The 1,090,688-nt window shown below is 35.6% G+C and overlaps 2 protein-coding genes, 5 long non-coding RNA genes and 4 pseudogenes across 21 annotated transcripts; 5 read left to right on the plus strand and 6 right to left on the minus strand.

Annotated features, from left to right (window-relative positions):
• Nucleotides 1-111,332: 111,332 nt before the first annotated feature.
• On the plus strand, nucleotides 111,333-913,431 carry DGKB (diacylglycerol kinase beta). 11 transcript variants are annotated; one of them, XM_077122452.1, is made up of 26 exons: nucleotides 111,333-111,387; nucleotides 184,577-184,655; nucleotides 239,914-240,153; nucleotides 357,111-357,187; nucleotides 376,885-377,038; nucleotides 389,559-389,699; nucleotides 408,159-408,208; nucleotides 411,377-411,451; nucleotides 415,964-416,083; nucleotides 424,666-424,783; nucleotides 427,164-427,252; nucleotides 427,334-427,450; nucleotides 436,396-436,494; nucleotides 459,373-459,408; nucleotides 464,178-464,297; nucleotides 473,495-473,568; nucleotides 478,098-478,172; nucleotides 498,384-498,469; nucleotides 500,436-500,525; nucleotides 514,533-514,693; nucleotides 605,302-605,366; nucleotides 732,523-732,613; nucleotides 739,856-740,051; nucleotides 885,825-885,945; nucleotides 886,861-886,921; nucleotides 909,491-913,427. In XM_077122452.1, exons 3-26 carry the CDS (start codon nucleotides 240,084-240,086, stop codon nucleotides 909,596-909,598), a joined length of 2,394 nt encoding a protein of 797 aa, XP_076978567.1. In that variant the 5' UTR covers nucleotides 111,333-111,387; nucleotides 184,577-184,655; nucleotides 239,914-240,083; the 3' UTR covers nucleotides 909,599-913,427. The 11 variants fall into 11 exon arrangements, with proteins under 11 accessions (XP_076978567.1, XP_076978630.1, XP_076978589.1 ...); XM_077122515.1 differs by having other exon boundaries at nucleotides 357,111-357,152; XM_077122474.1 differs by having other exon boundaries at nucleotides 459,376-459,408; nucleotides 909,491-913,425.
• On the minus strand, nucleotides 147,504-152,605 carry LOC143685944 (uncharacterized). The gene is made up of 2 exons (XR_013176812.1): nucleotides 152,484-152,605; nucleotides 147,504-147,702 (listed from the first exon to the last, which is right to left on the minus strand). It is a non-coding gene; the product is annotated as an uncharacterized LOC143685944 (long non-coding RNA).
• Nucleotides 191,923-199,586, minus strand: LOC143685949 (uncharacterized). Its single transcript, XR_013176820.1, has 4 exons — nucleotides 199,539-199,586; nucleotides 197,200-197,260; nucleotides 193,834-193,928; nucleotides 191,923-192,141 (listed from the first exon to the last, which is right to left on the minus strand). It is a non-coding gene; the product is annotated as an uncharacterized LOC143685949 (long non-coding RNA).
• LOC143685957 (small ribosomal subunit protein eS24 pseudogene) lies at nucleotides 217,510-217,965 on the minus strand (annotated as a pseudogene).
• On the plus strand, nucleotides 295,213-296,957 carry LOC143685967 (vimentin pseudogene; annotated as a pseudogene).
• LOC143651720 (phosphorylase b kinase regulatory subunit beta-like) lies at nucleotides 328,315-333,500 on the plus strand (annotated as a pseudogene).
• On the minus strand, nucleotides 538,183-593,834 carry LOC143651785 (uncharacterized). Its single transcript, XR_013160223.1, has 4 exons — nucleotides 593,593-593,834; nucleotides 547,230-547,284; nucleotides 542,531-542,618; nucleotides 538,183-539,545 (listed from the first exon to the last, which is right to left on the minus strand). It is a non-coding gene; the product is annotated as an uncharacterized LOC143651785 (long non-coding RNA).
• Nucleotides 791,820-799,912, minus strand: LOC143651782 (uncharacterized). The gene is made up of 2 exons (XR_013160215.1): nucleotides 799,749-799,912; nucleotides 791,820-792,767 (listed from the first exon to the last, which is right to left on the minus strand). It is a non-coding gene; the product is annotated as an uncharacterized LOC143651782 (long non-coding RNA).
• LOC143651769 (uncharacterized) lies at nucleotides 886,581-929,445 on the minus strand. Of its 5 annotated transcripts, XR_013160209.1 has the most exons (8): nucleotides 929,334-929,445; nucleotides 912,161-912,224; nucleotides 906,634-906,772; nucleotides 905,963-906,123; nucleotides 905,780-905,873; nucleotides 897,081-897,170; nucleotides 893,201-893,474; nucleotides 886,581-886,990 (listed from the first exon to the last, which is right to left on the minus strand). It is a non-coding gene; the product is annotated as an uncharacterized LOC143651769 (long non-coding RNA). The 5 variants fall into 5 exon arrangements; XR_013160213.1 differs by lacking the exons at nucleotides 905,780-905,873; nucleotides 905,963-906,123 and adding an exon at nucleotides 898,527-898,602; XR_013160205.1 differs by lacking the exon at nucleotides 905,780-905,873.
• On the plus strand, nucleotides 899,724-900,293 carry LOC143685978 (large ribosomal subunit protein eL21). The gene has a single exon (XM_077163078.1). It carries the CDS (start codon nucleotides 899,768-899,770, stop codon nucleotides 900,248-900,250), a length of 483 nt encoding a protein of 160 aa, XP_077019193.1. The 5' UTR covers nucleotides 899,724-899,767; the 3' UTR covers nucleotides 900,251-900,293.
• LOC143678977 (large ribosomal subunit protein eL6 pseudogene) lies at nucleotides 921,451-922,961 on the plus strand (annotated as a pseudogene).
• Nucleotides 929,446-1,090,688: the final 161,243 nt, after the last annotated feature.

A 1,090,688-nucleotide genomic window follows, 5' to 3' on the forward strand; every position in this document is an offset into this window, starting at 1 on the left:
TAAAATTCAATGCACTAACCTTTGAAATTGTGTTTTGTAATCTCTCTGTATCCACAATTGATACAGTGCAGAAAACTCAGTCAATCTGTAAAACTGGGTAAGTGGGGATACTTATTTTCAGCAACATATCATTTGAACTTTAGTTATAAGCACTGCACTAAAAACATTATTCATTAATTTCAATTTATTTAATAGTGATGCATACAACTGACAAAACTCTAAGTTAGAAAAGCTATGGATAATGAGGAAGAGTCTTTCTATTAAGATAAGGTTAATTTCCTCATATCCTAAATGTTATGGCATCGCAAAGAAGTTGCACATGCCTGTTAAGTGTCAATTTACATAGAGGGGAAAATGAAGAAGTAGATGAGTCCTTCAATTCTCTGTAAGTTAGATAACAGAGATCTGACAACTATTTTTCATTTTTCTTGTTGAAAGAACCCTGGTTCTGCTCAGGCATTGGACAGCCATATACTAGTGCCACATACCAGTGGCATCATTTTGCTAAGCTAAGCTTCTGATGGCAATTTAATCTTGCCAAGGACTGAAATAGATTCAGACACTTGACGGATTTCTTGAGACATGAGGACAAATTTACAAGGGAGATTCTGGAGAAAATTGAAGAGTTGAGACAAAATAAAAGTTTTCTATATGTTGAATTCTTTTGTGACATCTGAAATTTTGGCAGGCATCTTGGGAACATGAGTAGAACCAGTTTAAGAAAATTAGTCAACATTTGAGTAGGCAGAGAAAAATCATAGAGAGAAAATTAGTCAATATGATGCAGTTTATCCTAAATTAACCAATCATTCTGATTTTGAACTGCTTTTTATGTGTAATATTAAATTTCTGCATTGCTAAGCTGTTTTTGTTGGATTCATCTCTTACTTGTAGCTGAAAGCATTTCAATTGATACTTGGTATTCAATATATTGAAGCACCCCTTCATAGGAGACATACTCTCTATCTGAAATGAACTTGAAAATATTGAAAGTTTCTCAGTGGCATAGATATAGAAACTAGAGTTGCATCCATTTAGATTTATAAGGCAAATTGTAGACTATTATTCAAATTTACAGCAAGAGAAGATCTTAAGGTAACAACCTACATTTTCCCGTAACCTCACTACTTTATAAATAATTCATTGAACTCCAGAAATTTTCTTGGCTTACCAAAGGTTGCCTGGCTATCCATATTTAGAAGAGCTATATTTTAGAACACTGGTCTTTATTTCTTGTCCAATCTTCTTTGCATTACACCATGCTTTCCTAGAAATAAGTCAAGTATCATATTTTAATTATCACCTCACAAATATTTTTATGTAGTTGACTCTTCATATAAAATTTGTGGTATTTATGAAATGCCTGGATTAGCCGACAGATTGGGCTGGATTTTTAGTGTTGGTGAGTCACTGTCCATGGTGCTACGGTATTGGAAAGAAGAAAATGACTGTCCAATTAAAATATGAAACCTGTGTTATAATAATAGACAATCGTATTTCTATTATATCATAGAAATATGAAACTTACATAATTATTATTTCTAATTATATAAATAGCATAGTCACTATATTTGCCTTAAAGTTAAAATTTGAAAATTTCCTTATTTTCTCATTATTTTGGTGACAGTTTAGGTAAGTAATTTCTTAATACATTAGATTCTATATGATCAACAAAAGAATAGTTTGAAAATATAACAATATAGTATAATGATGATATTTTTGACATCTCTTAAAAGGTTTCAGCACTGCTGGTTTATTAGTATTTCTTTGTTTTCCTTTTTTTTTTTCAGATATATATTGGGATTTCAAAATACCATAGGTCACCATTACCCAGGACAGAGTACAATGAAGAGAGATAATTTCTCCAAAGCATGTGAAATGTCAGTACATCCCAGCTGGCTGATGAGATGGTTATTAATGGGAAGAAGAAATTCCATTCAGGTGTTTTCTCTGGAGGGTGTGCAAACAGAAGACATGTAGACTTCACTTGTGTAACTAATGTTGCTTGATTTGTACCTCTGCCTGCTTCCATCAGGTTTGGTCAGGTGGAAACCACACTAACTTGAGTAAATAAAATCTGTTGTAGGCCTCTAGGTGTCCTTGGAAATAAGTCAAGATAGTTTGGGCATTCAGAATAAAACCACCTGTCTGCTGCCCTCACACCTCAATGAGCTGGAATCAAACAGTATCCAAAAGCTCTGTGTATTCAGAGTAACACTACCTCTCTTTTGACTTTCTCAAAAGAAAAAAAAAAAGGACAAGTGGTCACATCATGACTTCTTATGTCCTTTAAAATTGTTTTTCCTTTTTATTCTCCCTTCCTTCAATACTTCCGACCCATCACACTGACTTGCTTTGGGCCCATGATTTCTAATTTCATTATGTTATTTGTTCTTGTTTATGTTAATCTCAAAAGTCTAGTCTCCCAGCTTATCTCCTTGCTCCTAATCAGGGATCTGCACATCCCCTTATCTCTCACCCATCCTCAAATCCTGAAAACCCTGGTCAGGTAACAGCAAAATATCCCTACTCATAAAAACTTTAGATTGAGTCTTCTTTTCACTTTTTTGAGTTAACTGATAGCTGACTCCCTTCCACCATTTCCCTTGCAGCTTCCTACCCCTTCTTCCCCTCATAATAGAATAACTTTCTCATATCCCCGTCATAAACCTGAGCATGAAAGCAAGGTTCTTTAATCCTCTTTGTCACATCCAAAAAAGTCTTCCCAAATCTGGATCTCATGTATTCAGACCACAATAACTATTACTGCTCCTTGTGTTATCATATACTTACCTCTCTGTCATTAACCCTCATTCCTTGAATATTTTGACTCCTGGCTTAATGTTGTCCTTTCCCAATTCTCCTCTCGGATTTGTTGCCTCAGATCTTTGTTCTTCTCTGTTCCAATGATATTTTCCTCTACCCTCCCACAGCCTAATGGTTATTTCCAAGACTCTGTCATTAGCACTAACTCCATGGCAGCATGCAACCCAGAATCAAAATGCCACATCCTATATTTGTAGCACATGCTCTCAGTTTATTGTATCTTGCACCTAATAATCCTTTAATTCAGTGAAGCCTATGATTTATTTATTCAATAACTTTTAACTGTTCCCATTTTTCAGGTTCCCTTAACCAGTCATCAGATGACCCTCCTGCATACACCCTCAATTCATTTGGCTTACTTACACTTTGGCCCATTTGCTTGACAAAATTACAACTCTGGCTGTAACGAACTTTTTTAGTATACTACACTAATGCAGTGAAAATTGGGCATTGAATGCTGTTAAGTAATAGATATTATTGAGCTATTTCCATCTTATCTTCTATAGCAGGGGTTAGTAAACTAATGGTCATGGCCAAATTCATTCTGTTGCCTGCTGTAAATACAGTTTTATCAGAACATAGGCATATTCAATTATCCGTATATTCTTTACTGTTGCTTTCATGCTACAATGACAGAGTTGAGGAGCTGCTCAGAGACCATATATCCCACAAAGCATAAAACATTTACTCTCTTGTCCTTTAAGGAAGAATTTCTCTGACTCTTGTTCTAGATCACTACCACATGGATTTTTCATCTATCCTTTGACCACTAACATTTTTTTCTCACTTCTCATGCAAGAGATGACTTTGCTGCTTTCCATTTCACAAAAATCAAAGCAATCAGAAGAGAAATTCTATAAGCTTATGTCACCATATCTACCCAATTAAACAATTGCACTTGTGCCCATATGGTCTGCCTTCTTTCCTGTTACTGTAAGCATGCCTGTAGATATGAATTCCCTGCAGGTTCATTAGATTCCACTCTTTCTCTTCTACTAAAGTCCATCACTCTGTAATTCACTTTTCTCTCCTGAATCATCAATTTCTTGCTTTTCACTTTATGTCATTCTTATCAGCATACAAACATGTGTTACTTTCCCATTTTTCAAATAAAATCTTATCTTGACACATCTCCTTCTTCAGTTTCTTCCCTTTATAAAAAAACTCAAAAGAAATAACAATACTATCAATGCCTCTTTTCCTACTGTTCATTTTTTTAAATTCACTCACACCAGGCTTTCTCCCCAACCAGTCCACCAAAGACCTCTGCATTACTAAATCCAATAGCCAATTCTCTCTATATACACGGTTTTGTTTTGCCTATAGACATCATTTATATTCAACACATCTTTATTAGATACATATATAGGCATTGATCAGAGAAGAGAAAAAAACAGATAAAATTATCTGTTCTCATACGTTTATTTTCTAGTCAAAATGATCTATAGATTCAATGCAATACCAATCAAAATTTTCACAGACTATTTTGCAGAAATGGAGAAGCTAATTATCAATTTTAGTTGGATGCGCAAAGGACCTCAAAGCCAAAAGCTGTCTTGAAAAAGAAGAATGAGGCGGGAGGTATTATGCTTCCTAACGTTAAAGCATATTTTAAAGCCACAGTGTTTAAAACAGCATGGTACTGGCATAAAGATAGACATATTGATCAATGGAATCAAGCTGAGAGCTCAGAAATTGACCCTTAGCTCTATGATCAATTGATTTTTTATAATCTCCTAAGCTGACTCAACTAGGTCTAAAGAATCTCTTCAATAAATAATGTTGGGAGAACTGGATATCCATAACCAAAAGAGTGAAAGAAAACCCGTATCTCATACCCTATTTAAAAATTAACTCAAAATGGAATAAATTCTTAAATTTGAGAACCAGTAAAATAAAAATCCTAGAAGTAAATGCAGGGAAAATCTAAGATATCTCATGATGAAGAGTGGGGGGGGGGGTAGATTCTTAGACTTTACACCTAAAGCATAAGCGATGAAAGAAAAAATAGATAATTGGAACTCCTCATAATTGACTATTTTAGTGTTTCAAAGGACTTTATCAAAAGGGGGGAAAGGCAACTGACTCAACAGGAGCAAATATTTGGAAGCCACATATCTGATAAGGGTTTGTATCCAGTACATATAAAGAAATCCTACAACTCAACATCAAAAATATAAACAACCCCAATTTAAAAATGGGCAAATGACACGAGTAGACATTTCTCCAAAGAAGAAATACAGATGGCTGAAAAGCACATGAATATTTGCTCAGCTTCACTAAACATTAGGAAAATGCAAGTCAAACCATAATGAGGTATCATCTCACACCTACGAGAATGGCCGCTATTAAACAAACAGAAAACTATAAGTGTTGAAGAGGATGTGGAGAAATTGGAACACATTCACTGCTGACGGGAATGTAAAATGGTACAGCCACTGTGTAGAACAATTGGGCAGTCCCTCGGGAAGCCAAGTACAGAGCTGTCTTATGACCTGGCAATCCAGCTACTCAGGATATGCCCCGAAGATCTGAAAGCAGTGATGTGAACAGACACCTATACACTGATATTCATTGAGACTTTATTCACAGTTGCCAAAAGATGGAAACAACCCAAGAGTTCATCAACAGATGAATAGGTAAACAATGTGGTACACATACTATGGAATATTATTTAATGGTAAGAAGGAATGAAGTCCTGAAGCACGCAAGGACATGGCCGAAACTTGAGGACATTATATTAAGTGGAATATCAGACACAAAAGGTCAAATATTACAGGAACTCACCGATATGAATCAATTACAATATGTAAGTTCATAGACATAAATATGGAATACAGTTTACCAGGAGATAGAATGAAGCTAAAAAAAATAGGGTCCAGTTACTTCACATGCACAGAAAGTTTAACTAGGGTGAAGTTAACCATTGGAAATGGACAGAGGAGACAGTAGCACACGATTGTTAGAATAAATGGTGTATGATTATGATGGGAAGGGGGAAGTTTATGTCTGTCACCAGAAGGTTTAGAGTTAAAACATGGGAATATATAACACAGTGAAACTTGTGGTGGATAATGCCTATGATTAACTGTACAAATACAAAAAAAAAGGTGTTTCATGAAATGGAACAAATGTTTGACACTATTAGAAGGAGTTAATAGAGGCATTTAGGGAAAAATGGACCTACTGTAAACTGCGGACTATTAATGTTTCAATATTCTTTCATCAATAGTAACAAATGTACTACACCAATACTATGGGTCAATGATAAGGGAGATAAAGGGTATGGGAGGATTTGGGTTTTCTTTTTTATTTTTATTTCTTTTCTAGAGTAATGAATATGCTCTAAAATTGATCATGGGGTTGTATGTACAACTATGTGATGCTACTGTGACCCAGTATTTGTACACTTCAGATGGTTTGTATGTGTGTGAATATATCTCAATAAAACTCCATTTAAAAAAGGAATCAAGTAGTGATACATGCAATGACATGGATAAACCTTGAAGACACCATGTTAAATGAAATAAGTCAGACACAAAAGCACAAATATTGTATGATCTCACTGATATGAAATAATTAGAATAATAAAACTAATATGTCAGAATCTAAGATATAGGTTACTGGAGGATGGGGTGGGGACAGGGAATTGGAAATTAAGTGTTCTTCTTTTGAATATGTTTAAAAGGGGAAAGTTAGGTTGTATATGTATATATATATACATATATATACGGTAACAGAATAAACTTTTTAAAAAATCCTTGGACTACACTACACAAACAATGATGCCTAAATTAAACCGTGGACTTTAGTTAATAGTATAATTATAAAAATGCACTTTCATCAATTGTGACAAATGTACCACACCAATGTATGGTGTTAATGATAAGGTGAAATACGGGAGTCTTGTGTTTTATGCATGACTTTTCTGTAAACCCACTTCATTAATAATAATCAAAAGTAAAAAAAAAACAAAAACAAAAACACATAGTTTCCATGGTTTGTTTCCCAATGTGCAGAAGTGAGTTCCTTCTCTTCCAGGGGGTTCAGATGAAGCTAGATGATTCTCAGCAGCAGCCCACATCGTTAAGTGCTCCCTCATTTCAGAATACCTGCTCTCCACTTCACAAGGTACCACCCTTTCCGGGTTGTGTGTGCCTTCATAATTTCTTGTGTGGATTGCACTTGGCTATGCTCTGGATCTTTCTCTTGTCTACATGCATACATTATCTACATACATGATTATATGTGTTCTCTCTATAAAAAGTATTTTCTCTCTATATATAATGTATCTCTATATACTTAATACATCTTCTCTATAGACATGAACATGTATCAGCCATTAATATACTGTTGAAAAGAGAAATATTTAATTACATCCAAACAGTTTCATTAAATTCATTTTAAAAAGTTGGAAAACAGTGTGAGATCAATTATTATGTTATAAAATGGAGACTATGCTTTTTGATATTAAAATTGTTTACATCTGACAAGGACAGTTAAAGGCATTTTTTCTTAAACATATTTTATGCTACTTTCCTAATTCGCTATATATAGGAGTATAATGTCTATAGCATCGTATTTATTACGTATATAAGAATTCCGATATATAGGCATGTTATTTTTAAAATATAATAGCATCAATGAATGAAATAATTCATAAAGTTTGCAAACATCTTTTTTACCCCTAATGGTTATTTTGCTTGCTTTTAATACAGATATTATTAGATTAAGTGCATATAACATGACATTTATGGTTGAAGGATCAGGAACTGAAATTTTTACCAGATGTATAATGTATTAAACATATTTGATAGTTCAAATGACCAAAATTACCAAATTGGCAATAATATTTATTTCTCAATAAATGTGTTCATCCATTTAACTATATTTTCCTTATCCCTGTTATATGTCTACATTTTTTCAAAGAATCACAATATAAACCATTAATTGGAATCAGGCCCAAATAATTTATTGCTTTTAATGGAGGATCAATTTTCTTTTCTCAAGCTAATGTTGCATACCCAAGCGCTGAAACCAGTGGCTTGAATAAAACAAGCATTTCTTAGACCATGAGCTTGAGGTGCAGTGATTTACACAGCGCTTTGCTAAATGGTTCTACGCATTCTGTTTGGGCTCACTGCCGCAGGGCCAGGAGGAGGCTGGGGCAGCTGGCTCTGTCCCACAAGTCTTTAACTGTTGGGCATGAGCATATTCTTAAGGTGATGCCAGGGATACAAGGACACAAACGAAAGCATACAATCACTCGTTCAAGCTCTGCTTTTTATATACTTCCAAACCCCCAATGGCCAGAGTAAGTCATATGACCAGATGCAGAGTAAGAGTGCAAGGGCAGCACAAGATTATAGGTCAAATGTCAAGGGCACAAGGAAGGGTGTAAATCAAGTGTCATTAATCAAATAAATCTACTATACAGGGGATGAAGACAATGAACATTGCTTTTAAAGGGTCATAATCATATATGGAGCACTTTTACCCATATAAACGTCTCCCTCAGAAATTCCCATTCAGGGGTCTATTTGTTCAAAAATCTATACAGCTGATTGCAATTTGTAACAATTATGCAATTATACAATTTAAGAATTGCCAGCCTAATATAATTAATGCCAAAAAATATGGCATGGCAGTTTGATTAGTCTAAACAGAATATGCTTTTATTTTAGGAATTGTCAAGACAATTTACAAGGTTCAGGCCATCAACAGAAGTTTTGGGTGAAGCAAGTCTTGAACGTATGCTTTCGGTACCTCGCTCTCTTCAAAGGGAAATCTTTTTTCTGAGGTCTTCTCCTTTACCCTCTCCTGTTTGCTTACCCCCAGAAAATAAAAATGAAGCACATAATTCTATTTTCAGTAATATATTCTTCCTTGATTCCCTGTTTCATGTTTTTTACTAGCTGTTTCTATTTCCTTTTTTTAATTTCCTGTTATAATCTAATTTTCCTCTTTATCTACTTTTCATTAGGGTCTATCATCATTCTGTTAATTGCCCTGATCTGATGGAAAATTGTAGTACTATCTAAGGAATAAACTCCAACTAAGGTACGATTCAAAAAAAGCATCGCTGCCTTCAGACTTACAGGATCATTCCAATTAATAATCTGGGAGCATTATTTTCCAATTCCTTCATGAAAACATGTTGTTTTAGTATAAACATCTTTATACTGTATAAATCACATTAAATGCAGAACTATATTGTACTTAGGGAAATCAATTCATGACCCGACAAAAATACGCACTAAGATTTTGCTAAGATTTGACACATCAGAAGAATACGTAGACTATCTTTTTCTTTTCTTTCTTTCATTTTTTAATGTCCTTTTCCTGCCAACTTTCAAAACAATACCTTATCAATGAACTTTGATTCTTATGAATAAAAAAGGTTATTTTTTGGTGGTTAAGATTATAACTGGTTTGTAATAAATGTACTACACCAAAGCAAGGTTTAATCATAGGATGGTATATGGGAACTCTGTATTTTACACCTGATTTTTCTGTAAACCCACAACTTATCAATTATATATAATAAATATGGTATATAATTAAGCACCTTATTTAAGGAAACTATTCAAATGCACAGCCTACATACTCAAGGTTGGAGGCCTGGTTTCAGAAAGTTGAGCCAGAGAAACTCTGAAATGTCAGCGGCGTATTTCCTAGCACTGTCTTGTGCCACCTTTTTTGAGTCTGTAGCTAAGACTCATAGTTTAAAGAGTTGGATCTTGATTGCCAATGTGTTACTAATAAAAACTTAAGCCCTCGGATTTCTGAACCAGACCGTATTTGCAAAACTCATTGCAGTTTCTTGTTTTTCTTCCTTTACCAGCTATTCTTCTCACACTCCCGAGCATCAACGCATAACTTCATTCATTATCATCTATGCTCTGGTCTGAACAGTTCAGGAATATTCATCAAGATTTATATTAATCAGTTAAAGATGTTCACAAACAAAGCTGATGAATAATTCATAGAAAATTGAGGATATGTGCTCTACTGTTGAATAACCATGAACTGAGCTGGAATTCTGGAATTTGTTAATGACTTATGAATATTTATTTCTAGATGGTACTCCTATGCAATTGATGATTCCCTGAAAATGGTTTCCTATTGCTTTCTATCCTGCACTTTTGCTGAAGATGCCATTGGGACCATTAAGTATGTTTCCTAGAGGGTTTGGCTATAATAAAAATTGTGAGTATAATGTCATCTGCAGATCTTACTGATCACACACAAAAATCATACTTATTTCCATAGTCTCATCTAGCAGATTTTTAAGGTATATTATCTCGTTACATATGACAGAAAGATTACTATGTGAGCCCATTTCACTAGACAGATGTGAAAACATAAAACAAACTGAAAATCAAACGCCGGAAATAACATTTCCCTTAAGCAGCTACTAATCTTATGCCAGGTGCAGAATTTGCTGCTCTTCAGTGAATGATTTTTTAGTGTGCCCTATGGCCACTTGCAAATTGGAAATTTCACAACAACTTTGGGTTGAGTATTTATATGAGATGAGACATGTCAGCCCTAGGATTGTCATCAGCTGGCCCCTTTCAGGACGAGAATTAGCAAGCAACATTTTTGGAACTCTTCAACTGTTCCAAGTGCCTGGCAATCATTTACCACTTTTTCCTTCTTTGAGGGAGGTCAGCCCACTGCTTGAATTTTCACATGAAGTATTTCACACAGATGTGAAATAATCTCTAGAAGGCTAGAGTGCAGCAAATCTGGGGTAATAAAAATAATCAGAGACAGACCTGGGCAATATTGGGGAGCAAGAAATTTATATCTTTGGTTGTCCACCTGCATGCTCTTTCAAAGTGCTTGTCATCAGAGAAACATAGCTGCTGCTTGATATATATCAGGAATTATTCCCAACCTTAGATACAAGAATCAATCAATCTTCACTACAATCCTAAGAAGTAGGTATTCTCATTATCTCTAACACATAAGTAAACTGAGGCACACACTGACTAAATCAATTGTCCAGTTGCACCGCTAGCAAGCGACAGAGCTGGGGTTCAAATGCATGCAGCAGGGCTCTGGACTGGGCTCCTAGCCATGGCGGAATGCTGTCCCTGCTGCCCCACTTTACACTGTCCATCAGTTATCTGTGTTGTACGTTATGTCCAGTTACTCGGTATCTATTCTCTGCTAAGGATCCCTAAACTGCCTTCGAAACTGAAAAAAAAAAAAACTCTGTCTTTTAAAGTTTTTCTCAAGTACATATAAGTAAACTCTTACTCTGCATCTTTTAAGGTAACACTCCCGCAGAAAAGAGTGGTAACATTTTGTATCACGGTTTTCTCCAGAACATCTCTTAAAAGTTATCATGTCCCTTAGAGAAGTGGAGAGATTGTGCAGTGCTGCCAAGGGATTCATAACCAACTGCCATGCACAGTAGTGATTAGGGCGAGACCGAACCAGCGAAGATCACACATTCTTTCAAACTTTTTCTCCAGTCTGCTATAGGACCTTTTCATAGGTGCAAATGTTTTCAGGTGTGTTCAGCCAAATTACTGTGAGACTGTAAATCCCATTGATGTCACATATTGTTTGCTTAAGGGCCTCAATTTATATGGAAAGTTAGTGGTTGCTATGAAGTCAGCCCCTATTCACAATAATCGTTCTATTTGGGAGAGGAAGAGGAGGCTTGTGAACTATGTTACTTTCCTTAACTGTTCAGAATTATTTTCATACTCTTCCAAGCGTTTATGACCGCACCAAGCTCTTAGCTGTAGGTGTACATTTCAAAGCACTCTTCCATGCCACCCCCACTCTGGACCTGCCCAATTGCAAAAAAAAAAAAAAGGATATTGGCATTTGAAGGACCAGCAACAGTCCGTAAATATTCATGATGTTGTAGGAATTATATCTGACAGCATCTCAAGGGCTATAAATAGTCATGGTAAACATAATGATACAATAAAAAAATATGAAGCCCATTTGAGAGGATGATTCAGAAAAACTTTTTTTTATATTTTAAGAAAATGCTTAAAAATTACCAAAATTCTTGATGTTCACTAGTACCTTTTTATATATACATAGGTTGAAACTTTTCTCCCTGCTCTTTGAGGACCAGTTGGTATTTTAAATGTCTATAACATTTTATGAAAATTATTTCAATTCCCTTTAAAAATCACTTGAAAATTGTTTTCATCACTTATCATCTAATTAAATAGTCTGATTCAGCAGCATGAAAACATATCTTTCATTAGTAGAATTAATAACAATTTTAAATGGACTTATTTCATACTCAAGATTTTCTAAATCTAGGGCCACGGTGGCTCAGCAGGCAAGAATGCTCGCCTGCCATACCTGGGGACCCAGGTTCGTTTCCCGGTTCTTGCCCATGTTAAAAAAAAAAAAAAAAAAAAAAAAGATTTTCTAAATCTTTTGATTAGGTCTTATACACTACTAATACAAATTATTCCTTCATTGTTTTATTTTTATTATGAAGACACTTTTCTCATTTTATATTGCTTTAACAAATAACAGTTGCTATTTTATAAAAGTGATATATGCATTTTAAATAAATGCCTTACATGCATGTTCGTGCAATCTCTTTCATGCCTCCACTGGGTACTGACTCCTCATAACCCAATGTTAAGAAGGAAAGAATTGGCAGCACATAAAGATTTATTTATTTCCCCAGAATTCACAGTTAGTAAATGGCCAAGTTGGGGCCAAACATAGGCCATTAGAATACAGAGCCTACATTCTTAAGCAATTCTCTATTTTGCTTTTTAATATCTAATAGCACCATAAATCTGCCAATTTCTCTCTCTTTGCCAGCGTATTACTTCCCTTACCATCCCCCTTTCCTCCAAATTTCTAAATAATATCATTATAGGGCTGTATCTTTCATTTTTCAATGTTAGATATTTATTACTTACAGGTTTACATTAGAGAAAATGAAGCTTAACCTCATAGAGTGCTCCTCCCCCTTTGTGACTCCACTTCTAGATCCCTTCTCCTGAAACACTAATATCCAAGTTCCTGGTTAAATCAAATTTCAGTGTTTGCATTTTTATGGTTTGACAAATATTTCTCTCAGTTGAGCCATTGACAGAACTCTTCTACTTCACTCTTGTACTGAGGACACTTACACTTCATTTCTCTGATGAAGGTTTTTGTTTTGTTTTATCCTGAAGTCACCTCACCTCCTTCAATCACTTTCTATATGCCTGTATGCCTATCGCTAACACAGCAGCAAAACCCTGTACAGAACTGTAAAATTGTTCTCAGTATGGTCAAATCCTCATGTAGATCTATTGGTTCCAGTTTGGTTTTTTTATTTATTGATATTTCTATCCATCCTGGGTCTCTCTGTCCCCCTACCCCTCTTTGATCTGTTTATTTTCAAAGACTATTGGACATCTGGCTTTGGAGAATAACCATTTTTTCATTATCCTGGGAATTCTCTTCCTTTCTCTCCACTGTGGATCCCCTTTATCAAGAGCCAATATCTTCCTTGTTGGAGTTTGCTCCCTAATTTTAATGAGGCACATACCCTAAGTGATCAGGAGTTACCAGTGTAAAGACCTGATGTGTTTAAGTATGACTTTATTTTACTTGACCTTAAAATTATAGGCTAGAATTGTTTCATCAGCTTTTATCTTCCTACACCGAAATTAAGAAATCTGATGCAAATTTTATATGTGAATGTTTTTCCTTCTCTAGAGACTTTTAGGATGTGGATAAAGGCCTTGGAATTTTACAACAGTGCCTTACTGGTGTGGTTTTTCTTCCTGTGTGCTGCTGAGTAGTTGGTGCGCCTGTACTCTGAACACCATGTCTTTAGGTATGAGAAAGGAAACCCAGAGAGAAAAAGGGTTTCCTTTATTCTCTGTTTCTGGAACTACTAACTGTTGGCTTAAAATGTGATTATTGGATATTTAACTTGATCAGAGGTTAGCAAACTGTAGTGGGCCAGATGTTAAGCATCTCAGACTTTGGTGGCTCATAAAGGCTATGTCACACTAGTCAATTCCATTTACAAAAGCCACCATGGAAAATACCACAAAGATGGACGTGGCTGTGTGCCAATAAAATTGTATTTACAAATGCTGGCAGGGGAACAAATTTGGTATGCAGGCAGTCTTTTGCCAACCCTGCTCTTGTTCTGCATCCACTTTATTGAACTCACTAATTTTCCAGATCATTGCTTTGGATTTTCTATGAAAAATAATGCATATATTGCTTGGACAAAAAAACGAAACAAAAATTTAGATTATTTCTCTTCATTGGTTTAACACTCTTCTTCTTTGGTGAGACTCTCTGAATAAAGGATTAAGTAATAATATGGACAACAAACTCCTAATTTTAATGTAAATGAAAATAATATCACATTAGCTCTTTGAGAATTAATTTTTTATTTTCCAATTTTAATTTTAATTAATAACATTTATTGTATTTAATCGAGTTCCCTATTGAGGCTTATTAATAAAATGGTGGACATTTTTGCCTAGTGGTCTGGAATGTGATGCAGTGATTCTATATAATAAATTATTGTTTAATTGATAGGCTAGATCTAGGTGGATCATAGTGTTTAATTTCAGTTATCTAGGCATTTATTTAAGATTTTCACATCTATGTTTATCTTTTATTTCCTCAAGTATCCTTCTCTGGCTTTGATATGTACATGACTAAATTTTAAATATTGAGCAATTAAATCTATTCTCTGTGCACCTGTGGCCTATGTGGAAAAAAAAACACATTAATTCTACTCAATTTAGGTGACAAATAATGGATGATGACTTTCCAAATCAGTCTTGTTTGACACCCCACTCACATCCCACGAGGTGCTTGAATTCAAAGCATCTAAAGCAAGAGATGTCAGTCACAAAAATAGATAAAAGGGTGAGGGCGTTTGAGTCCCCATAAAGAAGAGGCACTAGATCAGGTAACAAGAGACTGTCACTGAGAGATCAGATAGGATCAATCTGCCAATGCTGAAGGTTTTCTAGTTCCTGTGCGTTTGTGAGGTTTTACTATTTGGCTCTTTCCATTTTTTAAAAAATCTCATATGCTCGTATAATAAATGCTCATCTCACGAATTCAGTTTTATGTACCTTTGCACCCTAAAGAAAGCTTTGTGATGAATTCAAGATTATAATTAAAACCATCTGTTCTTTGAAATCTCCAAAGAACTCACTGCTAACTTTATACTTTTCTAGAACTTTATTTTGGATATAATTCTTCACTCTTTTCAACATTTTCCTCAGTTATTAGTTTGTTCATATTTTCTCTGAGTCAATTTTGTCTTTATGTGTCTAGAAAAATCATAACTTATCAAGATTTCAAATTGACTGTTGAGGCTATATGTGGACATAATATGCTCTTAAAATACTCCGAGGCCCCTTTACACACCTTGGAGGTTTTCAAAACTTGAGAAGTGCTGTTGAAGGTGGGAATTAAGAATGACAATGTTTTTTCTTTTCTCTGAGAGTTGACATTTTCAGTCATCTGTAAATGACACAAAAACTTTGTTGAAGTTTAGCTGCTCAAATTATCTTAAACTTGAAAGTGATGTCTTGATCATTTCTTTGCAGGTGTAATAGCACAAATCTTTGCAAATATTATCCAATGGACATACATACAAAGATAATTATATGCAGCATAAATTCACCTTTGAGATTATCAGAAAATCCTGGTGTTACTTAACACAGTTTAAAAGTGTTTGGCAAAGTGAGCTAAGAGAGCATTTATTTTATTTATTACCACATATAATTGTAAGTTTGAATTTTCAGCATATTCAGTTATAATATCCCACAAACTCTTCCACTATCACAAATATTTATTTAGACTTCTTTTTGAAAATCTTTTGAGCATAATTACAATTTACTTTTGCATTATAGCACAACTTGTATGGTTTGAAATGATGTATGTACCCTAGAAAAGCCATGTTTTAATCTTAATCCCATTTTGTAAAGGCAGACATTTCTTCTAATCCCTATTCAGCATTGTATACTTGAAACTGTAATTAGATCATCACCCTGGAGATAAGATTTAATCAAGAGTGGTTGTTAAAATGGATTAGGGGAGACGTGTCTCCACCCATTCTAAGTCGGTATTGATTAGTTTCTGAAGTCCTATAAAAAGGAAACATTTTGGAGATTGAGGTCTCTGAGAGAGCAAAGAATGACATAGCCATGAGAAGTAGAGTCTACAAACCAGTGACCTTTGGAGATGAAGAAGAAAAATGTCTCCTGGGTAGCTTCATGAAACACGAAGCCAGGAGAGAAAGCTAACAACTGACACCATGTTTGCCACATGCCCTTCCAACCAAGAGAGAAATTCTGACCCTGTTTGCCATGTGCCTTCTCACTTTAGAGAGAAACCCTGAATGTCATTGGCCTTCTTGAACCAAGGTGTCTTTCCCTGGATGCCTTTAGATTGGACATTTCTATAGACTTGATTTAATTGGTACATTTTCTCAGCCTTAGAACTATAAAGTTGCAACTTATTAAATTCCTCTTTTTAGAAGCCTTTCCCTTTCTGGTATATTGCTTTCTGGTGCTAGCAAACTAGAACACGTGGTAATCTATCTTTTTTTTGCACGGGCAGGCACCGGGAATGTAATCTACTTTTTAATTAAAGAAAAGTATATGAGAAATATGTCTTTGTAAATATTATTTCTATACTATACTACAAGTAAATACTAAGTTAATTTCAAAAGGATAAAATATATTTTATGTAACAGTTTATGAGTTTGAAAATTTGTGACTTTTTAATAGAGGAAAATAATGATTTTTATGACATTCCCAATGTCATAAAATCTGACAAACTGATAGATTTTTATTCTGGGACTTTTGATAATTTTCTACATTGGTTAAAATATTTTAGCTCTGATTTTGTTTTCTACTCTACATTTGCTAATGCTTTCAGGTAAATAGAAGTACTCTTAGCAGTGATTATTATATATTTTTTAATTAATAGAAATGTCTGGGTTTTTTTCATCATATTGTATGACTTTGTCATCTGATGACTGATCACATTACATTATATATAATAAATAGTCTTCTACTGATACTTTACTTAGAGATTTTTTTTTACAGGAAAGGATGTTGAATTCTACTATAAAAATTTGGCATATATTGAAATCATGATTTTTTCCTAATTTGTACTATGTAGAGAATAAATCATATCCATAGATTTTTATAAAAGATGTTCTTTAATTTCCAAAATAATTAAGCATAAAAAATCATCATAAAGCAAGCACAAACATTTTTCATTCACTGCAGATATATGATGTCACAAATGGATTAGTGTGCAACCGTGTTTGTACCACTCAGAGTACAAAATAAAACCTCCACTAGCAAATTGATCAAGAGCAAACAGAAGGCACAAATGTTCAAAATAAGAAATGTCAAGGAGGAAATGATCATTGAAACATAAGTAATCTAAAAAGACTACTTTGCAGATGTCTGCTGTGCAGATAAATTTGAAAACCTAGACGAAATTGAGAATTTCCTAGGGAAATACAGATTACCAAAATTAAACCCAACAGAGTTAGTTTCAAAAAGCAATTTCCGTATTTAAAAAATAGAGGAATTATTAAGGAATTGCCCCAGAAAAAAAGCACCAAGCTCAAAAGGTTTCGCAGAGGAATTCTAATAACGCTTTAAAGGCCAGATAGTCTCACTGGCTTATAAACTATTCCGGTGCCATGAAAATGAAGGACCACTTCCAAATTTCTTTTAGAAAGCAAGCATCTTATTTTTCCTTGTCATGGGCTACCATATGATCCTGTTATATTTTTCCTTCTAGCTACTCCAGAGTATAGGAGGTTAGAGGGTTTAAGTACTTTTTTAGCATCACAATTGACTTTTTTCCCTTTCTTTTCTTATGAACAATAACATATTTAAAAAAGCTATAAATTTCAAAACACAGAACAACAATTAGTTGTAGAACATATTTCAGATTTTGACATGGGTTACAATTTTAGAATTTTAGTTCTTGCTGCTCTAAAATACTGGAGACTAAAAGAGATATCAATTTAATGATTCAGCATTCGTATTCATTTGTTAAGTCCTATCTTTTATGAATAATTCCACCATCAACTTTGATCTTTCCATACCTCTCTTTGGAGTTGTTTGGTCTATGGCAATCGTAAATTTTTAATATTGGAAGGGTCTGTACTAATAAGGGGTAGGAAGATGGAACTATCTGATATTTTGGAGAGGCTGGGATAGGTTTCAGGACTTATCTGGACCAGGGACCCATCTGGAGGTTGTAGGTTTCTGGAAAGTTACTGTAGTGTCTGCAACCCTTGTGGAATCTTAAATATTGCCCTAGGTGTTCTTTAGGATTGACTGGAATGTTCCTGGTTGGGGGTTGGCAGGTTATGACAGGTAGCAAGGTCTACCTGAAGCTTACATAAGAGCAACCTCCAGAATAGCCTCTCAGCTCTATTTGAACTCTCTCTGCCACTGATACTTTATTAATTACACTTCTTTTCCCCTTTTTGGTCAGGATGGAATTGTTGATCCCATGGCATGGTGCCAGGTCTGGATTCAGCCCCGGGAGTCATCTCCCATGTTGCCAGGGCCTCCTCATTAACTTTTATGGGGATTATGAGTTAAAATATTTATTTATATTTAGAAAAGTACCTGACACATAATAAATAAATATTATTTATTAACAATATACACTTAACACATAAATATATATACTTAGATTTTTAGAATTCAATGTGAGACTATTGATTTTTGTTAAGGATGTAAGCTGGTAACATCTCATGCATGGGCTCAGATCCATCAACCTGACCTTGTCTTTTAGGTGCTTATGTACACCAGCTGCTGCCGTGGTGACCAATTCTATGTGTCATGTGTTTTGCCCACCAGAGGATGACACAAGAGTCTCATGATCCTGCGATCACTTCCAGCTGAAGTAGCACCCAATGTTGAGGGATTGACTTCCTCAATGCCTGCCATGAGGCCAAATTATGCAACCTGAAAGTATAGGGTAGTAACTCCCCATGGGGTGAGATTTGACCGGTGGAGGACAGGAAAGGCAAAAAAGATAGATTTCCCTCTCCATGCTTCCAAATACACTTTTCCAAAACACAGTATTTGAATAGCTTGTTTAGAATTCTTCAATTTTACTGAGTTAATGAATGTGCTTCTTTGTATAAAGGAGATTATTCATGTAATTTACTCATCCCCTTTGAACCCTCTTGAGTCCTGTCTTGATTGCATAATCTCCATGTCTTGATGAATCTCTGCAAATCCCCATGACTTCATGACTTAGTAACATGCAGCTCATGAATTACCGTTCAGACTCATGGTAACTTGTTGCCTCTTGGTCAATTTGTCTCTCTCTCTAGTAAAGTCCAGTAGCATGCCAAGAGAGGTTTTCAGAGATTTTTTTCTTTGCCATAGTAGACATGATTTTGCTCCAGAATCCTGGGGCTCTGCATTGCTTCTTCCCTATGGAAGTGTGCCCGTGACTCCAGTTAGCATCCTTATATCCCTGTTCACCAAGGAAAATCAGCCCTGTCAAAAGTTCTGGATAACACCACTCAATTGGCAAGGCAACTTACCCCACAGTTTGGATGTGTTTAAGAGCCCTCTTTTTTTAATTCACTGTGGCATAATAAAAACTAATAGCCTTCCACAAGTGGTGATAAATGAGGCAGAACAGTATTCTGAAGTGTATATGTTGCCTTCAAAATTCCAGATGATCTAACAATGTTGTGCTTGTTTCTTAGTGGCAGGAAGTATGAGGAAATGAAATTTACTTTTATTCTTAGAAGGAATATTCAGAACACCCCACATCACTGAACCATCTAAACCCTAAATTCCATCAGTGTGGTAAGCCCTTCAATATCTATGGAGTTTCTCCAGTTTAACAGCCCACTCTCCAGGAAAAGCAGAAAGTATTAATTTTTAACTTTATCAATTTCATTTATTTGGTATAAAAACAAATTGTGGTTGATTTCAAGTTATGAGTGCAGTATTACTGAGCACATACTAGGGAAGACAAGTGTATATTTGGTGCAAATCAGCTCTAACACTTATCTTTCACTTCCTGGCACATGTGCACTCCTAAGGCATCCCGGGTACTTGCAGCTTTCTGTGCATCAGGATCAATTGGATGTTATTGATAGTAGGCCATGTGTGATATTTTGCAGACCATGTGTAGTAGATCATGTGTGATGTTTTATGGAATATGAAGGAAAACCAAGGGCCCTGAAGATATATTATGACAGAGAGGGGATAAATTAACCTAGACTTTGGTTCAAATCTAAAGCTGTACTGCTGGCCTTCCAATATAAGGATAAACTGTTTCTGATACCCTTACCTAAGGGTCTCAAGAAGAAAATGTCGCCAAATAAATTGCTGCATGCTAAGTCACAGAATCTGTGCAAATTTGATTCATTCACATCACACACAGCAGTTTCATTGAGATTCCTCCTTAAGTTTACAGGAGTCCACCATCATCCATCATCATCCCTACCATTTTTAGCAAGGCCATACAAGTGACTGAAGGGGAAGTAGTGGAGCTGTCCAACCTTGAATCCTTCCAGATTTTTTTGATGGAGGTACACTGCTAATTACTGTAGTATAAATTTGGTATAATATCTAAATAAAACAATTCAGGCACAATAAAGATCTGATTTTTATTTTAATTATGAATGGTAATAATTTGGAAAGAACCCTATAGTTCAAATAAGTTTCTTCTAGAGATATAGTTGAAGTATTGACATTCATATATAATTTTTTCATAAATATAGCACTTTCCAAATATTTCATCTTTCCCCTTTTTCTAGGAAATGTTCAAAAGGTAAGCTAAACCTTTGTCAAGTACAAGCAAAGTGCACATGGCTCAGGTTTCAAACTCAATGAGTAGTCACAAAATTGAATACAACCGTGTAATTAAGTCAAGAGATAGAAAATTATCGGAATCCCAGAAAGCTCCCTTTTGTAACCCATTACACTTAGTAACCATATAAAAGTAGTTGCTAATCTAATTTCTAAGACCATAGATTAGTTCTGCCATTTTTTTCTTTACATAAATGCAATCACACATTATTTCTTTTGTATCTGGCTTCTTTGCCTGCTTATTTTATTTGTGAACTTCATCCATGCTGTTGCATCTAGTTGCAGATCATTCATTCCTATTCTTTGTAATATCCCATGGTGATAACATTCTACAATTTATTTATTTACTTATTTATTTATTGAATTTAAAATGAGTTTATTGGTGCTGTCTGGAGAGTAAGCACTCAAACTATATTTCCATAAAGATTAGAGATCTCATGCCAGATCCCAATTAAACCAAATGCAATAACTATTGTAAAGAGACTTAGAGGGAAATCAACTCCTACAATGTGCCAGACACCTGCTAAGTGCTTTTCCAGATAATGTCTCATCACCTCTATGGGGTAAGTATTCTTCCTTCCACCTCATGGTGAAAACACTAAGGTCCAGTGAAGTTAAATATAGAGCCAGGACTTGAGATGGTGTCTATCTGAAAAAAACAAAAACAAAACACACTCTTTATTGACTCTGAATCTGAGTAGAAAAGGTGGATGAAAACATAGGGCTATGGAGATGATATTATCAATTACATTCCAATGGAAGGATTCAGAGCATTGGTTCTCAAATCTCCGCTGCCTGTTAGAATTCCCCCATTCCAGAGCTTACACTCATTGCTTGTAAGAACTCTCCTAAAGTCAGATTTCTTAGCCTTTTGTGAGTTTCAGAATCACCTGGAGGCTTGTTAAAAGGATGGTGGTGCCCTGTCCTCAGAGTCTGATTCCCTAAATCTGGGGTGGGCCTGAGGTCTGCATTTCTAATGTGCTCCCTGGTGCTGCTGCGGCTGCTGGCTGGGAACCACGTTTTAGAAACTACTGTCTCAGGGCATTATTTCCCAAAGCGCTGTACCTACCAGGAGGCCCAGGTCAGAGCCCTGGGTGCTGGGCAGACGAACAGGATCAGAGTCCCACGGGGGAGGGACCAGGGCTCTGCCTTTTCTTGGAGAAATTGTGGATTCAAAGAACAGCTGTGCCTAAAATATAGGATTCCCATAAACCATCCTACTGTTAACACATTGCATGGCTGTGGTACATTTCTTACAACTGATAGAAGCATTTTTTTATAATACAGTTAATATTTATTTTATTTTTGATAGATATTGTGTTTTTCCAATTATCCCCAGTTTCAAATAGTGCTGCTATGAGCTCTCTTGTACATGTCTTTTGGTGACTGTGTATAAATACATACATACATATATATATATATATATATGCATATGATTGAATTATGTACCCCAATTTAGACATATTCTTAATCTTAATCCATATTCCTGTGGGTATGAATCCATTGTAAATAGTATCTCTTGAGGATGCTTCTTTAAATTAAGGTGTTGGCCCACCTGAATGAGGTTGGGTCTTAAGGAGATTGCTGGAGAGTTTATAAAGAGAAAGAAACTGGAACCCAGAGGGAAGGAAAGCCTTGGGGAGGAGCTGGAAACCTGAAGTCAACGGAACCCTAAAGAGAAAGGAGAGGTAGCGTTGTGTGACACAAGGCTGGGGTTGAGCTAAGGAACCTCAAGTATCTCCAACAGCCAGCATCAGAATGTTACTTACCTGGGGGAGAAAGCATTGCCTTGCTCCCGCCTGGGCTTTGACCTCTCCTAGCCTCAAAACTGTGAGCCAATAAACTCCTATTTTTAAATCAACCCATTACATGGTAATTGCTATAGCAGATGGCAAACTAAGTAGATATACACACCCGTTTAAGTGTATATAGTTGTGTATATATGTGTGTATGTGTGCCTATATGCAAGCACACTTTAATTAAGAGATTTTTATTTGGTCTAAAATTTAAATTTTCTGTAGCACAACTATCTAAAAAAAAGTAAGAATTTTTATTTCTAGTTTAGATTTGAAGCTATTTAATGCCTACAGGGCAGTAAATCAAAACCTTTAGATATGTCTTTTCTATCAGGCAGAAATCTATAAGTTACCATGTCACTTCATAGCTTTGAGCTTTCATCAAATAGCAAATAACAAAGTCAAGCACAGGTACATTGTCTTAAAGAAATAAATACTCCTTAAATAGGCCTGTTAAACAATGCTCTAGTAAGACATTGAAAGGATATCAGATATCTTATTTGTCTTTCTCCCAGTTGTGGATCGTTTTTCTTTAAAAAAAAAAAAGACCATTTCTATAAATAGTCTCCGAAGATTTTTCTTGATCACATTATGTTTGGTCTGTTCATTTTTATATTTATAGTAAGAGACTTTGATTTACTATATAAATCCCCTTGAACATATAGAAGTCAAAGAAGTTACTGAGAATCTACCAGAAAATTAACTCTGTCTGGAAATGTTCACATGGAATCTCAGTCTGAATTTTTACTACCATATATTTATTCTTTCCTCCCAAGGTCAGGAAACCAAGTCTAAGAAACTCTCTCCTATGAGTTTGGTGGGATTCTACTTTCTTTAAGGGTGTAAAATATGATAAGGCCCCTGGTCTTTCTGGAAAGGACTTCCTTACTAATGAGGCTAGAAATGTGCCATAGGTAACTGGGCCAGTTGACATGGAAGACTCATTAAGCATAGGCTCAACATACATATTTGTTCCTTAAATGTAGGCTTGTCATATGTGAGTAAACAAGAATTCTCAAATATTAGACTAGGTATGATGTAGGTTTCATGACTGGTTTTACTAATTATATCTTAGTAAAAGGAGAATAGATTCTTATTCAACCAATGCAAATAACTAAAGTCACAGAAAGTAAAGAAACTAAGTGTATTTGCTTCTGAATTATAAAGAAAAAACCTTACTTAATGCCTACTGGAAAATAGAAGAATAAAATTCCAACCAAAATTTCAAAAAACTATCACTCAAGCAAAGAAAGACTGTCTGGACTTTTCCAGTCTTTGGGTGCACTTCTAGGGCAGTGACTTCACTGAAGCCATCAGCTCTCTGTGGAAATTCCTTAACTGTCAAAGTTATGTTTTTCAAAAAGTTAAAATAATAGTATTCATGCAAATATTAAAAGAATACACATCAAAAATTTGGAACTTGCTAATGGGGAAATAACTCAGAATGGTAAAGTTAATTCCAAGACTGTTTGAGGATTTGGGCATTTATAGGCATAGAAGCAGGAGGACGGTGGTGGCTTAGCAGGAGAACGAGGTGAGGATAAGATTGGTCATCACATACAATAAGGGCTGATGTCCAACATGGTGATAAACTCTAACATTCAGGCTTATTTTATACACCAGACACAAATCTATAAATTAATATGTAACATCACAGTTCTGGACCTCAATGAAATAATAAGTAGAAAATCAAAACCAGGTATACTCTCCCAGGAACCAGGAAATCTAATAATCTTTATTTTAAAAGACACAGAATGGTTTTGAAAGGATATATTGCATTCTTTTTGTTTGCTTGTTTCATTTTGTTTTGCCTTTTTTGCAAGTTTGAGGTTTTATGGTTAATTCTCTGTCATTTCAGTACTTATAGGTACCTTTGTCAACTGTTTGATGTACCTCTCTCTAGATTTTTTTCTGTGTGTACATTTACTTTTTGGAATGTACTTTATTTAGAGTATTACGATGTGCAGCTTAATAGCTTCACATTTTTCCATGGTGGAATATAAGCTACCTGTTTCATTTCAGATAGCCAAATTCATTAAAATAGCCAAATGCTGTTATATACTTTCCAGTTTCTCCTAATATATGTCTTCAATATAGTCAATTATTACATCAAATATATATAGTACAATTATAATTTTTTTATACTTTTAATCTTAGAGAAAAAACATTACAGTCTAAATTATTCTAAAATTGTATTAGTAGTATAGTTTTTGGAAGGTGTTTTGCCCAACTTATTTTGCTCAATATTTAGTTTAGACATGTCTCTTTCATGCATGTGTAACTGCTCTGCTAAATATTCACTCTATCATTTTGTATTAAAATGAGAAATATTTTTGTTCAACTGGTTTCTCAATAATCATATATATTTACTCACTCTTTATTTAGGTAGCTTCCTCCACCAAGTAACAGAAGCGATGTATAGTGAGATTTTATTAGTCTCTACACTGATTTTGTGCATTCTCTCCACTTTCCCTTGGGGAAATCATAAAGGCAAGCAATAATGTTATGATTTAAATAGAAATTCTTGAGATGAGTGAAGTTTTGAATTTTAGTAAATTATATGGGATATAGATATTGGAGGAGAATGGAAAGAAGCAAGAGGAAAAAGGAAAAAAAATATTTCAGAATGTAAAACCTCAGGAAGAAGCAAAACCTTTTAATATAATCCATCCTGACCTCAATATATACATTAGAGGTTAATTGAAGAGTTCTCCAATAAGGTTTTCTCTTGTTTTGTGTACTTCACAAGAAATTTCAATATTTAGGAAAACATGTATATTGAAAATAATAGTTATGTGTTATGTTTCCTGTTAATCTATAAGACATTTTTTACAAGTAAAATCATATTTACATTTCCAAATATTGTCTAAAGATTTTAAATTGCCAAAATTAATTTAAATTCATGTTTAAAAAGTTTCTCTATTTTCTTCTCACTTTCTTCACCTCTGACTTTGCAAGAGTGCCTGCATGTCCTCTTAAATGTATTCTCAATAAATTTTTTGCCTGCTTACTCAAAAAAAAGTTTTTCTCTTAATATTCTTAAAATATAGCAGCGTCTGTATCACTTTGAGATTTCTATAGTTCCTCAACCTAACATATGCACACATTTTTTTTTTATATTACAGCATTTAACAGAAGCATTCTTTCAATTGGAATTCATTGCCCGTTTCTTCCCAGATACATTTGTACATTTATATCAACCAAGTTGCTGGGTTGAGCTGATTCTGATTCTCAAAGCCACCAATTCCCCATCTGTTGACCTAGGCTAAGGTGGGCTTCCTATGCCAATCTATCCATTATGATGAAATTTATCATACACCTCATTGTTTTCTTACAATTTGGATTCTACTAGTACTTCCAACCCTTAATATATATGTATAATTGAGGGTGCATGGATGGTTTAGTGGTAGAATGCTTGACTTCCATGCAGGAGACCCAAGTTCGATTCCCAGACCATGCACACCTCCCTCCACCAACAAAAAAAGGAAAGTACATGTGTAATTGCACCAATGTCAAATATGGATTTGGTTTTAAACAATTTCCCCAAGTGACTCCTCAGAAGTTGTTCCTATAGAGTAGTGGGTGTCGTTCAATATCGGAAATTTTCCTGTCATGTGTGTTTCCTCTTAGCTCTCATTTAGCACAGGCACATTGCTATATGTAAATAAAGACAGGCATATAATTCGATCTTTTTTTAAAATTTAATCATTTAAAGATTTTAATATTTTAACTTTACATGATATATTTTGGGATATTGTTTTTTTTTTCATTTAAAAAAACAAGCAGTACACTTAGAACCAACAAAAATAGATAGCTTAACCATAGGCATATTTAAATAAAGTAGTCATATAATCATTGTAAAGCCTGTGTTTGTGCAGTAAGTTTCATAAATCAATTTAAAATTAAGGCAACAAGGAAAAAAATCTACATATTCAGATAGCAAAGTTCTTAAATTTAAAGTATTAAAAACTAACTTAGATACCATTTGATCAGCTGTCAGAACTGAATGTTCTCAAAATATCAAGTAGGAAGTTCTTATAAATATCTGCATTGCTACAGTAATGACCTATGTGACTAAATATTTTCCTTATTTCAGGAGCATATGAAGATATAAATATTTTTTAAATTAACATATGGAAATCTTAGTCACCTACAATGGATATCTTAGTTAGCTTATCCATAGCCATGTTAAAAAAAAAAATCTAAGTAATTGTTGTAAAGCCTGTTTGTACAATATGTATCATAAACCAATTTAAAATTAAAGCAAGGAAGAAAAAATCTATAAATGCTGATATCAGTTACTTGAATTCGAAATGTTAATAGTATCTTAAATGTCATTTGATTAACTATCAAAACAGTGTGCATTCTCAAAATATCCAGTAAAAAGTTATTACAAATATCAACTTTGCTATACTAGTGAGCTATATTACTAAATATTTTCAAACTTTTTATTTCAGGAATTTATTTTATCTAATATTAATATAACCGCCTACAGTTTTTTTAAAATCATTTTTATTTGTAAAATATAGCATATACATATACAAAGAAAAGAAAAAAAGAATTGATTTTCAAAGCACACCTCAACAAGCAGCTACAGAACAGTTCCCAGAGTTTGTCATGGGCTACCATGTCCTCATCCCAGATTTTTCCTTCTAGCTACCCCAAAATACTGGCAGCTTCATCAGATTCATAATAGTGGAATCATACAGTATCTGCCCTTTTGTGTCTGGCTTATTTCACTCAGCCTTGTATCCTCATGGTTCAGCCACATAGTCGTATGTTTCAGGACATCATTTTGTCTAATTCCTGCATAAGATTCCATCGTATGTATATACCACATTTTGTTTATCCACTCGTCTGTTGTTGGGCATCTGGATTGTTTCCATCTCTTGGCGATTGTAAATAGCACTGCTACGAACGTTCATGTGCATAGGTCTGTTTGTGTCACTGCCCTCAACTCTTCTGGGTATATACCGAGTATTGATATCGCTGGGTCATAAGACAACTCAATATTTAGCTTTCTGAGGAATCGCCAAACTGATTTCCACAGTGGCTGAACCATTTTACATTCCCACCAACAGTAAATGCGTTCCAATTTCTCTGTATCTTGTCCAACATTTATAGTTTCCTTTTTGTTTAATAGCAGCCATTCTTACAGGTGTGAGGTGATATCTCACTGTCTTCTTAATTTACATGTCCCTTATAGCTAATGAAGATGAGCAGCTCTTCATGTGCTTTTTAGCCATCTGTATTTGCTCTTCAGAAAAAATTGCCTACATATCTTTAGCCCATTTCATAATTGGTTGTTTGTTCTTTTGTTGGTGAGCTGTATAATTTCTTTATGTACTCAGGATATCAAGCTTTTATCCAATATGTGGTTTCCAAATATTTTCTTCCATTGAGTTGGCTTCCTCTTCACCTTTTTAACAAAGTCCTTTGAGGCTCAGAAGCTCTTGAACTTAAGGAGTTCCCAATTTGTCTATTTTTTCTTTCACAGCTTGTGCTTTAGGTGTAGTTTAAAATGCTACCTCCTATTATTAGATCTTGAAGTACTTCCCTACATTTGTTTCAAAAAGTTTTATGGTACTGGCTCTTACATTTAGGCCTTTGATCCACTTTGAATTAATTTTTGTATAGGGTGTAAGGTAGGGGTCCTCTTTCATTCTTTTGGCTATTGAAATCCAGTTCTCCCCTGTCGATTCTGTCCCAATTCAGTGGATTTGGGGCCCTTGTCAAAGATCAAATATCTGTAAATTTAGTGGTTAATCTCTGCACCCTTGATTTATTCCACTGGTCAAACCTTCTGCCTTTGTGCCAGCACCATGCTGTTTTGACCACTGTGGCTTTGTAGTAAGCTTTAAAGCCAGGAGGTGATAGAACTCCCAGTTCACTCTTCTTTTTAAGGATATCTTTAGCTATTTGAGGTCTCTCTCCCTTCCATATGAATTTGATAGCCAGTTTTTCCAAGTCTTCACAGTAGGTTGTTGGGATTTTTATTGGTATTGCATTGAATCTGCAGATCAGTTTGGGTAGAACTGACATCTTAACAATATTCAATGAGCATGGGGTATCTTCCCATCTATTTAGGTCATTTTTAATTTTTTAAAACAATTTTTTGTAATCTTACATGTATAAATCCTTGACACCCTTGGTTAGGCTTATTTCTAGATACCTAATTTTTCTAGTTGCTCTTCTGAATGGAATTTTTTCCTTAATTGTCACCTCAGGTCATTCCTTGTGTATAGAAACATTGCTGATTTTTGTGCATTAATCTTGTATCCTGCCACTTTGCTGAATTTTTTTATTAGCTCATGCAGTTTTACTATAGATTTCTCAGGCTTTTCTAAGTATAGGATCATGTCATTTGCAAATAATAACAGCTGTACTTCTTCCCTTTCTATTTGGATGCCTTTTATTTTTTCCTCCTGTTTGATTGCTCCAGCTAGTACTTTTAATACAATGTTAAATAATAGTAGTGACAATGGGGATCCTTGTCTTGCCCCTGATCTTAAAAGGAATGCTCTCGGTTTCTCACTATTAAGTATCATGTTGGCTATGGGTTTTTCATATATGCCTTTTATGATATTGAGAAAGTTTCCTTTAATGCCTAACTTTTGAAGTGTTTTTATCAGGAAAGGATGTTGGATTTTGTTGAATGGTTTCCCAGCATCATTCGATATGATCATATGATTTTTCCCTTTCAATTTGTTATATGCTGTATTACATAATGTGCTGTAATACATTGATTGATTTTCTTATGTTGAACCACCCTTGCATCCCTAGTATTAATCCCACTTGACCATGATGTACAATTCTTTTAATGTGGTGTTGGATATGATTTGCTAGTATTTTGTTAAGAATTTTCATATCTATGTTCATTAGAGAGATTGGTCTGTTTTTTGTATCATCTTTATCCGATTTTTGTATTAGAGTGATGTTAGCTTCATAAAATGAGTTAGGTAGTGTTCCTTTTTCTTCCATTTTTTTTGGAAGAGTTTGAGTAGGATTGGTGTCAGTTCTTTTTGAAAAGTTTGATAAAATTCTCCTGTGAAGCAATCAGGTGAGGGGGGGGGAGATTTTTGATGATAGAGTCAATCTCTTTACTTGTGATTTTTTTGTTGAGATCTTTTATTTCTCCTCAAGCCAGTATAGGTAATTCATGTGTTTCTATGAATTTGTTCATTTCATCTAAGTTATCTATTTTGTTTGCATATAGTTGTTCATAATATTCTCATCTGATTTTTAAAATTTCTTCATGATCTGTGGTAACAACCCCTCCTCTCATTTCTGATTTTATTTATTTGTGTCCTCTCTCTTTTTTGTTAATCTAGCTAGGTGACCATCAATTTTATTAATTTTCTCAAAGAACCAGCTTTTAGTTTTGTTGATTCTTTCTATTGTTTTATTGTTCTCCAGTTTGTTTATTTCTGCCTTAATTTTTATTATTTCTCTTCTTTTATTTGTTTTGGGGTTGGTTTGCTGTTCTTTCTCTAAATTCTCTGGGGAGGCAGGTTAAATCCTCAAGTTTTGTTTGTTCTTATTTTTTAATATAGGCAATTAGAGAAATAAATTTCCCTCTCAGCACTGCCTTTGCCACATCCCATAAGTTTTGATACATTGTATTCTCACTGTCATTCATCTCCAAATATTTACTGATTTCTTTAGCAATTTCTTCCTTGACCCACTGATTAGCTAAGAGTGTGTTGTTTAATCTCCGTATGTTTATGAAAGCTCTGGTTCTTTGGTGATTATTAATTGCCAACTTTATTCCATTGTGATCAGAGAAAGTGCTTTGGATAATTTCAATTTTATTAAATTTACAGAGACTCAGTTTACGTCCCAGTATATGATCTATCCTGGAGAAAGTCCCATGTGCACTAGAGGAGAATGTGTATCCTGGCGTTTGGAGATGTAATGATCTATATATGTCTATTTAGGTCTAATTCATTTACCTTATTGTTTAGGTTCCCTATTTGCTTGCTAATCCTGCGTGTGGTTGTTTTATCTATAGCGGAGAGTGCTGTATTGAAGTCTCCTGCTATTACTGTTGATATGTCTATAGCTCTCTTCAGTTTTTCTAATATGTGTCTCATGTACTTTGGAGCTTCTTGATCAGAACATACACATTTATGATTGCTATTTCTTCCTGGTGAATTGTTCCTTTTATTAATATGTAGCGTCCTTCTTCTTCTCTTATGACATCTTTACATTTAATCTATTTTGTCTGATATTAGTATAGCTACTCCTGCTTCCTTTTAGTTACAGCTTGCATAGAAGATCTTTCCCATCCTTTCACTTTCAGTCTAACTGTGTCCTTAAGTCTAAGATGTGACTGTTGTAAACAGCATATAGATGGACTATGTTTTTTGATCCATTCAGTCAATCTGTGCCTTTTAATTGGTGAGTTTAGTCCATTAACATTCAAAGTAATTACTGTAAGAGCAGTTCTTCATTCTACCATCTTGTCCTTTAGTTTTTAGTAGTCAGATCTGTACATTATTTTCCTTCTCTCTCTCTTTTCCTTTAAATTACCTTTACTCATGTTCTTCAGTTCTGTGCCCTCCTCCAGACCTCCCCCTCCTGTCTTTTTTTATCAGTTGACAGGAGTCCCTTTACTATTTCTTGTAGAACTGGGCTCTTGTTGACTAGTGCTCTCAACCTTTCTTTATCTTTGAAGATTTTAGTCTCTCCCTCGATTTTGAAGGATACTTGGCTGGATAAAGAATTCTCATTCAGGATCTTAAAAATATCATACCACTGCCTTCTTGCTTCCATGCTGCCATTTGAGTAGTCTGAAGTCAGTCTTATATGTTTTCCCTTGTATGCAATAGATTGCCTTTCTTTTGCTGCTTTCAGGACTTTCTGTTTCTCTTCAACACTTGGCAGTCTGATTAGTATGTGTCTTGGAGTGGGCTTGTTCAGATTTATTCTATTTAGAACTCACTGGGCCTCTTTGATGTGCATATTCATGCCTTTTATAAGGATTGGGAAGTTTTCTCCAGTTATATTTTCAACTAACTTTCCCAACCCTTTGCTCTTCTCTTTCCTTCTGGGTCACCAATAATTCTTATATTTTTGTGCCTCTTTTTGTCCATCATTTCCCTAGGACCCAGTTGCATTTTTCCATCTTACTTGCAATTTGTTCTTTTGTATGCTCTAGTTCTGTTGTTCTATCTTCTAGCTCACTTTTTCTTCCTTCTGCTTCTTTGAATCTGCTATCATGTGTCTCCAGTATACTTTTTATTTGGTCTACTGTATCTTTCATTTCTGTGAGATCTGCCATTTTTCTATTTAACCTCCTGAATTTTTCTTTATGCTCTTCTAGTGTCTTTCTGATATCCTTTATTTCCTTATAAATATCTTTGAGTAGTGCTTTCATATTTTGTGTCCCATCTGGACTTTTGATTTGGTCATTTGACTGGGCCATTTCTGCTTGGATCTTTGTGTGTTTTGTGATTTTCTGTTGTGTTCTGGGCATTTGTTTATCTTGATATGGTTATTATGCAAGTTGATTTCTTTCACTCTTCTAAAATTTTGTATTTTCTTAGTTTTTGCTGAATTTTTCCTTTTACACTTTGTCAGTTATTCTCTGCCAAATCAAAGTCCAAATCTCATGTAGGGGATACAATTTAACTTAAGGGTTTATTACAAGGCAAGCCAGGGTACATGAGTACTCCAGTGGCAGAATGTCTGACTACCATGCAAGAGACCCAACCTGAACTCCTAGCCTCAGTGCAGATGGGTCACATTTTGAGAGCTCAGTGGGAAACATGACTCTGTGTGGGAGAGAGAAGCTCTGTAGGACTTCTCAGACAGAGCAGGGTTTTCTTTCCTCCATTGCTTCAGCAACAACTGGCTAAATTCCTTTCTTGGTTCTCTTTGCAGGGAGGTAAGCAGTATGGAGTTTTAGTTTTTACCCAGCTTATAGTTGGGATTTTTTTTTTCAATATTTGGTTAGTAAGACTAGCAATGCATAAAGGTTTCCATATTTTTTTCTGGGTAGCATATAAAAAATCATCTTGCTCCCAATCTATTCTATGAAGTATAACAGATTAACAACTTGACACATTTCACAGAAAGGCAACCCAAATTCTGGATGTCATGGAGGTTAGAACTTATTGCTAAATATTTGATGTATAAATATGCTTATTGACTCCAAAAGCAAAGTAAATGAACAATTTACTGCTGTCAAATCATTAAAATTGCGTATTTTTCTAATTGAGCAATATATTTTGACAGCTTCAAACCATTTTTTGAACATTATTAAAACTACTGTCCATGTTCTCTGTTATAATCTTAAAATTTTTAACATATTATTATTTTATATGTATAAACTCCAAAGATGTCTTATTTTTAAAAGACTTAAAAATAACTCTTAATATAGAGGTACATTAGGTTTCAATGGCTTTATAGTATCTAAAGATAAATAAATATAGCTATGCTATTTTTGATATCTGTATGATGCCTGTAGTTTTTCCCTCTGGGGGTCTAAAAGAAGCTTTTCAGTATTTAATTTACATCCTCGTGCTATATAGCTGCTTCATTTTTCTTTCTAAGACTGATTGTATATAATAAATCTAAACCAAAGTTTTAACATTATGTTACCGAATATAAAAATGTCAAGAGAGAATGCAAATTTTTAAAAATATATGAAATGAAATATCAATATAATTTTAACACACATACACACTATGTATAATAACAAATTAGGAAATTGAGGTAAATTGCTAGACTAACTTATCAGAAGCAGGACCTGCTTCCTGGGTCAACATTTGTCAAATCACTCATTCTACCCAATTTGGTTTGGCCATGCCAAATACCTTTGATGCTTTACCCCTTTAGGTACTCTACATATTTTAAGGAACTATCAAATACATTATTTCATTTAGTTCTTACTACCTTATGAAGGAAGATAGGCAGAAAGAGAAACAGATTTTGGGTGGTAACATGGCTTATTTGGAGTCACAGGTTGAGTAGCAGCTTCATGTGAACATGCTTTTCATGTTTTTGACTACAAATTTAGATCTCTTCTCATTTAAACTTTGGCTGCTATTTCAGGATATATTGTTTATATTGAAAATGAGACTTTTGACTGATTGCCTTGGCCAAATTCTCTTCTTGCTACCCTTGGCATTATTGTTTATGGATAGAGAGGGCATCAATCTGATTAGGGGCCTGTGCTGTATACAGTATATAAGAACTATGGAAATCCAAAATCAGATTAGATGTATTTTCACACTAATGTTGAAATTTGAATGAATGTCAATTTCTCTGATGCCTATTCTATGAAATGAAAAATTATTAAATTCAATGTTTGCTCCAGTCCATTCCAACCAGATTATTCTATTCTACATGCTGGTTTTTACTCTACCATATAACTGAACATGGCAGCAAAAAATGTGTATTTTAACTGTCAACAAGAAGTTTTGTGGTTACAGCCCAATTTACTTTATTCGTATATATCTCACTATGCAATTATGTTACCAATATCTGCTTAATAAAATTATAAACCTTCAGCTGAGAGGGAAGACCATGTTTGGAGAAAAACCTTCAGTAGTATAATTGCAAATATAATAAATTAAACTATTATAAGTAATATGATAATGAATTATGTTTACATATGCTGGAGAGTATCTTGAAACACATGAATAATTAGTCTAAAAATCAATGTTGTTCTTTTCTAAAAATATCTCCCACCAATAATAAGTGTAAATAATTTGTTTTATTTATAAATAATTAATATACCAAAATACTGACTTTAATCATTTTTGTTACAAATTTGAAGTCCCCCAAATTTGGTGGAGCTTATTTTTTCAAATTCTTGATTTGCCAGCCTTTTGAACCCAAAGGTCTCTTTTCAAAATACTCTCAGCTCAACAACATACTGCTAGTGTGGCAAGGCAAATTGTATTAAATCATATAATAAAGCATACTTACAAAGATACACAATTTTAAAGTAGTAATTTCTGAATAAATTATCTTATATGAAAGTTACAGTGCATACGTAAAATTTTCCCCACATACATTTTTCATCAAAGAAAAAATATATATCTACCATAATTACATAAGCAAATCAATGTAAATTGAGGAATAATGATAACATACCTTTACCAGGCTTTTTACAAATTATTGACTGAGAAGTTGTTTTTATGGAATATTTTTCTTGGAAAATACAAGATTTTGGTAAGGAATATTGGAAGATTGGTGTTTAAAAGAAAATATCATCAGCTTCATTCACAACAGATACACAGTGTCAGCAAGAAGTTCATATTTCTTTGACAGGAAGTTAATTCTATTTTCTTATCTTCCTCTTTCGTGCAGAGTAGCTCCATATGAAGCTAATGAAGAAATATGCAAACTTGCATTCACTAAAGATTTAAACATAAGTACAATTCATTTACTCAAATTTCTATTTTGTCCCACCAAGAAACAATATTGTGAACATGATAACACTGAATTATATGTTTGAAGGTAGTTACAAGGGGATATTTTAGGTTGAATATATGTTAATAGAATAAACTTAGAAAACAAACAGAGGAATGTTAAGATTATATGATGAAATGAACCCTTAGGGAAACCATGCACTATAGCTAATATTAAAATTGTAATAATATTTTTTCATGATTGTAATAAATGTACCACACAAAGGCAAAAAGTTAATAATGGGGGGTACATGAGAACAAAGGTTCAACTGCACAGAAAAGGAGGCTGCAATAAAGAAAAAGAGAGACAAAGAAAGATATGACATAAAATCCGCAGCAAAAAGTAAGTACTGAAGTAAGTGCTACCTTTCCAATAACACTTAATATTAATGCATTAAACTCCCCAACTAACCAACACAGATTGGTACAATGGATAAGCAAGCAGGATCCAACTGTATTTTACAAAAATAAATTTGGGTCACCTTAGACCTAAACACACAAATAAGTTGAAAGTGAAAAAAATGGAAAAAAATAATCCATGCAAATAGGAAACCAAAAGAGAGCTTGATTAGCTACACTATTCATCCTGCTTATAAAGGACTCCTATAAGAGGATTAAGACCCACCCTGGACCATCCTTAACTGAGAGTACTGAAGTACTCTCATCCGAAGTTTTTACTTACAATAGGTTTACACCCACAGGAATGGATGAATTTTAAGAACATGATTTTCAGGGGTACATACAGTTCCAAGTCTCCACATACTCCAAAACAGCAGGATATACAGTTTTCACAAGTATATATGGATTTTTGTTCAGGATAGAACACATATTTGGTCAAAAACAATTAAAAAAATTTTAAAACATTGAAATTATACAAAGCATCTTCTTTGACCACAATTGAATGAAGGTGAAAATCAAATACAGGCAGAGAACTGGAAAATCCAAAAATGTATGAAAATTAAATAATGTACTCTTAATCAATTGGTGAAAGAAAAAAACACAAGGGAAATCAGTAAATATCTTCAGATAAATGAAAATGAGATCACAGCATATAAAAACTAATGGGATGCAATGAAGACAGTGCTGAAGTAAATCATAGCCTTTCATGATTACATTAAAAAGGAAAAAGAACTAAACTCAAAAACCAAACTGTGTCCTTGGAGGAACTAGAAAAAGAACAGCAAATTATACCCAAAGCACACAGAAGGAATGAAATAACAAAAATTTAAAGAGGAAATAAATGAAGTAGTGAATTAAAAAAATAGATAAACAACAACAACAAAAATGATCTTTTCAAAGAAACAGCAAAACTTTTGCTAGATTTACAAAGAAAAAGATAGAAGATGTAAATAAATAAAATCAGAAATGAGAAGGAGGAGCATTACTATTGATCCCACAGATATAAAAGGATCATACAAGGATATTATCAAAAACTATTTGCCAACAAATTAGACGACCTAGATGAAATGGACAAATTCCTAGAGACACATGAATAATTTACACTGAACTTAGAAGAAAAAGAAAATCTCAGCAGACCAATTACAAGTAAAGAGATTGCATCAGTCATCAAACACTTCCCAAAAGAGAGAAGCACAGACTTGACAGTTTTAGAGAATTATTGCTAATCCTGCTTAAAATCTTCAAAAAGATTGAAGAGAAGGGAGCACTACTAAACTCATTCTAGGAGACCAACATCACCCTAATACCAAAGCCAGTGAAAGATACTACAAGAAAAGAAAATTACAGACCAATTTCTCTTATGAACACATATGCAAAAATCTTCAAAAATACTAGCAAATTGAATACAACAGCATATTAAAGGAATTATACACCATGATCAAGTTAGATTTAGTCCAGGTATGCAAGGATGACTCAACACTAGAAAATCAAAATTAATGTAATACACCACATTAATAAAATGAAAGGAAAAATACATGATCATCTCAGTTGATACAGAAAAGGTATTTGACCACATCCAGTCTCCTATCTTGATAAAGATACCTAAGAAAATAAGAATTGAAGAAACTTCCTCAATATGATAAAGCGCATATTTGAAAAACTTACTGCTAACATCATATTAAATGTTGAAAGACTGAAATCTTTCCCTCTGTAATCTGCAGCTAGACATGAATACTCACTGTCACCACTGTTATTCAACACTGTACTGGAAATTCTAGCCAGAGCAATTAGACAAAGAAATGAAAGTCATGCAAATTGGAAAGGGAGAAGTAAAATTTTCACTATTTGCAGTTGATAGGATAATATATTTGGAAACAAATTAAAAATCAACAAAGTTAGATGAGCTAATAAACAGAGTAAGCAAAGTGGCAGGTTACAAGATCAACGTATAACATCCAGTAGTGTATCTATACACTTACATGAGCAGCCAGAAGAGGAAATCAAGAAAAAAAATCTATTTACAATAGCAATGAAAAGAATCAAACATCTAGGAAGAATTTATTTGTGCTTTTTTTGTGTGGTCAGGCACCAGGAATCGAACCCAGGTCTCTGGTATGGCAGGCAAGAACTCTGCCTGCTGAGCTGTGGCCTGCCCGAGGTTTTGTTTGTTTGTTTGTTTGTTTGTTTGCTTGTTTTTCCCCCTAGGAAGAATTTAAATCAAGAATGTAAAGGACTTATATGCAGAAAGCTACAAAACTTTGTTAAAAGAAATCAGAGCAGACTTAAATATCCATGCTCATGGATTGGAAGGCTAAATATCATTAAGATGTCAATTCAACCCAAAATGATTTCTATACTTAATGTAATCCCAATAAAAATTCAATGCCAACTCAATCAAAATTCTACTTTGCAGAAATGGAAAAACCAACCATCAAATTTATTTGGAAGGGTAAGTTTCCTCCAAATAGCCAAAACCATCTTGAAAAAGAAGAATAAAGTTGGAAGACTCATACTTTTTGACTTTAAAACTTACTATAAATCAAAAGTGATAAAAAGAGCATGGCTCTGACACAAGGATAGATACATAAACCAATGGAATCATATTGAAAGTTCAGAAATAGACCATCACATCTGTGGCCAATTGATTTTTCAATAAGGTGCCAAGTCTACACATTTGGGAAAGAATAGTCTAACAAATGGTTGAAAAAACTGGATAACCTTATGCAAAAGAATTTTGAAAGGGAACCTCTACTTCATATCATTTGCAAAAGTTAACTCAAAATGGATCAAAGACCTAAGATAATCACCAGGATTATAAAACTCTTAAAAGAAAACAGAGGGATGCATCTTCAGGATTTTGTGTTAGGCAATGCTTTCATAGATTTTACACCCAAAGCATAAGAACAAAAGAAAAATTAGATAAAATGGGACCTCATCAAAACTGAAAATTTTTGCACACCAAAAGGCTTTATCATGAAAGTGAAAAGACAACCTACCCATTGGGAGAAAAAAGTGTGAAACAATTTATCTGATAAGGGTTTAATATCCAGAATATAAAGTAATCCTAAAACACAAAAATAAAAAAGACAACTAATTAAACATGTTTTTTAACTAGTTAAAAATTAATTGACACATTAATGCAAAGTGTTTATAATACGGTGGTATACGGGAACTCTGTCTTTTGCATATTTTATGCATGATATTTCTGTAAACCTACAACTTCTCTTACAAAAATAATATATAAGAATGCAAACATAAACAGAGATTGTGAGACTATAAAAAACAAGATCTAAATTTATTCTGTCTATAGACACTTTAGATTTAAAGATGCAAATAGTTGGAGTAAAGGAATGTATCATGAAATCAGCAAATACAAAAAGCTGGAGTTGTTATGCTAACAGCAAACAGCAAAAGTTTTCATCAGGTTCATAGAGAAAAACAGCAACAGTGTATAATGATAAAAAAATAAGAAAGTAATATAACTGGAATATATAGCAATTATAAACATGTATGCACCTAGCAACATACACCTCAAATACATGAAAAAAAGTACTGAAGGAAGAAATAAACAAATAGATCGATCCTCACATAGTATAATTTTGATACTGTATCCACAAATATACTGAAGATCAACAAGGAATAGAAGACAAACTATGTTATAAATCAACTATACCTAATAGACATCTACAGAGCATTTCTGCTGAAGAGTAGCAGAATACATATTCTTCTTAAATGTACAAGGAACATTCTCCAGGAGAGACCATATGATGTCATAAAACAAACCTCAATATATTTATAAAAGTTTGAAATCATACAAGGTATGTTCTCCTACCACAATGGAATGAAATTAGAAATCAATAATAGAAAGTTATTTTGGAATTCACAAATATGTTGAAATTAATCAACACTTGCCTAAATAATCAATGTATCAAAGAACGCATCACAAGGGAAATTAAAAATATAGTTGAGGATAAATTAAATAAAAGATAAAAATACAAAATTGTATGGTTACAGTGAAAGCAGCCTTAGAGGGGAATTTATAGTTTAACTGCCTCTACTAAAGAAAAGAGACTTGAAGATCAATAACCTCATTTCCCACCTTCAGAGTCTAGACAAAGAAAAGCAAACAAAACTTAAAAGGTAGCAGGAAGGAAATAAATAGAGTTTAGAATGGAAATTAATGAAATAAAAAGTAGAAAGATAATAGAGAAAATCAAAGAAATTAAAAATCGGTTCTTGAAAATCTCAACAATATTGACAAATATTTAGTTACCCTGGCCAAATGAAAAGGAAGAAGTTTTAAATTACTAAAATCAGGAATGAAAGTGGAAACATCACGAACACCTTACAAATAAAAAGCGTTGATAAAGGTATACTATGAACAGCTGTATGACAAAATATTAAATGACTTAGATGAAATGGAAAAATTCCTACAAAGACAAAAACTACTGAAACAGAATCAAGAATAATTTTAAAAATCATAATGGACCTATCCAAATAAATATATTGATTTATTAACTAAAAAATATTGATCAACTTTAATATTGAATTCCGTCAAACATTTAAATTCATACCAATTCTTCACAAACTCTTCCAAAAAACAAAAGGGGTACGAAGTCTTCCCAATTCATTCTATGAGGTCAATTTTACCTTAATACCAAACTAAACAAAGCCATTTTGAGGAAAGGAAACTCTCTTCTGAGTGTATATGCAAAAATCCTCAACAAAATCCTAACATAACAAGGCGGTAAGATGGTGGCTCAGTGGCAGTACCCCATGACGGAGACCTGGGTTCGATTCTTGATGCCTGCCCATGCAAAAAAAAAAAAAATTCTAACATAACAAATCCGGTAACATATAAAAATTTTTACCCTATGGCCAAGTGGAATTTATCCCAGGAATGCAAAAGTAATTTAACATCTGATTATCAATTAATGCAACAAAATGTATCAATAGAACAAAACTGATTTTTGTAGATACCCTTTATTAGGTTAAGGAAGTTCTAATCTATTCCTAGTATGTGTGGTGTTTTCATCATAACCTGATTAAATTTTGTCAAGTGCTTTTTTGAACCTATTGAGGTGATCATGTGGCTTTGCTCTTTATTTTGTTATATTATTATATTATTCTCTTAATAGATACAGAACAAGCACTTGATAATATTTGACACCAAAATATGATGAAAACACTTAAGCAAACTAGGAATAAAAATTAATTTCTCAATTTGATGCAGTCTATCTACAGTTCCTACTACCAATATTATACTTAGTGGTGAAATTTAAAAAAATTTCTCCCTCTCCTCAGGAAATAGACAAAGATGCCCATTCTCACCCATTATATTCAACATTGTACCAAAGGTCCTAATTGGTTGAAGGCTAGAAAATAAAATAAAAATTCTAAGAATAGAAAGAAAAGGGGAAAAAGCTAGCACATGGAAAATTTATGTAGAGAACTCAAAAGAATCTGTAAGCAAAATAGTCTGTGAATATACTATGATCACTAGAAAAAAGTTCAGTATTCAGAATCCTATTGCATTTCTAAATAATAGCAACTAGCAGAAAATATTTTGATGATACTGTTTAAGTAAACCTAAAAAAAATACACAATCCTTGATGTGATAGTTAAATTTCATGTATCAACTTAGCTGCGTTACCATGTCCAGTTGTTTGGTCAAGCTAGGACTGGCTGGATTGTTACTGTGAGGATATTTCAGGATTTAAATAATTTGTCAGTTGATTTCATTTATGGCTGATTATATCTATAATCAACAGAGATTGCCTTCAGCAATGAGAGGGCTCTCATCCAATCAGTTGAGGTATTATGATTTTGACAGTGAGAAGAATTTTGACCTCTACTTCAGCCTGACAGCTTTTCTGGGGAATTCACTGGAACCTTCAATGGAGTTATCAACTTGTGGTCTGTGCCACAGAATCTTCTCTCACCAATCCTAGCAATTATGTAAGCCAATTCTTATAATAAACCTCATAACTTATTTGCATGTATATTTGTTATCCTGTTGGTTCTGTTTTCTCTGCAATACTGACTAATGCACTTGTGTGTCTTAGTTTGGTATGGCTGCTATGACAAATACCACATACTCATTGACTTAAATAGAAATTTATTGCCTCACAGTTTTGGAGGCTGGAAGTCCAATATCATAGTATTGTCAGAGCTTGCTTTCTTGCAGTCTGTAATGCCTGGTAATCCTCTAGCACCTGATGAGCTCTCTTTTTGTTTCTGCTCTTTTGATTTCTGCTGACTTTTATATCTGTACCTAATTTCTTCCAAACTTATGGATGAAGGTCTACCCTGATTCAATTTGTCCTCATATAAATAGAACCTTTGAATATCCTACTCACAGTTGAGACCATATCTGAACTAATAAGACCTGCAGTGGTCCAATTTACAAATTGGTTGGCATCCACAGAACTGGGTGTTAGGACTAGAATATGTCTTTATGGAGGGCATGATTCAATCCCCAGCAAATGTGCAAGAAACCTACAATGGAAAGTGTACAACTTTATAGACGTTAAAGAGAGCAGAAAAGAAAGAGGAAGAGGGAAAGATATGCCACTATCATTGCTCGTAGTTGAATATTTGATATTATAAAGATGCTATTTTCCCCAATTTATCTATATATTCAATACAATCTATACAAAATCACACTGTTGTTTTTGTGGAAATTAATAAGCCTATTCTAAAATACATATGGAAATGTAAAGGTAGACTGTTAGGGCCCTACCAGGTTAGCTTTAATAGTCTCTCTCATTTTGGGATATCCCTTTCTCTTAGGGCAGTGCCCCACTCTTGTAACCCAGTGCTCTTGTAGACAGTTTCCCACAATAGAATAATCACTTCCTTTGGATAGTTATAATCGAACCCTGTGATCATGGCAAACACTAGAGTCAACTGCTCTTAAAGAAAGAAATTAAGAATAGCTGTTTTGCCACTCTTTGGCAGACTATCCAAGGCAAATTGCCTGTCAGTCTGCCTCTGATGTTGATTCCAGTGTTCTGTTTTGAGAACTCACCCTAGGTATTTGTTCATAGCTTTGAGTGATATGGGGTTTTCAATTTTTTATTTTTCTTAAGTTTCACAATTAAAGTCACACTATTCAGTTCACATCTTCCATTTACCCCACAGTCTCTTTTTTGTTAAGTGTGTGAAATCTTTTAAAGTCACTTGCACAGCTTTTATTTTATTGGTATTTATTTTTGACATTTAGTCAGTTTTTGGAGAGGAATAGAGAAGTATCTGTGCATTCAATCATCCATCTTGGCCTAGATATTTCACTACTATGCAGGTATTTTCTATCAGTGTTTTCAACTATTGTTAGAATAAGAAGCAAATTCCTGACATTCAATTGTTGACTAAAATAAGAATGAGAAAAGAAAAGGAAATTAGTTTACGTCTTTCAAAAACTTTACTAATGTTTTCCAGTTATAGAGAGATTTTGTAATCTTCACATTAAAAAATCCATGTCTAATGGATTTATGCATCTCATATTTTACGAAAAAGAAAGGAAGACTTGCAGTAAGGTATCTCTAACTTGTGTACATACTGATTTATGTTCTGGAGTTTATTAGTACAATAAAATATAAGTGAACATTACCTGATCATTATGAAGCACATTTGTACACTTTTATGAATTGGTTTCTTTCTTAGCTGGTTGCAGAGCCTCCATAAAATTGAATGCCTGAAGGATTTTAATAGCAAATTGTAGACTTTCCATTCTTTATTACCATTGCTCCTTATTTCTATTTTCTTGGCACTGAGCAGACTTTACCTCAGAAGCATATTATTGAATAGTTTTTTATGGAAATGGAAAATCAACATTATTTGCTAAAAGAGAGCAGCTTGTTATAATTAAAATATTGGAATGCATTATTTCTTCAATATAAACTATTATATGTCCTCATTTAAATACCCTTCTACATTCTTGGTCACTACCCTGGTTTAACCACCTCTTGTCTCCTTGTTAGGTTCTTAGAAGGCCTCCCATCTCATCTGCCCAATCCCCCTTCTGCTATTGTCCAATCATTTTCCACACAGGGGTCAAAGACATCCTGCTAATGCGCAAAGTAAAACATGCTATTGTCCTGCTTAAAACTCTTCAGTATGTGTCCATTTCTCTTAGGAAAATTTCTTAACATGAACTATCAAAATCTGCACAAATTCTCACCCATTCTTTCCATCCTCCTCAGTCTGCTTGCACTACCCGTTGTGTTTTTCTTTTTAAAAATTCCTCCATTGAGAAATGCACATACCCTATTCAGAGTTTTTGAAAATGCTGTTACCTTTTCTTAGAAAACTCTTAGTATTTTGCATTTATAGCCAAGTTAGCCTCAAGAAACTTCTCACAATGTGTCAGAAACAGTGACCATATTGCATATATTTACTATTGCACAAAAAACAGACATAATCATTGTCCCCAAAGTTTAGAATAGTCCAAGGACAAAAGCAGACATTGAACAAATACTTGCACAAATTAACTGATAATTGTGAAAGTGCTAGAAAGGAAAATCATATGGCAGTAGGAGAGGGCATGATAAAAGCATAGCAAAGTAATTTCATCTAGTCATAGAGGTCAGCAAAAGTTTCCATGAAAAAATGCTGATTAGGCCAGCTCTGAATGAGTAGCAGTTAGCTTAGTCGAGTGGAGGGAAAGCAGCATAAGGCACTGGTGTCAGAGAGAACAAGACAAGAATGGATTTCACATACTGAAAAAAGGACTTCCTGACAACCCAGACTGCATTAATGTGTCCCATTAAAATGTAGACTGTTCTCATTGTAACCTACCCTTCTCTCTCTCTTTTTTTTTTCACATGGGCAGGCACTGGGAACATCCTTTTTTTTTTATTAAAAAGGTTGTGGATTTACAGAACAATCATGCATAAAATGTAATATTCACATATGCCACCCTACAATTAACACCATATATTGGTTTGGTGCAGTTGCTACATTGATTAAAGAACATATTTATAATTGAACTATTAACTATAGTTCATGGTTTAACTTAGCCTTCATGGTTTGTGTTGTACAGTTTCATATTTGATTTTTTTCTACTGAGATATATACAACATAAATTTTCCTCTTTAACCACATTCAAACATATAATTCAGTGCTGCTACTTCTGTTCACAATGTTGTGCTGCCAACCTCACTGTCATGGTTAAGGACACGTGTCAACTTGGCCAAGTTATGGTACCTGTTTATCTGATTGGGCAAGCGCTGGCCTGTCTGTTGCAATGAGGACACTTCATAGGATTACGTCATGATCACGTCAGCTACATCCACAGCTGATTCCATTTGTAATCAGCCAAAGGGGAGTGTCTTCTGCAATTAGTGATGCTAAATCTAATCATGGGAAGCCTTTTAAGGAGGACTCAGAGGAGACAGGTCCCATTCCTGCTTTGGCTGGTGAGCCTCTCCTGTGGAGTTCATCCAGGCCATCCATCGGAGTCATCGGCTTCGCAGCCTGCCCTGTGGATTTTGGGCTCTGCATTCCTGTGGTCACATGAGACACTTTTATAAATTTTATATTTGCAAGTGTTCCCTGTTGATTCTGTTTCTCTAGAGAATCCTAACTAATACATCTTGGTACAAGGAGTGGTTCTTAAGAAACAGAATCTTAAAAATGGGTTTTTAGGAATGGTCTTCTACTCTGACTGGACTCAGAGACACGAAGGACTCTGATTCCCATAATCAGAATGACATTCCCAATCCATGGACTGAGTTGGCAAAAGAGATAGTAAAAATATCATCACTTGATTCTTCTAATGCTCCACTTGTATGAAGCCAGGCTCTGGTGGATAATGTTTTTGACACCTTTACAGAGTTTTGTAGAAATGAGAGGTATAGAGATGTTGGTTGGTTGTTGTTAGATACACTGTCTACATTAAGGGGTGAAAGAGATGGGCTTAAAGCTTCAAACGAGAAGCTTAAGGGCCATCTGAAAGATGTAGACATTTCTATGAGCATCCTGAAGGAAAATCTTATTTCCTGTAGCCGTGACTTGAGATCTCTGAAAATCAGACTCAGAATCTTATTGTTAGAGTAGCAACTTTACAACGTAAACTGAAATCTCAGTCTTGCATGGTGTCTGCCATTAAAGTGAGGGCATTGATTGGAAAGGAATGGGACCCTGAAAAAAGGGATGGTGACATATGGATTGATAATGATGTTGGGGGTGAGGTTGAAACCCTAGACCATGCTGAGCCTTCTCTAGATAACCCTGCAATAGTCTGCCCTGAGGACATAGCCACCCCACCTCCAGCCTGCCTTGAGGAATTGGCCACCCAACCTCCTCCTGAAGGGATTAGCCATAGAGTGATTAATTCTGTTTCACCAGATGAAACTGCAAGTGAAGGCCCTGAAACAAATGGCTTGGAAGATATTTATAATTCTTTTCATGACCCACCCCCACCACCCCTCATTTCTTCCAGATGTATAACTACACTAAAGTCCCAACAGGCCCCTAATGGTGAGGTACAAAGTATCACACATGAGGAGGTACGTTATACTCCAAAAGAACTATGTGAGTCTTCCAATTTATATAGACAGAAATCAGGGGAATATGTGTGGCAATGGATTTTAAGAGTGTGGGATAATGGTGGGAGGAATATAAGGCTGGATCAGGCTGAATTTATTGATATGGGCCCACTAAGCAGAGATTCTGTATTCAATGTTATAGCTCGAGCGGTTAGAAAAGGTGTTAACAGCTTGTTTGGGTAGTTGGTTGAAACATGGATCAAAAGGTGGCCAACATTACTTGAGGTTGAAATGCCAGAACTGCCCTGGTATAATGTAGATGAGGGGATCCAGAGGCTTAGAGAGATTGGAATGTTAGAGTGGATTTATCATGCAAAGCGTGCTCTTATACCCCAGGAATGTCCAGAGGATGCACCTTTTACCAGAACAGTGAGAAATAAATTTGTGAGACTAGCACCATCATCCCTAAAGAGCTCTGTGGTTGCACTTCTCTGTAGGTCAGATATTACTGTAGGAACTGCTGTCACTGAGCTGGAATCCTTAAACACAATGGGGATGACAGGATCTCGAGTTGGCAGAAGCCAGGTGGCAGCACTTAATCACCAAAGACAGGGTAGACGCGGCTATTATAATAAACAGCAAACTCAAAGGAGGCATCAGAATTATATGACATGCAGAGATTTGTGGCATTGGCTAGTAAATCATGGAGTGCCTAGAAATACAATAGAAGGGCAGTCTACTAAATTCTTGTTGGAGCTGTATAAACAAAAGAGTTCTAGGTCAAGGGAACAGAAGTCTAACCTAAATTACAAAAACACAGAGTCACGGCCCATTAATCAATTTCCAGACTTGAAACAGTTTACAGACCCTGAGCCCCTTGAATGAAGGGGAGGCCAGGTCCCTATGGGGGAGAAACCTGTTACACTGCCACAAATTTATACTGTTAATCTTCCTCTAAGTCTTCCCCAAGGAGACCGATGGCCTTTCACCAGGGTAACTGTGCATTGGGGAAAAGGAAATGATCAGATATTTTGGGGATTATTAGACACTGGTTCAGAAGTGACATTAATTCCAGGGGACCCAAAACATCACTCTGGACCACCAATCAGAGTGGGGGCTTATGGAGGCCAGGTGATCAATGGAGTTTTAGCTCAGGTCCGTCTCACAGTGGGTCCAGTGGGCCCCCGGACCCATCCTGTAATTATTTCCCCAGTTCCGGAGTGTATAATTGGCATAGACATACTGAGCAACTGGCAGAATCCCCACGTTGGTTCTCTAACTCGTGCAGTGAGGGCTGTTATGGTGGGAAAGGCCAAGTGGAAGCCACTAGAACTGCCCTTACCAAGCAAAATAGTAAATCAGAAGCAATACCATATTCCTGGAGGAATTGCAGAAATTACTGCTACTCTTAAGGACTTGAAAGATGCAGGGGTGGTGATTCCCACCATATCCCCATTCAACTGTCCTATTTGGCCTGTGCAAAAAACAGATGGGTCTTGGAGAATGACAATGGATTATCATAAACTCAACCAGGTGGTAACTCCAATTGCATCTGCTTTTCCAGATGTAGTATCATTGCTTGAGCAAATCAACACATCCCCTGGTACCTGGTATGCAGCTATTGATCTGGCAAATGCTTTTTTCTCAATAGCTATTAGTAAGGACCACCAGAAATAGTTTGCTTTCAGCTGGCAAGGTCAGCAATATACTTTCACTGTCCTACTTCAGGGGTATACCAACTCTCCAGCCCTATGTCATAATCTTGTTCGCAGAGAACTTGATCGTTTCTGCCTCCCACAAGACATCACACTCATCCATTATATTGATGATATCATGTTGATTGGACCTAGCGAGCAAGAAGTAGCAACTACTCTAGATTTACTGGTAAGGCATTTGTGTGTCAGAGGATGGGATATAAATCCAACAAAAATATAGGGGCCTTCCACCTCAGTAAAATTTCTAGGTGTCCAGTGGCCAGTGGTGTGGGGCATGTTGAGATATCCCTTCTAAGGTGAAGGATAAATTGCTGCATCTGGCCCCTCCCACAACCAAAAAAGAGGCACAACACCTAGTTGGTCTTTTTGGATTTTGGCAACAACATATTCCTCATTTGGGTGTGCTACTTCGGCCCATTTATCAAGTGACCAGAAAAGCTGCTAATTTTGAGTGGGGACCTGAACAAGAGGAGGCTCTGCGACAGGTCCAGGCTGCTGTGCAAGCTGCTCTGCCACTTGGGCCGTATGATCCAGCAGATCCAATGGTGCTGGAAGTGTCAGTGGCAAATAGAGATGCTGTCTGGAGCCTTTGGCAGGCCCCTTTAGGAGAATCACAACGCAAACCCTTAGGATTTTGGAGCAAAGCCTTACCATCTGCTGCAGATAACTACTCTCCTTTTGAGAAACAGCTTTTGGCCTGCTACTGGGCCTTAGTAGAGGCTGAACGCTTAACCATGGGCCACCAAGTTACCACGAGACCTGAGTTGCCTATCATGAGTTGGGTGTTGTCTGACCTACCAAGCCATTAAGTTGGGTGTGCGCAGCAGCACTCTATTGTAAAATGGAAATGGTATATATGAGACAGAGCCAGAGCAGGTCCTGAAGGCACAAGTAAGTTACACGAAGAAGTGGCACAAATGCCCATGGTTTCCACTCCTGCTGCCACATTACCTTCTCTTTCCCAGACCAGAGCTATGGCCTCTTGGGGAGTTCCTTACAGTGAACTGACTGAGGAAGAGAAAACTCGGGCCTGGTTTACAGATGGTTCAGCATGATATGCAGGTACCACCCGAAAGTGGACAGCTGCAGCATTACAACCCCTCTCTGGGGTGTCCTTGAAGGACAGTGGTGAGGGGAAATCCTCCCAGTGGACAGAACTTTGAGCAGTGCACCTGGTTGTTCATTTTGCTTGGAAGGAAAACTGGCCAGAGGTGCATTTGTATACTGACTCATGGGCTGTTGCTAATGGTTTGGCTGGATGGTTAGGGACTTGGAAAGACCATAATTGGAAAATTGGTGACAAAGAGGTCTGGGGAAGAAGTATGTGGATAGACCTTTCTGAGTGGGCTAAAAACATGAAGATATTTGTGCCCCATGTGAATGCACATCAGAGGGTGACTTCAGCAGAGGAAGAATTTAATAATCAAGTGGATAAGATGACCCGTTCTGTGGACACCAGTCAGCCTCTTTCCCCAGCAATTCCTGCTATTGCCCAATGGGCTCATGAACAAAATGGTCATGGTGGTAGGGATGGAGGTTATGCATGGGCTCAGCAACACGGACTTCCACTCACCAAGGTTGACCTGGCTACAGCCACTGCTGAGTGCCCAATCTGCCAGCAGCAGAGGCCCACACTCAGTCCCCGATATGGCACCATTCCCCGAGGTGACCAGCCAGCTACATGGTGGCAGGTTCATTACATCGGACCACTCCCTTCATGGAAGGGGCAGCGATTTGTTCTAACTGGAATAGACACATACTTGGATATGGGTTTGCTTTCCCTGCACGCAATGCTTCTGCCAAAACTACCATCCGTGGACTTACAGAATGCCTTATCCATCGTCATGGTATTCCACATAGCATTGCTTCGGATCAAGGAACACACTTCACAGCAAATGAAGTGCGGGAATGGGCACATGCTCATGGAATTCTCTGGTCTTACCATGTTCCCCATCATCCAGAAGCAGCTGGATTGATAGAATGGTGGAATGGCCTTTTGAAAATGCAATTACAGTGCCAACTAGGTGGTAAAAACTTGAAAGGCTGGGGTAATGTTCTCCAGGAAGCTGTGTATGCTCTGAATCAGCGTCCACTGTATGGTGCTGTTTCTCCCATAGCCAGGATCCATGGGTCCAGGAACCAAGGGATGGAAATGTGTGTGGTGCCACTCACTATTACCCCTAGTGATCCACTAGGAAAATTTTTGCTTCCTGTCCCTGCTACCCTGAGTTCTGCTGATCTACAGGTTTTAGTTCCAAAATGGGGTGTGCTTCCTCCGGGAGAAACAACAGTGATAGCACTGAACTGGAAGTTAAGATTGCCACCTGGTCACTTTGAGCTACTTATGCCTCTGGATCAACACACCAAGAAGGGGATTACATCATTGTCTGGGGTAATTGACCCTGACTATCAGAAGGAAGTAGGACTGCAATTACATAATGGAGGTAAAGAAGAGTTTTCTTGGAATATAGGAGATCCCCTGGGGTATCTATTAGTACTACTATGCCCTGTGATTAAAATCAATGGAAAACTGCAACAACACAATCCAGGCAGGACTACTAATGGCTCTGAAACTGCAGGAATGAATGTTTGGGTCACCCCACCAGGCAAAGAACCACGACCAGCTGAAGTGCTTGCTGAGTGTAAAGGGAACATTGAAAGGGTAGTGGAAGAAGGAAGTGATAAATAAGAACTTCAACCACGTGATCAGTTACAGAAATGAGGACTATAATTCTGTTTTGTTCATGTTTTACTATTTAAGTTGTAAGATACCAAGTTTAAGAATGAATGTTGCCCAAGGATTTGCACCCTATTCTGGAGAGATGTAATGTTTTTCCAGTTATATGCAGGACAGCTGAGTATTGTCAGGTAAAAGAAAAAATGTGTGCTTATTTGTGTTCATTTGGAAATTAAGTATGGTTTAAGGCAATATATATATAGGTGCCAAGTTGACAAGGGGTGGACTGTCATGGTTAGGGACACGTGTCAACTTGGCCAAGTTGTGGTACCTATTTATCTGATTGGGCAAATGCTGGCCTGTCTGTTGCAATGAGGACACTTCATAGGACTGGGTCATGATCACATCAGCTGCATCCACAGCTGATTCCATTTGTAATCAGACAAAGGGGAGTGTCTTCTGCAATTAGTGATGCTAAATCTCATTATGGGAAGCCTTTAAAGGAGGACTCAGAAGAGACAGGTTCCATTCCTGCTTTGGCTGGTGAGCCTCTCCTGCGGAGTTCATCCAGGCCATCCATCGGAGTCATCGGCTTCGCAGCCTGCCCTGTGGATTTTGGACTCTGCATTCCTTCGGTCACATGAGACACTTTTATAAATTTTATATTTGCAAGTGTTCCCTGTTGATTCTGTTTCTGTAGAGAACCCTAACTAATACACCCACCATCCATTATCAAAACATTTCATCACCCCAAACAGAAACTCTGTATGTCTTAGCTCCCTACATGCTACCCTCACCAGTGCCCCTGGAAAACTATATTTTAAATCCTGAATTTATTAGTATGTTCAGTCTAATTATTTCATTTCAGTGAGATCATACAATACTTGTCCTTTTGTGTCTGGCACATTGCATGCAGCATGATGTCTTCAAGATTCAGCCATATTATTGCATGTATCAGAATTTCATTCTTTTTTACAACTGAAAAATATTCCATTAGGTGTATATACCCCATATTGTTTATCTATTCATCATCTGATGGATAATTGGATTGTATTGATCTTTTGGCAAATGGGAATAATACCACTATGAGCACTGTTGTGTAAATATCTGCTCAAGTTACTGCTTTTAATTCTTTTGGGTATAAACCTACAAGTAGGACTCTTGGACCTTTTGGTAGTTCTATACTTAACTTTCGGAGGAACCATGAGACTTTCTTCCACAGAGACTGCACCATTTTACATTTCCACTAGCAATGCACACACTCTTATTTCTCCATGCACTCTCCAACACTTGTAATTTTCTGTTTTTGTTTTCTTAATAGTAGCTGTTCTAGAGGGTGGAAAATTACATCCCATTATGGTTTTGATTTGCTTTTCCCTAATAGCTAATAATGTTGAACATCTTTTTCTGTACTTCTTGGCCTTTATATGTCTTCTATAGAGAAATATTTATTCAGGTTTTTAGTTCATTTTTGTAATTGGGATTTTAAATTTTTGTTGTTGAATTGAAAGATGTCTTTATATGTTCTGGATAGTAAACCATTATCAGTATGTGGTTTTCAAATATTTACTCCCACTGTATAGGTTGTCACTTAACTTTTATGATAAAGTGCTTGGAGGCATACAAATTTTAAAATTTTAAGAGTTCCCATTTATCTGCTTTTCTTATTTGCTTGTGCTTTGAGTGCACTTGCAGATACCAAACATGGTGGAATGGCTTTTTAAATGGAAGAATTGTGGGGGGGCTTGATAAAGAAAGCCTAGATTGCTTTAAAGAGACTGTGGGTAGAAATATGGACTCTAAAGTTACTTTCATTGAAGTCTTAGAGGAATTTATTGTTGCAATTTGGAAGGAAGGTGACCCTTGCTTTAAGGTGGAAGAGATTTGGCAAAATTGAATCCTGGTGTTGGATGGAAGGGAAAATTTGAATGTAATGATCTGGGATACATAACTGAGGAAATTTCCAGGCTAAATGTGGAGGATGGTTTCTCCTTGATGTTTATAGTAAAATGCAACAAGAAAGGGATTGGCTGATGTGCTGGTTTGAAAGGAAGTATGCCCTGTAGAAAAGCCATGTTTTAATCAAAATCCCATTTCATAGAGGTAGAATAATACCTATTCAATACTTTATGTTTGAAACTGTAATCAGATCATCTCCCTGGATGATGTCATTTACTCAAGAGTGGTTGTTAAGCTGGATTAGGTGATGACATGTCTCCACTCATTTGGGAGACAATAAACTGAAGATAAGTTTCTTGAGTCCTATACAAGAAGAAGGAACATGCCTCCTAGGGAGCTTCATGAAACAGGAAGCCAGGAGAAGAAGCTAGCAGATGACACCATGCTCACCATGTGCCCTGCCAGATGACAGAGGAACCCTGACTGTGTTCAATATGTGCCTTTCCAGATGAGAAAGAAACTCTGGCTGTGTTCACCATGTGCCCTTCCACCCTGAACTTCATTGGCCTTCTTGAATCAAGGTATCTTTCCCTGGATGCCTTAGATAGGACATTTCTATTGACTTTCTTTAACTGGGACATTTTCTCAGTCTTAGAACTCTAAAGTAGCAACTTATTAAATTCCTCCTTTTAAAAGTCGTTGTTTCTGGTATATTGCATTCCAGCAGCTAGCAAACTACAACAACTGAGGACTGAGCTTTTGGGGGCAAAGAAACCAGAAATTGATGGTCTGGAAAATTCTGGACTTCCAGAATGTGAGACACCAAAGACTAGTGACTCAGGTGGTGATTTACCAAGCATGGAACCAGTCATCGATTACAAGACAAGCCAGAATTGGAGATGGAGTTCTCCAAAAAGGTTTTGTGGAATGTCCTATTGTCTGATGACTTTGATTCTTGCATGCTACATGCCAAGTTAACAATTCTTTTGCAAAACCTATGTAAAATGGAATCACTTCCAGTCTGGGCTGGAATGGACAGGAAATAGACAGATAGAAGGATGAATAACCTCAAAGGTAGAACCATGGAAGCTAAGGTCTGAAGCCAAGAAACCTCAGGCTGGGAGAGTGGATCTGCCTGTGCATGTGGAGAGTGTGAGTTTGCCCTGGAGGAGGAGAGTGGCCTTCCACCTTGATGTTCAGGAAGAGTTCCGGTGCCCCAGGCCCCAAGATGGTGGAGCACATTCCCTGGGGACTGGTGGGGAGCCTGGCTGCCATGCCATTCTTTTGAAGGAGTTGAGCATGTGTCCCAGAAATGACAGAGAATCCAGGTGCCGATTAGAAGCCTGAGGAGGGTGGGGCCAAAAAAGGTGATTTCCCCACTGTTGCCCAATGTGGGAACCCTCATTCCAGGGTTTGGAGAGAACAGGGCTGCTGCATAGGCTCTTGGAAAGGATGGGGCTGCCGCTTTCTAAATCCCTAGGGATAAATGACTCTCAGACTTTGAAATCTAATGGAGTTTGCCCTGCAGGTTTTCAGAATTATGTAGGTACAGTGATCCCCATTTTCCTTCCACTTTTTCCGTATGGTAATGTGATTGTTTATCCTATGACTGTTCCTTCTTTGTATATTGAAAGCAGATTACTTGCCTTAAATCCATAGACCCACAGCCAGAGGAAAATTTTACCTTAGGACAGACCATGCCTGTAGCTGACTTGATGAGATTTTGTACTGTTTTTAAATTGTTATTGTATTTGTATTGTTACTAAAATGATTTAATTTTTTATGATATTGTGATGAAATGAATGTATTTTGCATATGGAAAGATTTAGTGCATTGTATGTAGGACAGATGAGCATTGTTAGACAAAAGCATGTCTGTTATTGTTTTCTATTTGGAACTTAAATATGGTTTAAATGATGTATAGTTGACAAGGGGTGAATACTATACAGGGTAGGTTCAGGTGTCAACTTGGCCAGTTGAAGGTGCCCATATTCATATTTATGTGAGCATTTCAAAGGTATGTCACAATGTTTAAGGAGATGGTATGCACATCAGACAGGCCCCTACAGATTGACACTTACCTTAGAGTAACCAGTTCATTTCATATTCTGACCTTCTGCCAAATTGGTACAGAAACTGATATTGAATACATCAAAATGTGCTTCAACTCTCACATGTGGAATACAACTAACAAAGTTCACAGAGCCCAGTGTATAAAACAGAAATCCCAGTGCATGTAACAAAAAGGGATTTATTTGACAAGAATGGCTGCTTTGCAAGGACTGAGCAGTGTGTGCAGTCTTCCTCTGTTAAGGAGATCTGAGGGGAGCCAACTCTAATCATAGTGTCACTCATGAAATGTGAAATCACAACATGGGCATCAATGGCAGGTTTTGAATGTCTGCAATCTTAAGTTGAAAAAATTCTGCTAACAACTGCCTTCTATGAAGTGCCTAGCTCTAATCTTTTTGCAAATCATTTTGCTTTCTCTGATCTCAATCTAAAATGCGCAAACATATACTTAAACACATATATATTTCACTGTTTCTGGGTTCTAAAAATAACACTCTGTCTTACTGGGAACACAGCAACTGCCTTCTAACTGCCCTTGCTTCAGATCAACCTACCTGGGAAAAGAAAAGGACAAGCATGTAAACAACTTGCCAATCTCTGTTTTCAATAACTGTATGATCTTCAGTACCTACCAGGTGACCCTGACTTAGTGAATGTAACCCAGAATTTCAATTCAGAACTTCTCTTCTTTCTCTAAATATCTAATCAATATCCAAATAATATTCTCTAGTATCCAATTAATACTTTTTCTAAATGGCAAGTTCCTAATCTGTGACACTTTCTGTATTTCTGGGTTTACTTTCAGAATCTGGGTTTTGTACCTTCTTAGTGATATATCTCATTCTTTCTCTACCTGCCCAAAGTTTATTATTTTATACAACTTTTGATAATCTGTTCATTATCAAACCTACTTTAAAATTTCTCTACCTTACATAGTCCTGCTGCATCATCTATAAATGAGCTTATTATCCTCTTATCCTCTTACTCATCTCCCAATCACTGACCTTACAACTTCTTAAGGAAGTTTAGTGAATCTGGCTTATATACAGATGTTCTAGTTTGCTAGCTGCTGGAATGCAATATACCAGAAATGGAATGGCTTTTAAAAAGGGGAATTTAATAAGTTGGCAAGCTTATAGTTCTAAGGCCGAGATAATGTCCCAATTTCAACAAGTCTATAGAAATGTCCAATCAAAGGTATCCAGGGAAAGGTACCTTGGTTCAAGAAGGCCGATGAAGTTCAGGGTCTCTCTATCATCATGGTGAACACAGTCACGGTTTCTCTCTCAGCTGGAAGGGCACATGGTGAGCAAGGCATCATCTGATAGCTTTCTCTCCTGGCTTCCTATTTCATGAAGCTCCCCAGGAGGGTTTTCCTTCTTCATCTCCAAAGGCCACTGGCTTGTGGGCTCTTGTGGCTATGCGGTTCTTCCCTGGCTTTCTCTTAATCACTCTCATTCTCCAAAATGTTTCCTCTTTCATAGGGCTCCCGAAACTTCTCAAGACCCACCCAAATGGGTGGAGACATGTTGTCATCTAATCCAGTTTAACAACCACTCTTGATTAAATCACATCTCCAGGAAGATAATCTGATTACAGTTTCAATCATACAGTATTGAATAGGGATTTATTCTACCTTTATGAAATGGGATTTTGATTAAAATATGGCTTTTCTAGGGTCCATACATCCTTTCAAACCAGCACAATATAATATAATAAATGTCTCACAAAAATGGCAATGGCATTTATGCAGAATGGAGTGTTTTCAAAAATAGCCTGCAACATTGAAAACTACATTTGTGGTATTGAATTACATATGGATAATTCATATGCAATGAGATCAATGGAGCACTTGTCCTTAATGGATCATTCTGAAAGTGGTTTCTGATTCACAATGTAACACAGGCTTCTCAAATCAACAACACAAGATGCTACTCCTCAATACATAAGATCTATAAGAATTATCTTACAACTAATGGCAGGACCTGGGGGAGTACAAGAGGGCTGGATTTGGAGGGTGTTTGATCATGTGCATAATGTAAGAGTTTACTGATTTGGAAAAAAAACCCAGCAAACCCTTTGGCTCTGATTGTTCTAGAAGCTTGGGAAAAGTGATGGTTTTGCTAAACCAAGTTGAAATGTCAGAAATGTTTGTCAGACAGTTGGTAAACATATGCAAGAATGGATATTTTATATAAAGCCAGAAGATTCACAAAAAGATTATGTTTCTGGGGGGACTCAAAGAGATTCATAATTCTCCAAGACCATTAGAAACTTGTAGAGATGAATAAGGGTGTAATCTCTAGGGGTAAGAGATATAGGCAATCAACAAGGTACTGCTTAATATATATCTTTTGTTGCTCAGATGCAGCTTCTCTCCCTAGGACACTTTTTAGCTAAACTCACTGCCCCGTGCCCCCCACCATACGATATGCCTCCCAGGGGTGCAAATCTCCCTGGCGATGTGGGACACGACTCCTGGGATGAGCCTAGACTTGGCATCATGGTAGTGAGAAAGTCTTCTTGATCAAAAGGGGAAAGAGAAATGAAACAAAATAAAGTTTAGAGGCTGAGAGATTTCCAATAGAGTTGAGAGGTCATTCTGGAGGTTATTCTTATGCATTATATAGATATCCCTTTTACACATTTAGTGTATTAAAATACCTAGAAGAATCACAAGTGATGGTGGCGCTATATAGAGAAGATAGGATTTAACAAATGAATATGAATGTTGAATCATTAAATTGATATCTCTATTAGTCTCCAGTATTTTAGAGCAGCTAAAAGTAAAAATCTAAAATTGGGAAATTGTAACCCATGTCAAACTCCAAAATATGTTCTACAACTAACTGTGGTGCTGTGCTTTGAAATTAATAGCTTTATTTTGTATATATGTTATTTTTTCACAAAAAAAGAAGAAAAAATCTATTGTGATGATAAAAAAATATTTAAGCCCTTTAGCTTCTTATATTCTGGAGCAACTAGGAGGAAAAATATGAGAGGATTATATGGTAGCCCATGACCAACTCTGGGATCTGTCTTGTAACTACTTATAGAAGAGTGCTTTGAAAACTATTGCTTTTTTATTTCTTTGCTTTGTATATGTGTTATACCATACAATAAAAAAAGTTGCAAATCAAATAAAAAATATATACATATATATGTAAATAACTAGAAGGAAATACCTGGAACTGTTGAACTGTAATCCAGTAACCTTGATTCTTGAAGATGATTGTATTCCTATGTAGCTTTTATGGTGCGACCATGTGATTATGAAAACCTTGTGTTTGACATTTCCTTTATCCGGTGTATGGACAAATGAGTAAGAAAATAAAGACAAAAAATTCAATAAATAACAGGGGTGAATATGGAATGTGGAATGTTCTAGGTGTCTTATATTTTTATTATTTTTTTTTGAGTCATGAAAATGTTCAAAAATTAATTGTGGTTGTGAATGCACAATTATACAATGATGCTGTGAACCATTGATTATACCCTTTGGATAATTGTATGGTATGTGAATATCATCTCAATAAAATTGCATTAGAAATATATACATTCTTGGGCGGGCCATAGTGACTCAGAAGGCAGAGTTCTCGCCTGCCATGACAGAGACCCGGGTTCGATTCCTGGTGCCTGCCCATGCAAAAAATATGTGTGTATATATATATACATTCTCTATATAAAGCAAGAATGATAAGTAAGATATTGTCACAATAAAAAGTCATAATTCTTCATCAAGCTCTTGGATTTAGGCAAGTTTTCAGAATTAAAGCTTGTTAACTGGAGAAATGACTAGGTTTCCAGGCAACAGCACCCTGCAATACCATAAAATCTAATGATTTCCCCAGATTTTCCCCAATGGTACCTAGGGACATTTATTTGAAACTCTACAAACACAGAAGAATAACTGATATCGGTGCTTTGATCTGAAATGCTATTAATATGGGGCCATATAGGGGTCAGAATAGGACCTCAGTAATGTATATTTTGCAAATATGTTATCTCCTATGAGTTGCATAGTTTTGTGGTTTATATTTAGATCTATATTCCATTTTGAGTTCTTTTTTGTGAAAGGTGTAAGATCAGGGTCTAAATTAATGTTTGTTTGTTTTTTGTGTGTAAGTGTCTATTTTTTCCACCACCATTTGTTCAAAGGACTGTTCTTTTTTCTTTGTTTTTTTTACATGGGCAGGCACCCGGAAATGAACCCAGGTCCTCTGGCATGCAAGCGAGAACTCTACCTGCTGAGCCACCATGGCCCGCGACTGTTCTTTTTTCAATGACTTGTCCTTGTTCTCTTGTCAAAAATCAATTGATTATATTCATGTAGGTCTATCTCTGTTTCACTGATCTATTTGTCTGTTCTTTCAACAACAACACTTTGTTGTCTTTTTTATCATTCCTCTGTAGGAAGTCACAAAGTGTGGGAGTGCCACTCTTATGACTTTGTTCTTCTATACACAGTATAGAAGAAGTATACACAGTTTGCCTTCCTGTATAAACTTTAAAATCAGTTTGTGAATATCCACAGAATAACTTGCTTGGGATTGCATTGAATCTATAGATCAAGTTGGGAAGAACTGATATTTTAAAAATATTGAGTTTTCCTATCCATGAACATTGGCTATATCTCCATTTAGTTAGTTCTTTGATTTCATTCATCAGAGTTTTGTTTACATATTATGTTAGACCCATTCCTAAATAATTCATTTTTTGGTGCTAATGCGAATTGCATTGTGTTTTTAAATTCTAATTCTAATTGTTCATTGCAGGTGCATAGGAAAACAACTGATTTTTGTATGTTAACCTTGTATCCTAAAACCTCATTATAATCACTTCTAGTTCCAGGAGTTTTTATTTGTTAATTTGGGGGTTTTTCTACATTAACAAACATGTTATCTGGGGACAAAAGGCAGTTTTATTTCTTCATTCTCAATTTGTATATCTTGTTTCCTTCTCTTGTCTTATTGCTTTAGCTAGGAATTCCAGCACAATGTTGAGTGGGATTGGTCAGATGGGACACCCTTGCCTCATTCCTGATCTTAGGGGTGTAAGAACCTAATTTCTCACAATTAGGATGATTCCAGTTGTGGGGTTTTTGTAGATGTTCTTTATCAAGTTGAGAAAGTTCCCGTATATATTCTTAGGGGAGAAAATATTTACTGTACATATATTTGACAAAAGGTTTATATACAGCATATACAAACAGTTTTTATGCTATAATAATTTTAAAAGATAAACTCAATTGAAAAAATTTAATGGATCCTTTGTGAACAAAATATATGAATGGCCAATAAGCAGTTGAAAATATGTACAATATTGAAGAGAAATCACAATAAGTTATCTCTGCATAGCCAGTAGAAGAGCTAAAAGGAAAGAATGACAGCACCAAATATTGGGGAGAGTGTAGAGTAACAGACTCTCTTACATAGTTGGTGCTATTATAAAATGAAACAACTGCTTTTTAGAAGTCCTTGACTATTTTTCATAAAGTTAAGCCCATGTCTATTCTAGAACCCTGGACTTAATTGTGTAGGTATTTACCCAAGAAAATGGAAAATATTGTACAGGAAAAGAACTGTGCAAAATACTCACAGAGATATTATTCATATCCATGCCAAGTAACTGGAAACAATTCAATTGTCTATTGACAGAATAATGGATAGATTATCTAGTTAAAAGAATTCTACTCAGCAATAAATTAATTATTACAGGCAACAACATAAATGTACCACAAAAACACTATGCTGAATAAATGAAGCAGATAATAAAACAGACCATGTTATATGATTCCATTTAGAACTGGAAAAAATAGAATAGTGGTTGCATTGGGAAAAAGTGGGGAGTACAGATTATCCGAGAAAAAAACATGTGGGATCCTTCTAGGGCCATACAATGTTTCTATATCTTGAGAAGTGGGTAGGTTACACTAATGTGCATTCATTAAACCTCGTAAAACTCTGCCCTTAGGATCTGTCCTTGTCACTCTTTGTAAATTATATCTCATTTAAAATGTTGTAATGTCTTATTCAGTGAATACTTGGAAAATACACAAGTCATTTATCATATTTTTCTTCAGCTATGTGTTTTTCAAAGAGCCTTCATCAAATTTATTTCAAAGTATGTAGACTATAGGTGTTACACATGTATACGTGCCTTTTGTATTCTATCACTGTTAATGCTGTAATAGCATTTATACGGTAACTGTTAAATATTAAAACAAAGAACCTGTTACAAACATTTTACATAAATATAATTGTCTTCTCTTAGCAACTTATTCACCAGCAAGTATTAGTTAAGTACATTTTATAAATGTATTCTGCTACGTCCTGTAGGGAGGAGAAAAAGTAAACAGAAAGCATAACCAATATCAAACAAATGACTTGAATCATATAATGTGGATAATATTGGTAGGGCCTGGTACTCTAGCATGCATTTAGAAACTAAATGACAATGAAGAGTTACATTATATAATTTCAACTACCGTACAACAGTTTTAGAGACAGAAGCTGAACTAGTGGAAAGTGGTTTTCCAGAGAAAATGAGATTTGTATAAGTCCTGAAAGATCAATAGCACTTAAGTTTATTCACCCAAATCTGACTTTTATGGGCTGGTGTAATGTCTGATATTTTTATCTAAATGCATTCTGAAAAAAAAAAGAAACCCATTCACAGGGACTATTTACAACACAATTTCCTCAAAGTTGAAGAGTTTCGTTAAAATTTGTGATATTTTCAGACACTTACAGGCCTACACAGAAAAAAAAAAGCATGTTGAAGACAGAAAATGCATGAGGTGTACAAACTGAAAAGGGATGAGATAAGAGAAAGAAGGGGAATAAAACTTTTTCAGAATGGAATGATAGGGATACCTAGATATTTTGAGGATGGAAATTATTAAAATTTGCACTGTTTGGTATTGATCATCTTAAATGAAGTCAAAATTCAGAAGAAAATATGAGGTATATTGTGATTTCTGCATATATTTCTCTATCAGTTTTACCTACGATTCCTAACATATTGCAATGTAATTTCATTTTCTATCTTGAAACTTTCTGTATCCTTGTGTTTAACTAAATCTGCCTACACTTCAGTTTCGGTCTCTAAATACTTGGAGCAATGGAACATGAGGGACACCCTAACTGCTAAATCTAATGTTTGCTTTTTAGTCTTTATTCTATTTGTTCTCCTTCAAGCATTATATTGCACTGGACATGAAATACTGGTAGGTACTGTAGTCTATATTTAATTCCAGATGACTACTCTCTTGGATTTGTTCTTTTTTCCTAACTATTTGGCCTTAATTTATTATGCTGTCAGATCCTCCACTTACATGCCCCCCCTTAAGCATTTGTTCTGCTGTGGAAGCTATCTTTGGGGTATTTCTCATTCTAATTCAGGGATTCTTAACTTGAAATTCCCTGGCCTCAAGAGAATTCTTGGAGAGAATTCAGGAGATCACTGAACTTAGATGAGAAAAAAATTACAGTTTGTTGAAGGCATTGCAGGACAGGTATGCAGAGAGCCTTTCTGAGTAGACAAAATAAACATGCAGACGTTGATCATGTTTGATCATCAGAGGGTGACTTTAGCAGATGAAGATTTTAATAACCAAGTGGGTAGGATGACCCATTCTGTGGATAGCAGTCAGCTTTTTATTCCCAGCTAATTCCTGTCATTGCCCAATGGGCTCATGGACAATGCGGGCATGGTGGAGGACTGGAGGTTATGCATGGGCTCAGCAGCATGCCCTGCTGCTCACCAAGGCCAGCCTGGCTACAGCCACTGCTGAGTGCTCAATCTGCCAGCAGCAGAGACCCACATTCATTAGTCCTGACTCCCAGTTAGTAAATGAACTTTGCCATTGAAGGATTTGAAAATAGTCTTATAAAATTTTTTAATGTAGGCAAATCATTTTAATGGTACCCCAATCTCCCTTTGTTTTGGTTTGCTTGCCCACCACTTTATGAATTCTAAGATTTCTATGTTCATGGTTCAGCTGCCCTTCAAAATCCATTAAGGCCAAGCTATTATCCTCAAATGTGATGATGATTTATCTGAAAATAGGATCTGCTGATTGACAGAATTTACTTTCCTCCTGAGCTCTATTAATTGTGATTGCAGTGTTCAATATATGAGGTTAGAGTTTTCCTCGTGGCTGCTTAACCTCTGGCAGCTCCATTTCTGACAGCTGAAATCTAGACTTTGATTTTGGAGCTTAACAGGCTCAAAAGGATTGAACTTGCACCATGGTTTCAGTCCAGTTTTATAATTCTTAAAGAACTACAGTTCCTTCACTATAGCAGCTGAGGATCAATACACTGGGTTCATACATTGAACTGAATCACAACAGGATTAGACTGTTAAAAACAAAATGAGAATGCTCCAGCAAGTTTAGTCCTGATTCATCTGAGAATCTTTTCACATCAGAGCCCAGGTACCATGATCAGAGATTCTGATTTCACTGTTGAGTGTGGACCCAGGCATTGGTATAAGATCATCCTCAAGTAACTCATTTCCTGCCAAAGTTGAGTCCCAATAAGGTAGCTCCAGTGATCACAGGTTTCCATCAGCCAAGTAGTAGACAGGATGCCAAGTAATGACTTAATGTAGGAACCACTTGCCTTTTCTTCAAACAAGATCATGGCTAAGTGCAACAATGACAATTTAGAGCTCATTGGCCCTATAAATACTTGAAAAATAATTGGCACCAGTTATTTGACTCAGGATTACTTCTTTCTTTCTTAAATGTGTAACCCAATATGGGAAAATGTTTTATGCTCCATTGACATAACCAGGATTTGGCTTGTTTTTTATTTCCTTTTTGTTGTTTTTCTATAGATAAGTCAGCAAGTTGGCTTTGGTGAGTTTATTCAGGACTCTACTACACTGAAGACAGGAATACAAATACAATAATTTAAACTATCCATGCCTGAATTTGTTTGAAAGGTACCCTACCACCAACTAATGTGAATTTGCGTGCTTTGGGCATAATTTCTCAGCTGTGTTTGGTTACTGTGGTTGTAAGGCAGTTGGGAAGATGTGGTTTGGATGCTAAGATATTGGAATCATTAGCTATTGTCAAAAGTTTTGGGAATTTGCAATTTGTACCCATCTGAAGTGTAAAATTGTTAGTGTGATTATATTCATTTATATTGCATAATACATGAGAACAAAAAATGCCTTCATTTAGGTTATCAAAAGCACCTTTACTTATGTTGGAGTTCCATAAAGAATGAGTCCACAAACTGAGCAAACAAAGCTGAGTTTCTGAGGTTTAAAAAATATTAGTAACTGTAAAAATGAAAAAGACACTAAAGAATGGAAAGAATAGTAGCTTATATTAGTTGGAAAGCCAAATTGTGCTAAAATATCTTGTTTCCTGTGTGTGTGTGTGTGTGTGTGTGTGTGTGTGTGTGTATGCGCATTTGCTTGTGGTGGAAATGGGGGAGGAATGGATCAAGAAGCCTCTTCCAGAGAACACGAATATTCTGTTGAAAACATAATATATTTTTAATAAGTATGAGTGAAATACAATCAATTGGACAGCATATGAGTTGTATTTGCCTTATCTAAAACTGAAGAGTTAAAATATATAATTTTGGTTAATTAAATGCAGTTGTCAATTAAATGTAAGTGCCGTGTCCTTAGAAAGAGTGTTGCAATCTTTTAAAGGTGAAATTAATTTTTAGAGGCTCTATGAAAGCTAGATCTCCATTTCTTCCACCACCATTCCCTAATTGCACAGTACTTCATGCCAAGTAGAGACGGGGTTCCCTTTTGGTACCAGAAAGGAATAATATCTATTGCATTCAGTAATAAAAGTTACCTTAAAAAAATCCACAAACAAACAAAACCTCCTGTGATGATTTGCAATATCTTTCTCTCCTTGGAAAATATTCTTAGAGAAGTTCAACTAGAAGGTGTACCGTTTTCACGAACTAGAAAGCGTCAACTGTATTTCTCATATTTATATATACATCCCTATGAATACGTGTGTATGTGTATGTGTTTCTGCATGTATTCTTGCTTTGTTTCTCCACTAGAAATAAGAGTGGGTTTGGGAGTCCTGGCGCTCATGGTGTGAACCCAGAGGAAAGCTGAAACATGGTTGTTATTCAGTAATAACAGTATCACAAAATTGCCTTTACAGTAAACACTAACAGATGCCACTGATGACTGAATTAGATATGGGGGGAAGGGTCTAGTGGGAAATGTGCCCACCTCCACATTATCTGAATACCAAATACCTGCTAGGCTCAGTTTTTGGAAGAAATTTTAGTGTCAAAATAAATGCTGATATTTAATAAATGCACAATGAGAAAGTGTAATTTCCTCTTGAAAAACATAAATGAGTGTACATGTACATGTTTATAAAGCCATTTAATCTTATTATATTTTTGGCATGATTTGGTCCCAATTAGAAGCTAGACTCAGTTTTAAATCATGTTTCTTGTTCTCCAAGTCCTTTACTCTAAAGAGGGAATTGCTCTTGATTTTCTCTCTGCTTGTTATGGAAATAGAAGATAGCTCATGGGCATCAAGAATGGCTATGGGGATGCTCCTTAGAAATCCTTGCTCTGCAAGGGAAAATCAGACACTGAGCAAAAGGAAAGGGTATCTATTTTCCTCCTGGTGTGGATAATTCCATAGCCTAATCCATGCTGAGAAAAGAAAATTATTTCCTTTCTCGGACATTTCTGGTTTAAGGATGAGAAGTCCATGTGCTGTTTCTAACACTGCCATGTAGTATCTTGGGCCCATGATTTAGTCTTCTCTGACCCACTATACTTTAATTTGTAAAGCAGAGGTGCTCGTTTGCCTCATAGAGGAATTTTGAGGATCATGTCTTTAAAAATATTTTGTAAACTGTAATGGGCTATGCAAATAATTTTACTACTATTTTCATTACAATTTCTTAAGGGTAAGTATTAAATATGCAGTGCTTCACCCATTTTGTTTTCTTTTCCAACCAGTTCTGTTGGATATGGTGTGGTTATCAGTCGCTGTATAACAAACAACCCTAAACCAGTGGTTTAAACCTTTGTTCACAACTTTGTGCTTTAAGAATTTGGGAGAGCTCATCTGGGAGGTGTGTGATTCACCTGTGGTGCCCTCTGGAGCTAGAGCTAGAGGATCCTTTGCCAGGATGGCCTCCTCACCTGCATGCCTGGCATCTTGGGGTTCCATGGCTTCTCTCTCTCTTCACATGATATCATAGCCTTAGAGGAGCCTCGTGTTGCTTTGACTTCTCCCAGCATCATGGTGTCAGGAGCATCACTCTTCTCATATCGCTGGCTGGCTTTTAGAAAGAAGAACTGTCAAGCCCCATTAAGGACTATTCCTGTGTGCAGGTTGGAAGCTATTGTGTACCCCAGAAAAACCATGTCCTTTAATCTTCATTCAATATTGCTGGGTGGTATCTTTTTTTATTGTTTCCATGGAGATGTAACCCACCCAACTGTGGGTGGTAACTTTTGATTAGGTGGCTTCCATGGAGATGTGTCTCCACCCATTCAAGGTGGCATTGCTTATTGGAGCCTTTTAAGAGGGAACCATTTTGGAAAAAGCTTCAGAGCCAACAAAGCCCACACTATGAGAGACATTTGGAGATGTATGAGGAAAATGCCCCTGGGGAAGCCACTGAAGAAGTTTGGAGAGAAAGCTAGCAGATGTCGCCCCCATTGCTTTCCAGTTGAGAGAGAAACCCGAAATGTTATCAGCCTTCTTGAGCCAAGGCATCTTTTCCTGGATGCCTCATTTTGGACATTTTTATAGGCTTGCCTTAATTTGGACATTTTCACAGCCTTAGAACTGTAAATTTGCAACTGAATAAATTCCCCTTTTAAAAGACATTGCTTCTAGTATATTGCATTCTGGAAGCTTTAGCAAACTAAAACAGCCTGCAACTGGCATGGCATCATCTCTGCAGTATTGTATTGGTCTAAGGAGTCATAGTAAGTTCCCAGGTTTAGTGGGGAGGAAACAAAGATCCTACATTTTAATAAGGGAATCCCAGATCCTGCTGTGGAAGACCATGTAGTATAGAAATTATGGTGCAGCCATTTTAAACCACAATTCACCCCAGATACTCATTATTACTGAATAATAACAACTAGGAGGAAAACAGCTAGGTTTTGAATATTTCTGACACACTACCTTCTAATTCTTATTTTCTTTTTTTATATACATCCACTTAAAAATGAGCACTTCCAGCTTCTTTGATGATATACAAACATATATATAAACTCAAAGCATTATATCCCAAAAGATAATTATTATCTCCTACTTAGTCTCCTGGAAATATCCATTTGCATGATACTTGCAGTTACTTTGTTACATTGATAATCGATGGTTACATAATCACCTGAAAATATGTGGCATGCCAAGATAAAATATTTACACTTTATTTTCACAGTGCTATTCTAAGTTCAAAGAATAAGAGAAATCTGATGCCTAATGCAGGCTGATGATGGAAATATTTTAAGACACAGGTGCTGTGGAGGCAGCTACCTCCTTTGTTTCTGCATGGGACGAGTCATATTTTCATAAGTTTGAAGTCTGGAAGTACATTTGTGGCATAAACAATATCCTTGTGGGGATGGTATGGTCACTTTATTCTTTAGAATAGTAGAATAGCCAGAATACCACATTCCTTCATGCTAGAAAACATTTTCTCTAAACTCTCATGAGTTTTCTTATTAGTGCTCACAACTGTAATAAAATGAGTTCAACAAGGAGATTAGTAACCATGACAAATCTTAAACAATATCTGAAGTTGATGTTGAAGAACCAGTTGCTTTGCTTTGAATGTTTTTTAACCTCATCTTTTTCTACACATTCTGGAGAAATTCCAACATCAGTTTTCATCTGCCATCCTTTGTCTTGTCTTTTTGGTGTCTATTTCTCTGACTTTTTCTTCTCAGCCCATGCTTGCCCCCTTCCTGAAAGGATCTGATGATTCAGCACAATTAAATATGCCTCAGGAAGAGACATACTTAGAAGTGTCAAGATCTCAAATTCTCTTCTCACCTCTGTGTGTGCTCCAATTCAGTTCTATGCTTTGAAATTGCATTCATATGAGTGGTTCACAACCTTAAGTGCCACGAATGCCTCTCAGGAAACCTATATGAATATAGCAAACTGAGTCTAATAAAATCAGGCCTTCGTAATTTACGTATTTTTCCCTATTTGATGCCAATATGAGTAAACAGAATTCTCCTGTAAGAAAAAAATTCATCAGTGGCAACTGGCACTCAGATTCACTGTGGAGAAGACAACAGAGAGTGAGGGAGAATATGGGAAATAGAGACACATGAGCTCTACAGACATGCTGCAGGTACCACTCAGCTCCAGGTGAACTGAGTCATGTGAGAATGCAGAGCAACATTACCATATTGCATTTTTATATGAATTCATCCCAGTTTTTAAACGTTGATGGCTATTTTAAAAATAAAAACAAAATGAAATTCCGTGATGTCTAACCAAAATATCTTTTGGCCAAATTTTGCCCATGGGTCACTAATTTATAAATCTATCCTTGTTACTTGACTCTTATCTTTATCTTGAGCTCTCTATTCATATCAAATGCTCATATGACATCTTCATTGAATATATAAAATTCATCATATTTACATGTTCAAATGGGAACTCATTATTTTCCCTCAGATTTCCTTCCTTGGTCTTCCCTATCCCAGGAAATGGCACCATTATCAATGTAGGGATAAATCTTGATCACTTTTTTATCCTTACCCAAATCCAATGCATCAACAAATTACATAATTTCTAATATCTAAAATGTAGCTAAATCCCATTTACTCCTCCTTATCTTCATGACCACTATCTTAATTTTAACTCCAATCTCACTTTCCTAGATTAATGAAATAGTTTTCAGACTGGTCTCTCTGCTTCTATTCTTTACACTTTTGAATTGATACTCTATCAGCACTGGGAAAATATTAGAAACAACAATTCAAATAATATCAACATTATTCCTCTGTATAAAGTATTTCCATGGCTTCCCACTACAAATGGAAGAAGAGTCATAATCTTTTCTGTGACCTATCTCTTTATAACACTGCCCTCTCGCAAACTGTTTTTTTAGACCCTTCATATTCTCCTGAATTACACCTTGTGACAATGATGGCAACCTGTATTCTTACGGTAGATTGAATTATGTTCTCCAATTTAGACATATTATTAATATTAATCTTCTTTCCTATGGGTGTGAACTCACTGTAAATAGGATCTCTTGAAGATGCTATTTTAAATTAAAGTGTGGCTGAAATGAAGGTGATTGGGTCTTAATCTGGATTATTGGAGGCTGTATAAAAAGATACTATAAGGAAGCCTTGTAATTTACTCCACATGAGATTTTTCTAGGTGAAGGGCATTTGCATCATTAAGACCCTCCTTGCAGAGATTGGGCAATTGATGATTAAGGAGCATAGAATGTTCAATTATGCTCATTGTAAAGGTTCCTAGACTGTACGCTCTTACGTCAGGCACATCTATTACTGGGTTTTAACTATTATTCCTAAATTCTGAGATGCTGTGTTCTCTGGGTATAATCTGGGAGTTCTGGAATTTTGGGTATCTGTGTGATATGTGAAACTCCGAGCTAGAGTCTGCAGCTCTGAAGTCAGCATTACTCCATGCAGCAACTGTTAGAGAGGCTGAAAAGGCAATCACACTTCAATTAGAGATATGAATGAAATGGGCCTGGTTAGGTACAGCTGGTAGTCTGTATTTTTAAAACCTCAACTTTTATGTGAGACCAAAGGAAAACATTTGGTCCAAAATTTAAATTTTCTGTAGTACATTAGTTCATTTAACCTGTCTGGTCAGTTTACTTAAACAACATAATTGCATGGAACCTAGAATAAGGGATAATTTCGAGTTATTATGTACACGTACAGGTACAGAAAATATTTCTGATAAATTTCAAAGTATTTGGAGCAGAAAATAAATAAGCATTTGTAAAGTCCCCTTGAGGGACTGGAGAAAAGTGAAATTATTAAACTTCCCCATCTGCAGAATTTCTGATAGTCTCTAAATCATTAGGGACTATCAATTTAATAAACCAAGCCCTCAATCTGCAATGGCAAATTAAGCCTACTTATAATCACGTCTAAGAGTCACCTCCAGAGAACCTCTTTTGTTGCTCATATATGGCCTCTATCTAAGCCAACTCTTCAAATAAGTTAGGTGGGACATGACTTCCAGAGGGATAAGTCTCCCTGGCATTTGGGGCATGACTCCCAGCGATGAGTCTGGCCCTGGCACATGGAATTGAGAATGCCTTCTTGACAAATGAGGGGAAGAGAAATGAAACAAAATTAAGTTTCCCTGGCTAAGAGATTTCAAATAGAGTTGAGAGGAAGTGAAAAGCTGTATGGAGAGAAGGCCAACAGAGACCATCCTGTGCCTTCTCATGTAAGAAAGAACCTCAGTTGAAAGTTAGCTGCCTTTCCACTGAAGAACTAGCAAAATAAATCCCCTTTAATTAAAAGCCAATCTGTCTCTGGTGTGTTGCATTCTGGGCGACTAGCAAACTATTACATAGATTTGGTACCAGAGAGTGGGGTGCTGCTGTGGTTTGCAAATACCAGATATGTTGGAACGGTTTTTTTCGATGACTAAGGGGAAGATTTTGGAGTAACTGTGAAGAGAATGATGGAGAAGTCATGGAGTGCTTGAAGAGACTGTTGGTGTAAATGGAACCACTGCCAATCTTGACAAAGGAGGACACAAAAGGGAGAAATTGGAGTTTGCAGAGTGAGAGTCATGGAAGCTCGGGTCTGAAGCCAAGAAACCTTGACCAGGAGAGTGGACCCACCCATACACATGGGGAGGGTAAGTTTACCCTGAAGGGTGAGTATGAGTCTCCCACCTTATTGCAGTGGAAGAGTCATGCAGCCTCAGGCCTTGGAGAAGGTAGAGCACGCTCCTTGGGGGACTGGGAGAGCCTGGCTGCCACCACATGGAGAGGTTGAGCATGTGCTCAGAAATGGCAGAGAGCCCAGGGGTGGCCCTGATGCCTAGAGAGAGTGGAGCCGAGAAAAAGGTGGTCTCCTCAGTGTTCCCCGAGTTTGATTTGAAAAGAGGCAGGCCACTGCATAGGCCCTTGGAAAGGGTGGGACTGCCACTTTCTAAAGCCGAAAGATGAATGACTTTCAGACTTTGAAATTCCATGGTGCTTGCCCTGCAGCTTTTACATCTGTGTTTCTTTTAATTTCTCCCTATGGAAATGAAAATCTGTATCCTGTGAATATCCTCCTTTGCATATTGGCACCGGACAACTTGCTTTGAGATTCACAGGTGCACAGCCAGAAGAGAATTTTTTGCACCTTAATATTGTTTAAGATGATGCGTGTAGTTGCCAAGTTGACAAGGGGTGGACATGTGGTAGTTAGATTCAGTTGTCAACTTGGCCAGGTGAAGGCACCTACTTCTGTTGCTGTGGACATGAGCCAATGGTACGTGAACCTCATCTGTTGCTCATTACATCCGCAGTCGGCTAGGAGGCATACCTGCTGCAATGAATGATGTTTGACTTAATTGACTGGTGCTTAAATGAGAGCTCAGCATAGCACAGCCCAAGCATCTCAGCATACCTCATCTTGGCACTCACAGCTCAGCCCAGGCCTTTGGAGATGAAGAAAGAAATCACCCCAAGGAAAGTTGTTGGAACCCAGAAGCCTGGAGAGAAGGCCAGCAGAGACCATCCTGTGCCTTCCTGCATAAGAAAGAACCTCAGTTGAAAGTTAGCTGCCCTTCCTCTGAAGAACTAACAAAATAAATCTCCTTTTATTATAAGCCAATCTGTCTCTGGTGTGTTGCATTCTGGCAGCTAGCAAACTACAACAGTGGGACATGACTTCCAGGAGGATAAGTCTCCCTGGCAATTGGGGCATGACTCCCAGGGATGAGTCTGGCCCTGGCATCATGGGATTGAGAATGTCATCTTGACAAATAGGGGTAAGAGAAATGAAACAGAAGTTTCCCCGGCTAAGAGATTTCAAATAGAGTTGAGAGGCTATTCTGTAGGTTACTCTTATGCAACCTTATTGAACCTTAGCTGAAACCTTAATGCAACCTTAGCTGAAAACCCTAAAGATACTGGGCTCTATCTAAGACTCTAATAAAGTTTTTCTTAGTAAGTTTATTTTTGCAGTAACTTTGTTTCTATGCCACATAAGCCCCGAAACCTAGACATACCAGTCTCTAAGAATATCAACCAGTTTCATTCCTTTACCCCATAAGGTCAACATCCCTTTCCAACACAAAGAAATTGGAAGGGTTATTGCCCATGTTTTCCTGAAGGTTGAGGGAATGATCAAATGAGAGGGAGGAGGTGTAACTGAGAAACTAGGACTTAACAAATGATTACGACTCCTGACATTATATAGATTTCTTTTTAGTTCCTACTGTATTAGAATAGCTAGAAGGAAATACCTGAAACATTAAACTTTAATACAGTACCTTGATCTTTGATAATGATTGTATAACTATATTGCTTTTATTGATATTGTAAAAACATTGTGACAGACACTCTATCTAGTGTATGGGTAGATGAATAATAAAATAAAGACAAAAATAATAGTGGGGTATAAGAGGTATGAAATGTATTGGGTTTTTTATCTTTATTTCTTCTTTTGGAGTAACGAAAATGTTCTAAAATTTATTGTGGTGATGAATGCACAGCTATATGATGATACTATGAGCCATTGCTTGTATATTTGGATGAATTTTGGTGTGGTAGTTAGATTCAGGTGTCAACTTGGCCAGGTGAAGGTGCCTAGTTCTATTGCTATGGACATGAGCCAGTGGCATGTGAAGCTCATCTGTTGCTGATTACATCTGCAGTCGGCTAGGAGGGATGCCTGCTGCAATGAATGATGTTTAATTTAATTGGCTGTTGCTTAAATGAGAGAACTCAATGTAGCACAGCCCAAGCAGCTCAGTATACCTCATCTCAGCACTCACAGCTCAGCCCGGGCCTTTGGAGATGCAGGAAGGAATCACCCCGGGGAAAGTCGTTGGAATCCAAAGGCCTGGAGAGAAGGCCAGCAGAGATCACCCTGGGCCTTCCCACATAAGAAAGAACCTCAGATGAAAGTTAGCTGCCTTTCCTCTGAAGAACTATACATCAACTAAATAAATCCCCCTTTATTGAAAGCCAATCCAACTTTGATGTGTTACATTCTGGCAACTAGCAAACTAGAACATATGGTGTGTAAATATATCTTGATAAAATTGCATTTTAAAAATCCCTCCATGCAGTTAAATAAGGTGTTTGTCCAATATTTATAATATTTAATTTTCAAAACTTCAACACCTTTTCAGAACCCACTGTCCTGTCTCTGAAGGTACCCAAAATAAAATGCTTCAGATTTCATTTGCACCAAGGGGTAAAAAAAAAATAAGTCAATATGAGAGAAAACCACAGGGAGAAAACAGAAATTGGAAGTCAGTGGGAACTGGAAGCGAAAGGAGAGGATATCTCTGTGTGCATGAGGCACAGATGCGAGCCAAGGAATTCCAAGGATTGCAGCACAGATCCCAGGAGGAAGCACACCTTCTACTCTCTGAAACAGTGAGGCAAAAAGGTATCACTGTTTAAACCAACCCGTTGTGTGGCGTTTGTGAAAGCATCCTTGCGAACCAAGGCAGACAACTCAGATACAAAAGAGTTCAGTGACTGCCCCCTGATCTCCTCTCAATCTCTTTTCCTTTTTGATAATTCAGGCTTTGATATGGTTGAAACACTTCTCTGTCTCCAGGAGGATCTTCTTACCACTCACACACATAGATACCTGGAGAAGTTGTTTCATTTCCAGATATGGAATGCAGTTGAGGCTCCCCATTCCACCTCCAAATTTTGTTCCCATAAGGAAAACAAAACAAAGCAAAGCATGGCAGCCTCACAGATCTGGACCTGCATTGAAGCCTGTGTGCTTTGTGACCCACCCGCTATTGCTGTGTGTTGTGACAGTATACGCAAACAAAATAATGAATGTGGCCTCAGTATCACAGAGCCTGCAATGGACCTGGTGTGCAGATATGTTTATAGCTAGCAGATCCATTGTAATCATCAGGGATCCCATACAAAGCCATCTGTTTTATCCTTTCTTCCCAAACCATAACTGACGACCGCAAGGAAATTCATATGTATATAAAGAAGAAAACAACACTTGATGTGAGACCAAGGACTCGCAATGGTGAGAATGTGCTCTTAAAAGTATATTTTTTCAATGTGTGTGGTGACTAAACTTTTTCAGGGAAAGATTTTTCTATTCAGACAAATCTGCCATATTTTATGACCAAATGCAAATCAACATGATAGACCCTGAGCAGCCCAGAGATAGCCTGACCTGCCTTTAACTGCCTTCAAGGAGCCAATTTGAGCTCTGAGTTAGTGTAATGCATCTGTGCTTGAGGAATGAGAAACACCAGGTAAAGATTCTGAATAATTCTGTTGTTAAAACAGGAGAATTCGAACAGAATAGAAATCTCGCTCTTAGGAAAATTAGTAGACAGAACAGCCAGTGAGAGCAATTTAAATCAAGGGAAATAAAAACTATTAAGGAAAACAAAATTGGATTGAAGACTTTACTGTTTCTTAGACCCTATTAGTAAAGGAGGCAAAAGGGACAGAATGTATATGACTAGAAAGAAAAAAATTACTGTGAGCCACCTACATTAGCAGAAATCATAGACACGTTTTGTCATGTTTGAATATTCTTGCATAATTTAAAAATGTGTCCACATAGCAATTAAAATTGCATGCTTTGAAACGTCTTTGCTGACCACATTCAGGTAGTGATGTAAGCTAACATTTGTCTGTAGGCAACAAGGGGCAGTAATGAGTTATTCACAGTAGGTATCAGCTGTTCAGATGCAGACTCCTGCTGTAATTAAATCAAGCCCCCACCAGGGGGAGCAAGGGAATACATCTCAAAGCCCTATGTCCAGGCGCCTTTCCAACTGAGATACACTAATTTCCAGACTGAACAGTTCAGTGTTTTCTTTTTCCTGGTGAATCACTTGTAGCCTGCATTTCACTGTGGGAAGTTTCTTTCAGATTTATTTTTTCTGTTTTTTTTTTTTTTAGCTGCTTTCTTTGGTTGTAAATCCATGCTGTGGTTGAGCAGCAAAGCTCTATTCCAACAAATTCCAGCAGGAATCTATTTTCCTGCAGGATTGCTAAACCCTTGCACAGTTAGAACAGCAGAACCATCCTCAATCCCTGAGCCACGGCAGTGCTCAGGTAACTGCACGTGGGGCCAGGGAGAGGGGATAAAATTAGATGTGTCGGGATCATGCTTCGTAAAGAAGCTACTGGAAAGGCTTAGTTGACTCAGAATGATGAACTGAGGAAGCAGGCAGGTCAGCACAATAGAATGTAATTATCAAATGTAATTAGCATCAGCATATAAATCCCTCCGCTTGACGTTCTCCCTTGTATTGCCAAGGCAACCCAGGCAGCCCCCTCCTTCCCACCTCCTCGTCTCCCTCTCACTCACAGACTCTGACCTTGGAGTTGATTTTGAACAGGTTGCACCTGGATTAGCATGTGTGTGGGGAGAACGAGGAAAGGCGCTGCAGAACGAGGGGAGAGAGAGTGAGGAGCTGAGATTTGCAGTTTGTTTTTTTTTTTACTGGCCCACGTTCTCTTGGGGGTATAACCCATCCTTGTTCAGAAATATTTCACTCCTATTTGTACTCATCGACTGGCATAGAAAATGCCTCTCTTTTCATGTCAACCTGAAAAATTTCAGATTGATAGATAGGGAACAGGCGCTTTACTCTATGGTCTAAGTGAATTTATACATTTAAATATGTCATTAGTGCTAGTTGTAAAAGAAGCAATATTTCAAGTCTGTTTTCAAATCTCAGAGTCACTGGTAGCCGGAAATTGTGACAAACATAACAACAATGCAAATAAAGAAATGGGACGACAGAAAGAAAAAAATATATATATGCATATATAACATCTGAGTGAGAAGTGGTAATGAAAGGACAAAAACTTTCTGACTAATACAGTTTTTCTTCATTGTATCGAGCAAATATATAGTACTTTTTAAAATTACAAAACTAACATGAAAATTAAAATAAGATATATTTTAAATGAAATGATCAGATGGGAAGACTAAGATATAGAATCTAACCGAAGCAAGTAACTCTTGTACTAGCAAAATGTTTATTGTGTATTCTCTGCATGCCAGGCAGTATCCTAAGGACTCATTCTAATTTCACAAAATGTCTATGATACATTATTTTTTTCTTTCAAATGAGGGAACTGGAGAATAGAGGTAACTTCTTCAAGATTACATAGCTCTATTAACCCACATTGTACTGCCTCTCATTTTAAAAAATACCTGTTACAATCTATCTATGGCATTCTATTTGGCTTTTATGCCTTTAAGAGAAGGACAGCAAAGAAAAAGTAAGCAGCCTGATAACATTGACCGTAATTAAGCCTCATGTCAGTTTGACTTTGGTCTGGTAATCAGCTCAAGGATTTTGGAGTCAGTCAGGCAGACATGAATTTACATCTAAAATTCACCATTTAGTAACCTCACAGACTAACCTCTCAGCCTCAGTTTCCGTATTTGTAATTAGGCATGATAATAGCCAACTCTTTTCCAAACTGCCCTGCCTCCCTTTAGATTCTTGCTTTTCCATGAGATGTGGAAGACGGCTTCCTTCTTTCTTGATACCTAAGGAACTGATACACTCATTCTAATGAGATTTTAGTTTTACAATGTTCTTCTCATAGTGGTATTAGTACCGCAAAAAAAAAAAAAAAAAAAAAACGATTCAAATAGAAAGGGAAATGCTTACAGCAAAGGCATAGCTTAATTATAAAACGCTGGGGGATGAGATCCTTCGGACGATGCCCCTGAACTGCATTTGCACTCTATACATAAGCCATGTGGTTTTCTCCACAGTAGTCAAAAAGGGTACTTAAGGAGATATAGACTGACAGACTTTGTAGAACACTGCACAGATCAGCATGGCCTCTGTGTTAGGACAGTTCTCTGCAAACACAGGTGACGCAGCTCCAAATCTGACATCTCAAATTCTTCAACTAATTTTCCTTCCAGAGGTTGTTAATTTGGGGATTGGATACTGTCCAAATCATTTTATATAATGTTCTTGAGTGAGATGTCAAAATGGTTTATCTTGAAGAAAAAAATGAATTTGCTCCTTGTTACAGACTCAACTAACTTGAGAGGTAAACAAGCGTAACTTCAGAATAGGCCCATATTGGGTTACGTGCTAGGGTACCTCCTTCCAGACTCCATGGATCTGAAACTTGTCTTGAGCTATCTTCAGGCTAGAAATTGTTAAACATAAGGAAAAAAAAAAAAACCACTCTGTTGCCTTTTATGTAGATAGTGTATTTGGTTAACCCCAGCTCCTCTGTTGGAGCCCTAGGGTTTGGATTCTCCCTGAGAAGAATCACATTTTAATAGAGCAAAGTTTGTAGTTGGAAGAGACCCCTTCCCTCTCTGCCCCCATCTGAGACTCCTTCTCTTTGGTTTTAATCCTTAAGGATTAGCATGCCTCAGGTAAGAGTATCGGTTTCTTTACCTGCTTCTATATGGTACCTTGTGGGAATACAGGTTCCAGCACAAAGAAACTTTCAGGAAATGACTGCTTTATTACTAACACATTCCAGAGGGTCTAAAAGAGCAGGGGAGGAGGTTCCATCACGGCCATTCTCCTGGGGGGCTAATGCTCAGGGCAGGGTGGGTGCACGGCAGGTCCATACTCCCCACTTCAGGTCCGAGAGGAGGCGCATATTTGTGAGGCCGTAGAGCAGGCTATTCATACACCCCGTGGCGGAAGGAGCCTGCCACGAAGAGTTCCCACCTGGATAGGCAGCTGGGTCAGTGGGTTTTGGCTTCTTGTTTAAGGTATAGTTAGGACTCCCCAGTGGGCCTAACACCTCCCTCGAGGGCTATAGAATGGAGCTATATTGAAACCATCTGCACTCAATAGAAAAGGAGAGTTTGGGTAGAGGCAAAACCTGGGAGATGGCACTTTTCAGTGACTTCCCCAGCACTGTCAGTAGGAAAAAATCAGGGAAATGGGCGGATGGGAGGGACCCTGGAGGATTTCCAGTCAATGAGGATGGTTTTGGCTTCTCTCAAAAGAAAATATAACTTAAGATGGGTTAAATGTTAAGAACGCTTGTTATCTCACATTATGAGGAGTCTGGTGATAACTTGATTCCAGTGTGGGATATATCAGTAGACTAAACAGTGTGGTTAATGTCAGAGTTTCTCACTGCCATTTCCTTCCACCACCACAACATTGTGGGCTTAGATCTTTGGGCAAGTTCCTTCACAATACGATCCTCTACTTCCAAGATCACACCCTTAAATGACAACATTCCAAGTCCTAAAGGAGGGTCAGGGATTGTATGTGAGGAAGAGCATGCAACATTGCCTCATGTGCTAGCTGAAGAGCCAGGGAATTTTCCTAGGGGTTCCTCGGCAGACTTGCCACTCACTCCCACTGACAAGCATCATATTCTATTTCTAAGTCAGTCACAGGCAAAGATAATGTCAGTACCTTGATTTGGTTAGAGAATAATCAAGATCCACCCCTGGGTTATTCTGAGAAAATACCCACACCTTTGGAACCAAAAGGATTTGATTCCATTAGCAAGGAAGAAGCGTGAGTGTTACTGAAGCTCTGCTGTCACTAGAGCTTCACTCCAGCTCGGAGTCTCATCACAAGGAGTTCAGGATTGAGACAAACAGTTATAGGCAAGTATTAAGTTTATTGAAAAACGAGAAAACCCTTAAGGTGTGTGTGCAGGCATTCTCAGGGGAGAGAGGTGCTCCAGGTTGTTTGGCTTGGGGGGTTATTAAACATAAGGAGGTGGGGTTAGAGATGTTGGCACATTGGGATTGGTTAGTTGGTTTACTAAGCCCCTGAGCTTTTAGGATGTGGGTGATGAGGTTCGGAGGACTGGAATTTTTCATTCTCTTACTCTTGCTTTCCGTCAATGATGTTTCCTTATCTGAAGCAACTGACCGTTTTCTGAGCTGTGACTTGTGGTTGAGTCACACAAGTCCTGCTCTGCTCAGCTGCTCTGGGTCTCAGGGACTTACTGTCACCTCCAGATGCCCTCCCCTGGCACTGGATCCTGAAGGTGGCTTAGGGTGCGCACGCTTCGCAGGCTCATTTTCCTGTGTCTCACCTACCTCAATTCCCCCTGAAAGAGTTGTACACCCTTGTTCCTATGGGGTGGTCGAGGGGTGATAGTCTTTCTTCTATAGCCTATTTCTGTTGATCAGGGTTGTAGCTCCTGTCTCATAGTGTATAGAACTCTCTAGACCTAGACAGGCTCAGAAAGCAGCCCTTGTCCACTGTCAGGAAGGTGCCACGAGTCACATGAATGTACTGTGAAAGGCTTGCAACCTGATGGAGACAAATTTGACAGAAAGATTTAAAATGCATGGTTCAAATAAGAGAAGGGTGAGCAGAGGAATTAAAGGCCCCAGAAAGGGATGAATTCAAGGTCACAGACTGGAGAGGGAAGAGAACTGTTCCCAAACTTTTCCTGCATTTTCATGGAGATATTTCGATTGATCTGTAGGTCTCTGATATTTTGTTGGAGCTGTCCTGGTTGTTTTACATACAAACAACACTCCTCCTTTAAGAAGAGAGAGGTTCCTTCTTGGGCTGCTGTGACGGGTCCAAGGCATGCCTATTTGGAAGGACCATTGCAGCCAGGGACTCTACCTGGGTCCTGAGCTTGTGCTGTGGTTGCTAGACTGAGAAATAATTCAAGGGAAAGACCATGATGAAATGACTGGCTGCTGACTAAGCCACTATGCCTAAACCTGCCCCAGTGCTGAAACAAAAAAGGGTATTAGAATGGGGCCCTCCTGGGGCATGAGAAACAGTGAAAAACAGGAAGAGATGCTTGGATGGAGCCATCCAGATAATAGGGCTGGGGGCTTATATAGGCTAGAGAGCACAGTCCAGTCCAGTGAGCTGGAAGGGCTAAATACATATAAAGAATATTCTCTCTTTTGGGTCAAGAGAGACACTAAAGTTTATAGAGCCATAAATCCCATTTCTTCATGCCGAAGCAAAGGTACTAGGGAAAGTAACCCAAAGTTCAAATTGGAGAGAGCCAGGTGAGCTGCAGTAACCAGCAATAAGCAAGGACTATAGCTTGTTGGATTATCATGGAGAAGGACACCTTTAGGGTTCCAAGCCTTACTGGCTTTTAGTCCAGTTATATTTGGATATAATTTGCAGCACTGTGGCCTATTTTCAGTGGTTAGGAGTAGGAGTGGACAACCAGAGGGACAGCTAATGCAAAACTGGGTCCCTTCTGTGCAATTAACAGCCATACTGGGTGTTATCAGGGAGGCTAGCCCTCCTTGCTGCAGCACTTACATATGATATTGTTTCTCTTGGTAGCTAAGCCACCTTTTCAGCCCACTGTTCCCAAGGTATTTGTCATTCCCTAAAGAGTGTCCTGGGAAATATGGTTGGGCCTGAGTGAAAAGGTCCTTTAATTTTTAGGAGGTGGTTTTTTGATAGAGAGGCTTGTAGAGTGATGATAGAAGAGCAAAAAGAAAAATTGAGGCACTTTAAAACCTCCCCATTTGCGTGGTTTGAAAGAAGGCAGAGAGGAAAGGTGGTGTTTTTTGGTAGACCTGCTTTTGAAAATATGGTGCCTAAAATGAGGGTCTTATGGGGACCATGTGAACATAGAAAGTGAAGTGAGGCTTTAACTATCTTTAGAAAATCTTTGAGAGGGTCACTGCACCTTGTCCCAGTGAGAGTCAGGCATTCTTTGAGGTGTACTTCCGGACTGGTGAAAAGCTTGGCAGTCCCCCAGGAAGTGACAGTGGTGGGTCAGTTCATATTATCAGTTGTTGACTGGTGAATATCCAGCAATTGGTGAAATCTAGTTGTTGGGCAGCATATTAGATAAGCCCTTTAAGGGATGTTCAGAGACAACTAAACATAGGCTATTCAGGAGAATGAAAAGGAAACTAGAGGGTATGATACAAAGAGGTATTCTCAGCTTTGTTTTCTAAACAAAAGCTTTAGTCTTCTAATGGCTGGCACTCGAAGGATTTTTCCTGCACTGGAGGGTGGACAGGACCCTTTGACAAATGCACTCACCAGAGATCCCCTGACCTTAACAGCTTGCTGTAGGAGTGACAAGAATGTCCCTTCCATTTGGGTTCGAGCTGGAAGCCTGGTCTGCTCTCATACAACGTCTTATTTCATGTAGAAATATATTAGGGCCTGGAGCTAGTAGGAATTGAGCTTCAGGTTCTGAATAAGTTTCTGTGTGATTCTTAATGAGATAAATTATTCAGTTAGATATTGGGTTACTGGGTCTAATGCTAGGTCATGAGTTAATAATGGCCTCCATTATGTTTCGAAGGGGCTAAGATGTAGAGGATTCCAGGGTGCTAAATGTATTCTAAGGAAGGCCATAGAGAGAGTAGGAACCCAGGATGTATTGTTCTCCTGACATAGTTTGGTCAGAGTCTGTTTTAAAGAATGGGTGAATCTTTCAACCTTTCTGTGTGTCAAGAGTCTCCATGTGCAGTGAAGGTGATATTTTATTCCAAGATTGGTGGCCACCCCTTGAATTATTTTACTAAGAAAGGTCAATCTGTTGTTATGTTAAATAGATACAGGCAGCCTGAATCTAGGGATGATTTCTTTTGGAAGGAATTTGGAAACCTCCTTAGCTGTTTCTGTCTAGGTAAGGAAGGCTTCTATCCACCTGGTAAGTGCCACAAAGACTAGGAGATATGGGAACCCTTGTCAAGGTGACAAGTGGGTGAAACTAACCTGCCAGACCCCCCAGGGTATGCCCCATGCCTTTGGACTGGAGGTGTTAAGGTGGAGGCTGGATAAGATTTCCTCAATTTGGGTTATTAATGGTGCAAAGTGCACAGCTTTGAGTAATCCTTTTAATGGTTTCAATTAGATTTTGCCCTCCAAAATCCTCTGTGCTAGGGTGGTATCTCTGCCCAGGTGGACTGTGAAGACCCTGGAGGAGCTTCCACTGAATCTCATTAGGCAGGAACATTTTCCTTCTTTGGTAAGCCTTCCACCTGCCACGTGTGCATATCCACATTTCCTTGCTGGTTCTCCTTCTCCTGTGTAAGCAGGGGGTGCAGATGGGAGAGGAATACTAGGGATTCATGCCACCATGGGAGTCAGGCCTTGAGTTGCCATTTCAGCAGCCCTGTTGCCCTGGTATTTCTTTGGCACCAATGAAGTCAGACTTCTGATGCCCCTGACAGTGGGTCTCTGCAGCCTCTTTTCTATGCTTGATAGGAGGCTTGTCATTAGCGAGCAGCCCCCTTTATTTCCAGATGGTGGAGTGGACATTGACACTAGGAAGGTATAGTTAGAGCCAGTGTAGAGGTTAACTCTCTCCAGCTGCCAATGCTAGACTACAGGTAAGGGCTACAAGTTCAGTCTTTTGTGCCAAGGTCCAGTGGGTAAAGGCTTCGCTTCAATCATTTCCTGCTAGGATACATAGCATATCCTGCCTTTTAAGTCCCATCTCTTACGAATCTGCATCCGACTGTAAACCATTCCCACTCTGGGTTAAGCAGGGGCTGATCCTGTTGGTCTGGCTGCCTGGAATAATTCTGAGCTGTGGTTTCTTTATATGAATGCTTGAGAGGTGATTTTTCTTCGTTTTGGTTTATAAGCAACAGGGTGGCCAGATTAGGGTAGAACAGACATGATCCTGGACTACCAGCGTGAGTAATAATTGGGCCTGCTAGTTTAGGAGCCCCTTACTTGAAAGCCACGGATGTCCTCTCACCCCCAGAATGTCTCTGCCTTGGTGGGGTGTGCAGTACTAGAGCCTGTCCCCACATTAGCCTGGGCTTGTTCTGTAAGTAAAGCAATGGCTGCTGCTGCTCAGAGGCAAGGTGGGACTGAAAATTATGCCACAGGTCAGGGAATGTTCCCTAGAGTCTGTACTAAGGCTCCTAATGCTACTCCTTTTTTTCTCAGTAATATGCCGGCAAAAGGGGCTCTCTAAGTTTGGCAGGCCCAAGGAAGGCAGGCACGCACATAAAGGGTGGTGAAGGCAACAGCTTGCTCTGCTCCCCAATCCAAGGGCACTATCTAGCTCCCAGGTGCTTGTAAAGAGGATATTACAAGGAGATTAACAAGGAACCAGGAGGCCAAATTTCAGGAAATTCTGGATAAGGGGTTAGATACTTATTATACCTTCAGCTTTAAGAGGGTACTGCCTCCTCCTGGGAATGGCTTGGTCTTGTGTATAAGTTATGATCAGGGAGGCATGAATGGCCTTCCCAGATATTTCCATTTCCCATACTTCAGGTTGACTTGATTAACTGATTCAAGAGGGATGGGCCTATCTGGGTTTACTTATCCCAAAGGAAGATTGTCCTTTTGGTCTTCGTAGCCTAATTGTGAACCATCAAGAAGAAATGTCAATTAAAAAGCAACAGGTTTTCCTCATTAGGTCTGAGTAAGCGTTTCAAAAAAATCACATCAAATAATTAGATAATTGGCAGATTCCCTACCATTTAGTCTGTTTAGTTTTATGATATTCATCTTATAATATCAACCAAAGATTTAAATTTGCCAAACACAAAGAACTTATTCTATGACTAAATAACCCCCCATTGAGTCATTTCCAAATAGCAGACTTTTTTATCCCCAATGGATCTAGTTACAAATTTTCTGTGAAACTAAGATTTTATATGTCATTCTTATAGTTTGGCTATTTAAATGCCAATAATTCTTTTATTTTACTATATGCATAACAGCTGCATTATGTGTGCCAGGTCTGTTCTATGTGTTGGGGACAAAGCTGTAAACAAAGTCCTTAAGCCCATGGAGCATTTTTTTAATGTAATTCTATGCTCACCTTCCAGGTGGAAAACCAACTCACATAGAAGAAAACTAGACTCTGACGTCTATGGTTGTTTACAGATGTAATTCTCAAATGTGAGTGCCCCAAAGGTTTAAGCCCAAGTACTGCTCACCATTTTTCATTCTTCCTGAGTAGGCTTTGCCTATCACTGCTAAGCCAGCTGGAATATTTAAGTAGTTTTTCATAAACAAAGGAATTTCAACTAGACCAATGGGCCTTATTTGTTCATTTCAATAAAGAAAGGTAACATGGTGTGGAGTACAGAGATTGGATTTGAAATCAGAAGCTTAAGATCTAGCCTTGTAATGTACTTGCCTTGTCAAGCAGGTTGTGTTGTTGAACTTGTCTGAGCGAGGGCTTCTACTGTAAGATGGAGCCCTTCAGTGGGGGCCTCTCCAGGTTATCTGCAGGCTCTGGCGGAATGGTGCATCCCGTCACGATAAACTCTATGACACTAACCATATTTTATTATGCTAAACTCTAAAACACAAATATTCTATTTTAAAACTAAATTTGTTGTGGACCTATAACATATGAAATGTGCACATTAAAGGGAATATAATGATAAATAGTTTGTGATGAACTTGAAAATGTCTTCATCACATCCCCTCATTCACCAAGTAGAGCAAGTAAGAAAAGTCCTGGAAATGTATTAATTCATTTCTTTTTTCTTAACTTGGTACTGCAGACTGCAGTAAGACACTCAAAACAAAGTGTGACAGAAAAGAAAATGTATTTATCTCTGATGTATCTAAAAAAGGATGAGCAGGAATAATTTATTTACAAATGCTAGTTTCATGTAGCCCAAGTATCATAAATGACCTATGAGTACATTTTTCTCATTTGTAGCATTATATCACCCGTCAGAGAGTCTAAAGTGGCAAAGTTGTTTTGGATATTGCTTAATGTGTCAAGATTTGTTAAGCCCAATCAGGCAATAAAATAAGATACCCGCTGAGATATTTCAGATTCTCAGTACAGAATGGAAAATGCACAGCTGTAACCAAAAGTCTATTCTTCTAGATAAATTAAAATGGTCCTTTTAACTTTCCATAATCAATTCAAAGGCACCACAAAACAGAATATAAATACTGGCAACGCCCAGGGGCATGCTAATTTCCCACTTCTAGTGCCTTGCTAAAAAAGGTGTTTTATTTTGAAACATTTGCAGGGTGGCATTTTTATCCTTACGACTTAACATTCATCATAAATGGTGCAAGCAGTTTCCAACATCTTGGAAACTGATGCCTGAAACAAGAGGAAATTTATAAATATGCTGGAGAACGTTATTAACTAACATTTCTAATTATAAAATAATTTGATACCCAGTCATATGATCAACAATAAAAAAGTCTTTTATCAAATTCCAGTGTTTGCTTGATGAAGTACTAAACACAGCCTTTATGGATATGGGAACTGCAGCATTCAGGAGACATTCTGAAACTGAATGAAGGAAACACAAAAACAGTTGAAAATACGATGAATGTGGGCTTTTTTTACAATATGTTGATACCACTATTTAAATAAATGAATCGAATGGTATAACATTTCCACATGTACGTGAAATGCATTTGGGGAAAGTTTCAGTTCATACATTGGTGCATATGTATGTCCTATGTAAACATCTCTAAGGCTGTTCTTTTCTTCATGCAATAACAACTGAATATTCCATTTTAATTGAATATTCAATCGAGATCATTTAAAAGCAATGCTGCACTGGCATAGCACTTGCCTCATGTAGCCTCCCACTAATTTTGAGTAAGAAAAAGGGCAAAATTAGAACTAAACTGTTATGCCACTGACAAAATAATAAGTAGGAATCCGATAAAATATGGTGAAAGAACAGCGGCATTAGCAACCCTGTACTAAAGACACGCATCTCCGCCATTCCTAAACCTAGGTTAATATTTCAGAAAGTAAACATGTGGGGCTTAGACAGGAGAAGTGAGGTGAACACAGCTGTCGCACTGCAGCTCAACAGGCTATAAGCACAAATCAGGGATTAAATGTTTTAAGAAAGTCTTAATGTTGATTTTTATAAGGCAGACTCAATTCTTTGACTCATTAGATTTCTTTAATAAGTAAAATTTAAATTAACATTCACTTTGCTCATTCCCTCAAAGGTGGAATAAATAATCAGATAACATCCGAAAACACAAAAGTAGATAAATTTATAAAATTATTGTAGCAGAGATTAAGATAGATGGTTTCTAACTCCTTTTAGGACTAAAGCACTGATCCCCAGCCACTGGGAGTGTTTTCCCTCTCAGAACACTGCTTTCTTCTAATGGCAGCTACCTCTCCAATGACTCATCAAGGGGTAGAAGCGATGAAAGGACAAGATCCCTTGCTTTAATTTGGGAAGACATTTTTAGAGCTCCTACTCATGTCAGCTGCCCAACTGATCAGTGAGACCTTTGCTTCAGCTCTATACGAAGTTCCTCTCCATCTGCTCAATCCTGCTTTCCTTGTCTGGTGTCGTTTCCAAGCCCTCTCCCCAGTAAACTACCTGCACACACTTATCAGTATCTCAGAGACTTGGATCCTAGGGAACCTGGCCTTGACATTAACCTCTTCTCTAATTAATTATATTCTGAAATTTCACAAGCTATCTCAGAAAGTTGGAATAGCTATGCATTTTCTCATCATTGCCTTCATTTTATAGAAATATTTTGTTTATTTGCCTCAAAAATTCCTATACTTCCCTCTTCGTCCTCTCTATCACATTGCTGATCAAATTCTGATCACATCAAGAATCAAGGACACTGACATTTTTCCTTTCTAGAGGATAAAAATTATGATTTAATAAGGATAGATAAATTTGAAAGGTCATCGGATCCAGTTTTAGTTACAGTTTTCAAAAGCCAATGGACTATGAAAATTCAATGCAATTCTTCAAATTACCCTCAGTCATCCTTATTCACAGTCAGGCCTGTCTGACTGTCCATTCTGATTTATCTACCCAGACATGGACTACTCTGAAAATTAAGTTTAAAAGTAATAGACCAAGGTGGGCGACGGTGGTGCAGTGGCAGAGTTCTCGCCTGCCATGCCGGAGACCTGGATTCATTTCCTGGTGCCTGCCCGTGCCAAAAAAAAAGGTAATAGACTAAAAGTTATATTCAGATCGTTGTCAAATTCCAATTAGGAACAATATTTAAATATCCTTAAATTTACTAATAAAAATTTTACCTTGTATTTATTTGTGGTTACCATGTAATTGATATCACACTGGGTAATTTTTACTAAGCCTCAGAATATTCTACACATTGAACATTCACAGTTTCACACAAGGCAAGACAAATGAGATTCACAATTATTAAGTAACTAGCCCAAGTCTACACATTTGGGTAGCAATAATTTCGAAGTTCCATGGCAGGAGGCTCCCAGGGGCATGCCTGTGGACATACAATATCAAGTTTGTTTATTTATAGAAATTTCTCAATCTGAGAAACACATGCTGACTGTGATAGGGCATTTGAGCTTGGTTTGACTGGTTTTAAGATGGGTTGTAAAAACCAAGAATTGTTTAAGATTGGTAGGTTGGGGGAAGCAGGGCTCATTTGCTGATTGTTGGCTCTCAGTTGAGAAACTTTGTCATTTTCCTTAGTCCATGAATCTATTATTGTGGTTTAATAAATATATCATGACAATAAATTTAAAGGGGCATATCAGCCCATCCCTTACTAAGCTTAAATTCCATTGTCATCATACCAAAGCCCCCAAGTATGTGGATATGGGCTCATTTTATCTATTCGACTCAATCATGCTACCTTCAATCTGGGAAATACATCTAAAACATAGCTGGATTAAAATGTTTTGCTTTTGCTTTACTACTTCATTTAAGGTTACTTATAGTATCTGTGATGTGAGTCTCACTACCGCCATCCTCTTTGCCCATATAAGACTGTATTTCTTTTTCTTTTTTTTTTGTACTTTTCAGGATTGATTATTATTATTGATCAGAGTTAGAGCTACTGACCAACATTTTTGTGACTCCTCATTCATATAGAAAAGGGCTTATTACTTGGCACTTTAAAAAGTGGCAGATATTATAGAGTTCAGATATTAATTTTACTTGTGCAATTGTTAAAGATGTTCCTGGCATCTTGACCATGACTGATTGAGAGGTGATGTTAACTCTTTCCTAAACAGGGATATTAGGTTGGTATGGCTTAGGACTAACTGCTTTTGAAGTCCTATACACTTAACAGATTTTCCCTTCTCACTTTCTCCCAGAGCTCATAAAGCAGAATATGAATTATTTTGCATGCTAATTACAACATTGTATAGTTATGATTAATATGCAAGTGTGAGGCCTGGTCATCATACCACTGCAGAAGAATGTAGAAAAAGAAGCTGCATCCAGGTCTGGAATTGAATTTAGTGGCATGGCTTGCCAAAGACTGTTTGAAACCATATTAAATAATTAGACTGAAGCATCAGGATGACTTATTTAGTGTTTATTCTGGTTTCCTATTGCTGCCTAAGAAACTCCTCCAAGAACTCTGTGTTTTGCAACAACAACCATTTTAATATATTTTGTGATTCTGTAGGTCAGGAATTCAGCAGGGCACAGTTGCATGATTCTTCTGCACTACATGGAAATGGTTGGAATCATTTGTGCCATTTGACTGGGAGATGATCTTATCTGTTTAAGGTGGCTTCTCTCATATGTCTTTTGCTTTGGTGGGGAAGGCTGGAAGGTGGGGTTCAGCTGGGTCCTTACGACTTAGGACTTCACCATAGCATATCACTAGCAAGGTGGCTGGATTCCTTACATGGCAGCTCAGATCTCCCAGACTCCAAACTGAAAGCTCCCCCTACTCTTCAAAATTAAGCTGGAATATTTTCACTTGTGCCAAATCATATTGGTCAGAGTTATCACAGGCCAGCTCCAGTTAAAAGGGAGGGACAAAAGACCCCTCCTCTCAATGGGAACAGTGTCTAATCATTCGTGGTCATATATAATTTGTTACAGGAAGGTGAGAAGCTGGGTGAGCCCTCCATTCACTACTGCACACAACTAGGCAGGACTTCAATTTGCATGAAGAGAATACATTTACCATCTTTTGAGTGAATCAGCCCTAAAGAAACCTAGGATACTTGAAAGTAGTACCCACTGAGCACCAACAACCCTAGAGCGCCCTCATATCTTTTGATGAAAATATATTATTTGACCTTATCATAGAAAAATGCAACTTGTAAACAATCTAGATTACTTCTTTTCCCAATCCTCAGATCAGCCAAGTGAAGCTATAAGGTAAACAATTGAAACTAGCAGAGACTTCTGGGCTAGAGATATATGTTAAGATAGTACATGTACGCTGCTTTCAATTTTTGTAGATCAAATAACCAATATATTTCTGAGGAATACTCTATTAAAACTTTATTTAGATAGCTTATACAAATCTCAATTTTGAAAATAAATTGGATTTTTTTGTTGAATCTATGTTATTAAAAGATTTTTCAAGTTTAGAACTGTTATTGATCAATGTACCTGTTTAAATAAAATAATATGTCTAATATAGTTAATTGAATGAACAGATAAATACCATGAGTCCTATTTTTCAATCGATTTGCAATCTGTTAACATAGATGCCAATTTAAATGACCACGGTCCTGGAAAACATAAATTAAGAGTTGCTGGTTTGTAAACACGTTACTAAGTTAAATTATCAATTATTACTGTATAATTGGAATTGAATTTCAACTGGACTACATTTTTAACTTAAAGGCTCTCATTTAAAGGAATGTATTTTTATGAATAATCCTTATTAATTTAACATAAAAATGTTGCAGATTAAAATATTCAGTCTTAATAGAATTGAAATACTTTATTTTGAAAATTATAGACCTATAGTATATAGCATATGTTTGTTTCCTACTGCATTTATGGCAAAATACCCCCTTTCCCACACATACACCATTATTACTAATTTGCCAGGAAAAGATTTCGAGAGAAACATTATCAGTGACTTTTTTCATGTATAGATAAGTTATGTATATGAGATCATTAAAATAAATTATGTGTGCAGATTATCTTCTTACATCTTATTTATGGATTGGAGTCTCATTTCAAGTTCATTTATCCTCTGGCACAGATATTGGAAAGAAAACTAAAACTTTCTGATTAACAGTCATAAATTTACCTTTCAGTTTTACTGCAGTCTTTGGGTAGATAACACATGATCTCAATAATATATTTACATATCTTGTACCAAAAATTAGGTATGAAACAAACGGTGTATCTATCACTGTTCCTTAAAAGAAATGCATAGAATTTTAGTATTGAGAGAGATTTAAATTCTCCTTAAGCCACTCAATAAAAATGTATTGAGTAAACTGAATTTACTCATGTCTGACTTTTCTAGGAGTATAATTATGAACAACTCTGATTTAACCCATATTGTCTTGAAGCTCACATTCCACTGGAAGGATCAGACAATAGAACAGTAAACAAATGAATAAATGTAATATGAGATAATAATTAGTGCCATAAGATAGTTAAATCAGGGAAAAAGAGGGAACAATGAGAGTGGGCAGGCAGGGACGCCATTTAGATCAGGTGGTCAGTCAAGTTCTTTCTGCGGTGGTAACATCTGAGAGAGGCTAAATAAACAGAGTGGGCCATGTGTGCCCCTTACTTCCCCTGTCACTCCATCTCTTCTTCCCTGGCTTAATTGTCTTATGGCATTAATTACTCTTTTATATTGTGTATATTTATTTAATGATTCTATTATCTGCTTCATCCACTAGACATCAGAAGCTAAGTTTATCTTATTAATCATCCTATCTCTGGGGTGTTATAAATACATCTAGTTTTACAGGTGAAGCAGCCACGGCCCATAGTAAATGGTCAGGTGGCCTAAGGAAAATCATTTTCCTGGTAAATAGGAAGTGTGGATAGGAGGAAGAAACTGAAGTACGTTGAATGTTAATATACGTCAGACATCGTGGTAGGTGCTCGATGCCTGTCATCTATGTAATCCTCAAGGCAACTGTGATAGATAGTGGCTCCCCAAAATGTTCACATCCTAATCCCCAAAACCTGTGAGTGTCACCTAAGAGGCAGAAGCTAGTTTTCTCATGTGATGAAGTTAAGGATGTTGAGATGGGGAAGGTAACCTGGATTGTACAACTGGCCTGAGGAAATCCTAGGGGTTATAAGAGGGAGCCCAGAGAAGGAGAGGAAGTGGCTGGTGACTTCAGAAACAAGAAGCTGGAATGCTGTGGGAAAGGGATCCTGAGCCCAAGAACGCAGGTGGCTTCCAGAAGCTACAAATGACAAGGAAACAGATTTTCCACTACAACCTCCAGAAGGAGCAAGTCCTGTATACCTTGATTTTAACCCATTGAAACTGATTTCAGACTTCTGGCCTCTAGAACTGTCAGAGAATAAATCTGTGTCTCTTAAGCCATCAAATTTATGGTAATTTGTTACAACCCAGCAATAGGAAATTAATATCGCAGCCTGCTTGGGAACTCAGGTAAAAGTTAGGTAACTTGGCCAGTGTCAAAATGTCTCTGTAATGCAAAGTTAAATGTTCTGTTACCAAACTATTAAGCCCCAAAGTTGAAAACAAGAGGCAAAAATTGTCCCCATATTCTCAATAGAGTGTCAAGAGGCATAAGTACCTCATCGTACTTAATATTTAATAAAAGGTGGCCGGGCCAAGTCTTTTAACCCTCATACCCACAACTCATCCAGCTATAAGAGCAGTTTCCAAAGGAGTGTGTGGAAATAGAAGATTCACCTGGGTTGTTGAATTGTCAGTTCAGAGAAAAGCACTGGGGCCTGGAGGTCCCTTCTCTCCCAAGGCAGGGTTCTCTAAGAAAAGCCTACAGAGAGACTTGCCATGCCCATAAGAGAAATGAAGTGGCATCTCACTCCATAGCTGAACGCTTGTGAGCCACAGGACCTGAGTCTCATATTGAGGGGTAGAGCACTGGATCATGCTCAACCGCATCCTCTGCAAGGCAGAGGCATCCATACACATGAAAACTTGGCTGGTTTATTGCCTGGAGTTTCCTGTCAGTGGCAAGCTGGCTTGAACAGCCCACAAATGCAGGGAGAATCAAAGGACAGCATGAAGAAGCTTGCATTCATACCTGTGGAAGTGGCAAAGGCTGCTTGGACAAATAAATGCAGAGTAGAGGTAGCCCGGCTTAGGCATTCTTGAATGTACTCCAAGACAGAAGGGAGCATGTCAAGAGGAGAGGACCCAGAGCCTAACACTCACATTACAATTCTGTGCATTATGGAAGTCCCTACTCAAACGGGAAAAAACAAAAACCACATCAATGCCCTAAGAAAGAAATCATATATGAAAGCTGGCATGCAAAGAATGCAAAGGCCTAACTGCAACAATTTGAGGGAAAAAAGAATTTTGTACCTTTGCCAACAATTTCCCTTTTCTCTCCTCAGTTGAGGAGGAGCCAGGAAAAGAAGGAGAAGGTGGAGAGAAAGTGAAAGAAAATTCAAACATCCTTTCTCACTGGAAGTCACTGAACAGTGAAGCCATCTTGAGTTTTAGAGGAAGTAGAAGCTTTTGAATTAAATTAGAGAGTGGAGCTCTGACTTACACTGGATTGGTCCTCTTAGTAGCTGAGAGTCTTAACGATTGAAAGAAAATGGACATGATATGCTCTCTGGAAGCAGGGAAGGTTTATCCAAAAGGAATGTTTAAAAAGGTGGTTCATGAAAAATAAAGGGACTTCCTGAAAACATCTCTATCAACTCAATAAATGGGTGGTACAGCTGGGCTTGAAAACAGAGCTCCCAACTTCCTGCCATGGTTTCTACGCTCGACACTGCACTGCCTTTGATCCAGGTCTCATCTTCCCTGAAATCACCCTCATATTAGAATTCAGCCCCTCAAGCATTTTATTTCCCGTGAATGCACCTTTTTAGTAAATTATAAAATGCATTGATTTTAGAAGTCACCTATCAAATCTCTTCTTGCCTGTAAAAGTTGGATTCATTTTAGACTTCTTGGTGGTTTTTTTTTTTCCTTTTCTTATAACTCGCCACACTTTGTTCTTGCTTGGACATTTTCTGTTTTTTTTGGTTTGTTGTTGTTTTCATATAATGGCTAAGTAGGAGAGAGAAAGGTAAGAAAAGAAGTTAAAAAGGACATTTCTGGGGCAAATTTAGGACATCTTTGAAAACATGGGGACAAATCTTTGTGTTGTTTCTAGGGCTTGTGATTAGAATCTTAGAAAAGAAGGAAAGAAGCTGGGAATCATTATTCTGCTAAATGCTTCGTTTGAATGGTTCAATATATCTTGAATGTGACCAACAAAGAGACTGTATAATTTGAATAACCCAATCCTATTTATAGTAAATAGATGAGGAATAATTATGGGAAGGGAGAAAACTATGCTCAATCACTAAATGGTCTGATAACAACTGAAAAACAATTAAATAAGCACGTCTCCTAAACCCGTGACAAATTGAAACACTAAATATTAGTAAAGCTGTTATACGAAACCATCTTTCGTAAAAGCTCTCTTGTCTTGCATGACTTGTAAATTGCTAAGAACTAGGATTTCTCAATTATCCATTTCATATCTTAAATCTGATATTCAAGGGCAAAGAAAAACTTCTGAGGAATTTGAACTGAAGTATGTCAAGCTTAACCTTAATATGTCAAGACCTATGCAGAAAATCTCTTTCTATTGTATTTAAACATCATAAAAATAGAAGTCCCCAACAAAAATGTTTTGGGCCTCCTTTATGTGTGTTATCCCAGCTGGTAAGTCTCACACCCTTTGCCCTTTTCTATAGCAACTCCATTACGGAGGCATAGATTGTCGATTCTGGTCGGGTCTTCCGGCTCATCTAGGTCACACCCCTCATTTTGCAAATGAGGAAACTGAGACCGAGAAGGCTGCAGTCAGATGTCCATGGTTCCTTACTGAACTCCATTACAGAAGCTGCATCTGTGAAGAGCTCTGGACTGGACACTGGTCTGGGAGGCATTGGTCAGTTTTAGGAGAAACAGGATAATCAGTAGGAAGATTCAAAACCGGAGAATATAGGCATTTTGACCCACTTCCATGTCATTCAACGTGCTCAATCAAGTTTTGCTGTATTATGCCAAATTGGGTGTTTGTACTAGCATGAAACCAGATAAGTTTTGTCATTTCCCTCATCATTTCTGAAACGGATGGAGTAGGCTAGGTGCTGTAACAATATACCCGACATGTAATGGCTCAAAACCGAAACAGAGATTTGTTGCTTTCTATGTAATAGTCTAGGGCAGGCCTTCCCAGAGCCTGGTCCCTGGAGCAGAGCATTATCATAACCTGGAAACTGTTACAAATGAAATTCTTGAGCTCTAACTAAGATATATTGCCAAATCAGAAAACTTGATAGTGGGGGCCAGCAATCTGTATTTAATCAAACTCTCCAGGTAATTCTGATGCACACGAGCACCTGAGAACCATGAAGCAATCTTCCGTTCCAGGGAGAAATATGTATAGGCGGGTGAGGCAGGATTCTCTGCTCTTCTCAGTCATTCAAAGACCCAAGCTGACTTTATCTCTGCTGTCTTCAACTTTCCCACATGAAAGGGAAAAAAGCAAAGAGTAATATTTATGGAAAACGTCATAGAAAAGTATTAGTACCTCTCACACTCGTTGGAGAGAATTTTGACACACAGTTACAGCCAACTGCAAGGGAGGCTGAAAAATGTAATACAGCTGAACAATAATATGTCCAGTTGCTACAAAAGATAAGAGAAAGTATTTTGGTGGATAACTGATAGTCTCTACCAGTGTCATATAATTATCTTTGTTCAATCAGGTCTACTGTTGGTCTGTTTCATCTGTTATTTTTCTTTAGATTCTCATTCTTATGGTTCTAATTCAGGCACTTACACTAATTATGGCATTGTACAAGAGAATTATATCATGGGAGTTGAAGTTAGTAATTGAAGAAAGAGGAAATAGCTTACAGTATCAGATGCTATTGCAAAATCAATTAAATGACACCTAAAAATAGCCCCTAGGTCTGGCAAAATGAAGGCCACTGGTGACTTAGGGTTGCTGTAAACCATGATACAGAAACTGTGTTTGCATGGAGCTTGTTGTTGAGCAGAAGGTAAGAAAACAAAGACAGTGAAATATTAATAATAATTAAAAGACTGACTATGGTTTGGATGAGAGGTGGGGCTGTAAAGGAAGGAGATACGTGAGACAGAGGCCTGGGTACAATTGCATGCTTGGGGTAAGTTCTAGTTGAAAAATAAAGTTGGGTAATGTTCCTGCAAAGATAGAATGGGATCCAAATGACTAGATGGGGGGAATGACCCTAGACAGGAAAAAAAAAAATTTGTCTTTGATGTAGCCAGAGAGGTGGGCAAGTTTGGAGAATGAGAAGAAGAATTGAAATAATCACTGGGTCAACTGGCTAAGGAAATTTCTAGAGTAATACAGATAGGTTGCTGAGCAGTACCGAAGACCCTGGCGACCCACTTGAACTTACTTTACACAAATCCGTATAAAGTCACTGTAATAAATTGCGTGATATTATTACACTGGTTTGCTGTATTAATTTGGATCCTAACAAGCCCTAAAAACTACATTAGCATTTTACCTTTTTTAAAAAAGCATTTCTTTTTTTTTTTTCCTGGTTGTGAGTAGGAAAGCTATACTTTATTTTACCTACTCTTGATTAATTAATTCATGTTAGGAATTCCCTAGTTCATAAGTTTATAGTTCAGTAACTCTTCCACAACTTCAAAATGAACATTCACATGTGAGATTTTAAAAAGTTGACGTCATTTCTCTATATTTTAATGGATATTTAGAAAATTCTAAAATGAAGCTGTGATCAAATGAACCAATGCTTTCATGTTTTTCAAAAAAAAATCAATAAAAGTAAGGACATGCCCTAACTTTCAGTTTCTGTCCCAAAGAATAAAATAAATATTTGAATTTCTCTACATTTAAATATACAGTATTTTAAAAAACAAATTTTTAGTTGTTTACAAATTTAAATGTGACCTGGAAGTTGCTAAGGAGAAAAATAAAGCAAAGGAAGGGAACTAAAAAGGGCTGAATTTACTTAATAAATCTTTGCTCCTTGGTCAAGGAAGTTCTCTGAGATAAGATGACTTTTGAGCAAAGACCTATGCAGGTGGCTGAATGGAGATATATGAGGGAAGAGCATTCTAGGGGAGGGAATTCTTAGATTGGAGTGGGTTCACAGAAATTCATAAATGCCTATGGAGTTGGAGAAGAGTGAGTAAGGGAGAGGCTGGTAGCAGAGTCAGCAGCAGCTTATTGCAGGGAGCAGTTCATGGAGGGGCTCTAAGCCATGTTCAGAACTTTGACTTTTATTCTGATAAGAGGGGAGCATACTACAAGGGTTGAATAGAGGAAAGACATGTTCTGACTTAGTTGTAAAATAATTATTTTGGTTGTTATGTGGACTATAGCCTTTTAGGAGGTGAGGAAGAAAGCAAAAATCATCTAGGAGTGTATCTCGATAATCCAGGTGCGAGATTTTAGTGGCTTGGACAAGAAGGTAGAGGTGGAGTAGTTATAAGCAATGTGGATATAGTTTGGAAGTAGGGCCAATAGAATTTGTTGATGGTTTCATGTAGGTATAAGGGAAATATGAATCAAAATGACTCTTCCCCCAGACCCCTTCCGCTACCAACTCCTCCATCCCCTACACCTGCCATAGCAACTGGATGGCACTTCCATTTATATCCACAAATAAACATGCAAAGGAATAAGCGTAGAATTGTGGCTGGGCAGGGTTGCTGTTAGACATGTTTAATTTAACTAATATAGTTTGACATTATTTGCAATTGAAGGTTTTAGGCAATTGAATGTATGACTAGAGTTTATTTTGAGAGGTACAGGCCGAGATATAAATGCCACTGTCATTAGTGTACAGATGTTTGTTTAGATCCATTTGGTTAGATGAGATCATCAAATGAATTGATGGAAATTTAAAAAAAAAAAGGTTAATAGTTTCACGTACAGATATTTGAGGTATAGAGGCATACCAAGATTTTATTGTTGAGGTAATGAGGAATAGACATCAAAAGAGGCTGAAAAAGAAAAACAGTGATGTCGGAAGAGACCTAGAAGGGAGGGGTACCTTAAAAGTCAGAGGAGGGCGTCATCATCCAGGTCTAATGCTATTGAGATACCCAGTAAGGGCGACACTGAGACTGGACCACTAAAGGTGGGAATGTGGAAGTCAATGTCTCCTTTGAAAAAAAATCATAAATGAAACTATACTATTTTATTTTTATCATCACTAAACAAGCATTTCTTACTGCATTTCCCTTTAAATTTTCTTATTAATTAAATGTTCTTCTATGTTGTTGTTAAATCCTTTTCTAATAAAAATGTGAACAAAAGACTTATTATTCCCTTTCTTATAGCAACACCCAGTTCTATTGCATTGTATTGAATTTGCTTTGAAATATAAAATCTAAAGCATCATGTTAAACATTTCATGCTTCAAACACCACATTTAAAGAAATTGGTATTGCAAGAAAAACACCACTTATTGAAGTCTTACCTGAAGTCAGATTGTCATGTCAAAGAGCTACAAGCACTGATCCATGGAGTCGAAGTTTTCTTCATACATTTATGGAATTATATTTTATATTGGAATATTCTTACCCTAACAAAACTGTGAATACTCTAGAACATGACATCGTAACACAGTATTGTTGAAGTTAAAACCCTAAACCCTTTATATAGATAAAAATGATTTTAATTTACCCAATATTTATTTTGATTCCTTCTTTAAATAATAAATACAAGTGCCATTTATTTTGTATTTATTTATAAAATTAATAATAATCCCATAGCTTTGTAGAGCTTTTACTAGAGAACAATGTGTTTTACAGATCACATACATCATAATACTTTTTTTTCATTTGCAGCACTTATTAAAATTATGATAAAAGAAATATTTGTGTATTTATGTAAATCACTGACTAGGTCATATACTGACGCAATTGAAAATACATATTAATACCATTTTAAATCTCCCACCTACCCTGCATACCATCCAACATGTCCCTTTCACCTCAATTCCTGACCTACATCATCATAGTTTATTATTGGTGAAACTTTTTACTTACACACACATGTACACACACACTTTGTCAACCAAATACGAGTGCATATTCTTATTTCCCTCCTTCTTTTTATACAGAAAGTAGTTCCTCTGTATATTATTCTACTTTTAGCTCTTTTTCACTTAGCAGTATAGTCATTCATTATGCATCAATTATTTTGAACACCTACCATTTTCTGGGTGCTGTTCAAGAGGTTGGGGATATAGCAAAACAAAACAGATAGAAATACCTGTCTTTGTGGCATTGATAATCAAATATGATATCGCTTGGGGGGTTTGTTGTCATTTTGTTTGTTTTGGTGCATAACATTTCATGGAAAAGCTGGGGCTTAATTTATTCAACTCTTTCATTGCTAATAGTACAATTAAATTTGCATATTTTGGCATAGATATAAGGATAGTTGTAGAACAAATGTACGAAAGTAGGATGGCTGAATTAGAGGTATTTGCATTTGTAACTGTGGTACAATTTGTCAAATTACTTCCCATAGGATATCTAAAGATGTGTCCCTTTATCTTTAATTTATTGAACATTTTTTTCAGAATGGTTGCATACATTTCTTGATGTAGAATTAATTCTGCATGTGATCATTTATGTGGAAAATTGTATAGAATCTACACAAAATCTACTAGAACTAATATGTGAGGTTAGTAATGTAGTAGAATCATGTCATCTGTGAATAAAGACAATTTTATTTCTTACCAAATAAGTTTTATGTCTTGCCAATCTAGATACCATTTCCTTATTGCCATTAGCACTGGCAAGAATCTCCTGTGCTATATAGAGACAAATTTAACCAGGACAAAAACACTGAAAGAAGAGAAAACTACAGCCCAATATCCCTCATGAGTATAGTGTAGGTATTCTAAATAGAACCTTAGCAAATCAAGTCCAGTGATATGAATGGAAGATACTGCTTGATTAAATGGGGTTTGTTTCAGGAATGCAAGTTTGGTTTAATATTCGAAAATAAATCAGTGTAATTCACCATATTAATGGAAAACCATGCAATCACCTCGATTAGAAGAGAAAAAACAAGAACATTGTGTAAAAATCCAGCATCCATGACTGATTTTAAAAATCTTTTTAGGCTAGATACATAAGAGAAATTCCACAACCTGATAAATGACATTTTGAGAAACCTATAGCTAACACTTTAACTATCGTAAAGCAAGACTGAGTATTTCCACTAAAAGATAAAAAGTAAACAAAGGTGCCTGCTACATGAGTAGAAGGAATGTTTTTTTTTCCCCAGATTGTCATAATTTTTGATGCAGCTAAAAATTTCAGTTTTCAATTTATTGTTAGTTATGGAAATACAATGTATTTTTTGGATGTTGATGTTGTTTCCTGCATTCTAAGTGGTTCAAGACTTGGGCACAAAGGTTTATAATATTCCTTTATGTTTTCTTATTAAGGAAGTTGTCGGTTTACAGAAAAAAATCATGCATATAATAACGTAAAATATGTTCCCATATACACTCTACCATTAACATTTGCATTACTGTGTACATTTATTATAATTCCTGAAAGAAATTTTTTATCATTATACTGTTAAACATGGTCCGTCATTTACAATAGGGCTCAATGTTTGTGTCATACAGTCCTATCTTTGCTTTTTAATGTTTATTCTTGTACCATTTATTCAACCTAATATTTCCCCCTTTAACCACATTCATTTACATAAATCAGTGCTGCTAATTACTTTCACAACATTGTACTACCAACACCACTATTACACAATTTTACATCAACCCAAGTAGAAACGCTGTACAATTTAAAAATTAAGTTTCCATTGCCTACCCCCAACCCAAACCCTGGTAACCCATATTCTACATTCTCACCTATGTGTGTGCTTAGTCTAACTAGTTCATTTCAGTGGTATCACACAGTATTGGTCCTTTTGTGTCTGACATTTCACTTAAGATGATGATATCTTTAAGGTGCATCTTTGTTGTCACAGGTGTCAGAACTTCGTTCATTTTTTAGTGGAATAATATTCTGATTGTAAGTATAAAGCCAACTTTATTAACCCATTCACCACTTGGGCTGCTTCCATCTTTCAGCAACTTTGAATAAGGCCTCTATGAACATTGGTATGCAAATGTATGTTCAAATCCCTGCTTTCAATTCTTTTAGGTATCTACCTAGAAGTGGGATTATGGGTCATATGATAATTCTAGCTTTCTAGCTTTCTGAGAAGTGCCAAATTGTCTTCCACAAGGACGTACCATTTTACATTCCCACCAACAACGAATGAGTGTTCCTACTTCTCCATATCCTCTCAAACACCTGTGATTTTCTTTTTTCTTTTTCCATAGTAGCCATTCTCGTGGGTGTGAAATGGTATCTAATCATGGTTTTGGTTTGCATTTCCCTAATAGCTAATGATGTTGAGCATGTTTTCATGTTCTTCTCGGCTATTTGTACGTCCTCTTTGAAGAAATGTCTATTGAAGTCTTTGCCCAGCTTTTAAACGGGTTGTCTGTCCTTTTACTGTTGAGTTGTAGTATTTCTTTATATATTCTAGACATTAAACCCTTATCAGATATGTGGTTTCTGATCCCATTAAGTAGCTTGGATTTTCACTTCCATGATGAAGTCCTTTGAAGAGCAAAAGTTTTTTTTTATTTGGTGAGGCCTCATTTATCTATTTTTTTCTTTTTGCTGCTTTTGCTTTGGGTATAAAGCCTAAGAAACCATTGCCTAACACAAGATCCTGAAGTTACTTCCCTACATTTTCTTCTAGGAGTTTTATGGTCCTGGTTCTTATGTTTAGGTCTTTGAATCATTTTAAATTAAACTTCGTATATGGTATGAGATAAGAGTCATCATTCATTCTTTTTATGTGGCTATCCAGTACTCTCAGCACCATTTGTTGAAGACATTCTTCTTTCCTAATTGAGTGGGCTTGGCAACCTTGACAAAAATTAATTAGCTATAGATGTTAGGGTCTGTTTCTGAACTCTCAATTCTATTCCATGATCTGTGTATCTATCCTTGTGCCAGTACCACGCTATTTTGACCACTATAGCTTTGTAGTAAGCTTTAAAGTCAGGAAATCCGAGTCTTCCAACTTCATTCTTCTTTTTCAAAAGTGCTTTGGTGCTCCTTATCCTTCCAAATACATTTGACAATTGGCATTTCCATTTCTACAAAGTCGGCTGTTGGAATTTTGATTGGGATTGTGTTGCATCTCTAAATCAATTTGAGTAGAATTGACCTCTTAACAATATTTAGTATTCCAATCCATGAGCATGGAATTTCCATCTATTTATTTAGATTTTCTGTGATTTCTTTTAGCAATGTTTTGTAGTTTTCTGAAGAACAGATCCTTTACATCCTTGGTTAAGTTTATTTCTAATTGTTTCATTCTTGGTTAAATTTATTCCTGGTTGTAAATTGATTTTTTCTTGTTTTCTTCCTCAAATTGCTCATTAATTCTAGTGCCTAGAAACACTACTGATTTTTTGTGACACTAGTAATCTGTCACTTTTCTGAATTTATTTATTAGCTCTACTCACTTTGCTGTCAATTTTTCAGGGCTTTTATACATGGGATCATGTCATCTGAAAAGAGTGAAAGCTTTCCTACTTTCTTTCCAATTTGGATGCCTGGTATTTATTTTTCTTGCTCTGACTAACACTTCCAGTACAATATCGAATAACAATGGCAATAGTGAGTATCGCTGATTGGTCCAGATTTTAAAGGGAAAGCTTTCAGTCTTTGCCATTGAACATGATGTAAGCAGTGGGTTTTTCATATATGCCCTTTATCATGTTGAAGAAGTTTGCTATTTTTCTAAGTGTTTTGGTCAAGAAAAGATGCTGGATTTTGTTAAATGTCTTTTCTGCATCACTTGAGATAGTCATGTGGTTTTTGCCCATTATTTTGTTAATGTGGTATATTATATTGATTAATCTTAGGTACCCTTGCCTAACTGTGATAAATCCCACTTGATCATGCTGTGTAAATATTTTATGTGCTGTTAGATTAAATTTGTTGAGAATTTTTGCATCTATATTTGAAGAGAAACTGGTTTGTAATTTTCTTCTCCTTTAGTATCTTTATCTGGTTTTGGTATTTTGGTAACATTGGTCTCATAAAATGAGTTAGGTAGTATGATGGTTGGGTCCAGGTGTCAACTTGGCCAGGTGATCATGCCCAGTTTTCTGGATATTTCATGGCTGTTTGATAAATCATAAGTCAACTGATTGCAACTGCAATATATGTTTCTTAAGTAGTCCATTGATCAGATTATCCAAGTCCTATGTTTCTCTATTAATCTTAAGTTTAGATGTTCTATCTATGATGAGATTGGTGTAAGGAATCTCCATATATGACTGTAAAGGTGTCTATTTCTCCCTTCAGTTTTGCCAGTGTTAACCTCTTGATTTTGGGTCACTGTGGATAGATGCATACATATTTATGATTATCATTTCTTCTGGGTAAATTGAACATTTCATTAATATGTAGTTTCCTTCTTTGTGTCTTGTAACAACAACTTTAGACTTAAAGTTTATTTTGTCCAATGTTAGTATAGCTACACAGCTCTTTCTTGATTACAATTTGCATGAATTATCTTTTTCTATCCTTTCACTTTCAAGCTATCTGTGTCTAAACAATATATTTTTGGATCATGCTTTTTTTTATCCATTCTGTTCATCTGTGTCATTTGGCTGTGGAGTTTAATCCATGAACATTCAGTGTTATTTCTCTAAAGGCTGTATTTACGTCAGTCATTTTGTCCTTTTGTTTTTAATATCACATCTTTTTTGTCTCTCTTTTCCCTTATAGCTGCTTCCTTTGCTGTATAGGTGATTTTTGTGAAGTATCTGACTGATCCTTCTCATTTCTATTTCTGCGTATTTTTAAATACTTTGTTTGTGATTACTGTGGGGTTTGTATGACACATTTCAAGTCTATAGCCTACTAATTTGATAAGATATCAACTTAATTTCAATAGAATACACATTCTCTGCTTCCAAGTCCCTCCATTTTCCCTCTTTTTTGTGTTTTAGTCCCATATTACATCTTTATATTTTGCATGTCTATTATCAGAGAATATGACTTTTTCTTTTTCAATTGTATTCTGATTCTTATGGCAAAGAGTTATATATTGATGATCAGTATTGTTGGAGTTTACATTTACTCATTTAGTTACTTTTACTGAAGACCTTTACTTCTTCACAATGCTCCAGGATACTCCCTTTTGTCTTTTCTTTTAAACCTGAAGAACTCCTTTTAGCAATTTTTGTAGGGCAGGTCTTTTGTTGATGAAATTTTAAACTCTTCCTCATTTTTGAAAGACAGTTTTTCTGGATAAAGAATTTTTGGCTGGCAATTTTTCTCTATCAGTAAATTAAATATATCATAACATCACTTTTCATCCCCGTGATTTCTGGTGAGAAATCAGAACATGGTCTTATTAAGGAAGCCTTGTATGTGATGAATTGCTTTTCTCTTGCTGTTCTCAGAATTCTCTCTCTGTGTTTGGCCCTTGACATTCTGATTAGAATGTTTCTTGGAGTTGGTCTATTAGGATTTATTGTTTATGGAATGTATTGCACTTCTTGGACATGTATATTTATGTATTTCATGACAGTTGAAAATTTTCAGCCATTTAACATTCTTTCTTCCCTTTTTCCCTTCTCTTCTCCTTCTGGGACTCCCACAATATGTATGTTTATATGTTTAATGCTGTCACACAAGTCCCTGAGAAACTCTCAATTTTTTTCTATTATTTTCTATATCTGTCTTCTAACTGTATAATTTAAATTGCTCTGTCTTCTAGCTCATTTATTCTTTCTTCTGCCTGCTCAAGCCTGCTATTGTATGCCTCTAGAGTAGTTTTAATCCCCATTATTGTGCCTTTCCTCCCTATAGTTTTTCTTTTTAAACTTTTTAATTCTTCTTTTTCCTCACACATTATCTTCTTAATATTTTTTTAGCACTATATCAGTATTTTCCTTCATTTCCTTGAATTGATTTTGATTTGTTTAAACTTCTTTGATTAGGGGTTCCAAATTTTGTGTCTCCTCTGAAGTTTTACTTTTTCCCTTGACTGAGCCATAGCTTCCTGTTTCTCAGTATGGCTTGTCATTTTTTGCTGATATCTGGGAATCACATTATTTTGATGTGTTGACTCTGAATGTCAGTTTCTCCTTTTTGCTTATGACTTTGTTGCAGATTGGTTATGTGAAAAGGCTCTTTGATGCTTGTTCCAACTTATTCTGGGTATTTAGGTTAACCTATGTTTAAGTATTCAGATTTTCTCAGCTCTTCTGCATCTGATTCTTGCTCTGTTCATAGGGTACAATTTTTAAGGTTGCCCTTTTATGTGCAATTGTTCAAATTCCAGGACTAAGCTTTCTTTTCACTTTCTTTTCTCCAGTAATAATGATCTGTTCTGTTTATTTTTATGAAGAATTTTCTTAACAACTCATATGATTTGCTTAAATTTTCTCCTTCACTAAGTATTCCCTTTTCATTATACTTTTCAGTTCTGGGACCTATTCTGTTTTATAGCAGTTCAGATCTTTCTTCCCTTTTTTTCCTGTGAGTCATTTCTCATTAGGCCAGATAGGTCAATCCTGAAAGGGCTGGTTTTCATTTAGGTGATCCAGCAACCAGAGACTGGCTGACTACATTCCCCTTTGTCAACAGTTCTGCTGTTGTGTTTTTCTTTTCCTCCTGGAGACACATTTGAATGTGGCTCTCCTCAGCATGTGTTTCGCCCTGGGTGTTGGTGGAGTTGGGTCCCTTTGTGTGGGGAAGATAAGCTGTGCTTTTATCTTCATTTAACTGAAAATACTTAATAATTTCCCTTATGATTTCTACTTTACTAATGGGTTTTAGAAGTTTATGGTAGTTTCCAAATATGTTTGTATTGTCCAGAGGTCATTCTGTTATTGATTTCAAGCTTAATGCAACTGTGGTCAGAGAACCTACTATGTATGACATGAATTCTTTTTTTAAAATATTTTTTACTGTGAAATATTATATATATATATATATAGAAAAAAGAAAGAAAAAGCAATACTTTTCAAAGTACATTTTAACAAGTAGTTATAGAACAGATTTCAGAATTTGTTATGGGTTACCATTCCAGGGTTTCTGATTTTTCTTTCTAGCTGCTCGAAAACCCTGGAGACTAAAAGAAGTACCAATATAGTGATTCAGCAGTCACATATATTTGTTAAATCCTATTTTCTCTGTTACAACTCCTCCTTTTCCTTTGATCCTTCTCCAATTTACGGGGATCTTTAGGAAATGCACATTCTAACTTTTTGACATGAATTCTTTTAACTTTAGTGAGACTAATTTCATGGGCCAGATTATGGTCTGTCTTAATGTAGTGCATGCATGTGAAGTTGAAAGTAAGTTCTGTTTTTGTTGGATAGTGTTCTATAAATATTAATTAATTCAGTTTCGTCGATCCTCTTGTCCAAATCTTCATATCAGTATAGATTTTCAGCCGTGTTTTTCTATCAATTAAGAGAAGGGTATTGAAATCTCTGATTATAATTTTGGATTTGTTATTTATCCTTCAATTTCTTTCAGTTTCTCTTGATATATTTTGATGTTCGAAGTGCATAAATACTTATGATTCTTATGTTCTCTTGATAAAATGACCCACTTTTCATTATGTAAAGCCCTCATTTCACTTTTGTCATAGTCTTGGCTCTGAAATGTACTTTCATCTATATTAATATATTAACTCCAGTTCTCTTTAGATGAGAGTTAGTGTATAATATTCTCAGTTATTTGCCTTTAATACATGTGTGTCTTTATATTTATGCTTAAAGTGTGTTTCTCATAAGCAGGGCGTAATTGGATCTCATTTTTTTCTTAATAATCTGACAATATCGCCTTTATTTAGGGTTTTCAGAACGTTAATATTTAATATGGTTACTGACATGGTTATGTCTGTATCTATCATATTTCTATTTGTTTTCTGTTTCTCCCATCAATTTTTTTGTCCCTTTTTCCTCCTTTCTCTTTTTTGTCCCTTTTCTCTCTTTTCCTATCTTCTTTGGGGTTAGTTTAATATTTTATTATAAATTTATTTTAGAATTGTGCTGGAACAACCACATATTTACTGATCCACCCAATAAAAACAAAAACTTTGATCTATAACTTGCACAACATAAAAAATTAACATAAATTATATTGTAGACAAATTCTGTGACCTTGGGTTAGACAAAGGTTTCTTAGATATGAAAGCCAAAATAAAATCCAAAATTTATCTAAAAGCAAATATATACATTGAATTTCATGGTAATTAAAATCTTCTTCTCTTTGAAAGTCACTGTTAAGGAATGAAAAAATAAAGCACAAAGTGGGAATATTGGTAACACATCTATCTGAAAAAGTGCTTGTATCCTAAGCTTATAAATAACTTTCTAAAATTCAACAAGAAAAAAAACAAATAAAAACATGGGCAAAACAGTTGAAAGTACATTTCACCAAAGAATATAGCAGAATGAAAATTCATGCACATAAAAATGCTCAACATTATTAGTCATTAAGGAAATGCGAATTAAAACCATAATGAGGAAGTCTGACCATACCAATTGTTGACAAAGATGTGGAGGAACTGAAACCCAAATATTTCTGATGGAAATGTAAAATGTTATAACCATTTTTGAAAATAATGTGGTGGTTTCTTAAAAGTTGAAATGCAGCTTCTCTATAATCCAGCCATTTTGCTCCTAGGTTTTTACCTAGGGGAAATGGAAACATATGTCCATACAGAAATTTATAAATTAATGTACAAAGGGACTTTATTCATGATGCCAACACTAGATTCAATCATCAAGTACATTTGTCAAGAACAGACAGACAGACAAAATACTCAACAATAAAAAATAATGGACAATTGATACACATTATAATATGCATGAATCTCAAAATAATTGTGCTGAGTAGAAAAAGTCAGGCCAAAAACAAGAGTACATACTGTACTATCCAATTTTTATGAAATTCTAGAAAACATTAACCAGTGTATAGTTATAGAAAGAAGATTTGTGGTTGCCTCAGAATGGTAGGGGCAGGGAGATGGAGGAAGGGTTCCCTAGAGGCATGGGGTAATTTTGGGGGTGATAGTATAGTTATTATCTTGTTTCTGGTGCTGCTTCAAGTCTATATCCATATATATGCATATCTGTATATAAGTATACACACAGAGAAAGACATATGTCTATATATGTTTAAAGTTTCAAATTGCTAAATATATACAATTCACTGTATGTTAATTATGCCTCAGTAAATCTTTTTAATGAGTACATTGTACCTATGAAAAGATCTAGAGTGTATAGTGACTGTCACTATTATATAGTTAATGTTAGAAACTTTAGAAAAAGAATACTTGCATTAATTTAGTATACTATCATATTAGAGTTACAAATATAACTTTTTAAAAACTCATCAATGAAACAGGAGCACATACATACCTGCTCTTTTATCTGACATGCTTTTTGTTTGGAAGGTGTTGATCTTGCTAGTAATTAAAATTACTTATATCTATAGCTAACTGGGAATTAGGAAATAAAACACCAACATTTTATTTTTCCTAGATGTGTCAGATAGGAAGGGAGACTAGACGTCTTCCAGGTGTGATGTTTTCCTTAATACATGTTTAGTAATATAAAAACAAAAACAAAGCAAGCATGTGCTTTTCGAAACTCAAGAAGACTTCTCTGGATGGATCTGAAAATACATTGTTCACAACGTGCACAGTCTATTTTGCGTTCTTCAGGATTCGACTCTAATCCAGTTGAACTTTCTAACACAGCTTAATAAATTGAAATGTGGTTACTTTCCTAAATATATATTCATTGCAGCAAGAGATTTCTGCTTTAGTTCAACAAATGATGTGCTTATTTTCAGCATCGGAGAAACTGTATTCAACACTGACGCTAGCTTTGAGGTAGCCTGGGAATGTGTGTGAAAACGTGGATGAGACACCATGCCGGATGCTGCCTGAACGGAAGCCTTGTTAAATTAGCATCCTGATAACCTGCAGGTGATCTGTTTTTCTCCTTAAAGCGGCAGAATTTGACCATAGTTTTCCATTGGTTTTATATCTAGTGTGTATACATGTATCAGAGTGTCTTAACTTCGGGTTATTGTCATTTGGGGCCATATTATTTCTTTATTTTGGGGGGCTATACTGTACATTGTAGGATGTTTAGCAGCAGCTCTATCCTCTACCCACTAGGTGCCAGGAGCAGCCTCCATCCAGTTGTGTAATCAAAAATATCTCCAGACATTGCAAAGTGTGCCCTGTGGGGAATAGCAGCCTGCATTTGGGAAGCACTGGTCTATGGTACTGTCTGGATAAGAACCACAAAATGACTGATGATCATGACTAAACCAATACTATGCCATAAAATAAGCACATTCTACTAAACATGTATTATGATTATGCTCATATATGTGTGAGTATATATATGAATTTTACTAAAAATTTACTTAAGCAGGAGTATGGCTGTGTATATGTTTACATGCATGTAAATTGTAACACATAAAATGCTGCTGCCAGCACACATTCAGTGTTACTGTCCTTCACTGACAGTGTGGTGAAGCTGTTGGTCAAAAGGGCTGAAACGTTTTGTAGCTTTTCTTGACAAGAATTCAGTCTCTTGTCCTTTCATGACAATTTTTTAGTTTCTTAATAATTAAAATCCTATATATATATTATATAATTGTCTTTACTACATGAGAAATTTCCTGTATAATAGAACTTTGAGTATCAACTGAAAATACTTTCAGTCTCACTTTCAACAGATTTTCAGAAACTACTACCAAATTTTTCTCTGCTCTCAGTTACCCAGAGCAGCATTGACTCAGGACAAAAAAAATTCTAGCTGTTGCCTACTGCTGCTGCTCTGACTCTGTACTGCCCCCCCCACTAGACTCATGCAGAATGGTGTGTTCTAGAACTTTGGATTTGGTGGAAGAAAATCAGCCTTTGTGTTGAGAATTCTTTGCAAGCTTTCTTCTTTACCTCTGTGCAGAAATCATTAATTCCTTCATGCTTCCTGTATTGTAGTAACAATTGTCCTTCTTGAATAAAGCTGACCAAATTTCTACTGTTTAAACTAGGCATGTCCTGGTGCATGTACAAGACTGTACATTCTAGTGAAAAGCAGAGTTGTTTATGAACTCAGAGCTTCACTCAGCAGCTTTTTTCTCTTTTCAGTCAGGATCATGTATTAACTCAGATGGATTAAGTCAACTCATCGTAACCCTCTATGTGATGTTAGGCAAAGTTTGAATTGTGGTTCCCTTAGCCATAAAATAAAAATAAAAGTACCTGTATCTGAAATTGTTAGGATTTGGAGAGCTAACATATAAAAAGCCTCTGGCACTAGGGTAACTTTCCAGAAACCTACAACCTCCAGATGGTCCCTGGTCCAGATAAGTCCTGAAACCTAGAGGCTAGCAGATAATTCCATCTCCCTACCCCATATTAGTACAGACCCTTTTAAGATGAAAAGTTAGAATGGCCATAGCCCAAACACCCCTAAAGAGAGGGATAGAAAGATCAAAGGTGATAGTGGAGTTATACAATGAAAATAGGACTTAACATTCATTAACAAATGAATATGAGTGCTGAATCATTAAATTGATAACTCCTTTAGTCTCCAGTATCTTAGAGCAGCTAGAAGTAAAAACCTAAAATTGTAGAATTGTAATCCATGCCAAACTCTGAAATATATTCTACAACTAAATGTTGTGCTGTGCTTTGAAATTTATTTTGTATATATGTTATTTTTCACAAAAAAAGAAAAAAAGTTGATAGTGATGATAAAAGAAAATATGTATTCCTTCTAGCCTCCTGTATTCTGGAGTAGCTAGAAGGAAAAATCTGAGAGAATGGTATGGTAGCCCATGACAAACTCTGGGATCTGTCCTGTAACTACTTGTGGAATAGTGCTTTGAAAAGTATTGTCTTTCTCCTTTTTTCTTTGTATATATGTTATATTATACAAAAAGTTAAAAAAAAAAAGTCTCTGGCACAGTGGCACTCAGAAAATTTGGATTCTTTTTTCTTAATAAAGGGCAGTGAGAGAAAGTAGCTCTAATGTGCTGCATTCTTGAAGTCCCTTCTCAGAAGGATATAAATCAACACTTCCCATGGGCTAACACTGGTCCCAGCTCAGAGCTCATAGCAGGAGGTAATAAGAACAGGATGGGAGTGGCTACATGGCTTCATCCAGAGCTCACCAAGCCTTACTTGGATAGGACAGTTGCCACATCTGTATCAGTGACCAACCTGATAAAGATGAAGGCAGAAGAGCCAGACCCTAGGAGGAGCGAGAGGTGGCAGAGACGGCAGCTGAGGAATTCTGGGGAGCAATTAGGATAGAGGCAATGCTTACAGACTGTGAAAACCACAGCGTCTTCCACCTCATTTGCCCCAACTGGCTTGAGCTGAACCAATTTGAGATGGTATGGCATAAAGTAAAGCCAAAACTTTAAATGTCAAGCCTGTGCCTTATGAAAATTTCCTGTATGGAAGGAAAATCTTTTATAATGTTACCGAATCAAAATCATCTTTATGAAAGTTGTCTTTCTTAATAAAGCTGAGTAAAAACATCAATTCTTTAATTGACTCCAAGGTAGTCTTTTCCATGCAAACAGACTATTATGTATGATCACATCTAAGTGAGTGTTTTTGAACTGAAATTACAAGGCTAGCAAAGGAGCACTGCCACTTTTCACAATCTAATCAATGTGAATGATAAATCAAACTAATAGTTAATTGAAAGTAATCCAGCTATGGTTCATGGTTTATCCTCTATGAACTGATAGCTTTAACACATCAGAAAAACAGGTGAAAAAACGTAACCTTTACTACTCTGGAATTTAAGTCTGCTAATATGGACTTGCAAGAATAGCACCTTAGATTAGTAATATCAAAGGGACAGTATGTTGGACAGAGAGGCTTTGGGGCAGTATTGATGAGAGTTGTAATGTAAACTCAAAGTTTCTGATATCCTTTATTTTAGTTAGAATTCCTTATTCCTGGCAGATAAGGAATTCATGATTGACCAAATTCTCACATTCATAAAAGACCACTCATGGTCTTCTCCATATGAGTGTGCACAGAGACATGCCTGCAGGATCAGAAGAAGATATTCTTCCAAATTTCAGGGAAATGGGATTCCTTACAGGTTGACATCTGTGGTTTGTTATGAATTAGTGTTTTTTTAAATGTCTTCAATTTTGTGTGAAAATTTCAATTATATTCTACCAAGTTTGTCATTAAAAGCATTAATTTATAAAAACTAAGCATTTTGAACAGGACACATTGTTACCCCCCTTTTTTTTCATTTTTAATATGTTGGCCCCTAAAACTGGGGATGGGGTGGTGACTCTCCATGTCCTGAGTGGCTCTGCCAATACTGTTCACGTTGTTTATTGTGATGATAACCTGTGCAGCAATTGAGTAAGAGTTAATTGAACCACTGAAGAACTTAACATCTGAAGTTTCAGACACAGCCTTCTGGCATGCAAGGTGACGACTGCAAGTGTTTTGCCAAGATTGTAAAGGACAGTATCCAGAATTCACGGCTGTCTCCATGCTATCACTCATGGAGTCCAAAAGAATTAAAAAGGATTTAACAAAATAATTAAACTGGCCTCATGACTTGCAGAGCCTTTGTATTTGGCAAAAGCATTTGAGGGCAAAATCGTCCTTAGCAACCGGTTTATCAGGATTGTTTGGCTACATGTACCAATATCTATTTAGACATGTACCAATATCTATTTAGAAACTTGTGTTTTTATCTGCATTTCAGAGCTACGTACATCCCCCAATTAGTCTAAACTTCTGACTGCTTTACTTTGGTAAAGCCCATTTAGCTGTACTATATTAAATAGTATATTTCAAAGCCTTTTGAAATGTGAATTACACCCAGTGTTCCGTGCTGATATTTTTCTCGGATAAATTGCTGCAGTGATTGCCACAAAGTATATTGATGTCACTATCACTATGACAACATTATGACAAGAACTAGTCACTCTCAGCTACCTAGTAAAAGGAAACTGTTACAATATCTCTGATAAAAAGTAACACATTTTAGGACACTAATACAAATTAGTTGCTTCATGGTAAAGGAATGAGGAAACACAATTGGATGAAGAAACAACCCAAGTCAATGTTTCTCTGAAGGTAAGATTTCAAGACCTTAACTTTTGATCGGTTAGAAGGGAAACACTTGTTTTGTCATTATAATATAAGGAACTATGATTCAATAAATGTGCTACTCTTTCCCTTTGTTTATATTTTGCATTTAAGAAGGTGCAATGCATTGACATGAACAAATAGTCTGACTAAATAGGTCAGCTTTGGGATCTATTTGAAGGTTTTTATGTGAAGCAAATCTGAATCAGTCTTTATGATTTTAGGATGTTGCATAATTTTTTAATTTTCCGCTTTTTAATGATAGAAATGAGGCACCCACTTGTGCTGTTCCATTTTTAATTAAGCAAGAGTTCAAAATTATTTTTCCTTTGTGAACTTTAAAAAGAACTTGACTCTTATTTGTTCTCTGTCCCCCTCCTTCTTTTGGGTGCCGATAGAAAATAAAGGAGAGCTAGAAGCTTAGAAAGAAAATAGTAGTCATCACTGACACCAGTGATTTAAATATACACTGCTGCAAATATTTTTGGCTCATTTATGCTTTAAATTTGTACTTGTTTTAGTTTGTACAGTAAAGTGTCAGCTTTCTGACATTTGCTGTTTAGAGAACTGTATCACCACATGATATGACATGGAACAGTTGACAAATGGCAATTTTCCCAGTAATGTTTGCCTTTTTATTTGATTTGAGGCAAATCTGAAACTCTTTAGAGGATTTCCTTCCTTATAAGGCTTCCTTGATTTATTAAAGGAAAGGAAGAATATAGCCTGTCTTGATTTTAAAATTCCTCTTTTCATTTTGAGCAATTAAGAAACTGTGACTGTTACACCTCTCAGATAACTAAAAGCTGCAGGTGGTCGGTTGTTCACTCACAACTCCATCATGTCGCAATGGGCTTGAATGACTATTTCTTTTTTCTGTAATGCATCATTTAGTGCCAGAGACACTGAAAGAAAAACAGAAGCATCACCTGAAGTGTATCTTAATCCAAGTGTGTTAGTCAGGACTCAAGAATGCTTTTAGTATTTTTCAAAAAAATGTTTAGAATAATAAAGAAAAATACACAATTCCAAAAAGTTGGCAATGAAGTACATTTATCTCCAAGTAGCTCAAGGTTTCTCTGAGAAATGATATGATCAAGTTACTTAATATTTTGTATTTTACTGATCCACCCCTGAACAAGAACAAAGTTATATATATTGTATTATTCTCTACTAAACAATTCTTATTTTCTAAACTTTACTATTCCTCTACTGAATGACATAAAAAAGAAGAAAATGTTTTGTTATAATAAAAGACATTACTAATATGCCTCAATAGCATTTCAAATAAAAAATAAACATAGATAAGCATAGAAATAAATACAGAAATATGTAATCACAAGTCTATTGGATATGTAGAAATATCAAAGGGTAGAGAGACTCAGATTTGTGTTTTTTGATTTAAATAACTTCAAAAATGATTGCATTAAGAGATTTGTTTTCATGAGATGTACCTCCTTTCAAATTAAAAAATATGTTCCACACCAGACAATTAACCTACTTCTACCATACAACAATGCAAGCATTAATTATATGTCCTAAATCCTGTATAAATCTAGTCTACTTTTTATACCCCACCACCCACACAAACAGGCACAAGCATATATTTACTTGCTATTGTGTTCAGGCTACAGAGATATGGAATTCAGTAGATGTCTATTTTCTCTGAAACTAGTGAATCATAATTTATTTTTTTATTACCCCTCCTTAAAAATTCTTGCAAAAGTAAACAAACTTAAAGCCTGATTCCCTAGAGCCAATGTTTTTTTATTTGAAGAGTTAAGCAATTGTGGTTTTTTGTCACTGTTATCTGAGAGGACTAGGACATCAACAAAAAAATCACATTCTTACAGAAGGAGTCCACATCCTAAGAACTCTAGTTCCAATCTAATAGCATAATAGTCACATGTTAGATTCATCCCTGTAAGTTGTGATTGCTCCCTCACCTACTGCATCCAATGGGTTTAAGTTCAGTGATTTTATAGCAAGTCAGAAATAGAAGATAGCAAGGGGGTCTTTTCTCTTTCTCTCTTTGAATTTAAAAAGCAAATGTTTTAGTTAACTGCTCTGGAAATGAATAAAAATTACTAGTTATAAATTTAAGACAAAGGGAGAAAGGAAATCTCTGTGTTATTCATGGATGCTGATTTTTATTCCAGTTTGCCGGGTTAAGTTACATCAAATAGTCTTTTTAGTACATAGGAGCCTTAATAGTCAGAAAGATATTAAACCTAAAATGGAGACTTTTTTCCTAGTACGTGTGTCATAGTCATTGTATACGTCAAGCCTTAACTTATTTGCAACGCGTGGTGAAAATGACATTGTGATTAGAATGACAGGATTCCAGACACTGCTTTTTGTCACACTCAGAGCTCTGAGGTGAAGGAGGCTGTCCTCATTCCACTGAAGAAATAATGTCTTAATTTGCCTTAAAATTAAATTCAGCATTCTTTTATCAACAAGTGTAGTATTGCTGTGACTCTTTTTTTTTAATAAAAGACTTTCATCCAGAAAGTTTTCCACAAACAGCATTGTACTTGACAAGCTTAATATTTACTCGTTTTCTTTCTGAAGAAAAAAATGAATTGGTTTCACAAATATTTATGTTAAATTCAGTTGATGCTGTCAGGAAGTTAGGATATGGAAAGTTGGCTGGAATTTTTACTCACCTACAAATCTTGAGCCACATAGCCATTTAATAGGCATTATATTTAGTGTCCACGAAGAGTTAGATATCTTGTGGCTTGAGTTCACTGCCAAGAATATATCATAAGCCTTCTGTTAATGTTATTTAGAAGTTGGAAATGAGGTAGGAAACTGTATTTGCTGCAAGATAAACAAGGATTTTCCTGTAATATCTCAGAGTTCGGTAAACATAGGGACAACGTAAAGTACATTTGTTTATTGTTATTCTTTTCACATGCCCAATCATTTCCAGCCTCTAAAATATACAGGTCTTATTTACTTACTGTCACCATCTGTCAGAAAATATTTTGAATTGAACAGAATCAGCAAAAGAATAATCCTACCTGCAGATGCTGTTCATCTCTGAAATTAATCCCGACAATGGAAATCATCACTTAGTGAGCACTGGCTAATTTTTCTTTTCATTATGACACAATAGTTTACCTTATCTGACTCCTTGAGATAAGGAAAGAAAATACTAATTATTTTTCATTTACATTTGTGTTAGGAACTTCATTTTAACTAAAGCTTCAAGCCAAACTGGCTCCAGAGCCTTGTAACACCCTTACTCCCCTGTCCTGTAATCTGTGCCAGCCTGGTGTGAGCTTTTGATCTTGACTCTAGAAGGCAGCTTGTCGATGGTTTACATGGTGGGATAGACTCCAGGGCTATCTTAGAATGGGTGAGTCTAAGGAAGACCAAATCATGTGTTTTTTATTCCAATATTTTATCCCTGTTAAAACAAGAAAAAAAAAGAAGTGTAGTCTTTTGGGGGAAAGAAAAACACAAAAAGGCAATCATGTAACTTGAGGAATGGACGTGGACATGAAATTGTGAGAGGGAATTTACCTGCTTTCTCTTTAGGATTGATAAAAGGATAGGTATTTGAGAATGAATTATACCCCATTTGTCTTTATCTCCTCTATGTCATTCATCCATCCATTTCCATTTTCCCTGAATCATTCATTCTTTCATTGATTCATTCAACTAACTTTCACTGAACATTTTAGTATTATGTGCCATATTATTTATACTTTGCCAAACTTGTTCCCATTTAAAGCTTTATATTTTTTTCCATAACCCTGTTTTATTTCTTCATAGCATTTGTCATGACTTGATACCATCTTCTCTGTTTTTTTAATACGTAACCTGCTTCTCTCAACTCAAATGCAAGCCTCATGGAAGTGACAGCTGTGTTGTTCAGTGCTGAATTTTCCAAACCTAGGAGGAAAATAGGCCTGGCATATACTAATAGTAGCGATAACAACAATAATTGACAGCATCTAACATTAACAGAAATCTCAAAATAAGTATTTGTTCATTTAATGAAATGACAATTTATATTATACCACAGTATTAATTAGACCCAGATCTTGTTACTGCACTTAATGATATCTTGAGCTGATAAATAAATCTCCTCATGTTTCGGACTGTCTGCAATCATTTCTCTTCCTTATCACCTCGGCATGATTTTGTTGGACAGGAATTAGAGGAATTCATTTATGTGAGATTCTACAGTTGAGTATTAAATGGACATGCACTTGACGCCAGGCCCTTAAATGTGCTTATAGCAAAAGAATCCTTTAAGAGAAGTGATGGTTACATCAAAATTCTGTCCTCAGTTTGTCCGATACCATCAGCTGCTGCTGTTGGTATTTGTGTTAGTTCTTTGGCAGGCGGCGTGGTTGGACAGGATAGTGAATACTTTGGGTAAGAACAGAATAATCAAATATTTTTTATGACAAACTGGAAAGCAGGTAAAAAGAAATGGGCAAGATTTTCACAAAAATTAATGGAAACTCTTGTAATTAAATTGAAAAGTAGCTGACAATCCAAGGTAAGAAAATCTCTGGATTAACATATTCATGTAAAAAAAAAAAGCACATCCTATTCTTTGCATGATGCAAATAGATGGTGAATATGCAAAAAAACATAAAACTTTTATGTTCACTACATTCACTGTACCTTAAGATAGATGCTGAAAATTTACTTCTGTTTTAGATAGGGATAATTTCACTTATTGCATGCTTTTTCAGAGCAAGAGATCTGAAACTTAGCAGAGGAAGTGTTTGGGTGAAGAATGAATATTTCTCTCATTAAGGTGGTAGTGAGAATCCATATAATGCATGGTAGAAAGGGTTGGATGATACCCAAGTTGCTTTCAAGTTTGAAATTTGATTATTGGATAATACACTCAAAGCCCCCTGACACCAGCTCCCCTGACCCCCTGACCTGCCTGCTGTGCCCCACCCCCTGCACCCCAAACCCCACACACCCACACACACCCACAATCAGCCTCTAACCATGCCCTGCCCCTATGCCCACCATACTACATCCTGCCTCTGTGCACGAGGCCTGCCCAGGCCCCCCCACTGCCCCGATGCCCCCCACACCACCCCACATGACCCTGTGCCCTGCACTCCACACCCCAGGACCAGAGTAGTGCCCCCACCCTGCACTGCACCTTGCCACCATGCTGCCATGCCTAGCCCCATGTCTTGTGCTCCACCCCATTGCCTGTCCTTTAATATGAAACCTTCGACGACTGAGGGAAATCAACTTCCAAGGTACTCTATCAAGATAATTAAATGCCTCAGAGTCAACAGAAAATCACAAAACTTATGAAGATGCAGACAATTATAGCCCAGCTTCATTACCCAATTACCATATTGGAGGAGACACGGACTTGGAAACAACTAATCAAAGATATTCAAGCAACTGTACTACATAAATTCAATGGGTTGGCTAATAACATAAAGGAGATCAAGAAGACACTAGAAGAGCATAAAGAAGAATTTGGAAGAATAAGTAGAAAAATAGCAGATATCACAGAGACAAAAGATTTGAGGGCCAAATCAAAACTATACTAGATTCACACAACAGAAAATTTGAAGAGGCAGAAGAAAAAATAAGTGAACTAATGAAAAGGACAATTGAATTCGAATGCACAAAAAACAAATGGAAAAGTGATGGAAAAATTTGAATTGGACCTCAGAGAAATGATGGACAATATGAAGCATGCAAATATAAGAATCATTGGTGTCCCAGAAGGAGAAGAGAAGAGTAAAGGGCTAGAAATATTAGTTGAAGGGATAATGGGGGATAACTTATGAACCCTTATAAAAGACATAAATATGCAAATCAAAGAAGCCCAATGAACCCCAAATAGAATAAATCCAAATAGATCTACTCAAAGACACATACAAATCAGTCTGTGAAATATTGAAGAGAAGCAGAAAATCCTGAAAGCAGCAAGATAAAAGCAACTTACCACATAGAAGGGAAATCACTAAGACTCAGTTCAAGCTACTCAACAGGCACCATAGAAGTGAGAAGGCAGTGGTATGATATATTTAAGATACTGAAAGAGAAAGACTTCTAGTCAAGGAGCTTGTATCCAGCCAAATTGTCCTAAATCGAAGGAGAGATTAAAATTTTTGTAGACAAACAAAGGCTGAGAGAATTTATTAAAAAGAGACAAGCCCTATAAGAAATACTAAAGGGAGTTCTGGAGGAGGGTGCATAATTGAAAAATACCATTAAGGGTAACTTAAAGGATAGAAAGGAAAAGAGGGAAAAGAATATATAGATGTGACAAATGAAAACCAAAGGATGAGATGGTAGATTCAAGAACTGCTTTTACCGTAATAACTTTGGATGTTAACAGACTAAACTCACCAATTACAAGATACAGATTGGCAGAATGGATTAAGGAATATGATCCATATATGCTGCTTACAAGAGACTCATCTTATACCCAAGGATACAAATAGATAGAAAGTGAAAGGATAGAAAAAGATGTTCCATATGAGTGTAACCAAAAGAAAGCAGGAGTAGCTATACTAATATCAGAAAAATAGATTTTAAATGTAAATATGTCATAAGAGACAAAGAAGAGGACTGCATACTAATAAAACGGACAATTAACCAAGAAGAATTAATAATCATAAATGGTTATCCTCACTATCGAGGAGCTCCAAAGCACATGAGACAGACGCAAAACTGAAGGGAGTAACTGACGTCTCCACAATAAAAGTGGGAGACTTCAATACACCACTCTCCTCTATAGACAGAACAAGCAGACAGAGGATTAAAAAGGAAACAGAGAATTTAAATAATTTTATGACTAAATTAGACCTAACAGATATATTTAAATTGTTATACCCTAAAACATCAGGATATGCATTTTTCTCAAGTGCTTATGAACAATTCTCCAGGATAGATTATATGCTGAGGTACAAAAAATGTCTTTACAAATTTAAAAATACTGAAATTATTCAAAGCACTTTCTCTGTCTCAATGAAATGAAGCTTGAAATCAATAAGCACCAAAGAACCCAAACTTTCACCAACATATGTAGATTTATAATGTACTCTGAAACAGCCAGTGGGTTAAAGAAGAAATTGCTACAGGAGTCAGTAAATATTTGGGGAAGAATGAAAATGAGAATACAATATATCAGAACTTATGGGATACAGGGAAGGCGGCGCTAAGAGGGAAATTTATTGCCCTAAATGCCTATAGTAAAGAGGAAGAAAGAGCAAAAAGCTGTAATTTAGCTACTCACCTGGAAGAACTAGAGAAAGAACAGCAAATTAACACCAAAGCAAATAGAAGAAGACAAATAACAAAGATTAAATCAGAATTAAATGGATTGGAGAACAAAAAGCGATAGAAAGAATCAATGAAACCAAAAGCTGTATTTATTTATTTATTTATTTATTTTTTGAGAAAATCAATGGACCCCTAGCAAGACTGACAAAGAAAGAAAGATTCATATAAAATCAGAAATGGGGGGGATGGGTCATTACTACAAACACTGAAGAAATAAAAACAATCATAAGAGGATACGATGAACAAATATATGTCAACAAAGTAGACAACTTAGAAGAAATGGACAAATTCCTGAAAACACACAAACAAGCTACACTGACTCAAGAAAAAATAAAAGATCTCAACAAACCAATCAAATTAAAAAGATATAATCAGTCATCAAAAATCTTCCTGCAAAAAAAGCTCAGGTACAGAGAGCTTCACAGGGGAATTTTTTTCCCCCACAGGGGAATTTTATCAAACATTCCAAAAAGAACTAACACCAATCCTGCTCAAGGAAGAAAGTGAATGCTACCTAACTCATTTTATGAAGCTATCACTTTAATACCAAACCCAGGTAAAGGTGCTTTAAGATTATAAAGGAAAGCTACAGACCATCTCCCTAATGAATATAAGTGCAAAAATTCTCAACAAAATGCCAGCAAATTGAATCCAACGACAACTTAAAAGAATCATACAACACAGTCAAGTGGGTTTATACCAGAAATGCAAGAGTTGTTCAACTCAAGAAAATCAATCAGTGTAACACAGCACATAAACAAATTGAAAGGGAAAAAAATCATATGATCACCTCAATGGAAGCTGAAAAACCATTCGACAAAATTCAGCATCCTTTTCTGATAAAAACACTTCAAAAGGTAAAAATCAAAGGTAACTTCCTGAATATCATAAAGAGCATATAAGAAAAATCCATAGTCTGCCTCATTCTCAATGGACAGAGACTGAAAACCTTCTCCCTAAGATCGGAAATGAGACGAGGATTCCATCTGTCACCACTATTCTTCAACGTTGTACTTGAAGTTCTAGCTAGAGCAACCAGGCAGGAAAAAGAAATAAAAGGCATCAGATCAGAAAGGAAGAAGTAAAACTTTCATTACTTTCAGATGGCATGATGCTATACTTGGAAAATCCTGAGAAATCTATGACAAAATTTCTTGAACTAACAAATTCAGCAAAGTGGTGGGATATAAGATTATTGTGCAAAAATAAGCAATGTTTCTATACAGAAGCAATGACCTAACTCAGGAGTCAATTAAGGAAAAAATTCCATTCCTAATAGCAAGTAAAAGAATCAAGTATCTAGGAATAAACTTAACCAAGATGTAAAGGACTTTCTGAGTTTTCCTCAGAAAATGATATAGCATGGATAAAAGAAATTAAAAAAAATCTAAATAGGTGGAAAGACATTCCCTGTCCATGGATAGGAAGGATAAATGCAGTTAAGATATCAATTCTGCCCAAATTGACCTGCAGATTCAATGCAATACCAATTAAAATTCCAACAATATACTTTGAAGACTTGGAAAAGCTAGTTATCAAATTCGTTTGAAAGGGAAAGACATCTCAAATAGCTAAAAATAGCCTTAAAAAGAAGAATGAAGTGGAAAGAATAACAGGTCTCAATCTTACAGCTTATTATAAAGCCACAGTGGTCAAAACAGCACGGTACTGGCACAAAGATAGAAGGATTGACAAATGCAATAGAATTGAGAGTGCAGAAATAGATCCAATCTATATGCTCAACTGATCTTTGACAAGACTCCCAAATCCACAGCACTGGGACAAAAGAGTCTTTTCAATCAACGGGCATGGGAGAATTGGCTATCAATAGAATGAAAGAGGACCCTTACCTTATACTCTATACAAAAACGAACTCAAAGTGTTTCAAAGACCTAAATATAAGAGCCAGTACCACAAAATTCCTAGAAGAAATTCTAGGGAAACCTCTTCAAGACCTAGTAACAGGAGGTAGCTTCTTAAACTTTACACCTAAAGCACAAGCAACTAAAGGAAAAAAAATAAATGGGAACTCCTCAAAATCAAATGCTTCCATGCCTCAAAAAACTTTGTCAGAAAGGTGAAGAGAAAGCCAATCCAATGAGAGAAAATATTTGGATATCACGTGTCAGGTAAAGGTTTGGTACACTGTATACATACAGAAATAATACAACTGAACAACAAAAGACAAACAACTCAATTATAAAATGGGCTGAAAATATGAATAAACATTTCCAAAGAGCATATACAGAAGGCTTAAAAAACATAAAGAGGGCCTCACTTTCATTAGCTGCAAGGCAAATGTAGATAAGGACTACAATGAGATACCACCTCACACCTATAAGAATGGCTACTGGTAAACAAACAGGAAATACAAATGTTGGAGAGGATGTGGAGAAACTGGAACACTTATGCACTGCTGGTGGGAATGTATAATGGTGCAGACGCTCTGGAAGACAGTGTGGCGGTTCCTAGGAAACTAAATATCAGGTTGCCCTATGACCCAGCAATAGCACTACTTGGTATATACCCAGAAGAGCTGAAAGCAGGACAGAGACATTTTCACAATGATGTTCATAGCAGTATTTTTTCACAATTGCCAAAAGATGGATACAATCCAATTGACCATCAACAGATGAGTAGATAAAATGTGATATATACATTTGATGGACTTACATGCAGTAGTAAGATGAAATGAGGTTCTGAAGCATATGCCCTGCCATTGGGCATTTTAATACATTGGGTCATTTCAAATAATTGCCTCTTGGCAAAGGTTTGCTTTACAACATAGAAAGAATAAAACTTGTCAAGATCTATTGTAAAATATATTTTATGCATAATGTTATCTCCATAAAATGGAATTTTAAAGGGTATAATATTAAAAATAGTTTATTATCTTATTTTTAATTAGATTTTGATAGTAATTCCTTTCTCTAATCATCAGAACACCCTAGACAGTTATTTTCTTTACATGTCTGTTCCTGAATTGACTAAAAATAAAGTTAAAAATTAGTTATCATGGAATGTGACCAAGGAAAAATATCTGAAGAGATCTCTTATCTGCTCAGTCTGTTTTAATGGATGCAGCACAAAAGAGTCAGCAAACAGCAATGATTGAATAGCTCCTAAAAACTACCATCATCTCTATCTAACTAGGATTTTTTTCTTGCATAAGGGAAATTATGTCAGTCTGTTCTCATATTACCAGCATCAATCACTAAAAAAAACTTAGAAGCTTTACTATGTCTTCAATGCTGTGCTATGTGAGGTATAAAAAAGCCTCTTAAGACTGAGTCCCATCACTAGGACCCTTTTTTTGTGTAATTTGGGAGATGAATGTAAGGGTAAATTGTATCTTTCTCCTTCACTTGAAGGAAATAAGAGAAGGAAATGATTAGCATGGGCCATAAGAGTAAAGTCATCTTGGAAGAAGAGACTCTAACCACACCCTAAGAAGTGGGAGGAAATGATTTTGTTGACAGAAAAAGTAAAGGCATATCATGAAATGAGAAAATACAATCAAAAGCATGGAGTCACAAACAAAATAGAAAACTCAAGAGGGAGAAGGGACTGGTCATATTGTGATGTGCCTGACATGTGTGAGTTGAAATGGTTTTCAATATTCAGGAATGCTGCCAAATAATGGAGAGCACTGAAGAGTCAAACATGGGATTTTAAAAGGGAAGTTTTTACAAGGTTTTATATTCTTTTGGTGTTGCACCTACGTAAATTTAACAGGACGTTGAATCATGATGGTGTTAAAATATTATCAATCTGTTCTATTTCTTTGCTCTATGCATTAAACCAAATAGCAATCCTATTTATTAGTTATGTGGGTTTGGTAATTTTGAGTTGATAACAAAGTGGTGTGTACATACGACGAATATAAATTCCCACTTATCCACATTTAAGAGATAAGTGGTTTTCATTTTGCTTTGTTAACTTTGTTTCATTTAATCTTGATCTTAAACTCTTCACATATTTTTCTCAGAAACCAGGCTGTAAATGGTGCTTGGGTTTCTATTAGCAATCTTCACAAGAATTTTTAAATAAATTCCATCCACTCAAAATAAGCTCTTTATAAAAATTATATATGCTCAAAGCTCTAATTTGGGATGCTAGAAAAAATCTTCTGTGCATAATTAAATACATTTTTCCCAATTTTCTTCACATTGTTAACAGTAAATTGTATGTATTATCAGAGTATAAACTACTGTCCACAAAAATCCATATCTTTAAAACTATTTTACTACATTCAGCTCTAAGCCAACACAACTACTGCATTAACATTATCTCATGTGTTGAGAATATCAGAAATTCCACATATCTAAAACCAAATTTATTTTCTTCCCATCATCCTCTCACCTTGTATTCTTCCTTTTCTCCACAAATGAAGTTTGTGTTTACATCATAAAATCAGTCATCAAGAAAAAACAGTGTAGAGTCATCCTCTTTACCCCCTGTTTATTTTACCTCCACGAAACCATACAAATGGCATCTATAGTTTGGTTACATAAGCCAATATCATCTGTTGCCTAAATTAAATTTAGTTGGGCTTCAGTTACTTGCAACTAGCTTAACCCTGAATACCATAATAACCTGTAATTTCAATTTTGTCTTTTACTGATTTGGTTGAAGTGATTTTACCTCTTGCTTCCTAACTCAATTAATGGCAAACAGACAGTCCCTCTTCAATATTTCCTTCATACTGTTGCCAGAAAGATCTCTTGAAAATGAAAATTTGACCTTGTCACTTACCCCGACACCCATTAATTCTTGCTTAAATGTTTTTGATTATGTTAGTGTAAATTCCAACATCCTTTGCTTAACCTGCAAGATTTTTCTTTACTGGTCTTTACTACCCATCTAAACTCATTGCCTGAAAAACTTACTTACATGATTTATTTTCTTTTTCTACTAAACACTCATAATTCTTCAAGATACCATGTGGTTTATGACTCTATGACATTGTACATTATATTCTTATTCATAATTCAACTGGTAAACACATGTACCCTTCAAAACGTTCATCAGGCATCACCTCCATTGTAAATCTTCCTCTCCCCACAATTTCTACCTTTTCCTAAAGACAATCTTTTCTTACTAATGCAAAGTTTTGTATATAATTTTATTATAAAACCTTTCTGTCTTCATTATTGTATTGTGTTCTGCTGCAGGGAAGGGTCTGTGTTGTATTTATCCATCGGCAGTATTGCCAATGCTTGACAGCAGTGCCTGGAACATGTTAGAATTTCATTACTATTGATCAAATTCAAATGAATCTCCCACCTATGGGTTAGGAGAACAGACCAAAAAATCTCAACTGGAGAATAGCTATGGAATGGGAATATAATATGTAATTAAATGAAGAGCTCTGCAACAAGCCCATCTGGTAATCAAATTTTGCCCCATTACTCCCCAGCATTTCAAACAGCTGTCAAACAATTGTCTTTGAACATTAGCAAGGGAATTGATTCTCAAGAGGTAGACATAACACCACCACCTTCCCCCACCCTATATAAATTTGATTTCAATTTGCAGGAAATCCAAACTAATTCAGAATTAATAAAAGTTAAGCATTGTTTGAATTCTGAGGTATTCATTTATTTATCTTGCTATTTACACATTACCTAGACTAAATTCCCAATTTTTCCTCTGAATATTTATTGTGGCTAATTTGATTACTTCAGTCAATACGTGGTAGGAACTTCCACTGAGTTAGATTGAAGGAAACAAACGAGACATCAATCAAATTTTCCTGCCTACCGTAGTTCCCAATTCTGTTTGGAAATGAAGTGAACATTTTGTATATTTGTGTATTTACTTAGTCTTCCTAAAGCTCATTCTCTAGAGAAAGCCTGTGGTTCTATATGTGGTTCTCCTTTTAGTTAACTTCTCCACAGCCACAGAAGTAGGTATTGACCAATTAAAATAACTTCCTCATGAATTTTTAAAGTTAGACTTATAGAAAAAGGATCCTTTTACCTCAGCTTGTGAACCTCAGGGTGGGGATCCTGGGGATTTCTTGGGGTAACAGCTTTATATATAAGGTTTATTTGAGTGAATGAAACAAGCATGCCAAGAGGAGCAAATATGAGCAATAGAGAGAGAGCCCAATTGGCTCAAAAATTCTTGATTCTGGTTGTACTGAGACTTATAGCTTGACTGGTGAGCAAATATTGTACACATCTTGCCTGAGATCATTTTAGTTGAGTTTCTGTTAATTGCAACCAATAGAATCCTCCTCAACATATAAACTTATAAATTAGCCACTGTAAGATTTATGCTTGATGAAAATAAATAATGGAAAGTTAAAAATTAAATATCAATTTAATAACAATAAAAAAATTAATTAGCCTTGCCAGTGCTATCTTGTTATCCACTTATTTTTCCTGCCATTCTATAATATGAAAATATATAAAAACAGATAATCAATATAATATAATGATATATTATCATGTATCTACTTACAAAGAATTCCATAAACATTAATGTGTTCTGTGGAAGCAGGAGAGATGTTTTGTTTTCTCTCCTTAAAATAGATCCAGTCTCTCAACGTATGTGTAATGCTTGCAGAAATTCTCACAAGAAAAGTCTTGAAGCCAGTAGTGGAGTTGCTGAGTGATCTTGATTACATTAGCCAAATGCTACCCGCCCAGTTCAAACATAAAGAACAGACGGATGAGCATCACAAGAAAGCTTACCCCTGTGCTCCTTCTAATGAGAAGCTCATTGAGCTTACTCACAGCAGCTCTGATGCTGAGTTCCTGAAGCACTAAAATCTGAAGGAAATGGATTTTCACCTCTGTATTAATTTGCTAATGCTGTTGGAAAGCAACATACCAAAAACGGAATGACTTCAAAAAGGGAATTTAATAAATTGCAAGTCAGGACAATACTAAGGCCATGAAAATGTACAATTAAAACACGAACAAGAGGTTACCGTTGTTTAAGAAAGGCTGATGCTGTCCAGAACACCTCTGTCAGTTAGGAAGGCAGGTGGCTGGCATCTGCTCGCCCCTTGGTCCAATGTTCTGTAGCTTTCGCCCTCTGTTTTCTGTGGTTTCCTCTCTAAGCATCTGTGGGCCTTCACATAGCTCCTCTGGAACACAACTCTGCCTTCTGGCTTGCTTAGCATCCCATGGGAAGGTGCATTGCAAAGTCCGCTGGACTTTGCCCATGTCTGGGCATCTGCTCTCTCTGTCAGCCCTCCAAGCATCTGCAGACATCCTTGTTTCTGTGAGCTCTGAAGCAACTGTTCTCCAGTGTCTGCATTTGAGCTGCCAAACATCTGGGTCTGCATCTGCATCCAATGTTTCATCAAAATATTTCCCTTTTTAAAGGACCCCAGTAAACTAATCAAGACCCTCCTTGAATGGTGTAATCACATCTTCATCTGGCCAAAAGGCCATACTGCCACATCTTTGAGGAGATAATCTCAACAAAAACCACATTCACAGCTGGGAGCACTACATCTCTGTGGAGATAATCTAATCAAAAGGGTTTCCAATCTACAATATTGAATCAGGATTAAAGGACATGACTTTTCCAGGGTACACAATACTTATAAACTGGCACAGCCTCTGATATGGTTGAGGTATATTTGCACATGAAGATGATATATTCAAAATACTAAAATTCAAAAAATATATATATATATATGTTTTTCATGAGTGAAGAAAAGAAATAGAGAAAAAAACACCTTGATTTTCCAGGATAATTTTGAGAAGCTTGTGTTTTTAAACATAAAAGAGTACTCTCTATCTTGGAATAAACCACTTCATTCAAAGTATAAAATGTCAATGTGACTTTGATCTTTGAAAAATCAATGCTATTATTATAGTTGTTATTGTTATTATTATCCCTGGCATTTTAATCACTACACCTTCAGAGATATGATGTCCTCTGAAATTCTGTTCCTGAAGTAAAGAATTCCAATGAAAACCACTATTCCCAAATCAAAAAGTGCCTTATTTATTTCTGAAATTGGAGAAATAGAAATCAGAATATGGATATATAATTTGTCAAGGTTGCAAGTATGCAAGTGTCTCATAAAAATTCAGAAGCCATAACACGCACAATGATGAATTAAACTCATGACAAATGAGGACTGTACATTTGTGTCCTATACTGTCCTGATCTACTTTTTTTTTTCTCAGCTCCATATAATCATGTTGCCAGTGAGATTATGATTATAAAACTCATAGATGTTCCATCCCACATGATATCAAGGATAAGTATTCTAGCCCAGTGGCTTAGTATCATAAATAATCCATCTGTAAATATTTGGTGATTAAAAAATTATTTGATAATTTCTGTATTATGGGAAAATTGGAGCTTCTGGGAAGCAACAGGTGAAGCTGAAGTTAGAGTGCAAAAGGTTTACTGGGTAGTAAATGGGAAGGAGAAGAATTGTGCACAAGTAGCTGTCAGACATGTTTTAGATTTGGCACAATCTGCCTCCCCTCTGGGAGTTCTGGGAGAAAGAGTCCCAGATCGGATAGAAATGGCCAAACTCTTGTAGTACATTGCTCAGTCATTGGCTGTGGCCATATCGACAAGCATTATCGTGGCTGAACCTGAAGGAGAAAATAGCTGGAGGCTATCAACTGCCCACACCCCTCCCCACTGGGCAGGGGGATTCTTCCTCGGGGATCTGCATCCACGTGGGAACCCCAGGACTGCCACCTTTGGGATGTGTAAAGCTAATATAAAGGAGCCCACTTTGATTAACTCAGTATACAATTCATTGAGCAAGACATTGAATCAGACCCAATTTGTCTGTGTAGAAAAGTTTTGCTTCCTAAACAGTCTTGGAATTACAGCCAAGAGATGCCTAGAGGTGGTGATGAAAGTGGCAGCAGGGAGATAGAAATGAGGTTCATGCTGTCTTCAACAAATCTGCATTATGTAAAGATCTCCCAAACAATGCAGACAAAACACAAGACCATTTTCAAAACATGCTAGAACTTCCATAATAAAGGAGAAGAGAAAATTCATGCAAGCAATAAAACTAGGCGAAGGCCAAAGAAGGTTGGAATTTTAAAAAGTCCAGAAAAAACCTGCAGCACATTAAAACAAGCGGCACAACATTTTGGGAGCTCCATTTTTCATTTCCCTTGGCTATTGGCCACACCTAGTCCCAACCCCTACAACCACCACCACCTCAGAGAGGGAGGGGGCCAGGGTGAGAGTTTAGGGGTGTCGGGCACTGGGGTGTTTGTCCTGAGCTTTGAGCCTTTCTGCCTGCAATCTTGGGTGAAAATAACCAAAAACAAACATTTGCCAATATCTTACATTTGGCTTAATCTGACAGCAAGATAAATATCTGTTGAGATAATTTTTTTAAAACTGGGAGAAGGGCAAGATAAAAGAATTTCTGTCAACTTCAGACTGAGTAAAAAGCTCATGTGCTCTGTGGGGTTAACTACAGTGCCACAGAGCAATGCTGGTTGGTACCCAGTGGAGCTTGCTGGACGGTCTCTGTCCTCTTTGTCATCGTCGCGTCTCAGTTGAATTTGTTCTGACTCCATTATACAAAATGATAACTGTAGAATCAATTTTCTCAAATTATAATATAAGCAACTGTGTGTGTATCTGTGTGTGTATATATATATATATGCTTTATTTACCTTTTTATATTCACCTATAGTACAGCTCTATTTCTTTATTGATCATGCTTTTGAAATAGCTTTTTAATATAAAAATTTTTAGTCTACAAAACACCTTTCTTAGGTTCAGCTTGGAAAATAAAGGAGTCAGGAGTGTGGTAGGTTGGATTCTGTGCCCCAATTTAAACATGCTCTTAATCCACGTTCTTGTGGATATGGACACATTGTACATTGGATCTGTTGAAGACATTATTTTTAGGTAAGGTGTGGCCAACTGGAGCAACAGATCTAAATCCAGATTACCAGAGTGCTTTGTGAGAAGAAATGATTCAGATATAGTCAGAGGATCCGTGGGGAACAGCCAGAAGCAGGAAGTCAGCAGACCAGGAAGAGAGAAAGGAGAGGGATGTCCCCCCGTGACAGGAAAGGCCAGGAATCTTTGGAGAGCCCAAGAATCTAAAGATTCTCAGCCAGCCACAAGGATAACTGACCTGGAGGAAGCAAGTAATAAACACCTGTTGTTTTAGCCAAGTCCTTGTGCAGTGTTTGTCCTGACAGCCTAGCAAACAAAGACAATGGATTCCCTGTAATCTTCATAAAGTTCTGCTAATATTTTTGGTTTATTTTAAATTTCTTTTAAGGCAAATGTTCTTTTTTTGTAATCAAATAGATTAATAAAAATTTAGGCTTTGCTCATTTTTCATTTAATATATCATGACGTTTGGAGCTATATAATTTTAAAACCTGTTTAGAGTGGCAGCTTAGTATTCCATCAGCTGAGTGTAATGCACCATCCACATCTCAGAACCTGAATATTATTCTTTCAAAAACTGATCTTCAACATTTCTAAGAATTACAGATCAGAGCTGAACCATGAAGGACAGTGTTATACTTTCACTCAGGATTAGGTCTCTGAATCAGATAAAAAGCATGGATATTTCTTAGGTGTATAACAAATGTGTACATATAGTATTTGGATATCACCATGCATATAGTTATTTTCATATGAAGTGGGAGAAAATCTTTTGGATAAATTGATTTACTGTGAAGGAGAACAACTAGAGAAACCTACTTCATTTCTCTTTTTACTTTCACTGATTCTATCTCCTATGATAAGGTTTTTCTACTTCATCCTACTGCATGATTGTGGACGAATTACAATCAACTCTTCAGACCCAAAATGTTTAAATTACAGAGATTTCTACTGACCTCTTTCAGTTTGACATACTGGAGCAGTCACTTAGTCAGCTAGCATGGCAACATGTAATTTAGTGACACATGTGGTTACTAGGTTACAAATGAGTTCTGTTTTCCTTGGTGAACTCTATGCCTGTGAATACCCAAATTAGTTTCCTCCCCCAAGTTTAAAAAAAATTGAATTCAAGAAACTGGATTATAATAAGAGATTGAGTGAATAACGGCATTTACACTCCCACCTAAAATGCCCTAAAAGGATGAAAAATACATTTAAAAAAATCTCTCTTCTGTACTGGTAAACAACTCATGAGACTGATATAAAATCAGTATGTCAGAATCAATAGTTTTTATAGAAACCAGCTATAAGCAATTAAAAATATAACAGAAAAAAATTATAAATTACCTAGAAAAAAACCTAATAAATGTGTATGAATTCTACAAAGAAATTTATAACATTTTACCAGAGGATATAAAAGATCTGAGCAAATGGAAAAATACTCAATATTCCTAAATGAGAAGGCACATTTTAAAAGAAATGTCAGGTTTCATCTAATTCCCCAGTCTATTGATCTAAAAATTTAATACAATCCCAAGCAAAATACCACATCATCATCAGTGATTTTTCAACACAATGACAGAGAGGAATTCGAGAAACAATATCCAGAACAAAACTTTAGAAATATGTGGGTAAGTTATTTTTTGTCTTCTCACATAAGGATAGAGATTATTTATTCAGATATGAGCTCAAACATTTCTTTACACATAGAATTTTAACCCATTTCGAGTTCTACTCAAGAAAGGCTCTTGGAAGGAGAGGCTGTAGCAAAATACGTGTGAAACCACATTTAGCTGTGTGCCCAGCAGGTGGAAGACACTTTCTTCAGGAAAGCGCTTTTATTTACATGCGGGGGGTGACAACATTATGGCAAGAATGTACATAACGCGCCTGTGGTAATAATATGCAAAGCAGCTGGAGGTGAAAAACTTGAAGCAACGAAAATATTGATTACTTTAAGAAAAATGGTATCTTTGGAACATTTGGTCATAAAACCAATAATTGAAGAAAGACAACCGGGCCTTTTTTTTTTTTTTTTTTTTTTTTTTAAAGGAAAGACAGAGAGAAGGAAGGAAGGATAGAAGGAAGGAAGGAAGGAAGAAAGGGAAACATTTTTAAACATTTTCTTGTTTTATTGTATTCTGTTTCTCCGTTTTTGTTACATGGGCTGGGGCCGGGAATCGAACCGAGGTCCTCCGGCATAGCAGGCAAGCACTTTGCCCGCTGAGCCACCGCGGCCCGCCCAACCGGGCCTTTTTGGCTTAAAATACTGAGAGGGAAATTTTCTGAAGCTTGGACTTCTGATTTTTTTAAACATCTCCCAAAGCATGTGTGTGCGTGTGTGCGTGTGTGTGCGTGTGTGTGTGAGCATGCCAGTGTCTCAGGGTAAGTATGGGGGAGAACACTTAACAATTTAGGAAACCTCCTGATTCAGTGTTGTGTGTTCACTATCTGCCAACTATTCCATTCATCTGTCTAAAATCAAACTACTGCTTACATGACTGATGGTGCCAAAATTATTTGAAACATTCTAAGAAAAATTCAGAATTTGTATAAGGGTTTCACATTATAATATTAAAATTACACGTGTAATCCCATACTCAAACCTTCCCATCTCCCTAACAGATGCCCATCATGCATTAATTCCCCATTCCCGCTCTCCTCTGCCCCCAACAATGTACACTCTTACTTCTATCTCTATCAGCATGCATATTCTCTGAAATTTTCTCCGTGATTACCAGGGGGCTTAAATTTAACATCCTAAATCTAAAACAATCTTGGTTGTTTTGACACCATCTTAACTTCAATAGTGCATAAAAATTATGTTCTTATATTCTCATGCCCCTTACCTTTATGTAATTTGTGTCACATATTGCATTTTTATACATTAGGAGTCCAAAATCATGGGCTCAACATTACATTTTATTCATTCGCCTTTTAGATCCTGTGTGAAGTAAAAAGTGGAGTTACAAAAGAAAATTATTTTAGTATTGGCATTTATATTCTTACCCATGCTTTCACCCTCACTTGTAGATCTTTATTTCCCCAAGTGGTTCCAATCAATTGGATATTGTCCTTTCATTTCAACATTTAAAACTTACTTTGGTATCTACCTGTAGGGCTGTTCTTGTGGTTACAAACTCTCTCAGGTTGTGTTTATCTGTGAATGTCCCAATCTCTTCCTTGTTTTTGAAAGACAGTTTTGCCAGATATAGAATTCTTGGTTGGCAGTTTTTCCTTTCAGCACTTTATATTCGTCATCTCACTGTTTTCTTGTCTCCAAGGTTTCAGTGAGAAATCCACACTCAGTCTTATAGAGGTTCCCTGTACATGACATGGTGCTTCTCTCTTGCAGCTTTTAGAATTCCCTATCTTAGGTATTTGACAGTTTTGCTATAATATACCATGGTTTGGATCTTTCTTTGGATTTATTCTATTTGGAGTTCGTTGAGCGTTTGGGCTGTGTCTTTTGTTAAATTGGGGAGGTTTTCAGCCATTATTTCTTAGAATTTCTTGTCTTCTTTCTCCTTTTCTACTTCTTCTGGGATTTCCATATGTGTACATTGGTATGCTTGGTACATCCCATAGCTCCTTCAGGCTCTGTTCACTTTTCCTAATTCTTCTCTCTGCATCCCAAACTGAATGATTTCATTGTCCTATCTTCAAGTTTACTGATTCTTTCTTGGCCAGCTCCATTTTATTCTTGAGCACTTCTAGTGAATTTTCAATTTCTGTAACCTTTTGATCTGTTGGGCACTTCTTCATAAGTTCCATCTATTGATATTGTCTTTGTGTTCATCTATCATTTTTCTGATTAGATCTTGGATGCCCCAGGTCTGGAACTCCTCACTGATGGTTTCCAATGTTTTAATCTTCTCCTTTTCTTGGGCCATTGTTTCCTGTTTCTTGTATGTTTTGTAATCTTTTGTTGAAACCTGAACATTTTGATATTGCAATGTACTATTGCTGAAATTTAGACTCTTGAGCTTTTGTTCCTTAAACCTGTATCCACTAGCTTATGACAGAGCTTACTTTGAATACCAAGGGCTAACAAAAAGAAGGAGGAGGAAGAGAAGGAGGTCAGTCTTTGCAGATTGACCTGGGCTAATGCACTCCTTCAGGGTTTCCCTACGCATACCTTGAGCTTCGAGAATAGCTCCAGGTCAAAGTTTAGGAGCCTCCCTCACCCTTTCTGCAGATGTGTCTTGCATTGAGCATGTGCACATGCCCCAGGAATCCCCCATTTACTCATGCAAATGACCCCTCTTCCATAGGAAACAGATTCCCCATGGTCCCAGTAGTACACTTTGTATGTCTATGGCCAGTAACCCTTGGCCCTGGCAGCACGACCTGACTGCTCTCACACAGTCTGCTATAAGAGAACTCTGTGAGCCACTTTCTACATGCATAGCAAGTTCTGTGATGGCATTTCCCTCTGGCATTTGTTCCTTAAACCTGTATTTGTGCCAAACATATAAGCTCCTAGTATGTATGCAAGGGTTACTCTCCTCCATCTGATATTAGAACCAGTGGTCTGCACTGGGAGTGAGAGCCCATTCAGTGCTAGCCAGTGAGGGGCAGGGGAAGGGCCAGCCAGGGCACCATGACAGCCTATCACGTTTAAGTTGCCTTTTCTTGATTTGGTTCTCTTCCTATTACTGTTGTCCTTTATTTCCGCGATTTGGTTCTCTCTCTATTACTGCAGCTCCTTTGTTTTCTAGAGCTTTGAGGAAGATGTTTCTACCAATTTTTTGCTGGTTGTTCAAAGTTTCTGGGGGAAGATGGAGCTCAGAAGCATCTCACTCTGCCATCTTGATTACAGCCAATTTCAGTCATTTTATATCTAATATTTTAGGGCACAGATGGAAAAAATCCTGTGATATGTAAAAATGCATGTGGTAACACTGTTGTGTCAGTCTCATGTAAAAAATCTATTTAAAAACATGATATATATCAATATGTAATATACAGAAAAGAGTTTCAAGCTGATTGTTAGGTGAATAAAAGTTAGTCTCAGAAAATACATATGTAATCCCTATCATTTTAGGTGGTTTTCTATGAAGTATTTTTCAGACATTCTCCATTAGAATTAATATCACTATTTCTTGCCTTCTCAGGCTCTTTTTCACCCTAATCATTACTTTTAACGAATTCTCTTTTATACTGTAGTTGCTTTTATAAGAAACTATTTCCAATACTAGGTTGTATACATTTATAGTCTCTTTTGGTACAAATTAAATGTGAATTAATTGTTGTGTGAATGGAATTAAACAAGTAGCAATAACTTTCCCATTCTCTAAAAGATGAGCCCTCCTGGCTCATGCATGTCCACCCCCCCCAAAAAATTCAACAAATGGTGCTGTAATAATGGCAATATGGGATAGTCACATGGAAAAAGATGAAATGTGACCCCCATCATACAGCATACAAAAAAACAATGGGTCCTTGCCATGTTACTATTCTGCGGCAGCTTCCTAAATTTTAACAAAGGCTTCCTAAAACATTTATAAAATATTGAGCAAAACTTTATCTAACTAATCAAATCCCTGCACACAGATGTGCTGGGATTTGTCTTTACTGAGTGATAGCACTCAGTCTTTCAACGCATTTAGTGAATCCCTTATTATGTGGATATCAGAATCCATTGTTGGGGACAAAGCCTTCTGGTTTTGAGAAATCCAATTTCCAAAAGCATAGTATTTGAAGTTCTTTGAAATGTGACTTGGACCTACCCATGAAAGGAAAGAGCTTCTTAAATGTAATTTCTCAGTTCCTTGTTTAGTTTTGTACCTCTCTCATGGTATCACCTTTCTTAAAGCTATCTGAGATGAGATTTTGAGAAAATGGATGTTCTTACATCTTGATACATCCTATTATTACTGTGCTTTCCATCCCTAGCTTTGTGATCTCAGAATAATCACTTTCTCTTGATTTCAGACATTGCTCCTCTCCAGATTTGGCACACTCTACAATGTAATTTCTAGTATTTCTAAGTAGCTAAACTCTAATGGCCTAAAATGAAATTAGGTTATACCTGTACTTTAGATATGCCATCTGCTTAGGTTATTTCTAAAAAAAATACTTCTATGATAATTACCTATGTACTTGGGATTGTGTGTGTGTGTGTGTGTGTATAATACTTACATAATACTTAAGTATTATGTATACGCCAGCATATCATACCTAAAATACTTATATGGTGGTTGTTAAATGTCACAATTATAAAAACTCTACATATGTTATTACATATATATTGCATATATAGTACATATATTTTACATATGTTCTTAATTATGTTAATCCTGTGAGATATGCTTAAAACTCCCATTTTAAAAATTGTAATATTGAGGATTAGAGAGTCAAGGTCACTGCTTAGCTCATAAGGAGCAGATTCACCAGGCTACAGAGATTACATTCTTAACCATTATACTAAACTTTGCTATATTTTTCTATAATATATAATCATTTTATAAAATGAATGGGTGGCCTGACATAAGTAGTCCTTTTGAGCATGAAAGTGTTAATAAAATGCTACCTAACTATTCTCAATTGATGGTTATAAGATTCAATGTTCTGTGGATGTATTTTTTAGAGAAAAGAATATTGGTTAGATAAACTGTATGGTAGAGAGAGGGAAAGAAGAAATCAAAGGGATTCCAGGAATTGAATACACATGGATACGTGCTCTAAACAATCTTACCTTTTCATACCACCTGGAGTGAGAAACTGGTCATTCACATTGTTTTAAAATAATAAAGAACAGCCTAAAAATAACAGCCTAAAGTTCTAGATGCAAACCAATTGGGGAGGGTCACAGTGACGGAACTTTCTGGTCATTTCAGATAACTACGAAGTACCCTTCCTCTCAGCTCCTGTCCGGCATGGCACCCGGCACTAGGCCAGGCATGATGACCATTCGAAGGAGGTGACACCACTGCATTTATGGGCTCTGAACTCAGAGGGATCTTACCTCCTCCTTAACATTCAAGAGAGGGCTCATTACCTACGTTACCTAGCCCTCATTTAAGAGAGGGCTAATTTCCTATGTTAGGAACATAGGAAACATAAGAAATATACCATTTTTAAAAAATTTTATCTTCAAATATTGATAAAATCTAGCTAAGAAGTGTGCTTAATTGGATTCCACCCTTTAAATTAGGGAGGAAATTGAAAATCAGAAATTGTATTGAGTTTGAAAAACTGTACAAGCACAACGGAGCCCTCAGAAATATCTTAAAATTACTCCCAACTTCCCAATTGGTTTTAAAGAATGTTTGACCATTTACCATTTTTCAAATGGTCCAACTTTTTAACTCTCTGTTCCAACTAATTTTCATCCTCCCAAACAGGAGTGCCATGCTGTAGCAACCAGAATCCTCACTTCCCCAAAATATACCTTTTAAATAAATTATCTGATGCTGCCTTACACTGTGCCACTAAAAAAAAGTGGCCTTTTCTTCCTTTTCTTCCAAATGATAGCTATCCTCAAATACCCACTCCATTTTTTTTGTATCCATATGTGAATACTCTTGTTAACTACTATATTACATAATGATAAAGGGATCAGTTCTCCAAGAAGAGACAACAGACACAAATGTTTATATTCTTAACAACTAAGATAAAAATGCATTAAGCAAATACTGACAGAACCCAAAGAAGAAATATTTAAATCCACAATTATAGTTGAAGACTTCTATATTTCTATCTCAGTAATTGATAGAATAAGTAGACAGAAAACCATCCTTTCAATGTGCATGGAAACTCACATCGATAGATTATATTCTGGGTTATAAACTAAACCTTCTAAGATTTCTCAGATACAATAACAAAGCTCAAACAACATATATGAAAAGATGGTACATTGGACCTCATCAAAATTCAAAACTTTTGCTCTATGAAAGTCATTCTTAAGAGACTGAAATTTCAAGCCATAGAGTAGGAGATAATACTTGCAAATTACATGTCTGATAAAGGATTTATTCTCTTGTCACATCCTTTCCTAAGGCATTATAATCAGTGAGGTAAAGAAAGGGGAAAGTAAAGGATAAAGAAAGAAAAGATTAATATCTCAAAATATTAAATACTTATACTTAGCAAGTTTCAAGGCCTGCCAACACACCTAAAAATAAATGTGCAGCATATGGATGGAGAAAACTAATGTATGAATGTGAAGTAAGTAAATGTAAAAGTATACTTTTCTTTATATATGAAAACATTAGGAAAATGTCAGCTTTCATAAGTTAACCCATAATTTTCTGTTCTTGGAGGTGTGGGGAGAATTGAACCAAATGCTATTAGATTCTTTGGAAAGATTAAACACTGCAGGAAAATTAGGAAAGGGAAATATTTACATGAATGAGGATTTTATGATCCCTATGAGTTTAAAAAAATCTCTATTGTCACTGTTATAAAGCAGAGGAAACAGCTGAAAATGTATGCAAATTTTATAACTGATTAAAATGACATTGAAAATATTTTGAAAGCATGAATTTTCTCATAAATCATGTTGGGAAAACTGGCTGAAGATTTATTTGTTATGCAAAACAGAGGGCAGAAATCGAACTTTTAAATGTAAAAATTTATAGTCATAAAAATATAGAGAACAGAAAATTGAAAAAGTAAATCTTGGAGGATATTGTTTCCAATTCAAAAATCATAACTCAGAAGCCGAAAAAAAGATATTTTTTGACTGCATAAAATGTAGAAACATTAGTAACAACATAACAGAAGTTACAAAGAATAAACAATATAAAAAACAAATGGTTGAACAAATGGTTGTACTCCCTGAAATTAATAAGTGAATTTAAGGCTAAACTAACAAAAATATCCATTTACGTTCAGCCGGGTATGTGCCTGTGTTTGCTTTTGTTCTTCGTTTTTTTGTTGTTGTTGTTAGTTATACAATCAACATTACTGAAATAATTATGAAATCACATTTGCAGATTCTTATTGAACCTCATAACAAATGGAAATGATCTTTAATGTTTCAAGTGGTCCATGAGGTCTGGTCAAACTAGTAATGGTTTAAGTAATCGTAGAGGGATTAAATAAATTAAAAGTGTAAACAATCTAATTCTAGACAGTCTAAAAAAATGGAAATAGCATATTCTTAGGAATTATATGTTAAAGCCATCTTTTTCTCTGGAAGCACTACTTTAGGAATTTTAATCCCATAAAACCTCAATAAGAGCAAATGCAGCATCGATTAAGTGACATTAAAAGACATTAACCAGAATTGTTTTAAAGGGAGAAAACACATCAGCTGCTCTGCTGTGCTCGCAGGTGATCCGGGCTGGCTGCTATAAATCTGAAACACACCTGCAGGCAATGCTGGGTCCCTGCACCCTCACAGCTTGTCTGGGGACCCCAGGGCCCTGGGATGCCCTGACCCCTTGGCTGCTGTGTTTTATGAGAAATAGCAGGTGCAAAGGGGCCACTTGGAAAAACACTGAATTTCAGGCTCTAATTCCTCCAAATTTTGCCTACTGTGACCATTTTCTTTTCTTAGATGATTGAGATTTCTCTCAGTCAACAGCAATGCCGAGGGATTTTTTTGAGCTATTTTCTCATGAGAGCAAATCCATCTTTGATTGAAGGAAATGGTGCTTTTCAATGATTTCTCCAGGTCTTTTGGCCATCTTCCTATAGAAATAAAGGTACTGGTGTATAAGGTTGATACTTTCATACACTTTGTGAAAATTCTTCTCTATTTAAACAGTAAATTCCCTCTTCCCTTGATTTTCTGCATAGTTACATTTTGTGTTCTTTTTTTTTGGGGGGGGGACAACCAAATTCATCTCTTTCTGGCACCTGAGCCCCAGTCTCATACTGTAGCAAGATTCTTATAGGGGAATAAGAGCAATTCTACATTAAACTGATGTAACATTATTTTTAAAATTCACATCTCTTCTTGTCACTTTTAATCACCTATTATCTTCTCAAATGATTCATCAAATATCAGATTTAGAAGGGACTTCGGAGATCATTTAGGGCCCTTGCTACTCAGAAATAGGTCCTTGGGTCCGAAAGAGGTCCTCAGAGCCACATGGGAGTTCATCAGAATTAAGAACCCGCAGGCCCCACCCCAGCTATACTGAATCTGAACCTGCATTTTAACAAGATCCCCAGGTGGTCTCTCTGCTCCTCAGAGTTTGGGCAAATTGCCCTGGTGGTGGTCCATGTTCCAGGATTGATCTTGGCCGGCTGCCTAAGCAATCACTTGAGTCTCAGACCTCAAGAAGTGTCCGGTCTAGCAATACTGGGGGCAAGGAGGAAGCCTGAGAGTCTATTTTTCAAAAATATGTTTATTGATAAAACTACATACATGCATACAAACATTCTTAATATACAAACATTCCATACATGGTGTACATTCAATGGCTCACAATATCATCACATAGTTGCGTGAAGTTCAAGCAGTATTTGGAGTTGCAGTTGGAAATTTTCAACCTCAACTTCTAACTTTGTGCTTTATTACACTGTGAAGATGCCTGCTGTTGTCTAAGGCTTTTGACTTTAGCTATAAGCTCTTGGTTCATTTGACTTACTTCACAAACTTTTAAAATCTTGTTTTTCTTCTTTCAGTTTTTGCTTTTTTTCGAGAAAACATTTCGATTAATAACACCAAGTCATTTCAAATTGACTTCTGACTGACAATTTTGGTTTGAACTTTCTGATTCACTCCTTTTGTGTAATTTCTTATTGCTATCATTCATGTCATCTTCTCCAAAAGAGACAGAAATGTATCATCATCTCAGCACGGTTTCAGTCAGAGATTTTTAACCAGCTCTCTTATTGAAGTGTTCAAACTTTTTCTTTTCTTCTATTCCTTCAGCTCCCACGCTCTTCAATTTGGCTTCCTTTTGGGCAAGCAGTTTAGGTTTTCCTTAAGCTGAGTGTTTTAATCAAAATCATGAATTATTTTCCTCTTATGGTTGTTCTATGTTCTTCTGAGCTGTCATTAGATGATTTGGGTCTAAGTCATTGGGGAATGGAGCAATTTTTATGCGTTTTGAGTGACATTGTCCCTCAAGACAAGCAATTATCACTCCACTAATTGAAAGCTTTGGGGACTCACCTTTCTCTTCTTCATGGACAGGGCCTACTGCAACCTCCTGTGAAAAAGTGGACACCTTTGCATATTTATTAGGTGCTGCCAAGCACTGTTTTTAAGTTGAAAGGACCGGTCTCTCTACTTGAGGCAACTTGAATTCTTCGAAGTTTTCTGTCCATCCAGTAATCTTACTGGTTTAATGACATTTTCCAATTTGGGAAGAAAATCACTTAGCTAGCACTTTTTATCTTAGAACTAAACATAAAGCAAAATGAAAATGTATATCTTCAGCACAGTTTCAGTCAGAGATTTTAACTGGCTCTCTTTATCATTTGCAGCCTGTTCCCTTTGTGTGTTGTCAACTTTTTAGTGTAACAACAATTATAGCAAATCATAATTCATATAAAAATGAATTATAGAAGTCCAAAAAGTTTTGACAGGACACCTAGCATGTACGGGGTAGGGATGGAGAGAGGCTGAAAGTTCGGTAACATGACAAATTAATCCTACACTGAGGTGGGTTTTTTTTTTCTGCTTTAATTGATATTCAATTTTTTTAGTTTACAGATTTATCCTCCTTATCCTAGCTTTAGGTTTAATTTATAAATCTTACTCTTCTATTTATAAACCTAATGCATTTTAAAAATTGTGATAAAATAGACACAACATAAAATTTTCCATTTTAATCATTTAAAGTGTACAATTCTGTAGCATTAATTACAGTTGAAATATTGTGCAGCCATCATTACTATCTGTTTCCAAAATTTTTCATCACTCACATTTATACTCTGTATTAGGTTCTCCAGAGAAACAGAACTGATTGGATATGTGTGTGTGTGTGTGTGTGTGTGTGTGTGTTTTAAAATATATATATATATATATGTAAAAATTAAGTGATTCATTGCAGGAATTGGCTCACATGACTGTGGGGAGGAGCAAATTCAAACTCTGTAGGGCAGGCTGGGGACCCCAATGGAGGTGAACTCGAATTCACCAGGAGCTGGCTCTCTGAAGTAGAGAAAGAAATCCTCTCTTTTGACATGAGAAATCCTCAGTCCTAGACAGAACTGGTTATAAGACTTCCAGCATGCTGAAGGTTATGTCTTTTGCTGATTGTAGACACAATCAGCCATAGACACAATCAAATGGCTGTCGTTGTAAATCATCTATGAAATCCTCTTACTTGTAGCAACTGACTCAATAATCCCACCAAGTCTTTTATCATTAATTTACTGATCTCATTGTCCAAATTATTCTCAAATTATTTCTCTCTCTACTTTATATATTTTAATGGAAGCCCCTTACCAGATCTATAATTTGCAAATATTTTCTCCTAGCCAGTGTGTTTGTTGTCTTTTCACTATCTTAACAGTATCTTTCGAGGCACCAAAGTTTTTAATTTTGATAGTGTCCAATTTATCTATCTTTTTCTTTTGTTGCTTATGCTTTTGGTATGAAGTCCAAGAAACCATTGCCAAATTCAGAGTCACAAGCTTGATCCTGATGGAAGCCCTCCCCAGTATATATAATAGTGTAACTGAGTATATACTATTGCAGCTAATAGAATTCTGTCAACATTAGCCTTGATCCAAGTTCCCCTTCTAGCATGTGTGCTAAGATATGTGGGATATAAGGTAAGATGCACACACACACACACACACACACACACATCTTCACATACCTAAAACTTAAAGAGAACTTTTCTTCTATGGCTATTATGCATACCCATTATTGTCTGATCATTTGATTACATTAAATTAACTCTGGCATGCTCAAGATAATCTCATTAATAAGAATTCCAATTAAACATATGCATGATTTCAATACATGTTTCAAAAAACTAAGAATGTAAAACTAAATGTTATTAAGTAAATCTTTATAAACAACAATTCAACAAGGAACAAGTGGAATGCCTGAAACATAAATTTTTAAAAATCATAAGAGAACAGTTCTGTTTTTCCATTTCTATATAAAGGACTTTGTTTTACCAGCAAAGTAACAAATGGCCTCAAACAATCTTCCTGTTGCTAGGCAATTAGATACCTAAACAGAACTTATGCTTTTTAGGTTTAAACATAACAGGCTGAATTATTATGAAGATACTTAATAAAATGAGAAAGTGACACTAACAAAAATCAGAATTTCTATTTCCTTGTAGAAATCCCTGCTATTGTGCACAGCCAACATTAACTTATTCTTAGATTTCTACCCCTCTCCCATTTTTATTATGCCTTATCTTACGTAACAATTTAGCTATGCTAAATAATCTCTTTTTAAAAGTATAATAAAAGTATAATATACTTGAAAAATCTTTTCTTAAATAATAACTTTATTTCCAGGATATTATAAACTTTTATTTTGAGACACTGTAAAATTATATCTGATAAATAATATAATATGGATGATTTTTTAAAAATATACAACCAAATATAATTTTTAAAATAGGTTAGTTTTAAGGAACTTGGTTGAAATGTTAGAAGAACTTTACCGAGTAATGTGGATAGAGAGGTAAACAGTATTGAGGAAAGAGCTTAGTAGAACTGAATTTACAAAAGATTTGAGTGATAGTCCCATTTCCGTCATTCAAGGGCTGTGTGATTGAGGGCACAGCATGACCGCTTCTTAGATATTCAGTTCACACTTCAAATTCTCAGGGATTCTTCTCTCATGAAGGATGTTCAGCAAGGATATTGTCATTGAAATACAATATTTTTAAAGATTCAGGATTGAATGACTTATTACAAAATGTAGCTTTTATTTTATAGACAGTGTGTGTGGCTGTGGGGGGTGGGGGCGGGAGAGATATGTCTCAGTCTGAGCCGAAGATGACCTTGATTAGGATGCAAAGAATATTATGAGGTCAGAGGAATAATGAGTGGCAGTTGGGATTAGCCAGGAATGAAGATGGTAGTTAAGGAAGTAGAGGGCCCTGGATTTTCTCTGAAAGCTTTGGTCCATGATTTTTCATTTTTTTAAAAAAATTTTTTCATGATTTTTCTTTTTACTTCAGCTGTATGTCAGAAGTCAATCTTATATGCTGCTGGAGGTGTTAAGCAGATTATGAAGACTCAAATGCACAAAAGTTATATGGAATAAAATTACAAAACTAAGTTGGTAAAAATATGCAAAGCATAGAGTATTAGTTCGCTAAGGCTGCGGAAATGCAATACACCTTGAGATGGATTGGCTTTTATAAAGGGTATTTCCTTACTTACAAATTTACAGATTTGGGAAGGCACAAGGCAACATCTGCTGTGCTTCTCTCCTGGCTTTGGGGTTCAAACAGCTTTCCCTAGGGCATGTCCTTTCTGTGTCACTGAACTTCTCCATGTGAGCTGGCTCTGAGCCCTTTGGAGCTGTGCTGAGCTTCTCAGTTCTCCTCTGACATCTCCCTGTTAAGCCTCCAGCTAATGAAATTAAACGTCATTGTTGTGGGTGAGCACTCGCCTTCGCTGGCCACAGATGTGATCAGCCGCAGAGGAATTTCACATGCTGATGATTTAAGTCCTTGGCAATGGAACAATTGGCACCATCACCTGACCAAATTGAAACCTGAACCTAACAATCACATGTATCAAGGAACACTTAATGCTACACAGTATTTACAGTCCCAACAAATCAAAATTAGAAGAGAGATTTTGACAATTCCCCATTTATTAGTATTTTATGCATTAATAGCACACTCATATGTTAGATTTTAAACATCTTCATTCTGATATATCTAAAAGAAAAATATTTACTTCCACAGTGCAGTGCTACGGTAATATTAACACTATAATATTTTCCCTTGAAATTCAAGATTTTTGTTTTAGATAGTTATAGGTATAGAAGACCACTAGGAAATTATAATTTTGGCTACTATAATTTGAACATTTACCTGATATGAATATAGTCTCATTATATAGATAAACCAATAAGACCTTTGTTAATTCTTTTTTTTTTTTTTAATACATGGACAGGCACTGGGAATTGAACCCAGGTCTCCAACATGGCAGGCAAGAATTCTGTCACTGAGCCACCATGGCACTGCCCTTGTTAATTCTTAATGATGACAAAGCACAATAAAGGAACAAAGTTACACTAATTGGAATCTTGATGCCTGACATTCCCTTGCTCTTTTGTTGTCTTCAACTATGTCTAGAAGAGTATTTGTAGTATCATCCATCACATGCCTTTGAGAATTAGGGAAATGTGTTCAGATACAATTGTTTAAGCTTGGGTGTGTGCGTGTATGTTTAAAAGAAGAGGCACTATAATGATCAATTATGGTTTTTGAAGGTATTTATAAAAGATATGATTTGGATATATTTATTTGTAACCAAACCTGTTTTTAATTTTCAAAGTAAATGCACAGTTGACAATATACTAAGAAAAAAGAATAGACAAACAGTAAGTCCATAGATTGAAAAGTGTTGTAAATTTAAGATATCAAAGTAACCATAACCAAGATAAGAATTGTCATGTTACCGTAAGCCAGATTTTCTCATGGGCTCCCTTCCTGCTTGTACTCCTCTCCAAGGGAACCCACATTCCTGACTTCTAACTCTATAGATAAGTTCTACCTGCTTTTGAATTTTACATAAATGGAATTATGATTTTTGCATTTTTTTGTCTGTTTCAACATTATGTTTGCAAAAATTTGTTCCTGTTGCTGTATGTGGCTATAGTTCATTGCCTTTCATTGCTGTGGAGTTATACCACAATTGATTCTTCCATTCTCCTGTTGTCAGCATTTAAGGTTTTTTTTTCTGTATTGTGCTATTATGAATAAGCTGTTATAAACATATGTGTGCATGTATTTTATTGATCATATGTAGTCGTATCTGTTGTGTATACACCTAGTCTTAGAACTGTGGTATTATAGAGTATGTGTATTTCAAATGACAAACAGGAATGGAGTTGCAGTTTACAGCATTTCATTCAGGATACAAAGATAACTACAGCTAGGAAGCAGTTCACTTAACAAAAGGGAAAGCAGCTTCCAGGCAGAGGGGGTTGTGGACAGCTTTATAGATAGAAAGAAAGAAGTCAGCTAGATTATGTGTATTGGAACCAGGGACTTGTTAGTCTTACAGTGGTGAGTTAAGCGTAAGCAGGGCTTTATTTGGGCCAGATACACTTAACGAGATACACAATAGACTTTTCAGGGTCGTGCCTCTTGGTAGGGACTTTTGGAGGAGGGTGTTTGTCATTTAATGCTATGCTAGTCCAGGGAATTTAACTTTTGTGCTGCATCTGAGAAAAATTCAGGGGCTTATTTTTAAAATTGTATTTTTTATACATGATCAGCTTTAGTAGATACTGCCAAATAATTTTCCAAAGTGATTGGATCAGTTTATACTCCTACCAACAGCATATGTGAGTTCTAATTGAGCAACATCCTTGCCAACACTTGTTTTTGTTCTTATTAGATTTATTCCCAGATGATAACCATATACTCTGATAAAGGATAAATTAACCTCCCATTTCTATACTTTCTAATATTTTCTTCTGAAGAATTCACTGTGTCAACAAATAAAGAAAAGGGCCGATTTAATTCAGGTTTTCTCATTTTAGTATTATTGACAGTTTTGGGGGGTGGGAAGTGTATTGGCTGTGGGGTCTGTTGCGTACATTGTGTGATATTTAAGAGCATCCCTGCCTCTCCTTTCTAGATGTCAGAAGCATGTCTACCTCCCCTCCATCCACATGTGCAGTCATGACAGTAAGAAATGTCTCCAGATAGTTGTCCAATGGCCCCTGGCCAAGTGGGGGTTATCATTCTTGGTTGAAATCACTTGGTTGGAATTTTCAAAAATTAATAAATAATGATTTTGTGTAGTGCAGAAAATAAATTTTTCTATTTCTACCTTATAAAGATAATTTCATTAGTAAATAGTTTTAAAATGTCATTCTAAAGAAATTTTCATTTGTGTACCTCCCCTCTTCAAAATATTCATTTCCAAAAGAATAATTTTAAACTATTTGGCCTGGATTTCAAAATCTTTACCATGTATTTTCATGATTAGTACTAATCAATGGTTTGCTGGAAGCAGTTTGTATCAGCTCATGTGAGGCAACTGTTAGAATTGTAGGAGTTTTGTGAACCAGTTGTTAAACACAGAGTGTTTTCAACAAGTGTCTGGTCAAAAGTATTTCTGTTTTATCAAAATATCTGTTAATCTGAATCTAAGATTCATTTTTATCATTCCAAGACAATAAAAATAATGTGGATTGTCCTTTGACATGCACATCTATGAAATAACCATCTAGATTTAGTCATTTTTTTCTATTGTAGGTTACATTTGACTCGATTTATTATGCCAATCCAACTTCTTAGATTGTGAATTTTTTTCTTATGATGTATTATATATAAGATTATAATCATATCCAAATTCAGTAAAGAAACCAATTGATACATTTGGATATGATTTTCTACTAGAAATCACTCCTTATAAAAGTGGGCCTTCATTAATATTGAATGTTTTCATATATCAAAGAACAATGTTACAATTCAACGTAAAATCAACTTTCATCACATCTCAAGTGAAGGAATGTGAACATGGTATTATTTTTTATTATTATTTTTGGGGGGGAATGTATGGTCTGGAAATCAAAGCCAGGTCTCCCATATGGACATGAACATGGTATTTTTAAAGAGATTTTCTATATTAAATATAAAGCTAACATAAATCTAAATATTTATCCATCATTTTACCAATATTGGGTAAGCAATTATGATGTGTTCAATGAATTACTGAAGGTACTCTGAAATACTAGTGAATAAAATAGACCATAACCCTGCACTCATTAAGCTTTACTACAGGAGTAAGGATAGACAATAAATGCAAAAAGCAAATATAATGCTAGATCAGCTTTGGAACAAGTTAGGTAAGTACTGTGGAGATAAAAATAATACATGGTAAGTGGATTACAAATAAAATAGAGGAGCTATTTTAGATTGAGTAGTCAATGAAAGACTTTTGAAAAGGTGACGTTTGAACTGAGGCCTAAAGAAGATAAGGAACCGAGCCAGGAAATATCTGGGGGGGGGGAAGTATTCCAGGCAGAGGAAATGAAGAGTGCAACAGTCCTAAGGCAGAAGCATGTTTAAAAACTTCAAGGAACAGAAAGAAGCTACTATACTTGGAGCAAATTAAGCTAGGAGAAGAGTAAGTAGGAAATGAGATCAAAGAGGTAGCCAGGAGCAAAATCATAGACCAAAGCTGTGATTATTGAAACCCCATTAGTTAGGATCTATCCCAATTTTTAACTAAGGAAAGGGAACTTGTGACTCCCAGTAATCCCTTTGGAAGAAATATAAAGTTGGAAGTACTTTAAAACAATGATTGTATTAATATTAACATAAAGAGAACATTAATGGGAATAGCATTGGTGATGTTGAATCTCAACTTTCTATGCATCTTTAGCACATAAAAACTTTTCTTTGGAGTTTACTTCATCATTTATTAATTCATTCACTTACTGAGTTAGTTATGTGCTTCTGTAGGAGTAAACAATATGAAGTTGAATAAAAATATTTTCTGCAGTTTTCCATAGTGCTGTGAATTCGATTTTATATTTCAAAATGTTTTATGAACAAATTTTCATATTCTCTTGATATTCTAGCTCTTTAGCACACTTTTATATCCATCTTTTAACATGAAATTCTTTAAAAATATTGCATATGTGTTTTCAGAACTTGTATGTTTATAGTAGATGCTTTGATATCTATTGCCCACCAACAGTACAGACTATTATTGAAATGCCCTCGCCATGTTAGAAATAGTGTGATGGTTAAGACTTGCAGTTGGGTTTTGTGCATGTTTGCACATAAGACAACCTGAAGACCATTTGTCATAGCAATTATTTGAGATATTTTAGATGCAAATAATAGAAACCCGAGATAAAGGTGTTTAAATAATAAGAATATTTGTTCATTAGTTGTTTCCCATACAAGAAGCCTGGGGGTAGGTAATTTCAGGACTGGCTCATAAGCTTGGGACATGGACATGGGAGAACGCCACTGCATCAGTTTTCACACAGTTTTCCATTCTTCATTCTGATGGCTCTAGAATCATTTCTAATGCTCCCTGCATCACATCTTTAGTCTAAAGACAATAAGGAAGAAAAAGCAATAATCAATATATGCCTCAATGCATGCTTCCCCTGATTTTTCTCTTTTGAATGGAATGAACAATTCTACTCAGACCCAGTGGTAAATCCAGCACTAGTCAAAGGAGAATAGGATTTCCCATTTAAGCAGCTATGTTCCAGGAACTGAGTGAGCAAAATGACCCATATTCCCTAAATAAATTGCTATGCCTATTCATAGATAAATAGATAGACAGACAGACAGAGAGGTGGGAGGGAGGGAGGAAGGAAAGTAGGAAGGAAAGAAAGAAGGAAGGAAGAGAGGAAGGGAGGGAGGAATGAATCTGAGGTTTTCTTGGGAAGAAAGCGTCAGGAAGAATTACTGTTGAATAAGGCAAGCAATAATATCTGCCACTTTGTATTCCTCAATTCATTTGAATCGATGTCTTTCATTTAATTGCAAACGTAAGTCTATTAATCAAATAAGCGCAAATGAGCACAGCTCCAAAGAAATTTTGCTTATTAGATTCTAAGATTGATTGTCAACTAAAGTTTAAGCTGTAAATAATGATATAATAAATTATAAGATTATATCTTGCCATATTCATACTGCTTCCAAACATCATTTTATAAATCTGTATCTGAACTATTTAGCACAACCTTTCTGTGTCATTCCATTATATGCAAACATGACACCTAGCATGATTTTTTATTTTTGTGTGATCTCCTTATGTGATAATAGTTGACTTTTGCTAATCACTGACAGAGGGACTTCTCAGAATTAGTAACAAAATGCCTAAATTTGGCATTAGGTATTATTTACCAATATTTAAATTAATATTGTTAATCAATTGAATTAAATTATATTGTTAATCATTCAAAAATCTGATGAAAAGTATAAACCATCTACATAGGTAATTGTATATGCTTATAAATTATGCATAAGATTTCTTGGTTTAACATTCTCCACAAAGTCCATTTATGTATACAATAAGTCCTGGAACTCAGGTTAGGAGTTCAGATTTAAATTGACATTTTAAAAAAATCATCTACTTCATTCCACTAATTTCAGCAGCTGGACCCTATAGTGATATAATTCTACCAATAATCATATAGGAGGCCTAGTTAATACTTTGTGGATGAGGCATTCTCTTGATAAAATACCCTAATACATTTCAGGCAAAGATTATTTTTTCATTCATGTTTCAATAATTTTTCAAGTACTTGAAAAGATGCAATTTTTATGAGATGATATCAGTTCTCCATAATTTTTCCTGCTGTCCATGCCTGATGGAAGTTAATTGGCCTTTACTTTGGGCAAGAATAAGTAATTAATCTCAAACATTTTCATGAAAAAAATCTGCCTTCCTCATATCTAGTTTTTAAATTATGGTACTTAATTTATCAAAAAAGGATGAACTGTAATAGTTTGAAAATTTAATAATAAATTTATATTCTCTCCTATGAAAGTCTTAAAATTTTCATAGATAACTGAGAGAGGCAAAATAAGGAGTTGTTAAAAGATCATCTAATATCATGCTGTATCATCAGAAAATTAATTAAAAACCTGGATTCTCATCTTACTGTCCAAAGATATAGACCAAAGTGAAATAAGATTTATTACTATCCTTAGATTTTATTGAATAATAGCATAAGAAATGTTAGATTTGGAATGGTGACTTTGGGTTCATGGCAAAATGCAGTCCCAGACAAATGTGCCTTATGAGGGAATATTTGTATAGTCCAGGAAAATATCCATCTTTTAAAGAAAAACAATACTTATCAGACAACACCCAATGTCTGATGTCAACATGCAATCCTATACTCCTAAACTATGATCTTTTCTTTTTTCAGTTCCCTCTCCTACCTTTCTGCCACTCCCCTCATCCCTACTTGCCTCACCCTTTAGAAGCTTCCAAAGATGCCTTTCTCCTTTTCATTCTTCTCCTGAGAGAAGAGTTCCTCTTTATTCAAGTTTCATACTTCCACTTGTGGTTTTCATCCAATTTAGCCAATTTTCATAGGACCTCTCTCCATCAATTTTCTCCATACCTTTTGAACTATCCCCATCTCCAGTGACCTCACATGCCTCCAAAAATACTTTCAAGCTTGCCTATTGCAGAATAAATGAAATGATTTTTTCCTTTACTCCCATTATCTTCTAATCAATCTATCATAGCTTGTTATTAAAAATCACTCTATACCTGCTACATTAATTTACTCTTTCCTGTTTTTAACCTACACCTTGGTGACTGATCCTGAACATTCCATACATTGCTTTTAATGATGCTTAACAAAGAAATAAAATCAATTTATATATTTATATGCATTCTGGGTCCTTACACTCTAGATTCTACATAGTTTCTGATATCACCTGCATCAAAACATCTTTCTCCCTCAGTGTCCAGGAAACTTAGTATCTGGTTATGCTCCTACTTCTGATAGTTCCTTCTCTGTTCTTCTATGGTGTTACTTTCATTGTGAACATCCAAATATGGGTGTTCTCTCAGCTTCCTTCTTCAACCATCTTAATTTCATGCCACTGTTTAGACACCAAATACATTTATAAGTATGCATCTAACACTTCTCCACTCCAGAACTGCATTTCTAAACATTGGTTACATATCTTGATCTTTTGTATGGTGGTGCCTCAGACATGCCAAAGTGGAACCCCTTTGACATGCCAAATCCAGTGGTAATACTGACAACTCTCTCTGATACTGCTATCACCTTACTTCTTGTTTACTACGTTAATTGCTTGGAGATGCTCCTCATCACCCAAACCCATGGCCCCTCCTAATCATGCAGCTTGGTTCTCTTGCAGCCTGAGTCAGCATCTTCTGATTGGATGGATATGACCTACTGCCTAGATTAGCATTTCCCAGACTGTGTCCTATAGTCTTGCTACTCAAAGAGGGATCAACAGACCAATGGCACGGCCATTACCAGACACATTTTAGAGATGCAGAGTCCTGGGACCCTGGTGAATCCCAATCTACATTCCAACAAGAGGGTCCAGTGACTGGCTTTGAGAAGCACTTTTCTATGGAAAAGAAAGACAAGTCTCATGAGATGAGGGAGGGGGGAAGAGAGCAGAGGACAGAAAAGGAAGAGAACATGTCCTTTCTCTCTTGGATGGCCACAGTGTAACTAGCCTGTTTAAAACTAATATAAATCTTTCAGTAAAGACACAATATTCTACAGGTAATATACATTGGAGAGCTCACAAAGAGTAGTATATATGTAACAGGTCTGGTGAACTAATTTATTCATTTTCTATTTTTATGTTGATTTACTGCTGTTATTCTTATTTACCATAACCCCACAGCAACCAACCAATGGAAATATTTATTTGAATGTTTTTAGTCAAAAATGCATGGAAGAGTTTGACTGGATTACTTTTATACAAACATCTCTGTCAGAAATTATCTGTCAGGAATTCTTTAGAAAAATATATTCCTTGAAAGACATTCTGATAATTAAGACCGGTTTCTGATTTTTGGTGAGAATCTTTCGCAGTCCACTCAAAAGCTACAGTCTGTCCTGCCGCTGCTGCAAGAGGAATTTTGTCTTTCTCTGATTAAAAAAAATCTCAGTGTGAAACACCCACCTCTTTTACACATTTTCACAATAAATGTTGTCTTTCCTGTTAGTAATCCCTTTAAAAACATCCCGAGTTCTCAGATCGATAGCACTGTTGATGCTGCTTTAAATTTGGATAGCATTTCCAGGCTCATTAGTGTACCAAAGAGACAGAGCCTTGCCACTACTGATTTGTCAACTGATATTTTCAGAAAGAAGCAGACATTTGAGTGCTTTCCTGTCCAATAATGCACAAATTGCCTTGGAAGCTTATCTCAGTGTCAGGAATGTCCTTATGCAGTCACAGGCCTCCAAATGCAACATTAGAGCTCTTGCTAAAATCATGACTGCAAGGAAATTCAGTTTTGTGGGTTTTTTCTCTTTCAGACACTGACAAAAATGCACTGAATTAAAAATTTCAGCATAAGTCAATTACAGATCAATATACCACAAACAGTTTTAAATCAAATTAATGGCGTTAATTGAAGCAGACATTCTTTAATGCAATTGCTTGGCTTTGTCTGTTTTTCATCTGCTTAAGTAGGTATTAATTCCAAAATATAGCCCTCTCTGCATATTATATTTACATGAGAAAAATGTAGCATATTAGACAAAATATATGCTAGAGATGTAACCATGAGCCAATTATGGTGGATAGAGATGTAAACATGAACAAATTGTGATGGAATGTATAAAAAGATTCACCCTTGTTTAGTTTTAAAGATAGCATTTAATTATTTCATACTGCTTATCTTTTCTACTTTGACATCCTCAATAAGCACATTTATAAAGCAATAATTTAACCTCACAATGATGACTGAAAAATAAATAAATGACAACTAATTTTTTATTCCATAAAATCATGGATTTATGGCTTATAGCATGCAATATACTCCTACCTTAAAGGATTGAAAATACACCTAATTATCAGAAAATAACTTGCTCTTATATAGGGAGTACTTTTATTTATATTACAAATGTTTATTTAGAATATTTACACTCAAATAAATGCCTTGTCATTGAAATAAGAAAATGATTTTTCCTTCCTAAAAACAATTTATTAAATTATTTAGTTTGTAATGTCAGTGATGTCAGAAAGAAAAACTATTTTTTTTAATTTTCCTGCTGATAAAATGGAAATGAAATTATTCACAACATTAAAGCACTAAAAACTTGTTTATCAAATCCAGAGATGACAATTCATTCAAATGCTTACTTTGCCTTCAGGACACTAATCATCTACAGATACAAAACAATGAAAGCATTTTTAGATCCATAGATTTTGCCAATTCTATGAAAAAAAAAAAAAGAACATGCAATTATTACTGACAGAGCATTCTCGTTCTACAGAGCTAGGAGTTAGATTCCAGAGCGGAATTTGTTGATGTCACATAGTTAGTAGATAACCTTTCATGCTCTTGGTTTGTGTGCCATAGTTAATACAAGAAAATAAGTGATAAGGTAATGCCTTGTCATTTTGAGACATCAACCTAATAGAGAACTTTCTAGAGCTGTTGAAAATTGTATGTTTGATCTTTTAAATATTAATTATAAACGAAGAGCAGAAGAACATAAAGTAGAAAACCTAAAGAAATTCAGGTTCTGAAAAAGCTAAACTTTTTCCCTTTCTAAAATAAAAGTTCATGTATTCATGAAACCTCAGTTGTTTTTTGAATGTTTTGTACATCAGTTATCAAAATTTTATTGATTAATCAGCATTTAATATAGGAGGGCTGTAGATATTAGTAAGATATCATTTTTTGCCCTGAAGGAACTTGTTGGATGATATGATTCACATAGCAATAATTAGTTAAGGAAACAGGCAGACTATGGTAATCTGAGAAAGATACTTATGTAGATGGGAAAGGCACTTCATTCATTTAACATGTAGAGTTCCCAAAGACTATATAACAAACACTATACCAAGAATAGAGTTTTAATGGGGCAAAATGAACACCTTTATATGTAAATCAAGTTTAGGTAAGTTACCGAAAGATTAGTAAATAGAATTTCCACTGCTGGAGGATGAATGGAAAGCATATACCAGAATGGAAAGCATATACCAGAGATACAAAGCTATCGTCACATACTGAGCATAATGGGAAAGCATAAGTGTGTTTAGGCAATAGAGAACAATTTGATAGAGAACAAGCAGCGAGGCTTTAATATTAGATTAATCTGAAACAAAGGTTCAGGTAATAACTGAGGTCAACTTGGTGCGTATCTCTCAGTGTCAGGCTCACTCTTTTATAGTATGCTCTGTGATATTGGAGATGAGAGTCTACAGATTCCATTTGTAAGATTGTATTACCATCAGGGAGGCAATGGAAAGAGATTAAAAGCTCACAGGAGAGAAGAAACTCTTCTGGTCCTCAGCTTCTGTCAGCATCTCTTTAGCATGTCCAGACAGTAGCAGCACCGGTGCCAGTTGGTACTTTTAGAAGCAGACCCTTAGCACTTTCCAAGATGGCCCAGCAATCAGTTGCAAGGTTGCAATCCCCAGCCACACCCGTTATCCCCTCCTCCATTCCCAGTTAAGTCTTAACACCTGCCATGCCACTGCCCATTGGAGGGATTGAACTCCTAGTTCCTGGTGTCATGTCTGTCCTTTAGTTTGTCCAGGCTGAAGAGCCAGAGCTGCTTCATGTGGTCCTATGTCTTGTGACCCGAGCATTCCTTTTTTGTTTCAACCTTCCAAGACCTTCCAATCATCTATATTAAATTATGTCTGTTTGGAATGTCTAGCTTGGTTTCTGGTTTTTGTATAGATCTTGACTAATATGGAAGACTCTGAGAGAGAGTTTGCCCATGGGGGTGGCATAAGCTGTGCTGTTCTTTAAAGTTTAATTTTTGCAGTTGGTAGTATTAATAGAATGGGTGATACTCAGGATGAATGATTCATTGGGGAAGAATATTACTAATTCAAAGGAAGAGAAAGATTGTGACTTGGTTTGACAATAGAGTTGTCACTGATGCCACTGTTAAGAACAGTTTCATTAACATATTGGACACAAGTACAGGTGACCTGAAGCACTGAGGAAGTCAGTCAGCACATTTATATCACAATATAGAAAAAAAATCCCTATGGAAGAATAGAGAAATTGCAAAACATTTGAAGAAATATGGGTAATCAAATGGATTTTTTTAATTTAATGGGAAAAGAACAAAAAAGGATTTTGACTTGCTTATGGTTTAAGTGTATTCTGAAGAAAATTTTGATATGATTAGACTATTAGTCGGGTGAATGAACATTTAGATGATTAGAATTTTGTGTATTTAATAATTCCTTATTTTGCTACAATTACTACTAAGTACATTTCTATAAACTTACCTATTAGGATGCAAAGCTCATGAGGAAAGGAATTTTCATTCACTTCTGAATCACCTGTGCCTGACACATAAGAGTTGATCATTACATATTTGTTAAAAGTATGTTTTGATCACAATTTTTATTAACTTACATATAAATGCATCTTTAAATAGATTTGTTTTCCTAAGCTGAAAGGAATTCTGCAAGAAAATCTTATTTAATTAGATATCGCAAATTCCCAGGACCTTCTATTATTTACTTCAGCACTTGTCATATCATCACCTAGGTATATAGCTGTAAGGAATATATTTGCGGTGGCAATCCTTCCTTTTAATGCACTGGTTCAGAATCTGTACATTGTCTCCTAACCAGACTAAAAGGCAAAAGAATTTTTGTAAATTTAATCAGTACTAACACCTCAAAATTGGAGATTTTAAAGCAGATTTTCACATAAATATAGAGAAAGGAGGAAGATGCAAAATGGTAATCTGCTGCTACTTAATAGACCTGGTCAATTTTTTTTTTTTTTAAGTCTTGATTGTTCTGTTTTCTTTGCTGTCTAACATATCTTTGTGAACATAGAGAATAGTTTGAGGAGAAATGGAGAAATTATAATTGAAAGAAAAAGTCCTGTTTCTCTTCAATAAAGCAAGAATCAGAGACTTTTTGCAAAGTAGATGTGATGCTGTTGTTAAATCTTTTACTTTGATATTTCTTGACCTTGATATTTCTTTTGTATTTCATATTGCAGGATTTGTGTAGGAGTTTGCATTTTATGATTTATGCTTTCACGACTTTTCAACTAGAGAGCTAATATAATACAAACAAACAAACCCTAACACACATTCTCCTAGGTAGACATGATTTTTAAAAAAGATAAGATAAATCAGATTAGGATGGTGTGTGGAGAAGCAGATGTCCTGGCAGACCCACATTCTGTAAACAACATAAAGAGTTAGATAAAATGTTTTACATTTCCTTAAATCTATCAATGAGCTGCAAATAAAATGAATACATAGAGGGCCAAACCAAGGAAGGAAGGAAGCAGTAGAGGAGAGGAGAGCACTGAAACTCTGTTGAGGGCATTTGCCAAAAAAGCTGAACACGATCTTCGGATTCCCAGAGCCCATCTGTGGTCTCAGGAGACCACCGTCCTGAACATCCTTGCGTAAAGTCAGATACATAAAAATACCCATCTCTCCTCCATCCTAACAGTAGGAATTTAAAGATAAATTGCTTATCTTGAAACTTAAGGCTTAGGGTGAAGTAAAAGGAATCTCTCTACTTACTTTGTAATGACAATCTCTTCCATGTATTTGCAGCCTCAGATTCTTACTAATTGGGTGGTTTTAGAAACCTAAGCTCAGAATTATCTTCACGTGGTCCCAGGTCAGAAGGACTACAAGGAGACCGTTCAACCTGACGGAAGCAAATGCGAATCTTCTGAGGAGGACCACATTCAGCCAAGTGTCTAAGAATTCCCACCGTAAAGTTAAAAAGAAAATGAACAGACTGTTTAAAATCACAAAGCAAAAAAAAAAAAAAAAATCCAGTACTACAGCAAGAGCCAGATAAAATAACAGACACTAGATTCAGATGCAGAGATATTAAACATTAGATATAGCAGATACAAAATTTTAAATATGTTAAATATGTTTATAGAAATAAAATTAAGGATTGAACATATAAGAAAGAAGCCTTGGCTTAGAAAAGAAAACCAAAAAGATTGTTAAAAAGAAAAATAATCTAGAAATAATGGACTTATGATTCTGGGAAGATAGGCTAGCCTCCTTTTCAGAGGTCCTCCCTCTTAAAAAATGGAAAAGATTCTGAAAGGTGGAAAAGAGAAAAGTGAAAATATCCACTAGGGATAAAGGAGAAATGGATATGTTGCCTGACAAAGGAACCCAGAGAATGGTTTGCTGGCAAACCTACCCTTAAAGAATGGTTAAAAGAAGTTCTCTTTATGGAAATATGAATCTTTGGTAAAGTGAGAAAAGCATTGGAACAGGTAAAGATGGAGACCAATATAAAAGCTATTTTCTTTCTCACAAAACTCTGAAATCACGGTGTATGAATTAAGCAAAACTTGTAATACTATCTGATGTGGTGTTCAATGTATGTACGAGAAACACTTAATAAAATTACATGTAAAAATCAGTTAAATAAATTTTCCACACTTTGTCTGAAGAGGTAATTCAAGCATCAGACTGTGATAAGTCACGTGCATGTATTCTAAGACCTAGAACAGAAACTAGGTTCCTTTACAAAACAATCTACCCAAAATAAAAAAAATAAATAAATCAAGATGGGCTCATAAAAATATTCAAGTCACCTACAGAAATGTAATAAAAGAGAATAAGTGGAAACAGAAAACAAATAAAATATCACACTTATACTCTAACATATCATTAATTACCTTAAATGTAAAAAAATCCAAATATATCAATTAAGAAGAGTTTAGAAGGGTAGATGAAAGAACAGCATAGTCCACTGTACAGTCTCTAAAAGAAACTTACTTCCAGTATAAAAACATAGATAGATGAAAGTAAAAGGATGGAAAAATATACACAAGCAAATATACTTGTTAAAACAGGGGTGCAAGGGTAGTTCAGTGGTAGAATTCTTGCCAGCCATGCGGGAGACCCGGGTTCATTTCCCGGTCTACACACTTCCCCCAAAACAAAACAAATAAGCAAGACAAACAAACAAAAAACAAAAATTCAACAAATGGTGCTGCAATAACATGATACTCACCTGGAAAAATACTGAAATGTGACCCAGTCATACACGATACAAAAAATTTTTTAAAAAAACCAGGAGTGACTATATTAGCATCAGGAAATGTAGGCTTCAGACCAAAGAAAATTACTAGTGAAAAAGGTCATTACATATGAGTAAAGTACCAATTCCCTAAGAAACCATAACTATTCTAACTGTATATGCACTTGTATGCACAAGAAAGCTTCAAAATACTTGAAGCAAAAAGATGTTAGAGCTGAAAGATGAAATAGAGAAACCCCAATTATATTTGAGGTCTTCAGCTCTCCCCTTAAGCAACTGCTAGCACTGCAAGGCAGAAAATCAGCAAGAATTTGAAATAACTGAACAGAATCTAATATACATATTGAGCACACACGTGCTCAATATATCAGCAGCAACAGCAACAGAAAACACATATCTTTTCATGAACTCAGGGAATATCTGCTCAGACCATCTCTAGGGCCATAAAACAGACCTCAACAGATTTGAAAAAATTTAAACAATACAGATTTTGTTCTCTGATCATAGTGGATTCAGATTACAAATCAATACTGTAACAACATAAAAATCTCCAAATATCTGGAAGTTAAGCAATATGCTTTAAATAATCCATGGATTAAGAAAGAAGTTTCAAAAGAAGTTTTAAAAATGCATAGAAGTAAATGAAGATGAGCATTCTACATATCAAAATATGTAGGAAGCAGCTAAAGTAGGGCTGAGCAGTAAATTTTGCCACTCTAAATACATTAGAAAACAAGAAATATTTCAAATTAATAATCTAAATTGTACTTCAATAAACTAGATAAAAAAGGAAAATAAGTCCATATAAGATCAGAAATCAAAGGGATTGAAGATAGAAAAACAATAAAGTAAATGCAACATAAAGCTTGTTCTATTATTAAAATAAGTAAAATTTGTTAAACTTTTAGCAAAACTTTTGGAGAAGAAAAAGAAGACACCAGTCACCAATATCGGGATTGAAACAGGGTACCTAGAATATCGATACAAAATAATCAACTGCATTTCTGTCTAGTTACAATGAACATGTGGAAACTGAAATTAAAAACATTTTACCATTTTCAATTGTCCCAAACAAATGAAATACTTAGGTATAAATCTACTAAAACATGTACAGGCTAAGTTTGCTGAAAATTGCCAAATACTCAAGAAAGAACTCAAAGAAGGCCTGTAGATGCTGCAGCCATTAAAATGATAATAAGGGAATAATATGAAAACATTAAGGTTACTGTGGTAGTTAGAGTCAGGTGTCAACTTGGCCAGATGAAGGTACCTCGTTCTATTGCTGTGGACATGAGCCAATGGCATATGAACCTCATCTGCTACTGATTACATCTGCAGTGGGCTAAGAGGTGTGCCTGCTGCAATGAATGTTGTTTGATTTCATTGGCTGGTGCTTAAATGAGAGAACTCCATGTAGCATAGCCCAAGCAGCTCAGCATACCTCATCTCAGCACTCGTATCTCAGCCCAGGCCTTTGGAGATGCAGAAAGGAATCACCTTGGGGAAAGTTGTTGGAACCCAGAGGCCTGGAGAGAAGGCCAGCAGAGATCATCACCCTGTGCCTTCCCGCATAAGAAAAAACCTCAGTTGAAAGTTAGCTGCCTTTCCTCTGAAGAACTAATGAAATAAATCTCCTTTTATTAAAAGCCTAGCCATCTCTGGTGTGTTGCATTCTGGCAGCTAGCAAACTAGAACAGTTACATATTTGACAACATAGACTGAATGAGCTACTTTCTAGAACACTATAAACTACTAAATTTCTACCAATAGAAAATAAAAAATCCGCACATGCCATAGAGAAAATTTAATTTGTAATTTAAAAGCTCTGAAAAATCTCCAGACCTAGATGGTTTCATGGGACAATTCTATCAAGCATTTAAAAAGAAGTAACATAAAATCTATACAATCTCTTCTAGAAAATAGAAGAGGAGGGAACATTTCCTAACTTATTTTAGGAGGCCGGTATTGTACCAAATTAAACAAAGACAGTGCAAAAAATAACACTACAGATGAATATCCCTTATGAATTTGGAATCAATAAATATTTTCAATACAATATTATCAACTAGAATTCAGCAATGTATGTGCAAATTTACCCATCATTATTAAGTGGGATTTATTTCAGTGATTCAAGGCTGGTTCAACATTCAAAAATCAATGTAATCCCATCATTTTAACAGGCTAATGATGGAGCATATCACTATATTTATAGATGCAGAAAAATAATTTTTCAACCTCTAAGACCCACTCATGATAAAATACCTAAGTTTCTAGGAATAAAGGGGAATTTCCTCAACTTAATAAAGAGCATCTACAAAAAACACGACACTGCAGCTAGTGTCATATATAATGGTGAAATAGTGAATGTTCAGGAATAGGCAGAGAGGTCATCTCTCACCAGGCTTATTAAAAAATAATATGGTGTTCTAGCCACTGCATTAAGACAATAAAAATAAAGACATAAATATTGGAAAGGTAAAAATATAACTGTCCTTATTTGTAAGTGGTGTAATTACTTAAAGTATCTGTCAAATAAAGCACACCAAAAAACAAAAGCAAACATACAAAGAATAAGAAAAAAATAATTTAGTGTAGCAAGTTGTAGGACAGAATATCGATACAAAATAATCAACTGCATTTCTGTCTAGTTACAATGAACATATGGAAACTGAAATTAAGAACATATTACCATTTTCAATTATCCCAAACAAATGAACTATTTAGGTATAAATCTACTGAAACATCTATAGGCTAAGTTTGCTGAAAATTGTCAAATACTGAAGAAAGAACTCAAAGAAGGCCTAAATAAATCTAGAGGCATACCATGTGCATGGACTGAACAACTCAACACAATAAAGATAGCAAATGATTCTCACCAAATTGGTACAGGATTTATGCAAACCTAATCAATATTAAAGAAAAGCCTTGTATCTAGAATATATAAAAAAGTCTCAAAACTCAACAGTAGAATATGAACACTCCAATTTCAAAATGCTATAGGATATGACCAAGCATTGCACAGATGCATACAGATGGCAATTACAGTATGAGCAAGCAATTGCAGTGTTGGACATTTATCCCATTGAAATGAAAACTTGCACTCATACAAAAACCTGTACAAGAATGTCTGTTGTAGCTTTGCTTGCAATAGCTGAAAATTGGAAATAATCCAGATGTACTTCAGTAGATGAATAATTAAACAAACGGGGCTACCTGAATGCTGGCAAAAACTAACTGGCAATAAAAAAGGGATGGACTATTGATATGCACAAAAACTTGACAATCTCCTGGTGTATTAGTAAGGGTTCTCTAGAGAAATAGAACCAATGTGTAATACATATTATGTATATAGTAGGAATTGGGTTACTTAACCATAGGTTTGGCAAGTCCAAATTCCATACAGCAGGCTACAGTTTGGGGCTCTGATGTTTTCAATGAATGCCCCCGAAGACGCTGGCTGACTGAACTAGAGAGAAAAATTCTTTGTTGCTTGAAATCATCAGTTTTCCATTAAGGCCTTCAACTGATTGAGACTTCTCTCATTTTTTCAGGTAATATCCTTTGCTGATTGTAGGTGTAATCAACTGTGGATGAAATCAATTGTCTAATTATTTAAATCTACGAAGTATCTTCACAAGACACTTCAGTCTGGTGCTTGGACACCAAGTTGACACATATACTTAACCTCACATAAAGGAATTAGGCTGAATGAATAAGAAACCTAAAATGTTACATACTGTATGAGTCCATGTATATAAAATTTTTAAAAGACAAAATGTTATCATTGGAGAGCAGATTTTTGGCTGTCAGGTTAAGAATGGGAGGGAGAGGCAAACAGGGAAGGAGAATGATGTGATTATCAAAGAACAAGAGGATCCGTGTGCAGTGGAACTGTTGTAGATCTTGATTGTGGTGGATACACAAAAATGTCATAAAATTAAATGACTTGAACATGCATACACACACATAAACACAAATAAAACCAGGGAGATCTGAAAAGTTTGGTGGATTATATCAATATTAAAAGCCTGGTTGCATTCTATTCCACATCATTTGTTAGGAATACTTCAAGGGTCATATCACTTGGGATGGACATACTTTGTCTCCATTTTAACATCTCTTCGCAAAGGCACGGTGTGGAGCAAGTGAATGAGTGACACTGTGACAGACAATTTGAATGCACTTTGATGTGTTTTTCTTCTTAGTAAAGATTTTAGCAGATCTGGTTTTTGATTATTAGTAACAAATGGTTTGCAGCCACCTCTTAATCAATCAGAACACACTGGTATGTCAAGACACTTGAAGACCTATTTTATACTGCTACCAGAGTGATATTTTTAAAATGCAAATTAATCAGATCAAACCTTGCTAAAATTAATTTCAGAGATCCCTACAGCATTTAAGGTAAATGTCAAATTCCTTAGCATAATTCCCCAAATTGTCTATTGCACGGATATTATTTCCCACCCCCACTTCCCCTTACCCACCCCCAAAACACATCATTCTAACCAAAGTTTCTCAACCTTTGCACTATTGATGTTTTTGGCAAGTTAATCCTTTGTGGGGAACAGCTGTCCAATGTTCATAGGAAGTTTAACAGTATCCATGGCCTCTACCCATTGAATAACAGTAACACCAGCTCTGTTGCAGTTGTTGCAAGCAAAATTGTTTCCATTATTATAAATGTTCCCTGGATATAAAATCACCCTTGGTGGAGAACCAGTGCTTATAGAAACAACTTAAATTTCTCAACTAGATCATGTTATTTCCTAATTCTGTTCTCAGTTTCATATAAACATCACCTTTTAAAATTAGCAGACTTTATTTCTTAGAACAAGATTTTAATTTTAGTTTTTACAGAAAAATGAGCAGCTAGTAAAAGTTCGTATGCTTCTCCTCTGACACAGTTTCCCAGGACACAACTTGCATTAGTAGGGTACATCTGCTACCATTAATGAACCAATATTGAAACATTATTATTTAAAGTCCATAGTACATGTTAAGGTTCACTATTTGTGTTGTATAGTTCTACGGGGTTTGATAAATGTATAATGCCATATCCACCATTACAGTATCACATAAAATAGTTTCACCGTCCTAAACAGTCCCTGTACTTCCCCTATTTCCCCTCCCTTTTTCCTGCCCAGGAATCCCTGGCAACCTCTGATCTCTTTACTTTATCTACAGTTTCACCTTTTCCAGAATATCATATAATTGGAGTCACAGAATATGCAGCCTTTTCTGTTCTCTTTCACTTAGTAAAATGCATTTAAGATTTCTTCATGTCTATTCATGGCCTGATAGTTAAATTCCTTTATTGCTGTGCTGAATAATATTCCATTATATGGATGGACCACGGTTTGTTTATCCATTCACCTATTTAAGGATATATTGGTTGCTTCCAATTTGGGGCAATTATGTATAAAGCTTTTATAAACATTTGTATGCAGGTTTTTTTTGTAGACATATATGCAGGGTTTTTTGTAGACATGTTTTCAGCTCAATTGATAAATACTTAGACCTATGATTGCTGGTCATATAATAAAGCTATGTTTAGTTTCGTAAGGAACCGTCCAACTGTCTTCCAGGAGGGCTGTACTCTCCAGCAATAAATAAAGTTCTTGTTCCTCCACATTTTCATCAGCAGTTGCTACTGTCAATTTTTCACATATTATTAATTCTAATATGCATGTAGTGGTACGTTGTTTTAATTTGAAATTCCGTAATGACATATTTTGTTAAAATGTTTTTTTATATGCTTTTTTGTCATCAGTTTATCTCCTGTGGTGAAGTGTCTATTCAGTTCTTTGTCCTTTTAAAAATCAGGTTGTTTGATTTCTTACTATTGAATTTAAGAATTTCTTTGTATATTTTGGTACCAGGTCTTCCATTAGATATGTGTTTCCAAATGTTTTCTCCAAGTCTGTGGCTGGTCTTTTAATTCTATTTCACAGATAAGAAATCTTTAATTTTAATAAAATTCAACTTATTTTTTTTCTTTCATGCATCATACTTTTGATATTGTACCTAAAAACTCATTGTAGAATATAAGGTCATAGATTTACCCCTATATTATTTTATAGACATTTTATAGTTTTATATTTTATATTTGTGCCTGTGATCCATTTTGAATTAGCTTTCATGAAAGGTATAAGGTCATTATTTATATTTAAATTTTTGCTCATACATGTCCAATTGTTCAAATAGAATTTGTAGAAAAGGTTATCCCTTCTCTATTGAATTGCCTTTACTCCTAAGTCAAAGATCAATTGATTATATTTGCTTGAGTCTATTTTGGGACTCTATTCTGTTCCATTGATTTGTCTGTTCTTTCACTAATACCACATTGTCTTGATTACTATAGTTTTACAATATGTTTTGAAGTTCATTTGTGCCAGTCATCTGACTTTGTTTTTCTTCAATATTGTGCTGCCTATTCTGTGTCTTTTGCTTTATCATATACATTTTAGAATAATTTTGTTGATATCCACAGAATAATTTGCTATAACTTTGGTATTGCATTGAATCTATAGATCCAATTGAGAAAAGCTGACACTGTAACAATATTGTGTCTAGCCAAGAACTTGGACTATCTCTCTGTTTATTTAGATGCTTTTTGATTACATTCATCAGAGTTTGTAGTTTTCCTCATATGCATGTTGTATGTATTTTTGTTACATTTATCCTTAAGTATTTCATTTTGGAGTAAATGTGTTTTAAATTCCAAATTTTGATGTTCATTGCTGGTATACAGGAAGCGATTGACTTTTGTAGACATTATTGTTGTGTCCTGTAAACTTTAATATAGTTGCTTATAAATTGCAGAGGATTTTTGTTGTTGATTCTTTGGGATTTTCCTCATAGATGGTCATGTCACTTGTGAACAAAGATGGTTTTATTTCTTTCTTCCCAGGGCGTACATACAATTCCTTTCTGCTTATAATTAACTTGACCTTCCAATACAAGTTTGAATAGGAGTGGCAAGAATGACATCTTTGATTGCTCCCAATCTTAGAGGGAAAGCATCTAGTTTCTCAAAGTTAAATATATTGTTAGATATAAGTTTTGTTCAGATGTTCTTTGTTAAGTTGAGGAAGTTCTATATTCCTAGTTGCTGAGAGTTTTTATCATGAAATGGATGTTGGATTATACTTAATGCTTTTTTCTATCTATTGATATGATCATATGAGTGTTCTTTGGCCTTTTGATGTGATGTATTACACTAACTGATCCTGTAATGATGACTTATCCCCTGTATACTTGGAACGAATCCCACTTGCATGTGGTGTATAATTTTTTGTGTGTTTTTGATCTGTGAATAATTATTGAAGATTTACGCATCATGAGAGAGAATGGTCTGGGGTTTCCCTTTCCTGTCACGTCTTTATCTGATTTTTGTATAAGGATAATGTTGACCTTATAGCATAGTTAGGAACAGTTCTCTCTGCTTATATTTTCTGGATGAGAGTGTGGAAACTTGGTATTAATTCTTCATTAAACATTGGGTGGAATTCTCCATTGAAACCATTGGGCCTGGTGCATTAAATTTTGAATAATATTTATTATTAATTCAATATCTTTAATAGATGTAGGCATATTCAGATTATCTATTTCTCCTTGAGTGAGTCATCGTAGTTTGTTTAAAAAAATTGGTCCATTTCATTTATGTTAACAAATTTATGGGTATATAGTTGTTCAAAATGTTTTTTTATCTTACAAATGCACATAATAATCTGTGTCATCTCTCTTTCTCTCTTGGTTAGCCCATGTTAAAGGTTTATCAATTTTATTGTTGTTTCCAAAGAATCAGGTTTTAGTTTCATTGATTTTCTCTACTAATATCCTGTTTTCTTTTTCATTAACTTTTGATCTAATTGTTTTTATTTCCTTTTTCTTCTGCTTGCTCTGGGTTTATATTATTCTTCTTTCTCTAGTTTTCTGAAGTGGAAACTTAGTTATTGATTTTGATCATTCTTTTCAAATACATTCATTTAATGCTATGAATTCAACTCCTTTTACTGCATCACACATATTTTGGTATTGTATTTTCATTATGATTTAGTTCCAATTTTTAAAAATTTTTTCTAGAGATTTCTTTGATCCATGTATTATTTAGAAATGCATTACTTAATCTCTCTATATTTGGGAATTTCCAGCTATCTTCTGTTATTGATTGCTAGTTTAATTCCATTAAAGTTTGAGAACTTACTTTGATTTCTATTCTTTTAAATTTATTAAGGTGTGTTAATAACCCAGAATCTGGTCTATTTTGGTGAATGTCACAGTGGGCTTGAGGAGAATGTGTATTCTGCTATTTTTGGATGAAATATTCTATAAATGTCAATTGCATCCTGTTGATTGGTGGTGCTGCTCAGGTTAACTGTATCCTTTCTGATTTTCTTCCTGTTGGATCTATCAATTATTGTTAGGGTGTCATTGAAGTTTCATGCTAGATTAGTGGAATTGTCTATTTAGCTTATGCATTTGAACATTCATTAATGCATACATGCTAAGGATTGTCATATCTTGGATAATTCATTTTGGTATAATTATATAATGTTCTTTTTTCCCCTGATAGTGTCCTTGCTAGCAAGCCTGCTTTGTCTGACATTAATATATCTTCTCCAGGTTTCCTTTTTTTTTTTTTTTTTGGCATTGGCAGGCACTGGGAAATGAACCCCAGCTCCAAGTTGACTAGTGTTAGTCTGGTATTTTGTTCTCCGTCCCTTTACTTTAATCTGAGTCTTTGTATGCCATACTATTTTTTAATAGACATGTATTTTTGCTTTAATGTTTTTGTCCACTCTGATAAAAACTCTGTCTTTTCATTGTTTTATTTAGACTATCCACATTTAAAGTGATTATTGATTTAATGTTATTACTCTCTACAATGTTCGTGAATGTTTTCTATTTGCTGCAGTTTTTCTTTATTTCTTTTTTTATCTGCTCCAGTTTTCTGCCTTTTCTGGCTTTAATTGATCATTATATATAATTCACTTTCTCTTCTCTTTTAGCATATCAATAAGGCTTCTTTCAAAAAAAATTTTTAGTGGCTGCCTTAAAGTTTGCAACATACATTTATAACTCATTGAAATCCACCCTATACCACTACATAGGTAGTGCAGTTACTTTATAACAGAATATCCCCAATTTTCTTTTCTTCATTTCACTTATACATAAAATATATTCACTGAATACATTGTTGCTATTGTTACTCAAAATAACTGTTCTCTCTTAAATCTATTATGAATTGGAAAAATAAAATATTTTACTTTACCCTCTTTTATTTCTTTTTTGAAATTCTTTCCCTATTTAGACATGAGTTTCTAATCTATATGTTTCCTTCTCTCTAAAAAACCTTCTTTTAACATTTCTTGCAAGGCAGATTCACTGGTGAAAATCTTTCTGTTTTTCATTGTTAAGAAAGTTTATCTGTTTCCTTCTCTTTAGAAGGTTGCTGCCACTGGATACAGAATTTTATTTGTGGGGTTTTTCCTTCAACACTTTAAATATTTCACTCTACTCTCTCTCTTTGCTTGCTTGAATTATGAAAAGAAGTGTGATGTAATTCTCATCTTTGTACCTCTGTAGTTAAGGTGTTTCTTTTCTCTGTGTCTTTCAAGAACTTATCTTTGTCTTTTTTTTCTCCAGTTTGAATATGATATGCCGGGTATAGATGTTTTCTGAGCTTCTAGAAACCAGGATTTGGTGTCAATCACTAATTTTGGAGATTTTTCTGTTTTTTATTACTTCAAATATTTCTTCTATTCCTTTTTTTAGTCTCTAGTCTTCTGGTGTTCCAGTGGCATATATGTTACACAATTTGTAATTTTTGTACAATTCCTGTGTATTCTGTCTCCTTTTTTACATTGTTTCTTCACATTGAGTTTCAGTGTAGGAATTTCTAACTGAATTTAGGTATTTCCATTGAAATTCCTTCAGGCTCACTGATTCTTTCCTCAGCTGAGTTCAGTACATTGATAAGCTCATCAAAGCCATTTGTCATTTCTATTAGGTTATTTTTATATCTAGTATTTCCTTTTTTATTCTATCTTAGAGTTTACATATCTTGGCTTACATTATCCATCTGTTCTTACATGTTGTCTGCTTGTTTTTATTAGAGCCTTAGGCATATTGATCATAGTTTAAATTTTCTATCTGATAATTCTAAATTTGGTGTCATAAATGAGTATGACATAAGAAACATAAATGGTTCTTATGTTTGCTTTGTCTCTTCAGACTGTGTTTTTTCTTGCCTTTATGATGTCTTGTAATTTTTTGTTGAAAGCCAGATCTACTGTATCTGATAAGGGTTTTAGTGTGACGTTTTAAGTTAATATAGCTATGAGCTGAGTTTTGTTTAATGCTTTTTAGACTCAAGGTATTAGAGTTTCAGTTTCCTCTAGTTTCTTTGTTTTTGTTCTTTCTATTATTCTTCCCTCTTGTCTTTGGGTTTCCTCAAGTTCCCTTTCATAAGTAGAATCTGTGACTAGAGCTCTCTGTTGCACTCTATTGTTACACTGGAACCCTGTTAGTTAAGTCACATGGTGATGGTGAAAGGAAGTAGTTTATAATGTATGATTAAATCTTAGTTTTTAATGGGTCTATGTCCCTTGGATGAAACCTTCAGAAGAGTTACTTGGATTCTGCACTTTCCTTTATGTTACACAAGAAGACTGGAGGGAACTGTAGTTCTCTAATTGCTGTTTTCCAAGGTCAGAGAAGGGTCTGACAAAGTGTTTCCTTTAAGAGAAGGCTTTTGTTAAAGAAAATACTCAGCGGTTATTTCAAAATGATTGCTTTCAAAAGAAAAAAGATTACTTTCCCCCTCTGTTTACTCAAAGGATGAAGGGATTTTTCTATGATCTTCACCATGAGAACCCGGTGGGAATATATTCTAGGATTGCTACCAATTTCTGGCTCCGATGGCTTCTGCTCCTGATAAGCTGATCCCAACTGTGGTTACCTGTATTAACCTCTCTCCCCAGTTTTGCAGGTGGCTGTTTTCCATGTGACTCTAATTCTCTAATAGATCTAAGAAAAATCCATTGCTTTTCAGTTTGTTCAGTTTTTATTTTCCTTGATGGAGTATGGGACTGATAACTTACACACTCTTTACATGTCTGAGCTAAAAAACAAAGATTGAGAGACCTTATTTTCATTACTTTTTCATCTACCAAGTTATCTTGAAAATTTTCCTCAAGTGTTGTCAACTGCCCCAGGAAAAATGTCCATATCATTTCCTTCCTACTTTAATTTAATTCTCCATCTTCTTTATTCTCTTAGTATTCTTTTCTTATCACACTAATTTAACATCTTTGCATTGCTTGTTGAGCTCCTCCTCTAGAATTCTTGGTGTCAGAAAAATATGTATCGTTTATCTTTGTATTTACAGAGCCTTGTGATGAATATGATGCCTAGTCTCAGGAAGTTACTTGTTTTATTGGGTGTAATTGTAATATTATAGGAATTTTACATACAATGTGAAAAGTACATTAATTTCTGAGTGTATAGGTGCCATGATAGTAGATATAAGGATGACTGTATGCTGTCCAGGGGAAAAGAAACCTGAAGAGAGAGTTGAAGTAAAGAATTGCTCTGAGCCAGACAAAGCAAAAAAGGTAACAATCTTTGAGGGCAGAGAAGTCACCTTGAGCAAGGGTGTGGAGTTGAGTGAAAATGCAGAAGGGAGAAGAATCACTCATCTGTAGTACCAGAAAATTATCTGTAAGGCCTGCAGAGATTGAAAGAGTATGCTGGATAGGCTCCGTTTGTTGGTGAGGTGGAAAGTAAGGTCACCTGCTGTGAGTAAGAGGGCGGAGTGGGAGTCTTGAGGTGAACCACAAAGTCAGAAATAGTGCATTAAGGAAATGAGAGTAATGACCTTTGACAAGTGAAATAAAAGACAGTGCTTTAAAGCAAAGAGGTACAACTCTCAGGAAGACTAGTTGAAGGGAACAGAGAAGACCTTCCTGTAAAAGGTAACCTTAGAGGAAGGTAAGTTAGAAAAGAATATGTGTGGGACATTCATATGTGTGGCACCCTCAAGGACTCTAAAGAAAATAGAGCCTAAAATCACCCTTTAAATCATGAGAATGGCAAGGGTTGTGAAACAGACAACTTGACAGATTTCCACTAAAATATGTAGCTTGACACTGGAGTCCATTTAGTCCTATTCAGCTGCAGTGAGGGAAGGAAATAATGATGAATTTTTGGTTGAATCCATATAACATTGAAGCCTTTTCATTCTAACTCCATTAAAATGGTTCTGGTTTCTCAAGTAAACTATTCAACAGCCTCCAGCATGATCCCCTTGGTGCTTGTCTTTTTTTTAATCTAATACATTCTCTTCATTGCCTCCAGATGAAGCATTCCAGCCACTCCTCCACTGGACCCTTCTTGTAATGAGAACTCTAAATGTTTCATCATTGCTGGATCTACCCATTAATAATCTTGTTGTAAGCAAGACTATCAGATTATAGCTACTTGGTTCAAAATTATTTCATTCAACAAATATGGAGTGGCTGGAGAACCAAAGAAACTCACAAAGGACCAGGCTTTGAAAGCTTAAGAAACAGGCTTATTTGGAGATTGGAATATAAACATATGAAGTGTTTCTCATAGAATTTATCAGCAACAGCAGCTTTGCATGTTTGGGAAGCTCGGTTCTCTAGGGAGGTGGCCTAACTTAGGTCCCCTTGACCTTGGGAACGAGGTTGCCTTTGTTTACCTTTCGAAAGGATTTTATCCAAATAAAAAGCAGAGTTTGTTACCAGAAATAATGGACTGGACACTAAGTAGAACAAAATAGAAACCAAAACTAGTACAAAACAAACAAAACTCAGATGAATTTTAAACATAGTCCAAAATCTTAGCTTGATAGTCAGTAACTTCTCTTCTGGCCTCTATGTGATATTTTAATCTCATAAAATAGTCCAACATGTTGGTGCATAAACAAAGTCAGGGAATTCATAACAGAAAGTGGACCATTAATTTCATTTATACCCTTATTTTTTTCATGCCTTTGGCTTCCCGTATGAGATCAGATGAAACACAGTTTTGCTGAAATTTGGCTATCCTGGACCACAAACCCAGAATCTTTTCTAGCAGCTTCAGGCAGTCATGAGAGCCCCTAGTGTATATATACGTGTTCTCTTGGTTGACAGAAAAATGACCTGTTTTTATGAAGAGAGGAAAAGCAAAGGAAGAGATGCACTAATTCTTCCTGAATTGATTAATTCATCTAGACTTAGATAATAGATCTTTAAACATTGAGTAGCCATGTGCCAGGCACTGTGCTAAATATTGGACCTATTTTGGTGAAAAAAATCTCTGAGAACCTTGCTCTCATGGAGCTTACAGTTAGTGAGGTTCACAAACGTTAACCAAATAAGCCACAGATATACTGTAAAATTAATAATTACAAGCTATATGAGAGAAAATATAAATATTCATACAAGAAAGTTAGACTATACAATTTACATAATGATAAGATCCACTCTTTAGGGTATTTTTCAGCATTTGGACAGATCCTCATGCAGTCACATTTATTGTTGCTGCGATAATTTTGGCAATGATGCTTTTTCAAAGAACCCAAGAGACCAGGACAAATAAGATACGGTCCTTCATCAAGGAGTATAAGATATGAGGAGTGCTAGATGTAAACTAATAACAATAATATAATATGTTTCACTATATGTATACATTGTAAAGTTAACATAGATTTTAAGATGTGTAAATCAATGGTTCTATACGGGTATTCTTTACGATGGCATGAAGTGCACCAGATACAAATTTTAAGTTGCAATGTATATATACAATGCTGAAAATAGATGAATAGATGCAGAATTTTGAAGAATATTGAATTTTGACTTAAGAATTTGATGAAGATATTAAATGGTCAAGAATTCTATCTCCAAGTGATCTTAACTTCACATGAATTATTGGCATTTCAAGTGTTAGTTTATCTCCTGTACTGATTGAAGCCGAACACACCCAGGAGTTCTCAGAGAAATCAAGACTTCAACCAAGGCACCATGAGGGTTCTTGACTCAGTCTCAGGAAGGAATTCAAAGACTAGTCAGTGTGCACAACCAAATGATTTAATAAGCTCAATGCCGGACATCCCTGGGGGTTCTTGACCTGATGCCAAAGAGCTTCAGGAATTCTCTGCTGGATGCTGGAGCCCCAGGATTTCTCGGAGAAGTCGAGACCCTGAGCAGGGGCTGACGCTGTAATGGTTCTTGACTCAGACACAGGAAACTCAGCCATAGGAAAGAACTTAAGGACTAGCCAGTGTAGACAGCAAAAGACTCCAAAGACTAGCCAGTACGGACAGCCCAAAATTTTAATGCATAACAAAGGTGTGCTCTCAAAGATGGGCACAGGCTTTCTCCAAAAGAGAAGCAGTCTGAGTTAGGACTGTTCCATTTTTGGATTTGGAGGGGCCCTTCATCCTCTGGCTATTCTAATAAGGGACTGATGAGCTGCAGTTTTCAGTGTTTCTTTTCAGGTGTTGACCTAACTGAAGGCTAAATTCATGGGAACTAGGTGTGTGGGGGCTGTGTGTGTGCCAAAAGGAATCTTTTTATGGAGTTTGGGGTCACTTCCCCAATGCCCCTTCCCTATCTAACCGACCTCACTGCTTGTATCTTAATCAACTACCTCTCATATTGCCTTAAGCATTCTAATCAGAAATCAAATTGCAATAGATGAATTTTACATGATATGTTATTTGTCTGTTAGAAGTTTTGGTAGATTGAACTACGAACCCAGATAAAACAAGTTCTTAATCTTAAATTGCATTCCTGTGTATTTGAACCCATTGGAAATAGGACCTTTTGAAGATGTTATTTTTTACTTTATGTGTGGCCCAACTAAACAAGGTTGGGCTTTAACGCAGATTCCTGGAGTTCTTCATAACCAAGAGAAATTCGGGCATAGTCGGGGGAAGCCACCTGGAGGGGTCTGGAGTGGAAGTCAGCAGGAACCAGAAGAGAAGAGGGAGAGCCATGGAATCCAGAACCACCAATCAGCTGGAAGGCTGCAGACCCCTGCAGGAAGCAAGTCTCCTAGCTAATTCTTTGATTTCAACTTATGGCTTCTGAAATGGCAAGCCAATAACTCCATTATTTAAGGCAACTGATTGTGTGGTATTTGTTATAGCCGCCTGGCAAAGAAAGACAGAAATGGAGATGTAATGGAGCAGAGCTGCCAAGGGTATGACTTCTGGAGCTAGGTTAGGGGGAATCCAGTCCCTTCAGCACCCCTCACAAGTTGAGTGTCCCTGGATAAATTACTTAAGTTCCCTGTACTTTTGTTTCTTCATCTGAAAATTGGAATAGCAATAGTACCTTCTCCATAAGATTGTTGTGATAATTGAATGTGATGCCATTTATCTATTATGTAGCTCTTAGGTTAGTGCCTAGCAAAGCAAGTATTTGTTCTTACTAAAAGTGAATGTTTTGGTGGCAAAACAGGAAACTTAAATAAGTTAATACAGATATGTATGTTCTTCAAAGCTGTGCTCATATTTTGAAAGAAACTTTTCCAAGAAAGAAATCACTTGCTATAGATGTTATTTTTTAATAATGCTAAATAATTTTAATAATAATAAATATTTTTAACAATGTTAAATATTTTTGCTAATATAAGATCTCATAATGTCAGAACTTAGCATTATCACATTCAGTGGTGATTTTTCCTTCATGATTTTTTGACGTCTATTTCTACTGATGTAAAAGAGCTTATGAGCTGGAGTTGAGTGGAACTATTCAACCTCAAAATCCATTTTTAAATAAATCACCCAGGGTATATATGGTCTCTAAATTCAGGTCATACCAATTGAGGAAGGAAGTAAATGAATTTTTAAAAATATGTATAATCACTATCTGTTTAAATTGCGCAATTTATTCTTAATTTGCAAACTAACCTGTAATGAATCCCATTTGAAGATTTTATTTTTCATAATGGTCAAAATTTTTTAGTTTTAAACATTGGACTAGATGTAGTTGTAACTATTTTAAAAATATTAAATGAAAAATATTTTTATCTCTAGCTCTACAAAGTAAGTTCTTTTTCATAGTACTCTAAGAACAACCACAAAATTCAATCCCAATAATTACTGTATGCATGATACTGCTATTGAGAAGAAGAATGAGGGAGCTGTACAAAGCATATGAGAATGATTAGAAAATTACAATATTGAAAAAAATAGTCCTTCTTTAAGGAAATCTTTATGCTGAGTTTTCAACAATGTGGCATTTGAAAATATGGTTACAATAAGAAGACAAGAACTTAGTCACTGTAAGATGCCATGAATTGGCTTTAACAGCTAATAGTTGTTTGTGTATTGTGCACGCCACATATATGATTGAGCTTTTTCCTTCTCCAAACTGTTCATGCTGGATGCAGAGAAATCAGACAGTAGAAAGCCATCACAAAGAGCATGAGCTAAATTTTAAAGCATATTTAATTGAGGCTTATAATGGCCTTCATTAATCTACAAATGCTTTATTTTTTTAATATTCATATTTATCTTTTGTTCTAGTTTGCTAGCTGCCAGAATGCGATATACCAGAAATGGAATGGCTTTTAAAAAGGGGAATTTAATACGTTGCTAGTTTACAGTTCTAAGGCCAAGAAAATGTCCCAATTACAGCAAGTCTATAGAAATGTCCAATGAAAAACATCCAGGGAAAGATACCTTGGTTCAAGAAGGCCGATGAAGTTCAGGGTTTCTCTCTCAGCTGAGAAGGCACATGGCAAACACAGTCAGAGTTTCTATCTCATCTGGAAAGGCACATGGTGAACACGGTCAGGATTCCTCTCACATCTGGAAGGGCACATGGGGAACACGGTATCATCTGCTAGCTTCTCCTGGCTTCCTGTTTCATGAAGCTCCCTGGGAGGCATTTTCCTTCTTCATCTCCAAAGGTTGCTGGCAGGTGGACTCTCTGTCTCATGGTGCTGCAACGTTCTCTGCTCTCTCTGAATGTCTTTCATTCTCCAAAATGTTTCCTCTTTTATAGGACTCCAGAAACTTATCAAGACCCACCCAAATGGGTGGAGACATGTTGTCACCTAATCCAGCTTAACAACCACTCTTGATTAAATCACATCTCCAGGAAGATGATCTGATTAGAATTTCAAACATACGGTATTGAATAGGGATTATTCTGCCTTTATGAAATAGGATTTAGATTAAAATATGGCTTTTCTAGGGGACACACATCCTTTCAAACCAGCACAATCTTGTATCCAGTATAGTCCAAAAAAGTTCATTGAAGCATGCATCTTTAGTTTCTCACAAAATTTAACTTCATGGACAAATAAAATCAGTTGGCTAATTTTACAACAGTGAAGATAATGATAATGATTTCTGTTATTAAATTCCACAAACATAAGGCATCTGTCTTTTCAACAAAGAGCTCTGTTCAATCTACCCACAGCCAATTGTAGGTGGATATCATTATTGTTACAAATATTCATACAAACTCTTCCTTCCATATCACTTGCCATTTGATAACTTACAGAAATCTAAATTTCAGTTTAGTAAAAATTTACTGTAAGTTTTAACTACATATGAGAATCTATAGAAAGATATCTAATTCCCCAAATAAAAAAAAATCTGCGCTACTGGGCAGGATAAGAAAAACAGAACCCAGAGATTTCACAAAAAAATATTACAACCTTGCTGGGTCCAACACCAAGAGAAATCTGAATAAATGCCCAGACGCCAGCAGCAGAAGATAACTGTCCACGCTCAAAAGATTGAGAATATGGCTCAGTCAAAGGAACAAACCAATAGCTCAAATGAGACACAAGAGCTGAGACAACTAATGCTGAATATACGAACAGAAATGGAAAACCTCTTCAAAAATGAAATCGATAAATTGAGGGAGGACATGAAGAGGACATGGGCTGAACATAAAGAAGAAATAGAAAAACTGAAAAAACAAATCGCAGAACTTATGGAAGTGAAGGATAAAGTAGCAAACATAGAAAAAATAATGGATAGCTACAATGATAGATTTAAAGAGACAGAAGATAGAATTAGTGATTTGGAGGATGGAACATCTGAATTCCAAAAAGAAACAGAAACTATAGGGAAAAGAATGGAAAAATTTGAACAGGGTATCAGGGAACTCAAGGACAATATGAACCGCACAAATATACGTGTTGTGGGTGTCCCAGAAGGAGAAGAGAAGGGAAAAGGAGGAGAAAAACTAATGGAAGAAATTATCACTGAAAATTTCCCAACTCTTATGAAAGACCTAAAATTACAGATCCAAGAAGTGCAGCGCACCCCAAAGAGATTAGACCCAAATAGGCGTTCTCCAAGACACTTACTAGTTAGAATGTCAGAGGTCAAAGAGAAAGAGAAGATCTTGAAAGCAGCAAGAGAAAAACAATCCATTACATACAAGGGAAACCCAATAAGATTTTGTGTAGATTTCTCAGCAGAAACCATGGAAGCTAGAAGACAGTGGGATGATATATTTAAAATACTAAAAGAGAAAAACTGCCAACCAAGACTCCTATATCCAGCAAAATTATCCTTCAAAAATGAGGGAGAAATTAAAACATTCTCAGACAAAAAGTCACTGAAAGAATTTGTGACGAAGAGACCAGCTCTGCAAGAAATACTAAAGGGAGCACTAGAGTCAGATACAAAAAGACAGAAGAGAGAGATATGGAAAAGAGTGTAGAAAGAAGGAAAATCAGATATGATATATATAATACAAAAGGCAAAATGTTAGAGGAAAATATTATCCAAACAGTAATAACACTAAATGTCAATGGACTGAATTCCCCAATCAAAAGACATAGATTGGCAGAATGGATTAAAAAACAGGATCCTTCTATATGCTGTCTACAGGAAACACATCTTAGACCCAAAGATAAACATAGGTTGAAAGTGAAAGGTTGGGAAAAGATATTTCATGCAAATAACAACCAGAAAAGAGCAGGAGTGGCTATACTAATATCCAACAAATTAGACTTCAAATGTAAAACAGTTAAAAGAGACAAAGAAGGACACTATATACTAATAAAAGGAACAATTAAACAAGAAGACATAACAATCATAAATATTTACGCACCGAATCAGAATGCCCCAAAATACGTGAGGAATATACTGCAAACACTGGAAAGGGAAATAGACTCATATACCATAATAGTTGGAGACTTCAACTCACCACTCTCATCAAGGGACAGAACATCTAGACAGAGGATCAACAAAGAAATAGAGAATCTGAATATTACTATAAATGAACTAGACTTAATAGACATTTATAGGACATTACATCCCAAAACAGCAGGATACACCTTTTTCTCAAGTGCTCATGGATCATTCTCAAAGATAGACCATATGCTGGGTCACAAAGCAAGTCTTAACAAATTTAAAAAGATTGAAATCTTACACAACACTTTCTCGGACCATAAAGGAATGATGTTGGAAATCAATAATAGGCAGAGTGCCAGAAAATTCACAAATACGTGGAGGCTCAACAACACACTCCTAAACAACGACTGGGTCAAAGAAGAAATTGCAAGAGAAATTAGCAAATACCTCGAGGCAAATGAAAATGAAAACACAACATATCAAAACTTATGGGACGCAGCAAAGGCAGTGCTAAGAGGGAAATTTATTGCTCTAAATGCCTATATCAGAAAAGAAGAAAAGGCAAAAATTCAGGAATTAACTATCCATTTGGAAGAACTGGAGAAAGAACAGCAAGCTAACCCCAAAGCAAGCAAAAGGAAAGAAATAACAAAGATTAGAGCACAAATAAATGAAATTGAAAACATGAAAACAATAGAGAATATCAATAAGGCCAGAAGTTGGTTCTATGAGAAAATCAATAAGATTGATGGGCCCTTAGCAAGATTGACAAAAAGAAGAAGAGAGAGGATGCAAATAAATAAGATCAGAATTGGAAGAGGAGACATAACTACTGACCTCACAGAAATAAAGGAGGTAATAACAGGATACTATGAACAACTTTACGCTAATAAATACAACAATTTAGAGGAAATGGACGGGTTCGTGGAAAGACATGAACAACCAACTTTGACTCAAGAAGACATAGATGACCTCAACAAACCAATCACAAGTAAAGAAATTGAATTAGTCATTCAAAAGCTTCCTAAAAAGAAAAGTCCAGGACCAGATGGCTTCACATGTGAATTCTACCAAACGTTCCAGAAAGAATTAGTACCAATTCTCTTCAAACTCTTCAAAAAAATCGAAGTGGAGGGAAAACTACCTAATTCATTCTATGAAGCCAACATCACCCTCATACCAAAACCAGGCAAAGATATTACAAAAAAAGAAAACTACAGACCAATCTCTCTAATGAATACAGATGCAAAAATCCTCAATAAAATTCTAGCAAATCGTATCCAACAACACATTAAAAGAATTATACATCATGACCAAGTAGGATTCATCCCAGGTATGCAAGGATGGTTCAACATAAGAAAATCAATTAATGTAATACACCATATCAACAAATCAAAGCAGAAAAATCACATGATCATCTCAATTGATGCAGAGAAGGCATTTGACAAGATTCAACATCCTTTCCTGTTGAAAACACTTCAAAAGATAGGAATACAAGGGAACTTCCTTAAAATGATAGAGGGAATATATGAAAAACCCACAGCTAATATCATCCTCAATGGGGAAAAATTGAAAACTTTCCCCCTAAGATCAGGAACAAGACAAGGATGTCCACTATCACCACTATTATTCAACATTGTGTTGGAGGTTCTAGCCAGAGCAATTAGACAAGAAAAAGAAATACAAGGCATCAAAATTGGAAAGGAAGAAGTAAAACTATCACTGTTTGCAGACGATATGATACTATACGTCGAAAACCCGGAAAAATCCACAACAAAACTACTAGAGCTAATAAATGAGTACAGCAAAGTAGCAGGTTACAAGATCAACATTCAAAAATCTGTAGCATTTCTATACACTAGTAATGAACAAGCTGAGGGGGAAATCAAGAAACGAATCCCATTTACAATTGCAACTAAAAGAATAAAATACCTAGGAATAAATTTACCTAAAGAGACAAAAAACCTATATAAAGAAAACTACAAAAAACTGCTAAAAGAAATCACAGAAGACCTAAATAGATGGAAGGGCATACAGTGTTCATGGATTGGAAGACTAAATATAGTTAAGATGTCAATCCTACCTAAATTGATTTACAGATTCAATGCAATACCAATCAAAATCCCAACAACTTATTTTTCAGAAATAGAAAAACCAATAAGCAAATTTATCTGGAAGGGCAGGGTGCCCCGAATTGCTAAAAACATCTTGAGGAAAAAAAAACGAAGCTGGAGGTCTCGCGCTGCCTGACTTTAAGGCATATTATGAAGCCACAGTGGTCAAAACAGCATGGTATTGGCATAAAGATAGATATATCGACCAATGGAATCGAATAGAGTGCTCAGATATAGACCCTCTCATCTATGGACATTTGATCTTTGATAAGGCAGTCAAGCCAACTCACCTGGGACAGAGCAGTCTCTTCAATAAATGGTGCCTAGAGAACTGGATATCCATATGCAAAAGAATGAAAGAAGACCCATCTCTCACACCCTATACAAAAGTTAACTCAAAATGGATCAAAGATCTAAACATTAGGTCTAAGACCATAAAACAGTTAGAGGAAAATGTTGGGAGATATCTTATGGATCTTACAACTGGAGGCGGTTTTATGGACCTTAAACCTAAAGCAAGAGCACTGAAGAAGGAAATAAATAAATGGGAACTCCTCAAAATTAAACACTTTTGTGCATCAAAGAACTTCATCAAGAAAGTAGAAAGACAGCCTTCACAATGGGAGACAATATTTGGAAATGATATATCAGATAAAGGTCTAGTATCCAGAATTTATAAAGAGATTGTTCATCTCAACAACAAAAAGACAGCCAACCCAATTACAAAATGGGAAAAAGACTTGAACAGACACCTCTCAGAAGAGGAAATACGGATGGCCAAGAGGCACATGAAGAGATGCTCAATGTCCCTGGCCATTAGAGAAATGCAAATCAAAACCACAATGAGATATCATCTCACACCCACCAGAATGGCCATTATCAACAAAACAGAAAATGACAAGTGCTGGAGAGGATGCGGAGAAAGAGGCACACTTATCCACTGTTGGTGGGAATGTCAAAGGGTGCAACCACTGTGGAAGACAGTTTGGCGGTTCCTCAAAAAGCTGAATATAGAATTGCCATACGACCCAGCAATACCATTGCTAGGTATCTACTCAAAGGACTTAAGGGCAAAGACACAAACGGACATTTGCACACCAATGTTTATAGCAGCATTATTTACAATTGCAAAGAGATGGAAACAGCCAAAATCTCCATCAACAGAAGAGTGGCTAAACAAACTGTGGTATATACATACGATGGAATATTATGCAGCTTTAAGACAAGATAAACTTATGAACCATGTAATAACATGGATGGACCTAGAGAATATTATGCTGAGTGAATCCAGCCAAAAACTAAAGGACAAATACTGTATGGTCCCACTGATGTGAACGGACATTCGAGAATAAACTTGAAATATGTCATTGGTAACAGAGTTCAGCAGGAGTTAGAAACAGGGTAAGACAATGGGTAATTGAAGCTGAAGGGATACAGACTGTGCAACAGGACTATATACAAAAACTCAAAAATGGACAGCACAATAATACCTAATTGTAAAGTAATCATGTTAAAACACTGAATGAAGCTGCATCTGAGCTATAGGTTTTTGTTTTGTTTTGTTTTGTTTTGTTTTGATTTTACTATTATTACTTTTATTTTTTTCTCTATATTAACATTCTATATCTTTTTCGGTTATGTTGCTAGTTCTTCTAAACCAATGCAAATGTACTAAGAAATGATGATCATGCATCTATGTGATGATGTTAAGAATTAATGATTGCATGTGTAGAATGGTATGATCTCTAAATGTTGGGTTAATTTCTTTTTTTCCGTTAATTAAAAAAAAAAAAAAAAAGAGAAGGGATAATTGGAGATGAAGGGATACAGACTGTACAACGGGACTGGATATAAAAACTCAGAAATGGACAGCACAATACTACCCAATTTTAATGCAATTATGTTAAAACACTGAATGAAGCTGCATGTGAGGTATAGGTTTTTTGTTTTTGTTTTTTTTGTTTTTTTTTTCTTTCTATTATTGTTTTAATTCTTATTCTGTTGTCTTTTTATTTCTTTTTCTAAATCGATGCAAATGTACTAAGAAATGATGAATATGCAACTATGTGATGTTATTAAGAATTACTGATTGTACATGTAGATTGCAATGATTTCTAATTGTTTTGTTAATTCTTTTTTAATTAATAAAAAAAAAAGTGAAAAAAAAAAAAGTCTGCGTTTTATCTTAAGGCATTCTTTTCTAAAGTATAGACAATATAAACAGAATTTAGCCATTTAAGTAGCTTAAAGCTAGAGTTTCTATTTTGCTTGAAATTTATGGTACCATGTTTCCCATCTTTAGCAATTTAATGGAGGTGGTCTGTTCTCTATAAAAGGTGACACTAAAATGAGTATTAGTTAGAAATCCATATCAACGAATTCAAAATCTTCAGAGTTCCTTCTCTTTGTAGAGCTGTGTACAAATATGACTATAATATAATCTTTAGCCTGTGAGTCTATTTTAGAGATAAACAATAAATGCCCTCCAGAGAGCTGGGATAGTAGTGTGATAGTGTTCAAGAAAGGGCACAGAAGAAGGACAAATTCAATATGTCTATCAGGTTCTTTAAAAATTAATAATACAAAAGTCACAAAAATTATGTATGATCTGTCCCTTTTTAAACCATTGGTCCATAGAATAAAGTAAAGCCACAGAATATAAAATATGGCCATTTTCAGGAACACTGTATAGATAACACTGCTAAATCATTTATCTCATAATCTACATCCATCACTGAGGCAGCCAAATAAATGGCTAAGCCATATTACAGTCTGCTAATTTCCCACATAAGATTTCAATTTCAAAACTAAATTTATCTGTCATAGGTTTTTTATTTTGTGCCTCAAGTTGTGTTTTGCTGCATTTTCCATGGTTTATTTACGTTTGTCTAGCTTAGGACTTCATATATTATGGGTGTTTAAGAAAGTTTGACTGAATGACTTCTTCAGTAATTCATGCTATTTATCATTGTTCTTTCAAGCCCTTTTATAATACCAGTTTCTTTCTTTATAGTCAAAGGAGAGTTCTCTCTGATTTAAAAAATTGTCTCATAGGTCAGCAATATGCTTGCTGCCCCTAAGTGAATTATTCAGATTTTGCCATCACTATTCATTGTTTAAATATATATATATATATAAAGGAAAATTCATGTACATAACCTCAGAAAGTATGGTTGCAATGAAGACTAGAGTTGAGTCCTGAAAACTGCTACTCAGTGTGCATGTGTGTATGCATTTGGGGTGTGTGTGTGCAGATCTCTGCCAGACACTGTATTGTATACTTTACATATGACAGCTTCTTTGATTCTAATAACCATTCCATGGGGAGAGTGAAATAATTATCCTCACTTAATTTATTTGTTTTTTTTTTTTTGCATGGGCAGGTACGGGGAATCAAACCCGGGTCTTTGCCATGGCAAGTGAGAACTTTGCTTGTTGAGCCACCGTGGCCTGCCCTGTCCTCACTTTCTAGGTGAAAAAACAAGGCATAGAGAGGTTAAGTAATTTTTCCAAGGTCAAAAATCAAGTCATTTACATAGCCAGAAATTGAATTCAAAGTGCTCTATTTTGTAGCAAAGCTTGTACACGTAGCACAGTGCTGTCCTAGCCCAAAAGTCCTATTGGACAACCAGAAATGGCCTTTTGAGCAAGAAGCCCCAGTGACTTCCTTTGCTATTTTCTTCTGTAAAATAGGAGAATAGACCAAGATGAGGTCTAAAGACCCATCAAAATCCAGTATTTTATGGTGATTATTCTTCCTAAAAGTACCACAGTAAAATTGCCTTATTGAGGATCTTTTCTAAGCCCCCAGCCTTCACATACTAATTCATGTTTTGAAAATCAGTAGAAAAGTTCACATGTCAAAGTCTGCTCAGTTTAGGAAGTAGCTCTCCTTTCTTCACATATGCCAGTGTCGGCAAGGATTTAAGTCAAGCCTAGTATGAATATGAGCTATTACTGCTTAAATGAAAACATTAAAATGATAAAGCAGGAATATATTTATAAAATGGATTATATTTCTCTAAACAGTACTTTGCAGATAATAAATGTTTTGAATAAAATTAACATCACAAGGTGTTTTAAGCACTGTTTACATGAAAGGCTGTGATTAAATATGGGCTTTTATCTATGTAAGTAACCTGTATTTCACTAATTAAGCTCTGTTGTTATTAACTTTTGTCTTTAAGAATTGCTTATTGAGTGATAAAAGGTCAATGAAAGTTGTTTTGATTGTGATCCCTGATATAAGATGAATATCTTTGTAATACACCACTCGCAAATGTGTGGTAAGTTCTTTTCTTTAGGCATGGAGTCCAGTATCCACTATACTAGGTGCAGATTTGGAAGTCAAAAAGCCATGCGTTTCTCCAGAATTAAAAGGATTCTGGCTATTACTGCTTCGAAAAATGATCAGGAAATGAGACTTGGTGGAACTTTATAGATTGGATTTGTGTAGTTGAAAAGCCATTTTGGAGTGTATTGGGGACAGAACATTTATTGTACGGTTTTGTCAAGCCTGTGAATGATAGGTTTGAAAGTATATTAAGTGACCGTGAGAAATGAGGCACTTTCCCAAAGGCTACCGCTATTTAGCAGCAGCTTAAAGAGGGAAGAATTCAAACACCCGTATTTCAAGTTTGCTCATCACCCCAGTGCCCTGATACTCAGGATTAATTCATTCATCATACATTCCCTTATTCAGTAACTTTTTATTATGCATGTAACACCTTGTAAGCACTTTGATAAGTGCTCAATATACATGAGTGAACAAAACAGACATGGCTTTTCTCCAGTGAGTGAGTGTCATAAAATTACAGGATTTAGTTTGGGAATACATGCTTTAATGTAAGAACAATTTAGATGAAAATTAAGATGTTACTTAGAATACTTTCAAATTAGTTGATTTTGTTGACTAATGTATCATTATAGAGCAAGGTCATTTTTCTACCACAATTTTTTTTTGATTGATTCATTATACAAAGAGTCCTATAAAGTTTCTGAAATACAGGCTGAGGGGCAGAGAGGCATCTTAGAAAGATGGTGTTTAGTTGTAAGGCAGTGATTTGTAAAGGTTCGAACAAAATGGAAAATCATGAGTTGTTAACAGTCAGGGATTAAGGTCCAGCCATTAATCCTCCCTGGAGATCTTCTTACTCCATAATCAAACATTGGGAATTTTGTTGCAGTTTAGTTATGAGAGTTGTTTCTTCTTTAAATATCAGTAATGCCATAAACAACATTTAAAAACCAAATCAGATTGGTGTAAATTCTCATTAGCAATTATTTCAGATCTTGTGGTTCTTTTATCTCTAATGCAGACAGGGTATTTAGCCTACTGTTTGTAGAGAAGATATTTAATGAAGTATGTCTCTCGAAAATGCTTAAATTGTAGATAGTTCTAAATATGTTTGAATTTCAAAATTAGAGGAAAGGTAAAACCAAACAAACAAAAGTGCTAACAAGTAGAATTCAGATTCTGGCAGTTTTAATAAGGGATGAATTTGAGAAGTAAGATAAGTTTCAAATCACATTACCTATGGGTAAAGATTGCCTTCTGTATCAAAATGTATTTCTAGGTGATGTAGGAGCAAGTAATGCCTACTTGCTGACATTGCATTTTATACCAGTAAGAAAATTATAGTTACTATTCAGATTTCAAATTGTATCAATAATGTTTTATGCAACACTGTCGTAACATAGCTGTTTTAGTTTTCTAGGCTGCTCAAGCATATACCATGGAATGGTTCTAGTTAAGCAATGAGTGTTTATCTGCTCATGGTTTGAGGCTTGGAGAAAGTCCAAGTCAAGGCATCATCAAGGTGATGCCTTCTTCTGAAAAGCCAGGCTTTCTAGGGGATGGTTGTGGGGGGCAGTCTTTGGTCTTTAGCTTACCCAAAGCAAGGCAGATGATGGGGCCTGCTGCTCTCATCTACTGATGTAGGTCCCACTGATGCTCAGCTTCTTGCTTCCTACAGCTCTTTGTCTCTGTGTGCCTGGATTTCGTTCTGCGAATAAAGGGCTCCAGTGATATGATGAAGACGCATCCTGCTTGAGGTGGGCCACACCTGAACTGAAGTAACCTCATCAGAAGGTCCTACTTATACTGGGTTCATCCCCACAGGGATAGAACAATTTTAAGCACACGTTTATTTCTGAAGTACATAAAGCATCACACTACCACAATAGCCAAGCCAAAATAATAGGGAAGGGCCACTGTGTGGCTGGGTGACATGTTTTAGCAGAATATTGACATTTAAAAATTCTGAATACTCTTTGCCTTAAGGTATTGTATGATTTTTATACAAACTATTAAAACTTTGGTATTTTATGTTATAATTATAATCAAGTTTGTTTTTTTATAAATGCATATGTATTGGATAATTGATGAATGCTCACGTTAATCGGCCTTTGTTTAGCTAAAGGCCGTGGTTTCTAATATTAATAGATCAGAATAGATACATTATTTAATCCTTTTGTATTCCTATCCTCCTTCTGAGCCCTTTGTTAATTTCTAGGTGCTTCTTTCTGCTTTCTGAACTGTCCAATTCAACCCTTATTGTACAAGCCCTAACAGTTGGAAAATTTATGGCAAGTATGTAAAGGGCTTAGGGCAAGGCAGAAATAATTAAAGGTGCGTATTACAAATAAAATTAAAAGGATTAAGTTTATTTGGGCTCGGATAACTGAAAGCTGGATGTGAATTAATACTATTACTCAGTTAAATGATAAATGTGTTAGGATGGGTTGCTCATGATCACCCAATCTATTTCAGAAAAAGAGCATGGAGACAAACTATTGGTAGAGAAATTTAAGTTAATCGTTAAGTAGAAGTATCACTCTAGTCTTTCCCAGCTTTGAGAACATCTTTAACTTCAGTATTCTGCTCAAAATCTCTTTATGGGAGAATGTGTTGGTTGAAAATGAGTCAGAGAATGAATCAACCAACCAATAAGAAAGAGTAAAAGAATCCACAGACAGCAGTGACTGGTCAGTTCCACCGGAGTTTGTAGTGGGCACAGATGTTAGTGCATCGAAATCACAGTGGATTTCAATTATGGGGGAGCAGCTGAGAGTCACTGAGGGCTGTGTCCATGAAGATACCCCACATTTAAACTGGTAAACACAATCCCTAAAAACTATCTGTTTTTGAACACATTCTATAAATGAAACATGAATTATTGACTTGCTTACATTTTTAATTACACAATGCATTATTTTACGCATATGGCTGAAAGATATTTTCATCTATGCCCTTGTTCATATTATAGATTACACATACACACAGTTTCCCTCCTCATATTCAGCTGCTCTTCTCCTTCCCTTCCTACTTTGTGTCCTCCATCCTCCAGTGACCGCGATCCTAGGTTATCAGGCTGGAGTGTAGCAAGAGTGAGCAGCTGCTGTAACTGCTAGAAACGGGCCAGGACGGTGTTTGTGAGCAGTGACCCAAAGAGGATCACAGTTAGTAGAAGGAAGAGGGGAGGCAAGGTGCCAGGATTCCCTGGTGAGGGGAAAGTGTGTCCTGAATGGCAGCAATCTTAATGACTCAAGCTGACTGTCTCAAGAGCAGCCTCCCCCGTCTTGTGGCTGGACCAGCAGGTGAAGAGCTGGAACGCCCTGTGTCCCTTCCTCATTTGTCCCTGAGCTCCGGCAGCAGCAGCACAACCGCAGCAAGGCCAGGCGGGGTGTACAGTCGCACACATCGCCGCCCCTCGCCTCGCGCGCACACACACACAGCGCGCACACAACACACGCCCACACGCGCGCACACGCACACACGCGCGCGCATACACGCGCACTCACACTCGCGCACCCACGCTCGCGCACACCCGGACGCGCGCACACACACACACTTCTCATATCCACGCATCTTGATACAAATCAAGGACTAAGAGAAATGAGAGAAGAGCGTTAGTTGTGGACAAAAGGTAATGCATCTCCGACACATTCCGTTTCCTTGTGATGTTTACTGGTGTGGAGAACCAAACAACCGTCCAGGGTTCCAGCCTGAGTGGGAGACTGGAGGCCTCCGGGGGGGCGGGGTGCGCGCGAGGAGGAAGGCTGGAGAAGGAGTGGGTGCCTCAACCTCACTTGCAGGTCTGGAGCCCCACATCCATCAGCCTCCGCTGCTTTTCGTTTGCAGTTGATCTGGGACCGTGGGCTGAAGGAGCCCCGGCTGGCTGGAAGTAGATTTCCATCTTCCTGACACTCTTCAGGAGGGGGTGGAGGGAGGAGGAGACGCCGCGAGCTGAGTCGCAGCAGCTCCGCTGTCCTGGGGGAGCGGGGCCGTGAGGCGGCCTGGCTGGGAGCTGTACAGGGGAAGGACCCCGGAGGCCAGTCCCGGGTCCCCCGAGAAGCCGTGCTCGCGCCCCGAGACGCACCCGCCCTCGCCCGCAGCGCACTGCAGTAAGTTCAATCCACCCGGACCGTAACTGGACCGACTTCTGGGCATGTCGCGCGGGGGAAGGAAAGCTGAGAAAAGAAATGGTGAGGAAAGTTAGGAAGCTGAGGCTTGGAGGAGTTAATCTGAATCCTCGGTAAAATGTTAAATCGGTCTGTCTGCCCGAATCCTGCCCAGACGTGCTGGAGTCGGGTTGCTCTCAGCTATTTGCAGATGGATACCGCTTGTTAGTTAAGCATGCAGGAAGCGCTTTGTCCATTGTGATGTTTATGAAAAAAACTAGTCAATGTGTTCTAGATTTAATGACACGTGTAGTCTCCTGAAAGTTACTGGTCAGGTGGCAGCTTATTTTAAATTGCCTTTTCCAACAGAAAATTCATACACGGGCTGGTTCAGACATTCAGATGCCCCAGTTAATTGTTTTATGTTTCATTACAGACTTATTCCTAATCTGTAAAGCAAACAAGCTTGGAAACAAACAAAAAGTATTTTATTTACCTTATTATATAAAAACAAAATTTGAAGTAGTTTCCTAGATAACTGCTAGTCAACAGTTTAGTCCACACTGACGATATGATAAACATTCAAATACTTTAGTGGGTGGGACTTGGAGGGTTCCACAGTTTCTTACTACTGCAATTATTTCCTCCACTTGCTAAGCATTCTTTGCCTTGTAATTTCAAAGTGGTGGTTTTTACAAAGGTGACTTTATACTTAAAAACCAAGCAGCATTGTATTTACTGGCAGAAAATGAAGGCTTAAAAACTTAAAAAAAAAAAAAAAAAATTCAACCGGTTGCTCAAATTACAGATAACCGATTCCTTAAAAGGAGGTGAAAAAAAAAAAAAAAAAAGGTCAGCAAGGGCCAGTCCATTGTAAAGCAAATCACCAAATAAATGGGAATGCAGACAATACTGAAGGTCTTTTCTAGAAGAGAAACCAGAAGACATTAATCTAAAATCTTGCTTCGTTCACACTGGTCAGATTTCTATAATGGGAAAAAAAAAAAAAAAAAAAGGAAAATAAAACCAGTCCCTCAAGCAGAAAGTATATATAGGTGACACAAAATGTTAGTCTGAATTGCAGGATCATTGAAGAAATTTTTGAATCTATATTTTTCTCTAAGGAAGTTTAATGTAAAAATATTGGTTTCCTAAAACAGAATCCAGAGTTTTAGACTGGAAACTTTCATAACTTGCTAACAAACGCTCCTCACCAATTATTTCACTTTGAAATTGTATTACTATTTTTTCTAATCAACCTAATTTATATTTTTATTAAACATAAAACATGGCCAGAATGCAGTTTAGATTAATTTGCCTAATTTGCTGTTGTTTTCAGAGATCTCTAGATAAAAAGGCTTAGTTAATATTTTTGACATCATCCAAGTACTCAAGTTGTTATAGATAACCCATTCTACACGCGCATACATTTCTCCTTGCTTAACCTCTACATGTGAGTTTGTGAATTCCTGAATAAAATATATAATCCAGGGGATATATTTGTTATGGTAGTACATGCATGATGTGGTTAAAAATTCTAAAAAAATTTAGACAGCTATAAAGAAAAGGAAACCTCTACAAGAGGACTGAAAGAATATGGCTGGAGTGAATTCACATGCAGTGCTCTGAGACTCTGAATAGAGCATTACCTGAACTTTGGATATTTCACTAAAGAGAAAGAAAATCACACTCAGAGCACTGATAAGGAGAGAGCAAAATTTCTTTCAAGATAGAAACTTAGGTAGGTGAAGTTGAGTTGTAGGACGCATGTTTTCATACTCTGGCTGTCCCACAGGTAACAAACCTCCTGTCATGTCTGTGAATATGATTGTCAAAATCAGTTTTGAAATAAAAACAATTACTTAAAGGTTTAAGCCATTGGTAAGCGATGGTGGGACAGTGTGTGTTAGCTGAGTGTCCTATGACTCATGTTTTCTTTGCACACTATTGAAAGAAGGAAGAGTTGTGCCCAGATAAGCCAGGCAAAGAGATTTCTTATTTCCAATCTAATTCTACCCACTAACAATGCCCATGATGTGACAGATAGGCTTGACAATACATTTTAAGAATATCCTTTCCTGGTTGCTTCTCCTCTTGACTGACTTCGGGAGCAGAGCTGTACTTTTATGTGCATGGTACTCTAGCAGTATTCATTAAATATTATTACCCCTAGCCTCAGCGCCTCTGCCCAGAGCAAGCCTCAGGCAAAATTGTGAAGAAGTCTCTTCCTGTTGCCCTCTCCCAGTCTGTGGTGTTTCGTCTTTCTTGTAAAGCATCAGCACAAAATTTGACCTCAGCGCACTTTTTCAAGGGCCCCCCCACACACACACCTGTTCACCCTTTGGTAGTGACTGTGAAGTAGATTAAACTCTTTGATAACTCCACTGATTATTTGAGTATATAATGTGCTTATCACACAATGAATGAGTAGTTGCCAGTTTGCAGTGCCCTAATGGAGTCACTGAGTCATACACTTAGCAAATGTCTTCTTATTTAGGATATAACAGCTGCAGAAGGGAAATGGGCATTATATGCAATGTAGAAGGAACTCAGTCCCAGATGGAATAAGAAAATTACCTAAAGCAACACATTTAGGAAGTGATGAGTTAGAATGAGTTCCCAGGTGTGACTAGTTCTCAATCACTTGACGACTTTGTTCTAATAAAATAGTGTTTTACTGTGGTCCTTGTGGAGTGAGCGTGGTGTTTAGTGGTTGGAGTGGATGGCAAGTGCTCCTGGAATTGTGAACCTCCTTGCTTTGATACTACCTAAGATTTGGGCTACGCGAGGAACCTAACTTGGCCTACTCGCCATTCCAGTTTCATGGTTCTTCCCTGGCTTCACAAATGGGGGAAAATGGAACTGGGAATGTCTCTTCCAGGACAGAAAATGAGGGAATTAATAAGGGAGGAGAGAAAATGGAAAATCCAAACACCAAGAGGGATAAAAAGAAAATTCAGGGACAGTAGTGGGAGGTTGGTATAAGAAATCCAGATTCTGTGTCCTGAGAAACTCCCAACAACTCTTCGCGTTGTGTGTAGGGTGGAGAATGTTAAAGTCATAGATGAAGGACAGACTCAAAGCGTCTCTCTAAATAGTGGTAAGTTCTGATTATAAAAAATAGATTAAGCTTGTCTTCAGATATACTCCTATGCATATGTTTTTTTTTTTTAAAAAAAAGGAAAAAATGATAATTGAAAGGAAGGCGTGGGGAGAAAGACCAGATGATGTCTGAAGAGATAAAACAGTGCCTGGAAATATCACTGGTTTTTGTATAATCATTTTCTGAGAATTTGCCAGGAAGCTAAAGGCCAGCTTAAACTGGTGAGGATAAAAGTAAAATGGTTCATTTAGATAAAATTTGAATCGTCACGGATGCTAACATGCTTACCGTCACTTGTCTTCTTATTCACAGAAGACAAACACTAACAGGGAATAAAATGAATATGTTATGGGCATAGAGCCAAACAATATTTTAGGATTGGTCTTTCTCAGCATGCTAAATTTAAAGAGCTGAAGTTCTTTTTTAAGTATTATCTGAGTCAACAATTTAAAATGAAGAATTTGCCTTTTAAGAGGAATCTGAATTGTATTGTAAATTCGAAACACAAAATATCCTTGAATTGGTTGCTTTTGATTGGCAATACAGCAATCACTACAGATCCAAGGATCATAAATGCTGTTACCTCCAGAACCAGAGAATAGATGCATATGTTCCATAAGCAAAGCTGATGTTACTAAGTTATTGTGAGATACATGGTGGAGCTTTGAAATTCCAGTCACATTGCCAGCCCTGATTTTTTTCTGTTGCATTTGTGACACTGCAGGGTGGGTCTGAGTTACTTTAGGGGGTTGATTGCTGAATGAGATGCTAAGATAAAAAATAAAAAAGTAGCTCTCCTGCCGATTGGCTGTCTTGTCATTTAAAAGTAAAAATAGGAACTCTTGCTGAGAGCTTACTATGTGCCATGTGCTGTTCTAAGCATTTTGCTTATGTTAGTGCACTTCATCTTTAGAATACCCTTATGGGATATTCCTGTTATTATCCTCATCCACATTTTATAAAAGAGGAAATTGAGGCCCAATGGAATTAAGTGGCTCTCCCACAGTTACAGACTGGAAGGAGTAGTGCTGGAGTTTGAACCCAGACAGTTTGTTCCAGAACCCAGAGTTTTAAACAAAAGCTCTAAGTTTGCTGTTGGCTATCACTGACGTATTAATACTGCTCTATATTTCATGTTATTTCACACCTGCTTTGTCTCTGTTTGCATCTGACTCTCAGTAATTTATTTATTTTTTTTTACCCAGCATCCAAACCCATCTGCCCTCACTCCATCCTCAGTTTTTTCACTTGATTCTGCATCCTTATCCGTCATGTCCTTTCAGGGATCTTATTCGACTCTCACTACTGTCCTCTGTGGTTTCACTGAAACTTGTGCTTACTTTTATTGTTGAATAAGTCACAGAAAATTGATATTATTTATTCCCTATGTTGAGGACAGAAATCCAGCCTTCCTTATTCATCTTCTGACCTTTAGTGCTTAACACAGCATCTAATATAATTATTGGGGCTCAATAAACACTTGTTTTAATAAACTGAGTTCAAGGCTCCAATTCAGTTCCCTGAAGGGTTAGGTAGCCCTACATCCGTAACATTTAGCATCTAAGCTTTCATCAGAGAATGGTCTTTCATATGTAAATTACAAGGACTGAGCCAGCGAGTGTATTTTAACAAGTAGCACTCATGATTAGAACAAAATTGCTCAAAACTTGTTTACTACCCTCTGCAGTACTGCATTTTTAGCATATAAGGGACTATAGCTTGAAAAATGAGGTATGTCATATTTATTCCCAGATCATAAAATAAAATTTGTAATAATACTGCTTTCTAGTTTTACATTACTAATTCATCTTCAGGGAGACAACAACAACAAAAAAGCAAATTTTAGGAAAGTGGTTAACCAAAGATTTTTTGGTTCCTGTGGGATAATAGAGTTAAGTTGTGAAATGATGTTCTTTAATTGTTTCTTGAACTCTTAATTCCTTTGGAGGAAAAATACTCAGAAGATTCTGATTCTGTCATAGCTGACAAATAGTGAGGCATGTCTGTTAGCAGGCATTTAATTCTTGATTATTGCTAGAAGAAAATAAAGAAGTGAATTACGGTGGGAAAATCAGTTCCCAATACCTGCTCCTCCAAAGAAACATTTTCAGTTTATATGATAATTTAGATTCTACTTATGAATGATTTCAAAAACTTATGTCATAAGTACTTAAATATTATAATACAAACTAGACACCAGATAGGGCTTTCCAAATACCATATTTTTTTTTAAGTACCATCTTAGGTCACATCATTTGTATTTGCTGTTATTTTACTCGAATTGGTTTCCTAGGCTGCTTAAAAGCAGAGAACATGAAGTGAGTTGGCTTAAACAATGGGAGTTAATTAGTTTACAGGTTGATGCAGAGTAAATGTCCCAATTAAACCATCATCAAGGTGATGCTGTCTTCCCGAAGACTGGGAGCTAGTGAGGCTTGGCAACTCTGCCGGTAGCCAAGGCACCTGGAGGCATCTGCTAGTCTCTCCCTCCTATGGCTTCATTGCTTCCAGTGACTTTCTCTCTCTGAATTTCGTTCTCTTTTAAATGACTCCAGTAACAGGATTAAGACACATCCCGAAAGAGTTGAGTCACACTTTAGCTGAACTAACCTCATGTTTACAATGGGTTCACACTCACAGGATGGATTAATTTTAAAAGCATGTTTTTCTGGGGTACCTAAAATTCCGAACCACCACATGAATCCATGCGAGTCAGCTCTTAGATAAATTGCTGCAAGCAAGGGGAGGGACAATTGGCATAAGTATGGTGGCCCCATCAACTGAATAATCTCGGGATGTGGTTGCCCCAGTGAGGGACCAGTCCTGCCTTTATGATATACTTTTTTTTTTTTACCCCTTAAAGAAACCCAAGTTATATCATGTTTTGATTATTAATAATAAGATAGATTTTGTGAAGGTATAGAGAAATGGGCTCAATATTTACATATTATTATTTTAATTTCATCATTCCTGGTTTAGGCGCTAAGTTATAGAGATTAAAACTTCATCACTGCATTCAAACTGCCTTACTAAATGTTTAAATCCTTACTAAATGACTAACCTTGAGTAAGTAACAAATTCTATGCTTTAGCTTTCTTCTTGTGAAGCAGGGATAATGAAAATTGAATCTACTTTGTAAAACAGAATGCACATAATAAACACTCAAAAATATTAGCTATTTATTATGTCCTGTTTTCTAGGAATGTTCTTGCAGTAAAAGATTAGAGGATCCAAGAAAATATCCCAAATAAAATCTAAATCCAAGATGCAGTCCTTATTTTAGTTTTATATTAATAAAAACATTTAATGAGATTCATGAAATCTGTTAAGTATATTATGAACATGCCCCTTATAGAATCTTCTTTGCTTATTATTTTGCTTGAAAAGTTTTTATCGAATTACAAAAAGAGGCAACTATTAAAAGATAACTTAGACAACACTTATGAAGCACCCATGAGAGTGACTGGCACAGTAAATTTCAATTTCCTTTTCTTACCTAAATCTATGATGAGAAGTCTTATTTGTGCTCTTTCATTTTTAGTCTTCTGACATTCTTAAAACATACTTGTGGTTATTATTAACATCCCAAAATACATGTCATTATCACATATACATGCTATATACATTATTAATATACAAAATGATATTCTGTTTTACTCTCCATGGCTTCTCTGCTATTTCCACTTAGCATGCCAAGGTCTCTTACATGAGGAAACCCATTCCTACCTGCTTCGACTCCCTTTGATCATATGAACTGGAAAGTTAGAAGAAGTAAAAGCCCTCTGGTAAAGCATTATAGGATCCTTGACCTAAAAACAGAACTTCAAGCAGAAAAGATGGAGTTTGTAGTTTATTCAGTAACTTGTTTTGCTGAGACAGAGAATGTAAGGGAATGTTTCTTCTTGGGCTTTTGCCCAGGGAATCACTTTGCTGATTCCTTAATGAAAAGGAATAAGGACCAGGGAGTTCTTTCTTGTCATGCCATTCCTAGGGTGTATTTTAAAGATTGTAGGTTACACTCAGCAACTTCTGGATAAAGTTCATAAAAATAGACCTACTTATTAAAACTACCACTTTAAGAAACAAAACTACTAACACCATGACCCTGTTTTCTATTTGCGCTTTCAATCACTGATGAGCTGCTCTGTACCAGGCACTGTGCCAGGCGTGGGGGAAGAAAAAGAAACAGACAAGTTCCTACATTAGTAAGGGTTATATTTCAGTGAAAGGTAGATACAGAAGCAAACACCTAAACAAGGGGACAAGCACATGATTTATTGTTGTCTTATTAATAAGTGTTATGAAAGAACTAAAGAGCTGAGATAGAGAAAACAAAAGATCCTATTTACAGGGGGCCCCTTGAGAACAAGCTGGTTTCAAGACTCATGAGGTGTCCCCTTTCCTCTGTTATATGTTTTATGTGACCTTGGTGGAATTTTTTCATGCTTGTTTCATTATAGAATAGGTCTCTGGTATTGACAAGTACGACGTGATTACAAAGCTGAAGCAATCCTTAAGACCAAGACAGATGAACCCACGGTGAATCAGAATTTTAGAATTATTGAGCAAAACATTTTCATTCAGTCAAAAACATGACGCCCACATTGCTTTTCCCTTTACCTTTATATTATAGGATTATTCAGCTGGTGGCAGCTTTTAAAGATAAGAAAAATGCAAGTACTTAATGTTGCTTAGTAACTTCTCTTGCCTGTCATTTTGGGCTGCACGTAAACAACTTGTAACTTCCCCCCTCTTGTCCTAAATTACTAGAATCGAGAAAGAGCACACAAGCTGATGAGTCACTTTGTCATGGTGCTGCTCTTAATAAGAATTCTGATTACTTGGATGGGTGCTCTATCGTTACATAATGTTGTTTGCCATCGTGTATGACAGAATTTTCTTTTTGGCCAAAAGGGTTTTTTTTTTTTACTGTCTTACCTCAAAGAAAGCATAGCATGAAAGCCATGCAGGGGAGGGCTATTGTTTTGGGTCCCTGGATTTGAATTTTCTCTATCCAAATTCCTCTAGACAACATTTTCCAGAAGTGAAGAGGTAAGATTTTTTTGAGCTTCAAGTGGAAATTTTTGGGGGGAGCCATTAATACTCATATCACCTAAACTACATACTTGGTGGCACATTAGGTACCTAAATAGCAATAACGTGTTCGTGGGAGGGCTTTGAAAAACAAAACAAAACAATATCTTGAGTGTGGCTATCAGAATATTGCTATTGTTTATAATTAGACAATATCCTTTAATTACTGAAATGGGATAATTTGTAAGAAAAAGAAAAGATTAAGAATTGGTTACATTTGATTTATCTGGCAATTGTATGGCAGTGCTATACTGATCAGAATTTCCTCTCACTCAGAAGCATTAAAGATACATGGAAAGGGGAACATCTGGACAAAGCCATGCCCTCTGGTTCTCTAACATCTGTTTTGCTGATACTGATGAGTTAAAATCCAATCCAAGTTAAGAGAAGCAAAAACAGTTTGAGGAATGCTCATAGGTATGTTCAAAGAGGACAAGAAAAGATCACTTTCCTTCTTCAAATTTAAACAAAGTTAAATAGTTGTCTTTTTCACTCCAGACTTTTTATAGCCCTTCAGATGTAAATGTGTGTTGGAATCTTCTGGAGTGTGATTTATTACAAACTTCTTGGACTTTATTTAACCACATACACCCTCCTTTTGGATGCGTCTATTCATCTCTCTTTGAAAATCCCAGGACACATTTTAGGAAGAGCTGGTCTATTGGCATTTAGTTATTTACTAAAACCTTTTGATCACCTGCCCTCCATCAGACTTTCCAGTAGATGCTGGAAGAAAATTACAAATAGAACATGGCCCTTACATTGAAGAATTTTCCCTAACTTTGGGGTTGGAGGAAGACAGATGAAAGCAGTATTTTAATACCATGGGCTATGTACAGCAATAGAGGTAAGCACCTGTTGCTATAGGAGAAGAGGGGAGCAAGAGAATTAGGAATTCATCACAGGTAATTAGGATTTCCATTGATTCTTGAGTGGAAAGTTGGGATTTATTCAATAAAGGACAGTAAAAGCCACTGAAAGACTGCATCTAGAGATCATTATTTTATCCTCATGTGAAAAACAGTAGTCCTTTCATTCATCCAAGCATTGCATGAAAAGTTTGATACATGAATTAAAAGGTCACTGAAAAAAATCTGGCAGAGTCAAATGTGGTGATATAGGTAGTAGTTAAAACTGTGGGATAGATAAGAATCCTTGGGAAAGAATTTAGAGTGAGAAACAAGATAATTTAGGAACAGATCTTTGTGATCCTAATATTTTTAGAGTATATCAGATAGACAAGATTGCAAATGATGAATTACAATAATCACATTTCTCTCTTTCTCAGAAATCTTTGGTACCTAACACACTTCATTTTCAACCAGTGAATCTTTGCCCATTTTCTCTCCCCTTCTTGTCCAGGCCAAACCCGGTATTCAAATTAAATAACTCTCTTGCCTATATTTTCATTTCCCTGTACACTTTTTTCTTTCGTTTTACATCAGGCAAAATCCTCATCCTTTCTCAATTGAGCAACCTGGCTTTGCCTTTTCTTAGATTACTGAGTACTACTGAAAATCAAAATTACAAAGGCATGAAAATGAGTGTCAAAATAGATTTGTGATCTCCCATCTCAGTCTGATTGTGGTAATCCTTCTAAGTGTCCCAGCAGTTTGTCTTTCCAGTCTCCACAGCAGCTTTCTCATTAAGCCCTGCCACATATTCACTTTCTATTTTCTTAAAAAAAGAAAGGTTTGAGTATCTTTAACCTGTCCCTCTCTGTTTCATTTATTTTTATTTTTGATATTGGCACTTGAACATTGGAATTAAATTTGGATTTTTTTTTTAAATTATTAACATCCACAATTACTTCAATGCTCCTCTCCACCACCAGCCCCAATGTATCTGTAGCCCTTGCTTTTAGACAATGTTTCATAACATGGGCCCTCTTTATTTCTTCAAGAATGTCTTTTAGTAATTTATTCCCTTCCAATCCAATGTTCCTTTGACACTATATGCTTAAAGCTCCCTTTCTGTCTATGCTATTTCCTTACCCACCTGGCACTCCCATGGTTTCTCTGTTTGCCCCAGTGTTTGGTATCTGGTACAAAGCATGTACCTAAAAAGTGATGAAAAAATAAGTGAACTTTGATAATGCCCCTCTCTTGATTGGGAATGATGGGTTGTCTCATAAAATCATTGCTGAATCAACAATGTTTTTATCCTACAGTCTACTCTATTAGATAAATAAGTGACATCTCTTTCATTCTTTGTAATTGCTATTTCTGACCTCCTCTTTGTCCTTCTCTTTTTTTGTATAACTTGTATCAATTCTGAGCAGGTGCCTGTCTTTTGGTATATTTTCTCCCTTGGAGCTTTCCAGTAGTGAATATATTTGCATATTCTGGAGATAATACCCAATCATATTTTTCTGTTTTTAAAGAATGAGATTATTTGTCCTAAATTGACCAATGGTAGTGATTGGAGCTTTATTTCTCCAATTTTAGCAGCTTAGGTTGGATTTAGGCATTTGTTTTATTTGTGAAACAAATTGTGAATTGATTGTTGGTATTGAGATTATGAAGCTGGATATGAAGAAATGGAAAGACTAGGGTTATTTTCAGTATTCTAACAAGAAGAAACAGAAAATTTGAGGACTCATAGAAAGTAAACAAAGCTAAGAGGTCACATATGTGGACAAAATAGAAGATACTTGGGCTGCTAGTACTGTTATCATTTGTGTCATAATTGATCATGTGCCAATAGAGAGAGAAAGAAAATATTTTTCTCAGCTACATCAAATATTTGCTACCAGATACATTAAAAATGTTTATTAAAAGTTTTTTTAAATCATTTTTCCAGGTTTGATTCAGGGGTACGTGATCACTTGTTTGCATTCTTGTTTTCCTATAGCCCTATCCTCCATTTATTCCCTCTATTCTGTCTACTTAAACAAACATCACCAAATGTGAGAAGTGAAGGCATTTTAAGGATAAAGCATGATTTATATAAAATCTTATCCTTATGTGGATTCATTTATAACATATACCAATCTACTTTGTGAGCGTGTATTTTCATCTTTCTGTAGTTTCAGAAGTCATAGAATGAGGTAGTCCCTAGAAGAGCCTTTGCATTTCTAATGTTTCTTTTCTATATACTTTTATCTAAGCAAAATAATAAAGTTAACTGTGACCTAAAAAGTATATACTCATTTTGCCTGGTACATAATATAGCATATGCCCTCAGCAGTTTTGTTTGTGGGATTTTAGACTAAAGTAAAACTTCATAAGGAAATGAAAACTGTGAAATGTGAAGATTTTCAGGCTAGGAATCTCCATGAAATTTTATAATTAGGTAAATTTTGGTAAGCTGATACATTTGTAACGTATTTATGTCTAATTTCCTCCCTTATTATTAGTTCCAGACATCACTGAAAGAGATCAGTGTATTTTTGAATAATACTTATCCCAGTTCAAACAGGAAAAAATTAACAACTAATTTTAAACTTGGACAAATAACCTTGGTAGGTCTTGAGTTGAATATTGTGCCTACTCTGTTCTGGTCAAGCTTCCCTCCATCTTATGTTCTAGATTCAAATAATTTCAGTTTTTGGTTTTTGATGATTTAGAGTAGGGTTTCATTTCCTCATTTTAGGGCTCTTTTATTTTCATGATCTACTTTAGATCACCAAAAATCTAAAGTACAAACCATTAATTGATTTCTGTGGGGACTTGTTCTTTCTGATATGATCAGCAAAATATTGGTGGCCTGTTATTACTCAAGGAATTTTATTACTCTCTGTTAGCTGGGTATGCAGCTCTGTTTCCTAAAGTGGGCATGGGTTTGGGAAAAGACCTTCTCCTCTATCTCCTTTGGGAGTAGGAGTGATTTTCAAAGGAATGCTTGTGGTATGCCATGGTTTGGCCTACTACACTGAAAGTTTGGCCTGATGAAGCACTAAGAAATATAACACAGAAGTCTATACCTGTTATGTAGCAAGAATTTCAGTAAAGCAGAGTTGCCAGCCCTCAAGTGCTGACATCACCCTCCTCTCTGCTCTCCAGTATTATAAAAGGCCAAACCCTATGTCTGTACTTTAATACCTACAGGATTCTTCCCTCTCTAATAGGACTGAACTGTGAACAAGCCTCAGTGAGGAATGAAACAAAGCTAAGGGAACATCTACTCCCTGTATTCTTAATCCTGTGTTTATTCTTTGCTGGGATTGTATTTAGAGTAGGGTTTCATGTCCTCATTTTAGGGCTCTTTTATTTTCATTATTTACTTTAGTAGTATAATGAAATAATATAGTAATAGTTTATATTATTATTATTATTTATAATAATAGTAAATTGAAGCAAAGACCAGATGTCTTGGCTGAGTCATGCTCCACATACTTGCCAATGCTGCAACCTAAGCCAGCTTTTTTGTTCTGACCAGCTCGGAGTCAACGATAAAAAGCTTTTTACTTGACTGGCTCATGGATTAATTGCTGCTTCCTGTGTGACATCATAAACACCCCTTGACTACTGCAATTCCCAGAGCTCCTCTTTAGCTATGTTGTAACCACCACTTGCAAGAAATAGAGTCTTCTAAAGGTTTTCAAAAGCTTAGAAAAATCTTGAGGCCAGGAAGCATTGCACTGAGCTTTTCCTTATTATTTATACCCCCAAATTTCAATGTTTAAATAAAAGGGTTGAAACACTCCCCATATATATCCATCTCTGAAACTAAATTCCGAGTAGCTTTCTGCCCTCACAGCTTGCAGATATATGCTGTGTTCTTCACACAACAGTGAAAATGAAGGGAACCAATAGATGGAAACTTGAGGAATCAGCTAAGTTCTTTTAGATTGCTAATCTTTTATTTGTATTCTAGTTTCACCTTGAGTTTATTATTTTCTTATGTACTGTGTTCCAACAGATAAGAAAAGTAATAATTTTTATTTAGATCATAATTCTTAAGGAGCAGCATGTAAATGTCTTTGTGCTACATATTCTAAACAATGTTCTGTCTTCATGGCTTTCAAATGTATGACTACTTCTTCACACAAAGATGAAAATGAAGAATGCCAATCTTTTAAGATTGAAGATACCCAGTTGGAAGAAGGATCCTTTCTTTGCAGGTCAGAGGGGTATTGGTGCAAAATGGTATAATGGTGCAAGGAATTCCTGGCATATGGGGTGAAATAACCCAGATGTTAGGAATAAATAAATACTACAGCATGCCTGCCTTTGGGACCTCTGCCTCTGCAACCCAGCCAATGATAATTTGATACTGATATGCACCTCTATTTAAATTGGCTTCAAAGTCCATAAAATATTGCCTAAATATCAAATGCATTTTCCTTTTATCAATTCTTGCCACCATCAGCCTCTTTTTTTTTTGGCATGAGCAGGCACTGGGAATAGACCCCGGGTCCCTGGCATGGCAGGCAAGAACTCTGCCACTGAGCCACCCACCCCATCAGCTTCTTTTTAACATTTGCCATTTTGGATCATTTTATTTCTCTTACAATTTTACCATCCTTTTGTAATTTGTAAGACTTCGCTGTCCTAATATTATTTTTATTTATTCAAGTGGTCAAAAAATTTACTGATTGCTGTTTGCTAGCGCTGGGAATACAATGTTCATCAAACATGGAAACAGTTTCTGCTCCCCAAAGTCCACAGTTTAGTAAAGGTGATTGATATTAATTATCAATTACTTTATTTAAGAAATATATTTGAATAGCTACCTGGTACCAGGTTCTGGTTCAGGCATTGGAAATCCAGTGGTGAAAATGATACATTCAGAAACTTAAATTTTCATGGGGAGATAGTGAGTAACAATTAAGTAAATAATATACTTGTAGATATAAGTGCCATGAAGACTAATAAGACTGGCAAGAGGAAAGGAAGTGATGAGGAGCAGGCACTACTTTAAATAATGTGATATTTTAGATTGAATATTTTTAATAAGCTCAGCCTTCTATGGGCATACTACACTTGAAATTCCTCTAAACTATCAAAGGGCTGATGTTAAATAAGTAGTTGGATATTTGAGGTTGTGTTATGAGGTGAATTGTGTCCTCCAAAAAGATATATTCAAACCCCCAGTCCCAAGAGGGTGACCTGATTTGGAAACAACATTTTGAAGATGGAATTAATTAAAATGAGGCCAAACTAGATGAGGTTGGACCCTGATCCAATATGACTGCTGTGCTAATAAGAAGGGAAGAATTGGACACCAAAAGACATGGGTAAAATGTCAAATGGCAGCTGAGGCAGAGGCTGAAGCCCAAGGATTGCCAACAAGCCACAGAACCTAGGAAGAGGCAAGGACTGATTCTTTTCTATAGATTTTGGACTTCTAGCCTCCAGAACTGTGAGACAATAAATTTCTCCTGTTTGTGGTACATTGTTACAGTAGCCCCATGAAATTAACCATGCTAAAACTAAGGGGAGTAGTTAAAGATAAAATATCAGGTTTGTCAGCAAATACAAGATACAGGTTTCAAGTTACAGACTTGAAACCAAGAGAGATCATCTAGGAATTGAGTGCAAATAGAGATGAGGTTCCAGTGCTGAACACTGGGGTAAAATATCAACTTTCCAAGGCATAGAGAAGAGGTGGAGGAACTTGCAAATGCAACTGAGAAGCAGCAGCTGGAGAAAACTAGGAGAATGTATTTCCCTGGAAGTCAAGTAATGAAGAGTTTCAAGAAGAAAGTTCTGTTGAAATATGTCAATTGCTAATGAGAGGACAAGTAACATGATTATGGGTTGACCACAGGTTTGGGAAAGATAAGTTTTCGCTGACCTAGAAAATGGTGGTTTCAGTTGAGTGGTGGATCAAAAGTCTGATTAAAGTATGAGTTGTTAGTGTTGAAGTAGAGATAAAACAAATAAAATAAATATGCAATTACATCTAAAATGAATGCTCAAAATCCAGCAGTATTTTTTTTACCTAATCAGGAGTGTTTGGTAGGCTTTTAGAAGCAGTTCTTCCAAACAGATCTGAAGGATAAGTCATTGTTTAGATAATAAAAGAAGGATAGAAGATCATATAAAACCACTTTATTGCAAGGCCAACTTGAGGATTGAAAGGAGGCCGTATCAGCTGGAGTAGGTAGGAAATGAGATGAAATGAGAGTCAGGTGGTACAGGGCCTTGTAAGTGAGACTGTTTATATTTTAACCTTAGAGGAATAGAAATAATTGTGGATTTAAGGGAGGTGGTGGTATCTGGACAACATAATCTAGATCTTGATGAGATTACTTTAGCTGCAGTGTACAGGATGAATTACTGATTAGTCACATGGAAGTTGGATTGCCAATTATGAGACCATTGTCAAAATAAAGGTATTTATTTTGGTTTATAGTGGTAGCAGTGCAAGTGGAGATCGATATATAAATTCGAATGATATTTATGAAGTGAAACTTACAGGGCTTGAGATGAGGCTATGTGTTGATGATGAAGAGTCATCAAGAATGACCTCTAGTCTGTGGAATTGGCAGTAGAAGATGGCAACGCCATGAGCCAAGTGAAGGAGAATTCTAGAGTAGGATCACTTTGGCTTGCTGCTATTTTTGTGGACCTTAATGATTTCAGTTTAGACATGTTGATTTGAGGGACTCCGGAGAAATACTCATCTTCTTACTAAACTTTTCAGGCAATATATCCCACTGACACCTCAAGAATATTATAAAAGATGAGTTTATCTTTATCCCTTCAAGCTTTCTTCTTGCCATGTTCAAGTATCTAGGATACTCCTTCCTAGTATCAGACCCAGCTTCCATATTAGTGGACTCCAGTTCCCTCTTCTGAATCTTTCCATTTCTGTTCTTTCTCATTTCCATTTCTGTTCTCACCAGGCAATTTTTAATTCTTAATTTTCATTCAGCTACACTCATAAAATAACCTGCTACATGGCTCTTCACTTTCAAACCATTCCTTGCTTGATTAATTTTTGTAACCTCAATATCAACTATCCTAAATAAAATTCTGATTTTCTCATTTCCTTGCTCAAAATAAATCACCTTTTCCCATAGATTGTGCTTGTTCTGGTATTCAGGCTAAAATCTGTAGACTCCCCATAGCCTGCCACTGTTGTATTGCCCATTTATTAAAAACTTCCTTGTTTAAATCCTGGCTTTAGCACTTAGTAGCTGTGTGATCTTGGTTAAATTATTCAATCTCATTATATTTCAATTTTCTATTTTTCAAATAGAATAATAATAGTAACTCCTTTACATAATTGTTTTGAGGTCTAAATCCATGGAAATCTCTTGGTACAACCCCTGGCACATTGTTAGCACTCAACTAATGTAGATTCTATTATCATTATATTAGCCTCTCACTATGCCCCCTCCATGCACACAAGCATATTTAACCATTTAATGAAGATACCTTTTATTTTCTCTCTCTCTTTTACTTTATACTCCTTACATTCTTCTACCTAGACTGCTTTCTCCTTGTTCTTTGGGCAGACCCTCCACTCAATACCATTTCTTCCTGTCCAAATTCTCTAATCTCTTCCAGAACCAGATTTGACCTTCCTCTTTCCAGTAAATATTCCTACCCCAATCAACACTGCCCTCTCTCCAGTCTCAGTCTGGATTGAACACTGCTCAAGAAGCAGTTCTATCATCACACATTTTTATGTATTTCAGAAGTGTTTCTTATTCCTCTCTTGTATATACTTTTATATTTAAAATATTTGTAAGTAAAATAAATATAGGGAATGTATTTGGGTGGCATCCATAGTTTTCATGTTATTTGTGAACACAAGCTTGCAAAGATAAGTTGGCAACTCCTTCAGTCACCTGTAGATAGTCTTTATTTTCTTTTCATACACAAATTGGTTTTGGCTGAGCTCCCCATCATGGAACATTAAGTTACCTGGCCCACATCTTCTTCCGTAAGGACAGGAGTTTTCAAGTCAGCTCTCTTCTAAACCAATTGGGGCTAATGTGTTTTCCTGTGCCTCCGGAACTCTCTAAGTACATTTTTACTAGCCCTTCTGGCAGCAATGGCCTTGCTTTTGTGTTCCAGATAGTTAGGATTTAAATTTTTTCCTCAGTTATCATAATTTGAAGGAAGTAGTCTTAGGAGAGGTGACAAAGTACCAGTTTTGTACTGCTCAGAGATCTACAATAATTGGCTTTAAAAAGTGGCATGAAGGAGAATATTTAATATCTTTTGTGTTTCCTGCCTAATTTCCTTTGCTCTAAGTTCTGCTGAACGCCTTTGGTGCATGAGCTGCCTTTTTATAGGATGTTCCAAAAGCATGAATCAGGATCAATTCTTATTTTATTCATGACTATACATGGTGGTAATATACAGAGCCTGAGATGAGGGTTTATTTTTCCCCTCTGAAGATTTCAGGGATGTTTTTGTCCGGATTTGGAAAATATGCTCTAGGAGTGATAAATTGAGTGCTGCCTCAGAAAAAGTCTGGCTGTCAGGGAACATATTTATCTCCATGCTTGAGAGGCAGAAATGGTGCAGATCTTTTTAAAAAGCTGCATGAAAACCTTCTAAGGTAAGGAAGGAGGTCATTCTGACATGACTATATATGCATTTTATTTGTAATTTATGGGCTGTCTAGGCAGAAAGAGTAATCTGAAATCCCTGATCATTCAGAGACAAACATTTTTTTTTCCTGTTAGTAATTTTGAACTTATGAAAACTTGATAATGTATTCTGGTTCATGAATAGATATCATAGTATAAGAGAATTACAGTAATATATATATATATTAAAAATTCTCTAAGGTTTGCTTAGCTCAGGAATCTGCCTGCCTTTCTAAGTCAAGTTTTATTGGAACACATCTTCACTCATTTATTTTTGTATCGTCTGTAGCTGCTTTAGCACTGTGAGTAGCAGAGCAGAGTAGTTGGACAAAGACTCTGATCCTCAAAGCTTAAAATAGTTACTATCTGGCCCTTTTAAGGGGAATTTTGTTGACTACTTCTGTAAAGGGAAAAACTGATACATAACAGAAACATGACGGAAGTGTCTATTGATTGGTAATCATTTTCCACTGTTTCATTTCTTTTTGGGGTATATTGGATTTAGAATAGGGTTAAAAGTCAAAAGAAAATAAATGTATAAAACTGGAAATGAGATCAAATAACCATCAGTAGGCAAATGCTTGAGTAAAGTATCACACTTCTATTCTCAGGCATGCTCTTTGACTACCATAAAGAACGAGTTACAATTGTATAAACGTTCATTGTATCTTTTTAACAAAAATACTGAGTTATAGAATCTGTAGCATATGGTCATATTTAAAACATGTAACTCATAGCAAAACATTATTTCCTATATATGATGTGGTTGTAGAAGCAAAGCAAAGACACACACTGAGTTCTAACAGTGGTTAAATTAGGGTGTGTGATTGGTATGAGGTTCCTGGAAATAGCTTTACTTTTTATTTTAGCCTTACTTTTGATACTTCACATCTTTACTGTTGATCCTTAAGCATTTTGTTAAAAATAGCATATATTAATTTTATAATTGATTTTTACATGTGCACCTAATATCAATTATTTTATCATATTACCTTTTTGGTCCCATATTCATAATCTTTCAAGGGGCTTCCTACAGCATGAGGATACAGTTCAAATCTCTTACACTATCTGTGAGCCGCTCATAACTCAGTCCAGATTATTGCTCCAATGTATCCTTGAGTCGCTTTATCACTCTCTAAGTGTTCTAGCAAGAAGGCCATGTGATGATTGGAAGCTCTATGAACCCAGAAAAGATCATGTTCTTTAAATCCATTCCTGTGGGTGTAGACCTATTGTGGGTGGGAACCTTTGATTAGGTTATTTCAGTTGAGGCGTGGGTTTCACTTAGTCCTCTTACTGGAGTTCTTTATATGGGAATAAAAGACACACAGAAAAAAAGCCCCCCCAAATCTGAAAGACAAGGATACAGAAGCTCAGAGAAGAAGCCTCTGAAGCCAGAAGCTGGAAGCAAGGCAGCCCAGGTGAGTGGGGAGGGACCAGCAGGCAGTGCTGTATGCCTGGCCATGTGACAGGGGTGCTGAGGATCACTGGCAGCCAGTCTGTGAGGAGAAGGTATCAATCTGTTGATGCCTTAATTTGAACATTTTTCACAGCCTCAGAACTGTAAATTTGCAAGTTAATAAATCCCCACTGCAATAGCCAACTTCTTTCTGAAACATTGCACTTGATCAGCTTTAGCAAACCAGAACAGTCTATCTTTTAGTTTATTTTGTAAAGGCAAAATTCCTTCTTACTTAGAGCCTTCCAACTCACTGCTATCCACTCTGAGTGGAGCTACCTCTCCCATATTCTGTCTGGCAAATTCAGTTTAAATGTCACTTTCTCAAAATTACCATTTTGATCCTTCAATAGAAATTATGTCCCCCCAGTTATGCACTCCTGTAAGTATTGTGAGAAATGTAGCTTTATTATGGAAACCAAATTGATATCTTATGAAGCTCAGAATTGCTAAAGTAATATGAAGATTTTTGAATATGCTTTACATGGTGAACTATATAAAATATGCATTAAAGGTAATTTCTTGAAAATAGAATCCTATCATGAGAAGAAACAATAATCAGATGTACAATTGCCTTTATTAGTTACTTTGAACAGTTTCTGGATTATTTAATTTTAAAAGACTTTCACTGTCATACAAAAATCTTATGGAGCAGAATTATTGTACCGTAGGATAAATATATGATGGAGAAGAATGAGCAGTCTATTTGATTTTTCTTTCCAGCTGTACGGACTGTTATTGTACAGGTAATTGTCTGATAAAATATTGACTTTTGTAATTTTATAAACATGAACATTTAGGAACCTGGGGACATTCTTTAGACTTTATAGCCTTAAGTCATCTTGGATACTAAAAAAAATGGCCTGCTAAAGACATATTCAGATAGAATGCAAGTATTAATTTAAAAGATGTTGACAGAATAAAGCCTGAAATAGTAAATAACTTGAAAGAAAGAAAATGTTTCGTATTTAGGGAGGAAACTCCCATCTAAAGTGGAAGGATTTGATCTTTTCCAAGTATCTATCTGACAACATCTATGTCCTGAATGTGACACGTGAGAGCTTACCCTATTATGCTGTTTCTTTAGCTCATCTTGGCCAGCTAATACAGACAAACTGGGTGTCTACATAGGATCTCCTTTACCTCGGAACATAAATATTTTGAAGTAAACTTATAGAGATTATTTTTATTTGTCATTATTTGGGAAGAGTCAGACCTTGAGCATCTCACTATTCGTTTTTTCTTTACTTAAACAAACATATCAGAAATCCATATGACATTTTGCTCTATCTGACAGCATTTAGCCACAGGGATCTCATTTATTACAACTATATAAAAGCATAGAGTTTTGAGCACTAAAATATAGTGATCTATAGAACTGTGGCACTTATTTTTGTTGTGTTTAAATGGTCTTGATGGATTTTGATGTGAAGTAATTGTCCTGAGTCTCCTATGACTTACAGACCATAAGCTAAAATTTATGCAGGGCTCACAATGAATTCAACAGAAGGATGGCGAAATTAGTTTGAAAGATATTTTAATAGATCGCATAATATAAATAATAAATATCTAGCCCTTTCCATTTTTATATTCAATAAAAGTTTAGTTTATAAGGACAGTTCACCAATTTATGGAATATACAATAAGATGTGTAGTTAAATAACTACTCTAATCATTTTAAAGCTTTAATTACGAATCATAACAGCAATTGCAAAAGATAAAGATAGCACAGTTCATAAAACTTTTACTCTATATTGCCATTTATGAATGCAGATGAAATAAAGGAAAAGGAGAAAGTGAAAAGAATTGTAGATGATGTTAACCTCTGAATTATTATGGGCTTGATATTTTTTTTCCTTGTCAACTTGATTTATGAAGATAATGTGCAAGGGTCATACATAAAGAATTTTTGTTGACAGACTGCTTGTGTGTGTGCATATTTTACCAATAAAATATTACTGGCTTTTTTTTTTTTAAACTGGGAAACCCCAAATCACCATATGAGATGATTTCATCTCACCACATGAGATGAAAAATGTACTTTTGTCCTGGAAGAAGTGTCAAAAATGCAAACCTTTTTTTTTTTAATTACCCATATAAGTTAGGCACTAGAGATACAAAAAGTCATTATAGCATCAATTGCAAGTCACCAAATGGGGGGAGAAGTGTAATTTAATTCTCCTATCATTGTTTTCCCCACAACAAATCAGCCTATTTTCAATGGCTTCAAGTTTCTATTGCATGTAGAATTCTCACTTTGAAGAGTTATCTAACATTTCTCTCTCGGGAAATGTTTAAAATTTGAAGCTAACTTAGTAAACAAATATTTATTAAACATCTATCACAAACTTGATTTTCTGGCGAACATTTCAAACCAAAAGAAGTAGTTATAAGTTACAAACCACTGACATATGCAAACCAGTACAAACTGTGCACTGGAGCAGTGAAAATGCAACTCCAGGGTTGCTGGCCATAAGGGGAATTCATAAAAGGATATTTGAGACGGAAGGAGGCCAAAAATTTCACCAAATTTCAGCAATAATATTGTAGGAGGAAAATCATATGTGCAAATTATGAGGTTAGAAACTGTAACAAAATATAGTACATAGTTCTGAAACTTCTCTGACACCCCAGCATCTTTATGTGAGAAAAAAAGCTCTTGATTAACTATGGTCATAGAAATCCTTTAAGTTTTTCACATGCAAATCCCAAACCACTAATCTCTTTATAATTATTTTCCCAGCCCTAAGCCCGGTTCTTAGCACATAAAGAAAAAACAACTGAGATATTGAAATCAAGGACAATAACTGATTTTCCTCTTCTGAAATCAGAATATAATGGATGTTACTAATCTTGGTTAAATAGCAGAGACTATTTAAGAAAAGTAATTTGAAATATGGGTTAAATTCTCATTTATGATTGGATTCATTTGAATGCAAATATTTTAACTAAATGGACCACAGCTGTTGTAGGCACAGTGGTTTTAAAAGAAGTACAAACCATGTGACCCAGCTAGTTGAGGAGATGGCTGGAATTTATACTCTGTGGTTGAGTGACAGTATGGAGCATTGTTGGATTAAGTTTCTCTGTGAGTGGCACAAATTATCAAGTCCAGAAAGGCTTGTTGAGTTGAATTTGATGCAATTTATAATAGAACAAAACTAAACAAAAAAATGCCCTGATGTTAAATAAGAATTGAAACCTAAGCATTAAATAAAAGAAGAGACACAGATTAGGAAAATTGTTGAATTCTAGCTTGACTATTCTTCAAAGTCAAGGCAAAGAGGTGGACATAGAGCTAGTTATAAAGATGTTGTCAGGGTCAAATGATGCTTAACAGTGTGTAGGAGAGAGACTTTTTTTTTTAACCTTAAAACTAATCAGTGAGATAAGGATGTTACAAGAAAAAATAAAGAAAGGAAAAAACCTAACATATTTAGCACATATGCAAATATTATTTTACATAAATTTCATATGATCTTTACTGATAGTTATTGAGCAACAAGATCAAGGGTGGTCTTGATAGTTGTGCATTATTTATTTTTACTAAACAAATGTATGTAAAAACGTAATAAAGTCTGCAAAAGCTTTTGTATTTACCCAGTAGATGCAAAATGGTATATTTCTGATTTATAGTCTTCAATTACCTATGTAGTTTAATAAAAAAAAGCATAGTGGCTCCTAAAAAATAAACTATTCCTAGATTTTAAGCTATCGACATTTGCATGAATTTACATAAGAACACCTTCTGAAATAAGGGAAATAGCATTTGGCATTTAATAAGGATGTTCGAAAAAATTTAAAAGTCCTAGGTGGTGAATAACTATAGAGGAATGAAATCTTTTTCATATATAGCTTGTAGAGACAGCTTCATTTCTTCATAATCACATCTTTTAATATTATGTTTTTCAAACCGTGCTAAAAAATCTTATCCTTTGTTTTCCTGCTTTCAGGGAGATTCATCTTTACTGCATCACATTTAGTTATCTTCTTAATAACTCACCAAATTCCTCCCTAAAAGAAATGGCTATTATTTTCTAACATGGGTAAAAAAAAAAAAAAATCCCTTGCTGCCCAAAGATACTTATGGAATTATATCTAAAAGTTAGTTTTTTTTCTCCTGTTTTTTACTTAAGCTAGTGAAATCAAAGAAGAGTTTGAGAAAGAAAGATATTGCAAAGCTATTTTTTACTACGACTTATTTTGGGAATGCACTTGGAAAGCTACATGCAGGGGACTGTGTGATCTAAGACTTTATATTGTGTCTAATAATAAATCTATGTGGGGGGATTGATTTGAATAAAGTCTTGAAGCTCAGGGTACAATGAATTTTGTTGTAGTTTTTGCTTTTTTTTTTCAGTTGTTACTGAAAAAATGCAGTATTTCAGATGACTTCAATTTTTGGATCAACATTCTCCCATTTCTTTTACCATTGTTTTTCCTTATATAGAAAACATTAATTACCCCATCGTATTATATATATATTTTATATATATACATATATATATATATGAATGGAAACAATATGTTTCTGTTATTTATTCTGGTGGATTTTAGTGGGAATGTGGAAAATATGTGCTGTTTCCAGTGTTAATGTATCAACCAACTTGTCTCCACAAATATTGCATTATAGTAAATGTATTTCTCCTAAGATGGTTCAAAGTGTTATGTGACCCCTGATTCAAAAGAAAGAGCCTGAGATAAAACAGAGAATCTTGGACCCTGATTTTCCCTGCTTTGCCAATACAGAATTTCCTTGGGGGTAATTTTTTATGTGCTTAGAGATGATATTGCAGGATAACCGAGTATTTCTCCTCTTCTTCAAATTCTACCCTTGTATGTATTAAGCAGCTCATAGAATTTCATTAAAAAAAGTTGCTATTAACTGTTCAAAAGGCACTATTACATATCATTTGCTTCATTCTTAATAATTCAGCAATCTGTTTTCTCCATATCTTAACATCACAACATATTTTTGTACCAAATACATATATAATATTTGAAAAAGAAGTTATTAATAATACACATAGCACCATTAATGAATTCTGTAGATCAGATTTCTTTAAATTTAATGAAGATGAATATCTTCTAATTTTCTCATTTCAGAGATCATCAGTAAGAGTGAAGCTATACTTTTGATCTGCAGTCGTCACTTTACTTAGAAATAGTGGAGTGCAAACTTAACAATAAACAGTTGTAGATGTGCATGTCATTGAAACATGCATAAATGTGCTTATGTATAAAGAATTTATACGTCTATGACAAGATTTAATTAGGCCAGTTAATATTAGGTTGACAAGAGCTGTCTTTTTTTCCATTTGAAACTTTCCCCGCTAAAATCATCAGTACATTGTTCAAAATCAAAAAAAAAAAAAAATCACCTAATGTCTTTGAACTTTCTATTGGTTTGTTTACTTGAATAATTTTCTAAATTTATAGAATCCTTATTATCTTCATGTCTTAACTATTTACTTTATCAGAGTAAATATAATTAGAGTAAATGTGATCCAAGTATGGGGAGATTCATATGTTAGATATTTTTAAGACATTATCAGTCATGGTCTTATCAAGCAGGCTATTCTTGGGATTAAAGAATAAAGAGCGAAAATGCCTGTTTGCCCTTTGCACTTGAACAAGTAAAGACAGGCTAAATTGAGTGAGCACTTGAATGAAAGACTGCAGATTTGTAATAGAAATGGTGCTGGTGAGTGATTTGAAGATGTTTTGAAAGACCCTGTTGACCTCATCTACTGGAAAGTTGTTACCAACTCAGAACTTCCTGAAGATAATGAATTATTCCTAAGAAGCTTAATGGATATTTTGGAGAATTCTATTTCTGAGCCAGGATACTTTCCTTATTTTTCAGGGTACTTGAATTTCCTATTACATGAGTCAGTTCCTGTAGATTATTCTGCTTTTTGATTATTTTTTTTTACTTTTAGTATGGCAGCAGAGACAAATAATTACGTTTTCATGTAGAATGACTATCACTTAAATGGTTGCATCCCTACTCTATTGATTGTCAAATAAAATGCTGAATACTTAAATCCTTTCATATTGGCTCTCATTTTTAAAGTTATGTTTCTCAGAGCAATCCATACATAAAGGGTGATTTTTGTTTGTTTTGTTTTGGGGGGGTGATTATTTTAGAAAGCAGATTTCCTTCTTTTCTGGATTAGAATTTGTAAAAATATTTTTTTTTAACAAAAAAAAATTTTAACAAAAAATATTTACAAATTCTGGCTGTAGGAAGCTAAAAGAGGCAAGAGTAGTCTCTTAGAGAAAAGGAACTTGAAAGACACAATTCTGAAAGCATTTGTTGATGGCAAAATGAGCAAAATTATTTTCAGAATTTTTGTAGCCACTTGGATTTCTTAAAAGGTGGTAATAATGTAATGATGTAATTCCCCAAGGCATTACATTATTCATTCACCTAACATTGATTTAGTATTTCCCCTAAAGCAGGCCCTGTGCCAGGCATTGAGAGGGCAGTACAATGTCAGACCAACACTTTGGCGGTGGAGCTTCTCCTGTAAATTCCTTTATTCTAGACCAGGTGTTGGCAAATCCGCCACCCCACTCAACTCCTTGAATCTGCCTGTAGGACTGTTAAAGAGGGATTGTGAGGCTGCCTCTGACTCAGCAGTAAAATATTTTAGCTATTAATCTCTGACTGACTGAGTGTTGGGAAGGTGGCACCTCGTGGTAGCAGATATATCCTATGTTTATTATCCTTGCTAACACATCCTAATTTAGAAGGAGCATTACACAGATAGGATAGAGGTCTGTTTTATAGTAGAATGTTTACATTAAAAGAATATGAGTGGATTAAGATCTGACAGATTCTTATTATAATAAGTGGCAGAAATGACTTATGATGCATGATTTTTCATCCTTTAGGAACCACTGTTTATATTTAGATTGGGTGACTCACCATTTTGCCCTTTGTGTCACAAAGAATTTAGGGAAGTTAATGGTCTTGAGAATCCAAGTTCTGTCTCAGCAATACCTTTATTTTGGGCAAGAACACACATCAATTTCAGAAGTTTTAACCGAAGACTTCAGAGACTACATAGATTTCAAACTTTAAGATAAAAGTAGGAAAAATAAAGGAGTAAATATTAAAATTCATTTTGATAATGATCTAGTATTTTCACCATACCCTTCCTCTTTTTATCTTCCCATACATGGTAAAATATGTACTCAAAAAAGATTGTTAAATAAATTGCATGAATAAGTAATTAACATAACACATTTGTTAATATTTTTACAAATTCTAAGCAATGCAGAACATTTAGAGAGCCTTCTTTCATTTCACTCATTTATCCAATATCTGTTATCCAAACACCTACAGTATAGGTTTCAGAAAGCCACATGGCGACATAAACAGGAGTATAGAAAAAGGACGGCATTTGAGGCATCTGTAGGATACATAGATACAGGTTCCCATTTAATTGTCTCTGTGGTCTGGGAAGTCAAATGAGAATTATGGGCTGGAGCTGGCGTAGAAGACGTTTCCATCTAGGTGGCAGTGGTGTCTATTAGGGAAAAGCACATACAGCCAAAAGGCACTGGAGATACAACTCTGGGTCCTAACATTTAAGGTGTTTATAAAGGAAGAAAATTTGATAAGGGCAATTAAAACATATAATAAAAAGTGGGAGAAGAGTCAGGAAAAAGTGTGATCAAAAAAGAACTCTGTGTAACGAAACATTATTTAATAATGTCTCCCAAATCGTATACTCAATCTTCTGATTGATACCATAACAATCAATGTTTGTTCATTACTGTGTCATAACAGTGGTACTGACAAAATATGAATAAATGTATGTAACTGCAAGGTAGAATTAACTTTAAAAATATGGATATATATTGTTTATATAATTGTTTCTACAGATAAGCAAGCTAGGTGTAGAACAGAGAAATTCACGAGCATAATAAATGTGTGTAATATATTATTTCCTACTTATGATCTATTTTTTATGTATTTCAGTGAGTATAAACATTCATAAAAAGCTTTTGTTGATGTAAGATTGATTTTACTCCTTTTTAGACTGAAAACACTTCATGGTTTAATATGAATTATTTAATGTATTTAAGGATATACATTAGCAGCATGATATATCATGGCAGTTTAATCATTTTCCTAACAAGAAAGAAAATTCCATTTGGGGGGCACATATGCTTAATTATAAAAATGTATGTAAAATATATTATTAAATGACAAGAAAATCTTTAAGCTTTAAATATATATAAGAAATCATTTACACAGTTAAAACTTCAGCATTTCATCCTCTCAAATCATGACAAAGTCTCAAAATCTCCCAGCTGGGCCCCAGTGTGAAGTAAAAACTGTGCCAAATTGTTAACTGAGTTTCATTTTCTGAGAATTGCATAGTTTTTTGTTTTTCATTACTCATTTGGATGAATAACATATTTTTGTCTTTGTATATTATATTCCCTTTGGCAAGATGCCATTGTCCATCTCTATGAGTTTGGTTATTTTAGTAATTGCCATCCCAAGGCAGAATTAGGAATATTTAGTTACAAGGAATTCTGACAATGTTTCAGACATCAAGAGGGTCTGCCCTGGCAATTTAAGAAAAATGCTCGATCTTTACCTCTAAGACAGATAACGGTGAAGATATTGTTCCAAATGTCTTCATGGAACTTTTTATGTCTTCATCTTCCCTGAGAAATTTGGAATTTGCTCCCATACAGGAGCCAGGAACTAACAATTTACTACCACTGAATGAGAGTTTACATTTGCAGATGCTGGATTCCTTAATTTCATGATTAAACTGCAGTAGGTACTGTTTTCCTCACATTATATTTAACCAGGAAAATGCACCGTCTTTTTTCACTTCTGCAGAGGGAAAAGGAACAGTCAGTGAAGTTGAAAGGTTGTGAAATCGCTCCTTGAAGGTCCAACAATGGGGAGAGTTAAATGGAAGAGGGTGAGAGAGTTGGAAGGCAGAGTTGGGCTACACGGAGAGAAGGGACTGTGAAGTGAGACTCTACAGGAGAGAGGAGAGAGGCCAGCCTGTGGGGAAGGCAGGGAAGGAGGAAAAGAGTAAGGGGGTTTTTAAGGAGATGTTTTGCTTTGGAAAATTCTTCTATATTTCCACCCAACTTTCCATAAAATCGACATTGGTTTCCATCTAACCATGACCTCAGGAGGCTACCAGGTGGGATGAAGGCCAGAAGGAGAAGGTCTATTTAAGTTACTTGGTACAAATTGACGATGAAACAGACAGCAGAGAAGCTAACTCAGATTAAGGATGGGATTGACATTCAGCTCTGCCAGGCTACCAACCTTGTGTTTCTTTTACTACATCACTTTGCATACAATTTGAAATCAGCTATAAATCTCAGAGAAAATGCCTCAAGAACCCTGTTGTATCTTTTGTTGAAGATGCCTTAGTACACTGTTAGTTTATGTCTGACTCGACAGCTGCTTTGATTGTTTCAACGTTCATATATTAGAATTAGAAATTAGTCAAAGAATCAATGCTACTTGTTCTTCCACACATATTTTAAGGAACGGTATTCCTTCATCTGCTGGTATTACTTATGAAGATGATTCTCAAAGGAATAAAGAGAAGAAAATATACACTAGGGATATTTTTATGGTTTACATATATTTGTTTTAAAAAATTTATAGTTCTTAGAGCTTTATTTTTTCACATTCTGTTCAGAGAATGAGTTTTAGAAATTAATGCTCCATTTTCAGATAACAGTCTGTTTTTAAATTTAAAGTGTAATTTAATAGGCACCATCTCAGTGAAAGGAAGCACAAATTTCAATAATTTATTATTATTAAAACATGTAAACAAAAGTGTTGGCCTTAATATATTTTGCGTGTCACTGGAAATGTTAAACAATAGAAACACAAAAATAATGGCATTTCAGAAAAATGGGTGTTTCTGAAACAGCATTTAATAAGTATGTGTGGATGTATTAAGAAACAGAATTACTGTCTCCAGAGATTTAAATGATGTATTACATAGTCACAAGCATCATCAAAATACAATCTGCCTAAGCTTGTGCTTTTTGTAAAACACTAGTTTGCAATGCCATGCTTTATAGTGGAGTTTCTCAACCTTGGCACTATTAACATTTTGGGCCAGATAAGTCTCTGTTGTCATTATATTATTCATAATTATTACAAAATAATTTGGACATCTTCTTTATGCTGACTTTCCAGAAGCTTTGTATAATAGTGTAGCTCAAAATATTGGTACGTATATATGGCACGCCACGTCTCTGTAATTCTAAAATATTCACTACTAATGAATAAATGAATGAAATTAGTTTTATTTGAGGAAACTCTTCAGAAGATTTCAAATATTGAGAAGCCAAGCTATCCAATTTGGCACAAAACATACCTATTTAACACTAATTACCATCCTTTTGGCAGACTTGATACAGGGACCACGTTTTTCTAAGTAATGTAAAGAAAATGAACCTACCCTTGGAGTCTAATATAGGAGTTCTGTATGAGTTTTGTGTGCTGTATGCGTAGAATATCCCGTTTGCGAATTGATTTATTGTGCTGATGATGCTCACACTCATCAATGACTACTCCCTGTACTTTTCTTTCATTGTTTGTTTCTTTTTGGGGGGGTGGTGGTGCATGGTCCGGGAATTGAACCCGCCTCTCCCGCACAGAAAGCGAGCATTCTACCACTGGGCCCCGTGCACCCTTCCCCTTGGTTTTTTTTTTTTTTTTTTTTTGGCATGGGTAGGCTCTGGGAATCAAACCGGGTCTCCGACATGGCAGGCGAGAATTGCGCCACTCAGCCACGGTTGCACTGCCCTAATAAGCAGGCTCCTTTACATTTTAGAAAGAGAGGTATGCAGTATCAATTTTGTTTTTCTACATCGCAGTATCTGATAATCACCGATTATCTAAGGGAGATCCCAATAAATTCAAATATAACCGAAAAAAGAGGTACCATCTGCATTCCAAACTTAGTTGAAACTACTTCAGAAAATACAAAACCAGATTAGTTTCTGACTTTCTTGTATCATCTAGTTTTTGTTTGGAAATTCAAAGGTTGACAATAGAATGCCAAAAATTAGCTGCTAAATATTGTTCCACATAAATTTTTTTTTCCCCTAAGCCTATGTCTCTTTAAATAAAGACTCTCCTTTCTGAGAAGTCTCCTTTTTCCTTCCGAATCTCCCAATCCTCTTCTATATATTTTTTAATTTAATCTGTTTTTGCTTATACAGTTTGTATTACCTAGAATGCCTTCATTTTTCTCCTTAACTCATGAAAAGTACAGTCATTTTTTTTTTTAAAGTTTTTAGTTTTATTAATCCTCTGGTGAAATATCTGCACTATCACGGATCAAGTCACTGAAGAATCTTTACTCTTTCTGTTATCCAATCTCCAGCTCACTTTTTGCCAGCACCAACATTGGCCTTTGCAGTACCCCTGACCTTCTTCATTCTATTCTTTTGTTCCTTTTGCTGTTTTCTTGAGGTCTTTTTCTTCTCATATAGGCCATGTCTTGCAAGTCTGTGTTTGGGTTCATTTTTCTTTGCATAATCCAAGGAATCATAAATCATGCCAAAGCCAGTCGTCTTGCCACCACCAAAATGGGTTCTGAATCCAAATACAAAGATGACATCTGGTGTAGTCTTGTACATTTTGGCTAGTTTTTCCCGAATTTCTGTCTTAGGTACCGTTGCCTTTCCAGGATGAAGGACATCAATGACCATTTGTTTCCTCTGAAGTAGTCGGTTGGTCATGAACTTCCTGGTCCGGATAGTTACCGTGTCATTCATGATGGCGGGTAATCCTCCGAAAAGTATAGTCATTTTTAAAGCCTTCTTTAAATTTCAATTTTTCATGCATTCATTTCCAATTATTCTGAGCTTCTGTCCCTCAGACTTTTCTCCCATATTCCATCTTAGCTCAGCCTTTGACCCTCTTCCCACTTCTCACTCAGAGAGAGTTACCCCTTATCTATACATAATGACCCCAAAATCTTGATGTTCAACCTAGAACTCTGTCATGGATCTCTGCCCTGTGTTTATTCCTCCTCACTTTATATGATAGCTTGAATATTCTAAATTTCAGCCAGGAAACAGGGACCATGTCAGCTATCTGGCTATATGGGTAATGGAAGAGAGAGAAGAGAGAGAATAGCAAGCGCAGGAAGCCACTGCTACCCTAAGACTGGAGAAACTCAGAAACAGAAGGTATACCAAGAATAAAAACTCAGAGCTGTCCTAGGGAACACCGACTACAGAGCTGTGGAGTGTAAGACGAGGAGCTGGAACCACGGATAAGATGGTAGATGTGGACACTGCCATGTACGGGAAGGGGGAATACCCTGGTTCCTTCCCTCTTCCTCCCCTCCATCGCTATGTCACCATTGGCTGAAGCCATGTGGCAAGAGAGCAGGGAAATGTAGTAGGAGAAACAGGGAATGATGTAAATAGTCAAGGGCTGAAAACAGGGGGTATCGAAAATGCAACATATTCTTCATTAAAACTCATTTTTCCCTAACCCTAACACAAACCCTTTTCTCCCCCAGAGTCCCATTCATTTACATGGGTTGGTTTTGATCACCCCTTAGTTCGTAAAAAGGTCATCAGCTCTTCATAATTTCAAATCTAGAATATCTTTAGAATCTGCCATTTCTTCTTCATCCCCACTGCTATGGCTTTCTACATGAACCATGGCAAAACCTGCTAAGGTTTGCCTCCAATCTCTCCTTAGATGCCAGCAGAATTCTTTCTGAGATATGAATGAAAATGTAAGGTTCTCCTACTTTTATTTTTTTTTAATAATTACCCATCATTTAAAGAATGAAGTCTTAAGTCCTCAGCATGGCAAGATATTACTTCCTCAGGCTCTTTTTTTTCCCCTTCTCATCTCTCATCCCATTAACCATAGTTTTTGCTCAGTTCTATCAAATGGTTTATAACACCTCTGGCTATCATACATCTATCTGTCTTTAGCATATATCTTCCCTCTACTTGGCTAATTCCTAGTGCTTGAATAAGATTCTGTTCAAATATCACATTCTCTGTAAAGCCTTTTATCTAATACTCAGGTTCAGTTGTTTCCCTATCACTATGCTTTACTTAATTCTATTTATATTTATCTCCCTGTATTTTAAGAGTTATATGTATATGAATTCCCCATTCTCAGCTAGACTGCATTCCTCAAGGTTGGGGAATGTGTTCTGTTTACCTTTCTACTCCCAGAGCTGATCACAAGCTAAGATGATTGATGGATGGTGACTTTTAATGCCATATGGGTCATTGTATGAGTGCATTGTGTAAAAGCATGTGTATGTGAACATTTCTCTGATTAGGATAAATATTTGACAAATGGACTTTGTCATCTAATTGATCTTAGAACAAGTAGAAAACACCTGTTTTCACCCCCATGCTTTATAGTGGAGTTTCTCAACCTTGACATTATGTTTATTATAACATTTTTCTAATATCTTATGTATACATTTATAAATATGTACAGGTCCATTTTTCATTAGTTTGAAGTGATTTTTCATTTCCTAATATAAAGTAATATTTTGGGAAATTTCAGTTTTATACATAACTTTAACATAGATAATATTACTTTTTTCTTTTGTATCATAGTTCAAACTATGCCTGATGCCTGTTAAAATTTAAGTGAGAGAAAATATTTACAACATATCTGAAATGCAAATGTTTAAAAACATTCTAAAAATTATATAAAGATCATTAGTAAGAAAAATGCAGAAACCCATTAGAAAAATGAACTAATTGGTTTGAAGAGGCGAGTCTCTTTCTCTCTCACACACACACACTACAAGGGCCCAAACATTTCTCAACTCCTCTAAAAATCAAGGAGGTGACATTTAAAGTGGTGTGCTGTTTTTGAACCATCAAATAAAAATAAATTGAAATGATATCAAGCATTTCCTTTGGGCTCTGCTGTGAACACGTCTACATTTTCTGACATCCCATACGAGTGCTCTTGTCTTCACCTCATAGGGTGTCTAATGTCAAATGAATCCTGTTGAAAATCACTTAAAAGAACTATTTCTAAGGGATAGCAAAGAAATAAAGCAAAAGTTAATTTAATGATTTGGGGGACATGTATAATGTATTTGATGTAATAGAGTTAGAGTTGTTGAGATAAAAGTGTACAAAAAGCAATGGTGAATGTGGAGATAAAGCAATTTGTAAAGAGAAATTATAGGATTATTTTTCTGTTGTCTCTATTCTCATTGGCACTACAACTTTTTAATATAAATATAAAATATTTAGTCTATCATTGAGAGAGTCACTGAATATAGTAATTAAAATTGGCTACGAGTGGAAGTTCCGTCGCTAGACTCCCTCCATTTCACTTCTGGCTCCATCACTTACTCATTGTGTGATGCTAGGCAAGTAACTTAATATACCTGTCTCAGTTTTTTCAACTGTAATGAGGAGATCATATTATTACATCACTCAGAAAATTATGATGGGTGAATAAATCTAAAATGTTCAAAAAGTACCTGATCCATAGAGATCATCCAATAATTGTTAGCTATCATGATTATATATTTAAATTTATTGCTAGAAATTTATTTTCTTTATTTCTAAACTACATCAGAAATTACTTAAACATGGCTTATCTTTGAAAGTCAAAACTTTTAATATATTGTCATATTAGAAAATATATTTAGTACATATATTACTTTTGAAAATACAACTGAGCACAAATAACATTTTGTATTTTATTGAATGACTCAAGATCTTAAAAATTAAAATATAAAAAATGTAAATAATAAAAAAATTTATATGATTCATAACCTAAATGCGTTGTTCAAATATCATCAGTGGTCTAGAATTTATTATACACATATTCCAGTTACCTTGAAATAAAATGGGACTGTAAAGAAATCAGCTTAAATTTGAATTTCAAGTATGAATCCCCTTACTTTGGCATCTTATACCATTGTTAAGAGAAGGATTATTATTGGCAGCTAATGGCCAAAAGTATAATATGTCATTTATTTTTATGAAGGAGGAAGCACATGGCATCTTTTAAATTCCTGGAAATCTATGATCTCAGCATTTAGAAGCATAGAAAATTTAGAGACTCTCATCAAATCCATGAATGTTTTATATAATATCAGGTCGTTAAATGATCCCCTGAAACTGTACATGAACAATTTAGCATTGGTTAGGAAAAGGCTCAAGGAAGAATGAAATACTTTTTTGCATTCCTCTAAACATCAATAATGTATATAACATGACTCTTTCAAATAACAAAACTGAAAAAATAATAGAAACATTTAATTAAAAGTCTGTCACTGGAGTACTCATTTCTTAGGATTTTCATATCAACTCATTTTAAAAAGTGATTAAAAGAGAATGGAGTGTCTCATTGGGAAATGACACTAAAATATAATTTTTAAAACCATTTCCTCCCACTTTCTAACTTTTTGTCTGTCCTTAACAAAATAATTTCCCGGGTACCAAGTTATTAGTCATTATACACACATATAAAAGAAATAATCAATGGAAGACAAATATAGATGCATAAAATTCTCGTCAGGGTTCAAATTGGATCCAGGAAGTACTCTGATTACAAAAGAGGTGATTGGTTATCAAGAATGAATGAAATTTATCTTTTGTTAAAAAAAATGCTTACTGCTTTATTCATTGAAATCCAAAGCATTTTCAAAAAGTACACTGTTATAATATTTCACAATTTCTAAAATGAAATGATAGATTATATTTTACAGAGCTATTAAGCTGTCTTTTTCTGTCAAAGAAAGAATTTAATATGGCAAATTTTTGTTAAAATATATCATTTAGCATGAAAGTATAAAGCTGATTTTTTTCATTACTCCAATGGTTAATGAAATTGTTTTCTCATTGTCTTCTTGCTTGTAACAGCAAAAATAAGTTACTAGGTGCCATCAACTAGGTTTCATCAACTTTCTTATTTCTTAGTACAACTTTCTCATCATATGACCGTTCATTATAGTCACCCCAAATTTTGCTACTGTGCTTTGCTTACGACTTTGGCCGTATGCTGGTCTAATCAGGGGCCCTGAGTGTGTACTGTAAAGGACATTGTAATGTGGATGGGATCCTTGCTTACAGTAGAACTGTTGTGAAATGTGCATGCATTTAATCCAGGTGTTTGCATTTAGTCAAGAAAGGAGATATGGGGACAAAGGAAAGCATTTATTAAGTGACATGAAAAGTCCATAAAGACAGGTCTAAAATGGCAGTAAAGAAAATAGTGCAGTTGTCTTCAGTGATTTAATAGGAGAATGGAGAAGGAAATTTGTGAACTCCAATAATAACAATAAATTTATTTAAAAAATGGAAAATGGACCTTCGGTCTTTCTTTCATACAAATGTTTCTACTTCTGCTATACCCCACCAGTGATCTTTTCCACTCTCAGGCATGTGGAGGGTAGAAACCATGGTCTCCTGCACTTCTGCACTATTACCTTTTGAGGTCATTCTCTTATCTTTACCAGTGGTTTCTATTCATTTATAATATAGTCCGTTTCTGACACCGAACAAATTTATATCAAATAAAGTAATAATAATATGCTGTGGCTATTTTCACATGGAAATAATGACATATCATTACTGAGATGAAGGAGAAGCTCCGAATTCTGCCTCTGCCTCCTTTTTGGTTTCCTCTTTCCTTGACATTCAGAGCTCTTATCCAGCTAGCAGCTTCTTTTTTTCCAGTCTTTGGTTTCAGTTCCTGATATCCACTCCCAACCCCTCCTCTCTGTTTCTTTCATTTCATAACTTCTGATCACAATGTTTTGGCCACTTAGAACACCCTCTCTCATGCATTTTCTCTCTCTCCTTGAGATCACATAGGGGCCCAGTGTTTATTATGCTTCTTCCAGTCAAAATCATACTTCCTTCTTGGTTTTCCAAAGCACGCGGTTATTCATCAAGTTACCTCATATCAAGATGAATGAGTTTTGAGTCTGTTTTCCCAAATAAATTATGGGATCATTGAGATCTAGACCACTGTGTAACCGTACTTATTCCCCAGAACCTATGGCAGTAGGGTACACATCCCATCCAGTGAAGGTTTGATCTGAGTACCTGTGTCTGTCTGTCCTGGCTGGTTTGAGTCCACTGCATTACTGCTTCACTAGTCTCCATCTCTTGGGTCATTTACCCAAAGTCCCTCTTCGTATCTCCTGGCTTTCTGCTGATGTGTGGGCCTCTTCTTTCCTCTATATCCTTTTTCTTTTCCCATCCAACACCATGGCAATTGAATAATCCTCATGGTGTTCCCTGGTCTAATGACAGCATACTTGTGGTGCAGGTCCCAGTTCTACTCTGAGCCCGCCCCTCCTTAACAAAACTCACTCTTACTCCTAAGGCAGGATTTTAATCTAGCATAGGGTTTGTTTTCCCCTTTTACCTCTGGCTTCCACTGATTCCACATCCTTGTATATACATCCTATTTAGTATTTTTCTCACAGGAAATACATTTGTATCTAAAAACACAAATGAGATAAGTAAATCAGGCCTGTTCTTTCATGCACATTATTATTAGTTCTCAAAGTAATTTTAACTGACATAGTTACTACTATGTTCATCTTTTTAACAGAAAAATAAAGATCTACTGTGGTTGTGGCAGTTAGATACAAGAATATAAACACTTTGAAATACTGAACATTTTGTCGGCTGTTTCCATCAAACCATCATCAAACTGAGGCAATTGAATACAAAAGACAATCTCTAATGCACTTCCCAAAAAAACAACAAACAAAGAAGAACAATCAAACAAATAAAAACAATCAAACAAAAATTCAACAAAACAGTGCTGCAATAACAGGATACTCATATGGAAAAATAATGAAGTGTGACCCTGCCATACAGCATACAAAAAAAAAAAAAAGTCCTAAAAACATCATATTAGTCGTGGTGCTCCAGAGAAACAGAACAGAGATTTATCAGGAATTGGCAAATATCACCTTGGAGATTGGCAAGTTAGAATTCCCTGGGCAGGCTGCAAACTGGGAACTCTGATGAAGTTTTCAATGAATTCCCAAGGAGAAGCTGGTTGATTAAAGTAAGGATGGAAAGTCTTTCTGATTGCTGAAATCATAAGTTCTTTCTTTAAGGCCTACAACTGATTGGATGAGGCTTCTCTCATTGTTGAAGGCAATCTCCTTTGTTGGTTGCAGTTGCAATCAGTCATAGTTTCAATAAACTGTCTAATGGTTTAAAGCCATGTAATACACTGACAGCAACAATCAGTCTAGTGCTTGCCTGACCAAACAACTGGACACCATAACCCAGCCAAGTTGACAGAAACTTAACCATCCCAAGCATCCATTTAGTTTCCTGGAAAGGTTTTTAATGTGTATTTTTTTTTTTACACCTTAAACTAAAAAAGGGGACATCTATATAATGTGTAAGAATCACCTCCAGGATAACCTCTCGACTCTGTTTGAAATCTCTCAGCAGCTCAGACTTTATTCATACTTATGTTGTAACTAATAATGACTATTAATTCGAACTTAAAATGATGGTTAGAATCAAATGTTTATTTTAGTCCTCCTTGAATTAAAGTAAGATTCATCCACATTGGCCATTTATATTTTCTAGGCTATATGCCTCAATTCACATAGTAGAACTGGATGTTGAATTAAAAAATTAACATACATATATATTAAAATAACTTATTACATAAAAATTGATATAGATAAAATATAAATTGAAACAACAAAGATACCATTAAAAACTGAAAACCACTTAAAGAGGAGAAATTTTCTATGAAGAGCTCATATATAAATAAGAAAACAGAAACAACCCAATAGAAATGCAGACAAAGGATATTAATGGGAAGTATATAAAAGAGCGAAATGAATGTTCAAGAGAAAAATTGTTCGATTCCTAGAATCCAAAATAAGCAAATTAAACACATTTATTCATCTCATATGAGTTGTATTAGTTTTCTATAATTGTATAATAGACCACCTCAAATTTAACAGCTTAACACAATACCCATCAATTATTACAAGGTATCTGCAGTGGGCTGCATTCTCATCTGGATGCTTGATTGGGAAAGGATTCACTTCTGAGCCTCCTCAGGCTATTAGCAAATTTTTTTTCCTCAAGGCTGTAGAATTCATGATGTTTTCTTCTTCAAAGCTGGGGGGAGTAAGAGAGAGAGAGAGAGAGGAGAATTTGAGTTTCTCCTAGTCCAAGTCTCTGACTTTTTAAAAGGCTCATCTGATTAGGTCTAGCCCACCCAGGATCATCTCATTTAATAATGCCTCCATACCCTTTAAGTTTTGCCATATAATGTAACCTAATTAAAAGTGTGACATCTCATTATTGTTGCCATATTTGTATTTGTTAGGAAACAAGTCACAGGTCTTATCCATTCTGGAGGAATGGGGTAACTCTGGGATGTGTTTCCCCATATTTATCTTATGGACAAAATCTTAAGCAACTGACTAAAATAAGTCCATTTTGGAGAGCAATTTCACAGTTCATAATAAAGCATGCCCTCAAATCCAGCAATTCCATGCAGAAGTATGCACCCAAGAAACATGTGGGAGATGTTTATTGTTTATTATCATTTTTAATAATTTGAAAATTAAATTAGAGCTAATCTAAATACTCATGAGTAGAAAGCTGTGTATAAATATGGGATATTAATACAAATTAAGATTATTCTACACGTACATGAAAATGAGTGAGCCAGAGTTACATCTGTGAACAAAGATATATATAAAAATATTGAATGAATAATGCAATTTTGAGAGATATCTCCAGTATGTTCTCATTTTAAAGTTTCAAAATATATAAAATGGTACTATACATATTATTCTCCCTTCCTTCCTCCTCTCTTCCTCTCCACATATATATATATTTGTATATATAAAATAAAGAAATCATAGAAATGATAAACACAGAATTCAGGAGAATGATTATCACAGAGGAAGGAAGAAGTGAAATAATTTTGGTGATTTACAAAGGTTCAAATATTATTATTTTTTCACTTTTCTTTCTGGCATGGGCAGGCTCCAGGAAACAAGCCTGGGTCTCCGGCATGGCAGGTGAGAATTCTGCCCTACTGTGCCACTGTTACACCACCCCAAATATTATTTTAAATATTCAGTTCTTAGACTATCAGAACAAATTAAAGCAAAGTATTAAGATTTGACAAAAATAGGTTTGAGGTTCCTGTTGTTTATAATAATAGGTTGTTGGTTTTTCTTTTTGTTTTTACTTTTTAGTTCTTTTTTTTTTTTACTTTTTTACCTATATAGAACATTTCACAATGAAAAGCATAGGTTAATATTGAAATGGAGGAAAACATCAGGGATGCCTGGTGCTTGTAATATTAGATTGTTGGTTTACTGGTTTTGGTTTTTGCTTTTACTTTTTAATTCTAATTTTTTTACTTTTATGCATATGTAAAATACTTCATAATGAAAATGAGCAATGCTGAAATTGAGCAATTGTTTGAGAAATATATCCCAAATGGCATCAACTCAATAACCAGATGTATATTCTTCATTCAAATGTATTTAAGTTCTAACAAGACAGATTCTGTTGTATTAACATCTGGATTTTAAAAAGAGTGAATGAGTTTGGGTGATTGTGAGAAAAATGTATGTTTACCAATTGGAAAAATCTAAATCATAACTGTATACTTTTATGTTTGCATTTCAATGAAATTGTTTTTAAATGATAGTTTAGTATCTTCATGTTTTCTGTTCTACTGAAACAGTTTTCAAATTTTCATCTAGGCTTTCTCAACTGTTAGAAATAAGCCACAGGACCCTAATAAGAAAAAGTTCATAAATTAAAGGTGGTTCACTTATGAGTTCCCTTCAAAAAATATCTTGGAGGTGATCGGAAAAGCATTATTTTTGTCATGTCTATTGCTAACGGTATTTGCCTTAGGGTTTCAGGTACACTAGAAGGGTTTAGGAAATAATTATTGGCTTTAAAATATATCATCTAAATTAACATATTGGTACTGTCATTAGAACTGCTATAATGGTGATGGTATTTTAATATATTGTCTTCTGCATAAAAAATTCTTTTTTAAATGTACATGTGAACCACCCTTCAAAAGAACAGAAAGGAAGCTATATCTAGTCAATATCAAATAAGATGGTAATATTTAGGAACTAAATAAGAAGAAAAATTATGTTTGGAAAGAATCCATGCTTTCCACAAACATTATATTACAAAAATCATTTGGTAAATGAAGTAATATCTGAGACTTTACTTATCTAATGAGCATAAATGCTTACAATCTAGTAAGGCAAAATGTGAGTCACTCTGATAAAATGTGTACTTATATGTGCGCATGTGTGTGTGTGTGTGTTTGCGTTGGGGGGTGGTGGTGATGTCTGTTATCCTATGGAAATAAAGTTTTAAGTAATCAAATTGTTAGCTCTTTTATTTTTCCAGCATGCCCTATATAAGCATTTGCAGCAAATACCTCAAAATTACATTATATACCTAAGTAGAAGGGATATAGAGCCTCTCTGAAATAGCCTTGAAGAAGCAATGTGTTAGTTGAAAGTACATCACATGGCATTATTTCTCCATGGATTTCCAAGTGTTGCTAAATTTAGACCATTTTAACCAGGTGAGGCTGAGGCGAGCTGTTTCTCAGCTGATCTCTGAACAGCTGCTCACCAATTTTTTTTAGATAGACCTGATTTAAGACATTTCAACCTCATTTCACACCTTGAATTATTCTTAAGTAGAGTAATGTATTTCCAGTATCCTTTTTTAGAAACCTATATTAGAAACTTTGCACTATGGTTCAGTTTGTCAGAGTTGGTGAATTTAAAGTTGTCCCACAGGCTTTACAAATGTATCACACGCATCGTCTACTACGGAGCAATCATTCCGGTTCAGAATTGGATTCATTGTTTTACCTTCCTTTGGTTATAAAAACACTTAAATGTCCTTTTCATTAAGCTGATTAACATACGAAGTAGCATCATTTCATTAGTCAGTTTGTACTTGTAATTCTGTAAATAAACATCTGCAGCAAAGAAAAATAAAATCATAACTTAAGAAATACTTCTTATATTCCAGTCATTTACTATAGTAAATATGGATTACACAGAGGTGTTACATGCTTTAAAGAACACAGTCCTCCTCCATCCTAAGTGAGATCATTTGTACTATTTTTCTGAAGATTATAATAGGATACAAAGAAGTTAACTATTGCGCCAAGTGACAGTTTTGGGCCAGTCTGAGCTTAAAAGTTACCTTACTAAAATGCCATGCTCTTAATCAGCTCAGAGTTTATAGTTGCATTGTATTTTTTTAAACTATGCAAATTGGACATTATTCACTATGTAGGTAGCAAAGAAACATTAAAGAATGTCAGATGTGAGAGTCCTTTATGCAGTACTTTGATTGCAGTATGGATCGTGAAATAAAAGGGGCTTTACTAGCAGGTGAGGCGAGATATGATAAAGGGGTGAAGGAAAGCAGTGACCAGCAACGTGGAGACAAATTATATTTTTCTTATAGAATATCACATAAAATTTTAAATAATTACTATTTTTCAGAAAAATTTTAAAGAAAATGTTATATTCTAAAAGTTTTTCAACTTTACTTCTTAATGGCTCAGTAATTAAGGTTAACACATCACCAATTCTATTCCCTTGGATCATTAAAAAAAATAAGTTTAACATTTTATCCAATAGGGATAGACAGCATTTTATATTTCAGTACTAGCCACAACAGAGGAAAAGAAATGAGAATATAAAATCATAAATATTTTTCGATGGTGTTTTTGATGAGCCATAATGCACATGAAAAGTTTAAGGTAGTGATTTTTCTGGAAGCAAATAAAACTATAGCTAGCCAAAATATAATTTTTTCTATTGCATCTGAAAATTGAGTACAACTCTCTATTTTTACAATGTGGATTCACTATCAGCAATATTATTGTCCAGAGCAGACATCAAATAACATTTGGTAAAAAAATCTCCCCAGAGTACCTCAGTAATGATTTTCCTTAGGCAGTTATGTACTCTAGTTTGAAGCTGTATAACAGAATTCAAGTAGATTATTTTCAAGGGATTAAAGGTTTGAAAGAATATTGGTTCCCTTCTAGGAATTTCCTGACACTGAATGAATTATTTCTTAATTAATAGGAAAAACTGTACAGTCGATAAATACAGGAATTCTTAATTCATTACAAGCCTTGAATATATGTCACATCGTAGGTTCTTGGGAAAGTGGCTAAAAGTTGGAGAATTGTTTTCCTGAGTTTTTGCTCCCTTGAATTACACATAAAAATAGTAAAGATGAATATATCAACTTAACAATAATCAACAATCCAGGAAAATATGCTTCTGTTGAAAAACCTCAAGGGTAGACAGATGGAGAAAGTCATTCAATTGCATTCTTACTTAATGAATATTCCACTGTGGAAATGAAGGAAAGGGTTATTCTTTACCATTTTTTTTATATTCTCCTGTTCATTTGGTCCTATATTTGCATGTAGAAAATATTAATAGCAGAGACAAACAGGTTTTATTCCCCCCTCCAAATATAAACAGAAACTAATAGACAAAATAAACCTTTTCTCTCCCTAGATTCAAGATCTGTGGCTATAGTTGGCAGGCCAGAAAATTAAGATACTACTGCCCTACCTTTTGCCAGTATATTGTAGAAGATTTCTATTTTTTTTTTAATTCCATGATCCTTATTCTTTCAGCTATTCAAGGCTTCAGAATCCAAGTCTGGAAGAAACCCCAAAGTAAATATTCACACTAAATTCACTTCCAAAGACCTTATTCCTCATTTCATGGATAGATGAAAAATTGATAAACAATTGAATTTGCTTGTACAATTTAAGAATGGTAAATTCATAACTAAGCATGTATACATACACATGTATACACACATAACACACTCAAATTTCAACATTTGCTAAAATTTAATAAGAACTATTATTGTTGTCATTATTCAGTGCTGAGTACATGTGCTAAACGTCATGCCAAGCTCTTGTTTGGGTCACTATTGCATGACAAACCCCTGAAACTCAGTGCTATACAACAACCATTTTATTGAGCACATGGATTTGGTGATTCAATACTTTAGAATGGAAATAGGGGTTGGCTTGTTTGGGTTCCTCAGTACTTTGTGCCTTAACTTGGAGACTTGAAGCCTAGGGAAGGAGAGGACTTACAGCTCAGGCTACAGGAATCTGGAGGCACATCTACTCACATATCTGTCCATCAATGTCGTTTGTTGACTGGGACTTTGGCTCTTGGCTGTTACACTTACATTCCACCTTTCCATGTGCTCTCTTTACATGGTCTGGTTTTGGCTTTCATAGGGTATTTGGGCCAATTTCCAAAAGCACGGGTCCCAAGAGAGCAAGGCTGACGTGTGTGACATTTTTAGGATCTAGCCACCCAAATCATATAGCATCGTTATAATCTGTTGGTCAAGGTAGTCACAGAGTATTCAGAAGTGTAAGGTGTAGGTGCCATCTCTTACAGAGATAATAACATGATTCCCGAAGAGCTTGGTTTGGGAGCTATAGTGGTCCTTATAGGAAAATAGAAACTGCCATAGTACTTTACATTCGGTATTTCATATTGAAAAGGTTATGTTCCTGCACAAGATACTCATTTTCACCTAACCTGCCCGTCTGTATTATAAAAGTTCTCCTTAAAATCATATGTGAAAAGAAAGGGAATTGCAAATTCACTCAAGTTTAACTTGAAAAGAATAAAAAAATTAAAATCCAGGTTCAAATTCATGACTTCAAAAACGTAGACAGTATGAAGCTGAATATATTTTCTGGTTTTGCACCACCAAAGATTTCCCTTTAATTTTCTCTTTTAGATTTTTTATGTGTCAGTAGAGGCCAAAAATAACACAATTATGAAACTTTAAACCACCCACATAAATTTCTGAAAGGTTTATAAATTTCTAATTTATTTCCCCAGTGTATGTAGTGTATATATGCCCAAATTCATTACCACACACAAAAAATCTTAAATCCTTATTCATAAAAGCAAGGGAGAAAATGACATTTGTTCAGAATCTTTTATTTTGTTTTATGCACGTTATTTCATTAAATGCTAATACCTCTGTGAGGTGGGTGGTTTTATCCACTTTTCATGAAAAAGAAATTTGAGGCTCAAATGGGTTCAGTGATTTGCTTTATACAGGAAGACACAGCTCAGAACTTGAGTGGGAATGCAGGTCTATCTGATTCAAAATTTGTAGATTACGAATATGATTATTTGTCCTTTAAATGCCTTAGTCTATAAATAAATAATTTTCAATCAGGCTGATTATTATTCCAAAGTAAAGATTAATAATTTTCAATTGTTTTTTATCACTGTCTACTCTTCTTACTACATGCCTTTGTTGAGCCCACTTTATCACATTTGTATCACATATTTTCTCATAACTTCCCTCCTTACCTCCCTTCCCCACAACTGTCTAACTTAACTCTCAGCTGAAAACAAAGATTTAAACATCATTGTTTTTTATTTCATTGAGAAAACAGAAGTGATCAGCCAGATATCTTTCATTTCCCAGTTACTCTTTCTCCAATATGACTTGTGTCCATACCCAACCTTAGGGTTAATTTTGACCCCCATGTGTTTTCTATCTTCTGCCCTTTAAACTTTGAAACACTGATCAGCCACTTTCTTTCCTGGAATATGTACCATTTTCACTAATAAGTGTTGTCATCAATTTTAAAATAGTTCCAATAATTTCCACTAAATAAATAAAACAACTTCCTTGATAGCTACTTATATTGCCCTACCCTCTTCACAATCCAGCTTCTCAAAGAGTTGAATACATTCACACTCTTCACTTCCATAAACTCAGTTTTATTATGCAACCCATTCCAATTGAGCTTGTCCAAATTCAGAGAAACTGCTATTGCTAAGGACACAGTGTCGCCACCAATGTTGCCATTGGATGTTTCAATCCTGATATTACTTATCTGCTCAGCAACTTTTGAAAAGTGCCCTCTATCCTCTCCTTGCACGAATTTTGCCTTTCTCTACTGTTGTCTTCTTTGACACCATATTCTTCTATTTTTGGCGTGTGGTGGGGGATGGGTGGATGGAGGGCAAGGGTGTGATGAGGAGGGTGTGGAGGAGTGTTTTCTTCCCCTTAAATTCTCTATATGGCAGTGTGTCAGAGCTTTGCTTTGGACCCTCTTTTTTTTTTTTTTTTTTTGTCACACTCTTTCCCTAGCTGTCCTGGATAGTTTATATATGCCTCTTCAGATTCCTCCTTTACACTTTTCTTATTTTTCTCTGTGTCTCAGGAGATTGTTCAACTACTGTTCTAATGGGGATTTTTGCCTTCTGGCTTTGGGTGGGATTGGCCAATGTGAGGCATTGGAGGAGATTGGAAACTTGGAGGGGGCTAAGATCAGGGCATTTGTTTCCCCAGCTCCTGTCCAGCCAGATCACCTGATGAGGAGGGATGTGTCCTACCACCTAAAGCCGAGATTCTTAGAAGACTCAATATGGCTGCTTGCTCAGGGTCTGTTATCTGCCATGTCCCCACTCCCTCAGGTCTACGTTCAATAAATTCCCACTATTGCTAGTCCAGGGTGCTACACTGGCCTTTGTTGCTTACCTAATCCTTGTCCACACTTTCTAAATAATCCTTTCCCTAGACTCTTAATTACCCATGTTAAGTAGGCCATTTGTTTCCCACTGGGATCCTCACACATGGGGTCCTTTATCAGGAAGTGAACACTGAGATATATTTAGCAAAATAAAGTCTTAAGAGGAAATTATTTCTGTGAGAGTTTAAGAGGAGGGAAAGCAGAATTAGGCTGGGGAAGCCTCTAGACACTGACCTAGCTCTGATGCCAGTGTAGGGAAAGGGCCTAAAAATTCAGGGTTTGTCATCTCTCTTACTTTCCTCGGGCTGTTGTAACAAAATATCACAAACTCGGTGGCTTTACATACCTGAAATATACTGTTTCACAGTGTAGAATCAAGAAATCCAGAGTCTGGTGTCACCAGGGCCGTGCACTCTGTGAAGCATGTAGAGGAAAATCTGTCATTGTCTCTTATAGCTTCTAATGCTTACTGGAGATCCTTGGCCCCTAGGAAAAGTATCCAGTCCATTAGTGACTTCTGTTCCTGGCCCCTTCTTTATGCATTGTTTTCTCTTCCTCAACTTCAGGGCTTCCTTTAACTCTGCCACCAAAATTAGTCTTTATTAAAACAGAAAGAAAGTTGTGGTACTCCAAAAGATGCCCCCAAAATATATCCATGTAACATCTCTGGAACCTGTGACTGTTACCTTATATAGCAAAAGATGTGATTGATCTAAGTATCTTGAGAGGAGGAACTTGTTCTGGATTGTCCTGGTGGGCCGGAAATGCGATCACATCTATCCTTCTGAGAGGCAGTGGAAGTTTTGAGAGAGACACCCAGAGGGGAAGACATGGCGAGGAGAAGGTAATGTGATATGGAGACTGAGGTTGGAGTGATACAGTGTTAAGGCAAGAACTGTTGAACAAGCCCGTGTCAGACACTGGACAGGATGAGGAATAGATTATCCTCTAGAACCTCTGGAGGGAGTAAGGCTTTGCCAACACTTTGATTTTGCATTTCTGGCCTCCAGAACTGTGAAAGAATAAATTCATAGTATGTTAAGCTGCCATGTTTGTGGCAAGAAATTCATACATAAGTGGAGTCATTCAGAAGATAATCAAATAGCTAAAACATGATCCATAAAACTACCAAATCAATAACTTGGGCTTAATTAAAATTAAAAATCTACTTTATATAAGACACTGTTAAGAAAATGGAAAGACATGACACAGACTTGGAAGAAAGTTTTGCAAATACATATTTGATTAAGGACGTGTAGTTAAAATTCACAAAGAACTCTTAAAACTCAACAAGAAAACAAACAGCTCAATTTTAAAAATGGGCCAAAGACCTGAATAGATACCTCATCAAAAAAGATATACAGATCGCAAATACGTATATGAAATGATTGCCTAAAATCTCATCACCAAACATAAGGTAACTTTAATTTTCTCCTATGTTTTCTTCTGTAAGTTTTATAGTTTTACGTTTTACATCATGATCTATGATTTATTTTGAGCTAACATTTGCAAAAGGTTTAGGGGTTGTGTTGAAGTTCATATTTTTGTACATAGTTGTCCATCTGTTCCAGTGCATCCTGTTGAAAAGACTCTCTCTTCTCTATTGAATTGCCTTTGCTCCTGCTTCTTTGTCCAAGGCCAGTTGAAGGTATTTGCATAGGTCTATTTCTGGCCTTTCTATTCTCTTCCACTGATGTGTATGCCTATTCTTTTGTCGTTACCATGCTGTTTTAATTACTGTCCCTTTATTTGATGTCTCTGAGTGTGGTACTGTGTTTCCTCCAATGCTGATCCTCAGTTTTGTGTTGACTGTTCTAGGCCTTTTGCCTTTCCATGTAAACTTTAGAATCAGTTTTTTGAGATATAAAAACTGCTTAATGGAATTTCTACTGGATTTGCATTGACTTTATAAATCCAGTTAGGAAAATTTGACATAATATTGATTCTTCCCATCCATGACTATAGATATCTATTTATTTAGATCTTTGATTTATTATTTCAACATTTGCAACTCTCTACATAGAGATCCTGTATATATTTTATTAAATTTATGCCTAAGTGTGCTGGTTTGAAAGGATGTATTTCCCCTAGAAAAGCCATGTTTTAATCCTAATTCCATTTTGTAAAGGCAGCTGTTTCTTCTAATCCTTATTCAGCAATGTATGTTTAAAACTGTAATTAGATCATCTCCCTGGAGATGTGATGTAATCATGAGTGGTTGTTAAACTGGATTAGGTGACAACCATTTGGGTGGGTCTCGATAAGTTTCTGGAGTCCTATAAGAGAGGAAACATTCTGGAGAATGAAGGAGATTTGGAGAGAGCAGAGAATGCTGCAGTACCACAAAGCAGAAAGTCCATCAGCCAGTGACCTTTGGAAATGAAGAAGGAAAACACTTCCCAGGGAGCTTCATGAAACAAGAAGCCAGGAGAAAAAGCTAGCAGATGACACAGTGTTTACCATGTGCCCTTCCAGCTGAGAGAGAAACTGTGTCTGTTTGCCATGCGCCTTCTCACTTGAGAAAGAAACCCTAAATTTCATCAGCCTTCTTGAACCAAGATATCTTTCCCTGGATGCCTTTGATTGGACATTTCTATAGACCTGTTTTAATTGAGACATTTTCTTGGCCTTAGAACTGTAAACTAGCAACTTATTAAATTCCCCTTTTTAAAAGCCATTCCATTTCTGGTATATTGTGTTCCGGCAGCTAGCAAGCTAGAACACTAAGTATTTCATATTTTGTGTGCTCTTGTAATTAGTATTTTTATTTCAAATCACAGTTGTGCATTGCTTGTATATAGGAAAGCAACTGACTTTTGCTATAGCTTTGTATCCTGTGACCTTAATGAGATCCAGAGTTGTTATTGTTTTTTTATGTGTGTGTCTATTCTTTGGGATTTTCCACATAGACAATCATAGCATCTGCTAATAAAAATAGTTTTATTTTTTCCTATCCAATCTGCATTGCCACTTACTTCCTTTTTCTGTCTTATTGTGCTAGTTAGGACTTCTAGTATGATGTTGAATGGGAGTGTTGAAAGAGCATACCCTTGTCTTGTCCCAGATCTTAGGGGAAAAGCGCCTAGTTTCCCACTATTAAGTATCATTTTAGCTATAGGTTTTTAATATATATATATAATAATACAAATAACCACATCTTAGAGGTCCAGATGAAAATTTAGGGCAAATCCAGTAAGTACTTTTTAGCTGCATTGTCCTTTTTGTGGAATACCGTCAGGGCTATGTCCTAATTTTAGTGCGGAATGGCAAGTATTAAAAATGTAAAGGAGGTAAATATTTGATGATATTATGTTGTTTACAAACAAATCCAATAGACATAGCAGGATGGTGTGTGTGTGCATGTGTGAACGTATGTGTGTATGTGCAATTTTTATTGAATGACCAGATGAGGCTTCCCTGAGAAGACAGCATTCATGTCAAGGTCTGTTAACCAGGATGTCAGTTAGCCAGTAATTTTAAATTTGATTCCTCATACTTAATTGTGAAATTTTAATGATTTTCAGAGCAGATAGCTAGGTGGAGAACTATAATCTAGAATTTTTTGTTAGTAAATGTATTATTACTGTTAGAATGTATTAATGAACTAGTTAATTTGTCAGAGGCACCTCTGGAATTACCTTACTTCATGACTATAAGTGAGGACCAAAACGGGCTTGAGAGTAGGCAATGTTAAAAAAAGGAGAGAAAGCTCAAGGGCTGGTTAAGAAGCTGTGGCAACCACACAAGTGAGAGAGAAAGGAATTAAAGGAAGACTGTTTTCCAAAAGGCAAGACTGATCCTGTTTTTGCCTTTCTGTAATCTTTTTATTGTTCCTTACTGTCTTCAGGATATTGGCCAAACCTCCTTATTTAGCATTAAAATCCTTTCCAACACTGGCTTCTTGCTGATTTCTCCAGCCCCAAGTCACAATTGCAGCACAAAACTGAATCTGTTTTTGTCTAAGTATAGTCGGCTGTCTCCTCTTCCTCCTCTCAGCCATTATGCACAGTTTCCTCTCTTTTAAATAGCCTTGTCCTCCCTCATCCTTTTTACTTATTCTGGCAAACTCCCATCATCTACCACAGAGTTCCAGAAATCACCATTGCCTACCTTCGCCCATGTGTTGTAGGTGCACTTATCATGGTATATTGCAATCATCTGTTTACTTGTTGGTTTGCTTGAATGAATGAATGAGCAAATGAATGAATTATCATACAGAGAGTCAGTGTAATCTCTGGAAGGCAGATCCTCTGTCTTGCATCTTTATTTTTTATCATAGCCTCGTACTTAAGAATAGAAATCAGCGATTATTGAATAAAGTTATAAATGGAGTGAATGAATAGCTTTAAATGAAATGAATGAATGAATAAATAATGCAATGTTCAACTAGCTCCAGTGACAAAATCTGATCACAATATATATGGTTATTCAACTGGCAGGCTCTTTTTGTGAATAAAAGAATTGTTATGCTAGCTAATTAGTTGATAATATTAGTAAGTGTATGAGTACAAGTTAGCTATTTTATTACACACACATTATGGAATGAATGTTTTGTACTTTTATGGGTAATTTATTTCTACTATTTGTCTTATCAAAAGTAGGAATATAATCAGATAGAAAATTTCCATCCCAATTTTATCATTAAAGAACTTCATTTAGCTGCAAGAAACAAAGATCAGAAAAATAATAGTCTGAATGAAATGAAAGTTCAGTTTTTTTAATGCAAAAAGCTTAGTGTCAGGACATCTAGGGTAAAGGTGTCCAAGCTTTCTCTGCAGAGAACCAGCTAGTAAACATTTTAGGCCTTGAAGGCTACTTAACTACTCATCTCTGCCATTGTAGCACAAAAGCAGCCATATGCAAACAATGAGTGTGCCACTGTTCCAATAAAATTTTATTTATCAAACAGGTGTTACACCTGATTTTACTGTGGCTGTACTTTGCTGATCCTTGGTCTAGTTTATGAGTATCTACCATGTGTAGCACATTGCTTCCATTCTAAAATTTATTTCAGTAGCACATGAAAACCGCTTGCCATCCGTCTCCTATGAGACAGATAGGCCAGACCTCATTCAAAGTCTACTTTGCCACTTCTGTTTGCAGAGGAGTGGGGAATGTAGCCATCAGGATACTGTTTCTAAGGAAGCAAGGGAGAATAGATATTGGGGGGGATCTAGAAGTCTTTGCTCCACTTTAACCATATTCCAGTGACTCGGTTATCAGTTTCCTCATCTGTTGAAAGGGCAGAGTATGAATGCCTAACTCACAGAGTTATTGTGAGGATAGAATGCTCTAACACACAAAGGCTGGTAGAGTTCCATGCACATCAAAGCGCTCAATGAAGTTAATGCATTGTTGAAATGGTCGCTTTCTGTTTTGATCTTTGGTGCATCCTCAGTGCCTACAATGATATCTGGCATTTAAGAGAGTTCAGTAAATATTTTTTTGAATGAGTAAATGAGCTACCATCATCCTCAGTTAAAATTCTGTGGTTCTAGACAACAGAAGCTGATTCCTTTATTAAAAACATAACCAGATTCCAGAATTAATAAGATTAGTGGAGAGCAAGGCTCAGATTGGGACAGGTATCAGAAAAAATACTAGAAATGCATAGGGTAGGAACTAATTAATCCAATTATTGTTATTAAAAATTAAGTGCAACTATTTTCACCCTGTTTTTGAATCATCCACTCCATGTTTATGGCCCCCAAACAGTGAGAGAGAGAAAGAAAGAAAGAGAGAGAGAGAGATGAGTCTAACATGCAAGTCATGAATCATCAGTTTCCCTGAGACAGAATAGGACACCTTGTTTTATAGTCCCGCCAAGACTGCACATAACTGGAGAGAAGCAACGAATTAGAATTAAATCTGTGTGAAGGATGAAATCAGCAGGAAGAATGTGGGTGGAAAACACAGAAGTGTCCACATGTTCCCTTCTTTTTTCTTTACTTCTGCAGTGCTGCCCCCAAATCATGCTTCAATGTAAAATATCCCCTAGTAAAGAAAAGAAATTGGGTCTCATTCAGCACCTTGGTATCTTATTTTTTCAAATTAAATAGCAAACTATCACCTTGTAAAGCTGAGTGCAGGAACTCTGAGCAGATGAGACCAACAGAGGAGAAAAGCGTTATAAAACCAGGAACACAGGATGTGACTGATGCCTTGAGCTGAAGCTGGAGAATAATAAACAAATAGATGCTGAAGAGGGGAGGCACTGAGGCCAGTGCCCCTCATCCATAGAGGTCTGTGACAGCAGATGACGCTGGCTGCCCAGTAACCCGACTGATGACAAAGTTCAGAAAAACTGTACTTTCTGTAAAGGCCACAGTAACAGTCTGGCTGATTATTGAGCAATTTATCATAGTCTCTGATAAAATGTTGAATTCACCTGTTTCTTCTTACTTTGTTTGCCTTTATAGATGTAGCCAGTGAATGTAGGGCCATGACAACCAAGAATATTATTTTAAAGCATAATTAACAAAAGTGTCAACTGCTACCATTATGCAAATGTGTTTACCCAAACATCTATTAAACATTTGCAGTTGCTTTAATTTGGTAGATTTTAATGGATTTTTTTGAAATTGTAAATTAAAATTATTCTTTCATATGAATGCTAGAAAAAATAAATTTATAAAAACCCCCAAAATTGACTTCCATGATTACAAAAATCTGTATTGTTCACTGAAGACCATTCCAATCAATTGCTAGAATTATAGTAAATTAGCAGATTATATGTGCAGGGAGTTAGCAAGCCCACTTTGTCTCCTTACAAGTGGGCTTTAGATTTTTATATGTAATTTTTACACATTGAAGAATTGATTGGGCCAGATTAACAAAAATTGGCTGTTCTTGGAATGTGGAACTTAAAACTGAATGAAGATTCTACTTATAAAATTAGGTTTTGTAGAATCTTCTTTATATTTTATACTCTTAAACACATCTGTTTCTCTGATTTGCATGAGTACAGCTATATAAAAGTAGCCATTAAAACAGTGAACGAGCAATTAAACATTGATTATTACAAAAAGTAGAATAACTTTGAAATACATTATTTAGGAATTTAAAATCCCTGACATTTTATAATTCGTTGTTTTATTTTTATGCACTAAGGCTAATCTTTTGATCTTTATGTTTTTCTTTCTGCAGTGCTTTGATGAATTATTGAAACTGAAAACCTACATCCGCAGCAGTTCGATGTTGACAGATGTATATTTTATCACAAAACATGCCATGTGGAAACTTTGAAGCATAGCATTCTACCAAGCACCTGAGTAAAGATTCGCTCATCTGGAATGTAAGAGGCCCCTCCCACCACCATGACCAACCAGGAGAAGTGGGCCCATCTGAGCCCCTCTGAATTTTCACAACTTCAGAAATATGCTGAGTGTAAGTTTTACATTGATAATGTCATTTTATTTGGTACTGTGCCAAACAAAGCATCCTTTATTTCCAAGAAGAGATCACAGGTTGTGTTCATCATGGAAAGAGATGCGGGAGTGTCTTTTGTGTTCACAAGTTAGGTCAAGCTGAGACTGCCTTTCTAGCATGAGAGAAAGAAAAAGATACACTTAAATTTAACGTTAAGTTTAAGAAAAAAAGGAACTGGCATGTTAGAGGCAAAACTAAACTTGGAAGTGCCCCGGCTATATTAGAAATAAATCAAAGGAAAAAAAATGAAATGGTATAATAGAGCCTAGTGATATTGGAAAAGAGAAAGAGAAGGACAAGCATGAGTAGGAGGCATTAATTAGGAAATGAAAGGAGCGGGGAAAGTAGCACTGTACTTTCATCCGTAAGGTATGACTCATACTTATCAGGAGGAAGGTAAAAATGTAAGTTCTTTGTGTGTGTGGGGGAGGGGAGGTGGTGCAGTGTTAGGAACGCTAATATTAAAAAAAAAAAAAAGCCTCAAGTAGGGAGTCATAGAAACATTGTGAAATTGGAATTAGATATCATAACAAGAAGATGAGGTATAGGAACCTTAAGCCAACTTGTTTAGTGTGTGTGTTTATACCAAAGATAGACCATGGTAAGTCATTTATAATAAGCTATTTTTTAAATATTAAGTTTCTGTTAATATGCACAATAATATTTGGCATACAAGAAATTTGTTTTTATCCATGATTTTCAGGCTATTTCTTCCTCACAAAATGAGCATCAATCATAAATGTGAATTACAGCTGGGTTGAATTACACTGAACAGAGAAGCAGATAATAAATAGTCACCAAATGATTTGGAAGATGATGAGTAGAGAAAAATAATGCATAGAGAATGCAGTAAGAATGGTGAGAGTGTAGGAAATAGCAAGTGAGAGAATAAAATGCAAGAAGTGGAAAACAGAAAAAAAAATGAATAGCACACAAGGCAAAACTTGGAGAAACCAGTGATGTTTCTGCAGAGAGACATGGCGTCTAGGAGACATTTCAGGAATGAGTTGATTAATATTGTGAAGGACAAGGAAGAGAAAAGAGTTGAACCCAGAAGGAGAATTTGGAATAGTAAGAGACAAGTGAGACAGTAACAGTGATCAGTAGCACTGGCTTTATAGAGTCCATATTATGAGTTAACATTAAAAACACTTGATGATCTGACAGAGACAGTTTCCTGTATATTCTAGGACATTCTCAACCAGGGGGATGAGGAAATCAGGATGGGTGTGTGAGGGCTGCTGATTATACAAGGGAGCTGCAATCCATAGGGGCATGTGCATTTTCTCAGTCAATGATAATAAAAGTACAACTACAATCCTATGTGGAGGCAAACATTTTTTGCATCAAAATGTGGTCTCCACATTCAAAACTGAGGGTCACTCAAAATATGATTCATCTATTTTCCATATACAGAAAATTCAGCTTAGAATGGAAGAATTCTTGTTTCTTGTCTGCATTATGCTCAATCATTTTTAAACTGACTAAAAAATCTTCTAACTATGGTTTCCAATTTCCATGCAATCTTCACTGTGTGGTCAGAAGTAAATATTTCTGAGCATCTTCTGTAGAGAGGTAAACCTGCTCGTGCTACAGGAGACGCAAATATGAACAGATATGGACCCTTACTTCAAGACTAGAAATTAATATATAAATAACTCTATATCTAGGCAGAATTTTCTAAAAATGATGAACAAAGTTTACTGTCGATAGGGTTTTAGAATTCAGTTGGAGATAAGGAAATAAGGGGAAGTCTTCATGGAAGAAACTGGGTTTAAAATTAATCTTGAAAAATAGATTTAAGGTAAATGGGGAAGAAATAATATGATTTAAAAGGAAAATTCATTGTATATTTGAGAAAGGGAGAGCAGCTTCATTTAGCCACATCACAGGTTAGGAGTGTAAGTGGATTTAAAGCTGTAAAAAAGAGATGGAATCAAAATGAGGGGTAGTAAGATTACATGTTTGAGGTAGGCTGTGTGGAGTCCTTATAGGGTTTTAAGTAGTTGTGTGATGTGAACACTGCTATGCTTCATAGTTTAACTTGGCAACTGTGAGAGTGTTAAATGGAAATGGGAAGAGACTGGAGGCAGGACAGTTCACAGCCATTAGACCACTGTTCTAGTTTGCTAGCTGCCAGAATGCAACACACCAAGAGATAGATTGGCCTTTAAAAAAAGGGGATTTATTTTGTTAGTTCTTCAAAGGAAAGGCAGCTAAATTTCATCTGAGATTCTTTCTTATATGGGAAGACTCAGGGTAATCTCTGCTGGCCTTTTCTCCAAGCCTCTGGGTTCCAACAACTTTCCCCAGGGTGATTCTTTCTGCATCTCCAAAGGCCTGGGCTGAGCTGCGAGTGCTGAGATGAGCTATGCCAAGCTGCTTGGGCTGTGCTAAGTTGCACTGTCTCATTTAAGCACCAGCCAATTAAGTCAAACCTCATTCATTGCAGCAGGCATGCCTCCTAGCTGACTGCAGATGTAAACCAGCAACAGATGAGGTTCATGTACCATTGGCTCATGTCCACAGCAACAGAACTAGGTGCCTTCACCTGGCCAAGTTGACAACTGAATCTACCACAACCACATAACATGGGGGGTGAACGGTGACTAGAAAGGTGGAGGTTCAGATATTATAGCAATAGAACTAACAGAAGAGAGCTTGGTAAATAATACAATAATGAGAAGTGATGAGAGAGAGAGAGAGAGCTCAAATTTAGTTCTGGAAATATGACTTGGAGTAATATGGTGACAATAATAAATGGGGAGAAATCAAGAAAAGTAGTTATACAAGTAGAGAAAATACTGAGTGTGGTTCAAGTTATGTTGAACTTGTTTTGATTATTAAAATAAAATTTCCAGTGTTTTGGTAATTTATAGAAAAAGTGTCTATGGACACATTAAAATAAAATAGACAAATTATTGCCATGATAACTAAAATATCATTTAGAATGATGGTGCATCAAATATTCAAATTCCATTTGTATTTGTAAGCAGTTATTTCTACTCAAACAATATATGTGTGTCTACTCAAGCTGTATATATATAGCAGGCTATTACTTTTATTCGCTAAGGATTATGGGAATATGACTTAATTACATCATAAGAATGCTTGATCTAGAAATCAAGTAATCAATTTGTGGAAATACCTAAAACAAGTAGTAATAGAAATGATCATAAATGTTAAAATTGCAGCATGTTGAGGCAGATTAATTGCAAATTCAATTAATTGGCAGTATAAAGTGACATGGTGAGCGTAACAATTTTAAATGGATTTTATGAGAAGACAAACTAACAGATTAAATAAAACAGATTGAATAAAACAAGTGTCTAATCCATGATCATTATTCTTGCAGCTCTTTTTTTAAATAACCAAGACTACACGAAAAAATGTTAAATATTTCCTCCAGAAATTTTCCTATATAATACAGAGGCAAAAAGTATTGTGAATGTATCTTTGTGTAACGAATTGCTATTGTCAAAAAAGAACTGGAAACACACATGTCATACTCAAGGTTATAAAGATAGTTCATTTCCCCTGCTATTCACTACATGTGATCAAGTTTACCAGAGGCATTTCAGAATCATCTGTCATGTTGCAATTCATCCATACTCTATGGGAAAAGTGGTATATTGGATTCTCTTTAATTTAGCTATTTTGTATCATTCAATAAGAAGTTATTTATATGCATTAAATGAGTATTAATTTTTCAAAAAAACATTGATTTAAGGTTAAATTTGCAACATGCTAAGACTATATATGGTATATAGGAAATAAATTTTTATGCTATTTTGGGGGTGTGGGAGTGGGACTGTGGAAACTTGGGTAAGATGAATGAGTTTATGGAATCCAGACCCCAGCTAAAGCCAAATTATTCAGTGTTGAATACCTAGAGAAAAGTGCTTACAGACAAACTACAGATTTACTGTGAATTAGTGCCAGTGTGCCTAAAAGTATAAAGGATCCTCTCCTTGGATCATCTTACCGACTTATCTTACTTAGGGTTCTTTCTGCAATGGCCATAATATACTCAACCACAATGAGTGTTCTCTTGCCTTCTCAGCCTTTTTTCATGATTAATTGAGGTAAATAGAGTGATATTAGCACACCATTCTTGCAGAGGTAGCTGGCACATCAAACAACTGGTATTTATATCTTGATGCTGGCATTATTTGGACTTCTGACTCTGGGAAAGTTAACATCTCTGTCTCATTTTTCTGCACTTATAACACTGGGAAAATAATAAATATGCCAAGTGTTGTAAGTAGTAAGTATTAAATTGAATGAGTTTATATATACATTAGCTCATATATATATGAGAGAGTGACTGTATGTGACGTAAGTAGAAGAGGCTTGACAAAGTAGTGACAAAACTGTTTACAATTATTTGATAAAAACGGAGTGAGTGTGTTACATTGACTGTTTGAGTATATTGTTGATGATCAAATAGAAAAGTGTCAGTTTTCTGAGCATGAAGAATCAGTGTCTTTTTGTTTTCCTGCTGGATTCTTCTCACCAGGTAGAAGCTTCTGGTGCTATTGGCAGCCTCAGTTCTGTGCTGTCCTAACAAATGCTGAAGGCAGCTAATGTGGAACCTACTGTGGCTGCTACAACATGCTGGGACCTTGCTCCTGTTTAGGGTTTCAGGTTGAGTCACTCCATGGGGAACATTTCCATTGACATGTGGGAGGGATATATAATTTTCTTCCCCACTCTTTATATAAAGTCATCCAAACTGTTGTTATAAGAGAAAGCACTCTCACTCCTGCTGTGTAGAGAATTGAGCTTATCGCATTATTCGTCTGCCAGCACTTCCTGTTGTGGTTCCAAAGCACAGCAAAGGGTTAAGAAATGCCAAGTCTTTTCATGCATAGTAATATTTTTCTATGTAAAATCTACATGATGCTTCCAAGTGATTCATTATCTACCCACATATTGTTATTTAGGATTAGCTTTTTATTTGCTATATATAAGGTTTGTTACAAAGCATGTAAATTATTTTTGAAAAATACCATGTTGTTATGGTGGGAACTCTTCCAAACTTTTATACATTTCTTACTTTTTATAGCAGCTGGCATTGTAGATAGTTGCAAAATTATGGTGACCCTGTTATTTTCAATAAGGATCAATGTGCTTAATGTTTTGGCCTCGTGTACAGTTCCTCCTGCTGGAGAAAGGTGTGCAATGTGGCTTAGTGGAAAAACATAGGTTTACAGGTGAAGTGGTATTTATCAGTGTTGGATCTCAGCTCCATCTTATCCTTCCAGTTTTGTGTCCTTGGAAATGTTACCTAAGCTACCTGGGCCTCACCTGAAAACTAGAATGCAACTTCAAAATGTTGTAGGGTTAGATGGGACAATAGTTATCATAAAATAAATACTAGATTTTTATTGCCCTATTCTAAACTATTTATAAATTTTAACTCACTTAATACTCACAATAAGCTCAAGATAGGCACATTATCTCCATTTCTGGCAGAATACCTGGTACATAGCTATGGCTATGGCTCGATAAGTGATAACAAGGGTCAAACAGTAGAATTTCATTTATGTATTATTAATGAAGGTCAGTATGTTAAGAAATAAGTTATTAATCATTGTGGTTTGAAGCTGTAGGTACTCCAGAAAAACATGTTCTTAAATCTAATCCATTCCTGGTGGGGTGTGAACCTATTAAAGGGAGGATCTTTTGATGAGACTATTTCAATTAAGGGGTGATCTATCTCATTCAGGATGGATGGACTTTTACTAGAGTCCTTTATAAATGGGGTGGATACAAAGGGAGAGGAACAAAGCCAAGGAAGCAAGAAGTTCAAATCAAAGTAACTTGGAAAAGATGGGAACCACCAGCAGACACCGCCATGCACCTTGCTATATGGCAGAGGAGCTAAGGCTCACCAGCAGCTAATTTTCTAGAAGTAGGCAGCACCTTGATGATGTCTTGGTTTGGAAATTTTCTTGTTCTCACAATTGTAAGCTAATACATTTCCATTGTTCAAGCTAAACCATTTCATGGTGTTTACTTTAAGCAGCCTAAGAAGCTAAAATAATCACATTTCCAAAATAAGGAAAAGCTAAAATCCAGGAGGGAGATGCTCAAATTTTCATCAGCCGTAGCCATCTCCCAAAGCATTTTGCTTACAAGACAAGGCAAAGAAGCACTGCTGCTAACTATGGCTTTGCCCCCAAAATATCTTTCTGGACGCTTATACTAGTGGATTGGACCAGACCATGTGTGAACCTCAGTGACCCTCTGACTAAAGCAGAGGTAGGTTTAATTCTACCCACACTGATTCTTGCTTTCTCTGGAAACTTCCTCACTTACCCTTTACTAAAAACTTTGGAGTGGGGAAGGTGTTGAGGAGAAAATCATGCAACAATTTTAGTAAAAATATGTCCAATTCCTTTTTTTCTTTTCAGTATCTCTATTTCTCTCCTCAGAAATTCCATCTTTTAGCATGATATTCTAATTATGTCTTAGAAATATGATTTGTTCTTGGTCTGTACAAGATCAGATAAGGAGAATGTGAAGAGAGACTTGATTTAAGCAAATTTAAATCACAGCCTAGACTTCTTTCCTATTTACCATGTTGGGATAAAGCGTTTATTTCTGGTTCTGTGTTAAATTGGCTCTATTTTGGGAGTGGTTCAAATTAGTTAAATTGGTTTTTAAATTTGGGTGGAGGTACAGTGTGACACAATGGGAAACTGAAACAATAATACATGAGAAAAAGTAGTTTATTACCACAGGCCCCAGAGAGAGTGGGGCGTCATGAAGGGACATGGGAAGCATAAATGCCTTGGGTGGGGGAGGCTCAGCCAGCAGGTGGGAGGCACTCGCAGCAGGGATAAATGGCACAGGGACATTTAGTATAGTGGTTGAGAGCATGTAATGTAGTGTCAGATAAAGCTGGGTTGGAGTGCTGGCAGGGTGATGCATGCCTCTCTTTCCTCACCTGCTGACATCATTGAACTGGGTTGATGATTACCTTTGAAAACGAACGTCACTGCTCAGGACTAATACATTATTGTTCTGATGAAGAGCATGACGGTGCTGGCTGAGGTTGGGATAGTTTTCTTTTACTTGGTTTGATTTAAGCCAACTGATTTATACTGCGTACCTAGAATGTCTTGACTTACCTGAAATGCCTTTTCTTTGTCCCTGACATGTTACCTGACATTTGAATTTGGGACTCTGTTTTAGATAATGGATGTTTCCCATGTATGACCCTGTTTCTTCTTTTTTTGCATTGATTATAAGCACTTCCTGGCTCTACCCAAGATTGCTTTTCTGAAATGTATATTGGCTGCATAATCTCTTTGTCTTACCCTTATCCTACTGCCTCAGACTTAATTTTCTTCTGCTGGCTTCCCCGGATCCATATTCCTTACTCTTTGCAAGAGCAAAATAAACTAATAACTATGAATGCCTAAATGTCCTGAAGACACATAATTTTCAATGATTTTTAAACATCTATTTATATTTTTAACTTTTCAGACTTGCCACAGGAAGAATTTTATTTAGATTTACAGTCAAACAAACTTACAACTTTGAGGTCATGACTTCTGTGGCGTATTGGTCAATGTGTACTAGATTATGTTAGGATTTTTTAAAAATCACAAAACTTCAATGGCTTAAATCAAAGCAGAAGTTGATTTCTTGCTCATACTCCCTTTCCAATGTGAGTCAGCAGGAGATGCAGTTTCACGTCGTCTTCTATCAAGCTTCCCCTCAGATGGAGCAGTTACCATGGCAGAAAGAGACCTGGTGAATTGGGTGCTGGCTCTAAAACATCTCCCTGGTAATGGCATGCCTACATTTATTTGGTCTAAGCAATTCATATGTCCACACCTGACACCAAGGGAGTAGAGAAGTGCATTTCTTATTCTGCCAAGTCTCAAGGGAGAATTGAAATATTGATGAAATTCTAACACGGCCAGTTTCACATGAGTAAAACATGGTCCCTATCATAATTCTGGGGCATTAGGCAAGCCATCACAACCTCTTTAAGCTTCAGTTTCTTTACCTATAAGATGAAGCTAATAATACCAACCTATGAATAATAACTGTTATTTTAATTATTAAGAAAAATTATTATTAAAATAAATTACAGCAGATGTTATCACAGAGGCTAATATATCTTGAATTATATAATTCGTCCTTAAGTCAGTTATTGCTTAAAAGTTGTTATTCACAAGAACTCTCTTCAGTTACTATATTCAGTTGCTTTTGCAGAAAATGCTCCAATAGCAATAAGAATGCAAGTTAGAGGAACATAATTTTACTCATTGGTTATTTAGTCAGCCAACAATATTGAATACCTTTTACTCTTAGGCACTGTGTTTGGCTCTGTGATATAAAAATGAATATTGTGGTTCTTTCAATTAAAGAGCTTACCATGTATTAGGGGAGACAAATATGGTGACAATTAATGACAAAACGTTGACATATATTCTAGGAATGTCATATGTGCAAGACTCTTGGAGAGCTTTTAACTCTGCTTTATGGTACATGAGTGAAGAGGGGAATGGGACATTAATTTTAATTGGATGTATTGAATAGAAGTAATAGAAGCAGAGAAACTCTAAGCTGTAGTCAGAGCATGTGCAAAGGCATGAAAGAATGTGAGCCAGTGCAGAATTGGAAGTGTGTAGGTAGGTATACATGATTGTGCATAAGCATGTTTATGTGGGCCCATGCATGTGGGTTACACTGGAGATAAGGCTGAACAATTCAACAACATTCATATTAGGTGGAGCCCTAGTAACATCAATAAAAGATTGTCTATCAACATATAGCCATGGAGAGACATTGAAGATATTAATTGGGGAGATAATTACAAGGTAAGATTTGAATTTTGGAAAGTAGTAAGTATAGAATATCTTTCATGAAAAAGAGACTAGAAACCAAATAGGAGGGTATTTTAGAAGTACATTCTCTTGTAAATGAGGGTTCACATTAGAGTCCATGTATTGTTTAGAAACAGCTAAGCACCTATTAGAGTATCTGAAGGTAGAATGAAATGAATGTAATCACTATTTGGGTATGGAGGCTAAGGAAGTAGGTAGGTGTGTTTTGTGATTGGGAAACTACATTTGTATTGTACATACAAATAGGGAAAGGAATACAAGAAGAACAGGTGTCGAGACAAAGCTCAGTCATTTGATTGTAGGCAGAGTGAACCCCAAGGTCTCATTGGCTATGAGGTTGAGTCACTGAGGTATCCAGGTCAGAAGAATCAAAGAATTGTAGGTATAGAATGGGTTATTGTGGGTAATTGTAGTGCCATACTCAGGTTCATGTGTCAACTTGGCCAGGTGGTGGTACCTGTTTGTCGGGTTGGGCGAGTGCTGGCCTGTCTGTTGCTATGAGGACATTTCATAGAAGTAAACCATGATCACGTCAGCCGCATCCACAGCTGATTCCATTTGTAATCAGCCAAGAGGCATGTCTTCTGCAATGAGTGATGCCTTAATCTAATCACTGGAAGCCTTTTAAGGAGGATTCAGAAGAGATAGGCTCTCTTCCTGCTTTGGTTGGCAAGCTTCTCCTGTGGAGTTTGTCCAGACCCTCCATCGGAATCATCAGCTTCACGGTGTGCCCTACAGATTTTGGACTCTGCATTCCCACGGTTATGTGAGACACTTTTATAAATTTTATATTTACGAATATTTCCTGTTGATTCTGTTGCTATAGAGAACCCTACCTAATACACGTGGGTAATAATCAAATCATGGATGTAGATGAGATGGCCCCATGGAAGCAGATTGAGTGAAGCAGATTGAGGATGGAGATGGAATGTTAAAGAACAATATACTTAAGAGGCAATTAGAAAATGAGATATCCCTGTAAACAACTGAGAAATTGTAACTAGAGAGGAAGGAGAAATAAAGAGTGAAGAAACAGTATTTTAGAATCTGAAGAGGGCAAGTTTTGCCAGCAGGTCAGATAAAGCTTAAGAAAACCAAAATTCTTCCAGTGTCCTCATTAATATAAATGTGAATTTTTATATTTATATTTAGAATAGCAGGTGAGTGGGATGAGTAGAAAAGAACCAAATCATGGAGAATATATGTAAGCTCTCTTTATAGAATCTTAACCATGGAAAAAAGAAGAATTTTTGGTTCTTCCACATAGGAGGGAAAAACCTGTTTATAAACTTAGAACATATGTGGAAGAGTCACAATATAAAGGCAATACTTTGGATAGAAAGATTTTGATCCTATGATCAAATCTCAATTTTATTTTGGTTTTATTCTACTTTCTTTATTTCATCCCTCCTGTTTAATTACTTAACATATTAATAGCCTTTTTCAAGTTACATAACCTTTCTAAACTTTAATTTTCTCAGCTGTGTAATTAAGAAAATAATAAAGTCTGTCTCACAAGATGGTTCTGAAAATCAAATAAATAATATGTGTGGAAATGCAAAGCCCCTGTGTAAGTTAATTCTTGGTTTTATTGTAATGATCATTAAAATGTTCTGAGTTATTTTTCTACTTTTTGTTTTCTTTGTAGTTCAATTTATTTGCTCTCTGAAACACATATTTATAATCTCATTATTTATTGAATTTTAAGATTTGCTTTTTGCTTCAGATAGGCTCACAGTCTTATGTTTCAAGGTTTTCACTACAAAAACATTCTTTGAAACAGAGTCTGGAATAAAGAAAGTCAGTGCCTCTGCTTGCAGGACCTGAAAAAAACATGACAAAACATTGAGAATTGTTGCTCCATAAATGTAAATATAATAGCAGTGCGGCAGTCAATGAAAACCTATTTTCCCCGCAGGCTGCATTTTGTTCTTTATAAAGGTAGCCTCAGATGGGTGCTCAGAAGTCTGTCTTGGTTTCTGACCCCTTATTTTTCTCTTTGCCCTTCCTTTAGGCTTTCAGGTCCATTCTATATGCACCTTCATTTCAGGGTAGAAGGAGACTTGTCCGCTTTCCTATATTTATCCTGTCACATGAAACAGAATTCATCTATTTGGTGTTTTTCCAGAGCTTCCCATGAAAATAACCTTAGTTCTATTTTATTAAAGAAGTACATCTCTTAAAACATTTTTTCTTGGATCAATCACTACTCTTAGTTTATTTTTCAATGATTTATTGTAGAATGAGGAGGGGACAAACAATCACAGTCTGGGAACAGTCTCCTTTTTTGCAGAATGCTTTGAGAACTTTGCAAGTGAATGAATGTACAGGTTGCTATTCTTACATCCTACCCGCTGCCTTTTTTTATTTTCATGTTTTTTTTCTTTGCTTTGTTTATTTTTTTTGCATGGGCAGGCACTGGGAATCGAATCCACATCTCCAGCATGGCAGGCGAGAACTCTGCCTGCTAAGCCACCATGGCTTGCCCCCTACCCTCTGCCTTTTGAGCAGAGCTATGGCTGTCAAATGTTGAATGACATCTAGACTGTTTCTCAGTTTAGCTTTTTACTGGATTAGAATACTCCACTGTCTCTTGACGCCTACTGCAAATGAAATTGAGGTTAGTGGGAAAACAAAGTTCTCACTTGGAACATTAAGAAATTAGTAAAATGCTGGTAGTTACAGTTTTTATCTGGATAGGGGAGTCCCCCATATGTTTACAAAGTCCTGCTAAATATTTCTGATTTATGGTTTCCCTATGGATATTAGAGAGTAGTTATGGAATTTAAAGTAAAATTCTGTCAAATGAAATTCTTTCTTTAGAAACCGACTCTTGAAAGCTCTGTCTTGATCAGAAAGGATTCAAAGAGGTATCTGTAATGAAAGGAATCCTACAGCAGCCATGGCACAGAGATCCAGTCTGGCTATCTGAGGGATGTATAACTAATGAAATGGACTCTTACTGCCAATATCATGGTCATGATGGAAAAAATGAATGCACACTATTATCTATCATTTACTTGCCAGAATCCTTTCTAAATAAATTTTCTGGAGGGGCATATTTTCTTTCCCACTCTATTTCTCACACTTGACTCACAGGTGCCAGAAAAAAATTAAACATCTTGAGTTTTCTTTGGCCCCAAAACTACACCTGAATGATTTCCAGTGTCTTCTCTTTTTCTGGGTGTCAAAGATATCCAGCATTGCTCTTAGCATCTCTAGGAATTATTTCAGAAATGACAGTAAATACTTGCTTCCATAAGGCATTGATGAGGCAATAGTATATGTAACCCCCCTTCAATTAATGATAATTCCTGCCATTTCCAAAGCTGCTTTCTGATGGGGACACTGAAAGACTCTTTCTTCTTCTTCCACTATTGATTAGGATAATCTTTACATTGAATTCCTTTTATTCTCTTATCTACCAGTATGATGAAAAAGCTTATAGTGGACAGAAGCAAAAACTAATAGTTTTAACTTAAGAGTTCCTTAATGCAACCCCTTAAAGAGTCCTTGAAGAAACAGGCCTTTCTAAGATGTTCACTGGTAAAGTTCTCTGTGTTCAGTAACTGTTTATATTGCTCCACTGCGTCAACATTGCATGTACACTAGGAGACACTTCCAGCCAGCTTGTTGTTTCCATTTCTATTTTTTCATGTCCTTAGATGTCTGGCAACATCCAGTATCATAAACTGTATACATTGCATATGGTCCTTATCACCACAGCTTGTAGGCTGAGGCATCTGGGAATGTCTTATGATACTTTCTGGCTTCTATTTGACCATACAAGTAGGCACAAGGAATTTAAGAGGACTACAACAAGATACCCGTCTCTTTACTTTAGATAATAAGCAATAATGGCTTCATATCTAGAAGAAGATATAAACTGACCCCAGTTAGCAACCTAAGTCTAAGTACAAGTGATGGATCAATGCACACTTCTCTTATCTCTGCATTTTCCTCTGGCAACTTCAGGATTCCTCAGTTTACCCAACTCAAGTGCAGGTAGTTTTATACATTTAGACTATAGAGAGTTATGGCAAAAGCTTCTGTAGGGAAATGTGGACAGTGCTGTCTAGAGTTGGGCTAAATAATAATAGTCCTTTGAGACCCTCTATCCAGAATTATTCTTCCTTGGTCTATGCTAACACCTCAGACTGCTTACATTTTTGTCAGGGTGTTATAGAGAAGGGACTATATTGTATGGAGAACAGTGTTTTAGTTTGTCAAAGCTGCTGGAATGCAACATACTAGAAATGGATTGGCTTTTATTTATTTATTTATTTATTTATTTATTCTTATTTTTAACATGGGCAGGCACCAAGAATTGAACCTGGGTCTCCGGCATGGCTGGTGAGAACTCTGCCTGCTGTGCCAATGTGGCTCACCCTGGATTGGCTTTTATAAAGGGGATTTATTAAGTTACGAGTTTATGATTCTAAGGCCTTAGAAATGTCAGAACTAAGGCATCCAGATAAAGAGACCTTGATTCCAAAGAAAGGGCTGGATGGCTTCTGGGTTTCCTCTGTCACATGGGAAGGCATGTGGCTGGCATCTGCCGGTCCTTATTCCTGGTTCTGTTGCTTCCAGCTTCTGATTCCAGTGGTTTCCTTGCTAAGCATTTGTGGATCTTCATTTAATTTCTCTGGGGAAAAGCTCTGGGTTCTGGCTTGCTTAGCATCTCATGGGAAGGCACACGATGATGCCTGCTGGGCTCTGCATCTGCAAATGTTCGTGTCTAGGCATCTGCTCTTTGTTAGCAGTTCAAGTATTTCCAGTTGCCTGCATCTAAGCAACATCAAAGTGTTTCCCTTTTTAAAGGACTCCAGTAAACTAACCAAGACCCACCTCGAAGGGACAGATCACTTCTCCATCTGATCAAAAGGTCACACCCACAATTGGGTCCATCAGTCTCCACAGAAACATGGCAATCAAAGGTTCTACTCAAAACAGTAAGTCTGGCCTCACAAGACTAGATCAGGATTGAAAGAAAATAGCTTTCCTAGGGTACATAACAGTTTCAAACTATCACAACCAGCAAAGCCCATTACCATGGCTTTTTATCCATATCTAGGATGGAATCCCCTGGAGATGGAATTTACCAGCTTGTACTGCCTGCTGCCCCAGAAAGCACTGGTAGCAAAAGGGTTTCTGATGGGATCCTGCAAGCTTGCCTATGACATCATACTTGCCCCAAGAAAGTGAGGGCTAGAATTCTAATTCCAACCATCTAAAGTGTCTTCCAAAATCACAGCATTCAATCAGTAGTTTTTCTGGAATGATAATATCACCCTTGCCTCTTGAACTATTTCTATTTACTTTTTCCTGGCTTTCCATACCTTCTGGTTTCCTTTGATCCTGTTTGAGTTGGGATTAAAACTACAGGGATAATCAGCCTCTTGGGTAGCTTGATATTAGCTGGCAGAGTTTGGCACAGGGCTATATAATGCTTTTTTCAGGTTGTGCAGGAATCTCATAGGCTGTCTTTTTCTAAGCCCTTCTTCTTAGCATCCTTTGTAAAAAGGAAGTGTGTCATAAAAAAATTGCATGTATATTACCTTCTCATGGCCAGTTGCTCAAAAATTAGCATCTGCATCCTGGCATTTTTTAACCTACTAAAAATTTGCTGTCTAACTTAACCTAAAACACTGAACTTAATGAAACAGGTATAGACATTCCCTCCAGATTTCTCCAGGTTCTCCACCATAAAAAACCCTAAAGCTGGTGTTCTAATTCTTCGCGTTTCACTTGTGTTTCAGAGTTCTGTTTCTGTTTTAGGTCTTTGCCTCATTCAATAAATAGTACAAATTCTCCAGGGAAGGAGAATTAATAATAGTCTTACAAATATTTACAGCTTTCAGTGCCTAGGGCTGTTTAGCAGAAGCTGTGCTACTTATCTATTATTGTCTCCAGAGAGTCTCTATAGAGGTGGTTCAGATGCGATGTAGGTTTCCCCAGCTACACCACATCCCTCATGGGCCTTTCTCCTCTATAATCCTCAACTCCCTTAGCAGCATTCTTTAATAAATAGGGTAAAAACCATTCTGTAATAGGGTAAAATCATTCTATACTGGCTCCTTTACCCACTATATCCTGCAGGAGCTTTCTTTCAGGGACCTTCCTCACAAAAACACATACAATGGCTGGGCCTGGCTTTAGAAAGCAACATTCTCCTTCAGCACAGCACCACTAGAGTCTGAAACATCTCTCTGGTGTTGATGGCCCTTTCATAGAATGAAGGTCATTCCAGAATCATGTCTCTTGATGCTTTAAGTATCCAAACACTCTACACCTTCTGCTTTCAGTTTGAATTCCACAATGGAGGCATCTAGAATTTTCTGTGGTTGAAAATTTTCTGTTGGTTGAAGTCACATATAGCCACTCCATGTATCAAAAACCTGGGCAGTGCCCTCTCCAGAAGTCTCCATGCTCTTATACCATACAATATCTCTTACAACGCAAAGAATGCAATAGTATTTGTAGCTGATCAAAAACACTACAGAATGAGAAATGAGGCAAAATATTTGTTCATTTGCAATCAGTTGCAAATGTATGCCTCGCTTTCTTCTGTTTCCGTTCCTCTTTCTTTTTGTATCACAGTATGGTGTTTTATCCAACCTGCCTGAGTTCCATGAGGTCAAAACCAGCATGACCAGCCATTATTTGGGTGCCTGTGTAGTCAGGGCCAGCCATCGTTTATGGCTTCATTCATGAAAGCAAAAGAAAATGGACTTTTGCTCTTTCCAGACCTAGAGTATTCAAAATGGTACACCTTTAAGGCAAGCCAAAGGTTCACATGTAGATATTTATTAAGTACCACTCAGATGGTATTTTGGATGACAGTTATGAGGAGCTTGTTATAGGTTACTTTATTCTGGATGCCTATGTTTTCCCTAAATTAACATAGCAAACGTATGAAGCAAGTAGTTATTATTCACGTCATTTTAAAATTAAAGCTGAAATAATTCAATAACTTGCCCAAGGTCATAGAGTTATTAACTTTTGGAACCAGAGTTCAAACCTGGTGGACTGGTTCCAGATTAAGCGTGCACTCAGTCACTATGCTCTACAGACTCTTGTGTAAAGGTCATGTCTTGGATGATCATTAGCTGAGAAAGGATGCTTGGGATGAAATGGAGCCCTGACCACTATTATTTCACCAACATAAACTGGTAATTTATAGATATTCCTGCTTAGAAGCTTCCACTTTCTCAGGACAGTAAGGGTATGAGTTATTCACTGAAAATGAGTGAGGATGGAGAGAGGTAGTGAGATGAAGAAGGTAAAGAAATAGCAGAGATCGGGCACGACTCCTTTGAGAATGGGAAAGCATTTGACTAAGGATGAGTAGTGGGATCAAGAGAAATTGAGGTTCCAGCTGATCTAGAAGACATAAACACGTAAGAGAGAGTACCCCTGGGCATGAAAATGTTTGGGCGGTGCAATGGTCAGAATTCTCTCCTACTATGCCAGAGACTGAGTTCGATTCCCAGTACCTGTCTATGCAAAAAAAAAAAAAAAAAAAAAAATAAGAAGAAGCAAACGTTTGATGTGACTAACACAAAACATGAAGAAAGATATTTCCTGGAAGCTGTTAGATTGAGAAACATAATTCTAAGTGTTTTCAGTTCCTCCTTTAAAGCAACCTTGAAACAAATCTGATAGGGAGTTTGGAGTCACTTTGAAAGCACCAAATGACTCATGAAAAAAATGAGACCTTATGGGAAGAAGCTTCCACAAAGAGATACATTTCCCCGAGTTGGAATCCATCCCCATGCTCTCTGTAGGAAGAGGGCTGATGAGGTCAGCCAGGTTTTCGGAGTAAGCAATTAATGGCTTGTCTCATTTTTATTGCAAATTTAACACTGCTACTATGTACATGCCTTGAGCAGTGCAGGCAAAATCAAACAGGCGTCTCAGGCAGCAGCTGTAATGAGAAATGCTGAAGATATAATCCAGTAAGTGGGCAAAGAGAAGCTTGCAATTTGAAAGTTAATGCAAATGACAAAAATGAAATGAATTAGATAGAAAGCTAAGATACTCCTGACCTTGTGTTCCTTCAATCCCTACACCTCACAGTATATTCTTTGTTGGTAAAATGTAGATATAAGTGATCAGTTATCCCTTTGTTTTGAGCAGGGAGTTATTTTAAGGGAAAGAGTAATTGCCTGTATCATTGGTTTAAACTCTGAACCTTCTAAAATGCATTTTGGAGAGTGGCAGCATTGCCTTGCTAGCCAGTAGTCAGCTGAACACAGGCTGTCTGAAGTGCATAGCTGCTCTGGAGAGGAGCATCTGAGTTTGAGCCTGTGAAGTGCCATGCATTCCACACCACCAGTTACTCAGGCACACATACAGAACAACACTACTATGAATGAATGCTGTATAGTATCTGGGCTTATCTGTACATGTTTAAATTTGATTTCAATTTATATCACTATTAAATCAAGTGTTTATATTGGAACTAATCAACATGGAACAGACCACATTAATATATGAATGAAAAAAATCTAAAATTATATGAATTTTGTTATCAATGAAAATAGACCATAAACAACATTTTATGTAACTGCATATAAGAGGATCTTGAAAGTTGAAGACCAGGTTAACTTAATAATTAAAAATAGATGTGTAAATTAAAAATACATTTCTAATCACTGATACAGCCCACCTTAGTTGTGACAGGGTAACCATGTACAAAAAATTATGCCAGCTTAGACTAATGAAGACATTTTTGAGGCTTTTAATTTATTTCTTCTTCTTTCAATTTCTCTTGTATTTCCTCCTTTACACCCTATATTTTCTTCCTCTGTCATAATCCCAAAGAGGGAAAAAACGATCAGTATCCCAAGGGTAAAACCAAAATTATTACTTTCTTTGACATGGAAACTTACTTTACTTATAAATTGCTGTTTCTTTAGGGAGAAATATTAAGAGGATAAAAAGCTCATGGAGTTAAAAGAAATGTCAGTGTGCAGTATGTTAATATAGATGGAAGAGCAAGGGCAACTGAAGAAATTAAATTTTATTTTAAGACACCATATATATCAATTACAGGTAATCTGCAAAATATGGAGACACAGAAGGAATTAAATATGCTCAGTCTCACTTCCTAGATTATTTTTGAATCATAGTTTCATTGCTTTTCTTAATCTTCTTATTATTATTGTTTATTGTATGTTGTATGGTGAGGGTCACATTTCATTCTGTTTCCATGTGACTATCCCATTATTGTAACACTATTTGTTGAATTTTTGTTTGTTTTTCTTTCTTTTGTTTGCTGGTTTGTTTTTGGGAAGTGCATGGATCAGGAATCATTTAATCTTATTTTATTTTATTCTATTTTTTTTTACTCTTAAGTGTGTCTTGTATTCTCACGTTTTATCCTAAGCATTTCAAGCATGCAGAAAAATTGAAAAATTTTATAGTGAACACCCATATATCCTTTGCCCAGGTGCTACATTTAACATCTTCTGTAAATAAGCTTTAACTTATTTCTACCCATCTACCCATCCTCTGCCCTCATTTCACTGACTTAATTTTTAAAGCATTTCAATAGGAAGTTGCAGATGACAGTGCAGCCCCTAAATCCTCAAGATATCAATATTTGTTTACTGTTCCTTATTTCCAATTAAAAAAAATTTAAACATAACAATGTACAAACATGAACATTCTTACCATATGATCATTCCATTCTTGATATATAATCAATAACTCACAATATTATCACATAGTTGTATATTCAACACCATGATCATTTCTTAGGACATTTGCATTAATTCAGAAAAAGAAATAAAAAGGAGAAAAAAATGCATACATACTATACCTCTTACCCCTCCCTCTCATTGATTGCCAGTATTTCCATCTACGCAATATAATTTAACCTTTGTTTCCCCTATTTTTTTCTATATCCCTTATCACTCCCTTTCATCAATCACTAGCATTTCAAGCTACTAAATTTATTTTAACATTTGTTCCCCCATTATTTGTTTATTTTTAATCCATATGTTTTACTCATCTGTCCATACCATAGATAAAAGGATTATCAGACACAAGGTTTTCACAATCACACAGTCACATTGCGAAAGCTATATCATTATACAATCATTTTCAAGAAACATGGCTACTGGAACACAGCTCTACATTTTCAAGCACTTCCCTCCAGCCTCTCCAATATACCTTAACTAAAAAGGTGAGATTTATATAATGTGTAAGAATAACCTCCAGGATAACCTCTCAACTCTGTTTGAAATCTCTCAGCCATTAATACTTTATTTTGTCTCATTTCTCTGTTCCCCCTTTTGGTCTAGAAGGTTTCTCAATTCCTTGATGCTGAGTCCAGCTCATTTCTAGGATTTCTGTCCCATGTTGTAGGAAGGTTTACATCCCTTGGAGTCATGTCCCATGTAGAGAGGGGTAAGGCAGTGAGTTTACTTGCCATGTTGGCTAAGAGATAGGCCATATCTGCACAACAAAAGAGGTTCTCTAGGGGTGACTCTTAGGTTTAATTTTAAGTAAGCTAAGCCTATTCTTTGTGGGGATGAGTTTTATATGAACAAACCCCAAGATTGAGGGCTCCGTCTATTGCTTTGGTTGTCCCCACTGCTTATGAGAATATCAGGAATTCTCCACATAGGGAAGTTGAATTTTCTCCGTTTCTCATCATTCCCCCAAGGAGACTTTGCAAATACTTTTTTATTCACTGTTCAAATCACTCTGGGATTTATTGGGGGTATCACTCTGGACAAACCTACAAACTCTCATGCTCTACTCAAGGTTCCATGTACTTATGGTGTTCAATTAAACTGTTCACATAAGTTATATTAGGAAATGCTAATGTCAAATGATAAATTTTGTACCAAATGAACATTTTTTGCTTTAGTCTTACACATAAGTTAAAGTTTTAAAATATGCATTACCATCTATTTTCAACACCCTGCAATATTTACATTCCTTTGCTCTTCCTCATGCAAAAACATTTTTTAAATTTGTATATTTAGTCACTGTCATCGTATACTCTAGGCACTTCTAGATTATACCATCTCAGTCTTTATCATCCATCTTTCCTTCTGATTTCATTTGTGCCCCCAGATCTCTTCCCTCTATCATTCTCACATTCAGCTTCACTCAGTGAATACTAACATTATTGTATTACAGTTAGGTAGTATTGTGGTATCCATTTCTGAATTTTTACAATCAGTCCTGTTGTACAATTTGTATCACTTCAGCTTCAATTACCCAATATCTACCCTATTTCTATCTCCTGATGGTCTCTGTTCTTAGCTGAAATTCTCTAAGTTAATTCGCTAATGTTAGTTCATATCAGTGAGACCATACAGTATTTGTCCTTTTGTATAATGTCCTCAAGGTCCATCCATGTTGTTACATACTTCATAACTTTATTCTTACAGCTGCATATATTCCATTGTATGTATAAACCACAGCTTGTTTAGCCACTCTGTTGATGGACATTTGGGCTGTTTCCATCTCTTGGCAATTGTAAGTAATGCTGCTGCAAGCGTTGGTGTGCAAATGTCTGTTTGTGTCCTTGCTCTCATGTCCTCTGAGTAGATACCTAGCAATGGCATTGCTGGATCATATGGCAATTCTATACTTAGCTTTCTGAGGAACTGCCAAACTGCCTTCCACAGTGGTTGTACCATTTTACATTCCCACCAACAGTGGGTAAGTGTGCCTCTTTCTACACATCCTCTCCAGCACTTGTCGTTTTCTGTTTTACTGATAATGGCCATTCTGATGGGTGTGAGATGATATCTCATTTTGGTTTTGATGCATATTTCCCTAATAGCCACAGAAGTTGAGCATCTTTTCATGTTCCTTTGGCCATTTGTATTTCCTCTTCTGAGAAGTGTCTATTCATGTCTTTTGCCCATTTTGTAATTGGGTTGTTTGTCTTTTTGTCATTGAGTTGAACAATCTCTTTATATATTCTGGATATTAGACCTTTATCTGATATATCATCTCCAAATATTGTCTCCCATTGTCTAGGCTGTCTTTTTATTTTCTTCATGAAGTTCTTTGATGCACGAAACTTTTTAATTTTGAGGGGTTCCCAATCCTTTCTTTCTTTCTTCAATGCTTGTACTTTGGGTGTAAGATCTAGAAAACTGCCTCCTATTATAAGATTTATAAAATATTTTCCTACAATTTTCTTCCTAAAGTTTTATGGTCTTAGATCTAATGTTTAGGTCTTTGATCCATTTTGAGTTAATTTTTGTATAGGGTGTGAGATATGGATCCTCTTTCATTCTTTTGCATGTGGATGTCCAGTTCTCTAGGTACCATTTATTGAAGAGACTGTTCTATCTCAGGTGTGTTGGCTTGACTGCCTTATCAAAGACCAATTGTCCATAGATGAGAGGGTCTACATCTGAACAATCTATTCAACTCCATTGGTCAGTATATCTATCTTTATACTAGAACCATGCTGTTTTGACCACTGTAACCTTGTAATATGACTTAAAGTCAGGTAGTATGAGACCTCTGACTTCATTTTTCTTTCTCAGGATATTTTTAGCTATTAGGGGCAACTTGCCATTTCAGATAAATTTGGTTATTAGTTTTTCTATTTCTGAGAAGTAAATTTTGAGGATTTTAATTGGTATTGCATTGAATCTGTAAACTAATTTAGGTAGAATTGACATCTTAACTATATTTAGTCTTCCAATCCATAAACACAATATGCCCTTCCATTTATTTAGGTCTTCTGTGATTTTTTTTTAAGCAATTTCTTATAGTTTTCTTTGAGTAGGTTTTTTTGAATCCTTAGTTAAATTTATTGCTAAGTATTTTATTCTTTTGGTTGCAATTGTAAATGGAGTTTTTTCCTTGATTTCCCCCTATATTCATTACTAGTGTACAGAAACACTACAGATTTTTGAGTGTTGATCTCATAAATTGTCAGTTTGCTCTAATTATTTATTAGCTCTAGTAGTTTTGCTGTGGATTTTTCAAAGTTTTTGACATATAGTATCATATCATCTGCAAACATGAGAGTTTTACTTCTTCCTTTCCAATTTTGATGCCTTATATTTCTTTTTCTTTTCTAGTTGCTCTGGCTAGTACTTCCAACACAATGTTGAATAGCAATGGTGATAGTGGACATCCTTGTCTTGTTCTTGATCTTAGGGGGGAAGTTTTCAGTTTTTCCCCATTGAAGATGATGTTAGCTGTGGGTTTTTCATATATTCCCTTTATCATATTGAGGAATTTCCTTTCTATTAGTATCCTTTGAAGTGTTTTCAACAAGAAAGGATGTTGAATTTTGTCAAATGCCTGTTTTGCATCATTTGAGATGTTCATGCGGTCTTTTTGCTTTGATTTGTTAATATGGTGTATTACATTAATTGATTTTCTTTTGTTGAACCATTTTTGCATACCTGGGATGAATCCTACCTGGTATAATTCTTTTAATGTGGTGCTGGATTCAATTTGCAAGAATTTTGTTTAGGATTTTTGCACCTATGTTCATTAGAGAGATTTGTCTGTAATTTTCTTTTCTTGTAGTATCTTTGTCTGGCTTTGGTATGAGGATGATGTTGGCTTCATAGAATGAGTTAGGCAGCTTTCCCTCCTCTTCAATTTTTATGAAGAGTTTAAGCAGGATTGGTACTAATTTTTTCTTGAATATTTGATAGAATTCCTATGTGAAGCCATCTGGTCCTGGACTTTTCTTTTTTGGGAGCTTCTAAATGACTAATTCAATTTATTCACTTGTGATTGGTTTGTTGAGGTCATCTCTTTCTTCTTGAGTCACTATTGGTTGTTCATGCCTTTCTAGGAAGTTGTCCATTTATCTACATTGTCTAGTTTATTAGCATAAAGTTGTTCATAGTATCCTCTCATTAGTTCCTTTATTTCTATGGGGTAAGTGGTTATGTCTCCTCTTCCTTTTCTGATTTTATTTATTTGCATCCTCTCTCTTCTTTTTGTCAACCTTGCTAAGGGTCCATCAATCTTATCGATTTTCTCACAGAACCAACTTCTGGTTTTGTTGATTTTCTTGATTGTTTTCATGTTCTCAATTTCATTTATTTCTGCTCTAATCTTTGTTATTTCTTTCCTTTTGTTTGCTTTAGGGTTAATTTGATGTTCTTTCTCTAGTTCTTTCAAATGTACACTTAATTCCTCCATTTTTGCTCTTTCTTCTATTTTGATATAGGCATATAGGGCAATAAGTTTCCCTCTTAGTGCTGCCTATGCTGCATCCCATACATTTTGATGTGTGTTTTCATTTTCATTTGTCTTGAAATATTTACTGATTTCTCTTGTAATTTCTTCCTTGACCCACTGTTTTTTTAAACATGTGTTGTGGAGCCTCCATATATTTGTGAATTTTCTGGCACTCTGCCTGTTATTAATTTCCATCTTCATTCCTTTATGATCTGAGAAAGTGTTTTGTATGGTTTCAATCTTTTTAAATTTATTGAGACTTGCTTTGTGACCCAGCATGTGGTCTATCTTTGAGAATGATCCATGAGCTGTTGAGAAAAGGTGTATTCTGCTGCTGTGGGGTGTAATGTTCTATAAATGTCTGTTAAGTCTAGCTCATTTATTGTATTATTCAAATTCTCTGTTTCTTTATTGATCCTCTGTCTAGATGTTCTGTCCATTGTTGAGAATGTGGAATTGAAGTCTCCAACTATTATGGTAGATGTGTCTATTTCTCTTTTCAATGCTTGCCTCATGTATTTTGGAGTAGTCTGGCTCAGTGCATAAATATTTATGATTGTTATGTCTTCTTGTTGAATTGTTCCTTTTCTTAATGCATATTGTCCTTCTTTGTCTCTTTTAATTGTTTTACATTTGAAGTCTAATTTGTTGGATATTAGTAATGCTACTGTTGCTCTTTTCTGATTGTTGTTTGCATGCAATACTTTTTCCCAACCTTTCACTTTCAACCTGAATTTATCCTTGGGTCTAAGATGCATCTCCTGTAGACAGCATATAGATGGGTCCTGTTTTTTAATCCATTGTGCCAGTCTATGTCTTTTGATTGGGGAGTTTAATCCATTAACATTTAGTGTTATTACTGTAAGGACAGTAATTTCTTCTACCATTTTGCCTTTTAGATTTTATATGTCATATCTAATTTTCTTCTTTTTACCTTTACTGGTAGTCTTCTTTTTTACACTCTTCTCCACAACTCCTTTTCCTGTCTTTTCCTATGTATCTCTAGTGTTCCCTTTTGTATTTATCTCCAATAAATACTCTTTTCTTAACTATCTCTAATGCTCCCTTTAGACCAGCAGAACTGGTCTCTTGTTCACAAATTCTCTCAGGGATTTTTTTTGTCTGAAAATGCTTTAATTTCTCCTTCATTTTTGAAGGACAATTTTGCCTGATATAGAATTCTGAATTGGCAGTTTTTCTCTTTTAGTACCCTAAATATATCATCCCTCTGTCTTCTCACCTCCATGGTTTCTGCTGAGAAGTCTATGCATAGTCTTATTGGGCTTCCTTTGTATGTGATGGATTGCTTTTCTCTTGTTGCTTTCAAGATTCTCTCTCTTTTTTTTAAGATCTGACATTCTGATTAGCAAGTGTTTGGAGCACATCTGTTTGGACCTATTCTGTTTGAAGTATGATGCACTTCTTGAATCTGTAATTGTATGTTTTTCATAAGAGTTGGGAAATTTTCAGTGATAATTCCCTCCATTAGTTTTTTCCCTACTTTTCCCTTCTCTTCTTCTTCTGGGACACCCACAACATGTACATTCGTGCACTTCATGTCATTCAGTTCCCCAAGTCCCTGCTCATATTTTTCCATTCTTTTCCTTATATTATCTTTTGCTTGTCGGATTTCAGATGTCCCATCCTCCAGTTCACTAATCCTATCTTCTGCCTGTTGGAATCTAACATTGTAGGCTTCCGTTGTTTTTTCATATCTTCTACTGTGCCTTTCATTCCCGTAAGTTCTGTGATTTGTTTTTTCAGACTTTTGATTTCTTCTTTTTGTTCATTCCTTACCTTCTTTATATCCTCCCTCAATTCATTGATTTGATTTTGACGAGGTTTTCTATGTCTGTTCAAACATTCTGAATTGTTTCAACTCCTGTGTCTCATTTGAATTGCTGATTTTTTCCTTTGATTGGGCCATATCTTCAATTTTCCTAGTATGATTCATTATTTTTTGCTGGTGTCTAGGCATTTAATTTCCTTAATTTATTTATTCTGCAGATTGTTTTCATTTTTTTTTACCTAGGACTTTCTTGCTGGATGACTTTGTTGTCTGTCTGTGTTTGACATTCAGTTCAATTTATTCTAGACCTCTAGCTTAGATTTTGTTTAACAGATCAGTTTTCTTGTTTCTTGCCCTGCCTGTATGTTGCCTTTTTTTCCTTAGCAGGGTCTACTTAGGTATTATAGACTCCAGTCACATTTTCCCAGACCAAACTGACCTCCTCCCAGGAGGAAACAGTCACCTCCATCAGTTTTCCCTGAGGATGAGACCCAGCAGGTTGAAAGGCTTTTCTATGAAGCCTCTGGATTCTGTGTTTTTTCTATCCTGCCCGGTATGTGGTGCTTGTCTGCCTGTGAGTCCCACCAGCATAAGGTGATGTGGTACCTTTATCTTCAGCATACTCTCCCTTGTCAGGGCATGGTTAAGTGAGAGGAGAGGTTGGAGGCTGGCTTTAATCACTTCAGTTTTCCAGAGTCTGAGTTCTGAATTTCTTGAGGGAGTTATTCCACTTAGTCTGGGCCCCGCTTCTCTCCTGGGGAAGACAAAGCCTCCAGAAAAACTCTCAAACAAGCTTAATTCTGCCCATGCCTGGGGCATTTGGAGCCTGAGAAGACCTGCAGCTATATCCCAAGAGCAGCCAAGCAGTAGAAACGCAGCCACAAAACAGAAAAGAAAAAAACATCCTTTTCAGAGGAGGACCCCCATTTCTCAGGTTTGCTAATGAAAAGCTTAAGTTGGTACATTGCTCTGTGTATCTCCAGGTCCTATGTGGCCCCTCCTTTTGTTCAGGGCCCAGACTCTTTCAAGTATTTTCTGCTGTCCAATCAAAAAAATCTTTGGGTTTTTTTGTTTTTGCTTTTTTTTATTTTTCCCATCAGCCCTGACACCTCTGCACCAGGGCAAAAACCAGCAACCTCAGCTTTTACTCAAGGTCCAGCTGAGCTGGGGGCCTGTTTTTAGTAGTCAGAATTTGTTAATTAATTCTTCAGTTGGAGCTTGGTTGCACTCAGCCCCTATTGCTAGTAAAGTCTTTTTCCTGCCCCCTCTGTGAAGCAGCCTGTGGGGGAGGGGTGCTGGCTACTGTGGCTTGGGAAACTTGTGGCTCACACCTGGTCCAGCTTGTCCAGACTGGAGTATACTGTGTGTCCAGTCACTAACGTGGCCCCAGCAGTTGTTCTGTACTGTTCCTGGCTATTTACTAGCTGCTCTGGAAGAGGGACTAAATCCCACTCCTCACTAAGTGAGCATCTTGTCTCCTTCTCCTCATTAATCTTATTTTGATGAGAGTTATTTGGGGGGAATCAGTTGAATTTGAACATTGCTTTCTTTTCTCAGTGAGGAAAGTATCTTATCTTTAGTGAATGCTGAATTTTTAAGTCTAACGTGGTAAAGAGTGAATAGTCAACTTTGAGTTCATTCATTTGAAATTAAATAAAGAGGTAAGATATTCTATGTCCTTGTGATTTTTACAGGTTTTAAAACTGAAATTTGTTTCTTCCTGAAATTGATGTCTGAAACTGTGAAAATATCCTTTAATATACTACCAAGATTAATTTTTAAAATTGAAAAAACATTTTTAAGATCTGATGAATTGGGCGGGCCACGGTGGCTCAGCAGGTAAGAATGCTTGCCTGCCATGCCCGAGGACCCAGGTTCGATTCCTGGTGCCTGCCCATGTAAAGAAAAAAAAAGATCTGATGACTTAAGGAATAAGAAATAGTCATTGGTGAGACAAGGAATAGGATTTAGGAGAATCACTTAAAAATGATATGATGCAGCCTTATCTATATATTTCAATATTCTATTACATTTTAATACAAGTAATTTTGTTTCTTATCTGATTTAATTTTAGTTATACTTAAATCTCATTGCTTCCTTAATTATAGTTTTGAGTTACTTTATCTTTCACTTTTTTTAAATTTGCAAAGATCTCTTGGATTCTTTATAATTGTATGAAATGAGATAATTAGACAGAAATTTATTTCTCAAATTATAAAATATATTGATATAATAAAGATACATAAATTGGCTTAAATTCTTAGTGGATTCAGCTGAAAACTGATTACAGTGTCATTTTTTTCTTAAGATATTGAGTAGAAAAATATCATATTTGAACAACTAATCTCTAAATGCTTATTCCTGAGTTATTTTCTCTTTTAAAACTCAACCTTCATTTTCTATGCAATTATTTGTTGCAGTGGCCCAGAAATATATATTTCTAACCCAATCCTCTCCTCTAAACTTTATCTATAAATGTGCAGCTGTTTTGTGGACCTCTTCAATTGTATGTCCCGATGGCATTTTACATTTAGCAGGTCAAAATAAAATAAAACCACATAAAGCAAAAATCTTGTTCTTCCCTTGGTCTTCTGCATTTTGATGCGTGTTGTTCCCTCACTGTCAACTTATGAAGGGTCAGGAAGTCAAATCTCTCCAACAATTTCCTCATTTTTCTTAGTTCTGCTGTTTCCACTACAAAATTGCTTTCTTTCTCTCTTGGATACCACAATATCCTCCCGCTTGGTCTTCCTTTTTCATAGCATGTCTTTCTCCAACAAATTCTCCATGGAGAAGCCAAAGAAATCTTTGGAAAATGTAAGTCCAACTATGCCATTCCCCTGCCTAAAACCTTGGAATAATGCCCCACTGTACATGAAGTGAAATCCAGATGTTTACCATGACCTGTAGTGTGTCAATGGGCAGTCTTGGGCCCACCTTATACAGCTCCTTTGCCCACCATGCTTAGCCTCACTGTGATTGGTGTATTCCATTACTTTTCCTGGATATATTTTCCTTTTGATCTTTTTCAAAGTCTGTTTCCTTTTCATCTTTCTGGTCTCATCTTAAATGCCAGGTTCTCTAGGATTCCTCTCCTGACACTCAAAATTCTTCCTTTCTGTATTATCTGTTTCTATACTCTCTTCATTTCCTTCATTACACTTAATGTGATTTGGATTTAGGCATTTATGGTTTTATTTATTTGTTTTTATTGTCTTTGGTTACTGAAGATAGGAATCTAGATCTCTTTAGATCTGTTTCATCTGTATCTTTTTCACAGTACAGGAGGTAGGAGAAGAGACCTTTGGGAAATCTGGTTAAACACATCCACAGAGAGGATGGAAGGCTTGCTAACATAGTACAAGTGCCTGAGATATTCTTAAAAGCCTAGTCTGAGATAGTAACTATGGATGTTGGTCCCACTGCAGTTCTCCAGGTCTAGCTTTGTAGGAACCACATTGTGCTCCAGAGTTTTCAAAGTTATAGCTCTGAGATAAATCCCTATCTATAATGATTGTGATTTAATTTTATTCTAGTTATTTCCTTAAACCCTAACTGAAAGTTCATATCAAGGAAGAAGGATTATTCTTTGTAGCATATTATTCACAGTCCACTCACATTAATTATTCTCCAACTACCTATCCAACGATCAACTCTAAATTCATAAAAAAGTATTTGTTGCTTTCTTGTACTTTTCTTGCCTCGATTTTAAATTCTTTGAATTTTTCAACAAACTTAGTTCATATAAGACTTTAGTAAATTGGAAACCATGAATGGTAAAACATCATTTCCTGATTATATGTGTGTTTTAAAGCAATTATAAATGCTTTAAAGTGTCCAATCCAAGGACATTTTTTCCATATATCACAACATCAAAGACTGTAGATCATCACAAGATTTTTCTGGGATTTTAGTATTTGATAAACTAGACTGTAGAGGGAGTCAGTTCTATGTTGAAATAAATTATGGTGTAAGCAATTTGGAAAACAATGAAAGGACTGCTACTATATCTCAGTGTTATATAAGATTTTCTTGAGAAAAAAAGCTAAATTAAATTGGATTTAGAAGGCTTTCACCTGATCTACAATGAGTCTTGTTTATATAAAAGGTGGCCAAGCATACCCTAAAGTTATAGAGGATCGTCAGGTGATGCAAAGCATTAGGTAGTTCCTACCTTGAGTCGGCAGCAGGCAATGTATTCAAAGAGAAAAAAAGTGATAATTTCTATGTCTCTTCCTCCTATCTTGTCTTTCTTTATGCATCTCCTTTTCCCACAGTATCTGAAAACTTCATATTAGAGGTTATAAAGAACTTTTTAAATATTTCAGCCTTTCTAATATCTATTTCTCTTGAATTTCTTTACTTTATTGGTTATACTGTTCATTTACCCTGTCATTGGTCTTTAAACTTACCTAATATGTTTACTTCATATATTTTTTCAACTCTTAAAGGCATATGGCACAGAGGTTAGGAACAAGGATTTAGAATCAAACTACCTACGTCTGAATTTTCACTCTATCAGCTACGGAATATTCATCTCTGAGTTTCAGTTTACTCATCTATGAAATGTGTATAATTATAGTATATATATATCATGGGGCACAGTGCAATTATTATTATTTTTTATCATTATTATTATTCCTATGGGCCTTAAGCTAATAAATTTACCCAAGCAGAATGGAAATAACTCAAGGGCAAGGCCTTTGTGCCCCTCCATGTCATAAATATTAAGTACTCTTTATGGATCTGGCATCTGCAGACAACAGGTGTATGATGAGGAAAACCAGTAGGAAAGGAAAGAGTAGCATCAAACCAAGTACAAAAAGCCATCAGATTAGATGTCGTCAGGTCTTCTAATAAATGTTTAAATAGTTGCCACCTTATGTTTGTTATTAAATTGCAGAACTATGACCATCTTGGTAGTAGACAATTTTGACATCTGGTTTCTGCTTTTCATAATAATATCATACTTTCTAGTCGTTTTCTCTTGACTTCAAATAGTACTCTCACCAGTATATAGATTTAGAGCATAAAATAGTCCAAAATAGTTTCAACTCCAATTAATATGTCATTGTCTTTATCATCTTCCCCCTTTCCTCACTCCCAAGGTAGAAATTTCCACATCACAACTGAACATTGGATTTAAAAAACTTTTTGGTACTATAATCTCACTGGAGGCAACTGCACCCTTTAGTTCTCTTTATTATGCACAGTGCCATCACCCCTGCTTCTGTTTCCATATGTTGCAACTATTTTATAGCTCTTTCGTTTGTGCCCTCTACATGGTGCCTTATTCAGAAGGGTTTAATACTATGGTAAGATAGCAGGAGGCAGAAAGGAAGGCTTCCTAATGGGCTACATTTCTCCATGCTATTGGGCAGCATAATAAGGTACCCAGCTTGGCTGTTTATTGTTTTCCATTTAGGAGAGTGGGTTGGCATTGGCATCATAGCCTGCTGGTTCAAGATGCTAGAACTGCATGCATGAGAGTGGGCAGAGCTAAGAGTTTGAATTACTAAAGAATAGAAATTAGACCTCCCCTGATTTAGACATTTTATTTATATATCTGAAAAATACCTTTAAAATACTTTCAATAGTCACTTGTAGGAGGATTGTGTGACAATAGCCCAATTTCCCTTGATATCTTTGAAACAAATGTGCTTAGTTAAAGGGCCTCCTTCAATGAGCCCCTGAAGTCTTAAGGCTCTTAAGAATTCATGTTCTAATCATCTGGAACACTGATATTGTCACAGTTTTCGAGCAGAAGTCATGAGCTGTGTACCCAAAAGGAAATCTGGAGATATTTCCACTTGGTATCAGGGTTGCTCTCTCTTATATTATTATATATTACATACATCTACTGATTTCTTTTCATTATTGGAATTGATACTCGCTATCAGCTTCACACCATAATTTATGTACTTCTGCATGCACATGTACAGTTTTGTTATTAAGTCTCTTGGGAAGTGATAACATTAGAATTTACTTTATACTATAACATTATTGTCACTACCTGCGGCAGGAATATGGGGATAGACACTAAGTAGACAACTGGTTTTGTGTCATTTGTACTTACTTTAGATGAAAATAGGTATTTCCCTGGTAAGGAGGAAAAATGTATTTTAATTAAAATATCTAACTCTGATTTAAAAATTCTAAAAAGGAATAAATTTCTGCAGAAACATATATATTAAACAACAAAAAGAAAAAAAAAACTTACAAATAGAAACCTGATGTTTACTTTCGGATTGTTTTTATCATAGTTAATCTCTTAGAAGTTCCTTGGTTGTTTTTTAATATAGCAACGTCTAGTTAGATTTGATCCTTTTCTTTTCAAACCAAAGCCAAATTTTGACTTTTTTGGTTGTTTATTTTTTTAATTATGGTAATACATATAAAACACAAAATTTCCCATTTTAACCATTTTTACATGTAACCTCAGTGGTTTAATTACATTCGCAATGTTACGCTAACATCATCACCATCCATTTCCAAGACTTTCATGACCCTAAACAGAAACTCTATAGCCAGTAAGCAACAACTTCTCCTAACACCTTCTCCTCCTAGATTCTCATAACCTGTAATCTACTTTCTGCCTCCATGAATTTGCTTATTCTAGATTTTTTATGTAAGTGGAATCTTTCGTTATTTGCTGTTTGTGTCTTGAACCAGGACTTTCTCTAGTTTATTACACTGGTATAAACAGGCACGTATTAAGATTAATAAATTAATATTTTCCAATTTGCCAGACTCTGAGATACACTCTTTCTAAATGTTTTTTTCTTTATTAGAGCAGTTGTGGATTTATAGAACAGTCATGCATAAAATAAAGGATTCCTGTATACCATCCTATTATTAGCATCTTGCATTGGTGTGCAACATTTGTTATAATTGATGATAGCCCATTTTTATTCTTTTACCCCATGAACAATCTAATATTTCCCCTTTCAGTCACACTCAGATATATATTTTAGTGCTGTTAATTACATTCACAATATTATCTACCATCACTACCATCCATTTCCAAAACATTTTCATCATTCAGAATAGGATCCCTGTACATCTTAAGCCTTAACTTCCCATTCTTTAACCCCATTCATCCCCCGGTAACCTATATTCTTGGTTCTGACTCTATGAGTTTGCCTATTCTAATTATTTCATATCAGTGAGATCTTTCAATATCTGTCCATTTGTGGTTGGTTTATGTCACTCAATATTATGTCTTCAACATTTATCCATGTTGTCACATGTATCCAGACTACCTTCCTTTATATGGCAGAATAATATTCCATTGTATGTATATATCACATTTTATTTATCCATTCATTGGTTGATGGACGCTTGGATTGCTTCCATCTTTAGGCAATTGCGAATAAAAGATGTACTCTTAATGGGACAAATAGCTTAAAATATCCCAGTGACATTTAGCCATAGAAGTGTGTGGTATGCTAGCTGTGGCTATGAAACATTATCATAAGAAGCTGAGCTTAGTATCCCTGAGCAAGTTTATGATCAAATTAAATAACCAGCAGATACACCTCTGATTGTTTTTAGCCCTTAATTATTTCTCAAATTCTCAAAAAGTGGAAGTGGATCTGCACTTTTATCAGGGACTTGAAGTCCGAAAAATAAAAAAAAAAATTGATGCATATTCCATCTTGTAGGTAGAAAACTGTGTTAATCATATGTAAAATTTTTGTGCTGTTTACCAACAACAGAATAGAACATAAGATAAATTTCTTTACCTGTTTATCCCTGATGACATTTGCATAAATATTTTCCATACCTAGAAGGCTTTGTTATCATCAGCAGATATGTTGGTTCAAAATTTGTTTTGTTTTATTTTTTCTATTAAAATTGAAGTGTTCACAGACTAAAAATATCATTCTATAATAATAACTACCCTTATGTAAGGTCATTTTCTTGCACTGTATCACTTATCTTTGCATCACACTTTTTAGATAATAGTATTTTTACTATTTTTCAGGCAAAGAAAAGTTTAGAGCTGTAGGGCACCTGTAACATACAGTCAGAAATGGGAGACTGGTCTGATTCCATCAGTCATACATTTTATTAACTTGCTTCCCTGACAAGTGGTCAGAAATCCTCTGCCTAACAATAGTAAGAGACTAAAACAATGATCAGTAGTTGTTTCAGTTACTTCCAACGATCAGAATAGATAAGAGTTCAGAAAATTATCAGGCAAAATGGCAATCTAGATGGAGAATGGAAAGAAGAATAAAAACAATTTTGAATAAATATACAAAGGGACTTAGCTGCTACTCCTTAAAGATACACCATACAAACATGTTTAATATTATAGATTTAAGCCTTTTACATTCACAATCTGCATTATCTTCCTTCAGTCTAATCTGAGATTGTATTTTATTCATACCCTAGGTATCACCAGCCCAATCTGTCTAACACACAGATTGTCTCTCACAGTGTCTTCCCAACAGCTCCTTTCTTTTCACATGGTCTGTGATCCCCTCTCATGCTGCTGATGATATAAGGAAATAACAGAGGGGAGAAAGAGGAATTGCTATATCTGCCCGGTGGGTAGTTCTGCGATTTAATACCTTAGTCCCCACTAAAGCAAGGGGATTTGGGTTCAAGAGACCCTCTCCTAGTGATGTCGTGTGAAATAAGTGGCTAGGAAATGAGTGGTAGAAATGGGGCAACCTATGCCTCTTTTTTTGGCTTAGCAAGGATTTATGAGTTTTCTATTGGTTTTGAGATGCCCTGGCTATTTTCCTAGAGCCATGATCCCAAAGAAGGACTCATGGCAGGGAGAACACCAAGGCAGATACTTTCTAGGAGAGCTCCACCAACTCAGGGTGGCTAAGAGATGATGACCTGGGGGACTTCCTCATGTCAAGAAACTGTGCGATGGGAGCCCTTGAAGAAGTCATATTTTAGACAGTTGGCATTTTGGTGTCTGCCACGCAGAGGATACTGAAGCAGCAGTCGTAGCCAGAGAGACAGCCACAATCAGGATGAAAACAAGCAAGCAACAAAGACAAAACTTTTACCTCCCCCATTCCTTAGTCTCTCCATCTTCTATTTGTACCTCTCTTTATTCATTTGAGATTTATAACATGTTAAATTTATAGTGTTGCTCTATAATTTATGATAATATAGAACAATATAAAAAGAATTGAATATAAAAGAAAATATAGTAAATATGTGTTAGAGAAACTTCGTAGATTACAGTAATTTAATGTCAGGATAACAGAGTGAAAATACATCATAAACACTAATTAATCATATTAGAATAAAACTTTTCGAAGCTAAAGAGGAACATGCCTGCTGACCAACAGGGTTAATTGAACAAAATTAATCAAAAGAAACATGAAGAATAACCTCATAAGATTTTTATATTTGAATGATAAAGAAAACATTTATAAGCACTAATAGGGAAAAAATCAACAGGTAATCTCTAAAGTAAAGAAACTTGGTCTAGTTTCAGACCTTACCTCCTTAGAACCCAATGTCAGAAGAAAATTAAGTCAGGTCAGTTAAATATTGTTTTAATGTGCTAGATTGCTGAAAGCAGGTGTCATGAAATGGGTTGGCTTAACATTGGAAATTTATTAGCATACCATTTTGAGACAGGGAAAAATGACCAAATTAAGGCACCATTAAGGTGATGCTTTCTTCCTGAAGACTGGCTTCTGTGACTGTGGGCTCCTCTGCCATACAGTAAGGCAGACACCAGCATCTGCTGGCCTCTCCCTTCTCTTCCAGGTTTCCTTGCTTTCACTTCTTGATTCCATAGCTTTCTTTCTTTTCCTTTATATTCATTCCAACTACAAAGGATATCTGTAAAAGGATTAGAACCCATGCTGAAAGAGTTAGGTCACACTTCAATTGAAGTAGCCTCAACAGATCCTATTTAAAATAGGTTCACACCCACAGAAATAGATTAGATTTAAGAACCTGCTTTTCTGGGGTACATACAGCTTCAAACCACCACAACTCTTCAAGGGATATAGATAATGCAAGGTGGAGCAAAAAGACTCAGTGAGATAGAAAAAAGATAAATGTGGTTAGGAGAAAGTCATCCTTTCTGATGGCATATCAGGCACATCCAGCTTGGTCCAGTTATGCTGTAGCATGTTGGGAATCTATGTCATCTCTTTGTCAATGCAGTTCATGCAAGTGGTAGCTTAATGTTCCCCAAAGCAATCCTGGGAAGGAAATTTGCCTGGTGCATATATTAAATTTATGGGTAATTCTTTTATTGCAATTGGAGCAAAAATTAAATGTTGCATTATTTATAACTTCTTATCTATATATCTCATGTTTACTGCTAAGAACTTGTTAAAAATATAACTGGAAGTAATGAATGCTGAAAGTATTAAAAATTCAGACAATGAAGATCCCTGAAGTTGTTCTGGTTGTTAAAAATTATCATGTTCTTAGAATTCTCTGAACACTAAATACAGCATTGAAAAAGTTAGAGAACAGTCTACTTTTGCTATAAACATCAGTTCTAGGGATTTCATGGGTTCTGTTTACCTGTTTTTTAGATCATGTTTGGTATATCACTATATTTATTTTTCTTCTTGGTTCAGATCATGTGTTCTACAAGTCATATTTACTAGAAGGGAAGAAATCACAGTTGAATTCAAGCTGTGGATTGGGGATGCAAAGATAAGGAAAGTACTTACTGAGGCTCTGAAATTGCTAAGGTGCAGTTTCACAGGGCTAAATTTAATCTAAGCGCAATCACACATGGTATTTTAGTTGTTGAAGTCATATTGTCTTAAAAATGAGTTTTTAACACCAAGAATAGTTCACATGTGGGAGCTGAGAGAAGAACTAATGAAATGAAGATGGTTGAAAGATTGAAATCTAGAGTATGTGATGAGATAAATTATTCCAGTTCCACATTTTCTGTTGAAATTTATCTTGGTATCCAGAGAGAACCATAGCTTGGAATATTCTACAGACATTTTTAATTTCTAGAATTCAGTATGCTAATATTTTTACATGTGAAATGATTTAATTTTTCAAAATCCTATCTTCTCTGTTATACTCCTCCTTCTCTTTAGATAACATATATACACCAAAGCAATAAATTTCAAAATACATCACAACAATTAGTTGTAGAACAGATTTCAGAGTTGGTATAGGTTACAATTCCACAGTTTTAGGTTTTTATTTCTAGCTGCTCTAAGGTACTGGAGGCTAAAAGAAACGTCAGTATAATGATTCAACCCAGTCATTTGTTAAACCCGACCTTCTCTGTATAACTCCACCATCACCTTTGATCTTCCTCCCATTCTTTAGGGGCATTTGGGCTGTTCCATCCTACCTTTTTCATGCTGGAAGGGGCTGTTGATAATATGGGATGGGAGATGGAAATAGTTGATGTTCTGGAAAGGCTGGCCCCTCTGCATTTCAGGACTTCTCTGGTTGAGGGATCAATCTGGAGGTTGTAGGTTTTGGAGAGTTACTCTAGTGCACGGAACCTTTTTAGAATCTTATATAGCATCCTAGATGCTCTTTAGGATTAACAAGAAGGGTTTTGGTTGCAGTTTGGCAAATTATGATAGGTAGCAATGTCTAACTGAGGCATATGTAAGAGTGACCTCCAGTGTAATCTCTTCAACTCTCTTTGAACTCTCTCAGCCACTGTCCCCTTATTTGTTATACTTCTTTTCCCCCTTTTGGTCAGGATGGCACTGTGGATCCCATGGTGCCAGGGCCAGATTCATCCCTGGCAGTCATCTCCCACACTGCCAGGGAGACTTTCATCCCTGGATGTCATGTCCCACATAGCGGGGAGGGCAAAGGTTTCAGTTGCAGAGTTAGACTTAGGGAGAAAATGGTTACATCTGAGCAACAAGAGATCCTCTGGAGGTGATTCTTAAGCATACCTATAGATAGGCTAAGCTTCTCCACTACATACATAAGCTTCACAAGAGTAAGCCTCAAGATCAAGGGCTTGGCTTATTGATTTGGGTGTTTGTAATGTTTGGCAAAGTAACTGAGGGTTTCCCCAGTAGTAAAGTTTAATAGTTCCATAATTTTTCTCCTATCCCTCAAGGACTTTGCCAATACTTTAAAATTATCTGCTTAATATACTCTGGGATGTATCCTGGCATTGCACTAAGCAATAAAGGATTAAAGTATCTCGTTCTTATTCTGGGCTCCCTGTGTTTGGATTGTTTAAATGATCTATCCAGACAAACTGAGTTAGATGAAGTGCTACAGAAAACTAGAATCTAGGTTTTCTGTAGCACTTCTGGTAATAAAACTTTTTCCTTTGGTCTCAACAAATAGGTGAAGTTCTAAAATACAGGCAATGTCTTTCTTACCCCTATAATCTGAAATGCCTTAATCCTGACCCTATTAGCTTCACTCTTCTTTCTAAATATCAGGTTATACATATATAAACCAGACTCTCAAAACCCAGAAATATCAATTGCCAGACTAAATGTGATTTCTATATGAGTTTACAATCTAGGCCCCACTTTTCTTTAAAAGTATTTTCTAAATGAGATCATACAGTATTTGGTCTTTTGTTTCTAGCCTATTTTGCCTTATCAAATGTCCCACAGGTTCATTCACATTGTTGCATGCCTCACAACTTCATTGCTTTTTGTAGCAGCACCATGTTCAATCATATGTTTACATCATTGTTCACCAATCTACTTCTCAGTCAATACATCTTTCAGCCACCTCTATCTACTGGGCCTCAATTATAATACCTAAAGTCAACAGTCCATCAACACTCTCAATTTTAGATATTTTCATTGCTCGCAAAAGAATGATAGCCAATAAACACTCTCACTAAATAGAAAATCCAAACCTCCCCCTAACTCTTGCTCCTCCCCATGTTATGTACCCCTGGTATTGCTGCAATACTGTTGAGGTTTTCTTCTTAAACTGAGCCCATAACATGCAATTGTAGTTCTCCCTTTATGCCCTGAAAATATACACTCTTTGTACAAGATACACACTTTGGCAGTAGTTCATGCAAAAACTTATGTTTGTAGTTGTGGTAGTTAGAGTCAGTTGTTCAACTTGGCCAGGTGAAGGCACCAAGTTCTGTTACTGTGGACATGAGCCAATGGTACATGAACCTCATCTGTTGCTGATTACATCTGCAGTAGGCTAGGAGGCATGCCTGCAGTAATGAATGATGTTTAATTTAATTGGCTGGTTCTTAAATGAGAGACTCAACATAGCACAGCCTAAGCAGCTCAGCATTCGCAGCTCAGCCCAGGCTTTGGAGGTGCAGAAAGAAATCACCCCGGGGAAAGTTGTTGGAACCAGAGGCCTGGAGAGAAGGCCAGCAGAGACCACCATGTGCCTTCCCACGTATGAAAGAAACTCAGTTGAAAGTTAGCTGCCTTTCCTCTGAAGAACTAATGAAATAAATCCCCTTTTATTAAAAGCCGATCTGTCTCTGGTGTGTTGCATTCCGGCAGCTAGCAAACTAGAACAGTAGTGTTAATTGGTGGAACATGGGAGTCTATACAACCTCTTTCAACCATGTTCACCTTCAATATGGTAATATCACTTAAAGGCCCATTAGTGAACCACCTTCACTTATGTTTATTCCCTTACAATTAAGTTCAACCTCATTAGCAAACTATTCCTCTATCTCAAGCTTCCATGTATCTCTAGGTCCCCTATATTCTGTATTATAAGTCTCTAATTTTACCTTTACTGTGGTCATAAAAGTGGAATCATACAGTACCTATTCTTTTGTGTCTGGCTCATCCATCTTGTCATGTGCTTCAGGATGTTATTTCGTCATACTGCTGCATAATATTCCATCGTATGTATATACCACATTTTGTTAATCCACTCATCTGTTGATGGGCATTTGAATTGTTTCCATCTTTTAGCAATTGTAAATAGTGCTTCTGTGAGCACTGGTGTGCAAATCTCTGTTTGCGTCACTGCCTTCAGCTCTTCTGGGTATATACTGAATAGTGCTATTGCTGGGTCATAGGGTAACTCGATATTTAGTTTCCTAAGAAACCACCAGACTGTCTTCCATAGTGGCTGTACCATTATACATTCCCACCAGCAGTGCATAAGTGTCGCAGTTCCTCCACATCCTCTCCAACATTTGTAGTTTCCTGTTTGTTTAATAGCAGCCATTCTTATAGGTGTGAGGTGGTATCTCACGCTAGTCTTGATATGCATTTCCTTCATAGCTAATGAGAATAAAAATCTCTCCATGTGCTTTTTAGCCACAGTATTTGCTCTTCAGAAAAATGTCTATTCATATCTTTAGACTACTTTATAATTGGGTTGCTTGTTCTTTTGTTGTTGAGTTGTATGATTTCTTTATGTATACAGGATATCAATCCTTTATCCGATGTGTGGGTTCCAAATATTTTCTTGCATGTAGTTGGCTGCCTCTTCAGCTCTTTAACAGTCTTTTTAGGCACAAACATTTGGTTTTGAGGAGTTCCCATGTATCTATTTTTAGCTGTTGTTGCTTATGCTTTGAATGTAAAGTTTAGGAAGCTACTTCCTATTACTAGGTCTTTAAGATATTTCCTCTACATTTTCTTGTAGGAGATTTATGGTTCTGGCTCATGTTACAGTATTTGATCCAATTTGAGTTCATTTTTGTTTAGGGTGTATAGTAGGGATCCTCTTTCCTTTTGGCTTTTTTTTTTTTTTTGCATGGGCAGCACTGGGAATTGAACTCAGGTCTCCAGAATGGGAGACGAGAATTCTATTGGCTATTGATATCCAGTTCTTCCATTCTCATTTATTGAAAAGACTGTTTTATCTCAATTAAGTGGACTTGGGAGCCTTGTTGAAGATCAGTTTACCATAAATTTGATTGTCTTATTTCTGCATTCTTAATTCAATTCCATTGGTCAATACCCTTGTGCCAGTATCATGCTGTTTTGAAAACTGTGGCTTTATAATAGGTTTTTAATTTGGGGAATGTTAATCCTCTCACTTCTTTCTTCTTTTCTAGATGCTTCTACTATTCAGGGTCTCTTTCTCTTCCAGATGAATTTGCTAACTAGCTTTTCCATCTCTTCAAAGTAGGTTGATGGAATTTTTATTGGTACTGCTTTGAATCTGCAGATCAATTGGGGTAGAATTGATTTCTTAACTAAATTTAACCTTCCTATCCATGAGCAGCGAATGTCTTTCCACTTATTTAGATCTTTGATTTCTTTTAACAATCTTATGTAGTTTTCCACGTACAAGCCCTTTACATCCCTAGTTAAGTTCATTCCTAGATACTTGATTCTTTTAGTTGCTGTGTTTAATGGATTTTTTTCCCTTAATTGGCTCCTTGGTTAGGTCATTGCTTGTGTAAGAAACATTACTGATTTTTGCACATTAATTTTATAACCTGCCACCTTGCTGAATTGTTTATTAGCTCAAGTAACTTTGGTGTAGATTTCTCAGGATTTTCCAAGTATAGTATCATGTCATCTGCAATTAATAAAAGTTTTACTTCTTCCTTTCCAGTTTTGATGTCTTTTATTTATTTTTCCTGCCTGATTGCTCTTGCTAGAACTTCTGGTATGATGTTGAATAGTAGTGGTGACAGAGAGCATCCTTATCATTTTTCCTGATCTTAGGGGGAAAACTTTCATCTCTCATCATTGAGTATAATGCTGGCTATGGGTTTTTCATATATGCCTTTTATCATGTCGAGGAAGTTATCTTACATTCCTACCTTTTGAAGTGTTTTATCAGAGAAGGATGAATTTTGTCAAATGATTTTGAGGCATCAGTCAAGATGATCATATGATTTTTCTCTTTCAATTTGCTAATGTGCTTTGTATTACATTAACTGATTTTCTTATGTGGAACCATCCTTGCATTCCTGGTACAAACCTCACTTGGTCATGGTGTATAATTCTTTTAATATACTGTTGGAGTCAATTTACTAACATTTTGTTGAGAATTTTTGCATCTAAATTCATTAGGGAGATTGACCTGTAGTTTTCCTTTCTCATAGTATCTTTACTTGGTTTTGGTATTAAAGTAATGTTAGCTTCATAAAATGAGCTACACAGTACCCCTTTTTTCTCAGTTTTTAGGAAATGTTTGAGCAGTATTGGTGTTAGTTCTTTTTGGAATGTTTGATAAAATTCCACCTGGCCCTGGGCTTTTCTTTGTAGGAAGAATTTTGATGACTGAATCTCTTTTCTTATGATGGTTTGTTGAGATCTTCTATTTCCTCTTGAGTCAGTGTAGCTTGTTTGTGTGTTTCCAGGAATTTGTCCATTTCATTTAAGTTGTCTAGTTTCTTGGCATATGGTTGTTTATAGTATTCTTTTATTTTTTTTTTTATTTCATCAGGGTCTGTGGTAATGACTTCCCTCTAATTTCTGATTTTGTTTATTTGCATCCTCTCTCTTTTTTTCTTTGTCAGCCTTGCTAGTGGCCCATGGATTTTATTGATTTTCCCAAAGAACCAACTTTTGGTTTTATTGATTCTTTCTATTGTTCTTTTGTTCTCCCATTCATTTAGCTGTGCATTAATCTTTGTCATTTTTCTTCTTATATTTGCTTTGGGGTTAGTTTTCTGTTCTTTCTCAAGTTCCTCCAGATGAGCAATTGAGGACTTAATTAAGCCCTCAATTTTTCCTCTTTCTTCTTTTTTATTATAGGCATTTAGGGCAACAAATTTCCTTCTCAGCCCAGTCTTTGCTGTATCCCATAAGTTCTGATATGTTGTATTCTTATTTTCATTTGTCTCCATATAGCTACTGATTTCTCTAGCACTTTCTTCTTTGACCCATTCATTGTTTAAGAGTGTGTTATTTAATCTCCGTGTATTTGTGAAACTTCTTATTCTTGGGTAGTTCTTGGATTTCCAGCTTCACTCCATTGTGATTAGAGAAAGTGCTTTAAATAATTTCAATGTTTTCAAATTTACAAAGATCTGTTTTGTGCCCCAGCATATGATCTATCCTGGAGAATGTTCCATGAGCACTAGACAAGAATGTATACTCTGGTGTTTGGGGTATAATGACCTATATATGTCTGTTAAGTCTAATTAATTTATCAAATTGTTTTAGTTCTCTATTTTTTTGTTGGCCCTCATCTGGTTGTTCATTCTATGGAAGAGAGTGGCATATTGAAGTCTCTATTATTGTTGAAATGTCTATTGCTCCCTTCAGTTTTGCCAATGTCTGCCTCATGTACTTTGGAGCTCCTTGATTGGGAGCATAGACATTTATGTTTGTTATTTCTTCTTGGTTAACTATCTCTTTTACTAATATATAGTGTCCTTCTTTGTATCATATGATGTCTTTATATTTAAAGTCTATTTTGTCTGATATTTGTATGGATACTCCTGCTTTCTTTTGGTTACATATTTCATGGAATATCTTTTTCCATCATTTCACTTTCAATCTATTTGTACCCTTGAATCTAAGATGAGTCTCTTGTAAGCAGCATATAGCTGGATTATATTTCTTAATCTATTCTGCCAATCTGTATCTTTTAATTGCTGGGTTTAGTCCATTAACATTCAAAGTTATTACTGCAAAGGCAATTCTTGAATCTACCATCTTATCCTTTGGATTTTATTTGTCAAATCCATATATTCTTTTCCCTCTTTCTCTTTTTATCATTTAGCTTACCCTTAGTGGTACTCTTCAATTCTGAGCCTCCTCCATACCTCCCTCTCCTGTCTTTTTTTTTTTTCAGGTGGCAGAACTCCCTTTAGTATTTCTTGTAGAGATAGTCTCCTGTGACATATTCTCTCAGCCTTTTGTTTGTCTGTGAAAGTTTTGATCTCTTCCTCAGTTTTGAAGGACAAGTTGGCTGAGTACAGAGTTGGTGGCGAGAATCTTTGTCTTTCAGGATCTTAAATATATCATAACACTGCCTTCTCACTTCCATGGTGCAAGTTGTGTAGTCTGAGCTCAGTCTTATGTGGTTTCCCTTGTATGTAGTAGATTGTTTTTCTCTTGCCGATTTCAGGATTTTCTGCTTTTCTTTGATATTTGACAGACTGATTAATATGTGTCTTGGGGTAGGCCTATTGGGATTTGTTCTTTTTGTAGTTCATTGGGTTTTTTTGTTTTGTATACATGTATCTTTTATAAAGGTTAGGAAGTTTCCCCCATTATATCCTCCACTAGTCTTCCTAGCCCTTTACTGTTCTCTTCTCCTTCTGGTACAGCATGATTCTAATATTCATGTGCTTTGTTTTATTCATCATTTCCCTGTGATCCAATTCAAATTTTTCCATCTTTTTTTGCCATTTGCTTTTTTGAATGTTCAAAGACAATTGCCCTGTCCTCTAATTATTTTATTCTTTCTTCTGCCTCTCCAAATCTACTGTTGTGTGTCTCTAATATATTTTTATTTAGTCTACAGCATCTTTAATCTCTGTGTATCTGCTATTTTTCTATTTATTCTGTCAAAGTCCTCTTTATGTTCTTCTAGCGTCCTCTTGATCTCCTTGTGTTATTAACTACCCCACTGATTTTATTTAGTAAACTTGTATGAACATCTTTGATTAGTTGTTCCAAAGTCTGTGTGTCATCCATTATTTTAATCTGGTCATTAGTCTGGACTATATCTGACTGCATCTTCATATAGTTAGTGATCTTCTGTTGTCTTCACGTCATGTAAGTATCTTGTAGAGTTACTTTGGATGTTGATTTCTTCTGTAGTCTAAAGCTCTGGATTTGTGGGGCAGGTATGGGCTGGATGTGGTGCATGGGGACGGGCACAACAGTGTGGTGATCAGTTGCAGAGAACAGGATAAGGGTGGGGACACCTGGAACACGGTAGGGGGGCAGGTGACAGGGTTCAAGGGTGTTGGATGTAGGGTGGGTTGCGGGAAGAAGGCCTGCACTGGTGTAGGTAGCATGCTGTGGACACACAGCTTGGCTCACTTCCTGGTCCCGTCTCCCTGTCCATGCACTCCCGAGGGCTTTGGGCCTCTTTCTGGAAATGGGTGTGTTAGGCTGTTTGCACCAGCTGGCCAGTCTCCGGTTCTCCGCATCTCAATTCTTCTGTTTTTTCAACAAGGCCCTGCCTCCCTGTGTGGTGCAGAAGACCCTCCCAGGACACTTACTCCCTGGAATTGCTCTCCTGGTCTTTTTTCTGTCCCTTCTCTAGCTGTCCTTGGAGATGGGGTGAACTTGGCCTCTTCTTTTCTGCCATCTTCCTGGAAATCTTGAAATGCTTTAATGTCAGAGCAGAATGACTATAGAAGAATGAAGTGGAATCAGAGCCAGCAATTAAGCAATAGAAAAAGTTAAAATGTCCATGGATGCAAATTTTTCTGTTCTTTCAGGAGGAAAGATTGTATATAATTCCAGCACAGAGAGGAGAAATTTATTTTTACATATTTATTCTAGAGTGAAAGAAAGATCTGCACCATTTCAACGAAAGAAAAAGCAGGAAAGATAATGAATCTTCAAACCAGAGACTGGTAATAGAAGAGAAGGCCTGATTTTAGAAATTCTAGTGACAGGATAAAAAATGATCAGTTCAGGGAATTCTGATTTTAGTTGTATTTTAATCAAGTATATAAATAATTTGATTATTGCTCTTATCTTAATAATTGATAATATTTATTAACTCCCTATTTTCACCATTATGACTTTGGAATAAATAAGGAAAAACAATTAAAGGAATTCATGTTTTTAAAAACAATTTTATGAGAAGCACAGACTTTGATCTAGAAAAACCAAAATTTAAAAGTATGCAGTCATCCTTATTTTATAATTCTTAGTAAAAAATTTAAAAACTAATAATGATTTAAATATTATTAAAATTCCCTTACTATTTTAATTAAATTCAAAAGGATTATACTAAAGGAGATTGAGAAATATCACATATTTTATTTATATCTGTTCTGAGCATTCAGTTATACCTATCAAAATCAAAGACTGCTTTAATAAGCTTAATACACCACTGAATCATTGGAACTGCATTTTATATACAGTTGGTTTGAGTTCTTATGCTAGTCACGGTTTCACCTAGATTTTGCAAGCGATATTGGCTTAAAACCTAGGAATAAAATTCTTCTTGACCAAAAGTGTCGTAGTATCATAAATTCTTCCCTAATGAACAGTCACATTTTAGGTAACCTCAAATTTGTTGAAATCCTTGAGACAAACCATGCATTTGTTACTTGGGTGGAAATTAAGGTATGACCTCCGCATTTTGGGGAGACAGAGAAGCAGCGTCACACAAGGCATACACTTCTTGGCACTACCACTAACTTCAGTTGAACTCTTAACTAGCTTCACTCATGTTCATATGACCTTAAGAGCATGGCCTCTACTAGTATTTAATCTGAAGTGCAAATGATTGAGAACACCTAGGACTATATCAGGCTTACTCACCTGGAAACCAAGTGCTTACAGGTGAGTTAGTAATTCTATTGTAAACTTCATCACAATTAAAACTGTACATGTGAAAAAAATTAAATGCCTATTGTAAACAATATACAAGAATTCTTAAATTTCCAGACAGACCTTCTTATGTGATATTTTGATAGTATGTTTGCCTTTTAAAGTAGTTTTATTCCACCTTTGCACAGTACCTATAAAAATAATGCTAGAATAAAACTTACCCTATGTAAAAGTTACCACTTTCTTAAGTTTTGATTCCAATGTTTTTTTTCTTAACCTCAGCTAAAAATAAATGCTTTTCTCTCCACATTGTTCACAAACTGCAAAGCAACTTCAAGTATAAACAGAGGATGGCTGGTGTTGCAGATGCATCTATTTGATCCCCTCTGTTTTTGAAGATTTGAGGGTCAGCCATGTTATCTGACTTTTACAAGGGCACAGCTGATTAGTGACAGATCTGGGATAGAACTGGATTATTTCCAATCCTGGTATGATTATTTCCACTATTCCATGAAGAGCCTCTTGGCCTTTTGTGGCAAAATGAAACCTATGAATTAAAAGCAAGCATTATTCTCATCGGTTTTCACCTGGATTATTGCAATAGTCTATGTCCAGGTTTTACTTCCTTTTTGTAATTTCCTGTCCTACCTAGATTTTTCCCAATTATTATTTTCTAAAAGTCCTTGTTCTATGAAAATAAAAATTCCCTGGCTACTGATTAAACTCAATGTTTAATGTCTTATCCTGCCCTTGAAGTCCTTTAAAGTGCAATCTCTCTCTAATTTTTTCAGTCTTATTATGTTGCATTTCTTTTGCATCTTTCACTTATCAAAGGTACTTGAATATTTAGGAGATATTAATGCATAGTTTCTTGAACAATATTGAATCTTTTCTGCAACCCCCCTAATTTGTTAATCAATTATGCCTTTTCAAAATGATAATTATGTATTAATTTTGTATAGGACTTCTTAAGAACTTATTTTCTATATAATGTTATTTTCTGTGTATCAAATATTACCCTTTTTGGCCCTAGTATTTTGGGGAACATTTGGGGCATAATCTACTTGTTCATATAGAGATCGCTCACATAGAAATGAGCGATGTTCATATGAGAAGATGTTCATATAGAAATCTTATTAGTCTAGACTAAAGAGAGCAACCATCTGCAATGCATGAACCTAGGATAAAAAGGAACACTCTAAAAGACACTCTTATGGTATTGGGAATATTAGAATATGATAGGTCTATTAGATTATGCTATGGAACTGTTGTTAATTCTTTTAGGTGTTATAATGATATTGAGGCTTTAAAGGAGATTATCTGTATTCCTAGGAGTTGCATGTTGGAGAATGTATGGGTGAGCTGTCATAATGTCTACAGCAAACTTTCAAGGGACAGCAAAATAAGTATAAATATATGAAAGATAAATAAATATGATAAAATACAACAATTGTTGAAGCTACCTTGAGGAGGCAAGGTTTCTTGAAATTTTTCATAAGCAAGGGGCATAAGACCAAAACATAAAGGTCTGTTCCAAGAACATGAGCTAAAGCAATAATACTAAACTTTTCCTACTGTAACCTATATGGTTGATGACATTAACATGGAAAGCATGAGCTTCTGTGGCTGAGATGAGAGGATTTGTGTTATGAGATATTCCCAGGACTTTAGCTTCAACTCACTTCCCTTCTATGTCATTCATATCATTTCCATTACACGTCCACACTGACCTGATTTCAGCAAAGTGATTTAACACCATGATATATAACTACATTTCTAAGTTGATATTCCATTTCTTTATAATGTGCTCACTTAGAATAGATTCGATGGAAAGTAACATTTATTATGTACCAACTCATAATGTTTAACTGAAAATTATAGCCTAAAATGTCCATAAATTATTTTAGTTAATATTTATAGTAATACATCTTTAAAAGTTAACATTCATCTACTCATTCCTTCTTTATTATTAAATATTTGAATTGGGCATCATGGTAGGAACTAGACATAAAATTATTAATAACACTTGATTTCTTGTCTCAAGAAACATACCAGGTATTGATGACTTAGAGGAGTGAAAAAGCAATTATAATATATGATCTGTGAAGTAAGGACTCCTGAGCTTAGGCAGAAACCCAGCTCTGATTGACGACTACAAACATGAGAACCTACTGACTTACCTGAACACTTCCAGGACTATTTTACTTTTAAGCATAGATAAGCTTCATCCTGTCATGGAGTTTTCTCTTCTCTCAGCTTTGATTTACAATCTAAGAGCTTTATCCCCTTCTCTTCTGATGGCAGGCAGACTCAAGCAGTATTACTTCGCAACCCCAGCAGACAAAGAAGCCATGGTTTCTAATTGCTCAGGGTAAGCCCTAGAGCAACTGTTGTCTCAACTCATTCGCTCATCCTGGCAACGAAGGCTACAGATCTGTCTATGCCCAGGTTATACGCCCATCCCTGCAACCATGGAATAGGGTGGTTCTCGTGAACAACATGATCTGAGATTGGGGGAAAAGTGGATCCTCGAAGGAATTGGTGTGCTCCTATTAGAAGGGGTAGGAGCTTATGAATGCCACCTGGTAAACATAACACGTATCTACTACATAGAATAAGAAGATGCAATTATGCAAGGTACTATGATAAAACACAGGAGGAACACTCAACATCCACAAAGAAGGTGTCATGTCAGCTAAGAACAAGGTTGTACTACCAGACTTTAGAATTTTTAATTTACAAACTAGTGCAGTATAGGTGCTTTTCACCTGGCTTTGACAAAGCAGAGAACAATTACTAATTATCCATTTATATTTACTTTTCCCTTGTTTGGAATCACGTGTTTACATTCCAGTAATAAAAACTAGGTACTGTGTCATGGATTTAACTAAATTTTAGTTTATACACATACCAGATCCAGATTATTTTCAGGAACTTTAGGGTGTATAGCTATATATTCAATGTATACAGTAATAATCTTTCATATATATTTATATAATTTATATAATATTTATTAATATTATATATTATGTATAAGAATATGTTGTTAAAATTAACCCAATGTTAACTTTTTATCTTTCTGACCCTTGCCATATAGGACTTTGAGTTAAAATCAGATATTCAGGAGTGCAAATTAAGTCAGAGTCATGCAAGAGTGGGATCTATGCTGCTTTTAAAAACTAGTATGGGGTAGCAGAGGATACATATTTTGTATTCTAAATTTTCTTTAAAAATAGTTTCAATTCTATTTTAAGTAAAATATGAGGGGAATGTACTGTTATTCTTAACACCCTAGACTGTAATAAAAAATTGTGAAATCATTCCATTAAAAATAAGGCATGATAGATAGAATGGCCTGGAATGATTTGAACTGGTATTAGAATAATTTTCTAAAACATCCTTGAAATATAGACCATATTCTAATTGAAAACATAAATATATTTCAGATTTTAATTCTACAAATCTAAAATGACTTTAGAATGAATTTTAGTAAAATTACTTTATATTCCCCCAAATTTAGTAAAATTGCTTTGGAAGACAGAATTATAGGCTTAGAAAATTTAAGAACCAAAAAGATGTACAAAGATTACCTTCTTGGGATGCTTGTCAAGATGGAAATATAAGTTCACACGCTTCTGTTATTTAAAATACTATTTTATTTTGATAAAATAGTATTGATAAAGTAAAATCTTAAACATTAAAAAAAAGAAGTTTCTCCAAACAGTAAGACATACATCTCCGTGAAATTAAAGCAGGACAGAACCACAAAATAGTATATGAAGCTAAAATGCAAGCATACTGGACTTTGCTCTGGACTCAAACAAAAGAGATAGGGACTTCAGTTACTGTGTATCAATTTTGTGCCAAACTAAAAGAATCCCACAAAATATGAGGCACCAAAAGTAGGTCCATTGGAAGAAACCCAGTGCCGCAGCAAGGCTTGCTAGTTATTGAAAAGAAACTTAAAAAGGAAGTGCTTGCTGCCTGGATGCCTACGCTGAAGGAGAAAGGAGAAGCGCCCCTGGCACTGGCTCGTTATTGCTCTGTGGAACCCCATTCCCACTACTGGGTGGGGCTTCACTGCGAAGCAGTGCTCCAGTCTCTGCGACCTCACTCGCCTTGCAGTCACTTGGAGTTGGGCACGGTGGCTGCCATTCTGCAGACGTGGAAATGAGGATTCATCAACGTGAATTTTGTTTCTGGCAGCTGGACTGGATGGGGACAAATCTAAAACTTCTGAAAAGGAAGGAAGAATAAAGGAAAAGACAAATGGAGAATAAAAACTTTGACTTAAAACGTGCTTAATAATCAAAGGATGATAACCAATGAGGAAAACCAATCAAAAGGAAAAGAGTCAATCACCAGTTCTAAAAAAAGGGGGTAATTTTATACTGACTGAAAATATTCAGAGGTAAAGAAAGAAACAGAATTTAAAAATAGAGAACAGCAGCGAGACAATACTGTATTAAAGTAAACAGCCATGAATAGAGGATTAGTCTGCAAATGCAGCACAGATAGAGTTAAAATAAAAAGGGAGAGCTAAAAGACAGCAAGAATAGATTAAGAACATGCAATATATGCTTATTAGGAATGCTGGAAAAGGACAATGGAGGTTGAGAGATAATGTTTGAAAACATAATTTCCAGAATTGAAGATGGATGGATACGTGGAAAAATAGATATATACATAGATCGAAAGGAGACACACATCAACATATCACAACAACTGGTATATTGCAATGGCAGAGTACCCGTAATAAGGAGGAAAATCTTAAAATAATGAGAGAAAACATGTTACATAGATAAAATAAAATTAAATAATATAATTTATTTATAAAACAAAATGTAAAAAGAATGGTGGCAGACTTATCCTCTGCAATAAGAGCTGCAGGTAATGAAGAAATAATCTGAAGTGTTCAAGGAAATTAACTGTGAAATTAGAACACTATCAATTCAAAACTGCTCATTCGAGAGTGTAGGCAAATTAGACATGCAGTCTTGGAATTCAGCACCACTAGACCTTGAATGAAATAACTAATACAAAGCTATGAAAAGAAAGTAAAAGTAATAGAAAGAAACAATACAAATAACTGATAAATGCAACTAGTTATTGAGTGAAATTAATATTAATAATGAAATATATATATATATATTTTAAAGGAAAGCAAAAAAAAAAACAAACGTCAAAAGGAAAATGAAAGAAATGTTCATGTTGTGACTAAAACATGTTGAGAGTCTTTGGGGACAACATTAAGGATATTAAATTATTTTAGTGATTTTAGAAAAAGGTTGTTTGTGTATTAAAAATATAAAGAAATAAATGTCTAAACAGTTGTCTATAGTTTTCAAAGAGTGTAAGATGTTTTTTTTAAAAAAAGAAGAAAATTTATCTATCCTCTTAAGTCAGAAATGAAAAGGAATTAACCAAAGAAAAATCTTAGTAGAGAAAACACACACATGCACTCACACACACACACCCCAAGGGAGTAAAAATATATCCAATTAAAATGTAATAACAATCAACTCAAACGAGTTAATATAGAAATGAAAGGAAAATGTGCAACAGATTTGAAAAATAAAGAAAAACTTTTTCTGCTTTAATATCGATGCAAAACAAACAAATGAAAAACAAATAGTAAAAAAAGTAGGTTAAAATAAAATAACAGCTGGAGATATTTAAATAAATTGTAAACACTTGTGTTGCACAAAATTTATACACACACTGTCACGTATACACACATGCATGCACAATTAGTTGGTGTATTAATTTTTATGTTGGATAAAAGGATTTAAAATAAAAAGCATTAATGAGGATAAAGAGGGCTTTGTACTAGATAAAAACCGATGTAATAATAGATCAGGAAAATAATTTGCTTTCTCACCTCCTTCCAGTATTTGCTCAAATGTCACTTTCTCAAAGAGGCCTGTATCACTCTATTTAAATGACAGCCTACCCTCAGCTCCCAACCTCCTTATTTGCTTTTTATTTTATAACATCATCACTTTCTAATATCCTTATTTATCATGTTGATAGTTTCCTGTGTATGTTTATTGAGTAGACAAATTGATGAATATTACTTATCAAGAAATTTTATGTAAATATTGGAACATAAGCATTCTCTGTATATGCTTATGATTGCATAAACATTTAGCAAAAGTATGAAAACCTTGCATGGGTAGGCTCCACTTTGGGTTTAGGGCTGTGGTTATTTCTGAGGGGGATGGGCAGAATGTGTGCACAGATTCCTGTATCTGTAATCTTTACATTGATTTGTATAAATAACTGAACTAAAAGTACAACGTTGTAACAGTTCTTAAGTCTATGTGGTGTGGATGCACATTAGATCATAAGAAAAATTTAAAATGTTTCTAATCGAATAATAATCTCATCCATCACCACTTGGTAATGCTACAATTAAACATGATTTTATAAATTGAATTATATGAAAAATGTTAAAAAGTAAAGATTTTAAAGTTGCCCAGAGAAATTCACAGAAATAAAAAAATACTTTGCAAAAACTTCATAAAATATACTGAGAGAAGCCAAATGCATTCTATTGACTTTTATTAAGACTGATTAGATTTTTAGTGGGTCTACCAATTTAAATGCTATACCATCCACATCCCTACTGATTGCAGAGGACATTTGCTTAATAAATGTTTAACTTGTGAAACTGATAAAAGAGAAAATGAGAAGGATCAACAGAAACTAGAAAAACAATTATTGCTTTAAAACCAGATTGCAGAATTAATGGTGGCAGCGATTCTGTAAACTGGAAATGAAATCAAGTTTAGAAGCATTTAAATCATCATAATGGTCTTTAATTTATAATAAAATAGCAAGTTCTTGATTTAAAAGGACCTCCAACGAGTAGAAAAATTATAATTCAAGGTAATAAAATAATTTCTCACAGAGATAGTTAATCTTACCATAAATGTTCTTCAAGTTTTACATATACTCTGTAAAAACAGAGTTGTGTATATCACACTATGCTTCTGACAAGTAATATCAATCATCTTCATATAAAGCTAATATGCACCTAATTACACAAAATATTTGAGTAATGTTTTAAAAAATATATAGCTTTCTGTGATTTCTAGAATCTTAACACCATAATGAGACCCAGGAACTCAGGAAGGGCGCAGAGTCTATGCATTCAGGAAACAGAAAGGGGCTGCATGGTATTTGAGTATTGAAAGTGAGATCTGTATGGAGAGAGCACAGGAAGGTATTCTTGAAGAAGTAGTGGTAGAAATGCTATGTCCCAACTGGATAGAATGAGGGAAGCAACCCCACTCCTGAAGTCTGCCTTTTCTGAATCCAAGCAGTTCCATGTGGCATCACAACCTTAGAGAATGCATTTCCAGTAGACTTCTGCCAGAATGGGCATTATTATTTCTCTTAAATCTCACCATATAATTTATGCAGAATGGCCAATGTGTCTTTTGGTTTTTTTCAGGTGTTCTAGAAAGCTGCTTTGGCCTCAGTCTCCTGAATTTTCACCTTTTTCCTTTCTATAAAATGAATATTTTGTATAAACATGGCTGGTACATGCAGTTTTTTTTCCCAATGATCTCAATTTGTGATTTTTATATCAAATGACTTTTTTGCATCTGTGTATGTTTTTATAAACCTGTGTTTTCCTTTTCTCCTTAATTAGAATGTTAAGGTTTCTTGTTAAATAATTATTTCTTTATAGATATAATTTGTATGTTCTTAGCTGATGAATTAAAGAAATTAAGTTTGTGGTGAAGTTAATTTCCTATAGGATTTATTTTTATAAGAACAATGTTAGAGGGGGCCAAGATGGCGGCTTAGTAATGTGCACGCGTTTTAGTTCGTCCTCCAGAGCAACTACTAAATAACCAGAAATAGTACAGAACAGCTCCCAGAGCCACAACAGTGACCAAACACACAGCATACCCCAGTCTGGACCAGTTGGACAGGCTGCGAGTCTCCGGAACAGTGAGTTCCCCAAGCCGCGCGCAGTTCCCCAAGCCGTGGCGGCCGGCACCCAGCGCCCCTCCCCCACAGGCGGCCTCCTGGAGGGAAAGGAAAGAAACTCTAATAGTAGCAGAGACTGAGTCCAACAAAACACCAGTAGTGGCATTAATAAACAAATTCTGACTACTAAAATTAGGCCCCCAGCTGAAGCGAAACTGGTCAAGGTGGAGGTCGCCTATTGGGCTAACCGAAAAAGAGGAAGGAGGACGAAATGGAGCATTCTGTGGCTGTTTCTATGGAGGCTTGGCTGCCTCTGGATTCAGTGGCAGGATTACACATGCTGCAACTGCCCCAAGCATACGCAGAAACAGGCTGTTTTCAGGGCTGTCTCCTACCTGAACCCTCCCCACGGGAGGGGTGAAATGCAACTCAGGTGGAATTCCTCTCTCAAGGAATTCAGACCCCAGGGCTTCGCAATTTGAAGCCATTAAAACCAGCCTACAACCTTTCCTCTGTCTCCACCACGCCCCCAGCAGGGAGAGCCTTCCAAAGTTAAAGGAGCCACAACACCTTTTGCTGGTGGGACCTGCAGACAGACAAGCACCACATACTGGGCAGGATAAGAAAAACAGAGCCCAGAGACTTCACAGGAAAGTCTTTCAAACTGCTGAGTCTCACACTCAGGGAAAACTGATGCAGGTGATTCCTTCCCCATGAAAGGAGGCCAGCTTAGTCCAGGAAAACCTGGCTGGAGTCTGTAATACCTATGTAGACCCTCCTAAGGGTGGGGAGGGAAAAGGCACCTTACAAGCAGGACAAGAAACAAGAAAACAAGAACTGAAAAATTACCCTCGGTTAAACAAAACTTAAGCTAGATGCCCAGAAAAAGCTGAACTGAAGGTCAATGAACAGATAGACAACAAACTCATCTATCAAGAAAACTCTAGGTAAGATAAGTGAAAGCAATCTCCAGAATAAACTAATTAAGGTAATTAAATGTCCACATGCCAGTAAAAAATAACAAATCACACCAGGAAAATTGAAGACATGGCCCAGCCAAAGGAACAAACCAATAGTTCAAATGAGATACAGGAGCTGAGACAACTAATTCTGAATATACAAACAGAAATGGAAAACCTCATCAAAAACTAAATCAATGAATTGAGGGAGGACATGAAGAAGGCAAGGAATGAACAAAAAGAAGAAATGGAAAGTCTGAAAAAACAAATCACAGAACTTATGGGAATGAAAGATACAGTAGAAGAGATGAAAAAAAACAATGGAAACCTACAATGGTAGATTTCAAGAGACAGAGGTTAGAATTAGTGAACTGGAGGATGGAACATCTTAAATCCAAAAAGAAACAGAAACTATAGGGAAAAGAATGGAAAAATATGAGCAGGGGCTCAGGGAATTGAATGATAACATGAAGCGCACAAATATACGTGTTGTGGGTATCTGGGAGGAGAAGAGAAGGGAAAAGGAGGAGAAAAACTGATGGAATAAATTATCACTGAAAATTACCCAACTCTTATGAAAGACCTAAAACTACAGATCCAAGAAGTGCAGCACACCCCAAAGAGAATAGATCCAAATAGACGTTCTCCAAGACACTTACTAGTTAGAATGTCAGAGGTCAAAGAGAAAGAGAGGATCTTGAAAGCAGCAAGAGAAAAGGAATCCATCACATACAAGGGAAACCCAATAAGACTGTGTAGATTTCTCAGCAGAAATGATGGAGGCAAGAAGACAGTGGGATGATATATTTAAATTACTAAAAGAGAAAAACTGCCAACCAAGACTTCTATATCCAGCAAAATTGTCCTTCAAAAATGAGGGAGAGCTCTGCCGTTCCCGCTCCGGTCCTGCGCTCGCGCCCCACCGTCCGCCACCCGCCGCAGCCATGTCCACCCACTCCGTGTCCTCCTCGTCCTACTGCAGGATGTTTGGCGGCCCCAGAACCGCGAGCTGCCCCAGCTCAAGTCGCAGCTACATGACCACGTCCACGTGCAGCTACAGCCTGGGCAGCGCCTTGCGCCCCAGCACCAGCCGCAGCCTCTATGGCGCGTCCCCCGGCGCCTACACAATGCACACCTCCGCCGTGCGCATGCAGAGTGCCGGGCCGGGCCCACGGCTCCTGCACGACGCCATGGACTTCTCACTGGCCAACGCCATCAACACCGAGTTCAGGAACACGCGCACCAACGAGAAGGTGGAGCTGCAGGAGCTCAACGACCACTTCGCCAATTACATCGACAAGGTGTGCTTCCTGGAGCAGCAGAACAAGATTCTGTTGGCCGAGCTCGAGCAGCTCAAGGGCCAGGGCAAGTTGCGCGTGGGCGACCTCTATGAGGAGGAGATGCACGAGCTGCACCGCCAGCTGGACCAGGTCACCAATGACAAGGCGCGCGTCGAGGTGGAGCGCGACAACCTGGCTGAGGACATCCAGCGACTGTGGGAGAAGTTGCAGGACGAGATGATTCAGAGGGAGGAAGCTGAGAGCACCCTGCAGTCGTTCCGACAGGACGTTGACAATGCTTCCTTGGTGCGCCTTGACCTCCAGTGCAAAGTGGAGACCTTGCAGGAAGAGATTGTCTTCTTGAAGAAGATTCATGACGAGGAGATCCAGGAGCTGCAGGCTCAGATCCAGGAGCAGCACGTCCAGATCGACATGGACGTGTCCAAGCCAGACCTGATGGCCGCACTGTGTGATGTGCGCCAGCAGTATGAGAGTGTGGCCGCCAAGAACCTGCAGGAGGCCGAGGAATGGTACAAGTCCAAGTTCGCTGATCTGCCCGAGGCTGCCAACAGGAACAATGATGCCCTGCGCCAGGCAAAGCAGGAGTTGAACGAGTACCGGAGGCAGGTGCAGTCCCTCACCTGCGAGGTGGATGCACTCAAAGGCACCAACGAGTCTCTGGAGTGCCAGATATGCGAGATGGAAGAGAACTTCGCGGTGGAAGCTGGCAACTACCAGGACACCATCGGGTGCCTGCAGGATGAGATCCAGAACATGAAGGAGGAGGTGGCGCGCCACCTCCACAAGTACCAGGGCCTGCTCAACGTCAAGATGGCTCTGGACATCAAGATCGCCACCTACCAGAAGCTGCTGGAGGGCGAGGAGAGCAGGATTTCTCTGCCTCTTCCAAACTTCGCTTCTCTGAACCTGAGGGAAACCAACCTGGAGTCACTCCCTCTGGTCAATACCCACTCCAAGAGGACGCTCCTGATTAAGACAGTTGAAACTAGAGATGGGCAGGTTATCAATGAAACTTCTCAACATCATGATGATCTTGAGTGAAAATTGCCCACACTCAGTGCAGCAATATATTACCAGCAAGAATTAAAACGAAATTCCTACCTTAAAGAAACAGCTTTCAAGTGCCTTTCTGCAGTTTTTCAGGAGTGCAAGATAGATTCAGAATAGGAATGAGCTTTAGTTCTTAAGAAACTACACTCCTAAAAGGTTTAGAAAAGAGTTTACAACATAATCTAGTTTACCAAGAAGTCTTGTGCTAGAAAACTTTTTCACCAGTATTTTGAATACCATTAAAACAGCTTTTTTTCCCAGCAATTATCTGACCAACTTTTCTGCTTCAATAAATCTTTGGAAAGAGTCAAAAAAAAAAAAAATGAGGGAGAAATTAAAACATTTTCAGACAAAAAGTCACTGAGAGAATTTGTGACCAAGAGACCAGCTCTGCAAGAAATACTAAAGGGAGCACTAGAGACAGATACAAAAAGGCAGAAGAGAGAGGTGTGGAGAAGAGTGTAGAAAGAAGGAAATTAGATATGGTATATAAAATATAAAAGGCAAAATGGTAGAGGAAAGTACTACCCAAACAGTAATAACACTAAATGTTAATGGACTGAACTCCCCAATCAAAAGACATAGACTGGCAGAATGGATTAAAAAACAGGATCCTTCTATATGCTGTCTACAGGGAACACATCTTAGACCCAAGATAAACATAGGTTGAAAGTGAAAGGTTGGGAAAAGATATTTCATGCAAATAACAACCAGAAAAGAGCAGGAGTAGCTATACTAATATCCAACAAATTAGACTTCAAATGTAAAACAGTTAAAAGAGACAAAGAAGGATACTATCTACTAATAAAAGGAACAATTCAACAAGAAGACATAACAATCATAAATATTTATGCACCGAACCAGAATGCCCCCAAATATATGAGGCATACACTGTAAATACTGAAAAGGGAAATAGACACATCTACCATAATAGTTGGAGACTTCAATTCCCCACTCTCATCAATGGACAGAACATCTAGACAGAGGATCAATAAAGAAACAGAGAATTTGAATATTACAATAAATGAGCTAGACTTAACAGACATTTATAGGACATTACACCCCACAACAGCAGGATACAGCTTTTTCTCAAGTGCTCATGGATCATTCTCAAAGATAGACGATACGCTGGGTCACAAAGCAAGTCTCAACAAATTTTAAAAGATTGAAATCATACACAACACTTTCTCAGATCATAAAGGAATGAAGTTGGAAATCAATAATAGGCAGAGTGCCAGAAAATTCACAAATACATAGAGGCTCAACAACACACTCTTAAACAACCAGTGGGTCAAGGAAGAAATTACAAGAGAAATTAGTAAATATCTCGAGGTGAATGAAAATGAAAACACAACATATTAAAACCTATGGGACGCAGAAAAGGCAGTGCTAAGAGGGACATTTATTGCCCTAAATGTCTATATCAAAAAAGAAGAAAGGGCAAAAATTTGGGAATTAACTGTCCACTTGGAAGAACTAGAGAAAGAACAGCAAAGTAACCCCAACGCAAGCAAAAGGAAAAAAATAACAAAGATTAGAGCAGAAATAAATGAAATTGAGAACATGAAAACAATAGAAAAAATCAATAAGACCAGAAGTTGGTTCTATGAGAAAATCAATAAGATTGATGGGCCCCTAGCAAGATTGACAAAAAGAAGAAGAGAGAGGACACAAATAAATAAGATCAGAAATGGAAGAGGAGACATAATCACTGACCTCACAGAAATAAAGGAGGTAATAACAGGAAACTATGAACAACTTTATGCTAATAAATACAACAATGTAGATTAAATGGACAAATTCCTAGGATGGCATGAACAACCAACTTTGACTCAAGAAGAAATAGATGACCTCAACAAACCAATCACAAGTAAAGAAATTGAATCAGTCATTTAAAAGCTTCCCAAAAAGAAAAGTCCAGGACCAGACGGCTTCACATGTGAATTCTACCAAACTTTTCAGAAAGAATTAGTACCAACCCTGCTCAAACTCTTCAAAAAAATTGAAGTGGAGGGAAAGCTACCTAATTCATTCTATGAAGCCAACATCACCCTGATACCAAAACCAGGCAAAGATATTACAAAAAAAGAAAACTACAGACCAATCTCTCTAATGAATACAGATGCAAAAATCCTCAACAAAATTCTAGCAAATCGAATCCAGCAACACATTAAAAGAATTATACATCATGACCAGGTAGGTTTCATCCCAGGTATGCAAGGATGGTTCAACATAAGAAAATCAATTAATGTAATAGGCCATATCAACAAATCAAGGCAGAAAGATCACATGATCATCTCAATTGATGCAGAGAAGGCATTTGACAAGATTCAACATCCTTTCCTGTTGAAAACTCTTCAAAGGATAGGAATACAAGGGAATGTCCTTAAAATGATAGAGGGAATATATGAAAAACCCACAGCTAATATCATCCTCAATGGGGAAAAATTGAAAACTTTCCTCCTAGGATCAGGAACAAGACAAGGATGTCCACTATCACCACTGTTATTCAGCATCGTGTTGGAAGTTCTAGCCAGAGCAATTAGACAAGAAAAAGAAATACAAGGCATCAAAATTGGAAAGGAAGAAGTAAAACTATCACTGTTTGCAGATGATATGATACTATACATCGAAAACCCTGAAAAATCCACAGCAAAACTACTAGAGCTAATAAACGAGTACAGCAAAGTGGCAGGTTACAAGATCAACATTCAAAAATCTGTAGTGTTTCTATACACTAACAATGATCAAGCTGAGGGGGAAATCAAGAAACAAATTCCATTTACAATTGCAACTAAAAGAATAAAATACTTAGGAATAAATTTAACTAAAGAGATAAAAGACCTATACAAATAAACCTACAAGAAACTGTTAAAAGAAATCACAGAAGACCTAAGTAGATGGAAGGGTATACTATGTTCATGGATTGGAAGACTAAATACAGTTAAGATGTCAATTCTACCTAAATTGATTTACAGATTCAATGCAATACCAATTAAAATCCCAACTTATTTTTCAGAAAGAGAAAAACCAATAAGCACATTTATCTGGAAGGGCAGGGTGCCCCGAATTGCTAAAAGTATCTTGAGGGAAAAAAACGAAGCTGGAGGTCTCACACTGCCAGACTTTAAGGCATATTATGAAGCCACAGTGGTCAAAACAGCATGGTACTGGCATAAAGATAGATATATTGACCAATGGAATCGAATAGAGTGCTCAGATATAGACCCTCTCATCTATGGACATTTGATCTTTGATAAGGCAGTCAAGCCAACTCACCTGGGACAGAACAGTCTCTTCAATAAATGGTGCCTAGAGAACTGGATATCCATATGCAAAAGAATGAAAGAGGACCCGTATCTCACACCCTATACAAAAGTTAACTCAAAATGGATCAAAGATCTAAACATTAGGTCTAAGACCATAAAACAGTTAGAGGAAAATGTAGGGAGATTTCTTATGAATCTTATAATTGGAGGCGGGTTTATTGACCTTACACCTAAAGCAAGAGCACTGAAGAAAAACAGAAATAAATAAGTGGGAGCTCCTCAAAATTAAACACTTTTGTGCATCAAAGAACTTCATCAAGAAAATAAAAAGACAGCCTACACAATGGGAGACAATATTTGGAAATGACATATCAGATAAAGGTCTAGTATCCAGAATTTATAAAGAGATTGTTCAACTCAACAACAAAAAGACAGCCAAGCCAATTACAAAATGGGAAAAAGACTTGAACAGACACCTCTCAGAAGAGGAAATACAAATGGCCAAAAGGCACATAAAGAGATGCTCAATGTCCCTGGCCATTAGAGAAATGCAAATCAAAACCACAATGAGATATCATCTCACACCCACCAGAATGGCCATTATCAACAAAACAGAAAATGACAAGTGCTGGAGAGGATGTGGAGAAAGAGGCACACTTATCCACTGTTGGTGGGAATGTCAAATGGTGCAACCACTGTGGAAGGCAGTTTGGTGGTTCCTCAAAAAGCTGAATATAGAATTGCCATATGACCCAGCAATACCATTGCTAGGTATCTACTCAGAGGACTTAAGGGCAAAGACACAAATGGACATTTGCACACCAATGTTTATAGCAGCATTATTTACCATTGCAAAGAGATGGAAACAGCCAAAATGTCCATCAACAGATGTGTGGCTAAACAAACTGGTATATACATACGATGGAATATTATGCAGCTCTAAGACAGAATTAACTTATGAGGTATGTAACAACATGGATGAACCTAGAGAACATTATGCTGAGTGAGAATAGCCAAAAACTAACGGACAAATACTGTATGGTCTCACTGATATGAACCGACATTAGTGAATAAACTTGGAATATGTCATTGGTAACAGAGACCATCAGGAGATAGAAGTAGGGTAAGATAATGGGTAATTGGAGCTGAAGGGATACGGACTGTGCAACAGGATGGATACAAAACCTCAGAAATGGACAGCACAATACTACCTAACTGCAATGTAATTATGTTAAAACACTGAATGAAGCTGCATGTGAGAATGATAGAGGGAGGAGGGCTGGGGACATAGATGAAATCAGAAAGAAAGATAGATGTTAAAGATGGAGATGGTATAATCTAGGAATTCCTAGAGTGTATAATAATAGTGAAATGTACAATGTACAAATTTTAAAAATATTTTGGCATGAGGAAGAACAAAGGATTGTCATTATTGCAGGTTGCTGAAAATAGATGATAACTAATACTTCAAAATGTCACATTATGTGTGAGACTAAAGCAAAAAATGTTTATTTGTTACAAAATTTAGATTTTGACTAGAGCATTTCCTAATATAATTCATGTAGATAGTTTGATTGAATGTCATAAGTACTTGGAATCTCAGGTAGCACATGAGATTTTGTTGGTTTGTCCAGAGTGATCCCCCGAGGAACCCCAGAATGATTTGATCAGTGATTGGAAAAGTATCTGCAAGCCCCCTTCGGGGAATGGTGAGAGTGGGGAGAAATTCAACTTCCCCAAGTTGAATTCTTGGTATTCTCACAAGCAGTGTGGACAACCAAAGCTATAGGCTGAGCCCCCAGTCTTGGGGTTTGTTCACATGAAACTTAACCCCACAAAAGATAGTTCAAGTCTACTTAAAATTTAGGCCAAGAGTCACCTCCAAGAGAGCCTCTTTTGTTGCTCAGATGTGGCCTCTCTCCCCAGCCAATATGATGAGCAATCTCACCACCCTCCCTTCTCTGCGTGGGACATGACTCCCATAGGTGTGGACCTTCCTGGCAATGTGGGACAAAGACCCTGGAATGAGCTGAGACCCAGCATCAAAGGACTGAGAAAAACCCTAGAATGAGCTGAGAATTAACATCAACAGACTGAGAGAACCTTCTTGACCAAAAGGGGGTAGAGTAAAATGAGGCAAAGTGTCAATGGCTGAGAGATTCCAAACAGAGTCGAGAGGTTATCCTGGAGGTTATTCTTATGCATTAAGTAGTTATCACCTTGTTGTTCAAGATGTAGTGGAGAGGCTGGAGGGAATTGCCTGAAAATGTAGTGCTGTGTTCCAGTAGCCATGTTTCCTGATGATGATTGAACAATGATATAGCTTTCACAATGAGACTCTGTGAATGTGAAAACCTTATGTCTAATGCTCCTTTTAGCTACTATATCAACAGAAGAGTAGAACATATGGAATAAAAATAAATAATAGGGGGAACAAATGTTAAAATAAATTCAGTTTGAAATAGTGGTAAATGAAAGCGAGGGGTAAGGGGTATGGTACATATAGTTTTTTTTTCTCTATTATCATCTTATTTCTTTTTCTGTTGTCTTTTTATTTCTTTTTCTAAATCGATGCAAATGTACTAAGAAATGATGAATATGCAACTATGTGATGATATTAAGAATTACTGATTATATATGATATAATATATATGAATGGAATGATTTCTAAATGTTTTGCTTATTAATTTTTTTAATTAATAAAAAAAGTTTTATAAAAAAGAACATTGTTATATCTCCATTGGTAAGTTTCGCTAGTAGATGGATTTAAAGTATTTGAATAGAAAAAGCATGAAGGGATAATCATAATACTGTAGTTATGGCACCTTTACCTTAATGCATTTAACAATACAATGAGGTATAAAAATATATTAAACAAACTGAAATATTCTCACTTTACATTTCCACAGTAACTCTCACAGTTTGCTTAACTGATATTTGACATGTTCCTATTTTGCTTTGAGTCTATCAGCCTATTTTTAATGCAGTTTTATTGAGATAGATTCACACACTGTGTAATCCATCCAAAGTATACAGTCACTGGCTCACACTATCATCATATAGTTGTGCGCTCATCCCCACAATCAATTTTAGAACATTTTCATTACTCCAAAAACAGAAATAAAAATAGAAAAGAAAACTCAAAATATCCCATACCCATTATCACTCCATTATTATTATTTTTTGTCTTTAGTTTATACTTACCTACCCATACACTGGATAAAGGGAGTGTCAGTCACGAGATTTTTACAATCATACATAAAAGTTATATAGTTTCACAATCATTATCAAATATTAAGGCTACTGGATTGCAGTTCAACAGTTTCAGGTATTTCCATCTAGCTGTTCTGATAGACTAGAAACTAAAAAGAAATATCTATGTAATAAGTCAATAATCACAATCATTTGTTAAAGAAAATTTCTCCATTACACCTCCTCCCTCTCATTTGATCATTCCCTCAATCTTCAGGGATATCTGTGTAATGACCATTTTAACTTCTTTGTGCTGGAAAGGGGGGTCAACCTTGTAGGCTAGAAAAATGGAACCAGTTGATGCTCTTGGAGAGACTGGCACCTTTGGGTTTCAGGGCTTATCTGGCACTGGAATAATCTGAAAGCTTTAATATTCTGATGAAATAAACTTACAAAGAAAAACTTTTATAAAGTCTTAGAGCCCAGGGTATTCTTTAGGGTTTTCAAGAATGCTGTTGGTTGGGGCTTGGCATACTGTGGCAATTTTCAGTATCTGGCTGAAGCTGGCACAAGACTAACCTCCGGAATGACCTTTTAACTCTATTCGAAATCTCTTAACCATAGAAACTTTCATTTGTTTCATTTTCCCCCCTTTTAGTCAAGAATGCATTCTCAATCCCACAATACCAGAGCCAGGCTCATCCCTGGGAGTCATGTTCCACTGCTGGGAAAAGTTACACCCCTGGGAGTGAAGCCCTATGTAGTAGGGAGAATAGTGAGTTTATTTGTAGAGTTGGCTTGGAGAAGGAGAGAGGCCACATCTGAGCAACAAAAGAGATTCTCTGGGGTTAAATCTTAGGCATAATTATAAGTAGGTTTAGCTTGCCATTGCAGAAATAAGTTTGTTGAGAGAAAGCCTCATGATGAAGGACTTGGCTTACTAAATTGGGAGTCCCTAATGCTTGAGAGAATATCAGGAATTCCCCAGGTGGGGAAGTTTATAGTTCCACATTTTCCCCCAATGCCTCAAGGGGACTTTGCAAATATTTTTATTTTCTGCCCAAAATAATATGGAATGTATTGGGATATTACATTAACCTGCATGGAATAACAAGCTCACATTCCCTATTCTAAGTTCTGTGTAATCATGTTGTTTAAATATAATTTAACATGTTAAATTAGATAGTGTGTGCCTCTGGTCTCACATATAAGTTAAGGTTTTAAAATACAACCAATATCATCTTTTACCCTGAATTCTGATTTATCGTAGTCCTAACCAGGTCTGTTTCATTCATATTTCCAATTGAAGTTATCAGCCTATTTTTATTGTAAGTTTGATGATATCTCATCTATAAGCTTGGCATCTATAGAAACAGTAGAAAAATAGTTTAGTTCCCTTCAAAATATTGAAAATCTTCTATCTGTGTCTGACTAGTTGAGTTGAGACTCTCAGTCCCAGTTCTTCTCTGAGTGGCTTCCAAGAGGTAGTGTATATTTTCTTTTCTTTCTTTTTCTTGTATTGATCTATTTTTTAAAACTTTTTAAATTACCTAATATAACATATCTAGAAAGCAAAGAAAGAAAAAAGTGATAGTTTTCAAAGCACTCTTCAACAAGTAGTTGCAGGACAGATCTCAGAGTTTGCTATGGGCTACCATATGATCCTCTCAGATTTTTTCTTCTAGCTGCTCCAGAATATAGGAGGCCAGAAGGCATAAGCATTTTTTTAACATCACAATCAACTTTTTTTTCTTTTTTTTGTGAAACAATAACATATATACAAAAAAGCAGTAAATTTCAAAGCACAGCACCACAATTAGTTGTAGAACATAATTCAGAGTTTTCATGGGGTACAATTCCACAAGTTTAGGTTTTTCCTTCTAGCTGCTCTAAGGTATTGGAGACTAAAAAAAAAATCAATTTAATAATTCAGCAATCATATTCATATGTTAAATCCTATCTTCTCTATATAACTCCAACATCATCTTTGATCTTTCTATCCCTCTCTTTATGAATATTTGGGCTATGGCCATTTTAACTTTTTCATGTTGGAAAAGTCTGTCAATAATATGGGGTAAGGAGATGGAACTATCTAGGAGATGGGCCCTATAGGTTTCAGGTTTCAGGACTTTATCTGGTCCAGGGACCCTGGAGGTTGTAGGTTTCTGGAAAGTTACTTTAGTGCATGGAACCCTTATGGAATCATATATTGCTCTAGGTGTTCTTTATGATTGACTGGAATGGTCCTGGTTGGGGTTTGGCAAGTTATGATAGGTAGCAAGGTCTAACTGAAGCTTGTGTAAGAGCAACCTCCAGGGTAGCCTCACAACCCTATTTTAACCATCTCTGCCACTGATACTTTATTAGTTACACTTCTTTTCCCCCTTTTGGTCAGGATGGAATTGTTGATCCCATGGACCCAGGGTTGGACTCATCCCTGGGGGTCATCTCCCATGCCACCAGGGAGACTTTCACCCCTGGATGTCATGTCCCACGTAGAGGGTAGGGCAATGATTTCACATTCCAAGTTGGGCTTGGAGAGAGTGAGGCCACATCTGAGCAACAAAAGAGGTCCTCCAGAAATAACTCTTCCAGCGTTACTCTTTTTGACAGCAGCTCAGGAAAATTAACACAGGATTCTAAACATTTTTCTCTTGGGCATACCTGTAGTTATGCTAAGCTTCTCTGGTACCTATGTAAGCTTCACAAGAGTAAACCTCTCAAAGGCTTGGCTTATTTGATTTGGGTATCCCTTAAATTTGACACAATATCAGGGGATTTCCTGATGGTAAAGTTTAGTAGTTCCATATTTATTCTCTCCTCTCTCAAGGGACCTTGCCAATGCTTTTTAATTATCTGCTAAATATACTCTAGGATGTATCCAGGCATACATTAAGCTGTACAAGATTAAGGGACCTCTTTCTTATTCTGGGCTCCCTGTGTTTCAATTGTTCAAATGAGCTATACAGATAGGTTGAGTTAGATTATGTGCTACAGAAAATTTAGGTTCCAGAATGTCTATTTTCTTTCTACTTCTACCCATCACTCCAGGAATAAAAGATGAGAGTGATGGCAATGTTAATGGCAACTTTTAACTCTAATTGAGTGTTTACTATGTCCTAAGTACCTTATATTCATCATTTTATTAATTTTCATTATTTTGTTTTGAAGTGAGTGTCATTATTATCTGCAATAGAAAATGAGAGGTTCTCAGTAACCTGCAGAAAAATAATCACGTATCTTGGAAGTGAGAGAGCTAGAACTTAAACTCAGGATTGTTTGACACACTCTTCAAGCTTGTATGAACTGAGATCTCTTCTAAACCTCCAAACCATTTACTTGAAAGGACCAGGAAATAACTGAAACCCTGTCCTAGATATCCTCCCTGCAGGCTAGACTACTGACCTAGCTCTTCAGACTATCAAAAGTGGATATTGGATTTGTGGGATGGGCCAGGGTGGCTCAGCAGGTAGAGTTCTTGCCTGCCATGCCAGAGACATGGGTTTGATTCCTGGTGCCTGCCCATGAAAAAAAAAAAAAAAAAAAAAAAGTGGATCTGTGGTAGAATGAATTATGTATTCTGAATAGCAAATGTTCTTAAGAGTAATAGTAATTTGCATTCCTATGGAAGTGAACCTAATGTAAATAGGTACTCTTGTAGCTGTTATTTTTAGTTACAGTGTTGCCCAACTAAATGAAGTTGGTTCTTAATTTGGATTAATGGAGTCCTTTAAAAACAGAAGAGATTTGGACATATTAAGACAAATACAGAGGGAGCTAGAAGCTAGAAGTCAATGGAACCCAGAAGAAAAAGGAAAGGCCAACACCATGTGGTGTGAGGCAGGGATACAAGCCAAGGAACCCCATGGATCACAGGCAGCCAGCACCAGATACTACAGTCTTTTGGGAGAAGGCATTGTTTTACTGAAACCCCAGTTTTGGACTTCTAACATCAAAACCATGAATCAACTAATTCCTGTAGCTTAGGCTCACCATTGTGTACTATTTTTGACAGCAGCACAGGAAGACTAAGACAGGGTTCTAAACATTTTTCTTTTTTGGATTATTTTTCAGAAAAGGTTAAATATGTCTATGGTTTGATAAATCAAAATCATATAAAAATAAATAATCTGAGAAATCTTTTTCCAGTCACTGCATGCATTGTTCCCATTAATCCCTTCCCTTGTCTCCTGTTCTCTTTTAGCACATTTCTTTTTAGTTTCTATTTACCTCTCCTGCATTTCTTTGTGTGAACATAAGCAAAGTCTAATATATATCCTTACCCCCCCCCATACTTAAATGTTTCTCTGAAATAAACATTCTCTTACAGGTTGCTTTTTTATATATAAAACCTAAAGATGTTTCCATAGTAGTATAGGGAACTTCTTCATGCTTTTTTCATATCTACATGGTATTCTCATTTACCTAATGAAATTTTCTCACTAACTGTCCTTTCTCTGCCATCACCAAGGCTTTGTTTTATTAATTGAGACAGGACTTTTATTCTCTTATAGCATTTGTCAAACTCATCTCATATTTATACGTAGAGATAAAGTCATTTTAAAATATATATTTCAAAGACCTAACAAGGGAATTAAAAGTGGAATTATTGAGAAATTTGCCTGTCCCTGGTAAATTAGAAAAGGCAATTTTATAATTGTAGGAGTGGGAGATACAACAAAACTTGGCTATTAGAATCAGAGAGACTTGTATATGAAATCTTCTCTGGTATTTAATAGAGCCATGAACAAGAATAAGTTATTTAGCCTTTCTGATATTGTTTCCTCCTCTGTAAAATGTGAAAAGTTATATGAACCTTAGCATATCATTATGAAGATGAATGAGACAATTAATACAAATCCTATGAAAGTACGTGCCATGCAGTAGACACAATACTCATGTCTTCTTTCTTCTCTATAATGTATTATTCAATTTACAATTGCATATTCTGGTTTTCCATCTTTTTATTCTATTCTTATCAATTCATCATTTAAGATGAAACCATCTTTTTTTTTCATTTATCAATGTAGTTTTCTTTTTTATCATTATGCAGACTCTATCTTTCTGTTGGGCCTCATTCATTTTCTCTGCTAGTCTTGCAATGATTGCATAAGAACATCTTAAGTGATCAAGGCCACCAACTGTTTTTAATCAGCGCTCCAGAACTACATGTAGCAGGAAAAGCATTAAAAGGATAGCTACATGACAAGGCTGAATGCTAATTGGCTTTGGGATAAGAGTGGCATGAATAGGCTACAACACTTTGTCATTCTCATATTTGGTGTTGACTAGAGCATTTTCTTTGAGAAAGCAAAGCAACTGATAGGTCTTAATCAAGGTAAATGACTGTACAACTTTCAATCAGAATTGTCAGGTTTCCCTGCCAGTTACAAACAAATTTATTCTAGGAACTGTAATAACAACCCCACCCACTTAGTTAGCTAGTTTAAGAAGTACAGTACTAAAAACTCTGCCAGAGTATTCTTTAGACAATGTCAACCGTCAAGATGCCCTTTGATCTGTGATTCATCTTTATGTCCATTTTAATACAAGAATAGAACCCTTTGGAACATCTGAGAAAGGAAAGCCAGTAAGAAGAATGATATATGCTCTTTTTACAGTTCTAATGGGAATCATTAGATACCACTCTCTGTTAAAGTAGAAAACAACTCCTGTGAACTTTCAGGAAAGCAGATTAAAGAGTTAATTATAAGAGATCACAAATATTTTTTTTCTATTTGTTTAAAATATATTTATGCATAGCAGCAAAATGAAGCTGATCATCATGACTTTACTGTTTTTCTGCAATCTCCCTTCAAGTACTCTTTTGCACCTCAGCTTTAGTCCTTCAAACTCTTGCTCCCATAACCATGCTTCAAAAGACACTGTTAGATTTATTGGCTTATGTGAAACACACTTTACTTGAGGCATGAAGTTTTACAAACTATATATTAACAATTATATCAGAAGCATAGTAGCCTCACCCTTATTAAGTTTAAATAATTAAAGGATAGCATGGCCTACAAAGAAGTGATCACATGAGTATTCAATGAGATAATGTATAAAAATATTTTCTAAGTACATAAGACTGACTTATAGTAATTAAACTGCTTTAAAAGGTTTGATTTGTAATTTCTACCACACCAGAGTCCTGCAGCCCATTTTCAGTCAATCTACAACTACTACCACCAGTCCCTGGTAATCACCAATTTGATTTTTGACATTACAGTTTTGTCTTTTCAAGGATGTCATAAAAATGGAGACGTATAATATGTGCTTTTTATTTTTGGCCCCTTAGTATAGTGATTTTGAGTACATTTGGGTTGTTACATGGATCAATATTAGTTCCTCCTTATTTCTGCATCATATTCCACTGTATGAATGTACCACAAATTATATAAAAATACACCTGTTAATAGACGTTTTGGATGTTATCAGTTTTCAGCTATTAGCAATGGAACTGATTTTAACATTTCAGTACAAGTTTTATATCTGCAAATAATTTCATATATCTTAGCAAATAATTAAATATATATAGTAGAAATATCTAAAACATTTATATTTATCAATAGGAGAGAGTAAAGGGAGGTAATGGGAAGCATGTTTTCTACATTTCACTTGAACTGGTACAAGTTGGCTGATAATTTATGTATATGTAACGTAATATCTAGGGCAACCATTATAAAACTATACAAAAAAATACTCTAAAACACAACAGGTAAATCGAATCGGAATTCTAATAATTTTTCAAGTTATCTACATAAAGTTATATAAAAGAAAAAAGAGAGAAAAAACAGAGAAAACAAACACAAAACAAAATAGAAAACTTAGGCCCTAACATAGCAATAATTTCACTAAATGTAAATAGTGTATTTACAACAATAAATGATAGATATTAGAAGATTGGATTATACATGACCCAATTTTATGCTATCCACAAGAAACCTAATGAAATAGAAGAATATAGGCAAGTTAAAGATAAACCATGCAAATCTGAATCAAAAGAAGTAGGAATGAGGCAGTGCAACAGTGGATCAGTGGCAGAACTCTCGCCTGCCATGCTGGAGACCTAGGTTTGATTCCTGGAGCCTTCCTATGTCAAAAAAATAAAAATGAAATAGACAAAGTAGGAATGGCAAAATTAATATCAGATAATATAGACGTTATGGCTAAGAATGTTATGAAAAACATTATATGATAAAAGGGCCTCTCCACTGAGACATAGCAATCTTTAGGTGTACAGACCAAACAACAGAGCTACAAAATATTTAAAGCAAGAAATGAGGGAAGTGAAAAGAGAACTGCACAAATATACATTAAGAGTTGGAGACTTCAAGGCCTCTGTCTCAACCATTGATAGAACGAATACCCAGAACAGAAGCAAGGATATAAAATAATTTAATAACACCATCAACTATTGGACTCTGATCATTATTTATTGAACACTCCATTCAACGACAGCAGAATAGACATTTGTTTCAACATATACCAAGGCAAACTATATCCTAGACTATAAAATAAACTGTAACAAACTTAGAAGATTTGAAAGTGTTTTCTCTGACCACATTGGAACCAGGCTAGAAATCAATAACAGAAAGATAATATGAGATCTCTAAACACTTCGAAACTGCACAACACACATCTAAAGAAACTATGAGTCAAAGAGGAAGTCTCAAGGGAAGTAAGAAATTATACTGAAATGAATAAAAATGAAAATACGATACATCAAAATATGTGGGACACAGCTAGACAAATGCTGAAAGAGAAGTTTATAGCACTAAGTGCATATATTAGAAAAGAGGCAATTCCTCAATCAATACTTTAACTGCCCACATCAAGAACCTGGAAAAACAAGACGAATCTAAACTCAAAGAAATGTGCAGGTATGAAATAATAAAGATGATGCAGAAATTAGTGAAGCTGAAAACAGAAATACAATTGAGAATTTTTCATCTTTTAACTTTCAACCTGCTTAATCTATTTTAATTAGGTTTCTTATGGATAGCATAAAATTGGGTAATGTATAATCCACTCTTCTAATATCTATCATTTATTGGTTAATTAAACTAATAGCTGGTTCTTTAAAAACATCAATAAAATTCACAAAACTCTAGGAAAATTGACAAATTAAAGAGAGACAGGATGTAAATCAACAATATCAGTAATAAGACAGGAATATTACTGCAGAACTGTGGGCATCAAGAGAATAGTAAGGGAATATTATGAATATACACACATAAATTTGACCACTTAGATCAAATAAACCAATTCTTCATAAAACAGAAACCATAATAATTTACCCATAATGAGACAGATAACTTAAATATCCCTATAATTATTAATAAATCTGAATTCATAATTTAAAAACTTCCAAAAAAGAAATCTATAGGCCAAATGCTTTCATTGGAGGATTCTACCAAATATTTAAAGAAGAATTAACCTGGTTCTACACATTTTCTTTCAGAAAAATAGAAGAAAAGGGAACATATCTCAGTTTGCTTTGTGTAGCAAATATTACTCTGATACCAGAATGAGACAGAGATAGTACAAAACAGGAAACTACAGACCAATATCTCCCATGAATACAGATGCAAAAGTCCTTAACAAAATATTAGCAAATAGACCTATTCAACAAATAGCTTTGGATAACTGGAGATCTACTTGTAAAATAATGAAGCTGGACCCCTAACTCACAAAATGTATAAAAATTAAGTCTAAATGGATCAAAGACCTAATCATAAGAGCTAAAACAATTAAACCACCAGAAACAAAAATGGAGGTAACTTTCATAACCTCAGATTTGGTAGTGATTTCTTAGAAATGACGCCAAAGTCACAAGCAACAAAATAAAAAATTAGATAAAATGGACTTCACAAAATTAATTTTTTAATGTCAAAGGACATTATCAAGAAAGTGAAAAGACAACCTAGAGATTGGGAGAAAATAGTTGTGAACTGTATATCTGATAAGGATTTAATATCCAGAATATATAAATTGCTACAACTCAATAGCAAAAAAGGCATCCCAATTAAGAAATAAACAAAACCATGAATAGCTATTTCTCTAAAGAAGATAAATAAGTGGCCAATAGGCACATGAAAAGAAATGAAGTCAACATCATTTTTCATCAGTGAAATGCAAATCAAAACCACAATGAGATATCATTTCACATCCACTAGGATGGCTATTATTGAAAAGAAAAACCAAACTAATAAGTGGTGGTAAGAATATGAAGAAATAGAAACCCTTATACATTGCTGTTGACACTGAAGAATGGTGCAGCCACTATGGATATCAGTTTGGTGATTACTAAGAAAGTTGAAAATAAAATTGCCATATGATCCAGAAATCGCACTTCTTGGTATATATCCCAAAGAATTGAAAGCAAGGACTCAAAAATACATCAAAAGTGCACCAGTATTTATGGCAGCATTATTCACAATAGTCAAATCAGGGAAGCAGCAAAAGTGTCTATCAACAGATGAATGAATTTTAAAAATGTGGTATATACACATAAGGGAATATTATTCAATCATAAAAATGAATGAAGTTCATTCAATTTGTACATGTGACAAATTGAATGAACCTTGAAAACATCATGTTGAATGAAATAAGCCAGGCAGAAAAAGACAAATATATTTTCTCACGTAAATGAAATGCTTAGAAGAAGCAAATTATATAGAGATAGATGGTGGTTTGTAGGTTACCAGGGGTCAAAGTTGTTGGGGGTGGGTAGGATGGTAAGGAGGAGAAATAGCTTACAGGGTGAAGAGTTTTTGTTTGAGATTACAAAACAGTAGGGGTAATGGGTATGGTGATGGTAGCTCAATATTGCAAATAAAATTTTAATATATTGAATTGTATACGTGAATGTGAATAACCAAGTATGGTTTATTCTATGGATATAAAGTTTTGATATTTGAAAATCAATAATCAAAATCCACCATATTAACAAGCTGAATAAGAAATATCATGTAATTTCATCAATAAATGGAGAAAAAGCATTTGACAAATTTTATCACTGTCATAGTCAGTTTCATGTGTCAACTTGGCCAGGTGGAAGTAACCTGTTTGTCTGGTTGGGCAAGTGCTGGCCTGTCTTTTGCTATGAGGACATTTCATAGAAGTAAATCATGATCACATTGGCTACATCCACAGCTGATTCCATCTGTAATCAGTGAAGGGGAGTGTCCTCTTTAATGAGTAATGCTTAATCTAATCACTGGAAGCCTTTTAAGGAGGATTCAAAAGAGACAGTTTCTCTTCCTGCTTCAGCCAGCGAGCCTCTATGAGGAGTTCATCCAGACCCTCCATCGGAATCATCAGCTTCACAGCCTGCCCTGTGGATTTTGGACTCTATGTTCCCATGGTTATGTGAGACACTTTAATAAATTTTATATATATGAATATTTCCTGTTGATTCTGTTACTCTAGAGAACCCTAACTAATACAATCACCCATTCATGATAAAAATTCTCTTTAGAATATTTATCAAGAACTGACAAATAAACAAAAACCAAAACAACAACTATCATTACACTTAATGGTGAAAGACTGAATGCTCTTCTCCTAACACTGGGAACAAGGCAAGGAAGTCCACTTTCACCATGCTTATATAACACAGCACCTGACTTTCTAGCCAGTACAGGAAGGGAAGAGGGAGGTGTGACGGTGGCTTAGCAGGCAGAATTCTCACCTGCCATGCCGGAGACCTGGGTTCGATTCCTGGTGCCTGCCAATGTACAAGATAAAAAAAAAAAAGGGAAGAAAAATAAATAAATTTCATGTAGATTTAAAAAGAAGAAGGAAAACTGACAATATTGCAGATAAAATAAATACCTATAGTGAAAATATCAATTTCCCAAACCAAACCTCCTAGCATTAATGAGTTCAGAAAATTCAGAGGTTATAACTTAAATATCCAATTATCAGTTGTATTTCTACATATTAGCAATGAACACGTGGACAATGAACTTTGACTACAAGATCATTTGCAATCACTCAAAAATGAAAATCTTGTAAAAATGCATAGGACTTATATGCTAAACATGAAGAAATGCTGATGAAGGAGATAAAAATAAAATCTATATATATGTTCATGATTTGGAAGTTTAAGCATATAAGAGACAGCACTTTTACCTAAAAAATATGCAGCCTTCAATGCAATTTCTATCAAAATCCTAGCAAGAGTTTTTGGTAAATACGGATAAAATTCCTCTAAAATTTCTGAGTCAAAGGGATTAGAAGAGCTAAAACAGTTTTGATAAAGAAGAATAAAGTGGGAGGAATCCATCTACCCAGTCTCAAAACTTATTATATTAAAAACCTATTATATAGTTATGGTAATCAGGACTGTACAGTATTTACAGAAGCATAGAGATGTAAATCAGTGAAATAAAATAGAGAGCCCTGAAATAGGCCCAGAAAAATTTGTCCAATTGTTCAGCAAGGTGCAAAAGAATTCAAGGATAGAAAGATAGCCCTTTAAACAAATGGTGCATTGGCAATTGGACATCTACACACCAAAAGAGAAAAAATAAAAATAAAAAAGAACTCTTAATATATAGACTTTAATATAAGTCTTACACCTTTAACAAGAATTACATGGTATGTGATTTCTCAATAAGGAGTGCCCTGTTTTTTTGTTTGTTTGTTTGTTTTTGTTTTGTTTTGCATGGGCAGTCACTGGGAATTGAACCCAGGTTTCTAGCATGACAGGTGACAATTCTGCCTCTGAGCCCCCATTGCACCATAAAAGTGATTTTTTTTTTTTTTTTTGCATGGGCAGTGTGTTAGTTAGATTCAGTTGTCAACTTGGCCAAGTGAGCATACCTAGTTTTGTTGCTGCGGACATAAACCAATGGTATGTGAACCTCATCTGTTGCTAATTAATCTGCAGTCAGCTAGGAGGCGTGGTCTGCTGCAATGAGTGACGTTTGACTTAATTGGCTGGTGCTTAAATGAGAGAAAGCAATGTAGCACAGCCTAAGCAGCTCGGCATTCCTCATCTCAGCACTTGCAGCTCAGCCCTGGCCTTTGGAGATGCAGAAAGAAGTCACACGGGGAAAGTTGTTGGAACCCAGGGGCCTGGAGAGAAGACCAGCAGAGACCATCCTGTGCCTTTCATGTAAGAAAGAACCTCAGTGGAAAGTTAGCTGCCTTTCCTCTGAAGAACTAACAAAATAAATCCCCTTTTATTAAAAGCCAATCCATCTCTGGTGTGTTGCATTCCGGCAGCTAGCAAACCAGAACAGGCAGGCACTTAAACAAGAATTAATTCAAAATGGATTATGGACTTAAATATTTAAAAGGATAAAATATAAAACTTTTAGGAAAAAAGCAACATAGAAGAAAATCTTTCAGATGTAGGGAGGTAAAGAATTCTCAGATTTGACACCAAAAGCATGATCCATGAGAGGAAAAGTGGGTTAAACAAGACTTCATCAAAAAAGAAGATGACTAACTACCCACTGGTAGAAAATATTTACAAACCTCATATCCAACAACCCAACTATTATTTAGAATATATAAAGAACTCTTGAAACTCAGCAGTAAGAAAACAAAACAAACAGTTGAATTAGAAAATGGGCAAAAGACATGAATACATACTTACCTCAAAAGGATATATCGATGACAAATAAGCACATGAAAAACATGCAACATCATTAGCCATTAAGGAAATGCTAATCAAAATCATAATGAGATATCACTGCTCACCTAGCGGAATGGCTAGAATTGAAACTAGTGATAAACCAAATGCTGGTGAGGATGTGAAGAAACTGTATCAATTGTCCTTTGCTAGTGGGAATGTAAAATTATGTAGCCTCTTGGGAAAACAGTTTGTCAGTTTCTCAATAAACTGAGCATTCAATTACCATATGATCCAGCAACTTCCCTCCTGGGCATTTATCCCAGAGGAATGAAAACTTGCATTCACCTAAAAACCTGTATACATATTTTTACAACAGCTTTATTTGTAATAGCCCAAAACTGGAAAAAACCCAGCTGTCCTACAACTGTTGAATGGTTAAACAAGCTGGTACTTCCATACCATGGACTGCTGCTCAGCAATAAAAATGTATGGACGATTGAGACAAGCTACAACCTGGAAACATCTTCAGGTAATTGTGGGAGTGAAGAAAGTCAATCTGAAAATGTTACAGGTGGTGTGATTCCATTTTTATAACTTTTTTGAAATGATAAAATTAGAAATGGAGAACAGATTATTTGTTTGCAGGCTTAAAGTGGAAGGAGAGGAGGAGATGGAGTATAATGGGTACAGTTAAAAAAGCAATATAATGTATCTTCTAGGGATAAAATTTACTTTGACTGTATCAATGTCAATATTGCTGTTATGATACTGTCCTGTATTTGTGAAACTAGGTGAGTTCTCCATATAAATTTTTATAACCACATCTGTATCTCTACAACTCGAATTAAAACATTTATTTGAAAGACAAAAATCCTCTAGTGGCCAGTGGCAGCTTTACATGAGCCCTGGAGCACTGCAGGGTTTTTTTCTTAGTATTCCTGTTCATCCTTCAGCAGGCCCTGCCTGTGCCCTCCCTCCTTCCGCAGCAGACCATGACCACAGCGGTATGGTACTTGGTTGCATGCTCCAAGAGGATGGCTCTTGTTCCAGCCACAAACTTTGAAAGTCTCGGTGTTCTGACCCTTCTCCAGATTCAACAAACCACTGTGTTGTATAAGGGCAGAGTCCTGGGCATTAGAGCATTTCCTTTCCCTCTTCCAGTGGCAGTAAAATTTTTCCTGGGATCAGTGGCAGCCAAATTCTGCTTGTGAGTTTCCAGCGAGTGTGTTTCCTCCCTTCCTACAGCGGTACCAAGGTTCTGCTTTCTATCAGCGCAGGAGCCTACCCTTTCTCAGGGCAGCTATCGGTCTGCATGGAAGAAGTATGTGGGATTTGTGCTTGCTCCCTCCACCACCACCTCCCACCAAAGCCAGTCATTACTTATGTGCCTACACCACCTGGGGCATGAGGATTTCACAGATCTCATGCCTTGCCCACAATAATTCTTGTGAGCATCTGTCTAGGTATGTGGAAAAGATTTGGTGAGTCTTAGCATTCAAGACTAAACTGTTGCACTTGATCACATTTGGCCTTACAGAATTTGTTATAATTTCTGTTGCTTTCTGTTTTCTTTTTACCCAACTCTTTGGCTCTGACCGCTTCCTTCTGGGCTTTTCCAATGGTGAAATAACTCATGTATCCTATCTTTCATTCAAGGGGCTTGCCACACTTTGGAATTGTTTTCATAAAGGTGCTTTGAGATCTGAGCTCACTGATGGAATAGAAAGTAAGATATGATTTTTAGAGCAAATGGTTTTTTATATTTTTTTGGTGGCAGTGATGTAGTTTACCAGCTTTGTGGCATACATGTTTTCTGTTCTGTGTTCTCTCATACATGTTTTTGATGCAGGTGGCCTTGGGTCCTAATTCTTTTCTAAGGAGAACTCTGTCATCCTTCTGTTCTGTTGACAAAAGTAAAAAAAAAAAAAAAGAATGGATTTAATTAAATTTAATTGTGAATTTCAATAAGGTTTATACAACACGTACACACATACTAGCAATGATATATGATTTTAATGACTTAGATGAAAGGAATAGATATTTAGAACCAAAATGTTTTATTTGAAAGTAAATTGAGTGAGAAGGAAAGAAGGTTAGAAAATGAAAGCATGAAATCATTTTATCAAATTAGTGGTGAGTTTGCTAGTGATTTTCTATACTTTTCTCTAGACACTTCTTATTACTTACCTAGAAATAATTAAAAATGCTAATTTGGTGTTTCTAAATTTTCAGGTGCGTTTTTATATCTATTACTTGTTTATTTTTTTTTTCTGAGACATTGTACAGCGTAGGGCAATAAAATCAGTGTGAAATGCCAAGGGAAAATGGTACATCTAGATAAAATATTCCTCATAATACTTTCTTGCTCTTTTCCCAAAGAAAGTATATTGCTGCTCCCATCTTCCAGTCCCTAGGGTTGCCAGACTTGATAGCAGTATGCACATAGGAGCTTAAGCTATGATAGCTGGGGTTGTAGTAAAAAGAGTTCCTTTGTCTTCCAGCAATGTGTTGGATAGACATACTGAAAAGTCTTTCAATAACAAACATAAATTGAAATATATTATTGAGCTTGTAAGAAATATGGGAATTTCCCAAAGACCAAAAGGGGAAAAAAAAAAAAAAAAACAGTTGCTGACACAGGAGGAGTAAGAAATCAAATAATCCAGGTTGCGCTGGACCAATACCAGAAATTTAATATTATACAGATATTAAATATATAAATAATCATAATCATATCTTGTGATTAGTGAAAAAATGGAGACCTAAAACCCTTTGCAAAAATAGATATGCTTTGAAAGGAAGGGAGACATAATTAAAATGTTCAATGTTTATTTAGATTTGAATAAAATTAGATTTTGCTAATTTATGTATTTTCTTATTTCTATTGTAACTATTCAAGAATATTGAAAGATAACAGCGTACAAACCAGTAGAGTAAAAAATAAGAACAATCAAAAGATTGTGAGATATAAAATATGCACTCTCTATCATAACCTAGTGACATTTATCACAGGATTGCAAGGGTGTTTTAACTCTTAAAATGTACTTAGTGCAATTTATATAACAGAATCATGTGGCAAAAAGCATTAAAAGCATTCAGGAAAACTCAGTATACTTTCATGAATAAAAATTCTTTGTAAACCAGCTAAATAATTAACTGTCGTCATCCAGAATAAAAGTATTTAATACAATAGTATAACAATCATCATTTTCAGCGACAAAAAGTGCAGTCTTTCCCTGAAAAATATGGAAAACAACAAGGATGTTCACTGTTGCTTTTTTATTGAACACAGTAGTGGAGGTCTTAGTTAAAAAAAAAAATATCAGGATTGGAATGGAAAGAGCAAAGTTAGCATAGTTTATGGATGCTAATTATTTATTTATGAAGCAGAAGACATTATAGACAAATTAGAGATTTAATAATTGAAGTAATCAGATTGCTATATCTAAGGCACTACAGAAAAAATGTAACAATTCTGCATACCAAAACTAACTAGAAAATGTAATTAAAAAGAAAAGCAACATCCCTACAAAATACAACAAAAATATACTATAACTAAAAATCAATCTAACAAAATACATGTGAAATCATAATTGAGAAAATTATAAAACTGTGGAAAATGTTAAATCTGAGATGAATAAATGGAGCTATATTTCATGTTTATGTCTAGGAAGAGCTAATATTAAAAAAAATCAATTTTCAAAAAATATTTTATGGATTCAATTATATTCTTATAAAAATTTCAGTTCAAGGAAATGACAAACTGCTTCTAAAAATTTCACAAAAATTGAAAATGTCAAGAATGGCAAATTCTCTGATGAAAGAGAACAATTTGTGAAGAATGTCCTGCTGAGATATTAATGCTGTTTTAAATATAAAGTTTAAACAATTGAGGTGATTAATTGAAATTAGCAGAGGAATAGATAATTAAAATAATGAAATTGATAACCAAGAAACAGACTCATGCACCTATGGGAACAGACTATATTATAGAGGTGTGATAAGGTAGCAGTAGGGACAGAAAGAAAAATAAATAAATTGTCCTGGCCAATTGGGTCTCTACAGAAAAATAAAACATTGGATTCTGATTACACAGACACAAATAAAACCCATTTCAGTGCATAAAAGATACAAAAGAGGAGGGAAAAATCTAAAATTTCCATTAAATAATAGAATAGAATATATTTGTGACCTTAGGCTAGGAGAGAATTTCTTAAGTAAGAAAGAAAATAATGTATGCCATAAAGGGAAAAAGTACATATTTCATTATATTAGATAAAGAGCTTTTATTAACATTAAGGCATCATACAGAAAATGAAAAGCAAAACATATAATGGAAGGAGGTATTGGTAAGAAACTATAACTGGCAAATGATCAGTGTCCTGGATATACAAAAAACTCCTATATATGAATAAGAAAATAATAAACAATGTAATAGAAAACAGAGCAAAAATTATAAACCAGCATTTCTCAGAATAGGCAATGTGCATTGTCAATAAACATGTGCAAATGTGCTCAGCTTTATTTGTACTGTGTTAAGCCAATTAAAGGTACATTGGATAAGGGTGTATATACATCAGATCACTAAACCATAATAATAACTAATTGATAATAGCTAATGTTAATAATTGGTCTGAAGAATTATATGTATTGTTGAATGTAAGTGGGTACAACTATATTTTGGGAGGGGAAATTTATGACAGTCGGTGTTTCTTGTAAAATAAAATGTACCTACACTGGATTTTAACAATTCTACCTAGGTAGTTTTCCAGACAAACTCTTGCACATCTGAACCGGGAAAACATACACAAATGTGTTTCTAAGAGCATTGCTTTTAAGAGTTCAGTGTTGAAATTGCCTTAGTTTTTCAATAAAATACCACAAAATTATTGACTTTAATGAGGAATTTATTGGCCCACAGTTTAGGGCTAGAAGGCTAAATCAAGGTAGGGTCAGGCCATGCTTTCTCTGAAGCTTGTAGTGTTCTGGTGGTGGCTGGTTGGCAATCAGTCTCTGACTCTGTCATGTGGCAATATGACTCTATCTTCTCTTGGGGCTTCTACTTCCATGTCAAATTTCCTGTGGCTTATAATAACTTGAGGTGTATAGGATTAAGGCCCACCCTGATTCAATTTGGCTTTATCCCAAAAGGATCTTCAAAAAGATTCCATTTATAAATGAATCCACATTGACAGGACCAGGAATAAGGACTAGATGTCTTTTTGGGGGACATGTTTCAACCTCCATGATAATCCAAATATCTATATCCAACAGATTAGCAAGTAACGGTTAAAATTATACACCATTGAAAGTGAATGGATTAAAACTACATTGGTGCTAAAAAACAATTTGCAGGATCATAAATCAAAATACAACATCATTTAAAGAAATTCAAAACCATACAAAAGTAAAAAATATATACTGTTTAGGAACTGCTGGGATTGAATTGTATACCCCAGTTTTGACATGTTCTTGTTTGGTCTGCATTCTGGTGTATATGGCCCAGTTATAAATAATTTCTTCAAGGTGTTGGTTCAGTTAAGGTGTGGCCCAACTGAATCAGTTTGGACTTTAATCCAGATTACTGGGGTCCTCTATAAATTAAGTGAAAATCAGATAGAGAGAGAAAAGCCATGGGGAGCAGCCAGACGCCAAAAGTCAATGGAACCCAGAAAAGAAAGGAAAGACCCTGCTATGGGCATTGCCATATGACAGAAAAGCCAAGGAACCCCAAAGTTTGCTGGCCAGCCAGAAAGGGAAGCATTTCTAGCCTCTCAAACTGTGAGCCAATAAGTTCTGTTGTTAAGGCAACCACTTGTATGGTATTAGTTTTAGCAGCTGGGAAACTAAAAAAAGAGCACATCCTTGGGAGATAAGACAGTGATGCGATATACAAGATCCTGCAGTAGGGGACAGGATATTACAGTTTTGAGGTGAGTGGTGGGAGCAAAAGTGTTCATATATGTTTATTCCTTTGTGTTTTTCATGCTTTACCTATTCTTTTGTATGTTGTGAAATGCTTTAAATAAAAGTGATCACTATGTGAGAGATTGTTCGTTTTCATTCCCTGATTTGAAGGTCGTGATCAAATCACTGAATACATAATAACCTCAGTTTTTTATCTGAAAAAAAAAATGTTTTCACTAAAGGTTCCTGGTATATACTTTCCCCACTTTCTGTTGAGATAGGTGTTTGTCAAATAAGGACGGCAAAAATATTTGCACATCCCCAATTTCATTAACAAATTCATGTATTTGGGTTCTGCAATGAGCAAAATTTGTTGCAACTGAAATTCCAAACATAAGCACTCAAATAATTCCCAAATGTCAAACAGTAAATCAAGCAGTGAAAACAGGAAGAAATAGCATCAGCAAGTGAGAGGGAATTTCAGTGTAAGGATGAGTCACACTGGGAAGGTGATTTAACGCTTTTCTCACTCATGCTTGCAAGTGTTTCAAATACTTCAAACATCTTTCAATATTCTTATCAGTAATTTGGAGTGCATATCTTTTCCTCCTCCAGTTACATGGTATGACAAATGAATCACAGTTTTGGAATCCTTGCCAAATGCATTTTTCTTGGTATAAAAATGATCTATATTTTGGATAACCCAGACTGTTGATGTGACTACAATTTACTTAATTTTAGTCAGGTGATCAATTAGCACTTTTATTTATTATTTCAAACAATATTTGGCACCACCAGTGTATGTTTCATACTGTACTACTTACGAACAAAAAGGATTGCACAAGATACAAGTTCTCAAAAAGTTTAAAGTAGGCTTACATAAAACCCAAGTGAAAACTTAAAAAGGAAGGTAAACCGACAAATTCTTAAAAACAATGGTAAAAAAGAATATTATCATAGAAGCAAACTGTGCACATTCACACTGGCCTGCTTTCTTACTCATTCCTATCAGGTACTGTTGTACCTTTATTCCAGCTTGGAGTGGATGATCTAAGACTTCCATGGGGTTCTTTCATCTTTGCTCAAATGTTACTTCTTTGGACAGGCATTTCCTGATTACTATTTAATTCACTTTCCACCACATACTCCCTCTGACCCTCATCATTTCTCACCCTTTAAAATGTAATTTTCTTATTTACTTGTCCAATATTTGTCTTCCCTTGTTCCATCCCCAATGAAGTTGCTTCAAGATGGTAATGATTCCCGTTCTGTTTCTTATAATTTTTCATCCCCAGGGCACATAACAAAGGACAGATTAGTCACTGAATAAATACTGTTGAATAAATGAAACTCATATATGGTCTGGGAGATAAGCCTCCCTGTGGGATAAAGTGGGATAAAGGTTAGATTTGTGGAGATTTTTCTAAGGCAGAGAAAACAACATTTGACTGTTTAGGCATAGTAAGATTTTAGTATTAATTTTTTAATCCATTAATTAATTCAGTTAGTCAATCACATATTTTTAAATGCCTTCTAATTTGTGCCAGGTATTGTGCTAAGCATTAAGGATTACAAATAACTCAAACTCTGTATCTTCCCTTAAAGAACAAGGAAAAGGAAAGAATCACCAAGTATTTAAGCAAAGTAAGCAGACTGAAAGAGATGGATCAAGATAATAAATTAAACACCTGAAACTAGAACAAACAGATAATAGACATGACTGTTGGGGAGGGAGTACAAATACTTCTAATTATTATTATGGGTGAGATTTAAGAGAATAAAACAAGACAAGTCTATGATGAAACAGGAACAATCAGATGTTAATACTTCTCAGAAATTAAAATTATGATACCAACATAAAAGAAAATTTTAAGAAAATATATATGGCTGTAAAAGAGCTCAATAATCTGGAATATAAACAAGGGATTTATTTAAAACAGAACAAAATAATGTAGTGACAGAGGGTCCAAAATTCATTTATTAAACATCCCAGATGCAGAGAAAAAAAGAAGAGAAAAAGTAGAGGACAAAAAAAAAAAGATCAAACCCAGAACAAAACAACAAAAAATGATAAATAATAGAGGGTTATTCTCTTGTTAAGAAAAGTTATTTTTTTAGCTTAGAAAGTAGATAGCTTGTGTCAAGTGGAGTGAAGAAATAAAACAAATATCTCAACATTTTAAAATGTATTTGATTGTTAAGTTCAGACAGGGAGACTGATTATAGAGTGTTCCAATAGCGAAGGACAGCTAATAATGAAGTGTCTTAAACTGTTCTCTATGAGAAAGGTGTTGTTCTGAATAGCTTACATTTCATTCTTTCAACAACTCTATGAAATAGATGCTCAGGAGGAAAATGAGACATAAAGAGTTTAAAATATTTGCTAAAAATCATTGCGCTTGTAAATGGCAATCATGGGATTTGAATCCAAGAAGTTAGGTGCTGGTAGTGTCCATTTATTTAATCATTACTTGATACAGCCAAGGCCCACAGCTAAAAATGTCCAAGTTAATATCAGAATTGTGTAGATAAACTGAAAAACTTCTACAGAAGGAAAAGATGAAAAACTAACCAAACAAAACAACCAATTGAAAAAGTGACTCCTGCAAAAGACTGAGACTTAAATATGCCTCAGCAAGAAACAAAAGTCAGAAGACATGGATTAATGTTAAAAGGTCCTGGGGAAAATTGATTTTTAAATTACAATGAATTATATATCCAGGCGAGCCGTCAGCAAAATAAAGATATTTTTGTACCTGTGAAGATTCAGTGAGTTCACATCTCAAGTATCTGATCTCAAAGTTTACTTTCATATGAACTTGAGGAAAACAAATAAGGATTGTTTTAAAAGAATCAATCAGAGGATCCAAGAAACATAAAAGAAATCCTAGAATAGTAAATATGCTGTAGACCTAATAAATAAAAAGTTCAAACTACAATAGGAATCTAGATGATCTAGGAGATGTATTGTTAAAAAGAAATGGCATTTGTGGCTGAAGGATGCACTGACGGAGAAGTAGATTGGTGAACGATGGTGTATAGTTATGAACGAGAGTTGTGCTGCTACCAAAAGGAACAAAGTCATGAGGCATGCAACGATGTGAATGAACCTGTGGGACATTTGGTGAGACAAAATAAGCCAGAAACAAAAGAACAAGAATGGCATGGTCATCTTTAGAAAATGCTTATAAGAAAACAGGGAACTAGATTGTAAGCTTTTAGAGCAGACACATTAAGTCCGGAGTGGTGATTACTATTTCTGGATTTTGAGAAGCTGTTTTATATATATAACCTGATACTTAGAGGTAAGAATGAAGCCAAATAGGATGGGGTTAAAGTAATTCAGAGCACAGGGATAAGGAAGACTGTGTGTATATTTTAGAACCACACATACTCTTTAAGACCAATGGAAGAAAGGTTTATTTGGGCTGGAACTGAAATTTTCTGTAGCGCATAATCTAATTCAGCCTATCTGTATCGCTCATTTGAACAACTGAACACTCTATAATCAGTCTCCCTGTCTGAACTTAACAAGGGAGCACAGAATAAGAAAGAGGTCCTTTAATCCTGTATGGATTATTGTAATGCCTGGAAACATCTTAGAGTATATTAAACACATAATCAAAAAGTATTGACAAAGTCCCTTGAGAAATGGATGAATGACTATGGAACTCTTAAACCTTACCATCAGGGAATACCCTGATACTGTGTGAAACTTTAGGGATACCCAAATCAATAGGCCATGCCCTCAATCATGAGGCTTACTCTTGTGAAGCATATGTAGGTAGCGGAGAAGCTTAGACTACCTATAGGGATGCCTAAGAGTTACTTCTGGAGGACCTCTTTTGTTGCTCAGATGTGGCCTCAGTCTCTCTAAGCCCAACTCTGCAAGTGAAATCATTGACCTTCCCCTTATGTGGGACATGACATCGAGGGGTGAAAGTCTCCCTGGCGACGTGGTAAAGGACTCCTAGGGATGAATCCAGACCTGGCACTGTGGGATCAAGAATTCCATCCTGACCAAAAGGGGGAAAAGAAATGTAATTTAAAAAGTATCAGGGGCAGAGAGAGTTCAAATAGAGTTGGGAGGCCACTCTGGAGGTTGTTCTTACACAAGCTTCAGTTAGACCTTGCTACCTATCATAACCTGCAACCCCCAACCAGGACCATTCCAGCCTATCCTAAAGAACACCTAGGGCAATATATAAGATTCCACAAGGGTTCCAGGCACTAGAGTAACTTTGCAGAAACCTACAACCTCCAGATGGGTCCCTGGTCCAGATAAGTCCTGAAACTTAGCCCAGCCTCTCCAGAACATCAGAGAGTTCCATCCCCATATCCCATATTAGTGACAGACCCTTCCAATATTAAAAATTTAGAATTTCCATAGCCCAGGGCGGGCCACAGTGGCTCAGCCGGCAGAGTTCTCGTCTGCCATGCCAGAGGACCTGGGTTCGATTCCCAGTGCCTGCCCAGGTTAAAAAGAAAAAAAAAAAAAGAATTTCCATAGCCCAAACATCCCCAATGAGAGGTATGGAAAGATCAAAGGTGATGGTGGAATTATACATAGAAGATAGGACTTAACATGAATGTGAGTGCTGAATCATTAAGTTGATATCTCTTTTAGTGTCCAGTATTTTAGAGCAGAAGTAAAAACCTAAAATTGTGAAATTGTAACCCAAGTCAAACTCTGAAATATGTTCTACAACTAATTGTGATGCTGTGCTTTGAAATTTATAGCTTTTTTGCATATATGTTATTGTTCACAAAAAAAGAAGGAAAAAATGTCAATTGTGATGCTAAAAAAGTACTTAAGCCCTCTAGTTGCCTATATTCTGGAGCACTAGAGGAAAAATATGAGAGGATTGTATGGTAGCCCACGACAAACTCTGGGATCTGTCCTGTAACCACTTTTTGAAGTGTGCTTTGAAAACTAGTGCTTTTTTATTTCTTTGCTTTGTATATATGTTATACTATACAATAAAAAAAGTTAAAAATAAAAAGAAGAAATGGCATTTGATCACAAAACCTTTGATACAGATCCTATAGGTTCTTATAGATATGATAACGACTGACTCTTCTGTTAGCAGGAATGAAGACATGCAGTGAGGGAATTCTGAAAAGAGAAGAAATCTGTGTAAGAATATCATGGTCAGCATACTATGCCAACTAAAATATGGTGTGGCTTGATGCGCTAATTGCATATAAAATGGAATCTATTTGATTCTTAGACTATTCTCCTTTAATGCGCACAAGATTAACCAACATTATAATTCCTCCCCCGAGATACAAATCAAACTATTTTGTTAGGAAATAAATTATAATACCATATGCCTTTAAAGATATTGCAAAGTGGTTTTGCACTTTTAGAATCAACTAATAGGTAAAATACTGAAGTTTGTTAGAATAGGGTAAGATGTTTTAAGATTTAAAGAACAAAGACGTTTATATCCTCTGTGCACAAAATAGTTGACTGGGAAAAGTTCCAGATTTCTGCTTAGCTCTATATCACAGGATAATTTAGACTCAGATGTCTTTTATTTTGTGGATCTGACATTCCATGTATGTTCTAGTCATGTTCATTTTCCAGCTAACAGAAAGGGGTATAGAGAGTGCATAAAAATGTTACATGGCTATTTAAGTGCCCCACCATCGAATCAGACCTCACCATTTCCCTGCATTCCATATGCCATGTTTCCATTTAACTCCATGTGCAGTCATAGGGTGTGCATTGGGTACAGTAGAAGATGTGGGCTTATCGGTGTGGCCATATGTCCTAGTGCAAGTCTTTCTATGGAAGAAGGATAATCTTGATGGCAGAATAAAATTGGAAAGGTAAAATTAAACAAAATTGGAAAGCAGGATAGTGAGGTAAAAAGAAACGTAAATGAGTTTCTAACACTCTCCAGAAGATAGTAAATAGATACTTTAAATTCATGAAATGTTTATTTTGATAAAATGCCAAAAGAACAACTAAAACCAGTGATATAACCAGTAATAATTTGAATAGCTGTGTGTGTTGGGGAAAGGTGTAAATGTACCATGTGTCTCATCTTTTATATCAGGGAATTAATAGATAATGTGACAAGAAATGGAGTTGGCTAAACAAAATAGAAATGGCTAAAATAGTTACTTTTGATGTTTGTGAGAGCCCTTCATATTCATTTGTTATCCTGTAGAATGGTCTGAACATTTTAATCATGTTATTTTAACCACATTATTTTTAATTGGATTATAGTCGTGGTAATCATTTTAAAACAGGGCAGCCATGCCTCTTAATTATAGATGGCAAATCTTCACAAACTTCCTTTTGTTGAGCCCTGCAGGCCCCTACTGGCCCCTACTGGTCCTCTTCTTCCTCTCCCCCTACGCTGTGCCTCTGAAGCTCAGGGCCACGGAGCCAGGTGGACGATCCTTGGGCGTTCACTTCCGGTGGCGGCGGCCTTCACTTCCGGTGGCATGCCTCCCGGATGTGCGTCCCCATCGTGGCGTGCACCCCGACGTGCCCCCCCCTCCCACGGCAGCGCCTGCGGGCCGGGGCTCACAGGCGGCCACAGGGCGGAGGATGTGGTGATTGCAGTGGTTGGGGTGCCAAGTCTCTCCCACCGAAGTGAGCCGGAAGGTCCTGGAAGGAAGAGCCCGGCCCAAGCGCTTGTTTGGCTGACTCTGGATGGTACTTCTCTTCCATCGCCTGGGGCACGAGGCAGGTAAGGGTGCTGATAGTGAGCCTGTACCTTGCCCTGCCCAGTGTTTCCTTCAGAAAACAGGCGATGGCACCGTGCTTGCTTCTAATGTCTTCCTTCCACCTTTAGAATGTAGGTGGCGGAGTCAACTCTACCCTCTCTGTGCTCCCTCCTCAGAGCCGATGGTTATCCAAACTTCGCCCTGATTTTTCCCATAGAATTCAGGCAGCAGCCACCTACCTGGAGAAGAAAATGTGACCTCTTTATGTGTGTTCCGCTGCAAAAATCAGATATTTTCATTCTTAGTTTAGCCTGGAACGCTTATGATTGTAGTGAACAATATGAAATGGCCAGCTCAAGTATGCAGTCATCTGCGCTCCACCCACTTTCTTATGGTCTGACTCAGTTTATGAGCTTCTTAAACATTGATTTTCAAAGAACTAATAATGGAACTCTGGGGGATAAATTGGATCATTATTACAGAATTGTCAAGTCAACATTGTTGCTGTATCACAGTCCAACCCCAGGTCTCTTTTCCAGTAATATATGTGGTGATGATCAGAATACCAAGATCCAGGACAGTCTTTGCCATGATGCTGGAGTATGGGATTTGGCTCTTGCATACATGTGCATTGATGAAGACAAGGAAAGGACCCATGAGCTAGAGCACTGGGCTATAAATTGTATGAGAGAAATTTTCTACTGCTGGTATCAGGCTGGTTGAGCAATTTAAGCACAATCTATGTCCAACAACATGTCCTCACTTTATATTCAATGTGCACACGGGAGATGAAGTCCTCTCCAATGAGGAATTTTGTCATTTTCAGATAAACACAGTATCATTCCATCTCCTTTATCTTGTGAAAATGATTTCCTCAGAACTTCACATTATTAACAGCGCTGAGGAGGTCTCTTCGTTCAAAGGCTTGTATTTGGTGTAGAAAGGGTTTACCGTATGCCTGACTTTGGTGTCTGGGAACGAGGAAGGAGATATAATAATGGTAGCACGGAAGTACATTCAAACTCAGTTGGCTTAGCAAAAGCAGCTCTAGAAGAAATTAATGGATTCAATGTCTTTGGCAACCAGAGCTGTTGTCAGTTACATTTGTGGATATAGATGCTCACAATCACAATAGGCAAACGTTGTGCTCACTGCTATGTAGAGAATGAAGATATCACAACACAGATGCTGTCCTGCTCCCCTGCATCAGTTATCCTGCATTTGCAGTAGATGATGTTTAGCAAGACACTTGATAAAGTATTTAGAAAATTAAAAGGAAGATATGGATTTAAGCGTTTCTTGAGAGATGGATATAGAACATCATTGGAAGATCCCAATAGATGCTGCTACAAACCAGGTTAAATTAAGTTGCTTGATGGGTTTGAACGTGAATTTCCTGTATTTTGCCTTTACATAGTGATTGATGGTATTTTTAGAGGTAATCCCAAACAAGTAAAGGAATAGCAGGATCTTCTGACTTCATTACTTCATCACACTACAGAAGGATGTCCTATTATACCAAAGCATTACTATGTGCCAACTGACTTTGTAGAATATGAAAAAGAAACCTTGGTAGTCAAAAGAAATTTCCTAATAATTATGGCCATGACAGAAAATTATTTCTTTGGGGACAAGCTCTTTATGTCATTGTAAAATTCCTGGCCGATGAATTAATCAGTTCTAAAGGCATGGATCCTCTCCAGCGCTATGTCTAGCTACAGAATCAGTGTAATATTAACATCAAGGCCCACCGAGGAAATAATTTGGTGGTTCATGTAGTACTTACAGCAGAAAGCCAACACCTTCAAGTTTTTCTCAACACATATGGTATTCAAACTCAAACTCCCAAACAGGTGCAACCTATTCAGATGTGTCCTCAGCAAGAACTTGTGAAAGTTTATTTCCATTGGAGTATCAATGAAAAGTTAGGATTCTGTGGAAGACCAGATAGGCCCATTGGCTGCCTAGATACATCAAAGATTTATTGCATTTTAGGAAAGACTGGTTTATCATCCTATCATATTCTACCTAAGTGATTGTGCTGGTTTGAAAATATCATGTACCCCAGAGAAGCCATGTTTTAATCCTGACTTAATCTTGTGAGGGCAGCTGTTTCTTTTAATCTTGACTCAATACTGTAAGTTGGAATCTTTTGATTATTTTATCTCCATAGAGATGTGACACACCCAATTGTGGGAATGATCTTTTGATTAGATGGTGGGTCCCGATTAGTTTATTGGAATTCTTTAAAAGAGGAAACATTTTTTAGAGAGCCAGAAATGACAGAAACCACAGAGCCGATATAGAGAGAAATGTCAGTCAGAGCTGACAGAACTTCATAGCAGAGTTGACACAGATGCCAACACTTGGAGAACAGAGACACAGATGTTTGGAGATGCTTGGAGCCCAGCAGCATCACCATGTGACGTTAAGCAAGCCATAATCTGGAAAGAGCCAAAGGAAGCCGCAAGATACAAGCCAGCCCTGGAGAAGCAAAGTGAGGAATTCCCACAGAAACAGAGGCTGAAAGCAACAGATCACAGGAGCCAGGAACCAGCAGATGCCAGCCACATAACTACCCAGTGGACAGAAGGTTTCCTGACCCTCTGGCCCTCCTTAAATTGAGGTTTATTTTCCTTGGCCTTCATTTGGACAATTTTATAGGCTTAGAACTATAAACTTGTAACTTATTAAATTCTCCTCTTTAAAAGCTGTTCCAGTTCCAGCAGCTTGCAAACTAACGCAGTGATTTCTACATGTTTCAAGGTATTTTACTGCTGATAAATGACATAAAGAATGAGCTGTAACTCATTAAGTAATACTGAAAAATGCATGGACATCCACTTTTCCTTGTTCTCATACAGAAAAACAATATAAGAGGTAGCCGATTCAGCCCCATATTAGATATGCTGGCAGCCTTTGAAAAGGAATGTTTGGAGGAGTCAAAGTTCATGTTGCTTGCCTTCAGACACTAAGGAGCCATAGTATAACGTGATTTCCTAAGAATCAGTGATACAGAAGAACTCCAGAATTTAAGAGTTTTGAGGAACTAGAACTTCCCAAACATTCAGAAGTCCAAAGACAAAGCAGCAACCCCAATGCTCCTGAACTGGAACAGCAACCAGATATTGCCATTACTGACTGGAAAAACAAAGTCATGAAATTCTTCAAAAACTGAATGCGGTTGTGTAGCTAGCGAAGCCATCCTGCTGGGTATATTGCTCAAGGCCCCAGTTTCATCACAAAGGAAGCTGCCATTTCTTACCACACTGAGAAAGGTTATAGAAAAGCTGACAGCAAAAAGCTTTGGTCAGTTGTGCACCATGCAGCATGTCTTTTAAATAAAATAGTTGTTCTAGTTTGCAAGCTGCCGGAATGTGATGCACCTTTTAAAAAGGGAAATTTATTAAGTTGCAAGTTTACATGTTCTAAGGCCATGAAAGTGTCCAAATTAAAGCAAGGCTATAGAATGTCCAATATAAGGCATCCAGAAAAAAAATACCTTGGTTCAAGAAGGCTGATGATATTCAGGGTTTCTTTTTCAACTGCAAAGGCACATGGTGAATGTGGTGACATCTGCTAGTTTTCTCTCTAGTCTTCTTGTTTCATGAATCTCTCCCAGGGATGTTTTCCTTCTTCTTCTCCAAAGGTCACTGGCTGTGTGGGCTATTGTAGCTTGAAAGCTTTTTCCAAAATGGTTCCCTCTTAAAGGTCTCCAGTCAGCAACCCCAACTTGAATCTAATCAAAAGTTACTACCCATACTTGGGTGGGTTGCATTTCCGTGGATAATCAAAAGCTCCCACCCAGCAGTACTGAATGAGGGTTAAAGGACATGGCTTTTCTGGGGTACACCGCTGATTCAAACCAGCACAATAGTGGACAACTTGGCTCCATCCATTACTGATGTATTAGTGCAGGGCAAACAGGTAACTTTGAATGCCTTTGGGCATAAAGAAGAAGTTATCACTAATCCTTTATCTCCAAGAGTGATTAAGAACATCATCTAAAGTGTGATATCTATGATGAGAGGGAAGCAGTCATCCAGCAAGAACTGGTCATCCATATTGGCTGGATCCTCTCTAATAATCCTGAGTTATTCAGGGCATGCCAAAAATATGAATTGGGCGATCATCTGTGCCATGGACTATGCGCTACAGATCCACAGTGGAGACAAGCCAGCCATACTTATATCAGCTGTCACCTACTCAAGTTAAAAACTTTTGTTGGATATTCTCCAGCCTCAACAGAATGGAAGAAGTTGGATGATCAGGAGTTAGATTGATGGGTCTTTGGATTGAACTCCCCCTGGGTTCTGTGTGGCAGATCCTGGAGCACATGCTCAATGGTTATCATTGTAGCTATAAAGCAGTTTGCCACAGCAACCAGCCCTGTCATATATGACAATGTATACAATAAATTCTCTCTCCTTTTTGAAGATATGTTGGGAAATATTGACCATCCAAAGTATAGATAGATCACTGTGGAGCAATAAATGGTTGTATCCATTGTACTAGAAAGAAACCATGAGTTAGAATTTCAGGACAAAGTAGATCTAGACAAATTTGGTGAAAGAAGTGTTTCATGAATTTCAAAAAGATGGGAATGGGCCAAACGAAATGGAAAAACAAGATGCCATGGCTTCCTTTTACAACACTCCACCCCTGGGGAAAAAAGGAACATGCAGCTATGTCACAAAGGTTGTGATAAATTTGCTTCTAGAAAGAGATAACAAGCCCAGCAGTGATGATCTGTGTCTAGTCAGGTAATGAGGGTGTAGAAAAACTCTTTTGATATACTGTCTAGAAGTGCATTAAATTTCGTGTTGAAGTGTAATCAAGGCTTCCTTTGTTCTATGGACTGATCGTGCTAGTGAAGTTTTTGCCATGTCATTGGCAGAGTTATTGAACCTCTTGCACTCCATAGCCAATCTAATGGTAAGAAATGCTTTACTCAAGCAAAAAAAAGTTCTAGTGATTTGTCAACAACAATAATCTTCACTGAATGATTGAAACAGTTTATGGATTGAAAATTCACCTCTGCATGTCTCATAAAAATGAATCTTTGCTCTTTGGATTAAATTTCCAGCTCAGTGCATATTGGTGGACTTTCTTCAGTGACATAGTCATGTTATAAGAACATCTTAATATGCATTATGAAAGCAGAGTCAGCCATCTGATATTTTAATTCTTAGAAACTGCATTATTAATAGTATTTTAGTATATAGAGCTGTTATACAATTTTGCCTTATAAGCATGGATGTTGTTTTTTGTCTGTGCTAACAATAGGGGTTGGACTAAAATACAATGCAGTAAATTTATGTCTTAACAAAGATTTCCTTTGAGCTCTTAATAAAAAACCTTTATAGGATTGTTCAGAAGTTTGTTAAATTATAGGATTGCTAACCTAGTTTGTTCTAGTCAAAACCGTATTAAAAATCATTAAATTTAGGAATTAATTTTAAAAGTTCATTTTGTTTATTTGAATAATTGGCATTAAAAGTAAGAACGAATGATTTCGCCTTTCTACTAAGTAATTCACGTTTTATTAAAAGTCATAAAATAAACTAAAATGGAAAGCTGTCTATATGAGTGAGAGTTAAAAGTCAGCTCCCTCTTCAACTCGCTCTTTTAGTTGAATGCAAGAAATAGAAAATCAATGTTTTCTTGGCTGACTGAATATATCCCTAATAGTAAACTTTGTATGAAACCTCAAGTAATTTTTTTTTCTCCTCACTTTCAAAAAATATCAAGGAGCTGAAAGATTAATAAGCAACCAAGCATATCATTGAAAAATAGATTTAATATTATCCATGTAGCATATAATAATGAGTATTTTATACAAGAAAATGAGTCGTGGTCACTAGCCCATGGAGCTTGCAGTCTAGCATGTATGGAGTATTTTAAAACTGGAAAAGGCCTCAATATATTTTATTTTTATTTACATATGAAAAAATAAGATTCAAGGAATATGCATATTTGCCTGTTCAATACAGATTTTCTAACTCCAAATACTGTGTTCTTTCTGCTTCACAGTGCTTTACTTCTTCAGTCTCCTTATTGTGATCATCTTTAAGAAAATGATATTAAATAATTACTGTGCTACAATACAAGTAAAACAGAGAATTTACTACTAATACTTTTATCTACTTAATTTATTTAAAACTATATGAAATCTGAATTGAGTTTTTTATTTCAGCAAGTAATATTCTAACTTGAATGCAAATAGATTTGCCTCACATTTGAAATATTTCCAGATCTTATACATAATAACCAATCTTTCCCTCTTAAACATTGCTGTGACAAATTAAAATGATCCAAAGTTGTTGACGAGCAATTTAGCATGATGCAAAGAAGCCTTACATTGTGTGAAACCGTTGATGCATCCATTGCGCTTTTAGGGGTTTATCCTAGTATTAGACTTAAATATGTTCCAAAGGTATATGTATATCATGTTCATTATACTTTTTATTTTTATTTTTGGCATGGGCAGGCTCCAGAGATCGAACCTGGGTCTCTGGCATGGCAGGCGAGAATTCTGCCACTGAGCCACCATTGCACTTTTAATACTAATAAAAATCAATGATATTAAACATAATAGACTAGTAGATGGAATTATAGCACAGCCATACAAGAAACACTAGTCAGCCGATGATATTGATAGGAGATATTTAAATTAGATTAAGTGGAAAAGCTGCTTATAAATATGTATTTTTATGTGCACATATACTGAAAATATTCTAGTGGTATATCAATACAAGGACAATAACAGTAATTTCCAGGTAGAAAAATTAGGGATGGTTATATCTTTTGTTTTAGATTTTAAGTGCCTTCTGGCTTGGAAGAAAGTGGCATGTATTAATTATATAATCATAGAAAAATTATATGGATCTTGACTTTAATCATTAAATTCACTTTCATATTGACAACAAAGGAACACTTGCCATTTAGTACATGTAGTACATGTGGATGAGGAGAGCCAAAGCATATAAAGCAATGCATAATGGAAAGAATTAGGATAGGAAGGAAAGAAACTGGAGAATTCTAAGACAATAACAAATTGTTTTTAAAATCTCTCAAATTTAGATAAATTTGCTGCCAATTTCACTTAGTTGGCCATCTGTCTTTATTAACTTAGACTTTCTTAGAAAATCTAATGATTTGTGGGTAACTATATAGATTCATAGATTGAAAAAAAATGGATAGCTTTCTACTTGGAGTGGAATTAATATTTAAATAACACTTTCAAAGAGCAGGTTATTACAAAGTCATAATTATGTAACCTCATTCTGAGCAATATTGAAGCAAAACCAGTATGCTATCACAAAATAATAATGTAATATATAAATAAGAAGAAACTCAAGATCTTTACCCTTTTCCTTTTACACTACCTCTTCTCAGTGCTTTTTCTGTAATTTTAGATCTCAAGCAGAACTAATATCAAATCATTGTGGAATCTTCTTTATAGTCTTATGTATAGTTGGACAATGGGCCTTATGTAAAGCACTTGCCAGATAACACACTGGAGTATAGTTTAATTTCTTGGAATTCTCTTCTTTAAGTGGATTTTCTCAAGACCAACTCTATCTTTGGAGGAGATACTTTCCTAGTCCTTTCCAGGCATTTCCTATCATGGAAACAATGTCAAGATGATTTCTCCACAGCTCTTAAAATTTTTTCTGCCCCATAATTCAGACTGTTAACTCCTCCTTTTATCTTTCCCTATCCTGTAAGTGAGATCAAATAACACTGATGTGAGTTATGGCCAAAACCCAGCACAATAGCTGTCATATATTCTAGTAACTCAAGCCAATTTGAAAAGTGTTTTCTCCTTTTATAGTGAGCCCACCAAAAACTTGTAAAGCAATATGGATTTATGAAAGCATAATTATCCAGTACTAACAAGGCTTTATCATGATATATGACAGGTTGCAATATCAAGGAATTTTCCATAGGTATAGCCAGTATAATCATTTTTATTTATGGCCCATTACATCTGGTGATGTCATCTTTTGTCCACTGCAAAAGTCCAACCCTACTCCTTTCCAGAGGTTTTTCTAAGGCAGAGGTAGTTTGTTCATGGTTTTACTGCCTTTCTTTATTGATTACTTCACATATTTCATTATAAAACTGTTGACATGAAGATAGGATTTATTTAGGGCAGCTGATATTGGGGATTACACCATTTAAGCATATGCATATGCCTGTGTCTTGACCACATGTTCTTGAAAAATTGTTTTTATCTAAAATTTATTTTAAAGTTTTGCATCAAGGATGTATGCTTTCATTTCACATTGATAATAAAGTTTAATAAATTACTTGGAGTAATTTTTCACTGTTTGAAAGGAACTAGTCTTCAACTTTTCACTGTCCACTGTTATAAATACAGCCTCTATACTAAATCCAAAATGTCCCTCTTCATAACAAGTTTAGAAGTTTAACAACAAAATATGAAACCATTTTTTTTCATACCTCATTTATTGATGAGCGCGGTATTTATTTTGTAGTACAGCTGGTCAATCCAAGTACTTTTATGCTATTAAGGTCTTTTAATTAATCTTCACTGGAGCATGATCATTTCCCTTCAGTACTCTCAGACACTGCATCATCAACATCATATAATAGTCCTTCAAGGTTGTCAGTACCCTTGGCTGTAATAATTATAGTGGCATTCAGAGATATAGAGGTCACTTGGATTTTTCCCACATAATCAACAATACTAGAATGATGTCCTAGAGGTATCAAAATACCTTAGTTTGCAAAATTTATTTTCATTTTGAATTCTTCTTGAATATTTTTATTAATGGTAACAAAAAGCTTCTCACCTGAGTCTTGACCACCTCCTCATTACACTAGATATGCTATGGTATATAGGCTGAAACCATGTTCTTCCTAGACTGCTCCCAGGCAGTGATCTAGCACAGTGTTGGAGTAATAGAAACAGGTCATTTCTTTCCAACTCTTCCAGTGGGCAAAATTTGCTCAGCAGCTGTGCATTGGCCTGCCTCAGACATCTCAGAGCTTCACTGCAGTTCTGTGGCATAACTAAAATACCCCTTTCTTGGTTTCTCTCACAGGTATCTGCATCATGGTCTGAGGACTCTCCCTGCCTTTTTCTACTCCTGCTCATCTTTTTCTTTCTCAAGTGTCTTCCCAGTGTCTTGCATGTGTTTCTCAAAGAACCCAAACTAACACACCATCTAACAGGCAATAAACTTTACAAAATTCTATTAAAGTCCCTGGTGGTGGTGTTTTCTTTTTTTCCGGAGTAATGCATCAGTAAATCTTTTAATTCAGTCGAACTTTTAGTTTCTATCCAAAATCATTGTTTAGTTTATCTTTGGTGGGTTTGATGTCCTAGTAGTTTTGCTGTATTTTGTTTTGTTTTTCATTGCTAAGTAATTAAAGGATGTGGTGTTTGTTTTAAAAAAAATTTCTCTGTCACCGTGATTGAGAATTTTCTCAGCAGTAGAAACACATTGATCAATGGAAACTTGCAGTACCCTGGAGAGACAGTTGCATCCTTGCAATCATTGGAAACTTTTCATAGCTAATCTTCGAATTGTGCAATACTGCATGGTCCTTACATCTCTTCGTCCATTTCAGACTTGTTTTGTAACTCATGTACTTCAAAAAATAATTTCCCTTCTTCATCTTTGAATCTTCAAAAATGTTTAAATATTGTGATATTTGCCTTGATCCTATTACATGAATGCTGAAATACAGCTATGGTATATCATAAATTTTCTCATTAGAATAGTGTACACCAATAGTTTTGTTACCAGGATTTTTATTTGATAGAAAATTGTGGCAAAGTTCTTTGCAAGCTGTTATAGCAAATATTTCAGTGTAAGACTATATAGCATGACAGATACCATGTATAATTAAAACACATCTTTGATTTCCCTTCTGAGCAACATTTTGGGACAGGGATTTTCAGGAGGAATAGGGAGCAATATTCATATGCTTAGTGTTTCATCTCTATAAAACTCTCTTCCCCAAGAGTTTAACAAATATAAAGATTTATTGTCATATTTTAGGATAATTTCTCAATTTAAAATTACCAACTTAAGCTTTAAGAGGACTTGGTCAAACCTGATCACTTTTTAAAAAAACTTTTTTATGTTTAATATAACATATACAAAGCACAGAAATAAAACAAGCATTAGTTTTCAAAGCACTTTTCAACAAGTAGTTAACAGGACAGATCCGAGAGTTGATCATGGGTTACCATCCCGTCCTTTCAGATTTTTCTCTCTAGCTGCTCCAGAATATAGGAGGCTTGAAGGCATATATATTTTTTTATCATTGCAATTGACTTTTTTTGTGTGAAAAATAACATATATGCAAAAAACAATAAATTTCAAAGTACAGCATCACAGTTTGTTGTAGAACATATTTCAGAGTTTGACATATGTTATAATTCCACAATTTTAAGTTTTTACTTATAGATGCTCTAAGATACTGGAAGCTAAAGGAGATAATCAGTTTAATGGTTCAGCAATCATATTCACTTGTTAAATTCTGTCTTCTCTGTATAACTCCACCGTCATCTTTGATCATTCTATCCCTCTCTTTATGGGTGTTTGGACTATGACCATTCTAATGTTTTCATGTTGGAAGGGTCTGCCTATAATATGGGGTAAGGAGATGGAACTATCTGATGTTCTGGAGAGGCTGGGCCCTCTAGGTTTCAGGACTCATCTGGTCTAGGGGGATCTGGAGGTTGTAGGTTTCTGGAAAGTTACTCTAGTGTGTGGAATCCTTGTAGAATCTTATATATTGCCCTAGGTGTTCTTTAGAATTGGCTGGAATGGTTTTGGTTGGGGTTTGGCAGGTTATGATGGGTAGCAATGTCTAACTGAAGCTTGCGTAAAAGCAACCTCCTGAGTAGCCTCTCGACTCTATTTGAACTCTCTCAGCCACTGATAATTTATTGGTTATACTTCTTTTCCCCTTTTTGGTCAGGATGAAATTGTTGATCCCATGGGACCAGGGTTGGACTTATCCCTGGGAGTCATCTCCCATGCCGCCAAGGAGACTTTTACCCCTGGTTGTCATATCCCATATAAGGGGGAGGGCAAAGATTTCACTTTCAGAGTTGGGCTTAGAGAGTGTCAGGCCACATCTGAGCAACAAAAGAGGTCCTCCAGAAGTAACTTTTAGGCATACTTATAGATATGCTGAGTTTCTCTACTACCTACATTAGCTTCACAAGAGTAAACTTCAAGCTCAAATGCTCGGCCTATTGTGCTGGTTTGAAAGGATGTATGTACCCTAGAGAAGCCATGTTTCAGTCAAAATCCCACTTTGTAAAGGCAGAATAATCCCTATTCAATACTGTATGTTTGAAACTGTAATCAGATCATCTCCCTGGAAATGTGATTTAATCATGAATGGTTGTTAAGCTGGATTAGGTGATGACATATCTCCACCCATTTGGGTGGGTCTTGATTAGTTTCTGAAGTGCTATAAAAGAGGAAACATTTTGGAGAATGAGAGAGATTCTGAGAGAGCAGAACAACACAGCCACGGGAAGCAGAGTCCACCAGCCAGAGACCTTTGGAGATGAAGAAAGAAATTGCCTCCCAGGGAGCTTCATGAAACAGGAAGCCAGGAGAAGAAGCTAGCCAATGACACCATGTTCGCCATGTGCCCTTCCAGATCAGAGAGGAACTCTGACCGTGTTCACCATGTGCCTTTCCAGATGAGAGAGAAACACTGACTGTGTTTGCCATGTGCCTTCACACTTGAGAAAGAAACCCTGAACTTCATCGGCCTTCTTGAACCAAGGTATCTTTCCCTGGATGGATGCCTTTGATTGGACATTTCTATAGACTTACTTTAATGGGGACATTTTCTCAGTCTTAGAACTGTAAACTAGTAACTTGTTAAACTTCCCTTTTTAAAAGTCATTGCATTTCTGGTATATTGCATTCCAGCAGCTAACAAACTAGAACAGATTTTGGTACCTGAGGTGTGGGGTGCTGATATGGTTTGCAAATAGCATACACGTTGGAACAGCTTTTTAATTGTTAAGGGGAAGATTCTGGAGGAGTTGTGAGAAGCTTGATAGAGAAGGCTTAGAATGCTTTGAAGAGACTCTTGGTAGAAGTGTGAACTCTAAAGATGCCTCTGACCAGGGTCTAGACAGAAACGAGGCATGTGTCATTACAGACTGGAAGGAAGGCGAGCCTTGTTTTAAAATAGAAGATAATCTGGCAAAATTGACTAGTAGCTTTGGCTGGAAGGCAGATTTTAAAAGCCATGAACCTGGATATTTAGCAGAAGAGATCTCCAAATTAAATGTCGAAAGTGCAGCCTGGTTACTCCTCACAGATTATAGTGAAATGCGACAGGAAAGAGATAAGCTGAGAAATAAACTCTTAGATACAAAGAAACCAGAAATTGAAGTTCTGGAAAATTTTGGGCCTCCAGGAAGGGAGACCGCAGAAAATAGTGCTCCATGTGAGGATTTGACCAGATGTGGAACCAGTCAGCCATCTCAAAGAAAGCCAGGATAAGACATGGAGTTATCCAGGAAGGATTTGTGGAAACTCCTTATGTCTGATGGGCGTGATCCAAGGCTACTGCATATAAAGCCAACGAGAGTGCTGTGAGACCTGTATAAACAGAGCCACTGCCAATCTGGACTGGGGGGTTCAGAGAAGGGACACATTGGAGGAAAAATAACCTCAGAGGCAAAACCATGGAGCCTGAGGTCTGAAGTCAAGAAGCCTCAGGCCAGGGGAGCAGACCCACTCAAGCCCGTGGAGAGGGTGAGTCTGCCCCAAAGGCAGAAGATGGGCTTCCGACTTATTGCAGTGGAAGACTCATGCCGCCTCAGGCCTTGGAGAGGGTGAAGCACATCCCTTGGGGTTTGGGGAGAGCCTGGCTGCCATCACATGGAGAGGATGAGTGTGTGCCCTGGAGATGGCACAGAACCAGGGTGCAGCCCTGATGCTTGGAGAGGGTGGAGCCAAGAGAAAAGTGGTCTCCCCAGTGTCCCCCAAGGTTGCGTTTGGAGCGAGGCAGGCCTCTGCATAGGCATTCGGAAGGGGTGGGGCTGCCACTTTCAGAAGCCCCGGAAGATAAATGACTCTCAGACTTTGAAATCTAATGGACTTTGCCCTGCGGGTTTTCAAAACTACATAGATCTGGTGACCCCTTTGTTCCTTCCTCCCTATGGAAATGGGTATATGTATCCTATAACTGTTCCTCCTTTGTAGGTTGGCAGCAAATAACTTGTTATGAGTTTTTATACATCCAGAAACAGAGGATAATTTTGCCTTAGAACAGACCATGCCTGTAACTAACTTTGATAGGAGTTTGTACTGTTTCTAACTTTGTATTTCATTTGTATTGCTACTGAAATGGTTTAAGGATTTCTGATATTGTTATGAAATTAATGCATTTCGTATATGGGAAAAATATGTCTTTTTTAGGGTCCAGAGGGTGAAATGTGCTGGTTTGAAAGGATGTGTGTACCCTAGAAAAGCCATGTTTTAATCAAAACCTCACTTTGTAAAGGCAGAATAATCCTTATTCAGTACTGTATGTTTGAAATTGTAATCAGATCATCTCCCTGGAGATGTGATTTTATCAAGAGTGGTTGTTAAATTGGATTAGGTGATGACATGTCTCCACCCATTTGGGTGGGTCTTGATTAGTTTCTGGAGTCCTATAAAAGAGGAAACATTTTGGAGAATAAGGGAGATTTTGAGAGAGCAGAACAACACAGCCATGGGAAGCAGAGTCCACCAGCCAGAGACATTTGGAGATGAAAAAAGAAATTGCCTCCCAGGGTGCTTCATGAAACAGGAAGTCAGGAGAAGAAGCTAGCCAATGACGCCATGTTCGCCATGTGCCCTTCCAGATGAGAGAGGAACCCTGTGTTCACCATGTGCCTTTCCAGCTGAGAGGGAAACACTGACTGTGTTTGCCATGTGCCTTCTCACATGAGAGAGAAACCCTGAACTTCATCGGCCTTCTTGAACCAAGATATCTTTCTCTGGATGCCTTAGATTGGACATTTCTATAGACTTGCTTTAATGGGGACATTTTCTTGGCCTCAGAACTGCAAACTGTCAACTTATTAAACTTCCCTTTTTAAAAGTCATTACATTTCTGGTATATTGTATTCTGGCAGCTAGTAAGTTAGAATGCCTATTGATTTGGGTCTCCCTACAGTATGACGCGGTATTAAGGAATTCCCTGATGGTGAAGTTTAAAAGTTCCATATTTTTTCCCTCATCCTTCAAGGGACTTTGCCAATGCTTTTTGATTATCTGCTTAATATACTCTAGGATGTATCCAGGCATACATTGAGCTATACAGGATTAAAGGTCGTGTTTCTTATTCTGGGCTCCTTGTGTTTCAGTTGTTCAAATGAGCTATACAGACAGGATTTTAACCCCAACCTGACCAGCTTCATTCTAATCTCTAAATATTAGGTTATCTATATTTGTATGTTTATATCTATGAATATTTATATCTATATCTATCTATCTATCTATCTGTCTATCATCTATCTATAAAACAGCCTCTCAAAATCCAGAAATAATAATTATCACTCTGGACTAAATGTGTCTACTTGTAAGAGCCTACAATCTAGGCCCCTGTGTTTTCTTATAAGCATTTTCTAAAGGAAACCATACCATAATGGTTCTTTCTTTTCTGGATTATTTTGCCTCACCAAACATCCCACATGTTCATTCACATCATTGCATGCCTCACAACTTCGTTCCTTTTTGTAGTGGCACAACATTCATTCATAAGTATATACCATTGCTCGCCAGTCTACTTCTCAGTCGATGTATCCTTCAGCCACCTACATTCATCAGGCATCATGTATAATGCCCAAAGTGCTGACTACAATTTAATTTCCTTTCTGTCACCTGGAGAATTGTATTGATACTGGTATCAAGTTTTGCATCTTCTGGATTTCCAAAATGCTATTATTATTTTTTTTGCATGGACAGGCATGGGAAATCAAACCCAGGTCTCTGGCATGGCAGCAAGAACTCTGCCTGCTAAGCTACCATGACCCACCTAATACTAATATTTTTTAAGGTTCTAATTTTGTTTTTCCTAAGAGAAGCTCCCTGAGCAAAATATATATTCATATGGAAGAAAATGTAGCAGGAAAAACCTGCTGATGAACTCTCATTGGGTAGCACACTTTTTTTTTGTGCATCTCTTTAAGGATCAAAGGATTTATAAGAATCATATGAAGAGTTTCTTAAATATCCCCATGTTGGGCTCCACCCCAGCCAATTCAATCCATATCACACTGTGTTTTGGGCCCAGGTACCAATACACTTTTTTTTTTTTTTTTTTTTTTTTGGCATGGTCAGGCTCTGGGTATCTAACCTGGGTCTCTGGCATGGCAGGTGAGATTTCTGCCACTGAGCCACTGTTGCCCACCCTCAATATATTTTAAAAGCTATCCATACCCTTGTATGGATCCAGATTTAAGTACCACTGGCCTAGACACGAAAATGTTTGGGTTAGACAGTTAAAGCTATTTCAGTAATTTGAAATACTGCAGCTAAGGGAAATTTTACTTATCAAACTGAATGTTGTCTTCATTGCTTATATATTGTATTTGCATTAAAGATATCTCAGTGTTTAAATTGGAAGTTTCTTCTTTTTATCGACTGAAGTCACAATTCTATCTACTGCAAAGTTTAAATTGCTACTACAAAGATAGTGGCAAGAAATATCCTTTGTGATAAACAGAAAAGGCTGTGTGAGGAAGTATAGATTTTGAATGGAACACTTGAAAAAACTGAGATGACAGAACCAAATAATGGCTTTTCTGTAATTCCATTTAATTAAGTTCGAGAGCACCATCAGCCTCTCTCAACATTTTATGAGCTGCTTTTTTTTTCTACTGGAAAACTGAGGTCCTCACTGAAACACAGAACCCATACACTATCTACTTTGGAAAATAAGGGGGGAGTTTATGAACACACACTCAGTCTTTTAAAAAACTGTTGTTTATCAAAAATAACAAATGCATTTTATAAGGAGCGTGGTCTTTGTGGCAATAGTGGAATATGTAATAGTCTTCTCGCAGTGGCTCTGACTACCATTTAGTTGGTAAAGCAGTTGGTCTTGACCTTTAAAATACATTTAGGTTGGAACAAACAAAAAAAGTTTTAACATGATGCATAATGGGAATTTGAAAAGGACTGTAAAGTGCTATTTGCAGAACTTTTAAATTTCTGCCTCTGTTTCATAATTCAATTTTTTCCCTATACTTTGCCTATAAAATGTACATAAACAATTGTATGTTTATTCTTTAAAACACATGTCTGTGGTTAAATGATCAATATATTCAAATTTGCATATAATCTGAAGTTCTAGAAAAAACAACACACACACATGCATATATATACACATAAATATATTTATTCTAATCCCATTTTAAAATGGTAACATAATGCAGAACAAAAAAGATGAAATACAATAAAACACTTTAAATTAGAAAATATCAATATAACCATTTTTAGTTTTAAAGAAATAATGCAGATTTTCTGTGATTTTTATTTTGTTCTCCCTCATAATTCCATGGAATATAGGATTTAGATTAAATAATCATGAAGGTTAACTTTTCTTAGAAAAGATGAAAAAATACAATAAACTATATTTCTCATATATGGAAGATAAGATCTTTTTCTTTTAATTCATGTATAAGGTATAAGGATGTCAGATATTTCTGTGTACTAGAGAAATAGTTAGGAAAGTTCCCTGTTCTAAATAAGTAAAGGTTGGGTAGACTACAAACTGTGTACCTTGGCTGAAATGGAAAACTACATCAGCTTTTTCCAACAGTAGAGAAACCAGATTTGGGTCATATCGAAAAGTTTCAGTCACTGTTTCACCACTTTTTAGCTGTGTGATTTTTAATAGGTGACAGTTGTCTTAAACTTAGTTAATTTCATTCCACATTGTTAACTTCATGTGTTAAGTGGAGAGGAAGTTTGATAAAGTTGTAAGGTTATTGTGAGTTTCAAATGAAATAAAATATTTTGCAAAACTCTCTACATATGCAAGCTATAATTAATAGTGTTAATTTTATCCAGTGTATAAATTGGGCATAAATTGTAAGATAGTTATTATAGGGGCATTCCAAGGAGAGTAATTTGCTGCTTGCTGTTGATAAACAGGTCCTGAGAGGTTTTGTGAACAAGGTGGCAGATAAAATGTGACCTACATTATGGCTGAACTTTACTGATGTGAATTCTGGGCAAAAAAGAATGCCATAAATAAAGGGAAGGATCTAAAAAAGGACTGATTGTATTTTGAATTACGAATAATGGAAAGCATAGAAAATAACTATGCTTTGGTAACTTTGGGTCATTTCTTAACCCATCTATGCTACCAAGATGAGGAATTTCTATTTCAACCAGAAGATATAGGAAACTGTTAAAGGATGATGATATGTTTAAAGTCACGTTCAGTATGGAACAAAGGAACAGAAATTTATTTTTTCCATACAGTATGCTATGTATAATATTACAAGATCCATATCATTAATCCTATCTTAAATATTAGAAAATTGAGCTTCAGAGAGGTTAAAAATGGGCCCTGGGGCATTCAGCCAAGAATAGTATAGCCAAAATTCAAATCCAGATCTATCCAACTCTAAGTCTTTTCATTACTCCATGGAGCCTCCAAGATTAATTTGTCAAGTGTGTATTGAGTTTAGAGTGAAGAGGCAAAAAGGGAGTGAAATCACAAAGAAAGCTCATTCGAGATGTAATAGACACCTTCTGGCTTGATAACTGCCAAATGCAATATACCAGAAACAGAATGGCTTTTTAAAAACGGGAATTTAATAAGTTGCTGGTTTACAGTTCTAAGGCCGAGAAAATGTCCCAATTAAAGCAAGTCTATAAAATTGTCCAATCTAAGGCATCAGGGAAAGATACCTTGGTTCCAGAAGCTGATGAGGGGACTTCCAGGAAGCTGACTGAATAGAGTAGCTCAAGATTAGCCCTGCTCCATGGAAAAGTTAGAAAAAGGACAGGGGGGCAACTGAGCAGTGGTTCGGGAGTGTGGCTGACCTGGGAGAGCCTTCTGCACCACATGAGGCAGCCCTGGTTGCAGAGGCCAAGGAACTGAGAGGCAGAAGGAAGGCTGCATCCTGGTGTGGAGGTGCAGAGCCTGCAGAAGTGCACGGACAGAGCAGGGGACTAGGAATTAAGCCAGGCTGTGTTCCTTGAGCACACTTCCCTCACCAGCACAGCCCCATTACCTACGACTCACCCCACACCCTATGCATCTGAACCCTATCATCCACTCCCATTCCCCACACTCCAGGCACTGCCACCCCACAAGCCCCCAGTGCATGTAACTTCCTCACACACCCCAAATGCAGCCCAACCCACCTCTCTTGCACCCTTCCTGAGCGCTGTCTCCCTCTCCCTGTTCCCTGCAGGCTGTTGACAGCACATAAAGGCTGCGGGCACTAACTCCCACCCAGGCCTCCCCTGCCTCCCTGCCCATAGTATCTCACAGCCTTACCCTGCTCCCCCCCCCCCCCAGCTCTGTGTATCAGTTTATGGCACTCTAGATGCACGCATGCACTCAGGCCCCCAGTCACATCATTCAGCTCTGGGAGCCTCAGTATACAGCAGTTCTAGAACTGCACATGCACATGGCCCACAGCCACATTTCCCAGCACTGAGAAAGTGCTGACCTGCAGAGCTGAGTCACATCTGCCCCCAATCCACAAAGGCATAATGCTGACCTGCTGCCACTGCTCTATGCATGCGCACAAAGGGTCCAGTGCCTTAGACCAGCACACACCAGGGTTATGCCCCCCAGATTGGTGCACCCACACAGATATATCCTCCCTGGCTGCTGGGTGCCCATTTTCACAAGTGTTCTAGTTTGCTAGCTGCCAGAATGCAACACACTGGAGACGGATTGGCTTTTAATAAAAGGGGATTTATTTCATTAGTTCTTCAGAGGAAAAGCAGCTAACTTCCAACTGAAGTTCTTTCTTACGTGGGGAGGCACCGGGTGATCTCTGCGGGCCTTCTCTCCAGGTCTCTGGGTTCCAACAACTTTCCCCAGGGTGATTTCTTTCTGCATCTCCAAAGGCCTGAGCTGAGCTGCAAGTGCTGAGATGAGGTAATCTGAGCTGCTTGGGCTGTGCTACATTGAGTTCTCTCATTTAAGCACCAGCCAATTAAGTCAAACATCATTCATTGCAGCAGGCACACCTCCTAACCAACTGCAGATGTAATCAGCAATAAATGAGGATCATGTACCATTGGCTCATGGACACAGCAATAGAACTAGGTGCCTTCACCTGGCCGAGTTGGCAACTGAATCTAACTACCACAACAATCATCAGTATAACATCCCCAACCTGCACTTATACCTGCTGTGAGTGCCCCACCTCGTACCTGCTTCTTGCTGTACAACTATCCTGCAAACACGAGGCTTTAGACTACTGAAAGAAATCACCCCCCAATGTGAATCAATCAAGTTATGTACATGCCATGAAGACAGCAGATCACTAAGTTTATCACAATGCAGAAAGATATAGCCCTGCCTAACAACCAAATTAAAACACTAGAAGAGACACAGACATTGGAACAACTAATCAAAGATGCTCATACAACTCTACTTAATAAAATAAGAGGGATAACAAGTAACATGAAGGAGATCAAGAAGACAGTAGAAGAGCATAAAGAGGAATTTGAAAGAATAAATAGCTATTTTTCTATATAGAGGACAGGATAACTGACTTTGAAAGTGCAAAACAGCAAATGGCAACAAGGATGAAAAAACTTGAATTGGATCTCAGGGAAATGATAGACCAAACAAAGCATACAAATATAAGAACCATTGGTGTCCCAGAAAGAGAAGAGAGGAGTAATGGGCTAGGAAGAGTAGTTGAGGATATAATGGGGGAAAACTTCCCAACCCTCAAAAAGGACATAAATATACAAGTCAAAGAAGCCCAACAAACTCCAAACAGAATAAATCCAAGTAGGCCTTCCCCAAGACACATATTAATCAGTCAGTGACATATATAGGTCGTTACACCTGAATTCACAAGGATATGCATTCTTCTCTAGTGCTCATGGAATATTCCCAGGATAGATCATACGCTGGGGCACAAAACAGGTCTTTATAAATTTAAAAACACTGAAATTATTCAAAACACTTTCTCTCATCACATTGGAATGAATCTGGATCTCAATAACCACCAAAGAAAGAGAACATTCACAAATATATGGATATTAAATAACATACTCTTAAACAACCAGTGGGTCAAAGAAGAAATTGCTAGAGAAATCAGTAGCTATCTGGAGATGACTGAGGATGAGAATACAATTTATCAGAACTTATGGGATGTGACAGAGGCTCTGCTAAGATGGAAATTTATTGCCCTAGATGCTTATATTAAAAAACAATAAAGAGCAAAAATTGAGGACTTAACAGCACACCTGGAGAAACTTGAGAAAGAACAGCAAAGTAACCCCAAAGCAAATAGAAGAAGAAAAATAAAGGTTAAAGCAGAGATAAATGAATGGGGGAACAAAAGAACAATAGAAAAAATCAACCAAAAAGTTGGTTCTTCAAGAAAATCAGTAAAATAGATGGGCCACTAGCAGGATAAAAGATAAAAAGAGAGAGGGTGCAAATAAACAAGATCAGAAAAGAAAAGGGGTGATTTACCACAAAGCCTGAAGAAATAAAAGAAATCATAAGAGGATACTATGGACAACTATATTCCAACAAACTAGACAACCTAGATAAAATGGACAAATTCCTGGAGACACACAAAGAAGCTACAGTGACTCAGGAAGAAATAGATGATCTCAACAAACTAATCACAAGTAAAGAGATTCAATTAATCATCAAAAATCTTCCCTCAAAGAAAAGTCCAGAGCCAAATGGATTCACATGGGAATTTTATCAAACATTCCAAAAAGAACTAACACCAATCCTGCTCATTTTTTTCCAAATGGAAAAATGACCTCATTTTATGCAGCTAAAAAAATCATTTTAATACCAAAACTGAGTAAAGATGCCATAAAAAAGGAAAGCTACAGTCCAAGCTCTCCAATGGACATAGATGCAGAAATTCTCAATAAAATATTAGCAAATTGAATCCAACAACACATTAAAAGAATTGTATACCATGACCAAAATGGGTTTATACCAGGAATGCAAGGATGGTTCAACACAAGAAAATCAATTAATGCAATACAGCACATTAACAAATGAAAAGGGAAAAATCACACAATCATCTTGATTGATGCTGAAAAAGCATTCAACAAAATTCAGCATCCTTTTCTGATTAAAAAAAAAAAAAACTCCAAAAGATAGGGATAAAAGGTAACTACCTCAATATGATAAAGGGAATATATGAAAATCCGATAGCCAGCATCATACTCAATGGAGAGAGATGGAAAGTCTTCCCCCTAAGATCAGGAACAAGACAAGGATGCCCACTGTCACCACTATTATTCAACATTGTGCTAGAAGTTCTAGCTAGAGTAATCAGGCAGGACAAAACAATAAAAGGCATCCAAATTGGAAAGGATGAAGTAAAATTCTCATTATTTGTAGATGATTTGATACTATACTTGGAAGATCCTGAGAAATCTACAGCAAAGTTACTTGAGCTAATAAATACATTCAGCAGTGATGCAAGATATAAAATTAATGTGTATAAATCAGTAGCATTTCTATACACAAACAATGACTAAGCTGAGGGGTCATTTAAGGAAAAAAAATTGCATTCAAAATAGCAACTAAAAGAATCAGATAGTTAGGAATGAACTTAACTAGGGATATAAAGGACTTGCCCACAGAAAACTACATAATATTGCTAAAAGAAATCAAAAGAGATCTAAATAGATGGAAAGATATTCCCTGCTTATGGATGTGAAGGCTAAATATAGTTAAGATGTCAGTTCTCCCCAAATTGATCTACACATTCAACACAGTACCAATCAATATTCCAACAGCTTACTTTGAAGATTTGGAAATGCTAATTACCAAATTCATCTGGAAGAGAGACCCCGAATAGCTAAAAGCGTCCTAAAAAAAGAAGAGCAAAGTGGGAAGATTAATACTTCCTGACTTTAAAACCTATTATAAAGCCTCAGTGGTCAAAGCAGCATGGTACTGGCACAAAGACAGAAGTATTGACCAATGGGATCGAATAGAGAATGCAGAAATAGACCACCAAAACTATACTTAACTGATTTTTGCCAAGGCCCCCAAATCCTCTGAACTGGAACAAAATAGTCTTTTCAATATTTGGGCATGGAAGAACTGGATATCAATAGCCAAAAGAATGAAAGAGGACCCCCATCTTACACCCTACACAAAAATTACTCAAAGTGGATCAAACACCTAAATATAAGAACTAGCACCATAAAGCTTCTAGAAGAAAATGTAGGGAGCCATGTTCATTTTCATACCTAGTAATAGGAGGTAGCTTCCTAAACTTTACACCCAAAGCACAAACAACAAAGAAAAAAGATAGATAAATGGGAACTCCTCAAAATCAAATGCTTCTGCCCCTCGAAAGACTTTGTCAAAAAGTTGAAGAGGCAGCCAACTCAGTGGGAGAAAATATTGGAAATCACATATTGGACAAAGGTTTGATTTCCTATATATACAAAGAAATTGTACAACTCAACAACAAAAGAACAACCCAATTATAAAATGGGCTAAAGATATGAATAGGCATTTTTCTGAGGCACAAATACAGATGGCTCAAAAGCATATAAAGAGATGTTCATTTTCACTGGCTATAAGGGAAATGCAGATCAAAACTGCAATGAGATACCAACTCACACCTATAAAAATGGCTACTCTTAAACAAACAGGAAACTATAAATGTTTAGAGGATGTGGAGAAACTGGATCTTATACACTGCTGATGGGAAGATATAATGGTATAGCCACTATGGAAGACTGTTTGGTGGTTCCTTAGGAAACTAAATATTGACTAGCCCTATGACCCAGCAATAGCACCACTTGGTATATACCCAGAAGAGCTGAAAGCAATGACACAAACAGACATTTGCACACCATAGTTCATAAGCAGCATTATTCACATTTGCCACAATATGAAAACAAATCAAATGCCCATCAACAGATGAGTGGATCAACAAAATGTGGTATATACATACAATGGAATATTATGCAGCAGTAAGACAAAATGACATCCTGAAGCACATGACAAGATGGATGAGGCTTGAGGACATTATGCTAAGTGAAATTAGCCAGACCCAAAAGGATAGATACTGTGTATGATTCTACTTTTATGACCAGCATAAATGTATAACCAGAGGCTTATATTGCAAAATATAGGGGACTTAGAGCTACATGGAATTACAGATGGGTGAACCATTAGCTAATGAGGTTGAACCCCAATGTAAGGGAATAAATAGTGAAGGTGGTTCTCTAGTGGGTATATAAGTAATATTACCATATTGAAGATGAACAAGTTTGAAAGGGGTTGTATAGATCTACATGTCCCACTGATTGCCACTGGAAATATGAATTAGTTCTTGCAAGAATTACTTCAAAGATATGATTCTTGTACCAAGAGCATTTAAGTCCAGGGTATGGGGGAAAACTGCTCTCACATGCTATGAGCTACATTCTAAAGCAAACCATCAGCACTACCGCAACAACAGCAGAAGTAAATAATGGGGTGAGGGACAAGAGTTAAGAGGAGGTTTAGATTTCCTATTTGGCAAGGGTATGTTTATTGGTTTTCTTTCTACTGGGGAACAGTAAAATTATCTAAAATTGAGAATGTTGATGGACTTTGGACTTTGGGTCCTATACATGATGCCCAATGAATGCAGGTGGCTGAAGGATGCACTGATGGAGAAGTAGATTGGCAAATGATGGTATATACTTATGAAGGAAGGTTGTGCTGCTGCAAAGGAACAAAATCATGAGGCATACAACAATGTGAATGAAACTGTGGGACATTTGGTGAGACAAAATAAACCAGAAGCAAAAGAAGAAGAATGGTATGGTTCATCTTTAGAAAATGCTTATAAGAAAACAGGGGCCTAGACCGTAAGCTTTTAGAGCAGACTCATTAAGTCCAGAGTGGTTTTTATTATGTCTGGATTTTGAAAGGTTGTTTTATATATATAACCTGATACTTAAAGATAAGAATGAAGCGAAACAGGTTGGGGTTAAAGTAGTTCAGAAATAGGAGTAAGGAAGACAGTGTTTAAATTTTAGAACCACATGTACTCTTTGAGACCAATGGAAGAAAGTTTTGTTTGGTCTGGAACTGAAATTTTCTGTAGTGCATAATCTAATTCAACCTATTTGTATAGCTCATTTGAACAATTGAAACACAGGGAGCACAGAATAAGAAAGAGGTCCATTAATCCTGTATAGATTATTGTAATGCCTGGATACATCCTAGAGTATATTACGCAGATAATCAAAAAGTATTGGCAAGGTCCCTTGAGGGATGGATGAAAGACTATGGAACTATTAAATCTTACCATAAGGGAATCCCCTGATACTGTGTCAAACTTTACAGACACCCAAATCAATAGGCCATGTCCTCAATCATGAGGCTTACTCTTATGATGTGTATGTAGGTAGTGGAGAAGCTTAGGCTAACTATAGGCATGCCTTAGAGTTACTTTTGGAGGACGTCTTTTGTTGCTCAGATGTGGCCTCACTCTCTCTAAGCCCAGCTCTGAAAGTGAAATCATTGTCCTCCCCTGCTACATGGGACATGACATCCAGGGGTGAAAGCCTCCCTGGCAGCATGGGAGATGACTCCCAGGGATGAATCCAGATCTGGTACCGTGTGTTGTAGTTTGCTAGCTGCCAGAATGGAATATACCAGAAATGGAATGGCTTTTAAAATCTAATAAGTTGCTAGTTTACAGTTCTAAGGCCGAGAAAATGTCCCCATTAAAGCAAGTCTATAGAAATGTCCAATCTAAGGCATCCAGGGAAAGATACCTTGGTTCAAGAAGGCTGATGAAGTTCAGGGTTTCTCTCTCAAGTGAGAAGGCACATGGTGAACACAGTCAGAGTTTCTCTCTCATCTGGAAGGGCACATGGCAAACACAGCATCATCTGCTAGCTTCTTCTCCTGGCATCCTGTTTCATGAAGCTCCCTGGGAGACATTTTCCTTCTTCATCTCCAAAAGTCACTGGTTGGTGGATTCTGCTTCTCGTGGCTATGTCATATTGCTCTGCTGCCTCTGAATCACTTTTGTTTTTCAAAATGCTTCCTCTTTTATAGGACTCCAGAAACTTTTCAAGACCACCCAAATGGGTGGAGACATGTCGTCACCTAATCCAGCTTAACAACCACTATTGATTAAATCACATCTCCAGGGAGGTGATCTGATTACAGTTTCAAATATACAGTATTGAATAGGGATTATTCTGTCTTTATGAAATGGGATTTAGATTAAAACATGGCTTTTCTAGGGGACATACATCCTTTTAAACCAGCACAACATGGGATCAGTAATCCATCCTGACCAAAATAGGGATAAGAATTGTAACTAATAAAGTATCAGTGGCAAAGAGAGTTCAAATAGAGTTGAGAGGCTACTCTAGAGGTTGCTCTTACACAAGCTGGTTACCTATGTAACCGGTTACATATCATAACCTGCCAACCTCCCACCAAACAATTCCAGCTAACCCTAAAGAGCACCTAGGGCAATATGTAAGATTCCACAAGGGTTCCATGCTAGAATAACTAGAATAACTTTCCAAAAACCTACAACCTCTAGATGGGTCCCTGGTCCCTAACCCAGCCTCTCCAGAACATCAGATAGTTCCATCCTCCTACCCCATATTTGTGACAGGCCTTTCCAATGTGAAAAATTTAGAACTGCCATAGCCTAACACCCCTAAAGAGAGCTATGGAAAAATCAAGGTGATGGTGGAGTTATACAGAGAAGATAGGATTTAACAAATGAATATGAATACTGAATCATTAAATTTATATATCTTTCAGTCTCCAGTATTTCAGAACAGCTAGAAGTAAAACCTAAAATTGTGGATTTATAACCCATGACAAACTCTGAAATATGTTCTAGAACTAATTGTGGTGCTGTGCTTTGAAATTCATAACTTTTTTATATATATGTTATTTTTCACAAAAAAAGGAAAAAAAAGGCAATTGTGATGATAAAAAATATTTAAACCCTCTTGCCTCCTATATTGTGGAGCAGCTAAAAGGAAAAATATGGGACGATTGCTTGCTTACCCATGACAAACTCTAGGATCTGTCCTGTAACTACTTGTTGAAGAGTGCTTTGAAAACTATTGCTTTTTTATTTCTTTGCTTTGTATCTATGTTATGCTAGACAATAAAAGAGGGTCAATGAGGTTCAGGGTTTCTCTCTCAACTGGTAAAGCACGTGGCAAACATGGTGACATCTGCTAGCTTTCTCTCCAAGTTTATTGTTTTGTGAAGCTCTCCCAGGGGCGTTTTCCTTCATTATCTCCAAAGGTTTCTGGTTGCATGGGCTCTGGCCCTCATCATTCTTGCCACCCTGTCATGGCTCTGCTCTCTTGAAATCTCATCCTTCTGAAGCTTTCTCCAAAATGCTTCCTCTTTTAAAGGATTCCAGTAAAGCAGTCAAGACCCGTGTGGAATGGGCAGAGTCAAAACCTGTGGAGATAATCTAATCAAGTTTCCAACATAAAATGCTGTACAGTACATCCACAGATGAATTAGCATTAAAACATGGCTTTTCTAGGGCACATAATCCTTTCAAACCAGCAGAACACCTGAAGAAATGTGTAGTAAACTAATAGTGTTTCCTTTTTCATGTAGCATTTCATGTCCTTTTCAAGCACATTAGTTTGACTCTTCAATTTTCTAAACATTGCCAAATGCACCTATTAATTTAATTTTTATTTCAGAACATTGTAAATGTAATCTAATTTTCCTAGAAAATTATGTAAAAATATATTGCATATGCAATCTGATATATCAGAAACAGACACATAGTCAGTATGTGCATTTAGTAAATATTTATTGAGCATCTAAAATATAAAGCTGCTAGGAACTGTAAGGGGGGCAAAGATGATGCATTCCTGGAGTGTATTGATTAATAGTGGGCAGAAAAAGGTGCATATCAATGATTTTAAAGAAAAAAAACATCATAAAATGTGAATAGATTATTCTATTTGAGCCAATGACTGAAAAATCATTTGTTGTTAGGGCAAGGACAGAAATTAAAATTGGCGTAAGACTTTACTTATTTATTAAGGAGTACACCATATTTATTCCAAATATATAATGATTTTTGATTAGGCAATTCATAGAATACAAATAACCAATACACTCACTGAAAGAAATTCAGTATCATTAAAGTAAAAATGCTAATGAAAACAAGTTTAAAAGGTAATTTCAAGAATAGCCACTTGAAGTAAGCTTGATATGCTGGCAAAGATTTGATTAGGAGAATTGGGATTCAATTCACATTTCTTTTCAGGTCATGGATTTTCTAGGGAAATGCACAGAACATTTGGGAACTTGTAGAGACTTAAGTACTATATAGCTAACCTGTTCATTGTAATGGATTTGAAAAACAAAGACTAAAGATTTTTAAGTGACTTATCACAAGTGACACAGAGACAAAGCCAGAATGAACCCTGCTCTTCCCTATGATTACCAAGGATACTATGCTGTTTTTCATGTAATTGTCACAAAGATGAAAGAAAATACACTTTAATTCATTTAACATTTACTGAAAATTCCTATATTCCAGGTTCATGGAGATAAAAATTTGTTAGCAAAGTTAGGGTGGGACAGAAATACAAATGAAATATAATATTACTGAGTTTTGGAGGAAGTCAGAATGGAGTAGATTCAAATGTTTGGAAGCCATTGCCTTCTGCTTGCTTCTTATATTTTATTTAAAGCTTGTTTGGTCATTGTTATTCAAACATAGTTGAATATTTAATTTATATCAATATCTGCTAGCTTTGATTTCCTCTTACTTAAATCTGTTATAATTGTGGGAGTACTTAGTCAAATTATATTTTGATTACTAAGGCAGCACATGCATATATATTAAATTATTTTAAATATAATATTTACAGTAGTTATTTCTTGACATTTTTCATTATTTCCCTTATTTAACTGAGGATAATATTAAGAAGGAACTATAAATTGTAGTGCTTTTGAAAAATTAATTTAAAATAATTTTGATAACATCCTGAAAGTTTTATTGTTTATTAATTAAAATAAGATTTGCTATTGAGCTTTTTTTAGATTTAAAATTCCTCCCTAAAAATATTTGTAAGATACTAAAATTTACATTTCTACTTTGAATGAACCCACTATTTAGTTTTAGCTATAATTTTATATTTTCTTATTTATCTGGCAAGGTTTTATTAGTTAATGCAGTTATATATAAAACATGCATTTTCTGTGAATTATAAAGTTCAGTAAAGAATCACTGCAGTCTTATTTACCATGTAAACTAGACTTACTTCATTTATGTACATGTCATAGTGCAAAAATAAGGTAATAAATCACATAATGTATTAATTAATTCACTCATTAATTTATACAATGTATAGTTGGTGGCTCCATCTTTGGTCAATGTCCTTGTGCCAAGCATAAATTTTTTTCTTTTTTTATCCTCTGTGATTGCCATCTACAATTACATAGCCTTTGAAAAATGGTGAAATAATTTATATAGGCAGATTTTAAAATTGGGCTTCTGTTGGTGATTATATTTTAAGAGTTCTTTGTTTCTGGATAGTACTACATAGCCACAATATGTATAAATAAACAATTTCTGTGTTTTTTATTTCCCATAGATTCTACGAAGAAATTAAAGGATGTTCTTGAAGAATTCCATGGTAATGGTGTACTTGCAAAGTATAATCCTGAAGGGGTAAACTCCTTTTTTCTTTATATCAGTTTCATATATATTTGCATGGGATAAATTTATATGCTTTATATATGGGCTATATATATATTGGATGGATAGACGGGTAGATGGATGAGTGGATGGGTGGATAGATAGACAGACAGACAGATAGATAAATCGACTTGGACACACAAACATCTACCATAACATAAACAAAATGAAGTTCTTAAAGAACTGGTATTCTGGAAGATATCTTTAGTACATTTTTCAACCAAAAATATTTTGGTAACGAAAATAACGTGTCTATGTTGTATGCTTGAAATAGAAAAGGCCACTACAGAATAGTGGTAGTTCTTTTCCTAGAAGAGAGGAAATGAAATTGGAGAGGGAGGCAGAAGGGGTCCTGAGTCTCACTCTATGACCTACAAAGTTTAACCCAAAATAGGTAAGAGTTTGGGATAGAGAGTTGCTCCTTTGAGGGAATTATTTCCATGACCAATGGTAGATTCTGTGATGAGATGTAACTGCTCTATCAAATTAAAGAGCCAATTTGGGGAAAAAGAGAGGATTTTCTTCCCTCAAATTTGTGCTTAACATATTAATTAACAGAATACATATTAAGATTTTGAATCCCTGAAGTTCTTTCCTTATAAAAACTTCACATGACCTGCTGTTTGCTTTTGGACAGCATGCTTCATGAATGAATGCCTTTCCCTTCCTAAATATTTGCTAAGTAACCTCTCATTTGATCTTGACTGAGATATGTTACATTTTAAGTGTATGATCACCATTACTTCCAGTTCATTTGCAGCTTTACCCAGATGATATTTAGAGTAATAGGAGTTAAAACAAATCGACCTTTACAAAGACCTTTTTGCCTAATTTATTTACCCACCTACAGTAGATACTTTTCCTGACTGAATGTGATTTGGTGTTTATCGTTGTTGTTTTGCATTTGCATGTTTCCAAGAACTGTTCTTGGTTATTCTTTAATAATGTACCCCTTTGAGATTTATTGAACCTATATTTTGTTTATCATACTCCAGTCTCTAAATTCTAATATCATAAATTTCATATTGTTCTATACTTTCTTTCAGTATTTCTCATAGCCAGCTATTTTTCTTATATTTTATCTTTCACTTTGATTCCTAATATATTTACTATTCTTTTAAAAACTTTTTAACCTTACTAATATTTATTTTCCTTTCTAAAAATGAAATTAATATTTAGTGCCTATACAGTATAGGGGGAGACTAAGGCAATTGGAAGTCATCTCCATTTTTTTGTATGAGGAAAAAAAACTATATATATGGTCTACTTTTTTTCTCATAGTTTATTTTCCCAAATGCTTTAGAATGAGAGGAAAAAATGTTGGCAGAAAAACGTGTAGAACCTACCATATCAAAGTTCAAGAAATCAGAGGCAAAAGTGAAAATTATGCCTTTATTGAATTGCTTTAAAGTCCAAAACCTTCATCAATATTAACCTTGCAACCATATTTGAAAATGTGCATGCTATTGAACGTGTACATAGAGATAAAACTTGTTTTTCTTCTCCCTAAAGCTAGCTACTGGCTACAAATACATTTGAAACATGAACTTGTTTGCAAAGTAACCTTTTTGCTTTAGTGATTTCTCATTTAATCTATTCTTAAGACTCATTCCTACTGATATTATACATTTCATGAAGGCAATCAGACACTGTATGTTGAATTTATTGAGGTAATTTACTAGATTCATTGTTAGACACATATGATGTCAGTCTTTTCAATAAAGTAATACCTCCTCATAAATGCACAGATTTTCAGTTGAAATGCATTACTAAAATAATGAGCAGTTGGAAAACAAAAAACTACATCCCAAAGGAATACTTATTTGAGAATGAAACCACACTCTTATCTTAAAACTGCTAGCAATTTCATCTTGGGAAGAAAATTTCAGTTTATATTACTGTTTTAAAACTTACATGCATTTTATAAAAGTTAACAGGATATAAGAATTTCTGATGTTGAAAATGAAATCTTTAAGGCCATGAAGTTCTTGTCAATATATGACATCCATTTTACCCAAGGTTGTTCTGACATTGTGAAATAATTCATATGAAGTCATTTGAAGTTATCACGCCTTTTGACTGGTCAAGTTGAGCCTAAAGTTTCTTTGAGTAGATAACTGTTTATTGATGTTTAATGATACAAGGAAGATTAGAAAAGTGTCTAGCATGCCTTTAAAATGAATAATTAATTCCTTATTTTCTGAGATAAACACAGCTTGCACTAATCATGTAATAAGTATTTGCAAAGAGAGAACAATCTAAATATCTCTTAAATTGCTTCTCTTTCAACAAAGTATAGCTGCTTAAATGGCAGATGCCTTAATTTTTTGCTTATAATGCACTTGAATTACTGAATTTTTAAAGGGCTACGTATAAAAATCTGAGTCCAGTGCAGATGTGACGTGGTTAGGGCTATTTTAAAAAGTAATGTGTGGATGAATCTTTTAGTTTTCATTCTTTTCTTTTAAAGTTAATTTGTTAAGCATTCTTTGATGAAATTAGTAACAGATTCATAAAATACAAATGTTTGTAAAAAAGGCCTTAAAGATTCTCTAAGAATAAAAATCTTTAAAAAGCCTTGTAATTCCTGAAACTAATAACATTACAAAGTTTTAGATGAAGAAACTCATCTGCAGAAAAGTAAAATGAGTTTCCCAAGATTAACCAGTTAAATTTTTGACAATAACAACAATTAAGTCTGTTTGTCTTAAATCACACTTTAAGGTCAGTACTTTTTCCTCTCCACTTCATTGACTAAGCTCTAGATTGAGAGGGAAAGCCTTGGGAGAAAAGAAGAATAAGGGGAGGGAGAAAATAGTTTAAATACACTGGATGGCATTGGTTGTGTAACAAGTGTTTCATATCCCGCTACACAAAATTATTACTGATCCATGCCTAACAAGGTACAGGATTTCTATTAGTTTCCATCTAATCCATGAACGTGATAACAGCTCTTTTACAGTAGGGATCCAGTCTTAGTGAGACGTTTCACAATAAAACACAGCCAGATATAAATGTTCTAATCAAAATTATAGCATTTGATGATATAGGAAAAAAATCACTTTGACTTTACATACATATAATTTTATCCTGGGTTTTCATCTTGAATCTAAATAGATCCAATGACATCTTAAGAGACAGAAGAAATTAAGTAATGACAGATGTATAGAAATATAGTGATGGACAGATATTACACCAAATAGGAAGAAGAATCATCAGGAGTAGGGAATAAATTTTCATAACCTAATTATAACTTTACATATGCCATTATATTTTCCTAATTACCTATGGAATGTTTCAAGCATACTGTGTATGTTATTCGTTATATTTATCATGTGTCACTTAGAACTATTTGCTTATTATAGTCAAAGGTTGATAGGCTGATCTAGGCAGTAGGTCTCAAATTTTAGTATGCATCAGAATCACCTGGAGGACTTGATATAACACAAATTGCTGCCAGCACCGCCCCCCCCCCCAACCTATACACCTGTCAGTGTCTGATTCAGAGGTACTGAGGTTAATCTAAAAAATTTGCATTTCTATTGATTTTCTAGTTAATACTCTGGATTCACATTTTGAGAAGCATTAATCTAGTGCATGTTTTAAAATCAATTTGTAAATGTGAACTTTTAATTAAATTATCAGAGGTATGAGATAATGACTATAAATTATCTTACATTAACACATGTTCTTTCTTTCCCTGCGTGCACAGAAACAAGACATTCTTAACCAAGTAAGACATTTTCTTTTCTATTGATATCTGTTTTTTCTTCCTTTTTCTGATATGGGGTTTGAATTTTTCATCCATATCACTGAGTTGTACGTTTGTTATCAATTAGATTCATGTATTATGCCAGGTTGCCTGTAATACTCATAAGTGAGGTCAAATGAAACTGAAAATTTGTTTAAAAAAAAAGAGAAAATGCTGCCAGCTTAGCTAACATCTAAAATTGAGGCAATGGTACATTAGTATAATAATAAATGTACTGGAGTGTGGATTTCAGAATTGTAGACTATGGAATTTACTTTTCTAATTTCATTAACTCATAAATTGCATTTAAATGCAATTAATAAAGCCATTTTTTGGCCTGAAGCACTTTATTATTAGATTGAGAGAATAATTGAAAATTCATGGGTTTTATGAAGGGGAGGAGAGTAACACATCTGTTGCTTCAGCTGCTCTCTCTCAGTAAATACCATTTTCTAAACTAAGATTTAAGTCAGTAGTTCATTTGTTTATGCAGAATTACAATACATTTTTTACTCTGAATGGTATTTCCTGTCATGCTGGATTAGCTATGTTCATTGTCCTTACCACTGTTGGAAGTTTTCTTATTAAAAAGTACAAGTTGATTAGAACCATTCCTTGGGCAATGGTGGATACTTACTAGCTATTTCCAATTCTTAAGTTTAAATTCATGTCCAGTATGGCACAGTACAAATGATCATGTAAAAATTATCTTGTTTGTCTCAGAGAAAGATCCTACCAGTAATATGTTACTGTCTCTTAGGATGGGGCAATGTTGAAATTGCAACTCACTGACTATGATGACTTTTAATAGCTTCCATTTCAGAGGATGATCTTTTTGCAATCTCATTTCTGAATTTGTGGTAACCTATTAACGTCCCAAAGCCTGAGTATGTGGGCTTTATGGTCCTTATGAGATTACCGATCAGAGTAAATAATTGCTGTTAGTGTCTACAGTTTCAGCCCATAACAATTAAAGAATACTATGTCAAGCAGCTTCTTGGTCAACAAACACACCCTTCTGCACACCCTGCATCTCCCACAAGAGACTGAAAGCTGGAGTCTAAGATATCTCTGGCTTTTCTTGGGATCATCAGAACGAATGCCTTCCTTTCTTTTGTTTGCCCAGTCTTTATTCTATATGCAGTTTTTAGTGTTCAAGCAATTTAAGTTGCAGAATAGCAAGAACAGGGAAAGCTGAGGGTAGCCAGAGAGAGAGAAAGGATGAGAACTTAAACATTGTTGCTGTATGTCTGTTTCTTTGTGTCTCTGTGTTCTGAGAGTAGGACTTTCTCTGTATATGTTTCCTCTCAAGCATTCTTGGCTCAAGGCTGAATTATGCTTTCATAGCTCCCTGTGCTTCTCTTATCTCTGTGCTTGGTATTTAGTACTGTACTTTCTGTTAATGTGTATACACTTTAACTTCATACAAGTGAGATGCTTCAAGTCTCTCAATAAGAAACCTGGGAATTCAGAACCTGCTTAAATTAGTGATGCTACCTAATGTACTATTTCCAATGTTTGAAGAAGGATTATTGACACAGATTTAATTATTAGCAATGACATAAGCATCCTTTTACTGTAAACTGTAATTATCCTTCCAGAAACAAATTAAAACTTTCCATTAAAGAAAGTGTCTGGAAAGTATGACAGTGAATACCTTAGGCGTGTGACTGAACTGAGTACAAATTCTACATCTGCTGTATATTAGTACATATTAGTTTCTGGGCTCATTAATCTCTCCTAGCTTCAGTTTGCTCATCTGTAAAAAGAGGAGAGTATCAACCTTGTTGGGTTGCTAAGAGTGTTGTGCTGGTTTGAAAGGATGTATGTTCCATAGAAAAGCCATGCTTTAATCTAAATCCCATTTCATAAAGGCAAAATAATCCCTATTCAATATTGTGTGTTTAAAACTGTAATCAGATCATCTCCCTGGAGGTGTGATTTAATCATGAGTGGTTGTTAAGCTGGATTAGGTGGCGACATGTCTCTACCCAGTTGGGCAGATCTTGTTAAGTTTCTGGAGTCCTATAAAAGAGGAAACATTTTGGAGAATGAAGGGGATTCAGAGAGAGCAGAGAATGCTGCAGCACCATGAAGCAAAGAGTCCGCAAACAAGTGACCTTTGGAGATGAAGAAGGAAAATGCCTCCTGGGGAGCTTCATGAAACTGGAACCCAGGAGAGAAGCTAGCAGATGACGCTGCATTGGCCATGTGCCCTTCTAGATGAAAGAGGAACCCTGACGGTGTTCACCATGTGCCTTTTCAGATGAGAGAGAAACTCTGACTGTGTTTGCCATGTGCCTTCTCACTTAAGAGAAACCCTGAATTTCATTGGCCTTCTTGAACTAAGGTATCTTTCCCTGGAAGCCTTTGATTGGACATTTCTATAGATTTGTTTTAACTGGGACGTTTTCTCGGCCTTAGAACTGTAAACTAGCAATTTACTAAATTCCCCTTTTTAAAAGCCATTCTGTTTCTGGTATATTCCATTCTGGCAGCTAGCAAATTAAAACAGATTTTGGTCCCAGGAGTGGGGTGCTGCTGTGGTTTGCCAATACCAAACATGTTGGAATGGCTTTTTAAATGGATAAGGGGAAGATTCTGGAAGAGTTGTGAGAAGCTTGATGAGAATGCCTAGAATGTTTTGAAGAGACTTTTGATAGAAGTGTAGACTCTGAAGATACCTCTGATGAGGGCTTAGACAGGAATGAAGCATGTGTTATTGCAACTGGAAGGAAGGCAATCTTTTAAAATGGCAGATAATCTGGTAAAATTGACTAGTGGCTTTGGCTGGAAGGCAGATTTTAAAAGCCACGAACTTGGATAGTTAGCAGAAGAGATCTCCAAATTAAGTGTCAAAAGTTAGCCTGGTTACTCCTCACAGCTTATAATGAAATGCAATAAGAGAGCAATAAGCTGAAAACTGAACTCTTGGGTACAAAGAAACTAGAAATTGATGTCCTGGAAAATTCTGGGCCTTCAGAAATGGAGAACCCAGAGAATAGTGCTCCATGTGAAGATTTGGCCAGATCTGGAACCAGTCAGCCATCTCAGAGAAAGCCAGGATTGGACATGGAGTTATCCAGGAAGGATTTGTGGAAACTCTTTATGTCTGATGGGCATGATCTGAGGCTACTGCATAGAAAGTCAACGAGAGTGTTATGGGACCTATATAAACAGAGCCACTGCCAGTCTGGACTGGGAGTTTTCAGAGAAGGGACACATTGGAGGAAAAATAACTTCAGAGGCAAAACCATGGAGGCTGAATTCTGAAGTCAAGAAGCCTTGGGCCAGGAGAGGGGACCCACCCAAGCCTGTGGAGAGGGTGAGTTTGCCCCAAAGGCAGAGAATGGGCCTTCCACCCGGTTGCAGTGGAAGAGTCATGCCACCTCAGGCCTTGGCAGCTAGCAAACTAAAACAAGGGTTAAATTTGAATGTGTATGTATAATAATTAGCTGCTGTCTGGCATATAGTAGGCATTTCATTAATGTTTAGAGGAAGTGGCTATAGTTACACTTTAGTGACCAATGTGATTTATACAAATAGAGAAAGTAGGGAAGCAGTATTTGGAATGGGGGAAATACCTTCTGGAATAGTTGCCAGGGTATCTGAAATTTGCCCCTCACCAGTCCGTTAATCTGGTTTTCTAAGGCCCTTGCTTTTCTCATCTCTAGAAACGAGGAAAATAATTCTGATCTCTTTCACAACTCAAAGATAATTTCCTTTCACCATGTGGTGTGAGTGGGGACATGATGTGATTTGCTTCCCATGCCAAGCCTGGCCACAACCAGGGTGTTGTCTTGTAGTGAGTTACAATATGCTTCTATTTGCTTCACTTCCCCCAACTGTATGGTACCAGTAAAATTAGCAGGGAACAGAAGTAACATTAACCGACATTTTGACATTTCTTCTCTATTATGATCAATATAATTTCAGTGATCTTCCTCTTCTGATCAAACTCACAATCAGAACACAGTTTCAAAACATACCATCAGACTGAATAATGCAGTGCCTAGTATAATTCTATTTTATTGGCCTGATAAACTATGAATTAATTATTCTTGTAATATCTAATGTATTTCATTTCAATATGTGACCTCAGGTTTTATGCCTTGAGACTAAGAAAATTGCTCTAGCATAGAGTGGAAGCATGTCCAACACTATGAGAAAGCATTTAAATAAAAACCTACAAGAATAATTATTTAGTCACATTATAAAATATTTTTAAAAAATCAAGTTTTCTTTCAGATTTCTAATAATTATGCAGAGGATCAATCACACCTCAGCATTTACAAAAATGCGGTATCATATCCATGAAAATATTTGGAATTTGAGAGCCAACCATTCACTTTTATCCTATATTAAGAGCTTAGATTCATGATTTGTCTACTACAACTGCTTTTACATATGTTACCGCTTTCCTATTTCTTCCCTAATCTGCTGGAATAAACCTACAGAAATTTTAAAAGTACCTAAACATTTAGAGTCTATGAAATACAAGCGTGTCAATTGTTTTAATTGCTTTCTCTAGAAATTAGTTTTAAAAACAAATTTAAATACATTGGGAAATAAAAACACTAGTATCTTTCCTTAGTTAAGTAGTACAGCCAACTTTGAAATTTGGCATTTAGACACTCTATATAGCTTGGTTATTCTTTTATTTATTTAATAGCATTTATTAAAAATTTTATATGACCACTTTTTGGCCTTTTGGCTAAGATCAAGTGTAAAGATTTATATCAGTCACAACTCAGGTTAGAGAAAGTGATGCTGGGGTATGCAGGAAGTCTTTTTCTACTTTTCCAAGCTCAGGCAGAATAAACACGTAAGATATATTTTTAGGGTTTGTCTTTTGTTTTCATTTGAGGGTTTATATCATTAGGAATTCCTCTTTGAATGGAAGAACACTGAAGGATACCAGAGAAAAATAAATCTGGAGATTTGGGTGGAAAGGCTAGAATATCTAAGATTTTAAATTCATTCATAGACAAAAGGAAATAATAGATAATATTTTTAAGATGCAAAAATTAAATTTCCCATAGAAAACAACTGTAAAGGCAATGTGGAAATAGACAAGATGATCTGTGCTATCAAAAAGTATAAAACTAGTAAATATTTTATTATAAATTGCTAGATATATGCCTTACCTCAAGGAAATTCTTATGCGCTAAAAATAATTAGTGGATTCCCTGACTCAGTTGTAAAATCTTATTCCTTCACTCTCATTTGTTGGCTCTTTAAGTATGATCTGTCCTATCTCTCTTCTTACCTTGATGTTTCTCCCTGAACAGATAGATTTAGACTTTAACAGCTTAAAAAGAGCAGAATGTATATGATAGTATAGATTTAACATCCTTGAGACACTTGGTCATTTTGTTATTGGATTTGTGATTTGGTTTAGTTTTTAAAAAAAATATTTTTATTGACAAATCTTCACACATCTAGTCCATGCGTGGTGTATAATCAGTGGCTCACAGTATCATCACATAGTTATGTATTCATTACCATGATAATTTTAAAATCATTTGCATCACTCCAGAAAAAGAAATAAAAAGAAAAAACTCATACATCCCATGCACCATACCATATTCCTCAAGTTGACCACTAGTATTTCAATCTACCCAATTTATTTTACCTCCTATCCCCCCATTATTTGTTTATTTATTATCCATATTCTTTTGCTCATCTGCACATACCTGGATAAAAGGAGCATCAGACAAAAGATTTTCATGATCACACAATCACATTATACATGTTATGTCATTATACAATCACCTTCAAGAGTCAAGGCTACTGGAACACAGCTCAGCAGTTTTAAGTACTTCCCTTAGGCCACTTCAGTACACCATAAGCAAAAAAGGAATATCTATATAATGCATAAAAATGACCTCCAGGATAATCTCTTGACTCTGTTTGAGATCTCTCAGCCACTGAAACTTTATTTTGTCTCATTCTCTCTCCCCCTTTTGGTCAAGAAGGCTTTCTCAATCCCATGATGCTAGGTCCTGACTCATCCCAGGAGTTCTGTCCCACATTGCCAGGGAGATATACACCCCTGGGAGTCATGTCCTTTGTAGCAGGGTGAGGACAGTGAGTTCATCTGCCAAGTTGGCTTAGAGAGAGGCCATATCTAAGCAACAAAAGAGGTTCTTTGGGGGTGATTCTTAGGCATAATTTTAAGTAGGCTTATCCTATCCTTTGCAGAAATAAGTTTCATAGGGGCAAATCCAATATCGAGGGTTTGGCCTATTGATTTGGTTGTCCCCACTGCTTGTGAGAATATAAAAGATTCTCCAAATGGGGAAGTTGAATATTTCCTCCTTTCTCCCCAGTCCCCCGAGGGGACTTTGCAAATACTTCTTTATTCACTGCCTAAATTACTCTGGTATACATTGGGGCATCACACTAACCTGGACAAACCAACAAGATCTCATGCCCTATTCAAGATTCCATGTACTTATGGTGTTCAAATAAACTGACCATACAAGTTAAATTAGGTAATGTACCACCCAAAATACAAATTTTGTACCCAGTAAACATCTCTCCCTTTAGTCTCACACAGAAGTTGAAGTTTTAAAATATGGACAATATCATCCTTTACCCTGTGTTCTAATCTACCCAAATTCTATCCAGATCAGCTTCATTCATATCTTTAGTTGAAGTCTGATCCATTTTTCAACTTTTTAAACAGTTCATGTATGAGGTACTGCTGACTTTCATAGCTTCAGAGCTCTAACTCTGAGTCTCAGGTGTCATATAGATACCCGAAAATTTTGGAAACGACCAGGTTATATACTATCAGCTCAGTATCTCAGGATTTAGAAATAGCAGTTACAACTCTTGAATAGATGTGACTGCTGTGAAAGCTCACAATCTAGACCCTTTACAATAGGCCCCAACCTGATAACCCATGCTCTTGACTTCAATTCACTCTGTTTTTACATTATAGTTAGTCCATATGAGTGAGTCATAGTGGTATTTGTCTTTCGATTTCTGACATTTCATTCAAAATACAGTTCTTATGGTTCATTCACCTAGTTGCATGCCTCACTTCATTCCTTCTGGTGGCCTCTCAGTAGTCCATTGTACACCACAGTTCCCCCTTCCATTCTTCAGTTGTTGTATAGAATTGTTGGTTGGCAGTTTCTCTCTTTTAGAACCTTAAATATATACCACTACCTTCTTGCCTCCATGGTTTCTGCTGAGAAATCCATACATAGTCTTAATTGAGTTTCCCTTATTTGTGATGGATTTTTCTATTGCTGCTTTCAAAATTCTTTCTTTGTCTTTGGCATTTGATATTTGTATTCATTCTTAGTTCCTTTAGTTCTTGATAATTCGTTACTTTAGTTACTTTAGTTCTTGATGTTCATATTCTTTCTTAGTTCCTTTGGAGCTTATCCTAGGTTTATCTGTGCTGGGGGCCTGCTTTTAGTTGTCAGAATTTGTTAATTACTTCAGCAGTTGTAGCTTGGTTGAGCTAAACCCTTGCTGAAGTAAAGTCTGTTTCCTTGCCCCACTTTGGGACCCAGTCTTTATTGGAGAGGGGCACCAGCCTCTGCCACTTGGGAGACTTGCAGTTCTGTGTGGAGTCTCAGCCATTTCACCTGGTCCAGACTGTACTGTGTGTCCAGTCATTGATGTGCCCCCAGCACTTGTTCTGTACCATTCCTGACTACATACTAGCTGCTCTGGAGGATCAACAAATTCTTGTTTAGTTTTAATTTGTTGCAATATTAAATAGATGGCCACAACCTAGTAATACTTTAAAATAATCTCACTTGGTATTTATAATGTGAAAGAACTTATTCCTACTTAGAAGCTTTTTGTATTTGCTCTATTTTATAAAATCTTATCATCCCATCTGAATTAAAGTCCTTTATTTTTAGATGGTTTACAAAAAGTTGGTTGAGTGAAATTTTGCTATTTTTTACCATTGTCCATTTCTCCAATATGTAATGAGCAACTACAATGTAAAAGACACTATGCTAAACACTATCTGATACAAATTCATGTTGGATGTTAAATCTGCTTGTACACATATATGCATTAAAAAAAAAAAACACCTTTGGTAAGTTTCTTCAAAGATGAACATAGCTGTAAGGAATAATTAAAATCTGGCATTAATTCAAATGATACACACATAGTTGTTCAAGACTTCTTTATCATGATGTATTTTTCCAGGAAAAATACCTTTAAAGCTGTTATGTGTGAATTTCAGTAATAGCTCATACCTGTTCTAATGATAACACTGAAAAATACACAAGACAAAGTCATTTTAAATTAAAATGGATTCAGCATGAACTACAAGCTTTTGTTGAAAAACAAACCCTTGATTATAAGACATACTGAAAATTCATGATCAAAAATCCTTCTACTTAAAATTCTTTCTATTCATTAGTTTTTATTTTATAATAACCAGAAAGAATTTGGGATAGGGTTGTTTGTTATTTGTCATCTTTTACCCAAAACATTCTAATTTTCTCTCTACTAATTCTTGGTAAATGTTAGTCTTTGATAAGGCTTAGGTAAGGTTAATGATTATGTGCCTCTGCCAGGGTAAAATATTTTCCAATTGCTAAAAGTAATTTACATATTAAAATTCCAAGTTTTGAAACTTTTCACATTTTCTCTTTTAAAGGAACTTGCTACACAGAAGTTTCAGGGGACCATGCAGTACTCCAAAATTCGAAGTAGTGAATGAAATTACAGTGTAAGATAAGCACAAGAATTGAGACATTAAATAAATAGAAGGTTTCCTCAAAGCATTTTTGTAGCCAAAATGTTTACTTAAAATCTCAGGAAAATTGGCCTTGTTACTTATTAGTTAATGTAGCTAATTAGTTAATGGTAGAACTTAGAAAATGAAATGGAAAAGGAAATGAAAGAAAACCTCAGGCTAATTTATTGCCAACCTCTTTGTTCAGTTTTTTTTTTGCTCAATAGCACTTAACATATTTTACAAATAATAGTCATTCAATCACCTTATGTTGAGAAATAAAATAATTTCTTTGTTCACTATTTTAGCTTTATACTTAATCTATAATAGTTTGTTCTTTAAAAATCATTTATTAATTAGCTGCATATGCAAAATCTGTTGGAAAATAGGAAAATCAAACATAGACTATCTTTTGTCTTGTATAAAAGGGTGCTATCACGGTTACATGATCCTGTTAGGATCTGAGTCAAATGATGTAGTTTCCTGCTGAAAACCTTCCTATTACCACTATTCATCTCACTGCACCTGAAGGCCATAGCTGTCTTTCGATGGTCTACTATCTGACATGATCTGCCCCATGCCACATAACACCCCAAACCCTTGGCTTTAGCTCTATCTTCTTTATCTTTATCTTCTATGCCATTACACACTCACTCTGCTCAATTACATGGTTTCTTTATAAATTTCTCTTTGGCGCTCGCTATTTTTTCTTTCTTTTTTCCTGGCTGAAATGTTCTTTCTCTAAATATTTTCAAGACTGTCTCTTTCATTTCATTTGTCTTTACTCAAACAACAGCTTCTCATTTCTTGGTTGTCAGATATAAAATTGCAAGCAACATCCTCCCAGATATATAAACCTTTCTCCTTTTTATTTTTTTCTATAACATGTTACATGATCAAACATTGCACATCAACCTACTTATTTTTTCTTTCCTTATTCCCTTTATTACAAGATAAGATCCTTGTGGCAGGGCTTTTGTGAGATCTGGTAATGTTATTACCTGAGCAGAGTTTACCCACCAGGGCTCTAGAACAGAACTTGGTACAGAGTTCAATGAACATTTGTTGAATATGAGAAAAACCCCACCCTAAAACTGAAAGAAATTAATGATAGCATGGTAACCTTTATTTTAAATTATTTTGAATTTACTTGGGTGAATACTAGATTAATTCTTTAGTATTAACAGGGACTTAAAAACACACAATCCAGATTATCAAATATAATAATGAAAGGCATATGAATGCGCTTTGAATTTGTGCTCGTTTGGCAATATCTGAGCGGCTCTCAGTCTGTATTCTGTTTGTTATCTCCCCAAGTAGTCTGAGACTGCTCCTTAAGGAAAATGAAAATGCAGTTTTTAAAATGTTAAACATTGTTTTGTGTATGTGGCTGTGTTTGAGTTTTCAGCCCATTAAATTTTTGAAAACTCATTCAAGTCAGACCCCACTTTTTTTCAATAATGATTCCATTGATATGCATATAAATGATGTCATTCTAGTTAAAGGTCACAATTTTCAAAAAGGAATTGTAATTTTGCAATATAACAGCAGTAGAAAATGCATACTCTGATAAGTAAACTGGGAAATTTTCTGCTAAATCCTAAGGAAAATCTGTAGATTGGGAACATCATCCATTTGCCAGAAAAGTTTGATATTTTGGAGAACAAAAGATTTTAGGAGAGTTTTGAAAATTCTTTACTAACAAAAAAAAAAAAAAAAAGAGAGGAATGAGTTCACCAGGAGAAACAATAAAGGACAATTGCTAAATGAATTGGAATAATGAAGTAGCTTCTAGTTGGGTTTCTGCAATGTGCTTGGGTTTGGTGTTTATCATATTGTAATGAATAGTGACAAATAAAGTAGGTAAAAAAAGTCAGTTCCAAAGAGCATGGTGAAGAAGGTGGGGAAAGTTTACGTAGTCAGTAAAACTTCAGTAATAAATAGTATGGCATCTGCTCATGGAAATTACCTAAAAACTGAGGTGGTTTTAATCATATTCTTATGCTGTAATAGGTTTTTGTTTTTATGTAAGGTATCTGTTCTTGAATGTTTGATTTCTGAGAGTAATAATTTGTCAATGCTACCTTGTGCAGAGCAGTTATAGCAATGTATCTAGAAAAACAAAATTAAAGGTTTAAATTTGAGGAAATGCAGTAAACTTTCCACTTTTCTGAACAAATTAAAAGGAGGACAAATTAAGATACTAAAATAATCCATCTGCTGTTAAATCAATACTTCTTTTAGTTAGGCACCTAACATTGCTATGTTAAGTGTTTTACCTCAATTTACCTTTACATTTAGACAACCATCCTGAATTGTTGATATCATACATCACTATATATTGAGGGTTAGAGTTCTCAGATAATAAAACTAAGCTGGTTTTTTTTCTTTTTTCTTCTTTTTTTTTTTTTTTGCTTGCTGAACAAAAGAAAAGTGTAACACTCAAAAAAGCTCAGAAAGTTTCCCTGAGAGCTGTAAAAAGAAGGGCCCAAGGAGGAATGTGTTCCTTATTAGGAGAGATACTAAATTTTTAAGTTCATTTCTTCCCTTTGGTTGGACATTTTTCTTGTCATTAGTAGCACATCAACAATTTCAAGTAGGTCCTTGGTGGGTTATATAAGGTTTTGTAAGATTCGGGGTCATGAAAAGAACAAATACTTGGGACTGGTCAGATTTTTTTTTTCTTTAGAATGGGATTTTATCCCAAGTCATTCAAGTGGGAAGTTGAGGTACTGGAATTCAAAACAAAATCATTTTATTACCATGTCCTTGTTGTTTTTATTTATTGTCTTCCTGTCCCACATCAGGTTAAACTCTTGGTTTGACATGGCTCTGCTTTAACATGCAATCATATTCCAAAAGAAGAACCAAAGTAAAACTCAGCAATTCAAGTCCTTTGTTTCTTCTAGAAGTTCAAAATTTATTACTAACTTTCCAAGAACTAAATAAAAAACAAAAGTAATTTTTAATAGCTTGTTATATTCACATGAAAATATTTAAAGTAATGTGGCTTTGAGGCTTATTCTTAAAATATTATGTGGGATTCTTAACATTTAAAATGTTGATTCTTCACACCGATATGATATTGTGTGCATTTATTTAATAATTACATAATGCTTACTATATGAGTCATCCTGTTGTTTAAAAACACTAAATAATTTAATTCTCCATACAACCCAAGTGGTAGAAACTATTATTATTCTCATTTTCTAAATGAGGAAATTGTGGCACAGAGTTTAAGTAAATTGCCCACATCACACAGCTAGAAAGTGTTGGATCCAAGACTTCATCTGTGTAGTCTGGACTTCAGAGACTATGCCCTTTATTATCTGTGATGTTGTCAATAGGTATCTTACTAAAAACATCTTAGGGACCAGGAGCTAATGCTATCATCAACAACCTTTCTTCTATTATATCTGTGATGATATTCTTTATCTAAACTTCCTATCATTTTGCAATAAAAATCAACTCCTGGCTCCTTGTGGGGCTTCTTACAGTAGAGAATTGTCTATCAAAGTTGATAGCTCAGCCAGCTGATTGAGGAATACTTCTCTTCCAATGGATCTCCTCTAAATAAAGCCTATTAGCAAGAGTAGATGCCACCTCTCTGAAAAAAACAAAACAAAACTCTATTTTAGATTCAGTTGCCTGGCTGTTTATCTCATTTACATGTTTTGAACAATTGGCTTCATTTGTTTTGCCAAATTTCTGTTTAGAAGGACGTCTACTGCCTGAAGCTATTCTTCATATTTTTACATTATCCATAGTTTTTGGTTATGTGTGGTTCACACTATAATTAGTTGAATTTACAACATTTGGTGGTTTTGGTGGTGATTTATTAAATATAGAAGAAAATGAAGTCCTTTAACTGGCACCAACAGAAATTACTAATGTGCCCTTCTGAGAATGAATAAATAAAAAAAGATCTAAAACTGAGAATAAAGGGTTAGGTTGTAGGCAGTTTTGGAACCACTAATAAACAAAGTTAAAGTTTTCAGTTTAGTTTTTTTGTTGACTTGAGATTTTGTTAGGTACAAATACATACACAGTAAATATATTTAATTGGCACATGATCTATCTAAGCTACAGAAAATTTTTTCTCTAAAGCTGTCTCTGTCATATTTCATTTTAGGTTTAGCCACAAATAATACAATAATAAAATTGCTCATTCCCTACCACTTCCCCCTAATAATATTACATAGGAAGAAGAGATTTTTCTATTCGAAGATAACAGTTTATGGAATTAATTTAATTCTCAACTGCCAGAAGTTTGAGCAAAATTAAGAGCTTCAGCCTGCCAAATTTCATTTTTGCCCTATTTATAGTTTCATCTCAGTCACGTTAAACTGAGTAGGAAATTTTGCTCAGTGGTTGCCAGACTCCATACAGTTGTGGGTGTAGATATGGGGTCTGGTTATCATTGGGCAGATTTTATATCTAAGGGATATACATATACATATATATATATAAAATATCATACAATTTTATTAACAGACATATACATTAAATATTTTAATATATATGCACCAGCAAGAATATCTCTCCCTTTATATAATACTAAGCTAATTACCCTGTATTTATTTTTTTATTTAGTTCATTTATATACTATTTCATTACTAGAAAAATATTTGAAGTGACTAATATTGTTTTTTTTTAAATATTTATTGCATAGATTAGCAACTGATGAGAGGTTACTATATAACAAAGACAGCACAAAGTAGTTATATCTATGACCTCATTTATTCTATCATTATTATTCTATCCCCATTATTACTGTCATTTTACGTTACAGATTAACTGAGGCTTATTGAGGTTAAAGCACCTACCACAAATCACATAGCAAATTAGATGCTGGAGGCAAAAACCCACATTTAAAGCAATATAATTCCAAAGCACATATTTGAGTTCATATTGCCTTTAACCCTGTGTACTATGCAAAAATATATGTATATAAATATTAGACAACCTGACTTTATTATAGTTGTTTGTGTGTGTATATATATATATGGTATATGAATATGGGTATATATGTAATATAAGTATTGATATATGTGTTAAAATTACATCATTGCCACTGTTTTGAAAAAAAGTTGGAGTATCTTCCCTTATAGGAGATAATATTACATGAAGTGATATGCAGTTTTATTCATTGGAAACAATTGAAGTCAGGGCTTTTAAGTAGCAGTATAGTCTCTATCTCAGAATTATTTTGAGTATATTTTAAATGCCCATCAATCAAAAGCTAGAAGGTTTTTGAATGAATCATCCTTCAGTTTAGAAATTTACAAATTTCATTTGAAACTCCATGAAAGGAAGTTAACTGGAAGAGCCATGACATAACTGGATCAGAGAGGCTTTTGCAGACTGTTAGGGGCTAGACTGGACTAGACAAACTGAGACTCATCAAGAATAATTGCAAATTATATGAATCACAGCCAGTAGATGGAAGGTCATGACTGCAAGCTAAAACTTCTTGTTGAGTGTTTCCTAAAGTGTTATGTTTTAACAGCTGAAGGATACCATTATTTGGTGACATTAAGTAAGTAATATGCAGAAATTTTTTACTTCTCACCTGTTTTGGAATGTTCAATGTCTTGGGGATTATAAAGTAATTTGTTAGGTGACTCTTTGAGTGCTTTTCTTATTTCTTTCCTATCTTACCCTGAATAGTTCAAACCCATTCATGCATGCCCTGAGTGGAGCAGTATTCCTTCATCTAGGTACCATGAGCATAACTATGGTTGTCTCCTATAGATCATTTATATTTTTTTCGGGGGACAATCTCTCATCCTTGGATGAAAGTTATAACAGGCTCATGAATTTTCTACTCAATTTTCAGGAATATAGTCCATGCATCACTTCAAGGAGCAGACTCTCAATTCAGTAATTAGGATGCTTAGTTTAGGATATTAATACAAATTCTGAAGTTGAATCTGCACAACCCCAATTTAGGCTGAAATATTCTTCCCACTCTCTAGCCTACAATTCCTTGCTGGGTGCTGTATGATACCTCACAAGGCCTGAAGGAGGTTATGCATGTGTAGGAGAGAATGGTAAAGAATGACCCTCTAGTGAGATGCCTTCATACCCTCTGACCCTAGCACATGAGTTGCCTCAGTTGTCTCTTCAAGGACTCTCTGTGAGACCCCTCTTGCCTTGTGCTCCCTTGATCTGGACAGAGATATGGCTTTATTCCATCAAAAATCTCATGATTTTTGTTCCTTCAGATAGTCTGTTGGGACTGTGACAATAAAACTGGTCTTCCCTCCAAAACAATGCAACTGGCCTTCCCTCCATATTATCTACATCTGTTCCCCAGTAAACACTCATAAGACTTTGATACTGCAGTTTCTGGGAGTGCTGGCCAAATCCCATGCAACATTCACTGGACTTTGCCTCCAAAGCACCCACACGCTGAATAATTTCCCAGGTAGGAGTCAAACCTGAATTACTGTACTCATCTGCTGGGAGAGACCTAGTTCTCTGATGGCTCTTCCAAACCCCTCTTATTCAGGTTAAAATGAGAAGTTATCATTCACCATGATTCTCTCAAGTGGGGATGGCAATCCTTAATGTAGCAATAGTAATCTCCAAATAAATGCCTACTCTTTTATAATCTTAAATGATTGAGAGTATGCAAAGATCTTGAAGTAGGCTTCTTTGAAAATCTGCACATAAAGTTTTGGAAATTCACTTTAGAATTTTATATCAACTGGATCATGGTGTTTATTAGTTGAAACTTTAATTTTAACAACTTTTATAATTTTCAAAAGCTATAGTCCTTGGTAGTGATAAGGAAAGGAGATGGGAAATTCCTTTCTTTCTGAGTACCTGCTGTATTCCTCAGTCTCTTGGCATGTTCACATTAATTACTTGATTCAATCATCACAACAAATCTGTGGGACTGGAAATATTGGTCTCTGTTTAAAGAGGAGGAAACTAATTCAAAGAGCAGAAATTTTAAGGTCATGCAGATTCTGTGACAATAGACATATCTAACTTGGAAGGTTCCTGTTCTACCTGCTACACCAAAGGTAAGACATACTCAATCACCAATGTTAACCTAAGACTGCTCATTTACCTTCCTTTGTGGACATGGTTATAAAATTGGTTGAGAATGTTTCTACTACTAATGACTTTGAAAATAGGACAAAATATTAATATTTATCACATCTTAAAATATGTTTTACTTTTTTCCAGACAATAGACTTTGAAGGTTTCAAGTTATTCATGAAGACATTCCTGGAAGCCGAGCTTCCTGATGATTTCATTGCACATCTTTTCATGTCATTTAGCAACAAGTTTTCTCATTCTAGTCCAATGGCAAAAAGTAAGCCTGCTCTTCTTTCAGGTGGTAAGTTAATTGTTTACTCTAAAATTTATATACAGTAAAAATTTCAAATGGAAAATCAACATCACACTCTCTATTTATAAGACAAAAGATTATTTGCTTAAAATTTGCCTTTGTTGCAGAAAGTATACTTCCATACTAAGATTGTGTGAATCATTTAAAATACTTCTGACACAATAATAGCTAAACATTTCAGAATATAGTATCCACACCATTGTTATCCATCATATGGCATCCAGTGTCTTAGCACCTATGCTTAGGTAATTATTTTAAGAGGTACTTCCATCATATAATATCAAAGTACCATTTTTAAATGACCGGATAAATAAAGAAACAGTACTATGAAGATGAGGTCATACAGCAGTTATGTTTAAACAACTTTAAAAATAATATCAATTGTGATAGTAGCCAATATACATTTATATTTTTAGTTTTGTAAGCTTAAAAAAAACTTTCAATCTTTTTCTTTTAAATACATTAAATTTTTGTCACCATAGAGATAGTTGATTCTCATTATGGGTAACTTTTAGAAATGACTAATAAATTAATACCTTTGCTAATTCTATCAATATGCATCCAGACACACCATATTACCCTAGAGAATGTAAAATAGGAAATTGGAAGCATTGGAAGATTTAAAAAGCAAGGAGAAAACACTGAAATAATGCAGAGAAAGAACCATAGGAGGCATGGCTCAGCCCTCATTTGGAGCAGTTAAAACCCAGAAGCTTGTAGGAGGGGCCTCTTGGAGGCAGGACACTATTTCTGAGTAGAGGTAGCTGTGTGGTTGATCCAGCTCTTAAATTTCTGTGAAAGGGGCAACATTGTGAAAATTATTTTGACCTTGCAGATCCCCTGAAAGTCTTAGGGACCCCAGGGGATCCACTGATGGACAGAGTTCCAGCCTCAGCAACACAAAGTACAATAAAAAAGTGTCTGGATAAGGAGATGAGAGACACATTTAATAACTGGAATGCTAAGGAAATAAAAATTCAAAAACTTATACTTAATTAAGAAATAGGTAGTTGAGTCACAAAAAACATCTGGGCAGGAAGAGTCCACATTATTAAGCTTTATGTTATGCTGCTTCCGTTCTGTGCATGATGCAACATATTTTTCCTAGAGTAACCACATGTTGGTAAAGATTTTTTAAAACAAGTGTACACTTTCCATATCACTCTTCAAATATGTAATGATATCTAATATGTTTTGTCATGATTTATCTCCTCCTATAGAATATTTTAAGTTCCTTAAAGTCTCCTCCTTATTACCATAGATTGAACCCCTACCAGATTTCTTTTTTTTAATTTTTTTCTGATTGAGGTCCAATTGACCTCTTTTACTGGAAGTCTGATATCAGAAATTAATAGTATTTCAGCCTGAACATTTTAAAATGGGACAATTTTTTACTATGATATAGTAAAGTAAAACTACCTTTTCCTTCACCTCATACTATAAATGAACCAAACATAGCTTAGATTGAATAAAATAACAGCTGTCCTTTATTTAATTTTACATGAAGCAAGCTGTCCTTGGGTTCTGAGAAAGAGGAAGAAGGAAAATTTTTGGTATGTTGCCTGTTTGAGTAATTGTACTAGATTTGGAAGAAAGAGAATAATTCTTGCTAATTAGGTGGTTTTGTAAGGAAGTCAAATCTTAAACTGCCTTTTCTTCTAATAGCAGATAGTAAGTGCTGAATAGAAGATGCCAGATTTATTAGGAATAGACAAATTAGATTTCAAAATGGGAAAGCATAACAAATAATGAAGAACAGATTGTTTTTCATTTGGGATGATCACGTATTCTGTACAAACATACTTGAAAGGTATTGCAAGACAGGCTGTGTCAACCTCATACAGCAATAATAATTAAATTCTGTTTCCTTTTCAAAATTTGGACTCCACAATTAAAAACATAAGTACATAGTCCTTTCCAGGATTATTTCAAACATTATATTCTTTTCAGCCCTACATTTAATAGCTTTTTTTTCTGTGGAATAAGGAACATAGACAACAATACAGTTTTCAAGAGCTGAAGTAGCCTTGACACTGAAACTGAAAATCAAATGTCTTTCTATTCCTAGAACCTTGCTTTGTAACCATTTAAACTACCTACAGAGGGTATATTTATAGTTGAAAAATCACAAATTACTTCCAAAAAAAGAGGTGTTATGATCTAATTTATCCCCTGTAGGAATTCACTATATTTTATTACCAAAATAACAGAAGGAATGTCAAAGTTATCCTTAGCTCTGTATAAAAACAGAACAATAAATCTTCTCAATAAAATGTAAAAACTAGATAGGAAAAATGTTATTATTGATAAACAATAATCAAATACAGGAGATACAGAAATAGTAAAACATTGCATTTCATTAGACTAAAAATGAAAAAAAAAGTAATGGCTATGAAGTTTTTGCATGCATGTTGTGTGTGTATATGTGTGTGTAGCTATATTTTGTATGGTTTGCTAATGATCCATCTGGTATTTCATGAAGTGGATGATATGTTTTTCTGAAACATTTTGTTGCAGTATAAGTGGCTCTCTTCACCTATTTAAATATAAGTTGATTATCTCTGCTTGTCTCCATATGGGACTTTTGATTTCTAGTGTTATCCCTAATGCCTTGTCCTTCCAGCATTCTCATGTTCTCTTCTGCATCGTGGTGAATTCTAGTTCCCTGACCTCTCATTTCTCTGCCAGTCCACAGACCAACTCTTGATCTCATCTTCATCTCTAGATTCTGTCACTTGAACTACTATCTTTACAGATTTTTTTTAGTCATTTAGACTTTTATTTTCTTCTAGTGACCCACAAACCCTCAACCCTGCAACCACATTGCAGTCCCTACAACTGAACCCAGAACATAGCCAGAGAGAAATTTTATAAATATGCAGATTGTTGCCACTAGACATTCCTAAAACCCAGTATTAGCAAGCCTTTAGCACCTCTATGGCTTCTTATTTTTTGGCGTGAGCAGGCTCCGGGAATCGAACCCGGATTTCCCACACAGCCCGTGAGAGTTCTGCCACTGAGCCAGCAGTATACTGCCCTCTTGGGTCTTTTAAAAAAGCTTTGTAAAAATATTTATTCTTGATACTGTTCCCTGTATTGCCTAGATTAAAATTATCAGCCTCCTTAAGTTTGCTCAAATCTTTCCTCTTGTTCTCAATAGGAGACATTTTTGCTTCATAAAACAAAAAATAGTCACTGACAAATATTACATTCTTCAAACACTCCCTTTAGAGCCCAAAAACTGTTTCTTTAGCTCAAGAAGACTATATTTCACCAGCACCTGGGATGGATCACTTGTATATCCCATAAGTATCAAATGAAATCTATTTGAAAATCAACTAATGCTATTTTACTCCAAACCTGCTCCCATTACAGTTTTTCCTGTTGGTGAATGGAACCCAACCCTAAAATCTTGGACTTATCCTAACCGCTCCTACTTCACCACTCATATAACATGTTTTTGATTATTCATTCTCACCCCTTCTTTCCAACACTCTGCCAGTGTCATAGTTTTGTCCATTATTTTACATGCTGTTAATTAACAATTAAGAAGATAAAATCTTAATTCCATAGAGTACAAGACCATGAATGTTATAGTGTTGATCTACAGCCTCAGTTCTGTTTCCTTGTCCCATGCACCCCTGATACTTTTCATAGCCAACTGCCTGCTGTGACTTAAACTTGCTCTGCCTAGTCAGGACTCCGCTTTGCTACATGATCTACCTGAGTTTCCTCTGTGCTATCTCCACAGCAAAACACTCCTCCTCTTTTAAGCTTAGCTTAAGTATCATTCTAATTAAATAGATCAACTGTGTCCCATGCTAGGATCCATAAGATGGGTTGCCTAGAAAGAGCAACTGGGAGACAACTCTGACACTCTTGTAAAAGTCATGCCATTTCCCTGCTGTTGAATATGTGGTGCATCCTTACCCTTTCCCCAGTTCCACTAATGCCAAATCCTCACAGACACTCCTGGAGTAAACTACCTTAAAGCTAAATTATCTTTATTTTCTAATACGATAGCAATTAATAGCAGTTATTAGTAACTGTTACTTTCTTTCCAAGTAAGTGAATAGTAACTGAAAGAGAATGTAATATGGTGTATTAACTTGGTAAGATACTCATAATGTACATTTCTATTGAGACTCTTCAATGCCCCAAATTTTGAATCTATAATATAATATGTCAGTATTAGCCAAAGGTTAGTGGAGGATTTTTGTTGTTGTTTCTTCTTAATTGTTTAACAGGGCTGAGAGAGAAGATTTTTCCAACACTCTTTAAATCAGATCATATGATTAATTGACCTGATGACTTTTCATCATTCATTTTATTCATTCATTAATTCATGCATACTTTATGTGCTAGGAATTCCTCAAAAAAGCTGAAGTCGTTTGGAATGAAACAGGAAGATGGACAGTTAGGTCATTGATCATATTACAGTAAAATGAATGCGTGATCCAGCTATGAACCGAATGTGAAGGGAGCACAATGAAAGAGGTGCCCAGATAAGACAAGGAAGATCAGAGGACTGTCCTATTGCAGGAGTCTAACTGCAGTGAGATTTTAAAAAGAAGGTAGAGATGTCCAGGTGAAGGGGAAGGCAGGTGTGGATGGAAAAAAATGGGAAAGAATTTCCAGGATGAGGAAGCAACATGTACATCTCTATGCAAATATATTGATACATACACTGAAAGGGCAATGCTTGAACTGTAGAACAGTCATGGTTTAGTCATTAAAAAATATTTTTTGATCACTTAAAATGTCCTAATCATTATTCAGGTTGGTGAGGATACATTAGAGAACAAAAATAGACAACCCTCTTCATAGTTGAATTCACCCTTACATGACAGTGGGTGAGACAAACAAATAAAAAGTAACTATGTATAACAAGACAGATGACAATAGGGGTTGTAAGGGGAACTGTATTAAGAAAGTGGATAGAAAATATGGGGCAAGGATGAGGGCACGTAGGAGTCCTGGGCTTCTCATCACTGATAGAAACTGGGATTAATGGTATGTTTTAGTTTTCTAGTACAAAAATTTCTACCAAACAATGCTTGACAACAGGAATTTATTGGCTCCTGGTTTCAGAGGCTAGAAGGTTTGTTTCCTCCCAGGGTAGTTCTCTTCTGGATGGCTGGTGACCTTCAAGGTTTTTTGGCTTTTTCTTCATGTGATAATGCCCTTGGTAATGTCTTCTCCTTTCTTCTCTGGGTTCCACTGACTTCCAGCTTCTGGTTGCTCCACATGGCTTCTCCTTCAACTCAATTTCACTCTATAAAAGATCCAAGTATCCCATATTAATTCCAACCTGTTTCAGTAGGGCCACACCCTAACTGAAGTAACATCTTGAAGAGAACTTATTTACAGTGGATCAGCACCTACCAGAAATGTGGACCAAGATCAAGAATATGTCAAAACTGGGGTGCACAATTCAATCCAACACAAGTCACAAGGAAATGATTCCTGATGGTCCCAGGGCAGATGGTGGTCATGACCTTGTAAGTCATTGCCTAAGGTAGGGCTGGGGTGGGAGTCCTGGCAGGATCAGACAGTGTCCTGAGTGCCTTAGAGGACTAGAGGTAAGGCTAAGGGTGGGAGTTCTGGCAGGGTCAGGTGTTTTCTTGAGTTCTGTAGAGGACCAGAGGAAGACAGACATATTGGGTTCACCAAAAGGTCTGAATCCACGCCATAACTCCACTTGGGCTGGGAAAGATAAAGTGACTAGAAGAGAATGGCTGGAGATGTGCTTAGAGAGGTAAGCAAGACCACTTGGTGAAGAGTTACCTGTCATGTTAAGTTTTGCTTTTAATCTGGAAAAGGGTGGAGAGTCATTACAAGATTTTAAGCTGGAAAATAATCATACTGCCAGTGATGTGGAAGCTATCATGAAAGAGAATGAAGCTAAAGGTATAAAAGGGTCCCAAGAATACTTAAAATTGGGAAAGTTAAGGTACCTTATATTGGGTCCCTTTCCCACCCATTGTCCATCTTACATGGCAATGGCTAATTTATTTGGCCGGTTAAATTGCAGATGTCTCTACCCCACATCTACATAGTGAAATTGAGCTCATTTAACATTTTCTATGTAACCAAACAGTCATGCCAGAAATACTTATATGTGAGCCGGAAAAGGAGAGAGAGTTTCTTATTGTCTATAAGGAAATTAATCAAATTAAAAATAGAAAGCTGTAAAATGCAAACATGTTACTTGAAACTTTGGGAAAATATTCTGCCAAATGACCTTTTGCTGAATGTTTTTGCCAAAAGATGTACTTCATTAATTGTTTTGAGAAGAAACTATTGCTCTTATTAGGATTGTCTTGAGGATATTAAATGACATATATATATATTTTATAATGTGAAGTAGGTTACTGGGTCTTTTGATGCTGCTAAGCTAACTTCAGTTTCCAGGATGCAATCAAGGGCAGAAGATCCAGAAAAACAGTAACTGAACAGAGTATGGGACTTATATGATTGTGATATAGGAAAATTCTTGGCACAGTAGGCATTTAAAATATGTAGAGGCAGTTATTAATGTTGCTATACTTATAACTGTTACAATAATTATGATTATAATCTGTGCAGCTCACCTACCTATGGGCAAGTGTTCCAGAAGCGATAAAATAATTTTTACCCATGGGTCAATTAACAGTTATTTATTTCAACCATTATAATTTTGGTACCTTTATGGTACCAACTTCAAACTTCTAATTATTACTATGAGTAGTAGTAATCCACAAGATATTCTATACCACTAAGAAATTCATTCTCCCCCAATTAAAGATAAACCCACAACTTTTAATCCATTAATAGGTAAAATTAAGGGAAAGAAAATGAAGGGTTCTCCTCACATTTACCCTTTAATTATTGAATGATTTTGAATATATTAGACTTTGTTGTAAAGGGCTTTATTCTTCCACCTGAATATCCTAAGTTTATCTTTGGTTTTCAAATTTTCTACCTTTAATTTATTCTCATATTTCTCATCCAAGAAAAAGATTTTTAATGTCTTTTTTCAGTTGTGTAATAATTGCATTTTAAATGTTGGCATTATCTTCTTAAGTTTATTAAGCTGACATTTTCAAGAATATTTATTTTTACATTTTGAGATTGTAATAAAGGCAAATAACATCTTCAGTAGTGTGCAGAGGCCTAAATCAATTGTAACCTTTAATTTATGATAGGCTATAAAAATTGCTATTACTAGCTAGGAAAGAAACACACAATGATCCTGGGTATCTGCTTTGATCCACTATAATGAAAGACCTATTGAAATGGGAATTTCCATCTGCTTTGTTCAGTGCTTTATCTTTGTGTCTAGACAAATACTTATATGACTAATATTAAAGGCCCTAAATATTTATTTGCATTTATGTTTATAAAGTTTATATTGTCTAAAAAAAGTTTATATAGTCTATAAATATACCTCTCTCTATATATTTATATCTAATTGTGTATATATATATATTAGATTTAAAGGTATATCCCCAAAAGAATGCATGATGCAATAGTTGGTAGAACCAAACTTTAAAATTACCTATACCAACTGGAATGATATAATGACAATAAAATAGAATTATTAATATCTTAATATCAATATTAAATTTAAGTACTAATAGAAAGTCTAAGAAATAGGTTAAAAAACTGATTGCCAATTGTCCAAATTTAGAATGAGAGAAACAAAGCTGGCCAGCAGTTGTTGTGTGTGTATATGTGTGTGTGTGTGTGTATATATACACATACATACACATAATGTTAGTTAACTGAGAGGTTTGTAAGATAAAAGAGAAGGTTACATTTAGAGAATAGAAATCCAATTACTTTATATTAAAATATAATATATCTCTCTGAAATTTCAATTCACTTTATAATAGTTTGAGAAAAACAGTTATTGGCTTTAAGTACAGTAATGTTTGCTCATTGTGTAGCCATTAGAAACACAGATAAGCTAAAAGAAAAATAATTCATAATTTACTTTGCTATAAGCTTCTGCTTATAAAGATTTGATAAGTATGTATATTATGTATACATATGGGTGCACATAAGAACACATATGCACCAAGGTAGAGCACTCACTCACATGGATTATAATGGATGATCCGAAGTATGGTCCAAACAGATGATGAAAATTTAGAGCTCTCAGCCATGGTTAAGATTTCTCATTTCCCGCCAAAGGTTTATAATTAATCGATGTATGTATTAAGAGTCTTAAAAACCAGACTCTTGAAACAAAAGCTCATTTATTGAGAGGAAGGAGACAGATTCATCTTTCTATTTTGCTATCCATAGTCCCACATAATCATGCTTAAGTCTAAGATTCTAGTTCAGGTTGCCGCTTATATTTTGGCTGCTCTATTTGCCCTTGTTTCAATGTTCTCAAATGTAAGATCAGAGATAATGAATCTGTTTTACCTGGTATTTTGGGACTCAAAAAATGTAATGCGTGTACATCTTTTAAAATAGTATGGGGATCCACTAAAAGTGCTCAATAAATGCCAGCCATTACCATTATTCCTTGAATAGATTATTTTCCAGTGTTTTAGATTGCATATGTAATCATTTATATGACTAATATTAAAGGCCCTAAATATTTATTTGCATTTATGTGTATAAAATAAATTACTTCATAAGCCTGATAAATTTCTGCAAATTGAACCATGGAAAAAGTGGGAAAGCCACACTGCCAGTGTTTTTCATTGTCTTACATATTTGAAATGCAATTCATGTTATTAGTTTTAAATATTTCATTTAAATATGTGAAAGAAAACAGCTGGAAATAATTCTTTAGTTTTTATTATCTGAAATCCAAGTGTTTGGAAAAAATGCACTTATTTAGCATATACCCAAAACTGATTTGCAGTTACTTAAACCTTGAGATTGGAATTTAAAGATATCTAACGCAATACTTTTGAAATTATTATTTCATGAAGTGGAAGGTTGGTATTGGAATACAATTAAAGTCATGTGTTTGGGAAATATGATGATATGGGTTAATTTTCAATTTGACTAATGCCGATTATTTATTTTTTAAATTCAAAGAGAAGAATGTTCATATGCATACACATGTACATATATGTATATATATATATTTATTTATAAAATTGGTATCACCATAAAACTTTAAAAATGCTCTTGAACTAAAAAATAATTACTCAATAAAAGAAATATATCTTAATTTCAGTGCTTATTTTTTCATTTATTTTTATTTTGTACTTTTTTACATTGTAATATATATGTATAGATATTTATTGGTTCATGAGTATATATATATATATATATATATATGTGTATTTTGCACACATATAGTGTATACACATCCACATATGTGTTTGCTTCACTTCTGTGACAAAATATTTAAAGAAAGATAATCTTGGGCAAGTTAGACAATCTAGAAATTAGGTGACACAAAATTACAAGATCTTCAGAGATAAATATTGCCAATTGTGTCAAAAGAAACACTTTTGTTTTTCCTAGATTCTTGTTGTTCAGGTCCAATTCTAAGGAGAGACTGACATAAATAACCTGGTGGGTCAACATGGGCTTTGTAAACAGGAAGCAGATTTTTGAGCCCCTTCATCAGAGGCAATTGTTGCTAAAGAATAATAGAGAGTTGTGTTTACCATCTCACTGAGGAGCTGTAACTTCTGGATTGCCATTTGTACGGTGTTCTGTGTTTCTGTGTAACAATTTGCAAGAATTGCTTAAAAAGGAATATGACTTTTTCTCAGGACAGTGAACTGGGAGAAAAATAGGTGACGGAAGCTTGGAGCCAGAGTTTGGAAAAGGGAGAAAAAAACAACCACCACCTCATAAAGGCATAATTGTGTGTAAAAATAACCCCTTGAAGACAGATTTGCACCACCCCCTTGTCCTGTTTTTAGAAAACTAAACATTTTCGAAAGAAGCATTTTGGTTGCATAACAAAAGTGGGCTAATAAGGGAAAAAAAGGGACAGGAGCTAGCCTGTGAGATTTTTCATCAGTAAGTCCAGTTCTACACAATTTTTGTTATGACAAATCATGAAAATGGTTTTTGACTTTTTATCTGTTTCTTTGGTGCACCCTATAAATCATTGCAGAAACTATGTACTTTACTTCTCAAATTTGCTATAATTGAATCTGAAGAATTCTTGAGGATGAATTGATTAGTTCTTTACTGAACTATATATATGCCCATAATTTCATTTTTTATAAACTTTAAACTCCTTTAAATGAAAAACTAAGACATAATTAAATGCGTGATAGAGTGTATGTCATGAACAGAAAGTGGAAAATATTTACTTATTTTGTCAAGCAAACCATTTTAGTACAGTAATAGCTTGCTTTAAAAAAGTAGAGTTAAATGTATAAAGGTTTATTATATACATTGCATACAGGAAAGACAAAAGAGAAATTTCTGTGGTCTTCTTATTCTCTAATTACCCATATTCTGTTTTATGAAAACATAATTTTATATCAAACGCCTTGGTTTTGTAAATGAAAATTATCAAAAAATATTCTAAATAAATGAAAATGTGTAATATGTTTGCATTCCTTCAAACATCATTTTCTTTCTTCTATTTTTTCTTGCTGTGTTTTTGTATAAAGGAGTTAAATCAAGTTGATTAATTTCAGCAACAAAGGAAGGAAATCTTCAAAAAAAGGATTAGCTCAGCAGGCAAGATGAATTAGGTCATAGTTTATCCAAACCGTAACTCAAGTACTATGTTCTTCAAGTCTGGGATTTATGGTTATGTTAAGGGTCAGCACCAAAAAGACTTTTGTTTTTTAATTTTTAAATTTTTTGTATGGGTAGGTACCAGGAATCGAACCCAGGTGTCTAGCATGGTAGGTGAGAACTGCCTGCTGAGCCACCGTGGCCTGCCCCAAAATGATTTTTTCCTGAGTTGGAAGAGTTTATTTCTGCAGCTGGCTAAACTTTAGTTGGAAAGTTGGAATTACTTAGAGCTTTTTTTGACGCTCAAGATTATCTTCAATTCTCTTCCTTCTTTGGCTTACAAAAATAACTATTAGTTTGTGTTAGATGTACAGTGATATTTCTGTGAAGAGGAAAGATTATTTATATCATGTCTTTATCAGTCACTTTATAAAAAGGAGAATTAATGTGATACATAGAGATATATCCAAAATAAGTAAAACTTCATTAAAGAAAATGAAGAAAGAGTGTAAGAAAGATGACCCATTAGTGGATAGTGAATTCAGTTTAAATATCTGTAACAGCATTTTAAGAATGAAATAGAACAGAATAGGCAAAATAGAAAAAGAATACTTCTGCCAGTTGTGAAACCTACTACTTGTGTGCACACGAGTGTGTGTGTATGTGATGATTTAAGATACAATTTTTTTTTTCTAACTTAGTGTAGAGTAAAGAGGATAGGCTGGTTTTGCTGAGCAGGAAACTCTGGAAAAGTAAACTCTATAAGCTTGTTTCTCAACAGTTAAGTTGGGGATAATAAAATCGACCTCATATGGTTAATTTGAGAATTCAATGAGATAGTATATGTTAAAGCACATATTAGACACTCAACAAATAGCACCTTTATGACCAGTAAAGATAGCCAATGATAAAACTACCCTATGACATTTTATAAAGTATTAATTTATACCTGATAATCTTGAGACTGTCAGAGGTGATGACAGGTATTTGAACAATGCAGTCAAGTAGAGCTGTTAGGGAATGTCAGACCTTAGGGGTTAATTTTTAGAGGCTTCTCTATAAAATGAAAAATTATGTCAAATCGAAATAATCATTTATTTTGAATAAGTTTCAACTAAATTATTATCAGGCAGATAACCAGCAATAATCAACCTTTGGAAATCCTTGATATTCAAATCCTCTACCCTTATCTTGGAACATGCAAAGTAATGGGCTTTAAAGAAAAAGTGAGGCCCAACTTAAACTACAGTCACACGTTTTCACCTCTCTAATTAAAAGTCCCTCATATTTATCCAGATTTTTGTTTATGTTCTCTTCTCTCCTATTCATGGGCAAATTCCTTGATGGCAGAAAAGATGTCTTATTCATGGTGCTGGGAACTATTTGATATAAATACTTATTTTTGTGAATGGACCCTGATTATCAATATATAAATCATATCATGACAGACTCACTTTTCTTTTTCAATTTGTCATGAAAGGCCATTCTATTATCTTCCCAGCTGATTTATAGCTGTCACTATCTTGAGTAGAGAAAAGTGAGGTAGAAAAGTGTTTCCCTATGTGTTCAGATCTGTCTACAACCACCCTTTGTAATAGAATCCTTACACTGACACCCTAACACCCTTTGGTGGGCAGGCAGGACAATCCTGTGTCCTTGGATTCCAAAAAGTGACCATCGAATAACACCTAGCTCTGCTATACTGGAGTTCCAGAGAACTTTGTTATTCTCTTCTCAGGAAATGTATAGTTCTCTACATAGCCTATGCCTGATCTGTTTTCTTTGTTGGTTTTTGTTTGAGAGGACTCTGAATACTTTTTAACAACATGGAAATATGTTTTTTTTTCAGGTCTGAGAATGAGCAAAGGTGCCATCACTCCCCCCCGTACTTCTCCTGCAAATACTTGTTCCCCAGAAGTAATCCATTTGAAGGACATCGTCTGCTACCTGTCTCTCCTTGAAAGAGGAAGGCCAGAGGATAAACTTGAGTGTATGTGTTCCTTTAATTCAGTATATTTACCACAGTTGGGTGCAGGGGTGGAGACTATTGATGAACTTTTAATTTTATATAGTACTATTGTCCAGTTTTTTTTTAAGAAAAGTGGCCTTACCAAACAAGAAAGAATTCTTCCTATCAAGAATCAGACAATTCATGTATAATCATAATCTATCAACTTCAGGTTCTTTTTTATCAAGTTCCATTTATTATCAGATTTTTCTTAAACATGTTTGTCCACCACATAATTCTTATCTTTAAATTCTCTCACCTCACTTCTTCTGAGGTAACGGAAAATATGCAATGAGTTATATTGAAACAGCATTTATTTCTCATATGTGAAGAGGCTTTCCCATTAGCCTCACAGGAGGCTTTTCTCTGAGATAGTCTGTGAACATGAAACCTTGAGCCTTTTCTCGTGAAACCTTCAGCAGTAAAACTTTCTTTGCCAGGGACAAATGATTTCTTAAAGGCCAAACATGAGAGCTTAATTTATAAGACTTGACACTGGAAATTATAAGTGCTTAAACAAAAGTTTTGTTTCTTCTACAGTATGTCAGGTATTATAGAGGATTTCTGTCTGTTCAAAGTAAACAATTCTCTTTAATAACAAATAGTGACTGAGCTCTCTCTTGTGGCAAGCTGTATTCATTGCACTGGAAGAAAATATTTTCCAAACATTTACTCTAAGCCTGATCATTTGATAATCTATTAGATATCCAAAAGCCTTTTAAATTTCAGGGCTAGTGGTTTATTCAATAATATGCTTAACTTGATTATACCAGATATCATTAAGATGAATTAAAAATTTTGCTGCTGAAATGTTAATGAAAATATGAACCTAAGTTTAATGTTTCTAAACCAAGTAGAGAACTTTGTGATGTCTCAGAATTATGATTAGAAAACACATTCAGTTAAATTTAATACTAACTTGTGTTGATAATATTTATTCACTACTAAAGAATTACCAAAATATGAGTGAGCCACAGTTGCTTAAATTATGAATAAACCATGTTAACATCATTCTTTAAATACATGTTTATTATTATACATAAATGTTGAATATTTGCATTTAAGGATTTATTTTTCCTAAGAAAAAATTTATTAAAAAAATATAAATTTTTTAATAAAAAATTTATTATTCCTAAGAACCTACAGAATTTCTGTCATTCCAAGATAAATATTAACATTCAGTGAATTCCTTTTGAAGTGATAGCCAGAGAGAAGGTTTGCTCAGGTGTTGTCAATTCCATGTTCGGGATGATTGTATTACACCAAAATCGTCTTTGGTGTTGCAGTTTAATTATTTTTAGGTCAACGGGAAGTATATTGTTTTTAAGGTTGAGTTCCTAAGAAGCGTGCTTTTGAGTTCTCAATGTGAGACCATGACTCAATGTAGGCTTTGTCCACAATTGCAGGCAGAATGTTAACCTACGTATCCTTCAAAGACACTTGTAGAATCATGTCAAAACTGACCTGCTGTTCACCTTCCTTCAGGGCTACAACCCACTTCCCTCTGTTTGTTCTTTGAGATTTCCAGCTTTTTTCCAAGTATACACCAGATTGAGTTGCATTTTCCTCTTTCCTTAACCATTTCTTTGCACTCGTATCAGCAGACATTACAGCTTGGCCTCACTGATTTTCACCCGATACTTCAGAGCACCTGAATTTCTGTCTTAGAAGCACATTAAGTCATTCCTACATCCCAAACATGTTCTAGTTCTCTCCATTCCTCTTCTCTAACTCAGCAGTTCTCAAAGCAGATCGCACAATTGGAACTTTTTTTAAAGTCCCAAATCCCACACAGTTAATTATATCATAAACCATCTCCTTCAGCTGATTTCCTGGCAATTTATCATATATTTTTTCCATTAAAAATATTTTAATGTTTCTTTAAACATTTTTGTTGTGAAATATAACATATATACAAACAAGCAATAAATTTCAAAGTACATTTTAACAAGTAGTTATAGGACAGATTTCAAATTTTGTTACGAGTTACAGTTCCACAATTTCAGGTTCTTCCTTTTAGATGCTCCAAGACTCTGGAGACAAAAAAGAAATATGAATATAATGATTGAGTATTCATACTCCTTCGTTAAATCCTAACTTCTCTGTTATAACTGCTGCTTCTCCTTCAATCCTTCTCCACATTCTTAGAGATATTTGGGTTATGCCCATTCTAACTTTTTCATGTTGAAAAGGGATGTAAACAATATGGGATGGGGAATGGAACTGGTTGATGTTCTTGGAGAGACATCTGGGTTTCAGGAATATCTGTTTCCTATCCTTCAGGAATTATCTGAAGGTTTTAGGTTTCTGAAAAGTAAATTTAGTGGGTGTAACTTTTGTAGCGTCTCAGAGCCCTGGGTGTTCTTCAGGGTTAACAGGAATTGTGTTGTTTGGGGTTTGGTAAGCCATGGCAATTAGCAACATCTAAAGATGAAGCTTGCATAAGAATAGCTTCCAGAATAGCCTCTTGACTCAATTTGAAAGTTCTTAGCCACTGATACCTTATTTTGTTGTATTTCTTTTCCCCCTTTTGGTTCTGAAGGTATTGTCGATCCCACAGTGGTAGGGTCAGGTCGTGTCTGGGAGTCATGTCCCATGTAGGGGAAAGTTACCACACATTTTTATCTTCTATAATTGCATATTTACCTATTCCTAATAGTCATATATTCTTTTACAGATTATAAATCTTTTTATTTCACATAAAGACTTCAGAGAACATTTAATGGTGGTTAATTTAATATGTACTTACTTCCAAAAGGAATATAATTTCTTAAATGCTATATAAACCTGAAGAAAGAAAAGCAGGAAAAAAAAACATTAAAATTAGCAAAACAAACAAATAAAAAAACCCAGTAATATAATGAATATAAGCAGAAAGGAATAGGCCAGAAGTTCTCAATCTTTAGCACACATGGAGGGCTTGTGAAACACAAATTGCCTGGCCCCATCTCCAGTGTTTCTGATTCAGTAAATCTGGCCTAGAACCCCAGAGTGCCTATTTCTAAGGAGTTTTCACATGATGTAGATGTTGCTGGTGCTGGGACCACATTTTAAAAAAACATTGGTTTATTCAGTGGCTTCTGTCTGATGAAACACACAAATGTGCACATGCACACTTCTGAAATGAGAAGTACTTTTCTTGGAACTGATGAATGGTGGCAATATTTTGTAAGTTCTTATACCATGGATATTAGAAAAAATAATCACATTATTTTAAATGTTTGTAAAAGGAATTTTTTTTTTTAATAATGTTTTCTAAATCTCTTCAGTACTTCCTCCCATTTCCCATCTTCCCTCCTATCTTTTCTGCCAGGTCTTCCCACAAAGTTTAATATAAAGAGTATTCCATTGATAAGATGCTAACACACAAAAGCCCTTAAATTTTCCACACTGATTCAAGGCCATTCCTTTAACTTGTTTTCCTTAACCCAAATTTAATTCCTCTCTAAGGACTTTGCCTGCCCTGAGGTCTTTCAGGTAGGAAGTGTTTATTCTCTTGCTCCCATACACCCTTGGAAATTACATGTGTGTCTGTGTTTGTGTGTGTGTGCATGCTGGAGGTATGGGGGAAATTCCATTTTTATTTTCCTTGTTACTGTTGGCTCTCAACCCTCCTGGATATGCATAGATTTGGATAGACATGGTATCAGGATTGATTTTTCTTCTCCACCTTAAGCCTGCCATTACCTTTGAGCCACCACAATACTTTCTGGGGAGCCATTCAACACACTCCACTTTTAGTCTCCCTGTCTTTCTAAAATCCTTGGGCCTCTCCTCCATTTCATTTCAGCTACCTACTTCTGTTGCAATACCCAAAGCCTTGCTACTTCCTAGAACTGCTCTTATTTTAAAATTTAAAACTCTAATATTTCACTTTGATCACTGTCTATGCTCATTTAACTTCATACTCTCATACTTTTAATTTAAATATAGCATAGCACAATACTTAAGGCCCTGGACTCTTGATAAACACTGATTGAAGGCAAATCCTAGCTTCGATTATGCTACCTGAGTGAGCTTGTGTATATTTTAAAAACCTCTATAGTCCTCATTTCCTTCAACTCTAAGTTGGAATAATGCTAATGACCATCTCACAAAAATACTATGACTTAATTAATATTAATTAACTAATATTTACTCATAAATTTGTTCACATTTATTAGTTCTCATAAGCGTTTATTAAATGAAATAAATAAGATATGTTAGGAATTCTTGTTCCTTTACCATTTCACTACCTCCTGAATTTGCCCAGTCTTTTAGCCTCTTGCCTTTCAAATATAGACTAAGCCCATAATCCATGAGGTCAATTATTCTTTCGTACTTAGTTTCACAATTTTTGTTCCAATATCATTCTCTTGCAGCCTACCTAAAAATAAATCTTAATCTGAGTAGTTTGTGGTACTCAATCAATTGCTCTTCAACTAAGATCTCAGAGCTTTAGTGAACAGAAGTACAATTCTGTAGATTATAGCTCTACACAAGACATCATCAGCTAGCGTTCAGTGCCTGCAATGCTTTTCTGGTCATCACCATTAGTCGTGGCCAGAAATTAATCCAAGTGCTTTGCTTCTCCAAATATTGACCTATTTAATCATCTGACTCACTAGCTGGGAATTCTCATAAATTCCCCTCATGTTATCTAAAACCTTCTCAATTTCTACACTAATTCCTTCTAAAGAGTCTCCTGACTCAAAGGGAAAAGTGTCCCTTTGATAGTTTCCTATTGAATAATGCATAGACTTTCAATCCCTTAATTTAGCATCCATAAACTTAACTGGGTCCACATTTGGTCCTAACCTACCTTGCCAACTTGCCAATTTGGCTTTGACTTCTGTGCATATGCACAAGTCCCTGTCATATTGGCCTACTTTTTAACAACCAAACTGAAATTTTCCAACTTCTTGCCTTTGCTATTGTTGTACATTTTCTGGGAGTATTATTTCCCCGATATTTATCTGTATATCTGGTCCAGTCCAGTTTACCTTTGCGACTGAGCTCATGTCATGAGTTCTCCATTGGTCTCCTAATCAAATTTACTTTGCTTGCCATAGTCCTACCCTAGACCTCCATATAACCACCTACCCCAGCATCTATCATATGTGTGCCTGTGTGTCTGTGTGGTGTTTATGTGTGTATTTCAACAAGTAAATGCTCAATGAATAAAAGTTGACTTGAACTGCATTGTAGTCAATGGCTGTTTGAGAAAAATAATGTGAATCATTTAAGAAACTAAATAATACCAAATTCATTAGTACTTTGACTTTCACATGCATTCTAGATGCATATGTATTCAGGTTTATCAACTCATTTATGGTTTAAGTGGAATAATTTTTAAATTAACTCACATTTACTGAAATGTACTTCTGAATAGAAATGAATAGGAAAATATCCAGAAAGTAAACAATTGACAGGGAGATAATGAAGACTTACCTGTATGTGAAAAGTACTGTATTATATGGCTATAATCTTAGAACCTCTGAAATTTAACATTTAGGTAGACACTAAAGATCATCTTTCAACTTTCCTATATTTAAAAAATGAGAAAAATAAAGTTGTGAGGCTGATTAATGAATATACCACCAATTTATGTAGTTGAAATTAAAATCCAGGATTTCTTACATACTGGATAATGTTCTTTTTTATTTTAGAAAGCTGCTATTTTTTTTTTCATTTTTGCCTGTAAGTTTATTTGGTAGATTTTGAAATACATAAAATAATAAATATTTTGAATTGAAGACATTTCAGTTTATCACCCATTAAAATATGTACTTTCTAATGTTTAATAAAAATCTGTTGACATATGAATAACATATGGAAAATGCAAAAACACCAGGGTTTCCATGTGCTCTTAAAGGATACAGAAGGATATTCAGTGATAAAATAGATAAGTAGACACTTGAAAGTCTTTTTTTGGAAAATCTTTTGAAAGTGTAAAAATTAGTGACATAAGAATTAACCTCATATTGCATAAATGCCTTTTCTCTGATCTTTTAAATAAATGCATGTGTGGGCACATAATAGTTTCTATATAAAATGAAATTACAAGAGCATAAAAATAGAAAAAAAAAACTAGGCTAAATTCACCTGAAACTTTCTAACTCATACCCACCTTGGAAGTTATCATGTTGACAGAATGATTTTAATATTGGGTTTTTATTTTTGCACCTAAAAATCTACATGCTTATGTTAGATTTAAAAATAAGGTTGATTCATTCAGTGATTCACTTGACCTTGGAACCTGACTTTATTTTTAAATTTATTCAACAGATTTTTAAGGAGAAATATTCTCATTACAGTCTTTTAAAATTAAATATTAATTTTATAAATATTATCCATATACATAATTTCAAAAATGAAAGATTTTATGGTCTTAACAAGCCAAATAAATTTCATTATACCTTGGGTTAATAATTGCCTTTTCTGGGTGGGCCACGGTGCCTCAGCAGGCAGGAATGCTTGCCTGCAATGCCAGAGGACCCGGGTTCGATTCCTGGTGCCTGCCCATGTAAAACATAATAATAATTGCCTTTTCTCTTTTATTTGCTTAGTTTTCTTTGTTCCTATGATTAATCAATCTGCCAATTCTCCACCTTAATATAATCTCACATTCACCAAACTGTCAGGGTAACTAGAATTTGCTTAGTACTACTTCTCTTCATGCCCTTGCCCTGTCCTTTTTTCCTTACCTCTCCTCTGTTTTCTTTGATTTCATCTCCTCCTTAGCCTACTTTGTACTCTTCACTGTCTCTTCCTCCTACTCTTCCTTTTGTTCCTCCTACTCTTCATCCCCAGGATTCTCTTTATGTTTTTCTCTGTGTCATTTGTTTCTTGTATCTGTTACCTTCCTCCTTCTTGGCTCGCTCTTGTTTAGGTAGATTATACTTTTCTGTAGCTTCATGAGCAGGGACAGATGGGAGATAAATTTGGAGACCATGTAGAAATGAAAGTGACTTTATTCTACTCTTGTTCATAGTATGGCTTATAAAATTCTATTTGGATATCATATGCTCTGAGAATTTTGAAGGCCTTTTACAATTTTTTTTAACTCCAATGTGGTGAAATATTTGATGACATACTAATTTTCTATCTTTTGTATAAGATCTATAGTTTTGCTTCTTTCCCCTTTGCAAGCTCTTTGCATCTTTTTGTTCCTCCTTGTTTTGAAATTTTACAATGATGTGTCTCAGTGTGGAACTGTTTTCCATCCACAATTCTATTTTGGAAACTAATGTTCTTTATTTATTCTTTTACTCTTTCCTCTGATAACTTCTCTTTCCCTTTATATTCTTTCTGGAAGCACTATTATTTGGATGTTCAACCTCCTGAACAGTTGTATCTCTTGTTTGTTTTTTTAATCTTTCTTTCTTTTCCTATATTCCATCTTCTTTTCAACTTTTATGCCTTTCATTTCACATCTGGGGCATCTTTCAATTTTTTTGTTGATATTGTTATTACTTTTCCTATCATGCTCTTAATTTAAAGGATAATACATCTTGTTCTCTGCGTGATCCTTGTATGTTCTTGTTCTTATTTCATGATTGAAACTTTCCTCTTATTCATAGGTTTTTTCCCTCCCTGCTTGCCTTATTTACTTCTTCCAAATTATTTTTCAAGGAATTACTCAGAGTTCTGAATAGGATGATCGTGGTGGTATTGGTAGGTGATATTTAAGTCTATCTCATTGAAGATAAAAAATGGATTTTGTTCTCTCAATATTCAGTATATAGACTTTGACATATTTAGCATGTCTTTGATACAGTAACTCTACCCTCAGAATTCCTAAGTACCCTAAACCTAGATATTTTGAGGTTTGACTGCTGAAGAGCTCAAAACTCTAGTCTTCCACTGGAACAGAGTCTGCATACCCTGTAGCATGGAGTAAATGGTACTATTGAAGGTCTGACTTTTTCCCATGAAGATTATCAATTAATTTTCCAATTTACCACCCTTTCTGTACAAATCTCTCCCTCTTCTCCACAACCAGACTTCTCAGGTTTCTGAGTCAGCCACCATTTGTACATTTGTTTTCCAGCTTCTAAAATTTGGTTACTGTTTTCTCCTCTTACGTTTTAGTTATTCTTCTATCTTATACCTATTTCATCCCATTTGTACTATTTGCACTTCAGTGGAAAGTTAAACTATATATGTACTTAATCTATTGTGCTTTGCATAGTCCCATGGCAGCTTCAATTTAGGAAACTCTGAAAATTAAAATCTTAAAATTTCTATCTTTCCTCCATGGCCCAGGCATAGGAAAGTTTTTCTTCTTGACTTTACTTGGTAAGATTTAGGCTATATGATAATTATTGCTAAATATATGCAAGATATTATTATTTCTATTACTATTAACTAGAGTTTAGAGTTCTCTGACTTTCTTTTGTCAATTAGGCAGACATTAACTAGTGTTAACATATTTAGAAAATAAATTATTCAAAATATATTGTGGGATTCTACTTTAAGCAATAGTAGACCTGGTGTTTTGAGAAGAATCCTTCTACTGGAAACAACTAGAAAATTGGGACACAAAGTTATTTCAAAACCCATTTAAGTTTTGGGAATTATGAAAGCACTTAGGATCTTTAGGTCAAATTCTGTAAGAAAAAGGAAATTCATAGAAATGAGCCTGACTTTTGCCACAGTTTTTAAATGGTAAATTCTTAAACAACAAATAGAAAGTTTGAAACTCAAAGAAATTCTTCTGGAGTACAGGAAGAGTGGGAGCAAGATACTATTAGATCAAGTACAGTAATATATAAAATGGCTACAATATAATGTCTAGGTTGTACAATAAGGCAAGAAAAATACATGAAGGAGAGTCTATGGAAACAGGTTTAATGTTCGATGTAAAAAACACTGGTATTTCTATTTGGTACCAACGAATAATAAGAAAGTGAAGTTTAAAATTTTTGCCGTTTATGACAAGACTGTTAAAAACTAGGAGTAAACCTACTGAGAAAACTACAAAACATTATTGAGAGAAATTAGAGATCTAAATAATGTGAAGGATATAACAGTTTAGATTTGAGGACTCAACATTTTAAAGATTCTTCTCAAATAAATCTGTAGATTCAGTATAATCTCATTAGAAATTCAGCAATTGGGGGAAGAAGTGGTTGACAAACTTTATCTAAATGTGATATATAAATGCAAAGGGCAGGGCGGGCAATGGTGGCTCAGTGGCAGAGTTCTTGCCTGACATACTAGAGACCTGGGTTTGATTCCCTGTACCTGCCCATGCAAAACAAACAAACAAACAAAAAGCTAAGGGCAATGTGATACATAAATGCAAAGAAAAGCATCTTAAAGAACAAAGTTAGAGGATTTGATTGTATTTCAGGACGTATTACAAAGTTTAGTAGTTAAGACCGTGTGGTCCTTTGCACTAATAGACAAATAGGCCAAACTGAATAGAGAATCCAGAAGCTACCCCATACTGATATGGATACTTGATTATAATACAGTTGGCACTGCAGGGCAAGTACCACCTTTCAGTAATGGTACTTGGTGAAATGAATATCCATGTTATTCCATTTTCTCTTTTAACAATTCACCTTCAAACTTAGTGGGTTAAAACAACAATCATTTTATTTTCCTCATTGTTTTTGTGGATCAAAATTTGACTCAGGGTCTCATGCCATTGCATACAGGCTAGAACTGGAACATTGGGTTCCTGGAATATCTGGTGACTGTCTGGCTACCCTTCTCCCTTCCCTTTGCCTCTACCCGCCTCTCTGTGCAGAGATTTTCCGTCTTGTCTTTCTGTGCTGGACAGTTGGTGATTTCACTCAGCAGGGCAGTGGCAGCATAGGACAGTCACCTCCAAAAGCAAGTGCTCCACCAAGCAAGGGGGAGGGGGCTTCATAGAGACTTCTCTTATCCTTCCTGTTGACTGTCCTTGGGCCCTGGGAGATTTTTCAAATAGGGAATGGCCCAAGTAAACAGGGGCCTGCTTGCTGCAACAGAAAGTGGCTTTAACAAACAGAGGCTGCCTGCATCGTTCCCCCCTTTGATGCTTGCCCACGCCAGTGAGCAATAGCATCACCTATATCTTGTCCTCTTCTTGTTATGGTGTCGGTATGTCCCAATCTAAACAGGGCATGGGAAACAAGGTAGCCATGCAGGATTTAGGCCCTGCAAAGTTGAGGGGGTGGTGAGGTTTGTGCCCCACCTCTATGGGCCCTAAGCTTTTGCCTGATGGCCCCTTTGCGACTGTGCCTGTCTTAGATTGTTCCTTCCCTGAGGAATCTTACCTGTCTTTGGCTAACCAGCCATCCTTCAGGGCCAAGCAGGGTGATGTGAGGTGTGCAAGTGAGGGAGGGGCAATGCCCCCCCAAGATGGTCCGATCTGTCTCCTTGACAGCCTATCGCCCCTGGCATCCACACCTAGCACCTGCCTTGGGATTTCCTCGACTGCTGGCGGGGCCCCACCTCTGGTTGCATGTTTTGGGGAACCCAGGATTTTTCTCCTGTGAGGGCCCAGCTCATAGCTTTGGGCAAGGGACAAATTGCATGGCACCAGCTCCCAGGAGGCCTCCACCTCAGCACAGCCAAGAGCTGCCCACTGATCTCGTATGCATTGCATTATGAAGACGACTGCACCGGGTAAGGTGTCGGATTTGGTGGGGGGTAAAACTGTACATGTGCTAAAGGTCAGTTGGACTTGGAAACTGCTTCCCTTTCTCGGGGTTATGGCGATAGCCTTGCCACCCTAGAGTAGCAAAAACAGCAGCACTACTGAGCCTGGCAAGATGGGATTATAGCATACTATAAGACCTTCCTTTAGGTTGCATACCGAATAATGCAGGTCTGAGAACTGCCCTGGCATGAATACTGGTTATAGTTTTCACCTTTTTCCCAGCATAGGTGGTCTTGAGGCAAGCCTGGCATGCATTATTCCCCTTGGAAGGGCTTATGGCCATGCTGAGCAGACATAAAGAAGTGGCTATGAGGAGTGCCACCACATGGACGTACAGTTAGCCTCAGGGAAGAAATGGAGACACACACTCTGGGCAGTGGCTAGGAAGGGGGAAGTTACCTGGGTAAGAGGGATCCCACCAAATTAGAGTAAAGTTGGTTTTTGGGAAGAACTCCAGGCGACCTATTTCCAGGAGAACTAAAACTGATAAACGAAAGACAAACACAAAGAGCAAGAAAAGACAATTAGTCCACAGATCTGGCAGGCTGGGATGTCCATGCATAGATTCCTTAATCTTAAGCTGTGCATAGATCAGTCAGCTTCCAGGGTGACTGAGGCAGGGCTCAGAGGTCTCCTCAGGCTTCGGCCGTGCATTGACTGGCTGCTTCCGGTGAGCTAGAGCAGGGCAATGATGGTCCTTCAGGCCTCAGTCGCAGGCTGGTCAGCTGATCTCGGCTGCGATGGAGCAGGGCTCAGTGGCTCCTAGAGGATGATGCACGTCAGGTGTTCAGGATCAGGGGTGCATCCCAGGGTCATCTGCAGTGGCCCTCTTGACCCAAGAGTGGTGGATTCACGATGATCTCCGCGGCTCTGACAGCTGTTGGGGTCACTAAAACAACATGGTAAGGACCGCTCCATTGAGGCTGGAGGGAGTCTTTATTTCCAGTCTTTTACCCACATCACATTCCCTGACTCAACCCCATGTAAGGGAGGGTAGATGCTAAAGGGTTCAGGTACTAGTTCCAACACCGTCCCTTTTAGTTCACCTAAAACTTTTCCTAACTTTGACCATAATTTCCTTTTCCACAAACCTTCAGCAACTTACTATATTTGTTCAGGCTTTGTCCTACATTTTCCTTATTCTGTAACAGTCATTTATTTAATTTTAGGACAAACCTACTCTCTTTTTCCTTTTAGTAAAAACACATCCTTTATATCCTTCATACTTAAGTCATTACTTCAAGCAAACATTTCACCACATATAATTACTATAAAAATCAAATGTGTCATAATAATGTTGAATACTTAACATGCTTTAGGTAATGCATATTTGAAAGATCAATATACAATTTTTTTAATAAGAATTAATGGCACATATCAAGACTTTTTAAAAAAACTGTAAGGATAAAAACTTGCAAGTGAGGAGTTTCTCGATATTAAACAGCTTCCCCAATTTAAAAATATGAAATATAAAACCAAAGGAGAGCCACAAATTTGGAGTCAAAGATAATGGGGTTTGGCCTAATCCCTTTGGAAGAAAGGGATTAAGTGAGGGTGCAGAGATGCCAAGGAGCTGGACACGGGTCTTCTGCCTTACCAGGAGTAGGAGCACTATTCACTTTATGATTATAACTTGGCTTACATTTTTCTTCATACATTCTCTTTATTTCATTATTTGACAAAATGTTAATACTTTTTTGGTTGACCCAGCTTCCAGCAGGGCTTGAAACATGTCTCTGTGGGAAATCCTGTTACTAGTATTGGGGAACCATTTCCCATTATATCTTTTGGCCTTTCCTTCCCCTGTATTTCAGTTTCCATGTCTCCCAGCTCTGCCATTTTATTTAAGAAACTGTTAAGTGAATTGCCTGTTTCTCCTAATAATAAAGACATTATCTAGTGTTTATATGGTGGAGGTGCTGCCTAAATGATAGCATTTCTCTGTGAAGCATTGAGAGGGAGGAGGTGGTATGTGTCGGCCTCTCCCAATACAATTGCTGATTTCATAACTTCCTTTTTAAATTTCTGCATAGCATTTCACAAAGTATACCAGCATCTATTATTTCATGGCCACACAGTTTCAGCAGGGCATTGCTTATTACACCTTTATGCAGCCAATGTCAACAAGTTAGAACTTCTTCTAGTCCTGAAAAGCAGTCTATATAGGGGGATTGGTGTTAATTCCTATAAGTTTTATGCAATCAGCATAGTCCAGCACCACTGCTCCAGCCCCTGCATCAGCAATTCTGACCATCCAGGTAATTAATGGCTCACCAGTTTTCTGAGTAAAATGCCTAAGAGTGTCAGTTATTTTTTGTTCTTTTAAAGTTGTTTTGAAAGTAACCTGATTGCCCTGTTTCTCTTCATTTTGCCTTTGTGTTGTATGAGCTTCTATTTCTAGAGGATATTTACTCTTTTCTTTCTGAAAAACTTTGTCATTTAAAATATTTTCATCTTTTTTCATCATCTTCCTCATCCCACACATCACCATCCACTTATCAGGGTCCCAATTAGCGGTGGCAATGGCTAGTACTATATGTACTTTCTCTTTGTTCACTTTACCTCATCCCTTTTTATATTTATGTTGGGTCACAGGGACTGCAGCCCTCTCAGCTACTGACTGATAATTACAAATTCGACTTTCCAAAACAAAATTTTGATTCTGAAGCATGGATAGTTTTTCCTATAATTCTGGCAATTCCCTTTCATAATTCATTTTTTTCAGAGATTGCTTGATCTTTCTATTCACACATTTTCTCAATATTCTGTTAACAATGCCCATCCTCTCCTAAACACTCTAATAATTTCTTTCCCTTTTACTAATGGAATGTTTTCTAGACACAGAGCAACCTGAATAGGCTTTCCCTGTTTAATTTTATTCCCTCGATCTTCACAGGGTCCTGTGCATTTTGCCCATTCCTTTGCAAGTGAGGAGTAAGGTAAATCATCCCATCTTGGGATTTTTTGGCTGTTTACTTTGAGCTGAGAGGACTTTTTCAAAAATGGCATTGTTTCCTAATCTATGTCCAAAGCTTATGGCCCACTATTAGTCTATCTCAAGTAAATCTTGAAGAGGGGTTACTGACTTAAAAATTCCCAAATGTCTTATAGCATTAGAAAGTACAAACCAGGGAGACAAAACATTTAAATCTAAAACATTCTGCATACAAAAAAGGACAAGAAACTGACAACTTCAAATTTACCAAGAATGTTCCTAGTAATGCATTACAATATTCAGAAGAACACAATCCATATTTTCTGCACAAATTTTCTAAAACTTGCCTTACTGACCTTTACCATTGTGAAGCCATGCTGAAATGTGAATTCTGCTCCAGCACCAATTTTGTCACACAAAAGGCAATGTGATATTTGTGGCCATTTGATTTATTGGTTCAGATTTTTGGACAACACAGACTTCAGTGATATAAAAACAGATTTTATTAGGAAAGTAATTAAAGAAAATAATTAAAAGATAGTAATTAAAAGAGTTTAAAAAATAAAGCATAGTTACATCACCAGATAAGATGGCACCAACACCTGAAGAGAAGTGCTGGGGAGTTTCAGAAGCAGCATTTTAACTCTCATTAGCAAAAATTCACAGCAATCTTGGGGACAGCATTCAGAGTCTCCTTAGTTAAGATCCCTAGCAGAGCATAAGATTCTGATGAGGTGCTCTCCCTCTCTCATAAGATTTTTCTCTCTCTTCTTCTTCTTTTCCTGAGTTTCTCCTTTTTCTTTCTCTAACTGCTTGCATGTAGTTTTTTTTTTTTTTTTTTTCCTTTCCTTTTCTTATGATATCTTCACATAATACTGGCCAAATTCCAATTAGCTTACATGACCGGGCCCAGTTTGGTCCTCTGGGAATTGGCTAGGGACCAAGAGGAGCTTCCTGGGACCTAGATATCTTTATGAAAGTACACCTCCTTCCGGGAGGATAGCCAATCCTCCCAGCTAGAGTGCATATTTTAGCTGTTTCTTACCAAGGCCACGCAATGGCAACATGAGTTGTACAGAACAGACTCTCTTAAAGAAAAAACTTTTAAAACCCCTACACAGAGGTTCTCCTCTTATTCTGAAATGTGAAAATTTTAATTTATAAGACAAAGCAATGATAAGCCATAATACAAGAGAATTTCTTTTTTATCCTCCCCAGAAGTGGTCCACTTTAGTTCACACAGCTTCCTAAGTCAGCCAGGGGTCAGCTTGACTCCCCAGTCATCAGTAAAAGTTTTTGTAAAGTTATACATCATGCACCACAACATTGTCTTACTGACTTCCCCTCCCAAATTGGTGGCATCAAAGATTAGTGAGAGGGCTCACAGACAAACAACAAAGGGTTTTGAACAAACTGTCACTTCATTCAGTCTGGCTGCTTCCCTAGCAGGGACGCTGGATGCCTCTTGGTTTTGTTGGTCCAGTATAAACCTCCAGCTGCCCCCCGTTTCAGGGTTGCTCACCCTGAGCTATTTGAGGATCACCACCAACTCACAGAATCCAAACTCACTCACGGCCTGGTGCACAGCTCCTGTGGCCCAGGACTTCCTTTTATTCACACAATCACACTCACACTCACACACTGTAACACCCCTCCTGTATCGCCCTTCCCAGAACCGAACCTGAAGACTTTCATTTCCCCTCGTCCTCCAACTGGAGACCAGTATTCAGAGAATCTCTGGGAGGTAATTAGGCTTCCCTTCTACTCAGGCTCCCCTAGCCTTTTACGAGTGGGCTGAAACTGACACACCCTTGCATTTATCCGTCAGGTGGGCGGTGCTCCCAGAAACCTGGTTCCAGAAACTGTCCTGGATCCATCGCGGCTCTGACAGCGATGAGTGCCCGGGTCAGGGAGGTTAGCGATCCGAGAGACGGGAAAAGCCCTGTTGTCAGCACTAGAGTCTGTTGGGTCTCCCGTTAGGGCGCCGCCGCCACTGCGGGTGAGGGAGATGAAAATGTCACTGGCCTCTCGATCCTGGACAAACCCCAAGAAATGCTGCGCAAAACCAGAGACAAGGCTGCAAGCCTCCAAGGATGTTACACAAAAACAGAACAAACTGGGGCTGAGGCTCCGAAGTTTCAGGAAGTAGGTTTTTATTCATCCAAGGTCATAGGGCTCAGCCAAATAGCCTCTGAAAGTCTGAGTCCCAAACCAAAGGTTAACATCAGTTTTTATAGACAGGATGTTAAAGACAAGGTAAACGATTGGCTGGTTTAAATCGGGAAGGGCATGAAGCTGGGTTTACAGAAGCAGATGAGCGGCTAGAGGAGGGGGCCTCACAGGAACTTCTCTTATCCTGCTCATTGACCGTCCTTGGGGCCTGGGAGATTTTTCAAACAGGGGATGGCCGGAGTAAACAGAGCCTGCTGCTGCCACGGAAAGTGTCCGTAAGGAACAGAGGCTGCCTGCAACAAAGTAACTTGAAAACATCTGCAACAAAGTAACTTGAAAACATCCCTGTAGCCCTTTTTTTTTTTCTTGCTTAGCTAACATATGACTGATAGTTTGGGGGCTGTGTTTTTAATTGATGGAGCTGAGTCATGTGCCAAGTCCAGTTTTAAGTGAGCCTTATAAAGAAGAATGTAGCTTATATTTTCATCTTCTGTTGTGCTTCATAAAGTGGTGGTTTTCAAAACATAAGAATATGATTCTGATGCAGCTCAGTAATGAGAGATACAACTCCACTCATGTATATATTTTTGAGCTCATGCTGCCAAAAACTTGTACCAGTAGGCACAAGATATCCCCAGATAGGAGCTATATGAAGTGATTTAGCAGTCATTACTTTAATAAGGGTTCACATAATCACTACTATCTTGCATTTTAAAACTACAGTTGGATTTCTTTAAGTCCTGTGGTTTTCCTGTAGTTAACCCCTTCTCTGAGTGGCCTGTGAATTCTTGCCCTTACAAACATATTTTTTACCATTTGCTGATGCATTAAAGAATCTCGAATGCTTAGGATTCACACTGTGGTGATTTTCCTTGATGCATTTTATTGTCATTCACTGAAGATATGAGAGAGAATCATCATTGTTTGCAAATAAAAATACTTAAGACTTTTAGTTGACCTAGTATTGTTTACCTAATTCTTAGATACACTCTTTTTCCCCTCACAATGTAAAATCTTTGAAGTATGTTTACATCTTACAAGGAATTGAATGTCATAAGTGGCAACATATTTCCTTTTAGTGATAGTGAGACTAATTTTTTTAACATCTTATAACTAATCAAAAGTTATAACTAGTGAAACAAAAGATTTTTTGTTTACAGATAGCCATTCATGGTTATTGTACAATTGTGTCCTAGAAATGAATGCCTTTATTAGTATTAAACATACAACACCGAGTTTCTTCAGGAATTATACATACCTAACACAAACATTGACTTTTCTATTTTTACAGCTGTGCTGTTCTCCTTTATCTCAAAATGGCACCTGCAGCCTCTTGCCAAGTCTCCTAGTGATGTGTGAATTATACAGGGAGCCATTAGGCGGTCCTCGAGTTCTGTCATCTTGCTTTTCTGAACTCAGTAGCAACAGAGCCAATGCTTTCGTTTTCCTTACTTTATTAGTTACCCTATGGAGCTCCAGCTGAGATTCAAGCACATAAACCATTAAAGCTGCAATGATAATGCATTTTATGCCTTGGCATCTTCCTTCAGAAAGAATCCCTTAGCTTGCATGTCTCTTTCCTCTCCCATACTGCTTGGGGATCAGTTATGACAATTATTTCCAATTATAGTTAAGTTAGATTTTAAATTTGGGACCCAGTGGAACTCAGATGCACCACAGTGGGAAACTAAGGTTCATAATGCATGAGAAAAGAGAGTCCCAGAGGGAGAGGGCAGTGAGCGGTAGATGGGGAGCACAGTCCCCTGGGGAGGTCAGCAGCAGTCTGGGAGGGCCCATGGGCTACCCCTTTGCTGTGCCCAGGGCTGGAGGCTAGGAGTTTTCCCACGGGAGGTGGGGACTGGTGAGTTTAAAGCAGATGCTCACCTACAGGGAAAGGCACTGGGATTTCCAGGGTGCTGAGTTTATCATGTGGGACCAGTGTGGGTTTTCGGTGGGGCTTGTGGGAGGTGTGGGTGGGGGCTGCAGAGGCAGCTTTGGGCTCTAAGGAAGTCTAAGCCCAGAGCTAGAGATGTGCTTATTAACTAGGCAGAGGTCCTTGTGAGGCCAGTGGGCTAGCCAAAGTGACATGGATGTCCATACAGCATGCAAAACTTGTGATAGTTGCAATGACAGTGGCTCCTCTTCCTAAAGTGATATAAGGCTTTTGATCCACATTTGTATGTACCACCTGATTAAACTTTCATAACAAATATGTGTCTTACGCCAGAGGTGATTATTCTCATTTGACAAATAAGGAAGCAGTGGTTGACTAAGAACCTAACAGTGTGTGAAAGATTCCAAATTATAATTTATATCTGTAATTCCTAAATGGTTGTGTTTTCTCCTTAATATTCAAACTTGGATTGTCTAAACTCCTGAAATCTTCTGTTCTATTTGAGTTTCCACTTAATGATCTTATAATAAAGAGTTTGAATAAACAGTAGTACTTTTCAGTATCTTTGAAATATAATGCAAAATTTGATAAACTTTAATTAAATCTGCTAGCCTGTATTTTTACTTACTAATTTATTCATTTTTGATTGATCTTGGGAAATGACCCTGCAAATTAATTGCTTTGAATAGGAGAGGGATTGAGTAGCTATTTTCGAATAGAAAATGAATTTTAAAGAATGTGCTTCAAACTAACATTGCTTGTATTCATCCATAATCTTTTTTTCAACACCTCTTTTATTTCTAGTTATGTTTCGCCTTTATGACACGGATGGGAACGGCTTCCTGGACAGCTCGGTAATTTTTTCTTCAAATTTTCTGTGAAAATTTCAAAGTAGTTTCTTCTGAAAAACTGCAATGAATAAATTTATACCTATTACCACAGAAGGCATACTTAACATACTTTCCATGTGCTCATACAGCATTTTTATCATCTGACTTTTGAAAGACAGCGACCTGAAGAAGCCGTTAGGATTATGGTTGTACTGGTGGATAGCTGTGCTACAAAAACATGACTTTTTTGTGTACTGAACTTAGCTAAAAAGGAAAGACCCCAACCTCATCTGAATAAAACATGAGATAAAGTTGAGACCATTTTCTAGAAAGAACAACTATCAGTGAGATTCAACACTAAGGAAAATTTTGAGAATAAAGTAGAATTTAGGGAAATTATAAAGTCAATTTACTTATTATATTATCATCCCTCTTTTTAAAAGTATCCTTAGCCATTTATGATGTTGAAATTCATATATAGGTTTACAGATTGCTTTGATAAAATTAAAATATCTCATCCAATTTTATATGTGACTTGTACCCTCTAGCTATAACTATACAACAGTAGTGGAAGGGAAAATATCATTTCTGTATGGTATAACATAAAGGAATATATTTTCAAAATATCCTCATATGATTCAACTAAAAGGATAATTAAACGTTTATTTGTAATAGGCACAAACCATTGATAGTTTCCAAAGGAGTAGAAATTAGATGCTCGTTTTACTACCTCATAAGTATGCTCATCTTGGGTTCCATCCAACAGTGAATTTTAGATTTGCTGATGACATTTTATATATCATATTATATGTCTATTGCAGGAAAGATAACAAGCATAGAGTTACAAAAATGATAGAAGAACAAATATAGGGTTATGGAAGTGTTGCAGTGAACAGGTATATTTAAAAAGTATGGTATGATGCCTCAATTATGGATTAAAATAAATATGATCTCTGATAATGAGCGAGTTTCCCTTGGCATTTGATGGACCTCTCTATGGCAGACTCAAATAGACTTTTACAAGCAAAGCAATGAAGTGGGAGATACTTTTATGTAATACTGAATAGGATAATGGTACATTAACTTCTTCAGAGAGAGATAAAAATATATAATTCTGACTCTGGGAAATGACCACCACTTTGAATTAATTCTGTGATTGTGGGATTTTTTTATGATTAATCCTGTAATTTTTCAAGTGCTTTTTTTTTTAATGTGTCTGGTAGTCTTTAGTTTTCTATTTAATAACATTAAACTACATGATAAATTTGCTCATTTTCTGGTGGCATTTCACAGCTAACAATTTAGATTTCATTTAGACATCCTAACCATTTAGATTTCATTTAGACATTCAATAAGTTTATCATTGCACTTTTGATTATACTAATGCAAATTATATTTTAATGCAGATTTATTTATTTAATTTTCATTTTAATTAAATTAAAAGCCTGTTTCTTTACTAGGCTCTTAGCCGTGAGTTGGCAGCTGATTTGAGAATTCAGTCGAAGAGTTTTTTCAAACTCTGGTCATTTTTTGAACATATAGTAGATTGCTAGCAATATTTATAACTATAACCCAAATATTCAACGAGTTGGTAATAAATAAATTCATATATGGTTGAACTAGTCTTTTTATAATTAAAGAGTTGGATTTAATTTCTAGAATTTTTGCCATACAACCTCCTTCTCCAATAAATTTCCTTCAATAGCAGATTCAAATTATCATTTGAACCAAGTCATTTGTCTCACAACTTAAAAGATATAGCAGTCCATCTACTGGAGGCAAAGCAGAGAAGATACTGATAATTTGAAAAATGGCTACTAATAACTAGTTAATATTTATTAATCACTTTTAATGTGCCAGACACTGAGATAAATTTATTTCATATAATTACATGCTGAGTCCTCAATTCTATGAATTTTATACGGTTAAAATATACATTGTACTGATGTGAAAACTGAGTCTTAGGGTGTTTAAATGACTTACCCAATGTCCTATTCCTAAATAATTGTTTGTCCAAGATAGATTCTGTTCTAACAAGTTTATTTCAGGATTTTAAAACCTCCAATCCACTAAGGAGTATGTAAGCAAAGATAGAGTAGGTGAGAGATTTGTAACAAACACACACAGACATTCAGCCTATAATTTCTGACGATCTGTGGTTTTATTTCTGTTTATCTATAATAAATAAATAAATATATATTTATAGTGTTTCTGGAGCAACCTGCCTTACATGTATAATATATTCACATTTGCATTTTTTTCAGGAGAGAGGTAGTGTAGCTTTCGTCAGTTTTTCAAAGGGATTCAGGACACCCAAAATAAAACTTTTTAAAAAAAATTGTATCTCCTTCTCATTCTGTGAGTAGTAACCACATATATCACATAGGAAATTTAAGTAGAATATAGTTTCAAATTTTGTTCCCTACTAGTTAAATACCACTCTTAATTATGCCATTGACTTAATTTAAAACTACAAACATTTTGCAAAGGTATGCTCAGTCTTCTCTGGAAATAGATGGTGAAAAATTAAAAACATTAAATAAACTAATAAAGTGTTTTAATGTATTTATAGGGCCATAAGTATCAACCAGCAGTTCTTCAAAGAGTTGATATTTGGGCAGAATAATATGAAAATTCAAATAAAAATTCTATACCCTCACAAAATAAACTCTACATATACTTAGCCTTCAGACTTTGCCCCTGAACACACCTCTAGCAGAGCAAGTTATGCCAGTAAATGGATAGAATAATCAATATATATGGTCTCAGTGTATCAAAATAAAAATAAACTTCTCAGTTGCCCTCAAATACTTCCTTCCATTCTTCCACACCTGGTTTCAAGCCGAAGGGTCAGGATATTCAGTGACTTAAAATCCCGTCTTGTGGAATATGTAGACCTCTGCTGTCAACAGGCCTTCCTGCCAATAGAAGAAAATCTTTTATTGTACATTTGTGCCCTCTCCTGGTGAAGATTTATAAGCAGAGCACAAGTTAAATCTCTAGTCAGACTCCAGTTTTCTGTGTCAGAAATTTTTTTGTCTTATATCTATATGATACAAAATTGATCTTTATTTTTTGAACTACATGTTAACAGAACAATTTCTATAAGTAAAGTTTGAGAACTTACTAAGAACTAGTATTCTCTCTTTCTCCCTCCCTCCCTCCCTCCCTCTTTCTTTCTTTCCTCTCCAGGAGCTAGAAAATATCATCAGTCAAATGATGCACGTTGCAGAGTACCTTGAATGGGATGTCACTGAACTTAATCCAGTAGGTATATTGACGTTTTAACTGTTGACTAAATTCCAGAAAGCCCCTTCCTCTTTTGCATTTTCTGGGACCCTAATAGTTTTCTGTGATCTGATTTTCTACTGATCATTCTAAGTAACTTTCTAATCACTAGCCAAAGTGGTTTCTGAACAACACTCTAAGGGTGTTCTTAAGATCTTAATAGTGACTTTTGCTCTTCTGCTTCATGTAAATAAATTTTAATAGTGCCCTTATGTACTTGTGGATAAGTGAAAGCTGCTGAGGCTGCTGCCGATGCCAGGACATGCCATAAGAAGTTAGAATTGATACATGACCTTCATGATCTCTATGGTTATCTTCAAGTAGAAACAGCTAATATATTAATCTTAAAAAAGAATAAAAGCAATTAAGAAGATGATGGTGTACTGTGCAAAGTGCATTGCTACCACATGTGTATGTGTTTAATGCTTGCATATCTCTGAGATAGATACTTCTCTGTTCTTCATTAACAGAGGAGGAAATTGAGACCCAAAGATGTTAAAGTTACTTCCCAAAGCTCTTCAGCTACTTAATGATGGGGCTGAGAATAAAACAAGTTGATTGAAGAAACAGTTTCTAAGTACTTAATAGAACAGAAAGACCTCTTATTTTGAATAGGGTTATATTAAAGTTACAATATTTAGAAAATTTGAATTAAACAATTTTTTAATTGTTTAATATTGTTTAGAGAATTTGACTTTGACCACAAATTCCATTTTGGAGGAAAGTGATAAGTGCTATTGACTTTGATTTATTTTTTAAACCAACTAAGTTTAGAAAATTGTGCATGAATAAAGCAAATAAAAACCAATATTTAAAAAATGATCTTCGTTTTATGTGAAGATCAAAAGGGCTATTCTTTAACTGCTGTTCACATCTAAAGCAGATTATGTTGTATGAGAGCTGATAATGTTCCTTTTCTTTGCAAACTGTTGTGTACAAAGGCCCATGTAATGTCACATACAAAAGGGGGCACTGTACTTACTGGGCTCAGGACTTTCCCAGTTTTAACCTAACTTGTCTTTTTGGGTCTTTGGATGTGGAAATGCATATGGTGTGCTCATGGTATGTGGCAGATATCATTCACAGCTTGCAGTTTATTTATGGGTTAATAAATTAGATGATAACTTTCATTTAATTCTAAGAATATTGCTTCATTCATCTTACTAATATTTTAATGAAATCAAGGGACTTCCCATATGTTTTGTTGACTTTTCTGTTTATCTTTCTCTAAAATTGCTTTCTCCCATTCAAGTCACTTTTCTACATATGAAAACTACAAATTTACCAATGATGGATTGGTAGAATTATAAAACTGGAGTGGAATGCAGAGCTTTTTTTTATTTTTCCATTTAAACAGGGAAATCAGGGTCTACGTATGCCATTCCTTCACCTTATAAATTCAATGGATAGTTTTGTTATTATGTTTCTGTCAAATAAGATGAAATTTAAGAACATAAACATAAAGTTCTTAATAAATTATTTATCAACTTGGGTATTGTGACTTAATTCTTTGCACATTTAAACACAATTTAAATGTTTTTTGTTGGCTGTAAGTCAGCAAAAAATCAATGAGTCATGTTCTTACCAAAAACTCTCACTATCTTGGGGTGTATTTATACAGATACAGTTTATCCTGTGAGAATACAAATATATGATAATAATGCCATATTGGAAAAGTATGTTCAGTTTTGTGTATTGCACGTTAAGAATAACATATACTAACTAACTTTAATTAGTTTGGATAAAGTGAATACTAAGTGTCAAGGGATGTCAGTATCATGTTCTATAGGTATTATTTGATGCAGAGATAAATATTGACTGAGAAAAGAAAATGCATAAGAAGACATGGCAGCCTTATATAATTATATCAGCAAGCATGCCATGAAAATGTATTTAGGCTTTTCTATGTTGTATCAGAGGGTACAGTCCAAGTAAATGAATGGAATGCAAAGACGTACATTTTGTATCATTCTAAGAAAGATCTTCTGGGACATTAGAGCTGTGCAAAATGAAATGGAATTCCTTGGACAGTTGCAAATCTCTTTTTTCCTTAAATATTCATTCACAGAATAAAAAATAGTGAGAAATTTAGAAGGAGATTCAAGTCTTTATGTGTAGTAATAGCTGGGGATTTGGGCTAAAAAGATCTCTCAGGTGATTTTCAACTTTACTTTTCTTGATAGTGATAATCATGAGAAAGGGGTTGCAGTGCATCTCCCCACCTGGAGGTTAATTCCACTGGAGGTGTCTCTCCAAATGCCTGCAAGGACCCAAGGGGAACATCTGAAAGTCTGAACTTGTCTGACTTCACTGGGGTTGTGGGATCAGGTGGTCATCTTTCCCCATTGGCTTTCGAAGAAGTGGACACAACCATTTCTCAACCACATTGTTTTGTTTTGGAGGGCAGTGGCTTTGAGGAAAAAAGATCTGAGTGCTATTAGGAAGTAAGCATTAGTGGCTGAACAGTCTAACTCTGACAATGCCTACTGCAGAATACAGCATTATTTGTTATGCGTGTCACTGCTACATCTGCCACTGCAGTGGGTAGTTTACAAAAGTAGGAAGGAAGGATAAAGCCTTACCTTGTGCAATGGGCTTGTTTTCATAGAATAGCACCTGTAGTCCTGCCTGCTGCTTTGACAAATGCACAGGTTGCCATACTGCTGATACATTTATATTTATAAATAAAGATAAGTGAACATTTGAGGTTGATGCCAGTGAGTAGTAAAAACTGAGATGTCCTCGGAAGGAGTTTTTATCACACTAATGCAGGCTCTAACATTAGATTTACTAGATACAAAATGAAAGCATCAGCCATCTGAAACAAATGTTCTGTATTTAGTTCTCTTCTCATTTATTCATTTCTACCAATTCAACAGTGTGCCTTCAAAGTGTGAAATATTTGATTCAATTTTACATCATTTTGGAAACCTCACATTCTAATAATTTCTCTTGTCATTTGTTTTGAGAGTAATGAAATAATTATTTCACCGCCTATGGTAGTTAGGTTCAGGTGTCAACTTGGCCAGGTGAAGGTGCGTAGTTTTGTTGCTGTGGGTATGAGGCAATGGCATGTGAAGCTCATCTGTTGCTGATTACATCTGCAGTTGGCTGGGAGGCGTGCCTGCTGCAGTGAATGATGTTTGATTTAATTGGCTGGAAGCTTATATGAGAGAGCTCAACATAGCACAGCCCAAGCAGCTCAGTGTATCTCATCTCAGCACTCCCAGCTCAGCCCAGGCCTTTGGAGATGCAGAAAGGAATCACCCCAGGGACAACTGTTGGAACTCAGAGGCTGGAGAGAAGGCCAGCAGAGATCACCCTGTGCTTTCCTGTGTAAGAAAGATCCTCAGTTGAAAGTTAGCTGCCCTTCCTCTGAAGAACTACATGTTTTTAACTAAATAAATCTCCTTTTATTAAAAGCCAATCCATCTCTGGTATGTTTTGGCAGAATAAAACACCTCCATTAAAAATCTCTTTTACAATACTGTAGGTAAAATTTTTGTAATGAAGGGCAATCCTCTGGTTTCCAAATACTTCCTGAGGAAAGTTTGTTTTGTATGCTATTTTCATTTCTTTATTTTTTCTTAATTGGTTAAAATCTCCATAACACATTAAAGGAAGAAAGTTACTTTCTCCGTGGGCGTTTTTTACCATGTTTGCCATCTGGGTTCCACTTGGAAGAGCTTTGCCTTCCCTGCAGCCAAGGGCAATATATTTGGAACTCATGTATCATTTATCTTAAAAAACAACAACAGCAACGACAACAACATTATCAACCTTATATGGCACCTCATACACATGCCAGGGGATCTTCTACGATACTCATAACAGTTTAATACATTTAACTCTCACAACAACTCTTTGAAGGAAATACCAATTTTAGCACTACACAGTGTAAGGAAAGAGAGAAGCAGAGAGGAAAATGGGTTACAAGCAAAAACTGTGGAGAACATTTTTTGGGGGGACACTGTGTGCAAGTCAAGTTTAGAAAAGAAGTCTGAAAAAAAATGCTTTGATCATTTCACTTCTTGACTCGATTCAGTTCTGATAGGCAATTAAAAGCAACTTAACCTCTGTCCTGCCCCCTTTGCCACTTAGAAAAGGAATATTTCAGCTCTTTGCCATGAAGTTAATTTGTTCAGACATTTTCCAGCATATATTTGAATTAAAAAAATAGTCTGGAGAAAGTGATTAAAGGCCACTTATACTCTTAAATTAAAGATATCTTCTTGCTTCAGCTTTGTCATTCATTGGAAAAATATTAAAAAGTTAAGCAATTATTTCTAAGAGTTGATTAGTATAGGTAGTCAGGTTCTAGAAATCATAGCAAAGCCACTCTATCCTTAGTAACAGGGTCAGTGTTGAATTGAGTTAGCTGTATATTTATCCCAAATCTCCACTGAGCTATTCAAACCAATTAAAAGTAATGCTTTGTTGTAAAAGTCATTTTTATTCATTGCAAGTTTTCCCTTGTCTTCTCTGCTCCAGATCCTCCATGAAATGATGGAAGAGATTGATTACGATCATGATGGAACTGTCTCTTTAGAGGAATGGATTCAAGGGGGGATGACAACAATTCCACTTCTTGTACTCCTGGGCTTGGAAAATGTAAGCATTAACAGAAAGGAGGGCAGACTTGAGGTAAATCAGTAGTGTTCTCTATTACACATTTTAATTATAAATTGATCTGACCATTCTCTACCAGTGAGAATGTAGCAAGGTCTGGGACCTTCTGAAAAGTATAGGACAGTGCAATTTTACCATAACGCCTTATATAATAATATTTGCCACAAGCATTGAATCATTTTAGATATTACCTTAGGATTTAATATGCAATCGCCATCTTTTCCTTTCCGGTACTTAAAATACAATTTAGTTGTTTTTTAAAAAATAGAAAATTCTACATTACCTAATGCAATAAACTTTCCTTTCCAATCTTATTTTATTCTGTGGTTCTGAGGCTTTTCATCCCATTCCATATACCTCATCCTCATGAAGACAGTCAATTTTATTGATAACCAATACTTGGGTTGGGAGAGGCAGTTATATATCTGAGATACTTGAGATGATACATATATATATATATATATATATTTCATGTATATGTAAGTTTTTCTTGCAAATCAGCAGATCAACTAGACTCTCAATCCCCAGTCTGTCAAAAGTGTTCTCGAATCATTGCCTCCAGTAGCAACTAAATATTGGTTTGGGGGAATAAAATAGATCAATCTGAGAACAGAATGTGATAAAATAGTGATCCTAAAACCAAATCTTGCTGATACAGCTTTGCTGTGAATTTTAGTAACTATTTATTTAAAATTCCAATGAGATTAATAATCAGATACTAGATTTTTATATTTAGCATTAATTGCTGAACAAAAATTAACTATGAACTATATATTAAAATGTATTCTTTGTTTCAGGGAACGATAGTGATGGAAACCACCAAGACACATATAATAGTCATAATTTTGAGATGCAAAAGACAGTGTTCACCATTTTTCTGCTGGTCCCCAAATTTTCCAAACTTTAGCTATAGCAATGGCAATTTTGCAGATACAAGACTATACAACACTTAAACAAGATACCAAATTATCAGACGTTAGTTCTCAAAATATCTTACAGTCTATGTTTGTGAAACGTGAATGTATATAAAAATGTGTGTCTACATTTAGATTTTGGAATCTATAAATGTGCTTCAGTATTTGTCACCTCTTTCCCTAGATCTTCAAATTCCTTACGTTCAGTTTAAATAAAAATAAAAAGTACTGATAGTTGATATATAGGAAATTATTCTTAAATAAATAATTCATAAAAACAAAAGATAATATAGATCATATTGTTCATAAGGTTGTATATCCATATTTTGAAAACTAACCAAACAATATTTCCTAGTTTCCTAGTACCTTCTCTTATACTACACATACTAGGTTATGTGTAATAATGTATATGTCTCTATATTATAAACATTTAAAATTAATGTGTCCCCGACAAAAGTATGTAAAATGAACTATTCTGAGAAAGCAAAAAGAAAATTGACAAAATGTTGACATTTAATGTTTACTGTGTATATTACTCTGAAACATATTAAATGACTCTAGTTGGGAAACACCAAAGATAATGTTTTCACAGGAGGGAAATGCCTTTATATTTTTAAGGGCAAATTTTTTTATTATTCTAAATATTTATAAAAATTTGAGAGTGAGAGAATGAAGAAGGGTAAGGAATATATAAATCCCCTGGCATTTGGTGAGGGGCAAGGAAGGGGTGGGGATAGGAGACAATCATCTATGTTTTAAATATTACATAAAATTTTGTGAAATGGTTTCCCCTTTGGAATTTAGTGTTTAGAAATTCTTTAAAAATTAGCTGAAAATAAGGTATATTGGAAAGGCTGGAGGGAAGTGCCTGAAAATGTAGAGCTGTGTTTCAGTAGCCCCATGGATGATTGTATAATGATACAGCTTTCACAATGTGACTGTGTGATTGTGAAAACCTGTGTCTGATGCTCCTTTTATCTACGGTTTGGACAGATGAGTAAAATATAGGGATTACAAATAAATAAATAATAGGGGGAACAAATGTTAAAATAAATTTAGTAAATTGAAATGCTAGTGATCAATGAAAGGAAGTGATAAGGGGGTATAGAAAAAAATAGGGGAAACAACGGCTAAAATATATCGCGTAGATGGAAATCAATGAGAGGAAGCGGTAAGGAGTATGGTATGTATGAGGTATTTTTCTTTTTATTTCTTTTTCTGAATTGATGCAGATGTTCTAAAAAATGATCATGGTGATGATATACAGCTATGTGATGATATTGTGAGTTATTGATTATATACCAAGAATGGAATTATCATATGGTAAGAATGTTAGTTTTTATATGTTATGTAAACATATAAAAAATTTATGTTTTAAATTTAAAAAAAATTAACTGAAAAAATAAAAATTTCTAAAGTTACAAATGTGGTTAATAAAACATGCCCCACAAATCTATATGGATTTAACTCAAACTGTTTTATACAAATATTATTTTATCAATTTCTAGTGTAGTCGTGACTTGATTTCAATCGCATGACAATCCTTTACCTTTAATGTCTATTAAAGTAATTATACATAATTTTATTTATAAACATGCCAATACATTTATGTTTTAAATTTTAGTAAAACGCGATGTTTTCGTAGCTAAGTAAGAGAAATCGATTTTAGGGTCACAGTAGTAATCGGAGCTGTGTTTTAGAAGTGTGTTCCCAGGACTAGCCACTAGGTGGCAGGGATACATTATTTAACGTTTATAGGGCACCTTAACTATTTAAGGGATTGAATTTTTTCCTCCGTAAAGAACAATTCTGAAGAAAGAAAATTCCTTTTTACTTCACTTTTTTATACATGTATAATCTTTTGCGATTGTCTTTTAATGAAACTTATGTTTTGCAATTGTCATCACAACAAAGAGCATCTATTTGTTAGAAACAGCATTTTATGTCTAGGGCAAGGTGTTTTTTGCAAAGCAGGATGGCACAATGGCAACTGAGTAATGAGAACATCTTTTAGTAATTGAGATTTATGTCATTTTCTGCAGGCACTTAATGTGTTATTTTATTACCTGTAGAGACTTTGTTCCATGAATGCTACCTGCCTTTGCTTATAAAATTGGAAATTTAGATGCTTTAGCTTGATTTGGTCATTTATTGTGAAGTCTTGTCTTATTATGTCACTGTATGCATTCTTGTCTATTGTCAATTATGCACTCAGGGAGTAGATTCTAATTGAACGTGTATGTTAAACACTGGAGTTGAAAGTGCCTGCCGAGTATAAGCCAAATTACCCAGATAATGTTGCCCTTGGAGAGAGAGCCTCACTTCTAATGGAAGACAGAGCAGCTGTGATTTCATTGCAGTTTATTTTTCGCCATTACCAGATTTTAAAAACCTACACTTGTAAATTTCTGTTTTGGTGCCAAAATCAAAAATGCAATTTATCAGAACCTGACCATATACTAGAAAGTAAGAATCATTCCCTTTCTCTTCCAAGAGGTTCTACAATCCTCAAGAAAGCCAAGATAAGCCGATGAGAACTGGTACAGAGTCTTGGTGTCTCTTCTGTCAGAAGTGGAACTGAGAGTTTGGGTGGACTTTGTGATTTTGATTACCACGATAAAAAATGTATACCTAAGACTTAGTCTCACTTCCTTCAGCATTCATCTCAATGAAGATTGGTTTTTAAAAGCACCTCAATTCTTAATGAAAATGCCTTTCTGTTTAAAATAATTGTATCTAGCAATAGACTTTACTCCAGGGATTAGCAAACTTTATCTGTGAAGTGCCAAATAGTAAATAGTTTAGACTTTGGGCATCATAAAATCTCTGTCACAACTATTCAACTTTGTCATTGTAGTGCGAGAATCACCATAGCCAGCAAGTAAACAAATGAATATGGCTATGTTCCCACAAAACTTTATAAAAATAAATAAAGGTGGCTGGCTTATTTGACATGAGATCCATAGTTTACAGACCCCTGCTCTATTCCATCACTAATTTATCATATCACCAACACTGTTAACTAATTTTTGGTCTTTCAGGGAGAGGAATCTAATTCCTTTTATTTAGCATAACCAGACAACCCCTTCAGGAAATGAGGGCTGGTGGAGAGAGAGAGCACTGTAACAGTGAACTCTGCATAGAATTGGTCTTTCCTCTGGCTTTCTTCTCTCATTAACTAACTAGGTCATTTTGTGCAAGCTGGTGTCCCTCTCTGGATGGATGAAAAAAGTTAGTCAAGAACATGTCTGTTTCTTTCCTTTTCTAATATTCTTGCAGTTCAGATATTCCTTTTCCTAGATAAACATGATGGTTAATATTTCTAAATTTCTAAAATTTCCAGTTTCTAAAATCTGTAACCTGGTTCATCACTAGATTTTACAAGGAAAATAACTGAATTCATATTATTTTAGAAAGCAAAATACCCATTTAAGCAGTAGTCTGGTTTAAAATAAGAGCCCCTTGTCTTATAGGGTTTGACTTGCTGTGCCCTCTTTCAACCTGTATGATTTTTGAAAGGATGCATGCTTTGACATCAGTGTATGTGCTCCAACAGTCCTGGTCTTTGATTCTTGTATGTATTTTAAACTTTGCCTTTGATCAAGATGTTTTAGGACATCTTTTTTTCCTGACTCAGAAAAGTAAAATAACCATTTGATTTGCTTCCTGATTTCTGATGAAATGCACTCCTTGAGGAAGTTACTGAGTATGACGGAGAGTGGAAGATGATGCATTCTTAAAAGACTGAGTTATATATTCCGAAAACTGATATTTAACATTCTAATTTCTTTCATTTTAAATTGGATAAGAGTTCTTGTTCTGCTGTCTCTATATTGCTCAATCTAGAAAGGAGTGACAAAGCTGGATAGATGCAGCAGTTCTTAAGATTCTAGCTCTACTCACTCAAGGAAAATGTTGATGTGGTATTGTACAGCATGGAATTTGCATTTGAGCTTTAGGGAGTGCATAGTCTGAGTCTGGCATCAGAAAGTATGGTTGGAAGATAAGCAGATGATTGTGATACCATTCATAATTTCAGAACTTCTTTCTGCATTCTATTTTCCAGTATCAAATACAGCTCCCCTTTTTGTCTAAAAGAGCAATTTCTTTCATATTGTTATGATTTATTTGAAAACCTTGAACAGAAAAGTAAAGTAATATAATGGTGTTTCTTAGTTAATGAATTGGAATTAATTTGCAACATTAGATTTTATATGTTATATTGGTTGAAGTCTGGGTATGGAGATTTTGGCAGGGACATCAGTGAAACTTCTCTTTGAGGTCTTTTTTTAAAAAGTGGTATTATTTGTGGCAGCCCTAGTTCACTTCTATGTGATATTGGATGTATTTAGGGGAAAACAAAGCTTTAAGAATCACTAGGATAATGGAATAGGTTCCAAAGTCCCAAAGGGCATACTTGAACAATCTTGAAACAATCTTTTGACTTCTATGGGGGCTGAATCTCGAGTTCCTTCTCAGTGTGGACCTGCCTAGGTTTTATTAACAACTTTTAAAATACTCACTGATAATGAAAAAGAAATATGAGAATAAAATTTATATGAGATAAAATATAATGGAGATACAAACATCCTTCTCAATTATTTGGCTGTAACGTGGGATGTTACACAACTCAACCAAATGATGGGTAATAATATTTGCTGTTTACATAACACCATTCTCCTGAGGAGCTAAATTAACTTCACAGGTACTGTATAATGAAACCTCAGGACACTGCCAGGGTAAGGAATGTGGGTCCCTTCATGTTATTAGAAAGGAAAATAAGAAGAAAGTGAAATGGCTTATCCTTATTTTCATAGTAGCCCAGAAATCAAGCCTTCCAGATTCCTTGTTCATTTCTTTTAAAAAAAAATAATTTTTTTTCCGTGACAAAACATATTAATTTGTATAGAAGTACTAAGAAGAGCATTCTCTACTGGCTGATAGAATATAGTAAGGGACAAAACTCCCCCCCACCCCCACCCCCCAACTAGGTTTAGAATCTAAATAAGACAAACAAGACAAGACATGAAAACACAGAGTTGGAGTATAATTTGCACTGCTGAGAAGCAGTTGGCTCTTGGTTTCAATTTCTTCTCTTAAAGAAGTCACATACATATTTCATCCCTTGCATATTTTGGCAATATATCCGGCTAAAAGCTATAAAGCTATTTAATTTGTTTTTTTGGTAAAGCTTTTTATGTCTGGGTAATGGATTCGTACATCAGTTGCAGCCTGTAACATGGCTAAGTGTTCTGATTGACAGAACACCCACGTTCAGACTTGTTTATTTTTTGATAAGGAAAATGCCAGCTAACTTAGTCCATATGTGCTCTTCAGCAGGATGAGGTTTATTCACATGTAATGGACAATCACTTAAAAATAAGATGACAAGGACTATAAGAACATTATTACATATGAAAATTAGAATTTTCATCCCTGCTTTTCATGAAAAAAGGTTTTAAACCTTTATTTCCTAATTTGAAAATTCACTCATCAATTTATTTTTTTTAAATTAACTATTATATGAACTTTTTATAGCAGAATGCTTTATTCTAATTTAAAGAAGAGAAATTTAAAAATATAGATAGGAAAATATAGCAAAGCTAAACAAATACCTAAAGTTTCATTCTCATATTATAAAGGCACTAGCACTCTCAGGAATCATTCAAATCAGAACTAGATTCAGAAATTAATGCAAGACCTATTTCTGAAAATTCAGAAGAAAATCAAACACCTATGTTTTCTGAAGAGTTCTGCATGGCAGCTTTTGTTGAGAGCTTTTTAGTCCATTGTGAAAAAGGCGAATCTGAGCATTGTGAATTATGAAGGGTTAGAAATTTAACTCACAAAGTAAAGAGTTAGTTTGTTATAGTTTCCTGGATGCTGCTGAAGACATAAAACACCTGGACCAGAGACAAATGCATTTATTACTCACAGCACAGCAAGTGACATTAGCTTTGTGTTTGTATCAGTTCTGATTTTCTCCCACGTGCCACGGGGACGGTGGCGAGGAGCCCATGGAAATGCTACACCCAGCCTCACAGCTGCAGAACCCCAATCTCAGGAAAGCTAAATCTTCTGATGGGAGGAAACAAGCCTACTTAACCTTTGCTTTGAAGGGAAAGATTATCTTTATTATACTGGACAGTAGGGAGACCTTACCTCTATTCTTGAGGGAAATTTATCTCTATTCCAAAGCTGTTAATCTTCCAACATCTTTAAAAAGATAGTCCAGGAAAAAAGGCAGTTAGTGCTTCTGCTTATAAAACATGTAGAAATTCAACAGACCTGTGGAGAATCATCTCCCAGGAAGCATTGTCATTAATGTTTCATATTATTATGCAAATTTGACATTTCTGCTTCTAGTGTAAGAATTAATTACTAAAGATGTTCTCTGGTTTTACAAAGTTGGTGGTTTATCTCTTGACTGGAATAGGAAAAAGTGGCTTGGAAGTATTATTATTAATACTTTATTATCAACAGAAACAAGATGATCAGGACCTGTTTGCATTAACCAACTACAGAATTAGTGTCAGTACCCCAGCATAAAATAAGTGCTCAAAAAATTATTAGGTGAATGAATTCCCAAAAAAATTACAACTTGGCTAATTTAAAAATTATCACCTATAGTGATTTTGCTAATAAATGATGCCTGAAATTAATCTGAAATTAATACAATTTAATAAATGGCATATAAGGACTGCATGATAATGGAGAAGATTATGATAATAGAAGCTATGATATATAATAACTTAATCTAGTATGTCTGCTCTAGTAAGGAATTCATAAGCATTATATTATTTCTTTTTGTAAAATCTTGAACGAAGTAGGTGTGATTAAACAACCATTATAGAGTTAACTATTATGTATTGTATAGAACTTAGAAGAATAAATATTAATTTTAATTGTTTTGCTAAAATGTGAAACAGTGTAACACATTTGTATTGTCATAAATAAGACGATGATTATAAATAAATAGGAAAATAGTTGTAACATTTTACCATTTATGAGAGTGGAATCATTCATATTTTACAAAAGAGAAATAAACAAAATAGTAATATAACTGGGTTCTTAAAAAAGTTTGCCTTTTAAAATTCACTACTTGTCTCATACAAAAATAAGGAATATCCTACTGAACCCCTAGAATATTATCAGTAAGTTAGCTTTAGTGTTTATTTTTCCTTTCCAATCCTTTGTTCTTTTCCCACACCTAACTACCATCCTGAATTTTGTATGTTTAGTACGATATAAGGGTCAACATAACACTTTCCAAATTTTCATTTTTCAGGCTCTTACCTTCGAGGGTGTTATTCATATTCTTGTTCAGAGAATTGTACTGAAGGATAAGGAATTCAAAGGCGAGAGACTTGGTCCCTGTTTCCAGGGAGTGCTCCGTTTGGCAGGTCATCATGATGGTTTGGGGTGTGCAGTTGAACTGTTGACATTAGGCCACGATCTGTGCGTTGTTATTGCATCCAAGATACGCTGGGGTACCTCTTTCCACTGGAGCAAGTGGGTTTTCTGTGGTGCTCTTACAGAAAGAGGTGCAATAACGGATTGTCTTCAGGTGCTTCAGCCCAGCTCTGAGTTACACTGGCGCCCACATATGCACTGCTGACTTCTTCCGTGAACTATTTCTCTGTCCTGCAGAACGTGAAGGATGACGGGCAGCACGTGTGGCGCCTCAAGCACTTCAGCAAGCCGGCGTACTGCAACCTCTGCCTGAACATGCTCATTGGCGTGGGCAAGCAGGGCCTCTGCTGCTCCTGTGAGTACTGAGCTCAGCCCTTTGGTGTCCTGGGGCTGAGCAGGCAGGGAGTCCATGGATGGGTCCTACCTGGAGGTGGCCATCAGAGAGATGATCCTGAGCATCCTGGCCCTGTGTCCCAGGCTTCCTGTAATATGTTTCTGAGTGGTTGGGTCAGTCTAGTTTCAACTCACTTCAGTTTTGGGAACACCCCCCAGCCCCCGGGAGATAGCTAACAATATTTCCTTATTCTTTAGCCATTTTCTTTTCGCTATTGCCGAGTTTACTCAGGATTCCCATTTCTTCTGGGATTATCCTAACATTTTCCACTATTTTTTTTATTTGTATTATATTCAAATTTGTCCCCCCCACCCTTTTTTTTATAAGTTTAGCTTTTTTATTCATATTGAGTTCTTATAGAGAGGCAATTCTTCCAGGTCTTTTAAAAACATCTAAATTATGTGATAAAAAAATAGATTTGCTTTCAAATAAAGAAATCACAAGGAATACCAGCATATTTTGCATCTCAGGCATATTTTAAAAAATTCTTTTGTACAGAGAATCTTTGTATATGGCTAATGGATATCAGAATCCAAAGCATTGCCCGTTTATATGTACAGGACATTATGGTAATTTCACTATATTCAAAATTGTAATGGTCATTTTATTCTATTAAACTACTGCCAATTAGAATTTCTAACAGTGTATGTAGCAATTAATTAATGAAAGCCACCTATTTTAATATTATGATGTTTATGTCTGAGAAATGTTTGCATCCTTGCTAAAACAGGGGATGTTATGTGTTTTTCTCCTAAATCTTAAGTTCTCCATTAAATCAAGTAATTTATCCATCCTTACCCTTTTTCATTATGTTACAGATTATGGGAACTGCAAAATTTATTAGACAGTTCCCATTTTGTACATTTGTATTAAATACAGTTTCTTAGCTAGCTTCCATACCATACGTTGTTTTCAGATCATTTACTTTTTTATTTATTGGCTAGCAGTTTCTTTGTTAATGTATTTTTGAATTTTGTTTTACTTAGATATAAAATTTGACATAAAAGCTATTTTAATACTTACATGTGCATATAATTTCTTAAGTGTTCAAAGACATGAATAAAGTGACATGGAATTTGCCATGCATCACTCTACAGGGCATTTCTGATGGCCATGTCTGAAAGACTAGACTATGACATTCTCTGTGTAGATGTAAAAAAGAAATGCTTAGTTTTTAAAGTTTTTTTTCTTTAAGGAAAGGAATTATTCATGGTAGATTTTATTTATAGACGCTTATAAAATGAAATGATAACTCTCAAATGTGGCAATCAGTGTGATGTGGAGAATGAGAATTTTACTTATAAATTTTAGCTAGTTAGGGTGGTCAATGTGATATTCAACTTTATTGCCAATATGGAAGCGATAAGAAAGTATATTTTCTTCCTCTGTGTTGTTAAATGAATTTACAGATGTGGTATTTTAGAAGCATTTTAACATGTAGCTATTTTTGAGATTTAAATATCCTCATCCTAATTTCATAGATTGGTTAGTTTTTTCTTGTTTTATTGACAGAGTTACCTGGTATTTATTGATTTAATTTTTATGTTATATATTTATGCATTTAGGTCTCTTAATTTAGAACCAATGTTCTATTAAAGGAACATCTGTATATGATCTTAAACTACATTCAAAATAAAACCATGAAAACATTTAAGGATGCCAAAAATATATATCTTGGTTTCTGTGACACAATACACACACACATTTACATGTTTGCATACATATAAAGATGCATATTTGCATGTAAATACAATTTTTTTTGGATGTCTATACCATATGTTGCCTTGCAAAGTCTGTTCCTTTCAGAGAAACGATGTCATAATGGCAAGAGAGGGCTGAATTTTACTGACAAAATCTATTCCCTGGAAATGGACTAATCAGCCATTTAAATTTAGATAAATCAATAGAAAATAGCATGTACCCATGGGTTTTTAATCCCATGCCTGCCAGCTGCACTCATGCCTATACTTTGTAAAATATAGATCTCTTCCTTCTAACAAATGATACCAAGCCATTTGGCAGTCATCAATTTGTCTTTAATATTTTTGTCATCTGGGAATTATTGTGAATAATTTGAGAGAGGGCTGATTTAATTAAGCATTTCCTGCTATGCCATGATAGAGGAGTCTTGGTTTTTCACATGCATAATATTTCCTGTACTAATTGGCCTTTTGTATTCCATGGTAAAAACAGTCGACTTGGACTTTTCTTTGATGTGGCTGATTGGATTGATTAGAGAACAGTGGATACAAAATGAGGTTCTGCTAATGCCATTTGTTCCCTATAAAATTGCAATCAGGGCCAGGATGAACTCTCAATTTGTGTACTTGTTTCCTTCTAGTCTGCAAGTATACGGTCCACGAACGCTGTGTGGCTAGAGCACCTCCCTCTTGCATCAAGACCTATGTGAAGTCCAGGAAGAATGCTGACGTAAGTTTGTGGCTCTGCTTGCTTTCCCAGGGCAGCTTTCATGACTGCCTCCCCTTACCACATGCTGTCGTTTTCTTCTAGGTTATGCACCATTACTGGGTTGAAGGCAACTGCCCAACCAAGTGTGACAAGTGCCACAAAACGGTTAAGTGTTACCAGGGCCTGACAGGACTGCATTGTGTTTGGTGTCAGATCACAGTGAGTAAGATTGGGGGGAAAATCTGCAGCATCCTCTCACATTGAAGACTGGGTATCCCTTACTTCTCTCAGGGTCTAACAGTGGAAGGGCTTCCTGAATTTTAAGACAGTATAAAAACATGGAGGCTTCTGATTTCATCTGGCTTTCAAAAGGATAGGAACAAAGTCAGATTTGGCTTCACAGAATCCAGAAGTGCAAGAGGATATATATTTTCTTTCTCTGTATTTGTAAAGGAAATCACAGATATGAATATGTTGGCAGAGTTTTACTATATAGATATGTGGGTTAACATTTTCTCATCCTAATTTCATGGGGTGGTTAGTTTTTGGTTCTTTTATTGAGAGGTCTACGTAGTCTTTCTAAATTTAACTTTTATTTTGTATATTTTTGCACTTGGGACACTTAATTTGGAACCCAGTTTTGTTAAAAGGAAAAAGAACACTGCATATGATCATAACTGATTATCTCATCATACTGTTTTCAAACTGTGGTCTTTGGAGTCCTCGCTGTTGCCAGGAAGATATTCAGAGGCTGAAGCTAGGGGCCGGTGCTGGGAGTGGGAAGTTAAGTGGGTAAACTCCCTCCCCTCAATCCCACAACCCTGTTTGGGTGAGGTTTTCTCCTTTACATATTGTAAATTTTCTCTGAACACAGGATCTAAGGATTAAAGAGGTTAGAAAATGGAACCTAAAGAGGTTAGGTAGTGCTAAGGTTTAATTATATACTTAAGACCACTAAAACCAAGAGAAGCTAGGCAAATTGTCCTTGGTCATATAGGTAGGTAGAGAGAGAAATGGGTCCATGCTTTAGGTCTTGGTGTGTCTCAGAACTCATCCTGTCCTCCTTTCCAAAGTGTTGTTGCTTTGCTCCTTCAGTTAAATCATTAACTGTGGATAAGAGACAATAGATATAAATGCTAGTCATTAATGGCGTCAACAATTAAAAAGATGAACTGAGATAAACTGGTCACACCTGGGAAACTTTAGAACTGCCTGGTTTGAATAATTGTCAAATTCTGCTTCAAAGACTGGAGTAAATACAGTCATTAGGTGGTCCCTCTGATGTTTCATATTTAATTCCTGGAAATTAATTTGAATGCACATTTTCAAGAATAGCCCATCTTAATTGTATACTACGAAAAAGTATTTTTTTTCCACTAGCTTTTGATTGTTCTTCTTATAGATGGAATGGTTCTTGTTTATGACAAAATTAAACATTAGAGGACACTGAATCAGTTAATCAAATTCAGAAGTTCTCTTTAGTGCCTTTCAACCCTATTCCTATAATTTAAGCATTTTTCCTAAACCCTCCCCCCACACACACATTGACAAATACACAGGTTAATTAAAAAACAAACTGCAATTCAAAGTTATAACGATGACTTTTTTAATTGAACATATTTTCTTTACTCATGCACAGCTACTACTTGGTTAAATTGTATCTATTTTGGAAATTTTCAAATTTATAAAAAAATGGTCTTTTTTTGAAATGCTTGGTAATTATAAAATATCTAACAATGATTTAAAGTGCATAAATGAATTGCTGAAACATATTGAGTTCTTAGCTTTTAAGAAGACTACAGATAAGTCATTTTTTGAAAATTTGGGCATGTTAAAAAATACTACATTGGTTTTGATAAATATCTACAAAAATACCTAGTTTTTGTTTCAGAACTTGTAGGAGTCTGTTCCTCTTATTTTTCCCATATGGTACATTTTCTACCTGTTATCCCCTAATTTTAGCATAGAGATTAGAGAACATCACAATTCATTTCCTCCTTCCATTCACTTTATTTTCTTATTCTTTATAAATTTCAGCTGTAATGTCTTGTTTTTTTTATTTCTTGAAAAAATAAAAATTTCAAGAAATTTCTTGAAAAAATAAAAATTTCAAGAATTTTAATTTCTTGAAAAAATGTCAATACAAACTTAGCTTGGACACGTTAAAAATATGGCATTGTTGAATTGCCAGATACAAAGGCCTTCTAGATCTGTTAAAATTTTCTTCTAATAAACTCCTCCCCTCCTGTCCCATTGCATCTCCATGAAACCTTTCTTCCCTTCCCACTTTGCGGGAGTCATTCCTCTGTGTGTAGCCACTGGCAGTGTCTTCTGACTGGTTAAGGTGTCTTGGCATTCTTTCCTGCCTTATATATTACATTTCATTTTCCTGATTCTCTTTCTTTTGTTTCGAGAGTTCCACTCTTCCTTGAATGGCCCCTTATCTGTAACTCTAAAATCTACATTTCTAGCCCAACCCCTCACCAATCATGTATTTATCTTTACCTTGATTCTGGGCCCCAGTTTTGTGAGAAATCAGGTCTTCCTTTTTAAAGTTGGAAAGAGGCTGCTATATCTGAATAAATTATGTTGCTCAAAATCTAAGGATTTCGTGTCCCAAATCAGACAATAAGATCCTAATATTTTATCCTTACAGTAAAGATTCATGAGTACATTTGTTGCGATGGCAAGACACAATATAAACAGTAAATGCCTTCAAATGACAGAATTCCTTTCAGAAATCAAGGCTAAATGAGAAGCATTCAGGGCTTAAGGCAGAGTCAGAAACAAAAATGACTGCCCTCTTAAAAATCTCTTCCAAGTCCTAAGGCCATTCTCTGCCTTATTTGCTATAAACCATGAGCTCCAGGGATCCCATGAGTATTTGGTTTATGAAACAAGACCTATATAATTAAACAAAAAGAAAAATTTCTAATGTGTCTGGAAGGACTCAAACTTTTATAGGAACTTCTTCCTTTGTTAACTATTGGATTATTAATTTTAAGTAATTATAGGGGCAAATTTACAAATGTGTCCATTTTGTGCCTAAGTTAAATAATGTATTTACCTGAGAATATTTATATGTAATATGTATTTAGATATAATTATATCATATTACAGAAAATGTATAGGTTCTTCTTGAGCCATTGTGTGAAAATTTTAATGTGAAGTTGAACTGCTCTTGATTAATGAACACCTGTTAGTACTGACTGCCTTTAAGCAAACCGAATCTACTCTATTTTGTCCTTATGGCTCTCAGAAATTGCTCATGAATATGAAAAAGAACGAGCAGAAACTTTGAAAGTGTGGGATATGGTACCCTCAATGTTGTACTCTAGGAAGGCCTTTCTGAATGGATTCCAGGAGGAATCGATTGCAGAGAGAAAGAGGAAAGAAGTTTGGCTTCATTTCAGGGTTTTTGCAAAAACCATAATTTCTTTCTATATCTTACTTTTGTAAGTGTCTTGAGTCCTTCTTGACTCTAGTTTTGGTTAGGGTATAGTCAAAATGACCTACATATGCTAATTAGGGCCAGTTGTATAACCAGTTTGGGCCTAGTTCCTAATTTGTAAAGTAGAATTAATGATACCCATCTTGTGGGGTTGTTATGGGGATAAAATGTGTTTAAAGGTGTTTAGGGCAGGAAATCACACAGCGTAAGTGCTCAGTATACAGTAAATGACAAAGCAAAAAAACAAAATAGCCCCCAGCACACAGAGGGCACTCCAGGAATATTACTCATACCATTTCCCTCTCACCTCTGGAAGGATCTCCGGTTGCCTAGGCTAAGTCAGAGCAGCATCTGCATGTTGATCCTGATTTTCTAAAAGCTTCCAGAATGAAATGGTCCTGTATCTCACCAAGTCTAGACTTAACTGATGCAGCCACACTCACTAAGTGTAACTGTTCCAACCCTCTCATTTCTATCAAGTCTGGTATCTTCATGCTTCCAGTCACTGAAAACAGAGTTAGAAGGTAATTTATTTTTCTCTTACCTTTCACCTTTATCCCATGTATTTAATCTTGCCATTTTCTCCTTAAAATATCTCTCTCAGACTTTTTGCCTCCATATTCACAGCCCCAGTGCAAGCTCTTAGCACCTCTTGACTAGATTAGAGTCAAAATCTCTGGGCTTATTTCCCTAACAGAAGGTACTTTTCCTATAATGCAAGCTGTATATCGCTCCAGAATGATCTTCTGAAAATATGAGTTTATTATCTTATGCCTCATTCAGTAACCTATGACAGATCTGTGATGATTCATGACCCCACCCCCCATACTTGGTTTTCTGTTCCTCAAAAATTAGACCCAAACCCATGCACATGATTTTATATAATACCCCCCATCATTACCCCATACCACACGCATGCTCTGATGTAGCACCACATATTTGTCGGCCATTCCTGGGGAAGGCCATGTTCTCCTACCTGTTATCTTACTCACATTCTTCACTTGAATGCACCCAGCCTCCTCCTTGAAATTTACCTTGATCCAATAATTCCTTTCTCTGAATAATTTCTGTTCCTTTATTCTACACCAAATGGAAAGGTTTAAAACTCTCCACTGGTTTCCTGTCTGCATGCTAATGTTGTCTGTGCAGCTAGATTCTAGTCTCCTCCAGATCCAAACCCATGACAGACATTTTTTTTTTCCTCATCAACCAATGTTCTTGACAGAGTTCAAAGTTTAGAGGACATATTCAATAAGTATACTTTAATGACTGATGTACTATCCTTATTTACCTTTAAAATCCATTTCCTTTTAAAATTTTGTTTTATTAAATTAAAATATAATACTCAAAGGTGGGCCACGGTGGTTCAGCAGGCGGAGTTCTCACCTGCCATGTTGGAGGCCAGGTTTGATTCCTGGTGCCAGCCCATGCCAAAATATATATATATATATATATATATATATGTGTGTGTGTGTGTGTGTGTGTGTGTGTGTGTGTGTGTGTGTGTGTGTATAAAATACTCAAATTTGTATCAGCTGTATCAGTAAGCTTAAGCAAATACTTTTATTAACAATAAAAATCAAGTTCATACCCTTATTTAGTTTGTACTTGCGACTTCTTGATATTATGCTAGTTTGCTGTGTTGTAGATATGAAGTGAGGCTCTTAGAGCTGGGTTTTATCTCCTTTTGTAAATCTAACCGCTTAAAAAATAAGAACAGAAAAGTCTAATTAGGAACAGTTTAAAACCATCTTCTAACATTTAGACAGGAACCAGTTCCCTGTGTTTTATATTTCAATACTCTGAGCCACACTGCCTATTCTCTTTAGTTCTTTTTCCTCTTTTGCTAACTCCTTCTATTGTTAAAATCCCACAACATGTACCTGTTTATTTCTTCTGTAAGTTTGCTTCTTTGTCTTTCCACTTAGAATACATTGTAAATTACTCGTGGTTATGGTAAAATGTTCCAGGTCAACAGGACTGGACCAGGATAGGAGGTTGATACATTTTATTTGGCCTTATCAAAATGAAGCCTTTCTCATGGCTATTAATCAAAAACTTTTATATTATAGAGTGCTATTCCTTTTCTTAAAACATTTCTTAAACCCCCTAACAGTGATATTTAAAGGCTTCCAATGCTATAGAAAATTTTATGCTTTAAAAAATACCAGCATTTAGGTACCATCCTGAAAGTTGCAAAATTTTAGAAAAAAAAGGAAATGTATAAATCAACTGATGTGCTCTTCCATGTCAGGTTACCTAATATTTCCTTAGAAGAGTGATCTTTCTTTTTCTCTAAATTCCTATGAAAATTTATTTTATTTTTTTACTCCTTTTGACTTCATAGATTTCACTGTTTTCTTCTCTATACACTACACCTACTCTTTTCTCAACTTCACCCCCAAAACACACACATGCATGCACACTCTCACACTCACACTTTCTTTTTCTAGCCAACTTGATACAATTTTACCAAGAAACATAGATCTGGCTGTAAATTAGGTGCTACTAGAATTTGTAATAAACTCTGAAATTATCTTCAAGTATTCAATTAACTTCCAGGAAAAGCTGGTTCATATTTTATGAATGTCCTAGCTATGGAAATGAATCCCTTAATATGAATGGGAATTCTAGAAATATAATAAAGTAGTGATCAGATGATTTCTCGGCCTTCTCTTTAAAAAAAAAAGGAAAGATATAAGAGTATAAGAGTATAAGTATAAGAGTGAAAAAAACAAGAACAAAACAAAACTGGTAACAATTCATTTGTCTGATGCATCACCGATTATTTTACTGAAGAGGCAAGATTCATCAATGCTGTAGTTCATTTCTATACTTAGTGTTTAGGCTTTTGCTGATTTTTGCATCTGAGTTATATTTAAAAAAATGTCCATCTTCAGCATTGTATTGTCAATGAGAGTAACTCAGCTGTCTTTTTCTTGGATGCTTGTCAATAAAATTTCAGGGTGATGAGTTTAAGCTATTTGTTATCGTTTATAATGTTCACTTTTGACCTCGATAAATAGTATGGGGAAATATAAATATTCTGTCAGTGGCTTTCACATGTTAGTATTTTTTCCTCAAGCATGTCTCTGAGAAATATGGTGAATAGACTAGACATTACAAAAACTTGACTCTCATATTGTAAAATAATCATGGTACCTCTGTGTATGTGTCCTCAGCTTTGACACTTCTGGCTACAAACAATGCCATGATGTTGATAGCCACCCAGATATATTTAGAAGCTGTCAGAGATGTCTTATAAAGTAATAAGACATTCCTGGATATAATTAGTTAATGTACGTATCTTGGCTAGAAGGCTCTCCTCGCATTCTGTTTCCCTGTTAAACTGGTAGTTATATGGTTACCAACATCAAATACATGGGCTGTGGTGGCTGTCAAATAGCAAAGTCTCATGCTAGCTTTATTTAGTTCTGCAGAGGCCAATATTTCAGGGGACCAATTGCCAGTACTCGTAGTCTGAAGCTCTCAAGCCCCAATAGAAAGAGTTAATTCCCTGTTAGCTCATCATTTGTGTGATTCTACCTGAGTTCTTAGTCCTTTTCTTCTGAGAGAGGATCCGTCTTGAATGCAAAATAGCTGTCATTAAATTCATTTTATTTTTGTCATCTCTTCTTACATCTAGTATCCCTCAAACAGCTATAATAAGGTTAGTTATCTCTTGCCAGGGACATTTTACTATGACCAAGAGAAACTTTCAGTGGGTTCTAAATAGAAAGTCAAGGAAGTGAACTGGCAGCAGAAATTTTAAGGTGTAAACAGTGTGAGAGCATTGGGAACACATGGGGTGCAGGCATGGAAGAGGTTGAGTCCCTCGACCTGTACATCTGTGCTCAGTGAGATCGTGAGACTCAGAGGGCCCTGCCCCTCTCTCCTTTAGAGTCTCTTCAATAAAATAATCGGTGGCGCATCAGACAAATTAATTGTTACCAGTTTTGTTTTGTTGTTTTTTCACTCTTGTACAAGGATATCTTTCCTTTTTTTTTAACAAGCCACATCTCATGTGTGGCTTTACACTGTAGCCAAGAGTACAAACTTAGTACTTTCTCATTTTGTACACAAAAGAATCTTACCTCAGAACTTGCTGTTCGTAGAGGTTTCTGAGACTGAACCCCCTACAAGTTTGTTCATGGTCAAAGAGCAAGTGCTTTTTTTCTTGGTGACAGCCATGGTACAGAAAAGTCTTAAGATATATAGTCTGTTTTTTGTTTTGGTTCAATTTTCATAGGACTTGATAATTCATAACTTCTAAATCCAAATATCCAGTGCTGTGATCTGTTTTAGGAAAACTGATTAAGCCAAATAAACTAATAATGCATTTTAAACCAATTGCTAATTTTATTTTGAGGAACCTATGTATTTTAATTTGCCAGATTATAGTGACAGTTTATTTAGTTCTATTGTGCATCTGACTTCAGCCACTTCTTTCATCTTCAACACCTCTTGCCTCTTGCCAAAGATGATCAGTCTCTAATAAGAAAATTAAACCATTTTTAATAGAGAAGTTGACATGCCACTGAGAATCAGAGTTGCTAATTATGGATGAATGTGTGAAGGTACTTTTTCTTTCACATAATGTGGACAAGCATGCATTAATTATAATACAAGTAGCCTTAACTCCCAGAAAGAGTTAGTGCAACAAATGTTTTAGATTCTAAGACCTCACAAATACCCTTCAATACAGTTCTATCACCAGCAGTAAATCAATACTCATTAGATTCCTACTTTTGATTGTGAATTAACTGCTTAGGAAGGTAAGGTTGTTGTGGAAATTAATGTAGTCATAACTTGAATGGGGTGGTTCAAAAGTGAGAAATAATATGGAATTTTTTTTGTTTTGAATGTGTTGGTTTTTTGAAATACCAATGTTTCTCACTGAAACTAATATTGAGTAGCAGGAAGGAAGGACTCCAAAAGGGCTTTATACAAAGATATTGTTTTATAAAATCTCTGATTCAAATAAAAGCTACCACCTTAACTTAAAAACAGCACTATTTAAAAGACTATATATCTTTTTAATAACTTAAACTTGTGGCCTAGCATGATGTAATATCAGTTTGGATTCATACAATTTAAAAAAATAACTAGCACATTAAATGATTATACACTAACAATGTTGAACTGATAAATACAATATAAAGATACATTTTTATAAGCATAATCATCTTATATTTATATCCTGCTCCTGCTGAGCTGAATCTCTGGTTACATTTACATATTGAATTACAAAGTTAAAACTAATGATGGGATCAATTATGCCCCATACTGAGCTGTGCACTTTGGAATGACTTTGAGAAAACAGGAGGGTCAAAAAAAAAAATAAAAGACATCCACAGTTCATGGTGGCTTCAAGATTATGTTAACAGCAGATAAACAAAGAAAGAACTGTAATGGAAAATAATTTATGTTTGTAAAATAAATCAGACTTCTTGGGTGTAGAACCTAAAATATATTTTAAATAAAAACATTAGAAAATATATAGGCTGGATCAAGGAAGTTATAAATGGCTTATTTAAAGTAGATATATGAGGACAAATGTTATGTGAATATATTCACAATCTTATTTGTTTGTTCTTATAATTATTTTAATGCACTTTTAATGTATTTGCTTTATCTCAGTTGAAATACAATCCACACTATGTTTGCTGTTGTCATATAGAATTTGGTAATGTCTCCCTTTATTCTTTTCTAGCTGCATAATAAATGTGCTTCTCATCTAAAACCTGAATGTGACTGTGGACCATTGAAGGACCATATTTTACCACCCACCACAATCTGTCCAGTGGTACTGGTGAGTTTTTCCTTTTCATAATTATGCTATAACCTGGGCTTACTATGACTATCTGGCACATGATACCACTAAATGTTTTCAAGGAGCTATTTTTTTTTTTTCATTATTCCAAGTAGAATTATATAGACCTAAATTGCCTGTTACTTAGAGGAAGATGCACCTTTTCCCACTACATTTACTTTTGCCTTCATGTCTTAATAAACTCTTTAGTAAAGCACACTCCAAGTTAAGCTGACTCAGGTTTTATCACTTAGTCATGCTGTACTTACCAGAAATTGTATAGGCAGAACACTTCTACATTTTGCATATTTTATAGATCTACTTCCCAGCATAATGAAGTTATTCTTATGGGCAATTTTGCTGGAGATGCATATTATATATCTGCAATGTTGAGGTCTCTCATTTAGGTCAGAGGCTACCTAGAATGATGACACAAACCTAGAAGAAAGCTGTGCATTGCCATTAGGTATATTTTATTTTTAATGAGTGAACAATAAATTTAACTACCTGCAAATAATTACTTAATTTAATAAATACAGAAGTGAAAAATGCATAAGTAAGTAAGGTAACCCTGAAAAGCAGAAATCCTGGTAGAAAGGAAGATTTTTAAAGACAACATTCATGTTGCATTTCAAAATCCAAATTGTGAAGCAGTTCCTTTAAAAAAGAAACTATTCTATATCATTAATGCACTTCTCATTTTTAAGCACAACATGGAAATCAAATAGTTGGACCTTCATTTTGGTGTAATAAAAATACAACTACTAAGGAATATTAGACAAATACTTTTGTAAAGGTCAACCTAGAAATTAATCAAATTACTCAATTTGCACCCACTTATGATTCATTTTGTAATTATCTCTAAAATACTGGTTGTAATTTAAATGCCTTTATTTAACAAAATTAATGAAAACTCTACATTTTCTCAAACTACAAATAAAGAACAAAAGAAAATACCTCCATATTGCTGAGGAGAACAATAACTAACTCTAAATTTCCCTTTTTCACATAAGCTTTATTGAACCCTTGCAGGAAATAAGATTAATTAAAAATAATGAGACCATATATAATACTTTACATTTTAGATTAGGTTGGTATCTACTTTTTTATATAATGTCTTAAAATAAAGCACTTCTAGAATATTTGTGATATTTTATTTCTTTTATAAAATGCATAGCAGTTTTACTGCTAAAGATGCTTCCTTTATCTTAGACTGTAACTCTAAGAAGAAATCTAATGCATCTTTCTACTATCCAACTGCTTGTCCAAGACCCTTCTCCATTCAGTGGGCCGGGGACTTCTTCCTTCATTCACAGTGTCAGCCTTGGCTCACATAAAGAAGAAAAGGAGATGGATTATTTTTCTTATTTTAGTTTTTCATTCTTGCAGATTATCAAAGGTAAAGAGCATATGTTGTATGAATATTTTCTCTTCTAAGTCTTTCTTGCAACCCCTTTCAAAGCAATCTTTAGACAATTTTGATTCTGAGGATTTATTTTCAATTGGTGAATCTTCTTACAGCCTTTATTGTGATGTGTGCCTCAGTATTTGCTCTTTTACCATTTCCTTGATACTGTACACTCAAAAATACTTTTACTTCTGACCACGTCACTCTTTACCAATGTCTACTCTTCATTGACTTCATTATAGTGTGCTTTCCTGGACCTCTGAACACTTCCTTTTAGTATTTTCTCAGGCTTCACTACTTCCCCTTAACCCGTGTTGGTGCATCATTGTGTTTCCATTCCTGACATTCTTCCCTGCGTAATCTTATTTATTTAAATGATTTCATTTTGGTATCAATATATAATTAGCTCATTCTCCCATTCTGAATCCTGGACATATAGAGCTGTAACCTGGAGATCTCATGTTGATTTAAATACAGCTTGCATAGTATATTACTATTAATCAGCTCAATCCTCACCATGGTCCTATAAGGTAAATACTAGTATTATCCTCATTTTACATATGAGGAAACTGAGGAACAGAAAGGTTACGTAAGCTTCCCAGTGCCAAATAGCTACTAATTGGCAATCCAGGATATGAACCCTAGAGGAATCATTGCAGAACCTGTGCACTGAGCTCATCATTCCCACATATTCTCCAAATCCCAGTTGGGCCCTTCTCTAATATATTTTGTCTCAGTGACTAGAACCTTTATTAACCAAATTTACCAAGCCAGGAACTTGAGAATTATCTTTGATTCCTCATGTTTTCATGTCAAATTAATCTTTAAACAGTCTATTCTAATGTTGTTAATCCTTACTTGTTACTCAACCCAACCAGGATTATCCCAATGGGCATTCTTAGAGAACTAGCTCCTTTCCGTAGATCCTCCAATGTACTTCCAAAATCACCTTCCAAAAATGAAAATATGTTTATGGCTTCCTCACACCTGCAACATTTTTTTCAGTGGTTCTCTATTTGATTCCCAAACTCTCTAGCATTGTAAAATAAGGCTCTTTACCTGGCTCAGCCTACCTTATCTCTCCCATATCACCTTATACCCTACAAAAATTTGAAACTACTTGTATAATTCTTTAAGTACACAATTCTCTCCAGCTCTTGGGTTTGGCATATGCTAACAAGTCGATCTCAATCACCTCTCTTTAACATGCACCCTGCCTTGCTAAGAAGAAATTGAAGGTTAATTTGTTATGCAATATATATTTATTGATTCTGACACTCATTATATAGTTAAATACTTATACTTTAGACAAATTAATAAAGTTTTTCTACTGACAAAATTGCTCCCACTATGGGCTCTGAAACTTTACAATCTGTGAACTATCATTAATTTCTCTGTAATAATCCCACTTACATGACTCTTTTTAAAAGAAAGCCATTATTCCTTGCAGGTAATTATAATCCTATTTTGTTTTTATTCTTTAATACCAGTTTTCTTCTAAAAAATTGTAAGTCCTGAATTCTCATGCTAAGATTCTTTAAGAGGAGTAAGAGAAGTTCAGACTCAGTTATTACGAAAAGGCCATTAATATCTATCATATACTAGAAAATATAAAAGGAAAAACTTAATATAAATAGTCTTTATTGAGTTTTTTCCATGGTTTTGACTCTGTGATCAGACATTGGCCATTGAATGGGATGCATAATTTAAAAAGGAACACTAATTCCTGATTGAAACGCTTGTAACCCTGCATCTTAATGACGTACCACAAAATCAGACTATAAAAGCATTCTTCTGATATTTCAGAAAATCTTTTCAGAAAATAGTAATTTTTTTTCAGTTTCTGTATCCCCGATATCAGCCTTCCAATCCCTCCCCAACATTTGTTTTTAACCTCAGTTTACTGAGTCAATAGATACATGCTTACCTGATAGGGAGATTAGTACGGTAACTATCCTTTCTGCACCAATGACAGGTTTTTATAAGGTAGTACTGTTGATGACTTCTACAGATAATTGGTCTTGATAGCAGTTATTGCCATAAAAATGAATTAAAGTCAACTATTCTGAAAGTAAAATTGTCATTTTACCAGATGATTTTTTTTCCCATTCAAATAGGACCAAATGTAACCTTTATTTCTGTATATCAGTTATAATCACTGTTTTCTGGGATTACAGTTGAAAACTAGCATATTTTGAGAAAACTATCAAAAAACTACATTGCTTAAAATTTTATAATGTGGGGCTTTTATCAAGACTTTTCTATGTGTTTAGGTATTTGTAATGATTTAAATTAAATTTTTGAACAACAATGATCACAATCACAATCCATTTAGTGTCTCATTGGCACAAATCAAGAACTATTTAGAAAGGTAGATTTTTTGCAGAACTTTCCTCAGCCCGCCTCCAAGCAGATACAGAGTGAAACTCACCTATTCAGTCAGGACTGTTGCTAAGCAACTGTATTTTCATAATTGGTCATTAACCCTTCCCAATTAATTGTCAAAGTAGGTGCTTTGTCTTTAAACTTTATTTAAAAGTGCATTCTTGGTTTTTGCTACAGATCACACACTGAAAACTCAACTAACAAATTCCAATGGAAGTGACTGCAAGAAGTTGTAATAATTTTATGTGGAACAGGGTCTGATGAGTATGCAATCTACTCATTCTTCTGTGTTCCACATTTTGCCTGTAATTCAAGCCAAACCTAGTCTCTGTTGTTTCAGTCCCTCGCAAATTTACTTTTATTACATTGGCCCTCACCATTATGCCATTAGCCTTCATTGAAAGGTATTTTAGAAACATTCTATTATAATGATTATCTATATCTTATTAGAGATACCATTTGTTTTCTGACAGAAATCTCCTCAGCTCTGTTTATCATGGTATGTTACCTTTTGAAACTTACGAGTTTTGTTATGTCATGTCATTTCTGTTCTTAGCAAGTTTAGTTAAATCTATACCCACATTTGTCTTATGTTGCTGGGAATTTATGGTATTTACTTCTGCGTGCTAATCTGTAACTTTATTACTGTCTTGTCTATATATTTCTTTTTACTAAAATAACCTCATTTAGCAATTTTTAAATTATTTTTGTAGGACATAAATTTGTTAGGTCATAGAAATCAATGGAAAGGCAACACAGGAGCCTTTGATTCTTAGAGTAATCTCAGAGAGGGAGCTATAAATTTGATTAACTTCTATTGAACTAAGGTATACTCATATATTCACTATAAGCTTTATACTATTTTTTATGATTAAGCAAATTAGGTCTATTGAATTGGACATGTTTTTGTAAGGATTCTTCAGTGGGGCATACATTTTTATTTAATTAATTCTGCCACCATCAACAGAAGACAACTTGAGATGTACCATGTGGATATAGCATTTTGGACTTTATGTATAATGATAGGAAGCAGATTATCATAAAAATCATTTGTATTATATTTAGCTCCATGATTTAATTTTGTTTCCCCTATGTATAAAATGATTTTATGCTACTGTTTAAGAACAAGCCTCTTATTTCTAAATAAGGAGTTAAATGTCTAGTCAACTTTTTCATTTCAATGTGTATTTGTAAACTTGATAAATTATAATATACACATATAATGTTATACTTAAAATATTTTCATTATTTTAAATTTGGGTTTATATTTCAGATAAGTATCACTTTTTTATACTATTATGATTAATGTCTTTGAAATGTGACACTTTTGTATCATTAGTGATATTCAATGTACATTATTTTATGTACAATAACCACAAGTGCTAGGTTCTTTCAGTTTTTCCTTCTTTCTCTCTCTCCATTCTTTTTTCTTCTTTCTGTGGACTTTTATTAAAGTCACAAGAGTTGAAAATTTGGATAAGAGCAGCTCTCTCCTTCCCTGCAATTTAGAATCTACTGGGCAAGGCAGGAAAATAGATTAAAATATGATAAATAAATATCATTTATTGATAATAGCTTTAAAAAAGGGATTGGAACCTATCCTGAGAGTGAGCAAACTATAAGTTCTTAAAGAAATAATGCCTGAGGAGCTGAACCTTAAAGAAAATGTAGGAATTGAACAGGCAAATTGATAGTGAGCTCTAAAGAGAGTAGATAGTATGATCATGAAACTGCAGAAAGTTTAGTAGGAATTATATGGAAAGGTGAGGCTAAAGAAATGGACAAGACAAGATCTAAGACAGTAAAAACTTGCCCTGTCTTCTCAAGGAGCTTGGGTTTATCCGATAAAAATGCATGACTACATGATCAGGTTTGTATTGTAGAAAGATGAGCTCTAACGTCAGTATGAATTAAAATGAATTTAAAATAGTAAGGCAATATGAGGGAGTGTCATTAAGGTAAGTGATGGGAAGACATCAATAGAATAAGGAAATCAGGAGAGAAGACTATATTAGAGAGTGGACTATCAGGATTTGATTTTACTTCAGAGGATATCAGTCCAGTTGATGGTATGGTCTGATAGGCAACTGTGGATCTGTGCTGCTCGATGAGTATGCAGGGGAGATTCAGTAGATGTTAGGAGGGTAAAGAAATCTAAGAAAATGGATTATTAGGGGGGCTCATCTACATTTAGCTTACAGCTCCTCAGTGAAATCAGGGGCTGAAGGAAATGGTTGCAAAATGACAATAATGAATTAGGTGGAAGGGAGATTTAGATTCCATGAGACTCAAATGATAAGAGATTCTACTTTAGGCCTTAAGAAGTGATGATTTTGATGGAAATTCTAAGAGATCTCCTTGCAAACTGTAGAACGAGCAATGAGTGAGAAAATGAACAGCCTCTCTTCAGGAGTGTTTTAGGTAAAGTAGCAATGACATATAAGAGATGGTAATTTGTTTATTTTGAACAAAGCTTCCAGAAAGCCCAGGAAATAGTTTTAAAAATGTGTTGAGAGGTAGAAGGTTGATTGAGGGCAAGAGATCATGAATGCATGGGATATAATAGCCAGGACAGATAGAAGACTAGTGCCTTGAGTTCTGACATGAACTCTGGATTTGTGGGCAAGTAGTTGCCTTCTAAGGTTTCCAGAATGGTGGCAAATGACTTGTGTCCAGAATATAAAAATAACTCATATAAATCAATAACAACCAAATAATCCCATTCAATAGGGCAAAAGACTTCAGCAGAAATTTGAACAAAATATATATGCAAAAAAGTCAGGAAACATGAATATGTGGTCAACATCATTGCTTATCAGACGTATGTATATTATAATATCAGAAGATAGCACCATACATTCAACCAAAATTGTTTAAAAAATTTTAAGTACTGTTTTGGAAAGCATATGGAATAACTGGATCATTCATAAATTGCAGGTGGGAGAGTAAGTTCGTACAATTACTATAGAACATTGTTTGGCAGTATACTGCCTATATTTGAATCCTGGCTTTTCTCACAAGTTTTGTGGCATAAGGCAAGTTATTAACAGTTTGTGCCTCTGCATTCCATTTATTAAGTGAAGTAATTAATGTTAAGCTACTTAGAATCGGGCATAGTACATAATAAGTGCTCAGCCAATATAATCTATTATTACTGTTATTATTAATATTGTGTTGGAATCAAAAAGGTGAGTTTTAACATTCCATTAAAATAGAAGTATATACTTATTAGAGAAAATTTGTAAAACAATACAAAAAAACAAAAATAAGAAAGAAATTAAATTGTATGTTGTCCAATTATACTAAAATGGCCATTATTCGTAAATAAATAGAATCACTATTAAAATTTCCTCCCAGATTTTTAAGTTTATATATGTGTGTTTTTTACATTTTTATAACTAAACTGAATATACACCTGGCACCCTATTTTAAAACTTAAACTGATATCATTATATGTTTTTATTTCCATATATAATGGACATCATCATCAGTGGCTACATCATTTGTCATTAAGTGAAGCTATTATCATTTAATTGAAGATATAAGAACTGGCAGACCCTATGTCTGACATGTTTCCAATTGCTTAGTTTGTTGTTGTAAATAACACTTTAGTGAACATCTTTGTGAAGAGCCAGTTCTCCTGGCAACTCTCTAGTCAATATTGCAAAGTGTATTTTTTCTGAAATTGTATCATCATGTTCTACAGATAAATCAGTTTCACACTTATTTAGTCCTTTATGTGCTATTACCACATTTCCAAATCAGGAAAATAGTTATTAGAATGTTTTCTAAATATAAAAACTAGTTTTAGAGTAAACTATTAATTATTTAAGCATTTTTTTTATTTTTAGGCAATTATTTTATCTTATTTCTGAACTTAGATATAATTTCATTAGAATATGTAGTAAAAATAGTATTCACTGGCAGGAAGTGGTATGTGTATAACAAAGAGAATATTCAGCATTGTGTCCTTCTTGGGCCAATTGCTCTATGTTCTTCCTGTAATACCTTTCTTTGTTATAATAGCCTATGTTGCCTTAAGTTAACCTTTAAGAATAAGTTAAAAAAAATCCCAACAAAATAAATAATGAAGTTTATAAGCTCAGAGAGAGGAAATGAAAACTACTTGGAAAATATAAATTCTAAAAATATTCTGTATATTTGATTCAAACGGTCTCAGTTCTACCTCTCTTCTTCACTATGAGTCTGAAAACTTGGCTGAGTTGTGGTATGTGATCTAGATGTTTCTACATATAGCAGCCTCAGAGAACCATATGTTTATATGTCTTCTTCTCTTCCGATCTTCCTTACTCTTCCACAATTAGAAGAATTCAACTAAATTATGCATTGTAAATATGATGATTAAGTCTTAAATAGCAAAGAATATGTTAAATCTTTCCCTAGACCATGTGTTTTTACTAGGCATGAATGTCAGAAGGTCTGTGTGTAAGTGAAAGTATAGTGTAAGTCTCTTCTTCACAGTCCAGGTATTGTGGGATCATTTAGTCTTTATCTAACACTTAACTCTAACCAACAACAGTTAATAATGACAACCCAATCCTAAACTTCAACCAGTTAAAGGAGAGTGAGCGGTATCTGAATTCTCTGTGATTTTGAAATTTACATTTTAAAATCTCTGCGACTCAATTGCCAAGGCTTAATTTGGAGAGTTTTTAAGGGCTCCTCCCAGAAGGGTGTGAACAGTTGGCTAAGGATGTGTTGTTGCACTCAGATTCAGTTTTTCTTTAACATTATTTTGGCTGCTTCACCATTCTTTTTCATTAACCTCTTTAACCTTTAACCACAGTCACTGATGTTATCTATTTTCTTGAAATTCTTTATATAATCTACCAATGGTTTGTGCCTTTGTAATTTTTTTTGTCTGAGGTATGGGGACAAAGCACATTGTCAGTGCTCAACAAATGTTTCATCAATGTCACTATTTAATATTCATTCAATTAATATTCATTATAGATCAATTCATAATTGTCATCATAGTAATGATAGCCAAAAAGGAATCTCATTTTTTCCATATTTTGAAAACCTAACTCACAGACTTGGTTTCATGACATGATTCATAGAGGATAACTGCTCTTTATTTATTTATTTTTAATATACAGAATTAAATTCTGAATATCCCTTTGCTTTTTACCAGTGTTTTTCTGCTTGAAATTCCAATTAGAAACACATTAAGTTCTCTGTTGTGTTATAAAATATGTCTACGTCAGTTTTGGTTTGGCAAATTGTTCACATATATAAACTTTAAAGGAACATTGAATACAAAAGGGAAAAGACCTGGCAACAATAAGTGGTGATTACCTTACCTACACTTGTGAATGAACCATTTAGTCAGATTAGTTTTGTTGATTTCAAAGAACCATCTTTATACTGACCTAGACTATATTATGTAGAAAATGTATATTTATAAACAGGGCCTTTTATAGAAGAAAAACCTCATGAATTGTGACTAGTTATGCTTCAATCTACATAAATTAATATAGTAAAATTCTATTTTTTGGATATTTAGTTTCAATAGGGCTAAAAAATATTCCTGAAAGTTTCTGTGATATTTTCAACCTAAACTACAGCTGCACCCAGAGCAAGTTATAACAATTTAAGGAAACAAATCTGTGCATCTTAGGTTTGTCATGATTTATAGAAAAGAAAAAACAAAAAGCTAGTAAGGCATAACTTAGAAGTTTGTGTAGGAGTAAGTATGATGGAAATACCAACAATGTAGCCATAAATGAGCATGTATCTTAAGTAGGATGAAAAAAATGTTCAAAAGCTAAAATTTATAAAAGAGACTCAAACGCTACAAAGAATCTCAGCAGTGTCTCTGATGCAAAAAAATGAGGTGTGAGATTATATATTAAGTTATTCTGTAACTTATTCCCATCGATATTTGAGCAGCTTATATGTATAAACAATAAGCAAAATAAGATATAAAATTGTGTTAAAGTTAAGTTGAATTTATAAATTGATGTCACATTATCCTAAAAAGTTGTAGAGATAGTTTACAAATTTGTTCCTGAGCCTTCCTAGTAGCCTTAACATAGATTGACAGTGTTTATAATTAAAATAAAAGCATTCACTTGAAGGAAATTCTTGTTACTGAGACCCGAGATGAATTTATTCCATGTGAAATTGTGTTGGCAGAGGGCTATTTCTCCATAATATTGCTGTAATCAGTGGAGTAGTGTTTTGTTTTGTTTTCTTATAACAATTGTCCAGGCAGACTGATGACGTATATTAAAATGCATTTAGTATAAATAAGCCTACTCAGAGCCAAAATGAAAAAAATGATTTTATTATCACAAGGAAATAAGGGATAAGCATGGTAGATAAAATATAGATGCCATGTGTGAATATTTATTGCACAAGAGAGAAGAAAATGTTATTAGCAATTGTCTGAGAGGATCAATAATAGTAAAGCAGAAATCTACTTAAGAACTCACTGACTTGAAAGAGAAAGAGATACCTGGAGAGTTAAGAAAGAATGTGGAGAAAAAATGAATGCTAAAATACATTCATATCAGAATAGAGCAAAATCTACATTGAAAACAATTGTCTCATTCATTTGGAAGTCAGTCTCTCAGAGTGCAAAGAAGAAAATGTAGTGAGGTGAAAAGTGATCAGAAGAAAATTGTATTGAATAGCGATATCCCTAAAGGAAAAAGAAAGTTTCAACTAAGTATACTCTTAAGTATAAGAAAATTATCCTGAACTAAAAAGCCTACATCTCTTCAAATTTACCCATATATTTAAAGTAATTTCCATTCAATATTTTTACGTAACAAATAGCTCTGAAGTTTATCTGGAAGAATAAATGTGTGAGAATACATTATAGCACCTTGAAAAAGAAGAATTCTAAGGAGAAAACTGTTTTAGTAGAGCTTAAAAATATTTTTGTTACGGTTATGCTGGTTAGAATAATGTAATAGTGGCTCCAGAAGATATAAAAAACTGGCTGAAAGTCTGAAGACATATTCAACTACATGCAATAATATAGTATATGACTAAGGTCACATATTAAATCTGGAGGGGGCTTATAGGGCTCAACAGTATTGAGCTTAAGGAAAATGAAAAAGTAAACTAAATACTACTTTACAGCTCATTTCCCAATAAATGAAATATGGATTAAAGGCATAATTTTTGCCTAGAAAATGGCTTTTTTTACCTTTTTCCTTTAAAAAAGTTTGTATAAACCAAAACTTGCAAATCAAAGTAAACATCATAACAAAAAATGTTCTGTTTTTGTAAAATTAATAAAAACAGTTGAATATAATGGAAAAAGTTAAACCTCAATAGTAAGCACAAAATGCAAATTAAAATGAGATATACTGTTTCTTTCCATTTTGGAAAATATGCTTGAAATGTTAATTCCTTTTGTTGGCATGGATGTATAAATTGGCTATTCTCATTAAATTGCCAAGAACTGTGGCATAAAAGATCCAAATGGGCTGTCCCCTGCCTTAATAATTCTGCCTGCGTCCTTAAAACGAAGATTGGAGTTGAGATAGGAGTAGGGCAAATATCCAGATTTTTATTCTATCTAGCATTACAGTAGAAGCAAACAGTTTATATTATTCCCATTTCCTAATTTTAAAATTTTGAGTGCAGTCAAAATCATGCTCCTTTAGCCACCACTAGACATTTAAGAATAAATTCCACTTTGCAAAGTTAACCTGTGGTTTTAATGATTCCTGCTGGAAATGATGGTGATCATAAAGCATTTATGTACAAGCTTTCCTTGTCTATTCTCAACTTTCACATGAAACCCAAGTAAGAATGATTCATATATAACTTTTGGTCTATGCATCAGTTCGTGCAGAGTTCAGCGATCTTTGTCCAACTCCTATCTCTGTTGCCTAATTCTACCCTGTGTTTCACCTTTATGAGTAATATGGATAGTTCTGTTAAGGTCTCACTTCCTAGTCCTTGCTAGAACTAGAAGTTTAGAAGATCCATTCTAAAAGTCTAAAATTTAGAAGACAAAGTCTACCATTTGATAATCCCATTGCTAATTATATCAAAGCTTTTGACCTATAATGCTTCATTTGCCCAAGGAAATCCATATGGTGGAGAAATACAGCTCTGCACCAAGTTTCTGTTCCTTATTACACTTTTTTTTTATATTTCATCCTGACCATATATATTTCTGAATTCCTTCACTTGCTTACCATTTCTTCAACAATTTAAAATTTCCAATGTCTATAGCTCCCTCCCCCAATTTTTTCATCTTCAGCATTTTTTTCTGTTCTCTCTCCCTGTTTCAATCTTTTCATGGCATTTGATGCAATCTGTAATAATATTTTGATTCATATTTTATTTACTTACTAATCTCCCCTGTTATTATGAGCTCCATGAAGACAAGAAATATGACTGCATTATTCATTTTTGAATATTCAGCTCCTGGTCCACAGACTGGTACATAGTAGGCAAGAAATAATTTCTGAATGAATGATTAAGTGAATAATTGAATGAATGTCTTCTTTTTCTAACAAGATGTTGTTTTATGTCCTGTCATTGCTATCTTTCATTTATCTAACTCCTTTATTGTTTCTGCTTATCCATCTTGAAAAACTCTAACCCTAAACCAATCTAAGATTTAGCCTTTACATTCCTGCACCATTTCTGATATTTCTGACCATTTAAAAGCATCTCTTAAACCCAGAAATAACTACCACTACCAATTCTTGGAATACAAATGCACCTGACATCAGTCTTGGCCCATAAACTGCAACATTCTTAGTCACCCTTCTCTAAAACAACTATACCAAACACTCACCAATATCTAGTATCCTCACTCTATAGCCACTGAATAGTTATTTAGTCTCTGTGTCATGGTAAGAAATTAGGCAGCTTCCTGTTCACTGCTTATACAGATGTAATTACTAAAATTGATTCATCACTTTCCATATGCCCGTCATTGTGCTAAGCACTTTGCATGTACTGTCTCATTGAATCCTTCCAATAGCCCTAAGAGAAATAAACTATTATGGTCCTTAATTTACTGATGAAGAAACTGAAGAAGTATGTAAGCCTATAGCCTTAAAATAAGTAGCCCCAGAATTTCAGTGCAGCAGGTTAACTTCTCCGTTCTTCCTGTTAACTGAGTGTCCGGTGAAGAATCCACACCAGAAAAGGAGCCATTCTTCCTCCTGCTCAATGCTATTTCCTGTATTTGCATATGGACCCAACCCTGGTCTGCCTCTTCAAGAGGCCTTAAGTATATGCAAATTTGAGGATGCATTCACTGTGTCAATTTCCTCTCCCCATTCTTCCTCAAAATACATTAATATACATTGTGTAAAATGGGATTAAAATGTCTCTTGCCATTGTTGCTAAATCCAATGGGCCATTTTTTAGTTGGTATCCTGAGAAGCAGAGCATGAGATGGAGATTTAGGTGCATGTTACTAATGGAGGAAGAGAAGGTTCTTTAGGAGAAATCTTTAAAGAAATGAGGGAAGCAGGAGAGGGAAGGAGAAAGCACTGAGCAAAGAAGTGATCATAGGTAAAGTTCAGCCTTTTTTATAAATCTTGGGGGTCTGGGGCATAAATCATACCACAGAAGTGTGCCTACTTTAAGGCAAGGAAACTGGCTTTTTCAAAGCCACATCAGTCAATCATTACTTTGGTCACTTGCAGGATAGGAGGTCCTCTGTCAAGAGGCCACTCCTGCACCCCTGTGAAGAAGGAATAATTCTCAGAGAAGGGGCAACTAACACCATAGCAGCTATGGGATGAATGCTCTGCCCAGGTTAAAAAAAAGAGTCCATTTGGGGCTTCCAACAGCATCTCTCTTCTCCAACACAGACTCAGTCCAAGTGTTATCTTTTTTGAGTCCCTTGCAGTATTTGACATTCATTAAAATGCTCTCTCCTCATCTTTCTGTAACACTTAACGTCATTCATTTATACTCTTTTTTCATCCACCTCTCTGGCCATATCTTATCAATATTCCCAAGTTTCTAGTCCTCCTTCCATCCTTAAATATGTGTTAAATTTCTGCTTTCAATTTTATTCTCATCTCATTATGCCCTTTTAACTCATTTAATTCCTTGGCTGCAAATAGAAATTTTGAATACATCTATATAAGCTTGATCCAAATACTTAGCTTCATCTGTATATTTCCTCTTGGATGCCCCACCGGGTCCTCAAAGTCAATGTTCCTTAAACTGTTCTCTATGCTCATTGAATAGCATCACAACTATTATATCTATCACACATACCTAAAGGGTTTATCTTTTTAAATCTCATGCCTAATTCAATTTTGACACATAGTTGAGGCTTAACAAGTATTTACTAAGTGAACGAATCACACCAAGCCAGCATTTTTAATCCCATCAGCTACCACTCTTTTTCCTCAGTCAAGAAAAAACATACCAGACAGTGATATAAATATCATATAAAAATTAAAATGAATATGTGCCAGTGAGGGTTCTTTTAAAATATTAACTAATGAATAATTGAATTGAATTGTTGCAAGCTAATAAAATTGAGTTTAAAGTATGTGATAATATTGGTGGATGTCAAATTAGCATCCTGTGTTTGGTTCTGAAGCGGCACTTGAAGCATTTCATAGCTATTTCTAAATTTTGAAAAGCTTATGATGGTTTTGTTGTTGTAATTTTTAAAAATATCCAATAGATGGTACTGTGAAATGTCTAACCTTTCAATATTATTATGTATTTCCTTAGAATTTTTTTTGCCTATACAAATATATCGCATAACTTAGGCTTAGTAATCAAAATTGGGTGTTCATTCCTGCAAATGGACACGTACCATTTTAGAGTGGAAATTCTGTTTGCGGACTAAGATAAATGAGGCCATATACAAATTACTGTTTTTCAGATATGCATTAGAAGCACACTCTAACCATTTAAAAATCATTACTGTTTGTTATCTTCAATAAATTTTAATCCCATATACATACATACATACATACATATATATATAAATACACATATGTATATATATAATTTTCTGTGTGCATATTACACGTCCAATCTGGTATAATGGTTCACTCAGATATTAAACTGCTTTTGGTGACAACCCAGAAATAATGGGACGACTCTTAGAAAGCAAGTGGAGAGGTTGTCTAACACAGGAGTGCTTTATTTTATGTTAGTGTTTATGACATTGTTCTTGCATAGTACTGACTATTTGCATATTGGCTGTTTATTCATTAAAATGTTATTAAATATGACTACTTTCTAGATACTAGAGATACTAAGATAAATAGGTCTTATATAGAATGTTTTTTAAAAATGCATCAGCAGTTCCTTGTGGAGTATGCATCATAAATCACTCAAATTCATTATGCATTTACTATTTTTACCATGTCTTATATAATCTGAATGTATGGTATGCTATATTATGAATCTTTCTAAAAAGAATATAGGTGCATATGAATATATTATTGAAGGAGAAATCTGCTTTTGATATAACTTGAGGTTGTTTAAATGATTGTGGCTATTTGCTTTAACTAAAATCCCCAAACAATTAGTGCTTTGGCAGATTCCTAGGTTTTTCCTCTTAAGCCATGTCAGAACTAACATGTCAGATTTGCAAATAAAGCTGAGGGATGTTCAACTAATTGCCTAGATACTTCAAGTTAAAAATATCTTTTTCTATTAAATATATTCTATCTGATAATAACATCTTTATGGAATCACCAGAGGATTATACATCCTTTAGTGTCCTGCCCAGATTCTTTTAAGATTTTGTACCAATCAGGTTCTATGGCCTTTTCAAAAACACTGACACACACTGATTTATTTGCTCAGAGTTCCTAGTTCACTGGATTTATATAGCATTTCATGGCAGAGTTCCTACTTGAGCTAAATAGGTTTAAATATAAACTGTGCATGCAGATCTCAAGTGATAGTCTCTTAATAGATGTCAGATACTCTTTATTGCTACTCTCTTTTATTTCAGTAACATTTTAATTAATTCACACTGATTGAATAAATGTACATTGAGACTTGTTTCCTAATGAGGGCACATTTAGAGGAAAGGTTTTGCATCATTCTGATATCCTGTGGGTAATTATATTCTAATTATATGGTCTGGGGAAAAGAGTCTATAAGTCAGTACTGATATTGTTCGTTGGACCCAATTAATTACATCACATAATGAAAGTTCATGATAAGGTTGACTGGCAGTCAGTGTAAAATTTTAACTCAATTGAATCTTAACCTAACATGACTACAGAATTGGACTTTAACCTGGTTAGAAAATGCAGTGGCATGAGATCATTGGATATTTAAAGGAGTGAGTGATGAGAAAAATTCCATTATGAATCTTTGGTTTTTGTTTTTTACTTCAAAGTCTTTCCCAAGTATGTTGAAAGGAAAACTAAGCAATCAAATGCTTTAATTCTAAATGTTACTGCTAGTAACACTACTAGTGATTTTTCTGTGTTCTCAAAAACAGTAGTATGCCAACTACAGAATAAAAATTCTAGAATTGATATGTGTTTGTTGAGAGAGAGACTAGGCATAAGAGGAATTAAAATAGATTTATTTTATCAAAGGAAGATTTAATAGGTATTAATCTATTATATTAGTTTTTGGGGGGAGTGTATACTTTTTTTTAAAGCAGCATCTTGATACAGACCCCTGCCCCAAACATACACAAACATAATCACTCTTACATGTACATACATAAATTTTAAATTAATTATCTATATGTAAAACAGGTGTTCTGAAGAATGACCTGAAATAATAAACAATAAAACACGTTTAATTTTTGTGTTTTGGAGATGGTTGAGTTCAGTTTCAAGAATTTTGCAACACTTCAAACAAACAAAAAAAAACAAAACTGAAACAATGGTCTGAATATCAGCTTCCTTCTTTCCCCTGCTCAATTTCATTGTATTCTTTGTTCAGTCAGAAAAAGGAGAATATCTACGATTGAGGCAAAACAGTGAGGAATTTTTTGTTCTTCCTCTCCTCTGAGCCCCTCCTCTCTCCCTCTCTCTTTCTCTCCATTTCTTTCACTGTTGGATCTCTTCGTTCTCCCCTTGCATCTTTCCTTCATTCTCTCTATTCTAGTAACCGAGACACAGATGGTTTTCATTAAATAAAAAAATTGGTTGGTTCCCATCGACTTATTAGCAGCAAAAAATGTATCAGCTGAAAAAGTGCAACCAGTCCTTTCTTCCTGAGTTCCATGCAGGGAGTGGAAACCAAAGGAATTGTTTTGGTGTTTACGGTTAAAGTTATAGTTAACATTTATTGAAAATTTAAATGTACCAGGCATTATCCTTTTAATCATAAGGGTAGGTACATTTATGATGCCCATTATACATTTGAGGGAAATGAAATTTCGAGGTTGAGAAACTAACATTACAGAAGTACAACATGCCTTACTCCAAATTCCATATTCTAAACATATTTTTCATGTTCAAACTGTGGCTGCTACCAATTGGTGAGTCATGAAATAAATTTAGTGGATCCAGAACAGTATTTCACAAATGGAATGGAAGGGAAAAGAAAGAAAAAGAATAGAACAGAGGAGAATATACATGAATAAAGAATAATAGACTATATTAGAGAGCAGGACAAACTGGATAAGTGTTCTTTTTGAAATTATTTTACAAATATGTGCAGGTACAAATATTTCTTACTGTGGGTCACAGCTAGAAGAAAATCGAAGCACATTTTTTTAACTATACTGGCTTCTAAAATCATAGAAGGCTTCTAAAAATCATAGATTTAGGAATCATAACCAAGTAGAGATTGCAACACATTTCTAATGTTTTCTTCACTAACTAATTAGATATGACAATAACTAACTTTAGAAAGACTTTTAGTTCTTTTTGCCTTTGTTTAGGAAACTGTTTGAAATATTTGGGATAACCCTTTAAAGGTACATTCTTGACATTTTCATTGAGACCATTTGGTGCCCTTTGAGTTTCCAATCATCCCTTGTCCTAGGTGTATCTTTGCTGAAGACTCAATCACGTTTCCTTTCCTAACACACATACGCATACTTATTGAGACAGTTATGACAATGGGAACCTCTTCTCTTCAGTATCTTCTGGGCAAAATGATGCAAATATGCATAAAAGATTATATTAATGTGTAAGAATAGAATATTTTCATGAGTGATTATAATTAAGGGTAGTGAAATAAGCAGTTAAAACATGCTTTAAAATTATGCTGATGGAAGTTTAACATTTGACAGATGAGAAAGAATTAGGCAATGGATAAGATTACAATATGTATACTTTCAAAAACATTTTATTTTGCATAGCTACATTTTAATTACATATGTCAGCATGCCACTGGAAAAGGAAAAAAGTGTAATTCCTCCGATGGACATACTTATACATTGGCCTTATCTTCATTAAAGGTGTTAGTAAAGATGACATTAGGATAAAAATCATTTCTATCACTTCCTCTTTTAAAATTTACATTGTGTTCATATGTGTGGGTTTCCACACTGAGGGGCCGATAAAACCATAAAAGTTTAAACAAATTATGAAGTTGAAATGTGAAAATTAAATTCACAGAAACCGAACAAGTATTTAGTTTCTATATCCTAGAGACATTCTCAGTACATTTTATTATCCTATAAAATAACTCCATATAAAAGAATAACTCCACATCAGGCTCAGGCAGTATACTCTTTTAGAAAGGTAGTTCCCCCCCAGCCTGTTTGTTTTTTCCCCCCTCCGGCTTTTCTTTTTTGATGCCAGAGATACCCAATTATATCTATAGGAAAAGAAACTATTTAAAATAGTTTCTATTGACTTGGTAGTTATTATGTTAAATTAATCCATATTAATATTCAAACCAGTTCTTTCAGGCCGACCAAAAATATATGATGCTTTTTAATACTTCAATATTCAGTAGCATTCTTAAATGATCAGATTTCCAAATCACTTGAAAATTAAGACATTACTAAAGTTACATCTTCCCCCCCCCCCCCCCCAGTTCTTATTACATCTATTGTTGTTTGAATAAATGGAGCCTGGTTCAGGAACCAATATATTTAGATATTGCTAACTTTATTTTCTTGAGCAAATCATGTCACCTTTCCAATTTTCAGTTTCCCAAACTGGAAAATGGGGCATCCTGGCTTGGTGGGAGGGTAGAATGAGACAATAAACTTGAAAGCAATTTTTCAAAGACTTGAACATGCATATATAGATGTAAACTATAATTTTGTTAATGGTACTTTATCTTGATGTAACTCATGATACTATTAATGTGAGCTCTGTGCTCTTATAATTTTTAACTGAATCAAACCTCCAATAATCTCTTCCAAAGATTTTCTTTGTCCAGTAACAATTTGGATTAAATTGTCAATTTAAAATGATTACATGTAGAAAATATGAAGATAAAAGATACTCTAATACTTAAGAATAATAGGATCTTTAAAAATTGTTTGATATTAGGTTGAATTTAATAAATGCCTTGAAGGCAAAGGCATCTTTTAAGCTAATTATCTGTACTGTGTATTCTATTTAATATTTAAAAATATACTGATTAAATAAAATCAATGACATTCCTTTATAATCATGCCTCATATTTGATTAAATAAAAATATACAGTTCCTGTATTAATTCTGATTAAAATATATTACATTTAGAATCTTGCTTTGGTGATAATTAAAAAAAGAAACAGTCTGCTCATCCTTGATGTTTAAAAATTTTGTGCATAAAACTAAAAAATGAATAATACTAAACCTAAATTTATTTTCTTAATTGCTAATTTTTCATTGAACTAGGTATCATGGTTTTCTTTGTTGTATCTTAGGGATATGCTACTGATAGACATATTGATTTAACATAGACTCTTTGCCTATACTTCTGAATTGTTTATGAACTCATGCATATATATTGTGTTAATCACCCTTTTCTTGGAGTGAATTTGTAGTGTTGCTCTGGTTGAATGTTCCTGGAGGAAATTTTCATGCCCAGGGGTACTCTCTCTTACATGTTTATGTCTTCTAGATCAGCTGGAACCTCAATTTCTCTTGATCCCACTACTCATCCTTAGTCAAATGCTTGCCCATTCTCAAAGGAGTCGTGCCCGATCTCTGCTATTTCTTTACCTTCTTCATCTCACTACCTCTCTCCATCCTCACTCATTTTCAGTGAATAACTCATACCCTTACTGTCCTGAGAAAGTGGAAGCCTCTAAGCAGGAATATCTATAAATTACCAGTTTATGTTGGTGAAATAATAGTGGTCAGGGCTCCATTTCATCCCAAGCATCCTTTATCTGCATACCTTAAAATGATTTATGTTCTTCAACTTACCATTGTCATTGTCATTTGCATCATTGGGCCTGCTTCAGCCATGTGTATTAACTTTATGGACTCTCAGTGATTTTGCATTTGAGAACCCTATGAGTACCAACCCAAACCTCTTTGCTTCACAAGAACAGCTTTGGAAAAGCCCACACTTGCCTATACAGGCTTCTGACCCATCTGAAAATATCACTTTATAAAGAACCCCTTATTTATTGTTTATCTTTAAATGCTCTCTCTCTTATGCTCTCAATTCCTTCCCAGCAACCTATTTCCTTACCTTTAAAAAGAACAACTCAAAGTCTCTACGAACATCGTACTTACTATTTCTCTCAAATCTACCTCCATACCTTATCCCCCAAACTTTAAGAAAATTATTTATTTTCACTGGGAAAAATATATATGTATTTTCATTGAAGAAACAGTTTTACACAATTCTGTAGGCGTTAAAAGAAGCAAGTGTTAGAAAGTGAGAGCAGTTTTTCTCCAAAAATTTATTACAAAAATTCCCCAGCAGAGCACAGTGAATCTAGTATATTCTCACCCTAACACAACCTAGATTCAGCAATTAATATTTTGCCATATATGGTATGTACATATGACTATGTACATGCATATGTACATGTGTATATAACATTTACATAATATATATTTTATTAAGTTCAATTATTGGACAGTAAACAGCAGGTAGTGTGACCCTATATCCTTAAAGACTTCAGTAGGCAAATTCAAGATTAAGGAAACTTTTCTACATAATGGCAATGCTATTTTCAAACCTAAGAAAATTAGCAATAATTTCATTATATCAATTATCCTGTCCATAGTAAGCTGTGCCCAATTATCCCAAAATATCTTTTGTAGCTTTTATTATTTTTGGTGGGGATGGCATGGTAGACCAAAATCTATTTGAAAATGCTGCATTGAATTTGGCTGTTATTCTGAAACATTTTGATAACTATAATCCTCTCATGTGCATTTCTAAAATATTGTGGTATAGAGACTTATGCACAGTAAATATAGACTCATTCCAAGGAATAAAGCATCTGTGATACATTCTCTAGAGGTATACTTTTTGTGTATCTTGATTTGGTTGCTTAAGGTACTGAGAATTTCTTGGGTCCATGGCAGTGTAGTATAAGGCACCTAATATAGAGTTGAAGGGGGGCAAACATTGACATATTGGAAATAAAACTACATTCATGTCTTTTGATGTTTCCTTGAGCTCTACCTGGAGCAGAGCAAGAAAGGTCATAAGGGTGACAAACAGCTTCGAGCTGGCACAGATTGATGCTAATACGAATATTTTCCCCTCACCCACTGTTTCACATGGCCAATAGGCTGACTTGGACTCAGAAGTCAAGATTACTGAAACTTCCAATCAAAACTCTAGCAAATATGTTATCAATGCATTCTATAAACAAGGGAAATTATTTCTATAGGACTACCCTGTCAATGGTACAGTTATACTGGAATTCATTTTCCCAGGCTTCATAATTTCTTGTGTCTAGGAATCTGTAGTTGCAGTAATATTATGGAAATAAAATTATTTCCTGAGTACCTTCATTTTTCTTCCAGGACTGCCCTTGAGTCCTTCTCCTTATGAGCCATTTTGGGTGCTTTGGATTTTTCTAGTCCAATGGCTGACTGAGGGCTCACCTACCTCAGATGTAACCATTTATTTTTTTGGATTTTGCTGTCTTCCTGGAATCTACGCAGAAAAGAGATAAACTCTGTGCTTTCAGATTTTGCAGACTCTGTTGTGAATGTGGCATCCAGCCAAGTCCTCTCTCACATAGCTTGGGATACATAATTTCTAAGAAATACTAACTTCCCATTCAACTTTCCTACTCTCCCACCATAGGAAATATTTACCTACTGTTTTGTGCATGATTTCTCAAGTGTTCTTCCAGATTTATGTTATGTCCTAAGTCCCATGGGACCCAGGTGTTAGCCTTTCCTCTGTTACCTGCCATGAAAAATAACTTAATTAAAAAAAAAAAAAAAAAAAAAAAAAAAACCTTCCCAATGTCAATGGATGGCTTAGATAGAAAGGTGTAGTGGGTAACAGGAGATATCTGAGGAAAAGTATTGCTCATTGTTTCAAAACAATATTGCCCTACCACACAAGTTTTCAATATTTAAAGCATTTGAATAATGAGTTAGGAAGAACTGTTAGGGAACTATCTTCAGTGTATTTAAAATCGTTTTTAAAAATTACTCTCATGTCAAACCTTGATGCTTATTTAATTGTATTTTTATTTTTACTTATATTAATCATAAGTGTATTAATGGAATTATTGTTCTGATTTCCAAAATATGACCAAATGCATCCAATGCCATATTAAGTCTACATCATTAAAACACTGAATATTTTAGAAAAAAATGGAAATTGAACTGGAAAGAGAAATAGTATGCTGGCATAAACAGCAAATTAACAAAATCAATAGGAATAAATTACAAAGGATAAGGGAACTTGGAAATGAGTTCACGTTGCAAAATACTAATGTAATTCATCAATGCTGTAGAGAATTATTTGAAAATAACCAAGTATGTTGATCAGTGTACTTTGAGTAGATGAAACTCTATTTTGGAAAAGCAATTCTACCACTAACCTACTCTGCATTTTGCACTAAATTGCTATTTTGTGAAAAGATATTCTGTTATTTAATGCAAGTAAGTAGAAAAATTATACCAAGAAATGTATTTGTAATTTGTTAATTTCTTTTATAGGAGTATAGTAATATAAAACCTTCATTGTTGATTTCTTTTTCAGCTTGATTTCTTTACAGTTTTAATATGAACTTTTCTTTTTCAGCAGACTCTGCCCACTTCAGGAGTTTCAGTTCCTGAGGTGCGTAAGCCAAAAAAGATTTTCACACTTTCAGTTACAGGCCATTATACATCTCATTTTGTTATAAATGATGTTTGGGACTGGGTCAGTGACCAACTAATGTTTACTTGTATATTTAAATTTTTCCAATATTATATATATATTCTGAGATGTGGATTTTCATATTTTCAGTGATAGAATAGACTTGAAAAATTTTTCCAATATTATATATATATTCTGAGATGTGGATTTTCATATTTTCAGTGATAGAATAGACTTGAAACAGTGATAGAATAGACTTGAAACATATATATGTGACAGGCACTAGGGAAACCACACATCATGTGAGGCAAAGTATAGATGAAAATGAAAAGTTACTTTCCAAAGAGTACACTAGTGTACAAAAATCATGTGGTTTCAGTTCCTGGCATTAATATGTAAATATATTGCAAAAATAACAATAAAAAAAAATCAATTATTTGAGCTATCCAAATGTGGCTTGCAATGATAGTATGTTGAGAGTCCTATGCACTGTAAAGTTCCCATCACTTTAAAAAGAGTATATTCACATCAAGCATTTAACACAGGGCTCTTCATAGAAAATCATTGGAATAAAATATAGTCACAGGATAAATGAAGTTTATTTTGCAAATAAATGTAGACATTGCCACAGCATTTTTTTCAATAAAGTGTTAGCGTTACCTTTGCATTAATAAAGAAAAGCATTTTCATTGTTCTGTGACTGTATCCTATTCAATTGTTATTATCTGTAAGGAAATTCCCAGGTGGTATTCTCTTAACATTTTAATTTGAATCTGCTTGTTTGTGAAAAGCATTATTTGTAAAATGAAGTGTATATTAGAGTATGAATTTATTTAGAGAATTTGTTTGCAGAAAAGTGTAACTCCCTCATCCATGTAAAGGAAGAGTTTTCTAATCATTTGTAGACTAGTTCATTGAATTAAAAAAAAAAATCACTTCATAACCCAGAGATTTACTTGAAAATATATTGAAACTATGCTTGAAATATAATTTGATTAGTGTATGATTTTATGTATTTTGTCAGTTGATACCACAACTATCATAATTATTATAAATTAGAGACATTAAGTTACACATTCGTGAAACAAATGTAGTAGGGTGGTACACCATTTAATCTAATTACTTTAGTGTAAGATAATTAATTTTATATCTTTATATCCTCATGTGTTTTATTTTCTTCTATCATAACATATCAGGTGAATATAGGTACTGCATTTGAGATTTAAACTTCTCTCTTTAGATCTCAAATGTCTCCCATATTTAGCTATATAATTTATTATATATTTATTAAAAAAGGATTGGGGGCGATACGATGGTGGCTCGGTGGCAGAATTCTCACCTGCCATGCGGAAGACCTGGATTGATTTCCAGTGCCTGCCCATGCAAAAAAAAAAAAAAAGTTTTTTGAAAAGGTTTGACTTTTCTGATTACAAAGACTTGTTTATAGTCTTCATGAATAGTGATTTTTTTTTTCTGGCACAATATATTGGTTTATATTAGCTTAAAGTTTCCACCATACTCCTGAATACATTATTAAATCATTTTTTTCAGCTGTGTTAAAAGTTTCCTTAAACTCATGTATAGAAGGTGTGATCACACATATACATATATGTGGTCAAGGAGCCCATTTTCCGTTATCAGAATCCATTTTGGTTAGTTATTTTAAATATAAAATGTGCGTGTGGTGTGAGGGTCATGTAGAAAGGTTAAGGTATATACCTTAGATGTTTTACTTAAAATGTGTAAATATACATCAGTTGGCTACACTTGAGATAACAAGACAAGGGCTTTTCTTTGTGGACAGGTCTAACAATTAGAAATGGCATATAGTCTTTCTTGCATAAATCATACTAATATCTCCATGATATTCAGTTTTAATTGTTCAAAAGCTGAAGAACTGACTTGTCGCCTTCAGCTTACTGTGACCATTAGCTAGTATTTTCTGAAAAGAGAATGGAGAGTGAGTTAAGGTAAAGTTGATGAATATTTATTTTACAATGGCACTACCATATGCTAGTGGAAAGCCCCAGATAAATTTTTTTTGGCATGGACCTTCTTATTCCAAACTTTCATTCCCTTCCATAAGGTTATTTTGAGCAAAAATCTTGTAAGTGGTTTATACCCAGTATAACGTATCCAAGGAAAAAAATATGCACATCATGTGGATATGTGAAAACCTGGACTTGTGGATCAAATAACAAGTTATGCCTTCAAGTTTAGGGGATAAGTAGCACTTCAAGTACTCCAATAATAAGGTTTCATTTTGTCTAGTCAGTACCTTTCCCATTTCCCCTCAAAACACTCCACCGAAATCATCACAATAATATCCTTTAGCTGTGCTGACCTAATGAACACAGGTAGTGAAAAACCCAATAAAAAATAATATTCTTGTTTTCATACTTTAAAAATTACTACCATTCTTTGATTGCTTTTTTTATACCAGTGTTTTGTTTACATTTTCTCAACCAATTGTTACTTGAAACTAGTCAGTAGTAAGAAGCTCTGCTGCAACTTCCAAGGATTCCTCCAAGAGTTAGTGCCTTTGCCATGTTTGAAAGGAAGTTGTTTCTCTGTCAGTAAAAACATTCGAATCCCGCTAAGTCCACGAAGGTGCAGCTTTGTAGCTTTCAGCAAGTAGGCTTCTCTGAGCTTTTAGCCTTTGCAAGCGGAGATAAGTATGGGACATTCTGCTTCAGGAAGCCCTTAGATATATGCTGCCTTGAGTTAGAATTCTGAAGTTTCTGGGAACTTCTTGCAGCTGAGCTCCAAAGGCAGAAGGGGCTGAGTCCCGGTTCAGGCAAGGGGCCCAGTAGTGGAGAAAGCTAGCTCCATGATGCAAGCTGCCGTCTTTGTGCTTCTGTACCAGTCGAGGTGCTTTGCTGCTGCTTGTCTCCCGTGCTGAGAATAGACAAAAAGACCTGTGCTTGAGGTAATCATCACTTGCTGCGCGTGTTCTGCGAGTGGTCGATAGCAGCAGGAGCGGGTATTGTGGTAAACAGCCCTTTTGTGAAGGCGGTTTTCAGCAGTGTACAAATACTGTACCTCTGAGAGTCAGCATGAGGTGGAAAAAGAACTTTTTAGAGCACACATTTAAAGTGAGGTCTTTTATTTCATTTATTTCATCTTTCTGTTTTCTGTAGATGGTCTTTTTGGCTTTTCTTCTCCATTTATTATAATGATTATTCTTTTGGAATTCTAATACAATATATTCCCCAGCTAAGCTCTGTTATGCTACTTGTAGAGTTTAAGGATAACAAAACACTGAATTCTATATTTAAAATGTCTGCATAGCAAACACAAATGGTTGATATTTGAAAATTCTGAAATATCAATAACTCTATTTTATATTTTATAGCTGCATGTTCTATAATCTTTCATGCTTTTTTGTGTGTTGTTAGGATCATTCTTTTCAGTCTTTAAATAGTTTCTATTGATTAAAATGATGATTTTCCCAGTCTTTTTTTTCCAATCTTTTTATATTTAGGATAATTTATCTGGCAGAAGAAAATGTGCCTTAATTATTATGAAGTCATTCATTTTGTGGTTAAGAATCCAAAAACGTAAAAATGAAATTTCAGTTATCCTGTGTATTTTCATTGAAAAAAAAAATCAACATTTTAACTATCTGTGGACAAAGCTACAATTGCAAGCTTAGGAAAGGAGATTTTTTTAAATTACCAATATTTTTGTCAGAAATTGTGCTTATATGAAAGCAGATCATTTTTCAGAATACTTGAATTTTAGAAATCCTATTATGCCATCCATTTTCAGTCACACACAAATCAAAGGCAGTGTTTTGCACCATGAAATTACAAGGTAAATGTACTGTACTGACTAGCATTTATTTTACTCAGGCAAGCTTTCCACATGGCTCTAGTATATTTGAAAAGAGGTTTATTGTTAAGGCTAATTAAAAGTATCTTCACTGTCTACATAAAGGACCAAGGAAGAGGCCAAGGTTTATAGATTGCAAAACTGAAGGAGAAAGTACCAAAAGAGACTATAAGGGGGCAGTCAGTCAGGTAAGAAGAGAGCTGAGAGGAAGAAATTCCCTGGAAGCCAAGTGAGGCAAGTTTTCAGGAGAGAAAAGGACAGTTCTGCTAAATGCTGCTGAAAGTTTGAAAATAAGGACACTGACCATTAGATATGGCAGTGGGAAGCCGATTTCTTGGAAAACAGTGATAGAAGTTGACTGGGTTGGGTTGAAGAGAGGGTAAGAGGAGCAAGGAGCAGACAACTCTTACAAGGAATTTTTCCATTATGGGGAGCAGAGAAATCCACTGGGAAGTAATGTGAGTTTTAAGCTAAATGCTATCTCTGATATAAATAGTAGCTTAAATGTCCATCATGCAATTAGAATTCATTTTTTATATTGCATGTATTTATAAGCACTCTTAAGTACTCAGTTAATTCTTTAAATTATAATCTAATACTATTCATCTGTACCATTATTTATAAAAATATTCAATTTTAGGTGGCTTTTGAAAACTTCTGATAGAGTCATAATTGAGCACACAGGGATAATGCTATTTTATTTTCTTTCACATAATTTTTGTAACTATGGCTAGATCATGCAACTAAATATGGACCCAAGTTACTTAGTTGAAAGCAGCAACAATCATATTAGTCATAGGATCGCTAAATTAGGAAGTTGGGCCAAAGAATGTAGTCATAAAACGTTCTTAGATAGTTGCCCCTTTTATTAAAACAACTCAGCATTTTTAGAAAATAATTTTTGTTCCTTGTAGGAAAGACAAACAACAGTGAGAAAGGAAAAGTGTGGTTCTCAGCAGCCAAACAAAGTAACCACTGACAAGAGCAAAATGCATAGAGCCAACTCCGTTACTGTGGATGGGCAAGGCCTGCAGGTATGATTTCTTAAATCTAAAGGTAGTAGTTTTCTTATTTTGTTACTCTTATACTCTTAAAGGCACATATGTCCAGCTATCAACACATCCATTTAATGTGAATATTAGCTTAGTAGACTGATCAGAAATATATTTATTAATTTAAAGATGTCAGTTTTATAGTTGATTTGCAGAGTCTTATCATTGATTGTCAGTGGCTAAATTAATCATATATAATGCTGTCTCCATTTGAACACAAATGGTAGGAAATCTTTTGTCAATCAGAAAGTTTTTGCAAATTATCACTAAATATACACATTTATTATATACTAGAAGTGTATTTGTGTGTGTGTGTATATATATTTGTATGAATAGAGAATCATTTGTCAGCCAAAAAAAGTCTTTAATTTGTTCCTACCTTCCAAAGTTTTACGTCAAAATTCAAAACCCATGTATTTCAAAACCTATATATTTTAGAACAGAGATATTGCAAAATCATTTTTAACACTTTAAAAAGATTTGTAAATTATTCCTATGTTTTCTCACATCAAGAATATTTCACTATGCATTTTAAGACATTTTATAATGTGAATTGATTTTATTTATTGGCCCCAATTTCTCACTCTAACATGGGAACAGTCCATGAAATTGGCTTAATCCATGAAACTGTGGAGTTAATTTTCTGACTTTCTACCTGAGGTCTCTGTTTCAATTGCCTATTCTATCCTTAAGAATATGCTTCAAGATTCATGACCTTCAGGAAAACATATCAACCACTTACCACACATACCAACCACTTACCCCCAACACGTGATTTTATTCAATAAACATAATTTGGTCTCTTCTTTTTATTAATTTATCTACAATGATATGGATTCTATCTTTTATATTCTTCAATTTGCAAACAGTGCAGCACACACTGTAGATATTTAAATGCTTTTCTTCTTCACTGTTTAGAATATCATGCAGAAAATGTAATAATAATAGTATAAATATGCTTAAGTGATTTGCTACTTTGTTTTGATCTAGTCAAACTAATTGTGAACAGGAAATTTTTAATAAATTATTAAACTTAAATACCAAAAGAGGAAATTCTGAATGACAAAATTAATAAGTTGGTTAAAGAGCATAGAAGTTAATTATCAAATGAGTAAATCAGTATCTATGCTTAATGAAAGTCGTAGCTTTTTGCTCAGCCGTCCCATTGAAAGTATCATGTGTGAAAGCTGTCCATGATTTTGATGGTGAAAAATTCAGTTATCCTGTATATTTTCATTGAAAAAAAATCAACATTTATAAATATAGTGATCATATTGATTAGTTTAAATCTTTAGTCACTCTAGATTCACTCTAGATTCATGCAATGAAATTAATGAAAGGGAAAACTAATTTTGAAATCCAAAGTATATTTCACACATGGCTAGGTACATACTTATCATGGAAAGCTAACATATCATTTATGAAAATAGTACTAGGTATTATAATAATGTTTTATACATATTATAATTTTATACATATCTCTCAATTAACTTATAAGCTAAATATCATTATTTTTTTTTTGAACTGGTTTATTGATACTCAAAAGTAAGGTAACTTTCTCACAGCACGTAGTCAGTTGTAAAGCCAAGGTTTGAATGTTAGCTGACTGACTCAGCCCATGTATTTTTTTCCTAAGTCTCCCTGCCTCCTTGGTTAACAAATTTTATTAGGTAAATAACTGGTAAATTTTAAGCCACCTTGTTCTTCCATGTATTTTTTATTGTTTATATTGTTTGAGATAAAAATCATACATGTAGTAGAATTACATCTTCTCAACTCTCAGTTCCCTAAGACTTAGTTAATCATACCTTACTTTACCCATACTTCAAAACTGAAAGGGGTGGTGCAATGGTGGCTCAGTGACAGAATTCTCACTTGCCATGCCACAGACCCGGGTTTGTTTCCCAGAGTCTGCCCTTGCCAAAAAGAAACAAACAAAAAAAAACCCCTGAAAGGCCTGAAACTGACATAGAAATACAAATCCTATTTGCTTTTTTATTCAAAATGAATCTGAAATCTTTAATCATTAGAACTTTAATCACTATTTTTTTGGTAACAAAAAAATAAGAGATGGTTAACATTATTTGTGTTTGTATTTCATCTCTTAAAAGAGTAAATAAGTTTTCATAACTTTCTTTAGAATATAAAAGTATCAGCTAAGTTGACAGTAAGTATCTTAGCCCTAACAAAATAGCAATAAATAAGTAATACTGAAATCATCAATATATTTTTGAATTTTAAAAAGCAATGTAAAGGCAGTGCAATGGTGACTTAATGACAGAATTCTTGCCTGCCATGCAGGAGACCTGGGTTCAATTCCTGGAGCCTGCCCATGCCAAAAAAATAAATAAATAAAAAGCAATATAGTCTGTTTCACCTCAGCAGAATGCACTAAAATGTTGATACACGTAGGTGTTGACCTAGTTTGGTGAAATTGTAAAAAAGTAGAAGAATAAATTCCTGGATAGCTAGCTAATTCATGCAAAATGGATAAAATAATGTTTTGTTGTGATGATCAATTTTTTTAAAAAAATATATGGTGCTGTTTTCAGAAAAGGTAAAAAGATCTTCCATAAAATGAATTTTATCTATTAGCTTTAAAAATATATATATCATGAAATAGCATGGAGTTGCAGCCCAGTTTGCATATAACTCAGTGACAGAAGAGATCTACACTGCTTAAAGAAGTCTATTAATCATAGTTAAGCACATTCATCTTACTTCTTCCCAGCTAACCAGCATAATGATCAGGATTATTATTTCTAATTAGAGGAAGTAATAGATCATGTATAACCTTAGGATGAGTCTCATTAATTAACCCAAGTCCTAGGGGACTTCAGATAGAGGTGGTTAGGCACTCTGTCTTTGTCATCACCCACACCGGAGGATTACGCTTAATAAATATGACTAAATGTAATAGAAAACTACAATTTCTTAACATGCGAGAGGTGTAAAAATATATATGACTATCCCTGTTAGGAACAAATATATTAAAAATAGAATGATTAAATTGTATTGTGCTGACATTTCATTGTCTCTATTCTTTGAGGAAAAACTTCTAAAGAAGAATGTTATTTAAGAATGGAAGATTCTAGTTCATGATACTTTTAATGCAAAAAAACAAATGGAACATTTGCACATATATATCAAAACCAAACTACTGTCTTCCCCCAATACAGCTGTTTCTCTCTATCATCTTTCTCATTTGTGACATCCATTCTTGTAATCACTAAGATTATTATAAACTACACATGTACAAATGCATATATATAGCTATGCAAATGTGTATAAAATTCCTTTTCTTTTAATAAGTGTGTGTGTGTTTATCTCTTGCCCACTCTTATAATCAGTGTTTTGTTACCATTCCAACTGCTTTCTCTGAGTCCAGATTTCTTACTCTATAGTTGAATATTACCTGAGTTCCTATTTCCATACACATAAAATATTGAATGATAAATGAAATGGAAAAAAATAGAGTAGGGTAAGAGTCAGGGCTAGGGAGTAATTTATAATTTTTAATAAGATGTCCAGGTTAAGCCTCATTAAGAAGATGATATTTGAGTGAAGTCTTAAAAGAAATAGGGGATTTGGCCATTTGGATATCTGGGAAGAAGGAGTGCATAGTTGCAGTGGGATGAACAGGGTAGAGGGGCTTTTGGGCTTGAAAGAGATAACATGGGTTAGATGATATAAAGCCCTCAAGGCCTCTATAAGGAACTTGACTTTTGATCTGAAAGAAATAAGAAGATAGTGGGTGACTTTAAGCAAAGGAGTGACATGATTTGACATAATCTAAGAGGCTTATATTGGTTGAAATTAGATTGTTAGGGAGCAGAGAGTCCAGTTTGGAGTTACGACAGTTATCCAGAGGTCATAGGATGGAGGGTTGCCCAAGGGGGAGCCATGCAGGTGAAGAGAAGTGATGAGATTCTTCATATATTTTGAGAACAGAGCCAACAGAATATGCAGATAAATTGAATATAGGGTTTCTAAGAAAGAGAGGAGTCGATGAGTCTCCATGGTATTTGGGCCATTCAACTGAAATGATAAAAGTTGCCATTCGACTGATGGAGAAGACTCTGGGTGAACATGGCTATGGAGAGAAATTTATGATAATTATGGGATACTATAAGACATCCACATGGATATATCAAGTAGGCAGATGCATATATGAACTAGAGATCAGATTTGATTTTGAGGGTGAAAGGCATAATGATGGCACTTAAAATTATAAGATGAGGTAAGGTCACTGAGAGGAGTGATTGACCTGGGATCGCAAACCAGTTTAACTTCAAAGTCATGATCTCTAATAATGACTATATTAAATGGCCTCTTTGTGACTAAATAAGACTCTCACAGAGCTATCTCAATTTATATGTAGGAGAATCCAGTATAAACTTTCTCTTTCTGGAATGCCCTTCACATGAAATTTATAACCATTTGCAAGATTTCAAGTAAAATCTTCCGTAACCACTATTTTCCTTCATCAGTTTACTCTATTATATTATATTATCCTTTCCCAGTGTTTTTTTTTTTTTTTTAAACTGTTTGAAAAGACTTAGCTTTCTGGAGAGAATCCTCAATGGTAGAATGATAGGGGGCTGAGAATAGGTTTGGGGTTCATTCATGCTTCAGACAGAGCAGCCTGCCTTTCATCTGTTTTATATACTGTTCCACTTAAGATTACGTCAGATGCTTTATGAATATGTGCTTCCAAGAATGAGTAGTTTTAGGCTAGCAGATAGCCTAAAACTATTTTTTTATTTTTTTGTTTTTGTTTTTTCCCTCCCATTTTACCACAAGCTGTAACAAAAATGGTACAATAGTTTAGGATGGCATTAAATTAGTTTTCAAAAAATAATTGTATTTTAAGTATTATTTCTAAGTTTTTGTAGAGTACTTGCATAAAACTTTATTCACCTTAATCATATTTGCTGAGTTTTAGATACTAGGAAAATGGTTTGCATTGTTTTAATCAGTACATATGATCTATGGTACAATACAAAGTAGCTCCCCAAGGCTGAATTCTGTAAAGGAGAGGGAAGGTAGTTCTTCCCTGATTTTAACCCTTCTAGACACTAGGAGCTGGAATCAAATAGTCGATTGTATTAACAATTGAAATACTACATCTAATAATTATTTTTTTATCTCAGACCATTTAAGTTACAAAAGGATTGACTGAAAATAATTATTTCCATATTCAATAATGAGAATTGGGTGATGTAAGATAGTATAAAAAATGGAAGGTATGCAAGTATTTTGATGTCAAGGTTCTGTTCTTCACTCAGGGAATGGAGAAATTAAGTTTAATGAAGAATACCCTGTCTGTGTCTGATTTTCTATCTAATTCTGTGTCCCTTGTGAATCTTTTGCATCAATTATTATTAGATTCTGAAATATAAAACAAGAAAATAACAAAACAAGAAACAAAACATAACTGCAGTTTGAACATAAACATTTATTTTTCTTTTATGAAATTGAAGTCTAGAAGTAGGGGCTCAGAAGAGAAAACCACGTTTTCCCCAGGGCTTGGATGCCTATCTTTCTGTTTCCCATCTGTTGGGAAATTCACCACATGATCCAAGACAGCTGTTGGCCTCATTGTCTTCAAATCCCGTGGCAGCAGGAGGAAGTAGGGTCAGAGCTCTCACCTTCCATTTTAGCAAAATACCTTGAATTCCCCTACAATGCTTATATCTCATCAGGCAAACCATGGGCATGCATGTTTTATTTTTTCTATTTAGAATGTTTATTTATCCACTGACATGACAAGACTCAAAAAATTATAACTTCTTAAAACTCTTCAAAAGAAGTATCTGTTTATGTATGTATGTATCTATCTATCTATCTATCTATTTATCTATCACCAATCTATATCATTTTGTATGCAGCAGCAACTACCAAGATACAGGCATGATGGGAGGGGGTAGTCTTTCGAAGTGTCTCTTTATCCAGAGTTCTTTTAGTAAGGATGGAAGAGAATATGGCTATTAAGATGCTGCGTATTATTTCAGGACTGGGACGGAACACAGGAGTTGTTCATTTTAACTTGTTAAACTTGAAAGTGGCTATTCAGGGCAGCAAGTTTTTTGGCTTGCAAATGTGAGCTCTTTCTTTGGTCTCCTAGCACCTAAAATTTTTCTGCTGGACTGGGCTTTCTTTTTACAATAGCAAAAGTTAGCAGGGTTTTAAAGCCCTTTGAAGTGAAACAAGTGCCAGATGTTCCTGGAACCTTGACATTTTTGGTATAACACCACTAAATATTCCCTTAACACTAAAGCTGCAGGGTGCGGATAGTTCATTACATATCAGCCCCTCAAAATGTGGGTTACAGTAGGTCAGGGATTTTGTTATCATCATCATGAAACATGTGCTATTCCACAGTCCCTGATAACTTACAATATATAACCAAAGTTTTAATTGTCTTATTTTATGTAATCTCACTTCATAAGCTCTGTGAGGAAAAGATTGCTAGTTGATTTTATTATTGCTGTATTTCCATACCAAATATTTTACTTCTGTTAGTTTGGAGTATTATCTAAATTCTTTGTTTATCTGATTTTTTTTTATCATTCAAATCCATTTAATATATTTTTCCATTTATCCAGCCCTCAAAACAACATCTAGATTTTATATGTAATTTTGGGATGCTCTACAGATATCATCTATTCTAGTGGGATATTTATGTATTTGTATTAATATGTAGCTTAAAACATAATTGTTCTGCAACATAGTACTGACATGTATTTGATAACTTATAATGATGCTTTTAATTATCCCAATAAATAATTATTTCTGAAAGACATTCCAGAATATCACAATAAATACTTTCAAATGAATTCCAAATACTGGACACAATGCAAGTTTATATATAGTCTCATACAGTGCTAAATTGAATGCTTACTTTTGGAAGAAAGGGAAGATCATCTTATTAAGTATTTGAGTTCAGACTCATGCTTTGCTCAAAAACCTTTATTTACCTTGTGATTCTCACCTCTATTTAAAATGAGGAATAGCAATTCAAATTAACAGCAAAAAACCAACTGAAATCTATATCTGTTAGCACTACTTTATTTGAGTGAAAACTTTAGGAGTTCTGTCTGACTTTGTAATAGGATGAAAACAGAAATCTAAAAATTTAAAAAACACTTTTTAATGTTTCTTCATTTTTGTTTTAATGGGAAAAGGGGTGTCACAAGCTATTAACAAAATGGCTTTAACACAGTAGGTGCTTTATGTATATTAATTGATTACATTTACTGGAGATTCAGCTCATCCATCTTATCTTCCAACTGAATCAGAGACAAATTAGGAACTGAGAGTCCTTGTCCTCTTTACAAAGGAAAGTAAAACACAGACACATGATAGATTGTAGTAAGAACTACTTGGATAAGAGCACAGAAATTAAGAGTAGCTTACTCAACCTTCTCATTTGGGAAATGTGAAGATTTTAACCTTTCCTCAGTGTCTATATTCATTAGAAAATTATCCCATTCCATTTAGGAGTTGGAGAAAAATATGTTGGTAGAATGTTTTTCCTTATATTATTTAGACAAATAGTAAAGTTGGAAACAATATGGTGATATGATTGTTCTTAATTGATTAAATGCTCAAGGGGACTTTCAAGAGTGAGAAGTAACACTGTAGTTAAGATATGTTGAGTCCACTTTTTCCAAATAGATTCATCTAAAAGTTTTCAATATAACCTTTAAAGGGCTCCATTTGCTGCATATTTTGGTGCTAAAATATTTTTAAATTTTTATCACACTGTATTTAGATAGATATTATATAGACAGACAATGAAAAGGAATACTTATATTTTAAATAGCCTATGTCTTAACATTGAATTCAGATAAAAAATACAAGCATTCTCCTTTGCCGCTGTATCCAAAACAACTCCACCCCCAACCAATACAATGCCGTCACCTTACCCGCATTATTTTTTTTAATGGCACAATTCATTACCAAACACATATTTAATTATTTGTTTATTTGTATGTTGTCTATTCTTCCACTAGAGTATAAGCTCCATTAGGACGGGCACTTTGTGTTATTTAACAGAACAGTGAGTAGTGACAAAAGTCACACTTGGTCTATTGGACAAATAGAGTTAATTATTGTTAAATGAGACCAGTATTCAATGGACTGTTGTTAGCAAATAGACTTGATTAACTGGCTCTCTGCTCCCCAAGCATGGAAAGAAAACATCGAGGCAAGATTGTGTAGAGAGAGATTGCCAGGCAGAAAGGGACCTAACATACCCAAAAGGTCTATGTAAGAGTCTTCTACAAAAGTAGGCCTCTATATTTTGATCTCTTTCTTTGCTTGTGATCTTTTTCCGTTTATATTTTTCTTTGTTCTGGCTGGTTCTCAGTATCCTAAAAATTTATCATATATTTTAATCTCATTAGTAGGATAAATGATATTCCCTCTTCTACACCTTCAGCTCTGCTCTTTACCAAGCCAAGCCTACCTCTCTTTACAAAGAATTACTCATATTGGTAGAGGTAATCAGACAAGTATAGTCAAAACACAAGGTTTGAGTTATTAAATGTATGTATATGTATGTATGCATGTACAGGTAAACACAGACACACACAAACACATGCACGCATTTATTTTATACGCAGATCTTGAATTTGCTAATTAGTATTTAGTAAAGTGGAAATAACAAGGGGCCTGTGTATTTGTAAGGATTCTCCAGAGAAAAAGTACCAATAGGATATATATGTAAACATTAAGTGATTTATACTAGGAATTGGCTCACCCAGTGTTGGAAGCTGGCAAGTCCTTATTCCATAGAGCAGGGTGCAAGCTGGAAACTCTAGTAAAAGTGAAGTTAATTTTTCCAAAGGAAATTGTCTAACTGAGGTAGATCAAATTTTTTTTCTGACTGCTGAAATCCATAGTTCTGGCTTTTAGAACTTTCAACTGATTGTATGAGAAGACTTCTCACATTGTTGATGGCAGTCTCTTTTGTTGATTGTAAATTCAACCAGCTGATTATAGATGCAAATCCATCTACTGAAATACCCTCACAGAATCCATCAGGCCAGTGCTTGCTTGGCCAAAAACTAGACACCGTAACTTAGCCAAGTTCACGCATGAAACTTACTGTCAAGCCTGCTTTATATATAATGTACATAATAATTTGTTCATATATCCAACTTTTCTTCTAGATCACTCCTGTTCCTGGTACTCATCCACTTTTAGTTTTTGTGAACCCCAAAAGTGGTGGGAAGCAAGGAGAACGGTATGTTTTTAAAATCATATTTATTTTCTATACAATGCACATATAAAAAGATAAACTGGACTTATGGTATACAATTACTTGGAAACACTCGTGCACACTGCTATTTTTTATGTGAAACAAATGATGCTAAAATCTCTAGAATGTGTTTATATGATTTCTTCTTTTCTAATAGTTGAAAATTTTAATATAATGATAATAAATATCTTAGTTTTTATAGCTCAAATACCTGAATTCTCTCCACCCAACAATCACACACAGTCCTTAACAAAGATTTTTTGCATACAACATGGCTCCCTAAATACCATTGAATGAAAATTGGTTTTCTAAATGGTCAACAAGTTGACAGCAGGAAAATCATAACCTAGTTGCAAGGAGCAGAATTTATATCCAGCTTCTAGGCAAAATATATTATAATGATTTCTGCATGTGTGTTTTGGAGAATATGATGCTGTATCTGCTGAAGTAGTACAGTATATCTAATTTGAATAATAATGAACTACATTACTAAGTGTTTCAATATTCAGGCTTACAGTATAAAATGTCACTTTTGCCTTGAGTTAATGGTTAAATCAAAATACTTAATAAATGTCTGAAAATCACTCCATAAAAACTAAATCTTATGTCCTGCTATAGAAGAAACTTACAAACAAATGTGTTTATACCTGCCTTAATGCTTTCTAGAAGTTGGCTAATTCCAATTGAGAAATAAGCTAACAGTTTTGGGGTTAGCAGACAATAGGATGAAAGCAATCACACATAGAACATGAGAGTAAAACAGAAATTTTCTTTGTGGCTCATCAAATAATGAAGTTAACATTTTTCTATGAATAATGGAAATTTTAAAAAGTAATTCCTTATCCTACCTTTTAACTTTCTTATTTTATTGCAATGAAATAAAGGATTTTCTTCATTTTTTCAATTAACACAATATTTCTGCAGAAAGAATTTGTTTTTTCACTTTTCATCAACATCTAATTTTATTGTTACTATGCTAAATATTATAGAAATATTTAAATAAATAGTGGCATAATAATTTAAATATTCAAAGTATTTTATTATGAGTTGTCTCACTCATAGAGATATAAAATAGTAATTTAATAACAAAGGTAATATTTTTTCTCCTTCATTATTCATAGTCTCCTGGCCATACATATTATGGGTATTTTGGAGAAAAGAAAACTTTTTACAAAGAATCAGATAAGACTTAAATTTATGTTGGAAATTAGAAACAAATGAAATTTAAAGAGAAAAAATATTTTTATCAGAAAAAAAATCCTCTCAAATTAAGATAACATTAATCATGCAGAATGACTCTTAAATGAATGTCTGCCTTCTCATTCTCCCTATTACATATAAATACTTTTCTGTAACTTTTTGAACTATGTATATGGATACACTAAAGTCACATGAAAATTATACTTAATGGGAAGAAGGGAACATAGTTTAAAGCTTCTATATATGCACAACCATTTTTATTTTGTCCTTTATAAATTGGCAGAGACCATTTGAAGTCTAACAAAATGTAAATTTGTTTTGAAAAAGATCTATAAGCCTAGATTTCTTTGAAAAAATGGAGAAATATGGATACTAAAACTACTTCTGATGAGACCTTAGGAGAAAATGATGAATGTGTTATTGGAAACTGGAGAAAAAGTGATCCTTGTTTTAAAGCAGCAGGTAACATGGCAAAATTGAGATCTTACATCAGATGGAAGGTAGTACTTGAAAGTGATGAACTTGGATATTTAGCTGAGGAGATTTCCAAGCAAAGTATGAAAAGTACAACCTGATTTTTCCTTGTAGCTTACAGTAAAATGTTAGAGGAAAGCTGAAAACTGAACTCATTGGCAGAAAGAAAGTACAAATTGATGGTTTGGAAAATTCTGAGTTTCTGGAAAGTGAATCCTTAGAGAATCATGCTCCATCTGAGGGCTTAACTGAATATGGAACCAGTCAACTATTTATTTCAGCAGAAGTCAGGATTGGAAATGCAGTTAAGTTCAATGGAAGACCCTTTTGTTGGATGGTTTATATCCCGTGAACTAAATACAAGGCTGGCAAATTTTGTTGCGTAATTTGTATAAGCAGAACCACTGCCACCCTGGACTAAAAACAACAGAGCAGTGATAAATTGAAGGAAAAAAGCACTTCAAGGACAGAACCATCAGGTCTGGATGGAAGATATCTCCTTAAGCCAAGAGAACAGGCCCGGCCATGTGTGTAGAAGGGGGTGAGGCTGCCACAGCGCTTGGAGAGGATGAACCTTCCTCCTTGTTCAGGATGAGTGCTGCCACCCCGTGCTCTAAAGGGTTACAGCCTCTGTCTTGAGGATTGCAGAGTCTGGCTGCCACCACAATGCCTAGAGGGTGTGGAACACATGCCCCTGGGGATTGTGGAGATCTGTCTGCCACCCCAGGGCTCTGAGAGGATGGAGCCTGTGCTCCGGCATTTGCAGAGAGCCTGGCCACCATCCCCATGCTTGGAGATGGTATAGCTTTCACCCCAGTGATGACGTAGAGTATGGCCACTGAGGAGGCAGTTGGAAGGGAGGGGCTGCCACTCCCTCAGGCCTGGGGTACAAAACTTTGTTCTATAGATGAATCTCAGATCTTGAAATGTAATGAAGTATGCTCTGCTGAGTTTCTGATTTGTTTTGGACCCATGATCCCTGTTTTCCTTACAGTTCTCCCTATGGGAATAAGAATGTTTATCCTATGCCTGCCCCCCCATTATCTATGGGAAGCAGATAGCTTGTTCTTTCGGTTCCATATGTCCACAGATGGAGGAGAGTTGACTACCAGGGCAGCCTTAACCCATAACCACTTTGATTAGACTCTATACTAAGCATTGTTTCTGAAATGACTTTAGGCTTTTGGAATATTATGATGGAATGAATGTATTTTGCATGTAGTTTTGGGGACCCAGAGGGTAGAGTGTGGTAGTTTGAAGTTGTATGTAACCCAGAAAAACATGTTCTTAAATTTAATCTATTATTTTGATTATGAACTCACAATTGTAAGTAGGACCATTTGACGAGGTTACTTCATTTAAGGTATAGTTCAGCCCAATCAGGATGAGTCTTGACCTTATTACTGGAGTCCTTTATAGGTAGAATAAAATTCAGATAGAGGGAAAGAAAGCCACAAGAAGTAAAAAGCTGAAAAGAAACCTGGAACACAAGGAAGAGACTAGGAGCTACCTCCATGTACCTTGCCATGTGCCATAGGAATGAATGTTTACCAGCAGCCAGCCCCAAAACACCACAGTCCTTGGGGGAGAAGGCATAGCCTTGATGATAACTTGATTTGGACATTTTCCCAGCCTCAAAACCATGAGCAGATTAATTCCCTTTGTTTAAGCTGAACCACTTCGTGGTACTTGCCTGAGCAGCCTAGGAAACTAGAATAGTAGTTAAGCAGCAGTATAGAAGGAAGCTGGATAAGCAATAATTTTCCAGGGCAGGTAGAGAGCTTGAATGCCTAAACAAAGGCAATGAGAATGGGATGACCAAGTCTGACAGCCATGCCTCAGAAGGCACAGGATTGTTCACTGATCAGATTCAGGTGTTGAGAATGACTCCAGGATCTTTCCTGAGATGCTACATTATGTAATTAATCAAGATCTAGAATGTGATGAGCACTGTAAGTTTGGGAGTGGAGTGATATAAGCAGTTATTAAAGAGTGGAATTTTGTAGATTTTGTCAGTAAATATAACAAGAATGTGTAAAATATATAGTAATATTCTCACATGTATAACATATGAATTTATTTTAAAAACTAAATATATTCCTTGACTTTTAATATTTTGTATGAGCATTCCAACCCTGTGTGAATATGTGTGTACTTGGAAACATTTGTGTTGCATTTGTTATACAAACCCTGATATCTTTCAGGAAAAAAATGAATGAATTATTAAATATACTGCTGTTGAGTCATTTTAGTAAACTTATGAGCTGACTGATAGAGATTATTGACATGTAATAATTAGGCCTGATAAGGCCATATACTTTATTCAAATACACACATAAAAATTGCACAATCCCATAGGAAATAGATAGTTTTCATCTCTATTTAACTCAGCCCAATAACCTATAACTTCACAAGGATCTATTGAGAGGAGATATTTAAACAATTTAATACTGCTAAATTTTAAAAATCTTTATTTGAAATCTAGTTAGCTAAATAATGCTCAAAAGGGAAACAAAGACTCTTTTAAAAACATATGCATATTTAGAATACAGACCTCCTTATTTCTAATTTATAAGCTATACACTCTTTATAATGGTTAGTTAAGCCCTGTTTTCTAAAACCATAAGCTTTTATTAGGCTTTATTTATATTAATAATATTTTATTATTTATATATAATACTATTTTATTATTATGATTCTACTACTAATATGTAAAATGTATCAAATTCATTCAGTTCTAAGCATCTATATTTTTACAAATTTAAGGTGTGTTACTTATTTAAAAATTATTGGGTACCGCTACATTTTAGTTTCCTTTCTTCCTATTCTCATCTTTATAGAATTTACAGAAAATTTCAGTATCTGCTAAATCCTCGTCAAGTTTACAGTCTTGTTGGAAATGGACCAATGCCAGGGTAAGTCCAAATATAATATCATTACAATTAACTCATTTAATACTGCCTAATTAAATAAACAGCCTGATATATCTATAACTATCTATAACTGGTAGGATTTGAATACAGCAGTTAGGATGGTATATCTAAAAAATGTGAAAATCAACTACATAAGCAAAATCAACACAGATACTATTGTTTGAAATAGTTAATAATCTGTTTTAAGCATATTTTCCTCCCTTATAAACATTGTAATTAATACTATTACCACATACACACACAATAGCCCAGTGATTAAACTTCTAACCCATATGCTTGATGAGCTACATTCTTTTCTTTTGCTTGCTAAATAATAGAATATAACATTGTAAAAGCGTAAAGAGAAAGCTAGTTAACAGAGATTAGAAATCATAAGATCATATTTTAATTTACTATTTATTCAATGAAATGATATCACTCTTATACTTAAAGGCTAATAGGCAGGATGTAGTGAAATTAATTTTTTTTTAACATGGGCTATATCCTGTTAAAGTCACAAATAGTCACTGAAATAAACTGTCATTAATTTGGCCTAGTTAACTATTCCACTAATGTCTTTTCTTTCTACCAACGTGAGAATAAATATTAGGCCAGGTGAGGTAAAGAGAAGCTTTTTAAGTCTTTTGCAAGCTTCTTAAAATCAGTGTGATTTTAAAAAGTGTTCTAGGTACTACTTTTAAACTTCGTAGAAACCAAGGATTAAAATTGTCCATATGTTTAAAACCCAATAAGATTTACATCACTGTGTCCTACGTTAAATAAATTTAAATAAAATATAATGAAATATTACCACTTCTCATGTATACTATATAAATACAAATATAAATACATATTTATCTCTTCTGTTTCTGCCTTGCTGCTTTCCAGGCTAGTTTCTCAATGCTGAGTAGTGATCTAGGGATCACACATAGAGTAGGTTATTTTCATGCCTTTATTGTAGAAAGCAGATTCACCACAGAAATTTAGTTCAGGGCACTTAGTCAAACTCCAGACTCCAGATTAGTGTCCCAACGAGGTTAGTGGCTAGGTGAGCCACTTGCCGAGAATTCTAATCTAGATGAAGCCACACAAAAGTAGAGTCTTGCAGTTCACTTTGAAGCATAGTCAGGATAGATAGTCAGAGAACTGTGATGTTCTCTGGCCCCTTCAAGAGAAAGTAGCTCTTATTGTATGGGATGAAGAACTCAGGCTTTAAAGAAGTTAGCCATTCCGAGATCTCTGGAGGCCCTCTCCGAACTGTGTAAATCTAAGATATGTCTTTATTTGATGGTTAAATGTAGTGCTTATTGGCTTTGCTAATTACATGTTGTAAAACTTAACCTCTGTTTACCTTCATTTTCTTAGTTGTAATGTTAGGAAAATAGTACTTGTCCTATAGGGTGGTTGTGAAGTTAAATGAGATGTCCCTGTGAGGCCTATCAGAAGGTACTTACCATATAGCATGTGCTCAATAAAAGTTATTAGCAATACTATTTGTAGAAATATATAATAAATAATGTGACCATTCATTTTAGTTTCTAGTCTTTAAGAAGGGCTACATTTTACTTCTCTACATATTTTCTTTCCACTGTAGGCATCCTTATCTTCTACTTTATTTTAATATTTTAGAAAATTGAAAGTAATATGTGAATTTGTAAAAATTCCACACTACACTAAATAATTTTTAGAAAAAAATACTTTCCACATGTATTAACACTAGTGCTCCACAGGGGTTCCCACTGGGAATCGTTTGTGTATATCCTGATGGAAATTATTTTCTACAAATATATAATCTAATGTATTCTGATGCACACATACATATATGTTGATAGATAGATAGGTTTTTGTTTGTTTTAAAATGGGCAGGCGCTGGGAAACAAACCCGGGTCTCAGGCATGGCAGGCAAGACCTCTGCCTGCTGAGCCACCGTGGCCCATCCTAGACAGATAGTTTTTAAACATAATTTGAAGTACAATTTTATATTACTCTACAACATGCTTTTTATATTAAAAGCATACATTGAGGGACATATTTAAATTTCAGCATATTTCAATCATCATTATTTTAAGAGCTGAAGAGTATTCCATAGTTCAATTAGGCCATTATTTATGAACGCTTAGGTTATTTGTGTATCTTTCAAAAATGATAGATAAATATCCATTTACTGATTTATCCATGTATTTCTAAAGCATGTTCAAATAATTTCATAAAATTTGTTGCCATAAGTAGAAATGCTTGAATGAGGACATTTTTATTTTTAGTATTGTCAGATTCTGCCAAATTGCTCTCCAAAAAGTTTGTATTGAATTATGTACCAAACTGAATGTAAGTGCTCATAGCACTACAATGTCCTTGAAAATGATCTTCAGTAATGTTTGTTTTTGATCCATATGATAGATGAACATACATTCTTGTCATTTTAATTTGCTTGTCATTGATCAATTATGAAGTTAAACATGGCATCAACTGGATGTTTCAGCTGTAAGAATTAGAATTGGACTCCGGCTAATTATACAAAATGCACTTCATTGGAAAAATATGTGGTTGCTCATGGAATCAAATAAAAAAATAAAGAATTATATTTCAGGGAAATAATAAAAACAGGAGTTATGACAGTTTGAGGGAGCAGAGTAGCAGGAATTAAAGAATGAAGCCCCTAGAACAATTGTTGAAAGGAGCTAATTCCAGTTGCTTTTAGTGTTCTTATTTCTCTGCCAAAAATTCATATGCCAGAGCGAAGCCTGGTATCAGCCCATCTTGCTTCCCATGCCATGCTGTCACTTGTTCTTGAGGGGCTTTCTTGACTGACAGTCCTATCAACCCTGTATTCAAGTGCTTTGTTTCCTCAAAGCCAATTAAGACATAACCCAAGGAAGAAAGAATGAATTTTTGGTAGAAAAAGCACAACAGGTGTCAAACACCATCCATTCGTTGAGCTATCAATATCCCTTCTTTTCAGAAAATAAAATATAAAAAAAATATGCCACTCAACATATTGCTACTATTAAACACACAACTGAAAACATACTCTACCTCTTATAAAAAGTAGACAACCCAAAGTCTCATGTAGTTACTATATCCAGCTTCAAATCCTGTTTCTCTGGACACATCTCAGAGGATGAATATATTTAATGTTTCTCTTTTTGGTTTCAATTTGCAGAAATGTAAGGAGAAAAATACAAATATAGCTGTAAATATGAATATAACTAAATGGTATTTTTAACAATTTGTAGAATGAAATGCAAGCAAAGTCAAATCTTGGTTTTGCAGTTGGTTGAAAATAATAGCTGGAACTTAAAACAGTTCTCCTGCCCAAATTAAGTCATTTGCTGATGCCTCAGCCTGTATCTCATCTGTTATGGAATTTTGACCCTAAGAGTGACCTAAATCTTTATATCTGATGGGTCTGAAACATCAGTTTTTTTTTGTTTGTTTTTTTTTTTTGGCAAATGGCTATATTGAAAGTTTTGATGTTACATGACAATTTTAGTTCTGTTTTATCAAGTTTTTCCAGGTTTCTTCACAGACATTTGATTTTATTACATGTCCTTTCACTCTAGGTAGTGAGTATCCATATTAATTTCTCTTATAGTGATTGTGGGCAGAAGGAGGTTTGCTGCATTCCCTTTTCCTTTCCCACAGTAACTGGCAATAATCCAGGTATTGGTTAATTCATTGGCTTGGATCATAGAATACAGATAGGGAGAAGAGAGCCCTGCTGTGCAATGGTCTCCACAGAATATATAAATAATCATCTGTAACATTGTGCTATTGAGATTTGGGTTATTATTACTATATGTAACTTAGCCCATAGAGACTAAATCACTGATATGAGTAGAAATCCTATCAGCACTCCCTATTCCCATTGTACACACAAACCTCTTTCCTCTTGGTAATCAGAGTCAATTACATGAATCAGCATCATATCTTTTTGCTTGTTTGTCTAGTCATGTAAGGAGCCTCAAAATGTCCAGGTGGCAGTTTTAGTTTCTACTTCAAGTAAACTTTATTATCTCATTTGGCAATGTTCCTCTGCTTAGTGTTAAAATCTCTAAACCAGAAGAGCTCAAAATTAAGGGAATGGGAAGAAAAATTATTGAAAATGAGCATTAAATGCAGCTGTAAGTTTCATTACCTAACTTTACCCTTTGGTCACAGAACTATGTATTCTGAGATGGGTAAAACAGCACAATGAGGTTCAAAGTACAACTTTTGGATGGTATACCACTTACGTGTCCCCTCTGGTTGGGTGACTGAGTCCTGAGAAGGCCGCTTCAGAGTTCTGTTTGATCAACTCCTTCTCCCTGATAAGACATATAGAAAAGCTTTTAAATCCCAAGAAGATCATAACCCTGTGACTTTCTTTTCCACAAAGAAGGAATTCCTGGAAATAAGACAGCAATAAGTCAGGTGCTATGATAATGTATATATCAGCCAAGTTTCTCTAGAGAGACAGAGCCAACAGGATCCATACATATGTGTGTATAGATATACTACCATGAAGTATGAACTTCCAAGGGCAGATCACAGGCTGGAAATTCTAAGAAAAGTGATATTGGTGTTGAATTCAACTGAATTCTGCTAGGGAACCAGACTGGAAATTCCTGAAAAGGTCAATATTGAAGTCTTGATACAGAAAGCTCACCCACATTATGGAGGATGATCTCCTTTACTTAACTGATTGTACATGCTAAACCCACCTACAGAATACCACCATAGTAACAACTAGGCCAGTACTTGACTGATAAAATGGACCCCTTAACCTAACCAAGTTGACACATGAAATTAACCATCACAGTGTATAAGGCGTTCAATAAGTACATTGTTATGCCCATTGGCAAAGACATAATGAGAAGGGAAAGCAAATTCAAATACTAGAACAAGTGTGTAGTTCAGTGAGGGTAAATGGAAGTTTATGGAAAAGTCAAATGAATTTAGGCTGTCCCTTGTTGGCTGGCTGGACCTCTCAAAATATAGCATATAGTCAATGGCTAATTGGTTCCTTGGATCAACTGAGCACTCCAGAGTTAGCCACCATTCTTGTTGAATTCAAATTCATGTTCTTCATCTCTTTCATAACCTCCACTCCTGTCAACATGGATATACGTCTTTCAAACACTCATTGAGAATGATTAAAACAGAATGTTACTGACATTCATTTGGGGCATTTATAGTCCCCACTATGGGTCCTTTCTAAGAAATTCACTTAAATACTTTTTCTTTTTTCTAAAGTTTTCCAGTCTTGTCCCTCCCAAGTCCTTGATGTTTTTAAACATGATTAGCCACTACTGTTGAATTGGTGTCTTTCCTAAACTTGGGACATCTCTCTATTCAGAACAGGTAGACAACAAACTGCATTAATTGAAATAGTACCCACTGATAAAATGACATTCTCTTCTGAGAATTACTTCCAAGTCTTGTTGTACTGCCTCAATAGTACATACACTTCCAGCTGGTCCTGGTATATCATGGAGATGCACTGGTAAACTAGCCTTCAGTTTTTTCATCCTTACAAATTTTGTATGAAGAAATCCTTATGAAGATTAGTATGGGTTGAAAGGAGGAGTCTGTAACCAGAATCAGAATAGCTGAGGATTGGACCCAGACATTTGAGTTTCTTAAGAGCTTCCCGGATGATTATGTGCAGGTAGCATTGAGAACCATGGATTTAGTAGGTCAGTTGTTGTATAACAGCTGCTATAATCTGTACTATTATGCTGATTTGGAAAACAGCTACAATGGCAGTAACTTTCCTATTGAATTTGCAATAATCACTCATCAATTCTTGGACAGCTATCAGTGTTCTGCACTACTGTCTTTGCAAGTTGCCACATATGTTTGCAGCAATAACCTATTTTGATTTTGTGTCACCTGCCAATGATTAAGTCTCCAAGGAGAATATCTCAATTGGCCTAGATTTCATCACCTTCCTACCCAATTGTTTGGATCAGTATAGGGTTATCTTATTTGATAGGCCTCTTAAAACTGTGTTCAGTGGCATGTCTTGCCATCAAATAAGGAAAAGCAACAGATGTTCCAGACAGGCATCTTTTCTCATGTAGACTAAACTGTATTTCTGTAAATTGTGTGTTCTCTTGTTTGCCCATTTTCTTATTTGATTTGTCTTCCTTATGTTATTTTAAGATCCTTTGTATAAACATTAACCTCATCATTTTGTTTGTTCTTTTCTGTGCTTTCCATTTATATATTTAAATTTTTCATATGGCCCCATCTATCAATTCTATGCTGAATCATTTCTAAATTTTATATAAACTCTTAGATTTTATATGAAGTCTTTCCCTAAGACAATATTATAGAAATATTCATGTCTGTCTTATTTTCATATTTGTTTTAATTTTTGGCCTTTAATACTTGAAGACTGTATTTTTCTTAAAGATTTGTTGACATATATTGGATGAGGTAGACTTGAACACCTTTTCCCTTAGATTGATAGCTAGTTGTGCCAACATGAGCTCTTCATTAGTCACATCACTGATGTGAAGTACTTCATCATGTGATAAACTGATATATGCAAAAAAAATGTACATAGGGTATCTTTGTCGTTTACTTTACTTCTTTGATCTTTTTGTTGATTCTTATGGTAGATCCACTGTTTTACATGCCATAATTCCCTAAGTATTCTCTCAAAATTTAGTGAGATTTACTCTCTCCAATGTGTTCGTCAACTTAAAAAATGAGTTTGAATGACATCACTTTAAGTTTCCACTTAATATTTATATCACTATGAAAACATTCTTTTTCTCTCTAATCCCAGGACCGTCACTGAGTCCCAGTGGCAGGTCTGCATTTATTTAGACAGCTGTTCTTCTGTCCCTATCCTGGAGGCAAATGCCCCGGGCAGATGCCCTGAGCGGGGACTCTAGCCAGGCTGTGTGTACTGAAAATTCCTCTTAATCCCATGGCCAACTTGCAAACCTATTCTAACTCCTTCTGTCCCTGTTTCTAGCTGTACTGCCCCTGGTTGCAGGTCTGTTGCGAGAATGTCCTTTCTCGCTGGTGCCCTTTCCGTGTTTTACTTTGTAAATTACTCTATTCCTTAGGGTCTCTCTATTGTCTAATACCCCATGTGATTTATACAGTTTTAGTTTCTGGTTTGTTTCCTGGTTTTCTAATGCTACATAGATTTTCTTTTATCATTTTGTATTTTGTCTGCCACCTTGAACTTGCAGTTAGTCATTCTTTTATTTTCTTTTACTCCATTTTTCCTTATTACCACGCTATATTATCTTCTACTTTTCACATGTATCCTTTCTCTCCTTATTTTTTTCCTTTACTAACACGTGATTTATAAGAGCAGAAGCTCTTCTTGTGTATTGAGGCTATGCTAATCCCTAGTGTGACTTCTCAATTAAAATATCAAAAATCTGGACATTTCCCTTTTTATAGTTGAATGAGTACCTGTTTGTTTCAATTATATATTCTAATAAAAATTCTCTCACTCTGATCCTGACTATTCTGTTTAAACATGTCTGAAACTAGAGTCTGAGTTATAAAAGTTGATTTCTTCATGATGGCACAAATTGTAATATAATTGAATGAATTATTTGGAGATATAATTTACACATAAATATATAATAATTAGTCGAAAAATGAAATATATAATATACATTGCTCTTTGGTTTCCACAGAATGATAAGCTCTTTCAAAATTAAGTTAGCTGTTTACATTTCTAGCTGTTGTACAAAGTACAAATGTTAATGTGACTTATGAAAAGTTAATATTAAGTTTTCTGTATACTAGTGGCATTGTTCACTTCTGACTCTAAGCTTTATGAACATACAAATCATTTAATCTCTTACCTTCTCTAGAAAATTTAGGAAAGAAAAACAAGCATTTATTGAATTGAAATAAAGCATAAGTAAAAGTTTTAATTTATATAAATCATTTTCTAGATTGTTCACCATAATTAGGTATACTGAATATTTGTGAGAAAGGTACTATATAGATATTTGTTTTCAGCTACCTAAACTGAATGCAAAAATATCACATAATTTTTCTGGAGACCCGGGTTCAATTCCCGGTGCCTACCTATGCAAAAAATAAAAAATAAATATATAAAAATTGAAATTAAAAAAAAAATTACATAATTTTTAAAACAAAATTTAAGTGAACCTATGATTAAAATAGTCCAAGTACTTTATGTATTTGCATAGTGAAGCCTTGGAATACATGCTCCCATTAATATAAATGCGTAACTTAGAATAAATAATGATTCAATAAATTTCATTACTTTCTTGATCTAAAATATCATTTATAAAAAAAAATTTCCAGCATATTTATTTAAATAAAATCTCTCTTGAGTCAGGGTTTATAGCATGTTACATATATCTCTTTTTATGTCAGAGTACTGAACAGAATCATCAGAGGGATAAGAAAATGTGCATCAAAATTCAACCCAGCGCTTTCTGGAATTTTTCAATGGGGGTCATGGATTCATTCCTGCTATTGTAGTATCATTTAGCATTTATTCTGGAATTTTAGTGTTTTAAATGTAAGTATTATTAATGGGTACAATATAAAAACTAATGTTTGGTAGAAGTTGTACTCCCACTTTTGTACCATGTTGTCTTCTCTGCTAGTAGGATACATGTCCAATGAGCAGAATTCTCACATCAACATATAATTAATATATCTGAAAGATAACCAGAAAAAAATCCCTCATTACTTGATCCTTTCCATACAGGAGACAAGTAACACCTTCTTTTCAAGAACAGTTTGAAGAGAGTTCAAAGAAAAAATTCAATGGGCATTGAAAAGAATTGCTAAGGATAGTTAACTCCTTCACATCTCACGGAGTATTGGAGAAGTTTTTGATGCTGCCTCTGTTGGCCAGCTGATACACCCATTGTGCCATTCTATTTTGTTGTAGCCTATGCATCACATCTCTCTGTAAGATGCATGGTGTCACAAATGCACAAATCAACAATATTGATAGAGAAAACCTAGGTTTCTCTATTGATTATGAGAAAACCTAGGTTAAGTATATGTGAAATATATCTGAGAAATAGAAAATGAACAGTCCTACTGAGAGCTTGTGGTGAGTAGTTTAAATATTGTACTCCAATGGTTTTCTTTTTTGTTTCATTAAGCATATAGTTTTATATCTATAAACATTTATGATAGTTTGTAAAACATGCATATCAGCTTTTATTTTATAATAAATCTTCTCAGCAGAAATTAATACAAATAATGAAAGTGTATGTTAAATGAAAAAGTAGGTACTGGATTTTTGTCTCTTAAAAAGTGGTGATGATGAATATGTAACTTGTGTCAAGTATTTTTCAAATTTTCCTACTCTAGAAATATTACTGACCTCATGGAAACCAATAAACATAAATATGCTGAAAAAATAACAGTAATTGCTTCAACGTTAATAATAATTACTGCTCTCCTGGAAGCAATGATTTAAACTGCAGAAAGTGTCTTTGCACATCATGTTTTGAAGCATGCTTTTTCATTTAGATCAAATAACTTCTAAATTAAAATTCATTTTCATTTCCAATATTTCCTGCATATGTAAAAAGAAAAAGTGATTATTAATTGTTTAGATCTGTTAGGAGGAGAGCATTTAAAAGATCAAGTAATGCCAGTTTTATATCAGAGTGACCCAAATGTTTTAAATAGAAAATGAGTTTTTTACAATAATGATTTGAGTTATTCAGCTCATGGAATCTGAGCAAAGATTTAGAAGTTCATTTTGAGGCATAAAGAATGGGCATTATTGATAATGCTATCATACACTCAATTAAATAGTTCATTGCTAATGATAAAATTACTTATTTCTGTGTTGATAATGTGAATGCACATTTTAGTGGAGCACATCATTATGGCAAAAATAATTAAAAAAAAAGATCTATAGATCAAATATGTGCTTTGAATTGGCTGTGATATACACAGAAATCATAAATTACATCCAAAGACATGCTAATATTTTGCTAATTAAAATAAAAGCCATAATTGTTAAGTTGTATGCACACACACACACAATACACACACATACTCACAGGAATTATTCTGCTTATTCTATAGTGACCAAAGACCCTTCTGGGAAAAAAAGGAAGGCTCAAGTCTTTGGTTGCCAAAGTAATAAATCTTACAAAATCTTTCTGGACACACCACTCTAGCTGTTCTTTTCTGTAATATGTTCTGCTCTTCCATTTTAAAACTCTACAGCTCAGGAAACCTGACAATTTAAAAGTATAGAAATCCACAACCTGAATTACATCATTGTATAAAAGCTGATATACATATTCAAGAAAGGTTTAACCTTATCAGTATACTCTGAAAATACGGATAATTGAACTAGGAATAGAATACAGTTGAGGAAAATCACATCTAAAACTTTTTAAATAAAATAATTTGGTGTCTCAGAGATTGAGTTTTAATTATGTACATCATTTCCAAAAACATGCCACATATATGTTGATTTAATATCACCTTCCCAAATCTAAATATTTTCATTTATCTCATATTGATGAATCTTCATTTTCTACCATTAGTGGCCTTTATGTCTGTATGCAAGATTTTTGTAATTAATATACCACAGTTTCATTATGGTTCGCGCCCAGCATTGGATCATAGTAAGGAAGTGTACTCAGAAGGAGATGTACCTGAAGCTGATGAAACATAGAATTCAGTGTTGTTCACTACAAGGAACCCCAAGGTCCCAGGATGGATCATAGCAAAATGTTCATATGGCCTTATATTCTTTAGATTTCTAAAAATGAGATATTTTAACTGCAATTAGTTAAGACTCCTGTCTCCTGTCCAACTTGTCATCTATTGCATTTTTCCTCCTGGCTGGTGATATTGGATTGGCCATGACCATTTTGGAGAGATAAGTGGGCATTACATGTTATTGAACTTCATGGGATATATTTATGTGATCAATAGACATTTTTGTATATGGTTGCTATTTCCAAATGTCCTAGTATAGAAACAGCTTGCAGGAATACTTCTGTCAACCACTCACTGTCACTTCATATTAGTATTGTGACCCAAAAGTGCAGGGCCAGGGGTTGAGTAATGATACAAGAGTGAGATACTTGAGGGCAAAGACACTATCTTGCTTTTGAATCTGTGGAATCCAGCTCAGTTCCTAGTACACAGTTAACAAATATCTGAGATAAGTGAATGGACGCAGATGCTATATCATTTATAAAGTCGCTTTTCTAGCTAAATGAATTTTCCATTAGATGTAGCTCTCTTTCTTAGGCATTTATAGCTTTCTTTTGTACTTGATCCTTAGTAAAGAAATTTTTCTTCTCTATAGTAGTCTGTTTTTATTTCTCTTTTTAAAATACCACTCTTTTCATAGTCTAAAATGAATTCACTTTAATGGTATGCTGACTATTATTCATAATAAACATCATTAGGATAACAGTATGTATTTGAATAGATCTACCAAGCAAACCTAAGTACCTAAATCACTTTTGTCACCTTATTTTAGGCATTAATTTCAGACCTAGACCATTAGAGGATCAATGATACCTTCCCACTGACAGCAGTAAGAATGAGTTCGTCCAATTTAACTTCTTTGAAATATATTTGTGTGTGTGTGTGAGAGAGAGAGAGAGAGAAAGAGAGAGAGATTTCTGGTTGAATTAAAATTCTTTATCTTAATTTTTAATTCAGCCTCAATCTTTACTTTAGGATTGTCAGTCTTACTTTTGTACTAGTCATGTACCTTACAAACTTAAATGAAATATTTTAAATGCAATTCAAATATATATATATATATTAGTACACACAATATATACTTATATATTAATCACTTTCAGGAATAGAGAAACATGTAGCATGACCATTAACTTGGGAGCACATCTATAGCAGTAACTATAGTGTGAAAATTAACTTCTTTAAAATGTAGAAAACACATTGAAAATTATAAATATGGTAAAAAAAGTGAAATTACTGCTTTATACTCTTCAGTTACTTGCCCTCAAATACTAAATTATTGGTTCATCTTTTGAAAGACATCCTAAGGGGAGATTATTTTCCATATACTGGAATAAATTTGTATTTTAACAGGAGAGCTATACAAAAATTTTACTATACTTATTGAATCATGAATGGTTTCTATTCAAGGTCAAGATAATTTTATATAGCTGATTATAACTTTGTTTTGTTCGTTCAAAAATGCCATTAGAGAATATTATTATTCTTGTTCACATTCAATTTCACAGAATTATAAGAGCTAGTCAAAAAAGAAAGAAGTACTTAGACCACATTATAGAGCACATTGGTTGCCAACTTCCCCTTTTCTAAATCATTTTACATTAGGAAGAGTAATAAAGATATTTAATGAAGTAACACCAGAGTTTCCCTGGTAGTAAATATTCTTTCATTTCCTGTTTTTCATTCTCTCTTCCTCATTCTCTGTCTCTCTCCATCTCTCTATTTCTCTCTCATTCTCTTTTGAAATACAGACATGAATAAAAGATGTTTATCAGGTTTTCAGAGATAATAGAATTAATATTTAAATGATTGATGACTTGCTGGAAATTGTATTTTTTCTCAAATACTCTGAAAATGCTTCTTATAACAATCCTACTTGTTCATATGGAATATTCCCCTAAAACTGTTTAAATTCATTTCCATTACAGTATCTTCAAAATACTAACCAAATTTATTGAAACAGTCTGCATTCCCAAGTTTACCTATACTTAATAATATATTGGCAAAATAAATAATGTGAGATATGAAATGGGAGAACATTGTTCTTTAAGATGAAATGATGAGGGAAGCACATTATAGTTGATGAGAAATCACTTTGAAGTTGACAGTATCAAGAGCCATGGAAAAAAAACACAAATAAGAAACTATTTTATATTATAGATTAGATAGAGATGGAAACTTTTAGGGAGATAAACACTTTCATACATGGATTTTTCAAAGTGGCTGCAGCAGTAATAATAAGACAATGATACTAAGGTATCCATAGATATAGTCAGAAATTTTAAAATCAGGTGATAGTTATTAAAGATGGGCATTCTCAATTATAATTATGGTTTCAATAACAAGACCTGAAAATATAGAAAGGCAATTATGATAATATTTAAACTTATTACTTGAAGAATAATATATAACTGTGTCCGTGCCATTATGAATATGAATTGAGTTGCCTAATGAGATATAATTATGCTTATGTCTCACTTGTAATGCTTAAATCAGAATGCAGACCTTTCCTAAGGCAAACTCTTAACATAAACTATTTTCCAGACAAGGAGAAGGAAAAGGAAAAGGAGGAATATTGATTGCATATGATTAAGTTATATTTGATCCTTCAACCTTGTGTTTCTTCAATACAAAGGGGTATGAATATGCATAAACGAAATAAATATTCACATGCATTGATAGCCAACAATATTTATGAATCTCACTGTCTTCCTCTAAATATCAAAGGATAATATTTTATAACTTGCAATGTATAATATAATACACTTTTTAATAGCCATACATTTATCTACTTTTAAATGTTCTGACTTCTAAGACAGTACATACAAATTATCTACAAATGGCAGGTGCACTTCTTTCTTTTGGAAGAATAAATATGAGACTGTAATCAAAAGAGTTATCTGTAAATTTAAGAAATCTGGTTGTAAGATTCTTTTCCAGATTAGAAATCAATAGAGTGGTTTTCCATTCTTTCTTAAAAGTTTTCCTAGTGTACTTTTTATTTTTTGTATGCTGCATCGTGGGGGTCACATTTCATTCTTTTTCTCTGTGGTTCTCCTGTTATTGCAGCACTATTTGTTGAATTTATTTTGTGGGGGGAGGTGTATGGGCCTAGAATCAAACCCATGTCTCCCACATGGCAGGCGAGAATTCTACCACTGAACTACCTTTGCCCCTGCCCCCCAGGATACTTATAAAATGTTGTTGCCAGCCACAGATGAAAACTTTCTACTTGTTCTATATGAATTTGACCAGTTTCATTTATTGAAAATGAAAACTGCACTTCTGAAATGTTAGATTAAATTATTTCAATTTTAGTAGTTTTAAGAATCACAGAATTATCACCCATTCTTTGCAAAGGAGTGCTATTATGGCTGTTGAGCAATATGTGATAAGAGGGCATCTTTCACATAGCTACTAAATACATACATTTGAAATAGGATCTCTTCAAATTCATGTATCATGGATAAATAGTAAAATCTCTAGGAGAACCTTTTTTTTTTAGGAGAACCTATATTTATAATGATCACATTGAAAACTCAAGATTAAACCGTTTCATAAATCATTTTGTTTTAATTTCAATGCATTTCTATAACTACAGCATAAATAGAGGATTCATGCATGGTTATTGCATTGCAAAATGTTTATACTTCAAATTCAAGTAAACATTTTGAGGTTGATAGGTAAAAAAGTATAGTACACAGTACTAACATTTCTATACAAGGTCATGTTTCCAGACACCCCATTCTCTCACTCCTCCCTATTGGAGGCATGACGAGATCTTAGGGCCACATGCCTGCTGGTCCTTGAGACTTAATTGACACAAGTCAATGCCCGTATATAGCCTTGTATTTTATTTCCTGCCCAATCTCTTGGACCAACTTGTCCATGATGACAGCTGTGTTTTCCTCTGCACTATCTCCAATAAGGCTCCATATTGTCCACCACCTACATTTCTGATGAACAGTAGGAGAATATCCCTCTCTGTCCAATCCAGATTTACATGCTATAAACGTTCTCTTTCTGACTATTCTTCCAGATCACTGGGATTGGAGGAGATGGTAAGAGGCTAGGGAAATAACACTCCAACACACAACACACATGTACTACGTTTAATGAAAGGAAAAAATAATTAAATTAGTCGTATCCTAAGGATAGTAAAATGTAATTTATATACATTATTTTGTTTATTTCTGGAGGTAGTCTATTGAAGTAGGTGGTGCTAATTCCACTTAAAGACAAGGAAACGGAAACAGAGTGATTAATTTTCCAAGACTACTCTAATATTTGATGAATGAATGAGTGGAGGAAGGAATGACTGAATCCCTAGGGAAAGCTGCATGAACTGAATGGATTAAAAGGTTGAAATAAAGACAGGTCAATTTTTCAATCCATTTAGCAATAAATTTATAGAGAGTAAGCTGATCTGATAGTCACGTGGGGTTTATGTTTAGGGGTAGGAAGCTGCTGAAGAACCAATGCTGACAATTTTTAAAGAAAACAAGAATGAATAACAGATGAAACATCATCATGGAGTAGAAGAACAATGGTGAGTGAAATGGATGGTTAGGCATTCACGAGAAGCAATTAGCTCTTGTGGTAAACTTTACAGCCAAGGGTGGCATGTTTTGAAAAGCTTTCTTAGGTCCCAATGACAATATGTTTGAAAATTTGGAAGAAACAGACAAATTTCTAGAGAAGTATAACTGACAAAACCTGATTTAGGAAAAATTAGCATGAATTTTTCAATTATTATTGAAAGAATTGAAGCAATTACTTGGAACCTTTACACATACTCCTACACAAAACAATTGTCATAAACCAGATAGTTTTATGGGCAAGTGCTATCAGTCTTCATACAATCTCCAAAATTAATTAAATTTTTTTTCAAAACTAATCTGCAGCCTATTTTATGAGCCAGTATAATTTTGATAAAAAATAGACAAAGGTAGTACAAGAAAAATAATAGGCTTATTTTGCTGGTGACTACAGATGCAAAACTTCTAAACAACATATTAACAGATCAAATCCGATTATCTGTATCTATGTTCATAAATAATGGCCAATCTGAGTGTCTGAAAGGATTGTAAAACTAGTTTGATAATGCAGAAATATATAAATGTTTATTCTTGTATAATCAATTAAATGAGAAAAAACATATAACCATCTGAGAAGATACAGAAAAATATTTGACAACGTTCATGATAAAAATTCTTACCATAAAATGAAGTGTTTAATATTTAGAATTTAAGAACGTTCCTATCTGAATTTACAGATTTTTTCCTTGTTGCCTTAATTTTAAATTGGTTCATGAAGTTTACTGTGCAAACACAGGTTTTACAATAATTATATGGATACTTTATTTAAATATGCCTATGGTTAAGCTAACTAAGATATCCACTTTTGGTGGTTCTAAGTGTATTGTCTGTTTACTTAAAATAAAAATATTTAAAAAAAATTGAAAAAAACCCGAATTGTTGGGAACTTTATGAACATAATGAAGGGTGTCAACCAAAGACAAATGAAGAGAGAAAGAAACAGGATAAACACTGTAACAAACATCATCCTAAATGGAGAAATGTGGGAAGTATCCCCTTTAAGTCCAGGATGAAGATATGGGTGGTCTCTATGTGTGTACTTCTATTCAACAATTCATTGGAGTGCCTGCACAGCACAAAAAAGACACGGGAGAGAAGAACCATAAATATAAGTGATAATACTATTGTTATAACTACTAGAGTATGGTGTTTTTAAACAGTTATATCATAGGTTTAAGTAAAATTTAAGCATAGAAACCCAAACAAATACACAAAATATAGAAGGTTGAAATAACAGGAAGTGTATCAGTGCTCATAGGATCGATACTTCAAGTCAAATACAATTATATATACCAACAGCAAACATTGTCATTTTAAAACACATTTAAATAGCAAAACAAAACTATAAAAAACAAAAATAATTCTAACAAAATATGTGAAAGACATGTAAGTAGGAAAAAAAAACTTTATTGAAGGAAACTGAAGGATATGTAAATAAATTGAGTATCCTATATTAACGTAAAATAATATTTATTTAACATCACACAAATACTGTTTCTCAAAAAATTGATCAACAGGTTTAATGTAACTCCAACCAAAATTATGATGACTTTTAGTTTGCTTTTGTTTTTGTTTTGTAGAGTAGATAATTTTAAAATGTATACGGTAAAGGAAATATGGAGTAATAGCTAAGATTTTTCTTCAGAATAAAGAAAAGGAGTGAAGCAAGTTGTATGAGATATAAAGACTTACTCTAAAGATATAGCAGAGCATGGTACTGGTGCAGGTATATATAAATTCATGAATAGAACAGGACACAGAGTCCCAAAGGAAATATACCTATATGTAAATTCTATTTATGATGGAGATTTCATGGTAAAAATATAAATTGTTGAATAAATGGAAAGATGAAAAAAATAGAAAAATGGTACATAACAGATGAAAGAAAGGCAAAACTGGAAGGAAGGAAAGAACAGAGGAAGGAGGGAAGGAGAGAGGAAGGGAGAAAGGGAAAAAGAGAAAAAAATAAATCCTTAGCTCACACCATCACAACTAGAGAAAAAATTGTATGTCAGTAATAAAACTGAAAATTTTGAAGGAGAATTTATGTGAATCCTCTCTTGACTTGTATGAGATGCTTTCCTTACTCAAGACAGGCTATAGTGTGAGCCATTTATGAAAAAATTGATAAATTTGAATACATTAGAATGAAAATATTGTTCATAAAAGATATTAATAAAAGAAAAAAACCTTTCAACATGTAGAATATATTTGCAAAGGATTAAAATCAGGAACCTGTAAAGAATTCTTAATCAAGAAAACAACAGTAACAAAATTAGAAGGTATATGTATGCATTTCACAGAAGAGGAAACATATGAAATCAAATGGTGACAATGCCAAGTGTTAGAGAGAATGGAATAAGTAGAATTTTCCAAACATTGCTAGTGTATGAATGGGTACAACTTCTTTGGGAAGAAATTGGCATTGTCTTGGAAAGTTACGTATTAGAATACCCTATTCAAAAGTAGCCAATGCCCATGAGTACTAGGAAATGTGTTAAAAAATGTAGCACTTTTTGTAAGAGCAAAAACTAACCAATATAAATACCCATTGATAAGGATTAAAAGAAGCATATTCACTTAAAAGAATATTTAAACCAGCAGTAGAAATAAAAGAATTTCACCTAAACATGAAAAGAACTTCAACTATTACACAATGAATCTTAGTAGCAATATAGGGTAGGCAAACAAACAAACAAAAAAGCAGTATGTTGTTTATGGCATGCACATAATAACCCAAAATTCAAGATAATTCTTAACTTTATGAATGATCAAGGGGAATGCTACAGGAGTACATGGAGGTTTATGTAAGTCGCTCGAAATGTTTTAACTCCTCGGGGGGTAATTGGTATACAGTTTTAGATCTCCTTGGTGGGCAACTGGTATACAGTTGTTATACATAACATAAGCAAGCAAGCTGGTAATAGATTGGAGTTAATATTTGAAATATATGAAATATAATAGTTGTATATATATATATATACAACAATTCATGAAATATATGATTTATACAACATAATTCATAAGCAAATTCATGAAAGTTTCATCTTCTAAATATTCATGGATATCATTATCAGATGATGGGATTTCCATTGATTTTTTTATACCTCCTTTTATTTTTATGCATTGTTTGGATTACCTTGACAAAATATATTTTTAAAATAAACCTAATTTAGATGCAAAATATGTAAGGTATTTATAAAATAATAATAATAATAAACAACCCAAAAGTAAAGAGAGGCAAGGCTTGCAAAGATGCAATTAACAGAAAAGATCTCATGTTTTCAAGAACCTATGAAAATATGCTCACTAGTAAAGAGGAATGCGTGATTACAAAAATACACGATGCTGATTTTTTTCCTCATTGATTGAAAAAATAGCATAAAATTGTTTAGATGTAGTATTTTGGGGGATACAAGAAAATAGACAATACATGTTCTACAGCGGGAGCCATTCAAAGGGTAATATGATGGTATAGAACATTTTCCTTCTAGAAAATTAGCCTTAAAAAAGACATAAACATGGTGGGTGCAAGGGCAGTTCAGTGGTAGAAATCCTTGTTCAAGTCCCGGTCTATGTACTTCCCAAAAAACAAACAAACAAGCAAAACGCACAAACAAAAAACAAACAAAAATTCAACAAGTGGTGCTGCAATAATAGGATACTCACATGGAAAAATAATGAAATATGACCCCACCATAGAGCATGCAAAAAAAAAAAAAAAGCAATGCACGTCTGCATTAATGTATTGCATTAATATACATGTTAAGTGCAATGCATTTTTTATAATAGTGAAACACTAGAAATAGGTTAAAATGTCATAAATAGAAATGATTTATCTAGTAATGGAGTTTATCACCTACATAATATGTTCACATATTTTAAATCATGATGTGATATGTGTTGACACAGAAAGATGTTTTAGACATAATTTTAGATAAACTCACAACACAAGTAAATGAACAATATTTAGAACACAGTCCTATTCATGTTAAAAATGCGTTAATAATAATAGTAATAATAATAATATGTGTAAATGTATAGAAAAATGACCTGGATGATTACATTTTATACTATTACCAGTGGTTTTATCAAGGTTAGGGAGAGGTGTGGAGGTATGTTCCAAATATTCCTGTCACATTTGAATTCTTTTATTGCAAGAAAATAGGCATGTATGATTGTATAACTGTCTGCATTACTTGCCTTTTGGATTTTCCCAAGGTAGGTTGCATTCATAACCAGGCTGAGTGCAGTGGCAATTGATGCAGTGGACATTTATTACACCTGACCCAGAAGTCAGGCTTGAGTGATCCTGCGTAGGAAACACTGTTGGCTAGGTCAAGAGACAAGGCGAAGCTTGGCTCCAATTTATAGCTTCTAAATTGGAAAGAAACATGGAAACAGTTGTCTAAATCCCGAGCTACAGCCAGATCAATATTTCCAAGTAAAGAAGAAAGCAGAAAATTTTTAAAGACTTAATATATTAACTGACATAATAGTAACATTTTTATAATTATTTGAAAGAAAAATTTTGGTTGGTAAACTATTCAATGAAAAAATGTGATATCTGCCATTCTGGATTATGCGAAATGTAACTCACATCTGGGAGAAGGTTTTATTGAAAATTATTTTAATGTATTATTATATTTTACCTTAGATTTATAGAAGAATAAAAATTAGTATTTCATTGTAGAATCTAGAATTATAATTACAAAATATGTTCAAATTAAGACTGTAAATTGTTTACTGTCTTATGGAAGTATATCTACCTAAAATGTAATTTTTCAATAAAATCATTGAGCTATTTTATAGTTTTCTTATTTAATTTATTTCATTAGATGGAATGTGTTAAGACTACATAACTGAGAGTCCTAATTTTAAAACATAGATCATAAGCCATAACAAATTTATTTTTTAGGTTAAACTTTTTCCGTGATGTTTCTGACTTCAGAGTATTGGCCTGTGGTGGAGACGGAACTGTGGGTTGGATTTTGGACTGCATAGGTAATAAAGGCTCATAAATAATGTGGGTGGGGTAAAAGTGGTAGCTGCAAATTCTGTGTACTTTCTTTATTTTATTAATAAAATAAAGTGATGTTAAAGTGATATAATTAGACATTTGGCACCTTATGTTCTATTTGCCAGTTTTCTTTATTCTGCCATGTTTCACATTTTTAATTGGCAAATATCCTTACATCATTCATTCCTAATTCATCCTTATAGCACCATCACCATCACCAGAACTCATTTTAATTTATCATGTATTATCTGACAGGCCTTGAGCAGAGACTTTTACCTGAATCATCTTACTTAATCCTTACAACTCTATAACATAGATAAAATTAATGTTCTTATTTTAGAGATAGGGAATCTCAGGCTTGGAGATGTTAAGTAACTAAATCCAAAGTCTTACAGCTGTTAGCTGACAGAACAGTGAATAGAATCCCACTTTTAACCTTATTTTATGTTGTCTCTTTAGTTAAATTTAAATGACTTCATTTAATAAGCAAACAAAACAGATTCAAGACTGGAATAAAAAGGTAGACATGTATAATAAGAATAGCTTCATAAATTCAGAAAAAAAATATTTGGCTTTTCAGAGGTAGCTGGTGGTCAGGACTTCTTACTAGTAAAAGCAGATCATAAATTGTCCTTTATGTGGAGATAAATAAAAAATAAATACTTACATTTGTAGATATCTTTTCTGTTATTGCATTGACCAATTCTTTATTAAGAACAGTCCCCTTCACAAAGTAAAGAATCGATTCAAAAAGTAGTTTATATATAGAGAGAAAATACGAAAACATATATGAATATGTTCCATATATATATATATATATAGAGAGAGAGAGAGAGAGAGAGAGAGAGAGAGAGAGAGAAACAGTCTTTTATTTAGTCACAGCAGATCAGAATGATCTATCTTTTCATATACTCAGATAAATCCAAATTAAAATATGAATACATGTCAGAAAGCTTTAGGTAAGCATCTAGCAACTTTCACCTACTAACATTATTCTTTGAAAAAAAAAAAACTGTAACTTGTTTCTTTGGGCTTCCAATAAAAAATGCGGACAGTATTTACATGCTACATTTAAGGGGAAAACTTGAAGCCAAGATTTTCAAAAAGTAGAAGAATTGGTTGAGTAGTGTCTTAGGATTTGTGATCAAATCAAAATCTTGACTATTATATTTTGCCACATCTCTGAATAATGTATTCCCTCCCCTTGCTAACTTTGAAAGACTAATGAAGTAGGAAAAAAAAATAACAAAAAGAAGGGAAAGAGTAATACATGTTTGTGAAATTCATTCAACATGTACGATGATTCAAAGAAAAGCATATGGAATTTGGGTGGCATAGATTGTGACTGCTATGAACGAACCCAAGAGACTGTGTTATATAAAGTTTGATCTCAGAAAATTTGCTACTGTGAATGTTCCCCAGCTTTTAGGTGGTGATCAGTTTACTCTGGCTCCAAGCATTGCCACAGGTGGAAATGACACAGGGAATTGTTAGCACTTTCTCACATTCAAAATTCAACTGTTCTGGGGGTAGTATGCAGGAGGGTGACTGACTGGCAGAATTCTCGCCTGTCATGCCAGAGACCTGGGTACGATTCCCGGTGCCTTCCAGGGACATCTTTCTAAGTATAGTCCTAGGTTGTATCCCTAAGGATTTTAATGGAGTTGAAGAAAATGGACCACATTGAGGTTGAGTTAAAATATTTTGAAGGCTTTCCTTACTCATAAGTTTTGAAAATTCCTGTTACTTTGTGAATAATAGTATTGGTTTGTGATTTATAAATTGTTACAAATGCATACGAATTGATTATACTTCATTATTATATATATGTAATGCAGTTTTCTGTTTATAAGTATCTAATGGAATTCCTTTATTTAATGCAAGCTTGTTTTTTGCTACTGTTTTTATTTGTGTTCAATTTTTTTTAACTTTAATTCTTTGATTCCACAGAAAAGGCCAATTTAATGAAGCATCCTCCAGTTGCTATTCTGCCTCTTGGGACTGGCAATGATCTAGCAAGATGCCTGCGATGGGGAGGAGGTAAAACAGCTACCACTACTACAAAAACAGTACACTCATACCCCAGAAATGACATTTCTATTCTGCATGATAACTGTCATATCATTTTAGCAAACAATTGCTGTCAGATACATAGTGTGTGATTATGAAAAATAGTCTAGGGTAGAGGTAAAAAAGAGGACAAAAAATTTGATTGTGGATTTTGGATTTTAATCTGATGCTAAGTATAGGCTTCGCCCCAGTTGGAAAAATCTCCCAAATTCCTTTCTTCCAATTTAGAAAATATAAATATGGATTAACTCTAAAATAACATTCAGATTTTTAATTTGAGTTGTGTGGTAAAATCACAAAGAGTAAAAAAAGAAATTTTAATGACTAATTAGCCAGGAATAAATTCAATATAGAACACATTTTTTGAGACCCACTTTATGATTAGCAATGTAATACACTTAGAATACAGATGTGAGTAAGACAAGGTCTGCCCTCAAAACAGCCTTAAATTCTAGTGGAGCATAAAGTCACATGTAAATTGTCATATTTTCGACTAACAGCTGCCTAAACAGATGACCAATGGGGTGAAAACTGATTGCTGGATAATGAGACAGCCATATAGAATTGAGAATGTACTTTATAGGCAGAGAGAACAAATTCAAAGACTCAAAGGTGGTAAGGCACTTGACATGTTCAAGGAACTGAAAGTAGAAGAGTATTGGTGGAGTAGGGTAAGTAACGGGAGAATTTATCAAGATGAGGTCTTAAAAGTATTTTGAAGCCACTAATAGGCTGTAATTACCTGAAAATTACCAAAGAAAACAAAATTTTGCTTAAGAAGTAGAAATTGAATGCTAAATATTTTTAGCATCTAAACTCACTTTGTAAAGTTTGAAAACTGACTACTGAGACAGTGTGAATCAGAAGTCCTTGGGGAGCTTGTTAAAAATATAGTGGCCTGACACCACCCCAAATATGCTGAATAGAAATCTCTGGAGAAGTGACCTAGGCAGGTGATTTTCTTTTTAAATGAACTCCCTAAGTAGCTCTGATTTAACAAAGTCTGAGAACAATTTGTTCCATGATTATCTGGCCAACTGGTGAACTCTAAGCTGCATGTCTATTAGTCAGACTTAACTGGAAACTAAGATTAAACCTTGGTGTATAATCTATTTGTGATTGTTAATAAAGATATAATTTAATAAAATATTGAATTAAAACTCTTGGAGTCTAAAGAGAGAGACAAATAGATAAACATATAACCATTTCTTATGTTTACTTATGAAACTTGTATTTCCCTGTGTTCATACATGTGTATTAAGTATAAGGAAGAGAAACATATGTATGACTTCTTGTTATATTACTTTGGAACACATTTTTGAAATTTGAGAACTATTACACTTTTGGTAACAAATTAACAGTGGTTTAAATCTCAAATTTGATGTGGCAGTTCTATCATTGGCATACTCTAATGATTTTCTTGTAAAACTATTTTAAAGACATCATTGGTGGCCAAAAGCCAGAATTATAGTATATGGCAAAGGATATATTAATATTTAATTCTCCATGAGTGCCTGCTATGTGTTGACACTGTTCTAGGTTCTGGATAAAGAGTAAGGAAATAAATAAATGTCCCTGTACTCTTGGAGATTAAATTGTCATGAAATATATAATTACAAAATGAGAGTGGTGCATGAAAGTATCACAGTACTGTAATAGAGAATAAAGGAGGAAAATTACTCAGCTAGAATGGACAGGAAGGCATTTATGAGGAGGCAACTTTAAGCTGGACTTAAAGTGTGAGGAAGAGAAGTAGCTTCGTGGATTGAAAGGGTAGAAAGAAGCTGCTGTGGCAGGTAAGGATGGGGGTTGAGTAATATGAGATTGGAGAGATAATCAGGAGCCAGATAATGCAGGGAATTGTGGGCCATTCTAAGAAATTGATTTGATTAAATTAATCTGTGCAAAGTAAAGCTTTCAAAGAGTTTGAGAAATAGAGTGATGCAATAGCATTTGTATTTCAAAAATAGATTAATTGTTAAATGGAAAATAAACTGGTGAGAAAATGTGAAATCATAGAAAACCATAGCTTTCCAAAGAGAACTTCTTTTATAGTCATACTAATTGGAGACTAAAAGTACGAGGGTGATGGTAATGCAGATTAGGCCATAGACAAATAAGAGGTACCCTTGAGGGGCTAGAACTAATAGTATTTGTCAGTGGATTGCATCGGGGTTTGGTGGAAAGCAAAGGTTATCAAGGATAACTGCAGATGCCCAAGTTAAGCAATTAGGTAATGGAGATGTCATTTATTAAATTTATGGTGGAAAAACATGTTCTGGAATGGGATTATTCCTTGCCAGGTATGTAACTTTTTACTTAACCTCTGTGGGTTTTGGATTTTTCATCAGAATTTGAAGAAAATAGTAGTGTCTGCCTCATAGGTTATTGTGCTGAACTATTAAATTTCTTTGCATAGTGCTGTGCTGAGTACTTGATGTAGTCGCAGTAATTATTATTGTGCTTAGCATTGATGAAAGAAAGTAATTTATTCAACCAATAATCATTCTGTTCACTTAAGGTCAATGGGATGCCTTGATTTTAAAGTTCTTTTTAACAAGAATATATTTCCATATTTTGGGAGATGTAGCATTATAAGAATGTAGGACGTCCTGGGGCATTTGAAAAGTACTTAATTTGCCTTCTTTGCAATTTTTCTGGCAGTAATCAATCTCGCTAACAAAAATTTCGTGATTATTGCAAGTAAAATCTTGTTTATATAGAGTAAGAGAGTTTTAAATGGAACACACTCTAACAATATGTTCCTGCTTTACTTTTATGTGATTTTCATTTGATAAACATTTCCGAGATTTTAGGTAGTTTTGGTCATTATGATCATATTATACCATTAAAGAGAAAATAAATATTAATTAGATTTTTATTTTATTTCTTAGCAAATAGTGATTATAGGCTCTAAATTAAAATAATAAAAGCAAAACAGTTTCATTCTCTTCTGTAAGTAAGATTTTGTATGTTTAGTGAGTGTTGATTTTTCCTTTTTTAAAAAAATATATTCTACTGAGTTCATGCATCCTGTTAATAAATATATATAATTACTTAACCAACTTAGATATAGATAAATACAAAGAATTAGGGCATAGGTACTCCTAAAATGAGGGACTACATTTTGAACTTCTTCATTTTTTGTGAATTAGTTTTGATCTGGAGATGTAATTCTCAAATGGAATTACTCTTTGTTTGTTTTTCCATTTTTATTTGGCTAGAAGGGCAATTTATAATAGTCTTTTTATAATTCTCAGTAAAAATCTTTAAAAAACATATCTGGTGATAATATCATAAGCTGAGTGATTCTATTACAATCTAGCTCTGATAATTTTCACTAAATGCATTTATTACCATGTTCTTTTTTGGACAGTTACTGTTCCTACATTGTTCAAGAATTGCATTGAATAATTGTTATCATTAACCTCAGGAGTAGCTGAGGATGAACTCTAATTTGATTTAAAGCATTGTTATTTACTCATACATCTGCTGAATGTGTGTATGTATGTAAACATATGATAGTTCCATCTTATATTATACAATACTATACTACTTTCTATTATGGGAGTACATATAAATTCATTTATGTCTGAAAACCACCATTCATATTTTGAAACAAATTGAAAATTTGGAAAATGGGATATATTAAACTGTTACTGAATTAATTCAGTGGTCAAAAAATTATAAACTTTAAAAATTATAAAATTCTCAAAATAAAAATAAGAATTAAAGTTGAGATTAAGGGTAGCACTATTAAGGAATGTCTAAATACCTAAAATATAATGATCGCTTTAGTCTTGCAGTACTCAGTAGCAGAACCATTCAGTGTTCTGCTACTGAGTACAAGTCGTATGTATTTTAATACTTATAGCCCTGTTTTATCAATTCTACTTTATGGCCTGATGTGATATATCTATTAAAATAATACTTGATATGTTTAGTATTTTTAATCTTCAGTAATCATTGATTACTGTACTCTTCACTGCATATATTAAATAATGCATAACTGTTTTTTAAAACTGTGTAAGATAACTGATAAAGGATTCCAACAAAAGTGTTCCTATTTTCTGCATGCCATAACTCTCTAAAAGTTAATTGAACAAATATACCTTTTATGCAATTTATTCTCCTGTAGGGAATGCTGGCATATTAGAGTGCCTATTCACTTTTCTTTTTACCCAATTAGCTTCTTTTCAGTGATATGCATGCTAGCACTTTTAAGAACTCAGAGCCTCTAAGATTTAATTGTTCAATGGTTAAATTATTAAATTGAGACCAAAGTTGGATAAAGAAAAAAAAACAAAGTGAAAATATTTTTGCAACTCAAAATATTGGTTCAAGGATGTGCATATGTATATGTGTATTCTTTTACTTAGTATAGCATTTCAAGTTCTGAAGTATGATCATAGTTATTATTATATTATTGAGAACTTTCTAGTTTCTCTATATTATGAGTCTTTTAGTAAGAATTTTTATGTATTATCTCATTTAATCTTCACAACAAACATAAGGTTTTACAGAACAGGAAACTACCATTTCAGGAAGTTAAGTTACAAAGTAACACAGCCAGGTATTGACTACAGTCTAAACTACAATGTCATGTACTTATATTCAAAAGAATATGTAATCTGGAAAAAGAAAGCAATAGCTTTCTTTTCAGGCCATAATAACCAACTATAGAATATTATTTTAAAAATTAATTTGTTGAGCATTTACTCTAGGGGATCCCGGAACTAGGACCTGGGAAATAGCTGTAATGAGAAAGATGCAGCCTACTATAATACTAGCCCTAAGATAGTACTAGTTCTGAGAACTGGGTGCTGTGAGGTTACATAGGACAGTACCTGACCCATTATTTTTAGGGGGTGGCTTCAGGAAAAAAGTACAGTTAAAACCTGCAAAGAGGGTAGAAACAGGCCAACTAAAGAGAAAAGGCAAACCTGGGTACATAAAATAACAGATGAAATAACAGAGTTAAAAGAGTAGAAACTTTTACTTAAATTGAACGTGATTGCATATCTTTAGAGAGAAGACTATTAGGAAGCCAAAAGTAAAGCTAAAAGTTCCAGATAAGAGGATGTTGCAATAGTTAGGTAAAGAAATAATGGTCTCTACAATGGACTGTAGGAAGATGGCAGAGTAGGAAGCTCCAGGATTCAGTCCTTCCACCAAAACAAACAACAAATAAATAGGAAGGAACTGTCTGAAGCAACTATTTTGAAACTCTGGAGGCCAGAAGAACACCATACGGCATCTAAAGAAGTGCAGGAGGAAGTGGCTGGTAAAATATGGTAAAGAATAATAAACTTCTTTCTCCTTGTGGTGGCTACTGATGCCAATCCTCCACTTTCATAGCAGGTTACTGTGGGGGTCCAGTCCCAGGCTAGCTTGCTGGTGAAAGAAAAGACATGAAAATTATTTTCCCCAAGAACAGGGGTGAACACAGCTGATCATTGATGACAGCTTTTGATAGCAACAGTCCTTGCTTCAACGCTTCCTAGACAGGGTCAGAGTCAGTGGAGACTTAAAGACAAGGTGTTTCCTCAGGACTGCAGGGGACAGTTAATTGGAGGGTTACATTTGCTAGGCAGGCCACGGAATCTCAGCTTTGCAGAGCCATTGGAGAAACTCTTGACCCCTTCCTTCCCATTCTCCTTCCCAGGGCACTTTTTAACTAATTTGCCCCCCTTTCGTGGGACCCCAGCCCTGTTTTGATTGTCCAAGACTGACTTGGGAAAGTTCTCTCCAGTGTGCTACTACTCCCACAATTTTGCCATCTGGGCAAAAACAGCTTGAGAAATTTAAAGGACTATAAAAATATAGAGGCAGACAGTCTGGGACGAAGGCCTGTTAGCTTCAAACACCTGGGGGAGAGAGTTATGCGTTCTGGTAAACAGAGAGGATAAACAAAGTCCTGTAAAAGGGAAAACTCCAAAACAACCAACAAGCAAAATCCAGGATTGTACTGAGTCCCAGAAAGACAGGGAAAACACTGCATACTGCATTAACCTTGGGCAGACCTTTCTGATTGGAGGGCTGAAGCTCAAGAGAATCTCTAACTTATCACTAGCTGTTTACAAAAACAAGAAGCAGACATCTCAGGGAATAAATCCCAGAGTTAACATTTTAAAATATTATAATGTGCAGTGTACAACAAGAGTACAAGACAAAGAAACAAAATTAAGGCCCATCCAAAGGAAAAGAATTAGAATACAAAAAATACCAACAAAGAAGACAAAATTGTGGACATATATGCTGAACAAAGCCTTTAAAAAAGTGATCTAAAGATGCTCAAGGAGATTAAAGAAACTACAAAGTAGTAAAGAATATAAGAAAAACAATGATTGAGCAATATGAGAATCTTAGTAAAGAAAGAAATTTTAAAAAGGGAGCAAACAGAACTACTGGAGTTGAAGACTATAATAATTGAAATGACAAATGCCCAATAGGCTTTCAAGGGCAGATTTGAGCTGGTAGAAGAAAAAATAGTGAACTTGAAGACAGGACATTTGAAATGAGACCGGCTGAAATAAAAAGAAATGTTAAAAGCAAAAATAGCCTAAGACAAAAAAAAAAAAAAAAAAAAAAAAAAAAAAAAAAAAGCTCAGACAGTTCCTTCCTATTTATTAGTTGATTAGTTGTTTTATTTTGGTGGAAGGACTGAGTCCTGGAGCTTCCTACTCTGCCATCTTCCTATAGTCCTCTGTAGAGCACCATTATTTCTTTACTTAACCTATTGCAGCATCCCCCTACATGGAACTTTTAGCTTCACTTTTGGTTTCCTAATAGTCTTCTCTCTAATGATATGCAATCACATTCAATTTAAGTAACTGTGTCTTTGGATGGGCCATGGTAGCTCAGCAGACAGAGTTCCTTCCTGACATGTGGGAGACCTGAGTTTGATTCCTGGTGCCTACCTATGCAAAAAAAAAGCCTACGACACCTCTGGGACATATCAAGCACACCAATACATACATTTTGGGAGTCTCAGAGGAGAAGAAAGAGAGAAAGGGACAGAAGGAACAGTCAGAGAAAGAACAAATATTCATAGAAATGAATATGCATATCCAAAAATCTCAGAGAATACTTAACAAGATAAACTTGAAGACACATATACCCCATCATATGTTCTGCACTATCAGATGCAAAGGACAAGGAGAGAATTCTGAAAGCTGCAAGATAAAAGCAACCATGGAGCCAAGAAGGCAGTGGGCTAAAATTCTTAAAGTGCTGAAAGAATACTCCTGTCAACCAGAATTTTATATCTGGTTAGACTTTCTTTCAGAAATGAGGGTGAGATTAAAACATCCTCAGATAAACAAAAGCTGAGGGTGTTCATCACCATTAGATCTGCAGTGTTCAAGGGAGTTCTTCATACTGAAAATAAAGAACACTAGACAGTGGCTCAAAGTGGCATAAAGAAATAAAAACTTGTGCTAAAGGTACTCCATTTGGGTAATTATAAATGACAGTGTTTTTGTAGGGCACAGTTTGGTTTGTAATGACTTCTTATTACTTCCTAAAGTAATTAGTGTGCTAAATGAAAGTGCAAGAAAATTAATGATAATTCTACATTTTTGATCATGTGGTTTATAAAGATATAAGTGGTAACAAGTCCAAAAAAAAATGGTGGAGGGACAGAAAGTTATGGAAAGGTATGTGTGCATGCTATTAAAGTTAATTTGATATTGAGCCAAATATGAGTGCTGTATATTTAGGAAGTTAAATTTTAACCCATTATAACCACAAGGAAATTAGATGAAAAATATATCCAGATAGAAGTGAGAAAAATCACTTAATATGGTAAAACACAAGAAAACAAATAAATATAAAAGTATACTTCAATGGAAGTGAGGGACAAAAAGGTATGAGACTGACAAAGGTTAAATAGCAAAATAGTGGGAGAAAGTCCTGTATTATCAGTAGTGATTTTAAATATAAATGGATTAAACTCTCCAATCAAAAGGCAGAAATTGTCAGACTGGATTAAGTAAAAACATTACCAACTGTATGCAGTCCACAAGAGACACCTTAAATTCAAGGATACATGTATGTTAATGGTGAAAGGATAAAAATATATATATATACCATGCAAGTAGTAAGCAAAAGATAGCTGAGGAGGCTATACTAAAATTGGATAAAACATACTTTAGATCAGAAACAATTATGAGGACAAAGATGGTCATTATATACTGGTAAAGTGGACAATTCAACAGTAAGATTGAACAATTATTAATATATATGCACCAAATAGCAGAACTCCAAAATATATGAAGCAAACACTGATGGATGAGAAGGGAGAAATTGATGGCTCTCTAGTAATAGTAAGAGACATTAATATATCACTCTCAAGAATCGATAGAACATCTAGTCAGAAGACCAACAAAGAAGTACAAGATTTGAATGACACTCTAAACCAAGTACACCTAACAGATATTTACAGAACATTTCACCCAACAAAAACAGAATACCCATTCTTCTCAAGTACACATGATCATTCTCCAGATAGACTGTACGTTGGGTCACAAAACAAGTTTCAATAAAAAAAAATTGAAGTCATATTTTTTATGTTCTACAACCACAATGGAATGAAGCTATAAATAAAAAACTGAGGGAGAAATGGAAAATTCACAAATATGTGGAAATTAAATAATGTATTCTTTAATAACCAGCGGGTTAAAGAAAAAAGCATAAGCAAAATTTGTCTTAAGGCAAATGAAAATGAAATGTATGGGATGCTGCAAAGGCCATACTGAGAAGGAAATTTATAGCTCTAAATGCTTACATTAAATAAAAAGAAAGATGTCAAATCAGAGGCCTAACCTCAAAACTGGAAGAACTAGAAAGAGAAGAGCAAAGAAGGTTGGAAATAACAAACATTAGAATGGAGACAAATGAAACAGAACACAAAAAATACCAGAGATAATCAACAAAACCAAAAATTGATTCTTTGTAAAAATCAATAAAATTGACAAACCTTTAGCTAGATGATAAAGCAAAAAGGATAGAGGATACAAAAAACTAAAATCACAAATGAAAAGGGGACATTATTACCGACCACACAGAAATAAAAATATTACAAGAGGATACTATGAACAACTATATGCCAATAAGATAATCCAGATGAAATGGACAAATCCATAAGAACACATAAACTACCCAAAAGAAATAGAAGAATCTCAATAAACCATTCACTAGGAAAGAGTTTGAATCACTGATCAAAAACCTCTCAATAAAGAAAAGCCCGGGACCAAATGGTTCCAAAGAGGAATTACCCCAAACATTATAAGAAGACAACTTCAATTATGCTCAAACTCTAACAAAAAAGTGGAGAGACAGGAATACTCCCTCATTCATTTTACAAGGCCAACGTCACCCTCATACCAAAGCTGAATAAAAATACTAGAAGAAAAGAGAACTGTAGACCAATATAGTTTATGAATGTATATATAAAAATCTTCAACAAAATACTAGCAAACTGAATCCAGCAGCATATTTTAAAAATATATACAACATAATCAAGTGGCATTTATCCCTACTATGCAAGGGTGTTTCAACATAAGAAAATTAATTAATATAATACATGACATTAACAGGATGAAGGGGAAAACCACATGCCATCTTAAACCACATAGCCATACAGAAAAGGCCTTTGGCAAGAAGCAGCACCACATCATGATAAAAGCATATAGATCATGATAAAGCATATAGAACACTATGAATTGAAGGAAATTTCCTCAACATGATAAAGGGTATATATGAAAAGCCCACAGCCAACATCTTACTTAATGGTGAAAGACTGAAAGCTTTTCCTCTAAAATCAGGAACAATGCAAGGATCCTTCTTTCACCACTGTATTTCACACTGAAGAGGAAGTTCTTGTCAGAGCTGTTAGGCAAGAAAAAAGAAATAAAAGCCATCAATGTTGGAAAGGAAAAAAAATAAAACTTACCCTATTTGCAGAGATGATATGATTCTATACACAGAAAATCCAGAAATATCCATAACAAATCTTATAGAGCTAATAACTGATTTCAGCAAAGTGGTGGGGTACAAGGTCAACACCCAAAAATCAGTAGTGTCTCTGTATGCTAGCAATAAACAATCAGAAGAAGAAATCAAGAAAAAAAATTCCATTCATGTTAAGAAACCATTATCTGGAAATACATATAACCAAGAATGTAAGGGACTTGTACACAGAAAACTTACAAAGCATTGCTAAAAGAAATCAAGGAAGATCTGAATAAATGGAAGGGTGGTCTGTGTTCATGGATTAGAAGACTAAATGATATTAAGATATAAATACTACCCAAAGCAATTTAAACATTCCATACAGTCTCAAGCACAATTCCAACAACGATCTTTGCAGAAATGAAAATGCCAACCATAATAGTTGTATGGAAGAGTAAACTATTACTGAATAGCTAAAGCCATCTTGAAAAAGAAGACTGAGATTGGAGGACTTACACTTTCCACTATTAAAATTTATTACAAAGCCACAATAATCAAAACTTCACGGTACTGGCACAAGGACAGACATGTAGACAAATGAAACATAATTGAGAGCTCAGAAATCACCCTTACATTTATGGTTAACTGATTTTTGACAAAGTTGCAAAGATCACTAATTTGGGAGAAAATAGTCTCTTCAACAAATCATTCATGGAAAACTGGATCTCCACTTTATTGAAAAAAAATAAATAACCTCACATCCTGAGGTTAAATAAATACCTCAAGATGGATCAAAAACACAAATATAAGAAGTAGAAATGGCAAACTCCTGGAAGAAAACATAGGGAAACATCTTAGGACCTTGTGTTAAACAATGATTTCTTAGACGTTACATCCAAAGTACAAGCAAAAAAATAAATAAATAAAAATAATTAAATGAGACCTCATCAAAATTAAAAGCATTTGCACCTCAGAGGATATCATCATTAAAGTAAAATGACTATCTACATATTTAAAGAAAATGCTTGGAAACCACATATACAATAAAGGTTTAAATATCTAGAATATATAAGATATCCTATATAACTTAACAACAAAAAGACAACCCAATTAAAAAATGGACAAAAACCTTGAAGAGATTTTCCCCAGAAAATATAGAAATGGATAGGAAGCACATGAGAAAATATTCAATACCATTAGAAATCAAGGAAATGCAAATCAAAACCACTATGAGATACCATTTCACACACATGGGAATGGTTGCTATTTACAAAATGGAAAATAACAAGTATTGGAGAGGATATGGAGAAATAAAACCCTCATTCATTGCTGGTAGCAATTATGCAGCCACTGTGGAATTCAGTTTGGTGGTTTCTCAGAAAGCTACAAGTATAGCACTATCATATGACCCAGATCCTGCTGCTAGATATAAACCCTGTGCCAGTTTGACACTGTTGTCCACCCTAGAAAAGCCATGTTCTTTAACCTTGATTCAATATTGGTGGGACCTTTTTGATTAAATTGTTTCCATGGGGATGTGGCCCACCCATTCAAGGTGGGGTTGCTTACTAGAGTCCTTTAAAAGGGAACCATTTTGGAAAAGCTTCGGAGTTGACACAGACAAGAGACCTTTGGAGATGCAAAAGGAAAATACCCCTGGGGAAACATTAAATGAGAAGCCAGAAGGGAAAGCTAGCAGATGTTGCCATGTGCCTTCCCAGCTGACAGAGAAACCCTGAAAGTCATCAGCCCTTTCTTGAGTCAAGATATCTTTCTCTGAATGCCTTCACTTGGGCGTTTTTTTATGGACTTAGAACTGCAAACTAGTACTTTAATAAATTCTTTTTATAAAAGCTAACCCATTTCTGTTATACAGCATTCTAGCAGTCTTAACAAACTAAAACATACCCCAAAGAATTGAAAACAGGAACTTGAAAAGATATTCAGACACTGTTGTTCATAGTGGCACTATTCAAAATTTTCAAAGAATGGAAGCAACCCAGTGCCATCAACAGATGAATGAATAAATAAAATGTGGGATATACATAACAATGGAATATTATTCAACCTTAGAAAGTTCTGATAAATATGACAACGTGTATTAACATTGAAGACATCATGTTCAGTGAGATAAGCCAAACATAAAAGGGCAGCTATTGTATGATCTCACTGCTTTGAAACAATTAGAATAAGCAAACTCAAAAAGTCAGAATTTAGAATATAGCTTACCAGGGATGGGATGGGGACAGGGAAAGGGAAGTTAAGGCTTAAAATATGCAAGGTTCCTATTTGGAATGACAGAAATGTTTTGTTAATGGATGGTGGTGATGGTAGCACAACATTGTAAATGCAATTAATAGTACTGAAATATATATCTGAGTATAATTAAAAGGGAGAATGTAAGATTTTATATATGGTAATAGGTATATATCTGAATATGATTAAATCGGGGAATGCAAAATTTTATATATGGTAACAGGATAAATTTTTTTTAAAAATCCATGGAGCTAAACTATAGAAACAGTGAACCCTAAGTTGTACCATGGATTTAAATTGATCATACAATTATAAAAATGTATTATCATCAACTGTAAGAAATTTCCCACACCAATGCAAGGTACTGGTGGTGTGGTCACGTAATGGAATCCTGCATTTTATGCACAACTTCTCTAAAAGAAAAAAATAGTGGTGAACTGTACTAAGATGGGGAAAGTGAATACACACATACATTCACAGATTGTCTGTTTCCTAGGACTGCCCTAACAAAGTACCACTAAATCAACAGGAATTTATTGTCTCTCAGTCACCAAGGTGTCAACAGAACTCGGCCCTCTTTGAAGTCTGTAGGGTTGTGGTGTTATCTTTCTGACAGTCCTTGGTGCTCTTTGGTTTAGGGCATAACTACAGCTCAGCCTCTGACACATGCCCATCTTCTGTCACTGTCTGTGTCTAGATCCCCTCTTCTTATAAGAAAACCAGTAATATTGGATTAAAGGTCCACCCTAATCTAGTTTGGCTTCATCTTAACCAATAACATTCCTCAATGATTTTATTTCCAAATAGAGCCACGTTCATGAGACCAGAGATTAGGACTTGAATATATCTTCTGGAGGTGGGAGGTTGGGGGGGCACGATTAAGTGCATTATAAGGAAAGGGAGAAGTCTATAATATCATCCAAGTTTTTGACTTTCAGTAACTGGTTAGAATGTGTTGCCCTTTTGAGATCAGGTACCCAGGAGGGAGATGTGAAAACATCATGAATTTCATTTTGAATATGTTGATAAAGAGTTGCATGGAATATGCAGTGAAGATATTCACTTGGCGGTTGTATATACTAGAGAATTTGTACTACAGGAGAGAAATATTGTTCTAGTTTGCCAGCTGCCAGAATGCAACACATTGAGATGGATTGGCTTTTAATAAATGGGGGTTTATTTCATTAGTTCTTCAGAGGAAAGACAGCTAACTTTCAACTGAGGTTCTTTCTTATGTGGGAAGGCACAGGGTGGTCTCTGCTGGCCTTCTCTCCAGGCCTCTGGGTTCCAGCAACTTTCCCTGCGGTGATTTTCATTCTGCATCTCCAAAAGCCTGGGCTGAGCTGTGAGTGCTGAGATGAGGTATGCTGAGCTGCTTGGGCTGTGCTACGTTGTGCTCTCTCATTTAAGCACCAGCCAATTAAGTTAAACATCATTCACTGCAGCAGGCACGCCTCCTAGCCAACTGCAGATGTAATCAGCAACAGATGAGGTTCACGTACCATTGGCAACAGAACTAGGCACCTTCACCTGGCCAAGTTGACAACTGAATCTAACTACCACAAATATGAACTGTAAAGTAAAGCTAAACATAAAATCCTGGTATAAGTATAAGAAGATTATAGTTAATTCTTTATCTTGTATTAGAATTTGCTTAAGAAATGCATTCTTTAGCTTTAGATAATTATACAGATAACATGTTCAAACTTATGTAAACATATTTCTGTTATTTGCTTATATTTTTCTCAAGATAATTTTTTTCATTAGGTTATGAAGGTGAGAATCTGATGAAAATCCTAAAAGACATCGAAAACAGCACAGAAACCATGTTGGACAGGTGGAAATTTGAAGTCATACCTAATGACAAAGATGAAAAGGGAGACCCAGTGCCTTACAGTATCATCAATAATTATTTTTCCATTGGCGTGGTAAGATTTTCCACTAAATGTTCTTTTTAATAAGTCCTGGATAATCATTGTATATAAATTCTTATACTATTAGGATGTACTAAATATAAATAATTTATTTTATCTTTGTGTCAGCAAAATACCTCTTCTCATGGGTGTTAATGAAGCTTAGAATTTATTTGAAGGCAAAGTATCAGCAATGGATACATTTTTCATGTGTTATTGAAGGATTATTTTGACCATTTTTGTTATGAAATGAGGATTAAATGGTTTATAGGTGACTAAAAGTTTTTTAAATATAAAATAAAACCACATTAGTGAAAATGTGAAACATTGCATCAAATTTTAATTTACTTTGGGATACATATTATAATATCATCATAACTTACTGGATTTTACATAAAGACACTATTTTTAAATTTATGGTTAGTTCAAAAATCAAATGCTACCACTACTCTCAAATGGCTAATAAGTCAAAAGGCTGACTTTGCACCCAATTTTTTAAAATCTTAGACTGGAGATAAAATATCATTTGGCAGGTGAAAGAATTATTGAAATTTTAATCCCTATGGAATTAATAATTTTAAAAACGATTGCATATGCATTTAAGCAGTAATTACGATGTCTAAAAATGTTATCTATAGCATTACATTTAACTTAATATATGTCACTCATTTACTAATCTTATGTCATGTCACCACTCTTATTCAGACGTGCACGTGTACACCAACACACACACACACACACACACACACACACATCTCTGTCTTGTAGGCTGCAAAAGGCATTGGTTAAATCCATGAATTTAGGAAGCATGTTCTGTGGATAAAAATAATTGATCTGAGTCCTTCAGAAAATGTAATATACTTCTATTGATTTATCTGTACCATGATAATTATTATTTCTCTCTTAAGTGTTATAAATAATAAGATAATACATTAAAAATGTCTCAAAGAATGGTGCATAATGAAGGTTAAACAAACAATATGTATTAAAAGTATATGGATGACGATGATGATTTGCAAGAAAATTTGATGCATCTTGATCCATAGAATCCCCTCATTTATATTGATATGAATAACAAGAAACAGCTTTATTGGTGTATAACTTACACACATTATAATTCACACATGTTAAGTATATTTTTGAATGATTTTAATAAGTGTATCCAATTTTAGACCATTTTAATCACCACAAAAAAAACCTGTCCTGCCCATGGTCAAATCCAGCTCCTTTCTCCAGTTTCAGGCAACAAGTAATCTGCTTTCTACCTCTAAGATATGCCTTTTCTGGCTATTTTATATAAAAGAAACCATACAATATGTGATCTTTTGCATCTGGCTTCTTTCACTTAGTTTACTTTTGAGGTTCACCCACGTGAACTGTCGTTAGTTATCCCTTTCAATGCTGAAAAACAGTTTATTGTATGGAAATATCACATATTATCTACTCATACACTAGTGGATATATATTAGGATCATTTCCAGTCTTTGACTATTGTGAATAATGTCATACTCTTGAGTTACTCTAGTAAATTTTTCATTTTAGTTACTGTAATGTTCAGCTCCAGAATTCCTTTTGTTTCTTTTTAATAATGTCTGTATATTTATTGGCATTTTTTATTTGATGAGTCATTGTCATCATACTTTCCTTATTCTGTAAACATGGCTTCCTTTAGTTTTTTTGGCATGTTTATAATAGCTGCTCTGAAATCTGTCTGCTTAGTCCACTAACAAAGACCTGAATTGTTTGACTAGCTTTTTCTTGAGGATGCACCATACTTTCTCATTTCTTTTTATGCCTCATAATTTTTTGTTGAAAACTGGAAATTGTATGTAAGAGATTGTAACAACTCTGGATTTGAGTCTTCCCAAATTAAGAAGGTTAATGTTTTTCCTTTGTTTAGTAATTCACAGGCACTAATTCTGTGGAGTTTCTTTCTCTTTCAGTGTATGTATATTGATGCCTTGCCTTTGTTTATATTTTACTAATTCATGTTTTTATTTTAATCCTGGGTCCTAGGAGTTGCTCCTCTGTCAGCCCAATTAACCAAAGGTTTTGCTCAAACACCTTGAGCTAGTGAGATTTCCTTCCTTTGCCATTGGATCTGTGTGTTGATTAGGGAATTCAGACAATCTATAAGTATGCTGTAACATTTACTATCTTCCAGCTCCTTTCAAGTTCCATCTGCTCATTCACAAGGCCTTACCTTTAGTCAAGGATGTATACTAGGGCCCACTTTGGTATCTCTTAAGTATGTGTGCAGCCTTGCACATGTATACAGTCTTTCATACAGCCAGGGATATCTAGGAGCTTATCAAAACCCATTATGACTATCTCATTCCCTAGATCTCTGTGTTATATTTCTGGCTACTCAGCTGACTGGACACTTTCCTTAGTCAGTTTTGCAAATTCAAGATGGCTACAACATTAGCCTTCCTTGTCCATGTGTCCCTAAGTTTACCACTGTTTTAGAAAAGTATCAGGGATGTGGAGGTTTCCCAGCTTCCATATATAAGCAAGTCAGCCCCCCACTTTCAGTGAATCTGCTTGGTAGAGCTATAGCACTAATGACCCTGAAGAGTAAAAGAGCAGCTTAAGGCTGAAACACCACACATTGCCACTGTTCTTACCTGAGGTTCAGTAGGATTTTTTTTTTTCTGAATAAACACATTCCAATTTTTGTTGTATGCCTTTGAATAGTTTCCAGTGGTATTGAAGAGGGCAATTTGTCCCCCAAAGCAGATATTTAACAATATCTGGGGCATGTTGGGTTATCATGACAGTGGGTGTGGGATGCTACTGGCATCTAGTGGGTAGAGGATAGGGAAGCTGTTCAACAGTAGGCATTGCATGGGACAATCTTCCAAACACACAACATAGAATTGTAAACCCCAAATGCCAGGAGTGCTGAGATTGATATCAGAGTGCCCAGTATCAGGGTTTTTAAACAAAAAAATTATATCCAGTAAGCTCAAGATATTGGAAAAGGAGATACAGCAACAACCCAAAGAATGAGAAGGAAGGGTATAATAAAATAAGAAAGAAAATAAGACAGAATCACAACCACCACAAAATAGAGAATGCTAGGAAAACCTAATGCTGGACTATGGAAGAAAAGGTAATAGGATATATTGCAAAATTGATTTTACTAAAAGAGGAACATAATTGCAAGTAAATTCGATAAACAGTGAAAAAGAGAGAAAAAAAGTCCAAAATGTAATGAAAAAAATGAGAGAATATTTTGAATAACCATACCATAATGAACTTTGAAGTCTCAAAAATTTCTGGAAAAATATAAACTTGGCACAAGCTGAATAGAAAATATAAATGGAGGAAACCCAACAAACTTTTAAATAGTTACCAACACCTCTTTCTACCACTGTACTAAAGCTCCTAAGACAGATTATTTTGGATGTCAAGTCTACTAAACTTTCAAGAGTTAGTTTATCTTACACAATTTCAAGAAAATAATTATTTTACACAGATGTGACAAAAACAGAAAATGAGTAAAATATTAAAAGTAAGCAAATTAAGAACCATTCTTCACTTATGACTATAGCTATAAGAATTCTGGAAAAAAAGCTAATGATTACAAGAGGGTATTAAAAATTGTGATAAAATACAAAGATGTTTCAATATTTTAAAAATCTATAAATTATTACCCAAAACACTAATAGAAAAAGGGAAATACATCAAAAGGCAGTCTCAGATGATATAAAGATCAATATAAATTTAATGTAAATATTTCTAGCAATTTCTAGAATTCCTAGAGTTCACAAAAACTCTGTTCTAGAAATCCATAGCAACATTATACTGAAGGAAGACATCTTAAACAAATTCCTGTTTGGTTGAAAAAAAAAATGTAGAAATACTCACTGTTAAGCTAGTATTCCATAATAAAAGCAAGAGCCAACTAATATAGCAAGAACAAACAATAGCAACAAAAACTTTAAAAGTATCTAGTAATTAATAAATAATAATCAAGATGAATATATGGAAAATGTTAAAACTCTATACAAAGACATTAAAGGATATCTGTATAATGGAGATGTTTTCTATTCTTAGATGGCATAGATTAATATAATATGAAAATTAATCTATACATTTATTTATAACCAATCAAAAGAAGAGATCTCTTTAAGATAAATGAGAAATGTGTTCCAAAAATATATATCACAAAGTAAAAGTCCATGAGTAGCTGGGTCAATTTTAATAAATAGAAAAGCAAGAGAGCTGTCTTGCCAAATTAGGCATGCAAAAAGTCATTGGAGATGGTGGTTATCATAGCAAAACATTGTGAACGTAATTAATAGCACTGAGTTGTATACTTGAAAGTAGTTAAAATGGGAAATTTTGAGTTGTATATCTTTTAGTACAATAAAAATGTTTTAAATATATTAAAAAGTCATTGGAGAAATAACAAATTGCTTACTTGATAGTATTCAAAAACTAGCTCCGTATGTGGAGAAAATCATATTACACTCAACCTCACACTACCTAAATGCATATCAAATATTTTAAAGAACTAAATTTGAAGGAAATTTTAGAACCCAATAAAAGAAAATGTATTAGAATATATATGTGACTTTGAGGTAGAACAGAACTAAATAAAAGGTGGATTTTATTGAGTTTTATTTTGAAAGGTCTTTTTCTGTTTGACTTGGAGTGTCTTTCACTGACAATAACCTGGTGTTGGGAGCATGAAGGGAGGAGAACACCCTCCCTTAAAGATTTACTCCTCCCTGTTAACACAGATGGTTAGTCTTCGTGATCACAATCAGACATTACAGAGAGTTCAAACTTTGTAAATCTCTCAACAAGGTCATGTTCTCAGAGTTTGTATTCCTCTTCCCCAGTCAGTGAACCCAGAAAACAATGAGATGAACTGAATCAATAATATCCAGCTGTTCCTGAATATGTTAAGAAGTAATTAGGTTGGAAAGGAGTTGGGGTGCATCTATGTTTTACTATCAGTAGTATGAGAAGGCTTAAACATCAGTTTTGTGGGAGTATGATGGGCACATAATTTTACCTGAAGTTCTTTCCAGGAATCTTACCACTTCCTAGTTACAATATGGTATCAACAGTTGGCACTAATGTCAGTAGAGTTTTCTTTGTTTTCACTATTGCCCTTTATTTGTTGACTGCAAGACTACAATATAAAAAAGACCTTTGTGCCAAACTTATAGGAAAGCCCAAGAAGGTCAGAAATATATTGATTAATCTAATCTTTGTATAAATCATCATACCCTTGTATCAGAGTGAGCTAACTGCTAGAACAAGCAAACCCAAAATGTCAGTAATTTCACAACTAAATTTCCTTTAGGACCCAGGCTCATTACATCTTATGACTCCATCCTCTTCTAGGTCTTCAGAGCCCTCTCTATTCAACAATTGAGTGGCAAAAGAAAGTAGTTTATTGTCCAGGATTTTTTTTTTTAATGGGCCAGGTCTGGAAAACACAGCTTTGCTTCCACCCAGAACCTGTTGGCCAGATATCAGTCACTGAGTTGTACCTAATTTTAGGGAAGTTGGGAAATGAGTTTTGTCTACCTAGGAAGAAGAGGTAAATTGATGAACAAGTCACCAGTTTCTGCCAATTATTTCTTTGCTATATTTTTCAAATTTGGCCAGAATCATTGGAAACAATGTTGAAATCATAATTAACTCTGAAAAAAAATTTCTTTCAGAGTGGTAAGCTATCAGCAGGAAAAATATTTATTCAGCAGATACTATTCAAGGTTGGGCAATGGCCAAGGCAGAAGTCTATATACTCATTAAGATTACATTAAAGTGAGGTGAAAGAGAAAGATCACAAGAGTCTGAACAATTGGATGTTAAAAGCAAGGGATTATAGCAATTAACAAAACTGCCACCTTTCATTCCAATTTTGCGCTTTGTCAATTATAGATACAAAGATCCCAGGAAGAAAACTGCCCCACCCACTACATTTCCATCAAATATACTATGCCATTTTCATCATCATAATTGATTCTTCCTTCATTTGTTTAATAAACAAAAAAATTAAGCACCTAGTTTTTATTGCCAGGCCCTAGGGTTATAGGAATGAATTAAGGAGATGGGTTATCTCATTATTAGAACTTGGTGTTTTGTGATAAAGAGGGACATTAAATAATAAATGCAAAAATGACATTTATTGAAATTTGTGGCCCCAACCTAAGGGCATTCATTCTAAAGAAGTTCTCTGAGGTTGGGACCAGCCACCTCTCTAGGGTGCTCATGGAGAGATTTCAGTTTGGAATGAACACAACTACCTGTTACCACCCAATGCTCCCTTTCTCCAAATCAGTTCAGCAAAATGGACCAAGACTTTAGAGAAAAAAAACAGGTAAAATGCATAGAGAAATCTCCTTCAATAAACATGATATATGTACTTGGTCAAGAAAGTTACAGAGAAGACATTGTCACTTACATTTCCACAAATACGTATGGCCATACTCAAAGGAAAATTTAGAGGATTCTGATAAGATGGATCATGAATATTATAGGCTTGACTCAATCACTCTGCCTTTCCGGAGTCAGATGAATGTTAGAGACCAGTAAAGCTGAGAACTAGTTAGGACTTTGGCTCTGCTGAGGACTTAATTAAGGGATTTCTTCCCACATGGGATGAGGGAGCACCTGGAACCCAACATGTAAGGATTGGAAAGCAGTAGACTTAAGGAATACAAGTGCTGGGATATCTGTGGAATTCCATGAAGGATACACTGAATCTGCACAAGTATATCTAAGCTGTCTGGACCACATAGGGCCATGAAGTTCCTGGACATGGAGGTTGAGTTTCTTATATAGATACTTGCTTCCTGGTTTTCCTTTAAAGGCATTGTGGTAGTTAGAGTCAAGTGTCAACTTGGCTAGGTGAAGGTGCCTAGTTCTGTTACTATGAACATGAGCCAATGGCACTTGAAACTCATCTGTTCCTGATTACATCTGCAGTCGGCTAGGAGGCATGCCTGCTGCAGTGAATGATGTTTGATTTAATTGGCTGGTGCTTAAATGAGAAAGCTCAATGTAGCACAGCCAAAGTAGCTCAGCATACCTCATCTCAGTACTCACAGCTCAGCCCAGATCTTTGGAGATGTAGAAAGGAATCACCCCGGAGAAAGTTGTTGGAACCCAGAGGCCTGCAGAGAAGGCTAGCAGAGATCGCCCTGTGCTTTCCCACATAAGAAAGAACCTCAGTTGAAAGTTATCTGCCTTTCCTCTGAAGAGCTATATGTTAACTAAATAAATCCCCTTTTATTGAAAGCCTATCCATCTCTGGTGTGTTGCATTCTAGTAGCTAGCAAACTAGAACAGGCAGGATGAATTTTAAAAGATGTCAAGAAATATACATCCTTCTGGATTAATATATGGGGCTTTGAGAATATCCATGAAAGGTCCATTAAAATAAATTTCAGACATGATCTCAGAGAAAACTGCTAAAATTTTTTAAAAGCAGAAATCTCAAAGGCAAAGGAATCCAGTACAATCCAGTTAGAAGTGTATAATAAAAAGCTAATCTAAAAAAATCATAACATCAAAAAATTTTAAAAGATCCCTGGATAATTCTTGCAGCAAAGATGAAATCCAAAGGAAAGTTGCAAATTATGTAGGGAAAACACACATGTAATTTTCTTAAAACACCTGAAAAACATACTCCAGGCGAAATTTATAGCCTTTCATTTTTATAAAGGATTAAAAAATAAAGGTATATAATACTTATTCTAAGAAGTTAAAAAGTAATATAAGCAAGAAAGAAAATTCATGAAAATAAAGTTGGTCACTATGATATAGTAATCCTCTAAATTTCTGCATATATATAATTGAAAGTATAAATATATTTTATATAGTGTCCTATATAATATATAAATTATTTATATATGCTATATGATATAGATTTATATATAAATATATATGAATGGTAAAGATATATAGGATAACCATATAGATGTAGATATAAAGACATAGATAACAGAAATAACCAGTACATCTTGAAGCTATTTCTTGGGAAAGACCAATAAAAGAGAAAACATCTTGGAAGTTTGATTAAGATGAAGATTGAAAGAACAAAATATAAAACCTTAATGTTGCATTCTTAATAATGGTAAATTTGATAACCAAATGTTAAACTGAAATTTTAGGAAATTGAAAATATTCTGCATACCATAATAAATAATAAATATGTAGGGAACTTAAATACTAATTTATCTAACCACAATTCAATAAATCTAGAAATAAAAGTGATCAGAATGATACACAAAATATCAAAATATTGTATTTCAATAAAGCATTATTCTAGATAACTTTTCAGTTAAGTTTGAATTAAAAACCAAAACAACGTTATTTAGAAATTAACAAATATATGTAGAGTTTATTTCAAAAGCCAATAGGGTGGGTGGTGCAATGGTGGCTTAGTGGCAGAATTCTCCTCTGTCATGCCAGAGACCCGGGTTCAATTCCCGGAGTCTGCCCATGCCAAAACTTAAAAAAAAGCTAATAGGGTGTGGTAAAAATTGTAAGAGAAAAAAATTATAACCATAAATGGTTTTATTATTTTAAAAGGTGAAAAATAACAAAATATTCAAGTAAAGAAAGAGCTAGGGAAAATCCAGGAAACAAATTTAAGACATAGTTAACAAAAATTAGATTGAAATTAATAAACTAGGGAAAACCAACAAAATTATAAAGATAAATAAAACCCAAAGCATTTTTTCCCACAAAAAATAAGTACATAGAATACAGTAAAACATTTAAAGAATTTCTTAATGTAATGGAATAAATGCACAGCATAATAAATTTGGAGATACAATCAGAGCTATGAAAATATTTAATTACTAAAGTACATACATCTTTATACCAAAAAACTTGTAGAAGTTTTCTTCTTTGTAGAAGAAATGGAATATTTGCAGCCAATCATAAATAGCTGAAAATTGCTCAAGAAGGAAAAAGTACCAAAGCTAAGCTAGTGGTTTTCAAACTTGAATATATATCGAAATAACCTGAAAGCCTTCTTAAAATGCAGATTGCTGGTCCCCATTCCCAGGTTTTCTTTTTCAAAAGGTCTGATAATTTGCATTTCTAACAACTTCTAGAAGCCACTGTTACTTTTCTAGGATCATACCTTGAGAATCACCACTCTAAGAATATAGAACAAGAGGAAAAGTTAAAATGTAGTAAAAGAACTACTAAACTAGTATTAATTCAGTTTATCCTTTAGAACATGAAAATTCTTATATTCAAAAAAATAAATTCTATAATAGCTTAAGGTGGAAAGTTTCTTATATTAGAAGATTTAATATTGTTGTCATCATTTCTCCCAAAATTAATATATACATTTAGTCTAATACTACTGAGACACCAAATAGGGTTACTGGTGGTTGATTTGTAATTAATCGGAATTTGCAGTTGTACAAAATGCTTTATTATTTTATGAAATAATTAATGTTCTGCCATGAACAATTTCCTGCCATGCCCTAAATGTTATCAAGTTACTATAGCTAAAATGTGGTGACACAAAAATAAATAGAAAGAACAGAATACAAAGTTAGAACAACAAAAAACAGATATTCTGCAATGTATGTTAAATATTAAAATTTCAGGTCATTGGGTAAAAAGTGTTCAAAACAAATTAGGTGGTTCAATTTGTTATCCATTTGAATAAAAATAACTTCAGATTTCTTCTTCAAACCCATCTGAAATATACTTCAAATAAATTAAAAATATAATGGAAGCAGGGTGGTGCAATGGTGGCTCAGGCAGGATTCTCGCCTGCTGTGCTGGAGACCCAGGTTCGATGATTTCCATTGCCTGCCCATGCAAAAAAAAAAGGGTAAAAATATAATGGAAACAGGATGCTTGTAAGATACTAGAAGAAAATACAGAAGTATATTACATTGGGTAGCAGAAGCCTTTCTGAGGTGAATAGGAAACATAGAACCTGTACAGGGAAAATAAATGACAGTTATGTTTCCACGACTTAAAAAAAATATATATGTTGAAATGCTCATTAAGTGTTAAAAGACAGAGTATTTCAAACACAAATAATGAATATGGGTTTAAAGTATGGAATTTCTAATTAAAAAAATAAGCTTCTAATGGAAAAGTAGACTGACAATAATAATGCATAGCAGATTAAAACATTCTAATGTTATTAAAGTAAAATGCAAAGTTATGCTAAGAGTTACCATATTTTCCATTCAGAATACTAAAAATTAGTAATTTTGCTGATAATATCTAATGTCAAAAAGTACGTAGAAATTGCCATTTTTATATTAGGTAATAGACCTATAAATAAGAAAAATATTTTGGAAAATAACCGTGATGTCTTCGAAAATTTAATATGTAAGAACAACTTGATCCATCAATCCCATTTCTAAGATCTTTTCCACAAAATAAAACAAAACCTAGGCAGTACTAATTACATTTAATGGCATACAATTCGGAACAACTTAAATGTTTATCAATTTGAAAGTAACATAAAACTGGAAAAGAGGTCCCTAAAATATATTATATACAAGAAACAAATTGCACTGTTTCTCCAATTCTTCTTTTGTGAAGTGATAGTACAGAAACTACCTTAGATGGTTATGGGAATTAAATGAGTTAAGGACTTCTAAAGCTTGTACATCGAAACCTAGTATTAGTAGGGGTGATAATGGTGATCAAATATGAGTGTTTGTTGTATAGCTCTGTCTTTTAGAACATACAAAAGTGTCAGCAAACATATATACAAAATATTAACAATTAGGGAATAGGGAGAGCAAATGAAACTTTCATTTCTCTATATAATTCCAAAACATGGTGGGACCATATGTAACCTTTAAACACTTACATCACTATTCAAACGTATTTAAATGTTTCCAAACCCATTACTGTGACATTTAAATTCTCTTTCAAATATTTACTTTTACCCTGATTTAAATTCCTGTCTTTTATTGAGCTGTTTTACTAGTGATCTGAAATTTGCCTTGATTTTATTAGGTACATCCGATTTTGAATGGATACAAACTTTAAGTACAGTTGGTATTCTACTGATCCTTTTTTCTTTCAACATTCTTGTGGCTTTCTCTTTTATTCATTTGTGCAATTTTATTTTATTTTTAAATTTTATTTGCTTATTTATTTGAGCAGCCACTGTGTGCTAGACACTCTTCTAAACATTTGAATGTATAGTAGGTATCAATCCTGGAGGATACATGAGGCAGAATTTCAATTCCCATGAGCTTACATTCAGATGGGGTGGCACATAAAGAAAACATGAACACAAGAAAAATGATAACCTCAAATAGTGATGTGTTATAGAGGAAAATAAATAGGGTACTATGATAGAAAATTATTAAGTCTGTGTATACTGCAGTCTTCTTTCTCTGCTGGATAGAAAATTTTGCTTTTGTCTTGTACTACATTATTTGGTTTATTTTGCACAATGTATTCTTCTGTGCTCTTCTGAGTTGTCTTGTTCTACATTAACTATACTAGGCCATTGCACATTCTTCTATTATACGTGTTGCATTTGCTTCTAAAATTTAATTTTTTCCTTTACCTTTCTTCCCTCTGGGGATTAGACTTTGTTTATCCCAAAATTCTGATGACCTTCATCCTTAGCCTTAAGACCATTGAGTCATTCATTTTATACTCTTAACTTTCTTGTCCTCTTAATAGCTGTAGCTATCCAGGAAGTCCATACTTGTAAGGAATTGTAGAATCCGTGCTCCCCATCAACTCCCTGTTAAAAATCATTCACATTTTCCCATATTGCATGGAAATGAGATTCCATACTTATATACAAAGGATGTAGTTCGAATTTAACATGGCATCTGCCACACACACAAAAATCAGTTTCAGTGCTTTTAAACATTAACTTTTTCCTGCCCTATTACATATCACTTATCTAATTAAAGTGAACATATTACCCATGAGGAGAGCAATACTGGCAATGTCAGGGACACAGGAATGTTAGCACACAAAACTATCCCGTGGAGGATCCAGTTACCCAGATCAGCAAAATGCTTTTCTTTGAGTCATTCACTGGTATTTATAAATCATTGAAAACTTTTCTTAACTTTTCTGATGGTGTGTGCAGTATTTACATTAATTAGCTTTATGAAGAATCTAAAACATTGAGTTAGCATGGACATTTAGTTTCCCAGTGCTGATTAGTATTTTAGTCATGGAGTTCATCCATTAGTTTATTCCATAAATATCATTGAGTGCCTGCTCTAATTCCTGAGTTAGGCATTATAATAGATACAAGGATGCACATGGTGCCACAAAGAAATGGGAAAGCCAATGTATTAGGGGTAAAATGATGAACACATATACGCTCCCATGCATCTGGCTAGAAGAGATACAAATTAGTAGGGGTTCAAGGAATTAATTTATTTCACCTTAAACTGTTGGCAAATTTAGTTTGTTATATTAAGTTATTATGAAGTGTATTTATCCTACAATAGATGTGAAAACATTTTTAGAGCATATGTTAGCAATGGACTTACTCCTCTGAAATTAGAGCTCTTGAATATAATAAACCAAATCTACAAACACCTGTATTATCTTTCAATTTAATTTGTAGAGAAAAATTTTAAGAATCACTTTGAGACAGATTGCAGTAACTGCAGTAGTACGACAATGTGTTTTGCCCATAATAAATTGTTGAAATAATGAAAGATTTACGCAAATCCATTTCTTACTAAGTGTAACAGTGATCATCTTTGTGACTGAGACTGCATAATTATACATAATTAAGGCCTATGAATTATCTTCCCCACTCCCTAGGTCTTTGAAGCTGAATCTGAAAAGCCCATGGATTATACTCATGGAAATGCTTCCACCAACATAAATTATATTTGGCTTGCTGATATCAATAGATATTTGTCACAAAATAGTGCTCATGTAAGACCATCTCAGCCCAATTCTGTTTTTCCTACATAGATTATTGATTTTGTAGCAGCTGTTAATCATCTCGGTATGTTCCAGTTTGGCCACTCTTCAACATAGAAGTCAGCTCTGTGTGCAGAAATGAGAAGGCAATAAGAATTTCAAAGGCTTCTGGAAAGGTCCTCCAGCTTTTGTAGAACATTCCAGAAACAAATTACTACCACACACTGTGTAAAGAGTGAAAGCCACCATTAAAATGAAAATCTTATTCATATTAATTCTTCTGAAATCTGAAATGTTTCTCTGCTCACTGTGGCATTATTCCTTCCCTGAATCTGTAAGAAATCTGACAAAGTGGACTTTTACTGCACCATATATATTACCATCTAAATGTCCTATCAAACAGATATTTGCATGGTTATGATTTAATATCCTTCAGCCTTAGTGTGTCACTAAGAGCCTCTAATCTGTCAGCATAGGAAAAAATTACTGAATACTCATAGCCATAAATTTTGTTAGTGGGATAGTACTTACCAATCCAAATAACTTCAGTCATTTGCCTATTCTTACATTATATTTTTCCTATGCCTTCACTGACAAATATAAAGGAAATGTCTTAAACATATCAATGCTTATAGATTGGTTAAGAAGGTAAATATTTTGTGTAGTCCTGAAGTCACTAATATTGGATTCTGGAAATGATAAAATTTCCTTTTTCTTTTTTTTTTTTTTTTTTTTACCATTTCATCTACTTATTTATTATACATATATAATTTTTTAAGTCATCAGCTTTTTATTACTTAGATTTAAATTTGTTTGGCCAATTTTATTGGTCTAACAATAATTCTGTCATTATGCTGACTACAATAATTGTCATGTGGTGGAATACCTAAGAGTATTGTATTTTAATAAGAAATCTAATACCTAAATGAATATTTGGATTCACACATATAAGAAATTGAAAATTTATGGATCATCATAATAATCAAATAACACTATAATTATTCATTAAATAAGGAAAAATATCTGAATTGCATTTTTCCCATTTTGTGATAGGAAAACATTTTTAATAAGATTAATTATACACTGGTAAAATGCTGTCCCTGGGAAGTCAACTATTGTATCTTTGTCAGAAGGTGCTCTCTAGTAGTAGATTTGTTTCTGAAGTCGGTTTATTTGTATTAATAATTATAAGTAGGTTAATTATAGTAAGGAAAATTTACATGTATTCACATAAACTATCAATGAGAAAAAAGATCAATTATCTCAAATACTTGATAATTTTACCTCAAAGCAATATATTTTACTTTCAAAACTTCATTGTAAATTTAATTCCAACTATTTTCTTAAAAGTACATGTCCCTTTTTTATTGACTAGGCCACATTAAACTCTCTAGTAAATTAACTATTTCTATTTTTTTAAACATTTGGACTTCGTTGTCATTTATCAACCATGAAAGTTTACAATGGGTGTTGATTTTTTACCAGAATTTCTGATCTCTGAAGTAGATAAAATGCATTATTTGATTAAAAATATTTGAGTAAAATACACACTGTTTATCAGATATCTAAAAATAATTATATAAACTTTTTGGGGAAAGAAGAAAATGGTTAAACATATGCCAATTTAAAAAAGAACTGATCTTTATTCTTGGGTAATTTCTGAGCTCTAGAACAATTAATTATAGTGTCACCATTTTATTAACACCTATTGCTAAACTAATAAAACAGGCTTTTGCTATTCCTCTGCTTATTCTCTTCCTTACTACACTGTCCTCAAACTTCTCAAGCTGTTGTCACCACTGACCTCCAAATTACCAATCCAATAGCACTGTATTTTCTGGAATATTTTGCTGCATTTAACTTTGACTCACATTCTGTTTCCTGGAATTATTTTCTTACTTCCTTGGGCTTCTTCAATTCCATACTCTCTTGAATCTTATCATTTTTTTTTTTTTTGAGCATTTTGTTGATCTCACCTTCATGGGAGTACTATATTCACATATATTGGCAATTAACAGTTCTCAATTGATATTAAATGACCATTTAGCTATGAAAGAATAAAAATTCTACCATATTCCAAGACCCAGTCATTTAGCTTTATCTTTCTCTTATTCACAATTGACTCAGAATACTCTCATTGTTAGAAAAAAAGCAAATAGTATAAAAGTCACATTAAAATTTAAATAAAACTTGTAAAAGTAATCATGCTATCCTTTTGAATATTTCCAACGATTTTAGACAATGGAAGTATTTTTTAAATGCCTAATGTGCAGTTGGGAATTAATAATGTATAATACATTTTCCATGCATATATTTCAAATATGGGGTCTCCTCAAAAATGTTTTATAATATAGTTGAGGCAAATGTCTAATTCAATGGTTTTAACATAATGATTTTCCTAGTCTTTTAATTTCTGGGACATGATCTTTCCTATTGTTCCATAGCTAATTTAATTTTACCTGGAATGAGCTGTCATGTGTTTTCAATGACTAAACTTATAAAATGTATCACAGCTAAGGAATTTTTTAACATTAAAAAAACAACTACACTCTAGCTAGAAGCTATAATGCTGCAAGTGACAATGATAAATGAGCGTGCGTTCCTGAAGATGTAATTAATCTGCAACAGGGTCAGAACAGCTCCTTAGGTAAATGAAACTAAATCAGCTGTGTAGTCTATAATTAACTTACAATCATATTAGTCCACATGTGATATTATTCATTATATATGTAAGGTATTATTTTCTCCATATGAAAGTTGTAATTTGCTAAGTAATGATTAACAATTCATCTTAATACTTAGTCATATTATTATAATATAATCATCATGCATTTTCATTTTTTTGATTTGCCATTTCTATTTGAAAGGCAGAAGTAAATGCATATAGTCTACATTGAATATACAGAAATGAGTAATTTAGGGATAGTACATGAATTCTTGTGATTAGATTAGTTCCCAGACTGGCTCATGTTACAAGTTCATTTTAGACTCATTGAAGACATGGAGGTATGTATAAGAAAGATTAAGTCAAAAGCAGAGTGATAGCACTTGTCCTCATTGAGTGCATATTAGTATCGTATTAAATCCTACAGAAAAATTCAAAAGAAATAGAGAAGGGAATTTTTTGACTCTTCAAAACCATATAAATACTTTTATTCCATACTAATCATTCCATATTAAGCACTGAATTCATAGACAGTTCTGACACTCAGTGAATTTCATGGATGTTAACCAGGAAAGAGCTTATTTGTGCAAAGTAAGATATTTTTTAGACCTACTATAGAATATTTTAGGGAAGCAGAAAAAAATTAGACACAGAAATAACATGCCTTGATCAGGACTGCTTAGGAGACACTCATGCTAGTTTAAGCTATAATGAGGAATATATTGAATTACATAACTGGGAAATCCAGTAGTACTTCTAACTTCACTCTAGATTTTGGCTTGCCATAATATCATCAGTTCTGTATTACTTGTTCTATCTCTTGGTTTCATTAATTGTTGTCTTCGTTTCTATCTGAGTCCAAACAATATTATCTGGACTCAATTTCTCTCTCTCCATTTTTGATGCTGTGAATCTCTGCTTGGCTTCATTTTACATTCAGGTCCTCTCCACCTGAATAAAAACAATAGGTACCTAAAATTCAAGATCCACAGAGGAAAGACATACTCTTACCTCTCAATTCCAGCAGAAAACCCTAGGGAGATATTTGGTTGAAATATTTTTGGACATGCACTCATGATGGCTACATAATTTGTAGTGCCCAGTACAAAAAGAAAATAAAGAGCCCCTCATTTAAAAAAAATCATTATGACTTTCTAAAATGTGGCAGAAGAGCACTGAACCCAGCACTGGCGCATTGAGGGTGGGGCTCTATAACTGCCAAGCCCCATGGCCATGGAGCCAGCCCTATATGAACTCATTCCCGAAACAATCACTGCAGTCCGGGTCATGAACACACTGGGGAAAGATGGCAGTGATGGTGGCAAATAAGTTCCCCATACTAAAAAGAGATTCTACTATGACAAGAAGGGGGAGAAAAGTACTTGACAGTCAAAACCACAAAAAGATCCTGTAGAAGTCATTAAAATCTTAAGAATTCACTTAAGAAATGAGAGAAGACTAATTCAAATAAAACTTATATTCAGATTTTATTAGGTTCCATGTACATGGAAGCAACTTCCTTGTATTACTAATACTAATTACTAATACTAATATTAATAATATTAGTATTATTAAATACCATAATAAATGATATTTTCTCTAAAGGAATTTGCAACCTAACTAAGCAGATTTGACAAACTATAATAAAGATCAATATGAGGACTATTGTGTTATTTAATAAAATTGAGTTTCTATTTTTGACTTATAATTTTACAGAAGAAAAAAAATAGTTGCTAGATAAAGAGCAGTGTAAAAAAAGGGGAGCAAATATAATAGTGCATTTGTTGCAGTAGGATTTGTTTTGCCGAGGTAACAACCGCCAAAATCATAGGACTTCACAAAAATTAAAGATTAGTTTCTAAATGATGTTATGCATAATTGATGATACATGATGCGTACCATACAGAACAAGCATTCTGGTTGTGCTAATTCTGGGAACCAAGCTGATAGAGCCTATTCTATCTGGAATATCATTCTTCACTGTTGCAAGGAGATAGGAGAGTAGTGAGTTCAACTCTGGCTTTTAAAGGCTTTTAACCAAAGTTACTACAAATCATTTTCACTTACATTTCATTAAAGGAAGTCCAAAAACCTTCAGGGAAGCAGGAAAGTTTATTTTTACTGTGAACCTATTAGAAGAAAAACCAGAATATTGAGGAATATATCTTAATCAGCCTTTTTTGGTTACCAAATTTATTCAGTTTAATTTCTGACCCACACCCAGTATGCACATGCTCTTACCAAAGGAGTTAACCCTAAAGCCCCATCTAGTCACACCTGAATAGTCAATGTCCAGTCACTGGCTTATTCAGAGTGGTTTCATCAGAAGGTGTTAAAAGTTCTTCATGTGTTCTCTACGGATCTAGAGATCTAGAACTAAGAATACAAGTTTTCTGCCCTCTTTCGTGCACAATATTATATGATGGTGGTTCAGGAGTAGGATAAGCATAATAAATGTTCCCGTTCAGAAGGAAAGATATGGGAGTTTCCCAGAAGACCCTAGTTTGTAGCAATTCTTATATACTGTAAGCAGATATTGTAAGTGTTCTAACCATGGGGACGTGTGCTGGGAACTATTTAAGCCTTTATTTGGCTCTCCAGAAACTTCATTGCTCATTATTCTCCATACTCCCTTTTCTCTTTTTTTTTTTCCCCATTATCCCCTTTGACCTCAATTTACACAGGTATTAGGTATTATTTCCTTCTGGAGGGGATGTGAGGAGTTCTCAGTGCACAATCTTCTTATAGACTTGGGGCCCCATGAGTGATCTTGGGTCTTGTAGAGCCACACTACCTTTTCGTCCATGCTTTTGTCAGCATAGTTCTCTCAGAAACACTTGGCTTCTTATCTGTTCGATTCCAGTCAGCAACATGATCAAATAACTACAGCCACAGTGTCTTTTAATTAAATTTTTTAATTGAGGAAACACTATAGCTTCAAACAGAGACCATACCGTTAACCGTTAATTTTTCTTCCAAGTGCCCTTTTCAATGAAAGAATTTACTATAATCGACACTCTTAGCCTAACTTTTCTCTAATGCATGCTAATCTTTCAGAGAGTCTAACAAAGGATATGAAAGCCACAGTTCTTATTTCATTCATGTCCTGAGACAATTTAATAAATTGAAAGTTTTAACAGTGTGTATGTATCCATACGTTTATATTTTTTTCCTTTGCAAAGCTGAGTTTTAATCAAGGGTTTTTTTTCTCTAAAACTATCTCAACTTTAAATTTTACTGTATGGGGTTGAAGAGAAGTTTCCTTTTCTAGCCCTAAAAATCTCAAGTGTATGAAATCTTTATATATATGTTTTAATTCCTGCTTGTAAACTCTAATTCTTTCCTTTGCTTATTTATTTCTTGGAATGCCTTGCCAAGATCACTAGCTTCAACCCCTATACGTCCTACTTACGTTTTTTAACCTCTTCTCCTAGGGCTTACGATATTTAGGTACATATCTACTTCTGCTTTAAAGGGCATAATATGGATCACCTTCTTTCTTACTTCTGTGCTAGTTTTCTCACTGCCTACCAACCTAGTTCTAAGTGCTAAGCCAATGCCTCATATTTTCATTTTTGTATAATGGCAGCATTTCCTAGTAAGGTACTATTCTCTTTCATTATGCGGTAACAGAAACACCCAAAATTGCAGTGTGTTAAAAACAAAACTAGTTTATTTTTTGTTCAAGCTATGCATCCAGCATGATTGGCAGGATTCTATGGGCCACATCATCCTAACTCAGGGATGTTGTCTCTGCAGTTTGGAAAGTGATGGTTGCTTTGGAAGCAGGGAAGGAATATGGTGAATCAGAAACTGGCATTTAAAGGCCTCTGACTGGCAGTAACATGCATCGCTTCAGTTTGTGTTTTGTTTCTTTCTGCCTTTCTTTCTCTCCCACTTGCTTTCTTTCTTTTTCTTTCTTTCTTGCCTAAAGCAAGTCACGTGGCCACTCCCAAATTCTGAAGGTCCCAGAGAGAGGAGCACAAAAATATGAGCAAATCCTAATGCCTGGCATAGCATGGAAACATAGAAAAAGAAACTGAAATGATAGAAAAATCTGACACAGATAAAACATTTAGTAATGAAGGGAAGTTAGAGATGATGGAGATAAAAAGGATGAAGTAGTAGCAGGTATAAAGGAAAATAAACATGGTTAAAAATTAATTTTTAAAAAAGACATTTTGGCATTGACATGAAGAAGCATCTGACAGTAGAAATACAAGTAGGAGGGAATGAGATGGAAAATTGACATTTGGGAGAGAGCCTAGAAAGCAGAGAAAGAGAAATAACTGACTTATAGGGAAAAACAGTTTGATGGGTCTGGAAAGCAAAGATGGATTTTTGTAAGAGAAAACAACACTACTAAGGAATTTAACATTGTGCCCTAGTAAAATTTTCCAGTCAAAAAACAGCATGCAAAGTTTCATTATTAATAGTATTATTCAGGCCCCAGTTTTTATTCTATTCACATAAATATGTGTGCCTGATTTAATTTAAATATTGTTCTTTGAAAAATAATAGCCTGCACTGTTTTTCATTGGATTGAATTTTGACTTGCATATCAGCAATGCTAGAGACCCATGGCACCTTTTAAAAGGAGATATTATTAACATTTTTTATACACAAAAAGGAATTATCTCTAAATATGTGTTAAAGATTTTTAAATTTCTGTAATAAAGATTTTCCATTATTTCAATATAACTATATGTTAGATTTATTAACTTTGTTCCATGACCAGTATATCCCTGGATAAATGCCTTCACAGCTGATGTAAACCACTGCTGTTCTATTAAGTGTTTGAAAAAGCAAAATCATGGAAATTTATACTGCATAGTTTATATTAGAAATTATAATTTCCATCTCATCCCCTCCTACTTAGAACTAACTTAGTTCATATTCTCAGTGACAGTACCTAGTCCTGTTATGGAACTTAACTAGAAAGATTTTTCTTCCATTATCTTATAACCAGCACCATCTCAAAAGCTCTCCTCTGAGGTTCTTCTGAAATTTCCTGAATATATGTGATTTTTGCATATCTAATTGTTTTCTAATAGCTGTAATTCAAGGAATTTTTTAATTACCTCAAGAACATGTGAAATCTCAGAATTAATCACTGGATTCTAGAAAAATAAAAATTATATACCAAAAGCAACCCCCTTCTTTTAATAATACAGAAAAATATAATGTAACGTAACATATTCATTTGGCATTATCATGAAATTATTTTTAAAATGTGCATGATATACTCCACACTTAAAACTTACCATCAAAACTTTGTTTTATTGAATTATAAAACTTTTGCTAAATTTCTGAGGTGTACACAGATTTTTGGAAAGGATTTGTTGAGCTTCTTCTATAAAGGTAACTTTTGACTAGCCAGCTCTTGATTTTTCATCTGTGGCTGTGATAATGACCTATTATTTATTGAGCTTCTACCATGTGCGAGAGTTACTTTGCATTGGACGCTATATAAATAGTATTTCATTTAATTTTCTCCACTTCACTGTGAGGTAGTCACTATTATTCTTAGCATAGGAGGAAACAGATTCAGCAAGGTTAATTTCCCCAAGTTCAGACAGCTGGTAAGAGAGAAGCTGATATAAAAATTCAAAGCCTATGGCTTTTGTTTTTGTTTTTCACTCTTTTAGTTGAGTCTTCTAACTTTAACATAGTTTGTTCTTTCTTTATAAGTATAGTCTTTTTACATGCTGTAACTCTGTTGATTAAATTACTTTATTTTTAACATTTATGAGATGTCTGTTTTCCCAGAATCGCAATGACCAATGCCACATACTGATCAGCTTAAGTAACAGGGATCTATTGGTTTACAGTCTTGGAAGCTCGAAGTCCAATATTAAGGTATTGGCAGGACTTGTTTTTCTCTGAGTTTGTAACATTCTGTCAGTACTGCCACATGGTGATCTCTCTGTCTTTGGGCCACTCCTCTGGCTCCTGTTGACTACAGCTACTTCTGATTTCTGGCTTCTTCTGTGTCCAATTCACTTAGCTTATTAGGACTCTAGTCATATGGATTAAAGACTACCTTAACTTAATTTGGCCTTAACTACATAGGATCTTCCAAAATCCTATTCCCAAATGGGCTCACAACTTAACTAATAATAGCACCTTCAAAGGTTCTGTGTACAAATGGGTTCACAGCCACAGGACTGGTGTTAGGACTTGAGCATATCTTTTTGTGGGGACATGTTTCAATTCTAACATAAGACAATAAAAAGTGACATGGACCAATAATGTTTTATAGCCATAGTGTGAAATGTGGTCACACATAAGTGCATATATATGTATCTTTATTTCAAAATCCTTAAATACCCTCAGGACTCTCCACTGTTTGTCCAAAGACATTTCATTGAAGTTTGCTGAAACAAAACCTTCAAGATTCTCTGTAAACACAAATCTGGTTTCGGCATGACTCTAGTTATAAGGTATTTTCTTTGTGTAGCAATGTCTGGAATCCTCTATCCACAGTGGTACCTACTGGGAAAGGGAGTCATGCTTGATGTTCCAGGCACGTGTTCCCATGGAACCATCCCCAGTGGAAAGCCTCTGAGTTGTATGCTTGGACCACTGGCAAGCAGAATCCTTATATCCATGTCTGAATGTCTGAATTTTTTACCTCTGCAGAGGAGAGGCAGACTACAGGTTGGTTCAGATGACCAGGCAAAGTAGTAAAATGCAAAAATGGAAGTTATACAGATCTCCTTATCTGGGATCATTTAAAGATGTGTAGGAATTAAATAGGAAAATAATGCATGCAAGGGGTTTCCAGATGAGGAAAATGATGTGAATGAAGCTCTGAAGTAGAGAATACAGAAAACATGAGTCATGTTGGACAAGTGACACCATGGCTTGACAGACATTCTTTCAGGGGAACAGCAGATGATCCTGAGGGAGTTAAATAAAAAAAGAGAAAGCACAGCACAGAGTACTTGAATAAAATAATGAGTCTGGAGATTAAAAATTTAGCCATGAGGAACCATTGGACAATTTTTAAAAGCAACTGATTATTTGAAAGGAAAGCATTTTAAAAAGAATAATAGGAGTGCAACCAATCAAATTTATTTAAATTGGGTAATAGTGGAAGCCAACAACAAGTTCAGAGACTAGTAATTTCCTTAGTGTGATATGAGGAACTTTTGAAACAGAAAGTTTCCAGTGAGGATGGGAATATTAGAAATCCAAATATGTCAAGGACAAAGGGAACAATTTGTGGAATTTGGTAATAGATGTGGCATTGAGATTGACAGGTCTATGAGAAATGTCATCATTTTAAAAAAACATTCTCTGATGTTAAGTTGACTATGCAAATCAGCAATGCAGAAAAGAGGGTGTGGTAATATAAATTTGAGAGAAGATTGCTGTGGATGTGATTGCTTGGGAAAATCCTAGAGAATATAAGAAAAAAATAGTCTAGGACTGAATCTTGGGGAATGAGCCATTTACATGCTTTTTAGAGTTTGAAAATTTCTTGGATGATGTTGCTTTTGTATAGTGCTCTACAAATCCCTATCAGTCTAATGTGTCTTAATAAGCCCTCTAGAACACAAATAGTTACTGTTAAAATGCTGTTCTGTCCCTGTATTTGTGGGGACACCTCAGTGGCATTTCATCCGCTTATTATTTTCTTTTCTCCAATAGACTTTTTCATCCCTGTTCCCTTGTCATGTTCAACAAGTAGCAGGATGTTTTCCCCACAATGCTCTTTTCCATTTGGCTTGTAGGCATCAGCACATCTTTTAATCCATTTGAGAAGCACTTCAATGTGCCTCACAAGTGAAGTGGGATTAATAAATAACTGAAGTTTATGACTGATTTAGATGTTAGTTTTTATTAGCATAGATTCATCGCTATAACAACACCACTCAGCGGCCATTCCCCTGAGTTCTCTGTTTCCATGAACGATGGAATCTCACAAATATTTGCACAAGGTCTCATTGTCATGTGAGTTGTATGTGGAAAAACAAAAATGAAAACAGACAATATTTTTAGTGCAATATATCTCAAATTGTAATCCATGAACCACTGTTGACATTTATAGATATTTATAGTTTATATAATGTCATGAAGCCATCTGGTGGCTTTACATGAAACCACAATGAAATAGTTTTGTTCACACATCTTTCACAAATTTGAAGTGCTAAATTACCATTTTTATGGATATTATATTGCATTATTAATAATCTTTGCATTCAAAAGGTTGTATCATTGCTTAAAAGACAGTTTTAATCACCTTGCCCCACAAAGGTCCAGATAAGGTAAATTTCCTCTTAGCTAACATTGTCGCATTATTTGCGTGTTATTATTTTTATGTCTTAAATATTCATTTTTCATTGTTAATTATTATGTTGAGTTTTATCCACAATCATAAAGAGCAAATCAAAGGCTCAGAATGAACTGTTGAGATATAAATGTAATAATAACATCAGTTATGAAATTTTAAATCAGAGTGAACAAAGACTATGTTACAAATATAAAAGGTAAATCTGTATATTCTCAGAATAGCAAATTATCAAGTGTAATGAATTCACGCAAGCAGCCAAAAAAGAAAAGTATGATAGGAATTATGAAGGTAAAAATCTTTTAAAATTGGATTTTATTGGATTGATGATTCTTTTACCTTATATCAGAGCTTTTTTGTTAGGAATCCCTGCCAATTTTGGACATAAGCTTTTGCTTAATTTCCAAAGAAAGCATGATAATCTTTCTGGTAAACCAATTGAGTTATTTTGGAGCAATAATAAAATAATGTTTTCCAAATTGATTACTATTTTATTTTGTCAAAGGCAAGGAAAAGACCATCACTTCTAAGGCATCATTAAAATCAAATCTTCTAAGTAAATATGTCAAATGGTTGCAGAGAGTCTTATAGCAACTGCAAGATTAATAATTAATACTATGCCCCCAAAACTGATGCTAGGAAAATTCCTGTGTCCAATGATGCTGTTGTTTCTCACCTAATATCATTTACCTATATCTTGGAACAGCAGGTACAGGATCTGTGTATGCTAACTAATATTTCACTTAAAGAAACCACTCGTGATTAGTCAGCAAGGTGGTGATACATGTTTGGGGGAAATGCCATCAGTGACTTTTGTTCTACTTATTACATGAAAATACATGATACAGGATCATTTTTTTCAGGTTAGTCAAAATATTTTGCAAATTATCATGGCGAATGAAAAAGATGTATTTTGATCAGTAATGAAAATCTGAGTTATTACAACCTGGAAGTGGCAAATTTCATGCACTGCGAGCAGTTAGTTAGTGGTCACACACTTTGGATCTTGACTATTGAAGCAAAAAACCTGTGGAAGTAAACAAAGCATATGTAGTAAGGGTAAAACTTTTTGGTGTGTTATTTGAGGAATTGATAACTGTAGGATTTGCTTTTCATTACTAAATTAGTGTAGCCATCAAGAAGAATGTCTATTCAATGAGTTTTTGGAAATACAGTGAGATTTTTAGAAATTCTTACAGAGAATAGCTACAAATATCCTGCTCAAGTTTTACATCTCAACAATATTTTAAAAATATCCTTAGGAAAATAATTTATGTACCATAGAATTGCTCTAAGTGTGAAGTTCAGTGATATTTAGTAAATATTTAAAATTGTGCAGCCATCTTCAAGTTTAGAATATTTCTCTCATCCCAAAAAGTTCCCTCATGCTCTTGTAAAGTCATCCCCTGTCCCCATCCCTAATACCAGGCAACCATTGATCTGCTTTCTGCCTCTGTAGATTTGTCTTTTCTAGAAATGTCATATAAATGGAATAATATATTGTGAGGTTGTTTGTATCTTGCTTCTTTCACCTTAGCACACTGTTTTTTAGGTTCATCCCTGGTGAAGCATGCATCATAATTTCTTTTTCCCATTGCTGAAAAATATCTCATTTTATGGATAAGTCACACATAGTTTATCCATTCACCTGTTGATAGACATTTGGCTTGTTTCCAGTTTTTGGATATTTAAAATAATGCTGATATAAACATTCACATTTAATCCTTTGAGTAATGTTTTCAGTTCTTTGGAGTAGATACTTAGGAGTGGAATTGCTGGGTTATATGATAGATGTATGTTTAACTTTAAAAAAAAAAAGGAAGCCAAAATTTTCAAAGTTGTGACGCTATTTTACCTTCCTACCAGAAATGTATAAATGTTTCAGTTTATTCACACCCTCACTAACACTTTCTTTTGTCTACTATTTTCATGACACTCTAGTGTGTCTATAGGTATATCTTATTGTGGTTTAATGTGGATTTTCCTAGTAGGAAATGTTGAGCATTTTTCATGTGCTTATTAGTCATTTATTTATCTTCTTTGGCAAAATGTTTTTTGCTCATAACATGGTATAGCATATAATTTCTTTTTCAGATGTTAAACAAATCCTGCATTCCTGGTTACTCAAAAATTCCACTTGCTTTTGGAGTGTAATCCTATTTATATGATGAATTCAATTGGCTAATATTTTGCTAACGATTTTTCTTGTGAAATCTTTTTCTAGTTTTGGTATTAAGGTAATGATGGCTTCATAAAATGAAATAGGTAATGATTTTCCTCCTTTATTTTCATAAAGGTTTTATGCAGGATTGTTGTTACTTTTTCCAAAAATCTTTAATGAAATTAACAGTGAAGCTCTCTGGGCTTGTCTTACACCATTCATGGTGAGATTTTAAGTTAATGGTTCAACTTCTTTATTCATTGCAGGCCTATTCAGATTTTCTATTTCTTCCTGAGCCGATTTTGCTCATCTCTATCCTTCTAGTAATTTGTCCATTTCATCTAAGCTATCCTCAATTTCAAAGTTCAAAAGCAGTGCTCCATGGAGCAAATCCAGTCTGCTGTCTTTTTGTAAATAAACTTTTATTGAGATCCAGTCATGCTGACTTATTTATAAATTGGGTATTCTTGTTTTGTTATTGCAGTGGCAGAGTTGAGTTGTGGCAACAAGGTCCGCAAACTAAAATTTTACTATCTGCCTCTTTACAGAACAAGTGTGCTGACCCCTTTACTATTTCATTGTTTTCCACAGAAATTTTTACTATTTCCTTTCTTCTATTTACTTTTGGGTTTGATTTGTTCTTCTTTTTATAGCCTCTTGAGGTAGAAGCTTTCAATTCATTTCATTGTGTTTGAAGCATATTTTTTGAAGGATTATTCTACATTTAGAATTATTAAGACTTATTTCACGGTCTAGCATATGGTGTATACTGCATAATATTCCATGTGTTCTTAAAATAATGTATAGCTCTTATTGTTGGTTGGAGTTCTTTAAATATCAGTTATATACATTTGGCTGATAGAGCTGTTTAAGTCTTCTATATCTTTACTGATTTTCTGGTCTAATTGTTTTATCAAATACCAAGAGTGGATATTTAAATTTTCTAAATACAATACTTACATTGTCTATTTTTCCTTTCAATTTTGCCTCATTTACTTCATATATTTGGGGGATTTGTTTTTTACATTTACGAGTGCTACATTTCGTTCATATATTGACCCTTTTACCAATTTGTAAAGTCCTTATTTATTTCTAGCAATAGTTCTTGCCTTAATTTTTTTTGTCACATAGTAATATATCTACTCAAACTCACTTTACTATTTATATGCTATAGCTTTATTTCTATCTGTTTACTTTCAACTTATTTGTATCTTTAAAACTAAAGCATACTTCTTATAGACAAGCTATATTTGAATCATGTCTTATATCCAGGCTGAAGTTCTCGACCATTTGATGTGAATGATAATACATTCATAAATGATGAAATTATTGATGTGGATGTATTTGCCCCTTCCATTTTTCTTTTTTTTTTTCCACGTGTCTCATGATCTTTTTGTTCCTATGTTGCTCTTTTGCTGCCTATTTTGATGTATTCTGGATCATTCTAATTTCTCTGTGATGTTTTTGTGATAGAAATATTGGGGTATAATTTATATAGCTTAAAATTCCCTAATTGTTAGTGTACAATTCAATGATGTTAATTCTTAAAGAGATGTTAATTCTTAAAGAGGTGCAACTATTACTACAACCACATATTAGAAGATTTCATCATCCCCCCAAATTTCTTAGCTCTCTTTTGCAATGAAAAAAACAATTCCTCCTCCAATCTTAGGCAAGCACTTATGTATGTTTTGCTTCTATTAGTTTGCCTTTTATAGATATTTCATAAAAATTGAATGATAAAATATGAAGTCTGTATATGAAAGAAGCACTTTGCGTCTTTCACTTAGCAAAATATTTTTTAAGATTCATTAATATTATAGCACAGATCAGTAATTCATAAATTCATACCTTTCCATTGTTGAATAGTGTGGTGGCTTGGAACTATTTACGTAGAAAAACATGGTCTTAAACAGAATCCATTCCTGTGGCTGTGAACCTATTGTAAATAAGACCTTTGATGAGGTTAGTTCAGTTAGGTCAAGTCCACCTGAATCAGGAGATTCTTAATCCTATTACTTAAGGCCTTAAGGAAGAGACAGTAGAGAGAGAAAGCAAGAGGTTTCATCCAGAAGCTGAAAGTCAATGAATCTGAAGGAGAAAGGAGAAACCAGAAGACACCACCATGTACATTGCCATGTGACGGAAAAGCCAAGGACCAAGGATCACAGCCAGCCAGCCTAAGAATGCCATAGACTTTTTGGAGAAAGAATTGCCTTGATCTTGGACTTCTCTAAGCCTCAAAACCGTGAGCCAATAAACTCTCATTGTTTAAGCCAACCCTTTGCATGGCATTTGTTTTGGCAGCTAGAAAACCAAAACAAATAGTATTCCATTCCACTGTATGGATATATCAGATATTGCATATCCACTTATCAGTTGACATATATTTGGATTATTTCTATTTTGGCTATTATAGATAACTCTGTTATCACATTCAAGAACATTTCTTGCATGGATAATATCTTCATTTCTCTTGGACAGATTCTGAAGTGTAGAATTGCTAAGTTGTATGCCAAGTATATTTTTGATTTTAAGAAACTGCCATATCATTTTGCCAATAGGCTATAACGTTTCACGTTCTTACCAGCAGTGCATGAATGTTCCAGTTCCATCACATATTCAGCAACATGTAACATTGTTCACATTTTTGTTATAGCTGTTATAGTGGGTGTGTAGTAACATCTCATTATGACTTTAGGTTGTATATCCATAATGACTAGTGATATTAAGTATCTAAATTCATATGCCTATTAACCATTCATGTATCTTCTTGGTGAAATGCCTATTCAAATCTTAAGCCCATTTTTAAATCGAATCTTTTGTCTTCTAATTGTTGATTATAAAAGTTTTGATGTATTGTGGATACAATTCCTTTGTCAGATAAGTGATTTGCAAATATTCTCCTCTAGTTTGTGCCTTGTCTTTTCCATTTCTTAATGATTCTTTTGATGTACAATCGTTTATCACTTTATCTGGGCCAAATTTATCAGTATTTTAGAAACCATTCTTTTGGTGACATATCTGAGAACACTACCCATCCCAAGGTCATGAAGACTTTGTTCTATACTTTCTTCTGGAAGTTCTTATTGTTTTAGTCCATATATTAAGGTGTGTGATCCATTTTGAGTTAATTTTTGTTTATAGTTTGAAGGAACGATCTAAGTTCATTTTCATGCTTATTGATATCCAGTTATCCCACTACCATTTGCTGAAAAGTCTATCCTTTTCCCCATAAAATTGTCAAGATTATTTTATGAAAAAATCAATTGACCATAAATGTAAGTGTTTATTTTTGTACTGTTAACTTTATTCCTCATATCTGTGTGCCTAGCCTTAAGCCAATACCATACTCATGTTTAATCTACCTTTATAGTAAGTTTTGAAATCAAGTAGCATAAGTCTTCCAATTTTGTTTTCCTCTTTCAAAATAGTTTTGCTTATTCCATGTACTTCTCATTTCCATATATATTATGGGATTAGCTTGTCAATTTCTAGGGAAAAACTTCCACTGGCATTTTGATAGGGATTTCATTACCTTTACAGGTCATTTTTGAAGAATTTCTATCTTGACAATATCACGTCTCCCACTTGTTTTGATAAATGTATTCCTATGTATTTTAGTCTTAGGAACTATTGTAAATGGAATTATTTTCTTGATTTCATTTTTAGATTGCTGATAGCTAAATTATAGCAATAAAACAATTCTAATATTGACTTTGTATGCTATGGCCTTACTAAACTCATCTATTAGTTCTAGTTTTTTTTGTTGTTGTTGTCTGTTTTTTTTTTTTTTTTTATGTATGCAGGCTCTTTGGTATTCTGAAAGACAGTTTTCCTTCCTCCATTCCAATGTGGATACTTTAAATTACTTTTATTTTTTATTTTTATTTTGCTTATTGCATTATCTAGGACCATCAGTGAAATATTGAACAGAGGTGGTGAAAGTGAATATTCCCTTTGGTAGAGTAGTTACTCATGGATAGTTTCAAGTATATTAGGGAACAAAATCTGCCATTTCTTTGTGCTTGGCAGTGTAGAAATACTTCTTACAATATATTTGTGACAATGTTAAATAATGTTAATACAAAACAGACTAAAATCACTTTTTTCTTATATTATTTACCAGGTTTTTGCACATTTTATATTGTTTGATTTAAATTTAAATGATTTGTTAATATTGCATAATTTTAAAATTGCTGCACAGAAGTAACAGCCTAGATAAAATAATCAGAGAAAATTACTTTATATACATTCCTGACATTTTCTGCTAGCTCCTTTACTATATAAGAAATGGCATCATATCCAAAAGTTATGAACTACTAGAGAAAAAGGAAGAGAAAAGGGAGATTTAGTCTAGTAAGAGATTACATAATGATTTATGGTATGATTGTCAGTTTGAGCTACTTGATATATCTTATATGATGCCACATTTCTCAAATGCTTGTTGTGACTGTTAGCTTGTTGTCCTCCATGTTCTCCAGCGAACCCCAATATCATGTGGTAAACTCAATCAAAGCATCTTTTCACGTTGTCTATATGCCATCCAATTTCAACACTCGCCTCTTGATCTCTCTTTATAGAAGCCAAAAATTTTAAATTGTAGGCAATATCTGTTTGAGAATTAAAGAATGGACCAGGCACTTGAGTTGCATTTTTTTTATATACAAAAATGGCAAGGCAGGTTAATTATTTACTAACTCTTTCCTTTGGATGTCCAAAGGAATAACTGAAAAAATCATCTTTATTCATTATCTTCCAATTTTTCCTGCTTTATAAAGCAGCAGTAGTAATTTCTTTAAGAAAATAGGAGTGTAAATATTCACTTTTGGAAGAGTAATTGTAATAATTTTCTAGTTACCATTAGAAAACATAGCCTTCATGAAATAGTACTTCTATCTTAGAAGGATTATTTACATCTTGTTAGAAGGCAGAAACCTTTAATGATATCTTAATCAAAGGAAATACTTCAGTAATGATACATTTATTAATCAATGCTAAGCAAATAAATCTGCAGTTCACTTTGGATTTCACTTTATGCATATATGTTCAGGTTAAAAAAATAACAAGTTCATGAGTGACTACTAATAGCATTTCACTTGATTATGTTTTTGTATCTAGTTAACTGTAGAAGGCAATATTTGAAGGTACTTCACATTACAATTTATTATTGTGTAGGAGAACATGGATAAGGGATATACCAGCCAAGACAACCTGATAAATAAAGGGTTAATCTAAAATAAACTATGTAGTGTGTCTGATGAAGCTGTTGGAGAAAATAGACAAGCTAAAATAAAAACATTATTGCAACTATTATTTAAATATATAATAACGAATGTGAAGGTAACTGAGTTCTTGTTTGATAGCATTATTCTTCTTCTGAATGTTGTCAAATAACTAATTGTTAAGGATAAGGGATTTCTATCGATTGTTCAAAAACATTTTTACTGAGTGGTAATATTAACACATTCCAGAGAACCCTGCCAATTACATACACAAATATCATCATAGCTTACTTTGTGTTGAAATCAACATGATCTTTGTTTCAGAGTTCATATTATTAGTGTTTTCAGTCCCTCTACCCAATAAGAAGTAATCACTTAAATGGAATTTACAGATTATTTGACACCATTTCTGAACAAATAAAGTTGATCTTCACCTTTTAAAACAAATAAATGTCAATGACATTTTCCCCAAATTTTCCTGGTGCCTACACCAACAATTCCACAATTTCTATATCTGTTTAGGAGGTTTGTGTATTCAGGCTATATAATAACAATTTTAAGGAGAAAATCCTTTGTTATTCTCTTTTCAAACTTAAAGTAAAAGCTTTGAAAATAATTTTAAGTAAGTTTCTTTAGTGTCTCAGCATTATCATAAATAGTTATCCAGTTTTCATCTTGCTTAATAATTTCAGGTAGAAGACAGTGAGAGTGTGTAAGAGATGCCAACTTGGAACCCTCCAATTTGTAATGAAGCTAAGCAACATTAGTTTTAGTTTCGATTCAGCCGTTAAACTCTAATGCAATTAGCCAACTTCCACCATCTCTGTTACACCACCAGTTTTATGATCTGTCACAGCTTCTTTATTTCTTAAAGAATATGCACGGAATTATCATAAGACTAGTAAAATCTACAATAGTATGTCTGTATTTTACATGCAAACAATGGTAATCCTTACTTAACTGCTGGATTTCTATGTTGTAATATCTATGTGTGTGTGTTGTGTGTGTGTATCCCACTTACATGCTTATTTAAATAACTTTTTGGTTAATGTATTTATATTCTATTAGCGTAATGTATGGTTTTTTCTGTTTTCACTTGTCAGAATATGTATTACAATGTAGCTGCTCTATTCACATGCTTATTTAACTAATTTTTTGGTTAATGCATTTATATTCTATTAGCATAATGTATTGATGTTTTTTTTTTTCTATTATCACTTCTCAGAATATGTATTGCAATGTCACCAATCTGTAATGACTGTTCAGGAGAACCACAATACAAATAAATTTTCTATGAATTACTTCATAATTATACTTCAAGTTACCATGTAGTTCAATGACTAATCACCATGTTACTTGCAATTTTTATATCTTGTAAGCCTGCAGTTTAAAAGACAGAAATAATCAGATAATTAGTCTTTGATTACATAGTACTCACCCTGTTCTTAAATGTACTTAAATGGCCAATAATTACCGTGTAATTACAGAGCAATTATTGTAGTGCATTCACACGACCATATGTAAGGCACTGTCAGTGATTTCATCCCCTATGTTTAGGGATTTATGACTCAGTCATAGAAAGGTCATTGAAGGCTGCACTGGGTCAAAAACTGCCTGAGAGAGTGGGCCAATTTATAAAGGTGACTGAGTAGATGCTAGTGCAATGGGAAAGAACTATTAAGGGAAAGTAGTTGTGACCATTTTTAAGATTTTTTAAGATGTCTAAATTTTTTTTTGAGATAGCTAAAATATGCAAAGAAAGAGAGTATCTAGAGCTCATTCTGATTGCTAAAATTTTTCGAAGTCCATCAACTTGTCCTTTTAAGCAAGTCATTTTCTTTTAAGGTGTCTCTTTTCACTTTACCCAGAAATGCTTCTTTGGATACTAATAGACCATTTAAAATTACATAGTACAAGGTTCACACGCTAAAAATTTCCCTCTCACTTCCATATAGCAAGAAGTTTTAAGTGCCAGCACTTGGCACCTCAGCAAAAGATCATAGTTATCACATTTTCTTTTTATTGAGTTGTTGCATGGCAAGAATTGATAATTTTCCACTCACAGAGCTAAATAAAAGTTGCTGCTTTAGGAATAGTTTTACATGGTTGTATTTTGCTACTGAACTATGCAATTCATTAAATTCCATACTGTTTTATTTTAGTATAAGTTTCTCTTCATTACAATTACATTTCAACAAAGGAAATTTGAATTATTCTTGATAATAGGGGAAAATATAATTTAAACCCCACCAAATTTGGAGCACTTTGTAGTGACATTGTACTATGCTTTCTTGAATCTCCCCAAATGATTTATATAGATTTATACAAGCACATATAACAATCCCAGGAGTAATTTGAGTTGGAATTCATGCTAAAGCTAACCTTCCTAATGCATTGCGAGGTACTAACATTTGCAAAGTTGCTAATTAACCAACAATTTGGATAATTACTATCACTATTGTTTCTCCTTTTTTTGCTTCTGCTTCAGTGAAAATGCTAAAAACAACGATGACCACTAAACATATCAAAGTCGTTAAATATTTATTTAAATTTCTGATTCTGTTCTGTGTACAGGGAAAATTATGAAAAATAAGCTTCCTATGTAGTTGTGTAGACAAAATAAAGCAACCAGAGATCAATACTAACATATGCAAGCACATTTAAGTTAATGTTAGACTATCTTTAAGCAAAAATGCTGAGGAAATTTAGAATTAGATTAAGATCCTTGAAAGCCAAACAAATGAATTAGATATATCATTAGTAGTAAGTTTTATAAGCCCTTAGGAGTAAGCCTAAGTATGTTTTAAACAACCAGATTTAACATAGCACTTGAATTAAAAAAAGCAAAAAAGAAGCTGGGATAGGGTTGGCAGTGGCCAGAAAAAAATAGGTGAACTCTGAAGTAAAGAGTAGTGTTTATTCACATTAAAGTATATATATTTTATTCCTGATCAATTGTGATTTACATGTATGGAGGTTTTAGATACATTTTTTCCCATGATGAAATATTCTCGATGAAGAAATTATGAAAATCAATGTGATGAAAAAATGAATTGCTCTCCATCCAACCACTTTCTCTCAGGCTTTACAAGCAGTCTGGGTTTTCAACACCAGCTCATTGTGGTGCTCTTTCAAAAATCCTCATATTCAACATATACTATTTGAAATTACTTAGTTTAAAAATTGTTTTTAATTGAAGAGTTATATTTTATTACAGTATCTTTCTCAAAACCCACCATTCCTTTTCTTGCTTGACTAATTCTACTCTTTGAGTTGCAATCATTTCAGAAGTCTTTCCATTCTTTCAGTTGTGATCCTTTGGGAGGTTATTGGAATTTAGGCCCATGCAAAACATAATTCACTTTAGGGCAGTGATTCTCAATGGTGGTGAGCTTTGACCCCTAAGAACATCTGACAATGTTTGGAGACAGTTTTGGTCGTCACAGCTGGTGGGGATGCACCTGACATAGACTGGGTAGAAACTACGGATGGTGCTAAGCATCCTGCAATGAGCAGGGCAGCCATACACAACAAAATCCCCATTGATCTGAGGTTGAAAATCTCCACTTTAGAGAAATGAGCAGACTTTGTCCTGGACAGTTTCTAAGAAATTATATAAAATTTCAGCACATTCTTAACTTATTCTCAAAATTATTTAAAACACACAAAAATGAAAAAAAATATATTCTGAAGAAACATTTACATATAATTGAATTTTTAAAAAGTTATATGAAATATAAAGTAAAAGTTAGTTTACTAGCTTTGGGGGAGTATAGCCATACTTTTCAGCATATGTAAGAAGCCATACTAAATCATTGTTCTTAATGACTTACAATTTCCAAAAATTTCCCTTTTTAAGCTATTTTTCTTCAAATATTGTTCCTTTACTTCACAATTGACTTTGTGGACCTAACTGTTGTGATTATTAAAATAATCAACTAATACATGCTAGAAAAATATGTTGAGAGAGGTATTCAACTAAATAAATAATAAAGAGAACAAAGTAGAAGTTTTCTATAGCACAAATAGAAATATATCATTTTGCCTATTGATTTTTTTTTTTGAACTGTTGGCATTTCTATATCCATTGTAATAATTGGATCATCATGTCTTGCCTACTATCAATAGCATTATGCCTCTAACTTAAAGGTCATTAGACTAAGTCACTTAAGTGACCTGCCAAGGACATGTAACCAATCATTAGTTGAATGAGCGAGAAGCCCTTATTGGGCAGAAAGCTTTTTCTTCTCTGCTGCTTAATGGAGACAACTTGATAACACTCTTTTCAAGACATAGTACAAATGTAGTAAAAGAGTATAATTTCCAGAATAGTCATTCTTGTTTCCTGAAGAGTCTAACTTGAACCACACAGAATGTCTTTTTTCATCTGAGGCTAAGCCCCCAGATACACCTTATGGCTGTCCTGAAACAAATGAAATTACTGTTCGGGGTTATGCACATAGAAGGTTTTAATTGGAGTGGGGAGAGTGTTACTGTGTCAGGGCTGTCAAAATGGATAAAAGAGGAAATAGTGACCAGCTTGTCTTAGCCATGGATGCACTACACAGCCTCAATAGTTATCAACTTTATATCAATCTTGTTTCATCAACTCCCCCTTTATTTTGCTGGAATATATAAAGCAAATTTCAGGAACATTCATTTTATGTACAAATACTTTAGTATATAGCTCTAACTAAAGGGACTTTATTTATACTTTTATCACATATGGCAAAATTAACAGGAATTCCTTAATATTCTTATGATCTCCTCAGGATACAGAAGGCAGGCATATTCAGAATGAGAAGTGGATTATTTTTAAAGATGTGGGTAGACTTCGGGGATACCACAAGGGACAAGGAATCATGCAGTACCCTGGCTAGTAACCAGAGAGAGAGGAGATTGCTTCTACTACTCCCTTGGCCTGAAGCAAGGAGTGGGAGCATATTGAAAATTTGAGGATTTCAGGGCTGATCAAGAAAAAGACTTGACCACAAATGGGCAGTAGCACACACCAACCTTCATTTAGGTATGACATTGGCAGATTTGCTGGGGAGAAGCAGTCTTCATTAGAAGACCTTCCAGAGGTTGCAATACAAGGGACCACTCAGAAGGGGAAACAGCACAAGGGAACTTAGGGGGTAGGAGACTCAGAGAGGGGACTTGTGTGTCTAGGGGATGTTCCTCAGCGAGGGGTGAGGAGCTTGGGCCTGAGAGCTCTGCAGGACAGAAGGTGCAGGGCACAAAGTGCTTGAGGTCGTTTTAGCTCCAGGGTTTTTCTTATCTGTGACTAGCAGATGTTGGGTGTAATTTTGTGGGATATGCAAAACAGGCAGAATCTAAATGGCTAAAAATATTCTTATTTGGGTTATATTTAAAACATTTGGATATGTAAGAATTTGAGTCTGCTGTCAGCCGGCTTGGGCCCAGTGGTCTCAGCCTGCTATGAAGAAGTCAACACACACAGGGCCTACACACAGGGACCTTTTTTGGCTGATTTATATAGCAGAGCAATTATCTAAACCCATAGAGAGAAAGGAACTGCAACTAATTTGCCAGGAATGCCCTCTTCCAGGAACAGCACACTTTTTTCAAGTTTAAATTTAAAGTGTTTATTGTGTTTCCTAAGAAATTGTTTTGTAACATGAAGTATATCCTATATTTTGAATCTAACACAATAAAGATAACATTTTAATAGAGTTTCTTAATTCCCACTAAATAAACATTAAGCAGCTTTAAAGTGGCAGTTTGAGCTGTTAAAATTTATTGTTTTCTTCTTATGACTACATACCTCCATCCAGGTATGAAAAATGCAGAAAGATGGGCAGTTATTAGTTCTAGTCTATATGTCAGATACTGTAATAAATATTCTCTAGCAGTATATTATTCAGTTATCACAGCAACACAGTTTAGGAGATATTGTAATTTACATTATTAAGATAAGGAATCTGAAACACAGAGGATCTAACTAAATTGCCCTAAATCCCAGTTAGTGAATAGTGGAGTTGGGATTCAAATACTGATGTATCTGACTCAAAAACTTATTCTCTATTACAATATGCAGTGGTCCATATGCAATATATTAAGCAACAGTTTGATATAAAGAAATCATTTGTACATAATAATTATTTCCAAGCAAGATAGCATATGATGATTAGAAGAGAAAAGGCCCAAACCACCCACACACCCCTGGCCTATAGAGCCTGTGTGTGTGAAAAGAAATGTGTGCCTGTGAGAGCCAGGTGGAAAGTAAAATCCTTAGAAATCTGGAAACAGTCAGAAACTGAAACATGTCTCTGACCCACACATAGATTCATCAGCAAAATGAAACACTTATTTGCTGAGATGGTATGACCACAAACTCTGACCAATCTTGAGTAAACATTAAGCTATGTGTCCACAGTGTGTCTCTTAAAATGCAAGGCTTAAAAATAAAACCAAAAACCAAAAAAAAGAAAATAAATAAATAAACACAAACTGAGCAAAGTCATCAGTAATTGTACACTGCGGAAGAGAGAGACTTTAGGGATTCAGCCCAGACAAGTTACTAAAGAAGGAAACTAGCAAAGCTACACCAACAACCTTAAGTGGGAAAGACAGAATCCAGAGTTGCTACAATATATTTTCTAAAATATATAGTAACAAATGAAAACTTGGGACAAACAAAGAAATAATGAACTATGACCTATACTTATAGAAAACAGCAGTTGATAGAAACTGACTGAGTGCCCCTAAATATCAGAAGTAGAAGTCAGCATTATCACTGGAGTTATTATGAATATGTGAAAAAATTGAAAAGCAAGTGAACAAAAATCATGTTTAAAGAGTTAAAGGAATATAGAAACAATGATTCAGTGAAAAGCTACACTCAAAAAAACAGAAATTTTTTTTTAAAGAACATTCCTGAGATGAAAAGTTCAATAACTAAAATTAAAAGTATCACTAGAAATTTGTGATATCACAAGTAAGAAACAGTTATCCTGAATTTAGAATAGTAGAACTTTTCTAATCTGAAGAAAAAACATGAAAAAAAATCTTAAAGATAAATGAAGATTGTAAGCTATTAACAAGTATACCAAAAAAAGGATGTAATTGGAGTCCCAGGAGGAGAGGAGGAAGATAAAGAGAGAAAACTTTAAGATGTAACTATTGAAAACTCCTCAAATTTGATCAAAATCAGTAATGATCTCAGAAGATCCACAAACTTCAAAGAGGATAAATATTAAGATATGTACACCTGGACACTGCATAGTCATACAGTTGAAAGGCAAAGACAAAGTGGAAATCTTGAAAGCAGCAAGAGAGAAGCAACACTTCACCTATGGGGGTTATTATACAGAAGATGGCTAACATCTAACCAGAATCAATGAAGACCAGAAGATAAGGTACTGTGAGGAAAAACAACCTATAAAATGAGAATCAATTATCTATCCATATTTTCCTTTAATAATGAAAGTGAATCAAGACATTTCCAGATAAACAAACACTGGGGTATTCCATTGTTTTTCAGGTTGAAAGTGACACCAGAGAATATCTCGAGTTCACAGGGAGATATGAAGCCTGCTGGAAATGGAACTATTTAGATAAATATAAAATATTCTATAATATATTCTCAGTTCTTTTCTTAATTTCTTTAAAATACATAAGGATGGTTTAACACAATATTGATAACTTGCTATTGTTGGGATTAGAATACATAGAAATATGTGACAGTTATAGCAATAAATGGAAGAGGAGATAATATACTAGAACAAAACTTCTATATTTTAACAGAATTTAGTTGAAGTAGGTTGTGATAATTATATATATAATTATCCCTAGAAAAACCATTTAAAAAAACAGTAACAATCCAATCATACATATACATAAATTTGAGAGATTGACAGATTAGATAAAATAATATGCAATATGTGCTTAATATTAAAAGACACACATTAGATTCAAAGACATAAATAGAATAGTAATAGGAAAGTATTCAAAGACATAAAAAAGATAAAATAGGAAAGTAAAAGGCTGGTAGAAGAAATACAAGACAAACAGTAACCATAAAGAGATAGAGTACTTTAAGGTAAGAAATAACATAAAGAGGGATATTTCATGATGACAAGGATCAGTAATCAGAAAGATAGATAACAGTTATAAATCTATATGCAACTAAGAAGAGAGCTCCTACATATATGAAGCAAAAACTGACAGAATTAAAAGGAGACATAGAAAATTGAACAATATAAGCTGTATTTTTTAATACTCATTCTTAATAACAGAACACCAGACTGAAAATCAGAAAGGATTAAGAGACTTGAACAGGGGGGCCAAGATGGAGGCTTAGTAATGTGCACACGTTTTTAGTTCATCCTCCAGAGCAACTACTAAACAACCAGAAACAGTACAGAACAGCTCCTGGAGCCACGACAGTGACTGTACACACAGCGTACCCCAGTCTGGACCAGCTGAACCGGCTGCAAGTCTTCGGAACAGTGAATTCCCCAAGCTGCGCGCAGTTCCCCAAGCCGCAGTGGCCGGCGCCTGGGGCCCCTCCCCCACAGGCGGCTTCCTGGAGGGAAAGGAAAGAGTCTCTAACAGTAGCAGAGACTGAGTCCAAGCAAACACCAATAGTGGCATTAATAAACAAATTATGACTACCAAAAATAGGCCCCCAGCTCAGGCGAAACTGGTCAAGGCGGAGGTCGCCTATTGGGCTAACCAAAAAAGAGGAAAGGGGATGAAACGGAGCCTTCTGAGGCTGTTTTTACGGAGGCTTGGCTGCCTCTGGATTCAGTGGCGAGATTACACATGCTGCAACTGCCCCAAACGCAGAAACAGGCTGCTTTCAGGGCTGTCTCCCACCTGAACCTTCCCCACGGAAGGGGTGAAACACAACTCAGGTGGAATCCCTCTCTCAAGGAATTCAGAACCCAGGGCTTCGCAATTTGAAGCCATTAAACCAGCCTACAACCTTTCCTCTGTCTCCACCATGCCCCCAGCAGGAAGAGCCTTACAAAGTTAAAAGAGCCACAACATCTTTTGCTGGTGGGACCTGCAGACAGACAAGCGCCACATACTGGACAAGATAAGAAAAACAGAGCCCAGAGATTTCACAGGAAAATCTTTCAAACTGCTGGGTGTCACACTCAGGGAAAACTGATGCAGGTGATTCCTTCCCCCCGAAAGGAGGCCAGCTTCGTCTGGGAAAACCTGGCTGGAGTGTGTAATACCTATGTAGACCCTCCTAAGGGTGGGGAGGGAAAAAGGCACATTACAAGCAGGACAAGAAACAAGAAAACAAGAACTGAAAAATTACCCTCTGTTAAATAAAACTTAAGCTAGAGGCCCAGAAAAAGCTGAACTGAAGGTCAATGAACAGATAGACAACAAACTCATCTAGCAAGAAAACCCTAGGTAAGATAAGTGAAAGCAATCTCCAGAATAAACTAATTAAGGTAATTAAATGTCCAGACACCAGCAAAAAATAACAGATCACACCAGGAAAATTGAAGATATGGCCCAGTCAAAGGAACAAACTAATAGTTCAAATGAGATACAGGAGCTGAGACAACTAATTCTGAATATACAAACAGAAATGGAAAACCTCTTCAAAAACCAAATCAATCAATTGAGGGAGGACATGAAGAAGGCAAGGAATGAACAAAAAGAAGAAATGGAAAGTCTGAAAAAACAAATCACAGAACTTATGGGAATGAAAGATACAGGAGAAGAGATGAAAAAAACAATGGAAACCTACAATGGTAGATTTCAAGAGACAGAACTTAGAATTAGTGAACTGGAGGATGGAACATCTGAAATCCAAAAAGAAACAGAAACTATAGGGAAAAGAATGGAAAAATGTGAGCAGGGGCTCAGGAAATTGAATGATAATATGAAGCACACAAATATACGTGTTGTGGGTGTCCCAGAAGGAAAAGAGAAGGGAAAAGGAGGAGAAAAACTAATGGAAGAAATTATCACTGAAAATTTCCCAACTCTTATGAAAGACCTAAAATTACAGATCCAAGAAGTGCAGCACACCCCAGAGAGAATAGATCCAAACAGGCGTTCTCCAAGACACTTACTTGTTAGAATGTTAGAGGTCAAAGAGAAAGAGAGGATCTTGAAAGCAGCAAGAGAAAAACAATCTGTCACATACAAGGGAAACTCAATAAGACTATGTGTAGATTTCTCAGCAGAAACCATGGAGGCAAGAAGACAGTGGGATGATATATTTAAATTACTAAAAGAGAAAAACTGCCAACCAGGAATTCTATATCCAGCAAAACTGTCCTTCAAAAATGAGGGAGAAATTAAAACATTTTCAGACAAAAAGTCACTGAGAGAATTTGTGACCAAGAGACCAGCTCTGCAAGAAATACTAAAGGGAGCACTAGAGACAGATACGAAAAGACGGAAGAGAGAGGTGTGGAGAAGAGTGTAGAAAGAAGGAAAATTAGATATGATATATAAAATACAAAAGGCAAAATGGTAGAGGAAAGTACTACCCAAACAGTAATAACACTAAATGTTAATGGACTGAACTCCCCAATCAAAAGACATATACTGGTAGAATGGATTAAAAAACAGGATCCTTCTAATTGCTGTCTACAGGAAACACATCTTAGACCCAAAGATAAATATAGGTTGAAAGTGAAAGGTTGGGAAAAGATATTTCATGCAAATAACAACCAGAAAAGAGCAGGAGTAGCTATACTAATATCCAACAAATTAGACTTCAAATGTAAAACAGTTAAAAGAGACAAAGAAGGATACTATCTACTAATAAAAGGAACAATTCAACAAGAAGACATAACAATCATAAATATTTACGCACCGAATCAGAATGCCCCAAAATACGTGAGGAATATACTGCAATTACTGAAAAGGGAAATAGACACATCTACCATAATAGTTGGAGACTTCAATTCCCAACTCTCATCAATGGACAGAACATCTAGACAAAGGATCAATAAAGACACAGAGAATTTGAATATTACAATAAATGAGCTAGACTTAACAGACATTTATAGGACATTACACCCACAACAGCAGGATACAGCTTTTTCTCAAGTGCTCATGGATCATTCTCAAAGATAGACCATACGCTGGGTCACAAAGCAAGTCTCAACAAATTGAAAAAGATTGAAATCATACACAACACCTTCTCGGATCATAAAGGAATGAAATTGGAAATCAATAATAGGCAGAGTGCCAGAAAATTCACAAATACGTGGAAGCTCAACAACACACTCTTAAACAACCAGTGGGAAAAGGAAGAAATTACAAGAGAAATTAGTAAATATCTTGAGGTGAATGAAAATGAAAACACAACATATCAAAACCTATGGGACGCAGCAAAGGCAGTGCTAAGAGGGAAATTGATTGCCCTAAATGCCTATATCAAAAAAGAAGAAAGGGCAAAAATTCGGGAATTAACTGTCCACTTGGAAGAACTGGAGAAAGAACAGCAAACTAACCCCAAAGCAAGGAAAAGGAAAGAAATAACAAAGATTAGAGCAGAAATACATGAAATTGAGAATATGAAAACAATAGAGAAAATCAGTAAGACCAGAAGTTGGTTCTATGAGAAAATCAATAAGATTGATGGGCCCTTAGCAAGATTGACAAAAGGAAGAAGAGAGAGGACACAAATAAATAAGATCAGAAATGGAAGAGGAGACATAACCACTGACCTCACAGAAATAAAGGAGGTAATAACAGGATACTATAAACAACTTTATGCTAATAAATACAACAATGTAGAGGAAATGGACATGTTCCTAGAAAGGCATGAACAACCCACTTTGACTCAAGAAGAAATAGATGACCTCAACAAACCAATCACAAGTAAAGAAATTGAATCAGTCATTCAAAAGCTTCCCAAAAAGAAAAGTCCAGGACCAGACTTCTTCACATGTGAATTCTACCAAACATTCCAGAAAGAATGAGTACCAACCCTGCTCAAACTCTTCAAAAAAATTGAAGTGGAGGTAAAGCTACCTAATTCATTCTATGAAGCCAACATCACCCTCATACCAAAACCAGGCAAAGATATTACAAAAAATAGAAAACTACAGACCAATCTCTCTAATGAATACAGATGCAAAAATCCTCAACAAAATTCTAGCAAATCGAATCCAGCAACACATTAAAAGAATTATACATCATGACCAAGTAGGATTCATCCCAGGTATGCAAGGATGGTTCAACATAAGAAAATCAATTAATGTAATACACCATATCAACAAATCAAAGCAGAAAAATCACATGATCATCTCAATTGATGCAGAGAAGGGATTTGACAAGATTCAACATCCTTTCCTGTTGAAAACACTTCAAAGGATAGGAATACAAGGGAACCTCCTTAAAATGATAGAGGGAATATATGAAAAACCCACAGCTAATATCATCCTCAATGGGGAAAAATTGAAAACATTCCCCCTAAGATCAGGAACAAGACAAGGATGTCCACTATTACCACTGTTATTCAACATCGTGTTGGAAGTTTTAGCCAGAGAAATTAGACAAGAAAAAGAAATACAGGCATCAAAATTGGAAAGGAAGAAGTAAAACTATCACTGTTTTCAGATGATATGATACTATACATCAAAAACCCTGAAAAATCCACAACAAAACTACTAGAGCTAATAAATGAGTACAGCAAAGTAGCAGGTTACAAGATCAACATTCAAAAATCTGTAGTGTTTCTATACACTAGCAATGAACAAGCTGATAGGGAAATCAAGAAACAAATTCCATTTACAATTGCAACTAAAAGAATAAAATACTTAGGAATAAATTTAACTGAAGAGACAAAAGACCTATACAAAGAAAACTACAAGAAACTGTTAAAAGAAATCACAGAAGACCTAAATAGATGGAAGGGCATGCCATGTTCATGGATTGGAAGACTAAATATAGTTAAGATGTCAATTCTACCTAAATTGATTTACAGATTCAACACAATACCAATCAAAATCCCAGCAACTTACTTTTCAGAAATAGAAAAGTCAATAAGCAAATTTATCTGGAAGGGCAGGGTGCCCCGAATTGCTAAAAGTATCTTGAGGAAATAAACAAAGCTGGAGGTCTCACGCTGCCTGACTTTAAGGCATATTATGAAGCCACAGTGGTCAAAACAACATGGTACTGGCATAAAGATAGATATATTGACCAATGGAATCGAATAGAGTGCTCAGATATAGACCCTCTCATCTATGAACATTTGATCTTTGATAAGGCAGTCAAGCCAACTCACCTGGGACAGAACAGTCTCTTCAATAAATGGTGTCTAGAGAACTGGATATCCATATGCAAAAGAATGAAAGAGGACCCGTATCTCACACCCTATACAAAAGTTAACTCAAAATGGATCAAAGATCTAAACATTAGGTCTAAGACCATAAAACAGTTAGAGGAAAATGTAGGAGATATCTTATGAATCTTATAATTGGAGGTGGATTTATGAACCTTACACCTAAAGCAAGAGCACTGAAGAAAGAAAGAAATAAATGGGAGCTCCTCAAAATTAAACACTTTTGTGCATCAAAGAACTTCATCAAGAAAGACAATATTTGAAAACGACATATCATATAAAGGTCTAGTATCCAGAATTTATAAAGAGACTGTTCAACTCAACAACAAAAAGACAGCCAGCCCAATTACAAAATGGGAAAAAAACTTGAACAGACACCTCTCAGAAGAGGAAATACAAATGGCCAAAAGGCACATGAAGAGATGCTCAATGTCCCTGGCCATTAGAGAAATGCAAATCAAAACCACAATGAGATATCATCTCACACCCACCAGAATGACCATTATCAACAAAACAGAAAATGACAAGTGCTGGAGAGGATGTGGAGAAAGAGGCACACTTATCCACTGCTGGTGGGAATGTCAAGTGGTGCAACCACTGTGGAAGGCAGTTTGGCGGTTCCTCAAAAAGCTGAATATAGAATTGCCATATGACCCAGCAATACCATTGCTAGGTATCTACTCAGAGGACTTAAGGGCAAAGACACAAATGGACATTTGTACACCAATGTTTATAGCAGCATTATTTACAATTGCAAAGAGATGGAAACAGCCAAAATGTCCATCAATAGATGAGTGGCTAAACAAACTGTGGTATACACATACGATGGAATATTATGCAGCTCTAAGACAGAATAAACTTATGAAGTATGTAACAACATGGATGGACCTGGAGAACATTATGTTGAGTGAGACTAGCCAAAAACTAAAGGACAAATACTGTATGGTCTCACTGATATGAACTGACATTAGTGAATAAACTTGGAATATGTCATTGATAACAGAGACCATCAGGAGATAGAAACAGGGTAAGATAGTGGGTAATTGGAGCTAAAGGGATATGGACTGTGCAACAGGACTGGATACAAAAACTCAGAAATGGACAGCACAATAGTACCTAACTGTAATGTAATTATGTTAAAACACTGAATGAAGGTGCATGTGAGAATGATAGAGGGAGGAGGGCTGGGTACATAAATGAAATCAGAAAGAAAGATAGATGTTAAAGATCGAGATGGTATAATCTAGGAATGCCTAGAGTGTGTAATAATAGTGAAAGGTACAATGTACAAATTTTAAAAATGTTTTGGCATGAGGAAGAACAAAGGATTGTCATTATTGCAGGTTGCTGAAAATAGATGATAACTAATACTTCAAAATGTCACATTATGTGTAAGACTAAAGCAAAAAAATGTTTATTTGTTACAAAATTTAGATTTTGACTAGAGCATTTCCTAATATAATTCATGTAGATAGTTTGATTGAATGTCATAAGTACTTGGAATCTCAGGTAGCACATGAGATTTTGTTGGTTTGTCCATAGTGATCCCCCAGTGAATCCCAGAATGATTTGATTAGTGACTGCAAAAGTATTTGCAAGCCCCCTTTGGGGAATGGTGAGAATGGGGAGAAATTCAACTTCCCCAAGTTGAATTCTTGATATTCTCACAAGCAGTGTGGAAACCAAAGCTATAGGCTGAGCCCCCAGTCTTGGGGTTTGTTCACATGAAACTTAACCCCACAAAAGATATGTCAAGTCTTCTTAAAATTTAGGCCTAAGAGTCACCCCCAAGAGAGCCTCTTTTTTTGCTCAGATGTGGCCTCTCTCTCCAACCAATATGATGAGCAGTCTCACCACCCTCCCCCTCTCTGCGTGGGACATGGCTCCCAGGGGTGTGGACCTTCCTGGCAATGTGGGACAAAGATCCTGGAATGAGCTGAGAGTCAGCATCAAAGGACTGAGAAAAACCCTAGAATGAGCTGAGAATTAACATCAAGAGACTGAGAGAACCTTCTCGACCAAAAGGGGGAAGAGTAAAATGAGGCAAAGTGTTAATGGCTGAGAGATTCCAAACAGGGTCGAGAGGTTATCCTGGAGGTTATTCTTATGCATTAAGTAGATATCACCTTGTTGTTCAAGATGTAGTGGAGAGGCTGGAGGGAATTGCCTGAAAATGCAGTGCCTGTTCCAGTAGCCATGTTTCTTGATGATGATTGAACAATGATATAGCTTTCACAGTGAGACTCTGTGAATGTGAAAACCTTATGTCTGATGCTCCTTTTAGCTACTATATCAACAGAAGAGTAGAACATATGGAATAAAAATAAATAATAGGGGGAACAAATGTTAAAATAAATTCAGTTTGAAATAGTGGTAAATGAAAGCGAGGGGTAAGGGGCATGGTACGTATAGTTTTTTTCTCCTCTATTATCATTTTATTTCTTTTTCTGTTGTCTTTTTATTTCTTTTTCTAAATCGATGCAAATGTACTAAGAAATGATGAATATGCAACTATGTGATGATATTAAGAATTACTGATTATATATTTAGAATGGCATGATTTCTAAATGTTTTGTTTGTTAATTTTTTTTAATTAATAAAAAAAAACTAAAAAAAAAAAAAAAAAAGAGACTTGAACAGCACTGTCAGCCAGCTTGACCTAATTGGCTTATATAGAACAAGCCACCAACTAACTGCAGAATACAAAGTCTGTTCAAGTACTCAAGGGACATTCTCCTCAGAGACCACTGACTATGTACAAAAACAAGTCTCAATGGATATAAGAATGAAATCATACAATGCGTTTCTCTGACCACAACAAAATGAACTTAAAATCCCCACCAAAATTTCTGGGAAAGTCTCAAATATGTAGAAATTAAACAGACTCTTCTAAATTCTGCATGAATTATGGGGAAAAATCAAGAATATTAAACATAATTTGAACTAAATGAAAGTGAAACTTCAATATATTAAAAGTATGGGATGTACTAAAACAGCGTTTAGAAGGAAATTCATAGATTTAAATTCTTATAACGGAAGAGAAAAAATGTTCTTTTTCCAAGGTATCAATCAATTTCTAAGGTGTCACCTTGAGAAACTAGAAGAAGAAAAGCAAACTAAATCCAAATCAAACAGGAGAAAATGATATAATTGGAACAGAAATTAATGGAATAGAAAATTAATGGAGAAAAATCAAATGAGACCAAAAGTTCATTTTTTATAAGATTAGCAAAATTTACAAAAGTTCTATACTGACAAAGAAAATATGGGGAAAACATAAGTTACTAAGGGCCGAAATAATTATAAAATCTAAAACTATAAAACTTCAAGAAGAACACATAAGTTAAACCTTTTTGTGACTTTGGGTTATGTGAAGAGTTCTTAGAAAACTGAAAGCATGGTCCATAATAAATGATTGATAAATTGGAATTCCATAAAGTAAAATGGTTTGCCCTTTAAGAGATACCATTAAGAAAATGGAAAGACAAGCCACAAACTGAGAAAATCATTTGCCAATCAGATAAAGGACTGTGTCCAACATATATAAATAATACTTATTATTCATTAGTAAGAAAATAAACTACCAATTCATTAATGGACAAATCATTGACTAGACATTTCACCAATGAAGATATTTTTAAATGCTGATAAGTGCATGAAGAGATGCTCACAATTATTAGTCATTAGGGAAATGCAAATGTAAAACCTGAGATATCAATACATACACACTATAAAGGATATAATAAAAAATAATCAAACAATAAAAAGTGTTGCTGAGAGGGTGCACAAACTGGAACCCTCATGGTTTGCTGGTAGGTAAAATGGTGCAGTCAATTTGGATAACAGTTTGGCAGTTTCTTAAAAAGTTAAACACAGTTTTAAAATATGTTTCAACAAGTCCACACCTAGGAATATACCAAATAGAAATGAAAATTTATTTTTATACAAAGTCTTGTATGCAAATATTCATAGCAGCATCATTCATGATAACTAAAATCAAGAAAGAATTCTATTGTTGGTCAACTAGTAACTAAATTAAAAAAATACATGCTCTATCCATATGTTTTATTTAGCAATGAAATGGAATGAAATACTGATACATGCTATAAAATGAATGAACTTTAGAAGATGCATCATGGAGGGTGAATGAAGTCAGATACTAAGATAGTATATTTGTATTTTCCATTTATATGAAATGTCAAAAAAAAAAAAAAAGCCCACTTATACAGATGGGAGTTCCATCAGTGATTATCTTGGGCTGGTAGTCAGAGTAGGAATTGATTATAAATAGTTTGAAGGAATTTGGGGGAGCAATGCAAATGTTCTAAAACTGATTTGGGTGATAACTGCACAACTTTATAAATTTACTAAGAAATCATTGAACTGTATACATAAAATGGATGAATTTTATGCTATGTATATTATACCTCAATAAAGCTGTTTTAAAAGTTAACGGAGGGGGGCAGTGCGACAGTGGCTCAATGGCAGAATTCTTACTTGCCATGCCAGAAACCCAGATTTGAATCCTGGTCCCTACCCATGCAAAAAAAAATAAATAAAACAAATAAAAAAAATAATTACTGAAGAAGGTGAGACAAGATGGCAGTAGAGGGAGGTGTGGAATTTAGTTAGTCCTCTAGGGCAGCTAAAAAATAGTCAGGAACTGTCAGAAACAACTGTTTGGGGACTTCCGACTGGACACACTTTGGGCATCAATCTGGAATGGGTGAAAGAACAAATATCGCAGTGCAGAACTGTAAGTAAGTCTCCCAAACTGTGGAGGCTGGTGCCCCTCCACCACTGGCATGACAACTGTTTTGGAGGTACTTTCCCATGAGGAATAAGAAGCAGTCTCTACTAAAAGCAAGGCTAGGAGAGCTCAAGCAAGTTTAACTTGCAGATTTAAATAACAAATTTGAACCGCTGAATACAAGCTTTCAGCACAGATAAACCCAGAACAAGCATAAAAGGAAGCCTGAAGTCTCTCCCAGCAGAAATGAGGCATAGCTGATGGGGGGAAAACAAAACAAAACAAAAGAAATAAACAAGCAAACAAAAAAAACAGGGTCACATAGAGTCAGGTGCCAACTCATTCTGGGGGTGGGGGGTTAGGACCAGCTCTGAATAGGATCTTTTTATGTTTTAATTTTGGCATCCATTCAAGAGAACCTCAGCCATTTTCAATTGGCAGCACTGACCCAGGCAAGGACAGAGTTAAGCTATGGTAGAGAAATAAAGTAACTAGTCAGGTGAAGGAGATAATTCACTACAGCGTGTATCTTACCCAACGAAAGGGAGGACAGTGCCCAGCACAAATGCTGGCTTCTATTTCAGATAATTCAAACTTCAGGGACTGGAAAACAAAAACATGTAAGCCTGACTTCTACCTAAGCCTATATCTCGACCATGCTCATAGCAAGGACAGGATCTGCTGAGATTTAAAGGCACTACACCACTTTACACAGATGGAGAGCTACAGGTTGATAAGTGCCACTTGCTGGACCAGATAGGAAAAACAGTTGAGTCTTCACAGGAAAAACTGCAACTCCTTGGGTTTCATCCTCACGGAAACGTGATGCTGACTAGACCCTCTTCATGAGTACTGGGCCTGTCTTCTCTTGGAAAATCTGATTAAATTTGATCAGATCTGGGAAGACCCCCCTCAAAAAAAGTTCCATATACCATATAGGCAGGGCAGGAACACGAAAAATAAGTGCTGAAAAATTCTGATCCATTAAACAGAAGCTATGTTAGAGGTCTTGAATAAGTTGAACTGAATGTTAAAGAACAGATCAAGAACAAAGCTAACCAAAAAAGAAAGCCCTCAGTAAAAAAGAAAATGACCTCCATAATAAACTAATCAAAGAAATCAGATGCCTAGACACCTGCAAAAGAACACAAGCAATACTAGGAAGCTGGAATATGGCCCAGTCAAAGGAACAAACTAACACTTCAAATGAGATACAGGGGTTGAAACAACTAATTAAAGATGTTTAAACAAATATTCTAGATCAAATAAATGAGTTAAAGAAGATACGGCAAAACAGATGAAGAAACAAAGAAGCTATTGGACAACCATAAGGAAGAACCTGAAAGCTTAAAAAAACAAATTGCAGAACTTATGGGAATGAAAGGCACAACAGAAGAGATAAAAAAATACAATGAAGACATAAAATAGCAGATTTGAAGAGGCAGAAGAAAAGATCAGTGAACTAGAGACAGGACACCTGAAATCTGACACCCAAAAGAGCAGATAGGGAAAAGAGTGGAAAAATATGAGCAAGGTCTTAGGGAATTGAATGACAACATGAAGTGCACAAATTTATGTGTTATGGGTGTTCCAGGAGGAGAAGAGAAGGAAAAATGGGTAGAAAAACAATAGAAGAAATAACCACTGAAAATGTCTAACACTTATGAAAGACAAAAAATTACAAATCTAAGAAGCACAGTGTATCCCAATCAAAATAGATCTGAATAGACCTTTTCCAGACACTTACTAATCAGATTGTCAAATATCAAAGACAGAGAGAATTCTGAAAACAGCAAGAGAAAAGCTATGCATCATGTACAAGGGAAGCTCAATAAAACTACGTGCAGATTTCTCAGCAGGAACCATGAAGGTGAGAAGGCAGTGTATGCTATATTTAAGATACTGGAAAAGACAAACTACCAACCAAGAATTTTATATCTGGCCAAACTGTCCTTAAAAAAATGAGGGGGAGTTTAAAATATTTTCAGACAAACATACACTGAGAGTTTGTGAGCAAGAGACCACTCTACAAGAAATGCTAAAGGAAGCACTACAGACAGGAAAAGATGAGAGAGAGGTTTAGAGAGAAGTATAGAAATGAAGGTTATCAGTAAGGATAACTTTATCAGTAAGAGAGAAAGAGAAAATAAGATATGACATATAAAATCCAAAAGACAAAATGGTAAAAGAAAGTTATTACTGCCCTTGCAGTAAAAACGTTAAATGTTAATGGATTAAACTCCCTAATCAAATGACATAGGCTGCAGAGCAGATTAAAAAATGGCCCATCTATATGCTCTCTACAAGAGACTCACTTTAGACCCAAGGACAAAAATAAGTTGAACATTGCAAGGTGTTGAAAATGGGGCCGAATATGGAAAAAGCACAGTGAATGCAAACTAAGGTATATAGCTAAATAGTAACATTGTAATATACTGTACTATGTAAACTGTGGTGTATACATACAATGGAATATTGAGCAGCTGCAAGAAGGAATGAAGTTGTGAAGTATGCAACTAGGTGAATGATCCTTGAGGACATTATATTTAGGGAAATCAGCCAGAAATGAAAAGACAAATATTGTAACGTCACCCTAATATTCAACTTCTGTGTGGGAACAAAGGAAGAGATGTTTATTTGGTACAAAATTTATCTTCTTTAGCACACTACTAATTTAACCAGTGTGGTCAGTTGACTCAAAACAATATAATTACATGCAACTCTGAATCTTGTTATTTTGTGCAGATTAATATAATACTCTGATAAATCCCAAAGTAAATTGGGCAGAATTTTTTTAAAAATTTGCAAATTCCCCTTGAGGGACTGGGGAAAAAATGTGGAACCTTAAATTTCCCCACCTGGGGAATTCCTGATATCCTCACGAGCATTAGAGTCTCCCTATTTAATAAATCAAGCCCTACATCTTGGGTCTTGTCCTCATGAAACTTATTCCTGCAAAGGAGAAGCTAAGCTCATTTAAAATTATACCTAAGAGTCACCCCCAGAGAACCTCTTTTGTTGCTTGGATATGGCCTCTCTCCAAGTCAACTCTGCAAAACAACCCACTGCCCTCCCCACTAGGTGGGGCGTGACTCTCAGGAGTATAAATAAAATTAAAAAGTTAAATAAGTAAATAATAGGGAGGATAAAGGGTGTGTGATATTTTGGGTGATCATTTTTATTTTTATTTTGGAATATTGAAAATGTCTAAAATTGATAAATTTCAGATGTGATTTTAAGGTGATGCATGTGCAGCTATGTGATACTGTGAGCCATTGATTGTATACTTTTGAAAATTATATGATATGTAAATAAATCTCCAAATTTTATTTTAAAAAGCACAGTGGGGCTCGGCCCTGTGCCTGCATGGACCCTACTCTCCTCAGCACCACTGACACTCCATTCCACTGTGTGAACTCAGTATAAGAACCCAGCTGAGTAATGGAGGGAAAGATCGTGACTCCAGGTGACTGTACCACAAGTGAGTCTCAGGAGCAAGAAGAACCAGTCGAGCACAATGAGGAAGAAAGCTTCCAGGAGGAGGCAGAGCCAGAAAAGTTTGTGGCCATTATAGATTATTCTGCTAGTAATGAAACACAGCTCAGTTTTTTGAGAGGAGTGAATATTCTTATCCCAAGGCAAAACATGGTTGCTTGATGCTGGAATGAATGTGCAAGCTGCTGCCGGTACACACCAGTCAACCACCTTAAGAGAAACCTGCAGGAATCGGATCCTGAAGACACATGGCAGAATGAAGAGTACTTTGGCAGCCACAGAACTCTGGCTTTGCTTTTAAAACTCCCTGATAAGTTGGCAAGGGAGTGGTTTCTCTGACTTGGGCTTCCTCTACTCACTGTTGAGAGCAGGGGTACAAACATTTTCCTTTTGCTTAGTGGGCCTTACGGCTTTGTCTCCACCACTCACCTCTGCCATTAAAGTGCAAAAGTGGTCGTGGAGACATATGTAAACAGGTAAGAACGGCTGTGTTCCAATAAAATCTGATTTATGGACCCCCAAAAAAAGTTAATGGAGGGTCATCATTTGTTCCATTTCATTAAAAGGCCCAACATATAGGTCAGTGGTTCTCAAAATAGGGTCCCTGAAGCAGCAGCAGCAGCAGCAGCATCATTCGGGAACTTGTTAGAAATGCAAATACTCAGACCTCCACTCCAGACCTACTAAATAAAAGCTCTGGGACTGGGGGTCGACACTCTGTACTTGAATGTGACCTCTGAGTGTTTCTGTTGCATGCTAAAATTTGAGAGCCACTTACCTACACATTCCTATAGTATTATGGTTTCTTCTTTTTGAGAAAAAGACTTGTAGCTTCTGGGTAATTAGAGTAATTCTGTTGTTTTTCTCTAAGTCATAGAGTTCAAAAGTGTTCACAGGCCAAATTCATTTATTTTTAAAGTTTGTATTGGAAAATCTTTTTTTATATGGAAGTATTACATGTAAAATTCTAAATTTGAAAAATTACATGATGTGGCAATCCTTCTCTTGTCTTCCCTACATGGCAGTATCCAGTTGGAGCCAGGTACTTTATACCCCTTAAGAAAGTATGGGTTCTTTGTGAACCTCTTTCTCTTGACAGCTTTCTTTGCTCATTTGCACTATTAGTATGGTCCTTTTAGAATCTGAGTTCTTTATGCCTAATCTTCAATGTAATCCCAAACTACTGAGTAAAAAAATATGGATTTTGTAAAGTGCATTGACTCCTTCAAGTAGGAAAAATTATTAATATTTAGTTGCTATGAATGGTACTAAGAGGGAGTGAATAGAATTTGATTTTATAGTTAGGTCTTTAATTGGTTAAATGACTGTTCAAATCATTGTTCTTTTTGTGATTTACTTTTTTGTTTGTGTGCTGGGAATTTCAACAATATTTGGTTCATTCCTGGTCTAATATATGGTTTTGTTCTCCTAAATTGTGAAACAGATATTTTCTTCTGAAAAGAAATCTAACTCTTCTAAGTTAGCAATTTGGTGTGAGAAGCCATTCCTACATTCCTGTACTAACCATATCATTTATATATGTATAATCCAAGTAGTTTTTCATTTGGTCTCAATAAAGAAAAAAATTAAGAAAAGTGATTATTCACATTTGGGAGCTCATATTTCTAGATAGAAAGACAGATGGTTGAGTGCATTGGGCACCACCATGGTGCTTGTGTGAATACTCTGCTACTGGACACTTGGAATGTGAAAATTATTGATTCTCCTTTTTTTTTTTTTTAATCCATACATTTTTGGATGAGTTTCCTAAATTCTCCTCGAAATGAACTCATATGTAAGTTAATAGATGAATGAAATGTTTTAATAGCTTAATAGCTCTGAATTATTTCTCGTATTAGATTGTTTAGTTCAGACTCTAAATTATTTTCTAAGGAGCTATCAACCCAGTGAGAAAAAAAATGTTGGGTTTGCCTTTTAGGAAAATCTGAGATATAATCCAGCTGAAAGCAAACAATTTTTTTCCTTATTAGGGGACCTTGAACACAGTTATTACTGATTTCATTATTTTCCTGGCAAATAATCACAGAATGTGTCATAATCAATTTGCTCAATGATGCTGAGCAATTTTCTCAGAATTGCTAATAGAATAAAGTCATGAGATTTTATTTTTATGTCATAAAATGGTGCCCATTTTTATTTTTGTAGTTTGGTTTTAATATTTGTTGACTTTTATCCTAATTCTCTAAGTTCCCGAAATGTCACTTAAGAAACTTCTGTTGATGCGGCATTGTCCGAGCTTTGATGCGTATGAGTAATGGACTCTTGGATCTTCGTCTCCTTACCCGTAAAATGGGGAATTAATAGTACATTCCTTGTAGGATGGTTGCAAAATTTAACAGAAAACATTTACTATGTACTCGATACAGTGGAAGATTAAAAATATGCTCATTTGATACAGAATAATATCTCAATATATATTTAAAAATATATGTGATTCTTATAAGCATCTCCTCAGGATCATATATATTTAACCCTTTGCTTGTTTTATAATTAGACTACTAAAATCTGTAATAAATGCTGTATTCAAATCTGCCAACAAAAGATTATTTGCATTATGATCAACTTCTGTGGAGCCCAAATAATAGTTGGAAATATCTACGTATTGTCCAGATAAAACCAGCTGGCCCCCAGAATCCTACCTGTGGGTTGATCTTAAGGAAGTCAATCAAATATCCTGTTATTTAAAAATATATATATTTTGAGGGGGGAAAATAATCTTTATGTATATATTGTTTCACTCATTGATTCTGAACTAACATAAATTTATAATACCATCTTTCTGAATATTTGGGAGAAAAAAGTACCTGTGTGATTCAATAAGAAAATCAAAGATTTTTGTTTTTGTTTTTTACACCACAATTTAGAAAGAGATTATAGAAATTATTTCATTGGCCTAGAACTATATTATCCTTGTCATCTAAATAGTACTCAAAATATGATCAGTTCTCAAGTTAATTAGTAGTGCTCTTTGACATTTTGTAGAAGTTTGAATTAAGACAGATATAGTGTATTGAGCTTCTGACTAAACATCTAAATTAAATCTGACTTCATGTATGTCAGTTTTTCCAGTGTCCAAAATCAAAGTAATGGAATTTATCATTTAGTTCAGGGATTTTAAGATTTTAATTTGGATCTTTAAAAAAACAGAACGTTAAACAAGAGAATCAGATTGTATTTACGTTAATTAACTGCCTAGAAATATTGGTAGACCAAAAGAAATACCAACATTTTAGGTAGTAGTTGCCAGTAGACCATAGTAACTAGATAGAACACTGTGTATCCACAAAACCATCCATGTATTTATAATTCTAATCTTATTCTAATTCTCTTTTATTAACCAAAACACTATGCAAGCTTCTAGGGAGTATACTGAAATGAAAGCACAAGGATCTAACTTTTAAAAACATTTACAAATTAGTGAAATATTATATTTCATTTATATTTCAATATAAAATACTGATAATTCGCTATGATAAAGAAACTGGGTTTAAACTAAAGTACTTAAAATATACTAGATGTAATGGATAAAAATCTTGCTTTAATAAAATGATTTGTTATAGTATGAAAATGTAAATAATAATTGTGTTTTGTTAATTGCTCCCAGAATTAGATTAAGTTTGGCTCTGTGTTTAAGCAGAGTGAATTAATTGTCACCAATCCCCTTCTAATCAAGAACAGACACCGAGTTCATTTTAATTTATTATTTGTTGGTGAGAAAATGGAAATGCACAATAAATATGCATTCAATAAAAGCAGAATTAACAATTGACATAATTGATTACATTAATTTTTCTAGTAAATAGTCACGACCATCTTCTATGTCCCATATGGAACAACGAGAAAACTTTTTAGTTTTATTTATAATCATATACATTAGCCCCAATCTTGGTCAAACCTACTTAATACACTTAAAAGTAGAAGATAGAATAATAAAGTATAGGTTCTGTTTTAATCACTCTGCACTATTTAATATTAAAAAGCTGTTATTAATAGTGCTTTTCTAATGGATGTCATTTTGTATCTTGAGTGAAAACCTCATCTCCTTGCATTGCAGAACTTAGTATTTTCAATTTTGAATCACATACCAGAGGTGTTTTCTTTTGGCTACATGACATATCTTCTTTGTACTTGCCCCAGTTCTGGGCACATAGTACATGCTTGACAATTAAATGATAAATACATAAATGACCATATGGTTGAATGAAAGAAGGGATTTTAAAAAAAGGAAAATGTATGTTCATATAAACAGTCTAAATAAACCTCTTAATTTAGTTCAAATAAGCAAGGTTTTATGTGTGAACTTTAGCTGTAGTGCAAATTGTATCCTTTATGGTATTCCAAAACCTGTGTTATACTGAGCTTTGTAATATTGAGTTCAACAATATTTAAGGGACTAAATCCTCTTGTTGTAATTACATTTAGTAGAAAAACCAATTTTTTTTACAATTAGTATAGCTTAATTATAAGAAAATATACAGTACTATGCTAGTTCTTTGTGTAGGGAGTGCCTGGAAGCCATATCTAAAACCTGTGATATCTAGAGGAAGTTTTAAAGAAAAAGCAAAAGAGCTGAATTTTCGGGATATGATTTTATCAAAAGGGTTCAGGCAAGCTAAGAGCTTCCTAATCCTATCTCATTTCTAAGTTAAAAGTCACCTGTAAGCGTATCTCTTAACATTTTAGAATATTTCAAGAAAAGCAGTTATGGGAGAAAAACTTTGCTCTCTGGGTAGGCATTGAATATATAGCATGTATTTCAACTCTCTTTGGTAAACAACTAAAGCCAAAAAACTATAACACCTAGAGAAAGTAAGGATGGCACATATTTCTCAAACATATGTTTCTGTGATTATGTTTGATGTTCTGCAAACTTGAATGTGTTAGTGTTGTTTTGAAAGTGTGTGTTCAGCATTTGGTAAACAAGTAGGCAATGGACATAAACTGACCAGGAAATAAGACATAAGTAGAGGGGAGATCTCCGATCATAGAAGAGACTAAATATCTGTGTGTGCTAAATGCTATGGAATTTAAGTAAATTACAGAAATGTGGTGGGGTTTAACCAGACACTTAGGAAGGGCAAAATGTTTTCTCCATGCTTGACTGAAATCCATAGCTTAAAGAAAGCCAGTGGTCACATACTAGATGCTTATTTGAAAACTGAATGTAGTTTTCCTTACATCTTAAACTGTAAATATTGCATAAATTAAATACTTCAAGACATGGGTTGACTGTAGGTCACACTGAGTTACTCTGAACACATTAAATAGAGTATCTAGGCCTCAAGTTAATTTTCTAAGTACTTTGAATCTAGGAGCTCAGCATCAACTTCTCTAACAGATACTGGCCCTAGAAGAAATTTTATTGTAATTGTCCTTAGTAAAGTTGTTAAGTAGAATGAAGATATTCTAGGGGTCTTTTACAGTAAGTTCAAAAAGCCTTCGCTATAATAATTCCACCTCATCCTTTCAAAATCTCCAAATCCTATTTGTTATTTTTTCCCAAATGAAATATTTTCCTTCCAACAGGAACCTACAGGTGATATAATAGCTTAACCTAACTAAGTGGCAATAACTTAAGAAATTTCAGGCAAAACAGCAGGGAAAAAGAATCTCTAAGTGGGAGACCCATTGAATGACCTTCAAATCATGTTCTATTTTATGAATTCACTGGCTCAGTCTTGATAGTAAAGTTTACTAGTTTGTAAAACGCAATAATGTTTTATCAAAGGTGAACAGGTCAAGGATGAGTATTTCATAGTACTACAATTTGAAGCCCACTGTGCAAACAGTATTTAGTCTCAGCAAATAGCTCATTGCCTTTTTTCTTCTTTTTCTGTTGCATAGTTTATATGACTAAAACTAAGATACTCTTTCTCTCTTTATTTAAAACTGATTTAGGCAGAAATCATTTATCTTAAATTTGCTTCCTGATTGTCTTTTGAAGAGTCACTTGGGTAAAGATGAAAGGTTGTGAACACCAGTCTTTGTAGAACTATTACTGGATCACTAACCTCAGCAGCAAAAAATGGCTTTAAAAATTATTTTAAAAAACTAATCCAGCTCAGAGTTAGATTATTGTTGACAAATCTGTGTATCTGTAAGCATCTACTATAAGCTCAGGATGGACAAGTGTTTGGACCTCCATGTCTGGGAATTATGCCATCAATACCCACAGTTGATTCACATGTTTTTTTTGGCTCTTTCCCCTGATGCCATCTGCTTCGTTGGCATTGTGCCTACTTGTAAGTTGGCCAGACTTGTGCCAACATAATGGAAAATCAATGGATGGTATGTAGAATGCTGCAAGATGAAGCATTTTAAAGAGGAAAACCTTCTTTAGTGGGCATCACGTTGGTTCAACATATGGCCTTCCATGGATACCTGAGAAGAGAGAGAGTGAAAGAAGACATGGGATCCACAAATAACTCCCAAATGGCAATAAAAATAATGTTACTTGGAAATATCTTTGCAAAGTAAAAAAAAAAAAAAGAAACCATTTTCACACACTTGACATATTTAAATATTAAGTTGTGTGTGGATTCCTCATGAAATTGTTGAATAGGCATAGACCATTGAGATTTTTACATGGCACACTTAATACTTCAGGAGTATTCTTCACAGTCTGCTCAGAGGGTTAAGTATTTCATTTAAAATGGCAATATTCCTTGGAGAAAATATCAGAGCCTATATCCTACTCTTAATTTTGAGGGTCAGAGAATGAGATGCTAGTTTTTTAAATTTTCATGAAAAGCTCTGAAAAAATATACTGCTTTCTTGCAACAACAAATGAGCCCTTAAATTTCTAAGGTGCAGCACAATAGAATTATATATTGTTCATGATATAGCCAGCTCTCCTTTAAATGACAGCTCCAATACCAAGACTGCATTTAGCTAGTGCCTCTGCCATATTGTGACTACACTATCTCTTGCTATCATCCAGCCTGCAGATGAAATGGCAAAGAGGGCAAAAAGAAAGTACCATAGGTACTTAGCTACTCGAACTCAGAAGTAGTGCATATTACCTCTACTTAAATCCACTGACTGGAGCTAGTTAATCTTCAATCTGCTGGGAAGTATACCAGAGCCCAGGGTATTGGATAGTACCAACAGTCTCTGCCATAACAGATTATTTTAGCAGTAAATCCTTTTTTTTTTTTTTTTTTTAACATGGGCAGGCACCAGGAACTGAACCTGGGTCTCCAGCATGACAGGCGAGAACTCTGCCACTGAGCCACCATTGCCCAACCAAAAATATTCTTTTTTATGTGGCAAAATCTAAAGCAGTTAAGATGGCCCTCTTCATCTACTTACAGAATCTGAGGCCCTAAAGATCCTAAGCATGAACTATTCAGAGACATGGACGTGGCTATCCAATTCTGTGTTCCCAATGCCTGGCACATGTTTATTTCTGTGAATGAATAAATGAATGAATAAAATCTAAACTACTAACTTAGAGAGTTTAAGTAACTTGCATACTTTCCCAGAGTTATGTAGATCTTCTGACTCATAATGCAGCCCTCTGCCAATCTAGGGAAACTTTATTTACCAAATGTCTACCTTTTCTTCCTAAAAGTTTTGACAAACTACCTAATATTTCTCCTTTAAGAAGTTTTAAAAATATATATTAAAAATTTATTTGCATAGGAGTTTTGCCATTTTATCTTCAAAATATTTTCTTCATATCAGTGTCCCCTTACTCTGAGCAGACTCTGGAACCATACTTCATGTGGGTGAGCCTTGACCTCTATGGGTTTGTGGGAGGCCTGGTATTTTGTTCTTGTCTAATCAGAGGGTTCTGCCAGACTCTTAATTCTGAATTCCCAGGAAGTGTGGTTAGTCATACTGTGTTGCATTCTTGCAGTACACACTGTGAACTAGAGAATATACACTTAATAATACAACAGGGGTTTCTTTGTAGTATTTACACTTCAAACTATTAAACTAGCTTGCATAAATATCTAGACATAGCTAAAAATGAGGGCCTTGTAATTTATACTACTGGCAGTAAGAAAATATTGCGCTGTCTTTAGAATCAGCAGTGAAGAGACCTATAAAGTAAACAAGTATATCAACAAATATACCATAGATAAGAGAAGGAATGGAGAATTTGCATGAGGGACATGATAGAAAAGCACACATCAAGTTATTTGGACATCATTAATATTTTGTTCTCCTCCTATAACTTCTGCTTCCTTATCTTCTGGAGGAAGGCCTGCTAAAGTTTGTTTGCTGTTTCAAGAAGAGGAAGAGTCTAAAGAATGTTTCATCAGACTCTAAGGCAAATAATTAAATGCAATTTTAAATTGATTTCTGGAGGCAAAATATGGATGATATGAACTGGAAAATTTCAGAATTTTTACAACAAAGTAAAATTGATAGGTAGTCTGCAAGATAAATCTGTAAGATAAATATGCAAGATAAGGGACAGGGAAGAGAGAGTGGGGGAAAGAAAGCTGAGCAATCATGAAACAAAGCAAAACAAAGCAAATGCCCGAAATGAGCAGGATATGAAGGCATGTAAAGCATTGGTATTCCTGAGATATATGCCTTGAATGGAGCATTGGAAAAAGGAAGAGCACTCAAGAGCTAGAGTACAACATCTACTTCCACTTTCTGTTTCTGACCTTTAGGGTAACAGGTATTGAATTCTAGTCATTGTTAATGTGAGGATTCCAAAAAGTTTTAACATGTTCAAAAGATGATTATAGGACAACTTAAGTTACCATTAACTACATTTATCTATTTTTTTGTCGTTGTTGAGAGAAATCCTTTAGTTTTTAGAGATGTACTGGCTAAAAAACATACTGGATAGAGTCATCTTGGAAATTATTCATTAAAATACCTATAAATAAGAATCTTTAAAATAAAAATCAGTTTCAAATCAACTGTATTTTTTGTCAGAATCATGCCTTTTTCTATTTCAAAGAAAAGCCAGCACTCTTTGACACAAAAAGTCTTTTTGTTTTCAAATACTGATAACTTATTGTTGATGCATGTGACACTTACTTCAGAACATTTGTTCACTTTTAAAACCATCAGTGGAAGAGTGCTTAAAATTTTACAGTACATTAACAATCACATAGCTCAAATAAATTAATGATGTTCTGTGAATCACAAGGAGAAAGCTATGGGAACAACAACCAAAAAAAGCCTCAACAAGTTCATTTCTAGATGCCTCTTAGCTGTAAACCTTTAGCCACTCTTCATTTTGTCAATACTGAGCATTAATGAGTCCGGATAAGAAGCTAGTCAATGGATATCCATTTAGCTAGTGATAATCTGAACTCCAGCTGATTGTCCTAGCAGCTGTGTGACTTCATTAACATTAGAAAGGCAGACAGCCAAGCCAGCTGGTATCCAAACCGGCTACTCAATACACAGAGCATATCTATTTGTTGGTTTACACATCAGAATTACACAAGACTCCATGAAAAGTTTGGAGTATAAAATAGAATCTGCATAAAGATTTAATTTAAAGGGCTTATCATTACTGTGCCAAGAACAGCTAGTTTGTTTTGTTTCTACTATGATATAGTACATTGTGGTTGTTTTCAGTTGTTCCATAAATGCAGCCTACATGCAAAATTTGCATTTAGATACCAAACATAACTGCACATCATAATTTCCCAGTTAAGAAAACATCTTTTTGGTTGTGTTTGTTTTAGTGCTTACAACAGTGCATTTTCATTTTGTAAGGCAGATTTAATAGAAAACAGTTTCAGGAACTTGTTAATAGCCAGTTTAGCTTCCATCTGTCCCCTCCTTTTCTCCCCACCACCACTGCTGGATCAGGCCCCTGTTAGCACTCCTTTGCATGTTCGTGAAGCTTTCCTAACTGGACTCATGCCTCTAGTCTCTCACCACCTCACATTACTGTTTGGGGATTGTTTTGAATCCCATCCACATTGCCTATAGTGTTTTCTAGTATAGTGGCTGGCCATCTGCACCAGAATCAACAGAAAACCAGAAACAACTGGAATTCAGAGTCCTGGTCCCACCCCAGACCTTCTGAATAAATGAGCCTGTCAGCTGATGCTACTCATACTAATCTTTGAAAATAATTCCATAGCAAAGATATCACAGATAATGTCCAAATCCTGCCTTGAGGGCAGTCTCAATGTAATTAAATGATTAACAGTTTGGCAAATAAAAATGATTCAAAGTATAGAGCATGCCATAAATTCAAAATAGTTGAAAAATTAAGTTGAAAAAATAAATTAATAAGTAATGCATTCAGGGTTATAGGCAAGAGAAAGCAGTATGTTAAAATCATGATCTCCTCTTCAGTATAATTCAGTAGGCAGGATTTGATCAAAACCTGGGGAAAATAAATATGCATATAAGGAATTAGTGTCTTCAAAGAATTTTAATAAGCATATCTTAGCAAAATGTCTCCTTATAAGAACAATAAATATCTGAATAGGTTCAGCAGTGGATCTTATTTAAATGACCAAGTAGATAAGAAATATATATGTGAGGACTTGAGCAGCACAAAATGGAAGAGGTACAGGCATCATACAGATGTTTCTAAGACAAGGACTCAGAATAACATGGCCCTAACATAAACTAGTTATTGGAGGGGCATATAATCACAAATGCCAAGATCTTAATTACTAAAGTGAAGGCAAAAGTCAGAGGACAGAATAAAGCCTTTCAAATATTAAGCTACCTAGTGGTGCTTTCATTGTTTCCCAGTTTTCTATAAGTAAACTGATGTTTGAGGAGAAGATTGGAAAGAATTCAAGTTTGAGGGTACCAGAATATTTTTAGATGAAGCAAAAAAAAAAAAAGAAACCTGAGAGCCAGCATATTGGATAAGCTTTTGCAGATAACTTGGGAATTTTTCTGGGCTTTGGATTATTAGTGCAAGTAGCAAGAGGAGTTTTGCAGTTGGGTTGCACTGTGAAAGAAGCCATATTATAGACTAGAACATATTTTCAAAGACAATGAATAGGCATTATAACTGAAATTATAAAACCCAAGACAATCTTAAGCAAATTTAAATTAAGTTGTCAGTCTAACACTAATATTTGTGATCTTGTGTCTATCTAATATATTTAAGGCTCAAAATTTTATAGATAACATTTTAGCATGAGACCAAAAACATTTCAGAATCATAAGTGAATATGAAATTGACAGTATGGTTATATATAGCATATTGCTTTGATGTACTTAAGAGTTATCTATTGCTGCATAACAAAAAAAATGCTAAAACTTGGTTTAAAACAGCCATTTTGTTTTTATCACAATATTATAAGATTAAAATTTGGAAGTACTTAGCGGAGTGTTTTATCTTTGATTCACAGGCATTAGCTGTAGCATCCGGGGCTAAATGATCCAATTACAAGGTAGTCTTTTCAACTATATCTTGGTGCTGCTTGTTCTATCTATTTGTTTGTACCATGGTAAAAAGGCCTCAGTCCATTTCATAGCATGCAGTTCTCAGGGGAGTTGGATTTCTTAAATGTTTTTTTTTCCAAAAGTAAGCTTTCTGAGAGACTCAAGTGGAGGTTGCAAGGCCTGGAATGTCTCTTCCATTTTGAATTCTATTAGTCAAGCAGTCCATTAAGTCCATCCAAGATTTAAGGGTAAGACAGAAATAGACTCCACCTTTCACCTGGTTATGACATTTTGAAAGGTAAGGAAAGAATGGTGGCAATCATTGAGCAAAACAACAACATATATCCACATGCAAAATATAATTTCCATTTCTCAAGATTTCAGAGTTTCATCTCATTTTGACATTAGCTCAAAGTCCGTGATTTCATTTTTTATAAGACAGAGCTCCTTGTGTATGATTCCTCTTGCAATGAAGAGATAAGTTGTCTGCCTAAAATGGTTAGCCGTGTAGGAGAACAGCAGTCGACACACTACTTTAAAGAGTGAGTGAATGGAAATTGCAAAGTTATGAACCCAGACATGGGTTCATAGCAATTCTGAATTCCAACAGGGCACATAGTGCCATTTCCTTGTTTAGAACCTTGTTGTGTTAAATGGAAATTATTCTCTGGGCTCTTGGTTCTATCCTTGGAGGCATTATTTCTTTTCCAGAATAGTTGTCCATATTTGCTGCTAAGCAGTTATCAGCCTGCTTCCTTCCAATAGTAAATCAGGGATTGAATGGTCTATTTTAATTTTATACTATTTCTGTTCCTTTCAGGCCAAACTGGGAGAGTTTCTTTAAACACTTTGTAGAGTTCCTATGTCTACGATTATAAATCCACCCCATTAAATCCACCTATCTCTGCTGAACAGACTTCTCCCTACCTTGCATTGCTTATGAAGCTGCTATGGAGTAATGGCCTTAAGATTATTAAAAGTCCTATTAATGAAAGAGTCTGTAAAATTCTTCTGATTCTCAGAAGCCCAACTAGGGAGACCCTTAAATATTTCTGAGATTTTAACAAGCAATCTTACAGTTACAACCTTGAGATCTTAACCCCAATTTCATTGGTAGTACCCTGGATTTAATCTGTTCCCTAAAGCCAATTCTTATTTTAAGAATATTTTATTGGGATAGACTGAGATGATAAACAGTTTTGTTTTTAAGCCCATCAAGTACGAGATTATTTATAGTTTCTCTATTTTTTTCCTAAAACTTAAAAGTTCCTTTTTTTATTTCATCTAGGTCTCCTCATTTTTTTTTTTTTTAATACATAGCTGGAAGATGTCGGTTGGCATGTTTCACATAGAAATTTCCACAACCTAGTTTATGAATTCCTTATATACTTTTTCTATTTTTTATGTAACAACAGGAAATAATGTTGCTAAACTTTTCTAATTTTTATGTAACAACAGGAAATAATCTTGTTAAACTTTTCACTACTATACAGTAGTAAAAGCTCCACTTTACTCCAGCCTCCAGTAATATTTTCCTCACTTTCCTTCAATCCTGACAAGTAAAATCCTTGCAGTCCTTCCATATTCTGCTCATTAACTTGTCCCAAAGGCAATGCTACACTTCAGCTTCAGGCACCATGCTTATACAACCTGAGATTGCTTATCTCATAGTGATGTAGATACCATTTACTTTTTATTTTCTTATTGTTAACAACAATAAGGGTTGAGGTAAGGGGTTTTCCAATGTGTATAGAAATGCTATTAATAATACTACTTGTAGTATTGATTATTATATCTTTCCTAAAATATATAATAATCAACAGGAGGGAAGGGAACTTGTCAGTCTTGTCTTAATTTAAGTACTTACCCCAGTGTCAAACCTATAGTAAGGGCTCAATGAGTAAATGAATGAATTAATAATAAAAAATAGCAATTTTAAATGCAGAGAAAGATAAAATTATTGTCTTTGGAAGACTGATCAATAAAAATAATTAGAAATCTTAAGCAACCTTTTTCATACAAAAGATGAGCCTTGAAATAACATAAAGTATGGCATAATACAGTCATAAAGGGCAAAGATGTTAATCAAAATTCAAAATATAAGAAAAAAACACCATTCTTTGATTCTTTAAAGTTAGCAATGATTTACAACAAATAAAAAACCCAGTCAGGACTTTTTTATGTGTAACATATAAATTTAAGGAACCAAAAAAATATATATAAAGAGTGAAAAAATCCTTGACAAATTTATGAATAATAGTACCATAAGGGAAAATAGCTGCTTAGGTCATAGCCTTAGTTTAGCTTATTTAAATTTTTAACTTTTGAGATTGACATATTGCAGAAGAAATGTGTCCACTTAGTGCTATTACCAAAGAGAAAACATCAGAATGAACCATGGATCTGATCCATTGGGACACTTTTCATGTTTTCGGTTTTTCAGCATGTAGAAAAAAAATAATTGATCATTTTTATCTTACTATACTGTTTTGACCCATGCTTGAAAAACTTCTGCCATTCATTTTCCAGAAGATGTTTAATTTGTTTGCTACTTGGCATAAAAGTTAGGTTATATAGTATAAAGGTCATGTATTAGGAATCAGGAGAAACAGGTTGTAGTAAGCATTCTGTCATAAGCCTTTCCACATTTGCAAATCATTCCATTACTGATATTTCCCTCAGTTCTCTTCCTTATAAAAGAATATTCAAACAAGATGATCTGTCAGACTCCAAATTTATGATCTTATGTTAAATCTGTCTATGATCTGGAATATTCTCATTTTCATTTTTTGTGTGCAAGAAGACATGGCAAAGAGGAGATAGGAGTCAAATCAAAATGAGTCTTCGTGAGTGGTACTGACAGTCTGTAATAATAATGTCTTTGTAGATTATCAGTAGCCCCCAAATCACCTATCTTTCTTTTGAAGAGTTATTCCAAATGGGCAAAACATATTGCATCATGGAGCTATATATATTTTGTAATCAAATGAAGCCTTTTTTTCCCACCCAAAGCAGACAATTCTATGCCACAAACAATAACATATGTTAGCAACTTCTAGATGCCAATCCGGACTGAACTTAGTTATTTTTCTGGGACAAAAATTAGTGAAAAGGACAGAACATAATTTTGAGCATAAATAAGTTTGAATATTATTTTCTATATTTTAGTTCTTAGTAGTTAGGTTCCGCTGTCAGTTTGGCCAGGTGATGGTGCCCAATTGTTCAATTGATGTGCACTTAAAAGTTCAGCATGTGAAATTCATCTACAGATGATTCCATCTGCAGTTGACTAAGGGGCATGCCTTCCACAATGACTGGCATTTAATTGAATTAACTGGAGGCTTATAAGGAGAGTACAAAAGAAAGAGAAACAGTTCAGTACAGCAAAATGCAGCTCAGGGCTCAGAGAAGATCAGACCCAGATGCTTGGAGATGCAGAAAGGTATCATTCTAGGGAAAGCTGTTTGAACCCAGAAGCTGGGAGGAAACGACAGCAGACCTCACCATGTGCCCTCTTACGTGGCAGAGAAACTCAGATGAAAGCTACTTGCCTTTCCTCCAGAGAACTGTAAATTTGGAACTAAGTCCCCTATATAAAGGCCAATCCTTTTCTGGTGTAGCAAGCTAAAACAGATTTTAGTAGCAGAGAAATGGGGTGCTGCTGCATTTGCAATTACTAAACATGTTGAATGGCTTTCTAAATGGATAAGGAGAGGATTGAGGTAGAATTGTGAGGAACTTGATAGAGAAAGCCTAGATTGCTTTGAAGAGACTGTTGGTACTTTAAAGATAACTTCTGTTCCTGATTTGAAAGAGGGCAACCCTTGTTTTGAAGTGGCAGAGAATTTGGCAAAATTAAATCCTCGTGCAGAATGGAAGGGAGAATTTGAATGTGATGATCTGGGATACTTGACTGAGAAAATTTCCAAGCTAAATGTGGAGGATGAAGCTTGGTTTCCCCTTGCAACAAATGCAACAAGAAGAAATTCTAGAATGAGCTGGGACTCAGCATTGGGGGATTGAGAAAATCTTCTTGACTGAAGGGGGAAGGAGAGAATGAGACAAAATAAAGTGTCAGTGGCTGAGAGATTTCAAATAGAGTTGAGAGGCTATCCTGGAGGTTATTCTTACGTATTACATAGATATCCCTTTTTAGTTTAAAGTGTATTAGAGAGGCTAGACGGAAGTGCCTAAAACTGAAGAGCTGTGTTCCAGTAGCTATGTTTCTTTAAGATTATTGTATAATGATATACCTTTCGCAAAGTGACTATGTGATTGTAAAAACCTTGTTCTGATGCTCTTTATCTATGGTATGGACAGATGAGTAAAAATAGGGATTAAAAATAAATAAGTAATAGTGGGAACAAATGTTGAAATAGATTGGGTAGAAGGAAATGCTGGTGGTCGATGGGAGAGAGGGGTGAAGGGTACGGTATGTATGAGTTTTTTCTTTTTATTTATTTTTCTGGAGTGATGTAAATGTTCTGAGAGGTGATCATGGTGATGAATGTACAGCTGTGTGATGATGTTGTGAGCCACTGATTGCACACCAGATATAGAATGTTCATATGTTGAGAATGTTTGTGTTTGTATGTTGATTGGTTTTATTAATATATATAATTTTTAATGCAACAAGAAAGGTATAGGCTGAGAACTTAACTTTTGGGTGCAAAGAAACCAGAAATTGATGATCTGGAAAATTCTGGGCTGCTAGAAAGTGAGACCTCAGAGAATGGTGTCCCATGTGAGGGTTTAATCAAACATGGAACAAGTCAGTCATTACAGAATAAGCAAGGATTAGAGATGGAGTTATCCAAAAAAGGATTTGTGGAAGATTCTATTTTCTGATGACTTCCATCCCTATATACTACATGCCAAGTCAACAAATTTTTTTTGTGAATCCTGTATAAATGAAACCACTTCCAGTCTGGACTAAAAGGGACAGATTGAAGGAAGAATGGCCTCAGAGGCAGAACCATGGAAGCTAAGGTCTGAAGCCAAGAAATATTGTGCTGTGAGAGTGGATCTACCTGTGCGTATGGAGGGGCTGAGTTTGCCTCTGGGGCAGAGGGTGGGCCTTCCACCTCAATATTCAGGAAGAGTTTTGGTGCTCGAGGCTTCAGAGAAGGTACAGCACATTCCCCGGAGACTTGGGGGAGCCTGGCTGCACCCCATTGTTCTGAAGGTGTTGTGTTTGTGCCTGGAGATGGCAGAGAACCTGGGTGCTACCTAGATACTTGAGGCAGGTGAGGCTGAAAAAAAAATCTGATCTCCTCAATGTTCCACAATGTTGCAACCCTCATCCCAGTGTTTAGAGAAAATGGGGCCACCAAGGGTGGGACTGCCACTTTTTAAAGCTCTGAAGGTGAATGACTTGCAGACTTTGAAATCTAATGGAGTTTGTCATGCAGGTTTTCAGAATTGTTAATGTCTGCTGACCCATTTCCTTCTAATTTCTCCCTATGGCAATGGGATAGTTTATCCTCTGACTGTTACTTTTTTTTATATATTGGAAGCAGATTATTTGTTCTGACTTAACATGTCCACAGCCAGAGGAGAATTTTGCCTTAAGAAAAATCACACCTGTAACTGATTTTGATGAAATGTATACTATTCTTGAGCTGGTATCGTATTTGTGTTGCTACTGAAATGGTTTAAGGCTGTTGTGATATTGTGATGAAATGAATGTATTTTGCATATAGAAAGATTTAGTGCATTATATGCAGGACTGAAGAGCATTTGTAGGTGAAAAAAAAAGTGTTATTGTTTCCTATTTAGAGGTTAAATATGGTTTAAGGTGATTTGTATAGTTGCTAATTTGACAAGGGTGGACACTGTGGAAGTTAGGTTCCGGTGTCAGCATGGCCAGGTGATGGTGCCCAGTTGCTCTGTTGCTGTGGACTTAAACATCAGCATGTGAAATTCATCTGTGGCTGATTACATCTGCGGTGGATTAAGGGAAGTGCCTTCTGCAATGAAGTGTAGCTTAATTTAATTATATGGAGGTTTAAAAGGAGTGGTCAGGAGAAAAAGAAACAGGTTAGTACAGCCCAGTGAAGCTCAGCACAGCCCAGCAGAATGCAGCTCGGAGCAGCTCAGACCCAGATGTTTAGAGATGCAGAAAGGAACTGCTCCAGGGAAAGCCATCTGAACCCAGAAGCTAGAAGCGAAACCAGCAGATGTGGCTGTGTGTCCACCCATGCGACAGAGAAACTCAGATGGAAGCCCCCTGCTTTTCCTCTGGAGAACTGTAAATTTATAACTAAATAAGTCCCCTTTATAGAGGCCAATCCTTTTCTGGTATATTGTATTCCATCAGCATTAGCAAACTAAAACACTATGTAAGAAAATTTTCATGTATGTAGAAAAACATGGGCCCTCTAAAACCAACGACAGACATCTTTTTAGAATAAGGAAGTATGAAACACACTTCCACTCTGTTCAAGAACCTCGGTTGATGAATGAAATGTTAAATCATTGAAATAAAAATTCTTTACCTTAGCATTTTGAAAGCCCTTCAAGGTATACCAATGTCTTTTCCTCTGCCTTATTACCCAGTTTTCTTCCAACTCCATCTCTAATGAATTCCTTACTTGTAGAACTTCCCTACTATCACTTATAATCTATTCCACACATGTAAGCAATCAGTAAACTTAAAGCAAGAAATAAGACATATTGCTACATAATTGGATCATTTCTGTCATACTTATTCTATTGGAATTAATATTTCTTTAGGGAAATATTGAAATTAGTTTGGCCCTTTTGTCCTAGTAAATTCTAATATTTGACAAAATGGTGGAGTTTGAGTGAAAAAGCAACTAAATTGGCATTTCCCTGAAGTTAATTTCAAGAAACCATAATTTTGATGATTTATAGAAAATTAAAAAAGTCCCTGAATTTTAATTTAGAGGATTTTGGTTCTACTTCTGGTTCAGCCATTAACACTTAAGCAGGTTATCTTATCCTTTGAATCTCTCTGAGCATTGAATCTTAAAAAATCTATTGAGTTTTTTAATTCAATGGCTTAATATCTTTTTTCTTTTAAATTTGCATTGCTCTGATTGTAAAATACTGTGTTAATTAGGTTAGCTGTATTAATGTATCCTTAGCAGAGCAATTTTAAAAATAGAGCACTTAAGTTTGTGATATATTTTAATGAGATTTAAAGACATTTAAGCAAGGTAAGCATCTTTAACAAATGCTATTAAGACGAATGTATAAGGTGGCAAATTTGTTTCACTAAAACCATGTTTGTTGGCTTTAATAGTTACTATTGGCAAACTAAGGAGGAATAGATATAGATTGCATACGTTTCCTTGATGGACTTAATTTCCTTGGCTAGAACAAAGCACAGTTTTTTTCCCTATGTTTTTAAAAACTATTAAAATATCACTCAATTAAAATGGAAAATAAAAATCTACAAATAATTAAGGACATATTAAGTGTATATCTATATTAGTAAGGTTAAATTCTCATCACAACTTATACTTTGAATTCTGAAAGTGCTGCGATATCAGCTTTCCTTCCATGAATGGCATTTGGTGATATATAGTTATTTCACCAATTTAGTTATCTTTGTTTCTTCCCTCAAATAATGCCCTGTTCTATCAATGAGTACTAGGATTTATTCATAAGCACTTGTAAGGATCAAATTAATTTTGATTTTCCAGTGAAGAACTACTAATTCCGATAAACTAAAAATGACTGCCATAAGTGGTATTGTGTAATAAGATATCTGCCCATCGAAAGGGTAGTGGGAGGCAGGGCGTCTCTGATGAACTGGCTTCGAATATCAATTTAAATCACCTATTGGCTTTGCAATATTGCACAATTTACCTAACAGTGATGATCCCCAATATGTTCAACTCTACATGTAAGAATATCCTATTCTCAATAAATCCAATAAGTTGTTATTATTTCAGATGATCCAGGAAAGTTCAGATTCTTGCCTGCTCGCTCTGTACATTTGATGTTCTCATAAGTATTCTTAGTTATTGCAAAAATATTGCTTCTACTATTTTCAAGAACTTCTGAATAATATTCTTGACTCTTAGTTCCTGATATATTCATAGTAAGGTTTAAAGAAAAATAGAAAAGGCAGTAAAGGGAAATAGTGATTTATGCATATTATAATTTCCCTAAGTACAGGGTCTATGTTTCATTTAATTTTGTCACCTTGGAATCTAGCACAGTGTTGTTTTGCCTGTAGTAGGTGCTCAGTAAATATTTGTTTATTAAAAGACTTGGCCAATTAGTGTGATGCAAATGGACATTTGGATCAAAACATCTATTGTATTGCACCACTCTTAATTTGCTTGAATGATTTAGGAATGAGTAAAAGAACCTCAAAGGTATTATTTTTGTAAAGAAGTATCATCTATTTGTAACTGACAAGCAAATACTCATCCATTTTACTATCTTATAACCTTTCATATTTTAAAGATACCACTGAGATTTATATTGAAGAATCCAAGAACAAATTGCTTCAGGCAGAAATTACAAGTTTGACCATATGGACATTACTTCTGTAAACTACAATTGAAATTGAAAAACAGATCTTAGGCACATATTTGATAAAACATGGACTATTTGCTTGTTAAAGGTGAGGCAAGAAAATGCTGCTTCAATAAATGAAAAAAAATGCAAGTCAGTATGTTAAATATTAATTTTAATGTCTACAATAATGGGTACCTCTGCTATTTAAGGAAGTCATTATTCCACTGTGCAGTGAACAAGCATATTGATTAGAATTAATTCACTACAAAGTGTCCAATAATTTTAAACATAAGTTTCTCCTCTTTAACAGTAGCCTGAAACTGATCTGTGTGTGTGTGTATGTGTATGTGTATGTGTGTGGTCAGCATAGCAACAAATTTGCAATTAATCATTTGCTGATTGCAATGAATGGTCTGTCAATAATATGCAACTCACATTGCTAAAAGGGTTATACTGAGCTTTATTGTTTTCTTTTGCCTTGGGAATGCTTTGTCTAGCCTTGTTTCCTAGAATGGATTTTGAATAGCTGTTATGAAGTAATTCATGCCAGTTTTCAAGAGGCACTACAGGCTGCTGGAAGGGTATTAATCAAGATATGCCCTAGCTTTCTTTTGGCATTACAATATTTGGACATCTGTTCTGACTCCTTATATGTGAAATAAAACTCATACCAGATAGTAGAATAAATGAAGGGTTTCATTATCTTAAATGTCATAACATTTGTTTGAATTATCATGTGTAGATTTTAAATGCTGAAATTGTCATCTTAGTTTTGTTTCATCTATTTTGTTGTCCTTTCAAAAGACTATGAGTCTGAAAAAATTTCTCTTTTTCATTTGCATTAATAATTTAAAAGAAATAATTTACAATTTTATGCAATAACAGTGAAATTGTTGTGGATGAGTTATATTGTCTGGTAATCTCTAAAAGCATAAATATTTTACTGAGAGAAACATACCCTTTAAAGCACAAAAGGGTTCTTATTATAATGGCAGTGTATTAAGTGACAAATAATGCATTTAACAAAAGCTTTTCATTGACCATTATTATAGTACTCTTTGTGTAAGGGAGCATAGATTCTTAGGTGTTCACTTGTTAAAGTCTTCTCCATTGTGTGTATCAGGAAGAATTTGGCTCTGACTTCCAAGGTGCCACTGATTAGTGGTGACCACATCTAGGGACAAAAGGGTCAGCTAGAAATACAATTGATACTTATTTGGGCTTTGTATTTAAACTGCATAAAATAAATCATTTGATTGTGTTACATATCAATAATACTATAGTATTTTATTTGAAACACTTCTTAAAAACCTTTTTCCATTCTGAAGAACATGTCTTTAAAACAGCATGATAATCATGAGACCATAACTGTTTATCGTGCCACATTACATATATATCCACAAGGATTTCAAAACACTAGTGATACTAGATACTAGGGTAGGGTTTGTATTTTTTTCATTTCATGTTAGAGCAAAGGAACAGCATATTACTTTAAATACATGAAATGATTTAACTAAATCGCAGAAGCAAAGTAGTGTTTTACAAATGTGTATTTTTGCATATCTTTAAAAAGTCATAGGAGCTTTCATCCTTCTATTCATTTTACATATTTGATGCCAGAGAATTGGTGATGATTTGCCTGGCAAAACATTTTAATCCAGGGTGTTGTATATAGTTTGTTTGCAAGAGTAATTTTAAGTGATTGTAATTCTTCTGAACAATGAAAGACATTTTTATAAATGTTGCTTCTTTGAAAAGAGAGAAAGTTATTTCCTGATAGTATATATACACTTAAATGCCAATGTGGGTGACCATTACAATTATTCAGAATAATGGGAGAAGTGATACATGAAATTTCATTTAATGCTACCTTGTTAATTTTATTTATAACTGAAACTTTGCTGATTAGAGATACCTAAGTGTCATTCTTAGCTTCTGGTTCTTGGTAAATTTAGACTTTAGATTAAATATATATTCTTATCTTTGTAAAAACTGATTAATATGAACCCACTTTGGGGTAGTGGGAGCTGAAAAAAAAATCACCCCGTTTGGAAGTGTTAATAGATTATGCAAGCTGTTCATATATTTTGTGTTAAAGAATCTAAAATCTTATCAAATTTTCAAAATAATGAATAAACTAAAATATTACATTACATGAATATACATGTTAAAATGATAAATACTTTATGGCCTTAAACATCAAATTAGTATAATAGAAATATACTCTTCTATTCACAATTTAATACATTTTTATTATCGGTCTGCTATAAACAAAGTACTCTTTTTTACGTAAGTTTATGTGAAAACAAATTTATAAATTCTGAGTCTTACAGTTTGAAGCTATATGTTGATGCCAAAATAATATGGAATTTTTGAGCCATATGTGTATTTATAGAATTTATATTGGATTATAGCATATGATTAAGATCACATTTCTGTTTAATTGCCCTTGTGTGTACATAGCCATAATGATATCCTTTTTATTTGGGTAGAATGTAGTAGTTTTATATGTGAAAAGCTTTCAGGGTAGATAAATACAGAGTAGTTGATGGCTTTATTTATTTGCATCCATTGATTTATTGAGTGCTACTATCACTTCCTTCTAGACATTAAATGGCAATGTGGAACGTGAAGCTCCATTTTCTAATCCATAATTTATTCAAACATATAAGATACTAATGCCTAATCATAGAACCATTTTGCTAAAAACATTAATATAAACTTATTTTAACAGAAATAACAACAGTAGGCAAATACATATCTCAAAGAGTTTGCATTGAAGTATTCAAAGTAGATGTGTTGAAAGATGGCTATGTCTCCATAAGTATACATGAATAGTTTTATTTTTTGCTAAATTTGACTGTCCTATTACTATACATCACAACATAGAAAAGAGTATAATTAAAATATTGCATTTTGCAACTCTGTACAAGTGTAATGCTCTTCTTTGCACACACTTCAAATATGTAAGCTTGTTATGATTTTCATTACTAGTGAATATGAAAAGTCAAAATGATCTAATTTTCTTGGCACCTATTACTTTTTGGGCTTTGGTGACATATCTGTTTTTTTGAAGTTCAATAATTACATTCAAAGCTGTTTTGTGTTAGTGAGCTGAATTTATAATGGCATAGTAGATAGTAAGTGTTCATTGAAAGTAGATTAATTGTGGAAGCAGACATATATAGACTATAGGTCAATAATTGTAAATAATTTGAGTAGGGTCCTGGAGGCAGATAAGTTTGGAATGGCAGAGTGGCCAGAGAGTAGCAGGTCTAGTTGTAAAAGCTAAGCCTCAGATTTAGAACTTTGTTGGCACACAATATACTATAATATTAAACAAGTCATGTTGCTTAGGATAGGTTATAGCAGTGTAGGATTTATAGCCGAAAGAACCATCTGGGGACTTTATGATAGTTTAGGCACAATGTGGTAAGGCCTGGACCAAGGCAAGGACAATGGAAATGAAAAGCTGTGAGGTGGGTCAGGAGCTCGTAATTGATTAGCTGTGAGAGAATAGGGATCCTTCAAGAATAACTCTAACTTTAAGCCTAGGTTGCTAGGAGTAAAACCATGACATCGCTGATGGAAATAACGATTTTGAGAAGAGAATATGCTTTTGGGAGAAGGATGATGGCTTCAGTTTAATACATGTTGAGTTGGAATTTTTAGTGTGGCTTCTACATGGCATATTAGATGTGGATTTGGAAACACAAATCTGAAAATCAGTAGAGAAGTCAGGGCTGCAAATATTGAACTAGATTTTATCAGAATTCTCATCAATTCTTTTAAAAAGTTTAGGCAAAAGAGAGGAAAGTGCCCATATTTTGCAGGTGTCGGGATTTTTATTTGGATTATTGACACATAAGAATATTTACCATTAAGCAAAAAGAGTCCATAGAAGCAGATAAGATGAAAATACCGGAGAGAAAAAAATATATATATTCTTAATTATATTGGATCTGAGAAGTGGAAAAGGGGCAGGATCCAACCACAGGTGGAGGAATAGGGAAACCTCCATTTTAACAGAAGGGAAGAAAAAGGGGTATGTTTGAAAAGAGGAATGTATTAGGTTTTGTGGCAGGATATTGGAAAGTTCCTTTGGTTATCTTCAAGTGTGTGTGTGTGTAGGGTAATAGGTTACTGGCACAGAGGACTGAGAGAAGAGTGGAGGATCTCTAAAATATGTACACAAATACACAAGCTAGATATGAATGAAGAAGGCTTAAGTAATTCCAAACCCAAAATCAGGACAGAATAAGAAGTCATCAGTCAAAAACCAGCTGCAGAAAGAGATTGGAGCTAGAACAATTGTTGAAAACTGTACTTTCAGCTCTGACAGTTGGTGACAGAGCCCACATATTTGTCAAGAGAAGGTTTGATTAGCACCTCCAAAGCCATAAAGTTATAAATACTCAATGCTATTATAAGGAGAATATTTTTATATTCTTTTCCTTCTAGGAAACTTCATCCGGAAAAACAAATGTTCACAGAAAGAAGATTTTACAGAACAACAGTTTTAGAAACTGTAAAAAAAAAAAAAAAGTTTTTAAAGCCTAACCTGCATATAAAGACATAACCTCTGATGTCTTATTTTGGAACAAAGTTGAGTTTAAAGGATGACCCAAAGATAACCTTTAATCTGTGTATTAGTTAGGGTTCTCTAGAGAAACAGAATCAACAGGGAACACTTGCAAATATAAAATTTATGAAAGTGTCTCACGTGACTGTAGGAATGCAGAGTCCAAAATCCACAGGGCAGGCTGCGAAGCCGATGACTCCAATGGATGGCCTGGATGAACTCCACAGGAGAGGCTCACCAGCCAAAGCAGGAATGCAACCTGTCTCCTCTGAGTCCTCCTTAAAAGGCTTCCCATGATTGCATTTAGCATCACTAATTGCAGAAGACACTCCCCTTTGACTGATTACAAATGGAATCAGCTGTGGATGTAGCTGACGTGATCATGACCTAATCCTATGAAATGTCCTCATTGCAACAGACAGGCCAGCGCTTGCCCAATCAGATGAACAGGTACCACAACTTGGCCAAGTTGACACCTGTCCCTAACCATGACAATCTGTATTTTTATTTTACCTCCAAATCTCTGTACCTCTAATCTCTCTGACTTCAGCAGAGCTCACTTGTCCCTTCCATCAGATCACCATTTTGTTCTTTTCTCTTTTCTCCACAACATGGTTCCAGAAGAGGTGCTCCGGATAAATTATATTTCCTCTTACTAGACCTCTGAGGACTATCATTTATTCTCTGTAGTGCTTTTCTCCAGAGAATCAGCCTGAAAGGCATCTGAACTTCTTTTCACATTAGGCAGGGCAAAAGAAAGAAGTTAATGGGCCAAAGCAAAGAGGAGGAAATTGTGTACCTTGTTTGGTAACAATTTATGTCCTATCATAAATAAATTGCATATGTTATTACATTTAAGGGTTATATCGTTTAACAATTTGCCACTACTATAAATTCATTTTAGAACTGTCAGAACTGAATCATCCATAGGTAACTGCTCTAGAGAAAGCATTTGGATTCTACTTAGAAGGCTATGATATTATTACCACTCCTATTGTAGACCTCCCAGGTAGACTTCATAAGAATTTCATGATTTATACAAGGCAGAGATTAAAGTAATTCTTTTTATTAAAGAAGTTGTAGATTACAGAAAAATCATGGATAAAATATAGAGTTCTTATATACCACCCTATATTAATACCTTGCAATAGTGTGAAATGTTTCTAATATTTATTATTTATATACATATCCATGATCTTTATTACACTAATAAATGTGACACTGTATTTACTTATCTCTAAACAAGCCAAAATGTAGGGTTCTGAAAAACATAGTTAAATATTTTAACTGTTATTAAAATAGTGTTTGATATATGTTATTTCTGGGCTTCCCTTGGGACTTTTAGCTCCAGCTCTCACCTCTGCTCCAGGATATATTTCTCCTGCTCCTTCCCCCCCACAACAGGACTTCCCCTTCCTTCAGGGACTAAAATTATTGTTCCTTTCCCTGATACCCATAAGTCTTCAACAGATTAGAAATGTCCACTTTTGGGATGATAAAAGTAAAGACTAACAGAAGCACTTTTCCTTATAATTTTACTTTTGTTCCAGTCATCATCAAATGTATGATATGGAATAGATTTTGATTTTTTTATTACATTAGAAGAAAAATGATTTTATCACCTGTATTAGTTAGGGTTCTCTAGAGAAACAGAATCAACAGGGAACACCCGCAAATATAAAATTTATAAAAGTGTCTCGTTACCGCGGGAATGCAGAGTCCAAAATCCGCAGGGCAGGCTGTGAAGCCGACGACTCCAATGGAGGGTCTGGATGAACTCCACGGGAGAGGCTTGCCAGCCAAAGCAGAAATAGAGTATCTCTCTCTTCTGAATCCTCCTTAAAAGGCTTCCTGTGATTAGATTAAGCATCACTCATTGCAGAAGACACTCCCCTTTGGCTGATTACAAATGGAATCAGCGGTGGATGCAGCTGACGTGCTCGTGATCTAACTCTATGAAATGTCTTCATTGCAACAGACAGGCCAGCACTTGCCCAACCAGACAAACAGGTACCACAACTTGGCCAAATTGACACATGAACCGGACCATGACATCACTAAAGACTTTGGTAAATTCATTTACCAATATTAACCTTTTATGGGGATGGTATCATAGGCCTTTATTCTCTTTTGAATACCAATTTACTATTAGGAGTTCTGTAGTAACTTTGTATATCTTTTAGTATCTGGGCATAAGATATTTGGGGGGATTTTGGGCACATGTTTTTTCTAGGCAATACAAGATGCTAAACATATTAACAAATTGAAGCTGAATAGTTTAGGGATAAGAACTGGATTGGGCAACATGAAAAGTAACATCGCGAACCATCCATATTTCTGAGATAGACATGGAAGGAGCAGTGAGTCAGGTTTAGGAGTCAAAAGTCTAGTTAACTCTGCCTCACCTCTAACAAGCGGTATGATTTTGGAAAATCTCTTTAGCCCAGATATTTAGTTTCATTCTTAGATAAAGACATTAAAATTTGCAGTTTCTGTCAAAAAAAAGAACAAATACCTAATTTATCAAATTAATTATGTCAAAATATATATTTTATCAGAAAATATAAATCACATAGCACTGTACAAATATGAGCTTTGTAATTTTAGGCATAGAGCAAAATAGCTGAGTAAAATATTTCACAAAAATCATCCTTATCAGAATTTGCAGACCTTCTTTGCTTATGTTTTCAGAGGAATAAGAATGCTGGAAAGGTGATTATTTATGTTTCAGTTAGGATTATGTTTGCCTGCATGGGACAATAACTGAGCAAAAGTCAGGGGATTCTTTTCTTAGGTAACAAGACCTCTGGAGGAAGCCAGTTCAGAGATACCATGGTAGCTACAAAATGTTTTAGAAGACCAGAATCTTCTTATCCTGCTGTTCTCAGCAAGACTTTATCCTTATATTTTCAATATAGATGCTATGCCTCTTAGCAAGCACATCCATATTCCTACAAGAAAGTGGTAGGGGAGAAGTTGGAAGGAAGTATATCTATATGACCATTCCTAGCTACAAAGGAACCTTGAGGATTTAAAATTTGTTTATTTATTAGGTGGGCACATGACTGCCCAGATAAATGAGAATTCTTCTGGTTAAAAAGAGGAGGAAACAGTATATATCTGGAGTAACTGAGAGTGGGGACAGGAATGGGCATTTGCACACTGGGGTTTGTTGTGGCAGTGTTCCTGATCCACAGTGCGTGGAGGTGAACTAAGGGTACAAGGACTGAGGAATGGAAGGAGGAACTGTGGTGTATGCATACAATGGACTGCTGAGTGGGTGCAAGAAGAAATGAAGTTGTGAGGCATGCAACTAGGTGAATGAACTTTAAGAGCTGTATGTTGAATGAAATGTCAGGAACAAAAAAACAAATATTATACCTCAATTATATGGTCTAACTATAATGTAAAATTTTGGTGAACAAAAGTTGAGAGCATAGGTTATCAGGTTGGGGCTTATTGTAAAGGGTCCTAGATTGTAAGCCCTTATAACATTCACATATATTCAGGAGGTATAATTATTAATTCTAAATTCTGAGACACTGAGTTGATTGTATATAACATGGTCTTTCCAAGAAACTTTGGGTATTATTGTGACACCTGAGACTCGGTGTCAAAGTTGTGAAGCTATGAAAGCCAGGAGCACCCCATACAGGAACTGTTTAAAAAGTTGAAAAAGTGATCAGATATCAAGTAGAGATATGAATGAAGCTGATCTGGATAGGATTAAATTGTATCAGAAGACTGAGTAAAGGCTGATATCATCCATATCTTAAAACTTCAACTTCTATGTTAGACTAAAGGGAGAGATATTTATTTGGTGTAAAATTTATGTTTTGCGTTGTGCATTTCCTAGTTTAACTTGTATGGTCAGTTCAGTTGAGCAGCATAACTACATGGAACCTTGAATAGGGTATGAGATTTTGTAGGTTTATCCAGGTTAGTGTGATGCCCCAATAAAATTCCAGAATGATTTGGACAGTGAATAAAGAAGTATTTGCAATATCCCCTTAAGAGAATGGGGAGAAAAAGGGAAATATTCAACTTCCCCATTTGGAGAATTTCTGATACTCTCACAAGCAGTGGGGACAACCAAATGAATAGGCTGAGCCCCTGACCTTGGGGTTCACCCCTATGAAATCTATTCCTACAAATGATAGGCTAAGCCTACTTAAAATTGAGGTCTAAGAGTTGGCCTAAGAGTCACCCCCTCCCCCTCCAGTGAACCTCTTCTGTTGCTCAGATGTGGCCTCTCTAAGCCGACACAGAAAGTGAACCCAGTGTCCTCCCCCTCTACATGGAACATGACTCCCAGGGGTGTAAATCTTCCTGGTAATGTAGGAAAGAAGTCCCAGGATGAGCTGGGACCCGGCATCAAAGGATTGAGGAAACCTTCTTGAGCAAAAGGGGGAAGAGAAAAACGAGAAAGAATAAAGTGTCAGTGCCTGAGAGATCTCAGAGTCGAAAGATTGTCCTGGAGGTTATTCTTATGCATTATGTAGATATCCCTTTTCAGTTTATAGTGTATTTGAGTGGCTAAAGAGAAGTATCTGAAACTGTAGAGCTGTGTTCCAGTAGCCTTGTTTCTTGGAGAAGATGGTAGGAAGATGTAACATTTACAGTGCAACTGTGTGATTGTAAAAACTTTGTGTCTGATGCTCCTTTTACCTAGGATATGGATAGATTAGTAAAAAATATGGAAAATAAACAATAGCAGGAACAAAGGTTAAAGTAAATTGGGTAGATTGAAATAATAGTGGTCAGTAAGAGGACAGGGTAAGAGGTATAGGATGTATGAGTTTTTTCTTTTTTTATTTCTTTTGCTGGAGTGATGCAAATGTTAAAAAAAAATGATCATGGTGATGAATACATAACTATGTGATGATATTGTGAGCCATTGTTTGTAACCAGTATGGAATGTTTGTATGTCAAGAATGTTTGCATGGTTATATGTTAAATTTTTACAATAAAAAAATATTAAAATTTAAAAAAAGAAGAGGGAAATATATATTGGAAAGGGACTAGCAGGATTTGGTACAGCCCAATTTTACCCTAGTTGGAACCAAAATTATCTGGCAGATAGAAGTTCTAGGAAGGGAATCCTTTGTAAAAAAAGCCTAAAGATTCCCGAGGGAAATTTCATATGCATATTTAAAGAGAGGGGGAGAAAGGATGTAGACAAATAAGGAGAAAGATAAGGGGCAGGACTGGGAAAGAAGGTAAGAGGAGTGAAGGATAGTGCAGTAGTGCAAGGAAGAGATGTAATCTAGTTGAATCTATTTGTCATTTTATAATATTTTTCAGGCATTTTCCTAAGCACCAGGGATCAGTGGTGAACAAAGCAGACTTGACTCTTGTCCTCATAGAGCTGGTGATCTACTGAGCGATATAATTGTTTATAAACAAAATGATACACAGATAATTAATTATAAATTAAGCAATTAGTGCTCTAATGGAGAATCACGTATGTTACAACGGCTGTGCAATGGCAGGATGTGTCACACAGGGTTAGGGAATATCTTCAGCTTGAACCTACTCTTCACAAATGGCCCTACCAGTGGCCTGATAACATGGAAATAGAAAACACCAAAGTGACATGGGCATCTAGAAGCCTGAAAGATGAGTAAAGTTAGGCATGAGAAGATTGAGGAAACATATCCCAGGTAGAAAATGTGACTTTCTTGAATTTCCTGAATTTAAAATACCAGGCAGGTTAATGATAATAATAAGTACTTTAGCTGTTTAAGTGATAAAATTGTTATTATTATTATTTTTTAATGAGAGAGAAGAATATAAACCACAAGATTAAGGATTATCCTACAAGGAGATAAAAATTTGAGACTACCCATTGGAACCCTACGATATCCATAGGATCCCATCAGAACTTATGAAATATTCTAGGTCTGTGACCATCTTCACAAAACTTTGTTATAAGTATTTTCTAGTCAGGTGACAAAGAACTAGAGGAGCTCTGTATTAAGACATCATTGATTTGTTTATTCTATGACTTTTTATTCTTAGACTAGCAATTGAATATTTATTTAATGCCTTAGCAATACAATGGCTTTGTGATGATGGCATTACAAGAATGATCTCATTTAATTTTAGTAAAACCTGATGAGGTAGATATAAGTTTTTTTTTCCATTTTTCAAGGGGGAATTAGTAACAGACAGGGCATGCATGTAGCAGGAGTGGAACTGTCTGTATTACTGCAAAGCCAGTGCTTTCACTACCACCCTACCCAATGATGATCAAGCCTCTACCTTCCTTGTTTCAGTAAATTGGTTCCTGTATTGTGTTCTTAAAACTTAACATCATATGTTGAATTTCAGTTCCTCATGGCCTGGATTCCTGCCTGTTCAGATCCTCTCCTAAACCTTAAACCTGAGAAGACTGTTGACTTCTTGCTTGCCAGTCATGGGGAGTCATGTACATCACCATAACTGTAGGTGGCCTCCTTCTGCAACCCCAAAGCAGGACCTTCTCAAAGGAGGTCTGACTTCACCTGTACCCTCTCAAGGAGAATGTCCAGGGTTTCCCTTTCCAGGCCTGCTCTGTAACTTCACTTCTAGAGTTTATGTTCACGTTAGGGATTAAACAAAATGAGCTTCACTACTAGACTAATTTACTTACTGCTTCACCAAAGCTATGAAAATATGGGACTTTAAATCTTAAACTACTGTTTAAATAAATTATTATTTTTCAGTAATAATTCTGACTTAAATGTTCCTTTGCTACTTAGACACCTTCCTCAGTGCCTATATTACAAAAATTCCACTCCCCTTTCTTTAGTTCTGACATCTAGCGCTATAGTAAGGAGGCTCCTGATCTAATGATTAAAGTGTTGCTATAGCTGCTCTGTGTTGAGCTTCCATGGATTTTCATGTAATTATGATATCTGTAGATCATTCCCCATTAGGAATTAACCAAATTATAAAAGCAATCATTTGGATTACATTTTTAATTCAGTTGCAAATTGTGTCACCCATACAATTTGCTTCATTTCAGATTTCTAGTCCTCTAAATCTAGGAAGTTTTAATTAATGGAACACTTTGAGGGAAATTTAGTTTTTCTCACTCAATAAAAAAGATCAAGAATTTGCCAGATAGAACAAAATTATTATTTAAAAGAACATTTTGATCATAGAAATCATAGAGTTGTGAGAATAATAAGTACTATTAAGTTCATACTTTCTGTATATATTCATAAAGCTTAAGGTTAACTATGTACAAAGACTATTCAAGAATTTTTTTGGCACTGCTAATACCACTAGAATATGTATGTGCATTGTGTGTGAGAGAGAAGAAGGAGACTTGAGATTTAGGTCTTCTCCTCTTCACAGGTCTTTCTGGATTCCCTGAAGTTAAATTTTTTTACATATCATGAACTAGTCTGTTTGGTGTCATGAGTTCTTCCATATGAAATATATGTCAGCATGAGGAATATTCAATAAGATTGTTAAAGATAAAATCTTTCCATCTTTCTATATGACTAAGTTTGTTGTTTTTTTTTTTTTCTGTTTTGAAATTGAAACTCAGACTTATCATCTGTCCTTTTACTTTCACTCCTGCCATACTTTCTTACAAGTTTGTATTTATAGGAGATGAAAAATATAATTTATTCCCAGTCATCACAGGTAGTTTTCTTTATGGACTCAGCTTTTTGGAGTAAAATGGAGAACTAGGAAGTAAGCATAATAAAAAGTTTCTGAGAAGTTGTTATGATTAACTCAAAGCTTATGCTCAAAATTCATAAAGTTCACTTGAAGGAAAACCCCATGGACTTGTTTCTTAGCTCCTTTTATGTTAATTGGCTATGTTCCAGAAGTTTTGTTGCAGTCACTTTACCAGTCTAGGCTCTGAGCAGAATTTAAGGGTCATTCTAGGTTTAAAATTCTAAGATCCTATTTCTATTCAAACTAAACTGTGAGAATTAAAATCAACCAAACAGGAGGAAACTGTTAGGGAGAGTCAGGTTTTAGCATAAAGGAGTGAATGTTAGGTATCTGGCAACATGGAAGAGAAAAGAAAGAAAAAAAATTCCTAAGAAAAGCAAAACATAAGCACCTAGCAGTCTGGGGGCATTTGGGGTAAAGCGGACTCTGCTGTTTCCTCCCCGCTCTTAGCGCTGAAGCATGTCATTGTCCAGGTCTGTGTATATCACAGGACAGCTCAGCCATCAAGAGAAGCTTAAATGTGATGCTGTACGCTCAATTTTAATAAGACAAGAGATTATGCAGATTGAACGAAATACTTTTTATCCCTAATTAGTGAAATTTAATTTTAAAAAGTTTAGTTTATAACGTATAGTAAAAACGTATTTATGTGGCACACATCCTTCTTTGACAAAGCCAGAAAATTGTCTGTGAGTACATTGTACTGTCAACATATAAATCTAAGTTTGTAGGATGAGTTTAAATAATAATGACAAATTTTCTGAAATAATAGCTCAATTTATTTCAGCTGTTTTGCTTTTATAAATGAGAATTTTATTTCCAGGCACACTGTAATAGCTACTTAATTAGCTTAAAATTATGCACATACATTTATTATATATGCATAAATTTATTATAGTTGCATTGTTATTCCAAACAGCTACCTTTAATTAGTTTGAATTCCTACCTACACCCTTGGGACTGATGCTCCTTCAAGTGTTTCCTCATGAATAGCCCTCTACTCTACCATAGCATGAGCCTCAGTAACTATAATCCCTCTGTACTAGACTGCTTCTGTCTGTCCCTCTCGATCTTCTGTCTGCCTTTCTCCATCCTATGCCAGCCTTTGTGATGTCCTGTGTAGGCCACACCAGAGTCGCCATGACCTCTTGCTTCCGGTTGACGTGGCCGTTTGCAAGCTCCAGCAGGGGATGAGAGAGGAAAGTGAGGTCAGGGCGTCTATATCCCTGAGCTGCCTCTATATAAAGTCCCCTGCAGCTGGACATCTTTTCCCCTCAAGTCAACATTCGCTGTGTAACGACCTCCTTCTTGGTTTTGGTAACTACCCCTGATACCAACTCTTTGGAGTTAAGGGTGGGAACAATTGCAGTTTCCTTGCCCTAGTGTTCTTTGGTTTCCCAGCAATGTTTTGGTAATCCTTTAAAAAGAATAAAATTTCCTCAAATCAGGATAATGGACCATCCCAGGTTAGAGTGCGCCGCTATTTGGGTGAGTGCTGATGAAGGACCTTGTCTCAGTGCAAAGCTTTTTAATCCCCAGAGTCTCTGAATGAGAGGAGAGGCGGGATGCTAAGGCAGTTAGGCCTCACCTCAAAGTCTGCCCAAGGCTGGGCTCCCTCTCAGCATGGTCACACCAGCAGTAGAGCTGCTGCCAACCCTAGTGATTAATCAGGGAAACCTATAGGGGACTCACAAAGCTGAGAGTAATGACGTAAATGACGTAAATGCTAATGATAAGTTTGACCATTGTCTGAGGGAAACCACCTGGAAATTAAATAGTTCCCACGGAGCTATAAAATAGTTCCACGGAGCCTGCACGTGGACGAAGGCTCTCTGCGTAAGTCTCTCTGCAGCAAATAGCTGAATCTCAAAAGAATAATAATAAGTGAAAGAAGCTAGTCATAAAAATGTACTTTTTAATTCCATTGATAAGAAATTTTAGAAAAGGCAAAACTACAGTGGCAGAAAGCTGATGAAGTATTTCTAAGAATGAGGGGAGGAAATATATATAAGAAGAGATGAATATAAGTGCAAAGAGCATCAGGAAACTTTTGGGGCTAGTGGAAGTGGTCTACCTGGTGATTGTGCTGGTGGTTATTGTATGTCTTTTCAAAGTACATTGAATTATACTGTTAAAACTGGTAAATTTCATTGTATGCAGAAATACCTCAAAGAAAGAGAAAATAAACTGGAAATCTTTAATAAAATATTCGACAAATGGAGCATATAAAGCTGTATCTTAGGATGCTTTTTAGAAATTGCAATTACTGGAAAAAATAAAGGCTCACAGGTAGAGATTGGGGTTTATGTCTCTGAAAGCAAGGGGGAACTAAACATTTCGACAATGAAAACTCAGATATCATGCAAGATTTAATTTTGAAATTCTATAATTGCGTTTTAGGGTACTTTTTTAAATGACACACATTTTTAATTAGCTAAATTTATATTCTAACCTGAAATGGAATAAAATTAAGGAGGCATTTGTATTTGGAGAATTTAACATATAATCAAGAATAAAAACAATTTCTTTGACAAGATTTATAAAAATAAAGTTTCTCTGAATGGAAGCAAGAAGATAGGACTTGTGACAATATTTAGGCTTTCATATTTTACATTTTAATAATAAGTTAAGTATCAAAAATATCTTCTATTTATCAGAATTTGCTGTAGGCTTTTAGAACATTTTCTCAATTTAAAATATTATGGCCTATAGACAATAATCAGGTTTTTCAAATTAATAACCTAAAATGCAACTTTGAAGTTTTAGGGCAAATGTTTTTAAATCTTAAAATAGCAAACCCATGCGGAAAAATTTAAAAAAAGGATATTCTTCACAAAAGTGCAGGTATAGATACAGATATATTAAAAGACGTATTGAAGGAAAAATTACTCTGCTTACTTTTTTATTGTTTGGTCATGATAATGAAACTTATTTTTTGTTTTAATAAAATTTATATATTGTATTTATATGTATTTTATTTTTAAAATAAAACCAGAGGTTCAAGAAATAATAAAACCTATTTGACAGTAAATACATATTTCAAAATTATATAATTTAACCATCTTTCAACAGCTCTTTTCACTTTAGAAAGCAAATTCTGATGTACACACAAAATATATGATCAACTCAGCTATGTAGAACACTGTTCCAATTGCTATACAGAATGATCTCATTAAATCTCCTCCACGATCCTATAAAGGGGTATTACTATGCTCTTTTAATGATAAGGGGGCTGTGACTCACAGAGAATAATTTGCTCAAAGTCACAAGGCTTGAAAGTGGAAAGTCTGTCTGAATTCAGAGTTTCTCTCTTCAGGGAGTGGAAGTGATGCCAATTTAATTTCTACTCTCTAGAAACTGCAATACATAGAGACAGAAAGGTAAAATTTGTTTTAAAAATGCCACATTTAGTTATTTCCTTATTTGGTCTCTCTTTAGAGAATCTTAAGTGTCCCTGATCTATGACTTTGCAGTGCTTAGCAGTTCTCTTTCAAGCCCTTGGGGTTATGCCAAAGGGACAGGGTCTCATGGGAATTTGGTCTGAATTCTCATCCAAATGAACACCTGCTGTCATTGTTTCTTATCAATCCTGCAGTCAGCCATGCCAGCTCTCTTTGTAGTTGAGCCTATTCAACCCATGGAAAAGGCATGCCAGTTCCTCAGTAGTTTTCATTTTCCCCTTTCTTTATCACATGACCATTGCTCAAGTGTCTTTTAAGATTATCTTTGGCTATGTTGTGTTCTATGTTTCCGGGAGATTACTCAATTGTATTCCAATTTACTTAAATTTGTCTTTTTAATATCTGTCTCTTCTCTTCTTTCCTCTCCCCCCTCTCTCTTCCCTGTTTATGCTGTTTTGGAAAAGAAGAGATTTGTTGTTGAAAAAATACACCCTTGTAAAGCAAATTATATTGCATAAACTATGTTTTGTATCATTTCTCTAAATTAGCAGAAACAAATTATCCAGGCAGAAATAAATTAGGTGTTTCTCTCTTTGGATAGCCCATATTGATCATTTATTCCTGATATTGGATTCATGTTCCTTTGTTTTAATTTAACTAATTTGCTCAGTGTGTTCATTTAATTATAAGCTCTTTCAAATTGTTTTTGAACAAGATTAAGGACAAAGCTGAAATACGTGGTTTTTAAAAATTAGTTAATTAATGGCCATACCACATACTATACCAGAAATAGCTCAGTTCAGATTTTTTCCTGAATTTTATAATACACTAATAGAAGTTCATGTTCTAACATCTGTGACTAGGTGGAAAGTTTTTAAAAAAGAAACTTTGTATCTATATTTGACAGTTATTGAGCAAGAGAAAAACAAAAACAAAACAAGCCACTTTGATTTTCCTATTCTCTACCAAACATGGAAGTTGACCATGTGTATATAGCAAAGGCATATCTTAGACTATCATACCATAGAGGTTTTTTTTTTTTGTATGTATTGGTATAAGGGTTGTAGTGTACAAGTTGTATAAGTGTACATGGTTATTTATATCTTTGTGTCCCTTTCGCTGCTAGATTAATTAAATTACTTCCTCAGTTTTTAGGGTATAAAATGTTTGTGCAGAAAAGAATTACATATAGCTCTATCTTGCAGGGAAAGATGACTCTCTTTCTGCCATGTGCAGTGGGCATGGGTCCCTCGCTGGTTGTGCCTTATGCTTTGTTATGCACGAGTAAGCACATTAGCCTTTTCATTTCATTCATTAGACTTTTAGTCCTAGATTAGTGTTTTAGAGATCCTCTCAAACACAAAACTTCATTTCTTGTGGTTTTTCTTTTGCTTTTGTCTCCACTATGAAATACAATTAACAGTTAATTGCAGCAATACTTCCTTTTCTATTGAAATAACTGGTAAATATGTTAGTTTCCCATAGGAGTGATTAATCACATGTGGATGAAGAATGGGGAAATATCTTCTTGCTTTGAAGAACAGGGAAAACTATTAGTCAGCTAGAACACTCTATGCTTGAGAAGCTTAGATACGCAAAATTCCACTAATCACACATCCAGTGTAATTTCAGTCATGTGGAAACTGTGAAATGATTTCCTAAAAGTAACAATCTTCTATTAAGGACTGGATCTGATGCATTTGGGGGTGTCAGAAGTCTGCTATGAATCTCCCAGAATAGTAGTTTCTGTGTTGCTTTTCCCATTAAGTAAACTAAGATATTTAAGACACTTGCCTTTGGTATGAACAATTATTGATTACACATCCAAGATTCATTTAACAAACTCCAAAGTCATGTGTTATACTTACCTTTATGAGATATGCATGCTCACACTGTGCTTTTAGCCATAATTAATCTCAAAGGGCTGAGAGCTTTTCTATCTCATCTTTTCTTCAGTTTCTTGTTTAATAATGTTTTCAACTACTTTTTCATTTGCATTCATATGCACTATCTTAAACATAATTTGAGCACGATGCCAGAGCCAGTTATTAAAGGGGATATATGAATTAAATAAAAATCAATTCCTTGTTGGAAATATGGCAAGTAACTGATGAAATGATTTGCGTAAATCACTAACTGTATGGACAGAATCTACCTGGATTGCATATTCTTGCCTAATTTCAGAACATCTTCTATGCATGACATTGTTAAGAAAAAGCTAATTTAAAAATATTATTCATTAACTTTTTCTGCTCTTTTAATTTTAACCTATAATTTCTACAAGATAGTAGGATCATTAACTTTTTCTGTTTGTGTGTTCTGTTTCTCCCCGTAGGATGCTTCCATTGCACACAGGTTCCACATCATGAGAGAAAAACACCCAGAGAAGTTCAACAGCAGGTAAGGTAGAAAGATGACCAAAGTATAATTGTGGTTGTAATTATGGTTGCTGATAATGACTTATGTCATAGAAAGAACCACTAGGTGCTATGAAACGTTTTATATATTAGCGGCTGAGTGAGTCTCTCTGGATGTGTGTGAGTTTGTATACCACGAACGTTTGAATGAATGTAGTTTTTCCTCTTCAATTGCAATTGGAGTGCAATTGGAAATGCCGTATGGTCAGTTCTATTCTGTTCTCATGCACTGAGAAGAAAGATTTCAAGGATAATCTGAAAATAATAGTTTATTAAGACATACTTCAAAAGCTTTACATGGCATAGTATGTGACAGGTGATCCTCGCCAACCCCAAACTAAACTGCCATGTTCTAATGGAACAATGTAGGGCTATTCTATAACACACACATCATAAAAGGCCTCACGTGGATGCCAAATAAACCAGAGAAGCATTAACACCAACGTGGACTTTTTTAATAAAGACATTTTCTTCAAGAAGAAAAGCTTTTACAACCAAAATTAGTTTTTCCATTTAATTTATCTCTTTGGTTATTCAGGCAATCAAAGAATTGGAGGAAATTGGGAAAGTTTTGGCTCTGTATCTTCCTTATCACTAGATGGAAATATAGTTAGCCCCCCTTATTTCCTGTGATCTGTGTGTTTGGCTAGGTTGACACCTTGCCATGAAGGCTACAGAACAATCACCAAATAACTGTCCCCTGGAAATTCTTAGGTTTATTTCAATTTGTCACACACTAATGCATTGGTATAATTTTATTGCATGTTCCTTCTTAATACATATATGCTGTTAAAATGTATTTTTAAAATTGCTGTAGAGTTTTTTAAACTATAGACTTTAGTGAAATAATTTATATGAGAATCATCACAATAACTAATTTCATTAGTGAGGTCCTATCTGATTTTAAACTAAGTTTACTTATTTAAATGTTTTACTAAAATAAATGAAAATTTATTTCACTATCTTTAGAAATATCCACGAAAGTCTTGTACCTGATTGCCTCTGGAGAGGGGAACTAAGGGGCTGGGGGGAAGACTGAATTTTTATTTTATGCTTTTCTGTGCTGTCTTAATTTTGTGCCTTGCACATTGAAAATAAAATTGACTGATCTAATTAAAATTTTGCACTAAGTTTTCTTTGCATCTGGAATAGAAACTTGTTTTCATCTTATAACATTTAGTTCAAATTAATAAAATATATCAAAATAAATTGATTTCACAATGAAATTATGTTCACATTATAGTAGATTGCAGCACTTGCTTATATACCTTGCACCTTCTGGAAATGAATAAAGTTATTAATGCATATGAAACCATATTATAGAATAGAGTAAACTATGCTTTCCCAAACATCAGTCTATGAAGCATTCTGTGTTTATATTCATATATTAAAGGAGGTTTCAAGGAAAAAATTTTATTTGGAAAATGCAGTATGCAGTGTATCTCTCCAGTATATTCACAATGTACAAAAGGATTTAAGAAATACACAGGGGACAAGCAACATAACAGCAAAAATATTTTTAAAATCTTTATCCCAAATGTATTCAGCCATAAAAGCCTTCCTTTTCCTTCCCAAACTCTCACCATAGTACACGTATTAAATATCATAGAACATTAACGTTCTGTGGAATATAATTTAGAAAATACCTACCTTTCAATTCATTTCGCTGCATGGATCCCAAGGACAACAAGACTGTGTATGTGTGTGTGTGTGTGTATATACATGTGAGAAAGAGAAAGAAAAGTATAGAGAAGTATATCAATAAATATATAGAGTAATCAAACTTGACTACCTCTATGTAAAAATGCCAGTATTTATGATCCTCTCTCTCTCAAGTGTCAAAGGCTCATGAAGTCCATTCCCCAGAATAATTTTAGTTCCTCTTAATGGTGAAGCTTCCATTTTTCACATATGTTCATTTAATTTTTTATTACTAATACCACCATTAATCTATCACATTCCTCACTGTGCCAATATGTGGTTAGATGCCATTAACGACAATATATCTGTATACCTCAATGTGTTTATAAAACATACAAATACATCGGATTTAAACTTCTTTGTAAATTTGAAGCATGAGTAAATGGGGCCTATAAATAGGTAAAGGGAATATTTCACTTGGAACAGTAGAAACAGAAAATAACTTCTAGATTGAGAAAAGGTCATAAATTTACATTATAAGTTCAAAAAGTACAAGCTGTACAGTACATGCCCAATGTTTTATCTGCCAACATTTTTTAAAGACAACAATCAGCATTAAAAATCCATATATTGCCAAATCATAGGCGTGTACATTTCAATCTACACTCTGTCAGATTAAAGTCTTCTCCTAAGATTGCTGCTATTTTTCTAATTCCCTAAACACAAATGCAATATATTCAGTATTTGATAATTTTCTACCAAACATCTGTATGAAAGATATGTCAAATATGTGGACAAGCATTTTTATACCTACAAAGGCAGATTTTCACATTTCAGCATTGAGGCAGTTATCCGTGTTTTCCTTTCATATTTTCAGGAATTTGCCCATGGATTTTTTTTAAGTACTGCTAATAACCATGTTTTAGATCAGACCTCTTGTCATAATAAATCACATGCCATTAATATCACCCTCTAGCATGCTCACCTTGAAATTCATCTATATTTTAAAGAATATGATATTTCTAACATTATCTTAAGGAACTAATTATCAAAATATATAGTTCTGTTCTTATGCTTAAGATAGAAATTGAAAGAACTGACAAAAGTAATGATTTCCCCGGTGATTAAGAAAGGGATGGTGCAGAGGTTTATATAGTATTCTTTCCCAAATTGCTATGTAAATTTAACTTAACTGTAAAAGGAAGATTCTATTCAACTTTTTAGACATTAAGATATTTCTCCACCAAACTTATTTTAAATAAAAAATTTAGTTATTTTATACTCAAGACAAAATAATCTTTATTTAAAGAAACCTTTAAAAGTTGTGATTTGAAACCTTTACTGCATACTACTGGTATTTTAAATATTTCTATAATTTGACTTTTATTCATTTCAATCATACTTATATTGTAAGTCACATACATTTCACCTTCTGATTGGATTTAGATAGAGCATTATAAGTTCTTGCTTTTTTTAAAAAACTGTGTATCAGTTATATATTGATATATAGCTAATTAAAATGAGAATGTTATGCAGTTATTAAAATGGCATAAAGGTATTAAAATGAGAATTAGGGGGGTCTATTGTAATTTTGGAAAAATACTAAACTATTGAATTATTTGAGGGCATCTGTGCAACATTGAAAAGGACTTACAGGTAATATATAGAATGAAACAAGCTATAGTAAAGGTATAGGTAGTCTCACAAAGATTCCTTAATATTGTAGTTGTAACCTGGCTTCAGATAATCAATACAAATTCTGACTATACAGCGCCTACACTTTGTCCTGGAGTAAATAAGAAGGAATTAGCCAGCAAGCACTGATGATCAGTGATCCCACATAATGGTGCTATTTAACTAATCTACCTGGCTTATTTAAGTGTATCTGGTGTTTAATATCCTGAATAAGACGAAGGCAGTTTTCTCAGCTTCTTCTTCAGAGATTTATGGCTCACTTCTGTACTACTTTCTGCTTTTCTTTGAAGAAATCTCTAACTAGAAAACTGAAATTGATATGTGAATTTAAACAAGGCAATTTAAACTCTATCTATGGAGTGAAATTAGATATGTCAGAAGGTCTTATTCTCAACATGTTTGAAGAAAAGAAACAACTACTGTGGATTAGTAATTTGGCATTATTATGTCAATATAGCCTACTTTAAAGAGAAGGGCTGCCATCTAAATTACTCCAATATTAATATTGTACTTTAATTTATAAATTTTGCCTATGGCTTTAAAATCACACTCATTATTCTGTACAGTGATCCTTGATTTACCTTTTCTTTTTCTGACAATAGACTGTATCATGGAATGGGTCTCTTTTGTTCTCTGAAACTTTAGAATCCACATAGTGTATGGAACATGATAAGCACTCAGTAGATAATTGCTGCATTTACTTATTAACATATTTGTTGTTTCACAGTATAGTTCTCTTAGAATACCTTATTATTTTTATTTTTATGATTTTGATAGTGCAAAAAATACACAAAAAATAGATTTTCAGTATGCCAAGAATGAATCTTGAGCCTACATAACTATTCTATCAGGTATTAATAATGCATTTAATTTTCTCAATTTTCATAATACGTGGCTTCCAAAACTCCAGTAATGTAAAAAGAAAAAAAATTACACAATATAAATCCCTGGCACTGTGTTTTGCTAAGTAATACAAGTTTACTTAAAGATTAGTTTAGAGTCTACTTTTATCAATAATATATCATTATTAACCAATTATTAATATTTACCTGATGTTGCTGTTGAACTGATACTTAAAGATCACTCTCCACATATATACTACTATTTTGTGAGTTGCATATCATGGGACATTAAGCTGTATGCACACAGTAAATAAAATTCAATTTTACATGTTCTGTCAATCTGAAGGGATATTTTATTGAGGAGAATACTTTATTCGTCAAAATGCACCATAAAACATTCTTATTGATTTTGAAATGTCAGTTTTATGCCATATATTTTTTTGTTTTGTTTTAGACTATATGTGTTTGTAGTGTGTCTGTGTGTGGTAAAGGAAAAATTATAATTTCAAATCAAGAATCAAACCTGTGAATCTTTTTTAAATGTACGATTTATTGTTACTGAAACAATAATAAGCAGACAGATAAGAGAGAGAGAGAGAGAGAAATAAGAAATCTGGAGTTAAAGAAGAAAAGAGAGAGGCAAAGAAGCACAGAAGGTGGGGAAGTTAATGAATCTCTTCCTTACTTATTCTACAGTCTTTGCACACTCTATTATTCCAAACAACTGTCTTACAAACATGCTTTTTGAAGAGCCCGAATAGTAAGCGTTGTGGTTTAATGACATGATACAGTGAGGTGCTGAGGAAAGGTTGCAGGAAGATTCAGGCAACCTGAAGCACCTTTTATCAGTTGCATACCTCAGTTACCACTCATTTATATGATGGCTATAGTGGACACTAGATCATTAGAATCTCAAAGCCAAATAAGGAAATTAAATTTGACATTACAGAGAGATCTTAGTGCCAGGTTCTTCAGAAAAATATAAACTAGAAGAAAATTCTATACTGTAACAAAATGTAGAGAAAGACATTTCCTGTAGCTTTCAGGTTAGGGTGAGCATTGAGCTCTAATGAATTTTTTGTTGAAGTAGGGAATTACTTATTTATTCTAATATTAAGATTATGAAGAAACTCTTATTTCTAGTTTCTATTTACAATACGCTTACATTTTATTAGCATTATTTCATGCAAATATACTAAATATTTTCCTTTGTGATTTTGCCTTCATGATCCTAGGTTTTGTACTATTGCTTTACATGAATTTGCATGTGATTTATGTAAAAAAGTGTGCACACACATGCACACACATGCATACACTCACTTCCTAGGATACCTAATAAAGATTTGTGATGTAACAATAGTTAATTGATGTCCATAAAATCATATTGTGACTAATCCAAGACAAAGTAACTACTTATGTTAAAGAGTACTAAACAGAGAAAGATATTTAAGGAAAAATTTACTCCACAATAAGTGGATTCTATGCCTGCATGGCACATAGCAACTAACTATAGAGAAAAATTTGTTAAAGTAAAATCCTTAATTAAATTTTGTGTTATTTCTTTACATGTTGACAGAAAAAATATGTGCATAAATATATATGCACATGTGCATAGATGCATGTGTATAAATATGCTATGTGTATATAAGTATATGCATGTATGTGCATATGCATATACATATAATTTCACTTAGTACATAATATATAAATTCCCAAATTTAAGACAACAGAAAAATAAGTAAGTCTAGATGGCAGTGAATGCTGTTGTTCTAAGAAACCTACCCTCAGTCTGTTGGGGTTCAGGCTTACCCCCTGTTATCGTTAGTCTCTCTAACTGCAATAAGGACCCTTGGTATTCAGTGGGGGGGGTGGGGGGGTGGCGGGAGGCCTTAGGGGAGCCTCCAGTGCCACAGTAGGCAACCTACCTGGGAGAGTGATCCTGTGCCATTCTTCAATGCAAACAGATTTTTTTTTTTCCACTGAAGTTCATGGATAATCTATAGGCCAACATTTAGAATTCATTCAATTACATTTTTTATTTTGTCATTATGGATGTGAGCACTATAATAGTTAACCTGATGAGTTTACATACCTGCTTTCTAATATCTAAACAACTATTATTCACTCTTTAAATAATATGATAAATGTGTTTTGGGTTGTTTTGGGGGGCCTTACAGAATAAGATTAAGCAATTCTTAGTAGAAATTATCCTAGGGAACAATTTTGGAGACCCTTGTTATAACGCTTCTTGAGAGGACATACTAAGTAAAAAATAAGTCTATCTTGAACTCTTTCCAAGAAGGTTAATTACCTCATTATATGGTAATCTTACCTAGAGTATAATCCCCTGGCATGGCTAATTGGAACTAATTAGATGCTCCAGTGTTTCTCTCTCAGCTAAGCAATAGTTACTAATGCTTTTCTTTTTGAAATACATGTTGTTCTATCGATATGCTCAGTATTTCTTTTTCTGATTGAACAAAATTAGTTCTAAATTATTAACCTTGAATGACTGATTTACTTTAAAAAAAAAACTGTTTCCCTGACTTATTTGCTCTTTGAAGAGAATAATATTTCACTTTACAGCATTTTGAAGTTAGTATTTTCTGCTTTGTATTGCTAGATGAACAATATTTTTCACAAATTAGGAGAACTTACTCATATTCCTATATATTGATATGTACTGTATGAAAAAATATTTCCTTAATGGGTAAAATTTTTGAAGAAAAGTCAGTAAATAGAAGTTCAAAGCCTTGATTTACTATGAAATTTTAATTCTGATTTCTCATGAGACTACCTCAGTGCATCTCAGATTCTACTAAGAAAATATCATGAACACTATAAATTTATTTCATTTTTTATATTTTGTTTGCTAAACACTTATCAGGGTCCCCAAATATGCATAGAATTGAAAAAGTACCTAGTTACTATTTCTCTATAACAAACTTCTCACCCATATATTAACAAGGTCCGATGCCCTCCCATTTCCAATGACTTTCTCTTACTGTCCTTAAGTAACTCCTCCTAAGGTTTGTCCTTGTCCTTCAGTCCCTTCCAGCCTCTGCCCACCTCTCAGTTCCAAAGCAAATGTCACGTTTCCTCTCTATGTTATGGCTGTACCCCATTGTGCTTACAAAAGTCTATTCCAAACTACTGCACATCTCGGCAGCGTGAAACCATTTTATTAGGTGTATGGCTTTTGTGAGTTCAAAAGTCAAACAGGGCACAGCAAGCATGGATTTTCTTTTCTCCATGATATCTGGGAATACTTCATGGTTGGAAATGCTTTGATAGTTAGGATTAGAATCATCTGGAACATGTTTACTCTCATGTCTTGTTGTTAATGCTGATTGTTGATTGGGGTGTTATCTGGAGTATCTTCTTACACACAGCCTCTCCATGTGGCCTGGCCTCCTGGGCAGGATGGTGGGTTAGGGGGACCCTGTTTCTAACATGGTGACTTAGGGATCCAAAAATAAGTGGCCCAAAAGAATAGGCAGTGCACTCTTTGCAAATCTTCATTTTGTCAAGGAGCTCCAGAAATTCTGGTGGAAGTAGTCGAAAACTAGGCATTAAGATCTAGAGATGCAAGAAAATCTCTACTGAAATTCCAGCAGTGATTTTTGCTGACACGGGAAATCCTATTTTCAAATTCACGTGTGTTCTAGTTTGCTAGCTGCTGGTACATATACGATATATCTGGTATATTTGCAATATACCAGAAATGGGATAGCTTTTATAAAGGGGAATTTAATAATTTGCTAGTTTACAGTTCTAAGATCATGAGAATGTCCCAATTAAAGTAAGTCTGTAAAATTAACCAATTTAAGGCACCAACAAGAGGTTACCTTCACTCAAGAAAGGCCGATGAAGTTCAGGGTTTCTCTCTCAACTGGAAAGGTACATGGTGCACATGGCAACATCTACTAGCTTTCTCTCCAGGCTTCTTGTTTCATGGAGCTCCCCCAGGGATGTTTTCCTTCTTCATCTCCAATGGTCTCTAGCTGCCTGGGCTCAGCAATTCTCATGGCTCTCTCTGAATCTCAAGGCTTTTCCAAAATACTTTCTCTTTTAAAGGATTCCAGTAACTTAATCAAGAGCCACCTGGAATGGGCGGAGCCACATCTCCATGAAGATGATCTAATCAGGTTTCCAGACTACAGTGCTGAATAGGGTTTAAAAGAGACTACTGCCCTCACAAAACTGGATTACGATTAAGCCATGGCTTTTCTAGGGTACATAAATCCTTTCAAACTGGCACAGCATGGAATCACAAGGTACCCTAAATAGCCAAATCAATCTTTAAAAAGAAGAACAAATTGGAGGTCTCACATTTCCCAATTTCAAAACAGTGTGGTACTGACATAATGTTAGACATACAAGCCAGTGGAATAGTACTGAGACCTGAGAAATGAACCCACACATCTACAGCCAATTGATTTTCACAAAATTGCCAAATATCTTCAGTTAGGAAAGAATAGTCTCTTCAACAAATGGTGCTGGGAAAGCTGGATACACATGTGCAAAAGAATAAAGTGGATGTCCTACTTCACACCATACACAAAAATTACTCAAAATGGATCAAAGACCTAAACATAAAAGCTAAAACCATAAAACGTTTAGAAAAAAAAGTTAAAGAATACCTTTATCACCTTGGATTTGGTGATAATTCCTTAATTATGACACCAAAACCAGAGTAATGAGAAAAAATAGGTAAAATGGAATCAAAATTAAAAACTTTTATGCATCAAAGGAAATTATGAAAGAAAGTGAAAATCTAACCTATAAAATGGAAGAAAATAGTTATAAATCACACATCTTATAAGGATTAATTTCTAGAATATATAAAGAATTGCTTCAACTTAACAAAAAGAACAACCCAATTAAAAGGTGGGTAAAAGACTTTTAAATAGAATTTTCTCCACAGATATGTAAATGGCTAGTAAGCACATGAAAAGGTGCTCAACATCATTACCCATAAAGAGATGCAAATCAAAACCACAATGAGATACCTCTTCACACTATTATTAAAAAAAGAGAGAAGACAAAAGAGAAGAGTTGCAAGGATGTAGAGAAACTGGAAACTTGTACATTGTTGGTGGGATTGTAAAATGGTGTAGCCAGTGTGAAAAAATATTTTAGCAGTTCCTCAGAGTTAGGCATGTAATTACCATATGACACAGCACCTCCACTATTCGATATGTAACAGAAGCAATTGAAAGCAGACACTTGTACACTAATGTTCATAGCAGCATTATTCACAATAGTCAAGTGTGGGAAACAACTCGTGTCCATTGTCAGATTAATGGTTAAACAAAGTGTGGTATATGTACACAATGGAATATTCAGCTGTAAAAAGAAGTGAAGTTCTGATACATGCTTCAGCATGAATGAACCTTGATATCATTATGTTGAGCAAAATTAGCCAGACTCTAAAGGACAATGTTGTTTGATTCAATTTATGTAAAATATTTAAAATAAGCAGGTAATAGAGGCAGCAAGTAGATTAGCCAGAGGGTAGGGAGAATGGGGTAATATTGCTCAACAGATGCAGAGTTTCTGTTTGAGTCATGAAAAATTCTTGAATGATGGCAATGGTAGCACGACATTGTGAATGTAAATAATATGCCACTGAAGTGTGTACTTAAAAACAAATAATCAGTTAATTATCATATATATGTAACCAAAATAAAAATTATTAAATCAAAAATATAAAAGGACAGTACATTTGATATAGTACAGATATATATATGTGAATTGCTTATATAAACTATATTAGTTTTGTGATTAGGTCACTCTCTGCGAAGAAGCTTCCATAACTTAACTGGTGAGAATAAGAGAAAGCAACCACAACAACTGGGTATCAAGCAGAATTAATCAAGCCTATGTGTATAAACATCATACTATTCATTAATGTTCTTTGGAAACACGTACCTAATCTGTTTTCTACCATAAACACAGAGTAGGCCCCAAGTCAGGCCTTGCTAGTATTTTTTGACTGACTTACTGACAGACCAAAACCATGTGATTTCCTCATTCCTCTTCTAGTTAGTAGCCACTTTACTCTGACAGGCCCTTTGTGGTCTAACCTTCTGTGGTGTCTTGGTGGGTGTGGACCCATTATTAATATAAATACTATGAATATGATATTTTCAAGATGTTCCTTCAGATAAGGTGTGGCCAAATGAAGGAGGCCCAAATCAACCCAAATTCCTGGGGTTCTGTATAAGCAGAGTGTAAGTCAGACAGAGAGAAAGCCATGAAAGGAGCTGGGGCTCAGCCAAAACCAGAGAAGCCAGGAGAGGCTCATGTGCATGGTCAAGGCTGACGGGCAGCCAGCCCCAGAACACCTTTCTCTTGGGGAGAAAGCATCACCTTGATGACATTTTGATTTTAGACTTCTCCTCACCTCAAAACCATGAGCTAATAAATTCCTATTGTTTAAACAAACCCATTACATGGATTTGATTTAGCAGAGGGCAAACTAAAACACCTTTGGATAAAAAAAAAAAAAACACCTTTGGATCATTTCCGTCTTATACTAGCTTGTATATACATATAAACATCAGCTTCTTGCTCCTGCAAATCTCATGGATTATGTTTCACAGAAAGCCCCTATTTTAAAGGTGTACACCAATTGCTAGAAGGGATTCTCTAGCCATATTTTATACATGGGGAGGTGTGGTCTATGGGCCATATTTCACCATGAACAATAACTTAAGGACGTTATTATTAAGAAGGGAATTTTAATGTAAGCTCATTTTGGGTCTCCTCAATTCACCTCTTATCTCCCCTGACCTTTATAATGTACTAGTTAAGACACTAGAGCCTGACTCCCAGGCTTCAAATCTTGGAGCTTTGCCACTTTGGAAAATTTCCTTTAAAATTTGCCTTACGTGCTACAGTTTTCTCATCAGTGTAATGAGAATTGATAGTAATACTACCAACCACATGGGATTCTTGCCAGTATAAAATAACCATGGAAGAGGAACAATTTGACAGTGACTGGAAAATATTATTGAATATAAGAAGGTGTGATTCATGAATTTGTCTCCATACAACTCCCAGCATCTGGTTTTTCTGATTCATTCTCTACCTATTCCAAAGACACTCCAACATTCTACCAAGCTTTTCTCACCCTGTCTTTTTTATTGTTCTGTGAGAGTCTTAATTTACCACCAAGGCCTTACTTGCAGACCTTTTCCTGGCCGTAAGGACTCTAAGAAGAAACTTGGGTATCCCACAAAATTCTCATATAGGAAAGAGTGGTTAAAGAGAAGGCAACAAAGGTTATTCCTTTATATATCACAAACTGAATTCCTAATGGAGGTATGGTTTTGAAAAGAAAAGCCCTTGTTGAGAAAAGCCAATTAATTATTTAAAATATTTTCAGGCACAAGTAACAAAAACAAATCTCAACCTGGCTTAATAAATGAAGGTAAGTTTGAGTTCTGGAAAAAATTAACATATTAACATATGTTGATGTTTCAGGTTTATCATATTAACAAAATGTTGATGTTTCAGGTTTATAATGTCAATTTTTACTAAAATTACTTAGAAAAGTATTGAATTACAGGAAATTAATCATTTCCCATTTTACGGCCTAATGTTCTAATATTTTCAGAATATCCATTGACGTGAAGTTTATTCAATGAAGGTTTAAATATTTACACTTTTTTTGAGCCATGCAAGTGTTTTTATTTTTATTTTTAATGTCCTTTGAATTTGAGACAACCATATAAAATTCCTGGATGAGATATTTGTGGTGTTGGCTGGTCCAATATTTAGAAAACACTCTGTCCCTATAGAATAGAATTTGGGAGGTTTAGCCTTTTTCCTCTTTATTTAGGTAAAAAAAAAAAAAAAAATATATATATATATATATATATATATATATATATATATATGATAAAATGTACATATGTTAAGTGTACAGTTTTATGAGTTTTGACAAATGTATGCATCTTAATAAACACTCCAGAGAGTTCCCCCATGGAAGGTTCCAGTCTATAGCACCCCTCCCCGTATACACACACATAAGAAAACACTGTTTTGATTTTTATCAACACAGTTCTGTAAGTTTTATAAGATATAAATGGAATCATGCAATATAGTTTTTTTTTGTATGTCTGGCTTCTTTAACTCCATATAGTGTTTTTTGTGTTTGTTTTAATTAGATAACTGTAGGTTTACAGAACAATCACATGTAAAACATAGAGCCCCCATATATCACCCTATTGCTTACATCTGTATCTGTGTGACACTTTTGCTACAATTCATGAACGAATGAATTATACTATTAACTATAGACCATTATTTAGAATAGGGTTCACTGTTTATATTTTGCAGTCCTGAATTTCTTTGTTTTTAATTTTTATTGTAGGTACATATATACAACCTAAATTTTTCCCCTTTCAACCACATTCAAATATATAATTCACTGCTAATAATTACATTCAAAATGTGGTGCTACAATCACTACTATCCATTACCAAACTTCACAGTCAACCCAAATTCTACTCTGTACAAATGGAGCATTTACACCTCATTCCCTGAAAGATAAACACATTTATTTTTATATGTGTTCTTTTCATTATGAAACAAAATGATCATTACTAAATTTGAAAAACAGAAACAAACCCCACAACTTTAACACAGGCATCAGTAACCATATTTCATTTTTTTTCTCTCCAATATTTTTAACCTTTATATAGTGATATATTACTGGCCGAGGATATGCTATGTAAGTTCTTGGAAAGTTAAATAATGTTAAGAATTAAATATTCTCAGAATAAAGAATTAAATGTGTCCTTGAAAAGCCTGCAGGCCAGTGAAGACAGAAATCAAACATAAAATTGAAATAAAATGTGGAAAATATCATCACTTAAGTGCAAAATTGACTATAGATTGTGGCCTGGAGGAAGTGCCTATTTCTGTCTGAGGTAATGGAGAAGGCATGCCAGAAGAAGGTATTGTCTCATGCCCTAGACAATTAGAACAGCCTCTTCAGGTTCCTTGACCAATTTCCTTTTGAAGGTAAAGAAGTCACACATATCACTTCCATTTAAATTAAGATTTAGTGATACAGGTACCCTTAAATGCAAAGCCTAGGAACTGTGATCTCCAGCTGTCAGGTCGTGTGCCAACCTAAAGTCTGGGAAGTTCTAATACTCACAGAAAGAAAGGAGAATGTCTATTAGTGGTACATAAGCATTCTCTGCCACAAATACTCATATATTTTTAAAATAAGTTGGGTTTTTCATAAATTTTAGATTTCTATATTTTCACAGCTTAAAGGAAGTCATTTAAATCTAAATTTCTATGGTCCTTATCTTTTAGTGAATCTGTTTAATGATATATTCTGAGAGATCCTTATGTAATAAAATCCATTTATAGTATAAGCAATCAGCCCCACATTTGTGTGCTTTATAAGTCTTTATGCCCATTTATTTCTAACTGGGGACATGCCATTTGTGCCACCCTTCTTATTTGCTGATGAATTTATTATTCACTGTGATGGCAAAATTGTTGTATATTTTAGTTTTTAGCAAATAGACCTAGTAAATTATTTTCCATATTTTTTCATTTATTTCTTTTTAGCTTTTTGTCATTAACTTTTTTCTTATTAAATTAATTCTGTTTTAACTTTTAAGACATATTCAAATTATGAAAATCATATATAATTTTTATAATAACCTCTAAGTACCAGAAATATTCATGAACCCTGTAAATTTTGGGGTGTGAAACCCATGGGTATTCTCACTCAATCTCCCTAATTTTATTGTTTTTTTGATTTAACATTTTAAAGCTAGATGTTAGCCTGTTCTGTAATCACCTAATGATCTAAATCATATTCAAACATATCTAAAGTATTTCAAACTATTGCATGGCATAAAAGAAAGAATGCAAAGTTTAATAAAAGCAGATCAGATTTTTCTATTGCTTTTTCTAGATCTATTAATCATGTTGCTCCTTATTTAAAAACAATACTTCGCAAAGGAAGAAATATACTTGGTCTACCATGAAAGCTTAAAAATAATGCCACAATATTTAGTATCCAACTTATTTTCATTATGAGTTCATGTAGCCTAGCGGACAACATTGTAGACCTAATAGCTGTCTGTAGTAGCAATGTTCTATAATTAAAAACCATCGCTAAGGGCGGGCCGCGGTGGCTCAGCGGGCAAAGTGCTTGCCTGCTATGCCGGAGGACCTCGGTTCAATTCCCGGCCCCAGCCCATGTAACAAAAAACGGAAAAACAAAATACAATAAAACAAGAAAATGTTTAAAGATGTTTCCCTTTCTTCCTTCCTTCCTTCCTTCTATCCTTCCTTCCTTCTCTCTGTCTTTCCTTTAAAAAAAAACAAAAAAAAAAAAACAAACAAAAAAAAAAAACCATCGCTAATATTTCTTGAAGGCTGGACTATGTTCAGATACTCTATCAAATATTTTTCCTGGATTATTTTATTTAATCCACACACAACCCAATGAGGTGGCTACTATTATTATTCCCAGTTTACTTATATGAAAACAGAGTTAGAAGTATACATTACATAAGTAACTTGCCCTCCTTTACATATGTAACAAACTGCCAACTATTCTGCTTAAACAGTCGTATAATGCATGGTTACTAAATTCCGAGAGACTTTAATTGCTCAGAGTAAAAGATGGTTTGGCACTATCCAAGACTCTTGGAGTTTTAGTAGAGGAAAGATACATGTAAACAAATAAAAATAATACTGTGAGATAATGCAGTATTTGAAGTACCATATAGTAGCTACAAATAAGAAAATAATTCACAGGTTTTGGTGGGTGATGGTGGCTAGGAAGACGTTATAGAAATCATGATACCTTCCCAGAATGTTGGGCAAATAATTAAAAAGTAGAGGCAAAGTCCTTTGAGGGACTGGAGTAGAAAGGAACTATTAAACTCTTGCACCTGGAAAACCCCTGATACTTTCTCAAGCACTAAGGACTCTCAAGTTAATAGGCCAAGCCCACATCTTGAGGTTTGCTCTTATGAAACTTATTTCTGAAGTGGAGAAGCTAAGCCTACCTATAATTATGCCTAGGAGTAACTTCCAGAGAACCTCTTTGTTGCTCAGATGTGGCCTCACTCTCTCTTAGCCAACTCTGCACATAAAATCATTACCCTCCACCTACATGGAAAATGACGTCCAGGAATGTGAGTCTTCACGGCAATGTGGGACATGATTCCCAGGAAGGAGCCCGGCCCTGACATTGTGGGATCAACAATGCCTTCCTAACATAAAAGGGGGAAAGAAGTGTAACAAAATAAGGTATCATTGGCTAAGAGAGTTCAAGCAGGTTGAGAGGCTATTCTGGAGGCTATTCTTATGCAAGCTTTAGCTAGATGGTGCTAATTGCTATGGGTTGCCAAACTCCAACCAACATCCTTCCTGTTAACCCTAAAGAACACTCAAGCCTCTGTCTGAGATCATATAGAAGATTCACACACGAAGTTCACTTTTAAGAAACCTAAAACCAGGTAAATCCTGAAACCCAGAAGTGCCAGTTTCTTCAAGAACATCAACCACTTCCATTGTCGATATCCCTGTTCAATATGAAAAAAGTTAGAATGGGCATAACCCACATATCCCTAAAGATTGGGAGAAGGATCAGAGGATAAGGAGTTATAACAGAGAAGTTGGAATTCGACAAATGAGTGTGACTCGACTCATTCTATTGATATTTCTTTTTTAGTCTTTGGTGTCTTGGAGCAGCTAGAAGGAAAAACCTGAACTTGGAGAACTTTAACCCATACCAAACTTTGAAATCTGTTCTAAAACTACTTGTTAAATTGTACTTTGAAATTTATTGTGTTTTTTTGTATATATTTCATATTTCAAAATGAAAAAGAAATCATGATACCTGATCATGGTTTTAAAGGATGAATAGAAGCTTTACCAGTGTCTGTCGAGCTAGTAGAAGGAATACAATGTGTTACAGTGGCAAAAAACATCACAGAATGTGATGGATATGATAAGTATTTCCATGTAACAAAAAATAACAAGTAAAATATGAAATATGAGAAATTGAAAATTAAAGGAGATTTGTAGATGTACTCAGATCTCAGTAAAATTGGGTAGTCCTGTTTGAAACTTAGATTTTTCTTTGGGGTAGTAAGTAGTAAACGAGTACAAACTTTTATAATGGAGGCCTGATAAGACCAAGGAAATGAATTTGTGCGAGAGAAATACGGTTATTGTTACTATAGGTTGACAATACCAACAAAGAGGTGACTATAGAAAGAAAAGGTGGTTCTGGGAGGGTGATTATGGGTTTGGTTCTGAACCTGGTGAGACTGAAGTATCTGTGGAGTATCAAGGTCAACTGTGTAGGCTATTGTTCGTTTTACTTGACTGAGATTTAGTTGAGATGTCGGTGATGGGATTGTAGAGCTACTAGAATAAAGGATTCATTATAGATCCAACAGTTTCCAAACTTGAGCACTGGTAAAGTGCAGAGTAGTGATAACTCACTGATATTTGATAAGGTTTGTTACATAGTGATCTTTGTTTTAATAAAGTCGTTACAATAAATAGTAACCATGATTTTTAAAAAAATTTACTTAAATTCATTGGCAAATTATTTCATCATGCATTATGAGCAGAAATCACTAGGCATGACATTATTATTGTTGTTCTTTTTTATTAACCATGGGCATTTCCAAAAAAATTATAAAATTTCCTTTAATTTTTAAAATAAGCAATTTAGCATTCTAATTTTATTGTGATTCCCACAGAAATATTCATGTTGGTAGAATTCCTGGCATTCAGTTTAAATTCCAAATTCTTACATTGTTTTCACCAGAATCTTAATTCCAGAAAGAAAGAAAGAAGCTTTAGGGCATCCTTTCTATACGATTTTGAAAGTTACGGAAGTCGATGAATGTAGCCAGCAGAGGGCGCCGCCCCCGTGCACCGAGGCCTTGCAGCCGTTCTTGTAGTCCGCGGATGCGCCTTTCTTACAAGCATGCTGGCAGTGTAATTCTTTTGGTGAGTGTCGCTTTAATGCTGGGCTTCGGGATCTATACAGTGGTCCTTCTCATATTGAACTATGCACCTCTTTTAGCAAAGTATACTTTGAGTTGTACTTGAATGCCAGGCAGCACATTTGAGTGTGTTCAAAAAAAACAAAAGCCAGCAATCTTCAGTAGAAGGTCAAAGGCCATCTGTGTACCTTACTTCTGCTGATTAATTAGGGAGCTTTTTTGTCACAGCTGATGAACAAGACCTGTTTTAGTCTGATGTGGAGGAGACTTTACATAAGCCCAACTAAAGTCAAAGTGTTGATAATCTTTCTTAGCTATATCATTGCTAGTTAAATAAATGCCAACATGTCGACAATTTTCTAAATCGAACTAAGAGCAACTTCAGAAAAGTTTCTTTTTTGTTATTATTAGGTGTGAAATTTGGAAATAATAGCATTATTTTTGTATAATACAAAGATTATTTTATTTATAAGAGTTTTCTACATATATCTTTGGATTTAGAAGTATGTAATAATCTTGCAAAATATTTTTATATAAAAATTTCAAAAATGCAAGCAGCATTGTAGTTCCCTTAGAAGCATTTAAAATTTCACACAATTTACATACATATATTATAGTTTTTCTTGCTTTCTCAATTAGCAAAGCAAACAGATAAAATTTTTTAAACACATAAAAGGTTTTTAATGTATAGAAATTATTGGCAACTGTTCATTTTAGGTAATTACTTAATAATACCGATTAGTATTTAATGACACAGGCCCTTATGCATCCTGTCTACTGGTGCACATGGTTACTTACTTTGATAGCATGCAACATATTTTATTTTAACTTGAGAAGAATTAAGTATTTGATGTATCTGTGGAGTATGTGAAATCCGTTTATTTTTAAAAGCTGTTGTGAAGCATATTTTCTTCTTATATTTTAAAAGCAGTTCATTCTGTCATTTCTACTTTATGATCCAGCACAGTGAAAGTGTAGTAAACTGTTTAAGAACCTGTGGGAAGTTAATTTTAATGTGCAATAGTGTGAGGGGGTCCCAACTCTTTTCTTCATTCAGTGAAGCTTATAACAATTTATTTGCAAGGATGACGATTATTTAATAAAGTGACAAACTGTCCCACTGCTAGGATACATTAATTTGCCTCTAAAGCTGTTCCTTGTCCTCCATAAGAAGGTGATAATTAGGTTTTCAGAGTAGAATAAAATAATCATGTCACTTATGAAGATGCTTATTAAAATCTATTTAAAGCTTTATATAAACCTGAAACAATCAAAAGCTGTAAAAATATTTTTCAATGTGAACTTTTAGGTGAATACAGCTAATATAGCAAGTTAATTTTAAGCGAGCACGATTCTTTAGAAGGTTAACAATTGGAAAAATAATGTTAGAAGTGATTAACTTTTCAGGTAAAGCATTGGCATTAGGTTTTGCTAGAACATCTATTTAATGAAACAGCACTCATTCATATTCTGATTTAATTTCTTCCTTTGTCCATACTGAGCGTGCAATTGAAACTTCGAAGTCAAACAGAATTATTTTGTTCATCTATAACATCCACAATTTCTAATGTCATTGAAAGCTTGAACTATTGTCAGATACTGCAAATAATTGTATTTTAATTTTAGACAAATTCATATAATTGACTAGATCCTACATCTGAGTGCCTGAAAGAGTACTGTATAGTTTTTAAATTTCCAACAGTGTAAACTCAATTTATAAAAACATTAAGTGAATTTTTAAAGATGATTCTCATTGACTTTGGGTTTAAGGCATTGTTTTGACATTCTAAAGCCCAATCTTCTCTAACTTTAAATAACCCAAGGTTATATCCTCTTCTAAAAGTTTACAAAGTATTGAAAAAGTCCCTAAATCTATTTCCTGAACCAAGTTGGGGAATGTTCAGTGCACATTCATTTAAAATACCTTAAAATATTCTGACTCAATTACTTTTAATAGAGTGGAGAATGTTTGGTGTAGTTTTGAGTGCACAGCATGAAAGGTTGGTTTCTTTAGTTAGAAAACATACAAAATTAATTCCCTTGCAAAGGAAATCTCTAGAGAAATATAAGTAACCAAAAAACCTTATTGAAGCCTATTACAGGTACTACAAATGACATGTACTTCCTTTGCACTTGTTATGTACAGAATTATGACATAAATGAAGTTATGGTAAGACATTGGCATGAAAAAATAAAAACAGATTTTTGTTGATAATATGCAAAAATGCCACATCTGTTTTTATTCATTCTGCTCTTGTTTCTTTGAGGGAGCTTATATACAGCTGTGAAAACTTAGGGAGTTTTGTAGAAAACAATTTTGACAAATGTTCATAATTCCACACCAATGAAATGCATTTTAATTTCATTCAGAATGTTCCAAGATCTCTAGCACATAAACAGCAATAAAACTCATATTGAAATTACTTCTGTGTTTTTTTTTTTTTCACTCCACTGTACAAATGATCCAAGCAAGTTTTCCAGGTCCTCATTTTAAAATGTAGTGAATTCTAAGCAGAGTTTGCAGAAGAGAAAGTGCATTGGTTTAGGAGTTTGTGTTCTCTAGATAACTCAGCCATAAGGTTATACATGGACCTTCAAATCTGTGTATGTCTGAATGCTGATTCTGCTTCTTACCAGCTCTGAAATCTTGAGTAAATTATTTAGAAATTAGGAACCTCCATTTTGTTATCTGTAACAATGGAATAGTAATACCTAGTTCACTTGGTTGTTGTAAGATTAAATTAAATTAAATTAAATAATGCATGACATATTTCTAATGCAGTGCCACTTTCTTTCCCTTTCATCCTCATCACAATTTACAATCAAAATTATCATCTGACTCAAGTGTATGAGATATTGATGTGGCATTATTGCAGGGGTCCAAAAATTTTCTGGAATTTCAGGAGATGGGTCAGAAATACTAAATGATTCTAAGAAACTGTAAAACAAAGTTGGAAGCTTTTGGAAAATTTGCCTTTTAAGAGTTATTCCTTTTACAGAAAAAAATAGGAAAGAGTTATTTGTTTGGTAATAATCACATATGATGTTTCTATCATGCAAAGACTGTTATGTGGCAAGAAATGCACAAAATTCAGATTATGAAGCCATATTGTTATTTCTGGTTGTAGAATTTACCTTCTCTATAAAGTGGAATGAGTTCGATAAGAATTAACTCACAGATTGTTGTTACTTTCAAATGTCATGGTGTTTGTGACAATACAACCTAATCAAGAATTGGGTTCAAATTGTTAAAATTTTGGTCAAGAAGAAAATAAAAGTTTGATAGAACTACACATAGAATGTCATAGTACCAAGTGGCTTCTCTGAAATGGGAGAGCATTGTCAAATTATATTCCCCTCCCAAAAACCAGAGTGCTTCTCACTGTTGATAAAATAGATCAGGAATTGACAGATATGGCCTGGAGGCCAATTGTGGCCCTCTACCTGTTTTTGTAAAAACACTTTTGTTGGAACACAATCATGCTCATTCCTCTAGGTGTGTGAATGATGGCATTCAAACCACGAGGGACAGAGTGGAGTTGTGACTGAAACCATATGAGCCCCACACCCTAAATATTTACTGTTTGGCTTTTGATGGAAAATGTTTGCCATCTTTGCTATAGCCATAAAGCTGAAGCTCTAAGAGAAAGGGTTCAGAAAAATGTGGACAGATTGCAGAGTATGAGAGGAATGGAAACCTTCATTCTGTCCTCTAGTGATCTATACAATTGATACAGTTGAGAAATATAGTGACTAAGGAATTTAAGTAACCTCCTGAGTCTTAGTGTGTGAATTTTGAGCAATTGTGGAAAAATGGAGATTCTCTAAAAAATGCAATACATTCAGGTTCAGGCCCCTGTGAACTATAGGAGATAGTGGACTAAGGCAATATGTGGAATGGAGACTCTGGGGGAAACTGGGTGTGAGGTGAGCCGTTAGTCTGGCCAGCTTTGCATATTTGTTAAGAACGGCAGTATGCACCAGGACCGCACACTTTGATGTCTGAAATGGCTGTGGTGGTGATGCATACAGATTCTTAAATCTGGCAGCCAGGTTCCAAATTCAGGCTCTGCTGCTTACTGCCCCGGGGACCCTGTGCAAGGGCTTAAACCTTCCCATGCCTCAGTTTCCTCCTCTGAAAAGAGGCACAGAAAGACTTCCTACCCCCATGGAATAACGAGTTAAATGCAGGTAGTGTCATGCTGGTTACCACCAAATTTCTGAAAGCTTGTGATTCCCCAGTTTATGTGTCAACAACATGTGTATCTTCATGGGAATGACATCATACAGGTAATAAGGTAAGAGGTACAGTTTGGCGTTTGCAAAAGCCAGGCTGTGTTGTAAGAGAAAGGGCTTTTCCTTGTATTTCCATAGAACAGCTTTACAAAAGACCAAGAGCCAGCCAGGTGCCAGAGGCCTGAGGACAGAGGGTTTACACCCTGAACTGGGAAATGAGGACAGGGTGGGCGGGGCGGCGGCGGGGGTGGCCCGTGGATGGGCTGCCAAACTAGACAGACTGAAGCACAAGGCCTCTGGACTGGAGGGTGTCATTTACAGTCCGAGGGCTACAGGTTTGTCCTCCATTTTCAAATAAATAAATTCATCTGAGAATAAAGTTGTTAACAAGTCCTAAGTAATTACCTGGAAGTTTTTGCATTCTAAAGAGATTTTTTTACCCTATCATTATTGTTTACATCATAAAATAACAAACACATATTGATTTCCAGTTATAAATGTACTTTAAATGCATTATTCCATGTGATCTTGAGTCGTTGAAGCACAGAGATGTATGCCATGCATGCTCTTTTCCATTTGGCAGGAAATATTGCAAGCATATTGATGGTGATAATTAATATTTTCTAAACAGTCAAAAAACAGGTGTACCTTTCCAAATAAAATTCAAAACAAACTTGTTGAATGACTTCAAAATAGAGTAGAAGAAGGAAAGTAGAAATTCTCCTTAAAAGGCTTCAAATTAGGGCAGGCAACGATGGCTCAGTGGCAGAGTTCTCACCTGCCATACCAGAGACCAGGGTTCGTTTCCTGGTGTCTGTCCATGTGAAAAAAAAAAAAAAAACAAAAAGGCTTCAAATTAGAATTTTGTTAGAAATAGTTATCGTGTTAAGTTTTTCAACATAAGAATCATATTCCATTCGTCCTTGTATCTTCATTGTTATCACGTGTTTAACACGTGAAAGGCCTTCAATAGGCATTGGATGATGTAAATTTTAAACTTTTTTTTGTTATTTTTTAATGGAAGCCTTAACAATCTCTCCATTTCTATCTAAGTGTATGTGGTATAGAATTAATATGAACCATCGAGTTAATTTTACACTGCTGTATAAAATTACTTGCCTTAGCAATAACCACACTAATATGACCAGTAAATATGAAATAATCACAACTTAAATTGAAAAAAAAATGATTTTCTTTAATTTCTATAATTTATCTCATCTTGTTCTTTACTTGAAATTCCCACTGATGGGGTTAAAAAAAATTGCCTTTTCCAGTTCAAAGTACTTTTCTAGTTTTTCAGTCTTTTCTAGTTTAAAACTTTTTCTGTTTCATTTAAGCACCCAATCTTCCGGGTGTCTTTCTCTAATTACTGGTTTTTTCCTTTATCTCCTCCTTCCAAGAACAATGTCTAGGTTCAAAGGGTCTTTCACATTTCCTCTTAGCATAGGGGACAGTTCTGTCCTTCAGATGGCCACTGTCTCTGCTGAAGGGTAACACACACTCCATGGTCACAGGCATCTTACTCTGGCATCTTCTGCGGACACCCAGCAGATTCTTTTGGGCATCTGACTGATACCTTTTCCTAATGATTGTGTACCCTGTAACTGCCTTCATTCTTGAGGTTCTACACTCACCATCTACTTGTTCTGAGCCTTTGTCTGCTCCTATTTCATTTTCTTAACACTTTGTGTTCGTTTTGTGAAAGGGCCTTGTAATTCTAAGCTTTTTTTTTCTCCCCGAGAATACAGTCTATGTGCCTTCGCAAGGACTTTCCCCAGATGATGCACTTCCCTGAAACCCCTCACTGCTCCTCTACTCCCTTACCATGCAGGGCACAGAATTATGAACACAGCATTATTCTTTTCAGTTAGAGATAGGATCTCCCTAGGTTCATCCTAAGATTCTTTAATTGTGTCACCTTACAGGTGTATTTTTCTCTTCCACTCTGAGGATTGACCTGAAAAAATGAGGGGACCAGCACTCAACACCAAATCCTGTGCCTTTCCCCTCCTAGCGCTTTGGCTTCCTTCTTGCCTCCCACCACCTCCACCCAGCACAGCAGGGCTTTGCCTCTCAGTTTGGCAGCAACCCCTCCACATCCCACCATGCCTCCTTGTTCTCCAGAGTCAGTGTGTAAATTCTGCTATCTTCAGTCCTCTGGTGCCTGGCTGGCTCTTGATCTGTAAAGTCGTGCTTTGGAAATACAAAGAAAAGCCTCTTCTCTTTCAACGCAGACTGACTTTTGCAAAAGCCAGAATTGTATCTCTTTTTGTTATTACCTGGTTAACTCCATCCCTATGAACATATGCATGTCGTTGACATAAATTAGGAAATCACAGCTTTCAGGAATTTGGTGTTAACCAGCGTGACACTATATGGATTTAACATCTCAAAAAAAAAAAAAAAATCTGTTACATCTATTTTGAATTGATAAAATATGTCTTGTCATATTTTATTTCTTTTATTCCATGGAACAATTTATCAGGAGTATCAGATGATCAAATGTAGTTATGTTGTCTGTCACCTAGAAAGTAATGTATAATGGACTTTGAAAATCATGGTGCACTAATTTATATCAATTTACTATATTGTTTAGTTTCTACATATGGTGTGTTCAAAAAAACTGTGGTTAGATAGTTTCATGAACATTCTCCATGAAAGCTTGGCACAAAACTCTGACCAGAGCACCTAACTGGGCTAGCTAAACATTTGATCCATGAGTCACACACGAATTAGATGTCAATTCTCTTACTCTTTTAAGTGGATATTTCTTTATCTATTGTGGAAGAAAAGCTTGCAAGAATATTCTGTTCCTCTAGGGGTATATAGACATTTAAAAGAGCTTAAATACCACTATAAGCTATTTAGAAAATATCTTGTCTTACAGGTTTTGTAATGGTAAAATATGTAAGCAGTGCTCAACAAAGCGGATGCAGAAATTATAGGCAGTTGAAAGTAGTAGGTGGTTATTGTAGCTGGAATGCCTCCCAGAGCAGATGGTTTTTTAGGAGTTTTTGAAGGAGAACAGCAAGGTGGCCTGCCTGGCGTATATTAATTGGGTGGCTGTTCCAAGTGTGGGGGGTGGTTGGAAGAACGTGTGATATCTTGAGTGGGCGAATGATACAAACAGGCATAACTTCAAAATAACCTGGAATTTACATCTCAGAAAGCTTATGGACAATTCACAAAGATGGTTTCATCCGTAAGGAGTCAATAAACATGAAGCAGTACAAACAGAAAGTGACGTCATGTAAGATAGAACAAAGCCAGTCAGAACAAAGTCACTATTTTCACACTTAACACTTGGCTAATACTCACTAACAAATGATTATTTCTTCATTAGGAAAATCCTTACTAAAACTGCTTATTGATTTTGCTTTTAATAAGAACAGATCCTATCGAACAATTAAATAATAATATTACTAATGTCTAATATTCTATTTTTTTCCATGTATAGTTGGTATGCATAAATTCCTTGAGAAGTGACATAGCTTAACTAGTAATGTGGAGTCATTATATTCAGTTTTGAGTTCATAAGGACTTGTGCATCTATTCCATACACCCACATCTTACTGCCACCATTCGTGTTTCAATAACATTATCTCATGCTCATGCTCTTGAACATTCTTCTAATTGAGTTCCCCATTCCCAGACTTTCCTGTTTCTTATGTTGCTCTCAGATTAATCTTCCTAAAAATTGACTTTGCTTATTCCCTTTGATAACGTAATGTGTATGAGCACAGGGTCTGAACACAGACTGCATAGGTTTGAATCCAAGCTCAACCACTTCCTAGTCATGACCGTGGGCAACATAACTGAACCTTCCTGTTTCTTAGTTTTTCAAGTATAAAACTGGGATAAAATTATCTACCTTTAAGGCTGAAGAATAAATGAGTTATTATTTGCAAAGTATTGGAAACAGTTCAGACACATCACCAATACACTGTAAGTGTTGGCTAAACATTGTGGCCATGCTGAGAAGCCTGTAGGCCTCCTTGCATCATAACAGAAATCTCAAACTTCCAGCTAGCGTTCAAGTCCTTTCCCACTGTCACCCACTTTGCAGTCTTAATCCTTCTGTTTCCAGAAGCAGCAGAATATAGACCAGGTAAATGGTCAGTTTGTTTTGTGCTTTTTTACTTGCATCTTTTAACTTGTAGTATTCCTCAAACCAGGATGGCTCATTGGCATCCCACCATCACACCCCCCTCTACCTACCATGATGTAGTAAATCATGCATAACTTTTAATCTCCCCCTGGAATCACACCTCTTCCATGTTTTCCTTCTTCATCTCTTCCTAAGACCTTTCTCTTCCATGTCCCCCGAGCACTAATATTCTAAACCACCTGTGTAAAAATATCACATTGTTATATAGTGACAAAAACAGTTGTTTCTGTTTTTGGAATTTCATGTCACTCTGTGAGGTTGTAGGTACTTCTACTTTAACCAAGAATTCTCTAAAAATCAGATAAATATTCTAGAATTCCTAACAAAGGGTCAGAAACTAGTGTATCCCAAGATCCCCAAGGTCAGGGAAATATTCTGATATACACAGCAGCTTCCGACCAGCTGATGAGTTTTAACTGCACGCGCTGTGGTCGTGGTGCCTGTGGCAGCCACTGCATAGGTGAATAGTCGACCTCTTCCGGTCTGAGATCTGAACATATTGGTAGTTGTACTTTTAGTACCAGTGACAGAAAGCATAAAAAGACACAAAGTAAACATGAATACAACATGCCTTTAAATAAATGCACATTTCCCGATCAGAGAACAAAGATCTTTGAAAACTATCAGTGTGTATAAATATGAATCATTCTTTCTACAGATAAAGTCTTTCTGCATATGTGAATTTGCAGATCTCTTAAAATAAATCAATGTACCTCATCCATGACCCACGCATTGGAAAACTATTAGATTAGAGCATGGTATTGATGAGGCCAAATGTATGAGCTAATTTTCATATATGCTGCTCTGTGTTCCTGGACAAAGCTCTCTTACCCAGAGACCCTATAAGCCCTGGGCCAGCTATGTCAGAGATGTCTTTAGACACAAATGGAGCAAATATTTAGTTGGGTGAAAGGGAAATTCGGAGAGCTTTCTAAAAACTTGGCATATAAGTTGTGTTTTATCTTATTTGAGGAAAATGTTAATATTTCAAAGATTTGTTCATTTGTCAGTGTTTTGTGGAACATTTTTTTAATTGCCGTTCATGATAACACTCATTTTCTGTGTGTATGGCCATGTGTTAAAGCGAAATATGGAGTGCATAAAAGCTAACAAGAGGCATTTCTATTGAAGGAAATTTTATTTCTTTACCCTAAGAGTTAATTGGGCAATAAATAAAGGACTGCATAAACCAATTTACGTAAGTTCTCAGGAAGGTTTGATAAGGATCCTAAAAGGTTTGAATGATTTGCAAATAACTACCTTAGAAAAGAAGACATTCTGTTTAAATGGAGGATTACTTAAGTGGCTACTTTTCAAAACACAAAAATTTTGTATGGCTCTTGAGTGTACTTGTTAACAGGATTTTCTCCACGCCTTGAGTGCACAAATTGACTTCAAAGGGAATTCTGTTCCTTAAGTATGGAGAGACCCCGTGCACTGACTAAACAGGAGATTGTGAGATGTATTTGGAAAAAACGTTGGTTGTGATGTATATGAAGTCAAGGAAATGAACCTTTCCTCATTTTACAAATGGTAGTGATTGAAATTTAGTTTTCAAGTATAAAAGTCCTTCTAACAATTCAGTATAGACATTCTCTTCTTGTAGGATCTTAAGTTCTTGGAAAACCCTGCACTTAAAAAACAAAAAGTTAGTTTTATTTTTCCTTTAGTAAAAGAGTACTTTCACTTTGGTAAATCATTAATACTAGAAAAAAATTACATTTTGATATGATGCTCTTAGCTCACTAGAAACAGCTTTATGTAACTTGTCACTGTGTCTAATGTATATCGCTAAGAACACTACCTCCTAATATGCAGGGCTCTCTTTGTGCTCCTTGGGAACAATTTCTACTTGTTAAGATCAGAACAAGTATTTACTATTGAGAAATTGCTTCAATTTATCTTAGAATCACCATGAATCAAAGACAAAAGTGTGAGCAAAGACTAAAATGTTTCATGTTAAAGCATTTAAGCTTCATTTTTGGCTCCCTTTGTATTACCCTCTCTTCATTATCTCCTTTCCTCTGATTCTTCCCATATAAGTACAGATCTGAATTTTATATATCAGTAAATATTTTTAAATAAATTGAATAAAAAGATAGTTTATAGTTGACAATTGAAGATGAAAGTCTTTAGGGATATTTCTATTTGAATCATTTTACCATCTCAATCTACCTCTGCTTGATTATGATAATTAATTTCATCTTATGCCCAATGATGCAAACTAAACTATTCAGTCGATATATGGAAGAAAAAGAGAGTAGAGGCCTTTTATCCCTCTACTCCTTCAATGTTTCTAGAAGCCATGCAAGTTCTTGCTTATTCCATCATTGCAAAAAGCCACGAAGAAAAAAAAAAAAAGAGAGAAGAATAAAGAGAAAGATAGGAAAGAATTTAGTTCAAACCTTTTGCAACCAATTCCCCTGAAATATATAAAGTTACTTAAATAATTGATTTGACTTTAACCACAATTTGGCTTACAATTGAGGCATTAGCACTTTTTCCCAAATGTCTTTTTTATTTCATATCTCTATAGAAGAGTAATTTGCTAAAAACTGTCAAATAGCCCTTCCGAATTTTTCTTGGAAGTTTTAAATCCATTTTAATACCTTGGTGATAAGAACCTTTAGATGTTCATCTAACTTTGACCAATTGCTTCCAAATATTCCACTTGGGAAAGAGCCAATGTAGTTTGTATGATTGTATGGATATAAAAGAAGGAAATGCCATTCAGGGACATCTCTTGATACTAGGCTTTTTTCCTGTTATTTAAATTTTTAGTATTTAAATTCACTAGATGTATACAGCTTATATATTGCTCCTTCAAATTAAAGTTTACTTTTCTTTTCTCTTCATGTATTACTATTTTGTGACTCGATTTTAAAGCCAATTTTGTATGTGTTTTGATCTAGTTTATAATATTTAAATTCAGCCATTCAGTAAAGGAAGAAAAAGAAGTGCAGTCCTTCTCCATTTATATCATAGATATTATGGGCAGAGATCTTTCATAAAAAGCATGATTATTTATGGAAACTGTAATTTAGAAACAGAAATATTAGCATCTCTCTTTGATTTTTTATTGTTTGACCTTATAAAAATTCTCCCATATGTAATTTGTAATAGAATGTTAAAAATCAGAATTTGATATCAGGTAACCGTAAGGACCAGAAAATATACATCCTAGGATCTTACTGGCAAATAGAGGAAGCTTTTTTCCTGGTGGCTACCTAAGGAAGACTTTGAGTATGTAAATGACAGAAGTGGGGAAAGCAGTGGTACTAGTGGGCAAGCTGGAATATATTATGAATTAATTCCATGCTTCCTTTACTCATTAATTTGAAAAGAAGACTTTTTAAATTAAATAGATAATATTTAATTACAATTATTTCTCAGAAAAGCTTCTTATAGGGAATGAACTGATGTATTCATTTAGAGATCTAGGGCATTTCAGCTATGATGGTATATTGTCTTTTATTGTTATTTTTTATGATAACCAAAAGTATGAAATATTCATAATTTCATCTTGAAATAGCAGGGTTTTAAGCATAATAATAATAGCTATTATTTCTGGGACTTTTTATAATGTAATAAGCACTATGATAAGAGTTTTCCATGTACTACTTATGCTTGTAAAATGAAGATACCAATAGGAAGTCTTTCATAGTCCCCTATGGATTAAAATAGCTGATCAATAAAAAAAAGTACAGGGTTCAATAAGTCAGCTCTTAACTGTTGTGTTATTGTTGTTGTTGCTTTATTATATTAGTATTATTTTAGTACTCAATCATAAAGTATTTAGTATCCAAAATTTCTGGATTAGGAAACTGAAAAATATAGAGGTTAAAAATTTACAAAATCTTTAACTTTTGTAGACTGAATTTGAATCCTGTATAGTACACTTTCAGAGCCCATGCATTGGCAACAATGGTATGATGTTGTTAAGACCTGATGAGCTTATCATTTTGTCACAGATGATATTGCTATAACATGAAATAAAATTATACTAAGAAACATGACACACAATTACCACTATTAAAATAATGCATATACATGTATACAAAATAATACAAAAATAATATATCACATACACACTACTGGAATTTGATTGAAAAATTTTAGACCTTTAACCAGCTTCTAGTCAACCAAGTGGCAGCAGAACATGCTCCAGTGTGCCATTCCTCCACAGATTCTTTGAACAACTAGCAGAAACTAGCAAAACCAACTTCCTCAGAACTTTGGAAAACAGTTAAAGAGTTGCAGTAGCTGGGTTAGTGCCAAATCAATAAACTACAGCTTTAAAAATGGCAGGAGAAGCTCAGGGTGACCTTATTAGTCTCTCCCTCTCCCCTTCCCCAGAGTGAGTGGAGTCAGCCTTCAATCCCCTTGTGGGTTCCCAGCCTTGTTCCAGTGGAGCAAGGTAATCCCTATGTGCATACGGGGGTACCTGCATGTTGGTACCAGCCAATCAGATGGCAGTCTGAAACACTCAGCTGGGAAACTCATCCTGAGTCTGTACTCTTAGAACATGACCTGCTGACAGAATAACTTGTAGACAGCTAAAGCAGTTGAAGAAACAATTAAGTCAAAGTGGACTGGCATAAAGGATTTTTAAGTCATAAAACAAAGTACATAGGAGGGAAAGAGAGAGCCTCTTTCGTAGCAACTGCAGTGAGCATTCAAATTCCTGTAAATAGGGGAATTCTTAAGGCCACAAACAAGCATAAGCCCAGGACAAGACACAGACTCAAAAAAGATAGAGAGGACCCTGTGCTTCACACAGGTCCAAGCTGATTTCCTTGATAAAAGGGAAATTAATAGGAGGTCCAAACTCTGCAGGAGAGCATCAGCCAATTCAAAGACAAATTCCAAAGACTGTGAAAGATGTTTTTTTGCGCTGTTTTTTCTGTTTTTGTTAGCTCCTAGAACTCCAGAAAATCTGTTACATCACTAGCTGGACACAAAATTAAGAACAGTTCAGGGAATAAATCCCAGATTAAAATGTACAATGTGCAGTAAAAGATTATGAGACAAAGAAACAGAAAATGATGGTCCATAAAAGGAACAAGATAAAAATCCAGAAACTATCAATGAGGAAGAACAGATTTTGGACATAACAGACAAAGATATATATTTTTTTTAATTATTGATATGCTCAAAGATATTTTTTTTAATGCAGAGAAAGAACTAAAGGGTACCAGGAACACAGTGAATGAAAAATATAAGAATTTCAGTAAACAAATTGGAGCTGATGAAAGAATCAATGTATTTGAGGGCAAGACCATTGAAATGATTCAGCCTTAGGAGCAGAAAGAAAAAGTCAGTGAAAAAAGTGAACAAAGCTAAAAGACCAGTCAGACACCATCAAGTGTACCAATATAAACCTTGTGGGAATCCCAGAAGGAGGAGAAGAGAGACAGAGATGGAAGGAATATACAAAGAAATAATGGAAGAAACATGCCAAATCTAAAAAAAGGCATGAAAATGCACATTCAATAAGCCAGTGAATCCCAAATGGGATAACCATGCTCAGACACACCACAGTAAGACTTTCAAATTCCAAAGACAAGGAGAGAGTTCTGAAAGCTGCAAGAGAAAAGCAATGTGTTATATACTGTTTTAGTTTGCAAGCTGCTGGAAAACAATATACTAGAATAGAACAGCTTTTAGAAAAGCTAATTTAATAAGTTACAAGTTTACAGTTGTAAGCCTATAAAAACGCCCTAACTAAGGCACCCAGGGACAAATATGTTAATTCAAGGAAGGCCAATGCATCTGGAACACCTCTGTCAGCTGGGAAGTCACAAGGCTGGCATCTGCTGGTCCCTTGCTCCTGGGCTTCATTGCTTCCAGCCTCTCTGTTCCTGTGGGTATTCCTCACTTTACTACTCCAGGGCTGGCTTTATCTCTTGGCTTCCTTTGGCTCTCTCCAGGTTCTGACTTGCTTAATAATTCATGATGATGTCTGCTGGGCTCCAGGCATCTCCAAACATCCTCTGAAGCAACCGTTCTCCAAGTGTAGAACAACAAGCTCACTCCATTCCTCTCCTCAGCTCTGCTCTGAAGTTTCTTTTGGCTCTGTCGTTGCTGCCTCTCTCCCAAATGTTTCTTCTTTTAAAGGATTCCAGTAAACTAATTAAGACCCTCCTGGAATGGATGGAGTGAGATCTGCATCTAATCAAAAGATCACACCCAAAGTTGGGTGTGTCACATCTCATCTAATCAAAGGTTTCCAACCTACAGTACTGAATCAGGATTAAAAAAACCACTGTCTTCACAAGATTGAATCAGGGTTAAAACATGGCTTTTCTGGAGTACATAATATTTTCAAATTGGCACATATTCAAAGGAGTCCTAGTACATTTAAGGGGTGATTTCCCATCAGAAACCATGGAATCAAAAAGGCAGTGGACTGAAATATTTAAGATGTTGAAATAAAAGAATAACAGCCAAGAGTTTTATATTCAGTGAGACTGTCTTTCAAAACTGAGGGAAAGATTAAGACATTTCCAGGTAAACAAGAACTGAGAGAGTTTGTCACAACTGGATCTGCTCTACAAGCAAAGGGAGTCCTTCAGACTGAAAGGAAAGGACACTGAACAGTGGACTGAAGTAGCATAAAGAAATGAGACCTCTGGTAAAGGCAGCTGTATGGGTAATTATAATTGACAATTCTGTTATATTAGTTTTTAAAGTATTACCTCTACTTTTACTTCTTATAGGTTCTAAATGCCAATGTATAAAAAGTTATAATTTATTATTTTGTACTACTGTGTATAAAGATATAATTTTTAAAAAGTCCAACAAAAAGATGGGAGGGGATGGAAAGATATAAGAATATATGTGCTATTGAAGTTGTTAGTATCAAGCTAAATGTGATGGTTATAGATTTAGAATGTTAAATTTAAATTGCCATGAACAAGAAGCAACAAAAACAAAGCAGATTTATACAAAATAAGATTACAAATGTTGAAATTAGAAGAGATATAAAATAATCAATTTTTAAAGGTTAACAATAAAAAATTTCAAAACATAAGAAATAAACAACTATTATTCTTAAAATGATCAATTTGTTAGGAAAACAAACTGTATTAGTTTGTTAATGCTACTGGAATGCAATATACTAGAAATAGAATGGCTTTTAAAAAGGTAATTTGTTAAGTTATAAATTTATAGCTCTAAGGCCATAAAAATACCCAAACTAAGGCATCCAGAGAAATATACCTTGATTCAGGAAAGGCCAGTGGGTCCAGAACACTTCTGTCAGCTGAGAAGACATATGACTGAAGGCCACTGGTCCTTTGGCTTCTGGTTTCAAACAACTTCCCTGGATGCATTTTCTTTCTGCATCTCCAAACGTCTGGGTCTCATGTTGGCTCTGAACTTTCTCTGAAATGTTTCCCCTTTTAAAGGACTCTTATAAATTAATCAAGACCCACTTTGAATTGATTGAGTCATATCTCCAGCTAATCAGAAGAGCACACCCACAATTGGGTGAGTCACATCTTCACAGATGCAATCTAACCAAAAAGTCAAACCCACAATTGAATGCCATCAGCAGTATGCTACCAACTCTGGGAGAAAGCATGGGCTTCTCAATATTTTGATTTTGGAATCATAGCCTTCAAATCCATGAGGCAATAACTATTTGTTAAATGAGCCCATTGTTCAGTACTGGTAATAGCATCTGTGTCAAACAAAGACATTTATCAAAGAACAATATGCTAAAAAATAATTTATTAAATGTCTCATTTAAAATAATAATGTCAATATATAAAATCCAATATGCAGTCCTGATTGAAATTCATAGCATGTTGGGAATAAAAGGTGTTCTAGTTTGCTAGCTGCTGGAATGTAATATACCAGAAACAGGCTTTTAAAAAGAGGGGAATTATTAAGTTGCAAGTTTATAGTTCTAAGGCCATGAAAATGTCCCAATTAAAATAAGTCTATAAAAATGTCCAAATTAAGGCACCAACAAGAGGTTACCTTCACTCAAGAAAGGCTGATGAAGTTCAGGGTTTCTCTCTTAACTGGAAAGGCACATAACAAACATGGTGACATCTGCTAGCTTTCTCTGCAGGCTTCTTGTTTCATGACACTCCCCCGGGGATGTTTTTCTTCTTCATCTCCAAAGGTCCCTGGCTGTGTGGGCTCTCATGGTTCTCTAAGCTCTGAAGTTTATTTCCAAAATGGTTCCCTCTTTTAAAGGATTCCAGTAAACTAATCAAAACCCTCCTGGAATGGGTGGAGTCACATCTTCCATTAATCAAAGGTTAATATCCACAATTGGGCGTGTCACATCTTGGGGAGATAATTTAATCAGGTTTCCAATGTACAGTGATGAATAGGGATTAAAAGAAACTGCTGTCTTCACTAGATGGATCAAGATTAAAGCATGTCTTTTCTAGGATAAATAATCCTTTCAAACTGACACAGAAGTGAACTTACCCAATAAAGAATAACTACAAGAAATCTTTACAAGATGTATACATAATGGTGAAAATTTTGAAACATCAAAATTCCCTTTTGATTCAAGAATGACACAAGGATAACCAAAGTCATTATTTCCATAGAAATTTATGCTGAAGTTATCACCAGAGCAGTAAGACTGGAAAAAAAAAGGACAAAAAAGAAAAGAAAAGTAAAATGAAATAAATTATATAATGATTGGGAAGGAAAAAACCAAATAGTCCTTATTTGTCATTTCCATGATTGTACAGAAAACACTAAATATTCTGCATTCAAATTATAAGAAACCATTTGAGCTATCTGATATTTTAGTGTGTAGTTGTAAAATATTTTGGAAAGTAAAATAAACAAGAGTACTTTAATGAATATATCAGAAAATAAAAGCTACCTTTGAATAAATCTAGCAAAGACATGTAAGACTGGAAAGGCATTAAAATAGAATGGAGAACAATGTAAATATACATTTGTGTTCATTTTAAAGAATGTATGTCCCCTAGAAAAGCCATGTTTTAATCTAAATCCCATTTCATAAAGGCAGAACATCCCTATTCAATACTGTATATTTAAAACTGTGATCAGATCATCCTCCTGGAGATGTGATTTAATCAAGAGTGGTTGTTAAACTGGATTAGGTGATGACATGTCTCCACCCATTTGGGTGGGTCTTGATAAGTTTCTAGAGTTTTATAAAAGAGGAAACATTTTGGAGAATGAAAGAGATTCAGAGAGAGCAGTGAATGCTGCAGCACCATGAAGCAGAGAGTTCATCAGCCAGAGCTTTGGAGATGAAGGAAAATGCCTCCCAGGGAGCTTCATGAACAGGAAGCCAGGAGAGAAAGCTAGTAGATGATGCCATGCCATGTTCCCTTTCAGCTGAGAGAGAAACCATCACAGCATTTGCTGTACGCCTTCTCAATTGAGAGAGAAACCCTGAACTTCATCGACCTTCTTGAACCAAGGTATCTTTCTCTGGATGCCTTTGATTGGACATTTCTATAGACTTGTTTTAATTGGGACATTTTCTTGGCCTTAGAACTGTAAACTAGCAACTTATTAAATTCGCTTTTTAAAAAGCCTTTCTGTTTCTGTCATATTGCATTCTGGCAGCTAGCAAACTAGAACAACATTAGTAAGAATAAATGACATGACATTACTGATTTCATTCAGTAACTAATTTCATTCACAACTTCAAAAGAATTACTTTTCAATGAGCCTTGACAAGCTAATTTAAAATGTATATGTAGGACAAATATTCAATAACAATCATGACATTCTACCAAGTATCAAGATTTATTATAAAGCTATGGTAGTTAAGACAGTGTGCAATGTGAAATTGGTTTGAGTACAGAAAAATACCATTAGTTCATAGCTCCTGGAACCGTGCCCATGCACACAGGAAACTGTGATATATAGCAGAGGTAGCATTGCAAATCAAAGAGGAAATTATTCAAATGGTAGTGGGAAATTAGTTACTCATTCAGAAAAAAAAAATGGTTCTCTATTTCATAGCACACACATCCACACAAAAAAATCTGTTCTGAAGACTTAAATTTGATAAACAAAACTTTAGCTTTTTTTTAGAGAAAACATACGGGAATGATTGATCCAGAGTGGGAAAAAAATTCTTATACACAAACCATATAAAGTTTTAAAACTTTAAAATGGAAAACTTCTGTGTTTTAAACAACAGCAAAAAGAAAGAGAAAAATATAAGTTACACTCAGGGCAAAGATACAGGGAACGTTTATAACAGACAAGGACTACTATTTGGTATTTAATATGTAAAGGACTTCTATGATTATAAAGAGAAAGGTCAGCCATTCTGTAGAAAAATGGGCTAAAGATATGAAAAAGCAACTCCAAAGAAGAAAACTGAATTACCAGCAAACAATTAGAAAAAAACGATGAAAAAACAAGTTAGCATTTCACAACTATCAGGATATTAAAAATCAAGTCTTAACAATGCAAAGCTTTGGCAAGGATGGGGAGCAGAGGCAGATCTTACACAGTGCTGGCCATGTACATCTCAATATAAACACTTTTAAGAGCAACTTGTCAATTGATATAAATTTAGAGATATGCATATGATAAGACCCAGCAATCCCATTCCTAGGTATGTAGTGAGAGAACTCTTACATATGTGTACAATTAGACTTGTTTAAGAATGGTAATAGCAAATTTGTTTGTAATTGGAATGATCCTACCTGCCATCTGAAGTGAACCAATAAATAAACTATGGTAGCAAACTCAAAAAAATAGAATATCATTTAGCAATGAGTTATATTGATCAATCTGAATATATTGCAAGGCTCAAATGTTACATATTTAAGGAGCAAAGTTCAGAAAACATCTATCTCACTTCACATTTTTGCTATTTCTTGCAAAAATTGTTAAATCTATGTTGGAGAGTCACATGCACATAGAGAAAGCACAAATTCATGAGGATGAAAAATGCTGATTGTACAAAGTTCTCCTGTGTGGGAAAGACAGGGAGAAGGGCTGAAGGGGAAGCCAAGAGGGCTTTACTTGTATTTGTAACATGGCGTTTCTTAAACGGTTGACGAGAACATAGTTCTTTTTAATATTATTTGTATACATCATTGTATATCTGGAAACTTTAAAAATAATATTTCATTTTAATAGAAATAAGAATATTTTATTCCCATTATGTTGAAATTTTGCTTAAACTTTCACAGATGCTATGAGAAGCTTCATTTTTTTCTCTTCTAAAACAGAATTAATATTGTCAGTACATCAGTTTATATCAGGAATCAGTGTGATGAAGAAAAAATGTAAAGTGACTAGTTTGGAGAATGGTATGTGTAATGAAAGCAAGCCTCTGTTAGAAAATGACTGTCCAATTCCCCTGGATCTTTGTGGATTTTTCTCCCCTCAAACACCCTCTAGTGGGAGAAACCCTCACCTAGCTCCGCTGTTTCCAGTAAACCACAAGACACTCTTGCCTAGGAAAGATCTTGAGCTAAAAGATAGTACAGCATCCCCATTATTATTTAATTTTCACATTATTATGGGATTTAAAATGTTAAAAACAATCTTAGAAACTGTTAAAGGTTAGAGAGTATATTCAGGTCACTACTTTTTTTTTTCTTATTACTTAAATTTTAAAACAAGGAAGTGTTAACCTTTCAAAAGTTATAGAGAAGATAATTGGGTTATACTTGATTATCTGTTTCTTTAAGGAATATATGGCTGAACCTAAACCTATTCCTGCTGACAACACTTGCTAAGAGTGCTAGAAGAATATTTTGCTTTATAATGTCTGACTCTAATTTGAGATAAAATAATGCTTCTAACTATGCTGTCATTTATAATTCATGGTCGCTTATAAGTGTACTTCATTGAAATCTTGCCTATACTCTACTTTCTATCACTCCAGGAAGCAAAATTCTTGCACTTTTCTGTCTGGTTTTGTTCAAATTCTTTATGTCATTCCTAGAATGGGCTTGGCCAGTAAATTGTTCTCAATAGACAAATAATATAAGTTGGGCTTAACAATGTCCCCTCGATAAGAGGGCCTGCATTCTATTTTTTTTTCCTTTTTAGAATATGACTAAAATAATAATAGCATTTTTATGTGTGATTTCTCTATTGTTGCTCAGTTAATCTCCGAATGTCGTGTGTTCATTGGGACTATTAAAAATAAATGACTGAGTGGGCCACAGTGGCTCAGCAGGCAGAGCTCTCGTCTGCCATGCCGGAGACCTGGGTTCTATTCCCAGTGCCTGCCCATGCAAAAAAAATAAAAAATAAAAATAAAGACTAGCATTGCTCTCGACCTTTGATACTAGTCCATCAACTTTACTAAGAAGCAGTGGCAATGTGCAAGCAGATAACCAGGCAGATCTTGAAATTCTTTTCTTAATCTTACCTGTTCTAGTGTTCCACTGACAAGTTGAATCGGCAGCCTGTCAAGTTTCAATTAATTTGTTCTCATATCCCTGAGTTTTTATTTGATTGAAATATATTTATGGGGGAAAAATCTTGTTTGGAAACTTCAAAATTTCCTAAACTTGGAAATTTTGACAAATTTGGTAGGCTTTGTCATTTTGATACGAAATGACATTTAATAGCATACTAACGGTTTTGTCATTCTGTAATCCTGTCTTTTGGTTTGTTTACATTTCATCTCTCCTATGCTGAGGGAGAAAATATTAAATTCTTAGTTTCTATTTCTTTCTCTTAATTTACAGTTTCTTAAAGATAAAAAGTACTGCTTTTATAAACTTTCCTTGGACTTCTCAGAGGTACAATCTTAGAGTTATTTCCTAAAATGAACTTAAATGAGAGCCTTAGGTTCATCAGTCAATGTACATTTTGGACGATTAGATGGTATATGAATACATCTGAATAAAATTATGTTAAAAAAGAGAACTATGGGAAGACTTAGGGTTAGAGTGAAAGATGGGAATTTACTTTTGAAAATCTCATAATAAATCACTGAAAATGTATTTATCTATGTTTTTAACTTTTTTTATTGTATAGTATAACATATGTACAAAGCAAATAAAAAAGCAATAGTTTTCAAAGCACTCTTCAACAAGTGGTTACAGGACAGATCCCAGAATTTGTCATAGGCTACCATACAATCCTCTCATATTTTTCCTTCTAGCTGTTTCAGAATATAGGAGGCTAGAGTGCTTAAATACTTTTTTTATTATCACAATCAATTTTTTCCTTCTTTTTTTGTGAACAATAATATCTATACAAAAAAATATATAAATTTCAAAGCACGGCACCACAATTAGTTGTAGAACATATTTCAGACTTTGACATGGGTTACAATTTCACAATTTTAGGTTTTTACTTCTAGCTGCTCTAATATACTGGAGACTAAAAGAGATATCAATTTAATGATTCAGCATTCAAAAATATTCATTTGTTAAGTCCTATCTTCTATGTATAATTGCACCATCAGCTTTAATCTTTCCATACCTCTTGATGGGGTTGTTTGGGCTATGACAATTCTGAATTTTTGCTATTGGAAGGGTCTGTCATTAATATGGGGTAGGGAAATGGAACTATCTGATGTTCTGGATAGGCTGGACTAAGTTTCAGGACTTATCTGGACCAGGGACCCATCTGGAGGGTGTAGGTTTCTGGAAAGTTACTCTAGTGCCTGGAACCCTTGTGGAATCTTATATATTGCCCTTGGTGTTCTTTAGGGTTGGCTGGAATAGTCCTGGTTAGGGGTTGGCAGGTTATGACAGGTAGCAAGGTCTACCAAAAGCTTGCATAAGAGCAACCTCCAGAGTAGCCTCTCAACTCTATATGAACTCTCTCTGCCACTGATACTTTATTAATTGCACTTCTTTTCCCCCTTCTGGACAGAATGTAATTGTTGATCCCACAGTGCCAGGTCTGGATTTATCCCTGGGAGTCCTCTCCCATGTTACCAGGGAGACTTTCACCCCTGGATGCCATGTCCCATGGAGGAGAGAGGGCAAAGTTTTCACTTGCAGAACTCATAGCATGCCATAGCAGTTTCCCCCCCTATGTCCTGGACTTAAACACTCTTTATACAAGAATCTTATCTTTTAAGTAAGTCTTATGAGAACTCATTCATATTTCTAGTGTGAGTCAGTAGGACACATAGGTCTATACAACCCCTTTCAATCTTGTTCATCTTCAATATGGCAATATTATTTCCAGATCCACTAGAGAATCACCTTCGCTCCTGTCGATTCCCTTATATTGGAGTTCAACCTCTAGCTAACGGTTCACCCATCTCTAGCTTCTATGTATCTCTAAGTCCTCTATGTTCTATATTATAATCCTCTGAATCTACCTTTATGCTGATTATAAAAGTGGAATCATACAATATCTGTCCTTTTGTGTCTGGCTAATTTCACTCAGCATTATGTCCTCAAGGTTCATCCATCTTGTCATGTGCTTCAGAATGTCATTTTGTCTTACTGTTGCATAATATTCCATCATATGTATATAACACATTTTGTTGATCCACTGTTCTGTTGATGGCCATTTGGTCTGTTTCCATCTTTTGGTGATTGTGAATAATGCTGCTATGAACATCGGTGTGCAAATGTCTGTTTATGTCGTTGCTTTCAGCTCTTCTGTGTATATACCAAATAGTGCTATTGCTGGGTCAGAGGGCAACTTGGTATTTAGTTTCCTAAAGCACCGCCAAACAGTCTTCCATAGTGGCTGCACCATTATACATCCCCACCAGCAGTGCATAAGTGTCCCAGTTTCTCCTCATCTTCTCCAACATTTATAGTTTCTTGTTTGTTTAATAGCATGAAATGTATTTATTTTTAGGCCACCAGAGATTACCTCAAAGACAATTCTGTCTTGAAAGGTTTCCTTACAAGATGCAAATTAACACAATTATCTTAGTTGAAAACATATTTAGGAGGTATGCAATCAAAATAATAAAGCAGTTAAATAAAGCCAGCACATGCAGTCACATTTGGTGAGTAAATAATTTCTCATGAGAAACTTTAAAGAATATGTTCAGCGTACTTTTAAGAATGGAGCATATTTTCTGTAGAGTCAATACTGTTCCTTACTTTAAACTTAATTTTATTTTTCTAATCCAATGACCCATAAGATAAAAAATGTATAGGATCTTCATATTGAACATTGAGGCACAATCATTTTAAAATTGTCAAAGTCATTTTATCTTAATTCTTCATTATTGAATAAAGAAAAAATTAAATCTCAGTACTGTCATATGCTTGGTTACTGCCTGGGAACTTTAATCAACTACTGCTTAATTTTTGATTATTACTATTTTTTCTGTGTTTGATAAAAGGCCTTTTTCCTGTTGTCTTGTAGTTATAGCTCTTTTACAGGTTTAAAAATGAAATGTGTCTCCATAAATCATTAAGTCTTGGTTCCCAGAAAAATATTATGCCTATGAAAAGTGAAATTTATGGTTTGCTGAAGTTGCAGCTCTTCACTGATAAAGCATGTAAATAAGCATAAAGAAAACAAAAAGAGAGAGAGCAAAGCCCAAATGCCAATTGAGTTACTTTCATTAAAGAAGGTGAAATTAACTGTCTTAATTAGTGGTTACTATGAGAGTATTTTAATAGTGATGTAGTTTTTAATAGTTCACCTAGGTAATTTCACTCTGAGATTCAGAAAAATATTTTTGAGGATGATACCCTTTTTTTGGAATTTCAGTACTTTTGGTAATATAACAGTGCAACTTCACTAATTGAAACAAAGGTCAGACTCCAGAAATTTGAGCTGAGGCTAAGCTATCTTTAATTAATTTTGTGGTAGGAAGATCTTTGCATCTTGCAAATGAATCATTGAGAAGTTACTAAGAGTGAAATGAAAAATTAAAGGAGCATCTAAGAGCATTTAAATATCTAATCATTGAATTTAGGTTATGAAAAAAAAAAAAAAAACTCCATTTGGGTAAGGAAGGTGCTAAGGTGACCAGAGAGCGGTCATGGCTACAGCAATCTGTCCCCAAGTGGACAGCATGTTCAGACAGTTGTCCAGAGGGTCATAAGTGTTTATACAGAGAAGGGCACAAATTCTCCAACTCTGTCAGAAAGAGCAATGTCCATCACATTGGTGAATGAATGCAAATCTTGCAAGAGAGATCGATCTATTGAATATAATATTTCACTTACTTTAATATTGCCTTTGCTCAAAGAGCTAAACATTCAGTGCCTATTAAAACATTCAGTGCCATAGGAAATAATCATTGGCATCAGAAGTTATTTATGTATGTGCTGCAATTTCAAAGTTAATATACCAGTACTAATGAGAAAAAATTTGGCATTGAATGACAATTGAATATTTTGTGCCTGAAGAACACTGATGATTTCTATTGACATTTCCTTTGATGTTATTCTAAATTGAAATCTGGTAAACTTTAAATAAAATCATAATTTGCCAGTATGTCTACTTGCCCTATATTTCAAGAAAAGAAATGTTAGTACAATGTGTGCCAACACAAGTATACATGATTGTTTAGCTCCATTGTTGGAAGCTCAGAACACATTTCCAGAGAAAGCTTTTATAAATAATAAATAAATCATTATATGTGTCTTCTGATATGATATACAATAAAATAATAAGTATTACTTGCAAAGATAAAGTTTTCAAATTAATAAAATCAACTAATTTAATTTCATTTTTCAAAAATATTGTCGCATGAGGAAAAGAACATAAAGTAGAAGAGTATGTGGATATGGGAAAAAAACCTAATGAAGATAATATAACTTTGAATGTGATGTTGAGAGCTTTTTCCAAGGCATTATTCATTAATGTCATTGATTTGTGCAATAAAAATAATAATAATATTTATTGAAATTTACTTTTTTTCTATTTATTATCAGAGTACTTTACGTGCATTAACTGTATTCACAATTGTCCTATTGGGTAGGTACAATTATCCCTGTTTTACAGAGGAAATAACTGCAAGTTAGTTAAATAACTTGCCTAAGTGGTGTATCAGGACAGGAATCCAGATGTGTCTGACTTTGCTGTGCATTCACTTCACCCCTAGCTACTGTCTACTGTTCCAAAGTTTGGCCAAATCACACCAAACTCAAGTATTGCCTTTCCTTTATATTTGTGATGGGCAGTCATGATTATATTTTTTCTTTGTGATACTGATAACAGCAATGAAAAGCAACAGGAGAAAAGCAAACAGCAATGAAAAGCAAATTTTGTTGAAAATAATTGAAAAAGATCAACAGATAGTTGGGATCAACTGAGTGTTAATATTAACCAAACAATAAGAAGAAATAATAAAGCAGAAATAATGAAAGAAACATTTCTGGTGTTTTCCCATGTGATCTATCAGATCTCAGTAGACTGAGAACAATGTAACCTTCCAATGTAAGTATGTACTAAGTTTAAGGGAGGTCCCCAAGCCCACCCTTACTTCTTATTTTTTTAAATGCAATTTTATTGAAATATATTATATATTCATGTAATCATCCAATTTGTACAATCAGTGGTTCACAGTATCATCATATAGCTGTTCATTTGTCATCCCTATCTATTTTTGAACACTATCATTGCTCCAAAAATAAAAATAAGAATAAAAGTAAAAATGAATACCTAAAATATCCCATATTCACCTACCCCCTATTGTCTTTTTTTTTTTTTTAACTCATCTGTGCATCCACCAGATAAAGGGAGTGTCCAACACTAAGCTCTATAGTTATTCACACCTTAAAGGCTCTATAGTTATTCAGTCATCTTCAAGAATCAAGGCTATTGGATTACAGTTCAACAGTTTCAGGTATTTCCCTCTAGCTACTCCAAAACACCAAAAATTGAAATAGTATATCTATATATCGCATAAAATGAACTCTCAACTCTGTTTGAAATCTCTCAGCCACTGAAACTTTATTTTGTTGTATTTCTCTTCCCCTTTTTCATCAAGAAGACTTTCTCACTTCCATGATGCCAGGACCAGACTTATGTCCAGAAATCATGTCCCATATTGCCAGGGAAATTTATGCCACTGGGAATCATGTCCCATGAAGGAGGGGAAGGCAGTGAATTTACCTGTGAAGTTGGCTTAGAAAGAGAGTCCATGTATGAGCAACAACAGAGGTTCTCTAGGGATGACTTTTAGGCATAATCATATGTAGCCTTAGCTTCTCCTTTGAAGGAATAAGTTTCGTAAGGGTAAGCCTCAAGATCGAAGGCCTGGACTGTCAAATGGGCAGTCCCCAGTGATGGCAAGAGTATCAGGTCTTCCCCAGGTGGAGAAGTTTAATTTTTTCACCTTTTTCCCCCCGTCCCTCAAGGGACTTTACATATACATTTTAACCTTCTTCCCAGATTGCTTGGCAACCCTTACTTCTGACAATACATGCAAAGTTAGGAAATAGTCCACAAGACCAACCCTGACTTCTGATATCAATTCCAATTTGGGGGGTTCCATCACAAAGCTCACTGAAAGTTGTTAAACTCATGATTTTAATTTATTACAGCAACTTTATAATTTATAATCATAGCAAAATAAAAATCAGCCAAGGAAAGAGGCCCATAATGCAGAGTCCAGGAAAGTTCCAAACACAGAGCTTTCAGTTGCCCTCTCCCTGTGGAGTTGTGGACAGCATTACTTAATCAACATTGATGTGTGGCAAGATGAATGGAATACTGCTAACAAGAGGGATGTCATCCCAAGTGTTGGTGTCTGGAGATGTTGTTTGGGCTCTGTCATGCTGTGTGGTTGAATGTCCATGTGACTGACTTCAGTCTGCAGCCCTCCAGTGGTCAAGCTGATACCACATTACCCAAACACCCAACCTAAAGTACATTGTTAAACTATCTAGAGTGACCCAAGACCCCAGGCCAGCAAAGCCATTTCTATGAAGCCTGACTTTCCAAGAGCTCATCAATTGATATTTGATAAGAATGAGCAAAAACAATGCTTTACCAATTGAAGCCATACCAATAAAAGTTTTAACTTTTAAGTAGTTGGCCAACAGGAATTTCCCCCAGAAGCACCCACATGTCCATTTTGTTTATCACATCACCCTCCCTTCCCTGTAGAGATAATCACTACCAGTTTTAGTGTTAATTGTTTCTTTGCAGTTTGTATAACTGTGCCAAACCAGTATTTATCTCCAAAAAATATTATTTATTTTTGCCACTTTGCGCTTTTAAAAAATGGATTGTATATTTTTTTGCTCAAATTTTGAATAAAGATTCATCCATGTTATTGCATACAGCAATAGTTCACTGATTTTCATTGTTGTAGAGTCCCAGTATATGAATATAATAATATTTAAATTCTGATTGTTATCCATAATGCTGCTATAAATATACTTGTGCATGTCTTGATGCATATTTTTATACATTTCTGTTGGGTGTATTTTAGGAGAGTTGTTACTCAGTCATGGAGTATGTGTACATCTGATTTTAATAAATAATGCTAAATAATTTTTCTAAATGCTACTTTGTCTCAATTTACAATCCCTTTTGCAGTGTATGTGTTCATGTATATCTTTGCCAACTCTTGAGATTTTCTTATTTTGTTTGTCTAGTGGTTGTTTTACCTTATTTTTGTTTTAATTTGAATTTCTTAATGACAACTGAGTGTAACAGCTGTTCATATGTTTATGAGTAATTTTGGAAATTCTCTTTTTTAAATTACCCGTTAAATATTTTGTTTCCTTTGCCCATCTTTTTCTGCCTAGGTGGACAGCATTCTTTAAATATTGAGGATATGGGTCTTATATTGGTTTCATGTGTTATAATATTTTCCTTCATTTTAGACTTGTCTTTTTGCTTTCTCCATGGTTTCTTTAGATTAATATATCTTCCTGATTTTACTACAGTTGACTTTATCAATCTTTTTCCTTATAGTTAGTGACTTTTGGCTCCTGGCTGCAAAACATTACCATGTTTTGCATGGTAATAAAATTTGTGAAGATATTTTTATGTTTCCTAAATTTTTGTGTTTTCGTAACTTCCCTAAATTATGCTTTTCTTATTCAAGTATCTAATCTATGTAGAGTTGTTTTTGTGAATGTAGTGAAGTAGAGGGTCAAGAAAATGTTCCCATAATTTACCATTTACGTCAACCCCATTTAATGAAAAATTGCTCCTGCAATGTCATCTTTGTTGTAAATTGAGGTTTTAAATATGCATGGGTCTGTTTTCTGTGTTCTTTATTTGATTCTATTGGCTTCCCCTTCTGTCTCTGCACTGATAACATAGGCTGAATCATTGCAGCTTTAGATTAAGCTTTGATACCTTGTATAAGAAGTCCTCCTACCTCACTTTCTTCAAGAGCCTCTCAGCTATGCTTGACAATTTGCATTTTTTTAAATATATTTTAGAATCATCTTGTCAATTTACAAAAAGCTTTTTTTGGCTTTTGGCTTTGGATTAGATTCAGATAGAATCTATAGATATGTTTGGCAAAACCTGTGTTGTTATTTTACTGAATCTTCAATCTATAAATATGATATGTCTCCAATTATTTAATCTCCTTTAAAGCCTCTGAATGAAGTTTTCGAATTATTCTTGTAGACCTTTTGCACCTATTTCTTTTCATTTATTCCATGTATTTGATTTTTGCTGCCACCATATAGTATCAGGTTTTTTTTAATTGTTGAATAATTTATGGCTGTCCTTTTGGCATATAATTGATCTACGTGTATTGATTATTTTAACGTGGCAACTTTCTACATATAAATACTATTTTTGAGAGTTATGATAGTTTTGTGACTATATTTTCCTTTGGCCTTACTATTCTAATTAAGGTCCTCTGTTCAAAATTGAGTGGATATGGTAATCAAAGGCATTCATGTCCTCTATCCTTGATTTTAAACCTGACACCATTAATTAAAATGACTTCTAATAGATATTTTATAGCTCAGGATCAGCCAAGATAATCATACTTCCAGGATTAGTTTGCTAAGAGCTCTTTTTTTAAAAAAATGGATACTGAAATTGATCAAATTAGTTTCCTCTTTCTCTTGAAATTATCATTTAATTTCTCTCCATTAATCTATTAGTATACTGTATCACATTGATAGATATTTCTAATGTTAATCTATGATTGCATTTCTGTAACAAATCACCTGTCATAATCATGTATTATCCTTTGTTATATTTCTGTATTTTGCCACTAATTTTTTGTTTAGAATTTTTCCCTCTATGTACATAAACAAGATGAGCTTATAATTTTCCACTTTGTTACTGTCCTTGTTGGATTTTGATATGTTATTTGTTCTAGTTGTATAAGATGAGTTGGGGAGATTGCTTCCACTTTTAATTAAACTTTTGATTTTAAAATTGTGGAATCCAAAATTTCCTATACTTACTTTTGAAATTACCCTAAAATAATAAACATTTAAGAAACAAAAACAAAGACTCCTCCTTCAGTGCAATGTAGAAATATATGTACTATCACCCCAAGTACAAATGATATTTTCTCATTCATTGGCTATCAAACAGAAGTAAAGGAAAAAGGTAAGTGTGGATAACTATAGATAAAAATCTCAGTCAAAAAACTCTAGAATTACCCAAATGGTGACACAGCCTGGTAAAAGGAAATTTAAACAAAAAACAAAACAAATGCAGTGTACAATCTAACACACTTGAAATAAAAGACCTAAATAAATGGAAGGGCCTTCTGTGTTCATGGATTAGAAGGCCAAATATTGTTAAAATGCCAATTCTACCCAGAGAAATTTACATATTCAACACAATCTCAATCAAAATTTAAGCAACCTTCTTTTCAGACATGGAAAAGCCAGTCATAAAACTTATATGGAAAGATAAGGGGCCCAGAATTGGCAAAGCCATCTTGAAAGAGAGGAATGAAATTGGAGGACTCATACGTCCTGATCCTAGAACTTCTTACAGAACCACAGTAATCAAAATGACATGGTACCGGCATGAAGACAGGCATATAGACCAGTGGAATCTGATTGAGAGTTCAAAAATCAACCCTCTTATTTATGGCCAACTGAATTTTGAGAAAGAAGAGAACCCCATATATTGGGAAAAAATGGTCTCTTCAGCAATTTGTGCTAGAAAGACTGGATTTCCATAGGCAAAAGAATGAGGGTGGACCCTACCTCACATCATAAATAAAATCAACTAAAAATAGATCAAGGACCAGAATATAAGAGCAAGAACTACAAAACTCCCAAAAGAAAACATAGAGAGGCATCTTCAGGATTTTGCATTAGGCAATGGTTTATTAGACTTTACACACACACACACACACAAAAACCCCAACAAAATAGACAAATGGCACCTCATCAAAATTAAAACCTTTTTTGCACCAAAGGATTTATCATGAAAGTAACATAACAACCTACACAATGGGAGAAAGTGTTTGGAAAATACATATCCGATAAGAGTATAATATACAGAATATGTAAAGAAATCATTCAACTCAACAACAAAAAGTCAAACAACCCAATTCAAAGATAGGCAAAAGACTTGAATAGATAATTCTCCCAATAAGATATTCAAATTATCAAAAAGTACATGAAAAGAGGCTCAACAACCTTGGTGCTTAGGAAAATGCAAATCATAACCCCATGAGATGCCATTTCACAAACATCTAGAATTGCTACTATTAAAAAATGGAAAATCACAAGTGTTGGAGAGGATGTGAGAAATAGGAGCACTCATTTGTTGGTGGGAATGTAAAATGGCACAGCTGCTGTGAATGGTAGTTTGGCAGTTCCTCAGAAATTACAGAATTACCATGCTGCTCACAATCCCACTTTTAAGTATATACCCCAAATAATTGAGAACAGAGACTTGAACAAATATTTGCATGTCTATGTTCATAGCAGCATTTTCACAATTACAAAAAGATGGAGAAAACCCACATGTCCATCAGCCAATGAATGGATAAACAAAATATGATATGAAAAAACAGAGGAATATTATTCAGCTGTAAAAACAAAGGAGTTCTGATACATGCAACAATGCAGATGAACCTTGGAGACATCTTGTTGATTGAAATAAACCAGATACAAAAGGACAAATATTATATGATCTTACAGTAAAGAAGTAATTAGAATAGGCAAACTAATAGAGTCAAAATCTGGAATAAAGGTTACCAGGTAAATGGGAATTAAGGCTAAAATGTATAGATATTCTGTTTAGGGTGATGGAGAAGGCAGGCAGAAATTGTCTGAATCAGCTAAGGTGTCTTGTAAATAACACATAGTAGTGTCCTGCTTTTTATATGTTCATCCCATCTCGGCCTTTGACTCTAGAGTTTAATCTGTTTACAGTTAGTCACTACTGATAAGATAGAATTTTCTTCTTCCACTTTGCCATTTAGTCTTTTTAAGTCTTATACTTTTTTTGGTCTCTTAAATCCTTTATTAATGTCTTCTTTTATATTTATATTTGATTTGTTGTACTGTACCAGATAGACTCCCTTCTCATTTCTATCTGTATAAATTTTTCAAATGCTTAACATGGGATTAAAATTTATATCCTAAATATATAACAGTCAAACTTGATTTGAACCAACTCATCTTCATTAGCATACGTATGCATGTTCCTGTACCCCACCACCACCCCTACCTTTTTTTTTTACTTGTTACAGCTGTTATCTTTATACATTTTATGTCCAAAGCCATAAGTTTATCATTGCTTTTTATGTATTTTAGCACTTTAACTTACAAGCCTCTTTCTCCTGCACTTCCCTGGATTCTGTACCATATTTTACTGTACTCCAGAGTTCTCAAATTGTTGATTAAGGCAGTTCCTATCTGTTAATAGTTGTTCAGGTAGAAAGACTGATTGTTGGAGTTTCCCATTCCACTATCTTCTCACAATTAAACAAATATTTTTGAACATGCTGAAACATTTTTTAAGATTCAACAATGAAAGGATGACAGTTGAATAAATGTAATCATATGACTAATTTTTTTAAACTAATGAAATTCTATAAATATTGTTTATACAGCTAAATGAAATATTATAAATACAAACATATATAAACTGAAAGACTAATATTTCATTTAAATTAATGACACAACAGGAGTACAAGTATATTTAACCCATAAATGATAATTATGAAATATATTAATTATAAGTTTAACTATCTTAATTTGATATTAATTCAAATTTTACTTGAAATCATAAGCAAGTTATAAAAGTCTTTGTAAAGAAACTTCAAGAAGGTTGTTCAAACAAGAGCTTTTGGGAATCCAAAGCATACTACATTAGTCATTTAATTTTGCTTAGGTTGATGAGAAATAACAATAGAAAACTATTTAGCAGAATATTATTTTATGCCTTATCAGCATACAGTTGAATTTCTGCTCAAGTGTTTTTACCAAGAATGGTGGAAAAATTACTTATCATATTCAGTTATGATAAGAGAATTATCTTCCAAAGACTATTGAGCAGTATACTTGAGACCTGTATGTTTACTGTAATAGAAATAAAACTGTATTTGATACAAAAAAGCTCGTGTAGAAGCTATTTATTTATTTAATGTTGTGGCCTATGTTTGTCAAAGATCTTTGGATTTTTGTACTAAGCTCGTGTTAAGCAAATGCTTGCTCTGACCTGCCTGAAACAGAAAGTTAGGAACATTAGAAACATGTCTAAAAATTTTCATTTTTACAAAGCTTTTTTGCAATTAAGGTAAATTTTATTTTATTTATTTATTTTTAATTAATAATAATTAAATTTAAAATGCAACACAAAAACCTTACTATGTGTAGTTTAACTAGATTTAGTCCCCAGTACCTTACAGTTTACTTTATCCTGCCGCATTGAATCAACAAACCTTCAGTATTAGCTTCAGGAATGAGACTAACGAAGACATCATAGTTAATTTAGTAGAAATCTCTAAAAATACGATAATCTAGGACATAAAAATTCACACAAATGTGCATAATAAAATAATTCACAAGGACAGCTTTATGATTAGAAATAGCAAAATGATTTTCATCAACACCGTTATTATTGTTTTGCCTCCATAAGGAAAATTGTGTTTAGTTCCAAGGTTCACATTTGGGGATCTGACTTATTCAAGCTGAACAGACAAATAGAAATGAAAAAACTGAAAAAAATGGAAATAAGTACAAGCTAAATGAAACTTTAAAACCTTAATTTAAAAAAAATAAGGAAAAAAGTAAATGGCCTAAAATTGGGAAGATTTTTAAATGGTGTTTTTTAGTGATGTAAGAAATTTAATTTATTCCATTTTTTAATCCATACTTTCCAAAGATACTTTTAAACATCTTTAATACAAATTTGATTATGCGATGGTATTACTGATATACTGAAAACTGTTGTCACAAGATAATTTGTCTTCTCTCTCCTGCTGTTGCGTAAATGCTGAGACAAACCTGAAACATTTATTTTCAAAGCAGAAGACATTTCTTCTATAACCATGTTCTATTTATTACTTTTTATCTAACACCAACTATTGGACAATTACACATGTTTTCTTGGTTCTGGGTATTTGATGTTGATGTACCAGAGGTAGCTCAGTGTATCCTGGGGAGAATTTATATATTATGCCCTTTACATCAGGGTTATATTTGATTCCAGTGCAGAAATGATATTTCTCACCCATGACAATTATTGAATCATATTATACACATGCTGATTTGTGTATACAGCAAGTGTATGGTGCAGTTGATCCTTCTCTCCCACTAAATATACAGACGATAAGGGGAAATTTTTATTATGGCTTTAGTGCAATGGTATACTTCAAAGATTGAGAAAGATATACTTTATATTATGGTTAAAATATATTTAAGGGCTGTTTCAAATTGTTATTTTTAAGGGATCTTAATTAAATAATCAAATATAGCATAGACTAAAAGGGGATTTAGCGGTATGTTTTTAAGAGGATAGAATTAGCAAATAGAAGAAGGAAAGCATCAGTGGGAATCAAACGAATCTCAATCTGAAATTAAATAATTTCTGGGATAAAGTCAGTATTGGAAATGTTCCATATCATATGTGTATTCTCTTATATTTCTACATCAGCCCAGTTATAGATTTGAACTAGACACTTCCTCACATGAGACTTGCATAAGTGAACAAAATCCTCATTCTCTCTCTGCATCCCATTCATCCTGTCAGGGCTGTGAATACCTGATGACAGAGCTGGGTTTGAATCCCTGCTCTGCTACTAACTAGCCATGTGATCTTCAACAATTATCTTAACCTTTTTGAGACTTACACTTCTTATCTGTAAAAATGGGGAGAGTAGTGAAGAATAAAAGTGATTAGGTATTAGGTAGCTTATACAGAACAAGGCCTACAAAGACCCAGTTTGCATTTTAGCCATGACTCTAGGGTTTTGCATGTATTTCAGTAAGTCGCTTAAACTCTCTAGGCTTCACCGTAGAGAAGAAATAATGAAACCAACCTCTCAGACTTGTTTTGAGGATTATGAGATAATGTTTGTAATATGTTTAGCGGAGTGCCTACAGTATGACAGCTGTTATTAAAATGACAAAGTGACCATATAGAGAGCAATGGAGCTAATTATTTTATGTAGAGTGGACTGAAAAGGCTTTCTGATAAATGACACTTGCACAGAGAGCTGAAAAAGGTGAGGAAATGGGTCTGTGCAGAAATCTGGAGGAAGAGTATTTGGGGCGGAGAGGAGGGCTGACAGGAAGGCATAGGGGCTTAGGGTATTCAAGGCAAGGATGCTGATGTAGCAAAAACAAAGGGAGCAAAAGGAAAAATGAGGAGGGGCTGAATGAGAACAGAGAAGGAGCAAAGGTCCAGGTCATGTAGGGCAGCAGAGACAGTGTGCAGGATCAGGTTTTACTGGTAGGATTTGGCAAGTGGTAACGGGGTGCACTGGTTGCTGCATGTAAGGGAGCATGAAAGCAGGGGGCGAAGCAGCAAGACTGGGCAGGAAGCTACTAACCAAGTCAAGGCCAGGGTGCTACTGATTAGACCAAGGTGACAGTGGTGAAGGTGGTGAGATGGGGCCAGATTCTGGATACATTTCGAAGGTACTGTGAACAGGACTTGCTGCTGGATTTTATGTAGGATGTGTGGGAAAGAGGAGTAAGGAATAGGTTAGAAGATTTGGGCCTGAGCAGCTGAGAATAAAAGTCCCATTCACACAGAAGAAAGTATTATGTGAGGGGCAGATTGATATGAGGGAGATCTAAATATTACAATGTGCTGAGTTTTTAAATCGGAATGATTATAAATGTGAAATGCGTATCAATGATTTTAATGTGAACATCCTTGTGCAGCTTTAGAAATTCTCTTTGCTGAATTTTTGTTTATTTTTTATGTAATCACAGTCTCTTAAGTTAAAAATTACAAATCTATTGTTAAGCATCTCAAACTATTTCCCAACCAGTTTTATGAACTACTAAGTGGTAATTGCAGAGTTAAATAAAAAAAAAAAAAAGTATGCATAGCTAGATTCATTGGCTTTTATATGTTAATTATGGGCCAGATGATATTTGACTATTTGGTAAAGACCAAAAGTGTAAGTATTATGAAGCCATTTAAGACCTCTTAAATGTCAAATATTTTATTAGCTTCATGTAATTAATATTCCATTGCTGATTTCAAAAGGTAAATAGTGTTATTCTTTTTGACAGTTATTTTAAAAATAGACCATTTGTTTCGTCTAACATTTTAGACTAGAATAGCAAGGTGTATAGTAAATTTAAAGATTAGCTTCTAAGAGGGCAAAAGTATAAATATATATATATATCTACTATTCTATCAACTGTAGAGCAATTTAGCTACTTGCTGTCATGTTACCTATCTACAACTTGGGCCCACTATCTTTTCCTGTTGTCAGAACATTTAATTTAATCAAATCATAAATTGCCTTCTTCCAAAGTAGAGAGATAGGTAGAATTTGATCGTTAAACATGAAATTCATCATTAGGACGGAATTTGGGCTCCAGGTCTGCTACTGATTAGCTATATGATATTGGATCTCTCATCTTATCCCTTTGAATCCATTTCCCCTCAAAAATGTACATTAACCTCAAGAGAGCTATTTTGAGAATTCACTGAGAAAATGCTTATAAAGAATTTAATACCATACCAGGCATATAGACAGTATTCATAAAGAGTGCTTACTAGTGTGATTCCTTGCATTGTTGTTATTGCTTTTAACTATTAATAATAATAACAATAGTGACCATAGTAGATTTTTAGAAATCTATTCTATCTACACCATTTTTAAATGACCCAACCTCACAACATGAAAACCAAAGGATTAAGCACTAGACACATCTAAGTGGGAAGAACTTTTCAGCAGTTGAAATGAAAAAAAAAAATTCTGCAAGAGAAATGGAATCTTGAGAGAGCATGCTCAAATAAAAGGCAACAAAGGCATTTCTTTTTCAAGACAGTCCTTTGATATTTGAAATTAGTGAAGCGTGGGAGGTCTTTGGGTTCTCTTGGCACCGTATATGAATAACTATGGGAAAAAATGGCTGGTCTTTTACTTGAATAAAATGTAATGGATATCAAGCCTTCTTCATTCTTAAGAAATCATCAAAAGACAACATATATATTTCTTCTTAAGTCTCTTTGTTTCTTTAATTTAATATCAGATTTTTGGACTAAACCCAAATTTTGCAATAGAAATTCATGACAGTAGCAATACAACAACAAATCAGAAAAATATACGTGTTATTATTGCCACTGAAGGGGATTGACCCTCCCCTGAAATTTAGAGCCCAGCCAGCATGTTCTGAAGTACAGTGATACTTTGTTGACACTAGATTAATCACGTTTAGAAACAATTGAAAGGACACTGAATTTAATCATATTTTTCCTTTTAGGCTAATGGAACCGAAAACAGTAAAATGATTCAGCAAATTGATAAAGGAAATTAGTTGCCACAAGTACATTTTTAAAAATAGGTCAACACAATATATCAATAGTTTTATATATACATTCTAAAATTATGCTTATTATTTTCCCAGGAGGCTATAATAGCTTTTTTGGATGTCAAGGAGTAATTGAAGTGAGTTTTTATGGCCCAGTTATAAACCCCTAAAAGAAGGGTTTATAATGGAAACATAGTGAGATATTTAATATCAGCACTGAAATAGGTACTTTCAAGTCCTATATTTGTTTGAAAATAGTAACTGCAGTTAGAGTTTCTCCCAGAGGTATATCTTCTTTAGTTACATGTCTAAGTATGTCTAATTACAGCACTGCTCTTTGTGCCTATTCAATGTTAATGCTAAACATTGTTTTCCATTACCAGCATAGTCTTATTTTAGAGCTTTTAAAATGTACTCTACCAAATAAAATATCCATGCAAATTATATTTTCAGTTTGAGTGAAATGTTTTCCATTGATACAGGGTGCAAGGCAAAAACATTTTCTTCTTTTATAATAAAAAATTCTAGAGGCAATTAACTCAAGCCATCTGAATAACTTATTTAAAAATAAGTATTATCTACTTTAGCTGACTTGGAAAAGCATGAATAATAATAACTCATATATTAAAGTAATAATTTATACTTTATTAAGTACTTTTAAAATAAATTGTTTTATTTATGGCTGAGCAAAATATTATGTGTTATCTTTGTAATTATCAATAGTTATTTCATTGTTTGTTTACAGATGAAAAAAGTTAGGTACTTTGCTTGTATAGGCAGACTAGTAAATAGCAGACATAGACTTGGCTATTTGAAACCATTTGATCATCAAAGTCATTAACTTTTCGGAGATATAAAAGGGTTTTGCAATGACTAAACAAATGAATCCCATTAAAACACTTTAAACATTAAAATGAAGTCATACCTTTCTAAATAATGAGCAATTTGTTCCTAGAAGCTGTATAAGAATTTAGTTATTTATTACTTGAATTGGGATAAATAAGAATTTCAGTCATATCATTGAAAACTTACATTTCAAGTTTAAGGCAAATAAACTGTGGTAGTCTTTAGTAATTTCCAAATGGACTGAGGCTGTTGAGTGTACATCAAGAGTAGAAGATTAAGGGTGGCAGCAGTTACTTTCACATTCAAGTCAACTGTGATGATTCATCTTTCAGTTCAGAAATTAAAAACAAAAGCACGTTCCTGAAGGTAAATTGATATACATGGGATAGAGACTGGAAAAGTCTATTCAATCAGTTTATATTAAATAGGGAAATATTTTATCCAAATTTTCTTTTAAGTAGTTTTCTAGGAATTATATTGGCAAGTGAATTTAAACTGAAATCTGAAAACCTTTTGGAACGTCAACGAGTAAAGACTTCTCTCAAAAGTTAAAATATAGTTTTCATCCATGTCACAGTAAAACTGCCACCTAAATTCATCTTGTAGATAGACTAGATAATACTTGATTCTTTTCTCTTTTAACTACAAAATCATTTTCAGGAACTTTTTTTTCTCATTTATCTAGTCTAGAACATGCAGCTTTTTTTTTTTAACACCAGCATTCCATACACTTTAAACTTTTAAAAATAGATTAAAATAAGCAATGATATTGATGTTTGCCCTTTGATGTTTCAGACTGAAGGTATTTAAAGCTTCAAATATACCTGTCAAATGAAAGACCTGAAGTAGAAGTTAGTTGTTTGAGAAATTGGGTTGTTTCTTACACTGCTATGCAACTATAGGGCACAGTGTCATTTAGCTCTTTGAACTGGCCGAGGATATTTCTTTTTAGCAACTCGACAATGACAGTATTGGAGACAGGGACTCTGGAATTCTTATTCACATCTTAACAAAATAAGACACTTATTTTTTTCATGTAATTGATATCTTGGTAGGGTCATTTTTTAGATCTAACTAGGAGTCAGTTCAACTGTAAATCTGTTGAGATTTTTCCGTATTTTGATTGCACTCAATATTACTGGAACAACATCAGTGCCATCCGTATGTGTATATATATTTCAAATTCAGCTCCATTAGTTTGCATAATTTCAAAACAACTTCAAAGACAGCATTGAATTTAGGAATGATCACCAAAAGGTTGTTTCGAAAAGACCTGTCAAAAAATAACTTTTGTTCAGGGTGCACACGTAGTTCGGTGGTTAGAATGTCTCCCTTCCATGCGGGAGACCTGGGTTTGATTCCCAGACCATGCACCTAAAACAATAATTTCCTGCATCGTGTCTAAAAGTCAAAAGTAATGATGTCTTGATCTTTTGCACACTTCAAAGTTTGTAATCTCCAAACTCAACAATTTTATATCTAAGAATTGGATAGGGGAAAAATGTAGAATTTCTTTACATTTGTATTTCCTTGTAAAATTGTGATTACAAGGTAACTTTATTCAAATTTTCTTCGGAGTTGTGAGCTAAGAAATGTATTACATGTCATAGTAACTGTAAAATATGCTCAGTCTACTTAATTCCACTCTCTTTTTCCTTTTTCCTACAGGAGAGATAGTTTTGTATAGGTTTATTTTGTGTATACTTTAATAAAAATAGTAAATTTATTTTTTCAAATAAGCATTTTCTTAAGAGTGTGAAGGACTTTTTTATGGTACAGACACACCATCCTGAACCACTGAAATGATTCTAATCTACTCTCTTCTCTGCTCTCTCCATTAGAATAATCTCTTTTGATGATGGGCATCTTAATGGAAGAGGGCCATGTCTCACTTGTTAGCCATGCGGAATATATGATCTGGGATATTGTGAATCTTTACAAATATTAATATTTCAGGATGCAACATTATTTCCTTAATTTAGATTCAACTAACATTTAGTGAATGCCTTCTATGTAATAGTTTTGTGATAGCCCATTTCGCATAATTTTATCACTTTGTATTTAATTTTCCCTTCATAACAAGTCCATAAATAAATATCATTATTTCCATTTTATACCTAAAACAGCAAACTCAGAGTGGGTCACTTCACCAATGAAGTTAGCATAGCTATTAAGTAACATACCCAAGATTAAACCTGTTTTTAACTACGAACTCAATCCATTTTTCAACAGAGTCCAATATTGTTTATTTGTATCATACAGCAAAACAACAGCAGATTAAAAAGAAATAAGAGGAATAACTCTTTGTTATTATTTAAGAATAGTAATGATAGCATGGTTGCTATGAAATAGACACCACTGTGCTAAACTTGGCATTGCATTATTATTATACATTGATATTGTATTACATTGATATTATATATCCTGCAAAGAAGGAAAGGTTAATGTGCATTTATATCATATACGTAATTCAGGGAAAACTCTAGAAGCTTTATGATCCATTATAATCTAAGGCTATTTGATACTGATACATAAAAATTTACAGCATTCTACAGACACCACTGTGCTACAGAAAGCGTATTCATTCATAGGCAAATGATGACCCAACACGATCAAACTCAAGTTTTTTCACATTATGTTTGCCATACCCTGATTTTTTAAAAAGTGTGCAAGTATATAATATGTTCAAGAAGTTCTCCATCCAAACTTGATACAATTATTTTTATTTTTTACTTTTCTCTTTTTTTGGTACTGAATGGTATAAACCTTTAAATATCCAGAAGACATAGCTGTTCATATCATCTTGCTCATTCAATATTCCAGAGAAGAAAGTTTTACTGAAGTTAATTTTAAATAACATATTAGCAAATAAATGTATATTTTGCAAATAAAAATGTAGGAAAATACCAGAAACGTTTACTATTCTTCTTATTTTCACATGTCCATGAAAAATGTAATGAAAATTAAACTGTAGATCATTATTTATAGAGTTTCTTAAGTTGGGTGAATTATTTTTAATCATTTGAAATGTATTTTATCAAATCTCGCCATCGAGGTTCAAGAATACTGTTCTAGTTTGCTAGCTGCCAGAATGCAATATACCAGGGATGGAATGACTTTTAAAAGGGAAATTTAATAAGTTGCTATATACAATTCTAAGGCCAAGAAAATGTCCCAATTAAATCAAGTCTATAGAAATGTCCAATCTAAGGCATCCAGGGAAAGATACCTTGTTTCAAGAAGGCCGATGAAGTTCAGGGTTTCTCTCTCAGCTAGAAGGGCACATGGCGAACAGGGTGAGGGTTTCTCTCTCATCTGGAAAGATATGTGGCAAATACAGCATCATCATGCTAACTTTCTCTCCTGGCTTCCCTTCACAAAGCTCCCCGGGAGGCGTTTTCCTTCTTCATTTCCAAAGGTTGCTGGCTGATAGACTCTCTGCTTCTCATGGCTATGTCATTCTACTCTCTCCAAATATCTCTGAAACTCACTTTCTCCAAAATGTTTCCTTTTTTATAGGATTCCACTAAACTAATCAAGACTCACCCAAATAGGTGGAGACACACCTCAACCTAATCCGGTTTAACAAACACTCTTGATTAAATCACATTTCCAGGCAGATGATCTAATTACAGTTTCAAACATACAATACTAAATAGAGATTAGAAGAAATGGCTGCCTTTATAAAGTGGGATAAAGATTAAAACATGGCTTTTCTAGGGTACATACATCATTCGAAACCAGCACAAATGCTTTTTCCCAGGTGTGGTTAAAATTAAAAAAAAAGAAGGAAATTATTCAGAGAGTACATCTCAAGTTTTATTTTATGAATTAGTGGAGGTCTCATAAATCCAACAGCTCTTGACAATCCAAAAGTTTTTATCTCATTTCTATGAGCCAAGGTAACTCCACCTTTTGTTATGTTTCCTGAGTGACGTGAACGTTGAAGTTGCTGGATCTTTTGCAGTATTTGGTTTTATTCTAATATAGTATCTGCATGCAAGAATATCAATGTAAGTTAAAACACTGAAATCTTTGAAACAATGAAACTGTCATAATATACTAAAAAAATATAGAATCTTGAACTTTAAAGGAAAATATCTCAGAAAACACCCAATGTTTACCAAAACCAATAGAGGAAAAGAGACCTTCAGTGTCTTCCTCAAGGTCACAGAGTAATTCATTACAGACTAAAATATCATACCTGCTTCTGTTGACCCAAGTTTTTTCCCCTAAATATGTATATTCTTATCATAAATAGCATGATCATGAACTTCAGGTCATGAAATTATCAGAATAGTTACACAATATAAGAATATCACTCTGTGAGCACTGCCTGGCTAGCAGGTGCTCACTTGTTTATTGAAGGCATTAGTACAACTTGGAAAACTTTTGAGTTAATCACTAGACTAAGAGAATTATTGATTAAATTGTACTTGGAGATGTAGACATGAACTAATTTAAACTATTTAAGAAAGAAGCCAATGGTAAAATTTTGGCCTTAATCCATAATGTGAAGAAATTTTTTAAAGTATATGTCTTTAAATGGTATATATTTTCTTAAATTATGAGGCAATGATGAACAGTGGAAGCGAATTCCTCTTACCTTCCAAAATTTCAGAAGTTATTCAGGAGTCTATAAAACATAGTCAAGAAGGAACACCATTGAATTTTATTCTTAGAATAAATTAAATCAAATTAAAGCCCTATTTAAAATACATGAACGTCAGGGGTACAAGGTAGTTTGTAGTAGAATTCTCAGCTGCTATGTAGGGGACACTGGTTTGATTCCCAGCCCATGCACCTCCCACCCTACACCCCCCCCCAAATAAAATCAACAAACGGTGCTGCAATAATGGGATAGTCACATGGAAAAAAATGAAATGTGACCCCCAGCATACAGCATACAAAAAAAACACATAATTATCATATGACGAAAAGTTAAATCATTGATTTGATGTATAAAGCTAAGCCAATTTTAATTTCACTGAAAAATGCGCTCAAATTCCAAAAGGGAAGAGAAATATATTTGTATACCATCACTTTTATAATATATATCAAACACTTTTTATATAGTATGCTTATTTTAACATGTTTACTTTTATCAATACAATTTTCAACATTTTGACATATTCTGTACCAAAACTGTATTTAGGTTTTTTTTTTGTTTATTTTTTTTAAACATAGTTCACATCACGAAGTCTTCAAACAAATCGCCAAATACAGAGTGTTTAAATTTTGTGTACTTGTTAAAAATTATGTGACAAGAGATAGGGTTTTAATGGATAATTTACACAGGGAATAATGTTAAAAGACTCAGCTAGTCAGAAATGTTAGGTGCCCTTCAAACATCCTTAAGACTGGAGAATGTCATTCCATAGCCCTTCCAACCTAGTTAGAATTAACTCTAGAAATGTGTGGAGCTTTTATCCCCATTTACACAGGGACCTATAATAAAAAGCTCTGCTAAAATACTCAGAGGTATATCAATGCATTTTTTTCCTTGCATCGAATTTTTTTTTTTACTTATAGAAGGACTGAATTTTAATGTTTTAAGAGACAAATTGCATCAGAAAACTCTTTAGTATTTAGGTTAAGAAACTAAAACTCAGACTTAATTAAATGACTTGCCCAAGGTATCTGTGTTACCCAGCTTCTGGCTACTTTCCCTCTCATTCTGGCTTGTTCATTTTTGCCCAGAATGCCTCAAGACTTCTTGCTATCTCTTTTCAGCTTTAGCTTTATTGACCACATATGTGAACCCTAAATTTTATATTCAACCCAGACCTCTTTTCTGGGATTCAGGGCCATTTACTAACTCCCTCACTGACATCTCCTTTTGAATATTTTGAAAGTAATTAACCACAATGAAGCTAAAATTTAATTAGTGCTCTTTTCTCTTTAAAATGATGATGTTCAAAATTATGTATCTTCATGAACATCAGCACTATCCCTCTAGTTTTGCAATTAGGATCATAGAGGCCAATTTCATCATCTCCCTCTCACTCAGTATTCACCAACAGCTATCCCTTTCTATGTCTGCCCCTGCAGAGTACATCAATAGTTTAGTTTTTTTTAATTCTCATAGCCACATAAGGTAGAAGGATTATTATCTCCACTTTACATTCTTGTCATGGTCAGGTTCATGTATCAATTTGGCCAAGTGGTAATACCTGTTTGTCTGGTTGGGCAAGTGCTGGCCTGTCTGTTGCAATGAGAACATTTCATAAAATTAAATCATGATCATATCAGCTGCATCCACAGTTGATTCCATTTGTAATCAGCCACAGAGAGTGTCTTCTGCAATGAGTGATGCTTAATCTAATCACTGGAAGCCTTTTAAGGAGGATTCAGAAGAGACAGGCTCTCTTCTTGCTTCAGCTGGTGAGCCTCTCCTGTGGAGTTCATCCAGACCCTCCATCAGAATAGTCAGCTTCACAACCTACCCTGCAGATTTTGCACTTTGTATCCCCATGGTTACATGAGGCACTTTTATAAATTTTATATTTGTTGGTGTTGCTTGTTGATTCTGTTTCTCTAGAGAACCCTAATACAACTTGGTACCAGGAGTGGTTTTTAAGGAACAGAATCTTAAAAATGGGTTTTTATGAATGGTTTTCTACTCTGACTGAATTCAAAGGCACTAAGGACTCTGATTCCCATAGTCAGAATGACACTCCCAATCCATGGAGTGAGTTGACAAAAGAGATTGTCAAAATATCACCACTCAATTCTCCTAATACTTCATTTGTATGAAGCCAGACTGTGGGGGATAATGTTTTTGACACCTTTACAGAGTTTTATGGAAATAAGAGGTATAGAGATGTTGGTTGGTTGTTGTTAGATACACTGGATACATTCAAGAGTGAAAGGAATGGGCTTAAGGCTTCAAATAAGAATACTAAGCACCGTCTGACAGATGTAGAAGTTTCTATGAGTATCCTGAGGGAAAATCTTATTTCCTATAGCTGTAGACTTGAGATCTCTGACAATTTGACTCAGAATCTCATTCTGAGAGAAGTAACTTTACAATGTAAACTGAAATCTCAATGTTGCATGATGTCTGCCATTAAAGTGAGAGTATTGATTGGAAAGGAGTGAGACTGGGAAAAATGGGATGACGATATATGGATTGATAATGATGTTGGGAGTGAGGTTGAAACCCTAGGGTCTTTTCTAGATAACCCTATAATAGTCTGCCCTGAGAACATAGCTGTCCCACCTCCAGCCTGCCTTGAGTCGTTGACCACCCAACTTCCTCCCGAAGGGATTAGCCCTAGAGTGATTAGATCTGTTTCACCAGATGAAACTGCAAATGAATGCCCTGAAGCAAATGACTAGGAAGATATTTCTAATTCCTTTCATGACCCACCCTCACCACCCCTCATTTCTTCCAGACCTATAACTAGACTGAAGTCCCAACAGGCCCCTAAAGGTGAGGTACAAAGTATCACATGTGAGGAGGTACATTATACTTCAAAAGAACTGTGCAAGTTTTTCAATTTATATAAACAGAAACCAGGGGAATATGTGTGGCAATGGATTTTAAGGGTGTGGGATAATGGTGGGAGGAATATAAGACTGGATCAGGCTGAATTTATTGATATGGGCCCACTAAGCACAGATTCTGCATTCAGTGTTTTAGCTTGAGGGGTTAGGAAAAAGGTATTAACAGTTTGTTTGGATGGTTTGTTGAAACATGGATCAAAAGGTGGCTAACACCTGAGGTTTACATGCCAGAACTGCCCTGGTATAATGTAGATGAAGGGATCCAGAGGCTTAGAGAGATAGGAATATTAGAGTGGATTTATCATGCAAAGCCTGCTCTTATACCCCAGGAATGTCTGGAGGATGCACCTTTTACCAGAACAATGAGAAATAAATTTGTGAGACTAGCACCATCATCCCTGAAGAGCTCTGTAGTTGCACTTCTCTGTGGGTCAGATATTACTGCAGGAACTGCTGTCACTGAGCCGGAATCCTTAAACACAGTGGGAATGACTGGATCCCTAGTTAGCAGAAGCCAGGTGGCAGCACTTAATCGCCAAAGACACGATGGATGTGGCTATTATAATAGCAAACTCAAAGCAGGAGTCAAAATTATATGACTAGCAGAGATTTGTGGCATTAGCTGGTAAATTGTGGGGTACTTAGAAATACAATTAGATGGCTAGTCTACTAAATGCTTGTTTGAGCTGTATAAACAAAAGAGTTCTAGGTCAAGTGAACAGAAGTCTAACCTGAATTACAAAAACACAGAGTCACAGCCCCTTAATCAATTTTCAGACTTGAGACAGTTTACAGACCCAGAGTCCTTTGAATGAAGGGGAGGCCAGGTCCCTTTGGGGGAGAACACTGTTACACTGCCACAAATCTATACTGTTAATCTTCCTCCAAGTCTTCCGCAAGGAGACTGAAGGTATTTTACCAGGCTACCTGTACATTGGGGAAAAGGAAATGATCAGATATTTCGGGGATTATTAGACACTGTTACAGAAGTGACATTAATTCCAGGGAACCCAAAACATCACTCTGGTCCACCAGTCAGAGTGGGCGCTTATGGAGGCCAGGTGATCAATGTAGTTTTAGCTCAGGTCTGTCTCACAGTAGGTCCAATGCCCCCCCCCCCCACCAGACAACACTCTGTAGTTATTTCCCCAGTTCCAGAAATGTGTAATTGGAATAGACATACTGAGTAACAGGCAGAATCCCCAAATTGACTCTCTAACTCCTGCAATGAGGGCTATTATGTAGGGAAAGGCCAAGTTGAGGCCACTAGAACTGTGCCTACCTAGAAAAATAGTAAATCAGAAGCAATACTGGATTCCTGGAGGGATTACAGAGATTACTGCCACTCTTAAGGACTTGAAGGATGCAGGGGTGTTGATTCCCACCACATCCCCATTCATCTCTCCTATTTGGCCTATGCAGAAAACAGATGGGTCTTGGAGTATGACAACAGATTATTGTAAACTCAAGCAGGTGGTAACTCCAACTTCAGCTGCTGTTCCAGATGTGGTTTCATTGCTTGAGCAAATCAGTATATCCCCTGGTACCTGGTATGCAGCTATTGATCTGGCAAATGCTTTTTTCTCAATAACTGTTGGTCAGGACCACCAGAAACAGTTTGCTTTCAGCTGGCAAGGTCAGCAATATACTTTCACTATCCTGCCTCAGGAGTATATCAACTTTCCATCCCTGTGTCGTAATCTTGTCTTCAGGGACCTTGATCATTTCTCCCTCCCCATAAGACATCACACTGTTCCATTATATTGATGGTATCCTATTGATTGGACCTAGTGAGCAAGAAGTAGCAACTACACTAGACTTACTGGAAAGGCATTTGCGTGTCAGAGGATGGGAGATAAATCCAACAAAAATAGAGGGGTCTTCCACCTCACTGAAATTCCTAGGTGTCCAGTGGTATGAGGCATGCCAAGATAATCCCTTCTAAGATGAAGGATAAGTTGCTGTGTCTGACCCCTTCTATGACCAAAAAAGATGCACAATGCCTAGTTGGTCTCTTTGGATTCTGGCGACAATATATTCCTCATTTGGGTGTGCTACTCCAGCCCATTTATTGAGTAAACAGAAAAGCTGTTAATTTTGAGTGGAGACCTGAACAAGAGGAGGCTCTATGGCAGGTCCAGGCTGCTGTATAAGCTGCTCTGCCACTTGGGCCGTATGATCCAGCAGATTCAATGGTGCTGGAAGTGTCAGTGGCAAATAGAGATGCTGTTTGGAGCCTTTGGCAGTCCCCTATAGGAGAATCACAATGCAGACCCTTAGGATTTTGGAGCAAAGCCTTACCACCTGCTGCAGATAACTACTCTGCTTTAGAGAAACAGCTTTTGGCCTGCTACTGGTCCTTTGTAGAACACTTAACCATGGGCCACCAAGTTACCATGAGACCTGAGTTGCCTATCATAAGCTGGGTGTTGTCAGACCCACCAAGCCATAATGTTGACCATATACAGCAGCACTCTTTTATAAAATGGAAATGGTATATATGAGATAGGGCCAGAGCAGGTCCTGAAGGCACAAGTAAGTTACATGAGGAAGTGCCCCAAATGCCCACGGTCTCCACTCCTGCCACATTACCTTCTCTTTCCCAGACAAGAGCTATGGTTTCTTGGGGAGTTCTTTACCAGTAAATTGACTGAGGGAGAGAAAACTTGGGCCTGCTTTCCAGATGGTTCAGCCTGATATGCAGGTACCACATGAAAGTGGACAGCTGCAGCACTACAACCCCTTTCTGGGGTGTCCTTGAAGGACAGTGGTGAATGGAAATCCTCTCAGTGGGAAGAACTTCGAGCAGTGCACCTGGTTGTTCATTTTGCTTGGAAGTGAACTGGCCAGAGGTGTGTTTGTATACTGACTCATGGGCTGTTGCTAATGATTTGGCTGGATGGTCAGGGATTTAGAAAGAACATAATTGGAAAATTGGTGACAAAGAGGTGTGGGGAAGAAGTATGTGGATAGACCTTTCTGAATGGGCTAAAAACATGAAGATATTTGTGTCTCATGTGAATGTGCAACAAAGGGTGACTTCATCAGAGGAAGGTTTTAATTATCAAGTGGATAAGATGACCCATTTTGTGGATACCAGTCAACTTCTTTCCCCAGCAACTCCTGTCATTGCCCAATGGGTTCATGAACAAAGTGGTCATGGTGGTAGGGATGGAGGTTATGCATGGGCTCAGCAACATGAACTTCCACTCACCAAAGCTTTGACCTGGCTACAGCCACTGCTGAGTGCCCTATCTGCCTGCAGCAGAGACCCACACTCAGCCCCCAATATGGCACCATTCTCCAAGGTGACCAGCCAGCTACATGGTGGCAGGTTGATTACATTGGACCACTCCCTTCCTGGAAGGGGCAGTGATTTGTTCTAACTGGAATAGACACATACTCTGGATATGGGTTTGCTTTCCCTGCACGCAATGCTTCTTCCAAAACTACCATCCGTGGGCTTACAGAATGCCTTATCCATCGTCATGGTATTCCACACAGCATTGCTTCTGCTCAAGGAACACACTTCACAGCAAATTAAGTGCAGGAATGGGCACATGCTCATAGAATTCTCTGGTCTTACATATTCCCCTTCATCCAGAAGTAGCTGGATTGATTAAACAGTGGAATGACCTTTTGAAAACTCAATTACAGTTGATCTAGGTGGCAATACCTTGAAGGGCTGGGGTGATGTTCTCCAGGAAGCTGTATATGCTCTGAACTAGCATCTTCTATATGGTGCTGTTTCTCCCATAGCCAAGATCCATGGGTCCAGGAACCAAGGGGAGGAAATGAGAGTGGCACCACTCACTATTACCCCTATGATCCACTAGGAAAATTCTTCTTTCCTGTCCCTGCAACCCTGAGCTCTGATGCTCTGCAGGTTTTATTTCCAAAAGTAAAATGCTTCCACCAGGAGAAAAACGATTCCATTGAACTGGAATCTAAGACTGCCACCAGGTCACTTTGAACTACTCATGCCCCTGGATCAGTAAGCCAAGAAGGGGATTGCATTATTGTCTGGGGTGATTGACCCTGACTATCAGGGGGAAGTAGGACTGCAGCTACACAATGGAGATAAAGAAGAGTTTTCTTGGAATATAGGTGATCCCCTCAGGTGTCTTTTAGTACTACCATGCCCTGTAATTAAAATCAATGGGAAACTGCAACAACCCGATCTAGGCAGGGCTACCAATGGCTCTAAAACTTCAGGAATAAGTTCTAAGATATCAAGTTTAAGAATGGATATTACCCAAGGATTTGCACCCTATTCTGAAGAGATTTAATGTATTTTCAGTTATATGCAGGACAGTTGAGTATTGTTAGATGAAAGAAAAAAATGTGTGTTTTGTTGTTTTTTATTTAGAAATTAGGTATGGTTTAAGGTGATATGTATAGCTGCCAAGTTGACAAGGGGTGGACTGTCATGGTCAGGTTCATATGTCAACTTGGCCAAATGGTGGTACCTGTTTGTCTGGTTGGGCAAGTGCTGTCCTGTCTATTGCAATAAGGACATTTCATAGAATTAAATCATGATCATGTCGGCTGCATCCATAGCTGATTCCATTTGTAATCAGCCAAGGGGAGTGTTTTCTGCAATGAGTAAAGCTTAATCTCATCACTGGAAGCCTTTTAAGGAGGATTTAGAAGACACAGGTTCTCTTCCTCCTTTGGCTGGCGAGCCTCTCCTATGGAGTTTGTCCAGACCCTCTATCAAAATCATCGGCTTCACAGCCTGCCCTGCAGATTTTGGACTTTGCATTCCCATGGTTACGTGAGACACTTTCATAAATTTTATATTTGTGAGTGCTTCCTGTTGATTCTGTTTCTCTAGCAAACCCTAGCTAATACAATTCTCCATATCAAATCCATTCCTAATTTGTGTCAGTTTTCCTACTCCAGTAGCCCCAGTATCCATTACTTCACTCCATTTCTACTAATCCCAACTGTCTTCTCACACTTGCATAACTAAAACAGCTTCACACTTCTTTCCACTGACTTTTCCTTTCCTTCAGTCTGTAGCCACAGTGATGTTCTCCTAACACAGTTCTAATCATTTCACCTATACGGACACCTGCTAACCTCTCCTTAATAATGCTCTTATTAATGCTTGTCACCCACCTGATTCTCCAGCCTCACTGGACACCTGGCTTATCTGTTAACACAATACCAAATTGCTTTGATCCTTTTCATCTCTAGCCATGTCTTTATGCTCCTCTTCACTAAAGTATCTCCTGCTCTTCATTCAGATTTTGGTTCAATTGTCTCTTTCTTAGAGACACTTTATCTCACATCCCTTTAAAAGTCAATGCCCGGGCCACGGTGGCTCAGCAGGCAGGAATGCTTGCCTGCCATGCCAGAGGACCCGGGTTCATTTCCCGGTGCCTGCCCATGGGGGAAAAAAAAAAAAAGAAGTCAATGCCTTTTTATGTTTTCTCATAACAACTTCCCTTGTAACATTATTCCTGTTGCAATTTGGAATCTATTTGTGGGATTATTGTAACAACATCTGTCTCCCCAGTATGTTTGCTATATGTAGAAAATATCAATGTGTCTTTCCTTATTTTTATAACCAGAACCTAGTATGAAACAGGCATTATAGGATACAATCATCAAATATTTTTGAATAAATGAATGTTATATACATCTGGTCTTTGTCTATGTTTACTCACATATATGCCATCACATGTACATACATACCTATGACACCCACATGCATTTCTTCACATACTACATACACCAATACCTGGCCATACATATATACAACACACACAGAGATATTATAAACAAAATTGTGGTCATAGAACACATATTAAACAATTACTGTTATACGATCTACTTTGTATATTATATCAAAAGGGCCTGAGCATTTTCACTACATAATGTCATTAATCTTTTTCCTGTAATATTGCTTAATGGTCGCTATAAGAATTTGACATAATGTATTTTACCAAACCCCTCTTATTTTACTGTTATAGTTAGTATGTTAAATAATATCATTGTTTATTGAGTGCTATATGTGTCTATATTTAGTTCCAGAGGAAAAGAAGGAGGTAGAGGAGAAGGATGAGATGCTAGTAGTATCCATCTGTAGATTGACCATCTGCCAGAAAATGTGTTAAGATCTACATATGTATTATTTGCATTCGATATATTTGCATGTTTAGTGAGTTCTCTGGTCTTGTCTTTTAATAATTTTCTATTGGAATAAGTTTTATGTAATTGATTCATCAGAGCTCTTACTATATTAAGGTCATTAGCTGTGTACCTCATATACTGTGAATACTTCCCCCTTTTGTTTAATTCCTTAATCTTGTTTATGGCATATGTCTCGATGGAGTATGTATTTCAAAAGTACTCGTGAGTGTACTTTTAATGTTTACAGTCATTTTAATCCTTTTTTAAAACAGCCAAATTTATTCAAAGTCATAATCTTTCACCATGTTCAAGGTTTGAATTTTGTAAACATTTTAATTATGGATAAAGGTTAAATAATTCTTGAAAGAAACGTGCTTGGAAATATAAAATATAAATATGGTGGGTTATATAAGTGAAAGTACATGAAATCCTATTTTAGATACATCTTGCTGAATAAAAATGTCTTAGAGATAGGAATAGCAAAAGGTTTGGGAAATAGAGTGACTATACACATGATATGAATTTGGAGCAAAATGAATGGAATGTTACACAGAACCAGGCTTTATAAAAATATATAGCTGTATTATAAATATTAAAATATGTTCAAGCTTCTGCTGAGAGATGATTGTAAAAGAAAACAGTGTATAAACAGGCTTGGTGTAGTTGAAAGGTTAGAGAAATTGAAGGAAGAACACCTGAGAGCTTTGAGCATGGGTAGGGGCTCTGTTAGTTGTGGCACCACAGTATTTTTGTTTGTTGTTTTGATGTTTGAGATTCAATGACTATGGCAACAATGGACAAGAAAAATAATAAGAATGTAAAATAAGTTACAAATGACAGTTGTTCCCTGAATTTGGAAGGTTGTTAGGTGGCGTCACCTCAAACATAGTAAATTGTCCAAACATTTCCTGCTCACCAAAAAAATCTGGTAACATTGATACTGTGGTCAGTTTTTTCTCTGCTACAGCTAGGTCATGCACCTTGTGAAAATGGATGCTTTGTTTTCTAATCCTTCCATATTCCCCATTGTTCCATTGCCCCTAGAACTCTACTGGTCATACAGTAGCAATTAAAATACTTCTGTACCTAATCCACCCAAGATGAAAAGCCTGAGGACTCCCATGAAAATTGACACTTGGCTTCTGACACTGAGGACTTATTAATGCCAAGTTCTCCAAAGAGGCAGCATAGTTACTGTGATATGACCTCAAAGTTTGTTGGACTTTGTGTTCCTCACAAACTCACTTCAAATTTGATGATTCCATTACCTCTACAGTCCAGCTGTGACAATTGCCATACTTTCTAATAAGCATGTATTATTGAGTGTGTCTTTTTATACATTGCTTAAAAAATGCAGAAGACAAAAAGTTAGCCCCCACTCTCCGGCCCACCCCCATCTCCAGCCCCCATTCTACACCGCCTACATACTAAATTTCCATACTGCCCTATCCACAGTATTACTATCCTACACTCTTTGGGGGAAAAAAAAATTCTCTCTTCTTATTGCTGGTGTTTGTTTACCCTCACTCCTTTCATTTACTTCGCAGTGGCATCAAAGGACTACTGAGGTATCTAAATTATAGTATTTGTCTTCATTTCTATTATATCATCATTGAAATTGTTCATTCCTCACATATATCCATCGATTTCCCCCCTTTTTCTCCACTTGATTGATTTTGATTCTGTTCACATGATTTATTTTAGCCAATGAAAAGTTACCAAAAATGAACTGAGTTGGGACTTCAATTTGATGGCATGGTGCAGCTTGCCTTTTGTGTTTCTGACCTACTTTGGGAAGATCATGCCCCAGAAAGCTGCTGCTTCATCAGCCTGGACTCTAGAATAAATTCACATGGAAAGACCTAAAACTTGAACCAAGCTATCCAGACTCACAACTTAGAGCTGAGGGACACAGGTGAATTCAGTCTAGATCAGCTGAACATAAACTGCAGACTCCTGAGTATGAAACACAATGCTTGTTGTAAAACAGTGAGGTTGTAGAGATTGTTTGTTATTCAGCTTTAGCAAAGCTGACTAGCAGATTTAGTAAACTCTTAATAAATTTCATGAATAAATACAGCACAATTCCAAATCCAGGTGAGCAACTTTCTAACCCTCTAAAATCTCAGGTTTGGAACTCTTGAACTTTGGAACTCTTGAAGAACAATCATTCCATTCTGCTTCACCCAATCCCTGTTATATTTATGCACTAGAATTTTCATTACACCTTTTATTTTGTATCTGTTTAGCTCTCTGTCCTTCACTCTTTTTAAACCTGCTTGTTGACCCCATGGAAACCACAAGTACTTCATCCCTGCATTTCTCCCATAGCTATTAGCATCTCCTTGAACTAAATTTTCTGTTCAATAAGGACACCATAGTTAACTACTTGATTATGTCTTCAACTAATCTATTCCTCTTTTATTTCTTATATCTGTCCTGAAATACCCCAAGTATAGATGGAACTCATGCCTACATCCAGACTAGTAATAGCACTTGTGAAAATTGTATATAACCGGATTAATTTCAAAGATGTGATGCGAATGTGGACATATCTCATATTGTCCAAATTAATTGTTCAATTTGCCACTTAGCTTAGTGGGAGAAAATTTTGGATCATCTAAAGGTTTCTCTCACTCTGAATTTTCCAAGATCCCTAGGTTATGACAGTCCCAAAGTTGGCCAATCCACTTCTAGCCCAAGAGACTGTCTTTTCATAGAAATGAAGGTTATCTGGAATCTCCTTCTGTTTTCCCATACTCAGCCACCTTCCAGAAGTCAGCCAGGTCTAGAGCCTGTAAACTGGGTGTTGACCAGGAGTCCACCAACTCACAGATCTAAGAATTTTTTCAGATTTTCTTGTTTCCTTATATCAGGGATTGTGCAGAATTTTTCTTATGTCCCTAAACATACAGTAATTCTTAATTCATCCTCTTTCCCTGCACAGTGGGGGCTACTTGCCCAAAATGGTAAGGGAAGTATCTCTTTATGATCTCAATTGGCCTTTGCTAATTCTGAGCCCACTTACCCTCAGATCAGTTCCTCACCCTTTGATTTTGTTACTGAGTATATGAGGGGTTGAATTCTTAGGCTGGGTTTGCCAGGCTATTGTGTCTTCTGGCATCAGGTTTAATTTGGCCACTGAGAGTCACTGGTGCAATAGTAGAGGGAAGGAGAAAGGAAAAATTCAAAGAAATCTTTCCTCTCTCTGGGGCAATATATAGCCTCATTGGCTTCAACTTCCCTTAGATCAACTAAGATTCTGTTTTATGCTGGATGGCCCACCTCTGGACTCCAGAAGTACCACCTGCTTCCCTTGTCCTTTCTGGATAGAGGTAATACAGCTTTCTGCTATTGCTAATCTTGGTTTGCCTCACAAGTCTGAGTCGGGATTCTCATCTATTCCTAAGACACCAATATCTTTCCTATCTCAGTTCCTTTTATCTTTCTAGTGACTCTGAATAGAATGATTTTTATCTCATCTTTTTACATGGAAGGATTTTTCTCCTTCAGGTCTCACTTCAAATATCATCTCCTTACAAAGCTGTTCCTGGCTCCCATACTCTCTATCACATGGAATAATTTCATTTTATGTATCACAACTGCGTTGCTTATATGGTTATTGTTTGCTTACATGTTGGCTTTCTATTCCAATTTGATTATAGCTCCATGATGACTGAAACCCTCTGTGTCTTGTTGATCTCTGTATCCCCACAATTAGAATGGGACATGTTAGACTTTGAATACATACACCTTGAGTGGGTCAAAAGATAAAAGAATAAACAAAAACTGATTGGGTCTTAATAAGCCTATTTCATTTAGTTTTTTCTACAAGCCAATGTCATAACCACTATTATTATCCAAATTTAGCATTTGAGGAAACTGTCATTTATAGAGATTAAGTAGCTGGTCATGGGAGTTGTTTCAAAAGTCATAAGATTAATAACTTATTTAGAAGTTAATAAATATTGGAATTTGTATAAAAATCCAGATTTTTATGATTTACTATTATATATTTTATATAAGAATTGATATCAAATATGTTATCTAAAATAAAAAACAGTGACAAGGCAATGTAGGACAAAATTTTCTTCTTTATTTTTTTTGGCATATATAATGCCTTGACAGACCAGATATGCAATAATGAATAAGATTACTAATTTGGTAAAGTCAGAGTAGAATAGATTTGGAATATGGAAATCAAGACTTTGGTATTAAACATATTAGATATGAAAAATAAATCGTAATATCAAGAAACCTACTAGAGTTTGGGGCTTTAGATATGTACCTATGAGTGATCAAGGTCTATTTGGTGCTTTCAGCCTTGGACCTGTGTGAGATGGTCACAGATTATCCATGGAAAGAATGTGGACATAGAGCATTGTGCTTAATCTTAGGTGCCAACACTCAACAGCTGAGGTTTAAAGGGAAGAGAACAAAGGAAACTAAGAAGCAGCAGCCAGTGAAATAAAAGGAAAAACAGGCAAGTGTATGTTCATAGACATGAACGGGACAGAGAACTTCAAGAAGGAAGTAGACAACTTTAATGAATTTTGGTGAAAGCAAAGTAAAATAAAGGAAGAGGAGAAAAGAGCACTTTTTAGTACAGTGGATGAGACTGAAGTGAGTGGGTTGAGTGAGAATGCAGGATGAGAAGAGACCATTGTACTGAGATGTTTTGTTACAAAACTTGAGGCTGCACCTCTATTTCTACCACTGGGCTCAATGTCTGCACATAGAAACAACTGAGCATGTGTTAGTTGCACTCAGCTGGATTGAATTGACTGTTTTTTGTTTTGTTTTTTTTTTTGGCATGGGCAGGCTCTGGGAACTGAACCCAGGTCTCCGGCACGGTAGGCGAGAATTCTGCCACTGAGCCACTGTTGCACTGCCCTGAATTGACTCTTGACTTAGAATTTGATTTGGGGGATAATGCATAGCAGTTTGAGCAGTTGAGTGTACATGCTAATTTTCTATTAGGAAAAATGAACAATAAGAAAAAGTCAGTTTATTGATTTGCCTTTTTAAGCATTTTGTCGCCAGTGGACTGGAAAAGTGTGGATGAAATAGCAAGGCATTCACTAAAGAGAAAGTAATAGCATTTTTGTTTGAAGGAGAAGGAAGGGCATTGCATCCAAAAGAAAAGTGAAGTTAAGTGGAGACATTTGAGATGTATATGTAATGTTTCCCAAAATGTCAACTTGCAACACTTTCTAATCTACTCCGCTCTTACTTTTGATCTACTGTCTGTGTTTGAATATAAAAAGAAAGTAGATATACAATCTTGCTAAATCATTAAGCTCAATTTTGCACACTGCACTAAGCCTACCTTTGGTCTAAGAGTAGCCCACTTCTCTCTGACTTTCTGACATGCATAATGTATAAACTATCTGAAAACTACTTTCCTCAACGGACCTTTACTTCTGTCCTGTAGGAGGAGATTTTATTCTGGTGGTTAAGGAATTGTAATAATTAGATAAATGAGACATAATTATAATGTAATCTTAATTTTTCTTAGGAAAAAAGTGAAGAACATAATCATTAGGTGAATTAACAAAGCTCAGATGAGTTTTACAGATCCTGATTTTAGGTATCTTTGTCCTGTCAGATTCCATGACTCATGTGGTGTTTAGTGCTTTCAGTAATAGTCCTTACGAAGGTTATTTGAAAAGAACAAGTGAGTATAGTGGTTAAATGAATGGCAAACAGTCATATGTAAATAGTTTCCAAGGTCTTACATGAGAAATTTACTTCCTCATTGAAAACTAATGGATACTATGGGATGATAATTAGGATTTCCTAAGAGTTCTCCGAGAGGAGTTGCATTGGAGTTGATACGTATTGGCAGAAAGCAACATAAATTGATTTGATCACTAAAAGGTCTTGCATTTGGGGCATTTTTTAAAATGGAAAATCGTTCCCCAAAGAAAACATATATCATAGGAGAATGAGAGGAAGAGAAGATAAAGAAAATTGAATGTTCGTCACTGATCAATTATTCAGAATCAATTATGGTTTCCAGGGAAAGCATGTTGTGCCAAAGCCAATCCAAACTCAGGCAAGCATGAGGATTAATTACTCTCATGCTTGCGTAAGGCTGGGGGAGAGAGCAGAACAGAAATTTATTGCTGTCTAGGAGGAGAAAATGATTATGTCCCAATGAGAGAGAAGACCTTGTTCCAGTATGCTAGGCCTTTTGTTATTGGGGGAAGAGATTTAGAGTTCAGATCATTGGAGAGATATGTAGTTATACACAGTTTCCTCCAACAAACACTGTACCTGCAAAGGCCAGGTCTGTGCTATGGATAATAACCTCTCACTTTTTCATAGTATTTTAATACTGTGGTCATAAATTTCATATTCTCCTCACAACAATTGGCAGGGCAGCAATTTTGATCCCAATGACGTTGGCAAAGAAACTGAATCATCAAGAAGATACAGTTCTTAAAATAGTAGATTGAAGCCCACATCCAAAGTCAGGGCAAATTTTATTGGGAGTAAACAAGATAAAGAAATTAAACCCAATGTTAGTAAGAAACTGAGGCCCTGGAATTAAAATTATACGTATTTCATGCAGGGAAGAAATTAATCATCTTTATCATTAAATTTGAATTATTCTGTGACTTAGAAATCATCAGGAACTTCCATTTAGTTGAAATGTTTTCACTTATGCTTGTTATTAAATTATGATGAAACAATTTTAATTGGAAGAATCATACTTTCTTTTGATAAAATAAATATTCAATATCATACAAGAAACGGAATAGGTAGGTCTATTTCTCACATATATATACTCTATAATCTCTTTTCAGAGAGAGAGAGAGAGAGAGAGAGAATTAGAGAGATCAAGGTAATTATCAGTTCCTACTGCAGAATCTGAAGGTTCCCCACCTTTAAGGGAGATTTAAAAGGTTTTTTCCCCCACATTTTAAAAGGGTCAATGATGCATATTTGTTGAACATGATCTATGTATGTGTATCAAATTATCGTGCTTTTATTTTGACCTAGATCCCCCTGCCCCCACTCCCATCGAATTTCTCTTTATTCACAGATGTTGTTCATAAGAGAATCAGACATCTTATCAGTATTAAAAAATCTCCTCTGGTAGAGTGGTATTTCCCTCTCCCATTTGACTGCCATTGAATGGGATTCTTTTTAGCCGAGGGAGACTGAAGGGTCTCTCTTATTTTTGAGGGTGAATTGGTTAATGATAACGCAAAGAAAGAGACTATTATAACAATTATTTGAAACATTTAAAATCCGGCCTAATGCAAGCGATTATGTTTGGAGTTAATGAAGCACTGACTCCCCTAACATGGTTGAGTAAAGGAAAGAAAGATCTTTTGCCAATAAAAATCTCATCAGGTGATGGCCTCGACAGAACATCCTACTATTCCTGTCAGCCAGAGCTGTCATAAACAAACCACTGATGAGACAATGACAGTAATTAACACAGTGTTAATGGGATAGGGAGCCTCGCAGTTATTTTATCAGCTACAGTGAACTGAATGAATGCCAAGCAGCGCACATGGCTTAACATCATAACATGTTTCTCTTTTATTTACCATGGTTGTGTTGGCTCTCTTGTGTTGCAAATCACAAGATATGCTTCCTTGGCTCATGGAATGGTTGATAAGGAAACCAAAAGGTAGAAAGCCAACAGTTATAGTCCTGATACTCTTCAAGGTGGAGAGGGAAGAAATGGACTGAATCAGGACTTCGTTTAGATAAAACTGTGGCAGTTTGACCATGTGCAATGGAAGGCATTATCGATTATGCTTGTAGCTCTAGGGAACAACACTCTTTAAAAATTAGAACCAAAGGTTCTAATAATGAGAGGTGATGGACTTCATTAGGACTGTCACTGACTAAAATAAGGTTATTAGGGTCACTAGAGGTGCTGGTCACTGCTGCCATAAGCAGGCATATTTAGTGGTTATTGTTGTGGGTAAAAAGACAGCACATCCAGCACTGGGTAACAAAGTGAGCTAGGAAGCAGCCAAGGAGTGTTTGGCACATAGCTTCCCTGAAACTCTCCTTTCACTACAAATCTCTGGACGTAACACCGCAGTTTCACTTGCTAACATTCAACTGTATATTCCAGTGTATATCAAAGCGGTCTCTCCCTCATAGCACTGCCATTTTTCGATTAGATATTTATGCAAACCATGAATACTTCCTTAAGCCACACTTCAGGCTTAATAAATTTCATCTTACCCAAGGAACAAACATGGTATGTCTAGACAGAATTTTTTGTGTGTGTGCATTTTAGCTTCCCTTCTTGAACTCAAATCAAAGGAAATAGCTGCATTACATAAAATGCATTCACTGTGGAAATGGAAATGTTTTGATCTCTATTAAATACTGAATTTTTTTTTAAAAGTTTGAATGTACTCTGAAAAGTGGGATTATTTTTACCAGCCTGAATGACAAATCTTTCTGAACAGGCTTTCCAGCAATTAGTCTTCCTCTAGTGCTATTTCTACACTGGCAAGATGAATTCTGTTACTTGCCAGATCTCTGGAGAATATGGTGCTTTCTGTAAGGCACCAGCATTTGTCCAAATGCCAGAGTGTGTGCTTGTACTTGGCCAGTACAGAAACAGCAGAAGAGGCCTGAGATACTTTAATCTTGATTGGATTAGTAGGTGATTTCTCTGAGGGATGGCTGCTTAACTTCTCTAAGAGTCACAAATTATTCAACATAATGCAAAGAGGTTGCGGGTTATTCTATTTACTGTGTCTTCATCGTGTTTGGCACTACTGCCAGTCCAGAGGAAGGAAAAGTCATTGTCCTGGCTCTTAGGGTTATTATAAAGACTGTTTTCTTCTTAGATCCCCAGTTTAATTTAGGACATTTATATGATACATCAGAATGGATTTTTAGAAACTATTTTTTATATACACTTTAGTGTGCAAATGCTTTTTGGGGCACTCTGTTAAACACTTGTGTAGAAGTCACCTTAAAAACAGAAAAAATTTCACATTGTTCTTGCCAAAATTCGTGGTGGTTTTCATAAAATAATCTAAAAATAACTTGTTAATATTGTCTTTCCTCTGTATCTCCTATCAAAAGGAGAGAAAAAATCAGGCAGTCTATGAGGATTGTTTAAAAAAAAAAAAGAAAAACTTTCATTTTGTTAGATTCAAAGGCTTCAGAATAGTTCGTGCCCTGTTATATCTCTTTTTGAATACTTCAAGAGAAATGCTTTTTCAAAGAACACCCTGAAAGTAGATTTTCTCTGCTATTCTAGAAGCACATAATTTGGATGTTACTCCATAGTCTGGCTCAATTAAAGCAGTGTTGACTTGAAGTTGTCTTTGTTTTTGGGCCAAAATCAAAGCTCACTTTTTCATGGAAATAAATATACAGGACTTTCACTCTACATGGTAATTAATTCACTTTTTTTCTCAAACATTAGGACTTGGATACAGAATTAGTTAAAGGTATAATATAGTTCAATATAGATTCTAAATATTCATCTTTGTTTCAATGTAAGACATTATTTTTCACAATCACAGGTACTATGAGTAATCTTAAAGAGTTGATAGGAAAATAAAATTTTTCTGTTTTTAACTAATAGCATATAAATTAAGTCTCTTATCCTAATAATATTTGTGTTTCAGGGCACTAAGCAGAGCTATATAGAGACAACTATTGAGAAATTGGAAACCCAGGTAGAGATGTTAGATTCTTCTTTTTTTTCAAGAAGTTGATCCATATCCACAAAAATTGTGGTCATTTCTTTATTTGTATTTATTTATAATAACTATTAAAATGCTATTTTATGTGCTAAAGTGCTTTCATACATTCTTATTGTATTCTCAAAATCCTGAGAAACATTCTGTTCTAGAAGTAAAAATCATGGTGGCAATAATAGTGGTACTCCCATTTTTACAATGAGAAAATTGAGGCTTAGAGAAGTTAAAAGATTTATTCAGATTCCTGCATCTTATATAAGCTGCAGAGCAAATGTATTGACCCATAACTCTTGATTCCAAATCTCTCACTAATTTCACCACATGATTCTTCCTCCTTGTCCTCCATTATCAGGAGTAAATAGGAGTAGGAATTCCAAACCTGGATGAGTTCTGAGCACATCTCATTTTGTGATGACTTGCTGATGTTGCACTTAACTAACTGCTGGACCTTCTTTCCTAGCATCACGCTGCATCCACTGCCTACAAACACTTGGAAAATGCAATGAATTTCAAATCTGGTAGTTTGGCAGAGCAGTGTCTTGCTTCACTCTTTTTCTTGCATTTTTCCCCAGATGTATACCATGTGTTAAAATCCTGAGCTCACATTCCTTCATAGATGACTGCAGGTAACTGATGCCATCCACTCATTCTGTCACATGATCTGCTGCTAACCCTCTTCTGGCTTGCACCCTTATTCTGGCTTTATAGACATAAAGTACTACTAAATCCTTTACTTATGTAGATGATTTGCTAAGTTGAGAAGAGCAAAATATTAATAAAAACAGAATCCAAGATTTTGCCTTCACACATCCTGGTTCATTTTCTTTTTTATAAAAGTGGAATTTTTATAACTTTGCCTCACTATTCATTTTAAATGATAGTGTGATTTGTCAAAATCATAATGTGAATTTATGCTCAAAGCATTGATTGTCAGTTGCTCAGCCTTTTGAATGAATCATGCCTTTAGAACTGTATGCAGATCATACTTTTGTCCATTATAAGGCCTCTTTCTACTTTTCTAATGATTCATTTTGTATTCACAAGGACATTTTCAAGAACTCAGTTCAAGGAAGCATAGGAGACTATTTATTTATTGGTAAATGTGGTTTAGGATAATGTTTCACAACAGTACTATAAAAGTTGGCATTTCTTCATTTTTCCTATCTTTAATATTTTCAGTCCATAGTTATCATTGATCAGAATCACTCAAGAAGATGAGATCAAAGTATATATATTGAAGTAGTTGCAGCAAGTGAACAAGTACGGTACTGATGTCCCATTTTCCCAATGCATAAAGCAGTCTTTGAAGTGATCCCAATGTTTATATAAAGACTAGGTATTCAGAGTTAGCAGTTCAGTTTTGGTTATCTGAAATCAGACTTCATACACCACCATTAATCGTGAATGTGTATAAACACAACAAAAGTCAAATTGTTGACCATCCAGGAATAATTGATTTATCAAAGAAGCAGAAGACTCAATGATTATAAGGCAGCCATATAATAAATGTTCTGATTAGCTGACAGTGTCCAGAATGAGCCACATTTTTTCACATGAAAGCTAAAGGGCATAAGAAAAGCAACATGAAACAAATTAAAACAAAAATGAAGTGTGTAGTGAAAAGGAGGAAATATGCAGCAAAGAAGTGTCCATTGGTCCATGGTGATTCAGATGCAAGTCAATGGTAGAGATGTAGGTAGTAGATGGCATTCTGTAATGCTGAAGAAAATCAGCAATGAGGACACTCAGTTGTTAAACCCACTTTGTTACCTGGAAGGGTGCAGTGTTTCTGGTTGGCAACACTCAGAAAGCATAAATGTGTTGCTCTCCTCTACCTTAGATGGAGAAGGAGAAAGACGCTCACTAACCACTATAGAACCTGAAGGTATTCCTATAGACTATGTCTTATGACTGTGAATTGGAAAGGGGGAAAATATGTAAACATTCATTAATACCCCAAAACCGTCTTCATGTTGACAGTAGGTCAACCACCACTGTTAAACGGTCTGAGAGAACAGCTACCAGTCACAGCTCAGTGCAGTGGCAGGTTTTATCCCCTATTCAGTCCTGTCGTTTGTATGAAACTAACATTTGCAAGTTTCAGTGAAACTGACATTTGTAACTTCAGTTCTTCATATAGTACAACACAACTGTTAATGCTAGTAATGTGATCCTCTGTTATCAAGAAAATTTAAACCTGTCTACCTATATAAATTTGCAATAAAACATAATTTTACAGTGATTTCCATGTCCCAGTTTTTATGTAAGAAAATAGCATATACAAACATAAACCCTCTCAGAAAACTTGAATTGTCTTGTCCAGAATATTATTTAATGGAAAATCTGTACATGTTCATTCTGGCCCTGTTGTTTAGAGCTTCATTACTCTTTAAACTCAGCAGATATTTGCATAGCATAGCAATTACAGTGCTATAAGAACTGGATTTTGATTAAAGTATACTGTCACTCTAATGTTAAGTGTAGCCAGAAAGTACTTTAAAACACAGCACATATAGCTTTTTTTAAAAAAACAAAGCACAGTTTCTATTTGAATATACTACCTGTTTTGACCTTCATGTGATCAATGTTGCTGAATATTGTTATTTGGGGAGAAGCCCCATTAACAAATGAAGGCTGAGAACAGACTTTTGGTTCATGGCCATGTAGAGCTGGAGATTCTCCCTGGTTTGGGTGAGATTCGGTATCATCAGTGCATTAAAATATACTAAGTGCATGTGCTGAGTTATGTATTCCAGAGGTACTTAATCTTAATCCATTCCTGTAGGTAAGAACTCACTGTGGATAGGACCTTTATGATCAGGTAATTCAGTTAAGGTGTGCCCAGCTGAATCAGGATGGGTCCTAATCCTATTACTGAAATTTTTATAGAGAGGGTCGTGGAGAGGGCCATGGGAGCAACCAGAAGCTGAAGGCCACAAGACCCGAAAGAGAAAGGATAAGATGCTGCCATGTGCATTGCCAGCTGACAGAAAAGCCAAGGAACCCCAAAGATTGCCTGTGAGGCAGAAGGCACCAGCCTTGGAATGAAGGAAGCCATCTCACTTCTGAAACCTCTGAAGCCATAAGTCAATAAATTTCTTTTTGAAAGAAAACCCATACAAAGGGTTGTATGGTACTTGTTTTAGCAGCTAGGAAACTAAAGCAGATTTTGATACCAGAAAGTGAATACTGCTATTCACTTAGTGAATATCTAACAGTATGGAAATAGCTTTGGAATTGAGTCATGGGTAGAAGCTGAAGACTTGTGATGCACTTGTTAGAAAAAGCCTCCAATGCCTTGAAGAGACTCTTCACAGAAATATGGACATTTACAGGTACTTCTAATGAGGACTTACAAGTAAATGATGAGCGTGTTATTGGAAGTTAGGAGAAAAACACCCTTTGTTATAAAGTAGTAGAGAGTTTGGCAAAATTCTCCAACATGTTTTGATGTTGGATTGAAAGTAAATTTGTAAGCAGTAAACTTGAATACTTAGCTGAAGAAATTTCTAAGCTAAATGTGGAAGTTGTGACCTGGCTTCTCCTTGCAGCTCATGGTAAAATGAGAGAAGAAAGAGATAAGGTGAGAACTGAACTCATAAGCACAAAGAAACCAGAAATTTATAATTTGGAAAATTCTGAGCCTATCCAGATAATGTGCTCTGAAACTATGACCAGAAGCAGTTCTATCAGGGATGTTTCTGAGCCTTTGGGAAATGAGTCCCCAGAGGACAGGGCTCTATGTCATGGTTTAACTGAACAACCCTTGGCTAAAGAGCATATGGCTGAGCATGGATACATTTAGCCATTTCAGTGGTAGTCAGGATTGGCAATGTAATTATCAGGGAAGATCTGTAGATCATTCTATTGCTTGATGGTTTGGATCCACTTGACCTATATGCAAAGCCAACAAAGTTTTTGTGAAATTTGTATGAGCAGAAGTAATGCCTGAAAAGGACAGAAAAGGTATGGATTGAAGAAATAATGGCCTCAAAGGCAGAACCATGGAAGCAGAGGTCTTGACAGAAATGATCTCAGCCTGAGAGAAAGGATCCACCTATGCTTGTGGAGGGGCTAGGTCTGCCCCTGAGCTTGGAGGAGGTGGGCCTTGTGTCCTATGTTCGTGAAGAATGCATCACTCTAACAATTGGAGAGGGTCGGGAGTGTGCCAAGACTGGCTGCCATCTGAATACTTAGAGAGTGTGGGGCCTACACTTCAGTATGTGGGGAGAGCATGGCCATTGCTAAAAACTTGGAAGGGATGGGATTGCCATTCCATCAGGTCCAGAGGACAGAGAATCAAGCTGCAGGTAGCTCTCAGAACTTGAGATCTAATGGAATTTGCCCTGCTAGATTTTGGATTTGTCTGGGACTCTTGAACCCTGTTTTCTGCCAATTTCTCTCTTCTGGAATAGGAATGTCTGTATTATGCATATCTCGCCGTTGTATATTAGAAGCAAATAGCTTGTTTTCAAGATTTTACAGGTCCAGAGACGGAGAAGAATTTTAAACTAAGATGGACCACATCTATACCTAATTTCATGGGACATTGTACTTAGCATTGTTCTCAAAGAGCTTAAGGTTTTTGAGGATGAGTGTGTTTTACATGTGGGAAGTCTGTGTCCAGAGGACAGTGTGTGGGTTTAGAGGTATGTACTCCAGGAAAACAGGTTCATAATCTTAATCCATTCCTGTGGGCATGAACTCACTGTAAATAGGACCTTTTGATGAGGTTACTTCAGTTCAGGTGTGGCCCAGCTGAATCCATATGGCTATTAATCCTATGCCTGGATGTCTTGTAGAGAAGGCCACAGAGGAGAAGTCATGGGGTGCAGCCAAGGGCTGGAAGGCAACAGTTGGTGGAAGAGAAAGAAGTTGCTGCCATGTGCATTGCCATGGGACAGAAAAATCAAGGAACCCCAAAGATTGCTGGCCAACCAGAAGATACAAACTAGGGAAGAAGCAAATCTTCTAGCCTCTGAAAACGTGAGCCAATAAATTTCTGGTGTTAAGGCAACCCATTGTAAGGTATTTGTTTCAGAAGCTGGGAAACTAAAACAGTAAAGCTTAGCACCCCAGATAATGACTATGAATCCAACATTAATGGGATTCCTTGTGATAAATCAGCATAGCTTTCTATTTCTAGAAAATATACTCTCTCAATAATTGAGAGAAACAGCACAAAGTATTACTCTGTGTAAAGTATTGATAATCACCATGTAATGCTAAACTTCTGTGCTCCTTGATTTCTACAAGTTATACTTTTTAAGTTCACTCTTGCACTAATTGTTTTTTTCCTAATAAATGAAACTCTAGACAAATTTAGAATATTTATGATTTCTCAGATTTATCAGATAGCAGCTTGCAAGCAAACCAGACTTAGGAATATATTTAATAAATATTGTTTCCTAACCTATAAACTTATTCTCTCATAAGAAGAAAATTGCATCCTTTACAGACATGTAGGCTTGATCTGTTCCATCATTCTCCAGTGGCATAGTCTCTGTATAATTACAGTCTAGGACAGTAATCTTCAATTCACATATGATGGCTCACGATGAGAAAACTTATATTGAAGGCAGCTTTTCAGATGCATGTTTTATAAACAAGAAATTTTAGGTTATTGAAGGGAGATATAGAACGACTCACATAGCTTAAAATGAGTTATTTTTAAAGGGAAATTTTACTGTTTCTTGGAGAGATCAAGTAATACAATAGGTTAAGTATAGATGTTCAAGAATTTTAGCTATCATAGATTCACTGAGTTTAGTTTGCTGTCAGTTAATAATGTATATTTTGGTTTCTTTCAGCTAGCGTGTCTAATGTTTAATTGAACCCCAAAATGACTTTAATAGATCAAATATCCCAGAATCTCAAATACTGCATGTTTATAGTATTTGCACATATTAACACAAAATTTGTAGGGTACGTATTTTTGCATATGGTAAGAGATAATTCAGTCATGGAATATTTCTAGTTTCTTAACTAGATGTCAGAATGCTAGAAATCTTGTTAAAATCTCATCATTATGTGGTAAGCTCGAACCTCAGCAATTTATAAAAAGATGTTTCAGAAATTTTACCTTCAAGTATAAAATATGATTTTTTTCTTTTTGCTATATTTCTTCTAGAAATAATGTTAAAATACTATGTAACAAATATGTATTTTGAAAATGCAAAAGTATGGTAATAAAGGTATGAAGAAATATTTTGAGTCAAAATTTGCTTTGAATTACAAAGATTATTTTACATTTTTTTTAATTTGTGAGAATAAAAGCCAGCAAAAAATGGAAGTGAGTAAGAGATACTAGTGAAAGTATTTCATCATTGTATTCATTACCATAAATCAAAGACACTGTAAGATTTGCCCTTATGTTTGGAAGAACAAGCTTTTTATTGACTGTCTTTCATAATTAATAGCATTCACTCTTTAAATCAAATTAGTCCACTTTTCCTATTAAAGCCTTACTGTGGATCATTTTTTAAAGCATAAAATGACCTTGACAAAAATGAAGGATCGATAATATGTTGATTAGCAGTCTATTTGCTCTAACAGCGAATGTTTCCTTGCTGTTAGTTCCTGTTGCAACACTCTCAGAGGTCATAGTTCGTTACTATCTCCTGGCAGTGGTGTTTTCAACATACAGAAACATTTGACCCTACTGAGAAAAACACTGTGGATTGACTTAGTCATATATATGGATTTTCTTAATACTTCTTTAATCAGCTCATTTTGGGATGCAAGATTGTGTTACAGGACATCCATCAATTGGGCAGGAAGAAAATATGCTGTTGAACCTAGCATCCTCAGAATTTCTTGAGTTAGACTTAATCAATGAGGGGTAGGGAGCCATGCTTTATTGCAGAAAAAGAAAAGCTTAAAGTGATTGAGGTTTCAGAAAATCAAAATATGAGCATTGATGGGGAAATGGATAGCAGGAAGAAAGTACAGATAGAATAGCAAGTTATGTGGGCATTCATGTTTTAATATCGTTGAGAAATGAAGGTGGAAAGGATTGTACAAAAAGCCACTGGAATCCTTGTTGAATTTTGAAAACTATCCCAAGGGTGGTAATTTTAATTACAAAGCAGTTTTCTTTTCTGGGTAATTTGGGAAAATTCTGAACAAAGGAACATGGATATTTTTGCAACATCACCTCTAATAATCATAAATGAGTAATGATATATTCCTTATCAATATTATATGTAGATGAGCTGGTCTAAAATAAATCAAGTCAAAGAAAAAAAAAACTTTTGCTTTGGGTAGCCAAGGGGAATAAAGGACAAATGAGATGCAATTAAGCAGAGAACAATTTCATATAACTCTAATAGCATTGTCTTTAATGATGCTTTGGTACAGATGAATTTGATTTAGAAATATCTCCCAAGTTAAGTTGTAGAAACCCATCTCTTCAGTCACTTAAATTTGGACAGGACAAAGTTAATATGCTGAATGAGAAAATTGGAACTTGGAAAGGGACTAAATGACCTAATTGATCTTCTTTTCCATCACTGATTTCTAAATACCATTATGAATTAAATGAAAAAGGTTAATGTTTTGCTATTTAAAATAAAAAGAAATAAAATGAATTTACAAGTGCTTACACTTTTTCCCCTTTGTCTGTGCCTACAGGCCGTCTTGTCTCCTCTTTGCCAATGTCATCAAACTTGTATGGCTGTCAGTTCCCTAACTATGAGGAGGTCCACACAGTCTTCATGTTATATAAAGCAGTTCAGAGAGCTTGCTTATAGTTTTTCTAGAACCTGAGAGATAGTAGACACAGTTTCCTGATCTAAAACAAAGAAACCATTAATTACTGTAGAAAACAGCATCCTTGGCTGTTCGGTAAGCCACAGTGAACCAGTAGGGTAGTTAAATAAATGGTGAGGGGAAGAGAGAGAAAGATATAAGGCCAAAGATGTTGTGTTAGCTAAATTAGCAATGTAAATATTTTCTGAGCACTAGAGAGCTATGTAGTGCCCTAGAACAGGGACTGGAAAATTTTTATTGTCAAGGGCCAGACAGGAAACACTTATGCTTTGCAGGTCAAAATTAAAAATATTATGTAGCTATTTCTATAACAAGAGAAAAAAAAACACAAATTTCCACCCATTTTTATTGCTCAAATTAAATATAATAATAAATGAGTACAATATTTTATAATATGGGCTTACTAATGAGAAGAATGCGGGGGATAGTGTGCTAACTTGGAGTTCAAATTTACTGTTCCCTAACATCAGGCAGGCTGCAAATGCACAGATTATACAAAAACAGGCTGGTATTGGCCCACAGGTATTAGTTTGTTAACCTCTTCCTTAGAACACTTTTGACAAAGATCAGAGCTATTTTCAGGGAAGTTAGATCTCCTTTGTGAGGGAATGTAGGAAAATTCTTATCACAGAACTATTTCAATATATAAAATAAAGATTCCCCAGTCAATTAAAGGTAATTGATCAAATATCTTTAAATTCCTATGTTATTGGTTTTAATTGCGCATCCAAGCCACTTTTTGCCAATGTAATTTGGAATTTTCAATGAGATTTGACACCAAACGCTTTATGAACCCTCACCCTGTACCCCACGTGCAGACAACAGTACAGACTCTGCTTCACTCGGTGAAATGGAAGTCGCCTCTGCTGCCATGTCTGGGTGCCTGGTAAGGACTCAAGGCCACACTGAAAACCCGTCTTGGCTTCTGCTTAGCAGAAACAAAAGAATAATGTAAATTTATATCCATGTATTCATTCATTCACATTAATTTATTCATACATTCTTTCAATAACTATGTATTGGAAACATAGTATATTTCATTCACTGAAAATTATGAATGAGAACATAAAAATATTTTATATATTTTTTTCTTAGACAAGTAAGTGATTACCTAGTGATATGACCATGATAATAGAATAGGTATTCTGACATCCAGTGGTGACATTCTGACATCCACTGGTGAGACATCCAGTGGTGACAATTCTCAGATAAATGCTATATAATCTTAAATGGTTTTGATGGACAAATTCAACCCTATTGATAGAACAATCCATTTTTATAGGGATCAGTGTTTTTCATATATAAGGATAAAAATAAAGAGAAAATGTACATGCATTAAAATTTCCAAATCAGTTGATAGCAAATGTGTAGAAGACACATTTCTTGACTAGCAAGAAATGGTCAGGTACTCTTTGGCACTGCCAGGCCCTTCAGACCATATTCTCTCAGGAAACGTGTCAATTTATATAGTAAATGTACTTGGAGTTGTTGTTCTTAGGTAACTTTTCAAACATTTTAAATAAAACTTTAACATGGATATTCAAATAGGGATGTTTCCAAAAAAGATCAAAATCAACTTAGTTTTACAAATATAATCCATTATTTCTGTCTGATTCTCATTTTATATCATCAGATATATATCTAACATACTAGATGTTTCCAAACTAATGTTAGACTAATGAGAATATGGTTGGCATTCTTCAGTCACGTTATCTTCAAGCACATGGATGCTACTAAAGAATTAAAAGTATAAATTTCACGTGTCCATATATCATACCTGAAAGATGGAGAACAGCCCCTTTCCATTATCTCTTTACTTTTCTTCTTCTATCATCCTAACAACCTCATCCCTCAAGTAGGATGGAGGATATAAAAAGAGAAGTGGGAAGTTGGCTTAACTCTCATTGTAACCTTAGTCAAATATGGCATAATAAAAAATAAATAAAATTATGCATTTCCATACAAAAATTAATTTTAATTGAATTCTTAACAATAATGTTAATGTGGTATTAATAACTATTCATTATTTTAATCACAAAAACACTCCAGCAAGTAGTGATATTAAATGTGTCAAACTGAACATGAGTAGTTTTTATGCTGATTTTCTTGAATTAAATTTTTCCTAATTCAGATTTCCAAATAATATTCTCTCTAATTGAATATTAAATAGCTTAAAATTTAATTTTGCTGGAAGCTAAAACAAACTTTCCAGAAATTGAAGAGATCAGTCTTAGAAGAAAGCAGCAAAAATCTCTTCATGGAACATGTAAGTTTCCCAGTTTTACCTGAATATTAGTCAATTATTATACTTTCCTAAATGCATGTATATTCCAACTTCTACATTTTATTTTTGGTCATTTTACTTATTATATTTCAGCTTCTCTGAAATTCTGTGATGATTATTTTTAAATAAAATTGAAAAAAAACTAAACAATTCTAATTGAAACCTATAAGCCAGGCTATAAGAAGAGAAACTTGTGACACTAGTTCCACATGATAAATAGCAACCCAAAATTTCTTCTTTTTTTTAATTGTTGTTAATGGTAGTTTGCTAAAGAAATATCTTGTGCAATACAAATATATATATATTTTAAAGTTTCCAATTACTATAAATCTTTGTGGTTCTTATAAACATAATCAACATTGAGTGTATGAAATTGTTCAAAGATAAATTATACTTATATGATAACTCATCTTAAATAAGGAAATGGATGACACTTAAAGAAGAATTTTCATTTTACTAAGTTGCAAAGGCAAGTAAATTTAATTTCTTAAAGCAATGATCTATTTTTCCAGGATTTTCTTCCTCCAAAACCCTCAAGGACTTTATTTCCAATTTATTATTAAGAATTATTAGAGTGAAATTAATAAGTGCATGAGAGATTCCCATTTGCTCACATGTAGATGTGGAGGAATTTTGGCTTGCTAATTCAGAAAAGAAGGAAGTTTTGACTAAATTTAACTATTCAGAATCACAACAGTATTTAAATAAAAATATTTGAGAAGTAGTAACAGGAATAATGAAAGATTCTGTAGCATATACCCTTACGTATATATCATAGCTTAACTCAAAAATGGATAATATAATTTCCTTTCTTGAAACAGGAGTAATATATGCCTCCGCACACTCGAATTACTGCCTGACCCCCGTTTACAGCTCTCAGGTCATTTGCCAACTGGCAGAAGTTTGAGTTATAATCCACCCCCGCCCCCCACCACCATGTTGGAAATGCTTCACCATAAAGGGGTTGAATGGGATGGCCTCGTCCTTTAACTTTAACAAGAGCTGCTGATGGATGTGGTCCATTTAAATGTGCAACAGAGAGCTGAACTAGAATAACGGACTTATTATTCCTCTCAGAGGATTACAGGCTAGTCCCGAAGGAGTGCAGTAAGCCAGAGCAAATCCATATCTACTGGCTAAACAATAGCCAGAAGGCTGACTAGAAATATTGATTTACTTTCTAGGCCATTTAGGCCTTAATGGCAGAGAAAAGCTGAAGTGCTGTTTACTTTTCTGCCAGAATCGACCAAACAACCAAGTCCATTTTTTACAGGTTTTTGATTGATTTCGCTTAGAGGAATTAGAGGTGATTTATTTTTAAGCTGAAAGCAACTCGTAAATATCTCCAACTGCAAAGGTTCCCTGAGAGGAAATGTTAAGTGGAAATACTTACTGAGAAAGACTTTGTTGCAAATCACCGGGAACAGGTACCATGGCTCACTGTGGGCTGTCAGGTGTCACACACCTTTCCAGAGCCCTGTCAGGACTATAATCTCATCCCTTCAGCAACTCTCCTTTTGAAAGTGCTCAAGTTCACCAAGCTTAAATAAATGTGATCGCCTGACTGAATTTCAGCCAGATGCACCCTGCTGACTTTCAAAGGGTCCTAGATGGAACAACATAATGGTGTGCAAGGCTCATACGGCACATTTTCGATGTTTGATGGGTGAAAACAGTAATTTATCACACAAGTGGCAATTTTCCATGATTCCTCAATCCCACACACAGAAAATGTGTAACTTCAACAAAGGAATGAGGCAGACGCGTAAAAGAGGGATCATCCCAAACGCTACCAGATTAGTCTGACTTTTAAAAGATATCAAATCTGAAATAAGTGATAATATTGAAAGATATGCTTCAACAATAACAACAAGAAGCCATTTGTGTTATATTGTTAAAGCTGGCAAGATGCGAGGAGACTGTAATGACAGGGCAGCTAAGTGTTTTAAATGATCTTCCCAAGAGTGCTTGCCTGCCTGCTTAGAATGAGTTAACAAAGGGCTAAAGGACAGCACTTGAAATTCTATATAAAAGCTCTATATTCCACATTGGAGGGAGAGGGAGAAGAAAGTTCAGCAAGCTTCTGATTTCCTATCTGTGTTCTTTTCTCAGTTGTCATCATCTCATCCATCACCGTGTAAATTTTTTGAAATGAGGTTGCTGGGAAAGTTGTCAGTATTCTTTTTTTCTTCACCTTATGGGTAAAAATTTAAAATCATGATATTGCCAATAAAAATGAATTTTGAGGCTTTGTCACTCATAAATACTAACAGCTTAGAAGATATGCAATCTTTATTTCATACTGTTGAAAATGTTGATAATATATAAAATTTTAAATATTAAAAAAGCACCCATAATCCTTTCTTGTCTTTTTTGGTGTTTTTCCTTTCTAATTATTTTCTTTGCTTAGATATTTATACATTTTGCTTAATATATATTAAATTTGGAACACCTGTATATGGACATCATTTCACTTAGCATTGTATCAAGAGCAATTTATATAATCTGCAAAGGAGAGTCCTCTGTTAAATCATGGCACCATCACTTCCTAGCAATGGGAGTTTGGAATGAACATTTCCCATTTCCCCAGCTCTAAATGGGAATAATAGTAGTACCTCCTGTGGTAGTTTGAAGCTGTTATGCACCCTAGACAAGGCCATGTTATTTAAATCCATTCCTGTGAGTACAGACCTATTGTGTGTGTGTGGCGGGGGCGGGGGGGGGGGCACCTTTTGATCAGGTTATTTCAATTGAGATGTAACCCACCTCATTCAAAGTGGGTCTTAATACTTTTATTGGAGTCCTTTATAAGAGGATAAAACACATACAGAAGTTAAGAGAGATAAAATTAAGAGGAGCTCACAGAGAAAAGAAAACAGAGAAGCCAAGAGAGGATCCATAGGAGCAGAGAGAAGGAGAGACATTGAAGTCAGAAGCTGAAAGCAATGAAACCTGTGAGAAAAGGACAAGCAGATACCAGCCATGTGCATTCTCATATGACAGAGGTGTCCCAGATGTCAGTAGCCTGTTTTCAGAGTCCAGATATTGTCCTGTTGATGCCATGAGCTGTACATTTTCATGGTCTAAGAAATATAAATAGTAAGTTAATAAATTCTCATTGTAAAAGCTAATCCATTTCTGGTATATTGCATTTCATCAGATTTAGCAAACCCAAACACTGACCTCATAAGATTTTGAGCGGGATAAGATATAAAATAATTCTTAATTTGCCAGGACTACTATGACAAATACCACACAATGGGCTAATTTGAACAAGATATTTATTTTCTCATGGTTTTGGAGCCTAGATGTCCAACATCAAGGTTTGGCTAGACTTGCTTTCTCCTAGAATCTATAGGGTTCCAGCAATCCTCCATCACGCAGCTGTCTCATCCTCTCTTTGTTTCTTTTCCTCTGTCTTCCACTGACTTCTGCCTTCTCCTGACTTCTGGCTTTTACTAACTGACTGCTGTGAAGTGAGTTGGTACAGAGGTATGTTGTCAGAACACAGGTTCAGGACACAACAGAAACCTTCAGCAAATGACCCATTTACTGTACAAAATAAAGAGTTCAGAGATGACAAAATCTTTGTCACTTACACAGCACAAACAGTCCAGAGAAGCAGGGGAAAAAAAGTATCATCATGGCTGGCCTGAGGTTGTTGATATCTGCTCTGGCTGAGGGTTGATAGGTGGCAGCTCTGCACACATCACTTCTGATGACTTTGTATGCTTTGTATGTGGTTTTTATCCAGTTTGTCGTGGGGAGAGCTCTGCCACTGAAAATTCTGGCACTGTTAAGTTTCTCAGGCTTCTTGCTCCAGGTTTTCTGGTTAAAGGTCTAGCTGGGCCTTTCCATTATACTTACTATTCCCCCAGGTTGTGGAATAATATGTAATAGAAAGGGGGGTGGGGGTAGCGGAAGGCTGGAGGATGGATGCTGAGTATGTGTTTGTAATTTCACCCACTCCAGAGAAGGAGGTGGCGGCAGATAAGAGCTAGGCAATGACCACATAATAGGTGTTCATGATTTCCTATTAGGAAATCCTGCATCTAACCTTCCTTTGCCTTTAAGGACTCCAGCCATGTGGATTAAGGCCTGCCCTGATTCAATGTGGCCTCATCCTAAAAAGATCTTCCATGATCCTATTCACAAAAGAGTCCACAGCTTAAAGATAATATCTTCAAAAGTCCTATTTAAAAATGGCTTCACACCCATGGGCACATGGATGAAAACTTTCATATGTCTTTCCCAGGGGACATAATTCAAGTCCCAACAGGGATGACAACCAATCGCTTGAGTTTTTAGCTGAAAAAATGCTGATATGAATCTCTCAAGTATTTCAGTTTCACAGTTTAAAATTTAGTTCCCTGCTGGCTTTCCGTCTATTTCTATAAATTGTCATTAAAATGGAAAGCACCACTTAGAAACCATTAAACAGATGTAAGACTCCCACTAGATAAACCTTTGAAAAGTAATAAACATAAAAGTTAATCTAATTAATGTTCATGATCTGTTTGTTTCTCTTTTCCTTTTTTCTCCCCTTTTGGCCTTTTTTACCCTCAAAATATTTGATCATTTAGAAGAGTCGTAGTCTCCTGGGAGAGGAGCTTGTATATGTGTATAGTGATAAGTTGAGAGACCACTGTTGCTGTTCACCAGAGGGACAGTTAGCTACAGCTTTGCTCTAATTACTGTAGCAGTTATTAATGAGTTGACAATGTATACTTTCTTACTTTTCTCTTGCTTTTCACTAAAATCTGTACAACTGTTTCAGCAGCTCACACATGGCTGTGGCATGGTCCCTGGAGCAAAAATCACCTTGATGAATGCAGTTACCTAATTAGAGAGGAATTACAGTTGATACAGGAGTCATGTATCAGAGCAAATGTCCACAATGAATGAAGACAAGCCTCACTAGTATTAATAGTGCCTAAACCTTTGTGCCTAAACAATAAAAAATGACAGATATTTTCACATCAATCACAGTTATTGGAGCTAGCTTGAAATATTGTTTATACTCATTATTATTCTAGGATTGTGGTAGCTATTAGACTCACTACTAGATCTTGTTATTTAATGCTTTAGTAAAGAAATACTCATATTACTACATAACACATTTTTTTTTTTTTTTTTGCTTGGGCAGGCATTGGGAACATAACACATTTTTACATTTAGATAATTGTGCTCATGGCACAATTTATTTTCCAAATAAAATTCATTTACTTGGAAATCTTATGCATTTTGGATTTTTACATTTAATCATCTTATTCTAAGAAGGAAAATCTGACTGCCAAAGCAGTCTATCATACAAAAAATGCCTTAAAAAGAGCCTGTTACCCATAAATTCATTAAACCCTGTTTAATCCAGTTATTTCTAAACTACTGGGAATACTTTTATTTCTCCTGCTGTGGGCCATATATTTGAGTGAATGATCTCTGGAACAGTGTTTAGAAAACTCTGGCCTCACCTCCTCCCGCTGAACTCGTGCATCTTCCTGAGCGCTCTGCCTATAATTGCTGCCTCAACATGCTCAGCATGTCCAGTGTTCAAGAGTGTCTTCACCACAGACTTCTAAGGGACTTTCATATACTTATGCACAGTGATTCTCCAAACAGGGCTATTAATCATTCTCCCACCAGTTCTTTTGGCTATGAATCTGTTTGTCTTTCAGAACAAAACTCAAGAGCTAGCATTTTGCATGAGATGCAAGTGTGGAACATTGCACTGGTCCATTTTAAGTGATAAATGAAAAATTTTGAGTTATGAAATGCTGTTGAAAATGTATTTTGTTTGTTTAGAGAAAGAAAGGAGGTAGGAATACAGTAATGCTTTCACCACGGAGAAACAATACTAGGAAATGCTTTACTTTTGAGGAAAGTGATTTCTCCTTTTGGTTTTTGTAACCACCTATTTAGGACAGGGGATTTTCTCTTGGGACAGGATTTCTGAGCCTCAGCTCTATTGGCATTTGTTGTGGGGGGCTGTTCTGTGTGTTCAGGATGTTTGCAGCATACACTCGATGCCAGCAGAAGGCCCCACCTCCTAGTCAGAAGCCCCCACCTCCTAGTTGTGACAACCGCAAATGTCTCCTTAGATTACTGCAATGTCCCGTGGAGGGCAAAATCACCCTTGGCGGAGAACCCTTGACTTGGAGTCCATATTTAGTTTGCAAGATAAAGGAATTTGCAGGTCTCTAGGAAAGAATCAGAATTGAGCGAAAGTCAATTAATTTGCCAATAAAATTAAATGATATTACTATAGAAGTAAGTTTTTAGGAGAGTTCCATGAGCCCTATCTTAGTTTGCCAGGCTGCCATAACCCCTGCACAATGAGTTGCCTTGAACAAGAATTTGTTGGCTTATGGTTTCAGAAGCCAGAAGTCCTAAATAGAGATGTTAGCAAGGCTGTGCTTTACGCTCCAGCATGGAGCATTCTGATGCCAGGTGACCACATCCTTAGGGTTACTTGGGCTGCATCCCTTCTTCCTACCACGTGGCGATGTCCTTGATCTCCTCATGTCTGCTCTGCCAGTTTACACTGACTTCTGGCTCCCCTCTGACTGATTACATCCACATTTCTTCTACTTATAAATGACTCCGGTAATACAGATTAAGGTCCACCCTGATTCAGCTGGGCTACACCTAAACTAAACTAGCATCGCCGAAAGAACCTATTTACAAATGGATTCGCAACGACAGGAATGCGGACTGAGATTAAGAACATGTCCTTGTTCGGTTCCATAATTCAATCAAATACAGGCTTTAATTCTAAATATGAGGAAAAGTTAATTATGTCTTATATTTCATTTTGCCTTATGCCAGGGATCGGCAATCATTTCTTGTAGAAGCCCAGGTAGTAAATAGGTTAGGTTTTGTGGGCCAGGAAGTATGAGAGGCAACTACCCAATTCTGCCACTAGGGTAAAAGCAGTAACAGGCAAAATGTAAACAAATGAGAGTGACTGTGTTCCAATAAAGCTTCATTTACCAAAAGAAAAAAGGCAAGCCATATATGGCTCACAGCCTATATTCTGCCAACTATTGCCTTAAATATATCTTTATTTAATTTAGGTATAGAATAAGGAAGAGGTATTTCTAACATAATAAATATTAGTTTATTTATTTGATACAGATTTAACTGATCGTTAAACCATACCAATTTTCAAAATTAGCATTGTCTTTAATCTAAAAATTTGCTCACATAAAATAATATAGTTGAATCAACTCAATGTACTCCTCAGAAAATTGTTACAATCTTGGTATATTGTGCTTGAAATTAGGGTGGAAATGATTAAGTAGGTTGTTACTGAATTGTCAGGTAATGCATATCTCATCTTTAAAAGCCCCTTAGTCCATGATTGATGACAGCCTCTGACAGCCACACAGTATAGCAAGCTTGGTTGTTATAAACAAACTCCATGTTATATTAAAACATTAGCATAATGCCAATGAATGCATCCTCTATAGACAGGCTATGTTGATTACCACCACCCAGCAGCCATTCTCCTCTTCTTCCTTGGTATTGCAACCCTAGTTTAAATTCAGAATCCTAATATATTCAACTAGAAAACTACATTTCCTAACGTCTTTTGCAGTTTCATGTGGTCATGTGATTAAGTTATATATACATACATATATATGTATGTATACACACACACATATATATATATATATATAATTACTGGGTAGAAATTCCAAGAATACTGTTTAAAGAAAGATCTCTCTCAGCTGGGAAGCTGCCCCTTTTTGCACTTGACTGCTTCATTCTGCTGGTCTGGTGCATCAGTATGAGAGCTGGAACTACAGAAGCCATTTTGTGACACGAAGATAGAAGCCACATGTTGACGATGACAAAAACAGAAAGGAGCCTGATTCCCTGATGACACTGGAAAGCCAATACAGGGGACTGCATACCTTCTTATTTCTTCCAAGTGAAAACCAAAAAAGTTCTATCTTCTTTAAGACAATCTGGTTTTGATTTTATGCTATGTACTGGCAAATATGATCATAACTGCTTGAATTAGTTATTAATTTAAAACTGATTCTCAATTTCACTGAATGATTTTTTAAGATCTTGACTTCCTTAGTATCAATTTAGAGAAAACTATATCCCCAAAGAGTAGGAATGGGGAGAGAAGATATGATATTTTGGACCCTGTGTTCTTCCCAGAGATTGAAATTAGCCATTATAAATAGAAACTGTCACTGAAAAAAAAGTTCCTGCTGAATTGTTCTCTGTAGTCTTCTCCAAAAGAAAAGAATTTTTTGTTTAGAGCTTTCAAAATATTATCATTTTGACAATCAAAACAATGAGATTATTCATTCACCTGCTTGATTAGCACATTTTTATATTTTCAGTATCCTAAATGATCCCTTCTTGGCTCATCTTCACCCTCTATTGCACCGCTACTGCCCATTGGGCCCCACTGCTACTGCAAAGTCCACTGCTGGCTAAGAGTAACCACTGTTGGCCATTCAAGGACTTGGAGGTCTGGAGTTCCAACCAAATCTCCATTTTTATCCCCTAAACACCTTTCACTGTTTCTTCTCAATCTATAAATAAACGAGTATGTAAAAGCTCTTCAGATGTGTGGTCTTTCATATCATAATACTTTTTTTTTTTAATAAAAATCTCTATTTGGACTTCAGAAACTTTTAATTTCCTTAGAGTTGCTATTCTGGCCCCTAATACTTCTTTAGCAATTTCTTAACTAGTCATGCATACCAATAGAGATACATAAAAATTGCCTCTGTGAGTGGGATCATTACTTTTCCTTCTATAAGATAACCAATACAGAATTGCCAAGTATAGGTTTTCAAACTTTGGTGTATTTGTGTGTGTGTGTGTGTGTATGTGCATGTGTGTACTAAAATGATCATTGGGAATGGATAATATAAAAATTATGTACTTGTGTGAATTAATACATATTTTTACTCATCATATGAGCTTCATTGAATAACCTTTGTGTGGACGAAAGATGCTACCTTTTGTGTATCTCTGCACAAAGACTCAACTAGTTTGTGGATAAGAAATTCCTGGTGGGCATGCCACTGGTCCCAGTGTTAAGCATGCTCTTTCCTATATTATGGCATGTAACTCCCTGATCCATTCTCAGCAGAACCATCCGACAGCTGCTATCAACGGTGAAATCTGAGATAAAAGCAAATTTGCTGTTCTAAGACTAAACTGTTTTGTATAAAAAAAAAAAAAAGATGGAGAAGAAAGATGGCTGAAATTGAACCCATGTGAAATGCATACCTAAGGTTCCAGAGAAGAGGCATAACTGACGAAATGAAAATATTGCATTATTGAAAAATTTTACAGAATCAATTACTACAGCTGTGAATTGCTGGATTTAGATGCTATTTCATTTTGCACACAGATGGAAACAGTGCAAACAGCATCTCTGAAACCAATATGATTCAGGAAAAGCTTCATGATTGGGCAAGGGCTAAAAACAAGAGGAAGCAAATCCACACTACCCAAATGCCAGAGAGAGGTGTTCATGCAACTCTGTGACCAAGAGAGGATTTAGTAGCAAGATCACGCTGTTTCTGTAACTTTCATTTTCTCATCTCTAAAAAGTGTGTAGGAATTGTTCCTACCTGAAAGAGTTGTTATCTGAATAAAATGAAATTGCATAGAATTAAGTAGAAAGCACTTAATAAATGTTAGTCACCAGGATACTACCTCTGCCTGCCCTTTTCATGTGCAGAACTTGGAACAAAAGTAGACATGGAGGCTCACATACAACATATCCAAATATTTAAAAGTTTTAAATTAATCTAACCAACTTGCTTATTGATATTAAGTAAAATGTCTTCTCTCTGACTACTTTGGCACAATGATATAGAAGGCCAGGTTCTCACCTTTAGCAGATAGCACATGGAGAATGAGTTCCTACTTGCCCCTACTCCCAGCCAATAGCCTCCTACCTCCTCTTCTGACCCCTGCCTTAAGTAAGGAATTTCACTCTGATCTACAGGGTGCCCCAGTCTACACACATCCCCCACACCTAGTGGCCCCTCACCCGCATCTTCTGCCTTAAGATGTATACACCACACTTTCTGTCCTCAGGAAAGAGGACTGTCCAGGCTCTAATAGTGGCTTTAGGTCTATTTGGACAGGGAAGTACTGGCTTCTAAATTCATAAATGAAAATTGTTACATTACTAATGCATTACAAGAATTAAAAAGATTATAAGAGAATACTATGAAAGCATATGTGACAACAAATTAGATAATCTAGATGAAATAGTAAAATTTCTAGGACCACAAAAATTACCTAAATTGACTCAAGAAGAAATAGAAAACCTTAACATACTGTAACAAGCACAGAGATCTAGGCAATAATCAAAATTTTCCACCAGAGAAATGCCTATGACCAGATGGCTTCACTGATAAATTCTACACAATATTTAAAGAACTAAGACTAATTCTTTATACTTCCATATAATTCAGAGAAGAGAGAACACTTCCTAATTCATTCTATAATGCCAGCATTAACCTGACATCAAAGCCTGATAAGGACATCACACACACACAAAAATCACAGACCAATTTCCCTTATTAATACATATGTAAAAATCATCAACAAAATACCTGCAAACTGAATCCAATAGCATATTAAAAATAATGCACACCATAATTAAATGGAATTCATCCCATGAATGAAAGGGTGGTACAACATATGAAAATCAGTCAGTGTACTACACTGCATAAATGAAACAAAGAGATAAAACCATGATTAACTCAGCATTTTCAGAAAAGGCATTTGAAAAAATCTAGCACCCTTTTAAATAATAATACACACAAAACTAAGAAGAGAAAGGGAACTTTTGCAACATAATAAAGTCCGCTTATGGAAAACCCACAGCTAACATCATATACAGTGGTGAAAGGCTGAAAGCATATCCCTAAAATCAGGAACAAGACAAGGATGCCTGTTTTCACCGCTACACTTCAATATTGTATTAGATGTCCTAGCCAGAGTAATTAGGCAAGAAAAAGAAATAGAAAACATCCAAGCTGGAAAGAAGTAAAACTGTATGATTTTGCAGACAACATGATCTTATACAGAGAAAGTCTGAAATAATCCACATGGTATCCCATTGCATTTATAAATAAATTCAGCAAAGTGGCAGGGCATAAGAGCAACACTCAAAAATCAATTGTGATTCTTTGTACTAACAATACACAATCCAAAGAGGAAATTAAGAAAACAACTAAATCTGCAATAACATATAAAAGAATAAAATACCTAGGAATACATTTATTTAAGGATGTGAAGATTTGTACACTGAAAACTACAAAACTGCTGAAAAAGTTAAAGAAGAACTCAATAAGTGGAAAGACATTCTGTGTTCGTGGATTGGGAGACTGAATATTGTTAAGATGTCAGTACTACTCAAAGCAATCTATGGATTCAAGACAAACCCTTTAAAAATTCCAGAAGTTTATTTTTGCAGAAATAAGAAAGCTGATGCTCATATTCATAGGGAACTGCCAGCACAACTTTGAAAAAGAAGAACAAAGTTGGAGGGCTCAAAACTTCCCAATTTCAAAACATATTGCAAAGTCATGGTTATCAAAATAGTGTGGTGCTGGCATGAGGATAGACAAATAGACCAATGGAATAGAATTGAAATTCCAGAAACAGTCTCACACATGTATGGCTAATTGAATTTTGATGAATGGTGTTGGGAAAATTGGATATCCACATGCAAAAAACAAAGTTGGATGCTGTGTTGGTTTGAAAGTGTTGTGTACCCCATAAAAGCCATGTCCTTTAATCCTGATTCATATTGTAGGGTGGAAACTTTGATTAGATTATTTCTATGGATATTGACCCACTAAATTGTGGGTGTGAACTTTTTTTTGCATTAAAAAACTTTTTTATTGTGAAATATAACATATGTACAAAAAAAGCAATACAGTTCCAAGTACACTTTAGCAAGTAGTTATAGAACAGATTTTAAAGCTTGGTATGGGTTACGGTTCCACGATTTTTTGTTTTGTTTTTGTTTGTTTGTTTTTTTTTTAGGCTGCTCCAAGACACTGGAGACCAACAGAAAAATCAATATAATGATTCAGCAGTCATATTCATTTGTTAAATCCTATCTTCTCTGTTATACTCCCCCTTCTCCTTAAATAACATATATACATAAAAGCAGTAAATTTTAAAGTATATCAGAACAATTATTGTAAAGCAGATTTCAGAGTTTGGTATGGGTTACAATTCCAAAATTTTAGGGTTTTATTTCTAGCTGCTCTAAGGTACTAGAAGCTAAAAGAAATATCAATATAATCAGTATAATGATTCAGCACTCATACACATTTGTTAAACCCAACTTTCTCTGTATAACTCCATCACCTTTGATCTTTCTCCTACTCTCTAAGGGTGTTTTGACTTTTTTCTTGTTGGAAGGGACTGTCGATAATATGGGATGGGGGATGGAACTATTTGATATTCTGGAAGGGCTGGCCCCTCTGCATTTCAGGACTTATCTGGTTCAGGGACCCATCTGGAGGTTGTAGGTTTGGGAGAGTTACCCTAGTGCATGGAACCTTTGTAGAATCTTATATAATGCCCTAGGTATTCTTTAGGATTGGCAGGAATGGTTTTGGTTGGGGTTTGGCAAATTATAATAGGTAGCAATGTCTAACTGAAGCATGCATAAGAGTGATCTCCAGTGTAGCCTCTTGACTGTATTTCAGCTCAGCCACTGATACCTTATTCGTTACACTTCTTTCCCCCCTTTCTGTCAGGATGGCATTGTGAATCCCAAGGTACTAGGGCCAGGCTCATCCCTGGGAGTCATCTCCCATGCCTCCAGGAAGACTTTCACCCCTGGAATTTATATCCCATGCAGCGGGGAGGGCAATGGTTTCACTTGCAGGGTTGGGCTTAGTGAGAGAAAGGCCACATCTGAGCAACAGGAGGTCCTCCAGAGGTGACTCTTAGGCAAACCTATAGGTAGGCTAAGCTTCTTTGCTACATACTTAAGTTTCAGAAGAGCAAGCCTCAAGATCAAGGGCTTGGCCTATTGACTTGGGTGTCCCTAATGTTTGGCACAGTATCAGGGTTTCCCCTGTGGTAAAATTCACTAGCTCCACAATTTTTCACCAGTCTCTCAAGGGACTTTGCCAATACTTTTTGATTATCTGCTTAATATACTCTGGGATGCATCCAGGCATTACATTAAGATATATAGGATTAAAGGCTCTCATTTTTATTCTGGACTCCCAGTATTTGGATTGTTTAAATGATCTATCCAGACAGGTTGAGTTAGATTATGTATTTCAGAAAAGCTAGGTTCAGGACATAATAAAACTTTCTTCCTTTGGCCTCATAGAGTAGGTGAAGTTCCAAAATACAAGAGATGTCTTCCTTACCTCTGTATTCTGAATTACCTTAATTCTTGGAGATGTGACACACCCAGTTGTGGATGTGGCCTTTTGACTAGATGGAGAAGTGATTCTATCCATTCTAGGTGGAATGAGGATATACAAATAGCCAATAAGTATATGAAAATATGTTCAATATCATTAGGGAAATGCTGGTCACAACCCTAATGAGATACCACCTTATACCCAGTAGGATGGCTATTATTAAAAAATTGGAAATTAGACATTGGAGAGAGTGTGGAGAAAGTAGAATTCTAGTGCATTACTGCTGGAAATGAAAACTGGTGCAGCCACTGTGGAAAACAATATGGTGGTTCCACAGAAGTTAAATATAGAATTACCATATGACCCAGCAATTGCACTCTTAATTATATATCCAAAGAAAAAGGAAAAGGGACTCTAACAGGAACTTGTACATCAGTGTTCAGAGCAACATTATTCACAATAGCCAAAAGGTGGAAACAACTCAAATGACCGTCAACAAATGAATGGATAAACAAAATGTGGCACATATACACAATGAAATATTATGTGGCCATAAGGAGGAAAGTAGTTCTGAGATATGCTGCAGTATGGAGAGAACTTGAAAACATTATTCTGGATGAAATAAGCAAAGCATGTAAGAACAAATATTTTATAGTATCACATAAATGATATCTAAAAATAAGAAATTTGCAGAGACATAAAATGGATTAGAGGTTATGAAGGAATGGGGGAGGAGAGTTTTGCTTGCTGGGTATAGAGTGTTTGTAAATAAAAATTAATTTTAAAAATGTAAAGTAATTTTTTAATTGTTTTAAAGTCTTTTAGGGTTGGGGACAATAACTGTTTTAGTTACTGAAAACAAATTTTTGCCAATGTGGAAATAGCTAATTAAGTATAAAACATGCATCAAATCACATCAATGAGAACATAAATATAAGTACCGAGAGCTCATAAATATACAGTTTCCACCAGCATTTCAGCTGAACTTCATGATTACCAAAACAAAAATGCCTGTCGGAAACCATGGTATGAATTGTTTAAGTCAGCTCAAGTCATCAATTAGTGTAATATTTGATAACAGTCTGGACACCTCCCACTGCTTTTCCTCCTTCCCCAAATCTCCAAATTTCTCAAGAACAATTAAGAAACATAAAAAAGCATACACAAATTTATTTGAGGCACCTAATGATGGATTTCGTCATAGAATTTCTAGTAGCAATGGTACATGAACTGGAAAGCTGGTTCAACAAAAATGATTTTGTACATGTTTAAGGACTTACAGATGATGAGAGAAATAGGAGCTCCTATTTAAGGAGGGTTTCAAAACAAACACTCTGAATTCAGCATAATGAGACAAGAAAATGAAGCCAGAGAAATGAATTTGATTTACAAATAACAAATTTAGAAAATGAAGAAATCTAGTGTAATGGGAAAAAGTCTTAAAATGTGTATGTGGCATAATTGTCTGCAGGACTCTTAGAAAAGGATGTTGATAAAGCTGAAAAAATATAAAAACTTTTTTTTTTTCAGATGGCATTTTCCCCATCTCATTATGCCTTACTTTCTTTTTAATCAGAATTTCCTCCTACACTTCCAAATTAGTTTTTCTAACAACCACTTGCCTACTTCACCAAAATGTGTAAATATTTAGAATGGACAAGTACAAAAACAGATCCCCATCCTCCCTTTATCTCTATTTGTATAATTATCCAGTCAAAAGGAGGGCTGAGGAAAACAACGAGGTAAATGCTCTCAGGTCCGAAGTTTATTTTGAATGAGGGCCTTTTTCGTTCCCTTTGAGTTTTGAGACTTTCATTCACATACTACAGTATGTGAATTCTATGCATGTTTTACACAGAAACATATGTTAATTGAGATAGTTTATATTAATTCTAATGTGTATGCTCATTGTGCTGTAGCTAGAATAGGTCTCAGTGTTCCATCCTTTACAAGTACTGATGTCATCATTCTCTGGAACCTTTGGGGCACCGGGGTATCCCCTCTACCATCCACTAATTATAAAATAAAATTTGTATTTGGGGATAGTTTTGGATTTAGAAAACTATTGCAAGGATGGGAAACATCCTTCATTCAATTTCCCATAAACTTAACATCTTAAATAGCAATAATACATTTGTTAAAACTAGCAAATGAGCATACACGATTAAGAAATCAACATTACTACATTTTATTGACTCTGTTTATGTGGACAAATGGATTGAAATGGCATCCTCTCCTCCCCTGGAAAGGGCTGGATCTCCATAGAGTGAGAAAAACAATGTTTATAAAGAGGTCAGCTTCAAAATTAGTAGGAAGGAAAAGGGACCAGATGACCATAGAATTAAAGTCCTTTGTCTTCTATTATTTTCAGTTCCCGGTAGTAGCCTTTTCATGTGTGAGGCCACATAATTTAAATAATTTGGGCTGTCCTGGGTAAAGTCAAAAGAATCTGTAAGTGGCTGTGAGGCAGCTCAACTGCACCTGGAACCACAGGGAGAGTTCGGTGGGTAATTCCCATTCCAGGATAACTTCTGTGCACAGCAGAAACAGAAATTAAAGTCACAGTTAAGTGAACAGTCTGGGATGCGAGGGTAGCTCAGGGATAGAGTTCTTGCCCACCATGAGGGAGACCCAGGTTCCATTCCCTGCCCATGCACCCCCCACCCCAGCCCCCAAAAAGCATTGTGAGCAAAATTCCCTGTTGGTATATGTACCACATACCTGCCTCTGTGTGTATGTGCATATACGTACACATATGTAAGGGAGAAATGAGCACCCTAAGGAAGGGAACGTATGTGGGACAACCGAAATCATGGATGCAGGTGACTCTACAGGCAGCGGAGAGGGCGTTGCAGGCACCTGGGGAGTGGCTCAGTCCATGGAGGCTGCATGGTTAGTGCTGGAGGACGGGATGCTTGGTCACATACAAGGTGTCACCTGCACTGTTTTAGTTTGCTTTCTTGTTGGCTTCTTTTGTTACAAGGTATGAGTAGATACTAAAAGTTTTTATTAAAATTGCTTCAGTGTTTTCATACCTGGCCTAAAAAGATAGGAATATTCACAGAAGAGGTTTAAAATAGAAGGCCAAAGCAAGGCCCTCAAGAAAAGAAAAGTCCATACTTTAAATCATAAAGCAAATCAAAAAAGTTTAACAAGCATACCATCAATGCAATTTTTCATTTTTCATTTTAAATTAAATCAAGCGAATAAAACAATTTTCCTTTTTCTTTCTCTCTTAAGAGCTTAGTACATTATAATAGATATGACATTGAGTGATTGCTAAATTAATGAAACCATTGTTAGAGTTCTCTACGAGTTTAGAGATAGATTTATAAAAGGTACATTTGGCTGGCTGGCTGCTCAGCCCTATTTTTGTCCATTTTAGCTTTGAAACAGCTTAATCAGGAAACAATTCTGTGCATTGGATCAAAGGATAAAATCCCTTGAGATAGAGCTCAGAAATATCAGTGTACAAAATTGTCTCATATTTAATGGTTCTCATGTTCAGGAATGCCTATCCCATAACTAAGGTGTTGTAACACTGTATTCTTTGAACCTGCAAAATGCAAGGACAATTTTGCACCTACGCTTACCAGAAATGGAAGTTACAAGTCCACAATGCAGCCTTGTACACTGCAGTTCTTGGAAAACTTCCTCACTGCTGCAGGGTAGAGAAGACGGCCCAAACTCCCACACCATCCCCCAAATCCCTCTTCCACCTTCTAAGTCATTTATAGAAAGCTTCTTTCTGCATTAAGGAACAAGATTCAATTTCAATGTTCGATTAGCCTCTCACTAATCAGCCTGCATGGAAATTTGGGTACTCCTTAATCACTTCAGAAAAGTAAGTATAGAAGTGTTCATAATATGGCTTTACACAGTTTTAGTTTTCAAATAAGCAACATGTGCTTCTGAAGAGGGATGATTCATGGTTTTACAGGGTTTTATAATTCTATTCCCTAACGTTTAGAGCACTATAACAAAGGTTTCATTAATTTGTGAATCACTCAATGTCATCTCTGCTCTAAAGTACTGGACTTTTAATGGATTTAGGGAGAGAAGAAAATTATTCCTATGATTTAATTTAAAATGAAAGATTGCATAGTTAGTAACTTTGTTAATTTCTGTGGGGTGGTTGGTGAAATTTTCATCTGATGGAAGGTTATTTTTGTAGTGAAAGTATACATCTGTTTCCATAATTTTTGAGACAAGAAGGAGAGAAAATATATTTATATAATATAGCATGATGAATTTAGTCTAGTTATGCAAATTAAAGCTGATGGTTTTAAGAAATATAAAGGGTTACCACAGTTCATCATTTTAACGGGTGAAGTATACTGTTAGCCCACCCCTGGTTTCAGCCGCAGCTGCCAGGGGTGTTGTGTGCCTGTTGAGACCCCTCCAGTTTCAGACTGAGTGTGGACCTGCTTCCTGCCCACAGCTTTCCCAATGGTACAGAACTGGGGACGCAAGAGGGGGCCAGTTCACCTTTTGTGTACACTGGATTCTCTGTACACCATTTGCATGGCCAGTATCCTTGTTGTTATGGGGTGAATCATGTCCCCTTAAAAGAGGTGCCCAAACCCTAATTCCTTGTCCTGCAAATGTGAATTTATGTGTAAATAGGATTGAAGATGTTACTAGTTAAGATGAGGACAAACAATACCAGCGTGGGCTCTAATCCTATGAGACTGATATCCTTTTTAAGAGAGGAAATTTGAGTACAAGTAGAAAGATAAGGACAAAGAGAGTAAGAAGATGTGACAGTGGTGGAGAGTAAGTTTTGCTGCCACAAACTAAGGAATGCCATGGCTTGTCCCCGCTCACAGGGAACCAAGGGAGACGCCCCTGAAGAGGAACCTCTTGATTTTGGGCTCTGACCCTCTGGAAACATGAAACAACAAATTGCTGTTCTTTAAGCCAATTAGGCCATAGTACCTCATTATAGCATCCCTGGATCAGATACCTTGTTTGCAGAAAACTAAAATGAAAGCATTCTTGAAACAAGTTTGAGCCAGTGTTTCATCCCAGGATAGTCCTTGCTGTCTTATCTAGCTCAAAATGTCAGGATGAGGTTGGAAATTTATTGATTTATTTGACAATTGTTTATGGAGAATTTGCTATGTGAAACAATTTTCAGTCACTGAGGATATAGCCAGGAAACAAAATCACTGTCCTCAAGGAACTTCTAGTCTATTTGGGGATACAAACAACAAATAAATACAACAGTATGGCAGATGGGAGGAAATGCTACAGAAGAAAGCAAGGCAGGGGAATGGATGGGTGGATGCCAGGCTTGGGCAGGCATTGTGATTTTTAAAAAAGTGATGAGGAAATTCCTCCCTGAGAAGTATATAGTTGAATAGAGACCTGAAATGTGAGGACAAAGGGTATGTGTGTTTATCTGGGAGAAGCGTATTCCAGGCAGAGAGAACAGCAGATATTAAGAACAGGAGCAGGTGTGTGCTTGGCCTCAAAAAAGTTCAGAATGAAGCCAATACCTGACATGGAGCTAATAATTTAGTCTCTCTGTGTCTCAATTTTGTCTTTGTAAAATGTAGCTAATAGTAGTATCTAACCCATTGTGAGGATTGGATGTGCTATTTTAATAAGGCACATAGTATGTGTTCAATAAATGCTAGCTCTTATTTTTGCCACCAATTCAATTTCATCTGTTTGATTCTTAAAGGAAACAGCGGCTAAGGCTTTGAATTTAGCAAGTGGCATATGTAAAAGAAAATGAGAACTGGTAACAGTGCCTGCAAGGCTCTCCCTTTAGCAACCTTCTGGTCATTATTATGCCTAGAGCCTTGGCTTTTCCTCAGCCTTCAGTTGCATTGCTAACTGGCCTGCCTATGTTATGTACTGGGTACCAAGATTTAGAAAATATCATTTTTGCTAGGGGTGTAGACAGGATGAGGGATGGGAGAAAATACAGAGAGGATTACAAAGCACCCATCCAGTCACAAAGGAAAAGTGAAGGACCAGTGCTTTGCAACCTGAAAAACTGATTAAGTTTTGTAGAGTCATTCAGAGGTAGAAATGAGTAGGCATTTTCTAGGGAAAGAGAGGCTTCTAGGCAGAGAGTATATCATATGTGACTTTTCTAAAGAGAAAATTGTTCATAACTGGGGATGCCTCTCCACCCTCTAGCCCTAACCGAGGACATTTTGGCAAGTCTGGAGTTGTGACCACCAGTGGGGAAGGGGGTTGTTGCCAGTGTCATTTAACGGGCAGAGGCTGGTGTGCTGCCAGACATCCTACAATGCTCAGGACTGTCCCCCACAACCACAAATCAGTGGACCCTAAATGTTAATTGTACTGAGATGGAAAATGTCTGCTCTAAAGCGAGAATGAGCTTTGATGTAAGAAAAATAAAAGAAGGTCTATGGGATTATCATGGGGTTTATTAAGACAGAAGGTTCTAGATCTTGTATGATTTAATAGTTTTAATTAGATTGTATTCTAAATTCAAAAGCCACTGAAGGATGTGAAGCAGCATGTAGGGGTTAAGGTGGGGGAAGGAGGCAGGTGATGTTGACAAGACCTGGTTTTACATTTGAAATGGATTATCATAATGGAAGTTTCAGCTAAGGTACATTTCAAAGAGAGGTACTAAAGCAGAAACAGTTGGAGGACTGTTCAAGCACTTTGCCTCACCAAAGGTATAAAAGAGGCATGAAGGCTTTTTTGAAGAGGATGTCTCTGGAGAGAGATAGGCTGCCAAGTTCATTTCATACCTCCCTGCTAATCCCTCCTAACCCAAGTCAAAAAAGGAGTTTTAAAGAACTCATTTAGAGATTTCTTTATGTGTCCACTGCATCTGTAGGTGGAACCCATGTATATATCATACCTGAGAGCCATAAAGGACAGGAAGGTGACACGTGTCTCCTTACAGCAGAGAAGAGGAATAATTGTTTTCTCTAGAGCATGCATCATGTGGGCCTGATATGTGAGCTCTGTAAAAAGAAGTCAGGTGGGGGTAAGCTAGCTGAATTGGGACTGTTTTAGAACCTAGGGCAAAGGAACCTCATCAGAAGAAAATGGAGGTTAGAGTAGCAGATGACAAGAGGATGTGGAGGAGGTCATGATGGACCTGCTGGAGTTTTGACATTCTCAGCATTGGGAGGGAGGACTCCAAGGAAGTATAGGGAGACCACTCTGAAGAATGAAAGCAAGGATCCAAGAGAAAAGGCAATTTCTAAAATGTGGAAAACCTAGAAAGTAAAGGGACGTTCTCCACCGTGGTACAAATCAAGGAGGTGCTATCCTCTCCCCCCACCCCTTTATTCCATTCTGGAGGAGTCAAAGTATATAAGTAGCAATGTCACCAGACAAAGGTGATGGGTTATTTTGCGTGATGCTCTCAAATGGCCAATTCCTGAGACTTCAGGATTTCAAAGAGAGAAAAAGTTCATTGCTAGATGCGAAGCAGGGGATCAGATGGCCTATTGGCCCCAAAATCTGTCTCCTGAACTTCAGTAACTCTGATGGTTTTATGGCATTAAATGATTTGCAGCTTTTAGGATAATGGGCACAGTAATCCCAGATTATGTAATTAGAGGTGATCTAATTATTGAGCATGTGGAGATTGATTACACGCTTAGTCACAGAAAGTATGTAAAATGATGGCCTTAATATGATGATGGGCATGATTTTTAGTATTATACTGAAGTATAGGTGGTGTGTAGGTTAAAGTCTAAGCTACTAAGCACATCAGGTAGGCCCATTTTGGTAAGATCCAGTTTTGGTTTTCAAGGTAATTTTAGACTTGGGGTGGGTTAGTTCTGGGCTGATCCAAGACCCTTCATTAGGGGCTGTCTTTAGTGATCACAAGACCCTAAAGTAGAAAAAAGTATGGAATAAATTGGTACAAATCAAGTTAGTTACAAAGGTACAATATAAAGGCTATATAATCATTACCAGAAATCAAGGCAGCTGGAAAACAGTTCAAAGATTTCAGGTATTTCCCTCTGTCTACTCTAATATATCAGAAAGTGAAAAAGAATATGTCTATAATAACTCAGTTATCATAATCCTCCCTTAAATCCTAACTTTTCAGTTACAGCAAGAAGGAAAGGAAGAGGAACAGTTCTAGGTGAGACATGAGTGGAGAAGCAAGCATGGAAGCCCTTCTCTCTTTTGCAGACTTTCTTCATGCAGGAATGCTGAGCCGAGATACGGAAGAAGTCTTACTTTAAATGAGGCTAAGAGTTTTGATGAAACTAACATTTTAAAAATGAACTGAGACTCTACATTGGACAAAGAACTAGCTCACTCTTCAGAATACACTTTAAATAAAATAAATATTTTTAAAATATTTACTCTCTGATAGCATCCCTTCAGTCATCATTCTTTAATGTATCAGGCACTGTTTCACAAATTGAAAGAAACAATCAAACAAAAACATGCTTCTCTTTTAGAGAAGGATTTGGGAGTGGAGCCACAGTGTTGGAAAGACATATTAGAGCATGTTTTTAACATGATAAGAAGGGTTACACCAAGGTAATAAACAACCCCAAATAACAGTGACTTAAAATCACAAGGGATTCTTTTCCATTGTGTTCCATGTCCTTTACGGTGGCAGCAGAGCTTCGTTTAGTCTATCCAATCAGGGATCCAAGGTAACAGTACAGCTAATACCTAGCACCTAACTATTCAGTGTATCAGAGGATCGCACTTTAACAAGTGAAGGTGACAGTCATAAAATGAAGCACATCATGCTCACTTACCTCTGATTGGTCAAAACTAGCCATGTGCCTCCATCCCACCATTAGGTGTGCCAGGAGGCGAAACCCTACCATCATCACAGAAGTGGGAAGGTGGAGTTATTTGTGAAACTGCATTCCTGAAATAAGGCAAGCAATGATAACCATGTGGGCCACAGTAGTAGAAGTAGACACAGATAAAAATAAATGGGCAGATTCAAAGTTTATAATTGAATAGAGCCATAATTTTCAAAGCAAATTTGCCATTTATAAAATTTATATGTTTTGCCTAGGAATGTATTTGAGTCCCTGAGAATGTGAATTTTCTAAAATCTTCAACACAATAATGTATATCATTATAAAGCTATGTTTCTTTCTAAGGAAAATTTTTGAAGAAAATTTAAAGCTCAAATCTAATATTTAGATTTTGCTAACATCACTCAATAATAATTTTAAAAATATGCCTAATTATACTATTAGATGCCATATAATCCCCTCTCAGTTCAGAATATTTGTTAAATTGAGAATAGACTAGGATTTGACTTCAAGTATTCTTTGCCATGGGTTTAAACATAGGAAAGTAAAAGTGAAGATAATATCTAGGATCCATTTACCAATACTCCTCTACCTAACAACAAATTGAGTTTTAATAGCTCAGATGCAAATTTATCTGGCACATAACGAGGAAAATTTGACAGAAGCAGAAGTATGGACTAACATCTATTCATCAAATGTAAGCAGCCCTAACTTAGTGGATTCTTATTATTAACATAATGTAGCAGCAGTATGAGAATATAACAATAACTACGTAGAGATCATGCAACAATTACATCCGGATATATAAGTCCCATCCTCAGATATCTTTTTAATGATAAAATTCGCCTGTCTTCTCAGTTTTAAACAGAAAGAAACATTAAAACATCATTTAGTTTCATGTGGATTTGATGTAGATACATGAAGATGCAGTTTGAAAATGGTATTTGTTACCTAATACAATAAATGTTTTTATCAAATAACTTCAGAAAATAAATGAACATATAATTTATGTTCAAGGTCTGTCATTTATGATGCATACCACTGAAGATGTTTTTTAATCACCAAATTTGCAAACATATAACCAGGACTGTTAATTTGAATTTACATAGACCTGGGCACTATGAATAAGCTTCAGGAAAACTGTAAAATAATCCCTGAGATTTTAGGTATAATCCTGTGTATAAGTGTTATATGTGTATTTCAAGGAAGAAGGTTCATGACTGTGATCAAATTCTCAAAATATCCATGGACACAGAAAATTAAGAACCACTGCTCCACATATCCACTTCATGTTATTCATAAAGCTATTTACAGGCTTGGAAGACTAATTTTAGTGTTCTTTTAACTAGGATTGGCTCTAGTAACTAGATTTCTTTTTAGTTCTTTGTAGTTTTATTTTTATAAAAGTGAGGGTAAAGTCTTTTTAGCACTTCACTGGGACTTCTGCATAAGCGGTAACAAATGGAGAATGATAAGGCCAAGCTAAGCTGGGACTGCTGGGGAATTTCGGTCGGCTCCAGTGTTAACAGAATACATCTATCTTTACCTGTGTTTGTAACACCGTGCTTTTGTATTATTTGCAAATGGCTAAATAGGTAATTGTTAATAATCATGAGCATAGAAAGGCTCCATCTTTTACACCAACGTATAGAAAAAGTCAATATTTTGTCAAGTCCTCAGACTTTAGTGTGTTTCGTAACACAGAATTTGTCCTTTGTACTGTAGGCACCTATCTGCCCCTTTTCTCTCTTCCTCTGTCTCACTTCCTGTTGTTCATATCATCCCAATAGTGATTGAACAAGCCATGACGTTGAGAATAATGATGACAGAAAGACACTGGATATCAGAAGGCTTGGGTCTAATCCCATATCTAGCATTAATTCTATCCAATTGAGACCTGGCTTCCTCACTCCAGAAAAAAATAAAATTCTGTAGTACCTTTCTTCTCTGAAAGCATGATACTACACAATCAATAATTTTATTCCCATAATTCTTTCTTCAAATATTGAGTACTTATAAGTACAAAATACTATGAAGGACACAGAAATGAGACCAGCATGGCCAGCCTCTCCCCTCAAGATGTTGACTGTGTAGGAGAAGATGTAAAGCCATGTAAGTTGCTCATTATCTTTGAAAGTGCTAAGTCTCAAAAGAAAGGCACAGATTTGATGTTTACAGCCAGTGTCATGAAGTGGTATTAGGACTACCAAATATATTCATTTATGTGACACATTTGCAGATGGTGACCTTCTATATGATAATCTTAGTGTGTTTCCTTAGAAAATTCTGATTTCTGAGGTCTGTTGCTCCATGACTTTTGGTTCCTGAGATTTATGCTCCTGTACAGTCTGGGTCTGAGCTTCATTAGCACCTGATTTACCATGAGTGCAGACGGTTATTGGAAATAAAAAGTCAGCCATTTCCTATGATTAAATCTCTCACGGGCGGCGTCTCCTTCTTGGCTATTTCCTTACTATTGCATATGATTCATTCGCAAGCAGAGCAGTGATTATTTTATGATTGTTAAATCTAAAGTGGAAAGGAAAGTAGAATAATAGAAAAAGTCTAGTAGCTTATTAATATATATTATGTGCTACAATGAAAATGATTTTACCTAAGTATTATCAAGAAGATAGATTTATGGCTGATGAGAGAAAATTACTCTATTGTGACGATTGAATGTTACAAAAAGTATTCAGGATTTTTTTTTTTTTTTTGCTTGCCTTGCTTTAAGAGTTATTACTTAAACCCATAATCCCCCCAAATGCATCCTCATTCTGATCACCTGAAGTCCTACTGTAAATAATTTTAATATGCATCTAGTAGGTAAAGGAGGGGAACTCCCTGGATTGTTCATTGTTAGGTGTATAGACTATATTTTTTTAGCTTGGAGGAAAACAAGACTTTGTTCCCAACAGAAGTATTTTGCTAGTTTTATATGATAGGAAATAATTGACGTTACTTTTTCACCTTAACACTTTACTTTTATGTGAACAATAAATGAGTGTGAGAAATTTCATTACTCTTTCGGTATGTTACAAACCCCTTGTATTATACTGAATTAATGAAGTTAATGACCACATAATACAGAGTCAATCATATAGTGGACCCTTGTTGATTTGCCTGGTTATAGTACTGTATTTATCTGCCCTAACATTTTCTTTTTCTTCTATATAAAAGTCTACTTATGCAATTGGAAAACAAATACAACAATTACCAAACTTTGTTTCTCTCTAACTCATTTTCATTATTAAATTTATTTAGTTTGCTTAGCTTCAACTCTGAGAGTTTTGAGATGCAAGAATTTTTGACAATGAAATTCAAGCACTGCATCAACTGCTTTTTTTAGACAGTTTTATTCACACACCATACAATCCATCCAAAGTGCACAATAAATGGCTTTCAGTATCATCACAGTTATGCATCCATCACCCACAATCAATTTGGTAACATTTCATTGCTCCAAAATAAAAGTCCCATACCTCTCAAACCCTCCTATTGTTGACCCTTAACATTGTTATGTTACTTTTGTTACAACTGATGAAATAGTACAACATTACACTTATCAATAGTCCATAGTTTGCATTATTTGTATTTTCCTCATATACCACCCTATTATTTACACCTTGTAATAGTGCGTACATTTGTTCCAATTCATGGAAGAATATTCTTATATTTGTACTATTAACCAGAGTCGTCATCCACAACAGGCGTCACAGTGTTAACAGTCCCATGTTTCATCCTCTAGCTTTCCTTCTAGTGGCATATACAACCCTAAACTTCTCCTGTCAACCACAACCACACCCATAATTCAGTGATGTTAATTACACTCACAATAATGTGCTACCATCACCGCTATCCATTTCCCAACATTTACAATCAATCTTATTAAAAATTCTGTATAAATTAAGCATCAGCTCCCTATTCTCTATTCTCAATCTATCCCCTGATATCCTATACTCTAGAGTTTAACTCCATGGGTTTGCCTACTATAATTAGTTCATATTAGTGAAACTATGCAATATGTGTCCTTTTGTGTCTGGCTTATTTCACTCAACATAATGTCCTCAAAGTTCATTCATGTTGTCATATGCATCAGGATTTCATTACTTCTTTCATGACTTCTTATGATTTTTTAGGAATATGCAATTGATTTTTTAGAAACATGTTTTACTGCCATTGCCTGAATGCTCATGCAGCAAATAATGACATCCTAAAGCTAAAGTGTATGTACACAAGTAAATTTATACATTTTATGCATATTTTTATATAGGCATTGGTACTAACCAGTATCCATCATAACACAAATATGCTTTGTGGCTAAACGTCTGTCCATAACCTACCAGCACAATCTTATCTCACAATAAGCTAATGCTGTCTTTCTGCTCCAGGTTCTTTGGTCTTCCTTCAATTGGTTTTGGGTATCTGTTTCTTTCTACCACAGGGCCTTTGTTCTTACAGCCACCGGTACAAGAAATATGTTTCCCTCTCAGTACTTATAACTCCTTATGAAATATTTTTATTTTTTCTTCTTTCATGTATTAACATAGCAATGTCACAGTATTATTGTGAGTTTTTGAGGAATTACTATTTTCTCCATAATACTGTAAGGCAGAGACTGGAGGCAGAGCTTATGGAAACTTTTGCTGACTTTTATGTTTGTACATAGCACAGTCCCTGGTACATAATAAGATTTTATATCAGTTATCTATTTCTATATAACACAGCACAACTATATATAACATAGTGGCTTAAAAGAACAGTAATTAATTATTTCTTGTATTTCTGTGCTGGCTGATTGTTTTCCTGCTTGTCTCTCTTGCTGCTACAGTACGCTGGTGGATGACCTGGGGACTGTACTCAGCTAGGACATTAAGTTTCCTCTCCATGTCATTTTCCATCCTGAGCTTCTCTACAACATAGAGGTCTCAGGACACTATTCCAAAAGGGAGGAGGGGACATTAAAAGTCCCCTGATGCTTAGATTCCAGATGTCCCCTGACATTACTTCTGCTACATCCTGTGGGTCAAAGCAAGTCACAAGGTTAGCCAAATACAAGGTGGTAGAGAAGAATATTTCACCTCTGGAAGGAAGAAGTGGCACAATCCCATTACAAAAGGGCATGAATACTGGAATAGGAAAAGTTTGTTTCTATTAAACAATTTACCAGAATTTTCAAAAATATTTTAATTAATTCATTACTTATGAATATAATCACAATTTACTTTTAAAGACCAGTTCAGGCATTGATTCAATTAACTATTCTATGTTTTATGGGGACTTTTATTTTATATACACTCTACAATACAGATGAGGAGAAATGAAGAGTTTCTTTAACCCTAAGCGATGATAGGCAATCTAATTTCACGTTTAGGCAAATAATGGCTGTGGACAATATAAGAACAGTGACTTTATCTGTTTTAATCACTCATGAACTTCCAGCAATAGTAATAGGTCCCGACTCATAATACATGCTCAAGAAATATTTGTTGAATGAATGAAATAGAAAAAATAATAGACATCTTTCTTTGGTCTTTTTTTTGTCCTATTATCCTTGTGATCTGTTTCAAAGGATCAGTTATTTCTGGAAATTATTTCTGGAAATAGCTGAATGAGTAATAGAGGTCCCACTCACATATTTGTGTCCATGTATCCATAATAATGAGCTGTGGCAAGTTTTAGTGATGCTAAAACATGTTGCATATGTAAGAATAATAGTTAAGATTTATTTCATTAATATTTGGCCACCCACTAAAAAGTCAATGACAATGTGCTATTCTTTCAGTCTCTAAAATCTATCAATATATGCTGACATATGTTGAAAATAGGAAACACCACTAAATGAAGAGTCAATTGAGTAACTATATCCATTAACATTCAGAAGGTGATGACTTCCAATCCTGACCTAGGTCCAGGTTGCAGTACAACTGTTATAAGAAAGGACCTCATTTTATTTGCTGCTGCAGTTGAAAAATACAGATAAATTTTTATTTAAAACCTGGAAATCAATGCCACATGCAGCTAATATTTTAATACTGGGAAAAAACTGATGGTTTACAGATTTGTAGAAGGCAATGCAAATTAAAAATAGTTTTGTCTTATAAGACTGTTTCCAAATAGAATTTGTCTCTATTTATTATTTGCTTCTTTAGGCAGACTTGTAAACAGGAGAAAATAATATATAGCTAGGCATATTTTAAAAAATATAACAGTAGACACTATTGGGGACAGAAAGAAAGGAAATGTTTCCTTAACATCCATCTTAGAATTACCCAACATGCACTTGCATGTATCTGCACAATGATTAATCCCCAAATGATAATGCCTACATCTGTCAATTAGTTTATGTATAAGTCTGCCTGAATATTTTATATAAATTATAGCATCTTGACTGGAAACAAAAACATCATGATATTTCAGGGAGTCATCTGAGTCCCTCCAGCTATTAATCAGTGGCAAAAAAATGCAATCCAAATAATGGATTCACTGATTCATGTGCTAGACCATATAATTGTTCATTTTGATAAAAATATCAATATTTTGCAACATAATTCAAGTAGTCCAATTCCCCTCACCTATCTTTTTATGCAAGATTGTTAATGTATTTGTAAAACCACTTTTTTATAGCATTGGAAAAAAAGAGAATTGTCTTTTTTTCTTAGTTTTAGTGTGAGAGAAGTTTTAAGGTGAACAACATTTGCAAAATGCAAAGTTGTACTTCTTGTTACATTGTAAAAGAATTGCTGATGTGTGAAGTAAAACAAAAGGTAAAACACTTAAATAATTTTCAGAGAATAGAAACAAGTTTTATTAGAAGTATTTTTTAGTTTGTGAAACTGTGATAGTCTTCACTGAATGTAGGTAAGGGAAATAAAGTGTGAAGGAGTGAGGGAAGTGCAATTGTTTTGCAAGTTTTACAAAATATGGTATCTAAAAATTGGTTGGGGAAAAGCAGATTAAAATATAACATGGTGGAATGTGCTCTTTTCTTATTTTTTATTGCAAAATATGGCATATATATATATATAAAGTAATAAATTTCCAAGTACATTTTAACAAGTAGTTATAGAACATATTTTAAAGTTTGATATGAACTACAATTCCACGATATTTTGTTTTTTCTTCTAGCTGCTCCAAGAAGGAATATGTTCTTAAGATGCATAATTATTGATTTAAACTGCTATTCTATGACACTGAGGATATTAATAGAAATTAGTTGGCTTTTCTGTGATGAAGGAAATATATTTTCCAAAAATATGTGTAAAATCCAATGATTTCAGGTATCCTCATATTTTAACATACAAAGCAAATGCTATTGAACAAGGTTATTTGGTTTAATAATGGGGGACCTCATGCAATTTTTGCTATTTTTGAAGTTAGCAGTCATTTACAATCTAAATGTAATGTGTTGCCCAGGAATTGATAGAATTGACTGTTTTAATTAGGCAGTGTTTATTGACAAATCTACTGAAACTTCTACATTTAATTTATTTTCCTAAAACATAGTAGGTGCTCCTTAAATATCTTGTGAACTGTACCAAAGCTAAAGAACCTTTATATTCTTATATGTGGGCTTAAATAATTGATTAGCTTCATACATTCAGTGAAAGCAAATATATGTGAGGAAGCAATGGGTGATGGTAGAAAAAAGAGAATGGTGCAAGCGATTCTTTTGCTAGCCAGCACAATGTGTTCAATTAGTATTATCTTGCTGGTGTTCTCTGGTGTCTAAGAAGGCTGGCTGGGCTTTCCCACAGGTGTCTCAACAGATAGAGTCTTGTTCGTGTGACCATCACACAAATATGGAGGGTCTTATCCTCCTATGGGTGAGTTCAGAAACATAAATGGCATCATGGCATCCAGAAGTTCTTAATGACCTGTTGAAGCTTACAAAGTAAGTCATGCAAAATATAAAATAGAAGGCTGGTGGTGGTAATTCCTGTCTAAGGATTAGAATACACAATTTCACAATCCATAACATCACGTTTTTTATTTCAAAATCCATGGAAAGCCAAATTAACTCCCATATTCCTGGGTAATTATGGAATTAGTGCAAAAGAAATAGGATGAGGTGAGGAATTCCATCACACAGCGTCTTTGGAAAACCTGACCACTTCCCTTCCTTCATCATCCTGCACACCTTTTTAGCATTTACCACAAATGGTGTTTAATAATTAGAAATATTTTTATTTGACTAGAAAGTAAGCTTCATGAAAGCAGGGACTGCCTCTGTCCTGTGTACAAACTTCATCCCACTGCGTATCATAGTACCCTGCCTGGAGTAGATGCTTACTGTGTTGAATAAAGTCTTCCTATCCTACCAGAGAGGGGAGGAAACTAGCTTCCCCTGACATCCAGAGTCAGGCCTGGAGACAAGCTCATTCTTGCAGTGTAGTGCCCTCCCCATTTTGATTTTAAATGTATTGAAGACCATTTATATGGAGCTGAACAAATTATATTTTTGAAAATTATAATACATTTTTATAATCTCCAACTTTTTCAATGTCAATTTTGGCTAGGCTCAACATGTTCCTATTATTAGTGAGACTTCCTATACCTTTATTATTTCTGCTGATCATACATCAGGGTGTATTTTACTAACACAAATAACAAAAGATGACTCTATTTCCAAGTTATTGGATATATGATAGAATAATGTGGCAGCAAAATGAATTTCCTAGTTGCTTATTAGTCTATATAGACTGTTTGGGCCATGAGAACAGGATCAGATGCAAATTGAAGGCACTTCGAAAAGAGGTGTTATGCTTTCAAATCAAGATTATTTCAAACATAATTCTTAGGAAATTCAGGGGAATAGCAAGTCAGCTGAAAAAAATGTATTTAGTGGTATTTTTACATCTGATCTCAAGACAAGCACAAGGAATTATGCTGAACAGAAATTCTCCACCTTAATTCCTTTATGTGAGTCACCTCCAAAGTTTACATGTAGAGAAATAGTATTGTGTCACCTCATTTAAATTTTCAAAATATACTCATTGATAATAATATAAGTAAAAATTTTCCAATAATTTATGATGGGCTGTTTTGTCAGTGTGCTTTTGGCTGTAAGAAACAGAATACACAAATCAAACTATGAGTCTATTTTTAAATCTCATGTAAGAAGAAATCCATAGACAGATTGTTTCAAGGTTGGCTAATTAGGGAGTTTAACTTTCTCTGGGATCTGGGTCAGAATCTCTGCATTTCCCTTGCCTTTTCCTTCTTAGAGCAAGAAGGCTGCTTCAGTTCCAATGATGATGCCTTCCTTTATGTGGCAGATCAAATTACATGCCCCACAAGAGCATTCAAACCCTAATCCCTGGTCCTGTTGATATGAATTGTTCTATAAATGGGATCTTCAAAGATCCTATTAAGAAAAGACCACACGGAAGCAGGGTGGGCCTTCGCTTGGTACAACTGGAGTCATATAAGGAAAGGACATTTGGTCACCAAAGTACAAGCCACAGGAGCACACATAAAGAACTGTGTGACAAAGTGCAGGACGAACAGGCGGAGAGCCAGCCAGCCCCGTCAGAGCTGCAGGCTTCAGGGAAGGCCCGTGGTCTACTCAGAGTGGGATTTTGGACTTCTAGCCTCCAGATTGTGTGCCAATAACTTGTTGAAGCCAGCTGGTTTGTGGTATTTTGTCATGTCAGCCCCAGTAGACTAATACCTTGACAACGTGCAAACATAGGAAAAAAGGGACAGAGCTGTCATTTGTGCTTGTCTCTTTTCGAGGAGGAAAATCTTTCCTAGAAGCCGCCAAGGTGTCCTTGGCCAGTCCAGAATACTCGGTCGTCTTAAGATTCTTATTTCAGGAAAGAGGAATAAAAGAACTTTTAAAATTAAAAATATATAATAATGATGACCCATCTGACCTTAGACATTTTCCTTACGGTTTAGAAAAAAAAATGCCTTTGTTGCATTTAATTAGGGACCCTATGGAAAAGAAGGTAGGATTTCCTGAGTTTGAATTTGCTACTTCCCATGAGATGCTGGGAAAATCATTTCTAAACCTCAGTGGGCTCTCCGATGACAATGCCATGTTCTCTAACAAAAGCAATTACTACTGAAGTAAATCTTAATCTTCATAACAATTTTCTTAGGGAAACATTTCTATCATTATGAAATATTTATTTTAATATTAAATGTCTAATTATTATTGAAAGATATTCTGTTCTAAATATGCTGGTTATCATTGAAACGTTTTATAGGTTTAATTTTATATTTTAGGTCATTATTAATTTATCTACATCATAGCAAAGAGAATCCAAAATTTTTCATGAAGTAATATAGGGGATTCTTTATCCAAATATATCTACCATATTACTCGCTGCTGTTGAAATAATCATATCCAAATAGAATCACTGTTCTTAAGGTTCTTACTACACACACACACACACACACACACTGCCCTCTTTGATATGAACTTGAAAAGGTGATTTTGCCACTGCTTTAAACTTTTCCCCTTTTTAACTCTCCTAATAGTTAATTCTAATATGTAATATAGAATATAGAGAAAAACAGAATATTCAGAAAAGAAATAATCAGTTACTATTATGATAGAAAATATCGTGATCCATCCAGCCACTTTTCCTCACCCACATATTATTTTTTTCTTTTTGAAGGAGAACTGTTGAAATAATTGAAAAATCATACTAGAATATTTCATTTTGGATGCATAATTTTCATATATTTAAGTATGAGGAACTCTCTTTACTCTTACAAAAGTAATTCAGGTTAAGAATTGTTATTTTTAGACTATACATCTTTTTTTTAGAAACTAAGATGGAGAATTATATGATTCTGTTTGAAGTTTCTATAGCTTGTTTCATTGTCTCCCTGGGATTCACAAGCACATCTTATGAATGAGCATCAGATACAAGCATTTTTCTATGTCACTTAAAGAAATTTAGCTTCCTCCTTATTGTTTAAAAGCATGAGAAATGTTTGCTTTCTTCAGAGTGCATATAAAATGTCCCCACTGTAGTCGTTGTAGCAGTCTTTCTTTCTTATGAAATAATATTATCAACATTATTCTCTTACTGTGAGAGAAGCATAAATTGCTGTGAAAAAAACAACCCAATTTGGGTTTGAGGGTTTAAATTAAACCTAGTTGTTCTCTTTATGATACAGATACAATGATATAGAATATCAGGTCACTTCCACCACTAGGATGTTCATATGAATAATAATTACCATAATAATTGTAATTCCAAGTTCCTACAAGCAAATATGTAACCTTTGTATACTCAGATGTTTGCTACAATAATTTTTATAAGTTGACATAAGAGTTCTCAATCATTCCATTTTTTAATACTTTGAACAACTTTTTTCATTACCATTTAACAGTGAATTTCTAGTTGCCAATCAAAAGAAAAAAAATGGCTGATTTTATTTGCATTGGGTCAGGACTTAGTTCTCAATATATGCACATTGCTGAATGCCACACAGATGGCCCTTGGCTTCCAAAGGAGATGTCAAGAGATGACAAACATGAGGTGCAACTGTGCCTCACTATCCCCCCGCTTCTACTCTAGGGTTGTTGCACTGTTAAATCCAGTTACCCTGCATGTGCTCTCCTGTTGCAGCTACTCGAGGAAGTCCTTTTTCTTCCTCAGGCTGCTGCTTCCACTCTGCTCATTGGTGAAATCGAGTCCCACAGGGGCCCTTCAATTTGACTCACGGCATTTCTTTACAAGTAGTACCTCCCTATGTTTAAGTCTAGATGCATAAACTCCATAACCTATGTTTGGTGTGACATTATTGCTAATGAGTAGTGACTAAGACTGAACTGATCTACTTATGCTATTACATTAATAAAGTCAACAGTTCCACTTCACCCATCACCAGCATCAGCAAATTCCAAAAGTCCTAAAAGGCATTCAAGCTATGTCACCTAATTGTGAGATTGAATTTTATTAATAAGATGAAATTATTAAATTATTAGAAACTTTATAATCCATGATAAAATTATTTTAAAACCAGATCGAAATAGGGTAGGACAAAAGTATACAAAAGCAAATTTTAAAAGATTAGATTTTTTTTTTTAAAGATTAGATTTTTGAAGCATCCTTAAATAAGTTTTAAAAGTATATTGGTTTTAATTCCATTTTAAGTAAGCTACTTAGGACATTATAGTTTTGCTTTCATCTGAAAGCAAAGGTCACAAGGAATTTATGAGCATGTTGCCCACGCAGCAGTCTTTCTTCCTCAAGACTGCTGGAAAAGGGGTCCATGTGTTTCATACAGGTCTTCTCGGTTTTCTATGTGTTAAATGATCTTCCTATGTCTCCTAATTCCCACTAAATACACACAAAAATAATAAAAGAAATACACCTCTAAGAGAAAAAATTGACCTTTATTTTAAGAGTGATTTCACTAAAAGCACCTTTTCTATGTTTATGACTTCTGAGCATACTTAGTAAGATGAATGAACCAATATCATGCCCCACTTTATGTTGTATCTTTATTAGAAATGAGCTTCATATCTAATTGAGTACTTTTGTATCATTTTAAGAAATACACAGCCCCTTCATTTTTGTTTGACTGGTTTGTTTTATATTTGATGCGTTAATATTACTTAGATACGAAAGCCAAAACACATACACCCCCCCCACACAATACAAAAAAAAAGCCAGGAAGATATATTTTAAAATATATTCCTAGGAATTAAATTACCTATTTTAAAATTATGAACTTTAGAAACTAAATATTAACTAAATTTCATAATTAGAATGATGCGTTTTGCTTGAACAAATCTCTGATAATTCACATTTCTCTGAGGATATGTAAAAAAGGTAAAATTACCTTTAAGAAGAAACTGCCTGATGAATGGAAGTAATTTCTTTATATATACCTGAACATCTGGTAGCCAAGTGCATTGAATATTAAACTGAAATCTGTAGTTTATAATTAAATTCATTGAAATCGGGATTAATATAATGACTTACGGTTATAATTATATGAAGAAATTTTGCAGAGTTTGTAGGACATTTTTCATCAGACCTAGAATCACAAACCTGTCCAAGAATATAATAAATCTGACTTTGTCACGAACATTTCATAGTGGGTTGAATTCTCAGGTACCTTATTTTTAAAGGCCAAAGTTATATATTTTTTTTCCTGACAAATTTGAGTTTGAATTATTTGGATCGGTTTCTAATGTGACCCATAAAAATAAACAGCATACATGTTTAAATGTGCTTTTTTGCATTCCTACAACCTAAAGACCAGTTTGATTTTAAAAATAAAATTTAACAGCCTTTAATTTGTCATGAGGTATCTGATTCTATGTGCTTTTTATTACCTTCATATATTTATCTAAGTGAAACATAAAATGGTTGTAATAATAGAGAATTTAAAGTAGCTTTTGCACATGAGCAGTAATGCTAACTAATATGGTGAATAAAAGCTGAATGTAAATTCTCAGAATTTCTGTTTCTTTTGATGTGTTTGCTAAGATGAGTGAATCTTAGTTAACTCAAATAAACACCACTTATTCTAAAGAAAGTATGAAGATTCTTTATGGAAAGAATGGAAAAATAGGGGATGATGCTTTTATATTTATTAAATATATTTATTTAATAAATTTTCTTTTATTTCTAATGCATTTATTCTATTTTCAACTGAAAGCTTGATAAATTTCCATTGTTTATTTAATGTTCAAACTGGAATAAAATACATGTTAGATAATAGCACCTGTCAAAATATAAACCCACAGCACTTCTGTTGTAGTAGCATGTTGCTGTTTCATGCATGCATTCAGAGAGAGCCAATTTATGGCATAAATTGGTATAATCAGATATCACCCATTTCTATTGATTCTACTCAGTTTATCTCCTGCTTCTATCCTCTCTTCTCCATTTCCCTTGTCACTTTAGACCTTCAATTATATGTCACTTGCACAATTTTGCTAGCTACATTTCTGTCAACAACGCCAGCATTTTCATATTCTGGCCCACTTTTAAAAATTTCTGTTAGACTTATTTCCCCATTAAACAACATGGGCCAGATTATGCCACTGCTAATAAACTCTGCCAACTTTCTATTAATCTATAAATTCAAGTCCAGACAACCTAACTTGGCATATGTTTTCCAAAACAGACCCTACTACATCAGCATCTCTTTACATCATATTGCACTTCTAAAATGCCTAGAACTTGTCTCGTCTTCCTTTTACTTTTATCCATTATAATGCCACCTTCTCATGTAAAGCTTTCTGGACTCCCTGAGGCAAAATTAGTTGGTTCATTGAGGTATGTTATCACAATAGTTTGTTCATATTTCATTTAGAAAATTAACTTTCTTTTATTTTTATATACCAATAATCTTGCCACATTCTGAACCCCTTGGGGACAAAGAAAATTATATTTATCTTCTTAAGAGTTTAATACAATACACTATAGCATATGGAAAAGAATATTCTCACTAGATATTTATTGAGAGCATGAATAAATGAATGAATGAATTTAGGAAGTTCTGGAGAAAAGCCAGCATAAAAAAACAAAAACCAGCAAAACCCTCTTGAATGTAGGAAAACAATTTCCAGCGTCATAAAATATCCACTAATTATTCTTTTAAGGATGTCTTGAGGCCAAGTCATACATACTAATATTTTCTTCTCATATTTACTGAGTGACATATTTTCCATCAGAATATACTTCCATTTTTCCAGTGAGAATAGAAAAATAGTTTTAATTTTACATAACTTCAGTGAGTTGTAAATTTGCAAAGCACATACATTCTATAAAGTAGATATTTGTACTAATTTAACATGGACTTGTAAATAGGCACCGACCCACAGGTCTTTTTGTATATATTTATATCTATTCTATTTATGTAACTAGCTATCATCTATCTATGCTAATAAATATGAAATCAGGCTGTAATTTAAGGAAGCATATTTTCTAGAAGAGAATAAGGATTCAGGATGCTAGAATCCCACAAACCGTATTTTGGTCTTAAGATTGCTTTAAGAGAACTGAATACGCCAATGCAAAAGGACCTAGTGAAAATTTTGTGAGCAAACAAAACCTTGTGTGAACCTAAATATCATTGAACATGTCTGCATAGATAATACAAAATTACTTTTACGGGAGGGCCATGGTGGCTCAGCGGGCAGAGCTCTCGCCTGCCATGCCGGAGACCTGGGTTCGATTCCCAGTGCCTGCCCATGCCAAAAAAAAAAATTACTTTTACATTTTAAAATTTTATATCTAACTTTATTCATAGAGTATGTTAATAAACTGGGTATTAACTTGCTTGCCATTTTTTATAACTAATAATAAAGTTGAATTCAGTAGTAAGGTCCTTGCCAAATGTACTTTTAATTGTTGATTTTCATAAGTTTCCCAATCTAAAAAGGAGATACCAATATTTGCAAGTCAGAGAGAATAATTTGTTGTGAGAAATATATCTGAAAACCAAACCAAAAGTTTCTGCTTTTTTGGTTATGTGTGAAAATATGTATATATTTTGCCTTATTTTCCTCTAATTTAGGGCTTAGTACTTTATTAGAATTCTATATAATTAAAAATGGTACATTTTTTAATGAGGATGATTTTAAATCCAATCCTGGATAATACAGGAATTTGGTCAGCCTCCAAGAAATTATATTTAATGATCATAAGTTTAATTACCTGGAACAGGGGTCAAAGATATGGTTATTGGGTTATTGCAAACAAAAATTTCAAGCATCTCATTTCAAGACCATCAATACTGAAATCTGATTAAACATATTTTCCTTGCAGTGTTCTTAGACACACAACATTCGTAGTCCTTCTTTATTTCTTTCAATATATGTTATAATTTCCTTGTGTTGGTCATATGAAAGAAGACAGTGCCTTAAAAATAATCAGTGTCTACCCCAAAGTTACTGAATTTATTGGTATTCTTTTCTTTTTGATATGCTTTCCAGTCATCCAGTCAATTTCTAGGGAATGCATATCCAGTTAGAAATATTTAGCATATATGAGTTTTACCTTTTTATTTCCTCATGAAAAACCCAGATTTGTCTGTCTTTATGGTTACAGAGTGGCTGGTTCTAAAATCAAGTTGTCTAAGAACAAGCTAAGAATAGTAAGCAGTAAAACCACCTTTAAAAATCTGTTCAATCAGTAGATAGAAAAGTCAAAATTATACTTGAGTCTGTCAGATCAACACATTTCTGTAACCCCCTCAGGGGCCAAGCATTACAATTTGACACCAACTTTTAAGCTTGAAAATTATGGGATCATCTATTACATTTTGGATGTCACATGTTCTCAAACCTTTCCAATTACTTATGACACAAGATAAGATAGCCCATTTAAAAAAAAATCCCTTCTGTTATTGACAGTTACCTAATAGGCTTCTTCCTTTCTTTTTTTGCAGAATGAAGAACAAATTTTGGTATTTTGAATTTGGCACATCTGAGACTTTTTCAGCCACCTGCAAGAAGCTACATGAATCTGTAGAAATAGAAGTAAGAAAAATTAATCACTTTTTATAATATTAGGAAATCGTTCAATTTTGGTTGTTAATGTTTGCATGGGATGAATTACGCTGTAAGCAATTCACGTGGCTTTACCCAAGATTTTAAATGGCATTTCTGTTTCTTGGTGGGGAATCTCGCACTATCTAAAATACTAGCATGAAGTTAAACTTGAGTAATGTGTTGTTTCAATACAGTGTAAAAGACTGAGAAGTGAAATATATCTTTGGCGATCGATGGAGAAGTTACTGACCATAGTATAGATAGAAGAATTAAGATGAAAGTAGTTGAAAAGAAAGAAAAATAGTGCAAGATACTTAAAAACTTTTCAATCCTCAATATTTTATAAATTTTAAAACATGGTTCACAAAAATTGTACTTACATTTATGATTACAGTTTTAAAATATATACCTTTTCATTTCATTCCCATTCATTAACAAGGTTTTCTCAGTTCCCAAACCTGTTATTTCCCATTGCATTTATAGGAAGTGGAAAAGCCAATAAAGAGAGCAAAGATAGCAAGAAAGACACACTTTTAAAAGACTTGGAGCAAATAGTCTGCCTTCCAAAAAAAATGTAGGCACCATAAAAGTCAAAATTTTTGAGACAGATCATAAAAGAAAATGACTTAGTTATGTCAAGAGGATTTTAGAGGTTAAAGAAAAAGGAAAAGTTATATTTTGATAGGTGGTAAAGACAAAACTAAAGGAACAGAACTAAGCAGCAATACAAACACTTGATGACAAGCTGATATTTTAACTTTTAAAGAAATGTTCAAGTGGTATTGGTTGCATGGGTTCAGGTAATACATTCAGTAAACAGTAGTTTGGGACCACATAAGATCTAACGGCCTGGTTAGATTCTTGGTTATCCTAATTTTCTAGTTTACTGTTATTGATAATAATATCAAGGGTGCTGCTACCTCACAAATGTAACAATTTTCCCCATCAAGTTCTAGTATTGGTAGCACAGCTGATGGTTATGGAATGTAGAGAGCCCTTCATAACTGGGTCAGATGATGAACTAAAAAGACAGTGATCACAGAGGTGAAGAATTTGGGCTCAGCAAGGACTTTTGTTTTTTGTGATCACTATTCTTAATGTGCATAGGTATATTTATGTATGTGTTTATATTTATAAATATATATTTATAGGATGTGTATTTATATATAAAATATAAACACGTATTTATGTGATTTATATTACATGTAAAGTAAGTTTATACTTATATAAAACATCTACCATCTTTTTTATCTTCAAATATCATTGTTTTTTTGAAGTTGCTTTATTTAGTGAATTTCAAGTGTTTATTACCCCCAGAAACCTATGCTCATAGAAATCTGTAACAGAAGCCAAAATGAAAAAAATTAAATAAAAAGCTTTGGTTTGTTGTTGAATTCAAAGTGGAGGCTTTGCTGCCTCTCCCTCTCTTTACCTTCCCCACCCTTCAGCACAGATTGAAAAACCACCGATCTTTAGAAAAATATTAGTTACAAAATAACTAATGTTCAAGAAAAATGTTTTTATAAAGTAAAACAGTCACATAAAAATAAATGTTTAAAATATTAATTTTTAAAGTTTAAAATTATATAAATTTGAGTGGTTTTTACCCACAGAGCTTTACATTTTACAGTAAAACTATTTAGACTTCTCCTTGGGACCTGGAGGCTAGGATTAAGTTATTTTTCTTAGATTCATGTTACTACGTCGCCTCCAAACCACCTCTTTCATTTACTGGCTGATTCTGGGCACCATTGCGTTGGCATTTATAAATCAGAGCCGTGGTTGTGTGTTCCTCATTCTACTGATGGATATCTGTAAAAACTGTTATAGTTTTATGTATTTCTCTCAATCCTCATATTGGGGTCTGTATGTCTATGTGATGGATGCTACTGCAAAATCTGCCTCTATGCTCACTTTTTAATGAACCCAGTCTATCATATTAGCAGAATATGAATTTCCACCCTAAGGTTACTTTGTAATTAATAAAACAAAAACAGCAATTTGGGAATTTGATTTTATTTGCTGTTGCTTCCAATTAGGCCTAAAACTATACCAGCTAGGGTTTGCAAAACACATTTCAGAGAATAAACCATTTCAGCAACAAGAGAACCTCAGGTAATGGATTTATGTTTTATGAGCGGCTTCTTCAAAAATCAATCATACACATACACAAAATAAGTAAATAAATAAATAAATCACATTCTTCTTTAATACACAGAGCCCCCTCCAAAAAGGTGGAAATATCTGGGATAATATTAATATTATGAGATAATAATTGATAATAATAGCTTAGATTTATATATTACTGACTATACGTCATGCTTCCTGCTAAGCATGATGTACACCTGTCATCTGACTAATTCTTCATGAAAATCCTATACTATTATAATTCCATTGCAGAATTGAGTTTTCTTTAATAATTTAAGAGATGCAAAAATTGTGTTGCAGCTAAATGTTTAAATCCAAGAAAATAAATCAATTGGAAATTGAAATAGAAATGTACAGACACAGAGAGAGATCCACAAAGTAGACATTTTTATTGTACATTTTTCAGCTATCTTCTAACTTTATTATTAAAACAAGCAATAAATTAAAATCCAATGAAATGTTAAAAAAAAGAAAAAACAACCCACAAAGTTAGTATTAATGTGTTTGAGGGAAGGTGTGTACCTATGAATCTCAGGCCAGGATCTGAAATTGAAGGTATAAAGATCCTTAATTTATTTTGCTCCATGCCCCAGGCAAAGTTAATGGGAGAATAAGAATGAGAAGGTATGGCAAATTTTTAAAACCAAGAATATCTATCCCAAAATACTGAGATCTGTTTTGAATAACTTTGAATGCTCCCAAGAGTTAACATAACATAATACAACACATTATAACATATCACAAAAGAGGAGTGTCAAGAACACAAAATAAATTTGCAAGATTTGAAAGGCAAGATTCTTGTTGCTCAGAACATGGAAAGCACTGAGTTTTTAAAGGTAGTAAAGCAAGAATTCTCAGGGTACTATGTGTCCCACTGATAGGGAAATCAACGTGCATATGGAGGACCTTGGCTCAAACAGAATCCTTGGGGTGAGGGAAGTGCACTTGTAAATTTACATTCTTAGAAAGCTTATCAGGTGATTTTTATTTGCAATAAAATTCAAGAAGCAATGCTGAAGGAAGACAGGTAAAAGTGTGGACTTCACCAAAGTGGGTGAAAGGGCAGAAAAACTGAACCCATGAAGTGGGAAATGAAGACCGTCTTATTCCAATATCAAAGAGGAAAGGTGACAGGTGCAGGAAGGAATGTCGGCATTTCATTAAGATAAATAGATAATTTTCCTTTGTGAGGAGAGTAGGGAGAAATGAGAGAGGATAGATGGGTAGTTAACAACCTTCTCTCCTTATCAGAAATTATTTTCAATAAGATAATTTTTGGTAAGGATTCTGATATTCTAGCAATAAATTCTAACTTTCATTGACTCTAATTCAAAAGGAAATCATTGCTTAGAATTGTACTGGTTTCTTGCTAGTACTTATAACTGAGGCTTGATACCTTGTAGTATTATTACTGCTACTATCAATATATTCAGCAGCCATGCGTGTGGACAGTCTACATGTCTCAAGTTTCCTGTTGGCCACATTTGCCTCTAACTCCCTTTTGCTTACCTGCCACATCCCCATTCTACTCTGATCCATGACCAGCATCATCACCACCATTAGACTGACTGCCAGAGAAGCAAACTCTACCTAGAAGTCACGTTATGATCTCCTATATCACACTGTGTATTGTAGATAACACTTACAAGATGTATTTTTTAAAATATGGAGAATATGGAGCAGCATAGTCTCAAATCTCAGAAGAGAGATTGTCAAGCCATTTATAATATGTGTCTATTTTAATTGCCATTGTAGTTTTTGACAAAAACATCAGTAGTTTGGTCTTACAAATTAAATATACTTTTGCAGAAACTTTTCAAAAAGCAGGTTTGGATACGCATGTCCCTCCATGCTGTTTTATGCAATGAACAAAAAAATGTTTTTAAGTTTCATTGAGTAAAATTAAGAATGTATTTTATCTGATCATCATGTAGAATCAGGCTCACTGTGGAAAAATATTTACAGTTTATCATTAGTTGCATCTCATCAAAGTAGTTATCCACAATTGTATCTCTCTAAAGTTCTACACATTTTTTAAAAATTTTCTCATCAAATTCACATATAAAACTTGCCTTTAACAATTCTATATAATATGGGCCAATACACATTTGCAAAATAGAATTAAAGAGAGTATAGAAGAAAAATTAAACCATTTTCTTTTCTTTTAGGTAAATTTATTTCTGGTATTCTATTTTGAAACTCAAAAGAGTGGACAATGGTAGCACAACATTGTATTCTACAAATAGCTCCTGTAGTACTATATGTTAACGACCTTTTTTTCTACGTAATAAAAATATTCAAGATTTATTGACTAACTGAGGCTGTTAGCTTTTAAGCTTTTATATTCTTTTCCTCTGTAGCTACCTTTTTAAAAATCATAAATCTTCCAAGCAGATGAAAATATTATCTGACACAGTATCATAACTTGTTTATATTTCATAGCCTTCACCTCAGCTTTTATTTCCCTGCACTCAACTGGTGTGTACAATTCGTGGTCTCCATCAGAACTAGCACTGAAAATTTCCAGACTAATGAATATAATGTTAAAGCAAACAGAGGAAGGTAACCCAGGGTCAAGAACTAGTGGAAACAAACCATTAATAAATTGTGGTTTATTCAAGTACATTGTGCTGCTTTTACAGGAATTGCAGGGTTCTTCATCAGTCCTTGTTCTTTGTGACTCCTTGAGGATATTTTTTTCTTTGCACTTCTCAGAACTACTTATTCTGTTTCCTTAAAACCACACATGGCCAGGCTCTGAAGAATGAAAACATGAATAATAGTATACACTGATGTTTTTCAATCATCACATGTAACTCTGCTTGCTCAATAAAAATAATAAAAAAAAAATCTATTTGCACCATACACTCTATTTCCACAGATGAACAAAGGACTGCTCCTACACTACTTCTGAAAGTAACTTGTCACCATGGGGTTCTAGGGCCTAGTCAAATAATTGTCTTAGTGTACTACCTGCTGTGTTCAATATTGAGTGAAAATGGAAGCCAGGCCCTGGCTCCAGCTTATTTGACAATTCTTCTGTTATTTAAATGATTTTAGTCAGTTTGGGGGAAGCCAGACCTTTATAAATTAACAGCAGGGAAATACCAAAGGTGTCAGATTGCATATTTATCATCTTTTTCGTGTAATACTTAAATATGTATTAAGAAGTGACTGACATAAATTAGGCAGATTTCAGAAGCCACAGGCCACGGCTTGTAGAGGCCCCCCTTCTGCTTGACATTTCATCCTTGTCAAAGATCAAATTATTTTAATTTAGGCTGCAAATTATAAGGAATGAAGACTTCTTTGTGGGAATTCCCTGTGGTAATCTGACTTTTGTTGTTACTGCTGCTTGTCAGTGTGCAAAAGATATAATATGCATGCAAATAAGGTTAAAAAATATGTACTATCTAATTATCCAGCCAGTACATTCCACTTGAAGCCAGTGGGGGGCCTGACACACAGTATGTGTTTGATTCACTGAGGCCTGCAGGGTATTTACACAAGATTACTTTTAATTATGAAATTAATATCTGTTTATCCAGAATGTATAGTGGTAAGTGAGTATACACATGAGCAGAATTCTTTAGTAAAAAGAAATCATCTTAATTTAATACATAAAAAAGGAGGGAAAATGACTTGCCTCTAAAAAAAAAAAGCAACAAAAAGACATCATCGAGACCTTGGTTTCACCCTTATTGAAACAAATTGAATGAAAACTTGGCACTTTCTCTTGAATTTGTTTCTACCACTGCCAAGTAGGTTCAAGATGTGTTGCTTTAGTTCACGGTTCTTATTTTTTGTGAATAAGATGCAATATTAAATTCAGTGTGATGAGGAGAACATGGGAAAAGAGAGTTTTTCTTCATTTTAGTGGAGCATTACCTATTCTAAGTTCAAGAAGCATGTTTGTCATAAGAAAGAGAATAATGAATTGAGTATTAAGAATTTCACTGTATTAAGAAGGGGCAAATGAAACAATCCCACTGCAGATGTCGTTCAATTAATGAAATGCATATCCTCAAAAAAATTCTTTGTAAAACAATGCATTCTATATTTAAATCTCTTCTCATACTCACTTATCACTGAAAACAGGTGAATAGTTTCTGGGATACATTTATAATTTGAAAATTTTAGAAAACTCAAAGCAAATGAATAATTAATAATTTCAAAAATACAAAATAGTCTTATCACTTTCCAAGAATGTCTCATGGGTGGAAATGAAGAGAGAATTCAAAAAATAAAATAGTGAGCATCTGACTATAACAAAGCATTGCCTGTGAGTTCCATAATTTTTAATTATCAAAAAAAGTTTGGTTATTAGACAAAACAAAACAAATATGCCTAATTATTTTTATTTTTCAACCTTTTTTGCAGCAGCAATAAATAATAATAGGAAGAGATTTATTTTGTTGCTACTCTTGTTATTTCCCCCACTCAGCCTACCCTGCCCACCATTGGTTCAGCCTCCTGTGCCTTTCATTGCCTGTGACATGCAGCTTAGAGCTTAATCTAGTCCAAAAAACTCATCCCTGGTAACTTCACTATAATTCAGATCTCTTTGAATCAGTTTTGTACTTTATCTTTTATTTTTTTCCCCAAGTCTTTCTGCCCAAAAGCTGAGACCATGAAAAGTGAATTCTGTTTCTTACTTTCCCCCAACAGTTCCTAGCTGTATGTTTATATAAATAGAAGGCAATTATTAAAATTTCTCCCTGAAATTTGACCAAACCTTCCAAAATAAATCTCTTTGTGACACATTAGAATCTGTAGTTGGTTATATGTAGACACTAACCTGAGTCTTTCCGGATGGCTCTCTGGTAACAAAGGTATACCTATGATTTAATTTGATCATTTTACGGGTTATTGATGATAAATTGTTAATGCTAGTGTCTGCTTTATCTTTTTTTATTGACATTTAAGGCAGTCATCTAAGTGTCCCTAAAAGATTTATTCACAAATGACAAGATTATGCATTTAAAAGTGCTTATTAAAAGGTAAGAAAATACAAAAGAAAAACAATCAAGGAAAGAACAAAAAAAATCTCACTGTTTCTGGTCTTTTCTTTTTACTGATTAGTGTGATGGAGTACAGATAGATTTAATAAACATTTCTCTGGAAGGAATTGCTATTTTGAATATACCGAGCATGCATGGAGGATCCAATCTATGGGGAGAGTCTAAGAAAAGACGCAGCCATCGTCGAATAGAGAAGAAAGGGTCTGACAAGAGGCCTACACTCACAGATGCCAAAGAGCTGAAGTTTGCAAGTCAAGGTAAGTTCTCTAACAATTCATTGTTAATTTTCAAATTGCTTGTTAATTTGCTTTCAGAGGCTTCTCAAATAAAGACTTTCATAATATATTTGCAGTTGTATTTTTCATATTATCAGATTACCATGTATGATTAAATTTTATCATAATGGATTCTAAAATCATGTACAAGCTGCCTATATTTTAAATGGAATTTTATTCTTTATTCTCCATTTCTGGATATAGCTCTTGCTATATGAAATGAAATACATGTGAGTATTTATCATCTAATAAAATAGGGTTTGTTGTACATTAAAGTATTCCTATTATTGAACACTTTAACTAGGATGAATGCGTCTTGGTCAGATGTTTGAGTTGTTGTAATAAAGGTCCAATTACGGTTTTTCTCAGGTTGTGCTACACAAGATTTTATGCTTTGCCTTCTTCAGTCAGGTAGTGATACTGAAACTATCTTACATTAAGCTGTGGCTCTAAAGACCATGTATAATGGCGTCTTTAAATATCCAAGAATAAATTTTGGTTATCTATTCCAATTTTTAAAGAAACTTATACATGTAGCTAAACTGGGAATCAGAACAAATGACTAAAAAGTATGTTAGAGTAGCCATGGATCAAAGAATATCTTCTATGCAGTTGTTTGGTTCGAAAGTATTTGGGTCAGAATTTTCAACTGTATTGTAAAATAGCTCACACTGGGACATAACAGTTAATTCGTGTTGATATATTTTAATGAACGAAGATATCTAAGTGGTGGAATTCTAATAACAGATCATGACCCTAACAATTTATATATTTTGTTCTGTATCTCTTTCATTTTCCACAACTAACCTCTAGCGATGATGGCATTGAGAAGGTAAAGAAAATGTATTGGCTTGGTTCAGTGTAGCAAGGAGAAAACATGAAGAGGTTGTAGCCTTATGACCTTATTTAAAAATAACTAAGTGTGGGAGGTTGGTGGCCTTGGTGGTCGTGGGCAATAGCTTGATGTGTGATGACTTTGGGTACTTGATTCCAGAATCAGCAGTAAGTAGTGGCTTCTGTGATATGGAATTTGTTGGCAAGGATGGCAGAGCTTCATGGGAAAGCGTTAGATCTCCTCTTGAAGGAAGTATTTAGTAAAACCTGCCAATGATGGTAGATTTTGATTTCCCTGGGATGTATAGAAAATCCTGACGAAGTCTTGTCATTTAACACAAGCAGGTTTCCACAATCTCTACTTTAAAATGTTCTACTCATAAATGGGATACAACTGTATGAAAACATGGAGGAATTAGTTTTCCTAAGAGAAATATATAGGAAAAAATTGAGTAGGTTTTGCTATGTGAATTTTTAGATGAGAGGAAAATAGATACAATTATTAGTTTCTAGAAATTATTACCAATTGTATTATATCTATGTTTAAATTCAAGATTAATAGATTTCTAAGAAGAATAGTGAAAAAGGTATAAGTATTCAAATTCATTCCAAAATTGTCCATACTAAGACTAAACTTAAAAATCTCTTTTTAAGTGAACACACCCTATTATGTGATAGATATATCCTTATTGATTCCTTCCTGCAATATTTTATATTCTGTATATATACAAAATAATTTCCAGGCTTACTTTTCTAGTGAACCATCACATCTCCATATATGGGATGTCCTTTGTATGCTCCAGATATTTATCTGAATGGATTCTCAGTGACTCAGGTCTCAACCATATTTCCTCACTGGACTGTTCAGAGTCTGTAAGACTAATGGCCGTGGTCTGCTAGGACAGGTGTCAGTCACACCCCCACAGGGCCACGGCCGAGATGCTGCTTGCTTGGACTCACTCACCCCCTTTGTATGCTTTGTTCAGGAATGCACGTTTGAGATAAAGGACAAAGTCACATGGGTGTTGTCACAGACTGTCAGGACCCAAACTGTAAGAAAAGCTCTCTTTTCCCATTATGTCTTCTTGCTTTCTAGTATGAAATTATTAACACCATGTTCCTATAAATAGTGGGAAAGGAAAAAGTGGGGTACAGTGGATTTGTGTCTTAGGAACACATTTTTCTGAATGTACAGATGGAGAAAATAACCACTCAGAGAATTTTTGAAAGTCATAAGATGAGCAGTAGCAGAAGCATTTTTATGACCAATTAGGCTCATTTTTTCATTCACTTTCTTAACCAACTATGCTTGCAGTTTGGATTTAGCTTTATCTCAGTACATATGTAACCTTAGTGCTAAATATGACCATATGAGTTGAGTGTGAAAAAAGAGACTTCTATGTACTAATCAGTGTTTTCTTTTTATTAATTTCATTGAATATTTTTCATTTTTATATGTTTTGTAGTAGAAGAGCTAAATATGTCTTAAAATGCTTTTCTTAAGTTTTGATTTCATGTTTATTCTGCTAGTTCTTTAATGTTATACTTAATAGTCAGAAATGAAATTTGCTACTTAAAATATCTACATTTGTCCCTTTCCTAAATATAATATTTTCTATTACTTGATTTGGTTTTCAAATTCTTTATGCCAAAATAGCATTTGTATTAACGGTGAGGGTCAGCTGTATTTTAAATTTAAAACAGTATTTAAATCTTTCAAATTTCCACAAACTGATTTATAAGCACTGACTTTTGAATGAATAATAGCAAAAATGGCTCTAGTCCAATAAGTTGTTGTAGTTGTGGTTTTATGCATATTTAAGTTAATATGTAAGAAAAACATAAGGAAAGAAATTTAAAAATTAATGATGAACTTCCTTCTTTTTCAAGAAGCACTTTCTTGAAATAATAATTAAAAGTTTTCAGATAGGCCTCTATCAGAAATTTAAGCTATGTTATTAACTATATTGAAATGGAAACTTGTTTGCATAAACTTTTGAAAGTTGTTTTTTTTTTTTGTTAAGCCTATATAACTTTGTCCATGTAATAGAAATAAATTATTTTATTTCATAGTAGGGTTTAAATTAAATTAAGAAGTCCACATTAAAAAAATTTTTAATGACATAGACAAAAGATACAGTATCAGGATTAGAGAATTGAATACTTATTACATTATGCCACACATAATTTGGGACTGCACAGTTAATTTGCATGAAATATTTAAAGACATTCACAGCATAAGATCAGAATACTTTCAACTAATGAATTCATTGATTGGAAATTTTTCTGTTCATTTAATTTAGAGTTTGCCAAAATTATAAGTACTTCATTAAATTAAATTACTATTTCAGCAAAATATTCTAAAACATTTGGCTGTGATTCTTAAACATATTCACACTCATCTAGTTCAGTAGATATTTCCTTTGCTTTATTTTTTTATAAATACATATGAGTGTATTATATGTAGATGCATGGTCTTTAAGGAAAATTGTAAAGCAGGCCCAGTTGGTCTTCAATGTCCTTAGCTTTAATAGTCAATCTTCCTTCTAATTTCCTTCAGTTGCTGAGTTCATCTTTGTCTCACCCTCTTCTGAATTAAATCCAAACCTCAGAAAGATGTCTAATAAATTCATTCACATTAATGTATAAATGATGGATTGCAGATGAAAGTAGAATATTTGCATTTTGAAAGAAATAAAGGCCTTCAGCTAAAACGTTATTTTTCAAACTATGTTACAATGAGTTATAGCTGCAGTGTTTCAGCAGTTCTGTAAAAACTTTTTTCAACTTCATTATTGCTATATTTTTGAGCAATAAAAAAACTATAATAAGAACATACACTAAAGTGAGTTCTATAAAAGCATTTTGTCTTATTAACTATTCTCAAATCATTAGCCTGTATTACCAGATAGTTCCTCTTCTCATCCTCTTCCTCCTCTTTCATCTTCTTCCTTTCCTTCTGTTTCTCTGTCTCCCTCTCTCTCTCTCTCTCTCTCTCTCTCTCTCTCTATATATATATATATATATATATATATATATATATATATAATATGTGTATATTTATATAAATAACTATAGCATTAATTGGAAAGTTTGTGACTCTGTGGTGATCTTTTTTTTAGTGTGTTTGTGTGTATTTAATGAGGACTATTGTAGAAATGGGTACATTACCTCTGCAGAACATGTGAGCCACATGCAATTAAAAGACCAGCAAGCTCATATGCTTTTGCTTGACAAAAGTACCAAACAGTGCATAACAAGTGATGGAAGTAAAGACAAGATGACTATAGCAATATTTTAAATGAAGCAGGGAGAATCACTTTTTAGGAAAAATTGTGCTGATATGGAAACTGCATTAGTTAATTATCTCCCCTAAATAATATAGTTGTACTAGGTGATATATTACGCTCACTTTTTTCAAAGAAGAGTTGTGATGTAGGCATGCCCACAACTGCAGTTAAGGAGCCAGCAATGGAATTGAAAATCAGCATTTCAACTTATTATGCAAAATAAAATAACTTGGACTAATTGAAACTATGAGTGAATATCTGACAGCACAAAACATTTTATCATATTTATTACTGACAAAGTTTAAAAACTATGTTGAGGTGCTTTTGAAAATATGTTTTAGCCAATGAGGATTTCTTAAAGAAAGTGAGCCATTTATAGTTATTTAATCAATTTAGTTTGGAAAATTCGAGTAAACAATTCTACTTTCCAGGAATGGCATCAGAATAGGTCTTAATTGGCAATTGAGATGTAAAAAAGTTCATAGCATTTATGACTACACTTCTGTCCTGTTCAGGGTGTTCACATTGCCACAACAAACACAACAAAATGCTGCAGTCACTGAGGTAATAGGACAGACATGACATTGCAAATATCTTCATTAAATAGCCTCTTTACTCTTGCAGACTGACTGTGTTGAAAATGTTCATGTCAAGCTCCAAAATATATTTGTACAAATAGAATTCTCTTTTATTTACAGTTTTTAAAGATACATTGCTTCATTTGCAAAAATAAAAAAATAAATAAACTTCTGCCTTTTTTAAAAAGTTTGAAAACCACTGAACCAAAATAATTACAGTCAAATGATAGAGTGTCACTAAGGGAGGCCTGACCCGTGTGGTTGGACTCCCTGCTTGAAAGCTCATTGAAGGTGAATATCTAGTCTGCTTCCGGATACAACTAGCCAGGTATTTTTCAAACAAAAGAGTGTTTAAAAAACTAATTAATAATATATCATCAAGAAATTTTAGTTGACTCCATTCACATTTACCAATTCTAATTCTTTTATTTGAGCAGTTTCCCAAAGTGCAGCATGTGCTCCATTGATGGAAAAAGACGTTTTGATGACGCATGGATGAATATTTTAAAATTTAATAGTTTTATATTTACTATTGTAGTTGCATTCTGTTTATGGCAAGTGATGCTGATTTTTATTTGCAGTAGTTGCCCAATTTTTGTTTTTGAATAGGTCCACTTATGTAAAAATGGAGAAAAAATAAACTAAATAATGATACAGGAGGAACCTGGATACAGCAAAAATTGTGAAGGTGGTACAAGAAAGATTGAAGCTTAGAAAACTGTACTAAGCTACTGTTACAGCTCCCCACCTTATATTATAAACCCTTGTTATGTTATAAACATTATTTTTATTCTTCAGCATCTTCTTGAATAAAATTTTCTATGGCTCAGTTCTCCTAGAATAAGCTTGTCAGTAAACTTTTCACCCAACATGTCCCCCCAACTCCACCTCTGTATGTTGTCTTTATGTACTGTTCTAGAGAAGACCATACCCTCATTCTTCCTAAGAGTCAGAGGAATGAGACTGAGCATCTAATGGAGCAATCAGGAATCTCTTCACAAACTGGGTGTGTGTGTGTGTGTGTGTGTATATACATATATACACACACACACACACACATATATATATATATGCACACACACACATTATATATATATATATATAAAGCAGGAAGAAAAAAACTAAGTGAATAACCATTTTAATCAAAGACAATAAATGAGATGTCTGGGAACGCTTGCAAAACTCAGATTTCTTTTGCCTATAAGGATAAATAAGGTAACTGGCTTTAATATCTCCATTTAAAAAGTGGGGACAGTGAGACCTGGTAGAAGCATGATTAATCTTTACGTGCTGTACATAGTATTGCCTGGAAAACTGCACAGGGAGCATTTAAATGGTAAGTCTCTGGCACTTTTTATACCTTGTAAAAGTTATACTTACTTGAAAGATTATAGTAATGGATATTTGTCATCCATTATTATCAAGTTTTTTCTAGACATTGCAAGGGTTATTTAGGGTAATTTAGAAGTCAGAGTTTTAAGTTGTCTATATATAACTGCGACATTCATTTTAAAGCTGTAGATGATGTATTTGGCATCCTAACACCGGCAAGCAGAACAATTTCCAAGCATTTAAATTCAGTGATTAAATCAATTGAATTTAGGAAGAAGAAAAGGGTTTCATGATGCATTATTTTACCTGGATGTTAATTAGTTGAAAAAAAGATTATGGCATTTAAGATGTTGTATTTCACACGCACACACAAAAAAATGCAGATAATAATATCATCATAATTTCATTGGTTGGAAACAGATAGATCCAAAGGTATCTAGTAACCTTTAAGGAGAAGTCTCAGAATGGGTTCCTACTTGTGTCTTTTCAAACTATTTCGTTTGAATTTTCCAGCAATTGCTACTGCAAACAATTGCACATATTTAATAAATCTCTCTAAATATCAATATTACATATACCTACATATCTTTATGTCACTGCTCTCTGATATTTTTCATCAAAGTCACACTTTTAAAGTTTATGCATTAGTAGTAAAAATAAATTAGGGAATATAAAACCATAATTCTTGATCATAAAAATAGAAATGTATTTTCAAAATAATAAACCATGTATTCCAACTATTGTTGACTTTTGGTCTGACTATCCTATTAAAGTTTACATGTTAAGAAGTGTTGTTAAAATGTCTATTTGGCATGGTACTGTAAATACTGCAGAGAAACTGCTATCCTCCTAAAAATTTGTAAAGCAGATATCAGAAAGATGAATAAAAGAATATTTTGGGAACAATGGAAACTCTAGAAGAAAATCTTTGGGATACCCCTATATTCCTTCTGGAGCTATGTAAAATAACTTTCTATGGCTAACATCATTGCCATTTTCCCCTGTTCAACAGTCAAATTTTCAAAATCTGACTTGCATTATAGTATAACTCTAGATACAACCTGTCATGTGGACCTCTTATGAAAAAATTGGTAAGGCGGCGAAATCATTTTGTGTCAAATATAAAAATTTAATAATCACTTCAATGAAAAAAGAGTGTATTCTAGCGCATCGAGGAGCTCATTGCCAAAAGGGATAGAGTCCTTATTTGAAATTGAAATTACAAAAATGGGGAAAATCCAGAGAATGAGTAGGGAGGAGAGGCTGAACAAGGAGTCACTTGCCTTCATCTGATGAATCTAGGAAACTTTAGAAAAATGATTTTTTTAGGAGCAGTGCATTTTGGAAAACGTAAGGTCTGGCAATCAGTGTAATAGTGCAAGCAGAAGACGGAAAGGGATTTGCTTCCTTGAAGTTATGGCACAAGCTGTTATCCTACCTGACTTCTAAAATGGAATACCTTTTCTGTCTTAGAAATTTTAAATGTCATTCTAAGATCCTTCTACATTTCTAGTTATTAGTTTAATTGTAACTTAAAAAAATGATGAAAAGTACATGCTTTAATAAGTCATTTACTAAAAGATTTTGATGTCTAATAGCAGTAATAAAGTTACCATCTTGTTTCTTTGACATTGGGATCCAGTCCCAAGTCTGTCATCTACCCAGGATAAGCCTGCATTGATAATTTTAATTAAATTTAATGTATATAGTGGTGGAAATTATATATAAAACATATAAAATTGATTTCCAAGTTAAATAAATATTGGCTGATTTTATATTTGTCAATTCTTAGAGCATTCTTCCAAATATTAGGGACATAAAATTTCCAGACAGGAGAACAACCATATAAAATTGTCTCAAATATAAAGCTCTATCGATATCTTGCCACTGGTGGGTTATAATTTGGAGATCATGTAATAGATGTCTGCCAGAAAATTGCAATGATTTTTCCTCAAATAGGACATATGACAATAGATTAGGGAGTATTTTTAAAATTATGAACTTGGAAAAACTATCAAAATGGCATGAAGTCAGCTGCATAAGTGCTAAGCATAAGTCATAGTTCTATTTTTTCTGCATTGGTATTAAGAACTGTTCTTTCTTTTCCATCAAGATAGAAACTAATAACTATGAGAAACTATAACTAATTGAGAATGAAACTTCAGTTGTACCATGTTGTGAAGAGACATCTCATTTAGAAATTTCAAGTCACACCAGGAAAGCTACTGGACTTTTATTTAATATATATAATTTTCCAGTTACTTTAATGAATGTAATAAGATGGCCATAGTTGAGCATCTCGTTTTCTTTGCATACATTTGTCCAGCTCCTGAGGGGGTGCCAAAGGTATCTGGTAGAGAGCAAAGAATTAAGAGAATTAAGCCATAACTGTTCTTGAGAGAATTAAGCCATAACTTCTACTGCATCGGCTTTGAGTTGTATGAATTTGACTAAGGCATCTGACAACTGGTTTTCCATTGCCATGAATTTAGTTTCCATGAATCTAGGTATTTGTTATATAGAGCTAATTAACAGATAATTGATAACTTCTGGTAGTGGCCAGTCACCTTATTTTTGTGGGAATCAGTAAAATATAGATCAACAACCCACCACTGAATAATCATTCTCCTGGCTTAATAAAAATAGTTCTATCGCTCTTCCTTTGGTAAACTGCTTATACACTTGGTTTAATGGTGTGTCTGTTTTAGGCAGTGTCTATTGGCTGCTGTACAGAATCAGCTATCAGGTTAAGCTAAATATTGAGGCCTGAATAGTGATTGCAAGGTAACAGTCGTGTAAAATAAGGCTGAAAGTCTCCACAGACAAACATGACTAATTTAAATGAGCACTGGAGAGCTTTTTGAAAACACTCAAATGTCTGATGAATGCCTTGCAGTTATTCTAATTATCCCATAATATGGCATGAAATAATCTCATTTAATCCTTTTATTTACAAAGTAGTCCCTATTATCATTTTATTTTACCTGTTCAAGCTCTGAAAAATTGTTCCATCTTGAGATTCATTAAAGAGAATAATTATATTTTACAGATTGGCAGAAAGAAAATGTATTTTTGAACAATTCTATTTCCCTGAACACTTGTTCATTTCAGGGTGGAAGACAGGTCTATTAAGTACCTTCTACCCTTTTTTAAACATGTCAAAACTAACTATTAATACTGAAATTAGTAATATGATTCTTATTTAATGAAATAAGTTGCTATTTGTGGAACTCAATTTCTGTGAATGAAACACAAATATGGCACTTTTTTAAAAAATATTTAATTTAAAAAGACATTAAAGATGCTTCTTATGCACGAAGATTTAAACTCACATCTCCTCTGATAAAACCCTAGCATACTGACTCTTTCCCTACTGGTTCTTAAGAATATGTGCTTTCCAATCCAAAAAAGCTAAATAAAATGTTTTCCTACCAAGTCTCTGGCATTCAAAATTTCAGAGTTACTCTAAACAAGAAAATCAACCAATACCGAAGACCATTCCATTTCTAGATTTACTGAAAGTTTCCTGAGATTTGTGATTAGAATCTTTTCAAAATTAAGAAGTCCTATGCAAAAAAAAAAAGTGACTTCAACAGGAAATATGTCTGGGACAGGTCACTTCATATTTTAGCATGTTTGTCCTGTGTAATAAACTTTCATGATCAAATGTGAGTGGGTACTGTAACTCTTACCCCAAATCTTTCTGGTAACTAATTGTGTGAGCAATAATGAAATGATGCATTTATCAGTGATGGTTTTGCTATACTTTCTATACTTTATGGTAAGCGCTTTCTTCCCTTTCATTATGTGTAGTCCTTTCTTAACAGCACAGCCAGTTCCCTAAGACTGAACATCTAGTGGGCCTAGTGGGAAGCAAGGAGTCAATATATTTTACACTTAGAATGAAAGTGCAAAAGACTTTTTTTTTTTTATTTAAAAAAGAAAACAATAATTGCCCAGGTTCGATTCCTGGACCATACACCAACCCCTGCACACCCCCCCCCAAAAAAAACAGTAATTGCATCAAACTTAAATAGCAATTTAAAATATGTGTAGGACTTGAAGAGCTCTCAGATATTTGCAATGAATTAACATGTCTGTCTCATTTTTTAACATATGTAACTAAAATCTATGGCCATATTAACACTGCTGTTTTGAATTGGGGCTTGAATCCGAGGGTTCCTCCTTTTTAGTGGTTACGCATTATTTTTTAATTTCCTCACTAATATACTTTTCTCCTTCATATTAGTGAAACATGTTTATTTCAAAGGTTTACAGAAGGCCTTTATCTTAATTATTTTATTATAACTATTTTATATTTCCATTGCTGTTTTTAAATTTATGCTGTTTGGTTTCTAGATGTTTTATATATGTTATTGTAAACATTACTTTTCATCCACAAGTTCATACAAAAGTCAGTGATTAACAAGAAGCTATAACAGGTGTTTTCATTCTTGAGGAAAGGAATGAATGTGATGTTTATGGTGTATTCTGAAATTTAATTTCCTTTGCAAATAAAAAAACATTTTGTTATCTGAAATATTGTAAATAAAACAAAAATAAAATCAAGGCCTTAATTTAGGCATAAAAGTCAAGTTAAACTTTAAAAACCTTTATATTTAAACCTTCTCGCAGACGTTAATAAATAAAGGCACTTACTAGTGAGTGCCCAGGTGAACGTTGTAGGTCACAGATGACTGTGAGAGTGTGTGTCCGCTTGCATATGTGCTCACTGTGGCTTATGGGGAAAGGCCAATGGATATATAAGTATCATAATGAAGGACAGAAGAAAAACATCATTTGAACACAAATTATTTTGGAAGGCCCAATCAGTAAACTGATTTTGTTTGTGTTTTAATTGTGGGAGGAGGGACTCTGGGAGAACAAAAGTTTCTCTGCAAAACAAAGCATTATCTCAGTTACTCCAAGGGAAAAGAAAGATGAAAATTGGCAGAGGGGAGAAAGGAACTCTTTCTTTTCTGTCTTCACTTCCTTTTTCTACCACACATGATCGTTTAATAATAATTGATTCTTTGGATTCATCCTAGAGATAAGAAGACATATTCTTGGTATTTCTTCTCCTCCTGTGTTACTTTCTTCCTCGTGGTGAGATCATGGAATACAGTATTTGTTTTCTGCTCTCCCTTTGGTTGCACGTCTTCCTTCTCTCCCTTTTCTTACAAAGATGGTACTGGCAAGAACTGCTCTCTGGAAGCCACATAAACAAACTGCCCAGCACTGACTCCGCTGACCTGGTGGCAGAGACTAAGGCACTTCAGCGACTGGCTGCTTTTCAATTTCTGTTTCCCTCCTGGAGGTGCAATGCATTGCTGGGGTATTGCATAGGGCTATTTATAAAAGGCCTCTATAAAGTAAGCTGTAGGAGTAAGTATGAGCTGCCTAACAAATTAATTCCTTGTGAGATGCTGCCTGCTGGGGTGAAAATAAATTATACTGGGAGACAGGGGACAGGTAATGGTCCTGAGCTATGCTGAAAAATTCTCTTCAAACTGGCCCTGACTGTGTGCCAATAGATGTGGCAGTCACTGTCAACAAGATTTACTGTACTTCCACATAAGACTCAGCAAGAGAGGAAAGGTTGAAGGAGTTCTGTTTTGTTTGAAGTTTAGTGCCTCTTGCTTCTGAAGTCACACATTCTTGGAAGCAGGGTTGCAAGAAGCTCAAGACTTTGAATTTTTATTTTATCGTCTTTGCATATGATAGCATTTCATCATTGTTGTTGATGCTGCTATTTTTAAGTTAAAAAGGAAAACGATCTCACAGGATTAAAGTATAGGATTCCAGGGTCTTATACAACAGAAAGTTTAATCATAGCTCATCTTTACTTGCCATCTTAGAATAATATGTTTCTACCACCTCAAATATCATTCTCCAATCTTCATAGACAACCCTAGGGTAGATTTCATCTTTAAGAATAGTATGTCTGCTTAAAGAATGATGAGTTTCCATTGTTCTGTTTCCAGTGGTCCGCATATCATGTCTTAAATCTAACATTCTGCCTATATAAAATCTTCACATGTACAAAAAATGTACATATAGCTATTTTGCCATGAATGATCAGTGAATGAAAAGATCATGTTTCTATTACTTCGTTTTTGACCTATTTGCCTGCTTAACTGATAGTTCTAGCTTCATGAGTAATTGTGTGGGATGTATGGAACTTTAAAGACTGTATAAAATTGTGCTCAACTCTTGAATTGAACAAATGGATTGCCTTTGTATTAACTCATTTTTTTCCAAGACTCGTTAATAGGTTTTTGAAAACCATTTTACAATGAGCTATGCATATTTGATGGATAAATGCATAAATAACAACCACATGACACCAGAAATGTCAATATGCACATAAGTCATTCATTCAGTAGCTGATTATGTACACAGCCAATATGATTTGTGACCACTCATGCTCTCATTCACTCTACTCAAGCCAACCAGCTTTTTGATGCCCATCAAATAGACCAAGTAAACCATCTCAGAATCTCTGCACTGATATTCCCTCTGCCGAGAATATTCTTACCTCAGATCTTCACATGGTTTCCCATGTCTTTTCCCTTACTTTTTTTTTGCCACATAGGAAAGGCTTTCCCTGAACATCCATTTAAAATATTGTGCTATTGCCACCTTACCCTAGCCCCCTCCTTTGTGTTACCCTGTTTTACAACCCAAGCAGTTTAAAAAAACTTTAACAGATATACAGTTGATACATTTTGACAAAGTGTACTTTGACAAAGTGTTGTAACCACTCTCCTAGATCAAGAAATGGAACATTGCCAGCATCTCAGAAGCCCGTCAAGTCGATGCTTGTTGTGTAACAGGCTTGTATGAGCCTGTGGTGCTGAATTTTGAATTTTGTATAAGTTGAATTATATGTCACATATTTGTTCACATCTGGTGTGGTGGATTGAATTGTGTACTCCATTTTGGACATTTTCTTATTCTTGGTTAGCATACTGGTGGGTGTGGACCCACACAGTGTAAATAGGATTTCTTGAAGATGTTACTTCAGTTAAGGGGTAGACCAACTGAATCAAGTTGGACTTTAATCCAGTTCACTGGAGTCCTTTATAAGCAGAACAAAATTCAGAAAAAGAGAGGAAAAAGCCAGAGGAAGCAAGCCAGACGTCAACAGAATTCTGAGGGAAAAGGAGAAGACATTCCATGTGCATTATTATGTGATAGAAAGGCCAAGAACTAAGGATCACTGGCAACCAGCCCCAGAATGCCACAGTCTTCACGGTCAATTTTGGACTTCTCCTAGCCTTAAATCAAGAGCCAATAAATTCCCTTTATTAAAGCCAACTCATTGGTGGTATTTATTTTTCAACTAGGTTGTTTAAAAAAAAAAAAAAAAACTTTAAATTCTAATTTGCTCTTTCTGAAAACCTCTTGGCTATTCTAGAATTATACTACTGAAAAAATTTGAATATCTTCTTTGGAGAAATTTCTGTTGAAGTCTTTTGCCCATTTTTTTAAATGGGTTATTTGTCTTTTTATAGTAGGATTTCTTTTGATATTCTGAATGTTAAACCTTTCTTGAATATGTGGCTTCCAAATACCTTCTCCCATTTTGTATGTCACCTTTTTTACTTGCTTGATAAAGTCCTTTGACATACGAAAGTTTTTAATTTTATGAGGTCCATTTATATGCTATTTCCTTTTGCTTGTGTTTTTTATGTATGTATCTATGTATAAAATCTAAGAAACCACTTTCTACACAAGGTCCTGAAGTTTTATAGTTCTTAAATTTAGGTTTTTGATTCGACTTAATTATTGTATATGGTGTGAAGTAGGGGTCCACCCTCATTGTTTTATATGTGGATATCCAGTTTTTTTTTTTCTTATTTGTTGAAAAGACTATCCTTTCCCCCACTAGGTTGTAATTGACACCCTTGTCAATGATCATTTGGCCAAAGGTGTGAGCATTTACTTCTGAACTCTGAATTCAATTTTGTCTATATGTCTGTCCTTGTGCCACTACCATACTGTTTTGTTTACTGTAGCTTTGTAATAAGTTTTCAAATCAGAAAGTGTGAAACCTCCTCAGGGATGCTTATTCTTCCATATGAATTTGATGATTGCCTTTCTCATTTCTGAGAAGTCTGCTGGAGTTTTGATTGTTACTACATGGAATCTGTATATGACTTTTGGTAGAACTGACATTTTAGCAATATTCAGTCTCCCAATACGTGAACATGGAATTCCTTCCATTTTTTAGGTCTTGCATAATTTATTTCTGCAGTGTTTTGTAGTTTGTACAAGTCCTTTACATCCTTGGTTACATGTATTCCTAGATATTTGCTTCTGATAGTTGCCATTTTAAATGGATTTTTTTTCTTGATTTACTCTTTGAATTGTTTATTACCAGTGTATAGAAACACCACTGATTTTTTCATATTGCTCTTGTATCTCACCACTTTGTTGAATTTGTTTATTAGCTCTAGTAGTTTTGTTGTGGACTTTTTAAAGATTCTTTATATATGTCATATGTACACAGAAAGAGATTTTCTTGTTCTTTTCCTATTTGGAGGTCTCCAACTTCTTTTTATTGCCCAAGTGCCTTGCTTAGGACTTCGAGCACAATGTTGAATATCACTCATAACAGTAGATATTCTCGTCTTATTCCTGATCTTAGGGCAGAAGCTTTTGGTCTTTCACCATTGTGTATGATGTTAGCTATGGGTTTTTCATGTTAAGGATGTTTCCTTCCAGTTCTTGTTTTATGAGTTTGTAATCAGGAAAGGGTAATGAATTTTGTCAAATGCCCTTTCTCCATCAATCACAATGATCATATGATTTTATTCCTTCATTCTACTAATGTTGTCTATTACATTAATGAATTTTCTTAAGTTGACCCACCCTTATAACCTGGGATAAACCCCATTTGATCATGGCATATTAGTCTTTTAATGTGCTTGTTAGATTCAGTTTGCTAGTATTTCTGTTGCAGATTTTTTCTTCTGTGTAAATGAGGGGTATTGGTATGTAATTTTATTTTCTTGGGATATCTTTATTAGGATTTGATATTAGAGTGATCCTGACCTCTCAGAATGAGTTAGGAAGTGTTCCCTTTAATTTTTTTTGGAAGAATGTGACCAAGATTGCTGTTATTTCTTCCTTGAATGTTTGGTAGAATTCACCAGTGGAGCCATTAGATCCTTGGCTTTACTTTGTTGGGAGGTTTTTGATTATTGATTCAATGTCCTGTTACTGATCTCTTGAGATCTTTTATTTCTTCTTGAGTTAGTTTAGGTAACTTGTGTGCATCCAGAAATTTTGTCCTTTTCATCTAGGTTATCTTATTTGTTGGCATGCAATAGTTTTTAAAATCCTCTTATAATCTGATCTTTATATCTGTAATACCCCCCCATTTCATTCCTGATTCTAGTTACTTACATCGTCTCTCTTGTTTTCTTTGTTAGGTTTGCAGATTTTATTGATCTTTCTGAAGCACCATCTTTTGGATTTGTTTATTCTCTCTGTTGAGTTTTTTTCCCTATTATTTTCTATTTCATTTATCTCTACTCTAATCTTTTTTTTTTCCCCTTCATTCTGTTTCTTTTGCTTTCTTTTTCTAGTTCCTACAGGTGTGAGGTTAGTTTTCTGATTTGAGCTCTGTCTTCTTTTTTATTGTATTTGAAACTGTAAATTCCCCTCTGAGGACAGCCTTCACCATGTCCCATACGTTTTGGAATGTTGTTTTCTCATTTTCATTTGTCTCAAGATATTTCCTGATTTCCCTTGTGATTTCTTCTTTGGTGCATTGACTGTTTAAGAACATGTTGTTTAATTTCCATATCTTTGTGGATTTTCTAGTGTTCCTTCTGCTATTGGTATCTGGCTTCATTCCATTGTGGTTAAAGAAGATGTTTTGTATAATTTCAGTGTTTTTAAATTTATTTAGATTTGTTTTGTGACCAACCATGGGTCTTTCCTGGAGAATGACCCATGTGTACTTGAGAAAAATGTCTGTTCTGTTGTTTCGGAGTATGGTATTCTTTATATTCTTTTAGGTCTAGTCCATTTAGAGTGTTGTTCAAGTTCTCTGTTTCCTTATTGATCTTCTGTCTAGGTGTTCTACCCAATGATAAAAGTACTATATTGAAGTCCCCAATTGTTAATATGAAGTGTCAATTTGCCTCGTATAACTTCTTGGTGGATTGACCCCTTTATTTATATAGTGTTATTTTTTGTCTCTTGTAACAATTTCTGCTTAAAGTACATTAGTCCTATACTAATATAGCTATCCCTGCTTTCTTTTTGTTACTATTGCATGAAATATTTTCCCCATCCTTTCACTTTCAACCTATTTGTGTCTTTGTGATTCTCTTGTATACAACATATTTGGGTTATGCTGTTGTTTTATAGTTTTTGCAATCTGTGTCTTTGGATTGGGGAATTTAATCCATTAAGTTCAATAACACTGAACTTAATACATTCAGTGTTATTACTGATAAGGCAGGACTTTCTTCAGCCATTTTGTCCTTTGTTTTTCATGTCATATTTTTTTGACCCTCTTTTCCTTTAATGCAGGCTTGATTTGTGTGTAATCGTCCTTTGTGATGTAACTGATTGATCCCTTTCTATTTTCCATTTCTGTGTTTATTGTAAATACTCTATTATCTGTTACTCTGATGTTTGTATTGTGTGACCTGTCTATAATCTACTAGTTAAAAAAAAATCAGCTTCAGTAGCATTCACAGTCTCTACTCCTATACCCCCTAACTACCCTTTATTTAGTTTTTGTCACGCATCACTTTTTTATATTGTATGTGTCCATAATATGGAACTATGATTACTCCCTATTTAATTGTATTCTGAATCTTATAAGAAATAAAGAGTAGAGTTACATACTGAAGATACAATACTATTGGGTTTTGGCTTCACCTCTGTAATTGCTTTTACTGGAGATCTTCATTCTTCATACTGCTACAAGCTACTATCTCCTGACCTTTCTTCTCAACCTGAAGAATTCCCTTTAGCATTTCTTGTAGGACTGATCTCTTGGTGATGAATGTTTGCCTGTTATGTTTATCTGTGAATGTCTCATTTTTTGAAAAAAAGAAAAGGTATATAATTTTGGGCTGACAGTCTTTTTCTTTCAGTACCTTGAATACATCACACCACTCTTGCTTCCATGCTTTCTAGTGAGAAATTAGCTTTGGGTCTTATTGAGGATTCCTTGTATACAATGAATTGCTTGTATGCAATGAAGCACCCTTCCTGCCTCCCTTTTGCTTCTCCTCTCCTTCTAGGACACCTTTAATCCAAATGCTGGCATGATTCTTTCTTCTGCCTGTTCAAATCTGCTGTTGAATGCCTCCAGTTTATTTTTTTATTTTATTTTTTTTTTTTAAAGGAAAGACAGAGAGAAGGAAGGAAGGATAGAAGGAAGGAAGGAAGGAGGAAAGGGAAACATTTTTAAACATTTTCTTGTTTTATTGTATTCTGTTTCTCCGTTTTTTTGTTACATGGGCTGGGGCCGGGAATCGAACCGAGGTCCTCCGGCATAGCAGGCAAGCACTTTGCCCGCTGAGCCACCGCGGCCCGCCCTCCAGTTTATTTTTTATTTCCATTATGTTTTTTTCATCCCCATAACTTTCTGTTTTGTCTCTTTGTATACTTTCTAATTCCTCTTTTTGTTCATATATCATCTTCCTCATATCCTTTAGTTATATAACCAAATTTAGTTTATTTCTAACCATATTTTGCTTTTGCTATTTGAATTAAGAGATCTGACTAAACATCTTTGATAAGTTGTCTGCCTGTCTATGTTTCCTCTGAAGTTTTAATTTTTCACCTGACTGAACCATTTCTCCCCATTTCTTTCTACAGCTTGTGAAATTGTGTTGATGCTTGGTCATTTGATTCTTTTAATGTGCTAGATGTGGGAGTCAGTTTCTCCTCTTGCCTGGGGTTTCAGTGTAGACTGGCCATTCATTAAGGTTCTTCTTCAATGCTTGGTCCAGTTTATATTGAACCTTTAGAATAGTCATGTTTAATAGTTTCTATTTTCTCAGATCTTTCTGCACCTGCCTCTTGCCCTGGGCATGCACAGTAACTGTTAAGATTATCCTATTATTTGTGACTGTTGCCCCCTCAAGTAAAGGATTTCCTTTCCTCTTTTCCTCCCCTGGGACTCTTAGGCTATTCACCTTTTTAATGCAAAAATCCTCCCCATCAGCTATGATTTATTCAACTGTTCTCCCAAACTCTGGGAGCTTTCAGCCATGGGTCTGCCATGCCTTGCAGCAGTTCAGTTTCCCCTTTTCATGTGACTTTTCTGCTTCTGTTAACTTCCACATTGGGTATTCCAGCTCACAAAGCTAAATTGGCTTAATTAAAAAAAAAATCCAAAATTTTCATTTAGTTACAACAACAGTAAGGACCAGGCCAGGAATGTGCACACCTTATCAATAGTTCTGCCCTGGGTCACTCTGAGTTCAGTGGAACCACTTTGTATGCTCATACACACCAACCAAGGCCTTGCCTTGGGACTGTGTAGCCTTGGGTGCCTGTCCCTGAATGTGTGGGACTCTAAAGTCATTGTTGCAATGGCGCTGTGATCAGTGGCCACAGAAGGAGATGCCTGTCTCAGAATGCTGCCACTAGGTGTCTCTTAAACCATATAGGACCAAGCATGGGGGAGTGGTACAGACTGGCAGGCCTGTGCAACTTCCCCACCTCTTTTTCCTTTGTTTTCTTTTTTTATTACTTTAATTCAGCATCTGTAAAATCTTTCTTCAATTTCTCTCATCATCAAGAGTTCCCAGTTAGTTGTATCTGCCCTTTTATTTAGCTGTCTCTACAGAAGAACATTCCTGGGGTTATTTTAAGCTGCTATCTTGATGATGTCACTCTGGTCAATTCCAAGACTGACACTTTTTGACTGTTGTTAAGGATTTAATGCTTTCACATTAATGTAATTACTAATACATCTACAGTCTTCCTTTTTGTTTTCTATTTTGCCGATCTGGTTTATGTTACTTCTCTCCTAATCTGTCTTCTATTGGGTTAAGAAAGTATATTTTATTTATTCCATCTCTCCCTTTTACTTTTTAATTATGCATTCTTTTGCAATGTATATATTTAACTTATAGTAATAATACTTTATTTCAATCAATGTTCTATACATTGATCCACCTATTTTTTTAGTCCAGGTATATTGATGACTTAAGTTGGATTTCCTGAAAACAGACTGTGAAGAGAGTGTTTCATGCAGAAAATTATTGGAGAAGACTCTTAAGTTATGCCTTTAAGGAAATCAGGTTTGGGTGGACCCACACATTGTAACCAAGACATCAAATTAATCCTTCCCAGACTAGTATGCGCGTTTGGTTCATCCCAAGTTGATTCAAGGTGGCTGGGCTTTTGAATCTTCTCTCAACTTGTCACTTGCTCTGTGTCTTCTGGAAGGTGAAGTAATCTTGGCAGTGTCCTGGGGCAGATGGAAAATCCCCATGAGCAGTTTGATGTGACAGCAGCTGAAATTCCTCAGGGCTGGAAGCTGGGTGCTTTGGCCTTGAAATGTGGACTTGGGTGGGCCAACAGAGTATCCAGTCCACACATTTGTTCCTCTTGCTTTTGGTAAATTTTCCACATCTAAAGACAGCTTCTACAGGAATAAAGTTCAACTTTATTTCCTGAGCAATTTACAAAGGACGTGTTTATGGGATGCACAATGCTACAGTAGTTATCCCTGCTACAACAGTTTATCTCCAGGCTGTAAGTGATACTAATTCTCCTCCTTCTTTACCTCATTCTAGATCATCCTCACTCAGAAAGCACCTCTACTGAGCTAGGCAGCTTGCCTGATGGAGTTGCACAGATGCTCATCTTTCTCAGGCCATGGCTGTTGCATTTATCCACTTACCATAAAAACAGGACACACCTAGATGCATAGTTGCTTCAGTTAGGGTCTTATGTCCCTTTGGTCAAGAAGGTATTCTCAATCCCACAGGGCTAGGGCCATGCTCATCCCTGGGAGTCATGTCCCACATTGGCAAGGAGACTTACACCTGTGGGAGGTATGTCCCATGTAAAGATGAGGGTAGTGAGTTTATTTGCAGAGTTGGCCTAGAGAGAAAGGCCACATCTGAGCAACAAAAGAGGTTTTCTGGGAGTGACACTTAAGCCTAATTATAAGTAGTCTTAGCTTTGCCACTGCAGAAATAAGTTTCGTAAGGCTAATCCTCAAGATCAAGGACTTGGCTTATTAAATTGGAACTCCTTAATGCAATATCAGTTTAATAGTTTCACATTTTTCATCAGTCCCTCAAGGGAATTTTGCAAATTTTTATATATTTTCTGTCTCAAATACTCTGGAATGTTTCAAGGTATCACATTAACCATTACGGAATAACAAGATTTCACTGCCTATTTAGGTTCCATGTAATTATGCTGTTAAATAAACTGACCAGATAAGTTAAATTAGATAGTATGCCAAAGAAAACTTAAACTTTGGACAAAATAAGCAACTCTTCCTTTGGTCTCACAAAGAAGTTAAAGTTTAAAAATACGGACAATATTACCCTTTACCTTGTATTCTAATTTACCTTAGTCCTAACCAGATCAGCTTCATTCAAATCTCTAATTGAAGTCTGGTCTCTTTTTCAGCTTCTCTAACAGTTGTTATATGGAATAATGCTATCTTTTAGAACTGCAGAACTCTAACTCTGCAGGTGTTACACAGATACCTAAAGTTTCAAAGAACTACCAGGTTATTTACAAGGAGCATCTCTGAATATAGAAACCACAGTTAAAACTCAGGAATGAATGTGACTTCTGTAAATGCTTACAATCTAGAAACATTTTCCAACCCTTTTCTGAAGTTTCTAAATGATCTTAAAGTCGGGAGCACTATGATGTAAAAGGAGGGAGTGGGTAACTTCTACAGGTCCAACAAGAATCTGGGAGTTCTTGTTTCTGAATTGCATCTATTCAGATATCCTAGATATCAACATCACAACTTTTAGGATAGTGATCTTGGCCTAGAAGACAAGACTTCTCTAAAGTCTGCTGATCTTATGTTTACATTCTGGGCCTTATCCTCTGCTTTCCTTGTTTTTCAGCTGCAGGTGATTAGATTTCCTTAAATACTGCAAAGGAAGCCCTCTAGCTTTCACTTTTTGCCTTGAGTCAGTGGTTAATCACCCTGAGCTTGTCACAAGCTTTGCTCTATGAATGAATAGCATTCAGAAATAGCCGCCCAATTTTATGGTTTTTATAATTACATTTCCCTCAGGTACAGAGATAATGCACCAGTTGATTATCTCCTTTTGTCCATATTTCACCCCAGTCTACCACTAGTGAAAAGTTATAACAATTGTGCAACTATAGTATTCCCAGGAGCTAGTCATATTCCACCAACCATCAGTTACGGAGTCCTCATTGAGTATAATCTAGAAATGTTCCATTTTCAAAATCCCACTTCAGAATCTGCTATATTCCAGGTACTAACTGACATTGGGAAATCGATTCTGAAATGAAAAATTGAATAGAGGATTCTTGTGGTGGTTCTTGGGAGATGTTCCTATTAGATAATGGGAAACCAGGGTCGAGCAGGAGAAGAAGCTGATCTGTAATGAGGTTGCCATTTTGGTCTCAACTGATCCCACAAAGAGTTCTGAAGCTTTCATAGACTTTTAGAAATGGCCTTTGAAGATGTAATTTTATTTTGATCTTCTCACTTCCATTACTTACGGAGAAGAAGTCAGCTGTTAGTCTTATTTTGATTCCTTTGAAGTTTAAGTATTTTTCCCCTCCCTCTTGCATGCAGCATTAAGATTTATGTTTGGTTTGTTTTTTGTTTTTTTTTTTCCTTTTCAACAGTGCTCAGGAGTGGTTTCTCCTTTATTTATCACACTTAGGAGACTTGCAGCACTTGTGGCACTTGTACATTCATGTGATTCTCAGCCACTATCTCTTCAAATTTTGTTTTTCCCTATTTTTTCACCTCCCTTTCTGGACCTCCAATTAAATGCATAGTAAACATTTCTATCATGTTTCATATGTCTCTTGTGCTATTTCCTATATTTTTTATCCTATTCTCTTCTCAGTATTTCAGTTCACCCTTATTCCCTTGGTGTAGCTCTTCAGGAATTCTAACTCTAAGCTTGGAATGTTTACCAGTGCACCGTCCCATTGACTCACAACATCCTAATAATGGTTTTTTGAGCCCTGTAAGATTGTGAAAATATCTCATTTTTATCTTATCCTCTCCCTGATAATGAATTGTAAATGTTCAGTGAGGAAAAGTAGGACAAGTTTTCTGTCTCACCTCTCTGCCCTTCTTTTCTCTCCAGGATCTTGACTCCTTAAGACCTTGCTCCCTGGGTTGTCTCCTCTGCACAGTTTTTAGGTGATCTTTTAAAAAGATTGGTCTGGAACAAGCTAATCCACCATAGCCAGAAATAGAAGTCCTGATTATAATTAGTTTTTTGAAATGCCTATGTGTATTTCATTTATTATTTTAATTCTGTGCCTTGTAGAGACAACATAAGTGTATAGAACATGAAGAAGAAAGACTTACACGGAAAAGAAAAGCACTTCTAACTAATATGTTCACCTGGCCAACCAAGCAGTAATCTGAAAGTTTAAGGAACTAAAAAGGAACTAATATAAATATTTGAACAATCAAGGCATTAGAGATAATAGCAATAATGTTGAATTGTAAACACTGTATATAATTTTCTATGCAATTAATTAAAAAGTAGATATGAGATAGTTAATATTGCATGAGAATTGCTTAGCTGCAAAAAAAGAAAAAAGAAAAAAATTCTTATCGTGCTCATCCACCTCCAAATTCACACATCAAAAATAAGCAGAAATTGAAATTTCTATGCAAGGAATATGGAGAAGCAATAATAGGATTATTGGTTATTTTAAACATTTGAAGCTTGTGGCTGTGATTTTTGAAATGTTGCTTACTGAAGGTAATGTGGACTAGTGTATGGATTCAACAGATTTGAGTATTCAGAATGTTAAATGTTTTGAAAGTTTCAAAAGTAAATTTTTAAATTTATAAGTATTGATTTCCAACATAAATTTAATCTGGAATCAATTGCAATAAATATTTTCATTCAAAATTTTAGAACTCTGGAAAGCACAAAACTTCAAAGACTATGAAGATGACACCTTAAAAAAAAAATCTGGCTTATAAAATAAAGCCAAAGGTGCTTACGTACCTCTTTAAAATTAATAGAACTATTTGGTACTGATAGTCTGCCATGAAAAACATGTGGAAAATGCAAATTTAAAATTTGTTGGAATGAATTTAATTTATAATTGTTTAGGGATTGGGAAAGTGATAATAATAACTCTACTTCTAAAATTCATGTTAATTATATTTTTTAATTATTATACCATCCAGAAAAAAGAAAAGAAGAAACCTTCACAAATTGTGTGACACATGGCTGCTTTTATCCTTCCTTAAAGAAAAGGCAGGGAATGTCTGGGCTCAATCGAAGACAATCAAGGGTGACTTTCTGTAAATGTGTGATGGCAGTAAACTTCCCCTGGGTCTCTTCACTCTGTATGTTTTAACCACCTGTTGGGTGACTCCTGCCTAATTTCACATGCCCATCATATTTTACCCATCAGAAAAGAAATAAATTTAATACAGTTCTTATGCCTTCGTCATTGTTATATTATCAGGAAGAGAACTGACATTCAAGGACTCTATTATATGCCAGGCAGTGTGGTATTTGCTTTCACAGAGAGCCATTGTTCAAAAAGCAAATGGTATGGAAGACAAACTATGGGCTAGCCCCTATATATTGAGCAAGGTGTATAGGACTCTGCCTCTAGCAAATGATTCATTTAATCCTGACAGCAATTCTGCGAAAGTTGCAGTATTTTAACGTTTTTAAAGCCGAAGAAACTAAAACTATCTATTGCAAATGCTGCAATAAAAGAGCATCAAGATTGTTAGATACCTACATGTGGAACTAGGGAAAATTTGTCCTGCGTTTTCAGCTTCTTATAGAAATAAAATCTCACTGTATTTAGCAAAGTTTCTAAAGGCTTTCTTCCTTTAAGCTGCCTGAAGGTTTAATAATCACTGGTTTCTCTCTCATGTCCTCTAATGTAGCCCAAATATCTCCCCCCATCTACATTAAAGCTTATAGTTGCACACTTGTTTCTAGGTTCATCTGATAGGTTTTTAAGTAGTATTTAATGTTTGTGGTCCTGAAACTACTCTCATATCACTGTCTTTAATCTTTAACATGACATATTAGAGAAGATGCTTATGCCATAGCATTACTTTCTGTTGGTCATAAAATTTGGCAAAGGTATTTGTAATTAAAAGAAAAATTATATTTTTAATTTGGTTATCATTTTGAACATATATTTTTAACCATTTAATGATATGTTAATTTTAGAAAAAGCCTGTAAAAAAAAAAACAGTTTAAGCTCTTTATTTTATGGCCCTTTTAAAGAAATCTACTATGTCACTATAAAATTAGAATTAAATGAATAAGTAGTGAAAGCATATAACAACACTTCATTTTCTAGGGAAGACTTCAATTAATTGAAATCTGAAAATACTAAATGACTATAAGCATTTTCTATACTATTAAATTCTTATGTTTCAGAAGTTAGAAAGAGAGTACAGTTTGAAATAGTGAAAACTGTTATCAGATATTGGATTCCTCCTTTACTTCAAACACATAGTTAAGCATATCACTCATATCTTAGGCATATTTCCACTAATATTGAACAAATATTGTATGTTAAGTGAAATGTAGACTCAAATTGTAAGGCAGGTGGAAAAGAAAATTGAACCAGTAGTTATAATAGAGTATGGGCAGTCTATAATAGGGAACTACCCAATGACATCAAAACACATCAGGGGCACAAAACCTACTAAAGTGCATAAAGGAAGTTAGAGAAAATGTGATATTACGCTGAAACTGAAGAACAAGAATGAATTAGGTGAGCAAAAAAGGAGAAGATTTTCATATTAGTCCAGATTTCTGGTAAGGGAATGGAGCTCAAAGAGAATGCATTGAACAAAACAAAGGTATTGTATAATGAAACTATATAATGATGGGCCTAATGACTTGACTTTGTTCCACTTTTTACTACTAAACTGTAAGCACTGAGAAGGCAGGGAATGTATCTGGTCTGTTCCCTTTGTATTCTCAGGATTGAGCTTGGTTCCTGGTTCTTGGTAGTAATCCAATAAATATTGTGAAAAAAGGGGGATGGACTGGAAAGATATGAGGCTGAGGGCAAACTTTGTGAACATCACAGGAATATATTAATGCTAATATTTATAAAGATGAACCTTTCACAGGTGAGGAAAGTGGATCCATGGATTTATATCTTGTTAAAATTCACAGAGAAGGTATATAGTGAAGTGAAGATAAGAACTCAATTCAGTCCAAAGCCCATATAGTTTCCAATATAGGAAGAGACCTCCTATCATTTTCCCAATTCTGAAGCATAGCACTTTATGTTCCAGGGAGCATTTCACTTTTGTTTTCTAGTTTACCAATGGTGCTTCCAAGCATTCTGAGAAAAAGACTCATCTGACTTGGTGAATGCCTAAATATACACATGGACTAATCATTTAATGGCTAATGCACTATCACTAATCTATTCTATTGTTTATTTTATTGGACAGTAAACAATAGTCAGTGTTCACAACTTTAGTCAAGCCCTTCTCGCTTACTTTTATTTTAGTTTTATACATTATTGGGCCTTTTATTGGTTCCAGTCCATTTAGCTTGGTTGTCTTGCTTTATTGACAGTATCAATTCCAATACCATATATATTTATATTTATAGTTAATTATATACATGTACAAATATAAAATTTAAATCAATACTCAATATACTGGAATAAAATTGAATGATTCCAAATAAGTAAATAACTGCTCAATTTTTATCTGCTTTGAAATGAAAAAAAAATTCTATTTGGGTCTATCAACTCTAGTAGAAAAAAAGAAAGAAAACCACTTAGCTTTCCAGTCAACTAGATGAATAAATGTAAACCTCAAAATTAAGTCCTGGAATGAAACCACATCTCATTTGTTTCTTTTTTTTTGTCCCTTGAAAATCCATCTCCTTTTGTTTTCAACACTCTCATGCAAACTGGCATTCATTGTTTGGAGAAAAGTTTGCATATAGATCTCTGAAAAAGTAAAGTCAAACAGGCAGCATCTAGTCCTCTTATCTGTTGAGAACTATTCAAGCCATGGTGATTAGAGTAGAACCTTCTGCTTTCTTATGTTGTGCCTTTTGTAAAACGAGAAACCCAAAGTGGCTATAACAATCACCACCACAATGAGATCATGGGCAAATCAGGGCCTTGAAATTTTACTGATGCAACATGCTGGGCCACTGCCCAAAGACCTTCCAGTGCCTTACGGTTGGGGGCAATCGTGCCATCTGGTAGATCACAATCCACTAAGCCTATAATAAACGCTTCTAACATGTTCGGAAAGCCTTGAATTTCATCTACTCCAAGAATTTATCTACATATGTGAGAGCTCACTGTCTTTAAAAAGTCCATTCTGATCACGACTGCCTCATTCTCCCCCTGTGTCAATCCCAAACCTAACTGTCAGAAGTCTATGACACAGACCTCTGTGTAATATCATCAGAAATAAGGAGAGAATTTCAAATGGTATTTTTTTCGAGATATGTATGTATTTTGAGTAAGTGAAAAATCATTGATTAAATAGCTAAATGTGTGGAAAGTAAACTCCAAAAGTAGACACTGCCTCTGTTATTGAAATAGTACTATAATATTGCCAATACTAATCAGCATCAATAATATAAATTCTTTAATAGTGTTCATTAGGCTTAAAATCAATCTACAATATCATAAATGTCCAAGTTTTTACTTTATTGAGTGGTTGAAAAATTCCACAAAATTCCTATTACAATTCTCAGAATGCTGAAAAAATCAATTTTGTTTCTCAGTTTAAAAGGTAAAATTCAAAAGACATTTCTGAACTGTAAGTTTTCTACTGGCCACTTAATGGGCAATGCTTACCTAGCAGGAAAAATATCTCTAAATCAACCATAAGCTAGCAATTGAAAAGAAAACAATCTGCTAGGGCACTAATGTGAAAACTAAACTAGCAATTTCTTTTTCCAAAGCTCATCTCATTACATGGCTTTCTGAGGCAGAAAACGGGAGCAAATGAATGCTATGAAACTTAGCACAAAGTGAGACTGTGGAATGTTGTGTATTATGACAAGAAAATTTGGAAATATTGCAGAAATCAGAATGCTTTTAATGGTGCAATAAAAAAATCTATAAGACACCTCACTATAAAAATAAGCTGTCTTACATTAACTGGATGTAATGCTGCCAAGTGTAGAATCCTGACAGCTTACGTGGTTCTCAAAAAAATAAATATAAAAAGATAATTCATTTGAAAGGTAGTAATTTTAACTTGAAGCAAAAACACAGACCTTACCTATAACATGAGGAATTACAGGTTAATTTGTTATCTTTAGAAAAGTGTTTGCCGCCTCCTTCTTTTCCTGAGTGTGTGTGTGTGTGTGTGTATGATGTTAGTTCTTGCAACAAGATAGCCGTGAGGAATAGCAGAAAGGTAAGGTAAAAATAAAGCAAAAAAGAAAAAAGAAAGAAGTGAAGTGCCCATTTCACAATCCAGGGTTTCATTAAACTTTGTATCACCTGGGCACGTGTTAGGTGTTAGCTTTCACCCACCCCTTCCCCCGTCCTTGATAGACTTTCCAATCCTCAGATGACTTTCCTGCTAGCAAAAGGAGTGTGGGCAAGCAGTGGGGCTGAAACCCCTGGGGCAAGCACCTGCCACCTGCACTGGGAAGGTCCTGGCCACATCCCTGTCGAAACTAAAAAAATGACCAAGTGTTTGCCTGAACCTGGAGCTGCTGGGTAAGTGGCAGGTGACCTTTGAAATGTCTATCCCTGCTCCGCCTGACTTACTTTGATACATGTAAGTAATAGAAAGTGGCCCCATCGGTATTTGAATGCAAGCGTAGAGCAACTGGATCAAGACCAGGTTTACTTCTGAGCAAAGAAGCTTCAAACAATGAAGAAAAAAAATTAAGTGAATAATCAAATAGTAAATATGGCAAGTAAGGTATTTTATTTAATGAAGTGGAAAAAGGCAAAGTGACAAAAGGACCAATAATCAACTGAAGAAAAGCAACTTCTTCAAATCAAAGCTAAATATATGTTCATTATTATGGACAGATGAATAGGGTCTTATGTAAAACCTTCTTCTTTAACAAAAATAATCTTCAGGGAGATGAGTCATAACTACTGAGACAAAATTCCTTAAAAGACATGCAATTGCCCAACTGAAAATGAAATACAATAGTGGAAAACTTCGTCGTTATTACCTAAAGGAAGCTATTTCCTTTCCTTGTTTCATATTATCTCAGAAAGAAATATTTCATTCAGGCATGCCCCCAAAATGTTTCATTTTGAATATTGGCACAGGACACATGAAAATTTGATTAAGATATTTCTAGAAAGCTGGGGCAAATAAACATCCATACCACCTAGCAACCTAGCCTATACCTGTGATAACCAAATTATAGAGAGATGAATCACTACTCCCACTATTCCTAGTTTAATAGACTAATCTTTAAAAATTGCACAAAGTTCCTTCCCAAAATATTTTTTCGTGACCACTGTCTTAATTTTCTGCGGTTGCTGTAACAAAGTACCTTAAATCAGATGACTTAAACAACGGGAATATTCTGAAATCCAAAATCAAATTGCCAGCAGGGCTTTGTGCTATCTGAAATCTGCAGGGGAGGCTTCATCCTTGCCGATTCGACCTTCCAGGGTTTGCCAACAATCCTTGGCTTACAAATGGGCATCACTCCAGTCTCTGCCTTCTCCATCCTCAGGTGGCTTTCTCCTATATTTCCTGTGTGTCCAAATTCCCTCTTAATGGATTAGGGCCCAGCCCTCATTTTAACTAATCCCATCTATCTGAAAGGCTATTTCATAATAGACTATATTCATGGAGTGGAGGGCTAGGATTTCAACCCTCCTCTAAGGAGGTTTAGAACTTCAACCTGTCTTTTATGGGATGCAATTCAGCCCACGACAGTCACTCATTCATTTTGGGATGACGATAAAGATGAGAAGTCTGCCTACACTCATAGACTAATAGGATAGTGGAATGGCAAACATGTAGAAGAAAAATGATATGTCCAAGAAACACGACTTGAATATCATGATATGCACACATAAGTATGTATATATAAATGCACATATATGAGTGTGTGTATATATGTATGCGTGTGTATCCAACAGTACACAGAAGTGGTTGTTCTGAGCCCTGGGATTAACTAGTTCTTGTTACAGTAGGTAAATTCCCATAATTTGCCTTTTTAAAACATTACCCTGAGCGCTTTAAGAAAATGGATTTAGGGGGTAAAAGATAGGATGCAAATTAGATCAACACTGCTTTTGTTCACACAACAGATGATGATGATGTCTTTGGCTAGTTTTGACAGCTGTAGAGAGAGATTTATTTTTAATTTAGGTAGAAATGCCAGGAGTCGCTAGTGGATAGGATGTGCAGAATGTGGGAAACAGTGGAGCTAGGGAGACAGACACTGAAGGAAAAACCATGCCCTCAGTTCAACTATCCCTAGCTCATTGTTTCTAGGTACCCCAGAAACAAATGAGATTTTTTTCTTTGGAGTGATTAACCTTTGATATAAAAATATATCCTTTTATTTTAGGTTTTAGAAATATATATTTATAAGATGTTGCATGTGTTAAAACAAATAAAATGTCAAATACTACAAATAGATAAATTTTAAAAAAAGTGCAATCTTGTATTTGGAAACCTTGTCTATTAAACTACATACAAATATATTGCAGACTGTGTATGCCATATGAAACTCTGATGCCTAATCATGTAGAAGAGTGAAAATCCAATCAAATCTGTATCCAGTTAAAGGATTTACTCAAGAAAACCCATCTGGCTCAAAACAAATGTCATCTTTGACTGATAAACCAATGTCTAATGAATTCTGTACTGTGAGTCACTGAATTCAACAGCCATTTGCTCTAGCTGAAATGAGGTACCTTAAAGTTCATTGTTGATGACAGAAATAAGACTACTCAAAACCAGGAAACTAAAAAAGAGGGGAGCCATAGAGGAGATGATATTATGAATGATACATTTGTGATTCTGGATGTCCTTTATAAAGATGATATGCTTAAGGTTAAAATCAAGAATGGCAAGTCTTAGGGAAAGAAATACAACAAAACAAATATAAACATTAGGAAATATAAAGTCAGGAGAATATTGCAGATTTGACTGAAAATATTCAGAGATTTACCGAGTAGTTTACTTTGCAAATAGGTGTGTAATTATTAACTACTAATAAAAATAAGTGATCATTTTAATGCAGGGTTTTTAAGTACAGAGTAGGTGATATGCTTTGTAATTATAATAGCAATTATAATACAGTAATTACATATTAATAGATATACCATTATATGCATTAATCCATGAATCATATCACTGACCATTTATGAAATGTAACATTAGAGGAGAAAGAAGTAAAACAAGGAGAAAGAAGGATACTTTTCTATTATATAGTAGCATTTAAAACGAATGGTAACACCTAAATAACTCATTTTTGAGTTATTTTAGAGAGTATTTTTATCACATATAATTTTAAAACATTGGTGAACTTTAGTTATACAACGCCATGCTAGAGGCCTTGTATAACTTTGTGGTAGATGTCTTTCAGTAATGATAATAGTGTGAAAGGACATTCTTCTCTGAGTATTTGGGAATAGTTGGCACATTACTATAGTGTACAAATGCCCTGTATTGCATTAGACTATCCCATTTTCAAATATTGTACTCCTGCGTTTCTAAATATAAGTTTGCTTATTTGTTACAGAGTGGGGGAGGTGGCACTCAACAAGTTTAACAGATATAACACATATTATTAACAGTAAATCACTATACTGAGCCTCTCAAGGAAAGAAGAGAGAGGAAGACAGAACCCATAGGATCATGTAACAAAATACAGAGAGAGAAGCGGCAGATGAGAGCATCCCGGAGGTGAGTTGATGCACTGTGGCCCCTTTTCGTTCCTCTCAAGAACAACTCCCCCCACCATGTGCTTTCCTCTGCCATTATACGTCCAGTCAAACCATGTGACTCAATTTTCAGAACAGAAAATATTGTCATCACGGATATATATTATATCTGTGTGTGTGTGCATGTATGTAGAAAGAAAGGACAGAGAGGCCAAAATGTGAGTAAAGATTTTCACCTGTTACATATTGCAATTGTCACACCAAATGAACTACCTTGGTAGTTTCGCTAAGTTTATTGAGCTTTTTTTGTATTGCCACAAATCCAGTTTTTCCCTAAAACTCTTGTTAATATATTATATAGCTTAGCCATTCATTCATTTATACTGAGCCCTTGCAGTGTATCAGAAGCTGTCCTGGAAGATTATGATATATTGGCAAAATGATTCTTCAAAAAGAAATGGAATTCAATTCTATATGTTATAAAACCTTTTCTCTATAGGCATTTTTCCTTTTCTTACCCTGCCCCCCACCCAAAAAAATATACATTGTAGTCAACATGGAACTACTTTAAAAAGTCCCATTTATTTTTTTCTGTGCTACCACTTACCTTTCTTCCTAGTACTCCATTTCTACAACCGCCCATTCACTATGGTTTGATAAATATGAAATAGACTTATGAAGATTGGCTAGGATTACAAAAAATAGCACAGAAGTCTTCAAATGAGGTAGATAGAAAATAGAAGGTTGAAATACTCATTGATGCGAAGTAAGACTAGGCTTCAAGTTTTAAGAGAGTATATGTCAGAAAAAATTGGAAATAAACCATCTTAGGAAAGGGTAGCTTGGAAAAAATAAGTAAGCTTGCAGGTTCCATTACCTTGAGCTCATGTAGTAAAAATATCTAAAACCTTTTAATTGACCCAACATTAGACCAGTTTAGGTTCTAGACCTTGGAAAGTTATGATCTAAACACACTTTTGGTCCCCAAAGCGCCATTAAGAAATAAAATAAAAATATATTTCGGTCCATAATTATAAATATAAAACCTAATAGAGAAAGGCCTAATAGAGACAGAGACACTTTTATGATATTGAATTTCAGTCAAAATGGAATCAGACAATGATGGTAATATATTCCTGACTGAAAGCAAAACATGCTACAAAAGGGTTCATTCCATATGATGCCTTTTCTATAAAGACAATATATTTTGTGTACATGCATTCATTCTTTATTCAGTAGATATCTATAGAGCACCTGCTACGTGTCAGGAAATAGTCTACCTGCTGGGAAAACAGTGATGAAGCAAGACGGATAAGATCTTTTCTTTCAAAAAGCTCTTTGTAATGGTGGTAAAAAGATAAAGAAAGAAACTGGGCACCCATTTCAGATCCCCTTCTCCAAAGGGTTGGTTCATTTCCATTTAGAGGGATTTCTGGAACCACTCTGACCTACACTGATTAAGGGGATTCTTTCTGATGAGTGTCCTCTGTACTCACTTAAGAATCCCTGACACCTATGCTAAAATTCTCCTTATTCTGTTTTTTTTTAAGTGAGTACATGTCTGATCCTCTCATTAAACTGATGAGTCACTTGAACAAGGAACCTAGGTCTTATTCATTTCTAGACACTCAGGGCCATCCCATATTAACTATTCAACAGTCTTTCGATAAATAAATAACAGGTAGCCAACAAAACACTTTCCAAGTTGCAATAAAATGTATTATTTGTTCCTGAGAAATTATGTAAAAAGAAAAGAAAAAGTAAAAATCTGTATTTTTCTATATCACCGTGAACTTCTGCCGGAACCATAAAACAAGTACTTTTATTATCTCTTTGGCTGAATTAACTTCCACTCCATCCTGATGTTCCTCTCACCTTTTGTCACTTTCTCCTATGCAACATTCCAATATTTTCAATCGTTCAGTTTATTTAGCCCAGTATGGCCCTCTTCCAATCACAGTGGCTGCCACTGGCATAGTACAGGGTCTGCAGGCTTAATTGTGTTGGGAGCAGAGTATCATTTCTTGATACTCCAAGAAATGCTTGTGAGTGGGGTAGGCAGAATAGTGGCCTCGCAAAGATATCCACATCCAAATCCTCAGAACCTTTGAATATGTAATGCTACATGGCAAGGGGTATTAAGGTTGCAGATGGAATTAAGTCTGCAGATCAGCTGACTTTAAAATAAGGAGATTATCCTGGCTATGCAAGTGAGTCCAGTGTCATCATAATGTCCTTATGAGTGCAAGGGAGTGGCAGGAGAGGAAGAACCAGAGAGGTAGCCGCATGAGAAAGCTTCCACCCAACATCACTGGCTTTGAAGGGGTCCATGAGCCAAGCAGTGCAGGTGCTCTCTCAAGCTGATACAGGCCACGGAATAGTTCTCCTCCGAGAACCTCCAGGAAGAACCCAGCCTACTGACAGATTGATCTTAGTCCAGCGAGCCTCATTTTGGACTTCTGACTTCTAGAACTGTAAGATGAACAAGCATGTTGGTTAAACCACTTAGTTTATGGTAATTTGTTATAGAAGGAGAAGACCAAGAAAGCAGGGAAGGTCAGGACAACCAGACTGTAGGGAGTCAGAGAAGGCTTCCAGCAAGAACAGCATAAGGACTACAGAGGGAAAACATCAGAGGGTTTTAAACTGGGGAGTTTTAGTAAGTAAATTCCATCTTCTGTGTGGAGGATGGATCATTGGCATGCCTAGGGTTATCATCTGGAAGAAGTGCATGGATAGAAAAGCGAAGAGGGCCCAGGATGAGATAAGGAATTGACATAGAGAAAAATATTTACTAGAAGGGCAAACCATATGTTATTATTTGTTATATTTGTGAGGTGATGGGACAGATGACTTATTTTGTTTTCTTTTTTATTCTTTTCTTTCTGTTTTACAAATTTCCTTATTGAACATATTTTACATGGTAATTAGAAAAAATAACAATAAATGGGACAACATATAGAGAATAAATCAGCTACAGGGATAAGATGTTAGTTCCTGCCCTGAGAAGAAAGGAAAAGAATAGAGTGAAACATGGAAAACTGAAGAGATGGCATTTGGGAGATAATCATGGGAAGATTTCATAATATTGCAGGTACAAATAGAAACTGTGTGCTGAGGTATTTTTGTCATGCACCTGCAAACTCAGATAAACCGCTTTTCTTGACATGATCGCTGAAAAGATTCCTGTTTTTATATGACTATATAAAAAGCATTATTTCCAAACTGTTCGATAATTGCTAGTTTGTTAAGCATAATGTACCTATTAAACTAATAATGTATGTGACCATCATATAGCACATATAGCAAAATCTCTAAACAAACTATAAAAGGAATCATTGTTTAAACCTATACTGAAAGACCATGTAAATATGTACCCACAAAAACTGTAGTTTTTGCTGTTTTTCCCTTCTCCTGCCCTTAGCATGATTTGCACACAATCAGTTGAGTTTTCTCTGTCTAAATAATTTGGCCATCCAGAAAGCTCCAAAGCTGGAGGACTCACTTTTGATCTGGCATTTTGCACTATGTAGAGATGGCCTAGAGTGGTGGCAGAAGTATCTGTTTTGTTCTTTCTTAAATAAAGAGGTAGTAATTGTTGAAACCAGCCCTCTGAGACATCTGATTTCAAAAACAGAGCCTCTCATATCATGTTTGAAATCAGACAGCAGGTAAGCAGAGGTGCTTTCTAAGGCAGCAGGTTAAACGGTTTTCTGGGAATAGCAGCACAGTCTGTCCCTAAATTAGACCACCCTAGGGTTTGAATTAGAATGCGCTGTTTAATAAAATGTAGTCTAGCCTGCTGTTTTAAGTATTGATACTCCTGAAGAGAGAATGGTATAGATCTGCCTAAAAATTGGTTTCATATTTGGGTTTCAAAAATGCTGCTAAAATATGCCTTCTATTTTGTGACAATTTATAAAAAAACAAACAACCAGGTTTGAATTGTAGTCGATCCAAGAAATGAATATGAGCAAATACAGTTCAGCTGACACAGGATGGGAGTATTGCTGCGACACTTTTCACAGCTTGAACAACCTTAGGATACTGTGAGGAAGGCAAGCCCACCATTGCAGCATTGAGTCAATGCTGACAGGGCGGCGCCATCTTGTGAAGGGGGCCCAGCAGGAAGGAGGAGACAAATGAAAGGTGGCATACCTATCCTAGATGAAAACACAGGGATTGAGAGAAACTTCCCACGTAGAGGGACTCTTCAGTTTAAACATTATAATTATTTTTTTTTCAGAAAGACATTCACAATTATTTCTTTGAACCGAAAAATATTAGACTCAAATGACTTTTTTACAGACAAAACAACTAAATTGTCATTTTTAACCACTACTTTCCATAGTATTGATAAACATAACATTCAAACATCAAAAGCCAGCATTTGTCCCTTGGAGATTGTGCCTCTTTTGTAAAGCAATTGAAAAGAAGGTAAATAGTAGATGCTACTAACAATTTTCAGAAGTTGCCCTATCTGAAACTCCTGAGATTAGCTCCTGGCCTTCTAGCTAATGTTTGCTTTGTTGTCTAAAATGACAATGTGGTCTGCTGCTTAGAGAAGCAAAACGTTTAGGGCTACAAGATCTTTGTTACCTACTTGTAGGGTTTGTGAATTTCACTAGTAATGGCAGAACTTTTTTGCTTACGGGGAATAATTCACCTGGATGCATTCCTTGCATTTACGTTTGAAAGCAATCCATAAAAATTTTCTGAAAATAAAATTTTAAAATTGGAATTTTTATCAGGGTCCCATAAAGTGATTACACTGAAAAATTTTCCCACCAGAAAGAAAATCCCGAAGATAAGAAGTTTCAAGCCTTCATTTGGGCCTAGGCTTTTAGATCCCCCCAAACTATAGATTCCTTGTAAGACTGCTAGGAAAATACACTCTGAAGCTGTTGTGAGATTCCTGAGCCAATCCAAAGTTTGGACTACCACGGAGAAAGCCAAAATCGGAGACGCGTTAGAATCCATCTCACTTTGTGGCTACCTGAGTCATAAGTGAAATTCTTCCCTATACCTGGGACAGAAATAAAGTCTTTGCATTTATAAATTAGGAAACTGCTTAACTTATCCTCTCCCTATGTTTAACACTGAGTAGCATTTGCCTACTTTTAGTTAACATGGTATTTTGGAACTTCCTCCCTAATACTCTGGGGTGACACAAATGATCTGCTATGTGGGGTGACCATGAAGTGATTGTCAATTCAACTGTCTCTCCCCACCTAAGTGCACAGTAGCAGACAATTGCTCTCCCTTGCTGCTGGAATATATGTGAACTGTATTTTTATTCATATATGCTTGCTCCTGATAGGAAAGGGGTTATATCTCCCCCACATGTCTTCTTAACATCCACTGTGGTATGTAGTTGGCTTTGTCCAATGGTGTGCTGAACCGAAATGGTTTGTGCCTCCTCTGGACAGAAGCTTTAAGAACCAGTGTTTAGCTGGCATGCCCTTTTTCTCTTTGATCACAACAACCAACAATATTCCAGGTAGAGGGAGCTCTGTCAGCCTGGATCTGAGGAAAGGAGTTAAAAGTGATCTCTGAGGGATGTGTAAATAAATGAAAAATAACATTTTTTAAGCCACCAAGACATTGATGTGATTCATAGGACAGGATAATCTAATATTTCTTGACTGATCAAGCACCCATCTCTCACAGTTTATAGGTTCCAGGCTCTGTCTAAAAGTCAAAGAAGTCACTGTTGCACTTGGTGTTCAAATCGGAGGAGACCAAATATTTAACTTTCAGCTGAGTAGTCCCTGAAAGAGAGAGAAGAGATAGACAATTCACTCTTCTATTTTGCAAAACTCTTTCTAGGAATAAAATGCCTTGAGCACTGAGGCTTCTTGGAGTAAGACACACGGGTTTTCTCCTGGACCCTGTGATGGGCTTTGGGGTCAGGCCACGGCGTCCCTTTCCTGCAGTGTGCTGGCTTCATGCTGGTTGTGATGCATGTCAAAAAAATCCTGCTGGGCTCCCGTTGTGGGTGTGCTGCATACATTTTGGATTGAGATAGCATTTGATTTTGCTTATTTCTTGGTTATCAGTTAATGAGTTTCTACTCCTGCCTGACCATCCTGGATTAACACACAAAAAAAGACCAAAAACAATGCAGCTGCCATTTTCCTTAGTAAAAATGTTGTCAGATTTGCAAAGTTTCAGTTCCTTTTCATCGAAACCTTTAGCAGAAGCCTAAGGCATGTTTCTCTAACAATACCCCTATAGAATCGCTTTCATTATTTTTTTAGCCATTTTCATATTTACTTTCGCTTTACTTTTATTTGCAAAGTATAATGATAAAGAAATAAAAGAATATTCTTTAAACCTGAAATAAAGACATGATTTATTAATGGTAGTATCATTTTTAAATTATGGCTTATTGCTGTTAATTTACATAGAAATTTGTAATTGATTATTCTTTCAGGTCACATATGACAAAAATATTCATTGATTAAAAGTGTTATCACCTTATATCAATTATCTTCAAAATAGAATGTAGGAATGTTAAAAAAAGTACTTAATTTTTAACAGCATACTCTTGAAAGACATTCTTCTTGAGAATCCACCTCAGATTGTAAAATGTGATCAAATATATTTGTCTTTTTTTAAGACAGGTTTTCAAATATACTTGGCTTTTACCTTTATTGATAAATGTTACAGCCTCTCTCCATTTAGGGCCAAAGATCACTGTATTTGTTCAATAACTTATATTCTCCCTCTGCTTCCCAAAAAAGGAAATAGTAAAAAGTTAGGTAATTTCTTTCATCATGAGTCTCTGTTGCAACATTTGAAAACCAGCTCCAAAAGATCACCAATAAATATTGAGTTTATGTTTAAATAAATCAACTGCCTTCAATCTATATTCATTTTTAAAGCGTGATTCTATAATAAACAATGTGTCTTGCGGAAAATTAGAAGTCTGTTCTTAGGTTCTGAAGAACTATGCCAAAGAACAGCATGCTACAAACAGGATTCCAAAACTCTGCTGCTGCCTCTTTATCAGTGTGAGTGCTGAGGGTTACGCATTGGCTGAGGCCCAGCCCTCGTGGACGCTGTCACAAGCCCTCCTCTCGGGAGCACCAGTGCAGATGGGTGCGGGCTGTGCTTCTGGTCGCAAGACAGCCTGACCCGCCACCGCCGCTCGTCAAGGAGCGTCCTGTTCAGATGCTCCGTCGGTGGGGAGGTTTCCAGCTGGTCTATTTGCTATACATTTGGATGCTTTCTGTAAACAATGAAAACCTTGAGGAAATTGCCCATGGAGTCTAGCAACCAAAGGCTGACGTTGGCTGCTCTACAGGGAGGAAATGAGGAAAGTGGTTGATAGGAGAAAGAAGGAGCATTAGTAAAATGCATAGCTAAAAGTGAACAAAGAAAAGCAGGAAGAACATAGGAGAGGGTAATTGTTAAGAGGGTAAAGGAGAACTTCATTCCGGGGGCTATCCAATTGGTCAAAGTAAATGATAGAAATTATTTTAAAAGATGATTAGGCCTAATAGAAAAGTATCCTTACAATCAATACTTGAATGATTTCTTTTTCAAATTAGGAATTTGAATTCAGTATATGAACTCAGTGTTTAAAATATATCATAAGCAATGGCACTAAAATTTATTCTAAAATACATATATTGTAATCCTTCTTTCCTAGGCCACATTAGTGACGAGTAAAAAACTCAGAGTTCACTCACACTTAAAGAATATAAAGAATTCTAATAACCTTCAATTTCTTCCCAACCAGTTCAGAAAGTCCAAGGTACAGTTTCTTATATGGCTAGAGTGCCTTCCTGGCTCCCACATGGAACATGCCATTTCCTCTACTTCTAATTCTAACAACAAAATCATCCTAAGAATCTCAAGAAAATTTCTGGCAAAGAAACCTTCTACTATTCTTGAAGTGTCATAGCCTCTGCTACTGCTGCCACTTCCCCTCCATTATATGCTCCAATCTATTCCTACAGTCCTGATGTGGAAGTGAGGCAATGTCATGGAATAAAAAAATGTTTAACAGTCTCATTTTACAGTTATAGTTCACAGAAGTTCTGTGAGGCTGAAATTGATGCCCTCCTATTAATTACAATTACTAATATATGCCTTGGATCTAGGCATGCATGGGCCATGTTAATAAAACATAAAACAATAACAGGACACCAAGATCTTGAAGGTCCTATATCAGGACCTTTGTCTTTAAAGATTTCTATACTCACATATCTCTGTTCAACCTTCATTGCTCCATCTTCTCGTGTAGGAGGATGTTTCAGGTTAAAGGCTTGGACAAAGTCTGGCAGTTGTCAGCATATTCAACCACACATACTAAAATGTCTTTGCAATGCTCCATTCATTGTTGGCCTAGCCTATGCAATGTAGGTGATTAAAATGTGACTACAGGAAAATGAGCGTGTATTAATTCAACACATCTTTGTTGTGCATCTATCAAATGTCCATCATGGTAAAAGACTTTAGAATAACTTTGAGATTCTTAGAAATTTTCCATTAGAAATTTTTGAGATCAGAAAAAGTGGCATCACACATTTCAATTCTCTGAGTTAAGACTAGCCTTAACAGAAAAGAAACAGTGAAATCCATAACTGAAGAACCAATTTAAACATGGCTGTATGTATGTATTTACTTACTCTAACTGTAAATTAAACGCAAAGAAAGAAAGAACCCATTAAAACATCTTAAAAGGACAGGAGGTGGAGGGACCAACAAAGTATAGGAACCTGCATTTTCTTTTTTTTCTATTATATATATTCAATATGTCAATATCTAACTTTTAATCCATAGCATTTGGAGTCAGATGATTCTGATCAATACATTCCACCATAATAAAAAGTTAATAACTATGTATTTCCAATGGAAAAAACCATTATTATATAATTTTAAAATCATAGAGTTTTAATTCTGAATGAGATTATAGATATCATGTGGTCCTTCTTTCCCTCACCCCCACATAAACCAAAAATAAACAGATTTCTTTAATGTCCATATGTGTATACATCAATTTATATAGGAAAGTGTGACAAATAAGAAAAGTAATATATGCCCGTAAGTGGCTAATATGTTGGTTGCAGGTGGAGAAAATTTTATGTTGTTGGTGCCTTTTTGCCCATTGAAACATTTTTCTAAAATTGTCTTAGTTTTTTGGCACATATTGTATAATTCTAATAATACCAAAATATGTTAAGATATAATATGCTTATGTATTTATAACTGTAGTTATTGAAACACAGTCTGGAATCTCAGAAATTATCCAGACATTCAATTTTCAGGGAACTTATAAAAGTTCTCTATTCAGATCTGAAAAAAAAAATTTTTCACAACATATTTAAAGCGTGGGAAAAATGAGAATATAGGGCAATGGAAAGTTTAAGTAACAAAGTCAGCTGTAAGTTGATAAGTAAACTTTTCCATTATATGAACACATACCCAATTCCTAAATCAGACTTCTCCCTTTGTTTTTGAGTTCTGATAGTCACCAAGAAGTTCTGAAATGCAATTCCGAATTTCCGTGGCTTTTATATTCTTTACTGTATTACATAATGCCCAAGGAATACTCTTCCTTTATTCTTTCACTATTCAAAACCTAGATGCCAGAAAAGTTCAAATTGTCACTGTGCCAACATGTGAAGTTAGATTGTTTTTAAGTTAGCATGGTTAAGATCCTTCTGCCCTTCCAAAGGATTGTGACCGCAGTGCTTAGTGAGGCACGATTTTTGGATGGATAGGAGTTGATACCACACAGCTTTGGGCAAGGCTGGCTCACAGATGTTGTGTTTTATCTGAAATAGATTTCATGAAGGGCTTCCCACTGTGGTTGTTGAGAAGGTTCAGCTGTATACTGGCATTAATTATAAATAATGATTTCTGACATTGCAGACTTTGTGGGTCAACAGACAAGGAGATCTTCAGCATCTAATTGCTATCATTTAAAGGGAATTAATTAACAACAGCAAAAATTGTACTGACCCAATTATGTACACAATTTCTAGTAAAAAGTGATAATTCCAAACAGAGGTGTCCTTTTAAAAGAAAAAAAAATACAAAGAAGATATACTATTTAAGTATTTGAGGCTTCCCCCAAAATATTGGTAGCTGTGAAGGCCCTCAGAGTCAAGTGTTTCCCAAACACACCAAATGGGAGTTTGTCTCCTATGTATGCTCTTTCTTTCTCTAGGTTATTTCTATAACATATTCCCACATACATACATACATGCAACCTCTAAAAAATAGGTCTCATGATTGATTTCCAAATTAAAAATCATTTGTTTTTATCGAGATTGGTGTCTAATCAATAGACAATGTGACTTATTAGTTGTGGGGTGTTACAGTTATCAGTGGCTACAACCCAGTTGACACCTTGTCCATGAGGTAGTGTGTGCCTCTCTTCTGGAATAACATTTCCCAGGCCTCCGTTAAACCACTATATATTTACTTTTAGTTCTTTCTTCTTATTTGGTCCTCTGAACTTAAAATGTTTTCAATAAAGATGAACAGGATAAGCAGCTTAAAAACCCAGTAGAAAGGCCATCTTCTCTATGAGACATTTACTTATTAAAACCCTCCCACCACTTTGCCCCAATAGCACTTAGTAGATCCTCTATTACAGCAGTAATTGTGGTGCAATCAATCAATGGCTGCCTTCTAGACAAGCTACTAAGTTGCATGTCTTGTTCAGCTTTGTGGCACCCATGCAATGACAGGTACATATTAAGAGCTCAGGGCAGGTTGTACATACATGGTCAAATCAATAAGCTACTTATATTAGGAACTAAGGTTAAATCAAGTTCTTTTGATCGAATGTTAAGCAAAAATGGTCTCTAAGGGTGCAGAGTAAGAAAGTGCAGCTATGTAATGTTTAAAAGTAGAAGTTTCCAATCCACATCTTTTAATAATAGCCTTTTTATTTATTTATTTTTTTTTGGCATGGGCAGGCACCCAGCATCGAACCAGTATCTCCAGCATGGCAGGCAAGAACTCTGCCTGCTGAGCCACTGTGGCCCACCCATATAATAGCCTTTTTAAAAATTAAAAACATCAGTTCCTTTTTCTGTAAAATGGATGTATCAGTAACTGCATCATATGGTTGTTGTATTGACTGTGATAATCAACAGAAAACTATTATAGCAGAATAGCCAGCGTATAAAATCTCTGTTGTTAACAACTATTATTTTATGATACTGAAAAAAACCAAAGAAAAAATGGAAAACCATCTGTAGTATTAGCATCTATGCATAATCCCTCTAACAATTTAGCATATATTTTCCAGTAATGTTTCTAATATATATATGTATATAATACATATACAACACAAATTTAGAATTGTACCATTTTGTAAAATTACCTGATTAAAATTTTCACTTAAAATTCACCGTCAACATTTCCCTCATGCCATAATATGTAAAAATAGGTTTACAGTGGCTTTGCAGTGCTCTGTCGTGTTGATAAACCATAATGGATTTGACATGTGTTTTATCCCCTTTTTGCTTTATTAACTGAAAAATACTTTGTGAAACAAAGAATATCAAGAAATATTTTAACTATTAAAAGGTGCTGGCTTGAGAGGAGTAGATATGATGTAAGACAAGATGTAGTCATATAATTCGTCAAGAATGATGAGTAGATTTACTTGCCTTTAGTGAAGGGGATGGGGAGCCTGTGTAGGATCATTGATTGGAAAAATTTCCATCACTAGTGATGCTGAAATTTGTAGCAGGGCAGATTACATATAACTGTGATAATTTAAGAAATAATAAAACTTCAGTTATTAACCTCACAGTATATGAACTTTATAACATCTAATTTTTGAATATTAAAACATTGCAAAATATTCTCTTGTACTAATGAGTCTAGCAGTATGAGCATATAAGGCTTGCAAATGAAATCATGAACAGAATTTCAGAACTTCTTGCATTTATATTCATTAAAGGCAATGAAATCTGAATTAAGCATTATGTAAACACTCACCTAAGATGAAAACACATTTACAATATGTCAGCTTATTTTGTAACTTACAATTTATGTTGTAACAGAATTTGATTGACCTCATCATCAACCTGTGGCAACTGTGAATTTTGTTCTGGAATTCTTCTAATCTTTTACTGGTAGGACATCATTGACATTGTATTGTTGTTAAATCTAGGACTATTAAGAATTTCTAGTTGGTTATTTTAGAAACACTGTTTTAGCTGCTTCTTGTCCTCTGTCAAATGTCTGAAGCAAAGGAAGCATGCTCGTTCCAACAGGCAGAGACCCTGTGTGAATTGAAGCTATTAAAAGTGCCACACATGGACACCACTTGACTCGTTCTACACATGCTGCAATTAAGTGCTTGCTAAATGTAGATTTCCTCTCTCTGAATGAAGAGCAATTAGAAGGGAAAAGTGTGGAAAGATTTAAGTGTGAACCTGGTTTAGCTGAAGAAATGAAGAAATGTGCTCATGTTGAATTGTGACCGGGACCTTGTGTTACATTACTGGGGAAGAACACACATCACATTTTATTTCAACAAGTTTTCAGACAAAGAATTTGTATTGAGTAATAACTATGTGCCAGGATCTGTGATAGTTAGGACTGCAAAAATGTAGGATATACAATACCTGATTGAAAAATCTCACAGCCTAGCAAAACAATATGCACATTTTAAAACTATAATAAGATGTGGATAAACATAGAAGTTAAATATATTCAAAGCAATGGTAACATAAAAAGTGCTAATTACCTCTTCCCAAAGAGTGAAAGGGATGATTCAGACATGATGATGTTTAATCTGAGTTTTTAAAGATGAAAAAGAGTTTATTTAGGCCAAAAGGGAAGGTCATCAGAGCAGAAGAAACTGCATATATAATACATACACATAAACACATACACACACACACATACACACGCAAATTCAGTACAGAGCGAAAAACTGTAAGTCTAGTGTTTGTAGAGGAAGGTATTAAATGTTAAAGATGATTGTGTTAGTTTGAAACTGTTAGGTACCCAAGAAAAGTCATGTTCTTTCAATCCTGATCCAATCTTGTGGAGCCAGAACTATTGTTCAGGGTGGAACCTTTGATTAGATTGTTTCCATAGAGAATGACCCCCTCGGTTGTGAGTGTGGCCTTTTGATTAGGTTATTTCCATGGAGATGTGGCACATTCAGTTATTGATGTGACCTTCGACTAGATGGAGATGTGACTCTACCCATTCAAAGTGGGTCTTGATTAGTTTGCCACAGTTCTTTTAAAGGGGAGATATTTTGGAGAAAACATAGTTGCTTCAGAGCCAACAGATATGCAGACATTTGGAGATGCTTGGAGTGCTGTTAGAAACCAGAACCCAGTGGATCTCAACATGTATCTTCCTATGAGATGCTAAGCAAGCCAGAACACAGACTTTTACCCTGGAGAAGCTAAGTGAAGGCCCACAGACACTTAGAGTGGAAACCACTGGAATCAGATGCAAGAACAAGCAGACACCAGCCACGTCTCTACCCATGTGACAGACGTCATCAGCATTTCTTGAGGCAGGGCATGTTTCTCTGGATGCCTTAGTTTGACCTTAAAACTGTAAACTTGTAACTTAATATATCCACTTTATAAAAACCAACCCATTTCTGGTATGTTGTGTTCGGCAACTTTAGCAAGTTAAAACAAGGGCATAAAGGTAGGCAGTAAGGATTTAGTTTATAAAGGATCTTTTATGCTATGCTAGCAAGTTTAGATGTGAGGTAAATAGGAACCATTGGAGGTTTTTAATAGGGAGTGATTTGAGGAGGTTTGCAGTTTAGTGAGAAAACTGTAGCCAGGAGTATGAAGGCAGGACTAGATGTCATCAAGAGAGAAAGTAGGATAAAATTTGGAGGCTACTGCTAAACACAGAACCTATCATTGCATATCACCCTTCAAGGTGCATCCTGGATGCTGTGTCAATAGTCATAGGAAGAATGGAAGGGAGGAACCATTGTATTCTTTTTAGGAGCTATTTTGGAGCAAGCAGGAAAATCAAGACCACAAAGACAGTCATCTTTCACCCCAGCCCTGGACTATTCCTGTGATTAAGCATGTCAGATCATGGCATGGTCCTATTAGCTAACGCACCTCCAAAGATTACTGCTCTTCTCAAATTAAGAGAAGATATATACTTTATTAACTTCTTTGCTCCAGTCTATCAAAATAGAACATCTGTCAAGATCTAGGATGTTTATATAGAAAACAATGAAATATAAATGTATTTCCAATAATTTAAATCTCTTTAAAATATTCCTAAATTAAAATTTAAAAAAATTAAATAATATTTCTAGATACCATCATATGATCTATGGGTGCAGTAAAAAATTAATATTCAGAAATCTTTTTTGTACACACATATATACACACTTGCCTCATTAAGAACTAATACAAAAAATAACCAAATGAAATAAAGGATGAAGTTAGAGCCACTTACTAGTTCTTAGTTAATAAGTGAGGGATATCATATCTCTACAGTTCTAGAAAATGCCTTTCAAAAGAAGAAAAAGAAGCTAGCCAGTGATAACATCCATGGCATTTGTATGTAGTGTTATCATTTAATTAAAATCTATTTTCTGAAGCATATCCCAAGAACATCCACCCTTTAAACTATGCTAACCAGAACAGTCAGATCACTAGGCATTCCTAAACCCAACACTTCAGTCTAGCTGTCAGCACAACATTGTGATAAACCAGAAAGCTCACAGTTCTTGATATAAATATATTGGCTATGAGTATAAAATAATGACCCTGAATACATAAAGTACACATGCATGTCAATTTCATATCCATTATTATTACATCTGAAATGAGATTGCCAAACCTGTCATCACATGTCCAATTCAGAAACACTTGTTTCTTCTTATGAATTTGGAATAAGAAATGAGACAAAAACATGTTGAGTAACATTATCTTCTTTTCCTTGTTTTCAGACCATTCTGACCTTTATCAGAAATATCCTCTCATTCAGCTATCACGTCTATTCCCCCAAAATAGATTCCATATTCTCAATACTAAAATCTACAAACTTTGTATCTTTCTTTCCCTTTCAACTTTTTTATTATTTGAATGGTGTTTTAGTTTCCTGGACTGTACAAGCAAATGCCATGCAATGGGTTGGCTTAAACAATTTGAATTTGTTGGCTCAAAGTTTTGAGGCTATAAAAAAGTTCAAAGCATCATCAAGGCAATGCTTTCTTCCCATAGAATAGTGTTCTGAGGCTGGTTGCCACAATCCTTGTTCCTCAGCTTGTCACAGGGCAAGGTACATAGCCTATCCTGGCCTCTCCCCTGTCTTCTGAGTTCTACTGATTTCAACTTCTAGCAGCTCCCTCTGTGTCTTTCCATTCCTCTGTCCTAATAAAAGATTCCAGCAATAAGATTAAGATCCAGCCTGATTGGGCTAGGCCACACCTTAATTAAAATAACCTCATCAAAATGTCAATTTTTAAGCACACAGGAAAAGATTAGGTTTAAGAACATGTTTTTCTAGGATATGTATAGCTCCTAACCATCATAAAAGAGTTTTGTAATTAGAATACCTCATTCATTTAAAATTGTTAGGGCAACAGCATTTCTGCAAGATAGGTGAAATAGTTAATTAAAATTAACAACATGCATAAACATTTTCTAGTTCTTATGGGATTTGTTTTGTTATTTGAAGATGCCAATGGGACTGAGAGAATATTTTTTCAGTATGGATGGCATCTGGTTTAAACAACAAAAGTAGAATGACAACATATATAATTAAGGAAGTTCTGATAGTATGGCCAATAACAATGACCAGGCAATGCAGTCTTTAGGTAATTGTATGAATAGCTTTTTTAAAGGCATAAATCACACTAGAAAAATGGTTGCAAATTTTTTTTTCTGAACTAAATCTTTAAATGCTCTTCTATAGTGTAGCATCATTTATGCAGATTTATAAAACTCATTCTTCTGTTGTTATAGAAAATTTTCCTTCTGAATTATAATTTTTCATACATTTATTGGTGAATTGGTTTGCTAATGCTGCCAGAATGCAATATACAAGAAATGGGTTGGCTTTAATAAAGGAAATTTATTATGTTACAAGTTCACAATTCTAAGGCCATAAAAATGTTCAAGCTAAGGCATTCGGGGAAAGATACCTTGACTCAAGAAAGGCTGATATCTGTCACATGGGAATGCATGTAGCTGGTGTCTGCTGGTCCTTGTTCATGGTTCCTTTGCCTCCAGCTTCTGATGCCAGTGGTTTCCTCTCTAAGCATCTTGGGCCTTCACTTAGCTCCTCTGGGACACAACTCTGAGTTCCTGGCTTGCTTAGCATCTCATGGGAGGGCACATGGCAACATCTGCTTGGCTCTGCATCTCCAAACATTTGTGTCTTAAGTGTCTGTTCTCTCTCTCAGCTCTCCAAGCATCTCCAAATGTCTGTATCTCTGTCAGTTCTGAAGCAACTTTGTTTTCTCCAAAATGTTTCCCCTTTTAAGGGATGCCAGTAAACTAATCAAGATCTACTCTGAATGGGCAGAGTCACATTAAGTGTGCCACATCTCCATGGAAGTAATCTAATCAAAAGGTCATAGCCACAGCTGAGTGGTTCTATCTCCATAGAAATAATCTAACCAAAGCTTTAAAAGTTATGGCTTTTCTCGGGGTACATAACACTTTCAAACCAGCATTTTTGGTAATAATAAGGCCTGGCATTTGTGTAGAATTTTTTACAAGGAACATTACTATTGAGATTCTTTGAACATATGCTAATTTGATTGGGATACTAAAAGGTTATTTTCACATGTATATATTGTATTACTTTAAATTGGCAGACCATTAATTTTTCTAATTCTCCAAATAAATACATCAGTATCATGTATGGTTTATAAAGGATAATGTATGATAGCAAATTAATTAGCAAGAGTTACTTGGTTTTTAGTCTCATTCTACCCTATAGATCAGATTAAATCAGGTTATATGTATACCTGTGGTATTGTATGCTTATTTACTTGTTTTAGATCAAATTATCGAGGAAAGTAGAAGGCAAAAGGCACGCAACTCTAGAGAAGATAAAACAGAACAAGTATTGTGTGTATCATCATTCAGTAAGCAAAATAGGCAAGAACACAAGAATATCTCTTCTGTTTTCCTTATCCACATTAGCAAAATATTGGGTTGTTTTTTTTTTTTTTTTCCAGTAAGAAACAGAATATTGTTTTACTTTGGAAAATTATTTACCTAGTTCTAACCTTTTCTGCTGCCCCTTCATCAAACACACAAACACATATGCACACACACACAAGGATACTGGTAAAACCAATTTATTAGGAGCTATTTTCTCTTTCCTTTCTCCAATAAAAAGATATTCTGTTCGGGGCATTTAAGTTGAGAATACTTTTTTTTTCCTTGCAGGCTTTCTGTTTTGCACTTTGCCATTATTTTAGAATGGAAATGCTTTTCCTTTAAGTGACGTGTCCCTTGCTTCTCAAAGGCCCTATTGTCTGCTCTAGATCCTCATTTTGGTTACTTTTAGGCCCTGATAAATTAGTAATGGAATAGAGTGGGGAAGTTTGCGGTTCTGTGCTTTGTTATTAAATTGTGGTTTGGTGTTAAACTGCATACACCACAGCCTCTATAGTGAGAGGTAGCAGCTTGACTAATTGGGCCAGACTCAGCAGACCCATAGAACTACAAGGATCTTCAGGGTTCTTTGGTCTCATCATCTCATTTTTTCAGGGAAGACTGAGGCCTAGGAAGTTAAAAGACTTGCGCAAAATCATTAAAGCAGCCAGCAGTGTAGCTCAAACCACAAATTAGTTTGCACTACATACTCTGCTTATCAGATTCTCTCTTTTTGAGTAAGATTCTGATTTCTGTTGAAATATTAGACATAATTACTTTAAATTTTGTCTCTGTATTTTGGGAAAATGTTCTGAGAATCTTATTTTAAATAATCCCAGGTGACTTTTAAAATTTTTTTGCTAAGTCATTGCTTATTCCTAAAAGAGCCTATATTACTGAAGAAACCTGTTCTTTTCAAAACTAGCCCTATACATTATATCAGTTAGCATGCCATCAGTTTTGTGAGGTAGTTAAGGCAAGTATTGTTAGCTCTGATTTACCTAATTCTAATCTGAATCTCAAAAGCTGTATGTTTAAACTCTCTTTCTAAAATCACTTTTTACTTCATATTTTACTAGCCTGCTTCAGATACCTTACCCCCACTATTACTCACTAAAAGATTTTGAAGGCAGCTTCTTAAACATCCATTGATGGCCCACAAATTTGAGCATATAGGTTTATAGGAAGTAGGTCTTTAATATATTTTTGCATAGGAAATAACTAAATGAATATTTCTTTGACAAAATATACACATTAGAACAAAATAAATGTGCTCAGGTTTACATGGGGACTTAGTAGAAGATATAGAATTAGAATTTACATTCATCTTTTTCTTGATATGGTACCACCGAACCACATGGGGCAACGTTCAGAATTCCTGTCTTTCCTACACCCCTTCTAAGAGGAGCAAATTATTCTACAGACCTTCCTGAAGAAGCAGTGATTTGCAGACCAGAGTGGAATGTTTGAAGGTTGGGGTGGGTCATCAACCCATATTACATACAATCATATGTAATCTGATTATACAAAGGCTGATCTGTGATTTAGAAGTGAAAGGCATGAAGTAAAGTGGAGCAGGCAAGACCACAGTGGTCCAAATGCTAGCTAAGGCTGTGAAGGAACAGAAACCGGAAATAAGCAAAAGAACCTGATTAGGAGGGAGTAAGGGAGGAGAGCATAGCACATGGGCAGTACAGAGTGTGTATGCCCTGAGAGAACATGCAGCCTATAAGAGAAAAACCAAGAGAATAGCCTGAGACCAGACCCAGCACTTTTTTGCCTCTACTACCATCCACCTGTATCTTGGAAATGAACCCACCTCATCATGAGGTAAAGTGGGGAATGGTCTTCTCTTGCAAAAAAAAAAAGAAAAAAAAACACAATAAAAGCCTTATAATAACAAACTTTGTGAAAGGCATAAGGAGCCATGACTCCTGATTCAGAAAGGTCAGTGTTTTTCCACCTTGCCATGATCCCTCCCTATTAAGTCCTCAGTTTATTGCATATTAAAGGAATTTTAGTGCAGTTAAATGGTTATCAAAAACTTAAACAAAATGTATTATGAGGTCTAGAGGGCTTCTATTTGTAGTTGATTTTATGATTTATTTTGGATTCAGATAATATTATAGTATTTCTCAGAAAAGAAAATACAATTTCCCTAACAAATAAACTAAAGAGAATGGATTGCATCTAAATAAGAAGTTTCAAAATCTATGAACTGCAATTCAGTGCTGGTTATTTTCAGCCCTCTGATGTAGCTAACATCTTGACCTGCACTACTCCCATGTTACCAGAATATGGGGTTGTATTTTGAAAGAATATGTTTGATGTGTGTTAGAATCGGAGGTGCATTCAGAGAGAAGTCCTAGAAGAATGTTGTCTTCAAAAATACATGCTAACTATGACCCACAGCAATGAAATGTGCACTGAGTATATCATCACCTCTAATTCAGGACCAAGCACACCAATGAAGTTAATTCTTGGAGAGTCTTTGAGATTGTCTGTGGTGGTTTTAAAATATAGTCAGACATTTTTTGATACTTCTCCCATTAAAAGTTGTAGATTAATTCCCCTCCCCTTGAGTATGGAATGGACTTAGGGGCTCCCTTCTAGCCAAAAGATTAAAATGGAAGTGATGGTGTGTACTTTCAGAAAGGTCACATTGGATGGGTCCTAAAGGTGTGGCAGCTTCGTCTTTCTCTCTGTCTCAATTCACTTGCTCTGGAGGAAACCAGTTACCTATGTCGTGAGGGCACACAAGCAGTCTTATGGAGAGGTCAGTATGGCAAGGAGCTCTGGCCTCAGCCAGCATCTGGGAGGTGCTGAGGCCTCTAGCCACTGGCCATGTGAGCAAGCCAGCCTCAAAGCATCTCAGCCCTGCTTAAACCTTCATTTGCTGGTGGGAGCTTACCTCCAATCTCAAGAGAGACTCCGAGCCAGAAATTATTTAAACAACTCCCAAATTCCAGACCTGTGGAAACTATGAGATGATAAATTTTTGCTATTTTAAGCTGCTAAATTTCAAGCTAATTTGTAACATATAATATTTAAGAAATACCCAGCCCTATTCCTACAGAGACACCATATAAGTGAAAGTTATTGTTCTAATATTCAAATTATTTTTCAGTAACTCCTTCCCTGTCAGAATTGTTAAATAAAATAACTTATTTTCCAAATGTTCAGTGTATTTCTAAATGTTCTTCTTTGTAGGTGTTAAATGAATTATATTGTTCAACTAACATATGATTTACATGACTTTCTTAAAGGAAAGCAAAATTGACTATATTCAAAACCAGTTAGTGATGTTAGGAATCCCAAATCAAAAAGCCTGTGTTTTCTACCATATTTCTTTTACTCAGAAATGAGAAATACTCATTCTCAAATTGTACTTGTTTCATTTTTAAATCTTAAACCAAATGGAAGAATATTTTCTTTTTGTTTCTACATTGTTATTCTGAGATTCCTTTGGGCAGCTTTTCATGCTGAATTCTAAATCAATATCTTTGCATATGCTTGAAGTATTTCTGAGTACTTAAATACATATATATGAATACTAAAGTGCGTATGTTGTTTTCCATTCCATTTTCATTTTATTTATTTATTTATTGCTGTTGTAGATTAATTCCTCCCCAGAAGCAGCTGCCTGTGGGTGGTGGGTGAATTCACATCTTATCTTGAAGCAGATGACTTATAAAGTGCTTTATAATCTGGTAATGTGAGAGATGTATTTGGGGTATATTTGTGTATGTGTGTATGTAATTTCAATGTTTAAGATAGAGGTTTTGAAATCTAAAAGTCAGAAAATTCTACTCATTGGTTAGATCAGTAGACTAGAAGCTAGGAGACCTGAGATCTCCAAAGCAAATATGGAAATAGGGTAGTACTTGTCTGGCAAAATCCTGATTTTTATTTAGCCATGGAATCACAAATATAATAGTTTTAATGTTTCCATGCACTCTCGTGAATCATCTTCTGATATTGAGATGTCTGTCCTGTTGTAGCCTTGTTAGCAGAATTCTTCTGAAGTAGTTGATGCATAGAATCACAAAATAGAGTGTTAGCAAATTCTTAAGGAGTTGTCCCAGAGATTACAGCACTTTATCTTCTGATTGCCCATGGTTGTACAGCAAACCACTCCAAAACTGTGCCTTAAAACAACAACCATGTATGACACCTCTTGTTTGTGTAGGTCAGGGGTCTGGATGGGCCTTGGCTGGTGATGCTTCTTCTCCATGAGGCACAGCAGGGTCCCTCGGATGCATTCAGCTTGACATCTTGGGGCAGATGGCAAAAGCCCAGGCTCCTCTGGGTTCATGTTCCCCTCTCTGTAGTCTCTGGACCCCTCCATGAGGTTCTCTCACTGGGTAACTGGACTTCTTACATAGCGGTTCAGAGCTCCAACAGCAAATGTTCCAAGAGTGAAGAGGTGTAAGCTGCCAGTCTCTCCATAAGCCTGGCCCAGAAATTGGCACAATATCACTTCTGACGTTCTCTTTTGGTCAGAGTCTCCTAAGACTTGATAAGAAAAGCATCACAGAATTTGAAGCATTTTTAATCTGTCACATCTTAGAAGACACTCAAAAATACACACTCATTCACAAATACGTCTTATATATCACAAATACCTTTAGAGGGAAATTAACTGGTTCAGCATCTATGCTATAAATGGAATTAATTTTAAATTATGAGGTAGACCTCATAAAAGAAAATTCAGTTTTTAAAAATTAAAGTATCATTGGAACACATTATATTATATTAATTTGTGTGATGATCTTAATATCAAGGTAATAAATTAGAAAGCCATCTTTTTTTTTTTTTTTTTTAAACATGAGCAGACACCGGGAATCAAACCTGGGTCTCCGGCATGGCAGGTGAGAACTCTGCCTCTGAGCCACCGTGGCCTGCCCAGAAAGCCATCATTTTTAATCATAAGGTTGTATTAAAATAAATAGAATTATCCAATTAGTAGAACTACTGTTTATTCCTTTGTGTATTAATAGCCAGCCAAACCTTTAAAATAACCAGAGTGTAAACTATATTAAGATATACATTGATATAGTAGAATGCTATGATTTTATTTTGAACATTGTTGGATAAATGATGATAAATATATTTAATACATTGGTATTTAGAATCTCAATAGAAATACTTAAAAGGTCAAACATATAGAAGCTTCTTTACCTGTAGCAGCAAAAATGACATCATCTGTAGCCTTTATAGCTACAAACATTTTTCAAAGGCAGCAATTTATGGATGCTCTTCTAAGAATTAGTCAATATATTAGCTTTCTTTAAAATGTACAGCTGCAGCAGCAAGCCACATGCATTTTATTTGGCCTTGCTAATTTTCTCTGAGTTCTAGGAGCTATGGATTTTTGAAATATTTGGCTGAAACTCAAAATGAAAAATCATTTTAAAAAATAGAAAAGCATTTCATTCTTTAAAAATGCTAAAAATACATGATGCAAAATGTCATAGTTTGGCTGTAATAGCAAAATTCTTAGAATCAATCAGTCAAAAATAACTCTGTTATTTAGGCGCAATCTGAAGGCATACAAACTAAAAACAGTATTTTAAAATCATCTACAAGAGCTTGATGGCTTCTCTACACAACGATAGTTATTTGCCTTGTAAAAAATAACAATTGAATGTGCACACAAAACAGGCCACCATAAAAAAGATTGCCTTTAATGTAGCACCAACATGCACTCAATAGCATTTACCTACTTAGTCTGAGGCTGAAGGAAAAGGGTTGTTCAAAACAACCCAAACTACCCTACTTAACCACCATTCTCAATGCATAATCCTCTCAGAAAAAGCAAGAAGCAAGCAAACAAATAAATAAAAAGCAAGAAGTGCCCTATAACACACATAAACATCTGATTTTTGAGGGGCTTTATGTATGTTTACTCTGGCAGAATTGTCATGATATTTGGGGAAAAATGCAAAAATATTTGCAACAACCATTTATTCATTCATTAAATTGAAAAATATTTACTAGAGACCTACTGTCAACACTGGGAATACAGAAAAATAGACACAGCTCTTGTCCTCAATGTACTGAGTGTCTACTGAGAAAGGTAGACATAAAGAACTAGTTACACCATAGTTTGAAAAATGCAATTATTAGGGCAAGGATTGGGCTGCATAGGGTCCACAGGAAGAGGACCTAACCCAATCTTGGAGAAGTAGGGAAAGATTTCCTAAAAGAAGGACAAAAAGGACATATTGGAATTGGCCTAGGCAATGAAAGGGCATGGAAAGCACAAGAGAAAGAAAGGAATGCAAAAATATCAATAAATTGGGGAAAAAGTATTAGTTGGTGCAGTTAGCTTAACATGGGAGAGTAGTAGAGAAGGGAGGAGATTTAAAGGATAAGATGAATAATATCTGAACTAAGACTAGTTTGGAAAAAATGTAGAAGGTTGGAAACAACTCAAATGAATGAATAAACAAAATGTGGCACATACACACAGTGGAATATCATTTGGCCAAAAGATAGAATGAACTTATGAGATATGCTGCAATATGGAAGAAATCTGAAAACATTATGCTCAGTGAAATAAGTAAGGGACATCAGCATAAATTTTATATAATATTATAAGCGATGACTAGAAATAGCAAATTTGAAGAGTCAGAAAGCAGATTAAAGGTCATGGCTGATGGGGAGAAATGGACAGGAAGTGTTTGTAAAAATTAAATAAAGATTAAAAAAAAAAAAAGCGTACAAGGGAAAAGAAAGTATTCTTTACACAGAAAAATGTTCCTGAAGCCACAAGGAGATACTTAGGATAAGAGGGATTAAGCAAGAGCCAGATCATAAAGCCTCCTGTGTTAAGTTTTATCCAATGCTCAGTGGAATAGCTTTGAAGACATTCAGATAATAAAGTAACATGATCATATTTGTGTTTGGAATGAGATTAGACTTGGAAAAAATGGATCAGAGACAGGAAGGTCAGGAGATTGTAATATAAATTTGCATGGAAAATAGAAATCTAACAAAGGTAGTTCCAAAGAAACCGAGAGTGCTTTTTTCTCTCAAATGGAAAGGAAATAATCCCTGTCCAGAAATACTTCAAGTCTCAAATATAGCCCCTTCCTACATCTTTTGATGAATAATCTAGTCCAATCTGAAGTGGGGATGATTATTTTTTTAAAAAATAACACCCAGGCAGAATAGATGAATTGAGGTATTTTCTCGGTGCTCTCCACCAATCTTTCAATAGGCTGGATGATGGAGACTTAAAAAAAAAATGATTAAATTTTTAAAATATTTTTTTTTAAATACAGATATTTTGAAAGAGACAAATCTGGGAGAAATAATAGAGGTGTTTTTCAAGATGGGAAATTCAGCTCAAGGTAACTGAATCAAATGAATAGAGCATAGAGCTAAGAGAAAGGACTGTTTAGTGATATTGTGGATTGAGCCTCTGTGACACCAAATAGTTGGGAAGAGAGAAAGTTTTACTTGAACCCAGTCATACATTGGCTCATTCAGTTATGCAGTGACCATATGTTTAATGGGAAGTTTCAGGAACTGGAACTTCCCATTACTCTAGGAACTGTGGGAACACAAAATAGTGCTGCTTTACACACATGGATTAGGATACAGGAAAGAGAGAGATAAGTGAGATTAAGTTGGCATTAGGCCAGAGTATAAGAATATTTGAATCCTCCTATTGAACCTCTGCTCCACCTTGGAGTCACCTCAGAGTATTATGTGGACAGAGCAAACAAAAAAGGAACATTTCCACAGCAAAAGCAAGTAGGCAGGCTGGACATTATAGGTAACTCCCTTGCCTAAGTAAGATACTCCTGAAGAGGGTAAAGCTAACCAGGTCTCGCCTTTTCCCCCACTCAGAAATTACCTTTTCCATTCCCATCAATTATTAGGGAGTAGCAAGTGAGAGCCTTTTTAGGCCAGTTTTCTAATTTCTAGGATACCGCCCCCAGAAAATAAGACTCCAGCAGAATGCAAGGGAAATGGCAATCTGTCCCTGACAGTGAAAGGTCAAGGGAGTCTCACTTGTCTGCATAGGGAATAGTATTCCTGATTTTTTTCACTATTACAAATACACTTGGTACTAATGAAACCAACAGTTCACCCCCGCAAGGTTTTTGTTAATGCCTTGTTGATATTATCTCAGAGGCACTTGAGGTGGATTGTTATCAAAATTTTACTTCAGAGCTGATAATACTGACTATCAAAGCATAATACCCTTTTCTGCTTCTACTCTGTGTCCATCCAGGCTCATAAAATATTGTGATTCAACTTATAGAACAATACATCATCAGCTAGAGCCCTATTATTAAGTGATTGACAGCATTCCATAGTGGAACTCAAGTACCTATATGAAGCATCTGTTTTTCTTTAATAGAGTTATTTCTTACCATATCTTCTTTTTTTTTTTGGAAGAAGGATCCTCATTTTTTCTAATTATCTTTACCTTCAAAAGTACCATCCCCAACACTCCCATCTTTTTACAAAATTCAGAAATTTGGAGTAGTTGCACTTTCATTCACTAAGTCTTCCTAGAGATCACCTTCTTCCCTCATACCTCCAACCTCCATACTTTACAATCTCTACATTCCCATTGGATTTCTGAATTTGTGGTACTATTGTGCTGATGCAAATACAGACTTTCTAGGACACAGTCTCCCCTTTCTCTTGTGAGCCAAGTAACCCCCATTTAGATTAGAAAATACTTCAAACAAAACCCATACCATGTTTTCCTCCACTTGCATTTCCTACCATTTCCCCAGCTTCAGAAGACTCTTAAACTATTTAATCATGTGTTGCCATTTATGAAATGCTGTCTTATTGCTGCTGACATCTGATCACTCTGGACATTCTCAAAATTGTGGACACTTTCACCTTGTCCTCACATCTTTACTAAATAACAGCCATCATTGATTATTGAACTAGAGATTCTGTCACATTTTTTTTTTTTTTTGGTTAAAGTAATGGCATGGCAAGCCCAGATTCAAAGGTAAAATGAATAAATTCCCACCTCCTGATAGTAGGGAAAAAAATGTCCAGCTATATTTAATACACCACAATTTTTCCTCTGAACATGAATTTGAAATATTTCTACCACTAAAAATTCTCATTGCTGAGATCTCCCAAAGTTTCATCTCAATAGAATATCCAACTCAAAGTCCAGAAGCTTGACATCTAAATACCTGATTTAGTGTGGGAAGATCCTTGAGTGGAGTTCATCTGGATCTAAAGAAAAAATTATTTGCTTCACATATACCCAACCATGGTGAGAGACCAGGACAGACAAACTGCAATAGAAACTCCCATTCAAAACCATGGTACGCATTTATGGCCAATTGATTTTTGACAAACCTGCAAAGTCCATTCATGTGGAAAGTATAGTCTCTTCTACTATTGGTGCTAGTAGAACTGGATATCCATATACTAAAGAAGGACCCCTATCTCACACCATATACAAAAATTAACTCCAAATGGATCAAAGACCTAAACATAAGAACTAGGACTATAAAGCTCCTAGTGGAAAAATGCAGTGCAGCATCTTCAGGATCTTGTGTTAGTCAATGATTTCTTAGACTTTACACCTAAAACACAAGCAACAAAAGAAAAATAGATAAATGGGACCTCTTAAAATTAAAAATTTTTGCGCACAGAAATATTTTAACAAGAAAGTAAAAAGACAATCTACTACTACTATGAGCCATTGATCATATACTTTGAGTGCTTTGTATGGTATGTGAATATATCTATATACAACTGCATTTCTAAAGAAAGAAAAACTGAACAAACTAAGGGGAAAAAAAGACAATCTATTCACTAGGAGGAAATATTTCCAAGCCACACATCTGATGTGGGTTTAATATCCAGAATATATAAAGAAATCCTACAATTCAACAATAAAAAAACAACCTGTTTTAAAATGGGAAAAGACTCAAAAATAGAAATTTCTCCAAAGAAGATATAAAAAGGACCAAAAAGCACATGAAAAGACACTCAATATCATTAGACATCAGGAAAATGAAAATCAAAACCTTAAGGAGATATCATTTAATGGCTACTAGTGAAAAAATACCCACAATATTACAAATGTTAGAGAGATTGTGGAGATAAAGGAATGCTCATTCATTGCTGGTAGCAGTGTAAAATGGTGCAGCCACTGTGGAAGACAGTTTGGCAGTTCCCCAGAAAGCTGAGTATAGACTCACCATATGACCCAACAATCCCTCTACTAGGTGTATACCCAAAATAATTAAAAATGTATACCCAGGGACTTGAACAGATGTTTTCACACTGATGTTCATAGTAGAATAACTCCCAGAAGATGGACACAACCCAGGAGTCTATCAACAGATGAATGGATAAACAAAATGTGGTATATACATACAATGGAATTTTATACAGCATTAAAAAAGAATGAAGTACAGGTTCATGTGACAATATGGATGAACCTTTGAAGACTTTATGTTGAGTGAAATAAGCCACAGACAAAAGGACAAATAGTGTATGATCTCATTGATATGAAATAATTGAAATAAGCAAACTCATAAATTAGATTAAAGAATACAGTTCTGCAGGGGCTGAGTTGGAGATAGGGAATTTGTATGGAATCTCTATTAGGTTCTTTGTAAAGTTTTGGGGAATGGATGGTAGCAATGGTACAATGCTGTGAGTTTAACATCACTGAATTATATATATGAATGTGGTTAAAAGGGGACATTTTTAGGTCATATATATGTTACTACAATAAAAATTAAAGATTAAACTTAGGCTGTAGAACACAAAGAACCCTTTATAAATTATGGACTGTAGTTAATAGTACAATTAAAAAATGTTCTTTCATGAATTATAACAAATGTACCACACTAATGCAGAGTATTAATAATGGAAATGCTGTAAATTATACATGATTTTCCTGTAAACCTATAGCTTCTCTAATTGAAAAAAGAAATTAAAGCGTATGGGGGGAGGGGATTCAGGTGCCGCAAAGCAGTCATTGGTTCATAGTAATTGTGAAATCCAGTCTGGACATGTGACCATTTCCTAGGCCAGGGCCCATTCACGTTCATCGGGAGTGCTTCTCTGTGGCTCTTGATTCTGCTCTGTAGGTCGTTGGCTCCTCTCTGATCCGTCCTTCCTTTTTCATGGGAAATTACTTTATCTACCTGCTTCATGGCTCTAGGAAGTTAGGGATCACGGTTTTCATTTTGTTTTGAGCAGTCTCTTTCTTTTTTCAGTTCAAGCTGATAGAAATTCTAGCAAATATTATATGTTTCCTGTGCATCAGATTTTAACCTGCTCCATTAGAAAAATTTTATACCCACAATTCTCTTTTAGATTGCACCCTATTTGCCTTGGGCTGAAAGTCCAGGTGCTGTGGGACAATGGCCTTAGGATTCTTAAAGTCCTTCTTTTATAACAAAGGGCATCTAAACTGTATGTCTTCAAATTCTTAGGTGCCTTCCAGTCTAAGTTAAGAAGGCTTACCAGGCACTGACTTACTTTTTCTGAGGTCACAATCGCTGCATACTTGAGACCCTGAGTATAAAGATGATTTTCTTAGAGGCCTAAACTATATATATATATCCCAAGTAAAAGGGCATAGGTAGTCCAAGGAAAGTTTAATGATTCCAACAGTCATAAAGGAGGCAGAGTTCTACTGCTTTCCTCCATGGAATTTAGTTTAGAATGTAGCTCTTACATCAAGATTTACAATGAATGTTGGAGCTTGGAGGAAAAAGAGGACCCATCCATTTTTTATTATTATTAGAGAAGTTGTAGGCTTACAGAAAAATCATGCAGAAAGTACAAAATTCCCATATACACACTTCAGGTACACAGTTGTTAACACTCTGTTTAAATATGTTGCCTTTGTTATAATTGTTACAACTCCCCATTCCCTCCCCGCACTCCACCCCACCCCAGCACCTGAATTGTAATTTCTAACTGAGACCATTTTTAATGACAACTTCATAAATTTGTTCTTTGCCTTGAATTCATGTCACACTTTGAGAGCCTTTTGCAAAGAGAAATTAGAGTTAAGTAACAGTTTTAATTTCAAATGCTTGGAAATGTTTCCTTAAGATTCTACTTAAAACTGAATAGTTCCTTCTTTAGTTTTTCTCTCTAACCACATTTTAAATTTGAATATAAAATAAATCAATAGGCACTTTCAACACTATTCCTGGAAATCTCCTTAGTCAAAGCCAAATTTTATTGGGTATATTTTCTATTTGCCAGGCTACTCCCCAATTTTTCCCACTGGAAAATTTATGTTATCTTTTTCCAATCCCCAATAACATTTTCCTAGCTGCCCTTCCAGCTTTCACTAATGGTCCCCTCAACCTCCTATCAGATTCTGCTCAACCTCCATCATAAACCCAATGTCACATATTTTTAATTTATATTACAGTGAAATCCTACTTCTGGTAATCTTTCTGTTTATTTATTGCTGTATGACAAATCATCCCAAACTTTAGTAGCTTAAAACAGCAGTGACCATTTATTATCTCTCATGATTCTATACATTGTCTGGGTTCAACTTGGCAATTCTTCTGCCCATGTGATGCTGTCTGGGGCTGTGATATCTGTGTATCCAAGTGGGCTGAAAGGTCCAAGAGGGTTCGTTCACAGGGATGGCACTTATGCCAGGATAGTTAGATGGCTTTGTCTGTGTTTCTTTCCATGTAGTCTAAGGAATGCTCCCTCTCCACATGCCTTCTCTAAATGGTCACTCTAGAAGAATATCTTCCAGATTTTCTTTAGATTGACTTTCTACATGATGACTCAGAGTTCCAAAAAATAAGAAACAGAAGCTGCTGGATTTTTTTAAGATTTAGATCTTATCATTGATGTTCTCAACCACTCAAAATAGTTGAGTCTACATACTAGGTGGTTTAACACTTAGTTATGGTCAGGGCTTTTCTATATCATTCAGGGTCCCATCCTGGGAAATACAGCAACAGAAGCATCCCCAGATGCCTCACAGTCATGCTATTGAGTTCCCAGAAGCAGGTGTCTTCATTTGTCTTTAAGGCCTACTTAATGTAGAAACTAAGGTCACCTGAGAGAACATTTTAATGCTATTTCAGATTTCAGATAAAGTGTGTATGAATCCTAAGAAATTAGTCTTGCCATGACCTCTCCTTCACCTGGAATTAGGATATGTCACCACAAAATAGAGAATAGAATGTAAGGCAGCCTATCCAGTACTAACTGCTAGTGTCTATCCCTAATCATTCACTGAAAGAGCTCCCTCACCCAATCACTGCCATTCAAGGTGAATCTGTCCTGATCAAGTGGAGCTTTGTGCCTAGCTACTGGAAGTCTTGGATAAGTATCAAAAAATATAACATCGTTCCCTCTATAACCAGACTTCTAATCACTGAGGCCTCTTCTGTCATAGACGTCTTGCTATCTCCACAAAAAACTAGATGCCAAGACTCTGCACACATACACTCTCGCTTCCTACAGAAGCCTTGTTATATTTTAGGAATAAATAATCTCCCTTACTTCAAGACCTAGACTTCATGTTTCAGTGTAGAACTCCAGTGTGTTAAGTTGGGTATAAAATAGATGGTTCCTTTGGCTTTCCATAGTGACAAAAACAATGACGCTTCTAATAATGGCCTATATATACCAGGAAGGTTTTCTGGAGGAGATGATGTCTGGGCTGATTCCAAGTAGAGTAGTAGGGTTTTCAAGGTATAGAATGCAAGAAGTCAAAGGAGCATGTGCAAAGACTCTGGGGCAAGAGGGAAAATGGAGGCTTCAGGAACAGCAATGTTTAAGTATGGTAGAATATGAACTTTGATTTGGGGGAAATGGCAATAAATTAGTTTAGATAGAGAAGCAGGTATGAGAAAGTGAAGGTCCATCCTGACATTATGTGTCCATCAAAATACTTTGAAGAGGGTGGGCCACGGTGGCTCAGCAGGCAAGAATGCTTGCCTGCCATGCCAGAGGACCCAGGTTCGATTCCCGGTGCCTGCCCATGTAAAAAATATATATATATATATATTTTGAAGAGTGATCTAACTATAAAGTATTACAAATATTAGTCTGAAAGGAGACTATAAGATGATAAAAATTATGATGGTGATTATCATAATAATACTGTAATAATAATACAGATGCAAATTCATTCACACTTTACTCAGGTGTGTAAGGAATATGTAGTTTATTTTACCGATAATCTTGTCTAATTAGCCTTCATCTGATGAGTAGCAGATAAAGTAAAACATATAGTCCTATGTAGTTTAAAATGTGCTTGTTCTGACACTTAATGAATTCCTTTACATAGTGCTCAGTCTTCAGGAGAAAATGTGCAGCCCTTTGTGAGTCCTCAGCTACCTCTCTTCCTCCTCCAAAATATCATCTGGAACTGTGATGGAAGGATTATGGTTAAGTCACTTCATGGTGGGAAGGGAAAATCTGACTTGTTGAATAAGGTGACCTCTGGCTCTGTAGGTCCTCAAGTCAAGACCTTCTCTCATGCATAGCTTTTTGCCAGTTGGTGTTATAAGCTGTAGTTTGTTTCCATAATAATGTGGTGATTGGACAGTGCTGGTTTAGTTGAACTCTGAACCTACCACCTTGCATTCACTCCCTACCTGGGCATTCCACCTTCATCCTCTTGGACTGACCTCTGCAATAGCCCTGTGGCAGACGCCTGACTCTGAGCCCAAAAGTCCTTACGTCCTACAGAGGCTGTGAGTACATCTGGGTTCCATCAATGCTGCCAGATAGTCTAGGAATGCTAAACACTTTCTACCTTTCTACCCTATGTCCTTGGACTTTGGGATTTCCTTCATTAAGCTGAAAACTCAACTGATGTATCATCTGGGGTATGCCTGCTTCCCAGAGGGCCCTCTCTGCCATCACTCCCATGTTCTCCTGACCTAAGTCCAGAGAGGAATATGCCCCATTAATTATTCACCATAACACTAAGGAGTCTACAAATCCTCCTGAAGTATATAAAACACATTTCACTGCACATAATTTTATTCTTAAATTGTTTAATTGAAGAGCTTCTGCACAGAAGAATTTATTTCATATCTGCTTTGGGTTTTTAAAGGCATTTAATGACAATTGCCTTCAAAAAAGAATTAGAATGCAAGCTTTTTGGAATACTATGGCTATCTGAAAAAGAATTACACTGATGGATAAGAATATTGAATTTTGGTATATAAAACTCAAAGCAGGGCCACTGTAGCTCAGCAGAGCACATAGAGTTCTTACCTGCCATGCCAGAGTTCTTACCTGCCATGCCAGAAACCGAGGTTCAATTCCCGGCACCTGCCCATGTTAAAAAAAAAAAAAAAAAAATGAAAGCATCACCAGGCCACTGTATCACTTCATCTTTTTATACATCAAAAATTATATTCTATATTTTATCCAAAAAATATAATATAGCTATATAAAATATACATTTCAATTTCCTTCCTGCAGCCATTTTAAGGAGAAAAGTGCTTATATTTGGTCATGGATACACCATATATTGAATTGAATATAGATCCATTGAGTTTAAATATATTTTCTATTTTTGCCCTGATTAAGCATATCAAGTCAGTTGCTGAACAGGCACAAATATCAACACAACTCCAGATGTTTTCATTAAATAGATGTGTCCAATATGTCTGTCCCTCTTCCTTCATCTTAGGGTACATGGTATCTAAAAGTTTACAGCGGGAGAATATTATATTTTCTTGGAATGATTCATGCCAGTACTTTGGTAATTCTGCCTAAAAATATGATAAAATTAAGTCTATACATGTTTAAAATCCTTGAAGACAAAATTCTGTACGAAACACTAATTGTTTTATTTGTACAATACCAAAATATTTGTATTATGGTTGCTTTTTTATTTCACTGAAGTGACAGATTTTTGTCTCTGTAATATCTGTCTAAATTATTTTGGCATTAGAGAATCCAAGATGTTGAAGAAGAGAATGAAAGCAACTGCCTGCATTATTTAAACCAGTTAAAACATGGTTAAAACATGCAGTAATTGCACAGCTCCTTTCATTAGTTTTCTCACATTCTGCACATACAAATGCAGCTATTTTGAAAAGGCATTGTCATTTATTTAGTTAATTTGATCAAGGAAGTCACTAGAGAAACTTAGTGAATAAAGTGTCAGACTTTACTTTTTAATGGTTTTCTTGACTTTTTGATGGCATTAAATGAATTACTGGCAGGCTTTCATTTCACTTTGTACTGTGTAGACAAAAAAATCTTGATGAGCAGTAAGTCATTTCTTTTGTGAGTTAAAGTAAGTTTTAATCATTACCTTAACTGAGATAAGTGTTAACATTTTAGTTAGTAGAAAGGTTCACTAAAGTGAAATGATTCCATAATTCCATGGTATTAAGTGGCCACACTTAGGCCAAAGAGTTACTAAAATTAACTAAAAATGCCTACTTGCTTGACCTTTAATAAGCTGAAGTCTCACTCTTAATTATAGTGGTTGAAAGTCCCTAACCTAACTGATATAATAGATAATGAAAGCTAGAGACTGCCTTATTTTATTAGGTATAGTAATGACTATTGTTTTAATGATGAAAATGTTTAATATTTCCTATAAAAATGATGAATATAATGAAAACAGCAGCTTCGCAAAGCTCTGAGCCTATTGGCTTGTGCTGCAGTATGATCACAAGCAAAGTTTAATTTTAAACTTGCTCGCACAAAGTAGAAACTGGAAAGTAATTTGTTTCGCTTTTTTTCTTGTAAAATTATGATGGAAAACTGTTCACCTGGGAAAATCCAAATTCATGCCATAAACATAATGTTGCTTATAAGGAGTACTAATGATATACTTTATGAATTTTAATTTCTGTTTGGAAGTCAGCAAGTGTGCATTCTATAAATGTAAACCATCTGTTGGCACCTTCTAAAAGACTAGATTTCAGTCCATCTCAACATGAATTATTTATTTTGATGGATTTCTTTCCTAAACAAATTCAAGGTTGTATGTATATGTGTGGAGGTGTGTGTGTGTTTTAATCTGCTTTTAATCTGCAATAAAGTTTCAAAGTCAGGGCAAGCATAATTGCAAACTTAGAAGATAAAAGTGTTCAAAAACTTGAAATGTGTTTATTTTACATAATAAGGTGCTTGTGCAATTTAAAAATACCATTTAGTATTGTATCAAAGGTGAAAAGAGAAAATGGGATGAAATAAGATTTAAAAATCTATAATTTAATATTTCAGTGACAATATTAGAAATTCTTATTATTTACCAAGAAAGAGAAACCCATAGCTACCCAGTGAGGATCCCACATGTTCCATAAGACAACTGCAATGACTGAGAATGTCAATGTATTTACTTCATTAGATGATAATTTGCTATATTTTGAGTAAATATAAAAGGTTTAATGGGGGGGAATGACTTAACAGATAGTACTACATTACCAATATTCATTTTTCATAATCCTTGTCAGTAAAAAAATAAAAAGGACCCTTATATGTCAAAGATTACTGCACATACTTGCAATTTCCTCTTTTGAATTCATATTTTACTCTTGTCTTTCTATGAAAAATTTCATGAGATAGAGCAGAGATGCTCAGTGCATGCTAGTGAATCTGTACTGTAGTCCAAGGAGGAAAGAGATGACTGTCCAAGGAATTTTTTTTAAGTAATGGTGTAGAGTTACCAAAAAAAAAAAAAAGTTGTGCTGATGTAGGATAGTTGCTTTGAAATTATTGAACGAGATTCACTGATAAACCCATCAGAAGTCTACGATATAAATCAGACCAGGCCTTAACCCAGGCTTTAAGAATGAGAGTTTTCTTGGTTTAAAATAAGTTTCTTTCAATAACTGAAGATCTGCAGGTATTCCTAGGGCTAGTCACATTTGGGAGAGGCGGGGAGTACTTGGTTGAATAAGCACACTTATTCTATAGCTGTGGGTTTTTGTTCCACCCCCTCACCGCCTTTATAGACACTATTCCATTTTGTAATATAGGCAAATTAATTCAACTGTGAAAAGTTTGGTCTTCCTTGCACCAAAGACTAAGTTCCTGCAGTACATAGCCTTGAGTGTGTTTATGTGTATTTCCATAATACTTGTTGCCCTTGGAGAACTACAGCTGCATTCACCATTTTTGGAATGTTTCCTTCCCACCCCTCTTACCTTCTAGCAATTTTTGTTCTCTTCCATTCAGACAAATATGAACTAATGAAATGTTCATGAGTTAGGCAAGAAAGCTATAGGACAGAGTGGCAGAGACTGTCCTGTTGGCATTTTATCCTTATTTCAGCTATCTTTGTTTCATCTGTAGTCTTTGAAATGTATCTTTAGTTTTTCCTGTAGGCAACAAATTTAAAATGTGTTTAAATCCAGATTAAACAATAATGTGTTTATTGATTCTTGACTGTGAAAAAATCATAATGCACCAACAAAGACAATATGTATTTATTCAAAGCCCCTTACCCCACCACAATTTCCCTAATCCCCAACACCTACACAAAGCTTTATTCCCATTAGAATGCGTGCCACCATATATATCAAGGAAATGATGTCACAAAACCTTACTGGTTCACAAAAAAATGAATATCGAGCAGAATTTATATTAGCAAATAGTAACAGCAAAAAATACTACTATTATTATGGATAGCAAATTTTCCTCATCCTAGTCCTTCAGTTTGCTGATTTATTCTACTCATGACCTCTTCCAAATAAAGAATGTTATATTTTGTACCTGCATCATTAAAGTATGTTTTCCAAGTTAATAAAAATATCAGACTTGTGTGTGTTGAAAGTAGAAATCACAAGTGCAGTTAGAACCCATATAACTGAAAGCATAGACCCAAATTAGTTATTTTCATTATTTAGTTAGGAGGGAAATACATATATATGAAAGTCAGGAAATAGCTACTCTATTCCAGTCCCTGCGCATCCTTCCTGCACTTTTTTCTTAATATTTTCATGGTGTTATGCTTACTGTGTTCCTTGTACCTTCAATGTATACTTTGAGTCTACTTCTCTTCTATCTTTATTATTATTTTTTCCTAATAAAAACCACCATTTTTTCATAAACAAACTACTGCTATAACCTCCAATTTGTCAACTAATCTCTACTCTGGCTATATTCTAAATACTATCACCACAAGGGCCAGAGTAATATTTAAAAGATATAAAACATACTTCATTCTCTCATTTAAAACACATTTTATGAAATATAAAAAGTATCACTTAAAATATCCATATATTTGGAAATTTTAAGACATCAAAATGAAAATAAGAGAATATTTAGAATGGAATTAAATTTTAAATACTGTAGATAAAAAGGGAGACAGCTCAAGTAGTATTTAGAGGGAACATTATATTGACATAATATAGGTACTGGAAGAGAAGAAAGACTGAAGATTAATGAGCTAAGAAACCAACTCAGAAAGCTACAAAAGCTTCAAAATAAATGTAAAAAAAAAAAAAGGAAGGGAGGAAAGCAAAGATTTGATAGGTAAGCAAATAAAACAAACCCAATTCAAAAACTGGTTCTTCAAAAGGTTATTGAAATGGACAAAACTGCCAAGATTTAGAAGGAATGATCAATAAGAAATGGCAAGAATCATAAAAGACTATCACAGAGAGATATAGAAATAAGAGTGTATCTGGAATATAGAATTGTTCCATGAACCTCAAAAGGTCAAGTAAAGAGGGACTGAAATATCCATTAGGCCTCACTTTGGTGATCTTTGCTGGGAAGGACTCTTTAAAAGGGGCTGGAGTATGTGGTCAAACCTGATTGTAGTTTATTTGGAATAGTGGATGGTAGGTGAGGAAGTGAAAGAAAGTGCAGGAGCCTTTTCTAAAAGTTTAGCTGAAGGGAGGAGAAAAAGTTACTGAGAGGAGGGCATTATAAAGATGAAGGGTTTTTAATAAACTGAAGAAAAGAAGTCAGTAGAGAGAGGTAAGTTCAGAAGCTATGAGTAGGTACACACAGTATTATTTCATGTGTATGAAAGTCTAGACATTACTTTAGCCTTGTTCTTCATTCTTACCTTTGCAACAGTTTAGAGGTCACCAGTTAACCTCTGCATATGCTTCATGTTCTCTAGTTCTCTGAAAAGATTTCAAGATTTCTCTTTTTTCCTTCCTACTTAATTAGGGACCAAGGGAGATGCTTCAAGTAGAGAGAAATATCTTTAATTGAATTCTATGTCTTGGTCTTTATCATCATAAGAGTATACACATATTGACTCTGCTGATTGCATTATGTGTAGTAGCAATAGGAGGGTGATTAATATTAAAATATTTCAATCATTAGAACAAGTCTAATTAAATTATTTTATTTTTTCAAGGCTTAAAATGAGAATGTTTTCATTTTAGTTGCAACGTTTACATCTGTCTTTCAGTATGACTTTTCAGGTTTGGTGATTGCAAATAATTTTGACTGGGCAATGGGGAATAATTTTAAGATGGGACTAATTTAATTGATTTGACACTAAACTTAGACCTCATCACATTGTCATCCACATCTATCTTTTATTTTATAACCATCTTTCCTTCCATAACTCATTCTTTACCTGGAGAATTTGTGTATTTTCCAGGTCATGATAATGAATCCAATGTGGGATTCCTTCAGATTCAATTGCCTGCCATGCCACAGGAAAGAAAAGTCCAATTTTGACAATTTTTGATGTGAAGAAACATTGTTCACTCTAAGAGTATCATCAATATTTCTGAATACTTATGATAGGAAGAATTATTTACAAGGAATTAGGGAAGTGCTTGAGATGGGACAAAGAGAAAGAAAAACTCAGTTGGGTTCCATTTTGCATTTCTTGACTTATTTTCAGAATAAACTTGATCACACACACAGTTGCATTTGCTCTTGATTGAAAAAAGAAGGAAAACAAAAACACAATTTGGGACATTTAGAAAAGTTTTTGTGCATGTAGTGTTGATAAATATACAGTGAGGCACACAGTTTAAAATAGAAGATTAGATATTATTAATATTACAGAGTTGTGCAAACTGAGTGATATTCGTAGTCATTGATTGACATGAACAACCTAATAGCTAATGTATATCTGAATTGAAACTTAAATGTAAGTCATCTGATTCTATATCCCAAAGTCCATTTGGACTAATAGCTTGCCTCCTTAATGAAGATACTTCCATGGTCTTTTATTCCAATGTAAAACTTTAACATCAAAATCAGAATATTAGAATCTTCTTGTCCAGTAATTCACCAGCTGCTTAAATCTTCCCATATCCTCAAAAACAAACAAACAAAAAGAAATGGCTGCACACTTCCAGTGAGGTCAAGGAAATCTACTGTGGGACACAGCAGCAAGGTAGCATGAGGTAGGCATCAGGCTTTCAACTCAGATCTTGGTGTTTCCCTTTATTAGTTCTGTACCTTCAGGAAGGTTATTTATTCCCTCTGGATCTCACATTTCATCTATAAAATGTAATCACCTTCTTCTTTTCCTCCCCCTCTTCTTTCTCCATGAATTTGCATAAATGAAATTTAAACCCACATAATAAGGAATCAAAATGGCTTGCTGTCCAGGAAATGTTGACTAGCTCTATTGGAGAGTCTATGACTACCTCAGGAGATTTCCATCTGTGACCTTCTTGAACTAAGCAGCTATAATTCATTTTCTAAGCATAAAGTACTATTTTTTCCACATGTCATCCTATTTACCTTCTCCTGACTGACACTGGCCTAGGAATGAGTACTTCAACCAAAGGTACCTTGGACGTGGCCTAACATGAGGATATTGCCCAAGAAAGTGCTCCACTTTGAACCTAAGTGGAACTTTTTTCTTGTGGATTTTGAAAAGAAAAGAGGAAGAGGGAAAAGGGGTGGCAGACAAAGGAGAGTAAATGTAACAGAGTTGTAAGGATGCGTCCTTAAAGTGGATACACACTTCTAAGAGGATGACAAGAAGGTAGAGCATTTTAAATATACAATTACAAGAAGAAAAATGTATCATCATCACAATATTCAAAATTCCAAAAAAAAAAAAATTGCCAGAAAGATTTCAGACATAAAATCACTAAGCCTAGAGCTCTGTAACTGTAGCTATTTCATGGATTCCTTATTAGTTAGTAAGACTAGTCTACAAGAGCCCTCAAGATGACTAAAGACCCATAAAAGGACACAGAACCCAAAGTCAGGAGACTAATTTCTGAGACACACTGGCCAAAGTTACTTCTAGTTCCTTCATCAAACAAACTGTGGTGGCTTGCAACTGTATATACCCCAGGAAATCTTGTTCTTAAATTAATTCGTCCTGTGGATGTAAATCTACCATAAATAGGATGCTTGGATGAGGTGATTTCAGTTAAGGCATAGCCCAGGGTGGGCTTTAATCTTCTCACTAGAGTCCTTTAAATGAGAGTGAAATTTAGAGAAAGAGAGAAAAAGCCACACAAGCAAGTGGCTGAAAGCAACAAAACCTGGAAGAGAAGGGAGAGACCAGCAGACTCTGCCATGTGCCTGGCCATGTACCTCGTCATGTAGCAGAGGACTCAAGGAGCGCCAGCATCCCGCCTTCTGGATGAAAGCACCACCTTCATGATGCCTTGTTGTGGACATTCGCATGGTCTCAAACTGTAAGCTAGTAAATTTCCATTGTTATGAGCCAACCCATTTCATGGTATCTTTGCTTTGGGTAGTTTGGTAAACTAAAACCCAAACAAAAACACTGAACTTGATTTCAAAACTTACTGGATAATTATTTGCAATTTGTTGCATAGTTTTATAGTGAATTATTTATCTTTCTCAGCACAGAAAATGGATTTATGCATTTTTTTGTTGCAAACTGACAGTTTTGCACAGTGTTAAGTATGTGACTTCTGAAACTAGCTTATCTCTTGGAATTCTACTACCTCCACCTACCATATATATGATATTGGGAAAGTTACTTAAAATTTCAGTGCTTCAGTCTCTTCACCTGTAAAATGGAAGTGCTTTTTAAATGTATAACATAAAGTTATTGTCAAGATTAAATGTAAAGGAGCTGGAGCAGCACCTAGCTAATAATAACCACTCAATAAATATCAGCCTTTACATTTAGACTCTATTTTTTGACAAAACACTAGTACTTAAAAACCCAGTCAAGCAGTGTTCCATGTGGATAACTTGGGCTAATTGAACCCTCCATGAATATTGCACAGAAGCCAGCTAAGAAATATTCCTTAACAAGCCTTATTTCTCTCTACCTAGAGAGTCAATTATAACTAGAATGTCAGTGCTTATTTACTATGAGAAATAATTTTCAAATGATTTTATTTTTCAGTTTGATCTAGCCAACATATTCTCTTCATGAAGGCATGTTAAATGGAGGATACAATCATTATAAAAGCTATCATAATTTTTGTTGGCAAACGTATCCTTTAACTAATAGAACTTGAACCAGTCTTACCAATTACATCATTAGTCTCGCCAAGCAAACCACAAAGTTGAATGTTGGAGGCCACTTAGGCTCTTCACCCTTGGCCAGAACTTCCTCTTTAATTCCCCTTTTCCTGTACTTACCTGAGTTAACCAGCTCTCTTCCTTTAGTTCGTAGAGTCTTTTCCCAACAGGATTTATGGCAATTAAACACATTTTCTATATTTCTGCTTAATCCATTACAATGAGATTCTGCCATAATCTCTAAATAATCATAATTAAAGTTTAAGGCTTCAGCAGATTTCAGCAGGATATTTACTATAATAGATAATCTCTTCTCCTATTACTCTCAAAGAAGGATGCCACTGTGTTTGTGTGTGTGGGTGTGTGTAGTTCACTAGTAGAAATAAATCTAAAGGCTAACAGTCTCAAATTGGAGGGTGACTTCTCTATGACACCCCCATGAGTAGGCAGTAGGCCTCATCCTTCCTTCCATCCAAAACTGACTCCCTGCATATCCCCCTCTACACACTTACTGACATACAAGGAGTAAAAGCAGAATTAGAGAGATAGAGTCACTGGAACTTAGTGACATTGTGCTAGAAGATGCTATGAAATCAAATGAATTTTGAGAACTTTTAACAAAAGCAAGCAATACTGGTGGGGAAATTCATTCTTACTCCCCCTCTCCTCCAGTGTCTTAATATTCTGTTCATAATTCAAGGTCCAATCCATGTGCTCTTTCCTCTTTACATCCCCCCACTCATTCTGCAGGATTCATCTCATTCACTTATTTGATATTAAACACCTGGAAGGAAGGGATAGCTCTTGCTCTTTCTCTTTCCCTTTCTCATTCTCCTCTCTCTCTCTGAGAACCTCCCATAATACCTTATGCATAGATGCTTGGATGAGGTGATAACTCATAAGGTATCCATAATACCTTATGCATAGAGAAGGAAGGATCAATTATAGAATTTTAGATTTAGAGGACTTCAATCCTTCATTTATGACGTTAAGTGATTTAGCTAGGGAGTTATCATGGATGCACTTAATTTCAAATTATGGCAAAAAATAATTTTGGAAAAATAATTGACAGTATTGTGGATTACTTGAGGGAGAGGCTACAGTCAAAGACAATTTATTTCTCAGTCTTATGGGGATTTTTATTTATCAGATGCAATGTGAATAGGAAATAATCCTACTGGACTATTTTATCTGTGAATAAAATATTTGAAAAGCAGTATGCTTTAATACACTCATGTTTGAAAAGACATTCCTGAATATATTTGTTTTGGAAAATGAAATACCATGCAGGGCTTAAAACTGTGCTTTCCCCCACTTCTGATGATGGTGTCTTAGGTGGATGAAATGATGGTGATTTTAGCAAATGACCTTGACTTTTAAAGACAGTAAGGATTTTTGAATTAGGTTATTCTCTATAAAAGCCAATATATTAGCATCATCTGGTTCTAGGAATTGTGAACATCTCTCTGTTGCTTGTTCCGTGCCACTAAGTCCCATTGCTTATTCACTTTCTATGACTTGCCTAGAAGTGGGGAGTTCAGTCCCAGTCACCCTAGCAGCAGCCTTCTAGCCCTTAAAAGTCATAATTGCATAGCCCTTTGTTACACACCAGCTCTGTTTCCCAAACTTTACTACCTTTGACCCAACTTTGGCAACAAACAAATAAGCAAATTTCCCCTTAAGCTTTTCTTTTTCTATTTTATTTTTCTCTCTTTTTGTCCTAGGAAAGTAGGCTTGCTGCTTTGGCTGATGTACTTTCTCATTTATTTACATTTAATGTCTGAAACACCTTTCTTAAAAAATATCATTCTATTACTGCAATATTCTCCCTTTATCATACGTTTTTACAATCTCCAATGTTCAGATTGCCACATTTATTAACAAATGTGCATATGCTTCCTATTTACATAAAGTCCAAATTCCATACATTTGCAGTGTTTTGGGGACAAAACTTTATATACAGCAAGCTTTGTATACATCTATATTTTTTTATAAAAAGCTTTAATATATTGGGATGTGATTCTTGTATATTTACTGCTGCAGACACTTCAATTGGATTTAGAAGCACTAACATCATCTTCAGTTATTATTATTGACTTGGAGGTTATGAAGGGTGTAGTTGAATTTAAGAACTATGACCTTACTCTGAGGTCACCAATTAAATTTTATGACTTTCCTTATGAAAAGCCAGAGCAAAAAAAGGGACAGAATAAATTTTTCTCCCTTCGGGTTGTAATATAATTTATGAACAACCGTCAGGATTTGCTCAAAGCATTTCCACAATGTAAGATATTGCTTTGAAGGGCCAGGGTAGCATGACTGGATGAATTCTGACCTAGATTCCTAAAAGAAGCAGCCCTCATGGCTCTCCATTCCTTCTCAGCAAGCAGTATCTGCTTCTCAAGCCTAGAGAGTGTCAGGATTTGTGACCTCTGCTGTGGGAGACAGAAGCTAAGGCACAGTGAGACAGAGTCGCCTCTTCCGCTGCAGAAAGGCACACTTGAGGTCACTTTAGGACACTGTGAGGACAGGTGCCCTGCTGCTGCTTTGCCCCATTGGGCCTTTATGTTTGGCTGGTTTACCCACCCTGGCGTCCACATGGCTCCAGTAATTCAAAGAGAACTCACTGGCGAAATCAAGACGGGCAAGTACCGGAGATTGATTTGTGCGAAGGAAAATTCTATCACCCTGCAGCCAGAGCGGGGCCTGACAGAATCAAATGAAACCTGCTTAGGTGTTCACATGCATCAGGCATCATCTCCCTGATAGATATAGACCAAAGAATGCAATGTCAGTTTGCTCCATGTCGGCCTTTTTATGCAGAACGTGTGGAAACATGCAAATTTCCTTGTCAATAACCTAATACAATTTGTCCTATAGACTTAATCAGTTATATTATATCCATTGCTAATAAAAATAATTTTTGCAGGGCATTTTCTTTGTTTTATAATTTAATCACTCATTTGCAACGATTTTATAATGTTCATTAAAATGTTTGTTTCTCTTAATATTTTCTTCCATACTTTTATATTTTATATATCTAAAATTCTCATTCTTTTATTCTAGTATCTACATAAATGTTCTTATGCTATATTTGTAAGTTTCCTGGAGTTCAGGCCAATCGAATTTGCTTGTTAATTTACTTTGCTTTCTTACTTTGAGGTAACAGCCAAGCAGTCATAACAAAACATTTCAAATTCAATGACATTAAAAAAAAATAGCATTTTATTTGTTCTATTGCTGACTAAATGTTTATAAACCCATTAAAAGTGTACTTACTCCCTAAGAAAAATTTTATGACACTCATCTATGCTATAGGATATTATTTAAAATGTCAGTTTTCACACTATGTTTAGAAACACAGCATCCACATATTTAACTTTAACATATTAGAATCTATGTAAAAATCTTCTTCACATGATCAAAGCCATGCAGAATTTTGATAACTTTTCTAGAATTTATGTATAGCTGTGAAGAAATATGTTAAGGTCTTAAAAAATCTTAATTAGAAAAAGTCGCATTTGAACTACTAAATGAAGTTCACACTAATAATTGTTTCTGATATTGTAAACTGTCATCTGATATAGAACATGAAAAGGAATTATTAATATTATAATGTATAATAATAGTAATTCACATTTACATTTAGTAGATACTCATGGGACTGGTTAAAAGAAGAAAGCCTCATACATCTAATTAATGCTCTGCAAGACTAAATCGAGGTCAGGATGCAATTTAGTTCACCATCTTTTGTGTTCCAATGAGTTTGCAGGCACTTGTAGAATTTATAAGAGGACGAAGGTCGGAGGCTCCATGAGCATTAAGGCTACATATATGATTGTAGCTGCTTGAAAGGGCTAGTGTGACACCCCCAAAAAAGCTTTCTGAAGTGATTAAAACAGAGATTCTACTAAACCAATAATTCAAATAAAGTTTTTAGATACCTCCATGGCTCATTAACAATTACAGACTTCAGCTAATCCTTCTAAATTATAACCATTTGCTGAACATGTCACTGAGCTTATTAAGAGTTAATTACTTGGTGACTCTAAAAGACAACCATGAAGAGCAAGATGTCAGAGCAGAGAGGCATTGTCTCTTAGCATTTTGATTTTTCTCTTTTTATTGCTATAAATAAATAGGAGACCCAAATGGCAGAATTAAGCCCTTTTGCTGAAGATCTTTCTTTTGGAGAGGGAACAAAAGGTAAAGGGGCACATTCTGACATTTCTGACTGAGAGGATTGAAAGAGGGAGGTAGTTTATTTTTCCTTATGAGTCGTTTTACCTGACGATGACCGCTCCAACAGTGCAAGGAAGCTAGGTTTCTTAGGGGAACCCTGGATGTCACAGGCCAAAACAAAAAATCATTCCGCCATTTATCACTTCATGGTAGCCCAACTGCTCTAGCCATAATAAATGAAAAATATTAAGCTCGTGTTTAAACACTGGCACTTGTTGGTGGTTTGGGGTGCAACCCTTGCTTCCATGCAAGACTGAACTAGCATGGCTTAAAATTCTATAACTTTTCATAGAAAAAAATTATTTCTCTGATTTTTTTTTTTTTAATAGGACCCAGGCTTTGGGAGATTATTTTCTTGTTCTTTTGGAACTGAAAGATAAGGAAATAAATTAACAAGGAGATTAAAAATGTAGTACCCTTGGCAGAAAAAAATTGTCTTGTTAAGGGGCACCTAAGTATTGACAATATGTGTTGGGGAGGGGAGGCTGTGGAGCATATGTGAACCTCTACTCTGTTATTTCCTTCACTTCCTCAGTTCTTTTCCATTGATGATTCAAACGAAATTTATATATGGTGGCCAGTGAGATAGTAAGATTAAAGTCCTTTTCAATCATCCCTGCATGTCAGTAATTAGAACCATCAGGATCCACAAATAATAATATTGTAAATTGGATATATCTCTGTAGATTTATCTTCATGGACCCATCCCATAATAATTAGGCTAGCTGGAGGGACAGGCTCATCATCCTAATGCCAACTCAGCATTATTTTGGAAAACATAATCTAGTTTAACATGGTCCGGTGGAAGTAATCGGCATCTAATGAAAGAATTAGCCTGTTCCAAGTCTAAGAAGTCCTTTAGGCTTTCCAAAACCTGGGATATTTTTGCGTCACTCAGATAGAAATTCCTGCCCTAGTCAGAATCAGTACAGCCTGTCATTTTTTTTTTTTTTTAACGTTTTAAACTCCTTGGGTCTAAATAGTCCGCAAGGACTTTATCATGATTTTCATTGTTCCTTTTATTGTGCTTAAAATGTAAAGAATTTCACATTTTGGGTTTGGCAGAATTACATTACAGCTGCCTTTGATTAGTTCTTCATGTTTTTCATAGTTACAAAGGCTCATTGGAGAAATTAACGATTTTCTGAATAAGGAATCTAACGATTTTTCCTGATAGTTAACACATTATCTTATATAAATACATGAACATATATAAGCATAGCCTGAATACTTGTGCTAATAGAGATGTTTTCCTTTTCTTTGAATTGGTTTTGTGTATCTTCATTGTTTTTGCTGCAAATACCTTAAGAATTATAGTTTGGGCCCTATTTGGCATATTGAACCAGATGCTAAAGAAATAGTATACTTTGGGGAGACCGAAGTAATCATACCCAATTGCCAATATTACTCTGAGTGCGTGGACGGGCCTTGGAGAGTTCATGAACCCCCTGAAATAGAAAGGAAAATTTTTATATTCTGCGGTAATGGGCCTTAATTATCAATGGAATCTCACTGTGTTTGGGAATACATTAATGGTTTAAAATCACATGCAAGGCTGTTCTTACATAACCCAAGATCCTCAAATTCCGTCTCACCCCCACAGGCCCACAGGAAATCTGGGGCAACTCCATATTGTGAGGATTCCTCTGACACACACCAGGCTGTGTAGACGTCAGGTAAATGTGGATTGTGATCTAGACTCAGAGATTCATTGACCTTTTGACCTCAGCACATCATTTAACATATTTACTCTCCTTATTTCATCCTTAAAATGAAGATGCTAATGAGCTACCTACAGAGATCAGAGGACATAATGAATGAGTAAAAGATATAATAAAACTGTGAAGTGCTATATAAAATGTAAGGAATTACTGTGATTGCATTGCTCGAAATTTTGGTATTAGACTATACAGCCTACGGAAAATTGCATAAGACAGCAAGCCATGTAAAGATCACACAGTAGTGAGCTGTTTTAGAAAATACTTTTTAAATTGCATTTTCTCATATCTATCATACCTATGAGTTTTAAACTTTCCTGAATGCATTTTAGCATTTTTTCAAGTTTTTGAAATCAGCAGTAACATTCTTAGAGCTGTAAAAACATGATGTTCCAACTGCATTTTTTTATAAGCTTTTTACCCTTTTCTTCATTTTATTGCCAAAACAACCCATGGAAACAAAAGATGCAGAAAAGATATGAAAGGGAGTAACAACTGCTGAGCAGTTATCCTGTAGATGAATAATAGACAAGCACATAAACAGATGCAAGCTTAACATGGATGCAAAATGAATGAGAGGAAACAAATAGCAAAGGCAGTTAGAAAGTTAGGCATTGGGAGTGGGCATTCGTCTGTCTCCCTTGGAAGATGCTCTGCTGCTAACAAAACAAAATCCCTCTTCACTGTAATATAATCATTGCTTTAGAAGTCTCTAATTCCTTTTGACAAATGAAAAAGTAAACATTAAAAAAGAAAAACAAACTGTAAAGACCTAAACCAAGGCATGCTAACTCTCTCAGCCTTAGTATCCCTAGGTAGTTCAACAAGTATTTGAAAATTAATGCCAAGTACATTTTTGTACTATGAATTTAGACTATTCCTATTTTCAACATTGATTTTAAAGTTTTGCAGTAAAAGTTACAGATGCAATAAAATTGGAAATCTTTAAAGCAGGAATAAAGAGATCAAAATGCAAGGTTAAAATAGTAGAGAGCTGCAAAGGGAAAATTCTGTAAATTCATGCTATACTGTGATGACTCCAATGCCACAAAAAAAAAAAAAAATGCAGGATTGCATCACTGTGAAGTTAATGCAGTGACACAGGGAGATGCACAGGTGTGTCTGCGTCATCTTCTTCTACTGCTTCGTCCGGCCCTTGTCATGAGCACACAGCTGTCTGCTCCCATTTAAACAGCAGTGGGCATGGCCTGGGTCTTGGGCTGACTGGGGCTTCCAGGCAATCAGCAGTGATGTCAGGAATGTCCCCAAATGCCCAGGGGGCCTCAGCCAGGAGGCTCTTAGGAACGGCAGGATCAACCCACCAACCCCAGACAGCCAATATAGGATAATAGGATGTCACCTGCAACTTCTCTGCCAGGTGCTTCACCTCCACAGAAGACAAACCTAAACCCTTTGCCTGCACTATTTTGAGGAATAGGATTTACTGTCACTGTGGCTGAATTTCGTTCTTAATGAATCAGAAAATATACTCCGAGAAGGTGGGACCCACAATTTAGTCCTGGGATTCCTGACCACCAAGGCAACAAAAGAAATAGCTTTCAGTAGTTCTTAGTTCTGATGAAAGGAAATGTATAAGCTTAAAAGAAACTTTTCCTTTCACCATCTTCTGATAGAGTTGTCATAATCTTCATTTTTTAAATTAATATTGAGCAATGGTTTGCATTTCCAAAACATTTCAAAAATTATCAAGAAAAACATATACATAAAGAAAAAAGTGTTCATTTTATCATCTTATAAAGGTGAACTTAAAATGGCAATAATTTCTTATATTTTTTGACAAGTTAATGATGTATTCTAATATCTGAATTTATATCTCAAATAAAACATGTTGATTTCTCCAAATAAACTATTTTGTGCTATCAGACCCATTTTTGACTCATATTCAACATATCTTGAGTAAATTGCATGAACCTTACATGAACTAAAATTCAAATGGCATTTTAAAAAATTATTTAGAGAAGTAGTAATGTATTAGAAAATGAAATATTTATGATTTACATTATTCAAGATGATATTTTCTCACATTAATGGCTATTTGTGGCTATGTGGGCACTCACATGAACTGAACATACTACCTAAAGAATAAATATCTCATTTATTAGCAATTTCAGTGCTGACCACTTAGGGGACAAAAAAATAAATTAATGCATGAACTAGAAAGTTTCAAAGGTAATAGGAAGAAAGGAAAGAAAAGAGAAGGAAACAAGTCCAACATACTATTCACAGACCATTTTGTTTATACCAGTGCAGGAATCAGTTTCAATTTTATTTATATATTTATATATAAGTATTATATACAAATATGAATATGTATGTATATATATATATATATTTCACACAGTATCATAAATGATTAATGCAGAAATCTGTTAGGCGAAAGTAATGCTAGACTGTGGGATTTTGCCTGCGGTTGTATAAATAAATCTTATTTATAAGAAGAGCATAGATGTAAGCCATCTTAGAAAGAACTTTTTCTATACTGATTATTAGGGTTTGTAAGACACATTGATTTCTTGGTCCTTTACCTCATTCCCAAGGAATTGAGAAAATAAAGGGTAAAAATTCCATTAAGACAGGAAAGAAAGAAATGAAAAGTGGGCATGAGAAAAAAATAATCAATAAATATAAAATTCCAAAAGTACGTTTAATGGTCTACTTGCTTCACTATGTTTTTTTTTCATTTAATTTCAATTTGTTTGAGCTTTTATCAAATTGCTAGTGTCACCGGTATAAGAATTAAATTTGTTTACAAATGTCAAATTATTGGTTGATAAGTCATTTGGTAATGATCATAGGAAAGAGAAATTTGGAATTAAATTATTCTTTCCTCACATATAATTCACAGTTGGAAGAAGTTTAATTGCTTTGATTTTTAGAAAATTTTGTGAACCTTATTTGTTTTTTTTCAGATGAAGGTTTCTCACCATTTCCAAAATTATTTGATGAAACTTAAAGGTTTATGTTACTTCTATTGTTTGTATAAAATTTGATTCTCAATATGATTTTCATTGGATGCTCAAAATTATCCCTTTATCAAAATATATATTGCTTCGTATCTTTTATTTCTTCTTTTTTTTTTGTTTTGCCTTCTTTAGTGTCTTTATGATAAATCATATGCTGGAGGAGGTTTATATGAAATGGTCTTTAGTTCTTAGCTTTGCTATTATTCTTCCAATTTTTGCAAAAATAATACTTTCTTCCTTAATTAAATTGAATACTCTATTTTCTTATGAAATTGCTCTACCTTGTCTTTTATATGGGAAGCAATAAGATGCCTTTCCTATTAATAGCTACTTGCTCTGATGTTTTGTCAAATTGTAACAATTAGAATTCATTTTAAGTGATAGTTTTGAAATATCATTGGTTCTTCTAAATAATAACTGTAATTTGAAAAGCTTTACCTGCAAGATATATATACCACTAATAAAATTTTATTTTCAAATCAGAATTAAAATATATATTTTGCAATAGTGTTTGGGGGTGTAAAATGAACAAATAAATGAACGAGCTCATTTTTTATTCATTTCAAAACTGTCTGAATTCTAGCAGCACGAAGTAGCTCTGTGTGTGTATGTGTTGTGTGCTGTGTGTGTTCATATATGCATACACATGCAGGAAGTGAACACTCCAGAAATGTGGTTTGCTATTTATGCATATCTCTTAGGTTGCCACGAAATTTTATAGCTTCACATAACAGCAAAATTAGCTTCAGGAACCTAAACATTAGTACATTGTGTTTTACTAATGCATGGATAGATTAGCTTTTTACAGAACTTGAAGCAAAGTAAGATAAAGAAAATTAGATGGCATTTTGAAATACCCTTAAGAGTTTAGGGTTGCTTTACTTCACATATTTACCAATTACATGTTTAGCAAATACTATATACAATGTGCAGCAATGATTTTTCTTTATAAAATTACATCAACCAATTCTTTTCAAATCAGTTCTGATCAAATACTGGCGTTTTGCTTCACTGATATAATCTCTGATAAAATTGATTTCCACTCCTTTATCCTGAAATAGGGTCTTGTTTCTGAAGCCCTTGTCTGTTGTACAGAATGATGGTTTCGTTTCTTAATATCAAATTCCTTTGCATGTTCCAAGCAAAACAGATGGTTAAGATAATTATAATGGAAATGGCATGCTGAGAAAACTGTTGAGAAACCATTCCATTCTTGTATCTTTCCTTTTTCCTCCTTCTAAATGCAGCATGGGGCAATGAAAACCATGCATGTACAGGAAAGTGAGTTAGAGCCTCCATTCTGCAGAGGTGGTCTGTTTCACTTGGATCAAATTGGTTAACCTGCCAGGATCTCAGTTTCCTCTTTTGTAAAATCAAGAGGAGAGGCTTGTTTACCATGGCAAGCCTTCTAGTGTTCAGGCACAACTGCAGCATCTACCTGGGAAGGCTTCCTGGAACAAAGAGAAGAGAGAACGGCTTCCTAGAAGAAGAAGAATTGGCCCACGATGGGAAAGAGGGGACTCCTGCAAAATCAAGCCTAAGTTACTTTTTTGTTGACCAGAAGCATTTTTATGCAAAAAGCATTTCAAATGAGTTTAAAACAGAGAGCAAAAATGAATCTGAAATGCTTAACGTATGCTTTTTCAGCACTTTCTAGCAATTATGACAATTTAGGTGGTTATGTAAATTACACAATTCTTGTAAAATGACATAATTATGAAATGTTGGGGCAAAAACAGAAAAGGATTACATTGCTTTAAAGTGAATACTGTGATGATATAAGATGGGGAATATGCCCCCTCCATCACCTTTTCTAACTCCCTTGGGGTTTTACTGTGTTGCAGTGTAAAAGCATCAATATGAAATAACTTTCAGGGATCTTATCTGTAGGTACAAACTGGATAAGGTGGTAAACTACACTGGAAATATTTTGAACAAACTTTTTACTGTTTGGATTCTGATTATTAAAATATTTGTTTGCATGAATAAGCCATGCATATAAAACTATTCTCAAACATATTACATTTATTCTTAGCAATCAATTTGGCATTTGGGGTGTTTAAATGATTGAAAAGATAGTTGTAACAAGTATTTCACTCAATGTTGTACGATTCTTGTTTTCAAGGCGAGTAATATTTTATTGAGGGAGACATTGCTAAGAAGGGAAAATTAGTTTAAGAATCGTAAGCACATATACATATGTACATGTATGCTTGTGTGTTTATAGATATCACAAATTTCAGAAACTACCATGTACAAAATTTCTTTTAATAGCTAGTACTTATCCTTACTTCCTCAGTCAATAAGCAATGACAAGGGTGTGTGGGACTGTGTTTGCGGGGTAGCAGAGGATTTTTTTCTTTACTATTTATGTATTGTGTTGAATTTCAAACCCCATCACAAATCCCTACTTTTCCTCCATAGTAAGTATACAGTTTTAAACCAAGCTTAGCTGGAAGGAGGGACACTGAGCCAGAGGTCTACGACACAGAAGAACTATTATGTGTTCACTTGCTCAAAACCTAGAAAGTGTTCCCAGAAGGATAGCATGTCTTCTAGGCATTTGGAGTTATTTTGTTCAATTTACCATAGTTGCATAGCTCACCTTAGGGTTCATGGCTAAGTTACCCTTGCCAAACTTTTATCCACTTTGATAGTTTAGAGGTGTTATGGACCCCAAAAAAGTATGTTCTCAAATTTTATCCATTCCTGTGGTGTAGACAGACCTATTTTAGGTGAAACCTCTTGATTAGATTATCTCTACTGAAATATACCCTACTACATTCAACATGGGTCTTAATCCTCTTACTGGAGTCTTTATAGAAGGATAAAACATACAGAAGCTAAGAGATGAAATTGGAAAAACTCAATGGAAAAAGCCACAGAGAAGCTGACAGATAAGATCACACTTGGAACAGCTAAGAAAGGACCCCCAGAAAACAGAGAGGAAGTCACTTAAGTCAGAAACTGAAAGCAATGAGACCCAGGAAAGAAGGACCAGCTGATGCCAGTCATGTGCTTTCCCATGTGGCAGGGGTGTCCTGGATGCTGGCAGCCTGTCTTCAGAGTTAGGTGCCATCCCATTGATGCCTTGAGTGGTACATTTTCATGGCTTAAGAAGTATAAATTGTAAGTTAAATCTCCATTGTAAAAGTTAACCCATTTCTGGTATATTGCATTTTGGCAGCTTTAGCAAACTAAAACATGGCTCAATAGGGTATAATTGCAATGTGAGTGGTGATAAACAGAAGCTTTGTTTACAGCTTTCATTTCCTTTCCTCAGAGAGGAAATGGTCATCACTCCATCTGCCTGTAAGTCCACCCCACCCACTCTCTCTGTATCCTGGACCCCCTACATTCACATTTGGTGCTCAGAGATGCAGATAATTTTCTTCTGGGAATGCCTGCCTCTCAATCCCAAATTGTCCTCAATATTCTTATGTAGTGATCATCAACTTTAGGCGATTAAGCACTTTGCACAGAATTTCCATGGATACAGATGGATACGAATGCATCTCTACTTTATAACATTTACCTCAGAGATTCAGTCATATCACCTCAAAGAGACAAGTTTGTACTGAGCAGTATGGACCTCCAAAGGGAGAGGATTTTTCCCAATTCCATCATCTCACACCTGCTAAGAAAACATAAGGAACTACTTCCAGTCTAAAAAGAGTATTGTCAAAGGTCTAGAATTCTGTCCCCACATAGAATCTTTGAACAACTATCAAAAGCTGGAGGAGGAATCTTCCTCTGAGCTCCTAATAGCAGTCTGGGATTCAAGCATCAAATCAGGAAAACAGTTCTAAAATGCAAATACATAAAAATTAATGATAAATACATGGTTGTAGACACATAATGTGTAAAAATATAATTTGTAACAAGTACTACAAAAAGGTAGGAGAACAGAGGGATATAGGAACACAGTTTGATTATGCTGTTGAAGTTTGTTGGTATCAAAATTCACATGATTGTTATAAGTTAGGGTGTTAATTTTAAGCCCATGATAACCACAAAGAAAGTATCTGAAAAATATACTCAGAAGGAAATAAGAAAGGGCTCAAAATGTCTCACTACAAAAAAAAAAATCAAGTAAATATGAAAATAGACATTAACAGAAGAATTGAGGGATAAAATTTTATAAAACTTACAAATGCCAGATAGCAAAATGGAAGAAAGTCCTGCATTAACAGTAGTTACTTTAAATATAAATGGATTAAACCCTCCAGTCAAAGGCAGAGATGGAGAAAAGGGATAAAAAAGCATGACTAAACTATGTTTAAACTATGTTTATGTTTAAACTAAACTAAACTGTGTTTACAAGAGACTCACCTTAAATTAAAAGACACAGGTAGGCTGAAAATGAAATAATGGAATAAAATATCCCATGCAAATGACAGCCAATAGAGTGCTGAATAGCTATACAGATATCAGATAAACTAGACTTTAGGCCAAAAATTGTTATGAGGGACAAAGAATCACTTCATACTGCTAAAAGGTTCAATTGAACAAGAAGACATAAAAATTATAAGTATATATGCATCTAATGGCAAAGACCCAAAATATGTCAAGCAAATATCATCAGATTTGAAGGGAAATATAGATGTTTCTACATTAATATTAATACTTCCAATAATGGATATAACATCTAGACATAAGATCAATCAATAAATAGAAGACCGATATGAAAGTATAAACTACCCAACTGGACCCTAACAGTCAAATATAGGACACTTCACATAATGACAGCAAAGTACACATTCACATCTAGTACACATGGGTCATTCTCTAAGAGAGACCATATATTATGTCACAAAACGAGTCTCAATAAAATTAACAATATTGAAATCATACAACATATCTTCTCTAACCACAAAAACTGAAGCTAGAAATGAATAACAGATGGAAAACTGATAACACTGAAATTAAACAACCTCCTCTTAAGCAAACAGTGGATCAAAGAAGAATTTACAATAGAAATTAGAAAATATCCTGAGACAAATAAAATAAAACATACACAATATGCCATAATTTATGGAATATGGCAAAGACAGTGTTGAGAGGGAAATTTATAGCCCTAAGTGCTTAAATTAAAAAAAGGAGAAAGATCTCAAATCAGAGTCCTAAACTGACAGCTGAAGGAATGAGAAAAAGAAGAGCAAAGTAAACCCAAGCAAGCAGAAGGGAGGAAGTAAAGATTATAAAGAGAATCAACGGAACAAAAGTTGGTGCTTTGAAAAGGTGAATAAATATGCAAACTTTGGCTAAAATGACAAAGAGAAAAAGAGGATGCAAATAACTTAAATGAAAGGGTGTATTCTATCAGCTTGACAGAAATAAAAAGGATTATGAAAAGGTACTAGGAACATTTGTATGTCAACAAACTAATAACCTAGTTGAAATGGCCAAATTCCTAGGTGTACACAAACTACCTACACTAACTCAAGAAGAATAGAAGAGTTCACAGACCAATAACAAGTGGAAAGATTGAATATGAATCATAACCCCCCTAACAACTAAAAACCCAGGACAGAAGACTTCACTGGTGAATTTTACTAAACATTCAAAGAATTAACAGCAATCCTTCTCAAACTCTTCCAAAAATGGAAGAGGAGGGAACAGTTCCCAATTCATTCTTTTAGAGATCAATATCACCCTAATACCAAAGCCAGCTAAAGATATTACAGGAAATGAAAATTGCATGCCAATAACCTTCATAAATATTCATGCAAATATCCTCAACAAAACCGAATCCAACAACACATTAAAAGAATTAAACACTATGATCAAGTGTGATATATTCCAGTATGAATGAATGTTTATGAATTGAATGAATGAAGGTTTATGAATGAACCACAGGGTGGTTCAACATGAAATCAATTAATGCAATACCCCACATTAATAGAATGAAGGGAAATAATACACGTGGTCATCTCAATTGATGCAGAGAAGGCATTTGATAAAATCCAGCACACCCTATTGATAAAAGCACACAGAAAACAAGGAACAGGAGGAAACATCCTTAATATAATAAAGGATATATATGAAAAAACCCACAGGTGATACCATACTCAAGGGTAGAAGACTGAAAACTTTCCCTATAAGATCAAAGAACAAGGATGCCCACTATCACCACTGTTATTTAACACTACTGGAAATTCTAACCAAAGCAATTAAGCTAGAAAAAGAAGAGGCATCGTAATTGGAAAAGAAATGAAATTTTCCCTATTTGCAGATGGCATGATCCTATATATAGAAAATCTGGAAATGTCCTCAACAAAGAATATTAAAGCTAATAAACACACTCAACAAAGTGGCAGGTTTCAAGATCAACTGGAAAAAAATCAGTGGTGTCTCTATACACTAGTAATGAACAGTCTGAACAGGAAATCACACAAAAAATTGAATTTACAATAGCAAATAAAGGAATTAATATCCAGGAATAAATTTAATAAAGAATATAAAGGACTTGTGCTTGAAAAACCACAAAACATTGCTGAAAGAAAGTAAAGAAGACCTAATTAAATAGAAGTACATTCCATGTTCATGGATTAGAAGATTAAATATTGATAAAATAACAGTTCCACTCAAAGCGATTTATAGATTCAACATGATCCCAATCAAAACATAAACAGTTTTCTTTGCAGGAAGAAAGAAAACTAGCCAAAGCCATCATTAAAAAGAAGAACAAAGTTGGAAGACACATTTTCTGATTTTAAAACTTATTACAAAGCTACAGTAATCAGAACAGTGTCATACTGGCCCAAGGACAGGCATAGAGCAATGAAATTGAATTGAGAGCTCAGGATTAAGCTTTCACATCTATAGCCAATGAATTTTTGACAAGATTGCCAAGTCTACTCTGAGGGATCGTAGTCTCTTCAACAAATGGTGCTAGGAAAACTGTATAGCCATAAGCAAAAAAATAAAGGTAGACTCCATACTTCAGAAAGTATACAAAAATTAACTCAAAATGGGTCAAAAACCAAAATATAAGAATCAAAACTAGAAAACTGCTACAGGAAAAACCTAGGAAAGCTACAGAATCTTTTGATCGGCAATAGTTTCTTAGACTGTACACAAAGTACAAACAACAGAAGAAAAAAATAGATAAATGGTACTTCATAAAATGTAAAACTTTAGTGCATCAAAGGGCTTTATAAAGAAAGTGAAAAGGCAACCCACAGAATTTGAAAACCATATACCTGATGAAGTTTTAATCCAAAATGTATAAAGAGTTCATACAACTCAACAACAAATAGACAAACAACCCAATTAAAAAATGAACAAAAGACTTGAATAGATATTTCTCCAAAAAGGATATACAAATGGCTAGAAAGTACATGAAAAGATGTTCAACAGTATTAGCTGTTAGGGAAATACAAATCAAAACCACAATGAGAAACCATTTCATACCAGCTAGAATGGCTACTATTAAAAAAAAAAAAGGAGAGGGATAACAAGCATTGGAGAGGGTGTGGAAAATTAGGAGCTTTCATACATTATTGTTGAGAATGTAAAACGGTGTAACTGCTATAGAAAAGTCAGTTCCTCCGAAAGCTAAGTATAGAATTACTATATGATCTGGCAATCTCACTACTAGATACATACCCAAAACAATTGAAAGCCTTAAACAGGTATTTTCACACAGATCTTTCTAGTAGCGTTTATTCACAATTGACAAAATGTAGAAACAACCCAAGTGTCTATCAATAGATGAATGGATAAACAAAATGTGTTTATACAGACAATAGAGTAATTTGCGGCCATAAAAAAGAACGCGTTTCTGATTCGTGCTACAACATGAATAAACCTTGAACACACCAAGTAGAGTGAAATAAGCCAGACTAAAAAGGGCAAATATCATTTGATCTCATGTATTTGAAAGAATTAGAATAGGTAAATTCACAAAATCAGAAACCAAAATACAAGTTACCAGAGCTGGGGCTCCTGGGAAATGAGATAATGCCTAATCAGTACTGGGTTCATGTGGGCTGAAGGAAACATCTTGGAACTGGATGGTGGCCAGGATTTTATAACATTGTGAATGCAGTGAACACTGGTAAGCTATATAATTGAAGGTGGATAAAATGGGAAATTTCAGGTTACCAGAATTAAAAAAAAAAAAAAAAAAGCATAGAACTGCACAACACGAAGAAGGATCTCTAATGCAAACTTTAGTTTTAATAACTTTTTTCATAATTTGTAACAAAGGGCCACACCAATGCAAAATGTTTTTGTGCGTGAGGTAGTGGGTTTAGGAGAACTTTGTCTTTCTGTATGATTTCTCTGTAAACCTATAACTGCCCTAATTAAAAAAAAAAGTTATAATTAAAAACATAAGCAGCAAGTGAGAATCTTTACTTAGGAGTTTGTAACTCAATTCAGAGAGGTGATAACAAGGCCTGGGGCCCAGAGGAACATCAAAAAGGAAATTTGGGGCCTTAAATTATGGGAAAGAACAAAAGACACTGACATCATATCATGCTTTACAAAATCGCTAATATGAACATCCTCCCTTGGCTAAGATATAAAGTATGAAAAGAGAGACAGAGAGATCTTTGCACTGCTCTTCACAGGATAGTCCCTCTTGTCATTGGCTGACCAGAGTAGGGTGGAGAATTGTCTGACAAAGTTGTTTCCCTGCCACTTCCTTCTGTCCCTTTTCTTCTTTCTTTGCCTGCACATAGCTTAAGGCAAGCTCATTTTTATACATAAGCGTGCATTGTCCTGAGTCCCCTTCACGTGTTCTCTTTCTTCCAACTCTAGCCAAGACGCCTCAAGAAAACACTCTTCTTTTTTACAGCCATTAAGGCAAACTAGCAAGCATGGGTCATAAGCTTGAGAAGTCTTTGCGTAGCAAGGACAAAATGCTGTTTTAAAGTGGCCAGCAGATTCTCCCTGTTGCTCTGGATAAAGATCTCAAAATTGTTGGAGCGTGGATACTGGCGTGTTAGGGTTTGTAAAGAATTCTTCCTTGCCGGGTGGAGCCTGGAATTTGTCCTTAAGGCAGGCACACCCAGAGTTCAGGGAGTAACCACTTCAGTGCATCTTACAAATACCTATTCATTGCTTTGAGATAAACCCGAGCTACTTAAAGCATCAGACAATTTCCACTAAATATTAAGTATTTGAATTAGTAATGTATTTTGGGTGATTCCTTAGCAGGACCATACCCTTAAAATTTTTAGTTTTCAGCTTCTGAACTGATGAATTTGAACTGGCCCTGTCTTAGTGCATGCTCTGTGCTAGGTAAGGTAAAATGAAATCACACAGATTTTGCAAAGCATCTGATCCACCCAAATGATGCCCTCACTTCTCAGCAGGGTATGGACCTCCCTATGTGGTTGTCTGGAATGTTTCCCTCAAGCTATTACTTGTTCACACTGCTTATCATCCTAGGTTGAAGGAAAATAAGAAGTCAACCCTAGATTCCTGAGGGGATTTTTTTTTTCTCTCAAATTCACTTTGGATTTAGAGGGAATGTATTTTGAGCTGCCCTCCGTCTATGTAAGACACATCGCTTCTGAAACACTGCAGCATTGAAGGAGTGAGAATAAAAAGGACCAAGAAGTAGGGACCAAAAAGGCAAAATTGATGGATTGTGGAAGAGAAAATCTAATATCCATCTTTAACTTTTTACTTTTCTTCTATTAATTCCCTTATGTTATTAATTATTACTTTAATTTTATCAAATATGGAAAGGGGGTTAGGGAGGGGCAAAGTGATGCAGAAGAAAGGCAGCAATCTGAAGAAGTGTCCTGAACAGTGGTCTGTAGGAAATAACCACCCAGCAGATTTTTGTGGTGGGAAAGTATTCCCAGGAATTCTCAGAAGTACTAACATAGGGAAACCCATAAATGGCAACAATTTCCTTCCTGATAGGTGCTTTGGCTAAACTGGACATTCCAAGGAAGACTTGATAACTTTGGGATTTTTAAATAACTTTAGTGATCCATCTGTAGCAAGGAAATGGATATCTAGAAGGTGAATGAAATTTTAAAAATTACCAGAAGGAATGTATCAAAACCCTTAAAATTTTGAAATTGCCCAGAAGTCCCTGCTGCATTTTCCCCAAATTCTTCTCCCACCTCAGCATTAAATATGTGTTTCTAAAAATTTCTTATGCAGTTAATAAAAATATTCTATTTGAATTATTAGCATTTTAACAATCCCATTTTTATCACAAGAATTCATTTAATTGCTAACTTGATACAGCATCTTCCAATGATTTTAATCATTATTTTATTGAGTCACTGAACAATCTAAACCTCATTTATAGGAGTTTCTATGGAAAAAAATGATTCTTAGTTCCCAGAGAACCTAGTCAATGAAACAATATTTAGTTCTAAAGCAGCAATTTGGAACAGAACTTATTGATATTTTTAACTTCCAACACTATATGTTCTTTTCCTTAGAAATATCAAAATTTCACATCAATTAAACTTATTTTTTTCTCTCTTTAAAAACCTGTAAGCATGAATGCATTTACTCACAATCACCATATAGTGAACTTTCAGGCATTGTTAGGGAACAGAACACATTAATCAGTTTTAAACAATGTTTTTCTGGATAGCAGAAAATTGTTATCCATGAATGTATGTGGGTATAAACCCTTTGTAAATAAGAACTTTTGAAGATTTTATTTTTGATTAAGTGTGGCCAACTAAAGCAGGTAGGGCTTTAATCTGCTCATAAAGAGTCCTTTATAACCAGAGTGAAATTTAGGCATAGAGAGAAAAAGCCAGGGGAAGAAGCTAGAATTGATGGTGTACAGAAAGAAAGGAGATACCACCATGTGCACTGCCAAATGATGAAGAAGCCAAGGACCCAGGATTGCCAGCAGCTAACCCCAAAATGCCACCATCTTCAGGGAAAAGCATCATCTTGCTGACACCTCAGTTTTGGACATCTCCTAGTTTCAAAACTGTGAGTCAATAAACTCCTATTGTTAAGCCATCCTATTGTATGGTATTTGTTTTAGCAGCTGAGAAACTATGACACATGCATACACTGTATTTATACATAACAAAATATGCTTAATCTTAAAACATGGTGAACAATGACCTATATGAGAAGTTCTCCATGATTTTCTAATATAGTCAGTTCTTCAATGTGTTAATAAATTTCTCTTTTACTGAATATAGTTTTCTTTTATAGAATACCACCAGAAAACATAACATCACTGAAATAGACATTAAAAACTGGATTCTAACGTTGGTTGAGCCCATTTGTCAACCTACAATATATAACAGAGACGTAGCCCTTTCCTCATAGAGGGTCATAGAACAATAATGAAGATAATAATTAAATGGCAATTATTTAATTGCTGTGGATATATCTTTATTTATTTATAAATGTGTTTTGGGGGGCAAATCTAGTCTAGTAGGAGAGGAAGGACAAATGCCTTGATGTACCTGGACTAAACAGAAAACGTGGAGAGGTCACTTTCCAGACTGAGCTTAGAGAATAAACGAAGGCTGTAGTGCAGCAAGGACCTTGGTTCTTTAGAAGAATGGAAATAAAGAAAGCAAATGTCAAAGAAAGTAAAAAGACGTGACTGAACAGGGTGGGGTGGAGAGCCATCTGCCTATCTTACAAGTTTGTTCTGAAGTTTAAATGAACATTTTTAAATACTTTCGAATCTATAGTGCTATAATAAAGCACAGCAATGTTGTTAATATTATAGTAATTCAATAGATATACAATTTTTTCAGTTGTAATAGTTTAATCATTGCTTAATTGTTTAATTGTCTTATTTTGACACCATTAATCCTTAAGACAATTGAGGATTTTTGACTCTATAGATTATCTTACATAATAATCCGTCAATTAATATCTTTCACTATAACAGCTTCTGAAAATTTATACCATTTTTCAAGCAAGATTTTCTTTTTTTCCTCTGATATAATGACATTATCCTAAAAACCCACTAAGTGATTAGACCATAAGAGTATTATTTTGACATTATAGACAAAAATATCTTCACCAATTTATGTAAAGTCACATTATTTTAGTATGATAAATCATACAGAATAAATTTGCATTGTGTGCCATTTCTGTGTGCATTCACCAAGTGAAAGGATGAGAAACTAGCATCACATACAGGCTTCAGGCTCTTGAACACAAATTCTGTTCCTCTTCAAGACACTCTGTATTAAACATTATTTTGCCCTAATGAAGGTTTCTTTTTCCCCTCTGGGCTATGACTTATTGTAAGTTCAGTTGAACTACAGGATGAGCCTTAAAAATGACAAAGAAAATAGTGCAGCAAGAATGAACTTCCCTTCACCAACCATCGCTCACTATGAAGTTGTTTTGACACTGAGCAAGAGACAGATGTATTTTGTACTTGTTGAAAAAGCAATATCCCTAGAGACTGGGTAACTGAAGAAAAATCTTCTCCTTGAATGGCTTAATCTTCTTACTTTTTTATTATGGTATAATCATCAGAGAAGGAAAAAAAGTGAATTTTACAAACACACTGATATATATCAATAACAATGACAAAATTTTAGAAACAAAATAACACAGAATGATTAAAATTGGAGAATATCTCAAATAAATAATCAAATCTGCTGATATTCATATATATGATACTTACATTTCTTTTGGATGATATACATTTTTTTTCTGTCCTTGTTTTCTGGTATACCTAGAAGGTATAAAATTATCCTTTTACACAGCTGTACCTTGGTTTTCATCCTGTAAAGGTTAAGATTAGAATAAATACTAAGTTTGCTTTCAAATCTTAATGTGAATATAATAAATTTCGGTACAACCTGATCATTTTCTTAATGAAATCTATACAATCAAATGTGTTGTGAATAATCCTAAATTTTTTATTATTCATAGGAAAATATTTTAAAACTCAGATACAAGAGAACAGAAGAATAAAAACCATGATTCTAGGTAGGTTTAAGCTTTAGTTTTCTTTGGTGGTGATAGGAGTGATGGATTTGAGATGGAAGAAAATAGGGTTTTAGAAAAATTTTAATATGTTCAGTGTAATGGCAGAAATTGAGTATTTATCCCCAAAAACCTTGCTGCACATTTTCATTTTATGATTTCTCTGATTTCTTAGAAAGAACAAAATCCTCCGCCAGTTTTTCCTATGTCATATCCACTTGTTATGGCAAAGCCAGTTTGTCTTGTGAGAAGCACTGTGTATGTGGCCATCATGACAAGGTACCGAGCACAGAATTACACAGTGTACCAGCGTGTGTGCATGTCTGTATGTGTGTGTGTGCTGTTAATGTAGCCCTAAAGCTATTTAGCTGTTTTCAGACTACACATATTAGAATTAGTGTCTTTTCAAATTACAGACTTGGATTTTACAAAAGCAATATTGAGTGGAAACTCCCAATCACAATAGACAGGCCACTAAAAAGGCTACACCATTAAAATAATAATGGGTGCCTTTTCTGAATTAATTTAGAGCCTGTTGCAATGGGAAGTGGATGGGGAGCCAAGTGACGTCCAGCAACAATTTAGCATTTATCCTCCAGTGTTGTCAGCCTCTTGCTTTACTTCCCTCAAATTGAGGAAATGTTCCAGTGGCATGCATGCATCATCCAGAATTCTGAAGACAGACTGGATTTTGTATGCAGAAGTGGAAAGCGAGTAGATTAAACTTTAGTATCTCTTCAAGTGTTAAGTGTTTCATAGTTTTTTTGTGCTGTTTTTATTAAATGAAATGATGGACCAGTGGTATCACACAGATTGCATGAAATGTATTCAAAACAGTCATAGAACGCTTTTAGTATGTGTATATATTTCTTTAAGTAAAGTCCATGATAAATATTTGGGTCAATGAATATGATAGCTGACTCCCTTTGTCCTTTCTACCTCCATTGTTCTGTCACTTCTTTCCTGTGTAATTTTTTTTCAAGACAAACCCAATGAGCCTTATTTATTCAATATTTGAAATGAAAATTTAGTTGACATTTTTCGTTCCTTTTATTATCATCCATTCTTTTTATTTACATTGGTTAATTTCGTCTGGCTATTTTCTCACAGATTTCTCTACTAGCCTGCACATTTGGGAGATATTTTGGAACTCAAACACTTAGCACTATGATTGTTTGAGTAAAAATTTAAAAGAAGGGAGTTTTCCTAAAAGCAAATCTAGTTTCAATTTCTAGTATGTTGTGCATGAGGATGGGATAACTAGATATTTTCTCAAGCCTTCCACTATAGAGTTTTCCGATCATAAGTTCATTAGGATTTGAAGAGAAGCACAGTTGGGTGAAAAATAGACTGGAGCTAGACATGGGCAACTTGTATTTTAACCCTGGACTTCTCACTAATTAGCTGTGGACACTTAGATAATTGCATAACCTTTCCTGATGATAGATTTCTTATTTTTCAAATATTTTTTTAAATCAGATTACCTATAAGCTACTAACTGACATAATTCAAGTAAATTTTAAATACAGCAGGAACTACTCCTCTTCAACACTAAACACAGCTATGGATTCTAATGCCACATTGTCTTTTTCATATAAATGATTCACTTAATGTATTATAAATAATACCAAGTATGGATACTGATAAATATTTAATAATTATCTGGATAATTTGGCCAACACAGATTTGATGAATTTAATGATTCAGTGGGATATGTCTATATCATAAGGTAATTATAAAAATCTTTATCATTCTTTCTTTGGAGTCTCAATGGATAGTAGTTGTTTAAGGAAAATAGTCACAATGCCAGGGATGAAAGTCTCTCTGGCAATTGGAGACATGACTCCCAGGGATGAGCCTGGCCCTGGCACTGTAGGATCAACAATTTCATCCTGACCAAAAGGGAGAAAAGAAATGTAACAAAATAAGGTATCAGTGGCTGAGAGAGTTCAAACAGAGTAGAGAGGCTGTTCTGGAGGCTACTCTTATGTAAGCTTCAGCTAGATACTGCTAATGACCACGAGTTGCCAAACCCCAACCAACGTCATTCCTCTAAAGAACACCTGGGGCTCTATCTGAGACTCTACAAAAGTTTCGCTCACTAAGATTACTTTCCAGAAAACTACAACCTCCACATGGTTCCTAGGCCAGATAAGTTCTGAAGTTCATAGAGGCCAGTCTCTCCAGAACATCAACTAGTTCCTTCTCCTTATCCCACTTTGCTGACACCCCTTACTTACAACATGAAAAAGTTTAAAAAAGGCATAGCCCAAATATCCCTGAAGATCAGGAGAAGAACCAGAGGAGAAGGAGGAATTATAACAGAGAAGATAGGATTTAACAAATGAGTCTGACTGCTGAATCATTATATTGATATTTCTTTTGGTCTCCAGTGTCTTGGAGCAGCTAGAAGAAAAAACGAAAAAATCTTGGAACTATAACCCATACCAAACTTTGAAATCTGTTCTATAATTATATGTTTAAATATACTCGAAATGTATTGTTCTTTGTATATATATTTCGCAATTAAAAATATTAAAAAATAAATGTAAAAAAAGTTATGAGGCTAAATTTAAAAGGGGAATTACAGAATGTCAATTAAAATACTGAAATGTATAGTTGCTTTAATTTTTAAAACAGATATTAAAATCTTTTTCTCTTTACCAGTTTGGTTTTCACTCATGTATCAAATCTAAAGATTGTGCATGCCTTTAAAAATTAGAGTAAGAAACAAAAGAAAATATCTATTTTGCCTACATATAATCTTCTTAATAGGCACATTCCAAATGGTGTTTCCTATCAGGTGAGAATAATGAAGGAATCTGGCTTTAAATCCAAGAATCAAGGAAAAAATGAGTAACTAGGGATTACTTTTTGTAATAGCATTTTCCCCTGAAACACAACCATTTGTAATGATTTCTGATATGCTTGTGTACATGTGTGTGAATTTATTTATATTTGTTTCATTTCTATTATACCTTGTCGGGTTTCTGAAAGGTTATTTATATGATTAGGCGTTTTCTCAACCTTTGGCGCTCTATAGCTGAGTTAAAATAATTTGACCTTTGGATATTTTCTGAAACTTAGTAACTACTCTTAAACCTAGAAAATCAATGACCCATGAAGAGGTTAAAATAAATAGAACTTCTATAATTTTTGGAGGTGAGTAATATTTTTCTAATTCATTTTGGAGAAACTAATTATAAGATTAAGTGGCCTAAAGTCTTCTGCTAAAAATAAAATTCCTTTTATATAAGAATAGCACATTCACATACATAAGCCTCTGACTGTATTTAGAGCCTAAATTTAGATCATTGTGGTGTAGGAAAAGCAGTAAATTGTACTTTGAGTTATTCCACTTATTTTAATTATTGTTATGATTTCTAACTATTGTTCCCTCTTAATAGATAATGTGATAGTCTATATAAGCAGCTCATCTGATCAAAATTCATCCAACACAGTGTTCTACTAGTCAATCTCTTTTTAATGTCTATATCTAATAATAATTTGTTTTGTGCATTGATTGCATACAAATGAGTAATCTTGAAAACATCGACAGGGACAAACATCCCAGTAATACATGTGGCTGCATCATGTAAATTCAGCACCACCATCACCACCACCCCACACACACACACACACAAAAATCAAAGTTCCATTTCTGATATACAACATGCAAATGGTAAAAATTATTATATATATATACATGTTCCAAAGGCATACAGCAAAAATGAAACAATTATTCAAAAAATCTACTAAAACTTAGTAAGAAAAGTGGGTGTTGGTGATATTGAAACAAGACCCGATACTTCTGTCCCCATTCTGAGCTCAGCATGATGTACACTGGACTAGAATCTCTCTGCTCTCCCAGCTCCGGTCAGCAGCCCAGCTTCTGAGAGGGGAGGGTGTCTGGATATCTCATCGAGCCTCCAGTTCTCTGCCACAGGAAGCTAGAGACTCCCTATGTATGCTCAGTCCCACTCGTGAGATTAAGTCTCTTCCTTGGGCATGAGAGCAAGGAGAATGTTGGACTCTGACCATTCTTTCTCCAGCTCCTAAAGTAGCATTTCCACACTGTGAGAGAAGACCTGAGGCCACTTCCTCCTCCATTCACTGAGAGCTCAACTACTAAAGTGGGAATGTCCAGCAGAGAAAAGCACACTATTTCTCACAAGCTTCAGAGCTGTGGCTCAGAGATTTTGCCTTGGGAAAAAAGCAGGCCATAAAACAGAGACCTCTAAATCTCTTCCCAAAAGCACTGACTTTGTTTGCAACAGAATGTGAAGAAGTTCAAGCCTAACGGTACTCTGCAAAACATTAAAAAATTGTGGTGAAAGGCAATGGGGAAAAGGTTGGCAGAATGGTCAGAGCTATAGTCTATAGTCCTAATAGTTTCCCAGAGACAACAAGAGAAATCAACAGATGGAAGGACCCTCCTATGGTCAGAAAAACTTCCAGACACTTCCCTCAGAAACTATGGATCTCAAATTTGATTGACTCCATCTATAGAGAAATTTATGCCCCCAGGAAGTTTTGAATAATAGGAATTTTTGAATAACATGAATAATCAGCCAGCAATTGGTGGAGCTGGATGGAGTCAGGGAAAGAGACAGTCCTGCCATTCCATTGACGTCCCATGGTGACTGCAGGTATAGCCAAGGCTGCACTGAACAGTGGGGGCAGGAAATAGACTTCACTGAAGTAATCCAGGCAGTTACTAAACAAATAAATAAGCAAATAAAAATAGCAAACCCCCAGGGTGAGGGGGACCAGTACCCAAAATTACTGCAATCTATTTTCTAAATGTCAGGAGACCTGCTAAGAAACAGGGAAGTATGGCCCATATACCAGAAAAAAGTAGGCGAAAGATGCTGCCTGTAACAGTGACCAAATGTTGAATTTAATGCAAAGTCTTCAGAATGAACATTGATAAATATGCCCAAAGAACTAAAAGAAACAATACCTAAATGTCCTAGTTTGCAGGCTGTCAGAATGCAATATATCAGAAACAGAATGGCCTTTAAAAACAGGAATTTAATAAGTTGCTAGTTTATAGTTCAAAGACTGTGAAATTGCCCCAGTTAAAACAAGTCTATAGAAATGTCTAATCTAAGTCATCCAGGGAAAAATACCTTGATTCGAGAAAACTGATGATGTTCAGGGTTTCTCTCTCAACTGGAAGAGCACATGGCAAAGTCTGCTAGCTTTCTCTTCTGGCTTCTTGTTTCATGAAGCTCCCTGGAAGGCATTTTCCTTCTTCATTTCTAAAAGTCGCTGGCTGGTGGACTCTCTGCTTCATGCTTCTGTGGCATTCTAAAGCTTTCTCCAAAATGCTTCTTTTATAGGATTCCAGTAAACTAATCATGACCCACTTAGAATAGGTGAAGACAAGTCTCCATCTAATCAAGTTTAATACCCACAGCTGATTGAGTCACATCTCCAAGGAGATAACCTAATTATGTTTCCGACCTATAGTGCTGAATAGGAACTAGAAGAAACTGTTGCTCCCACAAGATTGATTAGGATTAAAACATGGCTTTTTTAGGGTACATAAATCTTTTCTAATCAGCACACTAAATAAGTAAGGGAAAGTACAATGGCAATGTTGAATAAATGATAATATAGCAATAAAATGGTAGAAATAAAAAAATAATAATAACCAAATGGAATTCCTGGAGTTGAAAAATTCACTAGAAGGGCTCAGCATTAGACAAACAAACCAAAAACAAAAATAATAAATCTATATCCAGCAAAGCTATTTTTCAGTATGAAGGTAGAATAAAGACATTCTCAAATAAACAAAAACTGAGAGAATTTGTTGCTTGCAGACTGCCTTATAAGAACTGCTGAAGGAAATTCTTCAGGCTGAAGGTAAGAGATTCCCAACAGTAACTCAAATACATATTTTTAAAAAATGAGCAACAATAAAAATGTATGTAATTATAAGAAGATAATGTAAGTGCAGATTTATCCTCCTATCTTTTCTTAACTGATTTAAAACCAATCACATAAAACATTATTTATTTAATATATTTTGGGGCCCAGAGCATATAGAAATTTATAACATTTTCCCATAACAGCAAAAAGAAGATGGGTGGGAGCAAAGTAATATTGGGCTAATAAAATGATGGTGGTACACAGGAAAAAAATGAAGAGATCCAAAAATGATGAATAAAAGGTTAACAAAAAAATGTAAATATATTCTTGCTTTCCTTTTTTCTCTCAGCTTCTTTAAAAGACATGCAATCATATAAATTAATGATTATAATAATGTAACATTGTGTTAGTAACATTTATGGATGTAATATATATGTATATAATAATATCACAGGAAAAGGGAAAGAGTTATATAGGACTAACATTTCTACATCACATTGAAATTAAGTTAGCATAAATCTGAAGCTGATAATGTTAAGAAGTATATGTTAGGCCTTAGGCAACCTCTAAGGAAATAACTCTAGGAAATACAGTGAAAATCATAGGAATTAAAATGCTACATTAGAATATTCATTTAATAGAAAAGAAAGCAATAAAATGAAAATACAAATACAAAAAAAGAAAAGAAAGAAACAAGAAGTTATCAAACACAAAAAGCAGAATGGTAGATATAAATCCAAATATATCAACAATGACATTAAATGTGAATGGATTAAGTAATACAATCAAAAGGCAGAGAGTATCAGACTAGAAAAATTTAAACCAAGATCCAACAATTTGATGTCTATGGGAGATTCAAAGATCTCTTTAAGATATAATTTCAAAGATGCAAATAAAAAGAAAATAAAAGTATGGAAAAAATAGATACCATGCAAACAGTAACAAGAAAGTTGGAATGGCTGTACTAATATAAGACAAAATCGAGTTAAAAACAAAGCAAATTATTAGAGATAAAAAAGACACATTTTATAATGATAAAAGGGTCAATCCATAGAAAACTCCACCCAACAACAGAATATGTATTCTTCTCAAGTTCACATGAAATATCCTTCAGAATAAACCATATACTAGAGCACAAAATCCCAATAATTTAAAAGGATAGAAATAATATAAAATATGCTTTCTGACCACAAATTAAATTAGAAATCAAAAACAGAAGGAAATTTAGAAAGCTAATATATGGAAATTAAACAGCATACTCCAAAATAATCAATGAATCAAAGAAGGTATCAAAAAGGAAGTTAGAAATAATTTGAGATGAATGAAAATGAAGACACAACATACTAAAACCTGTGGGATTCAGTTAACTCAGTGCTTAGAGAGAAATGTTTAGGTTGTAACGCATGTATTAAAAAAAAAGAAAGAAAGAACGTCTACATTCTGCCTTAAGATACTAGAAAAAGAAGAGCAAACTAAACCTAAAACAAGCGGAAGGAAGAAATAGTAAAGATTAGAGCAGACCTAAATAAAATGGAGAACAGAAAAACAATAGAAGAAATCAATGAAAACAAAAGTCAGTTCATTCACAGACAAAATATTGATAGCCCTTTAGTTAGATTGGCCAAGAAAAAAAGAGAGAGAAAACTTAACTAAAAATGCAAATGAAAGAGAAGGTGTCACTGCCAACCTTAAGAAATGTAAAAGGATTATAAAGGAATACTAAGAACAATTGTATACTGTTTATAATCATAATAAATTAGGCAACTTAGATGAAATGGACAAAGACACAGACTATAAAACTGACTCAAAAAGAAATAGTCAATCTGAATATGCTTGTGCAGAGATTGAAGTAATACTCAAAATCTATCCACAAAGATAAATCCAAGCCTGGATGGCTTACTGGTGAATTCTAACAAATATTTAAAGAAATATTAACACAAAACCTTCACAAACTCTTTCAAAATACAAAACAAAAGGGAATGCATTCTAGTTAATTCTATGAGGTCAGTATTATCATGATACTGAAACCAGACAAAGACATCACAAAAAGAGAAGAGAAAACTGCAGACCAATATCATTTTATAAGTATAGATGCACATATCCTCAACAAATTACTATCCAATACACCCAGCAAAATGCAAAAATAATTATAAATCATGGCCAAATGGTATTTATCTCCAGTATACAAGATTGAATTAATATATAAAAATCAATTATTGTATCACATAATAATAAAATAAAAACAAAAATTACTTGTTCATCTCAAAGATGTAGAGAAAGCGTTTGATGAAACACAATACCTTAACTTCTTAAAACACACACACATACACATGCACATTCAACAATCTAGGAATAGAGAAATTTTATGAAAAACCCCATTGATAGTGAGAGAATGGATGCTGTCCAACTAAGACTAGGCTGTCTATTCCCACCACTTGTACTCAACATTTTACTGGAGGCACTGTCTCAAAAATAAGGTGAGAAAAGAAACAAAAGGCATCCAGACTGGGAAAGAAAAAATAAAACTATGTCCACAGACGACATAATCTTGTGCATAGAAAATCCTAAATAATCCACTAAAAAGCTATTATAACAAATAAATGAGTTCAGCAAGGTTGCAGGATAAAAGATCAACATATACACTGTATATTAAACTTGCGATTAATAATCCAAAATGAAATTTATAAAAATATTTAATTTACAGTAGTATCAAAAAAATGCATTCTTAAGAATAAATTTAACAAAAGAGGTAAAAAACTTATACTCTTAAAATGCAAAGCATTCTTAAAAGAAATTAAAGGTCTAAATAAATTTTTAAAATTTCATGTTTATGGATTAGAAGAGCTTATATTGTTAAGATGGCAGTACTACCCAAATAAATCAACAGATTTTCTGCATTTCCTAGTAGACACCCATCTGGTTTCTTTGTAGAAATTGACAAATTGACTCTAAAATTTCCTTGGAATTGCAAGGGACACAGAATAACCAATCTCATTAAAGAATGAAGTTGAAAGGTGCACATATCTCAAACCTATTACAAAGCAACTGTAATCAATACAGTGTAGTACTAGCAAATGAATAGATATGAGAATCCAAAAATAAACCCATGTCTCTGCAGTCAACTGATTTACAAGAAAAGGAATAACAAGACCTTTCAATGAGGAAACAATAGTCTATTCAACAGATAGTGCTGAGACAACTAACTGGATAGGCACATTTAGAGGAAAGAAATTGCATCCTTAGCTCCCACAATATACAAAAATTAATTTAAAATAGATCAAAGAGGGCAGGCCACAGTGGCTCAGTGGCAGAGTTCTCACCCGCCATGCCAGAGACCTGGGTTTGCTACCCAGTGCCTGCCCATGTGAAAAAAAAAAAAAAAATTAAAAATAAATAAATAAATAATAGATCAAAGACCCAAGTGTAAGAGTTAAGCCTATAAAATTTAAAAGAAAAAATAGTAGTAAATCTTTATGATTTCATATAGTGGTCTGGAGCTTTATGTACCCTAGAAAACATGTTCTTAGGCTTCATCCCTTCCTATTGGTAGAAACCCATCATAAGCAGGACCTTTTGATGAGCTTACTTCAGTTAAATGTGTCCCACCTCAATCAGGATGGGTTTTAATCCTATTACTAGAGAACTTTATAAGAAAATTAAATTCATATAGACAAAGAGAAAGCCACAGAAGCAAGAAGCTGAAATCAACAAAACTAGAAGAAAACTGAGAGTCCAATTGAGGTTTCCATGTGCATTGCCATATAACAGAGAACTCAAGGACCAAGGATCACCAGCAGTCAGCCCCAGGAAGAAAGCATCACTTCACTGGTGCCTTATTTGGACATTCTCTTAGCCTCAAAACCATGGACTAATAAATTCCAGTTGTTCAATGCAATCCAATACATTGGTATTTGCTTGAGTAGCCAAGGAAACTAAAATACCTAAAATGTGGCATCATTTTTTGACACCAAAACCATAAGCAACAACAGGTAAGACAAATAAACTGGAATTCATCAAAATTTTTTCTAAATGTGCTTCAAATGACACCATCAGTGTAAAAATACAATCCAGTGTGGGAGAAAATATTTGCAAATCATATGTCTGATATGGAATTTGTTTCTAGAACATATAAAGAATTCTTACAACTCACTAATAAAAGGAAAAATAAGCCCAATTTAAAAATAGGCAAAGGCTCTGAATTGACATTTCTCCAAAGAAAATATATAAATATCCAACAAGTACATAAAAAACACATTAATCATCACAGAAATACAAATCAAAACCACAATAAATACCACTGCATTCTCATATAGGATGGGTATAAACAAAGTCAGTCTATAACAAATGTTGGCAAGGATGTTTAGAGGTCAGAACCCTGCTGATAAGAATGTAAATGGTACAGCAACTTTGCAAAGTAGGCTTGCAGTTCCTCAAATAGAAAACATAGAGTTAGCATATGACCCAAGAATTCCACTCTTAAATATATGGCCAAGAGAAAGGAGAACATACATCTACGCCAAAATTTGTATGCAGCATTATTCATAATAATCAAAAGGAGGAAACAACCTACATGTCCATCAAAGGAAGAATGAGTAAACAAAGTACAGTATTTAAACACAATAGGATATTACTCAACCATAAAAAGTCATAAGATACACACTGCAGAATGAATGAACTTTGACAACATGATGCTAAGTGAAAAAAGCCAATTACAAAAGACTACATATTATATGATTCTATTATTGTAAAATGTCCAAAATAGGCAAATGTACTTTTTATAGAAATAAAAAGTGGATTAGTGGTTGCTTAGGGATGGGAGTTGGGAGTGAGGTGATGAGGGGAAAAGGGAGTAATAGCTGAATGTGTATGGGATTTAGTTTTTTAATAATATTTTTTATTAGATAAATTGTAGGTTTACAGAAAATCCATGCAGAAATTACAGAGTATTCATATATCCCCCTATTATTAACACTCTGCATAAATGTGGTAACTTTGTTATAGTTGATGAAGGAATATTATCATAATTGCTCTATTATTTATAGCTCATAGTTTACATTATGGTTTATCATTTGTGTTATACAGCTTTATTTTTTTTTAACTTTTATTCTGGTGACATATATACAATCTAAAATTTTCCACTTTTAACTACATTCAAACATACAGTTTGGTGGTGTCATCCACAAGCACAATGTCGTGCTACCATTCCACCATCCATTGCGAGAAACCTTTCCATCACCTGAAACAGAAATTCTGCACAAATAATCACTAACTTCCCTTTCCCTACCCCAACCGTGGCCCCTGGTAATTTGTATTCTAATTTTTGACTCTGAATATTCTTATTCAAATTATTTCATATCATTGAGAACATATAATATTTGTCCTTTTTTGCTTGGTTTAGTTCTCTCAACATGTTGTCTTTAAAGTTCATCTATGTCATCATATGCAACATATATTAGAACTGGGGTTTATTTTTGTGGGGAGGAAAGTGTTCTAAAATTTTCTGGGGTGATGGTTGCACCTATCTGTGAATACAGTAGAAAAACATTGAATTATATACATTAAATGGGTGAATTGTATGTTATGTAAATTATAATTCAAGAAAGCTTTTTTTAAAAAAAGTTTCTGCCTTAGGAATGATGGTTCGGTTTCTTTCTCAAAGGATATATTATTTAGAAAACCTATATATGGACAAAATATGATCAGCTCTTTATTTTCCTTCAAGCCATTTCTTATTCATTGTGGGCCAGGAGCCACTTCCAAAGCCAACCAGGTCTTCATTCCCATTAGCATTTGGCCTTTGGTCAATTCACAGCACAAAGGCCTTTTGTTGGCTGACATCTTAGACCACCAACAAACACACCTACGCAGTTAAACAACTATCAGTGTGCATCTCACTCATTTCTTAATAGAGCGATATTTTTACTTAACTATTGAGTGCTTTTACAAGATTGTTTTAGTGTTGCAACATATAGCAATCGTGATCAAGATTTATCATTCTTCTTTAATCTATGACCTTTAAATGTGACTTCAAGTATCATGGCTAAGTTAGGGGAGAGCTCAAATTTATTATCAATTTGGAGATTTTAATTCTTTGGGCACTTCCCCTGAGTTAACCAGTGCATTTCTTATTCTGTTCTTTATTTTGAGCCTATTATTATTAGAATGCCTTCAATTGAAAGCAATTGTTCTTTGTGTTTACATTCTACCTGACCTAAACTATTTGATGACTGCAGTCATGAACACAAAGCTATGTCCCGTAGATATATTTGAGAGTTTTTATGAGTATAATCTACTAAATACACCATAATTTATTGAAAGTCCAAATAAAATCTAGCATTTGCTTATTTATAAGTGTACCACGCAGGAAATAGATGAAACACTCAAATAAATATATTTAAAGAGTTTATTTACAAAGGAACTTGTTGCAAAGATATGGGGAGGACACATAATGGAGTTATCAACATTTAGACCTCAGTGGACTAAGGGAAAAAGAGGTAAAAGGAAAAATGAGAGAGGAGAGAACTGTAGAGAGCTGGTTGCCTTAAAGGGAGCATGAAATTCCATCAAGGGCCAGTCTACCTGGAAGCCCAAGATGATCTTAAAGGGAGGGAAAATAGGAAACAGATAGCTTGATCTCTACATAGAACTTATTTGTACAAGACTGTGTGTAGGAGAAAGATGTTATTTTCCCTACTTGCATCTTTCTTGCTCTTAGCTTCTTTTGATGGCTGTTCTGCTCTTCTCCATCGATGTTCTCAATTGGGATTTTGGAATTTCCACTGTGTTAACCATAAAGTTTTATATGAACCTGGTATGCTGATCATTTCAGAAACTGACAATCTTCTGGAGTTGCTCAGAATATTGGGCCAAATCAACAATCAAAAATGTTTTGATTTTTGTTTTCTTAAGTTTAATGAAAATGGAAAAAATGGAGTTCCAGAGATTGCAATGAGCACTAGCTTCAGTGATTTGGCATCTAGAAAAAATCCATGTATCAAGGAAGCAAACAAGAATCCAATCATTAGATTAAGTTAAAGGTAGGGAAAATTAGTGGAAAGTTGCTCACAAATATGAAAATTATTACTTACAAAGTCTGTTATTTATAAATAAACTTTGAATTACTATCCCTTTTAAAATTTAACACCCAGGTAGTGCTTTAGAACCCTCCTACATATTCTTTAGAAATAGAGTGCACTGTGGATCTCTAAGAGACCTAAATGGCCATCTAGCCCTTTCCTTTGTCACTTGATGTGGAGGCTGGGATGCAACCTGCAAAGGGATTTGACCCATTCAAGTTCCTATTTAATGGGTAAGTGACATACAAAGCTAAGTTAAAAGGTCAGTTCAGAAGAGCTTTTTAAAAATAATACATCGGTGTGGTTTTCTTGTTAAATATAATATCTAAACAATGATCAAAATAAATAGAAAATATAGATTGTTGAAAAGGAACAAAAAAGTCACATAGCTCCATCTTTCAGAGATAAAAATGACCAACATTTTGGTACAAATCCTTTCAGTTCTCTTCTGAATGCACACAATATAAACACACACCCAGTTTTATTGTCAAAAATGCTATCTTACTATATGTATGCTTGTCATCACCTTTTTCATTCTATAATTTGTGTTTTTAATAATATTTTAAACTAAATTTGTTGCTCATGACACATAACAATATCTTGATATGGGGCCGAGTAGTCCAAAAAACCCTTGGGCATGGCTGAGATTTGAGTAGTATTCACCCATATTTACCATGTCATTTTCATCCTTCCTAAGCATATTTCTTACTCCAGCTTCTGAGCAGATAAATAAAGGGAAAAAAATCCTTATTTTTCTTTCTCATCATATGATAGTTTTCTTTTCTTTCTTAACATTTATTATAGTTTGCAATTATGTATTTTAGTATTTGTGTTAATTCTGTTATACTCATTACAGTGTGAACTCCAGGAAGGTTTTTTTTCAACCCTATACCCTAGCATAAAGCATCACACTTAAGAGCTTGTGAATTTCCAAGTTAATCTGCTTAGAGAAATACTATCTAGTTCCATATATACACAGTGGCACATATATAGAAGGAAACATGCCTTATTGATAATGTTTGACTTTTGCGAATCAAATGCCTTTTTTTTATTTGTTTATTGTCATATGCATATGATGTCAGTGCATAGAGAAGTGATATTGGCTACTGGCTAGGAGCTTAAATCCAAAATCAGAACACCTGATTGCAAATCATAGCTGCATCATTAATGAAGTGGACCAATTACTTAACCTGTCTGTGTCTCAATTACCTCATCCATAAAATGGAGAAAATGTCAGTACCCATCTTATAGCATTATTTGAGTATTAAATGGGATAAATCATTTAAAACACTTTGTACACTAACTGCTTTTAAGTGCTCAAAAGTATTAGGGGTAATTATTATTGTAATATTTCCATCATTATTATTCTGGCTCATCTACATGCACAGACTCATGAAATTTGAGAGGAAGGGAATGTATATATCCAAGTTAGAAAAGGGAGAATGATTGATATCTATGCTTACTATGGGGCCCTAAACTTCACTAGGCACTTTAAACACATCATCCTTATTTTACCCTTAAGAAAAATATGACAAAATTTTTAACTCTCCCCCAGGTTTGTCATCAACCTCCATGTCACATTGCATTCCTGTATTTTGGGCGCCTCTCTCATGGAGTGTTTATACTTGCCTTGCCATATGCTTTCTGACTTCCCTGTCTGGTGATCTCACCACATCCCTCAGCTACCAGGCAGGAGTCCACAGTCTCATCAAGACTCCCCTCAAATGCTGCCTCCAACCATAGTCCTTGATTTCATGCTTTTGTCATGTTTTGCATCAGTGTGAGACTGTGTCCTTTGAGCTACGTGCGTCTAGTTCTCCATTAAATTCTCCATTCGCCTCCCCAAGGTGAAATTTGTCCAATTTCATAGCTCTGTCCTTCAGCAGGGCCCTGGCACATAGTGTTTTTAAAAGTTGAGTGGAAGGAGGAACAAAGGGAGCATGAGGGAGGGAGACATAAAGGAAAGCAGAAGTTCTGTGGGACTGTAAACCCGGTGACACAGTCAATGAGATTTCCTGTCAACTCAGTGCCTGATTTAAATAACTAACTTACTAATTTAGTTAATTTAGGTGGGGACGCAGAAGCACTTTGTGAACCTAATATTCTGTTGATATTTTCAAAATTGTGGTATTTTTATGCCAGTAGAATTAGGCACCACTTTTGAAACTGCATTATTTTCTTTGTGATATAATTGTGTTATAGAAGGTAACAGCACGGAGATAAAAAGAAGATTTTTAAGAACTTTTTTTCTAATTAATAGAGTCACATATGGGAACATAGTGGAAAATTAAAATAACCAAAATGAGAAAATGCATTTATCTTACTAAACAGAAACAACTGCCATATAACACTTAGGTATATTTTCTTCCTATACTTTTTCTTTTGTTTTTGTTATAATTTACAACCAAAGCACGTAAGCATAAAATTTAAGAAATTTCTTTGAAAAGTTGAATTTGAAATAGTAAATGGAATTCCATTTCATTAACAGATGAATATCCCCCAGATAAGAAAAAGCATGACATTCTCAAGAAAGTGAAAAGCTATGTCTGGTGGAGATACTAAATGTGAGATAAAGCTAGTGAGGTGAGCAAGGACAAGATAGTATAGGGCCATGAAGGGTTTTACCTAGGGATTTTTCCAGGGACCTTCAGAAAGCACTGAGCTGAGAAGAGCTGCATTTGAAGGCCATTGCGTGGATGTGGGATGGCTGGTCGGAAGGTATTGCAGTTAAGGCTGGGATGGTGCATCAGAGATGAGCAAGAGTGATAAAGCATGAGTAGTACTTAGGAAGCAAAAACATGGCAAAAGAAAGTGAGAAGAGGAGGAGGGAGGAAAACAGGTAAACAACCTTGCTATACTAATAACCACGGATTTGTAAATTAAAACAACAAGATGCCACTTTTCTTCTACTTCATCGATAATGAAAAATGAAAGCTTGTTACTATCAATCATTGTCTATAATGTGAGAAAGCTGATATTCACCATATATTTATGATGAGAGTATGAACTGTACCACAACCTGCCGCATGTGCATTAATGCTGATAGAAGACACAAAATTCCTGGGTCAGATTAAGTGCAGTTTATTACTCGAAGCAATAGCAGTAAACAGAGTATCAGCACTATTGCAGTGGTTCCCCCAGCCTCAGTTTCCCGACAGGCCAACACCAAGAGGACCAGGTGACACCTGTACGTGTGAGGTATTCCATCAGCAGAAAGGAACCCTGAACTCAGGGGAAACATTATCTTCATTATGCTGGATAGAAAGATGTCTTCCCTTTTCTCTAGAGGGAGACACTCTATCTTCTGAGGCTATTTGCTATATATCCTTGAAATGATAATTCTGAACAAAGAACAGACAGTGCCTTGCTTGCAAGTCATGCAAAAATGTGACAGATTCATGGAGAATTATCTCCTAACACCACTTGGGAGTATAATCTAACAGTATCTTCTAAAATGATATTCTGAAACCTTGAGAAACACTCATCTAAAGAGCTGTGCATAAAGATATTCATCGCAGCATGGCAATAGAAAAAAGGAGAAAGTCTAACTTCATATAGAAAAAATCTAACTGTGGGATATTTATACTATGGTATTTTATGCACTAATTAAAATTAGGCAAATATGTGTGTGGATATGTGTATATATATATATATATAAAACAAAAAATAGCTCTACAGGATATATTATCTGAATAAAGGTAAGTACAGACTATGTGACCATTCCTGTGTGTACAAATTGACATACAAAATATCCCATATACTTTAAGTTGAACTAATATATATAAGAATAGACAAAAGATCCAGATGGATATATACCAAATTCATAAAAGATAATTCTTCTAGGCAGAGAAAGAAGAGATGGACAAGGATTAGAGTGATGGTCAAAGGATGTTTTTGTTGTTTTAAAATGAAGTCCATGTTGTGTATTACATGTTTAATTTTTTTAACTTAATTGACAAGTCTTAATAATTGATTGGTTTGTGAAATGAGAAAAACAACAGAGTCAAAGGTTACTTATGTTATCTGGATTAATCCGTTAGGTGGATGATAATGAAATTTGGAGGCCGGGGAACTTTAGAAAAGAAATAGCTGTTTTCAGGGGAATGAAAATGATGAGTTAACTTCAGAAACATTGGGTTTGAGGTACTTATGAGGCATTAAAATTCAGATGTCAAGTGAACAGTCTGATGTTAGGCTCTGAATTTTAAAAGACATACCTGGTCTAAACTGAGATTAATATTTGTAAGTCATCTGCAAAATGGTGGTAATTGATGTGATAAAGATGAAAGGGTAATTGTAGAGAAAGAATGCAGTGAAAGGAAAACTGGGAACACAGGACAAAGCCCTGAGGGAGTCCATCCTTTAATTGTCAAATAGAGGTAAAGGAGGAAGCAAAGGAAACTAGGGATAAGTGGCAGCCAGCTGAGTAGAAAATAAAGCAAAACATGGGAGTGAACCGCACAAAGTGGAGGCTAAGGAAAGAGACTGCAAAAAATGTAGTGATTATATATGCCAAATGCTGCAGAAACATCTATTAGAATGATGGAGTCCTTTGGTTTTAGTAGCATAGAGAGAAATCACTTATGAAATTAATACGATAAATTGTAATACAGTGTATGTAAATGACTTGAGAGGTGAGTGGGAGGGGACTGAGATAAAGAAACTTGTGAATTTGATTGTGAAAAGGAGGAACAGTGGTGAACTTGGTAACTGAAGGACAGCATAGCCTCTAGACAGGTTTTATTTCAGGGAGAGAATCCTGAGCATGTTAAAATTCCAGGGCAAGGATCCTACAGAAAGAGAAAGAATGTATGAAAAATCAGGGAAATGTGGAGCTAAAGAGAGGAGAAGAAGATGGGCTTACCTTCTAAAGGTAAAGAGGCCACAAATCTATGGTAACAGGAAGCAAGGGAAAAGGGTGGATGTTGGTTCGTGTACCTTCTAAGATGGTGGACTGTTGCCACCAGGCCACTTGGTGACTTCTGTTTTCTCTGCAGTGGGATGCATGGTCATCTCCTGAGCTGGAGGGCATATGGAGATTTGAGGAGAGGGGCATAATCTTTATGTAGGACCAGTGCTGGGCTAGGTGAGGTTTCAGGTCATGGACACTAGTGGATAAGTGTGCTCCATCATCCCCACCCTGCCACACTGATTTATTCTTCAGGTCAGATGTATGTGGTAACTTTGGATGGAGCCAAGTCACATTAAAACCCTATTATGATTCTGGCAATAATATTTAGGAATAGAATTTTAAACCACAATGTTGGCTTCTCCAGATTATACACATGGATCAGTATCTAACTAAGCTGAAAGGACAAAGCAGCCATAATTCCGGAGTGCTATCTGCTAATCAGTTTCAGACTTGGCTGGCTGCCCTTGGGTATGAAAAAAATTCCTGTTTGCCTTTGTGTTGAAGAGTCAGGCATTTGCCCCCAGTAATAGAGGCATCATTACTTCTTGCTTGGCTGTTGCACCACCAGATGTATCATCTAAATGCTCTAATGGGTAGTGGTGGACCAGGAACATAGGAAATAATCTGATGCAGGCAGATGCCAGCAGTCAAGATTACTCAAGCTGTATTGAAATTTCCTTTGCACCTGGCACTGGAGGTGTTAGCCATGCCAGTTCGATCCCCCCAACACAGATGTTCTTGTTGTACCACTTTGTATGTATAACATTTAGGTTTCTGTTCAGCTTTGCCATGGTACACATAAATACTGTAATCCGAAGACCACCCATTTATTAGTGCACCTGCATCTTCAACCAGATTTCTTTCATTCTTTTCAGTAATGCTCAACATAAAAAAAAAAAAAGCAACAGTGATAGGGTGAGCAGCCTCTTCTATATGCCAGATAGCATAACAAAATGATGATGATGATGGTAAAGATAACAAAATAACAATGCAAGAGTGCTAAACAAGAAGTAAAATATCTAGAATTGAAGTAAACTGAAATGTTCAAGCAAAATGATATTGTATTAATTTCTGATTTAAGCATGCTCTAAATTTCTTCTTAGTGAAGAAGATAAATTGTATAAATAGATTACTTTCAGAGCTAAATTCCCCATTTTTTTCTTCAAATAGTTGACAGGAGAACTTACATCTTAAGGGATAAATTTTTCTGTACGTGAACTGCTGCAGCCCCCGTTTTAAATTAATAGGAGTGAAGCTCTATGTAGCTGCAGACCGAAATGACCCCTGAATATGGGATAAAAAAGCCTTTGGAGGGAGAAGGCTCATTACTCTAGAGAGCAGCCTTGTGCAGTTGCTGTCCTACTCAAGTGGGGAAAGGGCATCAAAATGTTTTTTTTCATCTTGCTTTCATAGTTGCAAGCAGTATCTGTCTATTCTCAAATACTTAATTTTGTCATAGATCTCTATGTGAAAAGGAATTTCAGTGCTACTTAATTTTGGTTTGGGAGGAGATGAAACTGCTTTTCATTATTCATTTGAAACCAATAAATGTTTAAACATGAGCTACAATTTTAAAAATTCATGAGTGGTGATGGGTTTTTTTTTAAGTTTTTTTTTTCATCAGTAGTTATAGTTACTCAGGTTTCTACTCTTTGTCCTCAATTTATAAGGACTGCTTATTTCCTACTCAGCATTTAGCCATAGTAGTATCCTATTTGACACTTATACATACACCCCATAGAGGAAAGAGAAACCACGCCTTCCATTATATCACTATTGCTCCAGTAATAAAGTAATGCACTGTGGAGGATATGTGGCATACCCAGCAGCCAGCTGATCAAGGGATGAGGTGGAAAAAAGAGAATCTAAAAGGAAGAAGGAATGAGCAAAAGGGAAATTTTAAAAAGTCAGGTCCAGGAGGCTTTGAGTGTTTTTTTTTTTTTTTTTATTTCTGACAGCTCTTGGAGTTTTAGGATAAAACTTAACAAAACACAAGTGGTGTACTCAATGATTATTCAGAAAACAGAGCTAGCTGCAGAGGCTACTTAGGATGTATATTTTCTAGAATTAAAGATGTAAAGCTAGAAAGAGAAGCATGAAGAAAGGATCCAGTGCAAAGCAGCGTCTTTAAATATTATGAAATCATTACAACTCTTTTCATTTTGAACTAATTTGTTCTATGTGGAATTACTGAAGTGTGAACATATAGGCACAAAGAAACATTAATCCACAACTTAGAGAGGGAGGGAGAAATGTATAGAGTGAGAAAGTGGTGCCATGTGAAATCACTTGCATCCGGTCAAAGAGAGGGGAGCTGTTTGAAGTAAAACCTGAGCCCTCACTAATCCTTCTTGTCCCCTACTTCAAACAGGAAGATTACGAAGGTATACTTCTTTATCTTTGACTAGTCTTTGTTCTCTTTGAGTTTTTAGGGCCTTCTAATACTGCGTTCTCACCCACAGTCCTGGAAGCCAGAGTACTTAGTAATCACTGTTTCTATTCCATCCTTGGAATACTTTTCATGTTCAATGAAATGTTTTATTGTTAATGATATTAACAACCCTCACGTGCCCGTCTGTGTCAAGCAAGCACCATGCTAAGTAAGTTAATGTTTTCTCTCACTAGGTATTTTTATTTCATTTTCAGATGAAGGGGCCCGGTACTTGCAAAGGTTAAATATGTTTTTCAAGGTCACACAATAACTTAAGGAGCAAAATTCTGGGCCCAGGAATTTTATATTATACTAGCTTTTTAATCATTTAATCACTATAAAACTTTGCTGAAAAGATCATAGGTGGGGTTTTACAAACAAACTTCTGTGGAAGTATTCATGGAGGACATGAAAAATTATGTTATTATATTTGTTTTAAGGTTGTTAATTTAAAATATATATATTTTAGGTTACTGTGGGGATAAAGTATTGGAATTCATTTCTTTCTCCTTTTTTGCTCCAGTTTTACATTCGCATCTTCCCTGCTTCAATGCCCTATTTCCAAGTATAATAAAGGAGTGGGTCTAAAAAAGTGTGCCACTTCAGGATAAATGGCAGCTCTTATTTGACACATTTGTCAGTCAAGACTTTTGGTTGCAAATGTCAGAATCCATACTTACTTGTTTAAGGAGAAAAGGAATTAATTTCATCATATTTGTAGCTCCAAGGTCTTTCCAACGGACAAAGATTCGGGCTTAAAAGCCCTGCACCTGGATTTTATTGGTGGAATGTATGCATTACAATGAAAGTAGAATTCAAGAACTGATAGGCACAAAGTAATCTTGCACCCAAATATATAAAAGCTATTAGAAATACAAGAATAAAAAGTAAAAATCTAGAAAAGCCATGCAGCCAGCAACCACACTAAAACCTGACTTTTCCACAAGGACCCTTAGTCTGTTTCAGGACATGGTTTTGCAGCTCACCATGAGATGTTACCCCTGGGGCCTCCGCTCCCTGCGAATGTCTCCAGGGCATCCTCCCTGCATTCCAAGGCCTAGGCCACACGCTGGGGGCTGCTCTCTGATGGTTCGCAGGCAGGTGAAGCCCCTGCTGATGCGATGATGCTGGCTGGTTACATGCTGATGGGCCACAGCTGGTTCTACACGAGGGCAGGGCAGTGAGCTTTTACCTTCTGCTAAGGCAGTTTCTATTCCTGAAACCCAGGGTAAGTGCTTAAAAAGCACTAGGCAATGAGAAAGCATAACAAATATCCTCCACACCCAATTATAGAAACAGCATGAGAAAAAGGGTCAATGGAAAAGTGTTTTCATTCCCTATAAACTCCATGTCACCCTTTTCTACCCTAATAGTTATGTTTTCTTCATTATAGCTCTCTTTCCCTAAATCGAATATTTGCTAGAAACGGATATAAATTGTACTTGACTACCATTGTCTTCTACGTAAAATTTATTTACCTTTCACAGATCGTGCCCACTCACTTCCTACAAAAATAATTGCAGCTTTACATGAATTTTATCCAAAGTAAGGTTTACTTCTATCTTAGAGTTTGCTTAACATTAGCATATATTATTTTATGGTGTGTGCAAAAATCCAAGGCAGGAAGAACAGACAGCGTTATTTCTTATTTGACAGAAAAAGAAACTGGATTTCAAATGAGTCACGTCATTTTGCAACAGCAAAAATCTGATTATGCTGTTCATTGCATAAAATATTTTATTGGGGGCCAAAAAGCTTTCACATAACTTCAAACTCTTTAGCATGGCTTATGAAACCATAAACCCAAAGACTTGCTTACTCTTTGAGCCTAATCTGCCTTTTTCCTCATGCCCTTGAAATTCTGTGCAGCAGCCATATTAAACTATCTTTAAGTCATTTTAAGTGCCAAGCTGTATTTCACCTTTTGTTGTGCCTTTGCACTTGCTATTTCTCTGCCCGAAACCACCACTGCCTGCCTGTTCATTTGGCTGAATCTCACATTCTTCAGGCAGTTCCTTACATTTGAGTTCCTCTGGGAAAGTTAATTTCCTTTTGCACATACTCCTTAGAACTTTGAACTTAGCCCTGTTTTAACCCCTATCACTGTTTATGACAAAGAGTTTTAACAAGCTATTTGTCTGTGTGGAGTCCACATACAGCCTGCCCTCTTCCATACCCTGTAAGCTCTGTGACGATGCATACCACGTCTTTACAACTCACCTCAGTAATGCCAGTTTTCTGCAGAGCTAGCAACTTATAGTTAGCACAGAAATTTTATTTTTAATATGTACATTATTGAATTAATTATCAACATGTTAGAGTCACATATCAGAAATGATCTTATTCAAAGTCCAGAGTTTTTCACATGTATATGATTTATTGAGAGATTAATTCATTTGCCTTCTTGTATTCTTTCATTCTCAGTTTTACAGACATAGCAAGGTGCTTTCCCACATGCTTGTCTTGAGACATTTTTTGCAGAATACATGGACGTGGTAGAAGCAGTTAGGAGTCTAAACTCTGAAGACAAAATCACAAATGCATGGTGGAGCCAAAAGTGAAGCACCCTGGGCAGGAACTTGGTGGACTGAAGAGGGCCTGCCTTGTCTACAGGTGGCAGGAGGGCATGTCTAGTGCTGTCAGATCCTCCAGTTCTTTCAAAAGATGCTCAAAATCAGAGGTTTAAAGGGACTCTCCTTATTTTAAAAAATGTTAGCAACAATTTTTTTTTTATTTAGAACATGGTATGGTATAGATCAAAAAATTATCTGAACCAAATCCAGCCTCCTAGTCACCAGTTTATGACTTCTGCCCCATGAAGAGAAAATATAAGTTGTCCTAAGGAAAGAGAAGCTCTTGAGGGTAAAGAAAGAGGGCTACTGTGGATGGGTCCCAGGAACGTTGTAAAAGCACAGCTGACCGTCTGGAGGAGTCCTGAGGAAGTGGCCAGACTTCAGGTGGAAGAGCTGTGGGAGCGTCCAGACAGGTGACCCCAGGACCAGTCTCAGCAGGTCTCCTTTCCCACACATGGCAGGGCTCTAAACGACAGCTTGTGGAATATGAATCAGAGTGGTAAAATGATATACTAGGAATGAGAAGCGGTTTCCAAATTTTCTTGGATATTATGAATTATTACAGGAGAAACTGGCATCTAAAATATCTGAGATGGAATTTATTGATAGCATGAAGTGATGGAAACAAGGACTCTGAATTAAATTCATTAGAGGAAATAAAAAATGGAGTTTGTAAACACCTAAGGTTGTGGATTGATGCACACACACACACACACAAACACTCATGTGCACACACAAACACATGCACCAAAGCTCATTAAGTACTCAGTGTTTCCAAGTAAAAACTTCCCTAATTTCCAATAATTAAATTAAAAGTTACTACTAGAGATTAAGAACAGAAGCACTTCATGGTAACACATATTTTCTCCTGGAATTAATCCACATGAGCATAACTCCCCCTCCCATACCCAGGGCCCTGCTTTTAACATGCCTTTTGTGTAGAAAATAATTGCTGCCCTATAGTTACAACACAGGTCTTAGGTATTTCATAACAATCTAGAAACATTTTAAGCTTCTTTTTTAGCCAGTTGACTGAGAACTTGAACCTTTTAATTCTCGTGGGCAAAGAGCCAATGATTTTTATGAGACAATTTAGGTCATATTAACTCCTCACCAAATCATAAATGCTGTATTTTCTCAGTAGTTTTATATTACCCAATTTAAATCGTGTGTGGAAAGGCAGTCTCTTCTAATGGATAAAAGTGGGGTCAGTGACTTAACCAGAGACCTCAGGCTAATCATTTTCTCACTCTGAGTTATCTATATAGACACAGATATAGACATACTATGGCTACTTGGAGAACTGCATAGAAGAGCTACAATTAATTAAAATAGTTGAAGCATTGGGTCATGTCAAAGCTGAACATGGCCACAAATATAAGGCCCTGGTATGTAAGTTTCTACATGTTAAAATTTCATCAACTATAACAGAGCATATCAAAATTTGTGTATTAAAAAAAATTGCCCTCATTGTAAAGTATGTGATTTAATATAAATCAATGATCCTCCATAAATGTTGATTATGTTGAAAAAACATTAATAGACAATAATTTTTTAATTATAATTACATCAACTCATATTTCCCACTCTTTAGGAATGCACTAGTCTGTAAGTGGCATTTCCAGTTTTATGGTTTCTCACATAGATAGCACTGGAAAGCTCAGTTAAAATGATGAAGAGACAAATACCCTGCAATTCCCTGGAGGATGAGATGACTCTTATGTACCTTTTATCTGTGCTATTTGACCAGAAGTTTCAGATTCCTTAAATATGAGATATTGTCAATCTGTATCAGGTTCCTCTTGTTTCCACACCTGCTGAAGCAGATGAAGACTGAACATTCTTCCAATGATCATAGCAACACACCTCATAGAAACAGATGAAGTTTTAGGAAACACTTTGATACCTATGATCCCATGAGAATGAACCTCTTCCTACAACCACAGGATCTTTCCAAGGACAGAGGTGTACCTGATTGTGCAGGATGTGCTCTGTAAAATGTGAGCAGGTACCATGCGATTAGACTAGAATGTGAAGGTGACCCTTAGAGTTAGGCAGTCTACAGCCCACACAACTAAACACATCACCTTAGGTTTATTGACCTCCAGATTCAGAAACTCTTCTTTTTGTTATTGTGGTTCCCATCTGGCCACCTACTATTTCAAAGCCTTAATGCAAAATAGCCTGGTTTACACACATGTGCCTTCCCTCAATTTTCGTGACCCTTTGCTGTCTTTGGAATTTATTCATCATCAGAGAAAAAGGAGCTTGAGAATGAGGAGAAGCCAAAATGTGTATTCATCTCTAAGAGTTATGTTGATTTGTAGTTTATTGTTTGCTTCTCACCCCCATTTCTTATTAGATAATCCAATTAAAATCAGAAGGGAAAATCCTGGGATAGTTTTGTGTGTATGTCCTTTAACCTAGATGCAGAAAAACCTTAGAGGGTAGAGAGAAAAAAGTTGGAACTTTTTTCTGCCGCTGTTCTTTTTGATACTGGCCCAAGCAGAGATTATTCGCACATCTGTTGATTTTTTTTTCACGTTGCACACACTTGCACCTTTTTTTTAATGTTGACTGAATCACTTAATTGTAGACAAGCATTCATTTTAATGTAAATCTTACAGTATTACATGAGTGAATGTATGAAAATAGCTTGGAACAGTTTAAATTGGGCAGAATTCTGCTTTGATCATAATGTGCCTCTTCAGCATTAAAATAAACTTGCAACATATGCTGAAAAACATGTGTAATAAGTAAGTGCCTCTTGCATGGTGACTATCTGGAAAAAAATAAATCATCACTTAATAGAGTTCAAAATTCATGTAGCACTTCTAACAACTAACAATGTGATGATATAATTGGCCTCTTTCAATGACAGACAACTTCATGGCAATTTCTGACTCAAAGAAGGAATTTTTAAGTTTTAAAATGCTATCAAATGGTAATCATTTTTGGAAATATTTGGAGATACAAAGCATTTAGCAGGTAGCTATGTAGCATTTTAGTATATTGTCACATACTTACTACTAATTTATTTATGCTATTTAAAAGATACCAAAGAATGTGGCAAATTGACTTCCATCTTTAGTCGGTAAAACAATAAGATTATCAGTATTCTTGAATCATGATGAGGAAGTAGAATTAGTAATGACAAAAGAGTTTCCAACAGATAGAATGGAGAATTCACAATAGCTTTTCTCTTCACAAAGTAACTCGATAAGATATTATTAATGACAGATATCCAAAGAATCTTGTCCTCAGTGTCCTTGACGTGCAGGAAGGAATTGGCATATCATAGGAAGAACGCTACATACTAGCTCTATAACTGTGAGCAAACAGTTTATCTTCTCTGGTTCTTGTCGCATCAGTAAAATTGCATCAGTAAGAAATGTTTTGGGTTGCAAGTAAAAAACAAACACACATACACACAAAAACTAAGAATGGCTTATCATGCATGCATAGTACTTAAGTATTATGTGGATATTAAATAATGTAAAAACACTGGAAACTAAACATAGCTATCAAAATGTAAGAAATAATTGCTATGTGACTGATAAATTCTCAATATTTACCTTTAATCAAAAGGAACACATTTGTCACTTTGAGAAATTTTATCTGAAATCATGAAATTTTTTTTCAGCTAGTACTGCTCATTGTAAAGCAAATTTAAAGGTGAGTCTTTCTTTCTTTTAGAGACACTTATAAAAGACTATCAAAAAAACTTCAAGTGTGCTTAATACAGTACCTTATTATTAATTCATCATATGCTTATTGATTGTCATTCTGTGCCAGGGTGTACATTTGGGAATCCAAAAACAGAACAAAGCAAAACAACAACAAACTCTAAAGCAATACAATACATGATTCTTACTTTTAAGGATTCAAGTTATTTTGGAAATAGTTTTCATATCTACATATATATATTCTCCAAACAGTCCTCTTTTAGGGTTTCAGAGAGCTCCGTGTTAATGTCCCACAAACTCCACAATATCTGTATAACCTCAACCAAGCTTATCATGTTTTCCACTTGCCCACTTACTTTCCTTCCAGCTTTCCCAATCTTGTTTGGTGTCATCATCAGCTTGTCTCACAAGCCTGACTCAGAGCAGCATCTTTTGACTTCTAACACTCCCCACCCATCAATTCATGCTGCTATTAACTCCATCTCCTCAACAACTTTCTGTTCATGCAACAATGACAGACGGCCTTATTTTAGGTCTTTGTCATCCCTCACCTGGGTTATTGTGGGGATTCTCTCTTTGATCCCCTGCTTCTTGCCTCATTTCTTTACATTCTATCATCCATATTACCTCTTAACTTATCTTAAAAATTCACACTCTATCATCCATATTACCTCCTAACTTATCTTAAAAATTCAATCTAATAATTACTCTACCTAGCTTAGAAAGCTTAACTAGCCCCAAACAAGGACAAGGAAAATGCCAGCTACTAGACAAGGTTTATAAGACCCTACGTGACTGACTCCTCATTACCCCATTTCTTACACCTATTTCCTTTGCTGTTTATAATCCAAAAAAAATGGAATTTTTTATAATTCTCTGAACATACCATGTGAGTTTAAACTTCATGATATTTCTATATACATATTTCTCGTCCTGGAAAACTTCACCCACCCCAAAACCAGAAACTGCAAACTTACTTTTAATATCATCAGTTCCAAAAAGTCTTTCCTTAAGCTCCTCCCATCCCAGATTTCCCCTCCCCCAACTACCCTCCATAGAGTTAAAGACCCTCCACTTTTGACAAAGTATGCTTTGAACACATATATCTTATAATATTAATGATACTCTATTACATTTTTTTTCTTTGCATGTCACTGCTCTCAAAGAGACTAATCATTTAAGGTTAGAAACTATTTTTATATCCACAGCCATTTCTGTTGCCTTCCAGAATGCCTAACATACATTCACCTACTAACATCTATTGGTGCCCAATGTAACTTTGTTCGATGAAATGAATGGATAAATGAACAAATGAATGTTATGTGGTATTATGAAACAATGATGTGTGGCCATAATCAATTAAATATGGAGATCAAATTTAAGCCAAGTAAACAAAAATTCTTGCAAAAATTCCTACTCAAGTGTGCACAAAATGAGACAACTGCAAATTCATAATGGCTATGTCAAAATTAGGATTACTTTTATGAGAAATATGGGGGAAACTCAGAGTTGGAGTAAAATACTTCTAATTATTATGTTCAACCAATAAGGAGTGGTCCTTTAGTCCATTAGGCAACATGATGACCAAAGTTATGTGTCATTTGTTAACTGGTAGACCTTGCCACTTGAGGAGCAAACTGTGTGAATCTTTGCTTCCCTAATTGCTGCATCAGAGTGAAAGTTGAGTGCCAAAAGCATCATAAAGACATTGTGTTTTTACAACATTTAGTAGAGGTCTGGACACATATGAAAAAGCATTAAAGAAGAGCTGTTATTAAACTGAGCTTTGAAGGACTAACAGATTTTAAATAGAAGAGTATGCAAAAGCTTTCTAAATCATTCCGGAATGGAGCATTGGCAACCAGACCTATTTAAGGTACAGAAAACAGATCTTTGAATAAGATGTGAGAATTTTCGTGGAGTATTGAAATAAAGTTAAGATTATGGATAGCTGAATGCCAAGGTTCTTCCTGTTATAGGAATGGAATCAACTGAAGGTGGGAATGAAAGTGAATGACACCATCAGAGCATTTTAATGACAATGAGTCTGGCAATATTAAGAACTGGAAGTCATGTGGCTCAGGAGTCATTCATTTCCAAGTCCAAGTCATTCATTTGCAACTCATGTGACTAAAAAAATATTCGATTTTTTTAATGTTTAAATTATTTGAAATGGTTTTAAAAGATGGACGGTGGATATATTTGCTCATGTATCTGAAAAACCCATGACTAGGTTCATTGAGATGTGGCTAGATACAAGTGCACAAACAATTTAATAATCAATAAGCTCCTCCCATATGGTAGCAAATCGGACTCCCAGAGCTCTGGGTTTAAGCCCAGATCTGAGCTACTCCTTTCTAGTTATTGTAGTGAGAGTCCTGGTTTATTTCATGCTCACCCCCTATGTACTCAGCAACAAGCCTAGGATATGATATGTATGATTGTAATATTTTTCTATAATGCTTTTTTGTTTTTGTAATTTCTGATACGTAATGATAATATGGTAAATAGCAAATGTCTTGTCCAGTGAGCTAAGCACTTACATGCTTTTTCATCACAACTACTTTTATTTTGGAAATCATAAAGCAATAACATAGAAGACAATTGTATTAATGTAGGCCTTAATAAAGAGTTTCATTACAATATAGCTTCATGTTTCTTAACACTTGACTCTCAATTAACTTTTTGGTTCTCATATATTTTATACCTAGAACACTTGGGCATCATCTCTTCTTTCTAGTTCCTTGTGGAAATAAGACCAGTTTGGTTCTTGTTCCTGCCCCTGCTTTCACAGTGAGCCCCATCTTGTCCCAAGCAGCCTGCAGAGTGCCGACCTAGTTGCTCTGTTTTCCTTTGATTCCAGGTGGGAATGCTCATATTCTTGTACTCTCTCTAGGTGTCCAGCCTAATTGCATTTCATATTTATCTGACCCAAATGCTTTCTTATATTCTTTTTTTTATTACGCTTTTGTTCTAGTCACTCTGACTGTGTTCCTCCCTCAACGTCAATATCCGCAGTCACGTGTCGTTCATCTAAGCCTCATACCCTCGATGGTTTATCTTTAATATTGTTCAAATTACTCTTATGGAAATCATAGTCCATCAAAGTGTAGCAGTCACAGAATTTATAATAGCATTATTTATGCATAAAGCATCTTTAGTCTGGGAGAGAAAGGAAGAGAATGAGCAAAGAAAACTGCTGTGGGACTGATTGAGACAGGAGATTTAATCACAGAAGGTAAGGTGAGGACCATTTCTCTTTCAGAGACAGTGTAACTGGGTCCCAAAGATATTATATCACTTGCCTGAGGTTACCCTTGTAGTTAAAGAGAACTTCATGGTTAGAAATCAGAACTTCTGAGTCATGTTTCAGTTTAGTACCTTCCTCTTTGGCCTCCTCTTCAGCATAGCTGCTATAAATGTTCAATTATTAAAATAGTCCAAACAATTGACTCTGAGCTTCCAAGTACCATACCCACCCCACCCCTATTCTCATCCCAATGGCCTACCAGACATCCCCAGAGCCAGCAACTAAAGGGTCAATGCCTGGCACATTGGAGCCCTGGGACCCTGCTTCCCTGCAACAGGGAAAGTCACTATGATAGGCCTGTGTTCTTGCCGATTGTGACATATTTTGATTGTCTCCCCTACTTCAAATCCATAATGGTGACAATTCACATACGTTCAGGAAAGTATCAATAACCAATTCATGTTTTACTAGTTTGGCAGCTGGTCTTTAGTGCATATTTTGACATTAGGTCATTTCTGTATGTGTTAAGATAGGTGAATATCTTTTCAGATGATAAGTAAGGCAGGTTCTACCACATATAACATTGAATTATGGCTAACTATGCTCTGTGGTGCTGGGAAGGAGAACTGAGTCAAACATACTTCAGATTTGTGGGGAGATAAAAATCTATTATGATTTTATTTTTCTTAGCTAGAATAAACTTTAAATATTGTCTAAATTGTGCTGGGTTGAAAGGAAGTATGCCCCCTAAGAAAAGCCATGTTTTAATATAAATTCCATTTCATAAAGGTAGAATAATCCCTGTTCAATACTGTGTGTTTGAAACTAATCAGATCATCTCCCTGAATGATGTGATTTAGTCAAGAGTGGTTGTTAAACTGGATTAGGGGACGACATGTCTCCACCCATTTGGGTGGGTCTTGATTGGTTTATTGGAATCCTATAAAAGAGGAAATATTTTGGAGAATGAGAGATTCAGAGAGAGAGCAAAGAATGCTGCAGTGCCATGAAGCAGAGACCTTTGGAGATGAAGAAGGAAAGTGCCTCCCGGGGAGCTTCATGAAACCGAAAGCCAGGAGAGAAAGCTAGCAGATGACTTCGTGTTTGCCATGTGTCCTTCCAGCCAAGAGAGAAGCCCTGACTGTGTTTGCCATGCGCCTTCTCACTTGAGAAAGAAACCCTGAACTTCATTGGCCTTCTTGAACCAAGGTATCTTTCCCTGGATGCCTTTGATTGGACATTTCTATAGACTTGTTTTAATTGGGACATTTTCTCGGCCTTAGAACTGTAAACCAGCAACTTATTAAATTCCCCTTGTTAAAAGCCGATCCATTTCTGGTATATTGCATTCTGGCAGCTAGCAAACTAGAACAAAATCAAACTCATCGATTGATGTTTAAGTGTCCCAGACAGTTAAATGAGAACAACCCAAGAAAAGCTGATGATAGAAGACATTAGTACAAAATTCCACTAATCCAATGCTCATCCCACTGCACCATTCTATTTTTTTTTTAAGTTAATGCAAAGCAAGAGTTAACAAAAATATACTTCCCAGTCTGTACATTAAATTGCTGAATCTCTTATATGGTGTAAACTGCTTTATTAGGAGAAAAGGAGGTGTTCTCTTAGTGGCATTGTTTGGGTAGATCATGTAGAAGTTCATTTGTAATTTAAGAGGTATGTGTGTAATAAGGAGGTATTTATATACAGATTCATTTTACTCACAACTAAATTTGTTTGACCCATAGCCCTTCTTATTTATTACTGCTGGTTTTAATTATCTTCCAGGAACCAAAACATAGTCAAATAGATCAGATTCATGGAAGAATCAGCACAAAGATGTAATTAAATTTTACTGAGCACTTGTTATCTTCCAGGGACCATGCTAGGTATATGTTTAATAAAACACGATAGAAGATAGAGTCTCAGGACTAACAAACCAGCAATCTACTGCAGGTGGAAAACTGACTCAAAGGTGATGGAAAACACTGTGTTTGTTATATCCGTAGATGGTGGAAACACAATGCCAGAAAGGTGACAGAGGGCTCGGAGGAAAGCCTTCAGAAACAGGGAGTATCAGAAAAGGGTCTTCAGAGATTTTGAGTTTTAGAATTTTGAATGCTTTTCCTGCTCATTAAGATGCAGAGGAGAGAAGTGAAAGAGGAGAAGTATTGAGGTTGGGAGACAATTCTTCACGCAATTCCCTCATGTTTCTGTATGAACAAAGGAACTGACTACCTTTATTTCAAATATCTTTTCGAGGCTGTAGGTATAGTAAACAGTCTTGGAAGATAGAGATAGTGTCTCTTCTTGAGATAATATAAAAAAATAAAATGTAAAAATAAAAATTAGCAGTCAGGCAGACTTATAGCCTGTTATAAGACATGTGGGATCTCTAAGATGGGGCTCCTGTCCTATAAGGCATCCCATGGTGTATGCAGATGCCACCTAGCCCTCTTTGTCTCATCCTGTGGAGACTGAGGTTCTGGGAACTAGCACAAACGCTGATGCTTCAGCTACTGTTATTGTTGTGAGTAATAAGGCCTTGGCCTCTGACCCAAGAGTTTTATATCTTCTGGCCCCTCCATAAAAATGAGAGGCTACAAGAAAGGTAAAATCTTAGGTCTTCACTACCTGACGGTTGGTATACATTCCCTAATGCATGTTCAAACTTTTCCTCTACTCTTTATGCTTTCAGTTTCTCATCTTATTATCTAGATGTTCTCCCTAAACCCTTACTTTCTAATTTTTTCTCACTACCCTCATTCTCTGGATTCAAAAATCCTTTCTTTGTATTGATGATCCATGCAGAACAGATTCTTTTTACTTGCAACTCCAATTAACATTCCTTTATAAATCTGTTCAGTACCAAATGCTAGTTTCTATCCTTTGTTGCACTTGAATGGAAAAAAGGAAAGAACTGAGTAGATGTAGGGCTCAGCTCTAAGACTCAACTGAATAATTTAGTGCTTTGACTCTATCCCTATTCACTTTAAGCTCAAAGGTATGAATTTATCAGTCTAAAATGACTCTGTAGACTTATTTTCCTTGGGCAGATTGGTGTATTTCACATCCAGTGCCTACTGGTGTCTTTTACTGGTGGTCTTAGTGAGGTAGATCATGACAGAGAGAACTTGTGATCTCATTGGTAGCGGTTGCTCAATAATTCCTGTCTTTCGACTGGAGGGATGCCTGTGAGCTTGGCAAACAAAAACCACTGGTAGGTATTCTTTGAAATGTGTATCTCAATTATAGAACTGCCATTTGAGAAACAGAACTCTTTAATAATATGTTCCCAGTGAAGTTGATACTCATTCTGCATTTTCACCTAAGAGAAATAAAATTAATTGCTAGATTCTGCATGGGGCTTTAAATGATCTGCTAAAAGAGGAGATCAGTCCACGCACATTAAAATTCTATTTTCCTTTACAAGTGTTTGCTGCAGATGACCCCCACTGATCTTAAATATATTTCTGTATCTGTAACTGAATAGAGGTTTTCCCGTACAGCATGTTCTAATGGCACTCTGGCCTTTAGCCAACAAGGCACTGAATAAGGCTATTTTTAAAATACAGAAACTGGGAACAGCTGCAGCAATCAAATTTGATAAAAACAGAGAGGAACTTTGCTTTTTTTTTTTTTTACGTTTTGTCCAAGTTTAGCCTTCTTTCATAGAACTGCTTTTGTTCCGTTGTGTGAGGGCTAGAAGACCAATACAGTGGGGCCCTTTTAAACAGTTAACTTTTAAAAGAATATGGTTAAATAGAATATTTTTTCTTTGCACTCTGAGTATCAATGCAATTGTATTTGAAAGTATTGAAAGGATGTGTCTTTTATAAGAAGAGGTAGAGGAAGACAGAGTTATAGTAGCAGAGATTGTACTGTAAGAGAGGTTTTGGCTTCCCCCAGCCTAAGCCAACTCTTCAGAAAGGGAGCTAAAGTCTTAGTTTCACAGTGTTGGAAATCAGAAAGTTTGCATTTGAACATCATCTCTTACATCCTCAAATGTTATTAGAGATCAGTGTGTTTTGAATGTTCCATTTTTACTTTTCACAATACTATTAGTCATGGACATTTCTGTATTTTCTAATATCTAGATTAATATCAATGAATTGTTTGATAAAAGGAAAACGAGATGTTTTTTAAAACATAAGGAGAAAATTTTTCACAGAGACCTTTTGTATTTTTGTGAATCCCTCAATGTGTCTATATCCAAGGCCTTATCCTTTTCTTTTTAATTCAAGTTCTTTGGAAATTTGTCAGTACACGATTAATAAGAACCATGAGGTGAATAGATACTGAAAACCTTACATCCATTGGTAGTTCGTAAGTTCTCTCTCCTAAGTGATTTCATGTGTGGAATGATTTCTCTGCTAACTTCATAATTGACATGACAAAGAAGATTATATTTCTTATAAGTATCTACAAATGGGATTAATTTAAAAATCTCATCCAAATAAAACTATTTATGTCAACATTAATTCAATTTGGTAATCCAAGACGGTAATATAATTCTATTTCTGTAGCAACAAGGTCAGGAAATAAAATTATCCTACTGCATACAAAAGGGAAAAAAGGGAGTATATATACAAAGGAGAAGAATTGAGGTGTATCCTAAGCTGTGTTAACTTGTTAACAGATAGCCTATTAGATACGATGTTCCATCTGTCCACAATCTGTTAAAAGCTTTTAAAAAAATGAAAAAACAAAATTAAGCAAAGTATTCCATGACTCTAATAACTCTTTTCTAGAGACATTGATGAGTCAAGAACTGCTCATCTTTAAACTGTGCAGCAAGGATGAAATGAAGCATGTTGTTAGCGCCGGTTCATGAGGGGGGTCAGCAGCCCTGCAGAGCAGCAGAACCCCTTAAACACACACATTGTTCTAAGCAGAAATTATGACATTCCTGTTGGGCAGAGCCCTGACTCCACAGGTTTAAAGGGTTCTCTGGCAAGACGCTAAATTTGGGGATATAATCTGTTATTTACCAGTACCAAAAAGTTCCAAATGAAGGTAGCTGAAATTTAATTCTGTTTATACGTGTAGACTCTCCTCTCCAAAGTCTAATTGCCAGGAAAGAAAGATTTACCTCTGACCCAAAAGTGTTCTTTATGTAAATGGTCTGAGAAAGTACAATAACCCCCAATATGACTGAGTCCATCTTTTCCTGGGAGTACGTATTTGCTAGACTGTAACTAAAATAAACTGGATATCAAAAACAACTCCATGTTCCATCCTTATTTTAATTATCAGCATTATGTTTACAAGTGAGTTTCAAATGCACGGCCATTTGTGACCTTTCGTTGTTTTTCTAAGTGTTTTTCATATTTCACTGAAACTAAAGTTAAACTTTCTTACTAGATTCTGTACTATATTTCAGAAACATGACCGATTTTAACAGTGCTTCTGCAAAGAGAACATAAAGACTACATGCATAGTCTTATATAAAGTAATATTGGCAACCGCTCTTACTAAATTAGATTTTTTTAATTGCTGTAATTGCTTAATTCTTAGGGAAAAAAAAAGGGTTGGTGATCTCCCTGGTGACTTCATCCCCCTAGCAGGCATGAGTGTGGGGAGCAGGAGGCCCCTCCAGGAGCTATTCAGGGTTTGCTGAGCTCAGCCTCATCTCAGAGGCACTGGTTTTGTCTTGTTATGGGACTGATATGAAGGGACACGTGAAGTGACTGGGTTTATGCAGGAGGGCAGGGGAGGCAGGGCACTGCGGAAACATTCCCACACACACTAATGGCTCATTCACACTGAAAACAAGTGAGAGCCTTCAATCCCTTCACAAAGCTTAACAAGGGAAAAAAACTACTCAAGAACCCAGAAGCAGCGGCGTTGGTATTCACTGCTAGCTTGTGCTCATAAACTCTCCGCTTTTATTTACTGATAATACACGTTGCCAATTGCAGCAATGGATTGCTGTGGGAAGTCTTTAAATTTGTTCTCTTTGGGCCATGTGAGTGAAATGCTTAAGATTTCTAGGGTTATATGTCCTGGGTTGAAGATCACAGTTCGAGTACCCCATACGCAAGTGATTTCAGACCTTGAACCACTTTTGTCTTGATAGGGAGGTTGTTGACAACATGCCATATTGTCTGTGATTTCTGTTCTCTCCTTTTTTTGGATCCATTTAGGGAAGTTCAGAATTTTAGAATCAAAACACATAAAGTTATAGTCAGCTCTGCCTGGTGGTTTTCAAAAACCAGATGGCTTTAGAAGAGATGATCAAATTCATTCTTTCTTTAAAAGTCATTTTTAAAGTCAGGCATGTGTTTCCACTATGAACGTATAAATATAAACATATATATATGTGTATGAGTGTGTACAATTCTGTATATGAACCTTAACCCTTCATTCATTAGATTACAACAGAGAATATAATATTTCACTCTGCAAGATTTTCCAAATAATTCCAATTTATTCATTTATGTAACAGACTCTATTTTTTTTAGTTTTACATTTAACCATTTGGAATGGCAATCTTCCCAAAAAGTGTTTTGCATTTCTTAGCCTTCTTATATAGATTCTTCAGAGTATAAGTCACACGTGACCTGGACTAATCATTATGAATGGGAATTTTTGTACTGTGCTTTAATGTGGTGATAGCATCTGAAACTATTGAGCAGTAGAATTGTTAATGTTACCAGTATCTATTGTCTCTATTTATTTGTGGAATTTTTTTCTCTTTCATAGCTGATAACATTTAATTGGTCAGTTCTTACTACTGCCATCATGTATAGTAACATGGGATTTAGAGTCAAATATACTTAGTTGAAAAACAAGATTTTCTACTATATGCAAGGATCTGGGCAAGTTACCTGGTGTCTTCATCAATAAAATGAAGATAATACCAGCCTCAAAGGATTGTTGGGAGTCTTAAATGGAAAAATAACTGAAATTCATTAGCAGAGTGGATTTTTCTTTTTTCCTTGTTAACATAGCTACAATATGTGTGTTCCCTAATGGTACAAAATTACTGATTATATGCTTACAAACATATCACCGTGTTCTTATCAACAAATTATTGCCACTATTTTCTCCACTCACCCCTTTATCCTAATTTGCTTCTTCTAATTTATGGAGATCAGGGAAAGCAGCCTTGTATGCGTGTAAGAAGTATATCTAAGTGAAGATGATCAGACATTGATAGATGCATGTCATATGTACCTTGGCTTTAAAAAAGTTTGTTCTTCATCCTCAGACATGTTACAAATAGTTGCTAGGTAAGCTAGGCATTACTGGAAGGCATTTAATATACATATGCTCAGAAATCTGAGCCACAAAGGTAGGCTCACCTCACTGTAGCAAAATCAGGACTTAATAGATGTGATATAATCAACAATTTCTGGCGATTGCAAAACACCTCTGCTGAGTCACTGAGTGCTCCCAGCACATGGCTTCTGCGCGGTTCAGCCTGTTGCTGGACACCAGGCCCTGCCCTGCTCCCACTGGTACAAACTACATTCCATGAAACCTTACAACCCATACTCAGTCTGTGTCTGTAATGCCCCCTCTTCTGTTCCCTCACATTTGGCAGTCTGAAACAATCACATGAGACCTATTATCAGGACATAACTGTCAAAAATGAAAAGACTAGGGTATGAATACATATCCCCCACTTGTTAGCTGTGCAGCCCTGTGTTCTCCCATCTACACTGTGCCCTTGACGTTCCGATTTGACATTCAGACCCTGCTTACCTGTGCAACAGAATAACGCCGCACGAGCAATGCTCAGGAAAAGATTTACAAAGATTTACCCTCCAAAGGAGGGTTCTTATCATTCTGGTGCCATTGTCCCCACTGGCAGACTGGTGAATCTGGTGAAGATCTGACTCTTCTCAGAATAATGTTTTTAAATTCATAAAATAAAATGTATAGGATAACAAAAGAACCCTATTATATTGAAATATTGTTAAAATTTTTATTTAGTAATATATGGGCTACTTTATTAACCCATTTACCCTTAAAAATCTCACAGATGAACCCTTCAAAACTCAAGACATGGGATGAGAGCTCCAAAGACATGTGAGAGAAGACACAGGGAAATTAAGGGATGGTCCCTTGAAAGAACACTTTCTTATGTCTGCATAGCATGGGACAGTTTACACTTTGCTTTCATACGAATTTCATTAAACTTTGAATACTTGAGTATAGGTTGTATACACTATGCTCCTTGAGCACTTAACACTACCGGTATATTTCCTAATAATAGATATTCACTTATGTAACCGTCTTAAGCACACTTATCAAGTTTAAGAAATTTAACATGCATATAAAGTTTACAGACTATATTCTAATTTTTTCATATGTCCCAAAAATGCCCCTTTGAGCCTTTTCTTCTCTCTTGCTAAAGCCCATCCAGAATAAAGAATTGCATTTAATTGTCATTGTCTCCTTAGTTGCTCTTTCTTTTCTTTTTTTACATGGGCAGGCACTGGGAATCGAACCCAGGTCCTCTGGCATGGCAGGCGAGGATTCTTGCCTGCTCAGCCGCCATGGCCTGCCCTCTTTCTTTTCTTTTAATTGTGGGATTAAACATACATTTTCTCATCTCACCACTCCCAAGCATACGGTTCCATGAGACTAACCACATTCACATTAGTGTGGTACCCTCACCATCTTCCATTCCTAAAACCTCCCCATCACCCCAGGCAGAAACCCAGCATTCAGTATGCAATAACTCCCCTGGCCCTTCCCTCTTCCCTGAAGCCTATACTGTGATTTCTGTCTCTAAGCTTGTATGCTCTTCAATATTTTCTTTGTAATTACCATCGTCCTTAAATTTAACATTCCAAATCCAAAACAGTCTCATTTGCTTTGATACCAACTTCAATAGTAAACACAAACTAAGTTTTATACACCCCCATCATCCCACCTTTATGTAGCTCTTGTTACAAATTACATATTTATACATTATGAGTCCAAAACCAGTAGTTTATCATTACATTTTATGCATTTGCCTTTTAAATCCTGTAGGATATGAAAGTGAAGTTATAGACAAAAAAATACAATGGACTAGCATTCATATTAACCTGTGTCATGATCTGTCGCAGAGATCTTTTTATCTTCATGCAGCTGCCATCTACTCTTTATTGTCCTTCACTTTCAAACTGCAGTACTCCATTTAGCGTCCCATGTAGGGCCAGTTTCATGAGAATGGTCCCCCCAGATATCTTATTTTCTTTATTAAAGATAATTTATTACTTAAACCTTGATATTTTATTTTTTTTAACATTTAACCTTTTATTTTTTTAATTAAGTTTTCATTTTTAACAGAGAAAACGCAATCACAGTTTAAATCAAATTGCCCAGAGTATTTAACTCTGTAATCATGTTTAACAAAAAACATGATTCAGAGGCAAATGCTTTCAATGCTTTTAACTTTTTCTTTAATAAAGTAATATGCTAATGTTGCCATTTCTTATCTATTTTACCCTTCATCTATTAACTTCTTTTTACAATAGTCTGTTTTTTTTTTTTTCAAACAAGCGGGTAAGACTTTTATGAAGTACACATGTAAGAAGGGCACCCTGCACTCTTGGAAAAGCAGAGAGGCAAGAGGCGAGTGACTCGCAACATTGGGGCAATCTGCTTGTGTTGCTTAGCTCTACTTACTCCTCCTTCCCTCTTCTTCTTAGATCAAAGTAATGTATTAAAAAGAATTTTCTGTTACTCCATTAGGTCTTTTTTTGGGTGAAAAATTGCATTTACAAAAAAGCAATAGTTTCAAAGCATATTGCAATAACTAGTTGAACTGATTTCAGAGTTTGTTATGGGTTACAATTCCACAGTTTTAGGTTTCTATTTCTATCTGCTCTAAGATACTATAGACTAAAAGAAATAACAATATAATGATTCAGCACTCATACTCATTTCTTAAACCCGACCTTCTCTTTATAACTCCACCATCACCTTTGATCTTTCTCCCACTCTTTAGGGGAATTTGGGTTATGGTCATTCTAACTTTTTCACATTGGAAGGGGCTGTTGATAATATGGGAGATGGGCATGTTCTGGAGAGGCTGACCCCCCTCAGTTTCAGGACTTATCTGGCCTAGGAAACCACCTGGAGTTTATAGGTTTTGGAAAGTTACCCTAGTGCATGGAAACTTTGTAGAATTTTATATACTGTCCTAGATTTTCTTTAGGATTGGCAGGAATGGTTTTGTTTGGGGTTTAGCAAACTGTGATAGATAGCAAATGTCTAACTGAAGTTTGCATAAGAGTGACCTCCAGGGTAGCCTCTAGACTATTTGAACTCTCTCAGCAACAGATCCCTTATTTGTTACACTTCTTTTCCCCCATTTGATCAGGATGGCATTGTTGATCCCACAGTGCCAGGGCCAGGCTCAACCCTGGGAGTCATCTCCCATACCACCAGGGAGACTTTCATCCCTGAATGTCATGTCCCACATAGGAGGGAGGGCAATGGCTTTATTTCCAGAGTTGAGCTTAGAGAGAGTGAGGCCACATCTGAGCAACAAAAGAGGTCCTTCAGAAGTAACTCTCTACAGGTAGAGAAAGTTTCTCCACTACCTACATAAGCTCCACAAGAGCAATCCTCAAGATCAAGGACTTGGTCTACTGATTTGTGGGTCCCTAATGTTTGACACAGTGTTACGGGATCCCCTGGTGGTAAAGCTTAATAGTTCCATATTTTTTCTCCCATCCCTCAAGGGACTTTGCCAATACTTTTTTATTATCTGCTTAATATACTCAAGGATGTATCTAGGCATTACATTAAGCTATACAGGATCAAAGGCCCTCATTCTTATTCTGGGCTCCCTGTATTTGGATTGCTTAAATGATCTATCCAGACAGGTTGAGTTAGATTATGTGCTACAGAAAATTTAGGTTCTGGAAAAATAAACCTTTCTTCCTTTGGTCTGGAAGAGTAGCTGAGGTTCTAAAATATAGACAATATCTTCCTTACCCCTGTATTCTGAATTACTTTAATCCTGACATGATTGGTTTCATACTTATCTTGAATTACCAGGTTATACATATATAAAACAGTCTGTCAAAATTCAGAAACTGATTCCAGACTAAATGTGACTGCTATAAGAGCTGGCAATCTAGGCCCCTGCTTTCTCATAGCAAGTTTTTTCTAAATGATACCATACAATATTTGCTCTTTTGTTTCTGGCTTATTTTGCCTCATCAAATTTCCCATAGGTTGATTCACAATGTTGCATGTCTCACGTATTCTTTCCTTCTTATAGCAGCACAATATTCGATCATATGTATGCATCATTGTTCGCCAATCTACTTCTCAGTCAGTGCATCTTTCAGCCACCTGCATTCATTAGGCATCATGTACAATGTCCAAAGTCAACAGTCAATCAACACTCTCAATTTTAGATAATTTGATTATTCCCAAGAAAAAGATAGCCAATAAACACACCCTCACTAAATAGAAAATCTAAGCCTCCTTTAACTCTTGTCCTTTCCCCCATTATTTACCCCTGGTGTTGCTGTGGTACTGTTGATGTTTGCTGTTAAATATAGTCCATAGCATGCAATAGCAGTTTTCCCCATATACCCCAAACTTATACATTTTTTTCATATGATTCATACCTTTGCAGTAGTTCATGCAAGAACTTGTTTATATTTAGAGTGTTAATCAGTGGGACGCTTGGTCCTATACAATCCCCCTCAATCAAGTTCACTCACCTTCAATATGATAATATTCCTTATAGGCCCATTAGTGGACTGCCTATATTTCCATCTATTCCCTTACATTTAAGTGCAATCTCAAGCTAACTGTTCACCCATTTCTAGCTTCTGTATCTCTAGTTCCCCTATATTCTGATTTTATCTTTACCATGGTCATAAAAGTGGAATCATACAGTATCTATCCTTTTGTGTCTGGCTTATTTCATTCAGCATTATGTCCTCAAGGCTCATCCATCATGTCATATGCATCAGGATGTCATTTCATCTTATTGCTGCATAATATTCCATTGTATGTATAGAGCACGTTTTGTTAATCCACTTGTCTGTTCATGGAAACTTGTATTATTTCCATCTTTTAGCAATTGTGAATAATGCTGCTATGAACATCAGTGAGCAAATATCTGTGTGTGTCACTGCCTTCAGCTTTTCTGGCTATATACTGAGTGGTGGTATTGCCAGGTCATAGGGCAACTCGATATTTATTTTCCTAAGGAACTGCCAAACTGTCTTCCATAGCGACTGTACCATTATACATTCCCATCAGCTGTGCATAAGTGTCTCAATTTCTCCACATCCTCTCCAACATTTGTAGTTTCCTGTTTGTTTAACAGCAGCCATTCTTATAGGTGTGAGGTGCTATCTCATTGTAGTCTTGATCTGCATTTTCCTTATAGCTAATGAGAATAAGCATCTCTTCATGTGCTTTTGAGCCATCTGTATTTGCTCTTCAGAAAAATGCCTAATCATATTTAGCCCATTTTATAATTGGGTTGTTTGTTCTTTTGTTGTTGAGTTATATAATTTCTTTATGTATACAGAATATCAAACCTTTACCTGATGTTTGATTTCCAAATATTTTCTCCCATTGAGTTGGCTATCTCTTTACCTTTTGGGCAAAGTCTTTTGAGGCGCAAAAGCATTTGATTTTGAGGTGCTCGCATTTATCAATTTTTTTTCTTTTCTTTTTTTTTTATTTGCATGGGCAGGCACTGGGAATCAAAGCCAGGTCTCCAGCATGGCCGGCGAGAACTCTGCCTGCTGAGCCTCCGTGGCCACCCCCAATTTTTTCTTTTGATGCTTGTGCTTTGTGTGTAAAGTTTAGGAAGCTGCCTCTTATTACTAGGTTTTGAAGGTGTTTCTCTACATTTCCTTCTACAAGCTTTATGGTAGTGGTTCTTATATTTAGATGTTGATCCACTTTGAGTTAATTTTTGTATAGGGTGTAAGGTAAGGGTCCTCTTTCATTATTTTGGCTCTTGATATGCAGTTCTCCCAGGCCCATTTATTGAAAAGACAATTTTGTTCCAGTTCAACGGATTTGGGCGGCCTTGTCAAAATCAATTGACTATAAATTTGAGGTCTATTTCAGCACCCTTGATTCAATTCCATTGGTCAATACTTCTATCTTTGTGCCAGTCCCATGCTGTTTTGACCACTGTGGCTTTATAATAAGTTTTAAAATCAGGAAGTGTTAGACCTTCCACTTCATTCTTCTTTTTTAGGATGCTTTTAGCTATTCAGGGTCTCTTTCCCTTCCAGATGAATTTGGTAACTAGCTTTGCCAAGTCTTCAAGGAAGGTTGCTGGAATTTTGATTGGTACTTCATTGAATCTGTAGATCAGTTTGGGTAGAATTGACATGCAAACTATATTTAGCCTTCCTAACCATGAGCAAGGAATGTCTTTCACCTATTTAGATCTTCTTTGATTTATTTTAGCAATGTCATATAGTTTTCTGTGTACAAGTTCTTTATGTCCCTAGTTAAGTTTATTCCTAGATACTTGATTCTTTTAGCTGCTATTTTGAATGGAATTTTATCCTTAATTGACTCCTCAGTAAGGTCATTGCTTGCGATAGAAACTGATTTTGGTACATTAATTATATCTCACCAAGTTGCTGAATTTGTTTATTAGCTCAAGTAACTTTGTTGTAGATTTCTCAGGATTTTCCAAATGTGGTATCATGTCATCTGCAAATAATGAAAGTTTTACTTGTTCCTTTCCAATTTGGATGACTTTTATTTCTCATTCCTGCCTGATTGCTCTATATAGAACTTCTAGCACAATGTTGAATAATAGTGGGTGACAGAGGGCATCCTGGTCTCATTCCCGATCTTAGGGAGAAAGCTTTCATTCTCTTTTCATTGAGTACAATGCTGGTTATTGATTTTTAATTTATACCCTTTCTGATATTGAAGAAGTTACCTTTGATTCCACCTTTTGAAGTGTTTTTATCAGAAAAGGATGTTGAATTTTGTGAACACATTTTCAGCACCAATCTAGATGAGTTTGATCATGTGAGTTTTCCCTTTCAATTTGTTAATGTGCTGTATTATGTTAATTGATTTTCTTGTGTTAAACCATCCTTGCATTCCTGGTATAAACCCCACTTGGTTGTGGTGTATAATTCTTTTAATGTGTTTTTGGATTCTATCTTCTAGTATTTTGTTGAGCATTTTTGCATCTTTATGTTCATTAGGGAGATTAGCTTGTAGTTTTCCTTTCTTATAGCACCTTTACCCAGTTTGGTATTAAAGTGATGTTAGCATCATAAAATGAGTTAGGTAGTATTCTTTTTTCCTCAAATTTTTGGAAAAGTTTGAGCAGGATCATTGTTAGTTCTTTTTGGAATGTTTGAAAAAATTGCCCTATGATGCCATCTGGCCCTGGGCTTTTATTCGTAGGAATATTTTTGATGACTGATTGAATCTCTTTACTTGTGATTGGTTTTTTGAGATCTTCTTGAACCAGTATAGCTTGTTCCTGTGTTTCCAGTAACTTGTCCATTCCATCTAAGTTGTCTAGTTTGTTGGTGTGTAGTTGTTCATAGTATCCTCTTATGATTTTCTTTTTTATTTCTTCAGGGTCTTTGGTAATGACCCCTATCTCATTTCTGACTTTGTTTATTTGGATCCTCTTTTTTTCTTTGTCAGCCTTGCTAGTGGACCATCAATTTTATTGATTTTCTCAAAGAACCAACTATTGAGTCTCCCTATTGCTCTTTTCTTCTCCCATTCATTTAACTATTTTTTAATTCTTGCTATTTCTGCTTTGGGATTAATTTGCTGTTCTTTTTCAAGTTCCTCCAGGTGAGCAGTTAAGGCCTTGATTTTTGTTCATTCTTTTTTTTAATATAGGGTTTTAGGGCAATAAATTTCCCTCTCAGCACAGCCTTTGCCATATCCCATAAGTTCTGATATGTTGTATTCTTGTTTTCATTTGTATCCAGATGGCTACCATTTTCTCTAGCAGTTTCTTTTTTGATTGACTGGTTGTTTAACAGTGTGTTATTTAATTTCCATATATTTATGAAAATTCTCATTCTTTGGTGGTTATTGATTTCCAGCTTCATTCCATTCTGATTAGAGAAAGTGCTTTAAATAATTTCAATGTTTTTCCATTTATAAAGACCTGTTTTGTGCCCCAGCATATGATCTATCCTGGAAAATGTTTCATGAGCACTAGAAAAGAGTTTATATCCTGGTGTTTTGGTGCATAATGACCTATATATGTTTATTAGGTCTAATTCATTTATCAAATTGTTTAAATTCTCTATTTCCTTGTTTGTCTAGTTATTCTATCTATAGAGGAGAGTGGTATACTGAAGTCTCCTACTATTATTATTGAAATGTATATCACTTCCTTCAGTTTTGCCAATGTTTGTGTCATGTACTTTGGAGCCCCTTGATTGGGAGAATAAACATTTATGATTGTGATTTCTTCTTGGTGAATTGTCCCTTTTATTAATATTTGTGTCCTTCTTTGTCTCTTATGATGTCTTTACATTTAAAGTGTATTTTGTCTGATATTAGTATAACTACTCCCACTTTCTTTTGGTTACAGCTTGTGTGGAACATCTTTTTCATCCTTTCACTTTTCATTTTCTAATCTATTTTTATCCTTATGTCTAAGATCAGTCTCTTGTAAGCAGCATATAGCTGGATTATGTTTCTTAATATAACATTCTGCCGATCTGTATCTTTTAGTTGGCAAGTTTAGTCCATTAACATTCAAAGTTATTACTGTAAAGGCATTTCTTGAATCCACTATCTTGTCCTTTGGATTTTATTTTACAGATCTATATATACTTTTCCTTCTTTCTCTTTTTATTGTTTAAGTTACCATTACTGGTACTCTTCAATACTTTGCTGTCCTCCAGAACTCCCACTCCTGTCTTTTTTTTTTTTCAGCCAGCAGAACTCTCTTTAGTATTTCTTGTAGGGCCAGTCTCTTGTTGACATATTCTCTCAGTATTTGTTTGTCTGTGAAAATTTTAATCTCTCCCTCAGTTTTGAAGAGCAATTTGTCTGGGTGCAGAATTCTTGGCTGGAAGTCTTTCTCCTTCAGAATTTTAACTATACCATGCCACTGCCTTCTCCCCTCCATAGTGCCAAATGAACATTTCCAAACTCAGTCTTATGTGGTTTTCCTTGTATGTAGTAGATTTTTTTTCTCTTGCCACTTTCAGGATTTTCTGCTTCTCTTCAACATTTGACAGACTGATTAGTATGTGTTTTTTATTTGGTTGCTCATGCCCTTTATAAGGATTGGGAAGTTTTCCCCATTATATCCTCAACTAATCTTCCTAGCCCTTCTCCTTCTGGGACACTGATGATTCTTAAATTTGTGTGCTTTGTTTTGTCCATCATTTCCTTGAGGTACAATTCAAACTTTTCCATCTTTTTTGCCATTTGCTATTTTGTGTGTTCAAAATCAGCTGTCCTGCTCTCTGGTTTACTTATTCTTTCTTCTGCCTCTTCAAATCTGCTGTTGTGTGTCTCTAGTATATTTTTTATTTGGTCCTCAGCCTCTTTAATCTCTGTGATATGTGCCATTTTTCTATTTTTTCTTTCAAATTCCTCTTATTCCCTTCTGGTGTCTTCTTAATTTCCTTCATGTCAGTAGCCATCCCATTGATTTTATTTAGTAGAATTAATATGAACGTCTTTGATTAGTTATTCCAAAGTCTGTGTCTGCTCTGGTGTTTTAATTTGGCCATTAAGTTAGTTTAATAATTAAGTTTAAGTTAAATTACATTAAGTTTAAATATTGAGAGAATATGTCAACAAGAGACTGGCCCTACAAGAAATACTAAAGAGAGTTCTGCTGGCTGAAAAAAACAAACAAACAAAAAAGACAGGAGTGGGGGGTCTGGAGGACAGCAAAGAATTGAAGAGTACCAGTAATGGTAACTTAAACAATAAAAAGAGAAAGAAGGAAAAGAATATATACATCTGTAAAATAAAATCCAAAGGACAAGATAGTGGATTCAAGAAATGCCTTTACGGTAATAACTTTGAATGTTAATGGACTAAACTTGCCAACTAAAAGATACAGATCGGCAGAATGTTATATTAAGAAACATAATCCAGCTATATATCTATCTGCATCTTGATATGCTTAATGATCTTCTGTTGCCTTCGAGGCATGTAAATGTCTTTACAGGGTTATTTTGGAAGTTGATTTCCTTCAGTAGTCTAAAGCTTTGTATTTGTCAGATGGATGTGGAGCAGGATGTGGGATGTGGGGGTGGGGCACAATAGTGTTATGACAGGTTGCAGTGCAGGTACAGGCATGGGTTGGGATGCTGAGCTGGTATCTGTGAACATGAAGTGCAGGGCATGGAGTTGTGGAGGTGCACTGCTGGGTCTATAGGAGGGGTGCAGCTCAGGCACAGGAGCAGGAGGTGTGGGGGACACAGAGGTAGGGCATAGCAGGAAGTGGATGGGGGCTGTGCAGATGCACAGGGGCTGGTGTACAGGCAGGATGTGGGTGGGAGTATGGAACATGGGGATCATGGGTGTCAGTGCGTGAGGTATGGGACACAGAGGTCAGGGCACAAGGTAGGCAGGATGTGGTGTGTTCTTGCTCGGGGGGAGGCATCCATGGGGTTGGAATGCAGGTGTATGAGTGTGCAGGGGTAGAGTACAGGTCATAGGGGTTGCAGAACATAGATCAGGGGCAGGTAATGTCAGGTGGGTGGGTCCCTGGCATGGATGCGCAGGTGCAGTGGAGTTGGGGCAGATGTGCATGCATGTGCAGGGCAGGGGTTATGTAGTACAGATGGACACATGAGCACCTATTAGGTGTAGGAGCAGGGCACCTGTGCTGGGCATGGGGCAAGGGTGTACATGTATGGGGGGCAGTGGTTTGGGGTGCAGAGTTCAAAAGTTTGGTGCATGGGTGCCTGGTGGGGAGGATATGGTTGTGTGTGTGGTTCTGGAGGTCAGGGCCCCAGTGTGCACATGCACAGAACTCAGGGCAGCAGGCCAGAGTTGTACCTGCATGGGTCAGGGGTGGGTGTGGCCTAGATTCACAGGTCAGTGTTTGCCCAGAGCTAGGGGTTGTGCCAGGGGTGCACTCATGTGCATGCACACATCTGGTGGGGCTGCACGCTGATGTACACATGCACAGAGCTCAGGCAGGGCCCCAAAGACAGTTTTGCTAGATGTAGAATTCCTGGTTGGCATTTTTTGCTTTCTGCATGTTAAATATGCCATCCCACTATCTTCTTGCCTCCATGGTTTCCAATGAGAAATCAGCACTTAATCTTAGCATACTCCCTTGTATGTTGCATGTTGTGTCTCACTTGTGGTGTTCAGAATTCTCTCTTTATCATTGGAATTCAGCAGTTTGATTATCCTATGTTTTGGTGTGGGTCCATTTGGGTTTATCCTATTTGCAGCTTGTTGAATATCTTAGATGTGTATATCCATGTCTTTCATTAAATTGGGGAAAGGTTATAGCCATTATTTCTTTGAATATTCTCTCTTTTCCCTCCAGGACTCCTACAATGCACATCACTTGATGGTGTGCCACAGATTCCACAAGTTCTGTTCACTTTTCTTCATTCTTTCCTCTTTCTACTCCTCAGACTGAATGGTTTCAATTGTCTAATCTTCAAGTTCACTGATTTTTCTTCTGTCAGTTTCAATCTTCTGCTGAACCCCTATACAGAATTTTTAATTTCTGTTTTTTGTGGTCTTCAACTCTGTTTAGTTCCTTTTGATGATTTTCATCTCTCTATTGATATTCTCTTCATGTTCATCTGTCATTTCCCTAACTTCTTTTAGTTCTTTGTGCATGATCTCCTTTAGCTCTTTGAGCATGTTTAGTACCATTTTTCTTAAAAATTATTTGTCTGATATGTCTCAGGACCACTATTCCTGGAGTTTTTTATATTTTATATATTATTGCTGAAATTTAGAGCTTGAGGTGTCTGTTTCTTATGGTTATATGTATAGGTAGTGTCATGACAGAGATTTCTTTGATTGTCAGTAGTGTTATGAAGGAGGTTTCTTTGATTGTCAGGAGCTAGGAAGAAGAAGAAAAGTGTATGGGGGTGGGAGGAAGAGAGAGAATAGGAGGTGGAAGAGAGGAAGAAGGAGAAAAGAAAACACATTTTCTAGTCTTTGCAAATTGACCTTCAGCGCTCATCCATACAACAAGCTTAGAGAATAGTTCCAGGCCAAGCATAGATCCTACTTGACCAGTTCTGCAAATGCATCCTGTCCTAAGAATGCACATGTAGCCCTAGGAATTGCCCCATTTACATGGATACTAGTGTCCCCTACTGTCTAGAAAAGTTTCCTTATGCCCTGGGACCATGATTGTATGTCCTATGGCCAACCATCCCTTACCCCCTGGGAATGTGACTTGACTGCTCTCACACAGAATTTTGGAGGGAGAGTTCTGTAGCTGCCTTTATATGCAGGGCAAATTCTGAGATTACAAGTCCCTTGAGCCACCACCAGGCAGACTCTGCCAGACATCCATGCTCCCAGTATTGCATGAGGGTCACTCTGCTCCCTCTAGAACTGGGACCAGGGACTCCACACTGAGCCAATGCTGTAGAGGGGTGGTGAGGGGTAAACCAGAGTGCAGAAGATCCTACCACTTTTAAGTGGACCTTTTCTTTATTTGACACCTACCCTGTTATGCAGTCCTTTAACTGTGTTGTGGAGCTTTGAAAAAGATGTTTTTGCTCGTTCTTGCTGATTGTTCAAAATTTCTATGGGGGTGGGGAGGAGAGAGCTCAGAAGTGCCTCATTCAGCCCTCTTGATCAGAGTGGGGCTCTTTGTTTGATTTTTTACCCTAGCCATTTAAAATGTAAAAAAACATTCTTAACTTGCAAACCATATAAAAATAGGCAGTAGGTCAGATTTGACCAATGGATTGTAGTGTGCTGACTCCTACTGTTAAGTATGAAATCAATTGGCAGGTAGCAACTGAATTAAGTAGGTTAATCTGATTGATTGTGACATTCCAGGAGAGCTGCATTTAGAATAGATTTTAATTTGACTGTGAAGAAGTCTTTGATGTTTTTAAATGATGCCACATATAGAAATAAAGGATTCAAAATTTTATATAGATATACTATACCATCCAATAACTTCAGAATTGGTTTTCAGGGCATTTTTGCAGGGTGGAATACAAAGACAAATTAGAAGAAAGAAGAAAATCAGAAGGAGGGTGGTAGACAGCAGCAATATGGTGTGGGTGTAGACAAATCCCTGTGATTCATGGAAAAGTTAGGGCTCACAGATTAACTCTGTTGTGAGAAAGTATTTCATTTCTTGTAGAATAGTTCTCATCAACCAGCCTCAGATCATTACAAAAATTAGCATGAAATTTCACCTACTTAAGAATCAGGCGGTTCAAAACATACATTACTAAATGTAAGCGCTGATCCTGTGGTTGCTGTTATTGTTGTTGTTGTTTTATAAATATCACCAGGCACACATCTGGGATTTTAGTGCTTGCCACAGTGCAGTTTTCTGGTTGACATATAGCTAAGAAACGCGTGTATTAACACCCAGGCTATAGAGCCAGGCACATTTTAGTGCCGGCTACAGCTGAAAGAATATGTTTCCATTCCTTGTCCATCTGTTCTTGGCAACATAAATTTAAACTAGAAACACAGAATAAGTTTCATGAGAAATAAGTCTAAATAGGGTTTGGTACAGCAAGACAAATGCTCTAAGTTATTGTGACTTGTTAACATTTGATTTTGTAGTTAGAAAGTGGTTTTTACTTGGAGCAATCTTATGCTATGGTTATACTTAAATTTAAGAAAATAATAGATTTTATTATCAGTTCAATTAAAGAAATATGTTGCTTTGGTCACAGACTCTTGTTTTAAGGGATTATTAATCTTGTCAAAGATCCTGGGCTTAACTTTGAGATTTCAAAATGATATTCGGCACACACTTGAATTACATTGAAAATGAATCATTTACATTGCTGAACTCCATGCAGAAGTGGAGTCATTAGTGGGGCATGAGGCTTTTTATACAAAACAGATTCCATACAAAACACATTTGTTCATTTTTCTCTGAGTCCAACCTCAGCTAGCACCAGCTGTCACATGGTGACCTGCAGACTTACTGCCCACTCTATGCCACCCCTCCTGTTTTTCCTGCTTCAAAAATACTATTGACTATTAATTGACATTTGAAAATACAAGGAAATATGAAAATAATAAAGCACTGTATACGTGGACCTATCCTTCGGTCTTCTAAATCAAGTGTCAGGGCACTCTGAGCTAACATGTAAGCGACCGGCTCTCACCGTGTCCCTGGGCTGGGTTCTCTGGGTTCCTTGACCTGAGTGCAAGCCCTCTGCTCTCTGCCCAGAGGAAATTTTCAGTTTGGAAAGAGACCCTGGGGCTCACTCACACAGTACTACCACCTTCCCAAGGTAGGAAACATTCCTATATATTTGCAAAAGTCTCTCTTTTTCATATGGCTGATTTATTAAACACACTGCAGTGGTTATGAGTCAAAGTGGTTGGGTTCAATTTTCCTTTTTTTTCTCTGCATGGGCAGGCACCAGGAATCGAACCTGGGTCTCCAGCATGGCAGCCGAAAATTCTGCCACTGAACCTACCATCACACCGCCCTTTTTTTTTTCCTTTTTAAAATTAATTAATCAATTAATTAATTTTTTTGGTTGGGTTCAATTTTGACTCTGTCACCTACCTACTAGGAATGGGAGTATGAATAAACTAGCTACCTTCTCTAATTTTCAGCTTCTAAATCTGTAAACAGAGATAATATTATTTGTCTTAAATGGGTTGTGAGTGGGAGTAAATGAGATAATATACAGAAAGCAATTAGTCCAGTTACAGGCAGTTTGGTAAACACTCAACAAGTGACACTTATTACTATTAGCCATTTTCCACTTGTCTCCTGTTAAAAAAAAGAAAAGATTACACTGTGCTAATCATCTAGTCTATTCCCAAATAGTATTTTTGAGGCATATTCCTTAACATCCGAAAACCATTTCAAGAAACTAATAAGGTTTCTTGAACTTCCACGCAAAGTTACCTATGACTCTGGACAATTCACTCAATGATTTAGCATTCTGTTTTCTTGTCTATAAAATAAGAAGCTTCAACTTGATGATCTCAAAGGTCCCTTGTTCCAGTAATTTAACAAAATCATGTTTGACAGCATATCCTCATACTTTATTTATAGTGTTGAAATGCATATTTGCTGCCAAACTGTCTGATGTGGGATGTATAAATGTTTCATATTTACATGTGGAATAACATTAAGTTTGTTGATGTTAAAAACTACTGGTATATATTTTTTGGCATTATTTGGCTCAGAGTCTGTTCTTCCAATTTTGTTTTAGAATAAGCTGACTGCAAATTGTTTTCCATAGAATCTCAAGGTTTAGTTAAAACTGAGAGTTTCAAAAGTAATGACGTATTTTCATTACTTTTGCTTTTCAACCCAGAGAAGTTTTCTTTGCTAAGAGCCTTTGTTTTGTAACTCAGTAATTGCTGATGGCATTAAATTGTGGGCCTGTGCCTACACGCTAACCTACACGGCATCTGTTTTCTTCTAGATCTGAGTGACCAGCTGGTGGAAGTGGTTGGCCTGGAAGGAGCCATGGAGATGGGGCAGATATACACGGGACTGAAAAGTGCTGGGCGGCGGCTGGCTCAGTGTTCCTCTGTGGTCATCAGGTAGTTCTTTCTCTATAGCTGAGAAAAGGATTTATACAAATTAATGAAAAGTATGCAGAACTCCGATAGTGACAGTTGTCTTATTGTGCTTCAAATGATCGATGCTTAATACTGACATTTAAAAAGAATGGAAATTGGCAGATCTTACAAATTATGGGCTAGTAATTTCTTATAAAGTTCTTGGAATGCAGTTCTCCCTTGTTGCCTATCATTGTGCACCAATTCTCACAAATTTCATCCCTCTAAGCTGGTTTGGGTTCAGCTGTGTTTACTGTGGCACAGAAACATCCATAGGGCAAATTACCCAATGAAAGCACTATGAAGGCACTATTGACTTAAATTCTTTCCTGGACTGAAGTGCAATATTAATTGTGTAAAATTAAATATGAATAATTTTAAGGTAAGATTTTATATGAGACTTCAATTTAAACCTTTCAAGAAGCTTTTTCTAAGATTTCACCTGCAGAAAAATGTTTTATTTTAATTGAAGGGTGAAACCAGGGAAAGTAGCACATACTTAGTTGATAGGAAGTTATTTATATGAAAGTGGAATACTGGAAAATCTGGAACATTAAACATCTTTTTTTTCAAGTTTGCAATGTAGAAACATGAAAACAAGGAGGCTCTTAGATGTAGGGATGTTTTATTGTGTTTTTAAACATAAACTGACACTTGGGCATCCAGAATTTTCATTTATATCATCACATTTATAGGGAAGCTCTTAAAATTCCTGTGACCAAGGCACCTTTCAGGATATTTATTCATAATCACCAGCTGAAGTCCTTTTCAGAAAACAGAACTTCAGAGTACAGCTATTACCATTTTTGTATTCCCTGGTCTTGTCGTCTTCCATCTTACGTACAATCTGCTATACAGATTAAGTGTTACACTTGACGATGAAATCTTTTTCTCCAGGACTAGCAAGTCTCTTCCAATGCAGATTGATGGAGAACCATGGATGCAGACCCCATGCACAGTGAGTTCAAAGCAGCTGAGATGTTATGTCACTTTCATTTTGCTTTCCAGGTATCATATACACCTAAAACTAGATAATTGCAAGGGTGATATGCTTTGGTCAAACACATTTGAAATGATACTCTTGGAGCATCTAATCTTTTTTTCCTTGACTTCTTGAAAATCTATCACCAAATACCTTTTTAAATTTTTTTTTCTTATCTGTGTGACAGAGCCATTGCTTTTGAATTTTAAGTATTATATACCCTTGACAATGAATGATGCTTCCTTCTTGTAGATGTTTATGTTAGCCTAAGTAGAACCTTTGCTATCATAAATTAGTTATAAAATCTGGAACTAAACAAAATAGTAATGAAGGTTTTCTTAAATTTTCTCATATTAAACTTTCTCATACTTACTTTAGAACACCCAATGAGAAAATTATTTATAGGAGTTTCAGACATAAAGTGTTCCTGAACTTAATACGCATCTGTTGGTTTGCCTCCATTCAAAAACTCCATAGAAAACCTTCTTCTACATTTTCTACCATAGTTGTTCTCTCTGTAATGTGATATTATTTGTTAAGTTAGATGTTTTGGCAAAATACAATTTCAAGTTTCTTTAGTATAGTGAATATTTAATCATATGTCAACTCTATGAGAGGCTCTAGGCACTGGGTATCATGAAGTGAAGAAAATCAGCAATAGAATTGCCTTCAAGAAACTCACATTCTGGTAACAGGAAACATAAACAGTTGATTAAATATATGTAAAAGATATTAAAAGTTCAGGAAAAAAATAAAATAACGTTATGAAGATTAATTTGGTAAAGTGAGGCAGGTACCGTTTTAGATGAGGGGATCTGGGAAGCCTCTTAAAAAGAACAGCCCAAAGCTCCCTGGATTGAAGAAACAGTAAGAACAGTGTAACCAAGGCTTCTTGAGTTAAGGCAAGAATGTAAGAGGTAAACTAGGAAAGGTGGACGGGTTGCAAATCAAGTAGAGTAAATGGTGGGAAAGAGCTAGCATCTGATTCTAAGTGCCCTAGGAAGCTATTGAAAGCTTCGTGTACCATCTGATTTACCTTTTAAGGTTCGCTTTGGCTGCTGGGGGAGAAAGGATTGTGCTGAGGAGCAGGCGCAAGGCAGGGTCTAACGCAGTGGTCTAAGACTAGGCCAGGATGATAGCAGGGCTCAGGAACTGAAGGGGTCGATTTGAGCTATTGCCCGCAAACAGAACAGGCAGAATTTGGCAGCGTAATTTTTGGGGGTTTGGGGTAACGGACGAAAGAAAGGGTAGAATCTGGGTTAACTCCTAAATGTGAAGGATGGTGTGTTTCACTGACATAAGTAAGGCTAGAAGACAAACTGCATGGGCAGTGAGAGGGGTGGTCTTAGCCTTGTGCTATTGTACTACATACTTGTATTACTTATGTATATTCATTAAATAGTCAATAAAACTAGAAATAATAGATATCAGTATTTTTTTAGATGGAGAAAGCTTTGAGGTTTGAGAAGTTAAATAACTTATCAAGCTTGGGAAAGCAGCAGATGTGGGACTCAAACCCAGGACTCTGATTCCAAAGCCCATTCTTTTACAACTTGTGAAAATGACATTAGCCACAGTTTCTAGATAGCACAATTTATCATGTAAGAAAGAATTTAAAATTTTACTTTTCCAAAGGTTTTACTCTGAGGTTATTGGCTCAACTTTTGTGTACTCTGAAGTTATTGGATCAAACCTCTATTTTTTGTTTGTTTGTTTTGTATATACATTTTTATATACTTTTGTGTTCTTTCTTAGAGATGTTGCAGGTTTATAAAATAACCATACATAAAATGCAAGACACCCATATACTACTTTACTCATAACATCTTGCATTGTTGTGGAACATTTGTTATAATTGATGATAGCACCTTTTTATAATTATAATATTAACTATAGTCCATAGTTTAGTATAGAATTCCTGGTATATTCTTTTTACCTATCTGTGAAATCCATTGTTTCTACAATCAGAAGCTTATCTAAAAAAACTCCCTAGACTGGCAGTTCCTCTGTCTTCTGCTACATCTGGACTTGCACATGTCCTTTTACAAACACTCATTTCCCTCCCTCTACCATCATAGATATAAACATGTATCTTTTTTTCATTGCTCACCAAATGACAGCTTCTAATTCGCATTCATAGTCACACAATGTTAAAAGTGGTGGTGGGGATCTGGTGATAGTGGCTGGTGGTGGCCATGTTGGAGGTGATGTAGTGGAAATGGTTGCAGTGGCAGTCGGAATAAGGCAGTGAGGCTAGTAGTGGTGCTGATGGAGAGGGAGGTGACCGAGGTTGTGGTCACAGAGGGGCAGGTGGTTGTGATGGTGTGATGGTGATGGTGGGGTGGCAGTGATGGTGGGGTGTGTGATGGTGGTATGATGGTGATGATGGGGTGGAGGTGATGATTGGGTGGAGGTAATAGTGAGGTGACGGTGATAGTGGGGTAGACTTGATGGCAGTGTTGCAATGATGGTGGTATGGCAGTGATAGTGGTGTGGCAGTGATGGTGATGGGGGTGTGGTAGTGATGGTGATGGCTGTGTGGTGGTGTGGCAGTGATGGTGATGATGATGTGGCGGTGATGGTGATGGTGATGTGGTGGTGATGGTGATGGCAGTGTGGCGGTGATGGTGATGGCGGTGTGGGGGTGATGGTGATGGTGGTGTGGTGATGATGGCGATGGTGGTGTGGTGGTGTGGCAGTGATGGTGATGATGATGTGGTAGTGATGGTGATGGTGATGTGGTGGTGATGGTGATAGCAGTGTGGTGATGATGGCGATGGTGGTGTGGTGGTGATGGCAGTGTGGCAGTGATGGTGGTGTTGGTGATGGTGGGGTGGCAGTGATGGTGGTGTGATGGTGATAGTAGTGTGGCGGTGGCAGCTGTAATGACACAGGGTCATAACAGTTTTTGAAGTGGGCGTGGTATTCTTACCATCGGTGTAATTATAAGAGAATAAGTAAAAAGCGAATCAAACAAAATGCTTCCATGACTGTACTTTGTACTCTTTTGGACTTTCCTCATAGAGAAGAGATGATTAATCCCTGTGCCAGGTTTGGAATAAGGCAGCAGTGGTTGCCATGGTAATATCTGACATTCGCTGAGCTCTCCTGTGCCATGCACAGTGTGGGACACTCAAGTAATAACTCATTTAATCCTCATGACAACTCTAGGATATTCCTCAGTTTATGGGCGAAACAACTGAGGCAGACAAAGATGAAGTCGTTGGCCTAATTCTGCACAAACAGTAACTGGTGGTGTAGAAACTGGCTCTAGAGTCCGCACACTTCACCACTGCTCTCCACCAGGCATCACAAAAGGAAAGGCCCCAGGGGTGCTGGTCAACACCTTCCATGATGTGATGCCTTGCAAATAATTTATTCCCTTTCTCCAGGTTAAAAAAAAAAAAACTCTATCTGTTGAAATTTAATTAGTTGGTTTTGAATAATGTTCGTGTATTTCAAGCAAACATTCAAGAACAACTTTAAATTATTCTTCTGATTAGTAACTGCAGATTCACTTCACCTGTTACTTCTCATAATCTATCCAATTGTCAAATTAATAATTTCATATAATTCATAGTAACTTTTCTCCTTATACATTCATTTATTCATTTAAAACATTTATTGCACCCAACCATGGGCCAAGAACTGCATACTCCACTTTTCCTGGAACCACATGGAGTTCTAAGCTTTAAGTTTTACTTTAGCTGAAGAGAATATTTAGTATTCATAGCATGGGGATGGATTAACTTTAGAGTGTTCTTTGCTTCATTCAAATAGCACAGTGTTTTTCTTACAAAACATAAGAATTGGTAGAGTGTTAAAATTCTTTACTGAATTTAAATATCTTTAAACTGATATTCAATTTATGAAGGAATTTCTCTAGATATAATTTTAGAGCAAAGCAGAAGCTCTTAAAGTTTGTCTTTAAGTGGAATATACAAATGAAAAGACAAGTGATAAATGTGCCATGAGTCCTCAGTCAATCAATACTCCTCAGCCAATCCTTGCCAAGCCTGGAAGTCCTGCCTAAGTTTGATCCCTGATGTTCCTGTTGTGAACAATTGGTCATCTAGTTAGCAAAGAGCAGCTGATTTCTGCCGCCCTGATGTCCATACTATTGGACCCAACTTCAAATTGAATGCTAGCACCTTTCCCCCTGGCATAAGTATCACTTTGGTTTAGATGTTTGATGATTTGCCTAAACCTCACATGAACCTTCTGCTAGGAAGACTGGATATCTTCTCTACTGCCCTGGTTGCTGTAGTTATCTGCAATTTATCTTCATCTTGACTCTTACTTTCATGAAGAGAATATTTCTAGCACAACTTCAAAATAGTGCAGACTCTTTAAAAAGAGAAACAGTATTCTGTGGTCTATTGAATTGAAGTTTGCATGTTTGTTGTTTTAATTATGAAACATAATCCATTTTAAAGTGATATTTATCTTTAACTGCTTGATAAATACCTATTAATCTCAGGCCATTGAGATAGAGAAAGGATTCTATAAATACAAATTTTTCCAGACCCAGAAATTTAGTTTCTTTTAGATGAAGGCTGAGTGATTTTTCAAAACATGTGGATGGCCTGGGGATGTTTGGAAAAAAGCATGTTAATAATGGCTAGCATTTATTGAACCCTTAACATGTGCCAGTTTCTGTTCTTTGTGTTCACATTCATTATTTATTTAAACCTCACAACAACCCAGTCTACCACGACTGACAAAGACCACTTCCCAGAGCTTTTCTAGTCATAACAATTCCCTTTTCTTTGTCTAAAATCCCCACTCCCTATTTTGTGGTTTAGAAGTTGAGTCATTCTTCTGGCCTCCAGGCAGGCTCACAGAAAATCTGTGGCTTCTTCCAGAAATTATCTAGAACAAAGGTATGCATTTTTCTCATCTAATTGAACATATGGGATATTGCTTTCATATACTTAAATTTTCCCTTTTATGCAGAATGCCTGTTGGGGTGTATATACTTTTATAAATTACTTATAATATATCAAAGTATGTTTTTAAGTATGTACACACTAAAATTAAAATAAAATATCACCCTTAAATATTGAGAAATTTCTCCATGAAGCCATTTTAACTTCCCTTCTGTCTGGAATATTTGCTTAATCCACTGTATTCCTGTAACTCCCTGTTGATAACCTCTTAATAGTAAGTAATTCCCCTTGTTCTAACCATGGCTAATCTGTCATGGAACATTCATACTTAGAAGCAAATAGCCGTTTTTAAAAGTTGTTTATGGTTGCTTCAATCCACTTAAAATGGGTAAAGTTGAATAACATTGTGTGTGTTTTACATAATATAGTTTCTGATGAGAAATCTACAGTCATTTGAATCATTACTCTGCTGTATGTAATGCATTATTTTTCTCAGGCTTCCTTCAAGATTTTCTTCTTTGTCTTTAGTTTTAAGCAGTTCAATTTTGATGAGTCTGGTCATGCATTTCTTTGAGCTTATCCTGTTTTATTTTCACTGAGTTTCTTGAATCTGTATATTTATGTCTTTTGCCTAATTTGGGAAGCCATTATCTCTTCAAATATTTTTTTTTTCCTCCACCAACCTCTTTCTCCTGTTCTTCTAAAACTCTAATGACCTGAAAGTTAACAATTTTTGCATTGTCTCATTGGGTCCATGAGTCTTTGTTGTTCTTTTCTTTTTGCTTTTGTTGTTGTTGTTGTTCAAATTGGATATTGTCTCTATCCATCTATATTTAAGCTCACTTACTTTTCCCTCTTAGCTTCATTCAGCTCTTCAGTACATACAGGTTATTTTTTATTTTGACCATTGTCTTTTTCAGTTGTAAAATTATCATTCAGTTCTTTTTTTAGATATGGTCTATTACTCTATGCATTTTGTCCAGTGTTTTTAATTGCACTTGGTGCAAGAGACAGGGTGGGCTTACTCCATCTTGCCTAAAACTCATACCACTTCCCTTAGAGCCTTTTGTCTTTTGCTATTTGAGATCTGCCTGAATTTCTCTCAGTCAGGTTGGTGTATTGTTAGCCAGAAGTGCTCATCTGAAGACTTGGAGATTCTACAGCATATTCCCCGTGTCATATCTCTTACAAAAATAATCTAATCGAGTCTACTCTTTGCCCTAAATCTTGAATCTTAAATCGTCTCCATTTTGAGAAAACTTCAGTAATTTTTTTCCATTCTTTGGTCCTACATTTAAGCAGTGAAAACAAAAATCATTGTTTGAGAGAAAATAATTAACCAAAAAAACATTGCTCTTCTACTCACCTATAAGGATTTAGGTATTCATCCAGGTCAATAATGATGCATATGATCAAATGGGATGTTTTGTTAGATTCTAATGTCTGAAGGCAAATACATGTAAAGACTGTTTCAGGTAAGGTGTCTGGTAGGATGGGAGACTTAGACTGTGGGTAGGCCAGGTAGGTGTCCCAGATCATGAAGCAAAGATGGGCACAGCTGAGGCGGTTGCTACTTTGGTTTTCAACTCCCAAGCCCGTGAGCTGTTCATCAATCTTGTTTGCCTCTGGATAAAAAGTTCCTAGAAGAAGAAATACAATGGTATGAAAGTTTTCTGAAATGCACAGGGTTGAGTAAAGGAGCTCAGGTGTAAACAGGCAACCAGGCCCAGGGGATAGTGATATGCTGTGGCATGATCCCTAACCATGGCAAATCTATCATAGGGCATTCACACTTAGAAGCAAATAGCCCTTTTTAGAAGCTGTTTAATAGCTGTTTCAACCCAAATCCATTGGGATGGGTAAAGCTGAATGCCATGAATAATCCTTTGTACTTGGGAATACCATTTTAATGAGCAGTTCATGCAGTATTTTATTAGAAAATATAATGGTATTTGCTGGATTGCTTTTTCTTATAATGTCCTTATATCTCTTTTGATTATTACTTAAAGATATAATAGATATTTTTCAAGTCAGTTTGGGATAGGACTGTTTCCTGATTAGAAGCTTCAGGAGTGAATTTGAGAAGTAGATAAACAGGTAGAATTTGCTCATCTTCATGGTTGGTAGATCTCTTTGCATTTGTTCTCTCAATAAACCGATCATAGGCCTGGGGGCTGAAAACAAGTTAGAAGTTATTCAGCCTTACCATCCTTCTATTACAGAATCTCAAGCAATTCATTAAAATCTCTGTTTATCAGCTTTTTATCTGAAATCCATTCTAGGTTTTACTATTTTTAAAGTTATTTTGAGCAAGCTGGTATCTACAACTGAAATAGTCAAGTTTTCTAGCACTTTGGCAGAAATTCAATATAGATTGAGGTTAAAAATATTTTTCGCTCCTTGATAGCAATGTTTTATGGGATTTCTGTCAGAAGGGAGGGGGAGAAATTGCTTAGGAAAGGTACTTTACCATGTTAAGCATATCCCAATGGGTAGAAAACAAGAATAAGAGCCAAAGTCTGGGGTCTCAGTTTCATTCTGTCAGTGACTTCTGGGCTCCAGGGAGTTACTTAATCTCTTGAAACTATTTTCTTATTCATAAAACCAGCTGACAGCAAATCACAAAGGAGTTTGGAAGGTTATTGAAAATTATTATATATCACATTTAGCACCAGAAAGAAAGTATTAATTCTGGATATATATTAACATTGTTATATTTAATAGTGCACCTGAATTTTCTTCTTCTTGAATGTTTAATTTCCTTATAATCCTGAATCATGCAGGGAAGGAAAAAAGTCAAATGCATGTTTATTTTGTGGCAGGAAAAATTTGACATCTTTTTGAGATTTGGCCAAAGTATTACAGAAAATGTAGCAGTGACTTTTATTGCTTTCCCATCATCGTTTACAGATGAATTCATGTTGGAAAAGGAAATTGTATCAATACAATATTTAATATCTTTAATAATTATTTAAGAAAGAAAATTCCATTAGAACTCAACCAGAATAATCATGCCATGAAAGGGATCTGCAGATTTACCTAAATCTAGCATCAATCAAGACCCTTACATTAAGTTGATTAACTTTAAGTATTATGAAAGACTTTTTTCATGCACCAAGTTGGTATCCTGAAATTAGTCTTGTTTTGAAAGTTTAATAAGAATATTATTTTCTCATTAAAAGTCACACCACTATTGTAACATCACTTGGTGACTTGGTAGACACACCATTTTCAACAAATCTTAAGCTGCTCTATTGGCTTACTTTAGAAGAGGAAAAAATAAGCAGACAAGGAAACACGTGTATTTTCAGCATGAAAGAAAAAGAGTAACCCATAAGTTGTCATTAGGAACATGCCTATGAGGTAGGGTATAGATGATGAATGTTTTCCTCATGTGCCTGCAGATTGCATGTGGCTTCATATTCAAATACAGAATAAGTCTAACTCTTAAGGAAGGAAATACCACAGTTTGTTATTTAATGATTCTAAATCTTGGTATTTTGAGGATTAGAAAATTACTGCTTAAGTCCCTGCCATCTTGAAATACATTTGAATAAACAGGTAGCTGTTATTGTTTGTCTATTTTTCAAGGTGTGAGTGGCTGTGACGCTCCAAAAGCAGTTAAACAAAACACAAACTAAAAGCGTCCTCTTACCTAAGTCTTCATCAGTAAATGGTTTTGCATAAATCTGCATTATAAACCTCTATTTTTTCGAAGACTGGCACCTTCGTGTTTAGTTGGGTATTTTTATTTCTCGTTTTTTCTTTTTGTGTGTTCCCCTGTTACTGATGCATTAATTAGTTTTGTTTACCTGTGCATAATTTTTCCTAATTTCACAACAGTTGTTGTTTTTGTAATTGACAATGCAATTTACTGTATGCATGCTTTCTGGCCCCCAAACAAGAATGTTAAGGTGTGAAGCACCAATCTCTTCATTTCAAATTGTTAAGAAGAGGATTGGTTGTGACTAATTTCCAATTAATTTGCGGTGGTTACAGGGGAACAAAACAATTGCACCTACTAATTAAAATTTAAAATATTCCAAAGTGTCATCTTTAGGTGTCTGTGGAATATATAATTTCCATTTTGGTTCATTGCTGGATCTGTAACACCTCTGAGCTTGACAGCTCTATTAATTTAAAGGCTTAGTAATACCTATTAGTACAAAACATGAAAAAAATACCATTAATCATTTATTTTAATTTTGCAGCTCTGTCATTTTCTCAGTATGTTTTAAAATTATGATGACACCATAATGTGCACAAATCGACCTGGATGAAGGGGAAACGGATCACACTACTTGAAAAAGAGACTGAAGTACATTATTAGAGCTTAATTAATGCCAAACTGATTAGATTTGATTGCATTTTTCACAAAAATATTTTAAAGAAGTTTTTTTCTTTACCACATTATATTTTAAAAGTCATTGCAAACATCATGTTTATAATTACTTTCCTTTTTATAGCTCTCCACCTTAATACTTTCTATTAAAATATTGTCACATAAACCTAAATTGTTGCTTTACTCTTTATGTTGATACCTGAATTAATCTACTCAGTTTCAATTTAGAAAAATTCATTTCATTTTGGTGAAAAGATAGTAATGTCTCTCACATTCAATTTTTTTATAGGAACTCCAAGCCAAATAGGACACAATGTCCAAAAACATATAAGAGCAAAAATTGAAATGAGAAATACGCCAAATATGTCATCTCTTACACATTTATATTTACTAATCCAAGACTGCTAAATCTGTCAAAAGTGATAAACTTGTTTGAACTTAACATAATGTTGGCATTTAGTGTTCAAGGACACCAATATTTATATCTAGTTCAAAATGGAGTATCTTCCTCTAGACTGGGGGAGGTTAGAAGTAGTCTCCCAGTTGAGGGCATCATCAGCCCAATATGCAGATTTGATGTCTTTCCTTTCAGACCAATTAGAGGCTTTCTTCATGGTAGGCACTAACTGAATTATAAGTCCTGAGCCTGACCTTTCTTTCACACTTCCCCTGTGGTCATACCTCTTCAATGTGGCCAACATATTCTAAGCACTTCCTCAAAGGGCAACGTAACATGTTGTTGAAATTTTTAAAGAGTAAGCCTTGTTATTTACAAATGTCAAGGAACTTGATCCACAGTTTTCAAGGGCTCTTGCCAGGATGTGTTATCAATTTCAAATAAAAATCTGAAAAAACAATCCTAATAAAAAAATACAGTGAATATAATTTAGTAATTTTTACTTACTTGAATAGTAACGCCACAGTTCCACATTTCTCATTTTAGGACACTTAAAAAGTTTTAAAGAACTTGATAATATTCCCTTGTTTTATCAACCTGACAACATTATGAGTTGAAAAAAAATAGATATTATTAAGCAGATCTTCAGACATGTAAATAAAAACTGAGAAGAGAACACAAGTATTTCATCCAACCCAAGTCAAAAATATCAGTGATTCATTTATTCATTCTTTCAAGAAATGCTTATTGAATTCCTTCTCTATAGATTTGCTGACATTTCATTCTAGAGTGTTTTGATGGAAAGTAAACAAACAAAACAAAACAAAAGAATGGGTCTCTATTGGAGATATACATTACTCAAATAGTCACATGGATATTGATTTCACTAATAATATAAAGTCTGTGAATGAAAGCTTCCTGGTACTATGGTAATGTGAGAACTTATAATAGGAGGATTTGACTTCATCAGAGGAGATCCAGGAAGACTTTCAAAGAAACTTAAAATTGACCTGAGAAGTAAAGGATAAAGACCATATATCTAGGCACAAACTGGGGAAAGAGTATCATCTGCACAGGGTATAGCACATGCAAACCTCTGCTGGGGCAGGGAGCATGTGATGGATGTGGCACAGAAGGAAGAGAAGGGAAAGCAGGTGAATTGGTGGGGATCAGATAGGATCTTGGGGTCCACAGGAAGGAGTAGTTTCTTTAGTTTAAAAGTCATGTGGCACCGAAAAGGTGTTTAAATACAAGAATGATGTCATCAGATTTGCATAATGGCAAATGAGATCATTCTGGGCTGAGAATGGGTTCTTGGTAGCTGAGAGGGATTGGTTTGTAGTGACCAATAATGAACTTTTACAATTGTTCAAGCCCTAGGATGGTCTTAGTAGAAATTAAAAAAAGTCAAGAAATACTGAAAATATTTCAGGGGTAATGTTGGCTAGACTTAGAAATGGGTCAGCCAAGATGATTCAAATATCTGGCTTGAGCAGCTGAATGAATGGTGAAAGAATGCCTTGAAGTAGGGGAATTTGGAAACTAATCAGGTCATGTTACCTCTAGCACAATACTAGTTCAGCTAAATTATGCTTCTTAACCAGCATCCTAGGCACATTTTTAGAAGTGCCTTTACCATTACATCTTGTGATGGTAAGTTTTTGAGAGTAGGATGTTAAAATGTTTACTGGGTTACCAAGGAATAGTTTAAGATGGAGGGAGAAATCTTTCAGATCAGGGTTGTGATATGCCAAACAACTAAGGTTCTGGCTGAGTCACAGTGTATGAGCACATTGGCCTCTTTTCATTAAAAACATGCTCTCGGGGGGTTAGTAAATGTCCCATGTTGATTTTTTTTTCTATTCTTCCCTATGGGTAGATGTGGAGTCTATCATGCGGCTGGAATGCTGCCCATGCTTCCAGCCTCCTCAGAGAGACTGCAGATAGTCATACCTGCCATCTCCTGGTCACTTAAGGAATCCATACCAGAGCGTAGAATGTGGTTTTGACTTGACTGAACATAATCACCCTGAAAAGAGAGGTAGCCTTTATCAAGCACATGCACAGTGTTCTAGTTTGCTAGCTGCCAGAATGCAATATACCAAAAACAGAATGGCTTTTAAAAAGGGGAGTTTAATAAGTTGCTACTTTATAGTTGTAAGGCCGAGAAAATGTCCCAATTAAAGCAAGTCTATAGAAATGTCCAATTGAAGGCATCCATGGAAAGATACCTTGGTTCAAGAAGGCCTTTGAAGTTCAGGGTTTCTCTCTCAAGTGAGAAGACACATGGTGAACAGGGTCAGGGTTTCTCTCTCATCTGGAAAGGCACATGGCGAACATGGCATCATCTGCTGGCTTTCTCTCCTGGCTTCCCTTCAAGAAGCACCCTGGGAGGCGTTTTCCTTCTTCATTTCCAAAGGTCACTGGCTGATGGACTCTCTGCTTCTCATGGCTATGCCATTCTGTTCTCTCCAAATCTCTCATTCTCAAAAGTGTTTCCTCTTTTATAGGATTCCAGTAAACTAAACAAGACCCACCCAAAGGGGTGGAGACGTGCCTCCACCTAATCCAGTTTAACATTCACTCTTGATTAAATTACATCTCCAAGGAGATGATCTGATTACAGTTTCACACATACAATACTGAATAGGGATTAGAAGAAATGCCTGCCTTTACAAAATGGGATTAGGATTAAAATGTGGCTTTTCTAGGGCACATACATCCTTTCAAACCAGCACACACAGTCTCATGGGTACTTGCAGGATCCTGTGGAGCAGGTACTATTGGTACTCTCCTCTGGCAAATACAGACCAAGGCCCAAAACTGTGAAATCTCTTGGCCTGGGTCATACAGCTGGTTAAACATCCAAGCTAGGGTTCCAACCCTTGTGACATGGTCCCAGAGTTCATGTTCTTACCCCTAGGTTAAATGGAAAGACTATATGGGAAAATGTATATGAAATAATATCCATTAAGAGAAGAACTGCACATTGTGAATATTCTGTGGTCATAGGTTTGGAGAGGCCTTCAGAGGGCCTAAACAGCTATTGGGTCATGAGTATAATTCTCTAAAGAAATGGAAATAGTAAAAATGTTTTTTAAGTCTTTGACCTTCCTTCTCAACCAACTTACAAACATAAAGATATTTTGGGCTTCCTTTCGGCCGGAACCGCCATCTTGCAGTGATTTGCCAAAATGACGAACACAAAGGGGAAGAGGAGAGGCACCCGCTATATGTTTTCTAGGCCTTTCAGAAAACATGGAGTTGTTCCTCTGGCCACATACATGCGAATCTACAAGAAAGGCGATATTGTAGATATCAAGGGAATGGGTACTGTTCAAAAAGGAATGCCCCACAAATGTTACCATGGCAAAACTGGAAGAGTCTATAATGTTACCCAGCATGCTGTTGGTATTGTTGTAAACAAACAAGTGAAGGGCAAGATTCTTGCCAAGAGAATTAATGTGCGTATTGAGCATATTAAGCACTCTAAGAGCCGAGATAGCTTCCTGAAGCGTGTAAAGGAAAATGATCAGAAAAAAAAGGAAGCCAAAGAGAAGGGTACCTGGGTTCAACTGAAGCGCCAGCCTGCTCCACCCAGAGAAGCACACTTTGTGAGAACCAATGGAAAGGAGCCTGAGCTTCTGGAGCCTATTCCCTATGAATTCATGGCATAAGAGGTGTAAAAAAATAAAACACTTGTGGATTGTAAAAAAAAAAAAAAAAAGATATTTTGGGAGGGAGAATACAATTTATATCTTAAAAGAGATTTCAAATCCAGGTATGAATATTTCCCCTACAATGTGGCCAAATAGCCTATCACTTTCAGGAAACAGTGTCTCTTACCTCATTACCACACATATTTAAAATTCCTAAGAATTCCATCAGCAAGTAAGCCTCTCAAACCCATTTTTAAAGACTTTATTTTAAATCTTCACAATGATTTCTCTGAATTTGATATTAGATCAAAGACTTTAACATTAAATTTGGAAACAGCTATCATTCCAGAAAATAATGGCTAGAATCATAAAGAAGCTGGCAAAGGGATTTTAGAAAATTTTTATGCTTCATTGCTTTGCTTTTTGGCAGTTATGGAACTGAAAAATTTAGCATGCACTTTATTCTCTCTGTCATATGGCTCAGATACACACATGAATTCAAAATGGTTTCCATTATTGGAAGGTGGCAATCTTATTCCAGAATCAAGCTAGGTAACTTTTAATGTTCCAAATAATTACTAAATTAAGTTCTCCCCAAGATATTTTATGGCATCTATTTTGCTCCAAACATTCCATTCATTTTTTAGATAGCTGAATCAAACCAATGATAATGAACTCTTAAAGAAATGAAGAAGGAAAAGAAAACTTTGGCTAGATTTCAGGGAGAATATTTGAAAGGAATATACTACCTGCTAAGATGCTTTCTAAAAGTCTCAATCTCCTTAAACCCACCCTGTTGCAAAGCATTACAAATCACTTGAAGAGATTACGCATTTAAGCCAAATTTGATCAGTTGGTATGTTACTGAAAATGGGAACGATAGTATATATCCTAATTCATAATTTTTACAGAATGAATTCTGAATGGTGGTAATAGTATAGCAAAGACAGACCATATAAAAATATTTCAACTTTTATCCACCTTTTAGCTATTGACACATTAAAATCATGATTTTAAATTGTTATTTCTTCCACCTAAGCTTCAATTATAGATTTAATTTTTCAGTACTTGCATGTAATTACATCAGGGATCAGCAAATTATGGCTCATGGGCCAAATCTGGCTGGCCAACTGTTTTGGTATAGCCAACAATCTAAGAATGGCTTTTATATTTTTAAATAGTTGAAAAAAATGTTCTTAAAATAATATTTCTTAATGCATGGAAATGATATGAAAATCACATTTTAGTGTTCATAAGTATTTATTGAAACACAGTCACACCCCCTCATTTATGCATTGTCCAAGACAACTTTGGGACTAAAATGGAAGAATTACTTAGCTGCGACAGAGAACATGTGCTTACAAAACCTAAAATATTTACCATCTACCCCTTTGCAGAAAACTCTTGCCGAACTCTGACTTACATGAACATCTTCTTAAACATCCTACAATATCTAACTCTAATGTAATGATTTTTATGTTGTAAATTAGTTTGAACAAATTAATAACATATTACTTAGCAAACCATTGTAATAATGGCAGCATGCCTAGCCTGGGTTCAGGTGGTGTTCTAGTTTGCTAGCTGTTGGAGTGCAATATACCAGAAATGGAATGGCTTTTAAAAAGGGGAATTTAATAAATTGCTAACAGTTCTAAGTCCCAGAAAATGTCCCAATTAAAACAAGTTATAGAAATGTCCAATCTAAGGCATCCATCCAGGGAAAGATACCTTGGTTCAAGAACGCCGATGAAGTTCAGGGTTTCTCTCTCAAGTGAGAAGACACATGGTGAGCATAGTCAGGGTTCCTCTCTCATCTGGAAGGGCACATGGTGAACACGGCATCAAACTTTCTCTCCTGGCTTCCAGTTTCATGAAGCTCCCCAGGAGGCATTTTCCTCCTTCATCTCCGAAGGTTGCTGGCCTGTGGACTCTGTTTCATGGTGCTGCAGCACTCTGCACTCTCCGAATCTCCCTTTCTCCAAAATGTTTCCTCTTTTATAGGACTCCAATAAACCAATAAAGACCCACCCAAATGGGTGGAGACATCTCATCACCTAATCCTGTTTAACAGCCACTCTTGACTAAATCACATCATCCAGGGAGATGATCTGATTACAGTTTCAAACATACAGTATTGAATAGGGATTATTCTACCTTTATGAAATGATATTTTGATTAAAACATGGCTTTTCTAGGGGGCATACTTCCTTTCAAACCAGCACAGGTGGTTTGAAAGCTTCACCCTAATTAATCGAAGACTGACTGGAAATGTTTCTATAATGGCACCTCTCTCTAGTTTTTTCCTATCTCTTGGCAACTGGTGCTCACATTCTTTCACAGGCTACCATTGTTCCAATTCACCCTTAAATACCCTAGTCACCCAGCTGTCTGCTTTAACGTCTGCTATTCATGTTTGTCACAATGTCCGTCAGTAATTGCATCTCAATGGATGATAATTATTATAGCCTCCTCCTACCAAAATCTGTCTCAGTATCAATTCTCCCTTCGAAACACCAGACCCACAAATTCAAAATACCCACTGAACATCTCTTGCAGATTGTCATACTCCATGCGAGTCCACCAACTTCCTGGTCCCTGACTCTGACAAAAATGATTCTCTCTATATAAAAAGCATCACCACACACATAGCAACCAAAGGCAAAGCATGGAAGTCGTGGCAGAATCTTCCCTTTACCCATTAGTCTACATATCAGTCAGCTACTATGTCCTGTAGATTGTGCTTCCTCGGTATCTCTCAAATGTGCCCCCCTACTCTGTACTCACTGCCACTGCCTCGATTCAAGGCCAGTTCACTTATTTTATGGACTACTATGTGAACTTCCCATCTGGGCTTCCTGACTCACATGGTAACCAGCCCTAATCTATGCTGTTAGAGTAACATTGCTAAAACTCATATTTAGTTGTGTCTATGCTTCTGCCATGATCTGGCACTGCTTTGTCCCCACTGAACCCTGAGGATATCTGTAGCACAATATATATCACATTCTACTATTGCATATTTATTATCATCACTATAGTATAAGAAACTCATTAGGTAAAAAATTTTAAAAAAAAATTTCTCTTCAACTTCGAATCCCCAGAACTAACTGAAGCTGAAGTTAACTGGTACTTAGTAAACTGACATTAAAGGTAATTAAAATTGAGCAAATTAGATTATTGTTTTCATTACTACTAGCTATCAGCCATTTATTTTGGGGTGAGAACAAGAAAGTGTGATTAATTCATTCATTCAATCAGTCAGTCAACAAATTCTTATTGGCCTTGACCCTTAAGAAGAGAAATAATATGACAGACCAGGATTTCTCAAGCATAAGCATGTGAACCCCTTGGGAATCCACCTGCAAACAGCATCTATTCAGAAGATCTGGGGTGGCCTGGGGAGCTCACAGCTCCAACATGATGTGGAAGCTCGTGGTCTCTGAATGTCAGATCACCTGGAGAAGAGTTTTGTTTTTTTTTTAATTACTTAATGTTTGTACCAAAATAGCACATGCAAATTTTTAAAAAATCAGAATGTGTAAACTTAGAGAAAAAGCCAACCCCTCTCCCATCTTTTCTCTGTCACCAGCCTGCTATCCAGAAGGAACCACTTTGAATTTTGTTTGTTTTTTTAGTAGTCACTCCATATCATGAGCAATATGCTTTGCTGTCATTTTTTGATCTGTTAGTCTTAGATATACTTTACTTGAATCTTAGATGGAAAAGTTTAGTTTTACTGCTTATGTTTCTCTATTTAACTCTATTACTAATAGTTAATATTTACTGAGTGTTTTTTTTAATGTGTCAAGTGAGATTCTAAGCATTTTGTGCACATTAAGTCATTCAGTCCTTAAAAGAAACCAATGAAATAGACACTATTAAAATCCATATATTATTGGTGAGGGAATGAATCGCAGTAACTGCCCCAAAGTCCCCAGAGAGGAAGTGGTAGACCCAGGCAGTCTGATTTTTAACCATTATGCCATTCTGCCTCTGAAAGTAATTATGTAATCACATTACTTAAATCCATATAAAATATTGAGACTATGAAAATTATGTCAATTGCAGAACCAAGTAGTGACCTACGATCACATTTTCTTTCCTCTAAAGCTATTAGAGCTTTAATTTTTATACTTCTCTTTGCTATGTCATCTTTATAATAGTTCTTATTTGTTGTAAAGTTTCACCACATTAATTTACTTATTTCAATTCCTCTTCTTTAAATGGCTGAAGCTCTTCCCTTCAAGTTCTTCACTAGTCTTTTGAGAATCTATCATACTGGGACTGCCCAAGACTATTCAATTCAGTTGGATACGCTGTTTTCTGAATCTCTTTCTTAGCTCACTCATTTTTCTGGAGTACACCCTCAAATATGTTTTAACTGACATATAGAGGTAAATTCTGTAGATCCATTTTTGTTTGAAATGTCTTCATTCTACCCTTGTATTTAATCAGTGCATTGAGCATGGCATTCTAGGTTAAAATTAACTTTTCCTTGGGTCATTCAAAGTGTTTCTACATGGTCTTCTAGCACTGATGTTTTTGTGATGCTTGATGTCATCTTGTTTTTTATTTCTCTGTAAGGGACCTGTTTTTCCTCTTTGAGGACATTTTGAATCTTCTTTCTATCCCCACACTTTAAATTTCACAACAGTGTGTGATCCATGCTAGGAAGAATAGGGCTAGAAATGTGCATAGTAGAGAAGAGAAGTAATGGTCTGGAACTATGTACCCCAGAAAAACATGTTCTTAAACTTAATTCATTATTGGAAGTGTGAACTCATTGTAAATTGTATTTTTGGATGAGGTTAATTCAGTTAAGTGTGGGTCTTAATCTTTAATCAGTATAGGTTTTAATCCTATTACTGGAGTCCTTTATAAGCAGAATGAAATTCCTACAAATAGAGAGAAATCCACAAGAAGCAAGTGAGAAAGATCAACAAAACCTGGAAGAGAAGGGAGAGGTCAGGAGAAGTTGCCATGTGCATTGCCAAGTGACAGTGGAGCCCAGGACCTATGATCACCAGGGGCCAGCCCATGATTCATTGTTAAGCAGGGGAAGAGAAGCACTACTCAGAACAATAAAGAGTGATGGGGGCATTTTTGTGCTGGAAGATAAAGAGCCAGGAAATAAAATGCCAGTGAGCTGGGCCAAATGCTATCTATGAGTTAGGGAAGACCCATTCCTCTCAACTGTGATTTTTGTTGTGGTTAATGACAGTCTTTGGAGAAAGCACAAATGCTAATAGGAATAGACACCATTCCCTGTGCATTGTAATACCTAATTCCCCTCTTTGGTCCCTTTTTTGAAATTCTACTTCAATTCTATGCTCTTCATAATCATACTCCTATGGGAGTAGAGTTGTGTTGAGGACAGCTCAAAGAGGAGGATAAAATGGGTAGCATCTGAATTAAGTGAGTAAAGCACTTAGCATAATGCTTGATACACAATAAGAGCCAAATAAATGGAACTTAGTGTTCGTTTCTTGTTATTTTTATACTTGTCATTGTTTTTAATATTATATTAACAAGGTAGAGCCAGCTCACCTTGCAGCCTTGACAATGTAATAGAAAAAAGAAAATTGCATGCTTTAATCCTTGATCCAGTTGCCAGGTTTCTCTGTATGTATCCTTATTTAATCTAGAATAATTATAAAGCTAAAATTGAAATTTTTTTCATGTTTGTGGTTTTAGATGTGCCCAAATTTAATCTGAGATTGGAAGACATACCTGGAAAGCATAATGGAGCAGTAGAAGTGCCTCTCTTCTGCCATTATAGCTTTTCAAAAGAGTAGGTGATAAGTAGAAGTGGAGATTTTCTAGAAAGACAGCTTTCTATTGCTGAAATTTCTCATCTTGCATTTTCTAAACACAGATTTTTATTGTTGTGCCTGGAGAGAGTAAGCCTTCCACATCAGCCACGTTCCTCCACCTTCATGTAGCACTCCCTCCCAGCTTCTAGGGGTCCCATCCTTTCAATTGTAGTCTTAGATACTCTTAGAAACCAAACCATCACAATCAAGTTGCAAAATACCTTGCTCATAGATGGTGCTCAAAATATATTTGATGTATCAAGAAACAACTGAGAAGTAACTACGAGGCTCTTAAAATTTGTTGGCACTTGAAGATAACCTAACATTTGATTCATGTCTTCAAATTGCCAAAACTTAGTACAGCATTCTAAAATCCCCAGGAATAAAGTCTACTCCGTACTTATTGTTATTTTCCTAGTAGATATCAGATTCTGAAAAATAAATAAATAAATAGTGTTAAACCCAGATAAAACCAACATCTGAATCCTTATAACAAGGCCTCAGTGGTCCCCAGCCCCGGGTTTTCCTCCACGTGCAACTTCCTGAAACACACACAGACATTCCGAGATTAGAACATCAGAAATTCACCTCATCTGGAATTGTTCTCATTCCTAATGAAGCAGTTTTTACTTCTCCCCAAGTGCACAAAAGCAGGCAATTATCCAATGAGATCATGTAGCCAAATAGTGTAGATATTTTATGAAAGATATTTCATGATTATTAGTTCCTGACAAAGAAGAAAATATAGCCAATTATTTATCATTTCTACAAACAACAACAAAAACGATTGTGGCTCTAATTTTCTATAGAAATACAGTTAGGCTAAAGAATGACTATGTACTTTGACCATAAGTCGGATTAAACAACCAAGAAGATGGATTATAAATAACTTAAAATAGGCCTAGTCATCAACCTTGCTTACCAACTGAAAACTATAACTCCATATTAGTCAGCAACATGCATTAAGAATACCACTGAATAAGATCCTGTGCCATTTTCCACATAAAAACGTATATTCTTTCAACACAGGATTTCTGATATAAAGATGTTCATGATCAAACAAAATCCAAATACCTAAAAAATACCAAGAGTAAACAAAGAATCTGATGCAAAATAATTATATAGCATTTTACTCTGCCATAAATTGATGTCAAAAGCAGGAAAATTATTTCTTCCAAAGTTTTAGCGGTAATAATTTTGTAATAAATATCTTGTTTCCGAAATGCCCTAATACTATGATACTCTCTGAAGGATTTAGTCTAGCAACTGTGGACAGAAATCTGTGCCCCCTTACTTTAGTTGCTAACATTCTACTTGATTCCAAGGTTATCATATAACTCAGATGTGATGATTGCTTCTTCAGATTCTCGTTTAAAAATAAGAGAGTTAGGGTGCACGGGTAGTTCAGTGGTTAGAATACCCGCCTATCATACAGGAGACTCGGGTTCAATTCCCCAACCATACACCAAAAAAAAAAATTAATAAATAAATAACATTTTAGGGTGGGCAATGGTGGCTCAGTGGCAGAATTCTTGCCTGCCATGCCGGAGACCTGGGTTCGATTCCCAGAGCCTGCCATCCAAAATAAATAAATAAATAAAATAACATTTTAGAGAAAATGATTCATTTTCAAAATCAAAAAATAAAACAGTGCTTCTCTGCTTTTACTCTTACTTCAGCATCTTTAGCACTATTGAACATGCTTGTTAATGTAATTTTTTTCCTACTAGACTATAAGATTTTTGGAGCAGAGTGTGCGTTGTCTATTCATAGTTCCTGATACAGTGTCTGAAGCATAGTAGGAGCTCAGCAAATTTTATGAAATTGAATAAATGAATGAATGAGGCTCTAACAGATCCTGTTCAAAGCTTGGATGCAGAAGTGTTTTAAAAAAAGACATAAGTTAAAGTGTAGTCTAAAGCTGAAATGTTGAGAGAAAATCTTGTAGACACTATTTCCAATGAATATAGTTAGGTGTATTGTAGCATTTTATAATCTGGCTATTTATACCCAAGTTCATAAGATAACAACACAAAAAAAGGTCAGAGTCACAGGGCATTTGGAGCTGGGTTAGCCTTGTGGCCTTTTACAGGTGCAATTTATTTTTACAGTAGCAAGAGGAACACTGAATCTTTCCAGAATAACCTGATTCCAGCAGTGTTAAATAAAGTTGTTCATCTTTTCAAGGTTTTTCACATACATTTGTCTTTCTAGACTGTGAAGTAAAATTCCATTTCCCAAAAGCCCCAGTCCTGATTTTAATGATCCTGTGCACGTGACATACATTTTTTTTTGTTTCGTTGCTATTAGTGAATGACAAGTTAAGGATATTCATTTTAACTTGAAAATGTCAGGTAGGCACTTTAAAAGATATATTTTTTGCAGCTTTTAATGAGGTGGTGTTTCTTTTTGAAAAAGAAATACTCATCTCTGATGCGGGTGCTGTGCAGGTGACAACTGATATTTAATAAGCGATGGTTCTTGTATTAGTTGCAGTTCGCTAAAGAAAATGTCTCAGATTGCTTTTGAAAAACTCTTAGCGTCACTAGCCCAAAGGCAAGATGTGACCTTTTTATTACATAATGAGAATCATTTATTATCTTACAATGTATCTTAAAGTCACAGACAAAATGCCACTCTGATAATTGCTTTCAATTAGCTTTGAGCATAGCATATATTCATAAAATGTCTCCTCTAATTTAGACTTGAATTAGAGAAAATTGCAGACATAATCTACTTTAAGGTTGTCTCATTTAAGGTGATTCGTAGTTTTATATCAAAGAAATCAAAACGAGTAGCTTTAGAGCAGTCTCTTAAAGTGTCTTAAGCCAGCTTTTCAATATTTGATTCTATTCTATTACCAATTAATTAGCAAATTAGAAACTTAGTTCATCATTTTTGACCTTTAATGCCCATTAACTTTTGACTTTCATTCCTAATGATTGTTTTGAAATTAAGTCTTGCAGTTCATGTTGAAAGGGAGAAACAATCTGATTAGCAAGATAAATAAGGCTTGACTTGATAACAAGTATATCTTGATGTTGGGGTATAGCTGGAATTCTGGATATTATAATGGCACATCCTTTCCTGCCTTAAATAAATGATATATAACTGATGGTCAGGAAATTATGCTAAATAATCACATAGCCTAAATAGGGAGCTTTGGGGTGTTCCTTCTGGTGAGGTTAAAGGTAACATATTTAAAATGTGACTTCAGCTCATTTTTATTTTTTATTAGTCTCCTAAATATTGGAATCTAGTCTAAATGCATACCCTTATCTCCTTTAAAACTATTTTTTGAGATAACAGAAACTCTAAAATGACGTTTTATACTTGTAGTGCTCAACAACTCAGGAAATATTGGTAACCTTAACAGAGATTCTCAGTAATAGATGTTGTACCTCGAGCTTACTGGACTCTCTCTCTCTCTCTCTTTTCTCTCCAGATAAAAATTACACACAAGAACCAAGCCCCAATGCTGATGGGCCCTCCTCCCAAAACCGGGTTATTCTGCTCCCTCGTCAAAAGAACAAGAAACCGAAGCAAGGAATAATCCTGTAGCGCTTCCGTTTTAGACGTCTAATTAGCATAATTGGGCCATGGAATACTTAAGCTGGAAATCTTTGAACCATTTCAAGTCTCCTGCTCATGCAAAATCATAGAATTGGTTTAACAGTTTTTGTTACTGAGCTAATGTAAAATTCAGCTATTAGAAAATTTGTCTCAGTTTTTATAGGCTTCTTTGCATGAAGAAAGCAGATGTTTACATGAAGTGAAACTGCATATTTTTGTTGCATGCATTTCCATAGATTTTTATGTCTCCCTCTCATACCTCCTCCAATTTCATTTACTAACCTGTGGAGAAAACCTGTGAAACATAAAAAAAGGAAATGCCATAGGAAATGTGAGTCTCTCAGTATGATTGCAACTAGTAATAAGCACTAATCAGTAATACCACAATGACCGTAACCTTGGGTTGTTGCACTTTTCCCTTTTAGAATCGAACAGTGGATCAATGATCTTTCACCGAGGACTTGAGCAGAGAATGTGATTTCAAAGATTGTATTAAATAGTTGTCTATTGTATCTTCTATATCTAAATAATTTTCCTTCAACATCTTTATGCTAAGTGGGATTTAAAGTATCAGGTATAATGTTTTCCTGTACTGAAAAATAGAAAGTAGGTGGGGTTTTTCCTTTCTTTTTGGTTTAAGTTTTGTTTTTAAACAGAGATAACTGAAAACACATTACTTGGCAGTAAATGTAAAATGACCAGCCTTATACCTAAATGCATGTGAATCTAGAAGAAAATTCAAATTCTATACAGTAACCAAATAGATGTTATAAACTATGTGCCTAATAAACTGTATTTCCCACCAAAGATTTAGCAAAAGATGCTTGAGAGAAATGGGTTAATGCATAATTAAGCATTATGGACAAATTTATGGATCTTGTGATAAATTTGATGATGACTGAAATGCTGGAAGAGGGTAAATTATCCATTAATTATCATTAAAATGCTCACCTTTCATAGATGAAAAGGCCATACAACACAATCACAGCTCAATAGCTAATCTATTAAATTTTGGTCATTTATAAAAATTGTGTCTTTAAATTTAGTGGATTAGTTAAGTACACTTGAGGAAAGCAAATGATTGCATCATTTCCTTTTAGAGTAAATTAGCACCTGTAATAATATTGAGCTCATTAAAGCAAATCATGCTGCAGTTAGCCCCTCCAACCCCAGTCCCTATGACATTTCCAATGTTTATTTGGAAATGATGCCCTAGATCTTTGTTTAAGATGTTCATGGCATGGTTGAATTCTCTGATTGTTTGAAGAAATCATGGAGTTACACTTTTCTTAACGTTTCATTAAGCTTATGATATAAGATGAAACTCTTTTCTGAACAGTCTTGGTATTGTTGTTCATTCATATTGACCTGCATCCCATCATTGCATGTTTTATGTTTTCAAACATGCTGCAAGGAAAACAAGTGCTTGAAATGCATGATTTATTAGTTTTCTCTCTCCGCTCTGCATTAAAGTGCTAATGATTTACCAGTTCTATTTTACTATTGATTCATTCATCTTTGAATAACAAATAGCATTTAGTGATTCTGTTGAACACAATCCTGTGCATGGATTTATGGATTTCAAGTGAAATTGCTATAATTTTAGCTCTTTGGTTTGAAAACTCAGCTGAATGTTGTTATATCAAATAGCTACTCTCAAGCAATGTACTATAGTGGAAGATTATGTATGAAGTGTATTCTTTTAGTGTTCCAGGAACACTGGCTGGTAAATATCAATCAACAATAAGTCTAATTGCTTTAAAAATAAAAGCTTTTCAATAAAATTAAGACATAATTTAGCATTCCCAAGAAAATTATCATTACAATTGCAAATTTAGCACTGCAATCATTTGCCCTGGAATAATAAAAAAAAATCATTTGGCAGAGCAGTAATCTAGACCCCCAAAAATCTCAAACAGTAGCCAATGAATTCCTGACATAACGTTATATAACACATACATTGATTTTGTGTATCTATGGTTACAGGTAATAAATATTTTCATATTAATTGATGAAATTTTCTATAGTAGGCAGGCAGGCCTTGTGTCCAAAATATATTTTGAAGCCACAAATTATTTTATGTTCAGTACTACATACAATTATTATTATTATCTTCATTACCTTTTTTTTCTTGGCATGGGCAGGCTCCGGGAATTGAAACCGGGTCTCCAGCATGGCAGACGAGAATTCTGCCACTAAGACCCACTGTTGCCTGCCCTTATCTCAATTATAAATATACAGTTAGAAGGCAGCAACGGTTTGAGAATCATTCCTAACAATCCATGCAATGGAGAATAACTTACACACCCTGCCTATAAGATGTGAATAATGGAATAACGGGAAGCAGCCGCACCCCAATGTGGCTCCACAGCTATAGCTAGTGCTAATTGGACTTACATTTTCAGTCAGTTGGATTCATTGGTGGCAATAGTAGTATGAATCAAATTTTACTTTCTTAAATTCATTTTCTAGAGATACTGATGTACTTGCCCTTCACTTACACTACTCTTGGGGGTTAGAAAATGGTTTTTTAAAAACTTACTTTGATGGTTTTGTGATCAGAGAAGATCTTCTCCCCATTTCTATGACAGCTTCAAGTGAAAATTCTATGGTATATTAAAATATTGAATAATGAGTATTAGCTTTGCAGAATGGAAAATTTTCTCTGTGTGTGGGTGGGTATTTGAGTTGTTGAGTCAATCTCTTTTAAATAAAGTAGACATAGAGTTACAAAGTTTTAGGTCGATGAATCTTTTAAATAAAAATTCATATTGGGCTTTTGGGAATCAGGGGAAAAAAAGAAAATAATTATTCATTCTGCTAACTATTGTCATAAACTGAATTGATAAACAGAATGAGATTCCAGAATAGATCTGGCCATTCACATTTGTAATAAGCAGGAATGGAGGAACCTGCGTAAAACCAGAAATTTCAAAGGACATAAATATATTTTTCAATTTACATGTGCATACCAGGTATAGTTGATGAGAAACGAGCTGGCAATTTACTGTGGAGGAAGGATATATATTGGAGGAAGTGTAATAAACAATATTTTAAAACATTTTTCAGTTGTAAGCAGGTCATGTGATCATAGCCAGAACAAAGCAAAACTCAGATATTAAGGGTAGATAGTCTACTAGAGCAAGAAATTTAAATCCAGTAAAAGCTAATGAATCACATATGTTTCAGCATTTTGTTCTGTTTTCCTTTTCAGGGGGATGGGAAGGAATTGCAATTTTGAAGAATCTGTTTTCGAATCTCAGACTGTATTCTACTTGAATGACTCAAGATTTTTAAAATGCTTCATTCCTTTTTGTGTCAAACTTAATTTGTTGTCTGTTGGTTATGAAAAGGAAAATGGACTTTTCATGGCACGTATGATCCCCAAAGAATGTATTCAAATATAGTACATATATTCAAAATTAAAAGAATAAACACTTGTAATATATGTTGAAGATGTAAAATTAAAAATAACCTACAAAAAGAAGAGCTTTCATTGTGTGAAAGACAGAAATTACCCCCTTAAAACTCCCCATTAAATTGCATTGTATTTAAATAAAGTTTGAGTAAACTCACATTTGAAAGATTCTATACATCTTCATTATGTTTAAAATATGCAATTCATTAAATTACGGTATCCTAAGTATTTTCGTGGAAAGTTTTATGTACAATATCCCACTTTTTGAATAAAACTGTTAACCACTCAGTTAAGCGTCATTACTAGCCACCACCTATTTTGGTCAGATTTTTCCAGTAAATGAACTTTTCAACCAATTTGACAGACTGTCTAACATAGTGAATATATTCTGGGAGTACCCAGGCCAGCTTCTGCCTTTTGTCAATGAGGAAAGGGTTTGGGTATTTTGTGTCTGAATTCTGTATCCTTAAGAATTGAACCATTCCACTGTGTGGTGCTTTGGGCCATATGTTGCTGCTTTGGGCATTTTTCCAGTAATTTCATAGATTCTAGGAGAGCAGACAAACTGGCTGATGGAATTATGGGCACTAAAAAACTAGGCCAGGACATGAATCTATATGGACTTGAGTGGAATTTTCTGGATGAAAAAGATTTCTAAATTTATTGTGTGTACCAGATCTCAAAAAAAAAAAAAAAAAAATCTCTTGAACACTGACTAGATGAAAGATGTTTTGTTAAGGAGTTTCAGCATTTAAAAAAAATAACAATCTCTTCTCTAAAGATCTTTCCATCTATTAGAAAGAGTTGAGTAAATTAATGGACATATTACATGATATGGTAAGGTAAAGTCAAGAATTGAGGAAGGCAACTTTCCATTGACCTAGAGGATGGTGTAAAGTACTCCAGAGTTCCATTCCCATCTTCCTCAAAACTCTGGAAAGTTAGGAGAACAGTTAAAGGATTGGAGTACCAAATCAAGAAAATGCAACTTAAAAAAACTAGGAGAAGCTCCTGGTGACCTTGCTGCCCCCTGCCCCAGCTCTCTCCTGTGTGGTATGGTGCTGGCTTGCACTCCTGTTGTGGGTCCCTGGCCCTGGGCTGGAAGATACAGAGGAACCCTGTGCAGATACTAGGACCTGTGTGTCCCTCCCAGTCTATCTAGTGGCAGCCTGAAAGGCTGAGCCACACTTGCCCTGTAGGCAGAAGCAGTTTAAAGACAGCCTGAAGCAGTATAAGAAACAAATAAAGGGGACTGAGGCAAAGGATTACAGGCTTTACGACTATAATAGAGAACCCAGAAGAGGGAGAAAGTCCACACACATATCTTGTTTTCTTGCACTTTGCTTCATTGTGTTTTGCAGATATTGTGATTTTTATAAAATTGAAGGTTTGTGGCAACTCTGCTTCGAGGAAGTTTATTGTTACCATTTTTCCAAAAGCATGTGCTCAATTTGTGTCTCTGTTGTATGTTAATTAAGGTATATATATGTGTGTGTTTTTTTAAGAAATACTATTTCACATATATCAGACTACAACACAGTGTAAACATAACTCTTCTATGCACTGGGAAACCAAAAAAAAAAATCATGTGACTCACTTTATTTGGTATTCTGGAACTGAACCCTCAATATCTCCAACATATGTCTGTCCTTCAAAGGGAGCAGAGGCAGCATTTGACTTCCTGTAACCCAGGGAATGCTTAAGGCCACAGGCACTAGTGAGTACAAGCCCAGGATGAGACACAGACTCAGAAAAGAGGACCCTACACTTCACATTCACCTCAGGGTGTCTTCTTGATAGGGCAGCTATATTCTGAAGGAGTTCTTAACTCAACCCAGAACTAATATGCAAAAACTGTGGAAGGTGTTTCTGTGTTGGCTTGTTGTTGTTGTTAGCTCCTAGCTAACAAAAGGAAATCTCTGTCATATCCCTAGCTGATTACAAATTCAAGGAACATAGAACTCAGGGACTAAATCACAGAGTTAGTACTTTAAAATATTAAAATGTACAGCATGCAACCAAAGATTACAGGACAAAAAAAGAAGAAATAATGGCCCATCCAAGGATCGAGATAAAAATCCAGAAACCATCAACAAAGAAGTCCAGACTTTAACCATACTAGACAAAGACTTTCAGAAAAATGGTTCTCATATGCTAAAAGAGATAAAGGCAAAAAACAAACAAACAAATCAGAGAAAAAAATTGAATGAACAACATGAGAATCTCAATAGATAGAAATGTTTAAAGGAACCAAGTGGAAAAACTAGAGCTGAAGACCACAATAATTGAAATTAAAAATTCCCTAGAGGGTTTCAACAGCAGATTGTATCTGGCAGAAGAAAGTATCCATGAACTCAAAGACAAGACAATTGCAATTATTTAGGCTGTGGAGCAGAAAGAAAAACAATTTTAAAAAGTGAACAGAGTCTAAGAGACCTGTGGGATACCATCAAGAATAGCAATTTATACATTTGGGAGTCCTAGAAGGATAAGAAAGAGTAAAGGAGCAGAAGAAATACTCAAAGAAATGTCAGAAAACATCCAAATTTTAAATAAAGATATTCCAGATGCCCAATAAACTCCAAAGAGGATAAACTTGGAGACAACCATGCCCAGACACATAGTATCAAATTGTTGAATGCCAAAGATAAGGAAAAATTCTGAAAGCTGCGAGAGTAAAGCAATGTACTGTGTACAAGGGGGAACCAAGAAGATTAAGTGCCAATTTCTCATCAGAAACCATAGAAGCAGAGAAGTAGTGGGATGAAATATTTAAAGTGCTGAGAGAAAACAATTGCCAAGTAAGAATTTTATATCTGGAGAGACTGTTATTAAAAAATGAGGGACAGATTAAGACATTGCCAGATAAACAAAGACTGAAGGAGTTTGTCACCCGTAGACTTCACTACAAGCAATGCTAAAGGAAGTTCTTCAAATTGAAAGGAAAGAACATGACAGTAGATCAAAACAACATAAAGAAAATAAGTATCTCCAGTAAAGATTACTATGTAAATAATCACAAATGTCAGTACTCCTATACTGTAGCTTTTGGTATGTAACTCCACTTTTTATTTCTTACTAGCTCTAAAATGCAAATGTAGAAAAAGTAATTAAAAATCTATGTTTTTCTCATATTTGACACCTAGGACTCAGAGTTAGAGTTCTGAAGTTATGAAAGTCAGCAGTACCCCATATAGGAACTGTTTAAAAAGTTGAAAAAGTCAGACTTCAAGTAGAGATATGAATGAAGCTGATATGGATAGGACTAAGGTAAATCAGAATACAGGGTAATGGATGAAATCATCCATATTTTAAAATTTCAACTTCTATGTGAGACTAAGGAAGAAATGTTTATTTGGAGCAAAATTTATATTTGGGTAGCACATTTTCTAATTTAACTTGTATGGTCAAGTTAACACCATAAGTGCATGGAATATTGAATAGGGCATGAGATTTTGTTGGTTTGTCCAGGTTAGTATGATGCCCTGCTATATCCCAGAGTAATTTGGGCAGTGAACAAGGAAGTATTTGCAAAGTCCCCTTGGGGGATTCGGGGAAAAGGAGGAAATATTCAACTTCCCCATTTGGAGAATTTCTAATACTCTCACAAGCAGTGGGGACAACCAAATCAATAGGCCAAACCCTAGATCTTGGGATTTGCCCCTATGAAACTTACTCCTGCAAAGGATCGGCTAAGCTACTTAGATTTAGGCCTAAGAATCACCCCCAGAGAACCTCTTTTGTTGCTCAGATATGGCATCTCTCTCTAAGCCAACTCAACAGATGAACCCACTGTCCTATGTGGGTTCCCCTACATGGAACATGACTCCCAGGGGTGTAAATCTCCCTGGCAGCATGGGACAGAAATCCTGGGATGAGCCAGGAACTGGCATCAACAGATCAAGAAAGGCTTTTTGACCAAAAGGCAGAAGAGAGAAATGAGAAAAAATAAAGTTTCAGTGGCTGAGAGATTTTAAACAGAGTCGAGAGATTATCTTGGAGGTCATTCTTATGCATTATATAGATACCCCTTTTTAGTTTATGATAAAGTAGAGTGGCTAAAGGGAAGTACCTGAAACTGTTGATCTGTGTTCCAGTAGCCTTGATTCTTAAAGATGATTTTATAAAGATAGAACTTTTATAATGTGACTGTGTGATTGTGAAAACTTTGTGTCTGGTGCTTCTTTTATCCAGGATATGGCAGATGAGTAAAAAAATAAGAAATAATGGGGGAACAAAGGGTAAAATAAATTGGGTAGATGGAAATATTAATGGTCAATGAGAGAATTGGGTAAGGTACATGGTATATATGAGTTTTTTTCTTTTTCTTTCTTTTTCTGGAGCAATGCAAATGTTCTAGAAAATGATCATGGTGATGAATACACAACTATGTAATGATATTGTGAGCCATTGATTGTATACCATATATAGAATGTATGTGTGTGAAGATTTCTCAATAAAAATATTTTTTAAAAATTCTGGTTTTGGACACACAATGTATAAAGATGTAATGTGAAACCAGTAAGACAAAAAGGTAGGGGAGTGGAAGGGTTTAGGAATAGTATTAGTGCATGCTATTGAAATTAAATGATCAAATCGACAACATTGTTATAGATTTGGGATATTAAATGTAAGCACCATGGTAACCACAAAGAAAAAAATCTGAAAAAAAAAATAAACTACAAAGAAAATCAGAAGCAACTCAAAATGGTATATTACAAAAAAAAAAGAAGAAGAAGAAAATGGAAGTAGGCATTAAAGGAAGAATTGAGGGGCAGGACAGTTATAGGGCTTACAAAGATCAAAAAGCAAAATGGCTAAAGAAAGCCCTGAGTTATCAGTAGTTATTTAGAATGTAAATGAATTAAACTTCCCTGTCAAAAAGCAGAGATTGGCAGAATAGATTTAAAAAAAACATGCAACCATATGTGGTTTATCCATACAAATAGTAACCAAAAGAGAACTGGAGGAGATATACTAATATTAGATAAAATAGATTTATTTAAGTCAAAAATAGTTCCAAGGGATAAAGAAGGATGCTATATACTGTTAAAAAAACATTATATACTTTAAATAATTATATATATATATACAACTAAGAGTACAGCCCCAAATATACTGACATATTAAAGGAAGAAATAAACACTTCCGCATTAGTAGTAGGAGACTTCAACATATCACTTTCAATAATAGAACATCAGATAGAAAATCAATGGAAAGTGAAAGACTTGAGTGATACTGTAAACCAACCATTTCTAACAGACATACATAGGCTGTGTCTCTAAATAGCGATAGAATACACATTCTTCCCTAGTGCACAATGATCACATATTAGGTCACAAACGTGTCTCAATAACTTTTAAAATGTTGAGATCATTCCATGTATTTTCTCTGACCACAATGGAATGAAGCTAGAAATCAATAACAAAGGGTGAAATGGAAAATTCACAAATACGTGGAAAATACACAACATACTCTTAAACAAGCCAAGAGTCAAAGAAGAAATCACCAAGGAAATTAGAAAACATCTTGAGGTGAATGAAGGCAAAAACACAGTATTCCCAAACTTAGAGGATGTAGCAAAGATAGGACAGAGGGAGAAATATGTAGCTCCAAATCCTTACATAAAAAAAAAAAAAAAAGATCTCAAATCAGAGATCTAAATTCATAACTAGAGGAACTAGAAGAAGAGCATACTAAACCAAAGTTGAGCAGAAGGACAGAAATAAGAAAAAGATTATAACAGAGATAATTAAATAGAAAATAAAAATACTTCTTTTAGTCTCCAGGGTCTTGGAGCAGCTAGCAGGAAAAACCTAAAATTGTGGAATTGTAACCCATATCAAACCCTGAAATCTGTTCTACAACTACTGTTGTGTTTGTGCTTTGAAATGTATTGCTTTTTTGTATATATGTTATTTTTCACAAAAAAAGAGAAAAAGTCAATCGTTATGCATGCACAGCTATATGGTGATACTGTGAACCGTTGATTTTACACTTTGGATGATTAAATGGCATGTGATAAATAATATGTATCAATAAAATTGCATTTAAAAAAGAAATGTACATTTGAATATGGTTATAAGGGGAAATATGAGGTCATATATATGATACCAGAATAAAAAGTTTTAAAAACCATAGAACTGTAGAACAGAAAAGTGAACCTTAACGTAACCTACAGGCTATATTTAATTGTATAATTAAAATAATATTGTTTCATCAGTTTTCACAAAGATACTACACTAATTAAAAGTGTTAATGGTAGGTGATATTATGTGTGTGGGGGGGTGGTAATGGAAATTCTGTACTTTCTGCATGAGTCTCCTGTAATCATAGTAAATCTTCAATTTCTCTAATTGAAGAGATTAAAAAAAATTAAAGGAACTAAAATACACAAAATGTGATACATATTCAATGGAGGATAAGATAATTTCATTTGAGAAATTTGAAAAGACTTCTAGAATATCTTTTCAAAGTAAAAACACCATAAACCAAAAGCTTTTCTAGAATGTAGATCTGCAAATGGCTCTTTGCATTAGCTAGAATTTTATATTAGGGTGGAAGAAGCAAGAAGGAAATCCAGCATAAGAGAAACTAAAAAAGGGCATGGTAGATAGAAATCAAGTCCTGACTATGCCACATTGCATAAGTAAAGGAAGGGAATTTATAAATTTAGTCTTTGAATAATGTTTCTACTTAAAGTGACTAGTAATAGGAATGAAAGAAGAGGAGAGAAAGAGGTAGATAAGGAAGGGAAGGAATGAGGGGGGGAGGGAAGAGAGAGAATAAAGGTAAACCCTAAAATTAGGATTGAATGACTGCAATAATCAATTTGACATTTCAGAACAAAGAAAATGAAACATAAAATATCCCCAGATATTCTGACTTTTAAAGCCTAAAAGCAATCTCTAGCCATTCTACAGTTTCAGGAATATTGGTTAGATCATATTTTAATGATATAAGTAATTACAAGCTCTCTAAATCCTACAGTAAATTAATCAATATAGACTATTAATTGTAAAATGTAATGCTGTTAAATGTGTAAAAATAAATATAAAACAATAGAATTTAAACTTTCATAGTAGAATACTAAGTTTTTGAAACAATTTCAAAGGGTAGTACCAACTTCAAAAGACCTTCTCTCACAAAAACATTCATTTCCTAAAGTAATTTGATCTTAGAAAAAATGTGTCTGATTAAAATTGCACTATTACTGCCCCTTACAATTGTTAGGAGCTTTATATCATATTGTTAAAAAATCAGAAAATATATTTGAATGTAAAGAAAACAACCAAGTGTGTGTATTTTTACAATTTTTCTACTGTCGGTCCAATTTTTAGCATACTGTACTTTCAAGTTGTACCCATCAGTAAAAAAAGATTCCTCTATTCTTTTCTTGCAATTCAAAGACTGAAAGGACTAGAAAATTAACCACTTTGCAACTCTGCAATGTATTTTCTCAACATTGGTGTTAAAAGCTGAAGAACATTCTACCATTAGGCCCCATGTCTTCCCATCTCCCAGCGAGGGGCAGTAAGTATTTTAACACGCCACAGGGCAAGGGCTCTAGGACCAAACCTGCTGCAAATCTTAGAGGTACCACCTACTTGCTATGCAGTCTCAGGCAAGTTATTTAAGGTCTCTGCACCTCGATTTACATAGCTGTGAAATTAGGTATCTATTGGAAATTAAATCAATTAATATATTAATTTAGAGCAGTATATTAAAAAAAAGAAAAATCCATGCTATAGGAGACTTTATTCTGTTCTGAAAAAATGACTGACAAATACTTGGTTGCTTTCTCTATCAGAAAAATAGTATGTCAACTTCAGTTTTAAAACAACTTGTCACTGTATGTCAAGGTTACTATAGAGTATTATACTTCTCCTGATTTAAACCCCCCCTAAAAAAGCTATCTGGACATTTGTAGAAGTATAAACTGGAATTACAAGCCAATGTCACAAGGCCACCGAGAAAAGCCTAGAGTTGGATATTTTCAGGCCACGTTCAGCACTGAAGCAATAGAATGTCACCATGGAACACACCACCAGGGGCCTTAGCCTGCCTCTCTAGGTCTCTTTCTTAATTGTGCTTTGCTCAATGCTGCTCCCATCACTCCATCCATCACATCTTATGCTCTCCACAAATGGTATCTAAATTTCATTGTCAACATGTCACTGAATGCATATTTTACCTCTTGCATTCACTCATAACCATTTCGCTTCAGGAAACCCCAAGACCTATAACAGATGATTGGTCTCATGTCTATCTGATCCTAAAAACTCTGCTCTCTTTCTGCCCCACACCACCCACGACAGGAGCTTCAGAGAGCTCCCCTGCCCCTGCTACAGCACCCACCCAGGCCTGGCTGGTACTAGAAGTAGAGCTAGCACCCACTTGCCCAGTAGCTCTCCATGGCTTTCATACACTGCCATCTACCTTCCTTGGCTCTGACCAACATTGGCAGAAAGGTCAGCAGTCCTGGCTGCAAGCCAGCACGCTCTCAGAATCACCTTCGCCAGAGCTGTGGTGGAGCCTGCAGAGTCATGATTTGGCACTTTGAGAAAGTAGGAGAAAGGCTAGAAGAGTACGTGTCGGGACATTGATGAGAGACATTGCAGCCTGAACAGGGCAACAAGCTACAGAAAACTCATGTCAAGGGAACAGAAAAGGCCCATGGGAGAAGTGTGGAATTAGGGAATGCCCCTCATGTGTATTCCATTTTCACTCTCCCTATCAATTACCCCACCATTTAAGTGGATAACTTTGTTAAAACCCAAAATCTCACCCACTACAGACACAATAAATGTTAATTTTATTAATAAAAATAAGAGTGCTTGCTCTGTCCCAGGCACCATTCCACATATAAATTCCCACATTTGCGTTCTCTAATTAGTATCATCATTCCTACTTCATGTATTAGGAAACTGAGGCACAGAAATACTATTTAAAGCTTCAGTGACAACTTTCCCATCCTTCAAGATGGCAGGTGAAAGGCTGAGAAGCTGTCCACTATGGAGAAGAAGCCTGAACTCCAGAAGGCTGATGCCAGTGGCAAGGTTAAGTAAAGGACCCTCAAGAAGTAAGAGTCCAAGACAGGGAACCTCAGTGCAGCCGAAACCCGATCCTCGTCAGAGGAATTGGCAGATATTCCTGATCTGCAGTGCATTCCAGAAAGGCCATGGACAAGAAGAAGTATTCAGCAGCTAAATCCAGGATTGAAAAGAAAAAGGAGGAGAAGGTTCTTACTACTGTCACAAAATCCTTTGGTGGGGCGGGCCATGGTGGCTGAGCAGGCAGAGTTCACGCCTGCCATGCCAGAGACCTGGGTTCAATTCCTGGTGCCTGCCCATGCAAAATAAATAAATAAATAAAACAAAACCCATTGGTGGTGACCAAAATGGAGGTACCAGAGTGGTTAAGCTTTGCAAAATGTCTATATTTTATCCCACTGAAGCTGTGCCTCAGAAGCTGTTGAGCCATGGAAGAAAACTTTTCAGTCTGCGTGTGAGAAGGCTGCCATCCAGCAGCCCTCCCGGGACCATTCTGTCTAGTCACAAGCGACTTGCTGTTGGTCCTCAATAGGGTTCCTCTGCGTAGGATGCACCAGAAGTCTCTCATTGCCACCTCCACCAAAATTGACATGAGTGGTGTGAAAATCCCAAAACATCTCACTGATGCTTACTTCAGGAAGAAGCTAGGTAAGCCCAGACACCAGGAAGGAGAGATCTTCGACACAGAGAAGGAGAAATCTGAGCTTCCCTAACAGTGCAAGGTCGTTCAGAAAACTGTGGACTCACAACTTATACCAAAAATCAAAGCTGTTCCTCAGCTCCAAGGCTACCTGCATACTGCGCCCTCTCTCACAAATGAAGTTTACCTCCCAAATGGGTTTTCTAAACTTGCAAAGAACCTAATCAAATAACCAATACATTGAAACAAACAAAAAGACCTTCAGTAACAGAGCCAGGACTGGAAACCCAGAGACCCAACCACAGGCACCCTCACAGTCACCATGCTGCCCTCACCTGCACACAGGACTAGGTTCAGTCTATTTAAATATGACCTGATAGCAAACTATCCTCATGACTTAATTTATAAAAGAGATAAATAAGTAAGAATCTCACAACTAAGAATAAAAAAATTTAATGCTATCATTATTAGAGCCGAGGCTGCAAGAAGACTTAAGACCATGAACAATATCAGTGATGTTAAAAGCACAGTAATGAAACTAGAAGTCACCTAATGAGTATAACATCATTAGGAAGGTGTTGGAAGGGTTTGATGTTGTACCTTAGGTTACGCATAGCTCAGAGGCAAGTGTTCTTTAACTCTCAACAACCGTACCAAACAAAAGGTCACATCAACAACTTCCAAAACCCAACTAATTATTTGAAAATGAATAGAATTTGATAAATTATTTTCAATAAAATGAATATCATTTGAGAAGCAGTTATAAATTTAAATATAGAAATAGGTAGTAGATGACAGCGATTCATTGACAGGAGAGTAGAAAGAGGGAGAAGTGATAGAGATAGAAGGTAGATAGGTATAGATATTTGTTTACTTGGGGAATTAAAGAGAATTTTAAAAAAATTTTAGATTCATGGAACCATTTAAATTTTATATATGCTATTAAATATTTTTAATTATGGCCCTTGCTCATGGAATTTTTCTTTCTCCATCTTAAACAATGCTTTTTTACATTGTGCCTTCTCAAACCGTCTTCTTTCATTCTTTGAATACAATGCCTTAGATCTTGATAAATACCACCCACAGCTATGGTTTCAAATATAGCTATATATCTAAGAATCCCAACTCTGTATCTCCAAACCAACACATTTTGAGTCATTCTATATTTTTACTGCCTATTCCTACATCTTTACTTGAATATCTCATAGACATATTAAACTTTAAATCTTCAAAAATAACTTCTCACCCTCCAACATCAATCTTTTCCTCTTCCCGTATTATTTTCTCATTTTATTGCACCACTATCCAGTTTCTGTGACTCTCACTGGGACACTGCTTCCTCCCTATGTGCCCCGAGATTTGGGAAAGGCCCCATGCAAGTGAGAGAGCCTGAAGCTTTGGCTTCAGAGCTTCAAGGTAAACTTGCCTTTGTGATTTATGAAGATTTGGGGGACAAAGATATAAGATTTAACCCCCAGCCACTTAGTTTGCTAAAGCTGCTGAAATGCAGATACCATAAAATAGGTTGACTTTTACATTGGGGAATCTATTAAGTTACAAGCTTCCATGTCTGAGACTGTGAAAAATGTCCAAATCATCAAGGTGATACCTGACTCCACTGTCAAATAGCAAGGCACATGGGGACATGTTCTGGTCTCTCTCTCCTCTTCTGGGTTTTGTTGTTTCCAGGTTCTGGCATCAGTGGCTCCCTCTCTGTTTCCCTGGCTTTCTTTCTCAGCTTCTGTGTCCTTCTCTCTGTATTATGTCCACTTAAAGAGGATGTTGGCAAGAAGATTAAGAGGCGTGCCTCAACTGACATAACCTAACCAAGAGCTCCCATCATAATAGGTTTACAACCACAGGAATGAATTAGCTTTAAGAATATGATGTTCTGGGGTCCAGAAAGCCTCCAAACCATCAGAGCATGTATCAGGAAAAAGTTGCTTAATCTCTTTAACTCTTAGTTTTCTCTTCTGTAAAATACAGATAAGGATAAGAGTTATTTCAGTGTCAGGATTATGGAGAGATAATTTTCAAAATTATTTTCTATTAGCAAACACTCAAATCATACTTGTAACCTATAATTAAAGTAGTAGTATCAGTAGTAAAGTCCTCTATGTCCCCACTGCAATCTCCCCTCTACAATGTCATTCTGATTTTGTACACCCATTGCTTACATGGTAAATTCCAGAATCTCAGGCAAACAAGGGCTTTCATGTGCTGGGACTTATTGCCCTTTCCAGTATCCTCTCTCGTTTCATCCCCATGTGCAACTTTAGCTCCAGCTACACTGGCCAGCTTGCTTTGCTTCCAGATAGGCCAAGATCATTTTTGACTATGAACTTTGGCAAATATGACACCCATTGTCTGATCCCCTTCTCCTAAGTCACCTCCTTTTGGAAGACTTTCTGGAATCACCCCTCTACATAATTAGGGGACTCTTCCTTGTGTGTTTCCTCTACACTCCCATAAGACCCTCTGATATTTATGCTAAAATTCTTCTCCTCCTGTATTTCACCTAATTGCTTTTCTGATTTGCCTATTATACTTGTGAGTTACTTGAAATCCAGCCTCGGATCTTATTTATTTCTATATTCCAGGGCCACCCATATTGGATATTCAGTGATCTTTAAATGGATAAATAACAGGCTGCCAACAAAATACCACTAAATTGCATTAAATATATACCACTTCTTTCAAAATAAATTATATGAAAAGAAAAAAAAAACAGCCTGTATTGGTTAAATTAAAATAAACTGATATCAGTACCACAGTATTTTACATTATCCTTATAAATTTTGTCTGAATAAAGTTATACCCCATCCTGATGTCCCTCTCATCTCTGGCTACTTTCACATATGCAATATTTCCAACTCCTCTGTGTATTCATTAGGCCCTGGAGAGTACACTTCTGATCCCAGTCGCTATTGCTGGCACGGATCAGGGTCAGAGTGCCTGGGGGGTCAGGACAGTGGAAAACTGCCTTTGATTCCCCACAGAATCTCAGAAGTATGGTAAGCGGACTAATGCCCCCCAAAGAGAGCCAAGCCCTAATCCCCTGAACCTGTGAATGCGTAATATTTCACAGCAAGGAGTAATTAAGTTTGCAGATAGATTAAGTTTGCTAATCAGTTAACTAAAGTAGAATATCCTGGATTATCCAGGTGGGCCCAACGTAACTTCAAGCTTCCTTTAACGTGGAAGAGGGAGGCAGTAGAATTCAGAGTCAATACAGGACTTGAAGATGCTGTATTGCTGGCCTTGAAGGTGGAGGAAGGTGGCCATGAGCTAAGAAATGCAAGCAACCTCTAAAAGCTGGAAAATACAAGGAAACAGAGTCTCCATCTGGGCCTCCAGAAAGATTACAGCTCTGCCCAGGGAAACCCACTTCAGACACTTGACCTCCAGAACTGTAAGATAATAAACTTCTGTGGCTTTAAGCCACTATATTTTTGGTAATTTGTTACAGCAGCACAGGAAATTAATAAAGGGGGGGGGCGGGTTCTCCATATTCATAACCACTTCCCTAGAGAGCGGACTATAAATAGAAGCTCTTTACAGTAGAGTAAAAGTTATCTTGGAAAAAGTTCCCCTCTTTCTGGTCTAGCTGTGCTCTCTGTGGAAAATCCCCAAATCCCTCTCCTTGCAGGCAAGCGAGATAAGGCACATTTCCTGGAATATAAACCTCCTCCCCTAGCCTTCAGGAACTGGTAAAAATGCACCTAGGCAAAAGAAGATATTCCTGGGGTGGGGGCCCCTCAACGGTTCAGCTCTGGGCCATTCTCAACTTAAATCAGCCAGTTGTGTACCTTGTCTTTAACATGTCAAAAAGTCTATAAAAGCTAAGGTTGCCTTTTGTTCGGGGCTCAGACTTTTGAGGTTACTCAGCTGGGCCCTGGTGTGCACGAGCTAATAAAACCTGCTTCCTGAAACTACGGATCCTTAGTCTCAGCCTGTTCTAACTTCGCAGAACGTTCCTGGAGGCCTGCGGCCTCATGCCTGGTTTTCGTGCTACAATCTCACTTAATTCTAGAGCCGGGTGCATCTGTTCCCTGATACAGATAAATTGATGAAAAGAGGGAAAAAAGGGAAAGGGAATTGTATTTTCTGGTTCATCAGTTTTTGCTTGACACTGCTCTAATGGGCAAAAAATGGAAAAAAAAGAAAGAAAGAATCAGATTTGGTGAGACTTACTTCACTGAAGACAACACAATAATGTATTTTTTCATACAGATATATTTAATCCATATATTATAGTTATTTGGCAGTTTGTAATGTAATAATCTTTTTTTTTCCAATCTTGGGACACTTAGACACTTTCTATTTTTTTTTTGTCTGTAGTTGTGAGAAAATAATAAAAGGAGAGAGTATAAATGAGAAGTTTAGAATACTCCTCTTAAGTATTACATTACATCTGCCCCACATTTTCCAGTATGTTCATCTCACAGGTTCAGCTTCAGCAGTAGCAGTAGCTGAACAGAGTCAACTAATGAAGCCCCTCAGGTACTGTGCCAGAGCCCCACTTCTGCATGTGAGTAGTTAGCCCAGGTCAAAGCCTTTGAAGGGGAGGGTGCTTGGCAAATGCTGACAAATGCAATCTGGCTTGTGTGTAAATTGCTAGGTGTTTGGATGGAAAATTAAAGTACTGTGCAAACATTTTAAAGTGTAGATGGACTTTCTAAACTCTTGTCTTGTTCATAGATCAAAAATTTTCCTGAGTCAAAAAAAAGTTGCCAGCCAGATGAAAATTTAGCATTTCCTTAACTTGGGTCCTTTTCCTATTCCAGAGCCTTCACTATTATAAAGAAATGTTATATAGCTCTTGGAAACTCTATTGACATAAGGGAGAATTTAATCAATCAATTCAGTATTCTTTTCAGTATACTAAAAGGTAGCAAAGGAGAATTTATTATTAGGGTCTAAGAATTGATCCAAAATTCCAGTCATATAAAATAATATATCCCTTTAAGGAATTATTCATCTTACATTCCAACTGATATGTATTAAAAGCAAACATGATATCAGTGCAACTGTGGCTCAGTGGCAGAATTCTCTCCTATCATGCCAGAGACCTGGGTTTGATTCCTAGAAACTTCCCATGCCAAAAACAAACAAGCAAAAAACATGAAATAATTTAAACATGAGAATGCAGAAATAATTGTTATTGCCCATGCAAAGCATTAAAAAAAGACAATCTACAATCCCGTAAGGTAGGCAGCTCTAAGAGGGCTATATCCGTCAGACCCCACCTGAGTTTACGGCAACAATGGAGAGCTATTGCTCACTGACCACTTCTCTGCCTGAGGACAGGCCCCTGCAAGGAAGTAAGCATCTGAGAGCAACCTGGCTGGACTCAGCCCTGAGGCGAAGAGGTGTAATTTTCCAGGCCCAACCTCAACCAATGGCGATGGGAGTCCACTGATAAATGTCCCTGCTGCCCTGTTCTTTTGGGTCTAACAATTCAGAGGTGTAGTTCTCCCTGTTTCTTAGAGGGAACCTAGTAGAATAGAGTCTCAGTTGCCTACAGCAGAAACCCACTTCATTGCTGTGCCTTGCATGCCTGCATCACTCTTTCCTACTTATCACCTCTATTTCTGGTATTACCTTCCAAATAAACTACTAGCACCCAAGTCCTTCTCTCAGGCTCAGCTTTTGAGAGAATCCAAACAGACAATATAAGTGACCCATGTATGCCCGTTGTCTTTTAAAAGAGACCTGTATATCAAAGACTGAAGGAAAACCTGCAAATCAAATGGCTAAAGAGGGCAGGATGATAATATAATCATGAAGTTAGGGATTAACAATTGATTATGATTATTAAATCAGTATATAGTTGTTTTTTTTTTACTTCCCAAGTGTATTAAAATAGACAGAGGGGAAATAAATAATAGGGGGGACAAGAGGTAAAATAAATTGAGTAGATTGAAATACTAGTGGTCAATGAGAGAGAGGGGTAAGGGGTATGAGATGTGTTAATTTTTCCTTTTTTCTTTTTCTGGAGTGATGCAAGTGTTCTAAAAGTGATCATGGTGATGAATACACACTATGTGATGATATAAAGCCATGGATTGTACACCATGTGTGGGCTGTGTGTACGAAGATTTCTCAATAGAAATATTAAAGAAAAAAAAAGAGGGTAATACCTGAAATCACTGAACTGAAATCCAACTGTCTTGATCTCTGATAATGATTGTTTAGCCTTTATCTTGTCCCCTTGTGATTGTAAAACCTTGAGACTAACCCACATTTGTACACATTCATCCAGTTTTTCAATTTTAGAGTTTTGTAATCACTAAAGACAGCCCCTAATGTTCATGAATGCAGGGTCGTGGGTCCCAAGATTGGATCTAACCAAAGTGGGCCCACCTGACATGTGCAGTACTTAGACTTTAACCTACAAGTCACCTACACCTCATTACAATACTAAAAATCATGCCCAACATCATCTTAGGCCACCATTTTCTTACATACATCCCTTATAACTAAATATGTAATCTGCCCGTGCTCAATAATTAAATCACCTCTAATTACATCATCAGGGGCCACTGTGCTCATTATCCTAAAGCCTGCCCATCTTTTAATGCTATAAAACTGTCAAAATTACCACAGTTTGGGGAGACAGATCTTCGTCCACTAGGCCATCTGCTCTCCTGCTACATGCCTCATAATAAACTTTTTCTCTCTGTGAAACCCCAGTGCCTCAGGAATTAGTTGAGTGCATCACAAAAGAATCCATCACCTTTGTCTGGTAACAATAACGGAATGAGTGAAGCCCATAGGGCTACTTAACTGCTTAAGTAGGCAGTTAAGGATGAAGGCAAGAAGCTGCAGGTGCAGCACACATATTTGGTTCATAAGAGGTAGTAACTGTGCAGGGCAGCAGATTATCACCAAAGAAAAAAGTTAGACTGGCATTGCCATTTCGTCTATTTTTCAAGAGATGTTTCAAATTAAGATTTTGATATAAAATCCTTTAATTTTAAAATGCTGTGGTGAACAAGCAAATATACAAATACACTTGTGATAAATTTCATTCATTCCAGGGGCTAAGTTCTCACCACCTTTTATTTGAGCCAGATCTAATTTCTAAGCTGCAGACCTATATCCACCTAACTACTAGTATTTCTACTTGGATCACAGACTCAGTATGTACGAAAATGGACTCATCCACTCTCCAACATAAAAACCTGCTCACCTGTCTGTATTTGCTTTCTCACTTAATGGAAGCATGACCCATCCTTTCAGCTGATACAGAGACTTCAATGCTTCTTTACCTCTCACACCTAAGCATTTAACAAATCATTTTTATTCCACTTATTTCACATATTTCCTTTCATCTACTCTCTTATCCTCAATGATAAGGCCTGATTTTTTAAAATTATTTTCTCTTACTGAAATATTTCAATAATTACTACACTGACCTTCCTGCTTTCAGGTTTTTTCTGCCATCAATTGATCCTAACATATAATTTAAGAGATTTTGCTAACTATAAATATTATCATTACCATTTCCTTGTTTGAAATTCTTCACTCTCTCCCATTACCTACTACAAAAACTAAACTCATTAGCCCAGGAACCAAGGTCCTTGATGACCTACTCTATGTCTGTCACTCTTGCCCTCCACTTGTGTGTTGCCACTCTCCTTGCCCCCCATCTGAGGAGTCGTGAAGCAGCTCCTTGTTTTCTCCTTATTTCTTCCTCTGAATTAAATGTGGGCAGAAACATTTGTTGATAAGACAATGAAACAAAGGAATGTCCTTCTATAGGTTGAAACTGTGGTCACCACGACTTGAATTAAGATACGACTCAGGGTAAAAGGAAGATTAGAGAAAGCATAGTGAAATAGATAAGATTTTGAATACATCTGAATCTCTCAGGGCACAGAATTAAGATTAACTTTTCTAATTTAAAGCAGAAGAGGACAGGCCTCACGAGGTATTCTAAATTCCAGGACCCAACTTTGTTTCCTCAACAATAGAACAATAGAACTGAGACTAGTCTGCCAGCCATTGTAGTTAAAATATGTCTTTCCAAAAAACTTAAGAGCCCCCTAAAACAACATAAGCTGAGTTTTCTTCATGGACAGTGGTATCAACCAAAGTAATTAACATTTTTTACAAACCACCAAATCTCAGTGGTTTAACAAAGGGGTGGGGGAAAGATCTATTTCTCATTCACATCACAATCTGTCATATATTGAATAACATGATATTATAAAATTAAGCATGTGGCCTCTGAAATTACTGCAGAAATGGAGACAAGAATGAAGATAAACACATGGAGGTCTTCTAAGTGGGCATGTAAGTGACTTGCATCATGTGTGCTCACAGCCAATTAGCCCAAGTCCCATTACACCAGATCCCAGAAATACGGTCCTACCCCAACTGTAAAGGAAACTAGGAAATTTAGATTTTCTGTGTGTCCCCAAAGAGGAAACTAGAAGAGTATTTGGTGAACACAGAACTGTTGATATTACAATAACATTATGTGTACCATACTTTTAGCAGTTCAAAGAAAACACTCCACTTTTCTAATCAAGTCACCCAATTTTTAACTCAATATTTAAGGTGCACAGATGTATTTAGGATTAGATATCTTGAAAATATTATAAAATTAGGAAAGGTGAAAAAATACGTTAACTTAGTCAAGTATTTAATATTGAAATTCCTCCTTTTTTAAGAAGGCAGTTCAAAAACAGAAACGATATTATACCATATTAGCAATTTGACTTCTGACAAGTTATGTAAGAACATTGAAGTCCAACTTCTTTATTTATAAAATGGCAAAAATAAGACCTTTCTATCCAGGTTTCTATGAGAATTAATGAATAAATTAATCATTTGGCAGCAATGTTCAAGTCACAAAAATTAACAATTTTGAAATGAAAGACTGAAGAGGTTCATGTCTCAAATTCTTCAGTGGCTTCCCCATACGATCAGAAAGTACTTAAAATTCTCTACATATTCTATCACCTACTTTCCTCTCCAATCTCACCTCTTACTGCTCCTTCCCTTTGCTTTCTGTTCTCTGGCCATATAAGCCATCTTTCAATCCCTAATATATACCTCCTTACAGGGCTGCTTTGCACAGGCTGTCTGATCAAGAGGTAAGAAAATTGTTTTAGGCAAGATGAACAGCCTGAAATTATTGATAGTTAAGCTATCGCTTTCTCACAAAAGCTTTCCCACAGCCTCCTGTTGTTAAACTGATGAAGATCTTGCCATTGCAACTGCAGCAGCTGGAACCATGATGCACCACAGAGCAGAAAGATAGGGGCCCAGGCTTCCCCTGGTATTGCTAAAATCCCTACTGCTATGGCAGGGTCTGTGGTCACATGAATTCAGCCTCAGCTGTCTGCTGCTATTACTTCACTGCCAGTCCTGTCACAAACCAAAAGCAGAAAAGAAGTCTTAGGCTTTCTTTTTGCATTTGAGCCTCCTGAAAATGACTACCATTACCAAGGAAGCTAGATGACAAAGTTGTCTAAGAAATGTAGTTTACAGGCTTCTAACTGTGGAGGTACAGAAGAAGGCAAGTATGGAGTGAAAACCAACAGACAATCCCCAACAAAATTAGTCGATATTCCCATAGTATTGTATATCTCAATTTTATGGCACTTATCATTATAGTAGTCTTACATTCACTGGCATTTTTTTTAGTAATATCTCACTCAAAAGAATGTAATTTTCATGAAGAAAGAAGAAATCATCTCATATTTGCTTATTTTATTAAAAAAACTAGCACTGGCTCTTAGCGGACATGCAAGAAATATTTAATGAATGAATGAGGGTTACAAGATGATTAAAAGATATAAGAATTTGATAATAATTACTAACACACTAATAATGATAATGAGCGCATATGAAATAAAGCAAATTATTGATTTTTCATAAATATGGGTGTATTAGGGTTCTCTAGAGAGACAGAATCAACAGGGAACACTTGCAAATATAAAATTTATAAAAGTGTCTCACGTGACTGTAGGAACTCAGAGTCCAAAATCCACAGGGTAGGATGCGAAGCCAATGACTCCGATGGATGGCCTGGATGAACTCCACAGGGGAGGCTCATCAGCCAAAGCAGGAATGGAACCTGTCTCCTCTGAGTCCTCCTTAAAAGGCTTCCCATGATTAGATTTAGCATCACTAATTGCAGAAGACACTCCTCTTTGGCTGATTACAAATGGAATCAGTTGTGGATGTAGCTGACGTGATCATGACCTAATCCTATGAAATGTCCTCATTGCAACAGACAGGCCAGTGCTTGCCCAATCAGATAAACAGGTACCACAACTTGGCCAAGTTGACACCTGTCCCTAAGCATGACAATGAGAATGGTATCAAAGTTCTTTATGATAATGTATCTTTACTCCTTTGCACTAGAGTAAGTTATTTTGAGTGGATGAAGACAGGGCAAGAATGTTAGAAAAACTGATACCAGCAAAAGGTGTTGAATAATAGCTGACATGGAAGACTGTTCCAGCACAACTAAGAAGAGTTCACCAAGGAATTCCAAGCTTTCTCCACTCATATTTCCTTAATCCTCTTTTGCCCTTACAACCTTAGAAAATACATGCCATTTATTATCCAGTTAATACGAACTTGCCAATGCAATGTATTCAAAGCTTGTTTCACTGCATTCAGTCATTAAGACTTCATGACTTATAATGGAATTGGTGCAAGAAATAATGGATAAAATAGAACTGCAGGTGGGCTAAATTATATTTTCTAAATATTTATACATATTTGTAACTTTTTCTGTGCTCTATACTAGCTACATACTGTGAGCTCTGTTTTCACATCCATGAAGAATTAGCTGGATTCTGGCTTGAAACATTTTAGATACCTTAACATATGTAGTTCTAAATATCTGGCGTTTCTTTTAAAATTGTTATATCATAAATTTTTTTCTTGTTCTCAATATGTGTAGTCTACCTCTTAGAGACAGTTTGAAGGAAATACGCAAGTTTTGTTTAACTTACTTATTTACACACAGTACCACCTCACATTCAATTTGGCAAAATAAGCTTAACTGAAGAATGAAAGAGGCCTCTCTTATATACCCATATTAAATTTAAGGCTTTGAAATTTATATTATGGAAAGGGACTTGAAAGTATTGTTGCTCAGATGTGCCCTCATTCTCTCTAAGCCCAACTCTGCAAGTGAAACCATTGCCCTCCACCCTACATGGGACATGACATCCAGGGGTGAAAGTCTCCCTGGCAGCATGAGAGATGACTGCCAGGGATGAGCCTGGCCCTGGCACCATGGGATCAACATGCCATCCTGACAAAAGGGGGGAAAAGAAGTGTAACAGATAAGGTATCAGTGGCTGAGAGAGTTCAAATAGAAACGAGAAGTTATTCTAGAAGCTACTCTTTTGCAAGCTTCAGCTAAACATTGCTATTTAGGATGGCTTGTCAAATCGCAACCAAAACCATTCCTTTCAATCCTAAAGAACCCCTAGGGCTTTATCTGAGATTCCACAAAGGTTCTAGGCACTATGATTACTTTCCAGAACCTACAACCTCCAGATGGGTTCCTAGGCTAGGTAAGTCCTGAAACCCAGAGGGCCCAGCCTCTCCAGAACATCAACTAGTTCCATCCCCCTATCCCATATTATCAACAGCCCTTTCCAATAAAAAAAAGTTAGAATGGGCTTAGTCCAAATACCCCTAAAGATTGGGAGAAAGATCAAAAGAGAAGGTAAAGTTAGAAAAGATGGGATTTAACAAATGAGTATAGCTGCTGAATCATATTGATACTTCTTTTAGCCTCCAGTGTCTTGGAGCAGCTAGAAAGAAAAACCTAAAATTATGGAACTGTAACCCATACCAGACTCTGAAATCTGTTCTACAATTAACTGTGCTTTGAATGTGTTGCTTTTTTTATATATATGTTATTTTTCACAGTTAAATAAAAACTTCTGTTCACACATATCCACACCAAAAAGTATTACTGAAAATTGCTCATTCATTTGTTACTCTATATCGTTTTTTGCCTTTTTATGTAAGACAACACAGGTAGAAATAGAGGTTGCCTTTTGTTTATGCAGCTGAAAGATCAGTGATGACTCTGTTCAAAATGTTCTGTTGCTTAATAAATGCATAAATAAAGATTTCTAAATTAGCCTTTGATTTTAAAGAACTTTTATTTTTGCTCCCCAACATATAGTATTTAAATTTCAGAACAATGAAATTTGTAAGTGCAAGAATAAATACTTAGCTCTTTTGATTTGATTTGATTTTTTATTGGATTTTATTTATTTCTCCTAGATTACAGTCTTCTAAATTGAAACCCTCTTTCAATTTGAGAAAAGGGGGGAAAAGCACTTAAAAAGCAATAGCATCAAATCAATAAGCCTTCATAAACATCAATCTTCCATTGGTGTCTTATTAAAACATATTTTGAAAAACATAATAGCATCTGAAGTTGTAATTATCATTAAATTACTGGAAAATCTATTTTGGAATTTGATGTTTTCAAATGTGAAAAGCATTCTTCAAAACATTATCTTTTTTTAGTTTTTTAATTGTGTATTACTTTTCTAAGTCTTGAGGCTGTGTAATTCAAATATTTGAATATTATCATAATCTCACTCTCTAGCCTCTCCTCCTAGACAAAATTACATATATATCTATATTTCTATTTTTTTAAACTATTTCTCCCTATACTAGCTTGGAATTTTTTAATTCTCTTTCCATTCTAGTGGTTATCCTAAAAAGTTTTTTTTCATATTTTTATTGTCAAACCTTTTTATTGCAAACATTCTTCACATGCAAACATTCTATACATGGTGTACAACCAGTGGCTCACAATATCATCATATAGTTTTGTATTTGTCATGGTCAGGTTCATGCGTCAACTTGGCCAAGTGGTGATACCAGTTTGTCTGGTTGAGCAAGTGCTGACCTGTCTTTTGTTATGAGGACATTTCATAGAATTAAGTCATGATCACGTTAGCTACATCCACAGTTGATTCCATTTGTACTCAGTCAAAGGGGAGTGTCTTCTTTAATGAGTGACGCTTAATCTAATCACTGGAAGCCTTTTAAGGAGGATTCAGAAGAGACAGGTTCTCTCTGTATTCGGCTGGCGAGTGTCTCCTGTGGAGTTCATTCAGACCCTCCATCGGAATCGTTAGCTTCACAGCCTGCCCTACAGATTTTGGACACTACATTCCCATGATTATGTGAGACACTTTTATAAACATTATATTTACAAATATTTCCTGTTGATTCTGTTCCCCTAGAGAACCCTAACCAATACAACTTGGTACCAGGAGTGGTTCTTAATAAACAGAATCTTAAAAATGGATTTTTATGAATGGTTTTCTATTCTAGATGGACTCAAAGGCACTAAGGACTCTGATTCCTATAATCAAAATGACATTGCCAATCCATGGAGTGAGTTGGAAAATGAGATAGTCAAAATATCAACATTCAGTACTTCTAATACTTCACTTGTATGAAGCCAAGTTCTGGGAGATAATGTTTTTGACACCTTTATGGAGTTTTGTGGAAATAGCAAATATAGAGATATTGGCTGGTGGTTGTTAGATACATTGTTTACATTAATGAATGAAAAGGATGAGCTTAAGTCTACAAATGAGAAGCTTAAGTGTGGTCTGACAGATGTAGATGTTTCTGTGAGTGTCCTGAAGGAAAATCTTATTTCCTGTAAGCGTAGACTTGAGAACTCTGAAAATCAGATTCAGAATCTTACTGTTAGAGTAGTAACTTTACAATGTAAATTGAAATCTCAATCTTGGATGGTGTCTGCCATTTAAATGAAGGCATTGATTGGAAAGGAGTGGGACCCTGAAAAACGGGATGGCAACATATGGATGGATAATGAGGTCGGTGGAGAGGTTGAAACCCTAGGTCATGCTGAGTCTTCTCTAGTTAACCCTGTAATAGTTTATGAGGACATAGCTGCCCCACCTCCAGCCTGCCTTGAGGAGTTGGCCATCCAAACTCCAACTGAAAGGATTAGCTCTAGAGTGATTAATCCTGTTCCACCATGTAAAACTGCAAATGAATGCCCTGAAGCAAATGGCTGGGAAGAAACTTTAAATTTTTTCATAACCCACCCTCACCACCCCTCATTTCTTGCAGACCTATTACTAGACTGAAGTCCCAACAGGCCCTTAAAGGTGAGATGCAAAGGATCACACATGGGGCAGGCCACGGTGGCTCAGAAAGCAAGAATGCTTGCCTGCCATGCCAGAGGACCCGGGTTCGATTCCTGGTGCCTGCCCACGTAAATTAAAAAAAAAAAAAAGAAAGAAAAAAAAAGGATCACACATGAGGAGGTATCTTATACTCCAAAAGAACTGTGTGAGTTTTCCAGTTTATATAAACAGAAATCAGGGGAATCTGTGTGGCAATGAATTTTAAGGGTGTGGGATAATGGTGGGAGGAATATAAGGCTGAATTTATTGATATGGGCCCATAAGAGTTTGTTTGGTGGTTTGCTGAAACATGGATCAAAAGGTGGCCAACATTACCTGAGGTTGAAATGCCAGAACTGCCCTGGTATAATGTAGATGAGGGGATCCAGAGGCTTAGAGAGATTGAAATGTTAGAGTGGATTTATCATGCAAAGCCTGCTCTTATACCCCAGGAATGTCCAGAGGATGCACTTTTTACCAGAACAGTGAGAAATAAATTTGTGAGACTAGCGCCATTATCCCTGAAGAGCTCTGCAGTTGCACTCCTCTGTAGGTCAGATATTACTGTGGGAATTGCTGTTACTGAGCTGGAATCCTTAAACACAATGGGGATGACCAAAGTTGGCATCCTGAGTTGGTATAAGTCAGGTGGCAGCAGTTGATCACCAAAGACAGGGTGAACGTGGCTGTTATAATAGACAGCAAACTCAAAGCAGGAGTCAAAATAATCTGACTCACAGATTTGTGATGTTGCCTAGTAAATCATGGGGTTCCTAGAAATACGATAGATGGGCATCTACTAAATTCTTGTTTGAACTGTATAAACAAGAGTTCTAGATCAAGTGAACAGAAGTCTAACTCAAATTGCAAAAACACAGAGTCACGGCCCCTTAATCAATTTCCAGACTTGAGAAAGTTTACAGGCCCAGAGCCCTTTGAATGAAGGGGAGACCAGGTCCCTTTGGGGGAAAACCCTGTTACACTGCCACAAATCTATACTGTTAGTCTTCCTCCAAGTCTTCCCCAAAGAGACTGACAGCCTTTTACCAGGGTAACTATGCACTGGGGAAAAGGAAATGATCAGATATTTCAGGGATTATTAGACACTGCTTCAGAAGTGACATTAATTCTAAGGGACCCAAAACATCACTCTGATCCACCAAAGTGGGGGCTTGTGGAAGTCAGGTGATTGATGGCGTTTTAGCTCAAGTCCATCTCACAGTGGGTCCAGTGGGGCTACAGACCCATTCTGTAGTTATTTCCCCAGTTCCAGAATGTATAATTGGAATAGACATACTGAGTAACTCGCAGAATCCCCACATTGGCTCTTTAACTCGTGTACTGAGGGCTATTGTGATGGGAAAAGCCAAGTGGAAGCCACAAGAACTGCCCCTACGTAGCAAAAAAGTAAATCAGAAGCAATACTGGATTCGTAGAGGGATTGCAGAGATTACTGCCACTCTTAAGGACTTGAAGGACACAGGGGTGTTGATTCCCACCACATCCCCATTCAGATCCCACCACATCTCTTATTTGGTCGTGCAAAAAACAGATGAGTCTTGGAGGATGACACTGGATTATCGTAAACTCAACCAGGTAGTAACTCCAATTGCAGCTGCTGTTCCAGATGTGATATCATTGCTTGAGCAAATTAGTACATCCCCTGGTACCTGGTATGCAGCTATTGATCTGGCAAATGATTTTTTCTCAATAGCTGTTAGTAAGGACCACCAGAAACAGTTTGCTTTCAGTTGGCAAGGTCAGCAATATGCTTTCACTGTCCCACCCCAGGAGTATATCAACTCTCAAGCCCTATGTCATAATCTTGTCCTCAGGGAACTTGATTGTTTCTCCCTCCCTCAAAACATCACATTGGTCCATTATATTGATGATATCATGTTGATTGGATCTAGTGAGCAAGAAGTAGCAGCTACTCTAGACTTACTGGTAAGGCATTTGCGTGTCAGAGAATGGGAGATAAATCCAACAAAAGTACAGGGGCCTTCCACCTCAGTGAAATGTCTAGGTGTCCATTGGTGTGGGGCATGTCAAGATATCCCTTCTAAGGTGAAGGATAAGTTGCTGCATCTGGCCCCTCCTATAACCAAGAAAGAGGCACAACATGTAGTTGGTGTCTTTGGATTTTGGTGACAACATATTTCTCATTTGGTGTGCTACTCTGGCCTATTTGTCTAGTGACCAGAAAAGCTGCTAATTTTGAGTGGGGAACTGAACAACAGGAGGCTCTGCCACTTAGACCATAAGATCCAGCAGATCCAATGGTGCTGGAAGTGTCAGTGGCAAATAGAAATGCTGCCTGGAGCCTTTGGCAGGCCCCTGTAGGAGAATCACAAAACAGACCCTTAGGATTTTGGAGCAAAGCCTTACCATATGCTGCAGATAACTATTCTTCTTTTGAGAAAAAGCTTTTGGCCTGCAACTGGGCCTTAGTACAGACTGAATGCTTAACCATGGGCCATCAAATTACCATGAGACCTGAGTTGCCTATCATCAGCTGGGTGTTGTCTGACCCACCAAGCCATGAAGTTGGTTGTGCATAGCAGTACTCTATCATGAAATGGAAATGGTATATACAAGATAGGGCCAGAGCAGGTCCTGAAAGCACAAGTAAGTTACATGAGGAAATGGCTCAAACACCCATGGTCTCCACTCCTGCTAAATTGCCTTTTCTTTCCCAGACCAGATCTGTGGCCTCTTGGGGAGTTCCTTACAGTGAATTGACAGAGGAAGAGAAAACTCAAGCCTGGTTTAAAGATGGTTCCGTATGATATGCAGTTACCACCCAAAAGCGGACAGCTGCAACACTACATCTCCTTCCGGAGGGTGTCCTTGAAGGACAATGGTGAAGGGAAATCCTCCCAGTGGGAAGAACTTCCAGCAGTGCATCTGGTTGTTCATTCTTCTTGGAAGGAGAACTGGCCAGAGGAGCATTTGTATACTGACTCATGGGCTATTGCTAATGGTTTGGCTGGATTGTCAGGGACTTGGAAAGACCATAATTGGAAAATTGGTGACAAAGAGGTCTGGGGAAGAAGTATGTGGATAGTCCTTTCTGAGTAAGCTAAAAACATGAGCATATTTGTGTCCCATGTGAATGCACTCCAGAGGGTGACTTCAGCAGAGGAAGGTTTTAATAATTAAGTGGATAAGATGACCCAGTCTCTGGATACCAGTCAGCCTCTTTCCCCAGCAACTCCTGCCATTGCCCAATGGGCTCATGAACAAAGTGGTCATGGTGGTAGGGATGGAGGTTATTCATGGGCTCGGCAACATAGACTTCCTCTTACCATGGCTGACCTGGCTACAGCCACTGCTGTGTGCCTAATCTGCCAGCAGCAAAGACCAACACTCAGTCCCCACTATGGCAACATTCACTGAGATGACCAGCCAACTACATGGTTTGTCATTTGTGGTGAAGTGTGTTCACCACATGATTACACCGGACCACTCCCTTCCTGGAAAGGGTAGCAATTAGTTCTAACTGGAATATACACATACTCTGGATATGGATTTGCTTTCCCTGCACACAGTGCTTCCACTAAAACTACCATCTGTGGGCTTACAGAATGCCTTATCCATTGTCATGGTATTCTACACAGCATTGCTTCTGATCAGGGAACACACTTCACCACAAATGAAGTGTGGGAATGGGCACATGCTCATGGAATTCTCTGGTCTTACCATGTTTCCCATCATCCAGAAGCAGCTGTATTGATAGAATGGTGGGATGTGCTTTTGAAAACTCAATTACAGTGCCAACTAGGTGGCAATACTTTGAAAGGCTGGGGTAATGTTCTCCAGGAAGCTGTATATGCTCTGAATCAGCATCTGCTGTATGGTGCTGTTTCTCCCCTAGCCAAGATCCATGGGTTCAGGAACCAAGGTATGGAAATGGGAGTGGTGCCACTCACTATTACCCCCAGTGATCCACTAAGAAAATTTTTGCTTCCTGTCCCTGCGACCCTGAACTCTGCTGGTCTACAGGTTTTAATTACAAAAAGGGAAGTGCTTCCACCAGGAGAAACCACAATGATTCCGTTGAACTGGAATCTAGGACTGCCACCTGGTCACTTTGGGCTACTCATGCCCCTGGATCAACAAGCCAAGAAGGGGATTGCATTATTGGCTGTGGTGATTGGCCATGACTATCAGGGGGAAATAGGACTGCAACTACATAATGGAGGTAAAGAAGAGTGTTCCTGGAAATAGGGGATCCCTAGAGTGTCTTTTAGTACTACCATGCCCTGTGATTAAAATCAATGGAAAACTTCAATTACCCTATCCAGGCAGGGCTACCAATGGCTCTGAAACTTCAGGAATGAAGGTTTGGGTTACCCCACCAGGCAAAGAACCACAGCCAGCTGAAGTACTTGCTGAGGGTAAAGGAAACTTGGAATGGGTAGTGGGAGAAGGTAGTGATGAAGATGAACTACCACCACATAATCAGTTACAGAAATGAGGACAGTAATGCTGTTTTGTTCATGTTATACTATTTAAGTTGTAAGATATCAAGTTTAAGAATGAATATTACCCAAAGACTTGCACCCTATACTGGGGAGATTTAATGTATTTCCAGTTATATGCAGGACAGTTGAGTATTGTTAGGCAAGAGAAAAATGTGTCTTATTGTTTTCTATTTAGAAACTAAGTATGATTTAAGGTGGTGAATATAGCTGCCAAGTTGACAAGGGGTGGACTGTCATGGTCAGGTTCATGTGTCAACTTGGCCAAGTGGTGGTACCTGTTTGTCTGGTTGGGTCAGTGCTTGCCTATGTTTTGCTATGAGGACATTTCATAGAATTAAGTCATGATCACATTGGCTACATTCACAGCTGCTTCCATTTGTAATCAGCCAAGGGCAGTGTCTTCTTTAATGAGTGATGCTTAATCTAATCACTGGAAGCCTTTTAAGGAAGACTCAGAAGAGACAGGTTCTCTTCCTGCTTCAGTCGCCAAGTCTCTCCTCTGGAGTTCGTCCAGACCCACAATCAGAATTGTCAGCTTCACAGGCTGCCCTACAGATTTTGGACTTTACGTTTCCATGGTTACATGGACACTTTTATAAATTTAATATTTATGAATGTTTCCCATTTATTCTGTTCCTCTAGAGAACCCTAACTAATATAATATTCATCACCATGATTTAATTGCATCTCTCCAGTAAAAGAAATAAAAAAGAAAAAACTCATATATACCATATCCCTTACCCTTCCCTCTCATTGACCACTAGTATTTCAGTTTACTCAGTTTATCTTAACCTTTGTTCCCCCTATTATTTGTATATTTTTTATCCATTTTTTAACTCATCTGTCTATACCCTAGATAAAAGGAGCATCAGATACAAGGTTTTCACAATCACACATTCACAGCGTAAAAGCTATATCATTATACAATCATCTTCAAGAAACAAGGCTACTGGAACACAGCTCTACAGTTTCAGGCACTTCTCTCTAGTCACTACAAAACACCATTAACTAAAACGGGGATATCTATATAATACATAAGAATAATGTACAGGATAACCTCTAGACTCTCTTTGAAATCTCTCAGTCACTGAAACTTTATTTTTTCTTGTTTCTCTCTTCCCCCTTTTGGTCATGAAGACTTTCTCAATTCCTTGATGCCAAGTCTCAGCTTATCCCAGGATTTCTGTCCCACATTGCCAGGGAGGTTTACACCCTTGGGAATCATGTCCCACATATGGGGGGAGGGCGGTGAGTTTGCTTGCTGTGTCAGCTTAGAGGGAGAGGCCACATCTGAGCAACAAAAGAAGTTCTCTGGGGGTGACTCACAGGCCTAATTTTAAGTAAGCTTAGCCTATTCTTTTCAAGGATAAGTTCTGTAGGGGCAAACCCCAATACTGAAGGCTCAACCTATTGATTTGATTGTCAGTTAGGTTCTGAGAACATTAGGAATTCTCCAAATGGGGAAGTTGAATATTTCCCCCTTCCTCCCCATTCCCCCAAGGGGACTTCCACTGTCCACATCACTCTGGGATTTCTTGGGACATCACACTAACCTAGACAAACTAACAAAATCTTATGCCCTATTCAAGATTCCATGTACTTACAGTGTTCAATTAAACTGACCATAAAAGCTAAATTAGGAAATGCACTAGTCAGAATATAAATTTTGCACCAAAATAAACATCTCTCCCTTTAGTTTCACACAGAAGTTGAAGTTTTAAAATATGGAATACCATCTATTTTCAACACACTGCAATATTGACATATCTTTGTTCTTCCTCATGCAAAAACACTTTTTTATTTGTACCTTTAATCACCATCATTGTACACTCTAGGCTTTCCCAAATTATATCATCTCAGTCTTTACTCTCTATCTTTATATAATTATGCCCATTCTTAATGGGCATAATTAAGGAATGGAGTTTTCAGAAGTTGGCAAGTTTTTTTGGAATTTTAGTATATTTCTTGGATAAAATTAATGAAAGCAAATCTTTCAGTGTAATTGAAAGCTATAATTGAAATAACTGAAAAATAACAACAACAACAACATTAATCACTCACATTTAGGTACTGACATATTGTTTGTTCTTTTATGTTTTGTGTCAATACTCCTCAAGTTTTTGTTTCCAGATGCCTTGGTTTAGAAACTCTATAGCCAGATAATAATAATGTTATCTGGTCATACTTGTTTGAAAAAGAAAAACTAGTTATAATATCACTTGGTGTATTAGTTAGGGATCTTTAGAGAAACAGAATCAGCAAGGAACACTTGCAAATATAAAATTTATAAAAGTGTCTCATGGGAACGCAGAGTCTGAAATCCACAGGGCAGGCTGTGAATTTCAGCCTTGGGTTTTGCATGGACTTTGTTCTTGAAGGCATATCCCATGCAGTGTCTGCCCCATTGCTGGGCTTCCCTCTTCACATAACAGTTGTGCCCACCCTATGGCTCCTTCATGTTTGCTCAGATCTTTGTCTTAAACCAAAACCCCAGCTGAGACTACCTTTCCTCAACTATGCTTTATTTTAGACCTGTTTCCTTTCTCTGCCATTAGGCCTTTTTGAAAACATCCTGTTCTACTCTGGTATTTTCACCTTTAAATCTCTGGAGCCAGTAGAGATTTCCAGCCAAGCTCTCCCAAATATACCCACCATATCCTTATCTCCTGTGAAGGAAGAGTGACAGCTTCAGACAGTAAGTCTTGATGGAGTCTCATTAGCTTGCAGGTTCCTCCCTCTCCTCAATGTCTTCCCTTCACATTCTAGAACCTATGCATCTCCTTACCTACAGCTTGTCTTGGGGCATAAAGAATAGATAAATAAATAACTCTGTTTCATCCAGCACCCTTTTCTACAGTTTGTGTATACTGGTACTGTCTGTGACAAAGTAGCAAATTCAGCCAAGCCTGCCTTCCTTCCATATTTCTCATCTTCTTTTAGTGTCTCCTTGCCAATGCAAACTGTAAGTTGCATTCTACAAAAAAATGCTCCATGTTTCCCACTGAAAGAGATCTTACTGTCTCAGAAATCAAGCAATTGATAAAGTCAGCCACATTAATGGAGAATATTTTCCCCATATATTGTATGTCTGATTCGGGGGGCTGGGTAGAGAAGGGAAAGAAGGAATAGAAGAACTGTGATGATAAATGAGAAAAGAGACAATGGTGTCACTTGTGATCATAGTTATTACTCCGTTTGGACTGTACCACTTGGAAACTGAAACGAACAACATGATTATATTTAAAAGAGAGTTTGCCATGAAATAGAGCGATGTAAATAATGAACGCTGAATTTTATAAAGTTAAGCATAGTAAAATTATAAGAGAAATTCCAGGAGGAAAGTATTCTGATTTCAACATTTTTAAAAATTGAATCTGTCTGTTATATAACAAATAAACCAGATGTCATTAGAAGCAAATGCCAAGAAAGGTTTCACTATTGAATTCAGTGAAAAAGGAGGCCAGCCAGCTCTTTGGGAACGAAGCCCAAGGTGTTTGAAGTAAAATCCACAAGCAGAAACTCATTTAAATGAAAAGAGGTAAACTTTTGAGAAGTTCTGAAATAAAATGCTTTAAAAGTACAAGATAATTATTGGCATATTACAGCTGAGTTTAAAATGCATGAAATGAAAGAGACAACTCAAGAGTTCAATTTTCCTATAAATTCTAATTTGGTTTGGAATAGGTAGACTCTAATACATTGTAGTTTGTCTAATGTTTGAGATTTTTTTTAAAGTGTCAGTAGCATGTAATTACATTTGAAAAAAAAAATTACATTTGAAGAAAAAGTGTCAGTACCTTTCTGAAACATTGAGAATTTAATCAAAGAATATTTGAATAATATTCCTGAGTATTTCTTTCAAGGAAACTTTTGAAGGTATTCTAGCAGTATATATTAAAGTTTATACCTGTCTATATAGACACACACATATGTATCTTTATCTACATATATGTATTTATATAGCAATTTATATAAGACTTTCCTTTGAATATTTGTTTATTTACTGCCCTAGATGTGCTATATGGCATTGCATAGATACATATCATAATTAATTTATCCTGAAATAAGACTGCCTGTTTATCCAGCATTCGTCAGTTCTTAGAAAGGATATTCTTAGATTCTAGCTACTTTACAGAGTTTGCTTTAACATCAAATCAGAGGGGTTATTTTTTTTTTCCTTGTGAAGTTTTCTTGGTCATTTGCTAATGGTCTCATTTAATTTTCCCCCAGAAATGTAACTATTCTTCCGGAAGTAATTCAAAGTAAATAAATTATCATCAGGCTTGGGTTAAAGTTAGCAAATACCACAATCTGTGTTTGATTTCTATGCTTTTCCTGTTATTTACCAAGTGTCTCCTTCTGTGTCATAAATAATTAAGAGTTCAAAGTGAACGATGCCTTTAAGTGCTAGAAAGTCCCAAATCATGTTTATTTCATTTGCTAATGTTTCCCCCCATATAATCTAAATCTGAAACCACTCCACTTGCCCTCTAATTTTAAACAAAAGTCTTCTTATACTTCTTATAATGGCAGTTTGAAGCATTCTCCTGGCAAGGGGTGAAGAGTAAATTAAGTATTCAGCATGAATTGACTATAGAACATGTTAAATACGTGCTATTACTAGAGACGCTATAATCTTCTTACTACATAAAATTAATATAAAGAAAATGTTATATTTAACGTGAACAAAACAGATTAGATAACGAAAATTATCAATATGGATTGATCTGGAAAGAATTTTATTGATATTTATTATTCAACAGTAACATTTGAAAGGTAAGAGAATTTAAATTTAGACTAATTTTTAGTGAACATGTGCATAATTAGCTTGCAATCCTTGAAAGAATAAAGTTACAATTTTAATTGAATATTTCTTATAATAATACCTTGTGAAGAATTTTAACTCTCCATTTCAGCAGGTGCTAAAAATTGCACAGCAGATTTCTTCAGGTAGTGGGAAATACTCTGCTATTTTATTGTAGGATGTCTTTATATACCAAAAATCAACCACCTAAATGTTTTTTTTAAATTATTTATATGACCTTGAAACAATTTTTAGAATTTAAAGAGGCCTAAGAGAAGATCTAGAACCACACTCTCATTTTAATGATTAAAGAAAGAAAAGTTCAAAAATATTCACCTTGACAAAGTTACAGAGCTACATTGTGCTAAGTGTGGAATTAAAGGCGATGAGTCTTCTGTACTACTCTGGCTTCTCTACTTTGCTGAGTCTTAGGAACGAAGGTTTGTGAAATGCTAAAACTCTTTCAAAAACATACACTGCAGACAAGTTTAAGCATCATTAATAAGGCATTATTATTATTAAAAACTAGTACTTTAAAATAGTATCAAACTTCCTTGCAGTGTTTTAAATGCCTTACTCAAAATCAGAGTATAGAAAGTCCTGACATTTCTCTTTTGTCTTACTTAGAGAAAAATACTCAAGTTTTAAGAAAATGAGTAGAACTTGTCTTCTTACTTATGGGCATGGGGTTACATCTGCTTTTCTTTATCTTCCAAATGCAATAAGGGCAATATATTTAGCACCAACCCAAAGGAGGAACAAACTATTGAATCTCTCTTCACGTTTGCTCATTTATAAAGTGTGGACACAAAGTACTAATAACATGGGCTTTTGTGAAGGCTAGTTGTTATGACAATGCACGTTAGGAGGTTACTGTGTGGCATATAATAATTATGATGAGTTCAATAAGCTAGTTATTAATAATTGTTATTATCTGATTGGCTCCACTGAATCACTGTCTTCTCCTAATATCAACTGATTCAATTACTGTTATTTCTGAAGAGATAACTTCCACCACATATAGTTTATTTGTTCACTTTCATTAATTTTTTAGCTACCACATCCCACTTGTTTAGCAATAACTCCATTATTAAAGAGAAAAAGACTAAAACAGTATGTTTCAAGCACTTACTCTAAGCAAATGCTCTCCTAGGTATTTCATATTTTACACACTTTAATTCTTACAATAATCCTATGGGGTAGATATTAACTGCCTCCACCTCTTCCACTAAGTCAGTGTGGACACTTGGTTCAGAGATTGATTTGACTAAACCTCCACAGCAATAGATGAGAGAACCTGAGTTCAAACTTAGCTGCTCCTGCTTTTGAAATCCATCAACCTTCTAACGCTTTCAAGCAGTCTCAAAATCCAAAAAGTCATGCAACTTTTAAAATAAAAAAGGAAGAACTGTTTACTGATTGCTGGTAGGAAAAAACAAAACATGTTTAAATCGCAGGTAATTTCATCCCTTTACATCACTGAACACCAGTGTGCAATAGACCTGGAGTCAATTTATAAGTATGTTCCCAGCTCCCTTGTACTTTTTTTTTTTTTTTTAAATTTTTTTTAATTTTGAAATATATATACAAAAAAGCAATAAATTTCCAAGTACATTTTAACAAGTAGTTATAGAACAGATTTTAAAGTTTGGTATGGGTTACAGTTTCATGATTTTTTTTTTTAATTTTTTTATTAATCAAAAAAAAGAAAAGAAATTAACACAACATTTAGAAATCATGCCATTCTACAAATGCACTCAGTAATTCTTAGTATCATCACATAGATGTATGATCATCATTTCTTAGTACATTTGCATCGATTTAGGAAAAGAACTAGCAAAACAGCAGAAAAAAATATAGAATGTTAATATAGAGAAGAGAACTAAAATAATAATACTAATAATATATATATATATATATAAAGGAAAAAGAAAAAAAACAAAAACAAAAGATACAAACACACAAACAAACAAACAAAAAACCATATTTCAGGTGCAGCTTCATTCAGTGTTCCAACATAGTTACATTACACTTAGGTATTATTGTGCTGTCCATTTTTGAGTTTTTGTATCTAGTCCTGTTGCACAGTCTGTATCTCTTCAGCTCCAATTACCCATTATCTTACCCTGTTTCTAACTCCTGCTGGTCTCTGTTACCAATGATATATTCCAAGCTGATTCTCAAATGTCGGTTCACATCAGTGGGACCTTACAGTATTTGTCCTTTAGTTTTGGGCTAGACTCACTCAGCATAATGTTCTCTAGGTCCATCCATGTTATTACATGCTTCATAAGTTTAGTCTGTCTTAAAGCTGCATAATATTCCATCGTAGGTATACGCCACAGTTTGTTTAGCCACTCGTCTGTTGATGAACATTTTGGCTGTTTCCATCTCTTTGCAATTGTAGATAATGCTGCTATAAACACTGGTGTGCAAATGTCCGTCTGTGTCTTTGCCCTTAAGTCCCTTGAGTAGATACCTAGCAGTGGTATTGCTGGGTCGTAATCCATTCTGCCATTCTATGTCTTTTGATTGGGAAATTCAGTCCATTAACTTTTAGTATTATTACTGTTTGGATAATATTTTCCTCTACCATTTTGGCTTTTGTATTATATATATCATATCTGATTTTCCTTCTTTCTACACTTTACTCCATACCTCTCTCTTCTGTCTTTTCGTATCTGACTCTAGTGCTCCCTTTAGTATTTCTTGCAGAGCTGGTCTCTTGGTCACAAATTCTCTCAGTGACTTTTTGTCTATAAATGTTTTAATTTCTCCCTCATTTTTGAAGGACAATTTTGCTGGATATAGGAGTCTTGGTTGGCAGTTTTTCTCTTTTAGTAATTTAAATATATCATCCCACTGTCTTCTAGCTTCCATGGTTTCTGCTGAGAAATCTACACATAGTCTTATTGGGTTTCCCATGAATGTGACAGATTGTTTTTCTCTTGCTGCTTTCAAGATCCTCTCTTTCTCTTTGACCTCTGACATTCTAACTAGTAAGTGTCTTGGAGAACGCCTATTTGGGTCTATTCTCTTTGGGGTGCGCTGCACTTCTTGGATCTGTAAATTTAGGTCTTTCATAAGAGTTGGGAAATTTTCAGTGATAATTTCTTCCATTAGTTTTTCTCCTCCTTTTCCCTTCTCTTCTCCTTCTGGGACACCCACAACACGTATATTTGTGCGCTTCATATTGTCATTCAGTTCCCTGATCCCCTGCTCAAGTTTTTCCATTCTTTTCCCTATAGTTTCTGTTTCTTTTTGGAATTCAGATGTTCCATCCTCCAGTTCACTAATTGTAGCTTCTGCCTCTTTAGATCTACCATTGTAGGTATCCATTGTTTTTTTTCCATTTTTTCTTCTTTGTCCTTCACTCCCATAAGTTCTGTGATTTGTTTTTTCAGATTTTCTATTTCTTCTTTTTGTTCAGCCCATGTCTTCTTCATGTCCTCCCTCAATTTATTGATTTGGTTTTTGAAGAATTTTTCCATTTCTGTTCGTATATTCAGCATTAGTTGTCTCAGCTCCTGTATCTCATTTGAACTATTGGTTTGTTCCTTTGACTGGGCCATATCTTCAATTTTCCGAGCGTCATCCATTATTTTCTGCTGGTGTCTGGGCATTTGATCAGATTTCCCTGGGTGTGTGACCCAGCTGGTTGAAAGCTTTTTCTGTGAAATCTCTGGGCTCTGTTTTTCTTTTCCTGCCCAGTAGGTGGCGCTCGTGGCACTCATCTGTCTGCACCGCAGTCGGCCCGGGAAACCGCGCGTGGAGGTGGGGGTCGCTGGCCACCGCGGCTTGGGAGAGTGTCGGTCCTAATTGCCCAGCTGGCCCGAAACGCCAAGCGTGACGGGAGGGCCCCGCTATCCAACGTTCCCAGTCAGGCCGGGGAGCCACGTGCGTGGAGGGGACCCCAGTCGCCAGCCGCCCCGGCCGGGAAAACGCGCGCCCCTCGGGTAGCTCACCGCAGCAGATTCTCCCTGCCCGTTCAGCTGTTCCAGAATGGGGTACGCTGTCTTTTTGGTCTCTGTCGTGACTCCGGGAGCTGTTTCGTATTGTTTCTGTTTCTTTAGTTGCTTTTCTGGAGGAGGAACTAAGACCCGCACGTCTTACTAAGCCGCCATCTTCTCCGGAAGTCCCTCCCTTGTACTTTAAATGATGGGGGAGGACTGACAAATTTGAAGTTCCTGTCTGCTGTCACTTCATGTGCATTCGCACTCCCTTCCCCAATCAAATGTAAACAATGCACACACACACATGCACACACACGCGCACACGCACACGCACAGGCACAGAAGAGGCCATCTGTCTCTGTCCCTCTTCAAGAAGCTAGAGCTTTCCCTGTATGATAAGAATCAAGCCTCACAGTGCCACATGGCCTGACCTCCTACAAGTCCCCCTAAGGATTCCTCCAGGCATGCTCGTAGCCTTCAGGACACCTTCTCACGCCTTTCTTACTCCTGCTCAAACAAGTCTTTATCAGAGGTTACAAATCAATACATGAAGCGAGACCATCACCCTGGCGCTGTAAGATGTCCCTGGGCACCTTCAGAATCAACCAATAAAGGGAAAAATCCCAATTGATTACAACTCCAAGGATGACAGAGCTGGAGAAGGACTCCACAAATGCTGAACTGAAGAAAGAGAAAAGTCATCTCCAAGATCTGTGAGGATTTTCTTGCTGAACCTGCAACCCAGACCCCTCCCACACTGGGTCCCCACCACTGGGGGGTCCCCCAGGGCAGCCCAGCCGAGTCTTCCGCCAGGGAAGGAAACATAGAAGCACTTGCAGGGGTGAGTCAGAGCCCACGCACATCGTGGCCCAGGCACCACGTCCAGGAGAAGCAGGGCAAGACAAGCCCCCGAGAGTGCGGCATAGAAGAGGATCCCCAGTGTTCTAGTTTGCTAGCCGCCAGAATGCAAATACCAGAAACAGAATGGCTTTTAAAAGGGGGAATTTAATGAGTTGGTAGTTTATAGTTCTAAGGCTGAGAAAATTTCCCAATTAAAACAAGTCTATAGAAATGTCCAATCTAAGGCATCCAGGGAAATATACCTTGGTTCAAGAAGGCCAATGAAGTTCAGGGTTTCTCTCTCAAGTGGAAGGACACATGGTGAACACAGTCAGGGCTTCTCTCTCATCTGGAAGGGCACATGGTGAACACGGCATCATCTGCTAGCTTCTTCTCCTGGCTTCCTGTTTCATGAAGCTCCCCGGGAGGCATTTTCCTTCTTCATCTCCAAAGGTTGCTGGCTGGTGGACTCTGCTTCATGGTGCTGCAGCATTCTCTGCTTTCTCTGGATCTCCTATTCTCCAAAATGTTTCCTTGTTTATAGGACTCCAATAAACCAATCAAAACCCACCCAAATGGGTGGAGACATGTCATCACCTAATCCAGTTTAATAATCGCTCTTGACTAAATCACATCATCCAGGGAGATGATCTGATTACAGTTTCAAACATACGATATTGAACAGGGACCATTCTACCTTTATGAAATGGGATCTTGATTAAAACATGGCTTTTCTAGGGGGCCTACTTCCTTTCAAACCAGCACACCCAGGAAGAATATAAAATGAGAGCGACCATGGCAGAGCTCTGCAAGCAGGAGCAGACACCCAATCCAGTCTCTGTCCACTGGACCACCTAAATGCAATTTGGTGGTGGTCCATCTGGACTGACTCATCTTTCTGGGTGGACCCCATTTGGATCCCCAGGGTGGGATGCCCTAATGGGGAAGACACCGGAGGCAGAAAAGCCTCATGGTGAGAAAACGTAGGGGGCAGGAGGAGACTGAACTACTGTAGACAGGACACGCCAAGGACCTGAAACGTGTAAGGAAACAGAGGCAGTGAGGGAAAGAATTTAAACAAATCATAGGAGAAAACATTTTGCACAGAAACAAGCAGAACAGATCAGGATTCCTAGAGAAGGCAGGGAGGAAAGGCAGCTTTCTCCTGGAGGTGAAGCAACTGCACAAAAAACGCAATCTTAAAAACAGAACTGCATATCCAGGGCAAGAAACTAATGAAGAGCTGAGAAAATCTGAACAGCTAAACACAGATTATTCTAAAGGTCCAGAATAAGTGGGTCTGAGCATCAAAGAACCTTAACACAGAGACAATCAATAATAAACCCTAGGACAAGGGAAGAGCTGCCCTTCTGAGTTAACACACCAACAAACTGTGGTTATATACATACAAGGAATATTATTCAGTATTAAAAGGGATGAAAGTTCTGGTTCAGGCAACAGCATGGGTGAACCTTGAGTGAAATAAACCAGACATGAAAGGGCAAATACTGTATGAATTCACTGACATGAAATAAAGTAAGCAAACTCATAGAGTTATATATCTAGAATATAAGTTACCAGAGGCTGGGTTAGAGGTAGGGAATGGTAGTTAATGCTTAATTTGCATAGAATTTTCTATTTAGGCTATTTGTAAAGTTTTGGAAATGAATCACGGTGATGGTAGCACAACATTGTGAGTATAATTAACAGCACTGAAATGTATATTTGAGTGTGGTTAAAAGGTGAAAATTTTAGATCAAATATATGTTATTAGAATAAAAATTAAAGATAAAATATAGGACTGTGGAATCCACTGAACCTTATTGTACACTACGGACTATAGTTAATAGATCAATTATTAAAATGTTCTTTCATGAATTGTAACAAATGTATTACACTAATGCAAGGTGCTAATAGTAGGGTGCTTTCATGGGGAAATACAACCTAATATAAACTATGAACTATAGTTAATAGTACAATTATAATATTCTTTCATCGGTTGTAAAAGGGGTCCCAAACTAATGCAGAGTGCGGATAATAGGACGGGTGGGCTATGTGCGAATGCTTTATTTTTTGCATGCTTTTTCTGTAAATCTAATTGAAAAAAAGTTTTTAATTCAATTCAAGAATTTTCATAAGCTTTCACATGAGTGAGATGATAAATTGCCTTCCTTTAGTAATACGTGCCAGGTAATACGCTGAGCACTTTATATTATTTAACAGTTTTATTTAATAACCATATGCAATAAATGCTATTTCTTATCTCTAAATCTCAGAAAAAGTAAGCAAATTACCCGAAGTGATAGAAAAAGTGTCAGATCCAGGATTACATCCTAGACCTGTTAGAGGTATCAGATCAGGATTACAAACAAGACCTAGTACAAATGCTTCCAAACTCCCATTTGCACGTTCACCTTGGGTAAGCAAACACCTGGAGCTGGTCACACGTCCACCGCATCATCACCTTAAAGAATCACTGCAAGAAACTGAGGGACTATTTTCTCCTTCCCAAATTCTTCAAGTCTATTTCCCAAGAAGTAAGGAACCAGGCATTCAAAAGTGTATGCTTTGAAAATGGGAATCTGTGATAAATGTAAACTGCTATGATTCGGTCACAATAGCCTCACTATCCAGCATTTCTCTACACGGTACCAGATACCTTGCTTCATGAACTAAACACCATTGTTATCCTCACTCTCATTTATTAAATGTGCTATCTTTTGAAACCATAATGTCTGTGTAAAAGAAAAGGAATAGAAACTCCAAAAATGTTACACTCTAAAATATACTATGCATACTGTCAGAAACTTTCCAACTGATGATATAAAAACCTTTTTAAAGTTTACTTATGATGCGTTTTGTTTGGGAAATTTTTGGACTTGTTCTATTAGTACTCAGATGGTAATGAAGACAGCTGCTGGGGAGAGTTGGCAGGTGTACAAATGAAGTTAGAAACATACACGTTTATCACTCAGAAGCTGTATACACCTACTGTTCCTCTTCACCAAAAGATTACAATTCCACATTTTATAGGCAATTGTCTTTCCTTTTTTGTCCCGGAGCCTCACCAAAATTCAATAAGAATATTTTAGTGAAAACCACCTTGCTGCACTCAGCATCTTGCCTAAGCAAAATTCCTTAAAAATAAAATGAACATGAGCCATTACTGCAGAGTGAACAAAGCCAAAATGATCAGGAGCCCATTTCTTTCCAAATGAGCTCATTACTATTAATTTCTCCCATCCTTAGAGAATATTTGGAAGAGCAAGTTTATCAGGAGAGTAAAATAAATGTAAAAACAAAGTTGGTAAAATTATCTCTTCCCTTCAAAATTGCCTCCCAAGGAAGGCAATCCCATAGGACACTAACTCTCAATGGCACAAACTCAGATTAGGAATTTTAGGTGATGAGCTATACACGATTCTGGAAGCATGCATGAATGTTCTGACACTGGTACCAAACAAAAGCTGAATGTTTGCAGAAACACCTCGGTAAATACACATAATTCAATGAATTCCATTCTCAAAAAAAAACCTATGGCTTTCTCTCTTTAGGAATCTAGAGAAACTCTATAATTGGAAAGAATATATTAAGAAAGGCCAAAAGTCATAAATAAAGACTGCATTTAGAGACTTACCCTCTGTGGGCCACACACTCTGACTCCCCTACAATCCCCAAAGGAAGAAAACTCCAGCCTACAGAACGGTGCCACAGGGTTAGAAAGCACAGCTTTAGGTGGGGAAAATGAGGTGAAGAAAGAGTTTCATTTCTTTGGTACCCTCTCAAATGCCTCTTTTGAACCCCAGCTCCTCCACTTACTAGCTGTATGACATTGGACTTTTACTGAATTCTTAGTAACTTGTTTCTTCATCAGTAAAATAAGGATAATAATAGTTCTTACATTATTAGATTTAAAAGATAATACATATAAAGAACTTAGGGCAGTACCAAGCATGTAATAAGTTCAGAAAGCTGTTAGTTTTGTTTTTTTAACAACATTTCCTGTCTTCCCTTCTCTATGTTTCCTTTCAAATGGAAACTGTAGTAAAACAAGCACAGACCTGCCTCTCTACCTTTGTAAAGACCAGCAAGTCTGGGTGGGGCTTGGAGATAAGGAGCAGGTAAGTTGGTAGGTGTGCACACCAGTTCTTCAAAGAAATAGGCATCGTTCTCTGTGAGTTCAGTTTTCTTTGCTTCCTAACATATGAGGGTAGTAAATCTTTAGATTTAAAATAAAAAAAAAAAATAGGAACAAAGATGTCTGTTTGGCTGTGTTTTAAGTTAAAGAAGCAAAATAAATCTACTTGGATCACACAAGCTCCAGCCCAGTTCACTAAGACGAGAGGCCCAGTAGAGACAAGGGGTCATTTGTGCCACTCTTTTGTCAACTTCCCTTGCAAGCTGCAATAACACTAGAAAGCCACTGAGGAGAGGTGGGTGAGATTCTGATGATTGTTTTAAAGACGACACTTCAAAACTCTCCCTGTCTACCTACCTAGCTAGCTATCTGTTTGTCTATCCCTCTTTCTTTAGTCAAACTTTTTTTTTTCCAGCATAAAGAAAAATTTATGATTGTCAGAACTTTGACCCATTCTCCTATTGAGTTGACTTAATGATGTCAGTTAGAGATCCCTGCCTCTCTATGTAAATTCAAGAAAGAGAATGGTTAGCCTGTCCCTTTGAAATTCTATCAAATATGCATTTGAGAACAGAAACACACCTTTCAAACAAGTGGCTGCTACACTTTAATATTACTGCCTAATACCTTTCAGGCTGGTAAAGCTAACAGAAAATAGAAAAAAATGAGAAAATATTATTTTATTTAAAATCTATGGATACCCACATATTAGATAATAAAGTCCCACATTGATTAAAAATGGATGTCAAATCCAAAACCGTAAAATAAATCATTTTAACATTTAATTTCCTGTGCTTACAATTGTAATTTAAATGCTTATATACCTAGCCATCATCAATATAAGACTTTCAAAACAAAAGCAAATTCTTTAAACCAAAGATATGACCCTTGAAATTTGTACACCTTGATTTTATTGTATAAGATTGAAAATTTCACAGTCACAGAGGACCTTTCCTAGCCTACCTAACAATGATCACATTGCCAGTGATATAAAATAGGCTGAGCATAAAATAGAAAATTCCATCCTCTTCTGATACTTCCCAGAGCTCTACTGCATCCTCTTAGGGAAAACATTAGGAACATCTTGCAGAAAAAGACTTTGCCCCTGATAGACAAAAAAGTAGAGAGGGGTTTTGAATAATTTATCCCAAGCTGTCATTTCACATGCCCTAATGTATTCTTTCACCACGAATGCCATAAAAGGTGAAAGATCCAATGCAGTGCTTTTCCTTCAGGTGCAAACATTTTATTTCTATTTGAAAAATATCCCAATAGTAGGCAAAAATACCTTCTTATGAAGGAGCAGAGAACACAACCTAATAATCAAAACCATTTTTTTTTATAAATGTTGGACCTTCTTACTTGGCCTCTAAACATGATTTTGTTTGTTTTTTTTCCCTGGACAACAAACAAATGCATTAAATGGGATTCATTTTATAGAAATGGTATCCAGACTCTAGAAGGCTTTTTTTTTTTTTTTTGTCATTCTATGCCTTGAACCCAGGCAACTTTTATTTGATTGATTTTCTCATACATGTAATCCAGGATGCAGCCATTTGTTCCTCAGCTACAGAGTACAATGCATAGTTTTTGCCTAACTTGCTGGGTAAATTCTATTCCATTCTAAGTTCTATCGTATCTGTTTCAAGATATTAAAACAACTACTATTCAGTTATAAACGATAGAAGAAAGACAAACAATTCTGAGGAAGTGTTCTCCTAGTTCTATTTATTAAAGATTATGATGGTCCAATATAAAATCACTACAGAGAAAGGGAGAAAAAACAGTCTGGTTATAGAGTAGAAAACCCAAGGTGAAGGCAAGATGTGCAAGAGTTGGGACTTCAAGCGACTTTCAAACATTTGTAACCACAGATCAGAGAAATAATGCATTTTCTGTCATCATCCAGGACACACACTTCCCATATGAATTCATGTGTGCATGTGACATGTGCACTCACAGATACACATAAGAGAAGGAAACAAAATAAATTTTCTTAAAATAACACTTGCCATCCTCACATGTGACATTCTGGTATTTTCTAATCTATCTCATCCCATCCATTCTATTCTGGTTTCTTGTGTCGGGTCAACTCTTGGGCTCCAAACATTTACTGTAGCCCTGGATGTGGTGCTCCAAGGATGGTGTTTGCCTCCGCTGCATCAGGTATTGCTTTCTGCCCTGGAGCTTCTCAACACTACTTGAGACTAAACTAGAACTTCACCAATGATTCTCACAAATGCAGAAAATTAAAAGTATCAGGTAATTAACACAGCCTGAGACATCCTTGATTATTAGATGACAAGAGCCAGTAGAAGTATACTACTCCCCTCATACCCCTTCTGAGGCACATGATTCACAGTTTCTCACAGCTGTTCAGGTGTGAGCTGTGCAGGTGTGAGCTGTGTGGGTGTGAGCTATGTGGGTTTGAGCTGTGCAGGTGTGAGCTGTGTGGGTGTGAGCTGTGTGGTCGTGAGCTGTGTGGGTGTGAGCTGTGCAGGTGTGAGCTATGCGGGTGTGAGCTATGTGGGTTTGAGCTGTGCGGGTGTGAGCTGTGCAGGTGTGAGCTGTGTGGGTGTGAGCTGTGTGGTCGTGAGCTGTGCGGGTGTGAGCTGTGCAGGTGTGAGCTATGCGGGTGTGAGCTAATCCCTGATACCTGTAGTGACAATCAGAATACCACAACAATGGATTAGATTTTTCTTCCTCCCTATTTCAATATTCTCAGGCCCCATTACTGTTTCTTGGGATCAAATCCCAAATAAACTGTTTGCAATATACTGTGGTCTCAACCTCTAGTTTTCAACAGGAATTCAAGCTAAGATATCGTTTGATTTTTAAAATGCTGGTCGTGATTGTCATATGCTTCCTCTGCATGCAACAAAGGCATTATGCCAAAACTAAATGTCAATAGGTGGGAACATGGGGGAGGGCTATGGATTCTCTGTGGAAGAAAAGGAAATGTCTTCAGATAGAGTATGGTGGTGAAGGCATATCTATACACTTAGGTTGGATTGTATGATGGGTGAATAAAATTGTTTAAAATGAACAGAGAGAAACAAATGCTAGAAAAAATGTGGAGAAAGAGTTGGACCTATTCACTGTCGGTTGGGAAATGAGAGGTGCAGCCCCTTGGAGGTAATGTGGTGGTTCCACAGGAGGCTAGGGGTGGGGTTGCCATATGATCCTGAAACCCCACTGCTCAGTATATTCCTAGAGAAACTGTGTGTGGGGACACGAATGGACATTTGCACACTGGTGTTTATGACCTCAGTGTTCATGATCCACAATGAATGGAGGTGGTCTAAGGGTACAATGACTGAGGAATAGAAGGGGGAACTGTGGTGTATACATTTAACGGACTACTGAGTGGTGACAAGAAGGAATGAAGTTGTGAGGCATGCAACTAGGTGAATGAAACTTGACTGTATATAGAGTGAAATGTCAGAAACAAAAAGACAAATATTGTCATACCTCACTCATATGGACTAACCATAATGTACAAACTCGGTGAATTGAAGTCAAAAGCATGAGTTATCAGGTTAGAGCCTATTGTAAAGTGTCCTAAACTGTAAGCTCTTACAGCAGTCACATATATTCGGGAGTTGTAACTGTTATTTCTAAATTCTGAGATACTGAGCCATTTGTATGTAACCGGGTCATTCCCAGAAATTTTAGGTATTTATGTGACATCTGAAACTCAGAGTTAGAGCTCTGGAGCTATGAAAGTCTGCAGTACACCATTCAGCAACTGTAAAAAAAGTTGAAAAAGTTATCAGACTTTGAGTAGAGATATGAATGAAGCTAATCTGGATAGGACTAAGGTAAATCGTAATACAGGGTAAGATGATATAGTCCATATTTTAAAACTTTAACCTCTGTGTGAGACCAAAGGGAGAGATATTTATTCGGTGCACAATTTATAGTTTGGGTAGCACATTACCTAATTTAACTCATATGGTTGGTTTAGTCGAACACCACAAGCACATGGAATTTTGAATAAAGTGTGAGATCTTGTTGGTTTGTAGTTAGAGTGAAACCCCAATATATCCCAGAGTAATTTGGGCAGAGATTAAGAAGTATCTGCAAAGTCCCCTTGGGGGACTGGGGAGATTGGAGGAAATAGTGAACTTCACCATTTGAAGAATTCCTGATATTCTGGCAAGCAGTGGGGACAACCAAATCAATAGGTTGAGCCTTCGATCTTGGGATCACCCCTATGAAACTTATTCTTGAAAAGGATAGGCTAAGCCTACTTTAAATTAGGTCTAAGAGTCAGCCCCAGAGAACTTTTTTGTTGCTCAGATGTAGCCTCTCTTTCTCAGCCAACACAGCAAGCGAACTCACTGCCCTCCCCCCCTCTATGTAGGACATGAGTGCTAGGGGTGTAAACCTCCCTGGAAAAGTGGGACAGATATCCCAGGATGAGCCGGGACCTGGCATCAAGAAATTGAGAAAGCTTTCTTGACCAAAAGGGGGAAGAAAGAAATGAGACAAAATAAAATTTCAGTGGCTGAGAGATTTCAAACTGAGTTGAGAGGTTATTCTGAAAGTTATTCTTATGCATTATATAGATATCCCTTTTTGTGTATTGGAGTGGCTGCAGGGAAGTACCTAAAACTGTTGAGCTGTGTTCCAGTAGCCTTGATTCTTGAACATGATTGTATGACAGTGTAGCTTTTACAATGTGACCATGTGATTGTGAAAACCTCATGTCTGATGCTCCTTGTATCCAGAGTATGAACAGATGAGTAAAACAAAAAATAGGGATAAAGAATAAATAAATAATTGGGGGGATAAAAGGGTGAAAAAATGGATAGATTGAAATACTAGTCGTCAATGAGAGGGAGGGATAAGAGGTATGGGATATATGAGTTTTTTCTTTTTATTTCTTTCTCTGGAGTGATGTAAATCTAAAACTGACCATGGTGATGAATATGCAACTATGTGATGATATTATAAGCTGTTGATTGTACACCATGTATGGGATGTATGTGTGTGAGGATTTCTCAGTAAAAATATATATTTTTAAAATGCTAGTTGTGAACAGATTTCTTGGTCCACTAATGTTGGGTTGCAAAACCCTGATGTAGAACCATATGGGAACTATATACTTTCTTCATGATTTTTCTATAAACTCACAACTTCTCTAATAAAGAAAAAAAGATTAATAAATGCTAAAAAAATGAATAATTGCAACGCAACAGCCTGAGTGTTAGAATGAAAAAAAATAATAATAAACCTGAGTAGAAAATATTGATATACAATGGAAAAAAATAAAAACAAACAAAGAAATATTTGTGTAGGAAGACTTCACAGATGACATAATAATTATTACAGATATAAACAATTATTTGAAAATTTTATTACAAAACACTTCAGAAAGTTTAATATATAAAGAATAGTAGTGTTGCCTGTGTATCCACCATGCAAATGAAGGAAGCATTGTCAATCTAATTGAAGGCCCCTCATTTCCTCCTCTAATGACGTTCCCTTTTCTCCTCAATCTTCAGGAGCAATCAGACTCTTTATTCTAGCCCAAATCCTGACCCTTCAATTTTCGCCTGTTCATGGTGGTTTTAATTTGCATTCCCTGATCATTGAGGATCATGTTGTGCATGCAGATTTCCTCTGCTGTGACTTTCATAATCTTATCTTTGTCCAGTGATCTGATGTTAGCTCTTTCTTATGGATCTATAGAATTTTTTACGTATTCTGAATGGTAAGCCCCATCGGTTATACGTGTCACAGATGAAGGAGCCTTCCCTCATCAGTATCCCACAGGAGCCGCCGCAACATCTGACAAACTCTCCACAAAGCGGGCTGAATTTAGGTCAAAAATAGATAAGATCTTGAAGATGATTGTATAATGACATAGCTTTCGCAATGTGACTGTGTGATTGTGAAGACCTTGTGTCTGATGCTCCTTTTATCTAAGGTACGGACAGCTGAGTAAAACATACGGATAAAAAATAAACAAATAATAGGGGGAACAAAGGTTAAAATAAATTGAGTAGATTGAAAAAAAAAAATCTGTCTATCCTAGCATTCTAAATTGGAAGATTGCTTTCCCAAATGAGAAAAGGTCAGTCTCTTTGATATCTGTATTGCTCAGTCAGTGAGTCCATTGATGTTCAGGGCTGGCTCCATGAGACGGAAGATGAGCTGAATATGGTGAGCCAAAGGGAGACGATAGGATGTTCCTGATGCAAAGCTTGCGATTTGTTCTAGCACAGTGTTAGATATGTAGGCAGACAAAAGTAAAAATAATTATGAAGACCGGTTTTCCAAATACTTAGTTATTCAGATAAATTATTTTAACTCTTTAAGACATTTGAATTTAAATGTGATCCTGCTAAGATATTAAAACATATTTCTACCAGAATGAAAACCATGTACAAGTCAGGCAATTGTCTTACTATAATGATTATTTAAAGAAATAAGCCAAATCGTCATTAAGATCAAGACACTGACTGTGCTTCAGGCAGAACTGTGTATGGTAATTAGATGAGACCAAAAAAAATTAGATAAGGACCCTAAAGAGAGCACTGAGTGTTTTCAGAAGTTTAATCTCTGACTGGGGAGCACAATACCAAAGTGTTCTAGATAAAGAGCGAGGGATCCTCTCATCTACAATTGAGGCATGTGAAGATCAGTGAAGGCTAAAAGTCAGGAGCTATGCAGAAGCTTTCCTGGAAGACCAAGGGACTGACCATCCATTCCGACCTGAATTTCAGTATATTTAAAATGATCTCTGAACACTTATAAGAGAAAGGAAAGAAAAAGATGTCAAAGCCTCCCTGTCCTTGCCCCTTGTTCAGCGCAGGGCCCATTCCTGCCTTGTTTGGTCCAGTGCCGTGTAGTAAATGCTAAATAAAAATGTGCTGAACAATATCGTGCTCAGTTGCAGGCCCTGCACCCAAGGGGGGTGCACAGCTGAGGTCGGTGGTGGACAGTGAGGATGAGGGGAGGGTCTACAGGCGACGCCGTGGAACAATCACTGAGAGAACTGGATTGATTCAGCCTGAGGGAAAATATGAAGGTAGTGGCATCATATTTGTCTTTAAAAATCCACATGGCTGTCATGTGGGAGGCAGAGGAGAGTTAGTCTGCCAACAGCAGAAGCCCGTGGAAGGAAGTTAGAAAGGGAACGATAAGGATTTTTTTAATTTAATTCAGTAACAATATATATATATATAATGTATTTCTCAAACATGTATTATATCCTAAACAATGTTCTAGAGGCAATACAAAAATATCTGAGACATGATATTATTTCTCAAAGAATTTTCAGCCAGGTAGAAGATATTAACAGCTAAAAACATTAAAATTAATGAAATGTGATAAAATAGTATGGACAATGTGCTCAGGGGGCACAGAGGATGTGTAATTTATTCATTTAAAGCTGTTCAATCATTTCATGCATTACCTTGAGAAGTCCTGAGATACCTGACACAAAACATTAAGCCGAGTCTGAATCGAGATTGTAAAGTCAAATGCATTCAGAACTGTGTACTAAATACAATTGTGTAAAAGCTGACTGGGTGACTATATTTCCAAGAACATGTTTGTTTAATGGAACCCCTCCCCCAAAAAACAAAACACATGATCGAAAATAGTCAAAATAAAGTAACTCTCCTGTCCATTTTACGTTGGGTTGTCAGGATCGTCCATGACCTAAATCAGGTAGCTGCAAATCACAGCCAGGGCCAAATCCAGCCTTGGGCCTGATTTTGTAAATACAGTTTTATTGGGATACAGCCGCAGCCTTTCGTTCCTGTCTTTCCTGTGCTGTTTTTACACTACAACAGCAGATGTGAAGAGGCCATCACGTGGCCCACGAACCTAAAATGTTCACAGATCGGCCCTTTACCCAAACAGCCTCCCACCTGCTGACCTGGACACCAGCTGCTATGGGTGTGGAAGGGGATTGCCTTATTGGGTTAAATGTTGGACTGGTTGGTTCTGAACCTTCTTTGATATTTTAAAACTATGATTTTTGTGTGTGTGTTTTGATCTTAGAAAATTGTTTCACTAATGTAAATAGTTACATTCCTATCTGTTAAAACAGTACTAATTCCCTGAGTGATGAAATTCTCTGTGTAATCAATCCCATTCAACTGGATTGCTTTTAGTGTTGCCTCTGAACTAAAAGTTATCTTGTAAAGCTATTTGCAATATACTTGTAATCAAACTTGGGTTTCACCCTTATTCCACTCAAAAATCACTTAAATTGATTAAAGAAAGGTTGGCTGGATGGTGCTAGAACAGAACCTAAAGGATGAGGTAATGCTTGCTAGATATTTAATGTACAATCAATGAGGATTATGCAAGCATTCCTACTCTTGGAATGCCAATAATAGATGTTTTATTATTGTGTGAGTAGAGATATTCAGTCTTTTCAGTATTTTTTCATGTGTTGATTGATCTGGCAAAGCTTTCTGAAGAATTGAATGCTGAGGTGTATTTTGGATGCAGGCAGGAAAGTCTGAACTGGAAACTATTTTTCTAAATTAAGCAGCTGAGTTAAAATAACTATTTTTAACATTTTAGAAAAGTCCATTTATCCAGGCCTTATCATTCATGTCCATTTCTCGAAATTCAATCCTCCTGCTAGAATTGCGAAACCTGGCTCTCTTGCAGGAAGCGCGGTGGCCGGTCTCCAAACCAATGCCCAGTAATCCTCACCTCCTGCGATTCACACGCAGGGCCGTGCCTTCCACGTGGTGCAGGGCTGACCTGTGGGATGAAGTGTGTCTTAGAGAAATGATGGAATGTGACCTCTGAGGCTACGTTCTGGAAGACATTGTGAGTGACTTTTTTGCCTTGCTCTTTGGATCACTCCTTCCGGGGGAAGCCTCTGAAATTTTGTAACAATACTCGGGTGACCTATGGGAAAGTAAGCAGGCGGTGAAGACAGGAAAGGGGGACCCTAACAAGAACCAACAACAGCTTGCCAGCTGCATGAGTGGACGCCTTAGAACAAGTTCTTCCAGCCTTAGTCAATCCTTCAGATGACCGTAGCCTCTGCAGACATCTTTTCTTCAAGGCAATTTTATTGAGATGTATTCATGTACCATATAATCATCCAATGTGTGCAATCAGTGGCTCACAGTATTGTCACACAGCTGTGCATTCATCACCACGGTCAGTTTGGGAACATTTTCATTATTCAAAATGAATACATAAATAAAATAAAATTGAAAAAGAACACCCCAAGCATCCCATACTCCTTATTCCCCACTATTATTTGTTTGTTTTTTTGTCTTTATTTTCTTACTCATCTGTCCATACACCGTTTAAAGGGAGTGTCAGTCACAAGGTTTTCACAATCACATCGTCATCCCATAAAAGCTCTATAGTTATACAATCATCATCAAGAATCAAGGCTACTGGATTACAGTTCAACAGTTTCAGGTATTTTCTTCTAGCTATTCTAATACACTAGAAATTAAAAATCCTGCAGACATCTTGACTATATCCTCATGAAAACTCTGAGCCCAAATCACCTGGTTAAACTGCTCCTGAATTCACTGCACACAGAAACTAGAAAATAATAAATACTTATTATTGTTTTTAAGTCATTAAGTTTTGTGATAAATTGTGATGTACAGTAGATGACTAATGCAGCAGCAATATTGCATCATGAATACTTGTGGTGCTTTAGAGTAGGAGCTATCAAAGCCAAGGGCATACAGCAACTTCATGCAAAAGAGATGAAGGTCCCTTCTCTGGGAACCTATTTGGGTGCCTGGATTGATGCCTAAAATGATGGAAAAGGAAATTTTTGGACTAGGAGACTGAAATCTGAGTCCTAACAGTTATTCAACTAGTTCTACTCACTAGGGGCCACGTGGGGCTGGGCACATTGTGTACTTCATTTCTATAAAATTGAAATAATCTCACTCTGCCTTTTAATAAATGTGGGGATCAATTAAGGGAGCACAGGTGATAATATGTTTGCAAGCAGTAAAAAGCTATGCCTACTTGTATGATTGCTAGTCCTTGATACCTCGTGTAAAAAGGGGCAGCTGGTTTTTATTTTGCATGTATGCATACCCTTGGGATTCTGTCCATTTTCCTTGGACATTTGAGTAGCTCAGAAAAGTGTCCTTCATATATAGTGCTTCCCCTGTATAAATCAGAGCTTAGTTGTAATTCTAGTCCACCACATCTGTAAAGTCAGAGCAGCTCCTGACTTTTCCTTCTCGTGTTCGTCTCTATCACCTGTGCTATGCACCACCCACTGCTAAGCACCCATAAAGGAAGAAAAGAAACAAACTTTCAAGTATACGCTGCTCATGTCATCATGAATGTAAAGGAAATCCCCAACATTCTACAACATTGATTCAACTCATATTTATTACTCTGTGTAATATCATTAGTAGTATAAATATTACTAATACTTACACTCTCTGTCAGGCAATATTGTAGGTGTTGGGAATATAGCAGTGAAAAAAAACAAACAAAATTCCTGACCTGCAGAGGACAGATCATAAACAAACTATATAAAATACAGACTATAGTACATGGTGCTATGTACAAAAGCAAGGGAAGGATTATAGGGAATACATGGAAAGTACAATTTTCAATAAGTTTGTCAAAAAGACTTCATGGAGCAGGGGACATTTGAGAAAAGGTCTAGTGGAGGTGAAAAGTGACACATGGGTCTCTGAAGGAAAAAGGGAAGAGAGGCCCGGATGTGGAAGCACGTCTAGTTTAAGATACAGCAAATAAGCCCCAGTGGCTGAAGCAGTGAGTAAGGGTGGGTTGTAACAAGTGAGGCCGGAGATTTTAACAGGAGTCCAGAGCCTTTTCAACATTGGCTTGTACTCAGGGTGAGATGGGAAGCCACTGGGGGCGGTCTGATTTGTGTTTTAGAAAAAGCACCCTGTTGTCTTACAAAGAGAAGGAAGGGCCAATGGCAGATGCTGGGCGAATGGTGAGGAACACTGATTCTGGTGAGAGATGCTGATGACGTTGACTTGGGTGGTGAAAGTAGAGCTGGTAAGAAATGGTCAGAGTGTAGAGAGTTGTTGAAGTTAGAGCCAAAAGGATTTCCTGAGAGACTGAATTAGAGTTTTGAATAAGAGAATGATTCAAAGACTTTTGGCATGAGCAACTGGAAGGATGAAACTGCCTTTAAATAAGGAAAAAGATTGTAGGTAAATCAGGTTTTGCAGACGTGGACTAAGGAGCTCGATTGTGAATGTGTTCACCTTCAAACAATGAATGAGATGCCCACCAGAGGTCTGGGTGCAAATGTCAAGTTGACGGTTGATTGTACAAATTGGGAGTTCAAGGGTGAAGATGGGGCTGGAGATTTTCATTTAGCATTAGTCAAGATTTACATGATTTGTAAAGCCTGAGACTGTATAAAACCTTAATGAAAAGTATAAATACAAAAGAGAGAAGATCTAAAGGTTGAGCCCTGAAACACAAATTTTAGAGGCATGCAAAGAGAGGAGAAAATCAGCAAGAAGAGACCAAGAATGAGCAACCTGTGACTCAGAAGAAAAACCCTGACAGAGATGTCCTGGCACTTAAGTGAAGATATGGTTTTCAGGAGGAGACACCCATCAACTCTAACACTGTAAAGATGTCAATAGGAAGGGACTAACATAAAAAAAAAAAAAAAAAAAAAGCAGAGATTATTGGTGACTTTTATAAAAGTAATTTTGGTAGAGTAGTGAGCTTTAAAATGTGAACATGATGAGTTCAGAGGAGATGGGAGGAGGGGAAGTAGCAAGTGCTAGCAAACACAACTCTTTTTACTGTTGTTGAGAAGCCACATGTCTCTCTCAGGGCTTTTTGAGTGTCCTCATAACATGGCAACTGGTTTCCCCAGAAATGATCCAAGAGAAAGAAAGCCAGGCAAAAGTCATTCTTTTTATAGCTTCACCTTGAAAGTCACATAGCAGACGTTCACTACTTCCTATTCATTAGAAGTGGGTCACGAGTCCAGCCCACATTCAAGGGTAAGGAAAGGGTTTCCTCCTTTTGAAGGAAAGAGTGTTAATGAATTTACAGAAGCATATTTAAATCAACAAAGACTACAAGGGAGATTAAGATTTTCCCATTTTTTTACCTAAAAGATGGTTAATTTTAGTCCAATATATAGTAAACTCATAAAAATACTTGACTTTTGCAATAAATGGGGTTTTCTTTCTTTCTCCTCCTTCTCCTCCTCTTTCTTAATCTGTTGTTTTACTCAATTGGACGTCTCAGTTGTTTGTTTGGGAATCTAATAGCTGTAGTCTAATTGTTTCTTCCAAAATTATCCAGGATGTGGAACTGAGCCCAGGTCTACAGGTGACAGATTTGCTCATACTATTCTTGGTTATTCTGAAATAACCTCTAATGGCGGCCTCAGTTCTACTCCCAGGCTGTGTGGTTGTGATTGTGTGATTGAGAATATAAAATTCAGGAAAGTGAGTTAGGAACTAATATAAGACAGAAAACAGGGTGGGGGAAATTTATGAAAACTTAAAGTGACAAGGTCATAGAGAGAGTTTTGTCACCTACATAGAGTAGGTGTGGATGCCTAATGGGTAAGAAAAATGGAATTAATGACAAGATAATGTAATACAGATCTTTCAAACAGCAGAAGCAAAAGTCATTTTTTTTTTACTTTTAGTTCTTATTTATTTTAATTAATAATGCATGATGGTGATCTCAGCAGTTTAGTGCAGCAAGTTCCAATTCTCATTTTCTATCTTCAGTACAAAGATGTGACTCTGCTGTCAATATAGTTTGTGGCATTTTTTATGTAATAAAAAACCAAAACTGCATTAATGTGGCTAACTTTTTGAACCATTTCCACAATAAAAGGATGCACTGCTGTCTTATGCTAAGAGATGATGTCATGTCATGACTTGTTTGATACAAGGTGGTAAAATTATGTAGTGGGCAGAGGTACAGGCAGGTATTCAATAGCCAAACAGAAAGAGCAGAGGAAAATATCACTTCAGATTTTCATAGAAACATGATAGCAGAGTTATATTTTTTAAAGGTAGTCAGCCTTGTATAGCTATTATATGCACCAGTAACACATTCACATTTAATTTTACTATATGGATTTTTAAAATCTAAAATGCTTAACCAAAACCAGCGAACTTTTTCAACTATATAAATATTTTTGTTACTCTTAAACTAGATTTATGCTTTTTATTTTCTAAATTACAGTTCACATGGATCAAAGACAGTTCAAGAGAACTTTCCTTGACATTATAGGTCAGAAACTTCAGAGATAATGCTAATAGAATAAGAAAACAATGGAAAGGCGCTATTGGAGGATGTCTTTGTTTAGTGTGTCTCCAGATAGCTGAGCAATTTCCTGCTTTAGTAAGAAATAGGTATTCTCATTCCAGTTTGCATGGGGAAAATTTTTTAAGCAGTTTTATGGAAAAATTACTTTGATTCTAATTGCTAAAATGTAACATAATTCTCACTGTTTATTGTGTGCAATTTACAAAAATAAGAATACACTATGAGCATAAAAAACAGTGCTAAGTTTGCTTTTAAGAAAGTAAATTCTAATATAATAGTTATGTGATTTAAAGAAATTTCCAACTGATAATTGATTTTTAATCTCATCTTTCATTTTAAAGCTCCAAATTTTAAGAGGATTGTAGAGAAATTGAAAAGATAATTTAAATGTTCCTGAAGAAAGAACAGTAGCTTCTTTGAGCAGAAGGCTCAAACGGGCTATTGGTAAGAATATATCAATGAGTTCAGGTAAAAAGTATATTTTATAAGAAGGCAGGTTTTAGCTGGGGCAAAATTCTGTGAAAGAAAAGAATATTTGAATAAAATGGTAATTTAGTCACCTAGAAAATTGTTCTAGCACACAAAAAAAGTGTCTGATAATTTCTAAACCGGAAGGTAAATTCCATTTCTTTTCTCACCTCCATCTTTTTTCTAACCTGGGAGAATGAAAGATCTAAGAATAGGTGTTATAAGACAGAAACCCAGCCTGAGTTTATTCAGAGTAGGGGAGAGCTGAGTCAGTTGCTAGCAGGAGATTTTACCATCATTTTTTCATTAATAGAACAAAACTAGGTGATAAAAAGGAAGCTTTCCTTGATGAGTGTACATTTCTAATTAAAATCTTTTCATACCTAAATGTGGACGCAATATAGCCCACAGGCAAGTTGTCAGGCAATAATCCAGCTATAAAGTTGTGCTGTTTCTGAGAGAGTGGGGGGTGAGGCTACTGTGTGATGCACAGTAGTAAACAAAGTTCATGCCAATGCCAAACTAAAGGGTAAATTTTCATCTAAAAGATAGCTCAGGCCCTAATATTCCTCCCATTTTTCAGAGAAGGAGCAGAAAGAACATAGAATAGAAAGGAAATATTCAAATTATAGATGAAGGTAGAAACCCCAGTCAAAACCATTCCAGCCAATCCTAAAGAACACCTAAGGCATTATATAAGATTGTACAAAGGTTCCATGCACTAGAGTAACTTTCCAGAAACCTACAACCTCCAGATGGGTCCCTGGACCAGACAAGTCCTGAAACCTAGAGAGCCCAGCCTCTCCAGAATATCAGATCGTTCCATCTCCCTACCCCATATTAGTGAAAGCCCCTTCCAACATGAAAAAATTAGAATGGTCACAGCCCAAATACCCCTAAAGAGTGGGAGAAAGATCAAAGGTGATGGTGAAGTTATACAGAGAAGGTGGGGTTTAACAAATGAATATGAATGCCGAATCATTAAACTGATATTTCTTTTAGTCTCTGGTATTTTAGAGCAGTAAGAAGTAAAAACCTAAAATTGTGGAATTATAACCCATACCAGACTTTGAACTGTGTTCTCCAAATAAATGTTGTGTAATGCTTTGAGATTTATTGCTTTTTGTATATATGTTATTTTTCTCAAAAAAGAAGACGATTATGATGATAAAAAAATTTTTGTTCCTTCTAGTGTCCCATATTCTGGAGCAGCTAGAAGAAAAAGTCTGAGAAGATAGTATGGTGGCCCATGACAAACTCTGGGACTTGTAACTACTTGTTGAAGAGTGCTTTGAAAACTACTGCTTTTTTCTTTCTTTGCTTTGTATATATGTTACATTAATCAATAAAAAGGTAAAAAAAAATGCTGTACACACAAAATATATTATATAATGCAGAACTATCAACAGATAATGCAATATATGAACACATGTATTAAAACTATTTAACAAGCAATATAATGGTTTCACAGATAAATTAATTCCTATTAAAATGATCAATGTATACAAAAAAAAAAAAAAAAGATGAAGGCAAGCAGAGAGAGAGAGAGAGAAAACAACACTCTCCAAGAGTGAAAAGCAGGAGTTTGGACAGAGGGCACACGAAGGCGGACATGGCTCCACTGTAGTGCCCAGAACTAGTGAGAGCAGTGGGCATGCAGGTCACAGTCCAGGCAACTGCAGACATTACCTGTCACGGAACACTGCGACTGAGAGCCACAGAGTGGAGTGGCAAATAGTGCAAAACTAGGTGACAGCATAGAAGAGGGATTCAGATAAAACCATAAGATTCACACAGAAATTCTTCTCTAAGCCATTGCTTTCACAGCAATAAGCAACTGAAAGAATGAAAGGTTATTTTTACCCTCTTGCCTCAGGGCATCAATAGTTCTGTGTGTTCAGAGATCCAAAGGGAAGGTCTTTAGCTTCTGAGGTAGGAATTCTCCACCATCCAGATTTTAAAAAAAAGAAAGAAAGAAAGAAAATATGGGGCAGGTGTTCCAACGCTAATGAGATTGCATAGGTGGTGGGCGTGGAAACCAGCATTTCTAATCTTCCTGAGATGAGCAAGGGAAGTTATGGTCCCTCTTTGCTCTTCGCAGACCAGAGGGGAGGTGGAGGCAGAACGCCTGTGAAGCTCTGCTGCGAAGCACTGAATCTGAAAGCAGCAGCAAGTTTCTTTGTGACTGAATCTGCTATGAGTGATATTCATCTCAGCCTCTCAAAGGTGGTTTTACATGACAGAAGTAGAAAGAGAAGGTTTTCATTCTCTCTCACTGGTTGTGCACTGGAAAGAGAAAGCAATGCTGGAACCTACCATGAATTCCAAACACCCTGTAAACAAACATTCGGCTGTAGAGAGAGGGAGAGAGCCAAGTCTGGTGTAAATCAGGAATCTGAGGCAAACCTAACATGCTCTTAAAATAATAATGCAGTACTTCTTGCTCCTAGGTGTTGGGAAGCAAATATTTACCCATTAAATACATAAATTATGCTTAGTAAACTATAAAAATTCCTATCTGAGTATGGTGTGGCTTTTATTTGTACACGAAAACAACCTTACAACTTTGGAGGGTGTAAGTGGACAAACCAACTGAGGTTTCTGTTTGTACAGAAAAGAGAGAGAGAAAGAGAGTAAAATGGCGCATTCAGATTGGAGCACAGTGCAAATTGATTGCTACGCTTTGCTACTGTGCTGGTAATTTTTTTTTCTTTTTTTTTGTATACTGTATGGCAGGGGTCACATTTCATTCTTTTTCTATGTGAGTATCCTATTATTTCAGAACTATGTGTTGCATTTTTGTTGTTTGTTTTTTCCTTTGTTTGTTCTGCTTGTTTGTTTTGGGAAGGGCATGGACCGCGTGGCAGGCGAGACTCCACCACTGAACTACCCTCGCAACCTTTATACTGGTAATTTAAAAAAAAAAAATCGTTCCTCAGATAGGATAAAGAAGATTTTTTTTTAAGTTAAATTTTTTAGCAGAATTTTTTTTAAAATTAAAAATAAAGGAATGTGTTAATTAAGATGTAATGGAGAGGCTGGAGGGAACTGCTTGAAAATGTAGAGCTGTGTCCAGTAGCCATGTTTCTTGAAGATGATTGTATAATGATATAGCTTTCACAGTGTGACTGTGTGATTGTGAAAACCTTGTGTCTGATGCTCCTTTATCTACCTTATCAACAGACGAGTAAAACATACGGAATAAAAATAAATAATAGGGGGAACAAATGTTAAAATAAATTTAGTAGATTGAAATGCTAGTGATCAATGAAAGGGAGGGGTAAGGGATATGGTATGTATGAATTTTTTTTTGTTTCTTTTTATTTCTTTTTCTGAGTTGATGCAAATGTTCTAAGAAATGATCATGATGTTGAATATACAACTATGTGATGACATTGTGAATTACTGATTATGTATGTAAATGGAATGATCATATGTTAAGAATGTTTGTGTTTGTTGTTATATTTTTTTAAAATAAAATAAAAATTAAAAAATAAAGGAATGACCATCAATGATTCCCTGTCCCTCAGATCTCTGAGAATAACACGAAGACATTGGAAGACATAGGAGGAAAAAATATACTTAAGAAAGTTGGACAGTCCTAAAAAAAATTTGTATGACATGTATTCCTTGTCTTCTTCTAAGGCTTTCTTCTTTTCTTTCATTTGGTTAATTCGTAACTCCATTTTATCTTCTGTGTGTTAAATTTATCTTAATCTTACCACTGGTTTCTTATTGTTTCTTGTTTTATATCCTTAGCTTATATTTTCTTCTTAAGACTTGTTTTTTTCTAACTTAATAAATTCTTAGTCTAATACTTTTCCAAATTTTAGACTCTGGTTTTAATTTTTATGGTTTTGTCATTTTAAATCAATTCTGTCAGATTTAAAATTTCCCTTCCATTTTGATTTAAGGTTTACCCCACTTTATATAACTATATTTTTCTCTTTCTAAACTTATTGCTCTTTTTTGTTTTCATTCTTATGATTCCCTGGGCAGTTAAACATAGAGAGAGCGCCTACCGTGTGGAAGAGGACAGCAGGGTCATTCATTTTCCCATTATGATATATGCCACCTCTATTTCCCACCCATGCTATTTCTTTCTTTGATTTTGCTCCAGTAAAGAGTGATTATTTTATGAGTGGTATGATATAGGAAGCCAATTTATTTGTGTTCCATTTGTATAACTAATAGTTCCAGTGCTATTTATTCAATAGCTTTGCTTTTACTGATTGCCACTGCTGCCTCTGTTGTATATCATATATTCATGTAGATGTCAGTCATTTTCAGAACTTTCTACTGTATTTTATTGACAAATTTTTCTAAAATTAGAAAAAAATAGATGCCTGCATATGTGAAATAAGGCAAATCAAGATAAGTCAGCATTGTCATTATATGGGGGAGTTGGAAAGAGGATGTAGCTGGGAAAAACACACAGAAGGCTTCGAAGCTGCTACTAATGTTAATCTATTTCTTAAACATAGTAGCATGTATATATGTTTTTACTTTACTAATAACTACTAAATTGTACACACATATTATATATAGGTACTATTTTTACCTATTGATATCTCAACAAGTCATACATGAGCAAACGTATGATATAATATGTCTGTTTACTGAAATGCAGAGCACATGTAGTGAAATAGAAGTTTGTGAAGGGAAAAATAAAATTCTGTTTTGGTCAGTTAAATTTAAGGTAGCTATAAAATATCTAAGTGGAACTAGATATTCATTTCTAGAGCCCAAAGAAAGAGGTCTGTGTGGACCCATTGCAAGCAAGATCTCTTCAAGATGTTACTTCATTTAAGGTGCAGCCCAACTGAATTATGTTGGGTTATAATCCAGATTACTGGAGTCCTTTTATAAGAAAAGCAAACATGAGATGGAGAAAAGCCACTGGGAGAAGCAAGTAGCTGTAAATCAATAGAATCAGGAAGGGAAAGACAAAGACGCTGCTATGTGCTCTGCTAAGTGAGAGAAAAGCCAAGGAGCCCCTACGATCATGGCAGCTGGCCCCAGAATGCGCAGTCCTTGGGGAGAAAGCACTGTTTTGGAGACACTCGATTTTGGATTCTAACTTCAACACTGTAAGTGAATAATTCCCTTTGTTTAAAAATATCCATTGTATGGTATTGGTTTTCGAATCTGGGAAACTAAAACAAGGTTCATGTTGCAGACATGACTTTGGGAATTTTCAGCATTTTTGTGGTCTTTAAGCCACTAAACAGAGGAGTAGAAGTTTAAGGAGATGGCTCAAGAATGAACTCTGAGGAAAACTCACTTCAGGAATAAAGGAGAATAATCTAGCAAGAAGCAGCAAGAACACTGTTATTGAATTGGAAAAAGAAGATTGTTTCAGGGATACCAAGAGAGGATAATCATCAAAAAAAAAAAAAAAAAGCCAAAGGAAAATCCTAGTAAATTTTATTGGGAGCTTAAGGGTGACAAGTTCAAATATCTGCTTATTGGTTTTTTCACCATGGAGGTTGCAGCATGCTTGAAAGGAGCAAAGGAGCAATGGGGTCAGTTTGGCAGGATGGAAGAATGAATGGAAAATTCTACCTTAAGAAATTCCTCCCAGAATTTATCTTCCTCAATACATAATTACATAGATAGTAAAACCCAGCATAAAATTATAAATAATAGTCAAAGAAGCAATAATGACGAGCTAAACCAATCATCTGGGGAAAGATTCACTATTGGAGTGGAAAGAAAATATGACAAGTATGTCATCCGTCCTCGTATTTCCAAGTCCTGCTGATATTTGCACAACATACTGCACAAGTTTTCACTATCTCCAGGAATATCAGCCAAAGTTGTTGCATGCTTTCCTTCTTCTGACCACAAACAGAGGAAAAAACTTCTGGGAAAAATGCCATAAAGTGGGCAATGAAGACAAAATGGATTTTTCTGATCGAAGGGGCTTCAAGACTGTACATGGAATAAGAAAATCATTCAGAGCCCCACATGTCTAGGATATACTCAATTAAGGCTGATTTACTGGCAGCTAAAAAAGCTTGAGCGTCAGTTTCCACTCCCTTACATGAGTCCCTTCTAAAGCCCTTCACCTAATTTTCTATTCATAATTGTGTGTTCTCTTCCTAAAAGAGGTCCCCTAAATTTGTATACACTTCGGGCCTCACAAACCTTTATGGGTTCATTTAAAAATGCATGGGCGGGCCGCGGTGGCTCAGCGGGCAAAGTGCTTGCCTGCTATGCCGGAGGACCTCGGTTCGATTCCCGGCCCCAGCCCATGTAACAAAAACGGAGAAACAGAATACAATAAAACAAGAAAATGTTTAAAAATGTTTCCCTTTCTTCCTTCCTTCCTTCCTTCTATCCTTCCTTCCTTCTCTCTGTCTTTCCTTTAAAAAAAAAAAAAAAAAAAAAAAAAAAAAAAAAAAATGCATAAAGGAAAAGATGTTGCTGCTGCCACTGCATCTCCACCATCCTGGCTGTTCCTTAGCCCACAAAGATTAGATAGAAAGAGACAATGCACCCAAGCTTTATAACACATCTCAGGAAGGTAATAACACAAAGCCTGCCTGGAAATGGGGGAAAGAGAGCTTAGCTACTCCCATTATCATCACAACCTCAGCAGAGACAGCCAGGTATGAATAAGCAAGATAAAACTAAGCAATATAGCACTGCAAAACAATTAAAAGAAAGAAAGACCGTAAAAGAAAGAAAAATAGTTCATCCAATAGAAAAGAAAAAAAACCTGAGGAACAGAAGAAAATTATTTACATAAAAAATTAAGGAAACTATGGTGTCATGGTCGGGTTCCTGTGTCAGCTTGACCAGGTGGTAGTGCCCTGTCATTTGGTCAGACAAGTGCTGGCCTGTTTGTTGCTATGAGGACATTTCATGGACTTAAATCATGACTACATTGGCTGCATCCACAGCTGATTGTGCTTGTAGTTAGCTAAGGTGAGTGTCTTCTGCAAAGAGTGATGCTTAATCTAATCACTGGAAGCCTTTTAAGGAGGTCACAGAAGAGACCATCACTCTTCCTGCTTCCAATGAGCCTCTCCTGTGGAGTTTGTCCAGACCCTTCATAACAGTTGTCAGCTTCACAGCCTGCCCTGTGGATTTTGGGCTCTTCCATCCCCATGGCTGTCCAGCTAGCATCTCCTGAGAGTTTGTTGAGGAACTTCATTGGAGCTGCCAGCTTGTGGCCTGCCCTACAAACCTTGGACTCTTCATTCCCACAGTTACATGAAGCACTTCTATAAATTTCATGTCTACGGATATCTCCTACTGATTCTGTTTCTCTAGAGAACCCTAGCTAAAACATATGGTTTCCATAAAATAAGAGCCCAAAGATGACATAAAAGATAATTTGTAAATAATTACTTATGAGGAAAACTGAAGATTAAATCATTATAGCAGAATTAATACATAAATTAGGAGGAAGAAGGACAAAAATGACACAATTAAAAATGCAATTTCTGACATAGAGGAAACGGCTGAGATAAATACTCTGGATATGGACAAAAAAGAGCTTAAAGAAATCAAAATAAAACCATTGAACATGGATGATACAGCAAAACAAGTTAATATAAGAACTATTTGTGGGCAGGCGATAGTGACTCAGTGGCAGAATTTTCACCTGCCATGCCGGAGGTCTGGGTTCGATTCCCAGAGCCTACACACATGAAAATAAATAAATAAAATAAAGATAATTTGTGTTCCTGAATTAGAAAAACCCAATCAATACAACAAATGACTATTTAAAAATTTAAAACAAAAGAATGATCCTCAAATAAAGAAAAATTAAATTTGCAAATTGTAAGAGAAGACTGTCAGATATTTAAGCATAATTTTAAAGAAAGTCTTTTATGGTCATCTAGAAATAAAAATCAAATCACCTAAAGCAAATGCAATCAGAGTGGCATTCTTCTCAGAAAACTTCAAAGGCAGAATACAATGAAGCAGTTTCTACAAATCTCTTAGAAAAGAGTGACTTAGTCATATGCCATGGCAACGTATCAGTCAACTATAAAGGCAACAAAAATGTGTCCTCAAATGTGAAAAATGTCAGGAATGCACAACCCACAAAAATGACTCACAAAAAATTCAGCAAAGGAAGAGCAGGATTGAAGTGAAGAACACACAAACAGGCACAAAATGATTATTGGTAAACATTAGATTAATAAAACAGAGAATCAGTTATAAAAAGCATCGATTATTATTTGTGTAGAAATAAAGCTTATAAATTTGCAGATTATAAATAATAAAACAACTTACAAAAAATTAGGTGGAAAATTCAAATAAAACCAAAGTAAATGTTTCATTTAAAATAACATACACAATGTGATTCCATTTTTCATTTTTATAAGTTTTTCTATCAATATTTACCTTTGTTTATGTGTATAGAATGATACATGTATTTGCCTTTTGTAAGTTAAGACAACTGCAGAGAAGTGGTATTTGGGAGATATTTTCAACATTTGTCTTTATATTTTTCTGCATAATTTGTAAACATTATAATTAGTTGTAGGTTTTGCAGAAACAGTAATGTGTTTTCGAAAAGAGGAAAACTAAAGCAAAAAATACAAAATGCAAAAGCAAAAATCCCACAATGTTAAACATCATTAAAGGTGGGAGAAATTTGAATGATTTTCAAATTTCAAATTTCTATGGAAACAGCCTAATGATTTAGGTCAAAAGGTCCCACTCATATCTCCATGGAAACAATCTAATCAAAAGGTCCCACTCATATTTGAGTGGGCCACATCTCCATGGGAACAGCTTAATCAAAATGTCCCATCCAATCATAGGTCTCCCCCACAAGTTTGGATTAGAAGGACATGGCTTTTCTAGGGTGCATAACAGTCTCAAATTGGCACAGATGGCTATTTCATCATAACAGAAGGGAAGAGGGGAAAATGAGTACAAATAGAAGCAAGTTCTAAGGTTAGGGATGGAAAATGTAAGGAATTTTAGTCTGGTGGTTCCAGTTTTCTTAATGAATTAGAACTCAACATCATTACCTGATTATACAGTAGAAGGATATTGTATTAGGACAAATAATGCTAGTTACTCTAACAAAACAAATTCCAAAATCTCTGCAGCTTGAAGCAATAAAAATCTATTTATTGAATGCACATAATCCAATGTCATTGGCAGGTAACCTTCCTCATAGTTATTCATGACCCAGGTTCTTTCCATCTTTCCATCTGTAGCTTCATCATCTTCTAGGTTGTCAGAGTCCTTTCCATTCAGCCAGCTGATACAGAAAGGGGAGTGTTATGTAGAACATATTATGGGCCAGTGTGAAAGTGATGTCTACGCTTCTATCTACATTCCATTGTCCAGGATTCAGAAACATGGCTATGTCTAACTGCAAAGAATTGGAAATGGAGTCTGGAGTTCAGGAGAAAGAGGAAATGGCTTGCATTGAAACTAGCCAGTTTCTACCTCATTGAACAGTTAATTGTGTGATGACAGAGATGATGGCATGAAATAATTTCAGGTATTGGGTAAATTGGCCAGCTTGAAACATAATATGATTGCTGGACACACTCAATGCAAATCAAAAAATTTATTAATCCTAATTTTAAAATAAAAAATATACAGTGAAACCTCTTGGCCCAATTGGATGATTTTCTCCAACATTTTTCTGCAGTTTAATTCAGGCATAGGAAAAGGGAATGGTAGCATTCATCTAGATTTAGTGTCTTCCTAGATTAGTAAAATGGAGAGAAAGACAGACAATCAATTGAGAATATTTGTGAAAGAGATATTTCTTGTTTTGACAAGGATCGTCACACAGCTAATACAGTATTAGGCCAGTCATATAAGTGGCCAGTCATATGAGAGTGTTTAAAACTTCCTTAAATTGCTCATTAATTGAATAAACTAAACAACACTAGAATTATATCAGAGGTTTGGGTAGTACACTTTCACAGATTTACAGTCCAAAGTTGATGGTAAAAGACATTACTCTGAAACATGTCTTCTTAAATGAGAAAATCTTTTACATTTATCTTGTAGAGCTGAATGCTTTTTTTTTTAATAATATAGGTAAAGCACCAAAGAGAATATTTTTTAACCAGTACAGCTAATTAAGTACTTCTCTGAATGATGTATTCTAGTCATAATTAACTTAGTCAGTTTTACTTATTATAAAAATGTGGTTCCAACCCGGCAGGGCAAAGAGCATATAGCTCAGGGCCCTGAGCATACTGGTTGAGCTAATTGACTTTGGAACAAGACTGCCTGGCTTTGAATGCTTGTTCTACCAAGGTCTGCATGACCTTGATCAGGTCACTTGGATTCTCTGTCTCACTTTCTTCATCTGTAAAATGTAAATAATAATGGTGTTTTCCTCATGTGGCTGAGTAAGGACTAAATCAGTTAATATATGTAAAGAACTTAGGATGGGGTGGGCCACGGTAGCTCAGCAGGCAGAGTTCTCACCCGCCGTGCCGTAAACCCAGATTTGATTCCCAGTGCCTGCCAATGAAAAAAAAGAAAGGAAAAGAACTTAGGACAGCGCCTGGCATGAATTAAGCTCTATGTGAATATTAGCTAGAATAAAATTATTTTCCCTCATTTAGCAAATACTCTGTTCCTCTTAAATTTTGGTAAAATATTGAAGAAAGTGCCACCATCACTTATTGCAGAATTTCTGGAAAAGAAATTCCAGAGGGTACAACTAGATCTGGGAACATGGCATATATGTTTATTCAACAAGCATTTATGAAGTGCCTTCTATGTACCACTTAGCAGCTAGTTTCCAGAGTAGCAAAAATGAGCAAGTCTATCCTAAGGACAGCTCCCTTATGTTTGCAGTCATGTAAGTAGAGAGATTGCATTTAAAAGTGATGGTTACTGGGAAGCCAGGGTGCAAAACACACTGTGGAGTAGAGTAGAGGAAAGAGCAGCCAACTCAGTGTAGCATAGGTAAACCAGGTTCGCTGAGAGGATCAGATATGAACATGCCCTTGAAGCCTTCCTGAAAAACCCAGCCTGTTTCAGTGATTAAACATCCCAGGCATTGTAAAAATCTTTGCTCTTTAAAATTAAATTTATATTAGGAATTCATCTTGGCATCTCTCTTGAGAGTTTCGGTGGAGGCATAGTGTTAATACCAGCTCTAGATTTCTTCCTCTTCTTTAATCCTCTGTAAGAAATCATTACTGATTTGTAGTATAAAACCCAATATTTTACCCTTTTACATATCTTCACAGACAAAAGAAAATGCCACCAACATTAATCTCAAGGATAAAAGGATGAGAGAGAAAAGCTACAGAAATATTTGAATATGAAAATGTATTTAAATGACAGAATCCCATCAATGAATACTTAGTTGAAGGGTAGATGGAACCGTAGGCAGTTGTAATAGCATTTAACTTTTTCTATATTTTAGGTTAATGTTCAAATCCACAGTTTCATCAAGCTCAGTTTGGCAGTCGCGTTCCACTCATTCTGACAGCATGTGGCAGAGAGAAGAGAAGCCAGTCGCCTGGCGGAGTAGGTGGATTTCTATCTCTTACTCATTTTATGGCCGAAAGGAGTGTGTTTTTTGTTTTTTAGTTGTAGTGCTGCCAACAAATAAAGCAAGGAGTCGCTGAAGAGGCTTATAAGCATTTGGAGATAGCTGGGGTTATCGATAACTCATTTAGTGTACAAAGAACATCAGTGAAAGCAGAGCAATGCAGAGTTAGAAGGGACACAACTGGATTTATAACTCGACACCTTCCACCCCACCCACACACACACTACCCTCCCCACTCCCCACAGTTAAAAGAGAAGAGACCCAAATCCTGCAAAGATCAAATGACCAGAACAAAATCACACAGCTTACCAGAGCAAAATCAAAGCTAGTATCTAGATCTGTGTGTCCAACTATGTTTTATTCCCGCTACATTATGGATTTTTTCATGGTACTATTAATTGACATAAAGTAGACCTTTCATATTCTAGTGAAGTGCCTTCTGAGACCTCCTCAAATTCAAGAAAAGAGCTCCAAAAATGTACTTTGTTCCTTGAAATGCAAAAATAAAACTGAAAAATATCAATGTTACATTAGGCACTTAAATAGATACCTAGAATATGGGGCTATGGTTTATTTATCCAGATAATAAAACAAATGTCTCCAAATCACATTTCCCTCTAAAGTAACATGTTTCAATCTATGAAATAATTGCTTTTTCAGATTTTATCAAAGCTTTATCTTTCACAACAAGAACAAATTTTGGACAATTTGGAGTATTTATTGAATCAGGTTCACAAATTAATTTTTCTTGACTCTGCATAGAGTTTGTGACAGGCTTGACAACTTCAAATATCTAAGGCAGCATATAATTTTACAATCCTTTATTTTTTACTTTTCATTTGGAAATGATTGCAAACTTACAGAAAAATTACAAAAATAATACAAACAATACAAAGAACTCCATCAAACTTCTAACCCTCTACCAAATACTTCGATCCACCAATTTTAACATTTTACCATATTTGCAATATCCTACTTTTTCTCAACTTATCTACCTGTCTATATATCAATTCATTTTCTGAACACTTGAATGTAGATTATATACATCATATTCATTGAACATAGTACTTCCATGAATATTTCCAAAGAACAGTGATACTAATTTATGAACCCACCTAAAGTGCAGTCATCAAGTTCAAGAAATTTAACATTATATCAATGTTAAACTTGCAGTCTATATTCCATTGTTCTCAAATGTCCCAAAAAATGTCTCTTTGAGCTTTTTTTTCTCTCTTGTTAGATCCCATCCAGGGCTGTTGTCTCTTTAGTTGCTATTTTTTCTCATTATGGGAGCGTTATTTAGAACATAAATTTTCCCATCTCAACCACTGCTAAGCATACCATTTAGTGGGATTAATCATATTTACAATGTTGCAGAACCCTCATCATTTTCCATTACAAAATATGTTCTCATCACCTCAATCAGAAACCCTATACCTATTGTGTGTTAACTTCCCATTCTCCCTGCCCCCTGCACTTGGCAACATTGTCTCATATTTTCTTTGTCATTCCCCAGGGCTTACAGTTAACATCCTAAATCTCATTTGCTTTGATATCAACTTAACATCAATAGCATACACAAACTACAGATCTATACCCCTTCACACACACCCCTGCCTTTATGCAGAACTTATCAAAATTTCGTACATTATGAATCCAAAAACTACTGAGATATCATAACATTTTATGCATTTGTTTGTAGGAAGTAAACAGTGGGATTGAAAGCTATGCTGATCGGATACTGTTACATATCCCAGAAAAGCCATGTTCATTATCTTAACCCAATCTTGTGGGGCCAGACCTATTGGGTGAGATCTTTTTGATTAAGTTGTTTCCGTGGAGGTGTGACCAATCCAACTGTGGGTGGGACCTTTTGATTAGATGATTTCCATGGAGAAATATCTCTGCCCATTCAAGGTGGGTCTTAATCTGCTTACTGGAGCCTTTTAAGAGGAAAATATCTTGGAAAAAGCTTAGAGCCAACACAGACAGATATTTGAAGATACAGAAAGAAAACATCCCTGAAGAAGCTGTTTGAAATCAGAAGCCAAAGGACCAGCAGTCACCAGCCACATGCCTTCCAAGCTGTTTCAGACTCCATTGGCCTTTCTTGAGTCAAGGTATCTTTCTCTGGATGCCTTAGTTTGGGCATTTTTATGGCCTTACAACCATAAACTTGTAACTGAATAAATCTTCTTTATAAATGCCAATTCATTTCTGGTATATTTCATTCTGACAGTTTTAACAAACTAAAACCTACCTGTCTATATATCAATCCATTTCTAAACACTTGAATGTAGATTGTATACATCATACTTATATTCAAGCCAAAACATAATAGTACTGGCATTTATATTTATATTATATTTATATTTATATTTATATATGGCATTTATAGTATGTTGTTTTCCTTACCAGAGAAAGCTTTCTTCATGAAGTTTCAATCCATTGTTTATTGTCCTCTCCTTTCAACATGCAGACATCTCTTTAGCATCTATTATAGGACTGATCTAGTGATGAGCTCTCCAACTTTTGCTTATCTGGGAAAGTCTTTATTTCTCCCTCATTTTTTGTAGGAAAGTTTTGCCAGATATAGAATTTTGGGGCAATTGTTTTGCTTTCAGCACTTTAAATATGTCTTACCACTCACTGCTTACTTGCCTCCTTGGTTTCGATGAGAAGTTAGCCCTTAATCTCATTGAGTCTCCCGTGTACATTACACATTACTTCTCAATTGCGGCTTTCAGAATTCTCTCTTTATCTTTCACATTTGACAGATTGATTATAATATACCATGATGTAGGTCTATTTGGGTTTATATTTTTTGGAGATGTTAAGCAACTTGGATGTGTATATTCATGTCTTTTGTTAAATTTAGGATGTTTTCAACCATTATTATTTCTTTGAATATTCTCACTGTCCCTTTCTCTCTTTCTTCTCCTTCTGGGACTCCTACAACACATATATTAGTACACATCATAAGGTACCACAAGTTCCTCAGGCTTTGTTCACTTCTTCATTCTTCCTTCCTTCTGCCCCAAAACTGAATGATTTTAATTAACTCATCTTTAAGTCCATTGATTCTTTCTTCTGCCAGCTCCATTCTGCTGTTGAACCCCTCGAGGGAATATTTAATTTCTGTTACTGTAGCTTTCAGCTGTTTGGCTCTCTTTTTTATATTTTCCATTTCCATACTGACATTTTCTTTGTGTTCATCATATTTCCTGACTTTCTTATTCTTTGTCCATGATGTCCTTTAACAGTTTGAGCATAATTAGGACTACTGTTTTAAAAGCCTTTGTCCAATGTATCCCAGGTTTGGTCTTCCTCACTGATGGTTTTTAATGCTCTAATTTTCTCCTTTGCTCAGCCATTATTTCCTGATTCTGTAGATGTTCTGAGATCTTTTATTGAAACCTGGATTTTTTTATATCTTAATGTATTATCACTGGAATTTAGACTCTGAGACATCTGTTCCTTAAGCTTAGATGCAGTTAGTGTTATGACAGAACTGTCACTGAATGCCAGGAGAAAACAAAATAAGGAAAACACTTTCTCCAATTTTTGAAAATTGTACAGTGTGAGTGCTGTCCTTCAGAGCTTAGCTGTTTCAATTTGCTCATGCTTCCAGAATGCAATATACCAGAAATGGATTGTCTTTTACAAAGTAAATGTATTAGCTTATAAATTTAAAGTTCTAAGGTCATGAAAATGTCCAAATTAAGGCATCCAGAGAAAAATACTTTGACTTTGAAGAAAGGCCTATCATGTCTGGAGTTTCTCTGTCACATTGGAAGGCATATGGTAAAATCTTGCCCTTTGCTCCTAGGTTCCATTGCTTTCAGCTCCTGGTTCCAGGGGCCTCTTCTCTGAGTTTCTATCTGTCACCAAGCACCTCCAAATGCCTATCACTTGATTTCATCTCTCTGCCTTCTGTGTCACACTCTATAGGTTCAGGCTATTTCTGTGAGTCCTTACTTACCACCCAGAGTATTTGACTGCATCTCCAAACTTTTGGGTCTGAGCTCTGAGTTCTCTCTCTCTCCATAAGCTCTCTCCATAAGGACTCCAGTAGACTAATTAAGACTCACCTTGAATGAGCAGAATCACACCTCCATGGAAATAATCTAATCAAAAGGCCTCACCCCAATAGTTCTGTCCCCATAAAATTGGATTAGGATTTTCTAAACATGGCTTCTCGGGGGTACATAACAGTTTCACCTTGACATTTGGTGCCTTTTTCTTTGGAGTCTCAACTGGACCCATTGCTAGGCAGACTGGGACATTCCTGGCTGGGTCTTCCCCTATTTCTTCTTTCCAGTGAGTCCCACTGATGGTTCAATGGGATACATTGCTCACAGTTTCGGTGGGAGCCCTGAAGTTCTCAGTCTTCAAATTTGATTAAGGTGGTGCCAGCTCCATTTTAATTATCCAAAATGTTAGTTTTGGGCAAAAACCATCAATATTTTTAATGAATCATGGCCACTATTATTTGAATTTATTTCCAGGATGATTTTTCATAAAGAAGCACAATTTTGTGGCACTTTACTGGAACTGCATAATTGTAAATGTGAGAGAAGATCACAAAGCCACAATGAAATGTGGGTGCTTAGCAGTCACTTGCTCCCTAGCTCAATCTCACTTCCAGAAACTAGCATCATATAGTGAGCCCTCAAACTCATAATTAGGGAAATTACAAATTGCTGCATAATATAGACCAACAAAATCTCTCAAAACGAATTTAAAGCAGTATGTAAGTGTATCATATCAACTGAATCCTGTGGTCTTACTACCGTCTTCTACCCACCGTCAGAGAATACAGTGTCTTCTTCATTTCAGTGGTGAAGATGGAATTGGCATTGTTTGGTTATATAGGGTGTGTCTTGTGTACCTTTTTAAGCCTGCACACATACACAGTAGACATTTAAATTCCTACAAAGGTTCCCAAAGCAAGTTAAACATATTATATAACAAACCCTTTCTTCCCCCTCTTTTGACTAAAGAACTTTTAGCTGTTAGACAGTTTGAGTCTCTGAAGAAGTCCTTCAATGATGTATAAAGCATTTTTTAAATGGCACAACAAAATTTCAGCAAATTCAATCCAAGAGGAGAGAGCTTATTTCTATGATCTCTTCTAGCAATTTGCTCTTTGCAGTTTTTCTCTCTGTAATCAGTACTTTGATCCTTTTCTGAAATAGGCTTTATTTAATCTCTAGGTTAGAGCTCTTTTCTTTAGTTCCTTATTTGATTGTCCCAGGTTCATGCTGATCTTCACAGTTCTCTCTTCTACTTTTCGCTGGTTGGTAGCTACTCTTTGTACTGAAAATACCCCTATCCCTAATAGGCTAATGCTTCTATCCTACATCAAGGCAATTTAATCTATAATGGTGTTAATGTTTGGAGTGTAAATAATTTTTAATATATGGATTAAATTGTAGAATAGCCTTTCTTTTGAGGATTTAAGTTATGTGCAATCTTTCTGAAGTTTATCAGAATCAAATCAAAGTTCATAATAAATTACAGCTTATCAACCAATCCTAATGAAAAATAATTGTTTCTTACAGTTTTGCATACTACATTTTGTTTTACTGTTATATAAAGTTTCAGAATTGAAAGCCAAATTTAGAAGATGCAAATAAATAGAAACATGTCACATTTTTAGAGGGTCTCACCATTATCTTTGTGTTCCAGAGAAAGAGCTATCTATTACTATAATAGATACTGAAAATGAGAAAGCTTCCTTACAGGTTTATAATATATCAAAAGTGAGAAATTTAAAAACTTATTCACAAAATAAATAATAGGGAAAGATAAAGGGTAAGAATTGGTTAGACTGACATACTGTAGATCAGTGAGAGGAAGGGTTAAGGGATATGGGATGTATGAGTTCGTTTTTTTTTTTTGGAGCGATGCAATTGTTCTAAAAGTGAACATGGTGATGAATACACAACTATGTGATGATATTGTGAACCACTGATTGTATAATATGGTTAGACTGTATGTGTATAGATGTTTCCCAATAAAAATATATATTTTAAAAGTAATGCATCATAGTGAACACATAGCACAGCATTGTGAATGTAATTAACAGTACCACATTATATATTTGAATGTGACTAAAGGGAAATTTTAGATTGTATATATGAAACTATAAGAAAAATTTTTTTAAAACCCATAGAACTGTACAACATAGTGAACCCTAATATAAGCTACAGACTACAGCTAATAGCATAATTATAATAATATTATTTCATCAACTGTATGCAAGGCACCATACCAATGCAAAGTACTGATAATAGGGAAACTGTGGGGTAGATGGGGTGGAGAGGGGATATATGGAAACTCTGATTTTTCTGTAAACCTACAACTCCTTTGATTTAAAAAAAAATGTTTTTAACTAAAAAGAAAAACCTTAGTTACATGGAAAAGAGTAATAGACATTTGAAAAGAAGAATTTACTCTTCAAATCTAATTGGAAAAAGAAATTGTTTACTTCATAGAACCCAATACTTTGACATAATCTATCTTATAGCATAATGACGTTGTATGGAGGGTTTAACAGGTTAAAAAAGGACAGTATGCATGATTTAAGATAAAAATGTGTTAGAGAACATGCATTTCCTTGGTAATTCTTTAAAAATGGATGTATGGTATGTGCTCTGTATCTGGCCAAATAGATTATTTTAGGGGAAATTTGTTGAAGTGACAAAAAAAGTTGATGCTCTAAGTTTGCTAAACAGGCAAAATATTACCCTGGAAGTGTGAGTAGCCTTATGTTCAACTAGAAGATTGTTTCCTGGAAACAAAGGGAACCCATCAGAAAACAGAGATTAGACATGGAAGAGAGAGATCCTGTTCTAGTAAGCCTGATCACTGTGAGACATGCCACTTAGGAATCAATACATTGCTCTCATTGGTTAAGGAAAAAAATACATAATTAAGATTTATCTGAAATTATGGAAAATCAACAGCAGAAGAGAGAAGGACCAGATGAATAAATAGAACAATTAAGTTCAAAGAAAAGAAATGTAATTCAAGCAATAATATTTTTCACAGTGATTTGAGAAGTCACAGCAACCATAACAATAAAAAGAGAATACAGGACTCTCGGAAATTATCAATGTGAGAAAAAATGTTACAATATTACTGCCAAAGTAAAGCATTACTACAAAGCCAAATAATAAAATGGAAATGTTGAAGAATAAAGCAATACTATGGAAGATAAAATCAAAGACTTTTCTAGAATATAGAGCAAAGATACAAAGAGATGAAAACTGAGTAAAGTTCAAAGACAAAAATAAAGTGTGCATTCTGAAACTCCAGCATCTACTCCCCAGAGGATTAGAAAGTAAAGAGCAATAACAAGAAAATCTTAAAAGCAGAAACTGTAGAGAACAGTATCTTGTTTTGAAGAAAGATTCAAATCTTTAAACAAAAAAAAGACACATCAACAACAACGTTAGAATATAGGGGTGAAAAGATACTTACGAAGTGATTCATAATGTACAAGGGAGCCTCAATAAGATTCACAGCCAACTTTTCATGAGTACCATGGAAGACAGAAAGCAGTGATGTGTGTATTTACAATGGTGAAAGAAAACAAGCTGTGAACCAAGAAATGCTTAAGAGACTCTTTCAGGCTGAAATAGAAGGAAACAAGATGGTAACGTTGTAATGGTAATATTAAAAAAATATCTCTGGTACAGGTAATACATAAGTAAACCCAAGCTAGTATTACAGAATTTTTTATTTGTTAATCCTCTTTTTGTTTCCTATATGATTTAAAAGACAAATACAAAACAATAATGATAAATCTATGTGGATTGACACACAATTTATAGTGATTTAATTTGTAACAGTAACAGCATTATAAACAAAGTAGACCTAGCAAATATATATGATACTCCATCCAATGACCACAGAATATATATTCTTCTGCAGTGCACATGAACTATTACCCAGGAAATATCATATGTTATACCATTAAAGTTTTAAAAATTGAAATTACAAAAGGACCTTCTCTGGCCACAATGGAATAAAACTAGAAACCAATATTAAAAGGAAAATTGGAAAACTTACAAATATATGGAAATTTTAAACATGCTCCTGAAAGTCAATGGGTAAAAAAAAACTAGGAAAATACTTTAGGATGAATGAAAATGGAAACACAACACTCCCAAACTTATGGGATACAGGAAAAGCAGTGCTAAGAGGGAAATTTGTGGTTGCAAATGTCTACATTAAAAAAAGAAGAAAGAACTCAAATCAATAAACTTTAAACCTTAAGGTCAGTAAAATGTACAAAGTTTTACCTAAATTAACTAAGGAAAAAATTGTAAAAGACACAAATAACAAAAATCAGAAGCATACATAATTGCCAAACTTACAAAAATATAAAGATTTAAGAGAATAAAATGAACATTTGTATACAAAAAATAGCTACTCTAGATAAAATAGATGAATTCCTAGAAACATACCAATTACCTGAACTGACTCAAGACTCAATAATAAATTTAGAGTGAAATGCTGGTGATTAGTGAAGGGGGGATGGGAGTATGTTATGTATGAATTTTTTTCTGTTTTTTTTATTTCTTTTTCTGAATAGATGCAAATGTTCCAAGAAATGATCATGATGATGAATGTGCAACTATGTGATGATATTGTGAATTACTGATTATATATGTAGAATGGAATGATCAAAAATTGCGAATGCTTGCGTTTGTATGTTTTTTTTTTTTTGGTGTTTTCAAAATATAAAAAAAAATTAATAAAAAAATGGACTCAATAGAAAAATCTCAGCAGAACCATAGTAAATAAAGTTACTTAACAACGTGATGCTCAACGTCATAGGTCATGACTAGGTTATGGTATCCAGTTGTTTGTTCAAACAAGCATGGCCTGATTGTCACTGTGAGGGTATTTCATAGATGGATTTGTATCTGTAGTCAGTCAGCGAATCTATAGCTGATTACATCTATAACCAACAAAGGAAACTGTCCACAGAAATGTGAGGGAGCTCCTATCCAACCAAGTCGGATGTCAGAAAGCAAATTTTATGCCTCTACTTCAGCCAGTCAGATTTCCCTGGGGCATTTGGCTTCACCTTTGATGGAGTTTCCAGCTGCAGAGTGACCATTCCTCAGTGTACAGGCAGGCCACACCTCAGGACCACCTTGGTTGGAGTCTCCAGTCTACAGCCTTCCCTGAGGGAATTCAGACTCATCATGCCCCACAATCATGTGAGGCAATTCCTATATTAAAGATCTTAATATTCTGTCAGTTCTGTTTCTCTGGAGAACCCTTACTTTCACAATGAGTAAATGAAGAAAAGTCCAGGAACACATGATGCCATTGGTGAATTCTCCCAAATATTTGAAGAATGAATACAAATCATACTCAAAATCTTGCAAAAAATAAGAAAGAATATACTGATTATATATGTAGAACAGAATGATCAAAAGCTAGAATGTTTGTGTTCGTTTTGTGTTTTTTGGTACTTTAAAAAAAATTTTTTTAATTAATAAAAAAAGAAAGAGAATGGAATAGTTCTTAGCACATTCTATGATGCTGACATCACCTTATTACCAAGGCAGAAAAAGATGTCACAAGGAAAGAAAATTATAGACCAATTTCTCTTTTGGATATAGAAGCAGATTTCCTCAATGAAATCTAGCAAACTAAAGCCAAAGCACATTAAAAGGATTATACAGTGTGTCACCCCAGAGAATCTCTTTTGTTGCTCAGATGTGGCCTCTTTCTCTAAGACAACACAACAGGTGATCTCACTGCCCTACCCCACCCCACCCCCAACATAGAACATGACTCCCAGGGGTGTAAGTGTCCCTGGCAATGTGGCACAGGACTCTTGGGATTCACTGGGACCCAGCATCATGGGACTGAGAATGCCTTCTTGACCAAAAGGGAGAAGAGAGAAATGAGACAAAATAAATATTCAGTGGCTGAGAGATTTCAAACAGGGTCAAGATGTTATTCTGGAGGTAATTCTTATGCATTATAAAGATGTCCCTTTTTAGTTTATGATGGAGGGAAGTACCTGAAACTGTTAACCTGTGTTCCAGTAGCCTTGATTCTTGAAGATGATGATATAATGATATAGCTTTTATAATGTGACTGTGTGATTGCTAAAACCTTGTGTCTGATGCTCCCTTTATCCAGGGTTTGGACAGATTAGTACAAAAAAAAAGGATAAAAATAAATAAGAAGGGGAGATAAAGGGTAAAAATTGGGTCAATTGAGATACTGTAAGTCAATGAGGGATATGGATGTATGAGTTCTTTTTTTTTCTTTTTATTTCTTTTTTTGGAGTGATACAAATGTTCTAAAAATGATCATGGTGATGAATACACAATTATGTGATGATATTGTGAGCCATTGATTGTACAATGTGTTTGGAATGTATGTGTGCAAATTTTTCTCAATAAACATATTTTTAAATGGGCATAGCAATAGTGCCTACCTTGTAGGGTTATTATGAAGTTCAAATGGCAAAAAAAAAAAAATGATACTTGAGTGTCCAGCACATTGTAAATACAAAGTAAATGCTCATCTATTGTCATTAATAAAATTCTCTCCCAATTTGATAGGTGAGAGATTGTATTTCATTGTTACATTAAATTGCATTTTTTTATTAATAGTGATGCTAAATATTTTTTATGTTCTTTGAACAATTGTTTTTTTCTTTTGATGTGTGTGAATTGTCCGTTTACATACACTGACTACTCTGAATAGGGGGTGGTATTTTCTTGTTATAGATATGTTAGAGTTCTTTATAATATTAAAGATTTATCTTGTGCATATCATTTGTGCTAACAATATTTTTCATTTTATAATTTTCTTTTAACCTTTGCTTATAGTTTTTTGATGTGCAAATGGTTAAATTTCTCTGTGATCAAATAGAAATTTCTCTGTGATCAAATAGAAACTCAAAAAAAAAAAAGGACTATACATTCTGACCAAAGAGCATTTATCCCAGGAAGGCAAAGGTAATTCAACATAAGATATCAATGAATGTAATGCACTATATAAATATAATAAAAGAAAAAAAAATAAAAACACTTGATCATCTCAATAGATCCAGAGAAAGCATTTGACAAAATGCCTTTCTGCTGATTAAAAAAAAAATCAGCAAACAAGGATTAGCATGGAATTTCCCTAACACACCAGGCAGCATGTACCAAACACCCATAGTTAACTTCATACTCACTGGCAAAGACTGAACATTTTCTCCCTATATCAGGAATGACACAGGATGCCTGCCTTCACCACTGTCATTCGATGTTGTACTAGAAGTCTTAGTCAGAGCATTAAGATAAGAAATAAAAAGCAGGCAAACTAGAAAGGAAGAAATAAAACCATTTCTATTTGCAGATGGCATGACCCTATATAAATAGAAAATCCCAAAGAATTCCAAAAGCTACTATAGCTAATATTCTAATTCAGTACATTTGAAGGGTACAAAATCAATGGACAAAACCGTATTGTGCTTCTATACACAAAAAATGAACAATCTAAAAAGAAAATTTAAAAAGCAATTCCATGGACAATAATATTGAAAATAATAAAATATCTAGGGATAAATTTAATGAAGGAGATAAATACCTATAGACTGAAAATTCTAAAACATTGCTAAAATAAATGAAAACCTAATTAAAAGACAAAGCATTTATGGTCATAGATTAGAAGAATTAATATTGTGAATATGGCAATACTCCCCCAAACAATCTACAGACTCAATGTAATCACTACTGAAATTCTAACGACCTTCTTTGCAGAAATATAAAATCCCAGCATCAAAATCAAATAGAATTGAGACGGTGCAACGGTGGCTCAGGGGCAGAATTCTCACCTGCCATGTCAGAGACCCAGGTTCAATTTCTGGAGCCAGCCCATGGATAAAAAAAAATCAAATGGAATTGCCAGAGTCCCTAAAAAACCAAAGCAATCTTGAAAAAGAACAAAGTTGGAGGGCTCAAACTTCCCTATTTCAAAACTTACAACAATGCCACAGTAATAAAAAAAGAAGTGTACTCATACTTATCTAATTTATCTTGTATGATCAGTTTATTCAAATACCATAATTACATGGAACCTTGAATAGGGAGTGAGATCTTGTTGATTTGTAAGTTTAGTGTGATGTCTCAATGCATCCCAGGGTAATTTGGGCAGAGATTAAGAAAAAAAAATGTATTGCAAAGCCCCCTGGAGGGACTGGGAAAAATGTGGAAATATTAAACTTCCCCACCTGCAAAATTCCTGATATTCTCACTAACATTGGCGTCTACAATTTAATAGGCTGAGTCCTTGATCTTGGGGCTTGCCCTTATGAAACTTATTCCTGCAAAGGAGAAGCTAAGCTTACTTATAATCATGCCTAACAGCCACCCCCAGAGAATCTTTTTTGTTGCTTTCTCAAAGCCAACTAACAGGTAAACTCAAATGCCCTCCCCCCTACATGGGACATGACTCCCAGGGTTGTAAACCTCCCTGGCAATGTGGGACATGATGTCCAGAGATGAGCCTGGACCTGACATCATGGGATTAAGAAAGACTTCTTGACCAAAAGGGGGAAGAGAAAAGAAACAAAATAAAATATCAGTGGCTGAGAAATTTCAAGTAGAGTTCAGATTTCATTCTGAAGGTTATTCTTATGCATTACATAAATATCCTTTTTTGTTTCTAGTATATTAGAATCACTGCAAGGAATACCTGAAATCGCTGAAGTTTTCAGTAGCCTTGATTCTGGAAGATGATTGTGTAATTGTATAGCTTTTATGACGTAACCCTGTGATTGTGAAAACCTGGTGGCTGTGTATGGACAGATGTCCAGTGTATGGACATATGAGTAAGAAAATAAGGACAAAAATAAATAAATAGATAATGGGGGGGAGTAAGGGGCATGGGATGTTTTAGGTATTCTTTTTCATTTTTATCTTTATTTTTATTTCTATGTGTATTTTTTGGAGTAATGAAAATGTCAAAAAATTGATTGTAGTGATGAAAGCACAGTTATATGATTGATGATCCTGTAAACCACTGATTATACACTGTGGTAGCTAGGTTCAGGTGTCAACTTGGCCATGTGATGATGCCCTGTCGTTTTCTTGCTGTGGACTTAAACATCAGCATGTGAAATTTATCTATGGCTGACAGCATGTGCAGTTGGCTAAGGGGAGTGCCTTCTGTAGTGAGTGACTTTAAATTTAATTAGCTCGAGGCTTAAAAGAGAGAAGTCAGGAGAGAGTACAGCTGCTCAGCATACCTTATCTGAACAGTGGGAGCTCACACCCAGATGTTTGGAGATGCAGAAAGGAATCATTTGAACCCAGATGCTGGGAGGGGAGGGGAGGGGAGCCCAGCAGACATCACAGTGTGCCTTCCTTTGTGATAGAGAAAGCCAGAGGTAAGTCAGCTGCCTTTTCTCTGGAGAACTATAAATTTGTAACTAAATAAATCTCCTTTTAGCAAACTAAAACATACACTTTGGATGATTTTGTTGTATGTGAATATATCCCAATGAAGTCACATTAAAAAAAAGAGCAGTGTCCTACGATAAGGATAGACATATAGACAAACAGAATCAAGTTGAGAGTTCAGAAATAGACCCTCACATCTATGGCCAATTGATTTTGACAAGGGTGCCAAGTACATTAAATGGGGATAGAATGATCTTTGCAGCAAATAGTGCTGGGAAAACTGGCTATCCACTTTCAAAAGAATGAACTTGGACCCCTACCTTATACCACGTACAAAAATTAAAAGATCAAGGACTAAACATGACAGCTAAAATCATGACACTCCTAGAGGAAAAATCTTCATAATCTTGGATTTGGTAATGATTTCTTAGATATTACATCAAAAACATGAACAGAAAAAAATTGATAAAATAGACTTCATATCATTAAAACTTTTGTACATCAAGGGATTTTATCAAGAAAGTGAAAAGGCAACCTACAAAGTGGGAGACAGTAATTGCTAAAAATATATTTCATAAGGCTTAAAAATCCAGAATATATGAAGAACAACCTTACACACACACACACAATCCAGTTTTAAAATGGGCAAAGGATTTGAATAGACAGCTCTCCAAAGAAGATATACCAATGGCCAATAAGCACATGAAAAGATACTCAGCATAATTAGTCATGAGGCAAATGCAAACCAAATCCCAAGGAAATACTAGTTTACACCCACTAGGATGGCTATTATTAGAAAATAAGGCATTGGTGAGGATACAGAGAAATAGGAACTCAACCTTATACATACTGCTGATGGCTTCATGAAATGGCACAGTCACTGTGGAAATCAAAATGGCAGTTCCTCAGAAAGTTGAAAATAGAATTACCATATGACCTGATAATTCCATTTCTTTGTATATATCTAAAGGAATTGAAGGCTGGAATTCAAACAGATAGTTGTACACCAATGTGTACAGCAATATTATTCACAATGGTCAAGAGGTAAAAATAATCCATCCCCATCGAGAGATGAAAGGATACACAGAATGGATAAACAAAACAGAGGAAAGATTAAATAAAACAAAACATAATGGAATATTATTCAGCCTTAAAAAGGGGTGAAATTCTGATGCGTACTAAGACATTTATGAATCTTGAAGACATTGTATTGAGTGGGAAAGGTCAGACACAGAGAGAAAGATAAATATTATGTGATCTCACATATATTAAATACCTAGAAGAAGCAATTTCATAGAGACGGATAATAGTTACCACGGGCTGAGGGGAAGGGGGCAGGAAAAGGGAGTTATTCTTTAATGGTTTTAGAGTTTCTGTTTGAGGTAATAAAAAGTTGAAGTAATGGATATTGTATATGATAGCACAATATTTTTAATTAATACTACTGAATTGTACACTTGAAAGTAGTTAAAATGCATACCCTTGAGTTATATATATATTGCCACAAAAAAAAGTTTTGGAAAACTCTTTGCACAAAATTACAGTCATCAAAACAGTGTGGCATCATCAAAACAGTGTGGCACCGGCAAAAGAACAGACATATAGACAAACAACAGAATCGAGAATACAGAAATAAACCCAAACATCTATGACCAATTGATTTTTGACAAAGTTACCAAGACCATTCGATCGGGAAAGAAGAGTCTCGTAAGCAAATAATGCTGGACATCTGCATAACCACATGCAAAAGATTAAATTTGGACTTATAACTCACTTGTTATACAAAAATTAACTCAAAATGAATCAAGAACAGATAAAAGAGCTAGAACTAAACACTATTGGAAGAAAATACAGAAGTAATTTTTAATGACTTCAGATTTGGGATTGGATTCTCAGACTGGGTATCAAATACAAGCAACAACAACAACAAAAGATAAATTGGACTTCCACAAAATTTAAAACTTTTGTGCACCAAGGGAGAATATCAAGAATGTAAAAATAAAACCAATAGAAAGGAAGAAAATATTTACAAATAATAAATTTGATAAAAGCTTGATATCTGGACTATATAAAAACTCTTACAGCCCACCAGCACCAACAAAATACAACTAACCCAATTAAAATATAGCCAGACTTGAATGAACATTTCTCCCAGAGAAGGTATACCAATGGCCAACAAGCACATGAAAAGATGTTTAGCATCACTTGTCATTAATGGAATGCAAACCAAACCATAATGAGATGCCACTTCACATCCATTAGGATGGCTATAAAAAAAGAATAGAAAATCAAACTACTGCAAGCAGGAACATGGAGAAAGGTGCACATGTACATTAGTGGTGAAAATACAAAATGGTGCAGCCATTGTGGAAAACAGTCTGCTGATTCCTCAAAAAATTAAACATATAATTAAATTATGATCCAATAACTCCTCTTCTAGATATTTATCCAAGAGAAATGAAAATATATGTCCACACAGATACTTGTACACAAATTTTTATAGCAGCTCTGATCATAATAGCCAAAAGGTGAACACAAACTAAATGTCCATCAACGGATGAATACATAATCAAATTATGGTGAATACATATGAAAGAATATTATTTAGCCAGAGATATGAAGAAGTACCAATGCTTGCTACATCTTGGATGAATCTCAAAAACACTGTGCTAAGTGAAATAATCCAGACACAAAAAGTCACATATTGCATGATTCCTTTTATACAAAATATCTAGAAAAGGAAAATTCCTAGAGACAGAAAACAGATTAGTGTTTGCCAGGAGGTGGGCAGAAGGGGAAATGGAGATTGATTATGGAGTGATCAAAAAGTTTTGAAGCTGGAGAAAGGTGCTGACTGCACAATATTTTGACAGCAGAAATGCCACTAAAATGTACACTTCAAAGTGGTTAATTCTATACTATATGAATTTCACCTCAATTTTTAATAATTTAAGAAAAAGGTATTTCTTTCTCAGCCTTCACTGATCAACCTAACAGGACACAGTCTGTCACTAGATGGGATTTATTTTCTACTCTATGTTAAACTAGCTGTTAGCTGATCACCTAAGGAGCAAAAAAGACATCAGTTAAACAGAATAAGATTGGAATGTTTCTCAAACATCTTTTTTTTATTCCCCACTGCATTTTGTAAACATTTCAACAAATATTGTTTGAGTGACTATAACACAATAACAGAACAGTTGAGTGGTAAATTTCCCAAATTTGGGGGTTATCCACAGAAAAAAGTTATTTATCACCAAGATCCTTGCACAGAAATCGCATTCCCTGGTTGGTACAAAGATCACAGGAACCTCAAGGTTTTGGCAGTGAAAACCAGTTAATAAATGTTATAGATGGTATTTTAAAGTATAATTCAAAATTTTTCATGTTTTTAATTTGTTTTGGAAAATAACAAAAATTAGAAATAATTTTATAAATTTAAGTATCACACATAAACTGACTTTTGGAGGAGTATTTGCAAAATAATATTATGGAATATTATAGAAGTATAGACTGGTCATCTGTCTTTAATTTTTTTAACTATTACTTAATGTATGCTTTGGGATATTACAAAAAAAAAGTGCCAGCCTCTTAAAAATTAATTACTATCCAAGTAAAAGAACATAGCATGCATGAAACTGATCTGGCTAGAACTAAGGTAAATCGGAACACAGAGTAAAAGGATGATATTATCCATATTTTAAAACTTCAACTTCTGTAGAGAACAAAGGAAGGGAATGTTTATTTTGTCCAAAGTTTAAATTTTCTGGTAGCACACTAATTTAACCTATCTGGTCAGTTTACTTAAACAACTTAATTACAGGGAACCTAGAATAGGGAATGAGATAGTGTTACACTGTGCCATTTATTCTAATACCCTGATACATTCCAGAGTATTGGGGGCAGAAAATAAAGTATTTGCAAAGTCACTTGAGGGACTGGAGGAAAAATGTGGAACTATTAAATTCCCCACCTGGGGAATTCCTGATATTCTCTCAAACAATAGGAACTCCCAATTTAATAAGCCAAACTCTCAACCTTGAGGCTTGCCCTTATGAAACTTATTTCTGTAACGGTGTTGTTAAACCTACTTATAATTATACCTGAGTCACCCCCAGAGAGCCTCTTTTGTTGCTCAGATGTAGTATGACTCTGAGCCAAACTGCAAGTGGACTCAACACCCTATGTGGGACATGACTCCCAGGGGTGTAAGCCTCCTTGGCAATGTGGGAAATGATTCCCATGGATGAGCCTTGCTCTGGCATTGGGGGTAGACAATGCCTTCCTGACCAAAAGGAGAAAGAGAAATGAAGCAAAACAAGGTGTCAGTCAAATGGAGTCGAGCGGTCATGCTGGAGGTTACTCTTTTGCAAGCTTCATCCAGATATTGCAAATTGCCACAGTGTGCCAAGCCTGAACCAACAGCATTCCTGAAAACCCTAAAGATGAACCTGAGCTCTATCTAAGACACTTTAAAATTTTTACCTGTGAAGTTTATTTTTTCAGAAACTTAAAGCCTCCAAATGGCTCCAATGCCAGATAAGCACTGAAATCCAGAGGTTCTAGTCTCTCCAAGAACATCATCCATTTTCAATCCTGCCTAGATATCCCTGAAGATGGAAGGGATTATCAAATGAGAGGGAGGAGTTGTAACAGAGAAGTTAGGATTTAACAAATGGTTATGACTACTGTCTCATTGTATAGATATTTCTTTTTAGTTCCTAGGGTTTTAGAATAGCTAGAGGGAAATACCTGAAATTGCTGAACTGTATGTAATCCAGTAGCTTTGATCTTTGCTAGTGATTGTAAAACTAGATAGCTTTTATACTGTGACCATATGATTATAAAAACCTCGTGACTGACACTCCCTTTATCTAATGTATGGGTAGCTGTTCTAGTTTGCTAAGGCTGCCAGAATACATACCAGAGATGCATTGCTTTTAATAAAGGGATATATTTAGTTAAAAACTTATAATTCTTCATAGGAAAGGCAGCTAACTTTCATCTGAGGTTCTCTCTTATACAGGAAGGCACAGGGCAATCTCTGCTGACCTTCTTTCCTGGCTTCTGGGTTCCCACAGCTTTCTCTGGGGTGATTCCTTTCTGTATCTCAAAGGCCTAGGCTGACCTATGAGTGCTGAGATGAGGTACACTGAGCTGCTCGGGCTGTGCTATGTTGAGCTCTCTCATTTAAGCATCCAACCAATTAAATCAAACATCATTCATTGCAGGAGGCACGCCCCTCAGCCGACCGCAGGTGCAATCAGTAACAGATGAATTTCACATGCCAATGGCTCATGTCCACAGCAACAGAAGTAGGCACCTTCACCTGGCCAAGTTGACACTCAAATCCAACTACCACATGTCCACCCCTTGTCAACTTGTTAACTATACACATCACCTTAAGCAATATTAAATTGGCAAAATTTCTCTTCTGGCTCTGGACCTATGAATCTCAGAACAAGTTATCTAGTGCCAATATACAAGGGAGGGACAGTCATAGGATACATGTTTTCATTTCCATAGGGAGAAATTGGAAGGAACAGTGCTGAAAACCTGCAGGGCAAACTCCATTGGATTTCAAAGGCTAAAAGTCATTTCCTTTGGGCTTTAAAAAGCAGCAGTCCCACCCCTTCCAAGGGCCTGCACAGAGGCCTGCCCCTCCCCGAACGCAACCTTGGGGGACATTAGGGAAACCACCTTTTGCTCGGCTCCACCCTCTCCCAGCGTTGGGGCTACACCTGGACTCTCTGCCATTTCCAGGGCACACGCTCATCCTCTCCATGTAGTGGCAGCCAGGCTCTCCCCAAAGAATGTGCTCCACCCTCTCCAAAGCCTGAGGCTGCACTACTCTTCCACTGCAACAAGGTGGAAGGCCCATCCTCTGCCTTCAGGGCAAACTCATTCCTCTCCACATGCTTGGGTGGGTCCCCTCTCCTGGCCCGAGGTTTCTTGACTTCAGACCGCAGCCTCCATGGTTTTGTCTCTGAAGTTATTTTTCCTCCAATGTGTCCCTCCTCTCTCCTTCTCAATCCCAACTGGCAGTGGTTCTCTTTATACAGATCCCACAACACCCTCATCAGCTTTCTATGCAGTAGCCTCGGATCGTGCCCATCAGACATAACGAGTTTCCACAAGTTGGATAACTCCATATCCAATCCTGGCTTTTTTGGAAATGGCTGACTGGTTCCACATCTGGCCAAGTCCTCACATAGAGCACTATTCTCTGGGGTCTCCCTTCCTGGAAGCCCAGAGTTTTCCAGAACATCAGTTTCTGATTTCTTTGTAACCAAGGGTTCAGTTTTTAGCTTATCTCTTTCCTGTTGCATTTCACTATAAGCTGCAAGGAGAAACCAGGCCACAACTTCCACATTTAATTTGGAAATCTCTTCTGCTAAATATCCAAGTTCATGGCTTTTAAAGTCTGCCCTTCCAGCCAAAGCCACTAGACAACTTTACCAGATTATCTGCTGTTTTAAACAAGGATCACTTTGCTTCCAGTCTGCAATAATACATACCTCATTTCTGCCTAGAGCCTGGTTAGAGGTATCTTTAGAGTCCATGTTTCTACCAGCAGTCTCTTCAAAGCATTCCAGGCCTTCTCTATCAAGCACCTCACAACTCCTCCAAAATCTTCCCCTTACCATTTAACAAACCATTCCAACATGTTTGGTATTTGCAAACCATAGCAGCACCCCTCTCCTCTGGTACCAAAATCTACTTTAGTTTGCTAAGGCTAAAAGAATGCAACACAATAGAGATGGATTGGCTTTTAATAAAAGGGGATTTATTTAGCTAAAAACATATAGTTCTTCAGAGGAAAGGCAGCTAACTTTCATCTGAGGTTCTCTCTTACATGGGAAGGCACAAGATGATCTCTGCTGGCCTTCTCTCCCAGCATCTGGGTTCCCCAGCCTTCCCTGGGGTGATTCCTGAGCTGTGAGTGCTGAATGTGGTATGCTGAGCTGCTTGGTCTGTGCTGCATTGTTCAATTTAAGCATCCAGCCGATCACTCTAAACATCATTCATTGCAGCAGGCACTCTCCCCCAGCCAACTGCAGATGTAATCAGTAACAAATAAGTTTCACATGCCATTGGCTCATGTCCACAGCCACAGAACTAGGCACCTTCACCTAGCCAAGTTGACACCAGAACCTAACTACCACAGTAGATGAGTAATAAAATAAGGTGTGCATAAAAAATAATAGTAATAGGTTAGATATGGGGAAAAAACATGTCTACATAAACTATGGACAATAGTTAATAGTACTACTTTAATAATCTTTCATCAATTATAACAAATGTAACTACTGTTAAAAAAATTAGAATTAAAAAACAAGGTGCTATCATCAGTTGTAACACATTTTCCAAACCAATGCAAGTGTTGGTGTTTGGGAGGTGTGTGGGGGTCCTGTATTTTCTGCATTATTGTTCTGTAAACCAACAAAGTCTCTAATACATTTTTTTTAAAGGAGAACATCCTAAGATCATATACAGACAATCAAACCAATGGATCCAAACTTTCAATTTCACATACTGCATCTCTTTAACCAGTAGTTTCCAAACTGAAGCCCATGAACACAAGATGATTCAGTGGTATGCAGGATAAAATAATAAAATTTGAATACATGCTTATTTCTTCCTCCTCCTTTTTATTAAACTGCTCTAAAATACTTTGCCTCATAGATTTACATGCTTTATGTGATTATTTTGGCAGTTGCTCTAAAGTTTTTAATATATGCCTTTGATTTAGTACAATCTATTTCAAATAGACTTCTGGTGTCTTCCTATGATTTCTTTAACTACATCCACATTTTCCTCTTTTTATAAGACCTCGAGTCACACAGACTAAAGCCAACTCTGATTCAGTTTGGACACACCTAAATTAGATCTTTAAAGATCATATTCACAAATGAGTCCACATTTTGACTCACTTTGCAACATATTTGTTATGAATTGAATTATGTATCCCAATTTACACACATTCTTAATATTAGTATGCATCTCTGTGGGTGTGAGACCACTGTAAATAGGACCCTTAAAGACATTATTTTTTTAGTTAAGGTATAGCCCAACTGAATGAGGGTAGGTCTTATAAAGAGCCAGAAGTCAGAAGTCAGTGAAAACCAGAAAAGCAGTCAAAAGAAAGAAGACATTGCCATGTGATATGAGACAGATCTGCAAGCCAAGGGACCCCAAGAATTGTAGCAAGTCAACACCAGAACACTATCAACCCCAGAAGGAAGCAAGCATTCTAGCCTCCAAAATCATAAGAAAATAAATCCCTATTGTCTAAGCCACTCCATTGTGTGGTATTTGTCATATCAGCTCTAGCAAACTAAACAATATTCAAACTACTACTTACAAACAGATTCACACCCACAAGAACATGGATTAAGATTTGAATGTCTCTTTTGTGGTCCTCATGATTCAATCCCCAACAATAACATTTTTTCAAATTCTGCTTTTTCCAATTCTCCGCAGTCCCTCTTACTGGGACTCCAATTACTTTAAACTGTTTGCTGATGTGCCACAGACCTGTTGCACTCCCTTCTTTTTTCTCTTCGTGCTTTGGTTTGGAAAGTCTCCACTGACCTGTCTTCAATTTCACTAAGCTCGTTTTCTGACAAATCCAGTATGCTATTAAACCCATCCAATGAGTTCTTGACTTCATTTGTTGTATTTTTCATTTGTAGAATGTCTGTTTTATGTGTTACATGTATTATGCCAAATCTCCTGTGAAATCCCCCATATTTTCAGTCATTTCCCCTTCTTTTCCTCCATTTTACTGAATGTGCGTAATAATTATATTAAAGTCTCTGCCTGATAACTTTACCATATTCATTAACTACAGGTCTGCATCTATGGTCTGTTTTTCTTTCTTGATCACCCAAGACATTTTTCTGCCTTAACATGTTACATAGTTTGTTAGACACCAAATATCATATATAAAATGACATAGAGACTGAAGATGATGACATTTTTCTTCACCAAGGGCTCATTCTTTCTCCTGGTCAGCAGATAGAATGAAAGGCAAACCTTTATTCCAATCAGAGATGTTAGTAAGCTAGGATTGTGTTTGAAGTTTAGTAAGATCTTCATATGGAATTTTAATTGAAAGTCTGACTGATCTCTGACTCCTCAGTCTTGAAGCACTGTGGAGATTTTATTCCACCATTCATAAATCATGACAGTCTTATTTACTTTCTACCCTGCAGAGGTTCAAAATAAAGATGCACATATGTTCATCCCTCTATGATGACTTTGTCACTTAAGCATGGCAATCTAAAAATACTTCACTTTGCCTTAAGAGATTTCCAACCTAGTCCCCAGCTCCCCATATCACACCAGAATCAGCAAATATCCCAAGGAGAGGAACTGGCCATGCATTTGAGATTCCTCAAATATCAATCAGTCATTTAAGACTTAAACCTCTTAAAAATCTCTGCTGACTTCTCCTTACCCCAGCAACTACCCTGTATCTGGGCCAAGCTATCCTCAGCTCCATACCCAAAGTTGGCAAATTGCCCCATGTTCTAGTTTGCTAGCTGCTTGAACGCAACACACCAGAGAAGTGTGCTGCATTTCATTAAAAGTGGCTTTTAATAAAAGGGGATTTATTTTGTTAGTTCTTCAGAGGAAAGGCAGGTAACCTTCATCTGAGGTTCTTTCTTACATGGGAAGGCTCGGGGTAATCTCTGCTGGCCTTCTCTCCAGGCCTCTGGGTTCCAACAACTTTCCCCGGGATGATTCCTTTCTGCATCTCCAAAGACCTGGGCTAAACTGCGAGTGCTGAGATGAGGTATGCAGAGCTGCTTGGGCTGTGCTACATTGCGCTCTCTCATTTAAGTACCAGCCAATTAAGTCAAATGTCATTCATTGCGGCAGGCACACGTCCTAGCCGACTGCAGATGTAATTAGCAACAGATGAGGTTCATGCACCATTAGTTCAAGTCCACAGCAACAAAACTAGGTGCCTTCACCTGGCCAAGTTGACAACTGAATCTAACTACCACATGTCCACCCCTTGTCAACTTGGTAACTACATGCATTACCTTAAACAATATTAAGGTGCAAAAACTTCTCTTTGGCTGTGGACCTGTGAATCTCAAAACAAGTTGTCTGGTGCCAATATGCAAAGGAGGGACAGTCACAAGATCCATAGGGAGAAATTGGAAGGAAAACCTGCAGGGCAAACACCATTGGATTTCAAAGTCTGAAAGTCATTTATCCTTCAGCTTTAGAAAGTGGCAGTCCCACCCTTTCCAAGGGCCTATGCAGTGGCCCACTTTCCAAATCAACCTCAGGGAACATTGAGGAGACCACCTTCTTTTTTGGCTCCACTCTCTCCAGGCATCGGGGCCACCCCTGGGCTCTCTGCCATTTCTGGGACACACACTCAACCCGTCCATGTGGTGCCAGCCAGGCTCTCCCCAGTCCCCAAGGAGTGTGCTATACCTTCTCCAAGGCCTGAGGCTGCACGACTCTTCCACTGCAATACAGTGGGAAACTCATCCTTACCCTTCAGGGTAAACGCACCCTCTTTATGTATATGGGTGGGTCCACTCTCCTGGCTGAGGTTTCTTGGCTTCAGAACGAAGCTTCCGTGGTTCTCACTCTGCAAACTCCAATCTCTCCCTTTTGTGTCCACCTTTGTCCAGGTTGGCAGTGGTTCTGTCTACACCAACAGTCTCTTCAAGCACTCCAGGATTTCTCCATCATTCTCTTCACAGTTTCTCCAAAATCTTCCCCTTAGCCATCCAAAAAAACATTCCAACATATCTGGTATTTGCAAACTGCAGCAGCACCCCACTCTCCAGTACCAAATCTGTTCTAGTTTGCTAGCTGTCAGAATTCAACACACCAGAGATGGATTGGCTTTTAATAAAAGGGGATTTATTTTGTTAGTTCTTCAGAGGAAAGGCAGCTAACCTTCATCTGAAGTTCTTTCTTATGTGGGAAGGCTCAGGGTAATCTCTGCTGGCCTTCTCTCCAGGCCTCTGGGTTCCAACAACTTTCCCTGGGGTGATTCCTTTCTGAATTTCTAAAGGCCTGGGCTGAGCTCCAAGTGCTGAGATAAGGTATGCTGAGCTGCTTAGGCTGTGCTACATTGCACCCTCTCATTTAAGCACCAGCCAATTAAGTCAAATGTCATTCATTGCAGCAGGCACACCTCCTAGCCGACTGCAGATGTAGTTAGCAACAGATGAGGTTCATGCACCATTGGCTCATGTCCGCAGCAACAAAATTAGGTACCTTCACTTGGCCAAGTTGACAACTGAATTTAACTACCACACCCCACAATGAAAATGGGAGGGGGTTTAGCTCATCATTTCTCATCTTTAGTTCACTTAGTCTTCTCAAAACTGTGGTTTAATTCACCTTTTATTTTTTACCTTTCTAGTTATTATACCAGATGCATTAGCCTACCCCAACATATTATAACAAACCAAGAAGTTACCTTCTCCTTTTTCCATAAAATTTCATATGGCTTAAAATTTAATTTAAATCCTAGTAGACAAGTACAGATTTATTCTTCATTAACAAAATTAATAAACCTACAATGGGTATATGCTTTAAAATGTTTCACAGACATTGGTATATGATCAAAAGTGTTCAGCAAACACAATTATTAAAATTTATTTTCTTACATGTCCCCAAAAGACACCCATATATGATTTCTTAGCATGTCCACATTTTCGCTCATATGAGATATGATACTTTCTGAGAAATATTTATACATATGTAGCTTTCTATAGGATATAAATATTCACATACACGTGCAACTCTCATTAAATAAAGTTGTAGCGATATTCTGCATTGAGGAAACTTTTTGAAAGATGTACTATAGGAGCACTTTAAAAAGATAAGAATCATGTACTGTTTGCCAAGAGTAATTTTACTTACTTAAGCATGAACCAACATATTAAACTAATTTTCTGCTTGTTAAATTCTTGATTATCGCACTACAGGCATAGAAAAACAAAGATATTATATAATTTACTCTTCAAGTTAAATAAATCATCGTGAGTTTTATCTTCCATAAAATGAGCCTAAACCAGTTGTAAAATTTCCTAATCTATTTTCTATATATCTTCCAGATATTCCCATGAATAAGATATTTTGAATTACCATTCCTTTATGGCAGCTTCATATTCCTCAAACTTCAGGAGATTTTGATCTCTTATCTTGCTTTTTTTTCTTAGAGCTATTCTGCCAAGCTTTTTGTGCTGTCTGAAAAGCATTTAGCTATCTGAACATCTGGAAAGAAAACTTTGCAATTAACAGTAACATTTTCATCCCTGGGAGTCTGTTAGTTTGTGAACATCTTGTTCTTGCCTTTCTACTAGGTATGTTGAGCAACTGCACCGTTTGGATCTAATGAAACAAAAATGAAAACTGAGCATCATCAGAATACTCATGACATAGTTGCCCAAAGAATTTCCGTACCTTATCTCATGTATGCATTTGTTTTACCTTTCTTGAACTAAGTGCTTTTTTTCTTCCATATTGCTGAATTGCCACCAACATAAAATAAGTATTGATGTCCAGTCAACAATTGTTTAAAATTTAAATGCTTTGATCGACCCAGAATTTTTAACATGAGTTTTGAATTTTAATAAAATAGCACATTTTTTGTGCATCTAGCCTTGGTTTATTCTTCATTAACAAAACTAATTTGTTAATGTCTGTTTTATGTCTGTTTACATATTTTATGTCTGTTTACATATTTTATGCCAATCATAATTGGCATAACACTTCAGCTGGATAAAATAATTTAGGGACCCTATACTTTCTCTTGACTGTCACACATGAAAATTTAATTAATGAAACTTTAGGCTACTCTATTGAGATACAGAAATATAAAACAATACATTGCTGTCTTTTTATGTTACTTTATTCTGAATTCTTATAAAGTCAAATTTAATGGCATTTCTTTAATTAATGTTTAAATTATCCGATACATACGCACTAATATATTAGACTAATTTTTAGGTGACTCATTTCAATGTAAAGTAAGTCTTATATTAGGATTTTAGGTCAAGAAAGGACATTGGAAATCATTGAATCCACAGGTCTTCAAGTTGAGTTTAGCCGATTCCTGGCAAATTTGAAGACCCTTTGGGGGCTGGGGGGATTTGATGATAATAAGGGGCATGAAATATGAAGAATGTAAGTAAATAAGTTTCCTACAGGCCTTCGCACCACAATCAGTAAAATTTGACTTTCATCTGTTTTACATGATAGGCTTCTCAGTAAGATTTGATTTGAATAAACCTTTCCATGACTTAAAAAAGAAAAAAAAAAAAAAAGGTTTCAAAGCCATTGCTGTTGTCAATGCCTCATTCTTAAGATAAAAATAATGGAGGCCAAAAAGATGTATCTTTCCCAAGGGTACATAGCTAACCCAAGGGTACATAGCTAATTCTTGAGAGAATCAGGACAGTTTCTCTGAAGTTTGAGCTTTATGATCTTTCAAATAAACCTAGAAAACTGAAGAAAGTACACAAAAAGAAATACCAGAAAATGTCAAGCTTGTTACATAATTTAAATTAACGAAGAATTTTCAGAGACTTTAAAATATGTCATTTTTGAAGAAAATATTGGTTAATGACTATACTCAGGTATAGCCTCAGTTTTAAAATAAGGCAAGTTCATACATATTGCTTAGAAATATATTTGGATATATGCTGGGTTTGCTGATAGAAATTTTTACAGCACTTAACATTCCTTTTCCTCTAAACTATTCTGAAAATCCCCAACGTGTTCAATTAGCATCTCATTCCAATTTTTTTCCCAAGTGTGTTATAGTCAATATTCATTATCCAATATGATACTAGTCATTCTACCTTAGAATAAAAATCTCAAAACCATAAAAGGAACTTTTATAAGTACCTCAATGAAATTGTTAGAAAAGGCAGTAATAGTTGATCCCGTAATTCCAAATTTAATGATATAATCAAAGGAAAGAAGTCTCAATTTTTTTCTGTAATCTTCATGATTGCTTTAATTTTTATTAGAATAAAAGAATGCTCTCTCTCCCATATTCCTTAAAGTCTAACAAAATTTTAGCAGATCTACCAACATTCATGGTTCTTAAAAGAAAGAATATAATTCTTGAATAGAAATCCCTTTGGTATAGAAAGGCAAGCCAGCAAATGACATTTATTCCTGCTTGTATTTCATTTTACACAACTTACTAGGGAAAAATGTATTAGGGAAAAAAGGATGTGATCTGAGCTCAAATGTGTGATATAACAGTAAAATAACAGATTCAAGAGTCACAATGAGTTTATTGCGCATTAATGATCTACTTGCCTTACAATATTGCATAACCAAATAGATAATCAAAATGTACATATAGATTATAAACTTTTGTTATAATCAATTAGTGGTTGGTATGGATTTAGACAGCTGTACTTTGTGGTATGCATATACTGAGTGATTAAGATCTATAATCAAAATCAATCTATCATTCATCAAGTCTAAATCTTCTTCAGGACTATTCTCTTCCGATAGGATAATGCTTTGAAAAGCTTTTAATTTAATCTCCCAATGCATTTGACATCAAGATCAGTATTTTCATAAGTTTTAATAATCTATAATATTACTAAAAATTAATTACAATATCAATTTTCCACCTGCAAAAACTGAGTACACAGCTATTTTACACGTAATATTATGGCAGATGGTCAGACAAGAAGCACATAACCTTCTATGGTCAGTACCTTTCTTAAACCTTCATCATCACAATTAATTACCACACAGCATTTGCTCAGATTATCATGAACCCATTTTCTCCAGATTCAGTGAGGGTAAAGCTTCCTGTGAGTTGCTACTTTTCAAGTTCCTCGGTAATAGAGACATCCTAGGAAATGAGAACCGAAAGACATAATTGTATTAGTATTCTTTCTTATAGTCATAGAGCTCCAATTTGTTCATCCACTTTGAGGACATAAACTGTTTCTGATCATGTATTTGTTAGGATGGTCATCAGCCAACTCAATTCTCAGTTCTTCAGACAAGAAGGAGATTTAGCAGAGAACTTCACCCCAATGGTATCACATCAAAAATAACAACATATTAGTCTTTTGTTTTAAGCCTCTCTCGAGGTACCAAAATTGTGTTAGTGTTTCCATTTTTTAACATCCATTTATTGTCTATCTCTCACTGCCAATCATCTCACCTTTCTTCCATTTTCCAGTAACTTTCTTCTAAAACTTTCCCTCTGAGATAGACCCATCTCTTTCAGGCATTGGTTTCGTCAGTAATGCTGATAGCAAACTGAGATATGCCAAAGCTTTCCCTTTTATTTCATTCCCAATTATAAGGGGGTGGATTGGATAAATACAGAGAAATAGGGCATCCCACTAGACAACAAAATATTTGCCACAGCCTGCCCCAACCTGACGCAGTATGGAGAAGATAATCATTCCATGAATCCTTTTGGAACTCATTCAATTAGGCTAAAATTAATAGATATACTTTATTAGTTTGGAATATTTTAAGACTCTGGAAACTTTAACAGTAGCCCTAGTCCAGGACTACTGGGTCTGGCATTGAAAAATAAAATTTTCATACCAAGAAAGGCTTGTATTTGAGCTCCTGTAACAACCTCCACTTCCCATTCCCCAATTGTGCCACCAAAATATAACATAACAATGTGCCAGTGGAGACCCATTGCTAATTTCCTTGATATTAAATTGCAAAACGCCAAGGCTGGAGGTTTGTAAACCAGCTCTTTAATCCTTCGTGCCCCACATCTTTTAAAGCAGGAATTTTAATTGACCATGACAGTTATTTTATTAAACCACTGATTTTAGGAGGTAAGTATGCTAGTTTGAAGCTGTTATGTACCTCAGAAAAACCCATGTTCTTTCGATCCATTCCTGTGGGTGCAAACTTGTTGCTGGGAATCTTTGGTTAGGTTATTTCAATTTGAGATGCAGCCCATCCCATTCAAGGAGTCTTGCATGAGAGGATAAAGACAGAAAAAGCCCACAGCTCGGAGAGAAACACCCAGAAAACTCAGAGACAAATACCCAGAGAAGTTTGGAAAGAGCTTAGAGAAAAAGATCCTGGAGGAGCAGAGAAAGAAGAGCCCCAGGAGAAGCAAGCAAGGACCCACAGAAGCTGAAGGAGCCAGAACCTGAAAGCAACAAAACCTGGGAGAGAAGGACCAGCAGATGCTGGCCATGTGCCTTCCCATGTGTAAGAAACCCCTTCTTCAGAGAAGGTATTGTCTTGTTGATGCCTTAATGGGGGTATTTTCATGGCCTTAGAACTGTAAATTTGTAACCTAATAAATCCCCATTGTAAAAGCCAACCCATTTCTGGTATATTGCATTCTGGTAGCCTTAGCAGGCTGAAACAACAACGAACATGAAAGTCCATTGTGTGTGATGTTCTGTTTCCTTGCCCGTTGTTGCACAGGGAGGTGTTTTGGTTTTTACGTGAAAGTGTTTTGGGTGATGAGGCACAACTACAGGATCTAGCCAACAGAAAACGCATGAAAGGACAGCTTTATTAAATCAAAGGGCCTGAAGGAGGAGTGGGGAGAATAGGGCAACAGAGGAGCTCAGGCTTACTTAGCTTAGGTTCCTGGGAGAGTTCATGGATCAGCAGAGAAAGAACATTTGTGGATCTCAGATTCTTGCCTTTATTCTGGCCAGATTCAAGCCAGAGGGAAGGCACGGGGCTTTCCCACAGATACTGGGGATTGAAAGCTTCAAAGTATACATGAAAAGCAGAAGAGATGAGGGCCATTTGGAGAAGCTATTGGCAGCTTCTTCTCATCCAAACCGTATGGAGACAGAAGGCCTGTAAATTATGTGGCGTGAAAGGGCACAAGGCCATTTGTAGAAAAAAGAGTAGGGGCTACTCAGAAAAACAAAGGGTATCTTTCACCAACCCAAACATATGGAGATGTATGCCCATCCTAGTTATGGTTTCACCCATGGCAGAGCTAGGCTGGGGCTGGTGTGTTCACTCCAAATAACAAAACACCAAATATAATTTCTTGTGTGCCACCACAAGTAGGCGGTGAAGTAAATACCTTGATCTGAAGAAATATAACAAGGAGGGCTAAACTGGTACAATAGTTTTTGTTCCAGTCCTTTGTTAGTATTAACATCAGTGGCTTCAGTTACTAGACACATGAAGCCAAACCCAAAATATCGATCAAGTGCTATCAATATCCACCCAATTTTTTATTTCAACCACCATTAGACCCTGGCACAGAGTTGTTTTGGTGAGCATTAGAATGCTTCATTTGATTTTCTCTCAGAATTTTCATAGAGCTTTCTAAAGACCCTGACCCCAGATACGGTCTTCTTTATGGTCCATTGGGCCCACTTGTCACAACCAATTGCAAATACAAGTCAGGACCCACCCACATAGTGGGGCTTTTATTGGTGTTCAGTTCTTTCACTGCAAGGCATGCAGCCTGTAATTTAGCTCTCACTTGAAGAGTTTGCCATTTGCAATATGAAGGCCAGTTACTTTTCTTTTATGCCATGGCACTCTATTCTGGGACTGCCCTCTCTAAAGAAACCAATTTCTTCCCATGCTCAGACAATTGGTTAAAAAGATGCCCATTCAGCAATAGCAGAAGGCAAGTCCTTTGGCAATTCTAAAACAGTTTCTATTTCTCTCCCGGGCCTTTTCACTCACATATTGGGGTATCTCATGAGGAACTGGGCCCAGAGACCCTGGCCTTTATGTCAATTTTCTTCTGTCCTTACCACTTTACTATTAAAATTAAACATATTTGTAAGTTCAGCTTCCAAAAAAAGGAATTGCTAGGCCTGGAGAATTTTATCAAATGTTTAAAGAGGAATTAATACCAACTCTACACACTTTTTTCCAGAAAATAGAAAAGGAAGGTATACTTCCCAAGTCATTTTATAATACTAGTATTCCTTGATACCAAAATTAAAGGCAGTACCAAAAAAAAGCTGTTATCCAATATCTTTCAAGAATTCACATGCAAAATTCCCCCCAAAATATAGGCAAACCCAATCCAGCAATGTATAAAAAGAATTATTCACCATGTTGAGGTTAGTTTTGTTTCCAGTATGTAAAGTGAGGTTAACATCAAAATATCAATGTAATCTTAATATTGATAGACTAAAGAAGAAAAATCATATGATCATATCAACTGATGCAGAGAAAAGCATTTGACATCCATTCATGATAAAAACTTTCAGTAAGTTAGGAAAGGTAAGGAATTTCCTCAATTTAATGAAGAGTATCAACAAAAGAACTTACAGCTAACATAATGCATAGTGGAGAAGGAATGGATGCCTGCCTCTTAAGATCAAAAACAAGGCAAGAGTCTTACCACTCTAATTCAACATAGAACTGAAAGTTCTCATAGCTACAATAAAACAAGTATATACATGTATGTAAGGCATACAGATTGGAAAGGAAGAGATAACATTGTCCCTATTTGCAATTGACATGATTGTCTATATAGAAAGTCCCAAGAATTCTACAAAAAAAAAAAAAAAAAAAAACTCCTAGAACTAATAAGTGAGCTCAGCATGGCCACAAGATGAAAGATCGGCACGCAAAAATCAATAACAATTCTATATACTAACAATGAACATTTAGAAATGGAAATTAAAAGCACAGTTTCATTTATAGTCACTTCAAAGAAAATGAAATACTTAGATCTACACTTAAAAATATGTACAAGATCTATATGCTGAAAATTTAAAAAAATTGATGAAAGAAATAAAAGCTCTAAATACCTGGAGAGACATGCCATGTTTTGATTGAATTGGAAGATTCAACATAGTACAGATGTCAATTCTCCTGAAATTGTTCCCTAGATTTGATGCAATTCCCATTAGATGCCCAGCAAGACTTGCATATGTGTGTGTATATATATTTTACTTGTATGTGTAAAATGTATATGGGAAGGCACAAGCCCTAGTATAGCTAAAGCAATTTTGACAAAGAAGTATAATGTGGAAGGAATCAGTCTTCTTGATATTAGCCTTTACTATGTGGCTACAATAATCAAACCTGTGGTATGGATGGAAAGATAGACACACAGATCAATAAAATGGAATAGACACCAAACAATAGGTCCACGAAATTATACTGAACTGATTTTCATAAAGGTGCAAAAGAAATTTAATGTAGGAAAGATAGCCTTTTCAACAAATGGTGCTGGAGCAATTGAACTTTTATGGACAAAAAAAAAATAAATGAACCTGGGCCTAAACCTCACACCATAAATTAATTCAAAATGGATTCTGGATGTAAAATGTAAAACTATAAAAATGTATTTAAAAATACATCTTCAAGATCGAGGGCTTGGCAAAGGGATCTTAGACTTGACTCCAAAGATAACCTAAGAGGGAAAAATTGAGAAATTCAATCTTATTAAAATTAAAAACTTTTGCTCTGCAAAATACACTAAGAAGAAAAACTGACAAATTAAAGCCTCGTAGAAAATATTTGCAAACCACATCCTTCAAAGGTCTAGTATCTAGAATATATAAATGATTTTCAAAACCACAGCAACTACTGTAGAAATCATTTGGCAGTTCCTCAGAAAGCTGAAAATAGTATTGCCATAAGACCCAACAATCCCCCTTTTTGGTATATATGCAAAAGTATTGAAAGTAGTTTATAGCCCCTTTATTGACAGTAGCCGAAAGGTGGAAGTAACCCAAGTGTCCATTAAAGGATGACTGGATAAACAAAATATGGTATATACAAACAATAGAATATTATTCAGCTGTCAAAAGAAATGAAGTTCTGATTTATTCTGCAATGTGGAGGAACCTTGAAGACATCATATTGAGTGAAATAAGCCAGACACAAACAGAAAAAAATTATATGATCTCACTTATATGGAATACCTAGAAGAAGCGAACTTCAATGAGAACATTTATTTAAGCAATGGGGATGAGATTATTCTGATGAGTTTGTGCCAGAGTCCCCCAGGACCTAGGGAAATGTCAGTGCCATGCAACCTCATCACCACTGTCAGTGGGAATGTGGTGGGGCAAAAGGGGGAGAAATGGGGAGAAATCACAATACAGATACTCAGATACTAGGAAATGTGCTTGTGGTGGTTTGAAGATATATGTATACCTCAGAAAACATGCTTTCAAATTTAATCCATTCCTGTGGGTGTAAACCCATTGTAAGTAAGACTTTTTGATGAGGTTATTTCAGTTAAGGTATGTCCCATTTCAATCAGTACGAGCCTTAACCCTGTTACTGGAGTTCTTTAGAAGAGAAAGAAATGAAACACAGACACACAGAAAGAAGGAGGCTGGGCATCAGTAGAACCCAGAGGAGAAAAGAAAGACCAGGAGATGCCACCATGTGCCTTGCCTTGTGAAAGAGGAGCCAAGGATCTTGGGCAGCCATCCCCAGAACTCTGGTCTTCCGCAAGAAAGTATAGCTTTGATGACACCTTGATTTTTCCCAGCCTCAAACCGTGAGCAAATAAGTTCCCATTGTTTATCCTGACCCATTTCATGTATTTGTGTGAGCAACCTAGGAAACTAAAACAGCTATGAAGAACTTTCAACAGGCGCTGTGATAAGTAGTGACAAGTGATTTTGGATAGAACAGGTGCTGCTTTTAGATAAGATGCTAAAAAAAAAAAAGATGTCTTTGAGAAGATACTGTTGGAGCTGAGACCTGAATAATGAGGAGCTGGTCTTGTGAGGAACATGGAAAGAACAATCTAAGTTGACTGCGTTAATCAGAATTCTCCAGAGAAAAAGAGCTGACTGGACATGTGTATGTGAGTGTGTGCATATATAGGTACATAAACATTTTATTTTTTAATTTACAATCTATTCTGTTAATTTTCAACTTGTAGAACAGGTAAATTATTTGAAAAGACATTTGTCAGTATCTCCTTTCAATGTCACTCTAAAGTGGCATGATTTGACCATAATCTTCTTGGAGGAGGCTAATATTTAGGTACTAATTTTTGATGTTCTGCAAATACCTATATTGATTGTATGCTATAATGTTTAATCAGCTTTTCTAAGCAGAAATGCTCTTCATCATTTCATAGTCTATGAGATGTTTTATCAGTAATTAAAGAGTCAGCTCTACTGAAAATCCTTGTACTTTGCTCTTTTCATATTATCGGATAATTATTGATTGTCAGACTACTTTTACTTCTCTCTTGTTAGTTTAGACTACATCTTTAAAAATGCTTACTATTTTTACTTATAATAATACTTATAAAAATCCCAAAATGTATTACCTTGTAGCCATTAAATATTTTCCCTAACTTGATTCGTATTTTTATGAGAAATAAGAATCATTTGCAAAGCATATCTGTGGCTTGTTAGTGATCTAATGATTAAGCACATTTAAAGGTAGAATAAGTGAGACATTATAGAGCTTCTTTCTTGTTCTCCATTTCTATAAATTTCCATGCCCAAAGAGGACCAAACTCTATTAATCTAATTCTGCAGAAATTTGTTGGCATGCACTTAATGAAATCAATCATTGAATAATCAATGAAGATATTTCATGATTTTTTTCTTAAATGAGAGAAATTGACTTGCAGTTCCAGAGCATGTAGACATATCAGGAAAATTACCATGCCTTCTCTGAGGATAAACTGACCTATATGACTAACATGCATCTTGGCAAACTTGAGCAAATCTTATTCTGATGTTTACTTTTTTTGTATATCTTTCTTTAGATCATTGATTCATGAACATGTACTGTTAAAATAGAAATAGAGACACATTAAGCTTCTCTGTGTCAGTTACTCACCCTTAACCTTAATTATATTGATTTGCCCTTCTCCTGTGGCTGTTAAATACCATAGTATGCAAAACTATTCCTGGTACTATTGACAAATATGTCAAACCTTGTGTTCATTAAAACCAATCTAAATGTTCTGCCCCTTGGCATGTACAGGCAGACATAGGGCTTGGTGTTTGCTTCCTGAAATTCTTAGGAGTCAAAGCACAGGGGCAGAATCATCCCAATCTCAAACAGTGAAAATCTCCTTCTGCCTTCTCAATTGATGTGTCTTGGATGTTTGAGTCCAGCTCTTGCAATCATAAGAAACAAAAATTCATTCAAATTATCCCAAGAGAAATGGAATTTATTATAAAGAAGATATATCAACCTGGGCCCAATAAGGGGAAAGAAACTACAGTAATTACAATAGGAAATTTTTTACATAAAAATTATTAAATTATGCTAGTAGAGTAATTAGAAGGATGTAAAGAGAACTCTTATCTGTTACCCTATAGCCGAGAGAAAATATGCAAAGGGCATGGTTGGAGGGGAGCCCAGGGCCCCTCTCTAAGGTGTAGTTCAGAACTTGTTGGAGAATGTGTGGTTGTAGCACATTGGAAAACTTTTGCTAAATAACCCTTGCTAGAGCCGGTTCAGATTCTCTAGGCAAGCAGGAAATAAGGCCACTACAAGCCAAAGTTAGCGAGTGGGTGTTTAGTTTGTCAACACTGCCAGAAAGCAACATACCAGAAATGGAATAGCTTTCATATTTTATTCATTTGCAAGCTTACAGTTTTAAGACCATAAAAATGTCCAAACTAAAGCATCCATGGAAAGATGCCTTGACTCAAGAAAGGCCCATGGGTACAGAACACCTCTGTCACCTGAGAAGGCATGTGGTTGGCATCTGCTTGTGTCATTGGCTTCTGGCTTGAAACAGCTTCTCCAGGAGCATTTACTTTCTGCATCTCCAAATGCCTGGGTCCTCTGTTGGCTCTGTCAGTTCTAAAGCTTTTGCCAAAATGATTCCCTATTAAAGGGCTCCAGTATGCAACCCCTCCATAAATGGGTAGAATACATCACCATGGAAACCACCTAATCAAAATGTCACACCTAAAATTGGGTGGGTCACATCTCCATGGAAACAACTTAATCAAAAGATTCCACCCTACAATATTGAATCAGGATTAAAGAATGTGGCTTTTCTGGGTACACAGTAGTTTCAAAATGGCACAGTGGGTATCCACAGAGAAAGTCAGGACACTGCTTTGGCCTGAGGCATGGAAGCATGCAGTGTCCCCATAGATAAGATCATGGAAAACCCCTTCCAGGTGCACAGGAGAGCTGATGCTGAAGCAAGTGTACAGAGAGGCAGGGGGCTGCAGCAGGAGCAAGTCATGGAGCCTGGTGTTCAAGTCCGGAGGGCCACAAAAGATGGTCCTTAGGCAGGCCAGGGCAGTGGGGTTGCTGAAGACCTGCCTACCCTGGCTGTGAGGCTGGGCTAAGACACTGGGTGTCCCCACATGCCCACTGCTGACAGAACGTGCAGAGAGTACTAAGAAAGAGTAAACTGCAGCACCCTAGAATCAAGAGAAGTCTTCTTCCTACAGCAATGTCTCTCCTGCACCCTTTACCCTTTACTCATAAAATATATCATATGTTCACTAAAATACCAAAGAAATGCTCAAAGAGTCCAGTCCATTATTCCAAGTACTGAAAGATGAATTTGGAACTGAGAAGCAATAAAGTGATAACTGACTTAGTTAAGAATATAATGAATTGGGAACTGACACTAAAAAAATCATAAGGAACCAAGTTTGAACCAGTTCCCCTTTTTCTGCTTTTCTCTTTCCTAACTGTACGTTTGTTAGAAAGTGTCTCTTAGTAAACTACCTGCCTCTCCTCATTCTTGCATTCCTTCCTTATGGTTGTAACGTTCATGTAGCCTGCATGGTGTCTCCAACTGCTGTTTCTATGAGACATTTCAGTTTCAATTCCCATTTCTATCAGTACTTTAATGTCTCAAGTTCTGAAAGAGGGACACTATTTAGCCAGTGTCATTGATTTGCACAGGCTTCAGGGAGCATAAAGTGTAGCTATCCTCAAACCCACTCTTCATCTTCATCTAATTGGTTCGTACCTGGGGCCAGGATCCCATGGGGTAAACAAGGCTGGCCAGGAGAGCCAGGAGGGCCTCTTCCCAGGAGCCATTAGTGGGTGGAGCACTCCCTAGAGAAGGGGCGATGCACTGAGAGACACAAGGCTGATAATATCTCTATTAAATCTTATTTTAATTTACATATATGTACCATTTTTCATAGAACACACTCAACTATATTTTAGTAGTTTCATTTTATTCCTCCTAGATGTGTTATAGACTTTATTAATAAGACACATTTTTCTACCTCATAAAACATTTTTTGTTTTCACTGGGTCTCCTTTCATTTTATTGTGAATTCTCTTTTTGGTATGCCAACGTCAAAATGGATCTAAGAGATATAATTTGTAATGGAAGAATTATTTTCTGGTTCTTTTTTGCCATAACTTTCTGCACTACTCAAGATCATTACAGGTGTGAATTTTAAAAAATTTCAACTCAAATCAGTCTAAATAGGAAAAGGAAATTCGTCCCCTAGTGTGCCTGAAGAACACCGACTTCAGTTATTGCTGGGTGCCGAGACTCAAATGGCGTGATCCGTTTCTCAGCTTTCCTCTTTGATGGCTTCATCCTCTGTAGCTTCTCTCCACATGTGGGCCTCACCACTGCTGACTTAGGTCATTTTTAGTGGGGCATCACGGCAGGAGCAGGCTGCCCATAGGAATAGCAGTTAGCAATGGTAGCCTAGGAAGACAAATGTCAAGGGCCCCAAGTAAAAACAACAGGAAGTGTAAAAAAAATTCTCATGTAATTTTTGTGGATTTCTTTAGGTTGCATGCAAGTATATGATCATCTTTTTAATGGAAAGGGCAGCTACGAGGCAAATAAATATCTCGTACGTATCACCTTTCTGTGAGTTGGATACCCAGGCTACTTGTCCTGAATTGGGGTTGGAAAACCCGACATGGTTTACTCACTGCTCCATTGTCATCTCATGTAAACAGCGCTAATCAGTGGGTCTCAATAAAGTGTGATTTTGTCCCCCCAAGACAGTTGGTGATTTCTGGAGACAGTTTGGGTTGTCACAACCGGGAAGGAGCTGCTACTGACATCCAGCGATGGAGAACAAGGATGCTGCGAAACGTCCTACAATGCACAGGGCAGCTCCTCACAACAAAGAACTCTCCAATGCAAAATGCCAATTGTGCTAAGATGAGAAGCCCTGCTCTACATGATTATGCCCTCCATCTCTCTTACTTAACATATGCATACATAGACCTTAGACTCCCTCTCAACACACCATCCTGGCAGCCAGCACCAATAGCAGCTACAGTTGACATTCAAAATGAAATTTATCCACTATCTGCACTTTATTGGGGGTAACAGTAACTGCATTAGGCTGGACTCTTTTGATCGCAAGCGACATAGACCCAACCCCAGCTCCCATAACCACCAACAAACAATGTTAATAAAAATACAGTGTGTTTAACTGAACCCAAGTCTAAGAACCGGTGCTGGGTAACGGGACTGGATGCAGATGCCGACAAGACATCCCCCGCAGCTCTAACCTTTGCTCTTCTTTCTATGTCAGGTCACCCTTCCTCCTCACTTCAGAGAAGCCAAAAACACCTCACATTTTACATCTTTCATTAGTCATCAGAAGGAGACAAACTCATTGTTCTGGGTCTCCATTCCAAAAGGTCTGAGACAGGATTCTAAATTACTGTACTGAAGTCCCGTGCCCACCTATGGATTGATCGACTGTGATAAGACAGGAAGGGAGAAGATGTCCAAAACTGCTCACCACCCCTTATTCATGCATGAGGGAAAGGGGTAATATTCAAAAGCAGTGAGAGCTGGCCGTCCAGTCTCATAAATGTCTACTGTCTACGCACAAGGAAGTAAAATGTCTGGCTGAATTACATGTATGCCTCCTCACTCCTGTATTCTGTCTTTTCATTTAAAATGTTTTACTGTTTTGGGTAAAAGGATTCTTACAAAGCTCTGGTTGTCGCTCTTCTTGGTGTATCACTTCTTTTCTACTCTCTCCTCCCATATATAAAAGAATCAAATAGCATTTTAAAAATTTCATGAATTCGAATCAGTTGGAAAAAGCCTATTCAAACCAATATAAACCTGAGTATTTAACTGTTTTAAAAACATTTATTTGGTCTTTTTTGTTTGTTTGTTTAACACCCAATGAGTTTAGCCTAATAACTTAGATACTTTAATGGGTAGAAACTAATTTGAAATGAGTATAATAAAATGGCAACCCAATCTGAACAGTACCCATCTAAAATTATGTGACTTATAATGAAAAGCATGATTCGGATTATGAAGATTTATCAAGAGTTTATGGCAGCTGGTTCTCTTAAGATACTGTTTTCCTATATAACATAATGCATGTTGCTCATTTATTTAGCAAGTTCCTTTTTTCCCCTTGGAAAATAAATATAAAATTTTCCCTAGCCAAAGTTGTCCAACTTATCACAAAATATTGAAACAGAACTTCATTAGCAACTGTAGAAGAACCTTCACTATGGCTTTTCCATATAGACTGTAAAAGTGTTATAACTTGTTATAAAAGTGTTAAACATAAGAAATGATATGGAAATTTCACAGATGAAGAAGATGAAACATCTCAAACCCAATGTTACATGGAGCTATGCAATGCTCCATATATATTAGTTGGCATAGGCATCTGTAAAGCAAACCAACGTTCATCATCTGATGGAACTTGTGAAGGTGAAATATTTCAAGAATAAACATTAGCCAGGGGGTGTATTCTAATTTGCTATCTGTGGGGATGTGATATACCAGAAACAGAACAGCTTTTAGAAAGAAGAATTTAATAAGTTTCAAGTTTACACTTCTAAGACTGTGAAAATGTCTGAATTAAAGCAAAGCTATAGAAATGTCCAATCTAAGGCATCCAGGGAAAGATACCTTGGTTCCAGAAGGCCAGTGAAGTTCAGGGTTTCTCTCTCAACTGGATAGGCACATGGCAAGCAGGTGACATCTGTTATCTTTCTCTCCAGCTTTCATGAAGCTCCCCAGGGGCATTTTCCTTCTTCATCTCCAAAGGTCTCTAGCTGTGCAAGCTCTCGTGGTTCTCCTGGCTCTGAAGCTTTTTCCAAAATGTTCCCTCCTTTAAAGGATTCCATTAAACTAATAAAATCCACCTGGGACGGGCCCACATTGCTTAGTCCATAGGGCTGGGGTCATGGCCCTACATTGTCTAGTCATGAGGCTGGGCTCATGGGTCCCACATTATTCAGTTCACATGGCTGGGGAAGGTGACCACCACAATGCTCAGTTCATTTTGGGGGTGGAAATGGTGCTGTTGAGTCTGTGTAGTTGATAAGAGATGGACACCTACTCTCTGGGCTCTGTGGAGGGACATATCAGGCAAACCTGATTAATCACAAGTATTGTATTCAGCCAGCCACAGTGAATGTCAAAGGCTGGGTACATGACCCACACCAAGCCACTTCAAGTAATCTTTCTGCCTTCTTCAAGGTTAGTTTAGGGACAGTTCATTTTTCTATAAAGTTACTATAATAGTAGGGTCTGAGTTTGAGTGGCTGGTGGCCATGTTTTTTCTACATATAGAGAGAATGCATAAGAAAGAAACTGATGCAAAGGAGATAAAGTATGAGAGTCTTTTTGTTCTTCTTTGAGTCCTTAGAACCAACCATGCCAGAAAGTCTGCTGGACTTTTCTTTTATTTTATATGTAAATAAATTGCCTTCTATTGGTTAAGCTAGTTCAAGTTGAATTTCTATTGCATGCAATGAAAGAGTCCTATGGGCTACAATTAACTAAGTCAATGTTTAGACTCCCACAAAGTATATTCAATGTTACGCCTTCAGTTCTTCAATTTACACCTAAAAGCAGATTAAGGGGAATGGAAATACTGTCCCATTGTATCTACTTCATGTTACATTCATTCTCTCCAAACATATTTATTCGATGTCTTCTATGTTCCTTATAATATATTTTTACTAGAGATACAGCAGTTAGAAGCTACTTTTTTAACCTTATTTGCAAATCCATTAAAGTAGATCCTGTCTGTGCTGCCCAGTTCCCCCTTTGGGAGATTATTCCCTCAACTGTCAGGAGCTTTAGACCTGTTATACAGGAGTGAAAATGAATTAATTTCAGCTACATGAGCAACATAGATGAAACTTAGAAACAATATGGTAGATGTAAAAAGCAAATTGCATTATATGTTATTTTTCCAAAGCTTAAAAACAAGCAAAACTAAACAACATATTGTTTAAGAACACATACATATGTAGTAAAGCTATTTTTTTTAAAAAAGGAAATAATATATATAAACCCCAGAATTGTGTTAACTTCTGGTGCAGTAGCATGGAATTTGGAAAAGGAAAAAGAAAACAGGTAAATTCAGCAGAATCGATAAATTCTAGTTTTCGATTTGGGATTTGGGGTTCACAATACTGGTTTTATTATCATGCTTCATATCTTACATTTATGTGATATATATACTCTTTCATAAGTATTAATATACAAAATGCATTTTTAAAAGAGAATTGCCCACAAAATTGGGGCACCAACTGTGATAGATTCAGCTGCCAACTTGGCCAGATGAAGATGCCCTATTGTCCTATTGCTGTGGACCTAAATCATCTGCATGTGAAATTCATCTGAGACTGATTGCATCTGCAGTTGGCTAAGAGGAGTGTCTACCGCAGTTAGTGGCATTTAATTTAATTAGCTAGAGGCTTAAAAGAGAGAGTTTGGGAGAGAGCTCAGCAGCTCAACCTACCTCATCTCAGAACTCGGAGCTCAGCCCCAGATGTTTGGAGATGCAGAAAGGAATCACCCTTTGGAACCCAGAAGCCAGGAGGGGAGCTCCCAGACATCACCATGTGCCTGCCCATGTGACAGAGAAAGCCAGAGGGAAGCCAGCTGCCTTTCCTCTGAGCAAAGTATACATTTGCAACTAAATAAATCCCCTTATTAAAAGCTGATATGATGACTGGTATTTGCGTCAATATAATCTGGGTGCTGAAAGGTTATGGAGAAATATGACTGGCATGTGTTGGTCATTGTTGAAACTAGAACTTAAAACACAGAGATGTATTGTATTATTCTTTCACTTATTATATGTATATGAAGCTTTCATAATCTAAAAAAAGCAAGAGAGAAAACTAATTTGTCTCAAGATAAAATTTTTTATTAAACGGCTCTTAATTCCTTGATTCCATTGAGTTATCATTATGTCATGTTTTAAAAAAAAATGCCACCTTTACAGAAAAGGCAAATAGTTCCCTTTCCCAGAATCTTTTTTTGTCAATAATGATATCCTTTTCCCAATCAATTCAACATAAAACTGCTAAAAATAGTCTATTTTATGTCAACAAATATTTCCCCTTGAAATATCTTTTGTCTGTGTCATCCTATCATCTCAGTGGCCCCCACCACTTACAATTTTCAACACAAAAAGTTCTAGTACTTCTTGTTATTTACAGATAATAAACCCAAATTCCGTTGGCTAACTTTCATTGTGTTCTATAACTGGCCCCCTCCTTTTTTCCAAATGTTTCTTTCATAGTTTTTTTCAAGATATTCCGTGCCCAACAGGCCCCATATGCATTTTCAGCTCCTCTCCCTTGCTCATATTCTTCATTGTGTCTTTGATAAACAAACTCTTTAGAGTTATTTGCTTCTAATCCAAACCATATTCAACTTTCCAGGGCCCTTTTCTCCAACAAAACCTTCTCTAACCATTCCAGACTTCAATGACTTCCCTCCTTGTTCAAATGCTTTCTTCCCTTGGCATTTATAATACTAGACCTATCTGGATTTTCTCTCCTTCTTTGGTTCATTTTCTGACTTCTGTTGTATTTAACTTCAAAAGATTTGAACCCATAGGATACTCTCCTGGCCTGCTTCACTCATCTGCAAAGAAATCTCATCTTGTGCCATGTTTATCATCTAAGCACCAGTAACTCCAAAATCTGTATTTCCAGCTCTGCTCTCTCTCTCTTGAACTCTAGAAAGCAGAACTATTGATTATTCACCCTGAATCAGTTAGGATTTGTGCAGGAAAATATGAACCACTCAGCAGTTTCCTACAGGAAGTGATTTAATACAGGGAACTAAGGCTTTTCCAACAATTGGCAGGGGTGGGGAAGCCCCAGTTAGGGGCATGAAATTAGGAGGGGAAGGGAGCACACACACGGCCGTTAGTTGTCTAAGTCCCCATGCGTTGGATGGGGTGGCTGTCAGGAGGTAATAGAGACCACTGGGAAAATCCACAGCTGCCACCTCCAGTTTCCACTCGCCTGCCTTTAGTTCTGATCACAGAATCGCGACTTTTCGTTCACCCCACATCTCACATGAAGTCCCTCATTGGTAAAAACTTCACCAGTCATATACCAGTAAGTGTGTCAAAATAATGAAGACTGCACTTTTTAAACTACTGCAACACATATGGAGAATAACTTAAATAGGAGGGAATGCTTCTGGGTATTGATAAATAATATTTTGATACTACCCAACCTCTTACTTGTCCAGCCTTTCCTAAAATAGGTAAATAATATACTATGTAGCCAATCATTCATGCCAAATTAAAGGTTTTATCATTGATTTTCCTACTTTCTTATGGAAACCATATGGAATTCATCAGTTGGTAGCATGAATTTATAGCAAGTCCTATCAATTCAACCTCTAAAACTATCCCAAGTCTCTCTTGTTTCCGCATCTCTCCTGTCACCTTCCTTGTTCATGCCAACGTCACTTCTTACCTGGAAGATTAGTCCACTAATTTGCAGCCCATCCTCCACTCTTGCCTATCTACAACAAATACAACAGAAATGATCTTTTTACTTTTTGCATGCACAGGCACCAGGATTCGAATCCAGGTCTCCAGTGTGGCAGGCGAGAATTCTGCCACTGGACCACCGTGGGACCACCCAGAAGGGATATGCCACGCCCCTGCCTGTAAATTTCCTGTGGCTCCCAAATTCCACAACCTGCAGTGTTACCTCCTCAACATTCACATGACTCGCCCAATATTGTCATTCACATATCAGCTTAATACCCATCTCAGAGGGACTGTCTTTCCCAGTCTAAAATATTCCCAATTTCAAATAGTTTCATTCTATTCATAACACTAAAACTATCAGAAATTGTCTTCTGTTTTTATGTACTTGTTTATTGTCTTCCTCATTCTCCAGCACTAAGTGTCCTCAAGCAAGGACCTTATCTATTTTGTTCACCACCATAGCATACTGCCTAGAACAGTGTCTGGAGATAAGACATTGCTCAATAATTTTGTGCTGAATAGCTGATCTCTCTAGCATGAATTATGATAATTGTGACTTCTAAGATAATTATGATATTTCTTATAACATTTTCTTTACTAAATATACCAGTTGTGATACTGTGCCACGACACTTTCAAAGCAGTAATGCTTTGCTTATAACCTCTGTTAAAGCAGCAGTCTTTAGGAAACCATTTGTACTCTAAGACTCTATGCCCTTGTCACAGATGGTGTCATGAGAATGCTCCTGAACCAAGAGTACTTAAGTCTTAACTGCCAATTACCCACATTGTAAAAATATTTGCTAGAGAAAGTTCTACCTCTTAGGATTTCCAAATAAGAGACAAAGAAAATTAAATAGTTAGCAGTAGGAGCTGAAGCTGAAAGTTCATGAAGGACAGAGCCATCTATGGGGGTGTGGCATGGAACATGGTAATGATGGCTGAGTTTAAGCTAAAGGTGTAAGAGAAAAGAAACCTTGCAATGTAGAAACAAGAAGATATATTACCTGAGACTAGGTTTGTTAAGTAACAGAGAGAAGAGTGAGACATATTCAGAGTTCGTGAATCATGTCAACTGAGGTGTACAAGATTGCGGATACTTCAATTCCTGTTCCTCAAGTCCTCTGAATTGCCTTCCATCCAGAGCAAACCTCAAACTCTCTGTCTTCTTGGGTATATGCAGTCACAACAACTTTTCCATTACTTGGAGGGGTTTGATTGAGTTTCCCTTTCTTATAAACATAACTAGTTATTTCATTGCTCTACTTTCCATATTTGGTCCTGTCATTTATTCTTGTATTCAACAAATATTTATTCAGCAACTACTAGGCATTGTTCACTCTTCTAGATTTTAGGGGGGGGGCATAATAGTGAACAAAAAAAACCACAAAAAAACAAATCCCTGGTGTCCCAAATCTGACGTGATAAAAAGGGAGATGGACCATAAAGAAGATAAATAAGTTAGAATTTATAAAACAGTGATAATACTAAGAAGAAATAGAAAAGGAAAAGGGCATGAAACACTGAAGAAGGGGAGGGGAGTTGAATTTTAGATAAGGTTGTCAGGAGGGCTTCACTTAGAAAGTTTCTGTTGAATAAGGACTTTGAAGAACCTAAGAGCACTAGCTACAAGCATACTTAGAAAAGTCTTTCGGCAGAAAAGAAAGCAAGCCCAATGTTGGGAAATCCCTGAGTATGCTCAAAGATTAGGAGAGTGAGCAAGAGGAATATGAGGGTTTGAGGTCAGAGAGGTGGTGTGTGGAGGGAGAGAGGTGGGGGGCCAGGCGTGCAGGTCACCACGAGCCTTGTCAGTCAGAGGAAAGATTTCGGCTTTTGTTTTGAGTGAGATGGACCACCATTGCAAAGGGTTGAGCAGAGGAGTAACATGTTCTGAATAAAGTTTTAACAGAATCACTCTGGCTGCTGTGTTGGGAACAGACTGCGGGGAAGAAGAGGGAAGATGAGTTATGAGGTTTCTACTGTAATGGAGATAGACGCTTAGAGCAAAGTGATGGCAAGGAGGATGGTGAGAAGCAATCAAATTTTGTGCATTTATTTTTAAAACAGCCCTGAAAGGATTTGCTTTTAGATAAGATTTGGGGTATGAATGAAAGAAAGGAATCAATATTTGGGGCCTGAAATGGAAAAACTGTAAGGAGAGGGGGTAGGATCCATTGGAGGGCCAGTAAATCAGGAGCTCAGGGTAAAGTGGAAGACAGATTAAACTTGAAATGCTTATGATTTCTTAGCAGAAATGTCAAACAGACCAGTGCAATATAGCAGTCTGTTGTTCCAAGAGGGAGCTTGTCTGGACCTGTGACATATAAATCATATAAATATATAAATGGCAGAGACAGACAGACATTGGTAAGTGATAAAGCCATGAGAGGTGATGAAATCCCCTCATCACAAACCAATATTTAGAGATCGGTGAGATGCGGAGAGCAAAAGTGATGTTGTAATCAGAACAATAAGGTGGAAAACTAGTCCACAGTGGTGTACTGGAACCCCAAAATAGAAATGGTTTGGAAGAAGAATAAACAACACTATCAAAGGATGCTAGTAAATCAAGTAAGAGGAGGACCAAGGATCCATTACTTACTTTAGAAATGACCTTGAGAACAGTGATTTTGGTGGATTTGCGGGGGAACAAACCTAACTGGAGTGGATTCAAGAGAGAATGGGGAGACACAGTTAGACAGTGCCATCAAGAAATTGTGCTGACTATAGGCCAGGAAAGGGGAAGTAGATCAGTAGCTGGAAGTGGGAGTGAGCTCAAGAGTATACTTTTCTTTCTGATTTATTTATTTATCCATTCATTCATTCATTTCTTTTTAAGATGACATGTAAGCCTACAACTTCTCTAATAAAAAACAATTAAAAAAAAAAAAGAAAGAAAACAATGTCTAGGGAAAATACGTAAGCTGGGGGATAAGATTAAGAAAGAAAAAATTTGATGAGGCAAGAAAAAGAGAAAAATTACTAGAGTGCTGTCCCTGGATAGGCCTACAAGGATGGAATTTGGTAGCCAGGTGGTAGAATTGACATTGGGTAGGCCTGAGGACAGTTCATCTGCAGTATCAGTAGTGAAGAGAAAACATGGACCAGATGCAAGGGGGTTGACAAATGGCAGTTCTGGGGGCTTCAGGAAGTTCTCTACTGAGTGTTTCCATTTTCTCAGCAGAATAGAATGCAAAAGCATTACCTGAGAATCAGGATGGGGGAGGTATTGAACTCATTTAAATGAGTTATTATTAACTCCCAATCACAGGGCCTTTCACTTAGTAAGTATTCAATATGACAACATAACTGAAAAAGAAGAGAGTACACATGCCTTAGAGTCCACACTCTAGGCCTTAGGAGATTGAGTAAGTCTCTTGCACACTGTAAGGATCATTTTACTCATTACCAAAATTAGGCTAATAATACCTACTTGATAAAGAAAAAGAATCCTTAATTATAGCACTTACAATAAAATGATTAGGATGTGGTGAGCTTGGGGTATTTAGTATATAATTTCTTTCATTATAAATTTATATAACTTAGTTTTTTTTGACATGGGCAGGCTCCAGGAATTGAACCCGGGTCTCTGGCTTGGCAGGAGAAAGTTCTGCCACTAAGCCACCATTGCCCACCCTATATAACTTAGTTTTAATTTAATTTTTAAAGTTATGAATCAAATAACTATAAAATTTAAATTCTTTTAAATTATAAAATTAAAGTAATAATAGGAGGCCAACATTCCTGAAAACTTAATCACCTCTCAGGAGTCTGCACAAGTGGGCTCTAGCATTTCTCTGTATCTATTCCTCAATTTTTGTAAGGACTGAAGAAAAGCTTAAAGTTGTAAAAAGCTATACAAATATAAAGCGTCATTATTTTGAAGCGTTACAGAAGAAACAAGAGAAGTAAACAGTATGCTACCTACCTCTTTGAAATTTATATTTGTGTTGGAATTTGCCAGTTATCCTCCAGCAGAGAGTGAATAAGAATGAGCAAATTAAATGATCACGGTGAAGAACACACAACTATGTGATGATATCATGAACCATTGATTGTGTGGTATGGTTGGATTGTACATGTGTGGATATGTCTCACTAAAAATATTTTTAAAAGAAAAATGAGAATGGGAGAAAGCTCAAAGATGATGATGGCATTATACGAAGAAGGTAGGGTTCAACAAATGAGTATGACTGCTGAATCAGTATATTGATATATCTTTTTGTCTCCAGTATCTTAGAGCAGCTAGAAATAAAAACCCAGAAATGTGGAATCGTAACCCATACCACACCCTGAACTATGTTCTACAATTAATTTTGTGATGTGCTTTGAAATTTATTGCTTTTTTGTATATATGTTATTTTTACAAGAAAGAAAGAAAAAGTGAATTGTGATGATAAATGCACGATTTGATGATATTGTGAACCATTGAGTGTACACATTGGGTGATTACATAGTACGTGAATATAAAAGATACATCAATAAAAATACATACAATTAAAAAAAGATCAAAGGAGAAGGCGGAGTTATAAAAGAGAAGATAGGATTTGACATATGAGTATGATTGCTGAATCATTATAATGATATATCTTTCAGTCTCCAGTGTGTTGGAACAGCCAGAAGGAAAAACCTAAAATTGTGGAACTGTAACTCATACAAACTCGGAAATCTGTTCTATAACTCTGTCATGTTGTGTATTGAAATGTATTGCTTTTTTGTATGTGTGTTGTTCTTCACAATAAAATAAATAAATAAAATAAAGAATAAAAATATTAAAAAAGAATGAACAAGTTCAAACAAAAAATAAAAATAATAACAGAAAATAATGAAAAAAATTAAAAAACAAGAGTGAACAAGTTAAATTCTTACCTGAGTGAGTTAGAAACAATATTTTCTGACCATATAGATTATAAAATGGAAGAAAAATTGAACCCTTTCTCACACAAGTTCTAGAAAGTTAACAAATAGTCACTCTTTCTGTGTTGTAACTTTACTGCTTGCATGGTGTTCCTTTCTGTAGATAAAAGGGCCAACTATAAAACTTCTAAAAATGCCTTTAAGTTTTGAGTTAGTTATTTTTGGAAAATTGGATACCATTCAATAATAAGAATCCTTTCTATACAGTGGTGAAGAATATGATGGAAAACTGTTAACTACTAATTTTAAAATGAGTAAAAAAGCAACCTCGTTTACACTGTGCACGTACAGTGACCTTTGGCTCACTCTTTCTATATATATCTTATTGTTCCCTTGTGGTCATACGCCATCCATCAAAATAGAGAAATAAATATAAACTAGATAGCTATTTAATACATCTGGATTTAGTTTCATAATTTCTAAATATACTTACTTTATTTTTCTTAAAGCACATTTATTTCTATAAGGACAAAATGTGTCCTTAAAAAAACTCCATGGATAGATGTAAGGTTATGATATCTATTTTGGTATATAGATTGTGGTTAGAAAGAAATGTTAGCTACTGTAGCATAAACTTTTCAAAAAAGATTAAAGAGAACTTAAAAATATCTCATCATCACCTCGTTCTTCCTCCTCATCTCTTCACCTCATCCCACAAATTCAAGAAAAAGAAATCAGTGAACTTTGGAGTCATATTTGTGTGCAAATCATGGCTGGTATGCAAATGATTTAACTGTAACAGAATATGGCTTTTCTAAAAAAAAAATAGTGTTTATTTCCCATTATATTTAAGCCCACTATGTTTGGAATTAGGTTAATAAATCCTTGATCTGCCATTCTCCTTTGTTATTGATGATGGGCTTATTTTTATTTGTCAATATACTACCGTTTCAGAAACAATCTAGTGATTTTTCACTGCCTCATACAATTTTTCTGAATGGGATAGTAACTTGACATCCATTTTACTTCCATTTAAAAAAAAACACACATGCCAAAATCCCCAGAAAAAAACAATAACTAGACAAGTCCTCAGAAATTAAGAAATAAAATGGAAAATTTTCAGGCATCTCTTTCTAGAAGTAGAGAGGGAAATATTTAAACATAGTTAGTAGATGCCATATTTATAGTGTCCCAAATCCAATGCCTCGGTCATAAGGTCAGTATTGTATAAGGAATTTCTTAACAAAAATGTGCATAACTCAGGAGTTAATGTTAAATATATTTTTTAAATCTGATCATCAGTAAGAGAATTTTCACATCTGTTAACGTCAAAGACCATGGTCAAAGCGATGGAAATGGAAGTCAGACCCTTTGTTGTTTGGGAGTTCATAGACCTTTACTTTTTCGGCACATGTTCGGTGTTCTGGATTATATTGTTCTCCTTTGTTGGAAGGTAGTTGCCTTCTCACCCATTTTTACAATATTTAATTTATAAGTTTAATGTATACTTTTTTCAATAATGATTTCTTTGCATTGAACATTTACAACATCACTTTTACAAGTTTTAGGAAAATCTTTTCCCCCAATATATATTTTTATTTTAGTATTTAATTTGGCTTAAAAGACAAATCTTAGAAGAGTATATTAATTTAATATAAAACATCTACCTGTCAGAGGCTCTTAACCCTTTTTGCGTATGTGCTATAAACCTTCCTGGTAGTCTCTTAAGAACTAAGTTCTCCAAGTAATGTTTTGAAATGCACAAAACAAAATACATAGTATTATACAGGAAATCTATTATATCTAAATACAGTTATCCATTTTTTTAAAATTTTGTGTCTCTTTATTAGCATATTAAATAACTCCTGTGTAGATAAAATAACTATCAAAGTAGTGGTGAGCATAAATAAAATTTGAGATATCACCAACGACTTTAATATAAACATATCTCTGAATTCTACTGCTGACAAAATTACAGGTAATGCTGAAACTACTGTTGTCTATATTCATATTAAAGGAAATGCCAAATTTCAGTTGGAGGTTAGTGAAAACAAATATGTAATTTTCCCTCTCCAAGTTCACACACCCCTTGAAGTCTTTCCATGGACTGTAGTCTGTGGACTCAACGTTATGAACCCCTGACTTAGATTCTTTTTAATGCATTCCTCATAAGAGCTGGAATTTAGTTGCCTTCTCATAAGTCATTTAGTCTCTTAGATTTCTTTTATCAGGGACTCAGATGCCTTCCCTTTCTTTCTTCCCATTCCTTTTGCTAGTAAGAAAACTTATTGATGCTAGTTCCTTACTTGATTGGTAGTCTCTTAAGGACTAAGTTCTCCAAATAACATTTTGAAATGCACAAAACAAAATACATAGTATATACAGGAAATCTATTCTATCTAAATACAGTTATCTAATTTTTAAAAAAAATTTGTGTCTCCTTATTAGCACATTAAATAACTCCTAGTAATGGGCAAAATAGCTAACAAAGTAGTGGTGAACATAAATAAAAACTTGATTAGAAAGGAGGATTAATGCCTTATTTTAAAACATTTAGACAGCAGAACTAGGACATATTTTTAAGTGAGGATCTGGCCACTACATGCCAGTTACCTGTTCATCTATGAAATTCCACAACTTCCTTGGACTGCATGTAACATGGCTTTTTGCTGTTAAAGAGAGGTTTGAACTCTCATATGATTAAGAATAAGACTTTGTTTAAAGAAGAACTAAACAAGGTTCCTCTTTTCATTTACTTTGATGAGATGCTCACAAGTTAATATATAGGAAAGCTGAGATGCTATGAGTTTGAGCTGGTTCCAAATCACAATTCCTATGTAGTTAAATTTCAATGTGATTTTATGAAATTCAGTCCAGGAAATTTTATGTTCAAACATAGTATATAAAAGTTTTCATAAAATATTTCCCCAAATTATAAACATTTTGGTAAAATTCTGCATTTTTTCTTCTCTGATAAGTGATTACTATTTGTCATCTATATGGTATCAAAAGCCTAGTTTATCATGATTTGTTTGTCCATAAAGAAAACATTTTAGAATGAGAAACCAGAATTATTCCATAATAGGCTCTATACCATTATTTAATTACATATAATCTATTATGACTCTAAGAATATATGGAAATGTTTATAATTTTTCCCAGGTGAATGGCCCTGTTCCACTACAGACCTGGATTCTGCTCATGGATTTGAGTTACTGCATACAATTAATAGTGTAGCAGATTGGAAAGTGCAAACATAGCATGAAAATAAAATAACATAATAGCAGTAAAAGTGAAAACTGAATTCAGAATCAACAATTCAAAGAACAGGCCCTCTTCTGAAACCTAACAGAGCAGTGATCTAAGGTTCGTGGTGGCAGCTATCCCCAGTCTCCTTCTGCTCATGGAATTGAGATCCTCATATGAAAACAACTTCAGCAAATTGATTTTGAAAACTTACTATATTGAGGACAGGGTGTCAGACAATTGACGGTATAAAATGGATTTACTCATTCTTTAGTAAATGTGTGTGTGCACCACCATGCTTGGTTAAACAAATAAGACATAAATCCTTATATACTTTTCTCATGACTTGGGGCAACATGAGAGTATATCTGGACACACTAAACAAGGAATGCCATGAAGCACTTTGGGACGAGGAGGGAAATCTGCACTGTTACAGACTGCAGTCCAGGCACTGGGGAGAGCCGAGCAAAGAGGAAGGTCGGGATGGCAATGGAGGCTGGTCACCCAAGGGGGTATTGTGCAGGGGAAAGAGGAAAGAGACTCCGAAGATGTCCATGCTACGAGGTGGAAAGAAAACAAGAAACCAGAAAAGAGATCAAGAGGGTGCCACAGACACAGAAGAGCCAGAGTGCCATGTCAAGAAACCCAGGTGGAAGAGTTTCAGTGAGGAAGAGTGCTTCACAGTAGGATGCATGCTGAAAAGAGTGGGCATCGCACTTAGAGCCATTCATTCATTCACTCGTGCATATCGCACTTAGGGTCATCATTCATTCATTTGATGTGGACATCGCACTTAGGGTCATTCATTCATTCACTCGGCAGTTTTATTGAATCCTACTTACATACCGTGCACTGTGTTCATCACCTGGGATACAGTGATGATCAAAAAAGTAGAAGTTCTCATAACACTTACAGAACAGTGGAGAAAGCAGATGCTAATAAAGAACAAAATTCACTCAGATTAGTCTCTAAAAATCAATGGAAATAACTGATACAAAAGAACAGTACATGGTAATATGATAACGTACATAATGCAGAGTCTGACCTGGAGTGGGGCATCAAGGACACCCCTCGGAGAGAACAACGCTGCACTGAGCTCTGAGGCCATGGGCAACCTAAGCACAGTTTTGAATCAGAGTCAGAAGTGGCTGGAAATGAACGTGGTCCCAAAGGTCTTTTGGGAAGTCCTTATTTCCCCTATAAGTTATAAAAGTATCTAATGTCTCTATCATTCAGTTCCTGAAAGTTTGTTTATAAACATTTAAATTTGTAAGGCATCAAAAAAATTAGTACACTAAACGGTTTGCACACAGCATGCTAAATGGTATGCAAAAAGATTGTACAGAAATTGATAGAAGATAGATGCTAATTAGATAGATGCTAGATTGTATAGATAGATGGTAGATGGATGGACAGATGGATGGATGGATGGATGGATGGATGGATGGATGGAGAAATAGATAGATATAATCAGTATTTGTAATCTAATTACTAGACTATCAGTGAATAACAAGGATCAACAGAAAAAGAAAAGAAGTATTTTCAGTTGTAGCATGAAAAGGTATAAGGGTATATTAGATGATTCAAGAGCATAGGTAAGATTCGATAATGTGTAAGAGCTGCAAAATTAAACAAGGCTAGCAAAATAAAAATCAGATTTTTATCAAAGCTCCATCTCTGGAGATCCATAGAGATTTGTTTAATTCCCCTCTCCCACTGACTGTGGGAACTTTTGGAGTTTACTCATCTCTTTTAGCAGCAGTTTCATTTTCTTTAAAAACACTCACCCCTATTTGGCAGGTGTCGTGAGGATTCAATAAGATAATGAATGGAAGGCAGCTTGCTTGGTTCCTGGCATGTAGTTGATCATCAATAAATGTGATAATGGTACTGAAGGCCACGGTGACGCTGCTGTTGATGACAAGAAAAGACTGCAGATGAATCCATTCACTGTGCCAGGACTTAGAAATCAAAAGGGCTAAAAGACATGGTCTTGGCCTCAAAAGCTTAGCCACCTAATTGTTGATATAAGAAGTATGTTAAAAGAGAAATAAAAATTTGTATTATGCTACCGATAAAGGGGGGGGGGGAGTACAAGTGAGGATGAGAAGAAGTCAGAGCAGGGCCAAATTACTCAAGACCTGGGATCCCAAGGAAAGAATCAGGGTGCCATGGATTTAATCTCTTTCTCATATACCATTATTAACTCTGTTGATGCAAGGATTCTTTTTGCCTCATGGAACCTGTATGTTCAGGTTTATAATAAAAGTCAAAAGAACCATCAGGGTTCTTTTAGCTAAAATTGGCAACATCCAACTTAAGGAAAACAAATTTTTGAGGGAAGCTCACAAAATTAAAGGGAATTGTTAAATTAAGGGCAGCTCTGGGAACTTACCTTCTCCAACTCTCACCTTTGCTTCTCTTTGGGTATCTGCTCTATCTTTTAAGGCTTATCCTTGCATCACCAGTTATCGTCACTCTAAGCTCTAAGACCAGAGCCTTAAATGAAGAATAAGACAACTGTGACAACTCCTCTAGCAGGAGCACCTTAGAGAAGGACCCTGAGTAACCTTGCCTGAAGCCTGGACAAATGGCTATGGCTGATAGAAGGTGCTAGCCTAGCCTATTCAAAAACCTCTTTTGTCCAATGCAGTAAGGTTTCCACCACAAGGTGAAAGCTCTCTTGGGTAGATAAAGGTAAGAGACAACAAGCTTTTGCTGTGTCCAGTACTCTGCTATGGAGACATGCATTATGGAAACCACAGGCTATACGGTATCATAGGCTCACCACAATTCCAATTAATGGGTGGGCCACAGTGGCTCAGCAGGCCAAGTTCTCGCCAGAGACCAGGGCTCGATTCCAGGTGCCTGCCCATGTTTAAAAAAAAAAAGAATCCAATAAGGTCAGCATGGTCATTGCCCATAATTTTATGTAAGAAGAATTTGAAAATATAGAGAAGCTAATATTTTGTCCAAGTTAATGCAGGAAACTTAAGATTCAAACTCAAGTTGTTTATATGGTTCCAAAATCTATATACTCAATAATTACATTATAAACAGAATTTGATTTGGGTTTTGGTTTTTGATTTGGATTTGTGTATGTTTTTATTTTTTTAAAGGTGGTGAGTGGTGATAAAACAAATAACTGAAATCCTATAGTCTTTTGCATTAAAGATATTTGGGGAAAATTAATAAAGTTATTTCTTAAGAAATCATCAGAACTTTAAAGAACATATTCACCTGACACCATGGAGAAAACTTATTTTAAATGAAAGTTTGTCTTAGACCATGTTTTTTACATTAGTTGGTAAAAGGCAGGGCTTGTCTTTTGGCCAGGGAATAATTGATGATCACTTCAGGCCAATGTCATCTATAAAATTGCCTAACAGACCAAAGACCACGAATTCAGTACATTGTATTTCAGTCAAAGCCTCTCTTAACGTTTATACTTTTATTTCTCAAACATAGAGCTACCTTTTAGCAAAAGTAATTTTAGAATCCCATCACACTAATAAAATAGACATTAATAATACACTACAATAAAAAACACAATAATTGTTGCCTTTTACAGAACACCTACACTAGGCTTTTGGAGGGCAAACAAAAGTCTGCGGTTGGTTAGAAACACAGAATCAAGTCCTGAAGACAGACTGATTCTTTATTAAAAAAATAAAGGGGTGATAGAGGGCCATATTCACTTATTTGCTTGTTGATAATGTATTCTCCAGATCAATAACTGAAACCTCACATAACGCAAGAATACCAAGCAATTGTATTTCGTAATAGGTTGTGGAAAGTGACCACACTGCATTTCCTGACTTTGTGGTGGTTTGGGGCTTTCAGTGGCTCCATCCACATAAAGAAAACAAGAGTGTACTGATCTTCACCTTCATAATGCAGCAATACATGGGAAAACTAACAAAAAGAAGGAAGCAGGCAGATCTATACAGCAGTTCAAGTTTCAGTCCAAACTCCATCTCCATACATATTTTCGCACTGTTTCAAAGTGCTTGAAACTTCTGAATGTTATGTGGGCCAAACTATTAACACTTGAAAGCTATTGATAGTTCTCTAAAAATTCATATTAAGGCATTGTCTTAGGGCAAAGGAAATATTCTTTTGAATTCAGTTTTGTTAAGCTAGCTTCACTGAAGTTCATCATTTAATTGGCGATCACCATTTAATATTATTAAAACAGTTTTACTTAATGAGGAAAATTACATTAAGAACTAAGAGCCTTATCACATGCTCAGTGCAACCTTTTGAAAGAACAGCACTGACATTGTCAGAAAATGTCTGATCATCCTTAAAATCCTAAGGATCTAGAAGATTCTGATTAAACCAAAAGAACTGCCAGGACTCCATGAGAGGATATATTTCGTATAGTGAGGATTTGATGTTGGAGAATTGGTAAGCTATTAGTAAAATAGCGTTCTAGTTTGCTAGCTTCTGGAATGCGATATACCAGAACTGAAATGACTTTCAAAAAGGGGAAATTTAATAAATTGCCAGTTTACAGTTCTAAACCCCCGAAAATGTCCTAATTAAACAAGGCTATAAAAATGTCCAACCTAAGGCATCAGGGAAAGATACTTTGGTTCAAGAAGGCTGACGAAGTTCAGTGTTTCTCTCTCAACTGGAAAAGCACATGGTGAACATAGCAATGTCTGCTAGCTTTCTCCCTCTCCAGGCTTCTTGGTTCATGAATCTCCCCCAGGGCATTCTTCTTTATCTCCAACGGTCTCTGATTGCATGGGCTCTCCTGGTTCTCTTGTCATTCTCTAGTGGCTCTCCCAGATTTCAAGCCTTTTCCAGAATGCTTCCTCTTTTAAAGAATTCCAGTAAAGTAATCAAGACCCACCTTGAGTGGGTGGAGGCATGTCTCCATCTAATCAAGTTTAATACCCTACAGTTGAGTCACATCTCCCTGGAGATAACCCAATCAACTTTCCAACCCAAAGTGTGGAATAGGGATTAAACGAAACAAGACTGGATTAGGATTAAAGCATGGCTTTTCTAGGGTATGTAAAATTTTTCAAACTAGCAAACAATAAGGCACATAAGGTTTAAAATTAAGATAAAAACCTTCTCATGTTGGCTTTTATTGCAAACCAATGTAAGATAACCAGTATTTGATTATTTTTCTACTAATATAATAGCTAGGATGGCAAAAGAAAAACTGGAATCCTTCTGTCAGTACGGGAATAATGAAGTATTTTCACACCAGCACACAGGGTGAAATTGCATATGGACCTTGAAATTATTATTTTTGATGTACTACTAATGTCTGGAAACCTAGCAACATAACTTTCTAGGCATAGAAAAAGAAAAAAAAATTCCCCTTTTGGACTCTTTTATTTGGCTTTTGGCTAAAACAGAGAATGTTTGTGTTGAAATAAATAAATGGTCTATCTACACTGTTATCCTGACCTAGGAGCAGCATATTAGTCCTGCTACTGATTAGAAAAATGAGAGAGTTGAATCATCCCTGGTCAGACTTGACTAGTAGCTAAAACTCTGAGGTCTCCATAACCAAGGCAATGCACAGTTTTGTTTTGTTTTTTAGTCCTTGTCTCTATGTATTAGCATAGAGACATGAACATTTAGACATGCCTCACCCCAGGTAAACTTCAAAATCTACTGAAATGGTAATATGACTCTAGCTGAACATTGTATGTAACTTTTGGCCTGCGCAGGGTATAAGCAATAAAGGTCCCTGTTTCAATCTGTTTTATTTTTTTACCATTTCATCTCAAAGGGTTTAAAGCATGTTTAAATGTCTGACATACATAATCCTATATTATTTTGATTAATATGTTGGCAGTTTTACAAAATGTTTGTTTTTAATTACCAAAAGGAACCAATCCATATTAAAAATTAAATGGTTGCATTTTTTAAAACTCTAGCTGCTTATTAAGCTAGAGTTAGCCATAAAAACATTTTTGGCTGCCCTACAACAAAAGAAAGATTTATCTATGCTACACTATTAAAAAATCCATTTAGGCTGTCAACAAGTATGTCAAACATCAGCCAGATATGATTTAAAGATTCACGGCACTAAAAGAGAAATATTCCTTGGACCACTGTGGATTCTACATGGTTTCACAGACTAGGAGAAGAGTGACAAGCTGGCCCAAGCACAAGAGGAAGACCGACAGTTGCCCAGGATGGCGGAGTTTGAGGACTAAGTCTCGCTTTGCCTGTTGTCTGGCCCCACTTTTCTGGGATGATCTCTATTTCCCCCAATTCTCTTTCTTCTGGGTACACATTCCTGCTCAGTTTCTATGTCCACTCACCTTTATGATTACACCTTTATTAGTCTCATTTGGAGTGTATTTTATATTGTAATTTAATTTCTCCTTACCCTTCTACTGACTACGGATGCATTGGTCATTTAGCACAATCTCTAAGGATAATAAGTTATAAGAATTCGATTCTTGTCCAATCATCTGATAAAACTATTGTGGAAAAATGAAATCATAGATTAACCTTTGCAGCATCATATTTGCAGACTTTCTTTATACCTCAATTTCTTTAAATTCAACATTATTTAATCCTCCTTATCTCCATTTTCATAGGTCAAAATTATTAGGATCCATGCAAGATAAGTAAAGTAGCATGCCTTGATTTTCCGTCTACTGGTACATCCATTAGCTATTTCTCTATGCAATAACAAACGTGAATGCATGACCTTAGAAATTATATTTTTGACTTCTTCCTAACATTATTACTGCTCATTCTTTTTGCTTTAGATTCTAATCTCTTCTTAAAGAATCAAACTCTTATATTTTGACAGTAATATAGCAACAATACAAGAAAGAAAGAAACTCAAAATAAAATTCAAGAATTTTGTGAATATAGAAAAAAAGCATTGAATATTTAGTGTTTATAATTTAATTGTCTTTGTAAACTTGAAATATTTACTTATATAATGTGTCCAATACATTCTCCCTTAATATATAACAAAAACTAGAATATGCTTATTATACAGAATTAAAGACTTAGGATAATTTTCATATTGCAAGAATTAAGCACATCTTGGCATCTCTGCCACGTCATGACAATGGTGTCTTCAGAAAAGCTTCAATTCTTGATCAAGCACTCTATCAACCAGGCCTATTCTATTGATCTTGCTACCTTCACCCTCAGATAATTTGCTTCAAAGGTGGCTAGAAACCCAATATGGGTCACTTTATAGTTCATCCTGAGGCATGGTATTTTGGACCTATAGACATGGAGAAGAGGGGTTTTGAGGGTAAAATCATGTTCATGGCAATGCTTTAGTTAACAACCTATGGCCAGATGACACTGAGATTGAAGCTGCCATGATCACAAAGCTTTCTAAATATCAATTAATCACATCTTCCAGGAAGTCAAAGATACATTATCCTTCCAATATGCTTCCTTCTGTGTTTGAATTAGCAAAAAGTAGTTGCTTTGAAAATGTGATAAAATAGTAATTTTAGAGCTGAATATGATCTCAGTTATTTCATTGAAACCTGCCTTTAAAATGAGGATAAAGGCAAATGCTTTGATTAAATTTCATTTAAAAGATATATATTTTTGTGTCTGCATCTATCTATTTATAATATAGATAGATATTATGTCTATGTATATCTTAGGTAGTACTTCTTTAGTACAATGTGATGACATGAAAGCTGGTATATTTCACCTTTTAAAAAATATCATCCACAAATTCACTTAATTTGTTACTTCAGTGAATTGAAGATTTATGCTCATGTAATGTGGTGGTTTGGAATTGTATGTACACAGAAACATCAAGTCCATAAGGCTTGTCCATTTCTGGGGATGGATCCTTTGATGAGGCTACTTCAGTTAAGGTGTGACCTATCTCATTCAGGAAGGGTCTTAAGCCTCATACTGGAATCCTTTATAAATGGGATGAATACGTAAAGACAGAGAGGGAAATGGTCATGGAAGCAAGAAGATGAAAGCAATAAAACCCTGAAGAGAGGGAGAGACCAGCAGATGCTACAGTGTGACTTTTCATGTGGCAGAGGAGCCAAGGACCACCAGCAACTGGTTTTGAGAAGAAAGCAAAAACTAGATTTTTGCTTGATGATGCCTTGATCTGGACATTTTTCTAAGCCTCAAAAGTATAAAGTAATTAATTCCCATTGCTAAACCAACCTATTTCATGGTATTTGTTTTCAGAAGCCAAGCAAATTAAAACAGATTTTGATACCAGAAGAGTGGGGTGCTGCTATTGTAAATACCCAAAATCTGGAAATGGCTTTGGAATTGAGTAATGGGTACAGGCTGGAACAATTGTGAGCGGTTTGATAGAAAAGGTCTGGATTGCTTTGAAGAGACTGTTGATAGAAGTATGGATGCTAAAAGTGCTTATGAAAAGACTTAAACAGAAATAATAAATGTCATCGTAAGCTAGAAGAAAAGTGACCGATTTTAAAGTGGCAGGGAACTTCACAAATTCTGATATCGGATGGCAGGCAGAATTTGAAAGTAATGAGCTTGGATTTTTGCTGAGAAGATTTCCAGACTAAACATGGAAGCTGAAGCCTGGTTTCTACTTGCAGCTTATAGTAAAATGAGAGAGGAAATGATTAAGCTGAGGACTGAACTCCTGGACAGAAAGAAGCCAGAAATTGCTGGTTTGGAAAGTTCTGAGCTTCTGAAAAGTGAGACCCCAGAGGATGATGCTCCATGTGAGGGTTTAACTGGCATAGATCCAGTCAGTCATTTCAGTGCAAGTCAGGATTAAAAATGCAGTTATCCAGAAAGGATTTGTGGAAAGTTCTTCTGTCTGATTGTTTGGACACCTGTGTACTACATGCAGAACTAACTTTTTTATGGGAGTTATGTGAACTGAACTTCTGCCAGCCTGGACTAAGAGGGACATTGAAGGAAAAATGACTTGGAGGGCAGAAGCATGGAAGCTGAGGTCTGGACTGAAGACATCTTCTCAGGCCAAGAAAGCAGACCCAGCCATGCACATGGAAATGTTGAGCGTGCCCCAGCACTTGAAGAAGGCATGCCTTCTGCTCTTTGTTCAGCAAGCGTTACCACCCCAGTTTTTTCAGATGACTTGGAAATTGTGGAGGGCCTGGCCTCCACCCCAATGGTTGACAGGGATGGAGACTAGAAGCAGGCTGTGGTCTTGTTGCTTGACAAGGATAGAAACTTCACTCCAATATTTGGGGAAGCCATAGCACTGCATAAGCACTTGGAAAGGGTGGGCCTGGCTCTCCATCAGGACTAGAGGACAAAATATCATTCTATGGATGACTCTCAGACTTGGAATATAATGGAATATGACCTGCAGAGTTTTGGAATTGTCTGGGACTCATGACCCTTGTTTTCCTTCCAATTTCTCCTTCTGGAAATGGGAATATTTGTCTTATGCTTGTCCCTCCTTTGCCTGTTATAAGCAGATATCTTGTTCTCTAAGTTTCATAAGAATACAAACTAAGAGGAAATGTGTCCCAGCACAGACCACTCCTATTCTATGCACTTAGTACTGTTACTGAAATGACTAAAGGTTTTAAAGATATTGTGATGGAATGAATGTAGCTTGCATACAGAAAGAACATGCCTTTGGGGGTTCCAGAGGGTGGAGTCTGGTGGTTTGAAACTGTATGCACACCAGAAAATCATGCTCTTAAAACTAATCTATCTCTGTGGATGTGAACCCATTGTAAGCAGGATATTTTGATGAGCTACTTCAGTTAAGGTGTAACTGCCTCATTCAGGATGTGTCTTAATCCTCTTATTGGAGTCCTTTATAAATAGAATGAACACAGAGAGAAAGAAAAAAACCACAGGAACAAGAAGTGAAAGTAATGAAACCTGGAAGAGAAGGTAGAGACCAGCAGATGCAGCCATGTGCCTTGTCATGTGGTAGAGGAGCCAAGGGCCATGAGCATCTGGTCTTCAGAAGAAAGTATTACCTTGATGATGCCTTGATTTTGACATTTTTTCAGCTTCAAGCCAGAACACTAATAAGTTCCCATTGTTAAGCCAACCCATTTCATGACATCTGCTTTCAGAAGCTTAGCAAACTAAAATATATGACATGATAAAACATGACTTCCTTGTATTTAAGTTATTGGGCATAGAATTTTTAAAATGGTGTTTGGTCATATATTTGAATATATATGAAATATATATGTATTTCCAATGATGTGGACTTTATTGGAAATTTGCCAAATTGTTTCAAAAGTTAATCAAGGGCTGCCATTTATGTCTGAAACTGACAAATGGCCAACATAGTAAGTGAAAAAAGTAAGGCAAATCACAAATGCTATCATTTTATGAGACTAATAGGAAAATATATTTACACTGTGTTGCTGCATCAAATATCTCTGATAAGAAGGGCTGTCTCTAGTGAAAAGACTAAAGAGTTGGGTGAGAAACATGCAAAGAGATATATCTTTTTCTGTATATAATTTTGTAAATTTTGTGATGTGTGCAAATGTTACTAAATCTTAAAATAAAGAAGGTACATAAAAAAAGTATATCTGTGAAAATGGCTAGGAAATTTGTAGGAAAAGGACAAGAATAATGAGAAGGGACTCGTACTATTAAATGTTAAAATGACCTATAAATGGCAGGCCATGGTGATTCAGCAGGCAGAGTTCTCCCCTGCCATGCCGGAGATCCAAGTTCAATTCCCAGTACCTGCCCATGCAAAAACAAAACAAAATAAAAAACAAACAAACAAACAAACAAACAAATAGGTCTATAAAGCTGCTATAATTACAATAGCATATTATCAGAAAAAAATAGGCAAGTACCTAGGAGATGGAATGGGATAAAAAATCCAGAAATAAGTCCAGGTGGATATGGGAATTTAATATATTATTATCAAGAAGACATTAAATTTAGAAAATATTGATCAAGCCTTGTTGGAATAATTAATTATCACTTTGGAAGAAAATGAAGCACAATAGTGAATTCCAAATGGATTGAATATGTAAACAACAGCAAGAAATGATAGAAGCACTAGAAAAAAAACCATAATATTATTTGCTGGTTTGAAGCTATTATGCTCCCCAAAGAAGGTCATGTTCTTTTAATCCATTCCTGTGGGGGCAAAGCTATTATGGGTGGGACCTTTTGATTAGATTGTTTCAATTGAATGTGACCAGCCCAATTCAAAGTGGATCTAAATCCTTTACTGGGGTCCTTTCTGAGAGGATAAAAGACAGAGAGAGCCCAGAGAACTCAGAGAGAAACAAACACCCAGAGGAGCTGAGAGAGCCACTGGAAGCAGAAGCTGAGAGCAAGGAGACCTGGGAGAGAAGGATCTGTAGATACCGGCCATATGCCTTCCTATGTGACAGAGGAACAATAAATGTGAGCTGCCTTTCTTCAAGGATAACATCTTTCTCTTGATTACTAAATTTAGACATTATCATGGCCTTAGAATTGCAAATTTTTAAACTATTAAGTCCCCATGGTAAAAGTCAACCTATTTCTAGTATATTGCATTCTGGCAGCTTTAGAAAACTGAAACAGATATTGGTAACAGAAGAGTGGGGTGATGTGATTTGCAAAATGCTGGAATGACTTTATAAATGGGTAAGGAGAAAATTCTGGAAAAAATTGTGAGATGCTTTATAGAAAAGGCCTAGATTGTTTTGAAGAGATTGTTGGTAGAAATGTGGATGCTAAGGGAACTTCTGATGAGAACTTAAAAGTGATGGATGTGTCATTGTCAACTGGAAGAAAGGTGACTTTGCTTTAAAGTGGCAAAGAATTTGGCAAAATTGAGTCCTTATTTTGGATGGAAGGGAGAATTAGAAAGTGAAGATAACTGGATTATTAGCTGAAGAGATTTCCAATTTAAATGTGAAAAATGCAGGCTGGCTTCTCCTTGCAGCATATAGTAAAATGAAAGAGGAAAGGGATAAGCTGAGAACTGAACTGTAGCATACCAAAAAAAAAAACCAAGAAACTGATAGTTTGGAAAATTCTGAGCTTTTGAAAAATGAATCCCCAGAGGATAGCAACCCATATGAGGATTTAACCAAGCATGGAAACAGCCAGCCATTTCAGGACAAGTCAAGATTAAAAACGTGGTTGTCCAGAAAGGATTTGTAGCAATTCCTGTTGTCTGATGTTTATAACCCGTACATGCTGCATGCAAAATCAACAAATTTTTTGTAGGATCTCTATAAATGGAACCTCTGCTAATCTGGACTAGAAGGGAAAGAAATGGGACAGAATGAAGGAAAAATAACTTGAAAAGGAGAACGATGGCAAAGCCAAGAAACCTCAGGTTAGGAGAGCAGACCCACCCATGCGCACGAAAGGAGTGCGTTTACCTGAGAGTTGGCAGAGGGCTGGCCTCCCTTCCTATTTCTGTTCCCATTCACTGTTCGGGAAGAATGCTGCTGCTCCAGGCCTCAGAGAGGGTGGAGCACACTCCCTAGGGATTGAGCAGAGCCTGGCCATAATACCACTGTTTAGAAAGAGGTAAGCCTGTGCCCAAGAGATGGCAGAGAGCCCAGCTGCCACCCAGGTTCTTGAAGAGGGCAGAAGAGAGAATGTTTGGAGATGTTAGAGCAGTCACCCCAGTATTTGGAGAGAACTAGACTGCTGCATAAGCACTTGGAGAAAGTGAGACTGCCACATCCTCAAGCTCCAAGGATAAAACATCATTCTATAGATGACTTTCAGGCCTGGAAATCTAATGATGCTTGCCTTGCAGGTTTTCAGAATTGTTTGGGTCCCATGGTCCCTGTTTTTCCTGCAACTTCTAATGGAAATGAGAGCATTCATCTTATGACTGTCCCTCCTTTGTTTACTGGAAGCAAATAACTTGTCCTACAGGTTCACAGCCAGAGGAGGATTTTACCTTAGGACAGAGGATGGCTGTAACTGATTTTGGTGAGACTTTGTACTTAATTTTGTTGCTGAAATAGCTTAAGGCTTTTGTGCTATTGTGATGGAATGAATGTATTTTGCAGTGGAAAGACCATGTCTTTCTGGGTTCTAGAGGGTGGAGTATGCTGGTTTAAAGCTGTTGTTTATCCCAGAGAAGGCCTGTGGGAGCAGACTTATTGTGGGTAGAACTTTTGTTTAGGTTGTTTCAATTAAGATGTGAGCCATCCAATTCAAGGTGGCTCTAAATCTTTTACTGTAGTCCTTTACGAGAGGACAATAAAAAAACAAACATCCTGTATGGTAAAATACACCATGGATGAATTTATTTCTAGAAACACATTAAAACTAAAAAAAAAAAAGTAAGAAATAATGAGAAAAGCAGAATATAATGAAATAGAAGCAAAAGGCACAATAAGGAGGCTCAAACAAGTAAAACAAAAAGCCGATTCTTTGAAAAAATTGATAAAATGTACTATTTTTCAACAAGACTGATGGAAAAAAACAGAAAATTTGAAAACAAGACATAATCATGGATAAAAAATATAGTAAATAAACACAAGTAATATTTCATTCTTTTAAACTTAAAACAGACAAACTAAGAAAATTCTTGAAAAAAGAAATCAAACTAAAATAGACTTGAATGAAAAAATGTGAATATTTTTAGAACTTTTAATTAAAATCTATTATTAATTAAAATCTTCTCCCAAAGGAGATACCAGACCCAGCAATTTTTTAGGGAAAATTCTATCAAATATTACAGGAAGTGATAATGCCAAACATAATCAAACTGCCCCTGAAAAAGGGAAAATATTCCCCAAATTATGAAATTAAGAAGTACTAATTGTATTATACCACCAACAGTCAATTCTAGAAGGAAAAATTATGACTCATAAACAAATACAATACCCTAAATAAAATATTGTCAAAGTAAATCAAGCATTATGTGGAGAGAATAATTGAAAATACCAAGTTGAATTTACTCCAAGTGCAAAAGTATTCAGCACTAGAAAAATTAATAAATTTCATTTACCATGTTACAAATTAAAGAAGTAATTTTAAAAAATAAAGATTATCTCACTAGGTACAGAAAAGCTGCTGGGACATTAAAAAAATTTTTTTTAAAATCCAGATGAAAACTTTCAGGAAGCTTGAAATAGACAAAATGCTCTAACCTATCAAGGATCTCTGTGAAAAATCTTACAGCAAAAACCTGAATCAATGATAAAAATTAGGAACCTCACCAGAGTGCTAAATCACTTCTACTCAAAACTTGGTAGAGCCAATGATATGTTCAATTAGGCTTATACAGGCTCTGTAATGCATATCTTTTTCCAACTTTGCTGTAGGCAGCATAAAATTAGCCATGGTGGGGTTGCATCACAGGAATTGGCAAATATTACAAATCGGAGAGTTGTATGGGGAGCATTGGGTGGGAGGGAGTCAGTCTGCCAACTCACCAGTGAGAGAACTGAGTTATAGCAACAGATAAGAAAAAATAAATAAATGAGAGAGCAGTTGATATGAAAGAAATAAAACCATCATTATGTGATAATACTATAATTTCCTACACAGAAAAGACCATTAAATATACAGATTACCTTGGATACAAGGGCAATTAATGAAAAGAATAAACTACATCTGCAAATATTAACATGAATTAAAATTTTAATATATATTACTTGAGTGAAAAAAAACAATCTAATGCATAATTCCATTTTTAGAGACTCCAAAAGCAAACAGAACCCAGCACCATATTGACCAGGATATATACATATGTGGTAAAACTGTGCTTAAAAAAAAAACAAAAAGAAGGAAATGAGGAAGAAAGAAATTTTGAGATCACGGCTACCTCTGAGGAGTAGGGCCAGGTAAAGTGATGTGGTTAGGGAGAAGCACACATGGGTCACTAATATGAAAAATAAATAGAGAAAAAGAATAGGCAGGTAAAAATATTTGCAACAAATGCAACAGATCTACTATTGAAATAAAAACAAAAAATAGATATAAAGATTGCCTGCCAATCAACAGAAAAAGAACAAACAACCCAATACAAAAAGACTCCAGAACTGCAAGATACCAGAAATGAGACAGCAATAATTCCTACATTTGTGTGCTTTGTTTTGTCCATCATTTCCCTGAGATCCAATTCAAATTTTCCATCTCTTTTGCCGTTTGCTGTTTTGAGTGTTCAAAATCAGTTCTTCTGTCCTCTAGTTTTCTTATTCTTTCTTTACCTCTTCAAATCTGCTGTTGTGTGGCTCTGGTATGTTTTTTATTTGGTCTACAGAATCTTTCATCTCTGTGATATCTGCTAAATATTTCTATTTATTCTTTCAAATTCCCCTTGATGCTCTTCTAGTGTCTTCTTGATCTCCTTTATGTCATTAGCCAACGCATTTGTTTTATTTAGTAGAGTTATATGAACATCTTTGATTAGTTGTTTCAACATCTGTGTCTACTCTGGTGTTTTAATTTGGTCATTAGGCTGGGCTATATTTGTCTGCATCACGATATGCTTAGTGATCTTCTGCTGTCCTTGCCACATGTAAATATCTTGATTGGTTTACTTTGGAAGTTGATTTCCTTCAGTAGTCAGAAGCTTTGTACTTGCAGGATGGATGTGGAGCAGGATGCCGGACGTGGGGCAGGGCACAGCAGTGTGGTGATGCATTACAGTGCAGGTATAGGCTCAGGTTGGGGATGCTGCACTGGTGCCTGTGAGCGTGGGTACCCAGTGAGGGGGAAGATGTGGCTGTATGGGTGCATGGGTCTGGGTGGCGGGGCCCTTGTGTTGCTAGTCTAGGCCCTTTATGTGCATATGCAGAGTTCAGGGCAGTGGGTCGGTGCTGTGCCTGCCTGGGCTAGGGGCAGATGTGACCCGACTGCGCAGGTTAGTGCTTGCCCAAAGCTGAAGGGACATGACTGGGGGTCATGCACATATGTGGTTCTGGGTGCCATAAACTGATGTACACATATGCAGAGTTCGGGGGGGGGGGGTCAGAGTGTGGTTGCATGACTGTATGGGCTGGGATGGGTGAAGCCTGGGTATGGAGGTAAGCGCCTGCAACCTTTATCTGCTGCTCACTGCCTGAAGGGTGCAGGAATGGGGAGGTAGGGCTCAAGAGGGATAGGGCGAGACTGTACTTGAGCAGGAAAGGTGGGTTGGGCTGGGGAAGGTGTACACATGCTTGTGGTGGGGGTGGGGAGCAGATACATGTGCTTGGGGTTTGTCAGGGCAGGGGTGCTTGGAGTGTGGGGAGAGGAGGGTGGGTGATAGGGTTCAGGTGCATGGGGTATGAGGTGAGTGGTGGGTTGCAGGGCTGCACTGATGAGGGTAGCACATTCGAGGGATGCGGCTTGGCTCACTTTCTAGTCCCATCTTCCTTCCTAGTTCCCGTCTCCCTGTCCATGCACTCCTGAGTGCTCCTGGCTTCTGTGTTATGCTGTTTGCACTAGCCGGATGGTCTCTGGTTCTCTGGTTCTCAGTTCCTCAGGTTTTGCAACTAGGACCTCCTTAAGTGCAGAAGACCCTCCCGGGTCACTTACACCCTAGAATTGCCATCTCAGTCGCCCACCCATCCCTTCCCTAGCTGTTCCTTTGTTCCTCCAAAATAGCATAAATGGGTTGACTTTTATAAAGGGAATATTTTAAATTACAATTTTACAGTTCTAAGGCCATAAAATTTGTTCAAACTAGGGCATCCAGAGAAAGATACCCTAACTCAACAAAGGCTGATTTGGGAAGGCATGGATGGCTTCTGTTGGTCCTTTGACTTTTTGTTTAAAAGAACTTCCCTGGGAGTGTTTTATTTCTGCATCTCCAAACATTTGGATCTCATGTTGGCTCTGAAGCTTTTTCCAAAATGGTTCCCTCTTGTGCCTGTTTGAGGCTATTATGTACCCCAGAAAAGCCATGTCCTTGAATGATGTTATGTTAACTATGACTCTTGCAGAATTGGAAACTGCTGCTAAGATCATAGTGGCCTATCTTAAGAGCCAAAGATGGTAAGTAAATCAGACAATTTACAAGGGTCTGGATGCTCTGTCAAATTCTTGTGTGTTGTTTGGTTCAGTAAGACTGAGACAGTTCTCTCTGCTGTTTTTGATAAAGTGCAAAATTACCCCACCCTATATGCCTCAAAACAGTTCATGGCATTCCTTGGTTTGTTGGGTTGTTGGAGACTGTTATACCTAATTTAGCAGATTCTAAAACACTTGTAAGCCCTAGTTAGAAAAGGAAAAAAAATGGGAATAGGGTATTTCACAGCAGGCTGCTTTTTAAAACAGCCAAATGGGTTATTGCACAGGCTCAGGGGTTGGACCCAGATTTTCCTTGTGAATTAGATGTGGCCAGTACCAATATTGCCTTTGGGTGGGACTTGTGGCAAAGGCAACAGGAAAGCAAGTTCTTATCAGCTTTTGGTCTTAGATTGGAAAAGGATTTGAACCATGATCTATCCCTCTAGGAAAACAACTGTTTGCTGCCTATAATGTCTTACTGCAAGCTGAAGGACTAACTCAGAAATGTCCTGTGAAATTAAGAACAGCCATCCACATACAGAGGTGGATATAGGGCACTGCCACTGGGCCTCACTCTGTCAGTGCGCAATTGAGCACATTAATGAAATGGAAATTTTATCTACTATGGTGCAGCATTTTTAATAACAGCCCTTTTAGTGCAGAAATGCATGTCTTAGGACCAGCTTTCAATGTAAAAGAAAAAGTTTGTACATCCCTGCTTATCCACTCAAGGTGGCTGCTTTCTTGCCCATCATTGACAGATGCAGCAGTATGCCTGAGTCTGCTTGGAATGCTAGTGGATCCGCACATAAGCAGCCCACTACCTGGATGGCAGTAGCCACGCAACCTAGTATGGTCACTATCCAGTGGGAAATAAGGACCATGCAAAGAAGTCAATGGACTGAATTAAGGGCTATATGTATAGTCATTGTCCATTGTCATGGTTAGGGACAGGTGTCAACTTGGCCAAGTTGTGGTACCTGTTCATCTGATTGGGCAAGTGCTGGCCTGTCTGTTGCAATGAGGACATTTCATAGGATTAGGTCATGATCACATCAGCTACATCCACAGCAGATTCCATTTGTAATCAGCCAAAGGGGAGTGTCTTCTGCAATTAGTGATGCTAAATGCAACCATGGGAAGCCTTTTAAGGAGTACTCGGAGGAGACAGGTTCCATTCCTGCTTCGGCTGGTGAGCCTCTCCTGCGGAGTTCATCCAGGCCATCCATTGGAGTCATCGGCTTCGCAGCCTGCCCTGTGGATTTTGGACTCTGCGTTCCTATGGTCACGTGAGACACTTTCATAAATTTTATATTTGCAAGTGTTCCCTGTTGATTCTGTTTCTCTAGAGAACCCTAACTAATACATCTTGGTACCAGGAGTGGTTCTTAAGGAACAGAATCTTAAAAATGGGTTTTTATGAATGGTTTTCTACTCTGACTGGGTTCAGAGACACTAAGGACTCTGATTCCCATAATCAGAATGACACTTCCAATCCATGGACTGAGTTGGCAAAGGAGATAGTCAAAATATCATCATTCGATTCTCCTAATGCTTTGCTTGTACGAAGTCAGACTCTGGGGGATAATGTTTTTGACACCTTTACAGAGTTTTGTAGAAATAAGAGTTATAGAGATGTTGGTTGGTTGTTGTTAGATACACTGTCTACATTAAAGGGTGAAAGGGATGGGCTTAAGGCTTCAAACAAGAAGCTTAAGTGCCGTCTGAAAGATGTAGAGGTTTCTATGAGTATCCTGAAGGAAAATTTTATTTTCTGTAGCCGTAGACTTGAGATCTCTGAAAATCAGACTCAGAATCTTATTGTTAGAGTAGCAACTTTACAACGTAAACTGAAATCTCAGTCTTGCATGGTGTCGCCGTTAAAGTGAGGGCATTGATTGGAAAGGAGTGGGACCCTGAAAAATGGGATGGTGACATATGGATTGATAATGATGCTGGGGGTGAGGTTGAAACCCTAGACCATGCTGAGCCTTCTTTAGATAACCCTGTAATAGTCTGCCCTGAGGACATAGCCGCTCTACCTCCAGCCTACCTTGAGGAATTGGCCACTCAACCTCCTCCTGAAAGGATTAGCCCTAGAGTTATTAATCCTGTTTCACCAGATGAAACTGCAAATGAAAGCCCTGAAGCAAATGGCTTGGAAGATATTTCTAATTCTTTTCATGACCCACCCCCACCACCCCTCATTTCTTCTAGATCTATAACTAGACTAAAGTCCCAACAGGCCCCTAAAGGTGAGGTACAAAGTATCACACATGAGGAGGTACGTTATACTCCAAAAGAACTGTGTGAGTTTTCCAATTTATATAGACAGAAATCAGGGGAATATGTGTGGCAATGGATTTTGAGAGTGTGGGATAATGGTGGGAGGAATATAAGGCTGGATCAGGCTGAATTTATTGATATGGGCCCACTAAGCAGAGATTCTGCATTTAATGTTATAGCTTGAGGGGTTAGAAAAGGCATTAAGAGTTTGTTTGGATGGTTGGTTGAAACTTGGATCAAAAGGTGGCCAACATTACCTAAGGTTGAAATGCCAGAACTGCCCTGGTATAATGTAGATGAGGGGATCCAGAGGCTTAGAGAGATTGGGATGTTAGAGTGGATTTATCATGCAAAGCCTGCTCTTACATCCCAAGAATGTCCAGAGGATGCACCTTTTACCAGAACAGTGAGAAATAAGTTTGTGAGACTAGCACCATCATCCCTCAAGAGCTCTGTGGTTGCACTTCTCTGTAGGTCAGATATTACTGTAGGAACTGCTGTCACTGAGCTGGAATCCTTAAACACAATGGGGATGACAGGATCCTGAGTTGGCAGAAGCCAGGTGGCAGCACTTAATCACCAAAGACAGGGTAGACGTGGCTATTATAATAGACAACAAACTCAAAGGAGGCATCAAAATTATATGACACGCAGAGATTTGTGGCATTGGCTAGTAAATCATGGGGTGCCTAGAAATACAAGAGAAGGGCAGTCTACTAAATTCTTGTTGGAGCTGTATAAACAAAAGAGTTCTAGGTCGAGGGAACTGAAGTCTAACCTGAATTACAAAAACACAGAGTCACAGCCCCTTAATCAATTTCCAGACTTGAAACAGTTTACAGACCCTGAGCCCCTTGAATGAAGGGAAGGCCAGGTCCCTATGGGGGAGAAACCTGTTACACTGCCACAAATTTATACTGTTAACCTTCCTCTAAGTCTTCCCCAAGGAGACCGATGGCCTTTTACCAGGGTAACTGTGCATTGGGGAAAAGGAAATGATCAGATATTTCGGGGATTATTAGACACTGGTTCAGAAGTGACATTAATTCCAGGGGATCCAAAACGTCACTCTGGACCACCAGTCAGAGTGGGGGCTTATGGAGGCCAGGTGATCAATGGAGTTTTAGCTCAGGTCCATCTCACAGTGGGTCCAGTGGGCCCCCGGACTCATCCTGTAGTTATTTCCCCAGTTCCGGAATGTATAATTGGCATAGACATACTGAGCAACTGGCAGAATCCCCACACTGGTTCTCTAACTCGTGCAGTAAGGGCTATTATGGTGGGAAAAGCCAAGTGGAAGCCACTAGAACTGCCCCTACCAAGCAAAATAGTAAATCAAAAGTAATACCGTATTCCTGGAGGGATTGCAGAGATTAGTGCCACTCTTAAGGACTTGAAAGATGCAGGGGTGGTGATTCCCACCACATCCCCGTTCAACTCTCCTATTTGGCCTGTGCAGAAAATAGATGGGTCTTGGAGAATGACAGTGGATTATCGTAAACTCAACCAGGTGGTAACTCCAATTGCAGCTGTTGTTCCAGATGTAGTATCATTGCTTGAGCAAATCAATACATCCCCTGGTACCTGGTATGCAGCTATTGATCTGGCAAATGCTTTTTTCTCAATAGCTATTAGTAAGGACCACCAGAAACAGTTTGCTTTCAGCTGGCAAGGTTAGCAATATACTTTCATGTCCTACCTCAGGGGTATATCAACTCTCCAGCCCTGTGTCATAATCTTGTTCGCAGAGACCTTGATCATTTCTCCCTCCCACAAGACATCACACTGGTCCATTATATTGATGATATCATGTTGATTGGACCTAGTGAGCAAGAAGTAGCAACTACTCTAGATTTACTGGTAAGGCATTTGCGTGTCAGAGGATGGGAGATAAATCCAACAAAAATACAGGGGCCTTCCACCTCAGTGAAATGTCTAGGTGTCCATTGGTGTGGGGCATGTCGAGATATCCCTTCTAAGGTGAAGGATAAATTGTTACATCTGGCCCCTCCCACAACCAAAAAAGAGGCACAACGCCTAGTTGGTCTTTTTGGATTTTGGCGACAACATACTCCTCATTTGGGTGTGCTACTCCAGCCCATTTATCGAGTGACCAGAAAAGCTGCTAATTTTGAGTGGGGACCTGAACAAAAAGAGGCTCTGTGACAGGTCCAGGCTGCTGTACAAGCTGCTCTGCCACTTGGGCCATATGATCCAGCAGATCCAATGGTGCTGGAAGTGTCAGTGGCAAATAGAGATGCTGTCTGGAACCTTTGGCAGGCCCCTATAGGAGAATCACAATACAGACCCTTAGGATTTTGGAGCAAAGCCTTACCGTCTGCTGCAGATAACTCTCCTTCTGAGAAACAGCTTTTGGCCTGCTACTGGGCCTTAGTAGAGACTGAACGCTTAACCATGGGCCACCAAGTTACCATGAGACCTGAGTTGCCTATAATGAGTTGGGTGTTGTCTGACCCACCAAGCCATAAAGTTGGGCGTGCACAGCAGCACTCTTTTGTAAAGTGGAAATGGTATATACAAGATAGAGCCAGAGCAGGTCCTGAAGGCACAAGTAAGTTACATGAAGAAGTGGCACAAATGCCCATGGTTTCCACTCCTGCTGCCACATTACCTTCTCTTTCCCAGACCAGAGTTATGGCCTCTTGGGGAGTTCCTTACAGTGAATTGACTGAGGAAGAGAAAGCTCGGGCCTGGTTTACAGATGGTTCAGCACGATATGCAGATACCACCTGAAAGTGGACAGCTGCAGCATTACAACCCTTTTCTGGGGTGTCCTTGAAGGACAGTGGTGAGGGGAAATCCTCCCAGTGGGCAGAACTTCGAGCAGTGCACCTGGTTGTTCATTTTGCTTGGAAGGAAAACTGGCCAGAGGTGCATTTGTATACTGACTCATGGGCTGTTGCTAATGGTTTGGCTGGATGGTCAAGGACTTGGAAAGATCATAATTGGAAAATTGGTGACAAAGAGGTCTGGGGAAGAAGTATGTGGATAGACCTTTCTGAGTGGCCTAAAAACATGAAGATATTTGTGTCCCATGTGAATGCACACCAGAGGGTGACTTCAGCAGAGGAAGATTTTAATAATCAAGTGGATAAGATGGCCCGTTCTGTGGATACCAGTCAGCCTCTTTCCCCAGCAACTCCTGTTATTGCCCAATGGGCTCATGAACAAAGTGGTCATGGTGGTAGGGATGGAGGTTATGCATGGGTTCAGCAACATGGACTTCCACTCACCAAGGCTGACCTGGCTACAGCCACTGCTGAGTGCCCAATCTGCCAGCAGCAGAGACCCACACTCAGCCCCCAATATGGCACCATTCCCCGAGGTGACCAGCCAGCTACATGGTGGCAAGTTGATTACATTGGACCACTCCCTTCATGGAAGGGGCAGCAATTTGTTCTAACTGGAATAGACACATACTCTGGATATGGGTTTGCTTTCCCTGCACGCAATGCTTCTGCCAAAACTACTATCCGTGGGCTTACAGAATGCCTTATCCATTGTCACAGTATTCCACATAGCATTGCTTCGGATCAAGGAACACACTTCACAGCAAATGAAGTGCGGGAATGGGCACATGCTCATGGAATTCTCTGGTCTTACCATGTTCCCCATCATCCAGAAGCAGCTGGATTGATAGAACGGTGGAATGGCCTTTTGAAAACTCAATTATGGTGCCAAATAGGTGGCAAAAACTTGAAAGGCTGGGGTAATGTTCTCCAGGAAGCTGTGTATGCTCTGAATCAGCGTCCGCTGTATGGTGCTGTTTCTCCCATAGTCAGGATCCATGGGTCCAGGAACCAAGGGGTAAAAATGGGTGTGGTGCCACTCACTATTACTCCTAGTGATCCACTAGGAAAATTTTTGCTTCCTGTCCCTGCTACCCTGAGTTCTGCTGGTCTACAGGTTTTAGTTCCAAAATAGGGTGTGCTTTCTCCAGGAGAAACAACAGTGATACCACTGAACTGGAAGTTAAGACTGCCACCTGGCCACTTTGGGCTACTTATGCCTCTGGATCAACACACCAAGAAGGGGATTACGTTATTGTCTGGGGTAATTGACCCTGACTATCAGAAGGAAGTAGGACTGCAACTACATAATGGAGGTAAAGAAGAGTTTTCTTGGAATATAGGAGATCCCCTGGGGCGTCTATTAGTACTACCATGCCCTGTGATTAAAATCAATGGAAAACTGCAACAACACAATCCAGGCAGGACCACTAATGGCTCTGAGACTTCAGGAATGAAGGTTTGGGTCACCCCACCAGGCAAAGAACCACGGCCAGCTGAAGTGCTTACTGAGGGGAAAGGGAACATGGAATGGGTAGTGGAAGAAGGTAGTGATAAATATGAACTTCGACCATGTGATCAGTTACAGAAACGAGGACTGTAATGCTGTTTTGTTTGTGTTATACTATTTAAGTTGTAAGATATCAAGTTTAAGAATGAATGTTACCCAAGGATTTGCACCCTATTCTGGAGAGATTTAATGTGTTTCCAGTTATATGCAGGACAGTTGAGTATTGTCAGGTAAAAGAAAAAATGTGTGCTTATTTGTTTTCATTTGGAAATTAAGTATGGTCTAAGGTGATATATATATATATATGTGCCAAGTTGACAAGGGGTGGACTGTCATGGTTAGGGACAGGTGTCAACTTGGCCAAGTTGTGGTACCTGTTCATCTGATTGGGCAAGTGCTGGCCTGTCTGTTGCAATGAGGACATTTCATAGGATTAGGTCATAATCACATCAGCTACATCCACAGCTGATTCCATTTGTAATCAGCCAAAGGGGAGTGTCTTCTGCAATTAGTGATGCTAAATGCAATCATGGGAAGCCTTTTAAGGAGTACTCGGAGGAGACAGGTTCCATTCCTGCTTCGGCTGGTGAGCCTCTCCTGTGGAGTTCATCCAGGCCATCCATTGGAGTCATCAGCTTCGCAGCCTGCCCTGTGGATTTTGGACTCTGCGTTCCTACGGTCACATGAGACACTTTCATAAATTTTATATTTGCAAGTGTTCCCTGTTGATTCTGTTTCTCTAGAGAGCCCTAACTAATATATCCATGAATGAGGACATGCATTAACTATTTGTACTGACAATTGGGCAGTATACTGGGGCATGGCAATGTGGATAGCCATGTGAAAGCAAGAGCAATGGACTATTGTCTGCCACTCCTTCTGGGGAACAGAAATGTGGGAAGACATCTCGACAGCCTGTTACAAGCAAAAAGTAACCACATTTCACGTCTCTGCCCATGATACTGATTCTTTACATGGTAAAATTGAAACAGATACTTTAGCAGGAATTCATAGTTTAAAGCCAATATTGCATGAGGCTACTGAATGGGAGCATAGGAAAACAGGACACTGATGGTCCCAAACTCTGTGGAGAGTGGCACGGCAATTTCAGCTACCCATTACCTGACAACAGCTAGAAGACATTGTGAATGCCTTCCCCTCTTCTTTGCTGTAATTCCCAAGGATGCTTCCTCATCAACTTGGTCACATCAGCTGCGAGCAGATTCAGTCAGGTAGATTATATTGGACCCCTTCCCTTATCCAAAGGTGCAAAATATGTTTTCAGAGCTGTAAATCACAGCCATGGGACTGTTGCTGGACTTTTCAGTAGGGAAAGCTAACCGAAGAGCTACAATACATAGCTTAGAAAAGTTAAATGCATTCTTTGGAGTCCCCACACATGTGAAGAGTGAAAGGAGGACCCCCTTTACTGGATAACAAACCCAAACCTAGGTTACTGAACATAACGTCTTATGGACATTCCATTTGCCTTACAACCCTACAGCAGTGGGGTTAATTGAAAGGATGAATCCGCTTTTTTTTTTTTTCTTTTTGTGAAATCAATAAAAAATTTGAATAACATGGTCAAAGTATGGTAGAAATGTGTCTCAGATCACATGTTTGTCTTAATAAAGTATGGTACATTTGAGGTCCAACTTTTACATTAACTAGTTGTTAAGCAACTATTAATTGTAAAGGGGTCAGAAATAATATAAATAGCTAAGTGACCAAACCTATTAGAAAAAAACAACTCAAAAGTATGTTGGTAGTGATAGAAATCATTTTACCCAAAAAGGAAGTAACTATTCATTATGAAAATTTAAATATACAATATTTTCTAGGGAGAATTTGTGTCCAAATATTCTAATGAATGTTTATAAGCTTTTATGAATCAGCTTTTAAAAGAGCAGTTGAATGATGACAAGCAATCTCTGTAGCATGGTTGTATCTGTCCCTCACCAGCCCTGAGTCACAGCCCTGAGCAGTTGCTCCCATTCCTGTTGGAGCTGGGCCAGTGCAGGTGCCACAAATTCAGGTAAAAAGATCAGCAACACTTACAGCCCCAACAAGATAATGGAAATAGCTTGCTCTTGCCTGTACTGCAAGCATTAGAGTTGGGGAAGACAAAGTGAATTGGCTGTGGTCCTGGCTGATGTAGCTGCAGTGGTTGGGAATCCTAAGCCCATGGGGCATCAGGGTCACCCAATATTTAAGTATTAAGCCACAGCTTATATGCAAAAGTAGTATATGTAACTAACCGAACCCCCCCTCCCCCATACCTCAAGGCATAGTATCTTATGACTCTGTGGACAATTATTATGCCCAGGATAATGGTGGATTTGACTCCAGGAGGCTCCCTGCAATTGTAGGGGGAAAAGAGGTGGTATCTAAAACCCCCTCATAGCATCCCCTTTCCAGAAACACTTCTGTCTACTAATGGAAATATAGCTTGTATTGTATTAGAACAACAATTTTGCCTCTCATAGTTCCCCATAAACATCTTTCTTTTTGCCCTTAGAGTCATAGCAAACAGCTTTCTGCAGTAGGCTTCTGTGATAACCTGTGTGCACAGTAAATGTAAATGCTGAGAGTATACTGAACTGTCATTGTAAGGTACCAGCCTGCTTTGGACTGTGACCCCTGCGAATTGGGATACATGAAATACCCTGTTGACTGGGCAGAATTCAACACACCAGAAAATTTGGAGAAGACTCTCACTGAAGACTGAAGTCACAGGTTTTCGTCACTTTGTATGGTCATTATCTCTGTGGGGGGACTATGGATGCAATGCCTGTCCTATGCTCAACTTAGTCTGCTGTGTGGGGTGGATTTGAGGACACAGAGCCCAGGTGCTGCCCCTCCTCCATTTTGAGAACAAGGCACTGCGTGCAGTCACCTACATGATCAGTGCAGACCTCAAAGGTCCCCTCAGGGGAAAGGAGTGCCATGAAAACATCCCCCCCACAAAAAATCTCAAAAGACCCTTTGTACTGACATTTGGGAAGTACGATCGGACAGTGTGAAACCTTGTTGTCACACTCTGTTGACCTAAAGCTTTATTAGCTGCTCCCATGACACCTCTCTCTCCCTCTTTTGAATGGAACACTGACTTCCATTTCCCAACCAGCCACCATCAGGAAGAATAGTCTCCTATTGGTAAGTCCCTAATAAACTCAGGGGTAACTCAGTGCCAGGCATGCTCTTTGATCTTGGGGCTAAGTTAGGTTTAAACAGTGTACATCAATGTTCACTGCTCCATTTTTTTGTAATAGAGAAAAATATCCTAAGTGTCTATCAATAAAGAAATCATTAAATACAATATAGGAATCCTCTGCAAATATTAAAAGTAATGGAATAAGTTCAGGATATAAAGATATCAAAATCAAAATATATGGCATTGTTCTAGTTTGCTAGCTGCCGGAATGCAATATACCAGAAACGGAATGGCTTTTAAAAGGGGTGATTTAATGAGTTGCTAGTTTACAGTTCTAAGGCCGAGAAAATGTCCCAATTAGAAATGTCCAATCAAAGGCATCCAGGGAAAGATACCTTGGTTCAAGAAGGCTGATGGAGTTCAGGGTTTCTCTCTCAAGTGAGAAGGCACATGGCGAACACAGTAAGGGCTACTCTCTCTCAGCTGGAAGGGCACATGGCGAATATGGCATCATCTGCTAGCTTACTCTCCTGGCTTCTGGTTTCATGAAACTCCCCGGGAGGCATTTTCCTTCTTCATCTCCAATGGACTCTCCGCTTCATGGTGCTGCAGCATTCTCTGCTCTCTCTGAATCTCTCTCTCCAAAATGTTTCCTCTTTTATAGGACTTCAGAAACTAATCAAGACCCACTCAAATGGGTGGAGACATGTCATCTCCTAATCCAGTTTAACAACCACTCTTAACTAAATCACATCAACCAGGGAGATGATCTCATTACAGTTTCAAACATACAGTATTGAATAGAGATTATTCTACCTTTACGAAATGAGATTTATATTAAAACATGGCTTTTCTTAGGGGGCATACTGCCTTTCAAACCAGCACAGGCATGATGCCAGTTAATGAGGGGAACAAAACAGCAAGTGTGGGAGGAGCTGGAAATTCTTATAGGTAGTAAATAGCAGTGACTGTCTTTCATGCTTGGGATTAGAAGAACAGCGTAGGGAATTTTCACTTCTTTCTTGAAATATTTCCCCAAAACTTGCTGTTAATATGGACAAGCATTCATCAATAATAATCAATGAAAACATGAACAATCAAAAATAGGTAGTGAGTTGTCTTTTTATTTCTTTTTCTGAATTGATGCAAATGTTCTGGGAAATGATCATGATGATGAATATCCAACTATGTGATGATATTGTGAATTGCTGAGTGTATGTGTTGGGATTGTTTGTGTTTCTTTCTTGTAATTTTTTTTTAATTAATAAAAAATTAAAAAAAAAAAAGACCTTCAGTAAAAGCTTAAAAAAAGAATGCAGTAGCACTGTATCACTAATAGAAGCCATGGACAAATCCAAAAAATAAAATAAAATAAGTAGTGAATTTTCAAATGAGTGAGGGGTGCAGTTTCTGATTTTGAGGAATGTTGCAATGACTATTTGAGGAGAGGATCGCATAAGCATTGAAAGAATATATATGCCATAGGTGTTGGAGTTATTGAAATCTGTTCATTTTACTTAAATTCTACTATTGTTTTCTGCTTCTTTAGCATAAAGAAAATGCTGGGCTTTTTGATTGTCGGTAATTGTAAACAAATAACAGCACCCAGGCAGGAAACTCCACTTTAAGAATCCTCAAAGATTTAGTTTGATTTTTCAGAATTTCATAAAATGTAAGAAAAGAACTTGGAAATAGTTACTATAATACCTACATATCAAAATGAGAAGAAAAGAGATTCATTTAGGAACTTAAGGGAAAAGGGCACTACATGAGTTTAGACAGTGTAATTTAGAGCATACAGGGAAATATTAATAATGAATGCATTAGAACAAATATCTGCATTTAATAGAAATTTCTTAGTGAAAAAAATTCCAATTACATCAGCCAGGGACTTTCCAGGTTGGAAAACATGGGCACGCAGATATACAAGCACATTGTCAGGCCACTTCCTAGTCACCAGCAAAGCACGAGACTAAGCCAAGCAGTGTTCCCCAAGCACCACCGATTCTCTACCATTAGGTTAACCTGCCTCAATAAAGTCACATTCTAAATATGTCCAATTCTAAATCTGATTGTAGAACAAATCCCATTCAGATCTTGTTTGCCCATAATTTCTCCAGCTTATGCTAAATTTATCTCTTTTACATAGACCTGATTTACCTGCAACCTTCACAGCTCCATTTGAAAATTGCTTTCTCATAATTCGTCTTTTGTTGACAGTTCTGTTTTTATTCTTTCTATGGCCTTCCATCGACTACTTTTACAATACAAAGGTTTTGTTACTGCATGTGTAGAGAGAGATTCACAAGCATGTAGATGTCTTTTTATAAATAGCCTTCACCATTATCATACGAGAGTCTGCCCCAGTTAAAAGCTATAGAGAAGTAGGAGAAGCAAGAAACGCCAGGAATTTGTCTACCTTGCTTATTACATCTAGAGCTTGTCTTTATCCTGCCACTAATGCACAATTGGATTAGGTAATGCAACATTCTCCTGGTTGTTTAGTCATATTTCTCTCTGAAGAACGTGAATATAAACTCAGATTAAAATGCAGGAGGTTGGAAGGTAACGATAGATTTTTAAACCCACAGCATAGTAATTTATCCTCGCAGGAAAGATATACTAGTTAGGATGCTTTTATAAATGGAAAAGTCTGAGGGGAGGGAGTCATTTGAGGTAAAAGCAAGTAATAACTTCACAAATAGGAATTTCAGATGAAAAAGATATACGAATCAGAAAGGAATATGGTGAAATAGATATTCTGAATGCAGTGCAAAATTTTACATGCAGCCATAAATGCTGAGGTGACATTATGTAAAACTAGTGATTCTGATTTTTTTCCTTCCCTCTGCTATTCCTTTGTTTGGCATTGCTTATTCTTCCCCCTCTGGAGTTTCAGTGTCATCCAAGTCTCTGTTCCTCCTCTCTCTTGTTCTTTTCCTGTTGCAAATTCACTCAGTGGATGAGTCATTTATTGACAAGCCACTCCCAAACATGGTGTCTAGTCCTAATCATTAATTTATACTCTCTATGTATTGTAAAGACTCACCAAACCCAGCCTTGGAAGAGACATTAAATGTCATCTAGAGCACATCAACTAGCTCCATCCCCTTATCTCATCTTATCTACCTGCCTTTCCAAAATGAAAAAGTTAGAATAGGCATAGCCCAAATACCCCTAGTTATAACAGAGAAGACAGAATTTAACAAATGAGTATGACTGCTGAATCATTATATTGATAGTTCTCTTTGTCTCCTGCGACTTGGAGCAAGTAAAAGTGGAATTATAACCCAAATTTGTGGAATTACAACCCATACCAATCTCTGAAATTTATTCTACAACTAAATGCTGCAACATGCTTTGAAATCCACTGCTTTTTTTGTGTATATGTCATTTTTCACAATTAAAAAAATGAAAAAAGAGTCATCTAGCTTACTGTCATTCCATCCTCAAATTCTTTTTGCCATATCCTAAGTGAATGGTCACCTGACACACACAAAAAGCTACCCACAACTGAAGCATCTAGTAATTTCTTTTCAAGTTCTCCTTGTTTGAAGCAGAAATAGGTTCTCAGAGGTTCCATGTACAGGTTTTATTTGACTTGTAGTGTCCATAAAAAAGAAGTTTTTGTAGTTTACTAGCTGCCAGAATAAAATATATACCAGAAATGGGATGGCTTTTAAAAAGGGGGATTTAATAACTTGCTAGTTTACAGTTCTAGGGCCAAGAAAACGTCCCAATTAAAGCAAGTCTATAAAAATGTACAAACTAAGGCACCAACAAGAGGTTACCATCACTAACGAAAGGTCGATGACGTTCAAGGTTTCTCTCTCAACTGGAAAGGCACACGGTGAACGTGCAATGGCTTCCTCTCCAGGGCTCTTGCTACATGAAGCTCCCCAGGGCCTTTCTTCTTCATCTCTAAAGGTTGCTAACTGATGGATTCTGTTGTTCTCCTGTCATTATCCTCATTCTCAAGCTTTCTCCAAAATGTTTCCTCTTTTAAAGGATTCCAGTAAAATAATCAAGACCCAAGTGGAATGGGTAGAGTCGCATCTCCATCTTATTAGGTTTAATACCCACAAGTGGGTGAGCCACATCTCCATGGAAATAATGCCATCACATTTCCAATCTATAGTACTGAATAGGAATTAGAAGAAATAGTTGCTTCCACAAGATTAATTAGGATTAAAACATGTCTTTTCTAGGGCACATAAATCCTTTCAAAATGGCACAGAAGTGCAATGTCCTTTTCATATTAAAGCACTTTACATGTCCGAAAATAAACACCATAGCTCTTGGATTACACTGCTGGCCAAGTATGCCTAGTTCTTAAAACCATTCTTCATGTGACATGTTTTGGGTATATTGCAAAACTATGGACACACACTCCTCTTATCCTTGTATATACATGCCTTTGCAGTTTCTCCCCAGAATAGAAAGATCTAAGATTCTACTTCTTCGAATATGGAGCAGTTTCATGGCCTGCTTTGAACAGTAAAATACAGCAGAAGTGATGTGGAAGTTTTGAACTTAGACCTCAGTGGGTTTCGCTGCTTCCACTTCCACTTTCTTGGAACTTGAGAGATCCATTTGAAGGAGCCCAGGCTGGCCTTCTTGAGGATGAAAGACCTTGTGTTCTGTCAGCCAGCACCAATCTTAAGACATGTGAAGGAGGCATCTAGTCACACTCCAAGGACTGTAGTTGGGTGAATGACCCCAAATGAAACCAGAGGAAGAATTTTGCAGCTGCACCAGACAAGTTACTGACTCCCAGAATCATGAGCAAATGAAATGGTTGTTGTTTTACACCCTAAAATTGTGGTTTGATTTGCTACCCAGCAATAAATGATACAGTAAATTGCCCATGACTCATTACTCCATTTGGTATCTGTCTCTTTGGGAGTATGGTACTCATACAGAATTCCCATTTGTGATCTGACTAAAACAGAACACATGTACATTATCCTCTCCTACATTATAATTTATTTCCATTGACAAAAATTTAAGATTGCTCTAAATTTTATAACATCACATTTTCTGACCTATATTATAATCATTCTCTACCTACTAAATACTATAGACTAAAAAACATTAAAAGTTTTTAAGACAATTTAGAGGTTTCTTTAAAAAATATTAATAATTTCCAGACATTTTTTCTTCTATTATTTCTTCAATAATTTATTCTTTTCTTTTGGGGAAAGCTTATTTGTTGGATGTTGGCCATTCATAGTAAATCCTCTAATTTTCTTTTGTTCTTTATTTTCCCACCTCCTTTTTTTGTTTTATAAAAGATTTTCTCTCTTTAGCTTTCTATCCTTGATTTATATTTGCTGTCATAGTTTTTATAATAAAGTATTTCTATTTATTCTATGATGGTTCTTTTTATAATGGCATCCTGTTTCTATTTTAGAGATGTAATTAGTACTTGCATCTCTCTAATGATATTATATATGCTATATTCCCTGTTTAGGTTTATTTCCCGTAGGTTCTTTTATTTTTTATGGAAGGGGGTGTCATTTTTTTGTTTTTAATTTTTCATTTAGCATCTCTTTTTCTTTTATATTGGAGGCTTTCTTAAAATCAGGAAGCCTTAGCTGTCAAATCACATCTAAGAATAATTCACTGAAAGCTGATAGGAGATGTGGCAGGGAGCAAATTGATATTGGAAGGGGATATTGGGGGGAGGGGAAGAAAGGGTTTGGGGACTTACATTGGGTAGATTGGAACCGTCCCATGTTAATATATAATCGTTTCTTTCTGTTTTTGTTTTTCTCCAGGACTACAAGTTTCTCAAAAGTAGACTTCTCTGGTCTCACGCCTGGTGCTCTGGGGGCCTGAGAGAAGAGACCTAGGATCTCCTTTCACTGCACTGACTGTATCTTGCTCTCCTGGCTTCCTGTCCAGCCTTTACTTCAGCTCCCGAATGGGCCAGAAGCCTGAAGCCCTGAGCTTCTCTGCCTCAGTTTCCTTAGAGCAAACCTCCATCCCCACTGCTTATAGGTTGGTGGGGTTTGCAGGGCATGGGAGAGGAGTGGAAGCAACTATCCATTTTATGTGCAGACTTTAAATCAGTAATCTTCTCTTCACTCCCAGGCCTCACAACTTAACACCCTTGCCAGCTACTGCCTTCAAGGTCGGAGTCTCCCTGGAATTCTGCAATTTAAAGTTTGCATTGGCTCACTACTCATCCACCCTCTCACTTGATGCTTCGCCTCCTCCACCAGTGGAAACGAATCACCACATCTCTTCTGCTTCCCACCTTCCAAAAGTGTGATGAAAATGCCAGCCCACCAGTTTGCTTCCTCCTGTCCTCTTCAACCTTGCAGATTTGTACCTTTTAAATTCTTTTGTTGACATTTCCATTGAGGGTCCCAAAAGGTAAGGGAGAGAGATGAGACAAATGCTTGTGATAGTGAAAATTCTTGAAATGTTTTTTGTTTGAATTAAGAAAGGATATAACCTGCTACTAAGTAGTACATATTGTCCATTTCTTGAGCTTTGTCTCCTAAAAAAAAAAATGCCTATGAAAACACTAAGGATAACTACTTTTAAAAGGAAACATGAGAGGGAGGACCACGGTGGCTCAGCAGAGAATTCTCACCTGCCATGCCGGAGACCCAGGTTCAGATTCCGGTGCCTGCCCATGCAAAAAAAATAAAGAAAGAAAAGAAAAAGAAATATGAGAAACTATAAAAATAATTTCTATTTTTTAAAAGATATGCCAATTCAGTAGATCTATAGACATCACATAGAAAAACTAGAGCTCTCAGACTTTGATGCTGCTGATTTTATCACAGAGCTGAAATCAGAACTGAAAACCTGAAATACTAAAGCAGATGATCTTGGCCCCTCATTCTCCAGTCACCGTGGTTTAGATCAGGGTTGACAAACTATAGCTCATGGGCTGATCATCTCTTTTTGAGAGTCTAATTGTAGTGGCACATAGTCACCTCCATTCAGCCACCTGCCGTCTGTGGCTGTGTGTGGTGCAATCAAGACCAGTAGTTACAACAGAAACAAGTGGTTGCCAATCATAGACTATCTGGCCATTTACAGAGAACCATTGCTAACTCTTACTTTAGAGGATTAAATTGCAAGAATATAAGAGTTATGGCTACTTTGCTAATAAAAATAATAGTAGTAAGTTGGGAATCAGATGTGAAAAGTAGTGAACCTTCTGTCTTTATTCCCAAACTAAGTAAAAATGATTTTTACATTTATGTAACCTCTTAAGTATAAAGGCTTGTTAAAACAGTATCTTGGTACAGATTGTATTTGAAACATCTTAAAGTAAAAATCCATTATAGTGAAACTCTTTATTTCATTAAACAGATTGCATAAAGGAACAATGCATCTGGGAGCATGATAAGATTTTTTTCATTTCTTCATGTGAGTCCAGCAACTTACAGTGAATAAAGGGCACAAGAGTTTGAGTCTTGTCTGTGCTATTAAGATACTCTGTGGCCTTGGGCAAGTCACAATTCCTCTGGAAATAAATGTCCTTGTCCATAAAAACCGGGATTAAATTGCATGGTTTTGTATCATCGCTGATTCTATAAGATTGTAAAAACAGGGCAGTTAATAGCATTGTCCCTTGCACATAATGCCATTAGACTGTTCCACTGGTTGTAATATTTAAAAGAAAAGCATCAAGCACTAAAAAGAGGAACACAGAAGCCTCGTCTCTGTTATGATTCCTATCCTTTATCTGGGTTGCCTTAGAAAAATCATTTATGCAATTCCATGCTCCAGTTTCCTTTTTTACTAAAGTGGCAATAATAGTGTTTGTATCTTTAGTATGTCAAGATAAACTTTTTTCTTTTTTTTTGGCAAAACTATTTGGAGAGACTTGGAAGAAATGAGGTACTTTTAAAAATTAATAAATATTAAAGTTGTGCTTTAAATTTAATTTAGGTTATTATAATATTTCAGAAATTACTTAACCTTGTCCTTTAAAATATTGCATCTAGAATGTAAATTAAATGCTAAATTTTACATAGTCCTTACTCATGTGTGAAAAAATTAGATATTCTGCATCGTAGACAACTCTTCTGAAATAATGTCACCATGTAATATCACTGTTAGCTTTCCCAGCTGAGAAATGCTGTTTCCATGAATAGTGATAAGAGAGGAATTTGAATGGAATTTTACATTCTCATGCCTTGTTATATAAAATTGTCACTCAGGACTATAAATTTTATCCTTTTTATACCATATATAAACTATCAATTTCAAATGTGTAGCATAGATTTTGATGCATTTCTTTCTATTTAATTTCTAAATGTCAGGTAAATAATGTCAGGTAAAACTCAGAATATGATTAGCTAGTATTGAATACATTTAATCAAAACCATTACCCTTTCCTATTAATATATAATCCTAAAGAAAAACCTTTCTATTTATGCACTATATAACAGTTGGGGATCTCTGTCTTAGTAATCTAACTTACAGGAAACTTTTGATACAATAAGAATTCTGAAAGTCTTGACCTTTTAATAATATGATGAACTTACTTCTATTTTAGATATTCTTTCCTAGTGTTTGATATTTTCAATAGCAATTATAATGCTTAGCAATTATGTTTATATTTAAGTAAAAAATGTGATTTCACATTAAATCTGCTATGAATTTTTGTAGGAGTTAATGAAAAAGAAATACTTTAAGTAAATATGCTATGGAGCCTTTAAAAAATTATCTCTTTATGCATACTTTAATGGTTGGCAAAATGTAGCGCTATTGTTGAAGATTCTGTCATTATTTGCTGAGTTGATATTGATTATTTAACATTTATGAAGCATCAGTGAAGTTCATTGAAAAGAACAAAGCCTGACCCTTATCTGAAAGAGTGCGTCCTAATGTAGTCAACCTTTGTAAGAAGTAACTAATGAAAGATATGGTAGAACAAAGATAAATATTTTCCAAAACAGAGTTCTTTTAAGATTTTTAACAGTCTCACTTCCTATCACGCTCCCTCAAAACAGGTTACTGTTGTGTATTGTTTCTACAAATGCACTTTAGAGCCACTTCTCTGGTCTTGCTTCTATGATAATGGCAAATTGCATCCATATCCCATCATACTAACTCTTACACTCATCTATAAAGATGTTCTAGGTTGTCTGCAGTCTTGGCTTCAGGTTCCTGTGAAGCTCAATCTGTGTGACCTTTATGGTTTTTTTCTTCTTCTTCTTCCTTTTTATATTTAGCTGTATCATTTTATGTTCCCATCTGAATTTGTACTTTGACTTTTTTTTCACAGTATTTCTCCTCTGATCACTCTGACAATCCAGCCACCGTGACTTTCTCATCATAACTTCTGAACAAGCTCTGGGATAATTGAGATTTACTTCCTACCTGTTAATACAATCATAACTGGACAAGACCATCCTGTGGTTCACAAAGCCCTCTGCCATATGACGCCTAGGATAGTTTCCAACATTCACAATATACAAATCCATGGTAATATGCTATGTAGCCCACTCTCAACAACAAGACAAAACAGAACCCTGTGGTGATGATCTGAGACCGTTACCTTCCCAGCTGCTCCACACTGCTTCTTAGAACTTGGCTACAGCCTATAGAAATCAAAATTCTCTCCATATTTCTAGCCCAAACATGCTGACATGTGGAATACCAAAAGAGCCAGTGCAGCAAGAGCAGAATGACCAAGGGGAAAGTGGCAAGATGTAAAGTCAGGTATGCAATGAAAGGGTACTTTGGTTTGCTAAAGCTGCCAGAACACAATATACCAGATGTGGTTGGCTTTTACAATGGAGATTTATTAGCTTACAAATTCACAGTTCTAAAGCATGAAAATAGCCAAATTAAAGCATCAGCAACAAGAAGATACCTTCCCTGAAGAAAGGCTGCTGGCATCTGGAACACTTCTATCACGTGGGAAAGCACATGCCCAGTGTCTGCTGGTCCTTCTCTCCCGAGTTTGTGGCTTCCTCTCTCAGCTCCTCCAGGGGTGTTTTCTCTCCAGACTTCTCTGGGTGTTTGTTTCTGAGCTCTTTCTGGGCTTTTCCTATCTTTTATTCCCATAAATGGCTGTAGTAAAGGATTAAGACCCACCTGGAATTGGTGGGTCACATCTCAATGGAAATAACCTAACTGAAAGGTCCCACCTACAACTAGGTCTGCACCCACAGGAATGGGTTAAAAGAACATGGCATTTTTCTGAAGCACAAAATAGCTTCAACCAGCATGAAGAACTACTGATTATCTGTGGTGGACACTTTTAAGATGGCTCCACTGTTCCCAGCCCCTGGTAGTCATGCTTCCTGTGAGATTTAACAACACGGAAACCCTTGGTGACCCAGGTGAAAATCAGAGTGAACTGAAGAAAGAAAGGTAGTGATAAACTTTTTAAAGTAAAAATAGACAAATCTTTGATGGAGAATTGTTGTAAAGGGAGACATAGGAAACAAGTGGTCGCTTGAGGAAAAAGAGGTTTAGAGAAGCTTTTTTTAAAACTGGGGAAACCTGCAGCATGTTTGTGTGATGATAATTCATTTGAAGAAGATACATGGCTGCCAGAATATGAAGCAAAAATTAGAAATAAGAAGTCATTCCATAAAAAAAAAAGCACTTGATTTTCAGAAAGAAACTAGTTTGTCTATTATTTTTTTTAAGCTAAAAGAACAGAATTTAAAAAAATTCAATCCCAAATATTAAGTGAAAAAAAATGCATGTAATATCATGATCTGATGGGGAAGTGCTAAATATCTCTAACTTTTTTTAACCCATTAATGAAATTTGTGATTTTTGTTGTCAAGAAAGCAAATGAAACTATGACTGCTGATTCACAGCTTGTACAACTGATTTTAATTTTCTTTTACTACCATCTTTACAACAGTCATTTTCTTTATTAGGCTGTAGCAGTGATTCTCAGACTCTAAAATGACAGTTCTCCAAATATAACTTAGTAGATGTTTTGGTTTGCAAATGCAGCTGGAATGCAATAAATCAGAAATGGGTTGGCTTTTATAAAAGGGATTTATGAAGTTGCGGGTTACCTAAGGCCTTGGAAATACCCTACTTAAGGCACAATAAGAGGATACCTTCTTGGAAGAAACCAACATCCGGGTTCCTCTGTGACATGGGAAGGCCCAGAGCAAGGTCTGTTGGCCCTCCTGAGTTGGTTTCAAAATCTCCCAGCTCCTGTGATTCCTTCTGGCTTCTGCTGGTGGGGAGGGGGTTCCTTTTGCATCTTCAAACATCTGTGTCTAGGCGTCTGTCTCTGTATTGGTTCTGAGCTCTGTTTCTCTCCGTGAGCTCTTTTAAGGACTCCAGTAAACTAAGCTCCATTTTGAAAGGGCGTCACATCTCCATCTAATCAAAAGTTCCCACCCAATTGTGTGTGGGTCACACCTCCATGAAAACAACCTAATCAAAAGGATCCACCCAGGGCGGGCCGCGGTGGCTCAGCGGGCAAAGTGCTTGCCTGCTATGCCGGAGGACCTCGGTTCGATTCCCGGCCCCAGCCCATGTAACGAAAAACGGAGAAACAAAATACAATAAAACAAGAAAATGTTTAAAAGATGTTTCCCTTTCTTCCTCTCTTCCTTCCTTCTATCCTTCCTTCCTTCTCTCTGTCTTTCCTTTAAAAAAAAAAAAAAAAAAAAAAAAAGGATCCACCCAAACAATAGGTCTGCCCCCACAAAATTGGATTAGAATGAAGATATCATGACTTTTCTGGGGTATGCATCATAGCTTCAAACCAGTAGAGTAGGTCTGGGATAATGCCAAGGAATATGCATTTTTAATAAATAGACCAGATGATTATGATGAAATCGCCCTGGGCCGTATATTGAGAAGTTCATGTAGTAAGTCTTTGAGATGATAATGGGATGATGAGACAGGCTCATTGTAACAGTGGGAGCTAGGTGAAGAGTGGATGTAGTTAAGTTGCAGAAGACTCACAGGTTCTCCAGAGTAAGGTTTTGTTAATGAATTAAAATACAACATATTTTATGTGTTCATTCTTTTTTTCCTTTGATTCATTCCAGATATCCTATGAACACCAAATGGGCATAATTAACTTAGTACTATAAAAGATAAAAGGATTATCTATGAGTCTTCATTTTGTATTTTATATCTAAATGACTGAACATTGTCTTTACCAATAGAAGTTTAAGGCAAATCACAACTCTACAAATATTTATTCTTAATAAGAGGGGTTTTAATAGTGTTAATTTGCTTATCCATAAATATCCAGAACATAGTATCCAATTTACAGTGGATACTTACAAGTGAGTCTTATTATATACTTTTCACTTTAGGTTCAAAAGTCAGCCTACCAAAGAGCAAATAGAGGGAGAAAGCAACCCTGAAGACAAAATTCTCAGAACCATAAATTCATAATTCTTCATTCTTTAGTTGTCTTCAGAGTAGAAATTGAAGAAATAGTGAACAAAGTGACAAGAAGTTGACCATTGCTACCTTTATAAAAGGTACAGGACCCACAATAAATATAAATATCAGAAAAGGAGCAAAAGTTAAAATTTGAGATAAATTAACACTTAAATGGAATTTATTCACCATTATTAATTGTGAAGCAACAGTAAGACAAGGAATTTATAGGTATCTGTTTAGAGCTAGGGTCGGTGATAGAAACTTAGAATATCAGATGCATTGCCTGGCCTCAAAAAGTTTATAATTAGATTTTATAATTCAAGGTGGAAAGACAAAGGGATGACTACTGTGTAATTTACTGAGTGTTGCTACAGAGCAATGCACCTGGGCTCCGGGAAAATTTAGGCAGGGAATCCAGCTTAGGCTAAAGTGAGGACTGCGGAATGCTTCCTAAGGAAGGTGATATCTGGATTCTGAATGAGAAGAATTATTCAGGAAGGAAGTGGAGTTGAGGTGGAATTGGAGACAGAGCGGTAGGAGACACAGAGGTATGGAGGGGAGTAGGTTGAATAAGCAAACTGAAAACAGCCCAGGAAGTTTGAAGAAACAGATAAAGAAAAAAAGGGCAAGATAAAAAAATGGATCTTTAATGTCTAGCCAGAAGACTCAAAATTTATCATGAAGACCTCAAGAAGTCAATAATGTGTAGGCTTATGGATGCAACCCAGTCTTCATATATACTTGGTTTAAACAGCAGTGTTTACAAAAAAAAAAAAACTTCTGCAAACATTTAAAAATCAGAAAAATTCATATAATGTCTTGAGTCCCATTTTTGAAAATAAGGAAAGTGATGAACAAGGTGCTCAAAGCTGTGCAACCCATTAAGAGTGAGAACCAGAATTTCAGTCCAGACATTCTGGTTACAGAGCTCTTGTTCATGAGCACCAATGCCAGATCAAGATAAGCTAGGATTTGAAATGCATAGCATGGGCTAGCCAAGGGACTGGCCATGACATATCAAAGAAAAGGTAATGCCTCTGATGTGATAAACATCAGAAAAATTTCCACTTGCCCTTTTGTTCTGTGAGATACAAGAGAAAATTAAATTGGGATGAGGCTTAGAGGATATTGTAAAATTGAGGTTTTTAAAGTCCTTTTAAATGTTTCCCACTGAGTTTATCTCATTATGAAGAAATTGTCCAATTCCCATGGCAAAATGGATGTAATACAGTAAATAGAATCTCCTAAGATCCTTCCAACCAAAAAATGCTCCCACTTCCTCTGTTGCCATGAGAGGCAGAACAGTCCTTCTCACTCAGTGAACCAGTCTTGGCACCCAAACTTGGGAATTCACTTCTACAAGGTTGATGTGAGTGGCAATGAAATTTTGGCTTACGTAGAGAATATTTATTTTCTTAACCTTTAATCTGCTTCATTTTGAAGGACAAAGGAAATAATGAATATTTCTTGTTTCTTTTTCATTTTGAAAGCAGAACATATGTGTTTTAGAAAATAGGAAAATTCAGGTAGGTAGAATGAAAAAAAAACAAATTTTAGCATTCTTATAATTAAGAGATAACTGCTATTAATCTGTCTATGCATTTCATTCAAGATATGCACATCTACAAGCATTTCACATACAAAAAAAATGTTGGTAAGAAACTTTGTACACATATTATCATATGAAAAAATAAACATTTCAACCACCATTCTGAATATTTGTGTAATTTTCCATCATGTGATGGTGTCATAATTTATCAAATAAATCAGCTACAAACTATTTAGTCAGTTCTAATTTTTCCCTATTAAAAATATGCTAACTTCCTATTAAATTTTTAACACAAATTCTTACAAATTAAATTGGTAGACCATGGGTATTTTAAGGTTTTTGATACCCTCTGCCAAATTCCCTGCTCAAATTTTTGAATCAATTTATATTCACTATCATTCTTTCTACTCTTTTTTTTCAATCTAATAGTTGAAAAACAGTATTGCATTAATTTTATTTTAAGTTAATCTATCTTTTAGTAATTTTGATATGGGAATGGGAATTATTTGTGTATTTTGCCTAAGTGATGAGCTGACTATCCCAATACCAAATATCAAATTATTTTCCCTACTATTTTAAGTGCTGCTTCATTATATATATTTTTTACATGGGCAGGCACCAGGAATCGAACCCAGGTCCTCTGGCATGGTAGGCAAGCATTCTTGCCTGCTGAGCTACCGTGGCCCACCCTATATTTTGAGTTATTACATATGCTAGGTCCTATTTCTGAATTTTCTCTCCCATTCCAATTATCTGCTGGCTAATTATTGAACCTATTACACACGGTCTTAATTAATGATATAAAATACATTTTAAGTTGTGCCCCAAATGCTCTTCTTAACGCAAATTTTTGGATGTATTCATCTTTGTTTATTTTTATAAGAAAAATCTAACTAGGGTATTGAATGGCATTGCACTAAATGTATAGATTCATCTGGAATGAATTGACATCTTTGTGATATTGAGAATTCTCATCTGGAAGATGAGATATCTCTCCATTTATCCAAGCTTGTTGTATAAGATACTAATTTTATGTAGTTTTCCATTTAAGTTCTGTCTATTTATTTTTAGGTTTACTACCGGGTATTTATTATTATTATTATTATTATTATTAGGAATAGGGTCTTTCATTTATTTTTGAACTGATTTTTTATTATATATAAGAAATTACTAATTTTTATGTATTTATTTTGTATCATTTTTGCTTTCATACATTGGCTTTAGACAGTTTCAGTTGATTCTCTGGTTTCCCAATAAATAAACATATCCTAAGTAATAATAATTTTGGCATTCCTTTCTTAGTCCTCCATTTCCAAAAAAAACTCCCAGGCTCTTTCCACATGAACAGGCAATCAAAATGTGTGTACTGAACTGTAGACCAGAGGCTGCAATGCGGAATGGATCTTGAAGGATTATCCAGTGTGTTTTTTGTCAGAGCCAAGTGTCAATCACCTGCAATGAAGGATACCTTTTAAAAAATTAAAATTTAATTATGAAATTCTTTCATCAGATTTTTAAACTACATATTTTTGATTATATATCAAACTTTCTGCTCATGGTACTGAAACTCTCAAGTGAATTCCTGGCTAATATTCATAGAAGCTAATTCAGTGACACCAGGATTTGGAGAAAAGAAAGAGTCTATTAGCAAAGGCTAGCCCAGTGGAGACAGGAGGGAAGTCTTCTGCTCTGTCTCCCTGAGCTGGAGAGGTGGGGAATTTTTATTAGATTAGACAAAGGGAGGTGGAGGTAAAAATATTAGGGATGTTGGCACATGGTGATTGGCTAGTAAACATTCAAATTAAGAAATGCAACTTGGCTATTGTCATTAGCTATTTAATATTCAAATTAAGGATTGTGAGTTGGCTATTACTCTGATTGGCCTTCTGTTTTGATGGTGGGCTTAAGACGTTGCCGGAACTTGCAATGGTCGGAACTCTGGCTGCCTTTTTGCACCGCTGTTTCTTTTTCCCATGGTTTCAGCTTGCTTTGATGCACTCATGGAGTATTTTTCTGTTCCTGGGTGACTTTTAAGTTCAGGCTTCTTCTTTCAGAGCAATGCTTCATTATTATTTTAGCTAATATTTGTAGGGAAAGAAGAAAACAGGAACTTGTCCCAGAGTTAGATAAATCCCTCAATAATCTTAAAAGGGAAGCAGAAACTTTAAAAAGTTGTTAAAGGAAGAGCTATTCTAGTGAGTTAGTATGCAGTGGTTTCAGTACTGAGTAGGCTTTTTATCTTTCCCTGGTTCTTTAAGGATTTATAACTTGTGTGAGGATATAAGACAAGAGCAAGCTGGAACTACACAAATGGAAAAGAAAGCCGGGAAATCAGTGGTGGGTCTTGCCCTGCGTTTAGTTTATCATAATGTCTGGTATATAGTTGGTTCTTAAACCAAAGCCATCGCCAAAGGCCTAGAAAAATAAGAAGAACCTGATAAATTTATCTTGATTGCTTTCTGAAATTAAAAGAAACTCTCTAAAGCTATCATCTTGACTTCCAGGGTAATGGGGAAATGTCACTAAGTGAGAGAACATAGCTGATAAGAAAAACAAATTCTATATAAATTTGAAGTGAAAGCATATGACCATTACCTTTTCCTAAGTTATCGTATTTGCAGACATGACAATCACCTTTTCCTAAGTTGCCATTTTTGTGGACAAATACGATAATCATGAACAGTTGTTGGGTTTAAAGCTGAAAAATTACAACTGATGACAGATATCAGTTGCTATTTCAACTCATGAAATGTTTTGCATGTATTTGTTCTTAAGTTTTAGGGGGGAATCTATTAGCGATTCCCTCTTTAGGTCTGTTTCTCAAAGTGGAGGGAATTCATAGCTGTGCTGGGTTGAATGGACGTGAATATGTCCAGTAACTTAATTCCCCTCACTTCCCATTCCTAAAGCCACTACTGTTGCCATCATCATAGGAAACGCAAAGAGATGACCATCCCTTCAGTCTAGAAAAGATATAGTAGTTTGGGCCAAGAGATAAGTAAAAGGAATAAAATTATCTCTGACTTTTATCACATTTTATTGTGGACCATTTATTTAGACAGTTAATGCTTAGACTTCAAGAACATGAATTTATTTTTAGATGTAAATTTTAAGACAGGGAGGAAAAAAATGTTGAAGGCACGGATAATGTCCCACTTTAAAGTCCTTGTGTTTCTGCTTCAATAGTTATAATAACACATGCTGGGGAATTTTCTGCCTTTGCTTTAGAATCCCTGCTATGTACACATGTATTATTCTTGGTAGGATGGAAGTCTTCATTTCTAGGGCATCTCACTAGGATGGCTGATTATGCTCCAGCTGGTCCTTCTCCACTTAGGGATGAAATGTTTTACTAGAGTAAATTTAATCAAGCAATCTTGTTACATGTGGCACTGGTCCCAATCAGTCGAAACTTTTCAAAAAAAAGAGAAAGCAGAAGAGAAAAGATAAAAGTAACAGTCTTTAATATCATGAACTTCTCTAATGTGAGTCCTGAAGCCAGTCTTCGGTTCATACCCTGAATTCATTATTTATTAGCCCGATAACTTTGAAAGTGCCCAACTCCTCTAATTCTTGGTTTTCAATAAATTGGGGAATATTATTAATAGCCACATCTTAGGTTTCCTAGGGGAGTAAAATAAAAATAATATATATATGCACTTGGCCTAGTGTCAGGTACATAGTGGGCGATAGCTGTTTCCTTTCATTATTTCTATTGTGTTTCCAATCAATGTCAAAGAGTGATTTTTTTATTTTTATTATTATTTTTTTAATATGTAACTCTTTGGTTTTTAATTTCTTGTAGCAAAGAACACATCATATCTTCATTGTACTAACTCTCATGACGTTTGACACAATTCTAGACTCAAGATGGTTCTTGTAAATTAACCATTGAACGGGTACTTGATAATAACATGTGACCTGTAATAATGGTTCCTTAGAGACACTCAGGAAATATTTAACTTTTTTCACTTTTAACTATTCTTGGAGTGCAAAGGTTTTCTTGCTTTTTTGGTTGTATGTGATCCTGAATAATCATATCATGCAACACTCTCACTATCCCTGAGATAGCAGAAAGCTGCAGTTACTTCCCCAGATCTCACTGCTGAGGGATAACATTGAAACTACAAGTTAAATGGACTAATTCTCTGTTCAAATGACTTCTAAAGATATGACCATATCTAAAAATATGAATATAATATATATAAATATTTCTTATTTGAAGATGCAACTGCAGGTATTCTTTGTGACACCAAGTATAACTTGTTGAAAAACAAGTGAAAATTAACATAGAGGAATTTGTTTTCCATATCTCCATTATGCATTTGGAAAATATATATATGCGATTTTGACTTCATACTTGACAAAATGTTTATATGACGGTTATACTAATTATTCTTCACTATTCATAGTTCTACTAATGTGAGAAATTACAATGATTTCATTCATGCTAACAATTTAAATGAGTAAAACTATGTTGAAAAACACCAGTGGATTTGGATTCTGTTTCTTGTTTGCATCAAGCCGAAGAATGAAATGTTGCAATTTTTAGCTTCCAATGTTAAAATTCATGAGAAAATTGCTTAAGATCTGAATTTTTAACAATTACTCCAGTTTACTCTAATGCTTGCTGCCCAAAATCACAGTTTTAGTAAACACTTTCTTAAAGGAAAACTCTTGTATCATGTTTATAAAGATACACCACGGAATGTTTCATACATTTGAATTGACATTCCATGTGAAATGACATGATTAAACAAAATTCTCAATATTTTAATAATTTATTACCAATTTTGCCAAATTGTTGCCCCTTTGAATGATTACTTGTGATTCCTGCATTCTATGCAAAACAGTACATAGGAACATTTTGTTAAGCCTCCTTATATGATCATATTTTTAAAAAGTTTGCTAAGCTGCCTTGATGCTTATTAAAATCCATCCTGTAAGTTTAGCAATATTTTCTGTTAATAATTCTGGAATGATCAAACTCTTTTCCTGTCAAGCTCCTTTTATGCTACCTGCAGATGGAACCATGCTAGAAAGCTCAAAGTAATGAGAAAATCTTAGAGCCTAATTAAATTTTATACTTTTTTCCTTGGAAATTACCATGCAGCTAGTAATTGTTATACGATGGTCACACCTAAGAGCTTGTGTCTGAAAATTCAAGATAACTAATTGTTTTAAGTGTATTATTGTAACAAATTTAAAGATTTGAGTCCTGAATCTTCTCTCTTGGTTATTTTGTACCTGGTAAGCTTGGCTACATAGTGTTTTATGAAAACTTCTTGACCCAGTTTTCTTATGAATTTCACATTAAAATGAGCCCAGACACTTCACAGGTAAGTCTTTCAACCTGCTGGGTCCCACACTCAGGGAAATCTGATTAAATGCCCAGACACCAGCAAAAAATAACAAATCACACCAGGAAAATTGAAGATATGGCCCAGTCAAAGGAACAAACCAATAACTCAAATGAGATACAGGAGCTGAGACAACTAATTCTGAATATATGAACAGAAATGGAAAACCTCTTCAAAAACCAAATCAATAAATTGAGGGAGGACATGAAAAAGGCATGGGATGAACAAAAAGAAGAAATGGAAAGTCTGAAAAAACAAATCACAGAACTTATGGGAATGAAAGATACAGTAGAAGAGATGAAAAAAACAGTGGAAACCTACAATGGTAGATTTCAAGAGACAGAGGCTAGAATTAGTGATCTGGAGGATGGAACATCTGAAATCCAAAAAGAAACAGAAACTATAGAGAAAAGAATGGAAAAAATTGAGTAGGGGCTCAAGGAATTGAATGATAATATGAAGTGCACAAATATACATGTTGTGGGTGTCCCAGAAGGAGAAGAGAAGGGAAAAGGAGGAGAAAAACTAATGGAAGAAATTATCACTGAAAATTTCCCAACTCCTATGAAAGACCTAAAATTACAGATCCAAGAAGTGCAGCGCACCCCAAAGAGAATAGATCCAAATAGGTATTCTCCAAGACACTTACTAGTTAGAATGTCAGAGGTCAAAGAGAAAGAGAGGATCTTGAAAGCAGCAAGAGAAAAACAATCCATCACATACAAGGGAAACCCAATAAGACTATGTGTTGATTTCTCAGCAGAAACCATGGAAGCAAGAAGACAGTGGGATGATATATTTAAATTAATAAAAGAGAAAAACTGCCAACCAAGACTTCTATATCCAGCAAAATTGTCCTTCAAAAATGAGGGAGAAATTAAAACATTTTCAGACAAAAAGTCACTGAGAGAATTTGTGACCAAGAAACCAGCTCTGCAGGAAATACTAAAGGGACGCTAGAGTCAGATACAAAAAGACAGAAGAGAGAGGTATGGAGAAGAGTGTAGAAAGAAGGAAAATCAGATATGATATATATAATACAAAAGGCAAAATGGTAGAGGAAAGTATTACCCAAACAGTAATAACACTAAATGTTAATGGACTGAATTCCCCAATCAAAAGACATATACTGGCAGAATGGATTAAAAAACAGGATCCTTCTAATTGCTGTCTACAGGAAACACATCTTAGACCCAAAGATAAACATAGGCTGAAAGTGAAAGGTTTGGAAAAGATATTTCATGCAAATAACAACCAGAAAAGAGCAGGAGTAGCTATACTAATATCCAACAAATTAGACTTCAAATGTAAAACAGTTAAAAGAGACAAAGAAGGATACTACCTACTAATAAAGGGAACAATTCAACAAGAAGACAAAACAATCATAAATATTTACACACCGAATCAGAATGCCCCAAAATACATGAGGAATACACTGCAATTACTGAAAAGGGAAATAGACACATCTACCATAATAGTTGGAGACTTCAATTCGCCACTCTCATCAATGGACAGAACATCTAGACAGAGGATCAATAAAGAAACTGAGAATTTGAATATTACAATAAATGAGCTAGACTTAACAGGCATTTATAGGACATTACACCCCACAACAGCAGGACACATCTTTTTCTCAAGTGCTCATGGATCATTCTCAAAGATAGACCATATGCTGGGTCACAAAGCAAGTCTCAACAAATTTAAAAAGATTGAAATCATACACAACACTTTCTCGGATCATAAAGGAATGAAGTTGGAAATCAATAATAGGCAGAGTGCCAGAAAATTCACATATACGTGGAAGCTCAACAACACACTCTTAAACAACGAGTGGGTCAAGGAAGAAATTACAAGAGAAATTAGTAAATATCTCGAGGCGAGTGGAAATGAAAACACAACATATCAAAACCTATGGGACACAGCAAAGGCAGTGCTAAGAGGGAAATTTATTGCCCTAAATGCCTATATCAGAAAAGAAGAAAGGGCAAAAATTTGGGAATTAACTGTCCACTTGGAAGAACTGGAGAAAGAACAGCAAACTAACCCCAAAGCAAGCAAAAGGAAAGAAATAACAAAGATTAGGGCAGAAATAAATGAAATTGAGAACATGAAAACAATAGAGAAAATCAATAAGACCAGAAGTTGGTTCTATGAGAAAATCAACAAGATTGATGGGCCCTTAGCAAGATTGACAAAAAGAAGAAGAGAGAAGACACAAATAAATAAGATCAGAAATGGAAGAGGAGACATTACCACTGACCTCACAGAAATAAAGTGGGTAATAACAGGATACTATGAACAACTTTACACTAATAAATACAACAATGTAGATGAAATGGACAAGTTCCTAGAAAGGCATGAACAACCAACTTTGACTCAAGAAGAAATAGATGACCTCAACAAACCAATCACAAGTAAAGAAATTGAATCAGTCATTCAAAAGCTTCCCAAAAAGAAAAGTCCAGGACCAGATGGCTTCACATGTGAATTCTACCGAACATTCCAGAAAGAATTAGTACCAACTCTCCTCAAACTCTTCAAAAAAATCGAAGCGGAGGGAAAGCTACCTAATTCATTCTATGAAGCCAACATCACCCTCATACCAAAACCAGGCAAAGATATTACAAAAAAAGAAAACTACAGACCAATCTCTCTAATGAATACAGATGCAAAAATCCTCAACAAAATTTTAGCAAATCAAATCCAGCAACACATTAAAAGAATTACACATCATGACCAAGTAGGATTCATCCCAGGTATGCAAGGATGGTTCAACATAAGAAAATCAATTAATGTAATACACCATATCAACAAATCAAAGCAGAAAAATCACATGATCATCTCAATTGATGCAAAGAAGGCATTTGACAAGATTCAACATCCTTTCGTGTTGAAAACACTTCAAAGGATAGGAATATCCTACAAATGATAAAGGGATAGAGGGAATGATAAATGATAGAGGGAATATATGAAAAACCCACAGCTAATATCATCCTCAATGGGGAAAAATTGAAAACTTTCCCCCTAAGATCAGGAACAAGACAAGGATGTCCATTATCACCACTATTATTCAACATCATGTTGGAGGTTCTAGCCAGAGCAATTAGACAAGAAAAAGAAATACAAGGCATCAAAATTGGAAAGGAAGAAGTAAAACTATCACTGTTTGCAGATGATATGATACTATACATTGAAAACCCGGAAAAATCCACAAGAAAACTACTAGAGCTAATAAATGAGTACAGCAAAGTAGCAGGTTACAAGATCAACATTCAAAAATCTGTAGTGTTTCTATACACTAGCAATGAACAAGCTGAGGGGGAAATCAAGAAACGAATTCCATTTATAATTGCAACTAAAAGAATAAAGTACTTAGGAATAAATTTAACTAAAGAAACAAAAGACCTACACAAAGAAAACTACAAAAAACTGTTGAAAGAAATCACAGAAGACCTAAATAGATGGAAGGGCATACTGTGTTCATGGATTGGAAGACTAAATCTAGTTAAGATGTCAATCCTACCTAAATTGATTTACAGATTCAATGCAATACCAATCAAAATCCCAACAACTTATTTTTCAGATATAGAAAAACCAATAAGCAAATTTATCTGGAAGGGCAAGGTGCCCCGAATTGCTAAAAGTATCTTGAGGAAAAAAAACGAAGCTGGAGGTCTCATGCTGCCTGACTTTAAGGCATATTATGAAGCCACAGTGGTCAAAACAGCATGGTATTGGCATAAAGATAGATATATCGACCAGTGGAATCGAATAGAGTGCTCAGATATAGACCCTCTCATCTATGGACATTTGATCTTTGATAAGGCAGTCAAGCCAACTCACCTGGGACAGAACAGTCTCTTCAATAAATGGTGCCTAGAGAACTGGATATCCATATGCAAAAGAATGAAAGAGGACCCGTATCTCACACCCTATACAAAAGTTAACTCAAAATGGATCAAAGATCTAAACATTAGGTCTAAGACCATAAAACAGTTAGAAGAAAATGTAGGGAGATATCTTATGAATCTTACAATTGGAGGTGGTTTCATGGACCTTAAACCTAAAGCAAGAGTACTGAAGAAAGAAATAAATAATGGGAGCTCCTCAAAATTAAACACTTTTGTACATCAAAGAACTTCATCAAGAAAGTAGAAAGACAGCCTACACAATGGGAGACAATATTTGGATACGACATATCAGATGTCTAGTATCCAGAATTTATAAAGAGATTGTTCAACTGAACAACAAAAAGACAGCCAACCCAATTACAAAATGGGAAAAAAACTTGAACAGACACCTCTCAGAAGAGGAAATACAAATGGCCAAAAGGCACATGAAGAGATGCTCAATGTCCCTGGCCATTAGAGAAATGCAAATCAAAACCACAATGAGATATCATCTCACACCCACCAAAATGGCCATTATCACCAAAACAAAAAATGACAAGTGCTGGAGAGGATGTGGAGAAAGAGGCACACTTATCCACTGTTGGTGGGAATGTCAAATGGTGCAACCACTGTGGAAGGCACTTTGGCGGTTCCTCAAAAACTGAATATAGAATTGCCATACGACCCAGCAATACCATTGCTGGGTATCTACTCAAAGGACATAAGGGCAAAAACACAAATGGACATTTGCACACCAATGTTTATAGCAGCATTATTTACAATTGCAAAGAGATGGACACAGCCAAAATGTCCATCAACAGACGAGTGGCTAAACAAACTGTGGTATATACATACGATGGAATATTATGCAGCTTTAAGACAGAATAAACTTATGAAGCATGTAATAACATGGATGGACCTAGAGAACACTATGCTGAGTGAGACTAGCCAAAAACTAAAGGACAAATACTCTATGGTCCCACTGATCTGAACCGACATTAGAGAATAAACTCGGAATATGTCATTGGTAACAGAGACCATCAGGAGTTAGAAATAGGGTAAGATAATGGGTAATTGGAGCTGAAGGTATACAGACTGTACAACAGGACTGGATACAAAAACTCAAAAATGGACAGCACAATACTACCTAATTGTAATGTAATTAGGTTAAAACACTGAATGAAGCTGCATCTGAGCTATAGTTTTTTTGTTTGTTTGTTTTTTTTGTTTTTTTATATATTTTTTGTATTTTTTATTTTTATTTTTTCTCTATATTATCACTTTATTCCTTTTTCTGTTGTCTTGCTATTTCTTTTTCTAAATTGATGCAAATGTTCTAAGAAATGATGATCATACATCTATGTGATGATATTAAGAATTACTGATTGCATATGTAGAATGTAATGATTTCTAAATGTTGTTAGTTAATTTTTTTAATTAATAAAAAAATGAGTCTAATAATTGTGATATCGCTTTTTTAAATGCCACATGCAGTTTAATAACTGCTATTTTCCTCTCTTCTTCCCAAAAATTCTAAAGAAGATGACCCCAGTCTCCATGGGTAGAGAATGGATAAACACAGGAAAGTGGGCCTCAATTTTCAAACTATCACAATATCAATAAAGAAAAGATAAAATAATTTATTCTGGTTTAAGTGTTTGGATTATCTGCAGTCTCCTTAAAATGGATGGTGAGGTGGGGAGAGTGGTCTAATTTGAAGCAATTTGTAAAAATTATATAGTTTATTTGTATATAATTCGGTGTTTTATTGATTAATTTAAGTTTAAGGTCTGTCTCAGACACAAGCTATGTGCTAATTACTCTGAAACTCTTGCCATATTTGGCAATGTTTGTGCATGAATAAATTTTCAGCTTTCATTAGAATCATGTATTCCTATTTATAAGGAAAAGGGCTTAAAATTTTCTCATACAAAGGTAAGAATGAGGATGCCCTACTCAGGGCCTGATTTGTATTTAGCCACTATTTTTATGTATCAATATTCATCCAAATTCAGAGTATATTCATAATGATCCCAAATATAAAGCATGTGGTAGTATAATTTATTATGGTATTAATTTGTATTTTTTTTTCACTGATGTGAAAGGAACAGAAAGAACACGAGTTGTTTGTACTTTGGCATCCTTATTGTCTCCCTTCCCTATACCAAAAGAGTGGCAAGCAGCTGTGTCCCTTCCATTCAGATTTTTAAGTGAGGAAGCCTACATCAGAAGTAACCTGAGTGTCAACTTCCTTACTGACTCTTCCTAGGCTTGGGGGTTGGGGGCCGCATGCAGGGGAGGGGGGGCAGAATATCAAAGAAAAGGAAGAGGCTGCCTAGACTAATGGGTGATAGGGGACAGCTAGACCCATGGTTAGCAAAGACCCATGCTCCCAGGCCTTGCTGAGACCCCAGGGATATGGAAGGACCTGCTGAAGGTTGTTGAGGATGTGGGGCTTCCCGAGTGGCTGTTCTTGAGGAACATGCCAAATACTCCTTTGTCTAGCACCTCCCTACCCACAAAAGAGAAGTAGGCTTGGGTGTGAAGAATGTCATCATAGTTCTCCCTGATGGAGAAGCTGTGACCTTCACCCATTTTCCAGGCACCCTATATATTTTCCTAAATTCCTGAGAGCTATGGGTGCTGCCCAAACAACTGAGACTGGTTCTCTTACCAACCAAGCAAGATGCGCCTGGGAGTCAGATTCAGTTTGTTTTAGCGACGACAAAGATAATGTAAAATTTCTTGCTGGTGAGCCTAAGAACTGAAAAATATAGAGGCTGCAAGTATTGAACAATAAAAATGACTTCTGAAAATGAACTATAAACCTTATTTTGTATAATGAAATAAAAATTATTTTTTCCGTGCTACAAACATCAAAATAGAAAATTCAAACTATATATATCAAATAAATGTTTATATTCCAAAATGTGTAAGTAACATGTCATTGCTTTTTAGAATGGATTTTCATAGGTAAAAATCTCTTAGGATTTTTTAATGCATAGAAAAGTGTAAAGGTCTAAAATTTATTTTTACAAACCCAATAGATGAAACAATTTTAAACTTAATATTCCTTAGCACTGACCTGTCTACCTCACTAAACATTCATCAGATTTGTCTCTAAAAAAGCTTACTTATTTCAAGGGAGAGGCCAGTGAACTTGTCATTGTTCAGGAGGTTAAAGTGAGAAGATAACTCTATTGTCTGTCAAATATCCATACTCTGGTTCCAATTCTGACCTTAACTTTTAGGACTTGGCTAGTCTCTTAACTTCTCTGATTCTCAATGGCATCATTTGCAAATTTAAAAGATTGTGTTGTGATGGGAGATTCTGAGGCTTCCTCAATGTTGGACTTTCTTTTTGAATGATAATTTTTCCCAATCCTTTTCTGAGTCTTTAGGCAAATATCCCAAGAACTCCAATCTTAATGGCCCTCACCGCTGTGCATATAAAAGGAATATAGTGATGATTCTCTCATCAAGCAAAATTTTGAGAATCCCCTTTTCTCATTGTTTACAGAGTCCATTTTGGTTAGGCAAAGAAATCTCAACGTTACTATGTTAAACTTCCACTAAACACCTGAACAAAAAAACAAAAAACAAAAAAACAAAACAAAAAAACAAAAAAAACTCGCCTCATTTTGTTCCCAAGATGTAGTCTAAATGGGCGGAAGTTGATTCAAAGAAGAAAATCCATATTCAAAGACTCTCAGGTTAAAGTTTTGCAAAAATGTTATCAGTATTGAAGCCAGCTACCAAGGAAGAGATCTGAAAATACTTCAGGTAATAGCAGTGTCGTTGAAATATAAAGTCATTCCACTTTATAATTTAGAAAACCAAAGCAGTGACATCATTATGCAAGTTCTGCAAAGTTTTGAAATAGGCAATGTTAAGTTTAGAACAGAATCATAGGCTGTTCATCTTTCATTTGAAGAAAGTTAGTATAATTAAAATCAGATGGACTAATTCAGTAAATTTTTCTGGCTATACTTTGTACTTTCTGAAGTGCAAAGAGTATTTAGCTAATAAAGTTAGTTTTCTCTCTCTCCCTGAAGAAGCAACAATGCCAGTGAAAAAAACAAAGCAGGGCAGGCAATGTTGGCTCAGTGGCAGGGTTCTCACCTGCCATGCCAGAGACCTGGGTTCATTTCCTGGTGCCTGCCCACGTGAAAAAACAAAACAACAACAACAAAAAATAGATAATACTGTGGAAGAATGTAGCCTGTCTTGGGAAGTTTCTATGAAGTTGTCACAGCTAAACACCAAAGAAATAATCCTTGGTCTCTTTAACTCACAGAAAATAAGCTAAGCAATCAAAATATTATATAGACAAAGATGTCATAAGTATTTTTTCCTCTCTCCCTCCTTAAATTTTAAAAATTTATTTATGTTTAGATATACACACAACTAGACTTCCTCTAAAATACCCATGTTTTTAATCCCTGGTTTAAAATTCTCAGTTCCTTTTTTCTTTTTCCAGTGGATCCAGAAATTATGTCGATACATATGACTTCAGTTGAAAAGTAAATCCTTTGTAATAGTATAAGCCGTCTCCTGACAATATTAGCAGCCACTTCCTAAATTCTAGATTTTGTATTAATTTTATCAAATGGGATATGCAAATTCCCTTTCTTTTTAATTCTTCCACTAAAGATATAAAGATATGCCACTTTATTGAATTAGAGACTATTACTGAACAGAATCCAACCACTGCAATGGAGCTATGAATATAAATATATGTATACATTACCTTCCCCACTTTGTCACACAAGGGCAGAGGAGAGAAGAATGAAGCATCTAAGCAGTCCTACCCTTAGACACCCATCTTACAGCACCCACATGTCAGACACTTGGAAACACAAAGACAATGTGGTAATGTTTTATCTTTTATGTTTTCAATTTTCAGTTACATAAAAGATTTTTAAAGTTTGGTACCGTGTTGAGTAAATGTGAATTATGAAAGAGGGAAGTGTGGAAAGGGTGCCCCCACTCAGGCCAGCAGACTGAGGCTGAGAGCCCAGGAGTACATGTGGAGAGGACAGAGCCACAGCCTCTGCCCTGGAGAGAAGATGGATGGCATTCATTTTAAATGAGATGACACCCAATCACCCCAAAAGAAAGTGTCTGGACAGACTGGGTTCCCAGATAACTACTGCCCTCTTGTCCTCCCCTCGTCTGGTGATGTAGTTTTGGTAAATGCTTAGAACTGCCTGAAGATCCTAAGTGGGCAAAGATCCTGAGGTGAAGGAGATGGGAACCTGCCCTGCTAGCGCCCTGAGGAGCTAGCTGGACGAGGACAGTCCCCATCCTGGGTTGAGGCAAGTACAGCCTCCTAGGACAAGCTCCCACCCTGCCTGCCCAGCGAAGCTCCAGCTCACAGTGGCATGCCCAGCTCTTCAGGACTCCACCTCAGGCTGGCTTGGGATGGAAATCTGTGCTGACTTATGGGTTTACCTTAATTTGTCATTAAAGTTATGTAGACATAAGGTATATGCATTTTTTTCCTAGGCTCTGAAAATGTTAGGGATGAGCTTGCACTTAAAGGTTGTTTCAGTCATTCTAGGTGATGGCAATTCATCTGAGATTCTTCTTGAAAACCAATGATATATACAACAATGATCAGCAAATGCAATTGGAAGTTGGGCCTGTCATTTCACTCCTACATCCTCTTTTTGACTCCCTTTTGCAATAATGGTTAAAATGGTAATGCACATGAAGAAAAGATTTCTAGCGGTAAAATGCTTTTATTTATATTTTATTTATATTATAGAATTTTGGTTTCGAGCATCATATTGCCTTATGCACTGTGGTAATTACATACCCCAACAAACACATTCTTTATCCTAATCGCATCTTTGTGGGTGTGAACCCATTGCAAATAGGACCTTAGGGAGATGTTATTTTTAGTTAAGATGTGGCCAACTAAAGTGGAGTGGACCTTCATTGGAATTGCTGGAGACCTTATAAAGAGAATCTGGAGGTCACATAAAATGGGGGTGGAAATATCAACCAGGGAACCCCAACAATTGCTGGCAGCCAGCCCCAGAATGGTACAGTTTTCAAGGAGAAAGCCAACCTTGCCATTCTCTTGAGTTTGACGTCTTTAGCCTTAAAACAACGAGCCAGTCAACTCCTGTTGTTTACGCCGACCAGTGCATGGCGTTAGTCGTAGCCATCAGGCAGAGGAAGACACTCACTGTAGATCAGAGAAGGACAGAGCACTTCTGTCTCACCACGGACAGCTGTCACTCCTTACAGGTAGAGCTGTGAGGCCAACACTTCTGAATTTCCAAAAAAGGTGGCAATAATAAGGGAGGGCTAAAGTTAGTTGGAAGTCAAGAAGAGATAAAATAACTGCTGATAATTATGTAGCCTCTATTATTAAATGTATGAGGTGTTTATCTGATGCTATAATTACCCGCATTTCAAAAACATGGAAATATGGCTTAAGGAGATTAAACAACCTGCCCCACATCACAGAGCTATCAAATGGTAGAACCAAGCTCTCAAATCAGGCAATCTCGCCTCAGGAATTTGTCTTTCACTATTGTACACTGTGGCCACCTGCCCTGGGCATTGCCAGGAGGAGACCTCTTTCTCAGAAGGACTTTTCCAAAAGACAAAAATAGTTGACCTGCAGGGCTTTTCCAAGAAAATGGAACACATCCTGCAGACTCGCCGATAAGAAAGGCCTGATGATAAAACTAGTTTTAGTCCAGTAAAGACAGTTTATGAGAATGGGCAGGCACACCACGCTAATCAGCGTACTTCTGCTCTCCACTCTGTAAGGCTTCCCCCACCCAGGTGAGATAATGCCAGCCAATCACAGCATTTCACCACTTGTCTCCACATTTGCCTTGTATGAGTTTCCCCTTTCCATGCCGTTGGTGAAGTTTCCTTCTCTCTCTGAACGGAATGTTGCCTGATTCATGAATCACTTAATAAAGCTGTGAGATCCTAACTTACATGAAATGTTTTACTTTTATCACCACCTCCATTCCCCATTTTCTGACAGCTGAATGGAATGAGGTATGCAGTTTTGTTGTTTTTTTTTTTTAAATGATTTGTCTTCCTAGGCAAGGGCAACATGTTTCTATTCAGAGAAATATCTTCTACAATATCAGGTATTAAAAGAAAGAGGGGGGCGGGCCACGGTGGCTCAGCAGGCAAAAAAAAAAAAAAAAAAAGAGGGAAGGAGGGAGGGAGGGAAAGAAGGAGGCGGGGGGGGGGGGAGGAAGGACCCAATAATTTAGGGGGGAATTATACCAAGCGTTGATCTAAGTGCTTTACAAAAGATAATTCCTTTAATATTCTTATCAATGCTATAATGTAGGTATTTTATTATCCTGGTTTTGCAGAGGAGGAAATGAAGGCACAGGAGAGCTCAGTAACTGCCCCAGGTGACACAGCTGGTAAATAGAGAACCTGAGATTTGTACCAAGGCAGCCTGGCTCCAGGGGTTGTTCTGAGCTGACCTACCCTTCAGGCAACAACCATAATGCTGAGGACCAGCAAGAACTTTAGAGACCCACAAAAATGTCTCAATATGAATGTTTTTCATTAATCAGAATTTAAAAATGAATATATAATAAATATATAATTATAATAATATATAATAAAGAGCCCAGCCTGTATTATATTTGGCATTATTCCCTTCAGTTGTGCTGGTTATACATATATATATGTGTGTGTGTGTGTGTGTGTGTGTACATATATATACATATATGTATAGAAGTGGCTCCTGAAGGCTACGCCACCCAACACCTATGAATGTCATAATGTACCCCTATTCTTAACCACTGTGCCATGTTACCTCTCACTAATCAACAAAGTTCAAAGTCAGAAACTCGTTAAGTTTAGTTGTGGAAATAAGTTTCCCCAACGTGGCATACAATTGTCTTTTCCCAACCAACCAGAGTTAAGAAATAAGAATCCTTTTTATGGAAGGAAACTTTCTTTTACGTATAATCACTGTTACTGCTAAATCCCATAGTCCGAATCATGAAGAAGACTGCTTGTAGGCACAAGTAAATATAGGTGAGGTCAATTTCACAAAGCGTAAGTGATTGAAAATAAGCACAAATTTTTACTAGGCCAGATTAAATTAATGGAACATCAAAAGCAGGTGGGTAGGGAGAAAGGAGCAGGGTATGACATAGGTCCCAAAACACTCTGTAAACCAAAAAGTTAGTGTTGCTTAAGTTCAGTAAGTCATTTGATGATATATCCTAATCTGAATTAATGGAAGGTTTTTTCTTTTTTTTTCGCAATATACAGTTATTCAATTTTTGGTGACTTGGCATATGTCTAACTGCAGAAATAGTACTGTGTTAATTTTAGG

Source organism: Tamandua tetradactyla, chromosome 1 (genome assembly GCF_023851605.1).
Source record: "Tamandua tetradactyla isolate mTamTet1 chromosome 1, mTamTet1.pri, whole genome shotgun sequence".
In the NCBI taxonomy this organism is placed as follows: Eukaryota; Metazoa; Chordata; class Mammalia; order Pilosa; family Myrmecophagidae; genus Tamandua; species Tamandua tetradactyla.

What these genes read in the sequence shown, in the direction of transcription:
- DGKB (XM_077122452.1), top strand. Translation starts at nt 240,084, where the DNA reads ATGACCAACCAGGAGAAGTGGGCCCATCTGAGCCCCTCTGAATTTTCA. An exon ending in ATGTCACTGAACTTAATCCA is followed by an intron (nt 411,452 to 415,963) that starts GTAGGTATATTG and finishes TCTCTGCTCCAG; the next exon opens with ATCCTCCATGAAATGATGGA. An exon ending in GCAGGGCCTCTGCTGCTCCT is followed by an intron (nt 424,784 to 427,163) that starts GTGAGTACTGAG and finishes GTTTCCTTCTAG; the next exon opens with TCTGCAAGTATACGGTCCAC.
- LOC143685978 (XM_077163078.1), top strand. Translation starts at nt 899,768, where the DNA reads ATGACGAACACAAAGGGGAAGAGGAGAGGCACCCGCTATATGTTTTCT.